Source organism: Dendrobates tinctorius, unplaced genomic scaffold (genome assembly GCF_039654945.1).
Source record: "Dendrobates tinctorius isolate UK_male_01 unplaced genomic scaffold, ASM3965494v1 ptg000250l, whole genome shotgun sequence".
NCBI classification, from domain to species: Eukaryota; Metazoa; Chordata; class Amphibia; order Anura; family Dendrobatidae; genus Dendrobates; species Dendrobates tinctorius.
In genome coordinates, this window is record NW_027361917.1 from 35,509,950 (window position 1) to 36,542,500 (window position 1,032,551).

Here is a 1,032,551-nt window from a genome sequence, read left to right on the forward strand (position 1 = left end):
CATCGCCGGAAAATGGGATGACAGACGGATCCCTGGACAAGAATTCTTTGTGCGATTTCGTACCGTTAAAATCGGACCGATTTTTTAATGGTTGTGTGTGACTCCAGCCTTACACAGCGTTAAATAGAAGCACAGTGGACAGGAGATTTCTATAAATCCCAGCCACTGTGCTGGTACTGCACAATACAGTGTATTGAGCACTGCGTCCAAAACGCTGCTATTCCTGATCGTTGGCATGTACCCTAAGGGGCATAATGTGGCCCAACAGGACCGGGGTATTGTGCAAATTTTGAACCAGGGAATAGTAAATGTAAGGCAGAAAAGGTGTAACTGAACACGCTTTGTTGCCCAGGAAGTCTAAGGCAAATTCATACTAGGCTGCGTTTTTTATGTTTTTTTAATGCTAATTTTCAGCTGCTTTTAACAGTACCAGCAAAGCCTATGAGACTTCAGAAATCTCATGCTCACACATTGTTTTTTTTGTCATCAGTATTTTGTGCTTTGCATGTTATTTTGGTCATGGAGCATGTCACTTCTTTCAGCATTTAAAAAAAAAATGGGCAGCAAAAAACGCTGAAAAAATGCCTAATGTGAACTAACCCTAAAGGAGGGTTAGGTAAAGAATGGGTGTACAAAAGGGTATATACTGCCACTGTGCATAGAGTCTGAGCCCTATGTTTTTTACAAAACCCATTAAGTAAAAACATTTATGCGGCCCCCGAACGCTGTTATAAAATTCCAAATGGCTCTTGGCAGAAAAAAAGTTCCCCACCTCGGGTTAAAGGGTCGATATTAACTTACCGTATTGCTACTTCCAATAGGTGGCTCTAGAGACCCGCTTCCCTTCCCGTGAACTGGCTATTTGCATATAGCTCAATATACTGATATGAATTGATATGAGGCTGAAGTGTTCTTGTGCTGTGCTTATGTGCTATACTTTATGGATCACTGAAGGGCGTATTTGGCTATCACCATCCTCATATTTCCGCAGAACTGTTTTTAGTTAACAGAGATAAGAGACTGGGTGGTAGATATGGGCACAGACGGCTACAAATAGTCAGGTCAGCTGCGTCAGTAGAATGTAGATGTAATAAAAATAATGTAATATTTGGAACAGCTGGCAGTTCTGGGTACTTGCTGAGTATACAACACGTGTCACATTCTCTCTTGTCAGTGGACATTTCGCTCTACAACAGACTGACTGCCTTTCCTACTAATAATATTACTGATTGTCATTTACATAGTAACGTTATCCCACCTATTACAGTTGACTTTCCTTTAAACTATTTATATGGTAACTTCTAACCTAACTGAATTTAATATGATTCCCTATATAACCTAAAAAAAATTTTCTACTGTACTTCAATTAAAAAATTCCTTCCCTTTGTCCTCTAACTAAGGGCATGTGCACACAATCAGTAATTGCTGTGAGTTGGATGCTGCATACTTGTGCAAAGTCAATCCAGCAGCGGCCAGATGTTACAGCATAGTGGAAGGGATTTCTTGAAATTCCATCTCCACTATGCGTCCACAGACGCCCGCGGCTCACCCGCAGAGACAGACATGATGACATTAATGATCAGTATTGTGCAGTAGTTTTTGGTCACTATGTGGGGGTAATATCTGGTCTGGTCATGGTGTGTCTGTATTTATCCCCTGTATATGGTATTATACCTGTATATGGTATTATTTGGTACTATTGTTGAGATAATATGTAGTCTGATCATTGTGGATGTTATTTTGCACGTATTTGCTGCTGAGGCCTAAGATTAGGTGTAGAAGACAGTTGAAGTGACAGATGGACAGAAGGTTGTGCTTTCCAATTTAACCAGGGTTCCTTTAGTAATAATTTTCAGAACTTGTAGATAACCCTTTAAAACCATCAACCATTCTAAGAAGTGACTGACAGGGCCTGGGACAATGTTTGCTGGACATGAGGCAATGAGATGGGATACGGTAAGGTAAGGTTGGGTAATAAGGGTACTTACTTTATTTTTTAGTTACCAATACTTGTATTTTGTGGTTGAGGAAAATGTGCATGCCTAGCAAAATATTTGTGGCTTTTTAAATAGGCATGACTTTTAAATGACTTTTTAAATGGGTGTAGTTTCCTAATACAAACCTATTGTTAAAAAACTGAATCCCACCCCTGATCATTATGATCGACCCTGTCATTTCGTGTGCTATTCTCTGCTGTTCTAAGTGTTCCGCAGTTGTCAATGCCGACGCAACCTCAGCATCCTGACCCTACTCGCCGCTGTTTAACTTTCATTGCGCTCCGACAATGTGTTGCCAGCTCTAAAGAGCTGACGAGGGGCAGTACCCCGAAACACAGTGTCAGCAAATTGAGATTCTGGTGTTGGCTTTTATCCTAAGTCATGTAACAAGGCTTGTTAAAGAGTCGACATTGACTTTTAGGATTGCTACTTCCAATAGGTGGCACTAGAGTTCTAGTCCTCTTCCTCTCTGAAGAGACAATTTGCATATTTCCCAGAGGAGCATTGCGGCTTTAAGTCTCCTCATCTCGGCATGCTTAGCATGTCATTCTCCGCAAGGAGAAATGATGCTTCTTGGATACAGCTCTAAAGAAGAATGAGAAGCTGACTGGAGAATATGTAAGGGGGTGAAGCACCGTAGGAGTCAAGGGGGAGTTGCCTTCCTGGCACCGTGCCCAGAACCATCGAGCAGGGCGTTAGGTTCCCCGGAGGATGCTTTAGGGGACTGGACGGGAACCAGGAACAGGAAGAGGTCAGGACTGGGAGCAGGAGAACTGTGCGCGCTTTCAGCAGAGCAGCGCAGAGAGGAGAAGGAGGAGGACTCTGACACAGGAGCAGAGAGTAGACAGGTGCAGCGGTTGTAGACTGAGAGACCACGGACACAGGCGGTGTGCAGTGAGTACGTGAGGCCTGTCACTGTACCACCAGGAAGGCTGCTGACTCCCCTCCTTGAGGAGACCCTGCCCCACAGACAGACCCCATATCTTGACAAGACGCTCCCCTACAGAGAGACCCTGCCTTACCCTGAGACGCTTCCCTGTGACCAAGGGACGTACCATAATGTGACACTGACCTGCCAAGAGTGACTGTCCTAGGCAGAGCCCCTGACCCTGGTGAGAGAACACCGCTGTCGCAGCAGAGGGAAGGACCTTGAGTACAGGGGGATACCGCCATCTGCAGACCCCTTGGGCTCCCACGTTAACCCCCCATACTACAGTTGGACTATACCCAGGACTCCAGAGACAGAGGACATCAAGCACCGCTTGTGCCTCGGTGCCTACGTTGGAGAAGAATGATCTCTGCAGTCAAGATCTCCGAGAACTGATAAGTTTCTTTCCCATAACAAAATAACTTCTGTTGCTTGCACCCCTTATACTTCTACAGTTTCTGATATAACCTTTTACAGCATTTTTTCTCTGTTATACTGTATGTTTACCAGTATTACTCCTTGTAAATAAACCTCCCCTTTTACTGTTGGTCTGCCTGCTCCATGGTGACATATTTTCCTCCTGCACGTTATTACACTTGGCGTAGTCGGCAGGATGTCACACGAAGGCACGGACGGAGTGGACCAAGCAGTCAGGGAAGGCCCCGACTAGCATCTCCCTGGGAGCCATGTTGAATAATCTGCCGAGGTATACGGGGAACAATGTGATGTTATGGAACTGGACTGAGAGAATTCAGGGGTTACTGCGGATACACCCCTTGGCCCCAGCACTAGAGGCAGAAATAGCATTAATGGCCTTGGAGGGGGAGGCCCGGGATTCTGTCATGCATAGACCCCCCCAAGAAAGGAATACTTTGGAAAAGGTGCTACGTATTCTAGAGGAGACACATGGGGACCCCACTGACATAGGGGAACTACGTATGCGACTGTTCCATTGGGTGCAAAGAGAGGGGGAGACCGTGACCCAGTTTATGAACGCCCTACAAGAGCTTCACACTGCTATTAAAAGAAAGGATGGTGTAGGTGTAGGGTCAGTAGACGTGGTGCTCAGAGACCAGATGGTGATGGGGTTACGTGATGGAATGATGAAGCAGGCTGTACGAGAGCGCCTGCGGGTGAAGCCAGGTATGACCTTTTCCGAAGTAGGTAGTGAGGCGCGCAAACGCGAGCAAGAGCAGGGTGTGACGGGCTTGGTGGGAAAGGTGTGGAGCAGGGAGGCAGCTTTCCTGGAAGACAAAGTCCCCCGATGTGTGGAAGACCTGAGGATGGAGATCAGTCAGTTCCGAGAAGAAATGGCGACTTCCAGGAGGACCCAGGCAGAGGGGCTTGTGCCACGGACGCGGGGAAGAGGAGCTATTCCCCGAAGAGAAGCTGCAGCTACCCCGAGAAGACATCCCCCCACATCCTATACTTGTGGAGAGCCCGGTCATACGCCCAGTGGTGTCCCCAGTGGAGCGACCATCCCCGCGGCTCCCGTTAAACTAAGGGGCTCAGAGCATGAGGGACACTGCCTGGAGTGTGAAGAGCAGAGGAGGAGTGAAAATAGTCCCACCAGCCTTGTTTCCATGTGCCCCTTGGTCTGGGCCGAAATCAACAGGAGAGCTGTGCGATGCCTGTAGACACCGGTTCGCAAGTGACCACCATGCCCGAAAAATGTTTTCGTAGACACTTCACAGAGGCTCTGCGGCCTGAGTGGGGCCCAGTCATTAAAATTACGGTGGCCAATCACCTACCCATCGTGGTCGCAGGGGTGGTGTGGCTGAACATAGAAGTCTGTGGAAAAGATGTGGGGAGAAAAGGAGTAGTATTGGTAGATGGAGAAGCCACTTGGGATCATACTGTAACCCTGGGCATGAATGTGCTTAAAGATCTCGGAAGCCTACTGCTTAACGAGACCCCAGATCGATTCTTACGACAGTGGAGTGACCAGACTCCACAGAAGAAGGTCTTTCAACAACTGATTCGGGCAGCATGGGTCCAGGAAAAATGCAGCAGCAGAAAAGAACTAGGCAAAGTCATCATCCCTGCTTCTTTGAACCGTGTGTAACCCCCTGGACAGACCGTGCTTCCCCTGCCAGTGAGAGCAGGAGTCCCAATAGAAGGAGCGGAGGTACAGGTGGAGCCTAGCCCAGCTGATCAATTGCCGTCCGGGATACTGGTCGCACGGACCTTGACCACTGTGCAAAACGGCACCGTCCTCGTGCGCTGTGTGAACTTGGGAGAGACTGATGTGACCCTGGCTCCCAGAGCAGAATTGGCCCACATTCTAGGTGTACCAGACGAGTTGGTGCCCTCCGAAACAGTACAGCTGACTGCCAAAGCAGAAGATCCCTGATGGGTGACTGTAAAAGCGGAGGTCGCCCCAGATCCCAGGGTGTTACAAGAAGGCCAACGGATACTTGAGCAAATGCGGGCTGAACTCTCAGAAATGCCCCTCATCAGGTTCCCCAGGTGGAGGCCTTGCTGGGGAAGTAACAAGAGGCGTTCGCAAAGGATGAAGATGATTTTGGGCGCACGACGACCATCACTCATGTGATAACCACTGGGGACGGGCACCGATACAGGAGAGATATCGCCAGATACCCCCACAAATGTATCTGGAGGTCAAGGGGATGCTGTCACAGATGCTGAATAAGTGAGTGATCCGTGAGAGCCAGAGCCTGTGGGCTGCCCCCATCGTCTTGGTGCGAAAAAAAGATGAAACTCTACGTTTCTGTGTGGATTACCGCCGGCTCAATGCTTGCACATTGCAAGATTCATATCCACTACCACGGATAGAGGAGTCCCTGTCAGCACTGGGAAATGCCCGGTATTTTTCCACACTGGATCTGGCCAAGACTGAGCCAAGACAGCCTTCATTCTTCCGATGGGACTATTTGAGTTCGACCACATGCCCTTCGGGTTAGCCAACGCTCCGGGAACATTTCAGCGGCTCACGGAGCGGTGTCTGGGAGACCTGAACTTCGAAGCCACACTGATTTACCTTGATGATATAATCATCTTTGCTCCCACCGTTGAAGAACATCTCCGGAGACTGGAGCAAGTTCTGAGTCGGCTACAAAAATATGGTTTTAAAGTGAAACCCCAGAAGTGCCACCTCTTCCGAACACAAATTGACTATCTGGGACATGTGGTCTCTGCCGAGGGAGTGAAGCCCTCACAGGAGAAGATCGCTGCGGTGCAAGAATGGCCGACCCCAAAAACTGTGAAGGATGTACGAGCATTCCTGGGACTCACGGAATTCTTCCGGCTCTTTGTGAAGGATTTCACCTGCATCGCAAACCCTCTCCTGGAACTGCTGAAAGGAGTACCCTCATGAGCGAAGAACAGGAACGTACACTGGGGAGAGCCACAAAAGAAAGCATTCCAGGCCCTGAAGAAGGCCCTGACTGAGGCCCTGGTGTTAGCCTACGCTGACTTCACGCAGCCATTCATTTTGCACACTGACGGTAGTCTACAAGGACTCGGGGCAGTACTCTCACAGATGCAGAATGGGAAGGAGCATGTCATTGCATACACCAGTCGCTTCTTACATGACTCAGAAAGAAATCCGGATAATTACAGCTCATTCAAGCTGGAGTTGTTGGTGCTGGTGTGGGCGATGACTGAAAAGTTTGCAGAGTATTTGGCCGGCTCGGAAGTCCACGTTCGCACAGATAACAATCCGTTGGCTCACCTTGAAACAGTAAAGCTAGAGGCCTTAGAGCAACGCTGGGTAGCACGAATGGCAAAATTCTGGTACAGGATCTCCTACAGGGGAGGAGTGGAGAATACTCATGCAGATGCCCTTTCCCGAATAGATTACCGCCTGCCAGCACCCAGTCGGGATGAAGAGTTGGAGGCTATAGAGGTTCCAGAGTTCGGAGGGACTTCCAGGACGGTGGCAGCGATGTGGGAAACAGTTCAAAAAAGTACACCCGAGAATCTGTTGGAACAACCCCGAGATGAGTGGGTTCGAATACAACAGGAAGATCGAGAGATAGCTCAGCTGAGACAGTGACTCGTGGCCGAACGGGTGCCCGGACACAGTGAGAGGGCAGCCATGTCCCCTGAGATGTTACAAATGTTGCGCCAGTGGGAGCGGCGACAGTTACGGGATGGCATCTTGTGCAGGAAAGGGTACCTACCATCTGAACTGAGTTTCGTTTGGCAAACGATCATCCCCTTGTCCCTCATAGAACAGGTGGCTAGGGAAGCACACGAGAAGGGAGCACACTTCGGGATGGAAAAAACATTGTTGTTCTACCATCCCCACATGAGGACCGTCGTGGAGGAAGTATGTCAGCAGTGCCAAAATTGTGAACTAGTTAAGCTGCCGGAACAGCGAGCCCCTATAGAAACGGTGAGGTCTTCCGCACCCATAGAGTTACTGGCCATAGACTATTTGATGATTGGCCCAGCACACCAGGGCTATGAACATTGCCTTGTGAGGATCGACCACTTTTCGAAATTTGCTGTGGTCACACCGACTCGGGACCAGACTGCAGAATCTGCGGCCTATGCTATCTGTAAACATTTCCATTCAACTGTACGGGTGTCCCAAGCGAATCCATTCGGATCAAGGAGCCTGCTTCCTGGGAAAGGTGATGGAGGAGTTGCATCAGCCATACAAAATCAATAAGTCTTGGACCACCCCTTACCATCCACAGCGGAACGGAGCTTGTGAGAGATTGAATCACACCCTGATCCAGATGCTAAGGACACTTGTAGAAGATCAGAAAGCGCGCTGGACTGAGTCTGTCCCTGAATTGGTGTGGGCATACAATAACCATAAACACAGCACCACAGGATTCACGTCCTATTCACTGTTCTTCGGTCGACCCATGAAGGGACTGACTGAATTGGCGTTAGAGCCCAAGGAGGACTACCCGCGGACGGGGGTGTACTCCTGGGTTCGAGAACATCGTCGCCGGCTACGGACAATTCAATGATTGGTGCAGAACCGACTCTGTGGGTTGGAACACCCGCAGGTCCCTCCCCAGAAGGGGACAGCTCTACGACCGGGGGACCGAGTCTTAGTCAGGGAGAAGCACCCTAACAGCAAATTGGAGTGTCGGTGGGAGAAGAGCCCGTATAGGGTGAAGCGACGGCTCAGTAGACTGGGACCCGTCTACGAAGTTCAACCTGAAACAGGTGAGGAACTCCCCACTCGCACATTACATCGGAATATGCTGTGTCCCTGTTTGTCTCGAAATCCTCCAGTGTTGCCATCTGCCCCGGCGGCCCCTGTGGGTGAACCCGTGCTCGTTGCTGAAGACGACGAAGAGGGAGACTCTCTACTACTTCAGGGAAACCCGGAAAGAGGGCTGGTGCCTGAGACGCGGAAGTAACCGAGGAGACAAATTCATCTGGCAGCAAATTGTACGAGGTCTGGACGATTGTCGACAAGAACTCCAGAAACTCTCGCTCGTGGAATGGCGAGCTCATACTGTAGAGAGGGGGTGTTAGGGCTGGCGGAACGCACCAAATTATAAATAATAGTAGGTGCGTTCGCAGCCTGGGGTCCACCGTGCAGAGGTGGTACACTGCTGCTAGGTAGTGGCGGAAGAATAGAGCGGCGTGAAAACAGTCACACGTGGGTTACGTCACCCAGTGTGAACAGGAGCAAACTCTGTTGACTCACAGAGCCGCACAGCCACTGAACGCAAATACCGGAGACTGTTTAGCTCACAGAGCCCGGCCAAAAAGCGCACAGACAGCGGCCACAGAACTCTACCCCAAGGACACGGGGTTAGAGTTCCTCTAGGCCCTCTGAGCGCACGGCGTCACTGCCGTGAACGCCGCTATAGATGCTGGCTACGGAGTGTGGAGCACGTGCACTGAGGTGTGCTGAGTCACTGATGGGGACTAATGCCTGACTCCGACTCTGCCCTACCTACACCTAAGCCTGGGCGCTAGCAGGCTAGGCTGCACAACACATGCATACCAAGGGTAGGGGTTTCATAATGAGTCAGTCACCAGAGATATTCATACGTGCATACATCACTCACTCCTCATAGTCTGAAAATACAGTGTATCCTAGCGCATGGCCAAGCGGCCATGCAAACCATTTATAGCTGCGAGCGTCCGGGACCTTCCTGGCTTCTCGGATGGGCCAATCCGAACAGGAGCAGGACCTGAGCACATGACCTTCGATCTCCAATGGGAGATCACTCCACGGGCATGCTCAGTGGCCCGACATGAGGACTTAGTCCCTGGAGAATCTCGCTGCTGAGCAGCCTGCATTGCCATAGCTGTGCCAGAGCTGGCAGCAGCAAGCAAACCCACAGAGGTGGTCTGGGCAGGGCGTCGGGACCGACGAGTTTGCTGAGCAACCTCCTCTGCGGCTGAGGAGGAATGGGAGACCGCCGGGAGCAGGGCTCGGGATTCCCACTGTGCAGCAACAGGAACCCGATGCCTAACAGGGGGAATGTAAGGGGGTGAAGCACCGTAGGAGTCAAGGGGGAGTTGCCTTCCTGGCTCCGTGCCCAGAATCATTGAGCAGGGCATTAGGTTCCCCGGGAGATGCTTTAGGGGACTGGACGGGAAACAGGAAGAGGTCAGGTCTGGGAGAGGGAGAACTGTGTGCACTTTCAGCAGAGCAGCGCAGAGAGGAGAAGGAGGAGGACGCTGACACAGGAGCAGAGAGCAGACGGGTGCGGCAGCTGGAGATTGAGAGATCGCGGACACAGGCGGTGTGCAGTGAGTACGTGAGGCCTGTCACTGCACCGCCAGGAAGGCTGTTGACTCCCCTCCTGGAGGAGACCCTGCCCCACAGACAGACCCCATATCTTGACAAGACACTCCCCTACAGAGAGACCCTGACTTACCCTGAGAGGCCTCCCTGTGACCAAGGGACGTACCATAACATGACACTGACCTGCCAAGAGAGACTGTCCCAGGCAGAGCCCCTCACCCTGGTGAAAGAATGCCGCTGTCGCAGCAGAGGGAAGGACCTTGAGTACAGGGGGATACCGCCATCCGCAGACCCATTGGGCTCCCACGTTAATCCCCCATACTACAGTTGGACTATACCCAGGACTCCAAAGACAGAGGACATCAAGCACCGCTTGTGCCTCTGTGCCTACATTGGAGAAGAGTGATATCTGCAATCAAGATCTCCGAGAACTGATAAGTTTCTTCCCCATAACAAAATAATTTCTGTTGTTTGCACTCCTTATACTTCTGCAGTTTCTGATATAACCTTTTACAGCATTTTTTCTCTGTTATACTGTATGTTTACCAGTATTACTCCCTGTAAATAAACCTCCCCTTTTACAGTTGGTCTGCCTGCTCCGTGGTGACATATATCCCTCCTGCACGTCATTACAAGTACATTGCATAAAATATCAAGTAAAGCATTGCATGAAACATCAAGTAAAGCCCAACCTAAGTTTCACCAATGCAGCTTCTTCTGGAGAGGGGGTCTAGCTTTGAATTCCATATCATGTTTATACTATTCATCTGTGTCTACCCCAAATACATGCAATGAAAGATTTTTATACATAAAAATATGACGTCTATCTCTATCCTGTCTGATCACAAACACCAGATAATTGTAAAAAAAATAGCAATAACTAATGCCTATCATAAAAAATAATTATAGTCTAATGAAATTTGGCTCACATAGTACCAAATCATATGGCAAAAATAATATCCATATTTTTCGGACTATAAGACGCACCGGACCATAAGACGCACCCCAAATTTTCAAAAGGAAAATAGGGAAAAAAATAATAATGTGTCAAATGGGGGTCCGTCTTACAGTCCGAATTCAGCTTACCAGGGAAGGATTCCGGCACAGGTGGAGTAGTGGTCACAGGGGTCATTCAGTGGTCCAGGCTGGTGTGGTGATGGTGGCTCTGTGCTGGGGCACTGTGCTGGGACAGTGGGGCTGTGCTGGGGCAGTTGGGCTGTGCTGGGGCAGGTGTGCTGTGCTGGGGCAGCTGGGCTGTACTGGGGAAGGTGGGCTGTGCTGGGGCAGGTGGGCTCTGTGGTGTTGTGGTGGTGGCGGGCTGTGCTTCGGTGCATGGGCGGCGGCTCTGATGCAGGAGCAGCAGCTCCGCTGGCATTTCCTCAAGCCCGGAGGCACATCCGTTGCTGCCTTGTTGCGGTGGCCTCCGGGAACATGGACACCGGGAAGATGGCCGCCGGTCCGGGGACAGCGCATGCCCAGGTTCAGATCTCGTCTCGCTACGTGTGAACCCAGCCTTATGCTCAAAAGTTTACATACTCCGGCAGAATTTTTGCTTTCTTGGCCTTTTTTCAGAGAATATGAATGATAACACCAAATCTTTTTCTCCACTCATGGTTAGTGGATGGATGAAGCCATTTATTGCCAAACTACTGTGTTTTCTCTTTTTAAATCATGACAACCTAAAACATCCAAATGACCCTGATCAAAAGTTTACATACCCTGGTGATTTTGGCCTGATAACATGCACAGAAGTTGAACACAAATGGATTTGAATGGCTACTAAAGGTACTAAAGGCTCACCTGTGACCTATGTCAAATGCCAGGAAAATTGTTCGGGATGCAAAGAAAAACCCACAAATAACATCAGCTGAAATTCTGGACTCTCTGAAAACTAGCGGTGTGACTGTTTCAAGATGCACAATAAGGAGGAACGTGAAGAAAAATGGGCTGCATGGTCGAATCGCCAGAAGAAAGCCATTACTGCGCAAATGCCACAAAGTATCTCACCTACAATATGGAAAACAGCACAGAGACAAGCCTCAAAACGTCTGGAACAAGGTAATTTGGAGTGATGAGACTAAAATTGAACCAAGGCCACAACCATAAACGTTACATTTTCAGAGTGTTAGGCCCTTAGACGGATCCGGCGGAAAAACGGATCCATTTCTTCAGTTCTCCAAAATTTACGCCGGATCCGTTTTTTTTAACAAATAGCCGGATCCTGCCTGTCAGAAAAAACCTGATGTGTGAAAGTAGCCTTAAAAGAATACCCTAGTTCTTCTTTAAAGTCTGATGAACTTTACCCCAATGGTTGTTATAAGAAGTAATTAAATTGGCAGTCTATTTTAGAACTGGGCTCTAGGAAAAAAGAAGAAAAAGAGAAACTTACAACCTCACTACTATCCCAAATAAAAGTATTAGAGGAGAACCATAAAATCTCTCAAGAAGCCTCCTTAGAAAAGGATCTTTTTAGACTCCAAGCAGAACTCAGAGAACTGTTGAGACAAGAATCTGAAAAATACTTGCAATACTCAAGATTTAAAATATACACCCAGGCGAATAAGTGCGGTAAGAATCTGGTGAACTTGGTTAAAAAGAAAATTAATTCAGCTTATATACAAAAGATTAAAGATTCGCGAGATCAAATACATCACAAAACAGAGGAAATAGCAGATATTTTTAGCATATTTTATTCAAACCTTTACAATCTAAAAACAAAATATTCCGCAGATCCGAAAAGGAAATCTGAACTCATGAATAAATACCTACAAACAATAGACCTACCTAAACTAACACCCCAGCAAATACACTCTCTAGATAACCCAATCACAATGGATGAACTTGAATCTGTCATCAAAACAAGCCCTAAAGGGAAAAGTCCAGGCCCCGATGGATACTCTACGGAGTATTATAAAATTTTAAATGTATTGGTTCTAGTTATATTATTAAAATATTTCAACAAATATGGGGAGAGTTCCTCTCTGAAAATTTTATAATTTTCAGAGAGGAACTCTCCCCATATTTGTTGAAATATTTTAATAATATAACTAGAACCAATACATTTAAAACGGAAGCACTCTGAGCCCATATTGCTCTTATCCCGAAAGAGGGTAAGGACCCAACCCTTTGTGGCATCTATAGGCCAATCTCATTGATTAACAACGATATCAAGTTGTATGCAAGGATTTTGGCCAAAAGGGTACAGAACCTCTTGTCGGATTTGATCAACCTCGACCAGGTGGGCTTTGTAGGGGGTAGAGAGGCCAAAGATAATATTATTAAAACCCTGAACATAATTCACTTTACAAAATGTAAAAATATTCAAACCGCTCTTCTTTCAACTGATGTCGAAAAGGCTTTTGATTGAATTGATTGGGAGTATATGGAAAAAAACATTAATGAAGTTAGGCTTTCCTGATTCCTTCATAGGAAAAATCCTTGCTCTATATTCCCATCCAACAGCTCGACTGAAAATCAATAATGATCTTTCTCCTAGCTTTGGGATAAAGAATGGGACAAGACAGGGGTGCCCTCTGTCCCCACTCCTATTTGTACTGGTTATGGAAACCTTTCTACAAAAAATTAGACAAAACCCAAAATCCAAGGTGTAAGATGTCGTGACAAAGAACATAAAATAGCCGCATTTGTGGACGATGTTCTTTTTTACTTAAAAGACCCCTGGCAATCTATCAAACCACTAACTGAAGAAATACAGGAATTTGGACTAGTATCAAACTTCAAGACAAATTTTTCTAAGTCAGAAATGTTAAACATTAATGTCAACGAGGAAGATTGGACCCTCTTATCTAATAAATCTCCATTCAGAAATAATTGGTCTCATATTACATATTTAGGGACCAAGATAAACAACTCCATTTCCTCCTTATATAATCTTAATTTTATACCTCTAATTCGTAACCTGGAGCGAGACGTTTCCACATGGAGAGAGTTGCCTATTTCCTGGTTTGGCAGAATTAATATCGTGAAAATGATTACTCTACCCAAAATACTTTATTTCCTTCAAGTGTTACCTATTGATTTTCCACAATCCTTTTTTCAAAAAATTAAAACCCTAGTCTACAAATTTATTTGGCTAAATAAAAGTAGTAGGATCAAATACTCAACGTTAATAAAAAGGAAATGCAAAGGAGGGCTGGGTTTACCTGACTTTGAGAAATATAGACATGCCTCACATATGGCCAGAATAAGGGAAACAAGAATTTATCCCCCTAGGAAATTATGGGTCGACATCGAACTTAATCTTTTAAATAAGAATATTGACCATTATCTTTGTTCAACACCATATAATAAATTTAAATATTGTGAGATCGAGAACCCTTTAACTAAACTCTCAATATCTATTTGGAACAGAACTAATAAAAAATACAATTTTGTTCCTAGTATTTGCACATATACGTCATTATTACACTTGATCTCGAATAGATACAGAGCCATTAAAAATAAAATAAAAAACCTAGGGGCTTTCCCTTATATACATATTGGCCATTTTATTAAAAAAAAATAGTATCGTTTCTACAAGTGAGCTCAGGACCATATTTAGAGGTGTTGTAATGTCAGAGACAGAGTTTGAAATTATAAAAGAAACAATTAGAACTCAGATACCCAACATCTCCAATAACTTCACCGATAAATATACTCAATATATCTTTTTTGACTTTAAAACAAATAAAAAATTATATCTAAAATATACAAATTACTCTGTGATATGAAAGAACCTCCTCACTTCATTAGCAAATGGGAGAAAGAATTAAATATATCATTATCACCAGAGAAAATTTCCAGACTTTGGAAAGAGATTCACTCCATTTCTCCCTCAACAAGATACAAGGAGCTAAATTATAAGATTATTTCTCGTTGGTATAAAACCCCAGATACCCTCTCTAGGATTGACAAATCTTACTCTTCTTATTGTTGGAGATGCAGTCTAATGCCAGGTACGCCTGCCCATATATGGTATGAATGTACCAAAATTATACCCTTCTGGAAAATGATATATAGTCACATAAAGAAGGTCTTTCGAACAATACCCCCTCTGACATCTAAACAGGTCCTCTTGAATGTCCGTTTTGGGCTCAAATGTGTAAGTGACTATATTGTGAGTTACAGGAAAGATGTATATCTTTGTACCGTGTTAGCCAGTAGATAGAAAAATATTCAGAATTGAGAGTCCTCAGTGGTTGATACCTTTTAATGGCTAACTGAAAAGATGGTAACACATTGCAAGCTTTCGAGACTACTCAGTCTCTTCTTCAGGCTGGACTAATACAAAATCTGAAGAGTCACATATTTATGCACAGTACAACACAGAAAAAATGCAATGGATAAGACAAGTGACGTCAAGCAGAACTATCAGTATGGGAGAGGGAGAAACATAAATATTGGACCAGTGCATATATAAGGAGTCCGGATGTTTTATAGTCCTCTGATTGGGGTCTCCTAATGTGTTGTGATGCCCCCACCAGGTCTTGAAAGCAAATTCTTTAATTGATGTAAAAAGACATAAATCCATGCGTCACATTCATTCCAGCACTGAGAGTGTCAAAGATCGTCATAAATTTATACTCCCAAACACGTCTCTCTCTCTGAGATGTGAAGTTAACTTTCAATACCAGTAATTTCATATCCATGTTGCTGTGATCAGGGATACAAAAATGTTTTGTCACAGGTAGATCCATTCTTTTTTCTCTTATTGTGTGACGATGACCATACATCCTTGTTCTAAGCTTTTGCCCTGTCTCCCCCACATACAGACCCCAAGTTGGACATTTAGTGCAAATAATTAAGTACACCACATTAGATGTAATGCAGCTGAAATTACCTGGGATCTTGTAGTCCTGATGTGAGATGGGGATCTTTATCTTGTCCGTGGTCATTATAAATTTACAAGTTTTACATTTTTTCTGGTTGCAAGGAAAGGTTCCTGCACACAATAAGAGAAAAAAGAATGGATCTACCTGTGGCAAAGCATTTTTGTATCCCTGATCACAGCAACATGGATATGAAATTACTGGTATTGAAAGGTAACTTCACATCTCAGAGAGAGAGAGACGTGTTTGGGAGTATAAATTTATGACGATCTTTGACACTCTCAGTGCTGGAATGAATGTGTCGCATGGATTTATGTCTTTTTACATCAATTAAGGTATTTGCTTTCAAGACCTGGTGGGGGCATCACAACACATTAGGAGACCCCAATCAGAGGACTATAAAACATCCGGACTCCTTATCTATGTACTGGTCCAATATTTATGTTTCTCCCTCTCCCATACTGATAGTTCTGCTTCACGTCACTTGTCTTATCCATTGCATTTTTTCTGTGTTGTACTGTGCATAAATATGTGACTCTTCAGATTTTGTATTAGTCCAGCCTGAAGAAGAGACCTGAGTAGTCTCGAAAGCTTGCAATGTATTACCATCTTTTCAGTTAGCCATTAAAAGGTATCAACCACTGAGGACTCTCAATTCTGAATATTTTTCTATATTGTGAGTTCTCACTTACTTAACGCAGCTAAAATCCTCATCGCTAGACATTGGAAGGATACTGATCCACCTTCCTTATCAGAATGGGTAAACGAGGCTAACAATATATATTCCCTTGAAAAAATTTGACTGGCTCACCGCAAACAAGACAATTTAAATGGAAGATGGCACCAATGGTTTATTTATCAAAACAATATTAAGCTCTAACGAAAGGAATTTTAATGCAGTGTACTATTTATGCTTTATATGAATATATACTTTGTTTTCTACAACTGTGAGTCTAAAGATAGAGGCTTTCATCAAATGGGACTACCATCCCCACCCCTTCCATTCTTTCCCAACTTTACCTGAATCCATGTTTCCCCTTCCCACCTCTTTTCCCATTCCCTTCCTGAATCCCTTCATTAAGAAAATTTGAATGTTGATTATACTGAGTTGTATTTTGATTATAATTCTGTAAAAACATTCTTAAATAAAGAGTTTATAAAAAAAAATTGGCAGTCTGTCACCTGTCGAGAGGGGGGTTGTAAAATATCTTGTCGGTAGCTTTGAAGAGAATGTTGAAATGCTTGTGAGCTAATCCTTTGTGGATATCCCATAGATTTAAATCTTGTAGTGAGATCCCAAGACTCAATGTGAAAGTCATTCATTTGCCTGTAACTGTGTCTGACCCTTAAAAATTGACCCCTTTGAAATCCAGTTCTGTATGAGCATAGGATGAAAACTGCTATAATGTAATAGATTGCTTGTATTAATGGATTTTTGAAATACTGTAGTTTGGATACTGTTGTTGACCAGTGAGATTTTCAAATCCAATAAATCTATGTTAGAAGAAGAAATGTGGGAAGTCAGTTTGATACTCCATGGATTACGGTTGAGTCGAGAAATAAAGGACTCATAGTCAGTTAAGGAACCAGACTAAAAGAAAAGGACATCATCGATGTAGCAGTACCATTGGATCATGAGTGATTGGAAGGTCGCCAGTGTGCGCATATGATCCTCCCACCAACCTAAAATTAGGTTGACTTAGGAGGGGGCACAATGGGCACCCATTGCTGTGCTGGGAGCTTGTTTCTAAAAGGTGCAATCAAAGACAAAAAAACTTTTTTATAATACAAAGTGCAAAACATCTAAAAGGATTCATGCCTTCTGTCACCTGTTGTGTGCTTGCCCATAAAGTATGATACCTCCTTGAGACCAACTTATACTCGTTATTTTTTTTTGTCTACATCTACAGTAGATATCGGGCCATGAACTGGGGTGGACCCTGATGTCACCGCATGAACACTGACAGAAAAAGCCGAAGACTGACGAGTGCAGTGAATACCGCCGGAAGTTAATGAGCGGCCCTGGAAGCAGATGCAGCCGGGAGACAGCAGGACGGGAGGACGCGTCGCTGGACAGGTATGTATAGTTATAATGTTTATTATTAATTTTATGCTTTGCTTTACAGGCCCCCCACCCCATCCCATATCTGTAAAAGTCCAAGTTCGGGGTTTGGACGCAAGTTAGCGTCAGCTCCGACCCCAAACTCGAACTTTACAAAAAACCTGTCGATCTCGATCACTGGGAGGCATACCCATCACTAGACACGGATTGTCCAAAGAGGCTTCCCGGATGGCAGGTACAAGAAAGACATGGGTTGGACCCAGATGGTCCAAGGAGATGGATGGGATTGCCAGGAACAGAGAAAGAGAGGATATAGAGAGAATAGAGTCTGCCCGGAAGGCAGGCAAAGTACAAGAAACGTTGCCCTGTGTGAACTGTGCTACTGATGTGATGCCTTGCTGTTCAGTAAAGTTCAACTGTTGGAAAAGAACCGTGACTGTGTGGTGTTTCATGGAACCTTGGAGCTGGAGGCTGGAGTGACAGAGACTGAGAATTCCAGCAACCGATGTGAGTACTCTACTGTACCCATCTTTCCATGTGCAAGGTGCCGGGGTGCTCACTGACTGTTGCCTAGTGAACTCGCCCACGACTACTACCCCGTACTGCTTTGTTACAGCTATGTGTAGGACAAGTGATCAGAAGATCGCGGCTTCATGCCTCCTAAGAAGACAATTGAAGCAAGTAAAAAGTAAAAAAAAAGCCCCCTTTTGCCTCAAAGAAAAAAAAAATACACATATTTGTTAGCACTGTCTTCAGAAACGCCCGATCTATCAAAATATGAAAACAGTTAATCTAATTGGTAAACAACATAACGAGAAAAAAAACCAAAACACCAGAATTAATTTTTTTGGTGCCGCAATACTTAAAAATGGTATTAATAAAAACATCAGTTCACAGCTCAATAAATAAGAACTCACTCAGTCCCAGATCCTGAAAAATTGAGACACAACAAATCTTGGAAAATGGCGCCTTTTTTTTTACAAACTTTGTAATTTTCATTCATCACTTAAATAAAAAAGGATCTATACATGTTTGATATCTGTGAACTCGTAATGACCTGGAGAATCATAGTGGCAGGTCAGTTTTAGTATTTAGTGAACATGGTAAAAAAAAAAAAACAATTGTGGAATTGCACCTTTTTTTTTAGCAATTTCACTGGAATTTTTTTCTTTTGGTACACTATATGGTAAAATCATCCCACAAAATAACAAGCCTCACATGGCCATATTGACGAAAAAATTAAAAAAGTTATGGCTCTGGGAAGAAGGGGAGCGAAAAACAGAAATGCAAAAATGGAAAATCCCAAGGTCATGAAGGGGTTAAAAGGTATATGAGAGGCTAGAGACCTGCATGTACAGTATAACAATGGACTTTTGCTTTTATATGGCTCAGGAAGTAATTGGTGACTTGCGATGTTCTTACAATTTACGCAAAATCTGTGCAAACTAAACGAATATAAAATGCTTCATATTTTACAGCTTAAACCATAATGAGGAAACTCTATTTAACATCCTAACAAGAACTGACAGCACCATGAAATATTATGCCTTAAATACTACAGCCCCCGTTACACACTGCGATATCGCTAGCAATATCGCTGTAAAGTCACCGATTTTGTGACGTTGCAGCGATATTGCTAGCGATATCGCTGCATGTGATACTTACCTCTGACCGGCTCCCCCGCTGATTATCGCTGATCGCGCGAGAAGCTCCTGGACCATTCCTCGTCGGTCACTTCCTGCGGCGCTTCCTGTGGCGCCGACAAGCGACGCGTGGAGCCGGGCGGGAGGACGCAGGATTGCCGCGTCTGACAGGTAAGTAGCTACTCCCGACCCCAGCGATGTCGCTGGTGAGATCTGCCTGTTTGGCAGCTCACTAGCGACCACCTAGCGATGCACCAGCGATTCTGACCGCGTCATATCGCTGGTCGGGATCGCTGGTGCATCGCTAGGTGTAACGGTACCCTAAGTGTTTAGTAATAATATTAAAGTCTTATCAGTCCATTCTAGCGGATAGGTGATAAATGTTTGTAGCTGGAATACCTCTTTAAATGATTTGGACAGGAAGAGGTTGAGCATTGAGTTCTTTTTCTTAGACACTGGAAACATGTAATAACATATGCTGGTTGGCTTGGCACAAAGATGTTGCTTGTGACACTTAAAATCACATGTTCTATAAACTTTTACACTCCGTTATGAAAGTATGAAAGTAATGGTTTCCTATTTGTTAAGCGGCTACATGGAGGCAAATTAGAAACTGAACGAGTATGTCATCCAGATGTCACAGCTTCTACGTAATTGTTTCCCTCTCTTCGATATTTCGTGCATAATAACTGCAAATCATCTCCAAAAAAACAATGTGTGGAGTTCATTATCTGAACTGTGCCTTCGGGATGCTTATAAATTCAGATGACTCATCCACAAATATCATCGGCACACCTAAAGGACAAGCGTAAAGATGGCAAACCTTCCCTACTGTAATTATCCAGTGGTGTGAGAATGCAGAAGTTTAATGGATTCAACAGAACGGGAGAGAAGAGTTCATGTAAAAACATAAAAACAGAAGGATTTCTAACAGTAAAAAAGAACTGAAGTTTGGATTTCATGGCTCTGGTCAGAAGGTTAGCAAGCTCTATTGGTAGTGAAGGGAAGGTTCACACAATGGGGTAACCTTTCATATGTCATATATAAAAAGAAACAATAAATAAAATAGAAGAAATAATCAGTTTAATCATTAAAACAGATAACTAAACTGAATCAATCAGATAAATAATCCGTCTACCCAGCAGAATCTGAGAGACAAAAACCCACTTAAGTAAAATTGTGATAAAGTTTAATACCAAATGTGGGCAAGGTGTTCTCAGCTTTTTGCAAGTGGACCTCCACCTCTGGAACAGGCTATTAACTGGGAAAATCTTCCTGTCGCTGAAGTCAGGGGGCCCATAATATTCTGATAATTGTGCCATGTTATAGGAGCTTGAAAATCTTATTTGCAACTCACTATAGGGAATGTCAGACTGTTGCAAGCTCTCCAACAGAAAGCAAACTGTCTTTCAAGTGCCATATATTCGAGGTATCCTTCCAATAACTCAAAAAGGCCGACTTAAAGAACCTTGCTAAATGATTTAGGATACTTAGTCAAACCAAAGCCTTTTCCAAAAGGAAAAGACACTCAGATGCAGATGTAAGAAGATGGACTGGACTGGGGGTACGTACGTACTGTACCTCTCTTGTGCCAAGTCCGGAACTGTCTGGGCTGTCATCATTGTTGCCCAGGGGAAAGCTTTCCAACCCGGACTGACCTTTGCACTTGACTGCAGGGGGCGTGACTATGATAAAAAGTCTTGTGCGCGGGAAAGGGGGAGCAACTTGATGGGGAGACAGAGCACACAGCAGGGGAAGCTTGGTGCTCTGTCCTCAAATCATCCTGATAGCGCAGGCCAGCTCTGTAGATTCCCTGCGTCCAGGTACACTGACTGTGGACAGAGAACTGCTGTGTGCCGTTGTCTTCCGTGACCGAAAGTTACAGACCGGGTGACTCATCTAGAACTGTGTTAATTTAGGAGAAGGTAATATCACGCTCCCAACTAAGAGTGAAGTAGCACAAATTCTGGGCATGCCGGAAGAACTGATATCACCACATGCCGTACAATTGACGGTGAAACAAGGAGATCCTTGGCTATAGATACTTCTGCAGTTCGAGAACCTCAGCAGCTGTGGGAGCGGCGCCTATACTAGAACAAATGCGGGCCAAATTGACCGAACTTACACCGCAACAGGTCCAGCAGGCAAAAGCTTTATTAGGGCGATATCAGGATGTGTTCACACGTCATGAGGAAAATTTCGGCGGCACTACAGCAATCACACATGAGATTGTGACTGGGAATGCCGCACCCATAAGACAACGGTAAGGACAAATTCCACCGCAAATGTACCAAGAGGTGAAATCGATGCTGATCCAGATGCTACAGAGTGGTGTAATCCGAGAGAGTCAGAGCCCGTGGGATGCTCCCATTGTACTGGTGCAAAAGAAAGATGGTACCTTGCGTTTTTGTGTGGACTATCGTAAACTCAATGCTTGCACTGTGCGAGATTCCTTCCTGCTACCAAGGATTGGAGAATCTTTGTCTGCCCTAGGAAGCGCAAAATACTTCTCATCGTTAGCTCTAGATAGCAGCTATTGGCAAGTACCGATGTTCAAGCAGGATTGAGCAAATATGGCCTTTATACTCCCCATGGGTCTATACGAATTCAATCGGATGCTGTTCGGCCTGGCTAATGCTCCTAGTATTTTACAGCGATTGATGGAGAGGTGTTTAGGCGACTTGAACTTTGAGGTCACTCTCACTAGTTAGACGATATCTTCGTGTATACTGCCTCTTTTGAGGGACATCTCCAAAGACTGGAACAGGTGTTGAGCTGCCTACAAAGACACGGCTTGAAAGTGAAGCCTCAGAATTGTCATCTGTTTCGTACCCAAATTGAGTACTTGGGACATGTCGTCTCTGATGAAGGGGTGAGACTGTCCTGTGAGAACATTTCTGCAGTACAGGATTGGCCTACCCTGAAGAAGGTGAAGGATATATGGGCTTTCTTGGGGCTTCACGGGTATTATGGGCGATTCGTGAAGAACTTTACTGACATAGTGAACCCGCTGTTAGAACTTTTGAAGGGGGTGCCGTCTGGCGCAAAAAACAGAACTATTCCGTGGGGAGAATGCCCAGAGAAAGTGTTTCGAGCTCTGAAAGTGGCTTTGACTGAAGCGCCAGTGTTATCCTATGCTGACTTTTCACAACCGTTTATTCTCCACACTGATTGAAGCCTGCATGGACTCGGAGCTGTGCTGTCCCAGATCCTAGAAGGAAAACATTGAGTAATCGCCTACACGAGTCAGTCTCTCCATGACTCCGAAAGGAATCCAGACAATTACTGTTCATTCAAACTAGAGCTGTTGGCGTTAGTGTTGGCCATGATGAAGAAGTTTGCAGAATACTTGTCTGGCTATGAAGTTCTGGTACGCACTGACAATAACCCTTTAGCTCATCTGGAAAAAGCAAAACTTGGGGCCCTGGAGCAGCGCTGGGTGGCTCAGATGGTGAAGCGCTGGGACCAACCGAGATGAAGAGCTGGAGGCTGAAGAGGTCCCTGAGTTCTGGGATTCTGCCAGGATGGTGGCAGCCACGCAGGAGCAGGTGCAGGTAGTGTCTTGAGAATGCATACTGGGACGGTCCCGAGATGAGTGCGTCCGGTTACAGCAACAAAATGGGGAACTTGCTCAAATGAGACAGTGGGTAACGCTAAAGCAACTTCCCAGTCAAAAAGAGAGAGACGCCCTGTCCCAGGGGACTCTGCAGATCCTTTGGCAGTGGGAAAGGCTCTAACTGAGGAATGGGCTACTGTATTGGAAGATCCAACTTCAGTAGGAGCTGGGTGTCACCTGGCAATCAAGACCAATTTATTTGGCAACAAATCGTTCAAGGAATAGGAGAATGTCAATGCGTACTACAAGAGCTCTTGCCTGTGGAATGGCGAGCAAAAGGAGAGAGGGAGTGTAAGAAGATGGACCGGACCGGGGGTACCGCTCTTGCGCCGGGTCCGGAACTGTCGGGGTTGTCACCATTGTTGCCCGGGGAAAGGTTTCCACCCCGGACTGACCTTTGCACTTGACTGCAGGGGGGGTGACTATGATAAAAGGTCCTGTGCATGGGAAAGGAGGAGCAGACTTGATGGGAAGACAGAGGGGAGCTTAGTGCTCCGTCCTCAGATCATCCTGATAGCGCAGGCCAGCTCTGTAGATTCCCTGCGTCCAGGTACCCTGACTGTGGACAGAGAACTGCCGTGTGCCCGTTTTCTTCCGTGACCGAAAGTTACAGACTTTCTGGGCCAGTGGTTACTGCGCGCATGCCGTCTAATACAGACCAGGTGACTTATCTAGAACTGTGTAATTCCTCACCCGGATACTACTGCCGAGCTGAGTCACGCTCGGGCAGTGTTACAAACTGTACAGCACCCCGTACGACGAACCTTGGATTTAGGACCCCGCTTAGGATGAGGACTCACTACCATTGCCGGGAACCGGACCCCCAACTTCTTCAGGTTGACACCAGAGTCATCACGCGACAATTGCGTAGGCACCACCGTTGGAACCTAAGGCTCTGCAGCCATGAAGCCGGCGAACTGATAAGTTAACCCTTTCATGAACAGTTGCTTTACCTTTTACGTCATCCCGCATTAATACCGTGCTAATATCACCTACTATACCCCCTGCTTAACCCATTACGTCCCTGCGTGGAATATACCTCTGTTAATAAATCTGTTAACCCTTGCTCTGCCTCCTGTCTGTCACAGCATCCCGTGACCTGCTCACACTGACAGCTGGTTAGGGCCTTTTGCTTCTTTTCAGTACAGAGTAGGATATTTGTTGGAGAACCCCAATCTGGCTTGGAGAGACATGCTTCAGGCAATGAAAATGGTGTACAAGTAATGTCTCCCGTGAGGAATTGAGTCTACTGAAGAAGTAACAAGTAAGTATTAATACTTATCATATATTACTGAGTATTTCTAAAAAAAAAAAAAAAAAAAACTTTGAACAGTTATTTGTATTTGGAAAAATTACATTGGTGAGTTTTGGGAACAGCTATTGTTGGAAGTAGAGGCTTGCCACAAATTCAAGTAAAAATTGCGAGAAGAAGAACCCAAACAATAAATGGACTTGCCAAATAAGTCTGCACATGCCAGTGCTGTAATGGTTTAAGCATATGTGCATGTGTACTTGCAAAGTGCAAGCACAAGATGATGGTGAGTGACTCACAAACGTATTAAACTAAATGATCAAAACTGAGATCCAAAGTCTATAATCGGTTAGAGGGGTGAATAAGGAATATTTTTTAGGAACAATTAATTTTTGCTTCTACAGTGGATATAACAAGTTTACACTTCTCAGGGTTTTGTCACATAAAAAAATCATATCAAGAAGAATCATTGCAGAACTTTAATGTCACCTATAATCTATCCAAGAAGTATCGTATCTCCTTGAGGAGAGTGACATGTTAAGTATGCTGAGATGAGGAGACTTAAAGCTGCAATGCTCCTCTCAGATATGCCTACAAGGCTCAGCTTAAGACTAAAGACCTGGACATATGGCATAACCCTATGGTTGTATGGGTGGTGTCAAGGGAAGGAACAACAAGAGAGGCCTTATTTGTAATCTATATAAACTTCTGCTAATTGCATACTTAAATAAGTTCCCTCTTACTATGAAAACTCAATGAGAAGCCAATGTGGGAGTTATACCGGAGGATCAGTGGGACTCCATATTAGGCTTAACACCTCTTCTTTCCCTGTCCAAGGCTCAAAGGTTGTCGCAATTTCTACATTGGATTGGTGTGAGGCAAAATTCTCACTGCCCGACATGTGCTTTACCTATTTTTCACTTCATGCATATGATGTGGGAAGGCAATAATATTGGAACATCAATGACGTTCTAGATATACTTAATAGAATTTATTGTATAGTAATGAACCCAGAGCCAAAAATATGTAACATATTTTTCGGACTATAGGACACACTTTTTGTCCCCAAAATTTGTGAGGAAAATGGGGGTGCATCTTACAGTCCGAATATAGCTTAGGCTAGGTTCACATTGCGTTAGGGCATCCTTTTAACGGATCCGTTAAACGGATGCGCTAACGCTGATGTCATTTTTTACATCTTTTGTGACCTAGCGCTAACGGTATGTGTTAACGCTAGGTAGCGCTCAGGTACCATGTGCTACCTAGTGTTAGCTCATATAGTTCTATGCCGTTACTGCCAACGCACCCAAAAACGCTGCAAGCAGCGCTCAAGGGTGCATCATGAATTAACGCATAATTTCTAACGCATGCCGATTTTGGCATGCGTTAGTATGTGTTAGTATCATTGCGGGAAATGGGTGCGTTAACGGATCTGTTACATAGCGTTAGTGCCGTTATGTAACGGATCCGTCAGCGCATTGCCCCCTAACGCAGTGTAAACCCAGCCTTACTGGTGGGGCGGCGGCGGTAGAGCGAGGTCACAGAAGGCAGGGTTGCTGCAGCTGGAAGCCGTCAGCAGGAGTGGGGCAATGCTGCCGGTCTTGGTCTGTGAGGCAGTAGCCATTGAACTCCCATTGGTGGGCTTCGGGAAAATGGCGTTGGCACGTGCACAGATTTAGATCTCGGCTCAATGACGAGCCGCAATCTCAATCTGCGCCATTTTCCTGGAGCGTACCTCCTAGAGATCAATTTTCGCAGAGAAGACTCTGCTCCTGCCTCTCTCTGACTATTTTTTTTTTCTCCTGAAGTCCACCTCTGGGAGATCAGCAGCTTCTGCCTCACACCGCTGGAACACCCTTTCCTCCCAGCCTAGGGCTCGCAGGATCTCCCCCCTCTTGCTGCTGCTGGCTATAAGATGGACCATCATTTTCCCATTAAAAAATATTTATTTTTCTCCTCTAACTTCGGGGTGCACCTTATAGTCTGGTTCGTTTTATAGTCCGAAAAAAAAACGGTATATGAGAGTCATACCAGATCTCCCTGAGGAGGCTTCGGTGGCAAAATACTGTATATTGTAAGAAAAACTGCGGTATGTGTTGATTCATACTATATATAGGGGCTGTGTGGCATCTTATATTGTATATTGGAGGCTATGTGGTGGCGCATACTGTATATAGGGGGCTTTGTGATGGCTCATACTCTATATAGAGAGGATATGTGGGGGCTCACACTGTACATATGGACTATGAGGGGGCTTATACTGTATATAGAGTGAAATGAGAAGACTCATACTGTATATAGAGGGCTGTATGGCAGCTCATACTGTATATAGGGGGCTCATACTTTTTTATTTAGGTGCTGTGTGGTTGCTCATACTGTATATATGGGGGATACATGTGGGCTCATATGGTATATAGTGGGCTGTGTGCTGGCTCATATGGTACACAGGGGGATGTCAGCATACTTAATTCTGTTCAATATTAAGTGATATAATTAATATTGTTGTAAAATAATCATTATAATTAATATGTTAATATTAATATTGAGAATAATTTATTTCACCCTATTGGTCTGTACCTCCACAACAGTTATGGTCTCTCATGTGGAGAATTGGAAAAATGAACTGCCCACCCCTGGTATAGACTATTACCCCCAAGAATGCTTTGCCTATACTCAACTTACTGTTTAATATTACTAGCAAGCACATGTTTTGTATTGGTCTGTGGCTACTACACAATGACTGTTTTGTCAGCAATAAAAAATATTTTGGAACCTCATAGTGATGAGAAGGCCAAGCAAACTTTGCTGAACTCTCTAACTCCAAGACCCATGCTGTCAGCAATGTGACTAGCTTACTGACAGTCCAAAGAAGTGTGTAATGAGGCAGAGCCATGGTGGAGTTGTCAGTCACACTCGTCATGCCCTGACTCAGCAGAGAGCAGGCTGTACTCAATCTTTATTTCTCGCTACAATGGTAGTTTGGACACCTAAGAACTAATATTAAAGTCTAAAAGAGAGAATATCAGGGAGTAACCAATAAGGATGTACTTATTATGTGCAAATTTATGGAGCAATCCCATGTTTGTTTGGCTAATATTGGCTCCTTATCATGCACTAATGATGTGAAGGGTTTCAAAGTTGTAGATAAAATCATGGTAAAAATTGTCATTGATAACCAGGAATCTTAGTATGACATCATGAATTCCATTTGGTTCTTAGGGAAGAGAATTGTTATTCAATTTGCTTAGCTGCCGCTGAGTCCGATGGTTTCATTAATGGACTTAGCTGAGAATCTGTCAGTGAGATTTTTCAGACAGGAGAGGTTGTAACTCTTTTGTCTTTTCTCAGTTAGATCATTTTTGACCATAGAGCACATCAAATTTGAATGAAAAAAGATCCCGTAAAAAAAAAAAAAAAAAAAAATAGTGCTAAATTTTTAATTAAACTCAAAATGCAAAAATTATTATTATTATTTTTTTTTTTTTTCAAAAATTATTTTTAACCAGAAATACTTGCACTTAAGTAATAACTAACATTCAGGTAAGTGCAAAATTCACGGAGATCTGTTTTCATGTTTCCCTTCAGATTACAGATCATATATTGGAGTCAAGGAGCTTCAGGTTATACCCCTGTTGGCCACCATACATCTGGGCATTGCATAGTATTATTTATGGAACTAATCATTAGGGCATTGTGTGGCGGTGCCCATGTACAGTACCTTATGGAACTACTCTTCAGGGCCTTTTTTATGTTACAAAAGTTAAAAGAACTCTTTATCTGGGCTATGTTATATGTATGTTACTCCTTTTCATTTACACATACTGTATTACTTCTTGAAAATACAGCTCCAGTTCAATAAACCCATTTAAAGGGTTTTCATCTTAACATCTGGATATAGAGGAGAACAGCTCAAGGGACCATTGTGAAAGGGCCTTAACCACCTACTTCAAATGTCTGTAAAGAGCTTTACCTCAGTTCTATAAACATTAATAAGACATTAACAAAACATTTAAAATGGCTCTTTCTGCCAAATAGTGCGTGGTCCATTGAAATTTATTGCGCTATCAACAGTCTGAATACTCTCTCAATTTCATTTTTCCTATTAAACGTTTCAGATCCATCCAAGGGAACAATGGCACAGCTAGTGGAATAAAGCATGTTATATCGAAAGGTAACCAAAATGTCAAGGAGATATTATGAGAAACCACATTTTGGAATATTGTGTAGCGTAGTGTTGCTGAGTGTTTTGTGTAATTTCTTGTAAAAATATCCTAATATGTAGGACACTTGCATTTATCTATTTCAAAGGCAAATCTAGATTTTCCTGCACACAGAGCAAAAATTCAGTTTTTCGCCCTTCAAGTTTGAGTGTTTGTCATTCTCAGGTCGGCATTAGGTAGCATTCACACAAGCACTAGATTCTTGTATCAAAGCAATGTGATACTTATTTTTCACGGGTTGTACAATACCAAAACAAAACTATAAACACAAATCCCCAGTCTTGTTCAAGCGCTAACTAAATAACACAACCCCCCGCTACTTCAGACACCACTGAGCTAGCCCTAGTTCGGTCAAACAAAACTGCTATCTTCCATAGCAATAATCTCTATATAAGAAACTGAATGTATATATGTATGTGTGTGTGTATCACCAACCAATCACGAAGCATCTTTCATTTCACCAGAGCTGTTCAAAAGAAGCTGAGCTGTGATTGGTTGCTATGAGCAACAGTTTTCCTTGCAACCAATCACTAAGCACCTCTCATTTCACCAGAGCTGGTTAAAAGAAGCTGAGCTGTGATTGGTTGCTATGAGCAAGTTTTCCACTTGACAACACCTCAGCAGACACTGACATGGAGGGAGAAATCCTAGCATCTCCGGGAACACAAGCTCCCAGCCATTGTCTGTCCCCCAGACAGGAGCACAGAGCACATGACAGAAATGAATCCCCCCCTCCCGTGTATCATTAGTATGCAAAGTTAGGGCAAATCCCCTCAGCGCTTTGGTACTGACCCCAGGCCTTTCTTAAAGGGATCTCCAGTATGGAAGGCAGGGCAAATCCATCCAGTGCTTTGGTTCTGACCCCATGCCTCTCTTAAAAGGGATCCACGGTATGGAAGTCAGGGCAATTGCCTTCAAATGCTCTGGTACTGACCCCGGGGTTCTATTAAAGGGATCATTGGTATTCAAGTCAGGGCAAATCCTTCTAGTGCTCTGGTTCTGATCCCAGGCTTTCTTAAAGGGATCCCCGGTATGAAAGTTAGGTCAAATCCACTCAGCGCTCTAGTTCTGACCCAAGGCCCCTCTTAAAGGGATCACCGGTATGGAAGTTAGGTCAAATCCACTCAGCGCTCTGGTTCTGCCCTCTTAGGCTATGTGCACACGCTGCGGATTGGTCTACGGATTTGTATCTGCGGAACCGAAGGTAAAACTGCAGGTAAAATGACCTGCGGATTGGCCTGCGGTTTTCCCCTGTGGTTTATCACCTCTACAATGGAGGAGATGGTAAACCACAGCAGAATCCGCAGAAAAGAAGTGACATGTCATTTCTTTCTGCGGATTCAAAACCGCAGCTTTTTCGCAGTTAAAAATCCACAGCATGTGCACAGCAGATTGTAAATCACATAGATTTACATGCTACTGTACACTGTCTGCAGAACTGCTGCAGATCCACAGCGGCCAAAACTGCAGCGGATCCGCAGCAAAAACCGCAGCGAGTGCACATAATCCTCACAGAATATGCCCAATTTAGTGCTAACCCCCAAAGGAGGATGATGCACCATAAAGCAACAACAGCACCTTGTGGTAACCTTGAATTCTAATAAAGAACAGGTGCCACACAATGGTACATCACAAAAATACAACTTTTATTAAATATACACAATTATGAACAGATAAAAAGAAGGTGCCAGACCAATCACAAGGAGACACCATGATTATAGTAGCACAACACTGCAAAATTTTGCAAAAACATTCCTATATGGCACATATACGAGAACAAAAGGGATAGTGTGTAAAGGGGAATTAACCCACTGCTGTAATCATAAGCTACCCTCAGGCATATTTAATCACAGGGCCATTAACCTGTTACCCCAGTGGCACTCCCTATCATCCAATAAGATTGTCCTAAATAGTGTGATACACATTACCCCATCAGTAAGGAATGTAAACAAGGGATACAGTCAACTGTTGGGTCAAAAAACTGCCCTCAGGCATATTAATCAGGACTATGAACATGCTACCCCAGTGAACATTCCCTACCGATATCCCTAGCCTCATATTGTAAAGCTAGGATGCATGAATGTTCGTCATGTTAGCATACCGCAAAATAGGTGGTGCTCCCCCGGCGTCTCCTATGCCCCGACGTGCGTTTCATAGTAACATAGTTTTGAAGACTGAAGGAAAACCTTATGTCCATCTAGTTCAGCCTATTTTTAGTGCAGCTGTTCTGCATTGTTGATCCTGGGGAAGGCAAAAAACCCACAGAGTAGAAGCCAATTTTCTCCATAGGGAAAAAAATTCCTTCCCCTAAGCTGGGTCAACCATCTACCTATAATATTATGTTATTCGTAACCTTCTATACTGTTACTCACAAGAAAAGCATCAATTCCTTTCTTAAATTCATTCAGTGAGTTGGCCATCACCACTTCCTCAGGAAGAGAATTCCAGAGCCTCACTGCTCTTACCGTGAATAACCCTCTTCTATGCTGGTGCAAAAATTGTCTTTCCTCCAAACGAAGAGAATGCCCCCTTGTTCTTGTCACAGTCCTTAGTACAAACAGTTCATTGGAGAGATCTTTGTATTGCCCTCTGATATACTTGTACATATATATTAAGTCTCCCCTAAGTCTTCTCTTTTCTAGAGTAAATAGACCTAATTTTGATAACCTTTCTGGGTATTGTAGTGAACCAACTCCATTTATCATTTTAGTAGCCCGCCTTTGAACCCTAATAGCCTGCCTTTGAACCCTAAAAGGCACCTCCATGATGAAGCAGTGCGAAACGCGCTTCGGGGCATAGGAGACGCCGAGGGAGCACCACCTATTTTGCGGTAGGCTAATATGATGAACATTCATGCATCCTAGCTTTACAATATGAGGCTAGGGATATCGGTAGGGAATGTTCACTGGGGTAGCATGTTCATAGTCCTGACTAATATGCCTGAGGGCGGTTTTTTGACCAAACAGTGGACTGTATCCCTTGTTTACATTCCTTCCTGATGGGGTAATGTGTATCACACTATTTAGGACAATCTTATTGGATGATAGTGAGTGCCACTGGGGTAACAGGTTAATGGCCCTGTAATTAAATATGCCTGAGGGTAGCTTATGATTACAGCAGTGGGTTAATTCCCCTTTACACACTATCCCTTTTGTTCTCGTATATGTGCCATATAGGAATGTTTTTGCAAAATTTTGCAGTGTTGTGCTACTATAATTATGGTGTCTCCTTGTGATTGGTCTGGCACCTTCTTTTTATCTGTTCATAATTGTGTATATTTAATAAAAATTGTATTTTTGTGATGTACCATTGTATGGCACAGGTTCTTTATTAGATTTCAAGGTTGCCACAAGGTGATGTTGAGCGTGTGCACATAGCCTTAAAGGGAATCCCGGTATGGAAGTGAGGGCAAATCCAATCTGCACTTTGGTACTGACCCCAGACCTCTCCATGGAAGTTAGGACTGATCCACTCAGCGCTCTGATTCTGACCCCAGTCTCCCTTAAAGGGATCATTGGTATGGAAGTTAGGGCAATTCCACTCAGCACTCTGGCTCTGACCCCAGGCTGATGGGATGATGTGGGATAATAGGGGTAGTAGTCCGGTAGCTCTGACGGAATGATGTGGGATATTAGTGGTAGTTGTCCGGTGGCTCTGGCTGACAGGATGATGTGGGATATTAGGGGTAGTAGTCCGGTGGCTCTGGCTAACGGGACGATGTGCGATATTAGGGGTAGTAGTCAGGTGGCTCTGGCTGACGGGATGATGTGGGATAATAGGGGTAGTAGTCCGGTAGTTCTGACGGAACTGATGTGGGATATTAGTGGTAGTTGTCCGGTGGCTCTGGCTGACGGGATGATGTGGGATATTAGTAGTCCGGTGGCTCTGGCTGACGGGATGATGTGGGATATTAGGGGTAGTAGTCCGGTAGCTCTGGCTGACGGGATGATGTGGGATATTATAGTGAATGTGGCTATGTGGAGTGGGCGGGGCTCCACACTCAGCTTTATATATATATATATATATATATATATATATATTTATATATATATATATATATATAGATAGAATCATTATAACCATTGTTAGTTACTATGCCCGGGCAGTGCCGGGCTCTTCAGCTAGTAATAATGATAATCTTTTTTTTATACAACGCCAACATATTCTGCAGCGCTTTACAGTTAAAGTAATCACTGATTCTTGTAGTTTAGTGCACATGGCCTATGCAGTCTCTTCTCATACAGTAGAGATTCTGGCCTGTCTCTTCAGCTCCAACACAAATCCAGTCTACTCACCCTCCCCAGAAGACTTACTTAGATGAATATCCAACCTGGTTATATGCAGAGCTTAGCCATGTATACCTTAATCAGACTCTGTAGAGCTAGGATTTAACAATAGCCTACCTGGCATTGCTACATACCCAATTTACCTGCTCAAAGCCAGTTGTTCTGGGCACCATCTTGCAATACACAAAGCATATAGCTTTTAATTCACCCGAAAGTGAGGCTCATGTTTGATGACACGTACATGACACGTGTATCGAAGAACCTGCCCCTATTTTTGGGTACCGATTTTTGGTCTTGCTCATTTTTGGAAGGCAGTAAAGTTCTTGACACTTTGACACCCGAAATGTTAGCTTCTGACCAGGTCAACCAGCAAGGGGTTTTGAGCGGATCCCTAACTTTCCAGGCTTTTAATAGGTTGCCACAATATATAGGAAAGGCCTTCCTTTTCCCTGTTTAGTGTACTTTTTAGTTCAACTCTCCCACCTTTTTCACGACCCTATGGGGTCCCTGCCATTGGGTAAGGAACTTGCTATCCCCTGTGAGTACTAACATAAGTACCCAATCCCCAGTTTAAAATGCGTCACTCGAGCAGACGATTATACCACTTGGATTTTGTCTCTTGCGCCTTGAGAAGGCACTCTTTTACCTGTCTGTACACTTTGTTCCCACAACACAACAGAACATTATGACCAGCCCCTTGTGGAAACCGAGTATTGGCTTCTGTCTCCTGGAGATCCCCATTTACATTTTCCAGAGCACCTTTTACTGGAAGGTCCCTGTGCTAGGCAGTTCCAAAGTTGTCCTGGGACTCCTCCATGTCTGGGATATTGGCTTCAGGGGATGCTTCCTCACCCTCCTTTCTAATCAGTACAGTAAATGGAAATTTACCATTTACATCATGTGACTTTGTTATCATTGCTGACTCCTGGTGGAATAATGGACTACTGGGTGCTAACGCTTTAGCCCATAAATCCCAGAACAAAGGAAAATCTCAACTAATAACAGTAGCATGCAAAAAGTCCTTGACCACTCTCACTTGGTGAGACATGGAACCACAGTCCGTGTGTATGTTCACCTGGGCCGTAGTGCTTGGGGTCTCCAAGGATGCACCCTAACCTCACAACCTTCCCAGGGACTAGTACATGCAGAAGTGTGATCCTTGCCTAGTTCCCCAAACTCCCTGACTCCAGAAGGCCCATCACTTGGATATCATTCAGTCACCTGACATTCCTGAGGTCCTTAGCCAGGATGAGGAACAGCACTGCTGACAGGGTAGGTGAAGTAGGAATAGCAAAGACCTATACTGCAGTGTATCAGCTCTGAGGTCAAGGAACAACTGGCTGATATATGACCCAGGACTCGACATCTCCAACAGACAATGGTACGAGATGTACCCTTTTAACATGCTTCTTAACCCTCCTGGGCCTTTGGGCAGCTGTCAGATGTGGACTTGGGTCCCTTCTTTTCTGACTCTGAAAAATGTGACCTCAGGCTCCCTTAATTGCTCAGGGAGTTCTCCATGGCCAAGTATCTTTTCTAGAGGTTCACAAGGTCATCCGCATTTTGATGATCTCCTTGGGCAATTCAACTTTGCACAGATTTCGGTAGTGAGAGGATACCATAAATTGGTCCATTACCAGTTTTTCCATCATCTGTGCTGGAGAGCTGGTCTCATTCTGCAGTCATTTTTGCTCCAGTTGTAAAATGTCAAACATCTGGGACCAGGGAGATTTGTCCTTTTGGTAATGCCCATATCACCAAGGTGATGCCAAAATGTGTCATAATCTCCACCTTCAGCTTGTCATACTCCTTGGTATTCCGCAGGGCAAGGTCGTAGTACTCTTTCTGCAGTTCCCCAGTAAGGTATGGAGCTCTGCACATTGTTCTGGGGCAGTTTCTCTCTGCTTCTCAAATGCAGTCAGGAAAGCCTAGACATTATCTTAGAATCATAGAATGTTAGAGTTGGAAGGGACTTCAAGGGTCATCGTGTCAAACCCTCTGCTCAATTCAAGATTCACTAAATCATTTAAGACCGTTGTCTGTCCAGCCTCTGTTTGACGAGTTCCATTGAAGTAGTCATCTTCTGTAAGAAATCTTCTAGGTTCACACACTTTCTGCCAGTAGAGCCATCTGCAGATGCTGATGCTGTTGCTGCTGTAACTTCTGCTGTTGCTGAAGCTGCTGGATTACAAGTTTGGTAGTTTCCTGTTTGGTCTGCTGCTGCTGGTGCAGTATATGGACTAGTTACTTAACAAGCTCCTCCATTCTTTCAGACTGTGTTCGCAATGCTACACACAAAAAATGGAGCAAAAATGTCCTAAACGATATAATAGAAATATATAGTCCAAAATTTATTTATTGAAAAATTACATAAAAAAATCACATGAAAAATAATCAAATATACATGCTGTATACAATGTATATAAATCAAGAGGTAAGACGGAGGAGACATGAAGGTATGCTGGGGTCAGGGAGGAGGACAAAATTCATCCTAGGGAAGCAAGTATATAATGAACAACACATAAAATAGCACAATGGCTTTAGAGAGTCAAAGAATTAGCACTATACCAATGTGGTGCTAAGCAGAAAGACCTCAAATTATATTCATAAACACATGCTTACCCATAAGTCTTTAGGGGAGCTCTCCCACCTCACCCAGCATCCCCTTAACAACCTAAGAAATTTAAATGAGACTACTGCTCCCATCCGGCTATGATGATGGAAGAGTAGTTCCATCATCCGATGACTGAGTACAATTGTTAATAAAACACATAATCACATACAATACATATACAATACATATCATCACATACTGTACATACAACACACAGTACATAGAATATACAACATAGAGTACATACTCACCATATACACCTAATTCCCAGAAGCCATCGATCTCCTTTAAAAAATTAAAAAATAATAAACCAATAGTATACTCCCTGGTCTGCCTTAATCCAATAATAACGAATGTCCCATGCTGATCTCCCATGTCCGCCGGCGATACACTACCAGGAGCTATGCTCCTGTCAGTATATCACTGTGCATCTGGAGTTCTCCGGAGTTTTGCAGCTCCACGCTGTCACGGCACTAGAGCTGTGTGAGAATTTTCCCATGCAGCTATGCTGTAAAGTGAGAGTACCGGAGCTAATGAACTCCGGTAAACTCTTGCGTATGCGCAGTGATACACTGCAGGAGCTTTAGCTCCTGTCACTGTGTGACCGGAGCCATGGAGAGCAGTCACATCAAACCATGTGACTGTTCTCCACAGGAGATTGCTGTGGGACACTCGTTACATGGATTACGTCGGATCAGGGAGTATACTATTGGTTTATTATTTTCTGTTTTTTATTCTTATTGATGCCTCTCCATTACAAACGGGCTTGATGTCACCTTACAATACAGAGGTGACCATAACCCCTTATTACCCCATATGCCACCGCTACACGGCAGTGGGAAGAGAGAAGCTTCGAGATGCACCATTTCTGGGGTGGCTGAGTGCTGGTGTTTGTAGCCACAGGGGCCAATATCCATGGTCCCTTCCTAGGCTATGAATATCAGCCCGCAGCTGTCTGCATAGCATTTTCTGGCTATTAATGATAGGGGGATCCCACATCATTTTTTTGGGGCTCCCCTATTTTAATAGCCAGTAAAGACTATTGTCACGTGGACCCGTCCTGTGTGACGCAGGCTGGTAACAAGAAGCGACACGTGATACTGTCCAGTGTGACACGGCTCGCAGGCCGGTAACTGAAACAACAAGACAAGGTGTAGGGAAACAGTTACAACAGTGGGCCCTGCAATAGGGAAAGGGGTTGTGGAGACCTCCTGCACTCCCCTGAGTCAGTGTCCCTAATGCTCCTAACGTTCCCTATACGGTTCCGCACCGGGCGCCGATCAGGAACCTGTCGCCCTAGCACACCCTACACCTATCCCTTGCTAGGGAGCTGGGTGGCGCAGGCACTGGCCCCACCACTGTACTAATGCACACTAAGGAAAAACACAAATGGGGAAACACAACTTAGCTTTACTCTGTTGCACTTGCTCCTGGCAACAGAGTCCACGACCAGAATGCAGCTCTCCTCCTGAATCGCTGCCACCAAGCTCTGTCAGAGCTACAAGGAAATCCCCTATGATTCCTTCACACCAGGGCTAAGACAGTGCTGCAAGGAATGCTCTCCAGCTCCTTCCTCCACCAAGGATGCTTGAAATGAACACTATCACCAACACTGATTGCAACACCTGTGACTCTTTCATAGCAGAGTCAGCAATCACACCTGCATTATAATCATATGCACTTAACTAAAGAAACTAGAGTGCAATGACACACACCACCACCGGGGGCAAACTTAACAAACGACACCACAGTGCAATAATCCTAATGGCCACTGGGAGCTAAAACCAACCTTAAGCACAGCTTAGGGAAAAAAAGGTTACCTGTGTTTTTTATCAGTCCTGATCCAGCATGGATCATGACAGTACTCTCCCCTTAATGAGGGGCCTCTGGACCCTCAACACCGCTCCCCATAAGGGAACCACCTACAGCGGGGATGCCCAGACCCAGAATTCACCCCAGCAACTACCTGCATGTCAGGTTGATGAGAAACGAGCCCGCTGGTATTGGCAACGTATGTTCTGGAGGCAACACACATCTCCGAAGCGCTGACCTGGGGAACGGGTTGTGTATGTGTATGTTTGGTATGAGCTGGTAACATTCCTCAACACACTTCAACTAGATGTTTTTTGGTGGCCACCCATACACGCTCGTTCACACACAGGTCCGGACCTGAACGTTTATTGCCACTCGTTCGTTTGTCACCACTTGGAGTACCCTTTCTGGGATTAACAACAGAGGCGTCCCCCTGTGTCACCACACTCACACCCCCGCACCCCACCAAGGGGTACACCACCCTCCAACCCCTTCTACCATGAGGTCTGCGCCTCCTAGGTTTGGCCAATGGCGAGGGTTGAGACTTGCCCCTGCTCTCCTGCAGCACATCTTCTGCCCTCACCGGAGAGGAAGGGGTCCATTGAAGAGAGACGGCAGAGACAGTAGTTCCTAGGCAGCAGCTCTCACACGAGTGCCCCCAGCTGACCACTTCCCTCTCCCGTCAATCTATTACCGGTTTGTGTCTCTTCAGCCAAGGGACGCCTAAAACAATAGGTACTGGCATTCCCTCCAAGACGTAGCATGACAAGGACTCCTCATGATGTCCTATATGCAGATGGATATTCTCTACGACCTTGGTCAAGCTCCCCTGGCTCAGTGGAACAGAGTTTATGGTCTTGACGCTTATAGGCTGGGCTAGCGTCCTACACCTCATGCCATGAGTCTGGACAAAGCGAGAATACACCAGACTAACTCCTGCTCCGCTGTCCACAAACACCGGTATCACCTCCGGTACCCCACCAGCCAAGACCTCTGCTGACATGGTACTTTGGGAGGGCAAAATGGAGGAAATGTATACTCCCTGGTCGCCTCCCTCCAAGCGACCAGGGGAATGCAGCTTCTCAGATGGCACTGATAATTTGGCACGCAATGGGCAAGCCTTCAGGACATGACCAGTCTGCCCACAGTACAAATATGCCGACACCACTCCCCGAACCGTAGGCAGCTCCGAACACAAACTAGCTCCTCCTACTTGCATAGGTTCAACAGGAGACTTGGCAGGAACTGGGCAGGCTCTCATAAAATGGCCAGGCTTCCCACAGGAAAAGCATACCCCCACACCACGACGATCCGCAGACACCCCCTTTTTTGTATCAACAACACCGGGCTGTCTGGGTTCCTTTGTCCGCACTGGTGGGTCCTCCTCCCTAGCGAGGACATCAGGGGGCACTTTTTGTATATGTCTTTCCCTAAGGCGTCTATCCACCCGGATGGCAAGGGACATGGCGGCCTCCAGCGACCGGGGGGCGGCGTACTGCACCAGATTATCCTGCAACTTTGGAGACAAACCCTGCACAAATTGACTCCTAAGTGCAGAGTATTAGTGGCCCATCTCCTAAACTCTGAGCAGTACTCCTCAGCGACCCGGGCTCCCTGTTTACACCTACGGATTCGGGATTCCGCCAGGGCGACGCTATCAGGATCCCCATACACAAGCGCCAAAGCCACAAAGAACTCGTCCACAGACTCTAAAGATGGAGAATTATCTGGTAGGGAGAAAGCCCAGGATTGAGGATCCCCTTTAAGAAGGGACATAATGATTCCCACCCGTTTCTCTTCACTCCCTGATGAACGAGGGTGCAGCCTGAAATACAATTTACAGGCTTGTTGAAACACCAAGAATTGATCTCTCCCTCCAGAAAATCTGTCAGGGAGGGATATCTTGGGTTCTGGCTGAGCATGTTCCTGGACCAAGCCCCCAGAGCCCACCAACAGCCACAGCTGCCACACCAACCCTGCACGCAGCCCCCTAATCTCATTAGTAAGGGTCTGCAGCAATTGGGCAAAGGGCTGAACTGGGTCCATGGCTCAGCAGAAAAAAAAGTTGTAGTTGGTGATAATGTCACGTGGACCCGTCCTGTGTGATGCGACCAGCAGGCCGGTAACAAGATGCGGCACGTGATACTGTCCTGTGTGACACGGCTCGCAGGCCGGTAACTAAGACGACAAGACAAGGGGTAGGGAAACAGTTACAACGGTGGGCCCTGCAATAGGGAAAGGGGACATGGAGACCTCCTGCACTCCCCTGAGTCAGTGTCCCTAACGCTCCTAACGTTCCCTATGCCGGTTCTGCACCGGGCGCCGATCAGGAACCTGTCGCCCTAGCACACCCTACAACTATCCCTTGCTAGGGAGCTGGGTGGTGCAGGCACTGGCCCCACCGCTGTACTAATACACACTAAGGAAAAACACAAACGGGGAAACACAACTTAGCTTTACTCTGTTGCACTTGCTCCTGGCAACAGAGTCCACCACCGGAATGCAGCTCTCCTCCTGAATCGCAGCCACCAAGCTCTGTCAGAGCTACAGTTGTGGCCAAAAGTATTGACACCCCTGCAATTGTGTCAGATAATACTCAGTTTCTTCCTGAAAATGATTGCAAACACAAATTCTTTGGTATTATTATCTTCATTTAATTTGTCTTAAATGAAAAAACACAAAAGAGAATGCAGCAAAAAGCAAAACATTGATCATTTCACACAAAACTCCAAAAATGGGCCAGACAAAAGTTTTGGCACCCTCAGCCCTTTAGCCAAAATAACTGCGACCAACCGCTTCCAGTAACCATCAATGAGTTTCTTGCAATGCTCTGCTGGAATTTTAGACAATTCTTCTTTGGCAAACTGCTCCAGGTCCTGATATTTGAAGGGTGCCTTCTCTAAACTGCCATTTTTAGATCTCTCCACAGGTGTTCTATGGGATTCAGGTCTGGACTCATTGCTGGCCACCTTAGAAGTCTCCAGTGCTTTCTCTCAAACCATTTTCTAGTGCTTTTTGAAGTGTGTTTTGGGTCATTGTCCTGCTGGAAGACCCATGACCTCTGAGGGAGACCCAGCTTTCTCACACTGGGCCCTACATTATGCTGCCAAATTTGTTGGTAGTCTTCAGTCTTCATAATGCCATGCACATGGTCAAGCAGTCCAGTGCCAGAGGCAGCAAATCAACCCCAAAACATCAGGGAACCTCCACCATGTTTGACTGTAGGGACCGTGTTTTTTTCTTTGAATGCCTCTTTTTTTCTCCTGTAAACTCTATGTTGATGCCTTTGCCCAAAAAGCTCTACTTTTGTCTCATCTGACCAGAGAACATTCTTCCAAAACGTTTTAGGCTTTTTCAGGTAAGTTTTGGCAAACTCCAGCCTGGCTTTTTTATGTCTCGGGGTAAGAATTGGGGTCTTCCTGGGTCTCCTACCATACAGTCCCTTTTCATTCAGATGCCGACGGATAGTACGGGTTGACACTGTTGTACCCTTGGACTGCAGGGCAGCTTGAGCTTGTTTGGATGTTAGTCGAGGTTCTTTATCCAACATCCGCACAATCTTGCGTTGAAATCTCTTGTCAATTTTTCTTTTCCGTCCACATCTAGGGAGGTTACCACAGTGCCATGGGCTTTAAACTTCTTGATGACACTGCGCACAGTAGACACAGGAACATTCAGGTCTTTGGAGATGGACTTGTAGCCTTAAGATTGCTCATGCTTCCTCACAATTTAGTTTCTCAAGTCCTCAGACAGTTCTTTGGTCTTCTTTCTTTTCTCCATGCTCAATGTGGTACACACAAGGATACAGGACAGAGGTTGAGTCAACTTTAATCCATGTCAACTGGCTGCAAGTGTGATTTAATTGTTGCCAACACCTGTTAGGTGCCACAGGTAAGTTACAGGTGCTGTTAATTACACAAATTAGAGAAGCATCACATGATTTTTCGAACAGTGGCAATACTTTTGTCCACCCTCTTTTTTATGTTTGGTGTGGAATTATATCCAATTTGGCTTTAGGACAATTCTTTTTGTGTTTTTTCATTTAAGACAAATTAAATGAAGATAATAATAACAAAGAATTTGTGTTTGCAATCATTTTCAGGAAGAAACTGAGTATTATCTGGCAGAATGGCAGGGGTGTCAATACTTTTAGCCACAACTGTACAAGGAAATCCCCTATGATTCCTTCACACCAGGGCTAAGACAGTGCTGCAAGGAACGCTCTCCAGCTCCTTCCTCCACCAAGGATGGTTGAAATGAACACTATCACCAACACTGATTGCAACACCTGTGACTCTTTAATAGCAGAGTCAGCAATCACACCTGCATTATAATCATGTGCACTTAACTAAAGAAACTAGAGTGCAATGATGCTCACCACCAGCGGGGGCAAACTTAGAACAAACGACACCACAGTTCAATAATCCTAATGGCCACTGGGGGCAAAAACCAACCTTAAGCACAGCTTAGGAAAAAAGGTTACCTGTGCTTTTTATCATTCCTGATCCAGCATGGATCATGACAGTTATGCAGACAGCTGTGGGCTGATATTAATAGCCTGGGAAGATCCTTGGATTTTACTAGCTTCCTAGGCTGTAAAGATTGGCCCACAGTCACTAGCTTTCCCTTTATGGACTTGAAAATTGGGTGGTAGCGCACGACATTTTTAGGATTAGTAATGGATAGGTGTCTTATTGACATCTCTCCATTACTAACCGGGCTTGATGTCACCTTACAATTCAAAGGTGACATTAATCCCTTATTACCCCATATGCCACCGCTACACGGCAGTGGGAAGAGAGAGGCAAAGTGCCGGAATTGGTGCATCTTAGAGATGTGCCTTTTCTGGGGCAGCTGCGGGCTGGTGTTTGTAGTCAGGGGGACCAATATCCATGGTCCCTTCGTAGGTTATAAATATCAGCCCGCAGCTGTCTGCATAGCCGTTCTGGCTATTAATTATAGGGGGACTCCACTTCATTTTTTGGGGGGCCTTTCTCTTGGGATTAGAGTTAGGATTAGGGTTAGGGATGGGATTAGGGCTAGGGTTGGGATTAGGGGTGTGTTGGGGTTATAACTAACCACAGTTAGTTACTATGCCCAGGCAACACCAGGCTCTTCAGCTAGTAAAATAAATAAAACACAAAACATAACATTAATTTATGGTATTTTTATTTTTATTACACAAAAATATCAAATTAACATTTTTGGGAAAATCAAACATTTATCTTAGGCTGGGTGCACACTTACATTTGGGTAGATTGAGTAGGGCTGCGTACTTCTTTCACCTATGCTCTGCCTACTTCTGCATGCATCCTGCACACCTATCATTAACATTGGGTGCACAGGGACATGCGTTGTATCCGGACACTTCCGCGTGCGTCGTTTTGACGTGCCCGCCGAACAAAACATGTTGCATTTCTGTGCGGTCATCGGGCACATCAAAACAACGCATGCGGATGCATCCACATACAACGCATGTCCCTGCGTACCCAATGTTAAAGATGGGTATGCAGGACACATGCGGAAGTAGGCGGAGCGTAGGCAGGGCTTAACGAAAGGAGTACGCAGCCCTATGCAATCTACCCAAACACAAGTGTGCATCCAGCCTTGATCAAAATGGAGAATAGAAAAAGAAGGGTTGGACAAGGAAATGACATAATATGTTTTTTTTAATCAAGTAATATATCTTTATTTAGCTTTCAAAAACGCAAACAAAGCCGCATAAAAAATGCATGAAAATCCGCAGCAAATCCATATCAAAACTGCATCAAATTGGAGCAGATTTTTACCTGCGTTTTCTGCCAAGAGATGCGGATTCTGTGCAGAAATTTCTGCAAGCCAAGCCGCAACGTGTGTACATACCCTAAAGGTAAAATCTCCACAAAAACTACGTCTGTGGATTTTAGTTTAATAAATTAAGACAATGTCAATTAGTTAGTAATCTTTATTAACTACATCACTTTCACTTAGAATTTAAATGAAGATCAAGCATTGATATGTCACAATACACACTTAATGGGTTTCTTTTTGTGCCCTGCAGCAATTGCAATTTGAAGGCCTATGTTTGCATTAAACCCCTAGTGACCACATGCAATTAGTCCTTAGAAATGTAGTTACCCTTGCAGTCCTCAAGAAGGGATTATTTTATTTAATCCCACTGAAAGCTCAGTAAGGACTGGAAGTCAGAGACAATTAGTGAAATATATACAACTGGCTGCATCCCTGAATAGCACCTCATTATTTTGGACATTTTCTCTGCAGGGACACTAAAAGTGTGTGGATATAAGTTTCAAGCTCCTAGGGCTAGTATGAATGGCATCTGGGTAATTCAAACTGAGAATTGCTTTTTTAATAAATAAGAATCTTATTTGTAAAGAAAATTCCTTTCACCTTTTGTCAGTCTCTCTGGCCGTGAAACTATTAACAACTTTAAAAACACACAAGTGACTAGGGATTTTATACATTTTTATTTTACTTTTTAGCCAGAATATATACTATGTGCTTTTATTTTACATATATATATATAAATATCAAATTATAAGTCCTTTAACCCCTTAAGGACCGGGCAATTTTTTGTTTTTTTCCATCCCTTATTCCAGGAGCCATGTAACAGTTTGTTTTTGTGGGACGAGATGTACTTTAATTTTCTAGATGTACTTGAAAGCGGAAGAAAAATTCCAAGTGTGGCGAAATACCAAAAAAAAGTGTTTTGTTTTTTGTGGCTTTTAATTTACAATGTTCATTTTATAGTAAAAAATAACCTGGTAATATGATTCTCCAGGTCAGTATGGTTACAGGGACACCAAACATGAATAGGTTTTGCTCTGATTAAAAACTAATATGAAATTTGTAAGAAAAAAAAAAATTGCTTTACATTTTTCAATTTTAAGGATATGGAGCTGCGTAAGGGTTTGCTTTTTGCGCCCCAAGCAAATGTTTTTATTGAGACTCTTTTCGGCTAGATATAATGTTTTTATTGCCTTTTATTACATTTTTTGTTTTGTTGCGGAGGCCAATAAAACACAATCCTGACATTGATTTTTTTCTTGTTACCTGATTTCCCGAGTGGATTAATTTATTTTATATTTTGATAAATTGGACTTTTACAAACGCAGCAATACCAAATATGTGTAATTTTTAATTTTTTTTATTTGTTAATTTTTAATGGGGGAAAAGGGGATGATTTTTACTTTTATATGTTTTCATTTTTTTTTTAACTTTTCACTGTATTTGTTTATCCCCTTAGGAGACTTGAACCTGCGTTCATCCGATCTCTTGTGCTATACACAGTAATGCCAGAGTATTGCTGTATATAGCAAAAATCATGGTCCCCTATGAAGGCCCGACACAGGGGAACCTGTCAGCAGAACCTCACACCCCAAACTCTTTATATGCGCAGGAAGCTCTATCAAAGACAAGTTCAGCAATACCTTTACATGGCAGTCAGTTCATCCATTAATGAGAAATTAGTGTTTGAATTGGTATGCAAATAATGATGATGAGTCTAAGGAGTTAATTGTAGATCTGAAGCCTCTGTCACTTCAGGTCTACTCCACACCCAGCACTACTTCCTCCTGTTTGACTGACAGCCTCTATGCTGTGTAACTTCAGACAAAAGATCCATCAGTCAAGCAGGAGGAGCGAGTGACAGAGGCTTCACATCGACAAATAGCTCATTAGACTAATTTGTATACCAATTCAAAAGCTGATTGTTCAGTAATGGAGGAATGAACTGACCATGTAAAAGTATTGCTAGACTAGTGTTTGAAAAACTACATGTGCATAAATACAGTATTTTGGGATTTGAAATCCCGAGGACAGACTCTCTTTAAATGCATATATTTGGGTGTGATTATTTTTGCTATTGTGTTTGATTAAAAAATAATGCACCATTTTCCTTATATAGCTTCTGTATTGCACTGTCAATTACTGATTGCAGAATGAGTTAACTGAGAATGACTCAGTCAGGCTAGCTTCACACTAGCGTTCGTGGGCGCAGGGCCGCCACTAAGCCCTGCCCCTGGCCGCACCCCCTCCGGTCAGTTCCTCCTCTGATCGCATGAGGCTGCATGCGAACAGTGTATCCTATATTTAGCGTTGGATATGCTGATTGTGCGCTGGTCTGATTTTGCTTGCGCTGCGCCCTTTTGGCTCTGCGCCCAGCACACAAAACGCGCTGTGTTGCATTTTTGTTCTCTTGGCGCAGCGCCAAAAGGGCGCAGCGCCAGCAAAATCAGACCAGCGCACGATCAGCGTATTGTCTGTCAACTCAATACATTAATACTTCAGGATACAGCAAAACCTTTGCTCCTAACGAGAGGAGCCTCTTCACCATAGCCTATTTTCCATAAAATCGTAGCTCACTCACATTCAGACCCGATACATCACAATCAGCGTTGTTCACGCCGGTCTTAATGAGGGGGCATACTGAAGTCAGACACTCCTCAATCATGAAGAGGTAAATGTGAGAAATCTCACTCCAATCAGATACTGGAGTAAGATTCTTGGTGTTCAGAACGCCAAAGCTCATCATAAATTAGTTTGTGGTGGAGCATGGAGGAAGTGGTGTGAAAATGCTAAATTTAGGTGCAGCTCCAAGGTGATAATACGGAAGAGTTGATAATATATACCAGTATAACAGTATACATATAGTTACTATATAATACTGTTGCTGCTATACCAGGACTAAATATTACCACCTACTATTACTAACAAAATACACTATATAAAGACCATAAGTATAAAGGCCGATAAAGATAATTCCAGCATACCATAACCACTACATACTGAATAAATAGAATAAATATTATTACCATACTCCTGGGCTTGGCAATGCTGAAAAATTGTGTGCTATATTGGCAGCTGAAAAGTGTTGTTTGGTGTAGACAACCCTTTTAGGTTGCCCATTTAGGACATTGATTAGGTAATAGGGTGAATGCTTCTAAAAAGTGAAGAGGATCTTCATCATCCTTAAAAATCAAAAGTATTTGGCACAACCAAAATACCATAAGTAGGGTTGGAAAATGTTATATACAAGGTGGACAGATTTTGACTCCTTAGAAAAAGATTGCAAATTCAAAATTCTGAATGATTCTGAATACTTGCTTTAATTTTTCACTTGCTCTTCGCTTATTATTTCTATTATTCTATAATGTATTTACAATGCATCAATTCTTCATATTGTATTGGCGACTATAAATACATGGCAAGGAGCTGGGTTATATAAAAAAAATTGTTCTTGGGATTATATATTGGTAAAGGTTCCAGTAAAATTTTTAATTTAGAATACAACGCACCATATAAAACATCATATTACTTAATGTTTTATGGTGTAAACGTAACTTCAATTTCCATAACTTTTCTGAGATTTTGGATAAACGCTGGAAAATGGCACAACAAGTAGTTTTGCACTGGAAAAAAAATGGAATTTAATTGTAATGTGTTCGGTCCTGAAGAAAAGTTTCTGTTGAGAGTCCAGAATGAAATGAAATGGAAAGAATTTCAGCTTTCTACCAAATATACTAGCAATGCTTACAAAATCGCTTGTGTGGAGAATGTCAGTTCATGCTGACTCCGGAGAGGAAATCTTGCTTGCAAGCTGCCAGATAAAATAATGGACCGATCTCCTTCCCTTTCTTGGCTTTTGTCCAGTTTGAGTAGCTGTGAGCCTTCCTGGTGGGCCTTATATTTCATTGATTAGATTGGGGACACCAAAAATAATTTGTGACAGCTTTCAAAATGCTGTTCACTTTTTGAGACGTACTTCAGCTGAGGGATAATTGGACCCATAATTCAACTATGTTTTGATTGCAATAGTAGCTTTTCATACAATGACCAAGGTTTCCCAAGGATTTCATGGGTCAAGCACAAGACTTTCTATTCTGTAGTTTTCTCCTTTTTTCAATAATGACAAGAGAACCCTGACATCAATTTAATAGTGTAAAAAGCATTGACATTTATGTGAAGGTAGTCTTTATTGATTGAATTTTGTGGACAGTAAATCCTGGCTTGTACTTAAACATAATATAGAGTTCTCTGGACCTGCTGAGACCAAGAAACTTCTAAGAACCCTGAGACTTAAGTAATTAAACATTTATGGGAGGAATGTTTGGGCCAAGTATGGATTCACAAATCTATAATAGGGTGTCTACTTTACATCAACACAATTTTGGAAACATATTTTTTTTTGTTAGGACGTTAAAAGGGTTAAACATTGACAGGCGATTTCTCATTTTTCCAACATAATTTACAAAACCATTTTTTCAGGGACCACCATACATTTGAAGTGAGTTTGGGGGGTCAATATAGCAGAATATACCCAAAAGTGACACCATTCTAAAAACTGCACCTAATTTGAAACCAAATTTTTTTATTTTCACAAGGGTATCATTAGAAAATGGCCACAAAATTTGTTGTGCAATTTCTCCTGAGTACGCTGATACCCCGTATGAGGGGGAAAGCCACTGTTTGGCCACATGGCAGGGCTCAGAAGGGTGGGAGCACTGTTTGACTTTCTGAATGCAAAATTGACAGGAATCAATGGTGGGTGCCATGTCGCGTTTGGAGACCCCCTGATGTACCTAAACAGTGGAACCCCCTATTCTAACTCCAACCCTAACCCCAACACAGCCCTAACCCTAATCCCAACCCTAACCATAACCCTAACCTCAACACACCCCTAACCCTAATCGCAACCCTAACCAAAGCCCTCACCACAACCCAAACCCCAACACACCCCTAACCCTAATCCCAACCCTAACCGTAATCCCAACCATAACCACAACCATAACCCTAACCACAACCCTAACCTCAACACAACCCCAACCCTAACCCTAGCCCCAAACCTAATCCTAGTCCCAACCCTAACACCAGCCACAACCTTAACCCTAGCCCAACCCTAACCCTAGCAATAGCCCCAACCCTAACCCTAGCCCCAACCCTAACCCTAGAATAACCCTAGCCCAACCCTAACCCTAGCCCCAAACCTTGCCCTAGCCCAACCCTAACCCTATTGGAAAAATGGAAATAAATACATTTTTTTATTTTATTATTTTTACCTAACTAAGGGGGTGATAAAGGGAGATTTGATTTACTATTTTTTTTATTTTGATCACTTTGATAGGGACTATCACAGTGATCAAAATGAGGCAATAGGAAAAATTTCCTAATGTTGCTGGGTACTGGAACTGCGCATGCGCCCACCATTTTCTTCCTTGAAGAAAATGTTGACGGCCGGGGGACAGGACTAGGGGATGCAGGAGGGTCAAGAGACATGGGAAGTACCAGTGGGACCCCATTTCTCTAGATGTGCTAGATCATATCAGAGGAGAGAGAAATTAAATGGAAAATCAGACTTTTTTTTTGCAACACTGGGGTCGGTAAAATTCCACCCGAATCATGTTATCCAGAGTCTCGTCTACCAGGGGTAGAATTTCCGACATTGGGGGGCGCTATAACCTTATTTCTCAGTGCCATTAAAAAGCGGTGCTGAGGAATAAGTACCCTTAAATGCCGCCGTTAAAAGGCGTATCGGCAGTCATTAAGGGGTTAAATAGGGGTATATTACATTAGACTTACAAACAAAAAATACCCTTTAAAAACATAATTCACGTGTGTACATGAATGGTCTTGGGAATTAGATTTTAATCTACATCAATAAAATTCTTGGTAGGACATATACACAGAACAGGAGTTATTGACAACTGGAGGACTGAAGTGCCAATTAGATTAATACATAAGACACATTAACATAGCTAGCAAGCAGAGTTGAGTGAATCTGGCAAAATTCAAAATATTTCAATTTGCAAAGAAATTATTCTGTGCGGATTCATTGTCCCTTGTTATGCTCTTTAAAAATACATATACTGTGTTTCAAATTATTAAGCAAATTGGATATCAGTGTCATAAATATGAACTCGCCCTAGCAACTGTCACCAACAAACTCTTCTCACAAAATGACTAAACTATGAAGTGTTTGCCTTTTACTGGCTCAACCTCTCTCACTTTGGACTGGACCAATCACCAACTGTCTCCTTTCTCAGTTTACCCCAGCAGTTGGTTTTTGGGCAAATTTCACCTTTCGCCTATTTAACTTCAGTCACTACCCTCTTACAGTATGCACTGAACTTCCTTTATCTAATGTGCCCCCAACTAAATCTTCCCTCTTTCTAACTTAATCCCTATGTCCTATGCTATACCTTATACTTTAAACTGAACCGTAGATTTTCCCTATACACTATACTTGAATAACATTATACAATAATTACAATACATCACATTAACCGTGTACAATAGAGCCTATGAAACTCTACGCAGATTTACATATTAATACAGTTACAAAAATACAATAAAACCATACACTTGATACAAACACTGTTTAGAGAGTGGGAGGCAATTGACAGTCCCTGTCATCCCCTTACACCTTGGACAAGGTATGAAAACATTAGATAGTTCACAAAAACTTAAGCTTGACAACATACTGTGAAGACATTTGTGGCTGATACACAGCACATATGGGAACATGCAAATAAAGGCATAATGAGGAAGATTTCTGTCAGATAAATTCATTGGATTAAGACAGCAGCTGTGAAAATACCATCACAAAGCAGCAAACAGGTAGTTGAATCTGCTGGTGCCTCTGAAGTCACACAAAACTCAAGGTGTAGGATCCTCCCGAGGCTTCCAGTTGTGCATAAATCTACTATTTTCGGCCACCCCTAAATAGTGATCAAATGCAGAAACAGTTGGACTGGGACCAGATGTACATGAACACTAATTTTAAATATATACTCGTATGACCGCTCACCTCATCGGCTGCTCCCACTGCTCACTTTCCACTGTCTGGTTCTCTGGGCCTCCATTGCATTGCATTTCCAGCCCAGTGTTCACTTTAGGCTAAGACTTCCAGACGCGAGCTGGACCCACAAAGAATGTGTAGTGAACTCCAGGGCCTTTAGGTGGCTAAAAGCCACAACCTGGAATGAACACGGAGAGGTTAGTTGCTGACAAAAATTTGAAAGAGAAAAAAAGAACATGCTCACCTTAAGGCTCACCTTCCCGGCAATTACTGATGCTCCCTGCTCGCTATCCAGACCTTCATGGGTGTTTTCATTGGGGGGGTGTACTTTTTCTCTCTGTATGAGTTGGTATCTGATAACTTTTGTTAAGTCCAATTGGGTGTTAACTCATTAGATGATTACTTTGATTGTTAAATCTCTGCAACGGAGAGGCAAAGTTTAAAAATCAAACAAAAAAATATTTTTTTCTGCTCTGCAATCATAATTACATTGTGTGTCCAGTTCAACATGAAGAATTTGGTGAAAGGTACTTGATGTAGTATTTCATAGCATTTTCTGTGATGTTTTCTAAGGTGTTTTTAATGTGGTAACAAATTTTGCTGCAAGATATTTGTATGGTATTTTTGTCTACAGTAAGAATAAAAGTATTAAGTCAGCCACCAATTGTGCAAGTTCTCCCACTTAAAAAGATGAGAGAGACCTGTAATTTTACATCATAGGTACACCACAACTATGAGAGTCAAAATGAGAAAACAAATCCAGAAAATCACCTTGTCTGATTTGGCAAGATTTATTTTTCAAATTATTGTGGAAAAAAGTATGTGGTCATTAACAAAAGTTCATCTCAATATTTTGTTATATATCCTTTGTTGGCAATGACAGAGATCAAACATTTTCTGTAAGTCTCAACAAGGTTGGCCCATTCCTCCATGCAGATCTCTAGAGCAGTGATGTTTTGGGACTGTCTCTGGGCAACCTGGACTTTCAATCCCTCCAAAGGTTTTCTATGGGGTTGAGATCTGGAGACTGGCTAGGCCACTCCAGGACCTTCATATCCTTCTTACGAATCCACTCCTTCATTGCCCTTGCGGTGTGCTTGGCATCATTATCATGCTGAAAGACCCACCCAGGTTTCATCTTCAATGCCCTTCCTGATGGAAGGAGGTTTGCACTCAAAATAACATGATATATCTCCCCATTCATTCTTTCATATACACGGATCAGACGTCCTCGTCCCTTTGCAGAGCAACAGCCCCAAATGATGATGTTGCCACCCCCATGCTTCACAGTAGATATGGTGTTCTTTGGATGCAGCTCAGCATTCTATCCCCCCAGCTTGACGAGTTTTGTTTCTACCAAACAGTTCTACTTTAGTTTCATCAGACCATATGACATTCTTCCAATACTCTTCTGGATAATCCAAATGTTCTCTAGCAAACTTCAGATGGGTCCAGACATGCACTTGCTTAAGCAGGGGGACACGTCTGGCACTGCAGGATCTGAGTCCCTGGTGGCGTAGTGTGTTACTGATGGTAGCCTTTGTTACGGTGGTCCCAGCTCCATGCAGGTCATTCACTAGGTCCACCCGTGTGGTTCTGGGTTTTTTGCTGACCGTTCTTGTGATCATTTTGCCCTCACGGGGTGAGATCTTGCGTCCCAGATCAAGGGAGATTATCAGTGGTCTTGTATGTCTTCTATTTTCTAATTATTGCTCCCACAGTTCATTTCATCACACCAAGCTGCTTGCCTATTGCAGATTCAGTCTTCACAGCCAGGTGCAGGGCTACAATTTTGTTTCTGGTGTCCTTTGACAGCTCTTTGGTCTTCAACATAGTGGAGTTTGGAGTGTGACTGTTTGAAGTTGTGGACAGGTGTCTTTTATAACAAGTTCAAACAGGTGCTGTTACTACAGATAATGAGTGGAGGACAGAGGAGACTCTTAAAGAAGAAGTTCCATGTCTGTGAGAGCCAGAAATCTTGCATGTTTTAGGTGACCAAGTACTTATTTTCCACCATAATTTGCAAAATAAATCTTGCCAAATCAGACAAGGTGATTTTCTGGATTTGTTTTCTCATTTTGACTCTCATAGTTGTGGTCTACCTGTGATGTTAATTACAGGCCTTGCTCATCTTTTCAAGTGGGTGAACTTGCACAATTGGTGGCTGACTATATAGTTTTTTCCCCACTGTATGATGTTTTTTCTGAATGTCGGAGTTTGTGGTGTTCTAATTTAAAGAAAAAAAACACATAGCTGTAGATATGGAACTTTTTTTTCTACACTCATTTCTAGGACTTGAAAAGTGCAAGATGCATGTTACAAATGTAACAATATGTAAAAAAGGACACTAAAAACACTTGAAAAAAAATGTTGTTTTATAGGTTTGAAATTCATTGTTATTTACAAGCATTTAAAAAAATCTGAAAAATGTATGCTTTTAAAAGGATCAATAGGAGAAATAATATGTCCCATCACATTTCTTCAGCTTGATCCTTCCTCACATATTTGTATATTTCATTCTAATTTCATACCACATAGGAATGTAAATATATTATTCTTTAGAAGTCATGTATATTTTCTGTTTTGTCATTTCAATCATTCTTCTATATTTTGTGCCCTGCATCTGACTAATCACAATAATCATTCTGAAATCTTCCAGTGGCTTTTGATTGAGGAGAACCAGTGGAGCAAAGTAATTTCTATGGAACGTTTGGAATAATAGTCATAGTTGTAAACTCAGAAATGTCTAGTAAATTGGATAAACAACTGTGGAGCAAGTCTTTCTCTTTTTCATGTATTGAATGTACAGAACTACTGAACGACATGACTGGCTAGATGGTAATTAATAACACCTTATTCTATGTTGAATGTATCCTTTACACCAGAGCTTTCCTAACTGTGAGCCGGCTTTGTTAGTGAGGCGCCTTTCAGTTATTGTTGAAGCCTAGCTCGAGACAAAGTATTGCTCAATCTCTGGTTTAAAACTTAATTATTGAATCCCCATAAAAGCCTCCGTGCAATTGGATAAAACTGGCTACACAAATTAGGATTCTTTTTATCTAATAAAGCGAGTGTCATCAGTTGAAAAAAATCCAACATACCCAACTGTTTTGAACTACAATAAAAATTTGTCAGCCAGTCATTGGTTGAAGTCAAAGATCGTTTGCTATGGTCATAACTGACCATTTCGACAGACTTTTGCATATCATGTATGGGCGCCATTAGACTTATTTCAGAAGAGTAATAAAAGATTCTTGCTCTTAATGTTGATTAACTCAATCAAAACTCAGGATCAGGAGGGAAAATGTGCTATTTAGGGCTGACAATGTCACGATGGATACTTATACATCTTACTTTATCCTTTTCCACCTCTCAGTTGAACCTAATAGACATGTGACTTTTTTCAACTGTACTATGTAGCTATAAGAGATAAGTGATGCGCAGATATCACCATGTTTTCACTAGTTATGTTCTAGTAGAAAAAATTGTGGGGTCTTAGGAGAAAAGGGTCGATTGCGGTTGAAATGAGAAAAAAGCCAAAATGTTGTTTAAGAAGGTGCTATAAACATCCAGGTGGGGCCCAGTTCTTCTTCAATATTTTGTGAATGGAATAAATTGCTGGGATTTTTAATAACACAGAGGGTGTAAGTATGGTCTGTAAACTGGCAGATAAAATGACACATTTACAAAATTTAAACTTAAGTAGCTAGTGCACTACATTATTATGGCAGTCTAAAGCAAAACTGAAACCATGAGCCAACATGATTGTAAGTATAAGTGTAATATGTAGATGCACATTAGCAGACAAAACCTAGAATAAAAACAAGAAATAGATAAGAAACCCTCCATTAAGTAAATAAATAATAGTAATACTTGTAAAAAAAATAACTAGAGTACTGTACTTAGTGGACACCACTTTTATCAAGAGTGTGGATGTGCCCAATCTGGATGGTCCCTAACGAAAATGACTCCAGCAGACCTCAAAATATACGACAGTCAGAGCAGTACCAGCGTGTGTTTTGCATCTGCCTGTGGGAAGCTAAATGTACATGGTGCACAACCCAAAGGTTATCTATATGTCTATCAATCAATCATCCATCTTCCTTATCACAAAAGACCACCTCTTTTCAAAACCCAACTCTTCTCCATAAAAGATTTTGCTATACCAGAATTTCATTTGCTCTATGCTATGTACATATTGGTTTCCTTCCTAAGAAGTTATATCAGTTGCATCAAAGATGTTTCACTGTATGTCCAGTATTTATGTGCACTGCAACAATGTATTGGCATGAGTTTCCACCAGATTGTGCCAGGACCAGCAAGAAACCTGTGGAAGCATGCACTTACAGATTTAACTTGAAAAAGAATGTCCATGAAGATTTATTTTTTATATAAATCTGTACATGTAGTGTAGTGTGAAAGTATTTAATTATACCTTCTGCCTAACCTCTACTATCGCCACCTTCTTCAGGATCCAGCACCGTACTGCTCTTCTTCTCAGTGACATAATCGCTCTTCAGACTAGCCGGCTCACTCTATGATCTATGTGTGAGCCAGAAGACTCTTTTACAGTGTAAGTTCTGAAATGTCATAGGCTTTCATTGTAAAATTCACTTCTGGGTATTACAGAGTGCAGTTTGGTCCGGAGAGTCTGAAGAGTGATATTGTCACTGAGAAGAGGAGATCCCAGAGAAGACGACAGTAGGTGAGTACAATAACACACTCACACAACATTACATGCACAGATTTGTGAAAAAAAAAATCTTAATGGAAATGCCTCTTTAATTTTATTAAAAGAATTTCTTAAACCTTGGTTGCTAACCATCTCAGTGATTTACCAGGTGTATGTAAGTAGATAGGAACCTGTCTGTGAGTTGTTTCTTCTGAAATGGACCAGATATTATTATTATTTATTATTATAGCGCCATATATTCCATGGCGCTTTACATGTGAGGAGTGGTATACATAATAAAAACAAGTACAGTAATCTTAAACAATACAAGTCACAACGGGTACAGGAGTAGAGAGGACACTGCCCGCAAGGGCTCACAATCTACAAGGGATGCGTGAGGATACACTAGGCGAGGGTAGAGCTAGTCGTGCAGTGGCTTGGTTGATCGGTGGTTACTGCAGGTTGTAGGCTTGTCGGAAGAGGTAGGTCTTCAGGTTCTTTTTGAAAGTTTCCATGGTAGGCGAGAGTCTGATATGTTGTGGTAGAGAGTTCCAGAGTAGGGGGGATGCGCAGGAGAAATCTTGTATGTGACTGTGGGAAGAGGAGATAAGAGGTGAATAGAGAAGGAGATCTTGTGAGGATCGGAGGTTGCATGATGTATGGCGCACACAGGTTGTGGATGGCTTTGTATGTCATGGTTAGGGTTTTGAACTGGAGTCTTTGGGTAATTAAGATCCAGTGCAGGGATTTACGGAGGGGAGAGGCCGGGGAATAGTGGGGGGACAGGTGGATTAGTCGGGCAGCAGAGTTTAGAATAGATTGGAGGGGAGTGAGAGTGTTAGGCTGGAGTCACACACAAAGTATAAAAATACGGTCCGTATTTTACGGCCATAAAACGCAGAAATGGTCCCTAAATAGTGATCTGTATGTCATCCATTGTCAGGGTGTGGCCGCGTATTTTGCGCATGTAAGCATCCGTAAGTAATCCGTATGTGATCCGTATACCATTTGTTTCTCGCAACCTTGCAAAATGGACATTTAACGGTTTTGAGGCCTGCACATAATTTAAATCATCATCAGCAACGCTATTTATTGCCTCTACACCAGATGCCAGCCTCCACTCTGCCCATTTTGGTGCTGTGCTTGTGTTGGTGTCTTGGTGGTTGTTTTCAAACATATCAGACACATTTCAGTTCACCCCAACTGACCGTGTTCTGTACAACTGAGTTTTGTCCCACCGCTTTGGCCAGCCATACCCAGTGATTCTGGATCCGAGGAGGAGACGAATGTGGGTGCATCCGCATTTGAGACAACACCTCAATAAAGGCCATTTTCAAAGGCTTTATGCATCTTTGAGGACGCATCCCGACAAGTTATTCCTCTATTGTCGGATGACCATTTCTACCTTTGATGTTTTGTTGGAGACAGTGCGCCCAGGGATCACCTTCCAGGACACCAGGATGCACAAATGTATCTCTGTTGAGGAGCGCCTTTTCCTTATGTTACGGTATGTAATCCTCAGCTACAGAATGTATGTAGATGATTCGTTTTCTAAAGAATTATCTTACTTACTCAGTGACCCCTTTTTTGCAGAGTGACATTCATAATATTTCCCAAATCTATTGTCTAAGTAAGAATACTATGATGTTTTATTACACATTACATAGCCGTGTTACGTGTGTATATGTAGCGTAAGCCTAGCTTCTTAGTTATCCACTGTTCTGGTGATCTATATGTAATGTGTGCATCCTTTAGCATGTAGTAATGTATATATTTTCTCCATTTGTTTAATTGTAGGTTCCTAACAACTGGGCTTTCATATGCCGCACTCCATCTAGAGTTTTTGATTGGACGATCGACAATATCTGGCATAGTGCGGGCTACATGTTCACAAATCTGGACCAGACTTCATCAAGTGGTCATGCCTGAGCCCAAGATGGGAGACTGGTTGAGGATTGCCAGGGGATTTGAGGCGCACTGCCAATTCCCCAATTGTATTGGAGCCCTGAATGGGAAGCACATCCATGTGCGTAAGCCGCCGAACTCAGGGTTCCAATTCTATAATTATAAACAATATTTTTCTGTAGTTTTGTTGGCTCTGGTTGATAGTAACTACAGGTTTATAATTGTAGACATTGGGGCTTATGGAAGAACTGGAGACTCTAAAGTAGAGTCTTCAATTCTTCCATTATGGGTCGGCGGCTGCGCAATTACCATTTGGACCTACCACCACCACTTCAGCTGCCAGGCTCAAATCAAGAAGCGATGCCTTATGTCCTAGTGGGGGATGAAGCCTTCCAATTGACCAGGCATGTAATAAGGCCATACCCACGCAGAAACCTTGACCACCGGCGCAAGATTTTTAACTTGCGCCTATCACGTGCCCGAAGACTGGTGGAGTGCGCCTTTGGCATTCTTTGTGCCAAATGGCGTGTCCTCCAGTCTGCCATTGAGCTGAATGAAGCCAACGTCAATGAGGTCATCAAAGCTTGTGTGGTCCTCCATAACTTCACTAGACTGCATGATTGCTCCTCATCTGATATGGCTGAAGGTGTGGTGGACAATGGGGATAGGCCAAGACCACATGTGCACACTTTACGGCGTCCTCTCTCAGGACTCAAAGACCGTGATGTGTTCACCCAGTATTTTGTATCACCTCAAGGTGCTACTACCTGGCAAGATGAGGCTGTTTCTTTGCTGTGATGTTCTTATGTGTTGATATATAAAATTGTTTTGTCCCTTTAACCCCTTAGCGACCGCCGATGCACCTTTTAACGGCGGTAATTGAGTGTACCTAAACCAGAGCGCCGCTAATTCACGGCGCTGTGGAGAAAGTGAATAGCGCCCCCAGTGTTGGATTTTCTCCGGGGTCTCGGCAGCCGGGGGTAGCTGAGACCCCAGAGAACATGAGTCGGTCGGTTTTTACTGACTCCGCCATTGCGATTGCCGTTATTAACCCTATAATGGCGACCGCAAAAAAAGCAGCGATTTTGCATTAAATTTCTCTTTCCTCTGATGTGATCACACATCAGAGGAGAGACAACTAGGGTCCCCGATCCCCCCGGTACCTCTCCATTGTCCAGGGTCCCCTCCCGGTGGTCCCGCATCCTGCTGGCATCCTCCGGTGGACGCCGCCATGTTAGATCCGGAAGAAAATGGCGGGCGCATGCGCAGTGCGCCCGCCGGAAATCTGCTGGCTCCGGCTGGCAGATTTCATTCATTCATTTTGATCACTATGATAAACTATCATAGTGATCAAAATAAAAAAATAGTACATAACCCCCCCGTTATCACTCCCTTAGTTAGGCCACCATAACGAAATAAAGAAAATATATTTTTTTTTCAGTTCTCCATTAGGGTTAGGGTTAGTGCTAGAGTTAGGGCTAGGGTTAGGGCTAGGGTTAGGGTTAGGGTTGGGCTAGGGTTAGGGTTGGGCTAGGGTTATGGTTAAGGTTGGGCTAGGGTTAGGGCTAGGGCTAGGGTTAGGGTTAGGGCTAGGGTTAGGGCTAGGGTTGGGCTAGGGTTAGGGCTAGGGCTAGGGTTATGGCTAGGGTTAGAATTAGGGTTAGGGCAAACTAGGATTAGGGTTAAAATTAGGACTAGGGATTAGGGTTAGGGTTGGGATTAGGGTTAGGGGTGTGTTGGGGTTAGGGTTGGAGCAAGAATTGAGGGGTTTCCACTAGTTACCAACTTTGGGGTCTAAAAATTGGGGTCTAAAAAATCACTTTTGTGGAAATAAAAATGACTTTTTATTTTCACTGCTCTGCGTTTATAAACTTCTGTGAAGCGTTTGGGGGTTCAAAGTGCTCACCACACATCTAGATAAGCTCCTTAGGGGGTCTAATTTCCAAAATGGGGTCACTTGTGGGGGGTTTCCACTGTTTAGGCCCATCAGGGACTCTGCAAAGGCAACATGACGTCAGCAGACCATTCGATCAAAGTCTGCATTCCAAAATGGCACTCCTTCCCTTCCAAGCTCTCCCAAGCGCCCAAACAGTGGTTCACCCCCACATATGGGGTATCAGCGTACTCAAGACAAATCGCACAACAACTGCGGGGGTATGATTTCTTCTGTTACCCTTGTAAAAATAAAAATTTGGGGGCGAAAAGATCATTTTTGTGGAAAAAAATAGATTTTTTATTTTCACGGCTCTACGTTATAAACTTCTGTGAAGCACTTGAAGGTTCAAAGTGCTCATCGCACATCTAGATAAGTTCCTTAAGGGGTCTAGTTTCCAAAATGGGGTCACTTGTTGGAGGTTTCTACTGTTTAGGCACATTAAGGGCTCTCCGAACGCAACATGGCATCCGATCTCAATTCCTGCCAATTCTGCGCTGAAAAAGTCAAACGGCGCTCCATCTCTTGCGAGCTCTGCCGTGTGCTGAAAAAGTGGTTTACCCCCATATATGGGGTATCGGCGTATTCAGGAGAAATTGTACAACACATTTTTTGGTTGATTTTCTCTTTTAACACTTGTGAAAAGAAAAAAAATTGGTTCTGAAGTAAATTTTTTGCAAAAAAAGTTAAATGTTAATTTTTTCCTTCCACATTGCTTTAGTTCCTGTGAAGCACGTAAAGGGTTAATAAACTTCTTGAATGTGGTTTTGAGCACCTTGAGGGGTCTAGTTTTTAGAATGGTGCAATTTTTGGGTATTTTCTGTCATGTACACCCCTCAAAATGACTTTAAATATGATATGGTCCCTAAAAAAAATGGTTTTGTAAATTTTGTTGTAAAAATGAGAAATCGCTGGTCAACTTTTAACCCTTATAACTTCCTAACAAAAAAATTTTGCTTCCAAAATTGTGCTGATGTAAAGTATTAGTTTTATACGGATTAAATTTATGGACTTTCGTGCGCTGCTTGACAAACCACCACATCCAAGTTATGTTTCAGGATTAACCATTTATTACCCAACGCGTTTCAAAGTGTACAGCACTTCTTCTTGAGGGGTTGACATATATGGATAGAAAGCGCCGTCTCCAGTTATATACACACAAAATTTTAAAATTGGCGCCAATAGTCACATGCTATACGACACAGAAGTCAAAGTTCAAATAAATGAAATAGCATAAAATGTAACAATTATCAATCCATGGCATATAAAATTAAATGATCTCTTTATTTCTAACAGATAAAAACAGAAAAAATGAAAAGAATGAAAAGAAAAAAGTGATTTAAAAAAAACGAACTCACGCTGGAGTGGAAGAAAAAAGACGAGGAAATAGCTGTTCCACACTCAAACCACCACACCAGACAAGAAACACATCTCGGATGGAGGAAGAGAGAAGAAAAAAAGAAAAGGAAGAATGGAAAAAAAAATAAAAAAAAATAAAATATATATATATATATATATATATATATAAATTATGACCATATGAAAAATTGCATATAAAAATATGAAAAATATATATATTAAAATTATTTCTCTTAATAAAAATGGAAAATGATAAGAAAGAAGTATATGTCAATTATTTACTGGGTACAATATCATGAAAAGAACTAATGGCATTCAGCCAGAGGAACGGACTTTCAGGAGAGCAATTCAGCACTCCCAGAGGAAACAGGATCACCCACCGTATTCAGGAAACAAACACTATACAAAATAACTCACTAAAATTGCATTAATATTAACCTTTTTCTTGATTTGGAAATTACAGAAGTTTTTCTTTAAAATGATGCAAAATCATTATATATATTTAAAAAAAAAAAAATTTGGGTTGGGTAATAAATGGTTAATCCTGTAATATAACTTGGATGTGGTGGTTTTCTAAAGCAGCGCACTGAAGTCCATTAATTTAATCCCTATAAAACTAATGTTTTGGCGGCCACGGAGTGGACCTTTGGACGTGCAGCAAGCTGACTATTAACCTTACGTGCTCAAATCTCTCCTGGAAAGGGTGAGTATAATTATCTTATCTTCTTTCAAGTTTACCCAGATAAGACCCTATTGCGCTCTTTCCTCCTATAGATTATACTTGCTGATGTAAAGTAGACATGTGGGAAATATTATTTATTAAGAAATTTGTGTGACACATCTCTCTGATTTAAGGGCATAAAAATTTAAAGTTTTAAAATTGTAAAATTTTCAAAATTTTTGCCATATTTCCATTTTTTTCATAAATAAACACAAGATTTATCGAAGAAATTTTACCATTAACATGAAGTACAATATGTCACGAAAAAACAGTCTCAGAATCAGCGGGATCCATTAAAGCATTCCAGAGTTATAACCTCATAAAGTGACAGTGGTCAGAATTGAAAAAATTGGCCTGGTCATTAAGCTGCAAATTGGCTCTGTCACTAAGGGGTTAATATTGTTTTTGTGTTCTGTTAACTTGGCCTAAAGATGGTTAAAGAGGTCATTTTTATTAAATAATGAAACAAGAGTACAAACTTTGCTTTTTCAAGCTTTTATGAAATGCTAAAGTAAACTTGAGATAGTGTTTACCATATTTTTGTCATATGGCATATATTGCCCATAAAATGTGGGCCTTTATGTATTATCCCAGCAAAGAGCAAACAGATGAACGGCATACTAGGGCACACAAATCACCACATTAACAGATGGAGCTATTTATCTGAAATATTGCGGTATATATTTCAGTAAAAAAATGGAGGTGCTTGCATGAAGAAACATGAATATTTCAATGTGAAGCGAAAAAAGAAGAAATATGCAGCACTCACCGATATGGCTGAAAAACTGTGCGTATTTATTTCACATAAATTCCATCAATAGATGTGTGGACATGCAGGATGTTAGAGGAATTCTAGGGGAGGGAGGTGCCGGACAACGGCCGTTTCGCGATTACTCGCTTCTACGGGTCCTGTGAAATAATTACGCACAATTTTTCAGGCATATCGGTGAGTGCTGCATATTTCTTCTTTTTTCGCTTTATGTATTATACATAATTTGTACAACAAAACATATAAAAACATACCTTCATTTGCTAAGGGCAAAAAAACACAACAATTTGGGTTCATAATTGCTGGTATGTTGGTGGAGGTGAGGGTGGGAGGCCTTCATCTCTTTGTTGGGGGGTGGGGTTCCCAGCTTGACCATCACCCTGTTGTGGTGGATAATCTTGGCCCTGTGGTAATATGTGGCCAGGGTCATGTAGCTGAGCGCCGAAGTGGCCATAAGGAAAATGGAGATTATACTCCTGTGGATGATTGTAGCCACGTCCATCATACCCCTCAATATGATCATGTCGTCCAAACCCAGGTTGGGGCCAGCCTCCAACACCGGGCCTGTACAAGTGGCCATATTGGGCAGGTTGGTTATAGGCCGCCATTTGGCCCTGTTGTGGCCAAGGTTGGTTTGGGGGGAATGGGTTGAGGTGTATGCACACGTGCAGGAGGAACTTCAGATCCTAATTGAGCAGGCACATCTGGGTGTGGGGTAAAGCGGAGATGGTTACGGGTGAGAGCTGCAACCTCTCAAGAAACTCAAAACACCTCATATGGGGTATTGGCGTGTGTGCATGCATCAATTAGGATCTGAATGGATCCTCGCACACATAGCCTCACCTCACGGGGTAGGAGACGGAGGTACTGGGCCTGGCTTCGGGAATATGCCTCTTCACCCTCATCCTGGGCAGCCCTGGACAGGTAATTGAGGACACCTGTGTCTACATGCCCCCAGGTATCAGAGGCATTGTTATCTCTTTTACGTCTCCCACGGCAGCCTACGGCTGCAGGCTGGGGGCTGCCCTCAAGGCGGACAGTAGGGCTGCTGATGTTGCCGGGTTCTTCAACTATGCTGGGTGCTGGTGGATCTGCTGGTTCTGGACAGGTACAGAAACAGATGCTGGCCCTGGTGCTGGTGGAGCTTGGATGTTGCAAATGGAAGGCTCAGAACATGGGCCAGCCACCTCTTCACCTCCCCCGACCGAGTCTAGAATGGCCTCAGAATCCGACCCTGTCTCCCTCTCTGTGAGGTTGGACTGAGTTCTGTTAGGAAATTTAATAAAAAAAAATGTAGCTCTGACCCTAAACAGCATATGTGTCATGTGGTGTGATGTCTGTACTTACGGTCTGAGATCCATAATTGGTGCCAAAAAAGACAAGCGGTCAAAATAAATATATTTTTCCTTGGTCGGTGCTACTGCCCCACTCCTGGCCCTCTGCTATCTTTCCTGCTGGTGCTGGTCGCTGATGCTGTGCCAGCGTCTCATCACATCCTCAACTGCAATGTGAAGGCAAAATGTAATTTTACCTTTGGGAAATGTGCCAAGCAACTTTAGTAACATTTCACATAGTCATGTGGCCTAGTAGGGTGTGCTTTATTTCCTACATTTTCTATTACTAACAAGGATAACTACATACACAGTATGGGATTTTAGGGGCTACTAAAAAAGTTTAGTTCTGGCCTTTAAGATGATTGGTAAAAAAGGCGATAACGTACTCATTTGTTGCTGATCCTCACGTGGCCGTTCACCAAAATCTGTAAACATCTGCCCACAGATGCGCCTCCATGCCGCCTCTTTTGTTGCCCGGTCTGAATAATGGGCATCCCGTTGGTCCCAAATTTCGGGCCTTTCCTGGACCAAAACAATTAACAGCTCCACATTAATGTGGGAAGACATGCTGCTGGACTCCGTGGAGGCATACTTCCTGGATGTCTGGAGCGCTTTTTGAGCTAATTTGCATGTCTAAGCTTCCTGATAATGGATTGGCCCATTTCCTGTCACCAGGAGAAGTCTTGCGTATTTCTCGCAAGTCACACATGTGGTCCGTGAGTAATGAGTTTTTTTGCACACCCATAGACTTGCATTTGGCGTACTATGGGCATAGTATGCTGACAATCGCAGCATGCTGCGATTGGCACGGACCATAAAATATACGCAAGAAATATACGACTGATGGGAGCTACCCCATAGAGAATCATTGGTCCGTGTGCAATGCGTGTTTTTAACGCCTCTCCCTTGTCCGTATATCTCTCTAGTGTGACGCCGGCCTTAGAGGGGAGGCCACAGAGCAGGAGGTTGCAGTAGTTGAGGTGGGAGATGATGAGGGCATGGACTAGAGTTTTTGCAGATTCTTGGTTGAGGAATGTACGGATCTGTGAAATATTTTTGAGCTGAAGTTGGCAGGAAGTGGATAGGGCTTGGATATGTGGTTTGAAAAGAGAGATCAGTGTCAAGGATTACAGAGAGCTTGTGGGACTGGGGAGAGTGAGCACCCATTTACTTTAATGGATAGATCCATTGGGGGAGTCGAGTGAGATGGGGGAAAGATGATGAATTCTGTTTTGTCCTTATTAAGTTTTAGAAATCTAGCGGAGAAGAAGGATGAAATAGCAGACAGGCATTGTGGGATTCTGATTAGTAGGGAAGTGATATCTGGTCCATATATGTAGATCTGTGTATTATCAGCATAGAGGTGATACTGAAAGCCGTGAGATTCTATGAGCTGTCCCAGGCCAAAGGTGTCAATGGAGAACAGCAGGGGCCCTAGGATTGAACCTTGCGGGACTCCGACAGATAAGGGACAAGGTGAGGAGGTGGTGTGCGAGTGAGAGACGCTGAATTTCCAGGTCTGTTAGGTATGACGAGATCCAAGATAGGGCCAAGTCTGTGATGCCAAAAGATGAGAGGATCTGTAGTAATACGGAATGGTCCACTGTGTCGAAGGCAGAGGACAGATCCAGGAGGAGGAGGACAGAGTAGTGTCGCTTGGCCTTGGTGGTTAATAGGTCATTGGTGACCTTAGTTAGGGCAGTTTCAGTGGAGTGGTGAGGCCAGAATCCAGATTGTAGGCGGTCGAAGAGTGAGCAGGAAGAGAGGTGGGCGGACAGTTCAAGATGGACGTGTTATTCCAGTAGTTTTGAGGTATAGGTGAGAAGTGATATAGGGTGATAGCTAGATACAGAGGATGGGTCAAGAGAGGGCTTTTTGAGGATAGGATGGATAGCTAATACTAGAGAAGAGAGAGAGAGGATTCAAAAAGATATAAATAAACTGGAGCAGTGGGCAGCAACTAACAGAATGGTTTTTAACAGGGAAAATTCAAAGTACTACATCTGGGCAATAAAAATGAAAAATGCACAAGTGAAAAAGACTTGGGTATATTAATAGATCATAAACTGAACATGAGTCAACAGTGTGATGCAGCAGCAAAAAAGACAAATGCAATTCTGGGATGTATTAACAGAAGTATACAGTCTAGATCATGTGAAGTCATTACTGCCCTCTACTCCTCTCTGGTCAGACCTCATCTGGAATACTGTGTGCAGTTTTGAGAAAAATTGAGCAAGTTCAGAGAAGAGCGACCAGAATGGTGACCGGTCTGCAAACCATGTCCTATGAGGAACGATTAAAGGATTTGGGAATGTTTAGCTTGCAAAAAAGAAGACTGAGAGGAGACTTAATAGCTGTCTACAAATATCTTAAGGGCTGTCACATTGTAGAAGGATTATCTTTATTCTCATTTGCACAAGGAAAGACTAGATGCAATGGGATGAAACTGAATGGGAGGAGGCACAGATTAGATATTAGAAAAAAAATTGACAGGGTGATCAATGAGTGGAACAGGTTTCCATGAGAGGTGGTGAGTTCTCCTTCCATGGAAGTCTTCAAACAGAGGCTGGACAGACATCTGTTTTGGATGATTTAGTGAATCCTGCTTTGAGCAGGGGGTTGAACCAGATGACCCAGGAGGCTCCTTCCAACTCTACCATTCTATGATTCTATGTGTGATTGAGGCATGTTTGAAGCTTGAGGGGAAAACACTAGTTGTTAGCGATAGGTTGAAGAGATGGGTTAGGGTTGGAATGAAGACTGTGGTGAGGTTTGGGACTAAGTGGGATGGGATCGGGTCAAGTGCAAGGTGATGTGATATTGAGAGTAGAGTGGAAAGTCAATCTTCCGTAATGGTAGAGAAGTTGGTTTTGGAGGAGGTGGGCTGGGCAGTTAGGAGGAAGGGCTCTGGGTGTTGTCGACCAAAATTTCTCTGATGTTATCAATATTCTGTTTGAAGAATGAGATGAGGCAAAGTCTTCAGCTGAGATAATTGGAGAGGGAGTAGGTACTGGGGGATGGAGGAGAGAATTGAAGGTGTTGAATAGCTGTTTAGGGTTGTGAGACAGAGAGAATATGAGAGATGAGAAGTAGGTTTGTTTAGCTGTGGCGAGTGTGGTCTTGAAAGTAGCGAGGGACTGTTTGAATGCGATGAAGTCCTCTTTGGAGTAGGATCTTTTCCATTTCCGCTCAGCAACCCTGGAAGCCTGTCTCAGTTCTTTGGTCAGGCTGGTGTTCCAGGGCTTTCTGTTGATTTTGTGAGCTTTGGTATGTGTGAGAGGGGCAACCGATTCCAAAGCTGCAGCTATTGCGGTGTTATATAGAGCGGCATCGGCATCCGCATTGTGTAAGGAACTTATGTCTGTAAGAGGGAGAAGGGATTCAGACACTGAGTGTAGATTGAATTGTATAAGATTTCTGGGAGGGTGTGCAAGTTTGTGGGCTGGGGATTGTGGACCTGAAGAGAAGAGGGAAGAGAATGTAAGTAGACTTACAGTCGAAAGCTTTGGCCGCTGTCAGTCCCCTTGTCTCTCATAGCAACAAAGCATGTTGCAATTTAACAACATACTGTCACGTATTGTCAAATCCCACCAAAGACTGCTTTTACCCTCTTCTTCCTTTTTATCCCACCATTGAGTAAAATACTTAAAAGGCAGGGAAGTGAATGATAGATTTATCTGGTAGAGCACTGAACTCTGAAGCACTGAACAAATCACACTATTTTTCGAACTAGATAAGGCTGGTTTCACATTAGCGCTTTTTAAGCGCACGCACGGCCTGGGGTAGCTCCGCCCCCAAGCCGGCTCTCTGCCCGGCGTGCCCGCCCCTTGCTTGTAGCGCCGCCTCCTAGCGCACAGCGGCGCCTGCGATCGGCGCACCCTATCTTTAGCATAGGGTGAGCAGATCGTGCGCAGGCCGTGCGCTAGTTGCGCTTTGAACTGCGCTGCGCACTTTTGATGGTGCGCCGTGCGCGCCAAAATCCAAAAAGTTTGATTTTGGCGCGCACAGCGCACCGTCAAAAGTGCGCAGCGCAGGTCAAAGCGCAACTAGCGCACGGCCTGCGCACGATCTGCGCACCCTATGCTAAAGATAGGGTGCGCCGATCGCAGGCGCCGCTGTGCGCTAGGAGGCGGCGCTACAAGCAAGGGGCGGGCACGCCGGGCAGAGAGCCGGCTCGGGGGCGGAGCTACCCCCGGCCGTGCATGCGCTTAAAAAGCGCTAATGTGAAACCAGCCTAAGCCTTTCGAAGACAAATCCCCTTTAATTTACAAGGAATGGTAAAACTCATATAATAAATTCTATATGATGATTGTGTGGAAATGAAACCAGCTGTTCCTGGCTGTAACTAGGACCTTGAAGCAGAGGTTGCCACTTATGTGTATATACACACAGTATGTGAATCATCGCATGGTGTAAAACATATGCTTGTATTGTGTGAGCAGTGATGTCATCACATATATTTACACTGTGGGTAATATGGTCTGTAAAATATGCTTTTACGATGTCATGACTTCACTTGTGTCACTAGATTGATTTAAGCATACAAGATATGGGGATTTAATTACATAGGCAGTGTATTTTACATAGAGCTCTATGCAGTGTAAGAAATAATGTCTGGTTCACCCCTCGTAGGTTACGTTCAAGTGCATTGACACGTACATTTTACAGGCCCTCTTTTATTTATATATCTTTCCTGAGCAGTTTTAAAGGCCCCACTGTAGTAACTTTTACTGTTTTTGCTAAAAGTCTAATCCATTAATGAACAGTATAATCCTGTCTCTGAAACGTGTCAAGCCATTGACCTGGGCTAAGTTGAATTCTTTACTACAAATGAAATCTTTATCAAGTCTCTCTTGATCCTTTCTATCCCTGGAGCTTTGCAAATTGAAAGAAAGTTGATTGGACTTGGAAGGTAGAGAGGTAGTTGAAAGTTACTGTGCTGACCACGGTACCACCAACACCTCATATACCAGCAACACTTCATTTGAAACAACCATCAAGTCATGCGTATTAGGGGAAGTATAGAGAGATTATTATGAAGCCTCATTCACATGCTGTTTACAAACTAGTGAAACAACCTCTGCCTCTCGAGGGTAATTTAAGTCTTTAATTTAATGCACACATTGAAAATCAGGGATAATTGACCAACAACTGTATATTATTATGTTTTTCTGATCAATGACACTGTTTACTCATAAACTTGCTACATAGTTTGTGTTTAACCCCTTTAGCGTTAACGGTGGTTTGCACGTTAATGACCAATCTTTACAATTTTGACCACTGTCCCTTTATGAGATAATACATCTGGAATGATTCAATGGATTCCAGTGATTCTGAGACTGCTTTCTCATGACATATTGTACTTCATGATAGTGGTAAAATGTATTTGATATTACTTGCGTTTATTTGTGAAAAAAATGGAAATTTGGCAAAAATTTTGAAACTTTTGCAATTTTCCAACTTTGAATTTTAATGCCCCTAAATCATAGAGATATGTCACACAAAATACTTAAGAAGTAATATTTCCCACATGTCTACGATACATCAGCGCAATTTTGGAACCAAATATTTTTCTGTCAGGAAGTTATAAGGGTTAAATTTGACCAGCGATTTCACATTTTTACAACACCATTTTTTTTAGGGACTACATCACATTTGAAGTCACTTTGTGGGGTCTATATGATAGAAGATACCCAAAAGTGACACCAAACTAAAAAGTGAACCCCTCAAGATGCTCAAAACCACATTCAAGAAGTTTATTAACCCTTCAGGTGCTTTACAAGAATTTTTGGAATGTGGAAAAAAATGAACATTTACTTTTTTTCCCCCAAAATTTACTTCAGATCCAAAATTTTTCATTTTGACAAGGCTAACAGGAAAAAATGGACCCCAAAATTTGTTGTTCTCCTGAGTATGCCAATACCCCTTGTGAAGGAGAAAACCACTGTTTGGGCGCACAGCAGAGCTCGGAAGGGAAGGAACACCATTTGACTTTTTGAATACAAAATTTGCTGCAACAATTGGCGTACACCATGTCACGTTTGGAGAGCCGCTGATGGGCTAAACAGTGAAAATCCCCCACAAATGACACTATTTTGGAAACTAGACCCCTCAGAGAACTGATCTAGATGTGTGGTGAGCACATTGAACCCTCAGGTGCTTCACAGAAGTTTATAACGTTGAGCCGTAAAAATAAAAAATCAAATTTTCCCCACAAATATGTTTTCAGCACAAAATATTGCATTTTCATAAGGATAACAGGAGAAATTGCAATACACAATTTGTTATGCAATTTCTCCTGAGTACGACGATACCCCATATGAAGGAGAAAACTACTGTTAGGGTGTATGGCAGGACTCGGAAGGGAAGGAGTGTTATTTGACTTTTTGAATGTAAAATTTCCTGGAACCATTAACGCACGTCATGTCCCATTTGGAGAGCCCCTGATGTGACTAAACAGTGGAAACCCCCCACAAGTGACTCGATATTGGAAAATAGACCCCTAAAGGAATGTATTTAGGAGTCCTGGGTTCGAATCCCACCAAGGACAACATCTGCAAGGAGTTTGTATGTTCTCCTCGTGTTTGCGTGGGTTTCCTCCGGGCACTCCGGTTTCCTCCCACACTCCAAAGACATACTGATAGGGAATTTAGATTGTGAGCCCCATCAGGGACAGTGATGAAAATATGTGCAAACTGTAAAGCGCTGCGGAATATGTTAGCGCTATATAAAAATAAAGATTATTATTATTAGATGCATGGTAAGCACCTTGAACCCCCAGGCACTTCTCAGACGATTATAACGTTGATCTGTGAAAATAATAAAATGGCCGGGGTCACACTTGTGAGAACCTCGCACGACTCTCTTGCCTCAACACAAGGCACTGCCGCCAGCACTCGGGTCGGAGTGTGCAGCTGCATGTATTTCTATGCAGCTGAGCGCTCCGGTCTGAGTGCCGGCAGCAGTGTCGGGTATTGACACACGAGATTCGTGCGAGTTTCTCGCAAGTTTGACCCCGGCCAATCACATTTCTTTCAGAAAAATGTTACTTTAGCCCCAAGTTTTTAATTTTTATAAGGGCTAATAGAATTTGTTTTTTACAACAAAATGAGGTCCATTTTTCTGTTACGGTTTGCAGGTACCATGACCCACTGGGAGAGCCCATGATGTGCCAGAACAGCAGAGGCCTCCATAAGTGACCCCACTTTACAAACTGCACCTCTCAATGAATTCATCTAGAGGTGCAGTGATCATATTGACAGTGACACCACAGGTGTGTCACAGAAATTTATACCATTGAGCAGTGAAGAAAAAATAACTACGGTACATTTGTACCATCAAAATTTAGTTTTAGCCCCAGATTTTACATTTTCACACAAGAAGTGGGTAAAAATGGCACCAAAATTTGTCCCATAATTTCTACTGAACGTGGCAATACCCCATATGTGGCTGTACAGTACTACTTGGCCATACGGAGAGGCTCGGGAGAAACGGAGCGCTATTTGCCTCCTGGAGCGCAGATTTTCCTAGAACAGTTTGCGGACTCCATATACAGAGCCCCTAATTGCTAGAAGAGCAGAATTCCCCTCAAGTGACCCCATTTTGGAAATTATACTTCTTTGGGAATTTATCTACAGGCGTAGTGCTGATTTTGACTCCATGAGTATTTTCCAAAAACAAGCAGCAATGAATGTTGCCAAGTGAAAATTGCAAACTGCCGCTGTAGTGACCAGTACACTGTAGTGACCAGTACGCTGCAGTCACCAGTACGTTATGCTGAACTCGTGCTTCTAAGGCATGCACCCGTAAGTTAGGTGGGCTTACCAATTCAGATATGCCAAATTTGGACACTATATGTGGTTTAGGTACACTGTGGGGATCAGAAGGTAGGGGGGCATTTGGATTTGGGAGCACAGAATTTGCTGAATTTATTTTGGCGGGTGAGAAGCCATTTCACTCTTCCAGAGACTTTGTACTACCAGTAACGTGGAATCCCCCTATATTTCCATTAACAGATAACAGATCTGAGTGAGGACTTGCTTTTTTGGGGATTGATTTGAAGCTTTTATTGGGAACATTTTACAAAATGTTTGGTATCACATTTATCTGGTACTCTACTCTGAGCACTTACTTTGAGGTTTCCATCTAAATCTCTGAGTGACATGATTCAGATGAAACCCACGAGGGATCCATTCACTATAATGAGGCAGTAGAGTTACTCTGGACTCCATCTAGCCTCTTTTCTGCAGTGTCCCTCTTTTCAGAAGCACACAAAACTGTGGCTGATGGCACTTTTATGCATGCCTAAAAAGATGGACACCACTGGAGCATAGGCCAGATGGCATCCACAGTGCCTCCATCTGCCTCATTATAGGGAATCTTCCACCATAGGTTCCATCTGAATCACATATTTCAGAGATTTACACAGAAACCCCCAGTGTAGGTGCTCAACGAAGAGTGCAGGATAAATGTGCGCCAAGCCTTAGTGCGATCTTTGGGAGGCAGAATGAAAAAATCAACAGCAGGTGAAGAATTGGTTTTATTTATTTTTTACACCATTCCTCATATACTGTAAGTGATAAGGCAACTTTATTATTTGGGTCGGTGTGATTACAGCTATACCAGATTCATATCAGGTTTTTATGTTTGACTGCTGTGACACACTAAAAGATGCTTTTTATTGCAAAAAATAGTTTTTGCATCACCATATTGTGAGAACTATAATTTTTCCATATTTTTGCCTGACAGAGTCATGTGAGGTCTTGTTTTTTGCGGGACGAGTTAAAGTTTTTATTGGTACCATGTTCGGGCACATGACATTTTTTGATCATTTTCTATTCCGATTTTTGTGAGGCAAAATGAACAAAAAACAGCAGTTCAGGAAATTCTTTTTTGGGGGGGTTTATGCCGTTCCATGTGTGGTAAAACTGATAAGGCAGTTTTATTTTTCATTCCAAAGAGAGACATCTGCTGTTCCTATGGACCTTGTTTTAACGTCATAATGGTACAATAAAGGATTCCGTTTTTTACTGCATCTGGGTGAGTGCCACATCTCTTTTCTTGTTATACACTAGTTTTATTTTTCATGTCAGTATGATTACAGTGATATCTCATTTATATAGTATTTTTTATGTTTCGGCACTTTTATACAATAAAAACTATTTTAGGGAAAAAATAATTATTTTTGCATCGCTTTATTGTGAGAGTTATATCTTTTGACTTTTTCTGCTGATGGATGATGGCTTGCTTTTTGTGGGACAAAATGACATTTTCAGCGATACCATGTTTATTTTTATCTGTCTTTTTTAAATTATTTTATTCCACTTTTTGTTCAGAGTTATGATGATAAAGCATTTTTTTTTGCCTTGCCTTTTATTTTTTTTATGGTGTTCACTAAAGAAGTTAACTAGTGGGACAGTTTTATAGGTCAGGTCGTTGCGGGGTTAAAGTGCCGGGAGCGCTCTGTGACCACTCCTGGCATATAGTGTCAGGTGTCAGCTGACAGAATCAGGTGACACCCTACAGTGATCACCCTCACACCCCCCGTGTGTGCGAGCGATCACTCAGACGTAATATTCCGTACCTGGTCAGATAGGGCCAGGTCACATGGATGGATATTACGTCTGATGTCAGAAAGGGGTTAATCTAATAATTTAAAGAGTAACTGTTATTTTAAATTTTACTTCATAGATCAATAGTACACATGAAAATAAGCAAATTTGTAATATATCTTATCAGAGAAATCTGCTTAGTTCTCCTGGCTGAGCTTTCATTTTCAAAATTCTCAGATACCGGATAAAATCTGTATTCAGTGAAGACAGATTGTTACATTTCTGAGATAGGATATGGCCACTGCTACTAATAGGATTCAATATAGATTAAAGAAGAGAGGAGCTCGGTCTCTAGCTCTGCCTCCAGCTCCTCCAATTTATCAGTAGCAGTAGCATTCTGAGTAGCACTGCTATCTCAGTGATGGGAAAGCCTGTCTTCACTCAATGTATATTTTACCCATAAATTAGCAGATCATTCCAGAAGGAGAAAGAAGACGATTTAGCTGATAAGATGTTTTACATAGTTTCTTATTTTCATGTGTACTATTGATTTATTAAATAAAAATTAAAACTCGTTACTCTTTAACCCTTTTCTGCCACATGACGTACTATCCCGTCCATGTGCCCTGGGACTTAATTCCCAGGGATGGGATAGTACCTCATAGCGATCAGCGGCGCCCACGTGGTAAGCGCCGCTGATCGTGACCGGGTATCAGCTGATTATCATAGCTGACACCCGGCACTATGTGTCAGGGGCGGTCACGGACTGCCCCCGACACGTTAACCCCTGGCACACTGCGATCAAACACGATCACAGTGTACTGGGGGGTTTAGGGAGGCATCGGGAGGGGGCTCCCTCCGTGCTTCCCTGAGACCCCCGCAGCAGCGCTGCTGCAGGGGTCTCCTTCCCTGCAGGTCCCCAAATCCAAAGTGGCGGCGGGGACCTTCGGGGCCCTGCAGGGAGCCAGTTTCCTCAGTGCCTTCAAAGCGCAGGCATGAGGAAGTCTGCTTCAATGCCTGTGACAGATAGCTGATCTGTCACAGCGATCTGTGGTGTAACAGATCAACGATCTGTCACATGACAGTTATGTCCCCCCTGGGACATTGTAATAAAGTAAAAAAAAAGTGTAAAAATAATTTATAAAAAATCGATAAATAAATTAAAAAAAAAAATATTCCCTAATAAATTCATTTTTTGGAAATAAAAAAACCCAATAACAGTACACATATTTGGTATTGCCGCGTCCGTAATGACCCGCCCTATAAAACTGTCCCATTAGTTAACCCCTTTAGCGAACCCCTTAAAAAATAAAAAACAAACCAAAAAATAAAGCTTTATTATCATACCGCCGAACAAAAAGTGCAATAACGCGCGATCAAAAACATGGATATAAATAACCATGGTACCACTGAAAACGTCATCTTGTCCTGCAAAAAACTAGCTGCCATAAATCATCAGTGAAAAAATAAAAAAGTTATAGCTCGCAGAATATTTCGATGCAAAAATAATTATTTTTTATATAAAATTGTTTTTGCATAAAAGCGCCAAAACATAAAAAAAGAAATAAATGAGGTATCGCTGTAATTGTACTGACCCGAAGAATAAAATTGCTTTATCAATTTTACCGCACGCGGAATGGTGTAAATGCACCCCCCAAAGGAAATTCTTGAAATGCTGGTTTTTGTTCATTCTGCGTCCCAAAAATCGGAATAAAGAGCGATCAAAAAATGTCACGTGACCCATTCATATACTTTATAGCCTCCCAGATGCAACATCTTAAGGGTTGGGGTAGAGACGGGGCGTGTGACAATGGTGGTGATATTGTGAGGGAAGGATCGGTATGGAAATATCCAGGGTGCCGGTTGGAGGTGGGAAGACGGCAGATAAATGGGGCACGATACCCCACGTTGGCTATGATTTTCAAGGTGTGGGATAGGGGTAAGTCTCTTTTGAAGATAAATGGGCCTACGGAATTGTGGCCATTGTGGCGAAATCCGGATTTGCAAGAGATCAAAAAGCTGGTGGGGTTCGGAAGATGGGAAGATAAAGGGATTTATCTGGTGTCACAAATTTTGCAAAATAATACTCTTAAGAGTTTTGAACAATTGAGAACAGAATTTCACCTCCCGCACGTCTTCTTTTATCAGTACTTACAGCTAAGACATGCATTGGAAAAACAGAGAAGGACAAATCCGGTGATAGTGACACATAATCAAACACTACATATGCTACTTACATCTGAGTCTTCTAGGGGACTTATCTCTGAATTATATAAAAGATTATTACCTGCCCATCTGGAGACATATCCACTGACTGCTGCTAAGAATAAGTGGGAACGGGACGTTGGCCCCCTGACGGAGGACCAGTGGTCCGATATTCTAGAACAGGTCCCTAAAATGGCGGTTTCTGAGTGCCAGCGGCTTTCGCAAATATATCTCATTCACAGGGTATATAAAACACCCAGCTTATTATTTAAAATGGGACTTAGGCCCAATACACAATGTGTTAGGTGTGGGCAGGATGATGCCCACTTGATGCATGTTATGTGGGAGTGCGGGCACATTGGGGATTTCTGGAGGCAGACCCTGGGACTCATAGCCCAAGTATACCATATCACAATACGACCGTCACCTCGTCTATGTTTGTTGAATTTGTGGGAGGAGGGGGTTGACCCGGACTCTGCAGTGGCCCTGGGAATAGCACGCATCCTGTATCAGGCAAGAAAGATACTTGCATATCATTGGTTGGATCCTATGCCACCAACATTGTCAGAGCTTAAAAATAAACTAAATAATGTCATCAGATTGGAAAGGGGGGCTTATTTAAAAAGAAATGCATTAAGAAAGTTTTACAAAATTTGGCAGCCATGGATGGAGTCACCGGGTCTCCCCTCGGGCGCACTGGTACGGGATGCGATGTTGGACCAGTTGCTGTTGTGCTTGCGATGAGGGGATGCTTGGGGGGTGAAAATAAAGTCTAGTGCCCTTTGTGGCGAAGTAGATTTTGAGTGGCGCGGTGGGAGGGAGCTGGGGTGGATTGGACCTGATATCCGTGGGGGGCGGGGGGGGGCGAAATATGATGCGGAGTGGCGCGGCTGGCGGGGATGGTTTTCCCGCTGAAATGAGGCACTGATGTATAATTTTGATTTTTGTTTATTTGTGGAGCCATGTTGTTTATAGGCTCAATTTTATGCAAATATCTGTGTTTTGAGATTTCTTCTTTTTATTTATTCTTACACAGGAAGAGTTTTACCCTTTAAATAATATTTGCTCTCAATGTAAATTTTACTAGCTATATAAGATGTCATATTCTTTCTGTATTGATTCCTGAATGTTTAATAAAAAAGATCTGATTCAAAAAAAAAAATGTCACGTGCCCGTAAATAGTACCAATAAAAATGTCAACTTGTCCTGCAAAAAGTAAGACCTCAGATGACTCGGTGGGTCAAAATATGGAAAAATTATAGCTCTCAATATGTGGTGATGCAAAAACTATTTTTACAATAAAATGCGTCTTTTAGCGTGTGACAGCTGCCAAATATAAAAACCCACCATAAATAGTAAATCAAACCCACCTTTATCACCCCCTTAGTTAGGGAAAAATAATAAAATTAAAAAAATGTATTTATTTCCATTTTCCCATTAGGGTTAGGGCTAGGGTTAGGGACAGGGTTAGAGATAGGGTTAGGGCTATGGCTAGGGTTAGGGTTAGGGCTAGGGTTATGGTTAGGGCTGAGATTAGGGTTAGGGGTGTGTTGGGGTTAGGGTTGGAGTTAGAATTGGGAGGTTTCCACTGTTTGGGCACATCAGGTGCTCTCCAAATGCAACATGGTGTCTGATCTCAATTCCAGCCAATTCTGCATTGAAAAAGTCAAATGGTGCTTCTTCCCTTCCAAGCTCTCCCATGTGCCCAAACAGTGTTTTACCCTCACATATTGGGTATCAGTCTACTCAAGACAAATTGCAAAACAACTTTTGGGGTCCAATTTCTCCTGTTACCCTTAGGAAAATAAAAAATTTGGGGCAAAAATGTCATTTTTGTGGAATAAAATGTGATTTTTTTATTTTCACGCCCGGGCATTATAAATTTCTGTGAAGCACTTGGGGGTTCAAAGTGCTCACCACACATCTAGATAAGTTCCTTGGGGGGGTCTAGTTTCCAAAATGGTGTCACTTGTTGGGAGTTTCAACAGTTTAGGCACATCAGAGGCTCTCCAAACGCTACATGACACCCGCAGACCTTTCCATCAAAGTCTGCATTCCAAAATGTCACTACTTCCCTTCCGAGCCCCGATGTTTGCCCATACAGTAGTTTTCTCCCATGTATGGGGTATCAGCGTACTCAGGACAAATTAGACAACAACCTTTGGGGTCCAATTTCTCCTGTTACCCTTGGGAAAATAAAAAAATTGGGGACTAAAAGATCATGTTTGTGGAAAAAATATGATTTTGTTATTTTCACGCCCGGGCGTTATAAACTTCTGTGAAGCACTGGGGGGTTCAAAGTGCTCACCACACATCTAGATAAGTTCCTTAGGGGGTCTAGTTTCCAAAATGGGGTCACTTGTGGGGGGTTTCCACTGTTTTGGTACATCAGGGGCTCTCCAAAGGCAACATGACACCTGCAGACCATTCCATCAAAGTCTGCATTCCAAAACGTCACTACTTCCCTTCCGAGCCCTGACGTGTGCCCATACAGTAGTTTTCTCTCACATATGCACATATGGGGTATCAGCGTACTCAGGACAAATTGGACAACAACTTTTGGGGTCCAATTTCTCCTGTTACCTTTGGGAAAATAAAAAAATTGGTGACTAAAAGATCATGCTTGTGGAAAAAATATGATTTTTTTATTTTCACGCCCGGGCGTTATAAACTTCTGTGAAGCCCTTGTGGGTTCAAAGTGCTCACCACACATCTAGATAAGTTCCTTGGGGGGTCTATTTTCCAAAATGGCATCATTTGTGGGGGGTTTCCACTGTTTAGGTACATCAGGGGCTTTCCAAACGCGGCATGGCATCCAATCCCAATTCCAGCCAAAAAAGTCAAATGGTGCTGCTTCCCTTCCGAGCTCTGCCATGCGCCCAAATAGTGGTTTACCCCCACATATGGGGTATCAGCGTACTTAGGACAAATTGCACAATAACTTTTGGGGTCCTAATACCCTGGGAAAATTAAAAATTGAGGGTGAAAAGATCATTTTTGTGGAAAAAATATGATTTTTTAATTGTACGGCTGTACGTTATAAACTTCTGTGAAGCCCTTGTGGGTTCAAAGTTCTCACCACACATCTAGATAAGTTCCTTGGGGGGGTCTAGTTTTCAAAATGGTGTCATTTGTGGGGGGTTCCACTGTTTTGGTACATCAGGGGCTTTCCAAACTTGACATGGTGTCCGATCTCAATTCCAGCCAAAAAAAGCCAAATGGCGCTGCTTCCCTTCCGAGCTCTGCCATGCGCCCAAATAGTCATTTACACCCACATATGGGGTATCAGCGTACTCAGGACAAATTGCACAATAACTTTTAGGGTCCTATTACCCTTGGGAAAACAAAAATTGGGGGTAAAAACATCATTTTTGTGGAAAAAATATGATTTTTTAATTGTAAGGCTGTACGTTATAAACTTCTGTGAAGCCCTTGTGGGTTCAAAGTTCTCACCACACATCTAGATAAGTTCCTTGGGGGGTCTATTTTTCAAAATGGTGTCATTTGTGGGGGGTTTCCACTGTTTTGGTACATCAGGGGCTTTCCAAACATGACATGGTGTCCGATCTCAATTCCAGCCAAAAAAGTCAAATGGCGCTGCTTCCCTTCCGAGCTCTGCCATGCGCCCAAATAGTCGTTTACACCCACATATGGGGTATCAGCGTACTCAGGACAAATTGCACAATAACTTTTATGGTCCTATTACCCTTGGGAAAACAAAAATTGGGGGTGAAAACATTGTTTTTGTGGAAAAAATAAGATTTTTTAATTGTAAGGCTGTACGTTATAAACTTCTGTGAAGCCCTTGTGGGTTCAAAGTTCTCACCACATATCTAGATAAGTTCCTTTGGGGGTCTAGTTTCCAATATGGGGTTGCTTGTGGGGGGGTTCCACTGTTTAGGTACGTCAAGGGCTCGCCAAACGTGACATGGCGCCCGATCTGAATTCCAGCCAATTTTGCATTGAAAAAGTCAAACGGCACTCCTTTCCTTCTGAGCTCTGCCATGCGCCGAAACAGTGGTTCCTCCCCACATATCAGGTATCAGCGTACTCAGGACAAATTGCACAATAACTTTTGTAGTCCAATTTCTCCTGTTACCCTTGGTAAAATAAAAAAATTGGACCTGAAGTAATTTTTTTGTGAAAAAAAGTTAAATGTTCATTTTTTTTTAAACATTCAAAAAATTCCTGTGAAGCACCGGAAGGGTTAATAAATGTCTTGAATGTGGTTTTGAGCACCTTGAGGGGTGCAGTTTTTAGAATGGTGTCACTTTTGGGTATTTTCTATCATATAGACCCCTCAAAGTGACTTCAAAGGTGATGTGGTCTGTAAAAATAAAATGGTGTTGTAAAAATGAGAAATCGATGTTCAACTTTTAACACTTATGACTTCCTAACAAAAAAAAATGTTGGTTCCAAAATTGTGCTGATGTAAAGTAGACATGTGGGAAATGTTATTTATTAAGTTTTTTGTGTGCCATATCTATGTGATTTAAGGGCAGAAAAATTCAAAGTTGGAAAATTGTAAAATTTTCAAAATTTTCGCCAAATTTCCATTTTTTTCACAAACGCAAGTTATTTGAATTAAATTTTACCACTAACATGAAGTATAATATGTCACGAGAAAACAATGTCAGAATCAGTGGGATCCATGGAAGCGTTTCAGAGTTATTACCTCATAAAGGGACAGTGGTCAGAATTGTAAAAATTGGCCCGGTCATGAACATGCAAATCACCCTTGGGGGTTAAGGAGTTAACCCCTTTCTGACCTTGGATGCAATAGTACGTTTTGAACAGCTGACATGTGCCCGCAATAGGCGCGGGTGGTATCGTGATCCACCCGCGTCTATTAACTAGCTAAATGCCACTGTCAGCGTATTTAACATCGACCCCTTCACGAGATCGGGGGTCAGCGATGCGTTGGCATAACAACCAGAGGTCTCCTGGAGACCTCTATGGTTGTTGATGCCGGATTGCTATGAGCGCCACCCAGTGGTTGGCGCTCTTAGGAATGCAGTAATTCAGTTACATACAATGCTTTGCGAAAGTATTCGTCTCCCTGGAACTTTTCAATCTTTTCCCACATATCATGCTTCAAACATAAAGATACCAAATGTAAATTTTTGGTGAAGAATCAACAACAAGTGGAACACAATTGTGAAGTTGAACGAAATTTATTGGTTATTTTAAATTTTTGTGGAAATTCAAAAACTGAAAAGTGGGGAGTGCAATATTATTCGGCCCCTTTACTTTCAGTGCAGCAAACTCACTCCAGAAGTTCATTGTGGCTCTCTGAATGATCCAATGTTGTCCTAAATTACAAATGATGATAAATATAATCCACGTGTGTAATCAAGTCTCCGTATAAATGCACCTGCTCTGGGATAGTCTCAGGGTTCTGTTTGAAGCACAGAGAGCATCATGAAGACCAAGGAACACAACAGGCAGGTCCGTGATACTGTTGTGGAGAAGTTTAAACTGGATTTGGATAGAAAATGATTTCCAGAATTTTAAACATCCAAGGAGCACTGTGCAAGTGATCATATTGAAATGGAAGGAGTATCATACCACTGCAAATCTACCAAGACCTGGCCATCCCTCTAAACTTTCATCTCAAACAAGGAGAAGAATGATCAGAGATGCAGCCAAACACACCATCTCCACTGTCAAACATGGTGGTGGCAGCATCATGGTTTGGGCCTGCTTTTCTTCAGCAGGGACAGGGAAGATGGTTAAAATTGATGGGAAGATGGATGGAGCCAAATACAGGACCATTCTTGAAGAAAACCTGTTGGAGTCTGCAAAAGACCTGAGACTGGGACGGAGATTTGTCTTCCAACAAGACAATGATCTCAAACATAGCAGAATACTTTCGCAATGCACTGTATAGGCAATCTGCTCATTGCCTATATGTAGCAGAGACAATCAGGCTATGGCAGCTTCTAGCCTCCCATGGAGGCTATTAAAGCATGCCAAAATTTTAAAAAAATGTTTTAAAAATTATGAAAAAAAAAGTTTAAATGACCCCCCTTTCGCCCCATTCAAAATAAAAATAATTAAAAAAAATCACACATACACATATTAGGTATTGCCGCGTTCAGAATCGTCCGATCTATCAATAAACAAAGGATTAACCCGATCGCTAAACGGCATAATGGGAAAAAAATCAAAATGCCAGAATTATGGTTTTTTTTGTCCCTGTGACATTGCATTAAAATACAACTCGTCCCGCAAAAAAGAAGCCCTCACATTGCCATATTGACGGAAAAAAAAAATGCTATGGCTCAGGGAAGAAGGGGAGCGAAAAACGAAAACGCAAAACTGAAAAAAGCTCTGGAAAGAAAGAAGAAGATTTAGCTGATAAGATATTTTACATAGTTTCTTATTTTCATGTGTACTAATGATTTATGAAATAAAAATTAAAACAATGGTTACTCTTAAAATTCCTTAAATTTAGGCAAAGTTAACACAAAATAAAGTTTTTAAAATGAACATTTCAGTTATTAAAGATAAAGTTATTAAAAATCAAAATAACATTAACCAAATTGTAAACTTACCATCTGGTACAGAAATTTTTAACCTCAGCAACTCCAAACTTTTGTAATATCTGGAGATTAGACTTTCTTCCTGCGGAAGAATTCTTAGCAAAATAACTATATTTCAGCTATGGTGAAGCAGTATAAACCATTATTTATCTATTTAAGGTGCTGTGATGAGGCCAGGGTTGAAGTTCTGGCGAGGTGCTTCAGCCATCCCAGCTCCAGATTCCTGGTTCTCACAAACGACTCCAGAATCTATGTCCATGCTTAACAGTTCAACTTTACTTAGCAACAGGGTTCTTATTACAGATGCCGCACAGTTCTCATGCAATGACATTCCTGGAGCTTTCCCTGTCTTCCCTGGCAATCTCTGCCTCGTCTGGCAATCTCGTCCTCGTCTGGCAATCTCTGTCTCTCCCAGCAATCTCTGCTTCACTGTACAATTGCTGTCTCGCCTGGCAATCTCTGCCTCGCCTGGCAATCTCTGGCTCACTGGACAATCTCTATCTCGCCTGGCAATCTCTACCTCTCTGGACAATCTCTAAAGGCGACGTCCGTGCCTTTAGGTCCACCAACTTCCTCCCATTCCCTTTGTCCAGTTTCAATAGGAAAAGATAAAAGGTGTACTCAACTCTGCCTAATTCTGACCGTAGGCCCCGGATCCTCCTTGGAACGGTTACCGTTTAAGATGGTGACCACTTGCACGCTATTCATTCTGGGTTCCCTTCATGCCTCAGCAACTTCACCCCCACGGCTATCTCACTGGTTTCTTTCACTGCTGCATCATTACTGCCCACAAAAAAGGAAGTCCCACACCATAGCTCACTGCTCTGCACTACACCCATCTGTAACTCCTCCAAGCCTGGAAAACCCCTTATGCTAACTATGCTTATTCTAAGACTCTCATTCCCTATCTCTATGGTGCCCCACTATTCTATGCCCACTATTGTCCTATGCTACTGCTACCTTCTATTCTGTCTTATATCCCTGATCCAATACAAAATACATGTCAGGTACATACACATTACAGTAACAGTAAATTAATACATTAATAGTCATAAACTCTATGGAACCACACGTATTTAATGTGAATACTGTTCATAGAGGGGGAGGCATATGACATACTGCCACAGTATCTCAAAGATTTGATTCTATTATTGTAAAAAGATGTATTGGGCTGTAGAAAAATTAAGCCAATGGCAGTAAATAGCAGAAATGACTTTATGAATCTCATTGCTCCAGTGTCGCTCACCCATCTCTTTTTATTTTCCTGAAGCAGTAACATGATTTCTACCCAGGAGATCACTGCTGCAAACCATTGGTCTCAGCTGTGATGCTGAGGTGGACACCACAATGCTGAGACAAGTGATTGGCTGCAGTGGTCTCAAGAGTAGATGGCAGAGAATTTAACAGAGACAGGTAGAGCATTGAAGCAGTGGCTCAAGAGCGAGAAGGGATCCATCAGGTAAATAATGTTGCTGTTTTTTATGCCATTTATTCTTTTCTGAATATTTTTTTGAAAATCCCATGTTTTTTTTAGTTTGGTTTATTTTTAGACATTCAGAAGTGGACGTCCTTCTGCTCTTTGGATCATTGCATTAATGTATAACCCAACTGCACTGAGTTTCAGACCGGACATTCTTTTTCTGCTACATTTTTAAATTCATGATGCTCTAATTATGGCAAGTTGCCCAGGTCTTGAAGGCACCAGACTGTCCAGACACCATCTCACAACAGGTGGTATTATATTCTTACTGAAGAATACAGGGTGAGTTTTACATCATTTCATCACATATAAGTGGACTCATGCTTCCAATAAATTTCATATTCAACGTGTCCACAAATCATTATCATCATTGTCCTTAAAGCTTTATCAAACTTCATGTAAAATGCACGAGAATAAAAAAAAAAACAGAAACAAAGCAAGATATATACATCTTGGGGTTTTTTTTTCTTTTTTTTTTTTTTCTACAAATGTCCAGCCATTTTTTCTGGCCATTCTTTCTTTTTTTCTAAAGATGGAACCAATAAGTTCTGTTTATACTGTTTTAGACACACACTATTGAGCTCTCTTCTCACAAAGGATGGACAGACAAGTGAAGGTTTGACTATCAAGTTCATCTTAAACACAGAGATTGAAGATGCCATAGCACTTGTTTAGCACTATGTCACCTTCTATGTTTTGCCCTTCACGGAGGCTCTCGAAAGATGGTTGGGAGAGTAGCTGTGCAAGCTAAAGTAGTAAAGCTTTGAGTGACTCTTTAAACAGGACCTTGTTAGCACTCCTGACATGTCTGTTGAAAGCCGAGTAACCACATATATGTATCCAGAAAGGTAAAAAAAAAACAGAGGAATTGCAGCTCCTAAAATTCTAAAGTTTATTCTATAATTGTAAAACAATGAATTCACACGCGATCAAGGCAACGCTTTTCAAACACTCACAGGCGTTCTTTGTCTGAGGGATGGAAACGTGGTGTCTTGATCACTTGTGGATTCATTGTTTTACAATTATGGAATAAATTTTGGAGTTTTAGGAGCTGAAATGCCTTCTCTTTTTTACATTTCTATTTCACTATATGCATGTATTTTACTGAACATTTCTGGAACAACTATTCTTAGAACTCTGCATGTGCTGTTCCTATGTACTCCCTACTGGCCTTTTCAAATACATTGACAAATGGGTGTTCCTAAAGAGTCTTTCACTGTCCAATAAGTGCTATTAGTGTCACATTGTGCAGAAACACAATGTAACGGACTGGGTGGTAGAACCTGGAGGGGCATGACTAGGTGGCTCACCATGTCCGACCTCAGGTGAACGAAGGCTGACGATACCGTGATCCGAGGAGGGACAAGAAAGGTGAAACCAGGTGCTACTCCACGTTGATGGCAGCTTACCCCCAAGGGACAAGAGGCAGGAATGACCAGGAATGGTAGACTTGGCAAGTACTGGCTGGCACAGCTGGTATAGTGACTGGCATGTCAGATACACATGCAGGCAGGTTCTGGCAGGCAAGACTGGCATCTTGGCAGACATGTGCAAGCTGGCATGGCAGGTAAACAGGCAGGCGGTCACAGCTGATAGACAGGCAGGTGGGCATGGGTGATAGACAGGCCGGTGGGCACGGCTGATTGACAGGATGGCAGGCACGGGTGATAGACAGCCAGGTATATGGGATACGTGCAGTGGGACCTGAGAACTAGCAAGTGTGTTTTAGAAACAGACTAACAATGTTGCACAGGCACCTTCCATCAGGTGGAGCTGCCTTAAATAGTAAGTGTCTCCGAGCCATTGGCTCTGGACACTTTAGGACTGTGCAGGCTGTTGAATTCCATTTTATCGGTAGTTTTCTTAGTTGTGTTTTTTGTCTGATAATATTTTTTTAATAAATATGTCCCCCATGTTTTTATAACATTTTAAATAAAACTAATGTCTGTAACATATTCCTGGAAGGCTTTTGAATATTTCTTTCAATATAATTCTACAGTATATACTGTGGAAATTTCTTGATGTACACAGTGTACTGTAGATAGACCAAAGATGATATGAAAAGAGGATATCCTTTTGGCATATGTTTGGCCCTTTAAAAGCTATGGCTATCTTTGACATATACAATGGAAACACTCCACTAAATGTCCATAAACTGTAAAACTAGAATGGTAAAAGATTTCTAATAAATAATATAATGCACCATTGTTACTCAATGTAAAACACATAAGCTGTACCAGGATAGTGTCAGAATACCATTGTGATGAACGTCAGCTTACGCTGAGTCGTTTTCCCTTTTTGAGTGGACCCTCTGGGCCGTGGCGCCCACCCACCTAGGGCGAGCTGACCTAGTGAGAACCCACCCCCTGTACAGGGAGTGTCAGGGGCAAGACCAAGGGGGTGAGCCACTACGGCCGCTGGACCAGACAGCCGGCTCATGGAGACACTATTGAGTGTCTGGCAACAGGACGGACAGGATACCAAACATAAAACGAAGTCACAGGCTTTCTTCAGCAAAACGTGCTTTCACACTTTATTCAGGTGCAAGGCATAAACAGGGAATCAGGTGCAGGGCACAAACGGTGAAACACGGCAAGGTGCGTTCAAGGGCATGTCAAATGTTCTAGACATAACACGTGCATGAAAACATACCAGAATCCAGGACAGGGTACGTGTTAGGGATCACACCAGAGTGACACGCCAGAGTCCAAGGCTAGGTGCGTGCAAGGACACGCCAGGATCCAAGACGGGGCGCGATGGCATCGGACTCCGGACTACTGGCAACGACCGACAGGGTCCAGGCATCAGGCTGCGGACATCAGCTCCGGACATTAGGCCGCAGTCATCTGGTTCCAGACCTTTGGCAGCGGTCGGCAGGTCTCGGGAATCTGGCAGGCAAGCCAGGGTTCAAGGCAGGGTGTGTGCTTGGAGCCACGCCAGGGTTCAAGGCAGGGTGCCTGCTTGGAGACACGCCAGGATCAGGTTCACAGGACGGAGGCCTGCGCGTGCAGTGGGCTCGCCAGGGACTGGTACAAGGACGGAGGCCTGCGCGTGCAGTGGGCACGCCAGGGAGAGGCACAAGGATGGTGGCCTGCACGTGCAGAGGGCACGCCAGGGACAGGTACAAGGACGGTGGCCTGCGCGTGCGAGGACACGCCAGGGACAGAGTACGAGAACAGGGTTAGGGCCTGTGCGTGCAAGAGGGCACGACAGGATACATGGCAAAGCCTGTGCGTACTTTTATAGAAGCACGGGGAGGTGTGCCAAGGGCAGGCGAGGACCTGAGCGTGCTATAGAGAGCACGCAGAGCACAGTGCAGAAACAGCGTGAGGTGCAAGGAAGCACAGAGAGCATGGCTGGGGCACTGGCTAGCTGATCGGGCTGCGGCACTGACAGATGGGCAAGACTCCAGCGAACCCGACTGAGGCATGGCAGGCGACACAGCTGTCACTGACCGACGAGCACGGCTGAGGCACAAGCAGGCAGGCACAGCTAGGGCGGGCACGGCTGAGGCACAAACAGGAGGCTAGGAAGGCCAGGCGCATGCAAAGGGCACACGAAGCAACAGAGCAAGGCAAGACAAGAAACCAGGCAGAGCATAGGCAGAGTACGGAACCAGGAACGGAAGCATAGGCAGAATCACGGAGTCAGATCAGAGCGAGAACGGAGCTAGCAGCGGAGCGTAGGCCGAAGCCCAGAGCCGGGCCAAGGGAGATCCTTGGGACTAGCCTAGAAACGTGCAAGAGAGCACAATAGGAAAGATGAGGAATGGTGCGTGTGCCAGAGGGCACTACAGAGCACCATAGGAGAGAGCGAGGCAGAGCAAGCAAAGACTGAGACCATAGGGAGGAACAAGGCAGAGCAAGGCAAGGTACTGAACAAGGCATAGCGAAAACAGGCAAGGCAGGGAACATAGAAAGTACTACAAGGCAAAGCAAGGCACGGACAAACATGGCACGAAGAACAAACACTAGACAAGACACGAGACAAGAGACGGAGTACGAGCACGGAGCATGTGCAGAGACGCACGACAGAGCAAAGTGCAAGGGCACAGAATAGAGGGAGCGACCCAGCAGACCAAGCAGCCATGCAGGGAAGCAACACAATACTCAGGCCCTGAGCATAGGAAGGGGCGGTCTGATATAGGGCATAGGACCTCCACTTCTGGGTCAGACCAGGGAAGAACTTCCAGTTCAGATCCTCCAGGATTACAGGGAGCAGTCACATGATCAGGATTCCAGACATGCAGGGATGATTGCAGAACCAGTGCTGAAACCTAGGCAGGTCACATGATCAGAATTCCAGACATGCAGAGATGATAGCAGAACCAGTGCTGAAACCTAGGCAGGTCACATGATCAGAGTTCCAGACATGCAGAGATGAATGCAGAACCAGCCTCTGCTGGAACATAGGAAGGACACATGATCATGGGTTCTAGACATGACGAGACGATCACCGAAGGCAGAGCAGAAACGCAGGCATCCCGCAGCTCAACAGTCATGAGGTGAGTGTGCACACTGCTCTAGGGAACATGCAGGATAGCAGACATGAGATGCGAGTGCACACCGCTCCAGGGGTCATGAGGCAAAACAGACATGGCGGACATGACAGACATGGCGAGCATGACAACCATATACATTAAAATATCAATATCTCAATATATATACAGTATATTGAATGTATGTCTTTATCAGGTTTCATAGAACCTCTTTAAAAGCTTGGCATTCCTAAAATTAAAACAACATCACAATTTAGTCAAAAAGAGGTCACAGACATCAGCTGATGCCGTTCAGGAGTTTTATTATTAGACGGCATTTCTGGAGGTTTCTCCAGAGCTGGCTAATTTCCTTCCAGAACACACAGGCATTGTACTGTGTATACATTAAGACATTTAGGGTCTGGAGGAGGAACGCTTGCAAGCACCAACACATGTGGTTTCAGCTACGATAGCTAGATGAATTAGCGTTAGCATTCAGTTAGGCTAGAAAAATGTCTGAAAAGTATCGGTATGAAATGATTGCATGAAATATCAATAGGCAATTCATGGGTGCCCCTTGGCCTGATAATATATTTACTGACATCCATAGTAATGGTATCCAATAGAGTAGATGGCATACAATGCTTATTTACCCCATTTCTCACGATCAAATTAAACAAGGAAAAGCATACAGTTTCCCTTATGCCGTCTCTTCCCCACAGTGCTGACTCTAGTAACACAGAGATTCAGTACCGTATATACAATATTTCTATAAATATTCTGTTAATAGTGATTGACAGTATTTATTACAATTAATATTGTGCCTGGATATTATTTTGCAACGGAACTTACGGTAATTTTGTGAGTCTTGTAATTTGTTTCTATGGACATTTGGCCCTCATGTGCAACCTCTAAAGCAAAGTCTGTGCCTGATTCTGTTGCCCCAAGACATACCCAATATATGTGCTTGCTCCACAGTGTACAGCAGAAACATTAGTGCCCCCATAGAAAGTATCATGAAATCACAGGGAGCCTTACAAACAGTGCCCCCAAAAGGTATAGCATTCCCACCGTGTCCTGTGTTTTCTACAGCACAAGGGAAGCTGACCTGATACTCACAATGTGATGATGAAAACAGGTAAGAACCTCACCCACAGACATGTCTCATTGGAGGCATAATTATGAATTGTCCATGAACATCACATACAAATAGTGTATTCAAAGAGCTACATAGACCTGACAGAATTTGTGTCATTAATTTACATTGCAATTTCCAACATAAAACCTGGATAATACAATATAGACATATTGTGTAAGTACATCTCCAAACCAGACATACTGTTCTACATCATTGTCAGATCTCAACGCTCTTAGATGGCAACGTAAAGACCTACTTAATATATGCATTCATTATCACGTACTTCTAGGACACAAAACACAGAGAGAAAGTGGTAAGGCCCCGTTACATTTAGCGATGCACCAGCAATCCCGACCACAATATGACCCGGTCAGGATCGCTGGTGCATCGCTAAATGGTCGCTAGTGAGCTGCCAAACAGGCAGATCTCACCAGCGATGCAGCAGCGGTTGGCAGTCGTACTCACCTGTCAGACGCGGCGAGGGTGACCGTCTTCCGCCTGCGTTCATGGCTCGCTCGACGGCGCCAGCAGGAAGCCGATGGCGAGAAATGGACCAGGCCGATCTCGTGTGATCAGCGATAACCAGCGGGGGAGCCGGTCGGAGGTGAGTATCACATGTAGCGATATCGCTAGTGATATCGCTGCTGCGTCACAAAATTGGTGACACTTTAGCGATATTGCTAGCGATATCGCTATGTGTAACAGGCCATGTAGAGTTTTATAATTTGTCATTCCTACTTTAACCACTAGAGATCTGAAGAACTGTAAGTTATTACTCTAACTAGAAAATCTCCAGGAGTGTTAAAATTGTGGGGAGGTATTCATTTATCTATAAAAAACAAACAAACTGTAAATCACCACAAAAAGTAAAATCACCAATACTACTCATTGCTGTTGGAGAACAGTAGGTAAAAAAAAAGAGGTGTGATCAGAGGTCTTCCTTGCAGCGGATTAACCAGATACCATGATATGATAAATGTTATCATAAATGGGAAAAGCTCCTTTTTTGATCCCCTGTTTCCCCGAGACAAAATGGTTAGGCTTATTGCTGAGACACTATCAGTACATGTGCTGTCTTCATCCAGAGATTTGGAACCTTGGTGTTAAGACTAGTGTTGAGTGATACCATCCGATATTGAAAAATATCGGATCGGATTGGATCGGCCAATATCCAAAAAGTATCAGGTATCGCCGATTCCGATCCCGGAAGTCCCATTCAAGTCAATGGGACAGAAATAATGGAATTAAAAAAAACCCTTTCTTTCCTTGTAGGTTAATTCTACATGAAGAAAAACAACTAAGAATAATGTAGAATGTATTGTGGGAGGTGTAGGAGACGTTAAAGCCATACAGGTTTAGCCCAATCAAATGGAATAGCAGGAATTAATTATTTTTTTTAAGACGTTCGGAGTTACAAAGATATTGACTATGTTAACCTCTTTTATATTTTGCCAGATATGTATGTTTCACTATTTCCATGCTCTTCACCTTCTTTTTTACTTCTCCCACACTTTCTCCTTCATCATCCTCAGCAGCAGCATCTTTTTCATCAACTTCTTCTTCACCTTATTCATCTTCTTCTTCTTCACCTTCTTCCTATTATTCTTTTTTTTACATTCTTCATATTCTTCTTGTTCAACTATTATTATTCTTCATATTCTACTTCTTCATCTTCTTCCTATTCTTCTTCTTCTTCATCATATTCTTATTAGTGACAGGCATTCCTGTAGTTGTTATCTATAAAAGTTTGAAGATTACACCTTCCGTTCTGCCTGTCACAAAAGATTTACAACAGGATTTGTCCGCGTTCAGTTTGGCCTGCAGCAGCAGGCATTTTCCAGGGGCACCACAAGGAGGAACGGACTCACCCCCATACACTGCTTAGTCTTCTTCTGCTTATAATTTAGATAATATCATTTGCTCTGATTTTTAGTCTTATGCTTAATGTTTTTCTGCTTTTGGTTTTTCTGCTTCTTGGTCTTCTGTCTCTTGTTGTTCTGCATCTTGGTGGTTGTCTTCATGTTCTTTGTCCTCTTGGTCATCTTCTTCAGGGTCATCTTTTTGGTCTTCTTCGGTGTGGTCTTCAGGGTCGTCGTCAGGGAGATCCAGAGTGAGAACCAAAAACCATTTCCACAAGCTCGAGCTTGGAAAAGTAGCAGAAGGTACAAGAAGGCTGAGGAACTGCTAAGAACCAGCTGACGGTACTGGAACCCGGATGGTTGGCAGAAGGTACAAGAGCAAATGGAACTAGCGAGGACCAGCTGATGGTGCTGGAACCCGGAGGGGCAGCATAACGAACAAGAGCCAATGGCACAACCGTGGACCAGCTGACGGTGCTGGAACACGGTTACTAAGCAGGAGGTACCTGTGCTAGAAAGCACTACCAAGGACCAGCAGACGTTGCTGGAACTCGGATACCGAGAAGGAGGCACCTAGGCCAAAGGCACTGCCGAGAACCAGCTGATGGTGCTGGAACCCAGATGGGTAGCAGAAGCTGCAAGAGCCAATGGAACTAGCGAGGACCAGCTGACGGTGCTGGAACCCGGAGGGGCAGCAGAAAGAACAAGAGCCAATGGCACAACCGTGGACTAGCTGACGGTGCTGGAACACGGTTACTAAGCAGGAGGTACCTGTGCTAAAAAGCACTACCAAGGACCAGCAGACATTGCTGGAACTCGGATACCGAGAAAGAGGCAGCTAGGCCAAAGGCACTGCCGAGAACCAGCTGATGGTGCTGGAACCCAGATGGGTAGCAGAAGCTGCAAGAGCCAATGGAACTAGCAGAGGACAAGCTGACGGTGCTGGAACCCGGAGGGGCAGCAGAAGGAAAAAGAGGCAATGGCACAACCGTGGACCAGCTGACGGTGCTGGAACACGGTTACTAAGCAAGAGGTACCTGTGCTACAAAACACTACCAAGGACCAGCAGACCTTGCTGGAACTCGGATACCGAGAAGGATGCACCTCGGCCAAAGGCACTGCCGAGAACCAGCTGATGGTGCTGGAACCCAGATGGGTAGCAGAAGCTGCAAGAGCCAATGGAACTAGCGAGGACCAGCTGACGGTGCTGGAACCCGGAGGGGCAGCAGAAAGAACAAGAGCCAATGGCACAACCGTGGACTAGCTGACGGTGCTGGAACACGGTTACTAAGCAGGAGGTACCTGTGCTAGAAAGCACTACCAAGGACCAGCAGACGTTGCTGGAACTCGGATACCGAGAAGGAGGCACCTAGGCCAAAGGCACTGCCGAGAACCAGCTGATGGTGCTGGAACCCAGATGGGTAGCAGAAGCTGCAAGAGCCAATGGAACTAGCGAGGACCAGCTGACGGTGCTGGAACCCGGAGGGGCAGCAGAAAGAACAAGAGCCAATGGCACAACCGTGGACTAGCTGACGGTGCTGGAACACGGTTACTAAGCAGGAGGTACCTGTGCTAAAAAGCACTACCAAGGACCAGCAGACATTGCTGGAACTCGGATACCGAGAAAGAGGCAGCTAGGCCAAAGGCACTGCCGAGAACCAGCTGATGGTGCTGGAACCCAGATGGGTAGCAGAAGCTGCAAGAGCCAATGGAACTAGCAGAGGACAAGCTGACGGTGCTGGAACCCGGAGGGGCAGCAGAAGGAAAAAGAGGCAATGGCACAACCGTGGACCAGCTGACGGTGCTGGAACACGGTTACTAAGCAAGAGGTACCTGTGCTACAAAACACTACCAAGGACCAGCAGACCTTGCTGGAACTCGGATACCGAGAAGGATGCACCTCGGCCAAAGGCACTGCCGAGAACCAGCTGATGGTGCTGGAACCCGGATGGGTAGCAGAAGCTGCAAGAGCCAATGGAACTAGCGAGGACCAGCTGACGGTGCTAGTACCGAGTGGCAGCGGAAGGAACAAGAGGCAATGGCACAACTGTGGACCAGCTGACGGTGCTGGAACACGGTTTCTAAGCAGGAGGTACCTGTGCTACAAAGCACTACCAAGAACCAGCAGACATTGCTGCAACTCGGATACCGAGAAGGAGGCACCTCGGCCAAAGGCACTGCCGAGAACCAGCTGACAGTGCTGGAACCCGGATGGGTAGCAGAAGGTACCTATGATAAACAAAGTTGCAAGGCCGCTAGCAGGCCACAGTTACCGAAACCCACAGTCCTACATTGGATGCTTGTCCTATTGGCACTACGGAACCAGCCTTTATTACCAGAACCCATAGCCCACATAGGAAGCACCTAAACTGCAGGCACCATAGACTCGGCTAACCCGACCGCAGCACGACCGGACAACGAGTCGGTGGCAAAGTGACATTGACACTATCCGGAAACAGCAGACGTGCTGGAACCAGGATGGGCAGGAGGGAGTACCCGTGCCAAAGACACTACTGAGCAGCAACTGGCGATGTTGGAGCCCAGGGTCAATCAGGGTGTAGGCTGAGGCCTAATTTCATCAAGTTTAATATCTGTTGTAGACTACTACTGATTTTAAACGTGCTCCACCTAGGCCTCTGGCTCCACTCTGTCTCTAGTAGTGGGAATGTGGACAGAGCAGGAGACATTGCCGGACACACATCAGGGGAACAGCTGACGTTACTGAACCCCAGTAACACAGGAACAAGTGTTGATTGTGCAGACGCCACTTCTGAGCAGCAACTGGCAGGGTTGGAGGCCAGGGGAAATACTAGAGACAGAGTGGAGCCAGAGGCCTAGTTGGAGCACGTTTAAAATCAGTAGTAGTGTGAATGTGGAGGCAGTGGGTAGCCCTCGCTCACCCAGGGCAGCGGGGTACTCGGTACCGGGCCGGTGTCAAGGCGGGAATGTGTCACAGCAGAGGTGACCTGGTCCGTGGCCCTGGGTGCCCAATATCAATGGCGGTGATGTTAATGGTGTTAAAGTTTATATGAATAGTTTGTGACGCCATCCTTGGTGTTTGGCAAGTAAGATGGTAAGCCAACGCTGCATGCAGATCCGCTGGGACTGATGGTGTGTTGCAGCAGAGATGGTATAGCTCCCCACAGGTGGAGCTGTAGTCCCAGGGCAGTGTAGGTGCAATGGATGAGGAGAGGCGCAGAATGGTATGGAGGCTGTTACCCAGGTGTAGTGGTGCTGGAATAACTGGAGGACACCAGAGTATGCGGTTCCAAAGCTTTACTCACTGTTTGCAGCTCACACAACTGCCTGCCTCCATACTGTGTTCTCCAGGTCAGGGCTCCAGCCAACCTTCAGGCAGGATAGGATTCTCCCTTCCACACTCCAACATGTACCTTACTGAACGACTCCTTCAATGCGCCTTTAGGTGCGAAGCACTCCAGTACTTAGTTACCCTGGAATGCCTCTCTCTAGGTGTTACTAGTCTTTACTTGTATGACAGACAGCTGTAGCCTGCTTCGGGGACTCCTCACTGCGTCCCGGCTCTCTATTCTGTTGCTGTTGTGTCCCAAGTCTATGATGGGAGCAAGGCGTTAGCGGCTCACTACTCCTCCGGTGTCTGTTGCCGGACATAAAGATCCAATCAACCTCGGCGACCGGGCCCCGGCCTTTGTCTCTCTGGACTGGAAGGGTTCTCTCTCTTTCGCAACCTGCTTCCCACCGTCCTTCTATTCTCCTTCGTTCCGATCTGTTCTTTCTCTCTTATGGAAGGTTAAGTTATCAATCTTATCAGTCTCTTTCTCTGGTCTTTCTCGGGCCAGCAGCCCAGAGCACCGGGACCTGCTGCAGCACGTCCCTCAGACACCTCTCTTCTCTCTCCTCTAACCAACTAACCACTACTAGTAATTGGAATGTGGACAGAGCAGGAGACATTGCCGGACACACATCAGGGGATCAACTGACGTGACTGAGCCCAGTAACACAGGAACAAGTGTGGATTGTGCAGACGCCACTTCAGAGCAGCAACTGGGGGGGTTGGAGGCAAGGGGAAATACTAGAGACAGTGGAGCCAGAGGCCTAAGTGGAGCACGGTTAAAAATCTTTAGTAGTTTGATTGTGGAGGGAGCAGGAGACTTTGCCGTCCACACAGCAGGGGAGCAGCTGGCGTTACTGAACACCACTAATACAGGAGCTAGTGTTTTTCTCTGTGCGGACAGCACTTCCAAGCGACAACTGGCTGTGTTGAAGCCCAGGATCAATCATGCAGCAGGCTGAGGCCTACATGGAACAAGTAGAAAATCGAATGTTGTGTCAATGTGGAGGGAGCAGGAGACTTTGCCGTCCATACAGCAGGGGAGCAGCTAGCGTTACTGAACCCCACTAACACAGGAGCTGGTGTTTTTCTCTGTGCAGACGGCACTTCTGAGCGACAACTGGCTGTGTTGAAGCCCAGGGATTACAGTTCATGTGGTAGAAACATGAACACAAGAGAAGACCTGGATACTGTTGCCAACCAATTATTTATTCTGGAAGAGGACTGGCAAATTCTGGCGAGATCCAGGCCTTGTTCATTTTCAGAAAAGTAAGCCGGTTAACGTTATCGGAGGATAGTCGCGTGCGACGGTCTGTTAGTACACCACCTGCGGCACTAAAGATGCGTTCCGATAATACACTGGCAGCAGGGCAAGCCAGCACCTCCAATGCATACTGGCTAAGCTCTGGCCATGTATCCAGCTTAGAGACCCAAAACTTGAAGGGGGAAGAGCCGTCTGGGAGTACACTGACAGGGCAAGACATGTAGTCTGTCACCATCTGACGGAAACGTTGCTTCCTGCTGGCTGGAGCCGTCTGTAATGGTGTAGACATTTGTGGCGGACACACAAAACTTTGCTACATTTGGGCCATACTGGTCTTGCCTTGTGCTGAGGCGCTGCCTCTGCTCCCTCTTTGTGCAGAGCTTCCTCCACTGCCTCGATGCACAGAGCTGCTTTGTAAAGTACTAGCAGCACTGCTGTCGGGTGGAATGGAGATCATGATGGACTGCACCAGTGTGTCTTGGTACTCCCGTATTTTACGCTCCCGGTTCAACGGTGGTATGAGGCTTTGTAAGTTGTCCCGGTAGCGAGGATCTAGGAGGGTGTACACCCAATAATCAGCCGTGTTGAGAATGTGGGCGATGCGGCGGTCGATTCTCAGGCACTGCAGCATGAAATCAACCATGTGCTGCAGACTCCCAACTGCCAAAGAAACACTGTCCCCTGCTTGAGGCGTCATCTCTGCCTGCTCTGCATCACCCCACCCTAGCTGTACATACTGGCTAGAGCATTGTGTACCTCCCTCCTCTGGAGAGATGTCTTCCTCCTCCATTGACTCCTCCTCATCCTCCTCACAAAGTGTCCCCTGCCTAGGCCTTTGTGAGGAACCACGTAGCGCAGACTGTCCAGAAGCAGATGGCATTTGTGACTCCTCATCCTCCACCTCTTCCAAAACCTCCTCCCTTAGTGCTTGCAGTGTTTTTTGAAGCAGGCAGATAAGGGGGACAGTCATGCTGACTAGTGCATCATCCGCACTCGCCATCCGCGTGGAATCATCGAAGGCACGCAAAACGAGGCAGATGTCCTTCATAGAGGCCCACTCAGTGGTGCTGAAGTGTGACCAGCGCACAGTGCGACTTGTTTGCGCCTGATGCAGCTGGTACTCCATTACTGCTGCCTGCTGCTCACACAACCGCTCCAACATATGTAATGTTGAATTCCACCTGGTGGGTAGGTCACATATGATGCGATGTTCCGGAAAGCGTAATCGGTGCTGCAGAGCAGCAAGGCGCGATCTTGCCGTGCTGGAACGCCGCAAGTGAGCGCACTCTATGCAGACCTTGTGCAGCAGTGCATCAAGATCCGGATAGTCCCTCAGAAAGCTCTGCACAACCAAGTTCAGCACATGTGCCAGACATGGGATGTGAGTGAGGTTGCCTAGGCCCAGAGCTGCCACCAGATTTTGGCCATTGTCACACACTACCAAGCCTGGCTGGAGATTCACTGGCAGAAACCACACGTCACTTTCCTACTTGATGGCATTCCAGAGCTCCTGCGCTGTGTGGCTTCGATTCCCCAAAGAAATTAATTTCAGTACGGCCTGTTGACGTATGGCCACGGCTGTGCTCATACCGGTCGTAACCAGCTCCTGCAGCGCTGTTTCTGAGGAACTTGAGTAGGAGGAGAAGTCAATGTGTAGAGACTGGATTCCTGCAATTCATGGAGTTGGCAGAACACGTACAGCGCCACTCTTCAGATCTGTACCCGGCTCCACAACATTGACCCAATGGGCAGTGAGGGAAAGGTATCGTCCTTGTCCATGGTTACTGGTCCACGCATCGGTGGTCAGGTGGACCTTGCTACTGACGGCGTTTAGTAGCGCATGTTTTATTTTTCCCTCCACATGCTTTTGCAGGGCAGAGGCAGCTTGCCTGCTGAAATAAAAGCGGCTGGGCACAGTGTATTGTGGGACTGCCAATGCCATGAAGTTCCGGAAGGTGTCAGTCTCCACCAGCCTGAATGAGAGCATTTCAAGGGCCAGTAGTTTGGCAATGCCAGCATTCAGAGCCTGTGCTTGGGGATGGTTTGCCGAGTATGGCCGCCTTTTATCCCATGCCTGTGCTACCGATGGCTGTAGAGTGGCCTGGGAGTGTGAGGATGACTGGGAATGTGGTGATGTGGGTGGAATGTCACTGGGTATCCGGACAACAGTGCCAGAGGGTCTTCCTTGGCGATCCAGTGAGGAAGCCGAACCAGCTGTGTGTGAGCTGGAGGAAGAGTCCCCAACACGAGCTGAAGAGGTGGTAGGTGGTGCTGCACGTTGGCCTACGTCTTCAGTGTGTCTGTGTAACTCCAGCTCGTGCTTGGTCCGCACTTGTTTCCACATATTTGTGGTATTGAGGTTGCTGACATTTTTCCCTCTTTTGACTTTCTGATGACACAGCTTGCATTTGACAAAGCAAATGTCATCTGCAACTGTGTCAAAAAAGGACCATGCACTGCAAGTCTTGGGAGCGCCCGTTTTGGCTTTTGAGAGGACGTGGAAGTCATTGAAGTCGATGCGTTAGCTGCCATCCATCCGACAACGGCTTCAATTTGTTCCTCCCGCAGCAGTGGGGTACGGCGAGGTCCTAAAAAGCTGCGCATAAAGGACTGTTGCCTGCTAAAACTGGGGGATGCTGACTCACTGGTGCCCACAGCAGGCACAGAATCCCCACGTCCTCTCCCTGCAGAATCCCCATGCCCACGCCCACGTGCCTTACTCCCTGCCTTTTTCATCTTGGTAGACTGATAAAGATAGGCAGAAAAGTACAAAGGGGGGCTTAGTGTGCTTATTCCTGAACAGCTGGTAACAGGTATAAGAAACACTAATTTTATAGAGTGAGTGTGTGGACTACACTTTAATATGAGCTAATGTGGCCTACACAACTGTCAAATGGAGTGTTTGGTGAACTTTATTTTGTTTTATTTTTTTCAAAAAAACTAAAAGGATGTGACCAAAGATTTGAAAGCGATAGTATCACAAACTTTTTGGAGCTATTACAATGCAGGAAGGTAACCTACAATGCAAAAGATGAGGCTCCAAAAAATAGGGTAATACTAATCTGGCTGAGCTGAAGGGCACAAGCCAGAAAAAAGGCTCCTCTATCTACTCCTATATAGTGTTTGCAACCAACCAATGTAGATGGATACAGATGGATGCACATTAATAGGAGAATGAAAAATGAGCTGCAATAAAAGAAAAATATGTGTGAGGCAGTGACGCACGCTGAGCGGCCTACAACCAGACGTAGCTGTAGGACACACTACAGTGTAAGCTGCACTCACACACAGAGACCTCTCAGACAACCGTGAACAGTGCAGATAAGTGGGCACTAGCACTGAAAGGCTGCAGAAAGGCTCCGCTGTCTACTCCTATAGTGATTGCAACCAACGTATATGGATACGGATGGATGCACACTAATAGGAGAATAAAAAATGAGCTGCAATAAAAGAAAAATATGTGTGAGGCAGTGACGCACGCTGAGCGGCCTACAACCAGACGTAGCTGTAGGACACACTACAGCGTGAGCTGCACTCACACACAGAGACCTCTCAGACAGCCGTGAACAGTGCAGATAAGTGGGCACTAGCACTGAAAGGCTGCAGAAAGGCTCTGCTGTTTACTCCTATAGTGTTTGCAACCAATGTATATGGATACGGATGGATGCACACTAATAGGAGAATAAAAAATGAGCTGCAATAAAAGAAAAATATGTGTGAGGCAGTGATGCACGCTGAGCGGCCTACAACCAGACGTAGCTGCAGGACACACTACTCAGCGTGAGCTGCACTCACACACATAGACTTCTCAGACAGCCATGAACAGTGCAGCAAACTAGGCACTAGCACTGAAAGGCTGCAGAGAGGCTCCGCTGTCTACTCCTATAGTGTTTGCAACCAACGTATATGAATACGGATGGATGCACACTAATAGGAGAATAAAAAATGAGCTGCAATAAAAGAAAAATATGTATGAGGCAGTGACACACGCTGAGCGGCCTACAACCAGACGTGGCTGCAGGACACACTACTCAGCGTGAGCTGCACTCACACAGACCTTGCAGACAGCTGTGAACACTGCTGCAAGGCAAAAGAAAGCTACAGTGGTGGATTATGTAGCCTGGGTAAAGCACACTATGATTGTGAAAATCGCTATCTCTAACTGTCCCTCACAGTCTTGAACAGCAGCCTGTCCCAGCTGAATTCACAGCAGAGTGAATCCGAAATGGCGGTGGCGGCTTTTGTGACATCATTTCAGCAGCCAATCACAGCCATGCCATTAGTTAACATGCCTACATGCCTAACAGGATGTGCCCACACTTCTGAGGATTGTCATTGGCTGAATCAATTCAAACTGGCTCAAAGCATTATGGGAACTTCCGATTCCGGTATTCGATATGCTAAAAGTATCTGAACTCAGTATCGGAATTCCGATACAGTGAATATCGGCCGATACCCGATACTTGCGGTATCGGAATGCTCAACACTAGTTAAGACCAATAAATTAGGTTGTCCCATCATGGGGACAATGGCCCTTTGGGGCAAGTCCATTGTGTTGCTTTTAAAATTATGCAGCAATTTAGTACATTGGATGTGCAAGATGAACTTTTTTGGAGATAAAGTAAAAGCCCAATGAACACTTGCATTGTTGGACCATATGGGAATGAATTTTAAATATATTTAAGGACACAAAGTATTAACCAGACATTGTTATCCCAAGATTTCAGACAGTTTTCCTTTATTAAAATGTGGCAAAATTCCAAAAATATTTCTAAAGATCTTAAGGAAGAGGCTGTTCTTTCCAAGCTGCAATGCAATTAAGGGGCTAGACAAAGTCATTCAGTATGAAATGTTCTGATCATTTGTGTGAGACAGCCCCTAATCAGCTCAGAATCAGACCGCCTGAATAATTAGCCTTAATACGGATATATAAACTAAGAGCGTTTCATTACTAAGCTCTTGGTGTTCTGATTTTGCTGGAACGGCATAATGTGAAAATTACATTGGCAGTCACGATGTTTCAGAAGCAAAGAATGGAACTCAAAATTCCTCTCCACGGGTCACAAAAGATACCACAATAAGTCTTGCTAGTGTGCTGATGACCCTGAAGCTGAATTACCACAGTCAGTAAAATACAGTCTAAGTATCAGAAACTCAGGTGCCAGAAGTTCTGGAGTTTTCACCAAAATATACAATCCAAACAAAAAGAGGAAAAAATAAGTTTCAAAATATAGGCCCTGAATCATTAAAACTGGCATTGTGCTAATTGGTCTTGATGAGGGGGCGTGTTGGAGTCACTCCCGCCTTGATTCATTAACAGGCTCACTCTTGATGAATCAGTCTTGTCTTTAAAGTGTTGTGAGTAGTGTTGAGCATTCCGATACCGCAAGTATCGGGTATCGGCCGATACTTGCTGTATCGGAATTCCGATACCGACTTCCGATATTTTTTCATTATCGGAAGTCGGCATCGGAATCGGAAGTTCAAAGTTGATTGACAGCCGAAATTACGTCATCATGATGCGCGGTGTGTGCGCATCATGATGCGCCGTCATTTCGGGCCTTCCGGGGGTCTCTGCCGGCCTGCCGGGGGGCTGTGTGGACTGCCCGGGGTCTGTACCGGCCTGCCGGGGGGCTGTGCCGGCCTGCCGGTGGTCTGTGCACCCTGTGGGGGTCTGTACCGGCCTGCCGGGGGGCTGTGCCGGCCTGCCGGTGGTCTGTGCACCCTGTGGGGGTCTGTACCGGCCTGCCGGGGGGCTGTGCCGGCCTGCCGGGGGGCTGTGCTGATGTCCGGGGGTCTGTGCAAGCATCGTCCGATGGGACTATAAGTCCCATCTGGCGATGCCTGCTACCATGACAGTGATTGACACATTAGCCAATGATGGGACAGTAGTAGTCCCATCATCCGGCTAATGTGTTAAATGTTAAAAAAAAATACTACATACATACTACATACATACTACATGCATGCTACATACATACTACATGCTACATACATACTACATATATACTACATGCATGCTACATACATACTACATGCTACATACATACTACATACATACTACATGCTACATACATACTACATATATACTACATACATACTACATACATACTACATACATGCTACATACATACTGCATACTACATACATTCTACATACATACTACATACATACTACATACATACCACATATATACTACATACATACTACATGCATGCTACATACATACCACATACATACTACATACATACTACATACATACTACATGCATGCTACATACATAACACATATATACTACATGCATGCTACATACATACTACATGCTACATACATACCACATACATACTACATACATACTACATACATACTACATGCATGCTACATACATGCTACATGCTACATACATACTACATATATACTACATGCATGCTACATACATACTACATGCTACATACATACTACATATATACTACATACATACTACATGCATGCTACATACATACTACATGCTACATACATACCACATACATACTACATACATACTACATGCTACATACATACTACATATATACTACATGCATGCTACATACATACTGCATGCTACATGCATGCTACATACATACTACATACATACTACATGCTACATACATACCACATATATACTACATACATAATACATACAATACATTCATACAATACATACATAGACATACAGTACATATAACATAGAGTAACATACTTACCAATACTTGTCACATTGTTCCCCGAAGCCATTGTCTTTTACGGAATAAATATTAACATAACAAACCACAAAAATACTCACCCACGATCCGAAGCAGTCCACGAGTGTGTCCCACGACGATCTTGGGTAGAGAACTGCAGCATCAGCTGATGCTGCCGTTCTCTACAGGCTGCAGGAATCCAATGACGGAAGGTAGGTATCCTTCCGCACTGTATTCCTCCGCCACTTAAAAAAAAAAAGTCCCTAGTCTCACTTTATGCCATTGCTGCGTGGGAAATTCCCACACAGCAATGGCATAAAGTGAGACTAGGGACTTTTTTTTTTTAAGTGGCGAAGGATTCTGGTTGGATTCTGCACCAATTGTGAAAAATAATTTTTTTGGTTATTAGCACAAAGTTGTTGCCTTTATGGGTTTTGCAGGTGTCTGTTTCCCAGTTAATAGCCGGGTAGTTAAAGTCACCCCATAAAAAGGACCACATTATGGGTTGCAGCTTCATCTATCTGCCTTAGTAGTAGACTTTCCATGATTTCTGTTATATTTGGGGGTTTATAAGCATCTCATTGTCAATAGACTTTGCATAAACAGAGCCTGGTGTAGGCGGGGTCAGCTTTGATGGGGCAGGGTTAGAATTCTCAGTGTCATGATCCAGGCCGGGTTTTGTTTACTGTCTCTCTTTCCCGGTCTGATCATGTCAAGGGTTAACCTTTCTCTGCCTCGCTCTCCACTGCATCCTGCAGGTTTTGTCAGTTATAGTTTCTGCCTACGGCGTTTGTAGCGGACTCTGCTTGCCCTGATTAGTCCTGCTGCTTTTTCTGACTGTACCTATGCCTGTTTATTCCCCTCTTCCTGTCCCAACTCTGTGTTCCCCTTCTCATGTTTTGACTCCCTGGTATTTGACTTGGCTTGGATCCTGAGCTGCTGTTTGTCTCTTGTTTTTGGCATATCTGCTCCTGACCGATATTGACCTATTTGGGTTGTTTCTGACTCTGTGCTTGTTTATTCCTTTTGCACTGCGCTACAGACTAATATCGACCCGGCTTGTTTTACTATTCCGGTGCCACCTGGTGGTAGCCTCACTGCTGCGCTGCAGGTCTGCTCCTGCTGTGTGCAGTCCTCCCTCCACTCTATTGCCATCTAGTGGAGCTGCAGTTACCTGAATAGCAGCAGCGTGATATTCAGCTCTGCTTCATTCTAAATTTAAAAGCTCCGATTGTGCCAGATCTGCTGCACCCAGTAAACTAAGTGAGACTTTGTTGGATTCAACTTCTCTTTGCCTGAATCATGCTGCTCTCTGCTGACAGATTCTTTTTAACACCTGGGCATCTTTTCATGTTTGCACTTTCATGTTTTTCTGCCTCTTCTGTCAAGTGGCATAAGTTTTTTATTTTTCAATCAACAGAGACACATGAAGGCTTGGCTCATTCAGAACAAGTTATAGTTGTGAATGATACCATTCATTTTGCAATACAATGTACTAAAAATCAAGAAAAAAAATTGCAAGTGCGATGAAATACTGAAAAAAATGCAATTCTGCCATAATTATTTAGTTTTTTTTTACAGCATTCATTGCTTGACAAAAATTACCTAGAAGCATGATTCTCAGGGTCTGTACAATTACAGTAATACAAAATTTACATAGTTTTTTTATTTAAGTGGTAAACATGACAAAGATTGTAATAAGGAAATTTAGTTTTTTTACGTAATTTTCCAATGATTACATTTTTCTGGAGCTGTGTGGCGAGCTGATGGTGTTATTGATATCATTTTGGGGTTGATAGAATGTTTTGATAGTTTCTTACTGTATTTTTTTGAGAAGTATGGTGAGAAAAAACGCAGTTCTGAAGTTTACTGTTCAAGTGACACCATAAATGTTTCTTTTTAAAATTTCCTTATTTTAATTGGAGGAAAACGAGGTGATGTCAATTTTTATATTGTTATGAAAACTTTTTTCATTTTACTCTTATTTTTTAGACCCCTCAGAAATCTGTGATTTTCTGATAATTTATACTACCGTATTTTTGGACTATAAGATGCACGTTTTCCCCACAAAATTTGGGAGGAAAATGAAATGGGGGGTGTGTCTTACAGTCCGAATGCAGGTTTACCGGGGGTTTGCGGCAGTGGTGTAGCAGTGTCCCTTCCTCAGGAAACTGGCGGCGGCAGAAGTGTGGCGATGATGAATCTTGGTGTTTCCGGTGAGCAGTGTGGAGTGCTTCATTGGTTTCTCTGCGGTCATCTTCCTGAAGCTGTGGGCCGCCAGAGGCGGCGTGTGCACAGATTGAGACCTTGGCTGGGCCTCTATCGCTCCATTTTTCTGAGTCTATGGGCTTCAGGAAAACGGCTGTCAGAGGCCGCATGTGCACAGATTGAAATCTTGGCGGCCTCGGCTTCAGGAAAATGGCTGCCGGAGGCCATGTGTGCTCAGATTGAGATCTCGTCGGCCCTCGGCTTCAGGAAAATGGCCGCCGAGAAACCAATGATGCACTCGGTTCTGCTCGCCATGGACACCGGGCTGCAGCATTGCCAAATTTCCACAGCTGTCTCCCTGAGGAAAGGACCCTGCCCTGCCTCACCGCCAACACCGGATATGCAGCATCGCACGGTTGATACCTTAAATTTGGACAATAAGATGGACATCCATGTTATAAAATTTTTTTTTGTTATTTTCCACCCCAAAATTTGGGGTGCGTCTTATGGTTCGGCGCGTCTTATAGTCCAAAAAATACAGTGTATTTTGCATTAGCAACGTTCTACTAGTCTGAGCGTCACAGAATGACCAAAATGATAGTGACAAGGGCCTCCAGCTGCATGAGAACTCATCAGTTTTCCCTGATCGCTTCATGGGGGACCAATGGAGACTGGTGCACGTGAGCTTCAGTCAGAGATTTACAGTGGTATATAAATGGTTAACAGCAGCTAGCAGAGCTTAGCTCTGGTCACGGCTGTTAGACTCAGATGCTGGCTATTTAATTTTGCCAGCATCTGCCGCGTGTGGAGCGGGAACACACCCAAAACCGACTCCATGATGGATACTATACTGTATATCCATGATGAAGCATTAAGGCATTAAATAATTACTCTATATTATTTTGACCTACAGTATATAGTGTTGCTTAGGCTATTATTAAAGAATAATGTAGAGGGTTTTTTGTACATTTTATATATTATCCTGTTACAGGTGCTTCTCACTAAATTAAAATATGAAAAAATTATTTCAGTTCTTCAATACAAAAAGTGAAACTCATATGTTATATAAAGTCATTACAGAGTGATCTATTTCAAGTGTTTATTTCTGTTAATGTTGATTATTATGGCTTACAGCAAATGAAAACCCAAAAGTCATTATCTCAGTAAATTAGAATACTTTATAACATCAGCTTTAAAAATGATTTTAAAATCTGAAATGTTGGCCTACTGAAATGTATGTTCAGTAAATGCACTCAATACTTGGTCGGGGCTCCTTTTGCATCAATTACTGCATCAATACAGTGTGGCATGAAGGCGATCAGCCTGTGGCACTGCTGAGGTGTCATGGAAGCCCAAGTTGCTTTGATAGCAGCCTAAAGCTCATCTGGATTGTTGGGTCTGGTGTCGCTCTATGGGGTTAAGGTCACGCAAGTTTGCTGGCCAATCAAGCACAGTGATACTGTTGTTTTTAAACCAGGTATTGGTACTTTCGGCAGTGTGGACAGGTGCCAAGTCCTGCTGGAGAATAAAATATCCATCTCCAAAAAGCTTGTCAGCAGAGAGAAGCATGAAGTGCTCTAAAATTTCCTGGTAGACCGCTGCGCTGACTTTGGTCTTGATAAAACACAGTGGACCTACACCAGCAGATGACATGGCTCCTCAAACCATCACTGATTGTGGAAATTTCACACTAGACCTCAAGTAGCTTGGATTGTTTGCCTATTTACTCTTCCTCCAGACTCTGGGACCTTGATTTCCAAATGAAATGTAAAATTTATTTTCATCTCAAAACACCTTGGACCACTGAGCAACAGTCCAGTTCTTTTTTTCCTTGGCCCAGGAAAGTCGCTTCTGGAGTTGTCTATTGGTCATGAGTGGCTTGACACAAGGAATGCAACACTTGTAGCCCATGTCCTGGATACGTCTGTGTGTGATGGCTCTTGAAACAATGACTCCAGCAGCAGTCCACTGCTTGTGAATCTCTCCCAAATTTTTGAATGGTTTTTCCTTAACAGTCCTTTCAAGGCTGCGGTTATCCCGGTTGTTTGTGCACCTTTTTCTACCACACTTTTTCCACACTTTGTGAACAGCCTGCTTGTTTACCAATGACCTTATTTGGTTTATCCTTTTTGAGGAGTGTGTCAGTGACTGCCTTCTGGACATCTGTCAAGTCAGCAGTCTTCCCCATGATTGTGGAGCCTACTGAAACAGACTAAGGGACCTTTTTAAACGCTTAGGAAGCCTTTGCAGGTGTTTTCTGTTAATTATTTTAATTTACTGAGATAATAACATTTGGGTTTTCATTGGCTGTAAGCCATAATCATCAACATTAACAGAAATAAAGACTTGAAATAGGTCACTCAGTTTGTAATGACTCTACATAATATATGAATTTCACTTTTTGCATTAAAAAACTGAAATAAATTAACCTTTTTTATGATATTCTAATTTTGTGAGAGGCACCTGTATTTAGTACACATTATTCAAAGGCTCATTGTAAAAAAAAATGTTTACAGCACAGCCTCCTTTTTTTTACTAGATAATGTTATATGGAATAGTGTAACCTATTCCGTGCTATTTTGTTATTCATTGCTATTTTTTTTGTACACTGACAAATTTGGGCCCAAAAGAACATTATTAAGAGATCCATGTGGTTATTGGAACTCTATAGGTACACTTAGCTTGTATGTCAGTACAATAAATGCTTTCATATTTTTTCTCATTGCATGAGAATAAACTTTTCTAATGAAAACCAATTATGAATACGTTCTTTACTTTGCATTGCAAATGTATATTCTGCCTAAACAAGAAAGTTTTATATATAGGAGGAATTCTAATGAGTTCCAGAATCTGTTGACTCAGCGAATAAAAGCATCTGATTTTTTCTCCTTTACTTTTATTTTAATAGGGGATTTTATTATTCTTTATTTATTTATCTAATTCTAGGTCTTAGTTTATTGCATAACTGGAAGAGGAAGGGTGTGTGCACACGCTGCGGATTCTGCTGCGGTTTTTTTCTTCACATAAACCGCAGCTCTTGCCAGAAAACGCATGTGCGGTTTTTTGTGCGGTTTTTGGGGGTTTTGGTGCAGTTTTTCTGCGGTTTTTGGTGCAGTTTTGTCAGCGTTTTTCCAAGCAGACTACATACATAAAGTTTGTCAAACTTGACTGAGGAAAAAAAAAAAGATGTAATTTCCTTGTCCAACCCCCCTTCTCCATTTTGCTATCCAAAAGCAAGTATGAGTAGCACAAACATCCAGTATTGGAGCGCCCAGCATACCGCCCAGCGGCCTGAGAACCAGATCACACAGCGATGCCTGCTCTGCAGGACATATAGAATCCTTTTGATGTGGTTTATGCTGCAAAACCTTAATCGGCACAGAGAGAAGGTAAGACTGGTTTCACATTAGCGTTTTATCGCGCAGCGCATAGTGTGCATGTGCAATGGTCCCCTATCTTTAACATAGCGTGCGCAGGGTCTACCGCTTGCACGCATTCATCAGTGTTTTTGTGCCCTGCGCATTTTCCAGGTGTGCGCCCGGACGCGCTAGACGCTACATGTATTTTTTGTTCCGCCCAACCTCTTTAAAAAAACGCCTCCAATGCACTCCTATGGTATTCCACATTGATAGCGGCAAAATATGCAGCATGCTCATTCATTCTTTTAACATAATTGTGGCGATTATGTCGCCATAGAAATACATTGAAATGATCACGTTACGCATGCGGCTATGGCCACCATGCGTAAATTTAGTGCTTCGTGTGTGGATGGTACCCAGGGTCTGGAGTAGTGGATACTGTGTTCCAGGCCCACGATAACATAATCCGGTAAACAATAGAATAAAACAAAAAAATAGTGATATACTCACATTCCGGGGGCCACCGGAGTCCTTCCAGCCTCTCACCATGCTCCCGGCATCTTCCGGTCCCATAATGGTATGTGTAAATTAGTTCTGATGACATCGCGTTCTCGCAAACGTGACGTCATCTCAGATCATTTGTGAAAAGGATTGGGAGCCGAACATGCCGTGAGCGCCTTTGAGCCTATTGGGGGCCGTTGGAAGGTGATAATAATAATTTTTATTGTTTACATTATTTTGAACATGCTGTCTTTTATATCTTTTGATGCAGAATAGGCAGTGGTGGGAGTTTATGAATTTTCGCTGAACTTTGCGCAGCTGTTACACAACGTGTGCACATCGCCTTAATGTATTTTGGCATTAACATTTATTTATATTTTAGTTGCAGGAGCAACGAAGGAGGAAGTGAAGCAAAAGAATGTGGATGCACCCGCTTGTAGCTGAGCGACAGGAGAAGGGGCATTTTTATGTCCTTTACCAAGATTTGAGGAGTTAAGTTAAAAATATCTTTAATCTGTCTCTTAAAAAAATATAAACAGGAACTTACCATTGTTTTCATGTTATAATTTCAGATTTCCGGACAAATTCATCTTGTTCTGCCGGCTGTCCATCCCAGCATTCGACCGATTGTTAGAAATGTTATCACCACCTCTGACCTTTGCAGATACTATTATGAGGAAGGCGATCACTGCTGAGGAAAGGCTGCTCATCACCTTGCGGTAAGTATATAATTTTTTGTTTGTAAGTGATTCGGCCTCTTTCACACGTCAGTGTGTCCGGTCCGTGTGAGGAAAGTTTTCACATGTACCTGAGACACTGACACACGTACACGCACTCAAATTAATGGGTCTATGCACATGTCAGCGTGTTTTTGTGGCCCATGTGTAAAAAACGCTGACATGTCTGATTTAGAACAGTTGCACGGTCCACAAACTGTCACGCACACGTGTACACAGACAACGCACATTGATGTCCTCTGTGTGACACGCATTGCACAGGTGAAGAAGCGCTGCAGAAAGCGCTGTTCCCTGGCAGCAGGTGCTGAAGATGCTGCCATCATGCTCCACTTCTCTGCCGGATTTCATTGCCATCAGGGAATAATGGGATTCTTCTTCACCACCTGACACCGTGTCTTTGCTTCCTGTTGCACTTCTTCCCTGGCAGCCATCCATGTGGGAATGATACAGCGCATGGGCAGCAGACGGTTGACACTCGTATATCTGCCGCACACACACAGACACATAGATGGACATGGATATCTTTTGTACATTTTTTATCTCAAAGATCGGGATATGTAAAACACGCATGTAAACTGTAAGCATTTTGTGCTGCTGTAAGATGCGGCCACTGGCTTTCAGGGCTTAGCTCCAGCATTCATTAATGAAATCCCACGGTTAATGGCGTTACCACTATCATGCTTTCTTCATCGTTCTACTGCACAGGCGGACTTTTGTGTCCTGATGAGGATAGGCCAAAGTCCGGAGGTGTGCATGGTCCTCTCAGACCTTTCTTGCCGCTTGCTCAATGCAGAAATTTGGTCAGCCATCAACTGTCCACATAAGTATGGGTGAGCATATACACCAATCAGATCAAGGAAGCATAATGCCATAAAATACATGTTGCTTTATTGAAATACATACAAAAGACATAGACATGATAAAAAGAGATGGGTATATCATTGGATATCACAAATACATATGTGCTAATCAGATGTAAAAAGTATACACCAGAGATAAAGTATCAAAAAATCATGACAAAATACATCCAGTATAGAGCATAGGGGATATGCAGGACATGAACAATCATGAGCAAGAAGACTGTAGTCTACTGCAATAATGGTAATACCTAACAGAGATACTATAAGAGCATCCAACATTACAAGATAATATGGTAGGTGTAGCCAAAAACACCTACCCTACAATGGGAAGGAGGCTCTCGGCAGACTATGTAAAGTGTCACAAAACCAGTGCATAACACTGCTACATAAGCAGTAGTACAGAGAGCATGTAGTAAAAAGGTACTGATAATGTATATTACTCTGCTGCAATAACAGTGACACTAGACAATAGTATTCCAATAGCATACACAATCATGGAATAATACATGTAATACGGCCAAAATGGTAAACATGAAAGTGAAAAAAGAGAGACTCACTCAAATATATATGAGTATACTGCCAGGCTCAATGCCCAACACTATCTAAGTATGGGGGCAGAGGATAATATACTCAAAATAGAATGCCATCAGAAAGGTACAATGAACAGCACATATGTGCACATGGCATAATGCCCCCATTCAAAGTGTTTAACAACAACCCCTAAGTAAAAAAGCACATATGACCTGTGATACCGCGGTCCCCGACGCGCGTTTCGCCTTAGCGTCGTCCTGGGAGGTAAGTGATTATGGCTACGAGGTATATAGGAGTATTTATAACGGCGTGATTACAGATCTCTCACACCTGGAAAGTGGCCAGTGCCCGGCGTGTGACGTCATCATGGCGCGCATCTCCCGGCCACACAGCCACTCCCCATCACATACGTCACGATGTGGAGACGGCTGGGTAAGGCCAGGGAGGACGCATTGCCAAAGCAACGCACCACGCTGCAGGATGACGCTGTAGCAAATTGTTGAAGTTGTCACAAGCCATTATACATTGGAGGTCATCCGAAAAGTATTTGGTCTACATCTATGAGAAATCAAGAGAAAACCTGACCGTCTTGTGGTCCGTTTCGTAGGACTGCTGTATGCCAATATTGGTCTTGTTCGTATCGTTCGGGGGGTTTGACGGCTGTTGACCGCTCGGAGCGTCTTAGTTTGACTGGGGTGGTGGACAGTGGTGGGCTGATTGGTGCAGGCGGGCTAATTGTGGCAGCTGGCTCATCATTGAGTGGAGGGCCTCTGGGTTCTGGAGGAAAATCTTTGTCGTCGACCGGGTCCCAAAACATGGGCAACGGTTCAGAGGTCGAAGGAGCAGGCTCCGGTTGCTTCGGGTCGGTGGAAATACACAGGCGTAACATATTACGATGCACAATGTGGGTGGGCAGTGTTTCATCCTCCTCGGATCGTATTTCGTACACAGGTCCTTCCGGATGGATACGGCGTAGAACCCGATAAGGACTCTCTTCCTAACGCAGTTCCAGTTTGTTCTGGGGGTGTTGATCTAGTACAAGCACACAGTCCCCGCTTTGGAGGTGGGGAGGAGGAGTTGTCTTCTTTCCTGGGTATTCCCAGTCTCGGAGCTTTGTGTGTACAATTCGGTGAAGAGTTTGCAGCCGGTGGCGATGGTTTTGGACCCAGGACGACACTCCGGTCCAGGGCTGAGGCTCTTCGGGGTCCAACTCCACCTCCGTGATCCTTTTACCCTCTCGTCCAAACAACAGGGAGTAAGGGGTATAGCCAGTAACTTGATGCACCCGGTTGTTATAGACCCATACTAATTCAGAAACATATTCGGGCCAACGGGCTTTCTTGTCACTCTCCAGAGTACGCACCATTTGGATCAATGTCCGATTAAATCGTTCACAAGCCCCATTTCCTTGCGGGTGATACGGTGTGGTCCGGGATTTGTCAATCCCAGAGAGATGATGTAGTTCCTCCATAACTTTTCCCAAAAAACATGCTCCCTGATCGGAATGTATTCGTTGAGGACAGCCGTATACTTGTATAAAGTTTCTGCAAATTGCGGAGTCAGTTGACTCCGCGGTCTGATCTCGAGTGGGGGTGACCACAGTGAACTTGGTGAAATAATCCACCATGACGAGACAGTGTTCGTATCCCTGGAATGCGGGGCCAATGGTCAGGTAATCCACCGTCAGGAGCTCAAGGGGCGCTGAGGTCACAATTGTCTGTGTTGCAGCACGCTGAGCGGGCGGTTTGGCTAATTCACATGAGTGGCAGGTCCGGCAAATTTCGTCCACAACAGCCGGCAAGCGTGGGTGGTAAGCTTTCTGTTGCAACCATTGAAAGGTCTTTTTAGCTCCGAATTGGGCCCCTTTTTCTTGAGCCTCCCGAGCCAGTACGTGAAGTTGAGCTCCGGGTGTAAACACCTGCCAAACCGTCATTGAGGTTGTTTGCGATGTTATTTTACGGTACAATAGCCCCTTTCGGATAACCAGCCTCTCCCCATTGTCGTAGCATCAGCGACAGGTCTTAAGTGAAAGTTTGTCGTTGAGAATCAATGGGTAATTGGCCAGCGGCGACCCACGTCCGGAGAAGTCCAACTTCTTCATCTTCTTGTTGCTGTTGTATCCACTTATCCCTGGATTGTTCCAATATGCCCCTTGAGGTCTCGGGGGAAGATACTTTTTGATTGGCAGTTGTGAACACGGCAGCAGTGAGGGCGAACGGTATTTCCTCTCCTTCTAATTCTTCGTCTCGACTCTGCCCTGGAGTCGTATGTCGAATCCTGGAGTGGGCGTCAGCATGGACATTCTCGGCCCCTCTTTTGTAGATGATTTTATAATTGAACTTCGCCATCTGGGCCACCCATCGCTGTTCCAGAACTCCCAATTTGGCGTTTTCCAAATGAGCCAGTGGGTTGTTGTCTGTCTGCACCACCACCTCAGAACCCGCTAGGTACTCTGCGAATCTCTCCGTCATGGCCCACACCACTGCTAGGAGCTCGAACTTGAAGGAGCTGTAATTGTCAGGATTGCGCTCGGAGTCATGGAGTGAGCGGCTTCCATATGCAATCACCCTCTCCCGGCCATCTTGAACTTGTGACAACACAGCCCCCAGCCTGTGAAGACTCCCGTCAGTGTGCAAGATGAACGGTTGTGAGAAATCTGCATAAGCCAACACCGGGGCATCCGAGAGTGCAGCCTTGAGGTCTCGGAAGGCCTCTTCCTGAGGGTGTTGCCACTGGATTCTTCGTCCATTGGCCCCAGCCGGAGCCCCCTTTAGCAGGTCATGCAGGGCTGGCGCTCGACATGCAAAATTTTTTACGAAATGACGGTAATATCCGGCCAGCCCCAGAAAAGCCCGCACATCTTTTACCATCTCGGGGGTAGGCCATTCCTGGATAGCAGCAACCTTCTCCCGGGATGGCCTCACACCCTCTGCCGAAACGACATGACCCAGATACTCAATCTGGGAGCGAAACAGGTGGCATTTCTGAGGCTTTACCTTCAACCCGTACTTTTGCAAACGGCTGAGTACCTGTCCCAACCGCTTTAGGTGGTCCACGAATGTGGCGGCATAGATGATGATATCGTCCAGGTAGATCAATGTGGCCTCAAAAGTGAGATCTCCCACACACCGCTCCATCAACCGCTGAAAGGTCCCGGGGGCGTTGTCAAGCCCAAACGGCATTCGATTGAACTCTAATAGTCCCATAGGCAATATGAATGCCATCTTGGCTCTATCTTCTTCTGACATGGGCACCTGCCAGTACCCACTGGCCAAGTCCAGGGTCGAAAAATATGTAGCCTTCCCCAAGGCTGACAAGGATTCTTCTATGCGGGGCAGTGGGTATGAGTCTTTAATAGTGCAAGCATTCAGTTTCCGATAATCCCCACAGAATCGAAATGTACCATCTTTCTTCCGGACCAACACGATTGGTGCCTCCCAGGGGCTTTGGCTTTCCTGTATCACCCCTTTTCGCAGCATCTGGGCCAACAAAGTTTTCACCTCTTGGTAAAGTTGTGGAGGGATCTGTCGATATCATTCCCGGATAGGGGCTGCTCCTGCTGTGGGAATTTCATGAGTGATGGCGGTGGTACACCCAAAATCTTCCTCATGACTAGCAAATACTTCATGGTACTGTCCAAGCAATGGTTTATCTGTGAGAGTTGGGCTGAAGTTAACCCGGAAAGCTCAGCCCGCATCTGCTCCAGAATATTTCGACCCTTCTCCAGAGCCGAAACTTCAGTGGCCTGTAGGGTTCGAATCGTTACTTCCCAAGGATCCTCGGAGTGTACTCGCAATTGAACCGAAGGAGCTGGCAGCACTTCCTCTAAAGGCTTTACTAGTTTGGCCAGTTCAGTCCGTGCTTTCAGAACGGTGTCTCGGTCTTCAAGGTTGACGCAGCGCTCCAGGACGGTCCCTTTTTGCACGGTAGCCAGGGAACGGGCCACCAGTATGCCAGGAGGTAAGCGCTCCGAGTGGCACGGCTACACCTGCACTTCAACGCCCACCAAGGGTATCGGGGCTCGAATTGGCAGGGCCACCACAGTCTGCCCAGGAGGTAACACAAGCAGGGGAGCCGCTGGCGTGATGACCTTGCCCAGAGCCTCGCCTTCCTGGCAGTCCTGATGTACCCGCGCTCCCCGCACCAGCTGCTGGAATACCTGTTCCTGAGCTGCGCGAGAACCCCCACTGCTTCAGAATCTTCTGTGTAGGATCATTGAGCAGTAGGTTGCCGAACTCTCGTAAAATATTCATGCCTAGGGTGACGGGGTGCTGTTTATCAGTCTGTCCTTGAGTCAGCACCACCCCTCTGCGACCAAGGGATTTACCGCACAACGTCACCTGCACCCACACCACCCCGGCAACCGGGACTGGCAGTTGATTGGCGGCTATTAGTTTGATCATGGGTCCCCATTGAGGTCTTGCTGCCTCCGGGAAGTTTTGTTGAAAGTACGTTACGGGCACAGTGGACGGCCCGGCCCTCCACTTTTACCCATACCACCAGACATTTTGCTGCTAAATCTTGGGGACTTCCACCACCCCTAGTTGTGGTTTTCGGCTCCGAGCGGCGTCCCCACAGCCCGGAGCCCTTTAGTTTAATGGCCGCCGGGGTGGGTATCTCCCGCGCCGCGGACACTCTCGGGCGAAGTGGCCTGGTTCTCCACACTCATAACACCGGGCCTGTGCAGACTGTCCACCCAGCGGGGGGCGTGATCCCCAGGGGCCGGGGTTAAAGTTAGGTCGTCCAGTCCCGGTCTCGGTTCTTCTCTTTACTTCAGCCAACTCACCCTTAATATTCTTCAACTCTTGCTTCATCTCCTCCACCCACTGAGGTTCCTCGACTGCGTTCACGGAGGCCTCCACACCTCGGACCTTCCCCACGGGGACCACCATCCCCTGCTCTTGTTCCAGAGCCCGTGCTTGACTTCCCACCTCTGAAAAGTCTATTCGGGAATTCATTCTGATCTGCTCCTGTAATGCCTGCTTTATTAATGGATCTCGCAGTCCAGTCACCAGTAGGTCACGTAGGGTAATGTCAACAGGTCCTACACCTACGCCGTCCATTCTTTCAATGGCCGTATGCAATTCTTGGAGGACATTCATATACTGAGTGATTGTCTCCTCTCTGTAAAACTTTATCAAAAGTGTTGCGGTGTCCTGGAGGTTTCAACATCACTGACCTCTACACCTCCTCGTCTAGTGCCATGAGAGCCACTTCAGCTCCCAGATCAGGGGTCATTGGGTGCATCCAAAAGAGCCCCCGCATCCGCTCTATCCAGCTCCATAGCATAGTATTGGAGCCGGAAAAGCGAGCTAGATTGTTCAGCATGGCCCCCACTGAAATGCTGGAACGGGGACCCTCATTATTTGTAGAGTTCACAGCTCTGCCCTGATCTGGGGCACCACTGTCCGTGCTCAGAGACTGCATCCTGCCAACTACGCCAAGTGTAGGGTACAGCAGGTTCTCAGGATGCAGTGATGAGACACAAGACTGAGTGTGGTTTGTGAAATCAACGTTTATAAATTGGAGCCACTGGGGCTATGCTGAGCAAACAAAAGGGATAACAACAATCTGTCCACGCAGGGACTCAACAACACTAACAACACTTTTCTTATCGAAAATGGGGCTAATCCGGCTAATCAGGGTGTAATAGGCCACGTACGGCACAAATTATGGGTCCTTATTTTCTATAGTCAACTTATCCTTCCAGGCGTCTTTCAGGATCACAGGCGTGGCCGCTTAGAGGTCGCTGATGCGGCTGCCCAGGTGCACCGATATCCAGGGATGGTTGGGGCTCGACAGGCTCTGAAGGATCTGTGCCATTGGGGCGCGACAGGCCCTGAAGGATCTGTGCCGTTGGGGCGCGACAAGCCCTGAAGAATTTGTGCCGTTGGGGCGTAACAGGCCCCGATGGATCTGCGCCGTTGGGGCGCAACAGGACCTGAAGGATCTGTGCCGGCTCCCATTCCCAGAGCGCAGATATGTCGCAGTTTCTAAGGTGACGATTGGCCGGCCTCTGCTCAGGGTCCCTCTATAGACTGCTGCCTATGGCGAGATGGCGTCCCCTGAGGATGGTGGTGGAAGGCAAGGAGGCAGTGTCCAGGCTGCTGCAGCGTGTGGGTGTGAAGTGACAGCAGCGGCTGGGGGTCACGGACCAGCCGCAACGGAGTGAGGAACAGCGGGCACGGCTGTGACTGACTGTGGACGGCGGGCGGCCCCTGGTAGGGATCGAGCACACGTAAATTGTCGGTGAGTAAGTCGCTTACCCCTCACAGACCCCTGATGGTCTCTCAACTCCACAATGCCCATTACACCGTCTCTCTCTATATCACACGGACTCTTCTCTCCTGTCAGCCTCACTGCCAACTGACAACTGAGCGCGCTCCCTGCTCCTCTTCTCCTTGCCCCTCCCCCTGTTGCCCTGACACCTTCAGTAGCCTGTTTCCCTTTGTTGCCCCCCCGATGTCGTTCCTTCAGGAACCCTGATGGCGGTCCCCTTGGTTCCACCCCAGTCACTCTATGGGAGTCCTCCTCCCCACACATGTAAGGGTTCAGCAGCCACCATGATCAGGATCACACTTCTTTAATTATAAGAAGTATTTTTCGGTGGCCCTCATGGCGGTGGCTGATGCACTCTACAAATTTGTTTCCATTGACGTTGGTGCCTATGGCAGTACTGGGGATTCTCGGGTGTTGCGATCGTCACAGATTGGTCAGCAAATTCTTCAAGATTGTGGAATGCTCCCGGCCCCAAGAACTTTGCCAGGTTCCACAGATCCAGTGCCCTTTGTGATGTTATCGGATGAGGCGTTTCCCTTAATGACCACCCTGCTGCGCCCATACCCAAGAAGGGGACTGAATGTCCGGCGGAGGATTTTTAATTATCGGCTGAGTCGTGCCCGCAGATATGTGGAATGCACCTTCAGGATCATGACTAGTCAGTGGAGGATCTTTCACACAGCCATCCAGTTGGATCCAGACACCGTTGACGCTGTGATTAAGGCATGCTGTGTACTCCATAACTATGCTCGTGAGTACAGTTCTGAGGTAGATTTGGAGTACCAGCAGCCAGAATGTAATCCTGTGCGCAACGTGTGTCTGGGCGTGTCTGTGCGTGTGAGAGAAACCTTTACTGACTATTTTATGAGTCCAGAAGGTGCCGTGCACAGGCAATACTCCTGTGCTGGTGTTGGACATCCTGAACAGCAGTGAAAGATGGAAGAAGATTGAGTGTCACAAACTAAGGACCCCTCGCGTAATATGTAAATGTTATTAATATTTTTTATAAAAAGTAAAAAAAAAATTAATGTTTTGGTAATCAATAAAAAAAAGTTTGATTGTTAATTCCCGGTGTGTTTGGCTTTTTAATAACGACTTCTGTTTCAATGAAAACATTTTCATTCTTCCTCTCCTTCCCACAGTCCAGTGCCTAGATAGCCATCATACATATACTCCTTCCCATGGGCCCGGGCCCTTTTAGCATCAGAGATGCTGTCCATCACATATTCCCTGGCCCATATACCATCACACATATCTTAAATCCTAGAATTCCATATTTTTCTATCTACTGGCTAACACGGTACAAAGATATACATCTTTCCTGCTCCATGTACCATCACTTTGATCCTCCATCCCATAGTCCTGTGATACTAGACCAATGACATAGTCATAGATCAAGGGATTTTCTATCAGACTTACGTTAATGTCAACCAAAAAAAACGAAAAAAAAAGAAATCAAATTTGAAAATAATTACGTTTTTATTTCAAAAATAAATATAAATTCAGTGTCATTGTTGGCATATACAAACAGAAATAATCCCAAATTTATTTATTTTTTAACAACAACAAACCAGACATTTTGAGGCAACAAGAACATTTTTTTTTTTTATTGTGTGGAAGCCGCCAAGGTGTTGTAAACGTACACCATGCCTGGTTAATTTCAAAAACTCTATGGTGAACATTGTAAACTTAGGGCAGATAGTGGTACTCTGGGGTATAGGGATAGGTTGCCTGGGAGCTGCCAGAGTCTGACTGGGTATAGTAATTTTGTTGGTTCATGGGTGGTCTGTACTCCACTGGTCGTTGCTGTTGGGTGGGTGGTGTAGGGCGGAATAGGTCAAAAAGGCCCATTAGGATATTGTTACAGTTAGGTCCATATATATTTGGACAGAGACAATATTTTTCTAATTTTGGTTCTAGACATTAGCACAATGAATTTTAAACAAAACAATTCAGATGCAGTTGAAGTTCAGACTTTCAGCTTTCATTTGAGGGTATCCACATTAAAATTAGATGAAGGGTTTAGGAGTTTCAGCTCCTTAACATGTGCCACCCTGTTTTTAAAGGGGCCAAAAGTAATTGGACAGATTAAATAATTGTAAATAAAATGTTCATTTCTAGTACTTGGTTGAAAACCCTTTGTTGGCAATGACTGCCTGAAGTCTTGAACTCATGGACATCACCAGACGCTGTGTTTCCTCCTTTTTGATGCTCTGCCAGGCCTTCACTGCGGTGGTTTTCAGTTGCTGTTTGTTTGTGGGCCTTTCTGTCTGAAGTTTAGTCTTTAACAAGTGAAATGCATGCTCAATTGGGTTGAGATCAGGTGACTGACTTGGCCATTCAAGAATATTCTACTTCTTTGCTTTAATAAACTCCTGGGTTGCTTTGGCTTTATGTTTTGGGTCATTGTCCATCTGTAGTATGAAATGACGACCAATCAGTTTGGCTGCATTTGGCTGGATCTGAGCACACAGTATGGCTCTGAATACCTCAGAATTCATTCGGCTGCTTCTGTCCTGTGTCACATCATCAGTAAACACTAGTGACCCAGTGCCACTGGCAGCCATGCATGCCCAAGCCATCACACTGCCTCTGCCGTGTTTTACAGATGATGTGGTATGCTTTGGATCATGAGCTGTATGACGCCATCACCATACTTTTCACTTTCCATCATTTTGGTAGAGGTTGATCTTGGTTTCATCTGTCCAAAGAATGTTCTTCCAGAACTGTGCTGGCTTTTTTAGAGGTTTTTTAGCAAAGTCCAGTCTAGCCTTTTTATTCTTGATGCTCTTGAGTGGCTTGCACCGTGCAGTGAACCCTCTGTATTTACTTTCATGCAGTCTTCTCTTTATGGTAGATTTGGAAATTGATAAGCCTACCTCCTGGAGGGTGTTGTGCACTTGGTTGGCTGTTGTGAAGGGGTTTCTCTTCACCATGGAGACTATTCTGTGATCATCCACCACTGTTGTCTTCAGGTCTTTTTGCATTGATGAGTTCACTAGTGCTTTCTTTCTTTCTCAGGATGTACCAAACTGTAGATTTTGCCAGTCCCAATGTTATAGCAATTTCTCGGATGGGTTTTTTCTGTTTTTGCAGCTTAAGGATGGCTTGTTTCACCTGCATGGAGAGCTCCTTTGACCGCACGTTTCCTTCACAGCAAAACCTTCCAAATGCAAGCACCACACCTCAAATCAACTCCAGGCCTTTTATCTGCTTAATTGAGAATGACATAACAAAGGGATTGCCCATAGCTGTCCATGAAATAGCCTTGGAGTCAATTGTCCAATTACTTTTGGTCTCTTTAAAAACAGGGTGGCACATGTTAAGGAGCTGAAACTCCTAAACCCTTTATCCCATTTAATGTGGATACCCTCAAATGAAAGCTGAAAGTCTGAACTTCAACTGCATCTGAATTGTTTTGTTTAAAATTCATTGTGGTAATGTCTAGAACCAATATTAGAAAAATATTGTCTCTGTCCAAATATATATGGACCTAACTGTATATGGAACAATGGGAGCAGGGTCCTGTAAAGCAGTTAGTAACATCTGCACCATGCTCATTAAGATCGACTGCCTCTCCGGTGTCAGGGATCGAGTCTTGCTGGCTATTGTCATTCCCAAAAAGTCAAATTCGTCCTCAGTAGTAGATTTTTTGATCAAATCCAGCGTTTCAGTTGTTGCCTTCATGATGGTTCATCAGTTGCAGAAACAGATGTTCCTGCAGCTGATGAAGATGGGGCTCCATCAGAAGGTGTGTCAGGACATGGTGACAAGATGTCACCAGCTTCACAGGACCCTGCTCCATCTTCGGAATCTTCCAATTGCAAAACTATGTACCCTTTGTTCCCTTGAGTGCTGTTGAGAGAAAAAAAAACATTATTATGTAAATTTTAAACGCTTTGCTTGAGCAACGCTAAAGCGGTGCCCCATTTTTCATAGCAGGTTGATAACACATGTTTGCATTGTACACATGCGGAATCAATGCATGCTACTGTATCTGTTAGGGCTGGCGGAACGCACCAAATAATAAAGATGGTAATAAGGTGCGTTCACAGCCCGTGGTCCACCATGCAGGGGTGGTAACCTGCTGCTCAGTAATGGCGGATGCTATATGGCGGTATACTATAAGGACACACGCGGGTTATCGTCACCCGGTGTGTATGGGGGCGGACTCTGTTGCTTCACAGAGCCGCACTACCGCTGAACATAAACGCCGGAGCCTGTTTGTGCTCACAGAGTTCGGCTAAAAGAGCGCACAGTGTACGGCCACAGAATGCTACCCCAAGGACACGGGATTAGAGTCCCTCTAGGCCCACTGAGCGCGCGGCGTCACTGGGGTGTGGAGCACGTGCACTGAGGCATGCTGGGTCACTGGTGAGGACCAATGTCTGACTCAAACCCTGAGCTACCTACACCTAAGCCTGGGCGCTAGCAGGCTAGGCTGCACAACACATGCGTACCAAGGGTAGGGGTTTCATAATGAGTTAGTCACCAGATACATTCATATGTGCATACATCTCTGACACCTTATAGTCTGCAAATACAGTCTGATCCTAGCGCATGGCCGAGCGGCCATGCGAACCTTTTATAGCCGCGAGCGTCCGGGACCTTCCTGGCTTCTTGGATGGGCCAATCCGAACAGGAGCAGGCCCTGAGCACGTGACCTTCGATCTCCAATGGGAGATCACTCCACGGGCTTGCTCAGTGGCTCTAGATGAGGACTTAGTCCCTGGAGAATCTCGCTGCTGAGCGGCATGTAATGCCATAGCTGTGCCAGAGGTGGCAGCAGCAAGCAAACCCACAGAGCTGGTCTGGGCAGAGCGCCTGGACCGACGAGTTTGCTGAGCAACCTCCTCTGCGTCTGGAGAGGAATGGGAGACTGCTGGAAGTAAGACTTGGGATTCTCTCTGTGCAGCGACAGCAATCCGACGCCTAACATTACCCCCCCCTAGGGCCCCCTCCCCTCTGAGCCTCGCCATGCTCAAACGCCGCAATGAGGAGCGGAGCATGGATGTTCTCCACTGGCTCCCAGGTCCGAGCCTGTGGACCATGACCCTTCCAATCTACCAAATAAAACTTTTTACCTTGCATCTCACGATGGCATTGACCTCAAACTCGTCCGAAGACAAGTCTGATGTCCCGGCAGATGACTCGGAGAACCGGGACAAGTGAACAGGCTTAAGGAGGGACACGTGGAATGTATCAGAGATAACCAAGTGTGGTGGAAGGGCCAGACGGTAGACCACACAGCTGATCTGCTCGAGGACCTTGAAGGGACCAATGTAGCGCGGTGTGAACTTAGCGGACTCTACCCGCAGCCTGATGTTTTGGGCGGAGAGCCACACCAAGTCGCCAGGGGCAAAAGTCGGAGCAGGGCGCCGGTGTGCGTCAGCGGAGGTCCTCATTCTCTCCTTGGAAGCCCAGATAGCATCCTGGGTGCGATCCCAAATGTTGCGTGCCTCCACCGCCCAGTCTGCCACCCTGGAGTCGGTGGATGACACAGGCATGGGCACAGGGACGCGCGGATGCTGGCAGTAATTTAGGAGGAATGGGGTCTGACCGATGGAGTCGGCCACAGCATTGTTCTAAGCGAACTCTGCCCACGGCAGCAAGGACGCCCAGTCATCCTGCCTGGCCGAGACAAAATGTCAAAGATATGTGATCAGAGTCTGGTTGGCGCTCTCTACCAACCCGTTCGTCTCGGGATGATAGGCCAAGGAGAGATTCAGCTCAATGCAGAGCAGGAAACAAAGCTCTCTCCAAAACTGGGACGCAAACTGAGGACCCTGGTCACTGACAATCTTGTCCGGCATGCCATGCAGGCGGAAAACGTGCTTAATGAACAACACTGCCAGGCCCCGCGCAGAAGGTAACCGGGAGAGAGGTACACCATCTTAGAAAAATGGTCGGTGACCACCCAAATGACCATGCTGCCACTGGACTTGGGCAGCCCCACCACAAAGTCCATACCGACTATCTCCCAGGGCCTGTCCGCTACAGGCAGAGGATAAAGAAGCCCAGCGGGCCGCTGCTGAGAGTACCTATTCTGGGCGCAAGAGACGCATGCCTGAATATAGTCCCTGACGTCACGGGCCATATGCGGCCACCAGTACGTCCTCGCCAGAAGCTCAGAGGTCCGTTTTGTCCCGAAATGTCCACCCACCCTGGACGAATGAGCCCAAGAGAGGACCTACGATCGCAGATGGGCAGGGACAAATGTCTTGCTCGGAGGTTCTGACTCAAGGGCAACCGGAGCCACAGTCCTCAGGCTCTCGGATAGGACGATCAGCCGAGGCTCCTCCTCCTCTTCCTCCGATGACACCACGGAGCGGGAGAGAGCATCGGCCCGGACGTTCTTCTCCCCGGAGAGAAAATGGAGGGTGAAGTGGAACCGGGAAAAGAACAAAGACCATCTGGCCTGGCGAGAATTTAGCCGCTGGGCTGTTTGCAAATACACCAAATTTTTGTGGTCGGTGAACACCTGGAAAGGTTGACGAGCCCCCTCCAGGAGGTGTCTCCACTCCGAGAAGGCCAACTTCATCGCTAGCAACTCCCTGTCCCCGATGGCATAATTCCTCTCCGCCGGTGTGAAGGTCTTGGAGAAAAAGAAGCATGGGTGCTTCCGACCTTGCGTGTCCTTCTGAAACAGGACCGCTCCAGCACCGACGGAAGAGGCATCCACTTCCAGAATGAAGGGCTTATCTACATCGGGGCGATGTAGAATGGGAGCGCTAGCGAAATGGGACTTAATGGAGGAGAAGGCCTTGGAGACTGATTCCGACCATAACTTGGGATTTGCACCCTTCTTGGTGAGGGCTACCAAAGGTGCTACCAAAGTCGAGAAGTGGGTAATGAATTGGCGATAGTAATTTATGAACCCCATAAAGTGCTGCACCGCTTTGAGAGAATGAGGTTCCTGCCAATCCATCACCGGCTGTAGCTTGGCAGGATCCATGGCCAATCCCCGGGCGGAGATGATATAGCCCAGGAAAGGCAAGGACTCCTGCTCAAACACACACTTCTCCAACTTGGCACAGAGGGAGTTTGCCCGCAGGCGATCAAAAACTTTGCAAACAGCTCTCTGGTGGGAGTCAATATCTGGAGAGTAGATGAGAATATCATCCAGATAGACTACGACCGAGGTGGTAAGCATATCCCGGAAGATATCGTTCACAAAGTCTTGGAAGACGGACAGGGCATTACAGAGGCTGAAGGGCATCACCAGGTATTCATAGTGCCCATCCCTGGTGTTAAATGCCATCTTCCATTTGTCCCCATCACGGATGCGAATCAGGTTGTAAGCCCCCCCGCAGATCAAGTTTGGAAAACACCCTCGTTCCCCGTAGCCTATCAAACAGCTCTGATATCAGGGGCAGAGGATACTTATTCTTAATGGTGATGGCATTAAGACCCCTGTAATCAATGCAAGGACGTAGTTCCCCACTCTTCTTCTGAACGAAGAAGAATCCCGCCCCCGCTGGTGACACTGACTTCCTAATGAATCCTCTTGCCAGATTCTCCCTGTTGTATTGAGACATGGCCTCTGTCTCCGGGAGAGATAGGGGATAGACTTGACCCCGGGGAGGCTCAGTACCAGGCAAGAGGTCAATAGGACAGTCATAGGGGCGATGCAGTGGAAGGTTCTCTGCCGCCTTTTTGGAGAACACTGAATACTGTCGATAGTGTTTGTGGAGCGAGGAGAGATCTGCGGGAACCTCGGTGGAGGCAACCTGAACGCACTCCCTCAGACATCTACCCTCACATGATTTACTCCACCCAATAATCCTCCCTGAGGACCACTCTATATGGGGGGAGTGGTACCGCTACCAGGGGACCCCTAGAAGTACCTGGTCAATACCCTCGGGCATGATAAGGAGGGATATCATCTCCTGATGAGATGGAGCCACTGAGAGTAACAAGGGGGCGGTCTGGTGGGTTATCTGTGAGGGTAGAGTGGCGCCGTTCACCACTCTGGCGATGACTGGTGTAGACAACATAACCAGGGGTATAGCGTGCTGTTGAGTGAAGGCTGACGACATAAAATTGCCCTCTTCCCTGGAATCCACGCAAACCTCCACCGCCAGAGTGGAAGAACCAAACGCAAGTGTCCCCTTAAAAGACAGCTTGGAGGAGAACGCCGCTGATTCTAGTGCGCCGCGTCCTACGGCCACTAGGCACGAGCGTTCTCCCAGCTGCTGTGGGCACCTGTTGGCAAGGTGACCGGACTGCCGGCAAACATGACAACTCACAGGAGCTCGAGCGGACCGGGGCCTGGATCCCTCACGGGAAGCCCCCAGACGCTTGGACGCCCAATCGGAAGATTCCAGAGGTTTAGCAAAACTAGGTGCCAACCTAAACCTCTACCTACACTGGGCCCGCTCCAACCTTTGCTCGGCGAAGCGAAGATCAATATGGGTGGAGACTGTGATAAGCTTCTCCAGTGTAGCGGGAATCTCCCTGGTGGCCAGAGCGTCCTTCACATGGCCAGCCAAACCTCTCCAGAATGCCAGAATGAGGACCTTATCTGGCCACTCTAACTCTGAGGCCAGTGTCCGGAACTGGATGGCAAAGTGGCTGACCATGGACGAGCCCTGTGACAATGCCAGCAGCCAGAGCGCGGTGTCATGGGTGACTCGTGGTCCCAGGAAGACCTGCTTCAGAGTGTCCAAGAACCGCGTGACAGTCTGCACCACATGATCACCACGCTCCCACAGCGGTGTGGCCAACTCCAGAGCCCTGCCCGACAAGAGGGAAATAATAAATCCCACTTTAGCCCGCTCAGAGGGGAATCGTGCAGCCAGCAGCTCCAGCTGTATAGAGCACTGGCTTACGAAACCCCTACAAGAAGCACTATCACCCGAGAACTTCTCGGGCAGCGGGAGGCGGGACAAAGTCGGGGCAGGGATGGCTGTGGTCACACGGGAGACAGCCTCTGTGGCTGCCTGAACAGCGACCGCAGTAACATCCGCAGCTGAGGCTGAACGCTCGAGAGCCGCCAACCTGCCCTGCAGCTGCCGCATCTACTGCAGCAGTCGCTGTTCATCCGCCATTACTAGCCAGACCCTGGCGCTAGGATAATGTTAGGGCTGGCGAAACGCACCAAATAATAAAGATGTAATAAGGTGCGTTTGCAGCCTGGGGTCCACCGTGCAGGGGTGGTAACCTGTTGCTCAGTAATGGCAGATGCTATATGGCAGTATACTATACACACACGGGTTATCATCACCCGGTGTGTACGGGGGCGGACTCTATTGCTTCACAGAGCTGCACTACCGCTGAACATAAACACCAGAGCCTGTTTGTGCTCACAGAGCTCGGCTAAAAGAGCGCACAGTGTACGGCCACAGAACGCTACCCCAAGGACACGGGGTTAGAGTCCCTCTAGGCCCACTGAGCGTGCGGCGTCACTGCCACAAGCACCGCTAATGACGCTGGCAGAGGGGTGTGTATCACGTGCACTGAGGCATTCTTGGTCACTGGTGAGGACCAATGTCTGACTCAAACCCTGAGCTACCTACACCTAAGCCTGGGCGCTAGCAGGCTAGGCTGCACAACACATGCGTACCAAGGGTAGGGGTTTCATAATAAGTTATTCACCAGATACATTCATACGTGCATACATCTCTGACACCTTATAGTCTGCAAATACAGTCTGATCCTAGCGCATGGCAGAGCGGCCATGCGAACCTTTTATAGCCGCGAGCGTCCGGGACCTTCCTGGCTTCTCGGATGGGCAAATCCGAACAGGAGCAGGACCTGAGCACGTGACCTTCGATCTCCAATGGGAGATCACTCCATGGGCATGCTCAGTGGCCCGAGATGAGGTTTTAGCCCCTGGAGAATCTCGCTGCTGAGCGGCATGTAATGCCATAGCTGTGCCAGAGGTGGCAGCAGCAAGCAAACCCACAGAGCTGGTCTGGGCAGAGCGCCTGGACTGAAGAGTTTGCTGAGCAATCTCCTCTGTGGCTGGAGAGGAATGGGAGGCCACTGGAAGACTCGGGATTCTTGCTGTGCAGCAACAGAAATCCGACGCCTAACACTATCAATACTCTTTGCCGACACTGAGCACCAAAGCAAGATAAATAGACATGCGGTATTGTGAAAAGCTGTGCCACATGTCTGAATTTGTGGTGGCTTCATATACGCATAGTGAAGATGTACAGTACAGACCAAAAGTTGGGCCTCATCTTCTCATTCAAACAGTTTTATTTATTTTCATGACAAAGAAAATTGTAGATTCACTCCGAAGGCATCAAAACTATGAACTTACACATGTGGAATTATATAATTAACAAAAAAGTGTGAAGCAACTGAAAATATGTCTTATAGTCTAGGCTCTTCAAAGTAGCCACCTTTTGCTTTGATTAATGATTTGCACACTGTTGGCATTCTCTTGATGAGCTTCAAGAGATTGTCACCGGAAATGGTTTTCACTTCACAGGTGTGCCCTGTCAGGTTTAATAAGTGGGATTGCGTGCATTATAAATGGGGTTGGGACCATCAGTTGTGTTATTCAGAAGCCTGGTGGATACGCAGCTGATAGTCCGACTGAATAGCAATACCATTGCTAAGGACAGGAAACAAGCAGAAGAGACTTATTTGGGATAAAGAACACAAGGAATGGACATTAGCCCAGTGGAAATCTGTGCTTTGGTCTGATGAGTCCAAATTTGAGATCTTTGTTTCCAACCACCGTGTCTTTGTGTGACGCAGAAAAGGTGAACGGATGGACTCTACATGCCTGGTTCCCACCGTGAAGCATGGAGGAGGAGGTGTGATGGTGTGGGGGTGCTTTGCTGGTGACACTGTTGGGGATTTATTCAAAATTGAAGGCATACTAAACCAGCATAGATACCACAGCATCTTTCAGGGGCATGCTATTTCATCCGGTTTGCATTTATTTGGACCATCATTTATTTGTTCAACAGAACAATGACCCCAAATACACCTCCAGGCTGTGTAAGGGCTATTTGACCAAGAAGGAGAGTGATGGGGTGCTACGCCAGATGACCTGGACTCCACTGTCACCAGACCTGAACCCAATCGAGATGGTTTGGGGTGAGCTGGACCGTAGAGTGAAGGCAAAAGGGCCAACAAGTGCTAAGCATCTCTGGGAACTCCTCCAAGACTGGTGGAAGACCATTTCCGGTGACTAACTAGAACCAAAAGTGTGCAAAACATTAATCCAAGCAAAAGATGGCTACTTTGAAGAACCTAGAAGTCAAGAAAATAAAGAAAACTCTTTGAATGAGAAGGTGTGTCCAAACTTTTGGTCTGTCCTGTATTATTTTTTTTCAACTTATCTCCTCAATGTCCGGCTGGATGTGAGAAATTGTAGCTCTGCATATTAGGGGAAGGTTAGGTTGGGGATGCCCCACTTTTTTGGCAGCTTGCCAGGAATTTGTTAAAGTGGTCTCGAACCGACCGCCATCGTTGTTTGACATCCTTTTCTAAAAATAAAAGTAAACACACAATATTACCCATCTTTCTTGCTTTATTAACAAGTTAGCTAAAAATTGGTACATAAACGGGTACTTACCAATTTGAGACTGGGTTGCTTTTGGCAATGCATGACAGTGAGGGTACAGTTCTGCCAAAATTTTAAGCCAACATCTATCCCTGTGGCCATGGTCTTTGTACAAATTGTCTGCGGGGTCCCAAAGCGTTGGGAAATCACGCACCTACAAACAAACCAATAATGGAATTAGCTACTATATCATTTACCACAAAAAAAAATTAATTACATATAACCCCTACCCATGGCCTAACCCTAATCCCATCCCTAATCCCATCTCTAACCCTAACCCTAATCCCATCCCTAACCCTAATCCCATCTTTAACCCTATCCCTACTCCCATCTTTAACCCTAACCCTAATCCCATCTCTAACCCTAATCCCATCTCTAACCCCAACCCTAATCCCATCCCTAACCCTAATTCTCTCTAACCCTAACCCTAATTCCATCTCTAACCCTAACCCTAATCCCATCTCTAACCCTAACCCTAATCCCATCCCTAACCCTAATCCCATCTTTAACCCTATCCCTACTCCCATCTTTAACCCTAACCCTAATCCCATCTCTAACCCTAATCCCATCTCTAACCCCAACCCTAATCCCATCCCTAACACTAATTCTCTCTAACCCTAACCCTAATCCCATCTCTAACCCTAACCCTAATCCCATCTCTAACCCTAACCCTAATCCCATCCCTAACCCTAATCCCATCTCTAACCCTAACCCTAATCCCATCTCTAACCCTAATCCCACCCCTAATCCCATCTCTAAACCTAACCCTAATCCCATCTCTAACCCTAACCCTAATACCATCTCTAACCTTAACCCTAATCCCATCCCTAACCCTAATCCCATCCCTAACCCTAATCCCATCCCTTACCCTAATCCCATCTCTAACCCTAACCCAATCTCTAACCCTAATCCCATCCCTAACCCTAGTCCCATCCCTAATCCCATCTCTAACCCTAACCCTAATCCCATCTCTAACCGAACCCTAATCCCCACACATGATTTTATTTTTTACATAATGTGGTAAAATAATGTCCTTTTTTATGTAGATGTCAAATGTATTTTTTGTTTATTAGAAAAAAAATTAAGAAAAAACTTTAGGTGGTGTCCCCCTATATTTTACAGGTAGAAAGGCTAGCCAGACAGCAGCGGCTTGATATTTCTAGACTGGGAAGGGGTTAATAACCATGGCAACTTCCCAGCCTATGAATCTCAACCCGCAGCTGTCTGCGTATCCTTTCTGGCCATAAAATTCGGGGGACCCCAAAATTTTTTTTACGTGGGGTCCTCCTATATTTTAGGGCAAGAAAGGCTAAGCAGACAACAGCGGGCTGGTAATTGTAGCCTGGGTAGGGGTTAATACCCATGGCACCTCCATAGGCTATGAATATTAGCCCGCAGCTGTCTGCGTATCCTTTCTGGCCATAAAATTCAGGCAACCCCAAAAAAAAATTTACGTTGGGTCCCCCTATAGTTTAGGGCCAGAAAGGCTATGCAGACAGCTGCGGGCTGATATTCATAGCCTAGGAAGGGGCATTGGATATTGGCCCCCACCGGCTACAAATATCACCCCACAGCCGCCCCAGAAATGGCACATCTATAAGATGCACCAATTCCAGCACTTAGCCCCTCTTTTCCCACTTCCGTGTAGCGGTGGGAGATGGGGTAATGAAGGGGTTAATGTCACCTTTGTTTGTAAGTTGACATTAAGCCTGGTTAATAATGGAGAGGCGTCAATAAGACGCCGATCCATTATTAATCCAATGTAAAAGTTTTTTTAAAAAATACACGGACACATTAAAAAAAAATTTTTGATGAAATAAAAAACAGTGTTTTTGACCATTTTTTATTGTACAGGTAATCCACAGCAAAGCCCTCAATCTCCTAGGGAAAAAAAGAAAAAAGCAAACCAAATTTATACCACCTGTTCCAACGCAGTCCATAATCGACTACGATCTGCCATGGAGAACAGTCACATCAGGAGATGTGACCGTTCTCCATGGCTGCAGAAACACACTGACAGGAGCTAAGCTCATGCAGTGTGTTATTGTGCATACGCCAGAGTTTACTGGAGTTCTCCTTTACGGCACGGCTGCGTGGGAAAGTTCACACACAGCTATAGTGCCGTAAAGCGAGGTCCCGGAGCGCCCGAACACCGGGGAACTCGGCGATACACTCCTGCTAGTGTATCGCCCGAGGACACAAGAGATCACCGGGGGACAATCTTTGTTTGGATTACTGCGGACAGGGATTTTTTTTTCCACCGAGGGGAGTGAGGGCTTTGGGGAACAAGATGGCCTGGCCTGTATGGTGAGTATATAGTATATGTTTTATGTTGTATGTCATGTCTGTTACATGTATTGTATGTTGTATGTTATGTATGTCATGTATGTTACATGTATGTTGTGTTTTGTTACGTGTTTTTCACTGTACAATTGTGCTCGGTCGCCGCAGGGACTACTCTCCCGTCCGATAGCCAGATGGGAGCAGCAGTCCCATGCGGCGATTGAGCACAATTGTCGCACTACCGTCGCATGGAGGCGCACACAGACTGACACACACAGACAGACACATAGACAGACACATACATACATACGTACATGCAGACATACATACCATGTCAATCAAACGTCCGACGTCCATCTCCATGTGACGGTAGCCCTCCATCATCCTGCAAATATGGTGACTGGACACTACACTCCGCCCACACACTACACTTCCTCCCGCCTGACATCACTTCCCTCCATTCTGCAGTGGTTTTTAGACCCCAATACGCATTAAAAACCGCAGATATTTTTCAAACTGTGGTTTTTCTGTGGATTTTCCAAAATCAATGGAAGTCAATGGGCGCAGAACCGCTGCAGAACCGCAAAATGAATTGACATGCTGCGGAAAATAAACCGCAGAATTTCCGCGCGTTTTTTTCTGCAGCATGTGCACAGCAGTTTTCAATTCTCATTGACTAAAATGGTACTGCACACCACAGCAGAAACTGCTGCGGTTCCACAGGGCCAAAACCGCTGCGGAACCACAGCAGAATGCGCAGCGTGTGCACACACCCGAACATGTCTGTTTAGGTAAATATTTGTAATAATTATAAATAATGATTCTGGAATTATTGAAATTTGCGCTGTTGCCATGTTATACATGGAAATGTATATATAAAAAGGAAACAGCACAATGCAGAGTTTCATGAAGAGATGCACCAGATTTGTAAATTACTAGAACAGACACAGTATATCAGGAGACCTTACAGGTCGCCGTTAAGTATTTAGCTCCGAAGGTGATGAATTGTTGATATAAATTAATATTATAGCATAATGTACATATGTTATAATATATTTACTAACACTGGCATGTCCTTAGGCCCCGCCTCCTGACAAAGACATAGAGAAACACGCGTCGGGGCAGCAGGCTGGGACCTACTCTACTAATATCATGTGAGTTACAGCTGGGCACAGGAATTTTTGGTTTAGTGCTTAATTTGCACATTATGCATTATAGCACTTTCTAAACCATGATCACTGTATCTTAAGCGCCATCTCATTTGAGCGTGACACCTTTACAGGTCTATTATGCTTATGCAATTTAGTCTTTTTCTTTAGTCTTACATTGTTACTTGTTTTAATGCATATGAAGTAAATATTTTTGTTTAGCTCTTTTGTGCATAATAACTATTGAGATTGAATATAATACCTAATTTGTACTCTTATTTGAGATTGAATAATATAGTACAGTTGTACTCTTACTTTTTTCCCCATTGTCCTGCTCTGGTAGCTTTACTCTGACTTAATATGGATTTTATGTGAGTAAATTAACAAACTTTATATGTTCATTTAAAAAAAAACGTCTGTGTCCTTACACTCAGTGAGGTATTTGTGATAGTTCTATGCACAAGTCTTATCTGTCCTCTAACATGGTGAGGATTAATTTTCAACTGTCGGTAATAAATTCTCACCAAACACCCACCTTTATTAGTTACCCCAGATGGGACTGTAAAAAACTATTTGTTAGTTTCATTTACAGATTAGCACACAAACTTCTATGTACATTTTAGTTTGTGACTCACCTTTTTTGATTTCATCACACAGAATCCAGAGTTTGGTCTGCAGCTTTCTGAGTTTTTTTCCCCCGGTATCTTCTACACTAGTGAGCGCGCTAGTGTGTGTGCTTTTGTATTTCTAATATTATAACATGTCAAATGATATTATTGCCCAACAGAAAATGTTCAAAATTGTATTAAAAATGGAATTAAAATGTACAATTTTTCAAATGTTAATATAGATGAATGTAATGTTGTGTATTTGGGAAGAAAAAAACAAATGTTACCTACAGTATCACATTAATTTGTAAAACGCATGTCTTCTGCAACTATTTGTTTATAATGAGCAAGTCCAACCCAAAATATGGATCCAAATAGAGCAGGCTGTAATTTTTTTGGTCAAATGTTACCGGTTTTGCTAATGAGGGACATCAAAATGTAGCCACTTGGAAGACACCTCGGACTTCCAAATCTGACGAACCAATGGACACTGTGCCGACCGGGCCCTGGGCAAATACCTTGCCTGCTCAATCTAAATAAGCCTTTGCATGAAGACGGCATGTGTTTCCGGTTGTACTCATCATCTCTGCCCTTATTAGGTTAAATACTTATTGGATAGTAAAAGTACTGTCACACTTAACGATGCACCAGCAATCCCGACAACGATATGGATCGCTGGTGCATCGCTAAGTGGTCGCTAGTGAGCTGCCACACAGGCAGATCTCAACAGCGACATAGGAGCGGTCGGGGGTCGCTACTTACCTGTCAGACACGGCGATCCTGACGTCCTCCCGCCCGCATCCACGCGCCGCTCGTCGGCGCCACAGGAAGCCCAGCAGGAAGCTGACGACAAGAAACGGCCCAGGCCGTTCTCGTGCGATCAGCGATGAGCAGCCGGCCAGTGACGTTATAGCGATATTGCTAGTGATATCGCTTAGTGAGACAGGCCCTTAAGACCCATGTTACAGTTGTGGACAAAAGTATTGACACCCCTGCAATTTTGTCAGATAATACTCAGTTTCTTTCTGAAAATGATTGCAAACACAAATTCTTTGGTTTTATTTTCTTCATTTAATTTGTCTTAAATGAAAAAACACAAAAAGAATTGTCCTAAAGCCAAATTGGATATAATTCCACACCAAACATAAAAAAGAGGGTGGACAAAAGTACCTGAAAAAGCCTAAAACGTTTTGGAAGAATGTTCTCTGGTCAGATGAGGCAAAAGTAGAGCTTTTTGGGCAAAGCCATCAACATGGAGTTTACAGGAGAAAAAAAAGAGGCATTCAAAGAAAAAACACGGTCCCTACAGTCAAACATGGCGGAGGTTCCCTGATGTTTTGGGGTTGCTTTGCTGCCTCTGGCACTGGACTGCTTGACCGTGTGCATGGCATTATGAAGTCTGAAGACTACCAACAAATTTTGCAGCATAATGTAGGGCCCAGTGGGAGAAAGCTGGGGCTCCCTCAGAGGTCATGGGTCTTCCAGCAGGACAATGACCCAAAACACACTTCAAACAGCATTAGAAAATGGTTTGAGAGAAAGCACTGGAGACTTCTAAGGTGGCCAGCAATGAGTCCAGACCTGAATCCCATAGAACACCTGTGGAGAGATCTAAAAATGGCAGTTTGGAGAAGGCAGCCTTCTAATATCAGGGACCTGGAGCAGTTTGCCAAAGAAGAATGGTCTAAAATTCCAGCAGAGCATTGTAAGAAACTCATTGATGGTTTCCGGAAGCGGTTGGTCGCAGTTATTTTGGCTAAAGGTTGTGCATCCAAGTATTAGGCTGAGGGTGCCAATACTTTTCTCTGGCCCATTTTTGGAGTTTTGTGTGAAATGATCAATGTTTTGCTTTTTGCTTCATTCTCTTTTGTGTTATTTCATTTAAGACAAATTAAATGAAGATAATAATACCAAAGAATTTGTGTTTGCAATCATTTTCAGGAAGAAACTGAGTATTATGTGACAAAATTGCAGGGGTGTCAATACTTTTGGCCACAACTGTACATCATTAATTGTAAACGAGGGCAGCCATGGATTGCACAGCTATACTGATAGCAAATAGTTTGAAAAGAAATCTTTTTTCATGTGGGTGAATGTCAACATACAGGCTTACACTTTTATATAAAGAGAAAGCAAGGTTGTCAGGTTGTAGTCTGCAGCAGACAGCTCACGGCCATGTTCAGCCCATAATGTAATCAAAGAAAAAGAGAAAGCCAGGATCAACAAATAAAACCACAGATTTTTTTCTTCTTAATTTAAAAGAAAATACTGGCTGTATGTAAAAACACTAGAGACAGGTATCACTATGTTATGCATTTGAGGCTATTCCAGACTTTAGTCATAGTAAGTGACTTATGAGTAAGAGAAACATTTTCTATCAACATAACTTGTCAGTTGGATCAACCCTCCTCAGCCATCTTTATAATCCTGTTGTCATGCATCTTGATTCAAACCCCTGATCCTGTGGTTGGTGTCTCTACTCGCTGAACCAAACAGATACACCCTTTTGTTGTTTTGTGTAACAGGTGTTTTTCATGTCCTTTTTTGTCTGTCCTATCACCTTTCAGGTACAGCTTTAAATACCTCCCCCCACTGGAGTTTCCTGCTGGTGATAGACTTTGTTGGATTCATTCACTGTGCTATAGTGTGTTAGTTGCAGTTGCTTTATGTGTTATTCCTTTTCTCCTTAGGGAACTGCTACTCTAGCGATCCTAGGAGCTGCTAAGGACATTCGGGGTAAGTCAATGTCAAGTGGTGGCGCCTTTGCGTTATCTTAGGGTGCCAACCGCCACAGTTAGGCAGGGACAGACCAGGGTCAGAAAAGGGCTTTTCCTAATCTAAACAAGGACCTGTCAGGTACAGGTATTCTTCTTCCTAGTTTTTACGTGAACCATGTGACTGTGCTTTGGCAGTCATAACACATGTAGATCATAAAAAGTTGAATAAAATGATACCTTGATGTCTGAAAACCAATGTCTTATGCTAGGAAAATATGCTTTTTTTCATAATATTTTAAGGAGCTGTTAGGATCTGTGGGCCGGACGCAGATCAGCATGAAAATCTGCCTCCTGAGATTATTTTGCATGAAAACGGAAGTTACAAGTGTGAAACATGTAGATTAAAAGAACAGACCGGCAGTTATTACATGTCTCACATTGGTAACTTCGCCTTTTACTTAAAATAATATCTTGAGGCAGATGCTTAAGAAGATCTATATCCGGCTTATAGATCTTAACAGCTAATTTAAATATTAAGAAAAATGTGGCTTTCTCTGGAATAAGACATTGGATTGCAGATATAATTTTGTTAAACTTCCTATGACCTACATGCCCATATAGATGGCTGAGAACAGTTGATCCTACAGACAGATTGCCTTTAAATATTGCTGACAGCAACCTATTAGATTAACATAACTGCCTGCGGCATAATTTGTCATAAAGGTCTATATATTTGAACTGACAAATGATGAGTATCCAATATGCTTCCCTGGTAAGTAGTTTGGGTCACATACCACCTCCTCTGGCGGGTCTAATCACTTACTCAATTGCTTGGATTTTTGAAGTGGAGACATTAGAAGAGTGAATATTTAACCCGGGGGGATAGATGCTAAACAAAGTTGGGGTCTTTTTATAAAGAGGTCTTTTACATTTACTTATTACTATTTCGTTTTTAGAGATTGGTTATAATACGTTTGGTTGGGTTCTGCAGATATAAGATTATTAGCTAAAACAAAGGTAGGAGGACACTATGCATTTAATGATATTGACAAAAAGTGTTTAGCGTATTCTTCAGTCTATTGTATTTGCCCATTTGATGTCCTTCTGGATGTATATGCCGTTAAGTTGAATACAGTGGTTATTTTTGGTTTTACATTGTTCTATTTATCAGGAAAGAATTTTATTAGCAATAAGCAAACAATGCTTTGGTCTTTGGTCTCAGTTGTTGTATTCCAGAATTACAATTTCACAGATATGCGGGTATGATAACGTAGCTCCTTTCTTCCTGGTATGTCCAGATTTCAACTTCAAAAGCAATCAGACATTTTTGTCATTGTTAAAGAGGAATTTGATTCTAAAGAGGAGGCTGCATAAAGCTCATTATCAATTGGACACAGTTGCTACTTCAATGAAAAGGAGCGCCTCACCATCCGTGACCCTTCTTCACCCTCCTCATCTGCTTTAGGAGAATAGGTTAGTAAATCATTAATCTAAATTGGCAGGCAGTTTAAAGCAACAGAAAGCAAACATTTTTATTTATCTCTGAGAATTAAAAGACTCAGGGAGAATTTTGGTTTTCATGCTTTCTGCTATGACCTGTGAAAAGGGGTGAGGGAAGGCAAGTGATGGCGACTCAGAAGCACCCTTCGGAATCAGAATAATGATTAATATTTTAAAATCCGTGAACATCTTAGAAACCTGTATATTTGAGCCTTAAGGACCAATTCATTCTAAAAGGTTTAACATAGTCCAACATAGCAGTGAACATAATACTTAAGAATGTTCATAATGACATGATAAAAGGACAACTCCCTTGAGACAATATATAAACCTATATAGAAATTGGAGTATAACGCCAAGCAATCAATAAAAAATACAATTTTTTTTTAATATCAAAATTATTTGCTCTTTATTAATACAGGTGCAAAAAAGTATATTCAAAGTACAATCATATGGTCAGATAAAAATTAGATTTTTTGTAACTATTTTATGCCGTAATTTCATGTTCGGATATATAATACATTAATATATAATGATATTCTATTATCTCTGCAAGATAGTATGATGCATTGCACCCCTTTGATACCATGATCAGCAATAGAATGGCCACCATGAGCAATTCTCGTAGGGCTGTGGCCCGATTGATTGAATGATAGCGACATCACGTATGATGGAAGGGTGTTATAATTATTAAATTTTATTGTTTACATAAATAGACATTTAGATATCCCTTTAAGGTGCTACCTTTATATGCAGAATTATATGTGTATGTATCCACATTTTTCCTGTTATTACACGTATATTATGGTTTTTTCGCCAGTAATTACAATGGCCGTTATGCAGAATTTTTGTGAGTTGTTTGGCTCTGAGAATGATGATAATATTGTCCGTGGAAGACTGATGTTTTGGTCATATTGTATGATTATTGGAATTAGTGCTGTGTTTCCCCCTTTTTTCTTCTATCATACATTAATCTTTCTTTTTTGTCCTTCCTGATGGCTTTGTGACTTCACTTTGATTTACCCTTTTTCTGGCCAGTAGTTAAAATGGCCGCTGCGGGGTTGCGCATGCGCGGTTGGTCCCGTCGTGAACGGGCGTCCCGGAAGGCGTCAACACAACCTGGGGTGGGACAATGACGTCAGGAGAGCAGTGTCTCTCCTTGTCCCTCCCGCAGGCGATGACGGCCGGACGTGACGTGCCGGGATCGGGGCCCGCTTCTCATGCGCTCACTTCCTCCTGCACTGACACTAATTTTGGACACCTGTGCATTAGATATTTATACCCCACATATTCAGCAGCACCACACATGCCCCCCGATGAAGCCCAGCGCGAAACGTGCGTAGGGGCTTTGGGGATCGGATACGCCGCATATGCACTCTCTATATGGGTAAGCATGGTTACCTTTTCATCTCTTTCCCCATACCTTTTTGCACATAGCACTTTAATGGAAGGTTCTGTATGAATTCCCTATGTCCTTTGGCATGGATTTTACTTTGGCAAAAATAATGGACGGCTAAGGGTGAGACTATGTTGCATGGTGATGAATTTTCGTACAGACTTGGGGTTTTAATTCAATTTTATACCATCGCATTTACTATGTATGTGCAGCGATCCTACTCCCCTTTTTATCTGTGTCATCCCCGGTATCTGACCATATGATTGTACTTTGAATATACTTTTTTGCACCTGTATTAATAAAGAGCAAATAATTTTGATATTAAAAAAATTTGTATTTTTTATTGATTGCTTGGCGTTATACTCCAATTTCTATATAGGTTTATATAATCATTCTAAAAGGTGTAACTTTTTTATTTTTCCATCTACAAAGATATATGAAGTTTTTTTTATGTGGCGAATTGTATTTTTTAACACAATTTTTAAGATTTATATAATTGAATTGCTAATCTTTTGAATGAAATGTAAAATAATATATTAAATGGCACCTGTCAGCAAAGAAAAATGAAACAAAACAGTAGGTACTTGCAGCCCTAGTGGTCATCTTCAGGTAAATACTGTTTTTACATGTCCAGCTGTCTAATTGCAATTGCGACAGCAGGGAGAAAATTAAGTTATATTTTCCCCGTAGCTGTTAGCTTCAACTACTGGGCGTTGACAGTTCACTGCACTGGAACCGACCTGATGACTGGAAGCAAGTGGCAGCTGAGAGGATATGCCTTCTTTTTTTCCTTGTTGGCATGATTATGACTCTAACAAATATGTTTAGCACTTTTGCTGAACAATAGCATGTAATATGAAAATAATTATTTTTGGTGTCTCTGAATTCTGAGCTCAAACACATTTTACTTTGTTGCCAATGTAGCCATATAGAGGCTTGTTTTGTTGCAAAATTTTCTTAAAATTAGGTAAATACAACCTCAGCTGAACAACAACACATGACATTATGATATCACTGTTGATTTAACAAAAACTAAGCCAAAATGCACAAGAAGTGTGTAAAGAAAATTATCCTTACTTCTTTCATAAGAATTAAAAGAGTAAGTAGTAACTTATAAAATAGAATGCTCTTGATTACCGTATTATTCGGACCATAACGTGCACCCCAAGTTTAGAGGCGGAAAATAGGAAAAAATAATTTTTTTTTTTGTAAATTCTTTATTTTCAAAATTTAAACATCACCATTAAACACAACACCAATTCTCAGATATATCTGGCGAAGTATTAATCAGGGGTTAGTTTAGGGCGAGAAGGGAGGAAAAAATAAGGGAAAAACAGGTGGGGGAGGGAAGGGAAAAGGAAGGGAAGAGGAGAAAGGGTACATAACCATAAACAGTATCAACAACATTAACAAAATGTGGCTGACGGCATGAGCACAAGCATTTAGTAGGTGCACTTCTGAAAATAACATAACACATGAGGGCTTTCTAATTAGAACAGTGAAGCCAGGAACATTAGTACAGAAGCTATCGGATCAAGGTAAACTTTAGGGACACTAAATTTCTCTTAAGGAGGATTGTCCTCTAAATATCAAGTCCACGGGGCCCAAGTCCGCACATATGATTTATGATTAAAAAGCTCCCAGCTAGACAGCTCCTCCAAGCGAGCAATTTGATTTATTTTAACGTGCCATTCTCCCAACGTGGGGGGGGCTACATCTTTCCAATGGGCAACTATTAACTGTCTCGCTGCGCTCAGCATTAACGGCAAAAGGCCATGTTTTTTCGGTAAAAAATCCTTCGACGGACATGAAAGAAGAGCTTCCGTAGCTTTAAGATTAGCCTTTAATAATTGTAATTTTTTGAGAACTAATTCAACTCCATCCCAAAAACTCCTCAATCTAGGACAATCCCAGAATATATGTAAGTGGTGTCCTCTAGAATTAAGGCATCGCCAGCAAGTTTCATTATCTGCCAGACCCATCTGAAAAAGCTTAGCTGGAGTTAAATGCCATCTAGTTAATATTTTATAAGAGTTCTCCTGCAGGAGTACACACCTGGAAAAACCCCTGGCATTTGACAGCATTTTAGATATTTGGTCCTCTGTAAACACGGTATTGAGTTCCATTTCCCAAGAGTATATAAACGAGGGTTTAAAATGCATATTTGGAGAGATAAGGTGTGAATAAATGCGAGATAAAATTTTTAGTCGTGGAGGTGGAAGTTTTAACATAATATCCAACCAGGACCAATTGGATTTAGACGGAAATCTCTGTCTAAACTGTAAAAGTGTACGTCTAATGTGTTGTTTTTGAAGAAAATTTGTTGGTTGAGTCAATGCGTCCGACGGCCAAACCCCTCCCTGCAGGATTCTGTTACCATAAAAGCCATTCAACGTTTCTCTAGGAAGGTTAGACCATAAATTATATGAGTCTTGAAAATCTAACTCCAACAGAAAGGGTATTGAGCCGATCGGTGTCAATGTCGAGGGAAAAGTGTCCACCGGGAGCTCTCCCATCACCAATCTTTTAATACGCAATGTAGTTGAAGTTACATCGTCTAGCCTAAGCGTGATTGGCGGTTTAGCTTTAGTCCAGAGATACGGTAAACCCCTCAGACCCAATAGAGCCCAGTCAACACTATCCCCCTCCCCACTCTCAGCACAGGACACCACCTTTAACCATCTACTGAGATGAATAGCTTTATAGTATAAAAGGGGGTCCGGGACCCCTAGTCCTCCAGAGGAGATAGGGTAAGAAAGAAACTTAAATGGCAGCCTAGCTGTTTTTGATTTCCAAATAAATTTTCCAATTTGGGATTTTAACGCTCCAAAAAAGGTCAGGGGTATCTGAATCGGAACCATGTTCATGGTATACAATATAATAGGCATTATATACGCCTTAAACACATTAATGCGACCCATCCAAGATAAAGTAGGTAGGTTATATTTTTGCATCAGGTTTTTGACCTTTTGGATTAAAGGAATAAAATTACTTTGAAATAAATTGGCGGGATCCTTAGTTATTGTTATTCCCAAATATCTAATAGAGTTGGTAGCCCAAGAGAATGGAGTCTGCGTGCGAATGGTGGAAATCTGAGAGTGGGGGAGAACAACGCTTAACACTTCAGATTTTGTTAAATTAATTTTGAAATTAGAGAGGAGGCCAAATTGATGAAAAACTTGAAGGATGATTGGGAATGCCTGGGACGGGTTGGAAATAAGGAAAAGCAGATCATCTGCGAAAGCTAAAGTTTTAAATGACCTCCGACCCACCGACAACCCCTCAATGCGTTGGTCTTGTCTGATGCTTTGTATCAAAGTTTCTATAACTAAAATGAACAAGGATGGCAATAAGGGGCATCCCTGCCTAGTCCCGTTATTAATCCCAAAACTATTTGACAGGGTGCCGTTAATCCTGACCCTGGCCGTCGGTTGAGAATAAAGTGAGAGAACTGCTGTGATATATTGGGGGGGAAAGCCAAACTTGATCATTACTTGTTCCATGAACCTCCAGCTCACTCTGTCAAAAGCCTTCTCGGCGTCCGTCGACAGAAGCACTAGAGGAACATCACGGGTCCTGGCAAACATTATGGACTGAATGGCTTTTGTAGAATTATCTTTCCCTTCTCTACCTCTCACAAAGCCCGCTTGATCAGCATGAATTAGTTTGGGTAAGAAATTGCTTATTCTGCCCGCTAATATTTTAGCCCACAATTTAATGTCTGCATTCAGCAGTGATATTGGTCTGTAGCTAGCGCACAAATTGGGGTCTCTACCTTCTTTCGGGAGGACTGTAATGTAAGCCTCTAAGGATTGTTTAGGGGGGAGTTGGCCCTCTAAATAGGAATTACACAAGGCCACCAGTTGAGGTAATAACGGTTTTATAAACTTTTTGTAATAAATAATGGGGAGACCATCTGGGCCCGGTGCCTTTCCATTCGGAATAGAAGAAAGAGTATTTAGAATTTCTTGGGAAGTAACTGGGGCGGTCAGCAGGGATTGGCCCTCATGAGTTATTTTAGGGAGATTTAGTGGGGTCAGGAATTCTTTAATTTTTGCTAAAGCTATGGCTGGCTCTTGCATGCTATCTGGTGTATTTAAATTGTATAAACTTTCATAAAAGGTTCTAAACTCCCTGGCAATATCTGCGGTCTCAAAAATTGAAGAGCCATCTAAAGCCCTGAGTTGTCTAATAAACGTCTTGTCTTGTTGTTTCCTAAGTAGGGATGTCATAAGCTTACTACTTTTATTGCCATGAAGATAGAACCTCTTTTTACTTCTCATAAAAGTTTTGGCCGATTTGATATTTAGAAGGTTTTTTAGTGAATTTCTCAGATCTGTCAGTTCAGATAATATCGTGTTCATTTGGGATCTCTTATGCAGTCTCTCAAAGGAATTGATTTGATGCAGGATAGACACAACCTGTTTCGTTCTTTCTTTTTTAAGATAGGAGCCTAAGGCTATAAGTTCCCCTCTTATTACTGCTTTATGCGACTCCCATACCATGGACAAGGGCGGGCCTGAATGTAAATTAGTTTGGAAAAAGAAATCAAGAGTGCTTGTCAGTTTTGCAATATGGGAATCAGAGTCCAGCAATGTCTCATTTAGTGACCATGACCCAGCTGGCCGTGGTAGGGTTGTTATGTCTATGTCGAGAAAAATGGGAGCATGATCTGAGAGAGAGATGATATCTATATTCGCACTCTTAACTAGTGGGAGATCAGCTGTACGTGTCAATAGGTAATCAATTCTGTGATAACTATTATTTGGATGGGAATAAAAAGTATAATCTCTCCCCGAAGGAAAAAGTATTCTCCAGGGATCTATCAAATGCAATTTTTGTAGAGAGAGGTGTAATTTTCGCAGCGCCCTTTGAGAAATAGCCGACCTGCCCGTCGAAGTGTCTAAAGCTGGATTCAAAGATACATTAAAATCCCCTCCCACCAACAACAAACCCTCTGTGAAGAGTTCTAGAGTATTCATTGTTTTGCACAGCCAACTTATCTGATTCCTATTTGGAGCATACAAGTTACACAGGGTGATCATAGTGTTAGCCAAAAAACCCTTAATTATAACATATCTGCCTTCTGAATCTGATAGACAATCACTCAAAACAAAAGGAACATTCTTTTTTATAGCAATGCTCACACCACTAGACGCCGAACCGCCAGCACTGTGATACCAGGTCGGGTAGCGAGATCTAGACATATCCGGGACTCTCCCTTTCTTAAAATGTGTCTCCTGCAGGAAAACTATACTAGACTTCTTTGAATATAAAAGATTCATTACCTGGCTTCTTTTACACGGGGAACGTATGCCCTTTACATTATACGAGGCCACTGTCATAGTGGCGAGGTTCACCTTATCACCCATAGCTCAATAAGAGAAGCGAAAAAGATGTATACCTGTCCTCTGCCATCAAACCACAAAAATGTAAAAAGTACAAAGAAATGAAAAAAAAAAGAAAAAAACTAAAAATTACTAAGATTAAACAGCATATATATAACAAGAACCAACTACCTGTCTGTAGCAGAGGCAGGGGGACAAACATGTCTCCCATAACAGAACAGGAAATAACATTTCCGACACACGAGTGGCACATGTTAACTTATACGGCAATTAAATGATATCAGTAACACATACGCAAGTATCAATCCTAGCAAGTTAAAGTGATTTAGAACATTTCAGAGTGAAATGAAGTTTCCAACTCCATGGGTAATAAAATACAACAGGAAGAAACACCAGAAAGCTCAGGGGGGTATCTCTCTCCCCGTTCCAGATCTCCTTCTTTTAGGAGTCGAGCGTTTCTTTCCTGAGGCCCAGTCACCCTGACCTCCAGCATAAGCATATACAGGGGGAGGCGTGCGATGATCCATGTCCAAAGGTAGCCAGGAAGGAATATCAATAGGGGCGATATCAAAGGTGTCCCATATTTTAGTTAAATCTTCAGGGATCCGAACCATTATTTGTTTGCCGTCGCCATGTATAGATATACCAAACGGAAATAGCCATTTATATAAAATTTTACGTGAACGTAGCACCTCCAGGAGGGGCCTTAGGACTCTTCATTTTGCAAGGGTCGACGGCGCAACGTCCTGATAAAGATGGATAACCGATCCCTCATAAGAAAGATTTGTAACATCTCTTGAGGCAGACAAAATAGTATTGGTATCCAAATAGCTCAACAAACCGCAGATCACATCTCGCGGGGGTTCAGAAGGCTTCGGCTTGGGTCTAAGCGATCTATGTACCCTCTCTATTACAATTTGGTCACATTTTTCTTGTGGGATTAAAAGGGCAAAGATCTCTTTCGTGGATTTTTCCAATATTTCTGTAGAAACACTTTCCGGCAAACCTTTTAGCCGTATATTCTTCCTGCGGCTCCGATTTTCCTGGTCTTCCAAGGCCAAAAAAGAGTTGTTAAGCTGTGTTCTGTGGTAGTCCAGATGCTCTCTCATGGCATTGGAATGGCTAATGATAGAGGACTGAGATGATTCCAAAGACTTCAATCTATTACCAATATGTAGTAAGTCTGCTCTCATGCCAGATATCTCAATTACTAATGGTTTAATAGCTTGAGCTAATAATTTCTTAAAAACTGATCTAGAAAGTTTCCCAGAGTCCGATTGAGTAGCATCGCTACCTGAACCATCATTGCTGGAATCCGAGTCTTCGACGCGTTCCTCCTCAGCAACCTCTGTAGGAGGCTTTTTAGGCGTGGGCCTAGTCGATGCAGATTTATTTCTCAGGAATTTATCCATTTCACCCTGCTTGCCCTTATATGCTTCAGTAGCCAACGGTTTTGCACGCTCTTTATTGGATTTGACCATTCTGCTTAATTAAAGCGTGTACTTAATTCACCACTCGTGCATCAGGAAAAGTCTAGTAATGCATTTTCCTATATGTAAATATCCCCATGCATCTTGGAGGATGAGGAGACAACATATGTAGGTAACTATGAGGATCAGTGGGGGTCTGCGGGGACAGTGTAATGCCAACTCCCCACTGTGGAGCACTAGAGATAATACAATGTCTCCTTCATTCGTGGCTCAAAAGTCTGCAAAACAGCATCACACCCAGGAGGGGAGAACGATATCCCCTGACCCAAAAGCGCCTCCGTTCCCAAGTAGACGCCTCACCCAGTAAGACAAGGGGCTGTCAGCAACCTGGCTCCACAGACACAGAGTTAATGGTCACCTCTACTTGCAGCAATATCCCCCGCAGGTTCCACAGACAGCTCACCGGGAGCACCCAGCGCCGCGGCCCCTTCTCACCGTCTTCTGCTCCGACGGGCGAGACCGCTCCTTATTCCGCGGCCCCACACCTCTCTCAAAGACCTCCTGCGGTCTGGTGCCCAGGCCTTATCCGCCTGCACACCGGGCTCTGGAATCCGTCGGCACGGCCCACCAGGTAAGCACTGCAGGGAGATGTAAAGATGGCGCCCGTCCCCTGTTGGCGCCCCCGCACTCCCCACGAGGCTGCTCCGCGCTCCGGTGTATAGGCAGAGCGCAGCAGCTTTACTTTCCTCTCCACCGCCTCTCACCCTCTTCTCCAGGCTCCAGACACTCTGAGGGGGGTTTTTTCGTTGTCGTCCGGGCCAAAATAAGCCAGATTTTATGGCTGGTAGCGGGAGCTGCTGAAAGGCATGTCTTCCCTATGTGAGATCCAGGCCACGCCAGGAAAAAATAATTTTTAACCCGTCAACAGAATCAGGTATGTCGTCAAGGGTCACAGGTGCGTCTTACAGTGCAAATGTATCTTACTATTGGGTTGTCGGCGGCGGAGCGGGGTCACAAGAGGCAGTAGCAGGGTCACATTTACGTAATTTGCCGAGATCTAAATCTGCGCGTGTGCCAACAACTGGGACAATTTCCTGAAGCCCACCGCAAGGTCAATGTGTGCAGCGGGGACTACTCTTCTGCTTTGCACAGTCAGGATACCTCCTCCTCCTAGTCCAGGGCCCACAGCATTGCCTCACTAATGCTGCCACCGGCTTCCTACTGAGGCAACCCTGCTTCTACTGCTGCCGCCCCCTCTGTAAGTTACATTCAGACTATAAGACTCACCCCCATTTAATTCCTACATTTTGGGAAAAAAGTGTGTCCTATAGTCGAAAAATAGAGTAATTGCTCATCAACAACTATGACTACCTCTATAAAAGCAGTTTTGCCAGTTTGCTAGCCTGGAGCATTCAGTCATGTGTTCACACAATTCCAAGGAGGAAAGAGATCAGCAATGATCTTAGAGAAGAAATTGTTACTGCCCATCAATCTGGGAACAGCTAGAAGGCCATTTTCAAACAATTTGGAGTTCATATTCTACAGAGAGAGAAATGATTTACAAGTGGAAATCATCCCAGAAAGTTGACAGTCATTCCAGGCATGAACATCTAGCAAATTCACTTAATTTCAGACTGTGCAATACTCATAAATTGCAATCAGATAGCACGTGAAATGCTCAAGTTCACACAGTTAGAAAAAGACTGAAGTGTGGATCACTTGGAAATTTTGGCAGGACAAAGCCTCTTTTGTCTAAAAACAATATTGCAGCATTATTAAAGCTTGTAAAGTTTCATCTGAGCAAACTGCAATACTTCTGGAACAATGTCCTCTGAACAGACAAGACTGTTGTGGAGATGTATGGCCATAATGCCCTGAACCAATTTTGATGAAGAGCAAACACAGCATATCATCCCGAACAATTCCCGTCAAGCACAATGGTGGATGGGTGATGATTTTGGCTTGTTTTGTAGCCCCAAGATCTAGGAACCTTACAGTCATCACTTTACAGTCATTGAGTTGACCATGAACTCCTCTGCACGCTAAAGTATTATAGAGTCAAATGTGATGTCATCCATCCAAAAACTAAAGGTTGGGTGAAACTGGGTCATGAAAGTAGACAATGATCCCAAGCACAGCAGCAAATCTACACCAGAAAGGCTGAAAAAGAAAAAAGTAAAGATATTACAATGCCCCAGTTAAAATGCAGACCTCAACCCAACAGAAATGCTGTGGTGAAAACTGTGCAGGAACAAAAGTTCACAAAACTCAATGAACTGAAACAACGTTGAAAACAAGAGTGGACCAAAATTCCTATAAAACAATGTGAGAGACTTCTAAAAGCTATACAGAAAAAGACTACTTCAAGGTATTGCTGATAAAGGTGTACTTATTTATTCACATACTGCTCCTGCATTTTGGCCTAGTTTTTGGAAAATATATGACCCAGTGTAAGCCACCATGTGTTGTTGTCCATTTGAGCTTGTATTTAACTATTATTTTTCCTTCTAAGGACCAGATTTTTGTTATTATGCCCTGATATGTAAAACCATAGTATTCAGATTAGAACTTACTTAGTATTTCTCATCACTATAAATTAATTTTATATTGTCATATACATTGAAGTAATAAAAGATGGCTACTAAATTGGACATATGGTAAAACTTCAACCAATGCTACCACTATATATGTTGGTGCATGAAGGGACTGCTTTCACAAATTTCTAGACTTTTGCTCATACAAATATAACAATGTTTTATATACAAAACAATATTTTTACTAATGTAACCATGACATTTTACAATTAAAAACGAGTAAATGAGCAGCCGTACTGTATAATATCACAATTAAAATGTTATCTCCCTATTGATCCTATTTGTGAATGATAAATCCCTCTAGATTTCAATGCTATTTTACTTGTCTGGACTTACAGTGTTTGTCCACTACTCATGCAAAACCTCCTTAAATGCTATATTCCCCAGTGTAAAATAAAAATACAGTAAATAACAGCTACGCCTGTGCCATTCAATCCATGTTTGCACTGAGTTTCCTGGTGCTTGTGTGACATTTGTCATGGGCTCACACTTCGCACAGATTTGTCAGAACTTTGAGACCTACAATGCATTAGCTGTTGTTGATTGGCAGCAGTAATCACGTAACATAATGTCATGCAAGCCCTGAGAGGCCTGGGAAACCCATCACTGGAATGGTTCTGGAGCGGGAGGTGAGGTTATATTTATTTTTATTTTACACAAAGGAATATTGTATTCAAAGAGAATCTGTCATCATGTTTTTGCTATTTAATCTGAGCGCAGCACAATGTGAGTCAAGAAAACCAGAGTCCAGATATGTACTACTTACTGGACTGCTTGGTGTAGCTTTAATAGAATCCCTGTTTTGTCTGTTGTAGATGTATCAGATCTAAAGCCCCCATCTCACATAACAAGATCGCTAGCGAGATCGCTGTTGCATCACCGATTTGTGACACAACAGCGATCTCGCAACATGTGACACATAGCGGCGATCAGGCCCCTGCTGCGATGTCACTGATCGTGCTCGAATGTCCTGGGCCATTTTTTGATCGTTGGTGTCCCGCTGGCCAGCATGCATCACTGTGTTTGACAGGGACAACGATGAACAACCTCAATACTACAGGTCTGAGAGACAGGGTCCCAACGACCGTCGTATCGTTCCGTATCGTTGCTGCGTCGCTGTTGAGATCTGACTGTTTGACATCGCACCAGCGATCCCTACCAGGTTGCATCGTTGTCGGGATCACTGGTGCGTCGCCAAGTGTGACGGTACCCTAAGACTTCTGGGCTGTGTAACCCTACCAACATTCCTGATTGATATTGGGACGCCCTCACACCCAGGGCTGTGGGGTACTCGGTACCGGGCCCGATGAGCTTCAATGGGAGATGTCACGGCAGCTGGGACCCGGCCCGTGGCCCTGGGCGCTCATTGTAAAAGGGGAATGTTCAGAGTGCTGATGATGAGTGATTCGTGACGCCACCTGTGGTGTTCGGCAATAAAGATGTAAGCCGACGCTGCAGACAGATCCTCTGGGACAGATGGCGTGGTGCAGCAGTGATGTTATAGCCCTCCACAGGCAGGGCTGTAGTCCCAGGGCAGTGCAGGTGAAGTGACACTTAGGTGGTGTAGTGTCAGGCGCAAGGGATGTAGCCGTGCTGGGCAGGTTGGTGCAGGAATAAGTGGAGGACACCAGGGCATGTAGTTCCAAAGCTTTACTCACAGTCTGGTGCAGGTGCAGGTGTCCGCATCCGTGCCGTGTCCTCCGGGTCAGGAGCTCAGCCAACTTCCAGGCAAGATAAAGTACTCCTTTCCAACACTCCACCAACATATGTGCCTTTTCTGAACGTCTCCTCTTATAGCACCTTTGAATGAAGTACTCCTAGTACTGAGTTACACTGGAGTTCCTCCTGTCAGATGTTCCTATGAACTCTACTTGTACGGCAGACAGCTGTAGCCTGCTTCGGGGACTCCTTGCTACTAAGTCCCGACTCACTAATATGTTCCTGTTGTGCCCCCAAGTCTTGTGTGAGAATAAAGTGGTCACTACTTCTATTCCTCCGGTGTCTGCTGCAGGACCATTAGTATCCATACAACCTCGGGGACCGGACCCCGGCCTTGCGCCTAGAACTTGAAAAGGGTTCTCCTCTAACCCTGGTCCTTGTTCTCTTATTCTCCTTACGTTCCGTGCTAATCCTTCCCAATGGAGAATCAAGCTTCCTTTCTCTGCCTCTTCCCTGTGCCAGCAGACCCAGATCACTGTGGCCTGCTGCAGCACTTCCTTTTTCCATCCCTCTCCTGGGGATCTTCTCTTTCTCACTCTCTGTCCGTCTACATCCTCACTCACTGACTGAGTGAAAGACTGACTGACTAACTCAACTCTTCCCGCTCCTTTATGTGAACTAAACTCCACCCACCTCCCAGCACGTTTCGTGTTCCAAGCAGGGAGCCACCAGGGGGTGCTATGCTACACTCCAAGCTGGGAGCCGCCAAAGGTGCTTTGCTACACTACTTTGTGGTGTGGGGTGCAGGTGTTGGAGTGTGGTCAGGTGTCTCCACCTTACCTGGATGGTGGGGTATCACACCTCAGGAGGAGGTGCAGTACCTCTGTGGTGACTGAACCCTCAGGGGCGCCACAATATCTTCCATTGTACACTGAACATTGTCAGCAAGCTTCCAATCAGTGATGTGGGTGGGATTACAATATTAACTGGACTTGTCTGCAGGAGACATGTAGTCTAGATGTGATAATCTCCTGCTGATAAAATTCAGATTGTATTGAAACTACAACACAGTGACATAAGTGACACATCCCTGGAATCAGCTTATCTTGCCGTAAATTATGCCACTCCCAGGTTATATAGCAAAAACCTGGTACCAGATTCCCTTTAAGAAGAAATTGTCAAAGTAGATGACAATACCCTTAAAGAACAAATAAGGAATCCTAAAATCTCATCTCACATACTGTATAGACCATAGCTAATATCAAGAAATCAGATGGACACATATTTCTGCACCAATGCTTTATATCGAATGTAGAGCTGAACATTTTATTGGAACCTGATGCTTCAAATTTCAAGACGTCTTTCAAACTCTAAATTTGTAACACTGGCTAATTGGTTTACCATTACGGGCAATAAAAGGCCATTTAACAACACGTTGCTATTTAATAACACATTTACAACCACTGCCATATAACCATAAATGAGAAAAGTAATTAGTCCTCCACCATTACTGGCAACAAAACTACTGTTTGGATTCTTGTTCCTGCAGATGGAATAACTGTAATAAACCTAGAGCTACTAATGGCATAGGTTATGAGGAAGGCCACCTAGCCGACGTCTCCACAGCTCCGATAGCCTAAGGCAGTAACAAAATGAATTTTTATTAGGTTCTGTAACAAAGAAGTGACAATAAGCTCCTTATCCAAAGAAAAGCCATTAACAGCTTCCAGAGAACATAACTTTATAAAAGCCAGAGCCGCCGTCTTCGTGAATTCAATATTGAAACAGAACCACCTTTGTTTTACTCTGTTTTGTGAAATTCTTTAGTCCTTGTACAAAATAACATAATTCTGGTAAAACCCAGTACAGATATTTGGTTCCCAATAGGGTAGAAATCAAAAATAGTTATTGAAAAGAACAAATATAAAATATAATTTCAAACAGATTCATAGATACAGTACATATATGTGAATGCATATATTAACCTGATTTGTGTCATTATATTAACCTTTCGACTTTCTGGCTATACTTGAATCTCATGGCTTCAAAATTTGGGATTTGGATGAATTCAGCACCTCTCTTCCCTTCAAGTGTTTTTTTTTTTATTTGTGAGTTGTGGATTATTATGACTGCCCATACCTTATAAACTTAACCCTTCCCAATTTCCCTTTGCAACGAAAACAGCAACAAAACAATTCAGAAAACAATTTTATTGGAGAGTAACCTTTTAACAACAACTCTCTTCTTTTATATATAACACCCATTGTTGGAGGGGTAAGGTCGCAGCTCTCGTATTAACCATTGAAATATTGTGGGGTTATGTCACCGGACTCCCGGCACATGTTACCCAGCCTTGTACTTCCGCCATCACTGCGACTTCAACGTAAATTATACAGAATGAACATTAATAGCAAATCATCAAAACATGGGAGGGAGGGTGGGCCGCTCTCGATCCTGAGGACAAAGAGGCCGAGTGACATCCGGCCCTCCCCTTTATACCCCTTCCAGGATGAACCAGCCCCGGAAGCAGTAATTCTCCACCAACCACGCACATATTCAGGTAAGCCCAGCAAACAGATTCTTTAACCCTTAACTGCGCTCCCAGGGAAATTATTATAAACTCACTCCTTTGCTCGTTATGTCCAGTCATTGGCCCCCCGCATATCCCGGCCGGGTTCCCTCAGACTGCCCATACCTTATAAACTTAACCCTTCCCAATTTCCCTTTGCAACGAAAACAGCAACAAAACAATTCAGAAAACAATTTTATTGGAGAGTAACCTTTTAACAACAACTCTCTTCTTTTATATATAACACCCATTGTTGGAGGGGTAAGGTCGCAGCTCTCGTATTAACCATTGAAATATTGTGGGGTTATGTCACCGGACTCCCGGCACATGTTACCCAGCCTTGTACTTCCGCCACGGAGTAGCTACGCCTCAACGGAGCTACGACCCCCCCCAAGTGTAAACAACGCCTCCTCAATACCTTCACGCAAACCCGCCAAAAAAATATCCAACCCTATTTCAGTTAAATGAACCCCGTCCGCCCGCATAAACCTGGCATTATTACCCTCAAGCTGCCTGTGCCTAACAACGACGCCTCGCTTAAATTGCACAAAACGAGCTATGCGTTGATTCACGACTCTTCTCGCCCTCTCAATCCCAGCCCAATCTCTAGCTCCACTCCATACGAGCCTCGGAATAATCTCTGACCAAACCATAACCAACTGATTAAAAAACCGCGAAAACTTGTCTATGTCCGCTTGCATTAATGTTAACAGCTCTGTCAACTGTATAGACCCCAAATCGTTTCCTCCTGCATGGACTACCAGGATGACAGGGGTGTTTACCATTCTTGAAATTTGCACCACATCACAGAGCACTTGAGACCACAACAAACCCCGTATACCTCTCCAATTCACTTCAATATTGTAAAACCCCAGAACCTTCCCGCCAGGACACAACTCTGCCCTCCGCTCAGCCCAAAAGACATATGAATGTCCCAAGATCCACACACTTGGCCTGGCTTGACCTGAAATGAAAAGAAACTTAAAATTACATCACACTTCACTTCTTATGCAATTAACAGCTCCGGTCTGATATACCTGAAAAAACACGACGACCGCCATCTGCCTACTCTCATTATTTCCTCTTCTCTAAGGCCTGCGCGAGCTGCCTCTGTCGCTGCGCCAATTCTGAATGAATGCGTTCCGAATTCACCAGCGGGAAGACCCAGAACTACTAAAATACGACGCATCAACGTCGAGAACTGGAATCTAGTTAACGGGGCCCCGTTTGCATGTGCAAAAAACGTTATACTCTCGTTAGACCTGACCTCCAAATACCTGTTCACCAGGATAATTGGGCATACTGGGCCCGGAATGGAAAAAAGTGAAAACCATAGACCGCAACCCATGGTATCCGTTTTTGATCGCCGAATCCGAATACGAACCCCGCCATTACACAAAATCACGTCATTGCGCTGCAAGCCCCCAATAACCCTAGATGATGGGGCAACTAACTCACTCACCCGCAATGCCCCAAAAAACGCCACCGCAAACGCTGCGGAAAACATTATCGCTTCAAAAGAAGAGCTGCAAACCGCATTTGTACCTTCTATGATCCTGGCTAACAAGGAAAAGGAAATAGGTCGCTTTGAATTTTTTGGTATACTAATTTTTTTCCAACCTTTTAGCGCTTGCTGCAGAACAAAAGATTTTGTTACATCCTCCCAACCACGAAGCTTAAAATGGAATGCTAATCCCGTTAATCTATTTCTTGCCAGCGTAGCCGCCGCCCCAATGGAATGCAAATGTTGAATATATCCCAAAGTCACTTCCAACCTTGCCTCCTTCGACGAGCCCACTGGACGACCTCCTACAAACTTTAACCAATCCTGCCAGGCCTTACCATATGCGTTCCATGTCGATGGTGCTAATGATGCCCTAATTAACGGCATTAAGAGGTCTCTGGTATTGTCCACAGGTATCCTGGGCATTGCGCTCCTATCCGATTGGCCTCTGGGGCAAGCTCCCGAAACTTCTGAAAATTAAAACGTGATAATGAGTCAGCCATGGCATTTTCCTTGCCCGGCACGTGCCGAGAACGTACACAAATATTAAGCTGCAAGCACTTCAAAACCAGAAAGCGAATAAGCTTTATCACTGGAATGGAAGAAGACGACAAATGATTAATCGCGTGAACCACACTTTCATTGTCGCTCCAAAAACAAATCCGAGAGTTCCGAAGCTGCATTCCCCATAACTCAACAGCCACAACCAATGGAAAAAGCTCCAGAAGGGTAAGATTCTTTGTCCACTCATTCCTAACCCATATTTCTGGCCATTTTTCCGCACACCACTGGCTATGAAAAATCACACCAAAACCTACCGAACCAGCCGCGTCCGCAAACAATGATATCTCCTGACATGACTTTTCTTCATCCTGAAAACAAGTACGACCGTTGTATTCCTGCAAAAATGTTTTCCAAATCCTCAAATCTTCTAAGAACGGAAGACCTAAACGAACCCTGTGATGAGGTAGTTTAACACCCCGTGTAGCCATAGACAATCGACGGGAAAAAATTCTACCCATAGGCATAACCCTACATGCGAAAGACAGCAACCCCAACAACGATTGCATTTGCACTAACGTCACTTTCTTTCGTGCCAAAAAACCATCTATCAAATCCAATATCTTAGAAATTTTTTCCCCCGGTAAACGAAAGACCATTTCCACCGTATCAATCTCTATCCCTAAAAATGACAAACAAGATACTGGGCCAACCGTTTTTTCTTCGTTTAATGGAACTCCAAAAGCACCCATGATCTCCCTAAATTTTTTCAAAACTTTCCCACAAACATCAGATTCAGCTGGTCCTAAAAACAAAAAATCATCCAAATAATGGGTAATCCAATGTGATCCAGTTTCCAATTTTGTCACCCATTCTAAAAAACTACTGAATAGTTCAAAATATCTGCAAGAAATAGCGCAGCCCATAGGAAGACAGGTGTCATAATAATAGGCCCCATCAACAAAACAACCCAATAAATGATGGCAATCAGGATGAACAGGCAACAATCGGAAAGCCGAAGAAATATCCGACTTAGCCAATAGCGCCCCTGGCCCTGCTTGTCGAACCAATTTTACGGCCTTGTCAAAAGACACATATACCACTGAAGACTCTTCAGCGCTGATTCCATCATTCACCGATGAACCCTTTGGGTGTGATAGGTGCTGAATTAATCTGAACTCACCAGGCTCTTTTTTCGGAACAATTCCTAAAGGCGAAACCCTCATATTCGTGAATGGTGGCGAAACAAAAGGCCCCCTCATCCTTCCCAATACCACTTCCTTCTTGATTTTTTGGGACAAAACTAACAGAAGCTCCCTAGCAGACTTTAAATTTAACGAGAACGATGGGCATTCTGAAAACTTGAAAGGTATGAAAAAAACATATTTGAAACCCACTCTCAACTGTGCTGCTGCTGCCTTATTGGGATACCTGCTTAACCAAGGCTCCATCTCGGTTATTTTCACCGGAGTCCTTGCTATCTTGTTGGACAAATGCCCTGGGAACTGGGACTTTTGAGAATCCTCGTGTACATTTTGTGACAGCATGTGGTCCGCCACATGATGCACATTCATGCTTATATTTGCATAGCCCAAAGAACCTGCAGTGACCATCGTTAAACAACCAACACGTTCCCGGTCTCCGGTTGGCTGCTGGCCCCGAGCCGGATTGCTGGCTAGGGGCCCCCGAATGAAAGGGATGACTTCCTTTTTGCGACATCATTAGCCTCAGCCAAGAATCCGTAGCCTTAACCCCCCAACCCAATTGTGGGTTAATGGCCAACCTCCTCCTAAAATCCTCGTCATATCTCCACCACGCTGAACCCCCATGTGTCTTATACGAATTATATATGCTATCCATATATAAAAACAACTCTGAGCAACGCTCCGGATGCTTCTTACCCATCACACATCCTAACACGAAAAAGGCTTGCAGCCAGTTATTAATTGTCTTTGCAACTTTTGGCCTTCGTTCATAAGGCCTGTCCAGGTGCCGCCTCTCTCGGTCCACCGTATTTTGATCCGGCGTCACCAGCGACCAAATATCCACATAATCATTCGACCAAATTTTCTCTATTGTCTCCTGCTCCAAATGGGAACCTAGTGGGGCTATACCACAATAAAATACATCCTTATGTATATCTGCTCTTGGCGCCGGCTCAGATTGCTTGGAAACCTTCTCTCCTAGCACCACTTTTGGGTTCAATACCAATTTTCTTCCTTCCAAAATACTCCTTAAATTTTCCATGGTCACAAATCTCTCACCCACACCCCCCCAGGCTCCCGCGTAATTAAACTCACCACTCGACTCCTCCCGACCGACAATTGCGGACTGACTTGACACCTCTTCTACTGCATGTCCTCCTTTGCTCTCCTGCCGGGTCTGCTCCGCCTGTCGAGCCGAAACCCGACTCCTGCCCCGTGACCCAGATGAGGATGATGAGTGATGTCGTGACGATCTTGAATAGCGACTGCACCTGGACCCAGACCTCCTCCTCCTGCGACGACTGTGTCGGCTATGACAGCTAGCCGACCCTTTACGTGAGTCAGAAGAAGAGGACGAAGACCTTCTGCGTCTCCTTTTTTCCAAGCTCCTACGCCTCGTTATTTCTACAGAAATATCCCCGCTAGCTACGCCTGCAGGAGCAATACCCCCAAAGGATGAAGCCAACGGAACCTGCTGTTGAGGTATATTCCAGGCTCCCAAATAGCTAGTCATGGCTGGGTTAACTGTAACATCCGTCAATGACAGCCCTAACTGGGACTGACTCTGTGACGGGTTCAAAATCACCCCACCTGTTTGTGAGGTAACCACCGAACCCGCCACTATTGGAGGTGCCACCATTTCCTGAGGGAGGGTAACAGCCTGCGATGTAACGGCCATAGGGAGAAAAAACTGCGGCTGCAAGTTCTGCCTCCCTTGTGGCTGGGTTGACTGACTAGCTAATGTGTCCATCACTGTCATACTCAAAGTCTCCTGCTGACTACCTATTCCTTGTGTCATTTTACTTGCACTATTCTCTGCTGCCCGTTTCTCACTTTGTTCCTGCGTAGCAGTGCCTTGCCGGTCCTCAGACCTCACATCTCTCACCTCCTCACTAGCTGAGGAATTATTGCTCTGACCACCCTCCATTTCTGTAACTGTCTTATGTCCTACTGACAGTTCATTAATCCCTGCCCTCCCTTTATTCCCTCCACAGAGCCCGCTATCAGTTGTCATCTGCTGAGGTGACAGAACACCTTTCCTCACAGAGCGCTGCAGCACTGGGCGGCCGTGCTCCTTAATTTTCCCGCCCCTCTTTTTCCTCTCCTTCACAGGGGGCGGGGCTACAGACTCGCTTCCTTCTTGTGAAGCTGCCTGTGTCTCCCTCACAGGCACATCTGTGCCACGCGCATGGCCACTCTTACCAGTCCCAGGGCTCCAACGGCTCCTGGGTTTAACCCCCCGCACTGAACGCCGACCTGCTGCCGCGTTCTGCTGCGGTACCCCCGGCGCCTGCATTAGCGCTGCTATCCAGCCCAGTCCTTCCTTGCCTATTCTTTCTGTAATCTCAGCCTCCCACTCTGCCATTACTGCACCCACCTCACAGTGGCACCTCCGCTCTCGATCCTGAGGACAAAGAGGCCGAGCGACATCCGGCCCTCCCCTTTATACCCCTTCCAGGATGAACCAGCCCCGGAAGCAGTAATTCTCCACCAACCACGCACATATTCAGGTAAGCCCAGCAAACAGATTCTTTAACCCTTAACTGCGCTCCCAGGGAAATTATTATAAACTCACTCCTTTGCTCGTTATGTCCAGTCATTGGCCCCCCGCATATCCCGGCCGGGTTCCCTCATAATGTTTTTGAGCTTATATACTGCTCATTGGTAATATAAATGAAGAAGGATAATAACTATGTGTTATTTTTTTACTACATTTAGTTATAGACTGGAATAGCTCTAACATATACACCAACTATATTTCCTTAAGGCTCCGTTCAATCAAAGGATGCTAAAAGCACTTTCTGTATTAACTAAGTTTGTAGTCTTTGCTGCTGTATACAAAGGCATCTAGTGTTTGGCTGGGGCCCACCAATAACATTGACTCTGGGGGCCTACTGTTCAGCTATCTGCAAATATTGAATAACTCTCTTTCACACTTACACCTATTCTTCTATGTAATAATAAATAGGTAGTTTGTTAAATGAATAATGAGATACTGCTTTTGTCTGTACATAGTGAATCAAATACATCGGGCTATTTACTGCTCATGTTGGTGGTAAGTGTGTATGGACTCACCAGGGCATTCACCTGGTGCTCTGAGGACCAGTGGTGGCATCCTTCATGTTTGGTTACCATGAGAACAGATAGGCAACCAATTCCACTATATACTTATACAGTGATACGTTGAAGCCCGCTCTCTGATTTATACAATGGGAAATCTCAAAATGAATGCCTTAACGTATATTATTATTTTGTGGTTTATAAAAGGAGGAAACAATTATTTGTAAGTAATGATTGATTATTTATTGTTATAATCACACCAATCTACAGAATCTTCCTGTTGAAAATGCTATACAATGAATGGTGTAATTTTAAAATACGAGTATAAAATCTATCATGTAAATTCTAAAGCTTATTGTGTAGAATTGCAGTTTTTTTCCATATGCCTCTAATATGTTTAACAAAGGAAAATCAATAAGTTCTAAATGTATTGTAACAGGACCATGGAAAACGTGTTTGATGGCGTGTACATTTCACATATGTTATTTACTGTGTAAATTAACGAGGCAAGCAGTTTGGTAGCAGGGGACAGAGCTTATTTCACCTGACCAGTTGAACCACCGGATAATTGTGACTAATCCCCTACAATGCTCAGGTATGGTATACAATGGCAGAGTCCACCTGCTGATGGCTGTCTGTGCTCCTCGGAAATCTACTGTGTGAGTAAAGCAATTGTTTGTTTGGGATGCCATCACATGTTCGGTATGCCACAACAATGATGTCCAACCAGGGCGGCTAATCAAAAGAAGAGCCAGGAGTGCCATCAGGTAGGAGGCTGTTCTTTGGTCTCCATTCCAGCAGCAACACATTACTGATGGCTTGAATCCTGTGAAACCATTTGTAATTTGATACTATTTGTGGGAGTCACCCAAAAATTGTGTGTAGAACAATTTTTGTTGTTTTGATCCCAATACCTTTGATTGAGTAGTTTGAAAAGAATATATGCATTTCACCAAATCATTGAGCACAATTTTATGAAATGTTGTATTCCTACTGTTACACCGCTCATTTCGCAATAATTACTTTCTCATGTTTGGTATTTCCAGTGACCTCAGGTCTAATCTCAAAAAGTCACCAAAGTTGTAAACAAACGTTTTAAAACAAATGCACTAACGTGGCCTTGACGTTCTCATTTCATAACAGTGAAAAGCATGTCCGGTCTTCAAGATTAGGTAAAGACGCTGCTTTATTTGAATGCAAAGCTCCTCAGACAAGATAAAAGACTTACATGAAAGGGGTAAAGACAGATTTGCCTCCTACAATATCTTTCTGAAAGAAAGGATTACAAAAAAAGTTTTTTAGAGCATATAGATTAGTTGTTTGTGGGAAGAAAGGAAAGAAATATAGAGGAGTGGGAACATTGCTAATTGGTTACAATTGTGAAGACTGGGATTTACTAAATCAACTTTTCTTGCAGAGTTGATGATTTGACTCTCCTTTTTCAAGAGTTGGTTAAATATTTTAAAAATGATGTAAAAACTGTTCATTTGCTTTGAAGGGGGCAAGTGTATTCAATAATAACATTTAGAAATGGTATTGGGATAGAATGGCATGACTGACCAGCTTTTACCATAGAACTTCGCAAGGAAGACCTGGATATTGTATCCCTCAGAATGGATTCCTGGTTCTTATGGAAGACAGCACAATACATTGCAATACATTGTAGCTTGAAACTATTGGACCCCAATGCAAAAATCTGTTACAGGGCTTTCCAAAGGATCAGACACTTATTATTATTATTATTATTATTATGCATTTATATAGCGCCATTTTATTTCATGGCACTTTACACATGAAAAGGGGAAATATAGACAGGTACAATAAACATGTGTAAGACAAGGGACACACAAGTACAGGAGGAGAGAGGACCCTGCCCGCGAGGGCTCACAGTCTACATGGATGGGTAAGGATACAGTAGCGGAGGGTAGAGCAGGTCGTGCGAAGGTCCAGTAGACCGTGGATCATTGCAGGCTGTAGGCTTGTCTTTACAGGTGGGCCTTCAGGTTCTTCTTGAAGGTTTCCGTTGATGGTGAGAGTCTGATGTGTTGCGGCATAGAGTTGCAGAGTATGGGGGAAGCACGGGAGAAGTCTTGTATGCGGTTGTGGGAAGAAGAGATAAGGGTATGCGCACATATTGAGCACATAGATGCAGAAATTTCTGCACCATATCTGCATGTCTTGTTGCCTCTTGGCAGGAAAAACACAACGTACAATATGCTTGTTTTTGATGCGTTTTTGTATGTGAATTGTTTTTAGACCACAATGAATGCTATAGAGATAGACATACAGACAGACATATAGACAGAAAGACAGACATATACAGTCAGGTCGAAAGTGTTGGCACTCTCGATATTGTTCCAGAGAATGAAGTATTTCTCCCACAAAATTATTGCAATTATACATGTTTTGTTATACATATGTTTATTTTCATTAAGTGCATTGGAACAACACAAAATAACAGGGAAAAACAAGGCAAATTAGACATAATTTTGCACAAAACCCCAAAAATGGGCCTGCAATATGTTTGCCACCTTTCCAAAATTATGCATAAACAATTTTGTTCAAGCATGTGATGCTCATTCAAACTCACCTGTGGCAAGTAATAGGTACAGGCAATATGAAAATCACACCTGAAACCAAATAAACAGGGTAGATGTTGACTCAATCTTTAAAGTTTGTCTGTGTGTGCCACACTAAGTATGGAGAACAGAAAGAGGAGAAGAGAACTACCTGAGAACTTGAGAACCAAAATTGTTGAAAAATATCAACAACCTTAAAGTTGCAAATCGATCTTCAGAGATCTTGATGTTCCTTTGCCCATAGCGAGCAACATACTGTAATCAAGAAGTTTACAACCTTACCCATGGCACTGTAGCTAATCTCACTGGACTTGGATGGCAGAGAAAAATTGATGAAAGGTTGCAACACAGGGTATTCTAGATGGTGGATAAGCAGCTCCAATCAAGTTCCAAAGAAATTCAAGCTGTCTTGCAGGCTCAGTTTGCATTAGTGTCAGCGTGAACTATCTGTTGACATGTGAATGAATTGAAACGCAATGGTAGGAGACACAAGAGAACCCCACTGCTGACACAAAGACATAAAAAAGCTAGACTTCAATTTTCCAAAATGTACATAAGTCAAAATTCTTTTGTGAAAGTGTCTTGTTGGCAGGTAGAGCTTTTTGGTAAAGCACATCATTCTACATGGAATGAGGCCTACAAACAAAAGAGCACAGCACCTACCATCAAATTCGGTGGAGATTCAAAGATGTTTTGGCATTATTTTGCTGCCTCTGGCACTGGGTGCCTTGACTGTGTGTAAGGCATCATGAAATCTGAAGATCACCAAACAATTTGGGGCCGCAATGTAGTACCAAGTGTCAGAAAGCTGGGTTTGAGTCCTAGGTCATGGGCCTTCCAGCAGGACAATGACCTCAAACATACTTCAAGAAGCACCCAGAAATGGATTCAAACAAAGCACTCGAGAGTTCTGAAGTGGCCAGAAATGCGTCCGGATCAACATAAAAAAACATACCAGAAAAAGAAAAAGGCTTAACACCAGATTGCAAATGCGCTAGCAAGATGCAGCAGAACACCATGAGTTCTCAAGTGCCAGCAATGAGTCTGGATCTAAATCCCATTGAACACCTGTGGAGAGATCTTAAAATTGTTATTAAGAAAAGGGACCCTTCACATATGAGAGACCTGGAGCGGTTTGCAAAAGAAGAATGGCCAAAACTTCTAGTTGAGAGCTGTAAGAAGCTTATTGATGGTTATACAATAAATTGATTGCAATTATTTATTCCACAGGGTGTGTAACCAAATATTAAGGTGAGGGTGCCATCAATTTTGTCTCGTTTATTTGTGGGGTTTTGTGTGAAATTATGTCTAATTTACCTTTTTAAACTGTTTTTTTTGTGTTGCACAAAAGAGTTAGCTTACTATATTGTCTTGCCTTGACCTCCTGCCTACATACCGGCACCTCACACAGACCAGGGTGAAGCAACCACAGCGGAATCCAATTGAAGTAAGATGTGTCCAGCAAGCAGTGAAGGTATTAAAATTTTACATTTAATTCACATAGATAAAAATGATCCAACATATGGTACGAAGGATCAATGCGTTTCTATGAGATCATGAATAAGACGAAAAGTCAAAACGCGTTGATCATTCAAGAAAATAAACATGTGTATAACAAAACATGCACAATTGCAATAGTTTTCTGGGAGAAATACTTAATTTTCTGGAACAATATCAAGGGTGCCAACACTTTCGGTCATGATTGTTAGTGTCTTGTGTCTGTAGCTTACTGTACATATATTAACCTAATAAATAAATTAAAGATGTGGGGTTCCCCCCTTTTTTGGTAACCAGCAATATTAAAGCAGACAGCTGCAGGCTTATATTATCAAGCGGGAAGGTCCAAGCTTATTGGGCTCTTCCCAGCCTAAAAATGTGGTTGATCACATGAGAAACTCCGATTCTGGTGCTTCGCCTTCGCTCTTCCGGATTGCCCTGGTGCAGTGGCAACCGGGGTAATGGTAGTTGGGGTTGATGTCATTACTAGCCCAATAATAAAGAAAAAACATACACACAAAAAATACTTTATTTAAAGCTTCATTTTCTGGAACATTTTCAAGGGTGCCAACACTTTCAACTATGTCTCTGTTTATCTATCTATCTCTTTGTACATCTTTAACACCTAAAATCGGTAATTTCTATTCTGCATTCTTTTCTGGTCGCACATGTACACATGGATAGCACATGGATGGTACACATGTACACACGAATAGCACATGGATGGTACACATGGACAGCCAAAAGAAAACCACATAAATATTAAAAACAGTCAGTGTCACATGTACATTTTTTAAGCGGCCGTGTGAAGGAGGCCTTAAGTGAGAAGGGAAACAAATTGAGATTTAGATGAGTAAACCTATTTATGATTATACGTAGCGCTGACATTTTGCCATACAGGTTTATGTATACCAGTGGTTAGAGGACCATTTGAGATAGACTGGTCTGCAAACTATTGTTTATCTACTGTTTTAATCTGATGTGAGTTTTATGCAAATTATCTGAATATTCAGGGCTGATCTAGGGTTCTCCAGGGTCAGTTGACATTGAGTGGGGACACTTTTTTCTTTTTATCTTTAGGGTGTATAAAGCAGCAAATGAGATAAAATGTAACTTTTAATATACCAATTAAAACCAATGCAAGAAAGCGGGCGGCACTGCTATTACCGTACTGGGATCCGTGGCTGGCAGCAGGCGGTGAGCTCACATCCAGGATTCCCGGGTGCTTGACCTCATAGCAAAACGATAGTGGTATCCAAGAGAAAAAGATCGCACTCTGCGGGATAATGATGAATGTTTATTGACACTGAATTACATGTCACGTCGGGGATGTGAAGGAGAGTGTGTCAAATGGCTGACTACGGCTGTTTCACGCTACTCGAGCGCTTCCACGGGTCAAAGTGCAGGAGGAAATGACGGATACTTATGCACACCAGTCACTCCTCCTGCCAGCCACTATAAAACTAACCCATTCATCTTGCATCTTTTTTTAAATTCACTTGTGGGTGACATTATTTTTGGTATTGTTTTAATTGGTATATTAAAAGTTACATTTTATCTCATTTGCTGCTTTATATTGTAAATTTGAATGGGAAATAATTGCCATTTCGGACTGATATTGGCTTTGCTTTGTTTGGGTTATCTTTAGGGTGCCATCACCTGCAGTCAGTCAGGTGACAGGAATAGGGCATATTAGGATCCAATAGCTTCTTCCTGACTAGTTTTTATCAGCTGTGAATAGAGGGAATTTTCATACCAAAATTGTGGCATAAAAGCTTTCAAAAGGTACAACTTAATGATTGCCAACACAAAAGACTGAGCAAACAAGAGGAAAATATTAGAGAGACACACTCCGAAAATAATCTACCAACCAACATATGAAAACGAGTGCACACAAAGGTCTCATAAAAACTAACAGTTTATCAAATATGCTGTTAGGCACCAGGAATTCTCCCGCTGTGCAGCATAGATCCCAAGCATTCAAATAACAAAAAGCTTGGGCACTCAAGTGAAAATGTATTGTCCAATGTAGAACAACGAGGCAAATACCTCCACCATACACAAAGGCAAAAATCAATAGAAAGACAGATCATCTTCCGCAATGTTTCGGCACAAGCATGCCTTTTTCAAGCAGAATCTGCTGTAGGAAAGGATTACAGGTAACGGGATCTAGTCTCCGTTCATGCCTGCATGGTGTGGGAGCAATGATAGCGAGTGTTCCTGTCTTTTTCTTATTTCTTGCTACTTACATACCTTGGAGCACCACCTCTGGAGTTCAGTGAGCACCCCTTATATTCTTCTAGATCCCAAGCATTGTCTGGTGCTGTGTTCTCCCTTTCTGGTCCGGCCATCGGGATTGCTGCTCAGCACAGGCGTCTTGCTCAGGCTCATGGTATACATTTGGTTACTGCTGGTCCTTCAGCCAAGTCTATGGTAACTAGTGATATTCAGGTGCAGTCTTGCGCTGTGGAGTCCAGAGGTCACCTTACTGATCATGTCCATGATGTGGCGTCTTCTCATTGGTGGTCGGACGTTAGCTGCTCTGGTGATGTGGCAGCTCCGGATTGGCCTGCAGGCGGAATCACGGCCAGCTGGGCGTGAGTGTTTGGGTGGAGCTTTGGGTTTAAAAGGCTCTCAGCGGCGCACGTGGGCGCACTAGTATCATTCAGGTTTGGTGTGTGTGAGTGGATACTCTACCACTCTGTCTGCACATGTGTGTATTTGTCTGCCTTCTGAGTCTGAGCTTCTTATGTGTTATTCCGCGTGGCTTAGCATCTTTCTCGTTCATGTGTGCAGTTAGTACAGTTCAGTTCCAGAGCAAGTTGAACCTATGTGCTGTACTTCTCTGTGAAGTCAACAGGGTTTTGTACCTAGCGTGATTTGAGCTATTTCTTTTGACTTAGCATATGTTTCGTTCTAGTGTGCTGTTAGCACAGTTCAGTTGTAGAGCAAGCTCAACCCTTTTGCACTACCTCTCTGTGAAGTTAACAGAGCTGGGTATTCTGTGTTCTGTTCATACTGTGTGGAGTTAACGCAGCCTGATTAAGGTGAACGCTCGCTGCTTCATTCCGCCATTGTTCACACTAGCAGTAGTTATACATCTCTGCATGATGGACCCTGGGTTGCAATTACACTTTAATTTATATCTTATTTAGTGCAATCGCCAAACCTAACATATACTTAAAAAGGTTTAAATACGAAAGACATACATATTCCAAAACAGAATGTTCCTAGAAGTGGCACCAGTAGTATGTACAAAGAGAGAGATGTAAAGTAACATGACAGATTCCAAATAGGACAAAGAACCCCATCTATATAGTAATTCAAATCAACTAACAAGTGTCATGACTGGTACTAAATAGTTTAGTGAAAAAATGCATAAGGTAAGTACTTACACAAAAGATGGTATGTCAGTGAAAAGGGACGTCTGGTACATGCGTCCTAGTCCACCTGCCCCAACGCACGTTTCACCCAGATGCTTCGTCAAGGGGCAACAGAATATTCTAACTTTTGGGATTTTCATACCAGTATCTTTCAGCTTTAACAAAATGGAGCGAGCTGTGGCAGAATGGGGGCCTGATGCCATAACTTGTCTAATGAACTGTGGCAGAACTCTCACTCCAGCAGTTGGCTGGAGTAACATGTCTGACATGATACTCAGAAGCACACGCTATTTATCAGATGCTCCAGATTCATGAAGCGGCTTGTACCTGTTCATGAATTAGGAGCGTCTTACTACAATCATCAAGACTGGTGTGAACAATGCCGGTTTTGATGAATCAGGCCCAAAGATTCTTTAGAATGTGGGAACAGTAATGATGATTTATGTAGAGCCTTGTCAAAATTAATAGTACTATAAAAGCAAGTAAGTAAAATATTGAATTTTATTGTCAATTAAGTGCAAAAAAAATCACAAATGTGCCATTTTTATTGACACCATTTACCAATCACCATAAATTAAGTGTTCAGTGTATTGCATGGGTTGTTGCTATTTCTGAGATATACTGAAATTTACTGTTTGGTGTTGTCTATGAGAAAAGCATACGATAAAATTGCAATAAGTGTACATTAATTCCTTTTGCAGGATTTTTTTGTAACTTTCTCAGAAAAATAAATTCAGCTTTTTTAAATTTACCTATAATGTATTAGTATAAAAAAGAAAAACATTTAGATCTTTAGGCAGAAAAAAATCTGTTATGCAAAACAGTGTCGGCTGTGTCTCATTTCTACCTTCCACATTACAGGACCTGAGTTTGAGTCCTCTCTAAGACCATCTGTAAAAAGTGAGTTACATTTATTAAGGCATCATCTAGACAAAGTAATGGATAAGAGGTCTCTTTTTCCTGTGACATCATAGGTGAACCTTCATGGAGCGATGAGAGACAAAACTACACAGTAGAAGCATACTGTGATTGCTATAGCTGTTCATGTGGGAAGTCCACCCCTATTCCTCTACTTGCATAAATACTGTATTCCTATCTGCTAGAAAGGGCCTTTGATCCCCAAATATTCAAGTTGTAATGGCTGCACAAATTGATATTACCTCTGGAGAGGTAAGCATTGCATATTGTGCTTAAAAATATCTGTAGAGACTCTCTTAGATACGTCTTGACTGTCTTGTCTTAAACCCTGAGGTTACAGACAGAGAGTGAATTCATAATACCCTACGGGATTTCATTTAGTCTGTGGAAAGTTCAGATATTTAGGCGCTTACTGTAGCTAGTAAAAGTATCACTTAAAATTTACTGCATAGAAGTTGGACCCAGCATGAAACTGGAATTTGGGATAGAAGACTTCATATCGTGAGATAAAATGTTAAAATGTCTGGGATAAGACGAGAATAGTAGAAAAACCTAATGGAAACACAATGTTCACGAGTCATAAAATCCTTATGGTTTTCCTTGTCTGGCCAGGAGCTTGCAACAAACTTTTTTTTCTACCATTTTCTTCTACAGGGAATTTATGGCCTTTAATTGGTATCCACACAATATTGCTTTGTAGTTTTAATGTTTATCAGGCGTGCATAAATATTAGCTATTGATTGTGTTTGGCATTAGTAAGGTAATATAAGTAGTCAAAAATAATTATATAGAGAGTTTTCACCTTTGTTCATCATATTAGTTATTTTTATTGTGATCATGTTCTAGTCCAAGAAACGCAAAAGCTAAAAATGTAATGAAATGTCTTTTATGACTTTTTATGACTTTTTAAATGTTTTTATCTTTAGGCTGGCTTTTGTATATCAATAAAACATTGCTATTTTCTGTTGATCCCTGTGTACATGGCATGTTTCTTTTTTTTGTCTTGTATTTGATTCATTTTGACATGCCACAGCTAGATCCCAATTATTTCATGGTGCCCTCTATTTCTAAATGTTTCTAACACCTCAATATGAATGTTCTGCCCATCAGGGAAAAAAGCAAGCTTAAATTACTGTTGTCACTTTAATGGTAATAGCACACTTAATTGTATTACATGTTGTTTTTCTGTAAAGCAGTCAGTTGCATTATGGGATAGACCAAAGCATGCTGGGTAAAGGTCTTTTTGATGCAGAAGTTTTCCAGACACATAGGTATGTCTTGTTCCCTGCATTATATAGCTTAAACTCCATTATCCTGGACAAAGTATATCTGTGTTGCCAGATACATTTTAATTCTATACATCCATCTGTTGACAAATTAACCAGTTAGGCTTCAGAGAATGGTCTGCTTATTTTGGAAGACTGAAGAGTTTCATGCAGTGTGACAGATTGCACATTTTATGAACGTGTAAGAAGATAGAACAGTGAAATCCAACACCCTTATGTAAGGGCTTGTTCACATGCTGTGCTTTTGCCACTTTTTCACATACATTTTTGAAGGGTAAGATACTCTGCACCTTAGAGTATCAGGAAAGTGAATGAGATTTCTGAAATCTCATGCACACGCTGCTTATTTTTTCCTTGCTGATTTGAACCATCAATGCATTTTTTTCAAATCTGATGCATGTCAATTTTTTCAGCTTTTTTTCAACCATTCAAATGAATGGAAAAGAATGCAAGTAAAAATGCATCAAAAAGCACGTAAATAGCAAATAAAAATCACACGTATTCTAGGCATCATTTTTCCTGCCTATTGTCTAGGTTTTGGTGCTGAAAAATTCTGCTGCAAATACTCAATGTGTGCCCATAGCCTAATAGCAATGAAGTTGCTTTTGGTCAAATTTATATCCAAATATCATGTTCCTATGGTGTTCTCCAACCTGAATTGGGTTAACAATGGCAGAAACCATTGGATTTATTGCTTCTACTTGTCCTGTTGCTAGTATATTGTTTCTCTGTTGCTAGATTTTGGCCTTTTTTCTTGCTATTCAATTTCTGATTTTTACACAGTATTGCTCTGTCATTGCTCATTTGGACTGATTGACCAGTCTTCAATTACACTGCTATTATTACTCCTCCAAAATGACTACATGTCTTTTATATACTACCCTAATACAGAATATGAGCTATATTGCAGAGCTAGAAAAGTATTCCCCAGTTTCTCTTCTGTTGGATTCCATATTTGTGTTTACATTGATCTGCATTATGCCTTGGATCTGTACTCACATTTAGGCTAGAGTCACATGACCATATTCTCCCTCATTCAAGAGAATCAGGCTGATTATGCTAATCACTCTCTGATCAGAGTTTGATCGCAGTGTGATCTCATTTTCTTGAATGTGGAGAAGATGGGAAAAAAGTCTCTATGTTTTCAATTCTGTCAGTTTGTGAAAATCAGATCACATTTAAATGTCACGCGAGTGCTGTGCGATTTTTTTTTTTTTTTAAGAGACCCATAGACTTACATGGCTAAGTGTGATTCTGATTTATGGATGCAAATCCTGCATGCTGCGGTTTGCTTCCTTGGACAGACTTGGTCCGAGGAACAAAATCACGCCCCATACATTAACATCCATCCGTGTGCGATCTGATGTTACGTCGGATGGTATGTGGACCAAAAATACGGTCTTACGACTCATACAGAGAAAATTGACAACCCGTTTCTACATAGAGCTTAGAAGGATTCAGCTAGTCAGTGTTTAATCATACGATATCATAGAAAGGCAAAATGAGAAATTTTAAGCACACAGTGCTATATAGTATGATGACTGTCATATAATTAGAGGATAAAAACTTTGATGGGAGGAGTGCTTCTTTAAGTTCCAGACCTTTTTGTCTCTCTGCATTTTTTCTGTGCAAAAAAATGCAGTGTATTAGGGTACTTTCCTATGATGAACTTTTGATGAGTTTTTGATGTTACAGATGTTCAAAAAATGTAAAAAGTAACCTATTTTACTTTATTTTAGCAACAGGAACTAAAAAAAAGTAAGCAGTTTTACTTAAAACAAGACACATGAAAAGGAGACGAACTGCAGTGTCAGTAACGAGATAAAAACGCATGTAAAACAACGCACACAAAAGCACAATGAAAAAATACAAGTAACATAATTTTACCTAACAAGTGCAAAAATGGAGCCAAAAATCTGCAACATCAAAAACTCACCAAATACTCATCGTATGAATCAAGCCTAACAGTTTTTGAAATACAATACTTTGGTATCAAATCGTATTATTGGTCCTGAACTATAAATTTAGAGTATTTTCTTTTGAATTCATGGTCTGATACAAATTCATAAAAACTTTTCAATTTCTTGTTCCTTTCTTATGTCATGATTCTAGGTGAACCTGGCCAGAAAAATTGTTCTTAAGAAAAATCTAAGTGGTGACAAGTCAGGAAATATTAATGGTATTCTCTTAGTTTTGCCATATCTGTCTTTCTAATCATCTGTACATTTGCGGAAGGATCGGTGCAACTATTCTAAGTTTCCTTCTCCTAGTATTATACTTACTCCCAGAGTTGCTACTGCGCAGGCCCAGGTAGCGCCATCTTGGAGGAGGACATTTTTTTTCTTCTCCAGCAAGATGGCTCCCCCAATGCCTGCGCATCAGCAGCTATCTGATCTCTATACAAACCGATAGCTGCTACTGCGCAGGCGCGGAGGGCGCCATTTTCAAAATGACTTTTTTCCTTGCTCAAGTAAATCTGCAAAAGGGATTAAGCATTGTAGCCATGTGATTATGCAGCAGTGCAGATGCCATCGCTGGCACCAGCCTGCAGAAGTGTTTTTTTTATTCATTATATGATGGTATTCATCATGCAAACTAGGGGGCAGGTCACTGAGGGATCAATTACCTGTCAGCAGTCTGCATTATGAATATCTAATCAGAGCACCACATACATGAACCCCGCCTTAGGACACGAGTATATCATTAACACAAAAATAAAGATTAAGAAACAGCCACAAGACAGATTTCATCAACCAAGGTACTATTTTATTCAGTATAACGGTGCCAACCTGATACTGTGTGTCGGTTACTATGCATAATCCTGCTGACAGGTTCCCTTTAAACAGCAGTAAAAAGTAGTTTTTGCAATGCATATAATATAAACATTATTCCAACACCCCCACTCAACAATTACTTATTCTCTTAGTCTCATTACCTGGTCAGTCTCGCAATAGAAAAAACTCATTTATGCCACATTCTATGAAATCATGCAGGTGATGATGTTTAACGTCAATGTGTTTGGTTCTCACATTGACCTATTCACTGCATGCAAGTTTAATGCATCAGTGGTTGTCTTCATTGTCTCTTCAGCATCAAAGGAGACCAAATTAACATAATCTGAGATCCAAACACACAAGCTAAATGGAAGATCTGTGATTTACAATACCTTTGATTGTGTTACATCTTGTCCTGGTTCTGGCGCTTTCCCTAGTTCTGGTCCCTCACCTGCTCCTGCTCTCCACACTGCCCCTGTACCTCAGCGAGGTCCCTGTCTGGATCCTCGCTCTCTTTCTCTCCCTCAGCGTCCTGCTGTTGCTTCTCTCTCCCCCACTTCCTGGCTCGCTGCCAGCAGGCCTTCAGGGAGAATGCTTAGGACGCGCGCACGCTTCCCTCTGGTCTCTTAAAGGGACAGCGCGCATTTTTTGAAAATAGCAATTATCCAATGGCAGCGCACTGATTACTATTTCTGGCCTCTCCTCCATAGGGAGAGTGTCGGGGAAACGAGTATCTACTCTTGCTACATCCGGTTCAGTCCCTGCTCTGTCTGCGCTGCATTAGCAATCTGTTTGCTCATAATGTTTATCTCTGCAGAGTATCTGTGACCAGTGTGCCACGTCGACAACGTCAGCTTTGGTCTGCTTACGTCAAGGAACTCTCACGGTGCTCAGTATGCTGTTCAGTTCCGTACTCTCTCATCCGAGTTATACAGTGTGAACGTTTGTGTGGGGTCCATCATACTATGTCTCTGTATGTATCACAAAGAAAAATCACAGTATGAGGCTGGTTTCACATTTGCGTTTTTTTGCGCTGGAAAAAAACGCATACGTGCGCATGCGTTTTTTCCCCTATATTTAACATGGGTGCGCATACCTGCGCGCTGGCATGCGCACGTATGCGATTTTCATGCGCTGCGTTTTTTTGGGGTGTGCGTTTGTATTTTCCAGACGCAGCATGTTGCATTTTTTGGCCCTGCAAAAAAGCGCATGCGCACGTATGCGCACGTTTTGCGCTAAAAATGGCCATTATAGCCTATGGATGCGCATACGTGCGCACTGGCATGCGCATGTAAGCGTTTTTTTAGCGCTGCGTTTTTTGGTGGTGTCCACTTGTTGTACTAGTTATAATCTTCTAAAGACAAAAAAAAAAGTCTATATAAAGGAGGTGCCTGCCAAAACTCTGCCACTACTACACTGACAGATTGGAGAGCAGACAGTCAACAAGGAACCCATCTTCTATCAGCGAAGAATGTGAGTATGTTACATTATATGCCTGTCCTTTTAAATTATGTACTGTATGTACTAATGATTTTTATTATTTTTACATGCAGTATGTCTTCAGAATCCGAGTATTCCCCATCGCGGCAGGAATTGGCGCAAGCAGACCGTGAGGTGATTATTTTCGTGCATCTGGTAAGTATATCTGCTGCTTCTCCAAATCTCTTACGTTTTTTTCAACTTTTTTAAGACATCGTCATCATCATCTTCTGCGGACGGGACTAGTGAGGGCGAAGAGCAGGAGCAGCGAAGCCAAGTCCCGGTGGTGATACGGAATGTATGTATCAAATAATTTGTAATGTTCTTTATTTTTTATCTTCTATTTTTACTCTTTTTTATGTTTCTTTTTTTGTAACTTTTTATTCAATTTAAATTTGATTATTCTAATGAATGTGTTTTGTCTAGGTTCCACAACGGGATGAAGACGTCTACCTAGATAATGAGCAGCTCATCAGCCTGGTCCAGGAGCGTTCGCCGTTGTGGGACAGCCGTGACCGGCTGCACAAGGACATTGTGGTGACCCGGCGGCTATGGAATGAGGTGGCCGCAGCGTTGATGGATGGCTGGGACAGCGCCACAGCATCCTCCAAAAAGGCGTTTAGTGAGTATTTCCCTGCTCTGTATTGTGCCGCAGTGACTGTTGTCCTTGACGGCACTGTTGGGTTTCGTGCTAGGCATATTCTAGCAGGAAACCCAACAGTGTCATCGGGGTCTACAGTGACTGCTTTGAGTATTGTATTGCTACATTGTGCCGCAGTGACTGTTGTCCTTGACGGCACTGTTGGTTTTCGTGTTCGGTGTATTCTAGCAGGAAACCCAACAGTGTCATCGGGGTCTACAGTGACTGCTTTGAGTATTGTATTGCTACATTGTGCCGCAGTGACTGTTGTCCTTGACGGCACTGTTGGGTTTCGTGCTAGGTGTATTCTAGCAGGAAACCCAACAGTGTCATCGGGGTCTACAGTGACTGCTTTGAGTATTGTATTGCTACATTGTGCCGCAGTGACTGTTGTCCTTGACGGCACTGTTGGGTTTCGTGCTAGGTGTATTCTAGCAGGAAACCCAACAGTGTCATCGGGGTCTACAGTGACTGCTTTGAGTATTGTATTGCTACATTGTGCCGCAGTGACTGTTGTCCTTGACGGCACTGTTGGGTTTCGTGCTAGGTGTATTCTAGCAGGAAACCCAACAGTGTCATCGGGGTCTACAGTGACTGCTTTGAGTATTGTATTGCTACATTGTGCCGCAGTGACTGTTGTCCTTGACGGCACTGTTGGGTTTCGTGCTAGGTGTATTCTAGCAGGAAACCCAACAGTGTCATCGGGGTCTACAGTGACTGCTTTGAGTATTGTATTGCTATATTGTGCCGCAGTGACTGTTGTCCTTGACGGCACTGTTTTTTTTTTAACAACAGTGGACAAAGTCCGAACACGTTGGCGTTCGATCAAGGACCGCTTCAACAGTGATGTTCGTGCTGAGGGCCAGGTTCGCAGTGGATCTGCGTCAAGGACCAGAACTAGATACCGTCACTATCAAGCGTTGCAGTTCCTAAGACCGGTCCTTGCCACGAGATCGTAAGTATTATAAATTTTGGGTTTTTATTTTTATTAATCTGTGTTTTTCTAATCCACAGCTGATGCTTCTTGTAAAGGCATGGTAGTAATGATTTTCCTTTCTTCCACAGCACCTGGAGCAGCACCCTGCAACCTGGCCCTGGAGCGGTCCTTCCTCGGACGTCCTCTGACCCGTCCCAGCCATCCGACAGCCAGGAAGCACCTTGCAGGTCAACCACACACACAGCTGGTGACCAGGAAGCTGGGCCATCAGGTGTTCCCCTGTCCCAGGTCTCTGCCACTGGTTATGCGGGCACTACCCGCCAGCGGCAGAGGGCCTTGGACAGGAATGTCTTGCCCGAGTTTATGCATTTGAGCGAGGCCTTTAATTCCAGCCTCAAGTCACTGTCCGACAGAGTTGAAAGCGGTTTTGCACTCATGGAACGTGGTTTTAACCACTTTGAACACCGCTTCAATTCTGTAGAACAGCGCCTTGACCGTCTGGAGGCCGACCTCAACAGACCAGCACACCATTTTTTTAGTAAGATTTGAAAGGGCATGGCGGAACACCTTAGTCCTGAGCAACAGCTGAATGTGCTGCAGGCCTGCAACAATGCTTTCTTGCAGGCTATGCAGCATAATCGGTACGGTCAGCAGTCAGTGGTGTCATTTCCACCTGTGCCACCATTGACTCGCTTCACCTCACTACCGACTTGTGCTGCATACCACTGCACGGACACCTCTATTCAAAGCCAGGACACCCACCGTTACACCACCACAAGTCTGAGTGCAGCTGGTCACTTCACCGACACCACCATGGCAAGCGCTGCTCCTGTCTGGAGCACCACCGCCACTCCCATGCATGCGTGGAGCTCAGCCACCACTAGGCAAACATGGAACAGCCCTGCCGCTACAACAACATGTAGTAGCCCTGCCACCACCACTCTGCAAACCTGGACCATCACTGCCGCCACCAGTCCTCCTGCAAGGACGAGCACTGCCAACGAAGAGCAGCAGCAGCAGCCACCTCAGCAGCAGCAGCCACCTCAGCAGCAGCAGCAGCCACTTCAGCAGCAGCAGCAGCCACCTCAGCAGCAGCAGCAGCCACCTCAGCAGCAGCAGCAGCCACCTCAGCAGCAGCAGCCGCCACCTCAGCAGCAGCCGCCACCTCAGCAGCAGCAGCAGCCACCTCAGCAGCAGCAGCAGCCACACCAGCAGACGGGGGACCTACATTCAATATTTGCCCCTAGTTCAAGGCGAAATCTATCAAGGCGGGCATTGGGCCAAAGTCGGTCCAGGCACACAAGCCTACGGCGACATGCCATTACAACTAATGTACCTGAACAGATTTCCTCTCCTCCAAGTGTTCCTAGTTTAATTCCCTTAACTGGACTACCTTCCCCCACAAGTTTTGTTGCCCCTTCCCCTCAAACACCGTCTTCAACTGCAAGTGTTGCATATTCCCTGCACACCCCCAAATTGAAACCATCTGCCCCCAAACGCCGGAAAAAATAATTTTTTGGTTTATTTTTGTGATTAAAAATAAATTTACATTTGTGGTTCACCATTACAAAGTTTCATTAATGTTGTTTGCGCCGCTCACACACACTGATGGGTAAATACATGTTAAAAACCAACCCAAGGCCTAGTATAGTCATATGTGAAATAACACGGACTAGTATAGTCATACCAAGGCCTAGTGTAATAACTCGAGTTTTACCAACTTGGATCTGGTTTCATGAAAAACAAACTGTTGAAACTTGTCTAAAAAATAAGTTTCTTTCTAGTTTCACCAGTTTGTTTTTTGTGAAACAAGATGCTAGTTGTTAAAAATCGAGTTATTACAGTAGGCCTTGGTATGACTATACTAGGCCGTGGTATTTCACATATTACTATACTACTAGCCCCAAGGCCTACTATACTCATATTTGAAATACCACGGCCTAGTGTAGTCATTACAAGGCCTAGTGTAATAACTCTAGTTTTACCAACTAGAATCTGGTTTCATGAAAAACAAACTGTTGAAACTTGTCAAGTTTCACCAGTTTGTTTTTCGTGAAACAAGATCCTAGTTGGCAAAAATCGAGTAGGCCTTGGTATGACTATACTAGGCCGTGGTATTTCACATATGACTATACTAGTAGGCCCAAGGCCTACTATACTCATATTTGAAATACCACGGCCTAGTATAGTCATTCCAAGGCCTAGTGTAATAACTTGTAAGTTGGAATGGAGCAGATTACATTCATCCACTCAATGCTGACTTGTATTCCCCATGGACTTTCATTGGGGTTGGGTTTTGATGGTTGTGTTTTGAGAAAATCACATACTTTTTTTTCAACTAGTTGCACAATTTTCTCTTGAAAAAAATTGGTTTCCTGATTCATGGCCTGCAGCTTTGCTCGTTCCAATATATTTCACGCAGACTAGCAATGCTGCATTTTAACTCATATGTGTATTTACCTGCCCAGGTGTGTGAACATCAAAAAATTCAGTTATACATGGGAAGTTTTTTATTTAATTGGAGTTTAAAAAATATAGTGCACTCAGTAATGGTATCAAATAAGGTTTTTTATTACCATAAACAAACAAAAACATTACACCATTTCATCTTGCCAGTGCACCCGTCCTACATCAGAAATAAAGTAGGCCGCAAATTGGTCCCTCATTTGGCCAACTTCAACGGATGACCTGAGAGTGTGCTGAGTGAATTCAGGCAATGGGTTAGGAGCATCATCGTCCAGTTCAAAGGTCGGGTGCTCTTTAGCCATCACAAAGTTATGTAGAACCACACAGGCCTTCACCACCTCATCGACTGTTTCAAGTTTAAGATTAATGGCCGTGCCCTCGACAGTTCTTCTGGCCCTGGTCAGCCTGTAATTAAATATTTTTTAGGTGTGGTCCAAGTCCCGGCTGGAGTAGGGTTTCAGTAAGTTTCCGCACATTTGAAAAGCCTCATCGCCAACCATTACAAAGGGCAGTGGCGGAGCTTCGGTGTGAGGAAGAGGCCGTGGCATAGGGAAATTAAATTGGTTGCCATACAACCTCTGGCCCATGTCTGAGTTTTTAAAAGCCTGTGAGTCATTACCACGGCCAAATGCTCCAATGTCCACTGCTACAAATATACATCCGGCATCCGCAATCGCAATGAGTACTATTGAAAAGTACTTTTTGTAATTATAGTACTCAGATCCCGTTCTTTGGGGTTTGATGATCCGTATGTGTTTACCATCAACAGCTCCCAAACAGTTGGGAAAATTGCATACTGTCCAGAATTTGTCAGCAATTTCCATCCACTTTTCAGCGGTGGGCAGGGGCATAAATTCTGGACAAAGAACATTCCAGAGAGCCCGGCAGGTGTCAGCAACAATTCCAGACAAGGTAGAGATTCCAATACGGTACTGGAAGTGTAGTGAAGATAGGGTTTCTCCAGTCGCCAGGAATCTGTGAACAGACAAAGAAGTAAAATTAATATTTATGTATATTATTTTAAAAAACTATAAAATAAAATATTAGTACATTCACGAAAACTAATTACCCAAGGTTTTGAATACTAAAATTTAAAAAAAAAACATCAGACCGCACCCCTTGGTTTTTAAAACATACCGTAATGTCACCAGTAGCCGTTCCTCAGGAGGAATCGCACGACGGAGCTGTGTGTCCTGTCTCCGGATGGATTGTTGGACACGAGCAAGCAAATCCATGAAACTTTCGTGGGACATCCGGATATAATCTGTAAATTTCTCCGGGTTTGACTGGAGCTCGCTGTAGAGGGTGTGGTATGCCCCACGGCTCTCCCGGAGTTCAACAATCGGATGTATCCACATACGCCGCTGTCTTCGCTGCCTCTCTCTCTTCCTTTGTTCATGGCAAGCAACTGCATACGCCTGAGCCATCGCGATGTCCAAATCCAAGTTGAAGTGAAAACTCTTCCAGCGCAGATCCATGGTCACGAGAAGAATCAAGCAAATGTGAAGAATACTGTAGACAGGGTCTATATATTAACATACCACACCCACAATGAAGTCCCATTGGTCTTGTGTGTTGTTGAATGGTTGTTTTTTCTTTTTTGTGGGGTTTTTCCAAAATCTGTAAAAAACGCAAACGCACAAAAAACGCATACAAACGCGCAAAAACGCTGCGTTTTTTTCCTGCATGCGCATAAAAATGCTTGAAAAAAACGCAGCGTTTGTATGCATTTGTATGCATTTTTTCAATGCGTTTTTTTGCGGGAAAAACGCGCTGCAAAAAAAAGCAAGTGTGAAACTAGCCTGAGAAAGGTGCAAGAATACTCTGTTGTAAAAAATATAACAGTAGGCAGCAAGTGCTAGTAAAAAATGATAACAAAAACATGGTATTTAGTTGATATGTTATTTGCACAAAATGTATACTAAGCCACTTCACCAACGTCACGGTATACCCATCTCGGAGCAGTCCTATCTAATGTATTTAAAACCTGATCATGTGGACAGTAGCTATATGAGCAGGATTCAGAAAGTCGCTTCCTGATGTGGGCACGCTGTGTATGATGGCTCTTTATGTGCATGTCACACAAGAGAGGGGTGGGGATCTCCCAAATCTTGCATAAGCAAGAAACTAATAGATTAAATACACATGTGACATGCACGTTTGTCATACTGTGTTTTTTCTTTGTGTTTCAGTCTTTGGGGGGTGTGAACACGGTCCAACCAACCTGTTCACTTTTGTGCATGTCACATGTGTTTTTAATCTATGTCTCTGTATGTATGTGCTCCATCCATGTATGTACTCCCCCCATTCATGTGTCCATTTGTAAGTGCTCCGTATATACATGCGTCTGGTATGTAGGTGCTGTGTATACATGTGTCTGTATGTATGTATGTGCCTGTACGTATGTGTATGCATGTATCTGTAAGTATGTGGTCTATGTTTATGTATGTGTGCTATGTGTCTATACATGTGTGTGTAACATGCAGTTTGTGTATACGTGTGTGTCACATACGGTGTATGTTTAACATCCACATTTATAAATACCGGTAGCACAGACGGAAATCCATAGGTGTAAACATCAGCAATTACCTAACAAAGGAGCAAAATGCTGCCTATTCATCAGATGATTGGATTATTTATACTGGAACAGAAATAATTGTTTTCTGCAGAACATTGCCCACTGCAACCTGCAAATGTGCGGTTGAAATATGATATTGTTTGGGGACAAATTTATCTATTAGTGATCATTCTGTCCCCATCATTCTTCCTCTTCGGGTATAAAGTGGCCGGGAAACAAGCGTCAAACGACTTCAGTATTGTTGATCACGCGCGTTCAACAGTTTGAACTCCGCCAATGTAACAGCAACGTAAATGTTTCTGTGTGATGGTGCAAAATGTTAGCATTTGGGGCCCCACTTTACAATTTTGCCCATGGGCCCACTTTGTCTAATACCGGCCCTGCTGATGACTCACCATGTGTTTTCTTAAAGTATTATCCACAAATTCTGCTTGTGGTATGTGAACTCATAAGCACAGCTGTACTACCATCGGTGTGCTAAATAATACTGGATGCACGCTACACATGAAAAACATTACACTGTCATTTAACTGAAGAAATTTGGCAGTAGCAAGAACTGGTCTGTTGTTAGGCTACCACAGAAGAAAAATGGAATTCTGGGCCAAAGCTTGAATTATTTTGCCAATAGGGAACACCCTTCTGTGCAGAAAAACAGTGTAGTTTTCAACTGGACAAAGTTTACCTCTAAAAAAGTGATATATATATTACAGTATGTATGCAAATGTCATAGACAGTGGTTATTTCTAGTTGTCAAAAAGTAAAATATGTATAATAGAGACAGAACGTGGAACTGCTATCAGGCAACTGGAATAAGGGGACAAAACCGTGTTATTCATATTTCATATTTGAAAGGAGTCTGTCAGCACAGAATGACTGTTCACACCAAGTATCGGCGCTTGTTGCATCATGGCGGGCAAACATTTAAATACACCATGCCATTTGTTTGTTTTCCATCCATCTCCACCCCCTCCACTCTTCTCTGATTTTTTGGCTTCAAAGAGACAAAAATGGATGGAGATAGATGCAAGCCAAGCAGGTGGGAAGGTGTATATAAATGATCGGCCCTAGCGAGAAGCAGTGAGCACCTGTTCATGGTTTGCTGATAGAGTCCCTTTAAAAGGATGATGGCAACCACCACTCCACAACCTTATGACGTTAACAAACAAGGGTGTGGGGAATTAAGCTAATCATAATGAAAGGAAATGGAGGTGAAAAAAGACATCAAGACCACAGGGTTATTTCACACCGATATTGATAATGGGGTGTGCTGGTGTCAGACAAGCCTGACTCATTAAGGGACACACTCCTCTTAATTCTTAATGAATCAGGGGCATTTGAAAAGTGGCATGATCCTCCATGTGCCTTGGACAAATCTTACTCCAGTAAGTGACATAAGGCATACCACGGCTCATCAAGAATTAGACAAGCCGATGTGGCATGTCTCGTCAAGGCCCTGTCCCTCCGCAGCTTCTTCTATCTTGGCAGAGTTGGATGAAACAAGTGTAAAAACAGCATAAGTTGCTAAACTTTTGCACAACTTCAAGAATTTCTGGCATAATCGCTTTATAAATTGGGGCCCCAGTCTTCATGTTCTAGGCCCAAATCTTCATGTTCTGCTGTCCCCAGCAGATTCCCAGGGACCGCAGATCTCAGGCCAGCGGCTGGCAAAACGCCGGCTACTAGCCCATTAACTGCCACTGACACTGTATGCAAGTGCACACAGCATTCACTACTCAACACTGCAGTGTGTGGTGGAGTACAGTCAGGACATAATAATAATAATAATAAATTTTATTTCTATAGCACCGACATATTCCACAGCACTTTACATTTCAGAGGGGATTTGTACAGACAATAGACAGTACAGCATAACAATAATCACATAGTTTATAACAAATACCAAGAGGAAAGAGGGCCCTGCTCGCAAGCTTACAGTCTATGAGGAAAGAGGTAGATACGAAAGGTGGGTGGTAACAATTGCCCTGATTGTATGGACCAGCCATAATGTTAAGTGTGTAACAGTACAAACACAGAGGTCTAATGGATGCATAAAGCATGTGGGAACATGATGCGGGGAATTTGGTTATGGTAAAACTTTTGGCTGTGCCACACAGGGATAGATTAGGTTAATGTGTTGAGGCGATAGGCCAGTCTGAATAAATGCGTTTTCAGGGCACGCTTAAAATTGTGGGGATTGGGGACTAATCGTATTGACCTGGGAAGTGCATTCCAAAGAATTGGCGCAGCACGTGTAAAGTCTTGGAGACGGGAGTGGGAGGTTCTGACTATTGAGGATGCTAACCTCAGGTCATCAGCAGAACGGAGGGCACGGGTAGGGTGGTATACTGAAACAAGGGAGGAGATGTAAGGTGGTGCTGAGCCATGGAGGGCTTTGCGGGTGAGGGTAATAAGTTTATACTGAATTCTGGAGTGAATGGGTAGCCAATGTAATGACTGGCACAAGGTAGAGGCATCGGTGTAACGATTGGTGAGGAATATGATCCTGGCTGCAGCATTCAAGACAGATTGGAGAGGGGAGCGTTTGGTAAGAGGGAGACGGATTAGAAGAGAGTTACAATAGTCGAGACGAGAATGAATAAGAGAAACAGTAAGAGTTTTTGCTGAGTCAAAAGTAAGAAAAGGTCGAATTCTAGAAATGTTTTTGAGGTGCAGATGACAAGAGCGAGCCAGTGATCAAATGTGGGGGGCAAAGGAAAGCTCGGAATCAAGTATGACCCCAAGACAGCGGGCCTGTTGCTGGGGAGTAATAGTGGAACCACACACAGAAATGGCAATGTCGGGTATAGGTACATTAGTAGAGGGAGGAAACACCAGGAGTTCAGTCTTTGACAGGTTCAGTTTCAGATATAGTGAGGACATGATATTAGACACAGCGTTTAGACAATCGCCGGTGTTTTCTAGAAAGGCTGGCGTGATGTCAGGAGAAGAAGCGTATAATTGGGTGTCATCAGCATAGAGATGGTACTGGAAACCAAATCTACTGATTGTTTGACCAATAGGGGCAGTGTACAAGGAGAAGAGGAGGGGGCCTAGAACCGATCCTTGAGGGACACCAACAGTAAGGGGAAGGTGAGAGGAGGAGGAACCGGCAAAAGATACAGTAAAGGAGCAGTCGGAGACATAGGAGGAGAACCATGAGAGAACGGTGTCCTTGAGGCCAATGGAACGGAGCATAGTGAGGAGGAGCTGATGATCCACAGTGTCGAATGCTGCAGAGAGATCCAAGAGAATTAGCATGGAGTAATGACCATTTGATTTAGCTGTTAGCAGATCATTAGAGACTTTAGTGAGGGCAGTTTCAGTGGAGTGTAAAGAGCGGAAACCGGATTGGAGAGGGTCGAGAACAAAGTTATCTGAGAGATAGCGGATAAGACGGGAGTGGAGCAGGCGTTCCAGGAGTTTAGAGATGAAGGGAAGATTAGAGACAGGTCTATAGTTAGTGGCACAGTTTTGGTCAAGGGATGGTTTTTTAAGTAGTGGATGTATGATGGCATGCTTAAATGAGGAGGGAAAATACCAGAAGAGAGAGAGAGGTTAAATATTTTAGTTAGGTGAGGGGTGACAGCAGGGGAAAGGGACTGGAGGAGATGTGACAGAAATGGGTCACTGGTGCAAGTGGTTGGGCGAGAAGATGCAAGGAGCCTGCTTACTTCTTCTTCTGTGACTGGTTCAAAATCAGAGAGTGAGCTAGATGCAGTGGGGGAGGGAGGACAGTGCATGGTATGAGGTGATTGGGAGATAATTTCCTGTCGAATCTGGTCAATTTTTTCTTTGAAGTAATTGGCCAGATCGTCAGCTCGGAGCTCCGTGGTTGGGGCCTGTACTCTTGGGTTGAGTAGAGAATGAAAAGTGTCAAAGAGACGTTTAGGGTTATTGGACAGTGAGGTGATGAGGGTGTTGAAATAGGCTTGTTTGGAGAGGTGAAGGGCAGTGTTGTATGTTCTAAGCATAAACTTAAAATGGATGAAATCTTCGTGTAGATTGGATTTTCTCCACAGACGTTCGGCGCACCTGGAGCACCGCTGCAGGAAACGTGTTTGCACCGTGTGCCAGGGTTGTCGCCATCTGCGTTGTGGTATTCTATTTATAGGGGGTGCAAATTCATCCAGGGCACTTTGAAGTGTTTCATTGTAATGCTTCAATGCAGAATCAGGACATGAGAGGGAGGAGATAGGGGCCAATGAAGACTGCAAGTTCTTCATAAGTTTCTGGGTGTTAATGGCCTGTATGTTTCTATAAGTCTGGACAGTGAGGGTGACCTGAGCAGCCTGGCAGTTCTTGATAGAGAATGAAAGAAGATTGTGGTCAGAGAGCGGGAGAGGGGAGTTTGCAAAATCATCCACTGCACAAGGCCGAGAGAAGACCAAGTAGAGGGAGTTTCCGTCTTCATGCTTTGGAGAATTAGTAATCTGCAAAAGGCCAAATGAGGAGGTTAGAGATAAAAGGAGAGTAGCAGATGGTGAGAGGGGAAGAGCAATGGGGATGTTGAAATCTCCCATGATGAGGGTAGGGATGTCACAGGAGAGAAAATGTGGAAGCCAAGTGGCAAAATGATCCAGGAACTGATGGGAGGGGCCGGGAGGACGATATACCACCGCCACTCGCATGGAGAAGGGGGTGTAGAGTCTGACGGCATGGACCTCAAAAGAAGGGAAGACTAGTGAGGGTAGTTGAGGGATAACCTGAAATGTACATTTTGGTGATAGGAGCAGATCAACGCCTCCACCTGCTCTATTGTCTGATCTTGGGGTATGAGAGAAGTGTAGCCCCCCCGTATGAAAGAGCAGCAGCAGCGGTAGTGTCTGACTGCTGGATCCAGGTTTCAGTAAGAGCCAGGAGGTTAAGAGAATTAGAAAGAAAGAAGTCGTGGATGATGGAGAGTTTGTTACACACTGAGCGAGAATTCCAAAGTGCACAATTAAGAGAGACAGATGACATGCAGGGAATATTAATAAGATTAGAGGGGTTTCTGAGTGTAGCAGTCGGGGGGTTTGACTTTCTATTACATGGGGGACCAGGGTTGGGAGCAATGTCTCCTGCGACTAGGAGAAGGAGGATAGAAAGAGTGAGCAGATGGTTAAGTGATTTGTGAGAGCGTCTCTTATGTTGAATGGTGGAACTGACTGGATCTGTGCAATTTAACAATGTGAAAAGAGCGTGAGTGCTATACATAGGAGAGGAAAGGAGCGAGGGGCCAATATGGATGGAGTGTAGAGAGTTAATGCCAGGGTGGTGGATGTGTGTGAATGCAACGGCCAGGATAAAAATTACACAAATGCATATGGTATATATTTGTTGTACTCCTAATGTACAGGGAGTAGATATATATAAATGTCTTACCTGTCTCCTGCCCTGTCTAACTGCCATGTTATAACTGCCAGTAGTACTTTAATACATGTACTTCAATTACATGTGCATAAATGCCCCCTGCATAAATGCTCCCCCTAGCTATGTCTGAATATATAGGAGGTTAAGGCTAAGATTTTTTTTTTCCTCTCTCTCTTCTCGTTAATCAATCACACTAAATTGAGACACCAGGACCCAATAAAATGTTGTGGTCAAATAAACACATGTCCAGCACTACATGGATCATAAAGCACTTTGAAAAGTTTCTTGACCTCACAACATAAGGGGACAAGCAGAGTAAGTTGAAATAACTATATACCAGATATAAGCTTGCATAGTTGAAAACACAGATAGCATTCAGGATTAAATGCTTGCTGTCATTGAATGGAGACACACAGGAGTGGATTCAGAGCAGAGATTGGAAAAGCTGGTTACCAGATATAAGCTTGCATAGTTGAAAACACAGATAGCATTCAGGATTAACTGCTTGCTGACATTGAATGGAGACACACAGGAGTGGATTCAGAGCAGAGGACATGCTTTGTGGGCGAAGTCAGCACATTCCAGTTCCACCAACACCAAGAGCAGAGGAACTGGTATTTTTTTTAAAAGAACCCCTGGTTTTCCATTTGTTAATCACAGTTTGAATGCTGCTGACTTTTATTATCAACTAGCTATGAACCCTTTCTACGCCCAGGTGGCGAACATTTTTATTGGTACAGTATATGGTCTCCCATCCTGGTATGTGCTGCCCTCCTCCTATCCTGGTATGCATGGTACCCCTCATCCCCAAATCCTGGTATGCATGGCCCCCTCACCCCCCCTATCCTGGTATGCATGGTCCTCTCACTCCCTTTCCTGGATGCATGGTCCCCTCATCCCCTTATCCTGGTATGCATGGTTCTCTCACCCCCCTATCCTGGTATACATGCTACCCCTCACCCCCAATCCTGGTATACATGGTCCCCCTCACACCCCTTTCCTGGTATGCATGGTCCCCTCACCCTCCATTCCTGGTATGCATGGTCCCCTCACCCCCCAATCCTGGTATGCATGGTCCCCTCACCCCCCTTTTCATGGTATGCATGTTCCCCTCACCCCCCTTTCGTGTTATGCATGGTCCCCTCACCCCCTATCGTGTTATGCATGGTCCCCTCACCCCCTTTCGTGGTATGCATGGTCACCTCACTCCCCTTTCATGGTGTGCATGGTCCCCTCACCCCCTTTTTGTGGTATGCATGGTCCCCTCACCCCCCTCTTGTAGTATGCATGGTGCCCACCCCCCTTTCATGGTATGCATGGTCCCCTCACCCCCCTTTTGTGGTATGCATGGTCCCCTCATCCCCCTTTCGTGGTATGTATGGTCACCTCACCCCCCTTATTCTGATATGTATGGGCCCCCTCACCCCTATTAAACTACACACATCCAAAAAAAAATACATTTATACTTACCCTTCTTTCCTGTGTTCCAGCGCTGTCACTTTCTGCTGGAGGCCAAGGGAGCAGTCTGGTGCACGTGCCCATAGCGCTGTCCGGCGCCATATTGCTGAAGACACACTGCCGGAAATAGCGATATGCAGTGTGTACGCGTCCTGCTATTTCCGGCGCCATACACACTCCTCACCGCTGAATGCCTCATTCGGTCCGGAGCCAGACTGCGCAGGCACGTCACGCTTGCGCAGTCTATAAAGGCTTCAGACAGAGTGACGCTTAGCCCGTTATATTATAGATTCCTTAGATATCTTTTTGTATCCCTTTCCTGTTTTATACAGTTCACCTACCTTTTCCCATAGATCTGTTGACAATTCTTTTGCTTCCGCCATGACTCACAATCCAGAAATGTCAGTAGCTAAATGAAAGATGCAAGAGTCTGTCTGGATCCCTGAAACTCACTCAGCTTTTATGCACACACACTGATTACAAGCAAACAGGTCATAGTTGAGGATGTTACCTTTAGTAGCCATTCAAACCCATTTGTGGCAACTTCTGTGCATGTTAACAGGCCAAAATCACCAGGGTATGTGAACTTTAGATCAGGGTCGTTTGGATGTTTTGGGTTGTCATTATGATTTAAAAAGAGAAAATACAGTAGTTTGACAATATATATCTTCACTAGTGTTGAGCATTCCGATACCGCAAGTATCGGGTATCGGCCGATACTTGCTGTATCGGAATTCCGATACCGACTTCCGATATTTTTTCAATATCGGAATTCGGCATCGGAATCGGAAGTTCAGTTGATTGACGGCCTGACGTCATCATGATGCGCGGTGTGTGCGCATCATGATGCGCCGTCATTTCGGGCCTTCCGGGGGTCTCTGCCGGCCTGCCGGGGGGCTGTGTGGACTGCCCGGGGTCTGTACCGGCCTGCCGGGGGGCTGTGCCGGCCTGCCGGTGGTCTGTGCACCCTGTGGGGGTCTGTACCGGCCTGCCGGGGGGCTGTGCCGGCCTGCCGGTGGTCTGTGCACCCTGTGGGGGTCTGTACCGGCCTGCCGGGGGGCTGTGCCGGCCTGCCGGGGGGCTGTGCTGATGTCCGGGGGTCTGTGCAAGCATCGTCCGATGGGACTACAAGTCCCATCGGGCGATGCCTGCTACCATGACAGTGATTGACACATTAGCCAATGATGGGACAGTAGTAGTCCCATCATCCGGCTAATGTGTTAAATGTTAAAAAAAAAAAAAAAAAAAAAAAAAATACTACATGCATGCTACATACATACTACATGCATGCTACATATATACTACATACATACTACATACATGCTACATACATACTGCATGCTACATACATACTACATACATACTACATACATACTACATACATACTGCATGCTACATACATACTACATACATACATACTACATACATACTACATACATGCTACATACTGCATGCTACATACATACTACATACATACTACATGCATGCTACATACATACTACATATATACTACATACATACTACATACATGCTACATACATACTGCATGCTACATACATACTACATACATACTACATGCATACTACATATATACTACATACATACTACATACATGCTGCATGCTACATATATACTACATGCTACATACATACTACATGCATGCTACATACATACTACATATATACTACATGCATGCTACATACATACTACATACTACATATATACTACATACATACTACATATATACTACATACATACTGCATGCTACATACATGCTACATACATACTACATACATACTACATACATACTACATGCATGCTACATGCATGCTACATGCATGCTACATACATACTACATACATACTACATGCATGCTACATACATACCACATACATACTACATGCTACATACATACCACATATATACTACATACATACAATACATTCATACAATACATACATAGACATACAGTACATATAACATAGAGTAACATACTTACCAATACTTGTCACATTGTTCCCCGAAGCCATTGTCTATTCCGGGATAAATATTAACATAACAAACCACAAAAATACTCACCCACGATCCGAAGCAGTCCACGAGTGTGTCCCACGACGATCTTGGGTAGAGAACTGCAGCATCAGATGATGCTGCCGTTCTCTACGGGCTGTAGGAATCCAATGACGGAAGGTAGGTATCCTTCCGCACTGTATTCCTCCGCCACTTAAAAAAAAAAAAGTCCCTAGTCTCACTTTATGCCATTGCTGTGTGGGAATTTCCCACACAGCAATGGCATAAAGTGAGACTAGGGACTTTTTTTTTTTTAAGTGGCGGAGGAATACAGTGCGGAAGGATACCTACCTTCCGTCATTGGATTCCTGCAGCCCGTAGAGAACGGCAGCATCATCTGATGCTGCAGTTCTCTACCCAAGATCGTCGTGGGACACACTCGTGGACTGCTTCGGATCGTGGGTGAGTATTTTTGTGGTTTGTTATGTTAATATTTATCCCGGAATAGACAATGGCTTCGGGGAACAATGTGACAAGTATTGGTAAGTATGTTACTCTATGTTATATGTACTGTATGTCTATGTATGTATTGTATGAATGTATTGTATGTATGTAGTATATATGTGGTATGTATGTAGCATGTAGTATGTATGTGGTATGTATGTAGCATGCATGTAGTATGTATGTAGCATGCATGTAGTATGTATGTAGTATGTATGTAGTATGTATGTAGTATATATGTAGTATGTAGTATGAATGTAGTATATATGTAGTATGTATGTAGCATGTAGTATGTAGCATGCATGTAGTATATATGTAGTATGTATGTAGTATGTATGTAGCATGCATGTAGTATATATGTAGTATGTAGCATGTAGTATGTATGTAGCATGCATGTAGTATGTAGCATGTAGTATGTATGTAGCATGCATGTAGTATATATGTAGTATGTATGTAGTATGTATGTAGCATGCATGTAGTATGTATGTAGCATGTAGCATGCATGTAGTATATATGTAGTATGTAGCATGTAGTATGTATGTAGCATGCATGTAGTATGTAGCATGTAGTATGTATGTAGCATGCATGTAGTATATATGTAGTATGTATGTAGTATGTATGTAGCATGCATGTAGTATGTATGTAGCATGTAGCATGCATGTAGTATATATGTAGTATGTAGCATGTAGTATGTATGTAGCATGCATGTAGTATATATGTGTTATGTATGTAGCATGTAGCATGCATGTAGTATGTATGTAGTATATATGTGGTATGTATGTAGCATGCAGTATGTATGTAGCATGCATGTAGTATATATGTAGTATGTATGTTGCATGTAGTATTTATGTAGTATGAATGTAGCATGTATGTAGTATGTAGTATGAATGTAGCATGTATGTAGTATGCATGTTGTATGTATGTAGCATGTAATTTTTTTTTTTTTTTTTTTTTTTTTACATTTAACACATTAGCCGGATGATGGGACTACTACTGTCCCATCATTGGCTAATGTGTCAATCACTGTCATGGTAGCAGGCATCGCCCGATGGGACTTGTAGTCCCATCGGACGATGCCTGCACAGACCCCCGGAGCCTGCACAGACCACCGGCAGGCCGGCACAGCCCCCCGGCAGGCCGGCACAGCCCCCCGGAGCCTGCACAGCCCCCCGGCAGGCCGGCACAGCCCCCCGGCAGGCCGGCACAGCCCCCCGGAGCCTGCACAGCCCCCCGGCAGGCCGGCACAGCCCCCCGGCAGGCCGGCACAGCCCCCCGGAGCCTGCACAGACCACCGGCAGGCCGGCACAGACCACCGGAGCCTGCACAGACCCCCTGGCAGGCCGGCACAGCCCCCCGAAAGGCCCGTACAGACCCCAGAGAGGCTGTACAAGGGCAGGAAAGGGTTTTTCTTATTCCGATACCGGAAGTCCCATAGACTTGAATGGGACTTCCGGTATCGGAATCGGCGATACCGATACTTTTTTTAAAGATCGGCCGATACCATCCGATACGATACTTTGAAGTATCGGACGGTATCGCTCAACTCTAATCTTCACCCAACCACTAACCATGAGTGGAGAAAAAGTTTAGGTAATATCATTCAGATTCTCTGAAAAAGGCCAAGAAAGCAAAAATTCCACCAGGGTATGTAAACTTTTGAGCATAACTGTAATTAGGTATTATGCAACCCACCATTCCAAATATAAATTGTAATCCACCACTGTGCCCCACCCACTATAAATAGCCATTTTCACCACCTAATAAATATATAAATTAATTAGCCCCTTTCCCCCAATTCATTACCAGTCACTGCATCCTCAACACCCCCCCACTATGTACCTCCCGAGTCCCGCTCCCCCCAATTCATTGTCATGTCTTCTCTCTATTCCACCCCCACCCTCTTTTCATTACCAACTGCTCTCCCACCCCATTTAATACATCATTTACTCCCACCACCCTCAAAATTCATCATTATTTGCTCTCCTCCCAGGTCCTCCTTTCAAATCAATTGCTGTTCCCGTCCCTCACCCTCAGTTCATCATTTGCAGTCCCACATCTGCACCTCACTTCATCATTTGCAGCTCCCCTCCCCCTCACTTCATCATTTGTCATCCCTCTCACGCAGTTCCCCTCCCCCTCACTTCATCATTTGTCATCCCTCTCACTTCATCATTTGCTGTCCTCCTCCCCCTCACTTCATCATTTGCAGTCCCTCTTCCCCTTTACTTCATCATTCACACTCCCTCTCCCCCTCCCCCTTCATGTCATCATTTGCAGTGCCCCTTCCCCCTCACTTCATCATTCGCAGTCCCCCTCCCCCTCATTTCATCATTCGCAATCCCCCTCCCCCTTCACTCCATTTTCAGTCCCCTTTCCCCCTCACTTCATCATTTGCAGTCCCTCTCCTCATTTCATCATTTGCAGTCCCTTGCTTTCCCCCCACTTCATCATGTGCAGTCCTTCTGCGTTCATCATATGCAGCCCCCCTCTCCCCACTTCATCATGTGCAGTCTCCCATCCCCGCACTCACTTCATCATTTGCAGACCCCCTCCATCATTTTCAACCCCCTCCATCAATTAAAGCCCCCTTCCATCATCTCCATCATTTGCAGCCCCCCTTCATCATGTCCAGTCCCCCTCCCCCCCACTTCATCATGTGCATCCCCCATCCCCTCTTTCAATTCATCATTTTCACCCTTCTTCCTTCATTTACATTCCCCCTCCATCATATGCAGCCCCATCACCCATTTAATTCATTTTAGAAAGAAAAAATAATTCTTCAAACTTACCTCACTGGCGATCCCCAGCAGACGCAGCTCCGCTCCTGGTCACGGTGTCCTCATCCATGTCAACGTGTACGTATTGACGTCATCGCGTATGCGCCAACACCTGACCAGAAATCCAGGGAGGGCAGAGGGAGCAGGAGCTGCGCAGCCGTCAAGGTTAGAGCTCCGAGAAAACTCCCAGGTCCCAGCGCCGACATGTGTGCCACAACTCTCAGCACTTTAGTGCACGATAAAGCCCAGTGAACATAGCACAAGAGGCGGGGCCCTGCAGCCCCCCTCTGTGCTGCTACTCATCGGGCCCCATAGAGCAGTAAGGGCAGCAATTCCCTGATGGCGGCCCTGACTACAGGCCTCCTACTATTTGAGTTGCATAAATGTAATGGGAGCAGTAGTGATGTTCGAGAACTAAAATAGTCAAGTGCTTTTTTACTTGAATCAAGCAGGTCAGATGCTCAGATGTGCTTGACTCGAATACCGAGTATAATGGAAGTCAATGTGGAAAACCAAGCATTTTTCCAGAAGTCCCTAACAGGAGGGCTGGGGAAACAGAAAAATCACTGAAATAGCACTCAAATGGAATGGGAACGCCATGTGAATACATCCATGACTCCCAGGTCTCTTCTGGGAACAATGATGTCAGGCTATTACTCCACTTTTATGGACTAACAGTAAAGCATACAAAACCGAAGATAAAATGGATTTTACCGGAAAAAATGTAACAAAACATTTTTTGCTGTATAATGACTTGTATATAAGGCAAAATTAAAAAGTGGAAAAAAAATCCACCTCCTCCACCCCATAATAGCTGGGCCATCTCTCACAGTATTTCCCCGTTGCCTATGACTACAATAGATGACATTGATTTTGATAAGTCAGCCTGTCAGCGTTTCAGTTGACAGGCGGATGCACCTATTAGTTATTATAACCCCAGTGGCACTAAAAATCAGCTTTGACAAAATACTAGCGGCAAGGTAGGTCAGCATCTCCAAAGAGGGACAGTCCATGCCACGTGTCCAGGTTGGATACCCAATAGTTGCACAGCACAGAGGAATCACGGAGGACACTGGTGTACAGTCTGCTGGGTACTCCTTCACCATCTTCCAAAACTTTCCCTCCTTGTCAGACTACCCTGCACATCAGGGCTTGGGCACTGGTAGGGTCTAATGAAAATGTCCCAGACCTTTGAAAGTGTGTCCCTGCCTCTGTTGGAATGGTGTGTGTCTTCTTGTCTCTCCTCCATGGTTGCCCAAGGAACTATGATCTCTGCCACAAGCGTTGTCAGATGGTAATATTTTTTACTAATTGTTCGACTTAGGCCTTCTGGTATTGCACCATTTTACTAGCCCTCTCCACTGCAGCTCTTCTTCTTGCATAGGTCAAGGAGGGTAAAAAAACGATAATCAGTGTTGGCCAAAATGCACATAATGCGAGGGTCACAGGAAAGGAAGCAAGACATACAGTTGTGGCCAAAAGTATTGACACCCCTGCAATTCTGTCAGATCATACTCAGCTTCTTCCTGAAAATGATTGTAAACACAAATTCTTTGGTATTATTATCTTCATTTAATTTGTCTTAAATGAAAAAACACAAAAAGAATTGTCCTAAAGCCAAATTGGATATAATTCCACATCAAACATAAAAAAGAAGGTGGACAAAAGTATTGGCACTGTTCAAAAAATCATGTGATGCTTCTCTAAATTGTGTAATTAACAGCACCTGTAACTTACCTGTGGCACCTAAAAGGTGTTGGCAATAACTAAATCACACTTGCAGCCAGTTGACATGGATTAAAGTTGACTCATCCTCTGTCCTGTGTCCTTGTGTGTACCACATTGAGCATGGAGAAAAGAAAGAAGACCAAAGAACTGTCTGAGGACTTGAGAAACCAAATTGTGAGGAAGCATGAGCAATCTCAAGGCTACAAGTCCATCTCCAAAGACCTGAATGTTCCTGTGTCTACCGTGCGCAGTGTCATCAAGAAGTTTAAAGCCCATGGTACTGTGGCTAACCTCCCTAGATGTGGACGGAAAAGAAAAATTGACAAGAGATTTCAACGCAAGATTGTGCGGATGTTGGATAAAGAACCTCGACAAACATCCAAACAAGTTCAAGCTGCCCTGCAGTCCAAGGGGACAACAGTGTCAACCCGTACTATCCGTCGGCGTCTGAATGAAAAGGGACTGTATGGTAGGAGACCCAGGAAGACCCCACTTCTTACCCCGAGACATAAAAAAGCCAGGCTGGAGATTGCCAAAACTTGACTGAAAAAGCGTAAAACGTTTTGGAAGAATGTTCTCTGGTCAGATGAGACAAAAGTAGAGCTTTTTGGGCAAAGGCATCAACATAGAGTTTACAGCAGAAAAAAAGAGGCATTCAAAGAAAAGAACACGGTCCCTACAGTCAAACATGGCGGAGGTTCCCTGATGTTTTGGGGTTGCTTTGCTGCCTCTGGCACTGGACTGCATGACCGTGTGCATGGCATTATGAAGTCTGAAGACTACCAACAAATTTTGCAGCATAATGTAGGGCCCAGTGTGAGAAAGCTGGGTCTCCTTCAGAGGTCATGGGTCTTCCAGCAGGACAATGACCCAAAACACACTTCAAAAAGCACTAGAAAATGGTTTGAGAGAAAGCACTGGAGACTTCTAAGGTGGCCAGCAATGAGTCCAGACCTGAATCCCATAGAACACCTGTAGAGAGATCTAAAAATGGCAGTTTGGAGAAGGCACCCTTCAAATATCAGGGACCTGGAGCAGTTTGCCAAAGAAGAATGGTCTAAAATTCCAGCAGAGCATTGTAAGAAACTCATTGATGGTTACCGGAAGCGGTTGGTGGCAGTTATTTTGGCTAAAGGTTGTGCAACCAAGTATTAGGCTGAGGGTGGCAATACTTTTGTCTGGCCCATTTTTGGAGTTTTGTGTGAAATGATCAATGTTTTGCTTTTTGCTTCATTCTCTTTTGTGTTTTTTAATTTAAGACAAATTAAATGAAGATAATAATACCAAAGAATTTGTGTTTGCAATCATTTTCAGGAAGAAACTGAGTATTATCTTACAGAATTGCAGGGCTGTCAATACTTTTGGCCACAACTGTAAAGGCAACCATATGTGCCAGACTGCTGACAGGTAAGACTTCCCTTTCCCCACCAGGAGGACAACTCTCCATATCCTCCACCTCCTCATCCCTCTCCTCCTCCTCTTCTTCAACCCATCAACACTGAATAGATGGGATGAAGCTGATGTGGGTAGTACCCTTTGTAACACAAGCAACCAACTCCTGTGGCTACTCCTCTTCATTATCATCCAATCCCCTCTAAGAAGATGAGATGAGGTTGGGTTGGGTAGTATCACACTGTGTAGTTTCTTTCTCCATCTCCACACATGGTCCACGTGCAAAGCTTCCTCTTTAACCCCTTAACTCCCAAGGGGTGGTTTGCACGTTCATGACCGGGACAATTTTTACAATTCTGACCACTGTCCATTTATGAGTAATAACTCTGAAACACTTCCATGGATCCCACTGATTCTGACAATGTTTTCTCGTGACATATTGTACTTCACGTTACTGGTAAAATTTCATTCAAATAACTTTCACTTATTTGTGAAAAAAATGGAAATTTGGCGAAAATTTTTAAAATTTCGCAATTTTCCAACTTTGAATTTTTATGCCCTTAACTCAGAGATATGGCACACAAAAAACTTAATAAATAACATTTTACATATGTTTACTTTACATCAGCACAATTTTGGAACCAAAATTTTTTTTGTTAGAAAATTATAAGGGTTAAAAGTTGACCAGCGATTTCTCATTTTTTGCAACACCATTTTATTCTTACAGACCACATCGCATTTGAAGTCACTTTGAGGGGTCTATATGATAGAAAATACCCAAAAGTGACACCATTCTAAAAACTGCATCCCTCAAGGTGCTCAAAACCAGATTCAAGAAGTTTATTAACCCTTCAGGTGCTTCACAGGAATTTTTTGAATGTTTAAAAAAAAATGAACATTTAACTTTTTTTCACAAAAAAATTACTTCAGGTCCAATTTTTTTCATTTTACCAAGAGTAACAGGATAAATTGGACTGCAAAAGTTATTGTGCAATTTGTCCTGAGTACGCTGATACCTGATATGTGGGGGGGAACCACTGTTTCGGCGCATGGCAGAGCTCAGAAGGGAAGGAGTGCCGTTTGACTTTTTCAATGCAAAATTGGCTGGAATTCAGATCGGATGCCATATCACGTTTGGCGAGCCCCTGATGTACCTAAACAGTGGAAACCCCCCACAAGTAACCCCATTTTGGAAACTAGACCCCCAAAGGAACTTATCTAGATGTGTGGTGAGAACTTTGAACCCACAAGGGCTTCACAGAAGTTTATAACGTACAGCCGTACAATTAAAAAATCATATTTTTTCCTCAAAAACTATGTTTTCACCCCCAATTTTTGTTTTCCCAAGGGTAACAGGACCCTAAAAGTTGTTGTGCAATTTGTCCTGAGTACGCTGATACCCCATATGTGGGTGTAAACGACTATTTGGGCGCATGGCAGAGCTCGCAAGGGAAGCAGCGCCATTTGACTTTTTTGGCTGGAATTGAGATCGGACACCATGTCACATTTGGAAGGCCTCTGATGTACCAAAACAGTGGAAACCCCCCACAAATGACACCATTTTGGAAACTGGACCCCCCAAGGAACTTATCTAGATGTGTGGTGAGAAGTTTGAACCCCCAAATGATCTTTTCACCCTCAATTTTTATTTTTCCAAGGGTAACAGGACTCCAAAAGTTATTGTGCAATTTGTCCTGAGTATGCTGATACCCCATATGTGGGGGTAAACCACTATTTGGGCGCATGGCAGAGCTCGGAAGGGAAGCAGCGTCATTTGACTTTTTTGGCTGAAACTGGACGCCATGCCGCATTTGGAAAGCCCCTGATGTACCTAAACAGTGGAAACCCCCCACAAGTGACCCCATTTTGGAAACTAGACCCCCTAAGGAACTTATCTAGATGTGTGGTGAGCACTTTGAACCTGATAGTGCTTCACAGAAGTTTATAACGCCTGGGCGTGAAAATAAAAAATTTTTTTCCACAAACATGATCATTTAGTCCCCAATTTTTTTATTTTCTCAAGGGTAACAGGAGAAATTGGACCCCAAAAGTTGTTTTTTCCAATTTGTCCTAAGTATGCTGACACCCCATATGTGGGAGAAAACTACTGTATGGGGACACGTCGGGGCTCGGAAAGGAAGTAGTGACGTTTTGGAATGCAGACTTTGATGGAATGGTCTGCGGGTGTCATGTCGCATTTGGAGAGCCTCTGATGTGCCTAAACTGTTGAAACTCCCCACAAGTGACCCAATTTTGGAAACTAGACCCCCTAAGGAACTTATCTAGATGTGGGGTGAGAACTTTGAACCCCCAAGTGCTTCACAGAAGTTTATAACGCCCGGGCGTGAAAATAAAAAAATCATATTATTTTCCACAAAAATCATATTTTTGCCCCCAATTTTTTATTTTCCTAATGGTAACAGGAGAAATTGGACCCCAAAAGTTGTTTTGCAATTTGTCCTGAGTAGGCTGATACCCCATATGTGGGGTTAAAACACTGTTTGGGCACATGGCAGAGCTTGGAAGGGAAGGACCGCCGTTTTACTTTTTCAACGCAGAATTGGCTGGAATTGAGATCAGACGCCATGTTGCGTTTGGAGAGCACCTGATGTGCCCAAACAGTGGAAATCCCCCAATTCTAACTCCAGCCCTAACCCCAACACACCCCTAACCCTAATCTCAACCCTAGCCCTAGCCCTAACCCTTGCCCTAACCCTAGCCCTAATCCTAGCCATAACCCTAACCCTAGCTCTAACCCTAGCCCTAAACCTAGCCCTAACCCTAAGGGGAAAATGGAAATAAATACATTTTTTTAATTTTATTATTTTTCCCTAACTAAGGGGGTGATTTACTATTTATGGTGGGTTTTTATATTTGGCAGCTGTCGCACACTAAAAGACGCTTTTTATTGTAAAAATAGTTTTTGCCATCACCACATTTTGAGAGCGATAATTTTTCCATATTTTCATCCACTGAGTCATGTGAGGTCTTGTTTTTTGCGGGACGAGTTGACGTTTTTATTGGTACCATTATCAGGCACGTGACATTTTTTGATCGCTTTTTATTCCGATTTTTGAGACGCAGAATGAACAAAAACCAGCATTTCAAGAAATTCTTTTGGGGGGTGCGTTTACACCGTTCCGCGTGCGATAAAATTGATAAGGCGGTTTTATTCTTTGGGTTGGTACAGTTACAGCGATACCTCATTTATGTCATTTTTTAATGTTTTGGAGCTTTTATACAATGAAAACAATTTTATATAAAAAATAATTATTTTTGCATCACTTTATTCTGCGAGCTATAACTTTTTTATTTTTTCACTGATGATGCTGTATTGTAGCTCGTTATTTGCAGGACAAGATGTTTTCAGCGGTGCCATGGTTATTTATATCCGTCTTTTTGATCGCGTGTTATTGCACTTTTTGTTCGGTGGTATGATGATAAAGCTTTATTTTTTTGGTTTGTTTTTTATTGGGGTTCGCTAAAGGGGTTAACTAATGGGACAGTTTTATATGGCGGGTCGTTACGGACGCGGTGATACCAAATATGTGTACTTTTATCGTTTTTTTTAATTTACAAAAAATGAATTTATTAGGGATTTTTTTTTTTTTAACTTATTTAGCGATTTTTTTATAAATTATTTTTACACTTTTTTTTAACTTTATTACAATGTCCCAGGGGGGACATAACTGTCACATGTGACAGATCGCTGATCTGTCACATCACAGATCACTGATCTGTCACAGATCAGCGATCTGTCACAAGCAGTGCAGAAGGCTTCCTCGTGCCTGCTCTTTGCAGGCACTGAGGAAGCCAGCTCCCTGCAGGCCCCCGAAGGTCCCCGCCGCTATTTTGGATTCGGGGACCTGCAGGGAAGGAGACCCCCGCAGCAGCGCTGCACATTGCGCTGCTGTGGGGGTCTCAGGGAAGCACGGAGGGAGCCCCCTCCCTCCCGATGCCTCCCTAAACCCCCGGTACACTGCGATCATGTTTCATTGCAGTGTGTCAGGGGTTAACATGTCGGGGGCGGTCCGTGACCGCCCCTGACACATAGTGCCGGGTGTCAGCTGTGATAATCAGCTGACACCCGGCCGCAATCAGTGGCGCTCACCACGAGGGCGCCGCCGCTGATCGCTATGACGTACTATCCCGTCCCTGGGAATTAAGTCCCAGGGCACATGGAAGGGATAGTGCGTCATATGGCAGAAAGGGGTTAATTGTGAGCAGCAAGCATTTGAGTAGACACAGAAGTGGGATGGTTACACTGATTATGGCATCATCGCCACTCACCATCTTGATTGATTACTCAAAGTTTTGAAGAACCTCACAGATGTCACACATCCATGCCCACTCATTGGTTGTTAAGTGTGGAGACTGACCGGAATAACGACGGGCATGTTGTAACTGTGTAAACGGTATTCAACTACTGCCCTCTGCTGCGCACAAAGCTTTACCAACATGTGTAATGTGGAGTTCCTGCGCTTGGTCACTTTGCATACCAGTCAATGAGCTGGGACTTGCAATTGCTGCTGCATCACTGCCAGACTGGCGGCAGCTGTGGCTGATTTGCGTAAATGGGTATACACACTGCGTACTTTCAAAAGTAGCTTTGGCAGATCTGCGTAGGTTTGAGAAAACATTGAACCACTAAGTTGAGCACATGAGTAAAGCATGGTACATGTGCGAGCTTGCCAATCTTCACAGCCGTCATCGGATTACGGCCATTATCACACATAACCATGCCAGGTTGTAGATTCAGCGGTGAGAGACACAGATCTGTCTGGTCTGTTATACCTTTCTACAACTCTGTGGTGGTGTGCTATTTGTCACCTAAACATATTAGTTTCAAAAGAGTCTGCTACCACTTAGCCAAGGCAGTACTGCAGTGCTTGCTACTGATATGGATGACATGCTCTGAGATGACAATTCAGAGATGGAGGAGGAGGGGGTGCAGGAATTGGTCAAAAAACTGGACATGTTTGCTGAAGGTGCTTGCGAATGTGCAACGACAGGTGCAGGGTGGGAGGCATCTATGCCTGCGTCCTGTAAAAGAGATTGGCAAGCACGTAGCACAAGGGAAAAGGCAGTGTTTTCACATGCAGACACTGATTGTGGACCCAGGTGTTCGGCCAACCTAGTTGAGTGCTTTCATGACATACTGGTTGTGGTCATGCTGGTAGTGGTCAGGTCACTGCTGATCGTGCTACAGCACAGGTTGCAAATGACCATTTTTTATCATCTACACTTTCTTTAAAAAAGCGCAAGACTAGGGAACACCTAACCCTTGGCCTGGGAACTTGCCACATGTGCTGTAGGTGCTCTGGGGAACAGCTGTCATCCTTCTCCCTCTGGCCACCACACTGCCTCTTCCTGCCTATTGCAATACTGCATATCTCCTCTCCTCTCTGCGCTTCAGTCTTCACTCTGCATGGCACCTTCCCAATTTGGGTCAATGACTTCATCGTCCACCACCTTGTCTTCCACTTTCGCGCACTGGTCCTCCTGACTTATTGACTTAACAACATCACTTGTTGGCAACTGTGTCTAAACATCATCTACCTCTTGAGTCACTAATTGCCATTTCCCACCGTTGTCTTCTTCTGACTGTGGCTGTTCAAATATTAGGGCACACAATCTCCTCATGTCCCTCTTGAAATATGCAGGGCGAGAGGCCAGAATTAATAAATGGAAATGGAAAGAGCTCCTCAGAGTGTCCAAGTGTAGGATTACTTGTCTCCTGGGACTCACTATGGTGGGAGAAAAGAGGATGAGGGTGAGGATTATGTGGTCCAGACCATTAGCTAGTGAGACTGGACCATGTGGAAGACAGGGTGGTGCTGGTAAACAGGAAGCATTTTCTGCCATCCAATCTACCACCTGTTGGCACTGTTCTGGCTTTAAGAAAAGTGTCCCGCACCCCCCTGCAGGGTGGTACAGGAACCTAGGTCTTGTAGATATTTGTACTGCTCCCACGTGTTTATGTATTTTCACCTGGCCCACGGCCTCTGCGTGCATCATTAGCAGTACATCCTCTTCCCCATCCCTTACCGCATGCCTTGCACATTTTAAATTAGGTATATAATATATGCCTGCAAAATTTCCAATACAAATAGGGAATACCTGTAGACTGTGAGCCCTCGCGGGCAGGGCCCCCTCTCCTTATGTACTTGTGTGTCCCTTGTCTTACACATGTTTATTATACTTGTCTATATTTCCCCTTTTCACATGTAAAGCGCCATGGAATAAATGGCGCTATATAAATGCATAATAATAATAATAGAAAATATTCAGCCCTGAAAAGGACTTTTTTTGTTTTCAGGTTGCAGCAGCAGTATACTTACAAAAGAACTGTAAGACAATAAACCTTGCCTATATGCCTCAATTCCAAGACTATCACTCCTACAGCAGCTATCCCTACACTGAATGCAGGTAAAAGAGGTTTTACTAGAGAAACGAGAGAATGTAGCCCTGAAAAGGACTTTTGTTTTAATGATGCAGCAGCGGCATACAAGTACTGCAATAGTAATTTAACTCTGTCTATGTGTCTGCTATAATCTAAGCTCTCCTTTCTAGATGAACTTGTGGCGCCCCTAAGACTCAGTCGCCACAGAGGTACTGCACCTTCTCCTAAGGTGTGGTGCCCCACCATCCAGGTAAGGTGGGAACTCCTGACCACACTCCAACACTCCCCACACAATAGAGTAGTTCAGCAAAACCACATTGCGACTCCTTGCTTAGAGAGAAGCAGAGCACCTTTGGTGGTTCCCTGCTCGGAACACTAAACGTGCTGGAAGGTGGGTGGAGTTGATGATACATAAAAGAGTGGGAAGGTTTAGGATTAGAGGTCAGTCTGAAGGTCAGTCAGTAGAGGAAGTCACTTGGAGAGGAGTGAGGGAAGGAGATCCCTGAAGAGGGATGGAGGAAGGAGTGCTGCAGTAGGCCTGAGTGACCTGGGTCTGCTGGCACGGGAAAGAAAGAGAAAGACATTGAACTGAAGCCTGAGCTTCCATAGGCGAGAAAGACAAGTACCGAACGTAGGAGAAGAGGGAACACAGAGGACGTGGGTTAGGAGAGAACCCTGCCTAGAAGTTCTAAGCGCAAGGCCGGGGCCCGGTCCCCGAGGTTGTATGGACACTAATGGTTCTGCAGCAGACACCGGTGGAGTAGTGGGCTGTAAATGCAGTACTCCCATCTAAGACTTGGGGGCACAACAGCAACACAGATAGAGAGCCGAGGCTCAGGAGTAAGGAGTCCCCGAAGCAGGCTACAGCTGTCTGCCGTACAAGTAGAGTTCTCGGGAACATCTGATAGGAGGAACTCCAGTGTAACTCAGTACTAGGAGATCTTCACACTTAAAGGCGCTATAGAGGAGACGTTCAGAAAAGGCATATAAGTTAGCGGAGTGTTGGAAGGGAGCATTCCATCTTGCCTGGAGGTTGACTGAGTCCCTGACCCAGAGGACACGGCGCGGAAGTGGGCACTACAGACTGTGAGTAAAGCTTTGGAACTACATGCCCTGGTGTCCTCCATTCCTTCCTGCGTCCACCTGCTTGGCACTGCTGCATCCCCTGCGCCGGACACTACACCATCTAAGTGTCACTTCACCTAGTCTGCCCTGGGACGACAGCCCTGCCTGTGGAGGGCTATAACATCACTGCTGCACCACACCATCTGTCCCAGAGGATCTGTCTGCAGCGTCGGCCTAACATCTCACTTGCCGAACACCACAGGTGGCATCACGAACTATTCCATTAACTACATTCTACCATAAGCATTATCCCGCCATTACTTGGGCGCCCAGGGCCATGGACCGGGTCCCCGCTGCTGTGACACACCACCCGCTGAGACCGGCCCGGTACCGAGTAACCCCGCAGCCCTGGGAGGGCGACCCAAACTCTCCCTCAATTGCTTCCAGAGGTGAGTGTGCTGAGCATCGTGCCATCAGGCCTTATATAAGTGTACAGTGATTTCCGTCTGAGAGGGGACATGCAGGATAACATACATCTGTGTTCAGAACTTACTGGTTTGAGTTATTTTCAAAATTCATTGCAAAAAGTTACCTGTGTTCCAGACTGACACAAATTTGGAAAAGCAGTTACAAGAAGCAACATCACTACTGTGTAACATCACAGCTACACCAAAGAGAAGCAGCTTCAGCCATCACATTAGGGGTGAGTTAATTAAATGTTAGACCAAATATAACAAGTTAAATTTCAAGTTGATAATTTTGTACGACCCCCAAGTGATGGTATAAATATCCAAATGGCCACTTGCAGAAAAAAATGTTCCCCACCCCTATTCTAGGACGTTAATGGTGACAGAGTTTTAGCTGTCACCAGGAGGGGTCCCAAATTTTAATCTTTATGTGTCTAGTTTGACATTCTCTGGTGCCAAACTTAATTCTGTACATGCAATTTTCTAATAATTCTTAACAAAAGTCATGAGACATGAAAATTCAGCTGAAATGACTGGATAAAAATACTCCCAAAAGACGGAAATTACATATTGGATGACGGTCATCCTTAACTTCCCATACAATTTTTTTATCTTTGCATCCCCACCTTGTTCCTGTTCTACTGAACGGTTTCTGGCAGGATTTCAAGCTCTAAGCAACTGGTCTGCTGACAACGAATGAGCCATAGATTTACAATGTTAAGGTTGGTGCCGGAATCACTGCTGTTCCTAGGTCTTTAAGTCCAATCCATTTTGGAGCTCTGACACGATAACAATATTTCCTTGTTATGAATGATTTATTAAAACTTCCGTGTTTTATTAATAAAATTAAAATATACTATGAAAATTCTATGCAATGTTTAAAGGGTTTCTCAAGGAATCGAAAAAAAGAAAGACAATGTCATTATGAATAAAGTCCTAAAAACCTTTAATTACAAAATCAGACTTTTTTAGGGAAATAAACACTATAGTGCATTAAAATGTCCTATAATATTGAATAAATAAAACTTGCCTAGAATTTTAATAGTACAAGTGCTTGTGATCATGTCAAGTAGGAAGTTAAACTGCTGTAAGCAACAGATAACCTATACCACATACCGTCAAACGATGTACACGGTCACAGCAGTCAGTCAGCATTCACAAAATCAGTGTACAGCAGTGTGAGCAGCCTCTTCTTACCTCAGCACCCATGGTATATACAGTATTAGATCAGCCAGACAGGATGGACAGCAGTGTGAGCAGCCTCTTCTTACCTCAGTACTCCTGGTATCTACAGTATTAGATCAGACAGACAGGATGGACAACAGTGTGAGCAGCTTTTTCTTACCTCAGCACTCCTAGTATCTATAGTAGTAAGTGATAAGATCAAATAATAAACAGAATAAAACTATAAATACAAATGCATTAATCAGAAACAGACATTATTCATACATTACATTATTCAGATAGACGTCGACCAGTCATCCTCCATGAGCCAAGAGCGAGTGAGTACCTGTGTCCTCTTTTAAATGTCCAGCTAAAAGGTGTGTCCAGCCCCACCATGTGGGGAATGATGTCACAAGTCTATTGTGCATTGGCTATAAACACATCCCCTCAATACCTGTTTTAACCAGTATATAATACAGGAAGCTAGAGGGGGCCTCATGTGTGCCACATGGCAGAAATACAGCAAGCTGGAGGAGGGGCTTCGGAGCACAAGATAATCTAATTATGGCAATGAAGGTCCTTTGTTGGTAGATAAGTGTAAGCCAGTTATTTGCTCTGCTTGGACAATTTGACCATCTGGTTGAAACAAGTTTCAATGACCTTCTAGGAAGGTTCAAAGAGCTGAGTATAACTGATTGAAACTATATCAATAGTTGTTATTAATTAATTGGAGTGTTGAAACCATTAAAAATAAATCATAGTATACAGCAACAAGCCTTAATCATGGTGATATCATGGTTTTTTGGGTCATCAGGATTTTGTGCTTTGCTGCTTTTTTGGACATAGAGCATGTCACTTCTTTCAGCGTTTTTGCAGCGTTTATTTTCCCATTGGCTTGAATGGGTGTTGAAAAAAAGCTGCAAAAACGCACCAAAAACGCAGGTATCATTATTTGCAGCGTTTTTTCCACAGAAAAGTCATGGACATTAGCATGGACAAAGAGACACAAAAAACGCACCAAAACCGCACCAAATCCACACCAAAAACGCACCTAAACCTGCGGTTTTGCAGCTGCTTCTTTCCTGCCAAGAAATCAGGTTTTGCTGCAGAAAAAAAAGCAGCAATAACGCACAGTGTGAATTTACCGAGTCAGTGACTGGAGTAGCATTTCAAAAATTTGATTAATACGCCAGAGGGTGTCGCCATGGATTTTGCCAGGCTACCACCATCTCTGCCCGTTTCGGCGGAGTTGAAATAAATTGATGTGAAAATGCCAAAAGTCACTACATTTTTACGCAACTGGGTATTGCGCAAAATTTTGGGGACTTTTCAAAGGTTTTACAACACTTTTCTGGTGTATAGCTTTGATAATATGGCCCCTTAATGTATCTACAAATTATCAGTATTATCTTTTGATCTTCAATTCTTCTAAGTGTTAAGGGGGTTTTACACATAGCGATATCGCTAGCAATATCACTGTAACGTCTCCGATTTTGTGATGTTATAGCAATATCACTAGCGATATCGCTATGTCTGATACTTACCTCCGACCGGCTCCCCCGCTGTCCATCGCTGATCGTGCGAGATCGGCCGGCTCCATTTCTCGTCGGGCGCTCCCTGCTGGGCTTCCTGCTGGCGCCGACGAGCGATGTGAGGACGCGGGCGGGAGGACGTCTTCATCGCCGCGTCTGAAAGGTAAGTATCGTCCGCTGTACCACTGCTGCATCGCTGTGAGATCTGCCTGTTTGGCAGCTCACTAGCGATCATTTAGCGATGCACCAGTGATCCTGACCGCGTCATATTGCTGGTTGGGATCGCTGGTGCATCGCTAAATGTGAAAGGGCCTTTTCTGGAAACAGCCAGCAAGCCAGTAAACTGTACATGTTGTTGAAATGTGAAAATACATGTAAATACAATAAACCATATCAGATTCATTTTTATATCCTTGTAATATGTTATTTGCTGATGCCAATTTTTTATATTATTGATTTATGTACGCTTAAATACTCCTAGTATCCTGGTGCAGGCAGAGTGAGATACATTCCCACACTCGAGCCAGTGATTGTAGAGTACCAAGTTCCTGCAGAGAAGTATTCATACAACCATGTCAATGTATATGGGGTTCTTTATGTTCGTTATTGTGTCATTGTCAGCTGTTTATATTAGCCATTCTTCTAAACCTGGTCCAAGTGATCGAAATGTCAACAATAGAAGAATTCATATTTACCAGGGGATTTTGCTAAGTACTGGAGGGAAGTATATTTAAAGCAAATAGGCATTGAGATCTTGAGGAAACTGAAAGGTCACAAACTCAAGGGATACAAGAGGAAATATTACTTAGAAGAACATTTGAGGATTCCCAGAATATAAATGTCAATGTAAATAGCAATATGCTGCTAGATTTACTTTTAGGTGTGTGTATATATATATATATATATATATATATATATATATATACACACCCAGACAATTTTGTGTTTTCCATGAAAACTCATACTTTTTTTAATCAAATGAGTTGCCAAATGAATTTAAAATCTACTCCAGACATTGACAAGGTTCGAAAAAAAGATTTTTATTTGAAATAATAATTTTCTCCTTCAAACTTTGCTTTCGTCAAAGAATGCTCCCTTTGCAGCAATTACAGCATTGCAGACCTTTGGCATTCTAGGAGTTAATTTGCTGAGGTAATCAGGAGAAATTTCACCCCATGCTCCCAGAAGCCCCTCCCAAAAGTTGGTTTGGCTTGATGGGTACTTTTTGCGTACCATACGGTCAAGCTGCTCCCACAACAGCTCAATGGGGTTGAAATCTGGTGACTGCGCTGGACACTCCATTACAGATAGAATACCAGCTGCCTGCTTCTTCCCTAAATAGGTCTTGCATTATTTGGAGGTGTGCTTTGGGTCATTGTAGGATTAAATTGGCTCCAATCAAGCGCTGTCCTCAGGGTATGGCATGGCGTTTCAAAATCGAGTGATAGCCTTCCTTGTTCAAAATCGCTTTTACCATGTACAAATCTCCCACTTTACCAGCACCAAAGCAACCCCAGACCATTACATTACCTCCACCATGCTTGACAGATGGAGTCAGGCACTCTTCCAGCATCTTTTCAGTTGTTTTGCTTCTCACAAATGTTCTTTTGTGTGATCCAAACACCTCAAACTTGGATTCGTCTGTCCATAACACTTTTTCGCAATCTACCTATGTCCAATGTCTGTGTTCTTTTGCCCATATTAATCTTTTTCTTTTATTAGCCAGTCTCAGATATGGCTTTTTCTTTGCCACTCTGCCCTGAAGGCCAGCATCCCGGAGTCGCCTCTTCACTGTAGATGTTGATACTGGCGTTTTGCATTTACTATTTAATGAAGCTGCCAGTTGAGGACCTGTGAGGTGTCGATTTTTCAAACTACGGACTCTAATGTACTTGTCTTGTTCCTCAGTTGTGCAACGAAGCCTCCCACTTCTCTTTCTACTCTGGTTAGAACCTGTTTGTGTTCTCCTCTGAAGGAAGTAGTACACACCGTTGTAGAAAATCGTCAGTTTCTTGGCAATTTCTCACATGGAATAGCCTTCATTTCTAAGAACAAGAATAGACTGTCGAGTTTCACATGAAAGTTCTTTTTTTTGGCCATTTTGAGAGTTTAATGGAACCAACAAATGTAATGCTCCAGATTCTCAACTAGCTCAAAGGAAGTTCAGGTTTATAGCTTCTCTAATCAGCCAAACTGTTTTCAGCTGTGCTAACATACTTGCACAAGAGTTTTGAAGGGTATTCTAACCATCCACTAGCCTTCTTACACAGTTAGCAAACACAAAGTACCATAAGAACACTGGAGTGATGGTTGTTGGAAATGGGCCTCTATAGATCTATGAAGATATTGCATTACTAACCAGACATTTGCAGCTAAAATAGTCATTTACCAAATTAACAATGTATAGAGTGTATTTCTGAATCACTTAATGTTAGCTTCATTGGAAAAAGCTGTGCTTCTCTTTCAAAAATAAGGAAATTTCTAAGTGACCCTAAACTTTTGAATGGTAGTGTGTGTATATATATAAAATATATCAACAATCATTTAAAAGGTTTTGATATTTTCAACTTTTAAACACTAGGGGGCGCAGCTGCTGACATTTGTCATCAAAACTGCTATCTCACAATACGACTGCAGTAAATGTGGGCGGGATCTGATCACATGTGTCTCATGTCTCCTCCTATCCCCTTCTGGGTGTTTGCAAAAGGATAGGGGAATATGAAGTTTCAGGTCACAGTGCAGAGTCATATAGTGGTAATGTGATATGGGGACAGTGTCACTATTTCTGACTTTTCAGCTGATGTGAAAATTTAAATATCGCTGCTGTCCACAGTGCAATGTAAACAAGTAGTTAATAAACACAATTCCTTTATTATTTTGAATGATTGTTTTTACAGCATTCAGTGTATGGTAAAAATGACCTGGTAATGATTACTTCTTTTTTAAATATTAAAATTGCCAGTCAGAGGCCTGTCATGCAGCAAAATCAGATCTCTTACTTTGCACTGAGGAGGGGCAACAACCTGAAACATGTGTTTGTTTGACGGATTGCACAGGGGAAGGGGTTTGTCGCCCTCACTCACCTCTGGGGAGGGAAGAGAAGGACCCAGCAGGGATGGGCTTCCTGGCACCACCACTTGCCCCAGGTCAGTCAGGGAACTGCACGGAGGGCAAATAGTTGCCAGAAAGGCTTCCCTTATAGGTACGAGTTATTGAGGTGCTCCTAGTGACGGGGGATATATATCACCATTCCAGGCTGGGGATATATATATAAACCTCCCAGCCGTCAATGTCAGGGCTGCTCACTAACACAGTACGGTATGCTGCCACCAGTTCCTCATTCGATATAAGCCCCATTCGACAGCAGGCTTATATCAGGTCAGAAACCATCCCGGATAGCGTATAATAGCCAATGGTGCATGCGGACATGGGGATTTGTGTATCGAGATAAAAGAGCAGCCTAAGATTAATTTTATATTTAATAGCCGAAAACGTGCACTAGAAATATACAGGTATATATACAGAACAATATACAAGTATGCAGTCAATAGTGTAGCACAAGGGTAGGGTACAGACAGGTTTCAATTACTGTGTTATGTAGCATGTGACCACAGGGAGGCGCTGATGGATCACAGGTCCAAATCTTAGCTATGTGTTTGCCCTGGCCATGTCATCTAAGTCCAAAATGAGGGGCTGCCTAATATCTCCTAGCCTGCTCCCTCAGACACTCTGCGCCCACCCCTGGGCTAGGCCACCTCCCTCCCCCATATCTGAGAGTATGATTTTCCAGGCGGAACCATGGATGACCCGGAAATTTCCACCTGTAGCTCTAAATGGGTCAGCGGCACCGCCACTGGGTTCTGCTGAATTTTACCTGTGCAGGGAGACCAAATACGACTACTGTATTTCATTCCTGGGAGCTTTTCTTTATAATTCCTGTCAGGAACACCGCACTGAACCTGCTCACTGAGCCAGTGCGCGTGTCCTGAGTAAAGCAAACAGTGCTCAAAGATACCTGTGGAGCGGGCAGCAGCCGAGTAGATGCGTACTTCAGAGCCGCAGGACCTGAAGCACGTGACTGCTAGGGGCGTGGCCTAAACTCCACAGAGCTAGGAGCTGCAAGACAACTTCTAGCAGGGTAACTGCGAGACAAAGTTACCAGGGGGCATAGACAGGGAGAATAGTCAAGACGTAGCCAATGAGTCACACACAGAGATAGCTGCAAAGGTACAAGAGGGGCGAGCAGAGAGTAGTCAGATCACAGGCAATGCGTCATACACAGAAAGGGTAGCGCAGTACAGAATCAAAAGGCAAACTCACAACGGGGCACAGAACCGGGTCAAAACCATAAAAACAAGCTATAACAAGGCACAGGCACACAGAGGTCACCACACTCGGCCAAAGGCAAAAGTATAACTGGCAGGGATTGAAGCTTCCCAGGGGTTTAAGAAGCTCTCCCAGAACCAGAAAGAGGCCACAATCATTAACCCCAGGTGTGCAGGTCAAAACCTGCACCGAGCTCCAGACATTAACCCCAGGTGTGCAGCTCAAATACCTGCACTGGGATCATGACAACTCCATAACGCAGGGTTCTGGAGGTGGCTAAATGGTATGGGTGCGTGGAGAAAGGAATGCTGATTCTGATTATGTGCTCAGCAAGGTTCAGAGATATTGCATTCTGTTATCATAGGTCATTTTCTAGATTCCATATTTCAGAGCCTTGCACTGGTTAGCCTGGGATCTGTTGTGCCATGATATCAGCGTGAATGAACAAAGGGAGCCAGTTGGCTGTAGCTGCACAAGAGTTCACATCCCTGTGCTAATTGCTGGACACAGGATCTATGTCCCCCTGGAGAAAGCTTCAAACTAGAGTTATTTAAAGAAAAACAATGATATCATCTTGTGGAATCCCAAGGGTGTGGGGCTGAGTTTGGGAGCAAGTATTTTGGGCCACAGCATCTGATAAAGAATTCCATCAGATAGAAAAATGATAACAAATAGATATCATTTTTCCATATCTCACAGTCTGCATATAGATATTCTGTTTCAGTTTTTACCCTAAGTCAATATTGACTTATAAGATTGCTACATCCAATATGTGGCACTAGAGTTTAAGCCTCTTCCTCTCTGAAGAGGCAATTTGCACATTTAATTTTCCAGAGAAGCACTGCATGGCCTATAATTGTCCTTACACTGGCATGTTAGGCATGTCACTCTCCACAAGAAGAAAAGTTACCTTTAGACAGAGGTCTCTCACACAGCAAAATCAGGTATGTTACTACGTACTGAGGAGGGGCAATACCCTGAAACATGTGTCTGCAAATAGAGATACTTCTAATAGGTGGCACTAGAGTTCAAGTCCTCTTCTACTTTGAAGAGGCAATTTACATAAGTATGATTATTATTATTAAACTTGTAATTCAGAAGTTTTTTTTAAAAATTACAAAGGTATGTCTTGCCATTTTCTGAGACCTATAATGTTTTTATTTTTCTGTTGTTTTCTCTGTAAGGACTTTTTTTGCACGGGTACTTTGAATACATACTGTATTTTGATCGGTTTTTACTGCATTTTTAAAGGTGAGGTAAAAAAAAAAGCAATTATGGTATTTTGATTATTTTGCTGTTTATTGCATCTCCCGTAGGGGGAGAATTAATTTATAGATTCCATTTCATATGGTTTTTTTTCTGACAGCCTCATAGAAAATGAAAGGAGAAGAAGTCAAGCGTTTGAACTACTAGGCAATTTTTGTAAAAGGGATTAAAGTTGTACCAGTCAGTGTGACACCTACCAATCTACAAGTAATCACCTATCCTACCTTGTTTTACTTGTTCAACCCCTTTAAGCATTGTTTCTAGGGAAGAAGACAATGTGGTGGCACACAGAAGGGTTAAGTTTTTTTTAATTAATGGGATTCAATATGTTACTGATTTGTACATGACATATCATACGCTGCCTTCTAGGTACTTGATTTATTAGGATTGTGAGTTTTGTCTACATAAAGTGCATAGATTTTTTTTCTATTCTATGCTGTAAACTCCTTGTTTTTTTTTTTTTCATTGGGAGTTGAATATAAAATAAGCATGAGCTGTCAGAGATTATTATAGATGGTTTGACCTTTGATACCTTGTTGAAGATGTCCTATGTGTCTAATGATAACAATAATAGATGTAGGGTGAGACTTATTCCTCTTATTGGGTACTGGGTATTAAGATGCGAGACTTGTCCGAGTTTCTCGCACGTGTGATCCCGGCCTAAGTCTCCTGTGTCTAATCATCTCATGTACTGGCAAAGGGTGTGCAAGTTAATATATGGCAGCCCTGTGAGAATACAGTAGAACAAGCCTAGCTGAGGACCTCCTTTCAAAGCAACATGGACGCAACATGGACGTACATTTTAACACAGTCAACCAGTGGTACTCTCAAGCCACTTCAGGACACCTCTCACTTTTGTCAGGACGCTTCATGGCGTAAGGAGGGGGGCCCACTGATGCCAAGTTTACAATGTGTGTCATCAGATGCACATTCAGGTGTAATATCTGCAATACACGTCGCCGGCCAATCAAACGCCAGTAGCAGACCTTGGCTTGCCAGTGATGCATGGCGCATTGCAGTGACGCTGTGTGCTGCCCGTACCGGCATGCTGAAGTCAGCTGCCAGCTACAGAAGAAGATGCTACGCAGCATGGAAGCAGAGGAAGTTGAGTAGAATCGTTTGTTTCTTTCTTTATAAAATGTGCTGGAGAAGAAAAGAAGGGATCCAGGAAGGGGAACATTATACCAGGACAGGAGACATCATACCAGGAAGGGGCTCAGAATGGGGAGAAATGTTACAGCATGGGGCCCAGGATGGGGGAGATTATTCCAAGAAGAACCCAGGACAGTGGGCATTATTACACAGGGCAAACACATACAGTATGTCTTTATGGGATCTACAGGGTGGGCCATCTATATGGATACACCTAAATAAAATGGGAACGGTTGGTTATATCAACTTCCTGTTTGTGGCACATTAGTATATGGGAGGGGGGAAACTTTTCAAGATTGGTGGTGAACTTGGTGGCCATTTTGAAGTCAGCCATTTTGGATCCAACTTTATTTTTTTCAATGAGAAGATGGTCATGTGACACATGAAACTTATTGAGAATTTTACAAGAAAGATAATGGTGTGCTTGGTTTTAAAGTAACGTTATTCTTTCATGAGTTAGTTACAAGTTTATGACCACTTATAAAATGTTTTCAAAGTGCTGCCCATTGTGTTGGATTGTCAATGCAACCCTCTTCTCCCACTCTTGACACACTGATAGCAACACCGCAGAAGAAATGCTAGCACAGGCTTCCAGTATCCATTGTTTCAGATACTGCACATCTCGTATCTTCGCAGCATAGATAATTGCCTTCAGATGACCTCAAAGGGATCCAGAAAGAGAATTGGAGGGATCCAATGGCTGGATATCCTTAAAGACAAAAATGTCCAGGAAGGATGTGAAATCTTGAAAAATGAAATTCTCAAAGCACAATTGTTAACAATTCCGAAAAGAGGGAAGAATAGGAAGCATTTAAGGAAACCAGGATGGATGAACACAGAACTTAAGCACATGCTAAAAAGGAAGAAAGAAATGTTTATAAAATGGAAAGAGGGAGGCATATCTAAAGAAGAATATAATGCTGTCTGCAGAACCTGCAGGGCACAAATCAGATTATCTAAAGCTGACAATGAATTGAGGCTTGCAAGAGATGTCAAAAGCAATCATAAAGGATTTTGGGGATATGTCAAAAGTAAAAGAAAAGTCAAAGATGCTATAGGATTTTTACAGGATGAAAATGATGAAATGGTAAGACAGGATGTTGAGAAGGCCGAACTTTTAAATTCCTATTTTGCATCTGTTTTCTCTCAGAAAGGAAATGTAACCTCAACTGTTCTTCACTGTCCTATTAAGGGAATAGAAGAATCCAGGATATCTATAAACAGAAAGATAGTGAGGAAACACTTAGCTAACCTAAATGAATTCAAGTCTCCAGGTCCAGATGAATTACACCCCAGAGTACTGAAGGAGATAGCAGAAGAAATTTTTGAACCCCTCTCCATAATCTTTGAAAATTCTTGGAGAACAGGAGAAGTCCCAGAAGACTGGAGAAGAGCAAATGTTGTTCCTATCTTCAAAAAGGGGAAGAAGGTGGACCCAGGCAACTATAGGCCGGTGAGCCTGACTTCTATACCAGGAAAGATCTTTGAACAAATTATTAAACAACATGTATGTCAGTACCTAGATAAGAATGAAGTGATTAAACAGAGTCAGCATGGGTTTGTAACTAATAAGTCATGTCAGACTAACTTAATTTCCTTCTATGATGGAATCACTGATTGGGTGGATCAAGGAAATGCTGTAGATATAGTATATCTTGACTTCAGCAAAGCATTTGACAAAGTATCTCATACAATCCTTATTGAAAAAATGACTAAGTATGGAATGGACAAGGCAACTGTTAGGTGGATTCATAACTGGCTTAGTGATCGGACCCAAAGAGTGGTCGTAAATGGCTGCACATCCAGTTGGAAGAATGTCTCAAGTGGGGTACCACAGGGCTCTGTCCTGGGCCCTGTATTATTCAACATCTTTATCAACGATTTAGATGAAAGAATTGAGGGTAAACTGATTAAATTTGCTGATGACACAAAGCTAGGTGGGATAGCTAATACTAGAGAAGAGAGAGAGAGGATTCAAAAAGATATAAATAAACTGGAGCAGTGGGCAGCAACTAACAGAATGGTTTTTAACAGGGAAAAATGCAAAGTACTACATCTGGGCAATAAAAATGAAAAAAGCATATACAGAATGGGAGGAATAGGGCTAAGCAACAGCACATGTGAAAAAGACTTGGGTATACTAATAGATCACAGACTGAATATGAGTCAACAGTGTGATGCAGCAGCAAAAAAGCCAAATGCAATTCTAGGATGTATTAACAGAAGCATACAGTCTAGATCACGTGAAGTCATTATTGCCCTCTACTCCTCTTTGGTCAGACCTCATCTGGAATATTGTGTCCAGATTTGGGCACCACATTTTAAAAAAGACATCAACAAACTGGAGCAAGTTCAGAAAAGAGCGACCAGAATGGTGACCGGTCTGCAAACCCTGTCTTATGAGGAAAGGTTGCAGGATTTGGGAATGTTTAGTTTGCAAAAGAGAAGACTGAGAGGAGACTTAATAGCTGTCTACAAATATCTAAAGGGCTGTCACATTGTAGAAGGATCAACTTTATTCTCATTTGCACAAGGAAAGACTAGAAGCAATGGGATGAAACTGAATGGGAGGAGACACAGATTAGATATTAGAAAAAACTTTTTGACAGTTAGAGTGATCAATGAGTGGAACAGGCTGCCAAGAGAAGTTGTGAGTTCTCCTTCAATGGAAGTCTTCAAACAGAGGCTGGACAGACATCTGACTGGGATGATTTAGCGAATCCTGCTTTGAGCAGGGGGTTAGACCAGATGGCCCAGGGGGTCCCTTCCAACTCTATGATTCTATGATTCAAAAAGTTTCCCCTCTTTCATATACTAATGTGCCACAAACAGGAAGTTGATATCACCAACCATTCCCATTTTATTTAGGTGTATCCATATAAATGGCCCACCCTGTAGAATGCTATAAGGGTCTATACATGCAAGTGTTGGCCCAGGTCCAAATTTTGCACTGGGGTCAAACTTACTCTAGACATGCCACTGTGCAACTCGATCGTCCTCTTAGCATCTCTTTGACTATCATTACCCCTCGGTCTGGGATCTGGTTCTCTCTCATTGAGACATGTTTCCTGGGCTCTAACCACTAAGTCTCACATGGTGGTCTTTTACTTCACACTGTATAGCCAGGAGCTACTCACCTGGGCCACTTCTACAATGAATTTCTATGCTAACTCCTTTCGTACTTTTTCTACCTAGTCTCACTCCTAGTAAGCAAGTAACAGAATCTTCTATGCCCAGCTAAATTTATACCCTGGTATTCCTGGCTGTGTTTGCCATTCCTACACTCACACCGGCATCTATGATTTATGTCACATAAAGCAAACACAGGAGCTAAGCACCCAACAATTGACAAACAGAAGACAGTGGTGAGGCTTCAAATGGGCAACATGAAAGGGCCAGGATGAATGCACAAGGTCCATTTTCAACCCTCTAAAGCACAAAGTAAATTTTTGTGTTAATACAATGAAATATGTGTGGTAGCATGACACATGTTGCGATACATAGACACCTTTCATTTTCTTCATTTACTATGTACTGTGACGCCATGATTTTTCTGTTATCTCTTTTACAGTTTTTCCATGTAAATCTTGCATGTCTTTAAATATTAGATGCTGCTTTTTTCCCCTGACATGAAAAATATATAAAAAATAAGCTCACATGAATATTTTACATTGTACTGTCATTAAATTTATCAGCGCAGAAGCCGAGCGTCTATACTGATGTCTGATCTTACTCATCTATTACTAAACCTGTAGGAAACATGAATTACTCTAATAAATTGTGAAGTATCCCTATAAGCAGAATCTACAGTCCCCGGAGGCAAGTCACTGTATACATTGTGCGCTCACATTCTTTTGGATACAGGTTTTATTGCTCCATCTTTTCACACCAGGATGAGCACTATATAAAATCTTGATTGAAGTTCTGTTGATTTTACTCTGCAGTCATCTCGCTATAAGGAGCAGTACATACAGCTAGATATATGATTTTACGATGGACATTTTTGTGTGTTCCAGTGGTAAAATATGAACAAAGACGAAACGGAATGAGATCAATAAAGTGCAAACATGGCTAGAAAATGCAATGATCTAATTTCATAGATAGCAGGCGAGAGGCGCTGGTTATTTTTAGCCGTCCTATATCATCATGCTGCGGAGATTCTGCCCACATACCGATGAGTCAATCTGTTTAACACTCTGGATGCTGCACTTTGCACCTGTCACTAGGCCCAGATCTGAGCCCAGGGCATTGATTACCTTCCAGGAATCTCCGCATCAAAGCATTGCCGGCTGAACTTCTTCCACTTCCTCTTATTTATTATTGCTCCGCTGTCATCTCTGGGAATTCATAATACATAGCTGCATCTAGTAAGCGTCTGATTAGTTTCCAGTTCAGTGATTTTCAGGGGTTTGTATCATATGGAGTCCACATTACATATGTGTCTGGATGTAATAAGGTTCTACGGTAGAGCTGTCAGTGCGCGAGCTATTGCCGGACTTCACGTCACATAATAAATTCAGTCCACAGGGGTTTACAATGATTGAGCACAATCCATGATCAGGACCTAAAGAACCATTTACATTACAAGATTTTGTCAGACTAACGAAGACATACCTACAGGAATATTTTGCTATACTGGGAATGAGTTGAGATCAGGTCATCAAGCTTTAGCATTTATAGCATTTAGCTCATGGTACCAGTCTTCAGGGATTAATGACTTTTGTCAGGAACGATAGCAGACTTTCCTATGATATTCCATTATTCAAGGGATACTCCCATATTATTAAGTCATGACATATCACTACAAAAAACATTTCTTATTGACCACTTCAGGATCAATGGGTGTCCCAGAGGTTGAATATCCTAGCAATACATCTTCATTTACGAAGATGGGAATACCCTTGTTCAACAAATGGCAATCTAATTAATCTCATTATGATTCCTTTTTGATCTCTTTAAAAGACAGACCAAGTATTGTTGCTCTGAAAAAATGTATCCAGTGGTGCGCCATGGAAACTTAGTATAGCAGATGAAAGACACATCTTGATTACTTCATTTCAAATTTGGAAGATCTCAAATAGTGACAGAACCTCAGAACCATCAGCAACTAGTGAAACCCACTTACTTCCATCTACAGTTTGAAGAAGGGTTGGCCAGAAGGGGTCTTCATGGAAGAATTGCATCTGAGAAAACCTAACGTTACATAGTTACATTGGTTGACTAAAGACCAGGTCCATCAAGTTCAGCCTTTCTCCACCAATTGTACGTTTTGTCACTAATTTAACTATAACCCACAATGTTATGTGTATTGAAGAAATCATCCAGCCCATTTTTAAAAGCTGTCATAGTGTCTGCCATTACTATCTCTTGTGGTAGAGCATTCCACAGTCTGACTGCTCTAACTGTAATGAACCATTTCCTATTTAGCTGCCACCTTATTTACAACCTTAATGAGTACCTCCTGCTCCTTAGTATGGTCTTTGGAAGGAATAAGTCATGTGCCAGTCCTCTGTACTGGCCACACATATATGTATACATGTAAATGAGATCCCCTCTGAGGCATCTTTTTCTAAGCTAAGCAAGCCCAACTTTTCCAACCTCTCATCATATGAGAGACCTTCCATCCCTTGTAATAATCTAGTTGCCCACCTTTGAACTGACTCTAACTTCTGAATATCCTTTTTAAAATGTTGAGCGCGAAACTGGATCCCTTATTCTAGATGTGGCCTCACCAGTGATTTATAGAGGTAACAATACACTGGGATTGCGGGATTTTATCTCTCTTTTTATACACCCTAAAATCCTGTTTGCTTTTGTTGCCTGACATTGACTAATACTGCTGCTAAGCTTACTTGTAACCAGAAACCCAAGTCCTTCTCTTGTTCTGTAGTCCTGAGTATTCTCTCATTTAATGTATAGGCAGCAATAGGATTACTCCATCCTAGGTGCATTACTCTACATTTATCAACATTAAACCTCATTTGCCAAGTGTTTGCCCAATCAGACATCTTATCCAGATGATTTTGCAATATTGAAATGTCAAGGTGACGTTTTAGTATCCTACATAGTTTTGTGTCATCAGCAAAAGACTGACACTTTACTTTCAATCCCATCCACAAGGTCATTAATAAAGAGGTTAAAAAGAATCAGAATAAGATGAAAAATTTTGCACACTACTGATGTCAGACTTATTGCACGGTAGTTGGCTGGGTCCAACTTCTTATATTGATATGGGATAAAGGAGAAGCTGGCCACAAAAATATGGGAATTGCTCTGCAGAAAAATAGCACTAAGTGTTCTGGACTGATTAGTCAAAATTTGAAATATTTGGCTGTAACTGAAGGCAGTTTGTTCGCCAAAGAGCTGGAGAACAGTACGATAGTGAGAGTCTGCAAGTAACAGAGGAGCATGGTGGAGGTTCCTTATGAGTTTGAAGCTGCACTTCAGCACTTGTAGTTAGGGATTTGGTCAATGTGGTCCTCACTGTTGAGCAATACATCATGCATTACCATCAAAGAGCTGTCTAACTGGCTCCTAATTTATTATGCAGCAGGTGAATGATCTCAAGCATACAGCCAATGTCATTAAGAACTATCTTCAGCGTAAATAAAAATGAGTCCTGGAAGTGATATGGCCCCCGCAGAGCCCTGATCTCAAAATTGAGTCTGTCTGAGATAGTGTAAGGAGGTGATGGGGACCCTCCTATGCTTCCCCTTCTCTGGTCTAATAATTGTGTGCGGTTTCGTAATGTTCATTAATGTGAATGTATTTGATATGTGTTGTAATGTAAATCTACCATGTGTTGTGTATAGGATTACGGATAGAATAGGAACTAGCAGTAGTATAGGACAGTAGTGGGGTTAGAACAGATAGTAGAGATAGGTAATAGGAGTGTTAGTTTAGGTACAGGCAGCATCGGGGCTTTCCCAGGGAGAGAAGTTAGAGCGGTGCAGTGCTGAGCAATTAAGTATAGGAGAAATACTTCCTGGTTAGTTAGCTGAGCCCAGGCAACCTTGCCAAGGGCAAGGAGTAAGGAGCAGCAGTGAGGGAGACAGTCTGCCAGCTGTGGGGATAAAGCTGCTATGGCAAGAAGGGGCCCCAGGCTGAGAGTCGTGCAGGCAATCACCAGCAAAGACAGGACTGTTCCAAGAAGGATCCGGGATCTATGACCAGGGCAGGAGGGGAAGCTGAGATGGCGAACCTGGCACCTTTTCCTATAGAAGCTGGACCAGGGGATGTTAGGAAGCTGGTGGGACTGAAGACACGGATGGGACATGGATTGTCCAGAAGCGAGGTAGGAATTGCCAGAAGAGAGGAGTTATCAGGAAGAATAGAGGCTTCCCGGAAAGCAGGGAAAGCTAGAGAGATGCTCCTCTGCGTTCACCGTGGTGCATGTGTCATGAATACCCTACTGCTCAGTAAAGTTAAACTGTTGGAAAAGAGTAATGCCTCTGAGATGGTTTGTGAAGCTCGAGAATGCAGAGCTGGAGTGACAGAAGCCAAGGGGACTCTGACAGTAACCGTGAGTGCACTGCTGCGCACGCTGCACATGCAGCAGAAGGGACATTATATTTTATCTGTGGGGCACAAGGGTGTGGGAACCGTATAGCCCGTTGCCACGACTACCACCCTGGCCTTACAATTACATAAACAGCCATAAGGTTTTGTGCAAGCCTACAAGCACAGAAGAATCAAAACGCCAGAATTACGTTTTTTTGGTTATCACAATATTGCAATAAAATTCAATAAAATGCAATAACAGGCGATCAAGACATCATTAATACCACAAAATGCTATAGATAAAAACATCAGCCTGCAAAAAAAATAAGCCAAAACCGAGCCCCAGATTCTGAAAAATGTAGTCACTACGGGTAGCAGAAAATAGTGCAAATTTTTTTTTTTTTTACAAAATTTGGAATTTTTTTCCGCCACATAAATAAAAAAGTACCTATACATGTTTGGTGTCAGCGAACTCGTAATGACCTGAAGAATCATAATAGCAGGTCAGGTTTAGCATTTAGTCAACATGGTAAAAAAAATTGTAGGATTTCAGTTTTTTACAATTTCAATGCACTTGGAATTTTTTTTCCTTTTTTCCAGTACATTATATGGTAAAATCAATGGTGTCGCTCAAAAGTACAACTCGTCCCACAAAAAATAAGCCCTACTATGGACATATTGATGGAACAATGAAGTGATTTTATTGCAACGCTTGATGTTTCTCGCGTGTTCCTTGCCTTTGGCAGGCCACAGACCAGAAGGATGGATAGTTTATACATTTTCTCATCAAAGATGTTTACTTCACCTTTTTGCTACACATAGTGGAAGTCATTCATTCATTAATTGTGGAGTGCTGTTGGATAGTGTTGGTATATATATCTGTATGTTGGCCACGGCGTATTTGTGAACCTGATTATTAATTCAATAATAATGGAGTGCTTGCTTGTCCATATATTTTTTTGCATTTTGCATTAGGGAGTTTGGCCATCCCCCAGGGCTGTGCAGGCTTATCCACCTATCTTTTCCAGACAAGTTTTAATTAGCACTATCCAGCATGTGCCAGAATTTCCTGACTATGCTTATGCTGGGTATTGGACATATTTGGATAATAAAGGTGATCAAGAGTGGACATTCAAGCTTTGATCATTCATGACCATGTACTGGCGGCATTTCCCCTTTCCTGACACGGCTTGAGATATTTTAGGGCTCATACCCATATGTGAGAAAAAACGGTCCAATTTCTGGACCAAAAAAACGGAAGAGTGCCATGCGAGTGTCATGTGAGACTCATGCGATTTCTGTGCGATTTTTAAACGGAACATCTGTATGACATGCGTATGCAATCCGTATGCAATGAGATTTTAACATGAGCTTTTACATACAGCAGTTCTACACCATCGTTTTAAAATGAAATATTCTTCAAAACAAACATATATATATAATTTTCAGCTTATCTGATTTTTCTCTTTATAGGTATATTTTTGAGTAAAATGTAAAATGCTCTTTCATTCTATAAACTACTGTCAACATGTCTTCGAATTTCCAAGCACCAAATTTTGGATTTGTTTTCAGAAAATGAGAAATGGTCAAAATAACAAAAAAATGCAGTGCTTGCAGACCTCAAATAATGCTAAGAAAACAAGTGCATAATCATTGAGAAAAAACACTAATGTTTTAACTCAGGAAGAGTTCAGAAATCAATATTTTGTGGAATAACCATGATTTTTAACCCCTTTCCTACATTAGACGTACTATTCCGTCCATGTGACCTGGGACCTAAGTCCCAAGAACGGAATAGTACGTCTATCGCGATCAGCTGCGCTCACGGGGGGAGCGCAGCTGATCGCGGTCGGGTGTCAGCTGATTATCACAGCTGACACCCAGCACTATGTGTCAGGTGCGGTCACGGACCACCCCCGACACATTAACCCCCAGCACACTGCGATCAAACACGATTGCAGTGTAGCGGGGGTTTAGGGAAGCATTGGCAGGGAGGGGGCTCCCTCCTTGCTTCCCTGAGACCACCGCAACAGCGCAATGTGCAGCGCTGCTGTGGGGGTCTCCTTCCCTGCAGGTCCCCGGACCCAAAATGGCAGCGGGGGCCTGCAGGGAGCCAGCTTCCTCAGTGCCTGCAAAGCACCGGCATGAGGAAGCCTGCAGCACTGCCTGTGACAAATCACTGATCTGGTATCACCGCGTCTGTAACAACCCGCTCTATAAAACATTCCCACTAGTTAACCCCTTTATTGAACCCCTTAAAGAATAAAAATAAAAAACGAAACAAAAAATAAAGCTTTATTATCAAACTGCCGAACAAAAAGTGCAATAACACGCAATCAAAAAGATGGATATAAATATCCATGGTACCGCTGAAAACGTCATCTTGTCCCACAAAAAACGAGCCAATTTTATATAAAATTGTTTTCATTGCATAAAAGCGCCAAAGCATAAAAAACTACATAAATGAGGTATCGCTGTAACCATACTTACCCGAAGAATAAAACTGCTTTATCAATTTTACCGCACGCGGAATGGTGTAAGCGCACCCCCCAAAAGAAATTCATGAAATGCTGGTTTTTGTTCATTCTGCGTCCTAAAAATCGGAATAAAAAGCGATCAAAATATGTCATGTGCCCGAAAATGGTACCAATAAAAACGTCAACTCGTCCCACAAAAAATAAGACCTCACATGACTCGGTGGGTCAAAATATGGAAAAATTATAGCTCTCAAAATGTGGTGATGCATAAACTATTTTTACAATAAAAAGTGTCTTTTAGCGTGTGACAGCTGCCAAACATAAAAACCGCCATAAATAGTAAATCAAACCCCCCTTTATCACCCCCTTAGTTAAGGAAAAATAATAAAATTAAAAAAAATGTATTTATTTCCATTTTCCCATTAGGACTAGGGTTAGGGCTAGGGTTAGGGTTAGGGCTAGGGGTGTGTTGGGGTTAGGGTTGGAGTTAGAATTGGGGAGTTTCTACTGTTTTGGCACATCAGGGGCTTTCCAAACGAGACATGGCATCCGATCTCAATTCCAGCCAAAAAAGTCAAATGGCGCTGCTTCCCTTCCAAGCTCTGCCATGCGCCCAAATAGTGGTTTACCCCCACATATGGGGTATCAGCGTACTCAGGACAAATTGCACAATAACTTTTGGGGTCCTGTTACTCTTGGGAAAATAAAAATTGGGGGTGAAAAGATCATTTTTGTGGAAAAAATATGATTTTTTAATTGTACGGCTGTACGTTATAAACTTCTGTGAAGCCCTTGGGGGTTCAAAGTGCTCACCACATATCTAGATAAGTTCCTTTGGGGGTCTAGTTTCCAAAATGGGGTCACATGTGGGGGGTTTCCACTGTTTAGGCACATCAGGAGCTCTCCAAACTTGACATGGCATCCGATCTGAATTCCAGCCAATTTTGCAGTGAAAGAGTCAAACAGCGCTCCTTCCCTTCTGAGCTCTGCCATGCGCCCAAACAGTGGTTCCCCCCAGGTATCGGTATACTCAGTACAAATTGCATAATAACTTTTCCAGTCCAATTTCTCCTGTTACCCTTGGTAAAATAAAAAAATTGAACCTGCAGTAATTTTTGTTGTGAAAAAAAGTTAAATGTTCATTTTTTTTAAACATTCAAAAAATTCCTGTGAAGCACCTGAAGGGTTAGTAAACTTCTTGAATCTGGTTTTAAGCACCTTGAGGGGTGCAGTTTTTAGAATGGAGTCACTTTTTGCTATTTTCTATCATATAGACCCCTCAAAGTGACTTCAAATGTGATGTGGTCCCTAAAAATAAAATGGTGTTGTAAAAGTGAGAAATCGATGGTCAACTTTTAACCCTTATAACTTCCTAACGAAAAAATATTTTGGTTCCCAAATTGTGCTGATGTAAAGTAAACATGTGGGAAATGTTACTTATTAAGTTTTTTGAGTGCCATATCTCTGTGATTTAAGAGCATAAAAATTCAAAGTTGGAAAATTACGAAATGTTCAAAATTTTCGCCAAATTTCCATTTTTTCACAAATAAACGCAAGTTATATGAATGAAATTTTACCACGAACATGAAGTACAATATGTCACGAGAAAACAATGTCAGATCACCGGGATCCATGGAAGCGTTCCAGAGTTATTGCCTCATAAAGGGACAGTGGTCAGAATTGTAAAAATTGGCCCGGGCATTAACATGCAAACCACCCTTGGGAGTAAAGGGGTTAATCACAGCTTTCATGCGTCTTGGCATGCTTTCCACCAGTCTTTCACACTGCTTTTGGGTGACCTTATGACACTCCTGGTATAAGCAGTTCTTATTTGTTTGATGGCTTGTGACTATCCATCTTCCTCTTGATTACATTCCAGAGGTTTTCAATAGGGTCCAGGTCTGGAGATTTGGCTGGCCATGACAGGGTCTTGATGTGGTGGTCCTTCATCCACACATTGATTGACCTAGCGGTGTGGCATGGCACATTGTCCTGCTGGAAAAAAAAACATTCCGCAGAGTTGGGGAACATTGCCTGAGCAGAAGGAATCAACTGTTTTTCCAGGATAACCTTGTATGCAGCTTGATTCATACATCCTTCGCAAAGATTAACCTGCCCAATTCCAGCCTTGCTGAAGCATCCCCAGATCATCACTGATCCTCCACCAAATTTCACAGTGGGTGCAAGACACTGTGGCTTGTACTCCTGTCCAGGTCTCTGTCTAACCATTAGATGACCAGGTGTTTGGCAAAGCTGAAAATTAGACTCATCAGAGAAGAATACCTTACTCCAGTCCTCTATGGTCCAATCCTTATGGTCTTTGGCAAACTTCAGCCTGGCTCTCCTTTGCTTCTCATTGATGAAAAGCTTTTTCTAGCTTTACATGACTTGAGCCCTGCCTCTAGGAGCCTGTTACAAACTGTTCTTGCCGTGCACTTCACCCCAGCTGCCATTTGCCATTCCTTTTGTAGGTCATTTGATGTCATCCTGTGGTTGCTGAGTGATATTTGAATAAGATGATGGTCATCCCGGTCAGTGGAGAGTCATTTTCACCCTCTGCCGGTCTGTAGCTTTGTTGTCCCCAATGTCTGCTGCTTGACCTTTTTGTAATGGACTGCTGTCTTAGAAGCTTTAAGAATGGAGGCAACATGATGCTCACTGTATCCCTCTGCTAGTAAAGCCAAAATTGAGCCCTTCTTTTCCTCACTCAAGACTTTTCTTTTCAACTCCTTTGGCATGGTTAAAAGTTATTTTTTCATTCCTATTACTTTTGGGATATTACTAGCACTTGTTTTGCCATCCAGCTTGACCTATTGCAAGAGGAATGTGAACACCACACCAGGGTTTTTTATATTTTCCTTTGTTAAAAAAGATTTGGTTCAGGTGAGATCACCTAATCAGAAGCACATTAAGTAGAATGAGGTGTACTTTGGTTGTAATTCAACTGACACTGGAAAGGAATGTCTGTCAGACATGTAGAGAAGCTGATTCTTATAAAACTGTGCAGTGGTCTCTTAATTTTTGCCAGGGCTGTTTTATATATATATATATATATATATATATATATATATATATATATATATATATTGTGGTGTAATGACCACTGTGTCCACGAGGGGGCGCTGTCTGGATGTCCCAAGAGTGTGAGTGGTTGAAGAGCCATTATGTATCTCAAGGTGGGTGACCTTGAGATAGAGACATATGTATGTTTATGAATGCTATTGTAAAGTATATATGTCTGTGTGAAGGACCTGTGGTGAGGTCATAGTCATGTGACCCGGTGGGCGTGGCTATGGACCATATAATGTGGCCAGGTTAGGTCACATGGAGTGAATGCTGGGACCTGATTGGTCCAGTTTGGAAGGTCCCGTGAGGAGAAGGATCTCCTCACTAACAGCAGCCTGTGGAGCGGCTGTGTGTGTAATGGCGGCCAGTATCTGAGAGTCCCTGAGGAGTGAGTGGACTTCTGCGGCCTGGAGAAACAGCCATAGGGGAACCCTGACGTGGGTGAGATAACCCTGGGGCTAAATAGCCTGTATAATGGACGCTCTCCTGTAATGCTGTGTATATTGCTGCTGGAGGTTTATGAAGGATGAATAAACCTCATAGACTATGATTTGTTGGAAAATCCTGTGCCGGATGTGTTTTTCGATCGCTGCAAGCGAGAACCCCTTACTTACATGACAGCGCTACCTCACAATATATATATATAATTAGATAGATAGATTAAAAGCCGCTGCTGCACAAGGGTTAATGCTGGACCAAGAAGATGCTCCATAAATACCCTCCATATGCTGCTGCACAAGGGTTAATGCTGCCCCATAAATACCCCCCATATGCTGCTCCACAAGGGTTAATGCTGGCCCAAGAAGATGCTCCATAAATACCCCCCATATGCTGCTCCACAAGGGTTAATGCTGCCCCATAAATACCCCCCATATGCTGCTCCACAAGGATTAATGCTGCCCCATAAATACCCCCATGTGCTGCTCCACAAGAGTTAATGCTGCCCCATAAATATCCCCCATATGCTGCTCCACAAGGGTTAATGCTGCCCCATAAATACCCCCCATATGCTGCTCCACAAGGGTTAATGCTGCCCCATAAATACCCCCCATGTGCTGCTCCACAAGAGTTAATGCTGCCCCATAAATATCCCCCATATGCTGCTCCACAAGGGTTAATGCTGCCCCATAAATACCCCCCATATGCTGCTCCACAAGGGTTAATGCTGCCCCATAAATACCCCCCATGTGCTGCTCCACAAGGGTTAATGCTGCCCCATAAGATGCTCCATATATACCCTTTATTTGCTGCTGCAATAAAAAAAATCACATACCTCTCTGTCGCTGGGGGCCAGGTGCCTTTGTCCTGAGCCCCTGGCAGCAGCAATATTCACCTATTCCCGTTCCAAGCCGTGCACCGCTGTGTCTCCCGAATCTCTGCACTGACAGCAGAGGGCGCGCACTGACTACGTCATCGCGCCCTCTGCGGTCACAGCAGGAAGACCCAGAGACACAGCGGTGCACAGCTTGGAACAGGTGAATATCACTCTGCCCCGTCATACTCACCCCTCCTAGCGAAAGGTCTTCTCTGCAGCGGCATCCCCTGCTTCTCCCTCTGCCGTCTGCTTCCTGCATTCAGCTGGTCACTTGGCACTGCTCATTAAATATGCGCATATTCATGAGTTAAATAAGCGGTACCACGTGACCGCTGAATGCAGGAAGCAGATGGCAGAGGGAGACGCAGAGGCTGCAGAGAAGTGCCTGGAGAGGTGAGTATGATCTCCCTCGCCCACCCCCTCGGTATATGACTCGCGTATAAGCCGAGAGGGGGACTTTCAGCCCAAAAAAATGGGCTGAAAATCTCGGCTTATGCACGAGTATACACGGTATTTTTGAATTTATATTGCAGAGAGAAAGATATATAGAAGAATAGCCTGTATGTCAGGATCCTAGGACTTTCCGGTCTGTTTTGAATGAACTTTTGCCCTTGGTTAAGATGGAGTTTTTGGTCCTGTCGCATCACTTCCTCTTAGCTGCCCTTAGTTAAGATGGAGTTTTCGTTTACATCACTTCCTCCCCAGCTGCATAAAAACCCGCCCCTAAGCACAAGCAAATCGCTTGAGTATATTGATTCCTGGTGTGCTCCTGCCCTGCCACTCTCCCAGATCTTGTGACTCTGGAACAACCCTGCTTCCTGCTTGAGACTTCACCTCTCTGGACCTCTGGATACCGCTGGACTTCTGGCTACCGTACCCGGTTAGTGTTTGTGCCCACTGAAGGTCCCCTTACTGGATCTCCACCGGACTCATCATACCAGAGGCTCGCTACAACTGGACTTCTGTTTGCTATACTGGTTAGTAGCTGTTACCCGGTGCCCGCTGAACATTATCCTGCTGGACATTTGTTATACTCTGGACTTTGCCTGCAATACCCAGTTATATTCCGTACTCAGTGACTCTTAATAACTTGCCATCCTTGCTGAACCTTTTGCTATGTACTGCTGTATATCTGTGCTCTGAACCCGTTACGTATTTCTACGTTTGTTGTGCACAATTGTATATAAATCACTTGCTTCACTAAGCGTGTCTCTGCCGTCATTGCCCTACGCCATTGAAGTCCTTATACCATACATAAGTATTATATTATACTCAAGCCATTTTTAGAGGACTTCGCTGGGGCAATGTCAGAGGCACGATTAGATCAGCTATACTCCATGATCCACTCCTTACAGCAGGACATGGATGCTGTGCACGCCAGGCTTGGAGATATCGAGGGATGGCTGAATCATAACCACCAGTTCCTGGGTACAGCTATGCAGGAGCTACAAGGCAAGGTGGAGGCTCAGGTGGCCGACCGTACCTCGCCCGAATTTGCTCCCAGTATGCCTAAATTACCTCCCTTCCGCTTTAATGGTGAGCGCAGTCAGTTCCGTGGCTTCATTAATCAGTGCATGCTATTCTTTGATGTGAATACTGACTATTACCGATCGGATCGATCTAAAGTATTATGCATAATCATGCTGCTGACTTCACGTGCCCTGGCCTGGGCTAACCCGATGATTGAGACCAGGGACGTGCGGTTGAACTGCTTAGAGGATTTTCTAACAGCTATGGCACTGATGTTCGACGATCCGAACCGCCGTAATACTGCTGAAACGGCTCTCCTTTCTTTACGGCAAGGCAAGCGGCCTGTGATTGAATATGTCACCGACTTCAAAAGACTGGTGGTGGACACTGACTGGGGTAACAATGCGTTGTTGTCGGTATTTAAAAAGGGACTGTCCGGTGCCATCAAGGACGAGTTAGCCCGTGCCGAATCACCCGATGATCTTGACCTGTTCCTTCAACACTGTGTGCGCATTGATACCAGTTTAACAGAGCGCAGACAGGAAAGATGGGCAGCACTTAACCGGGTACCTGACTTTCCGTCACCTACCAGGGAACCTGTTCCTAAGACACCACGAGAACCTGCGGAGGTTCCCATGCAAGTGGACTCTGTACAAAACCGAGAGAACCAGGAACGCCGCGAACATCGGCTCCGTGAACGGCTATGTTTTTATTGCGGCAAATCAGACCATTTCCTTATTGACTGTCCAAGGCGTCCTAAACGTTCCAATAAGATCTTGGCGGCTGTAGCCGAATATGATAATACCGACATAGAATCCGAAGCTAGTTCCCACCTGGATGCGGTATTTCCCTCCACAGTATTATCCACTGCAGCTAAGGACTCTGAAGGGAGATCCACCCACTGCTCGCTCCATATACAAATAAAATGGAAGAAACAGCTAATTCCTACGGCTGCAATGATTGACTCTGGGGCTGGGGGCAATTTCATCGATCTCTCTTTTGCTAGGAAACACGGTATCCCGTCTCAACAGAGAGCATCACCAGTTACCATGGAAACCGTGGACGGGTCCCCATTGACTTCCGGACCCGTGGATAAAGAGACTGTACCCCTCGAATGTATGATCAAACCAGGTCAGCAGCAGACCCTTGTCTTTATGTTAATTTCATCTCCACATTTTCCAGTCATTTTAGGAATCCCCTGGCTTCAGGCTACCAATCCAGTCATCAACTGGGAGACAAAAGAGATTTCCTTCCCATCCCAGACTGCTCCTGCCGTAAAACCAACTGAACCGGCTCCAACAACACATGCTATGGAGGACAATGTACAGGTACCCGTTCTGCCCCCCGGTCTATCATGACTTTCTCGACATCTGCAATAAACAGAATGCTGATCAGCTCCCCCCACATAGACCTTACGATTGTCCTATAGACTTATTACCCGGAGCGGAGATACCGTTTGGACATGTGTACCCGTTGGCGGCCCCTGAACTACACGCCCTAAAAGAATATATTGATGAGAATCTTGCCAAGGGTTTCATTCGTCCCTCTACCTCACCCGCAGGGGCACCCATCTTCTTTGTAAAGAAGAAGGACGGAACTCTGCGCCCTTGCATAGATTACCGGGAGCTCAACAAGATCACCATCCGGAACCGGTACCCATTGCCCCTGATCCCCGAATTATTAGAAAGGGTCCAACAGGCTACAATTTTCACCAAGTTAGATCTCCGAGGGGCGTATAACCTGCTCCGTATCCGTCCAGGGGACGAATGGAAGACAGCATTCAGGTGTAGATACGGACATTTTGAGTATTTAGTCATGCCCTTCGGCCTTTGCAACGCCCCCGCAACATTCCAACACTTGGTGAACGATATATTCAGGGACATTATGGACCAGTTCATGGTCATCTACCTGGACGATATTTTGATTTATTCTAATTCTTTACAGGAACATCAAGAGCATGTCAAGACGGTCCTTGCTCGCCTACGTGATAACCGCCTGTACATCAAGCTTGAGAAATGTGAATTTCATTGTACTAATATTCAATTTCTAGGGTATGTCATTTCTCCACAGGGTCTAAATATGGAAACCAGCAAGATAAAAGCAATACTGGAATGGCCGGTACCGGGTACCATCAAAGAGGTGCAACGATTCGTCGGATTTGCCAACTTCTACAGGCGTTTCATCCGTAATTTCTCAGAAATTGTCCGCCCTATTACCGCATTAACCAAGAAGGGTCAGAGGTTTGTGTGGTCCGTCCAGGCTCAGGAGGCTTTTGACCATCTCAAGGTTTGTTTTACATCAGCACCAATTCTGATTCACCCAGACCCCTCACTTCCGTTCCTTGTAGAAGTCGATGCCTCTGATTATGCTCTGGGAGCAGTTCTGTCCCAGAGAACTGGGGACAAAGCTTTACTGCACCCATGTGCTTTCTTTTCTCGACGGTTGTCCCCTGCGGAGAGGAATTATGATGTTGCAGACAAGGAGTTGCTGGCGATCGTGTCTGCTTTCAAAGAATGGCGGCACCACTTACAGGGAGTGGCACAACAAGTGGTGGTACTCATAGATCACCGCAACCTGGAATTTCTGAAATCTGCCAGATGTCTGTCCCCACGGCAAGCCAGGTGGAGCCTTTTTCTTAATCAATTTAATTTTGTTGTCACATATCGACCAGGTTCCCGTAACGGAAAGGCTGATGCCTTATCCCGTCTCCACACCTCGGACCCTGTGCCTTCATCATCTCAAACCGTGTTGTCTGATTCCAACTTCATCGGAGTGATCCAGGACCAGGACTTATGGAGGGACATCAAGCAGGCCTATGATGGTGATGTATTCCTTGCTGCCCCCCCGAGCGACGTGGCACTTGTTCTTCGGAATGGTGTGTGGTTACGAGAACGTCGCCTGTATGTCCCGGAGGCTGTAAGACTTCGAGTCCTTAAATTGGTTCATGACTCCATGGTGGCAGGACATAGGGGGGTACAAAAAACTCAGGAGTTCTTGACCCGGTTCTTCTGGTGGCCTACCTGTATGAAAGACTACGTCACATCATGTGTGATCTGTGCCCGGTGCAAGGTCCCTCGTATGGCTCCTACAGGCCTCCTCCAGCCTTTACCCATGCCGTCTCGCCCCTGGGGGTCCATCTCCATGGATTTTATTGTGGATCTGCCTCCATCAAGTGGCAGCACTACTATCCTTGTAGTGGTAGACCGGTTGACCAAAGCCGCCCATTTCATCCCCTGTACTGGCCTCCCCTCGGCCGCAGAGACTGTTGACCTGGTAGTACGGAACGTATTTCGTTTACACGGGGTCCCGGATCAGATCATCTCTGACCGAGGTGTTCAATTCACCTCTAGGTTCTGGAAGGGGTTTTGTTCTGCACTCCAAATTAATGTGTGTCTATCTTCTGCCTACCATCCTCAGACGAATGGACAGACGGAACGGACCAACCAGACCCTGGAACAATACCTGAGATGTTACGTGAGCCATCTACAGGACGATTGGGTGAAGCTCCTTCCTCTGGCAGAATTCTCCTACAACAACACCCAGAGTAGTTCCACGAAGGTAACACCCTTTTTTGCAAACCTGGGTTACCATCCAAGTATTCTGCCTAGGTCACCGGTCGCAGTCCCTATACCCGCGGTTGGAGACAGGGTGACGGAGTTGCAACGAGTTCAGGAGGTCCTGAAAGACACCTTGACAACTGCTCAGCGACGTTACAAGGACTCGGCAGACGCTCATAGGCGACCGGCACCCTTGTACCAGGTAGGGGACTCTGTTTGGTTGTCCACCAAAAACCTGAAGCTTGGTGTCCCTTCACAGAAGCTGGGGCAAAAATACATCGGCCCATTCAGGATCTCCGGGATTGTGAACTCCGTGGCCTGTCGGCTGAAGTTACCACGGACTATGAAGGTACACCCGGTCTTTCATGTTTCCCTGCTCAAACCGGTAACTCCTAATACCTTTCAGGGACGTGTTGTACCACTTCCTCCCCCGGTGATGGTAGATGGCCAAGAAGAATTTGTCGTTGAGGCCATTCTCGACTCCCGTCTCCATCGGCGACGGCTGCAATACCTGGTTCGCTGGCAAGGATATTCACCCGAGGACGACTCCTGGGAACCCGTTGACAACATCAACGCATCTAGGAAGATTGCTCAGTTCCATCGGAGGTACCCGGACAAGCCCGGTCCTGTTCCGTCCTGAGGCCGTTTTTTGGGAGGGATGTACTGTCAGGATCCTAGGACTTTCCGGTCTGTTTTGAATGAACTTTTGCCCTTGGTTAAGATGGAGTTTTCGGTCCTGTCGCATCACTTCCTCTTAGCTGCCCTTAGTTAAGATGGAGTTTTCGTTTACATCACTTCCTCCCCAGCTGCATAAAAACCCGCCCCTAAGCACAAGCAAATCGCTTGAGTATATTGATTCCTGGTGTGCTCCTGCCCTGCCACTCTCCCAGATCTTGTGACTCTGGAACAACCCTGCTTCCTGCTTGAGACTTCACCTCTCTGGACCTCTGGATACCGCTGGACTTCTGGCTACCGTACCCGGTTAGTGTTTGTGCCCACTGAAGGTCCCCTTACTGGATCTCCACCGGACTCATCATACCAGAGGCTCGCTACAACTGGACTTCTGTTTGCTATACTGGTTAGTAGCTGTTACCCGGTGCCCGCTGAACATTATCCTGCTGGACATTTGTTATACTCTGGACTTTGCCTGCAATACCCGGTTATATTCCGTACTCAGTGACTCTTAATAACTTACCATCCTTGCTGAACCTTTTGCTATGTACTGCTGTATATCTGTGCTCTGAACCCGTTACGTATTTCTACGTTTGTTGTGCACAATTGTATATAAATCACTTGCTTCACTAAGCGTGTCTCTGCCGTCATTGCCCTACGCCATTGAAGTCCTTATACCATACATAAGTATTATACTGTAATTCATTTGCCGGCTTCTGTAAAATCACTGCAGGAGCCGACAGGATAGGAGAGATGGATTACATACATTAAATCCATATAGAATAGGTAGATATATATATGTCAGTGACATATACAGTTAGTATAGTGTGTGTGCAAAATACTGGACATGAATTTAATTAATAAAAGATTGTTTTACGGAAAAAAAAAGTGTGGGGTCCCCCTATAATTGCAATGGCTATGCAGACAACTGAGGGCTGATGTTAATAGCCTAGGAAGGGGCTATGGATCTTGTCCCCCACCCGGCCTAAAACATCAGCTGTCATCCGCCCCAGAAAATGTGCATCTCTAAGATGAGCCAATTCTGGCACATAGCCTTGCTCTTCCCACTGCCCTGTAGCGGTGGCATATGGGGTAATAGTTGGGGGGTTGATGTTGTCACCTATCAGGTACCATAAAGCCCCGAGGTTAGTAATGGTGGTCAGCTGTGAATATACTGAGCATGAACTGCCGTGACCTCATCGCTGGCATTTTCCCACGGTCCTGAGGTCACAGCAGTTCAGCCCGGCTGCGAGAACAGCTTCAGTGAATAGCTGTGATGTCACGGTTGCTGCGCTCCCTCACAGCCTGACCCGTGCTGAAGTCTGGAGCGTGGGAAAATGAACTGGCATATTCCCACGATCCAGAGTTTAGCGCGGGTCAGGCTGTGAGAGAGCGCAGACTCAGTGTCGTCAGCGCTAGTCACTGAGGCTGCGCTGGTAACATCTCCTCATTCACCAGTGGTTTTTCAGCCGGGACGTTTGCATCTTAGCATCATTCAGGTTGAAAAATGTATATCCTGCAGATATGGATTACGGCATGGGACACAACGACAGACAGGTATGGTATATTGTTGCTTTTTTATTTTGTATTTATTACAGGAGAACGAGGGCTTTGCATGGATTAGGTGTGTTTGTAAATCTGGTTTAATTAAGAATAATAAAGGAGTGTGTCTTTATTTCAAATAAAGGATTTTTTAATGGGTGTCTGTGTTTTCTTTACGATTTGACTATGGGGTTAGTAATAGGGGCATCTTATTGAGGCCTGTCCATTACTAACCTCAGGTCTTGATGTCACCTGAAAGGTGACATCATCCCCTCAACTATTACCCCAAATGCCACCACTACAGGGCAGTGGGAAGGGCAAAGCTATGTGCCAGAATTGGCACAACTTAGAGATGCGCCTTTTCTGGTGCGGCTGACAGCTGATGTTTTTAGCAGGGGGGGCCAGTATCCATGGCCCCTTTCTAGGCTATTAACATCAGCCCTCAGGTGTCTGCATAGTCATTGCTGGCTATTAATTATAGGGGGACCCCATGCCATTTTTTCCCGTAAAATAATCTTTTATTAATTACATGTCCAGTATTTTGCACACACATTATACTAATTGTATTTGTCAATTACATGTATATATTTACCTATTCTATATGGATTTACTGTATGTAATCCATCTCTCCTATCCTGTCGGCTCCTGCAGTGATTTTTTAGAAGCTGGCAAATTAATTCCAGGCTATTCTTCTATATATCTCTCTCTGCAATATATATATATATATATATATATTGTGGTACAGTAAAGGGAGTTTTACTGGATGGAAGATACATTTCTCCCAGCAGATTAATGTTTGGCCGGGTTTTTCCCTAAAGACAGGACCTGCGATGATGTCATGGTCACGTGATCAGCCCATGTGATGTCTACCTCACTTGTGGGAGGGGTTAGGGGCTATGTAATGGAGGTTGCTGTTTGGCACATATAGAGTGTGTGTCTGGAAGTACAGGAACTTGGCTGGACTTTGCCTGAACTTGTATACAGGATCCCCGTGCTGCAGGACTATAGCAGCAAGACTCTCAACAACCCTGGGAATGGCACCTGGCGGATGCCGCGGACCTGGCAGCCACTTAGTTAAGCACGTCCCGTGCAAGGGGTGAGTCTGGGACCAGTGGTTTTCCAAGCTGGAATATATTTATGTTTTTCATTTCTTTCTGTTAATCTGCTGTTTGCAACGTGACATTAAACCACTGAAATTGGGCCTTAAGCCTGTGTGTTGCTTCATTACTGCAACCCTGACATTACCTACCAGAGCGAATCCCTACAATATATATATATGTGTGTGTGTGTCACTGACATCTATATGTATACTGCTCAAAAAAATAAAGGGAACATTAAACAATACAATGTATTTAGTGTTCCCTTTATTTTTTTGAGCAGTATATATATATATATATATATATATATATATATTTTAAGGTAGCGCTGTCATTCGGGTAGGGGATACTTGCTTGCCAGCCAAATAACCACATCCAGCACGGGTTTTCCATAAAACAATCACAGTCCATGCGGTTTATTTAGGCATCATAAACCATGACCAGCAACAGAAAAGAGCATATTAACAGCATAGCGTCCATGACAGAGCTTCACTCTGTTATCCCTGTGGTCACACAGGTTGTGCCATTTCCAGCACACAGGCTCTCTTAGCCTCACAGTTCTATCCCCTCTCTGGATTTGCCTCATGGCTGCTTCACCACGCTGCAGACGTCCATTCCCTCCAGAGAACTATCAGGCACATGCAGCCATTAACACAGCATTCACTTGCTGTCAGGAAGACAGCCCCATCTCTCTCAGACGGGACCTTCCAAATCGGACCAACTAGGTCCCAGCATTCACTCCATGTGACCTAACCTGGCCACCTTATATGGTCCGTAGCCACGCTCACCGGGTCACATGGCTATGACCTCATCATGGGTCCTTCAACCACTCATACACACTTTACAATAGCATTCTTAAACACGCCTCCTGGGTGGGTTTGTCGGTAACTCTCCCTAACACATTGGCGCAAATGATCAGCTCTAGTGATCAGCACATAATCAAGCCTTCATCCCAAGGCCACCCACCTTGAGATATATTACGATCATTCAGCATCCTACTCCTATCAGGACACTGGAAATGCTTATACAGCTGTCCTGGAACACCCACACAGTGCCCCCTAGTGGACAAAGTGGTCACTACACCACATACCTCCCCCCCTCTGTTCAAACTTGTGGGGTTGAACACACAACATTACCCCAGGATCTCGAGACCAGGCACTCATTACACCTTGCCCCACAGGTCGAGAGAACCATCTCCATCTGTCATACGGCCTCATCCCTACGTTAGGCCTCCCCCGCCCCCAGCGGTCAGAATATCGGTCATTGTCTTTGACCCTCCAGTCATGGTCTGTCTGGGTCGTCAGACACTGTTTAGTCACCATCCTTTCTCTATCTAAGCGTCTTGTAACAAATGGTACCCCACCACGTCTAAGTTTGCTTTTCAGTGCATTAACCTCACGGTTCATTGCACCTGCTGTCTCTGTAACATCCTACAGTTCACACTGTAATCCACGGTGCAACGTATTGGCACGTTGAGCCTCTTTCTCTGCTTCTTCCACCTGACATTTCAGCTGTTTCAGACGCACATCATTTCCCTCCACCAGGTCTTTGTACTGCTCAGAACTACGCCTTTCATCATCCGTTTGCCTTAGTACAACCTTCAGTTTTTTTCTCCGTACGACATACTTCTTTGCTTGCAGGTTGTCGCACTTTAATTTCCGCATCAAGCTGTTCCTCCAGTAGTGCAACCTTTGCTTCTAACTCCTTATTTTGGCGAACTAATTGCTGACGGGCACTCTCATTCTTCTGAGCATTACTACGTTCTGTCTTCAGATGAGCATTCATCTGGTCAACCTGAAGTGTGGCCTTTCTCAGCCTGTCATTGGCTAATTCAACGTTGCCGTGTTCTTCCTCCACTTACTCAAGCTGAACAATGGGAGACTCTAATAGCCTCTTTTCTTCCAAAGCCAGAGCATCTAAACCACTGTTGTTGTCATTCACATCAGCCAGTTCATCTCTTTCCTGCTGTGCTTGTCTTTTAGCATGCTCTGCAGCAGCAATCTTTTCTTGCATATGGATCATCTCTGCTTCCATACTCTCCAGTTTCTTCTTGTCTTCATTCTGTTCATCACTCAGGCCTGGCCGCTGTAAGTCTTCGTCCCACTTCTTCTCCTGCAGAAGACCTCTTACAGTTTCAGTGAGTACTCCTACTTCTCCTCTGAAGGACTTATTCAGACCTTGCCACGATGCCAAGTGGCGGTTGAGCTCGAAAACTTCTTTCTCTAGCTCATCTAGTCTGTGCTCCCTCTCTCTCTCAAAGCCAGTCACCCCTAGAGTCTGAGTCACGCCGATCATCCAAGAGAACTCTCCAGTTACCCTCTGACCGTGTGTCCACTCCAGTCATCTCATTTCTCAGCCCACCATCCGTCATGTCACAAGATGTCAGGTCCGTAAGTTGGGCAGACGTACCCCTTCTTCCGGTCACTTCTACAACTAACCTGTCCAGCTTAGCAGGCGTCACCGTCACCATGTCTGCTAACTAGAGTTGAGCGATACCAGCCGATACTTGAAAATATCGGATCGGAATGGATCGGCCGATCTTAAAAAAAAGTATCGGTATCGCCGATTCCGATACCGGGAACCAATGCAAGTCAATGGGGCCAAAATATCGGAATTAAAAAAAACCCTTTCTTTCCTTGTAGGTTAATTCTACATGAAGAAAAACAACTAAGAATAATGTAGAATGTATTGTGGGAGGTGGAGGAGACATTAAAGCCATAGAGGTTTAGCCCAATCAAATGGAATAGCAGGAATTAAACTTTTTTTTTAAAGACGTTAGGAGTTACAAAGATATTGACTATGTTAGCCTCATTTATATTTTGCCAGACATGTATGTCTTCTTCTTCTTTCTTCTTTCTTCTTCTTTCTTATTCTTCTTCCTTTTTTTACCTTCTTCTTCTTCTTCTTATTCCTTTTTTTACATTCTTCTTCTTCCCTTTTTTACATTCTTCTACTTCCTTTTTTTACATTCTTCTTCTTATTCCTTTTTTTACATTCTTCTTCTTATTCCTTTTTTTAAATTCTTCTACTTCCTTTTTTTCCATTCTTCTTCTTCTTCCTTTTCTTACATTCTTCATATTCTTCTTATTCAACAATTATTATTCTACATATTCAACTTCTTCATCTTCTTCCTATTCTTCTTCATCATATTCTTGTTTGTGTCAGGCATTCCTGTAGTTGTTATCTAGAAAAGTTAGAAGTTTACACCTTCCGTTCTGCCTGTCACAAAAGATTTACAACAGGATTTGTCCGCGTTCAGTTTGGCCTGCAGCAGCAGGCCTTTTCCAGGGGCACCACGAGGAGGAACGGACTCACCCCCATACACTGCTTAGTCTTCTTCTGCTTATAAATAAGATAATATCATTTGCTCAGAGTATTAGTATTATGCTTAATGTTCTTCTGCTTTGTTTTTTTATACTTCTTTGTCTTCTCTCTCTTGTTGTTCTGCATCTTGGTGGTTGTCTTCCTGTTCTTTGTCCTCTTGAACCAGCTGACGGTACTGACACCCGTAGGGGCAGCAGAAGGAACAAGAGCCAATGGCACTACCGAGGACCAGCTGACGGTGCTGGAACCCGGTTACTAAGCAGGAGGTACCTGTGCTACAAAGCACTACCAAGGACCAGCAGACGTTGCCGGAACTCGGATACCGAGATGGAGGCACCTAGGCCAAAGGCTCTGACGAGAACCAGCTGACGGTGCTGGAACCCGGAGGGGTAGCATAAGCTGCAAGAGCAAATGGAAATAGCGAGGACCAGCTGACAGTGCTGGCACCCGGAGGGGCAGCAGAAGGAATAAGAGCCAATGGCACAACTGAGGACCAGCTGACGGTGCTGGAACCCGGTTACTAAGCAGGAGGTACCTGTGCTACAAAGCACTACCAAGGACCAGCAGACGTTGCCGGAACTCGGATACCGAGATGGAGGCACCTAGGCCAAAGGCTCTGACGAGAACCAGCTGACGGTGCTGGAACCCGGAGGGACAGCTGAAGTTACCCCTGAAAAGCAAAGTTGGCATGCCGCAAGCTGGCCGCAGTTACCGAATCACACAGTCCTACAGGGGGTGCTTGTCCTACTTGCACTACGGAACAAGCCTTTCTTACCAGAACCCGCAGTCCACATAGGAAGCACCTAAACTGCTGGCATCCTAGCCTCGGCTAACCCAACCGCAACACGACATGGCAACTTGGGGTGGCAAACTGACATTGACACTTCCCGGAAACAGCAGGCAGGGCTGGAACCAAGCTGGGCAGGAGGGAGTACCCGTGCCAAAGTCAGTTATGAGCAGCAACTGGCGATGTTGGAGCCCAGGGACAAGCGCTTAGCAGGCTGAGGCCTGATGTGCTGTCAATTGGGAGGCAGCAGGACAGATTGCCATCAAAACAGCAGGGGAACAGCTGACGTTACTGAACCCCACAAACACAGGAGCTAGTGTCTTACTCTGTGAAGACGGCACTTCCGAGCAACAACTGGCTGTGTTGAAGCCCAGGGACAAGCACGGAGCAGGCTGAGGCTGCATTGAAGAAATTTTAAGATCGGTTGTAGACTTCTACTAATTTTAACCAAGCTCCACTTAGGCCTGTGGCTTCACTGATATTCGTATTTCCCCTGTCCTCCAACCCCGCCAGTTACAGCTCCGAAGTGGCGTCTGCACAATCCACACTTGTTCCTGTGTTACAGGTGTTCAGTCCGGTCAGTTAATCCCCTGATGTGTGTCTGGCAATGTCGCCTGCTCTGTCCACATTCCCATAACCAGGGGAAATAGTAGAGACAGTGGAGCCAGAGACCTAAGTTGGGCACGGTTAAAAATCAGTAGTGGTTTGAATGTTGATGGAGCTGGTGACTTTGCCGTCCACACAGCAGGGGATCAGCTGGCGTTACTGAACCCCACTAACACAGGAGCTAGTGTGTTTCTCTGTGCAGACGACACATCTGAGCGACAACTGGCTGTGTTGAAGCACAGGCATTATAGTTCAGGTGGTAGAAAAATGAACACACCAGCAGACCTGGATACAGTTGCCAACCACTAATTTAGTCTGTAAGAGGAATGGCAAAGTCTTTGGAGATCCAGGCCTTGTTCATTTTCAGAAAAGTCAGCCGGTCAACATTATCGGAAGATAGTCGCGTGCGACGGTCTGTTAGTACACCACCTGCGGCACTAAAGACACGTTCCGATAATACACTGGCAGCAGGGCAAGCCAGCACCTCCAATGCATACTGGCTAAGCTCTGGCCATGTATCCAGCTTAGAGACCCAAAACTTGAAGGGGGAAGAGCCATCTGGGAGTACAGTGACAGGGCAAGACATGTAGTCTGACACCATCTGACGGAAGCGTTGCCTCCTGCTGACTCGAGGCGTCGCTGATGGTGTAGACAATTGTGGTGGACACACAAAACTTTGCCACATTTGGGCCATAGTGGTCTTGCCTTGTGCTGCGGCGCTGCCTCTGCTCCCTCTTTGTGCAGAGTTTCCTCCACTGCCTCGACGCACAGAGCTGCTTTGTAAAGCACTAGCAACATCTGACGGAAGCGTTGCCTCCTGCTGACTCGAGGCGTCGCTGATGGTGTAGACAATTGTGGTGGACACACAAAACTTTGCCACATTTGGGCCATAGTGGTCTTGCCTTGTGCTGCGGCGCTGCCTCTGCTCCCTCTTTGTGCAGAGTTTCCTCCACTGCCTCGACGCACAGAGCTGCTTTGTAAAGCACTAGCAACAATGCTGTCGGGTGGAATGGAAAACATTATGGACTGCACCAGTGACTCTTCGTACTCCCGCAGTTTACGCTCCCGGTTCAACGTTGGTATGAGCCTTTGTACGCTGTCCCGGTAGCGAGGATCTAGGAGGGTGTACACCCAATAATCATCCGAGACGAGAATGTGGGCGATGCGGCGGTCGTTTCTCAGGCACTGCAGCATGAAATCAACCATGTGCTGCAGACTCCCAACTGCCAAAGAACCGCTGTCCCCTGTTTGAGGCGTGACCTCGGCCTGCTCTGCATCACCCCACCCTCGCTGTACATACTGAGTAGAGGTTTGTGTATCTCCCTCCTCTGGAGAGATGTCTTCCTCCTCCATCGACTCCTCCTCATCCTCCTCACAAAGTGTCCCCTGCCTAGGCCTTTATGAGGAAACACGTAGCGCAGACTGTCCAGAAGCAGATGGCATTTGGGACTCCTCATCCTCCACCTCTTCCGAAACCTCATCCCTTAGTGCTTGCAGTGTTTGTTGAAGCAGGCAGATAAGGGGGACAGTCATGCTGACTAGTGCATCATCTGCACTCGCCATCCGCGTGGATTCATCGAAGTCACGCAAAACGAGGCAGATGTCCTTCATAGAGGCCCACTCAATGGTGCTGAAGTGTGAACGGCGCACAGTGCGACTTGTTTGCGCCTGATGCAGCTGGTACTCCATGACTGCTGCCTGCTGCTCACACAACCGCTCCAACATATGTAACGTTGAATTCCACCGGGTGGGTAGGTCACATATGATGCGATGTTCCGGAAGGCCAAATCGTCGCTGCAGAGCAGCGAGGCGCGATCTTGCCGTGCTGGAACGCCGCAAGTGAGCTCACTCTATGCGGACCTTGTGCAACAGTGCATCAAGATCCGGGTAGTCCCTCAGAAAGCTCTGCACGACCAAGTTAAGCACATGTGCCAGACATGGGATGTGTGTGAGGTTGCCTAGGCCAAGAGCTGCCACCAGATTTCGGCCATTGTCACACACTACCAAGCCCGGCTGGAGATTCGCTGGCCCAAACCACACATCGCTCTCCTGCTTGATAGCATTCAAGAGCTCCTGCGCTGTGTGGCTTCGATTCCCCAAAGAAATTAATTTGAGTACAGCCTGTTGACGTTTGGCCACGGCTGTGCTCATATCGGTCGTAACAGGCTCCTGCTCTGCTGTTTCTGAGGAACTTGAGTAGGAGGAGGAGTCTATATGTACAGACTGGAGTCCTGCAATCCGTGGCGTTGGAAGAACACGTACAGCGCCACTCTCCAGATCTGTACCCGGCTCCACAACATTGACCCAGTGGGCAGTGAGGGAAAGGTATCGTCCCTGTCCATGGTTACTGGTCCACGCATCGGTGGTCAGGTGGACCTTGCTACTAACGGCGTTTAGTAGCGCATGTTTTATTTTGCCCTCAACATGTTTCTGCAGGGCAGGGACGGCTCGCCTGCTGAAAAAAAAGCGGCTGGGCACGTTGTATTGGGGGACTGCCAATGCCATTAAGTCCCGGAAGGTGTCAGTGTCCACCAGCCTGAATGACAGCATTTCAACTGCCAGAAGTTTGGCAATGCCAGCATTCAGAGACTGTGCTCGGGGATGGTTTGCCGAGTAAGGGCGCCTTTTATCCCATGCCTGTGCTACCGATGGCTGTGATGGATGGGAACGTGCTGCTATGGGTGGAATCTGACAGGGTCTCCGGACAACAGTGGCAGAGGTTCTTCCTTGGCGATCCTGTGAGGAAGCCGAACCAGCAGTGTGTGAGCTGGAGGAAGAGGCCCCAACACGAACTGAAGAGGTGGTAGGTGGTGCTGTACGTTGGCCTACGTCTTCAGGGTGTCTCTGCAACTCCAACTCGTGCTTGGTGCGCACATGTTTCCACATATTTGTGGTATTGAGGTTGCTGACATTTCTCCCTCTTTTGACTATCTGATGACACAGCTTGCATTTGACAAAGCAAATGTCATCTGCAACTGTGTCAAAAAAGGACCACGCACTGCAAGTCTTGGGAGCGCCCGTTTTGCCTTTGGAATGAGGAATGCTCCTAACGGGTGCCGAAGTGGAGGGTACAGGCAACCAAGTCTTCCCCCTCCCACTGCCTCCTGTTTTGGCCGGTAGGGGAATCTCTTCCTCCGAGCTGCTCCCACCACCTTCCTGTTCCTCACGCCATGATGGGTCAAGGACTTCATCATCTTCCCTCCCCTCTTCAAACAGCTGCTTCTCCGGGGTTGTCTCGCCAGCACCGTACGCACCAGAAAGTGGCAACTGAGTCTCGTCATCATCTGATGCGTACTGAGGTGTGCTGACCATAGGCACTGGCCCACTCGCCTCTTCAGATTCAGAGGGACAAAGAAGTTGCGCATCACTGCATACTCCCTCTTCTTCACATTCAGGAATGCTGCTTGGCTGGCCCCCTCTTTCCAAGCCAACAGATTCCGAGAACAGAAGTAGAGACTGTGATGGCTCCTGTCCATGTCTCTCTGACTGCCTGGGCACTTTGGCAGGTGGTGAAGAGACAGATGGTTGCTCTTCGGTGCTCTGGTCCTGAGAGGCTGTGGAAGTAATTGAAGTCGATGCGTTAGCTGCCATCCATCCGACAACGGCTTCAATTTGTTCCTCCCGCAGCAGTGGGGTACGTTGAGGTCCTACAAAGCTGCGCATAAAGGACTGTTGCCTGCTAAAACTGGGGGATGCTGATCCACTGGTGCCCGCAGCAGGCCCAGAATCCCCACGTCCTCTACCTGCAGAATCCCCACGTCCTCTCCCTGCAGAATCCCCACGTCCTCTCCCTGCTGAAACTCCACGCCCACGCCCACGCGCCTTACTCCCTGCCTTCTTCATCTTGCCAGACTGCTTAAGATAGGCAGAAAAGTACAAAGGGGGGCCTTAGTGTGCTTATTCCTGAACAGCTGGTTACAGGTACAAGAAACACTAATTTTATGAAGTGTGTGTGTGTGGACTACACTTTAATAGGAGCTGATGTGGCCTACACAAGTTCCAAATGTAGTGTTTGGTGAACTTTTTTTGTGGTTTCTTTGTTGGAAACAAACTCAAAGTATGTGAACAAAGAATTGAAACTGATAGTATCACCAACTTTTTGGAGCTATTACAATGCAGGCAGGTAACCTACAATGCAAAAGATGAGGCTCCAAAAAAATTGGGTAATACTAATCTGGCTGCGCCGGCAGGGCACAAGCCAGAAAAAAAGGCTCCTCTATCTACTCCTATATAGTGTTTGCAACCAACTAATGTTGATGGATACGGATGGATGCACACTAATAGGAGAAGAAAAAATGAGCTGCACTCAAAGACAAATATGTGTGAGGCAGTGACGCACGTTGAGCGTCCTACAACCAGACGTAGCTGCAGGACACTCTACTCTGCGTGAGCTGCACACACACACAGTCAGAGACCTCTCAGACAGCCGTGAACAGTGCAGCTAAGTGGGCACTGGCACTGACAGGCTGCAGAAAGGCTCCGCTGTGTACTCCTATATAGTGTTTGCAACCACCGTAGATGGAGACGGATGAATGCACACTAATAGAAGAAAAAATGAGCTGCAATAAAAGAAAAATGTGTGAGGCAGTGACACGCTGAGCGTCCTACAACCAGACGTAGCTGCAGGACACACTACTCAGCGTGAGCTGCACTCACACACAGTCAGAGACCTCTCAGACAGCCGTGAACAGTGCAGCAAAGTGGACACTAGCACTGAAAGGCTGCAGAAAGGCTCCGCTGTCTACTACTAGTGTTTGCAACCAACGTATATGGATACGGATGGAAGCACACTAGATTGAAATTATGTAAAAAATGCAGCTCAAAAATTAAAAGATGTATGAGGCAGCAGTGAGGCACGCTGGGCAGCCTACAACCTGACGTGGCTGCAGGACCCACTCCACAGCGTGAGCTGCACTCACACAGCCCTTGCAGACAGCTGTGAACACTGCTGCTAGGGCAAAATAGGCTACAGTGGTGGTTTATGTAGCCTGGGTAAAGCACTAGATGTTTGGTGGAATCGCTATTTCTAACTGTCCCTCACAGTCTTCTACAGCAGCCTGTCCCTAACTGAATTCACAGCAGAGTGAACCAGAAATGGCGGCTGCGGTGGCTTTTATAGTGCATCATGACATCATTTCGGCAGCCAATCACAGCCATGCCAATAGTTAACATGCCTACATGCCTAACAGGATGTGCCCACACTTCGGAGGATTCCCATTGGCTTAATCAAAGCAAGCAGGCTCATAGCATGATGGGATCTTCCGATTCCGATTCCGGTATCCGATATGACAAAAGTATCGGAAGTCAGTATCGGAATTCCGATACCGCTAATATCGGCCGATACCCTATACTTGCGGTATCGGAATGCTCAACACTACTGCTAACCCAACAGTAGGAATGTCTCCATCCTCCTGCCATATATCATCAAGCAAGACAAAGTCCCGACCCCTCTCAAAGGTATACACTAAGTTTGGTGGCATACTACCACCTTGACAGTTAACCCCCTTTGTCATCTCAATCAGGACTCTGTCCACCGTATAACCCCGGGGTCGCAGCGAACCCTGACGTTTTTCTCGGTCAGAGATAAAACGAGCGGAGTTCCTGTCAGAGTCACCTGACTCTTTGAGTCCAGTCTACCAGAGACTCCTTCCCAGTGCAGCATCACGGTACACACCTGTGGCCCGTCGTTATCTGGAAAATACATGCTGCACTCCTCAAAAGACATACACGCACACTGCGGTTCCCCAGACATGTCCACTGAGGTACCCAGTGCTGCCCCTTTTGCAAACTCGGCCCCTTTCTGGACCACCATCACAATTTAGGCCACCGCCTCCCTCTGGGACTCCACCCCTTTTTGAGTTACCACCCCAATTTGGGTCACTGCCCCTTCTGGGACTCCACCCCCTTTGGGCTACCACCCCGATTAGGGTCACCGCCCTCTTCTGGGACTCCACCCCCTTTTGGGCTACCATCCCGATTTGGGCCACCGCCCCCTTTCGGGATCTCCCCATGTCCGTTCTACAGGTCTTCTCAGACCACAGTTCACACAACACAGTTTATGTCTTTAATGATACCACACAAGTCCTTGCTGGCACCACCACAGCTCCTGCTGTCACCGATCTCCGACACCACCGGCTGCCGCTCACACACAGCTGCTGGTATCACCTTCGTAACACCACCGAGTCACAGGAAGTCGCTTGTCCCCTTCGTAACCCCGCCGAGTTACAGCAAGCCGCTTGTCACCTTCGTATCCCCGCCGAGTTACAGCAGGCTGCTTGTCACCTTCTTGACTCCCCTGAGCCACCGCAAGCTGAGTTGAGACAAGAGAAAAAAAAACACACCACACAAAACTCAAGTGTCCTGTCTGTGTGCTATTCAGGATGTTTCATCTCCGCCTGAGACCGGCCAACACACAGGGCACACCGGGTGCTGTTCAGGGAGCCGACCCTCCTCCCAGGGTTTCCCAAAACACCGGCCTCACCACGTCCAGGGGCTCAGCAGGTGCTCTTCAGGACATCCATCTCCTCCTGAGACTGCCCAACATTCACGCCTCACCAGGCCCAAGGTTATACCACGTGCTCCAGGGATCCGATTCTTCTCCCAGAACCTCCAACACTGACCCTCCAGGATCTTGCTCACTGAACCCTCCAGGTACACAGTCTTTCTTACTGACCCAGGTCAGTACACCATGAACACCTTTCCATTACCTGTGTCAGCCACACAGGTCCTCGGGTACCTCATATCCGCAGAGGCACCCTAGCAATCACCAGTCTCTTTCTCTGACCCCGGTCAGCATATTGGCCGCCAGGTTCTCGGACCCTTCTACCGCAGAGGTGTCCCATAAGTCTTTTCCACTGACCCCGGTCAGCATATCACACAGCTTTCACAACCGTCAGCCCTCCTGGCTCAGCGTTGCCAGCACTGCACCATGTGCTTTGGAAACCGTTGCCCTTAGCAACCGAATTTTGCAGTCCTCTTCCGTTGCTCCTAGCAACAAGGCTACAACATTGCCCATAGTATTCTCCACCAATTGTAAGGTAGTGCTGTCATTCGGGTAGGGGATACTCACTTGACAGCCAAATAACCACATCCGGCACGGGTTTTCCATAAAACAATCACAGTCCATGCAGTTTATTTAGGCATAATAAACCATGACCAGCAACAGAAAACAGCATATTAACAGCATAGCGTCCATGACAGAGCTTCACTCTGTTATCCCTGTGGTCACACAGGTTGTGCCATGTCCAGCACACAGGCTCTCTTAGCCTCACAGTTATATCCCCTCTCTGGGTTTGCCTCATGGCTGCTTCACCACGCTGCAGACGTCTATTCCCTCCAGAGAACAATCAGGCACGTGCAGCCATTAACACAGCATTCACTTGCTGTCAGGAAGACAGCCTCATCTCTCTCAGACGGGACCTTCCAAATTGGACCAACCAGGTCCCAGCATTCACCCCATGTGACCTACCCTGGCCACCTTATATGGTCCATAGCCACGCCCACCGGGTCACATGGCTATGACCTCATCACAGGTCCTTCAACCACTCATACATACTTTACAATAGCATTCTTAAACACACCCCCTGGGTGGGCTTGTAGGTAACTCTCCCAAACACATTGGCATGAAAGATCAGCTCTGGTAATCAGCACATAATCAAGCCTTCATCCCAAGGCCACCCACCTTGAGATACATTACGATCATTCAGCATCCTACTCCTATCAGGACACAGGAAATGCTTAGACGTTTGTCCTAGGACACCCACACAGCACCCCCTAGCGGACATAGTGGTCACTACACCACATAATATATATATATGTATTCTATGTGTATATATCTATTCTTTTCTAAAGTGTCAGTGTGATTTTACTGTACACTGCATATGAATTACCGGCTTTTCTTCTATCTATCTATGCAATATAAATACATATACAGTATATGTATGTGTTTCACTGGCATGTATATACAGGGCTGCCACTAGGAATTTTAGGGCCCCATACTGGCAAAATTTTCAGGGCCCCCTTGAGATTCCGCCCAGGCCCCACCCCCCATCCCTCAAACTGTCCACAGCCCCACCGCTCTCTCTTGGAAAAACTCCACTTCTCACCAATCACACATTAACAGTTCCCATCTCCAGTACAGCCAGCAGCTCTTGGTTTGGCCAAAAGATTTTTTAAATCTGCCACCACGACAAGGTAGACACTTTTGGCCGGGCCCTACTCTACTCTAACTTATTAAACATTTGCTAAAATATCCCATACAATTTGGGCATATTTTTTATTTATTTTTCAATTTTTAAAATGACCAATAATATCACATCCAAAGGGACGAATACCACCGCACCATGTCCAGTCCACATATTACCACCACAATGTGACCTATAATACCACATACAAGGAACAAGTACCGCCACACCATGACCAGACCACATATTACCACCACAGTGACAGAATAATAGCACATACAAGGGACAAATACCACCACATCATGACCAGACCACATATTACCACCACAGTGTCAGAATAGCAGCACATACAAGGGACAAATACCACCACACCATGACCAGACCACATATTACAAGCACATGGTGATTGGATACTACAATACTGATCATTAATAAAAAAACATAATACTATCTCCATAAGTGCCATTATACACAGGAGATCTGTACTTAGTATGTAGTGTCTGTGTACAGGTAATACAGTGATCAACAGTGACATTATACACATGAGCTCTGTATATAGTGTATAGTGTACAGGTAATACAGCAATCACCAGTGACATTATACACAGGAGCTCTGTATATAGTGTCAGTGCACAGGTAATACAGTGGTCACTGGTGACATTGTACAAAGGCACTCTGTATATAGTGTATAGTGTCATTGTACAAGTAACACACAGACTCACCAGTGACTTCTCTAGGTAAAGTCCTTCATCTTTGCTTTACATCTTTCATCCAGCACAGACCGCCATCACGTCTTCCAGCCAGGGCTCATCTCTGCCGGAAATAACACAGTTATCTAGAGCTCCACTTGCAGAACACATTACTTAATTTTTCCCAACTTCTACACTACACCAGATGAAGGAAAAAGGCGCTCTGCATAAGCCCCTATGGTAATAATATCCCCCATCCTGACCTCCGTGTGTCTCATTCCTGGCTCCAGCCATATTTTCTCTCATCCTGCCCTCATGAGTATCCATTCTGCCCCATCTGTCTACATCATATCCATCCTGCCCCATGATCCTGCACCATGTCTCCCATCCTGCCCCCTGTGTCTCACATTCTGCCCCCTCCTGTGTCTCATTGTCACATTCTGCTCCCTCCTGTGTCTCACTGTCACATTCTGCCCCCTCCTGTGCCTGTCACATTCTGCCCCCTCCTGTGTCTGTCACATTCTGCCCCGTGTCACATTCTTCCCCCTCCTGTGTCTCACTGTCACATTCTGACCCTTCCTGTGTCTCACTGTCACATTCTGCCCCCTCCTGTTTCTTACTGTCACATTCTGCCCCCTCCTGTGTCTCACTGTCACATTCTGCCCCCTCCTGTGTCTCACTGTCACATTCTGCCCCCTCCTGTGTCTTACTGTCACATTCTGCCCCATGTCCATTCTGCCCCCGAGTCTCACATTCTGCCCCTGTGTCTCGCATTATGACCGCCCCTGAGTGTCTTCTGTAGCTTCCGGATGTCGGCCACTGTGGCGGCTCTGCTGATGTGTGTGCTGCAGGCCCGGCCGCAGCGCACACTTGGGGCCCGACCGCAGCGCACACTTGAGGCCCGCCCAGCGCCCGATGATGCACAGCACTTGGGGCCCGATGACTGGATGCACAGCAGCGGGTCCCCAGATCTGCGGGCCCCCTTCTGTACTGCTGTTCACTGGGCCCCATACAGCAGTAAGGGCTGTCATGCCCTGATGGCAGCCCTGTGTATATATATATAAATATGGAATAAATGGCACTATATAAATGCATAATAATAATATATATGTATTCTATGTGCATATATCTATTCTATCTATTGCTTTCTAAGCTGTCAGTGTGATTTTACTGTAGCCGCACATGAATTGCCAGGTTTTCAAAGGACAACGGTGTGTAAAAATCGTACAGCACTCGCATAGTGCGAGTGCTGTGCGATTTTTTTTCTCACACCTATTGACTTGCATTGGCAGGTCTCATGCGGGATACGCAGCAATGCGCAGCATGCTGCAATTTTTTTCTCAGTCCAATTTCAGCTGAGAATAAAATCGCAGATGAGATGTAACCTATTGAATAACATTGGTCCGAGTGCAATCTGATTTTTTTATCGGATTACACTCATCCGTATTTCTCGCAAATGGGTATGAGCCCTTATAATGATATTACGCAGTGCCCTTTGATAAATATTTATCATGGGAAGTAGCGAGTGTTGAAGTATCAGGATGATCTAAGCTTTAGTTAAAAAGGTCAGTGCCATTAGAAACGCGACATAGTAATTATATGGATGGATTTCTTTCGACAGGACAAAGCCAATGATAAAATATAAATTGAATGCTTGAAATACTCTGTGCCATGTTGCGTAGTTCTGACAATTCTCTGCCTTCCATGCCCGGCTATATCAAGTGTCACACTTCTCTACTTTCCTGTGAAGACCTTTTCAATGCCAATGTATTAGAGGTTGGCACAATAAAAGATGACTAGAGAACCAAACACCTGTCATAAAGCGCCATGTAGTGCTGACAACTTATATTGTAAAGTCCATACCTGCCATTCTTTCCTAGTGATTTGTATTGAGCTCTCACACTTTTTTCCTCTGACATCAGTATCACAATTATAGCTCCGTGGACCAACAACTACATATTTTTAGAGAGATGAGAACAGCCATCCATAACCTTTCTCCTTATATTTTTGAACTAATCTCTCAATATCTTCCCTCACGTAATCTCCCATCCTCCCAAGACCTCCTTCTATCTTCCACACTTATTCGGCTCCTCACCCAATCGCCTCCAAGATTTCTCCCAAATATCCCCGGTTATCCACCCCATTTGGATCCTTCAAACGGAACCTGAAAACCCATCTCTTCAAAACAGCTTACTAAACGGTAAAACCCGGCACTCAACTTAAAGATGTGTAGAAGAACTTTTAATTCAGTCCAGAATTGTAGTACAGCAAAATGTTTTGGTTGTTCTGACCTTCATCGGTTACAGATTCTGGTATTGAAAAAATGAAATATTTCTTTCTTTGTGAACATTTTTGTAGGTAATATCAGCATCCGCTGAAATAGTAGTATAATCATAATCCGGCCATTCGGCATACATGGATACCGCGTCCCATGTGGACACATACACGCACCATCCCGGAAATTCTAAGATTGTCCATGTAATGTCGATTGGCCGGATTACGATTATACTACTATTTCAGCGGAAGCTGACATTACCGGGCTACCTCCAAAAACTTTCACAAAGAAAGAAAAAATTATTTTTTTTAATACCAGAATCTGTAACTGATGAAGGTCAGAACGACGGAAACATTTTGCTGTACTACAATTCTGGACTGAATTAAAAGTTCTTCTACACATCTGTAAGTTGAGTGCCAGATTTTACCTTTTATTATTACATGGTGTGGGAACCTACCTTGACACCTCCCTAACAGTAGAGCTCACAGTGTTTATTTTCAAAGAAGCTTACAACCTGTAATGACTACACGGCCACCTCAACACCATTGGAGCTACTGCAACCCCCGACCTACTATGTCCTTCCCCATAATCCTGTAGAATGTAAGCCCGCAAGGGCACGGTCCTCTCCCCTCTGTATCAGTCTGTCATTGTTAGTTTGATTACTGTGAGTGATATTTGTATTTTTATGTAACCCCTTCTGGTGTACAGCATCATTGAATTAATGGTGCTATATAAATAAATAAAAATAATAACAACAACAGATGTCAAAATAACATCTTGGCCTTTAACTCCTCAATGACTGGGCCATTTTTTATTTTAATTACCAAGTGTTAGCTTTTTTTCATCCTCATATTCAAAGAGACATAATTGTGATATTTTTCATTCAATACAGCTGATAAGTTGAAGTTTATGTTTCTACCATTTTGGCCCTCACTAATTGGCCAAAACACTAGTCTGAAGTCCTTAGGACCCCACCAATCAGAAACATCATGCAGCACCTGTAATATATAAAGTCTGATAAAGTGACTGTTACCCTTTAAAGCAAAAATACCTAAAATCCAGCTGCAGTTCATTGAACCGACTGACTACAATAGAGTCACAAGCTTAAGCTACATTCTTATTTCTCAAGGTGTTCTAGAGCCATAAACAATGATTGTCACATTTAATCTCATGTTTAATTACAACACCTCCATCCATCAAATCCATGGAGCTATGCATCATAAAACATTCCAGGCTAGGCTCTTCCGAGTAGCAACCATATCTCCTGTCAGATTATAACCTGGGGCACAATAATCACTACATATACTGTATGTGATGTATGAACAACCTCAAAATAAGAAAAGAAAACATATATTTCATCTCCTGAATATATCCTGATTCTACTTTTCATAATATTGCATATTTGTATGATGTATTTTGTGCTGTTTGTGTGCATTTTTGCCTATTTTATAGGATTTTAATATTAATAACTTACACTTTAAATAAAGAAAAAGGTTGCACTAAATGGGACCCATCCGATCCATAAGATTACCTTGACGTTGGTTGATGGGCTCAAAATTTTTTGCCAAATTTTGTACTAAGCATCTCATGTGTTTTTTCGTAAAGCCATTATGCTATTCACACATCATGTATTCCACATGGACCTTGCTTTTGTGCAATTTAGTGCAACCTTTTTCTTTATTTGCTATGTGACTTGTTTTTGGTATGCCCTAGTTCAGATTAGTTCTTTGTTCAGTCAGTTTTCCATTACTTACTAATGTACCAGTTTTTCTGACTTGGACACCCCGCCCTTCACCTTTCTGTGATTTTAATTACATCCAATCACACTTTGCTCTGACCTACCCATAAATGTAGGCTTTACCAAGACATTAGCCACAGGTAAGTGTTCGCATTAGGCAGTTATGTCAGGGACCCATCCGATCCATGAGATTACCTTGACGTTGGTGGATGGGCTCACTATTTTTGTCCAAATTTTGTGCTAAGTTCAGACTAGTTCTTTGTTCAGTCAGTTTTCCATTACTTACACTTTAAATAGGTTATCAATATCACATTGGGCGGCAGGGCCGGACTGGGACTAAAATTCAGCCCTGGCATTTGAAGTTACACAGGCCCACTAGTCACATGGTGACTATATAATATTTTTGTACAGCTGTAGGTTACAAGCAGTGAGAGGAGATTAACACGACTATATAACATGTAGTCACAGCTGTGTCCAGTATTTCAGCTCAGGCCTGTTTATTGCTTTTAGTTGCAGTACTCCTCCCAAAGCTCTGTCCCCTTTTGTACACACGGTGACAGAATTCCTGGCAGAACTGCTATCCATTGGGCAACCAGACCCCCTGGTCATAGCTGCCCCTATCATACCTCCCAACTTTTGAGGAAGGGTAAGAGGGATAAAGACTGCGGCGCGCGCAGCGCGCCGTTGCAAATTTTAGGCCACGCCCGGCCACACCCATTCCGCAACTAGTCACACCCATGTCCACGCCTAATCGCACCCATTTAGCACTGCTGATCACACTGACTTGTACTGAGGGCACAGTGGCTGGCATTATGGGCACACTGACTGGCACTAAGGAAGAGAGAAAACAGAGAGAGAGAGAGAGAAAAAAGAAAAAAGAGAAAGAAAGAAAGAGGGAAAAAAAGAAAGAAAGAACAGAGAGAGACAGTGAAAGAACAGAGAGAGAAAGAAAGAGGGGAAAGAAAGAACAGAGAGAGGCAAAGAAAGAATAGAGAGAGAAAGAAAGAGGGGAAAGAAAGAACAGAGAGAGACAGAGAAAGAATAGAGAGAGAAAGAAGTAAAGAAAAGAAAGAACAGAAAGAAAGAAAGAGAGGAAAGAAAAAGAAAGAAAGAGGGGAAAGAAAGAACAGAGAGAGAAAGAAAAAAGAAAGATTAGAGAGAGAAAGAAAGAACAGAGAGAGAGAGAAAGAAAATGAGGGAAAGACAGAACAGAGAATGAGAAAGAACAGAGAAAGAGAGAAAGAAATAAAGAAAGATTCTATAAAGATACTATAGCAGCCCGGCTCCCATTGTAGTGCCCACCTGAGCCTCCCGATGCAGGACATATCATGATCCGCTCACATGGCCGGTATCCCCGATTTCAAGGCGATCCTGCAGTCTGCGCTGTCGGAGGAGGACATGGAGATGGATCTGAAGCATTCCTGGTTCTGTTACAATCTCTCAAGAAATTATCTCATTTCCGGTCAGCTTCAAGCACATCACTTCAGGTGGAACATCACGTGTGTGTTTTAAAATGCTCCTCGGGGCTCCGCCATGTACTCCTGTGTCCGTGGGAAAAGCCCGCTTTGTATGCTTCGTACACACTTGGCTCCGCTCCGTACATCCCGTACACATATGGCTCCGCTCCGTATACCCCAAACACACGCGGCTCCACTCCGTACACCTCATACACACACGGCTCCTCTCCATACACTTCGTACACACGCGGCTCCTCTCCATACACCTCGTACACACGGCTCCGCTCCATACACCTCGTACACGCGGCTCTGTTCCGTACACCTCGTACACACACGGTTCCGCTCCATACACCTCGTACACACATGGCTCCGCACACCTCGTACACACACGGCTCCGCTCCGTACACCTCATACACACACGGCTCCGCTCAGTACACCCCATACACATACAGCCCTGCTACATCTACCCTGTAAACCCCTCCTGACCCCACACATACTTAACTCATCCAGCACCATGACAACAGCCAACAGCACAGCAGAGTCTTGCAGACACCAAGAGGCAAGGCTGTGCGCACAGGACCTGTGAGGAGGTCACAGGAGGGGCGGAGTCAGGGGTCACATGATCAGGGGTCTGGACAAAGGCTCCTGATCATGTGACCCCCTGACTCCTCCCCTCCTGTGACCTCATCACAGGTCCTGCGAACAGAGAAGGCAAGCGACACTGTGAGTGGCTGCGGGGGCGGGGGGGTCTCATGCTACGGCGAGGATGGGGTGCGTGGGGGGAGGCATGGTGGCTTATCTCCCTGCAGTGCGGGAGGAACTTGGAAACTATCACCGCCATGCCCACAGAGGGCTGGCGGCAGGAGCCACAGTGGCCGCAGCCGCTGGCAAGCGGCCAGATGATCGGGCGCTGCCGCCCACGGCCCACATGACAGCGGGCCAGCGGGAAAATGCCCGGCGTGGCCTAAAATTTGCAACAGTCTTTATCCCTCTTACCCTTCCTCAAAAGTTGGGAGGTATGATAGGGGCAGCTATGACCAGGGGGTCTGGTTGCCCAATGGATAGCAGTTCTGCCAGGAATTCTGTCACTGTGTGTACAAAAGGGGACAGAGCTTTGGGAGGAGTACTGCAACTAAAAGCAATAAACAGGCCTGAGCTGAAATACTGGACACAGCTGTGACTACATGTTATATAGTCGTGTTAATCTCCTCTCACTGCTTGTAACCTACAGCTGTACAAAAATATTATATAGTCACCATGTGACTAGTGGGCCTGTGTAACTTCAAATGCCAGGGCTGAATTTTAGTCCCAGTCCGGCCCTGCACAGTGGCCGCAGCCGCTGGCAAGCGGCCAGATGATCGGGCGCTGCCGCCCACGGCCCACATGACAGCGGCCCAGCGGGAAAATGCCCGGTTGGTTATATTGCCAATCCGGGCCTGTTGGGCGGGTTCTTACTCCTAGTATTCCCACATTATTTACTTGATGGTGCCACAGTGCATCAGAGATGGCACCACTCCAAACATTTCATAAAAGCTATGATTGTTACTGGAAAAGTTCCCACTCATTCACTTGCACTGTTTCTCCTTCGATTATTTGATGACTTAGCCCAAGGATAGTTCAACAATATTAAAGTTCTGAAAAGTTACTTTAACTCGCAAGATTAAAGGGGACCTTTCACCAGTTTGAACATGTTAAGCAGGCCACATCATGGAATATTTACTCAAAACCCAAGTAGTGATAGTTAATCACCTCAGGACATAGAGAGATTTCAGCATAATTTTTTTAAATTTAGATTTTATTCATACATATTTAGAAGAATATACAAAAGTTACACAATGGAAAAAAGACTAAAAAACAGGGTGGGAATAAACCTCCAAACAAGGAATATGTTTAAATAAAAATAAAGCTGTGTCCAATGGCTACTACAATATGTATGTTATCTAGCCCCATAAATCTGACAACAATACAATTTAAGATGGGTCTTTTGCCCTTATAAATACCAAATGATCAGAACATAGGGTTATTGGCATATATCAAACAGATAATACACATCTTGTTTTACTCAAACAATCTTACAGCAATAAAATTTGAATGGCAATCTTTTGCCCTTGTTGATAACATATGATCAATATCAGGGCATATGACCAAATAATTTGTTAAGACAACACCATATAATTGCTTCTGAATGCAGACCCTTGTTATAGATCAATTAGATAGTTCCCAGCATATAGACATAGTGTCAAATAAAGGGAGTAAACTTGTAGTGTCAGATAAAGGGAGTAAATCAAATAAGACCACATCACCTGAAACAAAGGAAGGACACCAGGAGGCAGAGGCAGCCACACATCCCCAACCCCAACGACGTTTTGCAATAGCTTCTTCCTGGGGTTATTTTTATATAAACACATCCCTTGTTTGGAGGTTTATTCCCACCCTGTTTTTTTAGTCTTTTCTTCCATTGTGTAACTTTTGTATATTCTTTTAAATATGTATGAATAAAATCTAAATTTTTAAGAAATTTATGCTGGAATCTCTCTATATCCTGAGGTGATTAACTATCACTACATGGGTTTTGAGTAAATTGGAGTGTCTAGCGCCTTTAATTATGTGTTGTGGACCTAAGTGTTGAATTCACATCATGGAATAGTGGCTGCAGAGCTGAGTAGAACATAATTTTCATTTTTTAATTTCTCCTCTCCATTGCGAAGATATTTGCTTGTAAAGTTTAGGATATAATTTATGTTTATTTTAATTATTAAATTTACTCACTTATAAAGCTCCATTAATTCCATGGCACTTTACAGATAGCATCATCACTGACTCACAATCTAAATTTCATATCAACATGTCTTTGGACATGGAGTTCAACTGGGTGTTTCCAGAAATGTGTCTCTAGGGGAGTGTACTTCTTCCCCTGCATGACACTGACCAATCATGAGCAGGCAGCAATACACAGGGAAAAAAAGAACGGGGGAAAAGAACACACCCGCCTCTATGCAGACTCAGCAAAGTTAAATTATATATCATTACAAACATTTCCTGATCTCATCTCAGTCAATGTGATGGGAGGACAAGACCTGACAGCACTATGGTTTGAGATCTGGAAGGGTTTAAAATGATACATATTTCAGTTCTGCTGTATCTCTATACAGTAGCTGCAGAGATCAGTGAGGAGAGGAGGCCATTTTTGCTTCACCCCTGCATGATACCTCCTGCTTATGATTGTTCAATGTTGTGCAGGGGAAGAAGTACACATCCCCAGAGACAAATCACTGATAGTGTCGAATGGTTTATTCAGTTCTGCAGCCATGATGCTAAAATATAACCAGTTTAAAATGCACAAAACGGTGAATGGTCCTCTTTAAATGGGTGTTTTTATCAGAAGACATGATGTTACATGTGGAGACACGAGGGTCAGTGGGTGCTTTCGTACGTTGGTTCAGCTATCTCCTTTCCAGTAGGCATAATACTACTCAGACAAGACAGGGTGAGGGTAAAACAGTGTGGCAATGCTTTATTGAACCACCAACAGACAAAAAAATATAGAACAGTCCCAGCAAGTGCATAAAATGATGCAAATTGCAGAGTCTCACCCTTCCGCTGGCTGACTGCAACTTTGGGGCTTCCAGGGCTGACTACCCCCACGAGTGGTACCCCACTTTTGGCAGCAGCCACAGACAGGAGGTAACGACAATCTTAAGAAGCAGACAGTCCAATGAGGTATGTGGCCAGATGACCTAATTGTCCCTTCCTGGCTCCTCCAAAAGTCTCCATGGGGAATGGTGACCGGATGGTCCCAACCTGTATCCTCCGAATGTCTCAATGGATTTAGTGATGGACAATGGAGTAGATCTGTATTCCTCCAGCTAGGGCAGTGGTCCCTTAAGTTGGCAACTGGTAGAATGTCTCAAATCTGTATCCATCTGGTTGGAGCTATGGTGTCTTGGCTGCTGTTCTGTACAACAGGTAATCAACATATTAGCAAACATTGATTGTTCAATTACCATGCTTCTCTGTCCTCCAAAGATAGTAACACAATAAACTGTAGGAGTCGATATAATAAACAGCAGCCATTCAACAATTCACAAACATCAAATCAATCTACAACAAGAGTTCACGTTCAGACTCATATAAACAATAGCTCATGTCCCTGGACCTACTAAATATATGTCTAGCATAATTAAGAATAAATGCTGTGCCGTAACAGTATATCACTAGGATATGGACAAATACTTCAGTATCAGTGGTAGCCCCACTTTGTGTCCCTGATAGTCAAATAAACAAATCTTAACACCTTTGTGTTTAATTTCTTCACCATTTTCAATATCTTTGCTTGCTGTCAGCACATGGAGATATTCTTGTAACTTATATGAATGTAAGGCCTTTTATTCGTTTTTGTATTATAGCTCATTGCTGTATGAGGCTGCAATAATACATTCATAGAGGTGCCCATGCTTCTAAGGGAAAACATCTCTGACTCCATACAGCCTTCTGCAATTAATTTTACAGTATTCTTGAGGCTGCACTATGCAGCTTACAGCTGGGGGTTTGCTTTAATGTTTTTACTCTTCTGTGAGGATGAATACTGCATAAAAAAGGTGGTCTGAAGGCCTAAGTCATTTTCCTCCTAAATCCTTTTCTGTTTAGTGTAAAAATGTAGACTATTTTCTAATATGCCTGTGTTAAACATTCCCTGTCCTTCCCTAATTATATGATCTACCCGCTTTTCTATTTTTTCCACTGCCTTTTTGATGATGCTATGTTTGAGAATCACAGCCTAGAGAGTATCCAACATAAAGTCAATTAAAACATAACCTTTAATGATTTATTAAAAGGACATAATACACAAAAACATTACAAAAAAGTGCTCCTGTCAATGAGTGCTCAATAAAAAATGGTTTGGTCTCACCATTGGTATTAGATATAGCATTCCAGCATCAGGGCGTATCCTGCTGGAGAGACAATCCACTCATGGGGAGCTGAGACATGGGAAAACCAGTGTTAATGTAAAGTGTTCCCCTACACTCCCTGTTGTGCCCCAGCGTTACTCCTGTCCTAACAAGGACAGACCCCAAGTGGATCCTGTAGTGGACACCCCCACTGATAAGGGGAAAAATAAACAGAAGCTCCCTACGCGTTTCTTCCCCAATGGTGGGGATTCATCAGGGGAGTCAAATAGATATAAAGCAATATAAAAGGATATATAGAACTAGCTGAAGAGCCCGGTGCTGCCCGGGCATAGTAACTAACTGTGGTTAGTTATAACAAATTATAATTATCCTCCATCCCATAGTCCCGTACCCATATACCCATCATACATATCCACGATCCCATAGGCCCGTGCCCATATACACATCATACATATTCTCCATCCCATAGTCCCATGCCCATATACCCATCATACATATTCGCCATCCCATAGTTGAGTGCCCATATATCCATCACACATCCTTCATCTCATAGTCCCTTGCCCATATACCCATCATACATATCCTCCATCCCATAGTCCCGTGCCCATATACCCATCATACATATCCGCCATCCCATAGTCCCGTGCCCATATACCCGTCATACATATCCTCCATCCCATAGTCCAGTGCCCATATACCCATCACACATCCTCCATCCCATAGTTAACCATTATGACATCATAATGAGCGGCAGGGCTTGCAACCTATGATGACATCAGCGTCGCCATGGCAACCATTATGACATCATAATGAGGGGCGGGGCTTGACACACACACACGTTTTCCCCATTATGTAGATAGGGGCAAAATTGTTTGGTGAATTGGAACGCGCGGGGTTAAAATTTCACCTCACAACATAGCCTAGGACACTCTTGGGGTCCAGACGTGTGATTCTGCCAAATTTTGTGGCTGTAGCTGCGACGGTGCGGATGCCAATCCCAGACATACACACACACATACATACTCACATACTGTACATACATACATACATACATACACACCCACATTGAGCTTTATATATTAGATTAGTGTTATCCGTTAAGTCCACAGGCCCTGCAGTGGCGAGGTGCCTAACAAACTAGTGTGACTGTCCCTGTCACTACCAAGTGGAGTCCTTTGTTTGAGAATCCCCAGTGCATGCTGGAACATTCAAGTAAGTTGTCATAAGGGCATAGAGACTGCAGTCACTGCCGCAGCACATGCCCCCTCCATGAAATGAAACTTCTTCAGTGACTCTTGCTTGAGGGGCTGAGCTAGTCAATGCGCAATGTGCACAATGACAGTGCACTATGTTGTCGGCAGATCAGCAGTAGCGAATTGGCAACAGGGTACGTAGTCAAAATACCCGACATGCAGAGATCACTGACATCACTTGCAGATTTAACACTGGTTTCTGCAAGCCGGGTATTCTGACAACGCAGTCTGTTACCGGTTACTGCGGATCTGAGCCGCTGTCATTGTGTGCATCACACAGGGAACATTGTGCAAGGACTATCTGAGCCTCTGGAATGGTTGTCACTGATGACGCGTCATTTGAGGGAGGGGGCAGGGGTTTCGCAAGTGACCACAGCCTCTGACCCCTAATGATGCTTTGAGTATCCCAGCACGCGCTAAAATTCTCAAAGTGTAATCAAAAAGGAAGTGAAAAAAAAGAAAAGCATTTAGACAGTGTTGTTAAGGAAGGATTGGGAATTATTAATGCAAGCATATTATAAAATAGAGTAGATTAAATTATGGCACTAAATAGATACGGTTTTAGGAGGAATATGACCGACCACCCCTTTAATAGGGATATTTCATGTGGTCAATTACCAGACATGAACTTTAGTGTTATAATCTTTTGAAAACTTACTTGTTTTTGAACATCTCTAATTCTATAAATACAACATCTGGGTACAGAGTGACTTAATGTTCTAGCAGATGTGTTACTTGTAAGCTCAGCATTGGCTCGATATGTACGTGGTTGTGCTGCCAGACTACAATTAGGATCCAAATGTCTTAGATAATGAATGTTTGTATGCTGTAACTTTAATTGCGGTTTCCTTCCACTACACTTTATGTTCCAGGTTAACACTATTAATGTAATGTGTCAAATGTCCCTCGGTAAATTGTTCCTCTGCAATGTCAGAAGTTTAGCTCATGAAGGAGGAATGTGTGCAGGACTAAAATATTGAGCTATAAAGGAGTCAACAAATTCTATATGTGATGGGCTCAGGTCAGTGGCGTAACAGAGTCTGATGGGACCTGTGCAAGATTTGAACAGGGCCCCCTCCATCCTGAATAATATATATATATTATATAAAGCTCAATGTGGGTGTGTATGTATGTATGTATGTATGTGTGTGTGTATGTCCGGGATTGGCATCCGCACCGTCCCAGCTACAGCCACAAAATTTGGCACAGTCACACGCCTGGACCCCGAGAGTGTCCTAGGCTATTTTGTGAGGTGAAATTTTAACCCCGCGTGTTCCAATTCACCAAACAATTTTTCGCCTATCTACATAATGGGGAAAAAGTGTGTGTGTATCAAGTCCCGCCCCTTATTATGATGTCATAATGGTTGCCATGACGACGCTGATGTCATCATAGGTTGCAAGCCCCACCGCTCATTATGATGTCATAATGGTTGACTATGGGATGGAGGATGTGTGATGAGTATATGGGCACTGGGTTATGGGATGGAGGATATGTATGACGGGTATATGGGCACGGGACTATGGGATGGAGGATATGTATGATGGGTATATGGGCATGGGACTATGAGATGAAGGATGTGTGATGGGTATATGGGCACTCGACTATGGGATGGCAATATGTATGATGGATATATGGGCACGGGACTATGGGATGGAGGATATGTATGATGGGTATATGGGCATGGGACTATGAGATGAAGGATGTGTGATGGGTATATGGGCACGGGACTATGGGATGGAGGATATGTATGACGGGTATATGGGCACGGGACTATAGGATGGCAATATGTATGATGGGTATATGGGCACGGAACTATGGGATGGAGGATATGTATGATGGGTATAAGGGCATGGGACTATGAGATGAAGGATGTGTGATGGGTATATGGGCACTCGACTATGGGATGGTGAATATGTATGATGGGTATATGGGCACGGGACTATGGGATGGAGAATATGTGTGATGGGTATATGGGCATGGGACTATGGGATAGAGGATGTGTGATGGGTATATGGGCACTCAACTATGGAATGGAGGATATGTATGATGGGTATATGGGCATGGGCCTATGGGATGGTGGATATGTATAATGGGTATATGGGCACGGGACTATGGGATGGTGAATATGTATGATGGGTATATGGGCATGGGACTATGGGATGGAGAATATGTGTGATGGGTATATGGGCATGGGACTATGGGATAGAGGATGTGTGATGGGTATATGGGCACTCAACTATGGAATGGAGGATATGTATGATGGGTATATGGGCACGGGACTATGGGATGGAGGATAATTATAATTTGCTATAACTAACCACAGTTAGTTACTATGCCCGGGCAGCGCTGGGCTCTCCAGCTAGTGTATGTATATATATATATATATATATATATCAAGAAAAATAGGCAGCACTCCAAATTAAATGTGAAAAAAGTGGATACTTTTCTGATCCTCAAGCTTGATAAAGACGGGTCACCACTGAAACGTCGCCACCTGAGGATCAGTAAAGTATCCACTTTTTTCACATTTAAATTGGAGTGCTGCCTATTATTCTTGATTTATTAACTCGGTTGTTTGGACACTGCTGAATAGGTTTTGCACCAATTTTATAATTTTGGCAGTGCTGCCCTTTTTTTGATTTATGTTATATATATATATATATATATATATATACACTCACTGGCCACTTTATTAGGTACACCATGCTAGTAACGGGTTGGACCCCCTTTTGCCTTCAGAACTGCCTCAATTCTTCGTGGCAGAGATTCAACAAGGTGCTGGAAGCATTCCTCAGAGATTTTGGACCATATTGACATGATGGCATCACACAGTTGGAGCAGATTTGTCGGCTGCACATCCCTGATGCGAATCTCCCGTTCCACCACATCCCAAAGATGCTCTATTGGATTGAGATCTGGTGACTGAGGAGGCCATTTGAGTACAGTGAACTCATTGTCATGTTCAAGAAACCAATCTGAGATGATTCGAGCTTTATGACATGGCGCATTATCCTGCTGAAAGTAGCCATCAGATGTTGGGTACATTGTGGTCATAAAGGGATGAACATGGTCAGCAACAATACTCAGGTAGGCTGTGGCGTTGCAACGATGCTCAATTGGTACCAAGGGGCCCAAAGAGTGCCAAGAAAAAATTCCCCACACCATGACACCACCACCACCAGCCTGAACCGTTGATACAAGGCAGGATGGATCCATGCTTTCATGTTGTTTACGCCAAATTCTGACCCTACCATCCGAATGTCGCAGCAGAAATCGAGACTCATCAGACCAGACAACGTTTTTCCAATCTTCTACTGTCCAATTTCGATGAGCTTGTGCAAATTGTAGCCTCAGTTTCCTGTTCTTAGCTGAGAGGAGTGGTACCCAGTGTGGTCTTCTGCTGCTGTAGCCCATCTGCCTCAAAGTTCAACGCACTGTGCGTTCAGAGATGCTCTTCTGCCTACCTTGGTTGTAACGGGTGGCAATTTGAGTCACTGTTGCCTTTCTATCAGCTCGAACCAGTCTGCCCATTCTCCTCTGACCTCTGGCATCAACAAGGCATTTCCGGCCACAGAACTGCCGCTCACTGGATTTTTTTTCTTTTTCGGACCATTCTCTGTAAACCCTAGAGATGGTTGTGCGTGAAAATCCCAGTAGATCAGCAGTTTCTGAAATACTCAGACCAGCCCTTCTGGCACCAACAATCATGCCACGTTCAAAGGCACTCAAATCACCTTTCTTCCCCATACTGATGCTCGGTTTGAACTGCAGGAGATTGTCTTGACCATGTCTACATGCCTAAATGCACTGAGTTGCCGCCATGTGATTGGCTGATTAGAAATTAAGTCTTAACACACAGTTGGACAGGTGTACCTAATAAAGTGGCCAGTGAGTGTATATTTATGTTATATAAATATATGTTTTATATTTATATATTTATGTTATATATATATATATATGTGTGTGTATGCATCCTCCATCCTGGTATATATGTTCCCTCCATCCCGGTATATATATCACTCATTCAGATATAGGTCCATTATCCTGGTCCCCATCGTGGTACATACTGTATATCCCCATCCTGGTATATGTTCCCCATTCTTTATTGTATAGAAAAAAGTTAAACATTATACTCACCAGGGGTATACATATAAGTCATGGGGCTCCATAGCAAAAGTATGATGCACCCCCACACTCTTCCGTATAGTAGAATGTACAGCCCATAGTCCTCCACGTAGTATAATGCACCCCTCATAGTCCTCCATATAATATATTGCACATCCCATAGTCAGTCATTTAGTATACTGCACAGCTCATAGTAATCCATATTAGTATAATACACAGCCCATATCGCTCATATAATGTAATGCACAATCCATAGTCCTACTCCATGTAGTATAATGCACAGCTCATAGCTATCCATAAAATATAATGCACATACCATAGTCATCCATAAAGTATAATGCAAATTCCAGTATTCTAAAGTATAATGCACCCCCATAATCATCCATAAAGTGTAATTCATCTCCATAGTCATCCAGCAAGTGTGATCCACCCACATAATCATCCATAAAGTATAATTCACCTCCAGAGTCATTCATAAAGAATAATACACCCCATAGTGATATATAGTAGTATAATGCACCCCCAGAGTCATCCATAAAGTATAATGCACCCTATAGCCATCCATAAAATATAATGCACCCCATAGTCATCCATCTATAATAATAAATGCCCTAAGCAGCTTCCGGTTGTAACAACTTCCGTCCAGTTGTAACCGGTGACGTCACCACACACACGCACATGTTAACCCTCAACACACCACACCGCCTCAACACACACTCCTCTCACCTTTCACCTCCACTCACGTCCACTCACTCTTTCACTCCACATACGTTCCTTTCTCTCACTCCGTTTCTCATACTCACACCGTCATCGTCGCTGCCCCGACATCTTCCTCCGCCGCCGCGATCCTGGATCCAGACGTTCTCCAGGCCGCCGACATGTTCTTGCGGCGACGCCATCTTGGATTTCGTGAAATCCCGCGAGATTCAAGATGGCGTTGCCGCAAGAACATGTCGCTGGCGTGGACGACTCGGGATCCAAAAAGATGGCGTCGGCGAAATCTCGCGAGATTACGCCGACGCCATTTTGGATCCCGATGTCGTCCACGCCGGCGACATGTTCTTGCGGCGACGCCATTTTGGATCGGCGAAATCCCGCGATAGTCAAGATGGCGTCGCCGCAAGAACATGTCGCCGGCGAGGACGACGTCGGGATCCAAAATGGCGTCGGCGAAAACTCGCGAGATTTCGCCGACGCCATTTTGGATCCCGACGTCGTCCACGCCGGCGACATGTTCTTCCGGCGACGCTATCTTGACTATCGCGGGATTTCACGATACTCAAGATGGCGTTGCCGCAAGAACATGTCGCCGGCGTGGACAACGTCTGGATACAGGATGGCGCCGGCGGAAGAAGATGTTGGGGATCGTGGAGCAGCGGCGATGACGGCGTGAGTATAAGAGACAGAGTGAGAGAAGGGGTCGTATGTGGAGTGAAAGAGTGAGTGGAGATGGTGAAAGGTGAGAGGAGTGTGTGTTGAGGAGTGTGTGTGTTGAGGGTTAACATGGCAAGAGGTGTGATGCTATCGCATCCTCCCGATGCGATAGCATCGGGCCATAATCTAGTAAGGTATAATGCACACCCCATAGTCATCCATAAAGTATAATGCACAGTCCATAGTCATCCATAAAGTATAATGCACAGTCCATAGTCATTCATAAAATATAATGCACCTCATAGTCATTCTATAAAGTATAATGCAATGTCATAGTCATCCATAAAATATAATGCACCCCATAGTCATCTGTAAAGTATAATGCACACCCCATAGTCATCCATAAAGTATAATGCACCCCATAGTCATCCATATAGTAAAATGCACCCCCGACGATGCACATCCAGTTGAGCTTTCTGTTGGCGTCAGCGGTCCCCTTACCTGTCGGGCAAAATCACGGTGGCGATCGCTGAAACCATGGTCATTACGCCCCTCGCTAAGGTCCTGTTATCTGTCATAATCATATCTGAATAACGGCTTGGTGTAGTACAAAGACATAATAGGGCAATCATAAAGCTGCATGCGTTACATGCAGAGTTTGTTTCTGCTGAATTCTGTATAGATCCAGCATAAATGAAGATTGTAGTACTCTCCATCAAAAGTAATGCTTCCTGGCCTGGATTGGAATATGCCACACACTTTTTTCACTTAGATTCATGATATGCACCTCTATGGGTTCTCTACTGCCCATAAAAACAGAATTCTAGAGTTGTCACATTTTTTTGTTATTTCTCTAGGAATAGCATGAATACATGGAAAACTCCATTAATGTATCAATTCAGGAGTCTATATACAATCAGATTCCTTCCAATCAGTGCTGAGTTTTAATTCATTTATTCGTTTTAATTCATTTATTAATTTCCTACAGGAATAACAAAAGAGAGGGACAATATAGTGTTATTTAATAACCCTTTCCCAAAATGTTACATACATGAGCATCACATCTAAAATGTTAGGGCTGGCGGAACGCACCAAATTATAAAATAATAGTACGTGCGTTCACAGCCCGGGGTCCACCGTGCAGAGATGGTACACTGCTGCTAGGTAATGGCAGACGCTCTATATGGCGGTACAATGGCGGAACACACGCGGGTTAAACATCACCCGGTGTGCACAGGGAGAACTCTGTTGCTCCACAGAGCCGCACTACCGCTAAACACAAATACCGAGCCTGTTAAAGCTCACAGATCTTGAGGCGATAAACGCTCAGTATATGGTCACAGGACTCGGGCCCAAGGACACAGGACCAGCGTCCCTCTAGACCTACTGAGCGTGTGGTGTCGCAACCGCGAATGCCGCTAACTGAGGCTGACTGCAGCGGAGCGACAGTGACTGCCGCGGTACAATAGTGCCCTATAGTAGGCAATGTGAGGAACTGAAATACTTTCCCAGCACAGATGACTAGTTACCTCAATTTATGTTGTTTTTACATGCAATGACCTTATCTGGTGGGGGAATATGTGCCTTTCTTTCTCTCGGCAGGGGGGCCACTTGGCTTCACACCACTCCAGACTGGCCGGAGACTTCACTGGCTGTGAATTTAATGTTCATTGGTGAAGGGGGTTGGAATGTTGGATTTGGTTAGGGGGTTGGGAGTAGAGTTGACATACTTGTGGGGGAGTGCAGTTGTGTCTGGGGATCTGAAGCGAAAGGAGCAGAGTAAAGGCCGCTCCTGGAACCCATGAATGGACTATCGAACTTGGAACTAAGTTTTCTCGGGCTTCGGTCATGAGATCTATATTCCCCTAGGAATTAACCCATGGACTATTTTTACTGATTTGTTGCTGATCCCGTGGACTGGGGGCATTACATTGGGGTCATCTACCTGGACTTACTGAAATGCTTGTATGGATACAAATAAAACTTGTTGCATCGTTAACCTGCCTAGGTGATTACTAACACCCACAACTCTAGATCTTCACAAGTGGTGGCAGCGGTGGGATCACCTATCTCTGAACAGCGTAACAGTGAAAGTTACTGATGGTGACTTGGCAGAAGAGATGGCAGACTCCATCTACAAGAGACTCAAGTAGGAGCAGCCGAGAGCCCTGTGCTCTGGGAGAGAGCTGGAGTGGTCGATGGCGGACAACCGGATGGCCCTAATTCAACGCTTGGATGAGTGGGATCGAGAACACCCACAGGAGGAGATCAGTCCAGATGTAGAAGAGGACAGCCCAGTGGAGGGACAACAGCCGCGGGCAATCATTCCGATGGCAGAGGATCGATTGACCGAGTTGGGGCGGGTGCTGGCTGCGCTAGGAGAGCGGGCCACAGAAAGAGAACGGGCGGCTGTGATAAGCAAATATCTGGGTGTCCATGTAGCTGTAACCCTACCACCCTCTGCGCAGATGACAGTGGATAACGGGAGAGAGGGACCCGCATCTTTGAGGTACCGGGACATACCACAGTTTAATGAAGACACCACGGGTATTGATGACCATCTTCGATTATTTGAGAACCTCTGCCTGCTTCATGAGGTGTCCATTGAGTACTGGCCGAGATTTTTGAGTGTTGGCCTGACCGGGAAAGCCAGAGAAGCTTTTAATAACTTGTCTTCTGGGGATCAGAGGTGTTACACTACCATTCGCAGCGCATTACTGGAGAGGTATGCCGTCACACCTGAAACCTACCGGAGGAAATTTCGGGAGACTGAAAAGCCCAATGCACATATGCACCGGGAGTTTGCCAACACATTACGTACAGCATGTGCTCGGTGGATCAAAGGACTGGGAGCTCGGGAAACTGAACATGTCTTGGATATATTCATGCGGGAGCAATTTATGTCCAAGCTCCCACGTGACATGAAGGAATGGGTGGCGGATAGAAAACCACGGAGTCTGGAGAAGGCTGCAAGATTGGCTGATGATTGGTCTGCCAATCGTCCAGGGTGGTGTGGGAGAACAGCTCTGGCAAGTCGGGAACAGGGGCTTCCCGAGAGGCCAGTGAGACCCATGGTCCAGCGAGAGGAGGAACTGCGAGGATTTCGTACTCTAAAAAGAGGGGGAGGTCTCCAAAAACCCCAAGTACGGCCTACATCAGGGTGAGGTGGATTAAGCTGCCATAACTGCGGACGCAGGGGACACTTCGCCAGGGAATGCCGGGCACATTTGAGTCCACGTAGCTGGAGGAGAATTTTTGAACATTCGGACAGCCCGACTACATTTAGACTGGGGACACAGCAAGGGAATAGTGGATGTGGGGGTAGAGCGACACCTACCTGTGGATGTGTTGCTGGGCAACAACTTAGGAGCAGGGTTGGTGTGCCACTGGACCAGTGTCGCAACCCGAAGCCAAGGACTCATTCCCGCTGCATCATAAGACCTCGACATGCCAAATAACCTCCTGCCAGTGTGGGAGAGACCACGGCAATGCTGATGGACTATCGAGACAGACTGAGGAAGCCACGAACTCTGGTAATTGTCGTCAGAAGAAGGATAGTCAATTTCATGAATTGGAGCCCAATACTTGCCGTGCTGGAAAAGTGGGGGAGGAACTGAAATACTTTCCCAGCACAGATGACTAGTTACCTCAATTTATGTTGTTTTTACATGCAATGACCTTATCTGGTGGGGGAATATGTGCCTTTCTTTCTCTCGGCAGGGGGGCCACTTGGCTTCACACCACTCGAGACTGGCCGGAGACTTCACTGGCTGTGAATTTAATGTTCATTGGTGAAGGGGGTTGGAATGTTGGATTTGGTTAGGGGGTTGGGAGTAGAGTTGACATACTTGATGGGGGAGTGCAGTTGTGTCTGGGGATCTGAAGCGAAAGGAGCAGAGTTAAGGCCGCTCCTGGAACCCATGAATGGACTATCGAACTTGGAACTAAGTTTTCTTGGGCTTCGGTCGTGAGATCTATATTCCCCTAGGAATTAACCCATGGACTATTTTTACTGATTTGTTGCTGATTCTGTGGACTGGGGGCATTACATTGGGGTCATCTACCTGGACTTACTGAAATGCTTGTATGGATACAAATAAAACTTGTTGCATCGTTAACCTGCCTAGGTGATTACTAACACCCACAACTCTAGATCTTCACAGGCGACACCATCGGACGCTAGTGCTGTGGACTGATGTGCATTGTGGCCTATAGCTTAGCCACTGACTGGTGCTGACTCTCATACTATTACCCTAACCACATGCGTAATATCCAAGGGAGGGGAATCTTAATAAGTCATTCACCAGGTACATGCATCTGTCATCATCCACACATATAGCAACTAGAGTCTATACTTGCACATGGCCGAGCGGCCATGTGAGTTTTTTATAGCCAAGACCTTCCGGAACCTTCCAGATCCCCCTGATGGACCAATCAGAACTGGAGAAGGACCTGAGCATGTGACTCCCGATCCCCAATGGGGAATCGTCCCATGAGCATGCTCAGTGAAGCGACGGAAGGACTTAGATTCTGGAGTCTTTTGCTGCTGGCCAGGCTGCATTGTCATACCTGAAGCAGAGGTGGCAGTAGCAACCGATCCCACACTGCTGGTCTGGGCAGAGCGCAGGGACTAACGAGTCTGCTGATCAGGCTCCACTGCGGCCGAAGGAGAATGGGGACCGCCAGTGCAAGGCTCTGGATTCCTGCTGTGCAGTGGCAGGAACCCGACGCCTAACATTACCCCCCCTCCTAGGGCCCCCTCCCCTCTGATCGTCGCTACGCTCAAATGCCGCGATAAGGAGTGGAGCGTGGATGTTCTCCACTGGCTCCCAGGTCCGAGCCTCTGGACCATGACCCTTCCAGTCCACCAAATAAAACTTTTTACCACGCACCATCCTGCATCCCACAATGTCATTGACCTCAAACTCGTCCAAACAGGTCCGATGTCCTGGCAGATGACTCGGAGAACTGGGACATGTGAACAGGTTTAAGGAGGGACATGTGGAAGGCGTCCGAGATAGCCAAGTGTGGTGGAAGAGCCAGACGATAGACCACAGAGCTGATCCGCTCGATGACTTTAAAGGGGCCAATGTAGCGAGGAGCAAACTTAGTGGACTCGACTCGTAGCCTGATGTTATGGGCAGAGAGCCACACTAAGTCGCCAGGGGAGAAGGTTGGAGCAGGACGCCGATGTGCATCAGCAGAGGACCTCATTCTCCTCTTAGATGCCCGAATGGCATCCTGGGTGTGGTCCCAAATATCACGTGCCTCCACTGCCCATTCTGCTACCTTAGAGTCGATGGATGACACGGGCATGGGCACAGGGACACGAGGATGCTGGCCATAGTTAAGCAGGAATGGCGTCTGGCCGGTGGAATCGGCCACAGTGTTGTTCAAGGCAAACTCTGCCCACGGCAACAAAGATGCCAAGTCATCCTGCCTGGCCGAGACAAAATGTCGGAGATATGTGACCAGGGTCTGGTTGTCCCTCTCTACCAACCCGTTCGTCTCGTCAATACTGAGCAAGCGACAGAGCTCTCTCCAGAAGCGAGACACAAACTGGGGGCCCCGGTCACTGACAATCTTGTCAGTCATGCCGTGTAAATGGAAAACATGCTTGATGAACAGCATTGCTAAACCCCGTGTGGAAGGTAGCCGAGAGAGAGGCACCAAGTGCACCATTTTAGAAAAATGGTCGGTGACGACCCAAATAACTGTGCTGCCACTGGACTTGGGTAGAACCACCACAAAGTCCATGCCAACCATCTCCCAGGGTCTGTCCGCCACCGGTAAGGGATAGAGTAACCCAGCAGGTCGTTGCCGGGAAGGGTTATTCTTGGCACAGGAGACGCACGCCTGTATGTAGTCTTTGATGTCACGAGCCATATGCGGCCACCAGTATGTCCTTGCCAGAAGCTCAACTGTCCGCTTAGTAAAAAAAGTGTCCACCCACCCTGGACGCGTGAGCCCAAGAGAGGACCTCCGGACGCAAACGGGCAGAGACAAAAGTCTTGCCTGGGGGTACAGACTGAAGGGCGACCGGAGCCACTGTCCTCAGGCTCTCTGATAGTACGATTAACCGAGGCTCCTCCTTCTCCGCTGATACCACGGAGCGAGAGAGCGCATCGGCTCGGACATTCTTCTCACCGGAAAGGAAATGTAGAGTGAAGTGGAACTGGGAGAAGAAGAGAGACCATCGAGCTTGGCGAGAATTTAACCACTGGGCAGTTTGGAGATAGACCAAATTTTTGTGGTCAGTGTAAACTTGGAAGGGATAGCGAGCCCCCTCCAGGAGGTGTCTCCATTCAGAGAAGGCCAATTTCATGGCTAGCAACTCCCTGTCCCCAATGGAATAGTTCCTCTCTGCCGGTGAGAAGGTCTTGGAAAAGAAGAAGCAAGGATGCTTCCGACCATGAGCATCCTTTTGGAACAGGACTGCTCCAGCACCAACGGACGAGGCATCCACCTCTAAAATAAACGGCTTATCCACATTGGGGCGATGTAAAATGGGAGCACTAGCGAAGTGAGACTTGATGGAAAGGACGGCCTTAGATACCTCCTCAGACCACAATTTAGGATTCGCTACCTTCTTGGTGAGGGCAACCAAGGGAGCTACCAAAGTCGAGAAGTGTGGGATGAATTGGCGGTAATCTAATATATAAAGCTCAATGTGGGTGCGTATGTATGTATGTATGTCCGGGATTGGCATCCGCACCGTCACAGCTACAACCACAAAATATGGCACAGTCACACGTCTGGACCCCGAGAGCGTCATAGGCTATGTTGTGAGGCGAAATTTTAACCCCACGCATTCCAATTCACCAATTTTGCCCCTAGGTACATAATGGGGAAAAAGTGTATGTATGTATTGGCATCTGCACCATCGTAGCTACAGCCACAACATTTTGCAAAGTCACATGTCTGGACCCTGAGAGCATCATAGGCTATGTTGTGAGGTGAAATTTTAACCCCGCGCATTCCAATTCACCAAACAATTTTGCCCCTATCTACATAATGGAGAAAAAGTGTATGTATGTATTGGCATCTGCACCGTCGTAGCTACACAGAACCAGAAAAAGAATAATCCCTAAAAATTAACTTTTAATTCAATCACTAAAAAACATAATACAGTAAAATTACCTCAATACATAGGGAGGTAGATAAATAGATAGAGGGTCAGGTAACCAAATGGTTCAATAATTCACAGACATTAAGGGCCAAAAACTACTTCGCCCTAGTATGCCATACCAAGACCCTTCCTGACCGCGGAGGTTGGCACCCTAGTTGTTGACGATGTGGCGCCCCCGCTCAACGTCGGCGTCCCTAGTAACGCCCTAGACCTCCCTACATATACAAAAATAGGGGACACAAAAAATACCCACACTCACACCCACAATGCCGAAAATAGTGGAGAGACAATTATTGTCTCGTGCTAAAAAAAGTGCTAGGTGCTGTAAACTTATCTCGTAGTATAGGACTGTAAACTTATCTCGTAATAGAGGACTGTAAACTTATCTCGTAGTCTAAAAATTCTTAATAATTCACAGAATGGGTATCAGCAGAAAAAAATAGAACTTATCTTGTAGTCAAAAAAAATTATACTACCCTGCTGAAATAAATCAAACCCATAATAGAAAATCTTAGAAAAAACGTATGCAGAGAGATCAATGTCGCTAGTCTACAATAAAAGTACACATATTTGTTCAAAATTGAAAACCAGCAAAAAACACTGTAAACACTGCACACTTAAATAATGGAAAAATAGTATCTGTTAGACAGCTGTTGCACATGCGCATAAATTCAATCAACCCAATATGTCCTGAGGCTCAGTCAACCTCAAAAGATGCACACAATGTCAAAAATGAGCAACAGTATTGATATAAGGCGGTACTTCATGAGGTTTAAAGTTGAATCACCTCCATACGCCTAAATTCCTCATAGGGCACAATAAAATATTACACCGTGCAGTAACCCTTCATATATGCAAGCAAAATAGATTAACTATATCAGACATCCTCCCCATGGCAGTGTGGGGGACAATGAGAATTCATATAAAACATCGCATTGCACTCTTCAGCTTTTCACATTTCATATATAGTGCAAGGAAATCTCAGTCTTGCAGGGTTAATACTGCTCTTTAAAGAAAAAAAAAAAAATGCCAGTCTGTCATAAAGAAAATGTGCAGCGTATACTTATCAGCCATAGATGTAGGCAGAAACCCGACGCGTTTCCCCCTCAATATTCATGAGGGTTCATCAGGGGTCAGTTACTAGGGGCTCAATCTCCCTGGCCAAAGTGACCATGCAGTGTGCGGAGGTTTGTAATTGATCCGTCGTAGCTACAGCCACAAAATTTTGCAAAGTCACACGTCTGGACCCCGAGAGCGTCATAGGCTATGTTGTGAGGCGAAATTTTAACCCCACGCGTTCCAATTCACCAAACAATTTTGCCCCTATCTACATAATGGGGAAAAAGTGAAAGGAAAAGTGTTGGAGGCAAATTGACAGCTGCCAGATGTGAACAAGGGGGACTTAAAGAATGAGAGCGATGGCGCCAAACAGTATATACCATACAGTTGCTAAGGTGGGGCCCTGACATGGGATACTCACCACACACGGGGATATGAACACACACACAAAATGCGCCACACACTACCACGTGCTTCAACACATACCACCCTCAGCACACATTTCACCACACATACACCAACCTCGCCACATAAAAGTCAAAACACAAAAGTCGCCACTCAAAACTCGCCACACTCTCCCAGAGCTGTTTAAAAGATGAAAAATGAGCTGTGATTGGTTGCTATCAGCAACAGTTTTCTTTGTAGACAGTTGTGGTAACTGAGGCATATTATTCTTATCATTTCTATGGTGTTATCGTCCTTCTGTAAAGCTGGAAATAACACAATTTATTACCGTGCCAACACAGACCATCCTCTGACACAGACTGCAGGGGGAGCCCAGTATCACACATGATAGGATTAGATATGCGGCTCAGCAGTCGGTATCACACAGGATAGGATTAGATAGACAGCTCAGCAGTCAGTATCACAAAGGAGAGGATTAGACACATGGCTCAGCAGGCAGTGTCACACAGGATAGGATTAGATACACAGCTCAGCAGTCAGAATCACAGGATAGGATTAGATACGCAGCTCAGCACACAGTATCACACAGAATAGAATTAGATACACGGCTCAGCAGACAGTATCACACAGAATAGGATTAGATACACGGCTCAGCAGTCAGTGTCACACAGGATAGGATTAGATGCACGATTTTTATGTGCAATATGATCATTATAATTTGTTATAACTAACCACAGTTGGTTACTATGCCCAGGCAATGCCAGGCTCTTCATCTAGTAGTTAATAAATCCCATAAAGCGCTGCACCGCTTTAAGGGAGTGAGGCTCCTGCCAATTCATTACCGCCTGCAGTTTGGCAGGATCCATGGCCAACCCTTGGGCCAAGATGATATAGCCCAAGAAAGGCAACGACTCCTGCTCAAACACGCACTTCTCCAACTTGGCATATAGGGCGTTTGCCAGTAGGAGATCAAAGACTTTGCAAACCTCTCTCCGGTGGGACTCCAAATCTGGAGAGAAGATGAGAATATCATCCAGATAGACCACCACCGAAGAGGAAAGCATATCTCGAAAGATATCATTTATGAAGTCTTGAAAGACGGCCGGGGCATTACATAGGCCAAAGGGCATGACCAGATACTCATAATAGCCATCCCTGGTATTAAAAGCCGTCTTCCACTCATCTCCCTCACGTATGCGTATCAGGTTGTAGGCTCCCCGCAGATCGAGTTTGGTAAATACTCTTGCTCCCCGCAACCTATCAAACAGCTCCGATATCAGAGGCAGAGGGTACTTATTCTTAACGGTAATGGCGTTAAGACCCCTGTGATCGATGCAACGCCGCAATTCACCGCTCTTCTTCTGCACAAAGAAGAATCCCGCCCCTGCTGGTGACACCGACTTCCTAATAAATCCCCTGGCCAGATTCTCCTTGATGTACTGTGACATGGCCTCCGTCTCCGGGAGAGACAGGGGATACACACGACCCCGGGGAGGTTCTGCACCAGGCAGGAGGTCTATAGGACAGTCATAGGGGCGGTGCGGCGGGAGATTCTCTGACGCTCTCTTGGAGAACACATCTGCGTACTGCTGATAGTGTTTAGGGAGTGAAGAGTGATCTGCGGAAGCCGCAGTGGTGGCAACCTGAACGCACTTGCTCAGACATCTACCCTCACAGGATTTACTCTAACTAAGAATTTTCCCCGAGGACCACTCAATATGGGAAGAGTGGCAACACAACCAGGGAACTCCCAGTAGAACCTGATCGATACCCTCGGGCATAATAGGGAGGGACACCGTCTCGTGATGGGACGGAGACAGTGAGAGTCTTAATGGAGCTGTCTGATGGGTAATCTGCGAGGGTAATGTCGAGCCGTTCACCACTCTGATGGTGACCAGCTGAGGTAGCATAACCAAGGGGATTGCGTGCTGGAGAGCGAAGGCTGAGGACATAAAATTACCCTCCGCTCTAGAATCTACGCAGACCTCCACTGCCAGAGTGGAGGAACCGAACTCCAGCACCCTCTTGAAGGTTAGCTTGGAGGAAAATGGTGTGGTGTCTCGTAACCCTCCTGCTGTTGCCACTAGACGCGGGCGTTTCTCCGAGTGCTGTGGGCACCTATTAGCAAAGTGATCAGACTGTCGGCAGTGGGAATGAGGTATGGGAGTTCGAGCAGGACGGAACTTAGAGCTCGTGCAAGGCACCTCCATAACCACCGACGACTTGGACGCTCGATCGGGTGGCTCCAGAGGTTTAGAGAAAGTTGGAGTCAACCTAAACCTCTGTCTGGCCTGGGAGCGCTCCAACCCTCGCTCTAAGAAGCGAAGATAAATGCGGGTGGAGATGGTAATAAGCTTCTCCAGAGTACTGGGAACTTCCCTAGTGGCCAGAGTGCCATTAGCATGGTCAGCCAAACCCCTCCAAAAGATTGGTATTAGGGCCTTATCTGACCATTCCAACTCGGAAGCCAGTGTCCGAAAACGAATGGCATACTGGCTGACTGGGGATGAACCCTGTGTCAGAGCCAACAGCTGGAGCGCGGTATCGTGTGTGACCCGTGGTCCCAGAAAGACCTGCTTCAGAGAACCTAAGAACTGAGAGTTTCTCTGAACCCCGGGGTCAACATGCTCCCACAGAGGGGTGGCCCACTCCAGAGCCCTGCCAGCCAGAAGGGAAACGATGAATCCGACCTTATCCCGCTCAGAGGGGAATCGCGCGGCCAGCAGCTCTAGGTGAATAGCACACTGGCTCACGAATCCCCTACAGGAGGCACAATCGCCCGAGAACTTCTCGGGCAGCGGGAGGTGGGATAACATCGGTGCAGGGATGGAGGTGGAAACAAGGGAAACAGCCTCCGTGGCTGCCTGAGCAGGGGCCGCAGTAACATTCACAGCTGAGGTTGAACGCCTGAGAGCCGCCAACCTGCCCCCCAGCTGCCGAATGTGCTGCAGTAGTGGCTGTTTATCCGCCATTACTAGCCAGACTGTTGTGAGTTAATTTTCCCCTTCGTCACTGAGGTGTCACGATACTAGTGGAGACAACTGGACACCAGTGACTAGGTCAAAGAGACTGCAGACACAATGGGTTGCACAAGCAATATTGTATTAGTAATCTGATAGCATATAAGTCCAGATAAATGTTCAGTCAATCTGATAAATGGTAATAGCAGAGTTGATACTCTGCGACACAGCATTCAAAGTCACTGAGCAATGCGGGCACAAGACACAGACTCTTGCAGAGCGGAGGAACACACTAGCTGGCTGGAGTTCTTACTTCACCGCAGGTGTAGTCAGGCAGAGGTTTCTGAAGTCAGGTGTTCAGCAATCACTCGATCAGCAGGCAGGGATCCAGACGTGCAGGTTGACGGAGGACTCCGCCGTTAAGAGAGGACCAACAGGGATAGTAAGTCCAGGCTTGGGACTGCAGAGGCACAAAGTCCAAAACATAATACTCAAGCAATGAAACAGAACAGGTGCTGGCTTTATATACAGCTTTGGCAGGAAGCAAGATGGCCGACTTGTGAAACATCAAGATCCATGTTAACTAAGGGCAAGTCTAAGGGCAAGAAAAAACAGATTCTAGGACTAGATACTGACATGAGGTCTGGTGAACTCCCTATTCTGGTAAAGGAAGGTAATGAGCCTGATTATCAGGCACCTGAGTCTAATGAGGATGACTGGCTGAGTGGAATCACTGACTGGATATAAGGCTGCCGACGCCCTTCTGCCCTGCGGGTGATTTCGCTGTGGACTTCTAAGACACCAGTCTGATTCCTGCTTCCCTAAAGCTAAGTTTTCTGCTTTGCCTGTTTGCATTTATGTTTTGTTTTTGTTTTCCCTGCTTTTCTGGATTCTGCCATTCCCTGCTGGGATGAGCTGAATCTCCTTTTGCCGGTTGCTCTGTCTTCAGAATATTCCTGAGTACTGACATAGCTTTTTTGAAGCCTAGCGTCTTCAGGGCCTTTTTCACTGTCAGCCTGTTGGCTCTTATTTTCATAGGGTTTTTCACGGATTGCAGACAGCAGCCTTCCTGTCCTTTCCTGTCTAGGTAGTTTGGGCCCCGTCTTTGCTCAGTCTATCTTTCTGTCTGTGTTGGTGTTTTCATCTTGCTTCACCGTCATTATATGTTGGGGGCTGCCTATTGCTTTGGGGTCTGCTCTGGGGCAGTTTAGATTTCCCCTTTCTTTCTTTAGGCCTATTTAATTCTCCGGCTGTGATCGAGGGGTCTAGGGCATCGTAGGAACCCCCCACGGCTACTGTTAGTTGTTGTGATAGGATCAGGGGTCTGCAATCCGATAGCTGCCAACATCTCTGGTTTTCTGGACTTAGCTAGCAGTTCTGTTTTTGCCTCCTACGGTGACTCAATCATAACACCAGACCCTGGCGATAGTATAATGTTAGGGCTGGCGGAACGCACCAAATTATAAAATAATAGTAGGTGCGTTCACAACCTGGGGTCCACCGTGCAGAGGTGGTACACTGCTGCTAGGTGATGGTGAGCACTCTATATGGTGGTACAATGGGGGAACACACACGGGTTAAACATCACCCGATGTGCACAGGGCGAACTCTGTTGCTCCAAAGAGCCGCACTACTGCTAAACACAAATACCGAGCCTGTTAAAGCTCACAGAGCTCGAGGAGATAAACGCTCAGTATATGGTCACAGGACTCGGGCCCAAGGACACAGGACCAGCATCCCTCTAGACCTACTGAGCGTGCGGTGTCGCAACTGCGAATGCCGCTAATTGAGGCTGACTGCAGCGGAGCGACAGTGACTGCCACGGTATGATAGTGCCCTATAGTAGGCGACACCATCGGACGCTAGTGCTGTGGACTGATATGCTTTGTGGCCTATAGCTTAGCCACTGACTGACGCTGACTCTCATACTATTAGGCTGTGTGCACACGCTGCGGATTCCGCTGCGTTTCCGCAGCGGTTTTGGCCGCTGCGGACACGCAGCAGTTTTAGCTGCGGTGTACAGTACCATTCATTTGAATGGGAAAAAAAAAAACGCTGTGCCGACGCTGCGGAAAAAACCGCGCGGATTTGCTGCGGTTTTGAATCCGCAGAAAGAATTGCATGTCAATTCTTTCTGCGGAAACCGCTGCGGGTTCCTATCTCCACCATTGTGGAGATAGTGAATCCGCAGGACCAAACCGCAGGCAAAATCGCAGATAATCCGCAGGTCTTTGGACCTGCGGATTATCTGCGGTTTTTGCAAAATCCGTGCGGATTAATCCGCAGCGGATTCCGCAGCGTGTGCACGTACCCTTACCCTAACCACATGCGTAATATCCAAGGGAGGGAAATCTTAATAATTAATTCACCAGGTACATGCATCCGTCATCATCCACACATATAGCAACTAGAGTCTATACTAGCGCATAGCCGAGCGGCCATGCGAGTCTATTATAGCCAAGACCTTCCGGAACATTCCAGATCCCCCTGATGGACCAATCAGAACTGGAGAAGGACCTGAGCATGTGACTCCCGATCCCCAATGGGGAATCGTCCCATGAGCATGCTCAGTGGAGCGACGGAAGGACTTAGATTCCGGAGTCTTTTGCTGCTGACCAGGCTGCATTGCAATACATGAACCAGAGGTGGCAGCAGTAACCAATCCCACACTTCTGGTCTGGGCAGAGCGCCGGGACCGACAAGTCTGCTGAGCAGGCTCCACTGCAGCCGAAGGAGAATGGGGGACCGCCGAGTTCAAGGCTCTGGATCCCTGCTGTGCAGTGGCAGGAACCCTACGTCTAACATAAAGGCTCAGTTCCATGCACTAAAGTCAGGAGCACTGGGGGTGTGGCCTGCTAGCAAGTGTGGCAGCTGCATAGTTACAGAGCTCCTGCAGCCCAGGACCTTTAGCAGCCCATCCCGGCTCAACTCAGCACCCAGCTACTCACCTACAGCTCCTGCAACCACCCAGGCACATGATGACACATGGCAGATCACAGAAGAGCGGATCCCTGCCAAGATTGCCTGACTTCTTTGCGAGGGGGAAGTCCACCAAAGCAACAGGTAAAATGGTGCCTGCGTCCCCTTCAGGCACCTCTGGGGGCTCTGAGAGAGGTGCAGGCAGAGAGAAGATTCATCAACACCTCTCTGCTCCACTCACTAAGGAGGATATGCCGGAGTTTCTTTCCTCTTTGAGGGCTTTTTTTAAAAGAGGACATGCTTAATATGTTTAGAGAGCTGAAAGGAGAAATCTCAGCTCTGGGAGAGCGCACCTCTCATTTAGAGAATAAAATGGCTGAATATGCCACTTCTTTCAATGCACTAGTCGATGAAAATGAAGCCTTAAAGGAAGAATTGGCTTGTGTCGGTGATAAAACATATGACTTGGAGGATAGATCGCGCAGGAATAACGTTCGGGTAAGAGGGATCCCTGAGGAGGTCTTGGATAAGGATTTTCCTGCTTTCCTGCAGAACTTTTTAAAGGCTGTTCTCCCTGAAATGTCCATTAAAGACTTAATGATTGATAGGATCCATAGAACCCCCGAACCAAAACACGTGGATCAAGATCTGCCTAGAGACACGCTGGCAAGAATAAATTTTTTTACCGCTAAGGATGTATTCATGCAAAGAATGAGGAAAAATCCGACTCTGCCCCAGGAGATGCAATCACTACAAGTTTTCCTGGACTTATCTGCAGTGACTCTGGCCAAGAGGCGTGAATACGCACATGTATGTAAAGCTCTGCGTGATGTAGGCACGAAATATAGATGGGGCTTTAACCCAGTGAAACTGTTGATTATGCATGAGGGGAGAATAATTGTTTGCCATACCACTAAACAAGCTGAAGACAGACTTAAGGATTTGAATATTCCTTTTGCACAGCGACAAGCACCTAGGGGGAAAAAGTTAGAGTCAGAATGGTCTCAAATATAAGGTGGAAGACTGTAAAGGTCCGTCTGCTGGAGCTAGTGGAAGATTGCTCAGACTTTTATCCTATTCTCACTGTTCCTAGCAACCTGTGACTGTGGGCAACTCTGCTGAGGATCTCTGCAGAGTTAGAAGAGCTAACCAACCTCATTGCAGTCATTTTTCTGCATTCTTTGAATGGTACTTGAGGATGTGCATATTTTTTTGTGCATTCAGTTGTTTGGATTATGTTTTGAGTACAGCTTTTTTTCCTATTTTTTCCTTTTTTATGACTCTTCTTTTTTCTTGACTATTGTGCATTCTAATGTGATGATTGACATTTGCATCTCGGTTCAGTTCATAAGGATATATAATGTGGCATGGCTAAAGGTTGCATAGTTGATGGGAGGTATGTGTCTCAGAGACGACTTGTCTCTGTAATGTAAGCCCTAAGTAATATCACTATATTGCTAATGTATTGCAAGGACCTGTGGTGAGGTCACCGTCATGTGACCAGTCAGCTGCTGGGTTCGTGGGTATGGCTATACCCATATAATGTAGACTGCTCCTGAAACAGAGGGCTGTATGTGAGGAGGGACTGAGCCTGAAGGAATGGACATTTATGTGCTTTTTTTTTTCCTCTTGAGCTGAAGGCTGTTTCTTTTGGTGATCTGCTGTTGTGGTTTATGAAGCAATAAACCCTATGAACCTTACATGGAACGTGCCTCCTGATTGCCACCCATTGCACCTAAGCGAGTGAAATCCCTACAATAACTTAAGGTTTTATATTTATACTGAGGACCTAATTAGCTGTTATGGTGGAGGGGCTTGGTGTGTTGGGGCCTGCTGCATCCATAGAAAGTTTATTATTTAGACATGAGTATACAGTTTATGTCCTTGATCGTTAGAGGCCTCAATTCACCTATGAAACGTTCCATGTTATGGAGGGAAGTTAAAAAAAAGTCACGTGCTAACGTCATATGTTTGCAAGAAACGCATTTATTGGAAGCTGATAATAGTAGACTCCATCATCCACAGTTCCCTCATAGGTTTTTCGCTAATAATGCAAGTGAAAAGGCAGGAGTCTCTATATTGATTAAAAGCACTGTGGCATATAGAAGTATAGAGATGTATACGGACCCTACGGGCAGATTTTTAATCCTAGTCTGCTCCCTCAATGTTGAACTACATACGCTGGTCGTGGTGTATGCCCCTAATGAAGCCCAATGCACGTTTGCTCACAAGGTGTTTCAGAAAATGAAAAAATTAGCTAAAGGAGAAAAGATTATATGTGGAGACTTCAATGCCCCTATAGATAGAGAGATGGACTGCTCTAGTAAATTAACCCGTTCTAGGAGGGACCTGAAAGTAGTAGTGAAGGAATATCGTCTGCATGATTATTGGAGATATTCCCATGCTACGGAGCGTGACTATACATTCTACTCCACCCGTCACCGGACATATAGTAGAATAGATTATTTCTTGGTTGACAATACGACTCTAAATAGATGTAGATCAGCGGAAATTGGATTGATTTCGTGTTCAGACCACGCCCCAATATTCCTGAGACTTAAGGTACTGTCACACTAAGCGATATCGCTAGCAATATCGCTATAACTTGTGACGTTATAGCGATATTGCTAGCGATATCGCTGTGTCTGATACTTACCTACGAGCCGCACCCCCGCTGGTTATCGCTGATCGTGCGAGAACGTTCTGGACCGTTTCTCGTCGTCAGCATCCTGCGGCGCTTCCTGTGGAGAGACGAGCAACGCGTGGACGCAGGCGGGAGGACGCAGGATCTCCTAGTGTGACAGGTAAGAAGCGACCCCCGACCGCTGCTATGTCGCTGGTGAGATCTGCCTGTGTGGCAGCTCACTAGCGACCACTTAGCGATGTACCAGCGATCCTGACCGCGTCATATCGCTGGTCGGGATCACTGGTACATCGCTAAGTGTGATAGTACCTTAACTCTACGTCATCAATCTAATCCTTCTGCTACGTGGCAGTTAAATAAATACATCCTTATTGTTACAAAGCAAGGTGGTAGAGAAAGTACAGACTGAGCTCCAACATTACTTCCAGTCGAACGACAATGGAGAAGTCACAGACGAGTCCTTGTGGTCGGCTCATAAAGCCGCAATTAGAGGCATCTTTCTGCAACAAGCTTCCTATCTGAAGCGTAAAAGGGAATCCAGCAGGGTTACTTTGTTAGCCCGGCTTCAACAATTAGAGTCTTTAAACAAAACAGCGATCACAGCAGCTCTGTCTGATGAAATCTATAATATCCGATTCAAACTACGAGAAAACCTGTTGTCGCTATATGAATATAATCTTAAGAAACTTAAAAGTAATTATTAGGCAACAGGAGATAGAGCTGGGGCGCTCTCAGCCCATAGAGTTAAAAAAAAGAGAGGGATGAGCTAGAATTGACCATTTAGTAGATCAACAAGGGAAATGTATCAGAAATCCATTAGAAATAGTAAAGGTTTTTGCTAATTACTATAAACATCTCTATAATCTAGTGACTGATCCCACCACTCTGCAGCCCTCCCAAGCTAATATTGATAGATATCTACAATCTATAAACTTACCCCAAATATCACAGGAACAGCTGAAAATACTAAATGCCCCATTTACAGAGGAGGAAATTCGAAACACCATCAAAACTTACAAAATGTCATAAAGCCCCTGGCCCAGATGGGTTATCAAATGAGTACTATTGCCAATTTCATCAATATTTGACTCCCTACCTCCTTCATATATTTAATTCATGCCAAAATTCAGAATCTGTATATGTCACAAATCTAGAGGCCACTATTACTACTCTGCCTAAACCTGGGAAACCTCCGATATATCCCAGTAATTTTAGGCCCATTGCACTCTTAAACTGCGATGTTAAATTTTTTTCTAAAATGCTTGCAATTAGATTACACCATGTGATCCCCTCCTTGGTTTCGTCTGATCAAGTAGGATTTGTAGCAGGTTGGGAAGCGAAGGTTGTAACACGCAGGATGATAAATTTAATCCGGATAGCGGAATTGAGTGGGGTCCCCAGTGCATTCCTGTCCCTAGATGCTGAAAAAGCGTTTGACAGGGTGCACTGGGGGTATCTCAAAAGTGTTCTATGAAAATTTGGTCTGACGGGCCCCATTTACTCGGCGATATGTGCTATGTACTCAAATCCCTCTGACAAAGTTTTATCATCAGGGTTCCTTTCAGAGTCGTTTTGTATATCGAATGGTACACGTCAAGGCTGCCCATTGTCTCCTATTATTTTTGCCTTGTGCATGGAACCTTTGGCGGAAAAAATGAGTGCCAAGGATATAGCAGGTATTAGAGTTAGACAGGTGTCTCACAAAATTGGATTATACGCAGATATGTGATTATCTCTTGTACAAATGTAGAGTCCTCCTTCCGTGCTATTATCCTTGCTTTGGAGGAGTTTGCTAATGTCTCAAACTATAAACTAAATGCTGCTAAGTCTTTGGTCTTTCCTGTATTGGCTCCACCCACAATTCAAGAATGTTTGGAGCGGGAGTATCCCTTTAAGTGGGTGAGTGATGAACTCCAATATTTAGGCATAGTCCTCCCTAATTCTACACAATTGGTGGAAAGGAATTTCTCAAAATTGATACAAGAATCTAGGAGTCTGGACGAATTACATACAGCTACTATGTCATGGATAGCAAGGATTTACATTTATAGAATGTTGGTACTTCCCAAGGTTTTAAATTATTTTCGTTGAATCCCTGTCCAGATTCCTCTTAGGATAATTAAATCCCTTCAAAAAATAGCTAATGATTTAATATAAAAAACCAAGAGTGGCTGGTAGGTTACTATATTATCCTTATGAATTTTGGGGGATGGGTGCCCCTAAATTATATGCTTATCATAAAGCGACGGTATTAACGGGTATTAGAGACTGGTGGTTATTGGATAAGAAACATAAGTGGCTTCAGATTGAGTCATTCATTTTATTCTAAACTGAACTCAGCGCGGCTTACGTTGGAAATGGAAGCCATTAAATTTAGTAACTACACCCCGTGTCTAACTACCACATCAACAGCTATACGTTATTGGAGGAAATTTGCTTCAAGCCTTCTAAATATTCATTTAACAAATATTTCCTTAAAAGCTTTGGAACTGCATATCCCCTTTATTAACTTACAATGCTGGTCCACTGCAGGAGTTGAATCCCTCCAGGACCTGATAGATGGCTCTCTTGTTATCCCATTCGATCAACTCTGTTCCAAATTCCCTAGTATTAGGTGCCTTTTTTACCAATACATACAGATCAGACATCTGCTCCAAACTATGCCAGACTCCCTCTTCCTTAAAACCCCTGTGAATCAAAAAGCCATGGGATACCTCCTACGACCTGAATCAGGCCCCAAAGGTGTTTCAATCCTCTATAGTGTATTAAATGATCCAGAAGTGGATGCTAAATTATCATATATGCTAAAATGGGAGGAGGAATTGGGAACAACGTGGGATCCAGAGGAATGGAGGGATAGTTTAAGAGAAATACATAGAGTATCATCTTGTAATGGTCACCTAGAACAGTTAAAGAAGATGCCTCTTAGGTCGTATAGGTGTCCAAGACGACTGGTACATTATGAGCCAAACCAGACTTCAACTTGCTGGAGAGGTTGCGGTGGTTTGGGATCATTGAGCCACATGTGGTGGTCCTCTCCGGTGGCGATCGGTTTTTGGAATACTATAAATATGTTGTTAAGGGAGGTGACTGGGATTCAGGTTAGCTTGACAGCATCAATGGGACGGTTGCATATAGGGACAACTGATTTTCCTTTAAATATCAGGGGTATAGTGTCACATATTCTGATTGCGGCTAGGCTCACCTTTGCTGCTAAATGGAAGGGGATGTCTCTTCCCACCATGAGAGAAGTGGTGGACAAAATTAATATACATTGTCAATATGAACAAACTCTGGCACACTCGTCAGTTACCAAGAAAACGGTTGATCGAATATGGGAACCGTGGTTGCTTAGTCAGAGGTCTGCCCCTTTGCATTGAAGATACAGTGCCTTGCGAAAGTATTCAGCCCCCTGGAACTTTTCAACCTTTTCCCACATATCATGCTTCAAACATAAAGATACCAAATGTAAATTTTTGGTGAAGAATCAACAACAAATGGGACACAATTGTGAAGTTGAACGAAATTCATTGGTTATTTTAAATTTTTGTGGAATTTCAAAAACTGAAAAGTGTGGCGTGCAATCTTATTCGGCCTCTTTAACTTAATACTTTGTTGCGCCACCTTTTGCTCTGATTATAGCTGCAAGTTGCTTGGGGTATGTCTCTATCAGTTTTGTACATAGAGAGACTGAAATTCTTGCCCATTCTTCCTTGGCAAACAGCTCGAGCTCAGTGAGATTTGATGGAGTTCGTTTGTGAACAGCAGTTTTCAGCTCTTTTCACAGATTCTCGATTTGATTCAGGTCTGGATTTTGACTTGGCCATTCTAACACCTGGATACGTTTATTTGTGAACCATTCCATTGTAGATTTTGCTTTATGTTTGGGATCATTGTCTTGTTGGAAGACAAATCTCCGTCCCAGTGTCAGGTCTTTTGCAGACTCCAACAGGTTTTCTTCAAGAATGGTCCTGTATTTGGCTCTATCCATCTTCCCATCAATTTTAGCCATCTTCCCTGTCCCTGCTGAAGAAAAGCAGGCCCAAACCATGATGCTGCCACCACCATGTTTGACAGTGGGGATGGTGTGTTCAGGGTGATGAGCTGTGTTACCTTTATGCCAAACATATCATTTGGCATTGTTGCCAAAAAGTTCAATTTTGGTTTCATCTGACCAGAGCACCTTCTTCCACATGTTTAGTGTGTTTCTCAGGTGGCTTGTTGCAAACTTTAAATGACACTTTTTATGGATATCTTTCAGAAATGGCTTTCTTCTTGCCACTCTTCCATAAAGGCCAGATTTGTGCAGTGTACGACTGATTGTTGTCCTATGGACAGACTGTTCCACCTCAGCTGTAAATCTCTGCAGTTCATCCAGAGTAATCATGGGCCTTTTGGCTGCATCTCTGATCAGTCTTCTCCTTGTTTGAGATGAAAGTTTACAGGGACGGCAGGGTCTTGGTAGATTTGTAGTGGTATTATACTCCTTCCATTTCAATATGATCGCTTGCACAGTACTCATTGGGATGTTTAAAGTTTTGGAAATCATTTTGTATCCAAATCCGGCTTTAAACTTCTGCACAACAGGATCGCGGACCTGCCTGTTGTGTTCCTTGGTCTTCATGATGCTCTCTGTGCATCAAACAGAACCCTGAGACTATCACAGAGCAGGTGCATTTATACCAAGACTTGATTACACACAGGTGGATTATATTTATCATCATTAGTCATTTAGGACAACACTGGATCATTCAGAGATCCACAATGAACTTCTGGAGTGAGTTTGCTGCACTGAAAGTAAAGGGGCCGAATAATATTGCATGCCCCACTTTTCAGTTTTTGAATTTTCACAAAAATTTAAAATAACCAATATATTTTGTTCAACTTCACAATTGTGTCCCACTTGTTGTTGATTCTTCACCAAAAAATTGTATTTGGTATCTTTATGTTTGAAGCATGATATGTGGAAAAGGGTTTAAAAGTTCCAGGAGGCCGAATACTTTCACAAGGCACTGCATATGTCTTTTCATATGATTTTTTATGCAAGTGTCGATATCTTTTCTGTTTTATGCATTATGTCAATCTATGAGTATGTGCATTTATGCTTATGTTTCCCTTGTTTAAACCCCTACGTTGGGGGTGTTGTTACTTAAATGTTTTGTTTTTCGAAAATATGCAATCAAAATTTATTGTAGTAAAAAAAAATCAGGAGCACTGCCAGTCAGCTGACTTCCCAATTGCTAGAGAGTGGACACTCCTAATTGATTGACAGTTCGGACCAGAAGCATCATTGTTCCTCTGACAAGAACTGCTGTATGAGGCAGCTCTGCTTCTGCAGTATGGAGAGCACTGAAGCTGTCCGAGATGTGGAGCTACCCGGGGTTTTTAGTGCAGTGCTTACAAGCTCTATAAGATGCAGCTTGTAAGCACTCTGCATGTAATGGCTCTAGAGCTGAAACCCACCTGCACTGTAATGATGAGAGCTACCTCAGATCTTTGAAGTTTAACCCTTTAGTCATTTTTCAGTCACTCTCAATTGCGACCTCATATCACAGGAACTCCCAGATTTGAGTTGACTTTTATGTAATTCTTACCTGATTTACTTATAGTATGGTATGTTGTAGGCAAAGATTATTAATATGTAATATGCTGCTTTTATCAAGGGGAAATATGTTAAAGTTGGTCGAATGTTCTTTATACAACTTGGCACAGATCAGCAATCAGACATATCGAACTAACGAGCCCTTCACAAGGTGGTACTTGAGCAATGGGCCATGGAAAAACTAAGTGAGGAACTTGGTTTATATAAAAGGGCCGAAAATTGTAAGCGTTCTTCTTTGGCCATTCAAAAAGTTGCGAAGGCACGGATAGATCCCACATCATTATGTGGGGCGTGATGAGATATGCCACATGGGGTGCTGATGGAAAACTAGCAGGACAAATAAAAGGATGAGGAGCTGAACAGAAGAAGGAAGAGGAGGCAATCGGAAAAAGAAAGAGGAGTGACTGTGGCAGAACAGATATGGGAGGACTGTAAAGAGGCGAGAATTGTTATTTATTTATTTTACACACTTGTGAGAGCAGGATTTGTATCTATCTATCTATCTATCCTGACTCCATTTTGAATATTCTACATGCATCTTCTGCTTTATGGAATGGAGATGAGTCTGTGTGCGTGTTTTGAGATAAGGTGTTTTTGGAAGGTCTTTGTGTAAAAACTTAAGGGCCTGTCACACTAAGCGATATCGCTAGCAATATCGCTATAACGTCACTGGTTTTTGTGATGTAGCAGCGATATTGCTAGCGATATCGCTATGTCTGATACTTACCTCCAACCGGCTTCCCCGCTGAGTATCGCTGATCGCGCGAGAACGTCCTGGGCAGTTTCTCGTCGTCAGCTTCCTGCTAGGCTTCCTGTGGCGCCGACGAGTGACGCGTGGACATGGGCGGGAGGACGTCAGGATCGCCTTGTCTGACAGGTAAGTAACGACCCCCCGACCGCTGCTATGTCGCTGGTGAGATCTGCCTGTTTGGCAGCTCACTAGCGACCACTTAGCGATGCACCAGCGATCCTGACCGCGTCATATCGCTGGTCGGGATCGCTGGTGCATCGCTAAGTGTGACAGTACCTTTAGAAGTAGCGGAGAAATGAAACCAGAGTGAAAGACACACCTAAACTCTTCAGCTGGGTGTAGACAGTATTACCTTTAGCCAGTGAGATGTATGCATGCTAATACCAGCACATATTTAGAGATAAGATGAGCCAATTACACTGTTACAATGCATGACTATTAACCCCTTAACCCCCAAGGGTGGTTTGCACGTTCATGACGGGACAATTTTTACAATTCTGACCACTGTCCCTTTATGAGGTAATAACTCTGAAACGCTTCCAATGATTCCGGTGATTCTGACATTGTTTTCTCGTTACATATTATATTTCATGTTAGTGGTAACATTTCATTCAAATAACTTGCGTTTATTTGTGAAAAAAATGGAAATTTGGTGAAAATGTTAAAAATTTCGCAATTTTCCAACTTTGAATTTTTATGCCCTTAAATCACACAGATATGGCACACAAAAAACTTAATAAATAACATTTCCCATATGTTTACTTTACATCATCACAATTTTGGTACCAAAATTTTTTTTTGTTAGAAAGTTATAAGGGTTAAAAGTTGACCAGCGATTTCTCATTTTTGCCACACCATTTTATTTTTACGGACCACATGACATTTGAAGTCACTTTGAGGGGTCTATAGGATAGAAAATTCCCAAAAGTGACACCATTCTAAAAACTGCACTCCTCAAGGTGCTCAAAACCATATTCAAGAAGTTTATTAACCCTTCAGGTGCTTCACAGGAATTTTTTGAATATTTAAAAAAAATGAACATTTAACTTTTTTTCACAAAAAAATTACTTCAGGTCCAATTTTTTTTATTTTACCAAGGGTAACAGGAGAAATTGGACTGCAAAAGTTATTGTGCAATTTCTCCTGAGTACGCTGATACCTGATATGTGGGGGGAACCACTGTTTCGGCGCATGGCAGAGCTCAGAAGGGAAGGAGCGCCGTTTGACTTTTTCAATGCAAAATTGGCTGGAATTCAGATCGGACGCCATGTCACGTTTGGAGAACCCCTGATGTACCTAAACAGTGGAAACCCCCCACAAGTAACCCCATTTTGGAAACTAGACCCCCCAAGGAACTTATCTAGATATGTGGTGAGAACTTTGAACAAGGGCTTCACAGAGGTTTATAACGTACAGCCGTACAATTAAAAAATCATATTTTTTCCACAAAAATGATCTTTTCACCCCCAATTTTTATTTTCCCAAGGGTAACAGGACCCTAAAAGTTATTGTGCAATATGTCCTGAGTAAGCTTATACCCCATAAGTGGGTGTAAACGACTATTTGGGCGCATGGCAGAGCTCGGAAGGGAAGCAGCACCATTTGACTTTTTTTGGCTGGAATTGAGATTGGACACTATGTGTGGTGAGCACTTTGAACCCCCCAGTGCTTCACAGAAGTTTAAAACGCCCGGGCGTGAAAATAAAAAAATCATATTTTTTCCACAAAAATGATAATTTTGCCCTGAATTTTTTATTTTCCTAAGGGTAACAGGAGAAATTGGACCCCAAAAGTTGTTTTGCAATTTGTCCTGAGTAGGCTGATACACCATATGTGGGGGTAAAACACTGTTTGGGCACATGGCAGAGCTTGGAACGGAAGGAGCACCATTTGACTTTCTCAACGCAGAATTGGCTGGAATTGAGATCAGACGCCGTGTTGCGTTTGGAGAGCCCCTGATGTGCCCAAACAGTGGAAGCCCCCCAATTCTAACTCCCACCCTAACCCCAACACACCCCTAACCCTAATCTCAGCATTAACCCTAGCCCTAACCCTAGCCCTAACCCTAATGGGAAAATGGAAATAAATACATTTTTTTATTTTATTATTTTTCCCTAACTAAGGGGGTGATAAAGGGGGGTTTGATTTACTATTTATGGCGGGTTTTTATTTTTGGCAGCTGTCATACTCTAAAAGACGCTTTTTATTGTATAAATAGTTTTTGCATCATCACATTTTGAGAGCTATAATTTTTCCGTATTTTGACCCACCGAGTCATGTGAGGTCTTATTTTTTGCGGGACAAGTTGAAGTTTTTAATGGTACCATTTTTGGGCACATGACATTTTTTGATCGCTTTTTATTCCGATTTTTTGGATGCAGAATGAACAAAAAACAGCATTTCAAGAATTTCTTTTGGGGGGGTGCGTTTACACCGTTCCACGTGCGGTAAAATTGATAAGGCGGTTTTATTCTTTGGGTCAGTGCGATTACAGCGATACCTCATTTATGTCTTTTTTTATGTTTTGGCGCTTTTATGCAATGAAAACAATTTTATATAAAAAATAATTATTTTTGCATCGCTTTATTCAGCGAGCTAGAACTTTTTTATTTTTTCGCTGATGACGCTGTATGGCAGCTCATTTTTTGCGGGACAAGATGACATTTTCAGCGGTACCATGGTTATTTATATCCATCTTTTTGATTGCGCATTATTGCACTTTTTGTTCATTGGTATGATAATAAAGCATTATTTTTTGCTTTGTTTTTTATTTAAATTTTTTTAAGGGGTTCGCTAAGGGGGTTAACTAACGGGACAGTTTTATAGGGCGGGTCATTACGGACGCGGCGATACCAAATATGTGTACTTTTATAGTTTTTTTTTCTTTTTATTTCGAAAAAATGAATTTATTAGGGAATATTTTTTTTTTTCTCTAATTTATTTAGCAATTTTTTATAAATTATTTTTACACTTTTTTTTTTTTAACTTTATTACAATATCCCAGGGGAGACATAGCTGTCATGTGACAGATCGCTGGGACAGATAAGCGATCTGTCACAGGCAGTGCTGCAGGTTTCCTCGTGCCTGCGCTTTGCAGGCACTGAGGAAGCCGGCTCCCTGCAGGCCCCCGAAGGTCCCCGTCACCATTTTGGATCCGGGGACCTGCAGGGAAGGAGACCCCCGCAGCAGCACTGCACAATGCACTGCTGCGGGGGTCGCAGGGAAGCACGGAGGGAGCCCCCTCCCTGCCGATGCTTCCCTAAACCCCTGGTACACTGCGATCGTGTTTGATCGCAGTGTGTCAGGGGTTAACGTGTCGGGGCAGTCTGTGACCGCCCCTGACACATAGTGCCGGGTGTCAGCTGTGATAATCAGCTGCAATCAGCCGCGATCAGCGGCGCTCACCACGTGAGCACCGTTGATCGCTATGACGTACTATCCCGTCCCTGGGAATTAAGTCCCAGGGCACATGGACAGGATAGTACGTCATATGGCAGAAAGGGGTTAATAACCTATATAAGATGATGTTATGAGGAAATAACGGTAGATCTGCTCTGATGCTCAATGTATCAGCGTGGCTCTTCCGTGCACGTATTTGGATTTAACAGTTCACTTTGGAGAAGGTACAACATCTCAGGACGTCCCACATTATGTGACGACGACACACTTATGTAGCGCTATTAATTCCGCAGCGCTTTACAGTCATTATCGGTCCTCATTGGGGCTCACAATCTAGATTCCCTATCAGTATGTCTTTGGAGTGCAGGAGGAGATTGGAGAACCCGGAGAAAAAACAGCACAAATACGGGGAGAACATACAAACTCCTTGAGATGTTTTCTTAATGGGATTTGAACCCAGGAGCCCAGCACTGCAGTGCTAACCACTGAGCCACCATGCTACCCACGTGAATAAAAAGTTCTTTATTTAACCTCCTCCTTTGCAGATGCAATCAAATCAAATTTTGGGAGATTCACTCACCTCTAATAAAAATGTATTATAGGTAGCGTGTCTCCTCACAGAGCAAATGTTCTCTTCCTCTAGAATTATTCACTGTCAGGGACTAATTTTTTAATTATACAATATTTCAACTCTGTTCTTTATACCACATATTTAACTTCTGTTATGTATAATACAGCCTTTCAGAATGTAATTAGATACCTGCAGGAACAACTGCAATCATTGCACTTGTGCTAATGATTGACTGGCTCCACTGTGTTCTAATTTTTACAGCAAAACCAGTTGGAAAAAAAATAAAATGAATGTGAAACATTTTAAAAGGGAAAATGTTACTCAATGTTTTTTATTTGTTTTGTGAATGCTGCAAGTAGTGATGGGTGAGTAGCATCATTGCTCAGGTTTTCACGAGCATGCTCGGGTGATCTCCGAGTATTTTGGCGTGCTCAGAGATTTAGTTTTCGTCGTCTCAGCTGCATGATTTGCGACTTGTAGACAGGCTGAATACAGGCGGGAATTCCCTAACACACAGGCATTCCACATATGTATTCAAGCTGTCTAGCAGTTGCAAATCATGCAGCTGAGGCACGAAAACTAAATCTCCAAGCACACCAAAATACTCGGAAGGCACCCAAGCATGCTCGGGGAGACCCGAGCAACGAGTATACTCGATTATCACTAGTTGCTAGTAATTAAATACAAAAAGTTGAAAGTAGGAAGACTTAAAGGGAACTTGTAATGTTCCCAATACTATTAACCTGCAGGTTTAAGGTTAATCTGCAGAAAAATAGTGTTACAATGCTGTCCAACCACAACTGCAGCTGTTCCCACCGAGCCTCTACGACAAAACCAGCAGCTCCCAGGAGGAATAAAGTTCATTTTCTCCCAGTAGCCGCACTTTCAAGAAGGCATCTGGACAGCATTAAGACTATTTACCTGCAGATGAACCTTATATCAGCTGTTAACAGCATTTGGGGACTTGTCAGGTTTCCTTTATTATCCTGCAAAAACTGTTACAATCAGAAAAACCTTTCCTCTTAAACTATGTATTACATAACAGAATTTTAAAGGGATTGTTCAGAATCCAGGAGTCTGTTTTTTTTTAGTCTTTCTTGGCCTTTTTTCAGAGAATATGAATGAGAACACCAAAGCTTTTTCTCCACTCATGATTAGTGGAAGCCATTTATTATCAAACTACTGTGTTTTCTCTTTTTAAATCATAATGATGACCCAAAACATTGATTTTGAGCACAACAGTATACTTCACCTCCATTGATTTGAATAAGTGAGAGCAGCAATTCCACACGCAGTTTTTGTTGGAAAGCATAATTTTTTTGATATTCCTCACCAGGGGGCTTCATAACAAAACAAAATTATTTTCAGAAGCTGCAACTCTTATTTTCATTCTCTTCTCTTGATTTGACTACATTTTTAACTAGACTTTCCTTCACCCATGGCAAAAATTACTTTTAACTGGTAAAATGGTAAACACAATTTTTTTTATGAAGCATGCAAATGTCTATGAGCTATTGCTTAGAGAATTTAAAGTAAACATGTCAGCAGGAGTTTGCTCAGTAAACTACAGAAAGTGTCAGGTTGGCACCATTATACTGATTACAATGATACCTCGGTTGATGAAATCAGTCTTGTGGTTGTTTAACCCCTTAATGACCAGAGCTTTTTTCGGTTTTGCGTTTTCGTCTTTCACTTCCCTTCTTCCCAGAGCCATAACTTTTTTATTTTTCTATCAATATGGCCATGTACTTTTTTATTTTTATTATTATTATTTATTGTTATAGCGCCATTTATTCCATGGCGCTTTACAGGTAAGGAGGGGTATACATAAAAACAAGTACAATAATCTTAAACAATACAAATCATAACTGGTACAGGAGGAGAGAGGACCCTGCCCGCGAGGGCTCACAATCTACAAGGGATGGGTGATAATACAGTAGGCGAGGGTAGAGCTGGTCGTGCAGCGGTTTGGTCGATCGGTGGTTACTGCAGGTTATAGGCTTGTCGGAAGAGGTGGGTCTTCAGGCTCTTTTTGAAGGTTCCGATGGTAGGTGAGAGTCTGATATGTTGTGGTAGAGAGTTCTAGAGTAGGGGTGATGCGCGAGAGAAATCTTGTATGCGATTGTGGGAAGAGGAGATAAGAGGGGAGTAGAGAAGGAGATCTTGTGAGGATCGGAGGTTGCGTGCAGGAAAGTACCGGGAGACGAGGTCACAGATGTATGGAGGAGACAGGTTGTGGATGGCTTTGTATGTCATGGTTAGGGTTTTGTAATGGAGTCTCTGGGCAATTGGGAGCCAGTGAAGGGATTGACAGAGGGGAGATGCTGGGGAATAGCGGGGGGACAGGTGGATTAGTCGGGCAGCAGAGTTTAGAATAGATTGGAGGGGTGCGAGAGTGTTTGAGGGGAGGCCACAGAGCAGGAAGTTGCAGTAGTCAAGGCGAGAGATGATGAGGGCATGGACTAGGGTTTTTGCAGATTCTTGGGTGAGGAATGAACGGATTCGTGAAATATTTTTGAGTTGAACTCGGCAGGAAGTGGAAAGGGCTTGGATATGTGGTTTGAAGGAGAGATTAGCATCAAGGATTACTCCGAGGCAGCGAGCTTGTGGGACTGGGGAGAGTGGGCAGTCATTTACTGTAATTGATAGGTTCGTAGGGGGGGTCACGTGAGATGGGGGAAAGATGATGAATTCTGTTTTGTCCATGTTGAGTTTCAGAAATCTAGCGGAGAAGAAGGATGAAATAGTGGACAGACATTGAGGGATTCTGGTTAGCAGGGAGGTGATATCTGGTCCAGAGATGTAGATCTGTGTGTCATCAGCGTAGAGATGATACTGAAACCCACGAGATTCTATGAGCTGTCCCAGGCCAAAGGTGTAAATAGAGAACAGCAGGGGCCCAAGGAATGAACCTTGTGGGACTCCGACAGATAGGGGGCGAGGTGAGGAGGTGGTGTGTGAGTGGGAGACGCTGAATGTCCGGTCTGTTAGGTATGATGAGATCCAGGATAGGGCCAAGTCTGTGATGCCGAGGGATGAGAGGGTCTGTAATAATAGGGAATGGTCCACTGTGTCAAAGGCAGCCGACAGGTCCAGGAGGAGGAGGACAGAGTAGTGTCGCTTGCTCTTGGCGGTTAAGAGGTCATTGGTGACCTTAGTAAGGGCAGTTTCAGTGGAGTGGTGTGACCGGAAGCCAGATTGTAAGCGGTCGAAGAGGGAGCAAGAAGAGAGATGGGAGGACAGTTCAAGGTAGACGTGTTGTTCCAGTAGCTTGGAGGCGTAGGGGAGAAGTGATATAGGGCGATAGCTAGATACAGAGGATGGGTCAAGAGAGGGCTTTTTGAGGATAAGTGTGATGGAGGCATGTTTAAAGCTTGAGGGGAAAACACCAGTTGTTAGTGATAGGTTGAAGAGATGGGTTAGGGTTGGGATGGAGACTGTGGTGAGGTTTGGTATGAAGTGAGATGGGATCGGGTCGAGTGCACAGGTGGTGAGATGTGATCTTGAGAGTAGAGTGGAGAGTCGATCTTCTGTAATGGTGGAGAAGTTGGTTTTGAAGGTGGAGGGCTGGGAAGTCGGGAGGAAGGGTTCTGGGGGTTGTTGACCAAAACTTTCTCTGATGTTATCAATCTTCTGCTTGAAAAATGAGGCAAAGTCTTCAGCTGAGATGAGTGGGGAGGGAGGAGGTGCTGGGGGGCGGAGGAGAGAATTGAAGGTGTTGAATAACTGTTTAGGGTTGTGAGACAGGGAGGATATGAGAGATGAGAAGTAGGTTTGTTTAGCTGTGGCGAGTGTGGTCTTGAAAGTAGTGAGGGACTGTTTGAATGCGATGAAGTGCTCGTTGGAGTGGGATCTTTTCCATCTGCGCTCAGCAGCCCTGGAAGCTCGCCTCAGCTCTTTGGTCAGGCTGGTGTGCCAGGGCTGTCTGTTGATTTTGCGAGCTTTGGTATGTGTAAGTGGGGCAGCGGATTCCAAAGCTACAGCTATTGTGGTGTTATATAGAGCGGCAGCGTCATCCGCATTGTGTAAGGAACTTATATCTGTGAGAGGGAGAAGGGATTCAGAGAATGAGTGTAGGCCAAGGTGTTTAAGATTTCTGCGAGGGTGTGAGAGTTTGTGGGGTGGGGATTGTAGACATGGAGTGAAGAGGGAAGAGAATGTGAGAAGGTTGTGGTCAGAGAGAGGAAGAGGTGATTAGAGAGGTTAGATAGGGAGCAGAGGCGGGTGAAGATGAGGTCCAGTGTGTGGCCATCTTTGTGGGTGGCTGTAGAAGACCATTGAGTGAGGCCGAAGGAGGAAGTGAGAGATAGGAGTTTAGTGGCAGCTGAGAGGGAAGTGTCAATGGGGATGTTGAAGTCGCCCATGATGATAGTAGGGATGTCCGCGGAAAGGAAATGAAGTAACCAGGTGGTGAAGTGGTCAAAGAAGGTGGTGGCTGGCCCTGGGGGGCGGTAGATGACAGCCAGTTGGAGGTTGGAGAGGGAGTAGATGCGCACAGAGTGCACCTCAAAGGAAGGGAGGGTAACAGAGGGTGGCAGTGGGATTGGGGTGAAGGAGCAGGTATCTGACAGGAGAAAACCAACTCCTCCGCCATGTTTGCTGCTGGGGCGGGGGGTGTGAGAAAGGTGGAAGCCACCATATGAAAGTGCAGCAGGAGAGGCTGTGTCAGAAGGGGTGAGCCAGGTTTCGGTGATGGCGAGGAAGGAAAGTTTGGTAGTAACAAAAAGATCATGGATGTAGGAAAGCTTGTTGCAGACAGAGCGAGCGTTCCACAGAGCTCCTGTTAGTGGGACTGGGGAAGCGGGGGCTGGGTGAATGGGTATAAGGTTGGAGAGGTTACGGAAGGTTGTGATAGAGCGTGGATGGGAGGTAGAAATGACTGTGGGAATGTGGTGAGGAGGACCAGGATTTGGGGAGATATCACCAGCAGTGAGAAGGAGCAGAGAAAGTGTTAGCAGGTGGGAGCAGGAGAGGGAATGAGGGGGCAGTCTGTGTTTGGAGACAGAGAATTGTATGTTAAGGAACAGTTTTGAGGCGGAGGTGAGGTGGATGGGGAGGATTGAAGAAGAGATGAACAGTTCCTTACTAGGAGTAGGGATTAGGGGAATTAGCAGAAAGTGAAGGATTATAGGGGTGAAAACAAGCAGAAACATTGTTTACAGTGACTGTGTACAGTTACCTTCAGTTCCAATTCTGGTTTTAATTCTTAAATTAATCTTCACACTTCTAGAACACACTTATAGAAATCACACTGCAGACTGAAGTCTTTATGCAGACTTGTGCAATATATGTACAACTAAGTGCAGTCAGGTGTGAAGCAGAGAGGAGTGGTCTCTACTCTTCTTGGTCAGACAAATAAGAGTGGACCAGATGCATATGATCAAGCCAGAGCAAACAAGGTCATAAATAATACTGGGGTAAGCTGGGGTTAGCTGAAAGGCATACCATGTGAATGCTAGGTGCAGAGGCAAGTCTATGTGCAAAGCTGGGTGATGCACTGTGTGCCCTTCATAGACAGACAGCAGGAGAGCAGGAGAGCTGGGTGGATGGACATACCTGTCGGAAGAATAGAGATGCTTGTTAGAGTGCGATGGTGGCAGGTAGCAGGGCACAGTCTGTATACATCCTTCTGGTTTTAATTCTTAAATTAATCTATCATTAATTTATTAATTATCATTAATTTTTCTATCAATATGGCCATGTAAGGGTTTATTTTTTGCAGAACAAGTTGGACTTTTGAACAACACCATTGGTGTTACTATGTCGTGTAACAGAAAACGGGAAAAAAATTCCAAGTGCGGTGAAAATGCAAAAAAGTGCAAACCCACACTAGTTTTTTGCTTGCCTTTTTTGCTAGGTTCTCTAAATGCTAAAACTGACCTACCACTATGATTCTCCAGGTCATTACAAGTTCATAGACACCAAACATGTCTAGGTTCTCTTTTATCTAAGTGGTGAAAAAAAATTCCAAAGTTTGCTAAAAAAAAATTGCACCATTTTCCGAGACGCGTAGCTTCTTTATTTTTCGTGATCTCGGGTTGGGTACGGACTTATTTTTTGCGGGCCGAGCTGATGTTTTTAATGATACCACTTTTGTGCAGATACATTCTTTTGATCGCCCGTTATTGCATTTATTGCAATGTCACGGCCACCAAAAAAATGTAATTCTGGCGTTTTGATTTTTTTTCTCGCTACACCGTTTAGCGATCGGGTTAATCCTTTTTTATTTATAGATTGGGCGATTCTGAACGTGGTGATACCTAATATGTGTAGGTTTGATTTTTTTTTACTATTGTTTTATGTTGATTGGGGCGAAAGGGGGGTGATTTAAACTTTTGTTTTTTTTCTTTTTTAATTTTTCCACACTTTTTTTGTGTTCACTTTTAGCATGCTTCAATAGCCTCCAGCCTGACCGCATGTATAATGTGCATTAAATTGTTTTATTTAGTCACATACATTGATTCTGAAAAAAAAAGCTTTTGCAAAATGGCACCAGCCGTGCCTGCGCAGTAGCAGCTATCAGCGATCCGATGGATCCTACTGCGCAGTTGCCAGCAATGCCATTTTGCTAGCTGAAAAAAAATTGTCTCTACCAAGATGGCGTAGACAACGTCTGCACTGTACAGTAGCATCTATCGGCGATCCAATAGATGCTACTGTGCAGGCGTTGCTGGCGCCATCTTAGTAGAGACAATTTTTTTTTCCTCTAACAAAATGGTGCCGCTGGCAACTGCGCAGTAGGATCCATTGGATCGCTGATAGCTGCTCCTGCGCAGGTGTGGCCAGCACCATAATTTTACCCAAAATCAATTTATATAACAAAATAAAACAATTTAATGCACATTACACATGTAATCATGCTGCAGCGCATCATGGCCATGACTGTACATGATTAATGAAAGGTTGTAAAGTGTTAATTTCTCATGTTTTTCATTAAAAGATGCAAACTGCGGTCAGGATCTGATATTTGCAACAAAAGGCAGGGCAGACATGATATTGAGAATGACAATAAACTTTTAGAGGTCTATATAGGTTATGTGCTGAATATTGGAGCATAATGAAGAACTGACATAAAACATTACAATATGATTTCTCCATCATTTCTCACAACTCGTGACAAGATGTAATTATTTGGTCTTTGCTTATAATATGTTGGACTGCTTTAGCTGCCAAGACTTCATGCACTGCTCTGGGACATCTTGTTGCTTTTCTGTCAGCAGCACAAATCTCTCAGGCGGCTCCATCATCTTCTCTCAGGGTGTCCGATAATTCATTCCAGGTGCTGGTGATTTTGGATGGACAGTAAAGCAAAACCTAACTTGAACTTTTTTTTCAAGACAGATCATATTTTGCTCTAATTTTTGTTTAGATTTTCCATAAAACTGTACAAAACGCTACTATTGGTCTTTTCCTTCCCACGAGGTCCTGTTGTGTTTTACATGATCTGCCCACTGCTTGCTGCACAGGTAGGACTTTTATTCTGCGGGGTTCACAGTGGCATGAGATTATAGTTATGCCGACAGAAGCAGCAAACAATATCAAATGAACTTTGACAATATAACAAGTGAATAATAATATACAATGTGCACTTCTGTATTTTTGCTGCACAGTGAATGACACTATGTAGGAATAATATAAGGCCACCTTCACATGTCCGTGTTTTTAGCATGTATGGTATCTGTTTGTTTTTTTTCACAGATACCACACGTACCCACTATACAAAAGTATTCACCACCTTGGCATTTTTTGTGTTTTGCTATCTTACAACCTGGAATTTCACTGGTTTGTTTTAGGGTTTGCATTAGTTCTTGTAAAGAACATGCCTACAACTGTGAACATTTGGTCTTTTTATTGTGAAGCAAAATAGGACAAAATAGTTGAAAACTTCAGTGTGCACAACTATTCACCCCTCTAAAGTCTGTACTGTGTAGAGCCTTCTTTTGTAGGAATTACAGCTGCAAGTCGCTTTGGGTAAGTCTCTATGAGCTTTCCACATCTTGCCACTGGGAATTTTGCCCATTCCTCAAGGCAAAACTGCTCAAGCTCCTTCAAGTTAGATGGTTTCCTCTGGTGGCCAAAAAGTTCAATTTTGGCCTCATCTGACAACGGCACCTTCCTCCATACATTTGGGGAGTCTCCCACTTGTCTTTTGGCAAACTCAAAACAAGCCTTAAATTTCTTTATGTAAGTAAAGGCCTTTTTTTGCCCACTCTTCCATAATGGCCACCTCTATGGAGTGTACAGCTTATTGTGGTCGTGTGGACAGATACTCCAGTCTCTGCTTGGGAACTCTGCAGCTCCTTCAGGGTTACATTTTGTCTCTGTGCTGCCTCTCTGAATCATGCCGTCTGTGCCCGGACTGAGAGTTTTGGTGGGTGGCCCATTCTAGGCAGGTTTGTTGTGGTACCATATTCTTTCCATTTGATTACAATGGATTTGATGGTAGTCCGGAGGATTATCAGAGATTGGGACATTTTTCATAGAGAAACCCTGACTTGTTGGGAGATCTCCTTGGTCTTCATGGTGTTATTGGCAGGCACCGCACTGCCTAAGGGAGTGCCTCTGACTGCTGCGCCCTCCCCTCTCTCACTCCTCTTTCCCCCAAGCTTGTCTGAGGCACACTTTGGTTCAGCTGCCCATGGTGGGAGGAGTAGGGATGGGGTGAGGGATCGTAAGCCAATCAGAGGCAGGGATTTCAATTCACCCCTCCCTCCTCCTTACAGCTCCTATATATGCTATGGTATGATGCCTATTACTTCCTCTTCCTCCTGGCTTGAAGCGGGTCCTGGAGGAGCTTGTGTATAGCGCTGTCTGGTTGGAAAAGGTATGGCAGACCCTCCGCTGGAGGCCCTGCATTCTAGGAGTGAGAGGGAAGGTAAAAATGGCTGTCTGCCCTCATCGCAGGGCTCAGCACTCACCCCCCGGCGCGTCGCATGAGCCTCCTCTGAATCCCCTGTCGGTCGCTACCTCCGCAACCCACCTGCGGTTATGCCCCCAGCCCCGACGGTAAATACCTGGGGGTCAGCAGCATTAGGTACCGGGCAGGGAGGCGAGCGGTCCGTGCAGCGTTCCTGCCCTCCTAAGCCTCTCAGAGAGAGCTCTCCTGTTCTGACAGGAGGCTCACGCCGGGGCTATGACAGGAGAAAAGTCCCGCCCGCGAGGCTCCCGCCTTCTAATCAGGCGACAGGAGCAGTTACACGAGTCAGCGGCGGGAACCCTGCGTCTGCGGCGTCATTACCTCATCCTGCCCTCCCCTGTCGGCCGTCACAGGGGCTTAGAGGCCCGGTTATCACAGCGGGCGACGCTGTTGCGCAAGCGAGGGGCCTGGACTGCAGTTTGGTTCCGGCGGTCGCGGCTAAGGGAGGGAGGACTAGTACTCCTCATTCTCCACTGAAGAGCCAATTTCACCATTAAGTAATAAACAAAAGATTACTTTGTCGGGTATTTAACAACATAATATAACCCCTTGGTAACCTCTTTCCTAGACAAGCAGCTGCAAGGGCAGTTTGCCCCATATCTGTCCTGTCTGAGGGGGACCCTGTGATGAATGTAGATTTGCTCGAGGTGTCATCACCTCTAAGGAGCAGCCCCATAAGGGCATACAGGGTAGACATAGGCGCAGGCGTTTCTGTTCCTCATTTTCTTCATCCTTGCGCTCCCGTCATGGTCACATTTAGCGGGGCAGATGCGACAGGAGGTCCTCGAGCTATAGGTCCAGAAGCAGCCATCGCCATAGATCTTGGTCCTCGAGGCACTGCTCTCCTTCTTCATTGTCAGAGAGGTCGAGCGCGTCTGCGAGCCCCGACCGTGGGCATTGTCCTCGTGACAACGTGAGTTGAGGGCTCATTTAAGAGCTTACAGTCTGGTCGAGCCAAGTGCACCACCGTGGCTACAAGCTAAGGCATCCTATGTTATCGCATAATTGGAGCCGGAGTTCCTCCGCCAGTGGGGTCCCTCCTTCAGCCGTGGATCGTGGTGAGTGATCGTTTTTGGTGTCTCGGATGGTAGCAATGGTTAATGCTAACAGCCTTCAAGGCTTTGGTGGAACAATTATCGTTTCAGATGGTAAAAGTGTGTTACAGTTGGTAACAGTGTGTTAATGGTAACAGCCTTTTAGGCTTTGGTGGAACAATCATCGTTGTTCTAGATGGTAACAGTGTGTTAATGGTAACTGCCTTTAAGGCCGTGGTGGAACAATTATCGTTGTTACGGATGGTAACTGTGTGTTACTGCTAACAGGCTTTAAGGCTTTGGTGGAACAATTATCGTTGCTCCGGATGGTAACAGTATAAAAAAAAAATGATGTATGGAAAAATTATTAAAAAAAAATATATAGAGGTGTGTGTATATGTGGATATGTATGTTTATGTACGTGTATATGTATACGTGTGTATATATATATATATATAAATTAATTTAAAAAAAATTAAATAAATAAATAGATGTGTGTATGTAAGTATATGTTTATATGTATGTGTATATACAGTATATATATATATATACAGTATATATATAGAAATTTTAAAAAAAAGGGGGTTCACACGCCAGGTGGTGTGCATAATTTTTAAAGAACTAATAATTGGTTGCAAGTTTTGCAGTTTTAACATGCATTATTGGACAGCTCCAAATGGGGCTCGGAATTATTCATATATCAGGATATGTTATACAACGCTTATACGGTTTGTACAGTTCCCAGCAGACGAAGTGCAAGGACCCCAATGAGCGTGGTTGCAATAGGGCCTGTGGTTAGACCGTTACCCCACACAGGATGAAGCAGAAGTCTGCGTTTTTTGGTTCATGTGGTTTTTCATTCCGTTAAAGCTGTTCACTAATTGTGCAAAGAATTTGAAATCTGCTTGGAATACTCGGGTTATCGCTCACAAGGTCACTAAGAGACTTGCGCCCGAGCAAGAATCTGGAGCTTTCTGCTTTATTCAACATCTATTACATCCAAAAGGGCTTTTGGTAAATGACGGGTTCCGCTGTGGGTTGCATTGGTGATGCATGTGTTTTTTATAGTGCATTCACTCTAGTTAGGGCTGTGGTCACGGAGCTTGGTTAGTAAAGGCCGTTATTGGCCCTGATTTTCGTTTATGGTCAGTGCATTCGGAGTGTTTTTTCATATAGTGGAAAGGACTTCGATTGCTTTACGTTCCCATGTGTTGCTCTTTTCATTTTACTATTTCTAGCGTTTTTAGTACTTGGGTGGTGAGATATGAGTCGGAGTGAAGATCAGTTACCCACTACATAGATGATTTTAATTTTATCGGCCCTGGGAACTCAGAGCTGTGCTCTGTCGCGATGAGTACGTTTATGGTCGTAATGCGTCGTTTCGTGTTCGTCTTCCAAAAAAAAAACCAACATTTGTACGGTGTGGGTTTCAGATTTCTCGGAATAAAAAATCAACACCATTGCAGTAGTATATTGACTTCTCTACGAAAATTTCAAAAAGCAATTTTTTTCTGATCACCGAGCTTGTTTATGTCTGTAGGGTCACCCCCTTTTGCAAATGCAATCTTTGCTGGGGTTTTGGTCTTCGCTAGCAGAATTATGCCGGTAGACAGGGTCTTTTTTCCTGCGGTGGTTATTGGCGACCTAAGGCTTTTTATGCCCATCCACAGATTGAGAGTTACGTTTATGATGAAGGCTGATTTGGAGGTGTGTAAGGTATTTTGGTTTCTTTTAATGGTTATGCTAGGTTCATGTTACTTGAAACGTCAAAATCGGGAATTACGGTTATTCAATTTGGGCACAGTGCGCGGTGATCAAAGTGCATGGTTTCATTGGCCTTTTATTATAGGAGCCCTAGTTTGTATCAGGACATTTATTTTATGCGAAGTTTTTTCTATTGCATTGATCGTAGAATTTCGGGGTGCTTAGTTGTTCAATAAGAAAGTTTGTTTTGTTAAACAGCCTTGGTGTATTGCGTTGTACAAACCTCAGGTCGTCCGTGTCACCCACGGTGTTGGGTCTTCTTCGTCGTTTAGTGTTATGTCTGTGATTTAATGTTTTACCACAGGTGCGGCATATGCCAAAAACAGACGACACTCTTGCTATTGTGGACTGGTGCAGGCAGGGTGTCTGATGCTCCCAATCTGGTAATTATGATTTACTACTGATTTTTCAGTATGTTGTGGACACTCATGGACGTGATCTAGGGCAGACCAGGTTTGGAGGTATATTAATGTGCTGAAGCTTTATATGTGGCACCTTTTGGGGCCAAAATAAATATATTATTCTATTAGCACATTTATGTGTTTGATTCTGGTATATTACATATATGCATATATATTCCTTTGTTATAGGATTTATTTATAATTTATGTGCATGTATGTCAGCTGCTGTCCCTTATGTGACTGGATTCATGAGTGTCCATTTCTGTATACTGTTTATATAATTATCTACTGGGTGGTGGCTCTATTTGAGTTTTATATTCTTAACATTTTATTGCCATATATCCCTGTTATGCACTGTCTTCACATGTTATTGACTGCATGTTTTTAATGGTGTTTTATCATTTCTTGTCTGTCTGGCATTGTTCTAATAAAGCCTTTTTTCATTCAACATTGGGCTGTGTGTGCATCACTGTTGCGCTTCTTTTTTCTTTCTTTTTTGCTATAGTATATTTTGGCGCAAGTTTGCACCTAGCTATATTATCCGTTTTTGTGGTGCCCACCTTATTTTCTATACACATCTTTCACTAACCATGTGACTTAAGAAGGTAATTGCTTGCACCAGAATTTTTTTAGGGGCTGAATACATATGCACATACCAATTTTTATTTCTTGGATCCCATAAATTTAATTTATGCCTATATTTCTCTCACTTACGTTTACCAACTTAGACTATTTAGGGCTGATGCATCACACACAAATCGGATTGCAAAAATATTTAGACACTGGTTGTAATGTAACGAAATATGTAAAAATCCTTGGGGGTGAATGCTTTCTCAAACCACTATAACTTATGGTGCTGTTCACATGGCTGTGTTTTTAGATAGTCCATGTGTCAATGCAAAACACAAGGAGACATGTCTGGGTTTTTTTCTAGCAGCACAGATGAAAAGGGCCAATACAAGTCTATGGGTCTGAGAAAAACACGTACAGCACATGGATGGCTATCCAAGTAATTGGTCAAAGTCAAGCTGTAGCAGCAAAAGCAAATGAGAGAGAAAATCCCACGATCCCAACATATTGTTACCCCTTTACAAATCACTGGTGAGGCCACATCTGGAATATGGGATCCAGTTTTAGACTTCACATTTTAAAAAGGATATTCAGAAGTTAGAACCAGTTCGAAGACGAGTAGCTAGATTATTACATGGCATGGAAGGCCTCCCATATGATGAAAGGTTGGAAAAGTTGGGCTTGTTTAGCTTAGAAAAAAGACGCCTCAGAGGAGATCTCATTTACATGTATAAATATATGTTTGGTCAGTACAAAGGACTGGCCGGGCGCATGACTTATTCCTTCCAAGGACCATACTAAGGAACACGGGGCACTCATTACAGGAAGAAAGGCGATTCCGGCAGCTAAATAGAAAAGGGTTCTTGACAGTTAGAGCAGTCAGACTGTGGAATGTTCTACCACAAGAGGTAGTAGTGGCCGACACTAGCTTTTAAAAAAGGGCTGGGTGATTTTCTCATAACAAATGGCATTTTGGGTTATAAATAATCTAGTGATAGAGAATGTATAACTGGTGGAGAAAGGTTGAACTTGATGAACCTAAGACTTTTTCAACCTTTATAATTATGTATGTATAACTATGTCAATTAAATATTCATCTTGCTTAACCATCAGTTAAGGATGTTGGACCTCGCCTTGTATTACAGAACTTTTTGTTTAATATGTGAAAAATTTTATAATTTGACAAAATGAGAAGAATATAGGGCCGAGCAAAAATATTTAGATAGTCCTGGTCATAAAATCATGGGGGCCTTCAAAATGCCAGAGTGCCGGCCTGGGAAGGTCATGGATGGAATACCGATGTGGATGATGGATCAGGATCCTGCAAGTCTTTTTCAGCAACTTTAACAGAAAATAAAATAAGAACATGTGACAAGGTGGGACGACGTTTCCCAAGATGTCCTAAAAGCTCATAATCTGACATTGACAAATGTCTCTGACACATTCTCAGTCTTTAGTTGTTCCCAGACACTACGCCCTCATTAGATTTACAAATATAGAATTGCTCAGAGGAACCAATTTCACCAGTGTTTTCTTGACAAGTCTAACAAATTACAGAGGAGCAAGCACTTGTGGCTGAACATACAGTAAACTGTGTTTGTTGCTTTCCATCGGGAGTTCTCATGCACTTTTCCAATTTATTTTTGGGACTTTCTGTGAGATCATTTTAAAAACAAATACAGACGGCCAACCACAAGCTCCTTATATACAGCTACATACGGACAGCACTGTCCTGGCTACAAGTGGCTTTTAATCAGTCAGTCCATGACTTTCACATGTGTCTGAAGTGACAAGGTGATTTGGACTGGACATGAGTAAATTAGATAATGTGATGTTACTACAGCCAAGAATCCTGATGCGCTCTGTAGACTTCAGCCATTAAGTACAGAAATAGCACATACCCTCATATACCCAGAACATCCATCATACCCCGCCAAGAAGCTAAAGGATCATACAGAATACTCATCATATCACGCCATAAGGCGACGCTGTCATTGCCCTACATTTATCTTGCATGATCCTACAAATGTCATTGCTTTATTAATCATGTAATATCTCTGCAAGATATGTTGAGTGAATTATTAAATGGATGGCATTACTTATACTATCGTTAAATTTAGTTAACTCACATTAAGTGGTTATCCACCTGTGGGGACATTATATATATATATATATATATATATATATATATATATATATATATATATATATACGCATATATTTGAGGCTAAAAATTATATTTGCAATTTGGTTTCATTAAAAATAATGCACCTTTTACAAGATCTTTGGTTTCCTGACTAGTCAATGTTAATGTGATCTGTGGGCAGGGCCGGACTGGCCATCTGGCAATGCTGGAAAATGCCAGAAGGGCCTGTCTGGTCATGGGCCACCTTGTCTGCTACGTTGTTAACAGAATCGGTGTTCTCAAGACACCCATAGTTAAGAGTTGTTACGGAACATAAAGTCGATGACTCCGTCACTTACTCCAGCAGGCCACAGGTATCATTAGAAATATTGGACTTGTAGTAAATCTTGCTTTCTTCCATCCAGGGCAGTAGTGTAGCTACCGAGCGGGCAGAGGAGGGCCCCTGAGCCGATACAGCTGACCGCATCACCGCATTGATGAGAGAAAGAGCGAGCACTCCTTCTCCCATCATCCCCCTCTCAGCGTCTGAAAGCGGGCACGCTGACATCACTGCCCGATGCCCGCTGTCAGGAGATGAGCAGGAGAGCAAGGAGCAGTGCTGGAGCCGGGATGAAGAGAGGTAAGTATTTTTTTTTATGGTGCTGTCTTACTATCATATCAGTCTGCCTATGGGATGGGTGAGGGGGTGCTGCCTTACTATCAGTCTGCCTATGGGGTGGGTGAGGGGGTGCTGCCTTACTATCAGTCTGCCTATGGGGTGGGTGAGGGGGTGCCGCCTTACTATCAGTCTGCCTATGGTGTGGCGGGGTGCAGCCTTACTTTCAGTCTGCCTATGGGGTGGGAGGTGCTGCCTTACTATCAGTCTGCCTATGGGGTGGGGGGCTGCCTTACCTATAAGTCTGCCTATGGGGGGTGCTGCATTACTATCAGTCTGCCTATGGGGTGGGAGGAGGGGTGCTGCCTTACTATCAGGCTGCCTATGGAGTAGGGGGGTGCTGCCTTACTATCAGTCTGCCTATGGGGTGGGGGGTGCTGCCTTACTTTCAGTCTGCCTAATGGGGTGGGGGGTAATGCCTTACTATCAGTCTGCCCATGAGGTGAGGGGGGTGCTGCCTTACTATCAGTCTGCCTATGGGGTGGAGGATGCTGCCTTACTTTCAGTCTGCCTAGGGGTGGGGGGGTGCCTTACTAACAATCTGCCTATGGGGTGGGGGGTGCTGCCTTACTATCAGTCTGCCTATGGGGTGGGGGGTGCTGTCTTACTATTAGTCTGCCTATGGGGTGGGGGGTACTACCTTACTATTGTGGGGAGTTTGAGCAGACGGACAGGTCTGCCTGTAGTGAAGGGCAGATGGATAGCTCAGTGTAGGAATGAATGCACTGAGATGAAGAGAAAAGGGTGCCGTGCTGTAGTGTGACCATTAGAGGGCAGTGGGGAGCGTAGGAGAAAGTGGTTATGTAACTGCCAGGGGTCGAGGTCACTGCCATTGGTTAAGAATAACTGTCAGGTGATAGTGGGCGGAGCTACCAGGGCTGGTAGTATAAAGGCTGAGGGAAGGTTCTAGAAGTTCCAGTCAGCCAGGGAAGCTCACTAGATAGGAGGGATTGCCGTAGCAAGGAAGACGGTGGAAGGCCCTCAGAGGGTAACTGACTGTGGAGACGGTCACGGGGGGTGGCCCAAAGGACAGTAGCGGCAGACAGAGACGGTCTGAGAACAACAAGTAACGGTGTACTTTGAATGGTGAAGCGCTGTGGTAAAAGTGCCTAGGGCAGCCACAGTGGGAAGAGCCACAAAGGACGCCACGACGGAAGAAACAAAGGGAGTGAAGGTATCTGGGTCTGTGTAAAAAGGAAATGTGAAAGTCCTGTAGTGAAGTGTGCAAATTATCAAAAGGTGGTGAATAAAAACGGACCTGTTGAACTCAATTTCTGTCTCAGTCTCCAGTCTGTCAGTATCAAGAAGTTGGTCAACCCCCAGTCCTGTTGGATCAGTGCCACCTCAGCACACCCTCCCTCGCTCTATCCTACATTTGGCATAGTCGGCAGGATCACTGCCACAAATACTTCAATTTCAGTGGCAAGCCTGCGACGGAGGAAGAAAAAAAAAGGACTTGGGCTAACTAGTTGTGGATTACAAATTTGGGACTCGGTTCCAGCCATCAGAGGAACCGGAGCGGTATCAGAACTGAAAATGGCTGTGGTGATTTGCCATCAAAAGAAAGACACAGGCGTATACAATTGAACTGGATGATCCGGGGCTATATCAAACCCGCCCCTGGGGGGATTGGTGTTCATCTGGAGAGAACTGTCCCTTCATGCTGAACCCTGGAAGATGGGTGGAAAAACCCACCACTGCATCACCCAAGAACGGGAGTGGCCCGGGTGGAGAGACCTGCTGCGGCTGTTTGGTGCCATTCAGCTACTGGACCCCGGACGGAATGAGACATTGCAGCTGTCGGGGTATCGGGAGCCTGGAATGGCGGTGGAGCCAGGGAGTGGAGACTCGTCGGGAGATCTGCCCAGGAAGCCTGGAGGCCGGCCCTGCCGGACAGCGGGGTGAAAACCAACAACCGGGAAAGGAGCGCTGGGAAAGCCTGCTGGGAGCTGCAGCGGCTGGGAACGTGAGCATGTCCCCGGCCCTGCCGGCGGCATCCCAGGCAAACCCCGTCCCCACGCTCCATGTTGCAGATAGACCTCAGGGCCCCGACATTGGCCCTCGGCCTCCCCGCCCAACTCCTTACGCTGTAGTACCTCCCGCTCTGGATGATGGCATGGCCCCCGCCAAGCTGACTGTCGCTACATCGGTTTCCCTCCCGGTCACTGCTGTGATCGGACCATCAGCTGCAGTGGTTGATTTACCAGCAATTGTGGTCGCTGCTACATCTGCGGCCCTGCCAGCGGTTGGTTTGCCGGAGCCTGTGGCCGCCTTGAGTCCAGCTGCGGCCTCCCCTGTGGCCATGCCAACTTCACTGCCAAAGACGGCTGCGGCCTACTCACCACCGGAGACTGCGGTCGCTTCTGCCCCGTCCTCGACCTCGACCGCGGCCCACCCACCGGATTCTGCGGCCTATACCGGACCCTCCGCTTGGGTTGCAGAGGTCATCCAGAAAAAGAAGGCAAGGGAGCGGGAGATCTGAGGGCTGCTACATGATAAAGGAGAGGCTGGCATGGCGGTTCCACGTTCCATCGGGAGGGTGGTGCACGCGAACCAGGAAAAAGGGTATGGATTCATCTGGGACCTCGCCACTGGTGATAAGGTATATTTGAATGTGGCGTCCATCCATCATGGCTGGGCTCTACAGGAGGGAGACTTAGTCTCTTACTATAAGGAGTACTGCCCCCGCGGCTACTACGCCGTTGCGGTGATCGCTTGTACTGAAGACTACATGCTCCCGTAAAAGGACTCTTAGAGACACCCCGAGAATCCCGGGACTTCACGTCTGTGGAGTCCCTTGCTGAGTTGGTGGAACACCAGCCTCAGGAGATGGCCCGGACTAACGGGAATTCGATGCACCGTTGTGCAATTCACAGGACAGTTCTACGTCCAAGTTATTAGGAATGTTTTGTTTGGTGAAAGATTTTTTTTTTCTTCTCCTGACACAGTGGGGACACAAACAGGGGAGCACTCACGTCAAAGGAAGGGGGAGTATGCCAGTATGACAGCTTTTGATGTTAGAAAAAAAAAATCTGTTTTGATAAAACGTATTGCAGCAAATATGGAAAAGTGTGTAGTGAATTTAAAATGTTAGAGTGTTATATAAAAAAAATGTGTGTTCAACAGATCCCAGGTACGAGACGTATGACGACCACGACTTAGTCAAGTTGACAAGATGACGAGACAGGAAGAAGGTAGACAGACCGGGGTACATGAGTCAGGCCCCCAGGAGATAAGATTGTCGGGGACGACAATGGAAAAAGGAAGGCGGAATGTGGGGAGGTTGAGCTGACGGACAGGTCTGCCTGTAGTGAAGGGCAGAGGGATAGCTCAGTGTAGGAATGAAAGCACTGAGATGAAGAGAAAAGGGTGCTGTGCTGTAGTGTGACCATTAGAGGGCAGTGGGGAGCATAGGAGAAAGGGGTTATGTAACTGCCAGGGGTCGAGGTCACTGCCATTGGTTAAGAATAACTGTCAGGTGATAGTGGGCAGAGCTACTATGGCTGGTAGTATAAAGGCTGAGGGAAGGTCCTAGAAGTTCCAGTCAGCCAGGGGAGCTCACTAGATAGGAGGGATTGCCGTAGCGAGGAAGACGGTAGAAGGCCCTCAGAGAGTAACTGACAGTGGAGACGGTCACGGGGGGTGGCCCAAAGGACAGTAGCGGCAGACAGAGATGGTCTGAGAGCAACAAGTAACGGTGTACTTTGAATGGTGAAGCACTGTGGTGAAAGTGCCTAGGGCAGCCACAGTGGGAAGAGCCACAAAGGAAGCCACGACGGCGAAACAAAGGAAGTGAAGGTATCCGGGTCTGTGTAAAAAGGAAATGTGAAAGTCCTGTAGTGAAGTGTGGAAGTCATCAAAAGGCGGTGAATAAAAACGGACCTGTTGAACTCAATTTCTGTCTCAGGCTCCAGTCTGTCGGCATCAAGAAGTGGGTCACCCCCAGTCCTGTTGGACCAGCGCCACCTCAGCACACCCTCCATCGCCCTATTCTACACTATCAGTCTGCCTATGGGGTGGGGGGGTGCTGCCTTACTATCAGTCTGCCTATGGGGTGGGGGGTGCTGCCTTACTATCAGTCTGCCTATGGGGTGGGGGGGTGCTGCCTTACTATCAGTCTGCCTATGGGGTGGGGGGGTGCTGCCTTACTATCAGTCTGCCTATGCAGGGAGGTGCTGCCTTACCTATAAGTCTGCCTATGGGGGGTGCTGCCATACCTTACAGTCTGCCTATGGGGGGTGCTGCCTGACCTATAAGTCTGCCTATGGGGGGTGCTGCCTTACCTTAAAGTCTGCTTTTATGGGGGGTGCTGCCTTACCTTACAGTCTGCCTATATGGGGGGTGCTGCCTTACAGTCTGCCTATATGGGGGGTGCTGCCTCACCTATCAGTCTGCCTATGGGGGGTGTGCTGCTTTACCTTACAATCTGCTTATGGGGAGGTGCTGCTTTACCTTACAGGCTGCCTATGGAGGGGTGCTGCCTTACCTTACAGTCTGCCTATGGTATGTACCACTGACCATATGGCGGTAATATCAATATTGGTCTTTATATGGAGAATATTTTCAGTAATAGTAGCAGTCATCTGCTGAGGTTCTCCTACATCTGCTATTGGGGGGCGCCACTGAGTTGTAATCAAGGTTACCTGGTTAGGGGCCCACTCAGAAGTTTCGCCCCCCCTGAACCAAAACCCTAACTACGCCTCTAATATTAGTAATATATCTCATCTGGTGCTTGGGGATGGGAACAGCATGGGCCTGTATGATTTCAAATGCCAGGGCTGAAATCAGCCCCGGTCCGTTCCTGTCTGTGGGTATAATTCAGCTGAGAGAAGCTCAAGAAAGAAAAAGATTAAAGAGTTACAAACGCTCCCTTTAGTTAAATCTGTTAAACCATTCTGCAGCTAGCAATAGACAAACAGAGCAAGAAAACTATAGAAAGCAGTGAACATATTTTAAATCAAACCCAATAAAAATGATTTTTAAATGTACTTAAAAATACCTGCTTTTCAGTAAGAAAAAAAATGGGCACAAAAGATGGACAAGGGTGGCACAGTGGAATCCCACCAAGGACAACATCTGCAAGGAGTTTGTATGTTCTGCGTGGGTTTTCTCTGTGTACTCCGATTTCCTCCCACACTCCAAAAACATACTGATAGGGAATCTAGATTGTGAGCCCCATTGGGGACAGTGATGATGATAATGTGTGCAAATTGTAAAGCGCTGCAGAATATGTTAGTGCTATATAAAAAAAAAATTATTATTATTTTCTCAAGGTAAAGAAAATCTGCTGTGTGATTTGTGACCTACACACTATTCTAGAGACTGCAACCAGCGGCATAACAATCGCATTCACACACATTGCCTCAATGGTTCGTGATGCACATGGGGATCAGTGCTATTTTCAGCTGGAAGTGAGTCTCCCTTATATAGCATCCATATATTAATAATGTTCCCTATGTGTCTCCAATAGCATAATAATGTCGACTTATGTGTCTCATACAATAATATATAGGGCCACCTAGGCAATAGTACTATACGGGCGGCACATAGAGGGACATTAGTATATTGGGCCATGTGGGGTGACATTCTCAAAATAGAATATTACTACAAAGTGGCAGCCACAAAGAGGCATGTGACACCTGTATAGGGCATAATAGGATGACAATACCACTGTATAGGTGTCTCAATGGGGGCAGTTCTACTGTATTTGTGCACAAAGGGGATCATTACTACTGTATAGGGGGTCTCATAAGGTAACATCACTACAATAATGTATTTTATTTTTAGGCTATGTGCACACTTGTGGAATTCCTGCGATAAACTAGCGTTTTGCAAGCGTAATTAGCTTGCAGAATGCTAGTGTTTTCCTAGTGATCTGTAGCATCGCTTGGAAAACTGATTTACAGGTTGGTCACACTCGTCAAACATAGTGTTTGACAAGTGTGAACAGCTTTTTACTATTAAGACTGCCTATGCAGCATCATAAGTAAAAGATATAATGCTAATAATAAAAAAAAAATTGTGATATTCTCACCTTCCGGCATCCCCGCAGCATTCCCAGGCCTCAGGAATGCTCCCGGCAAGTCCCGTTCCCAGCGATGCCTTGCGACAATGACCCCAGATGATGTAGCATCTCGGGAGACCGCTACGTCATCAAAGGTCATAGTCGCAAGGCATCACTGGAAACGGGAGTTGGCGGGAGCATCGCTGAGGCCTGGGAACGCTGTGGGGGGACGCCGGAAAGTGAGAATATCACAATTTTTTATTGTAATTCTTTTTTTAACAGGGATATGGTACAAAGGGCCTGGAGGAGAATCTCATCTCTGCCAGACCCTGGGTACCATCTGCACATTTTTCGCTTACTTTGCACATGGTGGGCATAGCCACATGCGGAAAGTAAGCGGAACAATGCATTCCTATGTGTGGGGAATTCCCCGCGATTCTGCAAAAAGAATGATCATGCTGCATATTTTTCCGCGATGCGATTCCGCCGCGTAAAAATACACATTAGCACAGCATGTGCGGAATGCCATTGAATACAATGGGTTGCTTATTGAATGCATTTTCGAGGCAAAAATGCATAAAATCCACTGCATTTCTGCATGTGTGCACATTGCCTTAGGGAAAAGGTTACTGAGAAACAAAATGAAGGTACTGTTACTATAAAATTGAGTGGAAATGTGGGGAAGATGCTCTAATAGTTATATTTTGCCAAATGCTATGGCTGAAAGAAGTCATAGCATTTTGTGTTGGATGAAGAAAACGTTGGATGAAAATGAATTACTTCAATTGGAGATCTCACTGGTGAGTCACCTATACTGTATATGTAAGGGTCAATCAGTTCACTATATTGTTGGAGATTTGTGATGTAATGAATAACCTGGCCAGTAGAGGGCAGCGGCGAGAGGCTGGAGATAGAACGTGAGGGATTTTGGAGGTTGGTGGGCAGCTGGGAGGAGTTGAGAGTCTGAGTGGAAGTGAATCTGCGGAACCTTGGAGAAAGTCTGGATAGGGCGATGGGACTTTGGATCTGCTGTTGGTGACTCTGAGACGCGTTGTTCGGCTTGACATGAGCCAACTCGATGAGGACAACCAAGTACACAGCATCTTGGGCTAGGTCAAGTGAGGCCTTATCTCTAAGGACTTAGGGAAGCCTTGCGTTGGAGAGATCGGCATTCCCTAAGAGCTTCAAGACAGCGTTTCTATCCCTAAGAGCTTCAAGATGACGTTTCTGATTATTCAGGACTCAGCCCCGCAAGGACCCTTCTACTTCAGTCTCAGGGCGTATTGGTACCATCTTACATCTGAATATATATGTGAATATATAAATAGCCTTATAGAGGTCCAGATAGTTAGGAGAAAAGGCCTCTTCTCTAAGAGATACTTTGAAAACTGCTCAGAGTGACTAAAGATCTGGCACAAAACTGTCTTTTTGATTCATGCATAGAAAAGGTTAATTACGTTGTATTTTGCTTGCATATAACTGTTAATTCTTTTTTAGTGCACATTAGTAGTTTCTTATACACTGTGAATACTTTTATGTCCAATGATGACAAAAGTATTCTCGAGTATCACTCCAAGAATACTTTTGTCATCATTGGCCATAACAGTATTCATATTGATTTTTCTGGCTAACACGGTACCACAATATAATTTATTACTGTACAGAATTTCTTATACACTGTTTACCTACCATCCTTTCCTTAGTTTTATACACTGGTTAATAAATATTCATATTATGTTATCTAATCTTTGTGCTTGTTTGATGATTGTTGCTGTACTCCTCGTCCTGTGGCCGTCCCTCGTTCACATTCCATATATAGTAATTCCTTCCACTATACGCTCATTGTATGGGTGTAATCTTAGTACAATAGTTTTTATTAGTAATCAGTATGGTGTTATTATTTGCTCACTATATGGTTGTAATATATGGTAATGGTGTGGTGGTATTTGTTTCTTGCATGTGGCATTTTCAGCATATTGGTCTTGCTGTAGTGAACTTTGTTCAGTAATATCCAGTAACTGTACTATTAAAGTATTACTTAGAAAACTATCTTATTGCTTTATTTTTCTGTGCAGATTTATATATTGTATTTGTATTATTATCTTTATAATCAGAGAACACAGACTATCAGCGCTCCTGGGGCACTTATGTCTGAGCAACATACCTGTGTGGGGTGGAGGGAGGACAAGGTCCAAACATTGCCCTGGGGCCCCATAGGGCTTCAATTATGACACTAGTTACTACTATTATTTTTCCTCGGAGGTTTTCTAGAATATATATACAGTATTTTCTGAGAAGTATCAAACCATACTGATGCATAAAATATGTATGTGCTTCACAAACCAGCTATGAGCTCCATGTTTGTTCCAACCATTAAGATTTGATCATGAGCAATAAGTAATAAAATGTATTTAAGTAAAAATCACCCAAATTGAACAGCACTAATTAAGTAGATTTGCTTATTTATCCTGCTATTTCTTGCTCTTTTATATTTATTCTGGTTCATATGCCAGTAGTTGAAGATTGTTATACCTTTTATTAATTTCTCCTTTCCTATGTGCTCATGGGTCGAAAACCATATTATCATGTAAACTAGTTTTTTGGCCTCACTGAATGTTTTAAGATGTCAAAGTCAGAGGGTTTGTTCGAAAAAAAAAAAAAAAAAAAAAAAGGATCACTTTATTTTTTTTCCAGAAATAGCGCCACTTTTATCCATAGGATGTGTATGACATTGCATTTCAAACCCATTCAGGTTAATAAATGGGCATACAGATAACAGATGGTAGGCAGGGGTCCAAAGTCATCTTCCAATACTGCTCTCAGGAAATCCTTGATCAAGACACAGTTCTCACATAAGGTCGAATGTAATCCTCGGCTAAAGACATCAGTGAAAATGGAATTTGACTATTCACATCCAAGCAAGATCACTTCTGGCACTGAACTGGATGGAATCCCAGCCCACAAAGGTTTCAAGATCCAAAATATATTATTAGTAATTAGGGTCTTGACATGTCCCATGACTTAGGAATCACACAGTCTTGTATTGTCATTGCATTGTGTAAGGAGAAGAACCCAGCTAGGCGTGCTTTCTCCGTGACGGGTCTGGAGCCGTTGGGGCTGTCATCTATTCTGCAAGAGACCGCTCCTTGCACTTGAGGAAAGGGGGTGTGGTTACACTGAGGAAACTGCAGTGCGCGAGTGATCAGACAGTTTGGGTGGGAACGTTGAACGAGCGAGAAGGAGGAAGGAGAGAGCTGTGAGGTGGCGCAGAGGATTAGGTCCAAACCTGGGACGTGACAGAGCTACCTCTAGAAGCTGTCGACTGAGTGCTGTACGGGCATCGCTGACACCTCAGTCACAGCTGACTCCGCCGACATCACTGACTGTGAGGGATAAGGTCTGTGAGTGGGATGTAAGTGCACATCTATACGGTTCGACAAATCGGGCTGCCTGTTGTGAACTGTGTTTTGAGAATGCTGAATGCCTCCGTCATGCTAAGACAATCACAGCTGGTGATAAGGACGTTTTCTTCTCGGCCTCCACGACTTCTGTGCCCAAGACCAGAGTCAGGACCCCGAGGAAACACCGCCATCGTCAGGACCAAGAGGAAACACTGTTATCGTCAGAATTCAGGACACCGACTACCTCAGGACTGCATCAGACCCTTACTGTGTCACAGTCTAGGCACTACCAGTGACCTTCAGGAGTTCAAAAGTGACTGGCGCCAGAGTGATAAGTCCTGATCATTGAACTTGCTGTCTAGTTTGTTCTGTTACTTAAGTTATTGTCTGTTGATACTGGCTGTATTAGGGAAAATGATCTCTCCGTTCCCTCCCTGTGTGGAGAACCCGCTGTACAATAAATCCATATTACTCTTGGTCTGTAAACGGTCCATTACTGCATCCTAAGTGCCTGCCACCTCCCCACTCTTGGCGTAGTCGGCAGGATGCAGTTTACATGTACAGACATGGCAGACCAAGCATCTGGGGAGGGCCCTAGGTCCAGTATCTCTCTGGGGGCAATATTAAATAACCTTCTGAAATTTAGGGGGAATAACAACATGTTATAGAGCTGGACTGAGCACATAAAAGGAATGATGAGAATGCACCCTATGGTCCCCGCCTTGCAGGCAGAGGTTGCCGTGATGGCTTTAGAGGGGGAGGCGAGGGATTCAGTTTTGTTGCAGCCCCCCTGGGAACGGGATACACTTGATAAAGTGTTGCAAATACTGGAGGAGACTCACGGGGACCCCAGATATGTAGAGGAGTTACGTGCTCGGCTATTTAGTCGGGTTCAAAGAGAGGGTGAGACAGTGACACAGTATAAGAACGTATTGCAAGAAATTCACACTGCCATAGTCAGAAAAGACGTCTTGGGAGTAGGACCGACTGACGTGGTGTTACGAGACCAGTTAGTGACCAGGACGAGAGACGCGCTGATAAAACAGGCCCTGCAGGAACGCTTGCGCGTGAACCCACGAATGACCTTTGCAGAGGTGGGAAGTGAGGCCGCGCGTGTGAACAGGAGCAGGGGGTGACAGTCCCGGCGGCGAAGGTCCGGAGCAGGGAGGTGGCAGTGAATTTAATTGCTGAACCAGGATGGGTGGAAGATTTAAGCAAAGAGATCCAATCCATGAGGGAAGATCTGACCGATACTAAAAGGAAGGTGACCTCGTTAAGTGCACCCGGAAGCAGAACATTCTCAGAACCACGATAGGGTGGAAGAGTATCTCGTCGGGAAGAGCCCCCAACTTGTTACCACTGTGGAGAACTAGGACATGTGGTCCAAGTCTGCCCGCATCGGGGGCAGCTACTACAGCGCTGTCCGTTAAACTCGGAAGCTCAGAGGCTGGGGGACGCTTCCCGGAGCCAGAACAGTCCGAAGGAGAAAGAATAGTCCCACCAATTTCGTGTCAGTGTGTTCATTAGTATCGGCCGAAATGGATGGGCGGACCGTACGCTGCCTGATAGATATAGGCTCTCAAATATACACGATGCCTGAGACTTACTTTAAAAGACATTTCCCAGAAGCCATGAGGCCTGAGTGGGGGCCAGTGATCAAGTTGACAGCCGCCAATCAACTACCTATCCCGGTCGCAGGGGTGGCATGGATGCAGATTAAGGTCTGAACAAAGACCTGGGCTGCAAGGGAGTGGTGTTAACTGCGGGTGACCTCACGCATGGACATACCGTCACACTGGGAATGAATGTACTCAGGGAGTTTGGAAGTCTCTTATTAACGATTCTTCTAACATGTTCCTGAAACAGTGGAGCCCACATACACCACAAAGGAGTGTTTCAGCAGTTGATCCGGACGGCCCAGGCACAAGAGGCCTCCTGTGATGGAAAGGTGCTGGGAAAAGTGATAATTCCAGCTGCAGACAATCTCGACTTACCACCGGGTCAGAGTGTGCTGTCACTACCTGTCCGCGCTTGCACCCCGCTGGAAGGGTTCGAAATACAACTAGAACCGGTTACCGTGGAGAATTTACCACCAGAGCTTTTAGTTGCCAGGACATTAGCTACCGTGCGTGATGGAATGGTACCCATGCGGTGTATGAACGTAAGGGAAGACACTCTGACGCTTTCCCCCAGAAGTGAAATTGGGCAAATTGTCAGCATGCTAGAGGAGCCGATTCCATCACAGTCAGTCCAATTAAAGGCAAAAGGGGAAGATCCATGGACTGTAGCTGTGGAGACAGCCCCTGTGTTCGAACCCCAACCACAGAGAAAGGGGTGTCACATCTTAGAACAAACCCGGGCTGAGTTGACAGAGTTCACATTGCAGCAGGTGGAGGCCTTACTAGGACGTTACCAGGACGTGTTCGCTCGACATAAGGATGATTTCTGATTTCGGCTGTACGACTGCCATCACACATGAGATTACAACGGGTAAAGCTGAGCCTGTGAGAGAGCGTTATCGCAAATTTCCTCCGCAAATGTACCATGAGGTAAAAGGGATGCTCACACAAATGCTACAGAACGGTGTTATTCGAGAGAGCCAAAGTCTGTGGGCTGGTGCGAAAGAAAGATGGAACTCTATGGTTCTGTGTGGACTATTGCAAACTAAATGCCTGCACAGTGCAAGACTCACATCTACTACCCCGTATCGAAGAATCCCTGTCCGCTCTGGGGAACGCCAAATACTTCTCCACGCTAGACCTGGCTAGTGGGTACTGGCAAGTGCCGATGTCAGAACACGACCGAGCGAAGATACATTACCTACGGGCCTGTACAAGTTCAACAGAATGCCGTTCGGATTGACTAATGCTCCTGGTACTTTTCAGTGACTCATGGAAAGATGTTTAGGAGATCTAACCTTTGAAGCCACCTCATCTATCTGGATGACATTATTGTGTTTGCCACCATGTTTGAAGAACATTTACAGCGTCTTGAGCAAGTACTCAGCCGGCTTCAGAAGCACGGGCTGCGAGTGAAACCTTCTAAAGGTCATCTGTTCCGCACTCAGATTGAGTACTTAGGGCATGTGGTCTCTGCAGAAGGTGTGAGACCGTCCCATGAGAAGATTGTGGCAGTGCAGGACTGGCCTACCCCGAGAACCGTAAAGGAGGTTTAAGCCTTCTTAGGGTTGACTGGGTACTATCAACGGTTCGTGAAAGACTTCATCAACATTGTGATTCCGTTACTAGAACTGTTGAAAGGAGTGCCATCTGGAGCAAAAAATAGGAAATTCAGTGGGGAGAGCGTCAGGAGAAAGTGTTCCAAACCTTGAAAATGGTTCTGACAGAAGCCTCAGTCCTGGCCTACACTGACTTTTCCCAACCTTTTATGGGAATTTACATGAGCTCGGAGCCGTATTGTCAGAGGTCCAAGACAGAGGGTGATTGCGTATGCGAGTCGTTCTCTCCATGGCTCTGAACGGAATCCTGACAACTACAGCTCATTCAAACTCAAATTGTTGACACTGGCATGGGCTATGACGGAAAAGTTTGCGGAATACCTATCCGGGTCTGAGATTCTGGTGCGCACTGACAACAACCCACTGACTCACCTGGAGAACGCAAAGTTAGGAGCTCTGGAGCAGCATTTGGTGGCTAGAATGGCCAAATACCCATGCAGAATCATTATCCAGGGTTCCACATAAGCAGCCCGACCCTAACCGAGATGAAGAGCTGGAGGCTGATGAAGTTCCTAAGTTCCAACGATCTGTCAGGATGTTGGCAGCTCTGCGGGAACAGGCTCAGGCAGAACATCAGGGAGGTGTGCTGGGGCAGCCCCGTGATGAGTGGGTATGGATACAGCAGGAAGATGGAGAACTCGCCCGAATTCGGCAGTGGGTGGCCCTCAAACCGCCCCGCCGGGAAGAGAGAGATCCTGTCCCCAGGACGAAACAAATCCTATGTCAATGGGAGAGGCTCCACCCGAGAGACAAATTGTTTTTTAACCTACTGTAAATGCGCAAAACTACAAGAATTCAATTTGAAAATAAACCTCCTGGAAACTTCATCCATGCAGCCTGTAGTCAAGTTAAGATATCTGATTAAATCACTTTGTGTGAGCATTGGTACGTATAGACATACACAGAACCGGTGTCTTAAGAGCTCCACACTGGCAGTGTAATTGTGGAGACAGAATAGGTCTAGTTCTCCTTGACAATCTCTGATATCTTCTATACAATCTTCTGTCTAGAATGACAGTAGTTGTGTGTATGTGGCATTTACACTGTAACATGCAGCTAGCCTCTTACAGCACCACTTGAGAGTCTGCATCTTAATTTATTGTCTGGGAACAGAAATTATGGACTGAGAAAATGTAAGGGCCCACATGTGGAAGTTGTGAAGAGCTTTCACGCCATTTATAGAAAGAAGGGTATCCTTGAAGTCAACGTGGTCAAGTACCCTCTATTAGTACAAGCAGACCACCTGTAAAAATGGTCAACGTGCTAACCAGGACAATTGGACAGGAATTTTGCTGGAGCTCGCAGCAGGGAGCTGACTACAGCTCCTCTGCTCCTGTCCCGGGCGGCACAGCTCTGACAGCAATTGTATTCACGTCTGACAGACGCGAATACAATTGAGTGTGGGGAAGGAGCGCCAGCCAGAGCGCAGGACAGAGGGAGGGGGTGACTGAAATTGCTCACCGCCATGCCTGCGCCCCGGCCATGACTATGCTGAATGTCTGTGGCAGGAGAAAGGCTCTGGCCATCCGCAGGTATTCAGCCATGTCACTTTTTTTGTCTCCAAAATGCGCCCTCCTTGGGGAGGCAGCGCCCTAGGTGGGTGCCTATCCTGCTTAACCCTCATCCCAGCCCTGATCAGGATTGGCACGCAAAGAAAAAGCAAGCTTTTTTTTTTTCTTCTTCAAGACAAATCTTTTACACCATCATTACCTTTTTCGTTGTGATTTCTGCCGATGATGTCCTATCCATTTGTATGTCGCATACAACTTCCACCTGAAGAAGCATATTGGAAAGTCAGACATTGCTTTTCAACCATGCTTCCACAGAATTTTTAAAAAATAAAACTCATGAAATAGGCCTGGACAGAAATGATCATAGAATCATAGAATCGTAGAGTTGGAAGGGACCTCCTGGGCCATCTGGTCCAACCCCCTGCTCAAAGCAGGATTCGCTAAATCATCCCAGTCAGATGTCTGTCCAGCCTCTGAAGACTTCCATTGAAGAAGAACTCACCACTTCTCGTGGCAGCCTGTTCCACTCATTGATCACTCTAACTGTCAAAAAGTTTTTTCTAATATCTAATCTGTGTCTCCTCCCATTCAGTTTCATCCCATTGCTTCTAGTCTTTCCTTGTGCAAATGAGAATAAAGTTGATACTTCTACAATGTGACAGCCCTTTAGATATTTGTAGACAGCTATTAAGTCTCCTCTCAGTCTTCTCTTTTGCAAACTAAACATTCCCAAATCCTGCAACCTTTCCTCATAAGACAGGGTTTGCAGACCGGTCACCATTCTGGTCGCAATGATGGTACCCCCGAAAATAATGTGACAAAAGGGACATGTTAAATCAAGGTGTGACCACTAATTAGCATTACAGGTGTCTACAATATTGCAGTTTGCTCTTGAGTAGTGGGACAAAATACCTATCGAGAGGTGCAGAAGTCTCATTGACAGTTACAGGAATCGTTTGATTCCAGTGATTGCCTCAAAAGGTTGTGCAATAAAATATTAAGTAAAGGGTACCATCATTTCTGTCCAGGCCTATTTCATGAGTTTTATTTTTTTTTAAATTCTGTGGAAGCATGGTTGAAAATAAATGTCTGACTTTCATTTGTTCATATTCATAGATTTTTAATTTATTATTACTTTTGTCAGATTCAAGTTATTTCTGTCACCATTGTGGGTTATTCTGTCATTATATGAGGGGTACCAACAATTTGGACCATGTGTGTAATAATTAAAGTGGTTGGAAAAAAAAAAGATACGTTTCTCATGTTCAAGTAGCTAACACAGCAGTCATCTGATTTAGAAAATAACTAATGTGGAAAACCCAATTAAATAGGTATCCAAAGATTAGTGAGATTGCATGTCCATGAGTTACAGACAGGCCATTGACGTACTGTGCAATGCTACATTTTGCGAATATATGGTGCTATAAAAGCATGCTACCAGGTTCTTCTGCAGATTACATTTGATCACTTGGTTGACACACAACTAATCGATAAAAGCTCTCTCTACCTGTAATAATTGTAATATTGTAATAATTTTCCATTGCATCTATGGTAATTTAAAAAAAAACAGCTTCTCAAAAATCTTTTTTTTAAAAACTGCAGGTTGCTGTGACTGTATTACATAATAACCAAGTACATCAGCAGTCCACTTTGTGTACGAAGATACATTGACTATATGAAATGTAAACTGCATTACTGCTATACAGCCTAAACTTGTAAAAATTTAGGGGGTGTGTAGTAAAATAGGCCAATCTGTGTCTGCCCAGCAACCATGACAAGGTGACCTTTCTCTGATGGGACCCTGACCATTTCTATCAGACATAGTAACATAGTAATTAAGGTTGAAGGGAGACTTTAAGTCCATCTAGTTCAACCCATATCCTATCCTAACTTGCCCTAACATGTTGATCCAGAGGAAGGCAAAAAAAAAAACCCATGTGGCAAACAGTAAGCTTCACATTGGGGAAAAAAATTCCTTCACGACTCCACATACGGCAATCAGACTAGCTCCCTGGATCAACGCAACACTAAGGAAACTAGTGTATATACCCTGCAATATTATACTTTTCAAGAAAGGCGTCCAGTCCCCTCTTAAATTTTAGTAGGGAATCACTCATTACAACATCATATGGCAGAGAGTTCCATAGTCTCACTGCTCGTACAGTAAAGAATCCGCGTCTGTGATTATGCTTAAACCTTCTTTCCTCCAGACGTAGAGGATGCCCCCTTGTCCCCGTCACAGGTCTAAGAGTAAAAAGATCATTAGAAAGGTCTTGGTATTGTACCCGCATATATTTATACATTGTAATAAGATCACCCCTAAGCCTTCGATTCTCCAAACTAAATAACCCCAAGTGTAATAACCTGTCTTGGTATTGCAGACCCCCCAGTTCCCTAATAACCTTGGTCGCTCTTCTCTGCACCCGCTCCAGTTCAGCTATGTCTTTCTTATACACCGGAGACCAGAACTGTACACAGTATTCTAAGTGTGGTCGCACTAGTGACTTATATAGAGGTAAAATTATGTTCTCCTCATGAGCATCTACGCCTCTTTTAATGCATCCCATTATTTTATTTGCCTTTGCAGCAGCTGCCTGACACTGGCCACTAAATGTGAGTTTGTCGTCCACCCATACACCCAGGTCTTTTTCAGTGACTGTTTTGCCCAGTGTTTTACAATTAAGCACATAATTATACATCTTGTTCGTTCTACCCAAGTGCACGACCTTACATTTATCCCCATTAAAGCTCATTTGCCATTTATCAGCCCAAGCTTCTAGTTTACATAAATCCTCCTGTAATATAAAATTGTCCTCCTCTGTATTGATTACCCTGCAGAGTTTAGTGTCATCTGCAAATATTGAAATTCTACTCTCTATGCCCCTTACAAGGTCATTAATAAATATGTTAAAAAGAAGCGGGCCCAAAACTGACCCCTGTGGTACCCCACTGCTAACTGTGACCCAGTCCGAGTGTGCTCCATTAATAACCACCCTTTGTTTCCTATCCCTGAGCCAGCTTTTAACCCACCTACACATATTTTCCCCTATCCCCATTGTTCTCATTTTATGTATCAACCTTTTGTGTGGCACCGTATCAAAAGCTTTTGAAAAGTCCATGTACACCACGTCCACTGCATTCCCTTGGTCCAGTCCGGAACTTACCTCTTCATAAAAGCTTATCAGATTAGTCTGACAGGAACGGTCCCTTGTAAACCCATGTTGATATTGGGTCATAAGTAGTGTTGAGCATTCCGATACCGCAAGTATCGGGTATCGGCCGATACTTGCTGTATCGGAATTCCGATACCGACTTCCGATATTTTTTCAATATCGGAATTCGGCATCGGAATCGGAAGTTCAGTTGATTGACGGCCTGACGTCATCATGATGCGCGGTGTGTGCGCATCATGATGCGCCGTCATTTCGGGCCTTCCGGGGGTCTCTGCCGGCCTGCCGGGGGGCTGTGCCGGCCTGCCGGGGGGCTGTGTGGACTGCCCGGGGTCTCTGCCGGCCTGCCGGGGGGCTGTGCCGGCCTGCCGGTGGTCTGTGCACCCTGTGGGGGTCTGTACCGGCCTGCCGGGGGGCTGTGCCGGCCTGCCGGTGGTCTGTGCACCCTGTGGGGGTCTGTACCGGCCTGCCGGGGGGGCTGTGCCGGCCTGCCGGGGGGCTGTGCTGATGTCCGGGGGTCTGTGCAAGCATCGTCCGATGGGACTACAAGTCCCATCGGGCGATGCCTGCTACCATGACAGTGATTGACACATTAGCCAATGATGGGACAGTAGTAGTCCCATCATCCGGCTAATGTGTTAAATGTTAAAAAAAAAAAAAAAATACTACATACATACTACATGCATGCTACATACATACTACATGCTACATACATACTACATATATACTACATACATACTACATACATGCTACATACATACTACATGCATGCTACATACATACTACATGCTACATACATACTACATGCATGCTACATACATACTACATATATACTACATACATACTACATACATGCTACATACATACTGCATGCTACATACATACTGCATGCTACATACATACTACATACATACTACATACATACTACATGCATGCTACATGCATACTACATATATACTACATGCATGCTACATACATACTACATGCTACATACATACTACATGCTACATACATACTACATATATACTACATACATACTACATACATGCTACATACATACTGCATGCTACATACATACTACATACATACTACATACATACTACATGCATGCTACATACATACTACATACATACTACATGCATGCTACATGCATGCTACATACATACTACATGCTACATACATACCACATACATACTACATACATGCTACATATATACTACATGCATGCTACATACATACTACATATATACTACATGCATGCTACATACATACTACATACATACCACATATATACTACATACATACAATACATACATAGACATACAGTACATATAACATAGAGTAACATACTTACCAATACTTGTCACATTGTTCCCCGAAGCCATTGTCTTTCCGGAATAAATATTAACATAACAAACCACAAAAATACTCACCCACGATCCGAAGCAGTCCACGAGTGTGTCCCACGACGATCTTGGGTAGAGAACTGCAGCATCAGATGATGCTGCCGTTCTCTACGGGCTGCAGGAATCCAATGACGGAAGGTAGGTATCCTTCCGCACTGTATTCCTCCGCCACTTAAAAAAAAAAAAGTCCCTAGTCTCACTTTATGCCATTGCTGTGTGGGAAATTCCCACGCAGCAATGGCATAAAGTGAGACTAGGGACTTTTTTTTTTTTAAGTGGCGGAGGAATACAGTGCGGAAGGATACCTACCTTCCGTCATTGGATTCCTGCAGCCCGTAGAGAACGGCAGCATCATCTGATGCTGCAGTTCTCTACCCAAGATCGTCGTGGGACACACTCGTGGACTGCTTCGGATCGTGGGTGAGTATTTTTGTGGTTTGTTATGTTAATATTTATTCCGGAAAGACAATGGCTTCGGGGAACAATGTGACAAGTATTGGTAAGTATGTTACTCTATGTTATATGTACTGTATGTCTATGTATGTATTGTATGTATGTAGTATATATGTGGTATGTATGTAGTATGTATGTAGCATGCATGTAGTATATATGTAGTATGTATGTAGCATGCATGTAGTATATATGTAGCATGTATGTAGTATGTATGTGGTATGTATGTAGCATGTAGTATGTATGTAGCATGCATGTAGCATGCATGTAGTATGTATGTAGTATGTATGTAGCATGCATGTAGTATGTATGTAGTATGTATGTAGTATGTATGTAGCATGCAGTATGTATGTAGCATGTATGTAGTATGTATGTAGTATATATGTAGTATGTATGTAGCATGTAGTATGTATGTAGCATGTAGTATGTATGTAGCATGCAGTATGTATGTAGCATGTATGTAGTATGTATGTAGCATGCAGTATGTATGTAGCATGCATGTAGTATGTATGTAGTATATATGTGGTATGTATGTAGCATGTAGTATGTATGTAGCATGCAGTATGTATGTAGCATGCATGTAGTATGTATGTAGTATATATGTGGTATGTATGTAGCATGCAGTATGTATGTAGCATGCATGTAGTATATATGTAGTATGTATGTTGCATGTAGTATGAATGTAGCATGTATGTAGTATGTAGTATGAATGTAGCATGTATGTAGTATGCATGTTGTATGTATGTAGCATGTAATTTTTTTTTTTTTTTTTTTTTTTTTTACATTTAACACATTAGCCGGATGATGGGACTACTACTGTCCCATCATTGGCTAATGTGTCAATCACTGTCATGGTAGCAGGCATCGCCCGATGGGACTTGTAGTCCCATCGGACGATGCCTGCACAGACCCCCGGAGCCTGCACAGACCACCGGCAGGCCGGCACAGCCCCCCGGCAGGCCGGCACAGCCCCCCGGCAGGCCGGCACAGCCCCCCGGAGCCTGCACAGCCCCCCGGCAGGCCGGCACAGCCCCCCGGCAGGCCGGCACAGCCCCCCGGAGCCTGCACAGACCACCGGCAGGCCGGCACAGACCACCGGAGCCTGCACAGACCCCCTGGCAGGCCGGCACAGCCCCCCGAAAGGCCCGTACAGACCCCAGAGAGGCTGTACAAGGGCAGGAAAGGGTTTTTCTTATTCCGATACCGGAAGTCCCATAGACTTGAATGGGACTTCCGGTATCGGAATCGGCGATACCGATACTTTTTTTAAAGATCGGCCGATACCATCCGATACGATACTTTGAAGTATCGGACGGTATCGCTCAACTCTAGTCATAAGTTTATTCTTCTCCAGATACTCCAGTATAGTATCTCTTAGAAAACCCTCCAGGATTTTACCCACAGTTGAAGTTAAACTCACTGGCCTATAATTTCCAAGTTCAGTTTTTGTCCCCTTTTTGAATATTGGCACCACATTTGCTATACGCCAGTCCTGTGGTACAGACCCTGTTATTATGGAATCTTTAAAGATTAAAAATAATGGTCTATCTATGACTGTGCTTAATTCCTGCAGTACTCGGGGGTGTATCCCATCCGGGCCCGGGGATTTGTCAATTTTAGTGATTTTTAGACGCCGCCGTACTTCCTGCTGGGTTAAGCAGGTGACATTTAATGGACAATTTTTATCCCTGATCATGTTATCCGTCATGGGATTTTCTTGTGTAAACACTGTCGAAAAAAAGTCATTTAGCATATTGGCTTTTTCCTCATCCTCCTCCACCATTTCACCCAGACTATTTTTAAGGGGGCCAACACTATCATTTTTTAGTTTCTTACTATTTATGTAGTTAAAGAATATTTTGGGATTATTTTTACTTTCTCTGGCAATGAGTCTCTCTGTCTCAATCTTTGCTGTTTTGATTTGCTTTTTACAGAATTTATTTAATCTTCTGTATTTAGTTAATGCCTCATCACTACCTACTTGCTTTAATTCTTTAAATGCTTTATTTTTATCTCTTATTGCACCCCTTACAGCTCTATTTAGCCATAGTGGTTTCCTCCTATTTCTCGCATGTTTATTCCCATACGGTATATATTGTGCACAGGTCCTATTCAGAATGTTAATAAACGTCTCCCATTTTCTTTGTGTATTTTTATGTCTCAGGATATCGTCCCAGTTAATTGCACTAAGATCATCTCTCATCCGTTGGAAATTTGCTTTCCTGAAGTTTAGTGTCCTTGTAACCCCTCTACTACACATTTTATTAAAGGATACATGAAAACTTATTAATGTGTGATCACTATTACCCAAGTGACCCCCAACCCTTACATTTGATATGCGGTCTGGCCTGTTGGATAATATTAGGTCTAGCAGTGCCCCCCCTCTTGTTGGGTCCTGAACCAGTTGTGAAAGGTAATTGTCTCTCATAGTTGTCAAAAACCTATTACCTTTGCTGGAACTGCAGGTTTCGGTTCCCCAATGTATTTCAGGGTAGTTGAAGTCCCCCATAATAATGATTTCTCCTTGAGTCGCAGCTTCATCTATTTGCTTTATAAGGATATTCTCTGTTGCTTCCATTATTTTTGGAGACTTATAACAAACCCCTATCAGTAATTTATTATTTTTCCCCCCTCACCTTATTTTTACCCACAGGGACTCTACATTTTCATTAGATTCATATATATTATCATGAAGGATGGGTTTTAAGGATGATTTTACATATAAACACACGCCTCCCCCTCGTTTATTAGTATGGTCATTTCTGAACAGACTATAGCCCTGTACATTAACAGCCCAGTCAGGGCTCTTGTCTAGCCATGTCTCAGATATCCCCACCATGTCATAATTATGCTCCAACAACATTAACTCCAATTCCTCCATCTTGTTGGCGAGGCTTCTGGCATTAGTATACATGCACTTTGTATCTCTCTGTACCTCTATTCTTTCTTAAATTATTAACTGTTCTAACCCCACCCCCCATGCCACCCCCACCCCCAATTTCATTATTTGTGCCCAGGTCTCTAGCTGCACTGTCTTCCCCTCCTATAAAAGGAATACCCTCCCCCCCGTCCCTAGTTTAAACACTCCTCCAACCTTCTAGCCATTTTCTCCCCCAGCACAGCTGCACCCTCCCCATTGAGGTGCAACCCATCTCTAGCGTAGAGCCTGTAGCCAACTGAGAAGTCGGCCCAGTTCTGCAGGAACCCAAACCCCTCCTTCCTACACCAATTCCTGAGCCACTTATTAACCTCCCTAATCTCCCGTTGCCTCTCTGGCGTGGCACGTGGTACAGGAAGTATTTCCGAAAATACCACCTTGGAGGTCCTTGCTTTAAGCTTACAGCCTAATTCCCTGAAATCATCTTTAAGGACCTTCCACCTACCTCTAACTTTGTCATTTGTGCCAATGTGCACCATGACCACTGGATCCTCACCAGTCCCTCCCAGTAATCTGTCAACCCGATCAGCGATGTGTCGGACTCGAGCGCCAGGTAGGCAGCCCACCGTTCGACAATCCCTGTCTTTGTGACAGATTGCCCTATCTGTTCCCCTAATAATTGAGTCTCCCACTACCAGAACCTGTCTGGCCTGCCCTGCTCTCCTATTTCCCCCCTTACTGGAGCAGACACTCATCCGGCTTTCAGAGGACATGCCTTGCTGCAGCAGTGCTACTCCTGCACTAACACTCCCCTCATCTGCCAACTTAGCAAACTTATTGTGGTGTGCCAGATCAGGACTAGCCTCCCTGGTGCTCTTCCCTCTACCCCGCCTTCTAACTGTCACCCAGCTAGCTGCTTCATTGTCCTGCAGCTCCAACCTAGCATCCCCCCCTCATCTATCCCATTGAGCGTCTGCTCAGTGAGCAGAAGACTCCTTTCCATATTGTCTATGGATCTCAGTGTTGCCAGCTGCACATTTAGATCCAGAATCTGGGCTTCCAAATGCACAACGTGCTCACATCTCGCACAGCAGTATGCACCCTCGACCGGCTGTTCAAGGATTTCATACATGCGGCAAGACGTGCACTGGATGGCATTGGCAATAGTGGAGCACATCCTAATGGGGATTGCAAAAGACAATACGATAAGCAAAAATAAATAAAAAGTATTAATAAAATATAACAGCAATTCAGTAATACCTCCCTTGGAAACTCCCTGAATCCAAAGTCACTGAATCTGAAGTCACACACTTACCACAGTTCGCACTTACACTCAGGTCACACTCAGCTCGTTCACACTCGCTCAGGCAGAAGATTTAAAAGATTTTTTTTTTTTTTTTTTCCCCTTTTACCAGCACACCACCTTGCTGCTCAATGCACTTCCAAAAGTAGTTAAGCCCCAACCAGCTGCCCCTTATAAACCCTTAATTACTATATGAACTCCCACCCTTAATTAACCCCTTGTGAATATAGTTACACCTCAAGATTTAAATGCAATATAGTTAACCCTTAAAAACACAGATAGTAAAATAAGAGATTAAAGATTAGAGAGAAAAAAAAAAAATAGGTTAAACAAGCCCCCAAGCCCCCCAAAAATTGGACAGGTAGAAAGCACTCAGCAACCTACAATTCAGCAACTCACACAGGTATTTGTTATAGGTTTTCCAAACACCTCTTCACTGAATCTCAAGTCACACACTTACCACAGTTCGCACTTACGCTCAGGTAACACTCAGCTCGTTCACACTCGCTCAGGCAGAAGATTTAAAAGATTTTTTTTTTTTTTTTTTCCCCCTTTTACCAGCACACCACCTTGCTGCTCAATGCACTTCCAAAAGGAGTTAAGCCCCAACCAGCTGCCCCTTATAAACCCTTAATTACTATATGAACTCCCACCCTTAATTAACCCCTTGTGAATATAGTTACACCTCAAGATTTAAATGCAATATAGTTAACCCTTAAAAACACAGATAGTAAAATAAGAGATTAAAGATTAGAGAGAAAAAAAAAAATAGGTTAAACAAGCCCCCAAGCCCCCCAAAAATTGGACAGGTAGAAAGCACTCAGCAACCTACAATTCAGCAACTCACACAGGTATTTGTTATAGGTTTTCCAAACACCTCTTCACAGAATCTCAAGTCACACACTTACCACAGTTCGCACTTACGCTCAGGTCACACTCAGCTCGTTCACACTCGCTCAGGCAGAAGATTTAAAAGAGTTTTTTTTTTTTTTCCCCTTTTACCAGCACACCACCTTGCTGCTCAATGCACTTCCAAAAGCCAAAATTCTACAAATGCAAAGGGAAAGGAGGATCGAATTTTAATTAAAAACACTGTTAGCTTGGTAGGAGTGCTCAGCCACTAAAGGAAGAACTGGATGGCATAAATGCGCACAGATAGGGCAATAAAGTAAGGATCAGGAAGGGGTGAGGGTGATGGTAGCGATCACCTGTCAGGGTTTTGTAAGGTCACAACACCTTTAGAAGCCTGATGAGACGTAGTTGCAGCCCCGTGGCTGGAGGAAAGTATCGGCCACATAACTGTTTGGCAAAGCAGAGATGATCATGATGTTCGAGCTGCACTCATGGAAAGGATGAGATCATACTGTTTTTTTACCTTGAAAAAGACACTGGTCTGATGCCAAAATGTGTTGGTTGAATAAAACCCTTTTTTATACTCTCTGGATCTTATGCTTTCCATGGGTAAAACAAAAAGAATGGTATACAGCAGCATTCTATAAATTAAGAATCAATAAAGCCTATCTATTAATTAATATTAGGCAACAGTTTATACTATACTCTGGCATATTTTTGCACTATCTTGCCCAGTGAAATATTACAATATCCTGGTAGCCCATCATCTATAAAATATTTTTGCCAATATAGATAAGGTATCTTCTGCCTCATATACTTAATGATTACCATCACGGTGACTATTATATTTTACAATCTAGTATATACAATCACTAACTGCGATTGTGTCTTGGTCAAAACATCTCTTTTTGCAAGGTTGTAATTTTGCCTGTTTTGCACATGTTCCCCATTTTCCTGTCCTGATATTCAATAAAGAATTTTTTCTATATATCTTGGATCTTTTGGTCGTATATGTGGTTTCCACACCCCCGTTGCTTTCCATGGGTGCAGCCCGCACATCATGATAATCTCTGCTTAACTTTCAAATGTGTACTACAAGAAAATGAACCAGCAACTCCTAACAAAATGAAGTGTGAACAGGTGCAAGCAGAGACTGCATTATATACAACCTAAAAATTGCAGCAGCACATTGTATGCACTAAGATGTATGCAAACATTAAATAAGAGACATTTAAACTGCAAAAGGTCTCATCAAAAGAAAGCTCAACCTTGTCATGACTGGCGGGCACACACAAATTGGGCAATGTGTGCACTATGTACATTCATATTATAAGTATATACTGTATGGCAGTAATGCAGTTTAAATTGAATGTTTGGATATATTTTAGTGCATACAGTTTGCTTCTACACTCTTTGGTTTGTATGGTGCTAGGAGAATGCTGATGAACATGAACCTCCCACTGAAAAAAGAGTGAATAGCACGTTATAGAGTATGAGGATCGGGACATAATTGACTGGTATTTGAAGCAAAAAAAAAAAGTTAATTTTTGGGTTGAGGAGAGAAAGACAATTCTTTTTTAAAGGTTTTGTGTGACAGGATGGGTACTATTTAAGCAACCTTTAAAATAAAAAGATGTGTCCAACGTGACCGCCCTTTTAACCAATATTTCTGCATTTCTGAGCACTTTGCTCTTGCGTAGAAGCAAGCCTCAGTATAGTTAAGGATCTTTTAGCTGTAAGTCATGAAAGCCTTGCATAATGTATATCAAACGTTATCTGTACCATTTGATACTGTTATTGCATTCAAAGTAAACTTTACTTCACCATTACATTAAAAGATTATACTTACAGCTCTGTAGCTTTGTGATTATGCAATTCATCTACACAATGAATGGAGTTAGTATATTTGCTCACAGGCTAGAATAATCTACTTTTCAGCAGCAGCCCATTTATGAGAAAGGCATTTTAGTGAATTGTAAAAGAATGTAATGCAGGAAACTGAATTACCAAGATAGCCATTGCACGTCCCATATTTCTGTAATGTGGTATTATAAATCTGCACTAGCTCTCAAAAATACAAAGTATTGAAAAAAAGGGATTCAGCAATATTGAATTAATCCCTATGTTGCAAAACATAATCTATAAGTATACGGTTAATTAGCAAAGAGACTGAGGGATAACTACTTAAATACAGCCAAACTTTCTGATTAAGTGATATGAATGAAATACGTGTAGGTGATTCTATAGTGTAAATGTATATTTCACTTTATTTAAAGTGAAGAGTCACCACTCAAATGCATTTTTTTTTAAATTTAAATAGGTCAAAATTGCAGCATGAACACGTACAGTTGAAACTAGAAGTTTACATACACTATATAAAAAGACACATATGCATGTTTTTCTCAATATCTGACGTGAAATAAGAATAAACCTTTCTCATTTTAGGTCAATTAGGATTACCATAATTATCAATATTTGCCAAATGCTAACATAATGAGGGAGAGAGAATGTTTTAAGGCATTTTTATTAATTACTGCAGTCAAAAGTTTACATACACTAAGATTACTATGCCTTTGATCAGTTCTGGACTGCCCATATGATGATTTCATGCCTTTGGAAGTTTGGAATTAGAGACACACATGTGGATGTATTTTAATGCACACCTGAAACACACTGCTTCTTTGTGTAGCATCATGGGAAAGTCTAAAGAAATCAGCCAAGTTATCAGGAAGAGAACTGTGGAACTGCACAAATCTGGCTCATCCTTGGGCACAATTTCAAGATACCTGAAGGTGCCTCTTTCATCTGTACAAACAATTATACACAAGTAGAAACAAGATGGGAATGTCCGGCCATCATACCGCTCTGGAAGGAGATCGTTTCTGTGTCTCAGAGATGAACATGCTTTGATCTGACATGTGTATATCAATCCAAGGACAAAAGCAAAAGCCCTTGTGAAGATGATGGTAGAAGCTGGTAAGATTGTGTCAATATCCATATCCAAATTGAACTTTTTGGGCATATTGACCATTGTTAAGTTTAGAGGAAAAAGGGAGAAGCTTGGAGGCCTAAGATCACCATCCCCCGTGAAACACGCCTGTGGGCAGTATCATGTTGTGGGGTTGTGTTGCTGCAGGAGAGACTGATGCACTTCACAAAATAGATGCTGTAAAACTAAGCTCCCCCTAGTGTTAGACTTTACTTTGGATCTTTACAGCTAAGTGGTAATGTTTATCCTTGTGGAGAGTGGCATGCCTGACATGCCAGTGTAAGGAGACTTATAGGCCATGCAATTCTCCTCAGGGAAATTATATATGGAAATTGTCTCTTCAGAGAGGAAGAGGACTTGAACTCTAGTGCCACCTATTGGAAGTAGTAAACCTACATGTCAATATTGACCCTTTACTAAGTCTTGCCATAAGACTTAGGATAAAATCCAAATCAGAATGTCAATTTACAGACACGTGTTTCGAGGTGTTGCCCCACATCGGTGCATCTGATTTGACTGTATGAGAGACCAATGACTTGGGTCTAAGGGGTAATCTTTCTTCTTGTGGAGCGTTGGAGTTCTCTTCCTCTCTGAAGGGACAATTTGCAGATCCATAGTGAAAAAAAAACCACGATCTGTTGAATTGGCGCTCTTGCTCCGTGTAACTGGTCTCAATAATTGAACAATTAGAAGCAATGTTGAGGACTTTATGACCAAATAGTAGTGACATGCCCCTACTTAGCATAAATAGTTGCAATGAAATTTTATTGAGACAAATACAGTGCTGTGCAAATTAATTGGGACAAAGAATATTTTTTTAAGTAAAATCATAAGTTGGTTACCAGTCAGTGATTCAAACCAGTTTTAACTGCTTTGAACAGGCACTCACACCTGTTCAAAGCAGTTAAAACTGGTTTGAATCACTGACTGGTAACCAACTTACGATTTTACAAAAAAAATGCTTTGTCCCAATTAATTTGCATAGCACTGTAGCATGTAAAACCACTATGCGCGTTGGAGCAGGACTGGCTCTTTCATCAGGTGTGTACACTGTGGAGACCAGTCACACCGAGCTACAGTGCCATGTCAGCAGACCGTGTTTTTCCACCGTACTGGTCAGCTCAACCATATACAATTATTTCCAATTGTTGAGCACTTAGTGCAACAATATCAAGTTTATTTCTCATTTACCTTAATGCTGTGCTGAGTGATGCCCTATGTCCGAATACCTGTTTTCTGTTGCAGATCAAGAGGTAACTGTAAGCAGTCAGAATTTTATCTTTTAAAGGGAACCTGTCCACTATCCAGACAGCCACCATGTCTCTAGAGCTTCCCATTTTTACATTTTAACAAGCGCCGTCTTGTGCTTTAGGAGATTTCTCTAGAATTGTAAAATCAAGTTTTAATCTGCGCAAGAGTTATGCAAATCTGTGAGGACGCTTATCTCACCCGGAATATTCCTCCCTTCCAAATGGTAAGCACGCACCCCCAATTCCTCCGTGGCGTAAGCGACATAATGTGCAAAAGTGACATTGCACTCAACCAGTGGCGGATTATAATGAGGTCAATCTGGGCGGTAGCCCAGGGCCCAGTGGTGTGGGGGGCCCCACCAGTCCAGGGTAAATTGCCCCATTATTATCCGCCACTGAGCAGCCGTGAGACACACTGGGGCACCTGCAGCAGGCTATACCCACACAGGTGATGGCAGCAGCCAGCACACACAGCTCCGCTGCATCTCACATGTGCACGTTGCTCCGTGCAGAGCTCCGTAATTACTTACTGCAGAACGCCTATACCCAAAGCCTGGCTCCTCCCAGTCATGTGACTGATCACATGCGGCTGACATCACGGAAGGTCTTGTTCCCTTGTAGCATGCTGTGTTGTTCTGCTGGGCTGATGGCTGCAGTGATCTATCATCTGGGGGTCAGTGTATGATGTATCGGGGGTCCCCTCACCTCACACCAGCAATATGGGTCCATGAGGAGATGGTGACCTGCTGCAGGAGTCGCCGCAGAGGGGCAGTGGTGCCCCCTGATGCCACCAATCCACGTGCACCACTCATTCAGTCATCAGACCACCAAAGAGAGCTTATATCCCCATAAAATTATAGTACCATGGCAAAAAATTCACTAATTGCAATTATGCAAAAAAGTGCAAATAACTTTATTGTATAAACGGGGCAAGAAAAGTGCATATAGTAATCACCATGTAAACATTACAGAGTTAATAAAAACCAGTGGCCAATGATGCAACACATGTGTGGCTTACACAAACATCATTAATATGTGTCACCTCAGGGAACCAGGACAAGTGTTACAAAAATGCATGGAATTACGTAACCTATAGTTCCAGTGAGACAGACAGAAAAGGTTGTCTGCATGGGGTGGTGAGAAAAAGGCATACATTTCAAAAAGTAAAATGGACAGGCAGAATGTTGAAGTGAGAGTGTCTCCAATCCAAAGAAAGGAGATACCAAGGGTCACAAAACACAGTATAAAGCATTTCAAAAAGATCTACCAAGTCCGAAATGTCACAAAATCAAGCCAAATCTCCCACGTCATCAGAAAAAAAAAACTATAGGTTATGTAACTCCATGCATTTTTGTAACACTTGTCCTGGTTCCCTGAGGTGACACATATTAATGATGTTTGTGTAAGCCACACATACGCGTATGTTGCATCATTGTCCACTGGTTTTTATCAACTCTGTAATGTTTACATTACTATGTGCACTTTTCTTGCCCTGTTTATACAATAAAGTTATTTGCACTTTTTTGCATAATTGAGATTAGTGATTTTTTTTTTACCATGGTACTATATTTAATTTTATGGGGATATAAGCTCTCTTTGGTGTTCTGATGACTGAATATAGTATATAGAGAGTATCTCATTGTTCTAAATATGTTCTCTGTGTAGGTCCAGAATGCTGGCCATGTTCTCGCATGTACCACTCATACCTGCAGTCTGAGAATTCCTGATATTTCAATCAATGGGACGAGATCACCCTGGACAGGCATCTCACAGACAGCCCTACGGCCTGACCGTGGGGCCTTCCATCTCCGCCAGGGGCCATTTTGTTGTACGGCGGAAAGAAAGTTTTTCTTTAGTAACAATATAATTAGAAACTTTCATTTGTGTTCGCCATGGTGGAAGTATTGATGATACAATATTTTTCTGCCATGATGGAAGCAGTTTTGCTTTTTTCTTCGTACTGACCCCATATTGTTGTACAGTGGAAGAGTGAGCGGGAGGCGCCATATTGCCTGTCTTGTAGCACGGCAAGCAGAGAGTCTGGGCGGGGAGTGGCCGCCTGTCACTGACGGACACCGAGAAGCAGCTTCATCCTTCCGTGAGGTGAATCATCCCGAAGCCGCAATGATGCTGCTGGAGGTGAACAACCGCATCATCGAGGACACCGTCAGCCTCAAGTTCGAGAACTCGGCGGCCTCGGGGTGCTGGGCTGGAGAGGCCCCTGCAGTGTGGGACCGGGTGCTGCTGTAACAAACCCCCAGCAGTGACAGGAATCAGCTCCTGGACTGTAGGAATGCGGCCATTCACTGACAGCAAGCAGAGATGTTCGGCAGATCAATACTATGGCTTAGGGTGTGTGCATACGCTGCGGATTCTCCTGCGGAAATTTCCGCGCGGATTTGACTAAATCCGCAGGATCTGTGGATTGATCTGCGGTTTTCCCCTGCTGTTTGACACCTGTCATTGATCAGGTGCTAAATCGCTGTGGAATCCGCACAAAGAAGTGACATGCTGCAGTTTTGAAACCGCAGCAAATCCGTGCAGAAAATTCCGCACCGTGGGCACTGCGGTTTTTGATTTTCATAGGTTATAATGGACTGTACACCGCAGCAGAAACTGCTGCAGATCCGCAGGGCCAAATCCGCTGTGGATCCGCAGCAGAATCCGCTGCGTGTACACACACCCTTAAAGTGTTTTTTTTTTCTTCCTAACTGAAGGGTAAATTGACTAGATCAATGGATGTTTGACAGGTTATAGTTTCACTCAGCAACTATTTTTCTGGAATAATCTGTTTCAGGTATATGATGACCCCGTCACATGACCCCGTCACATGACCGGGGGGGCGCACAGAGTCTGAACAGCCCGGGGCCCTGGCTACCCTTAATCCACCCCTGCACTCAATTCTTTGCAAATCTCACTCTGCCTACATTGGAATGTGCACAGGTTGCATGCGCAGGGAGTAAAGACATCACACATATGCAAAAGATTTGCAAATATCTGATGGTGCCGTCACTCATGTCCCAGGTGACGTACCTTCAAGATGGAGGGGCAGGGAGGTTTATTCCGGGGAAATCACCCCACCAGACCCATCCAAAGAGACTTGCACAACACAAGTGCGGATTAAAACTTAATTTCACAATTACTAAGATATAAGAAGAAACTTATCAAAATGTAAAATAAGGTGCAGTACAAACATGAGAGGAAGTTTAGGGAGGGTCCCTTTAACTCTGTCTATGCTGGGTATTTGGCGCTTTTTATCACTGTCTGAAAAATAAAATTCCAACTTCTATAAAGTTACAACAAAATAATAAAAAATAATCAGCTAATATAATGATATTCATGGTGGTATTAGAAAAAAATGGATACAAATAATTTATGTCATGCAAATGCGGCACCACATACTATGTAAATAGAAATGCTCTACTAAAGACGCATTCATCTGGCAGCCGTTACAGTAAGACTTTCATGCCGTAGTTTCCAAGTCACTTAGGAAGATTTATCTAAGGAGATTAGTAAGAGTAGCCTAGTGTAAGCTTTTGGGAAGTACATTATTGAGCTCTACAGGCTTTAACAGAAGAACATGCACTTTCTAGGAAACATTGTTTTATCATCTTCTACATTCATATGTAGGACTATAACGTGCCGTTCATACTAAAAGCAGCGGATTTAACCACTGTGGGGCCCACGCTTTCACCTTCAGATCTGAAATTTCTGGCAGTTTAAAGGTCTTTATAGTGAGGAAATAAGACCACCAACAGTAGAATATGGGGTATCAAAATGAAGCCTAAATATCAACCACCAACAAGGTGTTGGGAGACTGTAAATGTAAAGAAATTGCTGAATATTCAAGACCACAGAAGACATTTGTAAAAACAAACAACTGTATTAAATATCAATACTTCCTATAAAATTCCAATAATTCAAGATTTAAAGAATAAGACTGACTGGCTACTAAGTTTCATACATCAGTGAGTTCCACAGAGTAGATCTACCAGGAAACCTCAGAATATGGACCAGAAGGAAGGTGGACAAGCTCCTTGTCTTGCTTCAAAGTATGAAAAATGCCTTCACGTAGGTTCATGGCTTAGCCTTCTTACCATTTCTCTTGAAATATTCATTGCCGAATCGCATGAGAACTTGTGAGATTAGTACAGTATGATCTACATAATGGCTAATACTCTGCAGCACAGAGCATGGCATGGGGAGAAGCGGCATGTTACTGCGTATATCACTATTATTGGCACACTGGGGCATCTAGAATAGGAGCAGGACATCATTTAACCCTTGTCCTCTATATGCCCCTCAGATCAGCCTCCACAGTGAACAACCTAACACAGTCCGCTTACAAGCTACTGAAAAGAAAGAAATCTAAGCGGTTATGGGTTATGACGTACCGTATAGATTACACACGGGTTGACTTCCTAACAGTGAAAGTGTCAATGTAAATGACACATTGTGGAATAGAACGTGAAAACAGATTTGACCTGGGCGAATGGTTTATGAAAAAGTGGCCATTTAAAGGGTTTAACACTTTTTCCACCTACAGGGGATTTAATGGAGCAGTAAAGTGACCATTGGACATCAGGAATAAGGGGCAAGGTTCCGACCTACACCAAGAACTAGATATTCACAGGCTGCATATACCCAAGGACTCGGCTCTGTATTAGGAATCGGCCAAGGAATTGTTCACTGTGCAAATGTTCTCTATGTAAAATCATAAGTAACTGTTTATAACATTTTCTCCATTTAATAGAGAAAGCCCCATCGGTTCTCTCCCATCTCAGCTGTCTGTAGTACTCTCTATGTAGCACCGATAACAGAAGTTGCTGTGAATTAATGACAGTCCAAAGTTTTGTTAAATGAAATACATTATTCTTTATTAGCCCTCTGTGGCTCCATATTTTAAACACAAAAAATCTGAAATGTTATCCTAGCCTATGCCATAGAAAGAACATTTGAAGCTTTCCCAGCTATCAGCAGTTTCTTTCGGTGGACTCAGGCCAATTACTTGATGCACTCATGTAAAACTAATCCCAAATAAGTGCCTTATAAATAATAAAATTGTAGTCATTCCAGGGTGTCCAAAACTATTACATATAGGCCAAACACATGACTCTCAAGCAGATTACAGATCTGTGTGAATAAGAGGCAGAAATACCAAGGTTCTTATAAAGAAAACATGTATTATACAATTGGCTTCCTTGTCCTGACGTTCGCTCAGTATTGATTCCGCAGCCGATTACTGCTCTCTTGCATCTCTATGATAAGACTGTCCATTTCTTTCACTTCATCGGATAATTCTGCAGATACTTCGCCAGTTGCCACATCTGTGAAAAGTTGCTGAAAAGACATTGTAAAGATACGAAAAGGTCAAAATTCAGGAGGTTAATGTAGACATGTGACACCTACAGTGGGTACGGAAAGTATTCAGACCCCTTTAAATTTTTCACTCTTTGTTTCTTTGCAGTCATTTGGTAAATTCAAAAAAGTTCATTTTTTTCCTCAATAATGTACACTCTGCATCCCATCTTGACTGAAAAAAACAGAAATGTAAACATTTTTGAAAATTTATTAAAAAAGAAAAACTGAAATATCTCATGGCTATAAGTATTCACACCCTTTGCTCAGACACTCATATTTAAGTCACATGCTGTCCATTTCTTTGTGATCCGCCTTGAGATGGTTCTACTCCTTCATTGGAGTCCAGCTGTGTTTAATTAAACTGATAGGACTTGATTTGTAAAGGCACATACCTGTCTATATAAGACCTCACAGCTCACCGTGCATATCAGACCAAATGAGAATATGAGGTCAAAGGAACTGGCCAAGGAGCTCAGAGACAGAATTGTGTCAAGGCACACTTCTGGCCAAGGTTACAAAATAATTTCTGCTGTACTCAAGGTTCCTAAGAGCACAAAGGCCTCCATAATCCTTAAATGGAAGAAGTTTGTGACCACCAGAAGTCTTCCTAGACCTAGCCGTCCGGCCAAACTGAGCAATCGTGGGAGAAGAGCCTTGGTGAGAGAGGTAAAGAAGAACCCCAAGATCACAGTGGCTGAGCTCCACAAAATCCAGTAGGGAGATGGGAGAAAATTCCACAAAGTCAACTATCACTGCAGTTCTCCACCAGTCGGCCTTTCCTCAGTGCCAGACATATGAAAGGCCGCATAGAGTTTGCTAAAAAACACATAAAGGACTCCCGGACTATGAGAAATAAAATCTCTAGTCTGATGAGATGAAGCTAGAACTTTTTGGTGATAATTCTAAGCAGTACGTGTGGAGAAAACGAGGCACTGCTCATCACCTGCCCAATATAATACCAACAGTGAAACATGATGGTGGCAGCATCATACTATGGGGGTGTTTTCCAGATGCAGGGACAGGACGACTGGATGCAATTGAAAGAAACATGAATGTGGCAAACTACAGAGATATTCTGGATGAAAACCTCTTCCAGAGTGCTTCGGACATGAGACTTGGCCGAAGGTTCACCTTCCAACAAGACAAAGACCCTAAGCACACAGCTAAAATAACAAAGGAGCGGCTTCAGAACAACTCTGTGACCATTCTTGACTGGCCCAGCAAGAGCCCTGACCTAAAAACAATTGAGCATCTCTGGAGAGACCTGTAAATGGCTGTCCACCAATGTTCACCATATAACCTGACGGAACTGGAGAGGATCTGCAAGAAGAATGGCAGAGAATCCCCAAATCCAGGTGTGAAAAACTTGCTGTATCATTCCCAAGAAGACTCATGGCTGTACTAGCTCAAAAGGGTGCTTCTGCTCAATACTGAGCAAAGGGTCTGAATACTTATGACCATGTGATATTTCAGTTTACCTTTTTTAATAAATTTGCAAAAATTTCTACATTTCTGTTTTTTCTTCAGTCAAGATGGGGTGCAGAATTAACGAGAAAAAAAAACCCTTTTTTTTAAATTTACCAAATGGCTGCAATGAAGCAAAGTGTGAAAAATTTAAAGGGATCTGAATACTTTCCGTACCCACTGTAAGTCTTAAGAAGTCTAAAAAATAATCTAGAGGAATAAAATAAAAGCACAACAAAACGGATTTCTCAATAGTAATCATAATGTAACATTTTCCTTTATCGTGGGGAAATAAAAAGTATATGTAATGGAAATCAATGTATGGGACTTAAGGTACTTCAAAGCACATGGTTCACAATTTATAACTGTAAATTCATTGTTGTGACTTAAAGGAGTATTCTCAGCTCCAAGATCCTATATATGTAGTAGGCATAATAATAATAATATGAGCAAATACCCCCAATTAGAAATGTAGTATAGTTTTTCTGATTCGCTATGTCTCTTTCCTCATGTGCAGGCATTATAGGACCTTAGGTGTTCATGGTTAAGACCACTGATATTGTGACAGTTTGTTAGATAGTTGCTAGTGGTCGTAATCGCAGATAAATGAGGTCATGCAATGCCTGCACCTGAGGAAAGATACATGACGAATCAGAAAAACTATACTACATTTCTAATTGAAGGTATTTGCTAATATTATAATTATACCTACTACATATTGGATAGTATCTTAGAAATGGGAATACCCCTTTAAAGCTACCGGGCCACAATGCAAAATCCCCAACACCACCAATTATTCTGCCTCTTTAGGGTTCGGGTAACTCAGTCTCCACGGTAGAGGTGTGATTACAGTCTCAAATTCCCGTATAGTTACACTCCTGTGTATTTTATTGCCTCAAGAGCCTGCTGGGAATCTTCAGTGCAAAACTACTTACATTCTAAATTATGAAAGCCCTATTCCCATTTCCTCTGTGCTAGATCCATAATACAACAGATCCAAAAGGCAGTCAAATTGACTTTTTTGACTTGATAGTGAAGTCTGCTGGGATTTCCATGGTAAGGATATTGCAGTATTCTTGATATAAAAATTGACAGAATTTTCAACACAAGCTTTTGGTTTAGATGTGAACCATCTCCTATTCTTGTGCCTAGACTGCAAACCTCAAAGAGCTCCCTATTTCAGTTATTCAGCATTAGATATGTATTTTTATTTTACAAACAAGCAAGAAATAGAAATAGAGAAATACTAGACTATTATACGGATTAAAAGAGGGGTATGGCCAGAGGTGGCAATGAAAGAAATATCTAAGGTATGTAATTGAAAGATAATTTCTTTGGGTGGCTTAAAGTACCGATATTGACCTTTACGATCACCACTTCCAATAGGTGGCACTAGAGTTCCGGTCTTCTTCCTCTCTAAAGAGACAATACTTGCATATTCAAATTCCAAAAAGAATATTGTATGGCCTAAAAGTCTACTTATAACATCTTGGCACCCATCAGAAGGAAAGACTTGAACCTTTAGAACCTGTCAGAGGCCTTCCACCAAACAAGTTCTCCTGCTTTGCACTGATGAGCAGCAAATACCCATCCGCAAATGGAGTTTGTGGTTTGGCTAAGTCATATGGCAAGGGTCACTATTGACTTCTAAGACTACTACTTCCAATAAGTGGCACTAGACTTCCTGTCCCCTCCTCATTGAAAAAGAAGATTGCTGCCTGTCTGCAGTTTTCTAAACATCATCTGAACAAGCCAGAAGTCTCATAGTTTGTGAACTGATCATGCCAAAATAATACTCTGTTGTTTAAATGAGAAGTGTTATGATTTATAAATGAAAATCAATTCATTACAGCATTAAAACCTCATAGAATCTTGTGAATATCATGGTTTTTGTCTTTTTTTGCTGCATCTGGACCAGGATGACTTGCCATCATTCATGGAACAATTAATTCTGAATTATACCAGCAAATTCTTAAAGCTAACCTGTCAGCAGGATTTTTCTAAGTAAACTACAGACACTGTCAGGTTGCTGCTGTTAAACTGATTAAAATGATATCTGGGGTGAAGAAATCCGTTTTGTGGTTCTTGTGTAATCAGTGTTAGAAATTTTCAGTTAATGGGATGCCCATGCTATGGGGCGGACAGTGGGCAGTCTTATCTCCCTGCTCTAGGTCGGAGAAACCAAGGAAAGACCTGCCCACAGGCCGCCCCGAAGCACAAACCCGTACCTCATCATTGAAATAGACTGTCTGTGCTTCGGGGTGGCCTGTGAGCAACATGATAATGTCTGTAGTTTACTTAGCAAAATCCTGCCGACCTATTCGCTTTAAGTAAAATGTCCAGACATCGGTCCATGAGCTGAATCTCAAGACAACATGGATCATGGTGCAAGAATACAACCCAAAGCACACAAGTCATTCTAAAAAAGAATTATTAGAGAAGAATAATGAAGTTTTTGAATGGCCAAGTCAAACCCTGACCTTAATCTTATAGAAAAATTGTGAGAGATCTGAAGCAAGACGTTCATGGGAGACGTCCTACCAACATAATAACAGAGTTGAAGCTGTTTTGTAGGGATGAATAAGTTAAAATTCCTCTAAAACAATGTGAAGGATTCATTTACAATTATCGGAAATGTTTAAATGGGAGCCTGTAGCATCCTCAAATTTAACTTTTTTAACATACATAGTCTCATATAACAGAGAGTTAAAATATTTTTTATTAAGGATTATATTAAAAATATTGCAACATCATCAGTGCATCTTCATAAGCATCAATTAAGTTGCAAAGGAGGTAAACTTTTTTTGGGGGTTTGTTCATACACCAATTTTCTAATACTAAGGTAGTTCCATACTGGAGCTTCCCCTTTTGTAAGGTTTCAATTATTATTGGATATTACATTATTTCTTTACAGTGATGTTACTAAATTACAAGATTGTCCTAGCATTATATTAATCTATGTGAGGGGAAAGAGGGGTGAGCATCCATCATTATGCGGAAGATGAAAGTCTTCACTGAGGTTTTATTTTAACTGAAGACAAACGTATTCAGGAAGGAACGTCTGGCTCTAAGTAGCCTGACCGCTGTGGATGTTTTCCTTTTTCCTTCCTCTTGTTATGGAGAACATCAAGGACTGCTCAGAAGTCAGACATAAACCACCATTTTTCATACTATGTCACTAAGGTCATCTGCTGATGTATAAATGATATATTTCGAGAAAAAAAAACTTATACAGAAGAGTGTGAAGATAAGGGAAGGGAACTGAAAGTGTAATCACTAACTATTCCTAATCTGACCCACAGTGGAAATAATAGCCCATGTTCAATACTTTCATGAGCTTCTGTTTCTTTAGTTTTTGAAAGAAGATATTTAAGAAATGGGATTATTAAAAAATAATGTCACCTAAAAAAACAGCAGAACTCGGTAAGAGTACTCTCAGTCTAGGTACAGTAACCCCCTCTAAAATTTACAAAATCACGGAAGGGTTTTCTTTGAATATTTGGCATTATATTAGCAAACATCATGGTGTCCCTCATCAATCACTCTTAAATCCTTCTTTTAGTTTTGTAATCTCTTTAAAATACCACCAGATGAAGAGAGGTCTAGGTCAGATTTTCCTCTTCTCTTATTCCCACTGCTCCTCTAAGTATTTAGTATTTTTAAAAATCCAACATAGAGTTCCAGAGATTCGGCCTTTTTATTCAGTACTAATTTTTATGGACTTACCAAGGGGGTGTATCTCACACGGTAATAATGTAAAGCAGCCTAAAGGCACGGCCCAGAGAATCCTGCGAAGAACCTCTTGGTAAAGAACATAAATATTTGCACTAAATAAAAAGGCCCATATCTCTGGAACCATAAAGCAGATTTAAAGGGAATCTGTCACTACAATCGACCTATCTAACCTATTAATGTAGGGAAACAAGTAATAGACTACTGAAACAAGTAGTACCTCTATCGTCACTCTGTCCCTGTGACGTTAGGTGCGTGGCCGGAAATCCCACATCTGTGCATTCTGAATGCAGTCACTTCCCTTCAGAGTTCCACCCTTCTATTGGCTTCACAGCTTTTGCGCAGGTGAGTCACTAGTACTTCTGCCCCCAGTGATCTACGACGCATAGAAAAGGTGCACTCCGGACTTCCTTCCTCCCTCCTTGCAGAGTAAAAATGTCATTTTTGAAGCCCCAGTTTAAAACAATCACTGGGAGTGGAAGTACCAGTGACTCGCCGGCGCCTGCACAGAAGTTACGAGCAGCCAATGCCCATAAAAGAGCAGAACACTGAGGAGCCTGAACAGCAATCGTAATGGGCGGGCACAGGATCTCTAGCCACGCACCTGACGTTGCTAGAACAGAGTGACTATGTAGAAGGAGAAAGATAGGATAATGAAGAGAGGAGGCATATTCAGGGCAGCGTTCGCCCCATAGCCGGGAAGAACTCATTTACATTAAGCAATAAAAGCAATTTTTTCCCACTAGGAATCTGATATGAGGTATACATGTATGACTTTTTTTGAGCAGTCTATAACCTGTATGTCCATATTAATAGATTAGATCACTCAAATGTGGCGACAGAGTAACCTTAAACAAAACAAAAAAATACACCTGAATACTCAGGCAAGAATCGGGAATGAAATAAGAGCAACAACTGGCCACTAATGACAAGTCCTCTTTAATAAATACTTTATAACTAGATTCAAATAACCCTACCTAAATAGAGACAGTTTTCTGTTATTATCTCAGATCACCCAATGCACATATGGCCTGAGAAACCAGGCATGTTAATTCTAAAAAAGGCATGAGGGGAAAAAAAGCACCTGGATACCATTGTTTTTTTTAAGTGGCAAAGCAAATAACACTATGTAATCCAACATGCCTCATTCTCTCTCTCATATCTAGAAGAGCAAGGAAGCCTCCATATACATGCAATTATTGAAAGTTTCAGCTGAAATCACCAGTACAGTTAATGGACGTTACATTAAAGTTCCTAGAAAGCAAGGACTAGGATATAAAAATAAGAAAATGTTCATGGCACATAAGTGCAGCTCCCAGCTTTCAAGATCATAATTAGGAAACAAGACTAAGAATGGTCAACAGAATGGAATTTCCTGTTTTCTCTTACAATTAAACCAAAGGGTTTCGTTGATGATCAGGGTATAGCGCAGATCATACAGAGCAATCATTTGGAGAGGCGCCACTACCTCATTAGCTTACACAAGCTAATCAAATATCCATGTTATTTTGACCAAGGCTGCATAACCAAATGTGTGTCAGGATAGTCCCAATTAGATCTATGATATAATGTAAGATACCCAAATACTTCTATCTCACTATATTAGCATTTTTTGCCTTAATAACAGGGGTGCTCAAAAACTAGTCCAATGGCCACATGTAGGTCACAATTCTGGTCTATGTAGAATCATACCACATGGAGAGAGACATATGTTATTAGGAATTAACCTCGGTTAAAGAATAGTTACATGCTTTTGATGCAAATAACTAAAATTTCATGGTCAAAATGTTATGGCTGGAGTGGCATTCTACGAACCGCCTCCTACCTGAAGGCATCCACAGCACCTCTTTAGAATAGGAGCGACATCACATGAGTTTAACGCCGCAACTATGATGTTGATCCAGGTTGGATAGTCTAAAAAGGAACTGTGGATGCCATCAGGTAGGAGACAGTTTTCAGGGCTCCTGTCCAGTGGCCACAGAATACTTGCCATATTTTTTGGATTATAAGACACACTTTTTCCCAAAATTTGGGAGGAAAACGTGGGTGTGTCTTATAATGTGGATGTAGCTCACCTGGGGCCTGACTGCAGTGGAGTGGTGTTTCAGGATGCAGGGTTGCTGCTGCAGGAGGCCGGCTCAGGCAGAAGTGAGGCAATGCTGTGGGCCCCGGGATGGGAGTGTCCCGAAGCTGCGAGCCTGCGGGCACTGGGCTGTCATAAAATGTTGGCATAGAGCACAGTCTCTGCACTTTCCCATTCATTTTCCTGTAGTGGGTTTCAGGAAAATGGCAGCCTGAGGCGGCGCATGCAGATTAAAATCTTGACTGAGCGCCGGAATACCTCCTCCCACAGCATTGCCCCACTCCTGCCGCCAGCTTCCTGCAGCAGGGATCCTGCCTCCCTTGACCCCGTTCCATCGCAATCGTACTATAAGACGCACCACCATTTTATTAAACATTTTTTTCCTATGTTCCTTCCCAAATTTGGGGTGCATTTTATAGTCCACAAAATGTGGTAAGTAACATTGGCCTCCATGCATGTTACTTCCCCCTCCCGACATACTCACCGTTCCGGCCGCGTTCCCTGATCCGGCTCTCCTCTGTGTTCCAGGGCCTTGGCATGTCGCGAAAGTCTCCTGGCAGCATGTGCACTCCCTGGTTCTTAAAGGGGTAGTGAGCGAACTCCTGATGTGTCCCCAGCCAGTAGCTGGGAGGCGCCAAGTAATTAAGGCACCTTCCCCTGTAGGGAGGGGAGGTGAATGAGCAAAATAAGTTTGTTGGCAGGTCCCTGTTCCAGAACCCATGCTGTTTGTACCTGAAACCTATCACCTATCCCAAAACTTGTCCTGCCTGAATCAGTACCTATACCCGGTGTCTGCCTTGTCTGATTCTGCCAACCAGTTGTGCCTGAACCCTGAGCCAACCTATGGTCTTGAATCTGTTCCGAGTGAACCAGCTCCAATGTCTGTTCTGGCAGTGATCCTGTTCCTGCCCTACTAGCTACTCAGAGTCCATACCTTTGTCCATGTGCCCTTAGGGTTAGCGGTTGTGGTTTCGGGGTCTGTCCTGGAGAAGCTTCTGGAGACCACCTGCAGCTCAAGTCTAACCACACCCTCAGGGGGCATAGTTTTGAACCAGGTGGTCACTTAGTTACACCCCTCCAAGCTCTATCCAGTCCATGGAACAGTGGGTCCACACATCCACCAGCGTGAAAACTTATAAATTCCACAAGAACATGGAGTCATATATCCACCATACATAGAAAACAATGAGATTTTATTGAAAAACACTAGAAACAAATATGTTTAAAGGGAATCTGTCACCACTTTTTTGAGATATATAATGATATCATTCAAATGTGTGTCACATAAGGATTCCCTTAGTACTTTTGCTTCCCCCTGACGCCGCACCTTTCATGCATAAATACCTTTTTTTTATATCGGTTCAGATATATGTAAACTGCCGCTGTCCGGGGCTTATTCAACTGCTCCCCCCTCCCTGTCTTGCTCTACGCATTTCTTTCTTCTGAACTATATGGCACTGTGACTGACAGAACGTTCAGTGAACGTGACTGAACTACGTGCCACTGTGACTCACAGAACTTCTTCAGTAAACGTGACTGAACTACATCACACTGTGACTGACAGAACTTGTTCAGTAAAGATGAGTGAACTACGTCGCGCTGTGAGTGAAGGTTAAATTCTGAACTACGTGGCACTATGACTGACAGAACTTGTTCAGTAAACCTGACTGAACTATATGGCACTGTGGCTAACAGAACTTGTTCAGTTAATGCGGCGCCCCTGAGGGTCCGGTCGCCAGAAGTACTGCACCTCATCCAGAGGTGTGGTATCCCACCCTCAGGTAAGGAGGGATTACCACCCAGGACTCCTAACACTGCACTCAACACACACACTAGCTAGTCAGGGCACCTGGGCGTACCCTTCAGGAGGATGGCCTCATCCCAGACTGGCTAGGAAAGGGTGTGGGGGGGTTAGTGTAGAAGGTAGGTAGTGGGAGGAGCTTAGGTCTTGGAGTGATAGTTAGGCATCCAATCAGAGTGAGAAAGGTGACAGTTGGTGGGAGGAGCTAGTACTGAGGTAAAGAGATCCTTCCAGAAACTAGTCAGTCGGTGACAGGACAGCAGGATTGCTGTAGAGGACTGTGGGTTGAAAAGAGAGAAACATCTTGACCACGCTCCTAGACTAAGAAGAAGGGGTCCTAGGGGCACGGGTAGTGCGACTGGCCACCCTTGGGGCCCGCATCCTGGAAGTAAAGGACCAGGCCAGAGCGAGGGAGCCGGCCCCTGAAACTAGTGGAGGATTATAGGACTCAGCTAGGAAGCCGGAGGCTGACGTAACTTTAAGTGCGTCAGCCACAGCCACAAGCACCCTCCAAAAGGCAGCGGTATGAGTAACGGACCTCGGGGCCTGACCCACGTCGCCTGAGGAGATCCGTGGCTACCAGCTGGGGGCACTACTTGTGAAGGTGCAGGGCAGGGAAAGTAAGGAGAATCCAGCGCAGAGACACGGCCTTGAGAGAAGACACAAGGAAGAGTCCTGAAAGGTGTACCCAATCTGCCTGGGAGTTTGCCGGACCCCTCCCTCGGAGGACGCAGCACTAAGTGGACCAACGTGTACACGAAACTTGTGAGTAAAAACTCAGAAACTGCACCTAACTGTGTCCTTGGAGTTATTTTACAACTGCCTGCCTCACACTGCAAACACCATCACCGTCACTGGCTCAACTGCCCTGGGACACAGCTCTACCTGTGGAGAGCTTTACCATCCCCGCTGCCCTAACACCGTCCCAGAGGATCCTCAGAGCAGCGTCGGCTTAACACCTGCATTGCCGAATACCACAGGTGGCGTCACAAATCCCCTTTTCTCCTATTAATAATCCTACCGTCTTCCCCCTTCATCTGAACTTCCATAATTTACATTGGACACCCAGGGCCACGGACCGGGTCACTATCACCACCGTGACACACTTCCCCTGTAAAAGAGCCTGACCGGCCCGGTACCGAGTACCCCCGGCCCTGGGAGGGCGTTCCATTAACGTGACTGAACTACGTGCCACTATGACTGACACGACGGGCGCGACCAATCAGCGACGCGGGATTTCCGTTACAGGCAGACAGAATTAGACGATTATATAGTAGATTTATACAGCACTCTCTTAATCAGTTGCATTTTATTAAACTTAATAAAGTAAAATAATAAAATATTTAAAAGTCCAACAATCACAAACAATAAAAGCAGTGATCCAGATACAGCCCTGCCATATAAACTTTTTTTTCCAGAGCTTTTTAATTCATCTGTTAAGCTATGTGCGCATGTTGCGTATTTGCATGCAGAGATTTCTGCAAGGTTCCTGCAACTCTTGGCGGCAAAAATGCTGCGGGAAAAAAAGGCTGTGTTTTTGGTGCATTTTTGCATATTTTTTTTTTCCTGTGCATTCAGTGGGTCTAAAACGCAAAAAGAATTGACATGCTGCTGAAAAAAAATCGCATTGTACATGCGGAAATCTACTGATCATGTGCACAGCACTTCAGGATTGTCATTGGACAAGCTTGCATAAGTATTCCATTGTGTTTTTGGACCATTTACGTGCGGAAAAAAAAACGCATCAAATACGCAACGTGCGCACTTAGCCTTAAAGTTGACCAGACACCTATAGCATAGCTCACAACTATTGATAAGCAAACGTGCTCAGATAAGGTGATATCTGAGCATGCTTGGGTCCTAACAGAGTATCTTCGGCTGCATGTCTCGTGGCTGTTCGACAGCCACAACACAGGCAGGGATTGCATAACAGACATTTAGAATACTAGGCAGGAATGAATGGTGGGTGTGTGAGTGGTTGTCTCATCAGTATTTTGCACGTATACTGCCTCCATCCTCATCACGGGGTCCGCTGCATCCTGCGGTGCATAGTATTGCGACCTGTTGTAGGTATATACGTCGGCCTTTTTTTGTGTAATGCTTTCGACCAGACCTCTAATTCACAGTAAAGACTGCAAAAGTGCGTTATACAGGTATAGGGAATCTGGTGAATTAAAAAAAAAATCTAGTCTCATAGGTTATTTACTGCTTTTAAGCTATACTATAATGTAATCATGGGACGAAGACATTTAAATGGTAATAAACTTAACTATTTTATATTTTTTGGAACATTATTTGCTTTCAGATTGGTGAGGATAATAATGATCCTAGGAATCCAGTGATCATTCAATAAAACCCTGTGAATAGCTTCAGTGAGCACAGAGCGGAAAACAAATTCAACAGAAAGACTATGACTTAGGGTACATACTCATTTGCGAGAAATACGGACGAGTGCAAACCAATAAAAAATCGGAATGCACTCGGACCAATGTTATTCAATAGGTGACATCTCATCTGCGATTTTTTTTGGTACGGTATATTGTTGCTTTTTTATTTTATATTTATTACAGGATATCGAGGGCTTTGCATGGATTAGGTGTGTTTGTAAGTATGGTTTAATTAAGAATAATAAAGGAGTCTATGTCTATTTCAATTAAAGGATTTTTTAATGGGTGACATCTTTCCATTACTAACCTCGGGGCTTGATGTCACCTGAAAGGTGACATCAACCCCCGAACTAATATCCCATATGCCACCACTACAGGGAGGTGGGAAGAGCAAGGTTATCGGAGTAACCCTTGACTCTGCCCTGTCCTTCAAATCGCACATCTAAGCTCTCTCCACCTCCTGCTGCCTCCAACTCAAAAATATTTCCAGAATCCGTCCCTTCCTCAACCCTCACTCTACTAAAATGCTTGTGCATGCCCTCATCATCTCCCATCTCAACTACGGCAACATCCATTTCTGTGGCCTCCCTGCTAACACCCTCGCACCTCTCCAGTCCATCCTTAACTCTGCTGCCCGACTAATTCATCTTTCTCCTCACTACTCCGCTTCTCCCCTCTGCAAATCTCTTCACTGGCTCTCACTCCCTCCGCGTAACCAATTCAAATTACTAATACTGACCTACAAGGCCATCTATAACCTGTCTCCTCCATATATCTCTGAACTAATCTCCCGATATCTTCCCTCACGTAATCTCCGATCCTCGCAAGACCTACTTCTCTCCTCCACACTTATTCTCTCCTCAACCCAACCGCCTCCAAGACTTCTCCCGAATAGCCCCCATCCTCTGGAATTGTTTGCCCCAACACGTCCGGCTATCAACCACACTCGGATCCTTCAGACGGAACTTGAAAACCATCTCTTCAGGAAAGCCTACAGCCTGCAATGATCCCCGCTGCCCCCTCACCACAACTGAAGCTACCGCCTCACCATCACTGGAGCTGCTGCAACCCCTCAACCTACTGTCTCCTTCCCCACCATCCTGTAGAATGTAAGCCCGAAAGGGCAGGGTCCTCTCTCCCCTCTATATCAGTCTGTGATTTTTAGTTTGTTTACTGTAAGTGATATCTGTAATTTATATGTAACCCCTTCTCATGTACAGCACCATGGAATCAATGGCGCTATATAAATAAATATTAATAATAATAATAATAATGTGCCAGAATAGGCGCATCTTAGAGATGTGCCTTTTCTGGGGTGGCTGAGAGCTGATGTTTTTAGCCAGGGGGCCAAGGATGCATGGCCCCTTCCTAGGCTATTAACATCAGCCCTCAGCTGCCTGCATAGCCATTGCTGGTTATTAATTATAGGGGGAGCCCACGCCATTTTTTTCCGTAAAATAATCTTTTATTAACTAAATACATGTCCAGTATTTTGTACACACTATACTAATTGTATTTGTCACTGACATGTATACAGTATATCTACCTATTCTATATGGATTTACTGCATGTAATACATCTCTCCTATCCTGTCGGCTCCTGCAGTGATTTTACAGACGCCGGCAAATTAATTACCAGCTATTCTATATATCTTTCTCTTCAATATATATATATATATATATATATATATATATATATATATATATATATATATATACACTCACTGGCCACTTTATTAGGTACACCATGCTAGTAAGGGGTTGGACCCCCTTTTGCCTTCAGAACTGCCTCAATTCTTCGTGGCAGAGATTCAACAAGGTGCTGGAAGCATTCCTCAGAGATTTTGGACCATATTGACATGATGGCATCACACAGTTGGCGCAGATTTGTCGGCTGCACATCCCTGATGCGAATCTCCCGTTCCACCACATCCCAAAGATGCTCTATTGGATTGAGATCTGGTGACTGAGGAGGCCATTTGAGTACAGTAAACTCATTGTCATGTTCAAGAAACCAATCTGAGATGATTCGAGCTTTATGACATGGCGCATTATCCTGCTGAAAGTAGCCATCAGATGTTGGGTACATTGTGGTCATAAAGGGATGGACATGGTCAGCAACAATACTCAGGTAGGCTGTGGCGTTGCAACGATGCTCAATTGGTACCAAGGGGCCCAAAGAGTGCCCAGAAAAAATTCCCCACACCATGACACCACCACCACCAGCCTGAACCGTTGATACAAGGCAGGATGGATCCATGCTTTCATGTTGTTTACGCCAAATTCTGACCCTACCATCCGAATGTCGCAGCAGAAATCGAGACTCATCAGACCAGGCAACGTTTTTCCAATCTTCTACTGTCCAATTTCGATGAGCTTGTGCAAATTGTAGCCTCAGTTTCCTGTTCTTAGCTGAGAGGAGTGGTACCCAGTGTGGTCTTCTGCTGCTGTAGCCCATCTGCCTCAAAGTTCGACGCACTGTGCGTTCAGAGATGCTCTTCTGCCTACCTTGGTTGTAACGGGTGGCAATTTGAGTCACTGTTGCCTTTCTATCAGCTCGAACCAGTCTGCCCATTCTCCTCTGACCTCTGGCATCAACATGGCATTTCCGGCCACAGAACTGCCGCTCACTGGATTTTTTTTCTTTTTCGGACCATTCTCTGTAAACCCTAGAGATGGTTGTGCGTGAAAATCCCAGTAGATCAGCAGTTTCTGAAATTCTCAGACCAGCCCTTCTGGCACCAACAATCATGCCACGTTCAAAGGCACTCAAATCACATTTCTTCCCCATACTGATGCTCGGTTTGAACTGCAGGAGATTGTCTTGACCATGTCTACATGCCTAAATGCACTGAGTTGCCGCCATGTGATTGGCTGATTAGAAATTAAGTCTTAACACACAGTTGGACAGGTGTACCTAATAAAGTGGCCAGTGAGTGTATATATGTATGTCACTGACATATATATTTACACATCTATTCTCTGTGTATATGTCTATTCTATGTATTCTATTTGTCTATATGTCTATTCTATTTGTCATATCAGCCTGATGAAGGGACATAAGCAGTCCCGAAAGCTTGCTTTGTAACAACATTCACTATTATTTGTTAGCCATTAAAAGGTATCATACCCACAAGATTCCTATTTTGTTTCTCTCACTGAGAGCACTTTATATATTTTTTTCTACTGGCTAACACGGTACCAAACCACTTTTTTTATGTATTCTATTGTAACCTGTCACTCTGTAATTATACTGTACGCGGCAGATCATTTTCTGGCTTTTAATCTATCTATGTATATATATGTGTGTGTGTTTTGAAAAATATTTTGTTTTAAAACGATGTGTAAAGGGCAGAAAACTGCTGCATGTAAAAGCACATGTTAAAATCGCATTGCATACGGATTGCATACGCATGTCATACGAATGTTCCATTGAAATCGCACAGATATCGCATGACACTCGTCCGTTTTTTCGGTCCAGAAATCTGACCTTTTTTTCTCGCATATGAGTATGTACCCTTACTACTGAATCCATACTCCGCTGTGTATGAGCTTCTTGCAGGTGGTATCCTCTCCTGCCTCCCAAGTTGTGCACTTTTCAATTTCTTTTGAGTGATTAGGGGGGAATTCTCAGGACTCAGACACAACCCTCCCCACCCCTAATCTGCAGGCAATTAAAGTGGCTAAAAAAATATATATAAAAAAGTTAAACATGTTGTTACCCTTGAAGTATATTTGATTTGTACTCAAATTGTGGTTTAGTAGGAGCTGTGCATGATAGGTACTAAATTAAACAAGGACAAACCTTTGCTTTAGATGACAGGCCCCGGAGGTTAAGACGAGCTGAGGACAACATCTGTACAGCTTCTTGTGGGTTAGACTTATTTTTGCTGCATTTTATTGCCACTGGAAAATAGAAACAAGTATAAAAAAATGTTCAAAAGTTACAAGTAAACATGTTTAATAAAAACAGCAAATGTCAAATTATTATTTTTGATGCGCAAAAACAATAGAAAACTCCAACTATTCAAAACATCCTATTAGTAGTACAGATGACATACCATACGTTATAAGCAGCAGAGCTGGCACATAAGACATTAAAAACTAGAAGAAGCACAGTAATAATTTGGAGCATATGTCATTGACACTTAGCTCTAGGCTTAAGGGGGTTTTACACATAGCGATATCGCTAGCAATATCGCTAAAGCATCACCGATCGCTATGTGTGATACTTACCTCCGACCGGCTCCCCCGCTGTCTGTCACTGATCGCGTGAGATCGCGCAGCTCCATTTCTCGTCGGGCGCTTCCTGCTGGCGCCGACGAGCGAAGTGTGGAGGTGGGCGGGAGGACGTCAGGATCGCTGTGTGTGAAAGGTAAGTAACGACCGCTGTATCTCTGCTGCATCGCTGGTGAGATCTGCCTGTGTGGCAGCTCACTAGCGACCATTTAGCGATGCACCAGCGATCCCGACCGGGTCGTATCGTGGTCGGGATCGCTGGTGCATCGCTAAATGTAAAGGGGCCTCAACCCTGAGCCCTACAGGAACTTGGAACAACATGTTTGTTTTTTTTAATAATAGCATATGTCTGGTCCTAGTTCATTAATTCTGAAGTTATTAACACATATGTCATGCCACATATATACATTATGGGTCACAAGTTTGGCCGCACATTTACATGCAATGGGTTTCCTTGTTCTCTTTGGAAAATGCACATGGTAGATTCAGTCTGAAGACAGTAAAATCACAAAGGAACAGAAATGGAAATAAGGACTAATGAAGTGCATGTGAAATAAACCAGAACATATATTGAATCTTAGATTCCTTAAAGTGCCCTTATTCTCTGATTACAGCTTTACACACCCTTCACATTCTCTCAAGAAGCATCATCAGGTGATCATCTGGAATCGCTTTTCAACAATCTTTAAAGAAGTTGTCTGATGACGAAATCCAATTTTTTTTAAGCTAATCTGTGATATACAACGACCCTATACACTTTTTTTGTTTCTCTCTTTTGTTCCTCCTGTATTTCACTTAATTCCCTGCACCCACTTTGTATGCGGCTCTACCAAACTTAACAGCTACCAGTGCTTTATCATCTAACCTCACAGTCGGAGCTGGCACCGCCCAGCCTCAGTGTCTAGCACTGCCCTCTGCACACTCATTGGCTGTTAGCCCCTGTGCTGACCTCTGTCATCACTCCAGTAAAAGGAAATAACAGAGAAGAGTCCTGTGTTTGTTACTCCACATCACATCCACAGTGGTGATAGAGCCTCACATGTCCCCACATCACATCCACAGTGGTGATAGAGCCTCACATGTCCCCACATTGATACAGGAAAGATGTATATCTTTGTACCGTGTTAGCCAGTAGATAGAAAAATATTCAGAATTGAGAGTCCTCAGTGGTTGATACTTTTTAATGGCTAACTGAAAAGATGGTAACACATTTCAAGCTTTCGAGACTACTCAGGTCTCTTCTTCAGGCTAGACTAATACAAAATCTGAAGAGTCACATATTTATGCACAATACAACACAGAAAAAATGCAATAGATAACTCAAGTGACGTGAAGCAGAACTATCAATATGGGAGAGGGAGAAACATAAATATTGGACCAGTTCATAGATAAGGAGTCCGGATGTTTTATAGTCCTCTGATTGGGGTCTCCTAATGTGTTGTGATGCCTCCACAAGGTCTTGAAAGCAAATTCCTTAATTGATGTAAAAAGACATAAATCCATGCGGCACATTCATTCCAGCATTGAGAGTGTCAAAGGTCGTCATAAATTTATACTCCCAAACACGTCTCTCTCTCTGAGATGTGAAGTTACCTTTCAATACCAGTAATTTCATATCCATGTTGCTGTGATCAGGGATACAAAAATGTTTTGCCACAGGTAGATCCATTCTTTTTCCTCTTATTGTGTGACGATGAGCATTCATCCTTGTTCTAAGCTTTTGCCCTGTCTCCCCCACATACAGACCCCCAGTTGGACATTTAGTACAAATAATTAAGTACACCACATTAGATGTAATGCAGCTGAAAGTACCTGGGATCTTGTAGTCCTGATGTGAGTTGGGGATCTTTATCTTGTCCGTGGTCATTATGAATGGACAGGTTTTACATTTTTTCTGGTTGCAAGGAAAGGTTCCTGCAGCTGTTGGAGAGGACAGGGAGCTTCTGACAATGATGCTTCTTAAATTTGGGGGCTGCCTAAAACACAGCAGTGGGGGGTCTGGAAAAATGGACTGTAATCGGGCATCTTTTTGTAGTAAAGGTTGTAATTCCCGTGCAGCTCCCCTTAGCACTTCCAGATTTGGGTTGTAGGTGACCACTAGAGGCACCCGGTTATTTTCTTCTTTAGCTTTGTAATGTAGCAGGTGATTCCTTGACATTCTGGTGACTCTTGTAATTTGGTTTTCAATTGTTCTTGGATGGTAGCCCTGATTCAAAAAGGTCTTTTTGAGGCGACCAAGGTGTTTGTCTCTATCCAGGGGGTTGGAACATATACGATTGTATCTGATGGCTTGGCTATAGATAATAGAGTTCTTTATGTGTTTTGGATGGAAACTGTCTCATTTAAGGTATGTTGGACGGTCGATTGGCTTTTGATACAGGGATGTCTCTATTTCATTGTTTTTTAGCTTAATGATGGTGTCCAAAAAGTTAATCTCAGTGCTGGAGTAGTTGAGTGTTAAATTGATGGTGGGATGAAATTGAGTAAACTGTTCGTGGAACGTCTTTAGCTGTTGCTCAGACTCCGTCCAGATGATTAAAATATCATCAATGAAGCGGTAGTAGGCCAGGGGCCTGATGGGGCATGAGGACAAAAAATCGCTTTCAAGCTTGGCCATGAAAAGATTTGCATACTGTGGAGCCATTTTACTTCCCATAGCTGTGCCAGTCTCTTGTAGATAGATCTTGTTGTCAAATTCAAAGTAATTGTGGGTGAGGATGAATTTTATGTTTCACCACAGCATCAGTCCCTGTGTTTTCCATGAAGAATTTGCAGGCATTTAATCCATCTTGGTGTGGGATATTAGAGTACAAAGATTCCACATCCATGGTGGCAAGGATGGTTCCTTCTGGTAGAGGACCTATTGCTGCTAGTTTATTCAATAGGTCAGTTGTGTCCTGAATGTAGCTAGTTGTATCCTTCACCAGTGGTTTAAGAATACCCTCTACCCATCCAGATACCTGCTCAGTAAGGTTGCTTATTATGGATAGCGGGGGTCTATTTTACCAATACCGGTCAAAAGTATAAATAGCAAATTGGTATGGATATATATAAAAGAAAAATATTTTAAAACTTAACTTTTAATCACAAGTTAAAACCTGTATAGTGTAAATAATAGTGCCAAAAATTCAATAGTGATGCTTGTGCAAACGTGCCAATATAAAAACAATTTATAGTGAGACGCCTTAAATTGTCCAGATAAAGGGCGGAATATTTTCTCCCTCTTTAGTGTCTATAGTATATATAACCGGGTATTGATATTCCAGATACATTAACCATACACCATCTCAGCATATAAAACAACACTTTTTAGAATTCAATATCCAATTTAGGGAGCTATTACGTTTCCTGTTTCCAAAAAGACAAAGCGAATCACTCAGGAGAAAATTATTTCTCCAACTCCAATATATCTATGTTATAACCGCATATTTTACAGGTCAAAATGAACCATACATGGCATCCATGGAGTCCAGTGTAATATAGTGCCCTAGGTTCCACAATATTACTGCATAATATATACTCTCATGGTGAAATATAGTATGTCATTATACTCATCTCATGTGTAATAGTCCTATACACCGATGCCTGTATATGCGCTCTTGTAAGGGAGGCCCCCACTCTTAGCATATCCTCATGCCTGCATTCATCTGGGTGGCCTTTTTCCATACACCGTTCTCCCAACGCGTTTCATCTATTCAGGACTCATCAGGGGAGTTTATGGAGTACAATTAGACGCATAGCGCGCAGACATCACCTCTCCTTACTTTATAATAACTGAGCACCACATGGTAACCTATCAGTTTCCGGACGCCGGGTACCCAACTTCCGGTCCCTCCATGTGCAATGGACCGTCGCCGTCTGCATGCCCCACTTCCTGGGCTCGGCTTAGGGCCATTCGCGTCACATCCTGTCCTGGAAATACAGCGTCATCACAGGATCGCTCACATGACCCATAGTGTCCATGACAACCTGACGCTGCACCTCCTCCACCCGGTCGCATCTCCGCCATATCTCCTACATATAGTATTAGTGTAGCTTAATCTCCACAATACTAAAGGCGGCTGCATCCAGGTTATAAGTATTTTATCTTATTCAGACTTATTATTTTGCTGAATACCCTATTAATGGACACCTTGCATGGATTCCATAACCAAATTTTTCGTTCACATTTACAATAGAAAAAGGACAAAAAGAAAACATCTACAGCAACTCTCAACCCGAAAAAATCTTATGAGGAAATCATATATGGGGGTCATCTAATCATCTGGTATGTTGTTACATATAAAGAGGTCATATAATCATCTAGTGTGTTATTGAATGTTAATTAGGGACACCACGGATCTGCTTGCTTGTAGAAAGATAGAAAGGGTGCTCACTAGGTCTCTCCCTAATAAACCCTCGCTATCTGCTCCCTACCTCACGCGGAGGTTGGCACCCTAATATCCTGCGCAAGTGGCGCCCCCACTCAACGGCGGCTCTCCCTAGTAAGTCTCACCCTATTGTTCCTTCCCTACAAGAAGGGAGGGAACAATAGGGTGAGACTTACTAGGGAGAGCCGCCGTTGAGTGGGGGCGCCACTTGCGCAGGATATTAGGGTGCCAACCTCCGCGTGAGGTAGGGAGCAGATAGCGAGGGTTTATTAGGGAGAGACCTAGTGAGCACCCTTTCTATCTTTCTACAAGCAAGCAGATCCGTGGTGTCCCTAATTAACATTCAATAACACACTAGATGATTATATGACCTCTTTATATGTAACAACATACCAGATGATTAGATGACCCCCATATATGATTTCCTCATAAGATTTTTTCGGGTTGAGAGTTGCTGTAGATGTTTTCTTTTTGTCCTTTTTCTATTGTAAATGTGAACGAAAAATTTGGTTATGGAATCCATGCAAGGTGTCCATTAATAGGGTATTCAGCAAAATAATAAGTCTGAATAAGATAAAATACTTATAACCTGGATACAGCCGCCTTTAGTATTGTGGAGATTAAGCTACACTAATACTATATGTAGGAGATATGGCGGAGATGCGACCGGGTGGAGGAGGTGCAGCGTCAGGTTGTCATGGACACTATGGGTCATGTGAGCGATCCTGTGATGACGCTGTATTTCCAGGACCGGATGTGACGCGAATGGCCCTAAGCCGAGCCCAGGAAGTGGGGCATGCAGACGGCGACGGTCCATTGCACATGGAGGGACCGGAAGTTGGGTACCCGGCGTCCGGAAACTGATAGGTTACCATGTGGTGCTCAGTTATTATAAAGTAAGGAGAAGTGATGTCTGAGCGCTATGCGTCTAATTGTACTCCATAAACTCCCCTGATGAGTCCTGAATAGATGAAACGCGTTGGGAGAACGGTGTATGGAAAAAGGCCACCCAGATGAATGCAGGCATGAGGATATGCTAAGAGTGGGGGCCTCCCTTACAAGAGCGCATATACAGGCATCGGTGTATAGGACTATTACACATGAGATGAGTATAATGACATACTATATTTCACCATGAGAGTATATATTATGCAGTAATATTGTGGAACCTAGGGCACTATATTACACTGGACTCCATGGATGCCATGTATGGTTCATTTTGACCTGTAAAATATGCGGTTATAACATAGATATATTGGAGTTGGAGAAATAATTTTCTCCTGAGTGATTCGCTTTGTCTTTTTGGAAACAGGAAACGTAATAGCTCCCTAAATTGGATATTGAATTCTAAAAAGTGTCGTTTTATATGCTGAGATGGTGTATGGTTAATGTATCTGGAATATCAATACCCGGTTATATATACTATAGACACTAAAGAGGGAGAAAATATTCCGCCCTTTATCTGGACAATTTAAGGCGTCTCACTATAAATTGTTTTTATATTGGCACGTTTGCACAAGCATCACTATTGAGTTTTTGGCACTATTATTTACACTATACAGGTTTTAACTTGTGATTAAAAGTTAAGTTTTAAAATATTTTTCTTTTATATATATCCATACCAATTTGCTATTTATACTTTTGACCGGTATTGGTAAAATAGACCCCCGCTATCCATAATTTGAATTTGGACATGGCAGGATTCCTATCCACAGGGATAGACACAAACCAATGGATGAATGAGGCCAGGGACGTTTTTTCGGATGGTGTTTTCACGCAGAAAAAATATATACCATCATTTAGTGCAGCTTTTAAGGAACTCACCAAAATGAGGTACAGAGTTTGGAAAATTATATAAAGGCAGGCATAGTACCTAGGCATCTCAGGATATCTACTAATTTTGGTTATAGATATAAAAGTGCAGCCTTGTCAGCTAAGCTTGAAAAGGAAGCCACAGATAGTTCACTAAGGCTAATGAGAATACTACTAGATGAGGAAAAATCTATGCTAAACTCTATTAATGAACGTCTTAAGGAGCAAATAGAGATCACAAAAATTTTTTCGGCAGAAACAGAATTTTCTGTAAAAGAAACTAGTCTACAGAATACCATTGACAAATTTCAATATCACTTAAAAGAAAGAAAACATAAATATTTTATTAGAGACTTACAGGAGTTTCGGGACAATAAGGCATATACAGTTGCTAATACTAAACCAAATAGACAACAAGAAACAGATATATCGTCTTCTGAGGCTGAATATTCCGACTCCGAAGTTAGGTTCAAAAACAATAGAGGGAGACCTAGAGGTAGAAGTGGGTTTCGAGGAGGTAGAGGGGCAAGTCGGGGTTCACCACAGAGGGAACATTTTTTAGACTCAAACTACCCATTGAGAAGTCGATTCAATACTCGGAACCCCGTTTGAAGAACCAAATTATTAATATCTCTTCAAAAACCCTCACTAGGGAACAAATGGCGGTATTAAGTAAAGGTATGTCATTTGCCCCAACCTCTGATTTTGTATGTTTTGAAGCCATAAAGGACCTTAATTTGTTTATACGTAGATTAAAATGGAAGAAATACTTTATAAATGCCGATAAAAAAAGCTGCGCTGAACTAGGTATTGATGAGGATCTCTTGGGAGATGTAAGTTTTTTGTATTCTTTTGGGAGATGTAGACCCCAATGAATATGGTGAAGATCCGTTTACAGATTTTAAGAACAAAAGCAAACGCATGCCACCAAGTAATAATGATATAAGCGCCATAGATGTATTTTCTAATTTGGTGTCCAGAGACTTGTTAGAATTGGAAAAATCTAAGAAACAAAGACCCCGTAACCTTACCAAAATGGAAATGGACGGTCTGCTTGATTTAGAGAGAGATACCACTAGAATAATTAAAACATCAGATAAAGGTGGTAACACAGTGGTAATGGATGTTGCCCAGTATAGAACTCTGTGTTACTCTCTATTGCAGAAATCCATGAGCTACGAGATACTTGAACGTAACCCTACAGAGCTATACCTTAGAGAACTAAAAACTTTGGTTGATGGGGCTTTTCAATTAAAACTAATTGATAAAAATGAAAGAGACTTTTTAATCCCTGTACACCCGGTAGTGGCAACTTTTTATGCCCTGCCAAAGGTACCATAAGGGTCTAATACCACTGAGAGGAAGACCTATAGTCTCTGGAATTGGGAGTCTAACCCAAAATCTAGGTTTATATGTTGATAAAATCTTGAGACCCTTTGTGGTCTCTTTGAGCTCATACACACGGGACACCACTGATCTTTTATTGAAATTGGATAACATTGAGTTGGACACCAATATGATATTGGGTTCAATCGATGTAGAGGCTCTGTACTCATCAATTCCCCATGAGAAGGGACTAATGGCTGCGGACTACTATCTAAAAACGAGAGGTCTACAATATACAGAACACAATCAATTTGTGATGAGGGCCCTTGAATTTTGCCTAACTAAAAATTATTTTCTTTTTGATGGCAAGTACTTCCACCAGCTCAGGGGCACCGCGATGGGTAGCCCTTGTGCACCATCTTATGCAAATTTGCTCCTGGGCTGGTGGGAGGAAAATGCCATCTTTGGAGAACATTCAGAAGTGGCGGTAGAAAACATTGTCCTGTGGCTTCGCTACATGGACGATGTGTTTGTAATCTGGAAGGGTGATGAGAATGGTTTCTGCAACTTTGTTAAAGGCCTTAATAAGAACGATTTGGGCCTTAGTTTTACCTGTGAGGTCAACGCTTGCAGATTACCTTTTCTAGATGTCCTGATCGAACGGGGTGAGAATGGACGTCTTCTAACTAAAACATATAGAAAACCTACATCTTCTAATTCACTCTTGAGATGGGAATCTAACCATCCAGTTCCCTTGAAAAAAGGCATCCCTAAAGGGCAGTACCTTCGAATGAGAAGGAATTGTTCGGATCGAGATACCTATAAGTTGCAAGCTGATGATTTGAGATCACGTTTCCTAGAACGGGGGTACCCGGATGGGATCTTAAGGAATGCATACAGGACATCCCTGGCTAGGGATAGAAAAGATCTACTCATCCCTCTACAGAAAACCAAGGATGAAGGTACTATAAGATTCATCACAAAATATTGTAATGGAGCCAAAGATATAAAAGAAATAATAAATCGACATTGGCCGATTCTGTGTATGGATCAGGACCTCACAAAAATCATTCCTAGTCACCCACAGATTACATATAAGAAGGGCTGTTCGTTAAAGGATAGGTTAGTCCGTAGCCATTTTGCCCCAAAAAGTGTTGACAGCGCCACATGGTTAGGCACCCAACCAAAAGGATGCTTTAAATGTGGTTGCTGCAAATACTGTATGTCGATTGAAAAAAACAATGAATTCTGCAGCAATATCACAAGAAAAATATACCCCATCCAGCAATTCATTAACTGCAGATCTGTAGGGGTGATTTACAAGATGACGTGCAGATGTGGTTTAGAATATGTCGGCAAGACAAGGAGAGAACTCAGGGTAAGGGTAGGAGAACATCATAGGGATACCATCAATAAACGCGATACTCCAGTAGCCAGTCATATTAACCAGATTCATAAGGGAGATCTTAAGATGGTCAGCTTTCTAGGTATTGAAAAGGTAGCCAGAAATCAGAGAGGAGGTGATTGGGACAAATACATCCTCCAAAGAGAGACTTATTGGATTTTTACCCTACAAACAGTGCACCCTAATGGACTAAACGATACACTCTCCTTTTCTTCCTTCTTGTAGGGAGGGAACAATAGGGTGAGACTTACTAGGGAGAGCCGCCGTTGAGTGGGGCGCCACTTGCGCAGGATATTAGGGTGCCAACCTCCGCGTGAGGTGGGGAGCAGATAGCGAGGGTTTATTAGGGAGAGACCTAGTGAGCACCCTTTCTATCTTTCTACAAGCAAGCAGATCCGTGGTGTCCCTAATTAACATTCAATAACACACTAGATGATTATATGACCTCTTTATATGTAACAACATACCAGATGATTAGATGACCCCCATATATGATTTCCTCATAAGATTTTTTCGGGTTGAGAGTTGCTGTAGATGTGTTCTTTTTGTCCTTTTTCTATTGTAAATGTGAACGAAACATTTGGTTATGGAATCCATGCAAGGTGTCCATTAATAGGGTATTCAGCAAAATAATAAATAAGTCTGAATAAGATAAAATACTTATAACCTGGATGCAGCCGCCTTTAGTATTGTGGAGATTAAGCTACACTAATACTATATGTAGGAGATATGGCGGAGATGCGATCGGGTGGAGGAGGTGCAGCGTCAGGTTGTCATGGACACTATGGGTCATGTGAGCGATCCTGTGATGACGCTGTATTTCCAGGACCGGATGTGGCGCGAATGGCCCTAAGCCGAGCCCAGGAAGTGGGGCATGCAGACGGCGACGGTCCATTGCACATGGAGGGACCGGAAGTTGGGTACTCGGCGTCCGGAAACTGATAGGTTACCATGTGGTGCTCAGTTATTATAAAGTAAGGAGAAGTGATGTCTGAGCGCTATGCGTCTAATTGTACTCCATAAACTCCCCTGATGAGTCCTGAATAGATGAAACGCGTTGGGAGAACGGTGTATGGAAAAAGGCCACCCAGATGAATGCAGGCATGAGGATATGCTAAGAGTGGGGGCCTCCCTTACAAGAGCGCATATACAGGCATCGGTGTATAGGACTATTACACATGAGATGAGTATAATGACATACTATATTTCACCATGAGAGTATATATTATGCAGTAATATTGTGGAACCTAGGGCACTATATTACACTGGACTCCATGGATGCCATGTATGGTTCATTTTGACCTGTAAAATATGCGGTTATAACATAGATATATTGGAGTTGGAGAAATAATTTTCTCCTGAGTGATTCGCTTTGTCTTTTTGGAAACAGGAAACGTAATAGCTCCCTAAATTGGATATTGAATTCTAAAAAGTGTCGTTTTATATGCTGAGATGGTGTATGGTTAATGTATCTGGAATATCAATACCCGGTTATATATACTATAGACACTAAAGAGGGAGAAAATATTCCGCCCTTTATCTGGACAATTTAAGGCGTCTCACTATAAATTGTTTTTATATTGGCACGTTTGCACAAGCATCACTATTGAGTTTTTGGCACTATTATTTACACTATACAGGTTTTAACTTGTGATTAAAAGTTAAGTTTTAAAATATTTTTCTTTTATATATATATCCATACCAATTTGCTATTTATAATATATCAGTAAGGGTGCCCACACATGAAATAATTGGTCTTCTTGGATTTCCAGACTTGTGGATTTTGGGAAGCATGTAGAATGTCCCTATTCTTGGAGTCTCTGGTATCAGGTCATCGCCGACTCTTATTAAACCTGCTGACAAGGGAGGTGTAATAGTCATGATGAATATGTCAGACTACATGAAGGAAGCAAACAGGCAACTTATGGACACACGCTACTAAAGAAAATTGGAGTCGGATCCTACACAGGACTATTACAAGGAACTAAACAAGTTGGTACCTTGTCTTCCTGACCAGTCCATAAGAGTCGGCGATGACCTGATACCAGAGACTCCAAGAATAGGGACATTCTACATGCTTCCCAAAATCCACAAGTCTGGAAATCCAGGAAGACCAATTATTTCATGTGTGGGCACCCTTACTGAGCAGGTATCTGGATGGGTAGAGGGTATTCTTAAACCACTGGTGAAGGATACAACTAGCTACATTCAGGACACAACTGACCTATTGAATAAACTAGCAGCAATAGGTCCTCTACCAGAAGGAACCATCCTGGCCACCATGGATGTGGAATCTTTGTACTCTAATATCCCACACCAAGATGGATTAAATGCCTGCAAATTCTTCATGGAAAACACAGGGACTGATGCTGATGCTGTGGTGAAACTTATTAAATTCATCCTCACCCACAATTACTTTGAATTTGACAACAAGATCTATCTACAAGAGACTGGCACAGCTATGGGAAGTAAAATGGCTCCACAGTATGCAAATCTTTTCATGGCCAAGCTTGAAAGCGACTTTTTGTCCTCATGCCCCATCAGGCCCCTGGCCTACTACCGCTTCATTGATGATATTTTAATTATCTGGACGGAGTCTGAGCAACAGCTAAAGACGTTCCACGAACAGTTTAATCAATTTCATCCCACCATCAATTTAACACTCAACTACTCCAGCACTGAGATTAACTTTTTGGACACCATCATTAAGCTAAAAAACAATGAAATAGAGACATCCCTGTATCAAAAGCCAATCGACCGTCCAACATACCTTAAATGGGACAGTTTCCATCCAAAACACATAAAGAACTCTATTATCTATAGCCAAGCCATCAGATACAATCGTATATGTTCCAACCCCCTGGATAGAGACAAACACCTTGGTCGCCTCAAAAAGACCTTTTTGAATCAGGGCTACTATCCAAGAACAATTGAAAACCAAATTACAAGAGCCACCAGAATGTCAAGGAATCACCTGCTACATTACAAAGCTAAAGAAGAAAATAACTGGGTGCCTCTAGTGGTCACCTACAACCCAAATCTGGAAGTGCTAAGGGGAGCTGCACGGAAATTACAACCTTTACTACAAAAAGATGCCCGATTACAGTCCATTTTTCCAGACCCCCCACTGCTGTGTTTTAGGCAGCCCCCAAATTTAAGAAGCATCATTTTCAGAAGCTCCCTGTCCTCTCCAACAGCTGCAGGAACCTTTCCTTGCAACCAGAAAAAATGTAAAACCTGTCCATTTATAATGACCACGGACAAGATAAAGATCCCCAACTCACATCAGGACTACAAGATCCCAGGTACTTTCAGCTGCATTACATCTAATGTGGTGTACTTAATTATTTGTACTAAATGTCCAACTGGGGGTCTGTATGTGGGGGAGACAGGGCAAAAGCTTAGAACAAGGATGAATGCTCATCGTCACACAATAAGAGAAAAAAGAATGGATCTACCTGTGGCAAAACATTTTTGTATCCCTGATCACAGCAACATGGATATGAAATTACTGGTATTGAAAGGTAACTTCACATCTCAGAGAGAGAGACGTGTTTGGGAGTATAAATTTGACGACCTTTGACACTATCAGTGCCGGAATGAATGTGCTGCATGGATTTATGTCTTTTTACATCAATTAAGGAATTTGCTTTCAAGACCTTGTGGAGGCATCACAACACATTAGGAGACCCCAATCAGAGGACTATAAAACATCCGGACTCCTTATCTATGAACTGGTCCAATATTTATGTTTCTCCCTCTCCCATATTGATAGTTCTGCTTCACGTCACTTGAGTTATCTATTGCATTTTTTCTGTGTTGTATTGTGCATAAATATGTGACTCTTCAGATTTTGTATTAGTCTAGCCTGAAGAAGGGACCTGAGTAGTCTTGAAAGCTTGCAATGTGTTACCATCTTTTCAGTTAGCCATTAAAAGGTATCAACCACTGAGGACTCTCAATTCTGATTATTTTTCATGTCTCCACATCATGTCCACAGTGGTAACAGAGCTTCACATCTCCACATCATATTCACAGTGGTGGTAGAGCTTTACATGTCCCCACATCACATCCACAGTGGTGATAGAGCATCATATGTCCCCACATCACATTCACAGTGGTGATAGAGCCTCACATGTCCCCACATCACATCCACAGTGGTGATAGAGCCTCACATGTCCCCACATCATATCCACAGTGGTAATAGAGCTTAACATCTCCACATCATATTCACAGTGGTGATAGAGCTTCACATGTCCCCACATCACATCCACAGTGGTGATAGAGCCTCACATGTCCCCACATCACATCCACAGTGGTGATAGAGCCTCACATGTCCCCACATCATATCCACAGTGGTAACAGAGCTTCACATCTCCACATCATATTCACAGTGGTGATAGAGCTTCACATGTCCCCACATCAAATCCACAGTGGTGAGAGCATCACATGTCCCCACATCACATTCACAGTGGTGATAGAGCCTCACATGTCCCCACATCACATCCACAGTGGTGATAGAGCCTCGCATGTCCCCACATCATATCCACAGTGGTAACAGAGCTTCACATCTCCACATCATATTCACAGTGGTGATAGAGCTTCACATGTCCCCACATCACATCCACAGTGGTGATAGAGCATCACATGACCCCACATCATAACCACAGTGGTGATAGAGCATCACATGTCCCCACATCACATTCACAGTGGTGACAGAGCTTCACATGTCCCCACATCACATCCACAGTGGTGATAGAGCATCACATGTCCCCACATCACATCCACAGTGGTGATAGAGCCTCACATGTCCCCACATCACATCCACAGTGGTGATAGAGCCTCACATGTCCCCACATCATATCCACAGTGGTAACAGAGCTTCACATCTCCACATCATATTCACAGTGGTGATAGAGCTTCACATGTCCCCACATCACATCCACAGTGGTGATAGAGCATCACATGTCCCCACATCACATTCACAGTGGTGACAGAACTTCACATGTCCCCACATCACATCCACAGTGGTGATAGTGCTCCACGTGTCTCCACATCACATTCATAGTGGTGACAGAACTTCACATTTCCCCACATCACATCCACAGTGGTAACAGAGCTTCACATCTCCACATCACATCCACAGTGGTGGTGCTAGAGCTTCACATGTCCCCACATCACATCCACAGTGGTGATAGAGCTCCACATGTCCCAATCGAACATCCACAGTGGTGACAAAGCTTCACATGTCTCCACATCACATCCACAGTGGTGATAGAGCTTCACATGTCCCCACATCACATCCACAGTGGTGACAGAACTTCACATGTCAGCACATAACATTCACAGTGGTGACATAGCTTCACATGTCCCCACATCACATCCACAGTGGTGATAGACCATCACATATCCCCACATCACATCCACAGAGGTGACTGAGCTTTACATGTCTCTACATCACATCCACAGTGGTGATAGAGCTTTACATGTCCCCACATAACATCCATAGTGGTGACAGAACCTCACATGTCCCCACATCACATCCACAGAAGTGACTGAGCTTTACATGTCTCCACATCACATCCATAATGGTGATAGAGCATCACATGTCCCCGTATCACATCCACAGTGGTGATAGAGCTCCACAGGTCCACATCACATCCACACTGGTGATAGAGCATCACATGTTTCCATATCATATCCACAGTGGTGACAGAGTTTCAGATGTTCCCACATCACATCCACAGTTTTGGTATAGCTTCACACTTCTCCACATCACATCCACAGTGGTGATAGTGCATCACATCTCCACATCACGGCTGTGACATATGAATACTGTGAAGTGAGGAGTCTATATTAATGTGTGCTAGCAAGAGTATGTGTGTGTATATCCACATGTATACCTCATAATACACTTCAGCTGCTGCAGAACCTCATAATACACACCTAAGCTGCTGTAGAACATCACAATACACACTTCAGCTGCTGCAGAACCTCATAATACACACCTTAGCTGCTGTAGAACCTCATAATACACACCTCAGCTGCTGCAGAAACTCATAGTTTACACAGCAGCTGCTACAGAACCTCATAATATAGACATCAGCTGCTGGTAAACCTCATATACACAGCAACTGCTGTAGAACTTCATAATACACACCTCAGCTGCTGCAGAACCTCATAATCCACCTCATCTGAGGTACTGACCTTTCCTGCAGTGATGTCTTTATTTCATTTTTTGAGGATACTGTTTTAAATTGATTAGATGGTCCTGATACTGTGCGGAGTGACCCTATTTCACATTTTTATCTTTATCTGGTGTAGTTTAGAAGTTGAGAAAAAATTAAGTAATGTGTTCTGCAAGCGGTGCTCTAGATAGCTGTGTTATTTACTGCAGAGACAAGCCCTGGCTGGATGAAGATGAAAAGCAAAGATGACGGACTTCACCTAGAGGCGTCACTGATGAGTCAGTGTGTTACCTGTACACTGACGCTATACATTATACATTATATACAGCAGTCCTGTGTACAATGTCACAAGTGATCACTACTGTATATTACCTTTACACTGACACTATATACAGAGCTCCTATGTATAATGTTATTGATCACAGTATAATCTGTACAATATATACAGCGCTCGTGTGAATAATGTCACTGTTGATCACTATATTACCTGTACACTGACACTATATACAGAGCTCCTGTGTATAATGTCACCAGTAATCACTGCATTACTTGTACACAGACTCTGCATACTAAGTACAAATCTATGGTGTATAATGGCACTTATGGTGATATTAGTATTGTGTTTTTTTTTTATTAATGATTAGCATTGTAGTATTCAGTCACTATGTGGTGGTAATATGTTGTCCGGCCATGGTGTGGCGGTATTTATTCCTAGTATGTGCTATTATTTGGTCTCTATGTGGTGGTAATATGTGGTCTGGTCATGGTGTGGTGGCATTTGTTTCTTGTATGTGGCATTATTGGTCACCATGTGGCGGTAATATGTGATCTGGACAAGGTGCGGTGGCATTTTTCCCTTGTATGTAATATTATCTGGTCACTATGGTGGTAATATGTGGTCTGGACATGGTGTGACCGTATTTGTTCCTTGTATGTGGTATTATAGGTCTCTGTGTGGTGGTAATATGGTGTCTGGTCAAGGTGTGGTGGTATTTGTCCCTTGTATGTGATATTATTTGTCATATTAAAAATTGAAAAATAAATAAAAATATCCCTAAATTGTATTGGATATTTTAACAAATGACTAATAGGATAGAGTAGAGTAGGGCTCGGCCAAAAGAGTCTACTGTTATGATGAGTCAACGAAGGAGGAAAAAACAAAATACCAGCTAAGTCCAGAAAAACCAGAGAGGTTGGCAGCTATCGGATTGCAGACCCCTGAACCTATCCACAACAACTAGCAGTAGCCGTGGGGGGTTCCTACGGTGCCCTAGACCCCTCGATCACAGCCGGAGAGGTACATAGCCTAAAGACAGAAAGGGGAAAAACATTCTTAGTGCCCGGAAGAAAAGAGACCACAAAATCAAAACGTGTGAAAAACAAGGCCCACCTAGCCTGTCTAGGATTCAAGCGCTTGGCCGACTCCAGGTAAATCAAATTCTTGTGGTCAGAAAGGACCACGACTTGGTGTTTGGCTCCCTCCAACCAATGTCTCCACTCCTCAAATGCCCATTTCATGGCCAACAGTTCCCGATTCCCCACATCATAGTTACGTTCAGATGGGGAGAACTTTCGGGAAAAGAAAGCACAAGGATTCATTTTAGATGTCAAAGGATCTTTTTGGGACAACACCGCTCCTGCACCCATCTCAGAAGCGTCCACCTCCACCTGAAACGGGAGTGAGACATCAGGTTGCCGCAAAACCGGAGAAGTGAATCTTCGCTTCAGCTCCTGAAAGGAAGAAACAGCCTCTGGAGACCAATTCAGCACATCAGCACCCTTCCTAGTCAAATCCGTCAATGGCTTGGCAATACCAGAAAAATTAGCTATAAATTTCCGATAAAAATTAGCAAAACCCAAAAACTGCTGGAGGGCCTTCAAAGAAGTGGGCTGAACCCAATCATAAATGGCCTGTACCTTGGCCGGGTCCATTTCAATAGTTGACGGAGACAAAATAAATCCCAAAAATGAAACCCTCTGTTCCCCAAAAAGGCATTTTGATCCCTTGACATACAGGGAATTCTCCCTCAAAATCCGGAACACAGTCCGAACATGTTCCACATGAGAGTCCCAATTCTTGGAGAAGATCAAAATATCATCCAGATAGATAATCAAAAATTTATCCACAAGGTCTCGGAATATATCGTTCATGAAGCACTGGAAGACAGAAGGGGCATTAGTGAGCCCAAAAGGCATCACCAGGTACTCAAAATGTCCTTCCGGAGTATTAAATGCCGTCTTCCATTCACCCCCATGCTTAATGCGAATAAGATTACACGCCCCCCTGAGGTCAAGCTTGGTAAACCAGCAAGCACATTTAATTCTGGAGAATAGATCAGAAATCAGAGGTAACGTATACTGATATTTAACAGTAATTTTGTTGAGGGCACGATAGTCAATACAAGGCCTTAATGAACCATCCTTTTTAGCCACAAAAAAAAACCCAGCACCTAAGGGTGAAGAGGATGGTCTAATATGACCCTTCTCCAATGCCTCCTTAATATAGGATCGCATAGCCTCGTGCTCGGGTACAGATAAATTGAAAAGCCGACCTTTGGGGAATTTACACCCCGGGTTCAGCTCAATTGCACAGTCATAACTCCTATGAGGAGGCAAAGACGCAGACTCATTCTCACTAAATACATCATAAAAGTCAGCCAAATAGTCAGGAACATCATGCGACTAGGGAGAGGTGGAGAAAACAGGAGCATCACTAAGGGCACACCGACAACCCCAACTCACCACAGACAAAGATTTCCAATTCAGAACTGGATTATAGATTTGCAACCAGGGAAACCCCAGAACAATGGCATCATGCAAATTATGCAACACCAAAAATCTGCAATTTTCTTGATGGTCTGGGGCGACCCGCATTACCACCTGGGTCCAAAACTGAGGTTTATTCTTCGCCAAAGGAGTAGCATCAATACCCCTCAAAGGGATAGGCGTCCGCAGAGGGGTCATAGGAAATCCACAACGTTTAGCAAAATCCAAGTCCATCAGGTTCAGAGCTGCTCCTGAATCCACAAAAGCCTTGGCGGAAAATGTGGACAGGGAGCAGATCAGAGTAATTGCCAGAAGAAACTTAGGTTGAACACCACCCACAGAAAACGTGTGTGCACAATGTTTCGCTCGTTTAGGGCAGACAGAAATAATATGCGAGGCATCTCCACAAAAAAAACACAGCTTATTATGCCTTCTGAACTCCTGACGTTGCACCCTAGACAAAACTATCACATTGCATAGGTTCAGACATTTGTTCAACAGGTGGCAACATCTCTCGTGTAGTTTTGCGTTCACGTAAACGCCGATCCTCCTGAATGGCTAATGACATAGAATCGTCAAGACCAGAGGGAACAGGAAATCCCACCATAGTATCTTTTACAGTTTCTGACAAACCCTTCCGAAAGAGGGCTGCCAAGGCACCATCATTCCAGGTAGTAAGGACCGCCCACTTTTGGAATTTTTGACAGTACAACTCTGCCGAATCCCGACCCTGGCTTAATGCCAACAGGGTCTTTTCAGCCTGATCAATAGCATTAGGTTCATCATACAACAACCCCAAGGCTTGAAAAAATGTGTTCACATTATTCAGAATAGGATCATCAGGTTTCAAAGAAAACGCCCAATCCTGGGGATCGCCGCGCAGCAAAGAGATGACAATTTTAACCTGCTGCGCGGAGTTCCCCGACGAGTTAGGCTTCAAGGCAAAAAATAATTTACAATTATTCTTGAAATTCAAGAATTTAGACCGATCCCCAAAAAACATCAGGAGTAGGAATCTTTGGTTCAGCAGCATGTGAATGAGCAAGATAGGAGGAAATTCCCCGTACTTCAGCAGCGAGCTGCTCCACACGATCAGACAATTGCTTCATCTCCATTGAGAGAAACATTCCCCCTACGGCCTCAGAGATATAGAGGAAAAAATATGCACACAAAAAAAAAAAAAAATTCTGACCTTTTTTTTTCTTTCTCCTTTTTTTTTTTTTTTTACAATTCTCTCCTGCTATTGAGTACCCTAGGATCTGCGGTATGGCTGGTGATTCTGTTCTGATGAGTCACCGAAGGAGGAAAAAACAAAATACCAGCTAAGTCCAGAAAAACCAGAGAGGTTGGCAGCTATCGGATTGCAGACCCCTGAACCTATCCACAACAACTAGCAGTAGCCGTGGGGGGTTCCTACGGTGCCCTAGACCCCTCGATCACAGCCGGAGAGCTACATAGCCTAAAGACAGAAAGGGGAAAAACTAAACTGCCCCAGAGCAGACCCCAAAGCAATATGCAGCCCCCAACATATAATGACGGTGAAGCAAGATGAAAACACTAACACAGATAGAAAGATAGGTTGAGCAAATGATGGGGGTCCAAGCTAACTACATAGGACAGGATAGGAAAGCTGCTGTCTGCCATCCGCAAAAACCCTATCAAAATGAGCCAACCGACTGATAGGAAAAACAGGCTTCAAAAGACTATATCAGCACTCAGGTATATTCTGAAGACAGAGCAAAAGATCAACAGATCAGAGACAAAAATGGAATTCAGCTCACCCCCGGCCGGGGATGGCAGAACTCCCAAAAAACAAGGCAAAACAAAAACAAAACTGAAGAGTACAAAGCAGAGCAGAAAAACTTAGCTTTGAGAAGCAGGAATCAGACTGGTCTCCAAGAATCCAGCTGGAAAATCACCAGCCAGGAAGAAGGGCGTCGGCAGCCTTATATCCAGTCCTCAATTCCAGCCACCCAGTTATCATCTAGCTGCCCAGGTGTTTGGTAATCAGTCTCACTACCTTCCATCACCAGAGGAGGGAGTTCATCAGACCTCAATGGTGAATGGAAAAATGAACTCACAACAGTCTACCTTGTCGTGGTGGCGGCTTAAAAAATCTTTTGGCCAAAACAAAAGCTGCTGGCTATAAGTGTGATCTGATGATGGGAACTGTTAATGTATGATTAGTGAGAAGTGGAGTTTTTCCAAAAGAGAACAGTGGGGCTGTGGACAGTTTGAGGGGACGAGCTTGGATGGAGTCTCAAAGGGGCCTCGAAAATTTTGTCAGTTTGGGGCCCTGAAATTCCTAGTGGCAGCTCTGCAAAAGCTGTCATTAGAGTGAAATGAGGGGGGTGCTCTGAAAAATCCAAAGTTTAACAGATATTCTGATTTGTTTCACAAGTGTTTCTTTACTTCTTGTTTCCATGTGTCTTTTTGGCTTTAATGCCTTCAGTCTTAATCTACAATCTGCATATTCTAATAAAAACAAGGATAATCATTGCATGAGCAAGTGTATCCAAATTTTGACTGGTAATGTAAATAAATTAAAATTAGACTTTAAAGTTCTAAACATGTCAAAACATAGTCTTGACATACTTAGCCTTACTTTAAACAACTTCCACTTATACAAAAAGAAAGTGCAAAACCTCCATTGACATTATGAGAAAAAGTTTATATATTTACTATATTTGAGCATCTAGGTGGGGATTAATCAAAATGTTTTCACCAGAAAACTGGGATAAAACACATTAAAAAGTAGCACATTGGTCTCTGCAAGGTGGAGTTGTGCAAAAATTTTGCAAAAATTTTGCAACTTTTGGCCAGTTTCAAACAACTCCATCAAAATTGGCGGAACTGGTCAGGACCTCGGGCTTGTCTACGTCAGCCAGTCAAATTCATCAATATTGTCTGTACTTCTTATGCCAGAAATGTTACTCCAGTCAGTGAATGGAGTAACATTTTTGATGAGGTGCACATCACTGATATGATGCATATGTAGAATTCGTGAAGTGGTGTCACCTCTTTATGAATTTGGTGCATCTTATTTCTGAATGTCCCTCATTAAAACTGGCAGACAAAACACCAGATTAAATGAATAAGAGTCGTAGGCTTTATGAAGTTTTGAAACATTTGAATAAAGCTTAGAACGGTGAATATTGTCGAAATTAAACATTTGCATACCTTTTTTTTAAGTTTCTGAAGTTCCGACTTCTTAAAGAAGCTGCTAAACGTACGTGTTATGGGGAAACACATCTGTCCATTTTTAATTACAAGTCTACAAAGTGCTGAGAATGCATTAGTTAATTAGACAAATAAACAGCAGCAGAGTGGACGGGGAGTGTGGTAATATATGAATCATATATCATAGTGATGGAGTGTACGCATACAAGCTGCACTGTGGGTCTGTTACATGTTTAGAATGGATGAAGTAATTAGCTATTGCCTATTCTGCTGATGATAGGTTTTCGAAGCACAGGTCAAGTGAAATACGTGACGCACGTCTGTACAGTCAAGGCCAAAAGTTTAGAGAATGACACAAATATTATATTTTCACATGATCTGCTGGCCTCTGGTTTTTATGTGTGTTTGTCAGATGTTTTTATCACATACAAAAATATAATTGCAATCATATTATGAGTAACAAAAGGTTATATTGACAGTTAGAATGAGTTAATGCAGCAAGTCAATATTTGCAGTGTTGACCCTTCTTCTTCAGGACCTCAGCAATTCTCCCTGGCATGCTCTCAATCAACTTCTGGATCAAATCCTGACTGATAGCAGTCCATTCTTGCAAAATCAATTCTTTTATTTTGTCTGAATTTGAAGGTTTTTGTTTGTCCACCCGTCTCTTGATGATTGACCACAAGTTCTCAATGGGATTAAGATCTGGGGAGTTTCCAGGCCATGGTCCCAAAATCTCTATGTTTTGTTCCCTGAGCCATTTAGTTATCACCTTTGCTTTATGGCAAGGTGCTCCATCATGTTGAAAAAGGCATTGTTGATCGCCAAACTGCTCTTGGACGGTTGGGAGAAGTTGCTCTTGGAGGACATTCTGGTACCATTCTTTATTCATGGCTGTGTTTTTAGGCAAGACTGAGAGAGAGCCCATTCCCTTGGCTGAGAAGCAACCCCACACATGAATGGTTTCAGGATGCTTGACAGTTGGCATGAGACAAGACTGGTGGTAGCGCTCACCTGGTCTTCTCCGAATAAGCCTTTTCCAGATGTCCCAAACAATCGAAAAGGGGATTCATCAGAGAAAATGACTTTACCCCAGTCTTCAGCAGTCCACTCCCTGTACCTCTTGCAGAATATCAGTCTGTCCATGATGTTTTTTCTGGAGAGAAGTGGCTTCTTTGCTGCCCTCCTTGAGATCAGGCATTGCTCCAAGAGTCTCCGCCTCAGTGCGTGCAGATGCAATCACACTTGCCTGCTGCCATTCCTGAGCAAGCTCTGCACTGCTGGTAGCCCGATCCTGCAACTGAAACACTTTTAAGAGACGGTCCTGGCGCTTGCTGGTCTTTTTTGGGCGCCCTGGAGCCTTTTTGGCAACAAGGGAACCTCTCTCCTTGAAGTTCTTGATGATGCGATAGATTGTTGACTGAGGTGCAATCTTTCTAGCTGCGATACTCTTCCCTGTTAGGCCATTTTTGTGCAGTGCAAAGATGACTGCACGTGTTTCTTTAGAGATAACCATGGTTAACAGAAGAGAAACAATGATGCCAAGCACCAGCCTCCTTTTAACCCCTTCCTGACATCAGACGTACTATCCCGTCCATGGGACCCGGGCCCCTACGCCCATGGACGGGATAGTACGTCTACCGCGATCAGCGGCGCCCACGTGGTGAGCGCCGCTGATCGCGGCCGGGTGTCAGCTGATTATCACAGCTGACACCCGGCACTATGTGCGGTTCACTGCTAATCTCTTTGGCAGTTGTTCTGGGATCTTTGGTTACCATTTTTATTATCTGTTTTTACAGTTTTTCAGCAATATTCTTCTTGCGACCACATCCAGGGAGGTTGGCTAAAGTCTCATAGATCTTCTAAATAATATGTGAAACTGTAGTAACAAGTCCATCAGGCTGTTTGGAGATGGTCTTATTGCCTTTACCATTATGATGTTTGACTAATTTTCTTCATAAACTCCTGAAACAACTGTCCAGGGCCGGCGTCAGCACCCGGCGCACCCGGGCAAGTGTCGGGGCCCTGGCGAGACGGGGGAACCACTCACCCTGTCTGGGATATCATACATAGCTCCCAACCATCGCCGCCGCGCCCCCCATGTACTGACGCCATCCTCGCCCTCCCCGAGGGACCCACGCAGCTCCTCATCACAGCCAGCAATGAGTCATCGCTTGGGCTGCTGTCTTGTGTGCGGCCCAGGACCTATGATGAGGTCACAGGAGGGGAGGAGTCAGGAGTCACATGATCAGCGGCCTTTGTGTCTGCAGGACTCTGCTGTGCTGGTCGTCATCATGGTGCTGGATGAGGTAAAGTTTATGTGTGGGTTCAGGAAGGGTTTACAGGGTGGATGTAGCAGAGCTGTGTGTGTAGGAGGTGTACAGTGCGGAGCCGTGTGTGTGCGAGGTGTAGCGGAGTGTAACCATGTGTGTATGAGGTGTACAGAGCGGAGTCGTGTGTGTACGAGGTGTACCGGAGTGTAGTCGTGTGTGTACAAAGTGTACGGAGCGGAGCCGTGTGTGTACAAGGTGTTTGGGAAAAATGAGGATTGACCTCATGGAGATCAACATCCAACACTGCGGAGACACCATCACGTGTTTCTCAACGCAGTGATTCTAGAGCACTGCCCCCATCCCTTATGGGAAATATGTAAAACAAGCAAAACAGAAGCCGCGGAGACACCATCACATATTTCTCAACGCAAGCAATGACTAGCCAGGTCTTTCACCGGGATGGAACAACCACGGGAAGGGCAGTCTCCAATGAAGGAAACCACCTATGCCAAAACATGGTATCCATCCACAGACAGCTGTTTCGGGGTATTTGCCCCTCATCAGTGTGGAGTAGGAAACTGGCTAGTAGGAGCAATGCCTAGTGGAAGACTGTGAAAAATGAGGATGATTGACCTCATGGAGATCAACATCCAACACTGTGGAGACACCATCACGTGTTTCTCAACGCAGTGATTCTAGAGCACTGCCCCCATCCCTTATGGGAAATATGTAAAACATGCAAAACAGAAGCCGCGGAGACACCATCACATGTTTCTCAACGCAAGCAATGACTAGCCAGGTCTTTCACCGGGAAGGAACAACCACGGGGAGGGCAGTCTCCAGTGAAGGAAACCACCTATGCCAAAACATGGTATCCATCCACAGACAGCTGTTTTGGGGTATTTGCCCCTCATCAGTGTGGAGTAGGAAACTGGCTGTAAGGGATGGGGGCAGTGCTCTAGAATCACTGCGTTGAGAAACACGTGATGGTGTCTCTGCAGTTTTGGATGTTGATCTCCATGAGGTCAATCATCCTCATTTTTCACAGTCTTCCACTAGGCATTGCTCCTACTAGCCAGTTTCCTACTCCAGACTGATGAGGGGCAAATAACCCGAAACAGCTGTCTGTGGATGGATACCATGTTTTGGCATAGGTGGTTTCCTTCATTGGAGACTGCCCTTCCCGTGGTTGTTCCTTCCCGGTGAAAGACCTGGCTAGTCATTGCTTGCGTTGAGAAACATGTGATGGTGTCTCCGCGGCTTCTGTTTTGCATGTTTTACATATTTCCCATAAGGGATGGGAGCAGTGCTCTAGAATCACTGCGTTGAGAAACACGTGATGGTGTCTCCGCAGTGTTGGATGTTGATCTCCATGAGGTCAATCATCCTCATTTTTCACAGTCTTCCACTAGGCATTGCTCCTACTAGCCAGTTTCCTACTCCACACTGATGAGGGGCAAATACCCCGAAACAGCTGTCTGTGGATGGATACCATGTTTTGGCATAGGTGGTTTCCTTCATTGGAGACTGCCCTTCCCGTGGTTGTTCCTTCCCGGTGAAAGACCTGGCTAGTCATTGCTTGCGTTGAGAAACATGTGATGGTGTCTCCGCGGCTTCTGTTTTGCATGTTTTACATATTTCCCATAAGGGATGGGGGCAGTGCTCTAGAATCACTGCGTTGAGAAACATGTGATGGTGTCTCCGCAGTGTTGGATGTTGATCTCCATGAGGTCAATCATCCTCATTTTTAACAGTCTTCCACTAGGCATTGCTCCTACTAGCCAGTTTCCTACTCCACACTGATGAGGGGCAAATACCCAGAAACAGATGTCTGTGGATGGATACCATGTTTTGGCATAGGTGGTTTCCTTCATTGGAGACTGCCCTTCCCGTGGTTGTTCCTTCCCGGTGAAAGACCTGGCTAGTCATTGCTTGCGTTGAGAAACATGTGATGGTGTCTCCGCGGCTTCTGTTTTGCATGTTTTACATATTTCCCATAAGGGATGGGGGCAGTGCTCTAGAATCACTACGTTGAGAAACACGTGATGGTGTCTCCGCAGTGTTGGATGTTGATCTCCATGAGGTCAATCATCCTCATTTTTCACAGTCTTCCACTAGGCATTGCTCCTACTAGCCAGTTTCCTACTCCACACTGATGAGGGGCAAATACCCCGAAACAGCTGTCTGTGGATGGATACCATGTTTTGGCATAGGTGATTTCCTTCATTGGAGACTGCCCTTCCCGTGGTTGTTCCTTCCCGGTGAAAGACCTGGCTAGTCATTGCTTGCGTTGAGAAACATGTGATGGTGTCTCCGCGGCTTCTGTTTTGCATGTTTTACAAGGTGTTTGGAGCGGAGCCGTGATTGTACGAGGTGTACCGGAGTGTAGCCGTGTATGTACGAGGTGGACAGAGCGGAGCCGTGTGTGTACGAGGTGTTCAGAGCGGAGCCACGTGTGTACGAGGTGTACGGTGTGGAGCCGTGTGTGTACGAGGTGTACCAGAGAGTAGCCATGTGTGTACGAGGTGTACGGTGCAGAGCCGTGTGTGTATGAGGTGTATGGTGCGGAGCCATGTGTGTACGAGGTGTACAGAGCAAAGTCATGTTTGTACGAGGTGTGCGGAGCGGAGTCGTGTGTGTACGAGGTGTAAAGTGTGGAGCCCGGAGCCATGTGTGCACGAGGTGTACGGTGCGGAGCCGTGTGTGTACAAAGCATATGGAGCGGAGCTGTGTGCATACGAGGTGTACGGAGCTGAGCCATGTGTTTATGGAGCGGAGCAGACCCGGGTGTGTACGGGGAGTACGGAGTGAAGCAGCGTGTGTACAAGGTGTACGGAGTGGAGCCGTGTGTGTACGAGGCATACAAAGCAGAGCTGTGCATGTACGAGGTGTATGGTGGGGAGCATTCATACCTCCCAACCTTCCCGGATCCAGTGAAACAGTCCCGATTTTGAGAGAGACTGCCCCAGCCGGGAGCTTACTTTTCCTGCGGACACACGGTGGAGCCCCAAGGAGCACTTTAAAACTCGCACGTGACGTTCTACTGGAAGTGATGTGCTGGAAGCTGACCAGAAATGAGGTAATTTCGGGAGGAGATTGTGACGGAACCATGGAGGCAATTCATGGAATGCTTCAGATCCATCACCGTGTCCTCCTCTGACAGCGCAGCCAGTGGGATCGCCTTGGAATCGGGGATGCCGGCCATGTGAGCGGATCATGATATGTCCTGCACCAGGAGGCTCAGGAGGGCACTACAATAGGAGCCGGGGCTGCCATGGTATCTTTATAGAATATTTCTTTCTCTCTCTGTTTCTTTCTCTCTCTCTGTTTCTTTCTCTCTCTCTGTTCTTTCTTTCTCTCTGTTCTTTCTCTCTAATCTTTTTTTCTCTCTCTCTATGTTCTTTCTTTCTCTCTTCTCTTTCTTTCCCCTCTTTCTTTCCCTCTGTTCTCTTTATTTCCCCTCTTTCTTTCTCTGTTCTTTCCCTCACTCTGTTCTTTCTTTCTCTCTGTTCTTTCTTTCCCATCTTTCTTTATCTCTCTGTTCTTTCTTTCTTTCCCCTCTTTCTTTCTCTCTCTGTTCTTTCCCCTCGTTCTCTCTCTCTTCTCCTTCTTTTTCTCTCTCTCTCACTTTTCTTTTTTCTGTCCACTTTCTTTCTCTCTGTTCTTTCTTTCTCCGTTCTTTCCCCTCTTTCTTTCTCTCTCCCCCTCTTTCTTTCTCTCTCTGTTCTTTTTTCCGTCCTCTCTTTCTTTCTCTCTGTTCTTTTTCTTTATTTCTTTTTTCTCTCTGTTCTTTCTTTCTTTCCCCTCTTTCTCTCTCTGTTCTTTCTTTCCCCTCTTTCTTTCTCTCTTTCTGTTCTTTCTTTCCCCTCTTTCTGTTCTTTCTTTCCCCTCTTTCTTTCTCTTTCCTCTCTGTTCTTTTCTTTCTCTCTCTAATCTTTCTTTCTCTGTTCTTTCTTTCTCTCTCTGTTCTTCCTTTCTTTCTCTGTTCTTTCTTTCCCCTCTTTCTTTCTCTCTGTTCTTTCTTTCTCTCTTTCTGGTCTCTCTCTCTCTGTTCTTTCTTTCTCTCTGTTCTTTCTTTCATATGTACACTACTAATCAATAGCCTCCTTCACATGAATGTGTTTTGCCACAGAGCGAGTGTCCGTGTGATCCACATGGAGACAAGTCCATTTTTGGCCGGCACCACGGATGTCACACGGCATGAATCGTGGTATGTGTTAAAAGGGGGCTCACTGAGACTCTTTCGCCCGGGGCCCTCAAAAACCTGGAGCCGGCCCTGCAACTGTCTCCTTAGATTTATTTGGTACATGTTCAGTGTGGTACACACCATGATTCAAAACAGTACAGTAACTACTTTTCACCCTTTATACAGCCAGACTGATTGATTACAACTGATTGCAGACACCTGTTATGCTAACTACAGTACACACCTTAGTTTAACACATACATATAGTCAAATTATTTTCATTTTTCTCTATGCCATGCAGAAAAAGAGTAATACAGAGGGTTCAGAATCTGCACTGCCCAAGTTTCAAAGGCACAGTCACACACAAGGTTAAAGCTTGAAAGCGGTTTATTCTGTCAACACCTTTCAAGGTTTCCAAACCTCTTCATCAGGACCAAAGCTCTCCAGCTTTATTATTTGAATCATTTTATCATTTTTGTTATGTTTCTGCTGGACCACAATTCAAAAACAATATCTGATGCTCATTAGTTGATATTTAGTAAATTTAAATTGAAAATTACTTTTGACTGTTTCAAGTTTTTGTAGTGACCATTGTGGGGTTTTCTTGACTTAAAAGGTACCAACAATTTTGCCTGTAGACACTGATAATCATTTAGAAAAGAAATCTAGGAAGTACAGAAGAAAAGTTTTTAATGTTTTAAGGAGACATGATTTTTTTAAAGTTTGGCTGAATTAGGTCACTAACACTATAAATTTTCATTCTTAATAGTAAATACACTGCTCTAAAAAGAATGGGAACACTCAAATCGCACATCGGATCTCGATGAACCTAAGGTTCTAGTTGAAAATCTTTACTGATATAAATAGTGTTATTTTTGTTGAGAACAAAATCATGTATCAATAAAATGAAAGTTAGCAACCAACCAATTGAAATCTGGATTCAATATAACCCCAAAAATCCAAGTAAAAAATTGAACTCACAGCCAAACAAAATTTTTGTTAATTTCATCATGGCACCCACATGCATTTATGAACCAAGGCACCACTATGTTCCTGAAAAAACTGTGGTGCTATTTGTCATTTTCAAATGAACGGGTACATAATGTCCCAAAGCCTCTCTGTCATGATCCATTTTTGGATTTGTGGCAGCTCTGGGTCTACTCACATTAAAACTTTTTTCCTTTCAGGTCAGCAGGGGTTTAATGCAGTTTTTCCCTGCTGGCGAGCTGGTGTTACTGCAGTGCTGCTGGGTCAGCTGTTGTTGCTGGTGACCATTCCAACATCCTTTAAAAGGTCACCTGATGCATCAGCTGACTGTTCGTGATACAGTTCCTCTTTGGAGACCAACCTTTGCAGAAGCAGCTCTCTGGTGTCAGCCAAGTCTGGTGTTTGGAGTCCTGTTGCTGTGCTATCTGTGGTGTGGAGTTAAGCAGCGGTGTGCACAAGCTAAGTGTTGTATTTTTGTTACCTTGTCTTTGGTGACTGTCACTTTCCCCCTGTGTGTTTTATCTGCAGAGGTGAAGCTAGTGCTCCTTGCCGGCCAGTGCACAATCCAGGGAAGATCTAGGTGACAATTAGGGAGGAGGTATCCTGATGTTGGCAGGGGGAAGGACCTGCATAGGGTGTTAAGTAAGAACAGGGACAGGCTCAGGGTGGAGATCAGGAGGTGACCGTCCATGATTCCCTATTGTCAGGGCTTTCCTTTCCCGTATTCTATCGGCGTTGTGTTGTGCCGTTTGGTGACCAAACAACTATTGGGTCGTGTCAAACTGGTCAGTCACTCCGTGACACACTCATTTGGATTCAGATCTGGGGAATATGAGAGTCTATCAATGGAATCAATGCATTTATCAACCAGGAACTGCCTACACACTCTCGTCACTTGAGGCCAGCATTTCCCTGTTGTAGGATGAACCCAAGACCCACTGTACTAGTGTAAGGTCTGATAATGGGTCTGGTACCCTACAGCAGTCAGGGAACTGTTGTCTATCCTGTTGAGGTTTGAGCGACTCTCCAAGCATATGTCTACCCAAACCATCACTTACCAACTACCAAACCACTTATGCTGGATGATGTTACAAGCAGCATACCCTTCACGAGGGCAAACTCCAGACTTTTTCACATTTCATGTGCTCAGTGTAAATTTTCACTCATCTGTGAAGAGAATTGCATGCCAGAGGCAGACATGTCAATTCTGTTTTTCTCTAGCGAATGCCAATTGAGCTACACAGTTTGGGGCGTTGAGTATGAGGTGCTGAATCCATACAGAGGGGCATGCCACTGAATACATTTGGTGCATCTTCTGAGGGGTGTGGACTGGAGTAGCCTTTCTGGCATACAAAAAGCTGTCACATGTGATGAACTGGGCAGGCACACCTGACCACACCCCACCCCATTTTTGCAAAGCTAATTCAACCCGGCGTGAAAATGGCAAAATTGTTAAATTTTAGAGCAACTCCGTATTGCGCAAAAAATTGTGACTTTTCAAAGCTTTTACGCTATTTTTCTAGTGTAAAAGATTTGATAAATCAGCCTCAATGTCTTCTCATTGCTATTTTAGGACCTCCAAACTAGAAATACAAAAATATTAATTCGTTAAAAGATTTCTTTTAGTATATATGATTCATTTAGTTTGTCCAAACTGTATGCAATTGGGTGACAACCCTGAATGAAGTGTGTGTTTTGTTGTAATTTTAAGGCAAATCAAAGTCTTTAGAAGATTGTGGAGATAAATTTCTATGGATCAAAAGAATGTCCAAATTGATCTGAAGAACAATGAACAGATCTCTGTCCTTTCAAGCAGGTCAATTGCCAAATGGAAAGGAAATGTCAATTATATTTGTAGGGTTTTTAGGTTTCGTTTTTCCAGTCCTTACATCCTAGTAAAGTATGGTTGATGTGGACCACATGCCCACCGTGCATTCCATATTTTATGAGGTGCCCTCAAGCCTAGAAAGAAACCCCTGAGGTCTTTTTCCTAAAGCAAGGATAATGACAGCAATTTAAGCTCACCAATGCTTTTCCTTTGAAGTAAACCACACGTTTTGTTAAACCTGTATGTAATATAGCAAATATTTAGGGGTTTTCATCTCTAATACTACAATCATAGCCAACATGTAACCCATATTACAATAAAGTGAGGTCATTGGGCTGGATTTGTAAGGAAATTAAATGTAATCAAGTCCCTGAAGCAGTGCCTTGAGACCATTTATTTTGTCAGGAAAAATATGCTAAAACCTATTTTATCTAAGAAACCTCATAGCCCAAATCCCAAAGGTTACTGCAATTTTGACACAAGCGCCTCTTAACCCTAAATATACAATACTTTTGTTCTCCTGAGTCAACCACACACACTTAAGCTGCTGTTATACTAAGCGACACACCAGCGATCCCGACAATGATATGACCTGGTAAGGATCGCTAGTACATCGCTAAATGGTCGCTAGCAAACTGTCAAACAGACAGATCTACTCAACGATTCGGTATAACAATCTCAGCGGTCGTTGGGACCTCGTCACACAGCAGCTATTCTGACGACTTCCGCCTGCATCTCTGAGTTGCCAACGAGGTTACTCGTTGGCGTCAAACACAGCAATGCATGCTGGCCAGCGGGACACCAGCGATCAAAAAATGGCCCCGGACATTCGAGCACGATCAGCGATATCCAGCAGAGGGCCAGTCGCCGCTATGTGTCACACGTAGCGAGATCGCTTGCGAGGTCGCTGTTGCGTCGCAAAATCTGTGACGTTTCAGCGATCTCGCTATGTGAGTCGGGGCCTTTAGTCCTTGTTTTAGGGTCTAGTTAACTTTCTAATATGGCTTGTACCATTACTTCATTTATGGATTAATTATTTAGGATTTTTAGGTGCATTATGCATAAGTGTAAGAATGATTAATAAAAATACAAATAAAGCACAGCTGAATACGTCGTGTAAAAAAGATTTCTATTTTCTATACAGAAACACAAAAAAAATGATGTGATGCCTTCATCTATGCGGCACGTACAAAAGAATGTTGACACGTTATATTTTAGAATATATGTTACAGTATGTAGGCTGGTATTTAAAAGAAAAAAAAAATAATTCCATTCTGCTTTTTCTGCACACCCTGCTCCATCAAGTGAACTCAAAGCATGATGCATGCGCAGGCCTTTGGGGTATTTTACATGTACATCTGGTTAAGATGACAATCATATAACATGTACAGTAAAACAAAAACATATGGGTTACTTTCCTGCTCCTCAATCTAATTACATAGCAAGCAGCAAATCTACTTTGTCAGGCACAATCTGGCAACATATGGCAAGAAAGCCTACAAAGCATAGACTTATCAGTGTCATTTATTAGTCTATTGTGGTATAAGGTCTGGAGATTACGCTTGTGATGTAAATCATTATAACGCTGGATTGTGATTTCCATCAGTTTTATGGAACTTGCATTTTAAAGAGGACCTCTCATGTGTTCCAAAAAAACTGAATTCATTGCCTTGTTAAAATCATTGAGCTTCCCTGATTATGCCAGTGTTTTCCTTTTTGTCCTGTGATACTTCATTGCACAGACATTCACATTTGTTGCTTTTGGAGCGCAGTATGTGAAATTTCTGCTCACAGTCCAACCAGACGTTTCTTCAGAGTCTTCTCTGGTCACATGTGCTTTCACGCCTGCTTCCCAGTCGCTGTCAATCACAGCTCAGCAGCTGGTCTGTGAGTCTGAGACGCTGCTGAGATGTGTTTGGCAGCATCTGGGAGGGAGGTGTGATAGTACAAGACGACTGAGAAGACTCTGAATAAACGTCCATTTTTCCTGCAAAACAGAAATCTCACATACTGTGCTCCAAAAGCAATAAATGTGAATATGTCTGCAATAGAGTGATGCAGCACAAACGGAAAAAAACAGCAGAATCAGGGGAGCTCATACCTACATGCAATTTAACTCAAATTTTTTGAGCAAGTGACAGGTCCTCTTTGAATAATAAACTTAGTTTTGTGTTTTAGTACACACATTTTCCTGCTGGTCATCCTAACAAGCTGTGACATAGCATGAAGTAAAGCAAAACGCAAATCAAAGGCTATATGGAAAATGTTAGACCCCCACCTATTAGATATTAACACCATATCCTAGCATTCTGACATAACCGCAAAATGTTACATCCAATCAGGATGATTGATCATCCTAGGTCGGTTTATTTGCTCAAGATAAGAGGTCTTCGCTTGTCCTAAACCACCCATATCGTATAAAATATTATTTTTGAAAATATCTGTGCTGTCTGCACTGTCCATCTCCATCATAGCCTTTTTCTCAAATAGGGCATCCATGTTGTGTCACTAACAACGCACTGGGGACAGTTTAAATGCTTGAAATGACATGACAGGCTCCCTTTAAACATTTGAAAATGTTTGAAATACAGTTAGGTCCATATATATTTGGACAGAGACAACATTTTTCTAATTTTGGTTCTAGACATTACCACAATGAATTTAAACAAAACAATTCAGATGCAGTTGAAGTTCAGACTTTCAGCTTTCATTTGAGGGTATCCACATTAAAATTGGATGAAGAGTTTAGGAGTTTCAGCTCCTTAGCATGTGTCACCCTGTTTTTAAAGGGACCAAAAGTAATTGGACAGATTAAATAATTGTAAATGTTCATTTCTAGTATTTGGTTGAAAACCCTTTGTTGGCACTGACTGCCTGAAGTCTTGAACTCATGGACATCACCAGACGCTGTGTTTCCTTCTTTTTGATGCTCTGCCAGGCCTTCACTGCGGTGGTTTTCAGTTGCTGTTTGTTTTGGGCCTTTCTGTCTGAAGTTTAGTCTTTAACAAGTGAAATGCATGCTCAATTGGGTTGAGATCAGGTGACTGACTTGGCCATTCAAGAATATTCCACTTCTTTGCTTTAATAAAATCCTGGCTTGCTTTGGCTTTATGTTTTGGGTCATTGTCCATCTGTAGTATGAAACGATAACCAATCAGTTTGGCTGCATTTGCCTGGATCTGACCACACAGTATGGCTCTGAATACCTCAGAATTCATTCGGCTGCTTCTGTCCTGTGTCACATCATCAATAAACACTAGTGACCCAGTGCCACTGGCAGCCATGCATTCCCAAGCCATCACACTGCCTCTGCCGTGTTTTACAGATGATGTGGTATGCTTTGGATCATGAGCTGTACCATGCCTTTGCAATACTTTTCTCTTTCCATCATTCTGGTAGAGGTTGATCTTGGTTTCATCTGTCCAAAGAATGTTCTTCCAGAACTGTGCTGGCTTTTTTTAGATGTTTTTTAGCAAAGTCCAGTCTAGCCTTTTGATTCTTGATGCTTATGAGTGGCTTGCACCGTGCAGTGAACCCTCTGTATTTACTTTCATGCAGTCTTCTCTTTATGGTAGATTTGGATATTGATACACCTACCTCCTGGAGAGTGTTGTTCGCTTGGTTGGCTGTTGTGAAGGGGTTTCTCTTCACCATGGAGATTATTCTGTGATCATCCACCACTGTTGTCTTCCGGGGGCGCCCAGCTCTTTTTGCATTGATGAGTTCACCAGTACTTTCTTTCTTTCTCAGGATGTACCAAACTGTAGATTTTGCCACTCCTAATGTTGTAGCAATTTCTCGGATGGGTTTTTTCTGTTTTTGCAGCTTAAGGATGGCTTGTTTCACCTGCATGGAGAGCTCCTTTGACCGCCTGTTTCCTTCACAGCAAAACCTTCCAAATGCAAGCACCACACCTCAAATCAACTCCAGGCCTTTTATCTGCTTGAGAATTACATAACTAAGGGATTGCCCACACCTGTCCATGAAATAGCCTTGGAGTCAATTGTCCAATTACTTTTGGTCCCTTTAAAAACAGGGTGGCACATGTTAAGGAGCTGAAACTCCTAAACCCTTCATCCAATTTTAATGTGCATACCCTCAAATGAAAGCTGAAAGTCTGAACTTCAACTGCATATGAATTGTTTTGTTTAAAATTCAGTGCTGTAATGTCTAGAACCAAAATTAGAAAAATATTGCCTCTGTCCAAATATATATGGACCTAACTGTATAAAGGCCATAAAATGCCTATAACATAAACCTCGGAAAAGGAATTATAATCTCTTCCTGAAAAATAAAACAAGTGGCAATTTAATTTGATATTTACAGTATATTTCTGCTGGTCCATGGTGCATTACAACAAATCACCAACATTTATGTCCAGTTTACAGCAGTCAGTTATGAAAACATTTTATGTGACTAATAACAAATTGCAATAATAAAACATATGGAGAATGAAAAAATTCACATGAAATTTTCTTTCAATTTGTCCTCACATTAATTGCCAGATCAATGAGATGTAAGTCCCAGATGCGCGGTAAGATTTTCTGTTATCATATACCTCACTTTTTAGACCTACATAATAATCTGAATAGGACCTCAACTTGCAACCATGGCAAAGAAATCACCCGTTAAGTCTCCTATGGATCTTCAAAATGGTGGGGGCTTAGTGTGTAGCCTTGGTAGTATTTTAGTTACCCTTGCTTGCAGAAAAAAATTGTTTTTTTGTGCTTTTCTGGAATTTTTAAGTTTTTTCCCCCCAGTCACCAAACTTTCAAATATGAGTTCAGTAACCAAGTGCTTTAAAGTGAATATATCAGCAGGTTTTTGTCATGTAATCTGAGAGCAGCATAATGTAGGTACATAGACCCTGATTAAGAAATACGTCTCTTCCTAAGTTGTGTGTTTCTGAATCAGTGTTTTATCAACAGGAGATTATCACTACAAGACTAGGTGTTTCATGCCTATTAGTCAACTGATCTGTGTAACCCTGCCCCCACCACAGTGTGCACAGAAAGCTGCCAATCAGTGGTGATAGTGATGTTACAAATGGATCAGCATTCAGAGAACTGCTAGATCTTCAGCAGAAAAAACTGTGATTCTATCAAAATGACAGCATGTAGACCAGCAAGTGACATATCGTCGGAATTAGGATCTCACACTCTATTAAATGCTGCTCTCAGAATGCATAGCAAAAACCTGGTGATGGATCTATGCTTCAAGAAAACGAGAAGTGAGACAAGCAGAATAGGCAGAGCTGGGCGGGAAAAAGAGTTCAGTGACAGGCTTCAGATCTAACATAGTCCTTCAGCATCATTTTCCTATTCAATCAAAAGCCAATTTTCAAAGTAAAGAAGGAAAGGACTGTTTAGCTAAAGGTATGGCCAGACTTGTCTGTGCAATAGTTACATGTGCATATAGTTTGTTGGGAGAATTCCTGCTGACAAATTCCCTTTAATATTAACTTACCATGAGCAAGGTAGATTGCCCCTCTAATTATTTCCTTGAATGTTGGAATGTCACTTTCCCAGCCACTTTTCTGAGTATCGCATTTATGAGCCTTTGTCAGGAACTGTAAAGCCTTATAAAGGAAAGAGATTGGAAGACATTAAGATGACACCATGGCATATTACATCTTTTAAGAAGCCATCATCTATAATGAAGAAACCAATTATTTTCCATAAAAGCAGCTGCCCACAGTTTAATACAAACCATCCTGCACATTCCAGAACTACAAGTGTATTACTTGGCCAGCAATACATTTACAAGGCAAACATGTAATACCACAATTCCCCTATAGGCGCTGCTGCAGAGAAAATGTGCAGCTAAGAGCGACTCAGACCTGCAGTGATCGATTGATCTCAAATCAAAATCTCAAAACAGACAACCATTTTAATAAAAAGAAGTCTGTGGTGAAACAATAAACAAGAAGCAGGGCTATTTCTGACTTTAGACACAGACAAGTGTTTCAATAGGCTGTTCCCTAAATGACCACAAAGGCTCACAGAAAGAAGTGCACATGGCAAGCTATGTTCCAGCCCACCGATCAGCTTTTTTGGAAATTCAACAGGACTGATAAACAGAGGAGGGAAATGACACACAACTCAGCCCCACAAAGTTTTTGGATAGACCTAACTGAAAAACATACTGCAAGTCTGTGTTACATCTAGAAAAATATCCCTTACAACAGGCACACATCGTGATCACAGTATAGCATGGGATAGATCAGATCTGATTCTGTTCTTATACCATGTTTGTACTTTTAATGGCATTCAGCTTTTTTTTACATCGCACAGCCTATGAAAAATATATGAAGACTGGAGCACAGTTACTGTAAAACGAAATTGCATCCTACAGCTGTGCGACAGATGTTTAAATGTATATGTTTAACAGAGACAGATTTATAAGTGGGCTTCTGAAAAAAAAATAGTCTAGACGGCAAGATATGATCCATGTTACTAAACAATTGCAGCTAATCAGAACAATTCTAGGTTCAGAATATGGATCATTCAAAAAATCAGAACATCCAATGGCATTAAAGGAACTGAGGAAATGCACGTCATAAGGCAGGTTATCCAGACGTGCACTAACCATTGGCTTAAGCCTCAATTATGCTCACAATTCTGCAGTGTGGACATACAAGAAGAAATGCTTACCGGTGGTGAGCCCTCGAAATAGGGATTTTGCTAGATAGAGAAAAGAAAATCCCAATTTAATGTAAATATATAGTATACACGTAACACAGAACGTTACCTTTTCATTCTCTTCATCTTTTTCACTTTCCCCATTCCCGTACAGTTTGGCATAGGCTTTCCAAATCTCAGCATCGCTAGAGTCCCGTGCTGTTACTCTTCCAAACAGCTCCTGTAGCTTAGTCTTCAGGTTACCGGTGGACTCTCCTTTACGATCCTCTATTCCTTCCACCACTGCTCTGACCAAAACCTTCAGGACCTACAGAAAATGAAAGATTCACAGCGTTAGTCTCAGACATATCAATGATGTTCTCTCTAGGTGACCTAAAGGAGAATTACATATTTTAGAATTTACTATGAGAACATTTAAAATGTTGACGGATGCTTGCGCTGACACCGATGCACCCTGAGCCTGCACAACAGCGTGAGTTTCTATGGAACTTGACTGGGGCTGCTTATCCACCATCTGGACTATCCTGCGTGGCAACCTTTCACCAATATGTTAAATCTATAAAGAAATTACATACTGTATATCACTAATCACAGAACCAGTCCCAGCGCCTGCAGCTGGAGTCCCAGAGATCAGCATTTAGGACTGAATTTTACAGACAATATATCAATTTGGAGTACTAGCTGTTAGAAAACCTTTACAATGGCAGCAATGCAATAATTATAGGCTCAATGAGTAATTACACTAATAAAATAGCTCTAGTTTTGAGCAGGAGTAATAAAATACATCAAATAGTGATCAATAATTCATGGGACATTTAAATAAAAACTGACCGGCATCAATCAATACTTTGAGGAATATTTCATGTGTTAATGAGCCTGCATAGCACCACGCATTCTGCTTCTTACAACCCTGCCTGAAATCTGATCCTAAAGTTTATGGGTTGTAGCTAATTAAAAATAATTTCATGAAATCACAAGTATTTAAAGCGGTGGTCCCTTTTCAGACAATATTCTGCCCAGACTACAGTTTTTGAAAAAAAAATAAACTGTACTCACTTTTCCAGTATCCACTGTCGTCACATTAATAGCAGGGCAGCCCATCAGCGAGTTCATTAGCTGTGCCAGTGTAGGAGAGACAGCCTTCAGAACCACAAAATGTATGGATCAGCTACTATGCTATAAATGTGATGTCAGTGCCACAGCCTATGCCCCACACCAGGAGCAGTGGAGAAGATGAGTACAGCGGGGTTTGATGGCTTTTTGTGACGTCCGTCTAGTGCGAGTCTGGGCTGCAAGTAAGACAGCACACCGAGCAACGCCGAGACCCTTTACTCCTATACAGGGATCTGGAATTACAGCAGAGCCCAGGAGGTAGCTGTCTATATAAGAGCAGCGGATCAGAGCAATACGGTCGCCAGAAAGGAGTTAATAAACGGGACGGAAAGCTTAGTCAGGAGTCCAAGTCAAAACCAGGCGGGCGGCAGAGGTACAAAATCAGCAGGCTGAAGCAGAGTCAAAATCCAAGCCAAGGTCAGAGTCACCGGAAGAGCAGCAGAGGTACAAAATCGACAGGCTGAAGAGGGTCAGAAATCCAGGCTGAGGTCAGAGTCACCGGAAGAGCAGCAGAGGTACAAAATCGACAGGCTGAAGAGGGGTCAGAAATCCAGGCAAAGGTCAGAGTCAAGAATAGCAAATTAAACACTAGCACACTGGGGAAACCAAGACTATATCTTGCGGCCTGCAGGACAGGCTCCAAAGAATTTGAAAGATAAGGCTATCCCTCATAGGCTCACAGTCTGATGACCTCATCTGAACCGCCCCCAGAACCAGGCCAGATGGCGATGCACCAACCCCATCACCTCAGACAGAGGAGCAGAGCTGGCGCCCACCAGATGCCTGCGCAGGAGCCCCTTCTCTGTCACCATCACCCACAGGAGAACCATGGCGATGCCCAACGACAGAGGCATGCGTCAAAGGAGCGGACCCACATGAGTACATAGCCCTCCTATTGCCGGCACCACCAGTCGAAGGAGTCCGGCGCCTCCCAGTGGCCGAGGCCGGAACACCAGCCCATGATTCCGACGGTGACGTGACACTTTTAAATTGTAATAAGGAAAAAAAATTGTCCGAAAGGGGATAATCCCTTTAACTAAAGTACAACAAATATGACAAAAGGGCATGAGAGCCCCACTAGTGACCCAGCCTTTCTCTAATGGGTGTTTAAAACTTATATTACGGTACCTATTATTAATTGAAAAGTTAGGTTAAATATAGAAAAAATTCACTTGAAGAAAAAAAGGGCTTTGTGTCATCAATTGCCAAGACCAGTAACATTTTTATTTTTCCATTAATGAAGCTGTATGAACTTTTGATTTTTTTTGTGCCCGAAGGAGACATTTTATTGATATCAATTTTGGTTACTAAACCAATTTTGGGTATTGCTTATTGAATTTTTTTACGGTGCTGTGATAATATAAAACCCACAATTCTGTCATTTTGATATTCTTTTGCTCTTTATAGTGTATTTCATATGTAACGATATTTTGATAGACAGGACAAACAATTATATTTTGATAGACAGGACAAACATAAGTTAGGCGATACCAACTATGTTTATTTTTTAATTTCTTTATTTTCAATGGGGGAAAAACAGGGTGATTCAAATTTTAGCATTTTAAAGTCCTGATGCCCTTTGTTCCAGAAAATTAAGTATTTCACCAAGAAAATTATTGCAATGAAATGTGTTTTGTAACACGTTTATCTGCTTTGTGTGTATTGGAACACCACAAAAGAAACAAGGCAAATTGGACATAATTTCACACAAAAACCCCAAAATTGACTGGATAAAATTGTTGGCACCTTCAATTAAGATTTGGTTGCACACCATTTGGAATAAATAACTGCAAATAATCGCTTCCTAGAACTATCAAAAAGATTCTTACACCTCTCAACTGGAATTTTTGACCACTCGTCTTTATAAAGGCTCCAGGTCTCACATATTTGAAGGGTGCCTTCTCCCAACAGCAGTTTTTTTAGTAACCGGAATTTTTATTCAATTTTATAAAATTTTACAATCACAACTGGGCTTACAACTTAGATGATCAGAAAAAATGGAGTCCAACAGCAATTTTAAGATCTCGCCAAAGGTGTTCAATAGGATTTATATCCAGACTCATCTCTGGCCACTTCAGAATTTTCCAGCGCTTTGTTTCCATCTATTTCTGTGTGCTACTTGAAGTATGTTAGTGATCATTGTCCTGCTGGAAGATCCATGACCTAGGATGCAAACCCAGCTTACTGACACTGGGCACTACATTGCGACCCATAATCCATTGGTAATCTCCAGATTTCATGATGTCTTGCACACAGTCAAGCCACCCAGTGCCAGAGGCAGTAAAACAACGCTAAAACATCTTTGAACCTCCACTATTTTACTGTAGGCACTGTGTTCTTCTCTTTGTAGGCCTCATTCCATTTTCGGTAAACAGTAGAAAGATGTGTTTTGCCATAAAGCTCTATCTTGGTCTCATCTGTTCACAAGACACTTTTCCAGGAGAATTTTGACTTGCGTACATTTTGGCAAGCTGCAGTCAAGCTTTTTTATGTCTCTGTGTCAGCAGTGGGGTCCTCCTATCTCTCCTTCCACCGGATTACATTTCTTTCAATTGTCAATAGATAATTCACACGGACACTGATGCACACTGAGCCTGCCGGAAAGCTTGAATTTCTTTGGAACTTGAATGGGTCTGCTTCTTCACCATCTGGACTATCTTGCGTTGCAACTAGTGAAGAGTAAAGCTTGGATAACGTGCTAAATTATGACCAACGTGACTTTTTTCTCAGTTTTTTTGTGTTGTTCCAATACACACAAATGAAATACCGGTAACCATGTCTATCTTATCACAAAACATGTGTAATTGCAGTAATTTTGTGGGAGAAATACTGTATTTTTACGGATTGTAAGAAACACTGTTTTTCTCCAAATTTGAGAGGAAAATGGGGTGCTTCTTATAATCCGAAATGAGCTTACTGGGGGCAGTCAGAGGTTGAGCGAGGTCACAGTTGGAAGGGTCGCTACTTCAGGAAGCCTACGGCAGCAGGAGTGGCGCGATTCTGCGGTTCATGGGTTGTCAGAAAGTGTTGGCCCCGGTGACCAGAGACTATTTTCTCAAAGAGATCCCTGAGGTGGGCTTAGGGAAAATGACCGGCAGAGGCAGAATCATGAGCAAAGTCCTCACTACTAGACTACACTAAATAGTTCAGATATCACTTGACAAATTCTTTCCTGTCTTCAGCAGCTTTTAAAGTACCACGCCAGTGATTTTTTTTAATTGCAGCACTTGAGTGGTGCTTCTAATCTAAGACCCCTGCACCTACTCTCATACTTACCAACCACTGTCTTCATCATCTATCAGTGGCGCTCCTGTCCATCTACAGCAGTATGTGACCTGCTGGACCAATACAGTGTTTGCTGGATGAGCCAGGGGTCACTTTTCAATGCAAGTCTAAGACAGCCTTGTTCTGGCTCATACAATTGCATTGAGCGCTTGTGACTTTTACTTATGACTTCCAGCAGAAGTTAATGGGTGAAGACAGGAGATAAGTTTAAAGCCATGAGCACATATGTTCAGTATTTGGTGAGCTTTTTTTACCTCAGTATTTGTAAGCCAAAATCGAGAGTAGGTAAAAAATACAGAAATGGTGACGTTTCTAGTACACTTTTTCTCTTAGCAATTTTGAGTAGTATTTTTAGCCCAAGAGGAGGACATAATTTGCAGTAAACTCAAATCTATACTTCAAATATGAGTGTATATCTACATACATATATCATACCTGGGCAAAGTGTGGCCTGCAGGCCACATCCAGGACCCATGGGCTTTACCATACGGCCACCCTCCTCCGCCTGACATTAAAGGTTACCAACTGTCCAGAAACTGCAGGACAGTCCATGAAAATATTAATAATAATAATATTGCACTTTTGTGCTTGGTCTTAAAGGAAAGGTGCCACAATTTTTATTTTTGCATTAAAATTATTGCTTATATAGTCAATTATTTTTAATACAAAATTAAATGTACTAGTTTAGCCATTTTTTATTTATTAAAGGGGATATCCCCTTTAATAAAGTGCTTAAGCACTAACAGGCAGGTGGTAGTTGCTACCTGGTGCTATTCTTTGCCAGCACAGATTGGTTACTAACTGCTCCTGCTGGCAATTCAGCTACCTCTGTTTCTTTTCCGCCTTGCTCTGTTGACAGGGCGGGACTGGTGAGGTCATGCTGATTGACAGCTGGCTCCACCAGTTAGGCAGTGGGGATCTGGTTGTCATTCAGAATGACGTCAGCAGACAAACCCCGCTGAAAGGGAGGAAAAAAACCCACAGCTCTGTTGATATGACGTCAGCAGAAACAGCTGAATCCACTGGTAGGAATGGTCTGTGAATGTTCTGCGCCGGCAAAGAATAGCGCCGTGCACAACAGACAGGTAGGTAGCAACTACCACCTGCCTGTTAGTGCTTAGGCAACTTATTATTCAGCTACTGGAGCTGCCATTTCCATTTACTGGTGGCTTTCCGACTGCATCTCCTACACTGTGGCTGCCTTCAACTGTGATCTGGGCATGCCCCCTGGGCCGTCCAGGTCAAAGCTCTATCAGGAGATTGACACCATTTTATTGAAGCCCACAGCTATGCTGTGAGCTTCAATTTCCCAGTCAACGTCCACAGTGCTCAGTGCAAACAGTGACGGGAGGTCCAGGATGAGGTGAGTATCGGTGGCGGTGAGCTGAAAGTAGTAGTACAGTACCAGGCTGCTCATCACCATTCACCACTGCTGTCACCGCAGGTGTTTAGAGCACAGCAGAGTAATCATCAAGCTGCTGTGCTCTGATCACTCATACTTGGTCAGGTATGTTCGTGTAAGCATTTTTCAGAGTATTAAATTAACATAGAGTTGTATCTAATGTCATAGAGTGTACCATAGAATGTATCTACATAACATACAGTATATATCTCACATATATACACGCACACATGTATATTCAGAAAGACAAATATACATAAACATGTACTGTGTATTTGCATATATATACATAACTATAGAGACATATATGGAGAGTGAAATCTCTATATTATACAGTGGTGAAAATAAGTTTTTGATACACTGCCTATTTTGCAAGTTTTCACACATACAAAGAATGGAGAGGTCTGTAATGTTTATCGTAGGTACACTTCAACTGTGAAAAACAGAATCTTAAAAGAAAATTAAAAAAATCACATTGTATGATTTTTAAATAATTAAACTGCATTTTACTGCTCACCTACCAACCAGCAAGAATTTTCGCTCCCACAGACCTGTTTTTCTTTAAGACGCTCTCCTACTCTGCACTCATTACCTGTATTAATTGCTCCTGTTTGAACTCGTTACTTGTATAAAAGACACGTCTCCACACACTCAATCAATCACACTCCAACCTCTTCACCATGGCCAAAACCAAAGAGCTCTTTAAGACACCAGGAACAAAATTGTAGACCTGCACAAGGCTGGGATGGGCTACAGGACAATAGGCAGGCAGCTTGGTGAGAAGGCAACAACTGTTGGCACAATTATTAGAAAATGAAAGACACACAAGAGGACTGTTAATCTCGTGGGAAAAGGATGATTCTAAAAAAGGTCAGGAATAAGCCCAGAACTACAAGGGAGGTCCTATTCAATGACCTGATGAGAGACGGACCACAGTCACACTACCGTTCGTAACACACTACATCGTCATGGATTAATAACTTGCAGGGCACACAAGGTGCCCCTGCTCAGATTAGCACAAATCCAGGCCCGTTGGAAGTTTGCCAATGACCATCTGGATGATTCAGAGGAGGCATGGGAGAAAGTCATGTGGTCATATGAGACCAAAATAGAACTTTTTGGCATCAACTCCACTCGCAGTGTTTGGAGGAAGAAGAAGGATGAGTACAACCCCAAGAACACAGTCCCAACCGTGAAGCATGATGAGGGAAACATCATACTTTGAGGGTGCTTTTCTGCAAAAGGGATAGGACAACTGCACTGTATGGGAGGATGGATGGGGTCATGTATCTCTAGATTTTGCCCAACAACCTTCTTTCCTTAGTAAAAGCATTGATGATGGATCGTGGCTGGGTCTTCCAGCATGACAATGATCCAAAACACACAGCTAGGGCAACTAAGGCTACTTTCACACTTGCGTTTTTTTGCTCCGCGCACCGTGCGCAGTGCAAACGCACATAAAAAACGCATCATGCGTTTTTGTGCGCGGTTTTTTAAAAACGCATGCGTTTTTTGCGCTGATGTGCTCATTACCATGCGCACGTCAGCGCACCCATAGACTATAATGGGTGGTTGGGTGAAAAAAAAACGCATTGCGTGCGCATGCGGTTTTTTGGGACAAGTCGGATGCACAACAAATGCAACAGGATGCATTTTGTGCGCCCGAACGCACATTACAAAAAAACGCATGCGCATACAAACGCATGTGTATGCGCACCCACTGAAAGTATAGGAAAAAAAACGCAAGTGTGAAACCAGCCTAAGAAGTGTCTCCGTAAGAAGCATTTCAAAGTCCTGGAGTGGCCTAGCTAGCCTCCAGACCTGAACCCAACAAATAGAAAATCATTGTGGGGAGCTGAAACTCAATGTTGCTGTCATGGATTTACTGTGACAAAGAGGAGCCAGAAGAGCGCTGTGTCTGATTTTTCCTACCCCTGCACTCTTTTAGCAGTGCAGGGATTACTCTGCTCAGTTGAGAGCTCCTGGAAGCATTCCTGCATTAAGGCTCTTAGCTATGCACTGGTAGCTACTCCTATCTCCTATATAAACTGGATCCTGGCTAGCACTCATTGTCAGAGCAAGTTTTTGCTGCATGGCTGGAGGTTGTTGGTGGTTACTGGAGAAGGCAGTTGGTGGATTTATCTGTGACTGTTACTAGGTTTTGAGTGTGTGATAATTCCCTTTCTTCTCCTACATTGGTCTAACCCCAACCGCCACTCACAGGTGCATTCCTCTGTTGTATGTATGAGTTTATTTGCATGATTGGTATATTTTGTTACCCCTGTTCATATTATATTGTAAGTCTGTTGGTGTACACTTCTACTACCCTCTCCCCTGGGTGGGGGAAGGGTACAGACTGAGGGCATATTCAGGAGCTAAGGCAAGGTACGTGGCCCTGGCGTCTTCACCATTACAAGTAATCTGGGGAACAAGGCGAGCTAGGCTGTCCCTAGCATTAGGGACAGGGAAGGAGCCCCTGGTTCCAGGATACTGGACAACATAGTCATGACAGTTGCCCAGCGACAGCCGCGAAACCTGAAAGATCTGGAAAAGTGTGTGCAAACTTGGTCAAGAAATACAGGAAACGTCTGACCTCTGTACTTCTGTGCCAAATATTAAGTTCTGTTTTTTCTATTGTATCAAATACTTATTTCATGCAATGTGATTTTCTTGAATTTTTTTTAAGATTCTGTCTCTCACAGTTGAAGTGTAATTACAATAAAAATTACAGACCTCTCCATTTTCTGTAGGAGTGAATACTTGAAAAATTGTCACTGTATATGTAACATAGCTGGCATGTAGTGCCTTTGGAGAGATATTTGCTCCTGAGCCACCTCTAAGCATTGTCATCCCAGCTAACATACGTGATATATGTACATGATTTTACACTTAGGGGTTAATGACATTTTATGGGGCACAAAGTATTATCATTTACTGCTTATGATTTTTCAATAAATAATATTTACGGTGGCTGCAATCAGAAGCTTCGTGTACCAAATACTGCTGTGATATATGGTCAATGACCAACCTGAATATCCTTATATTTGTCTCGAAGGTCCATTAGTCTATGGTAAGCTTTAATGGCTTCTGTGAACTCTCCGACATCTGTGCTGGTTAATACATAGTTCTCCCATATCTGCCAATGTTCAAAGTTGCATTTGATGGCTTCTTGAAGTGTTCGGAATGCCTTGTGCCTTAGAAAACAAGAGACGACTAATTATTAGAGCACCAGATGAGTTATTTTCCTATGCTTGACCAGCCATTCACCCGTTCCAGGAGAAATATGACCCCGTGCACCATCATAAAGTAAAGAAACATAACAACTGCTCTACTGGCATCCTGTAGTTCTAAATGAGCAGTAGGAATGTTGAACAGAAATGTAAGGACACCTATCTTCTGTTCATCATCAAAAAGCGAACATACATATTCTACTGATGCACACAATATAATGCTTTTCCCTATATTGACTGAGACATAGCCTATAAAAATACCCAAAAAGTAAGAAATTAAAGAGGCTGTCTAGTTTAAAAATTTATGGGCCATATTAATTATTGCATTTTCGCCAGAATTTTGGTGTGAAAAACTCTCAATTATTGACTTGTTGAATTGCAACAAATTCATCAAAAGATTTGACCCTATTTTAAAGTTGTCTTTTGTTGTTTAGCTCATTTTCTAACTTTTATTTTCCTGGTATTTCAATAAAGGGAACCTGTCAGCAGGATTGTGCACAGTAACCTACACACAGTGTCAGGTTGGTGCCGTTATACTGAATAAAATGATACCTTTTGGTGATGAAATCCATCTTGTGCTTTTTTAATCCTTATTTTTAGTTAATGATATGCTCGTGTCCTAAGGCGGGGTTCATGTATGTGGTGCTCTGATTATATAATCCTAATGCAGACTGCTGACAGGTCATTGTTCCCTCAGTGACCTGCCTCCTAGTTTGCATAATGAATATACGTACTAATGTGCGTATTTGAAAAAAACATGTCACTTCATCAAAATGGTGGCATCTGCGCACTTGTCAGTTAGTGCCTATTATCTTGCGCTGTTGAAAAGAAACAAAAATCACCATCAAATTGGTGCCGTCGGCTGCACCTGCGCATTAGCATCTATCGCGTACCGATAGATGCTACTGAGCAAGCGCCTCCGCCGGCTTCTAGTTGCTGCAGACAAAATGAAATTATACTACATCAAAATGGCGCCGTAGGCTACGACTGCACATTAGCATCTATCGCATTCCGATAGATGCTACTGCGCAAGCACCACCGTCCACCCCTTGTTGCTGCAGCCAAAGAAATTTACACTACAACAAAATGGAGCAGGAAGCGGCGCATGCGCAGTAGCATCTATTCATACACGATAGAAGCTAATGCACATGCGCAGCCCACAGCACCATTTTAATGTAGCATAATTTTATTTTGGCTGCAGCAACTAGGAGCCGTGCAATTTTCTCACGGTGCTAGCGAGGAACTCACCAAGGTCACTGCAGTTCAGTCCCACTGGGAATGCAGCCTCAGTGACATCACTGCTTGTCACTGAGGCTGCACTAACAGTTCAGTCACCAGTGGTTTTCAGCCTGGACGGTCGCATCTTGGCACCATTTAGGTTGAAAATTATTTCTCGCCCAGACAAGGATTTCGACATGGGACAGAATGACGGACAGGTATGGTATATTGTTGCTTTTTTATTTTAGTTTTATTACAGGAGAACGAGGGCTTCGGTGGAATTAAGCAATGCAGTAAGTATGGTTTAATTGAGATTATTACAGGATTCTGTGTCATTTTTTCAATTAAAGGACTTTAGTCTGGCTGTGTTTTTATTTACCATATAATTATGGGAATAGTAATGGATATGTGTCTTATAGCCCCTCCATTACTAAGCTCAGGGCTTGATGTCACCTGACAATGCAAAGGTGACATCAATATCCCCAACTATCACCCCACTTGCCACCACTACAGGGCACGTGGGAAGAGCGAGGCTAAGTGCCAGAATTGGTGCATCTTAGAGATGCGCTTTTTCTGGAGCGGCTGAGAGCTGATGTTTTTAGACTGGGGGGCATTATCCATGGCTTCTTCTTTGGCTATTAATATCAGCCCGCAGCTGTCTGCTTATGCTTTTCTGGCTATTAATTATAGGGGACCCCATATCATTTTTTTGGGGGCTCCCCTATTTTAATAGCCAGTAAAGGCTATTATACAGCTGAGAGCTGATATTAATAGCCTGGGAAGCTCCATGGGTATTACCCCCTTCCCAGGCTATAAACTTCAGCCCCCAGCCATCGGCTTGCCCTCTGCTGGTTACGAAAATTACCGGGGAGCCTGTGACGAACAGCCCACCGCCGTTCGTCCAAATACGGGCGACACTAACGGGGGTCCCGCTGCCACCAAAACGTGACGGACAGCGGACCCTGTGTCACCACTATGTCACAATCCCACCACTGACACCGGTGTATCAGCGGACGGAGGGGCGTGACACAATGCCGGCACACGGCTATCACAGGCGCAGTGGGGCTTATCTTAGTTATCCCAACACTGGCACCATGTGACCAAAAATATCCAGCAAGCTAATCTCGCTCTACAATTTGCCGCAGGGGGAGTTTAATTTGGATGCCCCACCACTGCTATCAATCTTCCAAGTACTGCGGGGATTTATGTATATCCCACTTTCTCAGTTCCACTTTGGAACTCGCAGCTCTCCGGCGCCCCCCTTACCCTCAGGTCAGTCAGGGAACTGCACCTAGGATAATTAGTCGCCGGACGGGCTGCCTGTTGTGAACCGGCAATTAGGCTTCTGCAGTAAGGGAATTATCAGCTGTGGCCGCAGCCCCTCATTCAGCTATATAAGACCCTTCTAGACTGCCAGCAAGCCGCAATAGCCGTGCACAACGTGCTGCCACCAGTCACGGTTACTTAATTCACAGTGTTAAATTAAGAGGGTCCGTGGCAAACCCCTTGAATTAGTAGCGATTATCTATCAAAGGCGTATAGTTCGAGTCTTAGAGCATAGAGACAGATCTAAATAATTATTTCATTTATTTTCCGAAAGAGGACAGTGATTACAGATAAAAGTTGCTATAAAATTGAGACATAAAATATGTACAGTACAGGTATAAAATAAAAGTGGAGAAAACAAAGAGAGTACACTCACAGTTCCATATTGTTCCTTAGGCAGACCATGCGGCTAAGGTGGGTGGAGGCGGAGCTGCACTTCTCCGCTCATCTGGGGATCTTTCTAGCACGACGACTTGAGCTGTTCTGCTCTGGTTTTGTCCAGGAAATGCTTTATAGACTTGCTATGTGACATCACGGAGAGATGCATGCTGGGTTAATCCCACCTCTCTCTTTTGGATGTAGAATTACACTAGAAAACTTATACTAATCATAACTCCGTGGGGGCAGCCCGCACAGACACATATAGGGCATCATTGGTTGTGATTTGTTGAGTACAATAATTCAAGACCAAATATGCAGTAGTTCTGATACACCGTTTAGCTGGAACACATATCTCAGGTTCTGAAAGGATTACGCTTCGCCAGAACCACGGCAGCGACGCTGTGACCGCCCGGATTACAAAAATGTGATTTTCATATCTCTAGGGTATTTGGTTCTTATGGTATAGTCTCTCATAGTTTTATTCGTTTCAAACAAAGAAGTTTTTCCCGCTCTGAAGAGGAGAAGGAAACAAATGGTTGTAACAGCAGGGGGGTCTCCTATTACTAGTGCGAACACAGGCTGTAGAGGAGGGGGGGTGGCACTGCTCTGTGTGTGTGTGAAGGGAGGAGGGATGAAGCTGCAGAGCTAGCAGCCTGGATTGTCATATCTGCCGGATCTTTCTGGAAAGTTACAACAGAAAACATCATATTTTGTGGACAAAACCCCATACCTCACAGACATTGTACATCACACCTCCCCCCTTAAGAGGGCGCTAAGGAGGCATTACCTCTCGGTAATCGGCCATGCGCACCTCAGCGGGTTCGCCCCGGCGGGACAACCCATCGGCATTGCCGTTTTCACTGCCCTTCCTGTGTTTTACAGTGAAGTCGTACTGTTGAAGGGCAAGGCTCCAGTGGAGCAACCTTCCATTGGTTCCGGACACTGTGTGCAACCAGCTCAGAGGGTTGTGGTCAGTTACCACCGTGAAGGCACGCCCGTACAGGTAGGGCTGCAAACGCTGCAGTGCCCACACCATGGCCAGACACTCCTTCTCGATGGTCGAGTATGCCACTTCCCTCGGCAAAAGTTTCCGGCTCAGGTACAACACGGGGTGCTCTTGGTCCCCCGAGTCGACCTGGCTAAGCACAGCACCGAGGCCAAACTCGCTGGCGTCGGTCTGTACCAGAAACGGGCGACTGCTGTCGACTGCTCTCAACACTGGAGAGTTGCACAGGGCTGCTTTCAAAGCTTGGAAAGCCGCCTCACAGTCATCTGTCCAGTTGACTGCTTGGGGTAGCCTCTGCTTGGTGAGGTCAGTCAAGGGTTTGGCAAGGGCGCTATAGTCCTGTACGAACCGCCTATAGTACCCTGCAGTTCCCAAGAAGGACTTCACCTGTTTCTTGGTCCTGGGGGTGGGCCAGGACACGATTGCGTCCACTTTTTCTGGCTCCGGACTCATGGAACCCCCGCCTACCCGGTGCCCCAGGTAGTGGACCTTGTGCATGCCTATCTGGCACTTCCCCGGCTTGATGGTCAGGCCTGCCTTGTGAAGACGCTTGAGCACCTCCTGGAGGTGCTGAAGGTGTTCCTCCCAGGTGGAACTGAAGACGGCAATATCGTCTAAGTACGCCACTGCGTACTCCTCCAGTCCCCGAAGCAGGTGGTTGACCATCCGCTGGAAAGTGGCAGGGGCATTCTTCATGCCGAAGGGCATGACCGTGGACTCGTACAGTCCAAAGGGGGTGATAAAGGCGGATTTCTCCTGCGCCTCAGGGCTCAGGGGAATCTGCCAGTATCCCCGACTCAAATCCATGATGGATATGTAGTTGGCGTTTGTCAACCGCTCGAGCAGATCCTCGATGCGCGGCATTGGGTGGGCATCGGAGGTTGTGATGGCGTTGAGCCCCCTGTAGTCCACGCAGAACCGGGTGGTTCGATCCTTTTTAGGCACGAGGACTACAACGAGGACTACAGGTGAAGCCCACGCGCTTTTTGACCGTCGAATCACCCCCAGCCTTAACATCTCATCGATCTCTTGGCGCATGACTTGTTGCACCGTCTCAGAGATCCGATAGGGTGTTCGCCGTAATGGGGCGTGATTCCCGGTGTCCACCTCATGAACCGCTAACTCCGTCCTCCCCGGTTGGTTGGTGAACACGGGCCGGAAGAGTGCAACCGCTGGGACACGGTGAGCGAACCACTTATCTCCATGTCCTCAATGGACCCATTGGCCTTGGCCTGGGCCAGCATGTCCAGGAGGGGATCTTCCTCCCCATCCTCTGGCAGATTGCAGACCGGTAGGACGCAAGCTTCACGTTCGTAGTGCGCCTTCAGCATGTTGACGTGAAAGGCCTTGCGCCTACCCCGAACATGGTCAAGCGTGACCACGTAGGTGACCGGGTTGAGCTGTTGGTGGACGACGTATGGGCCTTCCCAGGCTGCCTGAAGCTTATCCGTTGGTACGGGGACCAGCACCCAGACCTTTTGACCCACCTGGTAGGTCCGCTCCAGGGCGTTCTGGTCGTACCAGCGCTTCTGGTCAGCCTGAGCCTGCGTCATGTTGTCATGCACCAACTGCGTCAAGGTCTGCATCTTGTCACGGAAGCGCATGACATAATCCACGATGGACACTTCTGTGGGGTTTGGCTCATCTTCCCAGGATTCTCTTATCAACCCAAGGGGTCCCCGGACTCGCCTGCCATACAGGAGCTCGAAGGGGGAGAACCCGGTCGAGGCCTGCGGAACTTCTCTGTAAGCGAACAGCAGGTGTGGGAGGTACCGCTCCCAGTCGCGCCCTTGGGTCTCAACCAGTATGCGGAGCATCTGTTTGAGGGTACCGTTGAAACGTTCACACAAACCATTAGTCTGTGGGTGATACGGACTCGATACCAGCTGCGTCACCTGCATTTTCTCACAGAGAGCCTCCATTAGGCGAGACATGAATTGGGGCCCTTGATCGGTAAGCATCTCCCTGGGAAATCCTACTCTTGAAAAGATGGTCACCAGTGCGTCAGCCACCTTATCTGCCCTGGTTGAAGACAGAGCTACTGCCTCTGGGTACCGGGTAGCGTAGTCTACCACGGTGAGAATGTATCGCTTTCCGGAGCTGCTGGGGACGGACAGCGGTCCTACAATGTCCACCGCGATTCTCTGGAAAGGCTCCTCTATCACCGGCAAAGGAATAAGGGGAGCCTTAAGAGCAGGCCCCGCCTTAACCACTTTTTGACAGGTGGCGCAGGAGCGGCAGTAGTGTGTTACATCTGTCCCCATCTTGGGCCAATAGAAGTGTTGAGACAGCCGTGCCTTTGTTTTGCTGATCCCCAAGTGTCCAGCGAGTGGAATCTCATGGGAAATCCGCAACAACTCGGTTCTGAACTGATAGGGGACGACCAGCTGTCTTTCCCTCAACCACTCCTTTTTAGGATCTCCGGGTACTGTCTCCCGGTACAACCTTCCTCGTTCCCAGAACACCCTCTCCTTATCAGACTTGGAGGTGGGCGTCTCGGCGAGACCTCTCAATTTCTCCAGGCTGGCATCTGTGTGCAGAGCAGCCTGGAACTCCATGCTGGAGGCTGCCAGAAGTGACGTCAGGGTCCCCTCTTTACTGGGACCCTCTGGAACCGGCTCTGGGTTCACCTCTGGTTCAGTCTCTCCTGTAGCAGCAGAGGGTCCAGAAGACAGTGCGTTACCTGCGATCTGGGCACTCTGACTGCGTGTGACAGCTGCTATGTATGCTGTCTCCCTGGGGATTTCTACAGACCCACCAGCCGGTGCTGGCTTGGGCTCTACCTCCCCATCCACCCCCAACACTTCAGGAGCAGTGCTACTTATGGGCCAGTTACCTTCCTCGGTGGCACTGGTCAGCTGCATGGCATTACCTTCCTCATGGTCCCCATGCACCTCCCCATTTCCTTGAGCACCGTTGCTTACTCCTGCCAGGGGTTCCTCAGCCGTCTCACTCCGCAGAGTGATGGGGCTGAGCACTTCGGTACCTGTGGACACATCTACCGCTTCAAAGAAAGGGTTAACGGGTTCAGTCGGCACAGATACATCAACATCATCATCATCCTTCCTAGGAGAAGAATGGTTATCAGTTTGCTTTGGTACATTCACATCAGCATCAGCATCGTACCTGGGGAAAGAATGGTTGTTAGTTGCATCATTACTCATCAAGGCATTAGCAGGTAACACATTCAGTTTCCCGTCATCATCATCATCATCAGGGTTAACATTACCCTTATTATCAGTTTGGGGAAGGGTGTCAGGGACGTAGTATGCAACCATCCGCCCCAAGTCAGTCCCCAATAAAACATCAGTGGGCAGGTTTTCAGACACTCCCACCTCCCTCAACCCGCTCCCAGCACCCCAATCGAGATAAACTCGTGCCACTGGCAAGGGACAACGGGTGCCTCCAATCCCGGTGACAGTCAGGGTTTTCCCCTCAACAAACTCTTCAGGGGCCGCCAGTCCAGAACGGATGAGGGTTCGTTCAGCCCCGGTGTCCTTGAGGCCTGTAGCAAGACGGGCCCCCACCTGAACAGGTTGAACGTTGACGTCAGCCCTCCCAACCACACCTCCCACCAAAAGAACAGAGGCGTTGGGCCCGGGGGCCTTGGCTGGGGGGTTCTTCGGCCTGTTCGGACAGGCGTAAAAGAAGTGACCAGGCCGCTGGCAGTGGTGACACAGGCGACTGTCAGTAGCCGGCCTGTTGTTGGCAACAGGGACAGGGCCTCCGGAGGGACGGCTAGCTGGGGCATTGGGGTTGGTTGCTGGCTTACCCCCTTTCCAGCTGGTGGCGACTGGCCTCCGCATCTCGGGCTTCCGGTTGGCCTCGTGGTTGTCGGCGATCTGCGCCGCTTTGTCCGCGTTCGTTGGTTCGCGGTCCAGGATGAACTGTCGGACCTCAGCTGGGCAGAGATGCAGGAACTGGTCTTTGATCATCAGGTCCCGTAGCTGCTCAAAGGTTTCAACGGACAGTCCATGGATCCACTGGTCAAAGTGGGTCCTGAGTCCTTGCACCACATCACTGTAGCTATCATGTGGGCCACGTTGGAGGTGTCGGAACTTCTTTCGGTATACCTCAGGTGTCAGCCGATATTTGGCGATCAGCGCCTCTTTTATGGCGCGATAGTCATCATCATGCGCTTGCGGAAGAGAAGCAAACGCCTCCAGAGCTTTGCCTTTTAGCCCTGGGGTCAAGTACCTGGCCCATTGGTCTTCGGGCAGTCGGTACTGTCTGCAGGCTTTCTCAAAGGCTCGCAGAAACGTGTCCAAGTCCCCATCCTTTTCCATCACGGGAAAGTGCTCTGGCCGGGGTTTAGGAGTCTGGACGCTGCTGGGCTCACTGCTTCGGGCTGTGGGGGCATTCCCACCCCGCTGGAGTACCTCCAGTTCATGGGCCCTCTGCGCCTCCCGCTCGGCTCGCTGCTCTGCTCTCAGCCTCAGCTTGGCGCTCGCGTCTCTCCGCCTCCCGCTCGGCTCGCTGCTCTGCTCTCTCTCGAGCTTGCTGGATCAGCTGCAGACATCCGTCACGGTCTTCGGCAGGGAGTGCGTCCAAGGCCGCTTGCAGGTAGGGGTCCAGCGTGCTCTGGTTGAATGTGGGGCCCACGCTCATGAGTGGAGCCTCTGCTGCAGCCCCATTGTCACTTGGGCCAACTTCTGCGCTCGCTGAATTCTGGTCGTTGTCCAGCTGCACTAGAGCTGCGATCATTTGAGCTCTGTTTTTGTTCGTGGCGTCAAGGCCTTGGTACGTGCATAACCCAGCAAGAACTTCCTTTGTCTGCCGGTTGTACCAAGGTTCTCCTTTTGCCGCCATGGTTGCCAAATAAAAGATAGAAAAAGAAAAACGAAGAAACGGGAGGGGGATACTTGCAAGTACACACTAATGTCTCAGGACTAGTAACCACTGAGTCTGTTCTCCAAAACCTATGATGCAGGATTCCCGCAGGAACCGTGCAGGTTTTTAGTGAGAGGAATGATTGCTCAAACCAAATCACTAATGCTCTAGGATGATCCCACCGCTGCCACCAATATGTGACGAACAGCCCACCGCCGTTCGTCCAAATACGGGCGACACTAACGGGGGTCCCGCTGCCACCAAAACGCGACGGACAGCGGACCCTGTGTCACCACTATGTCACAATCCCACCACTGACACCGGTGTATCAGCGGACGGAGGGGCGTGACACAATGCCGGCACACGGCTATCACAGGCGCAGTGGGGCTTATCTTAGTTATCCCAACACTGGCACCATGTGACCAAAAATATCCAGCAAGCTAATCTCGCTCTACAATTTGCCGCAGGGGGAGTTTAATTTGGATGCCCCACCACTGCTATCAATCTTCCAAGTACTGCGGGGATTTATGTATATCCCACTTTCTCAGTTCCACTTTGGAACTCGCAGCTCTCCGGCGCCCCCCTTACCCTCAGGTCAGTCAGGGAACTGCACCTAGGATAATTAGTCGCCGGACGGGCTGCCTGTTGTGAACCGGCAATTAGGCTTCTGCAGTAAGGGAATTATCAGCTGTGGCCGCAGCCCCTCATTCAGCTATATAAGACCCTTCTAGACTGCCAGCAAGCCGCAATAGCCGTGCACAACGTGCTGCCACCAGTCACGGTTACTTAATTCACAGTGTTAAATTAAGAGGGTCCGTGGCAAACCCCTTGAATTAGTAGCGATTATCTATCAAAGGCGTATAGTTCGAGTCTTAGAGCATAGAGACAGATCTAAATAATTATTTCATTTATTTTCCGAAAGAGGACAGTGATTACAGATAAAAGTTGCTATAAAATTGAGACATAAAATATGTACAGTACAGGTATAAAATAAAAGTGGAGAAAACAAAGAGAGTACACTCACAGTTCCATATTGTTCCTTAGGCAGACCATGCGGCTAAGGTGGGTGGAGGCGGAGCTGCACTTCTCCGCTCATCTGGGGATCTTTCTAGCACGACGACTTGAGCTGTTCTGCTCTGGTTTTGTCCAGGAAATGCTTTATAGACTTGCTATGTGACATCACGGAGAGATGCATGCTGGGTTAATCCCACCTCTCTCTTTTGGATGTAGAATTACACTAGAAAACTTATACTAATCATAACTCCGTGGGGGCAGCCCGCACAGACACATATAGGGCATCATTGGTTGTGATTTGTTGAGTACAATAATTCAAGACCAAATATGCAGTAGTTCTGATACACCGTTTAGCTGGAACACATATCTCAGGTTCTGAAAGGATTACGCTTCGCCAGAACCACGGCAGCGACGCAGTGACCGCCCGGATTACAAAAATGTGATTTTCATATCTCTAGGGTATTTGGTTCTTATGGTATAGTCTCTCATAGTTTTATTCGTTTCAAACAAAGAAGTTTTTCCCGCTCTGAAGAGGAGAGAAGGAAACAAATGGTTGTAACAGCAGGGGGGTCTCCTATTACTAGTGCGAACACAGGCTGTAGAGGAGGGGGGGTGGCACTGCTCTGTGTGTGTGTGAAGGGAGGAGGGATGAAGCTGCAGAGCTAGCAGCCTGGATTGTCATATCTGCCGGATCTTTCTGGAAAGTTACAACAGAAAACATCATATTTTGTGGACAAAACCCCATACCTCACAGACATTGTACATCACAGAGCCCATGCCATTTTTTTCAGAAAACTAATCTTTTATTAAATACATGTACAGTAAGCTGCACACACACTATACTAATTGTATTTGTCACTGACATCTATATATCTACCTATTCTATGTGTATTTACTGTATGTAATCCATCTCTTCTATCCTGTCGACTCCTGCTGTGATTTTACACTACCGCGGCTGCTGAATTGCCGGCTTTTCTTCTATGTAATATATACCGTATATACTCGTGTATAAGCCGAGTTTTTCAGCACTTTTTTGTGTGCTGAAAACGCCCACCTCGGCTTATACACGAGTCAGTTGTTCCAGAAAGCTGGCGGAGAAGGGGCAGCAGTAGAGCAGCAGGTGACAGAGGCAGGAGCCGCCAGTTGCAGCTGTAACTGTGCCCGCTGCTAAAGAGAAATATTCATTTCTCTTATAGCACACAGTGACAACTGCAGCCGCCGGCTTCCAGATGACAGCCTACTCACCTCCCTGTGCGCCCTGCATCTCGTTGGTTCCGGCTTCCAGCAGCTCTTCCTGTGCCGAGCGATCATGTGGCCCCGCTCATTAAGGTAATGAAGATGCACGCGTCTGCACTCCCATAGGCGCGGTGACGCGTGCATATTCATTTCCTTAATAAGCAGGGCCACGTGATTGCTCGGTACAGGAAGAGCTGCTGGAAGCCAGAACCAACGAGATGCAGGGCACACAGGGAGGTGAGTAGGATGATTTTTTTTTTGTAATAGGAGCTATGCATACAAGGACGGGAGGGGGGAGCCATGCATGCCAGCATGGGACGGGGGGAGCCAAGCATACCAGGACGGCGATCGGGGGGAGGCAAGCATACCAAGAAAGCGATGGGGGGAGCCATACATAACAGGACAGCGACGGGGGGGCCATGCAAACAAAGACAGCGATGGGGGAGCCATGTAATCACATTTCTACTTTACAGCAGCATCATTTTTAAAGCAGAAAGTTAGAAGAGTTGAAAGTTAATCAGTAGTCATTTTTCCAACAAAATTTACAAAACCAAATTTTTTTTAGGGACCACATCACATTTGATGTCACTTTGAATGGCCTATGTAAGAGAAATTACCAAAAAGTGACAACATTCTAAGAACTTCAGAAGTGGTAAAAACCACATTCAAAAAGTTATTTAACCCTTTAGGTGCTTCACAGTAATTAAAAAGAACCTGTCATTATGATTTAGCGAGTTAAAGTAAAGGTATGGCCATAATTACGCTGTTATACTGAACAAACATGTAAACGCAACACTTTAGGTTTTATTCCCACTTTTCATGAGCTGATGGTCATCTGCTGCCGTACACATCCTCATCATTTTATACATGGGTGTCGCTAAACACAGCCACATTGACACACTTTGGCATTAAACTTCCACGAGGAATGTTGGCATATGGCCCATTCATGATGGCAGGGGCCATGCATGTGAGGGGCACAAACACTGACACTGATTTATTTACTAAACATAAAAAAATTAAAGACCATTATGCGTGATTATGATGGTGTCATCAATAAAGTTTAAGAATTACATAAAAAAGTGAACCCCAGACTGATGGACTTCCGCACACAGCCTTTTACATCTTTGGTATGACATCACTCTTTTAATAAGCTAAATGGAGCTAATCAGGGTAAAGAAAATATGATGAGAGTCATCCAAAATCAAAATCACTATTATGTAACATGTTAATTACCTATGATTAAATATCTGATGGTGTAATGCAGCCCAGGACTAGCGGTACATCAGTGTCCATGACGGTAACTGACCTCAAGTGTTCCCGGTGAAATGTGCACTGCACGGTTATAAAACACACTTATATTTAAAGGGCATATGGTGACAGCAATTCCTCTGTTATGTAGAGTCTCAGGGCCAAGGCCTAACATTCACCAAGAGTGATGACTGACTAACCTAGTAAAAAGAACATTGTGCAAACTGATAGAAATGTGGTAATAGAAAAAATAACATGCAACACTTAAAGCAGCCCTCCACCTCGGGATTGTGAAAAAGACTGTACTTTCGTAAATAGGTTACGTTCACATACAGCGTTTATGTTGCACTTTTTTTTCTGCAGCCAAAACCTGCTCATGTGGCAGTAAAAACGCTACATTTAAAAATCAGGGTTTTTTAACGCGGATTACACGTGTTTTGTTCACAGTACATGTTCAATAAAGTTAATTTTATGCACCAAAAACACAGCAAGAAAACACTGTGCAAATGTATCAATTATTTACAGCAATTTTCCACCTTCTCATTGCTTTCTATGGGTGAAAATATGCTACAAACCGCAGAAAGTAGTAACATGCGAAAGCTTTAAAAAACGCAGCGGTTTTCACATTCAGTCAGGAAAAAGAATAATAAATGTGTGTAGGAGATTTCACAGCTCTCATAGCTTTTGCTGGGCCTGAAAAAGGCAGTTGCTTCTTTGTATACAAAAATTCTGCATGTGAACATACTCTTAGGGTGAGTGCACACGCTGCGGATTTTGCTGCGGATCCGCAGCGTTTCTGGCCCTGCGGGTCCGCAGCAGAATCTGCTGCGTTATACAGTACCATTTTACTCTATGTAAAATGGAAACCGCTGTGCACATGCTGCAGAATTTTCCGCGCAGTTTTGCTGCGGTTTCAAATCCGCAGAAAGAAATGACATGTCACTTCTTTTCTGCGGATTCCGCTGCGGTTTACCATCTCCTCCATTGTAGAGGTGATAAACCGCAGCCTAATCCACAGGTAAACCGCAGGTCTTTTGACCTGAAATTTACCTGCGGATTTTACAAAATCCGCGGGGAGAGATCCGCAGCACCTAAAAACTACGTGTGCACATACCCTCATAGTCCCCCAACCTAGTTCACCAGTGCCACCTGTTGGAAGCAGCAATCCTACAAGTCACAATCAACCCTTTAGGCTATGTGCACACGTCCGGAATTCCTGTGCAATTCCGCAACTGCCTACCGCCGGAAATACGCGAGAAATCCGCATGCGTAATTCCCACGAAAAACTAGCGTTTTACAAGCGTAATTAGCTTGCAGAATGCTAGCGTTTTCCTAGTGATCTGTAGCATTGCTTGGAGAACTGATTGACATGTTGGTCACACTCATCAAACATAGTGTTTGACGAGTGTGACCAACTTTTTACTATTGAGGCTGCCTACGCAGCATCAGTAGTAATAAGATATAAAGTTTAAAATAATTTAAAAAATAAAAAAATCGTGTTATTCTCACCTTCCGGCGTCCCACGCAGCGTCCCCAGGCCTCAGATATGCTCCCGGCGAATCCCGTTCCCAGCGATGCCTTGCGACAATGACTTTTGATGACGTAGCGGTCTTGCGAGCCGGATGGGAGATGCCTGGCTACACACAGACACCCACAGACAGACACACACACAGACACCTGCAGACAGACATGCACATATTCTCCGCTCACACACACATTCTCCACTCACACATAGTCTCTGCCCACACACTCTTCCTCCTTCCTTTCCACAGCGTTTTTGGCATGCAAATCCAAAGCTAATCCGCAGACTTTTTTACACCTGCGGCTTAGCTGCAGATTTGACTGACTCAATGAAAGTCAATGGATGCAGAAATGCTGCAGATCTGCAAAATGAATTGACATACGGCGGAAAATAAAATGCTGAGAATCAGTGCAGAATTTTTTCTGCAGCATGTGCATACCAATTCTGGATTCCCACTGATTAACATTGCTTGAGATACCCTTTGCGGATTTGGTGCAAATCCACGTGGAAAAAATGCTGCGGATCCACAACAAAAACCGCAACGTGTGCACATAGCCTGAGGGGTAAGGTTTCTCCTTGTGGAGAGTGACATACAGAAATATATATACCGGTAGTCACTTTTCAGTCCCAGAGTGGAGGGTCACTTAAAAACATAAAAAGTAATTAGCTTTATGGGATATGATATATTCATCCAGACCCATCAAAGAAATAAGAGGTAGATAAACTCGATGGTTCAGTTTGTCTTAAAAGTTCTATACATCTTTTTATCTGCTTTATTATTCAAATAAAAATGAAGCAATTTTCCATATAATCGCCACTCTCCTGCTGTCTGTAGGTGGTCAAGAAGCGGGGGGTAGACAAATGTAAGTAACATATGACTGCAGGATTAGACTGTACACGGTTTACTATTCACGGTAACATATGGATGAAAATGTTAGAGTAAAATGTGCTATATTCATTTTATTCTTTCTTTAAAAAAAATAAATAAGGTGCTTTTTTTACATTTTTTAGAAGATTTGTTAAAATCATTAATTTATCATTTTCATGTTAATAACATTTCTGTGACATCATACGTGTTTTTATGGAAAATCACAGATTAAGGTATCTGCACACATTAGATGAAGGGTGCCAGGACCGATTGACTAATTTGTTGGACAGTCCTGACTGTGGCCGATGGCAGAGGAAAGAAGGTTTGAGTATGTTGGATTTTTATGTGACAGTTCCTTTGTTCTTATTGGAGTTAAGCCACCACCAGAGATGTTGAGAGGTGGCTTATTGTTCTCTCCCATTGAAAATGCATGTGTACTTAAGGGGGTTTTACACATAGCGATATCGCTAGCAATATCGCTATAACATCACCGATTTTGTGGCGTTATAGAGATATCGCTAGTGATATCGCTATGTGTGATACTTACCTCCGACCGGCTCCCCCGCTGTCCATCGCTGATCGCACGAGATTGGCCGGCTCCATTTCTCATCGGGCGCTTCCTGTGGTGCCGACGAGAGATGTGTGGACGCGGGTGGGCGGACGTCTTCATCGCCGCGTCTGAAAGGTGAGTATCGTCCACTGTATCGCTGCTGCATCGCTGTGAGATCTGCCTGTGTGGCAGCTCACTAGCAATCATTTAGCTATGCACCAGCAATCCTGACCGGGTCGTATCATGGTCGGGATCGCTGGTGCATCGCTTAATGTAAAAGGGCCTTTACTGTAGCTGAGCCAGCCTGCGTAGCCATGTGTACAGGGTAGTTTGGCAACCCAGCTGTCTGATTTGTACATCAGCAATAGATAAAACCAGGGATGGAGAAACTCATCTGTTCCAGCCCTCAGGCATATCTCTGGTGGAACACAGTGCTTGAGCCACCAGCCCTGTTATTTGGCCCCAGCAATACTGGATTATGTCTTAGGCCCATGTCAGCATCAGATTGCTCTTTGTGGATGGAGTACTGCATTCTTAGCTCGTGTCCAGCTGCTGCCTACAAAGCAGCAGTAACAGTATCTAGTATGTGATGTATACAGCAGTCACGATCTTAGATGTGATGTATATAAAGCAGTCTCAGTGTCTCTTGTGTAATGTATATAAAGCAGTCTAAGTGTCTCCTGTGTGATGTATATACAGTGGCATGAATAAGTTTGGGGACCCCTGGTCAAAACTACTTTGACTGTGAACAGTTAAGCAAGGTAAAGATGAAATGATCTCTAAAAGGCCAAAAGTTAAAGATGAAAAACTTCCATTGTATTTTATGCAAAAAAATGTTTTTCTTTTTTCATTTTAAATATTACAAAAAGGGAAAAGGGTCAAAACAAAAGTTTGGGCACCTTGCATGGATAGTACCTAGTAGCACCCCCTTTTGAAAGTGTCACAGCTTGTAAACGCTTTTTGTAGCCAGCCGAGAGTCTTTTAGATTCTTGTTTAAAGGATTTTCATCCTTTCTTCCTTGGACACTTCTTGCAGTTCTGTAAGATTCCTGGTTCTTCTTGTATGCACTATTCTTTTGAGTACAACAGAAATTCCAAGACAATAGTGCTTATCCTAGTTTAATATATTAATTGTAATAGACCAATTTCTGCACACAAATGGACAAATAAAAGGACAATTCGGAGAACTGACCAAATCAAACTACGAAAAACAGAACTAGTAACCAAAATTTTATTTATTAAAACATATACAAAAAGTATATATTTATATGTGTATATACAGTATGTACAAAGAAGGATGAGATCCCAATACTAAATAGAGGAGTACTGAAAATCAATAAGGCATCAATAAATTTACACAATAAATATAATTGAGTGTCCTCAGTAAAGTGTAAATATAGAAATTTTTTGATTTTTTGATTTTAGTCTATTGTTGATTTTGACCTGTGTTTAGGATCATTATCCATTTGTCGAAGCCATCCTCTTTTCAACTGTTTTACGGATGGTGTTATGTTTGCATCAAGAATTTGTTGAAATTTAATTCAATCCATTCATTCCTTCACCTGTGAAATGTTCCCCGTGCCAATGCCTGCAACACAATCACAAAACATGATTGATCCACCCCCATTCTTAATGGCTGGCGGGATGCTCTTTTCCTCAAATTCTGTGCCCTATTTTCTCCACACATACCTTTCATCATTGTGGTCAAATAGTTCTATTTTAATCTCAATTGTCCACAGGTTAAGTTTCCAAAATGCATCAGGCTTATTTAGATGTTCTTTTACATACTTCTAACGCTGAATTTTATGGTGAGGATGCAGGAGAAGTTTTCTTCTGATGACTCTTTCATGATGGCCATATTTATGCAGGTGTTGCTGAACAGTAGAACTATGTACCAAAACTCCAGTCTGCTAAATCTTTCTGAAGGTCTTTTCTAGTCAAGCGGGGGCTCTGATTTGCCTCTCTAGCAATCAATCCTATGTGCAACACTAACTGAAATTTTGCCCAGCAGTATACTGATGGGCCCTGGGTCCTAGGCAGGTCCCCAAGCAGAACAGAGGGGGCTCGTTGGTTTCAACTGAATGTGCGTAGGACACACATTCAGTTGAAATGTATTGCCTTGCCGCAAAAGTTAACAAGGCAGGCGGCTGACTTGTGTGCGCCCGTCACAGGTAGTATATGACAATGATGTCGCAGGTGGTGCATGACAGTGACATTGCCGGCGTATGATGTCACTGTTGATGGGTGTATTCAAGTCAGCTGCCAACCTCTGCTAGATTGGTGGCATTTTATGATGAATGAACTGGATCTGCAAGCGGCGCAGGAGCACAGGCAGGTAAGAAGGGCGGGGCCAAGGGACATAATGGCGGGCAGCCAGGCCAAAGGATATAATGGCGGGGCCAGTCAGGCCAATGAACATAATCGGGGGGCAGCCAGGCCAAGGGACATTATAGGGGGGCAGTCAGGCCAATGGATATAATGGGGGGCAAACAGGCCAAGGGACACAATGGGGAGGTCAATCGGGCCTAGGGACACAATGGGGGGCAACGAGGCCAATGGACAAAATGGGGGGCAGCCAGGCCAAGGAACATATGAAGGGCCAGCCAGGCCAAAGGACATATGGAGGGCCAGCCAGGCCAACAGTCATATAGGGGTCGTCCAACTAGGCCAAGGGACATATGGGGGGCCAGCCAAATCAAGGGACATATGGGGGGGCCAGCCAAATCAAGGGACATATGGGGGGCCAGCAAGGCTAAGGGAGATATGGGGGGCCAGCCAGGGTAAGGGACATATAGGGCACCAGCCAACCAAGGGACATATGGGGGGCCAGCCAAATCAAGGGACATATGGGGAACCAGCCAGGCCAAGGTACATATGGGGGTCCCACAAAGCCAAAGGACATAATGAGGAGCTAGCCAGGCCAAGGGAAATAATGGTGGCTAACCAGGCCAAGGGACATAATGGGGGGTCCAGCCTGACCAAGGGATATAATGGGGAGGCCAGCCAGGCCAAGGGACATAATGGGGGGCCAGCAAGGCCAAGGGACCTAAGGGGGTAGCCAACCATGCCAATGGACCTAAGGGGGTCACCCAGGCCAAGGGACATCAGGGGAGGGCAGCAGGCCAAGGGACATAAGGTACCAAGATGAGGCACATTATTAAATAATGGGGGTCAGGTTAAGGGACTTAATTACTATATGGGGACCAAAATGAGGAACATACATTACTAATTTACGATGGCAAGTGGAGGACATAATTACTGTAGGGGAAATTAGGGTACATTATTACTGCTGTAATATAATTTACTTTTTAGGAGACTGTTTTCAATGGGAGGGAACTAAAGGGAGTTTCTGATACCATGCAGGGCAGCACTACGTAACTTTTTTTCTTCTGGCATAGTGTAGAAGTCGGGGAAAAAGTGGGGAACGTGCTCTAGAAGAGATCAGCTATAAATGACTGTGCTATTCTCTGCAGAGACAAGTCCTGGCAGGTAGAAGTGATAGTGGAATATGCCAGATGAAGAAGAAAAGCAAAGATGAAGGACTTCACCTAGAGACATCACTGTATCACATGTACAAGCAAACTTTAGACCAGGGTTCCCCAACTCCAGTCCTCAAGGCCCACCAACAGATCATGTTTTCAGGATTTCCTTTGTATTGCACAGGTGAAGCAGGATCCATTCTCCTGCAGGATCCTCATCTACTTGAATGGGATAACCTTTATTACAAGACACTGCCGCTTATACTGTGAGCCACGGTGGCCGTGCACAAACCTTTACAAAGGTAATCTGTGGAAGTCCAGGAGATCAGACCCCAAATATAATGTGGTGTGGTAAATCGGCTCACACGGCTGCACACGGAGATATCAATGAAACACTGCGCTTTTAAGGATGCACTTGGTTTATTAGTACAGCATAAACCAAGGTCGTAAGCACAAAAATAAATACGGCCCATTGGGCAAAACAGCAAAACAAAACGGTATCACTTTGTGCAGTCCTTGCATTAGTGGGGGTCAGCTCACTCAGGGTTAATAATGTCCTTACAAAAACACTATGTACACAAACCCTCTCCTGGAGTCTTCCTCCCAGGCCCTCCCTCTGGTCCTCTTTCCTCCGCTCTCTCGCACCGCATCTCTGGCCTCTTCATTATAAGCAAAGATTTTTGGCTACTTCCATGGCTCAGAGGTCACTGCATTTTGTAAGGTTGTGACGTGAAGACGTGCTCTAAAACCTTTTGACGAGCAGTGACTACAGAAGCCTGGAAGCAGCAAGAAGTTCTGGCCTATAGTTAAGATGCTGGAGATAAGGTGTGCTATGGTAGAAGAGGACCAGACAGGGGAGTGGGGAAAGAGATGGCCATAAAGGTAAGCCATGAGGTGAGTATTGGTAAAAAAAAACAATTATAATAATACTCACCTCTCTGGTTGCCCCGCTGCTTGATCCACTTATTTATTCCATTGGACACCACATCTCTGGTCTCTTCACAATAAGCCAGGACTGCCAGCCAAGTCCAAACTTCAGAGCTAACCATGACTTGTAGAGTCAAAAGCTCAAGACATCCACTGAGGTGAGCAATAATTTTTTGCTTTTTTCCAGCACTGTTCCAACTTACAACTTGTAGAGTTGAGCGAATTTTTATTAATTTGGTTCCGATTACGATTGGCGGCAAATATTGTTTTTGCAATATTCGCCAAACACAGCTGAACATCATTGGAGTCAATGGGAGTAGAAATGAACGAATATGTTTGGAATCGATCGTCAAGCATAAATTCGGCACGATTAAAGTACCAACATGGCACGAATATGGCAAATTCAGATTCAGCGACCAATTCTGAACATATTAGCTTAACTCTACTTACAAGTACGGGTTATGAACAAACCTATAGAACCTACCTTAGTTCTAAACCTGGGAACTGCCTGTACTTTTTTTCATGATCCCGAACTCTTTACAAATCTGCATCCAATACGCATTTATATATGTTATCACAGTTTCCTGACTTCTGTTTGGAATTATAGTGATACCTTTCAAATCCATTTTAGGATTTGTACTTAATTGCATGATTAGATGAGCACGTTTGGCTAGAACAATGGTTGTACTACATGCCAATTTGGGAGCTGCTCCATTTCTAGTAATATAAATTAAAATGGCGATATTAAGGAACTCTGCTTGGTACAACTTAGCAATGCCATAATAACAGGAGAACATGACCGATGACAAAATATAGATGTTCTTTATGAGATTGGAAGTTTGGGATTGTACAGTAGGGTCGTACATTGATATCAGGTTATTGCTGTATTTAGTCTAATTAGAGGTCATTTTTTAAATTTGAAGTACGTTTCCCGGAGGCTCAGAGAGCGCTCACTGTGTAACAGCTCTCTACATGCCTAATTGACATTCTTTACGCCTTGCCTCTTTGCAATGTTCCCCAAGTGTGCGGGCACTGACAGGACAAAGAGAAGCACTCTTACTGGTAAACCAGAGCAGACAAAAATGAGGTAATGGTTACATCGCTTGTGTAAGATTTATTGCACGATTTAGGCTTTAGAGGGGAAATACAGTTCTCTCCGACAATAGTCTACGCTCAGATTTAGATCACAACCTGCTAACTCAAGAAATCTTGTCATTGGTCTGGAATTACATGATGCTCCTTCCTAAAGCGTACAGCCTTATAATACCCCTTTGTAATATATTATTAGAATTCAGGTACCAATACACTTTGTGTTTAATTATCCCTTCACTTTTCACATTTCAGCTTCTATTCTTATATTTAGAGACCTCCAATTTTTAGAAATTTAGTATAAGGCTGCGTTCACACGTTCAGGTTTTTTCGCGTTTTTGCGGCGGTTTTTACCGCACGATTTTGCAGCGAAAACGCAAAAAAACAGCATCCCATGCAATCCTATGGGATTCTGCAATGCTGTGCTAATGCTGTGGATTTTTCCGCGGCGGAATCGCATAGCGGAAAAATCCGCAGCATGCTCAGTAATTTGCGGAATCGCGGCGATTCCGCACACATAGGAATGCATTGTTCTGCTTACTTTCCGCACGTGGATGTGGCCACCATGCGAAAAGTAAGCAGAACATTTGCAGATGGTACCCACGGTCCGGAGAAGAGACTGTCCTCCGGGCTGTGGGTACCATATCCCTGTAAAATATAGAATTAAAATAAAAAAATCGGGTTATATTCACCTTCCGATGTCCCGCGCAGCGTCCCCAGGCTTCAGCGATACACGCGGCAGGTCCCGTTCCCAGTGATTCATTGCAATGACCTTTGCTGACGTCGCGTCTCGCGATGCTGTAGCGGTCTCGCGAGACCGCGACGTCATCAAAGGTCATTGCCGCAATGTATCACTGGGAACGGGACCTGCCGGAGCATCGCAGAGGCCTGGGGACGCTGCACGGGATGTCGGAAGGTGAATATAACATGATTTTTTATTTTTTTTTATTATTTTTAACAGCAGATCTTTTTACTACTGATGCTGCATAGGCAGCCTCAATAGTAAAAAATTGGTCACACTCGTCAAACACTGTGTTTGACGAGTGTGATCAACCTGTCAATCAGTTCTCAAAGCGATGCTACAGATCGCTTGGAAAACGCTAGCATTCTGCAAGCTAATTATGCTTGCAAATCGCTAGTTTTTCTGCGGGAATTTAAAATGCGATTTTCCAACGGAATGGAATTCCGGAATTCTCGCGGTAACTTCCGTGGGAATTCCGCTACGTGTGAACCCAGCCTAAAGGGGTTTTCTGGATTTCAGTTTTCCCCTGACTGTTTGTTTTTTTAAAGCAAACTGCAAACAAACTTGTTCCTTACTCTTCCCTCCCTGGTCCATTGCTGAGTCTCTACCATGTCTCCTGGTGTTTGCTATTGTCTGCAGCGCTAATATTACGTCGATAGCACTGCAGACAATAACTGAGCTCGGCAGCTCGGTCAGAGTTGACAGCACAAGCCGCTCAGCTCACTGACTGGCTGCAGCACTGTTGACATGACATCAGCACTGCAGACAATAAAACACCGGGAGCAGAAGTGGAGACTCAGTGCTGGACCAGGGGAGGGTGAATAAAGCACAAAACAAACTGCAGGGAATAGCTTTGGAGAACCCCTTTAACTTTACACAGCTCTGGAAAGTCACAATGAACTGGGTAATTCTTTCTTTGCAATGGGCACTATTAGTACATATCTCCTGCCCTCTAACCCAGACACATAGCTTTACTTATATCTACTGTACACATTCTACTACGCACATAACCAGTGAAAGCAAGACAAGGTCGGGATGACACTTCCACCTTGTTTTCTTTCATTGACAGTAGTATGGATGCTGAAAGTCATGGAGAATTGAGACACAATGTAAACTAGAGAAATGCAGGTAGTAAAGCTTCATTTATTGAACGTCGCCGTTCAGTTTAATATACAGTATCTCATTTAACACAGAAAAACACTGTGAAAATAAATTGTATTGTGGCTCCTAAAGAATGTCCGTCATCTCTCCTTACACGTCTATTGTAGTATGTTATAGTATAGCATCATTCCACTGTTATTCTTCCTGGACGTGACACCTCCCCCTTAATAATGGAGGCTATCCCCACATATTCTGATACTATCTAATCAGTGCTGACATTGTGTCAATTTATCACTACATTTCCAGGATGAATAACAGAGGAAAGGCACAATGCAGAGTTGTGAGAGAAGATGCTCCAGTGTCAGTATTTCATGAGAACTACATGTACTGGAACAGACCGCTGGAGAGCTGACCCTCCCTTCTTAAAAAATATAACACAATTAACGCCTATTCTATGTCAAATTGGTGACTTCACATAGAACAAACACTATATCCAATCATTAGCATTCCTTTTACAGTCTATGGGCATTTTCGACATGGGAAACTGATTTTTACATGTCTGTGGTTACATTTAACATAAAATTGTCCTAGTTTCGGTCCACAATCTTCAAGACTCCGGATATGCAGTTTGCAGCCTGATCCAAGTTTTGATATTTTCCCTTGTGGGAGTGTCGCTTCCAGGAATATATGCTGGATGTGATCGCTTTGTGTTTTCTTGGTTATCCTGTCTTTACTTACTTTCTTGCATCAGCACCGCAATTATTTCTTTTCCATGTTCTTTCCTCCTTTCTATAGCTTGTTTTCTGTGCCCTCTCCAAGATGCTTTCTCCCCTGTCCACTGCAGATGTGTGTACAACCCACACCCCATTCCTGCTGCTAGCTCTAACACTGAGGTAGAGTAAAGAGTTGTCAGGAGCACTTCTGATAAGTTTGTAACATTGCTTGAGGCTATGGGCACACGTAGGGGTACTCTCGCGGAAGTTACAGCGAGAATTCTGGAATTCCATTCCGCGGGAAAATCGCATTTTAAAATCCCGCAATTTTCCAGTGCAAAAACTAGCGATTTGCAAGAGTTTGTAGCTTGCAGAATGATAGCGTTTTCCAAGCGATCTGTAGCAACGTTTGGAGAAATGATTGACAGGTTGGTCACACTCGTCAAACATAGTGTTTGACGAGCGTGACCAACTTTTTACTATTGAGGCTGTCTATGCGGCATCATTAGTAAAAGATATTATGGCAGCCCTGGCTGACCAGCCTGACCAAAGAACTGAGACGGGTTTCCAGGGCAGCTGAGCGGAGATGGAAGAGAACCCATACTACTGAGCACTTCAGCGCATACAAGCAGTCCCTTGCCAGCTTTAAGTCCACGCTCTCTGCCGCTAAACAAACATACTTCGCATCTCTCATATCTTCCCTGTCTCACAACCCTAAACAACTCTTCAACACTTTCAATTCTCGACTCCGTCCCACAGCACCTCCTCCCCCTCCTCTCATTTCTGCTGAAGACTTTGCCTAAGCAGAAGATCAACAAGATCAGAGAAAACTTTGGCCCACAGCCCCCAATGCCCCTCTTAGCCGCTCAGCCCTGTTCTGCAAAAGCCAGCTTCTCCACCATGACAGAAGATCAGCTCTCCACCCTTCGGTCAAGATCACACCTCACCACTTGTGCCCTCGACCCACTCCGGTCTCACCTCATCCCTAACTTGGCCACAGTCTTCATCCCATCTCTAACACACCTCTTCAACCTTTCACTTACAAATGGTGTCTTTCCCTCATCCTTCAAACATGCCTCAATCACACCCATCCTCAAAAAGCCATCTCATCCATCCTCTGTGTCTAACTATCGCCCGATATCTCTTCTCCCTTACGCCTCAAAACTACTGGAACAGCATGTATATCTTGAACTGTCCTCCCACCTCTCCTCCTGTTCCCGATTTGACCGGTTACAATCTGGCTTCCGACCGCATCACTCAACTGAAACTGCCCTAACTAAAGTCACTAACGACTTACTAACCGCCAAGAGCAAGCGACACTACTCTGTTCTCCTTCTCCTGGACCTGTCCTCTGCCTTCGACACCGTAGACCAGGAGTCCCCAACCACCGGTCTGCGACCCAGCACCGGGCCGTTGCAGTGCCCTTGCCGGTCCGCGGACAGAAGGGGAGACGGCGGCGGTGCAGCACTGCCTGATACTCACCCTGCATCCCGCGGCGGCTTCATCCAGCGCTGAGCGGTCACGTGTACCGTTCATTTAAGGTCATGAATATGGACGCCACTCATCTCCCATAGGCGTGGCGTCCATATTCATAGACCTTAATGAGTGGTAGCACGTGACCGCTCCGCACAGGAGCTGAAGAACCGCGAGATGCAGGGAGGGAAGTTCAGCGATGTGAGGGTAAGTATGATGGGGAGGATGGGGGAGTGTTGTGAGTTCATTTTCCCCTTCATTACTGAGGCCCGAGGAACTCCCTCTTCTGGTAAAGAAAGGTAGTGAGCCTGATTGTCAAACACCTGAGGCTGATGATTGTGACTGGCTGAGTGGAGTTACGGACTGGATATAATGCTGCCGACGCCCTTCTGCCCTGCGGGTGATTTCTCTGTGGGATCCTTGGAAACCAGTCTGAATTCCTGCTCCTCCAAAGCTAAGTTTGCGGCTCGGCCTTTTGCTTTTGTGCTTTGACTTTGTTTTTGCCTTGTTTTTCTGGATTTCTGCCATTCCCTGCTGGGGTGTGCTGAATTCATTTAGCTCTGTCTTCTGAAAATACCTGAGTGCTGATTCAGTTTTTGAAGCCTAGCTGCTTCAGGGCCTTTTTCTTATCAGCTGGTTGGCTTATGTCTTTGATAGGGTTTTGGCAGATTGCAGACAGCAGCCTTCCTTTCCTTTCCTATCTAGGTAGTTTTGGGGCCCCGTCTTTGCTCAGTCTTTCTGTCTGTGTTAGTATTTTCATCTTGCTTCACCGTCATTATATGTTGGGGGCTGCCTATTGCTTTGGGGTCTGCTCTGGGGCAGTTTAGATTTCCCCTTTCTTTCTTCAGGCCTATGTATTTCTCCGGCTGTGATCGAGGGGTCTAGGGCATCATAGGAACCCCCCCCACGGCTACTGCTAGTTGTGTTGATAGGTTCAGGGGTCTGCAATCTGATAGTTGCCAACTTCTCTGGTTTTCTGGACTTAGCTTGTATTTCTGCTTTTGCCTCCTACGGTGACTCATTCATAACAGAATCACCCGCCAAACCGCAGATTCTAGGGTACTCAATAGCAGGAAAGAATTGTAAAAAAAAAAAAAAAGGTGCATATTTTTTCCTCTATATCTCTGAGGCCGTAGGGGGAATTTTTTTTTCTCTCAATGGAGATAAAGCAATTGTCTGATCGTGTGGAGCAGCTCGCTGCGGAAGTGCGGGGAATTTCCGCCTACCTTGCTCATTCACATGCTGCTGAACCAAAGATTCCTACACCTGATGTATTTTTTGGGGGTCGGTCTAAATTTTTGAATTTCAAAAATAATTGCAAATTATTTTTTGCCTTGAAGCCTAACTCGTCAGGGAGCTCCGCGCAGCAGGTTAAAATTGTCATCTCTTTGCTGCGTGGCGATCCCCAGGATTGGGCGTTTTCTTTGAAACCAGATGATCCTATTCTGACTAATGTGAACGCATTCTTTCAAGCTTTGGGGTTGTTGTATGACGAACCTAATGCCATTGATCAGGCTGAAAAGACCCTGCTGGCACTGAGCCAGGGTCGTGATTCTGCAGAATTGTACTGTCAAAAATTCCAAAAGTGGGCAGTACTTACTACCTGGAATGATAATGCCTTGGCTGCTCTCTTTCGGAAGGGGTTGTCAGAAGCCGTAAAAGATACTATGGTGGGATTTCCTGTTCCCTCTGGTCTTGACGATTTTATGTCATTAGCCATTCAGGTTGATCGGCGTTTGCGCGAACGCAAAGCTGCAGAGAGGTGTTGCCACCTGTTGAACAAATGTCTGAACCTATGCAATGTGATAGAGTCTTTTCCAGAGAGCAGCGTCAGGAGTTCAGAACGCGTAATAAGTTGTGTTTTTTCTGTGGAGATGCCTCGCATATTATTTCTGTCTGTCCCAAACGAGAGAAACGCTTTGCACACACGTTTTCTGTTGGGGGAGTTCAACCTAAGTTTCTTCTGGCTATTACTCTGATCTGCTCCCTGTCCACATTTTCCGCCAAGGCGTTTGTGGATTCGGGAGCAGCCCTAAACCTAATGGACTTGGATTCTGCTAAACGTTGTGGATTTCCGATGACACCTCTGCAGACGCCTATCCCTTTGAGGGGAATTGATGCTACTCCTTTGGCTAAAAATAAACCCCAGTTTTGGACCCAGGTGGTAATGCGGGTCACCCCAGACCATCAAGAAAATTGCAGATTTCTGGTGTTGCATAATCTGCATGATACTGTTGTTCTGGGGTTTCCCTGGTTACAGATTCATAATCCAGTTTTGGATTGGAAATCTGTGTCTGTGGTGAGTTGGGGTTGTCGGTGTGCCTTTAGTGAGGCTCCGGTGTTTTCCACCTCTCCTCAGTCGCATGATGTTCCTGATTATTTGGCGGACTTTTATGATGTATTTAGTGAGAATGAGTCTGCGTCTCTGCCTCCTCATAGGAGTTATGACTGTGCAATTGAACTGAGCCCGGGGTGTAAATTTCCCAAGGGTCGGCTCTTCAATTTATCTGTACCCGAGCACGAGGCTATGCGATCCTATATTAAGGAGGCGTTGGAGAAGGGTCATATTAGACCATCCTCGTCACCCTTGGGTGCCGTTTTTTTTTTTGTAGCCAAAAAGGATGGATCATTAAGACCTTGTATTGATTATCGTGCCCTCAACAAAATTACTGTTAAATATCAGTATCTGTTACCCCTGATTTCTGATCTATTCTCCAGAGTTAAAGGTGCTTGCTGGTTTACCAAGCTTGACCTCAGGGGGCGTATAATCTTATTCGCATTAAGCATGGGGATGAATGGAAGACGGCGTTTAATACTCCGGAGGGACATTTTGAGTACCTGGTGATGCCTTTTGGGCTCACTAATGCCCCTTCTGTCTTCCAGTGCTTCATGAACGATATTTTCCGAGATTTTGTCGATAAATTTTTGATTATCTATCTGGATGATATTTTGATCTTCTCCAAGGATTGGGATTCTCATGTGGAACATATTCGGACTGTGTTCCGGATCTTGAGGGAGAATTCCCTGTATGTCAAGGGATCTAAATGCCTTTTTGGAGTACAGAGGATTTCTTTTTTGGGATTTATTTTGTCCCCGTCAACTATTGAAATGGACCCGGCCAAGGTACAGGCCATTCACGATTGGGTTCAGCCCACTTCTTTGAAGGCCCTCCAGAAGTTTTTGGGTTTTGCTAATTTTTATTGGAAATTTATAGCAAAATTTTCTAGTATTGCCAAGCCATTGACTGATTTGACTAAAAAGGGTGCTGATGTGTTAAATTGGTCTCCGGAGGCTGTTTCTTCCTTTCAGGAGTTGAAGCGAAGATTCACCTCCGCCCCGGTTTTGCGGCAACCTGATGTCTCACTTCCATTCCAGGTAGAGGTGGATGCTTCTGAGATTGGTGCAGGAGCTGTTTTGTCCCAAAAGGATCCTGTAACATCTAAAATGAATCCCTGTGCTTTCTTTTCCCGAAAGTTCTCTCCATCTGAACGTAACTATGATGTGGGGAATAGGGAACTGTTGGCCATGAAATGGGCATTTGAGGAGTGGAGACATTGGTTGGAGGGAGCTAAGCATCAAGTCGTGGTCCTCACTGACCACAAGAATTTGATTTACCTAGAGTCAGCTAAGCGCTTGAACCCTAGACAGGCTAGGTGGGCCTTGTTTTTTACACGTGTTGATTTTGTGGTTTCTTTTCTTCCTGGAACAAAGAATGTCAAGGCAGACGCCCTCTCTAGGAGCTTCCTTGCTGATTCTCCTGTGGTGACCAAGCCTGCTACCATCTTAGGCGAAGGGGTAGTTCTTTCTGCCATCTCGCCCGATTTGAGACGTGCTCTGGAAGAGTTCCAGGACCAGGAGGACAAACCTGAGCATTGTCCCAGTGGAAAGTTGTATGTTCCTGACCAGTGGAAGAAGAGAGTGATGTCTGAAGTTCATTGCTCTGCTTTGGCTGGTCATCCAGGTATTTTTGGTACTAGAGATCTGGTGAGTCGGTTTTTTTGGTGGCCCTCCTTGTCTCGTGATGTCAGGAATTTTGTGCAGTCCTGTGGGACGTGCTCCCGGTCTAAATCGTGTTCTCGCTCTAGTGGGTTGTTGATGCCTTTGCCTGTCCCCAAGAGGCCATGGACCCATATTTCAATGGATTTCATCTCTGATATGCCTGTCTCTCAGAGGATGACTGTTATTTGGGTGATTTGTGATAGGTTCTCTAAGATGGTTCATCTTGTACCACTCCCTAAGTTGCCGTCTTCCTCTGAGTTGGTGCCCCTGTTTTTACAACAGGTGGTTCGTTTGCACGGGATTCCTGAGAACATTGTATCTGACAGAGGAGTGCAGTTTGTGTCTAGATTTTGGAGAACTTTCTGTTCCAGGCTGGGAATTCAGTTGTCCTTCTCCTCTGCTTTTCACCCTCAGACCAATGGGCAGACAGAGAGAACAAACCAGACCTTGGAGTCATATTTGAGATGTTTTATTTCTGCTGATCAGGATGATTGGGTTTCATTTTTGCCCTTGGCCGAATTTGCTTTGAATAATAGAGCTAGTTCTGCCACTTTGATGTCACCTTTTTTTTGTAACTTTGGGTTTCATCCTCGATTTTCTTCAGGGCAGGTGGAGCCCTCTGCCTGCCCAGGTGTTGACACTGTGGTGGAGAGAATGCACCAGATCTGGGACCAAGTGGTGGATAAATTATCTCTCTCCCAGGAGAAGGCCCAGCGGTTTTCCAACCGACATAGGACCATTGGTCCCCAGTTTAAGGTTGGTGATATGGTGTGGTTATCATCAAAAAATATTGCTATGAAGGTGGCTTCTCCTAAGTTTAAGCCTAGATTTATTGGACCTTACAAGATTGTGGAGATTATTAATCCGGTCTCTTTTCGTTTGGCTCTTCCTGTCACATTTAAAATCCATAATGTGTTCCATAAATCTTTGTTGAAGAGGTTTGTTGAACCTGTTGTTCCGGGGGTGGCACCTCCAGACCCTGTATTGGTTGAAGGTAACATGGAGTATGAGGTAGAGAAAGTACTGGATTCCTGTCTGGCTAGATGGAGACTCCAGTATTTGGTTAAGTGGAAGGGTTATGGTCAGGAGGATAATTCCTGGGTCTCCGCCTCTGATATTCATGCCAAACGATTGGTGCGTGCCTTTCATCGGGCTCACCCTGATCGCCCTGGTGGCATAGTTGAGGGTTCGGTGACCCCTCCTCAAGGGGGAGGTACTGTTGTGAGTTCATTTTCCCCTTCATTACTGAGGCCCGAGGAACTCCCTCTTCTGGTAAAGAAAGGTAGTGAGCCTGATTGTCAAACACCTGAGGCTGATGATTGTGACTGGCTGAGTGGAGTTACGGACTGGATATAATGCTGCCGACGCCCTTCTGCCCTGCGGGTGATTTCTCTGTGGGATCCTTGGAGACCAGTCTGAATTCCTGCTCCTCCAAAGCTAAGTTTGCTGCTCGGCCTTTTGCTTTTGCTTTTGTGCTTTGACTTTGTTTTTGCTTTGTTTTTCTGGATTTCTGCCATTCCCTGCTGGGGTGTGCTGAATTCATTTAGCTCTGTCTTCTGAAAATACCTGAGTGCTGATTCAGTTTTTGAAGCCTAGCTGCTTCAGGGCCTTTTTCTTATCAGCTGGTTGGCTTATGTCTTTGATAGGGTTTTGGCAGATTGCAGACAGCAGCCTTCCTTTCCTTTCCTATCTAGGTAGTTTTGGGGCCCCGTCTTTGCTCAGTCTATCTTTCTGTCTGTGTTAGTATTTTCATCTTGCTTCACCGTCATTATATGTTGGGGGCTGCCTATTGCTTTGGGGTCTGCTCTGGGGCAGTTTAGATTTCCCCTTTCTTTCTTCAGGCCTATGTATTTCTCCGGCTGTGATCGAGGGGTCTAGGGCATCGTAGGAACCCCCCCACGGCTACTGCTAGTTGTGTTGATAGGTTCAGGGGTCTGCAATCTGATAGTTGCCAACTTCTCTGGTTTTCTGGACTTAGCTTGTATTTCTGCTTTTGCCTCCTACGGTGACTCATTCATAACAGGGGAGCCATATGTACAAGGGAGGGAGAGTGGGAACGGAGCCTTATATACAAGGGAGGCCGGGAGAGTGGGAGCGGAGCCATATATACAGGGGAGGGAGAGTGGGAGCAGAGCCATATTTACAGGGGAGGGAGAGTGGGAGCGGAGCCATGTATATAAGGGAGGGAGAGTGGGAGCGGAGCCATATATACAAGGGAGGCCGGGAGGCCGGGAGCGGAGCCATATATACAAGGGAGGCCGGGAGGGTGGGAGCGGAGCCTTTTATACAAGGGAGGCCGGGAGGGTGGGAGCAGAGCCTTATATACAAGGGAGGCCGGGAGGGTGGGAGCAGAGCCATATATACAAGGGAGGGTGGGAGCGGAGCCATATATACAAGTGAGGGAGAGTGGGAGCGGAGCCATATATACAAGGGAGGGAGAGTGGGAGCGGAGCCATATATACAAGGGAGGGAGAGTGGGAGCGGAGCCATATATACAAGGGAGGGAGAGTGGGAGCAGAGCCATATATACAAGGGAGGGAGAGTGAGAGCAGAGCCATATATACAAGGGAGGGAGAGTGGGAGCAGAGCCATATATACAGGGAAGGCCGGGAGGGTGGGAGCGGAGCCATATATACAAGGGAGGCCGGGAGGGTGGGAGCGGAGCCATATATACAAGGGAGGCCGGGAGAGTGGGAGCGGAACCATATATACAAGGGAGGGAGAGTGGGAGCGGAGCCATAAATACAAGGGAGGGAGAGTGGGAGCGGAGCCATAAATACAAGGGAGGGAGAGTGAGAGCAGAGCCATATATACAAGGGAGGGAGAGTGGGAGCGGAGCCATATATACAAGGGAGGCCGGGAGGGTGGGAGCGGAGCCATATATACAAGGGAGGCCGGGAGGGTGGGAGCGGAGCCTTATATACAAGGGAGGCCGGGAGGGTGGGAGAGGAGCCTTATATACAAGGGAGGCCGGGAGGGTGGGAGCGGAGCCATATATACAAGGGAAGGTGGGAGCGGAGCCATATATACAAGGGAGGGAGAGTGGGAGCGGAGCCATATATACAAGGGATGGAGAGTGGGAGCGGAGCCATATATGAAAGGGAGGGAGAGTGGGAGCGGAGCCATATATACAGGGGAGGGAGAGTGGGAGCAGAGCCATGTATACAAGGGAGGGAGAGTGGGAGCGGAGCCATGCATACAGGGGAGAAAGAGTGGGAGCGGAGCCATATATACAGGATGGGAGGGTGGGAGCAGAGCCATGTATACAGGATGGGACAGGGGAGCCATGTATACAGGATGGAAGAGTGGGAGCAGAGCCATGTATACAGGATGGGAGGGTGGGAGCAGAGCCATGTATACAAGGATGGGACAGGGGAGCCATGCATACAACAGGGGAAGCCACACAGAGCTGGACAGGACGGGGGGAACCACACATACATTTTCTGATGATTAGAAAATAATCAGCATGTACAGAACTCCAGTACAATTTTTCTTAAGTGCTCAATGCTCCATTTCCTTGTAGGTTCCAATCATCATTAGCAGTGACGATCATCAGTAGAAGTAGCCCAGTGCTCCCATTGAAACAGAGAAGCAAGCCAGGTGCTCCCACTCATTCAAAACCTATGGTGAGTTGAGTCACATTAAAAATGTTATAATTAAATTATAAGTATGCACTGCTAAACTACAACCACGTCCATAGCCCCGCCCCCTTATGACCAAAGCCCCGCCCCTGTCACACCTCCATCCCCGCCCTGCCGAGCTATGGAAGAATGGCCTTGCTTCAAGCCGGTCCCTGGTGCAAAAAAGGTTGGGGACCACTGCCGTAGACCATTCCCTCCTGCTACAGACTCTCTCATCTCTTGGCATCACAGACTTGGCCCTATCCTGGATCTCATCATACCTAACAGACCGAACATTTAGTGTCTCCCTCTCACACACCACCTCTTCACTTCGCCCCCTGTCTGTTGGTGTTCCTCAAGGCTCTGTCCTAGGACCCCTACTATTCTCCATCTACACCTTTGGCTTGGGACAGCTCATAGAATCCTACGGTTTGCAGTATCACCTCTATGCCGATGACACGCAGATCTACCTATCTGGACCCAACCTCGCCTCCTTACTGACTGAAATCCCACAATGTCTGTCTGCTATCTCAGCCTTCTTCTCTGCTCAGTTTCTCAAACTGAACATGGACAAAACAGAATTCATCATCTTTACCCCATCTCACTCTACCCCTCCACCAGACCTATCCATCAATGTCAATGGCTGCTTTCTTTCCCCAGTCCCGCACGCTCGGTGCCTTGTGGTGATCCTCGACTCTGCGCTCTCTTTCAAACCACATATCCAAGCCCTTGCCTCCTCCTGCCGCCTCAAACTCAAAAATATTTCCCAGATCCGCTCATTCCTCAACCACGAAACCACAAAAACACTAGTGCATGCTCTTATCATCTCCCACCTCGACTACTGCAACCTCCTACTCTCAGGCCTCCCCTCTAGCACTCTGGCTCCGCTCCAGTCCATCCTACACTCTGCTGCCCGACTAATCCACCTGTCTCCCCGCTATTCCCCAGCCTCCCCCCTATGCCAGGCCCTTCACTGGCTTCCTATTGCCCAGAGGCTCCAATTCAAAACCCTAACCATGACATACAAAGCCATCCACAACCTGTCTCCTCCATACATCTCTGACATGGTCTCTAGGTACCTACCCGCACGCAACCTTTGATCATCTCAAGATCTCCGTCTCTACTCCCCCCTTATCTCTTCTTCCCACAACCACATACAAGACTTCTCCCGTGCTTTCCCCATACTCTGGAACTCTCTGCCGCAACACATCAGACTCTCATCATCAACGGAAACCTTCAAGAAGAACCTGAAGACCCGCTTGTTCCGACAAGCCTACAGCCTGCAATGATCCTCGGTATACTGAACCACCGCACGACCTGCTCTACTCTCTCCTACTATATCCTCACCCATCCCTGTAGACTGTGGGCCCTCGCGGGCAGGGTCCCCTCTCCTTATGTACTTGTGTGTCTCTTGTCTTACACATGTTTATTATACTTGTCTATATTTCCCCTTTTCACATGTAAAGCGCCATGGAATAAATGGTGCTATATAAATGCATAATAATAATAATGTTAAAAATAATAAAATAAAAAATGGTGTTATATTCACCTTCCGACTTCCTGCACAGCCTTCCCGGGCCTCAGTGATGCTTCCGTTCCCAGTAATGCCTTGCGAGACCTTTGATGACGTCGCGGTCTCGCGATAATGTAGCGGTCTCGCGAGGAATAGGGACCGCTACATTATCGCGAGACCACGACATCATCAAAGGTCTCGCAAGGCATTACTGGGAACGGAAGCATCGCTGAGGCCCGGGAAGGCTGCGCGGGACGCCGGAAGGTGAATATAACACCTTTTTCATATTTTTACCTTTATAATACCTTTGCATATTTTTCCGCGATGCGATTCCGCGCGATTTTGCCGCAAAAAAACAGCATCCCATGCAATCCTATTGGATTTCGCAATGCTGTGCTAATGCTGCAGATTTTCCCGTGACGGAATCGCATCGTGGAAAAATACGAAGCATGCTCGTTATTTTGCGTAATCGCGGCGATCCCTCACCCATAGGATTGCATTGTTCCGCTTACTTCCCGCATGTGGCTGTGCCCACCATGCGAAAAGTAAGCAGAACATTTGTGGATGGTACCCACGGTCCGGAGGAGAGGAGACTGTCATCTGGGCTGTGGGTACCATATTCCTGTAAATAATAGAATAAAAAATGGTGTTATATTAACCTTCCGGTGTCCCGCGCAGCCTTCCCGGGCCTCAGCGATGCTTCCGTTCCCAGTAATGCCTTGCGACACCTTTGATGACGTAGCGGTCTCGCAATAATGTAGCGGTCCCTATTCCTCGTAAGACCGCTACATTATCGCGAGACCGCGACGTCATCAAAGGTCTCGCAAAGCATTACTGGGAACGGAAGCATCGCTGAGGCCCGGGAAGGCTGCGAGGGACGTCGGAAGGTGAATAGAACACCATTTTTTATTTTTAAAATTATTTTTAACATTTTATCTTTTACTATTGATGCCGCATAGGCAGCCTCAATAGTAAAAAGTTGGTCACACTCGTCAACCACTCTGTTTGACGAGTGTGACCAACCTGTCAATCAGTTCTCCAAGCGATGCTACAGATCGCCTGGAAAACGCTAGCATTCTGCAAGCTACAAAAGCTTGCAAATCGCTAGTTTTTCCGCGGGAAAATCGCGGGAATTTAAAATGCGATTTTCCCGCGGAATGGAATTCCGTAATTCTCGCGGTAACTTCCGCGAGAGTTCCGCTACATGTGCACATAGCTTTAAAGTAATCAACTTGATAAAAGGACTTACAGATATTCTGTAGCATCTCAATGCTAGAAACATTTTAATGAAGGCTAATTAGAAAGTGTTTCACTTAGCACATAGGAAATAAAAATGCTAAATACCTCTGTGTTAAGGTGTACTAAGTCACTAAACTTGTAAAGGAAAATCTGGAGCATATGTTTGCACAGAATTGTCAACAGCTGCTGGCAAGCGAGTTCCATCCATCGCATTATACTCCTCCTGAACCATCTCATTACACAGGGGTGCTTTACATTACGTATTTACACCCTGCTACATATCTGAAAAAGAACTCAACCAAGTTTTGAAAGTGGCTTCATAACATCATCTATCACTTTTATACTCCGCTAGTAAAAGCTATGGAAACCTACAAGGAAATAAGGTGACTATGATTCTTTTACTTTAAAGATTTAACGTTATGGCATATTTTTAAAACCCAATGACAAATTGTGCTACAGAAAATGCAAGTGCAAAAAGTCAACCTAGCAACATCTCTGGCAGGAGATATGCCTGAGGTCATGTTTATTAGCACGTAACGTGTGCTATGGAGCATTTCCCAGCAGAATAATGATAGTGTGAACAGAGACCTGGATAATGGAACTAATAATAATGAATCACAAATGTTTTCAATCAATGAGTTATACAAGACCCCGACCCTTTGTCTGATCTTTGGTCTGAAAGTGAAAGAAGTGAGAGTATACAGCTTGTTAATCAAACGCTACAGCTGGAAGACATTACTAAAGTGCAATGTACCTTTTATATTCCTCCTTGGTAAAGGATCTGACAAATGATAGCCAGTGATGCAGCATGTAGGTGGCCTTACAGTGGGTATGGAAAGCATTCAGACCCCTTTAAATTTGTCATTTTTTGTTTCATTGCAGCCATTTAGTAAAATAAAAAAAGTTCACTTTTTTTTCTCATTAATGTACACTCTGCACCCCATCTTGAGTGATAAAAAACAGTAATGTAGAAATTTTTGCAATTTATTAAAAAAGAAAAACTGAAATATCACATGGTCATAAGTATTCAGACCCTTTGCTCAGACACTCATATTTAAGCCACATGCTGTACATTTCCTTGTGATCCTCCTTGAGATGGTTCTACTCCTTCATTGGAGTCCAGCTGTGTTTAAATAAACTGATAGGACTTGATTTGTAAAGGCACACACCTGTCTATATAAGACCTCACAGCTCACAGTGCATGTCAGACCAAATGAGAATCATGAGGTCAAAGGAACTGGCCAAGGAGCTCAGAGACAGAATTGTGGCAAGGCACAGATCTGAACAAAGTTACAAAAGAATTTCTACAATACTCAAGGTTCCTAAAGCACAATGGCCTCCATAATCCTTAAATGGACGAAGTTTGGGACCACCAGAAGTCTTCCTAGACCTAGCCTTCCAGCCAAACTGAGCAATCGTGGGAGAAGAGCTTGGTGAGAGAGGTAAAGAAGATCCCCAAGATCACTGTGGCTGAGCTCCACAGATGCAGTTGGGAGATGGGAGAAAGTTCCACAAAGTCAACTATCACTGCAGCCCTCCACCAGTCAGGCCTTTATGTCAGAGAAATGAGAAATAAGATTCTCTGGTCAGAAGCGATATGTATGGAGAAAACCAGGCACTGCTCAACACCAGCCCAATACAATCCAATTGAAGGAAACATGAATGCGGCCAAGTAAAGAGATATCCTCGATGAAAACCTCTTCCTGAGTGCTCTGGACCTCAGTCTTGGCCGAAGGTTCAACTTCCAACAAGACAATGACCCTAAGCACACAGTTAAAATAACAAAGGAGTGGCTTCAGAACAACTCTGTGACCAATCTGGACTGGTCCAGCTAGTGCCCTGACCTAAACCCAATTGAACACCTCTGGAGAGAGCTGAAAATGGCTGTCCACCAACATTCACCATCCAACTTGACAGAACTGGAGAGGATTGCAAGAAAGAATGACAGAGGATCCCCAAATCCAGGTGTGAAAAACTTGTTGCAGAATTCCCAAGAAGACTCATGGCTGTACTAGCTCAAAAGGGTGCTTCTACTCAATACTGAGCAAAGGGTCTTATGACCATGTGATATTTCAGTTTTTCTTTTTTAATAAATTTGCAATAATTTCAATATTTTTTTTTTTTTCTAGTCGAGATGGCGTGCAGAGTGTACATTAATGAGAAGAAAAATGAAGTTTTTTGAATTTACCAAATGGCTGTAATGAAACTAAGAGTGAAAAATGTAAAGGGGTCTGAACACTTTCCGTATTCACTGTATATAGAATATATAGCATGCATGGAGAGAGATCTTAAGAGATGCACATACCGTATATACTCGAGTATAAGTCGATCTGAGTATAAGTCGACCCCCCTAAATTTGCCTCAAAAACCTGGGAAAACTTATTGACTCGAGTATAAGTCTAGGGTGGGAATTGCCGAAGATACTGGTAAATTTAATGCTGCACAACATACAGTATGCCCCCAAAATGCTGCACAGTGAATAGTGGCCCAAATAGCGCTGCACAACATATGCCCCCCAAAATGCTGCACAGTGAATGGTGGCCCAAATAACGCTGCACAACATATGCCCCCATAAATGCTGCACAGTGAATGGTGGCCCAAATACCGTAATGCTGCCCCCAAAGTGATAGGATTACTGGTAATCCTATCATGTTGCTGCCGCTTCCCCTGCTGGAATTTTTTTAAAAAAAACCACACTATATACTCACCTACATTGATGACAGCTGCTTCTGAGCGTCACCGGCTCTTCAGTGACTCAGGCAGAGGGCGCGTGCTTTCCACGTCATCGCGCCTCCTGCACGTCACTGCCGGAGGACGGGAGAGAGCGGAGCGCAGAGATTTTGAACGCCGCCGCGGCCCTATCATCACCCGCCGCCGCCGCCAGGATGCTGCAGGGGACCGCAGACGAACACCGGGGACCGCGGAGACGACTGGGACCGCGGAGATGACGGGGACCAGGTAAGTTGGCACCGTGACCCGAATATAAGTCGAGGGGGGTCTTTTTCAGCCCCAAAAGGGGGCTGAAAAACTCGACTTATACTCGAGTAATCCATCCAAAGCAAAAAGATGCATTAGTACAAAAAGAATATGTGCCAATGGAACCACGGCTCAGACCTCTAGCATTAATGGTCTTATCCTATGCCAACAATGTCAGAAGGATTCGATTGTTGTGATGCTTGCCATTAACATTAGAACAAAGTGGCATTAGATCTAGAAAAACACTGTTCCCATTCAGGTACTGATGTCTCATCAGAAACCACATGAATAAAGCTGATCAAAGCTTTCAAAATCTGAAGACGTGAAGATGCATAGGCCCTAGAATCCTCAAATTCGGTATTTTGTACTTTGCTCTTGATGAAGGGTGCACCGTGTTGGGGATAACACAGCAGGGAAAATCGCACAGATCCCACTAATTTGTCAGGGAAACTCAACTGCCTCCAATCGTCAGGACCATTACGCAATTGACTGATGGGTGATAGACCCCCCCTTAAAACATAAATTTACTGTGATTTATCACATCTTTGGGAAACAGAATTCAAATTCCCTTGCCACATGCAGGTCTGTTCACTGCCACAACCGTTTTCTATAAAAAAAAAAATCACTATACGATCTGCCTGACAAGCAAAGTAAACCAAAAGCTCCTCAAAAGGTAGACATCATGCCGCAATCCAAAGAAACTTTGGAACAAACGAGAAACAAAGTAATTGAGATCTATTAGTCTGGAACAGGTTATAAAACCATTTCTCAAGCTTTGGGACTTCAGCGAACCACAGTGAAAGCCATTATCCACAAATGGCGAAAACATGGAACTGTGGTGAACCTTCCTAGGACTAGCCAGCCGATCAAAATTATCCTAAGAGCGCAGCAACTACTCATCCAAGAGGTCACAAAAGACCCCACAACAACATCCAAAGAACTGAAAGACTCACTTGCCTCAGTTAAAGTCAGTGTTCATGACTCCACCATAAGAAAAAGACTGGGCAAAAATGGCCTGATTGGCAGAGTTCCAAGACAAAAACCACTGCTGAGCAAAAAGAACACAAAGGCTCATCTTAGTTTTCCCATAAAGCATCTTGATGATCCCCTAGTATTAGGAGAATACTCTGTGGACTGACGAGACAAAAGTTTAATTTTTTGAAAGGTGTATGTCCTATTACCTCTGGCATAGAAGTAACACGACATTTCAGAAAATGAAAATCATACCAACAGTAAAATATGGTGGTGTTAGTGTGATGTTGTGGGGCTGTTTTGCTGCTTCAAGACCTGGAAGACTTGCTGTGGTACATGGTACCATGAATTCAGCAGTCTACCAAAAAATCCTGAAGGCGAATGTCCGGCAATCTGTTTGTGACCTCAAGCTGAAGCGTACTTGGCTTATGCAGCAGGACAACGAATAAAAACACACCAGTAAGTCCACCTCTGAAAGAAAACCAAAATTAAGACTTTGGCGTGGCCTAGTCAAAGTCCTGACCTCAATATGATTGAGATGCTGTGGCATGACCTTAAAATGGTGGTTTATGCTCAGAATCTCTCCAATGTGGCTGAATTACAACAATTCTGCAAAGATGAGTGGGTCAAAATTTCTCCAAAGTGTTGTAAAAGACTCATTGCCAGTTATCGCCAACGCTTGATGGCAGTTGTTGCTGCAAAAGGGATAACAAAAGAAATGTACTAAACTTGTGTCATGGAAATGACTCAGAGGTTAGTGGTCGAAGCTACTCCTTTAGGGAAAAGACAGAGCCACAGCAAGCTGTACCTTCCAGGACTGGCAAATGACCAAAACCCAAACGCTGATTTTTATTATATCAAGGTTATGCCCACATACCTCCCCTTGGTGAGCTCATATGGGGGGGTGGTCATGGGATGTGCTAAGTCTTTTAGAAGTTTGGGAGGATATCTCATAAACTGTCAGGATATCTTCATCCCTAGAGGTCCCAGGTGGGAGATATTGTTGTCATGTTTCCTATCACAATTCTACCTTTTCTGCACAGATAAAATATGGCATGGATATCAAAATCCATTTGACCGATATTAAAATGGAGGTATTCAGCCAGCCTTACAGTGATGTGAATGAATGCGTTTTGTTGGTCCCTTTTCTACAATAACGAAAATATATCTTCCATAAATACCAAATCGATGAAAACTCCAATATTCATCACTGACTACTGGCTCCAGAGTATCTGAGATAAGTTGAGCAAAAGAAGCCCTTGCCTCGGAAGTGTACTTCTCCGCTTCTGAGTATCCAAATCCTAGTCTTTGTGGCTGGTTCTCAGCAGATCTGTTGTAATTACTTGTTCATAGAAGGAGGTCCTACTTCAATGGAGGTTGAAGTATCGGCTCTTTCTCACATCACCAGTTATAATTAATCCAATATGTTTAATGTGAGGTTGATATGTCCCCTCTCTGGAGAGGTGTTTACGTATTTTTCAATTTTTATTTACAGCACACCGGATTAAGATGCGTCAAATTCATTAGGAGGCATACGAGTCTTACTGAATTTGGTGTATCTTTCAGCTGACATGTGCCAGTGTAAGAAATATACTGCATTTAGAGAACATTTCTGTCATAATTTCCAACACTTTTATGGCTTCGTTGGCATAAAAAAGGTAACATATTTCTTGTGCAACTGTGACATCCCAAAACTATTTTTCTGCAAGACTGCTGGTGCAAATTACAGTGCCTTGCAAAAGTATTCGGCCCCCTGGAACTTTTCAACCTTTTTCCACAAATCATGCTTCAAACATAAAGATACCAAATGTAAATTTTTGGTGAAGAATCAACAACAAGTGGGACACAATTGTGAAGTTGAACGAAATTTATAGCTTATTTTAAATTTTTGGTTAAATTCAAAAACTGAAAAGTGGGGCGTGCAATATTATTCGGCCCCTTTACTTTCAGTGCAGCATATTCACTCCAGAAGTTCATTGTGGATCTATGAATGATCCAATGTTGTCCTAAATGACTAATGATGATAAATATAATCCACCTGTGTGTTATCAAGTCTCTGTATAAATGCACCTGCTCTGTGATAGTCTCAGGGTTCTGTTTGAAGCACAGAGAGCATCATGAAGACCAAGGAACACAACAGGCAGGTCTGTGATACTGTTGTGGAGGAGTTTAAAGCCGGATTTGGATACAAAATGATTTCCAAAACTTTAAACATCCCAAGGAGCACTGTGCAAGCGATCATATTGAAATGGAATGAGGATCATACCACTGCAAATCTACCAAGACCTGGCCATCCCTCTAAACTTTCATCTCTAACAAGGAGAAGACTGATCAGAGATGCAGTCAAGAGGCTCATGATCACTCTGGATGAACTGCAGAGATCTACAGCCGAGGTGGGACAGTCTGTACATAAGACAACAATCAGTCGTACACTGCACAAATCTGGCCTTTATGGAAGAGTGGCAAAAAGAAAGCCATTTCTCAAAGATATCCATAAAAAGTGTTGTTTAAAGTGTGCAACAAGCCCCCTGGGAGACACACCAAACATGTGGAAGAAGGTGCTCTGGTCAGATGAAACCAAAATCGAACTTTTTGGCAACAATGCCAAAAAATATGTTTGGCGTAAAGGCAACATTGCTCATCACCCTGAACACACCATCCCCACTCTCAAACATGGTGGTGGGCATCATGGTTTGGGTCTGCTTTTCTTCAGTAGGGACAGGGAAGATGGTTAAAATTGATGGGAAGATGGATGGAGCCAAATACAGGACCATTCTTGAAGAAAACCTGTTGGAGTCTGCAAAAGACCTGAGACTGGGACGGAGATTTGTCTTCCAACAAGACAATGATCCCAAACATAAAGCAAAATCTACAATGGAATGGTTCACAAATAAACGTATCCAGGTGTTAGAATGGCTAAGTCAAAGTCCAGACCTGAATCCAATCGAGAATATGTGGAAAGAGCTGAAAACTGCTGTTCACAAACGATCTCCATCAAACCTCACTGAGCTCGAGCTGTTTGCTAAGGAACAATGGGCAAGAATTTCAGTCTCTCGATGTACAAAACTGATACACCTACCCCCAAGCGACTTGCAGCTGTAATCGCAGCAAAAGGTGGCGCAACAACGTATTAAGTTAAAGGGGCTGAATAATATTGCACGCCCGACTTTTCAGGTTTTGAATTTAACCAAAAATTTAAAATAAGCAATAAATTTCATTCAACTTCACAATTGTGTCCCACTTGTTGTTAATTCTTCACCAAAAAATTACATTTGGTATTTTTATGTTTGAAGAATGATATGTGGGAAAAGGTTGAAAAATTCCAGGGGGCCGAATACTTTTGCAAGGCACTGTATTTGATGAATCAGCCCCATAGCATTTTTAATGTGATGTTACGACTTTAAAGCCAAGAAACCCCCACCAATTTGATATCGAGGGCAGATCCTGGCCATTTACCATCAATGACATTACTAAAATAACCCACATAAATAACTTTATATAAGGAGATTTATCAAGGGCTGTAAAAAAAGACCAACATTTGGAGAACACAGTGAAACATTTCTGATTTTTCACTGTTCTCAACAAGTTTTTAAAAACAAAGAGGAGCTTACCATGAGGGGGTATGGCTAAACACAATCTGGAAAATTAATTGTTAATTACACCAGGAATTGATAAAACAGATGGTGGAAATTTACGTCAGCCATGATTTCAGCTTGAGGCCCACAATTCCCTAAATTTAGTAAGAGGTGTTCAACAGATAATACATTTAGCACATCTTATTCCAATGGGTTTTTGTTTAAGACTGGAAAGTGAAACACCAATCTCAAATTTCTTCTATTTACAGAGAAGGCAAATCGATAATTTCCTTCCATGATATCAGAGGGCAGCTCACAATGTAAAGATGAAACAGCTGTCACTAAGAGGCAATGCCTAATGGCGGTCCTGCAGAAGACCAATACTGTGCAGTACATAGAAGACATACACCGGTAGACTTCTATTTATTCATCCCTTGGAAGCAGTAGCTGTCCTGCTTGAAGTGAGGGAACAACTAGGTAAGAATCCCACAGGTGAGATCTCATTATATTAAATATTTTAGGCATAATCTTGAAAATATGAATGTGGAAAGATAAAAAAATATAAATTTTCATATATGACATATAAGTTAAATTACAGCATTAGCACTACGGCACGCAAAGTACGGTATTTTTCTTGTTAACCCTAATATTTTGGACACTGCAGAAAAAAACATAAAACCATATTCACAGACTGTAGTATTGTAAAATGTATGATCACAACTATGGTAGCTAGGCTTTTTGGCTTTAGCCTGGCTTCAGTCCATTTAGGGTACTTACTTCTGTCTCAGTCTGATATATGCAGATGACAAATTGTTCCAGGCTTCAGCATTCTAGAATAAAATAAATAAAATGACATATAAAATCCAGGAAGCAATCTGTTATGATAAGTGTTTCATTCCATCTCGCTGAATATCACAACTATCATATAGGAAGCCTCTAAATCATTCATATACATAGTCAAAATCAGATGATGGCTCATGAATTTCATGTATTCATTTATCCCATAGGATGTGTGAAAAGTTCAGGAGATAGCGCTGGTCCTCCTGCAGTCACAGAACAGTATAAACCTCACTAAATGGAAATGATGAGTATGAACTCTATATTACTTCTATATACCTTAAACACCACAGAATATTTTCAAATAAATATTTATGAACTTCAAAAAAAATACTCAGAAAAACATACCAAATCTGTATCAATCTGTCACAATTTTAATATTGGGTCCGATCTCCATTCTTTATTACTATTTCACTTAGTGACCATACACCTCACAGACAGGGGCGGAGATACCGCCGATGCAACTGCATCGGGGCCCGAAGGTGGAGGGGGGCCTCTGCAGGCAGGGGCGTATTGCCTATAGCAACAGAGTATGCAGCTGCTATGGGGCCACTGAGTCAACTTTACAGGTGAGAGTGAGAAGGGCCCGGTGTCATGCAACATCGGGCTCCTCTGACTCCCTCCCACAATCATGCGAATGCCCACAGCCAGGGAGAGAGCGGAGCGCAGAGTGCAGGAGAGCTCAAAATGGGGGCATGTCATGCAGGGAGACAATGAATGCTTTCCCAAACCATATATGATAAAATTAAAACCTGGCACTCAACTTAATGCTTGGTGAGGCAGTTTATTGTAGTAACAGAAAACATTTCGGTCAATATAGACCTTCGTCAGTTACATGCTAGTATGTTTGAAAGTAGCTTGAAAGAGGGCGCTTTTTATGTTATTCGCTGATAACGCCAGTAATCAAATGGTCAGAATGCTGCTGTAACGCAGGATAATCTTAATAGTTGAAAATATCAGCGCAGCCTGGTCCTCCTGGACGTGGGTAAACACCACTTGCAGCATTCTGACCATTTGAATACTGGCGTTATCAGCGAATAACATAAAAAGCGCCCTCCTTCAAGCTACTTTCAAACATACTAGCACGTAACTGATGAAGGTCTATATTGACCGAAACGTTTTCTGGTACTACAATAAACTGCCTCACCAAGCATTAAGTTGAGTGCCAGGTTTTCATTTTATCATATATGGTTTGGGAACCTAACTTGGCACCACTACAGTAGTGCACACAGTGTTTTCTACTTAATGAATGCTTTCCCCACCAGACTGATGAGAGCGCTCACTGACTGCCGTCTCTGTCCTCCTGCTTGGCGCGTCTCAATAGTGAGTGCTCATTTGTAGTCAGGGGGCCCGGGCACAGCATGCAGGGGACAACAGTGGAGGAAGAGCCAGACTTATATTGTGTCTTCTGCTCCCTGCACTGTTCTATTCCCAGCAGCGTCTCACAGGGCAGAGGTCGGGGGAGGGGCTCACAGCACAGTGCAGCAAGGCAGCCTCAGGGGGCTAATATCAGTCCTCTCTGCTGTGTCATCATCCCGCACAGTGGGTTCTGCAGCCCTCTCCAGATGATCTCTTAACTATGATGCCAACCTCCTCCAGGGCTCATCTGATCATCTGAGGTCATAAATTAGTGTGCGTGTTTGTATATGTACATATGTGTGAGTATGTGTACAGTAGATGCATATGTGTGTATGTATTTGTGTGGGCATCTGTGTATGTGTTTGTTTGTATGTATGGTATATGTATATGTGTATGTCTATGTACAGTATACATATGTGTGTGTACATATGTGTGTAATGTTTGTATATACTATATGTATATATAAGTATGTGTATGTATGTATGGTATGTGTATGTATGTACGGTATATGTATGTGTGCATCTATGTGCATGTATATGTATCTATGTATGTGTATGTATGTACAGTATATGTGTGTTCACCTGTATGTGTATGTATAGTATATGTGTGTATACATCTGTGCACGTGTGTATATACAGCTCTGGCAAAAATTAAGAGACCACTGCAATATTTTCAGCTTGTCTGATTTTTCTCTTTATATGTATACTAGCTGAAGAGCCCGACGCTGCCCGGGCATAGTAACTAACTACGGTTAGTTATAACAAATTATAATGATTATTTCTATATATATATAAAGCTGAGTGTAGCGCCCCGCCCACTCCGCATAGCCACATTCACTATAATATCCCACATCATCCCGTCACCCAGAGCTACCGGACTACTACCCATAATATCCCACATCATCCCGTCAGCCAGAGCCACTGGACTACTACTCCTAATATCCCACATCATCCCATCAGCCAGAGTCACCGGACAACTACCACCAATATCCCACATCATCCCGTCAGCCAGAGCCACTGGACTACTACTCCTAATATCCCACATCATCCCATCAGCCAGAGCCACCGGACAACTACCACCAATATTCCACATCATCCCGTCAGCCTGGAGTCAGAACCAGAGCGCTGAGTGGAGCGGTCCTAACTTTCATACTGGGGATCCCTTTAAGAGAGGCCTGGCGTCAGAACCAGAGCGCTGAGTGGATTTGCCCTGACTTCCATACCAATGATCCCTTTAATAGAAGTCTGGGGTGAGAATCAGAGCGCTGAGGGATTTACCCTAACTTCCATACTGGAGATCCCTTTAAGAGAGGCCTGGGGTCAGTACCAAAGCGCAGAGTGGATTTTCCCTCACTTCCATACCGAGGAACCCTTTAAGAGGGGACTTGGGTCAGAACCAGAGCGCTGAGTGGATTTGCCCTAACTTCCATACCGGGGATCCCTTTTACGAGAGTCTGGGATCAGAACCAGAACGCTGAGTGGATATGCCCTGACTTGCATACCAATGATCCCTTTAATAGAACCCTGGAGTCAGAATCAGAGCACCGAGGGATTTGCCCTAACTTCCATACAGGAGATCCCTTTAAGAGAGCCTGGTGTCAGTACCAGAGCATTTGAAGGCAATTGCCCTGACTTCCATACCGGGGATCCCTTTAAGAGAGGCCTGGGGTCAGAATTAAAGCGCTGGATGGATTTGCCCTGACTTCCATACCGGAGATCCCTTTAAGAAAGTGGATTTGCCCTAAATTCCAGACCAATGATCTCTTTAAGAGACCCTGGGGTCAGAACCACAGAGCTGTGTGGAACTGTCCTAACTTCCATACCAGGGATCCCTTTAAGAGAGACCTGGGGTCAAAACCAAAGCGCTGGATGGATTTGCTCTGACTTCTATACCAATGATCCCTTTAAGAGGGAAGATGTGCCTACGGGATGAAGGATGTGTGATGGGTATATGGGCACGGAAGGGGGGATTCATTTCTGTCATGTGCTTTCTGCTCCTTTCAGGGGGAGCAGACAATGGCTGGGAGCTTATGTTCCCAGGGATGCTATATTTCTCCCACCATGTCTGCTGAGGTGTTGTCAAGTGGGAAAACTGTTGGTCATTGCAACCAATCACAGCTCAGCTTCTTTTAACCAGCTCTGGTGAAATGAGAGATGCTTAGTGATTGTTTGCAAGGAAAACTGTTGCTCATAGCAACCAATCACAGCCTAGCTTCTTTTGAACAGCTCTGCAGAAATGAAAGATGCTTCATGATTGGTTGGTGATACACACACACATTCATTTTTGTATATAGAGATTTTGAGTAAAATGTAAATTGCTCTTTTAGTCTATAAACTACTGACATGTCATCGAATTTCCAAGCAATTATCTTTTCTATTTATTTTCAGAAAATGAGAACTGGTCAAAATAACCAAAAAATGCAGTGCTTGCAGAACGCAAATAATGCTAAGAAAACAAGTTCATAATAATTTAGAAACAACAATATTAAAGTTTTAACTCAGGAAGAGTTCAGAACTCAATATTTTGTGGAATAACCATGATTTTTAATCACAGCTTTCATGCGTCTTGGCATGCTTTCCACCAGTCTTTCATACTGCTTTTGGGTGACCTTATGGCACTCCTGGTACAAAAATGTAAGCAGTTATTCTTTGTTTGATGGCTTGTAACTGTGCATCTTCCTCTTGATTACATTCCAGAGGTTTTCAATGGGGTTCAGGTCTGGAGACTGGAATGGCCATGACAGGGATTTGATGTGGTGGTCCTTCATCCACACATTGATTGACCTAGCTGTGGGGCATGGCGCATTGTCCTGCTGGAAAAAACAGTCCTCAGAGTCGGGGAACATTGCCTGAGCAGAAGAAATCAACTGTTTTTCCAGGATAACCTTGTATGTGGCTTGATTCATACGTCCTTCACAAAGATTAACCTGCCCAATTCCAGCCTTGCTGAAGTATCCCAAGAGCATCACCGATCCTCCACCAAATTTCACAGTGGGTGGAAGACACAGTTGCTTGTACGCCTCTACAGGTCTCTGTCCAACCACTAGATGACCAGGTGTTGGGCAAAGCTGAAAATTAGACTCATCAGAGAAGATTACCTTTCTCCAGATCTCTATGGTCCAATCCTTTTGGTCTTTGGCAAACTTCAGCCTGGCTCTCCTTTGTTTCTCATTGATGAAAGGTTTTTTTTCTACATTAACATGACTTGAGCCCTGCCTCAAGGAGCCTGTTACGAACTGTTCTTGCCGTGCACTTCACCCCAGCTGCCATTTGCCATACCTTTTGTAGGTCACTTGATGTCATCCTGCGGTTTCTGAGTGACATTTGAATAAGATTACGGTCATCCCGGTCAGTGGAGGGTCGTTTTCGCCCTCTGCCGGTCTGTAGCTTTGTTGTCCTCAATACCTACTGCTTGACCTTGTTGTAATGGACTGCTGCTTAGAAATTGTAAGGATGGAGGCAACATGACGCTCACTGTATCCCTCTGCTAGTAAAGCCAGAATTGAGCAATTCTTTTCCTCACTCAAGGCTTTTCTTTTCAACTCCTTTGGCATGGTTAAAAGTTATTTTTTCATTCCTATTACTTTTGGGATATTACTAGCACTTGTTTTGCCATCCAGCTTTTCCTATTGCAAGAGGATTGTGAGCACCACAGCAGGGTTTTTTATACTTTCCTTTGTTAAATACGATTTGGTTCAGGTGATCACCTAATCAGAAGCACATTAAGTAGAATGAGCTGTACTCTGGTTGGAATTCAACTGACACTGGAATGGAATGTCAGACATGTATAGAAGCTGATTTTTATAAAACTGTGCAGTGGTCTCTAAATTTTTGCTAGAGCTGTATGTGTGTATATATATGTGTGTGTATGTATATGGGTATCCGTGTGTGTGTATCTATTGTGGTACAGTAAAAGGTGTTTTACTGGATGGGAGATACATTTCTCCCAGCAGGTTAATGTTTGGCCAGATTTTTCCCTAAAGACAGGACCTGCGATGATGTCATGGTCACGTGATCAGCCCATGTGATGTTTACCTCACATGTAGGAGGGGTTATGGGCTATGTAATGGAGGTTTGTGTTTGGCACATGGTGATTGTGTGTCTGGAAGTTACAGGAACTTGACTGGACTTAGCATGAACTTGTATACAGGATCCCGGTGCTGCAGGACTATAGCAGCAAGACTCTCAACAACCCTGGAATGGCACCTGGCGGATGCCGCGGACCTGGCAGCTGCTTAGTTAAGCCCGTCCTGTGCAAAGGGTGAGTCTGGGACCAGTGGTTCTCCAAGCTGGGGTATATTTATGTTTTTCCTTACTTTCCGTTAATCTGCTGTTTGCTAAGTGACATTAAACCACTGAAATTGGACTTTAAGCCTGTGTGTTCCCTCATTACTGCAGCCCTGCCATTACCTACCACAGCAAATCCCTACACTATGTACAGTATATGTATGTGTGTGTACGCATGTGTCTGTACATCTGTGTATGTGTGTGTATATATGGTATAAGTGTGTACAATATGTGTATACTATATGTGTATATAAGTGTGTGTATGTATGTACGGTGTGTATGTATGTATGGTATGTGTATGTATGTAAGGTATATGTGTCTATGTATGTACAGTATATGTGTGTATCTGTGTGTATGTATGTACGGTATATGTGTGTGTATGGGACATGTGTCTATGTACAGTATATGTACTGTATGTACGGTGCATGTGTGTATGTATGGTATGTGCATGTGTGTGTATGCACGGTATGTGTATGTGCAGTATGTGTGTATTTGTGTGTGTATGTACAGTATGTACGATGTATGCGTGTATCTACGGTATACAGTATATACAATGTATGTATGATCCATTGGATTGTGGATAATTTGCTGATCACTGGGGATTTCATCACTGGGCCCCCCAGAGATTGTGAGAACAGGGGTCTGCAGTCTCGTCCTAGATAGAGCAGATGCTTGGCCTCTGCTCTCTCCTTTATCTATAGAACTGCTGAGCACCCCACCCCAGAGATTCTGAGAACAAGGGGTCTACAATCTCATCCTGGATGGAGCAGAGTTGTGCATGCTTGGCCTCTGCTCTCTTCATTATCTATAGAGCTGCTGAGCGCTGCGCTTGGCTATTTCCATCAGTTCCATAGACAATGAATAGAGCAGATACCATACATATAATGCAATATATATATACATACATACACATATACACATGGTCGGGCTCTGCCGGTTCCAGCAGTAATCACATAACCATGGGGAGGTGCTCTGCATGTGCCGACTAGACTGTCAGCCGCATCTGTACTGTTCTATTCACTGACATAGCTGCCACTAGTTGTCACCTGACAGCAAGTCTGACTGAGCTGGAACCAGCAGAACCACATGTGAACGGATATATATACTGTATATATATATATATATATATATATATACACACACACACTTATATGCCTATGCACAGTGTACACAGAAAGCTGTCAATCAATGATGTGAGCGGGTTATACAGAGGGCTGGTGTAAGATGCCCTTAGAGCAGTATAGTTTGAGGACAGATCCAGCTTAATTTTTTTACCGTCAGCACTTACCATCATATTTCAAACTGTGGTTTGTTTGGCATAGATCAAAATTGGCAATGAAATTATATTTCTTGGAGGTGGAATTATGGGAAACTACTCAAGGTAATGTAATTAAAGGGGCGGGAAAAGTGCAATAACTACAGAATAAAGGAAAATCAAACGTTCTGCATGAAAGCCATTTAAATTATTACTTGCAAGGTGTGTGCCCGCTGACTACTCATCACCCTGTGGAGATCTCTAAATGAGGTGGCTAAAGAAGACAATAAAAAGCCCTGTAAATGTCATTTTCAAATACATTAGCCAATAATTTTAAGGTAGACTTCCAGGGAACATTTAACATCTCAGATCAGTCAAGTATTACGTTTATGTCATCTTTGGATGAACATCAATAGGATTTGTTTTCTCATGCAATTTACTTCTGAGAACAATTTTATGGAACAAAGTCTACATTTGGAATAAAAAGTAAGTGACTTAAGTATTTTTCATTTGTAGCCTACAGTAAGAGCAGAATCACAGCCAGAGGTAGCCACACATGACCCTGGTCCGGTGCTGAATCAGAAAACGACAATACATGTAATTACCCCCATAAGATAGGACGAAGATATATTACAATAAATGTAATAAACGTAGATAAGACTTCTACTAAAAAGAAATTAATAAATTATCATACACAGGGGTGTTAACACTGGAAATAATTCACTATCTATATGACAAACTGGTCAAAGAACATACAAATGTTTTATTTTTTTTTACCAGCATTACACGTCTTAGGGGTTTGTATTAATTAAGAAGAAAATATAGAGTGGAGAGATCTAGAAATCTTTGCTTTGTTAAAAATCATAAAGTAGTTTTAGACTTTGTGGTGCAGCACATCATCTAATTTATTTCTGCTTCTTCCATTGTGAAGTAAATTGCTTGAGTGAAAAAGCCAAAATCCATTCAATCACCCAGAAAGAATAAATCTAAATAAATGTTTCACCATACAGATTCAACTAGAAGAAATTGGCAACTTGTTGGGTCCCAAAGGGATGGTTTAGGGCTCATTCACACGTCAGTTTTTCCCATACAAGTGTCATCTTCACGGATAGCACTCGTACTTATGATAGTCTATAGTTCACAAGTCCTTGATTTTTTCCGGACCGATTGGTCTGTGCAAAATTGTAGAGACACATCTGATGTTGATCTGAGTGTCCAATAAAACTCAGTAATGAATGTCTAAGGGTCCGTTTTTAACAGACTGATAGATTGTAGAAGGCGGAGAAACATTTTTTTTTCTCATCAGACAAAAACTGATGAAACTGATGATAATATGATCAGAAACACTGATGAAATTCAATTCACTCATATGAGAAAATTACCAAAGTGTGCATGAACACTTAGGGCTCATTCAAACGTCAGTGATTTTCACGAACGCAAAAAAAGAAGTGTGTCATCAGTGCTTGGTCAGTGTGTCATCAGTGTTTTGTATCAGAGTGTCATCAGTGCTTGGTCAGTGTGTCATCTGTGATTTTCAAGTATGGAAAATCTATTTATATAATTGCCTTGTAATGTTCTCATTTCCTGTTCTGTCCAGATGTCACCGTATCCCAGAATTCCAAGTGGAGGAAGTTCACTAACCGCCATATTGGGACACCCAAGTGATGGGTGTCTCAATATGGAAACTGCTGCTGGTACCAACCTATTGCGCAGTACCACCAGCGGAATACCGTTGCACCACACACACTCTCACACTCAGACTTACACACTCACATTCACACACTCAGACTCACACTCATAACCTCACATACTCACGCAGTCTCTTGCGCAGTACCACCGGCACATTAAAGGGGTTTTCCCACAAATGAAAGTTAATTTTAAAAATTGTCTGTGTCTGACCGTGTACGGAGCATACCACATCTCCTGGGAAGGGGAGGTAGCAAAAGAAAATACTGACATTACAGCAGGGGATCACAGAGTATTCATTTTGTGAGGTAAAATATTTCACTGTTTTTAAACAAAATGTATCCTCAGCAATCTCCTGCTGTAATGTCAATATTGTCTTTTGCTTCCTCCCCTGCCCAGGAGCTGTGGTATGTTCTGTACACAGTCAGACACAGGAGTGAGATAGACAGAGCACAGGGGGGAGACAGCTCATATGGGACAGCACATGCAGACAAGGGGGATAGCACATGGGGTAGAGAGGTCAAAGAAGAGAGCACAGAAGGGAGAAGTCAGCACATGGGGTAAGAGAGAGTGGATAGGTGGGTGAGCATATGGGGGGGAGAGATTCTTAATGCTACAAAGCCTGCCCCCATTGTGACATTACCGCCCTCCCAATGCGACAGCATCAGGCCTCCATCTAGTAATGTAATAAATCACAAATGTTCTCCTATCCTTTGTAATGCTTATCATGGACAGCAAGCAGACTGCACTATGATGTCATCCATGTACTGTCTGTGATTTTCAAGGACCGAGAGTTGTATTGGTAGTTTTCAATTCTGCTGCCGGGAAAAAATGGACACATGAACAACCCCATGAGCTATAAAGGGTATGTGTTCTATCTGGTGTGAGGCAGCAACTGGTGTGATTTGCGAGGGTCGCTATTTGTTCCCCAGGATTCGCTCAGAAGCGTATTAGATCCGCTGGAGTGCTTTGTGGTCACAGCCGGATGCCTGAGCGTCACAAGGCAGAACAAAAGTAAACTTGAACCTGGTCAAGTTATTTGACCAAGGAATTGTTTAGGAAAACCCGGTATGGGCTTTTATTTTTAAATGGACTGCAGGAAGGTAGTGGGGCCGGTCTGCTTCATCCAGGCCGCATCTTATAAGCCGCCCATGGCCACAGAGTCCAGTTGAGATAAAAAAAAAACCCCTGCAGGAAGGGTTTGGGAGTGTCAATTTGGAGTCTGCAACCTGTGGAGCAGTCAGCTCTGCAAAAGGCTCTGTGTGAGGAAACACTATGACAAGCAGCGCAAACTCTTGGCACCCCAAAGCTTGATACAGTTGTGCAGTTGACCTCAGCAACGAGACATTTATGAACTGTCTTGTTTTCCCAGTTGCGATCTGGAGGATACCGTGTGCTGTACACTACGCGAGTTTTGGACCCTGACCTAAGCCTGCTGCACTACACCGGATACATGCAACATGGACGTCTGATTGCGCCTGAAGTTAGAGACAATGGTTCGCTGCCATAGTTAGTCTATATAGAAAAAATATGGACTATCTAGAAGTGCCAGCAGGGTTGTGACAGAGAAAATATCAATATAGCTAATATAATCTATAAGCTGCCAATACTACTTATCTTGCTTAGTAATTGTGCTCTTCTTAGTATATATTACACTGAATGCACATTTCTCGTCCAATTGCACAGGATGTTTTGAAACAAATTACTTCGCACAGAGACATCTCGTCTGTAGCTAAAGGACAAATGCTGACTTGACTATCAGTACGGGACCAGTACGCTGATCGGGTAGAAAAATGATTACTGAAATCTGGCAAATGTTTATACAAACCTGACTCTTTGTATTGTGCAATATCCTTTTGGTTTGGGCTCGTGCAGAGGACAGATGACTGACACAATTTTTCTCTACCCTTCAGTGGGGCAAGCCAGACCTATATCACTATGGCGTTTGGTCTTCATGCGCATATTTCTTTTTACCTCTTATCTTATTTTTTTTTTAATTGTACCTTTTATTCTAAACAAATTTCCTTTTTATTCAAATCACCATGAAGTCTGGAGCGCACATTTCCATATCATTCGCAAAGCATTCACACAAAACTTCAAGATATTTAGTTATGGCGGAATGAAAAGAGAAATTATTTATCGAAGCAAAATTCAGATTCAGAATTTCTATTTCTGAAAGTACCCAATATTAGAATACTAGACACCATAATGTCACCTAGCGTTTCAGCACTTTGTATACAAAGGAAAGATACAAAGAAGCTTTCGTGGTCATTAGACAGCCATCGGGCAAACGATCATTTGGCCAACAGCTATCGCTCCCGTCTCCCCCATACATATGAGAACGCTTGGCTCAGCTGAATGCTTCTGTTTCCACTATGAGAGAGTTGAAGAATGTTCAACCAGTCAGGTCCTTCTCTGCCCCGACATTATAGATTTTCAGTCGATAAAGCCATAAACAGTGGCTTTGGCCAACGTTATCAGCCCCATGTTACAGCATCCTAAAATGACTACAATTCACCCTGTAAGGCAAAACCCCCAATTTTTATTATACTAACGTATGCGGCAGTCTGGTGCGATGGGCATCACTGGTCTTCACCCTGTGCTTCCTCCATTATTGCGATGCCGCCCTCCTTCTCTGCTTTGTGTGGATGGCGCGTCCTACGTCATCCATATTTTTCACCTTTTCGCTCCTGTGCAGGCGCACGTCTCTCTACCCTGCCGAGGGCAGAGCGAAGCACTGTAATGCGTATGAGCCGGCGCTCTTTGGATTTCCCCGCGCATGCACAAAACAGTACTTTGCTCTGTCTTCAACAGCACAGAGAGAACTGTGCCAACACATGACCGCAAAGGGGAAAAATGTGGATGATGAGGACGTGTCATCCACACGAAGCACTGGACCAAGACCAGAGGCGTTCATCACACTGGACCCCCCCATTGGCAAGTATAATAAAAGGTTGGGTTTTTTTTTGCCTTGAGAAGAAATATTTAGTTCCAGCTCCTTAAAACCAATCTTCTTTATTAGATCATATTAAAAATGAACATATGGTGACATGCTCTCCTTGAAAAAATTGCCAAACACGGACAGAGGCAACGCGTTTGGATCTGAATGATCTTTGTCTAAGCCATTTTTTTTTGCCTTACAGGGAGAATTGGAGTCATATATACAGCATTTTAGAATGCTGTCACATGGGGCTGAAAGGTGCTGGCCATGGGTTATATAGGAAAAATCTAGTGACAGGTTCCCTTTAAGGTTTGGCAGCTCTATAGAAATTGAAAGGACATGTCAGAATGTAAGTTTTGGATCGATCTTCCCTTTGAGTATATGTATATCTTTACTTACATCAGGCTCTAGGGACACACAACGCTGGAATGCTCTTGCAGCACCTTCATAGCCCTGTACGGTGATATAGGCACAACCCAACGAAAACCATACTCCAAGCTGGAAAAGTCAAAATAGGATAAATTAATGATAAAGACATGAAGTGCATTCTATACATGATTTTCTCATTCGGAACTACATATATTTTAGACATTGGGAAATTAAATTATGATTGGAAACAGGAATAAATGTGATAAATAATCTGTGTAGAGCGCTGTATAGTATTTGGAGCTATATTAATGGCAGTAAGTAAATAAATCTTGATGATGTAATACCAATAAAGATTGAAAAAAAAAATCATAAAACACAGATGCTGACTTTTCCGGATGCAGAATAGTTTATATACTTTGAAAAAAAACAGAGCTATAAATATACTGGCATTTCATATTTTAAGCCGTCAGCAGGAAACTGTTGCACGGTAGGTACTTACCACTGACATTGCGGTTCTTTGGGGTATAATTCCCAGAAGGATTTGGGCACTGATTAACAGTAAAAAGGGTATTCCCATCTCCAAGATCCTATCTCAATATGTAGTATAGTTTTGATTCATTATGTCTCTTACCCCATATGTGCAGGGCAGTGCAGTGGCTTATGTATTATGCATGGTTACAACCACTCATATAGTGACAGTTGTCATAACCATGGATATCTAAGCTACTACAATGCCCTGCACATGGGGTAACCAAAAGAGTGAATCAGACCTATACTACACTTCTAATTAGAGGCATTTGCTAATATTATTATTCTATGAAAATCCACAAAAGCATACTCATTTTTGAATGTTTGTGGTCAGCGAGAAAGTGAAAAAGTTCAGGAGTCCAGTGTGTCCTGGTCTTTTGATTGACAGCACGGGATGCCACACATCTGTGCAGAGTGAGCTGCCAATCAAAGTGCACAGACATGCTTACAGCCCCCTGTCCCAATGCCGTGAGTGTGGACTGATGCCACTCCGGGCATGCCCGTATGACTGAAAGATGGCAGCTCCAGGAGAAATAAGGTTCATTTTATCCAGGAAGCCTTGTTCTAATTAAGGTATCCAGACAGCCACCTTAACGTTATTAACCTGTAGATTGACCCTATATCTGCAGATTAATAGTATTTGAGGACATGACAGATTCCTTGTAACTGTATCTCCGCTCACCTAGCCTTATTGAGATGCTTCCCAGTGTCTCTACTCCTTGCTGCTGAAATCTCACACTGTTTACTACAATTTGTAAATTGTTAAAGGGAATCTGTCACCCACTGGATGATTTTGAGCTATTACTATGGGCATACAGGTAATAGAATGGTTAAGCCAGTCTTACCTGTATGCCTCAGTTTCGGTGTAGATGTTGAGAAAAGCAGTTTTAATGTTATATGTTAATGATTTCTTCCAGGCTCCGGGGTGTGAAGAAATCTCTGCCTCCTCTCTTCATTATTATGGCACCTCCAATGCACGTCACACTAACCTGTGACCTGAAGTTGCTGATCTGTAATCCCGCGCATGCACCATTCAATCGTGCTTTTATGTGAACCTTTTTCGCCTGTTTAATGGGCAGAGTCTTCACCGATATTTTACACAGGCGAGTCACTGCACAGTAGTAGAGACTCGCTAGCGCCTGTGCAGGAGAACGATATAGACTCTGCCCATAGAAAGTCAGACAAGGTTCACATAATAGTGGACGGTGCATGTGCGGGATTACAGCGCCGCAACTGCACATTACAGGTCAGTGTGACGTGTATTGGAAGGGGTGCCATTATAATGAAGCGATGAGGCAGTGATTTATTCCAGGCACTGCAAAATCTGCAGCCTGGAAGAAGTCATTAACATATAACATTAAAACTGCTTTTCTCAACATCTACACCGCAGCTATGAGGCATATAGTTAAGACTGGTTTAACGATTCTATCACCTGTATACCCATAGTAATAGCTTAAATTCGTCCAGGGGGTGACAAATTCCCTTTAATCAGGCTGGGTGGACATTCAAATTTTTCTCATGAATACACTGGAGGTCTCACTCTCTTGATGGACTCAAACTTTCCAAAAGGATCATGTGACTCTGAAATGGGGAATTCAAGAAGTCCCAGGTCAAATGCACGGAGGGTACATCAAAGTTAAAGAAATAAGATGAACAGATATTCAGAGGCAAAGTCTGGGGTCAGGTGACTAAGGTCAAAGTGCAGCAAATTCAAAAGGAGCAATACAAACAAATAGTCAAAAGGCAAATCCAAGGTCCGGCAACAAAGACCAGAGTATCAGAACACAGAGCTAACACACCTCTGAGCAAGGCTACAACTGGAAATGGTCTGACCATTGATAGCCAGCTAAATAGCCAGGTAATAACCTGGAACAGGTGGCACCTGGAGGAAACCCCACAGGCCTTGCCAGATTGTTTTTTTTTTCAATCAAAAATAGTTACATGCAGAGCCCAAATCATGATGATTTGGTCACTGTCCAAATATTTATGGGTCTAACTGTATAATCATATAATGACAAATCCAAGAGTAAGGGTATGTGCACATGTTCAGTTTTTGCAGCCGAAAAATTTGCTGCAAACATTGCATCCAGTTGGAAGAATGTCTCAAGTGGGGTACCACAGGGCTCTGTCCTGGGCCCTGTATTGTTCAACATCTTTATCAACGATTTAGATGAAGGAATTGAGGGTAAACTGATTAAATTTGCTGATGACACAAAGCTAGAAGGGATAGCTAATACTAGAGAAGAGAGAGAGGATTCAAAAAGATATAAATAAACTGGAGAAGTGGGCAGCAACTAACAGAATGGTTTTTAACAGGGAGAAATGCAAAGTACTACATCTGGGCAATAAAAATGAAAAAAGCATATACAGAATGGGAGGAATAGGGCTAAGTGACAGCACATGTGAAAAAGACTTGGGTACACTAATAGATCACAGACTGAATATGAGTCAACAGTGTGATGCAGCAGCAAAAAAGGCAAATGCAATTCTAGGATGTATTAACAGAAGCATACAGTCTAGATCACGTGAAGTCATTATTTCCCTCTACTCCTCTTTGGTCAGACCTCATCTGGAATATTGTGTCCAGTTTTGGGCACCACATTTTAAAAAAGACATCAACAAAATGGAGCAAGTTCAGAAAAGAGCGACCAGAATGGTGACCGGTCTGCAAACCCTGTCTTATGAGGAAAGGTTGCAGGATTTGGGAATGTTTAGTTTGCAAAAGAGAAGACTGAGAGGAGACTTAATAGCTGTCTACAAATATCTAAAGGGCTGTCACATTGTAGAAGGATCAACTTTATTCTCATTTGCACAAGGAAAGACTAGAAGCAATGGGATGAAACTGAATGGGAGGAGACACAGATTAGATATTAGAAAAAACTTTTTGACAGTTAGAGTGATCAATGAGTGGAACAGGCTGCCACGAGAAGTGGTGAGTTCTCCTTCAATGGAAGTCTTCAAACATAGGCTGGACAGACATCTGACTGGGATGATTTAGCGAATCCTGCTTTGAGCAGGGGGTTGGACCAGATGGCCCAGGAGGTCCCTTCCAACTCTACGATTCTATGATTCTATGAAAAATGCAGCATAAAATACACTGTAATTCTGCACAGATTTAGCACAAAATCTGAAGGATTTCCTAATACCAGCAAAGCGAATGACATTCCAGAAGTCTTATGCGCACATTGCTTACTTTTTCCTTGCAGATTTTTAGCAGATTTAAACCTGTAGAATGAAAATTCTTTCAGCAGATTTCACCCATAATTACTAATGGGAAAAAAAAGCTTCAAAAGTGCATGCAAAAACAAGTCAAAAACGCGTTAAAAAATGTTAAAAAAAAATGCTGCATTTTTCCTGCCAACACATCAGTATTTGCAGCAGATTTGCAGAAGTAACACAGCCAAACTTAACACTAGACAGCTGCATACATTAGAGGACTTACCAGTTACTATTTAGCACATTTCTAAAAGTCTGACTAAACAAGGGAGTAAGTACCCTCTAAGATAATAATCTGTTTGCAATATAAAAAATAAATGTCGATAACAGGAAAAAAAAAAAATTATAAAGCAATTCACACATTGACAACCCAGCTAAAACTGGAGATCTGGAGCTTACAGAGACTTTCCTGAGGACATGGCTACTGTATGTGCCAGTCAATGATTACATATTACTACGAAAAGAAATGTAAACTATGAAAACACCTCCATTACGCTCACAGACTGAAAACACTCGAGTGAATGAGGAGTTGTCAGGATTTATAGCAGAGAGCTTAACCATGATTGCTCCAACACACTGACTGCTGGATTAAGTGGGAACCTGATGTAGTTATTTGCTGTGAAATCGTATCCGTCATTTCCAGCAATATGTCATTACGAGCGCTCGCAGTCGTGCATTATAAGCAGAATCTCTTATGCGGCCAGCGCGAAGGATGCACATAACTGATGCATCTCAGTCAGGAACTTTTGCTGCTTGAAATGAGAGTTTCACACAAAAATATTCACATTCAAAAGAATATTATATAGAAGCAATTCTGCATAAAATGGATTTACTTTCACAAAACATACTCTGTTCCAACATGCTATGATATAAGCAGACCTCCTGGGATCAATAAACTGCTCAAGAAAATTAAGGAAATTCTTTAGTGATACAAATTGTATAACTCATTGAGAACAAGATGACGTATCAATGGACAATGCAAACCAAAATCATCAACGGACTGAGGGCAGGATTTCTATCCACCCCAAAAATCAAATGAAAAATTTGAAATCACAGGCAAATACAACTTGTGTTAATTTCACGCGTTTTATTCCACTTTTTTGGCGGTATGAAGAAAAAGCCTAGGTTTTTGTCATTTTTTCTACGGTGATCACTGAAGGGGTTAAATAGCGTAACAGTTTTATAGATCAGGTAGTTCTGGATACGCCAGTACCAAATATGTGTACCTTTTTTACATAAATATATGCATTTATTGGTATAGTTTTTTTAACATTTTATTTTGTTCTTTAATTTGTAAAAATATTTTTACTATTTTTTTTTCTACTTTCCCTACTTAGTCCTTATGGGACTTTAACTTTTATTACGCTGATCACTGGTATAATGCATTATACGTCTCAGTGCTACACTGACAGAACACCTTTTAGACCACGCTCCTGGCATGGACTAAACAGGTTACAGTAGCTGGCAGACCGAGAGGTCGTCATGACAAGAACGAATCGTCAGCCCGCTATGACGTCACGGTGGATTCAATCGTGTGAGTCCCCTACCTCTCCATGCCTGAGGTTAAATGGCTCTAGGTAGTGTTGGCACCACTCCATGCTGTGACAGCTGGGAGTCAGCTATCAGTGCCGAGCTCTTGGCGTACTGTTCCTGTGTCTGCATGAACACCACAATGTAAATTTACGTCATTTTGTGGCAATACCTTCCGGCACATGACATAAACTTACGTCAAATGTCGTGAGGGGGTTAAAGTGTATGACGCTATTCACATGTCCCATGTGTCTGCAAAAGAATCACATAGACATGTTGGTATCTAACCCCTGCATCCCCTAAACTAAATTCTGACCACAGTCTCTTTATGAGGTAATAACTCTGGAACGCTTCAACGCATCCCACTGATTCTGAGACTGTTTTTTGCAACATATTGTTCTTCATGATAGTGGTAACATTTCTTATATATGACTTGCTTTTATTTGTGAAAAAATGAAAGTTTGTCGAAAATGTTGCAATTTTCAAACATTTAATTTTTATGCCTTTAAACCCTTTCCGACATCGGGCGTACATTTACGCTGATGTCGGACTCCCTCCCTTTCATGTGGGCTCCGGCAGTGAGCCCACATCTTTCCTGGGACATGTCAGCTGTTTTGAACAGCTGACATGTGCCTGCAATAGCCGGGGGTGGAATTGCGATCCACACGCAGCTATTAACCAGTTATATGCCACTGTCAAACTCTGACAGCAGCATTTAACAAGCGCTTCAGGCAATCACACCACAAATATGCACACCGGTGACCAGTGTCACGTGATAACGGGTCACCGATGTGTCGGCATGACAACCGGAAGTCTCCTGGAGACCTCTGTGGTTGTCAGTGCCGGATTGCTGTGAGCACCACCCAGAGGTCGGCGCTCATTCAGCAATTCTACTACATAGAGGCGACATGACCATCGCCTCTACGTAGCAGAGCCGATCGGGTTGTGGCGGCGGCTTCTAGTCTCCCATGGAGGCTATTGAAGCATGCCAAAAGGAAAAAAAAAAAATATATATATATATATATATAAAAAAATTATAAAAGTTCAAGTCACCCCCTTTTGCCCCATTCAAAATAAAACAATAAAAATACAATTAAAAATACACATATTTGGTTCAAAATCGCCCGATCTATCAATAAAATAAAAAAGATTAACCTGATCGCTGAACAGTGTAGTGAGGAAAAGTCAAAACGCCAGAATTATGTTTTTTTGGTCGCTGCGATATTGCAATATAATGCAATAACGGGCAATCAAAATGGTATCATAAAAAACGTCAGCCTGGCGCGCAAAAAATAAGCCCTCATCCAACCCTAGATCACGAAAAATGGAGACGCTACGGGTCTCAGAAAATGGCGCAATTTATTTTTTTTAGCAAAGTTTGGATTTTTTTTTTCACCACTTAGATAAAAAAGAACCTAGACATGTTTGGTGTCTATGAACTCGTAATGACCTGGAGAATCATAGTAGCAGGTTAGTTTTAGCATTTAGTGAACGTAGTAAAAAAAAAGCCAAACAAAAAACAAGTGTGGGATTGCACTTTTTTTGCAATTTCAACGGACTTTGAATTTTTCTTCCTGTTTTGTAGTACACGACATCATAAAACCAATGGTGTCATTCAAAAGTGCAACTAGTCCCGCAAAAAATAAGCCCTCCCATGGCCATATTGACGGAAAAATAAAAAAGTTATGGCTCTGGTAAGGAGGGGAGCGGAAAATGAAAACTAAAAAGAAACGAAAAAAGCTCTGAGGTTAAGGGCTTAAATCAGAGCATTATGTCACACAAAATAGTTAATAAATAACATTTCCCACATGTCTACTTTACATCAGCACAATTTTTAAAATAAATATACCTTATATGTATACTATATATATATTTTTTTTTGTTAGTAACTTAGAAGGGTTAAAAGTTGACCAGCGATTTTTTTCAACACCAATTTTGCAAAACCATTTTGTTAGGGACCACCTCACATTTGAAGTTACTTTGATGGGTCTATATGACAGAAAATACCCAAAAGCGACACCATTCTAAAAATTGCACCCCTCAAGAAGTTTATTAACCCTTCGGGCGCTTCACAGGAAATTTTAGAATGTGGAGTAAAAAATGAACATTTACCTTTTTTTCACAAAAATTTTACTTTAGACACAACTTTTCTTTATTTTCACAAGGATAACAGGAAAATATGGATGCCAAAATTTGTTGTGCCATTTCTCCTGAGCATGCAGATACCCCAAATGTAAAGGGAAATCACTGTTTGGGGGCGTGGCAGGACTCGGAATGGAAAGCGCGCCTTCTGACTTTTTGAACGCAAAATTTGCTAAAATAAATGCCATGTTGTGTTTGGAGAGCCCCTGATGTGCCAAAAAAGTGGAAACCCCCTACAAGTGACAACATTTTAGAAATTAGACCTCTCAGGGAACTTATCTAGATGTGTGGTGAACACCTTGCGCCCCCAGGTGTTTACAGAAGTTTATAACATTGAGCCGTGAAAATAAAAAAAAAAAATAACTTTTTCCGACAAAAATGTTTTTTTAGCCCTAAATTTTGAATTACGGTAAGCAAATTCTGTGCTCCCAAATACCCTATGTCTTCTGAGCTCCACAGTGTGCCTAAACCGCAGTTAGCGTCCACATGTTTGGCATTTCTGTAGCGATGACAGTTCGCCTAATTTACAGGTGCATGAGCTGGGTACAATGTATGGGCACTATAACGTACTGGTAATTACTAGGTACTGGTCACTAAGGAAATTTGCAATTTTCACCCAGGAACATCCACTGCTGCTCGTTTCTGACACGGACTTGACGATACCAAATATGTGTAATTTTTTTCATAAAAATATTTATTTCTGGGTGCAGAAAATATATATACCGGTATATATATATATTTTTAAATATTTTTTTTTTTACCTTTTTTACTTTGTCCCACACTATGAGACTTTCTCGTTTTGCAGGCTGATTGCTTGTAAAGCATAGGAATGCAGGAGCATTCCTATGCTTTACAAACTGTCAGCGTTGCAATGAAAGACAACTTGTTGCATCATGCTCTGAGCATGTTCTAGCAGGTTTGGCAGCTCCTGTGACCCGGATGTCGTCATGATGACATTGGGTTACCATTTTAACGTCGCGTTGACGTTGGGGGAGCGCCTGTTGGAGAGCATAGGGAACTCCCTCCCTCTGCATGCCTGTTAAATGCTGCGATCAGATAGCGGGTAAAAGTGCTGGGAGCAGTGAGGGCACTGCTCCTGACACTCAGTGTGTGGAAGATTGTCTTGACATATATATACTACATCGGTCAGGAAGTACTTCCCGACCATGACGTATATATACTGTAAATGTTGGGAAGGCGTTAATCTGAGTTATGGATCAAAGTTAGGCCACGGTCACAAGGCAGGTCAGTATTTCATATCAGTATTTTGTAAACCAATACCAGGAGTGGGTGAAAAAATACAGAAGCTTTGATGTGTTTTATTATACTTTTCCTCTTATTGTTCCACTGAACGTGTAAAAGCTGCCTTAGGCAAGGTTCACATAGCGTTAACCAGCCCTATCAACGCATAGCGTTGACGGGCTGCGTTAACGCTATAGCATAACGCGATATGCGTTATGCTATACCACTAGTGCTGATGATTCATCAGCGCTATCTGTGACGGAGCCTCAGACGCTGCAGGCCGTGTCCGAGGTTCCGTCAGTGGTTAACGGCACATCGCGAACGCGTGCCGCTTTACGGCATACGTCGTGATGCGCCACATAATGGTGGTGTATGGCAGTGTTAACGGACTGCCATAGCGCAGTGAGAACCCGGCCTTACTCATGTACTGTAAGTCTATGGGTCTCTAAAAATCACATAGAGCACACAAATGCAATCAGTGTATAATCCATGGGCTTCCCATGATTAATATTATAAAGGATGAAATACTAATGGTAAAAACTGACCAGGCACTGATGAAGCTCTGATCTAAAACACTGATTAACAACTGTCTGTGTTTTTACGATTGGAGGAAAATCACAGACATCTGAAAAGGGCCTTATACTACTTTTTTACTAGTTTTATATTACTTTTTGCTTTAAGAGCAATTAATCTATGCCTAGTTCTACCATACATGTAGCTATAAGGAAAGTCACAGCTGAGACAAAAAAAAGGCATGTCATAAATGAAAGTAACTACTAACAAACAGTTAAATGCCAAAAAAACTAAGATGGTAATAAACAGTAACATACCAATTTGACATAGGAATCATTGTGAATTCATAGAACTATTTAGAACATAGAACATATTCACTAGGTATAGGACAAAGGAAAAGTCTTTCTTTACAAAAACAAGTCGTCAAATCTATTTAGATAACCTCTCAACATGTACAGGAACTGACAGAACACATGTGCAAGACAAACATCTAACAAAAATCAACCTGAGTGAGACACAAGGTATTATTTCTGAATGTACAGGTTGTGTATATAGCTATCAAAATTTATATATATTGATTTGTAGGTCTAAGACAGTCATTTGCCACATATTATTGTGAACTAGATAAGGGAACTGAAGGTACACTGATCAAATTTGCACACAATGCAAATCTGGGAGGGATAGCTAAAGGGTCTTTTACACATAGCGATATCGCTAGCGATATCGCTAAAGCGTCACCGATTTTGTGACGCAACAGCGATATCGCTACATGTGACACTTACCTCCAACCGGCCCCCCTGCTGGATAACGCTGATCGCGCGAGATCGTCCTGGTCCATTTCTTGTTGGCGCCGACGAGTGACTCATGGACGCGGGAGGAAGTCGTCATCAGAGCTGCCGTCTGACAGGTAAGAACAACCGCCGACTGCTGCTACATCGCTGTAGCTGTTTGGCAGCTCACTAGCGACCATTTAGCGATGCAACAGCAATCCTGACCAGGTCGTATCATTGTCGGGATCGCTGGTGCATCGCTAAATGTAACGGGACCTTAACACTACAGCAGACAAAGAAATGATTCAGAAGGATCTAGATAAGATTGAACAGTAGGCAGCGACAAATAGAACGGCATTTAACAGGGAGAAATGCACAAAGGCAACCTGGGCTTTCATAACACCTTAGCAGTGCCGCAGGCTGATCGCCTCTATGCCACACCACACTGATGCAGTAATTGATGCCAAAGAAGCCCCGACCAAGTGAAAAAATCATTTTTCAAGCTGGTGTTAAAAAGTATTCTAATTTACTGACATGACTTTTGGGTTTTCATTTGCTGTAAGCCATAATCATCAACATTAACAGAAATAAACACTTGAAATAGATCACTCTGTTTGTAATGACTATATAATATATGGGTTTCACTTTTACTATTGAAGTGAAGTGAAATAAATTAACTTTTTGATGATATTCTAATTTTGTGAGATGCACCTGTGTAATGACCAGGCCGAACGTTCCCTGCTATCCACCCACACGGTGTCCGCAGCCGAAGGAATTATGACACACACCGGTCTCGGGGATAACAGTTGCTTTTACTTCAGCAAGAACGGGAATTATAACTTGGAACAAATAAGGAACAGTCTCTCATGGGTAGTCCATGGCAATTACAGTTCACACTTAGATGCCGAGATGTGATTGGGGTCTGGAGCATTAAGAGCACTGGACAGTGTCTTTTGGTAGATTACAGAAGGAGGTAGATGCAGCAATTAGAGGTTACAGACCTGTACTTGGGGTTATCTCCACATTGTGTCACGGCACATGCACAAGTGCTTATAGGTGAATGTAGAAACTGTGGTGAAGCCTGTCATAAAGACTTTGGATGTGGTGAATCCTGTCAGCAATACTTTAGATGTGGTGAATCCTGTCAACAATACTTAACATGTGGTGAATCCTGTCAGAAATAGAATCATGTCTGTACAGGTTAGAGGGAACTCAGGCTTTTACGCCTGCAGGAGATCTTAAGGTAAAAACCTCCTCCACGTGTGTTCTGCTCTCCCTGGAGGCATCCCTCAGATTAAAGAACATTCTAGACTTGCCTGGAAAAACAGCTCCTCCTATTGACCATGTGACTAGGAGCTGGCTAATAGGAGACCGAATTCACATCTCAGATCATTACAAAACAATAATTCAGTCATTGTACACTTTCACCATTAGATGGCGACAGAACACAGCAAACGAGAAATGCATTGCATCTAAAATGAAGGTGACTCGAAATGGAGAATTACAGCTCACAAATAATGTAGAGAGCCAGTTAGAGAGTGAGCAGTAGTGTACAGAAGCTACTCACAATTCAGTATTACTTAAAGGGACAGACACACTCTGGACTGGGTCACTACACCTGTATATGAGGTGTTTTAGTGACTCCTGCAGTGAGCAGGGGGTTGGACACGATGACTCTTGGGGTCCCTTCCAACTCTAACATTCTATTGTGATATCTGAATCATGTGAATTTTACCTGAAGCTGAAGATAAACTTATGGTATTCGTAAATGGTACCCTTGGAGAACCTGTAAATTGATGAAATTCAGTAACAAACAATATGTGTTTTTATCTTAAAATTGTATGGTAAGAGTTTGTTATTTTGAAAGTTTGTGAGAATATGTTATGAATTTTCTTTATTTAAAGGTCGTAAGGTGTCCACAATATATAATCTATGGCGTGAATACATGAACAGAGTACAAGTTGGGTGGTTGAGTCACTGGACTTAAGTTATAGTTCTACAGGGGATCTTATTAAATTTTGTTTATATAAGGCCTCTTTCACACTTCAGTTTTTTGCATCAGTCAAAATCCGCCAAAAGGATGGATGGCGGATCCGTTTTAGTACTGATGACAACGGATGCCACCCGTCCGTTTTTTGGACGGATCCGACAAATGAAGAATTTTAAAGGAATTGCAGCCTGGAAAAGGAGAGAGAGAGAGAGAGAGAGAGAATGAATTTTTTTGTCCGGCACCCAGAAAGAATTTCGGGTTAACTGAGTGTCTGGAGGATCCGCCAGAGAAAAAAACATTGCAAGCTCCGTTTTGAAATCTTTGAGGATGGTGACGGACAGCAACTTTTGGCGGATCCGCAAAAAAAATGGATGCAACGGACGGCAATCCGTCACAATCCGCCAATAATGGAAGTCAATGGGGAAAAAACGGATCCTCAAAAGAAAATTGCGGATCCGTTTTTTTCAAAACCTGGCGGATTGTGACTGATTGTAAAAGACTGAAGTGTGAAAGAGGCCTAAGTAAGGAATTTTGTACTTTTCCCTTTTAACTCTCTACTGCAGTTTCTCGTATGGTAAAAAGAAAATGGGCTGCAATCGTAAACATACATTTACATCACGTCGTGCCCCTGCCTTTAACGTTGACTCGCATGGCGAACCCGCCTCTTTCCCGCAGATGATGGCTGATTTAAATCAGCCATCATGTGTCTTTAACAGCTACCCCCAGCTGATAATATGTTAAATGCGCTGTCATTCTCTTGACAGCAGCACTTAACACATCGGTAGAGGCGTGCGTCATTCCACAAGCCCATGACGAAACTGTGGGGCGCCGATGTGTTGCCATGACAGCTGGGGCCGTGCTGATGACCTCTGTGCTTCCCATGATGATTCCACTGTGAAAGTCAGCTTTAGCTGGTGTTCAAAGAAGATTGTGATCTGATGGACTTTTATGTGTAGTACAGGTGATGGGACAATCGCAGCTTCAAGTCCTCTAAGGGTACTATTAAAAAAAGTAAAAAAATAACAAAAATTGTTTTGAAAAAAATTAAATACAAAAGAAAAAAAACTTCCGCAAAAGTTAAAATCACTCATCTTTAGCCCCATTAAAATAAAACAACATAAATATTTGATATTGCTGCATTTGTAAAAGTCTGATAACTCAAAATATAAAATAAATTAATCATATTGGTAAACGGAATAACGTGAAAAAAAAAAAGTCTAAAACCCCAGAATTATGTAGTTTTTGGCTGCTGCAACATTAAAATAAAATGCAACAAAACGTAATTAGACTGAAAATGTTACAGCTCTCAGAAAATTGCAAAACAAGTCAATTTGGTATCTGCGTAATCATATTGACCTGGAGAATCATATTTCCAAATCAGTTTTACCGTACAGTGAGCATGGTAAATAATAAATCCAAAAAAAACAATTGTGTAATTGAACTTTCTTTTGTAATTTCAAGCAATTTTTTTTTTACTGCTTTCCAGTGGATCACAAAATAAAATGAATGGTGTCATTCAAAGTACAACTGGTCGCACAAAAAACAAGCCCTCATATGTGTATGCGAACACAAAAATAAAAAAGGTTATCATTCTTGGAAGAAGGGGAGAAAAAACAAAAATGAAAAAACTGAAAATCAGCTGGTCCTGAGGGAGTTAATGATGTCACAATATTTTATAGGCTCAAATAAACCCTATATTTGAGTCGAGATAAAGAAAATTGATTGTGGTCAAAATTAAAAATTGACGTCTTTCCAATAATTTTATTTTTAAATCCATCAAGACTCAAATGCATTTTATGTAATTTGTTCCCATTAAAGTTCTAGACAACACAGAACTCAAGTCTATGGGTTTGGGATACTTGAAGGCCCTCTGTATACAGTACAGGGTGGACCATTTATATGAATACACCTGGGTGGGCCACTTATAAAGATACAATCCAAAATGGCCGACTTCAAAATAGCTGCCATGGTCACAACCCATCTTGAAAAGTTTTCCCCCTCCCATATAAAAATGTGACACAGACAGGAAGTTGATATCACCATCCATTCCCATTTTATTTAGGTGTATCCATATAAATGGCCCATCCTGTATATTAGATTAATGTCGACCGCACTAGATGATAATGGCAGGATCAATAAACTGTCTAATGTGTACAGGGACCTCCCAAGAAAGTGTGTCCTGTTGAATTACAACAGCCATTCCTTCTGTTGTCCCTGTGGATAGACCGCTACCAGAATAGTCTAGCAGTGGCTTTAACACAGAATATAGAATCGCTTGGCCAAGTTAGAAGACATAACACTCGTTTGGATGATCTTTCGTCCGACAGCAATCTAATGTGTATTTGTGCTTTTAAGCTTGCCAGTGATGTAAGATTAGCACATGATGTGACAAAATTTGGTTTCCAATATTACACAAAGTGTATCAAAACCATCCTTGGCAATCATACATCAATGTGCATTTTCAGGTGCAGAAGACTATATGGAAAAAAGGATGGGGATGCACGTCATCTTTTTATTAGGTCACTCCATTAAAGTTCTAATTGAAATACTAGATACCAGGTTATCTATATACCAGGATATCTATAAAGAAAAAGATAGTGAGGAAACACTTAGCTAACCTAAAAGAATTCAAGTCTCCAGGTCCAGATGAATTACACCCCAGAGTACTGAAGGAGATAGCAGAAGAAATTTTTGAACCCCTCTCCATAATCTTTGAAAATTCTTGGAGAACAGGAGAAGTCCCAGAAGACTGGAGAAGAGCAAATGTTGTTCCAATCTTCAAAAAGGGGAAGAAGGTGGACCCAGGCAACTATAGGCCGGTGAGTCTGACTTCTATACCAGGAAAGATCTTTGAACAAATTATTAAACAACATGTATGTACTGTAAGTACCTAGATAAGAATGAAGTGATTAAACAGAGTCAGCATGGGTTTGAAACTAATAAGTCATGTCAGACTAACTTAATTTCCTTCTATGGCGGAATCACCGTTTGGGTGGATCAGGGAAATGCTGTAGATATAGTATATCTTGACTTCAGCAAAGCATTTGACAAAGTATCTAACACAATCCTTATTGAAAAAATGATTAGGTATGGAATGGACAAGGCAACTGTTAAGTGGATTCATAACTGGCTTAGTGATCGGACCCAAAGAGTGGTCGTAAATGGCTGCACATCCAGTTGGAAGAATGTCTCAAGTGGGGTACCACAGGCTCTGTCCTGGGCCCTGTATTGTTCAACATCTTTATCAACGATTTAGATGAAGGAATTGAGGGTAAACTGATTAAATTTGCTGATGACACAAAGCTAGGAGGGATAGCTAATACTAGAGAAGAGAGAGAGAGAGGATTCAAAAAGATATAAATAAACTGGAGCAGTGGGCAGCAACTAACAGAATGTTTCTTAACAGGGAAAAATGCAAAGTACTACATCTGGGCAATAAAAATGAAAAAAGCATATACAGAATGGGAGGAATAGGGCTAAGCAACAGCACATGTGAAAAAGACTTGGGTATACTAATAGATCACAGACTGAATATGAGTCAACAGTGTGATGCAGCAGCAAAAAAGACAAATGCAATTCTAGGATGTATTAACAGAAGCATACAGTCTAGATCACGTGAAGTCATTATTGCCCTCTACTCCTCTTTGGTCAGACCTCATCTGGAATACCGTGTCCAGTTTTGGGCGCCACATTTTAAAAAAGACATCAACAAACTGGAGCAAGTTCAGAAAAGAGCGACCAGAATGGTGACCGGTCTGCAAACTCTGTCTATGAGGAAAGGTTGCATGATTTGGGAATGTTTAGCTTGCAAAAGAGAAGACTGAGAAGAGACTTAATAGCTGTCTACAAATATCTCAAGGGCTGTCACATTGTAGAAGGATCATCTTTATTCTCATTTGCACAAGGAAAGACTAGAAGCAATGGGATGAAACTGAATGGGAGGAGACACAGATTAGATATTAGAAAAAACTTTTTGATAGAGTGATCAATGAGTGGAACAGGCTGCCACGAGAAGTGGTGAGTTCTCCTTCAATGGAAGTCTTCAAACAGAGGCTGGACAAACATCTGTCTGGGATAATTTAGCGAATCCTGCTTTGAGCAGGGGGTTGGACCAGATGGCCCAGGAGGTCCCTTCCAACACTACCATTCTATGATTCTACTACTTGTCTCACTCAGTAATAAAAACTTCACCTACTGACATCTCATGGAAATGCAAAATGACACATACAAGTTAAGTGAACTTTTTATCTTTGTCAAATCTTATTAGAATTTGATGGTAATTCATACCATCCATAAACTGACCTCATAATTTGTCACTCACTTCATGTAATCACAATAAATTCCATGAGACATTGAAAGGGACAAACAGTGTTATTCTCAGTCTACCATGCTATGTTTGCTATGTGAAACCATGGGAGGCCAGTTGGAGGTTTTTTTTTATTTTTTTTAAGTCCAAGAATTCATTGCGTATCTCTCCATCCATCCATCCATCACAGTGGTTCAAGTTTCTTTGAAATAGAATTTCCCAGTTTACGTATAGGAAATTACATACAGCTAGGGGGTGAAAAAATAATTACGATAGGAAGAGTTAATCACTCAAATTCCCTTTGAAGCCAAGACTCACTAATGAGAACAAAAAATAAAGGCAGGATACCTATTGTTCTTTCCAGGATAAGCTTCCCGTTCTTCAAAAAATGTACAATAGACAGTTGGGCACCGGTGAAAGGTTATGAATATTGGGGTTTTTCTAGATCCAATATTGATGAGACATGCATTTTCAACTTCAGGGCTAATGGGGAAACAGCATGCATATTTTCTCATTACTGTGACACCTGCCTATAAGCCACAAATCAATAGTGGTCATATCGCTGACACAAGCTGTCATGTTTATTATCTATGGAAAGGTTAAATACCAATTAAAAATATGGTGGTGATCTTGAACGTCTGTAATCCTCAAAGATATCTCATAAGTGGGGAATTTCATAAAACCCTGAAAGATTGTGAACATCCCAAATCCCGAATCACGTGAGGTCACAAAGGAGGGGTGTGTGAGTGTAACTGAGGAGCTGATAAAAGGACAAGGTGAATTATGATCTGTGTTCAATTCTAAGGAAGGTACATTTTAATGTAGGCTTGATCCACATTAACCGTACCATTCAATCTAATTGTTTCCATCCGCTAGCTGAGCCATCTCTGTGACCAGCATAGTAAGCTTCTCTGTTAATCCATTTTATTTTATGTAACTGTATATACTGTTTCGTTGTGTCCCCTTTGTAAAATCTTTTGTATATTTTTTTATTATATCTTTTGTATATTTTTATAAACACTGGCTATCATTCTGGATTAAATATCAAATTTTATAGTTCTGTTCCTTTTGTTCTGTAAACCGCAACCCGAAGCCATACTCTACCTGTCAGGTGTCCAATCAGCCTGTATAAAAGACTGGTGGTGACAACGAGTAGTTCTAGAGTTTTCGTGGGGTTAGCAGTGAATGTACCAGCGATATATATATATATATATATATATATATATATATATATATACATTCCATGAGTTGGAATCGGAGGTGTATATACCATACATTCACTGTTAGTTTCCTAATAACCAGACTATTAGTGTAAACAGCCTGCAACCTCCCCCGTTAATCAGGTAATTGTCCGGACGATAGGGGGAGGCAGAGAGCTGTTCATGAGCTGCAGATGACATGTTCTTCTGCTTGGCTTCATGACAAAAAGTTAATAGCAGGGTGGTTCAGCGTGACTGCCATGACCGTAATATTTGACACCAAGTATGGTACTAAATAAGTTACAAGACTACTTACAAATAAAAGTAGCTTCTCTGTTTTGTTCCTTTTCTATGAAGAATTACTGTATCATTCCCATCAGGAAAATGATTGTTGTGTGCATGTCTATGGGTTTATGGGCTTTTTAAATGCTGGGGCTTTGAGATTCTTCCATATGTACGGTATTTTATCAAAAACAGATCTATTTTTGGAAACACTGTAGAAGTCTGTTGGCCTCACCCTTGTGTCAGCCCTGGCTGAGTATGATGAGACACCTTTCATGAACTCAAGGACTACACGGAGTCCGCACCATATGAGGATACTTAGGGTATGTGCACACGTTGCGGATTGCTGTGCGGAATTTTCTGCGCGGAATTTGCATCTCTTGCATGTCTAATCAGAATGTAGCTGGAATTTTGCAAATCGCATATTTGCAATCACGTGACTGTCCATGGTCACTGGCAACACCAGCAAGTCCAGACAGTATAAGCACAACATGCTGCCAGGATTTGGAAGTCTGCAGTCACATAAAGTGACTTCAGACGTTTATCTGAAGACTATGCAACCCCTTTAAAAGGAATCTGTCACCTTATTTTTGTCCTATGAGATGCAGCCACCGCCATCAGGGGCTTATCTACAGCACTCTGTAATGCTGTAGATAAGCCCCCGATGTAACCTGAAAGATAAGAAAAACGATTTAGATTATACTCACCCGGGGGGGCAGTCCAGTCCGATGGGTATCGCGGTCCAGCGCCTCCCATCTTCTAGCGATGACGTCCTCCTCCTTACTTCTGCCATGGCTCCTGCACAGGCGTATTTAAGCCACCATCACACTAAGCGAGATTGCTAGCGAGATCGCTGCTGAGTCACAAGTTTTGTGGCGAAACAGCGATCTCACCAGTGACCTCGCTGTGTGTGCCACATATCAGCGACCGGCCCCCCGCCGGGTATCGCTGATCGTGCTCTAATGTCCAGGACATTTTTTTGACCGTTGGTCTCCCGCTGGCCAGCACGCATTGCTGCGTGTGGCAGCGGAAGACCATCGATCAGCGAGCTCCCAGCGCTGTAAGCAGAATCTGGCATCCAAGGTAAACAGCGGGTAACTAAGCGCTGCGCGCACTAAGTTGCCCGCTGTTTACCTTGGATACCAGCTCCCAGCGTGAGCATGCTGGTATCCAAGGTACACAGCGGGTAACTAAGCAACGCGCGCGCTTGTTACCCGTGTCGTCGCTAGTCCTGATCACTGGTGAGATCTGCCTGTTTGACAGCTCACCAGCGATCATGTAGCGACACACCAGCGATCCTGACCAGGTCATATCATTGTCGGGATCGCTGGTGCCTCGCTTAGTGTGACGGGGGCTTAACTCTGCCCTGTTGAGGGCAGAGTAAAGTACTGCACTGCGCAGGCACCGGACCTCTCTGAACTTTCCCAGCGCCTGCGCACTGCAGTACTCTGCTCTGCCCTCAACAGGGCAGAGTAAGTACGCCTGTGCAGGAGCCGCGGCAGAAGTAAGGAGGAGGACGTCATCGCTAGAAGATGGGAGGCGCCGGACCCGGACCGCGACACCCATTAGACCGGACCCCCGGGTGAGTATAATCTAACTCGTTTTTCTTATCTTTCAGGTTACATCGGGGGCTTATCTACAGCATTACAGAATGCTGTAGATAATCCCCTGATGGCGGGGGCCGCATCTCATAGGCCAAAAATGAGGTGACATATTCCCTTTAATCTCCTAATCCAAGTGAAGTGCAATCCATCAGTCATGATTCCTACAGGTTTCCTCCACAAGGGGTGACTCTTTGTAAAATGGAGGTTAGTGAATTTCATAGATGTTTGCCTTACTTTAATTATAAATGTATATTTCAAGCCAAATAAATAAAGACAAATGTCCTGATATACTATGTCCCACTTATGATGTTGCGGTTGGGGAGTCAGGAGGAAGTGTGTGGCAAGTTTGACGGACTAATGTTAACTAACAGAAGTTGTTAAACAGTGATGGTGAATAGCCTGAGCTTTGGTGGCTAGCGTGAAGGATGCGATAATGGTAACGTCATCCGGGGAGGCTTCGCTGTTAAAGCACAGGAATTAAGATCTTTCTTTGGTAGGATCATTGGAGGACTCGTTTTATTAGTGTAGCAAGTCAGAGCGTGCCGCCCCTGTATTGCTGTCTGCCACTCCTGTATATTTTGGAGCTTCGGGATATCATGGTATCCGTGAATCTCAGAATTTACTTGAATAGTGTGAGATATGGTAAAATGATATCTAAATGATATAATTTTGATTTCTGATGGAATTCCCCATCAAGCTACAGTTTGGTCCAAAATAACTTCTTCATACAACTCAGCCCTCCTCCCTTGGCATTCATTCCCGAGGATCAATGTTTTTCAAACTCCAGGACCAAGCCCTTTGAAGCTCTGGTCCCCAACAATTATCACAGGGGTGTGAACTCTCCTGCAGGCACAGCCAAACTGGATTCTTTTGTCTAACTCAAGCACCACAGGTCACAGCAAGGCTCTGAGGTACTGAACCTGGAAAATAACCTATAATAACAGAATGCAATATCTCTGAGCTTAGCCGAGCACATTTTCAGAACCAGCATTCCTTCCCCCACACGCCCGTGCCTGGCAGCCACCTGTAGACCCCTGCATTATGGAGTTATACAGCATAGCTACCAGGAGTTAAATACAGTAGCCGTATTTGGTCTACCTGCACAGATAATATTCAGTGGAACCCAGTGGTGGCACCGCTGAGCAATTTGGAGCTTTGGGAGGAAAGTTATGGGCCATCCACGGTTCTGCCTGGAAAATTATACTCTCAGATATGGGAGGAGGAAGGCAGCCTGCTGAGGGGTGGGCGCAGAGTGTGGGAGGGAGCAGCCTAGGAGATAAGTGGTAGCTCCTCATTTTGAGCTTAGTTTTCTACTGGCAGGAGGATCCGTTAGCTTACGCGGCCAGGAAAGCCCGTAACTAAGATTTGGACCTGTGATCCATCAGCACCTTCCTGTGGTCACATGCTACATACCAAGGTAATTGAAACCTATCTATACCCTATCCTTGTACTCTTGACTGTATACCTGTATATTGTTCTGTAAATATATGCCTGTATATTTCTAGCGTGCCTTTCGGCGATTGGATGTAAAATTAATTGTGGGCTGCTGTTTCATCGTGATACACGAATCCCTACATCCGCACGCTCCGTTGGTTATTATACGCTACCCGGGTTAGTTTCTGACCTGATATAAGCCTGCTGATTGATGGGGCTTATTTAGAACAAGGAACTGGTGGCAGCAGACCGTACTGTTTTAGTGAGGGACTCTGACAGTGACGGCCGGGAGGTTTATATATATATCCCTAGCCTGGAATAGTGATATATATTCCCCCTTACTGGGAGCGCCTCAATAACTCGTACATATAAGGGAAGTCTTTCCAGCGACTATTTGCCCTCGGTGCAGTTCCCTGACTGACCTGGGGCAAGTGGTGGCGCCAGGGAGCCGATCCCTGCTGGGTCCTTCTCTCCCCTCCCCTGAGGTGAGCTAAGTCGACACTCCCTTCCCCTGTGCAATCCGTCACAAATAGTATTTCACCTGACCCTGATTAGGACTGTCATAGTTATCTGGTTTTATATAAAGCTGTTGCTATTTGACACCAAAATAAAAGCGTTGTGCATTTTATTTTACTTGAATCATATACCGTATTTTTTTTTTTACTATAATACGCACTTTTTTCCTCCCAAAATGTGGAGGAAAATGGGGGGTGGGTCTTATAGTCCGGATGTACCGGCTCTGGCTGGGCTGTGGTAGAGAGGTGGGGAAGGGGTTTACAGAGGCATAAGTTGGTGGCTCCGGCTAACTCCTGTGCCCACAGCTAAAGAGAAATGAATATTCACTGCATTCCATGCCCATGGGTGTGGAGGGCAATGATTATTCATTTATTTTTGGAATCCTGTTATGATTGGCCCCATCCCGTCCCTGGTATGATTGATCCCATCCTTATTCTGGTATGATTGGCCTCATCCTGTTCCTGGTATGATTGGTCCCATCCTTATTCTGGTATGATTGGCCACATCCCGTTCCTGGTTGGCATGGCCCCATCAGAAAAGAGTAAAAAAACCAAACCCTTAGGCTGGTTTCACACTAACGTTTTATCACGCAGCGCATCGTGCGCTATCGGTCGCAGGCGCAATGGTCCCCTATCTTTAAAATGGTGGGCGTAGTGTCTAGCGCTTGCACGCGTTCATCAGCGTTTTCGTGCGCTGTGCATTTTCCAGGTGTGCGCCCAGACGTGCCAGACGCTACATGTTGCATTTTTTGTTCCGCTCAACCTCGTAAAAAAATTGCATGCGCACGTAATGTGCAAAAAAAACCATTACAGTCTATGGGGTCACTGGCGTGCGCACATCAGCGCTTTTTGCGCACATGCGATTTTAGAGTAAACAATGCCTAGACAATGGTTTAAGCCACCCCCTACACAAGCAACATTGTTTGGGAGGAGTGTACATAAAAGAAGGTGTCTGCAGTGGCAGACCACTTACTCTACAGACAGACTTGAAGAGATAAGACAGCCTTGAACAGACAAGAGCCTTCCAACTTTGGATACAAGCTGCAGCAGCCAAAATGTGAGTATTCTTTAACATAATGTCTGCCTGGGATTGATGAAGAATATACAATTGAATTAACTTATTGTTTGCGGCCGGAGACGCCACCATATGCGCCTCCACTGCGTCATCCCATTGATCGTCTGTAATAGATGGAATCAAGTGCTTCCACTTATCCTCCACAGCTAGTTGAGTGGATGCGATCCTATAATTTAACAGGAAAGTATACAGGGAGGATGTCACACCTGTGGGCCCCTGGGTTGACAATACTCCTATCAACAGGTATTTAGAAATTCGTCTTCTATTAAACGGGAATTGACACTGTATGGCGTGTCTCAACTGCAAATATCTATAAAAATCTTTATGGGAAATCTCAAACTTCACATGAAATTATTCAAATGATAATAAGGTTTGGTCCTCAAAAATCTGATTGAGCGACACTACTCTGTGTCACTTCCAGAAATCCGGATCCTGCAGCCTCTGAAGTTGCGAAAATTCAGGATTATCCCATATTCGAGTCTCCCCCACCTGATCAATGAACTGTATGATGTGTTTACTCTCTCGCCAGACCTGTATTGCTAAATTATGCGCGAACAGCAAGCCTCGAGATGGTCTATATGAACCTTCTAATATTGCCCATGGCGTATGTCCCTCCAAAAATATATAAGATGAGATTCTGCATTATTGAGTCTATCTTGAATTAGCCAACATTTTAGGTAACGTAGTTGACCAGCTAGGATATATATAAAAAAAGGTCAGGCACTGCGTATCCCCCTTGCTGTTTAGGTCTCTGTAGGGAGCTAATACTTAATTTAGGTCTAGATGAGCCCCATATAAACGTTGCCATCAGGCTATGCAGCTTCCCGAAGAAACCCTTAGGGACCCGGATTGATGTATGTTCTAGCATATATAAACACTTTGGGAGAATTATCATTTTGATTAGTCCAATCCTACCTGCTACAGACAGGGGGAGTCGGGACCATATCTCAAACTTCTTCCTCATCATATCCTCCAGAGGGTATATATTGTCTCCAAGGTCATCAATTGGGTTTTGATTAATTGTGATGCCTAAGTATTTAAATTTAGAAACTACCTTTAGATCGGATAGCCAGGGCCGGCCCGAACGTATAGGCGAACTAGGCGGCCGCCTAGGGCGCCGACCCAAAGGGGGCGCCAGAGAAAAAATAGAAAAAATTATAAAAAATCTTTTCAAAAGACAAAAAGTTTTAGGGATGGAAAGAAAAGTGTACATATTTAAGGGCAAATATGACGCAAGAGAGGTTGGTTGGGTTGGCAACAATTTCGATAGAATCTGAAGTTGCTAAACAAATTAATCTCGGTAACTTAGTGTCATCCTTTTGAAAAAAAAAGGCAAGGAAACAAAAATTTTAATTACCTATGGTCGTTTTTGTTTTGTGTTATTGATTACTTTGTATATATTTGTCCTATACAACTTCTCAGAAGATTAAAGAGTTAGGAGAGAGTTAATTAATCATTGTTGTTGTGGTTTGTTTTGCTCCTAAATTTATATCCCAAGTTTTCCTCTACTGCCAAGAATAGTAGGGGCGCAACAAAATAGTTTCGCCTAGGGCGCCGTAATCTCTCGGGCCGGCCCTGCTTCCCAGCATAAAGCCAGATTGGTCCTCATGTATGATACTCAATATTACCGTTTTGAGTCTATTTGCTATTAGTTTTGTAAGAATTTTATAATCAGAATTAAGTAAGGATATAGGATGATAAGAATCACGCTCCTCAGCAGGCTTTTCAGGCTTTGGGATGATCACAATAGTGGCATCATAAAAGCATTGAGGAAGCGAGCATTTTTCTAGTGCCTCAGAAAAAGTTTTCAGCAGAATTGGCCCAATTTGGTCTAGGTATCTTTTATATAGCTCTATAGGCATACCATCAGGTCCTGGAGTTTTTCCATTAGAAAGAGACATGATTGCCTCCTGAATTTCCTCTAGAGTGGTCTCCTTGTCCAGGAATGCCCGTTCTTCGTGAGAAAGTCTAAGGAACTCTATCTGGTTTAAATATTCATCAATTTCTTCTGTAGCATAATTTAGTTGGGAGGTGTACAGCTCCCTAAAATACTCCTCGAATCTTTTTGCAATTTGGTCAGATCTGAGCAACGGGGTCCCCTCCCTTGTATTGATGGACAATATAGATGGTGATTTTTGGTTTTGCTGGACGATATATGCTAGAAATTTGCTCGATTGATTACCCAACCCAAAATAGGTTTGCTTAGTAAAAAAGAGTCTCCTCTGGGCTTTTCTCTGCAGGTGTATCAGGTACTCCCCTCCCCTTCTCGAGCCATCTGTGCAAGGCATCATCGGACGGGTCATTAATATATTCAGTTTCCAGGAACCTACACTCATCAGCCAGCCTCTGTTCCCTAACATGGGATTCTCTTTTAATATACGAAATCGTAGACCTAACACAGCCCTTAAATATGCCTTAAGTGTGTCCCACATCACCAGTCTATCCGGAAAATCAGTATGGTCTGTTATGAAACCATCCAGTTGGTTTGTTATTCTGTCTTGTTCCCCTATAAGGGATAACCAAAATGAGTGTATACGAAATCTTTTAAATCTATCAGAGCCATCTAGATGAAGGCACATCACCAATGGGGCATGATCTGATATTGCCCTGGGAAGATATTCAATCACACGCAAGTGCATTATTATTCCCAAATGCATGATCAATTCTGGACAGACAACGAACGGCCGGGGTATAACAGGAGAATTCTTTCTCAAGAGGGTGTTGCTGTCTCCATAAATCAATCCAGCCCATCTCTTTTACCAAAGCATCTAATGCTGTGGTGTTGTGGCCACCAGATCAGGAGTTCACGGCTCTCATTCTATCCAGATAAGTATCAAGAACCATATTGAAATCACCCATGCACACCATTTTAGCATCAGGGTACTGTGACACAAAAATTGCAGCTTGTTGAAGTACATCTAGTTTGGCCGGCGGGGATTATAGATATTAACACATAAGGCACCATGTCTATGAATGCATATATAAAAATGAACCTACCCTCTGGGTCTTTCTTAATCTTTTGGACAGACCATCTCAAGGATTTATGTACCATAACCGTTACCCCCCTGGAATAGGACGTATGTGTGGCGTGCTTCTGCCATTGTATCCAGGGCTTGTTTGTTCTCGATATGGTATCTGGTGTCAAGTGGGTTTCCTGCAGATATATTATCTGCGCATGTACTTTAAGTACCTGTGAAAATACCATATTCCGCTTCCTAGCACTCCCCAAATCCCCTAATGTTCCATGAAAGGAGTTTAAGTGACGCCATATAGACCTCGTGGAAAATCTATGCACAGGGTAACATTCGCTCCTGGAGTATTCAACTCCACCACATACAGACCATCCACAGGTGATGAGATATAGATGCAATGCTGGTTTTTAACTAGATTAACAATTAAACTAAAGATTTTTGACCAATAGTGGTCGTCAAAACAAAACAAGAGATGCCCATGAACTTCTCTAAATTGAAGCATAGGCATAAGAAAAGTCTCCGCTTCCCCTCTCCCCAGTCCGAACCACCAATAAGAAATGTATCGGCTTCAATGTATATCATAACGTCTGATTCCCCCAACTCCCTTATCTCAAAAAAGAGCATCCCTGGATTGGCCCGTTCCCCCAGTTTTTGCTAGACCCAAAGGGCAACCAGGTTCCCGGACCAGCGAGTATAGCACCGACGCCCAAGTATTGGACGTCCCTGCTTCCCTCCCATACAGCCTCATAGCATCCACTCCCCATCCGGAAAACAGGGATTCAGGTATCAATGTAAAATGGTCACATCAGGATAGAGCATCCAGGCGGAGCGGGGGGGAGAAAAGGACACAATCGCATTAATCAACCGATACAATAATATCTTACCAAAATTATTCATGAAACACTAATGTTAGGAATATAGCTATCAGCCATCTGGCAGCAACTCAGTTAGGGCATCCGCATAGATCACCGCATTAACAGGTATTATCTTTACTACCTTGAGCAAAGTCTTCTAGTAGCAAATAGCATTAGAGATGTAATCCTTAGGTACCACAGTGACTCAGTTAAGGCATTCACATAGGTCATCACATTAGCATGGATCATTTTCCCTGCTACTGGCAAAGTCATATAGGAACAAATAATATTGGAAATGTAGTAGTTGACCATTTCGGTATTAGAAGTAAAATTGTCAACCATTATAGTAATTCAATTAAGGCATCTACACAGGTCACCACATGAATATATATTGTCCCTACTATTTCTACCAAAGTCATATAGGAACTGTCCATTCGAATTTATTATGTACTAATGTTTTTTTTGTTTAAATTCCAGCATGTCTTCTGGATCGGAATATTCTCCATGCCAGCAAGAACTGACCCAAGCAGAGCGTGAGGTGAGGATCTTGCTGCCTTTGGGTAAGTATAGCTGCCTCTACAAATGTGTAATATTTTTTTTTCTTTACAGAAGGAAAACACAACAGTGTCCTCAGGATCAACAGTGACTTGCATTGTGTTTTGTACTGCTGTATTGATCCTGCCTTGACTCTTGTTCCTGATGATACTGTTGTGTTTCCTGCTAGATATATTCTAGCAGGAAACATAACAGTGTCCTCAGGATCAACAGTGACTGCATTGTGTATTTTACTGCTGTATTGTTCCTGCTTTGACTCTTGTTCCTGATGATACTCTGTTGTGTTTCCTGATAGATATATTATAGCAGGAAACAAAACAGTGTCCTCAGGATCAACAGTGACTGCATAGTGTATTTTACCGCTGTATTGTTCCTGCTTTGACTCTTGTTCCTGATGATACTGTTGTATTTCCTGATAGATATATTCTAGCAGGAAACACAACAGTGTCCTCAGGATCAACAGTGACTGCATTGTCTATTGAATTCTTTTGTGATGCCGCATTGACTGTTTGCCAAGTTCACTCAGGAGTGTGTGATGATACAGATGTTACCATCAGTGCATTGTATAATGTTTTTTCTTTGTTTTTCCAACAGTGAACAAAGTCCGCACACGTTGGCGCTCGATGAAGGACCGCTTCAACACTGATGTTCGTGCTGAGGGACAGGTTCGCAGTGGTTCAGCAGCAAGGACCAGAACAAAGTACCGCTATCATCGTGAGTTGGCGTTCCTAAGACCGGTCCTTGCCACCAGAGCGTAAGTATTAAATATATTTTTTTTAATAATCTGTGCTTTTCTATTCCACAGCTGATGCTTCTTGTAAATGCATGATAGTAATGTTTTTCTTTTCTTTCCACAGCACCTGGAGCAGCACCCTGCAACCTGTCCCTGGAGCGGTAATTCATCGGAAAACCTCAGACCCGCCCCAGCCATCCGACAGCCAGGAAGCAACTTGCAGGTCAGCAACACGGACAGCTGGTGACCAGGAAGTTGGTGGTCAATCAGGTGTTCCCTTGTCCCAGGTCTCTGCCACTGGTTTGCGGGCACTTCACGCAAGTGGCAGAGGGCCTCGGACAGGAATATCATGCCCGAGTTCATGCACTTGAGCGAGGCCTTTCATGCCAGCCCCAAGGCACTGTCAGAGTGGAAAGCGGTTTTTCACTCATGGAACGTGGTTTTACCCACATGGAACACCGCTTCCACTCTGTCGACCAGCGCCTTGACCGGCTGGAGGCCGACCTCAACAGACCAGCGCACCATTTTTTCAGTAAAATTGAACGGGGCACGGCGGAACACCTTAGTCCTGAGCAACAGCTGAATGTGTTGCAGGCCTGCAACACTGCTTACTTGCAGGGTATGCAGCAGAATCGGTACGTGAAGCAGTCAGTCAGTGGTGTCATTTCCAACAGTGCCACCACTGACTCGCTACACCTCATTACCGACTTCTGCTGCATACCACTGCACGGCTACCTGCATTCCTAGCGAAGCAGGACACCACACCAATGCCGAGTGCTGCTGGACACTCCACCCCCGCCACCATCATGGCAAGCGCTGCACCTAGATTTTAGAGGAGGAAATTAGGAGAGAAAAAAACTGAAGCAAATAATGTGATCAATTCTATACTTAATATCCCCTATCCTGGTATGCATGGCCCTCTCATCCCTATCCTGGTATGCATGGCTCCCTCATCCCTATCCTGGTATGCATGGCTCCCTCATCCCTATCATGGTATGCATGGCTCTCTCATCCCTATCTTGGTATGCATGGCTCCCTGATCCCCATCTTGGTATGCATGGCCCCCTCAGCCCTATCCTGACAGGAATGGTCCCCCTCATCCCTATACTGGTATGCAGGGTCCCCATCTCGTCCATGTATGCATGGCCCCATCCCTATCCTGGTATGCAGGGCCCCATCCTTAACCTGATATGACTGGCCCCCATCCCAGTCCTGGTATGCATGGCCCCATCCTTATGCTGGTATGATTGGCACCATCCAGTCCTGGTATACATGGTGTCATCCTTATCCTTGTATGATTGGCTCCATCCGTATCCTGGTATGACTGGCCCCATCCCAGTACTGGTATGCATGGTCCCATCCTTATCCTGGTATGATTGGCCCCATCCCAGTCCTGTTATGCATACTCCCATCCTTATTCTGGTATTATTGGCCCCATCCTTATTCTGGTATGATTGGCCCCATCTCAGTCCTGGTATGCATGGTCCCATCAAAAAAGATTAAAAAATCAAACCATTACACTTACCTTCCTCCTCTCCCTCACAGTTTCCTGCTCCGGTGCCTGCAACTGCTTAATGCTTGTAAGCAGCACATGGCAAGGACGTTATGCGCTGCTCACAAGCAGAGCACAGGTGCCTGAATACTCTCCGGGACTGTTGATCACAGAGGGCATTGAGTATTCATTGCTCTTCAGTAGCGTGCAGTATCAGCCAGGGCCTTCCTGCTGCTACCGGCGGTCACATGTGCCGCTACTTAACAGAAATGAATATTTATTTCTCTTAAGTATCGGCACACGTGACCGCCGGTAGCAGCAGGAAGCCGGTGGCTGACACTGCGTGCTACTGAAGAGCAATGAATACTCGCTGCTCTCTGCGATAAACAGTCCCGTGAGTATTCCGGCAGCTGTGCTCTGCTTGTGAGCAGCGCATGATGTCCCTGCCATGCGATGCTTAAAAGCATTAAGCAGCTGCTGGCAATGAAGCAGGACACTGTGAGGGAGAGGAGGAAGGTAATATTGCACAGACTGAATGCAATATTATGGCCTGGTGAGTCTCATAGTCTGAAAAATACGGTAGTTACTGTAGTTTGGGTAATGTGCTCATGAGTGAGGGTCCATCTCATACACTGAAGTCATAGAAAATCTACAACACATAGTTAACATTTTTTCAGCTTTACCTGCAGTGGATTAATAGCAACAGATTTTTCAAAGCACGCTATACACTGCTGAAACTCGCGATTCCGCAGATGGAGAAGTCCTTTGGAGCGTTGAGCCCGAGCACTGCGATGTTTGGACAGTTCCCATGCTCTATCGTAATAATGATGGTCCCGCAGAACATCTCCAAGGAGGCAGTACAGATGTGGAGTCTCCTCTTTTTCTAATTCTTTTCTCAGAATTTCCTCAGACTAATGAAAATACAATCGCAAATGTGAGAGAAAATAAATAGGTTACTGATGAGAGTAAACCAAAGAGATGACAATGATAGTGAGAACACTTACATATACGGTAATCAATATTATTTCTCATATACTTCGATCTTAAGGTGACCTCTAAAATGACCCTTTGCTTTCTCACCTTTCCATGTAGTCCGCTTCGCTCATAGCATATAACAGTATCTTCCCACATCTCCAGCTTCTCAAAAATTTGTAGAGCAGAACTGGTACAGCCCAGTTCAAATAGTAAGCCTGCAAGTTGTCGCTATACAGAAAAAAGATGAATATATTTAAAATGTTTATGGATAACCATTAATCTATAGTAGTGGTGGCCAAATACTAGAATATGATCTACTAGAAGACGTTCAATAACACAGTGGCATGTAAAAGTTTGGACACTCCTGGTCCAAACTCCTGGTCCTAACTATTGGGAACAGTTAAGCAAGTTGAAGATGAAATGATCTCTAAAAGGCCTTATAGCCTTTTCCTGCTTTGTGGGCCTTCACCATTTTCATTTTCAGTGCTAGGCAGCTGCTTAGAAGAACCCATGGCTGATGTTTTTTGGCACAAGGTTAGAAGAGGCTGGGTTTTTATATAGCTGGGAAATCTGCATCCCCTGGGCTTTCCTTACGATGATAGTGAACTAGCCATAACCCTAACAGGCTAATTAAGGTCTGAAACCTTGGTCAAAGTTGTCTGAGCACACAAATCTCCAAGGGTGCCCAAACTTTTGCTTCTGCACATTTTCCTTTTTGTAATTTCTAAAATGTAAAAAATGACAGTATATACTGTATTTTTTGCCTAAAAAACAAAATGTGCCATCTTTAACTTTAGCCCTTTTAGAGATCAGTTCATCTTCAACTTGCTTAACTGTTCACAATAACAGAAAATGTAACCAGCGGTGCCCAAACTTTTACAAAGTTTGCCACTGTATGTCTGTAAGATGAATACGTCATATACATATCAATTTCTACTAGGAGAAATTCAGATTAATCAACAGAGATTGGACCAATAAAACAGAGACTTCAAATCAAATTCAAATAACATTCAAGATTTCACCTACTTGAATATCCCAGATTGGAGGCATCTGCGAGCAATAGAAAACTTTCATCCGCTCAGTGGCTGGAGGGCTCTTTTCTTCAAACTGGTCTGCTAAAGCCTAATGAGGGGAAAAACATTTAATTTACATTTAGTTAACATTAATGAGCCAAAAAGAACGTTATGTGACGGACCTTATAAAAAAGCATAGTGCCAATATCCTTAATGTAACCACTCAAAACATTCAAAGCAAAGTATATCTATGACCAATGCTACCAATAATTGTTTTCTTATGATAAGAAATGCTGCAGAATATGTTTTCTATTAAATAAGATTCTTAAATATATAGGCTCCACAGTGTAACTCACGCCATTGTCATGTTAGATATATATATTTTTTTACAATGGTTGTGATGTGGCTTACGATGTTATTATCTATAAGAAAACCGTGAGGAAGCTGAACAACTCACAAGAGATAGCAAATTCCCCCCTAGCCTACCCTTTTGATATATGCTTAATAAAGCACACCAATATTAGACTGAAAGAGCGCTCATAAGCATACTGGTTCTCTATCAATGGGACCACTACTAGGACAACCCTTTCTTGATCTATATGTTTGGCCCCGATAAATAAAAAAGCTTATACTCGCCAACCGTGCCAGCGCTGCTCCAGCGGTGTCGGCACTCGCGGTCCCGGGGATCTCGTGCGGTTGCATGACACGTGGGGCCCAGAGCTCAATCAGTGCTGGCGTCACTATCCCTGTCTACGGTCACATTAAACACGAAGAGGTTGTCAGAGAGGAGCTGCAGCCAACACTTCCTCTTCATGCTCAATTCGTACGAAGTTGGGGACAGTGAAGCCAGCGCTGACTGGGAGCCGGGCACCACGGGTGCCGACACCACTGGAACGGCACAGGACTCTGAAAGTGAGTATACTTTTTTTATTTTATCGGGTCCAAACATTTAGATCAAGAAGGGGTTGTCCTAGTAGTGGACAACCCCTTTAAATTATTGTCTACAGGACTATAAGATGTATGCTAGATGACAACATCGCCATATGTGAAAGAGCCTTCAAAAAGCACTCATATACTTGTACATACAACATATTACAGGGAAAAAAGCCATTCACTTTTTAATATAAACTTTTTTTTATTAAAAAAAAAAATATTAAAAGCATAAGAACCAGTATCAGTCATGAAGTACAGACTAACGAGTTTCTGGCATGTATAGCGCCCTTTGTAGATCATTAATAAATCAATGTAATGTAGCATAACATGCTGTTACAACCATGTTTTGATTGCTTTTGAAACATATTTCGTGTGTTATAGGAGTTTAACCCCTTCATGACCCAGTCTATTTTGACCTTAATGACCTGGCCATTTTTTGCAATTCTGACCCATGTCCCTTTATGAGGTAGTAACTCAGGAACGCTTATACGGATCCTAGCGATTCTGAGACTGCTTTTTCGTGACATATTGGGCTTCATGCTAGTGGTAAATTTAGGTCAATAATTTTTGCGTTTGTGAAAAAAATGGAAATTTGGTGAAAATTTCGCAATTTTCAAATTCTGAATTTTTATTCTGTTAAACCAGAGAGTTATGTGACACTTTAAGGGGTCTATATGGCAGAAAATACCCAAAAGTGACACCATTCTAAAAACTGCACCCCTCAAGCTACTCAAAACTACATTCAAGAAGATTATTAAACCTTCAGCGGCTTCGCAGGAACTAAAGCAATGTGGAAAGAAAAAATGTACATTTTAATTTTTCCAACAAACAATTTCTTTTAGCATCAATTTTTTCATTTTCAAATGGGCATCAGGATAAAATGGATCCTAAAATTTGTTGGGCAATTTCTCCTGAGTAAACTGATACCTCATATGTAGTCATACACCACTGTTTGGGCGCATGGCAGGGCTCAGAAGAAAAGGAGCGCCATTTGACTTTTTGAATGGAAAATATGCTGGAATATTTAGCGGTTGCCATGTTGCATTTGGAGAGCCCATGTGTGCCTAAACATTGGAGCTCCCCCACAAGTGACCCCATTTTGGAAACTAGACGCCCCAAGGAACTTATCTAGATGCACAGTGAGCACTTTGAACCCCCAGGTGCTTCACAAATTGATCCATAAAAAAAAGTAAAAAGTACTCTTTTTCAAAAAAAATTTCTGTTAGCCACAGTTTTTTTCATTTTCACATGGGCAACAGGATAAAATGGATACTAAAATGTGTTGGGCAATTTCTCCTGGGTACACCGATACCTCATATGTGGTCATAAATCACTGTTTGGGCGCACGGTAGGGCCCGGAAGGGAAGGAGCGCCATTTGACTTTTTGAATGGAAAATTAGCTCTAATCGTTAGCGGACACCATGTCACGTTTGGAGAGTCCCTGTGTGCCTAAAAAGTGAAAACCTCCCACAAGTGACACCATTTTGGAAACTAGACCCCTTAAAGAACATATCTAGATGTGTGGGGAGCACTTTGAACCCCCAAGTGCTTCACAGAAGTTTATAACGCAGAGCAGTGAAAATAAAAAATCTTTTTTTTCTCAAAAATGATTTTTTTAGCCAGATATTCTTTATTTTCAAAAGGGTAACAGGAGAAATTGGACCACAAAAGTTGTTGTGCAATTTGTCCTGAGTACACCGATACCCCATATGTGGGGGAACCACTGTTTGGGCGCATGGGAGAGCTCAGAAGGGAAGGAGCACCATTTTGGATTGTAGACTTTGATGGAATGTTCTGCGGGCGTCATGTTGCATTTGCAGAGCCCCTGATGTGCCTAAACAGTTGAAACCCCCCACAAGTGACCCCATTTTGGAAACTAGACCCCCCAAGGAACTTATCTAGATGTGTAGTGAGCACTTTGAACCCCCAAGTGCTTCACAGAAGTTTATAACGCAGAGTAGTGAAAATAAAAAATCATTTGTTTTCCTCAAAAATGATTTTTTAGGCCACTATTTTTTATTTTCCCAAGGATAACAGGAGAAATTGTACCCCAAAGTTGTCCAGTTTGTCCTGAGTACGCTGGTACCCCATATGTGTGGGGGGGGGGAAAATCACTGTTTTGGCGCACGGCAGGGATCAGAAGGGAAGGAGCGCCATTTGACTTTTTGAATGGAAAATTAGCTCCAATCGTTAGCAGACACCATGTCGTGTTTGGAGAGCCCCTGTGTGCTTAAACTTTGGAGCTCACCCACAAATGAATGCATTTTGGAAACTAGACCCCCCAAGGAACTTATCTAGATGCATAGTGAGCACTTTGAACCACCAGGTGCTTCACAGAAGTTTATAACGCAGAGTCGTGAAAATAAAAAAATCTTTTTTTTTTTTACTCAAAAAATCATTTTTTTAGCCTGCAATTTTTAATTTTCACAAGGGTAACAGGAGAAATTGGACCCCAAAAAGTTGTTGTCCAGTTTTTCCCAAGTACGCTAGTACCCCATATGGGAGGGGGACCACTGTTTGGGCACACGTCGGGGCTCGGAAGGGAAGTAGTGACGTTTGGAAATGGCGACTTGATGGAATGGTCTGCGGGTGTCATGTTACGTTTGCAGAGCCCCTGATGTACCTAAACTATTGAAACAGTAGAAACCCCGCACAAGTGACCCTATTTTTTAAATTAGACCCCCCATGGAACTCATCTAGATGTGTGGTGAGCACTTTGAATCCCCAAGTGCTTCACAGAAGTTTATAACGCAGAGCCGTAAAAATCAAAAATCATTTTTTCCACAAAAATATATTTTTTACCCAATTTTTTATTTTCCCAAGGGTAACAGGAGAAATTAGATACCCAAACTTGTTGTGCAACTTTTCCTGAGTACGCTGATACCCCATATGTGGGGGTAAACCACTGTTTGGGCACACGTCGGGGCTCAGAATGAAGGGAGCACTGTTTGACTTTTTGAACACATAATTGGCTGGAATCATTAGTGGCGCCATGTCGCATTTGGAGACCCCTGATGTGCCTAAATAGTGGAAACCCATTAATTCTAACTCAAACCTAACCCCAACACACCCCTAATCCTAACCACAACCCTAATCCCAACCCATCCCTAACTGTAATCCCAACTCTAACCCTAACCACAAGCCTAACCCTAATCCCAACCCAAACTCACCCCTAACCTTAACCCTAATTCTAACCCTAATTCCAACCCTAACCCTAATTTTAACCCTAATTCTAACCCTAATGGAAAAATATATATTTTTTTATTTTATTCTTTGTCCCTACGTGTGGGGGTGATAAAGGAGGGTTTATTTACTTTTTTTATTTTGATCACTGTGATAGTTTATCACAGTGATCAAAATGTACCTGTAAGGAATGAATGAATGAATCTGCTGGTCAGCAGATTCGATGGGCGCACTGCGCATGCGCCCGCCATTTTGCAAGATGGCGGCGACCATGATGGATTCGGGAGGGACACCGGGACAAACACAGGGACATAGGAGGGGGTGAGGGGGGAATCGGAAGGCGGGAGGAGCGGAGGGGAGCAGATGCTGACGGCGGCAGATCGCCGCCATCAGTCGTGGCAGGGGCCGATCGCCCCCGTCAGTTGTGGGGGCAGGGGTCAGATTGAGGTCTCCAGCCATGGCCGATGATATTGCAGCATCGGCCATGGCTGGATTGTAATATTTCACCAAATTTCATTGGTGAAATATTACAATAGCTCTGATTGGCTGTTTCACTTTTAACAGCCAGTCAGAGCGATCGTAGCCACGGGGGGGGGGCTAAGCCACCCCCCCTGGGGTGAAGTACAATGGGTCCTGCACCTGCGGGTCAGGTGACCTTTCAGTGACCACGGTCACTCGACCTGCAGGAGGGCGATCAATTCATGATGCCACATAGGCGTCATGGGTCGGATTGGCACCGACTGTCATGACGCCTACATGGCGTCAAATGTCGGGAATGGGTTAAAGAAGGCACCTGGGGCTGACATCTTGCTTTCACAGTAGCAGCACGACACTTTCAGTGTCATAATACAGCACCCCAAGGCCATAGGAGATAACAGATGAACACCGACCCTATCTATTATAATGGAGATGTCACTGCTGTGAACTGGGTATGCCTCTATGGACTGCACAATTCACAGTAGTGTCAGTGTTCTGCTGCCATTTTCATGGAGCCCTCAGATCTGCTAACATAAACAGTACTGCTTCCAGCAGAACAGATCCTAGATTGACAGGAGTAAAATGTGGGAGAAAAGCGCGGGCTGAGTATCACAGACTGCAAAGACATCGAGGAGGAACAGTGTACCTACCATCAGCATTATCGGAGCAGGAGCTGTGATTCATCCCTCAGTAAGATAAGGCAAGGAGCTGCAGGTCTGCAGTGAATGGCCAGGCATTGTGGAGGGGGGTGAGAGATACATGTAATCTGGATGAATGAGACATATAAAGACTGATGGGAGAGAGACAGTAACTGCTGGTGATTGCAGATCACAGGGCAGTCACCCACAAAATGGCGCTGCCCTGTGATGCTAGTCTTCATTCTACCCCAGGGATACTACTAGAATACCCAAAAGGGGAGGGAAATGGTGATGTCAGCAGTAACTTCCCAAATTTTCCTGCTAACAGTAAGGCTAAGTTCACATGTAGAGGAACTCCCGCGTAAGTTACAGCGGGAATTCCGGAATTTCATTCCGCGGGAAAATCGCATTTTAAATTACTGCGATTTTCCCGTGGAAAAACTAGCGATTTGCAAGCATAATTAGCTTGCAGAATGCTAGCGTTTTCCAAGCGATCTGTAGCATCGCTTGGAGAACTGATTGACAGGTTGGTCACACTCGTCAAACATAGTGTTTGACGAGTGTGACCAACTTTTTACTATTGAGGCTGCCTATGCAGCATCAGTAGTAAAAAGATATAATGTTAAAAATAATAAAAAAAATAAAAAATCAGGTTATATTCACCTTCCGGTGTCCCTTGCAGCGTCCCCGGGCCTCCGCGATGCTCCGGCAGGTCCCATTTCCAGTGATGCATTGCGATAATGACCTTTGATGACGTCGCGGTCTCGCGAGCCCGCTACAGTATCGCGAGACAGCGACGTGAGCAAAGGTCATTATAAAAATGCATTTCTGGGAACGAGACCTGCCGCATGTATCGCTGAAGCCTGGGGACGCTGTGCGTGACATCGGAAGGTGAATATAACACAATTTTTTTATTTTAATTCTTCTTTTTACAGGGATATGGTACCCACAGCCCGGAGGACAGTCTCCTCTCCTCCGGACCGTCTCCTCTCCTTCGGACCGTGGGTACCATCCGCAAATGTTCTGCTTACTTTTCGCATGGTGGGCACAGCCACATGCGGAAAGTAAGCAGAACAATGCATTCCTATGTGGGCGGAATTGCCGCGATTCCGCAAAATAATGAGCATGCTGCATATTTTTCCCCGATGCAATTCTGCCGCGGGAAAATCCGCAGCATTAGCACAGCATTGCGGAATCCCATAGGATTGCATGGGATGCTGTTTTTTGCGTTTTCGCAGCAAAATCGCACGTTAAAAACCGCGACGTGTGAACGCAGCCTAAAGCTGGTAAGTCTTACTATAGCTGCCTGAGATCTAAAATGGAAAATGCTCCCCCTAGTGGTAATTATATATATGCAAAAAAATATATAATATTTTTCATACTGAAATGTTTGCAAACAGTGCAAACATTGCATTAGTACATTTTAATTACTATTTTAAGCTTAATTTCACAAAAAAACAAACTACAAGAAAACTGGTGGCACCTTCCCTTTAAATGCTCTCAGCCTGTTGCCGAGAGGCATTTTACAGAAGTAGTACACATGCAAGATGGCTCCCATTGACTGGGAGGCATCTTGTACAAAAGACTCCCTTCTCCTCTAGGAAATCGCCAAGCAACATAGTAAATCATTAGATAGTAAGGTGTACTGCTAGGGAGTTGTAAGATCCCCTGGTCCCGGTGTGGCCAGGGGCTGAATATAGTCTCTTGGTCCCAGAGCGGCCAGAGCCTGAACCTTGTCCCCTGGTCCTGGAGCAACCAGTGCCTGAACCTTATCCCCTGGTCCTGGTGCGGCCAGTGCCTGAAACTCATCCCCTGGTCCCAGAGCAACCAGTGCCTGAACCTTGTCCTCTCGTCTCAGAGCGGCCAGTGCCTGGAACCAGTCTCCTGGTCCAGCAGCGGCCAGCGTCTGAACCTCGTCCTCAGGTCTTGGAGCAACCAGTGCCCGAACCACGTCCCTTGGTCCCGGAGTGGCCAGTGCATAAATTCGTCCCCTGGTCCCAGAGTGGCCAGTTCCTGAACATTGTCCCCTGGTCCCAGAGTGGTCAGTCCTGTTCCCAAAGTCACCTGGTCCCAATGAGGCTAATACATTAACACTATTCCCCGGTCCATGAGTGGCCTAACTCTGATCCTGAATTCTAGACTGGCGTGTCTGAACTAAGCCCTAAAGTAGTGTCAGCACACCTGACTCCTGTGGTCAGCAGCTGCAGTACTGGGTTCTACCCAGAAGTGGCACATACCGGCTACCTGCCGCACAAGCCTGACCTCACCACTAGAGACTCTAGTGAACACCAAGATAGCCGCTTAGTCATGCCCTTTCCTGGGTAGGCCCGGTCCTGTGGCATAGTTGGTCGACAAATCCACGTGCGCCACAGCTGGGCGTAAAAGTCTGCTCGACCCTGCCATGACTGCAACAATCATTAGCAACAGTAAGCAGAAGTGTGAAAAATGGAGATGGTTTAAACAGGTTTTGGAATAGACACCTAAATCACACCTAAATCGTGTGTTGACTTTAGACAATTGTAGAGCAGCGGGTGTCCTCACTGTGCAGTAATGAAGCAGTGACCCAGGAAAGTTCAAAGTAAACGTAGTTTTAATGTCCAAGACTTACAAACAAAAGAAATGGTATTCTCCGGATCACAGCCGGGAAACAAGACAGTCTGTAAATGCATTCGGTTGCCAAGGGCGACTGCACCACCATATTACGCTGCGCGGTGCCAGGAGTTTGCGCTGCTTGGTTCTGTGTTCCTTCACATAGACTGAGCTTTTGCAGAGCAATCTGCTCAGCACCTTGCAAACTCCACACTGACATACTCAACCCTTTGCTGCAGGGGTTTTTACATAGAACCTATGGCCGTAGGCCACATGGAAAACCCGGGCCGGGTAGGAAACGGACCGCCCCACTACCTTTCATTAATCCGTTTAAAAAAATAAAAGCCCATGGCAGGTTTTCCTAATTCTGCCATGGACAAACAACTTGCCTAAGACCAACACTCACTTTTATTCTGCATTGCAATCACAGCTATGCCTGCGACTGCACCTCCTGGGGGACACATAGCGACCCTCACATATGACCCACGGCACTGCCTCACACAATGTACAATAAAATTAACTTTTAGGCTATGTGCACACGTTGCGGATTCTGCTGCGGATCCGCAGCGTTTTTGGCTCTGCGGAACTGCAGCAGATTTAGCTGCGTTGTACAGTACCATTGTTTTCAATGGTAAAATGAAAAACGCTGGGCACATGTTGCGGATTTTTCAGCACGGATTTGCTGCGGGTTCAAATCCGCAACATGTCAATTCTTTGTGCGGAATCCGCAGCGGTTACACACCTTCTCCATTGTAGAGGTGTGAAACTGCAGGCTAATTTGCAGGTCTTTCGACCTGCGGATTTACCTGCAAATTTTTCCAAATCCGCGCGGAAAAATCTGCAGCACCTTTCACTACGTGTGCACATAGCCTCACTACAAACTTGAGCCAAACTTTTAAATATTATTTCACCAGCGAATTAGGAGTAAGTAAATAACAGGCCGAGAACACTTTACCTTATTTTGATATCACAAATTACTTACATATTCCTTGCTTTCTATGATTTTTTTTAATTGAAGGAAAACCTATACCTTTTCTGGGGCACCATGCAAAATCTCACCTCATGGGCTATTCTTGATGGCCCTTCTTCCAAAACCTGTGTTTCCATTCTGGTGAAAGGAGGAAACTGATTTTGACATGAGCTCTTCATCAAGTTGAGAGCCCCCCGAACCAAGCCAGTCAGTACAAATTGAGCTATAACTAACCTGCTCAGTAATACAAGTGGTTGGAGTAGCACTAGCACAGTCTGGCGTAACTTCATAGAACTCTATCACTAATGAAAGGGAGACTGCTTGCCTTTGCCACATTTCCCCCCACCTCTGAACAAATCTTTGAGCGATACCATATGTTTGTAATACACCACATAAATGCAATTAAAAAGTCATCATGGAGCCGGCACTGAAAGGTAATGTATTATCAAAACTTTAATTGTCTAACAAAAACAGGAAAAATATGCCGTTGTTAGGGCAATGCATCTAGAATAGCGCTGAGTAAATTAGATGTATTTCCCGCTCTATAAACCAACCCTTTGCTGTTTATTATGTGCGAAAACAATGCGCACACAACCAAGGCATTATACTAATCACTACCGGCTCCACACCTCAGGTAATAAAACCTCTACAGGAAAGCCTCCAGCGACCTGCAAGTACAGGGTTTTTTTTAACTGTGGATAACATCTAACAGGCGAGCATGACCGTTTTTACGCAGGCTCTCTTGTGCTGAACCTAGTAAACCTTAGGAAATACCAAGTGACTTGCCTGGTCATGTCATTGACACATCTTAGAATCTCTTTCTGCTGTTGACTTCATTTTCCACCCTCTCCATTTTTAAAAAAAATTCAGGTTGATGTAATTTTAAGGTGTGGGCTCCAAAATGGTATGCAAATACATTTTAATCATTTTTAGGTGCTATTTATTGGCTACATTTGCACCATTAGAATACACTCATCACCGGTGACTACTTTCATCAATTCTCTAGACTGCAGCTCTGTTTGTTCAGATTAGGTTCTCTCTCGAAGCAAAAGCTCACCTGAAAATCAGCAGAATTCTATTAGCGTAAGGATCAAATGTTTATACTCTACAAGTAATTAAAATTGGACAGTTTTTCTTTTAAGCAATAGCAATGAACAATCCAGATGACAGTTACACAGCTAGAACTATGCACATTGTCTCTTCAGAGAGGAAGAGGACTAGAACTCTAGTGCCACCTATTGGAAGTAGCCATCCCAAAAGTCAATGTCGACCCTTTAACGAGCCTTTTCACATGATAAAAGCCAAACAATGTTCATTTACATTTTACTATCAAAAATGTCTTCAAATTAATAGTTCTAGCTGTTATCGAAGAAGTAGTGTTTCTCCTTGTGGAGATTGACATGCTAAGCATGCAGAGATGAGGAGACTTAAAGCCGCAATGCTTCTCTGAGAAATATGCAAATTGTCTCTTCGGAGAGGAAGAGGACTATAACTCTAGTGCCATCTATTGGAAGTAGCAAGCCTAAAAGTCAATGTCTACCCTTTAAAGAGCCTTGTCACATGACTTAGGATAAAATCCAAATCAGAATGTCAATTTGCAGACACTGTGTTTTGGGGGTACTGCCCTTCGTCAGTGCAAAGTGTGAGATACGATACTTCTTGGATATCGGTCAGACGCCTCTCACACAGCCAAATCAGATCTCACACTTTGCACTGACGTGGGGCAGTACCCCCAAAACACAGTGTCTGCAAATTGACATTCTGATTTGGATTTTATCCTAAGTCATGTGACAAGGCTCTTTAAAGGGTAGACATTGACTTTTAGGCTTGCTACTTCCAATAGATGGCACTAGAGTTATAGTCCTCTTCCTCTCCGAAGAGACAATTTGCATATTTCTCAGAGAAGCATTGCGGCTTTAAGTCTCCTCATCTCTGCATGCTTAGCATGTCAATCTCCACAAGGAGAAACACTACTTCTTCGATAACAGCTAGAACTATTAATTTGAAGACATTTTTGATAGTAAAATGTAAATGAACATTGTTTGGTTCAATGGGCAACCTAACATTGAAAGTTCTATAAGGGATATCAAATATTTTTTAGAAGATCAGTTATAGACCGTGAGTACTATGTTTTCCCACAGTAAAATAACAACAACTATACTAGGCTCCATTGCCAATGCTCTTCCAGCGGTGTCAACACTCTCCCCCTCCCAGGGCTCACATGGCACTGTTATGTCAGTACTGACTTCACTCTCCTCTTCACCGTACATAATTGACATCCAGAGGAAGTGAGAAACAGCAGTTTTCACATTCTCTGGATGTCTAGTTTGTCTGAAGGAAAAAAAGACAGAAGCCAGCACTGAATGGTCGCAAGGATTGCATAACATACCAATGTTATATGAGCCCTGGGAGAGAGAAGGTCATTGACGCTGGACTGGCACCAGCATCAGAGGCGAGTATAAGTGTTATTTTACTGGGGAGGAAACCTAGGGATTTAGTAGAGATGGTCCGACTAGTGGACAACCCCTTTGAAATAATTTACATTCATTTCAAAGCTACTGAACACTTCATGTGCATTTTATAAGAGAAATGTTTTAAGCATAAAATAATCATTTTGAAATTTAATTAGTGGGGTAGAGGGGATGGAGCAAAACTTCCTTACATTTGCTTCTCCATTGATATTGGATGTGTCTATAGAGATGCAAGTCTGTATGGTGCCATCTGTCAGTATCAGAGTGTTAAACCACATACAGTGGGGGAAATAAGTATTTGATCCCTTGCTGATTTTGTAAGTTTGCCTACTAACAAAGACATGAACAGTCTATAATTTTAAGGGTAGGTTAAAACATTTTAACATTGAGTGATAGAATATCAAAAATAAAATCCAGAAAATCACATTGGAAAAATTACATAAATTTATTTGCATTTTACAGTGAGAAATAACTATTTGATCCCTCTGGCAAACAAGACTTAATACTTGGTTGCAAAACCCTTGTTGGCAAGCACAGCAGTCAGATGTTTTTGTAATTGATGAGGAGGTTTGTGCACATAGGAGGAATTGTGGTCCACTCCTCTTTCCAGATCATCTCTAAGGGCCCCATCACACACAGCGATCTCGCTGAATTTGTGATGCCATAGTGATCTTGCCAGCGAGATCGCTGTTTGTGACTGGGATCAGCGACCGGCCCCCCTGCTGGGTATCGCTGATCGTGCTCCATCGTCCTGGGCCGTTTTTTGATCGCTGGTCTCCCGCTGGCCAGCGCGCATCGCTGCGTGTGGCAGCGAGAGACCAGAGATCAGACGCTGGTTTCCAATGTAAACATCGGGTAACTAAGAGCCGCGCGGCTCTTGGATACTCGATGTTTACATTGGAAACCAGCTTGCTCGCTGGTCCTGATCACTGGAGGGGCTGTCTATGTGACAGCGCACCAGTGATCAACCTAACAATGTCCCAGCGATCCCATCCATGTTGGATCGTTGGTGGGATCGCTGGGACATCGTTATGTGTAACGAGGCATTAAATCATTAAGATTTTGAGGCTGTCGTTTGGCAACTCAGAGCTTCAACTGCCTCCATAGGTTTTCTATGGGATTAAGGTCTGAAGACTGGCTAGGCCACTCCATGACCTTAATGTGCTTCTTTTTAAGCCACTCATTTGTTGCCTTGGCTGTATATTTTGGGTCATTGTCTTGCTGGAAGACCCAGCCACGACCCATTTTTAATGTCCTGGCGTAGGGAAGGAGGTTGTCACTCAGGATTTTATGGTACATGTCTCCATCCATTCTTCCAATGATGCGGTGAAGTAGTCCTATGCCCTTAGCAGAGAAACACCCCAAAATATGTTTTCACCTCCATGCTTGACAGTGGGGACTGTGTTCTTGGGGCCATAGATTTTAAAACTTTACAGCGTAATGTGTTACCAATGGTTTTCTTGGTGACTGTGGTCCCAGCTGCCTTGAGATCATAAACAAGTTCCCTCTGTGTTGTTTTAGGCTGAGCTCTCTCCTTCCTCATGATCAAGAATAGCCCATGAGGTGAGATTTTGCCTGGTGCCCCAGATCGATATTGATTGACAGTCATTTTTCTATTTATTCCATTTTCTTACTATTGCACCAACAGTTGTCTCCTTCTCACCCAGCATCTTACTTATGGTTTTGTAGCCCATTCCAGCTTTGTGCAGGACAATGATCTTGTCCCTAACATCCTTATAAAGCTCTTTGGTCTTAACCATGTTGTAGATGTTAGATTCTGCCTGACTGAGTGTGTGGACAGAAGCATTTTATAAAGGTGACTATGTAAGACAGCTGTCTTTAATGCAGGTAACAAGTTGATTAGGGGCGTCTAACTGGTCTGTAGGAGCCAGAACGCTTATTGGTTGGTAGGGGATCAAATACTTATTTCTCACTGCAAAATGCAAATAAATGTATATAATTTATACAATGTGATTTTCTGGATTTTATTTTTGATATTATATCTCTCAATGTTAAAATAAACCTACTCTTAAAATTATAGATTGTTCCTGTCTCTGTCAGTGGGCAAACTTACAAAATCAGCAAGGGATCAAATACTTATGTCCCCCACGGTATAATTTTATTAATAATTTTATCTATTGTTAAGAACCAAATGAAAGTCTGTTTCTTATTTTATTACGGAAACTTAATAAACTGTGTAATATATCTTGGTAAACAAAAATGCATTTTTCTTCACTTACTTGACACCGCTCTCCTCCTAGATAGGCCCACTGCACTGCTTACCGTATATACTCGAGTATAAGTCGAGTTTTTCAGCCCCCTTTTGGGGCTGAAAAAGACCCCCCTCGACTTATATTCGGGTCACGGTGCCAACTTACCTGGTCCCCGTCATCTCCGCGGTCCCCGGTGTTCGTTTGCGGTCCCCTGCAGCGTCCTGGCGGCGGGTGATGATAGGGCCGCGGCGTTCAAAATCTCTACGCGCCGCTCTCTCCCGTCCTCCGGCAGTGACGTGCAGGGGGCGCGATGACGTGGAAAGCACGCGCCCTCTGCCTGAGTCACTGAAGAGCCGGCGACGCTCAGGAGCAGCTGTCATCAACGTAGGTGAGTATATAGTGTTTTTTTTTTTTTTTTTTTTACATTCCAGCAGGGGCAGTGGCAGCGGCAGCAACATGATACGATTACCAGTAATCCTATCACTTTGGGGGCAGCATTACGGTATTTGGGCCACCATTCACTGTGCAGCATTTATGGGGGCATATGTTGTGCAGCGTTATTTGGGCCACCATTCACTGTGCAGCATTTTGGGGGCATACTGTATGTTGTGCAGCATTATTTGGGCCAGCATTCACTGTGCAGCATTTTGGGGGCATACTGTATGTTGTGCAGCATTAAATTTACCAGTATCTTCGGCAATTCCCACCCTAGACTTATACTCGAGTCAATAAGTTTTCCCAGGTTTTTGAGGCAAATTTAGGGGGTCGACTTATACTCGGATCGACTTATACTCGAGTATATACGGGTAAGTCTGATATACAGAAAAACAGTGTCAATTATACGGTATGAATGTGGGAGCTTTCAGTATAACTGGTGGAGCATACTACACACTGTAGAGAGGAAAAAAAGATATGGGGAGGGGGCCTACACATAATATTACTATGTTCGGTCATTATTTTAAGTGTAAAGCTTAAGCTGGCCACACACATTAATTTTTGCTGAAGCGGTCTTCCATCTAATGTGTATAGGGGCATCTGGACTCTCCCATAATGGCAGATTTTAGGAGAGATAAAAATCAGGCAGTTAGATTCCAACATGTCCCTTCCTTTTGTTCTCGGAGGAGATAAACTACTTCAGGTGGAATCTGACAGCAGCTTCCTTTTCTTTCCCTATACTGAAAACATTATCGCAGAATTACCGTATGTAATGTGCAGACAGCCTTAATTATAATATCCTAAACACTGAGCTGCTGTGTCGGGAGCACGACGTGAGAGAGGAACTCGTCTCCTTTTCTGCCCTGGCTAGCTAAAAGAAAGTGTGGGTCGTGGCTGGGTGTGTAGATCTGTGCTCTGAGGGACGTAAGCCCATGCGGGCCGCAGGTGGCCAGTGTTTCACAGTTCGCCAGGACCATGTGCTTCACAGTTCGATGAGGGAGACTTCCGTTCCAAAGCGGTTCCAAAGTCTAATGGACGTTTCCTTTACAATATGAAGCATTTTCCACACAGTATGCTTCCTCCATAGTTTACTCCAGGGTTAGTGAGGCACACTGTTTCTCTCTACTACGCCACAACCCAGCTGTAACGCTACAGTCCTGATCAGCAAGTCTCCTTAGTTGCTCTGCGGTTCCGTGCCCTATTTCTTCCACTACTGGCGCCCTGAAATCCTACCACTCAGGCTCGGAATGGCCCACAAACAGGAGAATCCTCCAGTGGGCCCCTGAGCAATACTGGGCCACCACCCTCTTATATGAGCAGTACTTGTCACAATATACTTGAATCACTATGTACAGACAAAGGCAGCGTGTTAATCATTCTACAATCTATGTAGTTCATTGTTATATAAATTTGTGACTGATGATAATGTGACATTTACATATAGCTAAAAAGGGGGCCTTAAAGTTGGTTACTGGTAGGCCATTGGTACCCCAGTCCAACACTGACTAGACAGTTGTACTTTCAGTCCGGCTTAGGTCTGTGACCTACTGAGTTACAAGCTCTGGGGTTCATGACTCGGCGTCCTCTCCAAGGACCTTTCTCAAGAAGGCTACTCTGTCTCATCAGTCACTTTTATTCAGGATCACAATATCCCTCGCCTTAGTCTCCTCTCACTAGGGATCATCCTTTAGGCAGCACAGCTCACTCTGCACTCCAAACTCAAACTAATGCACAGTAAGTAGTCACTTGTCCTAACACTACCTCCACCCTCGTGGGCTAGTCCCATACATGTACCTATGCTACAATCACCATACTACCTGTCCTATAACACTACGCATTTTATATTATTAATTACTTATCTTATATTGCTATACATAACCATATCATAATACACTATCGTGCACATTACACAATATAAGACGCAAGACATTATTCACACTACAATACAACACATCTCACTGACACGATTGGTGTCTTCAGGGGTAGGAACGCTGTAGCACAGTCCACCTTCCTTACATGTCTGTAGGATGGGCAATCTGTAGATGGAACTATTACTTTCCATGACTTATGATGGCACTAATGATCGATTATAGTATTAAGGCCCGGTGAGGAGTCTGACAGCAGCTTACTTCCCTCTGGGAGATGGGAGTACATAGTTGTGGACAAGCTGTCGGTTCTAATCGCTTATGATGGCACAAATGATTGATCACAATATTAAGGAATGGAGAACATGGCAAGTTTATCCTTCAGACTGGCCAGAACCATTTACAGGTTTAATAGGAGCAAAGATGTATTTAGTTAAGGGAACACGATGTCGTGCTCAAGAATATAAAAGAATATCATAAACGTTAGCACCGATTGTTATTGAAGAGGACCTGTCACCAGACCAAAAGTGGGCAATTTTTGCTCTAATTTTATAATTGCTGCCTTTTTTTAATTTTTATTTATTTATTTTTAATCTGCTAAATTATTCCAGAGATATGGGTCTTTTAATTTAGCGATATTTTTTAATGTATTTATCACAGGGTGATAATGTTGATCAGTCTAAAGGCGTGCTTGCTGTAATTTTGATACAAGCACAGCTTTATCTGTTTCAGATCTATTAGTTCTCTTAATGCTGAGTGCTGTATAACTCCACCCACACCCTCGACTGACAGCTTTATGTGTACACTGTGCATAGGCAGAAAGCTACAAATCACTGCTGGTAGATGGGTTATACAAGCTCATGAATATGGAGGACTACATGACGGCAGGTTTTGTAGGCCTTTTGTGATAATTTTCTGCTGTGATTTTATCACAACCTACAGCAAGCAGCCAAGTAATGATCTAATGCCAAAATCTAGGTCTCTGCCCCTACATTATGCAGCTCTCACATTAGGTGGAAAACACCTGGAGACAGATTTCCTTTAAATCTTAAAAACACATTGCTGCACTTGTTCCTGCTCTATTAGCAGTGTAGATTTTGGTTTCAGGGTTCTTTACTGTTGGACTAACAGCATGTCAGAAGTCAACCCATAAAAATGCTCTCATCAGCAGAGTTCCAGCAAAAAATGTATACTTGTATCATGCAGAGAACTGACTTATGGTGGGAAGCTGGTATCATATAAATGGGAATTTACTCACTTCTGACCTTGCAAGAAACGCTGAAAATGATTTTTGTTTTTTAATGACTTTTCTTGACAGAATGAAGTAGATAAATGTAGAGCAAAAGAAAAAAAAGGGGGGATCGGTATTTACAGGACGCACACTTTACAAGTTACAAAAGTCTAAAAAACTTCATTTCATATACAAGGTTAGCATTTAAGCAACTCAATTAGGGATTAGGTTAACGCACTGCCATAAATCACTCTCTTTTTCAGAAATGTCCAGAGAAAAAGATAATTTAATAAATGGACGATGAGTCAGGATAATTATGGACGTCAAAGCAAACCACGCCAAATCCCCCTCACTTTCTAAATGAGCATTAGTGATTTCATACAAGTCTAATGTGTATTTGCCGTTACGGCAGCGTCATCTTTATTATACTAATGATGGGTAAGTTATTACTGTAGGTTTATCAGACTCATTTGTTATAGTACTAGTGGTGTACATAGCTGCAGCACTATAATATTGATCAAAACCACCTGTCTTACATTGTCAGGGTATTGGCCCAACCAAGGAAGCAGCTCTTAAAGGGGCCATCCAGGTGTCATAAATAACACTAAAACAAAGTAATAAGGCAAAACGACACTATTGAACACATAGGTATGTATAAGGATTACTGATCATTAAAACTGAACTGGTTGGGGAATGTTCTGCCCTAAAAAATATAGTGGGCAGTTGTGCCTACTAAAAAATATCCAGGACTGCCATTCCTAGAATACTATTCCCTTTGACACATCATGAAGCCCCATTCTAGAACCAACAATAGGATGCAAACGCTGCACAGAGGAATTCTGTTCTGTTACATTTTGTTGTTGCTGCAGGGTTTTTGAATATCCTTGGCCTGAATTCCTTGGTCTCTCTTTGAATCACTGTTGCTTTTAAAAGGTGGTATTTAAATGTGTTTGAGGGTAATACTAGTTTATCTATAAGTATTTACAATGCAAATTTCAATGGGTTAGTAAATCCAGCAAACATTCACTGATCAACCATAACATCACACATAGCGTAGTAAGGTTTAAGTCTTGCTCTCTGGAAGGGTCCTGTGGTGTCTGTCAGAAAAACGTGAGCTGCAAATACTTAGGTCCTCTATGTTGCAAAGTCTCTGTTTATAGGACTTGTTTTCCTACACAACCTACACAATGGATTTGGCATCTTTAAAGGTCAAGTCGAACCATTCTTTAAAAGGGTTTAATAAAAAGGCCCTCATCACATAATTCAAACAGCACTTCCTAGACACACTCTGCAGAAACACAGCTTCCAAGACCTGCGTCAATTAACAGAAGAGACCTATCAAAAGAACACACATCAGATCTGCCAGATCTTCTACAAGGCTAACTGAGGATGGAAGGATTGAGGCTGAAGAAAAAAAATCCTTTGTACTCAACACAGAAGTCATTTCTTTTGATATCACAGCCCTTCTCCTCAGCTCTTCGAAGTATGCATGCCTATGATACAATTCCTCTGTCTGTTGAGATAGAGATGTCAGGAAGTGTTTCTTCAGACTACAGCCTGTCCTGAGAAATGACTAGGATTGACAGAATTGAATTATGAGATGGGGCCATTTTACTACATTCTTGGAGAACCCTTTTAAACAAACTTTGCTGTGTAGCAAGGAGAATAGTCCAGATGAAACAAAGCACTGTTATTTGGGAATCGGGATATCATGGTCATGAATTAAGGTACTTGGTCTGTAACAATGATTAGAAAGCCAAGACCAAGCAAAACATTGCCCTGAGCATTACATGGCCTCTGTCAGCTCAAAGAGCTCATATAGTGCATCCATGTGATATCTACTATCTAGGAAAAAGATGCACAGGTACCCCCATTGCCCTCATGATGTTAAAGGAGGAATAAAATCCTCTGACCAGTCTATCTTCATTTATTGCTCCATGGTCTAGTTCTGATGTTTCCATGGCGACTGTAGGAACTTTAGCAAGGTAAAAATGGGTAACCAACTACCCAGCTACGCAGCCACATGTACATTCAGATGCAATACACTATGTATTTGATCACCAATTTATAATAACCAACATGAATTTTTTCAGCAGTGTGTGCTGTTACCCATTCTGTATGACTGCAAAAAATGGACTAACTTTTGCCATCCTCGAACATGAAAGAAACTTGGTCATCCATCAGCTTGTCAGTTGTCCTCGCTTACCCTATTTTTAGTACAGTAGGTGCTAATCAGTCTGTACCCGGATGTTCTACAAAGCCTTCCCATTTGTAGATGACCTGACCCAGTGGTCTAGAAAATTTGGCTCCTTACAAAAGTCACTCAGATTACACCTGCTCATTTTTTCTGCTTCCAACACATTCACTTGAAGACCTTACTTTCTGCCTAATATTCCCACCTGTTATTTACTTCAACTGTCAGAGAATTGCAACACAGTGACATTGGTAAATGGAGTTGAACAGCAGGAACCTTACTTAATCTGGTTCATATAAAGTATAGAAAAATTCTTCCAGGGTAAAACACATCGCTGTGGAGTCGGAGGCAGAGTCCGTGTCCATTTTGTTGGAGTCGGAATAAAATGGACTGACTCCTAAAATATATCATACACTGGGTACAATACAATGCAGGATGTGATGTAACTTTTTCATAAATTTCATAAGAATTTGAGAATGTTATGAAATGTCCTATAAATGTCTGTTCTGTTCATGATCTAAGGATCTTGGCTTTTAGTTGAGATGAATCTTTGCTGCACTTTATGTACATGCTTAGTAGTGAGGCCGTGCTGTGGAGTCGGAGTGAAAATGAATCTGTGCTGCTCTTTATGTACATGCTCAGTGGTGACCAGTGCTGTGGGGTCGGAGTGGAGATGAATCTGTGCTGCACTTTATGTACATGCTCAGTAGTGACCAGTGCTGTAGAGTCAGAGTGGAGATGAATCTGTGCTGCACTTTATGTACATGCTCAGTAGAGACACAGTGCTGTGGGGTCGGAGTGGAGATGAATCTGTGCTGCACTTTATGCACATGCTCAGTAGTGAGGCCGTGCTGTGGGGTCAGAGTGGAGATGAATCTGTGCTGCACTTTATGTACATGCTCAGTAGAGACACAGTGCTGTGGGGTCGGAGGGGAGATGAATCTGTGCTGCACTTTATGTACATGCTCTGTAGTGACCAGTGCTGTGGGGTCGGAGTGGAGATGAATCTGTGCTGCACTTTATGTACATGCTCAGTAGAGACACAGTGCTGTGGGGTCGGAGTGGAGATGAATCTGTGCTGCACTTTATGTACATGCTCAGTAGTGACACAGTGCTGTGGGCTCGGAGGGGAGATGAATCTGTGCTGCACTTTATGTACATGCTCAGTAGAGACACAGTGCTGTGGGGTCGGAGTGGAGATGAATCTGTGCTGCACTTTATGTACATGCTCTGTAGTGACCAGTGCTGTGGGGTCGGAGTGAAGATGAATCTGTGCTGCACTTTATGTACATGCTCAGTAGTGAGGCAGTGCTGTGGAGTCGGAGGTGAGATGAATCTGTGCTGCACTTTATATACATGCTCAGCAGTGACGAGTGCTGTATAGTCGGAGTGGAGATGAATCTGTGCTGTACTTTATGTACATGCTCAGTAGTGACGAGTGCTGTAGGGTCGGAGTGGAGATGAATCTGTGCTGTACTTTATGTACATGCTCAGTAGTGACGAGTGTTGTAGAGTCGGAGAGGAGATGAATCGGTGCTGCACTTTATGTACATGCTCAGTAGTGACGAGTGTTGTAGAGTCGGAGTGGAGATGAATCTGTGCTGCACTTTATGTACATGCTCAGTAATGAGGCAGTGTTGTGGAGTCGGAGGGGAGATGAAACTATGCTGCACTTTATGTACATGCTCAGTAGTGACCAGTGCTGTGGAGTCGGAGTGTAGCTGAATCTGTGCTACACTTTTTGTACATGCTCTGTAGTGAGTCCGTGCTGTTGGGGCGCAGTCAAGGGAAATTTAGGATACGGAGGTTTGGCTTACCAACTCCAAAGCCCTGATAAAATATACAGCATGTGCTTGAGGACACACAGGGAAAACTTGAAAAGATTATTTCAGATTTTTTGCATATACACTGCGCTGCACATACTCAGTAGTAACGCAGTGCTGTGGAATCGGAGTGGAGATGATTGAATCTGTGCTGCATTTTATGTCCATGCTCAGTAGTGACCAGTGCTGTGGGGTCGGAGTGGAGATGAATCTGTACTGCACTTTATGTACATGCTCAGTAGTGATGAGTGCTGTAGAGTCGGAGTGGAGATGAATCTGTGCTGCACTTTTTGTACAAGCTCTGTACACTGTGTGTAGAATTATTAGGCAAATGAGTATTTTGATCACATCATCCATTTTATACATGTTGCCCTACTCCAAGCTGTATAGGCTTGAAAGCCAACTGTCAATTATGTAAATCAGGTGATTTGCATCTCTGTAATGAGGGGTGTGGTCTAATGACATCAACACCCTATATAAGGTGTGCTTAATTATTAGGCAACTTCCTTTCCTTTGGCAAAATGGGTCAGAAGAAAGATTTGACGGACTCTGAAAAGTCAAAAATTGTGAGATGTCTTGCAGAGGGATGCAGCAGTCTTGAAATTGCCAAACTTTTGACGCGTGATCACCGAACAATCAAGCGTTTCATGGCAAATAGCCAACAGGGTTGCAAGAAGCGTGTTGATAAAAAAAGGCTCAAAATAACTGCCCATGAATTGAGGAAAATCAAGCATCAAGCTGCCAAGATGCCATTTGCCATCAGTTTTGCCATATTTCAGAGCTGCAACGTTACTGTAGTATCAAAAAGCACAAGGTGTGCCATACTCAGGGACGTGGCCAACGTAAGGAAGGCTGAAAAATGTCCACCTTTGAACAAGAAACATAAGATAAAACATCAAGACTAGGCCAAGAAATATCTTAAGAATGATTTTTCTAAGGTTTTATGGACTGATGAAATGAAAGTGACTGTTGATGGGCCAGATGGATGGGCCAAGGCTGGATCAGTAAAGGGCAGAGAGCTCCACTCCAACTCAGACACCAGGAAGGTGAAGGTGGGGTACTGGTATGGGCTGGTATCAAAGATGAACTTGTGGGACCTTTTCGGGTTGAGGATGGAGTGAAAGCTCAACTCCCAGACCTACTGCCAGTTTCTGGAAGACACCTTCTTCAAGCAGTGGTACAGGAAGAAGTCGGTATTGTTCAAGAAAAACATGATTTTCATGCAGGACAATGCTCTATCACATGCATCCAAATACTCCACAGCGTGGCTGGCCAGTAAAGGTCTAAAAGAAGAAAAAATAATGACATGGCCCCCTTGTTCACCTGATTTGAACCCCATAGAGAACCTGTGGTCCCTCTTAAAATGTGAAATCTCCAGGGAGGGAAAACAGTACACCTCTCGGAACAGTGTCTGGGAGGCTGTGGTGGCTGCTGCATGCAATGTTGATCGTAAACAGATCAAGCAACTGACAGAATCTATGGATGGAAGGCTTTTGAATGTCATCGTAAAGAAAGGTGGCTATATTGGTCACTGATTTGTTTTTTTGTTTTTGAATGTCAGAAATGTTTATTTCTAAATTTTGTGTTGTTATATTGGTTTACCTGGTGACACAGAGCTGTCTCATTCACACAGCAGAGGCTTTGTCACAGAACAGATTACATCAGTGACTGCCATCCCATGTGCAGATTAGAAGCTGCAGACCCCCATCACGGGCCATCACACAGTCTGTACTCACTGCTGCCAGCAGCCGAGCCCCATCACTGCCAGCAGCCTGGGACACTGAGGAAAGGAATCACTGATAATGAGTGAGTTATGTATTGTAAGCATGGAGTGGCCCAGAATACAGGACGATTTTCCCTCCTCACTAGAGTTTCACTTTCCATAGATCACTGTTCAGTGTGTGTCTGGGGGAGGAGCAGCTGGGTGGTTCTGCTCTCTGCACTGAGGCTGCTAGAGGGGGAGGATTTGTTACTGTGTGAGGAGGGCTTGTTCATGTGGACGGGGAGGGCCTGTTGCTATGAAGGGTGGGGTTGTTGCTATAGAGGGCAGGTTTTTAGTAGAGTAGGAGCAAACGACCAGTTCTCATTTCAATGCCAGAACACACCCCTCCTTGGACGTTCTGATCAGAAGCAAGAGAGTGATATCTAGAAAACCCTGCAAACTGGTGACAGAAGGTAAATTACTTATTGTCACCATTCTGCAGCCCAGATATGTACCGAGATTATGTGAAAAGCCCGGACAACCCCTTTAATATGAAAAATATTTACAGCTCTGAGGAACTGCAAGCTCCAAGACAGGTTATCACACTTCGGGTTATTTAGTTTGGAAAATCAAAGGCTTAGGGGTGATCTTATTACAATGTATAAATATATGCGGGGACAATACAAAGACCTTTCTAATGATCTTTTTACTCTTAGACCTGTGACGGGGACAAGGGGGCATCCTCTACGTCTGGAGGAAAGAAGGTTTAAGCAAAATCACAGACGCAGATTCTTTACTGTAAGAGCAGTGAGACTATGGAACTCTCTGCCATATGATGTTGTAATGAGTGATTCCCTAATAAAATTTAAGAAGGGACTGGACGCCTTTCTTGAAAAGTATAATATTACAGGTTATATACACTAGTTTCCTTAATATTGCGTTGATCCAGGGAGCTAGTCTGATTGCCGTATGTGGAGTCGGGAAGGATTTTTTTTCCCCAATGTGAAGCTTACTGTTTGCCACATGGGTTTTTTTTTGCCTTCCTATGGATCAACATGTTAGGGCAAGATAGGATAGGATATGGGTTGAACTAGATGGAATTAAAGTCTTCCTTCAACCTTAATAACTATGTTACTATGTTAATAACTATGTTACTAATATACAAGCCAGTTTATGGAGCATGCATGTCAACCCAGGGAAAGATAGGAAAGCACTGGCCATCCACAAGGTATATTACGCATTTGCAACCAGGTTGTGTTAAATAACCATTGATATGAATAAGCAACCAGCAGCAGCAATAATATCTCTTAGACCCCAATTTATGGTACCATTAAAACAGTATATTGCTTGCAGCATTAGCTAAATGCAATATTTTTCAGTAAACTCAAAAGTCTATCAAAAGCTCCACGATGTAGAAGAAACTGCCAGTACTTACAATGTGTATGCACCATAAACTTACATAGTTGAGCAGTTTGTGAAGGGAGATTAATATCTGCATTTATTTTTCAATAAAAATGTTTCCACATACTTGATTGCGTTCAAAGAAATTTGGAAGCCATATGTGTTTTAAGCTTTAGCAATACCAACAGCAGAGTTATTAACTTTTCTGAGTTATTTCAATTAGACTCCCTACAATTTAGAGACTTGAAATATTTATACAGGCATCTATCCTTACACCTCAGAGGCTGGGAGCGGAGAGGCTTATTTAATAATAATAATTTTTATTTATATAGCGCCAACATATTCCGCAGCACTTTACAATTAAGCGGGGACATGTACAGACAATAAATTCAATACAAGTTAAGACAATTTAAACAGTGACATTAGGAGTGAGGTCCCTGCTCGCAAGCTTGCAATCTACAAGGAAATGGGGGGGACACAGGTGAAAAGTGCTTGTTAATTCAGGTCTGGCAATTATAATAGGGATTTTCATATAAAGCTGCATGATCCGGTCATCAGCCCGTGTGTTTAAGTGCAATAGTCAAGTATCAAGTGCAGTTATCGTGTGCATGGAGGGTGTGGAGACAGATGAATAGTAGGGTGCAGATTCAGAATAATATTTGGAAGGAGGGAACAGGGCAAAGTTAGTTTACTGAGTAGTTGATGTGGTAGGCTTGTTTGAAGAGATGGGTTTTCAAAGCTCGCTTGAATAGGTCGGGGCTAGGTATCAGTCTGATCGTCTGGGGAAGTGCATTCCAGAGAGCTGGAGCAGCACGAGAGAAGTCTTGGAGACTGAGGTGAGAGGTTCGGATTACGGGGGATGTTAGTCTTAGGTCATTTGTAGAACGGAGGGCACGTGTAAGGCTATAGACAGAGATGAGAGAGGAGATATAAGGCGGTGCAGAACAGTGGAGAGCTTTGTGGGTGAGAGATATGAGTTTATACTGGACCCTGTAGCGAATAGGTAGCCAGTGTAATGACTGGCACAAGATGGAGGCATCGGTGAAGCGGCTGGACAGAAATATGACCCTGGCTGCCGCATTCAAGATGGATAGGAGAGGAGAAAGTTTGGTAAGAGGGAGACCGATCAGAAGAGAGTTGCAGTAGTCCAGACGAGAATGAATAAGAGCGACAGTAAGAGTCTTAGCAGTTTCAAAGGTGAGAAAAGGTCGGATTCTGGAGATGTTTTTAAGATGCAGGTGACAAGAGCGAGTGAGTGATCGGATATAGGGAGTAAAGGAAAGTTCAGTGTCGAATATGACCCCAAGACAGTGGGCATGCTGCTTGGGAGTTATGGTTGAACCCTCCAGGGTTATTTCGATGTTAGGTAGAGTGAGGTTAGTAGAGGGGAGAAACACAAGAAGTTCAGTTTTGGAGAGATTTAGTTTCAGATAGAGGGAGGACATGATGTTAGAGACAGCAGACAGACAATCCTTGGTATTTTGAATTAGGGTAGGAGTGATGTCAGGGGAAGAAGTGTATAATTGGGTGTCATCAGCATAGAGATGATACTGGAACCCAAATCTGCTGATTGTTTGTCCAATAGGGGCAGTGTATAGAGAGAAGAGGAGGGGACCTAGGACTGAGCCCTGTGGGACCCCGATAGTAAGGGGACGAGGAGAGGAAGAGGAGCCGGCAAAAGATACAGTGAAGGAGCGGTCAGAGAGGTAGGAGGAGAACCAGGAGAGGGCTGTGTCCTTGAGGCCTATAGAGCGGAGCATAGTGAGGAGGAGCTGATGATCCACAGTGTCAAATGCGGCAGAGAGATCCAGGAGAATCAGCAGGGAGCAATGACCTTTCGATTTAGTTGTTATTAGATCATTAAGAGACTTTAGTGAGGGCAGTTTCAGTGGAGTGTAAAGAGCGGAAACCAGATTGTAAGGGGTCGAGAAGAGAGTTATCCGAGAGATAGCGAATTAGACGGGAGTGGACCAAGCGTTCCAGGAGTTTAGAGATGAAGGAAAGGTTAGAGACAGGTCTGTAGTTAGCGGTGCAGTTCTGATCCAGGGATGGCTTTTTAAGTAAAGGGGTTATGATGGCATGTTTAAATGAGGGAAATATACCTGAAGAAAGAGAGAGGTTAAATATTTTAGTCAGGTGAGTGGTGACCACTGGTGAACATATTTACTAATTTTCTTAGGCTAGGTTCACATTAGCGTTTGAGTCCGCAGCGGATCATCCGTATGTGCAAAAGCATGCAAAAACGCATGCAAAACACATGTTTACGCAGTGTTTTTTATGCGCATCATCTTACGCATGACGAAAAAAAACTGCGTGTGCATACGTTTGTACGTGTTTGCATTGTTTATTCGCATGTGTTCGATATGACACGAGACAAAAATGAGGGTGTCTCATGGGATTTCTATATTCATTTTGAAGAATGCCTGCGTATTGAACACATCCTTACTCATGTCCTTGCATACAAATGCGCTCCCATAAATAGTAATGCGTTTTTTTACACACTCATCCGCATGCATATGCCTGCGCATATGTGACGGATTTTTGACGCCTCAAAAAATGCAACATGTTGCGTTCGTTGGACACCACCGCACACTGAGAAACAACATGTGTACGCAAAAGCATGCGAACACATGTCCCTGTGTACACCATGTTAAAAATATGTACGCATGACGCATGCGGATCTAACATTGCGCACACAAACGCTAATGTGAAACCAGCCTTAGAATCTGATTTAATATCGCATATAAGCTTGGCTGAATGAATTGTCTCATGACTTTCAGATATTGTGAAAGTCTTAGCATTTGCAAACCCTTATCATTTATAATTCTACCCCAAATTCAAGCTTCACCATTTTATACCATTTCAACTAAAGACTTATTTATTGCTCCATTTAACGCTCTAGTATGTATTGATAGATGCCAGCACTTCTATTTTCTAAACCAGAGTTATTCAAGTTACTGGTACATTTTGGCTGTCAGCACTAGCCTGGTATCAAGCTCATTGCATATCTAGCCATCTGCTAAAAGGGTTACTCCCATTTTAGATCGATAGTTAGGGCTTGTCATGATTCCTCCTCTCAGCATGGTGAGAGCTCAGTCGTCCAATCAGGGGAAGGGGCGTGCCGAGTTGTCAGTATCGTGATAGACAGCTCAGCCGTCCAATCTGGGGAAGGGGCTTGCCGAGTTGTCAGTATCGTGATAGACAGCTGAGTCATCCAATCTGAGGCTTGTGCATGCTGAGCTGTCAATGTGGTTTGTGACAGTATAGCCGCCCAATGTTAGGCATGATTCCCAGGCTATTTAGCTGTCTGTCTGTCGTCTCTACCAGTTGGAGCTGTGCTCTGCTTGGTGTGAATTTGCCTCTGTGCTGGGAATTCTGTATATTGATCTTTTTCTGACTGACCTTGGATTTTGTCTTTGACCATCCATTTGCCTAACCCCTATGTTTTGATCCACTATCTGCTTGAAATTATGAACCTGGACTGTGACCTGACTATGCCTTTTCCTCACCCCTCTGTTTATGTCATACCCTCCTGGCTTTTGGCCTCGGACACCCTGACATCCCCATCTCACGAGTAGTGACTAGTGTCACTGGTCTATTCCAGAAGTCGTTTTTTTCGCATACAAGTTTTATCTGTGATTTTCTGTGAGTGAAAAGACTTTAATTTATCTATTTTTATATAAATTTATTGTTGATTATTGAGAATTATACCAAATCGCCCCTATTAGTCCAGTTGACAGCCAGAAAGAAATCCTACCACCTGCCATAGAATCCAAGTATCAAAGTACTGTGAGAATGAGGACTGTAATTTTTAATTTAGCAATAGAACATATGTAGGTTTAAGACAGAGCCATCTCTTTTTATTCGCTTTTACCAGTTTTCAAGATTTAAAAGTTGCAAGCATCCAAGGAATATCTGTTCACTAACCTGACAGCAGAGAATTTCTGTTCTCGCTTTCATCGTAGGCTTAGCTTTCTCCTTTGTTATTTGTAAACTTATTAAATATTAGGGTAAATTCAGACACTATTACACAGCCTGCTCATTTTGGCTTACGAGGCAAAAAGTATTCAAGCCTTGTTTATTGTGGACAGAGATGAGTTGCTGTATGAATATTAATAATGAAAAATCAGAGGCGAGCATCGGTACAGAACATGATGTTGAATAAATTATGTTTGTATGCAACAACATTTTAAACGCTGATAAGCGAAGTATTGTTCTCTATATATCCGGGCAGGATGCAAGCCAAAGAACATTATATACTTCATATTTGCCAGTAGAAAGAATACTTTGTGTAATGGAAAAAGATGAGACCTTTTGAATTCAAGAAAAACATTCCAATTACAATAATGTATACAAATAATTTAATATGTATGTCGATTTTATCTATTTTTGTTAAGGTTTCCAATATTTTCTTAATTTGTTTCAAAGTTATTTACAGAATTCTGCCACAGTTGTGGCACTATAAGGGTGTGGGCACACGCTGCGGATTCTGCGCGGATTTGTCTAAATCCGCAGGTAAAAGACCTGTGGTTTATCTGCGCATTTGCCTGCGGTTTTCCCTTGCGGATTGACACCTGTACAATGGAGCAGGTGTGAAACCGCTGCGAATTCAGCACAAAGAAGTGACATGCTGCGGATTTAAAACCACAGCAAATCTGCAAGGAAAAATCCGCAGCATGTGCACTGCGGTTTTCATTTTCCATTGAAAACAAAGGTACTGTACAAAGCAGCAGAAACTGCTGCAAATCCGCAGAGCCAAATCCGCTGCGTATCCGCAGCAGAATCCGCAGTGTGTGCACACACCCTAAAGCAGTGAACTGCACTACCAGATACCACCATCAGGTGAAAATAGCACCATAAAAAAAGTTAAACTACTTTTCAACAGTATGCGCACATGACCTCTTTTTCACGCAGAAACCGCTTAAAAGAGTAAACATACAGTCATGGCCGAAAGTGTTGGCATCCTTGAAGTTGTTCCCAAAAATGAAGTATTTCTCCCAGAAAAATTATTGCAATTACACGTTATGTTACACAACAGAAAAGAGAAACACCAAAGTTACTTACCGGTAGCCGTTTTTTCCGGAACCCATGACAGCACACCTGAGAGAAGGGATCCGCCCAGTCAGGACAGGAACCCTACTGAAAATAAAAGGGCGGTACCTCTCCCTCGCTTCAGTTGGTTTATAGAGCATGAGAGGCCCCCCTGGTTCCAAGTACACACAGCAAAAACTATCACCACATTATATTAAATAAAAAACACTCAAACTATAGTGCACACCAAAGGAGTGATAAGGGGGGGAATATATACGGGTGCTGTCATGGCAAGGTGATCTCTTGGCTCCTATGGAACTTAAGAACTACCTTGGGGAGACAGGCCGGATCTGGTCTTAGAACTACTCTGTCCTCAAAAACTTGAGTGTATGGAGGGCATATGGACAGGGCCTGTAAGTCGCTCACCCTACGGGTTGATGTTAGGGCCACTAATAACACCATTTTAATTGTGAGAAACGTGAGTGATAACATCTGTAATGGCTCAAAAGGATCCCTGGTTAATGCCTCCAAGACTAGATTCAGGTCCCAGGGAGGAATCTTTGGACCAATGAACGGCCTAGACCTGCTACAAGATTTTATAAATCGGGACACCCACCTATTGGATGATAATAATAATTTTATTTCTATAGCGCCGACATATTCTGCAGCACTTTACATTTCAGAGGGTACTTGTACAGATGATAGACATTACAGCATAACAATAACCACATAGATCATAACAGATACCAAGAGGAAAGAGAGCCTATGAGGAAAAAAGGTAGACATTGGATGCTAAGTTACAATTATATAGGGCCCCCAAGGCTGACACCTAAACCTTGAAGGTACTAGTTGCTAACCAAAGTTGCAACCCAGCCTGCAGAAACTCTAGGATAGGTCACACCGGAGCTACCTCCCCTAAAGGTTGACCCAGGAATTCCAGGAACTTTTTCCATGTTCTACCATAAATTCTCGATGTGATTGGTTTCCTACTTTTCAACAGGGTGGAGACTAGCCCTGGTGAGATTCCCTGGCGAGATCCATGGATCTGAAACAGGCATCCGCCTTAGCAGGGAGAACCACGGTCTCCTCGGCCAAAACGGAGCGATGAGAATTACTCTTGCCTGATCCTCTCTTATTTTCCTCACTACCGTCGGAATCATTGCTATCGGAGGGAACACGTAGGCTAGGGTGAACCTCCAGGATATCTGTAGGGCATCCACAGAAAATGGATTTTCTCCTGGATCTAGAGAGCAGAACTTCCTGACCTTCCTGTTGTGTAAGGTGGTAAACAGGTCTATCTCTGGTTTGCCCCAAGCCTGTACTATTAGCTGGAACACATGAGGGTTTAGGGACCATTCCCCCTGTTTCAGTTTTCTGCGACTCAGGAAGTCTGCTTGGCCATTTTCGACGCCTCTTATATGTAGTGCCATGAGAGACAACAGATGTTGTTCTGCTAATTGGAACAGGAGGTTTGAAACTTCTATGAAGCCACGGGATCTTGTCCCCCCCCTTTGGTTGATATAAGCTACCACAGCTATATTGTTCAACATGACCCGAGTATGGCGGCCCTGAAGTAAGGGGAGAAAATGTCTTAAGGTTTTTTCTACAGCCCAAAGATCTTTTATATTCGAACCTTGATCTCTTTCTAGAGAAGACCAAATTCCTTGTACTGAGTGGGTTCTTAGGTGTGCTCCCCAACCTGAACCACTCGCATCGGTTGTGATAACGTCCTCGACTCGTCTCAACCATTGGAACTCCGATGTCAAATGATCCCTTACAGTCCACCAGGTTAGGGAATCTCTTCCGGCCAAGGAAAGATGTACGTTTTCTTCTAAATGTCCTTTCAATGATCTCTGTGCTGACAGGACTTCCCACTGTAACTGTTTTAGGCGAAATTGTGCCCAACCTACACTGTGTTCCAAATTATTATGCAAATGATATTTTTCTATGATTTTCCTAAATAGTCGGTACAAATGACAGTCAGTCTAATAAAAGTCATCACCTGTTAGATTATACATCGAATTTTATTGAACAAACCTCCCAATAATAACAGTATAATCTCCAAAATGAATAAAAACTCAAATTGCACTGTTCCAAATTATTAGGCACAGTAGAATTTCTAAACATTTGATATGTTTTAAAGAACTGAAAATGCTCATTTGTCAGAGAATATGGGAAGCAAGATGTGCCACAGTCCACGCTGCTGAATCCACAAAATCACCTGGGATGCAAGATGTAGTAACAAAGTAACAGATCCCTGAGGAAGGTGCCAGGAAGGGCGCCGAAACGCGTAGGAAGGAATAAAGAAGTACTTTGTTACTACATCTTGCATCCCAGGTGATTTTGTGTATTCAGCAGCGCGGACTGTGGCACATCTTGCTTCCCATATTCTCTGGTAGTTTTTCCACTTTGGAGTGGTCGGTGGAGGTCCTGCAGCAGCTGATACTGTGTTATGTCTTCAAGCCAGTTGTGGGTCACACAACTGGAATAGGTGAGTGGAACTGCATTACACCACTCACATCGTAGTGTCACTAGTGATAGGGCACTATTGCGCCTCTTGTTCCCCCACCCTTTTTGTAATGCTCATTTGTGGAATTTGCAGCATTAGGAGGTCACATTCACTGAACAAAAAAGCTATTTAACTCCAAAACATCCTAACAGGCCAAGTTATATGTTAACATAGGAACCCTGCTTTGATATCACCTTCACAATTCTTACATCCATTGAACTTGGAAGTTTTTGGAGAGTTTCTGCTTGTATTTCTTTACATGGAGTCAGAATAGCCTCCCAGAGCTGCTGTTTTGATGTGAACTGCCTCCCACCCTCATAGATCTTTTGCTTGATGATACTCCAAAGGTTCTCTATAGGGTTGAGGTCAGGGGAAGATGGTGGCCACACCATGAGTTTATCTCCTTTTATGCCCATAGCAGCCAATGACTCAGAGGTATTCTTTGCAGCATGAGATGGTGCATTGTCATGCATGAAAATGACTTTGCTCCTGAAGGCACATTTCTGCTTCTTATACCATCGAAGACAGCTGTTAGTCAGAAACTCGATATACTTTGCAGAGGTCATTTTCACACCTTCAGGAACCTTAAAGAGCCCTACCAGCTGTTTCCCTATGATTCCGGCCCAAAACATGACGCTTCCACCTCCTTGCTGATGTCGCAGCCTTGTTGGGACATGGTGGCCATCCACCAACCATCCACTACTCCATCCATCTGGACCATCCAGGGTTGCTCGACACTCATCAGTAAACAAGACTGTATGAAAATTAGTCTTCATGTATGTCTGGGCCCACTGCAACCATTTCTGCTTGTGAACACTGTTTATGGGTGGCTGAATAGTAGGTTTATGCACCACAGCAAGCCTTTGAAGGATCCTACACATTGAGGTTCGAGGGACTCCAGAGGCACTAGCAGCTTTAAATATCTGTTTGCTGGTTTGTAATGGCTTTTTAGCAGCCGCTCTCTTAATCTGATGAACTTGCCTGGCAGAAACCTTCCTCATTCTGCCTTTATCAGCACAAACATGTCTGTGCTCAGAATCAACCACAAATCTCTTAACAGTACGATGATCACGTTTAAATTTTTGGGAAATATCTAATGTTTTCATCTCTTGACCAAGGCATTGCTCTATTTGATGTTTTTCAGCAGCAGAGAGATCCTTTTTCTTTCCTAAATTCCTTGAAACCTGTGCCTTGCTTAATAATGTGGAACATCATTCTTAAGTAGTTTTCCTTTAATTGGGCTCACCTGGTAAACTAATTATCACAGGCGTTTGAGATTGATTTCAGTGATCCAAAGAGCCCTGATACACAATACCATCTATGAGTTTATTTGAAAAACAAAAAATTACATCTTTATGACACTTAAATCCAATTTGCATAATAATTTGGAACACAGTGTACAGCCGGTATACATGATGCTAATGAGCAAAAACACATCATAGAAAATAGCCTCACCAAACCTTGTCTAATGACTAATGCACTAGCAGGATGCAGCGGGCTCCCAAAGATAAAGGCTGGAGCAGCGCAGGTGCCCACCACTGATGACAACAGCCACCCTATCACTATAGCAGTGATGATGAAGGTGTTAGCTGCCTAGTGGAAAAAAGCACACAGATGGAGCTTGCTTAGGACATAAGTCACACAGGAAAGTGCAATGCATAGTGTCTGAATGACAGCCTATTTAAAAACACCTAAAATGGAAAGCGGGCTGTTTAGCACTATATATGCACCACACAGAAAAAACAGCCATCAAAAGGAGCCCAGCTGCATCCTACAAAAAATGATAAAAAGTGCAATAAAAAGATACAAAAAAATGTATATAATAAATGCATTCAATGAGGTATTGGTTACTATTTTGGCCAAAACAGATAAGCTTGCAATCCAACGTCAAGGATCCCATTTTTTTGCGAGTACCTAACTAAACATCAATTCAAAGCTCACAGACAGGGAAAAAAGGACTTAAAAATCCTGTAAATTTTAGCAAAAACACATCATAGAAAATAGCCTCACCAAACCTTGTCTATTAAATTTTCTCCTCCAAAAAGAAGGCCTTTTGGTCTCGCCGGGAAAAAGGGGAAAGGCTTTCTTTTTATCCCCTGCCTTCTCCAAAATATCCTCCAGCTTCTGCCCAAAGAGGAATTGACCATCAAACAGGATGGAACAGAGTCTATTCTTGGATGGTAAATCACCCGCACACCCTTTAAGCCACAGGGCGCGTATCGCCGCATTAGACAAGCCTGCCACCCTGGCTGCCAATCTTACTGAGTCCGCTGAGGAGTCTGCTAAGAAGGCTGCTGCCCCTTGTGCTAGGACCACATTGGCTAGGATCTCATCCCTTGGCACCTTATTTCTCAGCTGATCCTCTATTTGCTGTAGCCAGATCACGAGAGATTGGGCAGTACATGTCTCTGCTATCGCTGGTTTTAATCCTCCTGCTGCCGCCTCCCAGGTGTTTCTTAAGAATCCATCTGCTTTTTTGTCAAGCAGGTCTCTTAGTACGCCAGAATCTTATAAAGGCAGGAAAAAATTTTTTGAGGACCTAGCCACAGCACCATCGATTTTAGGCATTTTTTCCCAGGTCTCGGAGTCTTTCTCCTCAAAGGGGTACTTCTTTTTAGATGAGGAAGGTAAGACCTTTCTGTTTTTTTCCCACTCTTTCTCTATTAGCGCTTTTACTTTTGTATTGACAGGGAAGGTGCGCTTTCTTTTTTCCTCCAGTCCTCCGAACATAACATCCTCTAAGGATCTCTGTGTTTTCTCCTCTTTTAGGCCCATTGTAAATCTGACTGCTTTAACCAGTCTCTCCACATCCTCGGCTGGGAAGCACGGTCGGCCCCCTATATCACTGTCTGAGGAGGAGTCCAAGGACTGGAGAGAGGAGGAGGAGGGGGACGGAGATCTTTCACGACCATCCCCACACAGAGAGGCTTCAGACTCCGTAAGTATCTTACGGCTTTTCTTGCCCCCTTTTTTAAGGGCTGCCCTTATTATGGCCCTAAGGCTGGTGGCGAAGTCAGGGGTCTCTTTCCATATTGTTCTACTAATAAAGTCAGCGCAGTTTCTTCTGCCACTGAACTGTCACTGGGGCTTTGCAAAGGGCACACTCATTGTTCTTTGCTTTGGCGCTAGCTTTCCTCGACCTCTAGTGATAAAGCAGAAAATATGGACTCCATTACCATAAAGGTGACATTCTCGTAGATCACTCACCATTGCTGTCAATCAAGGGTATCGGATTCGGAGGCTGATCAGAGGTACGTACAACGTCCCTTCTGGTTGTTGAGGAGTCCTGTGACCTTCGGCCAGGACGACTGCCGCTCCTACCACTCGAGCGGCTGCTCCTCCTGGTATGCAGGTGACCAGGCGAGGCATCAGGTGAGAGCTCCTGCTGCTGCTCCATCTTCGGACACAAGCGCCTCTTCTGTGGTCATCCCTCAAGAGGGATCCACTATGCTCTCCGCCTCTTCTGGAACCCAAAAAGAGCCCCTCCCTCCTCTGCCATAGGGCCGGGACGCGTAAAGCCGGCTGGCATTTTTTCCCCTGGGCGCCGCCCACTGATGTCACGCAGACACACCCATTCCCAGCATGCCCTGCGCGCGACACCAGCGGCGCGCTACCCCTCCTGGAGCTACAGACCGCCGGCAGAGGAGGGAGGGTGGCACGGCAGCCATGGAAGAGCACGAGGACCCCTGACTGTGCTGCACCCATGCCCGCTCATACGTCGAGGCCCCCAGGACCCACGTATGGCGCTTCCACAACCCGAAGGCCGGCATACAGGCGTCCTGCCTGATCTTCCAGTGCCGGGACAGGCGTGGGTAAGTAGAAAAAAGCAATAAAGAAAAAATCCTTTAACCACCGTCTTCAGCACAAGGGTCCCTCTCAAGACAGGAAACCCAACTGAAGCGAGGGAGAGGTACCAGACTTTTATTTTCAGTAGGGTTCCTGTCCTGAATGGGCGGATCCCCTCTCAGGTGCGCTATCATGGGGGAAGGGAAAAGAAAGGTAAATTGGACATAATTTCACAGAAAACCGCAAAAATGGCCAGAGAAAAATTGTTGCCACCCTCAACGTAATTTTTTTTTGCACAACCTTTGGAATAAATAACTGTAATCAATCGCTAACTAATCATCAACAAGTTTCTTACACCTCTTAACTGGAAGTTTTGACCACTCTTCTGTTGCAAACTGCTCCAGGTCTCTCATATTTGAATGGGATTTGCTCCCAACAGCAATTTTAAGAACTCTCCACAAGTGTTCAATGGGATTTAGATCTGGACACCAGAACTCTCCAGCGCTTTGCTTCCATCCATTTCTAAGTGCTTTTTAAAGTATGTTTGGGGTTATTGTCCTGCTGGAAGACCCATGACCTAGGACACAAACCCAGCTTTCTGACACTGGACACTACATTGCGACCCATAATCCATTGGTAATCTTTAGATTTCACAATGCTTTGCACACAATCAGGACACCCAATGCCTGAGGCAGCAAAACAACTTTAAAATATCTTTGAACCTTCACCATATTTGATGGTAGGTACTGTGTTCTTTTCTTTGTAGGCCTCATTCTGTTTTTGGTAAACAGTAGAATGATGTGCTTTACAAAAAAACTCTATCTTGGTCTCATCTGTCCATAAGACACCTTCCAAGAAGGATTTTTACTAACATACATTTCGGCAAACTGCAGTCTAGCTTTTTTATGTCTCTGTGTCAGCATTGGGGTGTTCCTGAGTGTCCTGTCATAGCGTTTCATTTCATTCAAATGTTGATGGATAGTTTCCGCTGACACTGATGCACCTGCAAAACAGCTTGCATTTATATGGAACTTGATTGCAGCTGCTTATCCACCATCTGGACTATCCTGAACTGCAACCTTTCATCAATTTATCTCTGCTGTCCACATCCAGCAAGATTAGCTACAGTGCCATGGGTTGTAAACTACTTGATTACGTTGCACACCGTAGACAAAGGAACATCAAAATCTCTGGAGATCCCACAGGACTGGACCTGAACGTTCCGATCCAAAAGCTCGCCCACGCCCTGTTATTTTCAAGCTGCTCAATTATCAGGACAAAATACAACTGCTCCGGGCATTTAGAGCCGCTTCCTCGCTGAAATATGAGGGTCTCTTCCTTCTTATGTTTCAGGACTTCTCCGCTTTGGTAGCCGCCAAGCGCTGGCTTTTTCACCAGTCGGTAGACTGTTACATGACAGGGGTACACGTTTTGCCCTTCAATACCCTGCATGCCTTCGGGTAGTGCTTCATGGAAAACCGGTATTTTTTGATGATCCTGATACAGCCATGGGGGAAATGGAGCGTTCCTCCCGGGCACCTTCTCCGGTTACTTAACTTCTGGTTTCTGGTCAAATGTTTTATTATCCTTGAATATTGAGACCTGGGTGGTGATGTGATCTTATTGGACTAATGTGCACAATGTTTGTTGTTAGGTAAAATTCCTTTCTAGGGGTTGCTATTAGTCGGGATAATTTAACCTGATGGTTAGTACTCTGGTTTATATTTTATTTTTCAGTTTGTTTGGGGATTGGGTGTGGGTTTTACTTCCCCGGGCACACTCTTCACTCTGTCTTTTTGGTTACTTTGGGTATTAGGGTTTGCTCGCTGGGACAAACCTTTGCCTACAGATTCTTTTCTTATTATCTCTGTCTCCTGGCCTCTATGTGGGATAGGTTAATATGGCTACATTCAAAGATGTACCTGCACATATCAATATTGACTCTCTGAAATTTCTTTCCTGGAATGTAGCTGGTCTAAATTCTCCGGTAAAGTGTAGGAAGGTGTTAGATCATATCACTCGCCTATGCCCGCATATCGTCTTTCTACAGGAAACTCACTGACATTGAAAGGGTCACCCAGCGCTCCGTAATAGACATTATTTGGAGTGCTTGGAGGCTTCCTTTTCACAGAAAAAGCGCGGGGGGGCCATTTTGTTTCATAAAGATCTCAAATACTCTATACAAGATGTGGTAAGAGATAAAGCGGGATGATATTTACTAGTTAAAGTTCTTATTGAACAGCGGGAATACTGCCTCATAAACGTTTATGCACCCAACACTGCCAATCCTTCCTTTTTTGCTAGAATCGTGGGAATTGTTCATGGCTGGCATGCCACTAATATATTATTGGGTGGAGATTTAAATACCCTTCATGACGTTTTCCTTGATTAGATCTACACCTATTCCTGCATCTCATTCTTCAACTAGAGCGCTTTCTACCCTACTAGATAGGCTTGATCTGGTTGATGCTTGGAGATGCCTGCCACCCTACAGAGAAAGAACACACCTTTTATTCTAGAGTACATGATGTTCATACTCGCATTGATTATTGGTTAAGCTCTGCCCCCCTTCTTTCCTTCTTAAAAACAGTTGATATACTCCCATCGGTTATTTTGGCTCATTCTCCGGTTTTACTTACTTTGGAACTCCCCACTAGTAGAACTGATTCTTTTCGTTGGCGTTTCCCCTCATATCTTTACACCTCGGATGACATCAAACGCTATATAACTGGTTGGTGGGAGACTTTCATGGAGGATAACTTAGAACACTTGGACAATATCAACCGATTTTGGGCCACTGCTAGGGTGGTGCTGTGCTTAGGGGACATATTATATCCTATGTGTCTCAAAAATAAAAATAAATTGTTGTCCTCCCTGAGGCCTCTCTTGGACCAGCTACTCTGGCATATAGGGATTGTAAGTTACATAATACACCCTCCTTGAGAGAAGCTTACCTTACGGCTAAACAAAACTTGGACACCCTATTGCATGAACAGGCACACAATCAGTCAGCTCACCAACGCAACCGATACTTTCAGTGGGGTAATAAACCGGGCTGTCTTTTGGTGTCCCTAACAAAGCCATTCAAGTGGCCACTAGAGTCTTTAATATTACATTACCTGATGGCTCTATTACTCATGACCCAACTCAAATCTGTACGTTTTTTAGAGATTTTTACACAGATCTTTATGGCCCATCCCTAGACTCCCGAGAGGATGGATACAAATTTTTACATAAGGTTGATCCGCCAAAACTTTCCGCTTCCCAAAGGGAAGTTTTAAATCAGCCGATTTCTTCTTGGGGAGGTGGGATCAGTTATCAAGTCTTCAAAAATACATAAAGCACCCGGCCCGGAAGGGTTCTCGGTGGAATTTTATAAAATGTTACAACCTTTACTCATTCCCCATCTAACTTCTCTTTTCAATCATATTATTGACTCGGGTTCTTTGCCTGACTGATTCAATGAAGCTTGTTTATCTTTGTTGCTAAAGCCAAGCAAGGACCCGCTTGTTCCTGCCTCGTACCGTCGGATCTCCCTCCTAAAAGTTGATTTTAAATTGCTTACCAAAATCATGGCTAATAGACTCCAGTCCATTCTTCCTGGTAGCCTCACTCCATCTCAAACAGGTTTTATCCATGGTTGGTCTATCACGTATTATATCAGGACAGCATTGGCTGCCATTACACATAGTTATCAGGCCAAAGCTAAGCAGCATATACTGGTTAGCCTTGATGCTGATAAAGCTTTTGATCGAGTGTCTTGGTCTCACCTCATTCGAACCCTTAAGTATAGATTGTTTGGCTTTATCTTCTTTAACTTTGTAAGGACAATTTACACCAACCCCCAATCTTCAATTTGGCTTAATGGTATTCAGTCAACCTCTTTTTCAATCTTCAGGTGTACGATGCAGGGATGTCACCTGTCACCTCGGTTATTTAATATTGCCCTAGATCCTTTGCTAAGATACCTGGAGATGATCCCTTCCTTTGGGGGTATTGGGATTGGCCACCACACGCTTAAACCATTGGCATTAGCTGATGATATTTTACTCATGATAGCCAATCTTAAGGAATCCATTCCTTCTATAATGGATGCCTTTAATGAGTTTGGAGCAATTTCAGGATTTCGCATAAATTATGACAAATCTCATGCTTTGGCTATCTTCAAAGCTGCTCAGAAACGGTGGTCGTTCCCTTTTCCCTTTCAGAGAAGGAGAGATTCCTTGCATTATCTTGATGTATGTTTGCCCTCAAACCCCCATGACATTTATAAATTGAATGTTCGACCCCTCATTTCTGCTGTAATACAGGAAATACAATCCTGGAAATCTCTTAAATTATCCTTTACAGGCAGGACCTACCTGATTAAAATGATTTCTTTCTCCAAAATACTTTTTCCCTTACAGACTCTACCGGTTCTACTATCTAAAGCTGATGATAGGCTTTTGACAAAAATCTTCCATTAATTTTTTTGGGGCTCAAGGCGGGGCTCTAGAATTAGTATTTTTAAGTTGCAACAAATTAAATCCTTAGGTGGCCTTAAGCGCCCTAATATACGCCTATATAGTATAGCGGCTGTCTTTTGTCATTCTTTGGACTGGATATATGCCTTTACCCGCTATAAAAAATACTCCAATAGATGAGGTGATGTGTAGACCTTTTAGTTTTTCTGCTCTGCTTCATCTACGTCAAGTTGAGGTCCCAATGGAAATTAGGGATAACCCCCTACTATGGGCAGTAATTTTGGGATGGCGTCATGCTAGACGAATTAGTGGACTGGAACCCCATATGTCAGGCCACCTCCCATCTATCGTGTGCTTGGGAATAATGGTTGTCGATTGATTTGTGAGATGTTAGCAGACAATCAATGTCCTCTCACTTTGGAAGACACTGTCTTTAAATACCCAATCCTGGGAGGAGATAATTTTACTATCACCCAAATTAGACATTATGTGGGGCTCGATACTGCGGGATATAAACGATGACGTTAGAACACACCCTCTAAACTTAATCTCCATTAAAGCTTACACGGGGAATTATTCTTTGAGTCTTCTATACAAATCAATAAAACCTTCCATACAGTGGTCAGACTCTTCACCGGGCCCGGGGAGATGGGTATCTCACCTAACTGACTGTCAGGTAAAAGACCTCTTGAAAGCCACATTACGTATTAACTCTATGTTACCGTATGATAGCTACACAACCATGACTCATGATATTCCATAGAGCATATAGCTCCACAGAGATTAAATCTAAAATGTCCCCCTCAGGTAATTTTCCCTGCCCTAAATGATTCTCCAGCGGATATTTTTCATTGTTTATGGGACTGTCCAAAAATACGGGGTTTGGGATACACTCTCGGAACATGTCAGTAATACCTTTGGTGTATCAATCTCTCTTTCTCCGGAGTGGGCCATATTCAATATTCTTCCACAAGATCAGTTGGTGAGGCTTTCTGTTCAGCAGCACCGCATTTCATTTGTTTGGGCGGCTGCTACCAGCAAAAGTATTTTACATCTATGGGCACAGGGTAATACTTCCTCTTTGAGTTTAATTACTAAGAAGGTAAAATATCTAATTAAGATGGACTGGATAGAGTCCATTTTGAATAAAGAGAAATACCCTAAACGTTTTTTCCTTACTTAGTCTTTTTATTAATACCCAGACATAGTTGCTTCCAATTTACAGACTGGTATATGAGAGAGCAAATTGATGGCAGAACTCCTGTTAGGCTTGATTGATGTTTCTTTATGAAGATATGGATGTGTGCCAGGGTGCAGTTCTTCTCTCCTCTTTCTGTTCTCTATGCTTAGTGTGGCAGACACAGACACACAATGCAAAGATTGAGACAACTTCTCCCCTTTTTATCTGGTTTCAGGTATGATTTCTATATTGCCCACACCTGTTACTTGCCACAGGTGAGTTTGAATGAGCATCACATGCTTGAAACAAAGTTGTATATCCACAATTTTGGAAAGGTGCTGATAATTTTGCAGGGACCATTTTTGGGGTATTGTGAAAATATATGTTTAATTTGCCTTTTTTCCCTCTTTTTTGTGTTGCACCAATATACATAAATGAAATAAACATGTGTATAACAAAACATGTGTAACAGCAGTAATTTTCTGGGAGAAATAATTTTCTGGAACAATTTCAAGCATGCAAACACTTTCAGCCATGACTGTATGCACTTTTATATAAAAACTAATTCCAATTTCTAAAAACACATAGTGGTTAAAAGTAGTGACCTGTCCATTCTCATTCTTCAGGCATTTTCTGCTGGGAAAATTATCTTTTTTTTTTTGAGATACAAGCATTTTGCCATAGTTTTTACTTAACAAAAACGGCTGGTGGTTTCTTCACTATTCAGTGGCAGTGGAGTGACTCCCCCCACACATACACCCTCCCACCAGAAAATGGCAATAAAAAAGGCGCCAGAAAAACAACGGGAAAACACTCAAAAAATTGCTGACTGCCAAAACTGTACAAAATATAACCAAGAAAATACAACTGAACTCTGAAATGCTATAATATGCAAATATATGACTTTGTAACTGCATTACTGCCACAAAAAAAAATGAAGGTACTTAGTGCCTAAATTGGCAAATTCATGAGAGCCCATCAGTTGTGTCAAGGCTAATTTGTGAGCTAAGTAGCTTTGCTTTTTAACATATTCTGTACAGCAGTAATGCAGTTCCAATTTAATATATACAATGTGTGCATATTTATAGCATTTCAGAGTGCAGCTGTAGTTTTTTGGTTATAGTGAATAGTTGTGACGGCAACAGTTCACACTTGTCTTATTCTGTTTGGAGGTGCTGGTCAGTTATTTGATTTTGCTCAGGAAATGACTTGAAAAATTACACAAAAGACTCTTTAAAAAAATAAAACAGTTTCCAGAAGCGTCTGCTGTTTGAAAAACTCAGAGTTTTCACCTATGTTCCAAAGGCGTCATTGTGCACATAGTCTAACAGTAGTCAGAATAGGAGTTTCTACCTAAAGTGAGTAGATCCTAAGGGGTTAAAAAGTATAGGAGAGACTTGAATTTGTCAAATTTTGGGCATCCATTCCTACACTCAAATGGCGTAAACCTTGTATTGGAAATTCACCTATGTTAACTGTGCCAAGTATATTAAAAACGCTGCGTCTTCCCAGAATTTCCCAGTATACAGATATTTACTAGGCATGGACATTTACTAGAAGATTACTGTTACCTGTATCATGCTTATTACATATAAATGTGGGGCAAAGTTTATCTTAACATAAAACAGCACTGGGAAATCAAGGTACAAAAAATGATATTCATACCTGACCCATCATCAGTCATGGCTTATGCCCCTTGCTTGTTCTGTATACTATGCCCTATACAATGTAACGTTATCTTAATCGTCTTAAGTGAGATAAACTTCTGGGACAAGTTATCAAGATGGTGTGTTATTTGGAAACTTTCACTACTTCTATAGATCAAATCCAATTTATCATGAGCACCGGCATTACAAAGAAATAATAAAGAAAAATATATAAATCTACAGCACAACGCACAAACATGTTATTCTACAAAAAGGAGTACACTGCTTCTAATCTAAGTATAACGGAGCTCTAAGGAGTAAGGTTTCTCCTTGTGGAGAGTGACATACAACTCTGGCTTGTCAAGGTAAGGAGGATTATTCGCCGTGCAATGCGCCTCTGGGAAAATAATATGCAAATTGCCCCTTCAGAGAGGAAGAGGACTTGAACTCTATAGCGCCACCTGTTGGTAGTAGCGATCCTACAAGTCACAATCAACCCTTTAACGAGTCTTTTATCCTAAGTCATATTACATGACTCATTAAAGGGTTGATTGTGACTTGTAGGATCGCTACTACCAACAGGTGGCGCTATAGAGTTCAAGTCCTCTTCCTCTCTGAAGAGGCAATTTGCATAAATATAACGGAAACATTCAGAATTGCAAAGACATGTTTCTCAGGATGTCGTACAGACATGCAACCCACTGGTAGATGGCATGTTACCCTAAAGAAACAGAAAAAAGTGTTCCTGGACATCATTTGATGTTATACCAAAAACTATACCTGATCCTAAAGGAACAAGACATCAAGGTTTCCCTTGTCACCACGTTGTTCAGTCTTTTTATACATTTTTTTTTTTTTTTTAGAAAGCCCACTATATTACCCAGGCAGTACCATGTACATAAAAAAAAGCTTTGATTGATGTACACAGCCGGCAGAAAGCCTGCATTTGCTCAGGTGTGACTGAAGTAGATGACATCCATGTCAATTATGGAGGCAGGGCAGTGATACCAAGCTGAGAGGTGGCACCGACCATGGTTTGAAGACACCCATCGAACTGCAGCGCTGGATAACTTAACTGCTCCTTTAGTCTTTTTTACCGATAAGGCACTGTATAAGGAATATAGTAGATTGGTTACAGATTACACCTGAGGACAGGTTCCCTTTATTTCTTACTAGCTGAAGAGCCCGGCGCTGCCCGGGCATAGTAACTAACTACGGTTAGTTATAACAAATTATAACAATTATATCTATATATATAAAGCTGAGTGAAGAGCCCAGCCCACTCCGCATAGCCACATTCACTATAATTAATATCCCACATCATCCCGTCAGCCAGAGCCACCGGACTACTACCCTTAATATCCCACATCGTCCCGTCAGCCAGAGCCACCAGACAACTACCCCTAATATTCCACATCATCCCATCAGAGCCACAGGACTACTACCCCTAATATTCCACATCATCCCGTCAGCCAGGGCCACCAGACAACTACCACTAATATCCCACATCATCCCGTCACAGACGCCGGACTACTCGCCCTAATATTCCACATCATCCCGTCAGCCAGAGCTACCGGACTACTACCACTAATATCCCACATCTTCCAGTCAGCCAGAGCCACCAGACTACTCTCCCTAATATCTCACATCATCCCGTCAGCCAAAACTACCGGACTACTACCACTAATATCCCACATTATTCCGTCAGCCAGAGCCACCGGACTACTACCCCTAATATCCCACATCAGCCAATCAGCCAGAGCCACCGGACTACTACCCCTAATATCCCACATCATCCCGTCAGCCTGGGGTCAGAACCAGAGCGCTGAGAGGAACGGTCTTAACTTTCATACCGGGGATCCCTTTAAGAGAGGCATGGGGTCAGAACCAGAGCGCTGAGTGGATTTGTCCTGACTTCCATACGAATGGTCCCTTTAATAGAAGCCTGGGGAGAGTGCTGAGGGATTAGCCCTAACTTTCATACCGGAGATCTCTTTAAGAGAGGCCTGGAGTCAGTACCAAAGTGTAGAGTGGATTTGCCCTCACTTCCATACTAGGGATCCCTTTAAGAGAGACTGGGATCAGAACCAGAGCGCTGTGTGGATTTGCCGTGACTTGCATACCAATAATGCCTTTAATAGAACCCTGGGGTCAGAACCACAGAGCTGAGTGGAACGGTCCTAACTTCCATACCAGGGATCCCTTTAAGAGAGGCCTGGTGTCAGAACCAAAGCGCTGGATGGATTTGCCCTGACTTCCATACCGGAGATCCCTTTAAGAAAGGCCTGGGGTCAGTATCAAAGCGCAGCGTGGATTTGTCCTAACTTCCATACCAATGATCCCTATAATAGACCCTGGGGTCAGAACCACAGAGCTGAGTGGAACGGTCCTAACTTCCATACCAGGGATCCTTTTAAGAGAGGTCTGGTGTCAGAACCAAAGCGCTGGATGGATTTGCCCTGACTTCCATACTGGAGATCCCTTTAAGAAAGGCCTGGAGTCAGTACCAAAGCACAGAGTGGATTTGCCCTAACTTCCATACCAATGAACCCTTTAAGAGACTCTGGGGTCAGAACCACAGAGCTGAGTGGTCCTAACTTCCATACCAGGAATCCCTTTAAGAGAGGCCTGGGGTCAAAACCAAAGCCCTGGATGGATAAGCTCTGACTTCCATACCAATCCTTTAAGAGGGAAGATGTGCCTACGGGATGGAGGATGTGTGATGGGGATAAGGGCGGGGAGGGGGGGGGATTCATTTCTGTCATGTGCTCTCTGCTCCTTTCATGGGGGCAGACAATGGCTGGGAGCTTATACTCCCGAAGATGCTAGATTTCTCCCACCATGTCAGTGTCTGCTGAGGTGTTGTCAAGTGGGAAAACTTGCTCATAGCAACCAATCATAGCTCAGCTACTTTTAACCAGCTCTGGTGAAATGAGAGATGCTTAGTGATTGGTTGCAAGGAAAACTGTTGCTCATAGCAACCAATCACAGCTCAGCTGCTTTTGAACAGCTCTGGTAAAATGAAAGATGCTTCGTGATTGGTTGGTAATACACACACACATACATACTTCACATTAGTTCCAAAACACAAATATTATAGCTCGAATTCAGCCCACTATTAAAGTCCTTTGCTCTAATTGTGTGTTTACCTTGCTTGCCATATTTTTTCTACGGTTGTTTTTTTTTAAACGTTAAAAAGCATCTACCACGTTTTCTTCTAAATGGGTCTAATATTTTGTAAAGGCTTATTTTTTTTCAACACAGAGTGCTAAATCCTATGGTTTCTTTCCCTTCACACATACGCTGGATTACAATTACAAATACTTAAAAAAAATAAAACAAGCTGGTGCACTGATCACTTTGATCATCTCGTGTTGGCTCCTGAAATCCGTGACACTCCTCAGCAATATGGAGAAGTGCAGCTGAGAATCAAGTATAATTAGAATGGCTACAATGTAAGCATCGTTCCTATTCTGCTGTGTTCCGGACTTTGCCCTTACTGTTGCCCTTAAGCCTGGCTTCATTCGGCCATACTGGTTCCTGTGACATCACCGCCTGTTGGTCCCGCCCGCCGGGTTTAAATAGCTTTCCTGGACGTGACTACCTTGCTTGTATATCTCGTCCTGTACCTGATCTGCTAGCTGGGAGTTGCACGCTGTGCTACCTCCTTCCTTCCTTCTGAATCCACCTGGATTACCTGCTGCCTAACCGCCGCCGCCTGGACCTTCTGACGGTGTCTGCCTGAAGGCTCCTTCCAGCCCTGCCTCCACCGCTCACCGCTCCTACAGCACTCACGGTATGCGCTGAAGATCTTGACTGCTGTGTGCGTTTCACCTGAGAGACTTATCCCTGCTACCTTTACTCACTCAGTATCAATTACCTAGTGACTTTCTCTGCCACTGCACTGTGCCCGAAGATCCCCCTCCCGCAAGGGAGAGGGCTAAGTGACTGTCCTTGCCTGCATTCTTAAGACTGTGTCTGCTTACATCTACATAGTGCTGGTGTACAACTTGCTATCTACTGGACTGAGTTCTGCTGCTGTTACCACTGCTGTCATTGTCTGGCTCCGCCAGCACCTGTGCTGTTCTGTGCTGCTTGTTTAATACAAACTACTTTCACGTATACCTGTGTCTGTGACTCTATCATCTAGCCACTGTCTTCATAGAAACCTACTATACATCATTACAAGATATACAAGCCCCCAATATGGAGACCGCAGGTGTAGAGTCCCTGGAGAAACGTGTAAGCAAGCAGCTTGCTTTGATACGGCAGGATGTGGCAGGCATTAGGACCCAGCTGGACACGCTGGAGCAACGTATCGAACACAACGCCGGGGCAGCAGAGGCACAGTTGCAACGACTGGCAAATCGGATTACGGCGCTGGAACAAGCAGCTCCTCTTCAGGGTGATCGTGTTCTGGCGTTGGAGCAAGCGATTCCTATGCAGCTCGATCGGATTGCTGCTCTGGAACAGGCCCCAGCCGCGCAGGTAGCAGGTGCTGCCCGGGATACTACACCGACCTTCCCGAAGCTTCCACCCTTCCGGTTCGCTGGTGAGAGGGATAAATTCCGAGGATTTTTGAACCAGTGCTGGATCTTCTTTGCTGCTCATGCCCCACAGTTCACTACTGAACGCTCCAAAGTTCTGACTATAGTCATGCTGCTGTCTGGTAAGGCGCTCGCGTGGGCCAACCCTTTGATTGAGACCGACGACCCCCTGCTTAACTCTATGGACAATTTCATTGCCGCAATGACGCAGATGTTTGATGACCCGAACCGAGCTAATACTGCTGAGACGACGCTGCTGACCCTTCGGCAGGGGAAGCGTTCGGTGCTGGAGTATGCATTGGACTTCCGTAGATGGGCTTTAGACACCACCTGGAACGGGGCAGCCAAGCAGGCCATCTTCCGCAGGGGATTGTCTATGGCAGTTAAGGATGAACTGGCACGCGGGGACTCGCCCGTGCTTCTTGGGGACTTCATCAATCACTGCATCCGCATTGACAATCGACTCTCCGAGCGCAGACAGGAGCGCTGGTCTGATCTACGGTTTAATAACACTGTTCCGTTCTCTTCTCCCTCCAGAGATGTCACCAGCAGGAGGAATCCCGAGCCCGAACCGATGCAGGTGGATGCCGTACGTAGAAATCCTCCTGATGCCCGCAAGGAGCATCGCTTTAAGGAAAACCTGTGCTTCTACTGCGGGGGGACCGGTCACTTCATCTCCGAGTGTCCAGTCAGGAGACGTAAGACGGCTGCAGCTATCATTGATTGTAACTCCGAGGCGGGGGAGTCCTGCGTCCTAGATCTGAACAATTCGGGGGGCAGAGACAATCAGAGAGACCTGGACTTTGCCGATATGAATTCGCTGGCATCTCTTCCATTGAACGCAGTGGTGATCTCGATGACATCCATCGTTTCCTCCTACTTCGCTACTAAGAAGAATTCCCATTATTACCTATCCTTGAGGGTCTGCTTCCAGGGTCGGTGTGTCGAGAGCGCCGCCATGTTGGACTCCGGGGCCAGTGGGAACTTCATGGATATCGCGTTTGCAAGGAAGCATGGAATCAGGGCAGTGAAGAGGGAGTCGTCAGTCTTGATGGAGACAGTAGACGGGTCGCCACTTACATCTGGACCGGTAACCATGGAGACTGAGTCGGTGAAGGTATGCATTGGAGAGGAACATGTGGAACATTTGTCCTTTTTACTAATATCTTCTCCTCACTTCCCTATTATCCTGGGGTTACCTTGGCTCCAGGTTCAGAATCCTCGCATCAACTGGGAGACCAGGGAAGTGCAGTTCCCTCCAAGTTCTAACAGCAACCCCGCTATTCCTAAGGTCGCTGCTATCCCCAAGGTAGTAGCTACGACTGAGGGACAATTACCACCGGAGTATCAGGATCTGGCAGAGGTATGTGACAAGAAGAGGGCAGATATGTTACCTCCCCACCGGCCTTATGATTGCCCGATAGAACTGGTATCTGGGGCGGAGATCCCATTCGGGCGTATTTACCCTTTGTCTGGTCCTGAATTAAAGGCCTTGAAGGACTTCATTGACGAGAATCTCGCCAAGGGCTTCATCCGACCGTCTACTTCTCCTGCAGGTGCACCAATCTTCTTCGTGAAGAAAAAGGACGGGGGTCTGCGTCCTTGCATGGACTACCGTGATTTAAACAAGGTAACGGTCATGAATCGGCACCCGCTACCCTTAATCTCTGAACTACTGGAGAGGGTGAAGCAGGCTAAGATATTCACCAAACTGGATCTTCGGGGGAGCCTACATTCTCGTGAGAATTCGGTCTGGAGATGAGTGGAAGACGGCCTTCCGCTGTCGTTATGGACACTTCGAGTCACGGGTCATGCCGTTCGGACTACGAAATGCTCCTGCAACCTTTCAGCATTTTGTTAATGACATTTTCCGAGATGTGCTTGATGTATTTATGGTTGTGTATCTCGATGACATTTTAATCTTTTCCAGTGATCTCGAGGAACATCGGCTCCACGTGAGGACAGTGCTGCAACGCCTGCTGCATAACCATCTTTACATCAAATTGGAGAAATGCGAGTTCCACAGGGCAACAGTGCAGTTCCTCGGTTATGTCATCTCTCCACAGGGTCTCCAGATGGACGATCAAAAGACCAGAGCGATCCAGGAGTGGCCAGCGCCAGGATCGGTGAAAGAAGTTCAAAGGTTTGTGGGATTCGCCAACTTCTATAGGCGCTTCATCCGTAACTTCTCTGAGATTGTGGCACCCATCACCCAACTGACTAAGAAGGGGGTACCGTTCCGGTGGACTCCGCAAGCCCAGGAGGCGTTCACACGGCTGAAGGACAAATTTGTGTCGGCTCCCATCTTAAGACATCCAGACCCAGACCTGAGCTTTACTCTTGAGGTGGACGCATCGGATGTCGCCATCGGCGCAGTGTTGTCACAGAGAGGAGGTGAGAAGGCAGTTCTTCATCCTTGTGCCTTTCTTTCTCAGAAGCTATCCCCGGCGCAGAAGAACTATGACGTAGGGAACAAGGAGTTACTGGCGATTGTGACGGCATTCAAGGAGTGGAGACACTTGCTGCTGGGGTCCTCAACTCCGATTACAGTTCTTACCGACCACCGAAACTTGGAATTCATGCAGTCCGTAAGATGTTTGAACCCACGTCAGGCACGTTGGAGCTTGTTTCTAAACCAATTCAACTTCATCATCTCCTACAGGTCGGGGGCACGGAATGGTAAGGCAGATGCGCTATCTAGGATTGCTGCTCCTGAGGAAGTGATTGAGTCGTCTCCTAGTACTGTTGTGTCTCCCGCTCATTTCATCTCTGCAATCCATCATCAGGATCTTCTGTCTGAGATCAAAGCAGCATACGCAGCAGATCCGTTGCTAAGGCAACCTACCCCCGAAGTAAGCCTAAATTTCAGTGGAGGAGTGTGGTTACAGGAGAATCGGCTGTATGTACCAGAGGTGACAAGACTTGAAGTCCTCCGACTGATCCATGATTCTAAGATTGGGGGACATCGTGGAATAACGAAGACCCAAGAGTTCCTGGCTCGGTACTTCTGGTGGCCTTCGTACCGGAAGGACGTGGAGGGATACGTGTCATCCTGCGAGGTATGTGCTCGGTTCAAGACGCCTCGTGCGTCGCCTTCCGGGTTGTTACAACCCTTGCCTATACCATCTCGTCCCTGGAGATCCATCTCAATGGACTTTATTGTTGAACTACCGGTCTCCAAGGGTAAGAACACCATTCTAGTGGTCGTGGACCGCCTCACTAAGGCAGCACTTTATCCCTTGCGCTGGATTACCCACAGCAAAACAGACTGCAGACTTGTTGATTCAAGAGGTGGTCCGTCTGCACGGGGTCCCGGATGAGGTGATCTCGGATCGTGGGGTGCAGTTCACGTCTAGGTTCTGGAGGTGTTTCTGCGCGGCTCTGGATATTAGAGTAAGTCTGTCTTCGGCTTACCATCCACAGACCAATGGACAGACGGAACGTACGAATCAGACCCTGGAGCAGTACCTCCGTTGCTACTTAAGTCATCTGCAGGACGATTGGGTAGATCTGCTTCCCCTGGCAGAGTTCACATATAACAACTCGCAGCACTCATCGACTAAGCAGTCACCGTTCTTTGCTAATCAGGGTTACCACCCAAGCATCTTGCCGCAGTTCCCCAAGGAGGCTGCAGTGCCTGCTGTGTCTGACCATCTTTCCTTCTTACAGCAGAATTTGGAAGCTCTAAAGACCACCTTGACGACAGCGCAGGAGAGGTATAAGAGAGCAGCAGATCGTACCAGGAGGCCGGCTCCGGTGTATAGGGTGGGAGATACGGTCTGGTTGTCTACCAAGAATCTGAGGGTGAGGGCACCGACTGTCAAGCTTGGACAGAAGTTTGTAGGGCCATACAAGATCGTGGCTCTAGTGAATTCGGTAGCGGTGCGTCTGAAATTGCCCCCTGCCTGGAAGGTTCACCCGGTGTTCCATGTTTCCCTACTAAAGCCAGTTGTACCAAATTCCTTCCCAGGGCGTACTTCCTCTCCTCCAGCTCCAGTGCTCGTTGATGGACATGAACAATATGTCGTGGAGAAGATTCTGGATTCACGGATCTTCAGAAGGAAGCTGCAATACCTGGTCAAGTGGCAAGGATACTCTGTCGAGGAGAATTCCTGGGAACCGGTGGAGAATATCTGTGCTCCGCGGCTGCTGGAGCAGTTTCATCTAAGGTACCCGGACAAGCCTGGTCGAAGATTGTCCGGAGGACATTCTTTAAGGGGGGAATAATGTAAGCATCGTTCCTATTCTGCTGTGTTCCGGACTTTGCCCTTACTGTTGCCCTTAAGCCTGGCTTCATTCGGCCATACTGGTTCCTGTGACATCACCGCCTGTTGGTCCCGCCCGCCGGGTTTAAATAGCTTTCCTGGACGTGACTACCTTGCTTGTATATCTCGTCCTGTACCTGATCTGCTAGCTGGGAGTTGCACGCTGTGCTACCTCCTTCCTTCCTTCTGAATCCACCTGGATTACCTGCTGCCTAACCGCCGCCGCCTGGACCTTCTGACGGTGTCTGCCTGAAGGCTCCTTCCAGCCCTGCCTCCACCGCTCACCGCTCCTACAGCACTCACGGTATGCGCTGAAGATCTTGACTGCTGTGTGCGTTTCACCTGAGAGACTTATCCCTGCTACCTTTACTCACTCAGTATCAATTACCTAGTGACTTTCTCTGCCACTGCACTGTGCCCGAAGATCCCCCTCCCGCAAGGGAGAGGGCTAAGTGACTGTCCTTGCCTGCATTCTTAAGACTGTGTCTGCTTACATCTACATAGTGCTGGTGTACAACTTGCTATCTACTGGACTGAGTTCTGCTGCTGTTACCACTGCTGTCATTGTCTGGCTCCGCCAGCACCTGTGCTGTTCTGTGCTGCTTGTTTAATACAAACTACTTTCACGTATACCTGTGTCTGTGACTCTATCATCTAGCCACTGTCTTCATAGAAACCTACTATACATCATTACACAATGGTAGCAGAGACCACCACCAATCTTTAAGGTGGTCTGGTTTCTGTTTTCCATGGGGGTGAGCCATTTATGCATGACATGCCCCAGTAAGTGGGATCAAATTGATAACAGAAAACGAAAAATTTACTTGAATTTCTTAAGAAACATTTTAATCATGTTCTTACAAAATAGAACAACAAAACTGAAACTTTATTATATACGCTTACCATCCATTTTATTATTTCTTGCGTATAGTTAAATTCCATTTAGGCTTTATGAAGAATAAAATTTCTAAAGCACCGCGGCGTCAATCCATTTAATAGCTAATAAGTATAATTACATTCTTCAGATCTAATATAACCCAAACAAAGGGAATTATTTACCAAATACTAAAATGAGCTACCTTTGATCAAGATTAAAGGCACAATGGGGTGGAGGGAATGTCAAGACCAACACAAAACGGAATAAAAGAGCAACTAAGGACCACATTTTCTTAAGCCCCAGCACTTTTCACAGCAGTATTCTATAGCAATTAGTCACCAGAAACACCTTTTTATTTGATTCATCAAAATGAGAAAATAGGATCTCCTGAAGCGGATATTTTGGATAGGCAGCCAAAAATCATGTTTTCAGGACCTTTAACTCAAGCGATTATCAAAATAACATTACCGCTTAGATTGTCCTCTGGTGAAGACCTCAATGGTAAAACTTTCATGGCTGTAACTACATGATTTCATCTAATAATGCTATTATTTCTCTACATGTTTAATGGCTATGACATAGTTACTAAATATAAAAATTGCATCACTAATCTCCACTTTTTAAGGCTATTAATTACTACATTTAAAACATGGCATTATTGCTCTACACAGGTCATATCTATGTTTTCAATTACTTAATATAAAAACAGATCTGTCACTAGATTTCAGAAAACAAAACAGCATACATTATCGTCAAGTACAGACCTGATGAGACTAGTGTACTTTGAAAATCCTCGTAAGAATGGCCGTCTAATCCTTGATGAAAATTTACTTGCTGTATATTAAAATTAGCACATTATCAACCGTTCAGACTTTAATTTTCAAAGGTGGTACACCAGCTTTAGTAGGTCTAAGAAATAATATATTTTCGCATTTTCAACTACATAGCTACAAATCCACTCTACAGCTTATCTGTCCTTCCACATAAAACCTGTAGAAACGCATTGTCTTGTTTTGGTGCACATACCAATCTAAGACTTCCCAAAACTGTCCTGATTCTCTTGCTCTGCAATGTGCCATCCACTTTTTTAGTTACTATCACCATTCACCTAGCACTAACTTGGAACTTCAATTTATTCACTTTCCAGCATGAATTTCTCCTGCCATTGTCAAATGATTCACCTGCCCTAAAGAGAAAGCCTGCTTCTTTTTTATGTAGTGTAAGGTAGCGCTCGTCATTCAGGTAGGGGATACTCGCTAGGCAGCTGATAAATTAGGTCCGGCACAGGTTTCTCAACATAACTCAGTCCATTCGGTTTATTATGCAGCATAAACCATCAACAGCAACAGAAAGTTCATATAAAAGCAGCATAACGTCCATGACAGAGCTCCGCTCTGTTAATCCTGTGGTCACACAGGCATTGCTATGTCCGGTACGCAGGCTCTCTAGCCTCACAGTTATATCCCCTGTCCGAGTTACCTCATATCTGGTTCTCAGTCCTGACATTCATTCCCTCTCCTGGGAATTCTCAGACATGTGCAGCCATGATACACAGCGTTCCCATGTGCACTCAGGAAGGCAGACACATCTTCCTGCAGTCGGTCTGATGAGATATTCCTTACGGACCAACCGGGTCCAATCATTCACACACGTGACCTACCCTGGCCACCTTATATGCTCCGTAGCCACGCTCACCGGAACACATGGCTATGACCTCATCGCAGGTCCTACAACCATTCACACACATACACTTTACTATGGCGTTCTAGACACATGCCCCTGGGTGGATTTGTAGGTGATTGATCCCACCCGTCTCACCAATCACCTGACAGCTTCTCCCTAACACATTGGAACCGAACATCAGCAGTAGCTCTGCTGTTCAGCACATAATCAAGCCTTCATCCCAAGGCCACCCACCTTGGGATACATAACGGTCATTTAGGACTCTACTCCTGTTACCACCCTGGATGTGCCTGTACACCCATCCTGGGACACTCACACAGTGCCCCCTAGCGGACACATTGGTCACTACACCACATTAGTTTGACAGGAGAAGAGGAGCAGCAAGGAATAAGACCAGTAGAGTAACCTGAAATTATTGGGCCCTGACGCAAAATCTTCAGCAGTATTGGTTTTCCCATATGGGCCAGAGACCCTTAGGCTCCAGGGCCTGGATGTGACTGCAACCCCTGCACCTATTATAAATACGCCCCTGAATGAGACCCATCCTCACTAACTGTAATCCATCTTGGTGTCTCTGCTACTAGAGACAAGCGAAACTTGACAAGAGACAGTGGACAACAAGTTACACAGAAGGGGAAGACCTAATGGGCAGAATTTTGAAATAATTTTTCAGGAAAAAGAAAACAGGAGTATAAAATTATGTGATTTAGTATATTACATATCCAATGAGATAAGGTTTCCTTAAAGTACAGAGACCATTTAAAGAGGACATTCCTACTCTACACTTTCATGGCCATTGTATTACTATTTAGAATAAATGATGACAACACATATCGAGATCCTACACCTCCATATTAAACAACCTCAGCATTTCAAGGTTGATGGTGGGGCTCTGCTTAGAGCCAGGAAGACCAATATCTAGCAAAAAAAAGTATACAGACATTACAGCATGGGATCGCAGATTATTCTCTATTTGGTGAGGTGAAACATTTCCCTGCCTATTTTAAAACAATGTTTTACTTCAAAGAAAGAATCATTTGTGATCCTGTGCCATACTGTCTGTATACTCTTTTGCTTCCACCGGCCCAGGAGCTGTGGTATGATCAGACCATGTTCCTGCACGGTCAGACACGGCCATTACACAGCACACAGCAGGGGCACATTTATAAGGTTATCTCAGCACAGGAGCATTTTTTTTAAACACATCCAATTGTGGAAGTTATCCAAGATCTACTGATTAAAATGAAATTTCACTCTTGGGAAAACCTCTTAAAGGGAATCTGTCACCCCTTTTTTCGAATATGAGCTGCCGGCACCGACATCAGGGGCTTATCTACAGCATTCTGACGGCATCGTATGAAGATAGGAGACGCCGGACTGGACCGCACCCCCCTGTGAGTATAATCTAACTTTTTTCTTATCTTTCAGGTTACATCGGGGGCTTATCTACAGCATTTCAGAAAGCTGTAGATAAGCCCCTGATGTCGGTGCCGGCAGCTCATATTCGAAAAAAGGGGTGACAGATTTCCTTTAAATTTTGTGTTTTTCCTTTTTTGTCTAATTTATCTATTGCGACTTTTTAAAATGTTGCAAATATTTTGCGCAATTGTACTTCAGCACTTTAGTTGTGCAAAAAATCAGCTTAATTTTATTTTTATGTAGTTGATGATTAATGTGTGACATTTTAAAAGATCATGAACCTTTTTGCTCTAAAAAGGTGCAAAAAATGTAAAAGACAAAAATTCAAACAAACTGCATCTTTGATTTCATGACATTCTGAAGATTTTCATGCTAAAATTAGCAATGAATGTTACAAGACAAACAAAAAAAGTAACTTACAAAAAATGCAAATGACGAATCGGAGCTTCTGTGGCTATATCACTGAATAGTGTAAAAAGTATATCACTACTATATATTTTCGGCTGTGACATCTAATACATGATAAAAAAAAGTTGAACAATACTTGTGCAGATATTAATTTCAGTTCAATTGTATAGAATTATTGGACATTTTACTATTTCTTATATTTTGAAAGTGAATTTAAGGCTGAACATAGTACTGTGTGTCTGAGAATACAGCACATGGAACTGGTCCTTCTGCATTTACAGCTGATTTAGGAATGGTAAATTGATTGAGACAAGTTAAACTAAAACTTCAGATAGCTGCCTTGTAACCATATTAGGTCTCCTCCTCATCCTTATATCCAAATCCCCAGAGATATTACTTGATAAAAAACAAAATTGTTTCTGGAATGAATTTAGAGCTGGAGTAAATCATACCAATCTGGCATTTAATAGATAATCATACGTAGATAAAAGATGTCTTAACCCGAGAAACTGGTATGCCAACGGGCAGAAATGGAGAAGATTAGCAGAAGCCCTTGTGTCATTTAGAAAGATTATATCCAACTAGTAGCACTAAAAATCCCAACAGTGTGTAAAGTAAAAAAGAGTAATCTAAAAATGAAGAAACTGCAATAGTAAACATAAAAAAGTATACTGTGATTAACAGAATATAGGACATATCCCCAGGCAACTTCTTTTTAGCTAGCAGATGGGAAAACTATTTCAAGTACTTTTACCTTGTCATTACGGATTATAAATTACTGAAAAAGTTGTAGTACGGAAAGTGACTAAAAGATCATCAAACAGTAAAATGTAAATGTCTCCCTTTACCAAGTTAGAGCTGAAAAAAACCCAAAAGCCTGAATCAAGCTATATTTTATTTCTAAACTGTAATTGTTATTAAATTTTATAATACTAGCTTGGCCCATGCGAAATTTTCACACATTGGTCGTCGGGGCGCAGGCAATTTCAGAAAAAGCAAGCTGGTCAAATGTAAATGCATTTCATGAGATGATGGCTCTTTTCTTGCTGAAGGGAGCAAGTTTACCTTTCAAATCATGTATCATTTGTGTGGTGGGGCGAAGTAATCTGCGAAAAAGCAGTGCATGTTACTAATGTGTTTGCATATGTGACTCACCATTTGTGTGTGTGGGGCGAAGTAATCACCAAAAAAGCAGTGCATGTTTACAAATGTGTTTGCATACAGTATGTGCCTCACCTGCAGTGAAGTATGCAATCCTCCAATTTGGCTAAAATAGGCTGGGCAAACAGTTCAGCAAGCTGGAAAGCCCCCAAGGCAAATGTTTGGATTTGTTTGTGATGTCTGTAAGCAGCTTTGTGGTAGTGTGCTTTGGGGTGCTGTGGTGCCACCTGCAGTTCATTTTTCCTTACTGCAGGTTTATGAAAATTAATGTTTAAACTGTATGTTGTGATCAAATCATGGATGTGTGGTTTGTTTGGCTATTTTCTTGATTTCCTTGCTGAAGGGGGCAAGTTTACCTTTCAAATGGTGTATCATTTGTGTGTGTGGGTGCAGTATGAACGGAGATACAAAGTAATCACCGAAAAACAGTGTTTAGAAATAATAGCATAGATTAACTTTAGAAAACAAGTCCAACAGTTACAATCAGACACGTCTGTGAGTAAACAACTTTAAGAAGCTTCATAGGAAGAAAAAAAAAGGAGAAAGCTTCAAGAAAGAAGCACGACGAAATAAAATGTAAGTTAGCGCTCTCCCCCATAAAATGACAAACCTCCATTCATAGAAAAACAATAAGCACTAAATTTCAAGTAGATATCTAAAGAGTTTATATTTCGCAACACTTTTGTCAAGCTCCTTCTCCGAGTCTACAACATAGAACTAATGGACCACAAATATATATAGAGACAAGACAGATACAAAGAGAGGAAGGGGAGGGAAGGCACATGGATCTGTAAAGGAATACTATCTAGCAATTATTTTGAGCCCAGTAATAGTCCCAAGAGGTCCACACAGCTTCAAAGCTGTCCACTCTCGCTCCCAACAAAGCCGTCATATAATCCATTCTACAAAAATCGGCCATTCCATTCAATAGACCTTGATGAGAAGGAGGGGAGGTCTGCTTCCAATAGAGAGATCAAGCTATATTTTTTAACTAGCCTCTAGAAAGCACAGATAATCCGTTGGCGTCCAGGTCGAAGTGCTCAACCCCCTTTGATTTCAGCATTTGGTGGTGCTTTCAGGACACAGACGAGCATAACAGAGGTCACAACATATCAACTTTCTTTTGCAATGCTTAGTTACACTGTAAAGAAAAATACTCTGTAATGCCAAATCCCCACATCACTTGTTTTTTCTCATACACAAGGAAAAGGGTTACAGAAGGATGGCCACACAAAAGGGGAAGAGGAGAAAAATGACCCCAACATGCAATGGGCCTCAGAATGCTAACAACAGAACTTAAAATGGTCTCTAAGGGGCCACCATAAGTTATACATAGTCCAAGTTTATGATGATGCTGGGTAAGGGTGGGAATGGGCAGCAGGCAGCAGCACTGTTCTAATTGGCTGATTACAGTAGAAAAAAGCCTGGATAGTTGCTGCAACTGAAGAGAGTGGAAAAAGGTGAGGATGCCTCCACTGAGTACTGTGCTGGGAAGCCTCAATGGCAAACATTATTTAACAAACATAAGGGGGTGTGAGGCCGTAACTGGTGACATATGTGAGGTGTATTGAGGCCATGGGAGTGCAGTGCAGTCACAGGCGTAGCTGTAATCGCAATGCAAAATAAAAGTATTTGTCTTGGACAAGCTATTTGTCCAGGGCAGATTTAAGAAAACCTGCTGGGCTTGTATTTTTAAACAGACTACAGGATGGTAGTGGGGCAGTCCATTTTCTTCCCCGGCCTGGGTTTTCCATGGCCACAGATTCCAGTTAAAAACCCTGCAGTAAAGGGTTTGAGTGTGTCAGGGTCAGTGTCAGTTTGGCTTTTGCAAGTGTGCAGAATAGAAGGCTCTGCAGAGCTCCACCTGTGTGAGGCAACACAGGCAAGCAGAACTGAAAGGCCTGGCACCCACAACGTACAATGCAGTCGCCCACGGCAACCGGTCTCGGAGGTGGACTGGTGTGCTTATTGGCTGCAATCTGGAAGATATGCTTCCCGGCTGTGATCTGGAAGAAGTCGTGTGCTGTGTATTTATGAGTTTTGGACATTAAAAATATGTTTTGCTTGGAACTTTCCTGGGTAACTGCCTCATCACTGCATGGATACCGCTGTACTACAGGGGTCATAGCATCACAATAACTAAAGGAATATCACTAAGTTATGGTACAACAATTTATCAGTGGAGTTTTGACCAGTGAATTGTCCACCAATCATGAGAATTGTGTTAATTTCTGCACGCCGGCGTTCCTAGACACCAGCCTATAAAGGAAAAGAATGTCAGAATTGGTGGTGTTGTCAAAGATCAAGCACTCACTGATCATAAACTGATGAAATATCCGAGACTGAATTGAACCATTGGGGTTTCCAAAGATAAGACCCTCTCTAATCATAAAATGATAGAGTATACGAATGGCATCACCATCACTTTACAAGATTTAAATACCCCTTTAAGTTCTCTATAAAGCTCACTTGCTTGTATAGTTAAAGACTAAGAAGTTTCCCAAAATGTCTCACTGATCATAAAATTATGGCATATCCTAGAGATGCATGTCCAGGAAAAGAAAATGAAGGGTGGAACTCACCAAGTTAAAATCCAACGTTTATTGGGCACGTATTGACCTGTAGAAGTGCAACTGCGCAAAACGTCCGTCGTCCTCACACTCCACTGTTTTCAAAGGTGTCCAATAAACGCTGGATTTTAATTAGGTGAGTGACGTATGTGGTGTAGTGACCACTGTGTCCGCTAGGGGGCGCTGTATGGATGTCCCAGGAGAAGGGATGAATGACAGAATACTGAATGACTTATGTATCTCAAGGTGGGTGGCCTTGAGATGGAGACTTATGTGTGTGTTGATCAGCAGTGATACTGGTGAGGTATTGTTTCAATGTGTCAGGGAGAAGTCTCCAGGTAGCTGGTGAGACGGGCGAACTAGTTACCTACAAATTCACCCAGGGGTGTGGTTAAGAACGCTATTGTAAAGTGTGTGCAATGGTTCAAGGACCTGGGGGCTGTCTTCCTGACAGCAAGGAACGCTGTGTTGAATGGCTGCACGTGCCTGATGATTCCCTGGAGGGAATGGACATCTGCAGCGTGATGAAGGAACTATGAGAAAACCCTTGACGTGGGTGAGATAACTGAGGCTGAAGAGCCTGTGTATGCTTAACCTGTGTGACCACAGGGATTACAGAGCTGAACTCTGTCATGGATGCTATGCTGATGTTATGAAGTTTATGTTGCTGCTGTGGGTTTATGATGCTAAATAAACCGCATGGACTATGATTGTTTATGGAAAACCTGTGGCGGATCTGGTTTTGGGGCTGCTAAGCGAGCATCCCCTACTTGAATAACAGCGCTACCTTACACACCCTTCATTCTCTTTTCATGGACATGTCGTGCTGTTATTTCTTGGGTGAGCACCAGAAGATCGGGGTATAGTACCCTGCAGTCTCTTGCTGATTGCATTGGTGTTTATCAAACCCAGGAAGTGCAACTGCGGTGCTGATCTCTTTGCGCTTTTGTGTACATCCTAGAGATATTTCCATCACTTTTTGAGAAACACCATTCCTTTACACATCTCGCTTCCTTCAATACTCTATTGCCATTTAGCCGTGAACTGTTTATTTTTTTTTTTATTATAGAACAGACCTGGTATAAAATGATTACCACCGTTAGTTAAAGAACCATTGCATTTACATTTACCTGCCAATGGGTGATAAACAAGTGTAGCATTCATTAAAATGACATTTAATTCAATTCATACCATAATGATGCAAACCTTCCAATAGCTTGTCATGTGTTAAATGTCAGCAGCACAGAAGAGAAGGAGTCGGTGAGCTATAAGCATCCACCCCAATGCTATAATTTTACAGATTGTCTGCTCATCGCTATTCACCTGGTGGCAACAGGCCAACTCCGTGATATCAACGCAACCTCACTACCACCAGTGACAAGCTGCGGCAGTCATATCTCAATATTCATCATTGGCGTTTAGTAAACAGAGACCGGCAGGGGACTGGAGAGGCGTCTTCAGAATCACGCCTTTATTCTGAACCATTGTCAGCTGCTGGTTATACTTTTTATGAAATCGGAAAACTTTTAAATGTGGTGAAGTGGAGAAAAGCAAGGTCCACACATCTAAATCTAAGGTTTTTAAACTGCTAAGCAAAAAAAAAAAAAAAATGGATCAAACGGTATTAACTCGCCTGCCATTTTTATAAAGATCTCTTCAGACTTTAACATAAAAAAGTTTTCAAAGTTAAAAGTGTAAATCACCGTCATTACAGCTTCTATAGGGATTTTCTCCTACAGTCCTAAGTGGGAAATCTGCTTAACAAAGTGTATAGTAATGCTATCTAAATAAGCCCTTAAAGAAAAATGATCAGGCCATGTCCCTGCACGGTCAGACACAGTCATTACACAGTACACAGCAGGGGCACATTTATAAGATTATTTCAGCACAGGAACATTTTATTTAAACACATTCAAATGGAACTTATTATTATTCCAAGATCCATTGATTAAAATGTACTTTCTTCATTGGAAAACCCATTTAACGATGCTAGAAATGTTGGAAAAATAGGTGTTATTTGTTTATAACTGGAAGCATCAGATATTCTAACATATTGGCAGAGAAATTATCTTTATTTTACTTACATACATAGTGGTAGATAAATCATATACACGGCCGGTGGACATTTAGACATTTTATGTTGCTTTTCTCCCTCTTGAACAAAAGTTAATAAACGGTAAAGTCATTTTTCATACTTATCTGAGTTACATTTTAAAAAAGGGTATATTTTCTTTTCTCCCACTCCATTACAATCTAAAGTTAATGGAAAACTGTTTTTTTGAAAGCCATATCATGTCAATCTCCTGAAAAGCAGGTGGTCCTGGTCCAGCATCACAGGTATATCTATTTCTAAGGCAGCGCTAATCTCTAGCACTGTAAAATACCTTGTATGGCCTTCATAGTGTGCATAATATAGATATAGGAACAATGTGAATCCCATTTATTTATACGACTACAGTCGGGGAACTTGCTGCTCTTTCACGCTGAAGGCAACACGGCTGGTGATGAAATCACTTAACACTGCACATTAATCATAACCTATTGATAGTCGTATACTTACGGTACATTTTATTAGAATTTCCTTTAAAGCAGTTTTTCACATTTAACTATCTTATTGAAGTTAAATAGCAAACATAATTCATGATAAAAAAATCACAATTTGGCTAATTTCTAATAAACAAAGCACAACAGGCTGAGCAGAAATACAGCGTCTGGCTATTAACGGTTCACCATTCATTTTTTCATATTATGTAATGAAAAATGGACAAAAAGTGGGGTGAATTGGTGACAAAAATGCTTACTCTCACAAAAAAATGACCTAGTAACGTGATTCTTCAGATCAGTATAATTATGGCAATACAATCTTGTATAGAGGTGAAAGGTAATCTGTCAGTAGGATCAAACCTCCTAAGATGTCTATATGGGAATGCAGGTCATGGGAAGCAGAATAAAATTATCCCTTAATATCTGGGATCTGAAGTCTTATTCCAGAGAAATGTATGTTTTTCTTATATATGTAAAGAAGCTGTTCAGGGCTATGGGACGGACACTGATCTACATGATCAGAAAAATTCAGAGAAGAGCTTCCAGGATGTGAGCAAACTATGTCCTACAAGAAACACTTAATGGACCTGGGAACGTTTAGGTTAATATTCCACGTTCAGGAATTGGTGCGGGTTTGACGCTGCGTATTTATGCAGCATCAACACCACTGGGGCCAGATGTTACAGCATAGTGGATGGGATTTCTAGAAATCCCATGTCCATTATGCTGCTCTGTGCACCTGCAGATCACCCGCGGAACCTGACATGTGACAAGACTTTCCAGACCACAGCATGACAATTTCTCTTTAACGAGGCGCAAGTCTCCACAAGAGAAATTACATCAATAGAATGTAATGAACGTGGTAAATCTGCACGGTTCAGTGAACACATACGGATCTACCTGCATGCAGCGTTTTAGATGCAGCGAAAACACCGAGTCCAAAACGCTGCTACATCCGGAACGTGGGCACATAGCCTCAGTGGAGACTTACTAGCTGTCTACAATTATCTGAAGGGATGTCACAGTGTAGAGGGAACATCATTATTCTCATTTGCACATGGATACATGAGAAGCAATGGAATGAAACTGAAAGGAAGAGGATACAGATTAGATATTAGAAAAAAAATTCTGACACTAAGGGTGACCAATGAGTGGAACAGGCTGCCATGAGAGGTGTTGAAGGTGAGTTGTCCTTCAATGGAAGTCTTCAAACAAAGGCTGGCTGGACAGACATTTGTCTTAGATGGTTTAGTGAATCCTGCATTGAGCAGAGGGTTGGACACGATGACCTTGGATGTCCCTTCCAACTCTAACATTCTATGAGAATAGCCTCCAGAGCTTATTTTTAATAAAAAGGAAAGTTACTTGAATGAGACATGCAACTAACACAGAACAGTAGAACTGAAGTCTGTTGCTTTACAAACACATTTGCTGCAGCTCTCACACCTGTTCTGTACTGTAACAATATTGTGAGATTGAAGCTGAAAGGAAGATGCAGATGTAGGGAAGGTGACCTGACGGACTAGTCAGAGTGAAGGAAAGGTTTGCACAGTGTAGGTAGGTGTCAAGTTATTACAGTGGGAAACAGCTAGGAAAGTGTAGTGGACGTGCAGTACCTTGGGTTGACCATTAGATGGCAGGGAGGAGTGTGAGCAAAGGGACTTGACAACAGCTTAGGGCTTTAGAAACCGTTGGTCATGGGGGGCGGGGTTAAGTGACAGGGGACCGGGAGAGCTATAAATACTGAGGGAGGGTTCCAGTCCCCAGGGGGAGCTCCAGTGACAGGAGGACTGCGACAGTCTGTGCGCTGTGAGGAGAATCTAAACCAGGGGGACTGAGGAGAGAGAACGTCAGAGGGGTGGTCCTGACAGGAAGAACCGCAGAAGGGACGAGGCATTGGGTGTGAGACACCATATTTGACACAACGACTGATCAGTGGAAGCGCTGTTGGTTTACGGGCCTAAAGCGGCCACAGTGACGGACCTGTCAGGAGCATCGACAAGTGAAGAGGGGACGGTGTACGCACACGCGACCCCAGTACAGAGTACGTTGTGTAAGAAGCGGCCCTGGAAACAGAGGGCCGTGAGGTAAAGAAAGTGCGGTGTGCTCTGAGGCCGTCAGGTGGACGGCAAGTGAAATAAACTTGGACCTGTTGCACCCAGAATCTGCCTCCATCGTGTCTCTGTTTTTATCTCTGCGCGGTAAGAAGAGGGACCACCCCCCCAGCTCGGCCCACCACCCCTACGTTTGGCGTAGTCGGCAGGATCGCCGCCGCTAATACATCATCTTCTGCGGCAGGCCTGCCTTAAAGGATGGAGAAGGACTTGGACTGTGCTGCTTGGATTATAAATACCTGTGGATTACAATTGGCTTACCTGTGGATTACAAATTGGGAGCGCTGTGGTGACTCAGTGGTGCTGACAGAAGTTCCGGGGCGGCATCAGGTGCTGCGCAAGATGGTGGCATTACTACAGCGCAGGGGAGAGGTCCGAGTGTTTGCAGTCATGTTGAATGGACTGGGGCCCCCTCCAACGTACCCCCGTGGACAGCAGTATGTGCCCGGAGGCCGACGCTCCCATCTACTGGACCCTGGCAGATGGGTGGAAAGGTCTGCCAACGCCCCACCCAGCAGGAGGAGTGGCACAGAAGAAAAACTTGGCTGCGGCTGTCTGACGCCATTCGAGTGCTGCCCAACGGATGGTATGAGACGCTGCGGGTGTCGGGGCATCGGCCGCCTAGAGTGGCAATGGCGGCGAGAGATGGAGATGCACCAGAAGTCATCTTCAGAACCACGGGCAGGCAGCGGGATGCTGAGCCGGGGAGCGGAGCCTGAGCTGAGTCATCGAGAACGGCCGCCACCAATACCAGCAGAGGACTTCTCAGCGGAGCCCCTGAGTCCAGAGGGAAGGCCCGCAGGACAGTGGAGCAAGGAACGGAGGCTGCGGGGGAAACCGCGTGATGATGGGACGGAGGCCGCAGCGCCGGGGAAGGTGAGAGTACCCCCGGCCCTACCAGTGCCTCCGCAAGCGGCCCCCACCATTCTGCTGCAGCACGCGGCCCCTTGCGCACCGGAAGGCCTAGTTACCACAGGCCCCATGGTGTATGCGGAGCTGAGCGAGGCCCCCGCTCATGTCCCCGAACTACCACACCCGGAGTCACCAGTGCAGAGCTCACCCAAAGAAGACGCTGCTGCGCTTTCCCTGCTAATAGCAGCTGCATCGTTGAAATCGGCCGTTACTCCGGCTCCGTTGGAAGTAGTGGATGCGGCCTGTCCTGAGGCCGCGGTTATGCCGCTGCTGGAGTCGGCTGCGGCCGACTTAGCAGGCCCTGTGATTCCAGCACCCGAGGACCCGGTTGTCCCCATTTGCCACCTGACCCCAGCGGCTGCTGGGCCACAGAAATCTTCGGCCGTTTCTGTCTTGCGGTCTTTTTCAGCGGAGTCCCGCCCACCGGACTCCCGGGCCCGTGCTGTTCCCTCCGTGTGGGTAGCGGAGGTGATCAGGAAGAAGAAGGCCCGGGAGCAGGAAGTGTGGAACCTGCTCCACACTCAAGGAGAGGCCGGCATGGAAAAGAAGAGGACTTGAATGGACACCCTCAGTATCCCCGGGGGCTCCACGGCTGTGGGGTCCCTCACTACTAGCCACTGCGTAGTGAAGTAGACTGTCGAGAGTTTGGTGCACTGTAGTGCGGGTTCTGGAGAACAGTTCTAGTTTAAAAAAAAAAAATGTTTGATGTGCTGAGTTTGTTTTTAGTATGTTCCTCTTACAGGATGTTATTTGCTGATTTGAAACTTGACAGAACGGGGATACGGAGAAGTGGAGGAGTGTTCAGGTCCAAGGAAGGGGGGAGAAAGAAGACATGCAATGTTATGTTGTTATATGAGCAAAAAAAAACGAAAAAAGAATATAAAAATGGGTACTTGTGCTATTATAAAGTTGTTTAATGTATAATATGCCAAAGTAAAATGCAACAGGTCCGGGTAAGGGAAGGTCTGCGGGACCAAAGGAAAGTGTGAGATCCGGTAGGGATCTAAGAGTTGAGGAGGTCTGGGAGACCGGGACGCCGACCATGACATGTAACTGAAAGAAGGGAAAATGAGTTGGAAGACGTGAGAAAGACAGCCGTCCTAGGTCAGGTCCCCAACACCACGGACACCCCTGAAGGAGGAAGGCGGGCGCTGGTAATGATCTGGAAGGTAAGAGACCTCGATCATGGCGTACCGAATAGTGGAAGGTGACAGTAGGGGAGAGTAGGGGAAGGTACACGCCATAGAGAGAATATGGCTGTACCTAGCCCAATTTGAAAGACGTCATGTGGCGTGCGCGCTGGTGAGTAGCAGTAGGCTGCTCAGAGCATAGTGCTCCCAGTATGGTTCGGCCCCCGCAGATAGTGGGTGTGGCTCAACAGCTGGTCCGACAACAGAATGTAGGTGTAGCTTCAGAATGACGAAGGCAGGGATGACGATTGTCGAGGACGACAATGGACAAAGGATAGGGGAGTGTAGGGAAGGTGACCTGACGGACGGACGGACTAGTCAGAGTGAAGAAGGAAAGGTTTGCACAGTGTAGGTAGGTGTCAGTTATTACAGTGGGGAAACAGCTAGGAAAGTGTAGTGGACGTGCAGTACCTTGGGTTGACCATTAGATGGCAGGGAGGAGTGTGAGCAAAGGACTTGACAACAGCTTAGGTGTCGCATCCGTCTGCAAGTCTGGGCTGCAGACAGACAGCGCCCCGAGTAGCACCGACACCCTTTACCCCTATACAGGGATCTGGATTTACTGCAGAGCCCAGGAAGCGCTGTCTGAACAGGAGCAGAGTGCCAGAGCAGAACGGTCGCAATAGAAAAGCAGGAAGGGAGCCAAAAATGGAGTCGGAAACCAGGCGAGCAGTGGAGGTACAGAAACGGCAGGCAGAGGCAGAGTCGAGAGTCCAGGCAGAGGTCAAAAACAGGGAGAGTAGCGGAGGTACAAAAACGTCAGGCAGTAGAGGGGGTCAGGAATCCAGGCCAAGGTCAGCGTCAGTAATCGGGAGAAATGCAAGGTACAAAAACGGCAGGCAACAGAGTAGTCAGAAGTTACGGCTGAGGTCGGAGTTAACGATAGGCAATCACAAGTAACACGTAGGGGAACCAAGAATATATCCGGCGGCTTGCAAGCCCAGTCCCAAGGTATTTGAGGGATCAGGTTGTCCCTCACAGGCTCCCGGGCTGGTGATGTCATCAGGACCGCCCCCAGGACCAGACCTGATGATGATGCACCAGCCCCTTCATGACTGACAGAGGAGCGGAGTCTGCGTCCAGTAGACGCCTGCGCAGAAGCCCTTTCATTGTTGCCGCCCTCACTCGGGTGCGAGCCACGGCGCCTCCTAGTGGTTGAGGGCGGAACAGCAGGCCCCGAGATCGACGACATGTCAGTCCGGCGTCCCCTGGTGGCCGAGGCCTGGACAGCAGGCCCCGAGCCCGAGGGCGGCGTGACAGTCCGTCGCCTCCTAGTGGCTGAGGGCGGAACAGCCGGCCCCGAGTCTGACGGCGACGTGACATTAGGGCTTTAGAAATCGTTGGTCATGGGGGGCGGGGTTACAGTGACAGGGGACCGGGAGAGCTATAAATACTGAGGGAGGGTTCAAGAAGGTTCCAGTCCCCAGGGGGAGCTCCAGTGACAGGAGGACTGCGACAGTCTGTGCGCTGTGAGAATCTAAACCAGGGGGACTGAGGAGAGAGAACGTCAGGGGGGTGGTCCTGACAGGAAGGACCGCAGAAGGGACGAGGCATTGGGTGTGAGACACCATATTTGACACGACGACTGATCAGTGGAAGCGCTGTTGGTTTACGGGCCTAAGGCAGCCACAGTGACGGACCTGTCAGGAGCGTCGACGAGTGAAGAGGGGACGGTGTACGCACACGCGTCCCCAGTACAGAGTACGTTGTGTAAGAAGCGGCCCTGGAAACAGAGGGCCGTGAGGTAAAGAAAGTGTGGTGTGCTCTGAGGCCGTCAGATGGACGGCAAGTGAAATAAACTTGGACCTGTTGCACCCAGAATCTGCCTCCATCGTGTCTCTGTTTTTATCTCTGCGCGGTAAGAAGAGGGACCACCCCCCCAGCTCGGTCCACCACCCCTACACAGATGTGTCAGGTATAATCACACACAGCTCTGCAGTGAGATCAGGAGAGCAGAGCGGCCACTACACATCACACTAGCAACTCCCCCTCCCTTTCATGTAACATAAGCTCTGGAGGCAGATTCTCATGCAGGTTAGCGTCAGGCCCATAGTCCTAAACAGCTCAAATTATCATTTTATTCAGCTTCCTATGACCTGAATGCCCATATAGACGGCTTACGGCATTTGCTGAGACAAATCATTTTTCTATTTTTCCATTGATGAAGTTGTGAGATGGTTTTGCTTTACTTGTGTGGCGAGCTGTAATGGTACAACTTTGGAGTATGTGTGATGTTTTCATCACTTTAGATTTAAATGACAAACACAATTTCAGGAGTTTTTTACTGTAGGTGCAAATGTTATAATTTCATAGCTCTTATTTTTACAGGCAAAGTGATACCAGCTATGTTTGCTTTGCAGATTTTTTAAATTTCTTTATTTCTGCATTGTGTTATATACATTTTTATATTTTCTGTTTTTAACAAAATAAAACTTGTTTTATTAACTCTTGATTGCGTGTACAGTGTACTGAAATGCTTCATATTACAGAAAAGCTGACTATTCAAGGGAGCACAAAGATGGTGGGGACAGTGGCTTTTATTGGGCTCCCACCTGCCATGGTCACTAGTTAACCTCTTTAGTGAACAATATAAAAAAATAAAAAACAAGGCAAAAAAACAATGCTTTATTATCATACCACCAAACAAAAAGTGGAATAAAACGCGATAAAAAAGACGGACATAAATAAACATGGCACCTCTGAAAATGTCATTTTGACCTGCAAAAAAACAAGCCATCACACAGCTTCATGAGGGGAAAAATAAAAAAAGTTATAGTTCTCACAATAAAGTGACACAAAAATAATTATTTTTTCTATAAAATAGTTCTTATTGTGTAAAAGCGCCAAAATATAAAAAAAAACAATATAAATGAGGTATCGCTGTAAACGTAATGACCTGAAAAATAAAACTGCCTTATCAATTTTACCACACGCGGAACGGTATATCCCCCCCCTCAAAAAAAAAAAGAAATTCCTGAATTGCTGGTTTTTGTTTGCTCTGCTTCACAAAAATCGGAATAGAAAGCGATAAAAAAAATGTCATGTGCCCGAAAATGGTACCAATAAAAACTTCAACTTGTCCCGCAAAAAAACAAGCCCTCACATGACTGTGTGCCAAAATATGGAAAAATTATAGTTCTCAAAAAAAGGTTATGTATTCTTCTCCAAACACTGTTTGGGAGGCTCATAAATGCGTGATCAGAGGAGTATTGATAAAACATGGGGCGAGGCGGAAGAGGGAGAGGGATGCCGATCTTGATGCCCTTCTGACCCAATTAAAAGTACTGGAAATAAGCCATAAAACTTCCCCTACAGAAGCAGCAAAAATTGCACTGATTAAGGTGCGAGACGATTTGCGTAACCTTCTTAAAAAAAAGGCCAAGGGGATTCTACCCCGTTGTAGGCGACACTACTAAGAACATTGGAACAGATGTAGTAAATCCCTCGCAAAAGCATTAAGACAGCAAAGAGCTAGGTCAAGTTTTGTGACGCAACAGCGATCTCACCAGCGAGATCGCTGTGTGTGACATCTATCAGCGACCGGCCCCCTTGCCGGGTATGGCTGATCATTCTTGAAAGCTCTGGACTTTTTTTGGGTCGTTGGTCTCCCGCTGGCCAGCACGCATTGCTGCGTGTGGCAGGCGGGAGAGCAACAACCAGCGAGCTACCAGCTCGTATCCAAGGTAAACAGCAGGATTCTAAGCGCCGCGCGGCGCTTAGAAACCCTCTGTGTACCTTAGTTACCAGCGCGCTGGTGCAGGGAGCTGGTAACCAAGGTAAACAGCGGGTTTCTAAGTGCCGCGCGGTGTTATAAACCCGCTGTTTACCTTGGTTACCAGCTCCCTGCACCAGCGTGCTGGTAACTAAGGTACACAGCGACGCGCGCGCTCGTAGTCGCTGGTGCTGATCGCTGGTAAAGCTGCCTGTTTGGCAGCTCACCAGCGATCATGTAGGGACACACCAGCGATCCTGACAAGTTCATATCGTTGTCGGGATCGCTGGTGAGTCGCTATTATGACGGGGCCCTTACATTCCAGAAACATTCTCCACCGCCCATGCTAAACGTGTCCAATCCTCCCATGACATTGCAAAAACCTTTCAGACATTTTATACGTCCACAACTCAGATAATAAAAATCCTGCGACTGCCTCGCTCGGTTTTCGTTCCCGTGTAAAGGAATATATTACAAAGGCAGGTTTACCAAGGCTAATCTCCAGTGACATCTTTATGCTTGAGGAACCCATAACAGAACAAGAAGTGTGCTCGTCTATTTCTGCCTCTAAAACGGGTAAGGCACCAGGTCCCGACAGCTTCCCGGCCCTTTACTACAAAAAATTCAGAGACTTACTAATCCCGGGAATGTTAGCCTCCTTTAATTCAATGTCTAAAAATAACTCCCCACATCCAGATTCTGTGACAGCCCATATTGCGGTGATACATAAAGAAGGGAAAGACCCGACCCAGTGTGCTAGCTTCCGCCCCATTTCCCTGTTAAATGTTGATGTAAAACTCTTTGCCAAGATCCTTGCATCTAGATTTGCTCCCCTTCTCTCGGGAATCGTTCACCCGGACGAGGCTGGATTTATGCCAGGCAGAGGCCAGAGATAATACTATTAAGTTTATTAAATTAATTCATCATGCTAAATCCCAGAATGTCCCATCAATCCTCTTATCCACTGATGCCGAGAAGGCATTTGATAAGGTTAATTGGGTTTTCATGGAAGAGACCCTCATTCACCTGGGTCTGGGAACAAGGATGCTCCAGTGGATCCTGTCTCTATATTCAGTCCCTTCCGCCAGGGTCCGGGTGAACGATGCATTTTCAGATCCATTTTATATTTATAATGGCACACAACAGGGATGCCATCTGTCCCCCCTTATTTTCATCCTCACCCTTGAACCCTTTCTTAGGCATGTTAGAGCCAACCCCAATATCTCGGGTTTTCATGTACTTCAAAACACTTATAAAGTAGCAGCATAAGCTGATGACCTTCTTTTCTTCGTTACCTCACCTAAGATCTCCCTGTCTAACCTAATGAATGAATTCAGAACATATGCCCAATTGTCTAATTTCGAGATAAATTTTTCAAAATCCGAGGAGCTTAACATTAATTCTTCCCCGAAACTTCTAAGATCTTTACAGAAGTCCTTCAGTTTCAAATGGGCTAACCAACACCTGAAATATTTATGAGTAAGACTATCTGCAGACATCAATTCTCTATATCAATGGAACTTCCCTAGCCTTTTAACATCTATTCAAGCAGACTGAAATAGATGGTCTAAGATATCCTTCACCTGGTTTGGCAGATGCCAAATTTTTAAGATGAACATATTACCGATGGTCCTGTATATTCTACAGGCTCTCCCCATCAATATTCTTGAAAATTAGGGTCCATTCAAGTCTCGTTTATATGGGGAAAAAAATCTGCTAGACTAAAGAGGGAGGTTCTCTGCAGACCCAAGAGGTTGGGGGGAGTGGGGCTTCCGGACCTAAAAATGGATCACTTTGCAGGCCACCTAGCTAGAATGAGACTGTTGCAGAAATGGTCACCATAAGGCATGGGTTCAAATAGAACAAAGTTTTTGCCAGACCCCATTGAAGACCCTCCCATGGGTTTTATTTTCGACCCCAGAGCAAATCAAATCTCATCCGACTATTGGATCCACTTTAAAATACTGCAATACAGCACTAGTTCGTTTACATTTAATCCCAGAGGCTTCGCCTCTCACTCCGGTGTTGAGTCATCCTAAATTTGTCCCTAGCCGCTCGGACTCCATTTTTCGTCTGTAGATAAATTCAGGGATGGATAGAGTAGAAAAATGGGGAGAGGGAGCCTCCTGGCCTTCTCTGAGTGACCTTACCACCAAAACAGATCCAATACCCCTGGGCAGTTGGAGGTGTTTGCAACTTACCCACTTTTTCAGCAGCCTTCCCCCTAAAAGTTCATTTAGACGACCCAAAACCCAATTTGAGCTTTTATATAATAGCATGGGCCCAATCAGACACACCTTAGCTAAAACCTACTCTATGTTGATGGACCCCCGGAGCCGGTCGCCCCCTTCTTTCCTTGCGCAGTGGGAGAGAGATATAAATATTTCTTCTATGGAAGATCAGAGAACTCGAATTTTTACCCTTGTACACTGTGCCTCGATTAGCTCTAGGTTCCAGGAGGCTGGCTATAAGATTTTGTCCAGATGGTACCGAGTGCCCTCGAGGTTGCACACCATATTTCCGGAAATTGACCCAAAGTGCTGGAGGTGTGGAGGGGCAGAGGGCACGATTTTTCATATTTTCTGGCAATGTGACGTATTGCAATCATTTTGGACGGGGGTGTGTGGGAAATATGTCGGGTTACGGGCTGTTCCGAAAAGCTGACTCCGGCACTGATACTACTCCAACATAATGAAATCCCTCTCCGGATCTATAAATCCTCTTTGTTGAAATTTTTTATCATGGCTGTGAGGGCTTGCATCCCGGAGAGATGGAAGAGTTCCGCTCCTCCAACCATAACTCAGTTTATCGCAAAAGTCAATGAAATTATGTATATGGAGGACCTCACCTCATCCATACATGAATCATACCCAAAGTTTTGGGATACGTGGCATGGACGGATGGATTTTCGAAACTCTAGTGAGTATTGTGATCTAATGCTGGAGGCAAACCCCCCTGAGCTTAACTGAAAACATCAGGCTGAATGGTGGACTTGGTCGGGTGGGTACTCCTTCCCTTACCCCCTCGTTTTTTCCTTCCTTCCCCCCCTTTTTTTTTTTGCCTCTCTTGGCTCCGTTACTTATTTCCCCCCACTATCTTTTTTCGCATCAACTGCTCTCCTTCTTCTTCCTCTGTTCTGTCTTTTCTTTCTTATACTGTTTGTTAAAAGTTAAAAAATGAAAGACCCTCCAAATTGGGTCATTGACCTCTACTACCGGGTCCCTGGATGTTAAGGACTCGTGGCGATTGTCGTGGTCGGGAGTTAAGTTGTATTGTTTGTATTCGTCTACTTGTCTGGTTTCAATTATTATGTTAACCTGGACTCCGGTGTGAGTCTTTAAATAAAGAATTATAAAAAAAAAAAAAAAAAGGTTATGTAAAAACTATTTTTTGTAATAAAAAGCATTTTTAGTGTGTGACAGCAGCCAAATGTAAAAACCCGATATAAATCTGGTATCACTGTAATCGCACTGACCAGAAGAATAAAGTCACCTAATCTCTTATACTGCACGAGGAACGGCTAAAAAAATAAATAAAACCAATTCGTCACCTACTGTTCACTTTTTTCATTCTGTCTCAAAGAGATCCAAAGCCAAGTAAGGCTTGGCGCACATTTATCCTGCGCTGAGCGCTTACACCAGGGTTTCCATGTAAATCTCTGAAATACGAGATTTAGACGGAACCTCTGGCAGAAGATTCCATATAATGAGGCAGATGGTGGCACTGTGGACGCCATAGGACCTGTGATCCGGCGGTGGCTGTATTTTTAGGCGTGCATAAAAGTGCCATCGGCCACAGTTTTGTGCACTTCTGAAAAGACACCGCTGAACAGAGGCCAGACGGAGTCTAGAGTAAATCTGCTGCCTCACTATAGTTAATGAATCCCTCGGGAGTTTCTTCTGAATCACGTCACTCAGAGATTCAGATGGAAGCCCCAAAGTAACCGCTCAGCGTACAGTGTCGGATAAATGTGATCTCAAACGTTATTTAAAATGTTCCCAATAAAAGCTTCAACTTAAGCCACAAAAAAGTAAGTCCTCACTCAGATCCATTATCTATTATCGGAAATATAGGGGGGATTCCACGTTACTGGTAGCCCAAAGGCTCTGGAAAAGTGAAATGGCTCCTCACTCGCCAAAAGAAATTCAGCAAATTCTCCCTCCCAAATCCAAATGCCCCCCTCCCTTCTGAGCCCCACAGTGTACCTAAACCACATACAGCATCCACGTTTGGCATTTCTAAAGCGATGAGAGCCCGCCTAACTTATGGGTGCATGTCTCCAGAAGCACAGGCTGAGCGTAATGTACAGGTGACTGCAACATTCTGGTAACTGCAACGTACTGGTCACTACAGCGGCAGTCTGCAATTTTCACTTGGCATCACTTATTGCTGCTTGCTTCTGGAAAATAACCTTGGAAGCAAAATCAGCAAAACACCTGTAGAAAAATTTCCAAAGGGGTATAATTTCCAAAATGGGGGTCACTTGAGGGGGGATTCTGCTCTTCTAGCAATTAGGGTCTATGTATATGGAGTCCGGAAACTGTTCTAGGAAAATCTGTGCTCCAGGAGGCAAACAGCGCTCCGTTTCGCTCGAGTCTCTCCGTATGGCTAAGTAGTACTGTACAGCCACACATGGGGTATTGCCACGTTTAGCAGAAATTGTGGGACAAATTTTGGTGCCATTTTTACCCACTTCCTGGGTGAAATTGTAAAATCTGGGGCTAAAACGAAATTTTGGTGGTAAAAATGTAGTTATTTTTTCTTCACTGCTCAATGGTATAAAATTCTGTGACACACTCATGGTGTCAATATGATTACTGAACACCTAGAGGAATTCATTGAGAGGTTTAGTTTGTAAAATACGGTCACTTATTGGGGGTTCTGCTGTTCTGGCACCTCATGGGCTCTCCCAGTGGGTGGCACTTGCAAACCATAACAGTAAAATCTGGTGCTCCTTGCCTTCTGAGCTTTGCACTGTGCCTGAAAAATATTTCCTGATTACATGTAGGGTTATTGGCGCATTCAGGAAAAAATGGACCTCAGTTTGCTGTTAAATACATTTTCTATTAGCCCTTAGAAAAATCAAAAACTAAAACAACATTTTTGTGAGGAAAATGTTCTTCACAGCTCAACCTTATAAACTTCTGTGAAGCACCTGGGAGTTCAAGGTGCTTACTATGCATCTAAATACATTCCTTTAGGGGTCTATTTTCTAAAATGGGGTAACTTGTGGGGGAGTTTCCACTGTTTAGGCACATCAGGGACTCTCCAAATGGGACATGACGTGCGCTAATGATTTCAGGAAATTTTACATTCAAAAAGTCAAATGACTCTCCTTCCCTTTCAAACCCTGCCGTGCGCCTAAACAGTAGTTTTCTCCCTCATAAGGGGTATCGGCGTATGCAGGAGAAATTGCACAATAAATTGTATTGTGCAATTTTCTCCTGTTACCCTTATGAAAATGAAATATTATGTGCTGAAACTTATTTTTATGGCTGAACATTATAAACTTCAGTGAAGCACCTGTGGGTTCAATCTGCTCACTACACATCTAGATTAGTTCCCTGATGGGTCTAGTTTCCAAAATGGTGCCACTTGTGGGGGATTTTCACTGTTTAGGCACATCAGAGGCTCTCCAAACGCAACATGGCGTCCGCCAATTGTTGCAGCAAATTTTGCATTCAAAAATTCAAACGGTGCTACTTCCCTTCCGAGCTCTTCCGTGCGCCCAAACAGTGGTTTTCTCCCTCATATGGGGTTTTGACATACTCAGGAGAAATTGCACTACAAATTTTGGGGTCTAATGAATAGGTGATAGACATATTATATGTGGAGGTCAAAAAAATCAACGATTATAGTGGCCATAAAATGATGATCCTTAATATATATTGTATACCATGATCCACATAATTAAAACAGGACAATGCAGGAAAACTGCACATTTACTAGAAATTACCCAAAAAGAACCAGCAGTCAAAAAATCCATAAGGCTATGGGCCCACGTAGCGTTTTAAAACGCACACTAAAAACCGGACTCCTTCCCAGAAATCGCGCGGTTTTTTCCGCGCGATTTCACCGCGATTTTACCGCGATTCTGTTCACGATTTTGCCGCGAATTTCTCAATCACTTTCCAAGCGATTTGAAGCATCGCTTGGAAAGTGATTGACAGGTTGGTCACACTCGTCAAACATAGTGTTTGACAAGTGTGAGCAGCTTTTTACTATTGAGGCCGCCTATGCAGCATCAATAGTAAAAGATAAAATGTTAAAAATGATAAAAAAAATAAAAAATCGGGGTATATTTACCTTCCAGCATCCCGCGCTGCCATCCCGGGCCTCAGCGTTCCCAGCGATGCCTTGCGAGACCTGTGATGACGTAGTCTCGCGTTGCTATAGCGATCTCGCGAGATCACGTCATCACAGCACCTTGCCGCAAGGCATTACTGGGAACGCTTAGGCCGGGAATGCAGCGCGGGACGTCGGAAGGTAAATATACCCCGATTTTTTATTTTTTATTCTTTTTTTTACAGGGGTATGGTACCCAGGGCCTGGAGGACAGTCTCCTCTCCTCCACACAGTGGGTACCAACCGCACATGAGACGCTTAACTTCCCGCGTGGTGGGCATAGCCACATGCGGGAAGTAAGCGATTCTCATGCATTCCTATGGGTGCGGAATCGCGGCAATTCTTTGCGATTCCGCACAAAAGAATGAGCATGCTGCGATTTTTTCCGCGATGCATTTCCGCCGCGGAAAAAAGCGCAGCATTAGCACCGCATGTGCAGAATGCCATAGGAATGCATGAGGGGCGTTCTGTACACGATTTTTAAACGTTTTCGCGCCGAAAATCGCGGCAAAAACGCTTAAAAATCGCATCGTGGGCACATAGCCTAAAATTACAATATTTATTAAGTAATACTGATAAATATGGACATACGGTACATGGATAGGGAGGAACAACAGATGGATAGGCACAGTGGTCATAGGGCCAACCACACTGCAAACACAACGCCAGGAAAAAATGATATGCAAAAATGATTGCAAAAACTAATAAGTCAGGGACACATAAATATAAATGATAATGTAGAAGGAAGTGTTTTAAAACATCATCATGTAGCAAGTGCTACTACCCTTAATTAAGCTGAAAAAATTCCCTGACAAATGAGGACACAAGGTCATTGCTAAATTGATGCTCAAAGAGCATTTTGGGGTCTGTTTTTTCCTGTTACCCTTGTCAAAATAAAATATTTTGGATCTGAAGTAAATTTTTTGGTAAAAAAAAAGTTAAATGTTTATTTTTTTCCATATTACAAAAATTCCTGTGAAGCACCTGAAGGGTTAATAAACTTCTTTAATGTGGTTTTGAGCACCAAGAGGGGTGCAGTTTTTAGAATGGTGTCACTTACGTATTTTCTATCATATAGATGCATAAAAGTCACTTCAAATGCGATGTCGTCCCTAAAGAAAAATGGTGTTGTAAAAATGAGAAATCACTGGTCAACTTTTAACCCTTATAACTTCCTAACAAAAAAAAAATTTGGTTCCAAAATTGTGCTGATGTAAAGCAGACATATGGAAAATGTTACTTATTAAGTATTTTGTGTGAGGTATCTGTGATTTAAGAGCATGAAAATTCAAATTCGGTAAATTGCGAAATTTTTGTCAAATTTCTGTTTTGACATTTCTTTGATATGACGTAAGTCATATGAAAGAAATGTTACCACTATCATGAAGTACAATTTGTCACGAGAAATCAATCTCAGAATCACAGGGATCCATTAAAGCGTTTGAGAGTTACAGGTGCTTCTCACAATATTAGAATATAATCAAAAAGTTAATTTATTTCAGTTCTTCAATATAAAAAGTGAAACTCATATATTATATTGAGTCATTACAATCAGAGTGATCTATTTCAAGTGTTTATTTCTGTTAATGTTGATGATTATAGCTTACAGCCAATGAAAACCCAAAAGTCATTATCTCATTAAATTAGAATAATTAACAAAAAACACCTGCAAACGTTTACTAAGCATTTAAAAAAGTCCATTAGTCTGTTTCAGTAGGCTCCACAATCATGGGGAAGACTGTTGACTTGACAGATGTCCAGAAGGCAGTCATTAAAACTCCACAAGGAAAGTAAATTTTGCATTTCATTTGGAAATCAAAGTCCCAGAGTCTGGAGGAAGAGTGGAGAGGCCCACAATCCAAGCTGCTTCAGGTCTATTGTGAAGTGTCTACAATCAGTGATGGTTTGGGGAGCCATGTCATCTGCTGGTGTAGGTTCACTGTGTTTAATCAAGACCAAATTCCCCATATGTGGGGAAAACCACTGTTTGGGCGCATGGCAGGGCTCAGAAGGGAGGGAGCACCGTTTGACTTTTTTAACCCAAAATTGGCTGGAATCAATGACGGGCGCCATGTCGCGTTTGGAGACCCCATGATGTACCTGAACAGTGTAAACCCCCAATTCTAACTCCAACCTTAACACAGCCCCAACCCTAACACAGCCCTAACCCCAACCCTAACTTCAACACACTCCTAACCCTAATCCCATCCCTAGCCAAAACTCTAACCACAACACCACCCTAACCCCAACACAACCCTAGCTCAAACCCTAGCCCCAACCCTAACGTTAGCCCAACCCTAGCTATAACACCAACTATAACCCCAACCATAACCCTAGCTATAACCCCAACCATAACCCTACTCCTAGCTATAACCCCAACTATAACCCTAACCCTAATTCTAACCCTAATGGAATTTTTTTATTTTATTATTTTTACCTAAGGGGGAGATAAAGTGGGGTTTGATTTACTATTTTTTTATTTTGATCACTGTGATAGGGTCTATCACAGTGATCAAAATTAACCAATAGAATAAATCTTCTATTGTTGCCGGGTGCCGGCCGGCATATCTCGGGGGGCGCACTTTGCATGCGCTAGCCATTTTCTTCCTGGAAGAGGACGTCGATGGCTGGGGGATAGGATCAGGGGATTCAGCAGGATTCAGGGACACCGGAGGTACCCCATTTCTCTCTCCTCTGATGTGCTAGATCATATCAGAGGAGAGAGAAATTAAAAGGGAAATCAGACTTTTTTTCGGTCACCGTTAGTTCATGAATGACGGTGATTGCAACACTGGAGTCTGTAAAAATCAACCCAAATCATGTTCACCGGGGTCTCTGCTACCTCTGGTAGCGGAGACCCCGGAGAATGTTTGACGCTGGGGGGCGCGATAAGCTTATTTCTCAGCGCCATTAAAAGGCATATCGGCAGTCATTATGGGGTTAAAAGGGTTATCCTGCCTTACCATATTGAGGAACAGGGTCAGGACGAGGGGTAGGCATCTGCCTAGGGCACAATCTAATACCAATTTGTGAGGACAGACTTTTGTGAAGCTGTGATGCGGCTCTTGCGGACATTGAAAAAGGAGAGTGCAGTGAAGGACAGGAACACTGGCCACTAAATGTCTCCCTCTTCAGAATGATAGGAGTGCTCATTGACCAGTGTTCCTGTCTTCCTGCAGGGCACCTCTAAGGTGGAGAGCTAGAAACGGCCGGCATCTACCAACCTGAGCTGTCATTCAAGTGTGATGTCACGTGTGACTGGATACCCCGCCTCAAGCAGGGCGAATTTCTAAGACACTCGTGACCCTGGACACACCGCCTCCAGCAGGGCGAATTTAAATAATGTCACGTGCAGCAGGATATACCGCCTCCAGCAGGGCGAATTTCAATAATTACACGTGTAGCTGGATACACCGCCTCCAGCAGGGCGAATTTACAGAGTAAAGGGGAACACCAGGGAAAACAGTTACAACGGTGGGCCCTGCTCTAGAGATCGGGGACGTGGAGACCTCCTGCACTCCCTTGAGCCAGTGTCCCTGCACTCCTCACGTTCCCTATACAGGCTCCTCACCTGTTGCCGAGCAGGATACCTTTAAACCCTAGCTCACCCTGCACCTATCCCTTACAAGTGACCTGGATGGTGCAGAGACTAATCCCACCGATGCACTAATACACACACAAGGAAAAATGCACAAACAGGGAAAACACCAATTAGCTTTGCTCTGTTGCTATCGCTCCCAGCAACAGAGTCCAGCACCTGAGTCCAGCTTTCCTCCTGAATAGCTGCTACATCTCCAAGGCTTTGTCAGAGCTGCAAGGAACTCCACTCTGTAGCTCCTTCCACACCAGGACTCTGAGTAAGCTGCAAGGAACTCTTCTCAAGCTCCTTCCTTCACCAAGGATGGTTGGAAATGACCAATATCACCAACAGTGAGTGAAACCACATGTCACTCCTTTATAGACAAGAGCCAGAGTAATCACACCTGCTAGTGATTCCCGTGTAATAACGCTAGCCACCACCAGGGGCAAACTAGAACTAAAGACACCACTGTGTAATGACCCTAATGGCCACCGGGGACAAAACTAACTTTAAGCAAACAGCTTAAAGGAAAAAAAAGGTTACATATTCTTTTATCTGTCACAATCCAGCATAGATTGTGACATCAAGTAGTACAGTATCCACATCCTGTATATATGTGCTGTGTGTAATCTGTACATCTGCTGAGCATTTCTTGTGCAGTGTGTGCTGTGTACATATGTGTATAAGTGTGTGCTGTGAACGTGTGTATAAGTGTGTGCTGAGGACATGTGTATAAGTGTGTGCTATGTATATGTGTGTATTAGTGTGTGCTGTGGACGTGTGTATAAGTGTATATAAGTGTGTGCTTTGGACGTGTGTATAAGGGCGTGCTGTGTACATGTGTGTATAAGGGCGTGCTGTGTACATGTGTGCATAAGGGCGTGCTGTGTACATGCGTGTATAAGGGCGTGCTGTGTACATGTGTGTATAAGGGCGTGCTGTGTACATGTGTGTATAAGGGCGTGCTGTGTACATGTGTGTATAAGGGCGTGCTGTGTATATGTGTGTATAAGGGTGTGCTGTGTACATGTGTGTATAAATGTATGCTGTGCACATGTGTGAATAATGGAGTGCTGTGTACACGTGTGTATAATGGAGTGCTGTGTACATGTGTGTATAAGGGCGTGCTGTGTATGTGTGCATAAGGGTGTGCTGTGTACATGTGTGTATAAGGGTGTGCTGTGGACATGTGTGTATAAGTGTGTGCTGTGTACATGTGTGTATAAGGGCGTGCTATGTATATGTGTGTATAAGGGTGTGCTGTGTACATGTGTGTATAAGGGAGTGCTGTGTAAATGTGTGTATAAGTGTGTGATGTGGACACGTGTGTATAAGAGTGTGCTGTGGACATGTGTGTATAAGGGTGTGCTGTGGACATGTGTGTATAAGGGAGTGCTGTGTACATGTGTGTATAAGGGTGTGCTGTGGACATGTGTGTATAAGGGTGTGCTGTGGACATGTGTGTATAAGTGTGTACTGTGTACATGTGTATAAGGGTGTGCTGTGGACATGTGTGTATAAGGGTGTGCTGTGTATATGTGTGCATAAGGGTGTGCTGTGTACATGTGTGTGCTGTGGACATGTGTGTATAAGTGTGTGCTGTGTACATGTGTGTATAAGGGCGTGCTATGTATATGTGTGTATAAGGGTGTGCTGTGTACATGTGTGTATAAGGGAGTGCTGTGTAAATGTGTGTATAAGGACGGGCTGTGGACATGTGTGTATAAGTGTGTGATGTGGACACGTGTGTATAAGCGTGTGCTGTGTACATGTGTGTATAAGGGCGCGCTGTGTACATGTCTGTATAAGGGCGTGCTGTGTACATGTGTGTATAAGGGCATGCTGTGTACATGTGCTGTGTACATGTGTGTATAAGGGCTTGTTGTGTACATGTGTGTATAAGGGCGTGCTGTGTACATGTGTGTATAAGGGTGTGCTGTGTACATGTGTGTATAAGGGTGTGCTGTGGACATGTGTGTATAAGGGTGTGCTGTGTATATGTGTGTATAAGGGTGTGCTGTGTACATGTGTGTATAAATGTATGCTGTGTACATGTGTGTATAATGGAGTGCTGTGTACATGTGTGTATAAGGGTGTGCTGTGTACATGTGTGTATAAGGGTGTGCTGTGGACATGTGTGTATGAGTGCGTGCTGTGTACATGTGTGTATAAGGGCGTGCTGTGTACATGTGTGTATAAGGGTGTGCTGTGGACATGTGTGTATGAGTGCGTGCTGTGTACATGTGTGTATAAGGGCGTGCTGTGTATATGTCTGTATAAGGGAGTGCTGTGTACATGTGTGTATAAGGGTGTGCTGTAGACATGTGTGTATGAGTTTGTGCTGTGTACATGTGTGTATAAGGGCGTGCTGTGTATATGTCTGTATAAGGGTGTGCTATGGACATGTGTGTATAAAGTGTGCTGTGTACATGTGTGTATAAGAGTGTGCTGTGGACATGTGTGTATAAGGGCATGCTGTGTACATGTGCTGTGTACATGTGTGTATAAGGGCGTGCTGTGGACATATGTGTATAAGGACGGGCTGTGGACATGTGTGTTGCTGTGTACATGTGTGTATAAGGGTGTGCTGTAGACATGTGTGTATGAGTTTGTGCTGTGTACATGTGTGTATAAGGGCGTGCTGTGTATATGTCTGTATAAGGGTGTGCTATGGACATGTGTGTATAAAGTGTGCTGTGTACATGTGTGTATAAGAGTGTGCTGTGGACATGTGTGTATAAGGGCATGCTGTGTACATGTGCTGTGTACATGTGTGTATAAGGGCGTGCTGTGGACATATGTGTATAAGGGCGTGCTGTGTATATGTCTGTATAAGGGAGTGCTGTGTACATGTGTGTATAAGGGTGTGCTGTAGACATGTGTGTATGAGTTTGTGCTGTGTACATGTGTGTATAAGGGCGTGCTGTGTATATGTCTGTATAAGGGTGTGCTATGGACATGTGTGTATAAAGTGTGCTGTGTACATGTGTGTATAAGAGTGTGCTGTGGACATGTGTGTATAAGGGCATGCTGTGTACATGTGCTGTGTACATGTGTGTATAAGGGCGTGCTGTGGACATATGTGTATAAGGACGGGCTGTGGACATGTGTGTATAAGGGCGGGCTGTGGACATGTGTGTATAAGAGTGTGCTGTGGACATGTGTGAATAAGGGCGTGCTGTGGATATGTGTGTATAAGGGAGTGCTGTGTACATGTGTGTATAAGGGTGTGCTGTAGACATGTGTGTATGAGTTTGTGCTGTGTACATGTGTGTATAAGGGCGTGCTGTGTATATGTCTGTATAAGGGTGTGCTATGGACATGTGTGTATAAAGTGTGCTGTGTACATGTGTGTATAAGAGTGTGCTGTGGACATGTGTGTATAAGGGCGTGCTGTGGACATGTGTGTATAAGGGCATGCTGTGTACATGTGCTGTGTACATGTGTGTATAAGGGCGTGCTGTGGACATATGTGTATAAGGACGGGCTGTGGACATGTGTGTATAAGGGAGTGCTGTGTACATGTGTGTATAAGGATGTGCTGTAGACATGTGTGTATGAGTTTGTGCTGTGTACATGTGTGTATAAGGGCGTGCTGTGTATATGTCTGTATAAGGGTGTGCTATGGACATGTGTGTATAAAGTGTGCTGTGTACATGTGTGTATAAGAGTGTGCTGTGGACATGTGTGTATAAGGGCATGCTGTGTACATGTGCTGTGTACATGTGTGTATAAGGGCGTGCTGTGGACATATGTGTATAAGGGCGTGCTGTGTATATGTCTGTATAAGGGAGTGCTGTGTACATGTGTGTATAAGGGTGTGCTGTAGACATGTGTGTATGAGTTTGTGCTGTGTACATGTGTGTATAAGGGCGTGCTGTGTATATGTCTGTATAAGGGTGTGCTATGGACATGTGTGTATAAAGTGTGCTGTGTACATGTGTGTATAAGAGTGTGCTGTGGACATGTGTGTATAAGGGCGTGCTGTGGACATATGTGTATAAGGACGGGCTGTGGACATGTGTGTATAAGGGCGGGCTGTGGACATGTGTGTATAAGGGCGTGCTGTGTACATGTGTGTATAAGGATGGACAGTGGACATGTGTGTATAAGAGTGTGCTGTGGACATGTGTGAATAAGGGCGTGCTGTGGATATGTGTGTATAAGGGAGTGCTGTGTACATGTGTGTATAAGGGTGTGCTGTGTACATGTGTGTATAAGGGTGTGCTGTGGACATGTGTGTATGAGTGCGTGCTGTGTACATGTGTGTATAAGGGCGTGCTGTGTACATGTGTGTATAAGGGTGTGCTGTGGACATGTGTGTATGAGTGCGTGCTGTGTACATGTGTGTATAAGGGCGTGCTGTGTATATGTCTGTATAAGGGAGTGCTGTGTACATGTGTGTATAAGGGTGTGCTGTAGACATGTGTGTATGAGTTTGTGCTGTGTACATGTGTGTATAAGGGCGTGCTGTGTATATGTTTGTATAAGGGTGTGCTATGGACATGTGTGTATAAAGTGTGTTGTGTACATGTGTGTATAAGAGTGTGCTGTGGACATGTGTGTATAAGGGCGTGCTGTGGACATGTGTGTATAAGGGCATGCTGTGTACATGTGCTGTGTACATGTGTGTATAAGGGCGTGCTGTGGACATATGTGTATAAGGACGGGCTGTGGACATGTGTGTATAAGGGCGGGCTGTGGACATGTGTGTATAAGGGCGTGCTGTGTACATGTGTGTATAAGGATGGGCAGTGGACATGTGTGTATAAGAGTGTGCTGTGGACATGTGTGAATAAGGGCATGCTGTGGATATGTGTGTATAAGGGAGTGCTGTGGACATGTGTGTATAAGGGCGTGCTGTGGACATGTGTGTATAAGGGCGTGCTGTGGACATGTGTATATAAGGACGGGCTGTGCACATGTGTGTATAAGGACGGGCTGTTCACATGTGTGTATAAGGGAGTGCTGTGTACATGTGTGTATAAGGGAGTGCTGTGGACATGTGTGTATAAGGGCGTGCTGTGGACATGTGTGTATAAGGGCGTGCTGTGGACATGTGTATATAAGGACGGGCTGTGCACATGTGTGTATAAGGACGGGCTGTTCACATGTGTGTATAAGGGAGTGCTGTGTACATGTGTGTATAAGGGAGTGCTGTGGACATGTGTGTATAAGGGAGTGCTGTGGACATGTGTGTATAAGGGAGTGCTGTGGACATGTGTGTATAAGGGAGTGCTGTGGACATGTGTGTATAAGGGAGTGCTGTAGACATGTGTGTATAAGGGCGTGCTGTGGACATGTGTGTATAAGGGAGTGCTGTGGACATGTGTGTATGAGTGCGTGCTGTGTACATGTGTGTATAAGGGCGTGCTGTGTACATGTCTGTATAAGGGCGTGCTGTGTACATGTGTGTATAAGGGCATGCTGTGTACATGTGCTGTTTACATGTGTGTATAAGGGCTTGTTGTGTACATGTGTGTATAAGGGAGTGCTGTGGACATGTGTGTATAAGGGAGTGCTGTGGACATGTGTGTATAAGGGAGTGCTGTAGACATGTGTGTATAAGGGCGTGCTGTGGACATGTGTGTATAAGGGAGTGCTGTGGACATGTGTGTATGAGTGCGTGCTGTGTACATGTCTGTATAAGGGCGTGCTGTGTACATGTGTGTATAAGGGCATGCTGTGTACATGTGCTGTGTACATGTGTGTATAAGGGCTTGTTGTGTACATGTGTGTATAAGGGCGTGCTGTGTACATGTGTGTATAAGGGCGTGCTGTGTACATGTGTGTATAAGGGTGTGCTGTGGACATGTGTGTATAAGGGTGTGCTGTGTATATGTGTGTATAAGGGTGTGCTGTGTACATGTGTGTATAAATGTATGCTGTGTACATGTGTGTATAATGGAGTGCTGTGTACATGTGTGTATAAGGGTGTGCTGTGTACATGTGTGTATAAGGGTGTGCTGTGTACATGTGTGTATAAGGGTGTGCTGTGGACATGTGTGTATGAGTGCGTGCTGTGTACATGTGTGTATAAGGGCGTGCTGTGTACATGTGTGTATAAGGGTGTGCTGTGGACATGTGTGTATGAGTGCGTGCTGTGTACATGTGTGTATAAGGGCGTGCTGTGTATATGTCTGTATAAGGGAGTGCTGTGTACATGAGTGTATAAGGGTGTGCTGTAGACATGTGTGTATGAGTTTGTGCTGTGTACATGTGTGTATAAGGGCGTGCTGTGTATATGTCTGTATAAGGGTGTGCTATGGACATGTGTGTATAAAGTGTGCTGTGTACATGTGTGTATAAGAGTGTGCTGTGGACATGTGTGTATAAGGGCATGCTGTGTACATGTGCTGTGTACATGTGTGTATAAGGGCGTGCTGTGGACATATGTGTATAAGGACGGGCTGTGGACATGTGTGTATAAGGGAGTGCTGTGTACATGTGTGTATAAGGGTGTGCTGTAGACATGTGTGTATGAGTTTGTGCTGTGTACATGTGTGTATAAGGGCGTGCTGTGTATATGTCTGTATAAGGGTGTGCTATGGACATGTGTGTATAAAGTGTGCTGTGTACATGTGTGTATAAGAGTGTGCTGTGGACATATGTGTATAAGGGCATGCTGTGTACATGTGCTGTGTACATGTGTGTATAAGGGCGTGCTGTGGACATATGTGTATAAGGGCGTGCTGTGTATATGTCTGTATAAGGGAGTGCTGTGTACATGTGTGTATAAGGGTGTGCTGTAGACATGTGTGTATGAGTTTGTGCTGTGTACATGTGTGTATAAGGGCGTGCTGTGTATATGTCTGTATAAGGGTGTGCTATGGACATGTGTGTATAAAGTGTGCTGTGTACATGTGTGTATAAGAGTGTGCTGTGGACATGTGTGTATAAGGGCATGCTGTGTACATGTGCTGTGTACATGTGTGTATAAGGGAGTGCTGTGGACATATGTGTATAAGGACGGGCTGTGGACATGTGTGTATAAGGGCGGGCTGTGGACATGTGTGTATAAGGGCGTGCTGTGTACATGTGTGTATAAGGATGGGCAGTGGACATGTGTGTATAAGAGTGTGCTGTGGACATGTGTGAATAAGGGCGTGCTGTGGATATGTGTGTATAAGGGAGTGCTGTGTACATGTGTGTATAAGGGTGTGCTGTGTACATGTGTGTATAAGGGTGTGCTGTGGACATGTGTGTATGAGTGCGTGCTGTGTACATGTGTGTATAAGGGCGTGCTGTGTACATGTGTGTATAAGGGTGTGCTGTGGACATGTGTGTATTAGTGCGTGCTGTGTACATGTGTGTATAAGGGCGTGCTGTGTATATGTCTGTATAAGGGAGTGCTGTGTACATGTGTGTATAAGGGTGTGCTGTAGACATGTGTGTATGAGTTTGTGCTGTGTACATGTGTGTATAAGGGCGTGCTGTGTATATGTCTGTATAAGGGTGTGCTATGGACATGTGTGTATAAAGTGTGCTGTGTACATGTGTGTATAAGAGTGTGCTGTGGACATGTGTGTATAAGGGCGTGCTGTGGACATGTGTGTATAAGGGCATGCTGTGTACATGTGCTGTGTACATGTGTGTATAAGGGCGTGCTGTGGACATATGTGTATAAGGACGGGCTGTGGACATGTGTGTATAAGGGAGTGCTGTGTACATGTGTGTATAAGGGTGTGCTGTAGACATGTGTGTATGAGTTTGTGCTGTGTACATGTGTGTATAAGGGCGTGCTGTGTATATGTCTGTATAAGGGTGTGCTATGGACATGTGTGTATAAAGTGTGCTGTGTACATGTGTGTATAAGAGTGTGCTGTGGACATGTGTGTATAAGGGCATGCTGTGTACATGTGCTGTGTACATGTGTATATAAGGGCGTGCTGTGGACATATGTGTATAAGGGCGTGCTGTGTATATGTCTGTATAAGGGAGTGCTGTGTACATGTGTGTATAAGGGTGTGCTGTAGACATGTGTGTATGAGTTTGTGCTGTGTACATGTGTGTATAAGGGCGTGCTGTGTATATGTCTGTATAAGGGTGTGCTATGGACATGTGTGTATAAAGTGTGCTGTGTACATGTGTGTATAAGAGTGTGCTGTGGACAGGTGTGTATAAGGGCATGCTGTGTACATGTGTGTATAAGGGCGTGCTGTGGACATATGTGTATAAGGACGGGCTGTGGACATGTGTGTATAAGGGCGTGCTGTGGACATGTGTGTATAAGGGCGTGCTGTGTACATGTGTGTATAAGGATGGGCAGTGGACATGTGTGTATAAGAGTGTGCTGTGGACATGTGTGAATAAGGGCGTGCTGTGGATATGTGTGTATAAGGGAGTGCTGTGTACATGTGTGTATAAGGGTGTGCTGTGTACATGTGTGTATAAGGGTGTGCTGTGGACATGTGTGTATGAGTGCGTGCTGTGTACATGTGTGTATAAGGGCGTGCTGTGTACATGTGTGTATAAGGGTGTGCTGTGGACATGTGTGTATGAGTGCGTGCTGTGTACATGTGTGTATAAGGGCGAGCTGTGTATATGTCTGTATAAGGGAGTGCTGTGTACATGTGTGTATAAGGGTGTGCTGTAGACATGTGTGTATGAGTTTGTGCTGTGTACATGTGTGTATAAGGGCGTGCTGTGTATATGTCTGTATAAGGGTGTGCTATGGACATGTGTGTATAAAGTGTGCTGTGTACATGTGTGTATAAGAGTGTGCTGTGGACATGTGTGTATAAGGGCGTGCTGTGGACATGTGTGTATAAGGGCATGCTGTGTACATGTGCTGTGTACATGTGTGTATAAGGGCGTGCTGTGGACATATGTGTATAAGGACGGGCTGTGGACATGTGTGTATAAGGGCGGGCTGTGGACATGTGTGTATAAGGGCGTGCTGTGTACATGTGTGTATAAGGATGGGCAGTGGACATGTGTGTATAAGAGTGTGCTGTGGACATGTGTGAATAAGGGCATGCTGTGGATATGTGTGTATAAGGGAGTGCTGTGGACATGTGTGTATAAGGGTGTGCTGTAGACATGTGTGTATGAGTTTGTGCTGTGTACATGTGTGTATAAGGGCGTGCTGTGTATATGTCTGTATAAGGGTGTGCTATGGACATGTGTGTATAAGGGAGTGCTGTGGACATGTGTGTATAAGGGAGTGCTGTGGACATGTGTGTATAAGGGAGTGCTGTAGACATGTGTGTATAAGGGCGTGCTGTGGACATGTGTGTATAAGGGAGTGCTGTGGACATGTGTGTATGAGTGCGTGCTGTGTACATGTGTGTATAAGGGCGTGCTGTGTACATGTCTGTATAAGGGCGTGCTGTGTACATGTGTGTATAAGGGCATGCTGTGTACATGTGCTGTGTACATGTGTGTATAAGGGCTTGTTGTGTACATGTGTGTATAAGGGAGTGCTGTGGACATGTGTGTATAAGGGAGTGCTGTGGACATGTGTGTATAAGGGAGTGCTGAAGACATGTGTGTATAAGGGCGTGCTGTGGACATGTGTGTATAAGGGAGTGCTGTGGACATGTGTGTATGAGTGCGTGCTGTGTACATGTCTGTATAAGGGCGTGCTGTGTACATGTGTGTATAAGGGCATGCTGTGTACATGTGCTGTGTACATGTGTGTATAAGGGCTTGTTGTGTACATGTGTGTATAAGGGCGTGCTGTGTACATGTGTGTATAAGGGCGTGCTGTGTACATGTGTGTATAAGGGTGTGCTGTGGACATGTGTGTATAAGGGTGTGCTGTGTATATGTGTGTATAAGGGCGTGCTGTGTACATGTGTGTATAAATGTATGCTGTGTACATGTGTGTATAATGGAGTGCTGTGTACATGTGTGTATAAGGGTGTGCTGTGTACATGTGTGTATAAGGATGTGCTGTGTACATGTGTGTATAAGGGTGTGCTGTGGACATATGTGTATGAGTGCGTGCTGTGTACATGTGTGTATAAGGGCGTGCTGTGTACATGTGTGTATAAGGGTGTGCTGTGGACATGTGTGTATGAGTGCGTGCTGTGTACATGTGTGTATAAGGGCGTGCTGTGTATATGTCTGTATAAGGGAGTGCTGTGTACATGTGTGTATAAGGGTGTGCTGTAGACATGTGTGTATGAGTTTGTGCTGTGTACATGTGTGTATAAGGGCGTGCTGTGTATATGTCTGTATAAGGGTGTGCTATGGACATGTGTGTATAAAGTGTGCTGTGTACATGTGTGTATAAGAGTGTGCTGTGGACATGTGTGTATAAGGGCATGCTGTGTACATGTGCTGTGTACATGTGTGTATAAGGGCGTGCTGTGGACATATGTGTATAAGGACGGGCTGTGGACATGTGTGTATAAGGGAGTGCTGTGTACATGTGTGTATAAGGGCGTGCTGTGTATATGTCTGTATAAGGGTGTGCTATGGACATGTGTGTATAAAGTGTGCTGTGTACATGTGTGTATAAGAGTGTGCTGTGGACATGTGTGTATAAGGGCATGCTGTGTACATGTGCTGTGTACATGTGTGTATAAGGGCGTGCTGTGGACATATGTGTATAAGGACGGGCTGTGGACATGTGTGTATAAGGGCGGGCTGTGGACATGTGTGTATAAGGGCGTGCTGTGTACATGTGTGTATAAGGATGGGCAGTGGACATGTGTGTATAAGAGTGTGCTGTGGACATGTGTGAATAAGGGCGTGCTGTGGATATGTGTGTATAAGGGAGTGCTGTGTACATGTGTGTATAAGGGTGTGCTGTGTACATGTGTGTATAAGGGTGTGCTGTGGACATGTGTGTATAAGGACGGGCTGTGGACATGTGTGTATAAGGGCGTGCTGTGGACATGTGTGTATAAGGGCGTGCTGTGTACATGTGTGTATAAGGGAGTGCTGTGGACATGTGTGTATAAGGGCGTGCTGTGGACATGTGTGTATAAGGGAGTGCTGTGGACATGTGTGTATAAGGGCGTGCTGTGGACATGTGTGTATAAGGGAGTGCTGTGGACATGTGTGTATAAGGGCGTGCTGTGGACATGTGTGTATAAGGGCGTGCTGTGTACATGTGTGTATAAGGGAGTGCTGTGGACATGTGTGTATAAGGGCGTGCTGTGGACATGTGTGTATAAGGGAGTGCTGTGGACATGTGTGTATAAGGGCGTGCTGTGGACATGTGTGTATAAGGGCGTGCTGTGGACATGTGTGTATAAGGGCGTGCTGTGGACATGTGTGTATAAGGGCGTGCTGTGGACATGTGTATATGTTTATATATGTGATTGCATTTTGCAATATTATAAACTTGTATGTATGTAATAGTGTATGTAGATGGCCGAGAATGGAGACACAGTGGTTGCTGTCTGGCCTTCAATTAAAGACGTGATAATCGGTCTGATGTTGGATCGCAATGCACAGACTGATCGCACATGTGACCCGAGCATTACAGCTTCATAAATATACATGCAGCAGTCATGCTCTGGTCAGGAAATGTGTGGCCAGACTGTGCTTTGCAATCTGACACGAGACTGATCATCACCAACGTCTGAAAGAGCCCTAATCGTGCCCCCAGTGTTTTCTATGAAATTAGGGAAATCTTACGTACTTCTGGTCCGAGGCCACTCATCTGTTCCAATTTCTGTGTCCCCAAAAATCCATAACATTTCTGATGTCCCAGGAGCACTGCAGCCTTACAGTGTCTAACAGGAAAATGAAGGCTGCAGACCATCAGTAGCCTCTGACAGGATCTTAAGGAAAGGGCGATTTATCATTTTTGCGCTTTTGTTTTTTTCTCTCCCTATTATTCCAAGAGCCATACATTTTTTATTTTTCCATCCACATAGCCGTGTGAAGGTCTTTTTTTTGCTGGACGAGTTGTACATTTGAATGAAACCATCCATTTTATCATGTGATGCACTGGAAAAGGGGCAAAAAACTCAAAGTGCGTCAAAATAAAAAAAAGAGCAATTCAACAATTGTTTTTTGTTATTTTTTTATATACAGTATTCATTTTACCATAAAAATTACCTGGCAGTGTGATTCTCCAGGTCAGCGCAAATATGCAGATAAACATATACAGCTTTCGTTTTAAGTGGTGAAAAAAAAATTCAGAAATTGGTAAAAAAAAAAAAAAAAATTGCTTGTGTGGTTATTTTCCAAGAGCCTTAACTTTTTCAATTTTCGGGATATGGAGCTGTGTGAGAGCTCGTTTTGGTGCCCTGAGCAGACGTTTTGTATTGATACCATTTTGGTGTAGATACGATGTTTTGATCACCTATTATTACATCTTTTTGTGTTGCGGCTGCCAAAAAATTGTTATTCTGGCATTTTGATTTTTTTCTCATTATGCCATTTACTGATTCGATTACTTTATTTTATATTTTGACAGATAAGACTCTTACAAAATGCAGCGATGTGCAATATGTTTATTTTTTATTTCTTAATTTTTAATGGGGGAAAAGAGGGGTGGATTTCAACTTTTATATTTTTTAAAATATTTATTTTTTACTCTTCACTGTATTTGTTAATCCCCTTTGGGGACTTGAACCTGCAATTGTCTGATCGCTTGTGCTATACACAGTAATGTCACAGTATTGCTGATTGTAGTAAAAATATATGGTCACCTATGAATGCCAGCGACAAACTGAGATTCACCAAAGTAACATGATGACATGCACAAGAATCTTCAGCAGACCCCTGACCAACATGCCAATCCATCAGCATCCACAATCGTGTCACTTGCGTGCCCATGAGCACTTAGAACAGTGCGCAACCTATCAGTGTGCTGTAAGTGCCGCTGTCACAGATTGACAGCGGCATTTAACAGATTAACAGCCATGGGTGGAGCTCCACTCCACCCACAGCTGTTAGAGGTAGATGATGGCTATCTATCACGGTTACTGCTATATATCATTACATTGTTAACAATGACATTACTTTATAAAAAGATTGAAGACCTGCCTTGTGCCAAGTTACTTGACTAATAGTTACACTGGCATACAGACCGAGCAGGTTTACTGACAATTCCTAAAGCCGTTCTTAATGATAGATATCCAGCCAACATATTTAGTGGTATTTTTATTCCTGCTACATTCCTAAGAATTTTATAACTCTGCTAGTGAATGCACGTCCTCAGATTACCTGGATGTAACTGAACTGCCTATTTACTTCAATTTAGGATAAAGACCGGATCCAGAGTGAAAGCAAAAGCAAACAATACCCTGTCTGGCAGTGGCCAGAGTTATTCCAACATGCTCCAAATTTTTACGCAACAATCACATACTTTATGGTTTCATCACAAACCGACACTGAAATGCTTCCCACTATCCAGAGTGAGAAATCTGCAGAGGTAAAGTAATTCTTACGAAATCTTTCAAAAAGTCAACAAAAAGCTTTAAGGAGTGTACGGCATGACTTTATGGATGGTGGACCACAGAACATTCCGTGATGGACAATCTGCAATTGTGTGTACTTGGGCTTGGTATTATTAGTGATAACGGATGCGCCAGTCAAGTCTGGTACAACTACTGAACTACGTAGCATATCCTGGATGACCACATTTACTCAATTGGAGCTTCACTGTATGGATCTTAGAGTGCAGCATCAAATTAACAAATTACGTTTCCCACTGATCAGTCTCAGTATTGATTTCACTATTGAATGGGAAAATCAAGTAGTCTGAGACAAGACATGATCAGCAGTGCTAGACTAGCCGTGGCCAGTTCTTATGTCTTGTGAAATTGCGGAAAAACCAGGGCTGTAGAGTCGGAATCAGAGCCCATTTTGGTGGAGTCAGAGACATGGAAATTGGGGAATCGGAGTTGAAGGTTTGGCTTACTGTCTCCACAGCCCTGACAGCGCTGTGGAGTCGGAGCCCATTTTGGTGGAGTCGGTGTCATGGAAATTGAGGAGTTGGAGGTATAGCTTACCGACTCCACAGCCCTGGGGAACACATCAAGCAAAAAGAGATGCCATTTGTGCAAACTCGCTGATGAAGGAGGTTGGAAGAGGATGTGAAGAACCATTCTGATGGATAGGTGGTGCCCAGTTAAACAAATGCAGTCTAGTACAATGCCGGTACTCCAAATGGGTTTCCTCCGGGTTCTCAGGTTTCCTCTCACACTCCAAAGACATACTGAGGGGAATCTAGATTGTGAGCCCCAATGGGGACAGCGATGATAAAGTCTGTAAAGTACTGTGGAATATGATGGCGTTATAGAAGTGAGTAAAGTAAATAATTTTTCCATACACAACAGTGTTATGAGGCTTATTGAAGCACAAATCATTATAGTCTTGTAAGGTAAAAAAAAACCTGAGGCAAAGACTGCCATAAAGAAAATTACAATTACAACCCTAGCAGACCAGAAAAGGTGCACTAGTTAGAATGTGCAACAGTATTAAAACTGTACAGTTACGTTTCGCAAAATGTATTACTTTTTGCTCTTTTTACAGCTATTTTTTAGTATGTAGCGTGAATATATATCTTGTATTACCTGGAAACATAGCCCAGTAAGTGACACATCTTGTAATCAAGGTCTCTTCCACTACATCATGGTGCTCCCGGATTACATAGCGAAAAGCTAGTGACAGATTCCCTTTAACAATGAAAATACATAGCTGCTGCTGATGATGATGATTTTGCTATCGAGCCAATCAGAGCTAAATCTTTTAATAATAATAGTCAACCATTAAGTATTTTCAAAATAACTGTATTTACTATGGGATCTGCAGGACAAATTCATGGAAGATTAGTTATTATTATTATTATTTATTATTATAGCGCCATTTATTCCATGGCGCTTTACATGTAAGGAGGGGTATACATAATAAAAACAAGTACAATAATGTTAAGCAATACAAGTCATAACTGGTACAGGAGGAGAGAGGACCCTGCCCGCGAAGGCTCACAATCTACAAGTTCAAATTTTGTTTTAGGAGTGTAAAAAGTTACCTAACTTACACTATATGGGGAATATTTATTTCAGTGTACAGTCCATGTCAAAACCCCATCAAATTCTTAATGTGAGAATAGGGTCTTATTCACTTAATAGGATCGAAATGAGCAAAATATTGTAACATGCAATATTTATCCAGTAGCCAATATTAGTGTGATAACCTAGCAATGAGAGCATCGAAAACATAAAAAATTGTACACTCATTGGACAAATACTAAATGGCTACTAGATTTGAATTGGTAGATGAAAGTTTTCCTGTAAATTGCTAATGTCAATTACACACTTTACATGTATCACTAGTACAATAAAATTTGTATTATATCTTATCATCAGAGTCGGCTGAATCTCTATCTATGTATGAACCACTTCTTCCCCTCCCTTCTGTCTCCTGGACTCACCATCAAACAGCTCACATCAATATTGGTCAAAGCAAGATGGACTGTCAGCACAATGATGTGTCAGAGTTTTTAAAAGGATATTTAACCTATAAAAAGAGGAGTGGAAGGAGGGGTGAGGAATACTCAGCCCAGTGAAAGACTAGGCACATACAGAATTTGATGATGTTTTCAGGAAATGTATTTCCCTTTGGTGCTGGATTCACAGCCACAAAGCTCAGTACTGCTGCATAATGTACTCTATGCAGGCACTGCCTGTGTATAGTACCTGAAAATTTGTAGGGAACACATGAGAAGAGAAGTCATGTAAAAAAAACATTAAATAGTGTTATTCCTCACGTACACACAACAGCTTATTCTGAAAGATTAACGGAAAAGAGAGGTATGCGCTATTATTAACTAGCTGAAGAGCCCGGCGCTGCCCGGGCATAGTAACTAAGACACCAGAAACGCATTGAGAACGCAAGCATCTATATCTTCTATGCTGGCATTTTAACCTCTACCCTGTATCGATTGAAGTGAATAAAAGAAATTTGTTTTCACTACATCGTGGAGCTGGACAACCTTTTTCCATGTCCGAACCAGAGCGCTGAGTGGAACGGTCCTAACTTCCATACCAGGGATCCCTTTAAGAGAGGCCTGGGGTGAGAATCAGAGCGCTGAGGGATTTACCCTAACTTCCATACCAGAGATCCCTTTAAGAGAGGCCTGGGATCAGTAACAAAGCGCAGAGTGGATTTGCCCTGACTTCCATACCGGGGATCCCTTTAAGAGAGCATGGGGTCAGTACCAGAGCGCTGAGTGGATTTGCCCTGACTTGCATACAGGAGATCCCTTTAAGAGAGCCTGGGGTCAGTACCAGAGCATTTGAAGGCAATTGCCCTGACTTCCATACCGGAGATCCCTTTAAGAGAGGCCTGGGGTGAGAATCAGAGCACGGAGTGGATTTGACCTGACATCCATATTGGGGATCCCTTTAAGAAAGGCCTGGGGTCAGTACCAAAGCGCTGGATGGATTTGCCTTGACTTCCATACTGGAGATCCCTTTGAGAAAGGCCTGGGGTCAGTACCAAAGCACAGAGTGGATTTGCCCTAACTTCATACCAATGATCCCTTTAAGAGACCCTGGGGTCAGAACCGCAGAGCTGAGTGGAACGGTTTTAACTTCCATACCGGGGATCCTTTAAGAGAGGCCTGGGGTCAAAACCAAAGTGCTCTGTGCTCCTTTCTGTGGGGCAGACAATGGCTGGGAGCTTATGTTCCCAGGGATGCTAGATTTCTCCCACCATGTCAGTGTCTGCTGAGGTGTTGTCAAGTGAGAAAACTTGCTCATAGCAACCAATCACAGCTCAGCTTCTTTTAACCAGCTCTGGTGTAATGAGAGATGCTTAGTGATTGGTTGCAAGGAAAACTGTTGCTCATAGCAACCAATCACAACTCAGCTTCTTTTGAACAGCTCTGGCGAAATGAAAGACGCTTCGTGATTGGTTGGTGATACACACATACATACATTCAGTTTTATATACATATAGTTGTGCCGGTTTATTACTGGACAGTAGGTAGAAGCACACATGAGTACATGATTAACATGTAAATCTGATGCAAAAGCAATGCCTCAGTGCAACATGCAAAGCCTCTTTCCTGCAAGTTAAGATTTTATTGCAAATTTAGCCTTAATGTTACCCTTTACATTGTGACATGCCCCCAAATCCTCAAAGCAAAATCCTAAAAATCTGTGAACATAGCTTCATCATTCCACTAGTTACTAATACTGGACAGAAATGTGTATAGACCGGTGATTGAAACAAATGATGATTACAGTCTACCAGTACAGGAGGCAGCGCCGAGCAGAGAAATAACCTCCATCCACATCCATCTATACTGTCAGCATTAGCTAATTGAGCCTAAAGATTATTCCTCTGTACCACACATGTAATGACAATGCCTCAGAAATTCCGCCTGTCACATCTCTGAAAATAATATGATTACATTCAATAATTACAGGGAGGAATCATTTGTTTCCACTGTAAGTAAGACAAAGAGCGTCTGACTTGTACATGCAGAGACAGTGAGCAGTAATGCATAGACGCTGGCACTAAGCTGACGAAAAAAGGACTTGGAAACAAATCTCAGAACAATGTAACGCTTTCAAAGCGCACTGGACCCAAGCCAAGTCTTTCTAATATACGATCTACAGAACAGAGCAATGAATAGGCATTATATTATTATACACAGACCCCAGCTCGCTTGCCAGGAATGATATGTCCAGACAAAACAAAATACTTACAGAAAATTAAAAACAGGGTGTGGGGCGGCGCATGATGGACATCCGCTAAACAATACAGAATTACAATCCAAAATCAATACCTGCAAGATAAATATTAGGTGCAGGCAGTAATTCGAGGCAAGGAAAGAGGCATGCCAAACTAGAGGCCACAATCCGTAGGGATGTGCTGCGCACCACCGCTTATCGATGATAATCGCGTGTTTTCATTTAAGAAAATTCCTATTACCCTATAAATTCCGATTGTATCTGTCCTCCTGCAGGAAGGTCAATGTTGTCTCTGGGCTACATCTACAGCTCTGCTTATTGAATTCTCTTTATGAACCAGAGCAGGATAACTAGAATGACAACTGTCAATGATCACATACAGAGTAGTAGAAGATGTGCAACTACACAATTGTTTACATGGCATCATTTAATGCGAACCTGCCAGCAGGATTTTGCCAAGTAAACTACAGACACTGCCATGTTGCCACTGATTAAAATGATACATGAGGTGAAGAAATTTGTCTTGTAGTTCTTGTGTAATCAGTGTTACAAGTTTTCAGTTAATGAGATGCTCAGGCTCCGGGGTGGGACAGTAGACAGGTTCTTATCTTCCTGCTGTAGGCCGGAAAGACCAAAGTAAGACCAAGGAAAGACCTGCCCACAGGCCGCCCCGAACCACAAACATGTTCCTCATCATAGAGGCAGAGACAGACTGTTTGTGCTTTGGGGCGGACTGTGGGCAGGTCTTTGCTTGACTTTGCCTACAGTCACCGCCCGGAGCACGGGCATCTCATTAACTGAAAACTTGTAACACTGATTACACAAGAACCACAAGATGGATTTCTTCAACCCATGCATCATTTTAATCAGTATTACAGCGGCATCCTGACAGTGTCTGTAGTTTACTTAGAAAAATCCAGGCTCGCTTTAATGTCTGTGAAAACCTGGTTAACAAACCGTATGGTCACTGCAAAGGCTGTCATTAGTTGCTGTCAGCCAGTATTAGATAACTTGTTTAGAGGCTAAGGGTGGCCCTACACATTATATACCTCTGCGAGCAGTCAGCCGACAGCCATCTCTTTTGAGTCCCCGATGTACATGCACTCTTGATAGCGCAGGTATGTGTTCTGCATGGAGAATGGGGCGGAAGTAACCCACTTCTACAAACCTTTGGTGGCGGTTTATCTCACATTAGGCTAGAAAGATTGGGCATGTTATATGCCTTCTGTCTGAAACTTTCCGCCACCTAACATCTGACGTTTGGGAAGAATTAGGAGGCCCCCGTATTCAATAGATGGTTGTCTAAACCCTTCAAAATTGACAGGCATTAAAGGGTTATTTTCATGATCATTATTCAGGAGGACTTCATTTCCCTGCTCGCAGAATGTTGTACCCTCTGGTGCTTCAAGCACGTACAGCTTAGATTTTGCAGCATTAGAAGAGCATAGGGGCACTGAAGCTCGCCGGATCCAGCAACCAGTCAACTTCAGAGCAGAACTTACAAGCTCTATAGCAAAGAGCTTGTAATTGTTGCCTCCTTCCTTGCTTCGGCCATGACTGATAGTTGCATAAGTGGGTGGTAACTGAGGTAATAAGCAGGAAACTATAAAATTAAAAATCCCTATGTTCGTGACAACCTAGTCTTTTTTTTTACCAAAATTGGAAAAACATTGTCCCCTTTACACAGTTTGTTTAAAAAACAAAACTAAAAAACTCTGCTTTATCCACCCTCCCCAGGTCTCCACCCCAGGTCTAGCACTGAGTCTCCATCACTGTTTCTGGTGTCTTTTCTTGTCTGCAGCGCTGTCATTACAACAGCTCTGAACGGTTCGTGCCGTCAACTCATGTAGAGCTGCTGGGCTATTGTTGTTGGCTGCAGTGCTCTCGAAGTGACGTCAGCGCTGCTGACAATAGCAGTCACCGCGAATGGCGTCAGAGATTCGGCGCTGGACTCGGGCGAGTAAAGCACAGTTTATTTCTTTTTTCTACACAAACTGCAACCAGAGGAATGGTGCTTTCAGAAACCAGAAAACCCCCTCAATAAGAAGTAAATTGCAAAGTTGCTTGCAGCTCTTACCATATATCAAGATGAGACAACCTCTGTAATTTAGCTGAACTTCAAAAGTATATACAAAAGATCAACCTTTTCTTAGAAAAGGACCTTTAAAAAAACATGTTAACGTTTATAAATATAATTTAGCTACAATAAAAAGTTGAGCAAAACATACATTGAGTTCAAAGCGGCTGTGATTGAACGATGCTGTGGAACTTTGGGGGTTTATGTGTTTTTACCCTACAGGCTGCAATGGGGAGTCTGAAAAAATGCATGAAAAATATGCAGTTGTAGAATCACATCATTTCTGCATTAAAAAATGCATTAAAAACGCAACACAAACACATAAAATATAAGGGAAACAACAACAAAAAGGCATTTAAAACTGAAATAATCAGAGCACAGTGCTATTACCAGGGCCGGCATTAGGGGTAGAGACTCAGATTCCAGTGATGTGTCACTTACTGGGCTGCTTGCTGTGTGATAAAATCACTGTTTTATCAGCAGGAGATCTAGTGTGGTCTATGCGGTCTTCCATTTTCATGTACTTTGTATACCTCCCCCAACTGCTAACTGGCAGCTTCCTGCCTATGCACAAAGTATACAGAAAGCTGGGAGTGGAGTTATACAAAGCTCAGCATTCAGAGAGCTGATCGATCTGCAGCAGACAAAACAGTGATTTTATCAAAACTGCTCATTGACACATCGCTAGATTCAGAGTCTATGCCCCTACATCATGCTGCTCTCAGGTGGGACAGCAAATACCTGGTGACAGATTCCCAGTTAAATGTGTTGTCTGGGCTTTTCACATAATCTCAGTACATATCTGGGCTGCAGAATTATGACAATAAGTAATTTACTCTCTGTCACCAGTTTGCACGGTTTTCTAGATATTCTGAACAGAACGTCCAAGGAGGGGGGGGTGTTATGGCATTGAAATGAGAACTAGTCGTAACCTCCTACTCTACTCCAAACATGCCCTCTATAGCAACAACCCCACCCTCCATAGCTACAGGCCCTCCCCGTCCACATGAAGCAGCCCTCATCACGCAGTAATGAATTCTTCCCCTCCAGCAGCATCACTGCAGAGAGCTGCTCCTCCCCCAGACACACACTGAACAGTTATCTATGGAAAGTGAAACTAGTGAGGAGGGAAAATCGTCCGGTATTATGGGCCACTCCATGATTACAATACATAACTCATTATCAGTAATTCCTTCCCTCACTGTCCCAGGCGGCGGGCAGCAGTGAGAACAGACTGTGTGATGGCCAGTGATGGGGGTCTGCAGCTTCTAATCTGCACAGGGGATCGCAGTCACTGATGTAATCTGTTGTGTGACAAAGTCTCTGCTGTGTGAATGAGACAGCTCTGTGTCACTGATGTCTTCAACCAGAAGCAGATTTGGTGCAGTGTATGTGTGAAGCTCCACCAAACTCCCAGCAGGCTCCAGTGACCAGCACCACCCACTGCCCACTCATTGGCAGTAAACTGCACCAGCACTCATCTTTATCATTATTACAGCATTGGAAAGAACACAGCAGTGATCCTGTATTTGTGAAAGCAGCACAATACATACATACACCCCCCAACACTTCACACTGTTACAGCTGCTGATTGGACAGGCTGCTCCCATCAGTATTTGTGTCATTAGAGACACAGTGCTCAAACATACACTGCACCAAATCTGCTGCTGTGTGAAGACATCAGTGACACAGAGCTGTCTCATTCACACAGCAGAGGCTTTGTCACACAACAGATTATATCAGTGACTGCCATCCCCTGTGCAGATTAGAAGCTGCAGACCCCCATCACTGGCCATCACACAGTCTGTTCTCACTGCTGCCAGCAGCCTGGGACAGTGAGGGAAGGAATTACTGATAATGAGTTATGTATTGTAATCATGGAGTGGCCCAGAATACAGGACGATTTTCCTTCCTCACTAGTTTCACTTTCCATAGATTTCAGTGTGTGTCTGGGGGAGGAGCAGCTGCTCTCTGCACTGAGGCTGCTAGAGGGGGAGGATTTGTTACTGTGTGATGAGGGCTTCTTCATGTGGACCGGGAGGGCCTGTAGCTATGGAGGGTGGGGTTGTTGCTATAGAGGGCAGGTTTGGAGTCGAGTAGGAGGTTACTAGTTCTCATTTCAATGCCATAACACCCCCCCCCCTTGGACGTTCTGTTCAGAATATCTAGAAAAGCGTGCAAACTAGTGACAGAAAGTAAATTACTTATTGTCATAATTCTGCAGCCCAGATATCTACTGAGATTATGTGAAAAGCCCGGACAACCCCTTTAAGGAAAGGGGCAAAAAGTACTGCTGAAGGTCTATAGCCAGGCATGACTATATAACAGCCATATGTAATAGAGGATCGCTCTTACCTGCGTTTGCAGCATTGCACGTTCCACGCGTCTGGAACTTCCCTTCTCTAATTTGGTCCTCAGTATTAATGCAGATGTCTGGATGGCCCAAAATTTGGGTTGAGAAAGCAAACACTGAAATCAAAGAAGATAATTACAAGTATGATACTGACTAAATAGAGAGCGATTAAACACAAATTATGCTCATATATGACACTACACTTAGTTTCAGATTTTATTGAGCGTATAGAATTTTGTGCAAACTAAATTATTAATCAGCCAATAAATACAATGCAAAAAACCCCAGAAAATATATAAAATAAGCACTGCATGGAATAAAATAATCAGCATGAATTGTGCATAGAGTCCTTATTATAAGACATGTTCACTATAAGCTGACATCAGGGTGCAAAGGGTGCAGTAGTCATTGCACGGAGGAATGCTCATTGTAGCTGCCGTGTACTCCGCCTACGGCCGGTGTGAACTACAGCCACAAACATGAGCATGATCGAGACTGAGAACAGAAACATGGAGGCTGAAGCTGTTAGATCTCATCATTAGACCTGCTTTTGGAATGGGATGTGCAGCTGCAAACATGGGTCTGGTAATGGCATCTGGTTATTCAGGCAGAAAACACAATGGTGATGAAATGGTTAACATCCAATACACGAAAAAGGCTATGTAGCTTTAAAACTGACCGACTGAGTCAGGAATGTAATTTATTGGCTTTCCGTTTATCGGACTCATCTGTGGGCAGGGAATGTTGGCAGCTCTTGGGTTCCTGTTCGGTGGGTGTATTCGGCTCGGGATATCCACTGCCCTTCCCAGGCTATCAACAGCTTTTTACTACAGAAATTCCCATGGGACAAAAAAGTCATCTACTAACACAACATCATTTTACGCTCACAAGAAAAAGAAAATGTTCAACGCATAAAACTAGAAAGTGACATCAGTTTCAGAGTACCGAGATGCAATTCAGTAATGGGCACAGATAGGAAAGATGGAAGAAAGGCATCAATCCGGAGGCATCACTCAGGGCTCCGGTCCCCATGTAATAACTGCAACTGCAAATCTGAATGGGAAAAGCCTAATCCAACTCAAAAGTGGTGGTCTTTCACTAAGAGCCATTTTTATTTGTCCTTCTAAGACGATTTCAAAATCTGGAAAAGGAATGAAAGGGATCGTCCGACGACAACTAAGCTTTTCTTGGGCTATGTGCACACGTATGCAGATAATTTCTGCGTCCCCAGACACACAGAAAATAGCCAGAAATGCGGAATTTACCTAAAAATTAAAGAGCATGCTGCTTTTTTTTGCGGAAAAAAACGCATCAATATGCACAAAAAGTGCAAAATGCATTAAAACGAATGGGAAGCTTCTTTTAAGCATTTTTTTGTGCAGATTTTTTGGTAAATCCGTGAAAAAAACGCAACGTGTGAACACAGCCTTCGAGATGTACACATTTGATACTGAATTAACAAGAAAGACTAAACTCCAAAAACACTATTTATTAAAATGGCTTGTAAAGCCATAATGGTACAGACATAAGCTCCCACCTGATCTGAGATTAAGCGTAAAGTGATGTAACTCTATGCTGCGAGATACAGAAACTGGGAAAAACAGTCAAAAATCTGGATGAAAATTCCAAACAGATCCTACAGAATACAGACCGCACACTGGCAATTGGACCGGTGCGTCAGCGAAAATACCACCCAGCAGGCAGCAGCATCTACAGGGTGGGCCATTTATATGGATACACCTAAATAAAATGGGAATGGTTGGTGATATCAACTTCCTGTTTGTAGCACATTAGTATATGGGAGGGGGAAAATTTTTGAAGTTGGCCATTTTGGATCCAACTTTATTTTTTTTCAATGGGAAGAGGGTCATGTGGCACATCAAACTTATTGCGAATTTCACAAGAAAAACAATAGTGTGCTTGGTTTTAATGTAACTTTATTCTTTCATGAGTTATTTACAAGTTTCTTTTGTTTACAGCCGTTGACATGTCGCAAAGGTTAACATGTGAGGAGCGGATAGAAATTGTGTTGATGTCTGGTGAACGCAGGACCCGGGTCATTGCAGCAGATTTCAATGCAAAACATCCTACGCAAGAAAACTGTCACCATTCCCATTTTAGTTGGGTGTATCCATATAAATGGCCCACCCCAAAAAGTTTGCCTCATCACTGAACATAATGTTCTGTGTAAACTGAGGGTCCTGTTCCAATTTTTGTTTTGCCCATTCTGCAAATTCAGGGCGCCGATCTGGGTCACCAACCATTCCCATTTTATTTAGGTGTATCCATATAAATGGCCCACCCTGTATATTAAAAGTGGTTGTGCGACCAATGGATGGGAAAATGTTGCTGGACAATCCATATAGGGCGGCTGTGTGGGAACAGAAGAAGTGTCTACTCACATTATAGAAGCAATGCCATTCTTGTTCAAAGACTATGTCCAATTTTAGTCTAAGTACCCAAAACGATATTTCTGGTCCAGGTACTCACCATGAAAAAAAACTGGAAGCACTCGGACCAGTGTTATTCAACTGAGGTTGTTCAGGTGACTGAATAGCTCCGTGAAAAAAAAATTGCAGCATGCACTAGACTGTTCCACATTTCAGATGAAACGCACCTATTCAAGTTTGTGGGTGCAAAAAAAATTAAAAAAATAAATCGGATCCCATATAGATCATCCATATAGTATCCAATTTGTAAGGATAAGTTGCAATTCTTTAAAGGGGTCATCCACTACTCGGACAACCTATTCTCAATCCGTATGTTTGGCCAGTAAAAGAATAAGACTTGTACTCACCTTCGGTACTGTCACTGTTCCAGTGGTGTCAGCATGGTCTCCCCTAAGGCGTAAATGACAAAAGACAACTTGAGGAGGCGAGTGTTGTTTCCCTTTCCTCTTCCAAGTGTATTGATACGTCTGAAGGTGAGGAGAGTGAAACAGCTGCTGATTGGTCACAGGAATCGCATGATGTAACAATGTCCACGAGGCTCAGGAAAGACAGTCTTGACACTGGCGTCAGCACCGGAGGTAGTATACATGTGGTCAAAATTGTTGGTACCCCTCGTTTAATGACAGAAAAACCCACACTGGTCACAGAAATAACTTGAATCTGACAAAAGTAATAAATCAAAAATCTATGAAAATAAACAAATGAAAGTCAGACATTGCTTTTCAACCATGCTTCCACAGAACTGATGGTACCCTTAACTTAATATTTTAATGCACAATCTTTAGAGGCAATCACTGCAATCAAATTATTCCTGTAACTGTCAATGAGACTTCTGCACCTCTCGACAGGTATTTTGGCCCACTCCACAAGAGAAAACTGCTGCAGTTGTCTCGTGTTTGAAGGTTGCCTTTTCAAGACGGCATGTTTCAGCTCTTTCCAAAGATGCTCAATAGGATTTAGGTCAGGGCTCACAGAAGAATAGTCCAATGTTTTCCTCTAAGCCATTCTTGGTGTTTTTAGCAGTGTGTTTTGGGTCATTATCCTGTTGCAAGACCCATGACCTGCGACTGAGACCAAGCTTTCTGACACTGGGCAGCACATTTCTCTCTAGAATCCCTTGATTTTCTTGAGATTTCATTGTACCCTGCACAGATTCTAGACACCCTGTGCCAGATGCAGCAAAGCAGCCCCAGAACATAACAGAGCCTCCTCCATGTTTCACAGTAGGGACAGTGTTCTTTTCTTGATATGCTTCATTTTTCCGTCTGTGAACATAGAGCTGATGTGCCTTGCCCAAAAATTACATATTTCTCTCATCTGTCCATAGGACATTCTGCCAGAGGCTTTGTGGTTTGTCAACATGTAGTTTGGCAATTTCCAGTCTGGCTTTTTGATGATTTTTTTTTCATGGGGTCGTCCCCCATGAAGTACACTTTGGCTCATACAACGATGGATGGTGCGATCTGACAATGATGTTCCTTGAGCTTGAAGTTCACCTTTAATTTGTTTAGAAGTTTTTCTGGGCTCTTTTGCTGCTATTCTATTATCTGTCTCTTTGATTTGTCATCAATTTTCCTCCTGCGGCCACGTCCAGGGAGGTTGGCTACAGTCCCATGGAGCTTAAATTTCTGAATAATATGTGCAACTGTAGTCACAGGAACATCAAGCTAATAGAGATGGTCTTATAACTTTTATCTTTTAACATGTTTGTCTATAATTTTCATTATAATCTCCTGAGACAACTCTTCGCTTCCTCTGGTCCATGTTGAGTGTGATACACACCATGTAACCAAACAGCACAGTGAGCATCTGCAGCCCTCTATACAGTCCCACTCACTGATTCCAAGATTGTAGACACCTGTGATGCTAATTAGTGGACACACCTTGATTTAACATGTCCCTTTTGGCACATTATTTTCAGGGGTACCATCATTTCTGTCCGGGCCTCTTTCATGAGTTTTATTTTTTTTAATCATTCTATGGAATCATGGTTGAAAAGCAATGTCTGACTTTCATTTGTTCATTTTCATAGATTTTTGATTTATTACTATTGTCAGATTCAAGTTATTTCTGTGACCATTGTGGGTTTTTCTGTCATTAAACGAGGGGTACCAATAATTTTTTCAACGTGTGTATATGTGATATTATTTTACTGGGGGAAAGCACACGGATTGAGAAGTGGTTGTCCAAGTAGTAGACAACCCCTTTAACATAGGAACCTGTATTTGATCTTGTAAATTTTAATTATTGCTGATGTATAAAAACACATGTCATATACCGTAGATGTAAAAATACAGGTGCCAATTAAGATGAAAAATTATCTTTTTTTACATTAAAGTCAGGTGATTATGGGCATGGATCTTACTATATTTTCACAAGGCTCTGGTTTAATAAGAATCCAACATAACAAAAGTGTAAAGCTAAATCAGATGCTGTATAGAGGCGATAGGGCTTCTATGGATACATTTCTGTGACATGGCACCCATTGTTCTTATAACTGGAGCTGGACAATCATGGTGGCACCAGCAGATCTGTTGGCACTTAATTTGTAACAGATATACTGTATCATAATGATTTGTGTCTCCCCAGCTGAAATATATTGTATATTATCGGATACACAAAAAGCTGTGAACATTTAGAAGCCATGATTCTCCGGGGTTTACACTCACATGTAGGGAGCTGCCTATATTACAAGGCGCTTTGTATTGGTTTGGCTATAACGATATGATGGTCTAACTGGGAGGTAATTACAATGGTGGGCTCTCATTTGACTGATCAATGTGATGTACAGTAATCCATTACAAAGGATAACACAATGTTTCCAAGACAGGACTCCACTCACAAAGCATTGTCTCCTCCCACATCCTGACACATGTCAATTGCAGGGTGAAAAAGTGGCCACAACTCATGAAAATTCACGATCCCCGTCTATTCTTTCTTTTGGGGATACAGCAGCTCAGACTATGCGTACTACAGGCTGAAAGCGAGGGTTTAAAAAAGTGCACCCCTTATCTGCCGCTCATTAACATCTCCCTTTCTTTCTTGTACAGTTACAAAAACATGCAAACTGCATATCAACCATTAAATGGGAGAAAGTCAGAGGCCAATTCCTTAAACCGTCCTCCCATCAGTTTGGAGCTATGGAATAAGAATGCTTCTAACAAAAGGCAGCAGTCGCGTCTCCAGAACCTTGGTATCACCTTATTATTATCCTTCTGTGTCCTTGTATAAAAAAGAATTCATCCTACACTTACAATTATGGCATATTATGCTGCAGAACAACAGTCAGCCTAAATATGGGGAACCCTCAAATATTCTCATTTTATTACCTGGCTATTTCATTAAAAAGGGAAAATTTGCTATTTTTGTGCAGCACTCCCAAGGCCGAATGAAGCCTACAGTTTTGCTCACCTTGAATTTCCTGGTTCATGAAAAGAACTAATGTAGACCTTCCGTGAGTAGAATAGTTGGAGGGTAACACTACATCACAATGCCAATTTCTTTGCCATTCAGAGTCTATAGAAAGCTGGGTAACATAACGTCCCAAAACTCATGGCCCCACTTCCTTGTGGACATTCGGTGCAGCGCAGAAAGCATCCGTTTTACTTCTATTTTATGATGCAATTGGGGGCGCACCCAATGATATTTATAACCGGGTATGCTCCATAATTCGCTAATAAAAGGCACTACATACATACTAAAAGAATGAACATATGCATTGTGCATAAAATAAATGACTTGCTGTGCACATGTTCAGTCTTTTAATCTTCTTTTAACTGCTTCAGGTTTCCAAAGTCACCTGACCAATCTTCAAGCTATTTATGCTTGGAAGCCACTCACTCGTTTATTCAATAAAAGTTTAAAAAAAAAGAGACAAAAGATGTTGCAAAAACGAACAAAAAAAAATACCACGTAAGACAATTAAGGTCAAAAGAGGCTGTCATGTCCTGAAGTGTTATCCTTCTGAAAAACTTGCTATGTTCACACATGTGTGCATATACCCTAACTGCCCACATAGAAGGGAGACCTTGTAGACTTTCCTCTGAGATTTGCACATGGACAATCCACAGTGGATTATAGTAATAGCCAAATAAATATAGATTTTGTAGTGCAGCAGGGTTGGTGCAGTGTGATAGACAGGCAGTGACCCAATAAAGTGCCAAACACAAAGTCTCTTTAATGCGGTTATTTCACACCATTAATGTCCAACTCATATCAACACAGCACCAAATATCCTCCATATCTTCTGGATTACAGCCAAGTAAACATGCCAGTCCACCTGCTAGACCAGTTGAAGTGGGCGACTGCACCCCTGTGTACGCTGTGGGTGCCAGGAGTTCACTCTGCTGGGCTCTGTGTTACTCTCACACAGGCTGTGCTCTTGCAGAGCTTGTCTGTTTTACACCATGCAAACGGCACTCTGATATCACACACCAAAACCCTTTACTGCTGGGATTTTAACTGGGATCTGTGGCCTTCAGCCACATGGAAAACCCGGGCCTGGCATGAAACGGACTGCACGACTACCATCCTGTAGTCTGTTTCAAAATACAAAAACCCCAGAGCAGGTTTTCCCAAAATTATCATGCCCAAGACTAACATTTATTTTTAGTGTGCATTGAAATCACAGCTACGTCCGTGACTGCAATGCACTCTCATAGCCTCCATATCTCTCTGTGTGCATCCTAGGGAGAATAAACAGCGCCCCCTACCTGTGACACCGGTCACTGCCTCACAATTTGAACAAATCTCACCTGCATGCTTTGGATTTTCACCACGTGGAAAATGACCCTAGGATCGTGTTTTACAGACGCTTTCCCATCAAAGATATTTTCCTCTTAATATATTTGAATAAACGGTATTATATAGCACTGTGTCTATAAAATGTGTTCATTTTGCCCTTTTACCCAGCTAATTCTTCTCTTTTCTCTGCTCTGTGTAGAAACAGGCACCCTCGTCCTTTCAAAAATCATTTCCCTCTTCAACTCCCGACCCAACTGCTCCTTTCCTCCCCAATAGGGAGTTTTGCAGCGTTTCATGACTCATACAGGGAAAATTGACCTCCTGTTTCTACATAGAGCTTAGAAAGGGTCAGCTATTCAGCTTTTAATCATGTGACGTCATAGACCTAATGGAAAACAGAAGAATTAGTTGGGTAGAAGGGCAAAATGAGCAATTGTAAATACACAGTGCTACAGTGGGTACGGAAAGTATCCAGACCCCTTTAAATTTTTCACTCTTTGTTTCATTGCAGCCATTTGGTAAATGCAAAAAAGCTCTTTTTTCTCATTAATGTACAATCTGCACCCCGTCTTGACTGAAAAAAAATGGACACATTGGAGACAAACTGATGGTAAAAATGGACACCCGGATGACACAACGATGGTAAAAACGGACACACTGAAATAAAACACTGATGACATCGGTACATTTTTTCCATGTATGTGTTTAATATGGACGTATGAAGGAGGCCTAATGGTGTTTAGAGACATGACAGGTTCTCTTTAACTGGATGTTTATTGCTTAAAATTAAAACAGAACTGTTTTTTCCACCTTCAGGACTGAATGAGCAGCATGGTTCTTATATTCATTGGTAAGCTGACAAATCTGTTCTTCTTGCCTACACTAAATTTATAAACCCCTGTAGGAGGAAATATCCGCTACTTCATTCCTTGAGTGACGTCATTGGTGGACTTGGCTCACATTTATTCATTGCTCTATGTTGAGCACTGTGTCTTGGTTTCAGGATAGAACCCCAAAAATTGGATACAGATAGAGACTGCTGAATGGGCCTTTCAGTATGATGGGGCACTTGGACTCCGCTTGGCCTACTGTCTTGCAGTGTTTATCTGCCCCACTATACTCCATTATGGCTCCATCAGGGCTTCCGTCTGAATCACAATTTTCAGGGAATTAGATGGAAACCCCTATGCACTGCTCAGCACGGAGCAGAAGAAAGAGGCTAACCTAGCCAAATGTCACCACTGTACGACCTATACCTGCAGCATGTTGAAAATATGTCTAAGGAGAAGGCCCGCATCAAACAGATGTTTTTCACAGGATATAACCACAGAGACTGGAATCCCTCTTTACACCACTGTTCCCAGCATTCCATTTACAACTTGTAGAAAAAAACAAACAACACTTGCTTGTAACCTTATAGGTCACAAATGAAAATAAAGCGGAAGAAGTAGAGAACAAGTGAAGAAAAGATTAAAGCAAATTACAAAGTATCTTACATTCACTTTCATTTCTGCAAAGCTGGTTGATACAAAAGAGCCTAAAATTATATTTCTGCAAGAAGTATCGCGTTCTGTACCAGAGCTAACTATAGGATGTAATTTTGTGACGAATTTAATTGAAACAAAAATTACTTGTAACGTATTTACAAGATTTTGTAATTAGTTGGAAATATGTATCAAAGGGATTTTCTGGGATTTTGTATATATTTTTTGCCAGAAATTTCTGAAATATGGAAATAGTACCCTGTAAGTTATGAAGCGATGACATCCAGTGTGTGTGTGTATATATATATATATATATATATATATATATATATATAATTGTATGTGACAATTTAAGAGTTTGTTCCCTTTCAATTAAGTTTCTACTATCTCAGCAGTTTGGTATAAAACAAACCGTGCTGTACTCCACTTCCCCAAGTCCACCAGTGAGTTTCTGCCACTGCTCCTGATGCCTGAAGAGTCTGACATCACACTGACAACCAACCAGTGAGCTCAGCATCTACACTGGCAGAGCCGTTGAGCTCCGTGATTGGCTGCTGCGGTGGTTAGTGACCAGCAAGGGAGGAGTGCCGGAGAATTGAAGGTGGATCTGGGGAAGGTGAGCGCAGAAAAGTTTGCTGTTTTATAACAAACTGCTGTCATGAAGGAAACTTAATTGAAAGAGAACTACCCCTTTACGTTCAGTGATTTGTTAAAAGGCATGTGACCTATGGATTGTAAAACTCCTTTTATACTTTACATCAGATAAGAATATATTTAGCATGGATAGATGCAGTCTAAATATTGCTAACCATCAAATATTCTCCTTTTCCTACTTAGCTGGATGATTTCCTATTCTTGTACTTCACCCTAAAATGACTAAGAGAAATCTTCCCCAGTACACATTATGGCAATGAGAAGTTAAGCAGAGGAGCTTGTTTTTTTGGTGAAAACAGCAAATTCCCCTGATTTAACACTGACAATACAGAGAACATCCATTAACCAACACGATCGACGTTCTATTCACATTAATTGCTTTATCCCCTTGGTATCAAAGACTGAATTAAAAAAAAACACAAAAGGTTAAAAGCTGTGTCTTTTGTAAAGAGCTATGAAATTGGATGTGCCACACACATTCATAGCCGGAGCCAATGCTCATTAATTGCATTTTGGCTTTAGTAGACGCTATCTACCACAATTGGGGATTGTAAGACAAACTGAGGTTGTAACACAAAGTCAAAGCAACTAAGATCCATTTCATTCAAACAACGTGCAGCAAAGTGGAACATGGTCTGGTACTGATATTTGTTCCATCTCCCTTGAAGTGAGCGCACCGCTCCCCAGCCTACCGGGTTTCCTGTTTACCTGGTGGCGGTGCGCTCATGAAAAGTAACAGTTTGAACCAGTTACATGGTTGAGCCGCTGTTTCAAACTAAGCGCTCCCTGATAGTGCGAGCACAGGGATCAGACCAAACCAGAGGGCAAGAGACACGCTGTTTTCTATTCTTGAACAACCGCTATACACTTCCAATACTAAACAAAATTGTGGACCATTTTAGCAGATTCTGTAAATGGCAACAAGGTCTAATTATCTGCCTTTCTTTTCTTTGCTGATTATCTACTAGTTTAGGTGCACCATATGGATAGAAAGCTGATGACAGGTTTATAGGCTGTGTTCACATCTACACAGGAGGCTCTGTTTCAGATTCCATTTTATATACCAGAAATAAGCATAATGTGCTATTTTTTCCAGTAAAATGATTGACACAGGGAAACCTTACAGAATACATAATAGTCAATTGGACCAGTCAGGTGCCATTTATGTCCATTATGTAATGGATCCCGCACTGACAGGTGTAGTACAGCATTGATTACACAATGTGAAGAGGGCCATTAAAACTCGAAGAGTTCTTATAAACTTGTTTTTATCTTGCTCCCTGGTGGTAGTGGCATGGGACATTTAAAGTCAGAGGTCCTCAACCTTTCAGACCTTGAGAGCCACATTCAGCTACGAGAGAGGGCCGTGAGGCACATTTACAGTTAGGTCCATATATATTTGGACAGAGACAACATTTTTCTAATATTGGTTCTAGACATTACCACAATGAATTTTAAACAAAACAATTCAAATGCAGTTGAAGTTCAGACTTTCAGCTTTCATTTGAGGGTATCCACATTAAAATTGGATGAAGGGTTTAGGAGTTTCAGCTCCTTAACATGTGCCACCCTGTTTTTAAAGGGACCAAAAGTAATTGGACAATTGACTCCAAGGCTATTTCATGGACAGGTGTGGGCAATCCCTTCGTTAAGTCATTCTCAATTAAGCAGATAAAAGGCCTGGAGTTGATTTGAGGTGTGGTGCTTGCATTTGGAAGGTTTTGCTGTGAAGGAAACATGCGGTCAAAGGAGCTCTCCATGCAGGTGAAACAAGCCATCCTTAAGCTGCAAAAACAAAAAAACCCATCCGAGAAATTGCTACAACATTAGGAGTGGCAAAATCAACAGTTTGGTACATCCTGAGAAAGAAAGAAAGCACTGGTGAACTCATCAATGTAAAAAGACCTGGGCGCCCACGGAAGACAACAGTGGTGGATGATCGCAGAATAGTCTCCATGGTGAAGAGAAACCCCTTCACAATGGCCAACCAAGTGAGCAACACTCTCCAGGAGGTAGGCGTATCAATATCCAAATCTACCATAAAGAGAAGACTGCATGAAAGTAAATACAGAGGGTTCACTGCATGGTGCAAGCCACTCATAAGCATCAAGAATAAGAAAGCTAGACTGGACTTTGCTAAAAAACATCTAAAAAAGCCAGCACAGTTCTGGAAGAACATTCTTTGGACATATGAAATCAAGATCAACCTCTACCAGAATGATGGAAAGAGTAAAGTATGGCGAAGGCGTGGTACAGCTCATGATCCAAAGCATACCACATCATCTGTAAAACACGGCGGAGGCAGTGTGATGTGTTGTGAGTTCATTCTCTGGTTCACCAGTTGTGAGTTCTCCTTCCAGACTCCCTATGGTGGTAACAGGAGGTAGTGAGGCTGATTTGATTGGTGGAGATCTGCCACCTGAGAATGAGGATGACGATTGGACCTCAGGAGTCTCAGATTGGATTTAAGACAGCCGACGCCCTATTCAGTTGCTGGTGATTCCTTCTGGCTTGTCAGCTCTTGGTTTTCAGCTCTGTTCCAGTCCTCTAAAGCTAAGTTTTTCTGCTAATGTTCACACTTGATTTTGTTGGTCTATTCAGTTTTTTGTGTGGTCAGCCAGCCCCGGCTGGGGGCTGTGCTGAATTTCCACTCTTATTTATCAGTATTTTGCCAATTTGCTTTTTGTCCCTTACTAGTTTGGTCTCTTTTTGCTCTGTCTCAGAATATTTCAGCGTGCTGATATAGTGGGAGAAGTCTAGTGACTTCAGGGTTAATTTTGCTATCAGAAGTGTTGGACATTTTTTTTGTAGGGTTTTTTGCATGTTGCAGACAGTGTCTTTCCTTTCCTTTCTAGTTAGTTTGGGCACCATCATTTGCTCAGCCTATTTTACTGCCTGTGTTTGTACCTTCATCTTGTTTCACCGTCAATACATGTGTGGGGGCTATCTATTCCTTGGGGGTCTGCTCTGGGGCAGTTAGTTTTTCCCTTTTCATGCTTCAGGCTTATTTAGTCCTCCGGCTGTGACGAAGCGTCTAGGAACATCGTAGGTACGCGCCACGGCTGCTGCTAGTTGTGTGGTAGGATCAGGGATCTGCAATCTGCATAGTTACCAACCTCTCTGGTTTTCTGTGACTTAGCTTGTTTTGCTTTTTTCTCCTCGGTGACCCATTCATAACAGTGATGGCTTGGGCATGCATGGCTGCCAGTGGCACTGGGTCGCTAGTGTTTATTGATGATGTGACACAGGACAGAAGCAGCCGAATGAAGTCTGAGGTATTCAGAGCCATACTGTGTGCTCAGATACAGCCAAATGCAGCCAAACTGATTGGTTGTCGTTTCATACTACAGATGGAAAATGACCCAAAACATAAAGCCAAAGCAACCCAGGAGTTTATTAAAGCAAAGAAGTGGAATATTCTTGAATGGCCAAGTCAGTCACCTGATCTCAACCCAATTGAGCATGCATTTCACTTGTTAAAGACTAAACTTCAGACAGAAAGGCCCACAAACAAACAGCAACTGAAAACCACCGCAGTAAAAGCCTGGCAGAGCATCAAAAAGGAGGAAACACAGTGTCTGGTGATGTCCATGAGTTCAAGACTTCAGGCAGTCATTGCCAACAAAGGGTTTTCAACCAAGTACTAGAAATGAACATTTTATTTACAATTATTTAATCTGTCCAATTACTTTTGGTCCCTTTAAAAACAGAGTGGCACATGTTAAGGAGCTGAAACTCCTAAACCCTTCATCCAATTTTAATGTGGATACCCTCAAATGAAAGCTGAAAGTCTGAACTTCAACTGCATCTGAATTGCTTTGTTTAAAATTCATTGTGGTAATGTCTAGAACCAAAATTAGAAAAATGTTGTCTCTGTCCAAATATATATGGACCTAACTGTAGCTACAAGAGACGGTTGTGAGCCACATTCAGCTACGATTGAGGGTTGTGAGCCACATCCAGCTCCTGCCCCCCTCACAGTAGTGGCAACCAAAGCCCCCATTACAGGTATAATAATAACCAAAACTTTTCAATAGAAATCACCCAGAAGCAGAATACCAAGATCTAGGCATTCCCACAATAGTGCCATTCAGTATTCTTCCATCAAGCACTCCCAAAACACTGCTGCATCCAGCTTTAAGCATTTCTCTGACAGCTGGTATCATCCTATCTCCAGTGCACCATACTTAAAGGGGTTGTCCGCTCAAAATAAATAAGTCTGCAGTCACTCTGTGTGACTGTAGACTTCTGAATCCCCAGGAAATGAACTGTGAACTGTGCAGATTCGCCTGCTTCTGACCCAGGATCGCAGGTGATGTATGTGTTATACATACTCCCAGCCAGGTATGAAGAGCACATCTCAAACTAGTGAATTTTGTGAGTAGCCCTGAGCAGAAGAGCAAAATCTGGGTCCAAATATACTGGTCTTAAGGGTTTTAAAGTTGTTTTCCGGTCCAGATCAATAAGTCTACAGTCACTCTGTTTGACTGTAGACTTATGAATCCCCCCAGCATACTCTGTGCGCTGCAGGGATTATATGATTTACATCCCGGGACCGGAATGTATGTATGCATGCGTTATCCATATTCCTGGCCAGTGGGCGTGACCTCGCTCTTCATACACTTGTATGGCGCTAAGCTGCGCCCTCTAGTCAGACACGCCCACTGGCTGGCTGTGTCACTGGTCGGGGCATTGCTTCAGTTCAATACAAGTGAATGGAGCGAGGCCATACAAGTGTATGAAATATAAGTAGAAAACCTGTATTGTATATTTAACATATGTGGCATATAAAGTTAATGATGTTTCTTACTTTCAAGTGCCCGTACCTTGCAGTCTTTTGGAATTGCTATGATGTGTTGCTCCAACATTGACCCAAATAAAGAGGGGACTGGAGTTAATGGTGCTATTGATAAACCAAAAAAGGCAAGGTCACTGTCAAACTAAATCCCTTATGGATGGTGAAATTTTTCATTTTTGCAACTTTCTCCCTCCTCTACATTAAACGGACATCATTTTTTTATTTTTCTGTAAAGATAGCCATATGAGTGGTTGATTTTTTTTTTCAGGGGGCAAGTTGTAGTTTTAAATGACACCATTAACTTTCTCATATAACGCATTTAAAAAAAAAGAGGAAAAATATCCATGTGAGAAGAAATGGTGAAAAAAACAATGCCATAAATTGCTTTTACAGCTCACTGTACGGTAAGGACGACCTGACAACGTGATTCTTCAGGTCAATACGATTACGGTGATACCAAACTTGCAAACCTAAAAAAAAAAAGTGGTTATTTTTCTATCGTTGGCGCTGCGTCATGGCTTCTTTTTTACATAGTGACATTTTCATAGATACCATTTTTAGGTACATATGATGTTTTAAATAGCTTTCTATTGTATTTTTTTAGGAAACTGTGATGACTGAAATCCGCAGTTCTGGAGTTTTGATTTTTTTTTTATAGTGTTTACCACGAGTCAAATAATTTTCTATTTTTGACAGACCCGTTCTTTTACGGTCAGCGTGACACCAAATATGTTTTTTTGTTTTTTTTTTAATGGGTAAAAAGAGGGCTGATTAAAATTGTATCTTAAAATCTGTATTTTTTTATATTTAGGCTATGTACCCACGTATTCAGAAAATTCCTGACTGAAAACCGGACTCGTTCCCAGAAAAGGCGCGTTTTTTATGCGTTTTTTTCCGAAGCGTCCCCAGTCTCAAAGAAAATAGTTAGAAATGCGGATTTTTCCGTGAAATTAATGAGCATGCTGCCTTTTTTACTGCAATGTGGTTTTTTTTGCGGAAAAAAAACGCATCAATATGCACAAAAAGTGCGGAATTCATTAAAATGAATGGGATGCTTCTTTTAAGCGTTTTTGCCGGTAAAAACGCTTAAAAAACGCTTATGTGTGCACACACCCTTACTCTCTTTCTTTAGTGGTAGAGGATGTGAACCTGCTTCTTTAACAGCTTGTTCTATATACTGACATACCACAGTACTGCACTATATAGTGTGAACCAATTTCAACGGATATTCTCCAGAGTTCCATGATGGCATCCACTGGAGCCTTCAGTAGGCCTCTGGCTGCCATGGCAACCCGTCAGTACCTCACGATCAAGCTGCGGGGGGCCAATGGGAGTCAGTGTGCGTTCCTTTTCAACACAGCTCTTAAGAGGTTTACTGTGGCATCTAATTGGCTAACAGCAGTGATCGGACTGTAGTTCTGGCCACTCCTATTAGACACATAAGATGGCTGTACAGCACAGCCTGCATCCCCTACGTGTGGAGGGAGGTCTGCTTCTGAGCCTTCTTCCCACGTGTGGACCCCAAAGCGGACAAGCTGTTATGTCCACATGCGCTAATGGTGTTAATCTTGTGATCACACATTATGGTCATATTCTAATTTTAAAGAAAATTCTGAAACCTTTTACAAAATATTCTACACATCAATAGCTTCAAAATCCTTAAAGGAGATTATAGAAGAGGATGAGCAACTTGACTTGAATGTAAGGAATCCAGGCACTTTGTATATATGGTATTGTGCACAGCTCTTAGCACGCAGGTGCTGCGCTATGTGGCCGGAGGGCAGGTAGCTCCACACCCAGAATGACACGGCATCATCCTCATTGTTCACTATGCGATGAAACACAACTCTAGATTTCAGGAGAGGAGGGCTACACAAGCTTATATCAACTACTTGTCTACACAGTTGAAAAGTTCAAATGACTTCATCAATGTAATCCAAATATACGCCTAATAGAAGTATTAACGCGAGGCACAAATCCGGCATTATCACAATGTCATATGCTGAAATAGCACCGATGAGAACTTAATCAGTTATTTCTTAATAGTATTTATTTAGGGGAAAAGTGGTTAGTTTAGCCACCATATGGATAACACCATTCCTGAAATCTTATTAGGGCACGCAGATATTAGGACTTCCCTGCTCAGTACCGCCATCTAGAAGAGAGTGTAGTTTGTGCAACTGCAGAGCACCACAATCTACTACATTCTCCCTGGTGAGACAGGTAGCTGCACAGAGGTCACCTCTGTACCAAAAGCAAAGTTGGGCTCGGTTCACACTGCAGAGCAGGCTGTCAGTCATGGTACAGTGGGGGCGATTACAGTGTGCTCGCTGTGCACTGAGCAGTAACTGTTACACCTCTCTGCACCGCCCGATGACTGGAAGCGAGCAGAGCAGGCTGTCAGTCATGGTACAGTGGGGGCGATTACAGAGTGCTCCCTGTGTGCTGAGCAGTGACTGTTACACCTCTCTGCACCACCCGATGACTGGAAACAAGCACAGCAGGCTGTCAGTCATGGTACAGTGGGGGCGATTACAGTGTGCTCGCTGTGCACTGAGCAGTGACTGTTACACCTCTCTGCACCGCCCGATGACTGGAAGCAAGCACAGCAGGCTGTCAGTCATGGTACAGTGGGGGCGATTACAGTGTGCTCGCTGTGCACTGAGCAGTGACTGTTACACCTCTCTGCACCACCCGATGACTGGAAACAAGCACAGCAGGCTGTCAGTCATGGTGCACTAGGGGCGATTACAGCATGCTCACTGTGCGCTGAGCAGTGACTGTTACACCTCTCTGCACCGCCCGATGACTGGAAACAAGCACAGCAGGCTGTCAGTCATGGTACAGTGGGGGCGATTACAGTGTGCTCGCTGTGCACTGAGCAGTGACTGTTACACCTCTCTGCACCGCCCGATGACTGGAAGCAAGCAGAGCAGGCTGTCAGTCATGGTGCACTAGGGGCGATTACAGCATGCTCGCTGTGCACTGAGCAGTGACTGTTACACCTCTCTGCACCGCCCGATGAATGGAAACAAGCACAGCAGGCTGTCAGTCATGGTGCACTAGGGGCGATTACAGCATGCTCGCTGTGCACTGAGCAGTGACTGTTACACCTCTCTGCACCGCCCGATGACTGGAAACAAGCACAGCAGGCTGTCAGTCATGGTGCACTAGGGGCGATTACAGCATGCTCGCTGTGCACTGAGCAGTGACTGTTACACCTCTCTGCACCGCCCGATGACTGGAAACAAGCACAGCAGGCTGTCAGTCATGGTACAGTGGGGGCGATTACAGTGTGCTCGCTGTGCACTGAGCAGTGACTGTTACACCTCTCTGCACCTCCCGATGACTGGAAGCGAGCAGAGCAGGCTGTCAGTCATGGAGCACTAGGGGCGATTACAGCATGCTCACTGTGCGCTGAGCAGTGACTGTTACACCTCTCTGCACCGCCCGATGACTGGAAACAAGCACAGCAGGCTGTCAGTCATGGTGCACTAGGGGCGATTACAGCATGCTCGCTGTGCACTGACTGTTACACCTCTCTGCACCGCCCGATGACTGGAAACAAGCACAGCAGGCTGTCAGTCATGGTACAGTGGGGGCAATTACAGAGTGCTCACTGTGCGCTGAGCAGTGACTGTTACACCTCCCTGCACCGCCCGATGACTGGAAGCAAGCAGAGCAGGCTGTCAGTCATGGTGCACTAGGGGCGATTACAGCATGCTCGCTGTGCACTGAGCAGTGACTGTTACACCTCCCTGCACCGCCCGATGACTGGAAACAAGCACAGCAGGCTGTCAGTCATGGTGCACTAGGGGCGATTACAGCATGCTCGCTGTGCACTGAGCAGTGACTGTTACACCTCCCTGCACCTCCCGATGACTGGAAACAAGCACAGCAGGCTGTCAGTAATGGTGCACTAGGGGCGATTACAGCGTGCTCGCTGTCTGCTGAGCAGTGATTGTTACACCTCTCTGCACCGCCCGATGACTGGAAACAAGCACAGCAGGCTGTTAGTCATGGTGCACTAGGGGCGATTACAGCATGCTCGCTGTGCACTGAGCAGTGACTGTTACACCTCTCTGCACCGCCCGATGATGGAAGTGAGCACAGCAGGCTGTCAGTCATGGTGCGCTAGGGGCGATTACAGCATGCTCGCTGTGCACTGAGCAGTGACTGTTACACCTCCCTGCACCGCCCGATGACTGGAAACAAGCACAGCAGGCTGTCAGTCATGGTGCACTAGGGGCGATTACAGCGTGCTCGCTGTCTGCTGAGCAGTGATTGTTACACCTCTCTGCACCGCCCGATGACTGGAAGCGAGCAGAGCAGGCTGTCAGTCATGGTGCTCTAGGGGCGATTACAGTGTGCTCACTGTGTGCTGAGCAGTGACTGTTACACCTCCCTGCACCACCTGATGACTGGAAGCGAGCAGAGCAGGCTGTCAGTCATGGTGCACTAGGGGTGATTACAGCATGCTCGCTGTGCACTGAGCAGTGACTGTTACACCTCCCTGCACCGCCCGATGACTGGAAAAAAGCACAGCAGGCTGTCAGTCATGGTGCACTAGGGGCGATTACAGCGTGCTCGCTGTCTGCTGAGCAGTGATTGTTACACCTCTATGCACCGCCCGATTACTGGAAGCGAGCAGAGCAGGCTGTCAGTCATGGTGCACTAGGGGCGATTACAGCATGCTCGCTGTGCACTGAGCAGTGACTGTTACACCTCCCTGCACCGCCCGATGACTGGAAACAAGCACAGCAGGCTGTCAGTCATGGTGCACTAGGGGCGATTACAGCATGCTCGCTGTGCACTGAGCAGTGACTGTTACACCTCTCTGCACCGCCCGATGACTGGAAACAAGCACAGCAGGCTGTCAGTCATGGTACAGTGGGGGCGATTACAGTGTGCTCGCTGTGCACTGAGCAGTGACTGTTACACCTCTCTGCACCTCCCGATGACTGGAAGCGAGCAGAGCAGGCTGTCAGTCATGGAGCACTAGGGGCGATTACAGCATGCTCACTGTGCACTGAGCAGTGACTGTTACACCTCTCTGCACCGCCCGATGACTGGAAACAAGCACAGCAGGCTGTCAGTCATGGTACAGTGGGGGCAATTACAGAGTGCTCACTGTGCGCTGAGCAGTGACTGTTACACCTCCCTGCACCGCCCGATGACTGGAAGCAAGCAGAGCAGGCTGTCAGTCATGGTGCACTAGGGGCGATTACAGCATGCTCGCTGTGCACTGAGCAGTGACTGTTACACCTCCCTGCACCGCCCGATGACTGGAAACAAGCACAGCAGGCTGTCAGTCATGGTGCACTAGGGGCGATTACAGCATGCTCGCTGTGCACTGAGCAGTGACTGTTACACCTCCCTGCACCTCCCGATGACTGGAAACAAGCACAGCAGGCTGTCAGTAATGGTGCACTAGGGGCAATTACAGCGTGCTCGCTGTGCACTGAGCAGTGACTGTTACACCTCTCTGCACCGCCCGATGACTGGAAACAAGCACAGCAGGCTGTCAGTCATGGTGCACTAGGGGCGATTACAGCGTGCTCGCTGTCTGCTGAGCAGTGATTGTTACACCCCTCTGCACCGCCCGATGACTGGAAGCAAGCAGAGCAGGCTGTCAGTCATGGTGCACTAGGGGCGATTAAAGCATGCTCGCTGTGCACTGAGCACTGACTGTTACACCTCTCTGCACCGCCCGATGACTGGAAACAAGCACAGCAGGCTGTCAGTCATGGTGCACTAGGGGCGATTACAGCATGCTCGCTGTGCACTGAGCAGTGACTGTTACACCTCCCTGCACCGCCCGATGACTGGAAACAAGCACAGCAGGCTGTTAGTCATGGTGCACTAGGGGCGATTACAGCATGCTCGCTGTGCACTGAGCAGTGACTGTTACACCTCTCTGCACCGCCCGATGATGGAAGTGAGCACAGCAGGCTGTCAGTCATGGTGCGCTAGGGGCGATTACAGCATGCTCGCTGTGCACTGAGCAGTGACTGTTACACCTCCCTGCACCGCCCGATGACTGGAAACAAGCACAGCAGGCTGTCAGTCATGGTGCACTAGGGGCGATTACAGCGTGCTCGCTGTCTGCTGAGCAGTGATTGTTACACCTCTCTGCACCGCCCGATGACTGGAAGCGAGCAGAGCAGGCTGTCAGTCATGGTGCTCTAGGGGCGATTACAGTGTGCTCACTGTGTGCTGAGCAGTGACTGTTACACCTCCCTGCACCACCTGATGACTGGAAGCGAGCAGAGCAGGCTGTCAGTCATGGTGCACTAGGGGTGATTACAGCATGCTTGCTGTGCACTGAGCAGTGACTGTTACACCTCCCTGCACCGCCCGATGACTGGAAAAAAGCACAGCAGGCTGTCAGTCATGGTGCACTAGGGGCGATTACAGCGTGCTCGCTGTCTGCTGAGCAGTGATTGTTACACCTCTCTGCACCGCCCGATTACTGGAAGCGAGCAGAGCAGGCTGTCAGTCATGGTGCGCTAGGGGCGATTACAGTGTGCTCACTGTGTGCTGAGCAGTGACTGTTACACCTCCCTGCACCGCCTGATGACTGGAAGCGAGCAGAGCAGGCTGTCAGTCATGGTGCACTAGGGGTGATTACAGCATGCTCGCTGTGCACTGAGCAGTGACTGTTACACCTCTCTGCACCGCCCGATGACTGGAAACAAGCACAGCAGGCTGTCAGTCATGGTACAGTGGGGGCGATTACAGTGTGCTCGCTGTGCTGCGCTGAGCAGTGACTGTTACACCTCTCTGCACCGCCCGTTGACTGGAAGCGAGCAGAGCAGGCTGTCAGTCATGGTGCACTAGGGGCGATTACAGCATGCTCGCTATCTGCTGAGCAGTGACTGTTACGCCTCTCTGCACCGCCCGATGACTGGAAGCGAGCAGAGCAGGCTGTCAGTCATGGTGCACTAGAGGCGATTATAGCGTGCTTGCTGTGCACTGAGCAGTGACTGTTACACCTCCCTGCACCGCCTGATGACTGGAAGCGAGCAGAGCAGGCTGTCAGTCATGGTGCACTAGAGGCGATTATAGCGTGCTTGCTGTGCACTGAGCAGTGACTGTTACACCTCCCTGCACCGCCCGATGACTGGAAGTGAGCAGAGGAGCTGCTTAGAATAACACTCTTGTTTCTCCCTGTAGTCACTCTTCCAGTAATTCTGGCAGACATGTTTAAAACACTACCTGCAAATTACCACTAATCTATAGGTAAATAGTGTTTTTGTAGGGAACAGCAGGTTCCATTTAAAAAGTAATTGTCATTTTGACTTCCATGTCACAAATCAATAGTGTACATTAAAATAAGCAATTTTGTAGCAAATCTTATCCGAGAAATCTGCTTTTTCTCCTCCCGGAGTGATTAGTCATTCTCAATTCACAGAGACAGGAGATGGCAGATGGTGCTTTTAAAATTCTACAGACCATGAGAGAAGGAGGGAAGAGCTAGAGGCAGACACAGACATTCAGCTGCAAGTTCTCCTGAAACGTCAGTTACACTTCTCCATAGAACTTTATGAGCACCAACTGTCATCTCCTATCTCAGTAATGGGAAGGTCTGTACTCACTGAAGACAGATTGTACCCATAAATTTAGACTTTTTGAGAATGCATAATCAGACCAGAAAGATAAAGAAGCAGATTTTTCTGATAAGATATATTATAAAGTTGCTTATTTTGACATGTACTATTGATTTATAAAAAAAAAAGAAAAAAAATACAAAATAAATAAATTAAAACTGTTAGTCTAGAAGTCTTTTGATTTTGATTCTATTATAGCCCAGTACATCTTCCGAGTTGTATGAAGCTGTAATCTGGCAATCATCATAATATTGTGCACAAAAAAATCAAATAGAAACAGGGTGTGAAATGATCCACTGGATGCTCTCATCTCATGGTGCCATACAGACTCGAGGACATAGCAAGTCAAATATATGGAAAGTGTGTTTCCCCGGTAGTCCCCATGCACATGACTCCAGCACATTCCACCTGTGAACATACCGGTACATTGTCTGGTGTTACCATGTGAGATACATCATCCACAGGTGACATACGTCTGAGCGTGCAGATGACACCTACTTCTGTATATTCATCATGAGGCTAAATGTAGCTAGTAAGGCATTGCACACCTCATCCAAGGGTCTCTGAAGGTAGTCTGAGCCTCGGAAGACCATTGTGATAGGCGAACAGCAATTTATAACTTTGTTATTGTTTATACAGGACACAAAACTCCGACTTCCGATCTTTCCAATTAAAACACTAGCAGGCTCCCCTGGAAGAGACACTACAAGGCAGGAATGGTCGAGGTCAGGCGCTCATAAACACAAGGCCCCAGTGTTGAGTGAGATTTAAACATATGAGATCAAAGAGACATATATAACTGCGAGCCGCTCGGCTCCTCCAGTGCCTTCAACCAGTGCTAGCTCTCACCAAGAGGAAAGGAAATCCCATCAGAACTACAGTCGTGTGCGATCTGCTGACCAACATGTGGAGACCAGGCCCCCCCATCAACACATCATGTACAGCAGACTACGTGGAGAAAATATATATATATTTGTCATTCTTAATTAATCATCTGATTCACAGTGAGTGGAGTCTATTCATAGAAAATGTGCTGTCATTAGCTACTGTATTATTAAATAATGAATATTAGATGTGTATAACACGCTATCGCTTTATAATTGGCAAGGGTCCGACCTCTGGGGCCTCCACCGATCCCAAGAATAAAGTGGCCTGCTGCCACGATGGGCACTTACAGCTGCTAGACATATTAAGACTTTATCCACACATCAGTATTCTGGATCAGTATTTGTATGCCAGAACCAGGAGTGTCTCTAAAACACAGAACAGGTGTCAGTCTTTCAATTATACTTTTTAACAGTAAGTTCCACTCCTGGTTTTGACATACAAACACTGATGTGTGATGGGGCCTAAGAGTGGATTTCAAGAGTTTAACTTCTCTTTAATTTCCTGGCCACTCAATGAAGAATTTTGCAATTTGTTTCCATTACAGTGAGCTCCTCATGTCACAAATTCTTGTTGGCGGTCATGTGACCACGGAGCTTGTACTGTGATCCGGCTGTGATTAGATCATGTCAACCGTCCACATTTTGCAAGGTCAGACCGTTTATCAGCTGCTTTAACCAGGCATGCCCTATGTGGACCAGAGTGCTGATCTAAAGATTGAGGTGGAGGAGCATTGCAGAGTCTCTCAGCGCAGAATGACTGTTCAGATCAAGCACAGGCGCTTGGTGCATCCTTGGTGTGGCCAAACGTTTAGGTGCACTTTCTCACCTGCTTGCTATCTCTGCCCTCCTGTAGCTTTATAAAGCCAGAGCTGTCAATCAAAGAGGGAGTGGGTGGAACTAGAGCGAAAACAAGTATGTGTGAAAGGGCACTTAAATGTTTGGCCAGACCAAGGGTGCATGGAGCACATTGTTAAGGTTGCGGATAGCACTAATTATAAAATATGAGAAAGTGCGGTCGCAACCCGGGGTCCACTGTGCAGAGATGGTAAACTGCTGCTCGGTAAAGGCGGAGTACTAACTAAACACCAGCGGGTTAACCACTGACCCGGTGTGTACGGGAGCGAACTCTGTTACTTCACAGAGCCGCTGTAACGCCGGAGCCTGTTAACTTCACAGGACTCGGCGGAGTGAGCACTAGTGTACAGTCTCAGGACTCAGTCCCAAAGACACTGGGTTAGAGTCCTTCTAGACCACTGGCGCTCGGCGCCGCTACTGCGTGCCCGGAAGAAACATCAGAAGATATAGTGCACTAAGTGCGCACAGCACCGCTCTGGCGGACGCCACTAACCACCCAGACTTAGGGCTTGGAAAACGCACTTAATGTGCACGGCGCCGCACTGGCGGGTGCTGCTACTTGACGCAGTATAATTGTGCTTGGTGCAGGATGGCACAGACTGGCGCTACTTAGCTCCAAGACCCTATAACATACACACAACCAGAGGGAGGGAATCATAAGGAGTCAGTCACCAGATAACGTACACGCATCCACACACACATGATTTCAGTCTATACTAGCACATGGCCGAGGGGCCTTGCAAATCTTTTACAGCAGCGTCCCTCCGGGACCTTCCTGATGGTCCAATCAGAACAGGCACGGGACCTGAGCATGTGACCCCTGAACTCCAATGGGAGGTTAAGCCACGGGCATGTTCAGTGGAGTGAAAAAGGGACTTAGTCCCAGGAGCTGCTCGCCGCTGGCTAGAGCAGGCTGCTATAGCTGAACCAGGGATGGCAGCAGCAACCAACCTGACAGCACTAGCTTGGGCAAGGTGCCGGGATCGACGCATTTCCTGAGCAGGCTCCTCTGCAGTCGGGACTGAATGGGAGACCGCAGAAGGCAAGGCTCGGGATTCCTCCTGTGCAGAGGGAGAAACCCGACGCCTAACACACATGGCATCTGATTGAATGAACAAACAAACCATAAGGCCACGTGCCTACGACCAGGAACGGCAGCCTTTTGGGAGCACCGTATTTTCTCTGTGTCAAAAAAGCTGCACTGTAATAAACGCATATGTTTTAGTTACTATGCGTCTAATGACCGTCTATCTGCAGCGGAGTCTCTGCTACAGAAATTAACATGCTGCGGCTCGTAAACCGGCACCGCGGGTGAATTTTCGCACCGTTAAATAGAAGCACAGTGGGCAGGAGATTTCTATAAATTCCATCCTATGTGCTGGTAATGTAGAATGCAGCGTTTTGGACACAGCACAAGTGCTATTTCTGCTATTCCTGCTCGTGGCCCCAAAGCCTAAGCGTATAGAAGTAGGAACCTCAGGGCAAGAGCTTGAAATCCCACAGAACTCTAACTTCCGCTTTACTGTGTGGTATTAGTGAAATCTATAATTCAATAAAACATTGATATTCTGTGAATCCGCATTGCTGCAGAATGAGATAACAAGAAGGCTGAAATGGAATAATTGTGCCATATATTTGTGAGATTACATTCTATATCTCCCCATTTTCAATATTCCGAGAAACAGAGCCATAGAATAATTGAATCACTATGTATACGTATGCAGTATTAGATCTCCAGAGAAATCAAAATTACATAAACACAGAGAAGAGTTAATGGCTTAGCGGAGCTAAACTACGCAACACTGTAACGTGATATTAAATGTAAGTTGTGAAAGTGACACAAAACAGATCCCTGCGCCTCCATGATACCTTTCACTTTGCCTAAAACTGAATACTAAACTCCTTAATCCATGACGAAAGTCATACTGACAACTTTTAGTGTACTGTTAAGAATTTTTTCAACATAATGAATTCCTACACTTATATAATAACATTTTTATTGATCAAACACATTCAAATAAATCTTCGAAACAATATATATCCTGTCATTTTGGTGCTTACAGCTCCTCTGCAGGCCGATGTTTCTCCCGGGTTATATACTACCAGGATACCCTGTGTAGTATAAACCTGCAGTTATCCCCAAAAAATTCTTGCAAAAACATTAAGAAGAGGTTCCCAGTTTGTAGAAACTTTGCGAAAATGTGATAAACAGTAATTCTAAGAAAATATATTTCATGAGAGAAGCCACTGGCGAAACGTGCGTTGGGAACATGCTCCTGGTATGAGGTCTTTATTTACTATAAAATCATATATTGCAACCTTTTATACATATACTGGTTTTGATAATGTATTGGCAGTGCATTACCTTTCTCTACCATGCCATATTCAATCTATATATTCGCTCTTCATCAATACGACGGAGAGAAATCAGGAATAATTTACTTGCAGCACTATGCACTTCATACATATCTCTTGTTGACTCTATAACATTTATTTTGCTTACATGAAATGTGCACTTTATCTATTTCTACAATAGAACAGCATAATGTATTGAATGTTATGATTATCATACCTCTCACCATTTGATGTTTAAATTGTTTAACCCCTTCACCCCCAAGGGTGGTTTGCACGTTCATGACCGAGCCAATTTTTACAATACTGACCACTGGCTCTTTATGAGGTCATAACTCTGGAACGCTTCAACGGATGAGATTGTTTTCTCGTGACATATTGTACTTCACTTTAGTGGTACAATTTTTTCGCTATAACTTGCGTTTATTTATGAAAAAAACAAAAATATGGCGAAAATTTTGAAAATTTTGCAATTTTCAAACTTTTAATTTTTATGCCCTTAAAACAGAGAAATATGTGACACAAAATAGTTACTAAATAACATTTCCCACATGTCTACTTTACATCAGCACAATTTGGGAACCAACATTTTTTTTGTTAGGAAGTTATAAGGGTTAAAATTTGACCAGCGATTTCTAATTTTTACAACAAAACTTACAAAACCATTTTTTTAGGGACCACCTCAAATTTGAAGTCACTTTGAGGGGTCTATATGGCAGAAAATACCCAAAAGTGACACCATTCTAAAACTGCACCCCTGTAGCTACTCAAAACTACATTCAAGAAGATTATTAACCCTTCAGGTGCTTCACAGGAGTAGAAGCAACGTGGAAGGAAAAAATGAACATTTAACTTTTTAGTCACAAAAATGATTTTTAGCAACAATTTTTTTATTTTCCCAAGGGTAACAGGAGAAATTGGATCCCAAAAGTTGTTGTCCAATTTGTCCTGAGTACGCTGATACCCAATATGTGGGGGGGAACCACTGTTTGGGCACATGGCAGGGCTCAGAAGGGAAGAAGCCCCTTTTGACTTTTTCAACCTAAAATTGGCTGGAATTGAGATCGGACGCCATGTCGCGTTTGACGAGCGTCTGATGTGCCTAAACAGTGGAAACTCCCCACAAGTGACCCCATTTTGGAAACTAGACCCCCTAAGGAACTTATCTAGGTGTGTGGTGAGCACTTTAAACCCCCAAGGGCTTCACAGAAGTTTATAACGCCCGGGCGTGAAAATAAAAAATCATATTTTTTCCACAAACATGATCATTTAGTCCCCAATATTTTGTTTTCCCAAGGGTAACAGAAGAAATTGGACCCCAAAGGTTGTTGTCAAATTTGTCCTGAGTACGCTGATACCCAGTATGTGGGGGGAACCACTGTTTGGGCACATGGAAGGGCTCAGAAGGGAAGGAGCCCCCGTTTGACTTTTTCAACCTAAAATTGGCTGGAATTGAGATCGGACGCCATGTCACGTTTGACGAGCGTCTGATGTGCCTAAACAGTGGAAACCCCCCACAAGTGACCCCATTTTGGAAACTAGACCCCCTAAGGAACTTATCTAGATGTGTGGTGAGCACTTTGAACCCCCAAGGGCTTCACAGAAGTTTATAATGCCCGGGCGTGAAAATAAAAAATCCTGTTTTGTTCCCACATAAATGATCATTTAGTTCCCAATTTTTAATTTTCCCAAGAGTAACAGGAGAAATTGGACCCCAAAAGTCGTTGTCCAATTTGTCCTGATTACGCTGATATCCCACATGTGGGAGAAAACTACTGTTTGGGCACACGTCAGGGCTCGAAAGGGAAGTAATGACGTTTTGGAAAGGAGACTTTGAAGGAATGGTCTGCGGGCGTCATGTTCCATTTGCAGAGCCCTTGATGTTCCTAAACAGTAGAAACCCCCCATAAGTGACCCCATTTTGGAAACTAGACCCCTAAGGAACTTATCTAGATGTGTGGTGAGCACTTTGAACCCCCAAGTGTTTCAATAAAGATTATAATGCCCGGGCGTGAAAATATAAAATCCTGTTTTGTTCCCACATAAATTATCATTTAGTCCCCAATTTTTAATTTTCCCAAGAGTAATAGGAGAAATTGGACCCCAAAAGTCGTTGTCCAATTTGTCCTGAGTACTCTGGTACCCCACATGTGGGCACACGTCGGGGCTCGAAAGGGAAGTAGTGTTGTTTTGGAATGCAGACTTTGATGGTCTGCTGGCATCATGTTCCGTTTGCAGAGCCCCTGATGTGCCTAAACAGGAAAAAAACCCACATGTGACATCATTTTGGATACTAGACCCCCAAGGAACAAATCTAGATGTGCCCCAACTAATCTAATGTAAATTAGTAGTGCATGGAGGTGTGGTACAATTTGAAGCAATCTTTCATACACAGGCCAGGTTTTTCGGGGCATGTGTCGCATTGATGTGGTGTCCCTGCGTATTCCTTTTTTGTAACACACTCGACACCTTTTTTGCGGCTTACCTTTTCTTGGGGTTGGCGGGACCACCCCCGGAAAATGCTGAACTGGTACAATACGAGTGCCTTCAGTTCCAGAAGTACTGGGGCCCGCTCCTTCCTGAGCGCCAAACATCAGGGCCTTAACCACTACCTCCTGGAACTGAAGGTACGACGTATCGCTGGAGCATGCACATTGTGACAGCAGGAATTCGTTGAGCATTGCCATTTGGACGATGTGCACGGCCAGCTTTTTATACCACACCTTGGCCTTCCTCAATGCATTGTACAGTTGGAGGAGTTGATCAGAGAGATCAACGCCCCCTATGTTTTTGTTGTACCCCACTACACATGTCGGTTTGCGGACCTGTGTAGAGGTACCCCGTACAGTGCAGAGGGTACTGCCATCACCGTGTATGGTGGTCAAGAGATGGACATCTCTCTTGTCCTTGTACTTGACCACCAGCAGGTGGTTGCTACATTGGGCTCTGCTCTCACCTTTTCGGAGCATCTGACCAAGTAGCGTCTTCGGGAGGCCTCTCTGATTTTTGCGGACAGTACCGCAGGCTGCTGTACGTCGCTCAGAGAGGGATTTGCAGAGTGGGATGCTGGTATAAAAGTTATCAGTGTAGAGGTGATAACCTTTATCCAGCAGTGGGTGCACCAAATCCCACACAATTTTCACACTCAATCCCAGGAAAGGAGGACAATGAGGGGGTTCAATCCGGGTGTCCTTCCCTTCGTAAACTCGAAACCTGTGGATGTACCCTGAGGTACTCTCACACAGCTTAAAGAGTTTGATTCCGTACCTGGCCCTTTTACTGGGCAGGTATTGACGGAATCGCAGCCTTCCCTTGAAGTGAACCAAGGACTCATCCACGCAGATGTCCCTTTGGGGCATGTACACTTCAGCAAACTTTTTGTTGAAGTGTTCGATGACCGGCCGAACTTTGAAAAGATGGTCAAAGCTGGGGTCATCTCGTGCGGGACAGTGTGCATTATCAGTATAATGCAGAAACTTGTGGATGGCCTCAAAACGCGTCCGGGCCATGACCATTCAGAACACTGGAGTGTTGTATAAAATATCAACACTCCAATATTGCCGAATTTCCGGCTTCTTCAGTATCCCCATATGGAGGACCAGGCCCCAAAACTGCGTCATTTCAACTGCGTCTACAGGAGACCAGTTTGAAAATGATGAACGCGGGTTTTGCTCCAAAAATTGACGAGCGTAACCATGAGGTTAACAAAATCCTCAGAGAAAAAGACTTTGAAAAAGTCAATTTCTGTGAGGCCGGTGGTGTCATACTTGATTCCTGATTCTGCCACAAAATCAGGAATCAGTGGCTCGTAATTTTCGGGGGGCGAGGTCCATACGGGGAGCACTGGGTCAGCTGTGGGCATGGTGGGCGCTGCCTCATCTTGTGTCCTGGAGCGTCTGCGTGGCGGTTCCGCAGGACCCGAGGAGGAAGATGAGGAGGGGGAAGAGGATGAAGAATCCGAAAAATAAAGAAAAGTGGGATCGCCATCATCGCTATCAGTGTCGGAGGCAAGTATAGCATATGCCTCCTCTATTGAATAGAGCTGTTGGGATGAATTTGATGACATTTTTGTGTAAATATGGTACTTGGGTGTACACTTTATTGAAAACTGTATGTGTACGTGAGGGGGGGAGTGATTGGTGTAAACTTTCTGTAAAGAAAAAGCTGTGGAAAAAAGTCTAAAACAGCAGGCTCTAGCTGATAAGTGTCACTTATCAAAATTAGGCTGCTGGATGTGCGCACGGGGTGGCGCAAGGGGGGTGTGTGAAAAAAAAAGGAAAACGGCAGGCACAAACTCTGATAAGTGAACTGTGTCACTTATCAAAGTTTGCCAGCTGGGGGATGTGTGTGCGGAGTTGGCGCTAAGGGGGCTGAGAAAAAAAGGGAGCACGAGTGTTGCTCGATGAACTGCGTCACCAATCAACGCTCGGCAGCTGCGCAAAGGTGGGTGGAGGGGGGTACAAAAAAGGGGGATGGGGGATTGGGGTGCATGAAGAGAGATTGGGCAGGGATCAACAGTTAAGGTTGTAGTTAGGTGGCACAAAGGGGGGTGAAAAAAATGAAAAGCGGCAGGCACAAGCTTGGATAAATGACGTGTGTCACTTATCCAAGTTTTGCGGCTGCGCGATGTGTACGGAGGTGGCGCAAAGGGGGCTAAGGAAAAAAAAGCGAGCACGAGTGTTGATCGGTGAACTGCGTCACTAATCAACGCTCAGCGACTGCGCACAGAGGTGGCGCAAAAGTGGGGTGGAGGGGGGAAGGGGGATGGGGGGATTGGGGTGGATGAAGAGAGATTGGGCAAGGATCAGTTAGGGTTGTAGTTAGGTGGCACAAAGGGGGGTGAAAAAAATGAAAAGTGGCAGGCACAAGCTTGGATAAGTGACGTATGTCACTTATCCAAGTTTTGCGGCTGCGGGATGTGTGTACGGAGATGGCGCAAAGGGGGCTAAGGAAAAAAAAGCGAGCACGAGTGTTGATCGGTGTACTGCGTCACCGATCAACGCTCAGCGGCTGCGCACGGAGGTGGCGCAAAAGTGGGGTGGAGGGGGGTAAAAATAGGGGGAAGGGGGATGGGGGAATTGGGGTGGATGAAGAGAGATTGGGCAGGGATCAGTTAGGGTTGTAGTTAGATGGCACAAAGGGGGGTGAAAAAAATGAAAAACGGCAGGCACAAGCTTGGATAAGTGACGTGTGTCACTTATCCAAGTTTTGCTCGCCGGCTGCGCACGGAGGTGGCGCAAAAGTGGGGTGGAGGGGGGTAAAAATAGGGGGAAGGGGGATGGGGATTGGGGTGGATGAAGAGAGATTGGGCAGGGATCAGTTAGGGTTGTAGTTAGGTGGCACAAAGGGGGGTGAAAAAAATGAAAAGCGGCAGGCACAAGCTTGGATAAGTGACGTGTGTCACTTATCCAAGTTTTGCGGCTGCGCGATGTGTACGGAGGTGGCGCAAAGGGGGCTAAGGAAAAAAAAAGCGAGCACGAATGTTGATCGGTGAACTGCGTCACTAATCAACGCTCAGCGGCTGCGCACGGAGGTGGCGCAAAAGTGGGGTGGAGGGGGGTAAAAATAGGGGGAAGGGGGATGGGGGTGGATGAAGAGAGATTGGGCAGGGATCAGTTAGGGCTGTAGTTAGGTGGCACAAAGGGGGGTGAAAAAAATGAAAAGTGGCAGGCACAAGCTTGGATAAGTGACGTGTGTCACTTATCCAAGTTTTGCGGCTGCGGGATGTGTGTACGGAGATGGCGCCAATGGGGCTAAGGAAAAAAAAGCGAGCACGAGGTTTGATCGGTGAACTGCGTCACCGATCAACGCTCGGCGGCTGCGCACGGAGGTGGTGCAAAAGTGGGGTGGAGGGGGGTAAAAAATAGGGGGAAGGGGGATGGGGGGATTGGGGTGGATGAAGAGAGATTGGGCAGGGATCAGTTAGGGTTGTAGTTAGGTGGCACAAAGGGGGGTGAAAAAAATGAAAAACGGCAGGCACAAGCTTGGATAAGTGACGTGTGTCACTTATCCAAGTTTTGCTCGGCGGCTGCGCACGGAGGTGGCGCAAAAGTGGGGTGGAGGGGAGTAAAAATAGGGGGAAGGGGTATGGGGGGATTAGGGTGGAGGGATGGGGGAAGAAGATAGATGGGGGTGAAGATAGATTGGGCAGGGGATCAGGGATCAAGAACACTTACGGTTGGCGTTTTTTTCTTTTTTTCTTCTTTCTGCAGGGATTGTGATGCTACAAGTTGTGGCACCACAATACCCAGCACAGGAGCTCGGCTGCGTCCAACCTCTCTGCAGGAATCCTCAGCTAGAGTGAGGACCCCTGCAGACAGGTCAGACAGGTCAGAGGCAGGTCAGGGGCAGGTCACAGAGCGGTCACATCGCTGCTGTGACCTGTCATTGGTGGGATCGAATGATTACATCGATCCACCAATCCCTGATCTGCCTGGTGACCATGGCAACTGCCTAGGATCAGAGCTCACAGCTCCGATTCCTAGGCAGGTCATCCCCAGGTCACAAGCAGGGCACAGAGCGGTCACATGGTGACCGCAGCTGTGCCCTGTGGTTGGCGCGATCGCCGATCTAATTGATCGCGCCAGCCAGCTCCTGCAGGCCCTGCATCAGGCTCCAGCCTAGGATCGGTGCTAATATAGCACCAATCCGGGCCGGTACTGGCAGGGCACAGCGGCGATATAGCGCCGCTGTGCACTGCGATTGGCGCGATCGACTAGATCGGCGATCGCGCCAATCCGGGGGCTTTTTGCCAGTGCCAGGCATCGGCTCTAGGATCGAGTACATTGGTACTCCGATCCTAGCCTAGGACATCATTGTTTCAGCCAAGCTGATTGGCTGAAACAATGAGAAACGCTGCGATTGGCTGTTCAGAATTGAACAGCCAATCACAGCGCTCTGGATGCCGGGGGGGCGGGATCGCAGGCGGGGAGGCCGACGCCATCTTCTGTAAGGTGAGATGGCGTCGGAATTTTAATGCGATCACCGCAACTTAAGTCGTGGTATCGCATTAAAGGGCCCGACGTATTATCCCGTCCACGGTCATACGGGCCCGGGTACCGTGGACGGGATAGTACGTCGGATGGCAGAAAGGGGTTAAATTTATTTGTAAAATATCCCCTCGCTTCCCCTTTATTATGTTTCTATATCCATTATGAGGCAGTGACCGGTGTCACATGTAGGGGTCGCTGTGTGTTCCCCCCAGGATGCGCACGGAGGTGTATTGAGGCCATGGGAATGCACTGCAGTTACAGGTGTAGTTGTGATTGCAATGCAGAATAAAAGTAAGCATTGGTCTTGGACATGCTGATTGTCCAAGGCAGATTTAAGGAAAATCTGCTGTGGGCTTCTGCGTTTTGAAATGGACTACAGGATCGTAGTGGTGCAGTCTGTTTCATTCCCGGCCCGGGCTTTCCATGTGGCCAATAGCCACAGTTTCCAGTTAAAAGCCCTGTAGTAAAGGGTTTGGGTGTGTTTGGTCTGGCATACATGCAGAGCAGAAGGCTCTGCAGAGCTCCACCTGTGTGTCATTCTTTCAATTAAAGGCCTTTTTTGTGGGTGTGTGTTTTCATACAATGTGACTATGGGGTTAGTAATGAGGGCATCTTATTGATGCCTCTCCATTACTAACCTTGGGGCTTGATATCACCTGACAATACAAAGGTGAAATCAACCCCCCTAACTATCACCTCATTTGCCACCGCTACAGGCTAATTGCCAGGAATGGCACGTCTTGGAGATACGCCTTTTCTGGGGTGGCTGAGAGCTGATGTTTTCAGCCTGGGGGGGCAGTATCCATGGCCCCTTCCTAGGCTATTAATATCAGCCCGCAGATGTCTGCATAGCCTTTTGCAGGTTATTAATTATAGGAGGACCACAAGTCATTTTCTTTGAGGGGGGTCCTCCATTTTAATAGCCACTAAAGGCTAATTGTACAGCTGTAAGCTTATATTAATAGCCTGGGAAGCTCAATGGGTATTACTCCCTTCCAAGGCTATAAACATCTGCCCCCTGCCATCTGCTTTCCCTCTGCTGGTTAACAAAATTATGCGGGATCCCATGCCATTTTTTCCAAAAAATAATCTTTTATTAATTAAATACATGTACAGTAAGCTGCACTAATTGCATATGTTCCTAACATCTGTATACCTACCTATTTTATTTGTATTTAATGTATGTAATCCATCTCTTCTATGCTGTCGGCTCCTGCAGTGATTTTACAGTAAACGGCAGATTAAATGTCGGTTTTTCTTCTATCTATGAAATATATACACACATACATATATATGTTTTTACCACAGACATCTCTATATTTATGTATTCTATGTGTATATATCTATTCTATTTTATTCTAACCTTTCAGTGTAATTTTACTGTACACGGCACATGAATTGCCAGCTTTTCAAATGCGATCGGTGTGTAAAAATCGGACAGTACACGCATAGTCCAAGTGCTGTGTGAATTTTTTCTCGCACCCACTGACTTCTATTGCGGGATGCGATCCGATTTCCAATTATAATCGCAGCATGCTGCGATTTTTTTCCAGTCCGATCGTGATCCGATCAGACCTGGAAAAAAACACACAGATAAACACACAATGATAGAATAACATTGGTCCAAATGTAATCAGATTTTTTTATCGGATTGCATTTGTCCGATTTCACTGCAAGTGGGAATGAGCCCTAAGTGATGCATCACTGGAATCATGGTCTCAGTCTCTATATTATACTGCTCTCAGATTAGGTGGCAAAGACCAGGTGACAGATTCCCGTTAAAGACAAATGTGCAAGGTAATTTCTAAGGGAAATATATGTCTTTACTTCAGGGTTTGTTAGGGTGTGTGCACACGTTGCGGATTCTGCTGCGGAATTTTCTGCGCCGATTTGTCTAAATCCGCAGGTGAAAAGACCTGCGGTTTATCTGTGGATTTTCTGTGGATTTGCCTGCAGTTTTTCCCTGCGGTTTGACACCTGTCATGGAGCAGGTGCCAAACCGCTGCGGAATCCGCACAAAGAAGTGACATGCTGCGGATTTAAAACGGCAGCAAATCGGCGCTGAAAATTCTGCACCGTGGGTACTGCGGTTTTCATTTTACATTGCTTTTAATGGTACTGTACAACGCAGCAGAAACTGCTGCGGATCCGCAGGACCAAATCGGCTGCGGATCCGCAGCAGAATCCGCAGCGTGTGCACACACTAGAAGACCTTGACATGACTAAATGAACAGTAAAAAGTTAAATAAAAGTGAATATTCATAATAAGAAAACATTGACGAAAAAAAAACCAAACAAGTCAGAAACAAAAACAAAAAAAGAATGTGGCGTATGTTTTTTTGTCATATCTGCTATGTCTTAAATAAAAAGTAGCTGCTGACCTTAGTACATATTTCTACACTGTTGCCATGCCTAAATGTAGAATATGTTAAAAACAGAATGTAGAACACATCTAATATATTGCAAATGCTTGGGTAAATGTTTAGCCTCATACTGTTACCCGACTGGGACATTGAATATAAAGGGTCTCCATATATTCTGGAGGCTACTGTACTATTTTAACCTCTCATGTCAGCCAGACAGCTGGGTTGCAAAGCATTATTTTAGAATTTAAACTATGAAACTGGACAGTTTGAGCGTGTCGTCAGCATTATATGGAAGAACTTTCTATTCATATAAAATTTGCAGAGTAATTTAGGAGGTCTAACACGTCTTGACCTACATCTGTTACCATACACAGTGGCATGTAAAAGTTTGGGCTCCCCTGGTTGACATTACTATTATTGTGAACAGTTAAGCAAGTTGAAAATTAAATGATCTCTAAAAGGTCTAAAGTTAAAGATGACACATTTCCTTTGTCTTTTAGGAAAAAAAAACTTGTCTTCTTTTCATTTTAAAAATTACAAAAAGAGAAACGGGTAGATGCACAGTTGGATATTTGTGTGCTCAGATAACTTTGACCAAGGTTTCAGACCTTAATTACCTTGCTAGGGTTATGGCTTATTCACGATCATCGTTAGGAGAAGGTCAGGAGATGCAAATTTACCAGCTTCATAAAAACGCAGCCTCCTCTAACCTTGTGACAAAAAAACCATCAGCAATGGGTTCTTCTAAGCAGCTGCCTAGCACTCTGAAAATGAAAATAGTGGAGGCACACAAAGCAGGAGAAGACTATAAGAGGATAGCAAAGCATTTTCAAGTTGCCCTTTCCTTAGATCAAAACGTAATTAAGAAATGGCAGTAAACAGGAACAGTAAAGTTCAACATAAGGTCTGGCAGACCAAGCGAAATTTCAGTGACAGCTCCTCGTAGGATTGCTAGAGATGCAAATCAGAACCCCTGCTTGACTGTAAAAGACCTTCAGAAAGATTTAGCAGACTCAAGAATTATGGTACATTGTTCTACTGCTCAGAGACATCAGCTCAAATATGGCCTTCATAAAGAGTCATTAGAAGAAAACCTCTCCTGCTTCCTCACCATAAAATCCGGTGTCAGAAGTATGATTTGAAACAAGTCCGGTGCACAGATGAGGTTAAAATAGAACTCTTTGGCCACAATGACCAAAGGTATATGTGGAAATATAGGACACAGAATTTCAGGAAAAGAACATAGTAACATAGTTAACAAGACTGAAAAAAGATATTTGTCCATCCAGTTCAGCCTATATTCCGTCAGAATAAATCCCCAGATCTACGTCCTTCTAAAGAATCAGATAACTGTAAGATACAATATTGTGCGCTCCAGGAAGACATCCAGGCCTCTCTTGAACCCCTCGACTGAATTTGCCATCACCACCTCCGGCAAGGAATTCCAGATTCCAACTCCCTAACAGTAAAGAATCCTCTTCTACGTTGGTGGAAAAACCTTCTCTCCTCCAGACGCAGAGAATGCCCCCTTGTGACCGTCACCTTCATCTCGCCAACCATTAACCCCTTACTCCCATCGGATGGGTTAGTACATCAGATGGCAGTACCCCTGCTTTGATGAGAGCTCCGGTGGTGAGCCCGCATCAAAGCCGGGACATGTCAGCTGTTTTGAACAGCTGACATATGCCTGCAATAGGCGCAGGTGGAATCGCACTCCACCCGCGACTATTAACTAGTTAAATGCCGCTGTCAAACTCTGACAGCGGTATTTAGCGTGTGCTTCTGGCCACTGGGCCGGAAATACACGCACCGCTAACCCCCGTCATATGATCGGGGGTCATCGGTTCATTGGCATAATAACCAGAGGTCTCCTTGAGACCTCTATGATTGTTGATTCTGGATTGCTATGAGCGCCACCCTGTGGTCAGTGCTCATAGAAATTGTAACATCCCTGCCGGCATCACTGCATGGCTTCCCATCTCCCATCTTACTCACCACTCCGGGCCATGCTGTGATTTCTGTCCTCTGCTGGCTCCATGCTCTGGGCCTCATGTCCTTGCTTGCTGCATACTTCCTGGCGGTATGCTTAGGGCGGCGGTCCCGGCACTTCCTGGTTTTTATTGAGACAATGTGCACCTTCCTAAGGTGTCCCCAGCCAATTGCCAAGCAGCCTCAGGTAATTAAGGCATCCCCACCGACAGGTGGATGCCTGAGCAACGATTTCTCTCAGTCAGTGCCTTGCTGCTGAGTTGCCAGGTCCTGTCCTGTTTTTCACCTTCTCTGGGGGCTGCATTCCCAGAGCTGTTACTGTGCTATATGTGTCTAGTGTTCCCGCCTCCCTGAGGGCTGCATATTAAGGCCAGTATCCTTGTCCTGTATTTGTTCTCGTGTCCGTCCTTGTCTGTATTCCTGTACCTTATCCTGTACCTGACCTTGTCTGGATTAAGTCCTTTACATGTGTCCCTTTGTATCCCTGTCTGTTGCCTTTCCTATACCGCTGTTTGTTTCCTTGTGGTCTCTCCTCCTGCGACCTTGCTCTGCACCTTGCTTCGCATCCTGCGGTTCTGCTCTGCTCCGCATCCTGCAGTTCTGCTTTGCTCTCGCTCCGTACCTGGCAGTTCTGCTTTGCTCTCGCTCCATACCTTGCGGTTCTGCTTTGCTCTCACTCCGTACCTGGCTGTTCTGCTTTGCTCTCGCTCCACATCGTATGGTTCTGCTTTGCTCTCGCTCCGCACCTTGCGGTTCTGCTATGCTCTCGCTCCGCACCTTGCGGTTCTGCTTTGCTCTCTCTCTGCACCTTGCGGTTCTGCTTTGCTCTCGCTCTGCACCTTGCGGTTCTGCTTTGCTCTCGCTCCGCACCTTGTGGTTCTGCTTTGCTCTAGCTCAGCACCCTGTAGATCTGCTTTGCTCTTGCTCCGGACCATGTGGTTCCGCACCCCGCGAGTCCGCTCTGTTCCACACCTTGCGGTTCTGCTCTGATCACGCTCCGTACCCTACTGGTTCCTGTCCCTCCAGTCTGAACTGGTTCCTACCTGTTCCCACACACTACTCATACCTGTCTGTGTTCTCGTCCTTCTTGAATCAGTTCCTGCTACTCCAGTCTGAACAGATCTCTACCTGCTCCCTTATACCACACATACCTGCCCTTGTTCCTGTCACTTCCAAGTCAGTTCCTGTCCCTTCAGTCTGAGCCGTGCCCACCTGCCTGCCAGAGTGCCAGCCGTGCCCGCCTGCCAGAGTGCCAGCCTGCCAGAGTGCCCGCCGTGCCGTCGACACTTGCCCACACCTTTCATAGTGTTCTGTTCCCCAGTGGGATCAGCTGCTACAGCCAGACACCGCCCTGGAGTGGTACCTGGCAGCTACCTGCCGCACAAGCCTGACCTCACCATCAGAGGCTAAAGTGAACACCAAGGTAGCTGCTTAGTCACGCCCCTCCAGGGTAGTCTGGTTTGTGGCACAGTGGCGCCACAATCCCACGCTCGCGCCGCCCAACCAGGGCACGAGCATAAGAGCAATGCAGGAATTCGGCTACATAGAGGCGATCTGAGCATCGCCTCTATGTAGCAGAGCCGATTGAGCTATGGCAGCTTCAAGCCTCCCATGGAGGCTATTGAAAGATGCCAAAAGTTAAAGAAAAATAGGTTTAAAAATATAAAAAAATATATAAAAATATAAAAGTTGAAATCACCCCCCTTTTGCCCCATTCAAAATAAAACAAAAAAAAATCAAAACATACATATATTTGGTATTGCCGAGTTCAGAATCGCCTGATTAATCAACAAAAAAAGGGATCAACCTGATCGCTAAACGGCGTAGCGAAAAGAAAATTTAAATGCCAGAATTACGTTTTTTTTGGTCGCCACGACATTGCATCAAAATGCAATAATGGGCGATCAAAAGATCGTATCTGCACAAACTTGGCATCTTTAAAAATGTCAGAATGGTGCAGACAAAATATTCTCTCACCCAAAGCGAGATCAAGAAAAATTGAGCCGCTATGGGTCTCGGAAAATTGTGAATTTATTTTTTTTTTTTTTAGCAAATTTTGGAATTTTTTTTCACTGTTTTGATAAAAAAGACATGTTTGATGTCTGTGAACTTGAAATGACCTGGAGAATCATAATGGCAGGTCAGTTTTAGCATTTAGTGAACCTAGCAATAAAGCCAAACAAAAAAACAATTGTGGGATTGCACTTTTTTTTTGCAATTTCACCGCATTTGGAACTTTTTTCCTGTTTTCGAGTACACAACATGCTAAAACCAATGATGTTGCTCAAAAGTACAACTCGTCCCGCAAAAAATAACCCCTCACATGGCCATGTTGATGAAAAATAAAAAAGTTATGGCTCTGGAAAGGGGAGAAAAACGAAAATGCAAAACCGAAAAAAGATACGGTCATGAAGGGATTAAGGATGGAGGTGAATCAATCATGCATTGCAGTTGTGTTGCAGCCAATCGAGCGAGGAACATGTGATATTTCAGTTTTTCTTTTTTAATACATTTGCAAAAATTTCTACATTTCTGTTGTTTTTTCAGTCAAGATGTGATGCAGAGTGTACATTAATGAGAAATAAAATGAACTTTTTTGAATTTACCAAATGGCTGCAATGAAAGGGGTCTGTACCCACTGTGTGTGTGTGTGTGTGTGTGTATATATATATATATATATATATATATACACACATACATACATACACACACACGCACGCAATGGGTACAGACCCCTTTAAATTTTTCACTCTTGGTTTCATTGCAGCCATTTGGTAAATTCAAAAAAGTTCATTTAATTTCTCATTAATGTACACTCTGCACCCCATCTTGACTGAAAAAACAACAGAAAGGTAGACATTTTTGCAATACATTCTGTGTGTGTGTATATATATATATATATATATATATATATACACACACACACACATACATCCATTCATACATAAACACACACAGTGGGGGAAATAAGTATTTGATCTCTTGCTGATTTTTTAAGTTTGCCCACTGACAAAGACATGATTAGTCTATAATTTTATTTGTAGGGTAATTATAACAGCGAGAGATTGAAATCCGCAGCACGTGAATTCTTTCTGCGGATTTTGCTGCGTTTTGACACCTGTTCCATTGTAAAGGTGTCAAAATGCAGAGTAAACCCGCAGGCAAATCCGCAGGTCATTTTATCTGCGGATTTACCTGCAAATCAGAGTGGAAAAATCTGCAGCAGAATCCGCAGCGTGTGCACATACCCTTACATAGTCACCTTTAAAAAAATCTCCTGTCCACAGACTCAATTAATCAGTCAGACTCTAACCTCTACAACATGGGCAAAACCAAAGTGCTTTATAAGGATGTCAGGGACAAGATCACAGACATGACGTAGAAAAACTTGACACTCAACTTAAATGTTCAAAGGAAATTTAATGTTATCCACGATCAGTACATCAATCGCACAAATGTTTCGGTCATGTCCTGACCTTCTTCATTGTCCAATTGGTTATGTATGGCACTTGTATAGAGAAAGGCTTTAAGGTTAAGATGGTTGTGGCACCTAGGTGTATGGCATGTGATAAGGCTGTTATGGTATACAATGTAGATCCGGTATCCACCGGTAGTGATTGGACATTGGTGTCCAGTGGGGAAGCGTGTCCCAGTGGCTCTGGTGTTTATTTCTGCCCGGAAGTCTAGGGACAAGATCATAGACCTGCACAAAGCTGGAATGTGCTGTAAAACCATAAGTAAGATGCTGGGTGAGAAGGAGACAACTGTTGGTGCAATAGTAAGAAAATGGAAGAAATACAAAATGACTGTAAATCGACACCATGGGGCACAATGCAAAATCTCACCTCGTGGGTTAGCCTTGATCATGAGGAAGGTAACAGATTAGCCTAAAGCTACATGGGGGATCTTGTAAATGATCTCAAGGCAGTTGGGACCACAGTCACCAAGAAAACCACTGGTATCACATTACGATGTAAAGGTTTAAAATCCTGTAGTGCCCGCAAGGTCCCCCTGCTAAAGAAGGCACATGTGCAGGCCCATCTACAGTTTGCCAATGAACACCTGGAAGATTCTGTGAGTGATTGAGAGAAGGTGCTGTGGTCAGATGAGGCAAAATTGAGCTATTTGGCATTAACTCAACTCGCCATGTTTGGAGGAAGAGAAATGCTGCCTATGACCCAAAGAACACCATGTCCACTGTCAAGCATGGAGGTGGAAAAATTATGTATTGGTGGTATTTCTCTGCTAAGGGCACAGGACTACTTCACAGCATCAATGGGAGAATGGATGGAACCATATACCGTAAAACCCTGAGTGACAACCTCCTTCCCTCTGCCAGGAAGTTAAAAATGGGGTGTGGCTGGGTCTTCCAGCAAGACAATGACCCAAAACATACTGCCAAGGCAACAAAGGAGTTGCTCAAAAAGAAGCACATTTAGGTCATGGAGTGGCCTAGCCAGTCTACAGACCTTAATCCCTTAGAAAAGTTGAAGCTCAGAGTTGCCAAGCAACAGCCTCAAAGTCTTAATGATTTAGAGATGATCTGCAAAGAGGAGTGGACCAAAATTCCTCCTGACATGTGCGCAAACCTCATAATCAACTACAAAAAATATCTTACTGCTGTGCTTCCCAAGAAGGGTTTTGCCACCAAGTATTAAGTCTTGTTTGCCAGAGGGATCAAATACTTATTTCTCACTGCAAAATGTAAATAAATTTATATAATTTATACAATGTGATTTTCTGGATTTTATTCTTGATATTCTTTCAATGTTAAAATTAATCTATCCTTAAAATTAGAGCCTGTTCATGTCTTTGTCAGTGGGCAAACTTACAAACTCAGCAAGGAATTAAATACTTATATATTATACATACATATACACACACACACACAGAGGGGGAAATAAGTATTTAATCCCTTGCTGATGTAATGCATTCATTACATTGTGGAATGCATTGAGAACAATAAAAGGATAGAAAAGATCAATGTACTGGGGGGCGGAGCCTGAACGTTGGTGGAGCAAGAAGCAGGAAACCTGAGCTCCCGGACAAATGCACCAAAAGGGGCTCTAATATCACCAGAGCCTTCTTTTTATACCATCCCCGCATTACAACCCAAACCAGGACCCCACTGGATCGCATAGACCCTGGGTGGTGAGTCACATTCGGGATAAAGAAGGGATTCATCTAACTGAGGCCCTGCAGGCGGGAGATTGCCGGAGTGGCGGAAGGATATACTGCTAACAGCACCATCGCCTCGGGCAGAAGACTTCACCCCTGACCTAAGGCTGTCAGATAAGAGAGACCCCGGAGCTGACCCTCCCCTGCAGATAAGGTACCATTGCGAAATCCCCAGACCAGGACACACAAAATCGCTACTGTTCTCATAGCTGGGGGACGGCTACAGAGAGTGTGTATCACGCCGCAGCATTGAAAATAGTCCCGTCGGGCTTGCAGAAGACACGCGGCCCGGGACCTAGAATAGACGTGCAGCGGCACGCTTCAGCCTCCTCCCCTCTCTGCAATCAGTGAGAGAGATCTGAGGGAATCAAGCGTCTCCGGGAGCTGAGGTAACGCTGAAATAACAGAAGCAAGGTGACGGAGTGTCTTGAGCAGGGGGGTCTGATTCAGGGGACAGAGGATCAGGAGAGCATGGTCATTCTCCCTAACTCCGTAGCAATAAAGGAGATAATCAATTAATCAAGTGGGGGCCTGAGACTGTCTGACCCGAGGGGTGCGAGGAGAGAAGGGAGTAATATAAGGAGCCTTAGATCTGTATTAAGCGCTCCCCCCCCACCAGTGCTGTCCCTACACCTTTCCTCCCCCCCTTATCTGCTTTCTAATTAACCCATGTTATACCTAGCTGAACGGATATAAGAGAGGATTTTCTGGAAAACCAGCAGAAAGTGGTTATAGACTGCCATCTAGTGACCAGAGCCAGAACGACATCTCTTTCCATTGTTTATCACTTATAAGATTGGGCATAAAATGGAACATTAGCTAAATTCATAGCCAGCGAGAGGAATTCTAATCTTCAAACTGCTCTATTCTTCTCTGCTTTAGATAACTGCAAAAATGGGGAGATCTAGCGTAAAAACGCAAAAGAGCATGCCCAAACCTACAAAATCCACTACGCAAACAGACATGGATGACTTTCTTAAAAAACAAACGGTTCCGTCAGATTCTCTTAAACCACCCAAGCTTCGTGATTTGACCTCATTAGAAGATTCAGATTCTGAACCGGAGAGTGACTCTGACACAGGCAGCACAGCGAGAGAGGCCTTAGTCACTCGTTCGTTCATCAAACGTATATTGTCTAAAGCTCTTGAGCCAATAGGACAAGAACTTGCAGAGATAAAACACGACCTAAAACTTCAAGGCCACAGACTTGAGACATTGGAAAATTCGCAAGTTGCCATGACACAAAGTTCGAACGCTGTACTAGACTCTTTAAAAGTCCATGAACTCCAACTACATACAATTCACACGGTGCTAGAAGATCATGAAAACAGAGAACGTCGTAACAACATAAGAGTTAAAGGCCTTTCTGAAACGGTGGCCTTTGAGGCGTTATGGAAAGCAACACAAGAGATATTCAAAGATCTACTTAATGAATCAGATCCACAGGAAATCGAACTGGTGAGAGTACACAGAGCATTGCGTCCGAGGCCTTCTCAAGGGGAAACTCCACGAGATGTGATCTGTCGCTTCCTCGATTATCGAGCAAAAGACTTAGTTCTTCGCAGAGCGCGGGAGGCGCAGGAGATCTCGTATGAAGGCTCACAAATTAAACTTTTCCAGGATTTATCGGCTAGCACTCTCAGGAAGCGGAGGATCTTGAAACCGTTCACTGAAGCATTGATAAAAAAAGGCATCCGTTTTAGATGGTTGTTCCCGTTTGGAGTACATATCACAAATGGAGACAAAGGTATCTCAGCAAGAACATCACAAGACATCAAAGAGGCATGTGAATCCTTGGGGATTGAGCTGGAGGCCTACCCGGACCTGGAGTCCTTCCATTCGGCGACCCTATTGCACCCGCTACCAGATGACCCGGCGTGGCAGATAGCCCTGACGCCAAAATCACAAAGGCTGAAAAGGAAGCTGACAAAGACCTCGCTTCCTAAGGACTCCAGAGACAATACTTGATCTTTGGGTTAGACCCAGATTTTGCAGTTAAGTTTTCTTGGTGTCTACCCCAGTTGGGGTATTGAGTATGGTTGAAGCAAATCTGATGGGGTTGGCGTGCTTTTCCAAATATGGGTAAGCACTGCTGCCACATCTATCCAATAATTCGTTGTAAGGTTTCAACCTAGATCTAGTTACAGCCCAAACTGGGCATTCTCCTAGAATGGAGCATTTCATATTTCATATTTAGTTTATAAGGTTGATTGGAATTTTCCTCAAGCTGGCACTCTATGAAACAATGTCAGTAGGTAACTATGGTACGTTGGCATATTGGTCAATGATATTGTGCAACATAATAACATGGATAATGTTAATATTGTGTTCTCCCCCTCTTCACCTTTTTGTTTTCTCTACCCTTTTCTTTCTTTCGTCTGGTCTACTTGTCCTAGACCCCCTCCCCACTCCCATAGGCACAGGGATTCGTCTCCGTCGTGAGCTGCAAGGATGCTGCTGTGTACAGAAACATGATGGATTCGGATAAGGTACACACATTCATCTCTTTTAACGCACATGGGCTGAATTCTCCAAACACTAGACGCCACACATTACAACTATTCAAAAAACAGCAGGCAGCAGTATTGCTTATTCAGGAAACGCACTTCAAACCGGATAAATTGCCCTCCTTTGAAAGCTCGATATATGATAAATGGTTTCATGCGACAACCACCCAATCCGGTTCCAGAGGAGTGTCAATAGCAGTGGCAAGGGGAGTGCCCTTCCAGCTAAGAGAAACTATGGCGGACCCTCAGGGTCGTTACATCTTTGTTAAAGGTCTACTAAACGGTGCCCTTGTAACATTGTGCAGTTTATACGCACCAAATAAAAAACTATTGAGATGGGTACTCTCAACACTGAGAAAAATTGATGGCTTTAGAGAGGGTGCATTGATAGTGGGTGGGGACTTGAATGTTGCATTAGAGCCTTTGCTAGACACGACCAAACAGAAAAGTTCGCTCTCACCTAAAGATCTTTACAGAATAAAGTCACAATTGGGATCTCTACAATTGATTGACACATGGAGATATCTAAACCCCTCTGACCGAGACTACACCTTCTACTCCCACCCTCATAAATCTCACCACCGTTTAGACTATATTTTTATATCCAGTAAAATGCTTGCCAATATACAACAGGCGAAAATAATCCCGAATATTTATTCCGATCACTCTTCGGTTTTGTTAAAATTCTCATTATCTAAAGCCTTTCCCCGACATAGAGTATGGCGGCTCAATGAGTCAGTACTTGGAAGTACCGAGGTACAGACACGTATAAACAAAGTGCTTTCCCAATATTTTGAGCAAAACGCTTCACCAGAAATTTCCTCACAGATACTATGGGAAGCACATAAGTCAGTTGTCAGAGGGGAGTTGATATCTATCACTTCCTTTCTAAATAAACTTCAACAAAAAGAAATCCAGGATCTTTATGATAGTATATCACAGCTGGAGCTTACACATAAACATAAAATAGATCAACATAGCTTAGAGAAGCTGCAACAAAAAAGACAGCAACTTAAAGACATATTAAACTCGAGATCTGCTAAGCTCTATGCAACATGGAAAAACAGAATGTACGTCCATGGAGACAAAGCATCCAAATTAATGTTATCACAACTAAGGAAGCGGCAGTCAGGTACGCTGATTAACTCAATCAAGAATGAACAAGGGTTAAGCTCGCAAACTCCTGAGCACATGGAGCGGGCATTCCTTGACTACTATAAGAAATTATATAATCTCCGTCCGGAAGATAACGCCGATTCCGCACTTAAAAGAAGCATGGACACTAGGTCCTTCCTAAGCACTTTAGATCTGCCTGTCTTGTCTGATTCCCAAAAACAATATCTCACTAGACCTTTTTCACTAGGGGAGTTACAGTCCGCCCTGTCAAAGTGCCCGAAGGGGAAAGCGCCCGGTCCAGATGGATTCTCAGCACTTTACTATAAATCCTTCTCTGGCCTCCTACTCCCACATTTATTGAACGTTTGCAACGCAGTTTTACAAGGCCACCCATTGCCAAACCAAATGCTTACAGCCAGAATATCCCTAATACACAAAGAGGGGAAGGATCCTGAGCAATGTAGTAGCTATAGGCCAATCTCTCTCCTTAATGTGGACCTAAAAATCCTAGCAGGGCTGATGGCAAAAAGAATGGCCAAGTCATTGCCAAATTTGATTTCCTTAAATCAGACCGGGTTTGTGGGTGGAAGGGAGGGAAGGGATAATGTCCACAAAGTATTACACCTTCTTCAATACGCAAAAAATCGTAAACTCCCATTGATGCTTCTTGGAACAGATGCAGAGAAGGCCTTTGACAGGGTGGACTGGGTATACCTACGGGAAGTGCTGATCAAGTTTGAGATACCTGAAGCGTTTATAGCAGCCGTAATGGCAATGTACGATAAGCCCAAGGCACATATTAGGATTAACGATTTTACAACAGATGCATTTACTATAAAGAACGGAACAAGACAGGGCTGTCCCCTATCCCCGTTGTTATTTGTGCTAGCAATGGAACCTCTCTTAAAGGCCATACAAATACATGAGGGAATAGAGGGTATTCGTATCAATAAGACACACTATAAAATAGCGGCATTTGCGGACGATCTCTTAGTCTTGATGACTAATCCTTTGCTGGGACTCCCAACATTGATGGATCTCATAGATCAATATAGCAAAATTTCCAATTTTAAAGTAAATATGTCTAAGTCGGAAGCGCTAGACATACATATGTCCCCGAATACCTTAGCTAAACTAAAAAGTACATACCCATTCACCTGGCCAAAACAATATATCAAATATTTAGGTGTAAAGATAGGAAGATCGGATAGAGACCTTTTTCAACAGAATATTCCCCCCCTAATTGCCTCAGTAGAAACCATCATGAAATCATGGAGGGACTCGTATGTGTCGTGGATGGGAAGGAAAAATTTACTGAAGAGCCTAATCTTACCCAAGTTCATATATATCTTCCAAATGCTCCCTATAACCATCCCCAAATCGTATCTTCTTAAAATTAATACATTATTCCGCAGATATGTTTGGAAAAAGCAGAAGCCCCGATTAGCATACAGGACATTAACATTAAACAAATCGAGGGGTGGGATGGGTGCACCAGACATAGTAAGGTACTACCAAGCGACAATGCTTACCAGAGTGGTAGACCTGTTGCGGTCTCCTAACAATAAGCAGTGGATTGAGGTGGAGGAAGCACTAGCACCTTATTCCCTGAGATCCATCCTTTTGGCATATCCTTGTAAAAACATAAACAAAAATTTACCTAATATACACACCAAAGCTACCTTAAAATTATGGAAGGGATTGGTGAAAACTCTAGTTCCCCCTTTGTCCCCCTTACTCAAGTTGGCAGATATAATGCCACACGCATCTTATTCCCGAGACAATGATCTAATCAAACCCGGTTCCCTGGCAAATGTAGCGGTTGATGAACTCTTAACGGACGGGGCACTCCCCTCCTTTCAGGAACTGAAGAAGCAACCAGGGCTTTCCAACTTGACCTTTATACAATTCGGCTCTATAAGAGACTCCTTGGCACAGTATCTTTTAGGAGCAGACGTTACCCGCCCACTGACTGCATTTGAGACTCTCTGTGCAACAAAGGATAAACCCAAAAAGATAATGTCGTCTATTTACCAGATTTTAAATATAACTGACTGTTGCCTCAAAAGAGCCTATATAACACATTGGGAAAAGGATTTGGGATACAAGTTTACCCCAAATCAAATATCACACATTTATAATTCTTCTCATGGCCCATCACAATGCGTTAGAACACAAGAGAATTCTTTTAAAATTGTCGCCAGATGGTATATTACACCACAGCAGAACACTTATTGGCAGACGGGGTCTTCTACTAGATGCTGGAGATGCTGTGACTCGGAGGGAACATACTTACATATGTGGTGGTCCTGTCCACCCCTGCTGCAGTTCTGGCGACTAGTAGAGGATTATATCGGGGAAATTGTGGGCAAAAAGCTTACATTGACACCGGAGATAGTGCTCTTAAATTTTTTGTCACCGACTGGACATAAGAATACTGCTCTGTTGACTCAACACATTCTTTCAGCAGCGAAACTTTTGATACCTATGAACTGGAAGACAACTACCACTCCATCTATATCCCAATTGCAAGAGAAGGTAGATATGCTATATCAAGTAGCCAAACTGGCTGCCTTGGTGAATGGCTCACTTTCAGCTTTTGAAAGAGTATGGCACCCATGGACCCGATTCAGATCCATTAGTAGAAGTTGATAAGGCTATAGTGGCCTCCTTGCTCGGCTTTATCAGAGTGGACGAAACCCTTGTTGCCTAGTGTTCCCCTCTCCCCCCCCTCCCCTTACTTCCCCTATATTCCACCCCTATCTCCCAACTTCTCCCTTTCATTACTTGACCTCCTGTCCCTTTACTCCCTATACTGTTTTTTTTTTTCTTTTCTTCTTTTTTGTTCTTCTTCATCTTTGTTTGAAATCATGGCATATGTGATGTAGCAGGGGCGTGTGGATGGGAAGAACCCAGATTTGAACCCAGATAATCTTGCTACTGGAAGTTCCTTTAAGGCTGTTGTTGTCCTTAAACCTCTATATATCAATAGTTTTTGCCATGAATTGATATTTCAAACCATCTGTTTAACTCCCGAAAAGTGGAATTTGTAGGTTACCGTATATAATAATTTTGTAAGCTACTTTGTTGATTGCTTTCTTTCGGATGTAACTTGCAGATTTCAATAAATAAAACATTAAAACAAACAGAAAAGATCAATGTACTGTACATAAAAATTAATATCCCATGGAGGTCTGGATTTGGAATGATATTCTAAAGCAAAGTGGAAAATGAAATTACATGCTGATCCAACTTCAGTGGAAAAGCCTCAAGACAAGGAAATGATGCCCAACAGTGTAAATGCTCTCATCCCTAGTGGTAAAGTAGGATTAGCCAATGTCTACAACCCACAGAAGTTGTTAAGGTAGTGAAGCTCATTCAGGATGGTACATCAATGCTAGCTGTGGCGCGAAGGGTAGCTGTGTTTGTCAGCACAGTGTCCAGAGCACGGAGCAGATATCAAGAGTCAGGCCATTACACCAGGAGATGTGGAGTGGGCAGTAGGAGGGCAACAACCCAGCAGCAGGACCGCTACCTCCTCCTTTGTGCAAGGAGGAACAGGAGGAGCAGTGCCAGAGTCCTGCAAAATGACCTCCAGCAGGCCACTAACATCCATGAGTCTGCTCAAACTGTCAGAAACAAACTCCATAAGAGTTGTATGTGGGCCCATCCTCCAATGCTATGTTGCACCCACAGACTGTCCAGAAGTTGACTGATGCTTTAATTCAGGTCTGGGAGGAGATCCCTCAGAAGAACATCCACGGCCTCATCAGGACCATGCCCAGGCGTTGTAAGGAGGTAAATATATGCAAGAAAAGGAGACATACTATACACCAGGGATCACCAAACAATACAAATAGTATCAAAAAATGCTTTATTTAAGTAGTCTTAGAAAAACCACACACACCAACAAATAATTAAAAACAATTAAAACAGGACAAAAAAAGCCCCAATGAGATGTTATATACCCCCAGGACACAATCCGGTCAATCCCATATGGAACCTATACATAGTAGGTTAGACACTGAATGGTTAGGAAACACAATGAGAAGGATACTTATACATGCATAGGAAAAAACTAAACCACTTAAATTACAAACTTTCACAATACGAGAGTAGATCCCCAAAGGCCTAGGGAGGAGAAATTCCTCCAATAGCAGACTTTACATAGAAAACTGAAAAATGGCTAACAAGGCAGCAGTGCTGATTCTAACACCCTGATGTGGTAACCAGCCACTAAAGTGGTTTTTCTAAGACTATTTGAATAAAGAATATTTTTATACTAATTGTATTGTTTGGTGATCCCTGGTGTATACTATGTCTCCTTTTCTTGCATATATTTGACTCTTTTTGAAATACTCCAGGTCGATACACCATAGCTTATGGATATGTGATGGTGCCCTCCACCCCTCTTCTCTCTCTGCGTTGTAAGGAGGTGATACAGGCACGTGGAAGCCACACACACTACTGAGCATCATTTCCTCGTCTTGAGACATTTCCACTGAAGTTGGATCAGCTTGTAATTTGATTTTAACTTTGATTTTGAGTATCATTCCAAATCCAGACCTCCGTAGGATATTCATTTTGATTTACATTAATCATTTTTATGTTTTATTGTTCTCAACGCATTCCACTATGTAATGAATAAAGATTTGCAACTGGAATATTTCATTTAGTGATATCTAGAATGTGGTATTATAGTGTTCTCTTAATTTTTTTGAACAGTGTATATTGCCTAAAATACAAAGGAAATGTGTCATCTTTAGCTTTAGACCTTTTAGAGTTCATTTCATTGTCAATTTGATTAACTGTTCACAATAACAGTATTTTCAACCTTGAGAGCCCAAACTTTTACATGACTCTGCATATGGTAATACATAGATAAAGGCCTGCTACAGACTCCCAAATTACTCTGTAAACTATGAAATGTAAGAAATCTATTCATATCCGTTATGAAACCAATGTTGGCCTATATAAGTCCATTCCAAAATTAACTGTATGCATGATATACAGTTAAATGAAATATTCGTACAGTGACAGAGTCTTCGCGATTTGGGCTCTGCACATCACTATTTTTAGTTAACATGAAATAACTGTGATGCAACTGAAGTGTAGACTTTCATGTTTAATTAAAAGGAATGAACAAAAATATTCTGTGAAACATTTAAGAACTGCAACCATTTTTCGACAAATCTGCCTCTTTTCAGGGGCTCAAAAGTGACTGAACAAATTAATTTTATCATAAATAATAAAATATTAATTTTTAATACTTTGTGGATAATGCTTTGCAGGCAATGACTGCCTGAAGGTTGAAAGCCATGGACGTCACCAAACACTGGGTTTTCTCCTTTGTGATGCTTTGCCAGGCCTTTACTGCAGCTGACTTCAGTTGTTGCTTGTTTGTGGGTCTTTCTGCCTTAATTTTTGTCTTAAACATCTGAAAAGCGGCTCAATGGGGTTGAGATTAGAGATGGGCGAACCCGAACAGTAAAGTTCGGCGTCCGTACCAAACACCTACTGTTCAGGCACGGACACCAAACACGAACTTCAGCAGGAAGTCTGTGTGTTACTGTTCGGTTTCAGCTGCCTGAACACCGGGTGTTTGTCGAGCTGTCATGTGCATGACAGCGCGGCAAACACCACTTCTGATCTGCAGAAAAATTATCCCTGCCGGTCAGAGAGCCACGGTTCCCACGCTGTCAAAACACAGGGTGAGCCCCCAGCTGTGATCGGAGATATAAAGTTTACGTTCGGTCACTGGTGTCAGCGGATAGGACTACCGCTCTCATCATCCGACACCTGCAGCCGCTATTAACAATGAGGAGGCGCGGCGGATGGGAGTATTCATCAGCCGTTCAGCGCTGTAAATAAATAACTAAAAAAAAAAAAAAAAAAACGGAGTGGGTCCCCCTGTATTTTTGATAACCAGCTAGGCAAAACTTACAGCTGGAGGCTGCAACCCTCAGCTGTCAGCTTCAACAAGGCTGGTTATCAAAAATAGAGGGGTCCCCATGCTGTCTTTCTTTTAATTACTTAAATAAATAAATAATTAAAAAATGGGGCGTGGGGGCCCCCATTTTTGACAAACAGCCTTGCTATAGCAGACAGCTGGGGACTGGTATTCTCAGACTGGTAAGGGGCCATGGATATTGGCCCCCTGGCCTAAAAATAGCAGCCTGCAGCTGCTCAGAAAAGGCACATCTATTAGATGCACCAATTCTGGCACTTTGCCTGGCTATTCCCACTTGCTCTGTAGCGGTGGCGAGTGGGGTTCATATTTGTGGGGCTGATGTCACCTTTGTATTGTCAGGTGACATCAAGCCCACTGATTAGTAAGACACCTCTCCATTACTAATCCTATATGCTATAGTTGTATTGTAAATAAACATAGCCAGAATGAAGTCCTTTAATAGAAATAAAACAAAACACATTTTTATTTAAAAACAACAAACACAGTGTGAGGTAGCGCTGTCATTTAAGTAGGGGTTACTCGCTTGCAGCCACAAAACCAGATCCGGCACGGGTTTTCCATAAAACAAGCATAGTCCATGCGGTTTATTCAACATCATAAACCCACAGCAGCAACAAAACTTCATAAAAACAGCAAAGCGTCCATGACAGAGCTTCACTCTGTAAACCCTGTGTTCACACAGGTTGTACAATGTCCAGCATACAGGCTCTCTTAGCCTCACTTATCTCACCCACGTCCGGGTTTCCTCATGGCTGCTTCAGCTTACTGCAGACGTTCATTCCCTCCCCTGGGAACTCTCAGACACGTGCAGCCATTCACCTCAGCCACTTCACAGGCTGTTAGCCAGGAAGCTCCATCTCAGTGGGACCTTCCACACTGGACCAACCGGGTCCCAGCATTCACCACCTGTGATCTACCCTAGCCACCATATATGGTCCGTAGCCACACCCACCGGGTCACATGGCTATGACCTCATCACAGATCCTTCACATACTCACAGTCTTTTACTATAGTGTACTAAACACCCCCCCGGGTGGGTTTGTAGGTAACTAGGCTCGGACACAGTGGTCACTACACCACAACAGTTACACTCACCTAACGCCTAATTCCACCAAAGCCCTCGATCTCTTGTAATAAAACAAAAATAAAAAAAACAACATTATACCATACCTGTCTGTTGTTCTGTCCCATGCCGTAATCCATGTCTGAGTTATAAACAGTTTTCAACCTGGAAAGTGCCAAGATGCGACCGTCCAGGCTGAGAACCACTGGTGAATGAGCTGCTGGGAATGCGGCGTCAGTGACCGGTGGTGACATTATAGAGGTTACCTCAGGTCACTGAGGCTCTGTTCCCAGCCGGGCTGAACTGCCGTGACCTCAGTGAGGTCTACGCTAGCACCGTGAGAGTATCGCCTGTATGTAGCAGAGCTGATCGGACAACTGCAGATTCTAGTCTCCCATGAAGACTACAGAAGCATGCAAAAAGTAAAAAAAAATGTTTTTAAAAATATTTAAAAAATATAAAAGTTCAAATCACAGACTGTAAGCTTGCGAGCAGGGCCCTCACTCCTCTTGTTATTTGTTATAATCTACTGTATGTGATTATTGTTATGCTGTAATGTCTATTGTCTGTACAAATCCCCTCTGAAATGTAAAGTGCTGCGGAATATGTCGGCGCTATAAAAATAAAATTTATTATTATTATTAAATCACCCCCCTTTCGCCGCATTCAAAGTAAAACAATAAAAAAAAATCAAACATACACATATTTGGTATCACCGCATTCAGAATTTCCCCATGAATCAATATAAAAAAAGAATTAACAACTGTGGAACTGCACTTTTTTGAAATTTCACCGCATTTGGAATTTTTTCCCGTTTCCACATGATATGTTAAAACCAATCGTGTCGTTCAAAAGTACAACCCGTCCCGCAAAAAACAAGCCATTTTGACAGAAAATTAAAAAAGTTATGGCTCTGGGAAGAAGGGGGCAAAAAAACGAAAATGCAAAAACAAAAATACCTCCGGGGATTAAGGGGTTAAAGAGCTGTAATTCCTAAACCATTACACCAATTACCGTATATACTCGAATATAAGCCGAGATTTTCAGCCCATTTTTTGGGGCTGAAAGTCCCTCTCTCGGTTTATATTCGAGTCATATACATTAGGGGGTCAGAGAGGGAGTGGGGCGGGGGTGTCAGGTCATACTTACCCGTCCTGGCGCTGTCTCTGCAGCCCCCAGCTTCTCCGTCATCTCCCTTCCGCGGTCACATGGTACTGCTCATTAAACTCATGAATATGCGCATATTCATGAGTTTAAATGAGCGGTACCACGTGACCGCTGAAGGCAGGAAGGGAGACCGTGGGAGAACGGGGCTGCAGAGACCGCGCCAGGACGGATAAGTATAGCGAAATTCACCTGTCCGGGGTCCATCGCTGCTTGCTGTCTGGCACGTCATCTGTCAGTGACGTTCAGACAGTAGAGGGCACGGTGACGTGGTTAGTGCACGCCGTGCCCCCGCAGTCTGAACGTCACTGACAGATGACGTGCCAGACAGCAACAAGCAGCGATGGACCCCGGACAGGTGAATATCTCAGGTGCCATCAGTGACACCGGCACCTGGCCCCCAGCGACAGAGAGGTGAGTATGTCATTTTTTTATTTTTAAATGCAGCAGCTGCGGCAGCACATGAGGGCATAATCTATGGCATCTTATGGGGGCAGCATATAGGGGCATAATCTATGGTGCATCTTATGGGGGCAGCATATGGGGGCATAATCTATGGAGCATCTTATGGGGGCAGCATATGGGGGCATAATCTATGGAGCATCTTATGGGGGCAGCATATGGGGGCATAATCTATGGGGCATCTTATGTGGGCAGCATATGGGGGCATAATCTATGGAGCATCTTATGGGGCAGCATATGGGGGCAGTATATGGGGGCATAATCTATGGAGCATCTTATGGGGCCATAACCTTTATTGTGCAGCATATGGGGCATTTATTCTATGGAACATCTTATGGGTCCATTATTAACCTTTGTGCAGCATAATATGGGGTGTATTTTGTATGGAGCATCTTATGGGGTTATCATGAACTGTATGGAGCATTATGTGGGGCTCCTGATTCAATATGGATATTCAAAAACATTTAACCTACTGATGTCTCAATTAATTTTACTTTTATTGTTATCTATTTTTATTTTTTAAATTCACCAGTAGCTGCTGCATTTTCCACCCTAGGCTTATACTCGAGTCAATAAGTTTTCCCAGTTTTTTGTGGCAAAATTAGGGGGATCGGCTTATACTCAGGTCGGCTTATACTCGAGTATATACGGTAGGTGAGAATACCAACAAATTGAATCTGAGAGTCTGCACTTTAAATCCACATTGCTTATACAACTGTATTTTAAATATGTTTTGGCAAACAGCTAAAATGCCAAAACTTGTATCATTGTCCAAATATTTCTGGACCTAACTATTGTAAATCAATTTGGACAATTACGGTATCAAATTAAACATTTTTGTAAATTAACTATTTTATTCCTCCAATAAAATATTTTTCTTTTAAACCATATTGTTTTTTAATCAGTCTACATAGACAGTATACTGTACATAGATACGGTAATACAAAAAATACCACCTTATTAAAAATCTACAAGAACAATTTAGCAGTCATGCAACCAAAAACAAATATCTTGAAGAAAGTATTTTAAGAGAGTACTGTCATTTTCAGCAGATGTCAGATGAATGTATGACAACCATCTAACCAGCCTGCAGATAGGGCAATCTACGTGTAGGCTGAGAAGATGCCTGGTCACACACACACAGCTTCACGAGAATTACTGAATAGCTGTAACCAGAAGACATTAGACATGGCAGAATTCACATTTAGTATTTTGTGTTCTTCATTTTTCAGTTAAAAAAATATTCAAATAGATAAACGTATTAACCATTGAATTCCAAATTTTATATTTACACATAATGTATGACCCAAAGAACTGTAAAGTCTATACAGAAAAACAGAACTGTAACTACAATACAACATGGTCTTCAAGGGTAGACATTCACTTCAACATGGAAAAATCTATTGCTAAATCATTATTGGCAATCAAACAGATCCCTGAATCAACAAGATACTTGATTTATTATAATTATCATAAGTATGGCACATGGAGTCCAGGTGGTCCCAAGCTATAGACCTCCCTACATTTTGCGTGCCACTCTAGAGTCATTCTCATCTAAAAGCAATAGACTTTCAACCAATGGATAGCAATACTTTCAAACATGTTCTTTAGAATTTCTGTACATGGATACATCCATACATTATTGAGTCACCTACATTACAGAAAAATTAGAACAATTAATCAGAATTGAGTGGTGTGGTCGTTATTCTATTTGTAATGCACAAGTCTACTTTAAAGCATTCAAAGAAAAACTAGATGCTAAGCATGTTTGCAAACTCTCATGTATAGAAGATATTCAAACCCTCTGCATAACGATCAGACGTGGTAGTCAGACAGTGAGGCAATAGAAGCAATTGAAGTTTATCATCCTGCCATAGGACGCATCTTGTAGTTGATTTTTACAGTTGGGAGCACATTTTGCTCTAAAATTTTCTAAGATCCTGCAAATTAACTATTTCAGCAACTCATTTATGGCCTCTAGTCCTGGGAGGCAGAAAAACAGTCTCACAACATTATGGATCCTTCACCATGTTTGACTGTAGGTTACATATTTCTTTATAGCCTTCATTTAGTCAATAAATATAGCGTTATGCAGAAATGACTTGCCGAAGGGCCCTCATTTAATTTTTGTCGATAGGACGTTTTCCAAGAAGAAAAGTGGTTTGTCTATGTAATTTTAGCAAAGATCAGTAGTTACTTTTAATTATTTTTAAGCAGTGGGGTCCTACTTGGCCTTAGCTCATATAGCCCTGCTTTTTTTACTGTGTGTTTTAAGAGTGGAAACCATCGCTCCTGATGTCTCCAGTTCAGCCGTAAGATCATTAAACACTGCACGTGGTTGCATTGTCCCATTTTGATCCAACTATCAGAGAGTCTTCTCATCAATGCTCCTAATTCTACCATATCCTGGAAGAGCCTAAACTGTTCAATGAGTCGCAAGCTTCTTAATAACAATATTGCAACTACTGAAGGCAGCATTGCCAAGGACTCTGGAGACAGTATTGCAACCTAAACACCAATTCTACTTGGTGATAGTAGCATTTATGGCCTGTTCAGACAGCTCTCGTCTTTGACATTGTGAACAAGAAATAGGGAATTCAGCCTTTTTAACGAGTAACTGTAGTTTTAAATTTTTACTTCATAAATCCATAGTACACGTGAAAATAAGCAACATTATATTAAATCTTATCAAAGAAATCTGCTTCTTTTTCAGCCACAATTGATCAGTCATTATCAAAATTCTCAATTTTGAGGTAAAATATGTATTCAGTGAAGACACAGACTTTCCCATTACTTAGATAAGAGATGGCGGCTGCTACTGATACAATTCTATACAGAAGTGATGAGGAGGAGGGAGCAGCTTCTCACTCCTCACATCTACATAGAATTGTATCAGTAGCCACTGCCATCTCCTATCTCAGTAATGGGAAAGTCTGTGTCTTCACTGAATACAGATTTTACCTCAGAATTGAGTATTTGATAATGGTGTCTACACCGCCCAATGGTATAAAATTCTGTGAAGCAAATGTGGTGTCAATATGATCACGGCACATCTAAATTAATTCATTGGGGGGTGTGGTTTGTAAAATTAGGTTACCTATGGCGGGTTCCTGCTGTTCTGGCACCTCAGGGTCTCTGCCAATATGACATGACACCCTCAAACCATTCCAGCAAAATCTGAACTCCAAAATGGCGCTTCTTCCCTTTTGAGCTTTGCACTGTGCCTCAAAAGTAGTATTCCCCCATATATGGGGTATCAGTGCAACAAATTTTGTGGTCCATTTTCTCCTGCTATCCTTGTAAAATGAAAAAATTTGGGACTAAAAACATTTTTGTGGGAAAAAAATATTTTTTAAAATTTTCACAGAGAAACGTAAAATCATGTGAGCACCTGTGTGTTCAAGCTGCTCACTACATGCCTAAATAAAATCCTAGACGGGTCCAGTTCCCTAAATGGGGTCACTTGTGTGAGGTTTCCATTGTTTAGGCACATCAGGGTCTCTCCAAACGGGACATGGCATCCACTAATGATACCAGCAAATTTTACATTAAAACATTCAAATGACGCTTCTTCCCTTCCAAGTCTTGCCGTGCATCCAAACAGTAGATTTCCCCCACATATGGGGTATCAGCATACTCAGAAAAAATTGACAAACATATTTTGGGGTCCATTTTCTCTGTTACCCTTGTGAAAATAGAAAAATTAGGTCTAAAAGAACATTTTGTTGAAAAATTCAAATTTCTATTTTCACGACTCTACATTATAAACTTCTTTAAAGCATCTGGGGGTTCAAGGTGCTTGCCATACATCTAGATACATTCCTTGAGGGGACAAGTTGCCAAAATGAGGTCACTTGTGGTGGCAAAGTGGTCAAAAATTGTGAATTACACAAAATCCATAAAAATGTTTTTTCAATTTTTTAAAATTGATGGCCAACTCAGAGAATGGGTTTGACTTTTAAAACATTTGCCAATAAGCTGTTCAAAGGCGCTATTTCTCTCTTGCCGATGACTCTTCAGAGAAGGAACCCACTAATGTATTATTGATACACATTATATAGTGTGAAGACATAGCAATGTATCTTAATTAACCAGATGACTATTATTTCAGTAGGCCCAGGGACATGAACTAGAGTTCATGTCAGAATGACTGTTGACCCTTATTATCATTGATTTAATGTTCAATGGCTGACATTATTGCTATTGTATCTGTCCTTGTATTGCAGTCCTAGTATTGTTTTACTATCTTTGGGAAACAAGGGCACAATCTTTGAACATTTGTTAATAAGTTGATGACCCATTTGTGCTCTGCAATATGAAGGACATTCTATGCATGTTGTTGGAACACTTCAGCAATGAGGGATGGTCCCCTACCACCTTACCCCAAGCCTGTGGTGAAATGCCTAAATGCCTGTGTTCAGAGAGACAGAGAATGAGAGACAGAGCAAGAGAGACAGCCCGAAATTCTGCCAAGACATCCAAACATCCAGGGGATCCTACAGGACTGCTACCAATACATCATGGCTCCATCACGAGGCACACAGATCTATAATTCTACAGGAAACAACCTAGGGGACCTTAGGCCCGGCTGAAAGAATGCAGATCTGCTCCATTGACTATCGCTAAACCATGGATATGTTTGGAGAAAGCCAGGATTGGGACCCACCGGTCGCCTGGTTCCATGGGGATGTTCAGAGAAGCCAGATTGTGACCCAAGGGTCAACTAGCCTTGTACCTCAATAAACTGTCATCTTCTTAAGCTTGTTGTTACCTCCTCTCTGTGTGTGTGCCACAGGTGGAGTAGTCAACCCTTGAAGATGAAGCCAGGTTGTGTCCCTCCAGTCAACTGGCCTTGTACCTGAATGGACTGTCATCTTCCTATGTTTGTAATTAGCTCCTCTCTGTATGCATACCACAGGTGGGGTAGTTGACCTTGGGAGCTCTGAAGAAACAGCTGCCATTATTCTGGCGAGTCAGCAGAAGGGTGACACTCTGTAATGTGCACCATCTTGGGGTATTTTGCTGGGTCTGTTCCACGTGTTATCTGCCTGTTTTGAGGTTCAATAAAGCATTGCCACACTGTTCTACCCTCACCCTGTGTTGTTGGAGTAACATTATGCCCACGTTAAGGGGAGATCGGGCGTGCGGTGGGATGATCCCTGGGCCATGCGGTTTCAGCTAACGGACCTGGGCACCCGCCGACTCCCTCATGACTCCACATATAGTTTCAGTGGAACTATGGTTCAGCCGATAACTAACTCTCCTGACTATCCTTGGGTAAGCATTCCTGTGCTTTCTATTAGAGTGCTACTGCCAAACTCCTTTCAGATCATCAAACAAATTTAAATATTAGACAAAGATAACACAAGTAAAACAGTATTTAATTGAAGGTCTTTGTTATTAAGGGAAAAAGAAATCCAAATTACTTAAAAAATTTTAAAAAAATTAACTGTGTTTTCTCACATCTTTAGAAAGCGGAGTTCAAATTCCCTAGCCACATCCAGGCTTGATTACTGCCACACCTATTCTCAATTAGAAAATCACTTAAATAGCACCTGCCTGACAAAGTGAAATAGACCAAAAGATCCTAAAAGGCTAGATATCAGCCAAAGTAATTCTAGAACAAATTAGAAACAAATAAATTCAAATTTAGCAGCCTGGAAAGGGTTATAAAGATTTGGGACTCCAGAAAATCACAGTGAGATCCATTATCTACAAATGGTGAAAATGTGAAACAGTGGTGAACCTTCCCAGGAGTGGCTGGCTGTCCAAAGTTACCCCAAGAGTGCAGCAACGACTCATTCAAAAGGTCACAAAAGACCCCACAACATCATCCAAAGAACTGCAGGCCTCACTTGCTTCACTTAAGGTCAGTGTTCATGATTTTACCATAGAAAGAGAGTGGGCAAAAATGGCCTGCAAGGCAGAGTTCCAAGACGAAAACCACTGCTGAGCAATAAGAAGATAAAGGTTCGTCTCAGTTTTGCCAGAAAACATCTTGATGATCCCCAAGACTTTTGGGAGACTAGTCTGTGAACTGACAAGACAAAAGTTGAACTTTTTGGAAGGTGTATGTCCCATTACATATGGCATAGAAGTAACACAGCATTTCAGAAAAGGAACATCATACCAACAAGTAAAATATAGTGGTGGTAGTGTGATGCTCTGGGGCTGTTTTGCTGCTTCACGACCTGGAACACCTGCTGTGCAAATGGAACCATGAATTCTGCGGTCTACCAACAGATCCTGAAGGAGACTGTCCGGCCAGCTGTTCGTGACCTCAAGCTGAAGTACACTTGAGTTATGCAGCAGGACAATGATCCAAAACACACCAGCAAGTCAACCTCTGAATAAACAAAATTAAGACTTTGAAGGAGCCTAGTCAAAGTCCTGATCTTAATCTGATTAAGATGCTGTGGCATGACCTTAAAAAGGTGGTTTATGCTCAGAAACCCTGGAATGTGATTGAATTATAACAATTCTGCAACCATGAGTGGGCCAAAATTTCTCCAGAGCGTTGTAAAAGACTCATTGCAATTATCGCACACGTTTGATAGCAGTTGTTGCTGCTAATGGTGGCACAACCAGTTATTAGGTTTAGGGAGGGCAATCACTTTTTCTCAGAGAGTACTGTACGTTTGAATTTATTTTTCCCTTAATAATAAAGACCTTCATTTAAAAACTGCATTTTGTGTTTACTTGCCTTATCTTTGTCTAATATTTAAATCTGGTTGGTGATCTGAAACATTTAAGTGTGACAAACATGCAGAAGAATAGGAAATCAGGAAGGGGGGCAAAGACTTTTTCATACCACTGCATATAAGAGCTTTCATCCGAAATGCAGGCCATAACTTTTAAGTAACAGGAAAATTAATTTATATAGTAGGTAAAGTCTGGCTCAGATTTTAGTGAAATGGGATTTCAGGAATAAATGGCATACAGCAAATCTTAGCGATACTAAAGCTATGCTTCAGTGGATTACGAAATATGTCATGGAACAACTAAAATATTATTAGAAGAAAATGGGAGTATTAATTTACCAGAACAAGACTTTAAATGAATCATGAAACAAACACCTGTACTGGAGGAAAAAAGTCCCCATTGGTAACAATGAGGGGAAATTAAAGTGACTGGGATTTGGGATAGATTTGGCTGACTTGTATGGAAACGTTGCAGATAGGTGCACTGATACCAGCTGTGAAGCACAGTAAAAAGGCAGGGAGCCGATGTAAAACAATATAGTGTATTTTCACAATGATTCATTCAGTTTCCTGATACGGCTTGGAACGCACATTACTGAAGAGTCGGAGCTACTGTAATGACTTGGCTGCGAGAGCTCCAGTAGTAATATTATGGTGCCACTGGCCTCTGAAGACTAAGGCAAAGATAACACCCTTAAACAAAGGGTATTTTCGACAAAGACATTTCCTGTGCTTTCTAGAAATATGGAACAAAATGAGGCCAAAGGGTGAACTCAAACAATGTCCTATGGCCACGTTCACAAGTCCAATATTTGGTCAGTATTTGTAAGCCAAAACTAGGAGCGGAACCATCAGAGGAAAAGTATAATAGAAACATGTCACCACTTCTGTATTCATCACCCTCTCCTGGTTTTGGTTTACAAATACTGATATAAAATACTGACCAAATACTGAATGTGTGAACGTGGCCTAATGGAAAAGTCTGTTCAGAAAACATGATAGAAAATGGATATTGAACAAATATATATTTCTACGTGAAGGCAAGGGATTTGCTAAAAAACTTAGAAAAGATTGTTGATAAGACCTACAAAAAATGAAATCTTACTACATAGTCTACATGGATAATTAAAAGCAAGCTATAAAAAAGAGATTGAAATATACGGTAAATCCATGGCACAGCCTTTCAGTGTTCTCTGTGAGAGAGCCACTGTCTCATGTGGAGGCAATCTCACTGTCAAAGATTGGGGGACGGCATTCCAAACACTGAACCTACTGACCACCAATAGGATCTGTCAGAGGACAGTATGGAAGATGCTATGCCCATTACATGGTTGTCTGAATGCGTAATGGGGTCTTAACAGCAGGGATTGCAGGATATATATTTGCATATAATCAGGAAACTAAAGAGAGCTCCTTTACGGGACAACAAGTCTTTTGCTGTTCTATCCAACCCTCTTCATTTTACAAAGTTTATAGATAGGGTACAGAAACATCTGAAGTCACCAACAACCAGACTTATGCCTCGCAATGAAATTACAGGGTGCTAACCCTTCAAGCAATGGCTTAAAACATCACTGCGCCAAAATAAAGCAAGTAAACATTATACAGCTCTGGCAAAAGTTAAGAGACCACTGCACAGTATTATAAAAATCAGCTTATCTACATGTCTGACAGCCATTCCATTTCAGTGTCAGTTGAATTCCAACCAGAGTACACCTCATTCTACTTAATGTGCTTCTGATTAGATGATCACCTGAACCAAATCTTATTTAACGAAGGAAAGTATAAAAAACCCTGCTGTGGTGTTCACAATCCTCTTGCAATAGGACAAGCTGGATGGCAAAATAAGTGCTAGTAATATCCCAAATGTAATAGGAATGAAAAAATAACTTAACAATGCCAAAGGAGTTGAAAGGAAAAGTCTTGAGTGAGGAAAAGAAGGGCTCAATTCTGGCTTTACTAGCACAGGGATACAGCGAGCGACATGTTGCCTCCATCCTTAAAATTTCTAAGACGGCAGTCCATTACAACAAGGTCAAGCAGCAGACATTGGGGACAACAAAGCTACAGACCGACAGAGGGCGAAAACGACTCTCCACTGACCGGGATGACCGTCATCTTATTCGAATGTCACTCAGCAACCACAAGATGACATCAAGTGACCTACAAAAGGAATGGCAAATGGCAGCTGGGGTGAAATGCATGGCAAGAACAGTTCGTAACAGGCTCCTAGAGGCAGTGCTTAAGTCATGTAAAGGCTAGAAAAAAAGCCTTTCATCAATGAGAAGCAAAGGAGAACCAGGCTGAAGTTTGCCAAAGACCATAAGGATTGGACCATAGAGGACTGGAGTAAGGTATTCTTCTCTGATGAGTCTAATTTTCAGCTTTGCCCAACACCTGGTCATCTAATGGTTAGACGGAGACCTGGAGAGGAGTACAATGCACAGTGTCTTGCACCCACTGTGAAATTTGGTGGAAGATCGATGATGATCTGAGGATGCTTTAGCAATGCTGGAATTGGGCAGGTTAATCTTTGTGAAGGACGTATGAATCAAGCTGCATACAAGGTTATCCTGGAAAAACAGTTGATTCCTTCTGCTCAGGCAATGTCCCCCAACTCTGAGGACTGTTTTTTTTTCCAGCAGGACAATGCGCCATGCCACACAGCTAGGTCAATCAATGTGTGGATGAAGGACCACCACATAAAATCCCTGTCATGGCCAGCCCAATCTCCAGACCCGAACACCTTTGAAACCCTCTGGAATGTAATCAAGAAGATGATGGAGAGTCACAAGCCATCAAACAAAGAAGAACTGCTTAAATTTTTGTACCAGGAGTGGCAAAAGGTCACCCAAAAAGTGTGAAAGACTGGTGGAAAGCATGCCAAGACGCATGAAAGCTATGATTAAAAATCATGGTTATTCCACAAAATATTGATTTCTGAACTCTTCCTGTGTTAAAACATTAGTATTGGTGTTTCGAAATGATTATGAACTTGTTTTCTTAGAATTATTTGAGGTCTGCAAGCATTGCATTTTTTTGCTATTTTGACCATTTCTCATTTTCTGAAAATAAATACAAAATTTAATGCTTGGAAATTTGAAAGACATGTTATCAGTTGTTTATAGAATAAAAGAACAATTTACATTTTACTCAAAAATATACCTATAAAGAGAAAAATCAGACAAACTGAAAATTTTGCAGTGGTCTCTTAATTTTTGCCAGAGCTGTATATGGATCCTATTGATGAGGTTGTCTGGGATATAAAACATTTGGGAAATGTAATTGAATGAAAAATAACCAATACTCTCTATTTAGTCCTCCGTACTTTCAGACTGATGCCCTGGTGATCCCTGAGTCTTAGTTTAATTATCTGCAACAATGACATGCAGTACATCCATATGACCGCTGCAATCAACTACTGGCCATAGATGTCATGTTAGCATATACGGCAGAAGACTGCTGGAGTCAAGGATAGGCAGTGGAAAATAAAAAAAATTAGTCCGATAGTGTAACGCAAAAACACTTAAGGGGGTATTCCCATCTCCAAGATCATATCACAATATGTAATAGATGTAACAATAATAATATCAGCAAATATCTCCAATTAGAAATGTAGTATAGTTCTTATGATTTATGCTTCTTTCCTCATGTGCAGGCATTGCAGGACCTAAGGTATCCATGGTTACGACCACTGATCTAGTGACAGTTAGCTAGTTGCTAGTGGTCGTAACCATGGATACCCAAGGTCCTGCAATGCCTGCATATAAGGAAAGAAACATAAATCATAAGAACTATACTACATTTCTAATTGGAGGTATTTGCTGATATTATTATTATTACACCTACTACAGATTGGGATAGGATCTTGGAGATGGCAATACCCTTTTAATCACAGATCTTCGGATGATGCAGACTTGTACAAATTCATCAGTCTCTTCATGTAACTACAAACAAACTAATTTTCACGTCTCCTTGTTATTGTTTATGATGAAGATAGTTCTTAATGACATTGGCTGTAAGTTTGATGTCGCCGTCGTGCTGCAGAACAAATTCAGAGCCAATCAGATGACTCATAGCTAGTATTGCAATATGATGGGTAGAGTTGAGAGACTTTGGTCGGATCGGGTTTCGTGAAACCCGAATGAAACAAAATTTGATTCGGATGAAACTGGTCCGACTAGGGCAAAAAAAAGTCGGAGTTTCGTCCGAAACTCGACCCCAATGCAAGTCAATGGGGAATAAAAGTCGGCATTGAGTGGATGAATGTCATCCGCTCAATGCCGACTTTTATTTCCCATTGACTTGCATTGGGGTCGGGTTTCGGACGAAACTCCGACTTTTTTTTTGCCCTAGTCGGACCAGTTTCATTCGAATCAAATTTTGTTTCATTCAGGTTTCACGAAACCCGATCCGACCAAAGTCGCTCAACTCTAATGATGGGTAATGATTTTTGGCCACAATACTTCCATGAAGACCACTTCTGGACAGACTTCTCCAAAAGGTGGATAGGTGTAGTTGGGTCCCATTGGTTGTTGCCAGTTCTTAGCACTACTGGATTTGAAGGGATGTAATCATTAAGTGTCTTTCATTTGCTGCATTAATTTTCCTTGGCCATCCACTGCATCCGTGGTCCTTAATGCTGAGAAGTACAGGCAGTTCTTTATCTGTCATGCAACAACATCAGGGACACGTATGATTGACTTCAAATGTATTCTGCAGCAGTACACCGACCCCAAACATATCGCCAATATAAGCATAAGGCCGGGGTCACACTTGCAAGTGTGATAGGAGAACCTCACGCAAGTCTCTCGGATTAGTACTAGGCACTTGGACCGGAGTGTGAGGCTGCATAGAAATACATGCAGCCACACACTTCAGTCCTGAGTGCCGGCGAAAGTGCCAGGTATTGATGAGCGAGTTTCTCGCATCACAGTCGCAAGTGTGACCCCGGCCTATAGAAGAAGAAGGAGTCCTGGAAGTGATGATGTGTCCCCACAGAGACTTGATCTCAACATTTTGGAGTTTGTCTGGGATTACATGAAAAGACAGAAGGATTTACCCAACACTACCTTCACAGAACTGTGGAAGATTCTCCAAGATGACTAAAACAATATCCCAGATGAGTTTCTTCAAATGGATCCTGTTTTCAAGGCAAATATTGATTATGATTTAGATTTCTCTTTTGTTTGTTCACTAACTGATAAAAATAAATTAAAAACACTTTTTTTGTTTTAAAGCATTCACACTTTTCGGCACTTTTTATATTAGTTTTAATATTTCATAAAGAATGGATGCTTTATATGGAAAAAAAAAGCACAAGCCCGTCTGAACTTTTAAATTCCTATTTTGCATCTGTTTTCTCTCAGAAAGGAAATGTAACATCAACTGTTATTCACTGTCCTATTAAGGGAATAGAAGAATCCAGGATATCTATAAACAGAAAGATAGTGAGGAAACACTTAGCTAACCTAAATGTATTCAAGTCTCCAGGTCCAGATGAATTACACCCCAGAGTACTGAAGGAGATAGCAGAAGAAATTTTTGAACCCCTCTCCATAATCTTTGAAAATTCTTGGAGAACAGGAGAAGTGCCAGAAGACTGGAGAAGAGCAAATGTTGTTCCTATCTTCAAAAAGGGGAAGAAGGTGGACCCAGGCAACTATAGGCCGGTGAGTCTGACTTCTATACCAGGAAAGATCTTTGAACAAATTATTAAACAACATGTATGTCAATACCTGGATAAGAATGAAGTGATTAAACAGAGTCAGCATGGGTTTGTAACTAATAAGTCATGTCAGACTAATTTAATTTCCTTCTATGATGGTATTACTGATTGGGTGGATCAAGGAAATGCTGTAGATATAGTATATCTTGACTTCAGCAAAGCATTTGACAAAGTCTCTCATACAATCCTTATTGAAAAAATGACTAAGTATGGAATGGACAAGGCAACTGTTAGGTGGATTCATAACTGGCTTAGTGATCGGACCCAAAGAGTGGTCGTAAATGGCTGCACATCCAGTTGGAAGAATGTCTCAAGTGGGGTACCACAGGGCTCTGTCCTGGGCCCTGTATTGTTCAACATCTTTATCAACGATTTAGATGAAGGAATTGAGGGTAAACTGATTAAATTTGCTGATGACACAAAGCTAGGAGGGATAGCTAATACTAGAGAAGAGAGAGAGAGGATTCAAAAATATTTAAATAAACTGGAGAAGTGGGCAGCAACTAACAGAATGGTTTTTAACAGGGAGAAATGCAAAGTACTACATCTGGGCAATAAAAATGAAAAAAGCATATATAGAATGGGAGGAATAGGGCTAAGTGACAGCACATGTGAAAAAGACTTGGGTATACTAATAGATCACAGACTGAATATGAGTCAACAGTGTGATGCAGCAGCAAAAAAGGCAAATGCAATTCTAGGATGTATTAACAGAAGCATACAGTCTAGATCACGTGAAGTAATTATTTCCCTCTACTCCTCTTTGGTCAGACCTCATCTGGAATATTGTGTCCAATTTTGGGCACCACATTTTAAAAAAGACATCAACAAACTGGAGCAAGTTCAGAAAAGAGCGACCAGAATGGTGACCGGTCTGCAAACCCTGTCTTATGAGGAAAGGTTGCAGGATTTGGGAATGTTTAGTTTGCAAAAGAGAAGACTGAGAGGAGACTTAATAGCTGTCTACAAATATCTAAAGGGCTGTCACATTGTAGAAGGATCAACTTTATTCTCATTTGCACAAGGAAAGACTAGAAGCAATGGGATGAAGCTGAATGGGAGGAGACACAGATTAGATATTAGAAAAAACGTTTTGACAGTTAGAGTGATCAATGAGTGGAACAGGCTGCCACGAGAAGTGGTGAGTTCTCCTTCAATGGAAGTCTTCAAACAGAGGCTGGACAGACATCTAACTGGGATGATTTAGCGAATCCTGCTTTGAGCAGGGGGTTGGACCAGATGGCCCAGGAGGTCCCTTCCAACTCTACGATTCTATGATTCTATGATTCTATGACATCACAAGTGCAGTGAAGTAAACAAAAGGCCCCCGAAAAGCACCAAAGCATCAGCGCTAGAGAAGCAGGAGATTCTATAGGTGAGAATTGATTTTTATTTTTTTATTAAATCAAACTTCTTCTTGCTACACATTTATTGTAAAATTCCAGACAAGCCGTTTAGTCTTTTAAACATTGAGCAAAATGAGTTTTCTTCTAGAGCTGTCAATAGGTAAATGTCTAATCCTTACACGCAGAGTGTCCAACTGTAGGCGGCATTTTCTTCCTTATGGAGAAAGCTATTTTGCAGACATTTTTCCCCCAGAAAACATTACCCTGCACATTTCCCACCAGCTGGATCTGCACAGTGAAAATCAGGACCTTCTGAGCCAAGAAATATATATTGTTTTATATATAAAATGCACACATGCATTTATAGACAACAAACTGATGCCAATAGCAAATACAGTTAGAATCAGAATATTGTTTTGAATAATTAAAATAGTTTAAACAGATAAAATTATCCATATAATGCACATTTCCATTTTAGTGAAAAAACCCCAGTACTTACTGCTGTGAAGGCTAGCAGTTCTTCTTCTGTTAACTTGTGCACTGGATTATTCTTCTGTAAATCAATGCTGTGAAGAAAAATAAAAATAATCAGTGTTTGATGTCTGACATATAATACAATACTATTGGTCGCAGGGTAACCAATGCAGAGCAGTTCATGAGGCTGACTAAGGGGACGTCTCTCAGCACAATTTGACTGTTCAAACCAAGCACAGCCGTTCAGTCCTCCCTCGGCATGGACTAAGAGTTTAGGATACCTTCCCATTTACTTGCTATCCATCTCCTCTCTTCTTTTTTTGACAAACAGTTCTGGTCAACTCTCAAAACCATGAGGGGCAATATCTCTGACCCCTTCCCAGCTATTAACATCAATCAATAGCTGTTTGTTTAGCCTTTGCTGGTTTGAAGTTATAGGGGGTCCCTACGTTATTTTTTCTTCTGGGGTCCCCGTAAATTTAGCAAAAATGCTTAGTAAACAGCTGCAAACTGTTATTAATAGCCTGGGATACTTATGTGTATTGTCCCTTGTCCCAGATTATTAACCTCAGCCCCAGCAATTGGCTTTCCCTTTGCTGGTTATGAAAACTGCACGAGAGCCCACACTGTTTTTTTATTTAATTCTTTAATTATTTTACACAGGAGTTACACAGCTGATGCTGAATACAACTCCCATCATTGTATCCTGGTCGCGCTGATCTGAGCGAGAGCAAGAGACAATGTTGAGAGCTGCCTTCAGCTGCCGAGTACAAGTGTGCATAGAGCACACTACAGTTACCTATACGATTCAATATGTACATACGGGTGCTACAACCTCTAGATGATAAGGAATGCGACAAATAGGAGAGAAAGAATGACATAATGATGAGCACACCTGCAGATACGTAACAATCTAGTCAAGCTTTATTGGCAAAAAGAGGACATACATATAAAAACATATAAGACTATACAACATATCCCAAACCCTATTGCTTTATATAGTTCAACTGAACGGAATAAACAATTTTCTCTCCTTCTATATACTGCCTTCAGCAGCCGGCGCCTGGGAGCAGCACGAACTGTACTGCTTGTTCCCAGTATGTGCCGGTATGTATCACGCTGATAGCACACGGATGTGATCCACGTGTCATTAGTGTGCACCACACATTTTGATTGTGCTGCGCAAAAAAAACCTGACACGTCTGCAGGATTTTCATACAGACACATGGTCCATGTGAAAAACCTGACATATGCCATTAATAATAAATAGTAATATTAATCATGTGGAAGAAAAGTGATTCCGGCAGCTAAACAATAAAGGGTTATTTACAGTTAGAGCAGTAAGACTGTGGAATGCCCAAACACAGGAAGAAGTAATGGCAGACACTAGAACAGATGTTAAAAAAGGTCTGGACAATTTCCTTGATACACACAACATTGCGGGTTATAGCTAAATTAATGACGAAATGTACAATTGTTGATGAAAGGCTGAACTTGATGGTCCTGGGTCTTTTTTCAACCTACGTAACTATGTAACTATATGTTATTATGTATGCATCACCATTAAATACAATGGGTATGCGAGGATCCGTATTTGCAGCCCTTAAAAAACGAAGTACATATGGCCACAGAAAATGGACGTGTGAAGGGGCCTGCAGCTGCTGATATGTTAAGGGCTCGCTCACACTGCCATATATTCTTTCATACAAGAGAAATGGGCCGATTATGCAAATGACACTCAGCTCAAGCTACATCACTTGTATGGAGAACGTAATTTCTCCATTGTCTGTGAACATATATCAGACTGTACTGGGATGACATCCAAGTGCAGTTCAGCGTTTCACATGTACTGAGAGACTTGTATGGGTGAGCGTAAGACTAATATCGGACACACCAGTACATTCCCATAAGTTCCCTTATGCTGAATGGGAATGAGAAAATAATGACAGATTTGCACTGCCCCATAGTATAACATTGGGCCGAGTGCTATCTGATAAAGCATCGGATAGGACTCGGCCGTGTTAGGCTACTTTCACACATCAGGTTTTCGGCGTCAGGCGCGATGCAGCGTCGTGCCGGAACGCCAGATCCGGCAAATGTTTTGTAAAACCGGATGTGACGGATCCGGTTTTCTGCCGGATCCGTCTTTTTCTTGACAGACAAAATCGGATCCGTCTCATCCGGTTCATCCGTTTTTCTATCCGTTTTTCGACGGATTACGCCGGATCCGGTTTTTAAAATTGACCCTTGTGGCCTTCCGAACGGGATTGGCTACTGGAAAACTATATATAGTGTGTTCCTACAGCCCTTCTTTGACAGGTTGTAGAGGAGAAAGTGCAGGTTGGAGAGAAGAGCAAGTTACTGGCGAAGATGGATGTTGTCATTGGAAATATTTTGAAGAATTTGGCGGATTTTATAGCGGAGGCGAATCGTTTGAGGGTGATTGTTCTGGAGAAGGAGAGAGCGAGACAGCAGCGCATCAGGCATCGTAGACGACGTTTGTGGATCCACCCCATCACAGCCAAGAGAATGACGCGTGGGGTCTATTCTACACTCTGCATGGACCTTCGACGAAACCCGGATAAATTTTTTGGATATGTTAGGATGAAAATGGAGAATTTTGATTACTTGGTGGAGCGCATTGCACACCTCATAAGAAAAGCGGACACCTATTGCCGCTTCTCTGTTTCACCCGCAGAGCGTCTGATGGTGACTTTAAGGTAAGCCACATTTATTGGATGTGATCGCATCAGAGCACACTTTCACTGCAATCTTGTTGGTGGTAGTTTGTATCTCCAAGTGTTATAGCTCAGTTTTGGTATGTAATGCTGTGATTTAAAACTAATTTATTGTTTTTTAATTCCCCACAGATTTCTTGCAACTGGAGAATCCCTTTCGTCACTGCATTTCCAGTACAGCCTCGGGATTTCCACCATATCTGGAATAGTGAAGTACACATGCTGTGCACTGTGGGACTCCTTAGCTGAAGAGTTTTTACCAGAGCCCACAACAGAGAGGTGGATTGAAATTGCTGACAAGTTTCAACAGATATGTCAGTTTCCCAACTGCTTGGGCGCTGTGGACGGGAAACATATCCGCATTGTAAAGCCAGCTGGATCGGGATCGGAATATTTCAATTACAAGAAATATTTTTCAATTGTCCTCATGGCCATCGCTGACGCGGAATACAAATTTATTGCGGTTGATATTGGGGCCTATGGCCGCTCCAATGACTCTCAAGTTTTCAAACTGACTGCCATGGGGCGTAAACTGTATGGAAACACCTTCCAGTTCCCACCACCTAGACCGCTGCCGCAAACATCTGGTCCACCTATGCCATTTGTCTGTGTAGGGGATGAAGCCTTCCAGCTGTCAGAACACCTTTTGAAACCGTACTCTAGCAGAGGATTGACAAGACCAAAACGCATTTTTAATTACCGCCTCACAAGAGCAAGAAGAATGGTTGAATGTACCTTTGGTATTCTGACAGCCAAATGGCGGGTCCTATTGACTGCGATCAACCTCAAGACAGAAACTGTGGACGAGGTGATCAAAGCGTGCGTGGTACTCCACAATTTTGTTATCTGCAAGGAACCCATTTCCATTGAGGACACCTCTGAAGAAACCACCTTGCAAGATTACCATGACATTACCACTAGAAGTTCTGTGACGGTTTCAGTAATGAGGGACAATTTTGCACTATACTTTATGTCACCTCAAGGCAGAGTACACTGGCAGGATGACAGAGTGTGAAAGATTTGTGCCCAACCAAACTTGTGTACCTTCTGTACCAACAGTATATACCTTTGCCAACCAAAGTTGGCTATCTTGTCATGGTCTTACTATTTTTAGCTTTAGGCCACAGGTGTGTACCTGGTTGTGTTTTATGCAAAGTATTTCACCTTTTAACAAAAGTTGTGTACATTGTTAGGAAATCACCAACAATAAACACAACTTTTTAGGTGAAATACTTTGCTTCAAACACAACCAGGAACACAACTGTGGCAAAAAGCTAAAATTTACCCACAGTTATATACCTAGTTTTGAATACCATTTCACCTTTTAAATACCCTGTATTTAACCTTTTTCGCAGCAGAAAGAAATGACAGACAACCAGTGTAAAATAATTTAACTTTTATTGAAAAATGTTTTTTTAGTAAACTTTTTTAAAATTTTAATAAACTTGTTTAATAAAGCTTTGAAACCATAAAACTGGTCATTTTTATTTAAATACACACATTATAAATCTGTGTAGTGTGTGGTGGAAATACTGCTGGAGGGGCTGCGGGACACTTCGACACTGGGAGTGTGGAGAGAGGACTGGGATCGTGGTGGGGAAGGAACAGTTAGAGGTGAAGGTGTGGAAAAAACTACAGAATGGGTGGACATGTGGGAAGCAGAAGATGTGGTGGGCGGTGGAGTGGAGGGTTGGGCAGGGAATGTAGGAGCAGATGATGTTGATGGCAAGTTGTATGGGGAAGGAGTTTGGTACGGGGCAGGTTGCTGGAAGTGGGGAGATGTCTGGTACGGGGCAGGTTGCTGGAAGTGGGGAGATGTCTGGTACGGGGCAGGTTGCTGGAAGTGGGGAGATGTCTGGTACGGGGCAGGTTGCTGGAAGTGGGGAGATGTCTGGTACTGGGGAGGTTGCTGGTACTGGGGAGTTTGCAGGTACTGGGGAGGTTGCTGGTACTGGGGAGGTTGCTGGTACTGGGGAGGTTGCTGGTACTGGGGAGGTTGCTGGTGCTGGGGAGGTTGCTGGTGCTGGGGAGGTTGCTGGTGCTGGGGAGGTTGCTGGTGCTGGGGAGGTGGATGGTGCTGGGGAGGTGGATGGTATGTAATAGGAGGGGGAGGATGGAAAGAGGCTGGAGGGGGTGTAGATGTAATAGGAGGGGGAGGATGGAAAGTGGCTGGAGGGGGTGTAGATGTAATAGGAGGGGGAGGATGGAAAGTGGCTGGAGGGGGTGCAGGTGGAGGAACTACTGTGGTGGGAGGAGGAGGTTGGGAGGTAACTTGCTGGAGAGCAGCGTGGCATGAATGCATTACATGCATCTGCTGGGCAGGAGAGAGCGTTTCCATGCGCTCCACAACAGACCTGAAAAAGGTGTGGTTTGGCGAAGATCTTGCTTCTGAATGCATGGTTTGCAGAAGTGTCTTCACCTCCAGAATGCTGGAGTTGATCTGCTGATAGCCTGCGGAGATTTGCTCTGACAAGACTTTTAGACAGTTCTGGAAAGATGCATTCAGATGCAAGAACTCTGGCGCATAACTCTTTTCCTGACCCCTCTGCCGCTGAAGCCCAGTACCCACAGGTGAACTAGAGGTGGCAGGGGCAGAAGGGTGGGGTAAAGGGAAAGCGATCTCCTCACCAGCAGCTTCATGTAATGTAGGCGGCCACGATGCTCCTGTGCTGGTGGATGGGACAGATGGGTCGAATGTGTGGGAAGGCTGGGAAGGTGCAGATGTACCGGGGCGGTCGAAGTGTCCATCGGTGCCGGTCTCCTCAGGGATCGCCTCAGAAGGGTCCAATCGTGCAGGCTCCCGAGTGCTGCTCACCGTGCTGTGGAATAAAGAGAAAAAAAACAATTAAAATAGTGACATGGTATGGCCCTGGCTGAAAAAAAAAAGTTACATCTAAACATTTTTTTGTCACATGTGGTGTGTAATATTTACCTTCTGGTGAGCGTTGTCTCCCGGAGGAACGACAGGGCTCGTGCGTACTTGTACTTGCTCCTGCGTCCTCCAGATCCACTCGGGGCCCGCATCTCTTTATTGAACTCCTTCTTGAAACGATCCCTCACAGACCGCCACCGCTTCACAATTCTCTCCCCTGAAACGAGAAAGGACAAAGTGGTTAGTATACAACATCAGTGTTTCCCAAACTCCAGTCCTCATGGTCCCCAGGGGTCATGTTTTCAGGATTTCCAAAGTAAATAGAAATCCTGAACACATGATCCGTGGGGACCACGAGGACTGGAGTTCGGGAAACACTGGTTTAAATCAAGCAACCGGTACTGTATATACTTACGCTCTTTAATCTGGGCCCGAGCTTCGAGGTCCTCCCAGCGGTCCACAAGGAGCGAACAGATTTCCTCCCAGAGTCGTCGGGTAACGATCAGGTCAGCGTGGCGGCGGTCAGCCATATTCCAGAGCGGCTCCCTTTCTCTGACGAGATCGATGAGGCGGTCCACATCAATCCCCCCATCCTCACCGTCAGAGTCGGGAGCACGCTGTGAAGGCTGTTAAAGAAAAAGACAAAAATAACATAATTAGCCTCCACAAAAGAAATGAAATAAAAAGTGCAAAAAAAACAAAGCAAAAATATTTATACTTACACGCTGGTGACCGCCGCGTTGCTGTCGCCGACGACCCTGGGAGGCACTGCGAGGACCTCTTGGCCGAGCACCAGATTGGGAAGACTAGAGAAGAAAACAAAAAATGTTATGTCTTTGGATGTAGGCATTTGTTTGCTGTGTGTGGTCTGCAGAACATTGTTTTCTATGTGTTGTGTGTAGTGTGATGTTGTGTTTCTGCGTTTGATGCAAAAAACTTACCAATTGTGAGCCCACTCCAAGTGTCTGTCCACCCCTTCCTTCTTCTTCTGGGAGCTCCTCTTCATCTTGTGATTCCTGTTTTGAAATAAAAGGCAATGAATACACATATATTACAGAGATGATGGATTTTGGAAATAAAAACTTACCGTCAAACGCTGACGATGCGAGGGAGGGCTCCCAGAAGATGTGCTGTCTTCCTCATGGCCAGACTCCATGGCTGTGGGTGGTGTTTCTGCTGCTGCCATTGCTGCTGCTGCTGCTGCTGCTGCATCTATTGGGCGGCTGTTGAATAAAGAGAAACAAAGGGCCAATGAATATCTTGATATTCCATAGCCCTAGTTTGGAGGAATGGGGGATTTGATAATTACCGTCTCTCATCTGCTGCTGGACTCCCCTCCCGTTGTTCAGCATGCTGCTCCATTTGGGGTGGTGCTGCTGCTGATGTCTGCTGCCTTCTCCTGCTCCTGGTTCTTGGCTTGGGTGGCATGTTGGGTGTGGCTGAGGGTCCCATTGTCTTGCTTTTATATATGTCCTGTGGGCAGAGCTACTGAGCATGCTCAGACCAAAGAAACCGGATCCGGCGCATTGCGGCGCTCATAGGCTTTCATTGTATGAAAAAGGCGGACACGCCGGATTCGGCGTGTCCGGCTTTTTCGACGGAGACAAAAAACGTTACAGCCTCCGTTTTTTCCAGACGCCGGATCGCGTCACATTGCCGGATCCGGCGAAAATCGGATGAAACGCATGGCCATCCGGCTCGATCCGGCTCTAATGCAAGTCAATGGGGGGGAAACCGGATCCGGCATTGCATTTCGACGGATCCGGTTTTAGTCAAAAGCGCCGGATCGCGCCTGACGCCGAAAACCTGATGTGTGAAAGAGGCCTTATACACCAGTGTGAGTATAACCTAAATCTGTCAATCTAAGCCAGCATCATTTACACTCGCTGCCGCTATAATGTCAGGGGAACTGTTAAAGACCCCTGTGCCTGTCATGTCAGTACTTCTTTACATTTTTGCTATATACACCAATACAAGCCATCAGACAATGGCAGATTCAAGTGCCTAATAAAAACTGCAAAATACAGTTAAAACTAAAAAAAAACATGTTTTAAGAAAAAAATTACAAAACGTTCATCCCACTTCTCACCCATTAAAAATTAAGAAATAAAAAATACACATGTGCTATCTCCACGTCCATAAAACTCGGAACTATCAAAATCTAAAATAATAATAATAATCTTTATTTTTATATAGCGCTAACATATTCCGCAGCGCTTTACAGTTTGAACATATTATCATCACTGTCCCTGATGGGGCTCACAATCTAAATTCCCTATCAGTATGTCTTTGGAGTGTGGGAGGAAACCGGAGTGCCCGGAGGAAACCCACGCAAACACGGGGAGAACATACAATTAATTAACTCTATCAGTAAACGGTAAACTAAATCTACCGGTAAATGCCAAAATAGCAGGTTTTTTGGCTGCTGCTACAGCGCACAGTAACACAATAAAATGTGACCAAAATATTGTATCTACCCCCAAAATAGTATAAAAAGAACTCCATCAGCTTAAGGAACAAAAAACACAGCTACATCACCCAAAAATTGGAAATATCGGAAAAATGGCGACACAAGCACCATTTTATTTGTGTAATTAATTTTGGAGGGAAATCTCTGCTTAGAAAAAGCCAAGTATGTTTGATATCGCTGTAAGCGTATTTACCTGGAGAATAATATTATAGGGTCAATATTACCATATAAAACTTAAAGGACAGTTATGGAATTGCGCTTTTTGTTTCCTATTTTGACGCACAAGGAATTTGTACTCCGCATTCTAGTACATCACATGATAACATTTATGGTGATAAAATATATTGTGTCATTCAAAAGTACAAATCATCCCATGAGAAAACAAGCCCTCACATGGATATGTTGACAGGACCAAAAGAAAAATGATGACTCTAGAAGAAGGGGAGGAAAAAAAGGTGCAAAAATGTAAAAATCATACAGAAGGGGTTAATGATGCAGAAATAGGTCAAGAAAATGGTATTCATCTGCAATGTGACTATGAAGAGTGGCAGATGCTGCGGCCCCATGCCCGGTGTACATGCTGTATACAACACAATGCTATAAATCTGTTTTGAGCAAGGCATGAATACAATGTCACAAATATGTTTGTTAGTAACCATACTGTAAAATACAATGCCGAGCTGTCACTCGTGGGACGTGATCCCCTCTCCGGTCAGACAACAGAGTGTTTACATTCATTTCCAAAAATCTCTACACGCAAACAGCTGTATACACATGTACGAGCTCGATTCCACACGGACAGACATGCGTGCACACTGCCAGAAGCAATATCTCACTCCTGTAAGAAATAATAACAGTGATATAATCGGGAAACACGTGTGCGACAAGCAGTGCTGCAGCTACCCTCCATTGTGCCACGCCGCAATCAGGCATGCAACTTAGTGATGAGCGAGCGTCCTCCGATAAGATGTTATCTGAGCACGCTCGTGTCCTAATTGAGTATTTTCGGCGTGCTCTAAAAAAAATACTCGAGTCGCCATGGCTGCATGTCTATTGGCTGAGAGACCCTGAGTCCAGCAATGTATCACTTAGTTTCCTGGGTGCAGCCATTTTGACACAACCAGAGTTTTTAGATATAGCATGTAGCAGAGCTCAGAAAGTCAACGCCACCCACACCCCAATACCACAGAAATCTGTGTACATTGTATATTGACAGTAAGCTGACAATTAATTCTGGGGGTGGAGATGGACAAGGATGCACAAGGGCACCTAATCCAGCAGCAATAATCTACTCCTAATAAAATACTCATTGTATTGAAATAAAAGCACGTAGCCTAATAAGTGACACATCACTAAAATCAGTGTCTCAGTCCCTACATCATTCTGCCCACAGTTTACATAGTAAAACCTGCTGACACATTCTCTTTTAAGTAGTAATCATCTGACAATGTCAGCCTCACTTAACCAGCGAGTACCGACACATTCCATACTTTGGATATTGGCTTTAAGAAAATTACAATTCCCTTTTTCTCATGGAGTACACTGTATTGGCACCAGTAGTGCAACTTGTAAAACTAATATATCCCCTTGAAAGGGCAGGCTGTGAGATAATATACCAATTGTGATAAAACCCAAACAGAATAAATACTGAGAAAATGCTGGCTGCTAACACATAGTATGGTCTTTTACTATGGTTTTCTTTTCATAATACTATAACTTAGCCTACACTGCCTCTTACAAAAAATATAAATAAAACATTAAACATTTTAAAGCTAACTTGAATCAAATTACTTTCCTTGGACTTAAGAGTAAGACTATGTTCATTTAGCTTTTTCGGCTTCCTTCAGTGGCTCCATCAGGGCTTATATCTGAAGTTTTAGAAAAGGGGATTTAGAGGTTTGTATTTTCCAGGTCTTCAGACAGTAGCTTAAAACACTATATGAACATAGCCCAAGCTGTACTCAGTTTTAATATTCAATTCAAGGGTTTGTCCAGCTTACAATATCCATTTTAATAAAACCTATTAGGGACTTCTGAGTTGATAGAACAGAGTCCTTTGATCAGGATCCTCATATCATTGTTGAAAGTGATTATAGAGAGGGTCTTTCACCCTGTAGGACCTATTATAGCCCATTGGCCTCCATTTAAAGGTTTTTGCTAACTCATCTGAGAGCAGCATTAGGTTCGAAAAGAGACCCGAATTCCAGCGATGAATCACTTATTTTAATCAGTGCATCACTTGTGATACAATCAGTTTTTAGATGACCCATGTAGCAGAGCTCAGAAAGCTAACCTAGCCCACACCACAGCTTTCTGTGTGCATCGTCTATTGACAGTGAGCTGCTCATCAGAGGAAGGGGTGTGGTTGGACCAGGTCTCACTTGAGCTGTAGTCCTGGTAGTGATAATCTCTTGGTCATAAAAAATGAATTGCATTGAAACAACAGAACACAGCTTAAAAAGTGAAACATCCCTGTAATCAGTGTCTCAGCCCCTATCTCATGCTGCCATCAGATGAAATAGCAAAAACCTGCTACGGCTGGTTTCATATTAGCGTTTTTTTGCGCAGCGCATTATGAGCGTCCATGCACATGCGTACCTATGTTTAACATGGCGTGCGCATGGTCTTGTGCTTGCACGCCTTCGTATGCCTTTTTGTCTGCCTGCGTTTTTTCAAGGTGTGCGCCTAGGCGCGCCAGACGCAACCTGTTGCATTTTTGGGTCTGCCGAAAGGCGTAAAAAAAACGCTTGCGCACGGAATGCGACAAAATAATGCATTACAGTCTATGGGAACGCAGGCGTGCGCATGGACATGCGTTTGTCTGGGTTTTCGTGCGCATGCGGTTTTGGCGTAAAAATGTGTAGACACTGGTTTAACCCCTAGAGAACGAATGCGCATAAAAAACGCAAAGGCATGCAAAAACGCATGATGCATTTTTTTTTTGCATGCGCTAATGTGAAATTAGTCTTACAAATTCCCTTTAACTTACATCTACGCAGCTTATCCTGGAATATACAGTAATACCCTATTTTGACCATAGCTTGAAACATTCTATGTCAGAGGATTGCCAGAATTGACCAACTTTTTAACACTTTTTGTTTTTCATCATTTCAGAGTTAAAAGTGTGACCTGTGATTAGTGCTCTGGGTGCAGTTAAACAGTCAATTTAACTTTAAATACAAAATGATGTCATGTCATTAGGACTAAATTTCACAAATATTTCCTCAGATTAGCTGCTTAATGTTCTATCATAATGTTTGTCATACACATTTCCAACTACAGATGTTATTTTGCCATTATCTTGATAGGAGACTGCAAAAGACCAGTATCCTGTTCAACTATGAATTCTTAAAAATATAAAGAATAATTTCCTCCCAACTCCTAAAGGAACGCAAACAAACATATACAACCGCACTCGGAACATAAAGGTCCATGTGGACACTGAATATATGAATGGTGGCCTGTATTACTGCTACATTAACTACGGTACTTTGATGTTCTTAGTGCACATTGTGCTCAAATTACATGTGCCCATCTGCCATCAACAAGGTGAACCCGAACTGTGACCGCATGACAAATTGCAAAGCAGTCACAGCAACCTTCACTTGTACATGCATTACATTTGGTAGTTGGTGCTTATCAATTTCCTTTTGGCACATAAAGAAAAACACAAGGCAAAGTTAAAAAAAAAGTAAAAATATTTTTTTTTTATTCTGGGAAACGAAGAAAAAATTGTATATAAAGTTTAAAACTAAGGAGTATTAACATATGTCACACTAATATTGGAAGGATTTTCTAAACGTTACAAATTATATTTAAACGATATGCACACTTTTGGTGGCTTTTTTATACTTAAATGCATCTGTATTTGTAGGAAAAATATTTTTGAAACAAGGATTTCATTTTTTGGAAGGGAAAGGTTGTCTTTAAGACCCTGTGTATCACAATTAGCAGAATGCAAAACGCATTAACAAGGAAACAAATTAATCAGCTCGCACGGCGCCAGGGTCTGTACCCCTAATTTCACCACTCCTGAAGTTAAAGGGGTTGTTCCCTTTCTGACACTGTGCAGCCCCAGCTGCAGTTTGTTAAAAAAATAACATACCTCGCTGTCCTCGCCTTTCCTGGGTGCACCGGTGAGTCTCCACCGCTGCTCCTGGAATCTGGCATCGGCCACGGTACGGATGTCACATCGATAGCAGCCAATCAGTGAGCTCAGCGGCTCTGCCTATGTAGACAGAATACCCACTTCAGAGAAACTGAGTTCACTATTTGGCTGCCACAGCCAATGCCAGACGCCAGGACAGGAGACTCCCTATTGGACCTGGAGAAGGTGAGTACAGTGTAGTTTGTTATTTTTAACAAACTGCAGCCAGAGCCAAACATTATCTGGAGGAGAACAACTCCTTTAAGCATCACAAGGCTTGGAGAATATATTGTAGAATATGGCTTTCAGCACCTTAAAAATTATTGCTATTTTCCAGCCCTTGAACATGGATTTTTCTATAACTCATTAATATTATTATTATTTTTCTCCCACAGCATTATTTGATAGGACAGGATAGGACACAGAGAATGGTGTGAGAATAAGCAAGTGTGAGCACAGTGTCATGCTCCTGGATTGATCCCTTGAGCTTGTTTTCTGTGGTTGGCTTCTATTTCTGCTGAGCCACAGGAGACACTTTTTTTTGGGGTGTTTGGGTTCTGCTATTCTGGTTGCAGTCAGTCTAGGTTAACAAGCGTGTTTTCATTTGTCTGCCTATCGACTTTTGGGTGCAACTTTATATTTTGTCCCTCTGCTGGAGTTTCCTGATAGTGATAGATTTGGATGTTCTGACATTCTATTGATGTTTGGAGCCAGTATGTGAAACTCCAGCCAAGGGTTTTCACTTTTCTGTTTCTTTGCTACACTTGCACCTATCTTCTGTTTATTATTAGGAAATAGGCAGCATATTTGTTAACACTACTTGTTTTATTCTTTCTTTGGTGTTTTGTTATTTTCTTTACGGACTCTGGGATCTTTCCTTTGTTCAGCACGTCTCCTCTTGAAGATAATTCACACTCTGCTCTGCCTTCCCATTCTTTAGGAGGACCGAGAAGCAATTTGTAGGCTTTTTAAGCAGTTAGGTCCGAGTTGCCATCTACAAGCCTTTGGCTAGGGCCATCTATTAAATGCAGGCACCAGTTGGGACTGTGGAGTCAAGATATCTAGTCTGTTCACTGCTCCCGATGTGTGGCTTTGGATGCAATGCTGACGTCACGTATATAGCCAATCAGTGAGCCCAGCAGCTCTGATGGGGCGTTCCGTGTACATGTACTGCCGATCTGTAGATGTGACGTCAGAGCCAGCGGTAGCCACAGCCAGACAGCGGTAGCAATGGGGATACTCACCCTGGGGAAAATGAATACAGAACAGCTTGTTTCTTTATAACAGCTGCAGTGGGGAACTAACTTTTAATGAAAGTGAACAACCCCTTCCATAAAATAAATCTACACCAAACTCACAACAGAATTTAACATGCTGTGGATTTATAAACCAGCAATGAACTTAAATTTACATGCCGAAAATTTCCACAGCGTGTGAATGAGATTTTTTCAAATCACAACTTATCGCATCCAAAAATTAGGATGGAAAATCCACAGTATATCTGTCTCGTGTGGTTGTACCCTACAAAGACAAGAAATAGCGAATGTGACAAGTGTGTAGGGAATGTATGGGTATGTCCTGTCCATAAGTAAGCACAGATGCATGATGTAAAAATTGTGAGATAAAAAGAAATACCATGAAAAAGCAGAGCAAAATGTTGTCTATATCCTCAAACAAATTGTGTACCATCTGAATATGAACAAATATCTACTGTGCTCCAACCCCAATGTCAATGACACTTAGGTTATTCTTCATAAACAATAAATATGTTGACAGGAAATATGAAATAATTTTGGATTTCTTCGGTTTTCTTCTTTGAATTATTCATAGGTTGTTCTTAAGAATGATTCCCCAGAAAGTTATATTTCTGGCACTCGACAGTTTTACTTGCATAAATTCTCTAATATGCAGATGCTTCAAAATCAGATTTTCAAGCCACTTTAAAATGTATGTCATTGTCATTTACAACCACTTCATAAGTCACAAGTCTAATCATTAGAGCCAGAGATGGGAGCTGAATGCCAGCGAAAAGGCAGGTGGTGATCTTTGAGGGCCAGAAACATTCCGTCCAGATCTATAAGACCAACCTTTTAGCTGTTGCACACTGAATACAGTAGGGCAAAAATAAAAAGGAAATTATTACGTTCCAAATTCCATATTCAGTTAGAAGTGTGGACCATTGTAAAAGTAATTTCATGGGAATATCTTAGTTTTTTTTTTATTTTTCTTTGCTACAATAAAAAAAGGAATTGTTATTGCACCTTTATTAACAAAAATATTAACCTACGACAATGTATACTTAGGATAAAAAACTATCAACTGATAATACAATACAAATTACATATGTTATTAGACCTGATGAGACAGGTGTATATACTTTACAAACCAAAGTCAGAATGGCTGCACACTTTGAAAGTTTTCCTGAATGATATTACAATGAGCATTTTGAGTCCAGGTCAAAAATCCTGGTATGAACATGCTCATCTCCATACCAAGATTAAACGTCAGTTCTGATAAGTGTTCTAATGGTAAGTACACACGTCTTATCAGGTCTGTGATCTAATAATACTAGATCTAATATATTAGATTTAACAATGCTTTAAAAGGTTTGGTAAATACTTTGAAAACTGGGTTTATTTTGGTTAGTATCTATGAAAAGTGGTCCAAGGAAGGATGACCAGTAAACCATCGAAAGGGCCTTGTGTGCCTTAGGCTCACTAATGTACAGGAAAAGCAGAGGCTAGCACATTTGGTTCAATACCACAAAAAAGCTAGGGTTCATTTACAAGGACCAATTGGCCGCATGATTCGGTAAACCTTTGCAGATCGATAGTCATTTAACAGTCTGCTTACAAGCACCAAACTAAATGATGTGCACTGAGCGATCTGTGATAGCTCAATACTACATGGCTCAGTGCGCATAGACTTCCATGGTTCTTGGCAGTGCAAGTCCTGTTTATTGAGAATGATGCACAGCCAAGAACGATGATGTTTTACACTACGCAAAAGATTTCTGCCGTTGAAATACCTTTTTGCATGTTTGTTGGGTCATTGGAAGCCTGTTTAAATGCAAGATAATAGCAAATTAGTTTTTGTAAGAATGCAGCTTTACTGTGACCTACAATTGTCCCCAAGTTAATGCTAGCAAGTTGTCAGATCACACAGTAGTGGAGTGCAGCTTTTTGAGTAGCAGCAGGCTGGTAACAGTGCTTACCTTCTGGAGGAACATACAGCAGGTGACCATGAGGATGAGGAACTGCTCTCTAATTCCACGCTCTTTCTGTGTCATTGTCTTATCATTGCTCATCGGTATATTTGTAACTACCAGCGGTGAACTCTTCAGCGTTGAGTTCTCTTATTGATGCTGATGAATCTCTGCTCTTTCCCCACTCTTGGTGACTATGATTTCCATGCTTATGAGAGATAAAGTATACGTCCGAATTATCAATTCCATTACCAACCTGACCTGTATACAGCCCTGGTGTCTTGTCTGCTGCCTGGTTGGTCCTCTTAGGTCTGTTTCACACATCAGTTTTTGTCAATCAGTCAAGATCCGCCGTTTTGCAAAAAAAATGGATCCGCCATTTTGCTTGGCGAATCTGTTTTTTTTCCCATTGAGTTGCATTACCGGCGGATCTTGACGGACGGCCATCTGTTGGATCCGTTTTTTTACGGATCCGCCAAAATTTTGACGTCCGCCGACATGCCCGAACGGAGCATGTAACGTTTTTTAGGGTGGCAGGATCCGCACTTCACACTGTGCATGCCCGAAAGACTTCACTTAGCCTGAGATTTAACCCTAAAGTCTGTTCTGGCGGCTGGAAAAAAATCTCTCTCTCTCGGCTATGGTTCCTTTAAAATTCTTCATTCATCGGATCCGTAAAAAAAAAACGGTCCGGTGGCATCCGTTCACATCAGTTTAGCAACGGATCCGCTTTCTGCCATTTTGACGGATTTTAACTGACACAAAAAACTGAAGTGTGAAACAGGACTTACCTGCCTACTATTGTCTGAGTACCCTGCCTGCCCTGATCTTGGCGTGTCTGACTTTACAGCTCTCATCCTGCCACAATAAATTGGGACTCTGTCTGCTGCTGCTAGTAGAGACGACTTGAATTCTGGAAAAATAATTGGATTATTTGTAGCAAGTCCAGGTTCCGATATTAGGCTTAAGGATGAAAACCAGGAAATTCCTCAGTTTCCTCCATTCAGACAAAGTAAATTTGTCGAAATCCCAGAGATCCAACACATTTTTATGCCATTTCTTGGAAAGATCAGGCGCAGTTTTAAATGCGGGAGAAATGCAACTCTATAACTCTATAGGAAATTGGCTGAATCGTGTATTATTAAAGAGGCAAATTTACCATTTTGCAAGTCATTAAAGGGCATCAGATGTTTTACAGCAGGGGTGTCCAATCATTTTGCATTTTTGGACCACTTTGGAGAAAGAAGTCTTGTCTTGGGCCACAGAATGAGTTTTGGTCATGCGACCATGGAGCTCCTTCTTCCATGAGTACAGGTAACTTCTGATGGTGTCAGTATTACGGTTTGCACAAAACTAGAATCCACATATTGCCGCATGCATACAAATAGTGAGAGAGCGTTCAGATGATTATTTTACGTGACAACGCAACAACATATTTTAAATTCACGATTTTGTGTTCGGCTGCACCTACGGCCATCCTGGGCTTCATGCCGCACTTAGGCCGCAGGTTGGTCATCCCTGTGTTATAGTACCATAAATATATTAGGTAGGTTTGGAACAGAATTATTTTAAAAGCTAATACTGTGGCTGTCTTTAATATCTTTTACGCTAAGGCATTCCTGATTATTCTAACTGTAAAGAACACTTTTCTATAGTCACTTTTCCATCATAGGTAACAAATGCCTGTGTCAGTGCGTGTGTTGTAGGACCAGTGCCTGTGGTCTTATATATCGGTTTACCCCGGAGCTTTGGAAAGAGCACAGCGGAGAAAGTCATACAAACTGGCTGTGAGGCTTGTCTCTTGCCACGTACGGTGAATGTGTCTTTTGGAACTAAGGCCTGTTTCACACTTCAGTTGTTTGACATCAGTTGCAAACCGTCAAAGTGTGAAAAAACGGATCTGTTTCCGCTATTCAAAAAACGGATGCGCCAGATCCGTTTTTTTTGGACGGATCCGCTAAGTGCATGAAATTTAAAGGAACACAGGTCTGGAAAAGGAGAAATTTAAAGGGAGGGAGACAGACAGAAAGAGAGAGAGACAGAGAGAACGACTTTTAGGGTTAAAATGCATGACAGGCAAGATCTTCCGGGCATGCGCAGTTTAAAAAAGTGGGTCAGCCGCTGAAAAAAACGTTATTTTGTCCGTCTACTCAAGACGGCGGATGGTAAAATGCAAACGGATGCAACGGATGAAAAATCACAATCCGCTGCTAATGTAAGTCTATGAGAAAAAAAAGGATTCTGCCAAAAAAAAAAAAAACTGGATGCATTTTTTTTTTAAAAATAGCGGATTTTGACTGACGTCGAAAGAATTAAGTGTGAAAGAGGCCTAACCCACCTACTTCTACTCACATGAATGATACTGAAAAACTGGCTTCCATGATGTTGCATACTGCTACAGTTGTGGCCAAAAGTATTGACACCCCTGCAATTCTGTCAGATAATACTGTTTCTTCCTGAAAATGATTGCAAACACAAATTCTTTGGTATTATTATCTTCATTTAATTTGTCTTAAATGAAAAAACACAAAAAGAATTGTCCTAAAGCCAAATTGGATATAATTCCACACCAAACATAAAAAGAGGGTGGACAAAAGTATTGGCACTGGCCGAAAAATCATGTGATGCTTCTCTAATTTGTGTAATTAACAGCACCTGTAACTTACCTGTGGCACCTAACAGGTGTTGGCAATAACTAAATCACACTTGCAGCCAGTTGACATGGATTAAAGTTGACTCAACCTCTGTCCTGTGTCCTTGTGTGTACCACATTGAGCATGGAGAAAAGAAAGAAGACCAAGGAACTGTCTGAGGACTTGAGAAACCAAATTGTGAGGAAGCATGAGCAATCTCAAGGTTACAAGTCCATCTCCAAAGACCTGAATGTTCCTGTGTCTACCATGCGCAGTGTCATCAAGAAGTTTAAAGCCCATGGCACTGTGGCTAACCTCCATAGATGTGGACGGAAAAGAAAAATTGACAAGAGATTTCAACGCAAGATTGTGCGGATGTTGGATTAAGAACCTTGACTAACATCCAAACAAGTTCAAGCTGCCCTGCAGTCCGAGGGTACAACAGTGTCAACCCGTACTATCCGTCGGCGTCTGAATGAAAAGGGACTGTATGGTAGGAGACCCAGGAAGACCCCACTTCTTACCCCGAGACATAAAAAAGCCAGGCTGGAGTTTGCCAAAACTTACCTGAAAAAGCCTAAAACGTTTTGGAAGAATGTTCTCTGGTCAGATGAGACAAAAGTAGAGCTTTTTGGGCAAAGGCATCAACATAGAGTTTACAGGAGAAAAAAAAGGCATTCAAAGAAAAAAACACGGTCCCTACAGTCAAACATGGCGGAGGTTCCCTGATGTTTTGGGGTTGCTTTGCTGCCTCTGGCACTGTACTGCTTGACCGTGTGCATGACATTATGAAGTCTGAAGACTACCAACAAATTTTGCAGCATAATGTAGGGCTCAGTGTGAGAAAGCTGGGTCTCCCTCAGAGGTCATGGGTCTTCCAGCAGGACAATGACCCAAAACACACTTCAAAAAGCACTAGAAAATAGTTTGAGAGAAAGTACTGGAGACTTCTAAGGTGGCCAGCAATGAGTCCAGACCTGAATCCCATAGAACACCTGTGGAGAGATCTAAAAATGGCAGTTTGTATTGGAAAAGGCACCCTTCAAATATCAGGGACCTGGAGGGAGCAGTTTGCCAAAGAAGAATGGTCTAAAATTCCAGCAGAGCATTGTAAGAAACACATTGATGGTTACCGGAAGCGATTGGTCGCAGTTATTTTGGCGAAAGGTTGTGCAACCAAGTATTAGGCTGAGGGTGCCAATACTTTTGTCTGGCCCATTTTGGGAGTTTTGTGTGAAATGATCAATGTTTTGCTTTTTGCTTCATTCTCTTTTGTGTTTTTTAATTTAAGACAAATTAAATGAAGATAATAATACCAAAGAATTTGTGTTTGCAATCATTTTCAGGAAGAAACTGAGTATTATCTGACAAAATTGCAGGGGTGTCAATACTTTTGGCCACAGCTGTATATTCGTGGTTGTGGAGGAGTCCAGCATATATTTTGCCATCTAACCAGTTTATTTCATTAGATAAATTTGGCTCTGATAAATTATAAAGAACGGGCATATGCATTGAGGACTCTTTTAACAAGATAAATAACCAATCAACCATTTAACTATAAGACTTATACTTAGTTTTTGATATCTTTCCTGTGCCCATATTCATAACTGTTTGCCAAATACACTTTATGTGAAAAATTGTTTTTAAAGTCCCCAATTATTTTTCCCCATGAAGTGCATTTGATAAACATTTTTAGGCTATGTGCCCACGTAGCGTTTTATTCTGGACACTAAAAAACGGACTCCTTCCCAGAAATCGCGCTGTTTTTTCCGCGCGATTTTACCGCGATTTTCGTGTACGATATTCAAGCACTTTCCAAGCGATTTGAAGCATCGCTTGGAATGTGATTGACAGGTTGGTCACACTCGTCAAACATAGTGTTTGACAAGTGTGAGCAGCTTTTTACTATTGAGGCCGCCTATGCAGCATCAATAGTAAAAGATAGAATGTTAAAATGCTTAAAAAAAATAAAAATAAATAAAAAAAAATCGGTGTATATTTACCTTCCGACGACCCGCGCTGCCATCCCGGGCCTCAGCGTTCCCAGTAATGCCTTGCGAGACCTGTGATGACGTAGTCTCGCGTTGCTATAGCGACCTCGCGAGACCGCTAGAGTCACGTGAGACTACGTAATCACAGGACCTTGCCGCAAGGCATTACTGGGAACGCTGAGGCCCGGGATGGCAGCGCGGGTCGTCGGAAGGTAAATATACACCGATTTTTTATTTTTTATTCTTTTTTTTTTACAGGGGTATGGTACCCAGGGCCTGGAGGACAGTCTCCTCTCCTCCACACCGTGGGTACCAACCGCATGAGACGCTTAACTTCCCGCATGGTGGGCATAGCCACATGCGGGAAGTAAGCGATTCTCATGCATTCCTATGGGTGCGGAATCGCGGCAATTCTTTGCGATTCCACACAAAAGAATGATCATGCTGTGATTTTTTCCGCGATGCGATTCCACCATGGAAAAAAGCGCAGCATTAGCACAGCATGTGCGGAATGCCATAGGAATGCATGGGGGGCGTTCTGTACACGATTTTTAAATGTTTTCGCAGCGTTTTTGCGCCGAAAATCGCAGCAAAAACGCTTAAAAATCGCTACGTGGGCACACAGCCTTACATATATATATATATTTTTTTTTTTAATCATGGTCTTACGCTGATCATGGTACAATGGGTGTGCTAGGTTATGAGCCATCTTGCATTTTCTATGTTGCTAGTGTCAATATGATTACTGAGGTCTAGGTTCATTACTTTTACTTTTTATTTATCAATATTAAAATTACATTTCCCATGTTTTTGCCCATGCATACATCTTATCTAATCGTTCTCTAATATTACACTACCAAGCTTAGGTTTTATTGTCCTACAAAGTCTAGTGTCATCGGCAAAGACTGACACTTTGCTCTCAGTCCCATCTATAAGGTCATTAATAGAGACTGAAAATGTATAATGTAAATGTAAACTCAAAATATTCCAAAGAAACAGGAAAGTGGCAAAATGTAGCACAAATGCCAATACTTTTTATGGCTTGATGAAGAGGTTAAAAACCATGTGCTTCTGTGTCCTGACAACGATCATAAAGAAAGCAAAGTCTTTTCACAGATGTATGGAGCGACAAAGGTTTGTTTCATGTGTACACTATTTACGTAGCTTTGCCACTCTCGTTAAATCTGCATTGTAGGGCCAAACTACACAAATAACAGCAAACATAGCGTGCCACAGAGCAAAACAAATGTTTGTTTGGCCCAATGAACGGTCATTTGGTGATTGCTACATCTGTATGAACAAATGGGAAAAAAAGGGTTGTCCGGTAATATAAATTTGTAAGAAGTGTTGTATCCGGGCGTACAATAAAAAAGAACAAATGTAGAACTAAAAATAAACATAAATAGTAACATCAGCAGCCAAATATGAGTTCACAGTAGCTTCAGTGCAAATGAAATCTTGTCTAGTTATGCCACAGGACCGGGTATAATTGCATGTCGGCATAAAGGACTGGTGCTGGTTACAAAACAATATCACTCGCTTCTGTCAGAGATTTGTGGTTTAAGCAAAGGAAAAAACGAGAATCCTGCTTTCAATTAAAATCTTCAGCCTTTATTCACGAACGTAGAAAAATCCATCACAGTAGAAAGATACAGTTTGCGGACAATCTTTCTAACAAGACTGTGGTTTGTTGGTAAATAGATGACATACATGAAACGCCCACATCTGCCTATGAATGTAAAGAAGCATTAACCATTAACCTTTCTTTTACTTAAAGCGAACCTGTCAGCTGTTTTGGCTGCTATGAGATGCGGCCACCACCTTTCAGGGCTTAGCTACAGCATTCTATCATGCTGTAGATAAGCCCCCGGTCCGACCTGAAAGTTAAGAAAAATAAGTTTTATTATACTGACCGGGGGGGTCCAATCTGATGGGTGTCGCAGGTCCGGGTTCGGCGCCTCCCATCTTCTTGTGACGCCACCCTCCTACTCGTTTCATGACTCCCTGGCATCGCGCTCCTGCACACGTGTACTTCTCTGCCCTGTTGAGGGCAGAGCAAATTCCTGCAGGGCGCAGGCGCAGGGCCTCTCTGACCTTTCCCGGCATTTGTGCACCGCAGTACTTTGCTCTGCCCTCAACAGGGCAGAGAAGTACGTCTGCGCAGGAGCGCGATGCCTGGGAGCGACGAAGAAGCAGGAGGGCAGCAAGAAGATAAAAAGTGCCGAACCCGGATCTGCGAAACCCACCGGAACGGACTGCACCGGACCGTCAGCCCCCCCCCCGGTGAGTATAATAAAACGTCCTTTCCTTATCTTGCAGGTCGGATCGGGGAGCTTATCTACAGCATTTTAGAATGCTGTAGATAAGCCCTGAAAGGCAGTGGCTGCATCTTATAGCTGACAGGTTCCCTTTAACCATCTAAGTGACAGAACCAACAATGATCGTGAACAAGCCATAACCCTAATGTCATGATCCAGGTCGGCATTTGCTTCTGGTTATCTTTTCCTGGTCTGGTCATACGGGGGTTAACTTTCCCTGTCACGTTTAGGGATCTGTTTGGCTATTTCAGTCCGCTGCCGCCTGCAGGCAGCGTCAGTTATAGTTCCTGCCTCCGGCTTGAGCGGCTGACCCCATTACACCCTGATTTGTCCTCTGCCCGTAATCCCCTGTGACTGCGCTCGTCTTAGTGCTTGCTCTACGTGTTGTGATCCCTTTGGTATTTGACCTGGCTTGTCCTCTGACCTCTTTGTCTGTCTCCCGTCTCTGGTGTTCCTGCTCCCGTTCGGCTGACTTTTCTGGCTTGTTTGTGACCACGTGTATTGCTCTGTCCACTGGTACTGCATTTCCTGTTGGTTTCTGACCCGACCTGTCCGACTACTCTTCTGCCACCTAGTGACGCGTGTGCTGTGGCGTTGTGGTGCTCCACTGGTAGTGCAAACTTCCTCCCCCACCAGCACCCCCTGGTGGAAGTTACGCATCACATTGTCGAAGCAGCACTACACCTATCAGGCTAATTAAGGTCTAAAATCTTGGACAAAGTTATCTAAGCACACAAATCTCCAACGGTGCATCAGCACAATTTTTTTTTTTTACTTTTCAAAGTGAAAAGAAAACTTTTTTGTGTATAAAATAGAAAGGAAAAGTGTCAGCTTTAACCCCTTAGTGACAGAGCCAATTTTGTACTTAATGACAAAGCCAATTTTTACAATTCTGACCACTGTCACTTTATGTGGTTATAAATCTGGAACACTTCAACAGATCCCACTGTTTGTGAGACTTTGTTTCGTGACTTATTGTACTTGATGATTGTGGTACCATTTCTTCGATATGACTTGCGTTTATTTATGAAAAAAATGGAAATTTGGCAAAAATTTTGAAAATGTTGCAATTTTCAAACTTATAATTTTTGTGCCCTTAAATCAGTGAGTCATATCGCACAAAATAGTTAATAACTAACATTTCCCACATGTCTACTTTACATCAGCAAAATTTCGGAAACATTATAAGGGTTATAAGGGTTAAAAGTTGATCAGCAATATCTCATTTTTCCAACAAAATTTACAAAACGATTTTTTTTAGGGACATCACATTTGAAGTCACTTTGAGAGGTCTATATCACAGAAAGTACCCAAAAATGACACCATACTAAAAACTGTATTACTCAAGGTACTCAAAATCACATTCAAGAAGTTTATTAACCTTTCGGGTGGTTCACAAGAACTGAAGAAATTTTGAAGGAAAAAATAAACATTTAACTTTTTTCACAAAAAATTTACTTTAGACCCAAACTTTTTATTCTCACAAGGTTAACAAGAGAAAATGGACTCCATAATTTGTTGTGCAATTTCTCCTGAGTACGCAGATGCCCCATATGTTGGGGAATACTACTATTTGGGAGCACAGCAGGCTTCAGAAGGGAAGGAGCACTGTTTGACTTTTCAAACACAAAATTGGCTGGAATCGATGATAGAGGGTACCATGTCACGTTTGCAGACCGCCTGATGTGTCTAAACAGTGGAAACCCCCCACAAGACACCCCATTTTGGAAACTACACATCTCAAAGATTTTATCCACGGGTATAATGAACATTTTGAACCCACAGGTATGAAACAGAATTTGATAACTTTAGGTCGTCAGGTTGAATATGTCGTCATTAGTAGAGTTAAACTAATGTGTTCGGAATCGGTCGCCAAATCTGAATTTGCCATATTCACACCATAGTGGGACCCAATTTGTGTCAAATTTATGTTTAATGATCGGTTCTGAACATATTTGTTCATTTCTACTCCCACTGACTCCCATGACGTTCAGCTGTGTTCGGCGAATATTGCAAAAACAATATTCGCAACCGATCATAATTGGAACTGAATTTTGAAAAATTCGCTCAACTCTAGTCATTACTATTGAGAGCGCCTCAGTTATAGACCGAATATCGCGGATGCTCAAGTGACATGCTTGAGTCCCTGCCTCGCATGTTTCGTGACTGTTAGACACCCTAAAAAATATTGCAATACTCTCTGTATACCAGAGCACCCGATGCAAACTCAAGTGATGAGTACTTGCGCTCAAAACTGACCGTCATGTCGTCATTTTTTTTTTTTTTTAATAACCCCAATTCTAAATAAAACTCTAACACAACTCTAACTGTAAAAACTGGGAAAAAAATATTTTATAATATTTATCTAACTAAGGGGGTGACAAAGGACGATTTGATTTACTATTTTTTTTTTTTTTCATTTGATCACAGTGATCAAAAGGAACCAATAGGAAAAATTTCCTATTGTTGCCGGGTACAGACCGGCAGATCCCAATGGGAGCACTGCACATGTGCCCGCCATTTTCTTCCAGGAAGATGACGCGGATGGCCGGGAGACAGAGCAGGAGGGTCCGGGGATGGCGGAGGTATCGTGGGGGCCCCATTTCTTTCTTCTCTGATATGCTAAATCATATCAGAGAAAGAGAAATAAATTGTAAATCAGACTTTTTTTTTGTGATTAGTTATTTGGTGAATAACAGTGATCATGTGACGGGGGACTGTAAACACCGGCCCTGATCATGTTCTCCATGGTCTCAACTACCCTCTGTAACCGAGACTTTGGAGATTTTCTGACGCGCTATACCCTTATTTCTCAGCACTATTAAAAAAGCGTTTTGGCAGTCATTAAGGTGTTAAACCTGTGTAAATCTTAGGGTAGCGAATTGTCAGGGTATTACCATTTTCATCAATCACCATTTTATTACGCTTTGCTTATATAGCGCTATCATATTCAGTAGCACTTTACATACACTATCATCACTGTCTCCAATGGGACTTACAAACTAAATCCCCTATCAGTATGTCTTTGGATTGTGGGAAGAAACCGGAGAACCAGGAGGAAAACACGGGGAGAACATACAAACTCCGTACAGATGCTCTCCTTGGTGGGATTTGAATACAGGACCCCAGCGCTGCAAGACTGCAGTGCAACCACTGAGCCAACGTGCTGCCCATTTTCGCCAATGTCCACCGCTGTTCTGCTTCTGAGTCACTTGATGGCAATTCAGACAGGATCACAACGAGTTCTGTGACAGTGTGACAGGTGAAACAGAAGCGAAGCAGAGCATCGATAAACACCGGAGAAGATGGCGATCAGTTAGTATATGAAAACACTGACAATACAGTAAAATTTACACAGGTTTAGGGGAAAAAAAGTTAAAGGGAGTGCTTTTTTTTAAAAAAAAAAAAAAAAAAAAAATGATTACTGAAAAAGAAAAAAACTATTTCAAGGACCATAATCTAAAACTGTGACATGACTTGAAAAAAATAAAATGGCCATAAGACAGGAGCGGCAGTCTAATGTTGAAAAGCCCATCCACCAGAACAGGTGACATCCATTGGTTGTGTACTAGCTTGCAGACTACAGCCTACAAATATAGAATATTTGGCTTGGACAGCCTGGATTAGTGTTTTATGATGAAACATCAGAAAAATTTTGAAAGTTTCCATGTACGGCAGAAATCTTGTGACATTCGCTAATTCTTTTACATGCTCTGGAGACATAAAATCAATCATAAAGCTGTCCACATGGAATAACAAGAAATGCAAAAGGCAATCAAGGATAAACTTGTAGAGTATGGAGTCAATCAGAGCTTTCTATATCCAGCTCGACCTGAGGAAGTGTTCGGTTCCAAAACGAAACGTGTTGTTTTATGCTTCAATATACATTGAAAGCCCTGTAAAATCAGGAGGACCCAGATGCATGGGAATAGACCGAGTCTAGTATATTTTATTTACAGTAGATGTTCCTATCATTTCAATAAATTTTGTGTTAATCATTAGTGCAAGTGAATAGAAAAAAGTTTGTAATACATGACATAAAAAAAAATCAGCTATTGCTTCCCCTGTACTCAATATCCACAGTGAAAAATAAATGAAAATCGTCTTAGGGTAGGTGCACACATTCAGTAATTGGCAGCGCTTTGGACGCAGCACATGTCCGTTGCATCCAAAGCGCTGCCATCTATTGAACGCAGGTGATTCCGTATGTGTTCATTGAACCGTGCGGATTCACCACGTCCAATACATTGTATGGGTGAAATTTATCTTGCAGAGGCTCGCGTCTCCGCAAGATAAATTGACATTCTGCAGTCTGGAAAGACGTGCTGCATGTCTGTCTCCGCAGGTAAGCCGGAGACATCTCTGGACGCATAGTGGGCATCAGACATATCATGTGGACACACGGTCCATGTGAAAACACAGACATGTGGAGCAGTCCCATAGATTTAAATGGGCCACTGTGCGTAAGCGTCTTCAGAACACGTGGGAAAACTATTACCACACGTACTGGAGACACTGACATGTGAAGTGAGCCATAGCCAAGGCAAGACAGACTGCCAACACACTGAGGTGCCAGGTTATACAGCCTAGAGGCGGAGACGCGCACAGCACAGTGAGACACACACAGACTTGTGCTGCAGCTTCATACAACTGTTATACCTTAGTGTAGTGCAGGATTCACAGCCACACAGCTGAGCACTGCTGTATAATGTCCTTTCATGCAAGTATATTGTTATAAAAAAGTCACAAAGGAGGAAGAAAAAGACCAGGTTTTTCAATGTATCCGCACTGACCACACAAGGACAGAAATATTCTTCATAGCTTTATTGTGCCAACGCGTTTTGTGGCAGATCTGCCACTTCCTTTTTATACTTCCTTATATAAAAACATAGCTAGTTCTGAACATGTGCTACACAGGGAAACACATCACAATTGCTAATCTCCACCCACTAGGTCAGAGAGGGGAATCCTGGTGAAAATGCAGGCAACAAGTCATATAATGACCATCGTCAGCTTATTGTGAAAAGTGACCTAAAATAACACAAAATAAAATTGTTTTTATATTATTGAGCTAATTCTAGTGTGGATATACAGCTCTGACAAAAATTAAGAGACAATTGCACAGTTTTATAAAAATCAGCTTCTCTAAATGTCTGACAGCCATTCCATTCCAGTGTCAGTTGAATTCCAACCAGAGTACGCCTCATTCTACTTAACGTGCTTCTGATTAGGTGATCACCTGAACCAAATCTTCAAATCTTATTTAACAAAGGAAAGTATAAAAAACCCTGCTGTGGTGTTCATAATCCTCTTGCAATAGGACAAGCTGGATGGCAAAACAAGTGCTAGTAATATCTCAAAAGTAATAGGAATGAAAAAATATAACTTTTAACCATACCAAAGGAGTTGAAAAGTAAAGTCTTGAATGAGGAAAAGAAGGGCTCAATTCTGGCTTTGCTAGCAGAGGGATACAGTGAGCATCTGTCATGATCCCAGTGCGGGTTGGACCCGCACGCTTGGGGTTAATGTCTGGAACCAGTGCTCGTGGACCTGCACTTCGGGGGTTAAATGGTATGATCTCAGTGCAGGCTCTTACCTGCACACCTGGGGCTTATTATTGTGGCCTCTCCTTGGTTCTGGGAAAGCTTTTTATAGCCTCAGGAAGCTCCAATCCCCGTCAGTTATACTTTCGCCCTTGGCAGAGTGTGTTGAGCCCTGAGTGTGTTTGTGCTGAGTTCTTATTTGCCTGATACTTTGGTTTCGACTCGGTCTGTTCTCTGGATACAGCTTGTTGGATTCTGCTTGGTACCTTCTATGTCTGTTTGTGTTGCGAGTTCATTTTTCCCTTCACCATTGAGGTCTGATGAACTCCCTCCTCTGGTGAAGGAAGATAGTGAGGCTGATTATCAAACACCTGGGCAGCTAGATGATGACTGGGTTGCTGGAATTGAGGACTGGATATAAAGCTGCCGACGCCCTTCTTCCTGGCTGGTGATTTTCCTGCTGGATTCTTGGAGACCAGTCTGATTCCTGCATCTCAAAGCTAAGTTTTTCTGCTCTGCTTTGTACTCTTCAGTTTTGTTTTTGTTTTTCCTTGTTTTTTGGGAGTTCTGCCATCCCCGGCCGGGGGTGAGCTGAATTCCATTTTTGTCTCTGATTTGTTGATCTTTTGCTCTGTCTTCAGAATATACCTGAGTTCTGATATAGTCTTTTGAAGCCTAGCGACTTCAGGGCCTGTTTTTCCTATCAGTCGGTTGGCTCATTTTGATAGGGTTTTTGCGGATGGCAGACAGCAGCTTTCCTATCCTGTCCTATGTAGTTAGCTTGGGCCCCATCATTTGTTCAACCTATCTGTGTTAGTGTTTTCATCTTGCTTCACCGTCATTATATGTTGGGGGCTGCCTATTGCTTTGGGGTCTGCTCTGGGGCAGTTTAGTTTTTCCCCTTTCTGTCTTTAGGCTATCTAGTTCTCCGGCTGTGATCGAGGGGTCTAGGGCACCGTAGGAACCCCCCACGGCTTCTGCTAGTTGTTGAGGATAGGTCCAGGGGTCTGCAATCCGATAGCTGCCAACCTCTCTGGTTTTTCTGGACTTAGCTGGTATTTTGTTTTTTCCTCCTTCGGTGACTCATCATAACAGTTTGGCTTTGACCGCTGCCTGGCCCTGACTATCCGTTCTGTCTCATCCCTAGTACTTTACTGTTATCTCTGTGTATGACCCCCCTTTTGTCTGACCGGAGCATTCCTGTAGTTGTGTCCTGCCGATCTCTGGCAGCAGGACGCTAAGCCCCGCCCCTTGCAGTCACATGACCGTAGGTCCTTAACTGCATGCTAACTTCAGCGTCTCCAGGTCCTGTTTGCCCGAGCTTACCGGCCGTATCTGACCCCGGGCCCCCCTGCAGTGTGGGTGAGTCCCTGCTCAGTGGTGGCTGCACGCCGGCGCTGACAGGACCGTGACAGCATCATGTTGCCTCCATCCTTAAAATTTCTGTCGGCAGTCCATTACAACAAGGTCAAGCAGTAGACATTGGGGACAACAAAGCTACAGACAAGCAGAGTGCGAAAACGGAATGGCAAATGGCAGCTGGGGTGAAGTGCATGGCAAGAACAGTTCATAACAGGCTCCTAGAGACATGGCTCAAGTCATGTAAAGCTAGAAAAAAGCCTTTCAGCAATGAGAAGCAAAGGAGAGCCAGGCTGAAGTTGACCAAAGCCCATAAGGATTGGACCATAGAGAACTGGAGTAAGGTAAACTTCTCTGATGAGTCTAATTTTCAGCTTTGCCCAACACCTGCTCGTCTAATGGTTAGATGAAGACCTGGAGAGGCGTACAAGGCACAGTGTCTTGCACCCACTGTGAAATTTTGTGCAGGGTGGAGGATCGGTGATGATCTGAGGATGCTTCAGCAAGTCTGGAAATGGGCAGGTTAATCTTTGCGAAGGACGTATGAATTAAGCTGCATACAAGGTTATCCTGGAAGAACAGATGATTCCTTCTGCTCAGGCGATGCTCCCCAACTCTGTTGACTGGTTTCTCCAGCAGGACAATGCACCATGCCAAACAGATCAATCAATGTGTGGATGAAGGACCACCACATCAAATCCCTGTCATGGCCAGCCCAATCTCCAGACCTGAACCCTATTAAAAACCTCTGGAATGTAATCAAGAAGAAGATGGATAGTCACAAGCCATCAAACAAAGAAGAACTGCTTAAATTTTTGTACCAGGAGTGGCATAAAGTCACACAAAAGCAGTGTGAAAGACTGATGAAAATTATGCAAATTGTCTATTCAGAGAGGAAGAGGACTAGAACTCTAGTGCCACCTATTGGAAGTAGCAATCCTAAAAGTCAATGACGACCCTCTATCGAGCCTTGCTACATGACTTAGGATAAAAGCCAAGCCAGAATCTCAATTTGCAGACACTGTGTTTCGGGGTACTGCCCCTCGTCAGTGCAAAGTGTGAGGTCTGGCTTGGCTGTGAGAGAGGCGTCTGTCCGATATCCAAGAAGTATAATTTCTCCTTGCAGAGACTGGTGGCAAGCATGCCAAGACGCAAGAAAGCTGTGAATAAACATCATGGTTATTCCACAAAATATTGATTTCTGAACTCTTCCTGAGTTAAAACATTAGTATTGGTGTTTCTAAATTATTATGAACTTGTTTCTTAGCATTATTTGAGGTCTGCAAGCACTGTATTTTTTTGACCATTTCTCATTTTCTAAAAATACAAAATTTAGTGCTTCGAAATTCGAAGACACGTTGTCAGTAGTTTATAGAATAAAAGAGTAATTTACATTTTACTCAAAAATATAGCTATAAAGAGAAAAATCAGAAAAACTGAAAATTTTGCAGTGATCTCTTAATTTTTGCCAGAGCTGTATGTTATAACATGAAATGTACCACCAACCCAAATACCAGAATTGTTTGTGCTTCTTTTAAACTGGTAATATTAAAAGAGACCAGTGCCAGATGCCACAAAGCTTGGGATCAACAGGTCGCTATATAGAGACATGTCTTCCAGAGTATTACTCCTCATAGAAAAAACTCTCCAGGGGAGCAGTATCGAAAAAATGGAATTGCTCATCCATACATCACTTCACAAGACGCACCCTTGGTCTTTTTTTTCTTCTCATCTTTATGGAAGCAAACTTGTTGAGGAGGAATCCACTAATAAACAACTTAGGTACAATGCACTGTGAAAAGCTGGAAATATTATTAGCATCAGACGGAAAAAAACTTCCAGAATACAGTACATAGACTATTGGGGTCACGCTTCAGAATCGGATATCCAAAGAACATTCTAAAATTAATGTCAGGTTAAGAGATCTGATTTCTATTCTCATATTCTTGACAAATGGAACAATGCTTGTTAAGAAGAATATCTCATTTATTTCACTTTATTTTCGCAGATTAAACATTGTCTGTTAAAAAGAAATATATTTTTTTTCCTCAAAGGAATCTGTCACCATTTTTTTTGCTACTGTATCTGAAAGCTGAGATAAATGCCAGATAACCTCATAATTCACAAAAACATGCACCAAATTGTGAAAAGCAAACCCAGTCGCCGGCGTCAGGCACAACCGCGCACGCGCGGGAATACTAATTCACCGGTCAGCCGTGGAGACACAGCGACGGTACAGGAGACACTGGACCAAAAACACGCATGTGCGCTGCCTTATCAACAATTATGGAAGATACAAGGTAGATATTATCGAACTATTCCACTGTCCACCAATCACATATAAAGGTCCTTGTCAGGATTTTTGACTATCCCCTTGAGAAAGCTACAAACTAAAAAGCGAAACGTACGTTGAGGGCTTTATTGGATCCATTCCGGTGCCATCCACCCTGTCTGTCATTTATTGGTAAGCCGTGTTTCATTTTTGTCTGAGACCACTTGGCCGTATATATCCTTACTACCTACCTCATTGAAGTAGCGCTTTCCACTTACCTCTTTGTGAGGGGGTGTCTGGCACCGGTGATCCTATAGATCATTCTTGTGCACTTTACCTTAATGTCTGCATTTATTTTTATATGTTAATCGGTATGTTTACAATAAAATACTCTCTTTAACCGAATACTCCTAAGTTCTCCTCTTTTCCTTTAACTGAAAGCTGCATGATGTAGGGGCAGAGACCCCGATTCCAGTGATGTATCACTTACTGGGCTGCTTGCTGCAGTTTTGATAAAATCCCTTTTTTATATGCTGCAGATCTACAAGTTCTCTGAATGCTGAGCTTTATATAAGCCGCCCACATCACTGATAGACAGCTTTTTATGCACACTGTGCATAGGCAGAAAACTATACTGCCAATCAGTGATGGGGCGGAGTTATTCAGAGTGCATCAATATGGAGGACTACATGGCAGCAGGCTTACTAGTCCTCTACTGATAATCTCCTGCTGATAAAACAGTGATTTTAACAAAACTACACTATGCAGGACTACATGGCAGTAGGTTTACTGCTCCTATTTATAAAACAATGATTTTGTTAAAACTACACTAAGCAGACAAGTGACTAGTAAGTGACACATCCCAAGTCTGTGTGCTATCTGAGCGTCAGGTTTACGTCCATGTGCGATGGGTTTCCATACATCTATAGTAACAAATGTACACAACCAAATACAATTTCTTAGGTTTATAAATAATGTCTGAAAAATTAATGCAGGTGTATAGCCAATTTATCATCTACTCCTGAGACAGTCTAATGCCATAAAAAGCCCCAATTCTTGTATATTCACAGCTAGATAAATCTGCCATTTAGTAAATGACTCAAAGAAAATATGAGCCCTACAGCCCGGAAAGGATATTCACGTAGGATAAAAATAATAAGCTGACATAAGAAATATATGTTCTTTGTGCAATTAAAAGACTTAGTGAGAGAGAGTATTAAATAAGGGAGATTTGGCTAGAAGTCAGTTTGCCAAATCCAATTTCTTGTGCACATGAATTCGGACTCGTTCTGTGTAATGTGCTTACCACTTTTATACATTTATAATGCTACATTCCAAATTAATTTGTCCTAAGGGGGATAACAAGTATTTCCTTATACTTGGCGCATGGTGGATTCTACACTTATTAAACTATACGTCTAGAAATGAAGAACACACTTTTGGCCAGACAACTCCAAAGTGACTGTAATAGATTGCAGGTTCAGTGTAGAAATATGCAGCCCTTACCCTACAACGTTCATCATTCACAGCTCTTAGCATAGAAAGTAAGGTACAATGGTATATAGACTGAACTGGATGGACGGTTGTCTTTTTTTGGCCTTGCTAACTATGCTACAATAATGTATTAGTGAAATTATTCCAGTTCTAGATATCATTATGAGTCTCAATTTGCTGTTACTACAGGTTATGATATAGTGGTATTGGGATATACACTGCTCAAAAAAATAAAGGGAACACTTAAAAGAACACAATGTAACGTCAAGTCAATCAAACTTCTGTGAAACCAACCTGTCCAGTTATGAAACAATACCGATTGTGAATCCATTTATCTTGCTGTTGTGCAAATGGAACAAACAACAGGTAGAAATGATAGGCAATTAGCAAGACGACCCCTATAAAGGAGTGGTTCTGCAGGGGGTGACCGCAGACCATTTCTCTGTTCTCATCCTTTTTTTTTTTTTTTCAGTTTTTCATTTTATCCCTGTTCTCACCCCTAAAGGTACAGTACTGTACCATGAGGCAGTGTCTAAAACCCACAGAAGTTGCTCAGGTAGTGAAGCTCATCCAGGATGGCACATCAATGCGAACTGTGTCAAGAAGGGTAGCTGTGTCTGTCAGCACAGTGTCCACAGCATGGAGAAAATACAAGGAGATAGGCCAGTACATCAGATGTGGAGGGGGCCATAGGAGGGAAACAACCCAGCAACAGGACTGCTACCTCCTCCTTTCTGCAAGGAGCAACAGGAGGAGCAGTGACAGAGCCCTGCAAAATGACCTCCACCAGGCCTTTAACATCCATGTGTTTGCTCAAACTGTCAGAAACAGACACAATGAGTGTGGTATGAGGGCCCAACGTCCAAAAGTGGGTGTTGTGCTTAAAGCCCAACAACGTGCAGTACAACTGGCATTTGCCAGAGAACGCCAAGATTGGCAGATTCTACACTGCTGCACTGTGCTTTTCATGGATGAGAGCAGATTCACATTAAGCACATGTGACAGACGTGAAAGTGTGGAGGCGCTGTGAAGAACGTTCTGCTGCCTGCAACATCCTCCAGTATGACGGATTTGGCAGAGGATCAGTAATGATGTTGGGGAGGCATTTCTTTGGAAGGACGCACAGCTCACCATGTGATAGCCAGAGGTACTCTGACTGCCATTAGGTACTGGGATGAGATCCTCAAACCCACTGTGAGACCATATGCAGGTGCAGTAGGCCCTGGGTTTTTCTGATGCATGGCAATGCTAGGCCTCATGTGGCTTAAATGTGTCAGCAGTTCCTGCATGATGAAGGCATCGATGCTATCGACTGGCCTGCCTGTTCCCCAGACCTGAATCTAATCAAGCACATCTGGGACATCATGTCTCATTCCATCTACCAATGCCACGTTGTACCACAGACTGTCGAGGAGTTGGTTGATGCTATTACCCATATTGCAGGGAGGTCATACAGGCACATGGAGGCTACACACACTACTGAGCATAATTTCCTTGTCCTGAAGCATTTCCATTGGAATTGGATCAGCCTGTAATCTGATTTTCCACTTTGATTTTGAGTATCATTCCAAAAACAGACCTCCATGGATTCATTGTTTTCAATGCATTCCACTAAGTAAAGATTTGCAACTGGAATATTTCATTCGGTGATATCTAGGATGTGGTATTTTAGTGTTCCCTTTATGTTTTTTTAAGCAGTGTAGTTTTCAAATACCCTGAAAACAGATCTGTCACTTTATTATGCTAGCAACGATTTTACTAGATGAACAGTTTCTTTTAAATGTAGCACCCATATGGGGTACAAAATCCCCTTCCCGCAACCTAAATGGAAAAAATAAAATCACCAATTCACCATTTTTGATTTCTTTTTAAGTCACTTTTCATTTTTGTCTTGTGATACTTATTGGCACTTTTAGAGCTAAATTCTTCAAATTGGTGCACAAGGTTTAAAAATTTTCTGCAAAGCAAAATATATTCTTTATGTTTGTGCTTAACCATTTTTGCGACTTTTCAGAGCAAGAACTTGCAAACTCTGCAAAACGTTCCAAAACATGTGGGGGGAGGGGGAACATTTCAAGGGGTAGACTAGAGTAGACTTGTGCAAAGGGCTCCCCTTCCCCCTCCATGCATGGATGCTGGAATGCACACCGCCGGGCAGCGTTGTGCCCCACGTGCTCCCTGTATCCATGTTTTGTGCGCGCCGCACTTTGTTGGCAGCGTGCTTACTGCTTTTAAATGGGCAGCGCATGCATATAATTAAATGCCTTCAGCCAATGGCTGGGAGGCATTTAGTGTAAAAGTGTACCAGCAAAATTGCTCCCAGCCACTAGCTTAAAAGTTGTTTAATAGGCACCCTCCCTAATAGGGAGGTGGCAAGCAACCACAGTATCAATAGGCAGAGTAGAAGGCCACCACTTTTGAGGTCCCCTGGTAGTGGTGTGGCTAGTGTCCTGAACCCGTAGTCCCTGGTCCTTGTGCGGCCAGTCCTGAACCCAAAGTCCTTAATCCTTGTGCGGCCAGTCCTGGATCAGAAGTGCTCGGTCCGTGTGAGGCCAATCCCTCAATCAGTATCCAAGACCCATGTGTCTAAACATGTGCCTATCCGAGTATTCCATGTATCCGAACTGCCCTAACAGTCTCCAATTCAGGCCTGTCTGAGACTGTCTCAGTAACCGTTCTACCCGTGGATCCTCAATCTAGTAGTCTGAATGGAAACAGAGTCTGTGTCCTTGTCAGTAGCTGTTCTGAAGAGGATCCAGAACCTATTAGTCTGAATGGAGCCATAGCCCTATCAGTATCTGTATACCTGACCCCTGGGGTGAGCAGATGCAGTACCGAGACTGCTTAAGAGTGGTACCTGGCGGCTACCAGCAGCTCAAGCCTGACTCCACCATCAGGAGCTCCAGTGCACACCAGGTAGCTGCGCCCATACTAGGTAAGCCTGACCCCATGGCACAAAAGGTCCATGATCCACGTGCATCACCTGCATGCGTAACACACTGAAAGACTGCGGTTGCTATGTATTGCAGTCTTAAAAACCAGAAAGTCAGACAATATTTACCGTATATATTCGCGTATAAGCCGAGATTTTCAGCCCATTTTTTTGGGCTGAAAGTCCCCCCTCTCAGCTTATACGAGAGTCATATACGCAAGGGGGGTCGGCGGGGGAGCTGGGGTGTCAGATCATACTTACCACTCCTGGCGTGTCTCTGAAGCCCTCCCCCCGCTTCTCCCACGGTCTCCCTTCCTTCCTTCAGCGGTCACGTAGTACAGCTCAGTAAAGTCATGAATATGCGAAAATTCATGACTTTAATCAGCAGTACCACGTGATCGCTGAAGGAAGGGAGACCGTGGGAGAAGCGGGGGGGGTGCAGAGACCGCGTGCCAGGAGGGGGCAAGTATATGAAGTATTCACCTGTCCCCGTTCCAACGCTGCTCGAGTCCTCTGTCAGTGACGTTCAGGCAGCAGAGGGCGCGATGACGTGGTTAGTGCTCGCCGCGCCCTCTGCTGCCTGAACAGTCACTGACAGAGGACCCGGCAGACATCAGCAAGCAGCGTTGGAACAGGGACAGGTGAATATCTGTGGTGCTGGGGTCCTGAGCCAGCGGTGACATCGGCACCTGGCCCCCAGCAGCAAGAGGTGAGTATGTAATTTTCTTTATTTGCAGCAGCGGCGGCAGCATATGGGGGCATAATCTATGGAGCAGCATATGGGAGCATAATCTATGGAGCATCTTATGGAGCCTTATGGGGATATAATCTACGGAGCATCTTATGGCGCCATAACTTTTATGGAGCAGCATATGGGGCATATATCTCAATGGGGCATCTTATGGAGCCATTATTAATCTTTGTGCAGCATTATATGGGGTGTATTTTGTATAGAGCATCTTATGGGGCCATCATGAACTGTATGGAGCATTATCTGGGGTGTATTTTGTATAGAGCATCTTATGGGGCCATCATGGACTGTATGGAGCATTATAAGGGGCTCCTGATTCAACATGGTAGTCAAAAACATTTACCCTACTGATGTGTCAATTAATTTTACTTTTATTGGTATCTATTTTTATTTTTGAAATTTACCAGTAACTGCTGCATGCCACCCTAGGTTTATACGCGAGTCAATACGTTTTCCCAGTTTTTTGTAGCAAAATTAGGGGAGTCGGCTTATACACGAGTATATACAGTAGCAGTTTGTCTTAAAACTAGATTGGCACAATTCTAGCAAAATAAAAAATAATTAGCTTTGCAAGAGTAGAACATGCTAAACTTCATCTCTCCATACACCTCTGTTAGTAACCTGTCCCGACTGCAATGTCGGCCTCTGACTTTCTCTTCCTGCGGCCGGCTTACTCGTCTCCTACAAGTGTTATCATGGTAACATGGCGCACACCTCTGTGGTCAAACATCTAAGCCTTACAGGCACACTGCCTCAGTATTCAAAGAATTGGCAGGTATGTCATTGCCTACATTAACACCTTCACGACTGAGCCTGTTTTCACCTTTCTGAACCGGCCAATTTTTACAATTCTGACCACTGTCCCTTTATGAGGTAATAACTCTGGAACTCTTCAATGGATCCCGCTGATTCTGAGAAAGATTTCTCGCGACATATTGTACTTTATGATAGCAGTAACATTTCTTCGATATGACTTGTTTTTAATAGTGAAAAATACGGAAATTTGGGAAAATTTTGAGAATTTTGCAATTTTCCAACTTTTAATTTTTATGCCTTTAAATTAGAGTCATATCGCACAAAATAGTTAATAAATAACATTTCCCACATGTCTACTTTACATCAGCACAATTTTGGAACCAAAATTGTTTTGTTAGGAAGTTATAAGGGTTAAAAGTTGACCAGCGATTTCTCATTTTTTCAACAAATTTTACAAAACCATTTTTTTTTTTAGAGACCATCTCACATTTGAAGTGACTTTGAGGGGTCTATATGACAGAAAATACCCAAAAGTTACACCATTCTAAAAACTGCACCTCTCGTGATGCTCAAAACCACATTCAAGAAGTTTATTAACCCTTCAGGTGCTTCACAGAAATTTTTGTAATGTGGAAGGAAAAAAAAAATAAGTTTATAGCATGGAGCATTGGAAATAAAAAAAAAAAATTACATTTTTCCCAAATAAATCTTTTTTAGCTCCATATTTTGCATTTTCATAAGGGTAACAGGAGAAATTGCGTCATACAATTTGTTCTGCGATGTCTCCTGAGTACGCTGATACCACTTATGTGGGGGAAAACCACAGTTTCGGCACACAGCAGGGCTTTTTATTGCAAAAAGTTTTTGCATCACCATATTTTGAGAGCTATAATTTTTTCATATTTCGGCCGACAGAGTCATGTGAGGGATTGTATTTTGCGGGATGGGCTGACGTTTTTATTGGTACCATTTTCGGGCACATGAGATTTTTTGATTGCTTTCTATTCCCATTTTTGGGAGACAGAATAAACAAAAACCAGCAATTCAGGATTTTTTTTATTCTTTGTTTTAATATACCGTTCCGTGTGTCGTAAAATTGGTAAGGCAGCTTTATTCTTCGGGTCAGTACGATTACAGCGATAACTCAGCGATAATCTTTTTTTCATGTTTTGGCGCTTTTACACAATAAAAACAATTTTCTAGAAAAAATTACTATTTTTGCATCGCTTTATTCTGAGAGCGAAAACTTTTTTATTTTTCTGCTGATGGAGCTGTATGGGGGCTTGTTTCTTGCGGAACAAGATGACGTTTTCAGCGGTACCATTTTTATTTACATCTGTGTTTTTGAAGGCGCTTTACTGCATTTTTTGTTTGGCGGCTGATAAAGCATTGTTTTTTGCATCGTTTTTTATTTATTTTTTTACGGTGTTCACTGAAGGAGTCAAATAGTGGGACAGTTTTATAGAGCAGGTCGTTACGGACGCGGCAATACCAAATATGTGTATTTTTATTTACATAAATAAATGTATTTATTTGTATAATTTTTTTTTCTTTATTTGAGGGTTTTTTAAATATATTTTTACACATTATAATTTTTTTTTTAACTTTATTACATTGTCCCAGGTTGGGACATTACTATATAATGTCAGATCACTGATGTGACACTTACCTCTCCTGAGTATCAGATCAGCGATTTGACAGGCAATTAAGGCAGCTTCTCAGGTCCTGCTCTCAGCAGGCACTGAGAAGCCACCTCTCTGCAGGAGCCGAAAGGACCCCGCGGCCATCTTAGAGCCGGGGGTCTCCATGGAGACCACCGGAACAATGCGATCGCATTGTGTTGTTCCTGTGGGAGCACGCAGGGAGCTCCCTCCCTGAGCGATGCTTCTCTGTGCAGATGTCAGTACTGACAGTGGCATCAGAGGGGTTAAATATCCACGATCTGTGCTAGCACTTAAAGGTCAGTAAGGCCTTTAAGTTCTGTGGTTATGCTCCCATCTGGAGCTGTGTTGTCAGGTATATAAGTGCAACCGCTAGTACCTAACATTTTACAGGCTCCACCTTTTTCTGCCAGGATCATGTCTAGGGCCACTTGAGGTTTATATAACCTGCTGACAGGCACGAAATAGAGTAGGTACACACATCATTTAATATCTGTGATTGTTATACATATTCAGCAAAGCGTCCATTTTGACTATAAGCGTCCATGTTTTGTATACCTCCATAATGAGATAATTATCTTTAACATTTGTAAATCTACCTTCCCAGGTTAGCCGTACTAATCTGAGTGCTTGGAAAGCAAACTGAAAGAGATGTTCAATTTACAAATGATAACATATTCCAGTGATACGACATATAGCTTGTTGATCTGTGGGGATGTGACTCCTGGGGTCCTCAAGAATTCAGGAATGTGAACCGAACTAAATATCAGTGACTATACAACACAGGGTCAGCAATGGCGCCGTTCAAAAGAATAAATCATCAAGATAGTATGGTACTATACTATACGTACAATATTCATACTTTCAGTACATGTCACATATTCTATCCTAATAGCAATGCCAGTACTGACAGCTAATAACACTGGCTGGGATACAGAGTACTGTGACATAAATGGATCTAGTGCAGGAACCCTGAAAATCAAATTGACTCATATACATAGATCATCACAAATGGACAGCTATAATTAAATGTTATTGCGAAAACATATGCATAACTTCTGACCCCAGAAAAATCAGATTACAACTCATTTGTCATTAATACCAAAGGGGAAATTATTACTTTGGAGGGAAAAAATGACTGATCTCAATGAGTTCACAGGTTGAATGCGGAATCATATTTTTCTACACTCCTCAACATAATTGCAACATCAAGAAGGAAAAGTCGTGGTATTTTGGAAATCAGAGAATTGATAGACATGTTAATTATATGCATATAATGAAAAAATAGAAACAAGTTTTTCAAAACATCTTAATTTATTTGGTTCCAAGTACAGAGACGCTGCAGACCATGGTACCACATTTAGGCTATGTAGGCTGCTTAAAGTAGCACCAACATCATGTGGTCTGGCGTAGTTATGATGAAACATGGCTCCTGGAACACAATGTAGAAATGGCCTTATTACAACTAATTCATTCTGTACTGCAAATGAAAAGCCAATGTCACATACCAAGTTTAAGCCATCAAACAATGTCTATACAAAACATAAGAAAGCGTTTGTACGACATTGTGTTATGAGCAAGACATCCAGCTACAGGTGATCTATTGATCTCACACCATCGCTCTCAAAGGCTATCATGGAGCAGTGCAGCGTTTTCCAAACCCCAACTTCACGGTCAGCAACACACCATGTTTTTAGGATTTCCTTAGTATTTCACAAGTGAGAAAACCTGTAACAGTTTCTGATTCCTTAATAATAATTCCATCACATGTGCAATACTAAGGAAATACTGAAAACATGACGTGTTGGGAGCCGTGAGGACTGGAGTTTTGGGAAATACTGGTGAAGTGCAAGACAGCAATGGAGGATGGAACAGAGGTCTATCCTCTACAGCGATAAGTCCTGCTTTTGTTTTTAATACAATTAGGCTATGTGCACAGGTTGCATATTTGATGCGTTTTCGCAGCGTTTTTTTCTGCACAGAAATGGGCCAAAAACGCAATGGAATCCTTATGCAAGGTAATTCAATGACAATCCTGAAGTGTTGTTCACGTGATAAGTAAATTTCTATGAGTATTTGCAGTGCGTTTTTTTTCTGCAGCATGTCCATTCTTTTTGCGTTTCTGCACCCATTGACTTCAATTGAGTCAGTCAAATCCGCAGCAAAAACGCATGTATAAAAATGTTTGCAGATATGCTGAGTTTGTTTTGCATTTTACCAGCGTCCTATGATGTTTCCCACACTGTCATCTGTGTGACAGTGTGGAAACACTGACGCGGTGGTTCTTAACGGTGTTAACGCTACCATCGGTAAGAACGACGGTCAGAGCACTGCGGGATCATGCTGTCAGATGTCAGAGGGATCCCGCAGCTGTGACCTGCGGTAATGTTAAGCAGACTGTCAGTCAGAGTACTGAGGGATCATGCTGTTAGATGTCAGCGTGATCCTGCAGCTGTGACTGTCACCCGCAGTAATGCTACAGCCGGTAATGACGGTCACAGAGCTGTGGGATCATACTGTTAGATGCCAGCATGATCCCGCAGCTGTGACTGTCACCCGCGGTAACATTACCGTAGACTGTCGGTCAGACCGTTGCGAGATCATGCTGTCAGATGTCAGCGTGACCCCGCTGGTGTGGGGCAATGAGACTATTGCTCCCATCAAGCTACGTTTGCTGTCACTGATAACACTGATAAAACATTGATAAAAATAAAAACAAATTATACTCACCTCACACCAAATCCCCGATGCCTTGGCTCCTAGAAATAATGTAAAATAATAAACCAACATATACTCACCTGTCCGCCGTAGTCCAGGTAATCCGAGTGTCCCACGCCGATCTCCCATGTAGTACAGTCACATTGGGAGATGTGACCGCTCTACCCGACGATACACTGACAGGAGGTAATCGCTCCCGCAGTGTATCACTGAGCTGCCATAAGAGTTGACAGGAGTTCACCAGCTCCGTTTCTCTCAGTTACGGCACCGCTGCGTGAGAACTTTACCACGCAGAAGTGGTGCCGTAAGGGAGATCACCGGAGCTGATCAGCTGATGAACTCAGGTGAGCTCTCTCAAGGCAGCTGAGTGATACACTGCTGGAGAAATTACCTCCTGTCAGTGTATCGCCGATTGTCTTTGAGAGCACTCACATCACTGATGTGACTGCACTCAAAGTGGCCAGGATCGTCATGAATTACCTTCTCTGCAGACAGGTGAGGAAAATTGTGGTTTATTATTTTATTTTTGTTGCAGGAGACGTCGGCGTTGGTGGATTAGGCATTCGGTGAGTATGGTTTAATTAAGATTCAATAAAGGAGTCTGTGTCATTCTTAAAATAAAGGACTTTTTCTGGGTGTCTGTGTTTTTATACACTATGGGGTTAGTAATGGATAGGTGTCTTATAGACGTCTCTCCATAACTAACCCGTGGGCTTGATGCCACCTGACAATACAAATGTAACATCAACCACACAAGTATGAATCACACCTGCCACCACTACAGGGCAAGTGGGAAAAGCGAGGCTAAGAGCCAGATTTGGCACATCTTATAGATGCGCCTTTTCTGGTGCAGCTGAGAGCTGGGGGTGGCCAGTATCCATGGCCTCTTCCTAGGCTAATAATATCAGCCCGCAGCTGTCTGCATAGCCTTTGCTGGTTATTAATAATAGGGGTACTACATGTCATTTTTTTGAGGGGTCCCCCATTTTAATAGTCAGTAACGGCTAAGTATACAGCTGTCAGCTGACATTAATAGCCTGGGAAGCTCCATGGGTATTATCCCCTTCCCACACTATAAACATCGGCCCCCAGCCGTCTGCTTTCCCTCTGCTGGTTACGAAAATTACGCGGGAGCCCACGCCATTTTCTTTATTTAAAATTAATAGCTGCTCACTGGTTACAGGCTATGTTCATTCACTCTGTTAACGCTTCTATGTAGGCTGGTGGCAAAGTGTGTGTGTTTGTTAGTTTGTTTGTTTTCTTATTGGCTTAGTAATGAGGGTGTCGGGCTGACACCTATTTTTTTAATATCTTTATTTAGCTCAAAAAAGCCTTCATTGTTCTACAAAAAAGCATGCAGAAACACATACAAAAATGCGGCAAAAACGTGCATTTTTGCTGCAGCATTTTTCCTGCCAAGAGATGCAGAAACCTTCATGAGAGAACATCACACTGGTTCTACTTCCAGGATTATGGTGAGGGGTCATAATCAACAGTATCTGGACCCCTCTAGTCTTCATTCCAGGTGCTCTAACAGCTCGCCATTGCATTAAATTTGTTGTGGAACCAGTATATGGCCTTTTTTTTTTTTATAAAGTGTCCCTGGAGCAGTTTTTCAACATGACAATGCCAGGCTGTATGTTGGCGTTGCTGCTGTGAAGAAAATACATGGCCTAACTGTACTACCATGCCCTCCAACATCTCCAGACATGTCTCGTTATCACACACACACACATCTAGGATGTCACTGGGTGGAAATTGCAAAGCAAATACCATCAGTAGAACTTGAGGATTTGTGTGCCCAGGTGCAGAACATTTCTCAGACAGCCATTAATAACCTCACTAATTGCATACCAAGGAGAGGAAGTGAGTATTTCTGTGTGTGGCACTTATATCTGATACTGAATAAACCAAGATGTTTTTAACATTTTGTTTCCATTTTTTCATCATTTGCATATCATTAACATGTCTATCAATCTTGCGATTTCCATGACTTTTCCTTCCTTCTTGGTGCTGCAATTTCAATGTCAAAGAGTGGATTTTCTTATGGAATCAAACCTACAAGTGTTAGATATATTGCAAAATAAAGTGTAATATATTACTGAGGAAATCTAGTATTAATAAAAAAAGAATATGATTAGCACATATGCAATATGTTCCATAACAACCAGAAGATGCAAGTAATTTTAGGACACCGGTCAACAGAACGCCCACCTCAAAAATTACACCTCTAAACAGATGTCAGAAAAAAAAATCAACATATGAAATCTGACTGCTCTAAGGTCTATTGCTCTTTGTGGCCCATTAAACAGCACACATTTTATTTAGAATGTGCTATGACTATAACGCACCTTGAAACACCTATGTTATGTTAGCGGTTTATCCTTTCAGATTGGACATACTGTACAAATCCTTGTTGGTTGAGTTTCTCTCAAGATCAAACAAAGCATTTAAAAAAATACCTGACAGGTGCCCAACCTTGGGGACCCTACCTTGTTGGGAGAACACAGGCCTGACTGCCTATGGATGACAATAAAGAAGTCCATACACAAGCTGTAAAGAGACTAGCATGGCTGGGAGTCTGAATACCGTATACACTTGAGTATAAGCCGAGATTTTCAGCCCATTTTTCTAGGCTGAAAGTGCCCTTCTCGGCTTATACTCAAGTCATTGTCCCAGGGGGTAGGCGGGGGAGGGGGAGTGCAGGAGCCGGCGGCTCTCAGATCATACTCACCCCCTCCTAGCGTGGTCTCTGCACTTCTTGCTTCTCAAGATGGTCTCCGGGGCCACAGCTCTTCCTGTGTTCAGCGGTCACGTAGTACCACTCATTAAAGTAATGACTATGCACGCATACTCATTTTCATAAACAGAAAACTTCAAGGCATTGTATGTTGTCTCATAATAAGTGAGAAAACTGGAACATGTCATGTACTTTACATGGAGTCATGTGATTAAAAATACCTACAAATTTATCAAAACTAAGTTTATAATAAAGACTTCATTTACATATTACAAGAAACATCTGAAAAATAAAAATGTTTACATGTTACAGCCCTCAAAGATGCTGAGTTCAAAGCAGCTTATATATGACACCTTCATAAGATGCAAGTCAAGAATTATAATGGGTGTCTACATAAAGATGCTACAAAAAGGAAAGGTCACCTGCCACCCAACAAATGATTGGGCAATAAATTACACGACACATGATGCCCATCTGGACCAAGTAAAAAAAATAAAAAAATAATGTCATTCTCTTTATAAATCAGCGCTATTATTCCAAAATGTATTTTCTTAGCAATAGCGATAAAATAATTGTATAGTACTGAAATGTTTTTACAGTGGGCAAAGACAAAATAAATACTGCGGCAGTAGCCCTGTGTCCAGCCCCATCAAAATAAATCGAACTTTTCTCAAGCTATACCACTCATTTTTCAACTTCAAGGGCATGTCACATTTGCTTATCTCATTCATATGTTAAAACAGCTTATAGTCTTTAGCCAATTCATTACAATCAGGTTCTGGCTGCAATCAGCGTCTGGCAAAGCTGTCATCATCACTTGGGAATGTCAGGGATCACTATCAGACTGATAGGATCTCACAGGGCTTCCATCTTTAAGATTGATGTGGCTGTAATGGATTGTGTATGTTAGTACTGCGAGGTGCGGCTGCCAGAAAAGTGCATATTACTGTGCTGGATCAATCTGTAGGCAAATCATCCCTTTTAGGCCCTTGTTAACAGTATGTGCTGCCAAATACAGCAGACTCGAGTTACAACGCAGTAATAGAACTGTAATATTGAATCCAAAACTTTACAACCCGAATTTATAAAAGACAAAGAAATTGAAACCAAAAATAAATATCAACAAAAGGAATGAACAGGCAATGAGGTCTTGGGTCTAAACCCAACTTGGTTACTATGTATGTAGAGTCCGAAGTCCTTGTGTTGCCTCTTCTGAAATATTTTCCAAAAAAATTATACATGAGACTAATTCCTCTGTGGCCAAGAGTCAGCCCTCACGTCATTCTGTGCTTACAATTGTTTTGAGTCTATTTTTAGGAAGTGTAATTTCTAATCAACCACATATTTCTTGCTAAGAGTCATAGATAAGGATTCAAATGTTAAAGGAATTCACATTTAATGTGCCTTCTGTGGCAAAATTTCGATCCAATGATCTTTATCAAGCATTGGATCGAAACGTTGCCACAGAAGGCACATTAAATGTGAATTTCTATTTCCATCAACTGGTGGAGCGCTGTTCTTTTGTATGCTGTAGACTTTACATTGGATCCAAGAAGGACTCCTTGGACAGGACGTGCGCCAATTTATGGGTACAGCTGACCAGGAAATCTTGTGAGGTGCTATGAAACACTGTTTCGTTTATATGTTAAAAGAATTGTCTGGTCAGAATATATTGATGACCTATATCAGACCCCACACCGGGCACCCCCACCGATCAGCTGTTACTAGCTCTAGCGGCTGTGTAGATCCATTCAGTGTAAGGGTCCCGTTTCACATAGCGACGCACCAGCAATCCCAACAACGATACGACCTGGTAAGGATTGCTGGGGCGTCGCTGCATGATCGCTAGTAAGCTGCCAAACAGGCAGATCTCTTCAACGACACAGCAATTCGACGGCGATCCGTATAACGACCTCGGCAGTCGTTGGCACCTTGTCACACAGCGGCTTTTCTGATGACTCACGCCTACGTCCATGAGTTCTGCGTCGCCAACAAGGTCGCTCGTCAGTGCTAAACACAGCGATGCGCACTGGCCAGCGGGACACCAGCGATCAAAAAATGACCCAGGACATTTGAGCACGATCAGCGATATCCAGAGGGGGGGGCAGTCGCCTCTGTGTCACATGTAGCGAGATCGCTGTTGCGTCACAAAATCAGTGACGCTTCAGCGATCTCGCTATGTGAGACGGGGCCTTTACTTTTCTGAATGGACAATCCCTTTAATCGGTGTTAGAGAAGTCCATGAACCAGCCGAAAGCATTGAACTAGTAGAGTTATTTATTAGAGTAAAAAAATGATAAACAATGTAATTCAGCAGACTGTTATCAAAAGTACTCACAACTTCCAATAAATGGTAAAGGTGTAACAAGGTGGCACGGGGTGGTAGTCATGGGCAAGTCTACTAAGTCACAGTCAGTGAGCAACCTGGCACCTTGCACATGAAATGACAGCTGAAGTCCCAGTCCTGTGGTACAGTGAGTTACCTTCAGCACAAAGTCACTCACACAAAGTTCAGGATGCAGGGGGCGAAGTCTCAGGAAAACACCACAATCCAAAGTTCTGTTCAACGGCAAAACTTTACTGAACCCGATGCAAACAAGAAAATGCTTCCTGCTCTTTCCCTGCGCTTTCAATAGACTGCACGACAGCTGCTACTGTTCTGGTCCCGAACCCCGTATTTCTCCTGGGGTCGGTCCCACTGAGCCAATGTCCGTTTACCCCGCCCATCAAGCTAGGGAAGCTTTCATCCCCCCGACCGGAGAATCCTCTGTCCTCACTACTATGCATGTCCTTCCCTGGGCAAGCCTTCCTGGGCTCTGCTCTCAGAGCAGGAGGTCCTTTCTCTACATGCTGAGATTTTACACCATTCCCGTTTTAACTCCTCTCAACAGTTTAACTCATTGTATCCCTAAACTAAATATATACAAGCACATGCACATTTAGGATACAACATATGACAATGACATTACTACATGACATAACAGTATAAAACATTAGGGAACCATCAGGGTGCCGCATGTGCCCGATGCATTGGAGAGAGAAGGTACATGAGGGTCCGCGCCATCTCCTTACAAAGACACACACAGAAACACAAAAAATACCCAATGTAAACTTATTAGCAATTGACATTTTTGGAAACCTTAATATCTGATACTTTAAAATCTGCAAAGGTGTTTTCCTAATTTGAGCTTAGAAATTCAATGCCACTTTAACTGAACTTGACCTTTATTTCTAAAGGCTGAGTTTAATCTTTTTATCCAAATACTTGGATATATATTAAAGTAGCCATACCGACACAGCTTTCAAGTTATTCCATAAATGAGACTTAATTCCTGAAACGCAACATTTCATTTCTATCTCAAGCGCACTCATTTATGTTAAATTATGAAGTTCCGACTGGTAATATAAAACTCTGCAAGCTGTAATCAAAGCCACTTGTATAGGCCTTCCTTTCTGCAAGAAAATCTCTAAATGAGCACAGTAAAAAAAAATAAAAATCTGTGCCAAACCTGGTCTACAAAGGTATTTGTTAAATACATTAATAGGCATTGTGGTACTTCTGGCAAAGGAACATAAAGAGGTCCATCATAAGGCTCATTCAACAGAACTATGCAGAATAGATGGAGAAGTACATCCTGACAGTAATTATCAGGTTAGAAGTCGGTTGCGGTTTGAAAATGTGTAAAAAGAAATGTAATTCAGAATATTTACCTTACAAAGACCACAGAGAATATTACACCTTTATTTGATGCTGCTCAACCATGGAAAGCCACAACCCGAAGCCCCTAAAACACAGCTCTGGTGCTGATGTAACTAACCGATGTGGTGTAAAATGTAGTAAATGATGCAAAAGAGGATAGCTGCCCTGCTATGCCAGAGTTCGTGGTCTACCACTGAGTGGCCGAGCTATTTTCACTGCTTCACTTTACAATAATAGCACTCAAGAGGTTTCCAGAACAAATCAAGTTGTCAGTAATTTCATGAAATGACTTGTCGGAAAGATGGCACCCTATACCAGCTTAACTATTTCCCAACTCGTGATATAAAATAGTATATACATATCACTCCTTTCTGCAAATAAAATAAAAATCTCAAAATGTAAAAGCTAAAAAAACAAACATTCAATATCAGTATGTATGTAAGTATCAATCTATGAGAACAGAAAATGATTTAACACACACCCATATGAGGTACTGAAAAACAGGGAAAAAAACTTCCAAGAGCAGTCACGTGGTGACCAGATCTCAATTCGACTCATCGTTCTCGCAATGCATTGCATGAAAAAATGAATAGTGCGTCACGCAAAAAACTCCACAAAGAGCCCCCCATAACATTATGCTACAATGGGTAACTTTCATCACTATGATGGTTTTGTTATGTTTGCACATTTTCACAGTACATGAGCCCCTACATGGGCTACGCACAAATTATGAATGATGTCAAGAGACTTGGTGCTCTCATATAAGGATCTATATGGCCACATTCAGATACTTACTTATATATCAGATCTCTTCCTTTGCAATGAGGAAGGGCAACACCAAAAAACACATGTCTACAAACAGTGATTCTGGTTTGGATTTTATTCAAAGTCATGTGGTACAGCTCGTTAAAAGGTTGATATTGACTTTTAGGATTGCTACTTCCAATAGGTGGCACTAGACAGAGTTCAAGTCCTCTTTGAAAAGAAAAGGTACATATTTAATTTCCCAGAGGAGAATTGCATGGCCTACAAGTCTCCTTACACTGGCATGTCACTCTTCACAAGAAGAGACGTCACCCCTTAGACTAAATCTACATTACAATTGAATATTTGGCCAACAATAACTGCCATATTAAATAGGGGCCAGTTATAAAGAATAATTTCTAAGAACCAATTTTTGGATGATGTTATCAAAGTCTTCTTTTGTGTTGATACTTATGTAGTTACAATCTGCACCATCAGATCAGAATGTAAGGAAAAAGAAATATTGCACATGAAATAAAAAAAATTACTGCATCTCAGAAAAATCCTGATTGTTCCTAATGTCATAACATATTTTATAAAACAGACATGTATACGTAAGGTCCAACTGCGCTTGTTGACATTCTTGACTTTAAATCTGGCTGAACTGTATGTCTCGCTGTTAAATGCAGCTCAGCCTACTCCAGCTTGTGGAGATTAGAAAATGTCATTTATGTATTGTTTAATCTCCATGTGGTATGCATCACATAGGCTTTTTCTCTGCCTATTCGAAAGTAAAATATGAGCATCAATGAATTCCTAGACTGTAATCATATACTTGTGATATTGTCCTAGATATCCAGATTCTAGTCTATCCCAAGTAAGCACTTAGCATCGGTGATTTATTGATGGTACTTCTAATAACAATACAGACACAAGTCACTGCATGTTCCAAAGATTCTACAAAAATGCATGTACGATTCTTTATCACGATATGTCCAATCATCTTCTTGAAGCTGACCTTTGAAGGTCAATTGAAAAGGTAATTTACTTATTATAAAGACAATTATAGGAAATCTGTCATGGACCCACCCTAAAGGAAGCCAAGGTACAGAAGTGACGCAAGAGGCAGTGACTCCTCATATCAGTGATCGATGTTATAGTACATAATCTCCTCTAATCCAATGATTGATAAGGATCCACCAATATTTCCTATCTGTTCAATACATTGGAAATTTCAAATGATTTCAATAATTCTATAAAAAATAAATAAAATTAAAAAAAAAACAACACATTTTTATTTTATGCAAACAACCTATCAAATGACAATTTAAAGATAACCTGCCATATTGTACATGGAATCTGATCTGCAGGATTCTATAGCACACGTTAGAGGAGGCGGATTGAAGCACACTGACAAATAGTTTTGCAGGAAAAGATTCAGAACAAATGTGTGGTTATGGTGATTAGAACTTTGCATTTCCGAAAAGACCTGTTAGGGTTACTCTACTTTTTACATATTCAAATGGTATAAACGAATACCTGATAATTAATTTAGTGTCAGGATACCCCCAGCAGGTCTGGATTTTGCAATCTGAACATAGAGCGAGAATTGTAGATCTGTGAAGTCAGCATAAGGCCGGGTACACACTTGCATTTGGCTGGTCTGTGTACTTCTTCCCTCAAGCTCCGCCTACGCTATGCCTACTTCCCCATGCGTCCTGCATCATCCTGTGTACCTATCTTTAACATTGGATACGCATGGACATGCGTTGTTTGCGGATGCGTCCGCATGCGTCGTTTTGACGTGCCTGCCAAACGCAACATGTTGCATTTTTGTGTGTTCGACGGGCACGTCAAAACAACACATGCTGACGCATCCGCATACAACGCATGTCCCTGCGTACCCAATATTAAAGATAGGTACGCAGGATGACGCAGAACACATGTGGAAGTTGGAGGAGCTTAAGGGAAGAAGTACGCAGCCATACACAGACCAGCTGAACGCAAGTGTGAACCCGACCTTGTAGAGGACAATATACCTGTAAGAGTATGTAAGTGAAAGGGGATACACCAAAAATATTTTGCACTCAAGAATTCTGTAAACTTTTGTGGCATTAACTGATGTCTGGTGCTTTGTAATATCTTGAAAATAATAATCATTTAAATTGTGAGAGTTTGGCGACCAGGGTTGTGCCTATCATGAGGTGCATGGTGGTATGGTACATACAGTGCGCCGCCCTCAAAGTATTTATTTTACTCATTTATATTGCACCATAAATTTCTACAGCGCTTTACAGACACCATCATAACTGCCCCCATTAGAACTCACAATCGAAATTCCCTATTATTATGCAATAGGAGTGTGAAAAGAAACTAGAGGACCAGAAAGAAACCCACGCAAACAAGGAGAGAACATACAAACTCCTTGCAGATGTTGTATATGCTGCCCTAAAAGATATACCAGATTTAAAAGGGCACGTTAGTTGCCACCCCAATTTTGCTTGCTAGCTGTGTTGGCATGAATCTTTTAATGTTATATAACTTATAGTGAACCTGACAGCCGATCCACGGTCAACATGTACAGTCTCATACACTGGCTGTATGATTTCAGCCAGGTATGTTTTACTCTGAAATGCTGCGGAATTTCGAGTAAAACAATCTTTAAAAGCTACTAGAGACTGAGCCACAAAGGAGACTATGCGGGTCCCTGGCAGCTTCACTGAACTCCCTGCCAGTGATTCACAGGTCTCCCGCGGGCAGAAAAAGATAACTCAATGGGAGCTGACAAGAAGAAGCCGCTGGGGCCTTGTATTTCTGAGTAGTCTCCCATTCACCTTGGTCTCCGACGGCTTTTATAGTATGTTTTTCTCTGAAACACTGCAGCGTGGATTGGGCAGTATGTATCAGCTATGAGTTTCCCTTGATTCTGGTGGCTGGGGCTTATTATTTCAAGAATATTAAATGCAGGACATGCCATGTCTAAGAGTGGGGGTGGTGGGCTAATTAAAAGCCCCATTTGGGTAGTATATTATAAGCACCCACCAACAGTTCCCCAGATACTACTGTAAGGTTTTATTCACTCAGTTGCGATTAAGGTAGGCACAGGAAAACGGTTTCATTAAAATGTCCAGGTTGGTTCATTAAGTCTGCATAAAGCGCTCAGGAAACCAAACAAAAAGACAACCTTTTCCGGTACAAAGTGAAAACACAAAGTAAATCGTCCTTAAAGGATTGTGGGTTTGCCCACTTAGGTTAGTATCAAGTTCTTAAGGCTTTAACACAGACCAACACACAGGAGATCCACACGTCTCCAGATCCAGACACTGAATGAGACACTCGGCCTCTATTTTATCTGTCAAAACACGCCCTCGGGGTGGGATATGTGAGCACTCATTCCCACCCATTTCTTTGACTGCTTGTAAAACCCAGCCCTGATACGCCCTATTAACTCTCTCAACACTGTACCTCATGGAACCTGCTTTCCTGGGCTCACATCACAGAAGCTACCAACCTCAATGATGCATACCTCCCTTCAAGGGCCTGTCCGGCAGCAGTCTTACGGTACCAATGACATTAGATGCATTTAATAATCTCATAACAATAAACCCATTATTTTCAGGAGGTTATTAGATGAAGCACATCTTTTCTCAGGGTTAATGTCAGGGCGGACCTAAAAGCATGTGATGATGATTACTTACTGCAGATCATGCTACGGTTTTACTTACTCTCTCACAGACAGTAACCATGATGTGCAGTATAATCATACATCACAGTCTTTTAGCTAGGTGAGAGATGGGTCTATACTAGCCTAATTTGAGGTGTTAAATGACCACCAATCAGTTATGTTATCAGCAGACAAGCCCGTTTACAACATCTAACAGGCACACAGAACGAAGATGAATATGTCAGTATTAGATTGCTTATTGCACATAGGCTGTCACTGTTCTCAACAGCACATGCACTGTTAACAAATGAAGATTTGCTGCCAAGAATGATGATTCTTAAGCTAGTATAAAAATCAGTTTGCCCAATTAATGTGCATTGAGCTCATTTATTGCTATTTATTATCGCATGTGATGGATGATTAGTGCATGTCGGGATGGCAAACAGCGTATGATGTACAGTTGTGGCCCAAAGTATTGACACCCCTGCAATTCTGTCAGATAATACTCAGTTTCTTCCTGAAAATGATTGCAAACACAAATTCTTTGGTATTATTATCTTCATTTAATTTGTCTTAAATGAAAAAACACAAAAAGAATTGTCCTAAAGCCAAATTGGATATACCGTAATTCCACACCAAACATAAAAAAGAGGGTGGACAAAAGTATTGGCACTGTTCAAAAAATCATGTGATGCTTCTCTAATTTGTGTAATTAACAGCACCTGTAACTTACCTGTGGCACCTAACAGGTGTTGGCAATAACTAAATCACACTTGCAGCCAGTTGACATGGATTAAAGTTGACTCAACCTCTGTCCTGTGTCCTTGTGTGTGCCACATTGAGCATGGAGAAAAGAAAGAAGACCAAAGAACTGTCTGAGGACTTGAGAAACCAAATTGTGAGGAAGCATAAGCAATCTCAAGGCTACAAGTCCATCTCCAAAGACCTGAATGTTCCTGTGTCTACCGTGCGCAGTGTCATCAAGAAGTTTAAAGCCCATGGCACTGTGGCTAACCTCCCTAGATGTGGACGGAAAAGAAAAATTGACAAGAGATTTCAATGCAAGATTGTGCGGATGTTGGATAAAGAACCTCGACTAACATCCAAACAAGTTCAAGCTGCTCTGCAGTCCGAGGCTAAAACAGTGTCAACCCGTACTATCCGCCAGCGTCTGAATGAAAAGGGACTGTATGGTAGGAGACCCAGGAAGACCCCACTTCTTACCCCGAGACATAAAAAGCCAGGCTGGAGTTTGCCAAAACTTACCTGAAAAAGCCTAAAACGTTTTGGAAGAATGTTCTCTGGTCAGATGAGACAAAAGTAGAGCTTTTTGGGCAAAGGCATCAACATAGAGTTTACATGAGAAAAAAAGAGGCATTCAAAGAAAAGAACACGGTCCCTACAGTCAAACATGGCGGAGGTTCCCTGATGTTTCGGGGTTGCTTTGCTGCCTCTGGCACTGGACTGCTTGACCGTGTGCATGGCATTATGAAGTCTGAAGACTACCAACAAATTTTGCAACATAATGTAGGGCCCAGTGTGAGAAAGCTGGGTCTCCCTCAGAGGTCATGGGTCTTCCAGCAGGACAATGACCCAAAACACACTTCAAAAAGCACTAGAAAATGGTTTGAGAGAAAGCACTGGAGACTTCTAAGGTGGCCAGCAATGAGTCCATACCTGAATCCAATAGAACGCCTGTGGAGAGATCTAAAAATGGCAGTTTGGAGAAGGCACCCTTCAAATATCAGGGACCTGGAGCAGTTTGCCAAAGAAGAATGGTCTAAAATTTCAGCAGAGCATTGTAAGAAACTCATTGATGGTTACCGGAAGTGGTTGGTCGCAGTTATTTTGGCTAAAGGTTGTGCAACCAAGTATTAGGCTGCGGGTGCCAATACTTTTGTCTGGCCCATTTTTGGAGTTTTGTGTGAAATGATCAATGTTTTGCTTTTTGCGTCATTCTCTTTTGTGTTTTTTCATTTAAGACAAATTAAATGAAGATAATAATACCAAAGAATTTGTGTTTGCAATCATTTTCAGGAAGAAACTGAGTATTATCTGACAGAATTGCAGGGGTGTCAATACTTTTGGCCACAACTGTATGATAACTAAAAATTATTGTTTCTATGTTAATAAACCATTATTGGGGGAATGGATACTTACTCTAAGAATTGAAGTGATTATAATCTTGGGGGAAGATGATGCACGATTACGGCAGTATTTAATGTGATTACATATGTGACTTATTCACTGCTACCTGTTGATATATGTTTATGTGTGAGTGTTTGTAATCACTGGATGCTGAAATACAGTTGTGCTCAAAAGTTTACATATCCCGGCAGATTTTTTGCTTTCTTGACCTTTTTTCAGAGAATATGAATGAGAACACCAAAACTTTTTTTCCACTCATGGTTAGTGGTTGGGTGAGGTCATTTATTGTCAAATGACACTGATCAAAAGTTCACATACCCCATTTCTTAATACCGTGTATTGCCCCCTTTAACATCAATGACCGCTTGAAGTCTTTTGTGGTAGTTGTGGATGAGGTTCTTTATTTTCTCAGATCGTAAAGCTGCCCACTCTTCATGGCCAAAAGCATTCAGTTCCTGTAAATTCCTGTGCTGTCTAGCATGAACTGCGCACTTGAGATCTCCCCAGAGTGGCTCAATGATATTGAGGTCAGGAGACTGAGATAGCTTATGTATTTAAACTGTTGATAAACTGTATTTTGCAGATTGTAAGACGCACTGCAAAATTTTGGGAAGGAAATAGGGAAAAAAGTGTTGTTTTTTTTTTTTAATAAACTAGTGCGTGTTATAATCTTTTGCAATAGATTACCTGGTGGGGTCAGCGGTGGTGCAGTGGGGTCCCAGGTGGCAAGGTCACTGCTGGCGGAGGCATAAGATGCTGCGGGCACCAGGCTGGTAGGACGAGGTGTTCGTCGGCAGCAGGAATTGGGCCATGGCTGCTGGCCCCTGGCTGGTATGACGAGGTGTTCAGTGGTCCAGATGCTATGTGACATTTTGTCACAGCCCGAAGCCCCACATCTTCCATACTTTCCTTTCAGGAAAATGCCCGCTTCGCTTGTGCAATTGAGATTTTGGTGCCAAGATCTCAATTTGTGGATGCGCAGCTTCCAGCAGCCATTTTCCCGGCGTCCACCGTATAGAAGAGTATGGAGATTGCGAGGCTCTGGGCTGTCACAAAATATCGGCGTAGCCCCCGCACCATCGAACATCTTGTCATACCAGCCTGGGGTCCACAGCCATTGTCCGACTCCTGCCTCCGAAAGAAGCTTTCAGCAGCAGCGACCCTGGGAACCCGCTCTATAGCAGCCGGTGAGCTCCACCGCAGCTACAATATGTCTTATAATCTGAAAAATACAGTATATATTTATGTGTATGATTTATTAATTCCTTCATGATGGTATATACCTTACGTTTACGGTTTCTTCATATTGATATATATTTGTGTGTACAGTTTATTCTTTGCCGGATGGTAATTTGGATAGGGGTAAAGAAGAAATGTAATGTACATTTTCACCTCAAGGAACAGAAAAGTGTAAATCAGCTCTGGTAGTGAGTATTTTTTTTAGGCTGCTCCTATTATTTTGGCATTAGGTTCCATAATGTATATGCTTCAAGTAGAATACAATAAGGCCCAATTACCTTTGACCCCCCTCATCTAGATGATTATGACTTCCTAAATTAAAAATTAAAGTAAAAACATGAAAAAGGGGTTATCCAGTTTATAAAAACAAAAAAAAATACCAACAAGTGCTGCAAAACAAAAAGAGAATTATTACTTTTTCAAAGGTTTCCAGTTTTGTTCGTTTTACAGCATTTGCTGCTGTTTTTAATGTTTTTGGGTTTTTTTAAACTAGCTAACCTTTTATCAATCAATTGTTAAAAGAATTGACCTCAGTATGTAGGAACATTTGACATATAGTCATGATTCTAAAGATGCTAATGGCTATTTGAGAGCAAAATAAATACGGGATTTACCCATCATTAGCTCTTTAATTCATGTCTCGGCCATGACAAGAAATACTATGCAGTAATCTTTATCTTCACAGCAACCTCAGGAACATTGTGAGTGGTTCAGACATATATAAATACTTTCTGTGGTCACCTTATGAAACAAGATATCCTTCATTTCGGGAATATCAGACTGTTAGCCTTACGAAATGGTTTATGCCTCAGAGATCAAACCTGATCATCAAAGAACATTCAGGGCATTAGAGGAAATGACCTACATTACAGAGGCCTATTGTAGCACAGGTCAAAGGAAAATTATGCATCAAACTATGTAAATGTCATCTATGAAACAAAAGGTGTCCTAGTACGGTAAATCCATGCACATGGAGTCTTTGGACTTCATTGTAAAGAATTTATGTTTGATTTGTAATAACTTTTTTTTTTAATAATTACAGATGTACACTGTATGGCCAAAGGTATGTGGGAAAACCCCACTATGTATTGGGCTCAGGTGTTTCAGCTGCATCCATTGCAAACAGATGTTTAAAACTAAAGGTGTTATCCCTTTGAACACAAGTTTTTCATGGAATCATAGAATGGTAGAGTTGGAAGGGACCTTCTAGGTCATCTGGTCCAACCCCCTGATCAAAGCAGGATTCACTAAATCATCCAAGACAGATGTCTGTCCAGCCTCTGTTTGAAGACTTCCATGGAAGGAGAAGTCACCACTTCTCGTGGCAGCCTGTTCCACTCACTGATCACACTCACTGTCAAAAAGTTTTTTCTAATATCTAATCTGTCTCCTCCCATTCAGTTTCATCCAATTGCTTCTAGTCTTTCCTTGTGCAAATGAGAATAAAGATAATCCTTCTACAATGTGACAGCCCTTGAGATATCTGTAGACAGCTATTAAGTCTCCTCTCAGTCTTCTCTTTTGCAAGCTAAACATTCCCAAATCCTGCAACCTTTCCTCATAGGATATGGTTTGCAGACCGGTCACCATTCTGGTCGCTCTTCTCTGAACTTGCTCCAGTTTGTTGATGTCTTTTTTAAAATGTGGTGCCCAAAACTGGACACAGTTTCCCAGATGAGGTCTGACCAAAGAGGAGTAGAGGGCAATAATGACTTCACGTAATCTAGACTGTATGCTTCTGTTAATACATCCTAGAATTGTATTAGTCTTTTTTGCTGCTGCATGACACTGTCGACTCATGTTCAGTCTGTGATCTATTAGTATACCAAAGTCTTTTTCACATGTGCTGTTGCTTAGCCCTATTCCTCCCATTCGGTATATGCTTTTTTCATTTTTATTGCCCAGATGTAGTACTTTGCATTTTTCCCTGTTAAAAACCATTCTGTTAATTGCTGCCCACTGCTCCAGTTTATTTATATCTTTTTGAATCCTCTCTCTTCTCTAGTATTAGCTATCCCTCCTAGCTTTGTGTCATCAGCAAATTTAATCAGTTTACCCTCAATTCCTTCATCTAAATCATTGATAAAGATGTTGAACAATACAGGGCCCAGGACAAAGCCCTGTGTTACCCCACTTGAAACATTCTTCCAACTGGATTTCTTCTTATTTAAGGGGGTCTTCTAGTCTAGTGGATCAGAGAAAGATTTTCTTTCATATTTTTCATGTATTTAGTGTGGAGAATATATTTTCAAAACGATTTATCACAATTCAGAACATTGAAAAAGTTACAACATCTTATAGGGATTGATCTCTGGTGCATGCTCAGTGCTTGGACAGCGCGGCGCACATTAGAGCATTCCCTAGGTGTTGTGTGCATGTATGCTTTCTTGGGTTTTGGATTAACTTACCCAATACATGTTCATTTTTGGGCAAAATTCTAAAAAACAGTCCTTAGTATTATAACCCTAAGTAATTAGCTCATTCTGATCAGAGATCTAATAGGATAATCTATATATATATAAAGGAAAAAATGTGTATCCTGATGGATCTCAAATCTCAGTTATAAAAACTGCCTCACAGTCAGACTGTTCCAGTTGTCCGTAATAACCAATCAGAGCTCAGCTTTCATTTTACCTCAGCAGCTACAATCATGAAAACGGCACTCTGGTCGCTGTAGGCGATCTGTGTGGGATGTAGAGGCGAGTGGACGCTAACAAAGTTACTAGTGAATTTTAGAAGTTTAAAATATTTCTGGAAACGAATAAAAAAATGAAAAAAAGAGTAGCAAGATTACAATGCGCATGCATATCGTTCTAAATAATAGATATTCGGAGGCAACCAACACACGTGTGAACAAGATTCAGTTTGCGAGCACGTCAGCAAAAAAAAAGGGACTTAAAAAAATATCGAGCTGCCCATTTGAGAGAATTTGGTCAATTGATTTTTAATGTTTTCAGTGTTTTCGACAACTGTATCACTCGTAATCTGCAAAACTTGCAAAAAGAAAGTGTAATTCTCTCAGGTGCCACATCGAGACTTAGGATTTAAAAATAAGATAAGATAAGATAATCCTTTAATCGTCCCACCATGGGGAAATTCAGAGCATTACAGCAGCAAGGCAGGAACAAGTACAGATACAGATGCATAAAGGCGTTACATTGACAGTAGGTAGGTACATATACGAAAAAAAATAAAATAACGTCAAGTGCTACTGTAATGATGTTCATTTATTTATTATATCCACTTTTATAGCGCCATTAATTCCACAGCGCTTTACAGACATTGCTACATCGATTCCCGTCAATTAGGGATTTGAAATCACCTTGTGTTTGTTTTTTGACTTTTAGGTGTAGGACAAGAAGGCCTACATTTATTTTGCGGCTTGATGGATATTTGCCATGGCATTGCAATAAACACTTATTACGCTTGCATTGAATATATATATATATATATATATATATATATATATATATATATATATATATAGTGGTGTAGTGACCACTGTGTCCGCTAGGGGGCGCTGTGTGGGTGTCCCAGGACGGACGGATAGCCATGTCCAGAGTGGTAACAGGAGCAGGGTGCTAAAGGATCGTCATGTATCCCAAGGTGGGTGGCCCTGGGATGAAGGCTTGATTATGTGCTGATCAGCAGAGCTGATCTTTCGTGCCAGTGTGTTAGGGAGAAGCCTTCAGGTGATTGGTGAGAAGGGTGGGATCAATCACCTATGAACCCACCTAGGGGTGGGTGACTAGAATGCTATAGTAAAGCATATGTGTGTGAATGATTGAAGGACCTGTGATAAGACCATAGCCATGTGGTCTGGTGGGCGTGGCTACGGACCATATAAGGTGGCCAGGATAGGTCACATGAGTGAATGCTTGGACCCAGTTGGTCCGTATGGAAGGTCTCGTCTGGCTGACGTGGCTGCCTTCCTGACAGCACGTGGAGAGGCTGTGTATAATGGCTGCATATGCCTGAGAGTTCCCAGGGAGAAGGAATGAACGTCTGCATGGAGAAGCAGCCATGAGGTAACCCTGACAGGGGATATAACTGTGAGGCTAGAGAGCCTGTGTGCTGGACATTGTTTATCCTGTGGTCACACAGGTAGTGCAGAGTGAAGCTCTGTCATGGACGCTATGCTGTTTATATGAACTTTCTGTTGCTGTTGCTTTGGTTTATGCTGCATAATAAACCGAATGGGCTGAGTTATGTTAAGAAACCTATGCCGGACATGATTTATTGGCTGCCTAGCGAGTATTCCCTATCTGAATAACAAGCGCTACCTTACAATTGGTGGAGAATGCTATGGGCAGTATTGTAGCCTTGTTGCTAGGGGCAACGGACGAGGACTGCAAAATTCGGTTGCTAACGGCAACGGTTCCAACAGCACATGTTGCAGTGCTGGCAACGCTGAGCCAGGAGGGGTGACGGTCTTGAAAGCTGTGTGATATGCTGACCGGGGTCAGTGGAAGAGATTTATAGGACACCTCTGCGGTAGAGGGGTCCGAGAACCTGCGTGGCCGGCAGGTGACGGTCGTGAAAGCCGTGTGATGTGCTGACCGGGGTCAGTGAAAGAGACTGTTGATTGCTATAGGGTGCCTCTGTGGATAAGAGGTACCCGAGAACCTGTGTGGCCGACACAGGAAATGGACAGGTGTCCGTGTTGTACTGACCGGGGTCAGTGAGAAAGACTGTGTACCTGGAGGGTTCAGTGTGCAAGGTCCTGGAGGGTCAGTGTTGGGAGGTTCTGGAAGAAGAATCGGATCCCTAGAGCATGTGTTGTGACTTTGGACCTGGTGAGGCGTGAGTGTTGGGCAGTCTCAGGCAGAGACGGATGTCCTGATGAGCACCCGCTGAGCCCCTGGACCTGGTGAGGCCGGTTTGTTGGGAAACCCTGGGAGGAGGGTTGGCTCCCTGAATAGCACCCGGTGCACCCTGTGTGTTGGACGGTCTCAGGAGATGAACGTCCTGAATAGCACACAGACAGGACACATGAGTTTTGTGTTGTAGGTGTTATTTTTTTTTTTTTCTTTTCCCTCTCAAGTCAGCTTGCTGTAACTCGGCAGGGTTACGAAGGTGACAAGTGGATTGCTGTAACTCGGCGGGGTTACGAAGGTGACAAGTGGCTTGCTGTAACTTGGCAGGGTTACGAAGGTGACAAGCGGCTTGCTGTGTGTGTGAACGGCAGCCGGAGGTGTCAGAGATCGGTGACAGCAGGAGCTGTGGTGGTGCCAACAAGAACTTGTGTGGTATCGTGAAAGACAAACTGTTTTGGTGTGAACTGTGGTCTAAGGAGACCTGTAGAAAGGACATGGGGAAATCCCGAAAGGGGGCAGTGACTCAAATTGGGGTGGTAACCCAAGAAGGGGTGGAGTATAATAGGGATGCGATGATCCAAATGGGGGTGGTAACCCAAAATGGGGTGAAGTCCCAAAAGGGGATAGTTGCCCGAAAGGGGGTGGAGTCTCGGGGAATCGGGGCAGAGCATTCCGATGTGAGAAGGCTTGTACAGATGAACTGTTGCCAGGAGCAAATGTCCTGTCTGTCCTATTTGCCTGGTGAACTACCCAGCCGGCACGATGCCAAGGGGGTATATCTAGATAATGAAGATATAGTTGGTCTAGTCGACCCTGGGAGCCCGGTGACTCTAGTGTGGGTTGCTCCTGAGATAACCGGCTGAAAGGTGGGGGTTACTTGCAACCACGGGCGCACTGAGAGTTGCCCGGTCGCCAGGGTAGTCTTTGAGACAGGTTGGGACATCGAGGGACAGGATGTAGCGATAGTTCCGAATATGTCCTGTCCAGTGGTTATAGGCCGCGACTCTAGACTGTTCTCTGGCTTGCGGGAGAAGGGAGTTCCTCTACAGCAAGGGGTTGGAGACATTTCTACTGTTGGGCTAGAAGACAGTGACATGGTGATGCTTGCTAAAGTGGACAAGTCAGTTGTAGGAGTGACTGGAAGAAGGGGTACATCTGTCCAACTTACGGACCTGATGTCTTGTGACATTGCGGGTGGTGGGCTAAGAGATGAGACGACTGGAGCGGACACACGGTCAGAGGGTAACTGGAGGGTTCACTCGGATGATCAGGGTGACTCAGTCTCTTGGGGTGACTGTGGCTCTGAGAGAGAATGGGAGCATAGACTAGAAGAGCTAGAGAAGGAAGTCTCCGAGTTCAAAGGTCACCTGGCAACGTCAAAATAAGTCCCTTAGAGAAGAGGTACGAGTACTAACAGAAACGGTAAGAGGTCTTCTGTGGGAGAAGAACTGGGACGAAGGTTTACTGAGGCCAGGCCCAAGTGGTGAACAGAGTGAAGATAAGAAGAAACTGAAAAGTATGGAAGCAGAGATGATTCATATGCAGGAGGAGCTTGCTGCTGCAGAGCGTGCTAAAAGGCAAGCACAGCAGGAAAGAGATGAACTGGCCGATGTAATTGCCAACAACACTGGTAAAGACGCTCTGGCTTTGGAAGAAAAGAGGCGTTTAGAGTCTCGCATTGCTCAGCTTGAAGAAGAAGTGGAGGAAGAACAAGGCAACGTTGAATTAGCCAATGACAGGCTGAGAAAGGCCACACTTCAGGTTGACCAGATGAATGATGATCTAAAGGCGGAACGTAGTAATGCTCAGAAGAACGAGAATGCCCATCAGAAGTTAGATCGCCAGAATAAGGAGTTAAAAGCAAAGGTTGCACAACTGGAGGAACAGCTGGAGGCTGAAACTAAAGAGCGACAACTGCAAGCAAACAAGTATGTTGTGCGGAGAAAAAACTGAAGGAGGTACTAATACAAATCAATGATGAAAGGCGTTATTCTGAGCAGTACAAAGGCTAGGCGGAGAAAAATAATGTTCGGCTGAAACAGCTGAAGCGCCAGGTGGAAGAAGCGGAGAAAGAGGCTCAACATGCCAATGAGTTGCACCGTAGATTACAGCGTGAACTGTAGGATGCTACAGAAACAGCAGATGCAATGAACCGTGAGGTTAATGCACTGAAAAGTGAACTTAGTCGTAGTGATACGAACCTTGACAATTTGAAAATCTTGAATTCAAATCTGTTCAGCCTGTGGTCTGAAAGTGTAGAGTCTATATTTTCCAATTACAAAAAAAAGTTTCATGTCTTGTCCTGATCTTTTAAACCAAGCAACTCATTAGATAACTCTATAGTGGATAAATTGAAAGGTTTTTACAATAGTGATAAACTGAGCAGAATTATGTCTGGAAAGAAAGACTATGTGTCTATAAATGTGAAGGGTAAGAAAACATTTACAAAAGAGACTGTCTCTTGCCAATTTGAAAGAGATCTATGAATTTTTTTTATTAATTCAAATTCTGCCAAAATAGGAGTTTCAAAATTTGCTGACCTGCGACCTAAGAATTGCGTCCTAGCTGGTAGTAGTGGCACACACTCAGTAATTGCATGTATAGCACACCAGAACGCTAAGCTTATGATTGTGCTGAAAAATACTCAGATTGGCGAGTCCAACCTTCCTGATTACAAAGTATGTGTCTCAAATAATGTGATGTGACATGTAAATTTCCACTATTTTTGGAGCTCTCAAAAACTGCAATAGAGATAGCTGTGTTTATACTTCTCCAGAAAATGTGAGGTTCTAGAAAAAGAAGCCATACTCACCAGATAGTTATGGCAATCATATACAGTTGAAATATCTCATGTGGGGATACCCCTTTAAGTTTTATTGCAGTCTCTTGCAGTGGAACAACCTAATAATTTGGCTCTCACACCAAAGAAGGTTGCACAGACACTCATGTTAGGGTTAAAATAGTACAAAAAGGGAGACAGTCCCATTAAAGTCATAGAGAGATGTGCTCCCTATATTGGTTAGGCCAGACACATGATCAAGTGCAGCAATTAGTGGCAGCACTGGACTACATTAATTAACGTTGTGTTCTGCCATATGTTCTCTGAAGACAACCCATTACCTCGGTTAAATAGCAGCTAATTGAAAATGGGATCCATTGGTGAAATTTCTCTGGACTTTATCTGCAGGCTTTGATTGCATGCATATGTCCATAAACCAGTCTCTGGAAACAATGTTCAATATCCTCAAAATGAATTGCAAATAGTGATTTATGCCTCCAGTAAGTGGCTATACCTTCAAAAGGTAGCCTATCAATGATGTATGTGTCTCAAAGTCTCAAAATGTTTGCGTTAAAAAAATCTACATAGGGACAGATGTTCTCACTCCCACTGGACCAGTTCACACATTTTAAAGGACTTAGGCTGGTTTCACACTTGCGTTTTTTTGCGAGGCGTTTTTGCGTATACATGCGCATACTTTTTTTTTCCTATACTTAACATGGGTGCGCTTAGTCATGCGTTTGTACGCTTTTGTGTGCGCATGCGTTTTTCCGTAGTGTGCGCCCGGGCGCACAAAATGCATCCTGTTGCATTTTTTTGTGCGTCTGACCTGTCTCAAAAAAACGCATGTGCACGCAATGCGCACAAAATTCACCCAAAACACATTATAGTCTATGGGAGCGCTGACCATGCGCACGTCAGCGCAAAAAAACGCATGCTTTTTTTGTAAAAAACAAGAACATGCATAAAACGCATGATGCGTTTTTTTATGCGCGTTAGCACTGCGCACGCAGCGCAGCGCAAAAAAAACGCAAGTGTGAAAGTAGCCTTATATTATTTCTCTGGTGTCTGCTGATTCATGTTTTACATTTTTAAGTACAAATCTATGAAAATATACTTTCATTAAGAAAAAACATGTATTGCTTTGATTAAAGGGGTTGTTAATAGCTTGGACAACATCTTCTTAAGTGCTGTAGTCCACCATGTGTAATAAAAATAAAAAAAATTTTAAAGAAAGAAACGTACACAGGTTGTTCCAGAGTTGTGAACATCCGCCTTATGTACAACTGTGATAGGAGCCTGTGTTTTCGGACTGAGGATTGATAGTGATCATGATGACCCCATCCTAAAGACAGCCCCTCTAAGTAATGCTCAATATATCCATGGATGGAGCAAATCTAGAAGGTTACAAAAAGATTATTTAGTGGGCAGCATGGTATCTCAGTGGTTAGCACTGCAGCCTTGAAGTGCTGGGGGCCTGGGTTCAAATCCCACCATTTACCATCTGCAAGGAGATTGTATGCTCTCCACGTGTTTGCGTGGGTTCCTCCTGGTACTTCGGTTTCTTCCCAACATTCCAAAGACATACTGATAGGGAATTTAGATTGTGAACCCCATTAGGGGCAGTGCCGATAATGTCTGTAAAGCGCTGTGGAATTAATGGCGCTATATAAAATAAATAAAACTTATACTTTCAAACATAAGATGTGAAAACAAAATAAACAAAAACAACTAATACTCACCTTACCGCTCACCCCGCTGCTGGCCGTCCAGTCCTGCATGGCACATCTCCAGCCTCTTCACACTGACTTACAAATTCAATTTACGGATAAACCTACCTAACTCTTAACCCGGTGACTGCCTGCACTCACTGCCCCATCAGCGCCATTCCAGCGATATTGGTGCCAGGCCTCCTGGGACTTAGAAATTTTAATGCCATGAGAGAGCTGTAAACTATCAGTAACTCTTAATGGACTCCAGCACTCACATTGCACACTGTGCGGGAGGCAAGTATAAGGGTGTGTGCACACGCTGAGGATTCTGCTGCTGATTAATCCACGCGGATTTTGCAAAATCCGCAGGCCAAAAGACCTGCGGTTTATCTGCGGATTAGCCTACGGTTTTGCCCTGCGGTTTATCACATCTACAATGGAGGAGATGATAAACCGCAGCTGAATCCGAAGAAAGAATTGACATGTCAATTCTTTCTGCAGATTAGAAACAGCAGCAAATCCGCACAAAAAAATCAGCACCGTCTGCACTGCGGTTTCCATTTCCCATAGGATATTATGGTTCTGTACCCCGCAGCAGAAACTGCTGCGGATCCGCAGGGCCAAAACCGCTGTGGATCCGCCGCAAAATCCGCAGCGTGTGCACACACCCTAAGGCTTTTTTTTTTTTACGTGGGGTATTACAACATTTAATAAGAGGTTATTTTTTTTATTAATTCAACTTCTGCCAAAATAGGATTTTCAAAATATGCTGACCTGCGACCTAAGAATTGCGTTCTAGCTGGTGGTAGTGGCACACACTGTTGGTGCTATGTCTCCTGGGACTTAAGTGACATTTTTATGCCATGTAAGAGCAGTAAGTTATCAGTAACTCCTAACTACAACATTTAATAAGAGGTTATTGCAAGCAGAAGACAACCCCTTTAATGTCTTACAAAGCAGAGGTAACTCAAGCAACAAGAAAATTAATGACAAAGTTAGTGAATGGACCAGTGAATAATTATTGATCGACACAGGTCTATGTTGTCCATCATTCATACAATATGATTAAATGTTCATCACTATTGTGCAACTTTCCTTGCACACAACAATTTTATCTCCATATAGCACAATACTTTCCACACAATGACCATTTAAATAGTAAATGTTTCATACGCATTTGATTTACACAAACCCAAAGAAAATCATATTTATATATTAAAAAAAAAAAAAGAAAAATGCCGTGTCTGTCATCAGATACCGCCCTAGGTTTCCAGAAAGAAATAAATGGATACGCAAAATGATTAGATCCGGAGCGAACATGGATCTGATTTGATGTCACAAGGACATGATTATGGTGTTCGGTACATTTAAAAATATGACCATATTTTCTGATCGCAATTTATGTTTTTACAATTTTTAGTGTAGTTTTATTTTTTAGCCAAAAGTTGGAGTGAACACAAAAGGAAGGAAAATTATAAAGGCTGTTGTTCCATAAAAGAAGATGAAAACAACAGTACCAGGCACCTCTGGCATTGGCTCAGCTCCTTAAGGAAAGGTGACTGGTAGGCAAAAATCCCACATACCTGACTGATTATTCCCATACCACCTGGAAGTTGTTTGGACGACTTTAATCTAATAAAACGTATGTCTGGCTAAACAATACCAATGCAAGATTTTTTTGCCAATAGTTAGGATACCTTAAAAAAAAAATTCTGCACATTACACAGTACTACAGTGGAGCATAAGCTTCTTTGGCTTTGTTTACGAGAGTAAAATATTCAAACAAAATCTTAAACAATGTCAATGGCGTCTGACACATTTCTGCGTTTTTTGTCTAGCATTACTATTTTTTCTTTGCACCAAATTGTTGATTTAAAAGGAATCTGTCACCAGTAGTGTTGAGCATTCCGATACCGCAAGTATCGGGTATCGGCCGATACTTGCTGTATCGGAATTCCGATACCGACTTCCGATATTTTTTCAATATCGGAATTCGGCATCGGAATCGGAAGTTCAGTTGATTGACGGCCTGACGTCATCATGATGCGCGGTGTGTGCGCATCATGATGCGCCGTCATTTCGGGCCTTCCGGGGGTCTCTGCCGGCCTGCCGGGGGGCTGTGCCGGCCTGCCGGGGGGCTGTGTGGACTGCCCGGGGTCTGTACCGGCCTGCCGGGGGGCTGTGCCGGCCTGCCGGTGGTCTGTGCACCCTGTGGGGGTCTGTACCGGCCTGCCGGGGGGCTGTGCCGGCCTGCCGGGGGGCTGTGCTGATGTCCGGGGGTCTGTGCAAGCATCGTCCGATGGGACTACAAGTCCCATCTGGCGATGCCTGCTACCATGACAGTGATTGACACATTAGCCAATGATGGGACAGTAGTAGTCCCATCATCCGGCTAATGTGTTAAATGTTAAAAAAAAAAAAAAAAAAATACTACATACATACTACATGCATGCTACATACATACTACATGCTACATACATACTACATATATACTACATACATACTACATGCATGCTACATGCATGCTACATACATACTACATATATACTACATACATACTACATACATACTGCATGCTACATACATACTACATATATACTACATACATACTACATACATACTGCATGCTACATACATACTACATACATACTACATGCATGCTACATACATACTACATGCTACATACATACCACATACATACTACATACATGCTACATGCTACATACATACTACATATATACTACATGCATGCTACATACATACTGCATGCTACATACATACCACATACATACTACATACATACTACATGCTACATACATACCACATACATGCTACATATATACTACATGCATGCTACATACATACTACATATATACTACATGCATGCTACATACATACTGCATGCTACATGCATGCTACATACATACTACATACATACTACATGCTACATACATACCACATATATACTACATACATACAATACATTCATACAATACATACATAGACATACAGTACATATAACATAGAGTAACATACTTACCAATACTTGTCACATTGTTCCCCGAAGCCATTGTCGTCTACGGAATAAATATTAACATAACAAACCACAAAAATACTCACCCACGATCCGAAGCAGTCCACGAGTGTGTCCCACGACGATCTTGGGTAGAGAACTGCAGCATCAGATGATGCTGCCGTTCTCTATGGGCTGCAGGAATCCAATGACGGAAGGTAGGTATCCTTCCGCACTGTATTCCTCCGCCACTTAAAAAAAAAAAAGTCCCTAGTCTCACTTTATGCCATTGCTGCGTGGGAATTTCCCACACAGCAATGGCATAAAGTGAGACTAGGGACTTTTTTTTTTTAAGTGGCGGAGGAATACAGTGCGGAAGGATACCTACCTTCCGTCATTGGATTCCTGCAGCCCGTAGAGAACGGCAGCAACAGCTGATGCTGCAGTTCTCTACCCAAGATCGTCGTGGGACACACTCGTGGACTGCTTCGGATCGTGGGTGAGTATTTTTGTGGTTTGTTATGTTAATATTTATTCCGTAGACGACAATGGCTTCGGGGAACAATGTGACAAGTATTGGTAAGTATGTTACTCTATGTTATATGTACTGTATGTCTATGTATGTATTGTATGAATGTATTGTATGTATGTAGTATATATGTGGTATGTATGTAGCATGTAGTATGTATGTAGTATGTATGTAGCATGCATGTAGCATGCAGTATGTATGTAGCATGCATGTAGTATATATGTAGTATGTATGTAGCATGCATGTAGTATATATGTAGCATGTATGTGGTATGTATGTAGCATGTAGTATGTATGTAGTATGTATGTGGTATGTATGTAGCATGCAGTATGTATGTAGCATGCATGTAGTATATATGTAGTATGTATGTAGCATGTATGTAGTATGTAGTATGAATGTAGCATGTATGTAGTATGCATGTTGTATGTATGTAGCATGTAATTTTTTTTTTTTTTTAACATTTAACACATTAGCCGGATGATGGGACTACTACTGTCCCATCATTGGCTAATGTGTCAATCACTGTCATGGTAGCAGGCATCGCCCGATGGGACTTGTAGTCCCATCGGACGATGCCTGCACAGACCCCCGGAGCCTGCACAGACCACCGGCAGGCCGGCACAGCCCCCCGGCAGGCCGGCACAGCCCCCCGGCAGGCCGGCACAGCCCCCCGGAGCCTGCACAGCCCCCCGGCAGGCCGGCACAGCCCCCCGGCAGGCCGGCACAGCCCCCCGGCAGGCCGGCACAGCCCCCCGGAGCCTGCACAGACCACCGGCAGGCCGGCACAGACCACCGGAGCCTGCACAGACCCCCTGGCAGGCCGGCACAGCCCCCCGAAAGGCCCGTACAGACCCCAGAGAGGCTGTACAAGGGCAGGAAAGGGTTTTTCTTATTCCGATACCGGAAGTCCCATAGACTTGAATGGGACTTCCGGTATCGGAATCGGCGATACCAATACTTTTTTTAAAGATCGGCCGATACCATCCGATACGATACTTTGAAGTATCGGACGGTATCGCTCAACTCTAGTCACCAGGTTTTTGATATTCTAAATCAGAGCAGCATAATGTAGGGGCGAATACCCTATCTCCATGGATGTTCAGTGACTTGATAAAATATTCACCCCCTGGCATTTTTCGCGTTTTACTACCTCACAACCTGAAATTTCACTTTTTTTTGGAGGATTTGCATCAGTTCATGCAAAGAACATGCCTATAACTGTGAACATTTGTTTTTCTTCTTATAGTGAAGCAAACAGCAAATAGGACAAAATAACTGAAAACTGCAGCGTGCATAACTATTCTCCCCTCTAAAGTCAGTAGTTTGTAGAGCCTCCTTTTCCGGCAATTACAGCTACAATTTGCTTTGGATAAGTCTCTAAGAGCTGTTCACATCTTGCCACAGGGATTTTTGCCCATTCCTCAAGGCAAAACTGCTCCAGCTCCTTCAAGTTAGATGGTTTTCTCTGGTGAACAGAAATCTTCAAGACTGAGCACAGATTCTCAAGTGGATAAAGGTCTGGGCTTTGACTAGTTCACTCCAAAACATTTACACGTTTCCCCATAAAACACTTGAGTGTTGATTTAGCAGTATGATTTGGGTCAGTCTTGCTGGAAGGTGAAACTCTGTCCTAGTCTCAAATCACTGGCAGACTGAAACAGATTTTGACCAAGAATATCCCTGTATTTCGCAACATCCTTCTTCCTCTGGACTGGGACCATTTTCCTTGTTCCTGCTGCTCAAAAACATCCCCACGGCATGATGCTGCCACCACCATGTTTCACTGTGGGGGTGGTGTTCTTAGGGTGATAAGCTGTGTTGGTTTGCTGCCAGACATAGCGCTTGTCTTGGTGGCCAAAAAGTTCAATTTTGGTCTCCTCAGAGCACATAACCTTCCTCCATACATTTGGGGAGTCTACCACATGTCCTTAGGCAAACTCAAAACAAGCCTTACAATTTTTGTGCGTCAGTAAAGACTTTTTCTGCCCACCTCTATGGAGTGTACGGCTTATTGTGGTCGTATGGTCAGATGCTCCAGTCTTGTGAACCCTGAAGCTCTTTAAGTGTTACCTTAGGTTTCTTTGCTGCCCTCTGGTTAATGTCCTCCTTGCTTGGGCTGAGAGTTTTGGTGGGCGGCCCTCTCTTGGCAGGGTTGTTGTGATACCATGTGCTTTCCTTTTGATGATAATGGATTTGATGGGGCTCCAGGGGATTATCAGATTAGAGATTGGGATATCTTTTTTTGTTTTTTTTTTAGTAACCCAACCCTGACTTTTACTTTTCAACAACTTTGGCCCTGACTTGTTTGGAGATCTCCTTGGTCTTCATGGTGTTGCTTGGTTAGTGGTGCTTCTTACTTAATGGTGTTTTAGTCTTTATGCATATACTGACAGACCATGTGACACTTTTTTTTTTAATTCCTGAAGAAGAAATGGTTACATTTCAAAAACACATAGAAAAATAAAGGAATCCGCTATTTTTTTTATAATAGCTCTGACATCTGACATTTCTTTACAAGCCAGCAGCGTGGATATGGCCCACAAAGTTTCCATGTTTTATTTGCTTTTTTGGTGAAATCACACACGGATCTGCAGCAGCTATACAACCCTGGATCAGGTCAGCATACATCAAAATGATTTCTGATACCTAGCAACCAGAAAAGACCCTACTCTTGAGCTATTTTTTCTCTCCTGCTTCTTTGAACATGCCAATTTTTAGCTATTTGATCCCATAAATAAAAAAAATTCTCGCTTCACTTCACCAACTTAAGACCATTTAGTACTGAAACAGCACACACAAATTGGATTACTCAAATATTTAAACTCAGGGTGTAACGTAACAAAACAAATAATAATTCAAAAGAGTGAATACTTTTGCAAGCCACAGTATTTCTCACTAGGCTGTTTGCTGCAATTGTGATAAAATCACTGTTTTTTGTTCTGTAAATTTAGCAGTTCTCTGAATGCAGAGTTCTGTATAACCCCACCCACATCACTGATGGCAGTGTACGGTGTGCAAAGGCAGAAAGCTGCCAATCAGTAGTGTGGTCAGGGTTATACATACCTCATAAATATGGAGGACTACACAGCAGCATAATTACTAGTTCTTTAGTGATAATCTCCTGCTCATAAAACATTGATGTAATCAAAACTACAGCAAGCAATCCAGTAAGTGATATATTGCTGGACTCAGAGTCTGTTTCTACATCATGTTGCTCTACGATTCCTTTTTTGAAGTCTATTTTCTAGTTGAGTACTTTGTCCCAGTTCCCCATAATGGGCATAGTTTATATAACCCAGACATTGTGTGACTTTTTACAAAGTACCAATATTTTTGTGGAGATGTAGTCTAATCCCCTAATCACGTAAGAGGTTAACTTTTTAAGCCCAAGTGGGTGTTACCACATAGTTTTCACTGGGGGTGTGTACTTCTTTCTCCTGTATGATGCTGAGCAAAAATAAGCAGGCAATAACACAGCAGAAAGCCTCCAGCATTATTAGAACGCACAGATGACTAACTTATTTAAGATAAGGTCTTATGTCTCTTATCATAGCACCCCATACTGCCTGCCCAAAGATGTGTGAGTATTATCCTTGGTGGATCCAGTTGGATGAACATGTAGGAGGGCTGCACTGCAGGAGTATTTCGCAGAAACAGTGATGAGAATGAGTGTTTTTATTCATTGCATTTCAACGCTATACCAGCGTTTTTATGAAGTGAAAAAAACAAACGTCACAACATTTGTATTTTTCGGTTGATAAAGATGTCCGTACGGGATTGAAACATGTTGTGAACGAAAAATCTTATTCTCATCATCATTTCTGAAGAACTGATTTACTCCAGCAGCGCAGCCCACCACGTGTTCATCTAACTGGTTCCAATATTTCCTGGATGATTTATCCACCATCAGCAGTTGTTTTTCTTCATGCCTGCATAGGAGCTGTGCCTTTCACAACTCCAATAGGTGAGCGTAATCAGCACTCTCCTACTCTCCCTCCATAGGACATCACCCTATTGTGCGCTCAGTTTCCCACTGAGATCAGAGCAGGCTGTCATTGTCCAGACAAGAACATGATGAAAAACAAATTGTCTCAGCACTAGCAGACAAAAGTGTGATTACTGACTGTTGTGAGCTCATCTGTTCAATCACCTTTTGTGTCCGAGGATCTCCCTCTTCTGGTGAAGGAAGGTAGTGAGGCTGATTTGGATGAAAGAAACCAAACACCTGATCTGGTGGATTGTGACTGGGTAACAGGAACTTCAGACTGGATATAAGGCAGCCGACGCCCTTCTGAGTGGCTGGTGATTTCTCTGCTGGATTCTTGGAGACCAATCTGATTCCTGCTTCCCAAAGATAAGTTTTTGCTCTGCAATTGAACTTATTAGTTTTGGTTTTGTTTACCTTGTTTTTTGGAGTTCAGCCATCCCCGGCTGGGGGTGTGCTGGATTCTTATTCCTTGATCAGTGTTCTCTTTTGCTCTGCCTTCAGAATATTCTGAGTGCTGATATAGGGTTTGAAGTCTAGTGACTTCAGGGTCCTTTTTGCTTATCAGTTGTGTTGGTAATATTTTTAGCAGGGTTTTCTCGGATTGCAGACCGCAGCTTTTCTGTCCTGTCCTTTTTAGTTAGCTTGGGCCCCATCGTTTCCTCAACCTATCTTTCTATCTGTGTTAGTGTTTTCATCTTGCCTCACCGTCATTATATGTTGGGGGCTGCCTATTGCTTTGGGGTCTGCTCTGGGGCAGTCAGTTTTTCCCTTTTCTCTCTTTAGGCTTATTTAGATCTCCGGCTGTGACGAGGTGTCTAGGATCACCGTAGGAACACTCCACGGCTACTGCTAGTTGTGATAGGAATAGGGGTCTGCAATCCGCTAGTTTCCAACCTCTCTGATTTTCTGGGCTGAGCTTGTGTTTTGTTTTTTCCTCCTCGGTGACTCAATCATAACAACTGACATACTTAATAATCAGGGGTGCAAATTCAAGGGTTAAACTCGGCTATGCTGCCCCCCACTCCACACTGTCTCATTCAGGAGGTTAGACCAGGAGATCAGAGCTGTATTATTACATCTCACACACTGAAGACATCTGTTCTAAGCAGTGGTGGGGCATGTTCTCTCTTTCGAGTATTGTTGCCTGTTTATGATTGGTGAGAGTCATACAGGGGGAAGAAGTACACGTCCACAGTGAAAACTGTCCGATAACACCCACTTGGACTTAAAAAAGTTAACTCGTTAGCTGGCAAATATTTTGATTGATAATATCTCCACAACAAAGAGCGGAAATAAAAAATAAAAACAAAACCTTTTATTCTACTTCTTCCAATCCTCTGCAGCTACTATCACATGCTGTATCCAGATCAACATGGAATAGTTGGTGAAAGGTCCTCTTTAACGAAAGATGCAAAAATGTTCTCTGATGCAAAATACTGACCAAATACTTGTGTGTGAATAGGCCCTGATACTGTTTGGTCAAAATCATGGCTGCTGAGGGGCGTGGCCTGAGCTGGCGATGGTGTAACAAGCACGGCTCAGGATCTCTGAGGAGGCATCTCCTAAAGCGACAAATAAAGCAAAAGAAAATCGCTCTCTTCGATAACCCACGGTTGTTTTCTCGTTACTCAGAGGTACATTCTGATACCCCTTGTCTGAGCTTTGGACATTAAAAAAGACATTTTTGAAATCTGAGGCCTTTTCCCGCCATTTTACTGCAAGGTGACACCATTTTGAATCGTGAGTGAAAAAATCCTTTCCCTGCTCCCTCCATTACCCACCGGCTGTCCTTGTCCTCATAAAAAGTATCTCCACGCTTGTCTACCACATTTTAAAGATTTTTATTGTCTTTTGGAGATTTTTTTTACAAAAATCCTGTCATATACCAGCTGATTGGCGGAAGGATACAAAATAGTCCCCACCCTGTGGCTAATCTGACAGGATTTCTCTCGCTGCATAATTAAAAGACATTGACTTTTTTTTTTTGGAATCTCCTCTTGTCTGTTTTAGACCCTTTGGAAGTCCCAAGGTGTCCTAATTTAGCTAAATTTCCCTGCTTTGTGCGAGGCTGCAGGAGCTATAACGGATGTGGAGGGATCGCTTTCATCTCAATGTCCTATCTCAAGTATGCCATTTTCCTGTCATAACAGATCTGTGAGGCAGAAGGGAAACAAAATAGTCCGTGATTTGTGCCTATTTCTATGTTACCTCCGCTCCCCACCGCTCCTGTGCGGCTCCACTGGGGTGATCTGCCTTTCTTCAGCGGTGCCGTGTATCAGCTGCCGGCTCCCCTGTTGCATATTTTATGAGCGGGGACTGACGTCACTGAGCCCTGTGTGAAGACTAGCAGCCTGTCATGGCTGCATTTAAAGTCACAGAGAGCGCGTCTATATCGGCGCGCAGTTAATAAAGGATTTTACTGTATGCATCATACAATATTAAAAGTGCCATCTGATTCTGTGGTGTATCTCATTCCTCACGGTCCCTTTTATAAAAAGGCAAAGGAAGACACAAAAATTTTCTATATTTTTAACGTTTATGCAGTATAAACATCACCAATAATATCAATTGTCTCTAATATAATCCCTGCAAGGCAGAATTCAAAAAAGGGCACAAGATGAGTCACAAGGCTACTCCAGTGTCGAAATCAAGGAAAGTGTCTAATACGACTCCTCAAAAAGCACAAAAATTTCAGGATTCTTACAATCCTCACTTTAAAGATCAAGTGGATATCGTTAACCCATTTAAGGCCAGATCTCCTCATAAGGAGGTCATGGATACATCTCTCTTATCAAAAAGGAAAAATCCTGGTAAAACTTCTGAAAAATTTGTATCGCCAGCCAACGCTTCAAGTCCTGAGTCTGGAGATAATTCACCAAACTTTTCGCCGGAAAGGAATTTAAGATGGATAACACCAATCCTTCTCCTTACCAAAATCTGGATGTTATATCCATACACTCTTACATGGATACTCTCGCCCAGAAAATCACGTCCAGTATGTCTCAATCATTTGAAAACCAAAATAAAATTTTACAGTCCACCTTGGATAAATTTAGCAGCAGGTTAGACAACCACGAAAAACGGCTAACTGTAGTGGAAGAACACATTGATGATTTATGAAAAGACACAAATGACCTCAAATCTGAATTTCACAGACTTAAAATTAAAGTTGCGGATATAGAAGACAGGAACAGACGAAACAACTTGAAAATAAGAGGAATACAAGAATCTATCTCACCGGATAAACTAGAAGATTTCGTCAAGACAATTTTCAAAAAATTACTACCGGCACTTACAGACCAGGATCTCATCGTAGATAGGATCCACAGACTTCCCAAACCACGGAATATCGATAAAGATCTACCTAGAGATACCATCTTAAGGGTCCACTTCTTCAAGAACAAGGAAAAAATTCAAAAATCGGTTAAAGATCTAGGAGGTTTTCCAGAACCCTATGCTCACCTTCAGCTATTCACGGATCTTTCAAGGAAACGATTGAAGGAAGAAAGTCTTTTAAGCCAGTCACCTCCACCTTGAGGGAAAATAATATCCCCTATAAATGGGGCTTTCCACTTAAACATTTGGTATTCTACAAAGGAAAGACGACCGTCCTATTCTCGCCTAAGGAAGGAAGAGATTTCCTGTCCTACTGCAGGATACCCGATCGCCATAGAGACTCTAACTCTCAAGACCCCAGGCCCTCTTCAGAGACGGGATGATCCAACGGAAAGACCCTGCCTACATATTTACTCACCTTGTTATAAGGCCTCTCTACACTTCTTGATTATTTGTTCAGTGTATTACTCTGCTTATTATTCTTCTTTCCACAGGTTTTCTTACTTCTCTACTTCTTTATGGACTCATATATCACATGAGATTATTTTCCTTCTAGGAACAGTTCAGTTATGATTGTCAGCTAAAGGATGCCTCTAATGGGATCCTTACACAAACTTTCCCCACTAAGGAATTAGAGCCTACCAGCTAGGCTCTTTCTGAAGGATAATTTTGTGATTTTCTGTTTTCGGTTTTAAATAGGTCTTCAGTTTTAGGTTTTTTTTTGTTAACTAAGTTCTTCAAAGGTAGGTGCCCTCTGGTTTCCTTATTTCATCTACCCCACTTCATACGGTCCTTACCACTTTTTTAACATGAAAATAAAAGTTGTGTCTTATAATGTCAGGGGGCTAAATAGCCCTTGGAAGAGATTTTCCATTTGTAAAGAAATTAACGGGTTACATCCTGAGGTTGTATGTCTCCAAGAAACTAAGTTCAAAAAGGACAACCACCCTTCTATAAATCTCAAAAATTTCCCATTTGTATTTGAGTCTTCCTTTGAATTTCTCTCTGAAGTCAAGGACGTAAAAGGTCACTATCATATTCTTCTATGCAAATTGAACGGCCACACCTTCACAATAGTTAATACTTATGTTCCCACCATCAGACAACTTAGCTTCCTAAATAAGCTAATGAAAAAAATCGACACCTTACGCTCAGGAACTCTACTTTTATTAGGTGACTTTAATATGGTGCCAGATAATACACTAGACTCCACCTCCCCCAGCAGACAAAGATCGCAATCCTTGAACAGCAGGATTTATAATCACGAGCTATTCGACTCATTCCGCTGTTTGGACACCATATCTAGAGAATCTGCTCATTTTTCTGATGGCCATCAGTCGGCCTCTAGAATAGACTTGATACTCACAGATGTCTTCTCCTTGCCAAGGTTCTCCTCCGTCTCCATACTTAATAAATCTATTTCAGATCATTCTCCGGTAACTGCAGAATTGACAATAGGGCCTCCAACTCACCCCCAATTCATGTGGAAATTCAACTCCTCTTTGCTTCATAACCTCTCCACCAAATCTGAAATCAGCTCAGCCTTACAGAATTATTTTAGTGAAAACGACTCCGTCCTCCTAAATCCATTTTCCTGTTGGAACGCTCACAAGGCGGTATTGAGGAGAGTTTTGATCCAAATTTCCTCCAGACAAAAAAAAAGTTAACAGAGATAAAATCCTTACCCTACAAAAGTCAATTAAATCTAAAGAAGAGGAACTTTGTCGATCCTCTGTTTCCTCTAGCAAACAAGCTGCGTTATCAGAATTTACCGATCTTAGAATGCAATTAAGGAAACTCATATTCAATTTTTACGACTCAGCTATTAGATCGGCAAAATGCAAGCATTACTTATCTATAAATCGCCCTTCAAAATACATGTCAAACAGAATTAAGAATATACGGAAACGGAATAGAATTGACACTATAACTTCCTCTAATGGTACATCTCTGGTCCACCCTAAAGATATTGTAAAGGCTTTTGCCGATTATTACAAAAATCTGTATAATATTAATCAGGATAACCCTAATTTGCAGCCAACTACCTCAGAGATTGGATCATTCCTTTCCAGCATGAACCTTCCAAAACTCAACTCTCAAGACTTATCTTTTTTGTCTTCTCCCTTCACTGAACAAGAAGTCCTGGAAACTATAAAAAAAACTTAAAACATTTAAATCACCCGGACCAGACAGGTTTAGTAATAATTATTTCAAGTCTTTTAGTAATTTATTGGCCCCTCACCTTGTAAAAGTATTTAATTCAGTTTTCCACTCAGGTCAATTTCCCAAAGAGATGCTGGAAGCGACCATTGTCGTAATCCCTAAACCAAATTCTGACACTAGCCAAGTTTTTAATTATAGACCTATATCCCTCATCAACACAGACGTATACATTTACGCAAAAATCTTGGCTAATAGACTAAATCAATTTCTCCCGACACTAATTTCCAACGATCATATAGGCTTCATTAAAGGAAGACAATCCATAGATGGTACGAGAAGGCTCATTAACATAATTAAGCTCATTTCCTCGAAAAACCTCAAAGCCACTGTTATCTCTCTTGATGATGAGAAAGCGTTCGACCGCCTTAATTGGTCTTATCTCGAAGCGACTCTCAAAAAATTTGGAATGAATTCTCGACTCACGGGAGGTATTATGGCTTTGTACTCCGGCCCAGGGGCGAGGGTATATTCCAACAATCATCTTTCCCTTACGTTTAATATAGCTAATGGGACTAGACAGCCCCTTGTCATTACTGCTTTTCGCATTGGCCACTGAACCTCTGGCCCAATTAATCAGGAATAGTACAAAGATCTCAGGAATTAAAACCTTGCATAGAGATTTTAAAATAGCGTTATATGCAGATGATATAATTCTTACCCTTACCGATCCAAGCAACTCTATCACTGCCTTACAAATTCTGATCCAGACTTTTTCCAAGGTCTCTTATTTTAAAATAAACGACTCTAAATCCAAAATACTTGGCTTTAACCTGGGAATAGACCAAGGAAAAATTGAGGGCCTCTCGCCTTGGGGTTGGGCTACTTATGGGCTGACATACCTAGGCCTAAAATTTGTCAAAAATATAAACTCTCTTCTAAAATTAAGCTTAGAGATTCTTACCAAAAAGCTTTTTAATGAATTTCGTATATCTAGAGATGATGGACTCTTTTGGTGGGGAAGAATCATGATGGTTAAATCATACATCTTCCCAAAAATCCTATATCTACTTCGCTCTCTTCCTTTAAAAGTTCCCACTTCTTCTCTTACAAATCTCCAAGCCTCATTGAATTCCTTTATATGGAATAACTAAAGACCCAGAATAGCAAAAAAAACATTCTCTACAGTCATAATTCGTGTGGTGGAGCTGGTTCCCCAAATATCACGGCTTATTACACTGCAAATTTAGTCAAACAAAGCGCATTCTGGTGGCCACATGATAAGACACCTGCTTGGCATGAACTAGAATTGTCTTTTAACAATTATAAACCTCTTCACCTACTAATTCTGAACCAACTCCTTCATAAAAAAATTAATTGAAAACTCTCATCCAATTTTTCAAGCTATTTCTGAAGCTTGGAAAAAATTTTCTGTTCCAAAAAGAGGCTCTAATAAAGAAGTCACATTAAAAAATTTGACCTTATCAGTTATTTTTCAAGCATCCAATCAGACTATTGACCCCGTTTGGTCTGCACTTGGTCTCAAAAGACTCAAAGATTTATACGATGGTGCTCTATGTACACCTTATAACAAACTCAAGAACAGATTTCAATCTACTACTCCTGCTTTCTTACAATATGTCATCCTTAAAGACAAACTCCATGAGTTCATTGCTATTTCACCAAGAATTTCTGAACCAGCAGTTAATCTTATTTGTAATATAGACCATAATGTTTTCTGGAGTTTTGAGTATACTTACAAGTGGTGTAATAATAGCTTTGCAGTGGTCAAGACTCAAAATATTATCAAATGGGAAAACGAATTACATACAATAATTGACCCTCCTGACCTTGAACAGGCATGCTCCCTCTCGTACGCCTCTTACATTTCCTTATCACTACAAGAGACCCACTTCAAACTTTTAACGAGATGGTATTATACCCCTGTAAGGCCACGTTCACACGTTCAGTATTTGGTCAGTATTTTACCTCAGTATTTGTAAGCCAAAACCAGGAGTGAGTGGAAAATACAGAAGTGGTGACGGGTTTCTATTATACTTTTCCTCTGATTGTTCCACTCCTGGTTTTGGCTTACAAATACTGAGGTAAAATACTGACTAAACACTGGTTGTGTGACCGTGGCCTAAGACTCCATAAAATCAACCCTGACAATTCTCTGCTCTGTTGGAGGGGTTGTGGAAGGCCAGGAAATATTTTGCATATATTTTGTCAATGTCCCAAAATTGTTCCCTTTTGGAGAAAGGTTTCAAATCTTATCGATTTTATCTTAGGAACGCGACTTATTTTGTCTCCTTGTCTGGCCCTTCTTTCTCTAGACGATGACAAAATTGACCCTACTAACAGGCTGTTGATTATGCACAAATTAACGATATTATAGACAAAATTAGCCTTCATCATTCCTTTGAACTGAAATTTGCACATATGCAAGATCAATTTGCCAAACATGCTAGGAAATGGTCTAGATGGCTGGAGCTGTTCTCTTAAGGTCTTCAACCAGAGTGCGCCTGCCTAGGCCCCTTTGGGGTTAGGTCTTTGGCTTGGAACAAATTTAATATATTATACGCTTAAGTACTTACCTTTGTAATAGTTCTTTGTATAATATGCTTCTGCATTAACATGTTACATTTTATGTATTCTTTACATTTGGACACTGTTGTCCTTCCTCTTTTCCTTCTTTTCCTTTTCATCTTTCCTTCCCTCCCCTACACCTTCTTCCCCATTTATTAAAACTCCAATGAAACGTTTGGAAAACAAAATCATGGCTGCTAGCAGCAGTACTAGCTTAGTACTAACAAAATTAATAGCTGTCTACAAATATCTAAAGGGCTGTCACATTGTAGAAGGATCATCTTTATTTTTATTTGCACAAGGAAAGACTAGAAGCAATGGGATGAAACTGAATGGGAGAAGACAGAGATTAGTTATTAGAAAAAACTTTTTGACAGTGAGGGTGAGCAATGAGTGGAACAGGCTGCCACGAGAAGTGGTGAGTTCTCCTTCAATGGAAGTCTTCAAACAGAGGCTGGACAGACATCTGACTGGGATGATTTAGCGAATCCTGCTTTGAGCAAGGTGTTGGACCAGATGGCCCAGGAGGTCCCTTCCAACTCTACCATTCTATGATTCTATGAAATTATTTCTTGCGTCATGAATGTTTGATAAATTCTTCCCTGTATTAATTTGAAACCTTTTTGAATGATTTTTACTAATTGTAATAGTAGACATTTCTTACACTATGTGAACAGGAGACACCTGGATGGGGGCCTGAAGATCAGGAGTCATTCACGGTCACAATATGCAATGACTGGGAACATCTGGAAACAGCAAGAAGCTCTTCATATTATTGTATAGCAAATAAAAAAAGGGAAAAGAAAAGTATACTTCTTATATATGACTGCATATGCTTATACGATTTTTTTAGCATCCAATTTTTAGATTTTCACTATGTCACAGCTGAAATATGAAACAAGAAAAACTCTGACCCTAGATCTTACTAGGATGAATGATTAACAGATCTCTCTAGTAGGGAAATACTTTGCCATGTCATTACTGCGGAGATGGAAGGGTTATGTAACCTGAGGCAAAAGCATCCAATCCACACCTAGAAAGCTGCCAAGCCACAGATTACTCCATCTGAGTGAACACATGGAAATCTTCTTATCAAAGGGAACTTTAAAAAGAAAAAGCATGTCTGGCCCAGGCTGTTTTGCTTTCACTTAACACTTCATAGTCATAAATGATTGAAGAGGTTTTCAGCTGGTCAAAGAGAAGGTACATTTTAATGCATACATTTTCGGTTTTAGATTGTACTAACTAAAATGGTTAAATATTTTTTTATGTCCTGACCACCAGCCAACTGACTATGTATCCCATTAGTGGTTGCAACGATAAGGTCATTGCTGGTTGGGACCCCATTGCTTACGGTCTGGTGAGGACCATAAGAGAGGCACCTTCGGAGTGGAGGTCGAATTTCGACGATAAGTATGCTTTCAATTTTTCTTTCAGCATGGTAGATTAAAACTGATCACTCAAAATCATTTTCCATTTTATTTTTAAAGGTAAAACTCTGTATACAAAGACTAAAGCACTTCTTCCGAGCATAGGATTGACATCAGGCGATGCTACATGGGATGCAAGGAAGTTAACTGTGGGATGCTGAAGCCTTACCTTCAAAAGATCTTTGTTGGCGGGACATCACTATCCAAGTATCATGGGTCACACAGAACTGTGCAAGTTTTAGGCAATTGTGGAAAAAATTCTGCACATCAAGAATGCTTTCAAATACAGAAACGTTAACAATTTATTTTGAATAATTAACAAAATGCAAAGTGAATGAACAAAAGAGAAATTTAAATCACATCAACATATAGTGTGAACACTAGCGATGAGCGAATGTGCTTGGATAAGGTCTTACCCCGAGCATGCTTGTGTGCTAACAGAGTGTCTTCAGCGTTCTCAAAATATATGTTTGTGTCCCCGTGGCTGCATGTCTCGCAGCAGGTCAACAGCCGCAAGACATGCAGGGATTACCTAACAGACAAGCAATCCCTGCAGGTGTCGCGGCAGTCTAACAGTCATGAGACATGCAGCCGTGGGGAAAGGAACCTATTATTCAAGCACGCTGAAGACACTCTGTTAGCACAAGAGCATGCTCGGATAACATCTTACGCAAGCACGTTCGCTCATCATCACTAGTGAACACCCTTTGACCTGGTGTTGTTGTCTTGCTACAGAATACATTTGGAGCCAACCAGATGCATCCCTGATAGTATTGTATGATGGATAAATATCAGCCTGTATTTCTCAGCAATGAGGACACCATTAATCCTGAGCAAATCCCAAATGTTTTTGCAGAAATGCATCCCCAAACTTACAAGGAACTTCCACCATGCTTCACTTTTGCCTGCAGACCCTCATTATTGTACAGCTCTCCAGCCCTTGGTAAAACAAACTGCTTTCAGTTATAGTATATATATATATCATATTTTTGACTAATCAATATCTGCATTTTTCTGCACTACCATCTCTATGTTTTTGTGCGTAGATCAGACACTTGGCAGTGTTTCCATGTCAAAGGTATGGTTTTTGGCTGCAATTCTTCAGTGAAGACCACTTCTGTCCAGTCTTCTCCAAACAGTAAGTGGATGTTGCTGGTGCCTGCTGGTTTCTCCCATTTCTGATCTGATAGCACTGCTAGACATTTTCCAATCTTGATGGGAAGTAAGCATGGCTGTATTTCATCTGCCGCATTAAATTTCTTTGACTGACCACTGCGCAAGTGCTCGTTGCTCGAGTTTGCCAATGGTGCTTGTGTATGCATACTCAAGTTAAAGGCACTTGTGCTTATCACTAGTGGTTAGTTCTCCAAGATATTTGGAACAACATCCCTGATGAGTTCCTTAAAAAATTATGTGCAGGTGTACCTAAAAGGAATTGATACTTTGATACTATTTAGAAGCCAAAACGTGTGCACACCAAATACTGATTTGATTTAGATTTCTCTTTCATTCATTCCCTTTGCATTTTGTGAACAGATACAAATAATCTACTAACAGATCTATTTTTAAAGAATTCTTACATTGCAGCACTATTTCCACACCGGAGGCATTTTTTTTCCACAGTACTTTACATAACATAACTTATGAACTCAAAGATGTGCAACAAGTTTGGAACGAAATTAAAAGGTAAAATTCTAAACCTATCAGAAACAATCTCTTAAAATAAATTATTGGAAATGACCCTTTACTTTGGTCAGTTGGTTTTCTCTGTCATTGAAGTGATGTAGTTAGACTGGATTGTGCTATTTAGCCTGATTACTTCCTGCAACACTGAATTTCATACAAACATGCCGCAGTGTTATTACATTCCCATTACAGATATGTGTTGTTGTTTATGGGCTCTCACCACTTTACTATGGCAACTAGAAAACTTGGTCTGGCAACAGCAACTCTATGGCATTCGGGAGGAGGGTACCTCCCCCTACATTACAATGCATGGAGTGGAGCTAACACTAACAGCACCAAGTGTCCATCATTCCCCACGTAAATCCACACTAGCAAGTACACAGGGTTTGTCAGATGATGGCTGCTATGGCTTCAACATTAAAGTTATCCAGAATTACCCAGGGCTCCAAATTTACATGCTACAGGAGGATATACTGTAACCTGTCCATATGCAATTTCCTTCAAGCAAAGGGCCAATTGTGGAAGCAGTGTGGGGGGGGGCACAGAAGGGGCCACTGCATATGAAAAACACTGTTGTAAAATCTGCAGTGAAGAGGTGGACAAGACACTTCTGTTGTGCATGCAAACCACTGCTTTGACTACTTACGGAAGACGCTTTTGTAACCTGCGTCTCAGTAACATTTCTCCAAGCCTGCTTTAGCTCCTGACTAATAAGGGCAAGTTCACATTGCGTTATTGCAGTTCGTTTAATGGATGCGTTACAAAGTAGCATTAACGTGATGTAACACATCCGTTAAAGCACCCATAGAATGCCATAACCTAGCGCATCGCATGTGTTAGCGAAGTGCCGTTAGGCTGCGACAGACCCTCGGAGGCAGTCTACAGCGTTTGATGGTCCGTCACGGTTCATGCAGATGGAGCAGCTGCGCTAACGTGATCGCACAAACGCGATCAAAAGAGTAGTGTTAGCGCAGTCTGTTTAAGACATCCGTTAAACGGACAGCCATAACGCAATACGAACCTAGCCTAAGCTCTTAATACTTTGCAGGAAGACATAAAATGCAGACTTTTTGCCTCCTCCTGTAGGGACTTCCTAATATGACTATTGTGTACTACTCATCCAGTGACCATTCACATGCGTTAACTAACCCAAACCACAAAATTAGTGGCGGTCTCAACGGTGGGGTGACCGATGTATAATAAAAGTTTTATTCATGGGAAGAACGCCTGATGCATGAGATTTAGATGTTGCAGAGTGCCTGCCCTGGCAAGACCCACAAACTACGGAAGTACCACGCTTGATATGAGTCATGGCTGGAATGCCCCTTAAGGTCCTTTAAATACATGTTGCCAGAATACTTCTGCTAGCAAGGCTGGTTTCTGACCTCGCTGCAATGCCAAACAACATCAAGTATTATGGGCAGATTCTACTGTAGATTTCAACTGAAGACATAAGATAAGCAGCAAAAATCCATGGCAAATGACACTTTTTTTTCTGCTATTTGTGGATAAACTATTGATAACCCTTTTCACACGTCTTGTATAGTATTGTAATTTGCCATAACTAATCAGTGCAGAATTCGTAACAAAAATCCGCTACAAATCCATTGTATCTACATGGGACATTAAGAGGAGGACTACAAGAACAACGATATATTATTGCTAAAGTAAGCACTAAAAGCAGAAAAGTAACCAAAGTTTACTAAAACACTAAGGCTCAATGTACTCTTTGCGGTTATAATAGTCACGAGCAGCAGTATATCCTATAGAGGGGGTTGGTACATAATTGCAAGTTCTATAATCACCTTGGTTTTTTTAATTCATACCCAAAATTGAACCAAGATACAAAGTGTAATATGGGTTCGTTTTAGTATTTACAGACGTTATTCATTGTAAGCACTTTAGTTAATGGTGTGCAATATTATTCATTTATATAAGAAAATGAAAGAGAGTCATTTACCACTTACCAAACCCCCAGAATAAGAGCCAGCTCTTCTGCACACAGATCAGGCATCTGGAATTGATCGGGATCTGCTAGCTTGATTTTATTAAGAACCGTGTCATCCTGTAACTCTTGGTTCTGTCAGGGAAAAAGTCATAATTGAAACCATAAATGTGAAGATCTTGTAACATCACACAACAATTCTTACAGGGATTTAGTCTGGTTACAGATAAACTTGATAAAGCTTTGTCTGCCCAGTTCATAAAACTAGAATATAGACAGAAAATACAGATACAGCATTGTCTGAAAGGGCCTCATCTGGCAAGTCATTCTTGCCTACAGACAAAGAATGTTTTAGGAGATTTATGGCGTTTTTATGAATATTATATAAAAGACGTGTTCAGTTTCTGAAACAAAATGTGAATAATAAAAAGATAGCACAGTGCTGGACAACCCTTCTCAACAGCTCCACTATCCGTCATAAAATAAAACAAATGGCATACTTGCTCCTGGAACTGGCGATGTTCCTCTGATCATAGGTCCAGCAGAGTCATGTACTTTATTATTCTACAATGAGCAGTGGAGCGGTTCAAAAGGCTTTGTCAAGTGGTAAAACTAAAAAAAAAAGGAACTCAATTCTAAGAATCCTCTAACAACACTGTATGAGCCACAGTGTGAGACCCACAGAAGGACACTTGTTCTGGCAAACAAGGCTGTCTAATGGAAAAGCAAGACCACCATGTAAGGCCTCTTTCACACATCAGGTTTTCGCCGTCAGGCGCGATCCGGCGCTTTTGACAGAAACCGGATCCGGCGAAATGCAATGCCGGATCCGGTTTCCCCCCCATTGACTTGCATTTGTGCCGGATCGCGCCGGATGGCCATGCGTTTCATCCGGTTTTCGCCGGATCCGGCAATGTTTCATTGCTTTTTCACACAATGAAAGCCTATGAGCGCCGCAATGCGCCGGATTCCGGCGAAAGCCGGATCCGGCGGCCGGATCGGGTTTTTTGGTCTGACCATGCTCAGTAGCTCTGCCCACAAGACATATATAAAAGCAAGACAGTGGGACCCACAGCCACACCCAACATGCCACCCAAGAAAGCAACCAAGCGAAGCAGGAGAAGGCAGGAGACCACTGCAGCACCATCAGCACCACCACCACCCCAAATGGAGCAGCAAATGGAACATGCTGAGGAGGGGAGGCCAGCAGCAGATGAGAGACGGTAATTATCAAATCCCCCATTCCTCCAAACTAGGGCTATTGAATATCAAGATATTCATTGGCCCTTTGTTTCTCTTTATTCAACAGCCGCCCAATAGATGCAGCAGCAGCAGCAGCAATGGCAGCAGCTGGAACACCACCCACAGGCATGGAGTGTGGCCACCAGGAAGACAGCACATCATCTTCTGGGAGCCCTCCCTCGCATCGTCAGCGTTTGATGGTAAGTTTTTATTTCCAAAATCCATCTTCTCTGTAATATATGTCTATTCATTGCCTTTTATTTCAAAACAGGATTCACAAGATGAAGAGGAGCTCCCAGAAGAAGAAGGAAGGGGTGGACAGACACCTGGAGTGGGCTCACAATTGGTAAGTTTTTTGCATCAAACGCAGAAACACAACATCACACTACACACAACACATAGAAAACAATGTTCTGCAGACCACACACAGCAAACAAATGCCTACATCCAAAGACATAACATTTTTTGTTTTCTTCTCTAGTCTTCCCAATCTGGTGCTCGGCCAAGAGGTCCTCGCAGTGCCTCCCAGGGTCGTCGGCGACAGCAACGCGGCGGTCACCAGCGTGTAAGTATAAATATTTTTGCTTTGTTTTTTTGCACTTTTTATTTCATTTCTTATGTGGAGGCTAATTATGTTATTTTTGTCTTTTTCTTTAACAGCCTTCACAGCGTGCTCCCGACTCTGACGGTGAGGATGGAGGACTCGATGTGGACCACCTCATCGATCTCGTCCGAGAAAGGGAGCCGCTCTGGAATATGGCTGACCGCCGCCACGCTGACCTTATCGTTACCCGACGACTCTGGGAGGAAATCTGTTCGCTCCTTGTGGGCCGCTGGGAGGACCTCGATGTTCGGGCCCAGATTACAGAGCGTAAGTATATACAGTACCGGTTGCTTGATGTAAACCAGTGTTTCCCGAACTCCAGTCCTCGTGGTCCCCACGGATCATGTGTTCAGGATTTCTATTTACTATGGAAATCCTGAAAACATGACCCCTGGGGACCATGAGGACTGGAGTTTGGGAAACACTGATGTTGTATACTAACCACTCCTTTCTCGTTTCAGGGAACAGAATTGTGAATCGGTGGCGGTCTGTGAGGGATCGTTTCAAGAAGGAGTTCAATAAAGAGATGCGGGCCCCGAGTGGATCTGGAGGACGCAGGAGCAAGTACAAGTACGCAGAAGCCCTGTCGTTCCTCCGGGAAACAATGGTCACCAGAAGGTAAATATTACACACCACATGTGAAAAAAAAATGTTAGATGTAAATTTTTTTTTCAGCCAGGGCCATACCATGTCAGTATTTTAATTGTTTTTTTTTCTCTTTATTCCACAGCACGGTGAGCAGCACTCGGGAGCCTGCACGATTGGACCCTTCTGAGGCGATCCATGAGGAGACCGGCACCGAGGGACACTTCGACCGCCCCGGTACATCTGCACCTTCCCAGCCTTACCACACATTCGACCCATCTGTCCCATCCACCAGCACAGGAGCATCGTGGCCGCCTACATTACATGAAGCTGCTGGTGAGGAGATCGCTTTCCCTTTACCCCACCCTTCTGCCCCTGCCACCTCTAGTACACCTGCGGGTACTGGGCGGCAGCGGCAGAGGGGTCAGGAAAAGACTTATGCGCCAGAGTTCTTGCATCTGAATGCATCTTTCCAGAACTGTCTAAAAGTCTTGTCAGAGCAAATCTCCGCAGGCTATCAGCAGATCAACTCCAGCATTCTGGAGGTGAAGACACTTCTGCAAACCATGCATTCAGAAGCAAGATCTTCGCCAAACCACACCTTTTTCAGGTCTGTTGTGGAGCGCATGGAAACACTCTCTCCTGCCCAGCAGATGCATGTAATGCATTCATGCCACGCTGCTCTCCAGCAAGTTACCTCCCAACCTCCTCCTCCCACCACAGTAGTTCCTCCACCTGCACCCCCTCCAGCCACTTTCCATCCTCCCCCTCCTATTACATCTACACCCCCTCCAGCCACTTTCCCTCCTCCCCCTCCTATTACATCTACACCCCCTCCAGCCACTTTCCATCCTCCCCCTCCTATTACATACCATCCACCTCCCCAGCACCATCCACCTCCCCAGCACCATCCACCTCCCCAGCACCAGCAACCTCCCCAGCACCAGCAACCTCCCCAGCACCAGCAACCTCCCCAGTACCAGCAACCTCCCCAGTACCAGCAACCTCCCCAGTACCTGCAAACTCCCCAGTACCAGCAACCTCACCAGTACCAGACATCTCCCCACTTCCAGCAACCTGCCCCGTACCAGACATCTCCCCACTTCCAGCAACCTGCCCCGTACCAGACATCTCCCCACTTCCAGCAACCTGCCCCGTACCAAACTCCTTCCCCATACAACTTGCCATCAACATCATCTGCTCCTACAGTCCCTGCCCAACCCTCCACTCCACCACCCACCACCTCTTCTGCTTCCCACATGTCCACCCATTCTGTAGTTTTTTCCACACCTTCACCTCTAACTGTTCCTTCCCCACCACGATCCCAGTCCTCTCTCCACACTCCCAGTGTCGAAGTGTCCCGCAGCCCCTACAGCAGTATTTCCACCACACACTACACAGATTTATAATGTGTGTATTTAAATAAAAATGACCAGTTTTATAGTTTCAAAGTTTTATTAAACAAGTTTATTAAAATTTTAAAAAAGTTTACTAAAAAAAACATTTTTCAATAAAAGTTAAATTATTTTACACTGGTTGTCTGTCATTTGTTTCTGCGGCGAAAAAGGTTAAATACAGGGTATTTAAAAGGTGAAATGGTATTCAAAACTAGGTATATAACTGTGGGTAAATTTTAGCTTTTTGCCACAGTTGTGTTCCTGGTTGTGTTTGAAGCAAAGTATTTCACCTAAAAAGTTGTGTTTATTGTTGGTGATTTCCTAACAATGTACACAACTTTTGTTAAAAGGTGAAATACTTTGCATAAAACACAACCAGGTACACACCTGTGGCCTAAAGCTAAAAATAGAGACCATGACAAGATAGCCAACTTTGGTTGGCAAAGGTATATACTGTTGGTACAGAAGGTACACAAGTTTGGTTGGGCACAAATCTTTCACACTCTGTCATCCTGCCAGTGTACTCTGCCTTGAGGTGACATAAAGTATAGTGCAAAATTGTCCCTCATTACTGAAACCGTCACAGAACTTCTAGTGGTAATGTCATGGTAATCTTGCAAGGTGGTTTCTTCAGAGGTGTCCTCAATGGAAATGGGTTCCTTGCAGATAACAAAATTGTGGAGTACCACGCACGCTTTGATCACCTCGTCCACAGTTTCTGTCTTGAGGTTGATCGCAGTCAATAGGACCCGCCATTTGGCTGTCAGAATACCAAAGGTACATTCAACCATTCTTCTTGCTCTTGTGAGGCGGTAATTAAAAATGCGTTTTGGTCTTGTCAATCCTCTGCTAGAGTACGGTTTCAAAAGGTGTTCTGACAGCTGGAAGGCTTCATCCCCTACACAGACAAATGGCATAGGTGGACCAGATGTTTGCGGCAGCGGTCTAGGTGGTGGGAACTGGAAGGTGTTTCCATACAGTTTACGCCCCATGGCAGACAGTTTGAAAACTTGAGAGTCATTGGAGCGGCCATAGGCCCCAATATCAACCGCAATAAATTTGTATTCCGCGTCAGCGATGGCCATGAGGACAATTGAAAAATATTTCTTGTAATTGAAATATTCCGATCCCGATCCAGCTGGCTTTACAATGCGGATATGTTTCCCGTCCACAGCGCCCAAGCAGTTTGGAAACTGACATATCTGTTGAAACTTGTCAGCAATTTCAATCCACCTCTCTGTTGTGGGCTCTGGTAAAAACTCTTCAGCTAAGGAGTCCCACAGTGCACGGCATGTGTACTTCACAATTCCAGATATGGTGGAAATCCCGAGTCTGTACTGGAAATGCAGTGACGAAAGGGATTCTCCAGTTGCAAGAAATCTGTGGGGAATTAAAAAACAATAAATTAGTTTTAAATCACAGCATTACATACCAAAACTGACCTATAACACTTGGAGATGCAAACTACCACCAACAAGATTGCAGTGAAAGTGTGCTCTGATGCGAGCATATCCAATAAATGTGGCTTACCTTAAAGTCACCATCAGACGCTCTGCGGGTGAAACAGAGAAGCGGCAATAGGTGTCCGCTTTTCTTATGAGGTGTGCAATGCGCTCCACCAAGTAATCAAAATTCTCCATTTTCATCCTAACATATCCAAAAAATTTATCCGGGTTTCGTCGAAGGTCCATGCATAGTGTAGAATAGACCCCACGCGTCATTCTCTTGGCTGTGATGGGGTGGAATCACAAACGTCGTCTACGATGCCTGATGCGCTGCTGTCTCGCTCTCTCCTTCTCCAGAACAATCACCCTCAAACGATTCGCCTCCGCTGTAAAATCCGCCAAATTCTTCAAAATATTTCCAATGACAACATCCATCTTCGCCAGTAACTTGCTCTTCTCTCCAACCTGCACTTTCTCCTCTACAACCTGTCAAAGAAGGGCTGTAGGAACATGCTATATATAGTTTTCCAGTAGCCAATCCCGTTCGGAAGGCCACAAGGGTCAATTTTAAAAACCGGATCCGGCGTAATCCGTCGAAAAACGGATAGAAAAACGGATGAACCGGATGAGACGGATCCGGTTTTGTCTGTCAAGAAAAAGACGGATCCGGCAGAAAACCGGATCCGTCACATCCAGTTTTACGAAACATTTGCCGGATCCGGCGTTCCGGCACGACGCCGGATCGCGCCTGACGCCGAAAACCTGATGTGTGAAAGTAGCCTAATACTACTTTCCCCCTGCAGTGGAAGTCTCCCATTATTATTACTAACTTTTGGATCAAAGTAAGCCAAATGATTATTGGAGAAAACACAAGGCTTTGATCAGCTTTAATCTTTACATTTAATAATCAAAAAACAAAATTGCCTTAAGGAAACTTTAGGCTGGATTCAATGATCCAAGGAAAGCAGCATAATAACGGCGCACTCACTGGATCCTGAACCACCTTTAAACCATTCTGCTACCCAGGTAAATCCATTAACTGAAACAGGCTTTAGCAGTCATCCTAATAATCGATAGCACCAGTAAAAACAGAGGTGACCACTTCTCCTATTAGTAGTACTATGCCCATTCTATGTAGTTTATCTCTCCAGTGACAGTGGCATCTTCATATCTTTAATACATACATTCGCTCTCTATGGGCCTCCTGGAAAAAGCCAAGCGCCATTGTGAGCAACCACACAGAAAATAAACACGGCACAGGTTGCACATTAGCACTGCCGCTCCATTCTAACGGAGATAATAGAAGTTGTCCATTCTTTTGATTGGTGCAGGTCTCAGCAGTTGGACCCCTACTAATCAACAAGTTATAAATTATCCAGTGGACAACCCCTTTAAGGATAAGTGCGCACTGTACTTGGAGCCACTGTAGAGTGTTTAAGCCAATTAGTCATCCATGCTTCCAGGGCTGTGAAGTCGGTAAGCCAAAGTTCCGACTTAGGCTAGTTTCACACTTGCTTTTTTTTGCAGCGCGTTTTTCCCGCAAAAAAACGCATTGAAAAAACGCATACAAAAGCATACAACTGCTGCGTTTTTTTCAAGCATTTTTATGAGCATGCATGAAAAAAACGCAGCGTTTTTATGCGTTTGTATGCGTTTTTAGTGCGTTTTTACCGCGTTTGCGTTTTTTTCCAACATTAGGTGGCCCCTCACACTAACCCAAACCATGACTTTACTAACCCTGACCCTAACCCTAACCCTAACCCTGACCCTAACCCTTAACCAAACCATACTTAACCCTAACCCAAACCCTAAACCCTAACTAACCCTAACCGTGACCTTAACCCTGACCCTAACCCTAACCCTAACCCTGACCCTAACCCTTAACCAAACCATACTTAACCCTAACCCAAACCCTAACTAACCCTAAACCCTAACTAACCCTAACCCTGACCTTAACCCTGACCCTAACCCTAACCCTGACCCTAACCCTTAACCAAACCATACTTAACCCTAACCCAAACCCTAAACCCAAACTAACCCTAACCCTGACCTTAACCCTGACCCTAACCCTAACCCTGACCCTAACCCTGACCCTAACCCTAACCCTGACCCTAACCCTTAACCAAACCATACTTAACCCTAACCCTGACCCTAACCCTTAACCAAACCATACTTAACCCTAACCCTGACCCTAACCCTAACCCTGACCCTAACCCTTAACCAAACCATACTTAACCCTAACCCTGACCCTAACCCTTAACCAAACCATACTTAACCCTAACCCTGACCCTAACCCCAACCCTGACCCTGACCCTAACCCTAACCCTAAACCCCCTTAACTAACCCTAACTCTAACCCAAACCCCTAAATTCCATGGTTAACAAAAAAAAACGCATGTGCAAAAAAACGCATACATGAGCATGCCAGTGCGCATGTATGCGCATCCATAGGCTATAATGGCCATTTTTAGCGCAAAACGTGCGCATACGTGCGCATGCGCTTTTTTGCAGGGCCAAAAAATGCAACATGCTGCGTCTGGAAAATACAAACGCACACCCCAAAAAAACGCAGCGCATGAAAATCGCATACGTGCACTTACCAGCGCGCAGGTATGCGCACCCATGTTAAATATAGGGGAAAAAACGCATGCGCACGTATGCGTTTTTTTCCAGCGCAAAAAAACGCAAATGTGAAACCAGCCTTAGACTCCTCAGTTTCCCTGACCCCCCGACTCAACAGGACTGCCTCACTACTGACCATGTACATAAAGAGCAGCACAGATTCATCTCAGCTATTACCCCACAGCACTGGTCACTACTGAGCATGTACATAAAGTGCAGCACAGATTCATCTACACTCCGACTCCACAGCACTGGTCACTACTGAGCATGTACATAAAGTGCAGCACAGATTCATCTCCACTCCGACTCCACAGCACTGGTCACTACTGAGCATGTACATACAGTGCAGTACAGATTCATCTCCACTCCGACCCCACAGCACTGGTCACTACTGAGCATGTACATAAAGTGCAGCACAGATTCATCTCAGCTATTACCCCACAGCACTGGTCACTACTGAGCATGTACATAAAGTGCAGCACAGATTCATCTTCACTCCGACCCCACAGCACTGGTCACTACTGAGCATGTACATAAAGTGCAGCACAGATTCATCTCCACTCCGACCCCACAGCACTGGTCACTACTGAGCATGTGCATAAAGTGCAGCACAGATTCATCTCCACTCCGACTCCACAGCACTGGTCACTACTGAGCATGTACATAAAGTGCAGTACAGATTCATCTCCACTCCGACCCCACAGCACTGGTCACTACTGAGCATGTACATAAAGTGCAGTACAGATTCATCTCCACTCCGACCCCACAGCACTGGTCACTACTGAGCATGTACATAAAGTGCAGTACAGATTCATCTCCACTCCGACCCCACAGCACTGCTCACTACTGAGCATGTGTATAAAGTGCAGCACAGATTCATCTCCACTCCGACCCCACAGCACTGGTCACTACTGAGCATGTACATAAAGTGCAGCACAGATTCATCTTCACTCCGACCCCACAGCACTGGTCACTACTGAGTATGTACATAAAGTGCAGCACAGATTCATCTACACTCCGACTCCACAGCACTGCCACACTGCTGAGCATGTGCATAAAGTGCAGCACAGATTCATCTCCACTCCGACCCCACAGCACTGGTCACTACTGAGCATGTACATAAAGTGCAGTACACATTCATCTCCACTCCGACCCCACAGCACTGGTCACTACTGAGCATGTACATAAAGTGCAGTACAGATTCATCTCCACTCCGACCCCACAGCACTGGTCACTACTGAGCATGTGCATAAAGTGCAGCACAGATTCATCTCCACTCCAACTCCACAGCACTGGTCACTACTGAGCATGTACACTCACTGGCCACTTTATTAGGTACACCTGTCCAACTGTGTGTTAAGACTTAATTTCTAATCAGCCAATCACATGGCGGCAACTCAGTGCATTTAGGCATGTAGACATGGTCAAGACAATCTCCTGCAGTTCAAACCGAGCATCAGTATGGGGAAGAAAGGTGATTTGAGTGCCTTTGAACGTGGCATGATTGTTGGTGCCAGAAGGGCTGGTCTGAGAATTTCAGAAACTGCTGATCTACTGGGATTTTCACGCACAACCATCTCTAGGGTTTACAGAGAATGGTCCGAAAAAGAAAAAAAATCCAGTGAGTGGCAGTTCTGTGGCCGGAAATGCCATGTTGATGCCAGAGGTCAGAGGAGAATGGGCAGACTGGTTCGAGCTGATAGAAAGGCAACAGTGACTCAAATTGCCACCCGTTACAACCAAGGTAGGCAGAAGAGCATCTCTGAACGCACAGTGCGTCGAACTTTGAGGCAGATGGGCTACAGCAGCAGAAGACCACACTGGGTACCACTCCTCTCAGCTAAGAACAGGAAACTGAGGCTACAATTTGCACAAGCTCATCGAAATTGGACAGTAGAAGATTGGAAAAACGTTGCCTGGTCTGATGAGTCTCGATTTCTGCTGCGACATTCGGATGGTAGGGTCAGAATTTGGCGTAAACAACATGAAAGCATGGATCCATCCTGCCTTGTATCAACGGTTCAGGCTGGTGGTGGTGGTGTCATGGTGTGGGGAATTTTTTCTGGGCACTCTTTGGGCCCCTTGGTACCAATTGAGCATTGTTGCAACGCCACAGCCTACCTGAGTATTGTTGCTGACCATGTCCATCCCTTTATGACCACAATGTACCCAACATCTGATGGCTACTTTCAGCAGGATAATGCGCCATGTCATAAAGCTCGAATCATCTCAGATTGGTTTCTTGAACATGACAATGAGTTTACTGTACTCAAATGGCCTCCTCAGTCACCAGATCTCAATCCAATAGAGCATCTTTGGGATGTGGTGGAACGGGAGATTCGCATCAGGGATGTGCAGCCGACAAATCTGCGCCAACTGTGTGATGCCATCATGTCAATATGGTCCAAAATCTCTGAGGAATGCTTCCAGCACCTTGTTGAATCTCTGCCACGAAGAATTGAGGCAGTTCTGAAGGCAAAAGGGGGTCCAACCCCTTACTAGCATGGTGTACCTAATAAAGTGGCCAGTGAGTGTACATAAAGTGCAGTACAGATTCATCTCCACTCCGACCCCACAGCACTGGTCACTACTGAGCATGTGCATAAAGTGCAGCACAGATTCATCTCCACTCCGACTCCACAGCACTGGTCACTACTGAGCATGTACATAAAGTGCAGTACAGATTCATCTCCACTAAGACTCCACAGCACTGGTCACTACTGAGCATGTACATAAAGTGCAGCACAGATTCATCCCAACTCCGACTCCACAGCACTGGTCACTACTGAGCTTGTACATAAAGTGAAGCACAGATTCATCTCATCCACGACCCCACAGCACTGGTCACTACTGAGCATGTACATAAAGTGCAGCACAGATTCATCTCCACTCCAACCCCACAGCACTGGTCACTACTGAGCATGTACATAAAGTGCAGCACAGATTAATCTCCACGCCGACCCCACAGCACTGGTCACTACTGAGCATGTACATAAAGTGCTGCACAGATTCATCGCCACTCCGACCCCACAGCACTGGTCACTACGGAGCATGTACATAAAGTGCAGGACAGATTAATCTCCACTCCGACTCCACAGCACTGGTCACTACTGAGCATGTACATAAAGTGCAGCACAGATTCATCTCCACTCCGACCCCACAGCACTGGTCACTACTGAGCATGTATATAAAGTGCTGCACAGATTCATCGCCACTCCGACTCCACAGCACTGCCTCACTACTGAGCATGTACATAAAGTGCAGAACTGATTCATCTCCACTCTGACCCCACAGCACTGGTCACTACTGAGCACGGGCAGCACGGTGGCTCAGTGGTTAGCGCTGCAGCCTTGCAGCGCTGGGGTCCTGGGTTCGAATCCTACCAAGGACAACATCTGCAAGGAGTTTGTATGTTCTCCCCGTGTTTGCGTGGGTTTCCTCCGGGCACTCCGGTTTCCTCCCACACTCCAAAAACATACTGATAGGGAATTTAGATTGTGAGCCCCTTCGGGGACAGTGATGAAAATGTGTGCAAACTGTGAAGCGCTGCGGAATATGTTAGCGCTATATAAAAATAAAGATTATTATTATTATTATTATGTGCATAAAGTGTAGCACAGATTCATCTCGTCTACAACTCCACAGCACTGGTCACTACTGAGCATGTACATAAAGTGAAGCACAGATTCATCTCATCTACGACTCCACAGCACTGCATCACTACTGAGCATGTACATAAAGAGCAGCACAGATTCATCTCCACTCTGACTCCACAGCACTGGTCACTACTGAGCATGTACATAAAGTGCAGTACAGATTCATCTCAACTACGACCCCACAGCACTGCCTCACTACTGAGCATGTACATAAAGAGCAGCACAGATTCATCTCCACTCTGACTCCACAGCACTGGTCAATACTGAGCATGTACATAAAGTGCAGCACAGATTCATCTCCACTCCGACTCCACAGCACTGGTCACTACTGAGCTGTACATAAAGTGCAGCACAGATTCATCTCCACTCTGACTCCACAGCACTGGTCACTACTGAGCATGTACATAAAGTGCAGCACAGATTCATCTCCACTCTAACCCCACAGCACTGGTCACTACTGAGCATGTACATAAAGTGCAGCACAGATTCATCTCCACTCCGACCCCACAGCACTGGTCACTACTGAGCATGTACATAAAGTGCAGCACAGATTCATCTCCACTCTGACTCCACAGCACTGGTCACTACTGAGCATGTACATAAAATACAGCACAGATTCATCTCCACTCTGACTCCACAGCACTGGTCACTACTGAGCATGTACATAAAGTGCAGCACAGATTCATCTCAACTAAAAGCTGAGATCCTTACAATAGGAGCAGAACAGACATTTATAGAATATTTTATAACTTTCCCAAATTCTGATGAAAAAGTAACATCACATCCTGCATTGTGCTGTTCTCAATTTATTACATATTTTAGGAGTCGGTCCATTAAATACCGACTCCACCAAAATGAACACTGACTCCACGACTGACTGCACAGCCCTGCTTGCTGTTATCAACTATAGAGATAAATTGCAAAGTAAACCATATACACATGCATATTTCTTTTTGCAGTGGCTCTCATTTGTAGACACATACTGACTAGACAGAGGCAAAAAGCACACTTTGAACGGGGCCTATGGGAATATTAAGGCACATGCCAGAGACTTTTCTTGGCGTATACATTCGGCTAAGCGCACAGATGTTGAATGTACTTAGCTTTAGGCCAAATTTTGTGGTTGTATCCTGAGGAAGAAGTGTGTTAAACTTTGAAACACATCGATAATAAAAACTGCATTACTATAGCTCCTTGTATACGGGTATTTCATAATTTAACCAGCAGCACGGAATAATTCACAAATTTTTCCTTCTCATTTGCATCTAGTCTGGTGATTGTGGATCTGCAGCGGCTGATCAGTCACTAAAAGTTGCGTATACAACTATAAGACCCTATTTGCGCTTATTTGCTCCCAAGTCCTCCCATAATTAGGCAAAATTAACACTTTCAAGTGTCCGCTGACCCAAATTCAACAGCCTTATAGGCGTATATGACACTGTCAAGTTTGGGTCAGGAGACTCGTAAGTAAGTCGATGCATCACTGTCCGTGCTAGAACAGCAAAACACGGATGTGTGAATCCGGCCTCAGTCAGAAGATCGGATACACAGGTGAAAGCAGTCATTGAAAATTGGCCGATCAATTTCTGTATGACTATGGGAAACCAAGGTTCACTTAGAATCACATTATTATAACAGTGCTGCGGCAAAGGTTGCGTGAGAGTGTCATTAGCAATCATGCAATCTATCTTAGATAGAGAGATGGATGGATGGATGGAGAAAGGTCCACATCTTGGACCGAAAAGTCGCACATGGGCCAATAAATCACACTTATTTTTTCTATGGGAGTGCTGCCTTCGTTCTTTTGGACGATAGATAGATAGATAGATAGATAGATAGATAGATAGATAGATAGATAGATAGATAGATAGGCCTGATTTTGAGTCATGAGATCTGGCAGAAAATGAATCATCCTGCAGTAAACATGAACTGTTGAAAATGAAATGTCTTCACAACGCTTGCACTCTACCACTTAAAGGAAAACGCAAAGAAAAGAGAAGCCAGGCTTTTTTTTTTTAAACCTGCATACGTCTAGATATGAAATAATTAACTATATACGAGTCTCTTCAGAAGATTCAGACAAATGTGTGATTTACGGTTTAGATGATCCTTGAGGAAAACTGAAATATTATCTTCATTATTATTAAAATATATATTTTTCTATTATCTGTGTTTAAATGAGAACAATATATGTCTATTATCTAACACTGGGCCGCAGAGACAGACAACAAAATAGCAAATTGTACTCAGACAACATTCGGCAGCTGGTGAACATTTTGGTGATGGAAGGAAAGGGTTAAACACGTGGGAGATGATGCAGTGATGAAATGGTTAACCAAGATGCCAGCACAACGGCTCATTTTCCTTTTTCATACCTTAGGCAAGTTCTCTACAGGGGTTGGCGCGGGCGTTAGTCCATTGCGTAAGAAGGAATCTCCTTCCCTTCGCACATCTAGAACAAGTTGAGCCAAGTCGTTTTCCTGAAACCGCGTCCGTTTTCCCAAAGCACCTGCAGGAAATGAAGACACAGTTCACATCAATTTACTGCCCGTCAGGGAACAGTCCCAGCTCCTCTGGTTTTTTTTAGTCTTTTGCTTTACAGGAGAAGAAAATGCCGCCATTGAGACAGTTAACTCTTCCGGTGTGGAACGCCAGGAGTGTGCATGGTGCAAGCATCCACAGACACTGCAGGTGACAAGTGACCAGGTCTGCTCCGAGTCACTGTGCAGCGCTGCGAGGTTTCTATACCGCTCACACCTAATCATTCCATGGGGACGCTCCCACACAGCACAGCCAGAGACGCCAGCTCGCATCCTCCTTTGTTCTAAATGTGTCCAACATGAAAAATAATCACAAATTTATGAGGTTACCAGCCAGCTTCCTACAGAAACGGCATTTTCATAGAGAAATAATGGCCTAATGACTGCGTCTCTCTGATGCATAGAATGGGTGATTTCTGTGCAGGATCCATCATAAAGATGCTGATGAAAGCTAGAAAAGAAAAAGAAATTAAATACAGGGTTTTGAAGGAACGTAGGTGCCTTTTCATGTGAATCTTCGGTATATGTTATGGAATCATTTACTGCTCTAATACAAATATAATGGCACAAGGATATTACAGGAGAGTACACTGAGTGGTACACACACAAACACACAGAGGCGCACACACACACAGGCTGGAGTCACACAGCACATGGCATCTGATGCGAGAGTGTCAGCCGAGGGTCAGTGCTCTGCGCTCCAATCTTCTTGCACGATAGGATCGGGGCACAATTGCGGAGGAGACAGAGAAAGTCAATTCTTCATCTCTACTGCTGCCGGTGTCGTCAGGAATTGCACTGCACTCGGGTGATATCTGAGTGCAGTGCGATGCTTCTCTCGCACCCATAGACTTATATGAGTGAGCCGAGTCTCACTGTCAATAGCAGCATGCTGTGAAGTTCTCTACTGCTGAATTGGCATGAGAAAATAATCGCAGATCTGAGCTACCCCACAGTAAAACACTGGGTCGAGTGTTATGCGATGCTTTATTTCATAGCACTCGGCCGTGTTATACGATAGTGTGATTCCAGCCATACACACACAAAAGTGCGGGCACGCACAGACAGACAAGCACGCACATATATGAGCACTGTCATGCAGCGATCACTAAGCGGGTTGGGGTACACGCACTTGGCAGCGATATTTAAACAAACAGCAACCGTTTCTTCATTTACATAAGTCCATTCCTGGATTGTTATACATCCATAAACCACGGTAGGCCATGTAGACATCACAGAACCAACATACAATCCATTTCATTTGCGGTTATGTCCGCACAGTTCAGTAGCTGACACCCGTCAGTTCACAATTTCCCAGGCTATGGAATATCTGGTTAAAGGGAATCTGTCACCCCTTTTTTCAGATATCATATAATGATATTCAATTGTGTGTTACCTAAGTATTGTAGTCATACTTTTTATCCCCCCTGTCCCCGCACCTTTGATGCATAAATACCATTTTTATCACTCATCAGATTTATGGAAATCGCCGCGGTCCATATGCATATGAAGACAAAGCATACTGCGCAAGCACGAACGGCCTTATCAATGCGCAGGCGCGAATAAAGAACGCCATCTGTTATATTCACAGAAGAAATTACATCCAGCAAGCCAAGGTGGGGGAAGAATAAGCCATGCCCATCGAACTGGACCGCGGTGATTTCCATAAATCTGAAGAGTGATAAAAGAGGTATTTATGCATCAAAGGTGCAGGGACAGGAGGGATAAAAAGTATGACTACAATACTTTGGTAACACACAATTGAATGATATCATTATATGATATCTCATAAAAGGGGTGACAGATTCCCTTTAACAGATTCTCAGGTTTCCCAGACTGGTTTCATAGTGGTCCTGCCACCAGTCCAGATCCTCAGTAGCTTCATTGAGTTTCAGGAGCTCCAGCTAGCTCCAGTCTCACACGTGACCATCACCTCCACATGTGGTGCAACCAGGAAGCCTATAGGACATTTCTGACATCACAGGAACACACCCCTGGGAGGTATGTGGTTAATCAGACACACCCATCATTGGTTAACCCTTAAATCCAGCCATAATAAAATATATAAGTTTGTGGGACAACAAGACCCAGCCAACTGTCTTGGATTTAGATCGCAGCAGACCTCTGTCTGTGCGATACATACCTGTCTCTCATAATACCACTAGTTGGTACCTCACATAACCTCCCCCTCTGTTCAAACCAGTGGGGATGAACACATGACCACGATCTGGGGCCCCGAGAAAGGACGTCCCTCTTGTCTCGAGCTACCAGTTGAGGTGACCCTCTCCATCTACTATAAGCATTGGCTGGTGGAACATGATCCCTCATTGTCACCTGATTCCTTAGAGAGATACCGTCTGTCACTGTCACCAACTTCCTTTTTGTGAAAAATGTGGCATCAGACTTTGTCATCTCACAATACCGAGTCGCGACTTGGTTAGACCTTCCCCGCCCCCGGCGGTCAATACAGCAGTGTGTGATTCACTTTCTACTGTATTGTCACATACACTATTAGGCCTTCTGTCTAGGACCCTCAGCATTGGCTCAGCAGGGAATTCACTACCTCTCAACCTAGTATGCCCACTATCCTCAGGATGTGTTCGGAAAGCTCTCAGTAGGCATCTTTCATCGCCTAGAGACCTGTTTCACCATTTGAAGCTAGCTTCTCCTGTGGCCCGCCTATCACTGGGCGGACCACCACTTTGTTGGGTACCATGATTGAAAGATGGCTTCCATCTTTGGCAGCAACGCTGTCTCTGGATTATTGCTTTTTCCAGCCTTAACTGCTGCACTTCTTTGAGGTGAGTCACCCTATACGTGAGAAGAATCCGCATATTCCCCTGCCCCCACCATGAGGAACGGAACCATACCCACTTCGCTTCGCTATGTATCTTGTCTTCGCCATTATTGAGAATTCTTACTCTCATCACTCAAGACCTTATTCACCATTTCCTGCATGAGTTGTCCATTTTTCCTGATGACTTATCTCAGCAGAGCACTAGGCACCTGGACCACATCTTCCAGTAGACTTCGAGCTTTCCTCATAAGCCCCAGCTGCCTAGCAGCTTCTTCGTTCTTCAACCGGATCAACTGTTTCATGCGAACACACCTCAAAAGTGCATGTCCCTCAGGATAGCCACTCGATCCACAGAAACTTTGGATGTGGACAGAACCACCAGCTGTTTAGCTTCTGGGGACCAGTACACCTTACAGGATTCCACGGCCTTCTTAGGCTGAGTGCGCACGTACTTTTTTGCCCTGCGGATTTTTCAGCGCAGAATTGAAGAAATCCGCAGGTCAAATAACCTGCATTTTTCCTGCGGATTTCTTCCATTTTTGATGCGGTTTTTGTGCGGTTTTCCACTGCGGTTTTCCCCCTGCGGATTTGGAGACTGAGGAGGTGGAAAACTGCACAAAAGAAGTGACATGCTGCGGATTTTGTAGCGCAGGAATACCGCGCGGAAAAATCCGCAGCGTCTGCACAGCGGGTTTTTTTTTCATTGATTTACATGCTACTGTAAATCACACTGCGGATCCACAGCGTTTCTGCGCGGTAAAAACAGCTGCGGATCCGCAGTAATTCTGCATCGTGTGCACACAGCCTTACAGTCGTCATGCACAGACTCTCTGGCACACTCTTCTCTCACTTCTTCAGAAGGCGCTTCAACAATTGACTCTCACCTTTCTCTACTTCAAAGAGATGAAAGCCTTGCTCAGTTTCTGGAATCGGCTCTTTCCGGACGGTTTATCAGAGCGGACACCTACCACTCCATCTTCTCCAAGGCTGCCTCATTCACGACTGATTTTCTGCCTAGTGAACTCTGAGCTCGGACATCTGTCTCCCCATCGTCCTTAGTCGGCACTCAGCAACCTGTCTCCGAGCTCTTCTTGCTTCAACTGCTCCTTTATCCTCCTTAGCTCGTTTCTTCCATCCTCTGAATTGGTTGAGCTTCCACCACTCGAGGAACTATCTGCTTCAGGCCTCACATCTTCTTTGGCTTCTTCCATTACTGCACCCTCGGTCTTCACCTGGGATTCAGCAATGGCAGCTTCAGCCTTCTCATGGGTCTCAGCAGTGTCACCTTCAAAGATTTTCACTCCCTTCAACTCTTCACCCTCAGGGTCTTTGCAGTCTTCAATGTTCTCCACTTCTTCACCAATTACGTTGTTTTTGTTTCCAGCCCCCCTAGAGGTGGATCTATTATTGGTCTGCTCTCCCTGAGCATTGTGGACTCCTGCTCCACCAGCACTTTCCAGGATTTCTTCTCCTATAGCGCCATCAACTGACCGGCCATCAACTGGTTGCGCAGAAACCGGAAAGGACAACCACACCATGTTCTTGGCTGGATCCATCTCCCTGACTTCATTTTGTGGAGCATTGTCGTCACACTGTGTCAGTTACTCTGACAGCCCAATATCTTTCTCAGCCCCACTGGTTGCAACAACACTTCACCTTCTTTCCTGATCTCAGTTTCTGGAAGAGAACTCACAAATGGAGTAAAAGCACATGACATTCTATTATCAGCAAGGGTCACATGGGCCGCTTCTTTCTGGGACATACTCATTCGGCGATGGTAGGATTTGCCTTGCTTGTTGGGCCCTTACTTACTGGACTCCCTTTTTTCCTTTGAGTCACAGTAACACCCGGAGTCTGTGTCACACCCCACAGTATGGTGAACCCCCAAGTCGCTCTCTAAGTTGGTGTCAGCTCCACTCTTTTCAGCTACCACATCACTACCAGTCATACCGTGGTATACTTCAGGTGACGTCAGATCACTAAGTTGAGCAGACGCATACCTTCCTCTAGTCACCCCTACGTCTAAACCATCAATTTTGGGAGGTGTTACTGCCTTAATGTACCCATCTACATCAGCAGAGAGCACTTTATCTTCCTGTAGTAGAGGAACTCCCTTCTCCCACAAGTCCGAGAACAGCCTAGAGTCCCGGCCTATTATCACCGGACAGGTTAAGGTCGGGACTACAGCGACATCATGGCTTGCAATGTTATTGGCCGCCTCGAGGATCACCCTGGACACCAGATAGTCTTTAGTGCCCCCATGCATGCGGGTGACCCCAATCTTCCTTTTGGGTAGTACATGTACATTTGGTGCAGCCCTCACTGGGGTCACCGAGCTCCCAAAATCGATCTGTTTGACCACAGCCTCTGTGTTCATCTGCAGGGCACACCCACATAGCCCCTTGCCGGGTGGGTAGTTCATATGGCAGCCTGGGCACACATAGTACAATTGTCCTCGGCAACAGTCAGTCTGTGCCACCCCTTTGACTTCGGGATGCTCTGCCCTCTTCGGGCAACTACTATCTTTCAAGACTTTGCCCCCTTTTGGGCCATTATCTCCTTTAGGGCCACCACCCTTTTTGGGACTCCGCACCCTATTGGGCAACTACCCAATTTGGGACTCTGTCCACTTTGGGGAAACTACCCCCTTTTAAGATACCATCCCCTTTTGGGCAATTACTCCCTTTTGGGATGTCGCCCCCTTTTGAGTACTTTCCGTGGACACCCCCACCAGCTCCTGAAGATGCCCACGGATCATGGAGTGATAGAACTCCTGGATGGCGTCACTGTAAGCCACTTCACACATGGCTGCTTCGCTTCCCACGGCTGTGGCTGGACCTCCTGGCACCCCCAGTTGTCGTACCCCTGCCGCTGCACAACGATCCACGCCTGGCATTTTGCACAGCTACTGCTGCGCGTCGCTCTTGGTTCTGGCACAGCAAACCTGGGTTGAGTGCCTGGATAACCATCGTAACCCCGCCGAGTTACAGCCAGAAGCTTTAATTTTCGTGGACTCGCCGAGCTACAGCTAGATGCTTGATTCCGCGTGTGCTGTTGCAGCTATAATGTTACCCCCAGCAACTAGGCTGCAATGCTGCAGAAACCAGAATCGTGCACCTCATCCATTTCCCCCAGCAACTGAGCTTATAGGCCTCATCTGTTGCCCCTAGCAAAATGGCTAAAAGAGTGCCCGCATTCTTTCCACCACATGTGACGTAGCGAACACTAAGCGGGTTGGGGTCCACACACTTGGCAGCGATATTTAAACAAATAGCAACCGTTTCTTCATTTATATACAGTTGTGGCCAAAATTATTGACACCCCTGCATTTCTGTCAGATAATACTCAGTTTCTTCCTGAAAATGATTGCAAACACAAATTCTTTGGTATTATTATCTTCATTTAATTTGTCTTAAATGAAAAAACACCAAAGAGAATGAAGCAAAATCAAAACATTGATCATTTCACACAAAACTCCAAAAATGGGCCAGACAAAAATATTGGCACCCTCAGCCTAATACTTGGTTGCACAACCTTTAGCCACAATAACTGCGACCAACCACTTCCGGTAACCATCAATGAGTTTCTTACAATGCTCTGCTGGATTTTTAGACCATTCTTCTTTGGCAAACTGCTCCAGGTCCCTGATATTTGAAGGGTGCCTTCTCCAAAATGCCATTTTTAGATCTCTCCACAGGTGTTCTATGAGATTCAGGTCTGGACTCATTGCTGGCCACCTTAGAAGTCTCCAGTGCTTTCTCTCAAACCATTTTCTAGTGCTTTTTGAAGTGTGTTTTGGGTCATTGTCCTGCTGGAAGACCCATGACCTCTGAGGGAGACAAAGCTTTCTCACACTGGGCCCTACATTATGCTGCAAAATTTGTTGGTAGTCTTCAGACTTCATAATGCCATGCACACGGTCATGCAGTCCAGTGCCAGAGGCAGCAAAACAACCCCAAAACATGAGGGAACCTCTGCCATGTTTGACTGTAGGGACCGTGTTCTTTTCTTTGAATGCCTCTTTTTTTTCTCCTGTAAACTCTATGTTGATGCCTTTGCCCAAAAAGCTCTACTTTTGTCTCATCTGACCAGAGTACATTCTTCCAAAACGTTTTAGGCTTTTTCAGGTAAGTTTTGGCAAACTCCAGCCTGGCTTGTTTATGTCTCGGGGTATGAAGTGGGGTCTTCCTGGGTTTCCAACCATACAGTCCCTTTTCATTCAGACGCCGACGGATAGTACGGGTTGACACTGTTGTACCCTCGGACTGCAGGGCAGCTTGAACTTTATCCAACATCCGCACAATCTTGCGTTGAAATCTCTTGTCAATTTTTCTTTTCCGTCCACATCTAGGGAGGTTAGCCACAGTGCCATGGGCTTTAAACTTCTTGATGACACTGCGCACGGTAGACACAGGAACATTCAGGTCTTTGGAGATGGACTTGTAGCCTTGAGATTGATCATGCTTCCTCACAATTTGGTTTCTCAAGTCCTCAGACAGTTCTTTGGTCTTCTTTCTTTTCTCCATGCTCAATGTGGTACACACAAGGACAGAGGTTGAGTCAACTTTAATCCATGTTAACTGGCTGCAAGTGTGATTTAGTTATTGCCAACACCTGTTAGGTGCCACAGGTAAGTTACAGGTGCTGTTAATTACACAAATTAGAGAAGCATCACATGATTTTTCGAACAGTGCCAATACTTTTGTCCACCCTCTTTTTTATGTTTGGTGTGGAATTATATCCAATTTGGCTTTAGGACAATTCTTTTTGTGTTTTTTCATTTAAGACAAATTAAATGAAGATAATAATACCAAAGAATTTGTGTTTGCAATCATTTTCAGGAAGAAACTGAGTATTATCTGACAGAATTGCAGGGGAGTCAATACTTTTGGCCACAACTGTAAGTCCATTCCTGGTTTATTATACACCCATAAACCATGGTAGGCCATGTAGAGATCACAGAACTGACATACAGTCCATTTCATTTGCGGTTATGTCCGCACAGTTCAATAACTGACACTCGTCAGATCACAATTCCCCAGGCCCTGGGTTACAGTGGGAACGGAAAGTATTCAGACCCCTTTAACATTTTCACTTTTTGTTTCATTACAGCCATTTGGTAAATTCAAAAATATCATTTATTTCTCATTAATGTACACTCTGCACCCCATCTTGACTGGAAAAAAAAAACAAATGTAGACATTTTTGCAAATTTATTAAAAAAGAAAAACTGAAATATCACATGGTCAGAAGTATTGAGACCCTTTAGTCAGTATTGAGTAGAAGCACCCTTTTGAGCTAGTACACCCATGAGTCTTCTTGGGAATGATGCAACAAGTTTTTCACACCTGGATTTGGGGATCCTCTGCCATTCTTCCTTGCAGGTCCTCTCCAGTTCCTTCAGGTTGGATGGTGAATGTTGGTGGACATCAATTTTCAGGTCTCTCCAGAGATGCTCAGTTGGGTTTAAGTCAGGGCTCTGGCCAGGCCAGTAAAGAATAGTCACAGAGTTGATCTAAAGCCACTCATGTTATTTTAGCTGTGTGCTTAGGGTCACTGTCTTGTTGGAAGGTGAACCTTCAGCCAAGTCTGAGGTCCAGAGCACTCTATAAGAGGTTTTCATCCAGCACATCTCTGCACTTGGCCATAATTCATTTTACCTTCAATTGCAATCAGTCATCCTGTCCCTGCAGCTGAAAAACACCCCTATAGTATGATGCTGCCACCATCACGTTTCACTGTTGGGATTGCATTAGGCAGGTAATGAGCAGTGCCTGGTTTTCTCCACACATACCGTTTAGAATTATCACCAAAAAGTTCTATCTTTGTTTCATCAGACCAGAGAATCTTCTTTCTCATAGTCTGGGAGTCCTTGATGTGTTTTTTTTCAGCAAACTCTATGCGGGTTTCCATATATCTGGCACTGAGGAGAGGCTTCAGTCGGGTCACTCTGCCATAAAAGCCCGACTGGTTGAGGGCTGCAGTGATAGTTGACTTTGTGGAACTTTCTCTCATCTCCCTACTGCATCTGTGTTGCTCAGCCTCAGTGATCTTGGGGTTCTTCTTTAACTCTCTCACCAAAGCTCTTCTCCCACCATTGCTCTGTTTGGCTTAATGGCCAGGTCTAGGAAGACTTCTGGTGGTCCCAAACTTCTTCCATTTAAGGATTATGGAGGCCACTGTGCTCTTAGGAACCTTGAGTACTGCAGAAATTCTTTTGTAACCTTGGCCAGATCTGTGCCTTGCCACAATTCTGTCTCTGAGCACCTTGGCCAGTTCCTTGACCTCTTGATTCTCATTTGGTCTGATATGCACTGTGAGCTGTGAGGTCTTATATAGACAGGTGTGCGCCTTTCCAAATCGAGTCTTATCAGTTTAGTGAAACACAGCTGGACTCCAATGAAGGAGTAGAACCATCTCAAAGAGGATCACAAGGAAATGGACAACATGTGACTTACGGTAAATGAGTGTCTGAGCAAAGGGTCTGAATACTTATGACCATGTGATATTTAAGTTTTTCTTTTTTAATAAATTTGCAAAAATGTCTCCATTTCTGTTTTTTCCAGTCAAGATGGGGTGCAGAGTGTACATTAATGAGAAAAAAAATGAACTTTTTTGAATTTACCAAATGGCTGCAATGAAACAAAGAGTGAAAAATTTAAAGGGGTCTGAATATATTCCATACTCACTGTATATACATATAAATAACATATTTACCTAATGATATATATCATGTGCTGTCTGATTTGATTGCCTTTTTGATTACATCAGATTTCTCTGGAGCTTTATGCATTAACTTAGTACACATTTGTATTTTTAAAGCTTATTTTACCAAGACATGCCAGAAACAATAATTCAGACATAGGGTTAACTACCAGTGTATTTGCTGTGGTGGAACAAGCCTGGTTCTGTTTCCTATATTGTAATGCACAATCTTCCTAGAAAGTTTGGGTCTTGTCATGGTCACAGGAGTCTGGTAATGCAGCTGCTGTACATTTTCCTGTCTGAAGGTATTTGTACCTGGTGACAGTAATTAGGCCAGACATGGCACAATCAGCTGAGCACACACATTATGCTTATTACATTTTTACCGAACGTAGATTAAGATTTATAGACCTATTAAAGAATAACAAATGTGGCAGGGTTTATGTCACATGGATTTCTGATATACAGTTTCCTTTAATATTCCAATGTTGCAGATAAAATTTTTGTAATTAGGTTTCAAAATATATACAAGTATGTGGAAACCATAAATCAAATTCACATGGGCAAGTCGAACTGCTTCCAAAACAAAAGAACATTAAAGAGGATCTCTGCTTTGGAGAATCCCTACTAGTTACTTATAAAGGTCATTGAGTTTTTTTTGATGGGATCTTCATCATTCAGCTGTAATCTATGGGGAGATGTGCAGCAAAAAGGCAAATACAATTCTAGGATGTATTAACAGAAGCATACAGTCTAGATCACGTGAAGTCATTATTGCCCTCTACTCCTCTTTGGTCAGACCTCATCTGGAATATTGTGTCCAATTTTGGGCACCACATTTTAAAAAAGACATCAACAAACTGGAGCAAGTTCAGAAAAGAGCGACCAGAATGGTGACCGGTCTGCAAACCCTGTCTTATGAGGAAAGGTTGCAGGATTTGGGAATGTTTAGTTTGCAAAAGAGAAGACTGAGAGGAGACTTAATAGCTGTCTACAAATATCTCAAGGGCTGTCACATTGTAGAAGGATCATCTTTATTCTCATTTGCACAAGGAAAGACTAGAAGCAATGGGATGAAACTGAATGGGAGGAGATCACAGATTAGATATCAGAAAAATTTTTTGACTGTTAGAGTGATCAGTGAGTGGAACAGGCTGCCACGAGAAGTGGTGAGTTCTCCTTCAATGGAAGTCTTCAAACAGAGGCTGGACAGACATCTGACTGGGATGATTTAGCGAATCCTGCTTTGAGCAGGGGGTTGACCAGATGGCCCAGGAGGTCCCTTCCAACTCTACCGTTTTATGATTCTAAGCATTGGTTCAATTACACTGCACAATTATCATGTACAAGTCTTCCTTGAAATGCTCATTTCCCAATAATTGTACAATCTTAACAAACTGCCAATTACCAGATGAATGAACAGATGTGGTGTCAGATGAATTTATTGAGAGATTTAGTTTGTAAAATGAGGTCACTTGGGGGGTTCTGTTTTTCTGGCACCTAAGGGGCTCTGCCAATGTGTCATGGCACCCTTAAATCAGTGCAGCACTGTAATATGGTGTTCCTACTCTCCTGAGTTTTGCACTGTGACTCAAAAGTAACTTTCAGTGAATTCAGGAGAAATGGCACAACAAATTTTACGGTCGATTTGCTTCTGTCACCCTTGTGAAAATACAAAATTTAGGGCTAAAACAAAACATTTTTGTGGGGAAAAAAGTGATTTTTTTTTTTTTATTTTCATGGCTCAACGTAATAAACTTCTGTGAAGCACCTGGAGTTTTAAGGTGCTCATCACATATCTAAAAAAGTTTCAGTTCTAGTTTCCAAAATGGTGTCACTTGTGGTGGGTTTCCACTGTTCAGCTACATGCGGGAGCAGGGTAGGTTGATAACGCTATTAACCTGTAGACTGACCCCATCTCTGCAGGTCAATTGTGTTTTTTCTGGTGCCAGGTTCTTTTTAAGCAAAAGAAATAACATTATTTGAAATTTCTTTAGCAAAATGAGAAAAACTCAGCCTCCCAGACTGGAGAGGTTTGATGCCAACTTCCGTGCCAGCTCTCGGCTCACTCATCCGTTGGCTGCAATGTCTTTCTGTGGGTTCTTGTATTGAAACGTAATTTATTATTTTCATTTTTTCCACTTTTAGTCACAACATAAACAAACTCCAACGCCTTTCTTAATGAAAACTTGACATCCACATTGGAGCAACACAAGCTGCAATTACAAGTTTACCATCTTCACGATGTGAAAAGTAGACAGTAACCTATTAAAGGCTACAGGGCACAACTTATTACAACGATTTGTCTATTTTTTTGTTGATAAGTTACAGTTGTGTCCAAGAAACGGCATAAGAAGAAATGGTCTGCCGCACAGCCCTGGTGCCATTTCACAACCTCTATATCCTTAATCAGCCAAAAACAAGTATCAATGCTGCGTGTATCAGCACCAGGCATATGTCGCTGTTCAATGTACATTTCTTTTTCATTTATAGGGGTTTCCACTTAATTTTACCAAATGTGTCCGGGACATGAGTTGACGCCCCTTACTAACAAACGTTTACGGGTATGTGCACACGTTGCGGATGCGCAGCGGATTTGGTCCTGCGGATGCGCAGCGGATTTGGTGCTGCGTTGTACAGTACCATTAAAAGCAATGGAAAATGAAAACCGCAGTACCCATGGTGCGGAATTTTCCGCTGGGATTTGCTGCGGTTTTAAATCCGCAGCATGTCACTTCTTTCAGCGGATTCCGCAGCGGTTTGGCACCTGCTCCATGACAGGTGTCAAACTGCAGGGGAAAACTGCAGGCAAATCCGCAGGTCTTTTGACCTGTGGATTTACCTGCGGATTTAGACAAATCCGCGCTGAAAATTCGGCAGCAGAATCCGCAATGTGTGCACACACCCTAACAGGTTCTCCTTTTCTATGGAGCTTCACATTTTCCCTGCGCCGGTCGCAGGTCTAATGCTCTGCAATGCTTTTAGATTGCAGTGTACTCGATCAGTGCATTCCACACTGGAGGAGCTTACAGGACACAGTACATGGATGACCAGCGGCCATCTTTCAGCCCAGGTCACCATGGAGACCATCACTTTGTGCTGATTGGAGCTACCTCCTTCTGCTATGTCAACTGATGTCACTGGTGCTACAGAGTATCATGTATTGTACAGCATTGACACCCGCTGATGATCGTGTCGGTGCTGGGAGTGAGCCCGCGTGATCGTCGCTTCATACATGTACAGCGAATTGCAAGTATGCACCTCCTGCGGCACCATATATGTACAGTGGATGTCGTGAATAGGTTAATATTAACATATTATAATTTTATATTAAAAGTATAACTTAATATTGAGCAGCATTAAGTATGCTGACATACCCCTATATACCGTATGAGCATATACTGTATAGTATAATAGCCCCCACATAGCCTTTCAAACAGTATAGTGGCCTGCCACATATCACCGAAACAGTAAAATGGCCCCCACATAGCATACTGGGCCCCGCAAAGCCCTTTAACCCTTTTCCGACATCAGACGTATAATAACGCTGGTGTCGGACTCCCTCCCTTTGATATGGGCTCCGGCGGTGAGCCCACATCATTCCGGGGACAGCTGTTTTAAACAGCAGACATATGCCGGTAATAGCCAGTGGTGGAATCGGGATTCACCCGCGACTATTAACTAGTTAAATGCCGCTGTCAAACACTGACAGCGGCATTTAAACAGCTCTTCGGGCAAGCGCGCAGGATATACGCACACCAGTCACCCGCGTCACATGATCGCGGGTCAACGTGTCGGCATGACAATCCGAGGTCTCCTGAAGACCTCTATGGCTGTCAGTGCAAGATTGCTACGAGCGCCACCCAGTGGTGGGGGCTCATAGCAAGTCAGTAATTCAGGTACATAGAGGCGAACTGATCATCGCCTCTATGTAGCTGAGCCAATCGAGTTGTGCCAGCTTCTAGCCTCCTATGGAAACTATTGAAGCATAGCAAAGGTAAAAAAAAAAAAAAAAAATTGATTAAAAATATATATAAAAAAAATATTAATGTTCAAATCACCCCCCCTTTCTCTCCCATCTAATATATAAAGCTCAATGTATATACAGTGGGGAAAAAAAGCATTTAGTCAGTCAGCAATAGTGCAAGTTCCACCACTTAAAAAGATGAGAGGCGTCTGTAATTTACATCATAGGTAGACCTCAACTATGGGAGACAAACTGAGAAAAAAAAATCCAGAAAATCACATTGTCTGTTTTTTTTTTAATTTTATTTGCATATTATGGTGAAAATAAGTATTTGGTCAGAAACAAGCAATCAAGATTTCTGGCTCTCACAGACCTGTAACTTCTTCTTTAAGAGTCTCCTCTTTCCTCCACTCATTACCTGTAGTACTGGCACCTGTTTAAACTTGTTATCAGTATAAAAAGACACCTGTGCACACCCTCAAACAGTCTGACTCCAAACTCCACTATGGTGAAGACCAAAGAGCTGTCAAAGGACACCAGAAACAAAATTGTAGCCCTGCACCAGGCTGGGAAGACTGAATCTGCAATAGCCAACCAGCTTGGAGTGAAGAAATCAACTGTGGGAGCAATAATTAGAAAATGGAAGACATACAAGACCACTGATAATCTCCCTCGATCTGGTGCTCCACGCAAAATCCCACCCCGTGGGGTCAGAATGATCACAAGAACGGTGAGCAAATGTCATGTCGGACGCTGTTCACACCACAGCATCCGGCAGGCAGAGGTAGTTCCACCTCCAGCCACTATAGCCTCAGTGGCGCCGGCCTGATCTTCAGGCTCTCGGGGGTTAATCCTGCTGGAGACCAGGTTGGATGGTTAGTCACGCCCACGGTCTTTAAATAGTCATGCTGGCCTATGGGCGTCGCCGATTATAGCTTGTGTTTCATACCAAGTGGTTCCGGTCTGGAGTGGAGGTGTTCAAGAGAGAGAGATTCATATCTGGTGTTGTATGATCCGTCGTTATCCTTTCTCCTTCCCATATTTGTGTTTAGTTGTGCCCTGTTCACATTACTGTTTATTCCTGTGTGTGTGCGGCGCAGTGCAGTTTAAGTTCTCCCTGTCTGTCATTATTTGTGTGGGAGCTTTGGTGGTGACTTCTCACTGGGTGGAGGGTGGAGGGTTAAGTGCAGGGCTGAGCAGGAGATAAGGAAAGGTCGGAGGCTCAGGCATTTGCACCTTCAGCAAAAACCCTGGGTTGAGGGTCAGACAGGGTTTCCCCTAGTAAAGGGACACCACAGGGGCCCCGGGTATTTCAGCCTTAGTTGAACTAAGCCCCCGTGACATTATAATCGGCCCACATTTTTTCAGGAGTCCATGGATCCATTAGATTCCATAACCCGCCAGTTGGCGGCGCTGTCCATACAGGTCTCCGAGTTGAATGGGGCAGTTCAGCAGCAGGGCCTGGTAGTAGCAAAGGTGCAAACGGCATCTGCAGGTATCGGTGCAGAGCCGAAGTTTCAGCTGCCAGAACGATTTTCAGGCGATCGCAGCAAATTTGTCGTATTTCGGGAGGCCTGCAAATTATACTTCCGCATGCGGCCAATATCCTCAGGTAATGAGGCCCAGCGAGTAGGGCTGGTGTTGTCATTACTGAGTGGTGACCCCCAAGCATGGGCATTTTCCTTACCACCTGACTCTGCTACATTTCATTCGATCGATAATGTTTTTTCTGCCCTCGGGCTCATTTACGATGACCCTGACCGACTGGCTCTAGCGGAATCTAAAATCCGCGCCCTCCGCCAGGGGGAGCGCTTGGCAGAAGACTATTGTTCGGAATTTCGCCGCTGGGCTGTAGACACACAGTGGAATGACCCAGCACTGCGGAGCCAGTTTATTCATGGGGTATCAGGGAGGGTGAAACAAGCCCTCCTGATGTATGAGACTCCGGCATCATTGGAGTCTGCCATGAGTTTGGTGATACGTATTGATCGCCGTTTTCGTCAGGGGGCACAGGAGACGCTACCTCTGGGGGAAAACAGAGGTGCAGGTGTGGTTGAAGTAGATGAGTCCCCTGAACCTATGCAGATTGCTGGCGTGGCACAGGTTCAGCCTCGCGCTCCGGGAGTCCGGAAGTCCGGAGCATGTTTCTACTGTGGTAAAGGAGGTCATTATGTTAACGTTTGCCCGGTACTACCTAAGAGGGTCACACCGGCGGAAAACTGTTAAGCTCAGAGGGTATGGAGGAGACCCAACTGAGCGTATGCATATCCTCCATGATGGTATCTCAATGTATGCTCCCTGCCAAGGTTATTGTCGCCGGCAGAGAGCTACCTATATCAGTGTTTGTGGATAGCGGTTCCGCCACCAATCTCATTGATGAGGAGTTTGCACACACCGCCGGGTTTAAGATTGAAAAACTTCCTCACCCCATACAGGTGGTGACCATTAATGCTGTTCCCCTCCCTCAAGGGGAGATTACTGAGTTTGTGGCAGAGGTGAAACTCCACATTGGGGTCCTACATTCTGAGTCGGTTACATGTAGGGTCCTCCGTAATCTCCCAGCTCAAATGGTCCTGGGTTTTCCATGGCTGTCCAGGCACAACCCGGTAATTGATTGGAAAACTCAGGACATAGTACAATGGAGTGGTTTCTGCCAAGACAATTGCTTGGCCACATGTGTGTCCGCCGTGACGCCCAGCCTGCCGGAGGCTTTGCAGGATTTCGCGGATGTTTTCTCTGAGAAGGGTTGTTCAGAACTGCCTCCACATAGAGCCTATGACTGTGCTATTAGGTTAAAACCCGGGGCCAAATTACCTAAGGCCAGGATGTTTAATATTTCTGGTCCTGAGAGACAAGCTCTGAAAGACTACATCGCGGAGAGTCTGAGCAAAGGTCACATCCGGCCTTCGTCCTCGCCTGTAGCCGCGGGGTTTTTCTTCATTAAGAAGAAAGATGGGGGGTTACGCCCGTGTCTGGATTTCCGAGAGTTAAACCAGATTACTATCCGTGATCCCTACCCAATGCCGTTGATCCCGGATTTGTTCAACCAGGTAGCGGGGGCAAAATGGTTTTCCAAGCTGGACCTCAGGGGGGCGTATAACCTCATAAGGGTCCGTCAGGGGGATGAGTGGAAGACGGCGTTTAACACTCCTGAGGGTCATTTTGAGAGTCTGGTTATGCCGTTTGGGTTGACCACCGCGCCTGCCGTTTTCCAACATTTTATTAATGATGTCTTTGCTCATGTCCTGGGGAGATTTGTGATTGTATACCTGGATGATATCCTCATTTATTCTAGCGATCGGGACACTCATTTGCAGCATGTTAGGCAGGTGTTACAGTTGCTCCGGGAGAACCAGCTCTATGCTAAGCTGGAAAAATGTTTATTTTTTGTCCAGGAGTTGCCCTTTTTGGGATATATTGTGTCCGCAGCTGGTTTTAAAATGGACACCGCTAAGGTGCAAGCGGTGTTGCAATGGGAGAGGCCGGAGAGTCTGAAAGCACTCCAGCGGTTCCTTGGGTTTGCGAATTATTATAGGAAATTTATAAAACACTTTTCGACTGTCGCCAAACCGCTCACGGACATGACAAAAAAGGGTGCCGATCTGGCGAACTGGCCTGAGGTGGCTATACGTGCATTTGAGCGTCTGAAGAATAGTTTTGTTTCAGCCCCCATTCTGGTGCAACCAGACGTGTCTAAACCTTTTGTGGTAGAGGTTGATGCGTCGGAGGTGGGAGTGGGGGCAGTACTGTCTCAAGGCTCGTCCTTGAGCGAGATGCATCCATGCGCCTACTTCTCCAAGAAGTTGTCGCCGGCCGAACGGAATTATGATATCGGCAACAGGGAGTTGTTGGCCATCAAACTGGCTTTTGAGGAATGGCGACAATTCTTGGAGGGGGCGGCTCACCAGGTCACAGTTATCACCGACCATAAGAATCTGCTCTACCTGGAGTCGGCCAAGCGTCTGTCTCCGAGGCAGGCTCGCTGGGCACTGTTTTTTACTCGTTTCAATTTTCTTGTGACGTACCGTCCCGGGGCTAAAAACACCAAGGCGGATGCTTTGTCTAGGTGTTTTCCGGGGGGAGAACCTCGGGAAGAGCCGGTACCCATCCTCCAGAAAGGGGTAGTGGTCTCGGCTCTCACGACTGAGGTAGAGGCGGAGATTGCCGAGGCCCAAGAGGAGGTACCACCAGGACTTCCCGCCAACAAATCATTTGTACCCCTGCATCTTCGGCCTAAGGTGTTGAAGGAACACCACGATTCGGTACTGGCTGGTCACCCAGGGGTGAAGGGCACCTTAGAGCTGGTATCGCGTCGTTTCTGGTGGCCCAAAATCCGGCAGGACGTGGTCTCGTACGTGGCAGCTTGCATCACGTGCGCTAGGGCTAAGTCACCCCGAACCCGTCCTGCTGGCACGCTACAGCCTCTGGGGGTACCCAATAGGCCATGGACAGAAATCTCCATGGATTTTATCACTGACTTGCCAGCCTCGGCAGGGAACACGGTCATCCTGGTGGTGGTTGACCGTTTTTCAAAGATGGCGCATTTTGTGGCGTTGTCCTCTTTGCCCAATGCTAAGACGTTGGCTCAGGTATTTGTGAAGGAGGTGGTCAGACTCCACGGAGTACCGTCTGACATAGTATCTGATAGGGGTACGCAATTTGTGGCGAGGTTTTGGAAAGCTTTTTGCTCAAGGTTGGGGATCAAGTTGTCACATTCATCGGCGTTTCATCCACAGTCTAATGGACAAACTGAGCGCATGAACCAAAATCTAGAACAGTATTTACGATGCTTTGTGTCCGACAACCAGGAGGAGTGGTCTACTTTCCTTCCTCTGGCCGAATTCGCATTAAATAATCACCGCCAAGAGTCATCAGGAGAGTCTCCATTCTTTTGTGTGTACGGTCAACATCCTCAGTTTTGTACCTTACGTCAGGGTGACTCCGGGGGTGTCCCGGAGGAGGATCAGCTAGGAGCCCAATTGTCATCAGTCTGGAGGCGGGTGAAACAGCGTTTGTTGAGCATGAGTGCCAGGTACAAACGGGTGGCTGACAGTAGACGCGTGCCAGGTCCGGACCTGTGTGTGGGTGAATGGGTGTGGTTAGCTACGAAGAACATAAAACTCAAAATCCCTTCTTTAAAACTGGGTCCAAGGTTTATTGGGCCTTTTAGGATTTCTGCCATCATTAACCCAGTAGCTTATCGGTTGGAACTTCCCGCGGTGTACAAGATACACAACGTGTTTCACAGGGCTTTATTGAAAAAGGTGGTAGGCTTGGTGGACACGACGCCGATGCCACCTCCAGTCATGGTGGATGGCGAGTTAGAGTTCGAGGTCGCCAAGGTAGTGGACTCTCGAGTAGTACGCCGTACTCTTCAGTATTTGGTGCACTGGCGGGGGTATGGTCCAGAGGAGAGGTCTTGGGTTCCAGCCTCAGACATACATGCGGATCGGCTGGTCAGTTCTTTTCACCGTCGTCATCCGGACAAGCCGGGTCCTATGAGTCTTGAGGGCCCTGGGGTCCCTCGTAGAAGACGGGGTACTGTCATGTCGGACGCTGTTCACACCACAGCATCCGGCAGGCAGAGGTAGTTCCACCTCCAGCCACTATAGCCTCAGTGGCGCCGGCCTGATCTTCAGGCTCTCGGGGGTTAATCCTGCTGGAGACCAGGTTGGATGGTTAGTCACGCCCACGGTCTTTAAATAGTCATGCTGGCCTATGGGCGTCGCCGATTATAGCTTGTGTTTCATACCAAGTGGTTCCGGTCTGGAGTGGAGGTGTTCAAGAGAGAGAGATTCATATCTGGTGTTGTATGATCCGTCGTTATCCTTTCTCCTTCCCATATTTGTGTTTAGTTGTGCCCTGTTCACATTACTGTTTATTCCTGTGTGTGTGCGGCGCAGTGCAGTTTAAGTTCTCCCTGTCTGTCATTATTTGTGTGGGAGCTTTGGTGGTGACTTCTCACTGGGTGGAGGGTGGAGGGTTAAGTGCAGGGCTGAGCAGGAGATAAGGAAAGGTCGGAGGCTCAGGCATTTGCACCTTCAGCAAAAACCCTGGGTTGAGGGTCAGACAGGGTTTCCCCTAGTAAAGGGACACCACAGGGGCCCCGGGTATTTCAGCCTTAGTTGAACTAAGCCCCCGTGACAGCAAAAATCCCAGAACCATGCGGGGGGACCTAGTGAATGAACTGCAGAGAGCTGGGACCAATGTAACAAGGCCTACCATAAGTAACACACTACGCCACCATGGACTCAGATCCTGCAGTGCCAGACGTGTCCCACTGCTTAAGCCTGTACATGTCCGGGCCCGTCTGAAGTTTGCTAGAGAGCATTTGGATGATCCAGAGGAGTTTTGGGAGAATGTCCTATGGTCTGATGCAACCAAACTGGAACTGTTTGGTAGAAACACAACTTGTCGTGTTTGGAGGAAAAAGAATACTGAGTTGCATCCATCAAACACCATACCTACTGTAAAGCATGGTGGTGGAAACATCATGCTTTGGGGCTGTTTCTCTGCAAAGGGGCCAGGACGACTGATCCGGGTACATGAAAGAATGAATGGGGCCATGTATCGTGAGATTTTGAGTGCAAACCTCCTTCCATCAGCAAGGGCATTAAAGATGAAGCGTGGCTGGGTCTTTCAACATGACAATGATCCAAAGCACACCGCCAGGGCAACGAAGGAGTGGCTTCGTAAGAAGCATTTCAAGGTCCTGGAGTGGCCTAGCCAGTCTCCAGATCTCAACTCTATAGAAAACCTTTGGAGGGAGTTGAAAGTCCGTGTTGCCAAGCGAAAAGCCAAAAACATCACTGCTCTAGAGGAGATCTGCATGGAGGAATGGGCCAACATACCAACAACAGTGTGTGGCAACCTTGTGAAGACTTACAGAAAACGTTTGACCTCTGTCATTGCCAACAAAGGATATATCACAAAGTATTGAGATGAAATTTTGTTTCTGACCAAATACTTATTTTCCACCATAATATGCAAATAAAATGAAAAAAAAAACAGACAATGTGATTTTCTGGATTTTTTTTTCTCAGTTTGTCTCCCATAGTTGAGGTCTACCTATGATGTAAATTACAGACGCCTCTCATCTTTTTAAGTGGTGGAACTTGCACTATTGCTGACTGACTAAATACTTTTTTTCCCCACTGTATGTATGTCCGGGATTGGCATCCGCACTGTCGCAGCTACAGCCACAAAATTTGGCACAGTCACACGTCTGGAGCCCGATAGCATCATAGGCTATGTTGTGAGGCAAAATTTTAACCCTGCGCGCTCCAATTCACCAAACAATTTTGCCCCTATCTACATAATGGGGAAAAAGTGAAAGGAAAAGTGTTGGAGGCAAATTGACAGCTGCCAGATGTGAACAAGGGGGACTTAAAGAATGAGAGCGATGGCGCCAAAGAGTATATACCGTACAGTTGCTAAGGTGGGGCCCTGACGTGGGATACTCACCACACACGGGGATATGAACACACACACAAAATGCGCCACACCCTACCACGTGCTTCAACACATATACCACCCTCAGCACACATTTCACCACACATACACCAACCTCGCCACATAAAAGTCGAAAAACAAACGTCGCCACTCAAAACGCGCCACGCTGTCCCAGAGCTGTTTAAAAGATGAAAAATGAGCTGTGATTGGTTGCTATCAGCAACAGTTTTCTTTGCAGACAGTTGTGGTAACTGAGGCCTATTATTCTTATCATTTCTATGGTGTTATCGTCCTTCTGTAAAGCTGGAAATAACACAATTTATTATCGTGCCAACACAGACCACCCTCTGACACAGACTGCAGGGGAAGCCCAGTATCACACAGGATAGGATTAGATACACGGCTCAGCAGGCAGCATCACACAGGATAGGATTAGATACACAGCTCAGCAGTCAGTATCGCACAGGAGAGGATTAGACACGTGGCTTAGCAGGCAGTATCACACAGGATAGGATAAGATACACAGCTCAGCAGTCAGTATCACACAGGATAGGATTAGATACACAGCTCAGCAGTCAGTATCACACAGGATAGGATTAGATACATGGCTCAGCAGTCAGTATCACACAGGATAGGATTAGATGCAAGGTTTTTATGTGCAATATAATCATTATAATTTGTTATAACTAACCACAGTTGGTTACTATGCCCAGGCAACGCCGGGCTCTTCAGTTAGTTGAAAATAAAACAATAAAATAAAACATACACATATTTGGAATACCCTCCAGACCAACAGACGACACAGATACAGATTTTATCGGATTGACAAAAGGAACCGGGTTACAACACAGACCATTATCATTACATCCCCATCGGGTGATCTCCCCCTTCACCCAATCAATGAGAGGATTGTGGCGTTGCAGCCAGGGCATCCTCAATACCAGTCCTGCGGGCAGATTAATCATAATAAAACAACTTAACTATACCACGTGAGTGGAACCCACTTTCATAGAAAAAACTTCAGACATAAAACAAATTCCATCAGGGTAAAAGGGGATGAATCCACAGCCACAATTTTAACAGGATCTTTCAACCTGACTGTCCCTATCTTATTAAGAGTCACAACTTGGACATCAAACAGATTAATGTAGGAAGCACGGTCAACAAAGGCGGCGGTCATAACAGGACCGCCAGCAAGTTCCAATTCAACCTGGAGCACCATCTTTGTAAACGAGAAAAAATGTACCTAGGAGTCTGGACAACCTCCTCGATTGTTGCCCAGACTCAGTCATTTCTCTGATAGTTTCACTGAAGAAGGGCAGGAGGGGCAATTCCTTTTCCAATGTCCAGAGGCTCCACAGTAAAAGCATAGTAGGTTGTCTCTACGGTGCCTTCTCTCTTTCTCCTTAACCGAGACTGCCCCAATCTCCATGGGCTCAGATACAGGTGCAGTGTCACACAATTTGGGGTACAAGGGAGACTCTTGTTGCATCATTCCTCTAGCACGGAGTCTCCGGTCCATACAGACCGCCTGCATCATGGCATCCTCCAGGGTATCAGGAGGAGGATGTAATGCCAGAGCGTCCTGCAGGCGGTCAGACAGGCCCCTGCGGAACAACTCCCTCAGGGCGGCGGCGTTCCAGGATACTTTGGCGGCCCAACTTCTAAACTCTGAGCAGAACCATTCAGCAGAGTGCCTCCCCTGTGTCACACTCATTACCACATCCTCTGCCAGCTGCACTCTATCAGGCTTGTCATAGTTGTGCCCCAGAGCCTCAAGGAACAAGTTCACCGACATACGTTCAGGAGCAGAGGAAGAGAGAGAGAAAGCCCATGCTTGCGGAACACCCCGAAGTAGGGAAATGACGACCTCCACCTTCTGGAACTCGTTCCCGAAGGAGCGGGCCTAGAAGAAAAAAAAGCTTGCATCCTTCTCTGAAGGACCTGAATTCCCTTTTATCCCCTGAGAAAGGGTCTGGCAATTTGACCGGAGATTCGGGGGATGCTAAGGACACATCTCTATCCCCAGAACTAGGAGCCCCTGCAGCGACAGCCCCCTGGCACAGTATCCACCAACTGTTGCTGGGTAAGGGCCATCGTACGCTGTTCTACATTGAATTTATGGAACATTTGCGTCAGGTGCTTGACCTGATCAGCCAAAGCTTGCATGGGATCCATGAGGATAACACCACTTTTTTTTTTCCCCTCAGAGAGAACAAAAACCCTGAAATGGTCAGCTATAATGTCATGAACACCGCACTGCACTTGCTCACTGAGACAGTGCACGTGTCCTGAGTAAAATAAACTGTGCTCAAAGATACCTGTTGGGCGGGGTGGCAGCAGTGAAGATGCGTGCTTCAGACAAACAGGACCTGAAGCATGTGACTGCTGGGGGCGTGACCTAAGCTCCTGAGAGCTAAGAGCTGTAGGCAAACTCCTAGAAAGGTAACTTTGGGACAAAGGTAACAAGGGGCATAGACATAGACGTAAACCAGATCAGGCAGGGGTCAAAGCACGAGATAGCATGACAGTACCAAAGGATTAGACAGAACGGATAGTCAGGACGTAGCAAAAGATCAGTAAACCAGAACGGGCAATAGACGGTACAATAGGGACAAACTGTAACGGAGTAACAATAGCCAAGCCAGGAAGTCAGAACCGGAGAAGACAATAGTACCAAAACATGAGACAGAGAACAAAGTGAGCAGACAGACCAGGTCATACACGGGAGGCAATCAAGCAAAGCAGTATACACGCACACCAGGGGGTCAGACACACAGCCAGAACAACAGTATAGCTGACAGGGAATCCTAGTCTGGAGTGAGTATAAATACCCCTCCCAGATCCAAAGGGAGGCGAGCAAAAGTTAACCCTGAGAGAGCAGGACATTAACCATGTCTGTTGTGAGTTCATTTTCCCCTTCGTCACTGAGGTCTGGTGAACTCCCTATTCTGGTAAAGGAAGGTAATGAGCCTGATTATCAGGCACCTGAGCCTAATGAGGATGACTGGCTGAGTGGAGTCACGGACTGGATATAAGGCTGCCGACGCCCTTCTGCCCTGCGGGTGATTTCTCTGTGGACTTCGAGGACACCAGTCTGATTCCTGCTCCTCTAAAGCTAAGTTTTCTGCTTTGCCTGTTAGCATTTGTGTTTTGTTTTTGTTTTCCTTGCTTTTCTGGATTCTGCCATTCCCTGCTGGGGTGAGCTGAATCTCCTTTTGCCTGTTGCTCTGTCTTCAGAATATTCCTGAGTACTGACATAGCTTTTTTGAAGCCTAGCGTCTTCAGGGCCTTTTTCACTGTCAGTCTGTTGGCTCTTATTTTCATAGGGTTTTTCACGGATTGCAGACAGCAGCCTTCCTGTCCTTTCCTATCTAGTTAGCTTGGGCCCAGTCTTTGCTCAGTCTATCTTTCTGTCTGTGTTAGTGTTTTCATCTTGCTTCACCGTCATTATATGTTGGGGGCTGCCTATTGTTTTGGGATCTGCACTGGGGCAGTTTAGATTTCCCCTTTCTTTCTTTAGGCCTATTTAATTCTCCGGCTGTGATCGAGGGGTCTAGGGCATCGTAGGAACCCCCCACGGCTACAGTTAGTTGTTGTGGATAGGATCAGGGGTCTGCAATCCGATAGCTGCCAACCTCTCTGGTTTTCTGGACTTAGCTAGCATTTCTGTTTTTGCCTCCTACGGTGACTCAATCATAACACATGTCCTATATCATGACACATCTACATGTGTCTACACACGGCTCCTGCAGCATTAATGAGCACAACTGTACAACTATTAATGACACCATAATACTGGACTACAAACTCTTGCTAATAAGGACATATAAGGATTCTAAGAAAAACTTAAAGAATATTGTCTGATGTACAGAACAGCAAAGGGTAAAGCTCAAATAATAGGAGATGATGCTGCACATAATACAGATCTTTTCAAGAAGAGGATTAGATGACAAGATAAACATGTTTGAGTGCAAAACATGCCAAATGGTAACCATTCCTCAACTTAGGCTTTTAGGATTAGTGTTTGCTCAAACACTAAGACTGAAGGATTGTTTCACCTGAGCCGAGCCTGTCAATTATTATGTTTGACGCAGATCCGTCCACTATCCATTATATGCAATCAATTATAGTGATTTTAACATCACCTGTCTTGATGACTTCAGTGGTGAATCATAAACAACACTTTGATTTTAGTTTGAGTCTGTTCTACTACAGAAATGAAAGTAAGAAGAAAATTGTGGTAGACTTGATGTGCTATAGTGGTGGGATAGTATAGGTGTAACTTGATAATATACCTCTCTTAAAGGGGTTGTCCGATACCTTAAACTATCCCACTAGTTAACCCCTTTAGTGAACACAATAAAAAAACAAGGCAAAAAAATGCTTTATCATCATACCGCCAATCAAAAAATGGAATAACACGAGATCATAAACACAGATATAAATAAACGTGGTAACGCTGAAAACGACATCTTGTGCCGCAAAAACACGCTGCCATATAGCTCCATCACCGGAAAAAAAAAAAGTTATAGCTCTCAGAATAAATCAAATTGAAAAATAATTTTTTTTATATAAAATAGTTTTTATTGTATAAAAGCGCCAAAACATTAAAAAAAATGAGGTATCGATGTCATTGTGTACTGACACGAAGAACTGCTTTATCAATTTTACCACACGCGAAACGGTATAAACGCCCCCCCCCCCCAAAAAAAAAGAAATTAATGAATTGCTGATTTTTGTTCATTCTGCATCCCAAAAATCAGAATAAAAAGCGATCAAAAAGTGTAATGTGCCCAAAAATGGTAACAATAAAAACGTCACCTCGTCCCGCAAAAAACAAGTCCTTACATAACTCTGTGGGCCAAAATATGGAAAATTTATTGCGCTCAAAATATAGTGATGCAAAAACTATTTTAGGCAATAAATTGCGTCTTTTAGTGTGTGACAGCTGCCAAGCATAAAAACCCGCTATATAAATAAATAGTAAATCATACCCCCCTTTATCACCCCCTTAGTTAGGTAAAAATAATAAAATAAAAAAATGTATTTATTTCCATTTACACATTAGGGTTGGGGCTAAAGTTAGGTATGGTGTTAAAGAAAGGGTTAAGGTTGGGATTAGGGTTGGGGTGTGTTAGGTTTGTGGTTAGGGTTATGGGTGTGTTGGGGTTAGGGTTGGAGTTAGAATTGGGGGGTTTCCACTGTTTATGCACATCAGGGGCTCTCCAAACATGACATGCGTCTGATCTCAAACAGAACATGGACAAAACAGAATTCATCATCTTTCCACCATCTCACTCTACCCCTCCACCAGACCTATCCATCAATGTCAATGGCTGCTCTCTTTCCCCAGTCCCGCACGCTCGGTGCCTTGGGGTGGTCCTCGACTCTGCGCTCTCTTTCAAACCACATATCCAAGCCCTTGCCTCCTCCTGCCGCCTCAAACTCAAAAATATTTCCCGGATCCGCTCATTCCTCAACCACGAAACCACAAAAACACTAGTGCATGCTCTTATCATCTCCCACCTCAACTACTGCAACCTCCTACTCTCGGGCCTCCCCTCTAGCACTCTGGCTCCGCTCCAGTCCATCCTACACTCTGCTGCCCGACTAATCCACCTGTCTTCCCGCTATTCCCCAGCCTCCCCCCTATGCCAGGCCCTTCACTGGTTTCCTATTGCCAAGAGGCTCCAATTCAAAACCCTAACCATGACATACAAAGCCATCCACAACCTGTCTCCTCCATACATCTCTGACATGGTCTCTAGGTACCTACCCGCATGCAACCTTTGATCATCTCAAGATCTCCTTCTCTACTCCCCCCTTATCTCTTCTTCCCACAATCGCATACAAGACTTCTCCCGTGCTTCCCCCATACTCTGGAACTCTCTGCCGCAAACGGTGCTCCTTCCCTTCCGACCTCTGACATGCGCCCAAACAGTGGTTTACCCCCATATATGGGGTATCAGCATACTCAGGACAAATTGCACAACAACTTTTGTGGTCGAATTTCTCCTGTTACCCCTGGGAAAATAAAAAATTGGGGGCAAAAAGATCATTTTTGTGAAAAAAAATAAGATTTTTTATTTTTACGGCTCTACATTATAAACTTCTGTGAAGCACTTGGGGGTTCAAAGTGCCCATCACACATCTAGATAAGTTCCTTAGGAGGTCACCATTCCAAAATGGTGTCACTTGTGGGGGGTTACCGCTGATTAGGCACATCAGGGGCTCTCCAAACGCGACATGGCGTCCGATCTCAATTCCAGCCAATTTTGCATTGAAAAGTCCCTTCTAAGCTCTGCCGTGCGCCCAAACAGTGGTTTACCTGCATGTATGGGGTATCAGCGTACTCAGGACAAATTGTACAACAACTTTTGGCATCCAATTTCTCCTGTTACCCTTGGTAAAATAAAACAAATTGGAACTGAAGTACCGTAAATGTTTTGTGAAAAAAGGTAAATGTTCATATATATATATATATATATATACACAGTGCCTACAAGTAGTATTCAACCCCCTGCAGATTTAGCAGGTTTACACATTCGGAATTAACTTGGCATTGTGACATTTGGACTGTAGATCAGCCTGGAAGTGTGAAATGCACTGCAGCAAAAAAGAATGTTATTTCTTTGTTTAATTTTTTTTTAAATTGTGAAAAGTTTATTCAGAGGGTCATTTATTATTCAACCCCTCAAACCACCAGAATTCTGTTTGGTTCCCCTAAAGTATTAAGAAGTATTTCAGGCACAAAGAACAATGAGCTTCACATGTTTGGATTAATTATCTCTTTTTCCAGCCTTTTCTGACTATTTAAGACCCTCCCCAAACTTGTGAACAGCACTCATACATGGTCAACATGGGAAAGACAAAGGAGCATTCCAAGGCCATCAGAGACAAGATCGTGGAGGGTCACAAGGCTGGCAAGGGGTACAAAACCCTTTCCAAGGAGTTGGGCCTACCTGTCTCCACTGTTGGGAGCATCATCCGGAAGTGGAAGGCTTATGGAACTACTGTTAGCCTTCCACGGCCTGGACAGCCTTTGAAAGTTTCCTCCCGTGCCAAGGCCAGGCTTGTCCGAAGAGTCAAGGCTAACCCAAGGACAAGAAGGAAGGAGCTCCGGGAAGATCTCATGGCAGTGGGTACATTGGTTTCAGTCAATACCATAAGTAACGTACTCCACCGCAATGGTCTCCGTTCCAGACGAGCCCGTAAGGTACCTTTACTTTCAAAGCGTCATGTCAAGGCTCGTCTACAGTTTGCTCATGATCACTTGGAGGACTCTGAGACAGACTGGTTCAAGGTTCTCTGGTCTGATGAGACCAAGATCGAGATCTTTGGTGCCAACCACACACGTGACGTTTGGAGACTGGATGGCACTGCATACGACCCCAAGAATACCATCCCTACAGTCAAGCATGGTGGTGGCAGCATCATGCTGTGGGGCTGTTTCTCAGCCAAGGGGCCTGGCCATCTGGTCCGCATCCATGGGAAGATGGATAGCACGGCCTACCTGGAGATTTTGGCCAAGAACCTCCGCTCCTCCATCAAGGATCTTAAGATGGGTCGTCATTTCATCTTTCAACAAGACAACGACCCAAAGCACACAGCCAAGAAAACCAAGGCCTGGTTCAAGAGGCAAAAAATCAAGGTGTTGGAGTGGCCTAGTCAGTCTCCTGACCTTAACCCAATTGAAAACTTGTGGAAGGAGCTCAAGATTAAAGTCCACATGAGACACCCAAAGAACCTAGATAACTTGGAGAAGATCTGCATGGAGGAGTGGGCCAAGATAACTCCAGAGACCTGTGCCGGCCTGATCAGGTCTTATAAAAGACGATTATTAGCTGTAATTGCAAACAAGGGTTATTCCACAAAATATTAAACCTAGGGGTTGAATAATAATTGACCCACACTTGTATGTTTAAAATTTATTAAAATTTAACTGAGCAACATAACTTTTTGGTTTGTAAGATTTATGCATCTGTTAATAAATCCTGCTCTTGTGTGAAGTTTGAAGGCTCTAACTTATTTGCATCTTATCAAACCTGCTAAATCTGCAGGGGGTTGAATACTACTTGTAGGCACTGTATATATATATATATATATATATATATATATATATATATATTTATTTTTTTTTTTAAACATTCCAAAAATTCCTGTGAAGCACCTGAAGGGTTAATAAACTTCTTGAATGTTCTTTTGAGCACCTTTAGGGGTGCAGTTTTTAGAATGGTGTCACTTTTGGGTATTTTCTATCATATAGACCCCTCAAAGTGACTTCAAATGTGATGTGGTCCCTAAAAAAAAATGGTGTTGTAAAAATGAGGTATTACTGGTCAACTTTTAACCCTTATAACTTCCTAACAAAAAAAAATTGGGTTCCAAAATTGTGTTGATGTAAAGTAGACATGTGGGACATATTTCTCTGTTTTAAGGGCATGAAAATTCAAAGTTGGAAAAGTGCGAAATTTTGAAAATTTTCTACAAATTCCCTTTTTTTTCACAAATAAACGCAAGTCATATCAAATAAATTTTGCCACTATCATGAAGTACAATATGTTACGAGAAAACAATTTCAGAATCACCGGGATCCATGGAAGCGTTCCAGAGTTATGACCTCATAAAGGGACAGTGGTCAGAATTGTAAAAATTGGCCCGGTCATTAACATGCAAACCACCCTTGGGGGTAAAGGGGGTTAAACATCTACACTACCGTTCCAAAGTTTGGGGTCACCCAGACAATTTTGTGTTTTCCACGAAAACTCATACTTTTATTAATCAAATGAGTTGCCAAATGAATTTAAAATCTAGTCCAGACATTGACAAGGTTCAAAAAAAAGATTTTTATTTGAAATAATAATTTTCTCACTCAAACTTTGCTTTCGTCATAGAATGCTCCCTTTGCAGCAATTACAGCATTGCAGACCTTTGGCATTCTAGGAGTTAATTTGCTGAGGTCATCTGGAGAAATTTCACCCCATGCTTCCAGGAGTCCCTCCCACAAGTTGGTTTGGCTTGATGGGCACTTTTTGCGTACCATACGGTCAAGCTGCTCCCACAACAGCTCAATGGGGTTGAGATCTGGGCTTTTCTTTCAAAAATAAGGAAACTTCTAAGTGACCCTAAACTTTGGAACGGTAGTGTACATGGGGTTTGCATATTCTCTCTGTGTTTCATCCGGGTTCTCTGACTTCCTCTCACACTGCAAAGACATATTGTTAGGGAACTTTACATTGTGAGCCCCAATGATGACAGTGATGAAAATGTCTATAAAACGCTGTGGAATGATAACACTATACAAATGAGTAAATAAAATAAAACAACATGGTGAAAAAAATGCAATTCCACTATTGTTTTTTGGTTTTTATTTTTACAGTGTTCTTAGTGTGGTAAACTGATCTGGAAACAGGATCGTCTGCTCAGTGGGATTATGGCTACACCAAACTTGCAGCTACCGTATTTTGTTCTATTTAAACGATGAAAAAAAAAAAAATCTAAATTTTGGAAATATATATGTTTTTGCTTTGTATCACTATATTCCAAGAACTGTAATCTGTTTCAATTTCCCATAGAAAGAACTGAGGGCTTCTTTTTTTTTCATAGTGATTAGTGATTAGCCAGTGTGCTCAAATAAGATGTTATCCGAGCATGCTCGTGTCCTAAACGAGTATTTGTAGCGTGCTAGGAAAATGTGCTCAATTTCCCACAGCGGCATGTCTCGAGTCTGTTCGACAGTGATTCGATTGCCTGTTTGTTAGGCAATCCCTGCATGCGTTGCAGCGACCCGAACATATTTTTCGAGCACGCCGAACATACTCATTAGGGCACGAGAATGCTCGGATAACACCTTACTTTGGTTTTAGTCCTCATGAAGAGGTCCTGCGTGACCTCGCAACGCGTTGACTCTTAAAACCTGCATAATAAATTATTTCAATTATATTTCATTATGGAGCCTTTATCAGCAGCACTTTGAGTGACCCTCTATCCTGTCTCCCTTCCAAGTTTGATCCATCTGCGACCAGTGTCCAGCAACAGCTGATATACACGTTTTATATGTTGTTTCAGTGCAACATCACCCGGTCAGCTGATCTCCCTTTCTCAAAACCCTGTTATATCGGCTAAGATCCTATTGCGCAATCTCGTTGCCCAGTTTCTTCATCTACATCGTGGAAGATGCTCTATAGGCACTCGAGTATGCGCGGCACCTTATCCGAGCATGCTCACTCATCACTATGGCACTCGAGTATGCGCGGCACCTTAACCGAGCATGCTCACTCATCACTAATTGTGATATAAAAAAAAGCATTGCCAAAAATGTCAAAATTGTATTTGTAACAAAAACCTGATGGAAATAATAGGTCATTTTCTGATCATAGTTTCCTTATAAACTAGGCGCTTTTCCTATTCTCATCAGGTTTTGCAGATCAGAAACTGCCATTCCAGTCTATGGGGATCAATTGAAAACTGTATCTTTTGCAATTTTTAAGGGGGGTTTTTAAGTCAGTCTTTTTTTTTTGCTTTGTGGTATGAATTGGCATTTTTGGAGCAGAGTCAAAATTAGTTTTTTTTTTTCCTATGTTGTTTTTTTTTACTGTAATTTTTTGGTGTGCAAAAGCCAAATCTCTAAACTCTGCCCACAAAACAGGAAACAACAGATGAGCACAAATAAAATGTACTTTAAAAAATTTTCAAATCGAATAATGAATTGGACGAAAACCACAAAAAAATATTATTACATTACAGAAGTGAACATTTTCTCACTTCTAGAGAAACAAATTTTCAGAATAGAGACTTCACAGTTGACCACTATAATACCATAGGAATACCTTCTGTGCAGCCCAACGGAGGACTGTACAAACCACCCATTCATACAAAGGCTCCAGGTAAGGAATACATGGACAATGATGAGCTGAGAGTTTGACTTTCCTGTCAAAACATAGTTTTTGTTTGTTTTTGGCTAGATACACACAATTTTATTACAAGAGTCACATTTTCATAACATGAAGTTTTCCATGAAAATGCATGCCAGCTGGGAAATGTGATGTTTGTTATGAAAGGGGTGATTTAGGTATGAATGTACGACTGGAATGAATAAGGGAATAATCATTTAACAGATAAAGAATAATGGATCAGTATCACCGTGCAGAACAACTAACACTATACAAAAACACAACTGAGGTCTGGCATTTTTTTAACCAAGTTTATCAGAAGTCAATAAAAAGAATAAGGGATTCTTCGTACTTTCCCCAAGCCGTAGAATTTAGAGTGAATTTATCATATGAGAGGCTTTCAGTATGAAAACCATTACAGAAAAATATCCAATAACTTAAGGACAGTCTGCTTTGAAAAAATAGCTGTCATTTGGGGAAAACAACCATTTTAAGTTCTCCTGACATAGCATACAAGCATACAAATACCACCACGCTCAACCCTGCTGCAGACTTACAGCAGGTGTCTGCGCACGTGTTCCAAGCGGTCCAAGAGTGTGTGAAGAGGGCTGCGGCAGGTTTACCTGCCGGCGCGCAGGACCTGAAGCACGTGACCGCCGGGGGGAGTGCCCAGAGGTGGAGTCAGATGCAGAGTAGTGGCGATGCCGGAGAGAAGGCAGGACATGCCGAATAAAGTGAGGAGGTCGATGTAGTGGCAAAGGGAGAGACGTAAAGAGTGATCAGGACGTAGCAAAGGGTCAGGAAGCCCAAGATAGCGATGCAGTACAAACGGGACAGACAGGTGCGAAGCAAAGTACCAAGCCAAAAGTCAGAGCCAGAAACTGACAATAAGCACAGAGTCACAAGACGATGCACAGAACGAGAAAACAGACCGGGTCATGCACTAAAAGGCAATCAGACAAAACAGTATGCAAGCACACCAGGAGGTCAGACACACAGCCAAGAACAACTGTATCACTGACAAGGATCCCCAGACGGAGGCGGGTAAATATAGCCCTCCCCAAACCAAAAAGCCGGATTACTTACCGGTAATGCTCTTTTAATGAGTCCACGACAGCACCCACTGGAGGTATCGGATCCGCCCCATTTGGAACAGGAAACCCTACAGGAAAGATAAAAGGGGGCGGTCCGCCTTTCCTCCTCAGTTTTGCATTTCAGAGTACCAGGAGGACCGCAAAGGATTAGGCAATGTCTTGTACTTATAACTTTACTTATCCAACTTTAGCAGATATACTTTTAATATTGATATTTCTAGCAGGGAGGGAAGTGAGCGGGTGCTGTCGTGGACTCTTTAAAAGAGCATTACCGGTAAGTAATCCGGCTTTTTACCCTTCGCCACGACAGCACCCACTGGAGAGATTCCAGAGACCATCACCTGGGTGGGACCACCGTGCCAAGGACAGTCCTGCCAAAGCTTAGGTCAGAAGTAGACGTAAGGTCAAGTCTATAGTGTCTATAGAAGGTAGAAGGGGATGACCAAATTGCCGCCTTACATATGGTTTCAATTGGAACGTCTCCCCTCTTCGCCCAGGAAGCCGCCATCGCTCTGGTGGAATGTGCTCTGATGTTTCCCGGAGGTTCTTCATTTTTTGCAGAGTAGGCTAAACGAATGGCATCCCTGATCCATCGGGAAATGGTGCTCTTTGTGACTCCATACCATTTTTTAAGGCCCTGAAAAGAAATGAAGAGAGCCCTACACTGCCTCCAGCTCTCGGACCTTTCAATATACTTTAGGACAGTTCTTCTGACGTCCAAAGTGTGGAATTTCTGCTCTTCCGGAGTGGAGGGATCTTCAAAGAAGGTTGGGAGGAGTATCTCCTGAGACCTATAGTACCTTGTTGATACCTTAGGCAGGTATGAGGGGTCTGGCTTTAATATTAATCTATCCCGATATACCTGCAAAAAGGGTGGATCTATGGACAGGGCCTGGATATCACCCACTCTCCTAGCGGATGTCAGTGCTACCAAGAGGGCATTCTCAATTGATAAATATTTAAGGGATATCGTATCTATCGGTTCAAAAGGTTCTTCTGTCAGGGAGTCTAACACCAAGTTTAAGTCCCATGTAGGGATTGTGGGTATGTGAACCGGAGTTATTCTTTCACATGCCGTAATGAATCGTGATATCCACTTATTCCCTGCTATATTATAACCATACAGCGCCCCCAACGCAGACACCTGTACTTTCAGTGTGTTTACTGACAAGCCCAATTCCTTCCCTTTTTGTAGGAACTCTAAGATAGGGACTATCGGGACTTCTGCTGTATGGGATGCTGTATGAAACTGTAGGAATTTCTTCCATATCCTTTTATAAATTTGGGTTGTGGACTGCTTCCTGCTCTGCAGGAGCGTAGTAATTAATGATTGCGAAAACCCTCTTGATCTTAATAGGTGCCTTTCAAGTTCCACGCCGTCAAGTGTAAGTTGTCCACTTGAGGGTGGAAGAAAGGGCCTTGGGAGAGTAGGTTGGGGTTTGAGGGGAGAACCCAAGGATCTGTCACTGACATAATTCGTAGCCACGAGAACCACGCCAGAAGCCAGAAAGGTGCTATCAGGATTACTCTCGCCTTTTCCTCTCTGATTTTCTGAATCACTCGTGGCAGGAGAATCAATGGAGGGAAGGCGTATGCCAGCTTGAATCTCCATGAGGCCTGGAGGGCATCCAGTATGTCTGGGTGATCTGCTGGAGACAGGGAAGCAAAGGTCTTTGTTTGTCTGTTTTCCCTTGTGGCGAAGAGGTCCACTTGAGGATGTCCCCATAGAGCCACTATGTTCTGGAAGATTTGGTGATTGAGGCACCACTCCCCTTGCCGAAGTGTGTGTCGGCTTAAGAAATCTGCTTCTTGATTGTCCTCTCCTCTGATATGAAGAGCTGAGAGGGACAACAAACTGCTTTCGGCTAAGCCTAAGATTCTTGCCGCAGAAGACATCAGAGTCTCTGATCGAGTACCTCCTTGTCTGTTTATGTAGGCCACTGTGGTGCTGTTGTCCAACAGGATTCTGACATGTTTCTGTTGGAGCTGTGGAAGGAAATAATGTAGAGCATAGTATACTGCTGTCAGTTCTTTTAAATTAGACGAGTATTCACTTTCCTCTCTATTCCATCTTCCTTGACAAAAGCTATTCCCCATATGGGCTCCCCAGCCTTGGGGGCTAGCGTCGGTGGTTAGTATACAAGATGGTACTATGACCCATGGGACTCCCGAGGATAGATGGTCATCATCTAACCACCATTCCAGAGAAGTCAAGACCTCCTGTGTTAGAGTTATCTTGCTCTCGAGGTGCCCACCATGTCGCCTCTGCTCCTGGAGAATCTGATGCTGCAGTGTGCGGACATGATAATGGGCCCACCGGACTGCAGGGGCACAGGAATCTAGCGACCCCAATAGCGACATTGCCCCTATCAGAGACATGCGTGGTTTATCTATGGCTGCCTCTACTTTCTCTTTTGTTAGTGCAATCTTTACCTGCGGAAGTAGACATTTCTGGGTTATGGAGTTCAATTGGAACCCCAAAAACATCTGGAGGGATTGCGGAACGAGCCTGGACTTCTGTATATTGATGATCCAGCCTAGGTCCTGCAAAGATGAGATTGCATCAGCCACTCTTTCGGTACATTGGGTATCTGAGTTCCCGATTATTAGGAAGTCGTCTAAGTAAGGTACGATTAAAGTATCTTTTTGACGAACATAGGCCATCACCTCTGCCATCACCTTGGTGAAGATTCTTGGCGCTGTTGAGAGGCCGAAAGGCATGGCTGTGTACTGAAAATGACGGACCTTGCCATCGAATATCACTGCGACCCTTAGATATTTTTGGTATCTATTATGGATAGGAAGATGATAGTAAGCATCTTTTAAGTCAATTCCTGCCATCACACAATTTGGAAAGAGAAGCTTTATGGTGGATCTGATTGATTCCATCTTAAACTTATAATTTTTAATAAACGTATTAAGCTTCCTTAAATTAATAATTGTTCTAAACGTACCATCTGGTTTGGAAATTAAGAATAAGGGAGAGTAGAAACCTCTACCTTCCTGTCCCTCTGGGACCTCTACTAAAACCCCTTTGCACAGTAGGCTCCGAATCTCTTCTTCGAGGGCCTTTTGTTGGGCCATAGAGTTAAGGCGGGTTAGGACAAAGAAATCATAAGGATTTTGAAGGAATTCTATTTTCATTCCTTCCTTAATAATACTCAAGATCCATGAGTTTGAGGATATGTGTTCCCATTTTGGATAAAAGAACCGTAATCTACCCCCTACAGGTGGGTCTGATTTTTTAATTTCTATTTTCCCTTCGGAACGTTGGACCCCTGAACATGGTACCCTTTTGTTTCTCTTCTTTTGCGGCCCATCTATTTGATCTTTCCGTTTGCCTCCTCCTTCCAAACGGTCGCCTCTTAAAGGTTCTCCTATAGAAAGGGATAGAAGAGTCAGGGAACGCCTTCTTCCTTTCCTTTGGCGAGTATCTCGTCTAGGGCTTTCCCAAAGAGAAACTCACCCTCACACGGGGTTGCACAGATCTTAGCCTTTGATTGCGCATCCCCCTTCCAGCTCTTCATCCACAACGCCCTTCTGGCGTTGTTCACTAGAGCTGCTGATCTTGCTGCCAGCCGTAGAGTGTCTGCCGACGCATCAGCGATAAAGGCAGCTGCCCCTCTTATCAATGGGATAGCGGCCCTTAATTTTTCTCTGGACACCTTTTGCTCGATTTGTTGATCCAGCTGGTCCAACCACACGAACATAGATCTAGTGGTGCATGTGCTGGCTACCGCTGGCTTAAAAATACCCGTGGTAGACTCCCAAGACCTCTTCAATGATGATTCCGCTTTACGGTCCAACGGGTCTGCTAACAAGCCTGCGTCCTCTACGGGAATAGCCGATTGTCTCGAAGTGGAGGATATAACGGCATCCACTTTTGGCACTTTGGTCCATTTTAATAGCTCCTCATCGCTAAATGGATACTTTCTTTTTGAGGCTGATGGGAGAAAACTTCTTTGGTCATTTTTTTCCCATTCCCTCTTTATTAGTGCCTTAATTGCCGGTATCACCGGGAACGCTCTCCTTTTCTTTTCCGCCAATCCCGCAAACATTATGTCTTGTGCGGTTTGGGCACCCCTTGGTTCCTCACACCCCATAGTGCTTCTCACCGACTTGACTAGGTTGTCCACACTATCCAGGGGGAAACATGACTGTCCCTCCATGTCTGATGATGACGAGGATGTTAGTGAGGAGTCAGAGATTAACCCCCCTTCTTCCTCTGACTCTGAACTGAGGGTTAACTGCTTTTTGCTGCCAGTCTCTGAGGGAGTTTTGGCGCGGTTAATAGCCTGTATCTCCTCCCTGATTATAGCTCTAATATCCTTTGTCGACAATGCGGCCCCTTGCTTTGTCTCTTTGGTGCACTGTTTACAGAGCTGCTTAGGGTAGGAGTCAGGGAGAGGTTCAGAGCATAGCGCACATTCTTTATGCTTGGATTTATCCTTTTTCTTGGTCTAGAAGGGGACACCAAGGCGGGGGGGTGGAGAGGTCAGCTTAGTAGGCAGAGTATATACTTTGCACACTCACCCAGTGAAGCCTTATATTACCGGATCAGATGGCTGAGATACCGTCCTAGGCCTTGATTCTCCTGCTTCATTCCAGCGGCCGGTGTTGCGGTCCCTGGTGGAGCTACCTCCTGCAGAATCCCCCGCTGGAGCGTGTGCTTCCGTTGGGGACGACATTGCTGCAGCGTTCCTCAGCTGCGCCGCTGTTTAAATATGCTCCTCTTTTTTTTTTTTTTCTCGTCCCCCCGGAAGTTGCTCCTCCTCCCTGGGATCACCGCGCGCATGCCCGGCACGCTCTCAGCCATCCCCGCCCCGGAAGTTCAACCATTACTTCCGGGGGGGCAGGAGACCGTGCGCCGGCCGGCTACCGCGCCGCTTTGATGTGCGGCCCCCGCTTTCCATGCGGTCCCCTTTATGCACCGCCACCGCCGCTGGCGCTTCCATTTTAAAAGAAACTTCCTTCTTTTTTTTTTTTTTCTTCTGCGCCACTGGCGCTCTTACCGCTCCCAGCAGCGGTGCGTCCCGGTGCCTACCGGCGCTCTCCTGGGTGAGACGGGGCGGCCCTCCCCGGACCCCGTCATCACCCTTCGCTCACCAGACGAGGGGGGAGCCGTCTAGCGGAATCTCCCCCGACGCTGCCTCTGGACCGCAGCCCCTGCCGTTCCCATGGAGACTGCACAGGCGGCATGCCTGGCCCAGGTATTCTTTCCTGAAGGATATCGTGGCTCCGTTTGGAACAGGAAACCAAAACCTGAGGAGGAAAGGCGGACCACCCCCTTTTATCTTTCCTGTAGGGTTTCCTGTTCCAAATGGGGCGGATCCGATACCTCCAGTGGGTGCTGTCGTGGCGAAGGGTAAAAGAAGGTCATGCAAAATTAACCCTGAGAGGACAGGAAAGGGAACCCTGTCCACAACCATGACAAAATACATTAATTTTTACGGTTACAGCCCACGCTCACTTTATAATGAGTGGGGACTGTCACCTCTCCACGCACACCCCCATGACTTAAAGCCAGCAGCTCCCTTGAGAAAACACGCACATTTTCTCCCGATAACTGCACTTTCAATAAGGAATTAACCCCAAATCTGCAGCTAAATAAGGTTTTCCAAGATGACAGCTTCCATTTAAAAATAGATAGCGATAGATGGTGAGAATGTTCAGCCAAAATGGAATCCGTCACAGACAACGCCATCTCTGTAGATGGGAAGCAATGCTTTCACACTTAGGTGAGAGGAGTGGTAAATTTGATAGCAAGCTCCCATCTACTGAGATCGGCATGTCGTTGGAAGATGGGCGAGTAAAACGTATTCAATTACTCAATGTTCACATATTGTAATATCTGTGCCAGTGCTTGATCCCTCCATTTCTACTTCGATCATCGGCCGACTATATGGTAGCTCTGCTTTACTACTGAGACTTGGGGGCAATTCCTGGCTAGTTAGTATTGCTGGGTGAGGCAGCTCCCTCTCTTGAACTCCTGAGAGTAATTGTTTGTCAAATTATCTTTAGTAAAGGACTTTTACAATACAACGGAGTAGGGGAACAAAATCAGCATTTACTAAACTCAGCAACAAATTTAAAAGTAACAAAACTGAGGGAATTAAGGAAGGGCTAGAGAGGAGGGGAAGAGAAAGGAGGAAGAGAGGAGGGAAAGTATGGATAAAGAACTGGGAGGAAACAAAGGGAAACAGAAAGGTCACTAAGAATTGCACTTTTATTTCAAAAATATTTATTATTTTTAATATGGAAAAAGACAATAAAAGTGTTATGATAATAGCAAACTGAAAATTCTTAATAAATGGAACGGTCTGGTCCTTTTAATTATATCTTTTGTGTAGCAGAGGGAATTACTTTGGAGAGAAACTCTTTATTCCAAAAGTACCATCTATTATTTTAGTGTTGGAGGGAGTTGTTTATCTCAAAGGAAAATTCAAAGGTAATGAGTTGACACTCGGTCTATTACGCCTACAGTAGTTGGTATTTTAGTTGATCTCCAATTGGAAGACAACAAAATTTTAATTACTTGTAGAATATGAGTTATGATTAGTGATGAGCAAGTGTGCTCGAATAAGGTGTTAACCGAGCAAGCTAGAGTGCTAAGGCTAGTTTCACACTTGCTTTTTTTGCAGCGCGTTTTTCCCGCAAAAAAACGCATTAAAAAAACGCATACAAATGCATACAAACGCTGCGTTTTTTTCCAGCATTTTAATGCGCATGCAGGAAAAAAACGCAGCGTTTTTGCGCGTTTGTATGCGTTTTTTGTGCGTTTGCGTTTTTTTACAGATTTTGGAAAAACCCCACAAAAAAGAAAAAACAACCATTCAACAACACACAAGACCAATGGGACTTCATTGTGGGTGTGGTATGTTAATATATATAGACCCTGTCTACAGTATTCTTCACATTTGCTTGATTCTTCTCGTGACCATGGATCTGCGCTGGAAGAGTTTTCACTTCAACTTGGATTTGGACATCGCGATGGCTCAGGCGTATGCAGTTGCTTGCCATGAACAAAGGAAGAGAGAGAGGCAGCGAAGACGGCGGCGTATGTGGATACATCCGATTGTTGAACTCCGGGAGAGCCGTGGGGCATACCACACCCTCTACAGCGAGCTACGTGCAAACCCGGAGAAATTTACTGATTATATCCGGATGTCCCACGAAAGTTTCATGGATTTGCTTGCTCGTGTCCAACAATCCATCCGGAGACAGGACACACAGCTCCGTCGTGCGATTCCTCCTGAGGAACGGCTACTGGTGACATTACGGTATGTTTTAAAAACAAAGGGGTGTGGTCTGATGTTTTTTTTTGTAAATTTAGTATTCAAAACCTTGGGTAATTAGTTTTCGTGAATGTACTAATATTTTTTTTTATAGTTTTTAAAAATAATATACATAAATATTAATTTTACTTCTTTGTCTGTTCACAGATTCCTGGCGACTGGAGAAACCCTATCCTCACTACACTTCCAGTACCGTATTGGAATCTCTACCTTGTCTGGAATTGTTGCTGACACCTGCCGGGCTCTCTGGAATGTTCTTTGCCCAGAATTTATGCCCCTGCCCACCGCTGAAAAGTGGATGGAAATTGCTGACAAATTCTGGACAGTATGCAATTTTCCCAACTGTTTGGGAGCTGTTGATGGGAAACACATACGGATCATCAAACCCCAAAGAACGGGATCTGAGTACTATAATTACAAAAAGTACTTTTCAATAGTACTCATTGCGATTGCGGATGCCGGATGTATGTTTGTAGCAGTGGACATTGGAGCATTTGGCCGTGGTAATGACTCGCAGGCTTTTAAAAACTCAGACATGGGCCGGAGGTTGTATGGCAACCAATTTAATTTCCCTATGCCACGGCCTCTTCCTCACACCGAAGCTCCGCCACTGCCCTTTGTAATGGTTGGCGATGAGGCTTTTCAAATGTGCGGAAACTTACTGAAACCCTACTCCAGCCGGGACTTGGACCACACCAAAAAAATTTTTAATTACAGGCTGACCAGGGCCAGAAGAACTGTCGAGTGTGCTTTTGGGATTCTTGTTTCCAGATGGCGAATTCTGGGCACGGCCATTAATCTTAAACTTGAAACAGTCGATGAGGTGGTGAAGGCCTGTGTGGTTCTACATAACTTTGTGATGGCTAAAGAGCACCCGACCTTTGAACTGGACGATGATGCTCCTAACCCATTGCCTGAATTCACTCAGCACACTCTCAGGTCATCCGTTGAAGTTGGCCAAATGAGGGACAAATTTGCGGCCTACTTTATTTCTGATGTAGGACGGGTGCACTGGCAAGATGAAATGGTGTAATGTTGTTGTTTATGGTAATAAAAATCCTTATTTGATACCATTACTGAGTGTACTATATTTTTTAAACTCCAATTAATTAAAAAACTTCCCATGTATAACTGAATTTTGTTATGTTCACACACCTGGGCAGGTAAATACACATACGAGTTAAAATGCAGCATTGCTAGTCTGCGTGAAATATATTGGAATGAACAAAGCTGCAGGCCATGAATCAGGAAACCATTTTTTTTCAAGAGAAAATTGTGCAACTAGTTTAAAACAAAGTATGTGATTTTCTCAAAACACAACCCTCAAAACCCAACCCCAATGAAAGTCCATGGGGAATACAAGTCAGCATTGAGTGGATGAATGTAATCTGCTCATGTAATCTGCTCCATTACAAGTTATTACACTAGGCCTTGGAATGACTATACTAGGCCGTGGTATGAGTATAGTAGGCCTTGGGGCTAGTAGTATAGTAATATGTGAAATACCACGGCCTAGTATAGTCATAACAAGGCCTACTCGATTTTGGCCAACTAGTATCTTGTTTCACAAAAAACAAACGGGTGAAACTTGACAAGTTTCAACAGTTTGAAAATAGATTCTAGTTGGTAAAACTAGAGTTATTACACTAGGCCTTGGAATGACTATACTAGGCCGTGGTATTTCAAATATGAGTACAGTAGGCCTTGGGGCTAGTAGTATAGTAATATGTGAAATACCACGGCCTAGTATAGTCATACCAAGGCCTACTGTAATAACTCGATTTTTAACAACTAGCATCTTGTTTCACAAAAAACAAAGTGGTGAAACTAGAAAGAAACTTATTTTTTAGACAAGTTTCAACAGTTTGTTTTTCATGAAACCAGATTCTATTTGGTAAAACTAGAGTTATTACACTAGGCCTTGGAATGACTATACTAGGCCGTGGTATTTCAAATATGAGTATAGTAGGCCTTGGGGCTAGTAGTATAGTAATATGTGAAATACCACGGCCTAGTATAGTCATACCAAGGCCTACTGTAATAACTCGATTTTTAACAACTAGCATCTTGTTTCACAAAAAACAAAGTGGTGAAACTAGAAAGAAACTTATTTTTTAGACAAGTTTCAACAGTTTGTTTTTCATGAAACCAGATTCTATTTGGTAAAACTAGAGTTATTACACTAGGCCTTGGAATGACTATACTAGGCCGTGGTATTTCAAATATGAGTATAGTAGGCCTTGGGGCTAGTAGTATAGTAATATGTGAAATACCACGGCCTAGTATAGTCATACCAAGGCCTACTGTAATAACTCGATTTTTAACAACTAGCATCTTGTTTCACAAAAAACAAACTGGTGAAACTAGAAAGAAACTTATTTTTTAGACAAGTTTCAACAGTTTGTTTTTCATGAAACCAGATTCTATTTGGTAAAACTAGAGTTATTACACTAGGCCTTGGAATGACTATACTAGTCCATGTTATTTCACATATGACTATACTAGCCCTTGGGTTGGTTTTTAACATGTATTTACCCATCAGTGTGTGTGAGCGGCGCAAACAACATTAATGAAACTTATTAATGGTGAACCACAAATGTAAATTTATTTTTTATCACAAAAAAAACCTAAAAATTATTTTTTACGGCGTTTGGGGGCAGATGGTTTCAATTTGGGGGTGTGCAGGGAATATGCAACACTTGCAGTTGAAGACGGTGTTTGAGGGGAAGGGGCAACAAAACTTGTGGGGGAAGGTAGTCCAGTTAAGGGAATTAAACTTGGAACACTTGTAGGAGAGGAAATCTTTTCAGGTACATTAGTTGTAATGGCATGTCGCCGTAGGCTTGTGTGCCTGGACCGACTTTGGCCCAATGCCCGCCTTGATTGATTTCGCCTTGAAGTAGGGGCAAATATGGAATGTAGGTCCCCCGTCTGCTGGTATGGCAGCTGCTGCTGAGGTGGCGGCTGCTGCTGCAGAGGTGGCGGCTGCTGCTGAGGTGGCGGCTGCTGCTGAGGTGGCGGCTGCTGCTGAGGTGGCTGCTGCTGCTGAGGTGGTTGCTGCTGCTGCTGAGGTGGCGGCTGCTGCTGAGGTGGCTGCTGCTGCTGAGGTGGCGGCTGCTGCTGAGGTGGCTGCTGCTGCTGAGGTGGCTGCTGCTGCTCTTCGTTGTCAGTGCTCGTCCTTGCAGGAGGACTGGTGGCGGCAGTGATGGCCCAGGTTTGCAGAGTGGTGGTGGCAGGGCTACTACATGTTGTTGTAGCGGCAGGGCTGTTCCATGTTTGCCTAGTGGTGGCTGAGCTCCACGCATGCATGGGATTGGCGGTGGTGCTCCAGACAGGAGCAGCGCTTGCCATGGTGGTGTCGGTGAAGTGACCAGCTGCACTCAGACTTGTGGTGGTGTAACGGTGGGTGTCCTGGCTTTGAATAGAGGTGTCCGTGCAGTGGTATGCAGCACAAGTCGGTAGTGAGGTGAAGCGAGTCAATGGTGGCACAGGTGGAAAGGACACCACTGACTGCTGACCGTACCGATTATGCTGCATAGCCTGCAAGAAAGCATTGTTGCAGGCCTGCAGCACATTCAGCTGTTGATCAGGACTAAGGTGTTCCGCCATGCCCTTTTCAATCTTACTAAAAAAATGGTGTGCTGGTCTGTTGAGGTCGGCCTCCAGACGGTCAAGGCGCTGTTCTACAGAATTGAAGCGGTGTTCAAAGTGGTTAAAACCACGTTCCATGAGTGCAAAACCGCTTTCAACTCTGTCGGACAGTGACTTGAGGCTGGAATTAAATGTCTCGCTCAAATGCATAAACTCGGGCAAGACATTCCTGTCCAAGGCCCTCTGCCGCTGGCGGGTAGTGCCCGCATAACCAGTGGCAGAGACCTGGGACAGGGGAACACCTGATGGCCCAGCTTCCTGGTCACCAGCTGTGTGTGTGGTTGACCTGCAAGGTGCTTCCTGGCTGTCGGATGGCTGGGACGGGTCAGAGGACGTCCGAGGAAGGACCGCTCCAGGGCCAGGTTGCAGGGTGCTGCTCCAGGTGCTGTGGAAGAATGAAAATCATTACTACCATGCCTTTACAAGAAGCATCAGCTGTGGATTAGAAAAACACAGATTAATAAAAATAAAAACCCAAAATGTATAATACTTACGATCTTGTGGCAAGGACCGGTCTTAGGAACTGCAACGCGTGATAGTGACGGTATCTAGTTCTGGTCCTTGACGCAGATCCACTGCGAACCTGGCCCTCAGCACGAACATCACTGTTGAAGCGGTCCTTGATCGAACGCCAACGTGTTCGGACTTTGTCCACTGTTGATAAAAAAAAACAGTGCCGTCAAGGACAACAGTCACTGCGGCACAATGTAGCAATACAATACTCAAAGCAGTCACTGTAGACCCCGATGACACTGTTGGGTTTCCTGCTAGAATACGCCTAGCACGAAACCCAACAGTGCCGTCAAGGACAACAGTCACTGCGGCACAATGTAGCAATACAATACTCAAAGCAGTCACTGTAGACCCCGATGAAACTGTTGGGTTTCCTGCTAGAATACGCCTAGCACGAAACCCAACAGTGCCGTCAAGGACAACAGTCACTGCGGCACAATACAGAGCAATACAATACTCAAAGCAGTCACTGTAGACCCCGATGAAACTGTTGGGTTTCCTGCTAGAATACGCCTAGCACGAAACCCAACAGTGCCGTCAAGGACAACAGTCACTGCGGCACAATGTAGCAATACAATACTCAAAGCAGTCACTGTAGACCCCGATGAAACTGTTGGGTTTCCTGCTAGAATACGCCTAGCACGAAACCCAACAGTGCCGTCAAGGACAACAGTCACTGCGGCACAATGTAGCAATACAATACTCAAAGCAGTCACTGTAGACCCCGATGACACTATTGGGTTTCCTGCTAGAATACGCCTAGCACGAAACCCAACAGTGCCGTCAAGGACAACAGTCACTGCGGCACAATGTAGCAATACAATACTCAAAGCAGTCACTGTAGACCCCGATGACACTGTTGGGTTTTCTGCTAGAATACGCCTAGCACGAAACCCAACAGTGCCGTCAAGGACAACAGTCACTGCGGCACAATGTAGCAATACAATACTCAAAGCAGTCACTGTAGACCCCGATGACACTGTTGGGTTTCCTGCTAGAATACGCCTAGCACGAAACCCAACAGTGCCGTCAAGGACAACAGTCACTGCGGCACAATGTAGCAATACAATACTCAAAGCAGTCACTGTAGACCCCGATGACACTATTGGGTTTCCTGCTAGAATACGCCTAGCACGAAACCCAACAGTGCCGTCAAGGACAACAGTCACTGCGGCACAATGTAGCAATACAATACTCAAAGCAGTCACTGTAGACCCCGATGACACTGTTGGGTTTCCTGCTAGAATACGCCTAGCACGAAACCCAACAGTGCCGTCAAGGACAACAGTCACTGCGGCACAATGTAGCAATACAATACTCAAAGCAGTCACTGTAGACCCCGATGACACTGTTGGGTTTCCTGCTAGAATACGCCTAGCACGAAACCCAACAGTGCCGTCAAGGACAACAGTCACTGCGGCACAATACAGAGCAGGGAAATACTCACTAAACGCCTTTTTGGAGGATGCTGTGGCGCTGTCCCAGCCATCCATCAACGCTGCGGCCACCTCATTCCATAGCCGCCGGGTCACCACATTGTCCTTGTACAGCCGGTCACGGCTGTCCCACAACGGCGAACGCTCCTGGACCAGGCTGATGAGCTGCTCATTATCCAGGTAGACGTCTTCATCCCGTTGTGGAACCTAGACAAAACACATTCATTAGAATAATCAAATTTAAATTGAATAAAAAGTTACAAAAAAAGAAACAAAAAAAAGAGTAAAAATAGAAGATAAAAAATAAAGAACATTACAAATCATTTGATACTTACATTCCGTATCACCACCGGGACTTGGCTTCGCTGCTCCTGCTCTTCGCCCTCACTAGTGCCGTCCGCAGATGATGATGACGATGTCTTAAGAAAGTTGAAAAAAACGTAAGAGATTTGGAGAAGCAGCAGATATACTTACCAGATGCACGAAAATAATCACCTCACGGTCTGCTTGCGCCAATTCCTGCCGCGATGGGGAATACTCGGATTCTGAAGACATACTGCATGTAAAAATAATAAAAATCATTAGTACATACATAATTTAAAAGGACAGGCATATAATGTAATATACTCACATTCTTCGCTGATATAATGGGTTCTTGGTTGACTGTCTGCTCTTCAATCTGTCAGTGTAGTAGTGGCAGAGTTTTGGCAGGCACCTCCTTTATATAGACTTTTTTTTTTTTACTTTAGAAGATTCTAACTAGGATAAAAAGTGGACACCACCCAAAAAACGCAGCGCTAAAAAATCGCATACCTGCGCATGCCAGTGCGCACGTATGCGCATCCATAGGCTATAATGGCCATTTTTAGCGCAAAACGTGCGCATACGTGCGCATGCGCTTTTTTCCAGGGCCAAAAAATGCAACATGCAGCGTCTGGAAAATACCAACGCACACCCCAAAAAAACGCAGCGCATGAAAATCGCATACATGCGCTTACAAGCGCGCATGTATGCGCACCCATGTTAAATATAGGGGAAAAATCGCATGCGCACGTATGCGTTTTTTTCCAGCGCTAAAAAACGCAAATGTGAAACCAGCCTAAGCGAGCATTTCAGAGTGCTCGAAAAAGCACGAGGCTGGGTGTCTCGCAGCTATTTGACAGCCGCAACACATGCAGGGATTGCCTAACAAACAGGCAATCCCTGTATTAGTTTTGGCTGTCGAACATCCGTGAGACATGCAGCTGCGGCAACTTGAGCGTATTTTTCGAGCATGTCAAAAATATTCGATTAACACACGAGCAAGCTTAGATAACAACTTATCCGATCACGCTCGCTCATCATCAATAGTTATGGTATACCCGGACTTAATTGGAAAATCTTCTATTTTTAAATATAGTAATAAAAGTTGTGGCGGAAATGGAATTGAAGAGCTCGTTATTTTACCATATTTCCATATGATTTGTATTTTGGGGCATTACCAGAAGGTATGAAAGATGTTCTCTCTTATACCACAACCTCTCCAACAAAGAACTGAATGGTTTGAGAAAACAGAGTGAAGACTAAGAGGAGTATAATCCCATCTTTACAATAATTTGAAATAACATTCATGTAAAGAAGCGTTAGTAGTGGAGGTGTAGGTATATTTATTCACTTTTTGCCATTTTTCCAGAGAAAATTGAATGTTTAAATCCTTTTCCCATCTGAGCATATAAGGTGGCTTTCTGAAGGTTGAGTCTATATTAAATATTGCGTATATCTCCCTTGTTCTTTGTCAAGGATTGTAGCAGGGGCAGTCAAGAAGATCAACCCACTGTTATCTTTGGAGCAAACAGCTCTCTGCTGCCACCTATTGTCCAGACAATTACGCGACTGACTGATAATCAATGGAGGAGGCCACAGGCTGTTTCCACTAATAGGTCAGTTATTGAGAAGTTAACAGTGAGCGCATGGTATATACACCTCTGTTTCCAATGCATGGAACACATGTATATACCCCCAACACAGTTAATGTGAACTCCACGATAAACCCAGACTACTCGCTGCCACCACCAGTTGTTTATACAGACTGACTGAAGGCCTGATTCTTGTAGCGTATGGCATCAAAGGTGCGGGTTACAGAACAAAAGGAACAGAGCTATTAAATTTTATATATAATCCAAAACAGTGTTTTTAAAAATATACAAAAGATTTTATAAAGGGGACAAAACAATACAGCATATTCAGTTACCGTATATACTCGAATATAAGCCGAGATTTTCAGCCCGTTTTTTTGGGCTGAAAGTCCCCCTCTCGGCTTATATTCGAGTCATATACACCGGGGGGTCAGAGGGGGAGGGGGGGCGGGGGTGTCAGGTCATACTTACCCCTCCTGACGCTGTCTCTTGAGCCCCCAGCTTCTCCCCGTGCTCTCTCTTCCTGCCTTCAGCGGTCACGTGGTGCCGCTCATTAAAACTCATGAATATGCGCATATTCATGAGTTTTAATGAGCGGCACCACGTGACCGCTGAAGGCAGGAAGAGAGAGCGCGGAGAAGCTGGGGGCTCAAGACACAGCGTCAGGACGGGTATGTATAGCGATACTCACCTGTCCTGCGTCCATGGCTGCTTGCTGCTGTCTGTCATCGGTCAGTGACTTCAGACAGCAGAGGGCGCGGTGACGTGATTAGAGCGCGCCGCGCCCCCTGCAGTCTGAACGTCACTGACCGATGACGTGGCAGATAGCGGTGAGCAGCCATGGACGCAGGACAGGTGAGTATCTGACACCCAGCGACGGAGAGGTGAGTATGTCATTTTTTTTATATTTACATGCAGCGGCAGCACATGGGGAAATAATCTTAAGGAGCTTCTAATGGGGGCAGCACATGGGGGAATAATCTATGGAGCTTCTAATGGGGATATGGGGGAAAAATATGGAGCTTCTAATGGGGGCAGTATATGGGGGAACAATATGGAGCTTCTAATGTGGGCAGCATATGGGGGAACAATATGGAGCTTCTTATGGGGGCAGTATATGGGGGAACAATATGGAGCTTCTAATGGGGGCAGCATATGGGGGAACAATATGGAGCTTCTAATGGGGGCAGCATATGGGGGAACAATATGGAGCTTCTTATGGAGGCAGTATATGGGGGAACAATATGGAGCTTCTAATGGGGGCAGCATATGGGGGAACAATATGGAGCTTCTTATGGGGGCAGCATATGGGGGAACAATATGGAGCTTCTAATGGGGGCAGCATATGGGGGAACAATCTATGGAGCTTCTTATGGGGGAAGTATATGGGGGAATAATCTATGGAGCTTCTTATGGGGGCAGCATATGGGGGAATAATCTATGGAGCTTCTTATGGGGGCAGCATATGGGGGAATAATCTATGGAGCATTTCCCACCCTAGGCTTATACTCGCGTCAATAAGTTTTCCCAGTTTTTTGTGGCAAAATTAGGGGGGTCGGCTTATACTCGGGTCGGCTTATACTCGAGTATATACGGTACATAAAATTGAACGGATAAAATAAAAGAAACTTACTACATCGATCACAGTTATGATTCGACCTAGCGAAGGAGAGCACTTGTTTGACGTGTATTTCTCTACAGCAACACCGAGCATAATGTGTTTTGACCTCTTATCAGCCCGAGATACAGATCCCCATTCCCTCCCTCCATGATTACCTCATGTGGGCAGGGTTATAGGATGTCCTCAGCCCTTCAGGATTTTATGGAATTCGCAACTTAAGCAATAACTTCACTCCTGAGGATCGCAGAAGTTAGAGACTGACACTTTATTTTTTACCTGGATTTTACTGTTTCCCAGAGACAGCACATGACATGGCTGTAGTCAGCTGTGTTATGAATGAGTCACCGTAGGAGGCAAAAACAGAAATACTAGCTAAGTCCAGAAAACCAGAGAAGTTGGCAGCTATCGGATTGCAGACCCCTGAACCTATCAACAACAACTAGCAGTAGCCATGGGGGGTTCCTACGGTGCCGTAGACCCCTCGATCACAGCCGGAGAACTAAATAGCCTAAAGACAGAAAGGGAAATCTAAACTGCCCCAGAGCAGACCCCAAAGCAAAAGGCAGCCCCCAACATATAATGACGGTGAAGCAAGATGAAAAACACTCACACAGATAGAAAGATAATGTAAGGACTTGGCCTGCATATCCGTTTCTCTGAAATCCTTGCCTTATGTCTGTCACTCAGTTTCTGCTTTGCCCTTAGTTTAGTTCATTTTTGCCCTCATCCAAGATGGAGTCACGAGCCTCAACGGGGGCTATCTTATTTCCTGTGTTGATCTCTCTTGTTCCTGTCTGCTCTGTATATAAGGATGCTCTGTATGAATACTCATTGCTTGAGTATACTTGTTCTTGGACTTGTTATCAAGCTGGAAGGACTGCTACCTAGCTCGTCTCTTCATTACCTTGGGATACCCCGCCTGCCTGTGAATCTTGGTCTCATTGTAAAGACTTGTTTCTTCAGGATCAGCTCTGCACCCACCTCCACTTCAAGGACTGTTTCCTGCTAGCAGGCCTGGCCTGCTCTCCAGGTCTCTGGATCTGGCAACTTGGACTTCATATGTCTCCACGGTCTGTACGTTTGCTCACTGCGTTATTATCTTCATCTGCTTTTACCCTGCTGTGTCTTATCTGTAAACCTGCTTGATTCTGATAAATACTACAGAACTGAAAACCTATGAGCTCAGGCCTCTTTTCTGATCCACGTCACTGACCTCCATTACACAGAGTATATAAAGTTATAACAGAATACTCAAGTCATCAAATATGGAGATCTCTGGGTCAGATTCTATGGAGGTACGAATGAAGAAACTTTGCTCATTTATTTCTGGACTTCATGGGGAGCTGCAGGCTATTAAAACAAAGCTGGGGACCTTAGAATCGCAAACCAATCATAACGCGAATGTGGCTGATACGTTTATTCAGCGTCTCGACTTTCAAATGTAGAGACTGCAGCTGTGGTTGCTGCCCCGGCTCCAATTCCAGCTCCGGGTCCGGGTTTTCCTAAACTCCCACCATTCAGGTTTGGTGGTGAAAGAGAGAAATTTCTGGGATTTTTGAATCAATGTCAGCTGTATTTCTCTGCACGTTCTTTTCTGATCCACGTCACTGACCTCCATTACACAGAGTATATAAAGTTATAACAGATAGGCTGAGCAAATGATGGGGCCCAAGCTAACTAAATAGGACAGGATAGAAAAGCTGCTGTCTGCAATCCGCCAAAACCCTATCAAAACAAGAGCCAACAGACTGATAGGGAAAAAAGCCCTGAAGACGCTAGGCTTCAAAAAGACTATATCAGTACTAAGGTATTTTCTGAAGACAGAGCAAAAAGGAATTCAGCTCACCCCAGCAGGGAATGGCAGAAATCCAGAAAAACAAGGCAAAACACAAATGCAAAAAGCAGAGCAGAAAACTTAGCTTTTGAGGAGCAGGAATCAGACTGGTCTCCTAGAATTCCTCTGAGAAATCACCAGCAAGGCAGAAGGGCGTCGGCTGCCTTATATCCAGTCAGCAATTCCAGTCACCCAGTCATCATTATCCTGCTCAGGTGCTTGGTAATCAGCCTCACTACCTTCCTTCACCAGAAGAGGGAGTTCATCAGACCTCAATGGTGAAGGGGTAAATGAACTCAACACAGCTGTCTGCATACTATAGGTTTGTGGCTTATGAAAAAACATGCATTTTCTTCCCTGATTTGTCCTGAAGCTGAAAATGTACATCCCATAACTATCGGATCTATATGGACTCCAATAATTCTAACGTTCATTCAGAGACATGCATCTGAGTCAATATATAGCATTTGCCTCGCAGGAAACAGCAATGTCACTGTGGACAAAGCCTCTTCCATTTTGCTATCTATGTCTAAACACAAATACCTTTGTTCCAACTCTCTGAGAAGACCTTTTCTTGTCTTAATTATTTGTCCAATCTATATCTCTTTGCCCACAAACAACAGACCTCCTCGTTCAGTACCCTGGGCACTGCCAGGGTCTTTCACTTCAAAAAGGGACTGCCTACACTAACACTAGGGGGCGCCCTAGCTCGCTTATTCCCCGGGATAGTTCCGAAGGTGAAGATGCCTCGACCCTTGCCTTATCTCTTGAGTCAGCTCTCCGTCTGTTCTATTCCCACACCCAGGGAAGAGGGGTGCTACTGTGTAACGTAGTACACAACCCTGACAAACAAGGCAACACAAACACGGGTTAACAGAAAACTCCAAAACTCCTTCTCATATGAACACCTCTCCCTCCTGAAGCTGTGCAGCAAATGCTAGCTCTAACAAGGATTTGCATCAGAGCCCAGATTATAAAGGGGAAAGAAGTGGCTAACTGAGCTCAGCTATGAGCTCAGAGATTTCCAACATGGCTGATTAACCCCTCTGCTCTACCAGGAGGAAGAAACACCATTAAAATGAAGGAGAAGTACTTCAATCTCAGCGCCGAGGTAGGAGCAATCAGACGCTGCAGTAATCTGGCTCCACACTGCTGCGGTAACCTCATGACAGATTGTCACTTCAAACTATACCCAACTTCTTACTCCATTTTGTCCACTGTACTAGTCAGAATCTCCTATTTGTTTCCTCACTGGAAATCAGTGTGAGAGAGAAGGAGGGAGGAGGGTGAGTGCCCCTGTTACTAGGGGCTTAGAGATTTTAATATTTTCTATAACCTTCTCCATAAATTATTATTTGTTAGATTTAAGGGAAAAGATATCTATTGGTAAAAGTAAGAGGAAAGATAAAATGCTTCCTTAAATATTTCCTAACTTCTAAACTACTGTATAATTCCTCTTCAGGGATATCAATGACCAATCTTAGAGCTTGAAAATTGATAAATTAATCTGGCTTCTTTTCTTTTACCAATATTGACAAATCCATTATTCCAAACTTTTCCCATTTACTGTAAGGAAAATTTGGGAGCACTTTGCTTAAAAACTTAAAACATAGTTCTTTTATAACAAAAGTGCCTGTTGAGAATTTGGAGAGTTGATTTTATAAGAAAGTTTATCACACGATCTGCGTGCACAGACCATTCTGGGATCGGATTAACTGTCCCCATTTGCCAGGCCTACCAGTCTCGTATATCCCCATAAGGCAGTAAGCTCAGGTCAGGAGTCGCAGAGGTCGATCCTGGTATAAGAATCAAACATGGTCAGAGTTCTTCACAGATGCCTGAAACCAACCTATATGAGAGAGCAAGTCCACTAAAGGGGTTGTCCACTAGTATGACAACCCCTTCTTGACCAAAATGTTTGACCCATATAAAATAATAAAGCTTATAGTCCCCTCCGGTGCCGGCGCCATTCCCACAATGTCGGCACTCGCGGACTTGGGGCTCCAGTGCTTTTGTTGGGACACGTGACGCTATCAACAAATCAGCGTTGGCGCCACTGTCCCTGTCTTCGTCAAGGATGCAGCTGATTTCGGACTTCCTCTTCCTGCACAATTCGACAGGAGGCGGGAACAGTGACGCCAGCGCTGATAGGGCGCCAGCATCACAACAACAACACTGGAACCCTGGGGAGAGCGAGACACTGCGGAAACGTCGCAAGCATTGGAGGGGAGTACAAGCTTTATTACTTTATGGGGGCTACAGCGAAGGGAATGATCATCTCTCAAGAAGCTGAAGAAGAGACCTTTCAAGTGTCAGACCAGCTTGAAGTCAAACCAAGGTGAACAAGAAAGAATACTTGTCAGAAGTGTAACTAAAGTGAGGATAGGAAACAAAGCACGATGATGCCCTGGACAACATGAAAATAGGATTACTTCCGTCTAGCCATCACTTTCTAAATGCACATTCTGTGTCTGTATATGTATAGAAATAGTGCTTGCTGCTCGTCACTTTGGCAAGCTGAGGCTGGAAATTTGGCCGAAATCTTTGCCTTTTAAAATTGCCAGATTATTGTGAGAAGACGCAGTTTTTTCTGATATCCTAAACCATATTCTGAGGTTAAATAAATAGTGACATAATGATCCTCAGCTGGATATGTGTCCTTCAGTTTGAAAGACTATGCCGTCCATTATATTTGAAAGGAAATAGAGAGGTTTCATTAGTGATGACATGGTATGGCTAATGATTGCACCCAAAATTAACACTACACCTGCCAAGTAGAAAAGTGCATGTAAAATAGAACATATGATTATGTCTGAGTATGTAGCATTTACTACCTAAGGTCCCCAGTATGCAAAGATCTAGCTGATACTTCTCACATCCTTCTGCAAGAATAAGGAGTTCATGGGCAACTGCCAACCCAAGGATAACCTCGTACATTTGTGCACTCAACAGTATTTTACTTGTTAAAAGAAATCTGTCACAGGCTTTTGCTATACAATCTGAGAGCAGCATAATGCAGAGCATGAAACCCTGATTCAAGGGATGTGTCACTTACTGGGATGCTTGGTGAAGTTTTCATAGATTCCTTGTTTGTCTGATATAGATGCAGCAGAGCTAAGACCTTTGGCCTGTGTAGTACCCACAGCTCTGGCAGCTTCCTGTGTACACTGTGCATTGTTATCTAGGTGCTAATCAGTGGTGGGGGCGGAGTTACATAGATTTACCTGACTAGTGTGCATATGAGATGTAGTCCTGTACTCTCAGGATTCTCTCCTGCTACTAAAACACTGAACACACAGCCTTTAAGTGACACATCCCTGTATTCAGGCTCTTGTGCACTATATTATTCTACTCCCAGATTAAATAGCAAAAATCTGCTGACACTTGCCCTTTTTACTGTACGAACAGATTCAAAGAACAGGATCCCTGGAAACGTGATCACACATGTAATCTCCCAACCCTATTATAGTCATAGGAGATATAAAAAGACAGAGCACATTGACTGGGTTGTTACTGCTCCCCTATGAACGTAAATAGAGAGCAACCACCATGAATATACCGTAATTTGTGGTTGTCCAGCACAGTCAATGTTCCAATCTATATATAACTAATGGCTCCTCAGGATACAATGCATTCGGATCCTCAAAATAACTGACACCTACAGTGGGTAGGGAAAGTACACAGACCCCTTTCAATTTTTCACTCTTTGTTTCATTGCATCCATTTGGTAAATTCAAAAAAAGTTATTTTTTTCTCATTAATGTACACTCTGCACCCCATCTTGACTGAAAAAAAAAACAGAAATGTAGAAATTTTTGCAAATCTATTAAAAAAGAAAAACTGAAATATCACATGGTCATAAGTATTCAGACCCTTTGCTCAGACACTCATATTTAAAGCGAACCTGTCATCAGGTTTGGCAGATATAAGATGCGGCCACCACCTTTCAGGGCTTATCTACAGCATTCTATAATGCTGTAGATAAGCCCCCGATCCAACCTGACCTTTCCCGGCGCCTGCGCACTGCAGTACTTTACTCTGCCCTCAATAGGGCAGATAAGTATGCCTGCGCAGAAGTGCAATGCCAGGTAACCATGAAGCAAGCAGGAGGGCAGCATCGCAAGAAGATGGGAGGCACCGGACCTGCGACACCCATCGGACCGAGAGCGCCCGCCGGGTGAGTATAACAAAACTTATTCTTCTTATCTTTCAGGTCAGATCGGAGGCTTATCTACCGCATTATAGAATGCTTTAGATAAGCCCTGAAAGGCAGTGGCCGTATCTTATAGCAGCCAAAACTGCTGACAGGATCGCTTTAAAGGCCCCGTCATACATAGCGATCTCGCTAGCGAGATCGCTGTGTGTGACAGCGATCAGGGACCGGCCCCCCTGCCGGTAACGCTGATCGCTCTGGGAAATCTCTAGAGATTTCTTTCGTCGCTGATCTCCCGCTGGCCAGCACACAACGCTGCGTGTGACAGGCGGGAGACCAGCAATCAGCGATAAAATAATATAAAAAAAAAATAAAAAATATTGTTATTCTCACCTTCCAACGTCCCGCGCAGCATTCCCGCCTCTTTCCACACTCCGGTCCCAGTAATCCTTTGCAAGAATGACCCCGAGACTTCGCGATCCCGCGAGAACGGACGTCATCGCGGTAATTCTCGCAAAGGATTACTGGGACCGGAGATAGGAGAGAGGCGGGAATGCTGCGCGGGACATCGGAAGGTGAGAATAACAATATTTTTTATTTTAATTCTATTTTTTACATGAATCAGCGCTGAACACAGCGATGCCGCGCACGCGGCGTCGCTGCACTAATCGCTGGTGAAGCTGTCTGTTTGACAGCTCACCAGCGATCACATAGCGACTTACCAGCGATCCTGACACGTTGATATCGTAGTCGGGATCGCTGGTAAGTCGCTATGTGTGACGGGGCCTTAAGTCACATGCTGTCCATTCCCTTGTGATCCTCCTTGAGATGGTTGTACTCCTTCATTGGAGTCCTGCTGTTTTTATTTAAACTGATAGGACTTGATTTGGAAAGGCACACACCTCTTTATATAAGACCTCACAGCTCACAGTGCATGTCAGACCAAATGAGAATCATGAGGTCAAAGGAACTAGCTAAGGAGCTCAGAAACAGAATTGTGGAAAGGTACAGATCTGGCCAAGGTCCCAAAAGAATTTCTGCAGTACTCAAGGTTCGTAAGAGCACAGTCGTTTCCACAATCTTTAATGGAAGAAGTTTGGGACCACCAGAAGTCTTCCTAGACCTGGCTGTCCAGCCAAACTAAGCAATCGTGGGAGAAGAGCCTTGGTGAGAGTGGTAAAAAAGAACCCCAAGATCACTGTGGCTGACCTCCACAGATGCAGTAGGGAGATGGGAGAAAGGTCCACAAAGTCAACAATAACTGCAGCCCTACATGAGTCAGGCCATTATGGCAGAGTGGCCCGACGGAAGCATCTCCAGAGTGCAAGACATATGAAAGCTTGCACAGAGTTTGCTTAAAAACACATGAAGGACTCCCAAACTATGAGAAATAAGATTCTCTGGTCTGTTGAGACGAAGATATAACTTTTTGGTGATAATTCTAAAGCGGTATGTGTGGAGAAAACCAGGCACTGCTCATCACCCGCCCAATACAATCCCAACAGTGAAACATGGTGGTGGCAGTATCATGCTATGGGGGTGTTTAGCTGCAGGGACAGGACGACTGGTTGCAATTGAAGGAAACATGAATGCGGCCAAGTACAGAGATATCATGGATGAAAACCTCTTCCAGAGTGTTCTGGACCTCAGACTTGGCCGAAGGTTCACATTCCAACAAGACAATGACCCTAAGCACACAGCTAAAATAACAAAGGAGTGGCTTCAGAACAACTCTGTGACCATTCTTGACTGGCCCAGCCAGAGCCCTGGCCTAAACCCAATTGAGCATCTCTGGAGAGACCTGAACATGGCTGTCCACCAACGTTAACCATCCAACCTGACGGAACTGGAGAGGATCTGCAAGGAAGAAAGGCAGAGGATCCTCAAATCCAGGTGTGAAAAACTTGTTGCATCATTCCCAAGAAGACTCATGGCCGTACTAGCTCAAAAGGGTGCTTCTACTCAATACTGAGCAAAGGGTCTGAATACTTATGACCATGTGATATTTCAGTTTTTCTTTTTTAATAAATTTGCAAAAATTTCTACTTTTGTTTTTTCAGTCAATATGGGGTGCAGAGTGTACATTAATGAGGAAAAAAATGAACTTTTTTGAATTTACCAAATGGCTGCAATGAAACAAAGAATGAAAAGTTTAAAGGGGTCTGAATACTTTACCCACTGTAATTAGCAAAAAATAGTTGGTTGCTTTGACTCTAATTCTGTTACATAGGGCAAAAACAAACATCAGGAAAACTATGATATCGTCTACAGTATGTGACCTGCTTTTATATTCTTCAGTGGTCTTTAAGCCCTTTCCGATGTTGGGCATAACAATACGCCCACGTCGGACACCCTCCCTTTGATTTGGGCTTCGGCGGTGACCCCACATCTTTCCCGGGACATGTCAGCTGTCTTAGACAGCTGACATGTGTTCGGAAAAGCCGCAGGTGGAATCGCGATCCATTCCCCCCGGCTATTAACCCGTTAAATGCTTCTGTCAAATGCTGACAGAAGCATTTAACACGCTCTTCCGGCCACCGGGCCGGAAATCCACCCATCGGAGACCCCCGTCATGTGATCACGGGTCACCGATGAGTTGGCATGACAACCAGAGGTCTCCTGGATACCTTTATGGTTGTCACTGCCAGCTTGCTGTGAGTGCCGCCCGATGGTCAGCGCTTATAGCAAGTAATTCTGCTATATACAGGTGAATTGATCATCGCCTGTATGTAGCACAGCCGATCGGGTTATGGGAGCTTCTAGTCTCCCATGAAGACTACTGAAGCATGCCAAAAGGAAAAAAAGTTTTTAAAAAATATTTTAAAAAATTTTTAAAAAAACATATAAAAGTTCAAATCACCCCCCTTTCACCCCATTCAAAATAAAACAATACAAAAAATCAAACATACACATATTTGGGATCACCGAGTTCAGAATCGCCCGATCTATCAATAAAAAAAAAGACTAACCTAATCGCTAAAAGGTGTAGAAAGAGAAAGTCAAAACCCCAGAAATAAGTTTTTCTGTCACCGCAACATTACATTAAAATGCAATAATGGGCAATCAAAAGAACGTATCTGCACAAAAATGTTATCATTAAAAACGTCAGCTCGGCACGCAAAACATAAGCCCTCACCAACCCAAGATCACGAAAAATGGAGACACTACGGGTAACAAAGTTTGAAAATTTTTTTCACCAGTTAGGTAAAAAATATAACAATAATAATAATAATACATTTTATTTCTATAGCGCCGACATATTCCGCAGCACTTTACATTTCAGAGGGGACTTGTACAAACAATAGACATTACAGCATAACAATAATCACATAGATCATAACAGATACCAAGAGGAATGAGGGCCCTGCTCGCAAGCTTACAATCTATGAGGAAAAAAGGGAGACATGAAAGGTGGGTGGTAACAGTTGCCCTGATTGTATGGACCAGCCATAATGTTAAGTGTGTAACAGTACAGATGCAGAGGGCTGATGGATGCATAAAGCATGTGGGAACATGATGCGGGGAACTTGGTTATGGTAAAAACTTTTGGCTGTGCCACATAGGGATAGATTAGGTTAATGTGTTGAGGCGGTAGGCCAGTCTGAATAAATGAGTTTTCAGGGCACGCTTAAAATTGTGGGGATTGGGGACTAATCGTATTGACCTGGGAAGTACATTCCAAAGAACTGGCGCAGCACGTGTATAGTCTTGGAGACGCGAGTGGGAGGTTCTGATTATTGCGGATGCTAACCTCAGGTCATCAGCAGAACGGAGGGTGTGGGTAGGATGGTATACGGAAACAAGGGAGGAGATGTAGGGTGGTGCTGAGCCATGAAGAGCTTTGTGGGTGAGGGTAATAAGTTTGTACTGGATTCTGGAGTGGATGGGTAGCCAGTGTAATGACTGGCACAAGGTAGAGGCATCGGTGTAACGATTGGCGAGGAATATGATCCTGGCAGCAGTATTCAAGAGAGATTGGAGGGGGGAGAGTTTGGTAAGAGGGAGACCGATTAGAAGAGAGTTACAATAGTCGAGACGAGAATGAATAAGAGAAACAGTAAGAGTTTTTGCGGAGTCAAAAGTAAGCAAAGGTCGAATTCTAGAAATGTTTTTTAGGTGCAAGCCAGTGATCGTATGTGGGGGACAAAGGAAAGCTCGGAGTCAAGTATGACCCCAAGACAGCGGGCATGTTGCTGAGGAGTAATAGTGGAACCACACACGGAAATGGCAATGTCGGGTATAGGCACATTAGTAGCGGGAGGAAACACAAGGAGTTCAGAGGTTCAGTTTCAGATATAGTGAAGACTTGATGTTAGACACAGCATTTAGACAATCGCCGGTGTTTTCTAGAAAGGCTGGCGTGATGTCAGGAGAAGAAGCGTATAATTGGGTGTCGTCAGCATAGAGATGGTACTGGAAACCAAATCTACTGATTGTTTGACCAATAGGGGCAGTATACAAAGAGAAGAGGAGGGGGCCAAGGACTAATCCTTGAGGAACCCCAACAGTAAGGGGAAGATGAGAGGAGGAGCCAGCAAAAGATACAGTAAAGAAGCGGTCAGAGAGATAGGATGAGAACCAGGAGAGAACGGTGTCCTTGAGGCCAATGGAATGGAGCATAGTGAGGAGGAGCTGATGATCCACAGTGTCAAATGTTGCAGAGAGATCCAAGAGAATTAGCATGGAGTAATGACCATTTGATTTAGCTGTTAGTAGATCAAAAAAGAACCTAGACATGTTTGGTGTCTATGAACTTACAAATACCAGGAGAATCACATTGGCAGGTTAGTTTTAGAATTTAGTGAACCTAGCAAAAAAGCCAAACAAAAAATTATAGGATTCATCTTTTTTGCAATTTCATCGCACTCGGAATTTTTGTTTCCATTTTTGAGCAACGATATGATAAATGGTGTTGTTCAAAAGTGCAACTCGTCCCGCAAAAAACAAGCCCTCACATGGCCATATTGATGGAAAAATAAAAAAGCTATGGCTCTGGGAATTAGGGGAGCGAAAAATGAAAACGTAAAACCAAAAATACCTCTGGTCATGAAGGGGTTAAAAAAGGCAATAAAAATCTGCTTGATCAGTATGGACAGGAATGCATTACTGAGTGCACCATAGTCTAAGTATAGCATTACGCTGAGCAGCTAAGCAAATAACACTGGTGGCTGTGATGTGAATACCCAAGGAAGAGTAAGCAATGACTGAGAAATATACCTATTATGTGACTATACAGACAGGAGACAACAAAAGCCCGATGGTGACCCCTAGTGTTGCTGTTTTACTGGTAATTAACAATAGATGGCATATATACATGTGCAGCTCAGCCAAAATCAAGATACTAAAACTTATGAAAAACATTTAACATGTAAATGTTCTTGTAGAAGATAATTGGATTGATGAAAATATATGCAATATTCCATGTAAAACACCATATCACAACTATGATAACATTCATATTTAGGTATGGCAACAATAGCAAATGACTAGTGGTGAGCGGGCATGCTTGGATAACCTGTTATCCGAGCATGCTCGGGTGTTATCTGAGTGTCTGGCAGCGCTTGGAAAATGTTTGCGTCCCTGCGGCTACATGTTTTGCCACTGTCTAAAAGCCGCGACTCATACAACTGCGTGGACTCGACATGTTATCCGAGCATGCCCAGGTACTCGCGCATCACTACAAATGACTGAACAATAGTCTTCAGTAATCTTTCAAGGAGCCATGCCTGCCTAATACAATAATAATAATCTTTATTTATATAGCGCCAACATATTCCGCAGCGCTTTACAGTTTAACAGTTTAAAACACAACAATCATAAGTAAATGCGTTAATAATAATACAATAATTAAAGTAAAATAAAACGACCCTGCTCGTGAGAGCTTACAATCTACAATGAGGTGTAGGAGGTACAAAGCACAGGTATGTATTTACAATGATGGACCAGCCATCTTGGGAGAGTGGGGGGTAGATTGAGATAGTGAATGGGCTACACACTTAAGGGCCTGTCACACTAAGAGATATCGCTAGCAATATCGCTATAACTTGTGACGTTATAGCGATATTGCTAGCGACATCGCTGTGTCTGATACTTACCTACGACCCGCTCCCCCGCTGGTTATCCCTGATCGCGCGAGAACGTCCAGGACTGTTTCTCGTCGTCAGCTTCCTGCGGCGCTTCCTGCTGTGAGGACGAGCGACGCGTGGACGCGGGCGGTAGGACGCAGGATCGCCTGGTGTGACAGGTAAGTAGCGACCCCCGTCCCCAGCGATGTCACTGGTGAGATCTGCCTGTGTGGCAGCTCACTAGCGACCACTTAGCGATGTACCAGCGATCCTGACCGCGTCATATCGCTGGTCGGGATCGCTGGTACATCGCTAAGTGTGACAGTACCTTTACACATAGAATTACTTTGATTAAGGATCGTGATAGGCCGCTCTGAACAAATGTGTTTTGAGGGAGTGCCTAAAAGTATGCAAGTTGTGGATGGTCCTAATTTCTTGCAGAATCCAAGTAATTAAGCAAAAGTTGGTGTACATTGCAAAGATTAAAAGTAAAAAAAAAAATAATAATAAATATATATATATACACACGCACAGTGGGTACAGAAAGTATTCAGACCCCTTTAAATTTTTCACTCTTTCTGTCATTGCAGCCATTTGGTAAATTCAAAAAAGTTTATTTTTTTCTCATTAATGTACACTCTGCACCCCATCTTGATTGGAAAAAGACCCAGAAATGTAGAAAGTTTTGTAAATGTATTAAAAAAGTAAAAATGAAATATCACATGGTCATAAGTATTCAGACCCTTTGCTCAGTATTGAGTAGAAGCATCCTTTTGAGCTAATACAGCCATGAGTCTTCTTGGGAATGATGCCACAATTATATTGTGCTCCAAAAGCAACAAATGTGAATATGTCTGCAATGGAGTGACGCCGAGCCAGGCTGTGATTACGGAGAGGACTGCACAGTTGCACTACAAGCTGAGATGTCACATACTGAGCTCCAGAACAAACAACTGTGAATATCTCCACAATGGAGCAACAGAGTGCAAGAGAGAACAAAAAAATAATCAGTGGAGCGCAGGGATTTTTGCAAGGAATTTAACTCAATTTTTTGGAGCAAGTCATAGGTCCTTAATTAGGGGCCATTTAAAAATATACAGACCTGACAACACTACTAATTTCAAGAAAAAGAGGTGAGCCATTGGAAACCAGCACCACCTAAGTAAGACCCACACTCTGCTGATGTCGCTAGCTGGAAATACAGGCTAGAACAAATGGTGGCAACGTTACAACTGACTCCTAACAGGTCTGTTTGCACTATAGACGGCTTTATGTATATGTCTGCGATTCTGGAATAAAGCTTTGTTTAAAAAAAAGGTCAGTGCCACTTTTTAGTCTCCATTGCTGGGATTATAAAAAAAAAAATGCTGTATTTTTACAAAAATATTCAGAATTGAGAGTCCTCAGTGGTTGATACCTTTTAATGGCTAACTGAAAAGATGGTGACACATTGCAAGCTTTCGAGACTACTCAGGTCTCTTCTTCAGGCTAGACTAATACAATATCTGAAGAGTCACATATTTATGCACAATACAACACAGAAAAAATGCAATAGATGAGACAAGTGACATGAAGCAGAACTATCAATATGGGAGAGGGAGAAAAATAAATATTGGACCAGTTCATAGATAAGGAGTCCGGATGTTTTATAGTCCTCTGATTGGGGTCTCCTAATGTGTTGTGATGCCTCCACAAGGTCTTGAAAGCAAATTCCTTAATTGATGTAAAAAGACATAAATCCATGCGACACATTCATTCCAGCACTGAGAGTGTCAAAGGTCGTCATAAATTTATACTCCCAAACACGTATCTCTCTCTGACATGTGAAGTTACCTTTCAATACCAGTAATTTCATATCCATGTTGCTGTGATCAGGGATCACAACACATTAGGAGACCCCAATCAGAGGACTATAAAACATCCGGACTCCTTATCTATGAACTGGTCCAATATTTATGTTTCTCCCTCTCCCATATTGATAATTCTGCTTCACGTCACTTGTCTCATCTATTGCATTTTATCTGTGTTGTGTTGTGCATAAATATGTGACTCTTCAGATTTTGTATTACAACCACTGAGGACTCTCAATTCTGAATATTTTTCTATCTACTGGCTAACACGGTACAAAGATATACATCTTTCCTGTGTTTTTACAAGAACAGATAATTCACCATGTATAGGCCTCTATAAAGAACTCTGCTGATGAGACGCCGGTATTTCTGTACATTTTTCACAACATACTCCGATCTGCCAGAACATTCCTAAATAATTTGCCACGTTGAAATAATAGAAAACATTACAGGATCTACCACTGTGTCTTGGCTGCAGGTCGGCTTTTGCTGTGGAAATGCATAGGAACAGTTTATCTGTGGAATTCCAATCAGAACACATCCAAAATGCAATTTACACCGTATTTATCCATAAACAGTAAAATAACACAAATCCACAAGAATCTAATCTACCATATAACATGTACCTCTACTATGGCAACTACTCCTACATCATCATAGCATTAGATCTAGAATTAAGTACCAATAATATCACTACTAATTACTGGCAAACTGAGAAAGGCCAGGTGACATTTTGCGCCCTCGTCATTTTTTTTTTATTCCTTTCTTCCAAGAGCCATAACTTTAATTTTCAATTGACACTGCTGAATAACATTTTAACATACAATTAATATATAAACACAAGAAGTGAATACACAATCCCAAAACAATATATTGCTTTATTAAATGAGTGCGCAACATGTATGTGAATAAGTAAAAGCATTAAAACAGAGGTGCCTTAAATAACGGGACAGTGCAGCAAAGTGAACGCGCGTCGGGGAGATTGATGCGGTGCCTGCTATATCCTCTGTGTAGCTGATAGGCATTCCAGTGTCTAAAGGTAAATACCCTTATCTCCACATTATTTGATACTGCATGTTTACTACATGTATGTATGCACAACGGGATTTTGAGTTTCTTGTATTGGATAACAAGAACCATTTCTACTCCATGTGCATTTACTATTTATATGATGACACTACTGTTTTCAGACATGTACCGTTGTGCTTTTCTTTGAGGCACCGATGATTTTAATTCATTACGTATTATTCACGTTTGTATTGAGCAATCATTTAATACATTTATATATTGTTTTGGGATTGTGTAATCACTTCTTTTGTTCTGGGATTCTATCATCTTTCCTGGGATATGGTGATCTAGTCTTTAATTACAGTTCTGCATTATTGATGTCACATCTACACCATGTCACTGCTGCAGCCAGTCACCGAAACCAGATCCTCAGCATGGGTCACACATGTGCAGTGCCGGCAGGAAAAAAAAATTTACATGTAAAATATGTGAGATGATGTCACTTCTTTAACGTGCACACAATGGGGGAGATCATCAAAAACCGCCTAATAGTAAAACTGGCTTCGTTGCCCGTAGCAATCGATCAAAGATCAGCTTTCATTTGTCACAATGCTCTGGGTAAAATGAAAGCTGCACTCTGATTGGTTGAATGTTAAGATTTTGTGGTTTCGTTATACTCGTAAAGATATTTTTTTTGCCGGCACTGTACTTTGATTACATATTAAACTGACTGTATTTGTCGGCATCCTCAATCTTAGTGTCATTCCGTTTATTCTATCGGCACCGGTAGCTAATATCATCTACTGTACTTTCATAGTGTATTACCATCTTTGTATGGTTGTCTTATTATTGGGCATTCAGGTGCGCTGCTATTTTGCACTTTTTGTGGTTTTAAATGGTGTTAGATTTCCTTGTTTGTGACAATAAAGCAGACTTTTATACTTCGATCGATTGTTCATTGTATTGAACAACATGAGCTATTATGAAGAATTTAGCAAAAAAAGAAAAAACTATGAATACCAGAAGACAAAAAAAATAAGTGTCATAAAATGAAAAAAAAAAACACAAATGATGATTCTATTATAATTGTGGAGCATGTTCTACCTAACCAACAACAATGAAACATAAGTCCTTACTGAAATAATTATATCCTTCCAATATGAGAAATCCGACTCTTACCTGTTAAATTAACTTGAAGCTTGGATATGTCCTTTGCTCGGCTAAGATGCTCCTTCGCTTTCTTGTACTCATAGAAATGGAGACATACATATTCACACTCAAGATGGAGCTGCACAAGTAAGTCTTGAGCTCCTTTTTCCAAAAACAGGTCTTCAATCTTTAAGACTAAAGAATAAAAAATATACAATTACTAGACAAATACGACACATTCAATTCCCTAAATATGTGTATTAAAATATACACACAAACACTGCTGTATATACATTATATACTCCTGTGTGTGTGCAGATACTGTGCTTAGCAGTTGTGGATAAGACAATCCATTTAAGGCCAAAATACACATGGCACTGCCGCCGGCACTCGGGACCGGCGTGTGCGGCTGCATAGAAATACATGCAGCCGCACGCTCCTGTCCGAGTGCCGGCAGCAGTGCCGGGTATTAACATGCAAGACTCGTGCGAGTTTCTAGCATGTCTGACCCCGTCGCTAAACTAAAGTCGGCCCAACCCCACTGACATCAGCGATTGCAAAAAGCATCCAGTACACTGAATTTCAGCAGCCTATGCTTCTGCCTGCAGGAACGTTCGGCCGAGCTGATCACTGCCGGACACATACAGAAAAGGGCCCCTCTGCAAGAACAGTATATGAGACTTTTGGAGTCCAACAGCTCATCACAATGCACAATTCTATATTTTAGATGTGTAAAAGCACCTCCATAGCTGTTGGCTCCTGTGCAGCTGCACAGGTTGCACTAATGGTATGTCCGCCCCTGGACCCGATCATTCCTGTGTATATGGTGTCACAATGTATAAGTTCAGAGGCCTCTGTGCGTGATTTCTGAGGATCAGCGCAGAGCTCCTGCCTCTTGTGTTTCAGAGATCTGCGAGAAAAATGCCAGGTCTACAAATGTCCACAAGAATACCTGCTCGTCTAACTACCACCTTATCTTACATATCTTCATGCGTACTTCCAAAAACGTTTAACATAACATTATCTTGTAACTAGTCTAATACAGATTTCCAAATCCTTTTAAAAGGACCTGTCACCTGGTCAAAAATGGCCCAATTTTGCTTATTTTATTCCCGCTGCTACCCTGAGTTTGCCATTTTTCCACTTTTTTATTTATTTTTTAAATCCGTGTTACAGTTCCAGAGATATGGACCTTTTTATCTAAAATTACATTTTATGGTTTTAACCAAGGGGGAGTTGCTCACAGGGTAATAATGCAGAACGGCCTACAGCCATGCCCCATTAGGTAAAGACCATAAAAATAAAAATTAAAAAAAAAGTCCCATCTTTCTGAAACTGTATGCTTTTTTCTTTATTCACCAAACAAGCAGAATTATATACTAAGGGGAGGAGAGGGAATAAATACGAGCAAAACCTGGCCACTTTTGACTGGTCACAGGTCCTCTTATATGGGAAGTAATGGATATAGGTTCAAGCTTATTCCATGGGATTAAATGCCATTGTCCCTTATATCGCTCTCATGTAAGGACTTTAGAATTTGTCAACCTTGAGATTAACATGGGAATAAAAATAACTATACTCCACAATGACCTACAGATAACCTGCCGTCTCTAATGTCTGCTCCAGCAGGCATCCCTTATTTATTAGAGTGACCTAACGTGCAGTTACTGGAATTTATTTTTGCTCCAAGAACCGGCCAGGTGGACCCTTGAGAGCTGTTCCTTAAATAAGATGAGCCGATAAACTAACATACACGAGTGAATGATAAGTCCGGGCTTACGGGTGATTTCATGGTATTTTGCCTTTATGTGGAGATGCTTTGCAGTTCTTGCAGAATATGTTCTAAAACTAAAGACTTGTAAAGTATAGCCAGCCCGATGAGCTCACACTGGTTTATAAAGCCTTGAGGTGTACTTCTAAAGCTGTTAGTTAACCTCTTTAAAAAAAATAGAAGGAACAAAAAAACATATTTCCTGTCTCGAGGGCAGAGTATGGCGCCGTCACGAAGAAATCAGACATGTATAACAAATGGACTTTTATAATATAATAATAAAACAGAGTTTAGGCTATATGTTGTATTGTATATAGCGCAGACCCCAGCTATAAGATCTATTATATGGATACACAAAGCTAGAATCTTCCAAAGTCAAATGTACGTAATGGGGTTTTCCGCTGAAGTTATCACCTACGCAGGATAGATAGCTTACTGATCAGTCAATGTCTGTCTGCTGGGAATTAACTGATCAACAGAACAGGGAGCTTTTATCCCCCAACAGGGAGCTTTCATGTCTGCTAGAAAGGGGCGGCAGTGTACAAGCTCCATTCATTCTACACTGTGTTCCAAATTATTATGCAAAAAGAGTTTAGGAGTGATAAGGTTAGAATTTTTTTTTGTCATTTAAACTCATTGATGGTGATGTGTGTCAGGGCTCTTTATATCACTGAAAGCAATTGCATATACCTGTGCAAATTAGTTTGGCAGGTGTGTCCAAATAAAGGCAAGACTACTTAAGAAGGCTGTTCCACATTATTAAGCAGCCTACATTTTTTGCCAAAATGGGAAAGATAAAGGATGTGTCGGCTGCTGAGAAGCAACAAATTGTGGAGTATTTAGGTCAAGGCATGACTACAATCAACATTGCCAAGACACTTCATCGTGATCATCGCACAATCAAGAAGTATGTAGCTGATTCCCAGCACACACGTGTGCGTGCTGATAAGGAAAAATTGAGGACTCTTTCCAACAGGCAATTGCGTCAGGTTAAAAGAGCAGCTGCAAAAATGCCTTGTCATAGCAGCAGACAAGATTTTGAAGCTGCTGGTGCCTCCAACGTCCCCCGAACAACAAGATGCAGGGTCCTTCAGAGGTTTGCAGCTATGCGTAAGCCATCCTGTCGACCACCTCTATCCACTGCACACAAGCAGAAACGGCTCCAGTGGGCCAAGCGATACATGAAGACTGACTTCCAAACTGTTTTGTTCACCGATGAGTGCTGTGCAACGCTCGATGGTCCAGATGGATGGAGTGGAGGATGGCTGGTTGATGGACACCCCATGAAAACACGGCTAAGGCGCCAACAAGGAGGAGGTGGAGTAATGTTTTGGGCTGGAATCATGGGGAGAGAGATTGTCGGCCCCTTTAGGATCCCTGAAGGGGTAAAGATGAACTCCATAATCTATGTGGAGTTTCTAAAACAGCACTTCCTGCCATGGTTCAAGAGGAAGAACCGTGCTTTCCGCAGCAAGATCATTTTCATGCATGATAATGCACATAACACATCTGCATCTCTGGCTGCTATGGGAGGACAAACTTATGGTGTGGCCACCATCTTCCCCTGACCTCAACCCCACTGAGAACCTCTGGAGCATCATCAAAAGGAGTGTCTATGATGGCGGGAGGCAGTTCACATCTAAGCAACAGCTCTGGGAGGGTATTCTGTCCACATGCAAAACAATTGAAGCACAAACCATCCAAAAACTGACAAATTCAATGGACGAGAGAGTTCAGAAGCTTCTTTCGAACAAGGGGTCCTATGTGCAAATGTAACATCACCTAGAATAAAGTTTTGACTTGAAAACTGTTTGATTTCACTTTGTAATAAGCTGATAATGCTTATAATTTCACAATTGACCATTTTTTTGTTCAAAATAAAAATAAAAATGTTGAAAACTCTGCTGTGCATAATAATTTGGAACATGCATTTTGAGTGTTTCTTATTTTTAAAAATATACTGTTTTCATAGGCAGTTTGTTCAAAAACATTGCAATTATACTAGAATATTAGATGACTGGAAAATAACAATGACTGCAATTCATATAGGTAATTTAGAGAAAATACTTTTTGCATAATAATTTGGAACACAGTGTATATGAGATTGTTGGAAAAAGTCGAAAGTAGCACTCGTCTGTCCCATAGGGAATGAATGGAGCATTTGCACTGCAGCTCCAGTCTAAGGGCTTGTGCAGATGTCTGTGGGTTTTGGTTTCATCGCAAATCGCAAACAGGCAGACACAAAAGCGATCAGCACCAGCGAGGACGCCGGTCTCTAAGGTAAATATCAGGTTACTAAGCGGCGCGCGTCACTTAGTTACCCGATGTGTACATTAGAAAGCTGCGTGCTCACGCCGGGAGCTGCCAGCACGCAGGTTTCTAAGGTACACATCGGGTAACTAAGTGACGTGCGCCGATTAGTAACCCGAAATTTACCTTAGAGACCAGCTCCCAGCGCCTGCTTAGAGCGCTGGGAGCATCGCTGATCGTTGGCTCCCGCTGCCACATGCAGCGATGCATGCTGGCCAGCGGGAGAGCAACAATGAAAAAATGGCCCAGGACGATGCTGCACGTTCAGCGATACCCGGCGGGGGGGCGGTCGCTGACCCCCGTCACACACAGCGATCTCGCTGGCGAGATCACTGTGGTGTCACAAAATCAGCGTGTGACGGGGCCTTAACGCAGCTTTCACAACCCACGTAACAGGAAAACATCAGACTAAGTCTAGGGTTACATAAAAAAAATAACAAGGAAACAAAGAAAAAAAATCTACATCGTTATAGCGGTATAATAAGTTATATTATTTTTATATACAGTTCATTTTATTTGCAAATTAAAATTTAAAGAGCAGAACAAGTTTATGCTATTTTATAACATATGTTGCTTTTTCTTATGCCATATTTCATTTCAAAAGAATTTTATTAACTTTTTAATACAGAGGTAAACAGCTTGCGATTATTCCACACTGGGGGGGAGCTGGTGTCTGAATATAATTAAACATACAGTAAGTAATGCAATAAAAAAAGAAAGAAAGGATTTATAAAGGGGAATGACAGAGAGGAAGGCGGAAAAGTAATTGGGGGAAAAAGAGGTAGGTTGGGACAAGGCAGGTATTGTCATACTTTTACATGGATATTACATTTCTACATTACAAACTTGGAAGCAGAAGTAACAGACTTTATAAGAGATATATTGTTGTGCAAAAATAATAAGTTATGTAGTTGAAAGCTTCAGTACTTATAGGTCCTTTACAGGTATGTGCACACGATTACTGTTTGTCCAGGCTTTGACGTAGGCGAACATTTCCACATATATTCTGCACCTCCGTTCACTTGCATTCATTTATGCGGCAAAAACGCGTGCGATAGATATGATGGATATATACAAGATATATAAGAGAAACATATGACTTAGATATTCGTGAGATTAGTTAATGCCTTGAATACTTGTAAAACCTAATAAATAATAGCTGTGAGTAAGTTTGGTCTTGGGCAAGCGATTTGCCCAAGGCAGATTTAAGAAAACCCGGCATGGGCTTTTATTTTTGGAGCGAATTACAAGATGGTAGTGGGGCAGTTCGTTCCCTCCGGGCCGGGACTTATAAGTGGCCCATGGCCACAGATTCCATTTAAAATACCCTGCAGCAAAGGGTTGGGTGTGTCAGTCCTGGTTTGCAAACTTGCAGAGCAGGTGGCTCTGCAAGGCTCAGCCGGTGTGAAGTAACACGGAGCCAAGTGAAGCCAAAACGCCTGTCACCCATCAGTGTAACATGGTGCTGCAGTCGCCCACGGAAACCGGTCCCGGATAGAGACTGTCTTGATTCCCAGCTGCGATCCGGAGGATACCATTTGTTTTCCGTTTGTGAGTATGTTGAACAATAAAGAGACAATGTTTTGAACTTTTCCTGTAGTCCCTGCCTTTCTGTCACACTGCACCAACCGTGCTGCACTACATGGGTGATAGTATGGGGTTGATGTCAGCTTTGTAGTGTCAGCTGGCATCAAGACCAGAGGTTAGTAATGGAGAAGTGTCTACCAGACACCCCAAATACTAACCCAGTAACCAAACGAAAACATGCACACACGGGGAAAAAATAGTTTTTTACTCCCCCACCCCTTATTCACCCATTAAAAAGAAAAAATAAAGGGGTGAGCGAGGTATGAGGGAGTGTTTTTTTTTATTATATCAAAAATAGGGGGGTCCTCACGTCGTTTTTTTTTAATTATTTGATACAGATGCACTTTTTGGATGCATTTGCGCTCTGTAAATGCACTTTATATTTCATGTCGCTTTTTTTTTTTAACTCCGGATTTACAGCATCTAATGCAAGTCTATGGTGAAAGTCTGCACAGAAAACCGAGCATTGCCGCAAGAGAAACTGACATTTTGCAGCTTGTAAACCTGCATGCAGCGGGAAAAAAAACACAGTGGGCATGAGATTTTTATTAATCCCATCCGCTGTGCTTGTACTGTACAATAAAGTGTTTTTGATGTAGCAAAAATACGTTGCATCCAAAACACTAATACTTCTGACCGTGACCTTACTGGTTTCAGTGTACTATAGGTTCTAGTGCAGCTGCGAGTCGAGGCGAAACGTACAGAGGTTGAATTAGATGTGGACCAGGGTGGAGATCCATCAAAGGGGTCCAAAGGCTTTAAAAAATGTTTCAGGATGTCTGCTCTTGTAGCCTCAATTCGTTCATATAACATTAAAGAATTGCTTTGTTTTTTTTCTTTAACCATTGATATAGACAGGGTTGAAGCTTTCCATTATGAGGCTTTGTGAATCCTTGAAGCCATGGTGATACAGTTAATTTGGTTAAAAGTATAATTGGAAATACCAAGGGGCTAATCCCCAAAAAGTAGAACAGCTGGACCGAGTTGGATAGGTCTTCTAATTACTGTTACACCAGTGAATCCTGGACCCAATAAATAAAAAAAAATAATACTGTACGTTTGGTATCTGTGTACTTGTACTGACCTGGGAAATCATATTGCCAGGTCAGTTTTACCATATATTGAACATGGTTAAAAAAAAAACATAAAAAAAACATTGTGGAATTGCACTTCTTTTTGCAAATTCACAGCACTTGGGATTTTTTTTCCCCGTTTTCCAGTACACTATGACACTATGTGGTAGAATAAATGGTGTCAATCAAAATGACAACTCGTTTAGGAAAAACACAAGCCCCATACGGCTATATGGCTGCAAAAAAAAAAAAACAAAAAAAAAAAAACTTATGGCTCTTGGAAGAAAGGGAGGAAAAAACGAAAAGCAGAAAATCACCCAGGAGTGAAGAGTTTAAATAATGTGATGTCTGGAACTCACCATATGTGATTGACGTCCATGCCAAATTTTAAGATAAACTCTTCAATTTACCTTTCATTTGTCTTATAAGCCTTGTATTGTATTAATATTATATGAACACAAATTGTTTAGAGGATGTTCCGTGATTGTAATTATTTCTGGACCTCCAAAATGGCATCAAATTGAAGCCCCCATTCTGTTTGTCTTAAGACTAACGCCAGTTGAATATTCATTGAATAGGAGGCATAGGGCATGTTCACATGCTGCATTTTTGCAGCTTTTTTTATGCAAGTTAAAAGCTACTTGTTACAGTACCAGCAAAAGCTATGAGTTTTCAGATATCTCATGCACACAATTGCCTTTATTTTATCCGGACTGAATTGGAAAACTGCTGCTTTTTTTTTTTTTAAACTGCAGCATGTCAATTCTTTAAGCGTTTTTGCGGCGTTTTTTTCATCATAGGAAAACAAAGAGTAAGTGAAAAAACACTACAAAAAAAGCCGCAACCATGCATTTTTATTTATTTTACTCATTTATATAGCGCCATTAATTCCACAGCGCTTTACAGACGTTATCATCACTGTCCCCGATGGGGCTCACAATCTAGATTCCCTATCAGTGTGTCTTTGGAATGTGGGAGGAAACCAGAGTACTCGGAGGAAACCGACGCAAACACGGGGAGAACATACAAACTCCTTGCAGATGTTGTCCTGGGTGGGATTTGAATACAGGACCCCAGCGCTGCAAGACTGCAGTGCAACCACTGAGCCACCGTGCCGCCCATTTTCGCCAATGTCCACCACTGTTCTGCTTCTGAGTCACTTGACGGCAATTCGGGCAGGATCACAATGAGCTCTATGACAGTGTGACAGGTGAAACAGAAGCGAAGCGGAGCAGCGATAAACACCGGAGAAGATGGCGATCGGTTAGCATATGAAAACACTGACAAAACAGTAGAATTTACACTGGTTTAGGGAATGCCGCCCTGTATTGTTGCTGCTTTTTTGGTGAATGAAATTAGCTTCATTAAACATGTTCTGTAGATAAACGACACACATGATCAGCACCAAGAATGCAGGAAAAACTAAGCAAAAAAAGCAGTAAAACTGCTTTTTATAAGTAGCTTGTTTGCTGCCAAGATAGCAGATTTTAGCTGTAGAAAAAAAAAGACAGAAAAAAAAGCAATGCTTGAACATAGCCTTGCAATGTACCTGTCAATTTCCAATGATGATAAAAAGACTAAAAATTATCGACTACCAATGTTATTTGGGGCACTGCAAAAGCCTCTCTGAGCTTTCTACATACAGAAAACAGGCTTCTGCATTATCCTGAATAAAAAAGCATGAAAATTCCCAGTAGAATATTAGAAAACATCGAGTTAGCGATTCCAATGATGACATTATATTCTGAAATTTACAGAAAATGCAATTGTTAAAGGGAATCTGTCACCTCATTTTTGGCCTATGAGATGCGGCCACCACCATCAGGGGCTTATCTACAGCATTCTGTAATGCTGTAGATAAGCCCCCGATGTAACCTGAAAGATAAAAAAAAAATGAGTTAGATTATACTCACCGGGGGGGTGATCCGGTCTGATGGGTGTCGCGGTCCGGTGCCTCCTATCTTCTAGAGAAGATGTCCTCCTTCTTACTTCTTCCTCAGCTCCTGCGCAGGTGTACTTTTATCGGCCCTGTTGAGGGCAGAGTAAAGTATTGCAGTGCACAGGTGCCGGACCTCTCTGACGTTTCCCAGCGCCTGCGCACTGCAGTACTCTGCTCTGCCCTCAACAGGGCCGATAAAAATAGACCCTGCGCAGGAGCCGCGGCAGAAGTAAGAAGGAGGACGTCATCACGAGAAGATGGGACGCACTGGACCGCGACACCCATCGGACCGGACCGCCCCCGGGGTGAGTATAATATAACGTGTCTTTCTTATCTTTCAGGGTACATCGGGGGCTTATCTACAGCACTACAGAATGCTGTAGATAAGCCCGATGGCGGTGGCCGCATCTCATAGGCCAAAAATGAGGTGACAGATTCGCTTTAAGCACTATCTCATTTTGCGACAAACCAGCAGAGATGTTTCATTTCACTATGTGCACATAACTGACAGGTTCAATTATTTAAAAAAAACCTCGACTTTAAACCAACACATCAGCTAGAGTCCTTTACCAAAAACATGAAATAAAAACCAAAGTTATTTCAAGCCGTCTGCCCTAATTGTAACATATAGAATGAAAGTCTGGGTTCATTCTAGGTGACCAAGGCATTTGAATGTTTTTGTGGCAGGAACACTTAAAAGCCATGAAATGAATAACACCACATCTCCAGAATGAGGTTGCAGAAACATGCAGAAACTGAATCCTCCTTCAGAGAGATCTTGTGATTTCTGGATAAAAACCTTCATTTACCTTTTGCCTTCTGACGAGTATTGAAGTTGGCACATCAATAAAAAAGTAGAAAATTAAAGATTACAATCTGTGGCAAAAGGATATTTTACATTAGGCAGGTCTGCTTGACACAGCATACGGCGCGCTTCTCAGAGATGAACACAGAGCAGAAGGAACAGGTTTTATAGACAATAAATGGATGATGCTGGGCTCAAAGTAGAAGAAGTAAGCTTATAAACAGAGGACAGCTGACCTTATGACTTGGAAATTTAGTGTAACCTTTACCTAAAATACATATTGAAATTAATTTAAAGTTTTTGATAGATATGTTTGTGGATGCAAATAACCCTGAGAAGTAAAAGGTCACACAAAGACAATCACTGTCAATATGCTCTATTAGGATATAAAAATGTACCTGAAGAAGGTACCTTGCTGTGGGGGTCATGAATTTGTCAGAAGCGAACAATGATCTGTCCGAGAGGCTCATGTTCCTGTAGACTTTTATTACGTGGCATATTTGTGTTGTGTGGTATCAAGCATTCCCCTCCAATTTAAGATCAAAAAGGTCAGATTACGTGGATAGTGTGTGCATAGTGCACTGCAGCAAAATGTTGTTGCTGTGCCTTTAGCCACACCCAATTATTATTATTATTGCATTCTACCTTGGCCAGAAAATAATGTTAGAATTTCATAGACAACCTCTTATGATTACAGATATGCCAATTATGTCCATATTAGCTGCGGTTTTGTGATCATTTTCTTTTTTAAAAATAAGAAATTTGATTATTCAAACTGTGTTTCATTAGCTTTCAGTAGTTTTGCAGGGAAAGAAAATCTTTGGCTTATTTTACCCCTCATATACAGGTGTATAGAGATGCATCTTCTGGAACATATTTAATGTGCCTGTAATGAAGACAAATACAATTTACATAGTTTTGAATCCACCTAACCGTAGCCTTGTCAATCCCATACTTACTTATTTTTTCAATAAGGATAGTATAAGATGCTTTATCAAATGCTTTGCTGAAGTCGAGATATACTAAGTCTACCGCATTTCCCAGATCAATCCAGTCAATGATTCCATCATAGAAAGAAATTTCATTATTCAAGCATGACTTGTTTGTTACAAACCCATGCTGGCTCTAGTTAATTACTGCATTCTTATTCAACTACTTACATACATGCTGTTTAATAATTTGTTCAAATATCTTTCCTGGTATAGAAGTGAGGCTCACTGGCCTGTAATCTCCTGGCTCCATCTTCTATGGGGACAAGTGGGAGATGAGCATTAAGAAACCTCATTGTCATATGTGAATTCTAAGGTTAATGAGAATGTTCACTGCTGATCCATTTATTGTTCAGGGGACTGACAAACATAGCTGAGCACTGTACAGTATTTGGCCATCTCCATCTGTCTCATAGACTTTAAAGGTGTTATCCAGGCATAATTTTTTACTATAAGCCAAAAAACTAAACTGCCTGTTGTATCCAGCACAGGCTCAGAGCGGTCACTGACCACTCCTGCTAGCGATTCAACTGCTTCATGTCATCGGGTCGTGACTGCTGACATCATGCTGATTGACGGCCTCCACACACTTGGGCAGCTAGGAATTGCCTGTCAATCAGCATGACAAAGGCAGTCACGCCCTTTCAACAGAAGCTGTTGCTCTGTCGATTGGTTCTTTGGCCCATAGTAAAAAATATCAGTCCTGGATAACCCCTTTAAATATAGCATCAGTGGGCATGTGCGACCATTACTCCTTTCAACTAATGACCTGGTGACTAAAGCAATCATGGTACAACTCCATTAAATAGACGTCCTTTTAAATTGAAATAATCTAATGAACATCACATAATACAAATATTTCTTGTCACTTAGATGGTTCTCAGTCTGCTGGGCCAAGAGTTGGTCTCGTCCAATGACTCCCAAACACATTACGATAGGGAGAGCCTGTGAACTAACACACACTCCTACAACCATGTACTTAAATTCTCACCTTAAATGACATGGCGATGGGGCGGGTAAGGCCATATATATTTCAAGAATGTAGCAAGGAATCGTAAACTGCTTTTTTTACTATAAAAAAGGGACAACTCTTTCAAAGTAGGTACTTCCATAACAGTCAGTCAGAAAATACACAAACCGTATTTTTAAAACTAGGTTTGCCCCTAGATATTCCAGATAAGATTGAATAATGTGTCAGTAATGCATTTGAAACCAGGGGAAAAGAGTTAAATAAAATGGAATAAAAAAAATAAACTATTTTGAGGCTACCTTAAGGGAAAATGCTTTGTATTTGCTGACCTGGAAATATGAAGTGAGTGGCAGTCACCTTAATTACTTTCTACTGAGGCAGACTGGCTGGGTTCCTTGGGATATAAACTTACAATAACATAGTAAGACAAGGATGTGGAAGCCTAGTGCCATTTTAATGATGTCATCATCACAAGAGGCCAACCAGAAATCCGACTAACCACAAAGCTCTCATATGAGTTGCTGCCAACAGTCATGTTTGGAACCGGAATATTTAGGCCTGCAGATGTCTGATAAAAGGATGGGATCAAAGGGATTTGCTCTAATTATTGGCTTTTGAGATACACCTAGTTAAATAGGGGTACTTGCTTCTCTAGGACAGGATTTAAACTGTTAGCAATATGGCAAGAATGGCTAAGCTCGTGTTTCCCAGCCTGTACAGATCTTTCATTGGGAGCGTTGGTTTCATTTAACCAGATCAACAGAAAATGAATTAAAAGGAGCTGATACCTCTTAATGGCTAACCGCTAAGATGGTAACATATTGCAAGATTTTGAGACTACTCAAGCCTCTTCATAGGGCACAAAATCTGAAGACTTGCATATTTATATGCAGCAAGACACAGGAATTGTGCAGGAAATAAGGCAAGTGATGTAATCATCAATAGGTAGAATTTTAAGACAATTGTAGTGCAGTGATAGCATCGTATGCAGTGATGAGTCAGTGACCCACAAAATTCAAACATAAAAGTCTATTTAATGTATTATCTTCACAGCATTAAAGGGCTCACTTCACACAAGTACATATAACTTCTGTGCATATTATCAGTGTTCAATTCACATCAGTTCATAGCGCTACATAGTACACGGCTTTGTACTACAGTCCCTAAACATGCCGGACTTCACCTTGTCCAGTTTCCATGGGCGACGGCACGCCGTGCAAATGTCTCTCACTTACAGCCTCCTTTAGTCTGCAGTCACGACACACGCTAGTCCACCTCTGACTAGTTCCCGTGGGTGTCCTGTACCACTGTAATACAGTCTCTACTCACAGCCGTACACAGACCTTGACATTCTCCTGTCTGCAGCTGTGACACATGCCAGTCCTCCTTCAGGCAGGGGATAGTCTAATCTCCGGGTCTCCTCCAGGCACAAGACCTGTCCACATCTGAGATGAGTCACCGTGGAAGGCAGCACCGCTGTGTATGCTGTCTGGTGCCAGGCCTCACTCTGGCCCTGACACACCTGAGACTCCTGAGCCACCTCAGACTCACTCAGACCTCACTAACCCTTTCCTGCAGGGCTTTTATCACAGAAAACTGTGGCTTTCAGCCACATGGAAAACCTGGGTCCAGAATGGAACAGACTGCAACACTATCATACTGCGGTCTGTTTCAAACACAACATCCAGAGCAGGTTTTCCCTACTTCTGCTTTGGACACCAACATGTCCAAGACTAACACTTTTATTATCAGTCTGCATTGCAGTCACAGCTACGCCCGTGACTGTCATGCACACCTATGGCCTTCATACACCTCCAAGCATACCCTGGGGAGACTACACAGTGACCCCTACCTGTGACATCGGTCACTGCTTCACCATTGCAATCCCAGCTATACCTGTCACTGCAATGCATTCCCAAAGCCTTAATAGGTCTCCATGTGCATCCTGGGGAGCACAAACAGCGCCCCCTAGCTGTAACATGGGTCACTGCCTCACAATGCATTACCTTTAAGGAGGGTTTTCTAAAACTAATACAGACTAGCTTGACCCGTGCAAAATGTTTGCACACTGGTCGTCGGGGGCGCAGACAATTTCAGAAAAAGCAAGCTGGTCAAATGTAAATGTATTTCATGAGCTGATGAACACAGACAGGTATTTATATACAGTGGGGCAAAAAAGTATTTAGTCAGTCAGCAATAGTGCAAGTTCCACCACTTAAAAAGATGAGAGGCGTCTGTAATTTACATCATAGGTAGACCTCAACTATGGGAGACAAACGGAGAAAAAAAAATCCAGAAAATCACATTGTCTGTTTTTTTTTCATTTTATTTGCATATTATGGTGGAAAATAAGTATTTGGTCAGAAACAAAATTTCATCTCAATACTTTGTGATATATCCTTTGTTGGCAATGACAGAGGTCAAACGTTTTCTGTAAGTCTTCACAAGGTTGCCACACACTGTTGTTGGTATGTTGGCCCATTCCTCCATGCAGATCTCCTCTAGAGCAGTGATGTTTTTGGCTTTTCGCTTGGCAACACGGACTTTCAACTCCCTCCAAAGGTTTTCTATAGGGTTGAGATCTGGAGACTGGCTAGGCCACTCCAGGACCTTGAAATGCTTCTTACGAAGCCACTCCTTCGTTGCCCTGGCGGTGTGCTTTGGATCATTGTCATGTTGAAAGACCCAGCCACGTTTCATCTTCAATGCCCTTGCTGATGGAAGGAGGTTTACACTCAAAATCTCACGATACATGGCCCCATTCATTCTTTCATGTACCCGGATCAGTCGTCCTGGCCCCTTTGCAGAGAAACAGCCCCAAAGCATGATGTTTCCACCACCATGCTTTACAGTAGGTATGGTGTTTGATGGATGCAACTCAGTATTCTTTTTCCTCCAAACACGACAAGTTGTTTTTCTACCAAACAGTTCCAGTTTGGTTTCATCAGACCATAGGACATTCTCCCAAAACTCCTCTGGATCATCCAAATGCTCTCTAGCAAACTTCAGACGGGCCCGGACATGTACAGGCTTAAGCAGTGGGACACGTCTGGCACTGCAGGATCTGAGTCCATGGTGGCGTAGTGTGTTACTTATGGTAGGCCTTGTTACATTGGTCACAGCTCTCTGCAGTTCATTCACTAGGTCCCCCCGCGTGGTTCTGGGATTTTTGCTCACCATTCTTGTGATCATTCTGACCCCACGGGGTGGGATTTTGCGTGGAGCACCAGATCGAGGGAGATTATCAGTGGTCTTGTATGTCTTCCATTTTCTAATTATTGCTCCCACAGTTGATTTCTTCACTCCAAGCTGGTTGGCTATTGCAGATTCAGTCTTCCCAGCCTGGTGCAGGGCTACAATTTTGTTTCTGGTGTCCTTTGACAGCTCTTTGGTCTTCACCATAGCGGAGTTTGGAGTCAGACTGTTTGAGGGTGTGCACAGGTGTCTTTTTATACTGATAACAAGTTTAAACAGGTGCCATTACTACAGGTAATGAGTGGAGGAAAGAGGAGACTCTTAAAGAAGAAGTTACAGGTCTGTGAGAACCAGAAATCTTGATTGCTTGTTTCTGACCAAATACTTATTTTCCACCATAATATGCAAATAAAATGAAAAAAAAAAACAGACAATGTGATTTTCTGGATTTTTTTTTTCTCAGTTTGTCTCCCATAGTTGAGGTCTACATATGATGTAAATTACAGACGCCTCTCATCTTTTTAAGTGGTGGAACTTGCACTATTGCTAACTGACTAAATACTTTTTTGCCCCACTGTATGTAGATTGGTAATACAATAAATTGGTTTGATAAGTAGAGGCCAAAAAATGTCTTCTGGTTGAGGTGCCACCTGCAGGTCATTGTGTCTTTCTGCAGGTTTATGAAAATGAATGTTTAAACTGTATTTAGTGATAAAATCGTGAATGTGTGGTTCGTTTTGCTCTTTTCTTGCTGAAGGGAGCAAGTTTGCCTTTCAAATGGTGTATCATTTGCTTGGGTGGGGCAAAGTAATCAGCAAAAAAACAGTGCATGTATGCAAATGTGTTTGCATAAGTGACTCACCTGCAGTGAAGTGTGCAATCCTCCAATGTCCCTGAAATAGGCTGGGCAAGCACTTGAGCAAGGTGGAAAGACCCCAAGGAAAATGTTTGGATTTGTTTGTGATGTTTGTAAGCAGCTTTGTGGTAGTGTGCTTTGGGCTAGTGTGCTGCCACCTGCAGGTAATTTGACCTTTCAAATGGTGTATCACTTGTTTGTGTGGGTGGAGTATGAACGGAGCAAGTGTGCAATTCAATAGGCAGTGCATGTTTACAAATGTATTTGCATATTTGCCTCACCTGCAGTGAAGTGTGCAATCCTCCAATTTGGCTAAAATAGGCTGGGCAAGCAGTTCGGCAAACTGGAAAGCCCCCAAGGCAAATGCTTGGATTTGTTTGTGATGTCTGTAAGCAGCTTTGTGATAGTGTGCTTTGGGGTACTATGGTGCCACCTGTAGGTCATTTTTCCTTACTGCAGGTTTATGAAAATTAATGTTTAAACTGTATTTTGTGATCAAACTGTGGATGTGTGGTTTGTTTGGCTATTTTCTTGCTGAAGGGGGCAAGTTTACCTTACAAATGGTGTATCATTTGTGTGTGTGGGTGCAGTATGAACGGAGTTACAAAGTAATCACCGAAAAACAGTGTTTAGAAATAACAGAACAGATTATTAGAATAGGCCATCAAGGTCGGTCTCCTTAATTGTTTAAAGGCTCAAGGCAATTGTTCATCAGTTTAAAGGGGGTGTTCAGACCTGCACAAAATCTTTTGAATTTCCCCAATGGGCTGAAAAAACAAAAAAAATACTTACATCCTAGTCTAGCACCATTCTCAACACATAGTCTCCAGGCAATCTTGTGAAAAAAAAAAGTCACGTTACTGCTGCAAACCATCACCAGCTGCTGATCGGCTGCAGTGTTCACAATTTCCCATCAGAGTAGAGAGATGTCCGCTGTGACAGAGCAATGAAGGCTGCAGCTACTGGTGGGATTAAGTGCTCACATGACATTGATTATTTTACGAGAGCATCAGGATATTCTGGGTTTAGAGCAGAGCCGGTCAATGAAGAAAGTATATTTTGTGGGTTTTTGTTTTCTTTTTTTTCAGCACATTGGGAAAACTGAACAAGGGTTTTCAGTATTAGACAGTCCCTTTAAATAGAACAGAGTAACGGTGTCTTTGTAAACAGTAAGGGGAAGTGATGATTGCTGGATCAGTTAGAGAGGTGGTCCATTACACTGTACAATGCCCCCATCAATTTATGCTTTTTAACAAAGTCTTTTTGCAAATACCTTCTGCTGCCATATGTGCCTGTGAGCGGCACTATCGCTGCTCGCTCAGTGCGCATCATGTGACCCCAACTGCAGACGCTGCTGATGTCACGTCAACTTCCGGATTTCCTGGATTCACCAAGGCATGACTCATTAGCACACGTCCTCTCTGATTAATTGGGCTGTGGGCGGCTTTTCACCGCACGTCACAGCCCAGTATCCAGCGAGTAAATTAGGGGGTTTATGGGCAACTGGGTCACACCTGGAGAAATCCAGACGTTGACGTGAAATCAGCAGATATCAGCTGCGGCTGCAGCCGGGGTCACGTGATGCGGAGAGAGTGAGCAGCGATAGCGCCGCTTACAGGCACATATGGAAGCAGAAGGTATTTAAAAAAAATAGTTAAAAGGTGTAAATTGATGGGGGTACTATACAATGTAGTGGACCAAGATTGATGGTGTCTCCTAGAGGGTCTGAAAGAATTTTGGATGGTTGTAGCCATCAGGGCACCATATTTTAGGATATCATTAATTTTTCTTGTCAATCCCTTTTTTGTTTCCTGTGACAGAAGCCCACCATACCAAATGGGCAAGAAAAATGGGATTAACAAATACAGATCCTGATGATTTGTCTCAAGTCAGGAATAGACTAAAACGGTCCTATGCTGCGGCTCAATAGGGACGAGGGAGAACCATGGAGAGCTTAAGAGTATTTGAACGTTTATTTTTCATTCCTATCTGCACATTTTTCATCATATATAGCATTTTATGAAAATGGTGACAAGATCCTGCAGCACAAACTGCCCAGCACATGTGTTGATCTTTTCCCGCAATGGCCAACTTTCAGAAGCATAAGTAATTTATTTTGCTGACGCAGCCATAAGAGGGCTTGTTTATTTGTGGGATGATATGTACGGTAGCTTTGTAGTTTTGAATGACACCATTCACTTTTCCATAAAATGTACAGAAAAGTGATTAAAAAAGAAACCTCAAAGTGTAGTGGTAAAAAAAAAACAAAAAAACAGGAATTCATCCATTTTTGGGTAGTGGGTTTGCTTTTACTTTGTTCATTGTGAGGTAAAAATGAGTGAGCATTTTCCCACGGTCAGAGGTCACCGCAGTTCAGGCTGTGAGGGAGCGCAGCTTCAGTGACATCAGAGCTAGTCACTGAAGCTCCGCTCCCAGCATCTCCTCATTCACCAGTGTTTTTCAGAAGGGGAGGTCGCATCTTGGCACCATCCTATTTGAAAACTGTATATACCCCAGATATGGATTACAGAGTGGGAAACAACGATGGACAGGTGTGGTATATTGCTGGTTTATTATTTTACTTTTATTACAGGAGATCGAGTGCTTTGGGGAATTAGGTGAGGTCATAAGTATGATTTAATTTAGAATATTAAAGCAGTCTGTGCCTTTATTTAAAAAAGGACTTTTTTCAGGGTGTTTGTGTTTTATTTACAATTTGACTATGGGGTTAGTAGTGGGGGCGTCTTATTGACGCCTCTCCTTTACTAACCTCGGAGCTTGATGTCACAAAGGTGACATCAACCTCCCCAACTATTACCCCATATGCCACCGCTACAGGGCAGTGGGAAGAGCGAAGAGCAAGGCTATGTGCCAGAATTGGCGCATCTTAGAGATGCGCCTTTCCTGGGGCGTCTGAGAGCTGATGTTTTTAGCCAGGGGGGCAAGGATCCATGGCCCCTTCTTAGGCTATTAATATTAGCCCTCAGCTATCTGTATAGCCATTGCTGGCTATTAATTATAGGGGAACCCCACGCCATTTTCCATAAAATAATCTTTTATTAATTAAATACATGTCCAGAATTTTGCACACACACTATACTATTTGTATTTGTCACGGACAAGTATAGATCTACCTATTCTATATGGATTTACTGTATGTAATCCATCTCTTCTATCCTGTCGGCTCCTGTAGTGATTTTACAAAAGCCGGCAAATGTGTTATCGGCTTTTCTTCTATCTATCTCTCTATGAAAATGCAATATATATATGTATATATGTATATGTGTGTATGACTGATATATCTATATCTATATATATATATATATATATATATATTCTATGTGTATATTTCTGTTCTTTTCTAACCTCACAGTGTCATTTTACAGTAGCCTGACATGAATTGCTGGCTTTTCAAAGGACACTGTTGCGTAAAAATCATGATGTGAGTGCTGTGCGATTTTTTTTTTTTCTCGCATCCATTGACTTGCATTGGCAAGTCTCGTCCAAGATACGCAGCATGCTGCAATTTTTTTCTCAGTCCGATTTCAGCTGAAAAAAAAAATCACAGATGAGATGCAACACACTGAATAACACTGGTCCGAGTGCAATCTGATTTTTTTATCGGATTGCACTCGTCCGTTTTTCTTGCAAATGAGTATGAGCCTTAATTATGTTATTTAAATACCCCGTCAATGATTGACAGCTACATTTAAAATGTTAAATAGCAGAAATGAGAGCTGTTACAGTCACATGCTGGGTATGGTGAGGGCTCAGCTCCTAAGCCCGCTGCATTCATAGGGACCTGATGTAAGATGTATTATTAGTCAGAAAAAATTTGAGCACTGTTCAAAAGGTGTCTGAGCATACCACTGCTACATCTACCTTGATCGCTAGGGGCTATGTATTAATATAGCAGTTACTGCTGGACGGCTGCAACATGTGGCTGTTTAACGTTAAGATTGCTGAGACTAGTTGTCCTTTTCCTGTCCATCTGTGTTTTGCTGCAGTGAGTTGGTAACATAACTAGTCCTCTACAGGGAGCTATGGGCTGGGTACCTTTCTATATAAACCCCAGGAGACAGTCTCTAGATGCCAGTTATTTAGTTCAGCTAGACCTGGTCACCATTCTGATCCATTGCTCCTGCTGTGGTACTTTGATTATCCTGTTTTCTGACCTTGGCTTTCATTTTGAACACCCTCTTGCTTTCTATCTTTGTCCCTGTCCTGACCTCTTGGTGTGGACCATGCAAAATATCCTATCTTTGCCTCATCTTGCTCCAGCAGTCTGCAACTGACTCCATGTCGTAGCCCAGGGACTCCTGTAAAATTCAAGATCCCTGTACAGGGTTTAAAGGGAATCTGCCGGCAGGTTTTTACTATGTAATCTGAGGAAAGCATGAGGTAGGAGTTAAAACACAGAATTCAGCAATGTGTCGTTTTTCAGGCTGTGTGCTGTGTACTTACAACAAAGGTTTTATCACTAGGAAATTATCATTGCTGGGGCTAGCTCTCCTGCATTTACTAAACCGACCACGGCTCATTCTCTACTATGCAGCTCACGGTCAATAGACAACATACATAGAGAGACTGGCGGGGATAGTGTAAGATGTATCATGAAGCAGAGCTGAGAAAGCTAAGAACTTGGTATTCCAACTGCTGAGATTTTAATAAATATAATTCTGGATTAATTATTCAACGGCTCATATACAAAAAAATCAATCCTTAAAAGATACTTTATTGACCAATCATTAAAAAGTTTTCAAAACTTCAAAAAACAGGCAAACAAAAATAGGCTTATTGCTGATTTTCAAAATCCAGCCACAAACACTAGAGAGTCGTTCCAATGTCAGGTAGAGGGTCACAAACCTATTTGTCCCTATGGGGCCCTATATCTCTCTCCTACCTGACAGCGGAGGTTGGCACCCTCTTGATACGCAAATGGCGCCCCCGCTCCTCGGCGGCTCTCCCTAATCACCCTGTTGACTCCTATCTAAATAACATCAGCTTGGAGTACAACAGATGGCCGGGGACAAAAATATAACAGATAATAACCCCATGCCACAAACCACCAAGACAAAAATGTAAGGAATAGTAACTGGAAAAAACTCTAATTTTTGGCAGATTTGTAAACGATTGCTTTGGGAGGAAAAGGGGTCTAAATAACCCTATTTAGGTGTCTCCCTGCCTGACAGCGGAGCTTTTACACCCTACGTTACTCTGGGTGAGAAGTGTAGGGGTCAGTAAGGGTCAGCCCACATGGAGCGGGGGCACCAGAGTAACGTAGGGTGTAAAAGCTCCGCTGTCAGGCAGGGAGACACCTAAATAGGGTTATTTAGACCCCTTTTACTCCCAAAGCAATCGTTTACAAATCTGCCAAAAATTAGAGTTTTTTCCAGTTACTATTCCTTACATTTTTGTCTTGGTGGTTTGTGGCATGGGGTTATTATCTGTTATATTTTTGTCCCCGGCCATCTGTTGTACTCCAAGCTGATGTCATTTAGATAGGAGTCAACAGGGTGATTAGGGAGAGCCGCCGAGGAGCGGGGGCGCCATTTGCGTATCAAGAGGGTGCCAACCTCCGCTGTCAGGTAGGAGAGAGATATAGGGCCCTATAGGGACAAATAGGTTTGTGACCCTCTACCTGAAATTGGAACGACTCTCTAGTGTTTGTGGCTGGATTTTGAAATTCCAACTGCTGCACCCAGTGAACTAAGTGATACATTGCAGGAATCAGGGACTCTTTTTCTACATCATGCGGCTCTCTGATGAGGTAGCAAAAACCTGCTGATTTTAAAGGGTGAAGGCTAGGGCATGCATGGGAACTTGTAAACAGAAAGACTTGCACTAAGCCTGTCTGCATATTCCACAAACAGTGCCCTCATGACAGTGACATGGGCTCTGAAAGCATTCAGTTAGCTCCACAGAGGCCCCATTTTCCAGTTAACATGACTGCCCCATGAAAAACATTTATTATCCATCCACAGGATAGGTGATACTTGTCTGATCGCTGTAGTCCTACCACTAGTACTCCACCAATCAATAGAATGGGAGCAGTGAGCACCTTGTGGCGCTTGTATGGGGCAGTGGTTATGTATCGCTGTAGTCCTACCACTAGTACTCCACCAATCAATAGAATGGGGGCAGTGAGCACCTTGTGCCGCTTGCATGGGGCAGTGGTTATGTATCGCTGTAGTCCTACCACTAGTACTCCACCAATCAATAGAATGGGAGCAATGAGCACCTTGTGGCGCTTGTATGGGGCAGTGGTTATATATCGCTGTAGTCCTACCACTAGTACTCCACCAATCAATAGAATGGGGGCAGTGAGCACCTTGTGCCGCTTGCATGGGGCAGTGGTTATGTATCGCTGTAGTCCTACCACTAGTACTCCACCAATCAATAGAATGGGAGCAATGAGCACCTTGTGGCGCTTGTATGGGGCAGTGGTTATATATCGCTGTAGTCCTACCACTAGTACTCCACCAATCAATAGAATGGGGGCAGTGAGCACCTTGTGCCGCTTGTATGGGGCAGTAGTTATGTATCGCTGTAGTCCTACCACTAGTACTCCACCAATCAATAGAATGGGAGCAGTGAGCACCTTGTGCCGCTTGTATAGGGCAGTGGTTATGTATCGCTGTAGTCCTACCACTAGTACTCCACCAATCAATAGAATGGGAGCAGTGAGCACCTTCTGGCGCTTGTATGGGGCAGTAGTTATGTATCGTTGTAGTCCTACCACTAGTACTCCACCAATCAATAGAATGGGGGCAGTGAGCACCTTCTGGCGCTTGTATAGGGCAGTGGTTATGTATCGCTGTAGTCCTACCACTAGTACTCCACCAATCGATAGAATGGGGGCAGTGAGCACCTTGTGCTGTTTGCATGGAGAAGTGGTTATGTATCGCTGTAGTCCTACCACTAGTACTCCACCAATCAATAGAATGGGGGCAGTGAGCACCTTGTGCCGCTTGTATGGGGCAGTGGTTATGTATCGCTGTAGTTCTACCACTAGTACTCCACCAATCAATAGAATGGGGGCAGTAAGCACCTTGTGCCGCTTGTATGGGGCAGTGGTTATATATCGCTGTAGTCCTACCACTAGTACTCCACCAATCAATAGAATGGGGGCAGTGAGCACCTTGTGCCGCTTGTATAGGGCAGTGGTTATGTATCGCTGTAGTCCTACCACTAGTACTCCACCAATCAATAGAATGGGAGCAATGAGCACCTTGTGCCGCTTGTATAGGGCAGTGGTTATGTATCGCTGTAGTCCTACCACTAGTACTCCACCAATCAATAGAATGGGAGCAATGAGCACCTTGTGCCGCTTGTATGGGGCAGTGGTTATGTATCGCTGTAGTCCTACCACTAGTACTCCACCAATCAATAGAATGGGAGCAGTGAGCACCTTGTGCCGCTTGTATAGGGCAGTGGTTATGTATCGCTGTAGTCCTACCACTAGTACTCCACCAATCAATAGAATGGGAGCAATGAGCACCTTGTGCCGCTTGTATAGGGCAGTGGTTATGTATCGCTGTAGTCCTACCACTTGTACTCCACCAATCAATAGAATGGGGGCAGTGAGCACCTTGTGCCGCTTGTATGGGGCAGTGGTTATGTATCGCTGTAGTCCTACCACTAGTACTCCACCAATCAATAGAATGGGAGCAGTGAGCACCTTCTGGCGCTTGTATGGGGCAGTAGTTATGTATCGTTGTAGTCCTACCACTAGTACTCCACCAATCAATAGAATGGGGGCAGTGAGCACCTCCTGGCGCTTGTATGGAGCAGTAGTTATGTATCGCTGTAGTCCTACCACTAGTACTCCACCAATCGATAGAATGGGGGCAGTGAGCACCTTCTGGCGCTTGTATAGGGCAGTGGTTATGTATCGCTGTAGTCCTACCACTAGTACTCCACCAATCGATAGAATGGGGGCAGTGAGCACCTTGTGGCGCTTGTATAGGGCAGTGGTTATGTATCGCTGTAGTCCTACCACTAGTACTCCACCAATCGATAGAATGGGGGCAGTGAGCACCTTGTGCTGTTTGCATGGAGCAGTGGTTATGTATCGCTGTAGTCCTACCACTAGTACTCCACCAATCAATAGAATGGGGGCAGTGAGCACCTTGTGCCGCTTGTATGGGGCAGTGGTTATGTATCGCTGTAGTCCTACCACTAGTACTTCACCAATCAATAGAATGGGGGCAGTAAGCACCTTGTGCCGCTTGTATGGGGCAGTGGTTATGTATCGCTGTAGTCCTACCACTTGTACTCCACCAATCAATAGAATGGGGGCAGTGAGCACCTTGTGCCGCTTGTATAGGGCAGTGGTTATGTATCGCTGTAGTCCTACCACTAGTACTCCACCAATCAATAGAATGGGGGCAGTGAGCACCTTGTGCCGCTTGTATGGGGCAGTGGTTATGTATCGCTGTAGTCCTACCACTAGTACTCCACCAATCAAAAGAATGGGGGCAGTGAGCACCTTGTGCTGTTTGCATGGAGCAGTGGTTATGTATGTGCACTGCATTGTTCAATGTGGCAAAAAGGAATAGCTGTTATAACCGATCCGTGTAAAGTGTCTGTCTAAGGTGTGGATAGCTGGTGGGCAATATAAAAAATAAAAATATCGCTCAGATGGATAAAGACAAACCTGCATATTTTTCTAAATATTGTCACCATTTTTGGAGATGGGGAACTAATGCCAAACTTTTATAATTAATCAAATCTTTCTTTGATTATCGTATAATAAAGAAGAGTACAATAAACCCAGACTGAACAAAGCACTAATGTCACGACTCCATCGCCTTACACAATCATCACAAACGCAGACTGTGAACAAAAAATGCAGGGGTGATTGTATTTCGGCTGCTTTCTTTATCACGTCTGTCAGACCGCAAGCTCCAGAGACGCATGATCCACTGCAACTTGCCTCATGGCCAGAGTATATATCATTCCTGATTTCAAAAGAAAATGTCTCTAATGGTTGGAGAATGACATAAAGCTTTACAGATAGGCAGCAGTTGACAATTCACAGCTGTGGATTATTTGCTGCTCTCTCCCTGACTCTGGATTTTAGGGTCTATGTAATTTTACAGATACCCAGGAGTCTCCTCAGGCCAAATATGCAGACAATGGACTCCGTCCAATCCAGAAATAGCTTAGAGCCTTGAAGTATGCAGGATCTCTCCTGGACTATTGCATATGTTGTGCCTTAGGACGGACTTAAAGGGGGTGTCCATGCCTCTGATACTGATAGGTTATCTTTTGGATATGTCATCAATATCAAATCAGTGGGCGCTTAACTCCCAGAAACCGCTATGGCTCATCACTTGAGTAGTCACACGTGGATCTGCCCTATTAGTTGTGGCAAGTTCACATACTGATATGCAGGACATCAAATTGCAAATCAGCAGCAAAAATCCTTGAGTCAGTCTCAGATATTTTTTTAGCAAGAAAAAGACAAGTGAACAAACCCTAACAGTCACATCTGCAGTTTTGCTGTTATGCTACCATACACAGAGAGTTTATCTATGTTTTTACCTTTCTGTTAACTGTTGAGCACAGGTTCTCAGTGGGATTTAAATCTGGGGAATTTCCTGGCCATGGGCTACAGGGAGAGAGACGGGACAATCTTCTAAAAGGCAAACTGATTTCATAGCGGTGTAAAGCAGGAGTCACACACAGCAATCTCGCTAGCGATATCGCTGCTGAGTCACAACTTTTGTGACGTAACAGCGATCTCACCAGCGAGATCGCTGTGTGTGACAGCGATCAGCGAGCGGCCCCCCTGCCGGTATCGCTGATCGCTGTAAGAAACCTCTGGACATCGCTGCGTGTGACAGGCGGGAGACCAGCGATCAGGTGTAAAAAATAGAATTAAAATAAAAAATATTGTTATTCCCGCCTCTCTCCACGCTCCGGTCCCAGTAATCCTTTGCACGAATGACCGCGAGACTTCGCGCTCCCGCGAGACCGTGACGTCTCGTGGTCATTCTCACAAAGGATTACTGGGACCGGAGCGTGGAGAGAGGCGGGAATAACAATATTTTTTATTTTAATTCTATTTTTTACAGGGATGGCCAGCGATGCTCGGCGTCGCTGTGCTGATCGCTGGTGAAGTTGTCTGTTTGACAGCTCACCAGCGATCACATAGCGACTTACCAGCGATCCTGACACCTTGATATCGGTGTCAGTATCGCTGGTAAGTCACTATGTGTGACTCCAGCTTAACAGCGACATTACAATGACAACAAAATACTGCAGGATTGCCAACTCATTGGTCATGACCAACATGGTGCCCCAACATGCTAGAGAAAGCATTTTTCATTAGCAAATTGCTCCTGGATTGTTGGTAGAAGTTGATCTTGGAGGGTGTTTGGACACCTTTGTTTATTCATGGCAGTGTTCCTAGGCACAATTCTGAGGGAGAATGGGTGAAAAGCAACCCCACACATGAATGTTCACAGGATGCTTTACTGTTGGCATCACGCAGGACTCATGATAGCACTCACTTTTTATTCTCAGGACAATCATTTTTCCATATGTCCTGAAGCAGATAAAATGACCTTTCCCCAGTCCTCTGCAGTCCAATCCCTATACTTCCAGCAGAATATCAGCTGTCCTTGATGCTTTTCTTGCAGAGAAGTGGTTTCTTCGACATCAGACCAGTCTCCAAAAGCCTTTGCTTAACTGTGCAGGTGCACCGCCACCGACACATAACTGACGCCAATTATTTAGTTTTGCTTGCTTTTATAACGCCAGGTTATTTTTCAGTGCTTTACAGACATTATCATCACTTTCTGTATTGGGGCTCATAATCTAAATTCCCTATCAGTATGTCTTTTAAGATTGGACAGAAACCAGAGTACGCGGCGCAAACAGTGAGAGAACATACAAACTCCTTGAAGATGTTGTTCTTGATGGGATATGAAGCTAGGACTCCAGCGCTACAAAGTGACACCTTTAAATGTTCCTCGTAGGACATACTTTGCAGCCCGCTTTCCATCCTGGTAGCTTTTCTCTGAACTTGCTCCAGTTTTTCAATGTCCTTTTTAAATTGTGAAGTGGCACTCAACTCTGAATGCAATTCTGTGTAGTTTAATGCAGTCAGGGATAAATAACAACAAAACGTTTCGGCCTCACTTGGCCTTCCTCAGTTACAGATTGCAGTAAAGAGATGGTATCTTGTGAAGATAAGTGAATGTGATAGTCACACCGTATCGGTTTAATTATAGGCTGTCAGTTAGATCAATAGAATCGGGAATTTCAGTAGTGATGGTGTCAGGAAAGCCACCTTGGCCGGCACACGGGTATCCATTCGCAGGGGGGCTTATCTTAGTTATCCCACCGCTGCCACCAAATGTGATGAAAAACAGCAAACAAGTCTATTGACCTATCAATTTACCGCAGAGGCTTATTTTAGTTATCCCTCTGCTGCCAACAATATGTCACGAACTGCAGGGATTTATGTATATCCCACTTTTCTGTTCAGCTTTGGAACTCGCAGCACTCCGGCACCCCCCTTACCCTCAGGTCAGTCAGGGAACTGCGTCTAGGATACGGTAATTGGTCGCCGGATGGGCCTGCTTCAATGTGGACTGGCTATTAGGCGCGCTGCAGCGAGGGAATTTTAAATGCTCCTAGCCGCAGCCAGACGATAAGCTTATAAAACCTGTTCCGTCACTGCCAGTGTTACCCAACTAGCCCAGAACACACTTCGGTGCCACCAGCTCTGATTCCTCGATAGAGGGGTTCAAAGCCATCCAAAATTAGTAGCGCAGTTTACTTCGAAGAACGTGCAAATTTGTTATAGAGCAAGGAGAAACAAAACTAGTAATTTTATATTTTACTCCAAAAAGGAGTAATGCTCCCAGAGGAGCAATGCTGCTTTAAGTCTGCTCATCTTGGCATACTTAACATGTCACTCTCCGCAAGGAGGAACGTTATTCTCTTGAGTACCCCCTAGGATGTAATTAATCTAGGCCAGGATATTTAAATTCATTTAAATTAGCTAAGTGTTCCCTCCCCATCTCTCTGCTTATAGATAGCGAGGATTTATCAGTTGTTGTTACAATAGCTTTCTTAGAAAACACAGATGTAAAATAGGAATTTAAAAGTTCGGCCTTCTCAACATCGTTTTTGACCACTTCACCATTTTCATCCTGTAAAACTCTTATAGTATCCTTGACTTTTCTTTTGCTTTTGACATACCCCCCCAAAAATCCTTTTTTACGGCTTTTGGTCTCCCATGCAAGCCTCACTTTATTACTGCTTTATTTCTTGTAACGCTTGCCCTACATTTCCTGCAAACAGCATTATATTCTTCTTTACATATGCCCCCTCTTTCCATTTAATAAACCGTATTTTTCAGATTATAAGATGCACTTTTTTCCTACAAAAATTTGGAGGACAATGGGGGCTTCGTCTTATACTCTGGATGTACCGGCTGGGGAGGTGGGCAAGCATCAGCGGCGGAGCAGTGAGTCACAGGTTGCAAGAGCAGGCTGCTGCAGCTAACACCTGTGCCAGCTGTTAAAGAGCAATGAATATTCACTATTCCCCACACCCATAGTCCCTCCCACCTCTATGCACTGAAGCCGATGCCGAGAGATGAGCGGGACTATGGGAGAGGAGAGCAGTGAATATTCATTCTTTTTAATAGCAAGCACATGTGATCGCCGAGCAGCTGCAGAAAGCCAGGGGCTGCAGCTAACAGTGTGCCTGCTATTAAGAAAAAATATTCACTGCTCCACACGCCCATAGTCACGGGCATGTGGAGCAGCGAGTAGTCCGGCAGCTGACCTTGGCTTGTAAGCAGTGCATGATGTCACTGCCATGCACTGCTTACAAGCATAAATCGGCTGCTGCCATCAAAACAGGCCGCTGCGAGTGAGCGGCGGGAAGTAAGTAGAATGGTTTATGCTTTTTTAATGGGAAACATGCATACCAGGATAGGGATGAGGGGGCCATGCATTCTCAGATGGGTATGAGGGGACCATGTATACCATAATGGGGATGAGGGGACCATGTATAGCAGGATGGGAATGAGGGGAACATGTATACCAGGAAGGGGATGATGGGGCCATGTATACCAGGATGGGGGCCATGTAAACCAGGATGGGGATGAGGGGATCATGTATTCCAGGATGGGGAAGAGGGGACCATGAATACCAGGATTGGGTTGAGGAGGCCATGTATACCAGGATGGTGAGGAGGCGAAAATGTATACTAGGATGGTGATGAGGAGGCCGTGTAAACATGGATTGGGTACATAGGTATATCAGGAAGGGAAATATTAGTACAGAATTGACCACATTTTTTGCTTTAATTGTTTTTCTATTTTCCTCCTCTACATCCTAGGTGAGTCTTATGGTCTTATAGTCCAAAAAATATGTTACATTTCCTTTTTAACAAGGAAGTGAAAACAAATCCTCTAATTAAGTGATATCCAAAGTTTCATAACTTTCTAGGTTAGACAAAATTGGATATAGATAACAATATAGATATATATACACTGCTCAAAAAAATAAAGGGAACACTAAGATACCACATCATAGATATTACTGAATGAAATATCGCAACTGCAAATCTTTATTCATTACATAGTGGCATGCGTTGAGAACAAGAAAACATAAAAATGATCAATGTAAATCAAAATTAATATCCCATGGAGGTCTGTATTTGGAAGGATACTCAAAATCAAAGTGGAAAATCAAATTACAGGCTGATCCAACGTCAGTGGAAATGTCTCTAGACAAGGAAATAATGCTCAGAAGTGTATGTGGCCTCCACGCGCTTGTTTGACCTCCCTACGACACCTAGGCATGCTACTGATGAGTCGGCGGAAGTTGTCATGAGGGATCTCCTCCCAGACCTGGACTAAAGCATTGGCCAACTCCTGGACAGTCTGTGGTGCAACGTGACGTTGGTGGATGGAGCGAGACATGATGTACCAGATGTGTTCAATCGGATTCAGGTCTGGGGAACGGCCGGGCCAGTCCATAGCTTCAATGCCTTCATCTTACAGGAACTGCTGACACACTCCAGCCACATGAGGTTTGGCATTGTCCTGCATTAGGAGGAACCCAGGGCCAACCGCACCAGCATATGGTCTCACAAGGGGTCTGAGGATCTCATCTCGGTACCTAATGGCAGTCAGGCTACTTCTAGCGAGCACATGGAGGGCTGTACGGCCCTCCAAAGAAATGCCACCCCACACCATTACTGACCCACTGCCAAACCGTTCATGCTTAAGGATGTTGGAGGCAGATCGCTCTCCATGGCCTCTCCAGACTCTATCACGTCTGTTACATGTGCTCAGTGTGAACCTGCTTTCATCTGCGAAGAGTACAGGGCGCCAGTGGTGAATTTACCAATCCTGATGTTCTGTGGCAAATGCCAATCGTCCTGCACAGTGTTGGGCTGTGACCACAACCCCATCTGTGGACGTCGGGCCCTCAGACCATCCTCATGGAGTCGGTTTCTAACTGTTTGTGCAGACACATGCACATTTGTGGCCTGCCTGAGGTCATTTTGCAGGGGTCTGGCAGTGCTCCTCCTGTTCCTCCTTGTATAAAGGCTGAGGTAGCGGTCCTGCTGCTGGGTTGTTGCCCTCATACTGTCCCCTCCATATCTCCTGGTGTACTGGACTGTCTCCTGATAGCGCCTCCAGCCTCTGGACACTACGCTGACAGACACAGCAAACCTTCTTGCCACAGCTCGCATTGATGTGCCACCCTGGATGAGCTGCACTACCTGAGCCACTTGTGTGGGTTGTAAAGTCCATCTCATGCTACCACGAGTGTGAAAACACAACCAACATTCAAAAGTGACCAAAACATCAGCCAGAAAGCATTGGTACTGAGATGTGGTCTGTGGTCCCCACCTGCAGAACCACTCCTTTATTGAGGGTGTCTTGATAATTGCCAATAATTTCCATCTGTTGTCTATTCCATTTGCACAACAGCATGTGAAATTGATTGTCAATCAGTGTTGCTTCTAAAGTCATAAAGGAAAGATATACGGTATATCTTCGCACCGTGTTAGCCAGTTACCATCTTTTCAGTTAGCCATTAAAAGGTATCAACCACTGAGGACTCTCAATTCTAAATATTTTGCTTCCTAAGTGGACAGTTTGATTTAACAAAAGTTTGATTTACTTGGAGTTTTATTCTGTTGTTTAAAAGATTAATTCCATGCCCAAAGTATACCTTGGGCATGGAATAAATCTATTCAACTTTATTGACAAGCTATGGAATGCGGCCTCTTTTACTTGTGTATTATTGTGATCCAATGGGTCTGGAGGATCGCGTCCATACCCGTGAGATTGGTACTGCATTATTTTCTTTTTAAATAAATCAATGGATCTGTCCAGCTAAATAATGTTTAGATGCTCTTTAAGTTCTTTTGTATTTTTACTTTAGCTTTTCAATAACTAAGTTGTCTGTTTTCCAGCTTTTGATTTAAAATTATAATCCAAATTACTTGAAACACTGCTGGATCATAGAATTTCTACTTTGCCTCCATAAATCGTGATAACAAGCTCTTTAGTCTACAGAGGACTTATGCTTTTCATCACCTAACCTTGTCTGCTCTCCCTCCACCTACACAAATGCTTCAGAACATTCCTCTTATTCCTATCACCTAAAACTTCAAAGCTTAACAGTGTTTTAGGAAAACCTGAACTCCCTTGTTGGGGAATGTAATCACATTTTGTAATACTGCCTGTTTCCTAACCACTGCTATGCCCACATTATTCTTCTATGTACAAATCCCTAATCTTGTACAGTTTCTCGTAAAAGTGAATCCGAAATCTAAAAATAAAGCAGTTATGTGAGTTTTGATACTCATATTAGCAAAGTCTAAAAAAAAGTGCATAAAATGCTATTAAATTAACACAAAATATATGTTTTGATACAAGGAGATAAAAAAAAGTTGTAAAGTGGATAAAGATTGATTAAAAAAAAAGTAATACTTTCCCTCATTGGGCGCCTATAGACCACTGATGCTTACCCGGTCCTCAATGGTCTCTACTTTCTAGTCCCATCTTGACAAACCGAAAATGCAGCTCAGCCAATAACTGGGTGATGGGCTGAGGAAGTATTTTGGTTACTTCTTACTTCAGAATGATAGAGGTAACCTTTTCACAGTCTATGAAATTGAACCTACAGATCGAAATATCTCCCTGTCAGTAGCAAAGAAGAAAACTAGTTTTGCTAAGTAAATCAGCAGCTTTCACCAGGTAGATCACAGTGGCATACTCATCACGAAGGCAGAACATGCCACACTGCTGTGCGACCCATGGTGGGAAAGGGCCTGGTTCATTCTACTGCAGCCACCAGCAGAGGCAGCTTCCAGCACAGAGATTTATGCAGCTTCCACTGAGCTCAACGTTAGTTACATCAATTAAAATACACTAAACGTCCACGAGTGGTGGCTGCAATAAGTCAGTCTATGTATGGGATAGTTGTGTCAGTGTATTTAAGCCAGTTGTATGATGTAAAAATGTAAAAAAATATTAAGTTGAGTAAATTTGTGTGAGGCTTCCATGTGGTTCAAAGCCCATTTGGTTTGAAAAGATCTATCTTGGTGATTTTATCCTAAATCCTCCCATACACTTTATATAGTGGTCAGCCAACCAATGGTTCAACTCTCCCTTGCTCACTCTGCCACACGCTCCTGTGTTCTCCACGAGACAGCCATCGCTAAAGCTGGCCAAACGATGCTTCGGCAGACCGCCAACTCAGTCAACTGTCACAAATATGTCACGGGGCGACTGGCCCTGCGTAACGCAACCCGACAATCGGTCGGTCACCAAACTACAAGACAAAACAAGGGGACACCGGGGACACAATTACAACAGTGGGCCCTTCAATAGGGAATGGGGAAGTGGACACCTCTTGCACTCTCCTAAGGAAGAGCCCTGAACTCTCCTCATGTTCCCTATACAGGTTCTTTCAACCTGTCGCCGACCAGGATACCTAGGTCCCTCACTTACCCTGCACCTATCCCTTACTAGGGAACTGACAAGTGCGGACACTGGTCCCACCGCCGTACTAATAAGACACCAGGGAAAATAACAGACAGGGAAAAACAACAACACTTAGCTTGCTCTGCAGTCATGCACCGGACCGCAGAGTAAGGCACCCGAACACCGCTTCCAGCAGGATAACCACTGCTCCAGATCAGCTGCAAACAGCACTGCTCAAGATAGCTTCTCTCTTCAGCACGGTTGGCTTCCAAATGACCAGTATTACCAACTGTGATCTGCAGCACCAGGTGGCCTTATAAAGGGAAGAGGGAGTGGCACCAGCCTGCATAGATAATTAATCACCATGCAGTAACACCAGCAGCCACCGGGGGGAAAAAAACATCAGCAGACCAACTACAGTTGTAGTAACACCAGCAGCCACCGCGGGGGGGAAAAACACAGCAGCAGACTCACCAGGGGCAGAAACCTATATTAACCCCCGAGGCCAGAAAGGAAAAAGGTTTATATAAAAGAGTGTCCAGACTCTGACATAGATCCAAAGATGGATCGTGACAAAATACAGCTCATTCAACAAAGTGCTCCTGTGTTCTCAATGAGAAAGGCACTGTCTGTTTACGTCGTCCGGTTCCTTATCTCTAACAATGCGAACTCAGACATACCTGATCGACATCTCTCCTGACCATCAGTGGGCCAGTGCCCCCATATATATTTGGCCATCCGCCAAACCTGTTGCCATTAGTGGATTTGTCCAATATCTAATTTGCATGGAAGTCTTTAGAGAACAAAAAGATCAGGCATGCTGAATCCTTATTTCCCCCCACACACGTTAAGTGTCTGACAAATCCAGCAATATCAGTGGGTTCAGCTGGCGTTTCTGATGTGTATGGGGGATTCAGCCAAATTGTACTACATCTGGCACAGAGCTTGCACAGTCCTCTCTGCAAAGATCGGTTACAGCAAAGAGTGGGGATAAAGTTTTGCACTAGAGCCACAGGATTCTTTGCATCCCATAGATGTTCAAATTTTATTTTGTACAGGCAATCAGGACCCTGCACTGTACAGATGAGGGGCAACTACTTCGAAATAATACTGTCCGTAAATTTGGGACCATGGTATTGCTGATTAAGATATTTTGATCACTACTTAGTTTAAGGGATCAAACAACAATTCTGAGAAATACTGAACCCTTTCCATCCAAACAATGTGACCACACGTGCGTCTCTCTCTAGTCACATCTATGAGAGTTCTGAAAATAGCCGAGCAAGCTTGAAATATAAAGAAAAAAAATTTGTCCTAAAAAAATCTCAAAAACAGATTAGGTCAACTAAAAGTCACCGAATGGAATAAAAAATGGATGAGATGTGCAAAGACCCCCATAATGACAGAATACTATGCTTTATGGGTTATCCCTAGTGATAAAGGTGGTGTGCAGAGGGTGTTTCTAATGACTTCTTCCATATTGCGTGAAGATCTCAAAATATCATGCCACACTTGGAGAACAAAGACATGGAGCATGCATCCACATTTTATACAGATGCTAAACCAAAGCCTACAGATAGACTGATAAAACACTATAAGCCCACCTGTCATTTCAGGGCATTTTAAAGGGGTCCCGCATCAAGTACAGCACTGCATAGCAACCGCCGTAAAACAGCGACTACAAGGAAATGACTCAGCAGCCCAACAGAACCCTACTGCCTGGTTAAGCCACATCTGCCTTGGCAATATAGCAACAATGGCCACAACAAAGCGCTAACACTAAGTGAAAGGATTACAAAAACTCATCTCTCCATTTGGTCACCATAAATCACTGTACAAATCAAGGCGAGATCCTTTTTTCCTACATTTGAGAAGTCACAATACTGTTCTCACATGAGATTTATTCTTATTAAAATTTTCTCTGTAATGTTTCTTTCTTGAATTTTTTGTGTATGTTTTTACGGCCAAACAGCCTGAGATTTATTTATCTCATGGATCAAAATGGGGTCGGCCATTTTCCCTATAAACACCTGTGTGCTGTTTTCTGGATGTTTTGATGCACATAAGTCTCCAATGCAGAAGGGATTTAGATCTGTTCTGACGTCAATCATTAACATACACTGCCTAGACTGATATAAATGGATATCATCGCTTACTCACTTTATCACAATATAATTACTATTCAGAATATAACCTTATTTCATTATCATCAAAAAAAGACAGTTCCATCACTCACCACATATCAGACAAGCACAGAAATCCCAGCTTTCAATATAAACAAGAAATTTGGAGACACCTCTAGATATAATCTGAAACTGGCCGTACGGTAAACAGCTAGAGGCGCAAATATACAAGTTACAATTCAGAAAGTTAAGTTGTTTGCAGACTTTTTTTGCTGACCTCTTAACTTCCATTGAAACACTGTAGTAAGGCTAGGTTCACACACAAAGTGGGCTCCGTTGTAATCTCCGAAAAATAGGATTTCGATGGAACCGTTTTTGTGCATATCTGAAAGTGACAATTACTAAGCAGGGGGAGCTAGACAGTGTCCGAAATTATTTCATCATTGATCTGACAGTGTGGGGACCAGACAAGTGTCCAAAGTGATTTCCTCATTGATCTGCCAGTGTGGGGACCAGAAAATGTCCAAAGTGATTTCCTCATTGATCTGACAGTGTGGGGTCCAGACAGTGTCCAAAGTGTTTTGCTCATTGATCTGCCAGTGTGGGGACAAGACAGTGTTCAAAGTTATTTCCTCATTGATCTGCCAGTGTGGGGACCAGACAAGTGTCCAAAGTGATTTCCTCATTGATCTGCCAGTGTGGGGACCAGACAAGTGTCCAAAGTGATTTCCTCATTGATCTGCCAGTGTGGGGACCAGACAAGTGTCCAAAGTGATTTCCTCATTGATCTGCCAGTGTGGGGACCAGACAAGTGTCCAAAGTGATTTCCTCATTGATCTGCCAGTGTGGGGATCAGACAATGTCCAAAGTGATTTCCTCATTGATCTGCCAGTGTGGGGATCAGACAGTGTCCACAGTGATTTCCTCATTGATGTGCCAGTGTGGGGACCAGACAGTGTCCAAAGTTATTTCCTCATTGATCTGCCAGTGTGGGGATCAGACAGTGTCTAAAGTGATTTCCTCATTGATCTGCCAGTGTTGGACCAGACAGTGTCCAAAGTGATTTCATTATTGATCTCACAGTGTGGGGACCAGACAGTGTCCAAAGTTATTTCCTCATTGATCTGCCAGTGTGGGGATCAGACAGTGTCCAAAGTGATTTCCTCATTGATCTGCCAGTGTGGGGACCAGACAGTGCCCAAAGTTATTTCCTCATTGATCTGCCAGTGTGGGGACCAGACAAGTGTCCAAAGTGATTTCCTCATTGATCTGCCAGTGTGGGGACCAGACAAGTGTCCAAAGTGATTTCCTCATTGATCTGCCAGTGGGGGGATCAGACAGTGTCCAAAGTGATTTCCTCATTGATCTGCCAGTGTGGGGATCAGACAGTGTCTAAAGTGATTTCCTCATTGATCTGCCAGTGTTGGACCAGACAGTGTCCAAAGTGATTTCATCATTGATCTCACAGTGTGGGGACCAGACAGTGTCCAAAGTTATTTCCTCATTGATCTGCCAGTGTGGGGATCAGACAGTGTCCAAAGTGATTTCCTCATTGATCTGCCAGTGTGGGGACCAGACAGTGCCCAAAGTTATTTCCTCATTGATCTGCCAGTGTGGGGACCAGACAAGTGTCCAAAGTGATTTCCTCATTGATCTGCCAGTGTGGGGACCAGACAAGTGTCCAAAGTGATTTCATCATTGATCTGCCAGTTGGGGGATCAGACAGTGTCCAAAGTGATTTCCTCATTGATCTGCCAGTGTGGGGATCAGACAGTGTCCAAAGTGATTTCCTCATTGATCTGCCAGTGTGGGGATCAGACAGTGTCCAAAGTGATTTCCTCATTGATCTGCCAGTGTGGGGATCAGACAGTGTCCAAAGTGATTTCCTCATTGATCTGCCAGTGGGGGGATCAGACAGTGTCCAAAGTGATTTCCTCATTGATCTGCCAGTGTGGGGATCAGACAAGGCCCAAAGTGATTTCCTCATTGATCTGCCAGTGTGGGGATCAGACAATGTCCAAAGTGATTTCCTCATTGATCTGCCAGTGTGGGGATCAGACAGTGTCCAAAGTGATTTCATCATTGATCTGACAGTGTGGGGACCAGACAAGTGTCCAAAGTGATTTCCTCATTGATCTGCCAGTGTGGGGATCAGACAGTGTCCAAAGTGATTTCATCATTGATCCGCCAGTGTGGTGATCAGACAATGTTCAAAGTGATTTCCTCATTGATCTGCCAGTGTGGGGATCAGACAATGTTCAAAGTGATTTCCTCATTGATCTGCCAGTGTGGGGATCAGACAGGGTCCAAAGTGATTTCCTCATTGATCTGCCAGTGTGGGGACCAGACAGGGTCCAAAGTGATTTCCTCATTGATCTGCCAGTGTGGGGATCAGACAGGGCCCAAAGTGATTTCCTCATTGATCTGCCAGTGTGGGGATCAGACAAGGCCCAAAGTGATTTCCTCATTGATCTGCCAGTGTGGGGATCAGACAATGTCCAAAGTGATTTCCTCATTGATCTGCCGGTGTGGGGATCAGACAGTGTCCAAAGTGATTTCCTCACTGATCTACCAGTGTGATGATCAGACAATGTTCAAAGTGATTTTCTCATTGATCTGCCATTGTGGGGATCAGACAATTTCCAAAGTGATTTCCTCATTGATCTGCCAGTGTGGGGATCAGACAAGGCCCAAAGTGATTTCCTCATTGATCTGCCAGTGTGGGGATCAGACAATGTCCAAAGTGATTTCCTCATTGATCTGCCAGTGTGGGGATCAGACAGTGTCCAAAGTGATTTCATCATTGATCTGACAGTGTGGGGACCAGACAAGTGTCCAAAGTGATTTCCTCATTGATCTGCCAGTGTGGGGATCAGACAGTGTCCAAAGTGATTTCATCATTGATCCACCAGTGTGGTGATCAGACAATGTTCAAAGTGATTTCCTCATTGATCTGCCAGTGTGGGGATCAGACAATGTTCAAAGTGATTTCCTCATTGATCTGCCAGTGTGGGGATCAGACAGGGTCCAAAGTGATTTCCTCATTGATCTGCCAGTGTGGGGACCAGACAGGGTCCAAAGTGATTTCCTCATTGATCTGCCAGTGTGGGGATCAGACAGGGCCCAAAGTGATTTCCTCATTGATCTGCCAGTGTGGGGATCAGACAAGGCCCAAAGTGATTTCCTCATTGATCTGCCAGTGTGGGGATCAGACAGTGTCCAAAGTGATTTCCTCATTGATCTGCCAGTGTGGGGATCAGACAGTGTCCAAAGTGATTTCCTCACTGATCTACCAGTGTGATGATCAGACAATGTTCAAAGTGATTTTCTCATTGATCTGCTATTGTGGGGATCAGACAATTTCCAAAGTGATTTCCTCATTGATCTGCCAGTGTGGGGATCAGACAGTGTCTAAAGTGATTTCCTCATTGATCTGCCAGTGTTGGACCAGACAGTGTCCAAAGTGATTTCATCATTGATCTCACAGTGTGGGGACCAGACAGTGTCCAAAGTTATTTCCTCATTGATCTGCCAGTGTGGGGATCAGACAGTGTCCAAAGTTATTTCCTCATTGATCTGCCAGTGTGGGGACCAGACAGTGTCCAAAGTTATTTCCTCATTGATCTGCCAGTGTGGGGATCAGACAGTGTCTAAAGTGATTTCCTCATTGATCTGCCAGTGTTGGACCAGACAGTGTCCAAAGTGATTTCATTATTGATCTCACAGTGTGGGGACCAGACAGTGTCCAAAGTTATTTCCTCATTGATCTGCCAGTGTGGGGATCAGACAGTGTCCAAAGTGATTTCCTCATTGATCTGCCAGTGTGGGGACCAGACAGTGCCCAAAGTTATTTCCTCATTGATCTGCCAGTGTGGGGACCAGACAAGTGTCCAAAGTGATTTCCTCATTGATCTGCCAGTGTGGGGACCAGACAAGTGTCCAAAGTGATTTCCTCATTGATCTGCCAGTGGGGGGATCAGACAGTGTCCAAAGTGATTTCCTCATTGATCTGCCAGTGTGGGGATCAGACAGTGTCTAAAGTGATTTCCTCATTGATCTGCCAGTGTTGGACCAGACAGTGTCCAAAGTGATTTCATCATTGATCTCACAGTGTGGGGACCAGACAGTGTCCAAAGTTATTTCCTCATTGATCTGCCAGTGTGGGGATCAGACAGTGTCCAAAGTGATTTCCAAATTGATCTGCCAGTGTGGGGACCAGACAGTGCCCAAAGTTATTTCCTCATTGATCTGCCAGTGTGGGGACCAGACAAGTGTCCAAAGTGATTTCCTCATTGATCTGCCAGTGTGGGGACCAGACAAGTGTCCAAAGTGATTTCATCATTGATCTGCCAGTGGGGGGATCAGACAGTGTCCAAAGTGATTTCCTCATTGATCTGCCAGTGTGGGGATCAGACAGTGTCCAAAGTGATTTCCTCATTGATCTGCCAGTGTGGGGATCAGACAGTGTCCAAAGTGATTTCCTCATTGATCTGCCAGTGGGGGGATCAGACAGTGTCCAAAGTGATTTCCTCATTGATCTGCCAGTGTGGGGATCAGACAAGGCCCAAAGTGATTTCCTCATTGATCTGCCAGTGTGGGGATCAGACAATGTCCAAAGTGATTTCCTCATTGATCTGCCAGTGTGGGGATCAGACAGTGTCCAAAGTGATTTCATCATTGATCTGACAGTGTGGGGACCAGACAAGTGTCCAAAGTGATTTCCTCATTGATCTGCCAGTGTGGGGATCAGACAGTGTCCAAAGTGATTTCATCATTGATCCACCAGTGTGGTGATCAGACAATGTTCAAAGTGATTTCCTCATTGATCTGCCAGTGTGGGGATCAGACAATGTTCAAAGTGATTTCCTCATTGATCTGCCAGTGTGGGGATCAGACAGGGTCCAAAGTGATTTCCTCATTGATCTGCCAGTGTGGGGACCAGACAGGGTCCAAAGTGATTTCCTCATTGATCTGCCAGTGTGGGGATCAGACAGGGCCCAAAGTGATTTCCTCATTGATCTGCCAGTGTGGGGATCAGACAAGGCCCAAAGTGATTTCCTCATTGATCTGCCAGTGTGGGGATCAGACAATGTCCAAAGTGATTTCTTCATTGATCTGCCAGTGTGGGGATCAGACAGTGTCCAAAGTGATTTCCTAATTGATCTGCCAGTGTGGGGATCAGACAGTGTCCAAAGTGATTTCCTCACTGATCTACCAGTGTGATGATCAGACAATGTTCAAAGTGATTTTCTCATTGATCTGCCATTGTGGGGATCAGACAATTTCCAAAGTGATTTCCTCATTGATCTGCCAGTGTGGGGATCAGACAGTGTCCAAAGTGATTTCCTCATTGATATGCCAGTGTGGGGATCAGACAGGGTCCAAAGTGATTTCCTCATTGATCTGCCAGTGTGGGGACCAGGGTCCATAGTGACTTCTTCATTCATGTGAATGGCTTTGTTGGGGTTCCTGTCTGAATCCTGTTTTTCGGGGATTACGAAGGAAATCACGACACAACATTCAGTGAAGAGAACGGTTTGAGAACCTAGTCTTAACTAACCACCTAATAAACATACCAATAAGACACAGACATTAATAATGCCTTCTCCAATTAAGAAATCAAGACTTCACAAAAATGTCTGACCGATAAGGGCCCATACCTAGCTTTAAGTTAGACTAAAAGACATCCTGTCAGCACAATTTGTAATGTGAAATAAAGACAAGGCTGTAATAGCGTGGTAATACTGATTACACTGATACCTCTGGTGAATAAATCTGTTTTGTGGAACTTCTTTAATCACCATTTGGAGTTTCCTGCTTCAAATGGTGCTTATTCAATTTTAAGAAAAACCTATAATTAGAAAATGACCTATTGTTTAAATCAAGTATTAGTGTTTAATGTACATTTTTTAAGTTATTTTTTTTCCCAAGTGACAATGAGTATTAAAGTTAAAAAAAAAGAACTTTTGATACTGAATCTACTGGAGATTTTTAGACTCTTCTTGTTGTTTCAGGAAACAACACTTGTACATTAGCCACAATGAACAGACTCTGACCCTATTATTTGTACTGAAGCATCTAATGAGCGTGTAGAAAGGTCATTGTGAAGGGAGGGGGAGCAGGGAGAGCGGTGATAACACCTATTGTGAATAGTGGATCCTATACTATCAGCTCAGCTCTTTATAGGGGTGGAACTTGTCATTGTAAACCTGACACTGCAGATGAGGAGCCTGCTGAAAACTCATCATGAAAGAACAAGAAGTATGAGTCTAAAACAAATGCCCCAGTGGCCAGCATGAAAATTGCAAACTGCTACTTTTTAAATTGACATCGTAATATGAAAATAAACAGAAATATAGCCAATATTTTTTTAAAACACATGTAAAACAAACACCTAAATTTACTAACAGGTCATTTTCTGATGACAGCTTCATTTAAGGCACTTGTATTTTTGCAAAATAAATAAGTGATTCGAGGTTTTATGATAGTTTAAAAACACACAAGACAGCGCTCATCATCTGACATGATATGGATACAAAGCATACAGTAACATAACAGAACCTACCGCCTTCCATACAGTTTTGTGCAACAGTTAATAATTCTGGAGAGCGCTCCTCCAAAAGCCGTTGGTGAATGCTCACACATCTTAAGGTCCACCAAGGTAACACCTGGAAGGGGACATTGGATAAGCATTTAGAACTCATCAAACTGTGTGAAATGTAAGAAACTAAAGAGGAAAAGAAAAACAAGAAACACGAAGTTCTAAAAAAAAGTGTGCAAAAAGAAATATGAAATTGTACTTTCCAATAGCAAAAGTTTTGTTCAGTTAGCTGCACTAAAAGAGCACGGCCAACAATCTTTTTACTGCCTAATCCTGAGGAAACGTATGAGTGGTGTACTGGCCGTGCATTCATATATTGACTGATCGCCGTTTTCCTTTTTTCCCAACACCGCTGCGGTCTGCATGTGGGTCTCATGACTTCTATTCCGACTTGCAGGATCACACTGAGATTTATGTGTGATTGTCAGGACGAGGACCCATAGACTGACATGGTAAAAGCAGCTAGAGACCCGTGTGCAAGTTGGAATAGAAGTCACGTGAGTGAGAAGAGGATCGGCGTGGGGCTGGAAACCGGGGACGATGAACGGAATGTGAATGGTACCAAATGGGGGCATATAGAGTCCCTACAACTTTATAACACAGAGTTACTGGAAATCCATGTGCTGCTCAGCGGTACTGCTTTACAGAGGAATTGCCCCATAGAATGGGCAATAAAATTGAGCTGTGATACAGCCATGCAGCTGATCTCTTTCACTGCGTCCTAAAGACAACACTGTATAGGAAAAAATGGTATCAGACTTCAGCCACTGGAAAAATAACACAAGCAAGATAAATAGTGCATTTTAACAGATAAAAGATAATCATGTCCAATAAATGGAATATAAATTGAGCTTGAATGTGAATATAATAGGCAAACTATGTATTAGCCTAAAATAAAATAAAACCCATTACATTTTAGGTTTTTTTTTTCTATCTGAATAATTCAAACGGCATATCACAATTTCAAGAAATCCGGCCGGCATTGTACAAAGACCAACACTGCCAAAAAGCAATTTACACTTTAAACAGCAGAGAATCTTTTATATTCTTTGGAATATTCACTTTCTTTTATTATTTTTTTAGACTTGCCCGGGGCCGCACAGTCATAAGCAGAAAATTAAACTAGTATAAAATACTCAAAATGAGCAGACAATCATTTGTATTCTCCTGGAGTATTCCAAGGGCAGAAGACAGAGGGATTTTGGTTTGAAGAGAAAATCACAAAACACAAAATTACAAGTTGACATACTTTACTTAAAGCAGGTCGACACACACGAGAGCCTTGTCATAACACAGCACATTACAAGGTGCGCGGTGTTACTGCTCAGACAAAGGGTGATGGAAGTGACCGGGAATTGATATGATGGACTATCAAGATCACTCCGATCCGAATATACTGCTGCTTTAAAATGAAAAATAGAATCCGATCTAATGTACAGTTTTTTGGACTATGAGACACACCTTTTAGTAAAACCTGCAAAAGACAAAGTGAACAAAAACCCTGCTCTAACTAAATAAGTAAAAGCAAAAGTGCATCTAAATAACACAGAGTTTTTAATACTATTGTTTTTGATCAAAAGTAGCATGAAAGCTATCCCACCACAACACGATAACTCTGTTCGGGATAGTCCTACACTGTCTAATATTAAAAACCTTGCCTTGTGTCAAAGTTGACCTTAATGTGTGAACAAGGGCAGACAAAAGGACTGGGTCCCAAACAGTAGACACCAGTCTGGTGAAGTCTTATATACAATTTCCAGTTCAGGAGAGGGAGGCCTCACCCCAGCTTGCACAGAATGCAAAATACAAAGAAAAAGCACAAAAATTAAGCTTGGTTTGAGTTGATACACATGCAGCATATAAATGCATGCTGACATTGGCCATAAAACATAAAACCTGCAAAAGACAAAGTGAGCAAAAACCCTGCTCTAACTAAATAAGTAAAAGCAAAAGTACATCTAAATAATACAGTTTTTTTAGTAATACTGTTTTTGATCAAAAGTAGCATCAAAGCTATCCCACCACAACACGGTAACTCTGTTCGGGATAGTCCTACACTGTCTAATATGAAAAACCTTGCCTTGTCTCAAAGTTGACGGAAAAATAAAGTTATAGCTCTTAGAAGAACGGGAGGAAAAAAATAAGAACGAAAAATCGGAAATTGGTCTCGTTGTGAAGGGGTTAATAGAGTAAAGATATGATTTTTATAGGGGCTTTGTCCCCTGTATGGCTATGTGGGGAGTTCAAAATGTGTCTTGGGACCGACGCTCTTCATGAGTTTTAGTCATTATTTTTAGAATCCAAAAAATGAAACTGTATTATACTTGTACCTCTGTCCTAAAAAAGTAAATGCATTTTTCAGCAACTAATGTCACTCGGGCATCCCCTAAGTATTCAAATCTGTGACATTTCTTGATCTTGAATCGCTAAGGCATTATAAGTAATGCTTTAATGGGTGTAGTCATACGAGTTACACAGGAAGAATTTAGCACAGCCCATTTAACAAGGATGTAATGTCTTGCTTTTATGTAAAAAAAAAAAAAAAAAAAATTATAATAAAAAATCATACAGACCAAGAGAGCGTCAAACAAGACCTGTTCTTGGAGAGGAAAAATTTCCATTTTCGTTTGTCTGTTCACCGAGCAGCCATTTGTATCAAACGGCAGAGAAATGATCTTATTTAATGTGAAAAAAGGCTGGCCCACCAAGGTGTAAAGTCCCACAGGAGCCTGGCTAATTCTGGATTTATAAAGCCGCTGCTTGCGATTTTCGACTTTGTACACTAGAATGTTTGTTGCAGATGCGTGAAATTATTCACTGATCAACCTGATAAGCAAGCAGACGTCTTAGCTTTGTCACTGACTCAAAAAAGTAAAAAAATGCTTTTAGACGTTACTAAACTTTGGGCTAACAATGCCATCAGGCTATAGCGGGGTATTAAGCATTAGCCTGGAGAAAGTAATGGGAACAGATGATTGGTTATATTATTCCTACCTAGTTACAACCTCTACTCCTAAATTGCGATACAATGTACTATCTCCTGCCAAAGACCGTATTATTTACATGATACCACTGTACACACTTGTTTTAATGCCTCCTCCGTAAAGAGGTTGTCCACTACTTTAGCACTGATGGCCTATCCTTAGGATAGGTTATTAATGTCTGATCGGCTGTGGTCCGACAACCCCGCCGATCAGCTATTATTGGTGGCCGCTGGATGGAAGTACTCGCTTGCCGAGCTGCTCCATAGTTGTAGCGGCCGCCGCAAGGTACTACATATCCTCCTCCTATTCAAATTAATTGGTGCAGTACCCTGTGGCCACCATTACAAGTAGACAGCTCGGCAAGTGAGTAGATGCGGCCATGGGCCAACACTGATAACAGCTGATCGGCGGGAGTGCCAGGTGTTGGACCCCGGCAGATCAGATATTGATGACCTATCCCAAGAATAGGTCATCAGTGTAAAAGTAGTGGAAAAACCCTTATAAATTCATTGTGTGAAAAGAGCCTGAAGACCCACCTCTTCCGACAAGCCTATAACCTGCAGTAACCACCGATCGACCAAACCGCTGCACGACCAGCTCTACCCTCGCCTACTGTATTATCACCCATCCCTTGAAGATTGTGAGCCCTCGCGGGCAGGGTCCTCTCTCCTCCTGTACCAGTTATGACTTGTATTGTTTAAGATTATTGTACTTGTTTTTATGTATACCCCCCTCACATGTAAAGCGCCATGGAATAAATGGCGCTATAACAATAAATAATAATAATAATAATTGTGTGTGACTGAGAACTGACTTTGTTCACCACAGGACTGTACTGAAATGCCATCAATCCCGGGTATATCTTGGGAATAACCCATCCCTTTAGAATTAGAGCGTATAAACTTTATCACACCTAGTTTTTTTTAAAACTTCCTCTGAATGATGTACAAAAAAAAAGAAATATGTTAACTCTGCAAGACAAACAATTTAAAAAGGGACCTGTGAGCCAAAACAGCACAAAAAGGGAGCGTGCCGTTTAGCTTATTGGACATATATACTGTGTAGACACTACCACATTTTGAAGTTATTTTCGGAAATGTGATTGATCAAAAGGTCATTCAGGTAGCCAGGATCTGCAGCATATATGCATCTTAAGGGGTGTACAATTCATGGTAGCTTTCTCTTCTGCCCTGCACTGATCAGAATGATCAGTGTTGACAGAAGGAGAGAGTACCATGCTAGCTATCCTCGTATTAAAAGATGCATACACTTTTTAGATTTTCTTTCTTACTTAAAGGTGTAACACAAAAATTGAGCTTGGTTTGAGTTGATACACATGCAGCATATAAATGCATGTTGACATTGGCCATAAAACATAAAACCTGCAAAAGACGAAGTGAGCAAAAACCCTGCTGTAACTAAATAAGTAAAAGCAAAAGTGCATCTAAATAATACAGAGTTTTTGGTAATACTGTTTTTGATCAAAGTAGCATGAAAGCCATCCCACCACGACACGGTAACTCTGTTCGGGATAGTCCTACACTGTCTAATATGAAAAACCTTGCCTGTGTCAAAGTTGACCACAATATAGCCGTGTGAGGGCTTGTTTTTTTACGGGGCAACTTCTACTTTTGAATGACATCATTCATTTTATCATGAAATGTACAGGAAAGCGGGAACAAAAATTCCAAGTACCGTATATACTTGAGTATAAGCCGAGATTTTCAGCCCATTTTTTAGGCTGAAAGTGCCCCCTCTCGGCTTATACTTGAGTCATTGTCCCAGGGGGTTGGCGGGGGGAGGGGGAGCAGCAGGAGTTGGCAGCTGTCACATCATACTCACCCCCTCCTAGTGCGGTCTCTACATTTCCTTGATTCTCAGATGGTTTCCAGCACCAGCAGCTCTTCCTGTGTTCAGTGGTCACATGCTACTACTCATTAAAGTAATGAATATGCTCACAACTCCACTCTCATAGGCGTGGAGCGCAAATTCATTACTTTAATGAGCGGTACCACGTGACCGCTGAACACAGGAAGGAGCTGCCGGCCTCGGGACGATGGAGAAGCAAGAAGTGCAGAGACCGCGCCAGGAGGGGGTGAGTATGACGGGGAGGACGGGGGGAGCCATGCGATATTCACCAGTTCCCGTTCCACCGTCGCGCGCCTCTGTGTCTTCCGCGTCCTCTAGCTGTGACGTTCAGGTCAGAGGGCGCGATGACGTGGTTAGTGCGCGCCCTCTGCCTGAACAGTCACTGCAGAGACACGGAAGACAGAGCAGCGCGCGGTGGAATGGGGACAGGTGAATATCCCAAGTGCCGGGGGCCTGAGCCAGCAGGGACACCGGCACCTGGCCTCCATAGCATGCCAGTGTCCCCGCCTGCTCAGGACACCGGCACCTGGACCTCAGCGACGAGAGGTGAGTATGTCATTTTTTTTTTGTAATCGCAGCAGCATCATACGGGGTGTTGTGAGTTCATTTTCTGGTCCACCAGTTGTGAGTCATCCTGCCAGGCTCCCTCTGGTGGTAACAGGAGGTAGTGAGGCTGATTTAATCAGTAGAGATCTGCCACCTGATAATGAGGATGACAATTGGACCTCAGGAATCTCAGACTGGATTTAAGACAGCCGACTCCCGATTCTGATGCTGGTGATTCCTTCTGGCTTGTCAGGTCTTGGTTTTCAGCTCTGTTCCAGTCATCTAAAGCTAAGTTTTTCTGCTAATGTTCACACTTGATTTTGTTGGTCTATTCAGTTTTTTGTGTGGTCAGCCAGCCCCGGCTGGGGCTGTGCTGAATTTCCACTCTTATTTACCTGTATTTGCCAATTTGCTTTTTGTCCCTTATTAGATTGGCCTCTTTTTGCTCTGTCTCAGAATATTTCAGAGTGCTGATATAGTGGGAGAAGTCTAGTGACTTCAGGGTTAATTTTGCTATCAGAAGTGTTGGACATTATTTTTGTAGGGTTTTTTGCAGATTGCAGACAGTGTCTTTCCTTTCCTATCCTTTCTAGTTAGTTTGGGCCCCATCGTTGCTCAGCCTATTTTCCTACCTGTGTTTGTGCTTTCATCTTGTTTCACCGTCAATACATGTGTGAGGGCTGTCTTTCCTTTGGGGTCTGCTCTGGGGCAGTTAGTTTTCCCCTTTTCTTGCTTCAGGCTTATGTAGTTCTCCGGCTGTGACGAAGCGTCTAGGATCATCGTAGGTACGCTCCACGGCTGCTGCTAGTTGTGTGGTTAGGATCAGGGATTTGCAATCTGCATAGTTACCAACCTCTCTGGTTTTCTGTGACTTAGCTTGTTTTGTTTTTTTCTCCTCAGTGACCCATTCATAACAACGGGCATATTATTCTATGGAGCATCTTATGGGGCCATCAACCTTTATGGAGCAGCATATGGGGCATATTATTCTATGGAGTATCTTATGGGGCCATCAACCTTTATGGAGCAGCATATGGGGCATTAGGGCATATTATTCTATGGAGCATCTTATGGGGCCATCATTAACCTTCTATACAGCATTATATGGGGCATATTTTAATATGGAGCAACTTATGGGGCCCTCATTAACCTTTGTGCATTATATAGGGCATATTTTAATATTAGCATCTTATGGGGCCATAATTAACCTTTGTGCAGAATTCTATGGGACAAATTTTTGTATGGAGCATCTTATGGGGCCCATCATGAACTTTATGGAGCATTGTAAGGGGCATATTTCGTATGGAGCATTTTATGGGGCCCATCGTGAACTGTATGGAGCATTATATGGGGATCCTGATTCAATATGGACATTTAAAAACATTTAACCTACTTATGTCTCAATTAATTTGACTTTTATTGGTATCTATTTTTATTTTTGAAATTTACCAGTAGCTGCTACATTTTCCACCTTTGGCTTATACACGAGTCAATAAGTTTTCCCATTTTTGTGTAGCAAAATTAGGGGCCTTGGCTATACTCGGGTTGGCTTATGCTCAAGTATATACGGTACATCTAAATTGTAAAAAAAAAAAAAAAAAAAAAAAAAAAAAGTGCAATTCCAAAATTGTTTTTTTTTTTTTTTTTTTTTTAATTTACACTGTCCACTACTGTCCATTTACATAAGGTAAATCTGACGTGGCAATATGATTTTCTAGGTCAGTACAATTACGCAGAAGGCAAACATGTATATTTTTTTTTGTTTTTTATTTTTTTATTTAAGTGGTGAAAAAATATTTGGAAATTTGTAAAAAGAAAAAAATTGCTTGTGTTGCCATTTTTATGAAACCCATAACATTTTAAGTTTTTGGGAAATAGGGTTGTGTGAGGACTTAGTTTTTTGCATCCTGAGCTGACGTTTTTACGGCTATCATTTGGTAGATACATGGTTTTTATCACCTTTTATTACATTTTATTTCAATGTTTCAGCAGTTAAATATGTAATACTGTCGTTTATATGATTTCTGTTGTTATGCCGTTTACTAGTCGGAATAATTTATTTTAGATTTTGATTGTTTGAACTTTTATAAACACAGTGATACCAAATATGTGTAATTGAAATTTTTTCGACACATTTTTAAAATTTTTTTTTTCACTTTTTACTGTATCTCTTCGCTTGTGCTATACATACCAGTGCTACAGCATTGCTGTGTACAGTGAACATCATGGACTCCTGTGAGCGCCAGCTACCGGCTGGCTTTCACAGGAATAACGTATACACAGACACGGGTTTTCAGCAGACCCATCAATGCCCCGCAATCACGACACAGGTGTCACGTGCCCCGTCCTGGAGGCCGGTAACTGATACAACAGGACGTGGCACGTGTGATTGTCCTATGTGACGACGTCCCCAGGTCGGTAACTAATACAATAAGACAAAGGGAATGGGGAAAACCTGGGTAACAATAACAATGGTGGCCCTGCGATAGGGAATGGAGACGAGGAGACCTCCTGCACTCCCCTGAGTCAGTGTCCATACACTCCTAGCGTTCCCTAGGCTGGTTCCGCACCGGGCGCCGATCAGGAACCTCAAAATCCTGACTCGCCCTGCACCTAAACCCTCACTAGGGAATTGGTCGGTACGGAAACTAATCCCACCACTGCACTAAACACACATAAGGAAAAGCGACATAACAGGGGAACACCACTTAGCTTTGCTTTGTTGCTTATGCTCCCAGCAACAGAGCCCACCACCTGCGTGCATCTTTTCCTCCACCGTGTCCATCATCTGGGTGCACTGTCCAGAAACGGATCTTCTCAGCACCATAGTGCAGCCTTGGAGCAAACAGAGTCCACACCTGCGTGCAGCTGTCCAGAAACAGAGTCCTGCCAGTGAGTCCAGCTTTTCTGCCAAAGGGTCCAGCATGCCTGAGTCCAGCTCTCAGCAACAACGTCCAGCATTTTGAATGCAGGTCTACACCATAGCTGCCACTCCACCAATCCATGCACGAACTCCTTGCTGACACCATAACTGCAACTCCACCATGCCATGCCAGCCCTCCTTGCAGACACCATAGCTGACACTCCCGGACTCTCACTGAGCTGCCCGTGACTCTCCTTTAGCTCCATCCTTCACCCAGGCTTGCTTGCAAATGAGGACCTTATCACCAACAGTGATTAACACACCTGATACTCTCTTATAGAGCACTCACACCTGTAACAAAATTACGTGCACAAACTAAGGTAACCAGAGTGCAATGACCCAAATGGCCACCGGGGGAAAAACTACAACTGAAATCACCACAGTGCAATGACCCTAATGGCCACCGGGGGAAAAACCACCTTTGGCACACAGCCAAAGGAAAAAAAGAAAAAGGTTACTTTGTGCATTTACTCTGTCATATCCAACCTGGATCATGACAACAGGCACGTCAATGGGCACATAAAATTATGCACTCCCCTGCTAGTGCTCGTTATATGCGGCTGTCAGAGATTGACAGCGGTGTTTATCAGGTTAACAGCCACAGGCGGAGAGTTCATCAACCCAGTGGTTGTTAAAAGCAGATGATGCAGTAATTGGCAACACAGCGGTGTAACAATACTCCACAGAGGCCAGTGACATCACCAACGGGGGCCGCACTGATCTCCTGCACGCCGGGTATTGTAACACAGCTGTGTTTCCGGCTCATTACTGCAGATCTGAGGCAACAAGAGTGGGCGCTGTCACTGTGCACAAGGCACTGCTCCTGAAATGAGTGTCATTGACAACGCATTGTTTCAGGAAGGGAGCTGAGGCTATGACATTGACCGCACCCTCTGCCCCCTGCTCTGATGACGCTTCGATCGAGTAACCCAGGGTGACTGGGGGCTCCCAAACGAATTGTCATTAAACAGGAAGTAAAAAAAAATAGACTAGCTAGCAAGTAGAGAGTTAGTTAGGGAACAGTAAAAATTTTTTAAAGCAAATAGATAGGGACTAAGATAAAATTTACTTTTGCCTTTGGACCACCCCTTAAAGTAACAATATAATATAGAATAACTTGAAATAAAGCTATAAACTAAAATGCATTTAAAAATCTGTCACATTTTCTTCATATATGAGTGACAAGAACTTGTCCATGCTGGGCACGTAAACAGGTGCAGATCATTTCTTACCTGGAATGCCGAGAGTTTATTCCTGAGGTTCACAAGGATTATTCTGGCCAGAAGTAAGAAGATTGGATTGGCTGTCAAGCTGTAGACTGATTCTCCATCAAGAACAAGCGTGCCCAGAATTGCAGCTCTCACAGTATTGCCCTGGAAAATAACACCAATACATATGGCTTAAAGGATGTTAACATTAAATCTGTAAGAAAAAAAAGAATTTAACGATGGGTTCAAGATGGTACAAGAAGCATGGAAGTTAAGGATTTTGTACTTGTAAACTTTCAAACACTGTGACAAATGTCATCATTGTTAGTTTTACTTGATGTATGTGACAGTTATCTGTAATCTTTATAGAATACTATTTAAAATGTTTCACAAATCAACAGTACAATAAAAGATAAGAAACATTGTAAGGCTGTGTGCACATGTATGCAGAAAATTTCTGCATAAAAACAGGACTCCTTCCCAGTAAACGCGCGTTTTTTTCCGCGCGGTTTTCTGCAATTTTTGCGCGTTTTTGCAGCAATTCTTTCTGCACGTCCTCAGATACATATAAAATAGCCAGAAATGCAGAATTTACCGCAAAATTAATGAGCATGCTGCGTTTTTTTACCGCAAAGCGTTTTTTTGAGGTAAAAAACCCATCAATATGCACAAAAAGTGCAAAATGCATTAAAATGAATGGGAAGCTTCTTTTTCGCGTTTTTCCCGCAGATTTTTTTGTAAATCCGAGTGAAAAACGCGGAAAAAAGCTCTGTGTGTGAACACAGCCTAATAGATCTTATCAAAGAAATATGCTTTAACCAGTTATCAAATTTTCCTTAAAGTATAACAGTCGGTTTAATTTTAGTTTCATAAATGAATAGCGCACATAAAAGTAAGCAACTTTGTAATAAATATTATCAGAGAAATATATTTCTTTCTCTGCCAGAATTGATCAGTCATTATCAAAATTCTCAATTCTTAGGTAAAATCTGTATTCAGTGAAGACAGACTCTATCATTACTGAGATGGAATTGTATCAGTAGCAGTTGCCATCTCCTATGTAGATGAGGCAGGAGGAGCTAGAGCTTCTCCGTCCTTCACCGACCTACATAAAATCTTATCAGAAGCAGCCTGTTACAGAACCACTCAGCACCCAGAATATGTTGTGCAGTTATATGTATATATAATAGGTTCCATGTGAGATGCATGTCCCTAATGTATCAGCAGTGTCCGCCCTCCCCCTACCTTTGTAATTCCCACAGTAAACATACGCAGGCTCCGGCCACCTGCTGCTTTTGTAATGCATGTCTGGCCTGACGCTTGTCTATTGGCCGCCCCTCTGTATTTGTGTGATATATTCTGTGTCCTGTGAGTAAAGTGTTGTCAGACTGGAAATACATGGAGAAGCAGTGATCTTTTATATGCGCCCATGCACTCAGAGGAATTCCAGCCAGCATCCTTCATTCAGATTCCAGCCAACGCAGAGCGGACCTCCGAAAACACGGGGTGGTACTGAAAGAGGTACCCCAGCTTGGAAGACCACATTACACTGGTGGCAGCAGTGGAATTTGATACCCCTTCTACAGGAGGAAAGGAAAGAAATGGAAAATAATTACCAGAAGTTAAAGAGGACTACCTTAAAAGACCTGGTGGAAGCCCGAGGGTTGATCGCCAGCAACAAAACAAAAGCGGATTTGATAGCAGTCATCATGGAACACGACAGTGCAGCGTCCCCCAATGTGAATGTGGAGGAGACCGAATTCCAGAGGGAGGTAAAGAACAGACTGGTGTTCTATGGCCCAAACCCTGCAGTAGAGATTATACGAGAAGTGATGGCTGATGTGCGTACTGATCTGAAGGAAAAGATGGCCGAGCGGACCAGGATAGAGCTAGCCAAGATGGAGATGGCAGAGCGGACCAAAGTGGAGCTGGCCAAGATGGAGATGGCAGAGCGGAGAGAGGAGAGTCAGCGAGCAGGGGGAGCTCTGGCCTTCGACCAGGTACCTTCAACAGTAAGCTACAAAAAGATCCAGTACAATGCCTTCCGACAGTTCGGGGAGGCACAGGAAGACATTGATGGCTTTCTGCAGGACTTTGAGCGGCAGTGTGCTCTTCATCAAGTAAAGCCGGAGGAACGGGTTCAGATTCTGGCCAGCAAGCTGACAGGCCGGGCAGCGGACGCCTATCGCACGGTACCTGATGAGGACTGTATGGACTATGAGCGGATCAAAGAAGTGATCTTGGCCCGGTATGCGTTGACACCAGAGGCCTACCGCCAAAAGTTCGTCGGACTTATAAAACGAGTAACCGATACCCACGCTGAATGGGCCTGTAAATTACGGCGGTCACTGCTACAGTGGGTACAAGGGAGCCAAGCAACCACTAAGGAGGACATCCTCCAGCTCTTCCTGTTAGAACGATTCTTTAATGGACTAAACCCCGAGACACAGGAATGGCTTCGGGACAGGCGGCCAACGACTCTTGAGGAAGCTGCTCGTCTGGCCGATGAACATCATGATGCCAGGAGGCCGCAGTTGTCCGGATCAAGGTGGTCACTAGGGGCCCGCCCATGAACCTGGAGGGCCCCAAACCACCGAAGATTGTAGGGGGACCAGCTAGAAACCCGGCCTACAACAGTCCCCCTGGGGCGCGATGCCACACCTGTCATCAGCTGGGCCACCTTCAAAGACAATGCCCCAACCGGACTCAGCATATCCAGTGGCCAAAGGCGGGAACAGCTACCTTCAGCCGGGCTGCTGTACACTGCTACCAAGGCGAAGCTGACCCGGCATTGGGGCTACGATTAACCAAGGGGTGGAAGAGATGGAGGAAGTGCTGCATGAAGTAGACCCCGTGCAGGCAGCCCGGGCAGATAATCGACAACACCATCGACAAGTCGTGTGGGTTAATGGGAAACGTATGCAGAGACTAAGATTCCGGGGCAACTTTGACCCTTGTGAAGCCTCATCTCGTCCGGGACCAAGAGAAGACGGACCGGACAGTGGCAGTCCGTGTAGCAGGGGGAGCCATATATCGACTACCCACTGCCAGGATTCACCTGAACTGGGGAGTCGGGGATGGCCTTGTTGAGGTCGGCTTGATGGAGGATTTGCCTGCAGACGTCTTGCTGGGAAATGACTTGGGGCCCATGTTGTCTGCATTCTCGGTGGCCCCTCTGGCTGAGACATATCCTGTGACCACCCGGAGACAAGCTCGAGCTGCGGAGGCGGAATCACACTCAGAGGCCCAGGTAAGACATTCCAGCCCTACACGTATTCCCATAGCCAGACACATTTCTTGGGCCACCCCAGATGAATTTAAGAGGGAGTTACTTGAGGATCCTTCATTAGAGGGATATCGTGGGAAGGCACAGGAGGGGAGAGGGGTACTGGAAGGGGAACAGTTTGTATGGAAGCAGGGACTCCTCTACCGGATCACAGAGCTGCACCACACAGGGACGAGCCCCACTATAAAACAACAGCTGGTAGTTCCCAAGAAGTATATGCAGGAGTTACTGCGAATCTCTCATGATATACCCTTGGCCGGGCACTTCGGCGTCAGTCGCACCAGGCATCGTCTGACACAAAACTTCTTTTGGCCGGGGGTAACCTATGATGTTCGTCAGTACTGCCAGACCTGTGACAGTTGTCAGCGCATTGGCAAGAGGGGGGATCGATGCAAGGCCAGATTACGCCCCCTCCCCATTGTGGAGGAACCATTTAGCCGAGTAGCGGTCGATCTGATAGGGCCGTTAGCCAAACCCAGTCCGTCCGGGAAAAAGTATAAATTGACAGTGGTAGATTATGCCACACGGTATCCAGACGCTGTTGCGTTACCTAACATACTGGCAGAGACGGTGGTGGCCGCCCTGCTCCAGGTTTTCTCACGGGTTGGATTTGCCCGGGAGATTATCTCGGACCAGGGTACCCAGTTTACAGCAGAGGTGACCAACCAACTGTGGAAGCTGTGCAGCGTAAAGTCCATTAGAATCGCCCCATACCACCCGCAAACCAATGGGTTGTGTGAACGCTTTAACGGGACATTAAAACAGCTCATTGGGACTTTTACCAGGACCTACAGGGACTGGGAGAAATTCTGCCACACCTCCTGTTTGCCTATCGGGAGGTGCCCCAAGAATCCACGGGGTTCTCCCTGTTCGAGCTGGTATACAGGAGACGGGTAAGGGGACCCCTAGACTTAGTGCTGGAACACTGGGAAGGGGAGGGCCTCATAGAAGGGGTACCTATTGTACCCTATGTGCTGGAATTCCGGGACCGCCTACAGGAGCTGACCCAGGTTGTACGTGAGAACCTGCAGGTGACACAGCGGCACCAGCGCTTATGGTACGATCGGAGGGCCAGAGAGCGCACTTTGGAAATAGGACAGAAGGTCCTGGTGTTAGAGCCTACTAAGCAGAATAAGTTTCAAGCTGCATGGCAGGGGCCCTACCAGGTAGTGGGGAAAATAGCTGACACAACCTATAATGTCGCCGATTGTAACGACCCCAGGGTTATCCGCATGTTCCACGTGAATATGCTGAAGCCCTACCGGGAGCGCCCTGAAGAGGTAGTGGCCATCTGTGCACATGAAGCAGAGGATTTAGCTGGACGTCCCTTGCCGGATGTCTTAGGGGAAAGGACTCAGTCTAAAACATGGGACCAGGTACACTTGGGCGAAGACCTAGGCCCCCGGGAGAGAGAGCAGGCGGAGGCGTTGTTGAGGCTGCGACAGAGGATGTTTTCAGAGAGACCGGGGTACACTCGCCTGGCACAACACAAGGTTGAGACCCAGGATCAGACCCCCCTGCGACAAAACCCCTTCCACGTCCCTGAGTCTGTATGAGAGGGGATGCGACAAGAGATGCTGCATTTAGGGGTCATTGAAGAGTCAGATAGTCCCTGGGCATCCCCCGTAGTGTTAGTGCCCAAGAAGGATGGGACTACACGGTTTTGTGTAGACTATCTTAAGCTCAATGAGAAAACAGTGACGGATGCATATCCCATGCCGCGTGTGGATGAGTTGTTAGACCGGCTGGTGGGGGCAAAGTATTTGACCACCATCGATCTATGCAAAGGCTACTGGCAGATTCCCCTTAGTCCTGACGCTATTCCCAAGTCGGCATTTGTCACCCCGTTCGGCTTATTCCAGTTTCGAGTTATGCCATTTGGGATGAAGAATGCCCCGGCGACCTTCCAACGGCTGGCTGACCGGCTTCTGGATGGTCTCCAGGACTATGCTTGTGCCTACCTGGACGACATCGCCATCTACAGTACGACATGGGAAGAGCATCTAAATCACCTAGAGACAGTATTGGACAGGATCCACCAGGCCGGAATCACCCTGAATCCAAACAAGTGTCACGTGGGCAAAGCAGAGGTTCAGTATTTAGGGCACTGGGTGGGAAGTGGGAAACAGCGACCAGAACCAGCCAAGATTGAGGCCATAGCCAAATGGCCCATCCCACGCACTAAAACCCAGGTCATGGCGTTTCTAGGGACAGCGGGGTATTACAGGAAATTCGTTCCCAATTACAGCAGCATAGCCAAGCCCCTCACTGATCTGACCCGTAAGAACCAACCCCGCCAGGTAACCTGGAGCTCAGAGTGTGAGGAAGCCTTCCGCCAACTAAAGGACGCCCTCACCAATACCCCTGTATTGGCCGCACCCGATCCAACTAAACGTTTCCTTGTTCACACAGACGCTTCTATGTTTGGATTGGGGGCAGTACTGAGCCAAGTCGGGCCGGACGGCCAAGAACACCCGGTAGCTTACCTGAGTCGGAAACTACTGCCCCGTGAAGTAAGCTATGCGGCCATTGAGAAGGAGTGCCTGGCGGTAGTATGGGCACTCAAGAAGTTGCAACCATATTTGTATGGACAACAGTTTTCCCTCCTAACGGACCATAATCCCGTAGTCTAGCTTAATCGGGTCTCCGGAGACAACGCCAGATTGCTGCGGTGGAGTTTAGCCCTACAACCTCTGGACTTCACCATCCGATGGACTAAGTCGACAAACAGAACTTGTACCAACCCCATAAACTTTGGTCATCCCCAAACCGATCCGTTGAGGATCAGACTGTGTATGCCGATCGCGTCGCTGAAAAGGGGGAGCCGTGTTACAGAACCACTCAGCACCCAGAATATGTTGTGCAGTTATATGTATATATAATAGGTTCCATGTGAGATGCATGTCCCTAATGTATCAGCAGTGTCCGCCCTCCCCCTACCTTTGTAATTCCCACAGTAAACATACGCAGGCTCCGGCCACCTGCTGCTTTTGTAATGCATGTCTGGCCTGACGCTTGTCTATTGGCCGGCCCTCTGTATCTGTGTGATATATTCTGTGTCCTGTGAGTAAAGTGTTGTCAGACTGGAAATACATGGAGAAGCAGTGATCTTTTATATGCGCCCATGCACTCAGAGGAATTCCAGCCAGTGTCCTCCATTCAGACTCCAGCCAACGCAAAGCGGACATCCGAAAACACGGGGTGGTACTGAATGAGGTACCCCAGCTTGGAAGACCCCGTTACACAGCCGTTATCTCCTATCTCAGTAACTGGAACGTCTGTGTCACGGGTTTACCGCAAGAGAGGAGCCAGAAGGCCGCAGCGTCTGATTTCTCCTACTCCTGCACTGGTTAGAAGTAGAGTTGAGCGACTTTGGTCGGATCGGGTTTCGTGAAACCCGAATGAAACAAAATTTGAGTCGGATGAAACTGGTCCGACTAGGGCAAAAAAAGTCGGGAGTTTCGTCCGAAACCCGACCCCAATGCAAGTCAATGGGAAATAAAAGTCGGCATTGAGCGGATGACATTCATCCACTCAATGCCGACTTTTATTCCCCATCGACTTGCTTTGGGGTCGGGTTTCGGACGAAACGCCGACTTTTTTTTGCCCTAGTCGGACCAGTTTCATCCGACTCAAATTTTGTTTCATTCGGGTTTCACGAAACCCGATCCGACCAAAGTCGCTCAACTCTAGTTAGAAGCACTTCACCTTCGTATTAAACAGTGTACATTTCTTTTGCCATGCCTGGGTTAATCTGCTCAGTTGAGAGCTCCTGGAGAGTTTAGGCTCTCAGCGGTGCACTGTGTGCCACTCCCATCTCATAAGTAATCTGGGTCTTGGCTAGTACTCATTGTAAGAGTTAGCTTTTGTTGCTTGGCTGAAGGTTGTTGTTAGTGGCTGTTGTTGGAGAAGGCATTTTGTGGATTTATCTGTGACTGTTGCTAGGTTTTCAGTGTGTTCCTTCCTTCTCCTACTTTGGTTTACCCCCATCCTACACTCTCTGATGCATCCCTCTGTTATTTGTATGTGTATATTTGTATGTTTGGTATTTTTCGTCACCCCTGTTCATATAACCTTGTTAGTCTGTTTGGTGTATTACGGTACGCTATTACTCCCCTCTTCCCTGGGTGGGGGAAGGGGACAGACTTAGGGCGGATTCAAGAGCTAAGGCAAGGTACGTGGCCCCAGTGTCTTCACCATCAGAAATAATCAGGGGAACAGGGTGAGCTAGGGTGCCTCTGGCGTTAGAGACAGGGAAGGAGCCCCTGGTCCCAGCCATCCGACAACAGTCATGATAGTCTGTCTTCACTGAAAACAGTGAGAAAAAAAAATCCGGTGGTAACCTCACTGAGTTGGAATGGAAGGCCATTTCCACCCTGAAAAACAACAGGGATATCATTATAAGAGCGGCGGATAAGGGGGGGGGGGGGGGGATACCCATTCAAGATAGAAACACCTATCTAGAAGAGGCGTACCGCATACTTTCAGATACTAGTACATATGGGCTACCCAATATGGACACATATAATAAGTCCATCCGCACATACAATGAGTTAATCAAAGATGCTGGGTCATTGGGGATTTTGAACAAACAAGAGAAGGATTTTTTGAGCGTGAAAGATCCAGCAATGGCATTCTTATACCATCTTCCCAAGCTGCGCAAAAACATTTTAAACCCTCCAGGACGCCCAATCATCTCCGGGATTGGTGCACTGACCTCAAATTTAGCAGCATATATAGATGGAATAATGAATCCCAAAGTCAGCCAGTTGAAAAGTTTTTTAAGAGATTCAACACATTTAATTCAAACCATTGAGAACATCAGGTGGGAGGAGTCCTATTTATTTATATCTATGGATGTAACAGGACTGTATACGAATATTGACCATGTGATAGGTCTAGAATGTTTTGAACTGTTTGTTGCTGGTGATGATAGGATCCCAGTAACTCAAAAGGATTTCATTATGAGAGGCATGTCCTTAATTTTGAATAATAATTATTTCACGTTTGAGGGGAAGGTTTACCATCAGAAATGGGGCATGGCCATGGGCTCGAGGGTGGCGTCTACGTATGTAAATTTATTCATGGCCACCTTCGAGTCCTGGCATGTTTTTAATAATACATTCAGGGATGATATCATTTATAAGCGTTTTATAGACGATATTTTAATATTTTATAATAATCATAGGAACACAGTATCTGAGATCCTGGAGATTATCATGTGCAATAATTGGGGAATTGAATTAACACCTGAGATTAGTAAAATGGAGATCAACTTTTTGGATTTAACGATAAAACATGATGGTAAAGGTAAAATAATAACAAGGAATTTTTTCAAAAAAGTTGATGCCAACAGCTATGTATACTACAAAAGTAACCATTACAACAAATGGTTGACAAACGTACCAAAAAATCAGGATCAACGAATAAGGAAAAATTGCACCTTACTAAAAGATTATAAGGAACAAAGTAAATGTCTAAGAGAGAGATTTTTAGAGCGTGAATACCTTAAAAAATTAGTAAAAAAAAAACATACTCAGAGGCTAAGGGAATTTCAGAAAGTAGTTTAATACATGGGACAGAAAATAAAAAATCTACAGATGAATACTATACCACTAATTTCATCACAACCTTTTCTTCCCAAAATGGCACTATCAGGAACATAATACAGAAGCATTGGAAGGTCCTACTAAATGACCCAGTCTGTCAGAAAGTATTACCAACTAGACCAGTTGTTACCTTTAGGAGGGCGCCATCCCTAAAAAAGATTTTAGCCCCTAGTAGAATTAGGGATGTGGGAGACAAAAAAGCCCTGAATGCAGGAAAAAGTACCTTACAGAAGCACATAAGAGGTTCCTTTAAATGTAAAAACAAAAACTGCTTGTGTTGTTTATGGATCAGTGATAATGTAAATACCTTTTATTCAAATAGTGATAATGATAACGTATACGACATTAATTTTAAGCTAACATGTAAATCCAGTTTTGTGATTTATCTAATTGATTGTTGCTGTGGGAAACAATATGTGGGACGCACTACACAGCCTCTACATCCAAGGATGAATTCACATAGACACAATATCTCTAAGGCTATGTGCCCACGTAGCGTTTGAAAACGCTCACTGAAAACCGGACTCCTTCCCAGAAATCGCGCGGTTTTTTCCCCGCGCGATTTCACCGCGATTTTACCGCGATTATGATCGCGATTTTGCCGCGATTTTCGCGTGCGATATTCAAGCACTTTCCAAGCGATTTGAAGCATTGCTTGGAAAGTGATTGACAGGTTAGTCACACTCGTCAAACATAGTGTTTGACAAGTGTGACCAGGTTTTTACTATTGAGGCCGCCTATGCGGCATCAATAGTAAAAGATAGGATGTTAAAATGCAAAAAAAAAATAAAAAAATTGGGGTATATTTACCTTCCGGCGTCTCGCGCTGCCATCCCGGGCCACAGCGTTCCCAGTAATGCCTTGCGAGACCTGTGATGACGTAGTCTCGCGTTGCTATAGCGATCTCGCGAGATCACTAGAGTCACGCGAGACACGTCATCATAGGGCCTTGCCGCAAGGCATTACTGGGAACGCTAGGCCGGGAATGCAGCGCGGGACGTCGGAAGGTAAATATACCCCGATTTTTTATTTTTTATTCTTTTTTTTTCAGGGGTATGGTACCCAGGGCCTGGAGGACAGTCTCCTTTCCTCCACACCGTGGGTACCAACCGCACATGAGACGCTTAACTTCCCGCATGGTGGGCATAGCCACATGCGGGAAGTAAGCGATTATCATGCATTCCTATGGGTGCGGAATCGCGGCAATTCTTTGCGATTCCGCACAAAAGAATGAGCATGCTGCGATTTTTTCCGCAATGCGATTCCGCCACGGAAAAAAGCGCAGCATTAGCACAGCATGTGCGGAATGCCATAGGAATGCATGGGGGGCGTTCTGTACACGATTTTTAAACGTTTTCGCAACGTTTTCGCGCCAAAAATCACGGCAAAAACGCTTAAAAATCGCTACGTGGGCACACAGCCTAAAGGATATCTGAAACATGGCTTGTCTTGACATTGTTTTGAAAAACACGGGAATAAAGCCTCACTACGAGTTACACCTATAGATCATATACGAGTAGATACCCCAAACAGAATACAGTGTCTAAATAAGAAAGAACTGTATTGGATATATAAACTAGATACCATTCATCCTAAAGGCCTCAATGAGTTGGTAGATCTTTTTTGATAAGCTGTCTCTCATGTTTCTTTGTCCCTAGCGGCCCGACGGATTTCCTTCCCTGACCTGGCGGGTCAGCGTTCTCACGTGGGGGTCCGTTATTGGATGTCGGACACCTAGTGGGAATTTTACCAAACAATCGGTTAATTCCAAATTACATAACCATTCCTTGCAAGTGGAGAGATAGCATACAGGCTTCCGGCTTGCCTAAAACCTGTGGGTTGGAGACCAGTCATTCTATCTTTATAAAATTTTAATATATATTTATTATAGGTTTCATACATTTTTTAAATGAAAGACTGATTGTTTAGATGTTCAATGTGTTTTATCAGAGGTTATATTTTGATATAAAGTTATCGTGACTGACGTATGACATTTTAACATTGGAGGGGGCGTTTTCACAGGAAGTGATGTTTTGTCTGTTTGTGATGTCATGAAGGTCTTCTATAAAACCACAACCATTCCTAACAAGTGGAGAGATAGTATGATGGTAATGGGAAGCCTTAAGTGTTCTGGCTTGCCTAAAATCTGTGGGTTTGATTCTAGTCAACTCTATTTTTATAAAATTTTAATATGTAGTGATTATAGGTTTCATACACTTTTTCAAATAAAAGATTGATTTTTTTTTTAGATGTTTGATGTGTTTTATCAGAGATTAGATCTTGATATAAAGTTGTCATGACTGGTGTATGATATTTTGACATTGGAGGGGGTGTTTCCACAGGAAGTGATGTCTTTTTGCATGTAATTGTGGTGTCATGAAGGTTTTGTATAAAACCACTGCTGTAATCAGATACTGTAATTCTTTGGCCCTGACGAAGTGGCAGATATGCCACGAAACGTGTCGGCACAATAAAGCTATGAAGAATATTTCTGTCCTTTTGTGGTCAGCGCAGATACATTGAAAAACCCGGTCTTTTTCTTCCTCCTTTGTGACATTGGTATCTACGGGAGTCTGCAGCAACCACTGGTTCCTTTCACATTCTGCAAGGGGTTGTGACTGTTCACAACCTGTAAAGGTGAGTGCACTAACCGTGTATTGTCACCCAGAAAATCACTTTCATCGCCCTATGTGCGCTCTCTTTCCTTAATTTCACTGAATACAGGTTTTACTTACAAATTGAGAATTTTGATAATGACTGATCAACTTTGGCAGAGAAAGAAGCCAGAACTTTAATTGTCGCCAGCACTGATCTTTCACTCTTGAAAACTGCTCAAATCCATCTTTAGATATGTCTTCAATGAGGGATCAGATTACAGAGAAGGAAAAAGGATCTGGAGGGAGACAGAGGCACGGACCCACAGAGAAGCTGCTGCAGCTTCTAGTAATTAGGACCTGCACAGTGGAAAACTGGCAAAAATTAAGGATACAAGTGATATAGTGGACAGAAATAGTGTTATTCCTCATGTGTATGCACAACAACTTCTTCTGAAAAGTCACCTGTTACAAAAGTTGCAGTTTAAAACTGTTGTCTCACTTACCCCCACAAAAAAATAAAAGCGTGGTCCATGTGATAATCTAATAAAAACTATAATCATTATATTCCATTTTTCTAGTACAAGTTAGTCCAATGGTCTCCTGACCAAATTACATCCAGTTCCATTCAACTGACCACTGCAGCATCACCAATCAGGATGCACATGGGTTGTGAGCAAGTAACGTTTCTCCAAGCGCTTGTTTATTTGAGGGCGTAATCTCTTAATTGAGCCTCACTGGTGATCTGGCATATCTGACCTTGGATCAGAACGAAAACAGCTACAACATGACCAAACGATGTCATGGCATTCGGTCAGTGGAATGCAAGCTGATAGGAGGCTCCAGCGGTATATTCTATGTATGCCATACCTATTATCCTGTCCCACTGTCCCCCGCCGCATGCTCCACTATGAAGCAAGGAGTTGGGAGGAGACGCTAGTATTTGTTTTTTAGATATTTTAGCAATCACCAGAGATAACCCACAGGGGAGCTAACAATGACTGAACAATCAGAAAACTATAAAATTAAAGGGGTTTTCCAGGCACACAGACTATTAAAGCAAAGCAAAGCTTAACAGGCAGGGCTGCTGATTCCGAGTTGTGGAGTCGGTGTCCATTTTGGTAGAGTCAGTATAAAAATGGACCAACTCCTAAAATACATAGGGTAATAAACTGGGTACAGTATTTAGTGCAGGATGTGCTGTATATGTTTTCATAAGAATTTGAGAAAGTTGTGAAATGCCCTATAAATATCTGTTCTTGATCTAGGGATCTCGGTTTTTAGTTGAGATGAATCTGTGCTGCACTTTATGCACACATGCTCAGTAGTGAGGCATGGCTTTGGGGTTGGAGTTGGAGGTTTTGCTTACAGACTCCACAGCCCTGATATAAGAAATGAAGGAAACTTCATAATTTACTTGCAATTAAAATTCTGCTGTGTTCCTGAGTTGTCACATGTGGTTATGTGAACTCCATCTCCTTATTCCTGCTACAGTCTGTTTAATGCAGATTGCAGAGATTTCCTGAATGTGCTATGAATGGCTCAGACAGCAGCTCTGCAGTTTGCACTGACATTTCCATAAAGTATGAATTTATTAGGTCATCAGACAAAACATGGAGAAGCATGTGCTCACGCAAAAAAGCTGTTGCTACTTCACTTCATGTCTCCATGATATATCCGATGACCTAATAAATTCATACTTCATGGAAACATCAGTGGTGAGTGCTGCTCTGTATCTATCCCTATAGGTTAGCAGTCAAATAACTGAATGCAGGAGAGTGTGATGATAGAACATACTACAGGAAGTGGGAGGGATGTTAGGAAGGAGAAACAGCAATTTGTGTAGTGGTTTATCCATCCTGAGACTGTATAGAAAGCTCAGGATGGTGCTTTTTGCATGTGTAGTGGCCGGACACTAAAGGTGGGACAGATACAGCATTGCCTCTTGGAAATGTAGACGAGAGGTACAGAGGAAGAGTTGGTGGGACGTTCCAGACATAAACAAGAACAAACCAGAAGGATAACTGCAGTGGCCTGAAGGGAAGATAAAAAACAAAAATAAAGGTGATAGAGAGGATTGATGACTCATTATAGGGACAGTCAGGTTTTTTTTTTATTTTTGGGGGGTTTTTTATGTTTAATGCCCAGAAAACATTTTTAAAAGTAAAATTAGTGGGCTCTGTTCATGAATATCTGTCTAGGGACAGCTTTTGCACTTCAGCGTATATGTACTATTCTTTAGATTCTATATCTGAACCAAGCTAAAAAAGAGGGAAAAACAAGTGTGTCTGGATTCTCCGAGGAAGGCAGGGAGCTCTCGCTGAACGCCAGCCACAGTTCACAATGAGAATGCTATCAGAATCACTGGAAAGCAGTCCTGTTTTTTAATTTGAAAACAACTGGAGAGTATTGACTCCTCTGTACTCAGCGTTCCTAAAGCCATCTCTCCTCTCTTATCCCAGCCTATTGGCCTGCGGCATCAACACAGCCAAATAAAAATAGGTTTTCCGAGGGAAGACCCAGCTCTGGCTGTCTCATCCTATAAAATATGAGTGATGCCTCCAGCGATGTCCTGAATTTATAGCACACAGGAACATTACGGAGAGAGAAATCACACACCAGAAATAACAATGCAGGCTCAGATCAGTGAAATCTGCTCCCAGATTGCTTTACTCTATTTAAAAAGCCATTTACATGTTTTAGCTGCATTTTTTAAGTGCATGCTAATAATATTTTGAGCAATATAAAAAACAGTGACATAGTACACAGGGGATGAGCTATGAGGTACTAAAAGTGTCTGTGTAAGAAGGGGATTAGAAAGGGTATTAAATGAAATAAGGTGAATGTAAGGGGTAAACAGGGTCTAAGGTCACACTACATGGAGATAATCAAAATTCAAATTCACAAAAAATATTATAAAAATAAAATTACCTATTTTATAGTGAACCTGTTAATAAATCCCCCAAACCCTGTGCGAGAAACCATGCACACATGCCATATATCTGCATCCATCTATTTTATAGAGATAGCCAAGCGCTGTGCTATGTTACTGCATCTGTACCGGTTCCACAGGTGTTGAAAAGAGCAGACATGCGCGCACCTAACTACTACTCAGTGACAGTGGTCTTGGGGCCCCCAGCAATCAGACTGTGGATAGGTGGTAAATGATTTTCTTTTTCTGAGGTGCTAACCCCTTAAAAAATTGTAAGGGAGGGTACAGCCTCCCTATTTTGTTTTAATGATACCACTATGGAATACTCTGTGCTTCTCCATCATGGTAAGATCGCTCCTATAACAGTGACTGCCATAAGGATTTATCACAGTGCCATCAGTTCTCCAATGAATATTTATGCCAGTCAGACTATCTTAATAACTCCTGGGCAATTCAGCTAATATTCGATTTACAACCCAACAGTTTACTTTATTTTAAAGGATATGGACACCTTTATAGGTATTATTTTCCTAAATGCATGCATTTTTGGTCTGTAAAACAGTTTTGCAATGGGGTCTCATTACAAATTTTTAGCATTGCCTTCTACAGCCTCTAGGCATCACATTGCATTGAAAACTTAAGAATGTGTTGACAGTAAATTGTTAGACCTGGTTTCATGGGAGCATTGTGACACTTATCTCTCTTCTCCTAAACAATCTTATGGATTTTTATGCTAATGAGTTACCCAGAACTTTGTTTATTTTTTCAAATGGGGCCAAGAACTTAAAGGCAGGTAACTGCTGTCTGCCTGGCAATGATTTCTGCTCGGGTGGTGATACTCATGCTTAGGGCAGGGTCAGACAGCCGTATAACTCGTGCGAGAATCGCATCACACTGCATGAACTGGCCCAGCATCTCTCCTGCCCTGAGCAAGACAGCGTGATGGTTTACTATGCAACTGTCAAGCGCAGGTCAGGAGAGCCGTCAGCCAGTACAAGGCTTACTATGCGATTCTGGCATGAGTTATACAGCTGTCTGACCCTGCCCTAACTTTCATTTCACATCAACAAAGCAGCTCTTTCTCTTCAGCTCTGCAGGCGGGCCGTCACTGCTGACGTCATACTGCTTGACAGCTGTCTCCATGCAGTTAGGTAGCGGGAAAACAGCTGTCAACAAGCATGAAATCAGCAGAACAGAAGAGAAGAAGCTGCTCTGTCGATGGAGCAGGAGAATGGAGGAGAGGAAAAAATAAGCAAAGTCCAGTATAACCCCTTTAACATAATCGATAAACCTTTATCTTCTTAGACACCATTTTGGAGCACATATACATTGACATACAAAATATTTTATTGTAACGCTGGTTTGTTTGTACCTTGTTTCCCCGGCGTTAGTTTGCATGTCTGTGCTCTGACCCTTTGCTCCTTTTCCCCTAACCAGCTGGGATACTGTTGGCTGTTACCTGTATGGATGCTGCTCAGTTCACTGTTCTGCTGCGTAGCCGTACATGTGTTGTAGAGTCTTTGATCCGCTGCACGACCATCCACGTGTGCGGTTCCTGGCTGCCACTGTGAAAGCTATCCATGGGTTGCGAGGTCCTCTGCAACTGGGGCATGACTTTCCACATGTGTCCAGGCTTGAAGCCGCTGGCAGGTGCCTTAGGTCTCAGTTCCTGTGCTGGCTATGCTGTACTGGTTTCTGTCTGTGCTTAGGGTGCGTGCAGCCACACCTTCCCCGCTTTTATTAGGGGCAGTGTGCGCGCTTGAATTGCTTTCCCCAGTCTACTGCTGAGAGGCAGCTCCTATTTAAAGTTCCCTTTCCCTGTTGGGCATTGCCAGAGCTTCTCATTAGGTTGCAGAGCCTAGCCATGTGTTTGGTCCAGCATCCTGGTCTGCCTTGTCTTCAGCTACTGTTCTGCCTGCTACCAGTTCTGGGAAAGCTGATATCTTTGTCCCTGGACCTGTCCTGTCTATGTGTTGGTACCAAAGTCCTTGCCCTTGAATGGGAATTCCTGTTGTGTGATGTACCTGACGTCCTTCTGTGTCTTCAACCATGTATCCAGCGACTGAGTTTCCTGTAACCTCTGTCTCGAATATACACCTATGTGAGCATCTACTACGCTGTGCTCAGCCTACTATGCGGTTTTAGCTCCGTCCAGCTCCGGTCCAATTCTGCGGTGCTTGCACCATACTGCTTGAGTTCCTTTCTAGGTAGTGCTTGGAGCCCGACGACCGCTGCCTAGAGCCTGACTACCTCTGCCTGGTGCCTGAAGACCGTTGTCTAATGCCTGGAGTCTGAGAACCACTGCTCGATGTTCTGTTGGTTTCCCTGATGTTCAGTCGGTGTCCCTGATGTCCGGCTGTTCTCTGCCTGGAGCCATGTCTGTTGTCTGGAGTCCAGATGTCCTGTCTTCGTCCGTGGTCCTGGAGGTCCAGCCTGTGTTTCGGAGTCGGTCCCACTTGTGTCCCTGGATGGACTCCTCCTTCGTGTTCCTGTGCAGTCTCCAGCCTTGTTTTCCGGTGATGGCTCTGCCTGTGTATCCTGGATCTGACCAGCTGATGTCCTGAGTTGCTATATCGATGTTCCTGGACCTGTGCTGTCCGTGCTTTACCTGTGTCCCAATGTCCGGCCTGTTCTCTGGGGTCCATCCTGAGAGGTCGTCTGTCCAAGGGCGGTGTCTGATGTTCTCCTCCTGTGCCTGTGCAACGCCTGAGAGAGAGAGTTTCTCCTGATATGCCTGTGCCAGATGACCCTGGACTACATCAATCCGTGATTACCTCTTTCCTTCATCTGACATCTGTTGTACTGTGATGTTCACCCTTGCTTGATGTGCGGAATCGGGAGCCTAGCATTGTAATGTCTCGCTTCTGTGTGGTGCCTTTGTTTAATAAACTTTTTGTTTATTCATACCTGAAGCTGTGTGTTGTCATCTAGTCCTGCTTGTTACCATGTCCCCCCCCCCCCGTGGTCCGGTGGGTCCACATTCTCTTACCACCCGGGATGCACGCCCCACGCCGGTCGTGGCCTGGCGCCTGGCGATGTGGGAGCGTAAGCTAAGTCGCGTCCATTGTGACAGTTATGTAGAGAAAAGCAGAAACAGCAATGCTTTAAATTAAAATTTTTGCAATATGGCTTACTAGTAAAAACACGGATCCAAGGAGTAACATTTTTCCTCATGAAGAGTGACATCTGGCATGTCATTGTAAGGTCACGTTCACACGTTCAGTATTTGGTCAGTATTTTATATCAGCATTTTTAAGCCAAAAACAAAAGGGAACAACCAGTGGAAAAGTATAATAAAAATACATCACCATTTCTGCAATTTTCATTCACTCCTGGTTTTGGCTTACAAATATGAATGAAAAATACTGACCAAACACTCAACGTATGAACGTGGCCTAAGGAGGCTTATACGCCATGCAATTCTCCTCTGGGAAATTAAATATGCAAAGTGCCTCTTCAGAGAGGAAGAAGACTAGAACTCTAGCACCACCTATTGCAATCCTAAAAGTCAAGATCGATCCTTTAACGAGCTTTGCTATATCCTACAGTAAGTCATAGGGCAAAGCTCGCTAAAGGGTAGATACTGACTTGTAGGATTGCTACTTCCTATAGGTGGCGCTAGAGTTCTAGTCCTCTTCCTCTGAAGAGGCAATTTGCATAGTAAAAACAGCTAAAAATTGGCCACAATCCTTAGTAAATAAAATAGGTCACACACAACCCATCTAAAAGGAAAATCTCACATTTTGACACATAATAAATATATTTTTTAAAGAAGTTGCTTGTCATATCAGTAGCGGGAATAAAAAGAGAAAAGACCATGCAAAACACTGGTATGCACACCAAATCAATACATGAAAAATAAATATGTGAATAATGCTTTTATTTAGAGAAACAGGACACACAATTAAAAACAATTAAAACAAGACCATGAATGTCACAATGTCACACCCCTGAGTCCAGATGTAGCATACAACCATGAATGGTCCCCCTATACAAGTGCCAAACCACTGCTAGAGGTAAAGCCTGTCAAGATGTACTGTGGGAAAATGAATATATAATCCTAAACAGAAAACCCACAAGTAAACAGGAACATATCCACTGACAGGGCACACAAAAGAAAATGTTTAACCAAAAAATAGGGGAACATGAACGCCAGAACCAGTAGAATATAGTGGTCAATAGTTCATACTCACTATACATCCAGAGTAATGAATATGCCCTGGATGCCTGCATTACCCACAAAGGTGGGAAAAACAACCACCGACCATGTTCCTGTTGAGGATACCAAAGGCGGTTGTAAGGAGTGCAAGTAGGGAGCCAAAATAAGCTAGAAAGGCAAGGAGGACATGGAGCAGGGGTGTGGGAAGAAACCCCACTCGTATCGTTTGCTTATAGCAGCTTCGTCAGGGGAAGTGTGTTCAATAACTCAACATCGGCATGTTAAATATAGTCTAATTAATACCTTAAATAAGAACCGGTATGTGCATAGCAACCTTGTGTGCACGGACCCATCCTGTCCCTGAGCGCTGGCCTCCCTGCTGAGCTATCGCGAGAGTCACGCTGAGATGTGCTACCGCGAGAATCACGCTTGAGTGACCTGGGCACGCATGCGCAGTGTCAGACCGGTCTGAAACAGCAACTTTCGTTGCTGTATGCAGGGGAACGTGAGCGTGCGCACTGAGAACATGGGAGGAGAGTGGAGCATCGGCGATGCCTGTATGTTGAGTAGCCGCAGTACTTTTTTATGAGGAATGAGTATCCACCACATAATAATAAAGATGTAAGCATATTGTAGTGCAACCATCAGGAAAATGAACATAGTAGCCTGCATATATGTAATGAAAACCCCATGCGCGGATATGCAAAAGCAGGGGAAAAAAGGCCCCTATATATACAGTATATCTCATAATAGAAACATATACCCAGCAAGAGAAAAATTCCATAACTGGGTCAAAAGAGTTGAATTGAACCGCCTTTGGCATCGTCAACATCAACAGGAACATGGTCGGTGGTTGTTTTTCCCCACCCTTGTGGGTAATGCAGGCATCCAGGGCATATTCATTACTCTGGATGTATAGTGGGTATGAACTATTAACCACTGTATTCTACTGGTTCTGGCGATCATGTTCCCCTATTTTTTGGTTAAACATTTTCTTTTGTGTGCCCTGTCAGTGGATATGTTCCTGTTTACTTGTGGGTTTTCCATTTAGGATTATATATTCATTTTCCCACAGTACATCTTGACAGGCTTTACCTCTAGCAGTGGTTTGGCACTTGTATAGGGGGACCATTATACCATTCATGGTTGTATGCTACATCTGGACTCAGCGGTGTGACATTGTGACATTCATGGTCTTGTTTTAATTGTTTTTAATTGTGTGTCCTGGTTCCCTAAATAAAAGCATTACTCACGTATTTATTTTTCATGTATTGATTCGGTGTGCATACCAGTGTTTTGCATGGTCTTTTCTCTTTTTTTTGGTTTCATGCGTTATGCCATGCAAGGTTTTTTGCACCCTTTTATATAGACATTGATATCTGGTGCACCCTATATTTCTCTACAATATCAGTAGCGGGATACAGGTTTTTGTTTTTTTTTTACACAAAAGAAACCTAACAGGAAAATAATCCCGGAAAGCTGAAACATTCTCCAGTCCGAAGTCTTGTGAACAGAGAAGTTCTTCTATCTAACTCACAGCTGGTCATTTCTTTCAATTTTAAAAGCCACAGGATGTGAATCTGTTGTACCAAAGTCAATTGCAGGCCTGATTGCACACAAGGAGATTCACCTCTACCTTTTGCAAACAATTTTTCAGCATGGCTCCATCCTGAGGGTAGAATACAAGAGTGCCACCAGTTCTTTGAAAGTTTAGTCGATAAACTAAACTCGAGAGTCGAGCTGCCACTTATGTGTAAAGGCTGGTTCTATGTATTCACTGATAACATGATTACCAAAGGAGCAGAGGGGCTGTGTCTCTGCCGGCGGAGCCATGGAAGGGGGCTTCTCTTCAGCTTAACCTCCCCTTTTCTCAGAAGGGACACAAGGGTCACCAAAGCGCTCAACGCACCAGTATAGTTTTCAAGCCCACTAATACAGAGTGGAACAAAAGTAGGTATATACTAATGGTTTGGCTATGGCATTTTTTAATTTTTATCCAGAAAATGGTGTATTTCTCTGGAATCAGATATCAGATTGCAGATATTAAGGTATCACTGCATTCAGCTTCCTGTGTCCAACATACCCATATAGCCGGCTTACGAGGGTTGATCCTACTGAGAGATTCCCTTTACAAAGCTTATGTACTGTATATTTTTTTTATACACAGATGTATTTAAAAGTGACATATCCCGGACGAACATATGTTCATTAACCCCTTCCAGACACAAAGTGGGTAAAATAAGCATTTGATACACTGCCGATTTTGCAAGTTTTCCCACCTAGGTACACGTCAACTGTGAGAGACAGAATCTAAAAATAGAAGAAAAAAAAAAAATCACATTTTATGATTTATAAATATTTTTTTCTTTTTGCATGAAATAAGTATTTGATCACCTACCAACCAGCAAGAATTCTGGCTCTCACAGATCTGTTAGTTTTACTTTAAGAAGCTCTCCTACTCTGCACCCATTACCTGTATTCATAGCTCCTGTTTGAACTCATTACCTGTATAAAAGACACCTGTCCACACACTCAATCAATTACACTCCAACCTCTCCATCATGGCCAGGACCAAAGAGCTGCCTAAGGACACCAGGGACAAAATTGAAGACCTGCAAAAGGCTGGGAAGAGCTACAGGACAATAGGCAAGCAGCTTGGCACAATTATTAGAAAATGGAAGAAACACAAGATGTGCGTCCGGCACCATTTTGAGCAAGAATTTTTATTTATTTTTCTGAATATATTTATATCACAAAATAAAATAATTAAATAGATATCATTTATGCGACCATGCTACAGTACAGGCGCCACCACCACCACTTGCCTGCTCAGAGTGAATTTATTTTTATTTTTTCAAAACATTATATTCAGTATGTAAAATTGGGGACAAGTCAGTGAGGGATCAATGACCTGTCAGATGCCATGCATATGAATAGCTAAGCAGAGCACCACATGAAGACCACCACCCCACAGGCCGCCCTGGAGCACGAGGATCTCAGTAACTGAAAATAAAGATTACACAACAACCACAAGACAGATTTCTTCAACCAAGGTATCATTTTAATCAGCATAATGGCGCCAACCTGACAGTGTGTGTAGGTTATTGTGCAAAATCCTGTCCCCTCAAACTATATGGTCACATCAGAGTATGCACTCACAATTCACAAACAGAGAGTAAAAAGACCCTTAGTTTGCCAAGTGGTTAAGACTGAAACCTAGATTATAAGTCAATTAGATCTGTTCATGGAGATCTTTAGTTTTCCAAGGAGTTAAAGGGGCTTTCCTAAAGGCCCTTTTACATTTAGCGATGCACCAGCGATCCGACTAGCGATCCGACCCGGTCAGGATCGCTGGTGCATCGCTAAATGATCGCTAGTGAGCTGCCACACAGGCAGACCTCACAGCGATGCAGCAGCGACGCGGCGCACGAAACTCACCTTTCACACACAGCGATCCTGACGTCCTCCCGCCCGCGTCCACGCGTCGCTCGTCTCACACAGCAGGAAGCCCAGCAGGAAGCAGACGACGAGAAGTGGAGCCGCGCGATCAGCGACGGACAGCGGGGGAGCCGGTCGGAGGTAAGTGTCACACATAGCGATATCGCTAGCAATATCGCTATAACGTCACAAAACCAGTGACGTTTTAGCAATATTGCTAGCGATATTGCTATGTGTAAAACACCCTTAAGACAGTAACTTATCTCGTATCAACCAGAGCTGTGGAGTCGGAGTCATGAAAATTGATAAGTTGGAGCCAGAGGTTTGGCTTAGCGACTCCACAGCCCTGCTATCAACATGATAGGTAATAAATTACTGATCGCTGACAGTTTGAGCCCTCGGAGCCCCAAGGTCTCAAGCTATGCTCCATTTAAACGGGGCTACGCAGAGTCACATACTTGAGATGACTGAGGGTTCCAGCAGCCAAACCCTAAGGGATCTGTAAGTTATCTCCTGTTCTACTGATAGGAGATAATTTATATTCTTGGGTAAACCGCACTTAAAACTGAAAAAAATGACATTATAAGTAAATGAGAACTGTTAATGGAGAAATCATATTTGCATTAAATGAATCCCATAAAAAAAGGAAATGATGCCAGTGTGAACAGAGTCCAATTTTGGGTAAAAATAACAGTGCATGTATTATATTACATACGGTATATATCTATACAGGATACATTACATTGTTACCTAAAAAATGAAACTGGATTAAAAATGGTTTAATATCGAAGTGAATAGCAAAGTCAGAAATTGCAACATAAAATAAAGTCACTTTTTGCTAGTGGAAGAAATAAAAACACACCTGCTCCACTTCTACAACTGTGCACATAAAAATGTCATATTTCCTTTTTAGTGAGGAAATCAATGTGTTTTTGCAGCTAGTTCAGCCCTTTATCTGGCATAAGGGACCTGCAATGCATTGCAGCGAATAAAAGCAGTTAATGGCTTTTGCATTAGACAGCCTAAGCGCCAGTGTAAAGGATAAAATATTAACAAGCGTTCAACCCAGGGTTTCCTGACTTTTATTTTGTATTTTTAATAAGGCAGAATTGAGCTGACCTGGTGTTATGTAGACGGCTTCATAGTGATACTGGATAAAGCTTGGCACTGCGGTTAACTCCTTAAATGTAAAGCTCGTAAGACAGATATGATACAAACGCTCTAAATATCCAATGTAACATTTGCCGTGAATAATGGCTGAAAAGAAGACGTCAAGATTTTATATTTACTTTGAATGGAAATGATTTCGCAAATATTATTTTTTAAAAAAGCCACATTTAAATTGACATAAGGCTAATATACAGTTAGGTCCAGAAATACTTGGACAGGGATAGAAGTTTTGGCATTTTAGCATTTCTATATAATCAGGAAAAAATGTTCACAAATCTTCCTAATATACATACTATATTGTAGTGGGCAACAGGCGCCCTAATGCCCCTAGGTTCAATGTGCTATTGTATTATTTCAAAAGGATTGTCTGGGAATTACACAGTGATGAATAGGACATAAGGTGCAGTACAGAGACACGGCCACTAGGCAATGTATGGAGCTGACTGGCAGGGGTGCCAGGTGTCGGACCCTACTGGTTTTTTGTTTTTTTTTTTAAACCGTCTTTATTGAGTGTAATACAAAGCATACATATAATGTCCAATAACATAACAGAAGAACATTTATGCAATATTATTAACATTAGACGGCATTTTTTCAACTATAACCCCCCCCGCTCCTCCCCCTCCCCCTCCTCCTCCCCCTCCTCTCCCCCGGGCAAACTCCATAACTTCGTAACACAATTTCAATCCAGTCTAACAGGGATATTACCGGCAAGCTGCTCTCTCATATACCAGTTGGTGAGCTGGAAACAAGTATGTATCGCCTGGCGTGTGGAAGATGTCTGAGTATTGATAAAAGAGGACCATGTGAAAAAAGTGTTTGATGTCTTCCTTTCTTAAGTAAAGCCTCTATCCAATCCATTTTGAAGAGATATGTTACTTTTGTAGTAATTAAGCTTAAAGAAGGTGTTACATCCTGTGCTCACAAATGGAGAATGCTTTTACGTGTGGCTGCCGCCCATATGAACAAGATGTGGCGCTGCTGGACAGAAAGCCTCACCAACTGGTCCTGTGCGAGAATATTAAATATGGCCCACTCCGGGGAGAGAGAGAGATATGACAAAAGTGTCGATGAGATGTTGCAGAAATGTATCCCACACCTCCCTTATTTTTGGGCAGTCCCAAAGGCAATGGAAAATATCAGCTGGAGTGTGTAAGCATTTAGGGCAGGGATAGTCTCCTGAGGGGGACATTTTAGACTTGACCTCCGGGGAGATGTATGCTCTATGAAATATCATAAGAGACATGGTTATGTAACTCTCATATGGAAATATAGAGTTAATACACAGAGTGGCTTCCAAAAGGTAATTTACCTGACAGTTCGTTAATTGAGCAACCCATTTTCCAGGGCCTGGTGAAGAGTCTGACCAATGTATAGAAGGCTTTAATGATTTATATATAAGACTCATAGAATAAGTTCCCATTTGGGCTTTAATGGATATTAAATTTAGAGGGTGTGTTCTAGCATCATCCGGTATGTCTCGCAATATTGAGCTTACGTAATGTCTAATTTGAGAGATAGTAAAATTGTCTTCTGTAAGGATTGGGTATTTGAAAACCATGTCCTCTAAGGTAATAAGACATTGATTATTTGTTAACGTATCTCGGACCAGTCTACACCCATAGTTTCCAAGCACCTTGTAAATGGGAGGTGGCTTGCCTTGTAGAAAAGAGGGGTTACCTTGAAAGGGAGGACCCTACTGGTTTAAAGTTGACCAGCGATATCTTATTTTTCCAACAAAATTCACAAAACCATTTCCGTTAGGGACCACATCACATAACGGGGCCTATATGACAGAAAATACCTAACAGTGACACCATTATAAAACCTGCACCCCTCAAGGTACTCAAAATCACATTGAACAAGTTTCAGGTGATTCACAGGAATTTTTTGAGAATGTGGAGGTAAAAAATATGAACATTTAACTTTTTTTCACAACATTTTTATTTATTTTTTGCAAGGGTAACAGGAAAAAATGGACCACAAAATTTGTTGTGTAATTTCTCCTGAGCATGCCGATACCCCATATGTGGGAGAAAACCACTGTTTGGGCGCACAGCAGACGCCATTTGACATTTTTAACGCAAAATTTGCTGGAAAAATTAGCGGACACAATATCGCATTAACAGCGGAAACCCCTCAAAAAGTGACACTATTTTGGAAACTAGACCACTCAAGGAATATATCTAGATGTGTGGTGAGCACAACTGCTTCACATAAGTTTATAAAATAGAGACATGAAAATAAAAAAATAGCATTTTTCCCCACAAACATGTTATTTTAGCCCCATATTTTTTGTTTTGATGAGGGTAACAGAAAGGTAGCGAGTGACGTTTTGGAATTCAGACTTTGATAGAATGGTCTGCTGGTGTCATGGTGCGTTTGAAGAGCCTCTGATGTGCCTAAACAGTGAAAACGCTGACACAAGTGACCCCATTATGGAAACTAGACCCCTCAAAAAATGTATCTACATGTGGGGTGAGCACCTTGAACACCAAGGTGCTTCACAGAAATTTATAATGTACAGCTGTGAAAATGCAAAAAAAAACAAAAAACACATTTTTCCCACAAAAATATTATTTTAGGCCCAAATTTTGTATTTTCAGGAGGATAACAGGACAAAATGGAAGCCACACAATGTGCAATTTCTCCGAATACATCGATGACCAATATGTGGTCAAAAACAAGTTCTGAGGTGCAGTACAAAGATCAGAAGGGAAGAGTGGCAGAACACCCCATAAGTGACCCATTTTACAAACTACACCTTTCAATTAACTACTATAGGGGTGCAGCGATCATAATGACACCACAGGTGTGTCACAGAATTGTATACCATTAGGAAGTGAAAAAAATTACATTTTTAACATGAAAATTAAGTGTTAGCCCCATATTTTACACTTTCACAAGGTGAAATGGGCAAAAAGGCACCAAAATTTGTCCAACAATTTCTGCTGAATGTAAACATACCCCATATGTGGCAGTACAGTACTGCTTAGCCACACAGCGAGACTCTGAAGGGACAGAGCGCTATTTGCCTACTGTAGCGCAGATTTTCCTAGAATAGTTTGCAGACTCCATATACAGAGCCCCTAAGTGCTAAAAAAGCGAACACCCCTCCCCCCAAGTGATCTCATTTTGTAAATTATACCCTTTGACTCCATGTGGGTTTTACAAAAACAAGAAGCAGTGGATGATGCAGAGTGAAAATTTCAAACTGCCATTTTAATGCCCAGTTTGTTGTAGTCCTCAGTACATTGTAGTGACCAGTACGTTGTGGTCCCCAGCTCATGCTTCTGGAGACACACACATGTAAATTAAGATACAGAAATGTCAAACATGTGGGTGCTAAATGTGGTTTAGGCACACTGGGGCTCAGAATGGAGGGGTCATTTGGATTTGGGAGCACAGAATTTGCTCAATTTCTTTTGGGGGGGGGCGAGGATCCATTTAGCTTTTCCAGAGCCTTTGCACTACCAGTAAAGAAGATGCCCTCTATATTTCCGATAACAAATGATAGACCTGGGTGGGGACTCGCTTTTCTTGTAGATTCTTTTGAAGCCTTTGCTATGAACATTTTATATAAACATTTTGGATCACATTCGGCGCTCTAAGCTGAGCACTTATATTGGGGTTTCCATCTAATTCTCTGAGTGAAAAAACAGAATGAAAAACCAGAGGGATCCATTTACTATGAGGCAGCAGAGTTAGGGTATGTGCATATGTTGAGTATTTGCTTGCAAAAATTTCTGCCTCGTTTCTGCTTCTCTTAACAGCAAAAACGCTGCTACTAAAACGCGCGTTTTGACTCGGTTTTGTATGCATTTATGCATGCATTTTTTGTACAGCAATGAAGGCTTTTTCAAGCTAAATGAAGACATTTTAAAAAAAAACTGTTTTGTGATGTAATTTCTTGGTTCAACAGCTTTTTCATTCTGATGCAGCAGTATGAAGGTAATGGGATTAGGGCTTGGTGTCAACAACTGTCACCAACCAAGCCTTAAGGTACTGTCACACTTAGCGATGCACCAGCGATCCCGACCAGCGATATGACGCGGTCAGGATCGCTGGTGCATCGCTAAGTGGTCGCTAGTGAGCTGCCACACAGGCAGATCTCACTAGCGAAATCGCTGGGGACGGGGGTCGCTACTTACCTGTCACACCAGGCGATCCTGCGTCCTACCGCCCGCGTCCACGCGTCGCTCGTCGTCACAGCAGGAAGCGCCGCAGGAAGCTGACGACGAGAAACATTCCAGGACGTTCTCGCGCGATCAGCGATAACCAGCGGGGGAGCGGGTTGTAGGTAAGTATCACACATAGCGATATCGCTAGCAATATCGCTATAACGTCACAAGATATAGCGATATTGCTAGCAATATCTCTTAGTGTGACAGTACCTTAAGGTTTAGTGATGAAAAGGTGTCAGCTTGACACGCTCATTAGTAAGAGGGTAAGTAAACACACACAAACACAGTAACCAGCCTATAGTGGGTACCGAAAGTATTCAGACCTTATCAATTTTTTACTCTTTGTTTCATTGCAGCAGTTTGGTAAATTCAAAAAAGTTCATTTTTTTCCTCAATAATGTACACTCTGCTCCCCATCTTGTCTGAAAAAAACAGAAATGTAGACATTTTTCCAAATTTATTAAAAAAGAAAAAAATGAAATATCACATGGTCATAAGTATTCAGACCCTTTGCTCAGACACTCATATTTAAGTCACATGCTGTCCATTGTCCTTGTGAAACTAGATGATTCAACTCCTTCATTGGAGTCCAGCTGTGTTTAATTAAACTGATAGGACTTGATTTGTAAAGGCACTCACCTGTATAAGACCTCACAGCTCACAGTGCATGTCAGACCAAATGAGAATCATGAGGGCAAAGGAACTGACCAAGGAGCTCAGAGACAGAATTGTGGAAAGGCACAGATATGGCCAAGGTTACAAAAGAATTTCTATATACTCAAGGTTCCTAAGAGCACAGTGGCCTCCAAAATCCTTAAATGGAAGACGTCTGGGACCACCAGAAGCCTTAGTAGACCTGGCCATCCAGCCAAACTGAGCAATCATGGGAGAAGAGCCTTGGAGAAGAAGGTGAAAAAGAACCCCAAGATGACTGTGGCTGAGCTACACAGATGCAGTAGGGAGAAAGTTCCACAAAGTCAACTATCACTGCAGCCCTCCACCAGTCAGGCCTTTATGGCAGAGTGGCCTGATGGAAGCCTCTCCTCAGTGCCAAACATGTGAAAGCCCACACAGAGTTTGCTAAAAAATACAACAAGGACTCCCAGACTATGAGAAATAAGATTTTCTGCTCTGATGAGACGAAGATAGAACTTTTTGGTGATAATTCTAAGCGGTATGTGTGGAGAAAACCAGGCACTGCTCATCACTTGCCCAATACAAAACCAACAGTGAAGCATTGTGGTGGCAGTATCATGCTATGGGGGTTTTTCAGCTTCAGGGACAGGATGACTGGTTGCAATTGAAGGAGACATGAATGCGGCCAAGTACAGAGATATCCTTGATGAAAACAACTTTCAGAGTGCTCTGGACCTCAGACTTGGCTGAAAATTCACCTTCCAGCAAGACAATGATCCTAAGTACACAGCTAAAATAACAAAGGAGTGGCTTCAGAACAACTCTGTGACCATTCTTGACTGGCTCAGCCAGAGCCCTGACCTAAACCCAACTGAGTATCTCTGGAGAGATGTGAAAATGGTTGTCCACCAACATTCACCATCCAACCTTCCGGGACTGGAGAGGATCTGCAAGGAAGAATGGCAGAGGATCCCCAAATCCAGGTGTGAAAAACTTGTTGCATCATTCCCAAGAAGACTCATGGCTGTACTAGCTCGAAAGGGTGCTTCTACTCAATACTGAGCAAAGGGTCTGAATACTTATGACCATGTGATCAGTTTTTCTTTTTTAAATAAATTTGCAAAAATTTCTACATTTCTGTTTTTTTTATCAAGATGGGGAGCAAAGTGTCCATTAATGTGAAAAAAATGAACTTTTTTGAATGTACCAAATGGCTGCAATGAAACAATGAGTGAAAAATTTAAAGGGGCCTGAATACTTTACGTACCCCACTGTGTAGCTTTGCAAGAAAAGATACAGTATAACTTGTGTTTTAGCCATTGAAACCTCTGCTCTTTCTGCGATTTTGGGTCCAGTAGGCAGTCCTATCAGTGAGTAAAAGCTTTCTTTAAAATGTGTGCAGACAGAGATAGCTGTCAGTCACTGATTGAATCATCCACTGGAACCAAAACCCAGAAAAAGTAGAGGTTTGAATGACTAAAACACAAGTTTTACAGAATCATTTTCATAAAACTATGCAAAGTACCCTACTTCTATTGCTCTATAAATGATGTCTGCAGGTTGCACTACATTTTCATAGTGAAAGGTTCTCTTTAAAATGTACCTGTTCTACACAAAACCTGTAGAAAGCGATGGTCTTGCTGCTGATATCACTCAAAAGATATAGAAGCCCCCCCAAAATATGTATAGGCAATATAGTGAAAGTGTGTTAATATATTTAACGATCACCGTATTCTGCAATTTCCAGAACTGTTCTAGTCCTCTTCTCACTCATGTGGCTGCAATTTCAACTCCCTGGATTACATTGGGATTTATGTACAAAATGGAAGAGGCTTTCACAATGAAAGTCCACGAAACATGAGAAAGAGCCTCCACAGGCTGACGTTGTCCCAGTGTGGCAAACCAGAATTTCAGTCACGTGAGTGAGAAAAGGCCCAGAGCGGCACTGGAAACCAGGAAAAACAGCAACCTGTAAGTGTTTTATTACACTTACACTACATTACATGCATATTTAGATAGGTTTAGGGAATAAAAAAGTTTTGGGCAGTGCTTCCTTATGTTGCTTTTGGTGCACATAGCAGTTTCACTTTTGCAGGGAACCGACCCTATGGGTAAGCTCTGTATCTTGCCATCTACTTTTATTCTGCCAGCAATTTAGGTGATAGAACCTCCTTTTCTTCATTACCCAACACTGTCCACTAGCTTTGCGTTCCCCATACACAAAAACCCTCATCTCTGTTAGGAGATCAGTATAATGTATTTTTGGTCTGTATTCTGAAAAGACAGCACACAGACCCAATTGCAACACGTGCCAGTGTGGTTCGACTTTCAGGCAGATCCTGGACCCATCAGCCGTGCGGACAGACACACGGAGCCATTCACGTCTAACATTTGGGGACATGATTGGCCCGAGATGTACAAAAGTCATCTGAACATAACATTCTCCTTGATCACAGTCTGAAGGGCAGGACAGCAAAATTCGCTAGGCAAAGACCCATGCACCTCCTGTTTCAGGGACACAGCTGCTAAGAATAGAGTAGAACTTGAGAGCTGGCGATAAATGCACACTAGACAGAAGCGAGACACCTAGTTTGGGATTTTTCAGCATTAAAACATAATTTTTAAATAAAGTTGCAGCTTGTCAACTTAGCATATCTTCAAATAAAATCAAGTTATCGCAAAGTAAAATCACCATATAAATTCATAAATTACAGTACATACATTTCTCCAGGGCTGTGGAATTGAAGTCGTGGAGTCAGTGTCCATTTAGGTGGAGCTGGAATAAAATGGACAGACTCCGACTCCTAAAATATATAAAACATTGGGCACAGCAGGCAGTACAATACAGGATGAAAGGTTAATGCTTTCATAATAATTTGAGAAAGTTATGAAATGTCCTATAAATGTCTGTTCTGTTCCTGATCTAAAGATCTCGGCTTTTAGTGAAGATGAATCTGTGCTGCACTTTATGTACATGCTCAGTAGTGACCAGTGCTGTGGGGTCGGAGTGGAGATGAATCTGTGCTGCACTTTATGTACATGCTCAGTAGTGACCAGTGCTGTGGGGTCGGAGTGGTGATGAATCTGTGCTGCACTTTATGTACATGCTCAGTAGTGACCAGTGCTGTGGGGTCGGAGTGAAGATGAATCTGTGCTGCACTTTATGTACATGCTCAGTAGTGACCAGTGCTGTGGGGTCGGAGTGAAGATGAATCTGTGCTGCACTTTATATACATGCTCAGTAGTGACCAGTGTTGTGGGGTCGGAGTGGTGATGAATCTGTGCTGCACTTTATGTACAGGCTCAGTAGTGACCAGTGTTGTGGGGTCAGAGTGGAGATGAATCTGTGCTGCACTTTATGTACATGCTCAGTAGTGACCAGTGCTGTGGGGTCGGAGTGAAGATGAATCTGTGCTGCACTTTATGTACATGCTCAGTAGTGAGGCAGTGCTGTGGGGTCGGAGTGGAAATGAATCTGTGCTGCACTTTATGCACATGCTCAGTAGTGACCAGTACTGTGGAGTCGAAGTGTAGATGAATCTGTGCTGCACTTTATGTACATGCTCAGTAGTGAGGCGGTGCTGTGGTGTCAGAGTGAAGATGAATCTGTGCTGCACTTTATGCACTTGCTCAGCAGTGACCAGTGCTGTGGAGTCGGAGTGGAGATGAATCTGTGCTGCACTTTATGCCCATGCTCAGTAGTGCCCAGCGACTGGAGGCATATGTTTATAGCCTGGGAAGGGGGTAATCCCTATGGCTCTTCCCAGGCTATTAATATCAGCTCACAGCGGTATACTTAGCCTTTACTGGCTATTAAACTAGGGGAACCACCCCAAAAAATGACGTGGGGTCCCCCTATAATTAATAACCAAAAAAGGCTATGCAGACAGCTGCGGGCTGATATTAATATCCTAGGAAGGGGCCATGGATATTGTGCCCCCCCCAGCTACAAACACCAACTCTCAGCTGCCCCAGAAATGGCGCATCACTTAGCCTCTCTCTTCCCACTTGCCCTGTTCTGGTAGCAAGTGCGATAATAGTTGTGGGGTTGATGTCCCCTTTGTATTGTAAGGCGACATCAAGCCCACGGCTTAGTAATGGAGAGGTGTCAATAAGCCACCTATCGATTATTAATCCAATAGTTGTTAAGAGGTTAAATAAAGACACAGCCAGAATAAAGTATTTTAATGAAATAAAACACAACACAGTTTCCCATATTTATTATATGCCTAATTCCTGTGACGCCCCCGATCATCTGCAAAAAAATAAATAATAATAAACCAACACAAATACTCCCTGTTCCGATGTAATCCATTTAATAACAATTGTCCCACAACGATCTCCCGTGTAGAGCTGTCACATCAGGAGATGTGACTGCCCTACCCGGCCTCCGATGACACACTGACCAGAGATAATACTCCCGCAGTGTAGTTTATTGGAGTTCGTGCTCTCACTTTATGGAACTACCTCTGTGTGAGAATATTCTCATGCAACGGTGTCGCAAGTGACATGACAAAGTGTGGTGACCTCTAGGCAGCGGAGTAATCCACTACAGGAGGATCACCTGTCACAGCATCACCGGGATATCGTCGTGGGACACTGGTTATTAAATGGATTACATCGGAACAGGGAGTATACTGTTGGTTTATTTTTTATTTTATTTTTTTGCAGACGATCGAGGGCGTCAGGGATTAGCTGTTCGGTAAGTATGTGTACTGTATGTGTTATTTTTTTTTACTATCCAACACAGTAGCCGGATGATGGGACTGCTATCCCATCATCAGCTAATGCTGTCACTGTTCTATGTGACAGCAGACATAGCCGGATGGGACTAGTATTCCCTTCGGACGTTGCCTGCCTACACACAGCCGCGAACACACACAGCCGTGCACACCCCCTGCAGACCCCCCGCACACACACACAGATAAACACAGACACACGCACACAGAGACACGCACACATAGTCTCCACCCAGACACTCTTCCTCCTATCTGCAGTATTTTTTGCACGCAACTCCGCAGTAAAAGGGCAAATCTTTTACACCTGCGGTTTTGCTGTGGATTTGACTGACTCAATGCTAGTCAATGGGTGCAAAAACTCTGCAGATCCGCAAAAAGAATTGACATGCTACGGAAAATAAAACGCTGCAAATCCGCATGGATTTTTCCGCAGCATGGGCACACCAATTCTGAATTCCCCATTAACAACACCGGTTGTGCACTACACTGCGGATTTGATGCAATTCCACACGTCCAAAAACACTGCGGATCCGCATCAAAAATCCAAGTGTAAACATAGCCTTAGTCTTGAAGGTCACCTCGCTATCGCTTCTATATTAGCCTCTAAACAAGTTGCAATGAAAGGGTCCACTTTGCAAGGTGCCAGGGGTCCCACAGACCCCAGCATTCAGCCTATACATACAGTATATAGTTTGTATGAAACATATTTAGCACAAGAGTAAATGAGGACCACACCAGAAAATTAATGTTTGACTTGTAACAACTACATACAATGTAGTGCCATGGTGAATGGTTGCGAGAAAGCCTCATTCAGATGCTCAGTGTTATTATAATGACTCCCAACAGTGCATCAACACAAGGGAATAAAGAAGAGGGAAGGTTTTACCCAATTTTTTTGTACAATCCTTACATTTAATCATTGGGATCTGTTCATTCTGCAGATTATAGGCTATTTTGTGAAAACAAAAGAAGCTGGATGAAAATGATAAGGAGTGACAAGCTGCCACAGAGGATAACACAGAAGCGCACACTTGTATTATGCTGAATGTGTGTGCAGCCTCACCGCCTTCAGTCTTCATAAAATCAACACTGGCACTAAAGCAAAGAATAATCAAGTAACTAAACCTTTACTTATGTTGCCGGCAAGTGCATCCTAATAATTGCTGGAGTCCGGCTTGTATAATACTCTGACGTCTCCCCAATGTCCTACTACATGTATTGTACCCCCTTCTGAATCTACCATCCTGCCGCCCCTCTAAGGCAAAGTTCCCACGATAAGTTTTTGACATTCGTATTTTTGCTGAGCAAAAACTCCTTCATCTTATAGTTCCAGCAAAGGGAATGTGAATTCTAGAAATGTCCTGGGCGCTGACCCGCGGTGTTTTTTTTTTAAAAATCAGCAATATGTCATCGTTTGTGCAGTTTCCTCATAGAACTGCATAAGATGTGGGAAAATCCGCTGGTTAAAAGCAGACAGGCGCCTCTAGGGCGTTTCCGCTGCGGACCAGAGTCGACACATCACATGAATCAATGTAACTGCTCCTTCAGAAGATCTCAAGCCAAAATGTTGCCCGTCATTATAAACAGGTGACCAATCACAGGGGTTATACACAGGAACACAGGCAGTTTTTGTTTAAAGTGTGTTTGTCATAAGTTTAGCTGATATAGTAAGCAAAAAAAACTAAGACAGTGTTCACAAAGCGTAACCTATGTTTATAGGCAGTGTTCACATGTAGCATATATCCTTGTGCTTTTTCAGCAGGTGGCCACATACAATACGAAATAGCATAACATAATTCGTAATAACGTAAAACAAAATATCTACTTTGATAGTTGCGTTTTTGCTGCTTTTTTGATTTACAGTTTTCTCTTTTTTACATTTATTTTTCAAATGCAGATTTGAAGCAGCATTTATTAATGTGCATTGTTAGTACAGAAAAGCTGTGATTCTGTACTTAAAGGGAATCTATCACTAGGTTTTTATTGCCTAATCTCAGAGCAGCTTAAAAGGAACCAGTCAGCAGGATTGTGCAGAGTAACCTACAGACAGTGTCAGGATGGCACCATTATACTGATTAAAACGATACCGTGGTTGATGAAATCCGTCATGTGGTTGTTATTTAATCTTTATTTGTAGTGTTCAGTTACTAAGATTCTCCTGCTTTGGGGTGGCCTGTGGTGGTGGGGTCTTTATGTGGTGCTCTGCTAAAATATGCAATCTTATGGGCTTATGACAGGTCACTGATCCTTCAGTGACCTGCCCCCTACTTTACATACTGACTATAATATGGTCTAAAAATAAAAAATTCACATTCGGCAGGCAGTCGCCAGCTCCTGCGCTTTAGTATGGTTGCATCTATAATATCCATTTAATTATTTTATTCAGTGATATAATCTAATCGGTGATCTGACAGATGCTACTGCGCAGCCAGTGCCATTTTGCTATAGGAAAATAAAATTTGTCTCCACCAAGATGGCGCCGGCGGCGCCTGCGCAGTAGCATCTATCGGAGAACAGATGCATTGTTTGGACAGTTGAATGCAGCAGATTTTCTGCACATATGAAAAGCAGCTCAAAAATGTATTTATTATAAATTTATATATGTAACATAGGAACATGGCCATAAGCGCTTATTTTCTAAACCAAATTACGCAATAAAAATCAGATTATTGTGCTTTTGCTTTTATTTAATGCAGCTTTGAAACAACGTCACAGCCCAGTATCCAGAACGCACTTTCAGCCAATGAAAGCAGAATAGAGAGTAAAAGCGCGCACTGGATACTGGCCTGTGACGTGTGGTGAAATGCCGCCTACGGCCAAGTCAATCAGGGGGTGCATGCAACTGGGTCATGCCTGGGTAAATACTAAAGTTGGCAGAGCATCAGCAGATGTCACCAGCGGCTGCAATCGGGGTCACATGATGCGCACTGAGCGAGCAGCGATAGCGCTGCTCACAGGCACATATGGCAGCAGAAGTTATTTACAAAAAAACACTTAGATGAACGATGTAAATCCACGGGGGTATTATACAATGTAGTGGAACACCTCTTTAAGTAAAAGTGCTAAAGCTGTTTCTTGTTAAAAAAAAATGTTACACAATCCTTGGGATGAAAAATGCTGCACTAAAAGAAAAAAAATGTACTTATAATTAATATTGTGAATATATACAGCCACGGCATAAAGTGTTGGCACTCTTGAAACTGTTCCAGAAATGAATGATTTATCCCAGAAAATTATTGCAATTACACGTTTTGTTATACACATCTTTATTTCCTTTGTGTGTACTGGAACAACACAAAAAACAGAGGGGAAAAAAAGGTAAATTGGACACAACTTTACACAAAATCCCCAAAATGGGTCGGACAAAATTGTTGGCACCTTTCCAAAAAATACAAAACCTACAAGAAGTAACATAAACATAAACTCTACTGTAACTAAATAAGTAAAAAGCTTAACTTTAATCAAGCTCAATTTTTGTGTTTTTTTCTTTCTATTTTTGCATTCTGTGCAAGCTGGAGTGTGGCCTCCCTCTCCTGAGCTGGAAATAACATTCAAAGGCTTCCCTAGACTGGTGTCCATAGGTCGGGACGCGTTCCTTTTGTCTGCTCTTATTCACACATTGAGGTCAACTTTGACATATGGTAAGGTTTTTAATAACCTTGTCGATGGTGGGACGGCTTTTATGCTATTTTTGATCAAAAACAGTATTACTAAGAACTCTGTGCTATTTAAATGCATTTTTGATTTTTACTTATTTAGTTACAGTAGGGTTTATGTTTATTTTGCTTCTTATAGGTTTTGTATGCTTTATGGCAAAAGCGAACATGCGTTTATGTGCTGCATGTATACCAACTTAAATCAAGCTCAATATCCGTGCTTTTTACCCTTTCCAAAAATGTAGGAAAACAACTTTGCTTCAAGCATTTGATGCTTGTTCAAACTCACCTGTGGAAATTAACATGTGTAGGCATTGTGAAAAATCACACCTGAAACCTGATAAAAAGGGAAGATGTTGCTGCAACCATTCCATCTTTTGTCTGTGTGTGCCACACTAAGCATGGAGAACAGAAAGCGAAGAGAACTGTCTGAGGACTTGAGAACCAAAATTGTTGAAAAATATCAACAATCTCAAGGTTAAAAGTCCATCTACAAAGATCTTGATGTTCTTTTGTCCATGGTGCACAACGTAATCAAGAAGTTTACAACCCATGGCACTGTAGCGAATCCTACTGGATGTGAACGGTAGAAAAAAATCGAAGAAAGGTTGCAACGCAGGATAGTCTAGATGGTGGATAAGCAGCCCCAATCAAGTTCAAAAGAAATGTAAGCTGTTCTGCAGGCTCAGGGTGCATCATTGTCAGAGCAAACTATCCGTCGACATTTGAATTAAATGAAATGCTATGGCATGAGACTTAGGAGGGCCCCACTGCTGACATGGAGACATAAAAAAGCTAGACTGCACTTTGCCAAAAAGGACGGGAGTAAGCGTCTTGTGGACAGATGAGACCAAGATGGAACTTTTTGGTAAAGCACATCATTCTACTCTTTACCGAAAAGATGAGATCTGGAGCAGTAAGCAACAAAAAAGTGGTTCAAAATTCCAGTTCAGAGGTGTAAGAAGCTTGCTGATGGTTATAGGAAAAGATTGATTGCAGTTATTTACTTCAAAAGGTGTGCAACTAAACATTAAAGGGAAGGTGCCATCCAAAAAATTTTTTTTCAGCAATTGAAAAAATGTAAAGAATTAATGTTTACATTTTCTTAAAAAATATTATCGTTTGTTTTTAATTTTGCAAAATATGAAAAATAATTTTAAAAAGTTTGGCATTTCCACTTGTTAACACTAGGAGGAGCAGCTACTGAAATCTGGCACAAAAACCTATGACATCTATAGACACAGTGAGCAGCCATTTTGATGGGGCTTGCAAAGTTACTGACTGTCTTTGCATGTAAAATCTGGATCAGAACAGGCCATCAATCAGCAGACATGTTTCCTGGATTTCTGTGGAGCAGACAAGCAGACGGTCCATCCATGTTAATAAAACACAGCGCTCTTTGTACAATCCCTGGCACCGAACAGGGCGCCCCCCACAGACCAGCACACTGCTCTCCTGAAATACTCTGTGCTGCTGTCGCCCTGCTCCTTCCACCATACATCAGGCCCCTGTCCCCTCGGTTTCACACATCGCCAGGACGGGATCTGAGGAGAGGAATGGGGTCTTCGGTCACCGAGGATGGCAGGCAGCAAGGATTCTGGGAGCAGAGTGACAGCAGCACAAAGTATTTCAGGAGAGCGGTATCACACGGGATAGGATTAGATACACGGCTCAGCAGGCAGCATCACACAGGAGAGGATTAGATACACGGCTCAGCAGTCAGCATCACACAGGAGAGGATTAGATACACGGCTCAGCAGTCAGCATCACACAGGAGAGGATTAGATACACGGCTCAGCAGGCAGTATCACACAGGATAGGATTAGATACACGGCTCAGCAGAAAGTATCACACAGGAGGATTAGATACACAGCTCAGAATACAGTATCACACAGGATAGGATTAGATACACGGCTCAGCAGGCAGCATCACACAGGAGAGGATTAGATACACGGCTCAGAATACAGTATCACACAGGATAGGATTAGATACACGGCTCAGCAGTCAGTATCACACAGGATAGGATTACATACACGGCTCAGCAGGCAGTATCACATAGGAGAGGATTAGATACACGGCTCAGCAGAAAGTATCACACAGGAGAGGATTAGATACCCGGCTCAGAATACAGTATCACACAGGATAGGATTAGATACACGGCTCAGCAGTCAGTATCACACAGGAGAGGATTAGATACACGGCTCAGCAGAAAGTATCACACAGGAGAGGATTAGATACCCGGCTCAGAATACAGTATCACACAGGATAGGATTAGATACACGGCTCAGCAGTCAGTATCACACAGGATAGGATTACATACACGGCTCAGCAGTCAGTATCACACAGGAGAGGATTAGATACACGGCTCAGCAGTCAGTATCACACAGGAGAGGATTAGATACACGGCTCAGCAGGCAGTATCACACAGGATAGGGTTAGATACACGGCTCAGCAGGCAGTATCACACAGGATAGGATTAGATACACGGCTCAGCAGGCAGTATCACACAGGAGAGGATTAGATACACGGCTCAGCAAGCAGTATCACACAGAAGAGGATTAGATGCACGGCTCAGCAGGCAGTATCACACAGAAGAGGATTAGATGCACGGCTCAGCAGGCAGTATCACACAGGAGAGGATTAGATACACGGCTCAGCATACAGTATTACAGATATGCCCACACTGGTGAAACTTCCAGCCCCCCTAATTATACACAAGACTATGGGCTGTATAAGTCACTGTCCTCCTCAGACGGCCATAAAAGCAAAGGTGTCAGATTACCGGAGATCACTGGGGCTGTGTGTGAGGAGGCGGAGACAGAGCAGGAGGACGCTGGAGCAGGAAGCACAGGGCTGAGCCTGGAGTAAGCAGTACAGAGGAGCATAGATGAAAGTCACCCGCACTCACCACTCTCCATCCTCCGGCTCCAGTGAGCGCTTCTCTCCTCTGCTGACCACCTTCTCCATATCTACAGCCTCTCCTCACAACACAGGACCCGTTATGCCACAAGTGGTCCTGTGATAGAGGGTAAGTGGAGCTCAGCAGATAGCACTGGGCTACAGTAAAATGGCGCCCAGCCACACCTACAGCAGTGAATGGTGCAGCCCACAGGGGCGTGCCCAGCTCTCTGCTACTGAGGCTGCAATGTGCGGTCGGAAGCCGACCGCAGTTTCCTATGTGCAGGGACGGCCATATTTGCAGACTGTATGAGTCCTCCACAGATCTGCAAATCAAGATGTCAGCGCCCAGTGGCTACATGAAAACATTATTACAAACAAACCATAAATCCTGGTTAGTACAACATTTGCTGAAACAACATGTTTTGTAACTTACTATTTTTTTGCAAATTATATAAAATTGCGGCACCTTCCCTTTAAGTTAAGGTTGCCAATAATTTTGTCTGGCCAATTTTGAGGTTTTCTGTGAAATAATGTCCAGCTTGCCTTTTTTTCTCAGTTTTCATTTGTGTTGTTCCAATACACACAAAGGAAATAAACATGTATAACAAAACATGATCTATAGCAATACTCTTCTGGGAGAAATTATATATGTTCATAAATATATATATATATACAGTACAGACCAAAAGTTTGGACACACCTTCTCATTCAAAGAGTTTTCTTTATTTTCATGACTATGAAAATTGTAGATTCACTCTTAAGGCATCAAAACTATGAATTAACACATGTGGAATTATATCATTAACAAAAAAGTGTGAAACAACTGAAAATATGTCTTATATTCTAGGTTCTGCAAAGTAGCCACCTTAGCGTGAATCTACAATTTTCATAGTCATGAAAATAAAGAGAACTCTTTGAATGAGGTGTGTCCAAACTTTTGGTCTGTACTATACATATATATATATATATATATACACATAAGTATAAATTTACATGTATGTTCTCGGTTCAATAGCACATGAAATACTACTATGGTGAATGGATACATGAGGTGTGTGAAATCAATAGCTAGAATAACCCAAACACAGTAATAAGAAAGAAAAAGAAGTTAACACTTAACATTATGAGGAAGACCAACTGCTGAGTTAATTTACTTCTTATGCAACTAATACAAGAATATTGTCATCTACATTATGCTGAGAGATTTCAACCATGTGAAAAGGGTCAATTCTGAGCAATTCATGATATGAGCAAATAGAATTAATGCATATTCACATAAGGAACGTACGTGCCAAGAGATCTTGTCACCAGGAACCTCTGATGGAAATCTGATGATTAAATTCATCAGTCTGGATTCACACAGTGAAGCTCTGAATTATGAATGTGTCAGATATCATTCAGTATGACTTTCAGTTGTTTCTTTCTAACAATACTATATAATCTAATGCTTTGGTTATAACGGAATATTGTCAAATAAACCAAGATAAACCGTATGGTAGAAATATGAGCAGTACAAAGGATTTCTTTTAATTTGTACCCTCCAGTTCTGTCCTATGTTTCAGAAATCAACCAAGCACGTAGTCGTTTCCAATGTGATCAAACTGGAAGTCAAAGCAATGAGTGTCAAGATAAGTTTATGGAGTCCAAATTATAACCTAACATGGTGACTCAGAAGAGAGCAAAAACCCCATGAGTCAGATGCAAACTGCCCCATGCTAGGGGAATAATTCCTTCCCGAGTCTACATATGGTAATCAGACTAGTTCCCTGCATCATCGCTCCATCACAGAATCTAGTACCCATACCCTGTTACGTTATATTTTTCAAAAAAGGCAAACAGGCCATCTTGTAATTTTTAATTAGTGAATTAACCATTACAACATCATGTGGAAATAATGAGAAACAAGTAGCCTAGACTAGCTCCATTATTGGCCATTAATAAGGTCTAGTGCCATGGTGGGTGAACTGGTGATGCAGGGGGCTCAAGTATTCAAGGGATGCTCCCTCTACGACCATTGGCTCCCCGATTTCATCAGTGTACTGTACGTAAGGTACTTGGCTCCATGCACGTGCTCCACTCTCCCGATGCACGTTTCCAATAGTCTAGATATTCACTATGCACCTATAGCGCCTTGTCAGCTGCAAATAAGGAACACAAGACACTGGATATCATGTGCGGCTTTCGGGTAAAAAGGTCACATCTGCTGTGCTCATAATGTGAATGGAATACTACAGATCTGACGATTGGAGGGGGCAGACAAGAGGAACTGGCCAAACACGCCAGTATCTTTACAAGATAACAATGCTAAATACATCCACTATATTCTGACATTTTTGACAGCTATGTAGATAAGTCAATGACATGACTTGTGGATAGTGGAAACATTGCAATCAACCACCCATGAAATATCTTCTCTTTATTCCATCTGTTAAAAACAGCGAGAAGACGGTGGATGCATAACTGATTATTTTGGACACATATACACATAACTGTTGTGCATCCACCCTCTTATGCTGTTTTTCATATATATATTATTTTTGAACATACAGTAACATAATAATATGAAGAGAAGTTTCGGGTGGAAGGATGGGGCAACAGTCAATCTATGTCTACTCAACCTCGAAACTTCTCACAAAAATTTAAACAAAAGCTCAATAATTTCTCACATTTCTTTCACAATGCTGTGAAAATTAATATAGGAAGACATGTGAAAGATACAGATCCATCATCTATATTAGAATGGACCAACAAACTTAATTCCATTTATATTTTAGAAAAACATGCAGTATCCTATGGTCAAGACAACAAACTTCTAGTTGTTCTTAACAAATGAAATAAAGAAAACTATTTTTTGGACTGATGAGTGCCCCATCTTTTCTACTATCAGCGAGTAGTGTTGTCACGCTGTGACCATCTTCGGTAAGGAAGTGGGGCCTCAAACTTTCCTTGTAACTGTGACCCTAAGGCTGGTTTCAGACTTGCATTCAGGAGGAATGCGGATGACAGCCTACTTCCACCTTTCTTCATCCAAGAAGCTCCGCCCATGCTCCGCCTACTGCCGCATGCGTCCAGCGTTTCCCTGCGTACCTATCTTAAACACTGGGTACGCAGAGACATGCGTTGTATGCGGATGTGTCCGCATGTGGCGATTTGACGAGTGCTTTGACATGCGGCAGTAGGCGGAGCGTGGGCGGATCTTCATGGAGGAAAAAAGGAGGAAGTAGGCTGCCATCCGCAGCCCTCTTGAACGCTAGTGTGAAACTAGCCTAACTATCCTTGTCCTGGGGATACTCTTGAAGGAGAGGCTGGGAGTCTCAGACCTTACTATGCTCCTGTTAAACCCTGATCAGTCCCCTCCTCCACCCCATGAGGCCTGGGATAGAAATGTAAAGTAAACAAGACACAGTGACAAAACAGGAATAACAAAGCAACAAACAAACACTCACCCATGGAAGAAAGGCATAAAGGGAAAGATACACAAGTGGTCAAAATTGTTGGCACCCCTCGTTTAATGATAGAAAAACCCACAATGGTGACAGAAATAACTTGAATCTGACAAAAGTAATAATAAATGAAAATTCTATGAAAATGAACAAATGAAAATCAGACATTGCTTTTCAACCATGCTTCCACAGAATTTAAAAACAAAATACTCATGAAATAGGCCTGGACACAGATGATGATACCCTTAACTTAATATTTTGTTGCACAACCTTTTGAGGCAATCACTGGAATCAAATGATTCCTGTAACTGTCAATCCAACTTCTGCACCTCTCGACAGGTATTTTGGCCCACTTCTCAAGAACAAACTGCTCCAGTTGTCTCGTGTCTGAATGTTGCCTTTTCCAGATGGCATGTTTCAGCTCTTTCCAAAGATGCTCAATAGGATTTAGGTCAGGGCTCATAGAAGGCACTTCAAAATAGTCCAATGTTTTCCTCTTAGCCATTCTTGGGTGTTTTTAGCTGTGTGTTTTGGGTCATTATCCTGTTGCACGACCTATGACCTTCAACTGAGACCAAGCTTTCTGACACTGGGCAGCACATTTCTCTCTAGAATCTCTTGATAGCCTTGGGATTTCATTGTACCCTGCACAGATTCTAGACACCCTGTGCCAGATGCAGCAAAGCAGCCCCAGAACATAACAGAGCCTCCTCCAGGTTTCACAGTAGGGACAGTGTTCTTTTCTTGATATGCTTCATTTTTCTGTCTGTGAACATAGAACTGATGTGCCTTGCCAAAAAGTTCAATTTTTGTCTCATCTGTCCATAGGACATTCTCCCAGAAGCTTTGTGGCTTGTCAACATGTAGTTTGGCAAATTCCAGTCTGGCTTTTTTATGATCTTTTTTCAACAATGGTCTCCTCCTTAGTCGTCTCCCATGAAGTCCACTTTGGCTCATACAATGACGGATTGTGCGATCTGACACTGATGTTCCTTGAGCATGAAGTTCACCTTTAATCTGTTTAGAAGTTTTTCTGGGCTCTTTTGTTACCATTTGTATTATCCGTCTATTTGATGTCATGAATTTTTCTCCTGCGGCCACGTCCAGGGAGGTTGGCTACAGTCCCATGAAACTTATATTTCTGAATAATATGTGCAACTGTAGTCACAGGAACATCAAGCTGCTTGGAGATGGTCTTATAACTTTTACCTTTAACATGTTTGTCTATAATTTTCTTTCTGATCTCCTGAGACAACTCTTTCCTTCGCTTCCTCTGGTCCATGCTGAGTGTGATACACACCATGTCACCAAACAGCACAGTGAGTATCTGTAGCCCTCTATACAGTCCCACTCACTGATTCCAAGATTGTAGACACCTGTGATGCTAATTAGTGGACACACCTTGATTTAACATGTCCATTTTGTCATATTATTTTCAGGGCTACCATCATTTCTGTCCAGGCCTATTTCATGAGTTTTATTTTTTTTTAAATTCTGTGGAAGCATGGTTGAAAATCAATGTCTGAATTTCATTTGTTCATTTTCATAGATTTTTGATTTATTAATACTTTTGTCAGATTCAAGTTATTTCTGTGACCATTGTGGGTTTTTCTGTCAATAAACAAAGGGTACCAACAATTTTGACCACGTGTGTACGAATGTACCAACCACATGGGAGTAAGACAATGAAAAAAGCACACACTCAAAAACAGCATGCAACAATCTCCAGTGGCAACAAGAATCTCCAATTCAGCACAGCATCTTCAAAGTGCTAGCAAGCAAAGCTTTTACTAGAAATAGAAGGTCTGGCCAGCTATTATAGGGAGAGGTAATGACCAGATCAGAAGCAGCTGAAAATGGAGCTGCAATTTTGTGATCTGCGATTCACAATACGTAGTGATCACACTCGTGACAATTATTCACTTTATTCCATTAATTGAAAACAGAGAAGAGATGGTGAAGGAAAGTATTTTATGGAGTGACAAGTGTCACAATGTTTGTACTACCTGCTAGTACTGCTTACTGGACTATTGTTGATTCTTGCTCGCTGCGAGTGCATGGACTGTTTTAAGGGTCTGCTAGACGTGCAGGTGCAGCTTGTCTATGAAATGGAAATGGCATGATATTGGCATATTACTTCATGGTCACAATTCCTGATATTCACAGACTAATTAAAGGGGTTGTATCAATTTGTTAAATAGATATAACTGCAAAGTGCTTGTAAGAAAAGTAATTTGCAATGTAATGTTTACTAAAAATTCTCTTTGTTCTCAAGAATAGAGAGATTTTTAATTTCCAAGTTTGTCTCTTAGTGCATTCCACCTGAGGAAGACGGCTGTGACAGTAGAAACGCAATGTGGGTACTGGAGGAAGATAAAAAGCTGAGTTTTAAATCCTTTCTTTAGTTCCTGCCTCTCCTTTAGCGCACCTATAGACCGCTTTGTTGCAGCTTTTCATTGAATTTCCTCTTTGAGGATCAGCGGCAGGAGCAGTTTGGAGGGCAGGTGTCGACAGGAGTAGTTGCGGTGCTGAGCGCTGCTGGGGAGCTCCAGGATCTCTGGTGTTGTGCTCACGGCTGGGGTCGGTCACGGGATCACTTCCTGAAGCCGGTGAGAGACAGACCGAACAGGAGAGCGGAGATTGCCGACAGCGCGTGTAGTGCCCTCCCGGGGTGAGAGGACACGCTCTCCACCGACTATCAACGTTCACACCGTGGTTGTGCAAGGGTGGCACAACCCTTAAAGGTGAGCACCCTATTCATTCAGTTAGGGAATTATCCATACAGGTACACTCATTGCGCCTCTCTTTCCATTATTATTTTCCATGTACATTATAGGCCACTACTGCAGTCTATCAGAGATGGCCAGTTTCCTATGGAAGAAGCATTGTTGCAAATGCATTTCTGGCCAGCATCAGTACCCTGGTACTCTTCCAATGCTACAGAGGCAAAACTCCAGCTGGTCCAAACAGTCAATCTTCAGTAGAGCACATACCCTTGGCAATTAAGAAAGTTGGAAGGCCGAGGAGCGGTGCACTCAGAAAGAAAGAAGATTAGACAATCCCTTAAAGAATTCCGGTTTTAAACTTGTCTTTTAAAACTGATGTGTAATTATTCCTTTAGGTAAATGGAATAATGTACAATGACTATGTAACTGGCTTCAGCCTTCTGTGTAATTTTTGGCAATCTTAGTAATGCCAGAAGAATGAAGCAAGTTGGACTTTATCAATAGCTGTACTAAGATACAAGAAAATTGGACACACAAATATTAGACAGAAGTCAGCCGAACTCTCCAGTTGAATGATATCCAATGTGTATGGGGGCCTTTCAATTCTTTCCGATAGATGATGTAGTGTTCATATGGAGCAGTCAGAAGAGATGGCAGACATCTATAGTCACTATTTGCTATGTTCATGGCTGGGTGAGAGGCTCCATTAAGAGCATCTATAGTAGATCAACATTTAGCAGAAAACATACCACTAAATTTAGGACTTTTATTCCCCTTCAAAACCATGGACAGCACGGTGAAACCCAACATACTTCATTATCAATGGTGACAATTGAGTGCCATTGCACCCCATTGAAAGACAGATCCGGCACCAAGACATACCGTAGGTGTTGTGAGTTCATTTTCCCCTTCATTACTGAGGCCCGAGGAACTCCCTCTTCTGGTAAAGAAAGGTAGTGAGCCTGATTATCAAACACCTGAGGCTGATGATGATGACTGGCTGAGTGGAGTTACTGACTGGATATAAGGCTGCCGACGCCCTTCTGTCCTGCGGGTGATTTCTCTGTGGGATCCTTGGAGACCAGTCTGAATTCCTGCTCCTCTAAAGCTAAGTTTGCTGCTCGGCCTTTTGCTTTGGTGCTTACACTTTGTTTTGCTTTGTTTTTCTGGATTTCTGCCATTCCCTGCTGGGATGTGCTGAATTCCTTTAGCTCTGTCTTCTGAAATTACCTGAGTGCTGATTTAGTTTTTGAAGCCTAGCTGCTTCAGGGCCTTTTTCATATCAGCTTGTGGCTTATGTCTTTGATAGGGTTTTGGCAGATTGCAGACCTTCCTGTCCTTTCCTATCTAGGTAGTTTTGGGCCCCGTCTTTGCTCAGTCTATCTTTCTGTCTGTGTTAGTGTTTTCATCTTGCTTCACCGTCATTATATGTTGGGGGCTGCCTATTGCTTTGGGGTCTGCTCTGGGGCAGTTTAGATTTCCCCTTTCTTTCTTTAGGCCTATTTAATTCTCCGGCTGTGATCGAGGGGTCTAGGGCATCGTAGGAACCCCTCACGGCTACTGCTAGTTGTGTTGATAGGTTCAGGGGTCTGCAATCTGATAGTTGCCAACTTCTCTGGTTTTCTGCACTTAGCTTGTATTTCTGCTTTTGCCTCCTACGGTGACTCATTCATAACAGAATCCTAGGGTACTCAATAGCAGGAAAGAATTGTAAAAAAAAAAAAAAAAAAGTGTGTATATTTTTTCCTCTATATCTCTGAGGCCGTAGGGGGAATTTTTTTTTCTCTCAATGGAGATAAAGCAATTGTCTGATCGTGTGGAGCAGCTCCCTGCGGAAGTGCGGGGAATTTCCGCCTACCTTGCTCATTCACATGCTGCTGAACCAAAGATTCCTACACCTGATGTATTTTTTGGGGATCGGTCTAAATTTTTGAATTTCAAAAATAATTGCAAATTATTTTTTGCCTTGAAGCCTAACTCGTCAGGGAGCTCCGCGCAGCAGGTTAAAATTGTCATCTCTTTGCTGCGTGGCGATCCCCAGGATTGGGCGTTTTCTTTGAAACCAGATGATCCTATTCTGACTAATGTGAACGCATTTTTTCAGGCCTTGGGGTTGTTGTATGACGAACCTAATGCCATTGATCAGGCTGAAAAGACCCTGCTGGCATTGAACCAGGGTCGTGATTCTGCAGAATTGTACTGTCAAAAATTCCGAAAGTGGGCAGTACTTACTACCTGGAATGATAATGCCTTGGCTGCTCTCTTTCGGAAGGGGTTGTCAGAAGCCGTAAAAGATACTATGGTGGGATTTCCTGTTCCCTCTGGTCTTGACGATTCTATGTCATTAGCCATTCAGGTTGATCGGCGTTTGTGCGAACGCAAAGCTGCACGAGGTGTTGCCACCTGTTGAACAAATGTCTGAACCTATGCAATGTGATAGAGTTTTTTTCCAGAGAGCAGCGTCAGGAGTTCAGAAGGCGTAATAAGTTGTGTTTTTTCTGTGGAGATGCCTCGCATATTATTTCTATCTGTCCTAAATGAGAGAAACGCTTTGCACACACGTTTTCTGTTGGGGGTGTTCAACCTAAGTTTCTTCTGGCTATTACTCTGATCTGCTCCCTGTCCACATTTTCCGCCAAGGCTTTTGTGGATTCGGGAGCAGCCCTAAACCTAATGGACTTGGATTTTGCTAAACGTTGTGGATTTCCGATGACACCTCTGCAGACGCCTATCCCTTTGAGGGGGACTGATGCTACTCCTTTGGCTAAAAATAAACCTCAGTTTTGGACCCAGGTGGTAATGCGGGTCGCCCCAGACCATCAAGAAAATTGCAGATTTTTGGTGTTGCATAATCTGCATGATACTATTGTTCAGGGGTTTCCCTGGTTACAAATTCATAATCCAGTTTTGGATTGGAAATCTGTGTCTGTGGTGAGTTGGGGTTGTCGGTGTGCCTTTAGTGAGGCTCCGGTGTTTTCCACCTCTCCTCAGTCGCAGGATGTTCCTGATTATTTGGCGGACTTTTATGATGTATTTAGTGAGAATGAGTCTGCGTCTCTGCCTCCTCATAGGAGTTATGACTGTGCAATTGAACTGAGCCCGGGGTGTAAATTTCCCAAGGGTCGGCTCTTCAATTTATCTGTACCCGAGCACGAGGCTATGCGATCCTATATTAAGGAGGCGTTGGAGAAGGGTCATTATTAGACCATCCTCGTCACCCTTAGGTGCCGTGTTTTTTTTTTTGTAGCCAAAAAGGATGGATCATTAAGACCTTGTATTGATTATCGTGCCCTCAACAAAATTACTGTTAAATATCAGTATCCGTTACCCCTGATTTCTGATCTATTCTCCAGAGTTAAAGGTGCTTGCTGGTTTACCAAGCCTGACCTCAGGGGGGCGTATAATCTTATTCACATTAAGCATGGGGATGAATGGAAGACGGCGTTTAATACTCCGGAGGGACATTTTGAGTACCTGGTGATGCCTTTTGGGCTCACTAATGCCCCTTCTGTCTTCCAGTGCTTCATGAACGATATTTTGTCGATAAATTTTTGATTATCTATCTGGATGATATTTTGATCTTCTCCAAAGATTGGGATTCTCATGTGGAACATATTCGGACTGTGTTCCGGATCTTGAGGGAGAATTCCCTGTATTTCAAAGGATCTAAATGCCTTTTTGGAGTACAGAGGATTTCTTTTTTGGGATTTATTTTGTCCCCGTCAACTATTGAAATGGACCCGGCCAAGGTACAGGCCATTTACGATTGGGTTCAGCCCACTTCTTTGAAGGCCCTCCAGAAGTTTTTGGGTTTTGCTAATTTTTATCGGAAATTTATAGCAAAATTTTCTAGTATTGCCAAGCCATTGACTGATTTGACTAAGAAGGGTGCTGATGTGTTAAATTGGTCTCCGGAGGCTGTTTCTTCCTTTCAGGAGCTGAAGCGAAGATTCACCTCCGCCCCGGTTTTGCGGCAACCTGATGTCTCACTTCCATTCCAGGTAGAGGTGGATGCTTCTGAGATTGGTGCAGGAGCTGTTTTGTCTCAAAAGGATCCTGTAACATCTAAAATGAATACCTGTGCTTTCGTTTCCCGAAAGTTCTCTCCATCTGAATGTAACTATGATGTGGGGAATAGGGAACTGTTGGCCATGAAATGGGCATTTGAGGAGTGGAGATATTGGTTGGAGGGAGCTAAGCATCAAGTCATGGTCCTCACTGACCACAAGAATTTGATTTACCTAGAGTCGGCTAAGCGCTTCAACCCTAGACAGGCTAGGTGGGCCTTGTTTTTTACACGTTTTGATTTTGTGGTTTCTTTTCTTCCTGGAACGAAGAATGTCAAGGCAGACGCCCTCTCTAGGAGTTTCTTTGCTGATTCTCCTGTGGTGACCAAGCCTGCTACCATCTTAGGCGAGGGGGTGGTTCTCTCTGCCATCTCGCCCGATTTGAGACGTGCTCTGGGGGAGTTCCAGAAGGACAAACCTGAGCGTTGTCCCAGTGGAAAGTTGTATGTTCCTGACCAGTGGAAGAAGAGAGTGATGTCTGAAGTTCATTGCACTGCTTTGGCTGGTCATCCAGGTATTTTTGTTGGTACTAGAGATCTGGTGAGTCGGTTTTTTTGGTGGCCCTCCTTGTCTCGTGATGTCAGGAATTTTGTGCAGTCCTGTGGGACGTGCTCCCGGTCTAAACCTTGTTCTCGCTCTAGTGGGTTGTTGATGCCTTTGCCTGTCCCCAAGAGGCCATGGACCCATATTTCAATGGATTTCATCTCTGATATGCCTGTCTCTCAAAGGATGACTGTTATTTGGGTGATTTGTGATAGGTTCTCTAAGATGGTTCATCTTGTACCACTCCCTAAGTTGCCGTCTTCCTCTGAGTTGGAGCCCCTGTTTTTACAACAGGTGGTTCGCTTGCACGGGTTTCCTGAGAACATTGTATCTGACAGAGGAGTCGTTTGTGTCTAGATTTTGGAGAACTTTCTGTTCCAGGCTGGGAATTCAGTTGTCCTTCTCCTCTGCTTTTCACCATCAGACCAATGGGCAGACAGAGAGAACAAACCAGACCTTGGAGTCATATTTGAGATGTTTTATTTCTGCTGATCAGGATGATTGGGTTTCATTTTTGCCCTTGGCCGAATTTGCTTTAAATAATAGAGCTAGTTCTGCCACTTTGATGTCACCTTTTTTTTGTAACTTTGGGTTTCATCCTCGATTTTCTTCAGGGCAGGTGGAGCCCTCTGCCTGCCCAGGTGTTGACACTGTGGTGGAGAGAATGCACCAGATCTGGGACCAAGTGGTGGATAAGTTATCTCTCTCCCAGAAAAAGGCCCAGCGGTTTTCCAACCGACATAGGACCATTGGTCCCCAGTTTAAGGTTGGTGATATGGTGTGGTTATCATCAAAAAATATTGCTATGAAGGTGGCTTCTCCTAAGTTTAAGCCTAGATTTATTGGACCTTACAAGATTGTGGAGATTATTAATCCGGTCTGTTTTCGTTTGGCTCTTCCTGTCACATTTAAAATCCATAATGTGTTCCATAAATCTTTGTTGAAGAGGTTTGTTGAACCTGTTGTTCCGGGGGTGGCACCTCCAGACCCTGTATTGGTTGAAGGTAACATGGAATATGAGGTAGAGAAAGTACTGGATTCCCGTCTGGCTAGACGGAGACTCCAGTATTTGGTTAAGTGGAAGGGTTATGGTCAGGAGGATAATTCCTGGGTCTCTGCCTCTGATATTCATGCCAAAAGATTGGTGCGTGCCTTTCATCGGGCTCACCCTGATCGCCCTGGTGGCGTAGTTGAGGGTTCGGTGACCCCTCCTCAAGGGGGAGGTACTGTTGTGAGTTCATTTTCCCCTTCATTACTGAGGCCCGAGGAACTCCCTCTTCTGGTAAAGAAAGGTAGTGAGCCTGATTATCAAACACCTGAGGCTGATGATGATGACTGGCTGAGTGGAGTTACTGACTGGATATAAGGCTGCCGACGCCCTTCTGCCCTGCGGGTGATTTCTCTGTGGGATCCTTGGAGACCAATCTGAATTCCTGCTCCTCTAAAGCTAAGTTTGCTGCTCGGCCTTTTGCTTTGGTGCTTTGACTTTGTTTTGCTTTGTTTTTCTGGATTTCTGCCATTCCCTGCTGGGGTGTGCTGAATTTTTTTAGCTCTGTCTTCTGAAATTACCTGAGTGCTGATTTAGTTTTTGAAGCCTAGCTGCTTCAGGGCCTTTTTCATATCAGCTTGTTGGCTTATGTCTTTGATAGGGTTTTGGCAGATTGCAGACAGCAGCCTATCTGTCCTTTCCTATCTAGGTAGTTTTGGGCCCCGTCTTTGCTCAGTCTATCTTTCTGTCTGTGTTAGTGTTTTCATCTTGCTTCACCGTCATTATATGTTGGGGGCTGCCTATTGCTTTGGGGTCTGCTCTGGGGCAGTTTAGATTTCCCCTTTCTTTTTTTAGGCCTATTTAATTCTCCGGCTGTGATCGAGGGGTCTAGGGTATCATAGGAACCCCCCACGGCTACTGCTAGTTGTGTTGATAGGTTCAGGGGTCTGCAATCTGATAGTTGCCAACTTCTCTGGTTTTCTGGACTTAGCTTGTATTTCTGCTTTTGCCTCCTACGGTGACTCATTCATAACACATAGGCTTCACTAAAAATGTAAACCACAATGAAATCGGTATAAAAAAAAAAGAAGGCAGATACCACACAGAATAGGTGGTAGGACAGATAGAAAGCATATGGTCGGGGAAGCTCAGACCTCTGCGGCTTGTTGGCAGAGAGAATTAATCTGTTACAATCCATAGATTTCCAGATAGACAGTTCAGCTTTTTAATTGAGAATGCATGTTTCTCTAGTACGGACTATAATTGGATTGCGATAATATGAGCGCCATAAATCTATACACATATAACCAGAACAATAAATACCACATTTATTATAGCTGCTACACCCATGTTCCTATACAGCATAAAAATATTCCTAACACGTGGAGGAGTCATTTAACCAGCAGGGAAGAAATGAAAAAATAATGATCTCTCCTTGCAAGACATATAGCCCTTTGTACTGCGAGTGCGATTACTTAAATGTTCCATTTCCAGCACAGCTGATTATATCCACCTTGTCTCCGTCCAAAAGCCTAATTTTTAATCCGCCAGACATTTTTACAACTTATTATCAACAGTTTATTCATGGGGGGACGCGCCACTCTTGGCAAACAAAGAATAGAGATAGGGCGCGCTCAGAATAAATTAGACAAGAGAGACCTTGTGGGTATGCGCAAGAGCAAAGTGATAAATCATTTTCATTCCACAAATGCAAAATTTCAATTAAGTGTAATCAAAAGCGCTGAGCGTTCATCAAAAAAACAGATCGTTCACTTTCCAGATAAGGTTATTTCAGTTTTATTCCAGCTGGGTTCATCTGGAAATCGCACGTCATGGTTGGAGACCCACTAAGCCATGCTTGTGCGCTGGGACGTCCTATCTCTCGGAACAAACAAGTCATCAAATATACTTATCGTCGCCTTCGGTTCTGTATCATTCTTCTACTACCATTCTGCTACGTGGTTACCAGGCGGATGTGTGTTTGGACTATTAATGACCAAAAACTATATCTATCCAAGCCAGCAGAGGAGAAAAGAAGCATTTCCAATATATCAGGTCTCTTGACAGGAAGAGCTCTTAGGAATGGCAGAAAGTATGCGTCACTTTAAAACTTTGATTTACGATATGAAGATTTGTGCCCGCTGTGTGCCGTCGAGCGGGTGACGAGGTGCCCTCTCCTACAGAAAATGTGCCCTCAAGACAAGAATAAAACGGTCATTCCTGCTATAAAGGGAAATGTAACTGACATATATAGAAAGATTAATGGAATAATTAGTAACCAACATTTATTTACTTTTAAGAATAGGTAGCTTTTTCGTTTGTTATATTTTTAGCCCATTTTGTGCTTTTTTTAAGGCATTTTTCTTGCATTTCTCAAGATATTTCCACCACATTGACTTGACATTGAAGTGACATTGTGGGAGTCTCGAGATCCCAATTATAAGGATTTCTGAGCTTCTCAATTTTAACAAAGTGGCTTTATATGAACAGACATTCTTCAGTGCACAGTATGACTCAAAACGCAAGAAATGAGCACCCTCACTTGACCCATACTGATGACCCAAAAGCAGCCAGCACTCCACGCCAGCACCCTTGTTCTTGGGGTTGGTGAGCAGCCCGACCCCCAGCTCCCCAATCAGATAGTGATGAGTCCTTACTTATCTTGTGCTTTGCCTCACCCTGCGATGAGAACTGCACCTTGTCAGGGGTTTTGCTAGCGTGTTGTGATACGTTGTGATATTTTCTTGTATTTGTTTCATGGGAAATTGGGAATTCTCTAACAAGATAGAAAAATAGTGAGAAAAGACACTACATTTATGGCAAATTATATAAATATTCCAGAAAAAAAGTCAAAACTTCCTTGCATCTCTCCATGCTCAGGAGCAGGCGAAAGCAGAATATCTCTTCTGAGAGAATTAGGCCAAATATGCAAATGACACGCTGATCAAACTCTGATCATACTGCTATCCAATTCTCTTGGATGAGGAGACGATGGAGAACAAAATTTCTCCATCTTCTCCACTGGTATCAATGAGCGGAAATCGGACTGGTCTCTGATGTCATCTGAGTGCAGTCCGATGGTTACCACGAGGACTATTACTTGCATCAGGGAAATGTAATTCAGGCAAAAAAAGTAGTTTTAAAATTTGATCTGCAAATTATCAGAACATTTTCAACGTACATGTAATTTTAAACATCAAACATCTCCTGAAGATCTACAACTGGTCCATCAGCACAGTTACTCTAATTTCTTTTATTACATGTTCTTTGTGATCATCTTTGACTCCTTAAGTCACTAATCTGGTTATTTACATTGATACAGTACTTACCTCACACTGGGGTAAATATCGCGCTGCATGGTGCCCTGTCAACGAGATTGCACCGCACAGGGTCGGCTCGATCCTCATATTGTGAATGGGAGGAGAAATGTTCAGCTCACCATCACAAAATACGATAAACAACGCTCAAAGTGAGAGTGACGGTCTGCAGCAGGATCTGAATGCACAAAGCTTACTTCCTGCAATCAAGCTCCTGCCATAGAAACACGATGTGTACAGTAATGACTTGCTAAGGCTTACACCAGATAGGAAGAGATACACGCCGAGAGGAATCTCCCAGCAATCCTGCGAGCAGATCAATGGCAATACTGATATTATACATATTATAATCGTCATGTATTAGATTACGGTTATGTGTAAACAGGAAGTAAGGGATGGAAGGTAGAGGAGAGAGATAAAGGAAGGAAAGGAGAACGGAAGGAAAGGAGAATGGAAGGAAAGGAGAAAGGAAGGAAGGAAAGGAGAAAGGAAGGAAAGGAGAACGGAAGGAAAGGAGAACGGAAGGAAAGGAGAACGGAAGGAAAGGAGAACGGAAGGAAGGAAAGGATGAAAAGTATGGAGGAAGAAAGGGAAGGAGGAAGAAAGGAGGAAGATAGAAAAGATAGAATAAGAGACCAAAGAAAGAAGGGAGGAAGAAAGGCATGGAGAAAGGAAAGAAGAAAGGGAATTAGGTAGCGAATAAGATACTAAGCGAGAAATGAAGATGGAGAAGCAAGAGTGGAAGGAAGTGGGAAGGGAGGCAAGGGAGAGATGAAGAAAAAGAAGCAAAAGGGGAGGAAGAAAAAAGGGAGAGAGAGAGAAAGAGAGAGAAATGAGTGAGAATGAGAAAAGAGGAAGGGAAGGACAAAGAAAGGAAAGGGAGGGAGAGAGAAAGAGCAGAGAGAGAGGAAGAAAAAGAGAGGGAGGAAGAAAGAGAGGAGAAAGAAAAAGAAAGAAGGAAAAAGAGGAAGAAAAAGATAATGAGGAAGGAAAAGTGAGAGGAGAAAGAAAAAGCAAGAAGGAAGAAGAAAAAGAGAGAAGGAAAAGGAGGAAGAAAAAGAGAGGAGGAAGAAAAAGAGGAGGGATAAAAAGAAAGAGGTGGAGGAAGAAAAAGAGAGGGAGAGGAAGAAAAAAAGAGGGGAGAAAGAAAAAGAGAGAGAGGGAGGAAGAAAGGGACGAAGATGAAAAAACTGTACTAAAATCTGCTCAGCTGTATTCCAAATTCCCAAAGTATTGAGTAGGTAGGACAACCTATTTAATCCCCATTTAAATAAATAGTCAAGTGCTTCTAATCTGCTTTGTTTTTTCAAATTCTCAAGATATTAGTTTATAGTCAGTGAATGACTGGTGAAGCGGTCAGTGATTGACTGCAGTATTCACAAGGTTGTGGATGGTGACATCACTGCTGAGGCCCAGTAAATAAAGACCAGGACGGAGCAGCAGAGAGCTAGCTCTGGTCATGGTGGTGGGGGGTGGGATATCAATACATAAGAAATGCTTATTTTGTTATTTGACACTGTTGCATGCCTTTGCCACAACTTTGCCTGATCTTGGACAATCCCTGTGAAGAGTTATAAATATCTCAGACAATCAAGATACTTCCACTGGATATGCCATAAATGTTCGATAGATGTGGGTCCCACCTAACTCCATAATGGCGGTCCTCCATTGTCACATACAGGCAAAAATGAATGCGGGTGAAGTCCTGTTCTCATGTTAGATATGTGCTTCACCTCAGGGAGCCACATCTATCAGACACTTGGAGTGTATCTGTATGTGCCATAAATGTCTGTAATAGGAGTAAGGTAGGATTAACCCATTAGCATGCCATGAGGCGTAACACATTATCTTCCCCTAAGGCTTGCACCAAAGCATGGTGGATCCAGGCAAAACAATGTTTGAGCTTTTCTTGAAGTCTTTTTTTTCAATGAAATGATTCTAAATCTATAATTGTGGATAATGTGAACTGCACTAGTGACAGAATCTGACGTCAAATATGCCATCTTTATTGAAATTACTGAGATCTTATTGAGACAACTCACTAAAACAAGCCAGCATTGCCTCCCGAAAGTATAGGATGTGATTGGTTCAGCAGTACATGATATGATCGCTAAATATTAGAGCAGGGATATCGTCATACCTCTGTAAAGCGCTCAAACAGTTGTGATGGCAAAAAGTCTTGAGGCTCCGAAAGCACAGGGGGTCCCGTCCAATTGCTCTGCACAAAGAGATGGAGGCAGCCGACTCCCAAAAAAAACACCTGTAGTTGCCTACGTTAAAAAAAACAAAACAAAGTACTTAGCACGCACTGTTATCTCTTCTATAATATTCAGTCCCAAACCTAAAAATTTAAATGAAACAAACATTTTTGGGTCAATATACCATAATGGCACCAAAAATCATAAAGAGTTCCAGTATGAGAATAAAATATCAAATTTTATTGAAAAAACATTAAAAATACTATAAAATTACAAAAAATGCCCAGCAGGAGGTGCTCAAAACATTCATGCCATTGGTTATTATAGTCACACAGACAAATGTGAATCCTTGCACATAGGTAATTATAAATAATTTCCAACAAGAGTATAATCTCTATAAATGTAAGGAATATTCACACCACAGTATTAAAAAATATATTGAATATAAATCAGGCCCGATATATGTAACTTAAATAAATAACCTCAGTGTCAAAATAATTAAATATATCGTGGCTGAAAAAAATACAAAAATACAGTGTAGTACTAGAAACCCACATTAAATTGCACCTGAATGGTCATGGCCTGATCTGATATATGCTGCAGGTTAAAATAAAAAGCCTCAATATCAGCAAGATTGAATAGTATCACAGCTGAAAAAGTGCTAGAGGATTGCTGCATGAAGCCTCAAAGGTTCAACATTAAGATTCAAAAAATACTGTGTGGAAATAATCTGTGACAACACTACAGGCAACTCACTCTGAATGTAATAGAAACCCACATTAAATTGCACCTGAATGATGGTAACTCAGTCTGATATATGCTGCAGATAAAAATAACCTCAATGTCAGCACAATTGAATAATATCACAGCTGAGAAAGTACTAGAGGATTGCTGCATAAATCCACAAACGTTATACATAAAGGGAAAAAAAGGTAATACCTATGAAAACGCTGATGCCAGGTCTCTGGTGAGTGTGAATGACGCGACCTCCTTCACCCCAACACGTGTTTCGCACTAGCTTCTTCCGGGGGCCCCCTGACATTGAGGTTATTTTTATCTGCAGTATATATCAGACTGGGTTACCATCATTCAGGTGCAATGTAATGTGGGTTTCTATTACATTCAGAGTGAGTGGCCTGCAGTGTTGTCACAGATTATTTCCACACAATATATGTTGAACCTTTGAGGCTTCATGCAGCAATCCTCTAGCACTTTTTCAGCTGTGATACTTTTCAATCTTGCTGATATTGAGGCTTTTTATTTTAACCTGCAGCATATATCAGATCGGGCCACGACCATTCAGGTGAAATTTAATGTGGGTTTCTAGTACTACACTGTATTTTTGCATTTTTGTCAGCCACGATATATTTAGTTATTTTGACACTGAGGTTATTTAATTAAGTTACATATATCGGGCCTGATTTATATTCAATATATTTTTTAATACTGTGGTGTGAATATTTCCTACATTTATAGAGATTATACTCTTGTTGGAAATTATTTATAATTACTTATGTGCAAGGATTCACATTTGTCTGTGTGACTATAATAACCAATGGCATGAATGTTTTGAGCGCCTCCTGATGGGCATTTTTGGTAATTTTATAGTATTTTTAATGTTTTTTCAATAAAATTTGATATTTTATTCTCATACTGGATCTCTTCATGATTTTTGGTGCCGTCATGGTATATTGGCCCAAAAATGCTTGTTTCCGATATTTTGAAGTGCCAGAATATATGTAGTCTTTGGACTAATTTCAAGTATATCTAAAAATATAAATGTAGTTCTTGATGGTCTATAAGGCAATAGCTGAGGAATTGGACCTGTTCACAGAGATGAGTTTGGGTTCTATACATCATTGCAAACAGGAGGATCGGCTGTGTTCTAATTGAAGCATGCTCCTTTTGTAACAAATTGAGGGTGTCCTTTACATCGTCAGGCATTGAAGGGGAATATGTCAGCAGGTTTTCACTACGTAATCTAACAGCATCATGAGGTAGGGGCCGAACACACAATTATGATGATGTATCACTTAGTTTACTGGGTGCAGCAGTTGTGACAGAATCACAGTATTCTCTGCTGCAAATTTAGCAGAGCTCGGAATGCTGAGCCGTGTATAACTCCGCCCCCAGCACTGATTGTACAGAGTGTACACAGAAAGAAGCCAAAGTATAGAGAGCGGCGATCAGTGCTGACACCTGGCTGGACTACAAGGCAGATTGTCCTGTAGTGATAATCTCCAGCTGATTAAACAATTAATTTATTGGAAAAGGAAAACACAGCCCAGTAAGAGATACATCTGTGAAATCAGGGCCTCGGCTCCTACCTACCTCTCTGAACATATAGCAAAAACCTACTGACAGTTTCCCTTTAATGATAAGCCCCAGAAATTAATGACAAAAGTAAACAGAAAATAAATGTGACCCCTTCAGTATCCTCGGTATATACACCTGAAAAACTGTGGATTACCAAGTGGGTGTGGTTTTGTGGATTACCAAGTGGGTGTGGTTTAACTATTAGTCACATTACTGACAAAGCAAAGAGGAGAGGCCCCAACTGGAACCAGTCCTACAGCCACACGGAGGATTTATTTATATATTTCTCTGTGTAAGGGAAGTCTGTCAGTACAAAATGACTGTGCGGGAGCTTAGTGCACCCTTGGTGTGGCCGATGTGCACCATCTCACCTACTTGTTTTCTATGTCCAACCTTCTCGGGCTCTATAAAACCAGAGCTGTCCAAGAGGGAGTGGGGGGAGGAGTTAAAGAAAATACATGGTGATGGGAAGGTGCACTTAAAAGGGGTTTTCTGGTCTAAATCGATAAGTCTACAATCACTCTTTGTGACTGCAGACTGATAAATCCCACTGTGCACTGCGAGGATTTGACAGCTTCTGAGCTGGGACCAGAGGGTATGTATGCATTATCCATACTCCCGGCCAGAGCCCATCTAGTGTGCCACACCCTGACTAGTGACGTGGCCATTCAGTAGGTATGGATTGAGGCTATGCCTACTCACCAGGATCTGGCCTGGAGTATGTATAACACATACATACCCTCTGATCCCGGCTCAGAAACCGCCAAATCCCCCCAGTTCACAGCACATACACTGGGGGATTCATAAGTGTGCAGTCCCACAGAGTGACTGCAGATTTATCGAATTGGACCAGACAACCCCTTTAAATCTTTGGCCAGACCAAGGGGGCACAGAAAGCTTGGTGCACTTGGTTTGAACAAACATTCTGTGCTGACAGAGTCCCTTTAAACTTTAATCAGAGACAAAATAGGATCAAAGGAAAGAAGATTAAGGGAAAAATTTTATTTTTGTGAATTTTCTGTTTACAGTTTCAATGACAGGTTTCCAGGTAAATGCATTTAGGATATGTCCGGACTCTCCCCTCTGTACCAGGCTGCCATTGTTAGCTCACTGTATTTTATACTTCTATCTTGTATGTAAATCCTTCTCATGTACAGCATCATGGGAGTCAATGACACCCGGCCGCGATCCACAAAACCAGAAGTATCAAACCATTTTTTCCCACTTTTGCACAGAAAACGTTAATTGCTTGTAAAAGCTGAAAATGCAAGAACACTAAACACAAGAATTGGAACAATTTTGCACATTCTCATCACTGGAGTGGTGATCGAGGCATGGATTTAAGAGTAAATGACCAAAGCTATGGTCACATCATGTTCCATGGCTCCATCGGGGCTTATGTCCAAACCCTCGCAAACAAGGATTTTGGGTATATGCACTGACTAGGCCACAGTGGCTCAGTGGTTAGCAATGCAGCACTGGGGTCCTGGTCTCAAATCCCACCAAGGACAACATCTGCAAGGAGTTTGTATGTTCTCCCCGTGTTTGTGTGGGTTTCCTCCGGGTTCTCTGGTTTCCTCCCACATTGCAAAGACATACTGATAGACTGATAGTGAATTTAGATTGTGAGCCCCAATGTGCAGTGTGATGATGATGTATGTAAAGTGCTATGGAATTAATGGTGCTATATAAGAAAAGCATACTAAATAAATGAACTTATAATGATGCTGACTGAGTCACAGTGTGCTCTATCGTACATCATTTTTAGCCATATCGTTATAATCATTGCATCCTTAACGTAAATAGAACTGTCAGCGAATACACCCGAATCCCATTTTGCAGGGCTTCAGGTGTAAGCCCCAACAGAGTCAATAAGCGTAGGGTCAAACATAATGTGAACCTTGCCTTAGAATAGAAAACAATGTAACACACATTTGTACAATATTATACTAAATTTTAAAGGCACAAAACCCAAACAGCTGAATGTGACCAGAGATTAGAAAATAGCATATGAATCTAAGAACAGTACATAATTCTATATTCCCCAAGGAATTCATAAAAAGTAAAAGCAAAACAAATTATATGTCCACATCTACTAAATAATTCAAGACACCAGTACAAATCAGGAGTGTTATGACTCAAATAATTTGTAAGCAGCCATATGGTACAGTGCCTTGCGAAAGTATTCGGCCCCCTGGAACTTTTCAACCTTTTCCCACATATCATTGTTCAAACATAAAGATACCAAATGTAAATTTTTGGTAAAGAATCAACAACAAGTGGGACACAATTGTGAAGCTGAACAAAATTTATTGGTTATTTTAAATTTTTTTGGAAATTGAAAAACTGAAAAGTGGGGCGTGCAATATTATTCGGGCCCTTTAACTTAACCCCTTTCTGTCATGTGACGTACTATCCCGTCCATGTGACCTGGGACTTAATTCCCAGGGACGATCAGCGGCGCCCACGTGGTGAGCGCCGCTGAACACGGCCGGGTGTCAGCTGATTATCACAGCTGACACCCGGCACAATGTGTCAGGGGAGGTCACGGACCGCCCCGACACGTTAACCCCTTGCACACCGCGATCAAACACGATTGCGGTGTACCGGGGGTTAAAGGGAAGCATCGGCAGGGAGGGGGGCTCCCTCCGTGCTTCCCTGAGCCCCCCACAGCAGTGCAATGTGCACCGCTGCTGCGGGGGGCTCCATCCCTGCAGGTCCCCGAATCCAAGATGGGGACCTTCAGGGGCCTGCAGGGAGCTGGCTTCCTCAGTGCCTGCAAAGCGCAGGCATGAGGAAAGCCTGTGCAGTGCCTGTGACATATCGCTGATCTGTCACAGTGGTCTGTGATGTGACAGATCAGTGATCTGTTACATGACAGGTATGTCCCCCCTGGGACAATGTAATAAAGTTAAAAAAAAAAAAAAAAAAAGAAGAAAAAAGTGTAAAAATAATTAAAAAAAAAATCGCTAAATAAATTAAAAAAAAAAAAATAAAAATATTCCCTAATAAATTCATTTTTTGGAAATAAAAAAAACAAAACAATAAAAGTACACATATTTGGTATCGCCGCGTCCTTAACGACCCGACCGCCCTATAAAACTGTCCCACTAGTTAACCCCTTTAGCGAACCCCTTAAATAAAAATAAAAAACTAAGCGAAAAATAATGATTTATTATCATACTGCCAAACAAAAAGAGCAATAACGCGCAATCAAAAAGACGCATATAAATATCCATGGTATCGCTGAAAATGTCATCTTGTCCCGCAAAAAACGAGCCACCACACAGCATCATCAGCAAAAAAATAAAGAAGTTATAGCTCGCAAAATAAAGCGATGCAAAAATAATTATTTTTTATATAAAATTGTTTTCATTGCATAAAAGCGCCAAAACATAAAAAAAGACCTAAATGAGGTATCGCTGTAACCGTACTGACCCAAAGAATAAAACCGCCTTATCAATTTTACCGCAGGCGGAACGGTGTAAACGCACTCCCCCAAAACAAATTCATGAAACGCTGGTTTTTGTTCATTCTGCGTCCCAAAAATCGTAATAAAAAGCAATCAAAAGATATCACGTGCCCGAAAATGATACCAATAAAAACGTCAACTCGTCCCGCAAAAAATAAGACCTCACATGACTCAGTAGGTCAAAATATGGAAAAATTATGGCTCTCAATATGTGGTGATGCAAAAACTATTTTTACAATAAAAAGCGTCTTTTAGCGTGTGACAGCTGTCAAAAATAAAAACCCGCTATAAATAGTAAATCAAACCCCCCGTTATCACCCCCTCAGTTAGGGAAAAATAATAAAATTAAAAGAAAATGTATTTATTTCCATTTTCCCGCTAGGGTTAGGGCTAGAGTTAGGGCTGAGATTAGGGTTAGGGGTGCGTTGGGGTTAGGGTTGGAGTTAGAATTGGGGGGTTTCCACTGTTTGGGCACATCAGGTGCTCTCCAAATGCAACATGGCGTCTGTTCTCAATTCCAGCCAATTCTGCATTGAAAAAGTCAAATGGTGCTCCTTCCCTTCCAAGCTCTGCCATGCACCCAAACAGTGTTTTACCCCCACATATGGGGTATCAGCCTACTCAGGACAAATTGCAAAACAACTTTTGGGGTCCAATTTCTCCTGTTACCCTTAGGAAAATAAAAAATTGGGGGCAAAAATATCATTTTTGTGGAAAAAAATGTTTTTATTTTCACGCCCGGGCGTTATAAACTTCTGTGAAGCACTTGGGGGTTCAAAGTGCTCACCACACATCTAGATAAGTTCCGTGGGGGGTCTAGTTTCCAAAATGGGGTCACTTGTGGGGAGTTTCCACTGTTTAGGGACATCAGGGGCTCTCCAAAAGCAACATGACACCCGCAGACCATTCCATCAAAGTCTGCATTCCAAAACGTCACTACTTCCCTTCCGAGCCCTGACGTGTGCCCATACAGTAGTTTTCTCCCACATATGGGGAATCAGCGTACTCAGGACAAATTGGACAACAACTTTTGGGGTCCAATTTCTCCTGGTACCCTTGGGAAAATAAAAAAAATTGGTGATCATGTTTGTGGAAAAAATACGATTTTTTTATTTTCACGTCCGGGCGTTATAAACTTCTGTGAAGCACGGGGGGGGTTCAAAGTGCTCACCACACATCTAGATAAGTTCCTTGGGGGATCTAGTTTCCAAAATGGTGTCATTTGTTGATGGTTTTCACTGTTTTGGTACATCAGGGGCTTTCCAAAAGCGACATGGTGTCCGATCTCAATTCCAGCCAAAACCGTCAAATGGCGCCGCTTCCCTTCCGAGCTCTGCCATGCGCCCAAATAGTGGTTTACCCCCATATGTGGGGTATCAGCATACTCAGGACAAATTGCACAATAACTTTTAGGGACCTGTTACCCTTGGAAAAATAAGAATTGAGGGTGAAAAGATCATTTTTGTTGGAAAAAATATGATTTTTTAATTGTACGGCTGTACGTTATAAACTTCTGTGAAGCCCTTGTGGGTTCAAAGTTCTCACCACATATCTAGATAAGTTCCTTGGGGGGTATAGTTTCCAAAATGGGGTCACTTGTGGGGGGTTTCCACTGTTTAGGTACATCAGGGGCTCTCCAAACGTGACATGGCGTCCGATCTGAATTCCAGCCAATTTTGCATTGAAAAAGTCAAATGGCGCTCCTTCCCTTCTGAGCTCTGCCGCGCAGAAACAGTGGTTCCTCCCCCCACATATCAGGCATCAGCGTACTCAGGACAAACTGCACAATAACTTTTGCAGTCCAATTTCTCCTGTTATCCTTGGTAAAATAAAAAAAATTGAACCTGAATTATTTTATTTGTGAAAAAAGTTAAATGTTCATTTTTTTTTTTTAAATATTCAAAAAATTCCTGTGACGCCCCTGATGGGTTAATAAACTTCTTGAATGTGGTTTTGAGCACCTTGAGGGGTGCAGTTTTTAGAATGGTGTTAATTTTGGGTATTTTCTATCATATAGACCCCTCAAAGAGGCTTCAAATGTGATGTGGTCCGTAAAAATAAAATGATGTTGCAAAAATGAGAAATCGCTGGTCAACTTTTAACCCCTATAACTTCCTAACAAAAAAAATTTTGGCTCCAAAATTGTGCTGATGTAAAGTAAACATGTGGGAAATGTTACTTATTAAGTTTTTTGTGTGCCGTATCTCTGTGATTTAAGGGCATAAAAATTCAAAGTTGGAAAATTGCGAAATTTTAAAAATTTTTGCCAAATTTCCATTTGTTTCACAAATAAACGCAAATTATTTGAATGAAATTTTACCACTAACATGAAGTACAATATGTCACGAGAAAACAGGGTCAGAATCACCGGGATCCATGGAAGCGTTCCAGAGTTATGACCTCATAAAGGGACAGTGGTCAGAATTGTAAAAATTGGCCCGGTCATGAACATGCAAACCACCCTTGGGGGTTAAGGGGTTAATACTTTGTTGCGCCACCTTTTGCTGCGATAACAGCTACAAGTTGCTTGGGGTATGTCTCTATCAGTTTTGTACATCGAGAGACTGAAATTCTTGCCCATTCTTCCTTGGTAAACAGCTCGAGCTCAGTGAGGTTTGATGGAGATCGTTTGTGAACAGCAGTTTTCAGCACTTGCCACAGATTCTCAATTGGCTCCATCCATCTTCCCATCAATTTTAACCATCCTCCCTGTCCCTGCTGAAGAAAAGCAGGCTCAAACCATGATGCTGCCACCACCATGTTTGACAGTGGGGATGGTGTGCTCAGGGTGATGAGTTGTGTTGCTTTTACCGTGGGAAAAGGTTGAAAAGTTCCAGGGGGCCGAATACTTTCTCAAGGCACTGTATCTAGACACAACTTGCGAAATGCATTACACAGAGATCTTCCATTGAATAATGTGCTCACACCTAATGCTTAGAAATAATAAGTCAGACAGGACAATTACGGCAGTATATTAGTGATGAGCGAACATGCAAAGTGATTCTCAGATATCACTGGTGTATCTGGGTGCTCGGCACTCGTCGAGAATTGTCTGGTGCTTGGATATAATGCTCGAATCCCCGCCCCACGTGCTTGGCCCCTGTTACACAACCAATGAATATACGGGGGTAGCCTGCCAGTCACTGTAATGCTGTAACCGTCTTGGTAGTGACATTACTGTGATTGGTCCACCAAGGACAACATCTGCAAGGAGTTTGTATGTTCTCCCCGTGTTTGCGTTGGTTTCCTCCGGGTTCTCCGGTTTCCTCCCATACTCCAAAGACATCCTGATAGGGAATCTAGATTGTGAGCCTCATCGGGGACAGTAATGATAATGTGTGCAAACTGTAAAGCACTGCGGAATATGTTAGCACTATATAAAAATAAAGATTATTATTATTATTATTATTATTGGCAGGCCGCATTACCTCTTCAGAGGTTATACAAGGACCAGCGCGGCCATGCTCGGCTCACTGATGCCATTGCACAGCTCAGGGACAGTTCTTATTGAAGGGAGAGAGTAGATGTACAGGCCTGTGTGCACAGTTTTATGAATCACAGTCCTCTAGTGGTGATACTTTGCAGAACCATCATACTAAAAGTCCTTCTTAAGGCTAATCTTGTGCTTTGCTGTTTCTACACAATACATTCTGCATTTAGCCTAGGGACAGCTGGAGAAGATGAATACAGCCTTTAGGCAGGTCTTAGGGCTTTGCAGTCTGTTGCTAAATAAAAAGCTGCTGTAGGTGACCACATTTTTGGGGGGTGACAAAATTGACTGTATTGTCATCCATACAGTTTAACGTGCTTTGTGTGAAATTCCGATGGTTTTAACTTTTTAAAAACTGCTAGGCCTGCTACAGATAACCAAATTTTTTGTTTTTATTAAAAAAATTTACGTTCACTTAATCAAAGAAACTTGGTTTTCAGAGACCTGGCAATTAGAAAATGTGTAATGCGTGCGATAAGGTACAGGGAAGTGGAAGTGCTGATGATGGTGCACACAGATGGCGAAGATGTGCGGCAGGTGAGACTGGGCCCGTTGCTGGAGCACAAGCAACACACCGATCCACGACACATAGCTTACTGTACCACTTTAGGGAGGCATGGGGCACACCGATGCGAACAGGTGGTCGGTTGGAGAGCAGATAATGCTTCCATCAGGCTTGCCAGCACCACCCAGTCTTCCACAAGGTCCAGTCTCATTACCCAAGAGTCTGAATCACTTAATCCTCACCCTGATCCTCCTTCCACTCACCATGTCGAGTCCCAGGAGACTACAAATGCCACACTAGGATGCTCCGAGGAGCTCTTTACAGAATAATTTCTTTACTGTGGCCTTTCACCCTGCATGTTCTAAGAAGGACAGGAGGACATATTGTTTAGTGATGCACAAAACTTAGAGCAGCCATGGACACAAGACAGTGGTGGGGTGTGGCATATTTTGTCTAAAGAGGTAGATGATGATGAGACACAGAAGCCGATAAGTCAGATTGTTGTTAAGTCACAAAATCAGGAGGACCAGGGTGCAGCGATGGAAGGTGAGGTGGTGAATGACGAAGTCACTTACTCAACCTGGGAAACTGGCATGCAGAGCGAAGCCAACAGCGGAGGGGGAGGTGTCATGATCTGCTGAGTTGGTGGGATCAGGTAGTTTAGAGGTTAATCTGGACAGCCTCACTCTGAGATTCTGGGAGGCTATTTATAGCCTCATTGTGGGCTCACTCCTTGTCGCTTATACTCAGACCTTGGCCGAGTGTGTGACTCTGGTGTGCTTAGTGATTGTGATACTTTATGCTTGTTTGGTTTTGATCCGGTTCTGTCCCTGTTACGAGTTCTGCCTGTCCCCTTCGTACTACTTTGCTATCTCCGTGTATGACATTTTTGCCTTGGACCTTGCTATGCTCTGATTTCCCCTCTTGTACTGCGTTGCTATCTCGGTGTATGATTCTTTGCTTACATTCTGACTATTCTCTGTCTGTTCCTCTGGTACCGCGCCGCCCTCTCCGTGTATGACCCCTCGTTTGTCTGACCTGAGTTTCCCTAGCCTGTACTCCAGGATTCCTGTAATAGAATCCTACAGTCATCTCCTGCAACAGGACGCTAAGCCACGCCCCCTGTGGTCACATGACGGTAGGTCCTTGTACTTCTTTCTATCTTCAGTATCGCAGGTCCTGTTGTCTGAACTTTTCCTGTAGTCTGGGTGAGCTACCCTACTCAGCCACGGCAGTCCGCCAGCGCTGACAGGATCCTGATATTAGGGATCAGCAGCACCGAAACAGGCAGGAAGAGGTAGTGGGGTGACCAGAAGGAGAAGGCAGGCAACGTTTTCGCAGAGTAGCGACACTTGTAATTTTCTCTGTCAAAGAGTTAGGTGTTCCCCAGTCTGGGATTTATTTAAAAAGGGTTCCGAGACAAAAGAAAATGGTCAATTGCAAGCTGTGCCATGCCAAGACCAGCCGGGGCCTGACCACTAAGAGCCTAACCACCACCAGCATGATCAGGCACATGTCATCTAAGCAATGCCTTGGTCCACAATTGGTGACAGCGGGTGACACCAATGTCTCTTCCCCTGTGCTAGGTGCTTTCCAATCCCCTGTCCATGACACTGGTGTAGTTGCCTCCAGCCCTTCACCTGTTCTTGCACATTCTGAAGCACCATCATCATTGTCCCAGCACAGGGCTCAGCTGTCCCTACCCCAAACCTTAGAAAAAAAAAATTACCAGTCACCCACCCACAGGCCGAAACGCTAAACGGGCAAATTTCCAGGCTGCTTGCCGTGAAAATGTTGCCATTTAGGCTTTTAGACAGAGAGGATTTCCACCAACTCATGGCGGCATTCGGTACTCAGTCCCCAGCCGCCACTATTTCTCCTGGTGTGGCGTCCCCGCCTTGTACCAGCAAGTATCCAGAAACATCACCCATGCGTTTAGCAACGCACCTCCTGGGACTGTCCACTTAACAACCGACATGGGGAAAAGCACTTGCGGCTAGGAACGCTACATTTCACTGATGGCACACTTGGTGAACACTGTGGATGCCGAGTTTGTGTCCTTCCCTGGTACAGTACACGTGCTACCGACGCCGAGGATTGCTGACCCTACCTCTATCAGGGTTTCCTCCATCAGTTCCTGCTCCCCCTCATCCTCCACATCCGATGTGTTAACTCAGAGCATGTTGTCCACACCTGCTGGAAGCTCTGCAGCACTGCCGCAGGTAAGTGGCTTGCAGACTCTGCTGAAGTTAGGCCGGTTTCACATTAGCGCTTTTTAAGCGCACGCACGGCCGGGGGTAGCTCCGCCCCCGAGCCGGCTCTCTGCCCGGCGTGCCCGCCCCTTGCTTGTAGCGCCGCCTCCTAGCGGACAGCGGCGCCTGCGATCGGCGCACCCTATCTTTAGCATAGGGTGCGCAGATCGTGCGCAGGCCGTGCGCTAGTTGCGCTTTGACCTGCGCTGCGCACTTTTGACGGTGCGCCGTGCGCGCCAAAATCGAACTTTTCGGATTTTGGCGCGCACGGCGCACCGTCAAAAGTGCGCAGCGCAGGTCAAAGCGCAACTAGCGCACGGCCTGCGCACGATCTGCGCACCCTATGCTAAAGATAGGGTGCGCCGATCGCAGGCGCCGCTGTCCGCTAGGAGGCGGCGCTAACAACAAGGGGCGGGCACGCCGGGCAGAGAGCCGCCTCGGGGGCGGAGCTACCCCCGGCCGTGCGTGCGCTTAAAAAGCGCTAATGTGAAACCGGCCTTAATTTGTCAATTAGAAAAAACGTTCACCTTGGCAAACTTATTGAAAGGAACCACAGGCCAGACAAATCTGAGCTTCTGGTCAAGGTTCAGAGCCAATTTCCGCAAGTCAGCTACACCTGATGCTGCAGCGCACTCAAGTGCCAGCTCACCAACTGGTGTGTGATGTGACCATTCGCTGGAAATCAACACTTAACATTCTGGCAAGGCTTTGTAAGCAGTAGAGGCCAGTTGATGAATACCCATTCCAACACACAGTCAGTATTCTAGTCAACCTCCGTACACAACAACTGAAGAGTGGGCATGGATGTCTGATATGTGTGCGGTTCTCCAAGACTTTGAGGACTCCACAAACAAAGATGGTGAGTGGCAATGACGCCATAATCAGCGCAACAATCCCACTTCTGTTGCTACATAAACAGTAACTGCTGACAATTAAGCATGAAGCTTTGCATGCAGACCAGGTAGACATGGAGGAAATCATGAGACAGGGAGATACTACACAGCCAACCCTCATCTCATCTGCTCAGTGTGGACTGGGTAACAATGAGGAGGTGGAGGCTGAGGAGGAGGAACAGGAGCTGGCTGCAATAGAGGCTAGTACCCACACAAGCTTGGTCCAGTCTCTCCTATATTGATGGGTTGAGGAGGGGAGTGAGGAGGAAGAGAGGGAGGAGAGTAGTCATCATGATAGAAACACGAAAGTGGTAGCGGGAGGGAGCTTGGCACATATGGCCAACTTTATGTACCGATGCCGTTCCCGTGACCCTAGTATTATATTGATCTTGGTAAAAAAAAAACAGTTCTGGTTGTTACAAAGAGAACCTTTCATCTCTCCTTCTAAGGCGGAGAGCTCTACTAAGATGGTACTATACCAGAAGGCCATTTTGGAAAATATGCTGAAAAAATTCCCATCAGACATTGCTAGCGGCAGGTCGCAAACTTCCTTGCCCAACCAAGAAGGAGAGACAAGGGAGACACAAACCAGGTATAGCAGAGGAAGGGGTAGGCTGTCAAAGTCTGGGACAATTTCATGACACCTTCCCAGCATCCACACCCTGAATACCGGGTATTTTTGAAAGGAGGGAAAAGTTTTTAAAGATGGTCAAGCAATACCTGGCTGACAAAATCATTGTAACAATAACTCTGCAAACTTCAACTACTGGGTCTCCAAGCTGGACCCCTGGCACGAGCTGCCCCTCTATGCCTTGGAGGTGTTTTTCTGCCCTGCCACTAGCAACTTGTCTGAGCGGATTTTTACTGCCGCCGGGGGGGTCAAAATAGACATGGGCTTTCACCTGTAAACAGAAAATGCTGACAGGGCCACTCTGGCAAAAATGAATAAAGACTGGATTAACTTCATCTTTCCCAAACCACCAGATGACAGCTGCACATAAATTGTTTTTAATCTTCAATATTAGAATGAGGCCCTCGATTTGTTGCCTTCAAGGGTGCATGGATGACCCTCCTAATAATTTTTGTTTTCTGGCTTTTCACTGTGCTCAGAGCTGTTTAGAAGTGTAGAAGAACAACTACACTTTCTTAACCCCTTTACCCCCAAGGGTGGTTTGCATGTTAATGACTGGGACAATTTTTACAATTCTGACCACTGTCCTTGATGATTTAATAACTCGGAAACACTTCAGTGGATCCTGGTGATTCTGAGAATATTTTCTCATGACATAGTGTACTTCATGATAGTGGTAAAATTTCTTTGATATGACTTGCGTTTATTTGTGAAAAAAAAGGAAATTTGGCAATTTTCCAAATTTGAATATTGATACCTTTAATTCACAGCGATATGTCACACAAAATACTTAATAATTAATATTTCCCACATGTCTACTTTACATCAACACACTTTTGGAAACAAATTTTTTTTGTTAGGAAGTTATAACGGTTAAAAGTTGAACAGCAATTTCTCATTTTCAGAGCACCTTTTTTTTTTTTAGGGACCACATCACATTTGAACTCACTTTGAGGGGTCTACATGATAGAAGATACCCAAAAGTGACACCATTCTAAAATCTGCACCCATCAAGGTGCTCAAAATCACATTCAATAAGTTTATTAACCCTTCAGGTGCTTCACAGGAATTTTTGTAATGTTTAAAAAAAATGAACATTTAACTTGTTTTCACAAAAAATTTACTTCAGATTCAAATTTTTTTATTTTACCAAGGGTAACAAGAGAAACTGGACCCCAAAAGTTGTTTTCCAATTTGTCCTGCGTATGCTGATACCCCATATGTGCGGATAAACCCTTGGGCGCATGGCAGAACTCGGAAGGGAAGGAGCGCCGTTTGACATTTTCAACGCAAAACTGTCTGGAATTGAGATCGGACGCCATGTCGCGTTTGGAGAGCCCCTGATGTGCCTAAACAGCGGAAACCCCCCACAAGTGACATCATTTTGGAAACTAAACTCCCCCTAGGAACTTATCTAGATGTGTAGTGAGCACTTTGAACCCCCAAGTGCTTCACAGAAGTTTATAACGTAGAGCTATGATAATAAAAAATCATTTTTCCCACAAAAATTATCTTTTTGCCCCCAATTATTTATTTTAACCAGGGTAACAGGAGAAAATGGACCCCATATGTAGGGGAATACTACTTTTGAGGCACAGTGCAAAGCTCAGAAGGGAAGAGGCGCCATATAGGAGTTCAGATTTTGCTGGAATGGTTTGAGGGTGCCATGTCACATTGGCAGAGCCCCTGAGGTGGCAGAACAATAGAAACCCCCTATATGTGAACTAATTTTGCAAACTACACTCCCCAATGAATTCATCTAGTGGTGCAGTGATCATATTAACACCAAATGTGCCTCACAGAATTTTATACCACTAAATGAAGAAAGACTAAATTACATTTTTACAACTAAAATATTGTTTTAGCCCCAAGTTTTTAATTTTTCTAAGGGCTAATAGGAAATTTTTTTTACAAAAAACTGAGGTCCATTTTTTCCTGAGTGTGCCAATACCCTACATGTAATTGGGAAATATTTTTCAGGCACAGTGCAAGGCGCGCCAGATTTTACTATTATGGTATGCAGGTGCCATGACCCAGTGGGAGAGTGCATGAGGTGCCAGAAAAGCAGAACACTCCATAAGTGATCCCTTTTACGAGCTACACCTCTCAATGAATTCATCGAGGGGTGCAGTGATCATATTAACACCATGGGTGTGTCATAGAACTGTATACCATTGGGCAGTGAAGACAAAATAACTACATTTTTACCACCAAAATTTTGTTTTAGCCAAAGATTTCACACAAGAAGTAGGTAAAAAAAAAATGGCACCAAAATTTGTCCCACAATTTCTATTGAACATGGCACTACACCATATGTGGCTGTACAGTACTACTTAGCCACACGGAGAGACTCGGGAGAAATGGAGCGTTATTTGCCTATTCAAGTAAATGGGTCTGTTCACATGCCAGTGTGTTTCCAAGGACCGGACCGTGTGTCCGTGGGCAAAACATGCTTACATGTCCGTTTTTTTAACGTCAGCACGGGCCAGAAAACGTCCCACACGTCATCCATGTGACAAGCATCAGCGCCGGGGAAGAAGCATTACAATAAGCGCTGTTCTCCGGCACTGGGTGCTGACCACGGCTCTCATCATTCTCCCCTGCTCTGCCGATGATCGGCGCGAGCAGAGGAGAATGATGAGAGTTATATTTAAGTGATAAAAGAGACAGCAGGCGGCGGCTGATGGGACTATTACTCCCATCAACCTACCCCTGCTGCTGCTAATAACAGTGACAGCAGGAGAGGCTGATGGGGGTATTCGTCAGCCGACGCATGCGCTATAAATAAATAAATGAAAAAAACTGAGTGGGTTCCCCTGTATTTTCTATAAATAGCCAGGCAAAACTCACAGCTGGGGGCTGCAACCCTCAGCTGTCATCTTCAGCAAGGTTGGTTATCAAGAATAGAGGGGTCCCCATGCTGTTTTTTTTTTTTTTTTTTTAATTATTTAAATAAATAATTTAAAAAAACTGAGTGGGGTTCCCCCATTTCTGACAACCAGCCTTGCTAAAGTTCACAGCTGAGGGATGATATTCTCAGGCTGGTAAGGGGCAATGGATATTGCCCCCCCCTACCCCCAGCCTAAAAATAGCAGCACACAACTGACCAAAAAGGTACACCTATTAGATGCGCCAATTCTGGCACTTTTTCGGCTCTTCCCACTTGCCCTGTAGCGGTGGCAAGTGGGGTTCGTATTTGTGGAGTTGATGTCACCTTTGTATTGTCAGGTGACATCAATGCCACGGCTTAGTAATGGAGAAGCATCTATAAGACACCGATCCATTACTAATCATATAGTTACATGGTAAACAAAGACACAGCCAGAATAGTCTTATATTAGAAATAAAACAAAGCACAGTTTTACTTTTTTATTTAAAAATAACAAACACAGTTATACTCACCTAACACCTATTCCACCGAAGCCCTCTTTCTCCTGTAATAAAAGTAAAATAAAAAAACAACAATATACCATACCTGTCTGTTGCTCTGTACCACGCCGTAATCCATGTCTGGGGGATAATTAGTTTTTAATCTGGACAGTGCCAAGATGCGACCGTCCAGGCTGAGAACCACTGGGGAATGAGATTCTTGGAACGCAGCATCAGTGACCGGGGGTGACATCACAGAGGTTACCACCGGTAAGTGAGGCTTCCTTCTCAGCCGGTCTGAGCTGAGGTGAGATCCAAGCAAGAACTGTGAGTGCTCACAGCTCACATTCATATCTCTCTCCGCATCCAGTCAATTCATCTCTTCCATCTATCTATCCCATCCCACCTGTCCTGTCTATCCCATTCCATTTGTCCTATCTATCCCACTCATCCGTCCGTCTATCCCACCCCATCCGTCCGTCCATCCCACCACATTCCGTCCATCCCATCACATTCTGTCCATCCCACGACATCCGTCTGTCCCATCTCTCTGTCTATCTAATTCATTTATCTGGTACACAGAAACCCAGCAGGAGAAATGTTCCATCACAAGCAATTAATGGTTGGCGCTCTAGGACATCCACGTCTGACCTGTAAATATACTGAGTCTGACAACTTCCAATCATCACAGGTTCTGGCATTTTAAGCCAACAAGAATTAACTTGTCTTTCTTTTGACAACATTATTTCTTTATTTTGATAAGCCATGGGTCCACTCTATTTTCTATGTACTGAGTGACTATCGCATAATGGTACAAAAAAATATACATATAATATGAATGCAGAAAAAAAAATGCCCATAATTTAATAGCTGGTGAATTACCTATCATTGTTTAGATCTGCAGGTGAGTCCAGGAAGGCAGCAATCTGTCTTTCCAAATACAAATCAAAATTTTCTTCTGGCTCTGGAGCTCCAAAGATCTCATGTATGAATGGGCTCAGCACAATACCCTCAAAATTACCTTCAAATAGCAAATCTAACAATGCTACGATTTCTGCAAAAAAGAAAATATATAGCTTTATTAGCCAGAAAACTCACAATCTGTGTCAAAAAACAAGTTAATTAGCTACAATAGTTAGATCACTTTTTTCACCAAGGCAATCAATATATAATCATACATTTCCTTTATGCCTTAAATGCACAGATTTTAACCCTTTCATGACCCAGGTGATTTTGACCTTAATGACCTGGCCATTTTTTGCAATTCTGACCAGTGTCTCTTTATGAGGTAATAACTCAGGAACGCTTCAACGCATCCTAGCGATTCTGAGATTGTTTTTTCGTGACATATTGGGCTTCATGTTAGTGGTAAACTTAGGTCGATAATTTTTGCGTTTATTTGTGAAAAAAAAGGAAATTTGGTGAAAATTTTGAAAATTTCGCAATTTTCAAATTTTGAATTTTTATTTTGTTAAACCAGAGAAGTATACGACACAAAATAGTTACTAAATAACATTTCCCACATGTCTACTTTACATCAGCACAATTTTGGAAACAATTTTTTTTTGTTAGGAAGTTATAAGGGTTAAAAGTTGACCAGCAATTTCTCATTTTTACAACAAAATTTACAAAACCATTTTTTTAAGGGACCACCTCACATTTGAAGTCACTTTGAGGGGTCTATATGGCAGAAAATACCCAACAGTGACACCATTCTAAAAACAGCACCCCTCAAGCTACTCAAAACTACATTCAAGAAGATTATTAACCCTTCAGGTGCTTCACAGGAGCTAAAGCAACGTGGAAGGAAAAAATGGACATTTTAATTTTTCCAACAAAAAATTTCTTTTAGCATCAATTTTTTCATTTTCACATGGGTAACAGGATAAAATGGATCATAAAATTTGTTTCGCAATTTCTCCTGAGTACATCGATACCTCATATGTGGTCATAAACCACTGTTTGGGCGCGCGGCAGGGCCCGGAAGGGAAGGAGCGCCATTTGACTTTTTGAATGGAAAATATGCTGGAATATTTTGCAGTTGCCATGACGCGTTTGGAGAGCCCCTGTGCGCCTAAACATTGGAGCTCCCCCACAAGTGACCCCATTTTGGAAACTAGACCCTCCAAGGAACTTATCTAGATTCATAATGAGCAATTTGAACCCCCAAGTGCTTCACAAATTGATCCGTAAAAAAAAAAAGTACTTTTTTTTCACAAACATTTTTTTTTAACCTCAGTTTTTTCATTTTCACATGGGCAACAGGATAAAATGGATCTAAAATTTGTTGGGCAATTTCTCCTGAGTACACTGATACCTCATATGTGGTCATAAACCACTGTTTGGGCGCACGGCAGGGCCCGGAAGGGAAGGAGCGCCATTTGACTTTTTGAATAGAAAATTAGCTCCAATCGTTAGTGGACACCATGTCGTGTTTGGAGAGACCCTGATGTGCCTAAACATTGGAGGTCCCCCACAAGTGACCCCATTTTGGAAACTAGACCCCCTACAGAGCTTATCTAGATGTGTGGTGAGCACTCTGAACCCCCAAGTGCTTCACAGAAGTTTATAACGTAGAACCGTGAAAATTAAAAAAAAAAATTTCCCTCAAAAAATGATATTTAGCCCACTATTTTTTTATTTTCACAAGGGTAATAAGATAAATTGGACCCCAAAAGTTGTTGTCCACTTTGTCCTGAGTACGCTGGTACCCCATATGTGGGGGTGACCACTGTTTGGGCACACGTTGGGGCTCGGAAGGGAAGTAGTGACGTTTTGAAATGTCGACTTGATGGAATGGTCTGCGGGCGTCATGTTACATTTGCAGAGCCCCTGATGTACCTAAACAGTGGAAACCCCCCACAAATGACCCCATTTTGTAAACTAGACCCCCTAAGGAGCTTATCTAGATGTGTGGTGAGCACGTTGAACCCCCAAGTGCTTCACAGAAGTGTATAACGCAGAACCGTGAAAATATAAAATATTTTTTTTTTCCCTCAAAAAATGAATTTTAGCCCACTATTTTTTATTTTCACAAGGGTAACAGGATAAATTGGACCCCAAAAGTTGTTGTACAGTTTGTCCTGAGTATGCTGGTACCCCAAATGTGGGGGGGCGACCACTGTTTGGGCACACGTTGGGGCTCGGAAGGGAAGTAGTGACGTTTTGAAATGTCGACTTGATGGAATGGTCTGCAGGCGTCATGTTACGTTTGCAGAGCCCCTGATGTACCTAAACAGTGGAAACCCCCCACAAGTGACCCCATTTTGGAAACTAGACCACCCAAGGAACTAATCTAGATGTGTGGTGAGCACGTTGAACCCCCAAGTGCTTCACAGAAGTTTATAACGCAGAGCCGTGAAAATAAAAAATATTTTTTTCTCCACAAAAATTATTTTTTTAGCTCCCAATTTTTAATTTTCCCAAGGGTAACAGGAGAAAGTTGTTGTGCAATTTTTCCTGAGTACACTGATACCCCATATGTGGGGGTAAACCACTGTTTGGGCACACGTCGGGGCTCGAAATGGAGGCAGCACTGTTTGACTTTTTGAACGCAAAATTGGCTGGAATAAATGGTGGCGCCATGTCGTGTTTGGATACCCCCTGATATGCCTAAACAGTGGAAACCCCTCAATTCTAACTCCAATCCTAACCTCAACACACCCCTAACCCTAATCCCAACCCTAATCATAACCCCAACACACCTCTAACCCTAATCCCAACTCTAACCCTAATCATAAACCTAACCCTAATCCCAACCCCAACCCACCCCTAACCCTAGCCCTAACCCTATCCCTATTTCTAACCCTAACCCTATTTCTAACCCTAATTGAAAAATAAAAATATTTTATTATTTGTCCCTATGGGGGGTGATAAGGGGGGGCGGTGATTTACTTTTTTTTTTTTATTTTGACCACTGTGAGTTTATCACAGTGATCAAAATAAAAAAATGAATCTGCCGCCGGGAAATGCCGGCGGGCGCACTGCGCATGCGCCCGCCATTTTCCAAGATAGCGGCGCCCATGGACCGGGATGGCGGGACAACGGGACGGCCAGGGGGGGTTAGTGAGTATCGTGGGGGGGGATCGGAAGGTGGGGGGAGCAGAGGGAAGGGGGAGGGGGGCAGATCGTGACAGCTGCTGCCGATCGCCACCGTCAGTCGGTAGCGGCGGACGATCGGCGCCGTCTGTCGGCGGGGGGGGTTAACTTAGTGTCTCCAGCCATGTCCGATGCTATTTCAGCATCGGCCATGGCTGGATTGTAATAGTTCATCAATGAAATTTGATGAACTATCGCTCTGATTGGCTGTTTCACTTTCAACAGCCAATCAGAGCGATCGTAGCCACGGGGGGGGGTAAGCCACCCCCCCTGTGGTGAAGCACAAAGGGTCCTGTCAGTGCGGGTCGGGTGACCTTTCCGTGACCCCGGTCACCCGACCCGCAGGGGGGCTTTAAACTCATGACACAGCGTATGCATCATGAGTCGGATTGGCACCGACTTTCATGACGTATACGCTGTGTCACAGGTCGGGAAGGAGTTAACAAGAACCTTTCATCAAATGCTTAACTTAGCACAAGATGTAATGGTTAAAGATCAGATTTTTTTATGCACCTCTATTGCGGGTTGTTGTTTTCTTCTTTGTTTTTCCTTTTTGTATTGAAAATTTCAATAAAAATTACTTTAATTAAAAAAAAGATCAGATTTTTTTAATTATTTCATCTACCTCTTTGTTGTGAAGATATTAGTAATCATAGTATTTGACACCTAATGAGTTATTTTTCATCTAATGAGCGTTGTCAGAGATTTTTCATTGAGGTGTGTACTTCTTCCCCCTATATGACATAGCCTAATAAGCAGGCAGCAACACTCAGGAAAAAGAACACCCCCCCATACACACACAAGAGCACTAAACTGGCTACTCCAGTGTGGGATGTAATGATACCCAGCCTGGTCTTACTACAGGGTGATTACAAGTTGCTGTGAGTACAACAGTCATAGGTGTGATTACTGATACCTTTTAGCTTTTATCTCCTGACAGTCAATGTTCGGGGAGGGATAATAGTAAAAATCCCAGCTGCATATTAAATGCCAAGGTGGTGATATTAATAATGGCCCACCTTATAGAAACCAACACCAACTCCAAAAAACATGTGGGCGAAAGGAGAATCAGGAGTAACAGGTGAATTAAGTAAAAGCAGATGTACTGTAAATTTTATTAAAATATCATAAAAATGGAAAATTCATATACAGTAACAAAAGACAACAAAATAACACAAATACACCCAGGTCACCCAAAACAGGGCAGAGAGATCAAACATATCTATATGTGTCAAACAGTCAGACATGTGAAGCCTTAAACCACGTGGTAAGCTCAAAAGGAAACCATCCAAAAAAGGCATGCAACAGCCAGTGACACAATATCAGGTAATATTGGAGAGCTTGCCAGCGGTATGGAGGGTGACCAAGGACCGGCTGTAAAAGCCCCGACGCGCATTTCACGGGTACAGGACGCCGCTTTATGGAGGGGATGTGTTCAGGTGCAACAAAAGGACGTTCAAATAGTCCCAGTCACATGGCCTCTATGGACCAATGGCACACTTGGCGCATGCGCATTGCACACAACTGGTCCTGTACCTACAGAACAGAACGTCATGCATCACAGCGCACGCGCGGGGAGGAGGGTAACCCTGGGTGTGCGCCGGAGACATAAAGATGTCTGGCTGCATGCAGGACACAGTGGGCAGCAGCGCGCATGCGCGCGGCCAAAGAGACCTCAGAGGATAGTACAACGCTCTTAAAGTCAGGTACCGACACATACATGGCCCATTTAATTGTGTATATCTGCAATAACATATATTAACAATAATATGGAACACAATATTTACCACAGACATATTAAGAATGACAGAAAGCAAATAATATACAAGTTTCCAAACTTTTCATACATATAACAACAGTTGACGGTGGTATAATAGTCCATACATACTGTGAAGAATAATCTTCCACTGACATAGTGATATCGTGCCAGATACAAATGCCATTAAAGTAGGGACTAGTGATGAGCGAGTATACTCGTTACTCGAGATTTCCCGAGCATGCTCGGGTGATCTCCGAGTATTTAAATGTGCTTGGAGATTTTGTTTCTGTTGCCGTATCTGTATAATTTGTGGCTGCTAGCCAGCCTGAATACACGTGGGGATTTCCTAACAAACAGGCAAAAATACAAAAAACATCTGGAGAACTGGGATACAGAGCATGAGAACAGGATGGCCCAAACCACTCATAAGGATTAAGCAGCCATTACAAAAAGGAGGCAAAACTAAAGGATTCATTCGGCCCCTAGGGGCCATGGTATCTAGGGTCATTATCCACCTAGTTTCCATCTGGGCAAGGAGTTTTTTATTGTCACCCCCTCAATACCCATATGGAGGACGTCCACCCCCCTAACCCTGAGTGATTTTGCAGCAGAACCGTGATGGAGCTTAAAATGGCGAGGAATAATTTTTAAATCAGATAGATCGGTCACTGTCTTGGCCGCGTCAATGTCCTGCACATGCTCCCATACCCGCACTCTGAGATCTCTTGAGGAAAGGCCAATGTGTATCTTAGAACATCCACATGTGGCATAATAGATTACGTTAATGTTGCCACATGATATACGCTGGTGAATGTTAAATTTTTTTGAGCCATCCAAAGAGTTAAAGGTGGAGCAGCGTAGGACTTTGGCGCAGGCAGGACAGTTGCACCATGGAATAGAGCCCCAAATAGGGCCCCTTGTATCAAAAGGATTGTGAGAGGCAGGGGTTTAGTGGCTCCTGAACAGTTAGTCATTTAGATTTTTAGACCTCCTTGGGGACATTGGGGGGGGGGGAGCTACCCAGAAGGGACCCCAGGGAAGGCACAAGCCCCAAAAATGGCCCAGTGTTATGCCAAAATATCTCGCATATTGTCCCACTCATGGTTATAGGTGGAGATGAACTAAATGGGTCAATCACCACCCGCACTGTTAGGGCTCTGAGTCGAATGTAGGAGGTTAATATGTGGAGATTTTCTTGCTATGGCTATAACCGCGGGTCTCAAAACGGGTTTTCAAATCCGTGGCTTTTGCCTCGAATTTAGTGTCAGAGGAGCAAATCCGTCTCACCCTGAGGAACTGTCCGACCGGGACGGCCCTAATGGTGGCTGAATTGTGGGTTGACGTGGATGTGTTAAAGAGTTAACAGATGTAGGCTTTCTATAGACATTCGTCTGGATCTGCCGGTTGATGTCAATCTCCAGCAAGATGTCCAGAAAGTCAATTTTCTTGGCATCAAAAGCATAGGTCAGCCGGATATTAGATGTATTTTGTCATTAAGCTATGCCATAAAATCATTGAGCTGATGCACCGTCACATCCCACAACAACAAAACAAATATTCGGGAAGGGGCAGTACAGATGAGTTTAGCTGTGTCACATTACAAAAGCTTCTATCAGCTCTTTTTTTTAAGCACAATTATCTCTGATGTACTACTCCTTCCCCCACTGCCTGTTAAGAGATGAGACAAATCACAGTTATCCCACTCATCGAGATGAAAGTTTCACTGATTTATTGACATATCTTAAACATGTCAAGTCGGGGGAGTGACATAAGGAGTGCAAGGAAGGCTGAGAACGGCCGTTTCGCGCTGCTCGAGCGCTTCAACGGGTCCGCTCGAGCAGCGCGAAACGGCCGTTGTCAGCCTTCCTTGCACTCCTTATGTCAATCCCCCGACTTGACATGTTTATGATATGTCAATAAATCAGTGAAACTTTCATCTCGATGAGTGCGACCTCTTCTCTTTGTATGGATTCCCAGGATTGACTGTTTCCAGGTCTGGCATCCGAGATTCCCAGCTGCTGGGCTTCTGTATGCCGCACATCATTTGAAGTCACACGGTAACAGCGGTGCCGTCCGCTTTTTATCTTGAGTTTTGCAAATCACAGTTATGTCTGCTATGCTCAACTTGTAATCACTCTGCACTGAGATCACTACATCTCACACAGGAGTAGCCAGCTCTGCGCTATTGTGGGGGCATGTAGTTCCTTCTCTTATATTACTGCCGGCTTATGATTGGTCAACATCCTACAAGAGGAAGAAGTACACACCCCCAGTGAAAATGCTCTGATAACATCCTCTTGGACTTCAGCAAAAATTAACTCATCAGGGGCCAAATATGAGTGGCGATATTAAGTAGAAAAAAAAAGTCTTACTCCCTTACTCTTCAGTCACTATTACATATTACGTTTTATTTTTGTAGCCTAACAATCAGAACTTACATAAACATTAATAGAAAACAACCCCAATGGTTAGTGGTGAAGTGATGACTTTGGAGGTTTATAGGCTACTCATTACTGGGATATTTCTATTGAGAATACTCTATGAAGACTAAGCCTACAACTTGGCATAGAAGCAAAGAGGCTCATTAGCGCTAATAGGTGGAATAATGGAGGTCATTATCCAATAGCCCTGAAGTAGGAGAACAATATCAATCAGTTTAGGATGGTTACATCAATTGGATCGTAGGGGAAGACTTTATAACAAAAATCGACTCCCTTGGGTCAGTAAAGAAATTATAACATTCTGACAAACTCAAGAGGCCTGGAATAATGTGCAACGATAATTCACATCCACCTACATGATCACAGCTAGACTGGAGCGTTCGGAGAAATAGCACTATAAAAAAAGAATGTCTAGCAGCAATTTAAAATAATGATGAACAACGCTAATATCTGAAATGTGAGTGACTAAAGATCACAAGTGTTACCGCTGCGGTTCAGTAATAAGCGGTTAAGGGACAGGCAATGAAGAATGGCAAAACCACAATGTATGAAGAGACTGAACGTTATTGTGGGGCACATATGGTATATAAGCTCAGGTCCCCGAGTGCTGATCTGAGACATATTGATTCTTGACATATGATCGTCTATATTACCTGCTGTTTGGGCACAATATGTAGGTTAGTACTACTCAGAGCTTCTTTTTCTTACCTTATGTGAGACTCTAGAAGGTTTTCCGCTATTAGACAATTAATTTAAACATAAAGAAGCTATCCAATAATAAAATAGTAATTTTACCATTTGAGGAGTCTCCTTTACTGGATTTTTTAAATTTATACTGAGGACCTCCTCCAATTTGCCCGACTTCTGTGCCCCTCTATTCCAGAGTTATGCCCTTGGGAATAAAAGTGCAAATTCCAAATTCTCCTTTTAACTGGGTGTATAGCACAGAAGGTCTCCGTGGACATTTGCTTTCTCTCCACTGACACCGGCCAATCAAAACATGGCCGCGCCCACATAGACGTTCCATGCTACAAGCCCAATTGGTTGAATTAAAAAAATTTAAAAAAAATCAGCATTTTTATTTCCGGGGGCCATAACTTCTGAAGGGAGGGGCACAAAAGAAAAGGAAGAACTATTCCTGAATCAGCGGAACTACAGCACCTGGCTAATGGACTAAGTTTAAATAACAAAATCCAGTGAAAAGTCCTCTTTATATGTATTAAAAACATGCGTGCAAAAAGATGTTGACTGTGTAAAGCAGGAGGGTAGCTATAGTGGGTGAAGGGGTTGCAGTCGCACCTGGGCCCTGGGGCCTCTGGTGGCCCAAAGGTCTCTTGGGTCATAATCCAAAGACCAGTACTATTGCCACTATCCACAGTGCACTCCAGGTGGACAGAGTGCCCGAAGCATTACACAGAGTAGAGTTTACAGAGTTTGAAGTGTAAGCTCTAAGACTACATTCACATGACCTTCTGATATGTCTGAAACACCTCAGAGGGCCACGTTACTGTGATTTTTCTCACAAGCAAAAAACATTAAGGAACAAGGAAATTAAATAGCAAAACGCCTATGTATTGAAACATATATTCAAAACCAGAATATTGAGAATTATTCTTTCGTCATCTTGGATTTTCTTGCAAGCAAGCAAATTTATGCTACAACTACACATTGATTTGCAGATCTCTCATCGTGGCCCCATAAATCGATAGAAATAGAAAATGGATTTTGCTTTTTTGTGACAGCAGCCCCTTATGAGTAGATAAAAGGGACAGTATGAACTCGGTCCTAACCATGCACATTCACGTCTGTCCCAGCAGCAGTCAATAGGAGGAGGCACGCTCCACTGCTCGCAGCATTTTAGCTCAACTTCTGGTCAAGGTTGGTGCATGTTTCTCTCATTTCTCCCTAAGTAATAGGAGGTGACCTAAGGACTCATCCGTGCTGTCACTATACAGCATTTGTCTGCTTGCTAAGCACACGCTTCAAAGCCCTGAATATGCGATCATGGATTTTCTCTGGGAAAAAAAAAAGACCAGCAAAAACAGTCAGTTCTCTAACGTCTATGTCCTCTGAGCTTCTCAAGTAGCTAATGGCTCACTAAGACTATTGTTCCCAAAACCGTATTTTCGAAAAAACAGACATCTCTCGGACAGCACTCAGACCAACGTTATTCAACGGAGCTGTTCAGATGATGTTTTTTTTCATGGACTAAATGTCCATACGAAAAAGATTGCAAGCACCAGTCTCTTCTCTATTTCAGATGAGACTCACAAATTCAAGTCTATGGGTGCTAAATAAAAAAAAATCAGATCCCATACAGGTCAATCATACAGCATGTATCACCTCAGAGTTCCATCAACCACTATAACGGGTGAGGAGGATGGTGCAGCAGTCAGACATGTGCACTTCTGTTCCCTTAACTCCTCAAAAACCCATAGCAGAGAAGAAATTACAGAACTGGGTCCACCAATCAAGGGATCATGGCTTCCAAAGATCATGCATTTATCACATATCCTGTGGAAAGGTCAAAATCATGCCATTAAATGAAAGCCCTATAGACTATGAAGAAACCGGCACACAAGCACCGCCACTGCTCTCTGCCTCTCATTCATCGCTTATCTGTAGTCTGACATTTACAGATAATCAGGGATCGCTGAACCCTATTTTTAATTAAAATGGGAGCGTCAACAGAAGGGGGATGGACCTGCACGGACCAGACATTAATAATATGCATCCATTTGTGATAAGTGTCTTCAGTTATCACCCCTGTCAAATTGCGTTGGAGTGTGATTACATAGTTTTTATCCACAAGGTCTTATGCCACGGTCATGATTTGATGGACATCCATCCTTTGTGTTGTTGGTATGATAGTGATGGATACAAGATGAAAGCTTAAAAGTGTTTTTTTCCTCAGGACAAGTGATATACATCTGTGTTACGATCCATTTTTGGATTAGTGGCAGCTCTGGTGCCACTATAATTTAAATGTAGCCTTTTTCCTTTCAGGCCAGCAGGGGTTAATGTCAGTTTCCTTGCTGGCAGCTGTTGTGTTGCTGGTCAGCTGATATGGGTGGTGACCACTCCTACCATCCTTTAAATAGTCACCTGATTCATCAGCTGACTGTTGGTGATAATTATTCTTTGCAGACCAGCCCTGGAGTGTGCAGCTCTCTGGTGTTAGCGCTGTATCAGCTACTACTTCTGGAGTTTGGGATCCTGTTTCCGGGTCCTCTGCGGTGTGGGGCTTGGCAGCTGTGCCTGGAGCCAAGTTTTGTGTTTTTACCTTGTCTGTCTAGTGCTTGTCACCACTCCCTGTGTTTGTACCATCTGCAGTGGCGACGCTAGCTCCCTTGCCAGCCAATGCACTAGCCAGGGCAGTGTGAGGTGACAGCGAGGGACAAGGTTCGTGATGGCGGCGGGGGGGGGGGACCCGCTTAGGGTGTTAGGGGAGTGCAGGGACAGGCTCAGGATGGAGCTCAAGAGGTGTCCCATCCCTCATTCCCTATTGTTAGGGCCTTCCTCTCCCCTTTACAGTCCTGTTGATTGTGTGTTGTGCTATCCGCTGACTGACCCCCTGTGGGGTCAAGACAGTCTGATTGCCGGGGTTCCATTGATTACCAAATTGGGGGTCCCAATATCCATTTCTTTGTTAATGCAATGAGTTTGAATACAGCAGCACTGCTGTCACTATTGCTGCCGCTCCATTCATGTCAGTAGTACTGAACAAGATGACAGGATATAAGTTCAGGGCCAAGCACAGTGTGGGGCCATCTCTGTCCCTTTTGAAGGTGTCATTTCATGGGTGACAATTTATTTGGTTTACACAAAACAATCAATGGATATGCTATGCAACTGAAAACCCTTTAAAGGGGTTGTCCGGGCTTTTCACATAATCTCAGTACATATCTGGGCTGCAGAATTATGACAATAAGTAATTTACTTTCTGTCACTAGTTTGCACGGTTTTCTAGATATTCTGAACAGAACGTCCAAGGGGGGGGAGGGTGTTATGGCATTGAAATGAGAACTAGTCGTAACCTCCTACTCTACTCCAAACCTGCCCTCTGTAGCAACAACCCCACCCTCCATAGCTACAGGCCCTCCCCGTCCACATAAAGCAGCCCTCATCACACAGTAACGAATTCTTCCCCTCCAGCAGCCTCAGTGCAGACAGCAGAGAGATGCTCCTCCCCCAGACACACGCTGAACAGTTATCTATGGAAAGCGAAACTAGTGAGGAGGGAAAATTGTCCTGTATTCTGGGCCACTCCATGATTACAATACATAACTTATTATCAGTAATTCCTTCCCTCACTGTCCCAGGCTGCTGGCAGCAGTGAGAACAGACTGTGATGGCCAGTGATGGGGGTCTGCAGCTTCTAATCTGCACAGGGGATCGCAGTCACTGATGTAATATTGTGTGACAAAGCCTCTGCTGTGTGAATGAGACGGCTCTGTGTCACTGATGTCTTCACACAGCAGCAGATTTGGTGCAGTGTATGTGTGAGCACTGTGTCTCTAATGACACAAATACTGATGGGAGCAGCCTGTCCCAGAATACAGACGATTCTTCATGTGGACGGGGAGGGCCTGTAGCTATGGAGGGTGGGGTTGTTGCTATAGAGGGCAGGTTTGGAGTAGAGTAGGAGGTTACGACTAGTTCTTATTTCAGTGCCATAACACCCCCCCTTGGACGTTCTGCTCAGAATATCTAGAAAACAGTGCAAACTAGTGACAGAAAGTAAATTACTTCTTGTCATAATTCTGCAGCCCAGATATGTACTGAGATTATGTGAAAAGCCCGGACAACCCCTTTAAGAAAACACATCATGAAAAGTAGCCTCACCAAACCTTGTCAAATGACCAATGCATTAACAGAATGCAGCAGGCTCCCACAGATAAAGGCTGGAGCAGCACAGGTCGCACTTTCCTGTGTGACCTATGTCCTAAGCAAGCCCTATCTGTGTGCTTTTTTCCACTCTAGGCAGCTAACACCTTCATCATCACTATTTTAGTGATAGGGTGGCTGTTTTCATCAGTGGAGGGCACCAGTGCTGCTCCAGCCTTTATCGGTGGGAGCCTGCTGTGTCCTGCTAGTGCATTGGTCATTTGACAAAGTTTGGTGAGGCTACTTTTCATGATGTGTTTTCTTAAAATTTTTTTACAGGATTTTTAAGTCCTTTTTCCTGTCTGTGAGCAACTGAAAACCCGCCACATGCTCATTATTCTGTGTGAATTTTATCCCCTACGTGTGGATGGGATTTTAAAGTGCATAACGTGTGAATTTACCCTTACAGTTGATTTGCTTAAAAAGCTCAAGTAATAAATATGAGCTATGTTGTCTTTTGAAAAACTCAAATATCCTACCAAGTCATGGCTGCGAGGACTCCCACCATTCCCAAGAACGGAGCTCTGACCTGCCCTGTTAGAGAGGAGCGGTGTCCGCACAAGAGCACCACTGCACTACTTGTGGGACAGGAGCTCCATTGTAATTGGGAATTTCATGAAAAACACAATAGACTGAAAAGATTGAGATGCTCTGATCCCAAGATCTGACATGCTGCTACTCACACATTTCTGAAGTGTATGACTTACGTTATGTGCACGCGATGTCTTTAAAAACGCAGGCGGACCTTTCTAAATTTTCCTAGGCAAAGCAATATCACTAGTGGTTTTATCATAGTTATTGCAGCAGTGTTTGTGGTCTTCAGATTCATGACTCAGCTGATGTCCACTTAATAATGGTGCTTACAGGCAGAAATTTCAATAACAGCTTTATGGAGAAAGGTGGCATTCTGCCACAATAATAGTGCTGCATTCTGTGCTGTGCTTCCATCAAACTTGGCTTCAAACATAAGTGCGAACATGGCCTTAGCTAAAATGTAGTTTTAGTTTAAAGTGGACTGTTAGAAATATGGGCGAACCCTACCATAACTGGAGGTTACATCATGTCTAGCCATTGAAATCCCCCAGTTACTGCTATCACAGGGGGGCTACAGACGGCTACAGATTTCTCCAACAGCAGCCAGTAGGTCCTGCTGAGTTTTCTGGTGAGGGAGAAATGCTTCCGAATAGCTCTTTGGCGGTCGGTAATGCGAGAGGACTAGGAAAGAGCGGATCACTTCACACAACCCCAGATCCTGATTGACGAGTAATCCTATCAATATGTTAGTCCCGGTCAACCCATTTTACTTAGCCTAACAATACAAGTAAGAAAAATGAAACTGTCATAGCAGTTACTCACAATATGGACATTTGTGATGCGGTACCCTGTAGGGTGGTCTCATATAACAACCCTGAGGCTGCTAGTAAAATCGTAATATTATGTCATGGCTCAGTATTTCTGAGCAAAGTGCTCAAATCTGGCTACTCAAAAGCATCAGTTACTTGCCCTGTTGGTGGGCAGAAACTGGAGGTGGGATATCTGATGGCGCATGATCCTTTTATTCCCGTGTCCCCCATAGTAATATAACATGACCCAAGCAATATGTCTCCTTGCAGAATATTAGAACATGACTTGAGTTTCTGTGCGACCACCAGAAAGATTTAATGACATTTAGGCAATATGGTCAATAACTCGCGATACACTAGAAGTTGGAAATCCTGTGTATAAGGGTTGTGCCTCTTACCAGCATTTGTCTCATACTGATCATTCTGTGGAGATGACTGAAAGCCCCGGAGGACGTCCAGCTCCAGCATGGCCTGCATTTATAGTGATCGGTTCAGGACGACACAGGTGAGAAGATGTGGGACAGCAAACAAGAGTCGATCACGGCTTGATAAGAACTCAAACGTCTGAAACATAAACAAAGATATATAGAGAACAGTGAATTCATGTACGGGCCAGAACAGGACAAGTTATTGCATCGCTGATCACAGTTTAGAACAAGGGCATGCAGGGCAAAGTCTTATCTCCCTCTGAAGGAGAGTTGGTGACAACTGTGCCCACAAAGACAGACTGAGGTGTCATAGGATGGTGGCATTGTAGGGCACTGTGCAACCAACCGATATAGTGAAGGTAAAGTCAGAGGTGCAAAAAGTCAGTGAGATCTAATGTGTAATTAAAAGGGACACTGTAATTAATCCTAAGCACCATGTTAATGAGTCACAAGATGCCAATGTCACAGGTCACCTGCTGGAACAGACTGATGTCACACTGGGGCACAGCACAACTAGTCTATGTGCCGAGTTACAATTATGGGCTCTTGTTATGTCTCAAAGGTTTGATACTGACGTGTTCACTCCACTGAGGTTCTCTGAAGAAAAGGACTCTCCTAAAAGAGATCCAGACGGTAGTTTTTGAGCCACTGTGTAGACGAAATGCTGCAAGTTAAAGCTCAACGATCGAAAAAAATATCTCTTTAAAAAATATTTGGGTTACAAGCAAAATCACAGACAATCATTTGCTGATGTTACAAATGTAAGGTGGCAGCTGGACAGGTAGTGAGGTTGTGGATTGGAGGTATTTGTCCCCGAGGTGCCAAACTTCGGTGATGTAGGACAAGGAGAAGCAGGCTTCAGCACACTTAGTGCTGAGAGGTGTTTTAATGAGCCTGGTTTATGGGTCCGGGCTTTATGAGCCGCTGGGTAGGATTGGCTGCTCATTTACTGCCAGTCCAGCTCTGATTTAAGAAAGCTGGGGCTGTCTCACTTGCTCTGCATGTTTTGTGTTTTGCAAGGTGAGGAGGCCTTGTATGTGCTGCTGTATGTGCATAAGACTAATGCATCTCCTAAGGAAGAAGTTATGTGAACTTCAAAACGCGTTGAGAGAATAGTGAATAAAATATCATCTTTATATCCATATTTTGGGATGGTGATTTCTACAGCAGCACGTGGTAACATCCACATCTCCTTCTATCTACCTTATTTACCTGGAAGAGGCTGCTTTATTCTGTAACTCAGATGGTTTATGAACTTTTAAATAAGCTGCCTGTTTGTTTTGAACCAACAAATTAAGTCCAGTGTGTGAACCAGTGTCTTCCTGAGAGCTGATCCCTCACACAAGGAACAGAACGGTGATGCTACTATTACAGCTGAACAGTAGCTAGACAGTCCTAGTGCCAGGCTAGCAACTTACAGTTGTGGCCAAAAGTATTGACACCCCTGCAATTCTGTCAGATAATACTCAGTTTCTTCCTGAAAATGATTGAAAACACAAATTCTTTGGTATTATTATCTTCATTTAATTTGTCTTAAATGAAAAAACACAAAAAGAATTGTCCTAAAGCCAAATTGGATATAATTCCACACCAAACATAAAAAAGAGGGTGGACAAAAGTATTGGCACTGTTCGAAAAATCATGTGATGCTTCTCTAATTTGTGTAATTAACAGCACCTGTAACTTACCTGTGGCACCTAACAGGTGTTGGCAATAACTAAATCACACTTGCAGCCAGTTGACATGGATTAAAGTTGACTCAACCTCTGTCCTGTGTCCTTGTGTGTGCCACATTGAGCATGGAGAAAAGAAAGAAGACCAAAGAACTGTCTGAGGACTTGAGAAACCAAATTGTGAGGAAGCATGAGCAATCTCAAGGCTACAAGTCCATCTCCAAAGACCAGAATGTTCCTGTGTCTACCGTGTCATCAAGAAGTTTAAAGCCCATGGCACTGTGGCTAACCTCCATAGATGTGGACGGAAAAGAAAAATTGACAAGAGATTTCAAAGCAAGATTGTGCGGATGTTGGATAAAGAACCTCGACTAACATCCAAACAAGTTCAAGCTGCCCTGCAGTCCGAGGGTAAAACAGTGTCAACCCGTACTATCCATCGGCGTCTGAATGAAAAGGGACTGTATGGTAGGAGACCCAGGAAGACCCCACTTCTTACCCCGAAACATAAAAAAGCCAGGCTGAAGTTTGCCAAAACTTACCTGAAAAAGCCTAAAACGTTTTGGAAGAATGTTCTCTGGTCAGATGAGACAAAAGTAGAGCTTTTTGGGCAAAGGCATCAACATAGAGTTTACAGGAGAAAAAAAGAGGCATTCAAAGAAAAGAACACGGTCCCTACAGTCAAACATGGCGGAGGTTCCCTGATGTTTTGGGGTTGCTTTGCTGCCTCTGGCACTGGACTGCTTGACCGTGTTCATGGCATTATGAAGTCTGAAGACTACCAACAAATTCTGCAGCATAATGTAGGGCCCAGTGTGAGAAAGCTGGGTCTCCCTCAGAGGTCATGGGTCTTCCAGCAGGACAATGACCCAAAACACACTTCAAAAAGCACTAGAAAATGGTTTGACAGAAAGCACTGGAGACTTCTAAGGTGGCCAGCAATGAGTCCAGACCTGAATCCCATAGAACACCTGTGGAGAGATCTAAAAATGGCAGTTTGGAGAAGGCACCCTTCTAATATCAGGGACGTGGAGCAGTTTGCCAAAGAAGAATAGTCTAAAATTCCAGCAGAGCATTGTAAGAAACTCATTGATGGTTACCGGAAGCGGTTGGTCGCAGTTATTTTGGCTAAAGGTTGTGCAACCAAGTATTAGGCTGAGGGTGCCAATACTTTTGTCTGGCCCATTTTTGGAGTTTTGTGTGAAATGATCAATGTTTTGCTTTTTGCTTCATTCTCTTTTGTGTTTTTTTCATTTAAGACAAATTAAATGAAGATAATAATACCAAAGAATTTGTGTTTACAATCATTTTCAGGAAGAAACTGAGTATTATCTGACAGAATTGCAGGGGTGTCAATACTTTTGGCCACAACTGTACATCTGGTAAGAAAGCGGGACATTATACATTCCCCAGGGTGTGCACGGACAGAGCACCGAATCTAATGCTGAATGCACAAAAATGGAACATGCCCAATCCTGGCAGACGCTCCATGGCAATTGTGCATGACCACCGATACTGTATATAAGGGGATGCTGCAGTCAGGCATTGGGTAACTGGATGCTGTAGTATGCAAAGGTTCAGGAGTGCATTCAGGTTATTTGCCCTTTAAATTGTAGGCTTTTGGTCCAGGAGAGGTAGGTTTACTAAATATTAAAACATCGCGCCAGCATTTTGTTTTGGTTTTTTTTTTCTTTTCACCACTGGAGTGGTGCCACTAGTTTCTGTCCCTGGCCCCTAATATTATGTTTACCAGCCACTGTCTTCAGCTCTTCCTGATACTGCTGCGGTCCTAATCGATCATTTTGGGATAATGTCTGACTGACCAGAAGTCATGCGTTAACGGTCACTAGCTCTCAATGTAAGTCTATGAGAGCCTCGTTCTTGTGCCTTCCGGATCACCCAGCAAACAGCGAAGCGATCTGGCAGGTCACAAACTGCTGGAGACTGACCAGAGCGGTGCAGATAAAAGATGAAGACATCTGCAGGTAAGTATGAGAGTAAATGCAGCGACCACGCATTAGTGACACCACTCCAGCAGTGGAGTAAAAAAAAAAAAAAAAAAAAAAGATGGCGTGGTACTTTAAGTCTAGCTAGGGTCCTATAACAGCTTATGGCTGGTGAGCACACAAGAATTATTAATAATAATCTTTATTTATATAGCGCCAACATATTCAGCAGCGCTTTACAGTTTAACAGTTCATAAGTAACAACGTTTAACCCCTTAGTGACAGAGCCAAATTTTTAAATTCTGACCAGTGTCCCTTTATGTGGTGATTACTCTGGAATACGTCTACAAATTCCAGTGATTTTGAGATTGTTTTTTCGTGACACATTATACTTTATGATAAAGGTAAATTTATGTTTTGTGTTTATTTATAAAAAATATCAGAAACTTGCCAAAAATGTAAAAAATTAGCAATTTTCAAACTTTGAATGATTATCCCTTTAATCCGTATAGTCATACCACACAAAAACATTAATAAATAACATTTCCCACGTCTGCTTTACATCAGCACCATTTGCAAAATGCTATTTTATTTTGTTAGCATTTTAGGAGGTTTAAAAATGTAGCAGCAATTTTTCATTTTTTCATGGAAATTTACAAAATTGCTTTTTTTAGGGACCAATCCAGGTTTGAAGTGACTTTAGGGGTCCTATATATTGGAAAACCACAAATGTGATACAATTTTAAAAACGGCATCCATCAACATATTGAAAACTGCTGTCAGGTAGCTTATTAACCCTTCAGGTGCTGTTCAGGAATTAATACAAAGTGGCATGATAGGAATGAAAAAGTTTGCTTATACCACCTAAATGTCGCTGACTTCTGAACAGGCCGCTGTAGCCGGCAGACTCTAAGGCCGCTATTTGCTCATGAAGTGCCATGGCAAATATCAGGACCACACAATCATGATCTCAGGGTGTCGATGGGGATAAAGAGGGAGAAGCCCACTCTTTTAACCCCTTAATGACCGCCGATACACCTTTTAACGGCGGTAATAAAGGGTACTTAAACCACAGCGCAGTGAATTCACGGCGCTGAGGAGTAAGTAAATAGCGCCCCCCAGTGTCGGATTTTCTCCGGGGTCTCGGCTGAAGGGGGTAGCTGAGACCCCAGAGAACATGAATTGGGTCGGTTTTTGCCGACCCCGCTTTTGCGATCGCCGTTATTAACACTATAACAGCGACCGCAAAAAAAAAGCCACGATTTTGCATTTAATTTCTCTTTCCTCTGATGTGATCGCACATCAGAGGAGAGAGAAAGAGGGTCCCCGATATCCCCCCCGGTACTTCTACGTGGTTCAGGGTCCCCTCCCGGTGGTCCTGTGTCCCGCCGGCGTCCTCCGATGGGCGCCGCCATCTTGGATCCGGAGAAAATGGCGGGCGCATGCGCAGTGCGCCCGCCGGGAATCTGCAGGCTCTGGCTGGCAGATTCCATTCATTCATTTTGATCACTATGATAAACTAGGCCAACATAACAAAATAAAGAAAATATTTTTTTTTCAGTTTTCCATTAGGGTTAGGCCTAGGGTTAGGGCTAGGGTTAGAATTAGGGTTAGGGCGAACTAGGATTAGGGTTAGAATTAGGATTAGGGATTAGGATTGGAATTAGGGTTAGGGGTGTGTTGGGGTTAGGGTTGGAGCAAGAATTGAGGGGTTTCCACTATTTACCAACTTTGGAGGTCTAAAAAAATCACTTTTGTGGAAATAAAAAAAGACTTTATTTTCACGGCTCTGCGTTTATAAACTTCTGTGAAGCGCTTGGGGGTTCAAAGTGCTCACCACACATCTAGATAAGCCCATCAGGGGCTCTACAAACGCAACATGATGCTCGCAGACCATTCCATCAAAGTCTGCATTCCAAAATGGCACTCCTTCCCTTCCAAGCTCTCCCATGCGCCCAAACAGTGGTTCCCCCCCACATATGGGTATCAGCGTACTCAGGACAAATCGCACAACAACTGTGGGGGTATGATTTCTCCTGTCACCCTTGTAAAAATAAAAATTTCGGGGCGAAAAGATGATTTTTGTGGAAAAAAATTGATTTTTTATTTCCACGGCTCTACGGTATAAACTTCTGTGAAGCACATGAAGGTTCAAAGTGCTCACCACACATTTAGATAAGTTCCTTAAGGGGTCTAGTTTCCAAAATGGGGTCACTTGTTGGAGGTTTAAATTGTTTAGGCACATTAAGGGCTCTCCGAACGCAACATGGCATCCGATCTCAATTCCAGCCAATTCTGCGTTGAAAAAGTCAAACGGCGCTCCATCCCTTGCGAGCTCTGCCGTGTGCTGAAAAAGTGGTTTACCCCACATATGGGGTATCGGCGTATTCAGGAGAAACTTTACAACAAATTTTGTGGTTGATTTTCTCTTTTAACACTTGAGAAAATAAAAAAATTGGTTTTGAAGTAAATTTTTTGCAAAAAAAAGTTAAATGTAAATGTATTCCTTCCACATTGCTTTAGTTCCTGTGAAGCAAGTAAAGGGTTAATAAAGTTCTTAAATGTGGTTTTGAGCACCTTGAGGGGTTTAGTTTTTAGAATGGTGCCACTTTTGGGTATTTTCTGTCATGTACACCCCTCACAATGACTATATGATGTGGTCCCTAAAGAAAATGGTTTTGTAAATTTTGTTGTAAAAATGAGAAATCGCTGGTCAACTTTTAACCCTTATAACTTCCTAACAAAAAAAAATTTTGCTTCCAAAATTGTGCTGATGTAAAGTAGACATGTGGGAAATATTATTTATTAAGAAATTTGTGTGACACATCACACTGATTTAAGGGCATAAAAATTTAAAGTTTTAAAATTTTCAAAATTTTCGCCATATTTCCGTTTTTTTCATAAATAAACACAAGACTTATCGAAGAAATTTTACCACTATCATGAAGTACAATATGTCACGAAAAAACAATCTCAGAATCAGCAGGATCCATTAAAGCGTTCCAGAGTTATAACCTCATAAAGTGACAGTGGTCAGAATTGTAAAAATTGGCCTGGTCATTAAGCTGCAAACTGGCTCCGTCACTAAGGGGTTAAACATTTATATGATATAGTCATTATTGACAGCAGCATCTAAGAGGTTAAAGATATATGGACAATGACAACACTGATCATGGCTGATGCAGCAAGTTGTCAGCTATAGTGTGCAGGCGACAGCTGCTGGATTGTCACCTGTATAGGGATGATATTCTCTTATATCTCAGGTCAGTTAAAAGACTTATTGGCTGTCATTAAGGGGTTAAAATAATACAATAATTAAAGCAAAGTTAGACGACCCTGCTTGTGAGAGCTTACAATCTACAATGAGGGGTGGGAGACACAAAGTACAGGTTCTTCTTTACAATGATGGTCCAGCCATCTTGAGAGAGTGGGGTATTGATAAAAGCTGCATGAGGTAGTCACCAGCCAGAATTTGTAGTGCTGTTGGGTGTGGTGGATTTCTTGGATGATTATTCTCAGATAGATAGTGAAGGGTCACACACACACGAAAGGACTTTGCTTAGGGAACGTTACAGGCCGCTCTGAACAGATGTGTTTTGTGGGAGCGCCCAAAACTATGTAAGCTGTGCATAGTCCTAATTTCTTGGGGTAGAGCATTCCAGAGGATTGGCACTACGCGGGAGAAGTCTTGGAGTCGGGAGTGGGAGGTATGGAATAGTGCAGAGGTTAGTAGAAAGTCGTTTGCAGAGCGCAGCAGTCGGTTAGGCCGATAGACAGAAATGAGGGAGGAGATGTAGAAGGGTGCTGCACTGTGGAGAGCTTTGTGGGTGAGAATAAGCAGTTTGAATTGGATCCTATAATGAATGGGCAGCCAGAGTAACGACTGGCGAAGAGCGGACGCGTTCGAGTACTGCTAGTCGACCCTGGCTGTTGCATTAAGGATGACAGGAGAGGGGAAAGTCGAGTGAGGGGGGAGTCCAATTAATAGAGCGCTGCAGTAGTCCAGGCGAGAGTGGATAAGGGCACCAGTGAGGGTTTGTGGTTTCCATGGTGAGAAAGGAGTGGATTCTAGAGATGTTCTTTAGGTGTAAGTGGCAAGAGCGGACAAGAGATTGTATATGGGATGTGAAGGAAAAATTGGTGTCAACAATAACACCCAGACAGCGCGCCTGCAGCGTAGGTGTTATTATGGTGCCACCCACGGAGAGGAAGATGTCTGATTTAGGGAGGTTAGTAGATGGCGGGAGCCGAAGAAGTTCAGTTTTGGAGAGGTTGAGTACAGAGCAGAAATGATGTTGGCGACTGCAGACAGACAGTCACTGGTGTTCTGTAGTACAGCATGGGCAAGGTCGGGGGATGACGTGTATAGTTGTGTCATCAGCTGTGATGCAGTGACCCGTGACAGCTAGGGAGCGCTGTATGGCCTTCCCAGGACATGCATGCAGGCGTTTCCTTTATTGTGAAGGGGAAATGATGAGTGGCAGGATTGTAAATGGCCGATATGTATCACAGGGTGGGTGGAACTGTGATGGAAGCTGGAATGTGTATTGATCAGCAGATCTACTGCTGAGGGTTTGTTACTGTGTATTAGGGAAGCTTCCAGGTGACTTGGTGAGATGGGTGGGACCAGTCACCTACAAACCCACCCGGGGTGTGTGTCTGAACGCCCAAAGTAAAGCCTGTATGTGTGTGGCTGTATGTGTGGAATAGGACATGTAGTGAGGTCATGACCATGTGATCCATACCTCACCTGTGGGTGTGGTTATGTACCATATAATGTGCCTGAGGTCTGGTCACAAGGGAGAGAGTGTGTACCTGAGTGGTTCAGGGTGTAAGGTCCTGGAGGGTCAGTGTTGGGAGATCCTGGAAGGAGGATCAGATCCCTGGAGCACGTGCTGTGAACTAGGACCTGTTGAGGCGTGAGTGTTGGACAGTCTCAGGAGGGGACGGACGTCCTGAATAGCACCCGCTGAGGCCCTGGACCTGGTGGCCGGTGTGTTGGGAGACTCTGGGAGGAGGGTCGGATCCCTGAATAACACCTAGTGAGGCCTGTGTGTTGGACAGTTCCAAAGTGGGGAAGGACGTCGTGAATAGCACACAGATAGACCCCGTGAGTTTGCAGAGTCAGTGACGGCACTGCATTGGGGGAGCTACTGTACGTCTGTGGATCTGGACTGCCAGGTGGCCTGGTGAGCAAGGCGTTGTCCGGGACGGTGATCCCAGTTCGGAAGCTTCCCTGAGAGAGAGGACTACCAAAGAGTCGGTATCTGGAGCAGGAGCTCCTGCGAGGTAACCCCGGACATGGGGATATAACTGTTGGTGCCCGTGATGTTCTATGGACATTAATGAACTGTTCGGCGTGCGGTCACCCACGGTAACTGGACAATGCGGTCCAGCGTGTTTAGTGACAGCGTGTTAAAGCCATGTACCAAGGATTGTGATAGACATTGTGTAAGCATGTGACGTGTAACATGTTCCTCAGCGGTTTATGAAGGCATAATAAACTGCACTAGACTGTTTAAATGGAAAGTGTTCCTGCATGCATCAATATCGCAGCCAAGTGGAGTGTTCCCCCAACGCACTCAGTGAGCGCTACCTTACACAACATAAAGATGGTACTGAAAGTCAAATCTGATGATGGTCTATCCAATTGGAGAGAAGAGAAGGGGGCCAAGGATTGAGCCCTGAGGGACAGTGAGAGGAAGAGGAGACAAAGTGGAGCTAGCGAGCAATACACTGAAGGAGCAGTCAGAAAGATATGAAGAGAATGAGGAAAGGGTAGTGTCCTCAATGCCTATTAAGTGGAGCCTAGAGAGTAGGAGATGGTGTTGAAAGCTGCGGAGAAGTCACTGTTACGTTTTGCTGTCAGAAGGTCATTAGTCACTTTGAGAGCGGTTTTTGTAGTTAGTAGAGGGAGAAAGACGGATTGTGATGGATCTAGGAGAGTGGAGAGGTAGCGAGTATGGCGGGAATAGACCAGGCTCTCAAAGAATTTAAAGATGAAGGGGACGTTGGAAACTGGTCGGTAGTTATTGGTGCAGGATGGGTCAAGAGAGGGTTTCTTAATAATAAAGTGTTTGAAGGAGGCGGGGAAAATGCCAGAGGAGAGGGAGAGATTGAAGATTGTAGTTAGGTGAGTAGTGACAACTGGAGAGACTGGAGGAGATGTGAGGGAATGGGATCGGTAGTGCATGAGGTCGGATGAAAAGAAAAGAGGAGCCTGGAGACGACTTCTGTGATGGGATCAAATGTGGAGAGAGACAAGGGAAATGCAGGGGGGAATGGGAGTCACAGCACTTGGTGGCTGGGAGTGGATTTCCTGACCGATATTCTCTATTTTCAGGTTATCAGCACAGATGTCTGTGATAGGAGCCTGTGTTTTTGGACTGAGGAGGGATAGTGATAGTGATGACCCATCCTAAAGACAGCCCCTCTAAGTGATACTCACTACGTCCATGGATGGAGCAAACCTGGAAGGTGATAAAAAGATTATTTAGTGGGTGGCATGGTGGCTCAGTGGTTAGCACTGCAGTGGGTACATGCGATTGTAGGGAAGTGTCACAGTTTATTACTATTGCATACCTATGTCCCCGAGGAATCTTTAAAGGCACTACTCGCTACTTTAATATTAATGACCTCTTTTTTAGGATAGGCCATCAATAACAGATCAGCAAGAGACATCTCCATGGCTGTATGAAGACTTGTCGTTTACAAGACAAGTTGTAGTTCTGAATAGCACCATCCATGTAATCATATGAAGTACTGAATCAGGAGAACAAAATTCCAACTGAGGTATGAAGGAAAAATTACCTGGCAACATGACAGGACAGTAAGATTTGTTTAGGTCATTTTTTTTATTAGTGGTTTTAAGGGAGTCTCACAGACATTAAAGCAAAACTCCACAAGACCACGTTCATGGTGGAGGGTTGTGATGATCGGTAGCAGATCAGTTATAATAACACACAAAAAGGATGGAGCAGAGATCTATAGGACGAGATGTCGTGACAGTAGTGATCGATGTCAGGCCAGCTGTCAGTCCATCAGCACCAGGTCTGTGTGAGGAGTCGTCTCTCACCTGTACACATGTGCTGCTCGCCTGCCTCAGTGCGCCGCCATGACACTGCCGCAGAGCACGCTGGGAGCGGTCACGTGATCCTAGCAGAGGGCGCACGCGCAGTGCTGGTCTCCAGAGTACAGCTGAGCTGGTGGAGGCGTGCGCGGCTTCCCAGTGTACACGGTCGGCGGGGACCTCTGCGATCACTGAGCACAGGCCGCAGGTCTCTGTAGATACCGACATGCCTTGCTCCCGCGCTGTCTCCTGTCAGTGGATGTAAATTTGTTGACGTTACGCTCCAGAGCCGGCAGCAGGACTCAGTGGCGCCCCCTATACCTGTGCCAGGACCGGGCGCTGCAGGCAGAGAATGTTTGTCAGTTACAGCCAGTCACCTGATTAGCTCACAGTTCACCAGTGCTAGAAGTGGGATGTAATGGTCCCTCGGGGTCTTATTCCTTTGCTACCAGCAGGGTCCATTGTTCTTCCCGATCTAATATGGTGTCTCCTGTCTATAGGATCGGTGGTACCGGGCTGATCGCTAGGGGTCTGACCTGCTGGGACCCTTTAGTGACGTTCACCGGACTCTGCAGAGAGGCACACGCAGGGCTGCCGCGACTCCTTGGCTATGGGACTACTGGGAATAGCTGTGCTTTCTATAGCCCTCCAACAGTCAGTGCTATAGATAGGGGACAGCGACTTAAAGGGGTCGTTCAGTTTAAGTCCCCCGGAGCATGCACTGGGAGGATTCGCCGGTTTCTGATCCTGGACTGGAGGGTATGTATGCGTTATACATACTCCTGCCAGTGGGCCCTCGTGGCAGGGTGGAATAAAGCGTTCTTGGTTTTTTATTTCCTCTGTTGTGGAGATATTAGCAAAGTATTTGGCACTTAATGAGTTAACTCTTAAGTCCAAGTGGGTGTTCTCAGGTTTCACTGGAGGCGTGTACTTTTCCTTGTATGATGTGGACCAATCATAAGCTGGCAGTAATACAGCAGAAAAAGAACACCCCCCCCCACAATAGTATGTGATGTATACGGCTGATACAGCTTTGGTCTCCTGATTGATGGCAGCGTTTAAATGATTAACAGCAACAATGGGAAGGTGTTCCCAGCAAGGCGATCACACCTGAGTCGGGGATCTGGCAACAGACCACTGGTGTCCCATCAGTATCTTCCTATGCGGCTGTAAGGGGCAGTGCCTCAACATGTGCATATATTATATATGGATAGCTATATATTTGCATGTGAGACCACGTATGCAAATATATATAATTCCTCCACATGAATAATATCCCCATATATTTTTATTATACACAATATGACCCCTCAGATGTTCCCCCACATATAAAATGTCACAGCATGGTTGCTGAGGGGAGACACAAAAATGTCCAGTCAATGTCCTGCAAAACACGTTCAGCCGGGATGGGGGAATATAGACTGCTGGTAAGCCCCAAGCCTGCATAACCCCCCTACATCTATATAGGGACAGTTAGTAGGAGGTGGGTGGCCGGCTATTGGATGTGTGTGATTAGTTAATGTGGGTGGAAATTATTAGGTAATTGTGGGTTTGAATGTGTGGTATTGTTGTGCTATTACTGTATTAGTGATGTAGTATCAAAATTCTATATATAATATTTATGGTCATAATCGCCAGCTTGGGTATAAATATGTATGTACAGTATGTAATAGACTAGATGTGTGTGTAATAAATATTCTTTATTAGGGATAATAGAAAAAATTGGAGTCCGACTCAACAGGACTGGATTTTCCTTTTCTTTTTACTCAATCATGAGTAAGACTGCTTAGTGCAGTCGAAATGCGTCGACTGAGTCATATCGACCATGAAAAATTTTCTTTTGTACGCACTATATTTTCTTTTGAAAAAGGAAAGGAACATCCAGTCCTGTTGAGCCGGACTCCAATTTTTTTCTGTTATCCTTGATGTGAGGCCAGGGCGAGGCCGGTGTCTGAGCCCCAGGTGGATGAGCATAGAGCAACAGGGTGAGCTGGAATTAAAGAAGTTGTCCGGTACTATAACTTTTTTTTTCCTAAATCTTGCTATTATGTGCCACTCAAAACATCCACTGTGTTTATTTTAGCAATATTACCTTTTATAATGCTCTAACAGAACATTTTCAGTGCAGGCTCGAGCTCTCATGGGGTAAATCGACAACTTCCGTTCTCCTGACTTAACCCCTTCCCGACCCATGAAGCTTACGTAGGCGTCATGAAAAGTCGTGCCCAAATGACCCATGACGCCCTCGTAGGCGTCATGCTATAAATCACTCTCCTGCGGGTTGGGTGACCGGGGTCAATTAAAAGTCACCCGACCCACGTGCGCACACACAGGACCCTTTGTGCTTCCCCACGGGGGGGTGGCTTAGCCCCCACGTGGCTACGATCGCTCTGATTGGCTGTTTCACTTTCAACAGTCAATCAGAGCGATAGTAATATTTCATCAATGAAATTTGATGAAATATTACAATCCAGCCATGGCTGAAGCTGCAGTTGCATCAGCCATGGCTGAAGACACTGATCTGCCCCCCCCCCACACAGGCTGGCGGGGGCGATCGGCCCCCGCCACTGACTGACAGCAGCAATTGCCCGCCGCCGTCACAATCTGCTCCCCCTTCCCTCCGCTCCCCCCCCCCCGCCGTCCGATCACCCCCCACTCACTCTCCACAGTGCCTCCAAGTCCCGCTCTCGCTCCCGGTGTCCCGCTGTCCCGGATCATGGGCGCGGCCATCTTGGAAAATAGCGGGCGCATGCGCAGTGCGATTGTAATATTTCACCAATGAAATTTGGTGAAATGTTACAATTCAGCCATGACCGATGTTGCAATTGCATCGGCCATGGCTGTAAACACCGATCAGACACCCACCCCCACCGACTGACGGCGCCGATTGGCTGCCGCCACCGACTGACGGCAGCAATAGGCAACCGCAGTCATCATCACCTCGCTCCCCCGAGCCTTCCGATTTCCCCCCTCCCCTCACCCTCCCCGGTACCTCCTGGCCGTCCCGGTTCATGGGCGCCGCCATCTTGGAAAATGGCAGGCGCATGCGCAGTGTGCCCGCCGGAATATGCCGGCCGGCAGATTCATTCATTTATTTTGATCACTGTGATAAACTCACAGTGATCAAAATAAAAAAAAAAAAGTAAATACACCCCCCCCCTTTATCACCCCCATAGACAGGCACAAATAATAAAATAAAGAAAATATTTTTATTTTTCCATTAGGGTTGGAATTATGGTTAGGGTTGGAAATAGGTTTAGCGTTGGAGTTAGGGTTGGGATTAGGGTCAGGGTTGGAATTAGGGTTAAGATTACGGTTAGGCTTGTGGTTAGGGTTAGAGTTGGGATTAGGGTTAAGGGTGTGTTGGGGTTAGGGTTGGAGTTAGAATTGAGGGGTTTCCACTGTTTCGGCACATCAGGGGGTCTCCAAACGCGACATGGTGCCACCATTTATTCCAGCCAATTTTGTGTTCAAAAAGTCAAACAGTGCTCCCTCCATTCCGAGCCCCAACATGTGCCCAAACTGTGGTTTATCCCCACATATGATGTATCAGTGTACTCAGGAAAAATTGCACAACAACTTTTGAGATCTAATTTTTCCAGTTACCCTTGGGAAAATAAAAAATTGGGGGCTAAAATAATTATTTTTGTGGAAAAAAAAATGATTTTTTTTCATCGCTCTGCGTTTATAACCTTCTGTCAAGAACTTGGGGGTTCAAAGTGCTCACCACATCTAGATTAGTTCCTTGAGTGGTCTAGTTTCCAAAATGGGGTCACTTGTGGGGGGTTTCCACTGTTTAGGCGCATCAGGGGCACTGCAAACGTAACATGATGCCCGCAGACCATTCCATCAAGTCGGCATTTCAAAATGTCACTACTTCCCTTCCGAGCCCCGACGTGTGGCCAAACAGTGATTTCTCCCCCCACATATGGGGATCCAGCGTACTCAGGAAAAACTGGACAACAACTTTTGGGGTCCAATTTCTCCTGTTACTGTTGTGAAAATAAAAAACTGCGGGCTAAAAAATCATTTCTTGAGGAAAAAAATGATTTTTTTATTTTCACGGCTCTGCATTATAAACTTCTGTGAAGTACCTGAGGGTTCAAAGTGCTCACTATGCATCTAGAAAAGTTCCTTGGGGGGGTCTATTTTCCAAAATGGGGTCACTTGTAGGGGGTTTCTACTGTTTAGGCACATCAGGGGCTCTGCAAACGTAACATGACGCCCGCAGACCATTCCATCAAGTCGGCATTTCAAAGCGTCACTACTTCCCTTCCGAGCGCCGACGTGTGCCTAAACAGTGGTTCCCCCCACATATGGGGTACCAGCGTACTCAGGAGAAACTGGACAACAACTTTAGGGGTCCATTTTCTCCTGTTACCATTGTGAAAATAAAAATTAGCGGGCTAAAAAATCATTTTTTGAGGAAAAAAAAAATATTTTTATTTTTACGGCTCTGCGCTATAAACTTCTGTGAAGCACCTAGGGGTTCCAAGTGCTCACTATGCATCTAGATAAGTTCCTTAGGGGGTCTAGTTTCCAAAATGAGGTCATTTACAGTGGGGAAAAAAAGTATTTAGTCAGTCAGCAATAGTGCAAGTTCCACCACTTAAAAAGATGAGAGGCGTCTGTAATTTACATCATAGGTAGACCTCAACTATGGGAGACAAACTGAGAAAAAAATCCAGAAAATCACATTGTCTGTTTTTTTTTCATTTTATTTGCATATTATGGTGGAAAATAAGTATTTGGTCAGAAACAAAATTTCATCTCAATACTTTGTGATATATCCTTTGTTGGCAATGACAGAGGTCAAACGTTTTCTGTAAGTCTTCACAAGGTTGCCACACACTGTTGTTGGTATGTTGGCCCATTCCTCCATGCAGATCTCCTCTAGAGCAGTGATGTTTTTGGCTTTTCGCTTGGCAACACGGACTTTCAACTCCCTCCAAAGGTTTTCTATAGGGTTGAGATCTGGAGACTGGCTAGGCCACTCCAGGACCTTGAAATGCTTCTTACGAAGCCACTCCTTCGTTGCCCTGGCAGTGTGCTTTGGATCATTGTCATGTTGAAAGACCCAGCCACGTTTCATCTTCAATGCCCTTGCTGATGGAAGGAGGTTTGCACTCAAAATCTCACGATACATGGCCCCATTCATTCTTTCATGTACTCGGATCAGTCGTCCTGGCCCCTTTGCAGAGAAACAGCCCCAAAGCATGATGTTTCCACCACCATGCTTTACAGTAGGTATGGTGTTTGATGGATGCAACTCAGTATTCTTTTTCCTCCAAACACGACAAGTTGTGTTTCTACCAAACAGTTCCAGTTTGGTTTCATCAGACCATAGGACATTCTCCCAAAACTCCTCTGGATCATCCAAATGCTCTCTAGCAAACTTCAGACGGGCCCGGACATGTACAGGCTTAAGCAGTGGGACACGTCTGGCACTGCAGGATCTGAGTCCATGGTGGCGTAGTGTGTTACTTATGGTAGGCCTTGTTACATTGGTCCCAGCTCTCTGCAGTTCATTCACTAGGTCCCCCCGCGTGGTTCTGGGATTTTTGCTCACCGTTCTTGTGATCATTCTGACCCCACGGGGTGGGATTTTGCGTGGAGCACCAGATCGAGGGAGATTATCAGTGGTCTTGTATGTCTTCCATTTTCTAATTATTGCTCCCACAGTTGATTTCTTCACTCCAAGCTGGTTGGCTAGTGCAGATTCAGTCTTCCCAGCCTGGTGCAGGGCTACAATTTTGTTTCTGGTGTCCTTTGACAGCTCTTTGGTCTTCACCATAGTGGAGTTTGAAGTCAGACTGTTTGAGGGTGTGCACAGGTGTCTTTTTATACTGATAACAAGTTTAAACAGGTGCCATTACTACAGGTAATGAGTGGAGGAAAGAGGAGACTCTTAAAGAAGAAGTTACAGGTCTGTGAGAGCCAGAAATCTTGATTGCTTGTTTCTGACCAAATACTTATTTTCCACCATAATATGCAAATAAAATGAAAAAAAAACAGACAATGTGATTTTCTGGATTTTTTTTTCTCAGTTTGTCTCCCATAGTTGAGGTCTACCTATGATGTAAATTACAGACGCCTCTCATCTTTTTAAGTGGTGGAACTTGCACTATTGCTGACTGACTAAATACTTTTTTTCCCCACTGTATGGGGGAGCTCCAAAGTTTAGGCACACAGGGGCTCTCCAAACACAACATGGTGTCCGCTAACGATTAGAGGTAATTTTCCATTCAAAAAGTCAAATGGCGCTCCTTCCTTTCCGGGCCCTGCCATGAGCCCAAACAGTGGTTTATGACCACATATGAGGTATCGGTGTACTCAGGAGAAATTGCCCAACAAATTTTAGGATCCATTTTACCCTGTTGTCCACGTGAAAATGAAAAAATTGAGGCTAAAAGAAAATTTGTGAAAAAAAAGTACTTTTTTTTTTACGGATAAAGTTGTGAAGCAACTGGGGGTTCAAAGTGATCACTATGCATCTAGATAAGTTCCTTGGAGGGTCTAGTTTCCAAAATGGGGTCACTTGTGGGGGAGCTCCAATGTTTAGGCACACAGGGACTTTCCAAACACGACATGGCAACCGCTAAATATTCCAGCATATTTTCCATTCAAAAAGTCAAATGGCGCTCCATCCCTTCTGAACCCTGCCTTGTGCCTAAACAGTAGTTTATGACCACACATGAGGTATCGGTGTACTCAGGAGAAATTGCTCAACAAATTTTACGATCCATTTTATCCTGTTACCCATGTGAAAATGAAAAAACTGAGGCTAAAAGATAATTTTTGTGAAACAAAAGTACTTTTTTTTACTGATCAATTTGTGAAGCACCTGGGGGTTCAAAGTGTTAATTATGCATCTAGATAAGTTCCTTGGAGGGTCTAGCTTGTAGCCTGCTTCGGGGACTCCTTGCTACTAAGTCCCGGCTCACTATCCAGTTGCTGTTGTGCCCCCAAGTCTTGTGTGGGAATAAAGCGGTCACTACTTCTATTCCTCCGGTGTCTGCTGCAGGACCACTAGTATCCATACAACCTCGGGGACCGGGCCCCGGCCTTGCGCTTCTAACTTCTTGGAAGGCTCTCTTCTAACCCACGTCCTCTGTTCCCTTTTACTCCTCACGTTCCGTATTAATCTTTCTTTCTATGGAAAATCAGGCTTTCAGTCTATGTTGCTCTCTCTCTTCCTTTCCCGTGCCAGCAGACCCAGGTCACTGGGATCTGCTGCAGCACTTCCATCCATCTATCCCTCTCTCCGGGGATCTTCTTCTCCCTCCTTACTCAACAACTCACTTCCTCCACCACTGACCTCTCTGCTCCACTCTTCCCTCTCTTTTAGTGCAAACTAAACACCCACCTCCCAGCACGTTTCGTGTTCCAAGCAGGGAGCCACCAAGGGGTGCTATGCTATACTCCAAGCAGGGAGCCGCCGAAGGTGCTTTGCTACACTACTTTGTGGTGTGAGTTGCGGGTGTTGGAGTATGATCAGGAGTCTCCACTTTACCTGTGTCACCTGTGGTGACTGAGCCTCAGGGGCGCCACATAAATTGCAAAAAAAAAAGAAGAAAAAAGTGCCTTGTGCATATAAAAGTGTGTGTTTATCACCAATCAATCACAAAGCATCTTTCATTTCATCAGAGTTGTTCAAAAGAAGCTGAGCTGTGATTGGTTGCTATGAGCAACAGTTTTCCTTGCAAACAATCACTAAGCATCTCTCATTTCACCAGAGCTGGTTAAAAGAAGCTGAGCTGTGATTGGTTGCTATAACCAACAGTTTTCCCACTTGACAACACCTAAGTAAACACTGACATGGTGGGAGAAATATAGCATCCCTGGGAACATAAGCTCCCAGCCATTGTCTGCCCCCATGAAAGGAGCAGAGAGCACGACAGAAATTAATCACCCCTCCCGTGCCCATATACCCATCACACATCCTCCATCCCGTAGGCACATCTTCTCTCTTAAATGGATCATTGGTATGGAAGTCAGAGCAAATCCATCCAGCGCTTTGGTTTTGACCCCCAGGCCTCTCTTAAAGGGATCCCTGGTATGGAAGTTAGGACAGTTCCACTCAGCTCTGTGGTTCTGACCGCAGGGTCTCTTAAAGGGATCATTGGTATGGAATTTAGGGCAAATCCACTCTGCGCTTTGGTACTGACCCCAGGCCCTTCTTAAAGGGATCTCCGGTATGGAAGTCAGAACAAATCCATCCAGTGCTTTAAGTCTGTCCCCAGGCCTCTCTTAAAGGGATCCCCGGTATGGAAGTCAGGGCAATTGCCTTGAAATGCTCTGGTACTGACCCCAGGCCCTCTTAAAGGGATATCCTGTATGGAAGTTAGGGCAAATCCCTCGGCGCTCTGATTCTGACCCCAGGGTTCTATTAAAGGGATCATTGGTATGCAAGTCAGGGCAAATCCACTCAGCGCTCTGGTTCTGATCCCAGGCTCTCTTAAAGGGATACCCGGTATGGAAGTTAGGGCAAATCCACTCAGCGCTCTGGTTCTGACCCAAGTCCCCTCTTAAAGGGATCCTAGGTACGGAAATGAGGGGAAAATCCACTCTGCGCTTTGGTACTGACCCTAGGCCTCTCTTAAAGGGATCTCCAGTATGGAAGTTAGGGTAAATCCCTCAGGGCTCTGATTCTCACCCCAGGCTTCTATTAAAGGGATCATTGGTATAGAAGTCAGGGCAAATCCACTCAGTGCTCTGGTTCTGACGCCAGGCCTCTCTTAAAGGGATCCCCAGTATGGAAGTTAGGACCGTTCCACTCAGCGCTCTGGTTCTGACTCCAGGCTGACGGAATGATGTGGCATATTAGTGGTAGTAGTCCGGTGGCTCTGGCTGATGGGATGATGTGGGATATTAGGAGTAGTAGTCCAGTGGCTCTGGCTGACGGGATGATGTGGGATATTATAGTGAATGTGGCTATGCGGAATGGGTGGGGCTCTACACTCAGCTTTATATATATATATATAATCATTATAATTTGTTATAACTAACCATAGTTAGTTACTATGCCTGGGCAGCACCGGGCTCTTCAACTAGTATATTATAACCCCTTTGGTATTAACTATTTGATAATTATTGAGGTCGCTTTTGTTACTTTGGCTGCACTTTTATATGCACAAGGCACTTTTTTCTACTTTTTGTGCAATTTCTATGGAGGATTGTGAGTCTTTATCCACACTGTTACTACAGTGTTTTGTGTGTTCACACATGAGCTTTTGGATACGCTTTGTTTTTAATGAGTCTGTGTAATATACTGTATGTGATATGTGACCAATAAAATTTGTTTGATATTTTTTCATATACTAGAGGTTGGACTTTTTTTTGCTTCAGTTTGCCGTTTGTAGGATCTATATTCATTGGCGTGTCCATGATTATGAGTTGTCCAAAAAATATACATATATATATATATATATTCAAATTTGACGAGATGATATGTATCAGTGGATTTATTATCAGTTGAGTGCATGAAGTTGTGCACCCATCAAAGACTATTATATATTGTGTTTACACACTTAGGGCGCCGCGATTTGTCTGTTCTTCTCTCCCAAACAGGGTTTTTTTTTCATCATACAGCTGGGGACATGTCACTTTTAAACTGTTTCGAGCATCCACTCAATCTTATACAGGCTTTATTGACAGGCCCAAAAAAATTCTTCTGTTGCTAACGTCATACAGCAGGGGACATGTCATTTTTAAATTGTTTGGAGGCTATCTTTTTGATTATGTGCATCTTTGGCATCCAATTTCTCACGGGCATCTTTTATACCTTGCTTGAGACACGTATCTGTTACACCTATCTTCTGACGAGCATCAAAAGCTCTCTGGTAATTGGTGTTGCATAGATGAGTAATAGTTGTACAGTCATGGCCAAAAGTTTTGAGAATGACACAAATATTAATTTTTACAAAGTCTACTGCTTCATTTTTTCTAATGGCAATTTGCATATACTCCAGAATGTTATAAAGAGTGATCAGCTTAACAGCAATTACTTGCAAAGTCAATATTTGCCTAGAAAATGAACTTTATCCCGCAAAACACATTTCAACATCATTGCAGCCCTGCCTTAAAAGGACCAGCTAACATCGTTTCAGTGATTGCTCCATTAACACAGGTGTGGGTGTTGATGAGGACAGGGCTGGAGATCAATCTGTCATGATTAAGTAAGAATGACACCACTGGACACTTTAAAAGGAGGCTGGTGCTTGGCATCATTGTTTCTCTTCTGTTAACCATGGTTATCTCTAAAGAAACACGTGCAGTCATCATTGCACTGCACAAAAATGGCCTAACAGGGAAGAGTATCGCAGCTAGAAAGATTGCACCTCAGTCAACAATCTATCGCATCATCAAGAACTTCAAGGAGAGAGGTTCCCTTGTTGCCAAAAAGGCTCCAGGGCGCCCAAGAAAGACCAGCAAGTGCCAGGACCGTCTCTTAAAAATGTTTCAGCTGCGGGATCGGGCTACCAGCAGTGCAGAGCTTGCTCAGGAATGGCAGCAGGCAGGTGTGAGTGCATCTGCACGCACTGTGAGGCGGAGACTCTTGGAGCAAGGCCTGGTCTCGAGAGCAGCAAAGAAGCCACTTCTCTCCAGGAAAAACATCATGGACAGACTGATATTCTGCAAGAGGTACAGGGAGTGGACTGCTGAGGACTGGGGTAAAGTCATTTTCTCTGATGAATCCCCTTTTCGATTGTTTGGGACATCTGGAAAACGGCTTATTCGGAGAAGACCAGGTGAGCGCTACCACCAGTCTTGTCTCATGCCAACTGTCAAGCATCCTGAAACCATTCATGTGTGGGGTTGCTTCTCAGCCAAGGGAATGCGCTCTCTCTCAGTCTTGCCTAAAAAACACAGCCATGAATAAAGAATGGTACCAGAATGTCCTCCAAGAGCAACTTCTCCCAACCGTCCAAGAGCAGTTTGGCGATCAACAATGCCTTTTTCAACATGATGGAGCACCTTGCCATAAAGCAAAGGTGATAACTAAATGGCTCAGGGAACAAAACATAGAGATTTTGGGACCATGGCCTGGAAACTCCCCAGATCTTAATCCCATTGAGAACTTGTGGTCAATCATCAAGAGACGGGTGGACAAACAAAAACTTTCAAATTCAGATGAAATAAAAGCATTGATTTTGCAAGAAAGGACTGCTATCAGTCAGGATTTGATCCAGAAGTTGATTGAGAGCATGCCAGGGAGAATTGCTGAGGTCCTGAAGAAGAAGGGTCAACACTGCAAATATTGACTTGCTGCATTAACTCATTCTAACTGTCAATATAACCTTTTGCTACTCATAATATGATTGCAATTATATTTCTGTATGTGATAAAAACATCTGACAAACACACATAAAAACCAGAGGCCAGCAGATCATGTGAAAATATAATATTTGTGTCATTCTCAAAACTTTTGGCCATGACTGTAGACTGGATCCTGGATCTTGTACTTCTCATAGCCACCCTGTTATTGATCCTGTTGTACGTTCCCATTCCAACCCAACAAATTCTTCTATTATTAACGTCATACCATAAGGGACCTGAGTTTAAAAACAGTTTGTAGCATCTAGTGTGTTATAGAGGCCTAATATATAGGCCACAAACAAGTTCTATTATTATCGTCAAACAGTAAGGGACCGGAGTTTATAGTTTAAAAAGAGTTTGAAGCATCTAGTGTCTTATACAGGTCTGATCCTTGGTAAAAAAAAAAAAAAAATCTTTTTTCTGTGACTAACACGATACAGCACGCCATATTGCAACTTTGCATTTACTGCTGCTGAAAATCAGCTGTTTGCAGAGTTGGTGTAGAGTTTAAAATCTTATTTTTGGGTGTTAATACTGTGCTCATACCACACTATCTGAGCAACATGACTGGGAAAAAGCGAGGCTGTAGTGGAAGGGGAATTAGGATTGTTGTTCAAAGTGTACGTGGGGTAGGTGGTAATGTTGGTGAAAGCACTAGTGAAGCAACGTCACGTCTTATGCAAAGACATATGACAACTTATGTTACCAGAGAGGCTACACCACTACCTTTCTATGGCAGCCGCATAGCGGTACGCCTTGTCAATGATGCCCAGAAAACATGTACTCGTGGATGGCAAGTGCAGCTTTAAGTGGCCTCTCCTCTTCCTCCACCTCAACATCACCCCAAGTACAGATGTGTCACCCAAAATTTCCCTTGCTTCCTTCTGCGTCCCAACTATACAAATGTTCAACTGACTGTATGGAACCACAGATGGGTGATTCCGAAGAGCTGTTCACACATTCTATGCCAGGTTTATCAGAAGTGTACTCAAAAGCTTTGCAGAGTCAAGATGAGGAAATTTGCACCGATGCCCAAATTTTTTTAACTTGGATCCGGGGCAGGAAGAAGTACGGTCCCAACAGCATCCTGATCCTCGTCGTCAGACGATATCCCCTGGGGGGAAGTAATCCTGATGAGACTAAGATATCTGAGGATCATGCCTGTGCTGTCAGGGCAAGAAGAGGAGGAGAGTAACTCTAGTGGCCAGGAATATGATAACACATAGGATGATGATGAGGAGATGTTAGATCCCAATTGGTGTGAAAATAGAGGCACACAGCTAATTAGGTCATCTGAGGAGGAAGACGAGGAGATTACGTTGCGCCGTCCATCGCAGACATGTAGTGATGCAGCCACGATGAGCGATGCATCCTGATCCACAACTGTGCCTCTGACCAGCAGCGTCAGTGGGTCTGCAGTTCACAGGGGTGACAAGGGTTGCCTAGCCTGGGCCTTTATTGACACTGCAAAGGATGAACCAACTGCCAATTTTGAAAAAAAAAACAAAACTGAGTTGAGGTAAAAACTGCAATAATTTGAGTACTACATGTATGAATCTTCACATGCGCAATCAACATTCTTTAGTATGGTAATCCCACTACGTAAAAATGCGGACCAACTGCATAGCGAATCCCCGCCACCACTGTACTGCACAGCCAGGGCGCACCGAAATCAGGCAGTCTTAAAATTGATATGCCTTGGAGACCACATTCATATAGCTGAAGAGTTGTGGACAGCTCTCCAGGCTGAGTTTGATCATTGGCTGTCTCCGCTGAACCTGCATCCAGGGAAGACCATGCCCGATAATGGTGTGAACCTGGTGGTGGCCCTACGGTGAGGCAAGCTCACACACGTGCCTTGCACGGCTTATGTCCTCAACCTAGTGGTGCAGCATTTTCTCAGCCACTATCCTGGTCTGGGTGACTTGCTCCAGAAAGCAAGAAAGCTGTGTGCTCATTTCCACCATTCACACACCTTTGCTCATCAACTTGCATCAATACAAAGGTCTTTGTCTATGCAAGTTAACAGGTTGATATGCGATGTGTCGACATGGTGGAATTCCACTCTGCACATGTTGCAGCGACTGTGGCAGCAGCAACGAGCCCTGATGAAGTATGTCATGTCATATAGCCTTGGCCAACGCAGTACGGAGGTGGCATATACAGTATCACATTTACAGAATAGGCACGTGGGTCGCCCTCGCACACCCAGGGCAGCGGGGTACTCGGCACCGGGCCGGTGTCAATGTGGGAATGTGTCACAGCAGCAGTGACTCGGTCCGTGCCCTGGGTGCCCAATATCAATGGCGGTGATGTTAATGGTGTTAAAGTTTATTAGAATAGTTTGTGATGCCACCTGTGGTGTTTGGTAAGTAAGATGTTGAGCCAACGCTGCATGCAGATCCGCTGGGACTGATGGTGTGGTGCAGCAGAGATGGTATAGCTCCCCACAGGTGGAGCTGTAGTCCCAGGGCAGTGTAGGTGCAATTGATGAGGAGAGGTGCAGGATGGTATAGGTGTTGTTACCCAGATGTAGTGGTGCGGGAATAACTGGAGGACACCAGAGTGTGCGGTTCCACAACTGCCTGCCTCCGTACTGTGTTCTCCGGGTCAGGACTCCAGCCAACCTCCAGGCAGGATAGGGTTCTCCCTTCCACACTCCGCCAATATGTACCTTCACTGAACGACTCCTCCAATGTGCCTTTAGGTGCGATGCACTCCAGTACTTAGTTACCCTGGAATGCCTCTCTCTAGGTGTTCCTAGTCCTTACTTGTATGACAGACAGCTGTAGTCTGCTTCGGGGACTCCACTCTGCGTCCCGGCTCTCTTTTTTTTTTGAACCAAAGATTTTTTATTATATTCAAATGCCGTTTACATTACATGCAGGCAAAAGCCTATGCAAAATCCAGAACATATACAAAAAAAAATATACGACATTCGAGTTACCCCCCTCATAAGAAAGCCCCCCTCCTCCCTCCTCCCTCGCCCCCCCAGCCTAATTGCCATAAGACATTCTCAATAAGGTTGACTCTACTGCAACCACTTAGACCAAAGTTTTTCAAAATGCACCTCTTTGTGTCGTCGTCTATAAACTCTTTCTTCTAACCGAACTACATTGTTCACTCGTACAATAAATTCCCCAACCGTCGGGGGCTCGGCATCGATCCATTTTTGTGCGATCAGTTTACGGGCAATATATAAAAGTTTTGCTATAATTGGCTTATATGCATTTCCCACAGACACTTCCTCCACATACCCCAACACACATGTTATGGGGTCCCTTCCCACTCCACATTGGTATATCTTCTCAATTTGTTCAATAACCTCCCCCCAATATGAAGAGAGTCTTGGGCAGGACCAGAGCATGTGTAACATTCCCGCGAGCTCAACTCTACATCTTGGACATTCCGCATTGTCCCTCAGGCCCATTTTTTCCATAAGTTCCGGGGTTTTATACGTTCTATGTATGATGTACAGCTGCGATATCCTACCCGGTTCACTCAATGAAAGTTTGGGTATATATTCTAATATAGTGTCCCATATTTCATCTTCTATCTGTCCCACTTCCCTCTCCCATTTAGCTTTTGCCTTTAGGGGAAACCTAATCATGTGGGAGTACAATAGGTCCCGGTAAATGGTGGAAATAACTCCCCTCGTACCCCCAGATGCGCACACATAATCCAACACAACATCTTTTTGTACCGTCATATGTGTCATATGTTTCTGTGCCTGGAATGCATGCCTGAGACCAAGGTATCGAAACTCCCCGCTGCTCGAGAGCCCAAACTCCTCTTTTAATACAGAAAATGACTTGATTTCCGTCCCCTCCAGTAACTGCCACATATATTGCAATCCTTTCCTCTCCCAATCACCAAAATCCTTCAATTTACACAGTTCTGATAGGCTTGCATTATCCCAAATAGGCGTGTATGTCGTCAATTCCCCAATTCCTCTGAGACTCTTAATATTTTGCCATATTTTATGCATTAACCTAAAAGTAGGTAGTCCTTTTCCATGACTCACAAAGCATCCCGCCTCCAGACTCTGTATTAATATTTTTTTATTGGTCAGTTGGGCCAAAATTTTTCCCATAACATTTAAATTTCCCTCCTCTTGCCAACCTCTGAAGTGCTGCCCTTGCGTTGCTATAAAGTATATCCATGGGTTTGGTGCCGCCAGCCCTCCTTCCTCCTTCCCCCTTTGGAGCACTTCCAGTTTAAGTTTTGCTTGTTTTTTCCCCCAAATTAGTTCCCTAAAAATAGTATTAATTTTATAAAATCTTCTCTTTGGGATCCACACCGGGGTATTATGGAGAATATACACCAACTGAGGCATCATTATCATTTTAAGTAGGTTCGTCCTCCCTACTATTGACAATACTAGTTTACACCATGCTGTCATCTTGGCTTTAAGTTTAACTAATAAAGGATCCAGGTTTAATTCGAGAAATCTAGATATAGGCATTGATACCCATATTCCGAGGTATTTAAATTCATTAACTACTTTCAGCTGTCCATCCACCCCACCTATATGTGGACATCCCAATTCCCGGTCAATCCCCATGATACATGATTTGTCCCAATTAATTCTCAATCCGGAAAAGGATCCAAATCTTTCTATAAGGGCCATAACCTTAGTCAACGAATCTCCCCCATCTTGCAGAAAAAGGAGTATGTCATCTGCATATAGGGCAATCTTTTCCTCCAGATTCCCATATCTGAAGCCCTGTATTTCTGTGGAGTTACGAATTTTAATCGCTAATGGCTCCATCGCCACCGCAAATAGCAACGGCGATAAGGGGCATCCCTGACGAGTTCCTCTGAACAACCCAAACGACTCCGAGGTCTCCCCGTTAATCCTAATGTACCCCTTTGGATCCACGTATAATAATTTAATCCAGGAAATAAATCTATGTCCGAATCCCATTAACTTCAATACTGCCCATAGATAATTCCACTCTACCCTATCAAATGCCTTTCGTGCATCCAGCAAGGCCACCACCCTTTCCCCTTCATTATCTGCCGGGAGTTGTATATTAAGAAAGAGTCTACGTTAATGGCGGTAGATCTATTTTGTAAAAAACCCGATTGGTCTGGATGTATCAATTTTTGAACAACCCCAGACATTCTTATCGCCAACATTTTAGCTAATATTTTAACGTCTGACGTCAATAACGAGATGGGTCTATAGGATTCAACGGATGAGGCATCTTTCCCCTCCTTAGGAATAACCACAATTACGGCCTCCCTCATAGACCTCGGCAAAGCCCCTCTCTCCGCTGCATCTTCAAATACCTCCTTAAGTTTAGGTGCTACGACCTCTATTAGTTCCTTATATGCTTCTCCCGGGATACCGTCAGAGCCAGGTGACCTATTATTTGCCAATGACAGAATAGCCTTCTCCACTTCCTCTACAGTAAATAATTCTTCCAGATTCTGTTAATCAGTATCATCTAACTTAGGTATCTCTATCTCTTGTAAGTATCTATCCATTTCTTGTTCTCTAACCCCCAATTCTGAGGTATATAATTTTACATAGTATTCCCGGAAACATTCCAATATCCCAGAGGTGGCTTTATGAGTTACCCCATCCTCCTTGACAATTTTATATATCTGTGTGGACCCTTTCTGCGCCGCAGATATCACTGACAGTAAGTGTCCCACCTTTTCCCCTTTGTCATAGAACAGTGCTCTCTGGAATGCCCTTTTCTTGTCTATCCCTTGTAAATATAACTTATTTACTTCTTCTTGTGCTTCTTTTAATGCCTTTTTAGTGGCGATACTGGGCCTACGTATCATTTCCTCCTCTGCCCTGCTCAACCTGTCTGTAGTCTCTTGGTTTACCTGTCTCGTTTGTGTCTTACGTCTCGAAATATCTCGTATGAATAGTCCCCTTAAATATGCTTTCATGGTATCCCACACTATAAGTGAGTCAGCAGAACCTTCATTTAATTGGAAGAATTCAATAAGATCTTTTTTAATAATTTCCATATTAAGACATTTGAGCGATTCCGGATGTATTGTCCCCCTACTCTCCTCCTTTTTCCCACTCCCAGTCTCAAACTAACTTCAATTGCCTTATGGTCGGAGATAACTCTCTGTAAATATTCCACCGTCCCAACTATTCCGTCCATGCCCCTGTTACCTAATGCTAAGTCTATGCGCGATAAGGCATGATACGAGGACGAATAACACGAAAAGCATTTGTTCCCCTCATTCCGCACTCTCCATAAGTCTATCATACCCATCTCACTAACATATGTCCCGAATGGAGTCATCCTATCCTTCCTGGGGTTAATTCCCCCGATTCCCACACGATCCCAATACTCGTTCATGACATTGTTAACGTCCCCTAATATTAACACCGGACATTCCCCTCCCCTCCCCGTCCACTCAAAAATCTCTTGTAGTTTCTTTTTCGAATATGGGGGTGGAATATAAAGTGCCACTATGATCACACATACACCAGAAATTCGGCATCTCAGGGAAACAAACTGCCCATCCCTATCTACGTAAGATTCAATTTCCTCGTAGTGAGCATGAGAATGTATCAGTACAGAGACTCCCCTCGCGTAGGCCGAATACATAGAGTGATAGGCCCGGGTAATCCATTTTTTCTCTAGCCATTTTTCTTTTCCTTTAATCAAGTGAGTTTCTAGTAAACACGTAATAGCTGGATTGTGCTTTCTAATTTCTGCCATGACTGCCGCTCTTTTACTTGGATCTGAAACCCCCCTCACATTCCAACTTAGAATTCTTGTATCACCACTCATTATGTCCTATGAACATCAGTTGTAGTCGGTCTCTTGTAGTCCCTTTATCACATTGCAGTATGAAAACTCTCCCACAACATATCCCCCCCTGATCCCCCCCGCCCCCCCTCTCCCCTCCTTCCCCGTATAACAGATTCTCTCTCTCCAACGAGAGAGGGTGCAACTGGCACCTAGCTACTGTGAGCCCTCGAATAGCCACTGAACCTCCTTCACTTGGGCGTACATCGCTCCCACCGTCACATACAAACATGCCCAATAGGCCACATAACTTTTTCTAACATGGATAATTCAATAAACATAAAAAAAAAAAAAACAACCCAGGATCTACGACCCAAAAATAGATCTGAGTACCCAGGCGTCGCGGGGCACAGATTCAAAAATAGAGAAAAAATGTCCGAAAAATTCTTCTTCAGCCTTTTCCTTCTTTCTCAGCCCTTAGTTTGGAGTGGTTGATTTCCATCCACTTGACGGCCTCCTCTGGGGTTGGAAAAAACTGAACAGACCCCAAAGCTGCTACTCTCAGTTTGGCGGGATATAACATAGAGTACTTCACTCCCAGCACTCTCAGTCCTTTCTTGACCTCGCCAAATTTCATCCGCATTTTCTGAACCTCTGCTGAATAGTCCGGATATATTTCAATACGGCGTCCATTAAATATGAGGTCCTCCTTCTTCCTAGCCTCCCGGAGGATAGTCTCTCTATCTCTGCAGTTAAGTATCCTGGCCAACATTGTACGGGGGGCACTACCCGGAGGGAGGGGTCGCAGGGGAACGCGGTGTGCTCTCTCTACCGCAAACACCCTGGAGAGTGTGTCTCTGCCAATTTTAGATAGGATCCATTGCTCAGTAAAGTCAGTGGGGTCGTTACCCTCTACTTTTTCCGGGAATCCCACAAATCTAAGATTGTTTCTCCTAGATCTATTTTCTAGATCATCTTGTTTTAAGTGCACTTCTGAAATCTTTTGCGTGTGCTGGTTCTGAGTTTTCTGCATTTTATTTACAGTGTCCTCAGTGGTGCTCACTCTCTCTTCCACAGCACCCATCCTAGCATCCGCCTTGTTTAGTGCCTCTTTAATTCCAATAATTTCTTCCTTAATATTATCAACCCGGCTGCTCAACTTAGTCAGTGTTTTTTTACAGAACAATACCACCAGAAAGACATCTTTTAAAGTTGGTTCCCCTTCAGGGCCCTCCTCGTCAGCTTCACTATCCTCCTCTTCAGATGCACACTCAGAGACAGTGACTCCCCCTCCCCCCTCCTCCCTGCTTTCAGCCTCTCCTGCAGCTTCGTTGCTCATTCTCTCTCCCTCCAGTCGAGTACCTTCTCCGGTGCCCCCCTCATCTTCCCTTGCAAAGCGCTGCAGCTTCTGGATAATTTGTGACCTTCTGCCATAGTTCTCAGTCAGTCTCTGTGCCTCCTCCACTCTCCCGGCGCCATCTTGTGCAGCCACACTGCCGTCCTCCCCGACGTCTTTCTGCCTCCTCCTCCCCATCTCCGCACTCTTCTTCACTCCCGGTGTCTCCACTCGGCCCTCGGGCACCCACCACAGCAGTAAGTGTGCACGGGTCTCTGTTATGTCGGCCTATTAAGGATTATTCTTCAGAATGACAGTGGAGCTCCTCAGCCTCACGTCCTCTCACATCCGCGCCAGGCCACGCCCCCCGCGTCCCGGCTCTCTATTCAGTTGCTGTTGTGTCCCAAGTCTATGATGGGAGCAAGGCGTTAGCGGCTCACTACTCCTCCGGTGTCTGTTGCCGGACATAAAGATCCAATCAACCTCGGGGACCGGGCCCCAGCCTTTGCGCTCTCTGGACTGGAAGGGTTCTCTATCTTTCTTCAACCAGCTTCCCATCGTCCTTCTATTCTCCTTCGTTCCGATCTGTTCTATCTCTCTTATGGAAGGCTAGGTTAGCAATCTTATCAGTCTCTTTCTCTGGTCTTTCTCGTGCCAGCAGCCCTGATCACTGGGACCTGCTGCAGCACGTCCTTCAGACACCCATCTTCACTCCTCTCTCCCTCTCCAACTGTCCTACAGCTTTCACTCTTCCCACTCTTTTGTATCATCTCACTCCACCTGCCTCCCAGCACATCTCGTGTTACGAAGCAGGGTTCCACGAGGGGTGCTCTGCTAACCCCCAGCCTGAAGCTGTTAGGTGGCCACACTGAACTATCCTGTGTGTGGAATGCAGGTGTGGAGCGTGGTCAGGAGTTCCCACCTTACTTGGATGATGGGGCACTACACCTTAGGAGAAGGTGCAGTACCTCTGTGGCGACTGAAGCCTCAGGGGCGCCACATACCCCCCGTTAAACACAGCACGTCCGCGGGCTGTAAGACAATAAAAGGTACAATACAGGAACACACAAAAATTTTACATGCTGTTTAACAATACTTATCTAATCTTCCTAATGTAGGAGGCACATTTCTTAAACGTTACAAACAGGCTAACTTCCTATCTTAATATCAAAAATTTACTTAAGTGCAATTCCTAGTTCAAAGTGCAATTATTCTTTCGCTCTCTTTCTACTGGACGCAAGACACTGACCATCTACGCTTGGCCTGTCACCTGTCACTTTCAATTCTTCAGTCTTTATTCAATTCTCACATTCTATCTCAAAACTTTTCTAATTCTCTGTATCAAATATTCTATAAAAGACATTTACTTTTCACAAGATACAACATTATCAAATACGTTATCATAAAACATTCAAAATTCCTGTAAGGTGCTGAACACAGCTCCCAGCCGGGATTTCTTGCAGTGTCCCTTGAGGTAGACATCATTCTTCGAAAAGTGTCCATGCAAAAACATTATCTTCGCAAAGTGTCTTTATATGTAAAACCAAGAAAGGGCACCTAAAGAGGTGCAAACTATTTACAAGAAAGTTTTGGATCATACAGCGTTCATGATCTCCACAGTTCCATTTCAAAAACAAGGCTGCCAATCAAAAACTGGGCAACAAAAGTGCTACCGTAAAAACATGATAGCAAACAAGGCACATCTGGTGCAAACAAAACCCTCCTGGTTAACGAGATTTTAGTAAATTATTTTAACGGCTACCAGATTCCCAGTACTCATTAGCCATCCGCAGGTACTCCTCTTCCCACGGTGTCAAGCCAGGGATCTTTGGTTTGGGTTGCCGAACTGGAGGTGATGCATTAGCACCCTGGTTCTTGGAAACAGGTACCTGAGCAGTCTGTGGGGTACCGGTGGATGGAGCATTGACTGGTCTTGATGGCAGGTACCTCTCGATGAACTCTGCAGGGATACATCGTACATTCAGGGCGTACCATCCCCTGAGCCCCTCATGCCGGGTAAAGGTTACATATTCCCCAGGCTGCAGGTCTCTATCTGGATGCCCTCTCCTCAGATGGGACTCCACATCCCGCCGGTTAAAGAACAGGTCACCAATGCGCTTAGGGTCCGCGATGAATCCAAAACCCTTCTCCTTGTTCACATTCAGCACCTGCCCCCAACAAGCTGCATCCCGGGGGCCATGATGACCTGCACGGGCCCTCTCCTTCCGGGCCAGATCCGGGCCCAACACAGCCTTCTTCCTCTGCTCCCTCTCCTGATACTCCGCTGCTAACTTTCGAATGGTGTCTCGGCACCCTACCCAGTTCTCCTCTTTCTCCCGCTCTTCATGGGACCTGCTCTCACCCACAGCACCAGTATCCCAGTCCCAGACCAGGTCCAGGACGACCTGGCCAGCCGCTGCAACTGCGGTACACCCGGGGCCTCCCCAGGTGGAGGGACATCCGACACACCTGGGGCCTCCTGGCGGTGCGGCCGCTGCTCCGGTGCAGGTGGTGATGGAGCGGATGGTGGCTCCGGATCCGCAGGGGTCTCTGCGGGGACCTGCGCAGCCGCGTCAGGTCCGGGCGGGAGCTCCGATTCCACTCCCGTGTCCTCCGGTAACTCCTTTGGGCAAGCGGCACTCAGCCGTATGGTCAGGGTAGAAGTGTAGATCAGCGCTGCCCGAGGACAGTCCAGTGTGGTAGCCGCAGGTACCGATGGTGGGGGTACCGCTGGTGTAGGCCCCGCCGGGGCGCGCTGCCGTCTCAGCTTTTCTAAGGCATCCTTCCTCAGCTGCAGGCTGGCTGTCAATTCAGCAATTTCGTCTTCCAGTTGCTGGCGGTTCATTCCGGAGTTCGGGTTGGAGCCATCAGCCATGGCGCCGGGGGTTTGCACTTCCCTGCGCTCCGCAGGCCTCCTTCCTGCTGCAGCACGTCCTTCAGACACCCATCTTCACTCTTCTCTCTCCCTCTCCAACTGTCCTACAACTTTCACTCTTCCCACTCTTTTGTATCATCTCACTCCACCCGCCTCCCAGCACATCTCGTGTTACGAAGCAGGGTTCCACGAGGGGTGCTCTGCTAACCCCCAGCCTGAAGCTGTTAGGTGGCCCCACTGAACTATCCTGTGTGTGGAATGCAGGTGTGGAGCGTGGTCAGGAGTTCCCACCTTACCTGGATGATGGGGCACTACACCTTAGGAGAAGGTGCAGTACCTCTGTGGCGACTGAAGCCTCAGGGGCGCCACACACAGATTAAGGACCTCTGCAGTCTTCTGCACAGTTTTGAAATGGCTACTAAGATGGTTAGCACTGACAACGCCATCATCAGCATCACTATTCTGGTTATTTATATGCTGGACTATACTTTGAATAGCCTGCGGGAGGAGATGGTGGTCCCAGAAGAAGAGGAGGAAGCAGAGGAGGCTGCGGAAGAGATAACATTGTCTCAAAGTTCAAAACTGTCGTCACACAGGTGGGTGGCAAGGGAAGGTGGAGTTGAGGGGGGGGCTGGTGATGATGAAACAGGCAAATTGTTATCGAACGTGCAAGATCTGAGGACCAAATGAAGGATGAAGAGGTGATGGACGAGCAACTGTCGGATGAAGAGGATAATCCTCCCCTCTCTGTTGTTTGGGGTTGGCGGGAGGGTACGGAGGAAACAATCTTCATTGTTACAAAGCCACTAACACAGCATGGTCTCGGATCTCATGGTAGAGCCCATCATATGAGTCCCTTCTTGCTGCACTATCTGAAACATGGTTCCCGTATAGTTATGATTAGGAATAATGCTTATGTGGCACCCCTGAGGGTTCAGTCGCCACAGAGGTACTGCACCTCCTCCTGAGGTGTATTATCCCACTTCCCAGGTAACATGAGGACACCTGACCAGACTCCAGCACCTACACCCAGCACAGAAACCTTAGAACAGCAGGGCACCCTCTATGACCCCGCTTGGTTCATGAAGGGAGCTGGGAGGTGGGTGAAGTTTAGTTTTGCACTAGAGAGGGGGAAGACTGAAAGGAAGTCAGGATCAGTTCCTCAGAGGGGGAAGGAGAGAGAGGATGTTAATACAGCAGCCTCCTGTGAGCTGGAGCTGCTGGGAAGGAGAGCAGAACAGAAGGATCAGTTCTTCAGAAGGAAAGATAGGAAAGGACGGGACATTAGGAGGAGAGAATGGGGGACTAGGGCTAGGGAAGAGCCCTTCCTTAAGTTTATGCGCCAAAGGCCGGGCGCCGGTATCCGAGACTGTGTGAATGCTAATGGTTCTACAGCAGAAACCGGAGGAATAGAAATTGTAACCGCTTTATTCCTAACTAAGACTTGACGACACAGTAGCAACGTGTGTGAGCCGGGACATGATTGTAAGAAGTCCCTGAAGTAGCTACAGCTACTTGTCATGCGAGTGGAGTTCTAAGTAACAGCAAGAACGAGGAACTTGAGTGTAACTTATAACTGCAAGTACTTCAGATTAGCGCTAGTAAGGAGACGTCCACTAAAGGCACATATGGAAGGGAGTGCTGGAAGGGTGTGCTCCATCTGCCTGGGAGTTGGCTGAGCCCCTCACCTGGAGGACACGGCACTGAAGCGGGCACCTGTGTATGCCAGAAACGTGAGTAAATTTTTGGAACTGCATTCAGCTGTGTCTCTGCCTTCTTCCTGCGTCAACCTTTCAGCACTGCTACATCCTTTGCCAGAACACTACACCATCTACCTTAACATCTATTCTCATCTGCCCTAGGACTACAGCTCTGCCTGTGGAGAGCTATTACACCTCTGCTGCACCACCCCATCTGTCCCAGAGGATCTGCACTGCAGCCTTGGACCCCTACTGACCAGATACCACAGGTGGCATCACAAACTTATCTACACCTAAACTTTATTAAGCATCAATCCTCTTATTTTACATGGACACTCAGGGCCACGGACCGGGTCACTGCCACTGCGACACATGCCCTTTAAGACACCGGCCCGGTATCGAGTAAAACCCACAGCCCTGGGGGTGATCCACTGACTACTGGGTTGCCACTTTATTAGATCCATGTTATAAAACAAAATTTTGACAGATGATTCCTGCCCTAGAAAGAGACCCGCGAATGCTGGAGTATCGAAACACGCTTGTATGCAACCTTAAGAGCTTTTCCCCAAGAAAGCAGTGAAACACACAGTTCACATTGCAGCTGTAGACTTCAGAACTCCGGCCCATCAATTCATGGATGGCCAAACATTAGTAGCAGCAGCAGTAGTGGAAGTGGAAGAAGCAATTTCTGTGAGCCCTTGACACTTTTTTTTTTAAACCAATTCGTGCACCAGCACAACAGAGTCCAAGTCTTACACGTGGTGAACGAATCGAGAGAATGGTGCAGGAGTATCTCGAACTAAATATCAATACACATGGAGGGTTTGGACCCTTTCACATTTTGGTCATCAAAATGGAGTAGTCGCCTGAGCTCGCCTCACATGCCTTGGATGATTTATCGTGCCCGGCAGCCAGCTTTCTCTCAGATTGTGTCTTCAGCACTGCTGGTGGTGTCCTGACGGATAAGCACATACGGCTGTCCCCTCAAAGTGTTGACCGGCTAACTTTCATTATGATAAACAAGTCATGGATCTCCAAGGACATTTGCACCCCAATTGCAGACTGTACAGACTAGGTGATATTGTATTTTTTAGTGTGATGCATTAATGTCACGTAACTGCACCCTGTGACATCTTTAGTGTGGCTTCTGTGCCTGCTGCTGATGTTAACATAAATTTGTGGAAATGTGAACAGGCATGGTTGGTCTACATCTGCTGTGTTAGCTGTAGTGGAAGACGTGTCAGTCCCAATTATACTATTTCTATTCTTGTGAAAGTTATTCCACTACGGTGGTGTCAGGACCTCATTTTTAAAAATGTGAAAACTCTAATTTGGGTGTCCATCTGCTGGTTTGGGTGTTGTGAAAGACCTGTCGGTCCCTATTTTACTATTTCAAGTGTGGAGAAATTGATGCCACTTCTGTGAGGTAAGGCCCTCAATTCTTTAAATGTGAACACTCATTGTTGATTCTCCATCTGCTAGTTTGGGTGTTGTGAAAGACCTGTTCATCCCTATTGTACTATTTCTACTGTGGTGAAATTGATGCCACTTTGGTGTCTGTACATAATTTTTGGAAATATGGAGACTCCTTGTTGGGTTCCATCTGCTGGTTTGGGTGTTGTGAAAGACCTGTCGGTCCCTATTCTAATATTTCTAGTAAAATGTATGCCACTTCTGTGGGATAAGGCCCTCAATTCTTTAAATGTGAACACTCCTTCTTGAGTGTCCATCTGCTGGATTAGGTGTATAGAAAGACATGTCGGTCCCTATTATACTAATTTTACTGTGGTGAAATTGATGCCACTTCTGTGGTTTAAGGCCCTCAATCCTTGAAATGTGAACTCTCCTGGTTGGGTGTTCATCTGCTGGTTTGGGTATAGTGGAAGAACTGTCAGTACCTATTGTACTATTTCTACTGTGGTGAAAATGAAGCCGCTTTGGTGGTGTCTGCCAATAATTTTTGGAAATGTGAACACTCCTGTTGGGGTGTTCATCTGCTGGATTGGGTGTAGTGAAAAGACCTGTCACTCCTTTCAGTCCCTATTCTACTATTTCTAGTGTTATGAAATTGCTGCCTCTTTTGTGGTGTCTGCCAATTAATATTGGAAATGTGAACACTCCTGGTTAGGGCTCCTTCATGCGTGTTGCCTGTAGCAGTAGGCCTCGGAGACAGTCAGGCCTCCACTTTCTTGCACTCAACTACCTCTGTCACTATCCTTAGGGTGAGTGCACACGCTGCGGATTCTGCTGCGGGTTTTTTCCCGCGGAAACGCAGGTAAAACCGCAGGTAAAGTGACCTGCGGTTTGGCCTGCGGTTTTGCCCTGCAGTTTCACACCTCTACTATGTTAAAGGTGTGAAACCGCAGCAGAATCCACAGAAACAATTGACATGCTGCGGAAAAAAAAACGCAGCTTTTCCGCAGGTAAAAAACCGCAGCGTGAGCACTGCGGTTTTGAAAACCCATAGGCTAACATGGTAAAGTCTGCGGAACTGCTGCAGTTCTGCAGGGCCAAAACCGCAGCAAAACCGCAGCGTGTGCACATACCCTTAAATTTTTCTGACAATGGTAGTCTACAAAAATGATATTTGTGCCACCTGAGTGTGGCTCAGCATGACAGCAGGTAAAGTTGTTGCATGTGTTATCAGGGCTCCCAGCAAAGGGGCCCTACACCGATCCCTCACTCACCTTGTCTTACTGTGACGTTCATTAGAAAGCTGTAAATGCTGTCCCAGACCCCAATACCTCATGCCTAGCTGATTGCTGCAGTTCCATGCTGCAATTTGTACTGTGGGTGAATTGAGGCCACTTTCCTGGTGTCTGACCCTCATTTGATGTGTTTTGGCAGCATTTGCAGCCAAGCCATTCTAAGGTGTTGTGTACCATATGTCTAAACTGGAAGTACACACGAGGCACCTAGTCCCGCCCCTTTCTTATTTAGCTCTCTTCATTTGAGCTCTATACAGCAACGTGACTAGTGGTGGAAACCACGTCTGGATCCCTACACACCAGCGGTAAGCGCTCATTTATTGTACACTCTTATCTTTTATGAGATGTATCACCATACACTAGATTTCCACTGAGTATCTTTTGTTTCTTTAGCCTAAATAGGACCTGCTGTATTGACAGACCCATGTAAAAGAAGTGAGCAAGTAAAAGCCTCCCCTGCCAGTATCCATTCAAATGCTTAGTTCCATATACTCACCTTATCTTCCTGTCTAGAGTGCTCATTGCTATAACAAGCCAGCTGTACTACTTTCTACACTCTTGCATATAACAGGTATCCTTGCAGTATTTTTTTTTTTTTTTCAATAAAAAAATCTCCATGGGTTGGCAACTTATCTTTTTACACACACCACCTTGTTATTATTAGGATTTTGGCTTTCCATGGGCATATCATACAGGCAACTCCATTATAAGTAAAGGTAAAATATCCTCTTTTTTTTTCACTGAGTGCACCTATCAATCCTTCCATGTACTCACCTCCTGGTGTTTTGTTATCATACAGATTTTTTTTGCTTAAACTGTGAATTGGATATTTCTTTATATGAGACTATTACATAGAACCTCACCTTAATAGTGAGCTGGATGGCTCACCATCACAGTCCTCACAAAAGGTACGACTCCATATTAACTTTTTTTTGTTTTTTTTCTATATGAGCATTCACTTATGGTCCATTTACTAAATAACACCCTTTATCATTTTATTAGGAATTGACACATCCTTTACTACACTACCGCCTTACCTAATTATCTTAAGCAGTCGGGTAGGTCCGCTTTTCTTTTTGTTTTCAATTTTTTTTCTATTACTTTAATTTTTTTCCCCCCTTTCTTTTTTTTCTCTTATTTTCTTTGTTTCGTTATTCCATCTGATCAACTTCAGACATGATTAACAGCATGTTCATCAGTAATCTTATCTGTTACATTGCTGTCTCAATCATTGTACATAATGTCCACAGAAAATTATGATGATTTGGTCATCTTTTTGATTGTAATTTTGTTTTCTTGTTTGTCATGCTTGACCGCAGACTGACGAAGGCCAGGTTGTTGGCCGAAACGTTTTTGCAGACTGCCTAAATAAAATTCTTCTCCAATCTCATGAATACTAGAAGTTGAGTGCCAAGTTATTTTCATTATAAACTGGAAGTAATGACTCAGGGTCTTCTTTTAGGAATGACAGGTGCTTTTCTCTGGCCGGCAATCAACATCTGACTTTTATGGCTTGATCTACGAAGTCTGTTTTCAACGCTTTACCTAAGAAGTCAGTCTTCGGTTCTTGAACTACATAGTTGAGACATCCCCAGGCAGGGGCGGGCTGGGCCAGGTGGCAGAGAGGCAAATGTCCCCCGGGGCTGATCCCTCAGCACCTGTACAGGGCCGGCCGCACAGCAAATTGTGCGCGGCCGTGCCCTCTGTACTGTGACGCGACTGGCAGCAGACAGCCACCCGCGTCACAGTCTATCACGCCAGGGCTGGGAGCTGTGCACGGCCGTCACCTTGACGGCTACACAGATCCCGCTCCCTTCGGCTGTACTTCCGGGTCAGGTGTCGGGCGTTTGCGATGACGTCATCGCGCTAGTGCCGACATGCCCTGCTGGGGAGCGGGCCGGCTGTGACGTAAGTATGGGAAACTTTTTTTTATTCTTTATAAAATGCATTTAATGAGTGAGGGGTGCGGGGACTATACAGGATGACGGGGGGCTGTACATGATGAAGGGGGGTGAGTGGGGGCTGTACATGATGAAGGGGGGGTGAGTGGGGGCTGTACATGATGAAGGGGTAGTGAGTGGGGCTGTACAGGATGAAGGGGTTTTAGTGGGAGCTACACATGATGAAGGGGTGAGTGGGGGCTTCACATGATGAAGGGGGTGAGTGGGGCTACACATGATGGAGGCGTGAGTGGGGTTGTACAGGATGAATGGGGGTGAGTGGGGGCTTCACATGATAAAGGTGAGGTGAGTAGGGCTACAAATGAAGGGAGGTGAGTGGGGCTGTACAGGATGAAGGGGGGTGAGTGGGGGCTTCACATGATGAGGGGGGTGAGTGGGGCTGTACAGGATGAAGGGGGTGAGTGGGGGCTTCACATGATGAAGGGGGTGAGTGGGCTGCACATGAAGGGGGGTGAGTGGGGCTACACATGATGAAGGGGGTGAGTGGGGCTGTACATGAGGAAGGGGGGTGAGTGGGGCTGTACATGATGAAGGGGGGTGAGTGGGGCTGTACATGATGAAGGAGGGTGAGTGGGGCTGTACATGATGAAGTGGGGGGAGTGGGGCTGCACATGATGATGTGGATAAGGGGGACTGCACATGATGAATTAGGGGGTAAATTGGACTGCACATGATGAATTGGGTAAGGGGAACTGCACATGATGAATTGGGGGTAAGGGGGACTGCACATGATGAATTGGGGGTTAGGGGGACTGCACATGAAGAATTAGTGGGTAAGGGGGACTGCACATGATTTGGCGCTGTAGATAAAGGCTCCCGCACCTTGTCCTGGCCTGAGGGAGAGGCTGTACCGCTCTGTGGCATGGCTGGGCGTTTTATGCACCATGCTGTGCACCGCCGGACCGGAAATGCGTCATCCGGCCCGGAAGTGGCACAGCGTTAGGGAGAAAGAAACCGCGCTTGCGCGGTAGAGGGAGAGTGCCCTTCAACGTCTGACTAACTGCGCATGCATGGGCCGAGGCAGCGTCATCATGGAGAGGAGAGGCGTTGCTCAAATCCAGGCAGCTAGTGGTAGAAGGCCCTTCAGTGTCTGAATAGCCGCGCATGCGCTGATCGCGGCGGTGTTGTCATGTGGAGGTGTTACTAAAATACAGGCAGCTAGTGCAAAAAAGAGATAAGGGCTGCAATATAAGGCGGCGTTAACTTTGAATAAGGGAAAATATAGTTCAAAACCCATAAAGCAGCTGGTATGGTAAATAGGGTATGGCAGCTGGATTATAGCAAAAAATAAATAAGGGAAGGCTTCCGATAAAGAGCAATAATAACATACAGACATGCTGGTGGTAAAATGAGGTGATAATATGGTAAGAAAAATGCGGAAATAAAAATAGAGAAATGAAAATAATATGAACTGAAGGAAAAATGGAGTAAATGAAGTAAAAAAACGAGAAAAAAGGGAAAAAAATAAAAATAATGAAAAAAAAATAAAAAATACAAAAATAAAATTGAAAATTAGGAAAAGACTGCAGAAAAAAACTCACCAACTATCGGTGGCTGTCAGTGTGTCTGTAAGAATGAAAAATGAGAAGTTAATCATAGTAGCCAATTTATTTCCCTATTTAGGCCTTTTGGCGATAGTGTGTCTAATTTATGGATCCAATAAGTTTCTCTCTGTTTTAATAGTTTTATGTGATTGCCGCCCCTTCTGGGTTTTTGTACCTGTTCGATCACTTGGTCTTTTAGCTGCGCCACTGAATGTTTATGTTTGATGAAATGATCCGGAATAGGTAACCAAGTTTTACCACATCTAATCATGGATTTGTGGCTACCAATTCTGTCCTTGACATGCTGTGTCGTCTCACCCACGTACAGGAGGCCACAAGGGCATTTTATGACATAAATCACAAAGTTGGAATCACAGGTATAAAACCCTTTGATAGAAAATGATTTGCCTGTACGTGGGTGGGTGACTGTATCCGACTTGATGACATTGGAGCATGACACGCAATTCAGACAAGGAAAAGTGCCTTTACGGCATTTGGCAAGGTGCCGTCGTGTAGAACTGGGAATTTTGCTCCCAATATCTGCCCGACCAAGTTGGTCTTTAATGTTGGGGGCTCTCCTACTGCACATAAGGGCCGGTGTAGCAAACACTCCTATATTGGGATAAGCTCTTGATAGTAATGGCCAATGTTTGCGAATAACTGAATGAATTTTGGCCATGAGGGGATGGTGTGTATGGACAAACAGGACTCCTTCAGGTTTTGGAGTGACTGATTCAGTAATTGGAGGATTGTGGATTCGTGTTCTCTCCTGTTGGAGAAGTTGAGTGGGATAGTTCCTCTCCATGAATTTAGATGATACCTCGTCAAGACGAGTGGAAAGTAATTCTGGGTTGGAAACTATTCTTGATATACTTGTGAACTGAGACCTCGGAAGACTATTCTTAGTAGCCTTGGGATGACTGCTTGTGTAATGTAACAGACTGTTACAGTCTGTAGGCTTCGTGTAGAGGTCAGATGTGAGGTTGCCCAGAGAGTCCTTTTGTACCATAGTATCAAGAAATGGTATGCGCTTCATGTCATAGTGAATCGTGAACTGAAGGTCAGCATCCAGTGAGCTAATGAAGGTGTGGAAGGATTCTAATGATTTGGGGGAACCTAGCCAGATGAAAAAAATCGTCAATATAGCGATGATGACAAGAGATGAGATCCTTAAAGGCTTCCGTAGGGTAGATGAAATTCTCCTCGAAGGAATGCATAAAAGCATTGGCGTAGGCCAGTGCTACGTTAGATCCCATCGCGGGCCCCCGTAACTGGACGTAATATGTATCCTCAAATAGGAAGAAATTCTCGTGAATTACTAGCCCAAGAAGGTCCAGGCAAAATTTAATGGAATCTCTGGACATATCAGAGGTTTCTAGCAATGATTTAGTGGCTTGTAACCCCTTGATGTGGGAAATGGATGTATACAGGCTATTGACATCAAGAGTGACCAGTAGACTATCAGGCGGTATAGTTTTAAGGTTTTGAATAACTCGCAGGAAGTGTCCTGTATCCAGTAAAAATGAGGGAGTAGTCTTAACTAGAGTTGTCAATATTTTTTCCAGAGAAACAGAGAGGGGTGAAAGTATGGAATCCGTTGATGCCACAATTGGCCTACCTGGGGGATTTAAAAGGGATTTGTGTATTTTGGGAAGAACATAAAAAACGGGAGTGATGGGATGTGGATTGGTGAGGAATGTTACTGTTTTGTTATCTATGATATTATTGTCCAAGTACGCCCGAAGCAGGGATTGAATCTTACTATTAATTTCAAATGTAGGGTCCCTGGGAATAGGTTTATAAGTTTGTGTATCTGATAGCTGACACATAATCTCACCAATGTACATTGTGCGCTCAAGGATGACAATGGCACCCCCCTTATCTGCCGGTTTAATAATGATCTCTTTGTTGTTTTGTAAAGATGCAAGTGCTTGTTTTTCTAACCCTGTTAGGTTATTATGGCTGGGAAAGAAACCTAGGCGTTGCTGGTGTGTCAAGTCCTTGACCTTTCTGTCAACAAAAGAGATAAACGTTTCTACAGCATGAAATGAGTGTGGAGGATTGAATGATCTGGGGTTCTGTAGTCCCAGATTGGTAATAGAGAGTTCCGCAACAGAGACGTCCCCAGTAGGCGCCACTGATATCGGAGGTCTCTGCTAGAGTCCCAAAATGAGTTTTTAGTCTTATGGCGCGATAAAAGCGCAGCTGGATATGGCAGCTGGATTATAGCAAAAAATAAAGAATAAGGGAAAGCTTCCGATAAAGATGCATAATAACATACAGACATTCTGGTGGTAAAATGAGGTGATAATATGGTAAGAAAAATGCGGAAATAAAAATAGAAAAATGAAAATAATATGAACTGAAGGAAAAAATGGAGTAAATGAAGTAAAAAAAATGAGAAAAAAGGGAAAAAAAATAAAAATAATGAAAAAATAATAAAAAAATAAAATAAAAAATACAAAAATAAAATTGAAAATTAGAAAAAGACTGCAGAAAAAAACTTACCAACTATCAGTGGCTGTCAGCGTGTCTGTAAGAATGAAAAATGAGAAGTAAATCATAGTAGCCAATTTATTTCCCCATTTAGGCCTTTTGGCGATAGTGTGTCTAATTTATGGAACCAATACGTTTCTCTCTGTTTTAATAGTTTCATGTGATTGCCGCCCCTTCTGGGGCCTGTAGGATTTTAGGCACGCACGGAATCCTGTTCGAATTCTGTTCATGACGCACCCGAGAGGCCGTGGGATACTCGGTACTGGGCCGGTTAACTTCAATGGGAAATGTCACAGTGGCAGCGACCTGGTCTGCTGCCTCAGGCGGTCATGTAAAAGGGGTAGAATTGAATGGGAATAAGTTTATGTAGTGATTCGTGACACCAGTTGGAGTGTTCGACTGTAGTATAGCCGGCACTGCAGATGATCCCTGGGGGAGTAGATGGTGATGGCAGTGCAGATGTTTAACCCTCTCCAACCAGGGCAAACCCCCAGAGATTGTGATGGAAGTAGAAGGCACGAAGTAATAAGGCAGGAGACAAGGAAAGTCACTTTATCATTTACTGTAGTTCAGGTGAAGTTCAGAGGAGATATTACAACTCTCACCAGGTTACAGTATGCTTTGCAAAATGGGAGTTATCCTTCACTCTGCTTGTGACTCAGTGTATGCTTCCTGCTATTCTAATCCCTTCTGGAACCAAGGCTTCCCGGAGTTTAGAAATTTCCAGTATAGCTTCTACTCACTGTGTATTTCCCCTTTGGCAACTTGCAGCTTGGGTCCTGTGTGAGGCAGCTCAAGTTCCCTCTTGCACAATCCTTCACTGATCCTAGTCCGCTGCAGTTTTCCCGGGGAAAACACGATGCTGTTGGTTGTATAATCCCACACAGTCTCACAGCTTACCACCCTGCTCTGAAAGCATCGATGGCCTAGGGGCTGATTCCCTGGTGCTTCTTAGCTCTACTCCTGGATAGAGCACAAGTCATCATGGCTTCCAAGAGAGTTCTTCTTCTCCTCCTTCTTCTTCTTCACACTGAAAACAACAACTCTGCTCCTCCCCCCTCCCAGTTAGTGTATGCCTGCAAAGCTCTAAGCTTCAGATAAGTAAGGGAGTGAGGTGAATTGTGTGTGTGTTGTGGTCTCTAGCAGAGAAAGCATAACTCCCATTGCTCACAAAACACATACACAACAGTACATATTAACCCTTTTGTGGCGGTAAAGATGTAGGGCGCCACAGAGGCATGTCAGCTGGGTGATTCCACGGCCATCTTTCGTCCCAGAGTCACCATGGAGACTATCGGCACAACGCAATCGCAGTCACATTGTGCCTATGGGAGCAGAGAGGGAGCTCACTATCTCTGCAATGCCCCTTGATGTTGCTGTGACTATTGACAGCGTCATCAGAGGGGATAAACGCCTGTGATCAGTTCTAGCATTGATCGTGGGAGTTGCAGGGTGTCAGCTCTCATATAGAGCTGACATCCGCATCTGATTGCGGAGGTGCTCAGTGTGAGCCCGCGCAATCATCACTCCATAACAGGGGTGGATTAAGGGTAGCCAGGGCCCCGGGCTGTTCAGACTCTGTGGGTCCCACGGTCATGTGACGGGGTCACGTGACGAGGTCACGTGACGAGGTCGGGAAGTCACTAGTTTTCAGGACACATACGGTGCGTCAAGGAGCGGGAAGGGGTTAAATACTGAGGTAAAAAACTCAGCAAATACACAACGTGTGCACGAGGCCTCACAAATAGTGAGGTAAAAAACACAAAATACTCAGTGTGTCCATGAGGCCTTACAAATACTGAGTGAAAAACTCACCAAATACTCAGCATGTGCAAGAGGCCTTATAAATACTGAGGTAAAAACTCACCAAATACTCAGCATGTGCACGAGGCCTTACAAATACTGGAAGGCTTCCACCCAACGTCTAGTCCTGACTCACCTGTACCTAACATCGAAACCAGCTAATAGTCTGCAATCACCTGCTGACCTGGACCCATGACCTGTCAGACAAGTTACTTCACATGAGTCACACAGAGGCTTCTGCTTCATGAACTTCCCCAGATAGAAGAAGCAGCCTCCGGTGTGCAGCCTGTGGCCGGATACACAGGAAGAGACGCTACTCGTCAAAGGCTACCACCCAGATTGACCTCATTATAATCCGCCACTGCTCCATATATACAGTGGGTACGGAAAGTATTCAGACCCCTTTAAATTTTTCACCCTTTGTTTCATTGCAGCCATTTGGTAAAATCAAAGAAGTTCTTTTTTTTCTCATTAATGTGCACTCTGCACCCCATCTTGATGGGAAAAAAAACAGAAAAGCAGAAATTTTTGCAAATTTATTATAAAAAGGAAAAACTGACATATCACATGATTATAAGTGGAGATGACCGAATTTGCTAGGCGAATGTTCGCCAAGCATAAATTCGGCACGAATATAGCACATTCAGATCCGTGATCGGAAACCCGAGCAAAATTGCATTAAATCAGTAAAAATCGGTATCATTCGGTAAAAGTGTGGGAAAATATTTCCGTTGCCACAAAAATATTTCCCACACTTTAGCAACGATAATGGTGGTGTATCATGAGCGCTTGGCACGTGTATGATGAGGGGAGGGGGTTTGCTGAGCTCAGAGGCACGGCGTTTTTGTAGCACAGCACAGCAGTGATTTTTTTTTTCCCCCTAACTTTATGTGTGCACATTGCAGCTAGCCAATCAGGGTGCAGGAAACACCCACAATATCCTGACACAACGGCTTGTGTCATTGGCTGCTGAAATTACATGTCCCTCTGCATATCAATAGCGGACATGTTGGTCTAGTGCCATTTTGACACTGATACAGCGCAGAGAGGCTGCTCCTGACGCTGCCACTGTTTCCATCAAGATTGCAGCTATTTAGTTAGGCGGTTGCACATCAGTCAGATAGTGTAGCTAGATAGTGTCCAGTTTGGCTGTAAAATGTACCTTTCTGTACAAAACAAAACAGGAAGGTACATTTTACAGCCAAACTGGACACTATCTAGCTACACTATCTGACTGATGTGCAACCGCCTAACTAAATAGCTGCAATCTCGATGGAAACAGTCCCCATGTGACGGTAGGCCCACAACTGTGCTCAGTCGCTGTATGGGACTGCTGCTCCCATCCGGCTATAGGATGGGAGAGTAGTCCCTGCGCCGACCGTGCACAGTTGTTCAGTTAAATGGTTAAAAAAAAAAACATACATACAATACACATACAATACATGTAACATACAATAAAGGACATACAACATACAATATTAAATACATATTCACCACTTAGCGATGCTCCTGCACTTTTTCACGTAGTTTACCGGTGTTCGGGCGCTCTGGGAGCTCGCTTTACGGCACTCTAGCTACATGTGACCTTTCCCATGTAGCAGTGCCGTAAAGGAGAGTACCGGAGTCAATGAACTCCGGTAAACTCTCTCGCGCATGCGCAGTAACACACTGCAGGAGCTTAGCTCCTGTCACTGTGTTTCTGCAGCCATGGAGGACGGTCACATCTCAGGATGTGACTGTTCTCCATGGCAGATCGTCGTGGGACCCTCGTTTATTGACTGCGTCGGAACAGGTGGTATGAATTTGGTTTGTTTTTTTTCTTTTTTCTAGGAGAACGAGGGCATCGCAATGGATTGAGAGTGTAATAATATTTTTGTCAAAAACTGTGTCTTTTTATTTCATTAAATGTTTTTTTTTTTGGTGTCTGTGTTTTATTTCAAATTTTACTTTTTTGGATTAATAATGGATCGGCGTCTTCTTGACGCCTCTCCATTATTAACCGGGCTTAATGTTACCAACCAAAGGTGACATTAACCCCTTTATTACCCCACATCCCGCCACTGCACGTAAGTGGGAAGAGAGGGGCTAAGTGCCGGAATTGGCGCATCTAATAGATGCACCGTTTCTGGGGCGGGTGCGGGCTGGTATTTGTAGCCGGGGGGGGCCAATATCCATGGCCCCTTCCTAGGCTATGAATATCAGCTCGCAGCTGTCTGCGTAGCCTTTCTGGCCCTAAAATATAGGGGGACCCCACATAAAAAAAATTTTGGGTGGTCCCATCATTTTTAGAGAGAGAAAGGCTGCGCAGACAGCTGTGGGCTGATATTCATAGCAAGGCTACAAATATTAACCCTCAGCTGTCTGCTTAGCCTTTCTTGCCCTAAAATATAAGCGGACCCCACGTAAAAAAATTTTTGGGTGGTCCCACCATTTTTAGAGCCAGAAAGGCTTACACTACAGCCTGGGAACATAAGGTCTACATTAACCCTTCCCAGCCAGCACGTAATTGAGGAACCCAGGACATATTTTGGATTCTGTTTGTGATATTGATTATGGTAGGGATTGGACTAAGTGTAGGGATTATGGTAGGGATTGTACTAAGGGTAGGGATTAGTGTAGGGATTGTGCTAAGGGTAGGGATTAGTGTAGAGATCATGGTAGGGATTATACCAAGTGTAGGGATTATGGTAGGGATTGTACTAAGGGTAGGGATTAGTGTAGGGATTATGGTAGGGATTGTACTAAGGGTAGGGATTAGTGTAGGGATTATGGTAGGGATTGTACTAAGGGTAGGGATTAGTGTAGGGATTATGGTAGGGATTGTACTAAGGGTAGGGATTAGTGTAGGGTTTATGGTAGGGATTGTACTAAGGGTCGGGATTAGTGTAGGGATTATACTAAGGGTAGGGATTAATGTAGGGATTATGGTAAGGGAAGAGATTAGGGTAAAGGTTAGGGCTAGTGATTCGGATAAAGAGTAAGCGTAGGGGTAGGGGTAGGGTTAGGTGTAGGGTTAGGGTATTTTTTTTTTGCATAATGCTTTTCCCTGTGTTTGTTTTTTTTTGTTTTTTTGGGTTAACATAGTATCTGATGATCGTAATCTCTACATTGTAGGTCCGTGATTTTCCACCCATATGGGACCCCTCGGACGAGGCCTACAAGGACCGCTATTACCACGATCACTGCTGGACCAAAGTGTTACGCCAGCTGTATCCTGACTGGGATTCTTGTAACAATGCAACACAGTTGCAAATTGGTAATTCTAATCTTCGCTACACTACAAAAATTGATGTACCTAAATATTATAATTAATGTTTTGATGCTTTTTTTCTTAGAGAAAGATGTAAAGCAACGATGTAGGTCCGTGAAGGACAGATTTCATAAATATGTGGCAAGCTGCAATAAAAGTGGATCCTCTCCCACCCGACACTCCTTCCCTTTTTATGAGGAACTACAATTTTTTGCTTTACAAATAGCTAACAAGGCTCGCTCTCTGCCACCGGATCGCCAGAACATTTTCACTAGCCTGGTCCAAATGTCGCTTACAGCGTTGCATGATCCCACACCTATTTTGCCATATGATGACATTTTGATGTCGGTTTTCAGACTATTCCAGAAAAAAAACCAAGGCCAACCACAAAATCAACAATATCAAGCCAGGAAAGATGTATATCTTTGTACCGTGTTAGCCAGTAGATAGAAAAATATTCAGAATTGAGAGTCCTCAGTGGTGGATACCTTTTAATGGCTAGCTGAAAAGATGGTAACACATTGCAAGCTTTCGAGACTACTCAGGTCTCTTCATCAGGCATAGACTAATTCAGATTTTGTATTAGTCTATGCCTGATGAAGAGACCTGAGTAGTCTCGAAAACTTGCAATGTGTTACCATCTTTTCAGTTAACCATTAAAAGGTATCAACCACTGAGGACTCTCAATTCTGAATATTTCAATATCAAGCCAGTCACGCATACACTAGTGATCTGCTTGGACCCCCAACAAATCAAACTTACAATCAGTATGCAGCAACAAACTTTGGGTACTACCCACAGTACCATAATTTGAACTAAATAATAAAGTTTGTGGTTGACCTTTTTGTTGTTGGCCCAAAATGTTTGTGGCCATATGTTATCTTTCAAATTGAAAAATTAATGACAATGTTTGTCATAAAGTTTATTGTTTTTCTAATAAATTTTTATTGTTACATTATGTTCTTTCTCAAAATTATAAGGGGGCTACACAATAGCTACATACGGCCAGTGTCATGGGTACATCATGACAACACTATTGGGTATAGTCAAAGTATGGTGATGGTGTAAGTTCACGGGACTATGGGACCTACATTAATTGAAATAGACCGCTCCTCGTGCAAATTTAAAAATGATGACCATAAAATTAGCAATTCCAATATTTTTTATTGCGTAAGGATACATAGAAACTATAATTTTAGCATAGGATATCATACCTCTAATTGATCACTATATAATAACTCCAATCTGTAAAAAGGGCAACTCAATAGACAGACATCAAATAGACCAAATGAGTTCCAGAAAGCCCAAAACGTTAGTAATGCATTACTTCAAAGTTAAACACACAAAGACTTTGTCTTGTGCAAAAAGGTGTAAACATTTTATTTGCAAATTACATTTACATAAAATATCATTAGATACAAAATATTAGTCATATATGGTGGAGAATCAGGCCAGGACACCCGACAACATGGAATAAAATAACCAAATGGAATTAAGTGCCATTCAGGGAAAAGTAACGGGCTAAGCAGTATTAATGCCTAATTCCAGCCAAGGTACTTATCGGGTTGAAATACCCATTAAACATAGGTCCTATAACTAGTAAAGAGGAATATTTTCCGGTAGGCAAGATGTGGCAAACATAAGGCTCAATGGCTGATCACAGCATCCCCAATAGTACATCCTCAGTCCAATCAATAGACCACCGGTATAAAAGTACCAACAAACGTTTCCTTCTCCATAGTGGTGGTCGGGTGGTCCGTCCGGTGGCCATAGAAACTATGTTGTTATCAATCCAAAAAAAATAAATAGCAAAAGAAAAAGACGGGTCCTTCTTTGCTGCCGCTCAATCTTCTTCTTCTCTGATCTTTCACTGCTGTTCAGACTGCCCAACACCAGCACAGGAGTATTGCCAGTGCACGGCACCTTCTGGACTCATAAAATAGTCAGTAAAGGTTTCTCTCAAACGCACACCCGAGTTGGATGGTCTTCCCACATGGCGCACTGGATTACATTGTGGCTGCTGGTACTCCACATCTACCTCGGAGCTGTACTCACGAGAGTAGTTGTGGAGTACACAGCATGCCTTAATCATGGTGTCAATGGTGTCTGGATCCAACTGGATGGCAGTGTGAAAGATCCTCCACTGACTAGTCATGATCCCGAAGGTGCATTCCACATATCTTCGTGCACGACTCAGCCGATAATTAAAAATCGTCCGCCGGGCAGTCAGTCCCCTTCGTGGGTATGGGCGCAGCAGGGTTGTCATTAATGGAAAGGCCTCATCCAATACCATCACAAAGGGCACGGGATGTGTGGAACCCGGCAAAGGTCTTGGGGCTGGGAGCGTTCCGCCATCTTGAAAAATTTGCTGTCCAACATGTGATGTTCGCAACACCCGAGAATCCCCAGTACTGCCATAAGCACCAACGTCGATGGCAACAAATTTGTAATGTGCATCAGCCACCGCCATCAGGACCACCGAAAAATACTTCTTAGGCTGGAGTCACACACAACGAATAAAAAATCGGTCCGATTTTAACGGTACGAAATCGCACAAAGAATTCTTGTCCAGGGATCCGTCTGTCATCCCATTTTCCGGCGAGGAACCGATTTTCTTCGCATCTAAGCATCAAATTGACATCCAATGCCAATGCCTGATGCTCTTTCCTGTTGATCTGGAGAAGTCTTGCGATTTAATCGCAAGTCACACGTGTGGTGCATTTTCAATGCGATTTTTAATCGCATCCATAGACTTGCATTGGCGAATCCGATCCGAAAATCGGTGACAATCGCAGCATGCTGCGATTGTCTCGGTCCGAGGAACGGATCTGATAAAAAAAACGCATGATGGGAGCAGCACCATAGAATAACATTGGGACAAATGCAATGCGATTTTTTAATCGCATTGCATTCGTCCGATTTAATCGCTAGTGTGACTCTGGCCTTATAATTAAAGAAGCGTGATCCTGATAGTGGTGGCTTCTGCACTCTTACATGTTTACCATCAACTGCACCTATGCAGTTTGGGAAATTGGCCACAGACTAAAAGCCTGCTGCGACCTGCAGCCAAGTCTCCTCGGTTGGGGAAGGCATCACCATGGGCAGCAACTTCTGCCAGATGACGGCACATGTGCACCTCACAATTTGAGAGATGGTGGATTTACCAACTCTAAATTGGAGGTGTAGGGATGTGTAGCTCTCTCCTGTGGCCAAATACAGTGGGGGAAAAAAAGTATTTAGTCAGTCAGCAATAGTGCAAGTTCCACCACTTAAAAAGATGAGAGGCGTCTGTAATTTACATCATAGGTAGACCTCAACTATGGGAGACAAACTGAGAAAAAAAAATCCAGAAAATCACATTGTCTGTTTTTTTTTCATTTTATTTGCATATTATGGTGGAAAATAAGTATTTGGTCAGAAACAAGCAATCAAGATTTCTGGCTCTCACAGACCTGTAACTTCTTCTTTAAGAGTCTCCTCTTTCCTCCACTCATTACCTGTAGTAATGGCACCTGTTTAAACTTGTTATCAGTATAAAAAGACACCTGTGCACACCCTCAAACAGTCTGACTCCAAACTCTACTATGGTGAAGACCAAAGAGCTGTCAAAGGACACCAGAAACAAAATTGTAGCCCTGCACCAGGCTGGGAAGACTGAATCTGCACTAGCCAACCAGCTTGGAGTGAAGAAATCAACTGTGGGAGCAATAATTAGAAAATGGAAGACATACAAGACCACTGATAATCTCCCTCGATCTGGTGCTCCACGCAAAATCCCACCCCGTGGGGTCAGAATGATCACAAGAACGGTGAGCAAAAATCCCAGAACCACGCGGGGGGACCTAGTGAATGAACTGCAGAGAGCTGGGACCAATGTAACAAGGCCTACCATAAGTAACACACTACGCCACCATGGACTCAGATCCTGCAGTGCCAGACGTGTCCCACTGCTTAAGCCTGTACATGTCCGGGCCCGTCTGAAGTTTGCTACAGAGCATTTGGATGATCCAGAGGAGTTTTGGGAGAATGTCCTATGGTCTGATGAAACCAAACTAGAACTGTTTGGTAGAAACACAACTTGTCGTGTTTGGAGGAAAAAGAATACTGAGTTGCATCCATCAAACACCATACCTACTGTAAAGCATGGTGGTGGAAACATCATGCTTTGGGGCTGTTTCTCTGCAAAGGGGCCAGGACGACTGATCCGGGTACATGAAAGAATGAATGGGGCCATGTATCGTTAGATTTTGAGTGCAAACCTCCTTCCATCAGCAAGGGCATTGAAGATGAAACGTGGCTGGGTCTTTCAACATGACAATGATCCAAAGCACACCGCCAGGGCAACAAAGGAGTGGCTTTGTAAGAAGCATTTCAAGGTCCTGGAGTGGCCTAGCCAGTCTCCAGATCTCAACCCTATAGAAAACCTTTGGAGGGAGTTGAAAGTCCGTGTTGCCAAGCGAAAAGCCAAAAACATCACTGCTCTAGAGGAGATCTGCATGGAGGAATGGGCCAACATACCAACAACAGTGTGTGGCAACCTTGTGAAGACTTACAGAAAACGTTTGACCTCTGTCATTGCCAACAAAGGATATATCACAAAGTATTGAGATGAAATTTTGTTTCTGACCAAATACTTATTTTCCACCATAATATGCAAATAAAATGAAAAAAAAAACAGACAGTGATTTTCTGGATTTTTTTTTCTCAGTTTGTCTCCCATAGTTGAGGTCTACCTATGATGCAAATTACAGACGCCTCTCATCTTTTTAAGTGGTGGAACTTGCACTATTGCTGACTGACTAAATACTTTTTTTCCCCACTGTACCTGAAAAGAAAAAAAAAATTAGAAATGTCACACAAAAATGTAATGTAACCTGTCAGCATGTATGGGCGCTATAGATGCCTAAACCGCCTTTCAGGTCTTCTATGAAGTATTCTATGTTGTCGCTAACACCCCGGTGTAAAAAGAAAGCTGGAAATAAACACGCTGAAATGTACATAGACCCATTAGTTAGAGTGTGTCTACCTGTGTCAGTGTCTCCGTTACATGGTCCAAATATAATAACCCGTACCGGATACACTGATGTGTGAAAGGGGCGTAATGACATTCAAGCCGAAAATTATTTACTTACTGCAAGGTGATGAACAGTCTTTCCTCAGCAGTGATGGCCTTCCTCATGACCGTATCAGCAAATGTAATATGAGGACCCAAGTTTTCAAGCAGCTGATCAAAGGCAGTGATTGGAAGCCGGCAGAAGGACACAAACTTGTCCGGATATCTGCAGAGTAAACCAAAAAAAAATGGTTAGTTAATGATTACATACCTTTATACACATTTTAAATTGTACAATTGCTTGAGTTATTTTGCAACTTACCGCCTCAAATCATTATAAAGAACGTTAAAATACCCTTTCTCGGTTCTGTCCACTAAGAGTGGGTGCACCCAAAATTTACGCCCTTGCTTTCTCCTTCTGCGCTGCTGCTGCTGCTGCTGAGCCTAAAATAAAAATATACTTTTAGTACACAGCACACTCAAAAAACAAAGATATGTGAACAATTTTATGATTCATAACCCTAATCCCAAAAATATTCTTAATCAAAAACATAATCTAAAGTCTGATTTCCCAAAAAACACCAATCCGAAATCTATTCATAATCCAAACAATAATTACAAACCTAACCAAACCACAACCCTAATCCAAAACCCAACCATAACCCTAATCCCATACCCAATCCCTAATCCCATACCCAATACAAAGTCTATTAATAATCAAAACACTAATCAATAACCTAACCCAATCACAACCCTAATCCAAAACCCAACCATAACCCTAATCCCATACCCAATCCATAATCCCATACCCAATCACAAGTCTATATAATCCAAACACTAATCAATTACCTAACCCAATCACAAGCCTAATCCAAATTCAAACCATAACCTTATTCCCAACAAACCCCAATCCTATCCATGATCTAATCCCAAACATAATCATGGTCCTTATCCAAAAAAAGAGCAACACGAACGTAATCAAACCCTACCTGCTCTCTGTGCTGCATCAGGATTTGCAGCAAACACCCCAGCATGAGGATTCTGAAGGGCCTGCGGACCGTAAGGCGCTGCACGCTGTAATCTTCATCCCGCTGGGCACTCTGTTGCTCATTTCTGTCAGTCATCATTCTTTTTTGTTAAAAGCAAAATGGAGGCTGGGGGGGTTGGAACAGGAAATGACATCACCTTTTTTTTTTTCCTGGAGTGCAGTTTGTCCAACTTTATTTATCTTCTTCTTGTAGAAAACCGCAGACAATTCTGCCAATAAAACCACATTAAAAACCGCAGCAAAACCGCACTTGCGGTTTCTGCCAAGAGGTGCGGTTTTTGCAAAACCAAAAACGCAGGAGATTTTACTACGCGTGCACATAGCCTCACAAATCAGAGGCAGGCGGAGATGCCATGGATTCACAGGCAGGGAGAAGATCCAGTGTACGGTACAGCCCCTGTGGTCTCAAATCTTAGCAGAAAGTTTCAAATGTTGATTAAAGAAGAACAAAGTGGAATTGTTAAGCAAAGATATCAATGTAATCAGTATTACAGCTCCATTACAGCCATGTTTTTACAGTATACAGTAAAATTGTGCTGATACATGTTCTCTCTCCTCATAGCTTAAAGAGAACCTATCTGTTTTCTCTTTAAACTCTTCACAACATATGACATATCTATGCATGTTGTGTCTCCCCCCTTTAATGCTGGATCCCTTAACCCCTTAGTGATCAAACCAATTTTAAGCTTAATGACTGAGCCCCATTTTCCAGATCTGAACGGTGTCTTTTTATGTGGTAATAACTCTGGAATGCTTCTATATATTCCAGTAATACTGAGATGTGTCACAAATAAAAACATTGTATTTTGTGTTAGCTGTAAATTTAAATAGATACGTTTTTAGTTTTTTTGTGAAAATATCTAAAATTTTATGAAAATTTGTAAAAATTATCAATATTCAAACTTTGAATGCTTAGTTCTTAAACCAGATAGTCAAACCATATAAGATAGATAATAAATGACCCGTCTCATATGTCTACTTTATGTCAGCATAATTTTTCAAACGTCCTTTTGTTTTGTTACAATGTTAAACGGGTTACAATTTAGCAATTTTTCACTTTTTTTCAAGGAAATCCAATTTTTTATGTTTTCAATGGAGTTTGTGATAAAATTATCGTATCAGAAGTGATATCATTTTAAAAACTGCATCCCTCAAATTATTCAAAAGTGCTGTTAGGAAATTTGTTAACCCTTCAGGCGCTAAGCAGTAATTAAGGCAAAGTGGATTGAAAAAATGACAAGTTAAATTTTTTTAACTAAAATGTTGCTTTAGCTGCAAATTTTCCATTTTCACAAATGGTAATTAGTAGAAAATGGACCCTAAAATGTATTATGAAATTTCTCCCGAACATGGAAATATCCCATATGAGGTCAAAAACTGTTTTCTGGGCTCAGAAATGAAGAAGTGCTATTTGGTATTTTATTTGGTATTTGGAGTGTAAATTTGCTGGAATAGATTGCAGCTACCGTGTCTCATTTGCAGAGCACCTAAAGCACCAAAACAGCAGAAACCTTCCACAAGTAACTCTGTTTTGGAAACTGTACCCCTCGATGAATGCATCTAGGGGTGTGTTGAGCATTTTGAACCTACAGGTTCTTTACAAAACTTTATCATTTATAACATTTTGGCGTGATAATGAAAAATTATTTTTTTCACACCAAAATGTTATTTTAGCCTCAAGTTTGCAATTTTCACAAGGTGTAGCAGGAGCAAATGGAAAACATAATTTGTTTATGCAATTTCTCCTGAATGCGGCAATATCCTGTATCTGGTCAAAAACTGTTGTTTGGCACATGGCTGTGTCTGGGATGGAGAGATCACTATTTCACTTTTGGAATGTAAATTTGTGTGAAACAATTTGTGGATGCCATGTTGCATTTGCATGACATGCCAAAACAGCAGAAATCCCCAACAAGTTACCCAATTTTAAAAACTAGACCCTCCAAGAAATTAATTTAGGGGAGTGTTGAGCATTTTGAATCCACATGTGCTTCACAAAACATTTTAAAATTTGGATGTGGAAACAAAAATTTTAGTTTTTTATTTCCACAAAAATGTAGTTTTAGCCCCAACTTAATTTTCACAAGGGATAAAATGTACCACATAATTTGCTATGCAATTTCTCCCGGACACAAGAATCTCATTATTTAGTCAAAAACTACTGTTTGGACTCATGGCAGGGCTCATAAAGGAAAAAGTGCTATTAGATTGTTGGAGCAAAAATTTGGCTGAAATTGATTGTGAAAGTCATATCACATTTGCCAAACCCCTGACCTTACCAAATCACTTCAAATAATTAATCTAGGGTTGTATTGAGCATTCATAACCCACGGGTGATTCATGAAACTTTACAACATTTAGATGTGAAAACAAAAAAAATATTATTTTTTCACTAAAATACAATTTTAGCAACAAATTAATATTGTCTACAAGATGTAATAGGAGAAATGGACCCATAATTTCTAATGCAGTTTCTAATTAACACAGTGATACCTCATAAAAACAAATGTTTGGGCACATGGCAAAACTCAGAGAGTAAATGTATCACGATACATTTTTGGATCTGTGGCAGATTAAAAACTTTTTTATCTTTCAGGCCATCGGGGGTTAATGTCATTTTTTTCCCCCTGCTGGTGTAATTGCATTGCTGCTGGGTTAGCTGATGTGTGTGGTGACCACTCCCACATCCTTTAAAAGGTCACCTAATGCATCAGCTGACCGTCTGTGTTAGTTCATTCTGCAGCGACCTAGCTGGGAGAAGGAGCTTGCTGGGAGCAGTGGTTCTATAGCTGTGTTCGGTTTATCTGGTGTCGTTATCTTGCTGTGGGGTGCTTTGCAGCAGAAAGCTAAGTGTTATATTTTTATTACCCTGTCCCTTTTGCTGTCTGTATTACCTTACCTTGTATTGTCTTAGTGCAGCGGTGGGACTAGTGTTCTCACTTGCCAATTTCCTACTTAGGGATAGGAGCAGGGCAAGTGAGGGTTTAGGTATCCTGCTCAGCGACAGGGTGAAAGAACCCGTATAGGGACGTTAGTAAGAGCAGGGCACATCCTCAGGTGAGTGCCGGAGGTGTCCGTTCCCTACAGCTAGGCCCACCGTTGTTAAAGTTTTCCCTGGTGTTTCCTGGTGTGTTTTTTGTTTTGCCTCTTGGTGACCGACCAATCGTTGGGTCGTGTCGCACTGGTCAGTCACTCTGTGACAAAATGGTTCTATTTTAATTTGGAATTACATTTTCAGAGCCCCCGAGGTGACAAAAAGGCAGAAACCCTCACAAGTGACACCATATTGGAAACTTCGCTGCCTAAGGAATTCATAGAATCATAGAATGTTAGAGTTGGTAGGGACCTCCAGAGACATTCATGTCCAACCCCCTGCTCAATGCAGGATTAACTAAAGCATCTCAGACAGATGTCTGTTCAGTCTGTTTGAAGACTTCCATTGAAGGAGAACCTGCCACCTTTCGTGGCAGCCTGTTCCACTCATTGTTCACCCTCACTGTCAAAGTTTTTTTTCTAATATCTAATCTGTATCTTCTCCCTTTTCAGTTTCATTCCATTGCTTCTCATGTTTTTATGTGCAAATGAGAATAAGGATGATCCCGCTACACTGTGACATCCCTTCAGATATTTGTAGGCAACTATTAAGTCTCCTCTTAGCCTTATTTTTTGCAATCTAAACATTCCCTGATCTTTTGGCCGTTCCTCATAGGGCATATTTTGTAATCCATTAACCATCCTGGTAGCTCTTTTCTGAACTTGCATACATCCTAGAACTGTTTGCCTTTTTTGATGCTGCATCACACTGACTCATGTGCAGTCTGTGATCTATTAGTATACCCAAGTCTTTCTCACACGTGCTGTTGATTAGTTTTATTCCTGCTTTCTACAATGCCACTCTCGCATCAGTTATTGACGCTGTCGCCCTCTTTTTCATGGCAGAGTGCGACATATCAACAGACAATCCTGGCACAATAACACCACTAAAAAGCTTCAGCAAGTGTCCAGGGTTGCAGAGCGGCGTTGGAAGAAAACAAATTCGCAAGACGACTTCACTGCATTTAAACAGGCAATACTCGCTTTCAAATCTGCCCTCACCTCTGCTAAACAGGCCTACTTCACAACCCCTGTATCTTCCCTATCCTACAACCCCAAACAGTTATTGAAAACTTTTAATTCCCCCCTCCAAACTCCCTCATCTCTGCTAAGGACATTGCCACACACTTCAAAAATAAGATCGACCAAAGCAGGCAAGTCTTCATTGTTCAACCACCACAACCCCTTTGTATACCAGACCAATGCCCAAACCCTATAACTTCCCTATCTAACATCACTGAAGGGGAGCTTAATTGTCTCCTCTCCAAATCATACCTCACCACCTGTTCACTCGACCCCCATCCCACCTCCTCCCCAACCTCATCACCAATCTTATCCCATCCCTAACCACCTCTTCAACCTTTCACTAAGTTCTGGTATCTTCCCTTTTGCTTTCAAACATGCCACAATCACACCTATCCTTAAAAAGCCAACCCTCAACCCAACCGCTATGTCCAGCTATCACCCAATATCGCTGCTCCCATTCGCTTCCAAACTCCTGGAGCAGCACGTCCACGCTGAACTTTCCTCCCACTTCTCATCTAACTTGCTCTTTGACAATCTAGAATCTGGTTTGCGCCCCCATCACTCCACTGAGACAGCCCTGCACAAAATTACTAACAATCTACTTACAGCCAAAGCTAATGGACAATACAATACTCCTTCTTCTAGACATGTCCTCTGCTTTCGACACAGTTGACCACTGCCTCCTACTACAGATCCTCTCCTTTGGCATCAAAAACCTTGCCCTATCTTGGATCTCCTCATATCTTTCCAACTGCACATTCAGTGTCTCCCACTCCCACACTACCTTCTCATGCCACCCTCTCTCTGTTGGAGTCCCTCAAGGCTCTATTCCAGGACCCCTACTCTTCTCAATCTGTACACTTGGCCTGGGACAACTCATAAAGTCTCATGGATTCTAGTACCACTGTTATGCTGATGACACTCAGATCTACCTCTCTAGCCCAGATGTCACCTCTCTGCTCTCCAGAATCCCGGAGTGTCTATCAGCCATATCCTCCTTCTTCTCCTCTCGCTTCCTCAAACTCAATGTTGACAAATCGGAACTCATCATCTTTCCTCCATATCACAGATCTTCCTTACCTGATCAATCTATCACAATCAACGACATCACGCTTTTCCCTGTACCGGAAGTCTGCTACCTCAGAGTAACCTTTGACTCTGCCCTTCAAACCGCACATCCAAGCTCTTTCCACCTCATGTCGCCTCCAGCTCAAAAATATTTTCAGAATCCGTCCTTTCCTCAACCCTCAATCTGATAAAATGCTTTTGCATGGCCTCATCATCTCCCACCTGGACTACCGCAACATTCTTTTCTGTGGCCTCCCTGCTAACCCCCTCGCACCTCTCCAGTCCATCCTTAACCCTGCTGCCCGACTAATTCATCTCTCTCCTCGCTACTCCTCCGCTTCTCCCCTCTGCAAATCTCTTCACTGCTTCCCATTCCCTCTGCGTATCCAGTTCAAATTACTAATACTGACCTACAAGGCCATCTATAACCTGTCTCCTCCATATGTCTCTGAATTAATCTCCCTATATCTTCCCTTGCGTAATCTCCAGTCCTCCCAAGACATCCTTCTCTCCTCCACACTTATTCGCTCCTCAACCAATCGCCTCCAAGACTTCTCCTGAATATCCCCCATCTTCTGGAATTCTTTGCCCGAACTCGTCTGACTATCAACCACATTTGGATCCTTCAGACACAACCTGAAAACCCACCTCTTCAGGAAAGCTTACAGCCTGCAATGACCCCACTGTCTAATCACCACTACCAGAGCTACCACCTCAACCATTGCTGGAGCTGCTGCAACCCCCTGACCTACTGTCTCCTTTCCCACCATCCTGTAGAATTTAAGTGTGGTGCCCCTGAGGGTTCAGTCACCACAGAGCTACTGCACCTCAACCAGAGGTGTGGTATCCCACTGCCCAGGTAAGGTGGGGACAACTGATAGCACTATAGCATCTGCAACCAACATACACCCCATAGCAGCAGGGCACCCTGGATGGACCCCAAGGGAAGAGGATCTCAACCCAGCCGGGTAGTAAAGGGTGTTTGGAGGTGAGTGGAGCTCGAGGGTTAGAGCGGGAGTTAGCACAGTCTTCCCGTGGGGGTAGAGGGTGAAGTACATGTGTGAAGCAGCTCCTGGTCTGGAGGAGCTGCTGGAAGGAAATATATAGAAACAAGCTCCCTGTAGTGGGAAAGGGCCCTAGAGGCATGGGACTGCGAGAGCCACCCGTGGGGCTCATTCCATGCTGACGGATGTCAGGTGGAGGGATCAGGTCGCAGAAAGGTATCGGCCCCTAGCCTAGTGGAGTGAACAACGAACTCAGCTAGCAAGCCGAAGGTTGAGGCACCTTTAGGTACCTTAGCTACAAGCCATACTTATCTTTGCCGGAAAGGCAGACATAAGGGAGCAAGGAAACGCAGAGAGTACGTTATATGACAAGGTCCGAGGTGTTGGGAAGGAAGAGGTGAGAAATCAGCACAGTGAGATGGCCAGGAAAGGTACATACTGAAGGGAGTGCTGGAAAGGTGTTACCAATCTGCCTGGGAGTTGACAGAGCCCCTCACCTGAAGGACGCTGCACCAAGCAGGCATCTGTGTGTACCAGAACTGTGAGTAAGCTTTGGAACTGCACCCAGCTCTGTCCTTTGAATTCTTTCTGCAACACCCACTCAGCACTGCTACATCTACCAACATTACCATCATCTATCATCATCAAATACAACATCTTTATTACAATCACTGCCCTGGGACAACAGCTCTATGGAGAGCTATTCCAACTCTGCTGCATCACACCATCAGTCTCAGAGGATCTGCACTGCAGTGCGCTGGTCACTTCTGACCAGAAACCACAGATGGCATCACAAACACTTCATTATAAACTTTGTCATCCCTTGTAAATATTCCCCTTCCATTGGACACCCAAGGCCACGGACCGGGTCACCGCTGCCGTAACACTGCCCCTTTAAGAAGTGGCCCGGTACCAATTATCCCCACTGCCCTGGCGGGCGCTCCATAAGCCTGCCAGGTCCCTCTATATCAGTCTGTGATTGTTAGTTTTCTTACTGTAAGTGATATCTGTAATTTGTATGTAACCCCCTTCTCATGTACAGCACCATGGAATCAATGGTGCTATATAAAAAAAATCCCATTCTGTAGATGTAATTTTCATTTTTCTTGACCAGATTTAGAATCTTGCATTTCTCACTGTTAAATAACATTCTATTAGTCGATGCCTATTGTTCACGCTTATATAGATCCTTCTGAATCCTTCCTGTCTTCTCTAGTGTTAGCTATCCCTCCTAGCTTTGCATCATCTGCAATTTGATCAGTTTACCTTCAGTTCACTTATCTAGATCATTTTTAAAAATGTTGAACAACACTGGGGCCAGGACAGAGCCTTGTGGTACCCTACTTGAAACACTCTTCCAATTGGATGTTCAACCATTTATAACGACTGTTGGGGTACAATCACTGAGCAAGTTATGAATCCACCTAATTGCAGCCTTGTCAATCCCATACTTGGTCTATAAAGGTACTGTCACACTTAGCGATGTACCAGCGATCCCGACCAGCGATATGACGCTGTCAGGATCGCTGGTACATCGCTAAGGCCTCTTTCACACTTCCGTTTTTGTCAATCAGTCAAGATCCGCCAATTTTGAAAAAAACAGATCCGCCATTTTTCTTTGCGGATCCGTTTTTTTCCCCATTGACTTTCATTATTGGCGGATCCTGACTGATTGCCGTCCGTTGCATCCGTTTTTTTGAGGATCCGCCTCAATGTTAGTGTCCGTCAACATCCTCAAAGATTTCCAAACGGAGCTTGCAATGTTTTTTTGGCCAGCGGATCCTCCAGACACTGAATTAACCCCAAAATCTGTCTAGGTGCCGGACAAAAAAATTCTCTCTCTCTCTCCTTTAAATTTCCTCATTTTCAGGATCCGTCTAAAAACGGATCCTGTGCCATCCGTTCACATCAGTTGAGAACGGATCCGCTTGTCTGCCTTTTTGGCGGATTTTAACTGATGCAAATAACTGAAGTGTGAAAGAGGCCTAAGTGGTCGCTAGCGAGCTGCCACACAGGCAGATCTCACTAGTGACATCGCTGGGGACGGGGGTCGCTACTTACCTGTCACACCAGGCGATCCTGCGTCCTCCCGCCCGGCTCCACGCGTCGCTCGTCGTCACAGCAGGAAGCGCCGCAGGAAGCTGACGACGAGAAACAGTCCTGGACGTTCTCGCGCGATCAGCGATAACCAGTGGGGGAGCCGGTTGTAGGTAAGTATCAGACACAGCGATATCGCTAGCAATATCGCTATAACGTCACTAGTTATAGCGATATTGCTAGCGATATCTCTTAGTGTGACAGTACCTTAGGGATAGTATGAGATACTTTATCAACTGCTTTGCTGAAGTTGAGATATACTATATCTACCCCATTTCCCTGGTCCACCCAGTCAGTGATTCCATCATAGAAGGAAATTAGATTAGTCTGGTATGACTTGTTTACTACAAACCCATGCTGGCTTTGGTTAATTATGGTATTATTATCCAAGTACTTGCATACTGTACATGCTGTTTAATGATTTGTTCAATGATCTTTCTTGGTATAGAAATAAGGCTCACTGGCCTGTAATCTCCTGGCTCCATTTTCTTTCCTTCTTTGAAGATGTGGACAACATTTGCCTTTCTCCAATCTTCTGAGTATTCCCCTGTTCTCCAGGATTTTTCAAAGATTCTACAGTTTCCTCTGCTCACTCTTTAAGTACCCTAGGATATAATGTATCTGGACCACAAGATTTAAATTAATTTAAATTAGCTAAGTGTTCCCTCACCATGTCTTTGTTTATAGATAGTGTGGATTATTTTATTCCTTTGATTGCAACATTGATGTTACAATTTTTATTTCTTAGAGAACACAGATGCAAAATATGAATTTAAAAGTTCAGCCTTCTCAACATCATTTTTGACCACTTCACCCTTTTCATCCTGTAAAAATCCTATAGCATCTTTTGACTTTTCTTTTCCTTTTGACACACCCCCCAAATCCTTTTTTATTGCTTTTGGTGTCCCTTGCAAGCCTCACTTTATTATTCGCTTTATCTCTTCTAACACTTACCTTGCATTTACTACAGACAGCATTATATTCTTATTTACATATGCCACCTCTTTCCATTTAATATACTGTACATTTCTTTTTTCCTTTTTAACAACTGATAACGTTCTGTGATCATCCATCCTGGTCTATTTAACTGCTTCCAATTCTTCCTTCATTTTGGGATTGCTACTGATTGTGCAGTGAGAAGTTCATTTAGCAAAATCTCCCTTCCTTCTTGGACATTTCTGTCCTTTGGAACATCCAGCCATTGGATTTTTCTTACCCTCTTTCTGCGTCCATTAAAATCTGACTTTCTGAAGGCCAACCTTAAAGTCTAAGTCCTCCCTGGACTTCCTCCTCTTGTAATCCAAAATTCAAGGATCTCATGATGGCTGCCTCTTAAATTCATGGCCATCTTTATTTCATCAACTATTTCCTCCCTTTTTGTAAGAATTGTAGCCAAGATTGTTGATCTTCTTGTACTCTCTTCTACTTTTTGAAAGATAAAGTTGTCAGCCATAGAAGATAAGAGTTTTCTAGACCCATTACTTTTGCCTGCAAGATTCCCAACAAATATCTAGATAGTTAAAATCTCCCATGATTGCAATGTCACACTTTTTTGAGAACATAGAAATCTGATGTAAAAAGAGTTCATCCATATCTTCAGTCTGTCGAGGTTGCCTATAGTAAACACCTACAGTAGTGTCCTTTCTGTCCTTCTCTCCTTGTATTCTTACCCAAACAGTTTCTGCATAGCTTGGATTTCTGTGCAGATACAGTGTGTATATATATATATATATACTAGCTGAAGAGCCCGGCGCTGCCCGGGCATAGTAACTAACTGTGGTTAGTTATAGCAAATTATAATTATCCTCCATCCCATAGTCCCGTGCCCATATACCCATCATACATATCCACGATCCCATAGGCCCGTGCCCATATACCCATCATACATATTCGCCATCCCATAGTCGAGTGCCCATATACCCATCACACAGTCCCATGCCCATATACCCATCATGCATATCCACGATCCCATAGTCCCGTGCCCATATACCCATCATACATATTTGCCATCCCATAGTCGAGTGCCCATATACCCATCACACAGTCCCATGCCCATATACCCATCATACATATCCTCCATCCCATAGTCCCATGCCCATATACCCATCATACATATCCGCCATCTCATAGTCCCGTGCCCATATACCCATCATACATATCCTCCATCCCATAGTCCAGTGCCCATATACCAATCACACATCCTCCATCCCATAGTCCCGTGCCCATATACATATCCGCCATCCCATAGTCCCGTGCCCATATACCCGTCAAACATATCCTCCATCCCATAGTCAAGTGCCCATATACCCATCACACATCCTCCATCCCATAGACCTGTGCCCATATACCTATTACACATCCTCCATCCCATAGTCAACCATTATGACATCATAATGAGCGGCGGCGGGGCTTGCAACCTATGATGACATCAGCGTCGCCATGACAACCATTGTGACATCATAATGAGGGGCGGGGCTGGATACGCACACACTATTTCCCCAGTATGCAAATAGGGGCATTATGACATCATAATGAGGGGCGGGGCTTGACGCGCACACACTTTTTCCCCCAGTATGTAGATAGGGGCAAAATTGTTTGGTGAATTGGAACACGCGGGGTTAAAATTTCGCCTCACAACATAGCTTACGACGGGGTCCAGACGTGTGACTGTGCCAAATTTTGTGGCTGTAGCTGCGACAGTGCGGATGCCTATCCCAGACATACACACATACATACACACATACATACATACACACTTTGAGCTTTATATATTAGATATATATATAATGTGCAGTGAAAGGGGTAGTGCTGGACGGAAGATATATTTCTCCCGGCAGGGTAAGATTTGACCTGAATTTTCCCTAAGGTTGAAGACCTGCAGTGATGTCATGATCACGTGATCAGCCCACGTGCTAGGTACCTCACCTGTGGGTGTGGTTATGGGCGATATAATGAGACTGTGGTGTGGTCACATGGTGAGTGTGTAAGGCCCTGGATGGCCTGTGTGTTGGAAGGTCCTTGGGAGTAGGACCGGATTCCTGAAGAGAACATGGAGAGGCCATGGACCTGAAGGCCTGTGTTGGATGGTCCCATGAGTGCACAGACGTCCTGAATATCACATGGAGAGGCAGCATACATGCATAGTCTGTGTTGAAAGGTACTGGTAATCGACAGGCTTCCTGGGACGGCTACTGTGTTGGGGAAGCCAGGATTGACAAGGAGTCAGTGTGTGGAGCGGAGCTCCTGGAAAGTAACTCCAGACAAGGGGGTTGTAATATACGGCAGAGAGGTTTATCTGCTACATGAACAGACTGGTGGTCATGATATGTTCGTGGATGTAATGAAATGGACTTTGCGTTATGCGGGGTTAATAAACCAAATAGACTGTTTTTCTGAGAAACCGTTCCTGTATGCTTAAATCCCATTGCCAAGTGAGTGTCCCCCAACACACTCAGGGAGCGCTATCTCACTATATATATATATATATATATATATATATATTTTAATAGTTTTATCTTCATAATCTGAGAGCTGTAACTTTTATTTTTTGGCAAACAGAGCCATATAACTTTTATATTTTTTTGCGGGCTGATTTAGCATTTTCATTTACACCATATTTTTTACATGTGACTTTTAGATTGCTTTTTATTCAGTTTTTTTGTGTCAATAGGAAAAAGCTACATTTTTGGCATGTTTTTCATAATTTATTTTTATGGTGTTCAATTAAGCAATGTGACAGTTTTAGGGTATGTGCACATGTTGCAGATTTGCCTGCAGAATTTTCTGCACAGAATCTGCACCTCTTGGCAGAAAACGCAGGTAAAAATCAGCGCGTTTTTTATGCGGTTTTGATGCAGATTTTCATGCGGATTGTATGCGTCTTTGTAAGCTAAATAAAGATACGTTATTTAATAAAAAAAAAGATTTGTGATGTCATTTTTTGTCCAACCTCCTCTTTTACATTTGTCCAACCTACACTCCATTACACACATAGATAGATAGATAGATATGGGATAGCTAGATAATAGATAAATAGACAGATTTATAGACAGATAGATAGATAGATAGATATGGGATAGATAGATGGATCTATATCTATCTATAGATATATCCATATCTATCCATAGAAATATCCATAGATATACCCATAGATATACCCATAGATATATTCATAGATATATCCATAGATATATAGATCCATAGATATATCCATAGGTATATCCATAGATATATCTATAGATATATCCATAGATATATAGATCCATAGATATAAATGGATAGATAAAAAATAGCAAGGCCGATGTTTATTAATGAACAATATGTTAAATTTTGAAAAATAAAAACGGGAAAAAAATTACGTAGGCTCCCGTGCAATTTTCTGCGCCAGAGAGGGAAAGCCGACGGCCGGGGGCCAAAACTTGTAGCCTGGGAAGGGGGTAATACCCATGAATCTTCTCAGGCTATGAATATCAGCCCTGTCTGTATAGCCTTTACTGACAATTAAAATAGGGGGATACCCCAAAAAAAATGGCGTGGGGTCTCCCTGTATTTTATAGCCAGAAAGGCTATGCAGACAGCTGAGGGCTGATATTCATAGCGTAGGAAGGGGCCATGAATATTGCCCCCCCCGGCTACAAATACAGATACCAGCTCGCAGCCGCCCCAGAAATGGCGCATCTGTAAGATGCGCCAATCCTGACACTTAGCCCCTCTCTTCCCACTGCAGTGTAGTGATGTCATATGGGGTAATAAGGGGTTAATGTCACCTTTGATTGTAAGGTGACATTAAGCCCAGTTAATAATGGAGAGACGTCAATAAGATGCCTCTCCATTATTAATCTTATAGTAAGAAGGGGTTAAAAAACACACACACATAAGAATGAAGTATTTTAGTGAAATAAAACATGACACATTTTTTCATTATTTTTATTACACGCCTAAATCCATTTGAAGCCCTCGTCTCCTGTAAAAAAATATTAAAAAATCAAACCAACAATATACTCCCTGTCTGACGTAATCCCATTAATAACGATTGTCCCACAACGATCTCCCCTATAGAGCTGTCACATCAGCAGATGTGACCTCTCTATAGGCCTCCGATGACACACTGACCGGAGATAACCCTCCCGCAGTGTGTCATCGGAGATAAGCCTCTCGCTTTATGGCACAAAGTGACTGGTGAACTCAGGTGACCTGTCGGCGGCGGAGTGATACAATGCGGAGGATTATCTCCTTCATTGTATCACCTGAGCCCCTGGAGAGCGGTCGCATCTGCTGACGTGACAGCTCTCCACGGGTTATTGTCGTGGAACAATCATTATTAATGGGATTACGTTGGACACAGGGAGTATAGTGTTTGTTTATTATTTTTTTTCAGGTGAGCGAGGGCTTCGGGGATTAGCAGAATATGGTGAGTATGAACTATATGTGTGGATGTGTTTTTTTTTTTTTTTCTTTTACATTCAACACATTAGTCGGATGATGGGACTACTACTGTCCCATCATTGGCTGAGTCAATCAATCACTGTTACTGTATCAGGCATTGCCGGATGGGACTTGTAGTCCCTTCAGATGATGCCTGCATACACACATACACACACACATACAGCCACGCAGACCCCCGCAAGAGCCCCACAGACTCCCCGCACAATCCGCAGACCCCGCTCAGCCCCGCAGACCCTGCACAGCCCCACAGACCCCCACACACACACATAGTCCACACACACCATACACGCACACAGTCACCGCCCACACACTTCCCTCTTTCCGATCTGCAGCGTTTCATCCGCGACCTGCGGTTTTTCCTGTGGAGGTGCCCGACTCAATGCAAGTCAATGGGCGCAGAAACGCTGCAGATCCGCACAAAGAATTGACATCCTGAGGAAAATAAAATGCTGCGAATCCGCTTGTTTTTTTCTGCAGCGTGTGCACAGCATTTTTGGATTTCCCATTGATTTACATTGTGTGCACTCTGCACTGCGGATTTCATGCAATTCCGCCTGTCCAAAAACGCCGCAGAAACGCATCAAAAACCGCAACGTGTGCACCTACCGTTATAGTTCGGGTCATTCTGCAAGCAGTGATGCCAATTATGTGTATTATTTTATGTGTATCGCTGAACAGGTATGGGTATATTGTTGTTTTTATTTTTTATTTCTTTCAGGAGATCGAGGACTTTGATTGGATTAGGAGAACAATAAAGATGGAAAACCTGTG

At 43.7% G+C, this 1,032,551-nt stretch overlaps 1 protein-coding gene across 2 annotated transcripts; it reads right to left on the reverse strand.

The window, feature by feature from the left end:
* Nucleotides 1-339,290: 339,290 nt before the first annotated feature.
* Nucleotides 339,291-974,807, reverse strand: TTC27 (tetratricopeptide repeat domain 27). Of its 2 annotated transcripts, XM_073557610.1 has the most exons (22): nucleotides 974,230-974,807; nucleotides 973,603-973,624; nucleotides 963,506-963,671; nucleotides 949,462-949,633; nucleotides 931,594-931,723; nucleotides 875,090-875,230; nucleotides 865,500-865,602; nucleotides 824,369-824,533; nucleotides 758,794-758,927; nucleotides 744,891-745,003; nucleotides 658,815-658,881; nucleotides 589,902-590,015; nucleotides 487,801-487,896; nucleotides 486,880-487,002; nucleotides 486,483-486,710; nucleotides 456,878-456,976; nucleotides 444,892-444,944; nucleotides 401,297-401,462; nucleotides 392,578-392,775; nucleotides 391,294-391,405; nucleotides 355,073-355,173; nucleotides 339,291-339,780 (listed from the first exon to the last, which is right to left on the reverse strand). In XM_073557610.1, the coding sequence occupies exons 3-22, from the start codon at nucleotides 963,582-963,584 to the stop codon at nucleotides 339,658-339,660; spliced, it is 2,517 nt and encodes an 838-aa protein (XP_073413711.1). In that variant the 5' UTR covers nucleotides 963,585-963,671; nucleotides 973,603-973,624; nucleotides 974,230-974,807; the 3' UTR covers nucleotides 339,291-339,657. The 2 variants fall into 2 exon arrangements, with proteins under 2 accessions (XP_073413711.1, XP_073413710.1); XM_073557609.1 differs by lacking the exon at nucleotides 973,603-973,624 and having other exon boundaries at nucleotides 974,230-974,806.
* Nucleotides 974,808-1,032,551: the final 57,744 nt, after the last annotated feature.

Excerpts from the sequence above, each read along its gene's own strand:
- TTC27 (XM_073557610.1), bottom strand. The coding sequence starts at position 963,584 with ATGCAGGCCATGCTGGAGCTGGACGTCCTCCGGGGCTTTCAGTCATCT. Across the intron at positions 590,016-658,814 it reads AACTGCTAGCCTTCACAGCA|TGTTTGCTTTCTCAACCCAA; the intron begins GTAAGTACTGGG and ends CTTTGATTTCAG. Across the intron at positions 401,463-444,891 it reads TATATCAGACTGAGACAGAA|GCACAAGGCATTCCGAACAC; the intron begins GTAAGTACCCTA and ends TTGTTTTCTAAG.